At 43.9% G+C, this 1,153,433-nt stretch overlaps 3 protein-coding genes across 10 annotated transcripts; 1 reads left to right on the forward strand and 2 right to left on the reverse strand.

Annotated features, from left to right (window-relative positions):
* Positions 1 to 6,950: 6,950 nt before the first annotated feature.
* NARS2 (asparaginyl-tRNA synthetase 2, mitochondrial) lies at positions 6,951 to 97,120 on the reverse strand. 8 transcript variants are annotated; one of them, XR_012157897.1, is made up of 16 exons: positions 96,846 to 97,120; positions 94,902 to 95,011; positions 93,799 to 93,919; positions 92,944 to 93,084; positions 86,329 to 86,409; positions 73,122 to 73,222; positions 50,943 to 51,075; positions 41,302 to 41,400; positions 41,121 to 41,158; positions 39,114 to 39,180; positions 37,619 to 37,756; positions 35,852 to 35,949; positions 28,204 to 28,230; positions 19,228 to 19,415; positions 11,380 to 13,776; positions 6,951 to 9,256 (listed from the first exon to the last, which is right to left on the reverse strand). XR_012157897.1 is itself a non-coding variant. In XM_073335722.1 (15 exons), the coding sequence occupies exons 1-14, from the start codon at positions 96,981 to 96,983 to the stop codon at positions 19,271 to 19,273; spliced, it is 1,437 nt and encodes a 478-aa protein (XP_073191823.1). In that variant the 5' UTR covers positions 96,984 to 97,120; the 3' UTR covers positions 6,951 to 13,776; positions 19,228 to 19,270. The 8 variants fall into 8 exon arrangements, 7 of the variants coding, with proteins under 7 accessions (XP_073191823.1, XP_073191837.1, XP_073191842.1 ...); XM_073335722.1 differs by having other exon boundaries at positions 6,951 to 13,776; XM_073335736.1 differs by lacking the exons at positions 6,951 to 9,256; positions 11,380 to 13,776 and adding an exon at positions 13,792 to 17,889.
* A 15,389-nt stretch (positions 97,121 to 112,509) lies between these two features.
* Positions 112,510 to 118,868, forward strand: LOC140908514 (rano class II histocompatibility antigen, A beta chain-like). The gene is made up of 5 exons (XM_073335779.1): positions 112,510 to 112,661; positions 112,925 to 113,191; positions 113,953 to 114,234; positions 115,196 to 115,306; positions 117,594 to 118,868. Exons 1-5 carry the CDS (start codon positions 112,556 to 112,558, stop codon positions 117,674 to 117,676), a joined length of 849 nt encoding a protein of 282 aa, XP_073191880.1. The 5' UTR covers positions 112,510 to 112,555; the 3' UTR covers positions 117,677 to 118,868.
* A 122,081-nt stretch (positions 118,869 to 240,949) lies between these two features.
* Positions 240,950 to 764,251, reverse strand: TENM4 (teneurin transmembrane protein 4). Its single transcript, XM_073335791.1, has 31 exons — positions 764,167 to 764,251; positions 684,985 to 685,273; positions 672,123 to 672,392; positions 572,462 to 572,671; positions 489,797 to 490,049; positions 480,937 to 481,035; positions 478,953 to 479,188; positions 447,619 to 447,789; positions 442,174 to 442,388; positions 440,607 to 440,817; positions 415,699 to 415,800; positions 409,002 to 409,196; positions 403,757 to 403,957; positions 381,654 to 381,839; positions 367,913 to 368,059; positions 352,266 to 352,482; positions 334,343 to 334,462; positions 325,864 to 326,125; positions 321,963 to 322,230; positions 313,019 to 313,162; positions 311,726 to 311,975; positions 308,371 to 308,391; positions 298,576 to 298,808; positions 290,183 to 290,337; positions 285,628 to 286,505; positions 271,274 to 271,446; positions 266,649 to 266,884; positions 259,151 to 259,447; positions 256,004 to 257,618; positions 249,598 to 249,740; positions 240,950 to 241,855 (listed from the first exon to the last, which is right to left on the reverse strand). Exons 2-31 carry the CDS (start codon positions 685,205 to 685,207, stop codon positions 241,097 to 241,099), a joined length of 8,490 nt encoding a protein of 2,829 aa, XP_073191892.1. The 5' UTR covers positions 685,208 to 685,273; positions 764,167 to 764,251; the 3' UTR covers positions 240,950 to 241,096.
* Positions 764,252 to 1,153,433: the final 389,182 nt, after the last annotated feature.

Below are 1,153,433 nucleotides of genomic sequence, written 5' to 3' on the forward strand. Positions count from 1 at the left end.
TGATGAAAATCCCAATCTATGGCAAGATGCCTAAAACCTGCACTGTAAAATTGTGACCCATTATGGCAAAAGACTTCCTTTGGAATTCCGCGTCTGGAGAAGATTCTCTTCATGCCGGCTATCACTGACTGACTGTTAGTACTGTGCATTGTGCACATTTCTGGATACAGAGAATAATCCTCTGTGACTATTAAATAATCCTTTGACTGCCAGGTAAATAAATCAATGCCTACCTTCTCATAAGGCCTTTGTGGAACTGGATGAGGTCTCAGTAGCTCCACCTATTGGCATGGCTTGTGTATTTCAGCAGGAAAAGCAGTTTCCTACCACATTAGTAATGTCAGGATTGATCCATTGCCAATACAGCACCTCTCACGTGTATTGTTTGCACTTCTCAATACCTAAATGACCCTCATGGATCTTCTGTAGCATTTCTTTTCGGAGGCTCATTGGAATTACAACTTTACTGCCCTTGAAAATCACTCCATCTATCCCAGTAAGCTCATGTCTGCATTCCAATAATCTCTTATACTTGGACAGCAATTGCTTATTTCTTCAGGACACTCTTTAATCATCACATCTTTCTCCATTTCACCTCTTATTTGTTGCGGTTTCCTGTTAGCTATGGGAATTGACTTTACAATCAGTTTTATGTAGGCTTGCAACTCTAAGGTCCGCCCTGGTTTTGTAGTGGGAGTCACCACTCTAGAAAGTGCATCTGTAGTGAACAGAAATTTACCAGACATGTAGGTCACAACGAAATCACACTTTTGCAGCTTTATCATCATTCTTTGAATTCTTACCATACAGTCATTCAGCAGTTTGCCAATTAATGCTTTGTGGGGCTTGTGGTCCATTTCAACATCCGCTGTCTGGCCATAAATATACTGACTGAATCTCTCACAGGCAAACAATATTCCTAAAAGCTCATTCTCAATCTGTGTGTATCTGGTTTCTGCCTCAGTCAGTGATTTGGATGCATATGACACTGGTTACCAACAACCCTCATGTTTCTGTAAAATCACTGCAACTAACCCAGACTGTGACATATCTGCTGAAATTTTAATAGGTCTTCCTGGAGCACAGAACTTCAACACTGGCTCTTCTATCAGTTGTTGTTTCAAACCTTCCCATGAATCCTGTTCTGCACCCCAACGCTATTCATTTTAATTCTCTGGGAGTTTTCTCAAAGTCACTGCTTTGGTAGGCAGATTAGGTTTGAATTTTCTAAGATAATTAACCATTCCAAGGAACTGTTGAACATCTTTCTTTGACTGGAGACATATTTCAATGGCTGAAACCTTCCTCTTGTCAGATTTTACACCTTTGTTGGAAATAACGTCCCCAACAAAAGTCAGTTCCGTAACCCCTAAAACACATTTCTCCCTATTCAGTTTGAGGTTTGCAGCTCTAGTTGCATCCAGGATTTCCTGAAGTCTACAATCATGCTCATCTTTCGTTGATCTCCACATGACGATGTCATCCATTGAGATGTTGACACCACTAATATGTTCATAGATCATATGTACAGCTTCGTGGTATACTTCTAGTGCTGAAGCTATGCCGAAGGATAAGCATAAGAATCTTTATGTTCCAAATGGGGTATTAAATGTGCATAGCTGTGAGCTTACTTCAGTTAATTTTAGCTGCTAACATCCTGAGGATGCATCCAATTTACTGAAATACTGTGCTTTTGCAAGCTGAGTCATACTCTCGTCTCTTGTTGGTAGTTTGAAATGTTCTCTTTTTATAGCCTTATTGAGGTCTCTTGGACCTAAGCATATATGTAGCTGGCCATTACTTTTCTCCACAATGACTAGGGAGCTCACCTATTCCGCTGGCTCCTCAATTTTCTGTATTGCATTGCTTCCATTCTTGCAAGTTTGAGTTTATCCGCGTGCAAATGGCAACTTTCTACATGGATAGCTGGAAGGACCTGCTTGTTTATCTGGATTGTATGTTCATCCTCCAAGCAACCCAACCCTTGAAACAGGTCATGATGTTCCCACATGAGAACCTTATAGCCAGGTTCAGTATCTTGTAGTGAGAGCACCCGTTTTACCAGACTGAATTTTTCACAGGCAGCCAAGCCTAAAATTGGTGTCACCTCCTTTGGCACTACAATGAATGGGAGCCTGTACATGTTGTTTTTATGGTTGATGCTAACAATGCACTTCCCCTTCACTGGTGTACTTGTTCCAGAATAACCAGTTACTTTTATTTTTGTTGGTCCCAGTTTTGCTTTTATTTTCAGTCTCTCATAATCTTGTTCAGACAGAATATTAACATGAGCTCCTGTGTCCAGTTTTATTGGAATAATTGTTCCATTCACTGTCATAGGCAGTATCCAGTCCCTCTCATCAGGCTCGATCCCAGAAAGTCTATGTAAAACTCCTCAACAGGTTGCCTTCAGCTGAATGCGCTTGACTTCTCTGCATTTGGGATCTGCAACATTTTGCAAAATGATTATTTTCCCCACATTCGTAACAGTTTCCAAAAGGCAAAACACGGTTTGGGGCCATGCTGTGATCCACACCTTCCACATAACTGTTGAAACCCAGTCTCCCCAGAGCAGTAGTTTTCACAGGGAGTGGTTCCACTTTTTGATTTGATCCTTTTTGACTATATTCTTTTGTACTTAATGCATGGATAAACCTCCCTTCTGGTGAATTCAGCTCTTTGGCTTGTGCTTTCACAGTTTCTGCAGCTCTGCGTATCTGGAGAGCTTTTTCTAAAGTTAAGCATCCGTCAGGGAGCAGTCTCTCTCTTAACACATTGTCTTTAATGCCACAAATGATTCCATCTCTAATCAGAGAAGCTGTCACCTCACCAGAGTCACAGGTTTTACTGAGTCTCCTTCATTCTGTGACATATTGCTCTATGGTGTCTTCAGTTTTTTGCATGCATGTAAAAAATTGTCTCTTTCAAAGGTTTCATTCCTTTTTGACATGCAATGTTCCTCAAATTTAGTCAGTATTTTGCTTAACTTCATGTTTTTATCTTCTTCAAACTTAAAAGTTATTAGGGCTGTCAAGCAATTAAAAAAATCAGTCACGATTAAAAAAATTAATCGTGATTAATCATCCTGTTAAACAATAATAGAATACCATTTAAATATTTTCAGGTGTTTTCTACATTTTCAAATACATTGATTTCAATTACAACACAGAATACAAAGTGTAGTGCTCACCTAATATTTATTTTTGATTATAAGTATTTGCACTCTAAAAAACCACAAAATAAATAGTATTTTGCAATTCATCTAATACAAGTACTGTAGTGCACTCTCTATCATGAAAGCTGAACTTATAAATTTAGAATATGTACAAAATAAACTGCATTCAAAAATAAAGCAATGTAAAATTTTAGAGCCTGCAAGTCCATTCAGTACTATTTCTTGTTCAGCCAATCACTCAAACAAGTCTGTTTACATTTGCAGGAGATAATGCTGCCCGCTTCTTGTTTACAATGTCACCTGAAAGTGAGAAGAGGCATTCTCATGGCACTATTGTAGCCGGCGTCGCAAGATATTTACATGCCAGATGTGCTAAAGATTCATATGTCCCTTCATGCTTCAACCATCATTCCAGGGCACATGCTGGTGACGGGTTCTATTTGATAACAATCCAAAGCAGTGTGGACTGACGCAAGTTCCTTTTCATTATCTGAGTCAGCTGCCACTAGCAGAAGATTGATTTTCTTTTTTGGTGGTTCGGGTTCTGTAGTTTCCGCATCGGAGTGTTGCTCTTTTAAGACTTCTGAAAGCATCCCTTTCAGATTTTGGAAGGCACTTCAGTTCTTAAACCTTGGGTCGAGTGCTGTAGCTATCTTTAGAAATCTCACATTGCTACCTTCTTTGCGTTTTGTGATATCTGAAGTGAAAGTGTTCTTAAAATGAACATGTGCTGGGTCATCATCTGAGACTGCTGTAACATGAAATACATGGCAGAATGTGGATAAAACAGAGCAGGAGGCATACACTTCTCCCCCAAGGAGTTCAGTCACAAATTTAATTAATGCTTTTTTTTTTAATGAGCGTCATCAGCATGGAAGCATGTTCTCTGGAACGGTGGCTGAAGCACAAAGGGATAAACAAATGTTTAGCATATCTGGCAAGTAAATACCTTGCAATGCCAGCTACAAAAGTAGGAGTGTTGCCAGCAGATTGAGGGAAATGATTATTCCCCTCTATTCGGCACTGCTGGGGCCACATCTGGAGTATTGCACCCAGTTTTGGGGGCCCCCCACTATAGAAAGGATGTGGACAAATTGGAGAGAGTCCAGTGGAGGGCAACAAAAATGATTAGGGGGCTGGGGCACAAGATTTATGAGGAGAGGCTGAGGGAACTAGAATTATTTAGTCTGAAGAAGAGAAGAGTGAGGAGGGATTTGATACCAGCCTTCAACTACCTGAAGGGGAGTTCCAAAGAGGATGGAGCTAGGCTGTTCTCAGTGGCGGCAGATGACAGAACAAGGAGCAATGTTCTCAAGTTGCAGTGGGGGAGGTCTAGGTTGGCTATTAGGAAAAACTATTTCACTTGGAGGGTGGTGAAGCACTGGACTGGGTTACCTAGGGAGGTCGTGGAATCTCCATCGTTAGGAAGTTTTTAAGGCCCGGATTGACAAAGCCCTGGCTGGGATGATTTAGTTGGGGTTGGTCCTGCTTTGAGCAGGAGGTTGGACTAGATGACCTCCGGAGGTCTCTTCCAACCCTAATCTTCTATGATTCTAAGAAGAGGGCAGCATTATCTCCTGTAAACGTAAACAAGCTTGTTTGTCTTAAAAAGAAAAGGAGTACTTGTGGCACCTTAGAGACTAACAAATTTATTTGAGCATAAGCTTTCATGATCTACAGCTCACTTCTGAGCTGTAACTCATGAAAGCTTATGCTCAAATAAATTTGTTAGTCTCTAAAGTGCCACAAGTACTCCTTTTCTTTTTGCGAATACAGACTAACATGGCTGCTACTCTGAAACTTGTTTGCCTGAGCAAGGACGACGACTGAGTGGACTTGTGGGCTCTGAAGTTTTACGTTGTTTTGTTGTTGTACACTTTTTTATTTCAATTACAACACAGAATACAATATATGGAAATGTAGAAAAATCCAAAATATTTAATTAATTTCAATTGGTATTCTATTGTTTAACAGTGCAATTAAAACTGTGATTAATCACAATTAAATTTTTTTAATCGTGATACTTTTTTTTTAGTTAATTGCGTGAGTTAACTGCGACTGACAGCCCTAGTTGTTATAAATATCTAATGCTTCCTCCCAACAACATGCAAAAAGATTGATGATGGTACTTTATCATTTTTCTCCTCTGCCCCACAGCAGCCAAATACAATTCAAATCTCTGGGTTCTTTTTCCAATTCTCTGCAACATTGCATAACAGTTGCAGACTGCATGGAGTTTGCAACACATCCATTCTTGGCTTTTTTCCCTTCTTAAGTTAGTCAAGCTACTACTGTGCTCATAAAATTCCTACACAAGTCTTTGTCTTTTCTCTTTGCTGCTCCATGTGCTCCCCTTTCCTCTGCTTTCAGTTTCAAACACAGGAGTTAACCTCACAATTCCTGTAGTCTCCTTCTCACTCAGCACTTCTGACACCATGTGAGACTCTCAGGGTTTGTTAAACAACAAACCAGTGAATGAGAAAGGAATAACACTTCTAATAAAATGAACTAGAGAGCTTCTGTGGTGAACTACTGCACCCAACTACACTTGTTCTCCACCGCGGATAGCTGGGCACATCTCAGAATTCCTATCTTCATAAAATACTGTGCCCCTTATGAGGGAGTGCCTCTAAATTATAATCTTGCACAAACATATCTCTACCCCTCAGCAGAGTTGCACCAATGTTAAAGCAATGTCTGAGATGTGAAGAAAAATGGTTGTGTGAGGCTGAGCTGTGTCTAATTTCTTTAACTGTAAATCACAGATAACAACCCTACTTCACATAGGGGTGTCTGGCTAACCACACCACTTACCACAGGCTCAGCAGCTTCACAGACATTAACTAATTAATGTCCAAAGGCCTCTGAAGGCAAAAGGCACTAGAGAGGTGTCATTACAAAGCCCTGGCTTTTATAAATGTAGTTACTTTCCCTGTGACTTGAATTCCAGAGTGGCTTGGGTATCATGGGGGACTCTAAAGAATAATCCAAGACAGAAAGGATACCAAGGAGGTGAAGGTTTACTCCAATGAGTCATAACAAGTTATAACTACAACTGCCTTATCTTCATAGGATTTTAAAAACAGTTTAAAAATGTGCCCTTTTTTGCTAGTGAAGACATCGCCCAAGGAACTAGGGGCCAAATCTTAAAGGAATTTAAAATCCTCACTGTGATTAGTTTCAATGGAAGTTAGGAGCCTAAATGCCTTTGAGGATTTGCACCTAGAAGACTAGTTTTCTGGGTTCTGTTCCCGGCTCTGCCTGACTTGCTCTGTGAATTTAGGCAAATTAGCTAGGGCTGAGGGGTAGGAAGCTGGCAGACTCAGACCCACTGCCTCTCGCGTCCACCAGTATTGTCTCAGTTTTCTTGTTCTTGCTCCATCTGTCAGTCTCCACCTGCTGTCTCCTGTCTTATACTCAGATTTTAAAATCTTTGGGGCAGGTCCCATCTTTTTGTGGAGCTTGTACAGCACCTAGCACAGTGGGGTTCTGGTCCATCTCTGGGACTCCTAAATGCAACTGCTCAAGACTCAGAGAGCTCAATACTTTCTGCAAAATCAGGTCATGTTGAGGGGGTCTGATGGTGGGCGCCCACAAAATGAGACACCAAAATCACTGGTGCCTTTTGAAAATATAGGCCTATGCCTTCACAGTACTGTGCAAACGGGAATGTTTGTAAAATGGCCTGAGAGTCTTGAATGAATGGCAATAAATAAATGTATATTAAAATTATTGGTGAACCAAAGAGCAAAAACCACAAAAAACAGACCGCAAATAAATGAAAGTTTACTTTTTATTTTCTTTGCAGCAATTATTCTAAACAATATTTCATTGTAAGATTAATAAAAAATTATTAAACGTATTGCCACATTCTTATTGAAACAAGAAGAGTCCTGAAGACAAATAATTAAAACGTAGACCAAGAAATTATAATAGGACAAAACACATTTTAAACCAGATCAGTTACAAACATTCAGCATTGCTCCTAGCAGCATAATCAAACCAAAGGTAAATGAAGAGGGATGATCTTGTGGACTAGACACAGGGCTTGTAATCAACTGGTTTTGGCTCAATTCCTGGCTATACCACACATTTCCTCCTTGGGCAAGGTGCTTAGTCTCTATGTGTCTCAGTTCTCCAACTATATAATGGGGACAGTAATACTTGAAAATTTTAAAGTCTGAAGGGACCATTAGGCTCATCTAATCTGACTTCCCGCATAGCACAGACCCAGCAATTTCTGCCTCAAGTCCATAACTTCTGGTGGAGCTAGAGGATGTCTTTCAGAAAGACACCTAATCTTGCCCTTCTCCTACTCTTTGTCTGCCTTGTCTAGTTCGACTGCAAGCTCTATGTGCGCAACGGCTGTCTCCTTACTATGTGCTAGTACAAAATCTAGCACTATGGAGCCCTAATTGCTGATAGGACATCTAGACACAACTGTAATACAAATAATACTTTGAGTAGCAACCACAAAACAGTATCTGAACTCCTGCTCAGACCCATGTCTAGCCTGCTGTGATGGGTTCGGTCACAGAGACCTCCTTGGGACTGTCATCTGACATGCTGAGATTACCTCTGAGCCTGTTTTCCCTGCCAGTTTGGGACTCCAGAACCCTGCCTTGTTGAGCCAGACACACTAGCCTGCTGCTACACAGACCCAGGTGTGGTCCACACCCCGAAAGCTGCAGACTTTAACCAAAAACTGCTCAGCAGGTCACCTATCTCCAGCACCCAGACACCTAGCTCCCAATGGGATCCAAACCCCAAATAAATCTGTTTTACTCTGTATAAAGCTTATACAGGGTAAACTCATAAATTGTCCGCCCTCTAACACTGATAGAGAGATATGCACAGCTGTTTGCTCCCCCAGGTATTAATCACTTACTCTGGGTTAATTAACAAACAAAAGTGATTTGATGAAGTATAAAAGTAGGATTTAAGTGGTTTCAAGTAATAACAGACAGAACAAAGTAAGTCACCAAGCAAAATAAAGCAAAAACTCGCAAGTCTAAGCCTAATACATTCAGAAACTGAATGGTAAAACCTCACCCTCAGAGATGTTCCAATAAGCTTCTTTCATCAACTAGACGCCTTCCTAGTCTGAGCCCAATCCTTTCCCCTGATACAGTCCTTGTTAGTTCTTAGGTGGAAAGCAGGGGCGTTCTCATAATTTGCACCCCCCTTGTTCTATTCCACCCCCTTTTATAGCTTTGGCACAAGGCAGGAATCTTTTGTCTCTCTGGGTCCCCACCGCTCCTTCTAAAAGGAAAAGCACCAGGTTTCAGATGGATTCCAGTATCAGGTGACATGTTCACATGTCCTGTGAGACTCCAGCCTCCATTCCACACGTACCCAGGAAGGTTTCCAGGTAAATAAACCATCTACAACCAACTGTCCTAGTCAATGGGAGCCATCAAGATTCTAAACCACCATTAATGGCCCACATGTTGCATTAATTACAATAGGACCTCAGAGTTATACTTCATATTTCTAGCTTCAGATACAAGAATGATACATGCATACAAATAGGAGAAATATATTCAGTAGGTTATAGCCTTTGTAATGATACCTTACAAGAGACCTTTTGCATAAAACATATTCCAGTTACATCATATTCACACTCATAAGCATATTTCCATAAAACATATGGAGTGCAATGTCACAATCTAGGCACGACTGTAATACAAATAACTATAATAATACTTTTGAGTAGAAACCGCTAAACAGTATCTGAACTCCTGCTCAGACCCATGTCTGGCCTGCTTCTGAAACAACTGGTACAGAACTCTTCAGTGAAATTCAACACATCTTTCTCCCATCTGGATCATACAATCAAACTTTATGATCCTTTGAAAAGTGCAGCTTTGCAAGGAACGATGAAATAAAACAATAAGCTCAGCCTTGAGAAGTAATGATCTCTTGTGGCCTCCACAGCTTTGGGAAGAGCTAGGAAATTATGACTGCCAGTCTTTATATAAAATATCTCCCCTTTCTCCTCCAGTCCAATTTTGTACTGTGGAACCTCAGAGTTAGGAACTGACCAGTCAACCACACACATCATTTGGAATTGGAAGTACGCTATCAGGCAGCAGCCGAGACAAAAAGAAAGAAGAAGAAAAGGAAAGCAAATACAGTACTGTGTTAAATGTAAATGACTATAAAACTAAAGGGAAAGTTTAAAAGAAGATTTGACAAGGTAAGGATACTATGTCTGTGTGAAAAGAAAAGGAGTACTTGTGGCACCTTAGAGACTAACCAATTTATTTGAGCATGAGCTTTCGTGAGCTACAGCTCACTTCATCAGATGTTACAGATGTCTGTGTGCTTGCTGCATTTAAGTTAAGATGGTTAAAATAAGCATTTTAATTCTGCATAGTAAAGTTTCTAAACTGAGTTAAGCCAAGGTTCAGTTGTAAATTTTTGATAGAACAACCATACCATTTTATTCATAGTTACAAACATTTCAATGTTAGAAACAACCTCCATTCCCAAGGTGTTTGTAACTCTGAGGTTCTACTGTAATTCTCTTTTGGTCTATGGGGGAGGCAAAGACCATAGCCATAACCAATGTTATTGGGTTTTAATGGCACAGAACCGTCGTTTATTATTTATTCAAACCTCACAACCATCCATTAAAAGGGAACGTCTGTCTGTCCTTTGCTCATGACAATTCTCAAACCCCCATGGAACAAATCACTTCTGTAACTCCCCTCCCCCTTCTACAACACCTAATACTAGCCCACAGCCAAACCCATATTTAAGATCTCTGATTAGAGCTTTGCTAGCCCCTCCTCCTGGGGAAAACCAATGGGCCCCAATGGCCTATCAACTATCAGCTATTATGGGCCAAGCAGGGGAATAGGTTCCAAACCCGTGTCCCCTGCCAGCTGCCCTATATGCAAGTGGGACTCTAGTGCAGGTGTTCCTGCCATTGGTAACTGTGGCAGTTTTGCATGGGGAGATTGTCAATATTTGGGGGCCATGGCTGTATTTTTCGTCCTGTGCTTGTACAGTACCTAGCACAATGGGATCCTGGTCCATGACTGAAGCGGCCAGGCCCTACCATTATACAAATACTAAATAATAATAAATGGAGGAAGTTAATCTTTATGATAGATGGGCCCCAGCTCCCAGGCTGATTACTGGGCCCCTGTAATATTTAGAGGTGAGGAAGCTAAAGTATTTTATTTTTTAAAAGTTAAAACTGAATCTAAAAGTCTCTTTTCTCTAGATAGTTTGGAAGAAACACAGTATCCTCACGTTTGTAGCCTTCTTGGAATCTCCTGATGTTCAATATTCCTATGGAGAAGCTCTTGGCTGCAAGTTTCAGTACATCAGTGTTCAGAATCAACAGCATTTTTATTATTATTGTTATTTGCAGTGCTTCAAAATTCCTCTCCCACAATTCTGTGCCAGTTTCTTTGCATGCAGTTTTTGTGGACAACTAGCAAAGTTTATTAAATGTATCAAGTCTAATCTCAGGCCGCTGGATTGCTGAGAAACCTGAGATGTGGCAGTGATGGCTCGCTGACTGGCTTTGTGGTAGCATGTACTGTCTGGGCTGGAGACCCAGACATGAGAGCCAATCTCTTTACTGCATTCAAAAGCCCCCAGTTTAACTTGCCTTAGTGTATGTTTACATTAAGAACGGATTGCTAAGTGTAAATAATCAAGAAGATCTTACTTCCAAAAGTGAAAGTCTTTATTTTGCTGCAACCAGTAAATGAAGACAGATTCTAAATGAAGACCCAGCAAGATTCTTGGCATGCTTCACTTACTATACATCCAACAGGAACGACCTTCCCAAACCTCTAAATTAACTTCCTTTTATTCTAGGATAAAATTTGAGGGAAATGCATGACATACCAAATGGAAATCCCAGGGAAAATCAACTCATCCTTGGCAATACCTGCTAGCATTACGTACCTATGGCATGATGCTAACAATGCCAGCCTCAGAAGGGAAAGGACTCCCATACTCACTAGATACCTAGAAAACTGGCTGCAAGGGAGTAGGGACCAGGAGGCCTAACGTGCAGTTCAGCTCTCACAGGAACTTTCAAATGTGCAGGAGTGCCAGTCACAATACTCGCCTCAGGCCTGATCTACACCTGGGGAGGTGGGGGGGAGACTAAGTCTAAGTTACCTAACTTCAGCTATGAAAATAGCGTAGCTGAAGTCAACATACTTAGAGCTACTTACTGCAATGTCTTCCCTGGGGTAGGTCAACTGCTGACACTCCCCCGTCGACTCCGCGTATGCTTCTCACTCCGGTGGAGTACCAGAGTTGATGGGAGCGCGCTCAGTTGTCGATTTATCGCGTCTTCACTCGACGCGATAAATTGACCCCCGCTGGATCGATCGCTCCGGAGGTAAGTGTAGACATGCCCTCAGACAGCACCACCACCCGGGCCTCAATCCTGGTAATGTCCCTCCTTCTTCAACAGCTTTCACAGAGAGATACAGATTGCCCTCAAGGTCAACTGAGCTTTTGATCTTGTTCTCTAGTGAAGAAAGGCAAAACAAGAACCAGAGCCAGACAAAACCAAATGAAAAATAAGGCAAAAAAAAATTAACAATAAGGGCGCTTAATCATTGAAACAAACTGCCAAGAGAAGTGGTGGATTCACAATCTCTTGAAGTCTTCAAATGAAGAGCAGATGCCTTTCTGGATTATATGCTTTAGAAAAACAAGTTATTGGGCTTGATACAGGGGTAATTGGATTAAACTGGCCTGTGTTATGCAGGAGGTCGGACTAGATGATCTAATGGTTCCTTCCGGCCACAAAATCTATCAATCAATCTCACGCTTCATCTCAAGCCTTCACCTCTCCCTAGTTTCTCCATCACCATGGACACCACTCACCAGCCTTCAGCCTTAATACGTGCAGCAACTTCGACCTGGCTCTCTCAACAATATGCCCAAATTTTGCTGCTTCAACATACATAATATTTCAAAGGTTTGACCTTTTCTGTTTGTCCAGACTGTCAATGCTCTTGGCTCAGGCCATCAGTATCTTATGCTATTGTGATCTCCTCCTCTTTGGCCTTGGTATTAACCACACTGCTCCCCTTAAGCCCATTCAAAACACTGCTGCCAGAATCATTGTTCCCGGCTTGTCAGGCTGCCTACATCACCCCCTTCTTTGTGTCTTCCACTGCATCAACTGTAAACTCTTTACCTTTGCCTTTAAGGCCCTTCTCCATTTACCCTGCCCTGTCATTCAGATCTGCCTGCTTATTGAGCTGTCAAATCCCCACTTCATTCCTGTCACTTATGGCAGCCCAATAAATGTTAAACAATAACAAACAAACAATCTGTGTACTGGGGAACTAGTTCAAATGCCTCTAAGATTGCAGCTGTGGCAGTGTGGCCATTTTGTGAGTTTAAGTTACTGATAACTTTGGCAAGGATACCATATACTTCTGGAGGCTACTTAGTAATGTTGCAAGTATGGAGCTGTCTGACTGAAGGAGTTTTTCCAAATCTTGCAGCTAACTAAGGGGCAACTACAAAATTAAGGTCTGGCCCAAAGCCGACTGATGTCAACGGGAGTCTTTGAATCAGGCCCTAAATGTAGAGGGATAATTCCCTGGAGTACACTGGGAGCTATATACCAACAAATGCCCACTAAACACTCGTTTAATCAAACATGAAAAGAATGTAGATACAAGAGGGACTTCTCAATGTGTGTGATACATTGAGGGGCACTGGCCTTGGCCTGGAGAAATAGTTTTTGGATACTCAAGGTTTGATAGTGTAAAACTGCTGCACACAACACTGGTGACATCTGTGAGAGAGTAATGTTATCTAATCATTGGTTTTCACTCTCTTTCACCTGCGTGGGAGAAAAATTATTTCAGCTCTGCTGCATTTCCTGCACACTCCATACAGCTATTTACATGGTAGTCATTAAAAATAACCCAATTCTTTTAAAGTCCTTGTCTGTACATATTATTTATTCTACAGCAGTGCTTAGGGTCCGTTGTGGTAGGCATTATACAAATGAGAGACACAAAACCCTGCCCCAGAGAGCTCACAGGTCAGGATTATGACAGTATGTGTAAGGTAAGAAGGGTGGCGCTGTGGACTGGGCCACTGGACTGCAACTCAGGGAGCCTGGGTTTAAGTCCCAACTCAACCACAAGTTTCCTGTGTGACCTTGGACAAGTCACTTAATCTACACACAGTTCCCATCTGCACAGTGGGGAGAAATTCTTCTCTACCTACCTAGGGGCATGAGGAGGAAAAATCTATCAAAAATTGTATCAGATCCTGCAGTGACGAGAGTCATGATATATAACGACTGGGAGCGCGTATTGGTTGTAGGGTGGCGTTACAAACACAGGTAAATCTGCTTGGCCAGTTGAATGTGAAATCATTTCTCAATAAAAATGGGAAAGTACACATTGGCTTCAGAGGCTTAAAAGTACTTCCACTTAACCGAACATTTCTTTCTTCCCACGAATTTGCGTTCTCTTTAAGACAGTATGCATAGATCACCTCTTACAGAGCTCTGTGTCTGGTGTAAGGTAAAGGATTCAGGTGCTGAACAGGTTGAAAGAATCACCATTATGATGAACACCAAAATCTTCTGACTGAAAAACAAACCATGAGGGAAAAAGCCAACCATGCATCTTTATTGACTCACAAAATCAACTGCCACCAACTCCCTCACCCCGGCAGTTACAAAGAAGAGACATTTTTCCTGACAAGATTCAGCTGATTAGGATCTACTTTCCAACCTCAACATGTACGTGCTTTTAATTCAGGGCGGGAAAATCTCTCTTTACAACAGCCGTTTCTTAGCCCTGGTCTACACTAGGACTTTAGGTCGAATTTAGCAGCATTAAATCAATGTAAACCTGCACCCGTCCACATGATGAAGCCCTTTATTTCGACTTAAAGGGCTCTTAAAATCGATTTCCTTACTCCACCCCTGACAAGTGGATTAGCGCTTAAATCGGCCTTGCCAGGTCGAATTTGGGGTACTGTGGACACAATTCAACGGTATTGGCCTCCGGGAGCTATCCCAGAGTGCTCCATTGTGACCGCTCTGGACAGCACTCTCAACTCAGATGCACTGGCCAGGTAGACAGGAAAAGAACTGCGAACTTTTGAATCTCATTTCCTGTTTGGCCAGCGTGGCAAGCTGCAGGTGACCATGCAGAGCTCAACAGCAGAGGTGACCATGATGGAGTCCCAGAATCGCAAAAGAGCTCCAGCATGGACTGAACGGGAGGTACGTGATCTGATCACTGTATGGGGAGAGGAATCCGTGCTATCAGAACTACGTTCCAGTTTTCAAAATGCCAAAACCTGTCAAAATCTCCCAGGGCATGAAGGACAGAGGCCATAACAGGGACCCAAAGCAGTGCCGCGTGAAACTTAAGGAGCTGAGGCAAGCCTACAAGAAAACCAGAGAGGTCAACGGCCGCTCCAGGTCAGAACCCCAAACATGCCGCTTCTATTATGAGCTGCAAGCCATTTTAGGCGATTCAGCCACCACTACCCCAGCCATGTTGTTTGACTCCTTCAATGGAGATGGAGGCAACACGGAAGCAGGTTTTGGGGATGAAGATGATGATGATGAGGAGGAGTTTGGAGATAGCTCACAGCAAGCAAGCAGAGAAACCGCTATTCCCGACAGCCAGGAACTGTTTCTCACCCTGGACCTGGAGCCAGTACCCCCCGAACCCACCCAAGGCTGCCTCCTGGACCCAGCAGGCGGAGAAGGGACCTCCGGTGAGTGTACCTTTTAAAATACTATACATAGTTTAAAAACAAGCATGTGAAAGGATTAATTTGCCCTGGCATTCGCGGCTCTCCTGGATGTACTCCCAAAGCCTTTGCAAAAGTTTTCTGGGGAGGGCAGCCTTATTGCGTCCTTCATGGTAGGACACTTTACCACTCCAGGCCAGTACTCAGGAATCATTGTACAACAAAGCACTGCAGTGTATGTTTGCTGGCGTTCAAACAACATCCGTTCTTTATCTCTCTGTGTTATCCTCAGGAGAGTGAGATATCATTCATGGTCACCTGGTTGAAATAGGGTGCTTTTCTTCAGGGGACATTCAGAGGTGCCAGTTCCTGCTGGGATGTTTGCCTGTGGCTGAACAGAAATGTTCCCCGCTGTTAGCCACGGGGAGGGGGGAGGTTGAGGGGGTAGCCACGTGGTGGGGGGTGGCAAAATGCGACCTTGGAATGAAAGCACATGTGCTATGTATGTAATGTTAACAGCAAGGTTTACCCTGAAAGACTGTAGCGACTGTTTTATAAAATGCGTCTTTTTAAATACCGCTGTCCCTTTTTTTTCCTCCACCAACTGCATGTGTTTCAATGATCACAGGATCTTCTCCTTCCCAGAGGCTAGTGAAGATTAGAAAGAAAAAAAAACGCACTTGTGATGAAATGTTCTCTGAGCTCATGCTGTCCTCCCACACTGACAGAGCACAGACGAATGTGTGGAGGCAAATAATGTCAGAGTGCAGGAAAGCACAAAATGACTGGGAGGAGAGGTGGCGGGCTGAAGAGAGTAAGTGGCGAGCTGAAGACAGGGCTGAAGCTCAAATGTGGCGGCAGCGTGATGAGAGGAGGCAGGATTCAATGCTGAGGCTGCTGGAGGATCAAACCAGTATTCTCCAGTGTATGGCTGAGCTGCAGCAAAGGCAGCTGGAGCACCGACTGCCACTACAGCCCCTGTGTAACCAACCACCCTCCTCCCCAAGTTCCATAGCCCCCACACCCAGACGCACAAGAATGCAGTGGGGGGGCCTCCGGCCAACCAGCCACTCTTCCACAGAGGATTTCCCAAAAAAAAAAGAAGGCTGGCATTCAATAAATTTTAAAGTTGTAAACTTTTAAAGTGCTGTGTGGCATTTTCCTTCCCTCCTCCACCACCCCTCCTGGGCTACCTTGGTAGTCATCCCCCTATTTGTATGATGAATGAATAAAGAATGCATGAATGTGAAGCAACAATGACTTTATTGCCTCTGCAAGCGGTGATCGAAGGGAGGAGGGGAGGGTGGTTAGCTTACAGGGAAGTAGAGTGAACCAAGGGGCGGGGGGGTTTCATCAAGGAGAAACAAAGAGAACTTTCACACCGTAGCCTGGCCAGTCATGAAACTGGTTTTCAAAGCTTCTCTGATGTGTACCGCGCCCTCCTGTGCTCTTCTAACCGCCCTGGTGTCTGGCTGCGTGTAACCAGCAGCCAGGCGATTTGCCTCAACCTCCCACCCCACCATAAATGTCTCCCCCTTACTCTCTCAGATATTGTGGAGCGCACAGCAAGCAGTAATAACAGTGGGAATATTGGTTTCGCTGAGGTCTAAGCAAGTCAGTAAACTGCGCCAGAACACTTTTAAACGTCCAAATGCACATTCTACCACCATTCTGCACTTGCTCAGCCTGTAGTTGAATAGCTCCTGACTACTGTCCAGGCTGCCTGTGTACGGCTTCATGAGCCATGGCATTAAGGGGTAGGCTGGGTCCCCAAGGATAACTATAGGCATTTCAACATCCCCAACAGTTATTTTCTGGTTTGGGAATAAAGTCCCTTCCTGCAGCTTTTGAAATAGACCAGAATTCCTGAAGATGCGAGCATCATGTACCTTTCCCGGCCATCCCACGTTGATGTTGGTGAAACGTCCCTTGTGATCCACCAGAGCTTGCAGCACTATTGAAAGGTACCCCTGGCGGTTTATGTACTCGCAGGCTTGGTGCTCCGGTGCCAAGATAGGGATATGGGTGTGGGTTCCGTCTATGGCCCCACCACAGTTAGGGAATCCCATTGCAGCAAAGCCATCCACTATGACCTGCACATTTCCCAGGGTCACTACCCTTGATATCAGCAGATCTTTGATTGCGTGGGCTACTTGCATCACAGCAGCCCCCACAGTAGATTTGCCCACTCCAAATTGATTCCCGACTGACCAGTAGCTGTCTGGCGTTGCAAGCTTCCACAGGGCTATTGCCACTTGCTTCTCAACTGTGAGGGCTGCTCTCATCTTGGTATTCATGCACTTCAGGGCAGGGGAAAGCAAGTCACAAAGTTCCATGAAAGTGCCCTTACGCATGCAAAAGTTTCGCAGCCACTGGGAATTGTCCCAGACCTGCAACACTATGCGGTCCCACCAGTCTGTGCTTGTTTCCCGAGCCCAGAATCGGCGTTCCACAGCATGAACCTGCCCCATTAGCACCATGATGCATACATTGCCAGGGCCCATGCTTTCAGAGAAATCTGTGTCCATGTCCTGATCACTCACGTGACCGCGCTGACGTCGCCTCCTCGCCCGGTATCGCTCCGCAAGGTTCTGGTGCCGCATATACTGCTGGAAAATGCGTGTGATGTTTAATGTGCTCCTAACTGCCAAAGTGATCTGAGCGGCCTCCATGCTTGCCTTGGTATGGCGTCCGCACAGAAAAAAGGCGCGGAACGATTGTCTGCCGTTGCTCTGACGGAGGGAGGGGCGACTGACGACACGGCTTACAGGGTTGGCTTCAGGGAGCTAAAATCACAAAGGGGTGGCTTGACATCAAGGAGTATTTCAGGCAGGACTTCACGGAGGGTTCCAATAAGAAATGGTGCACCTAAGTTATTGTTCTTATTGGAACAAGGAGGTTAGTCTGGCCTCTGATTGATACATGGCTAGATTTACCTCGCTGCACCTTCTCTGTGAGTGACTGCAGTGTGACCTAGAGGAATGAGTCCCCTAGACGGGGGAGGGGAGGAAGCAAATGATTACAAAACAAAGCTGGTCTATTTCTTGTTTTGATACACTCCATCTATCTTTTACATCTTTGGCTGGCAGCAGACGGTGCAGATGGACTGCATGCCATCCACATCTCAGGGCTGCTTGGCAGAAGATGGTACAATACGACTGCTAGCCATCCTCATCTCTTGCCTGCCTGGCAGAAGATGGTACAATATGACTGCTAGCAATCCATATCGCCTGCCTGCTCACCATAAGATGGTTCAATAGGACTGACTGCAGGACTTGAGAGAATGACTTGATCAAGTCACTCCAAATTTAGTCCCTGCGCCCATGTCTGCCCAGGCGCTCCTGGCCGATGTGGCCAGGAGCACCTCAGACATGACGATGATGGCTACCAGTCCTACTGCACCGTCTGCTGTCACAAGGCAATGGGTTGCTGCTACTGTGTAGCAATGCAGTACTGCGTCTGCCAGCACCCAGGAGACATACGGTGACAGGGAGCTGAGCGGGCTCCATGCTTGCCGTGGTATGGCGTCTGCACAGGTAACTCAGGAAAAAAGGCGCAAAACGATTGTCTGCCCTTGCTTTCATGGAGGGAGGGAGGGAACGGGGGCCTGACGATATGTACCCAGAACCACCCGCGACAATGTTTTAGCCCCATCAGGCATTGGGATCTCAACCCAGAATTCCAATGGGCAGCGGAGACTGCAGGAACTGTGGGATAGCTACCCACAATGCAACACTCCGGAAGTCGACTCTAGCCTCAGTACTGTGGAAGCACTCCGCTGAGTTAATGCACTTAGAGCATTTTCTGTGGGGACACACACACTGGAATATATAAAACCGATTTCTAAAAAAACGACTTCTATAAATTCGACCTAATTTCGTAGTGTAGACATACCCTTAAAAGCAAATGTGTCACAGTAATGGTAACACCATGCAGTTCTATCACACTCAGTCTTCAAAGCACTGTACAGACATGCAATTAAGCCTCATAGCACTCCTGGCTCCCAGTCCTGTCCTTGCGTCGCACCCCTTATTAACAATCTTGCATTAAAAAATATCAGCTCTCAACAATGTTTATTCATTATAGTCCTAACTTTTGTTCCTCCCATGAGGATTTTAACCCCTTAGTTAAGCAAGATTCATTGCTTTGACAATTTAAAGTGCTATATAAATAATACTAAGAAATGGTAGGGTCTAAAATCTCCCAAGAAAAGTCTCGCTCCCAAACTCCCTCCATTAAATTTACCACAAGATTATTTGGTACAAAAATTCTCTCCATCTTTCCCCAATGTCATCACAAGCAGTCATATGCAGACACATTATACATACAAACACTCCAGCGCAGACAGGTCCATGTGAGTCAGCCATGGAGCTACAAAAGACAGGAGTGAGGAAACCTCGGGAAAGGAATAACATCTTTGATATTATCCACTCCCAAGATGCACTGCAGGTAGCGCTCAAACCCCATTCCGAAGCCTCCATGAGGGGCCGATCCAAACTGCCGGAGATCTAGATACCTGCAATTTAAATAGCTACATTCACAACATGGTTATGCTCAGATAATGAAAGCGATTCTTTCCATTTAGAATTTTTCCTCATCTTAATTACTTTGCTTGACCCAGACTCTTGCAACATCAAAAGTATCTGTAGTTAGAAATGGAAGACGTCTAATTAGCTCATTTAGTCCTTCCCCCACTGATGCTGAATTTTGCCCTACAGGGATTCTTTAATTTTCCACCCAGTCCCATTTTAAATGCCCTAAGTGATGGGGTTGCCAAAACGTGCCCTGGCACACTATTCCCTTGCCTAATAGGGCTTGGCATTAAAGGTATGTCTTCACCGTAGAGTTAACTCGGGCACTTCCTCAGGTGTTGCCCCTTGTTCCCCTCCTCTCCCGTTCACACACACACAAAACCCTCTCACATCTGGGGTTGGTAATGTTTTAAACCCAAGCTAGCTGGCCCAGCTCGGAGTACAGGTTAGAGCTTTTGCACAGGCTGTTAACACACCCGCTTTGCAGTGAGGATGCAGGCTAAAACACTGAAGCGCTGGCAGATGTCTAATGCCTTCCCACAATTCTCCCCATGTGCCCAGAAGGACAGACAAGTTCTCCCAAAATTCACTAGGAAAGAATCATACAGCAGCTCAGTGTACTACAGCACAAACCACCCTGGAATATATCCCCAGAAACCGCAGCAACACACACAGACACACACAGGATACAACAACTTGGGTTTGGGTAGGGCTTTGCAATGTGGCTGCTCACACCTGCACTAGGCTAACCTACGCATTCAGACCTGGGCGCTGATCTAGAGCCCATTAAAGTTAATGGAAAGCTCCCACTGCCTTCAATGGGCTTTGGATCAGGCACTTAACCCATTTCTGATGACTGCTATAGGAGCAGCTCTTTCCCTGTCAGCGCATCACCAGTGGTGGAGTTGAGACATTTTCAATACTGCACTGACAAGAGAAAAGGCAGGTTGTGGCAGATACACGGAAAATTTCCTTTATGCTGGAAAATGCTCCTGGAGGATCTCTTTATTCAACAAGCTGCACGCTGCACATTTTCCACCATGAAAGAGCCACAGACTAGCCCAGCATCCTGCCTCTTGCAGTGGCTCACACATGAAGCTTAAGAGGCAAGTGAACTGCTCCCCCTGCACCTGACTGATTGCACAATGTAATTCCATGAAGGGAAATATTTTTCCACGACCCCAGCTGGCAATCAGTTTATGCCCTGCAGCTGAAGAGTTGATAGCCTGTGTAACCTTTGAATCTTGCTAAACTATGTACTGCAATAACATCCCAGGGTGGTGAATTCCAGAAGTTTATTATATACCAAGTTCAAAAAGCATTTCCTTTCATCCATTTCAAACATGTATCCTTTTATCTTTGTCACATGTCCTGTTGCTGTATTACAAGGCACAGCGAAAAGGAGCACCCTCTTCACTACCATTCTCGGTAGGATGTATTTCTACCTTTTCTGTCTCCTTTCCAAACAACATAATCCATTCCTTTTAATCCCCTCATTACACTGAAATATCCTTGCCCTCTGCTGGTTAAAGAAGTGAGCCTGAAAGAACAGAGAAGGAGGACTTGTGGCACCTTAGAGACTAACAAATTTATTTGAGCATAAGCTTTCGTGAGCTACAGCTCACTTCATCGGATGCATGAGGTGGAAAATACAGTGGGAAGATTTATATACATAGAGAACATGAAACAATGGGTGTTACCATACACACTGTAAGGAGAGTGATCAGGTAAGGTGAGCTATTACCAGCAGGAGAGCTTGGGGGGGGCACCTCTTGTAGTGATATTCAAGATGGGCCATTTCCAGCTGTTGACAAGAACGTGGGGGGGGAGGGGGGGAGAGGAGGAATAAACACGGGGAAATAGTTTTACTTTGTATAATGACCCATCCACTGCCAGTCTCTATTCAAGCCTAAGTTAATTGTATCCAGTTTGCAAATTAATTCCAATTCAGCAGTCTCTCCTTGGAGTCTGTTTTTGAAATATTTTTGTTGAAGTATTGCCACTTTTATGTCTGTAATCGAGTGACCAGAGAGATTGAAGTGCTCTCCGACTGGTTTTTGAATGTTATAATTCTTGACGTCTGATTTGTGTCCATTTATTCTTTTACGTAGACTGTCCAGTTTGGCCAATGTACATGGCAGAGGGGCATTGCTGGCACACGATGGCATATATCACATTGGTAGATGCGCAGGTGAATAAGCCTCTGATAGTGTGGCTGATGTGATTAGGCCCTGTGATGGTGTCCCCGAATAGATATGTGGACACAGTTGGCAACGGGCTTTGTTGCAAGGATAGGTTCCTGGGTTAGTGGTTCTGTTGTGTGGTGTATGGTTGCTGGTGAGTATTTGCTTCAGGTTGGGGGGCTGCCTGTAAGCAAGGACTGGCCTGTCTCCCAAGATCTGAGAGAGTGATGGGTCGTCCTTCAGGATAGGTTGTAGATCCTTGATGACGAGCTGGAGAGGTTTTAGTTGGGGGCTGAAGGGGTGACGGCTAGTGGCGTTCTGTTATTTTCTTTGTTGGGCCTGTCCTGTAGTAGGTGACTTCTGGCTAATCTTCTGGCACTGTCCATCTGCTGAACTGAAATTATTTTGCAAACTGGATACAATTAACTTAGGCTTGAATAGAGACTGGGAGTAGATGGGTCATTTACATAAATAGTAAAACTATTTCCCCATGTTTGTCCCCCCTCACCACTGTTCCTCAGACGTTCTTGTCAACTGCTGGAAATGGCCCACCTTGATCATCACTACAAAAGGTCCCCCTCCGCTCTCTTGCTGGTAATGGATCACCTTAAGTGATCATTCTCTCGTTACACTGTGTATGGTAACACCAATTGTTTCATGTTCTCTATGTATATAAATCTTCCCACTGTATTTTTCACTGAATGCATCCAATGAAGTGAGCTGTAGCTCACGAAAGCTTATGCTCAAATAAATTTGTTAGTCTATACGGTACCACAAGTCCCCCTTTTCTTTTTGCGGATACAGACTAACACGGCTGCTACTCTGAAACCTGAAAGAACAGAGGTGTCTGGGCACCCCACGCATCTCAACATTCAAGGTGGGGAAATGCTTTGTAAAACTGAAAGACGTGCTAGTGAAATTACAACAATCCCAAAGAAATCTTGCTTTGTTGACTGATCCAACGCTCCACGAGGGATGAGAGCAGAAAGAAAAAGATTTTGCTCACATCTGGGAAGAAACTGATTTTCTTCCCATTGGAAAAGGCCTTGAACCTTTGGGTTGATCAATGCTGACCTCAAACAACCTCAGTTTTGCATCTCAAAGTTTCTCTCGGTTTCCTATGCTGTTCAGGACCCTACAGGGTGAAATACACATGCAGGAGGCCAGACTGGATGATCAGAGTGGTGGTCCCCTTCTGGCCTTACGTATTTTAAATTGAATATTTCAGTTAATATCCAGGCTCTGTTGCTACGTACTGATGGTAGGTATAATGTCTGCTTCTGTTCCACACAGGACATGCTGTGTTGGAGAGGCAGTCGGATCAAAACTTAGCTCCATGAACCAAAGACAAAGGCTTGAATCAGCACTCCCTGGAGTCAATGGAAAAGTGCCCCTTGACTTCAATCAGCCAGTTCTGACACTGACTTACTGCGTGCAATTATGGGCAGGTCAGTTCCCCATCGATGAAATAAGGAAGACATGATTTCCCCGCCTCAGAGGGGGATTGTGAGTTTAACATTTGCACTGTGGCTCAAAGAGGAGATGCGGCCTACCAATGCTGCTATTACCCATTGGTTGGAAATGCTAGAACAGATGAAGCTCACCCGCTGCCAGTGAGCACTGCTGTATCTCAGGTCACCTCTGCTGCCCTGCTCCCCACTGTATAATAAAGGAGGGGAGTGGGAGTGAGGAGCCAGTGGGTCGCAAAGGTAGAAAGAAGTTAAAATGACATGGCTTTAGATCGTTTTTACTTCTAATGGCATTACATTCTTTCCTTATTCTGTTGCCACAGAGGGTCACCTCTATCCTATTCAGCATATTGATAGAAAGATCATACTTGCCATTGAGGCTCAGAGGAGTATATTACAACATGGAGATGCCCAGCTTGGCTAGCCCTCCTCCAGTCAAAAGGGGAATGAATTCCAATGGGACAGAACAGACTCCATCTCCAAAGAGCAGATCACATGTACCCATCTGCTCTGTCGCTATCCCACTGAGCGAATGCTAGAAAATCCAGATCCCTGGGCAGAGATGCCAATGGGACAAGTGTGAAGCTACTTTCAACATTTATGTCCACTATGAAAGTCAGAATGAGGAAGCGAGTCCAATATCTAGAGAGTATCTGGGCTGCTACGTGCAGTGTGGGTGGGCACGGTACAAGAACTAGCAGCTCGGGGACAAAGTGTTCCTGTTATTATTATGGTAGCGTCTAAAGGCCCCCATTGTGCTAGGCGCTGTACAAATACATAGCGAGAGACAGTCCTTGCCCCAACAAGTTTACAATCTAAACAGGCAAGATAGACAAAGGGTGGGAGGGGAAACAAAGACACGGCAGAGCCAGAAAACTCAGATCTCCTGATTCCCCCCAGAGTCCAGTGTCCTAGAAACTGGACCACTCTGCCCCTCTGATACTTATACCGAAATCTGATAACCAGTAGCATTAAAATGAGGTGACCAAGTTCCTTGCAAGTTACAGTGTGAAAGAAAGGACAGTGGAAATAATCTCAATAACTGCACAAACCAATGCTGAACGTCCCTCTCCAATGCCAATCAAAAGGAAAATCTACAACACACACAATGTATCTAACTGAAAGATCAAGATGTGTTCAGGAACTTTACTGTATTTTCTTATTAAAGCCCACTCGTCAGCTGAATAAATGATGGGACTAGGAACACTGTCTGCTTCAGATCACTGATTCTCTCCTTCCACCCTCCTCTCCCAGTGGTACAATGGGTCCATTAGAGGCAAGCCACTCCTTAAATAACACACTGAGGAGCAGCCAGATTGTGATTTCCAAGGTCCCACAATGCTCAGTGGGAGGAAGAGGCAAACAAAGATACTCTGTTCTATGCAGGATCTCAGAAAAGGAGCATTTTAAAGCATTTTCTGTGCAAATATTAGTCAATATCTTACTTTAAAAATCACATAGAAGTTTCAACTACGCTCCAATGAGCTAGTGTGTCGAATTTGGAGACTAAATTCAATCATTAAAATGTAAAGAAAGCAAGTTCCGTCCTGCTGGAATTGTCAGTCTCAGTGCAACTGCAACTCGGGGATTCGCCACTGATCCCGCTGTAATACTGATGGATAATTAGGAGCAGATACAGCGAAGCAGATCAGCTCAATAACTGCCTGCTCTTTGGGTGGACTTTAGAGATCAGGGGTTAGGAGCACTTTTGTGCACTCCTATTGAGGGATTTCCAGCGCACAAGCCCCTGCAGAATCCAAGTACCAAACGAGAAGCTATTACTCTGTTGAGCTGCAAGTGCTACGACAGTGTCAATGGCTCCCTATGCTGTGTCCTGAGGGCACATTTTTCCTGATGGGAGGTACAGTTGATGGGAGGGTGGGGACAGAATAGAAAGTGCCTCCAGAACGTGATGGAAACCCCATGCACCAACACAGACAGGCTGTTGACAATGACTCCTTGTGCTTCCCCAAGGAAAGTTAGAAAGATATGGCACAGCCTTCGTGCTACTGTTGATAGCCATTACATAAATAGCCTGCCACAATCTCCCAGCATGGATCTTCATAGAGCTATTGTTTAAAATCCAGCCAAACAGCAGAACCCTATTCATGCACAATCAGGTTGAATGCTGCAGGGCTTAAGGTGACCTCCTATGGGAAATAGTAAGAAGTTACCCTCCACTCTCCAGACACACTACAGCTGTGTGCAATTAAACTAGGTGCCACATTCCTCAGAAGCACCCGGCACTTCTGAGAGCAGGAGAGCAGCCTAATTGGATCAATCATCTGATGTACTATGACAACTCCTGTGTTCCTGTGATTTGTCTCAATCACCATTCTCAGCTCTATGGGTGCAACGAGTAAGCAAGAGACCGGCTACAGCTATTGAACTTGAGCACCCTCCATGTCCTGAGCCCGTGGCAGCTTTCTGACAACACGTGCAGTGCAGATGAGCTGCTCTCGGCCTGCATTCCTACCTACGGATGTGGAGGATTCTCCCTCACTCGCAATCTTTAAGTCATGACTGGATGTCTCCAAAAGATGCATCTCACACAGACGCTGAAGGGGCTAATATGGGCCCAAGAGGCCAATTAACAGTACCAGGCTGCACCTGGATGAGAAGCCAGCCTTAACTTGGCAGGAGAAAGATGGTTAGTATAAAGAGAGAACGTCTCTAGCAGAAAGGGGCTGACGCCCAGCAGCGGCGGTCATTTTTTCAGACTCAGTTTCAGGCCTTATGGCAATAAGAAAGGGCCTCTCCGAACGCAGAAGTGATTTAATCAATCAAATTATATTTCCAGTGACAGAGTTAATACCGATGGGGAAACATGTAGCTTAGCCTGAATCCCAGTGCATATTGGGGTAAAGAGGGACTGAAAAGGTGGGACAAAGCAGCCAAAAGCACTGTAAGAAATGGAAGGATTGACATAGAAATACCGTGAATAAATGGGAATTCTAAAGTGTAGTACAGAAAAATTTCAAAGAAGGATGGCAAAATCTTTGGATCAACGAAAGAAGAGGTAGAAGATATTTTGAACCGTGCCGTGGAGTTGAGAACAACAACGTATTTCAGGGCTTGAATAGGAAAAATCAAGTGATTTTGTTTAGAGTACTGACTGGTCACTGTGATTTAAACAAAACTCTTTTGAAAAAACAAACAAACAAAGATGGAGTATGTGCATTCTGTAGGGTAAAAGAAACAAACTGATCACCTTTTATGGGTATGTCAGAGCTTTGATTAAAAAAAGGGCAAAGCTTTTTGAGGAATTTAAACAACTTAAGGTAACAAAAGTTATATCATGTTACTCAGAAAAATATCAGGGAAATGGGGTCATAGCAGAAAGGCACCTGATGGACGCAGAGCAGAGTGAAAGGATATCAGCGGCTGAGTATTTAGCAATTATAGTTGGTGGCTATAGACTATTCAGTTAAGTCTGCTTCACCATGGAGAGAAAGAGAGGAAAAAAGAGTCTGCCATACCTCTCTGGGAATAGAGAGGCAGTGAGGGGTAAGCCCTGGGATCCTAGCTAGATGAGGGGAAGGCTGGGAAGGAAAGCTGGATTGCACGGGAAGGGAACACCCCTGGGCAGCAGGCCCTAAGAGAAGGGCAGGTCTGGGTAAGAAATTTGAAAGAGGGGTTAAGCCCTGAAAGAGGGGCACGGCTAGGAAAGCTGGCAATGGAAGAAGGCCCAGACTAAGGGAAAGGATCAATAGAAGGACCTGCAGGAAGGAGCTGGTACCCTGAGACTGTTCCTGGAGGGAGAGGGCAGCTGGGGAGAAAGAGACTTTCTAAAGCAGGCCTGGGAGAAGACAGGCTCCAGGGCAGAATGAGTGTCGGTGGTTTGGGAGGAGCTGAGCCTCCAGAGAAAGCCCTGGGAAGCAGCTCTCTGTGACAGAGTGAGGAGAAACTCTGCAGAGCCGGGGGTGTACTGACAACTGATTTGGGGAAGCATAGAAGAGTTTTTGTCCCTTTGAGCTGGGACATTATTACCCCGGAAGGGGCGGACTAAATCATGACCTGGCTGAAGGGTGAAATGATGGGCAAAGAGACTACTGCAGCATTGGGGCGACAATCAGGGGGCAGCACTCAGTGAGCAGAGAGCCACTGTGCCATGCCTGGCCACTAGGAGGTGCTCCTGCGGTGAGTGAATTCCTCCACAATATGCCACAGTTCCAAAAGAATTTACGGACTTGACACCAAAATTACTGGGTGAAATTCTATGTCTTGTGCTAAGCAGTAAGTCAGACTAGCTCATCATCATGGTCCTTCTGGCCTACAAATCCATGAAAGATGGGAAGAAGTTTCATTTGCCCTGCCTACACATTGCTGATGTAGAGGCTTGTGGTACCTTGTGCTGTGCTATTCCCAAGCAATTTCAGGATGCAGGAGGGAATCCTGCATTCATTACAGCTTCTTAATCCAAGTTATCAGTTTAAAAAGCATTCTTCTCCCTAACGGCTATTCTAGCTACCCAAGTACTTTTTGATAAACTCTCTGACGTTTGAAACACTTTGCAACATTACTCCTCTACCAGATAATTAACAGATACATCCTAAGCATTATTATGATAATACAAATAATTCATAATTTTTCAAAAGGGACACAGTCTGGACAGTCACTTTAATAGGAGAAAACTCAGGGAGCCCATTTTTCCCTTCTTAAATTCAAGGACTGTTCTATTCTATTTCTTTAGGAGGACAACTGTAATTACTTCAACTACTACCCTGCCAATTGCAAGTGGAGTTTTTCATGTGGCCACTAAAGATCAAAAATAGCTTGTGGTTTTTGTGCTCTATTTATCTCATACAACAGCACCTGGGATTTTTTAGTAACGTTCTGGGTTTTTTGCATACAGTTTAAGGATTTCATATTAAAAATTGTTGATGAGCAGCAAGTTAATCCATTTTGTGCAATAATGAAAGGTATGAAAGAGTCAACTCTGGCTGCAACTAAAGAAGTCGGAGGATAAACTTTAAGTAACATAAGGTTAAACTTTGTTCAGGTGAGATGGCCATTTCATTGTTACTGGTTGCAACTCACTGAGGGCCTCAGTGAAAAAGCTTCTTCCGTAACAGTAGTAAGAGAACAGATACTGTTTGTAGACCAAGCTATAGACTTACCATTGGTAGGCATCTGCAAGTCCTAATCTGTGGAATAAACAAACTCTTGTCAATAAATCAGCAGAGCAGATCCGTATCAGCTGTGTGATCTGTTAACAGTTTGGTGCATGGAAATACACAGAGAAAGAAAAGGGAAGATATTACTAATTAATAGGGCTGTCAAGTGATTAAAAAAATTAATTGTGATTAATCACGCTGTTAAATAACAATAGAATACCATTTACTTTAAATATTTTTGGATGTTTACTACATTTTCAAACATATTAATTTCAACTATAGCACAGAATACAAAGTGTACAGTGCTCAGTTTATTTATTACAAATATTTGCACTGTAAAAAACAATTGTATTTTGCAATTCACCTCATACAAGTACTGTAGTGCAATCTCTTTATCATGAAAGTTGAACTTACAAATGTAGAATTATGTAAAAAAATAAAACCACCTGCATTCAAAAATAAAACAACGTAAAACTTCAGAGTCTGCAAGGCCACTCAGTCCTACTTCTTGTTCAGCCAATCATTAAGACAAACAAGGTTGCTTACAATTTATAGGAGTTAATGCTGCCTGCTTCTTGTTTACAATGTCACCTGAAAGTGAGAACAGGCATTCGCATGGCCCTGTTCATAGATTCATAGATATTTAGGTCAGAAGGGACCATTATGATCTAGTCTGACCTCCTGCACAACACAGGCCACAGAATTTCACCCACTACTCCTGCAAAAAACCTCACACCTATATCTGTGCTATTGAAGTCCTCAAATCATAGTTTAAAGACTTCAAGGAGCAGAGAATCCTCCAGCAAGTGACCCGTGCCCCATGCTACAGAGGAAGGTGAAAAACCTCCATGGCCTCTTCCAATCTGCCCTGGAGGAAAATTCCTTCCCGACCCCAAATATGGCGATCAGCTAAACCCTGAGCATATGGGCAAGATTCATCAGCCAGATACTACAGAAAATTCTTTCCTTGGTAACTCAGATCCCACCCCATCTAATATCCCAGCACAGGCATTTGGCCTATTTACCATGAATATTTAATTACCAAAAAACATGTTATCCCATCATACCATCTCCTCCATAAACTTATTGAGTTTAATCTTAAAGCCAGATAGATCTTTTGCCCCCACTGCTTCCCTTGGAAGGCTATTCCAAAACTTCACTCCTCTGATGGTTAGAAACCGTCGTCTAATTTTTACTCTAAATTTCCTGGTGGCCAGTTTATATCCATTTGTTCTTGTGTCCACATTGGTACTGAGCTTAAATAATTCCTCTCCTTCTCCTGTATTTATCCCTCTGATATATTTATAGAGAGCAATCATATCTCCCTTCAACCTTCTTTTAGTTAGGCTAAACAAGCCAAGCTCCTTGAGTCTCCTTTCATAAGACAAGTTTTCCATTCCTCGGATCATCCTAGTAGCCCTTCTCTGTACCTGTTCCAGTTTGAATTCATCCTTCTTAAACATGGGAGATCAGAACTGCACACAGTATTCCAGGTGAGGTCTCACCAGTGCCTTGTATAACGGTACTAAAACCTCCTCTTCCCTACTGGAAATACCTCTCCTGATGCATCCCAAGACCACATTAGCTTTTTTCACGGCCATATCACATTGGCAGCTCATAGTCATCCTATGATCAACCAATACTCCAAGGTCCTTCTCCTCCTCCGTTACTTCTAATTGATGTGTCCCTAGCTTATAACTAAAATTCTTGTTATTAATTCCTAAATGCATGACCTTACACTTCTCACTATTAAATTTCAGCCTATTACTATTACTCCAGTTTACAAGGTCATCCAAATCCTCCTGTAGGATATCCCTGTCCTTCTCTAAATTGGCCATACCTCCCAGTTTTGTATCATCCACAAACTGTATTAGCACACTCCCACTTTTTGTGCTGAGGTCAGTAATAAAAAGATTAAATAAGATTGATCCCAAAACCGATCCTTAAGGAACTCCACTGGTAACCTCCCTCCAGCCTGACAGTTCACCTTTCAGTAGGACTCATTGTAGTCTCTCCTTTAACCAATTCCTTATCCACCTTTCAATTTTCCTATTAACCCCCATCTTATCCAATTTAACTAATAAGTCCCCATGTGGCACGGTATCAAATGCCTTACTGAAATCTAGGTAAATTAGATCCACTGTGTTTCCTTTGTCTAAAAAATCTGTTACTTTCTCAAAGAAGGAGATCAGGTTGGTTTGGCACGATCTACCTTTTGTAAAACCATGTTGTATTTTGTCCCATTTACCATTGACTTCAATGTCCTTAACTACTTTCTCCTTCAAAATTTTTTCCAAGACCTTGCATACTACAAATGTCAAACTAACAGGCCTATAATTACCCGGATCACTTTTTTTCCCTTTCTTAAAAATAGGAACTATGTTAGCAATTCTCCAATCATACGGTACAACCCCTGAGTTTACAAATTCATTAAAAATTCTTGCTAATGGGCTTGTAATTTCATGTGCCAATTCCTTTAATATTCTTGGATGAAGATTATCTGGGCCCCCCGATTTAGTCCCATTAAGCTGTTTGAGTTTTGTTTCTACCTCAAATATGGTAATGTCTACCTCCATATCCTCATTCCCATTTGTCATGCTACCATTATCCCTAAGATCCTCTTTAGTCTTATTAAAGACTTAAGCAAAGTATTTGTTTACATATTGGGCCATGCCTAGATTATCCTTGACCTCCACTCCATCCTCAGTGTTTAGCGGTCCCACTTCTTCTTTCTTTGTTTTCTTCTTATTTATATGGCTTTAGAACCTTTTACTATTGGTTTTAATTCCCTTTGCAAGGTCCAATTCTACTTGACTTTTAGCTTGTCTCACTTTATCCCTACATGTTCTGACCTCAATAAGGTAGCTTTCCTTGCTGATCCCTCCCTTCTTCCACTCCTTGTATGCTTTCTGCTTTTTCTTCTCTTGTAGCTGGTGTTGCAAGATATTTAGTTACCAGGTGTGCTAAAGATTCATATGTCCCTTCATGTTTCAACCACCATTCCAGAGAACATGCTTCCATGCTGATGACAGGTTCTGCTTGATAATGATCCAATGCAGTGCGGACTGACACATGTTCATTTTCATCATCTGAATCAGATGCCACCAGTTTTTCTTTTTTGGTGGTTTGGGTTCTGTAGTTTCTGCATCAATGTTTTGCTCTTTTTAGGCTACTAAAAGCATGCTCCACATCTTGCCTCTCTCAGATTTTGGATGGCACTTCAGATTCTTAAAGCTTGAGTCGAGTGCTGTAGCTATTTTTAGAAATCTCACATCGGTACTTTCTTTGCGTTTTGTCAAACCTGCTGTGAAAGTGTTCTTAAAATGAACATGTGCTGGGTCATCATCTGAGACTGCTATGACATGAAATATATGGCAGAATGCAGGTAAAACAGAGCAGGAGACATACAATTCTCCCCACAAGGAGTACAGTCACAAATTTAATTGACAATTTTTTTTTTTTTTAAACGAGCATCATCAGCATGGAAGCATGTCCTCTGGAATGGTGGCCAAAGCATGGAAGAGGCATACGAATGTTTAGCATATCTGGCATTTAAATACCTTGCAATGCGGGCTACAACAGTGCCATGCAAACACCAGTTTTCACTTTTAGGTGACATTGTAAATAAGAAGCAGGCAGCAGTATCTCCCATCAATGTAAACAAACTTGTTTGTCTTAGCGATTAGCAGAATAAGAAGTAGGACTGAGTGGACTTGTAGGCTCTGAAGTTTTACACTGTTTTGTTTTTGAGTGCAGTTATGCAACCAAAAAAAAATCTGTATGTCTAAGTTACACTTTCAAGATAAAGAGATTGCATTTCTGAACTTGTATGAGCTGAACTGAAAAATACTATTTCTTTTGTTTATCATTTTTACAGTGCAAATATTTGTAATAAAAAATAATATAAAGTGAGCACTGTGCACTTTGTATTCTGTGTTGTAACTGAAATCAATATTGAAAAGGTAGAAAAACACATCCAAAAATATTTAATAAATTTCAATTAGTATTCTATTGTTATAAGTGTGATTAATTGTGATAACTTTTTTTAATCGCGATTCATTTTTTTTGAGTTAATCGCGAGAATTAACTGGGATTAATTGACAGCCCTACTAATTAATACAAAAAGGGGAAGAGAGGAAAGAAGCATAATCAATAGCAGAGGTTTCTGAAATACAGAATAGTTCTTTTTTGGTGGTGTTGAACAATACTCTTCCTAAACGTATTGTACCAATTCTAACGCAGTAAGGTCCCAATCCTGCAAAGACCTGTGCACACGCTTAACTTTACACATATGAATTGTCCTATTGACTTCAACTGGGATACTCAAGTGAATGAAGATAAGCATGCGTGCAAGTCTTTGCAGGATCGGGGCCATAGTTTCTTTATACAGTTGTATTATAAAATCCAACTCTCTCTTAGTTACAATAGCTCTTCAGGGCTAAACATGAGTTAAGACCAATGAAAATTCCTTTACTCAGCAGATCAAGTCAGCAGATCTGACCCTGAATACTCAAAAGGAAGAGATCCCAGAGTAAGATGATGCCGTTTTCACATAGTTGCTGGACTTTAAGCCCATTGAAGTTATACATTTCATTGATTTATACACCTCTGTTGTATGGGCTCTTACTCCTCAGCATTCCAAATTAAACAGTTCTGGTTTTAATCTCTCCCCACCCAGATCCTGTACCTCTACAGAATGTCAGTGCCCTTCTTTGGTTCATTATGCTGAAGTAGGCTTCACTGTACTTCATTAACTAGACATGTTTCAGCTGAATAGGTGACTGCTCTAAGTACTAAATGCATTTGCCAAATGTAACTAATGTTACACTGGGATTTCCAAAATCCTCCAAAAATGCCTTCTGTATGTGACTGGCCCAAAGGGGCAGGGCTGAACTCTGTGAAGGATCCATTAAAAATGGAGATTGGATCTGAGTTTAACCCTGTGAAGAGGATTTCCCCCCTAAAGAATCACAGGACTGCACCCTCAATGCCAGCTTTGATAATTGGAGACAGTGCTGCTTCCGGATGACTTCAAAGCACCTTGAAATCACACAGACTGCTACAGACCAGGGGGGTGGGGTGGAGTCAAAGAGCAGAGATCTGTGACAAACTAACATTGGTTCCACTTCCTAATTAACTTATCAACATCTCTTAGCACAGAACAACACTTTCTGAAATGACAGCACTGAGGTTGCATCTACATTAGCAAAGCTCATAGCTGTAATTCACTGCAGCGTGATTCCTTAGGGTTAGACAATACTGTGGCCACGTCTACACTACCCGCCGGATCGGCAGGTAGTGATCAATCTATCAGGGATTGATTTATCGCGTCTAGTGTAGACATGATAAATCGATCCCCGATCGCTCTGCTGTCGACTATGGAACTCCACCAGAGCGAGAGGCGGAAGCGGAGTCGACAGGGGAGCGGCGGCCGTCGATCCCGTGCCGCGAGGACGCGAAGTAAGTGATTTTAAGTCGATCTAAGATACATCGACTTCAGTTACGCTATTCTCGTAGCTGAAGTTGCGTATCTTAGATCGATCCCCCCCTGCAGTGTAGATCAGGCCGTAGTCAAAGAGACCCACGCCCCATCTACACTACAGCTTCCACCTTTGCTACCACTGGTGGCGAATTACCATGTTGGTGAGTGGGGACAAGGCCTAAGGAGGGAGTCCATGTGCCAGACACAATTACTAGAGCTGTCGATTACTCGTAGTTAACTCATGAGATTAACTCAAAAAAATTAATTGCGACTAAAAAAATTAATAATGATTAATCGCAATTTTAATTGCACTGTTAAACAATAGAATACCAATTGAAATTTATTAAATATTTTGGATGTTTTTCTACATTTTCACATATACTGTATTGTAACTGAAATCAAAATGTATATTATTTTTGTTTATCATTTTTACAGTGCAATATTTGTCAACAAAAGACATAGTATTTTTCAATTCACCTCAGACAAGTACTGCAGTGCAATTTCTTCGTTGTGAAAGTGCAACTTACAAATGTAGATTTTTTTTTTGTTACATCACTGCACTCAAAAACAGAACAGCGTAAAAATACAGAGCCTACAAGTCCACTCAGTCCTACTTCTTGTTTAGCCAGTCGCTAAGACAAACAAGTTTGTTTACACTTACAGGAGATAATGCTGCCCGCTTCTTATTTACAATGTCACCAGAAAGTGAGAACAGGCATTTGCATGGCACTTTTGTAGCTGGCTTTGCAAGGTATTTACATGCCAGATATGCTAAACATTCGTATGCCCCTTCATGCTTCAGCCACCATTCCAGAGGACATGCTTCCATACCGATGCCACTTGTTAAAAAAATTATGCATTAATTAAATTTGTGACTGAACTCCTTGGGGGAGAAGTGTATGTCCCCTGCTCTGTTTTACCCGCATTCTTGCCATACAGTTCATGTTATAGCAGTCTCGGATTATGACCCAGCACACGTGGTTCATTTTAAGAACACTTTCACTGCAGATTTCACAAAATGCAAAGAAGGTACTAACGTGAGATTTCTAAAGATAGCTACAGCACTCGACCCAAGGTTTAAGAACAGAAGTGCCTTCCAAAATCTGAAAGGGATGCTTTCAGAAGTCTTAAAAGAGCAACACTCCGATGCGGAAACTACAGAACCCGAACCACCAAAAAAGAAAATCAATCTTCTGCTAGTGGCAGCTGACTCAGATAATGAAAAGGAACATGCATCAGTCCACACTGCTTTGGATTGTTATCAAATAGAACCCGTCATCAGCAAGGACGCATGTCCCCTGGAATCGTGGTTGAAGCATGAAGGGACATATGAACCTTTAGCGCATCTGGCATGTAAATATCTTGCGATGCCGGCTGCAACAGTGCCATGAGAATGCCTGTTCTCACTTTCAGGTGACATTGTAAACAAGAAGCGGGCAGCATTCTGCCCTGCAAATGTAAATAAGCCTGTTGGTCTGAGCGATTGGCTGAACAAGAAATAGTACTGAATGGACTTGCAGGCTCTAAAATTTTACATTGCTTTATTTTTGAATGCAGATTTTTTTGTACACAATTCTAAATTTGTAAGTTCAACTTTCATGGTAAAGAGATTGCACTACAGTACTTGTATGGGGGGGAATTGAAAAATACTATTTCTTTTGTGGTTTTTTTTTAGAGTGCAAATACTTGTCATCAAAAATAAATATTAGGTGAGCACTACACTTTGTATTCTGTGTTGTAACTGAAATCAATATATTTTAAAAGGTAGAAAACATCCAAAAATATTTAAATAAATGGTATTCTATTCCTGTTTAAGAGTGCGATTAATCACTCGACGGCCCTAACGGTTACAGATCGCTTCCTTGGAGCCCGTGTGATAGGAGAGGTTCTTTCGGAGTAGCATGCAACATTCTTCTGTGGTGAGATGATACAAAGAGGCACTTTGCATGTTTACCCCAGGAGCAAGTCATCATTTGGGGATACAGCTATATTTTGCTTAATAGATAAACAGCTGATTAACAGATACTTCAAAGCCAATAAACATAATGGAACATTTACTGTCTGCACATCTACTCCTTCTCCCACCAAACTCCAGTGGCCTCTGACACTCTCCCTCGCCAGACTGTTCTTCCCCTACTGCAGGTAATCAGCCATAAGTTTTCGCCATACCTCGCTAAGCGTGATTGAAGAAAATGTGGTCGCTCCTCTCTCAGGCTGCCACCACATAACTCCCCTATTCCTGGTACCAGAAGATCAACGGCTGCCACCTTGGGGGAAAAAGAACCATAAACTGAGCCATGCCATTTACCTGTGCAGTCCAACAGTAATCCTAGGGCTGCTAGGAGGAGAAATTCATTCCTGTTTGTGAGGGGCTCCGATACTATGGAGATGGACCCTGTGCAAGTACCTAGACAGTGATCTAATCTATTGGCAGCTGTACATCGTAGTGACTAGCACAAGATAACAGATGGTATAGCTTATATGGTGTACAACAGATCAGGAATCCTAGGGTACGTCTACCCTGGAGCTATGATGTAATTTCCAGATCAAGACCACATAGCCGCACTAATTCTAATCAAGCTAGCGTGCTAAAAAATAAAAGGGTAGCTATGGCGGTGCAAGCAGCTAGCAACCCTGAGTACAATCCTGTCTGAAACCATGTGGTAGAGGTGGCTACACTTCTATGCATGCTAACTTGATCAAAGCCAGACAGGGTATGTCTCCTCGAGCTGGAAGTTACACCTTCCATAGAAGACATATTCTGGCTGGTCATCGGATGCAGGGATTGAACCCAGAACCTCTGGATAGAAAAGCAGGAGCCTCTACTGCCTGAGCTAAAAAACCCAGCTGTGTGAGTCAAAGACTGTAGCAGACTCATGAACTCTTGTTACTAGAGGGGGACAAAGAAGCACACTGAGGAAACATGGGCTTCTACAGAGGTCCTCACAGACCTTTTCCCAAATGCTGCTCCCTCTTGTCAGGTGAGGAGGGCTCTCCCATCCAGTCACTACAGCTGCGACTCAAGCTTCCTCTGTTGAGTCTAGGATACCACTTATGTAAATATATACACACTCCAGAAGAGCTTCTCCAACCATGATTGTTTATAGCAGCAGCAAATGTTTCATTTCGTTACCTCGGACTTGCAGAATGCATGTTGCAGAGGGGCAGGGTCACTAAATGCAGCAGCCATCTGCCAGTGAGGGTAAAAAAATACCAGACTGATACCAAAATCAAATCGAAGTAGGCCCCTTTTGTTCTGAAATAAAAGTGTCCACACCGAAATAACAAACAGTGTGAAATGAAACAGATTCATTTATTTTGGGGTAAGTCTGTGTGTGGCCAAGCCCCAAGGGGTATGAAGAACCCAAGAACAAGCTGTGGGGAGGCAGGCAAACGCAATTATGCCTTGACTGTCCAAGGCACAGAGGAATTCCTCCAGATGGAGTGCCTGGAGTCACACAGCACAGGGACCCCATGCTCAAAGCAGAACCCAGAAGGAGTTTACTTCCTGTCCCCATCTGCTGGTAGGAGGATAAAATACTCACAGACTGGGCTGGGAAGGCAGGAGAACAATGCCAATGAATATTATGTGCATTGGTTGTCATTAAAGAGACTCCTCTTAAAAAAACTTGCTACCTTATTTTATGTTTGAACTTCCCTTAAAAAGAAACTGACTACAGCAAACCTAACTGGCTGCCTTTCAAAGACCTAGGCTGTCCATTCTTCTCTTGACTGACTGGATTCTCTCCTGTTTTGGATCTCTCTCTAAAGGAAGGAAAGGATCTGGACTGGGGCTTAACTGTTGCAATTGATTGATGTATCTTATCTCCTGCTTCCTGACTGGAGACCAGAACAATGATAATCTATTGCTAGGTAGGATGAGGGAGGACAGGGCGTGTGACCAAAAAGTATGGAGATGCACACACACGGACTTACTGTGCGTTGAGGTCCATCTTCATTGTCCCGCATGTAGAAAGGTTTGAGATCATATGGGTAATTAACTACAAACACAGGAATCTCGCTGCAGTGCTTCACCAGGTATTTCTCATGTTCAGTCTGGAGATCGCTGCCCCACTGTAGAGACAACAACATGGAGAGCAAGGGAAGTTGGACCCTGCGTAGTGCAGTGCGTACACTTTAGAAGACACAGTGAGACCCCATACAGTGGAGATGCACCGGTTTCAAAGGCTGGATACTAGGAAGGGCTCCGCCTCTCCCAGGGTCTGTCTGACCTCCTGCATAACATGGGCCAGAGACTCCCACCCAGGGATCCCTGCATCTCTCCCAATAACTCGTGCTTGGAGTAGAGCAGATTGTTATGTTGTCTAAGTGAACAGACTATCTGGACAAAGGTTCCACCTGCCCCCCCCCCCCAACAAACCAGGTCAATTTTTAGCAACCGGCTAAAGTGAATTTATCTAACCACTGCTTGTATCCATCCTGTTCCCTGTCTCTTCCCTCCCTTCCCAGATGCGCTCTGGTGCATGCCACGCCGTCTCTGCAGCCTCTCGCTTAGGAAAACCAATGCCCCCTGGAAGAGACCATCAGGTGTGTCCGCATCAATTGTGGCAGGAGCGTGAGCCATGAATGATTTGTTGCAGGGGAACTGCTAGTGTAACTGACAGCTGTATCCGGATAGAGGATTTACAACTCTTTATTAATTTATTCGTACCAAAATGGGCTCAGAGTTTATCTGTTGATCTTAGGCTATCTGCGCTGAAGGTGGGCCCAGCCAGACTTATCCTCAAAGCAGTGGACTGAGGACTGTTAAGACTAATGACTATGTATGCGAGATTAGAAGTAGGTGCTCAAGTGAGGACTTTGCCTACTGTGGCATCTGTTAGAAGCAGGGATGAAGTAGGAGTTTTAGGAACACTGTAATTTGTAAACGGCTTTCTCCTTGGCTACAGTCGTCTTTTAGAAGAACAAAGGACTCTCTTTACCTATCTCCGCAATAGTGTTTTGACTCAGTTTTACTTCATTATTCCTAGTTAAACCCTTGGTACGACCTAAATTCCTCTCGCCTATTAGGTGTTCCTGAAGTATACACAATGCACTAGGCACTGTCCATGCACACAGGCAGGGACGGCACCTTCTGCAAAGGGCTTACAATCTAATGGTATTGTGCCACTTCTCTTAAGCCATTGCTTAGCCTCACTGTGCACACTTCACTCTTGTAACAACTTGTTTCCTAAATTATTCCATGCTTCATCTTCTAAGCTACTGTGGTTACACTGGGTTATGGCTGGTTTGCAACCATGCAATAACACAAAAGGACTAACATGTACTGAGTGAACTAACAACTCTGTTGCAACATAAGAAAGAGAAGTGAGGCTTCCCCAGGATTTAGAAATGGAGAGCATTGTGCAGACCCACACCACAGAAGCAGGAACCAGGCATTGGCTCTCTCACAGCCAGGGTACCCACTGACCTTTGGTTGGAAAGTGAACGTCTGAGGAGCTCGATTTAAAATTTCCACTGCTTCAGTATAGGAAATTCTGTAACAGAAAAAAACTAAGCATTTGACATTGCAAATGTGAGTACCAAGACGGTCCCTTCCTAAGTATTGCACTGGAAAACGAAAGGGACAGTGCAGCCATGCCACCTTAGGTTGTGATCTCAGATTTCTCAAGCTAAGCAAGGTCAACTCTTATGTACCTTGGATGGAAACCTCTTTCCTAAAGGAACCCTAGAATATCAAAGGAAGAGCTCCTGGTAACTTAGTAGATGGCAGGTTTCTCACTGAGTCAGTCATTGAACCTAGGTCCCAGCTTGGTGCTGCTTATTGCTTTACCACACATGATGCCTTAACAATGAGCACCTGGAGAGATCAAAGATTACATGATACTCTTCTCAAGAGGTGGTGGTGTTGGGTTGGGGCTTAGTCCCAGTGGCCCAGGCAAATTCCAGTTTGGAGGATTATGTTCTGCTTGCCTTCATTTCATATGATGCTTCTTTTATATTGTTACAACACACTGTTAAACAGACTTCATGTTCCACCCTAGAGGTGGCTGCATATCATCTAGGAGTGAAGTGATTCCGTTAGAATCTAGTTTGTATAAGGGGCTCTTCAGGATGAAAGGAACTCCCAACAGCATAGCATCAAACATGTGCTCCACATAGTACTCTACAAGAGGACAGATCATGCCATAAAGCGCTTACATTAATAGAAGGGTTACGATTGTCACAATGTAAAATGCCAGACTTATTTTCATCAACATGTCCATGTCCTCAAAAAGGCAATTCTGGCACCAGATTCTCCACCGCTGTAAATCAATAGAGCAATTGGCAGAGAAAATTGGCATAACAGAGTGGAGAATCTGTCCCAGTGTCTCCTTTGCAACCTGCAAAATGTGACTGGAAATCAAAACCAAACCAAGCAGGCTGCGTGATGGATTTTCCACATACTAGGCTGTAACAACATAAACAAGCCATCACTGGGAAAACTAAATTAGCCTGGTAACAATAATCAAATCTCTGTGTATCACTGGCTAAATCCAGTTCTAGACCAAGCTCCCTAAGGAAGATCCACAAGGATTCAATAACACATTAAAGCTTTCTGAAACAAACAGTTAGTGAGGAATACGCTGTTCCATGTGCTTGGGTTATGTGATTCCATAATAACTTGGCTGGAATCTCACCTACTTTTGCTACCTGAAGCCTTTTGAAGTGGCCCATAGCTCAAATGTGACTCATGTTCTCAGACACACATACACACAGAGACATACACACACATTGCACTTCTCAGCAATGTTTTGTGGTGCTTGTGCAGATGAAAAATAACAACATTGAAAGTTATAGATCACAAATCCATTGTCATTAAGCATGGATGTGGCAGGCTAGCTTAAGTGCAACACCCGGGAGAGTTGTGGTCGGGTGGCCTGGTATGGCTTGGCAGAATGGACGGACAGCCACCAGAAGTCAAGGGCTCAGATGAGAGTGAAGCAAAAAGGAGATGCTTGGAGGCCCAGAATGGGGAATGAAGTCCTCTCTTAACTAAAAGCAGTCAAGGGCTATAGAGCTAATAGAGGACAGCAGGGATTTTGAGGAAAGAGGAGCATCTCACCGCCTAAAGGGGCATGGCTGCAGCCTATGAACTACTATGTATTTTGCAGTAGCACCCAGAGTGGGGGTAAGCACTGCACAGCCATACACCCCATCAGGAAGACAGTCCCTGTGCCAAAGCGTCTGGGAAGACAAAAACAAAGGGGAGGAGAAACAGATGCAACACACAAGCAAAGTGGTCAGGGAGACAGTAACCATTCCTGGGGCAAACAGAACAGCTTAAATACAGGTAGGGAATTGTGATTAGTGCCTTTAAAAGACATTGTGCAGAATTAATAGTCAGTGGCATGACAAGAGGATGGGGGAAAATAACTATCGAGGAGCTCGACCAACAGCAGCATATCGTATGTCAGCAATCAAAAATAGTACTCACGTTATGAATTTGTTCTTCAGCATCTGTTCTAACCTGCCCTTGGTTAAAACAAAAGACAAAAAAAATGTAAACCTACTCTTAATGGGTAACACAAGAGAACTCTGCTAAATTCAGGCCTACGCACTACCAAGAGTGTTTGCAAGATATAGGGGGATTGCAGTTTTTCTCTCATGTTTATTACCTTTTGGGCAGGAGATACATATTTATGAAAAAGCTCAACATCTTGAGGACATTTGGAGAGCACGATGCTTGTCACGGTCTTGAAAAGATCCTCCATAACCTAACAGGGAAAACACAGAAGAGCATGAAAACTGAGACCACCTATATATCCTAGGCTAGACATAAAACGTGTCACATGCAGACCAAGAGTATCTTTGTCCCCCTCTAGTGGCTGGACTACATAAGAGCCTATCAGCTTGTTCCTGCTTCCAACTAAAGGGCTTAATCTTTTAGCCCAAGAGGCTGAGGCGTGGGCTTTGAGAGCTGCTCCCTTCTGATGACCTGATATTCTTAAGGTTTTGGCAATGAAAGATATGTATTTAAAACACTCAAACAGCAACCCAGGTCAGCAGCAAAGAAAAGTTGTTACCGCCTGTATTTGTTGGTCTCGGGCCAGTTCATGAGGGGTGTTTTGCCCTTTAATGAACAGTTCTTTTCCTGCTTTGTTATTATGAATTGTAATACGGTAGCATTTTGAGGACCCATCCAAGATCAGGACCCCACTGTGCAAGGCACTGTATAATCATAGAGTAAGAGACAGTTTTGGCCCTGAAGAGCTTACAAGCCAAACAGACAGAGGGTGGGAGAAAGAAAAACATTATTCCAATTTTTACAGACAAGGAGGTGCACAGAGAGACTAAGAGACATCTCCACAAAGGTATTTAAATGGGAGGTAGGTGCCCAAATACCTTTCAGGAACTAGGCTGAAGAGCCTTGCCCAGCATGACACAGGGAGTCTGTGGTAGAGTTGGGAACTGAACTCAGAGCTCCTGAGTCCCAGCCCAGTGCACCAACCACAAGCATACCCTTCCTTTGGAATTTTGCTCTTCTGTGGCACATGCAGAGGAGAATGTGATACCGATGGGGTGTGAACATTTGCTAAGCCTCCTGCTTTCTTTCCAACTCACGGCAGTGTCCCAACTCCGCAGACCTGTGTCAGGGATAGAATGGTGCAGTCGGGCCGCAGCTCAGCTGAAGCAGGGACTAAAGCTTAGCACCTCCCAATAAAAGGGAGGTTTTAACATGTTCTGAGGCATTCTCTCAGATCGCAAGTGGTGACTGTGCCCTCAGTAGCAGAGTCTTGAATCTACTATTTACTCCAGGTTACTAGTAGCCATTGGCTAGCCCAACAGCGACTAACTGAACATTTGAGGTGCAGCAATTCCCGGTCAGTAGAACCTGAGGCAGCAAGGGCTTCTGGGACATACACAGCCTTGCTGCAGAGCTGAGGTGTGTGTGGTTTACACAGGTGTTTCAGGGAGAGCGAACATAGACCTCCAAAAATCTCTCTTCTAGTGCCTCTCCACACTGGGGAAATTTCCTCCCAAACTCCTAACTGGATTTGAAACCAGTTCAGCTAAAGCAGGTTTAAAAGTGGATTGGAATCGCAGTATAGACCAGCTTTTAGGCACTCTGTCCAAGTTCTCCAGCTAGTCTCAACCGGAGAAGGTATTTCTTCACCTCCTGTCGCAAACTGTTGAAGCGCTGCTGTGCATTATTAAACACTTGCTGCCTTCTTCCCAAGAGGGGGCTGTATTGCCACCATGGGTAAATGGATTCCTACAGGGCTAAACGCTGCTCTCGGTTACTTCTGTACAACTCCATGGACAGCAACGGGGATGCCTGGATATAAACAACAGAATTTGTCCTCCAGTTTCTAAAGAGTTTGCAGATCCAAATGGCTGAAAGGCCCTACCACATGGAAATAAAGACCATTACCATTATTGCTACACCTACACGGGATAAATTAAAAGCCAACATTCCTACAGTTGAACTGACGGAGCAGCAAGTGACCCAACAGTTGACTTTGCACTCTCTTTAAACTAGCAAGAAAAAGGCTTATGCAAATGAAATTAGGAAAATTCATTGATAATTACAACAGCCCAGTTTCAAGCAGGCAGCAACGAAGGGATTTTGCATTAAGCTTCCTCTTTCTAGGAAATGAAAGTACCATCTGGTGCATGAAACCAAAACTTTATTTTGTTTAAGTAGCACTATTTTTTGTTTTTGCTTTGTGCTAAAGTAAGAATTAGGTTCCCACAGCATCCAACATAAGCAGCTTTCTTCTTGCGGGAAAAAAAGTGGGTGGTATGGGAAAAAACAAGCTGAGAAATATTTCCAAGCTTGAGACTGAGGTTATATTTTGGAAAAACCAAAACCACATGGTTCACACTTTGTCTCTTCCTAACTGCAGTTACTCTTATTTATATCTGCATTGCCAAGGTACTTTATAAGGCAAAATCAAGAAGAAAGATCTCTGCTCTAAAGGGGCATGTCTTCACTGCAAAGTGAAGGTGTGACTAGCACAGGTAGGCATACCTGTTCTAGCTTTAATCCAGTTAGCACAGGTAACAACAGTAGTCAAGACGTGGTAGCATGAGCTAGCAACCCAAGCCACAAGCCTGTTGGTTACCCTGAGAGCATACATAGGTTGCTAGCCCATAGTGAAGCCCGTGCCACCATGTATACACTATGTTTGTTACCCATGCTAGCTAGATTCAAGCCAGCATGCCTACCCATGCTACAATAAAACCCTCCTTTTCAGTGAAGACATACCAACAAGGTTATAATTTTAACTGGACAAGATGGAGGGATGGGAAATAGGATATCACAAAAGCAAGTGGAGGAATATAGCCAATGCCTTGTTAATTTCATTTCTGTTAGTAGTTTGGTGATGGGATGGACTGGAGGGGCCAGGTTTATAGACCTCCTGGAAGAAGTGTTACCTGCAAAGGAAATTTTTTTTGTCTGTTCCCTTTATTTCTTAATAAAGGAGGCATAAAAGCTGGGGAGAGATGGAGGGAGGTAGCGGCGGAGTGGTGGTGGTGGTGGTGTAGTTTTAACATCCTCCACCCCAAATTTTTCTCCTGCTTTTTTCTTTTTAAACTTTAAAAGTCTTGACAACATCAAGCCTGGGCTTCCCTGATTTTGCTGGAGGACTTCTTGAAGGTCTCCAACTGGGATTCTGAGCTCAGACCTTAACTTTGTGGTACTCTGCTTGTGACTTTCGATATCCCCAAGCTAAGCCTACATCTGAAATGAAAACAGTAGATATTTCAACAAAGCAGCACTGTATTTGCAACAAAATTGAAGGTTTGAGACAACAGGGCTGCTGTGCGATGGAGAAGAATGTGTGAGCATCTCTGCTGTCAGTCTAAGGCACAATCACTGATACACTCCTGCATGGGATTATTTGTCTTCACGTTCACCCTGAATTATGTCCAATGACGATGATGTAGTCTTCGGTTGATTGCAGGTTGCTACATGTTCAAGCACAATCATGCACTTGTCACGATTCACCCGAGTTTTCATGCACTGATATTCCTATCCTCTTCATGCTTCCTCACACAAAATGGTGAGATTCATGTCAGATACTCGCTCACCTCCGCTGTGTGCATAGCTGTTGTGTAAGGAGCGACATTTCTAGAGAGCAAGGGCTGTGCTCATGGTGTGTCACAATAGAACAGTTAGCGGTGTCACCCAGCTGTCTACACTGGTCTGGTGCAAATGAATGATGTAACTGAACACCGTCGTAGGCAAACACATCACCCCGGAAACCAACTCTGGGATCCCACTGGAGCTCTTTCACCATTTTTGTACAGGAAATGTTTGCCTCAAGAAACAATTGCTCCGAAAGACCCACAGAAATAATTTGTCAGTGGAACAGCTGCAAAGAGAATATTTCTCATTGTGTTGACAATGACCTATTTCCTAATGACAAACACAAAACGTACATTAAAGGCACATTATTAAGGTTGCAAAGTCAAGCAATCAAGTTAAGAAGTGCCCAAATCAAAGTTGCCCATGCAACCTTAATTCAGTCCCCTTGTGCACATGCATGATGATCTTTAATTACATCATTACATACTATTTTTTTCCACAAGACCCCTGCCTCATTAAGTGCACAGGATGAACAGTGCTCACTTAATGAGGAGCTACTTAACAGTTTGTTTTCTCCTTGACCACAGCCTTATTTACTACACATGATTCAAATCCTGCTCTGAAGACAGAATTATTAATTTCCTCAAGGGCTTGTCTATGGTGCTCATCATTATGTTATCTGAGCACTTCACAAACATTAATTATCACTACACCCCTTGTGAGGGGAGGGCTATTATTACCCCCATTTTACAGATGGGGAACTGAAGCACACAGAGCTTAACACCAAAAGTATCTACTAATTTTGGGTGCCCAATTTGAGATACCTAGGTTATGATTTTTCGGTGCACTTAGCATAACATATCACTTTATTTGTTGACTTCAATTGCAGCTGTGAGTGCTCTGCACTTCTACATCAGACCCCAGGTGTCTCAAGTTGGGCACCCAGAAAATGAAGAACACAGAATTAGGAGCCACCTGTGAAAAGTGTGGTTTAAGTGGTTTGTCTAGTATCTCACGGAAACTCTATTGCAGAGGCAGGAATTGAATCTAATTCTTCAGGGCAGCATTCAGTTGTACTACAAGACTGTCCTTTCTCTTCCTGAAATGCCCTGTCTCATTCACTATGCACCTTCCGACGTCCGTAACAAATGAGGCAGATAACAGCCTCCCCTACTATATAGCACTGATTCACCCCCAGAGCACCAGCCACAACGTGCACTGAATGAGGCAGGGGTCCTGTGGGAAAATATTATGTAACCATGTAATTAAAGACTGTATCATAATGCATATGGACAAGTGGGTTAAATTAAGGTTGCACAGGCAACCTTAATTCTGGCATTTCCTAATTAATGAGTGTTTGACTTTGCAACCCTAATAATGTTCTTTTAATGTAGTTTTTGTGTGTGCAATTGAGTCGGATTTTATGAAAGCAAGCTGAAATATTCCATCATGGGGTATCATATTAACACCCACATGGGTCATCAGAAGAGTTGGAACCTTTAGGTGCACTGCACAGACCTCTGCCACTTGAGTTAATGGAGTAACTGACAGCAGTAGTAGGTTGTAATTGCCTATGTGGACCAGCACTAGTGGAGGATGGGATGCTTTGCACCAGCAGGGGAACTGAGGACTCATGGACGTTGAGCTCCATGCCAGGTGCTGGAGGGCAGTGTGCTCTAACACGCACAGACTCTTTTGCCCCTTCCCTCCAAGCTCAACCCCTTCTGCCCTAAATAACTCCGCGTCCCTCCACTGGTCCTGGTCTCTTCCCCCACCCTTGGCTCCTCATCCCAGTCCCATTATCACCACCAAGCCAGTCCCAGTCTCCACTCAGGCTTTCCATCCCAGTCCCAGTCCCCTGACCCAGCCAGTCCCAGCTTCGCCCCTCCCCTCTCCTTCTCTCCCCCATCTTTCACTAATGCAGACAAAGGCAATGAAGGTGTACATTCTGGACTATCTCCTGCCCAACCTCTGTGATTAGCTAAGAGATGAGACCATCTCATCTTGCAGGTCATTCATCTTTAACCATTCATACCTTTAACATTACCAAGTCAGTATTTTTGTACGGTTTTTGGAGATCTCACTGAGAGTGACTGATAGCAAGCCAAATCATAGGACTGTGAATGACTAAGTTAACATGTATAAGAGTGGACAACTGCAATACCATTTGTACTACATTACATATTGCGTTCCTTGACAAATGCTTTATGAGGATACAAAAAGAAGCTGTTTCCTAAGAAAAAAGAGCGTTCAGTTTTTTCAACATTAACGTTTTATTAAACTATTTTTACATGGAATCATGCCGAGGCAGTATGGGAGTTTGTCTGTGGATACTGATTGTTCAAAGCTACAGTTTGTTTGACTGGTCGGGTCTTTTTGATGCTCTTCCTAAGGTACTTATACAGCCCCCATTAGTGCAATATACAAGTGCCTCAGAGTTGTAATATATTTATCTGCACAACACTCCAAATCAGGAGCACAAAGGCCAAGGACAGAGCATCACAGAAGAAGCCTGGAGCAGAGCAGAGATCTGAACTCTAGTCTCCCAAATCCCAGCCTAGCACACGAACTACTGGACCAGACCCATGATGGGCAAGGAAAAAGTCAATGGGGGGTGGGGGGGGGTGGAACTCAGTGCCATTGGAGCGGGGAACGGCATCCGTGGAGGAAGAAAGGGAGGGTCTGCATGAAAGAGTGACATGACTGCTCCTGCCAAGCTGCCTTTTCATCAGCAATCTGTCAAATTTAACCCATCTTCCTGGGTAAAGCCTAACCTCCACCAGCTGCTCAATAGTCCAAATACAGTGTCTAGTGCAGAGCAGCAAAAGGTGGCGTTGGGCCATGAAGTGCTGCTGACAAAGCAACAGAGCGTGGAGAAAATCAGAGGAAGCAGAAGGAATTCAAACTGCCCACGGGACCTCAGAAAGGGTTAACAAAATAACAGAACGGAAAAGGCGTTTGTCTATGAGGAGCTATACTTCCCTCGAGGAAGCGTATGGGGATAATGCTGCTCCCCCAAATAGTGCTAAGGTTTTCTTCATGCAACTATTTATAAATTCTTCAGCCAAACTCTCACAGCTATAATCTCCATATGCATATTAGTGTGCTGTTGGTGCACCTCTCTGGTGGTTAGTGGCGTGTATCCTTCGGCATCATGCCTGTCAATGCACCACAGGCTTCTAGTAGCCTACTCATGTAGCCTGCATAATAGCTTCCTGTTATAATATTTGCTAGCTATTCTGTGACATGGCCCAATGTTCTTCGGAGAGAAGAGGAGATAGAATAACCCACATGTGACACGGTAATCAGGAGACTTGGCTAGAGTGCTCAGCACCATGCAGGATCCCCAATCCACCACAGCACTTAAGGATGTGCTTAACTTCGAGCATGTGAGCAACCCCATTGACTCCAATGGGACTACGACACATTTGCTCAAAAGCAAGCATGTACTTCAGTTTTTTGCTAGATTGGAATCACACTACTCAGCATCTAGCAGGACTGAGCCTTTGTTCTGAGCAGTTCTGGAAGGTGCTCAGATACCATGGTGATGAGGACTGGCTCTGAATCAGAGTAGAATGATGTCATCATATGTCATAATGGATAGGACCAAGGGAGTGGAGTTCCCATCGATGTAGACTTCTTCATTCTGAATTTTCCATCTTGTGTGGTTAAACTCTCGACCTTAAGGCTGCACTGATATAGTGGACATTGACAAGATTTAATTCCATGATATCTTCTTAATCAGGGGATCTGACACAACTCCTTGAATGCGAAACCTCTGTCTTTAAAGAGCCTGCAGCCATCACAGCAGACGAATAAGTGCAAAAGTTGCTATTAAAACATTGCATATATCCCCTTCAGTCTTGGATGTCTGGCATTGTGAATGCAGCACATATAGTGTCAACAATGTCGAGAACACTATTAGCACTCGGGTCCTCAAAAACTCCCCCACACAAAGCCCAGCTCTGTCTGTCTGTCAGTGGCCAGGTGACAGCAACCAGAGCAGCAGGGACCTAGCTTCATCTGCTCTAAAGTGATTCCCTTGCTTGAGCAGAAAGTCATAATTATTCAGAATTAAATACTCACTAACTACCATAAGAAAAACAACTGGGAACAGATGCAGTATTGTCAACCCCAAGCATAAAAAACCATGAGTCAAGACCCACATCATGAGGGTTTATTTTTTTAAATAATACATTTTGGGTGCTTTTTTATTTGGCTTCTGGATTTTGACCCTTCAGGTTAGACTTGGGTCATGTTTTCAAGCTCTTCTCCATGACTTTGAGGACTAGGAACTGACTGATTTTTAAATGAAAGCTGAGAGTCTCATGTAATCATATGACTCCCGCAGCTGGGGCTTTAAGAAAAGAGGCTGAGTACCACAGGACGGGGGATAAAAATCACAAGAGTTGGCAACATTGTGGGACAGCTCTGGGGACTGTGTAATGCAACACAGTACCTTTCATTACAGGATGACAGTAAAAAAACTATCACATCCTGGGAGATACTGAATGAAAAGTGGTATGAGCTATTGGTGGCTTATGCGAAATAAGTTTTGCCATCTCAGTCTGTTTCCTAGTGGGCAGGCGTCTACAGCCCCAAAGCCACCACTCCTGTGCTGGCAATAACTTGTCCTTGTTGCTTGTATCAAAGAGGTCAAGGATAGAATGGACAGAGATCCTGAACTTTTCTCTCTCTCTCTCTCTCTCTCACACACACGTAGCCCATCTGGGTAAGAGGTCAGCCTCAGTGGCAATAGGGTAGTGTCAGGACTTAGGCCAAAATCTTCAGGCTCCTGTGTGTGAAATAAGGCTTGTGTATTCATGTTGACGCCCCTATACAAATGGCTTGATATCCAATAGAATAGAGCAACCAAAACTCCCAGTCACTGGCATTGATGGGAGGTGCAGGTAGTCCACACTTCGGAAATATCAGGCTGTTTGTATTTTGGTACCAAGACATGGATTTAGACACCTAACTTGAAACACCCACGCATGCAAATTTGGCCATTAGTTGCCAGGGCTTTCAACTGGGCATCCTTTGTAAAGCACTAAACCCAGTGACAACAAACTTTCAACAGAAAAACTGCACGGTGCACTGAGCTGTGCAAGGGTGTTGCATTTAGATCAGTTTCTCTAAAAACATATGGAGAAACAGAAACTTAACTGAGACCTTAGTGCAGCTTTCAGATATTTTTTAATGGCTTGCCCAGTGATTTCAAGAAACAGGAACTCTACTTCTTTAAATAAGAACATCACAAGAATAAGTATTTTGCAATCCCGAATGTGACCTGTAGAATAAACCACTGTGATAGGAAGAAGAATTTCTCTCACAGCTGCTGATGGTGGTCAGAGATTGAGGGGGGAGGGGAGAACCCAGAGAAATTAGGATTTTGCAAGACATTTAACAACAACAACAAAAATTCTCAAAGCCAAAGGGGAAAAGTTCTTTCCTTCCCCCTAAACAGAGCAAAACCCATAAACCTTTCAGAACTTTGAATTATTTTTGAATTGCAGAACCTGAGAAATTCTGAAAGATTCTAATTCTCTATTTCCTCTGGACTGACTCTTCCCCACAAGCCCCAGGAGGTGGGGTCCTCAGAACAACTAGGACAGCAATGTGTAAACTGTGCTTTCTGAGAGCCAGAGGGTGGCATCTGTGCAAAATGGCTCTCATCTCAGCTTTAGTACGCAGGTAAGACCAGCAGTGATTACATGTTCCAGCCTTCTGCTAAAATCAAGGTAGAATATTACACGCTGGGAATAGTAATCTCTGCAGGTTGTTCCTTTGTATTAAAAATTAGCGCTGTCCTGGAGCACGTCATAGCTATCTCTGTTTGGCCAATGGCTCACACAATGGATCAGCCCTTTTCTCCAATCCTTCCTCATTTCCCCTCAATGGCCATTCCTCTGCTCACAGAGAGCTTAAATGCTTAGCTGTCTTCAGTACAACTCCTGATTTATCTAGAGAGATTACAGTAGGTGATAGGAAAAAGAAAAGGAGTACTTGTGGCACCTTAGAGACTAACAAATTTATTTGAGCTTAAGTTTTCATGAGCTATAGCTCACTTCATCGGATGCATTCAGTGGAAAATACAGTGGGGAGATGTATATATATATATATATAGATAGGAGGTTCAACTCCACTGCCCGTGAGGCTGAACACAGTGAATGGAGGAGAAAGCTCCAATACCTTTAAAATCACACACAAACTGGTACCTACCTGAATGATGTCCTGGAGGCTTTCAGTAAAAGACATCTCTGCTTCTACCATGTAGAACTCTGCCAGGTGCCTGCGACTTTGAGAGTTCTCGGCTCGAAAGGTTGGGCCGAAGGTGAACACCTGTGTAAATGCACTGCAATGCAAAAAGAAACAAGATGCAGTTTAGACACAAGATAAGACGGCAGATTTTGAACGGGGAGCACAGATGGGTACATTCTACCCAAGCTCCACCTACAATCCCATTTTCCTCCCACAATCCCAGAGTAGCTGGGATCTTTCTGTTAAACTGATTAACTGATTCAGCAAAACAGTTATCAGCACTGTCATTTAAAATTGCCATCATTATGCTTCAGAGATAACACACTGAGATAAGTGAGGCAGTTCCCACCTCTTTGTTACTGAGTCAGCCTCATTCAGATAACATATGGCATGTGGATGGGTTTTGCCATCCACATTAGTGCTAGACACATTTTTCTTAGTAAATGAGAGCTAACACTGCAGAAATCAGGGTCTCAGAGACATGCTGGCACATCACAATGCTCAGGACAGACAAAGCTCCAGCTGCCAGACACTATTGTTCGACCATGTTATTCACACCTGCTCTTCAACAGGTTTAACTGACATAGTAGTGGTAAAAATGCCTCAAGCTACTGCAGTCTGGTAGACATGAGGGCTCCCATCACCGATGCAGCTGAACAGGTGCTAGCGGCAACAGGAAATATTTTGTAGTATCGCTGTAACCTTCTCTTACACAGTGTGGCTCTCTGCCGCCCTCTAATGGCTGGTCCACAGAGGTTTACAGGTCTGCAACAGCCTTTGAGATAAATAGACCTGGGTCTTATTCATTTCAGGGAGTAGAGACTCCTTCTTTTAGATCCATAGGTCCCACATTCAATCCCCACTTCCAGTGACCCATCTGGGGCATTGTGTGACTTAAATGTGCTCAAAGCTTGTCTCCTAATTGTTTGGTATTTGCCCAACAGCCTTCCATGGAATCTATTTCATCTCTTCTCTCTCTTATGCCACACTCATTAGCATGGAAACTGAGGGCCTTCCAGATCACCATCTTCCTCCACGAAAATTCTTCCTACCGAAAGTCAACTCCTTTCAGTTTGTTTTTATCCTGGGAAGGTTACATTCAAAGCAGCAAGTTTTCCATTGTGATCTGAAGACTGCCAGATTCATGGAAGTTCTAATTCAGGAGAGAGCTTCACAGCAATAGGCCAGCGGCTTAAACAGCCTTGTCACTCCCACCCCTACACTTCAGTACAGGGGTGGCCAACCTGAGCCTGAGAAGGAGCCAGAATTTACCAATGTACATTGTCAAAGGGCCACAGTAATAAGTCAGCACCCCCCGAATCAGTTCCCTGCCCCCCTGGTCCCAGCACCTCCCACCCACCGGCAGCCCTGCCGATCAGCACTTCCCCCTCCATCCCAACACCTGCTGATGATTCGTGGCATGCAGGAGGTTTGGGGGGGGGGAGGGAGGAGCGAGGGCATGGCAGCCTTAGGGGACAGGGCAGGAAGGGGTGGAGTGGGGGCAGGGCCTGTGGCAGAGCAGTGAGCACCTCCTGGTACATTGGAAAGTTGGCACCTGTAGCTCCAGCCAGGGGTGGCGAGTTATATCTCCACGAGGTGCCTTGGCACCAGCAATATTCAGAGCCCAGGGGCCCAGCTCCACCATATTCGGCCCCCCCCGCACCTCCCCTGAGTGTCCCCCGGCCCCCGCTTGCTGCCCCCGGCCCACCACTGCGAGCCTCCCTGCCTCCGCCTCTGCCCTGCAGCTCCATGCTGCCTCCCTACAGCAACTCCCATCTCCACTGGCAGGGCAGACTGACTCTGAGCCTGCCCTTCCACCTCAGACCCTTCCCTTTTCTGGCGGGACCCTCCACCAGCACAGGGGGCCCCCACGCCGGCAGTCACCACTCCTGCCCCATGCTGGGCAAGGGGCAGCCCCATCCCTCACCCTCAGTGAGACTACAGTCAGGGCAACAGCAGGGGAGGGGCACACAGCACCCCCCGGCACCCACCACGGGGGAGGTGGGGGAGATTCCTGGGCCTGAGAGGGACCCTAGAGCACATGCCGTGACAGTGGTGGGGGTGAGTATGCTGCTGGAGGGGCGGGAAAGGGGGGCTCCTCCCCCAGAGCTCACTGCTGCCATCAGGGAAAGGGCTGGGGGGAGTCCTCCTCTCTGGCCCCTGTCCCGGAGCAGCCTGCCTGCACCCCAAACTCATCCCCAGCCCTGCCCCACCCCAGATCCCACACCCCCAGACAGAGCTTTCACCCCCACACACACCCTCAACCCTCTACCCCCAGCCCTGAGCCCCTCCAACACCCCAAACCCCTCATCTCCAGCCCCAGCCAGAGCCCTCATCCCCCCGCACCCCAACCCTCTGCCCCAGCCCTGAGCCCCCTCCAACATCACAAACCCTTCATCTCCAGCCCCAGCCAGAGCCCTCATCCCCCTGCACACCAACCCTCTGCCCCAGCCCTGAGCCTTTCTAAGCCCCAAACCCCCCCGCTCCAGACAGAGCCCTCACCCCCCACACTCCTACTCTCACCCTGAGCCCCTCCCACACCCCACATTCCCAGCCCCAGACAGAGCCCTCACCCCTACTCTTGCCCTGAGCCCCTCCCATACCCCAAACCCCTCGTCTGCAGCCACACCCCACAGCCCTTACCCCTGCACCCCCTCCCATCCCCAAACTCCCTCCCAGAACCTGCACCCCAATCCCCTGCCCCAGCCTAGGGCCCGCACCCCAGACCTCCTCCCGTACCCCAGACCTCCTCCCGCACCCAAACTCCCTCCCAGAGCAGGTGGTGGGTGGCGTTTGGGTGGGGGTGGGTTCTGGGCTCCACCAAAATCTCTACGAACCTGCCACCCCTGGCTCCAGCCCCAGAGTCGGTGCCTGTACAAGGAGCTGCATATTAACTTCTCAAGAGCCGCATGTGGCTCCGGAGCCACAGGTTCGCCACCCCCGCTTCAGCAGAATATAGCTGTGATCACGAACAGTAGAATGGGTCTAGATTAGCTGTGCCATTCGGTTTATTCTTTACCTGCCACTATCTTTAACGGTAGGCAGCATACAGGAAAACATAAACTCTCCTAGTAGAGATTAAGAGTTGCTTGATATTCACGCGAAGCAGTGAAGTGCAGGAGTTGTACATGGAATCCGAGACAAACTCAGTAAGGGTACACACTGAAAGAGGATGTGCAGCTGACAAAAATCTGATCACAAAAGTTTCCATTCATGTTAATTCTGATAAACAGAAGGGTTAAAAAGAAAAAAAAAAAACCCAAAAACCCAAGATCACAAAAAATTAAAAAGTTTCAAAAGCGTCATAGGATTCCAAATAAAGGAACATACATGTTATTGATCAGTTAGCTCTTCCTTCTGATCTCCATGTTGCAACAAGTTTATACAGTACTATTTGGAGGAAAGAGCACTTCCACTGTCCAGTAATGACCAGGAATGAGACAAATGATAATGCTGTTGGAAAAATCATTTTCCTAGCTCATCACTTACAAGATAAGAGACAACCAATGGATACGGACAGCCAGAGGAGCACAAGGAAACAAGACAATATTGGTCAGCATGATAGACAGTACACCAGTGGCCTAACGTATCACAGCAAAGGAAAATTTTAAGGAGGCATTTGAAGGAGAATAGGGAACTAGCTTTGCGCATGTTTACGGGGAGCTCCTCCCAAGCACAAGAGGCTGATCCATGACTGGGGTTCTTAGACACTACTGAGATACAATTAATAACATTCCCAGTTCCCTTAAGACCAGTAGCGTATGTTTACACTGCAATAAGAGACTCCTGGCGTGGCTGTGGCTGGCCCATGTCAGTCTACTCTGGCTCGTGGTGCTCAGGCTCCAGAGATATCAAACTGTAGCATAGACTCAGACTTTAAAGTCAGAAAGGACCATCGTGATAAGAACATAAGAATGGCCCTACTGGGTCAGACCAAGGGTCTATCTAGCCCAGTACCCTGTCTTCTGACAGTGGCCAGTGACAGGTGCCCCAGAGGGAATGAACAGAACAGATAATCATCAAGTGATCCATCCCCTGTCGCTCATTCCCAGCTTCTTGTAACAGAGGCTAGGGACACCATTGCTGCGCAGCCTGGCTAATAGCCATTGATGGACCTATCCTCCATGAATTTATTTAGTTCTTTTTTCTTATGGTCTTGGCTTTCACAACACACTCTGGCAAGGAGTTCCATAGGTTGACTGTGTGTTGTGTGAAGAAATACTTCCTTTTATTTGTTTTAAACCTGCTGCCTATTAATTTAATTTGGTGATCCCTAGTTCTTGTGTTATGAGAAGTAGTAAACAACACTTCCTTATCTACTTTCACTACACCAGTCATGATTTTATAGGTCTCTATCATATCTCCCTTTAGCCGTCTCTTTTCCAAGATGAAAAGCCCCAGTCTTATTAATCTCTCCTCATACGGAAGCCATACCATACCCCTAATCATTTTTGTTGCCCTTTTCTGAACGTTTTCCAATTCCAGTACACCTTTTTTGAGATGGGGCGACCACATCTGCACTCAGTATTCAAGATGTGGGCATACGATGGATTTATATAGAGGCAACATATTTTCTGTCCTATTATCTATCCCTTTCTTAATTATTCCCAGAATTCTGCTCGCTTTTTTGACTGCCACTGCACATTGAGTGAATGTTTTCAGAGAACTCTCCACAATGACTCAAAAATCTCTTTCTTGAGTGGTAACAGCTAATTTAGACCCCATCACTTTATATGTATAGTTGGGATTATGCTTTCCAATGTGCATTACTTTGCATTTATGAACACTGAATTTCATTTGCCATTTTGTTGCCCAGTCACCCAGTTTTGAGAGATCCTTTTGTAGCTCCTCGCAGTCTGCCAAGTCTTAACTATCTTTAATAATTGTGTATCAACTGCAAATTTTGCCACTTCACTGTTTACCCCTTTTTCCAGATCATTTCTGAATATGTTGAATAGGACGGGTCCCAGAACAGACCCCTGGGGGACACCACTATTTACCTCTCTCCATTCTGAAAACTGTCCATTTATACCTACCCTTTGTTTCCTATCTTTTAACCAGTTACCAATCCATGAGAGCACCTGCCCTCTTATCCTGGGGCAGCTTACTTTGCATAGAGCCTTTGGTGAGGGACCTTGTCAAAGGCTTTCTGAAAATCTAAGTACACTATATCCACTGGATCCCCTTGGTCCCTATGCTTGTTGACCCCCTCAAAGAATTCTAGTAGATTGGTGAGGCGTGATTTCCCTTTACTAAAACCATGTTGACGCTTCCTCAACAAATTATGTTCATCTATACGTCTGACAATATTGTTCTTTACTAGTGTTTCAACCAGTTTGCCCGGTACTGAAGTCAGGTTTACAGGCCTGTAATTACCGGGATTATCGAGTCTGACCTCCTGCAAATTGCAGGCCACAGAACCTCACCCACCCACTCCTGTAATGTACCCCTACTCTCTGGCTGAGTTACTGAAGTCCTCAAATCATGATTTAAAGACTTCAAGTTACAGAGAATCCACCATTTATACCAGTTTAAACCTGCAAGTATTCCCTACCCCATGCTGCACAGGAAGGTGAACTCCCTGCACCCCAACATCTCTGCCAATCTGACCTGAAGGAAAATTCCTTCCAAACCGTAAATAAGGTGATCAGTTAGATCCTGAGAACGTGGGCAAGACCCACCAGCCAGACACCCTGCGAAAGAGCCCTCCCCATCTAGTATCCCATCACCAGCCGCTGGAGATATCGGCAGCTAGCAGTTGCAGATCGGCTACATGCCATTGTAGGCAGTCTTCTCATACTATCCCCTCCATAAATTTATCAAACTCAGTCTTGAAGCCAGTTAGGTTTCTGCCGCCACAGATCCCCTTGGAAAGCTTTTCCAGAAATTCGTTCCTCTGATGGTTAGAAACCTTCGGCTAATTTCAAGCCTAAATTTATTGATGGCCACTTTATATCTGTTTGTTCTTGTGTCCACATTGGTGCTTAACTTAAATAACTCCTCTCCCTCCCTGGTATTTATCCCTCTGGTGCATTTATAGAGAGCAATCATATATCCCCATAGCCTTCTTTTGGTTAGGCTAAACAAGCCAAGCTCTTTGAGTCTCCTCTCATTAGGTAGGTTTTCCATTCCTTGGGTCATCCTACTAGCCCTTCTCTGCACCTGTTCCAGTTCGAATTCATCTTTCTTAAACATGGGAGACCAGAATTGCACACAGTATTCCAAATGAGGTCTTACTAGTGCTTTGTATAATGGTATAAAGACTTCTCTGTCTCTACTGGAAATACTTCACCTGATGTATCCTAGGAATGCATTAGCCTTTTTCACATCCACATCACATTGGCAGTTCATAGTCATCCTGTGATCAACCAATACACCCAGGTCTTTGTCCTCCTCTGTCACTTCCAACCGATAAGTCCTTATAGCAAAATATCTTGTTGTTTGTCGCTAAGTGCATGACCTTGTACTTTGCACTGTTAAATTTCATCCCATTTCTTTTACTCAGTTTTCAAGGTCATCCAGATCTTCTTGTATGGTATTCCGGCTCTCCTCAATATTGGCAATACTTCCTAACTTTGTGTCATCCATAAATTTTATTAGCACACTCCCACTTTTTGTGCCAAGCTCATTATGTTAATGTTAAATAAGATTGGTACTGAGACCGATTCCTGAGGAACTCCACTAGTACCCTCCCTCCAGCCTGACAGTTCACCTTTCAGCATGACCCATTGTAGTCTCCCCTTTTAATCAGTTCCTTATCCCCCTTTCAATTCTCATATTAATTCCCATCTTCTCCAATTTAATTAATAATTTCCTATGTGGAACTGTATCAAATGCCTTACTGAAATCCAAGTAGATTAGACCTACTGCATTTCCTTTGTCTAAAAAAAAAAATTACTTTTCTTCTCAAAGAAGGAGCTCACATTGGTCTGGCACAATCTACCTTTTGTAAAATCATGCTGTATTTTATCCCAGTTACCATTTGGGCTTGGGGTGAAGCCCAGACTCTGAGACCTCATGTGCGGGGAGGGTCTTAAGAGCCCAGGCTCCAGCCCAGGCTCAAATGTCTACACTCCTATTTTTAGCTCCACAGCCTGAGCCAGCTGACCCAGTCTCTAGGACTCCATGCCATGAGTTTATCGCAGTACAGACATAACCTTAGCATTTGAAAGTGACATCTGAAAATCAGGAGCTTAATTTTCATAAGATTCATAGATTCCAAGGCCAGCGAGGACAACTGTGACCATCTAGCCTGACCTCCAGTATAACACAGGCCATAGAACTTCCCCAAAACAATTCCTGGAGCAGAGCTTTTAGAAACGGAGCCAATCTTGATTTAAAAATGGTCAGTGATGGAGAATCCCAAGAAGTACTGAGCACCCTCAATCCCAACTGAAGTCAATGGGAGCTGATGGTTCTCAGCACCTCTGAAAATCAGGCCCTTTTATGTCCTCAGATGCAACCGGGGGCGAGGGGGGGGGTAAGATACCAGACAAACCCTAACGTGTGCCAAAGCGTGGCAGCTGGGGCATTATTGTCTGTAATACTGTCCTGATATATGCTACCACAGGAACACAAAATAGGCTTTGAAACAAGACCCTCGGTAGCCAATTTCACACAAAGCAGGACTGAGCCCACCGGAGCCAACTGTTCACATAGCTAATAGACACTATCTGAATGAAAACAGCACTAGCAAAGAGTGCAACGCTACCTTTAATAAACTGCTCTCTCTCCAAAACTGCTATTTGATTTCATTCACTTCTCTTCTCATTCACTCCCAGTCTGGAGCCCAACATTGTACTGTACCACACAAAGCACACATCCTATGGCACCAGCATGTTAAATCCTGTAAGATGCTGAACACTCTGGCCCTGATCCAGCAAAGCGCTGAGGCACATGCTTAATTTTAGGCATGTGACTGGCCCCATCTAAGTCAATGGAACTACTCACATGTTCCACGTTAAGCACGAGCCTAAGTGCTTTGTTGGATTGGGGTCACAGCGCTCAGCACCTTGCAGGACTGAGCCCTTGTGATCCAGGTCTTTGAACTGTACTCAGAGATCATTAGTCGAGTCCGACCTGTATGTATATTCCCAGGACCAAGGGAAACCAAAACACGGGGAAAATGACCATCTCTCTCCACTCCAACACCTCTATTTCCCTTGCTACTCAAATCCTCCTGGTTCTCTCCCATTTGACCCATTTCGTGGGGAGCAGCCAGGCGGCTGATGGCTGGCTATCCCCACTTCCCTTTCTCATGGCTTGTCCACATGTAGAAGTTACGCTGGTTTCACTCAAGTCGATTTAAAAAACAACTATTACAGGAGCATGTTAAATGGTAAGAGCTAGGTTTAAACCAATATAAGAGGCCCAAAGCTACACCACTTTAAACTGGCTTAAAAGCACACCTTTAAACCAGCACAGCAACATTGCAGACTTGGGCTCAGCCACCCAGCTCCATTGATGACTTTTATGCTGCAATTCAACTTTAGTTAACAATTCTGCTAATCACTCATGGGCAAGGAAAGGATCCAGCTCCCCTTCTCACAGCGAGGGCTCTGCAGGAATAATAAAGACTTACTTGTGTCACCGAACTAAGCAAATATACCTCTGAGCCATTTTACACAGTCAGCTTAATAACCATCACGCAGCAAGTTAGTGACAAGGCTGGGAATAGGACCCAGGAGTCCTGACTCAGGGCTAGCTACTAGACCACACATACACATGTTTATTACTTCTTATTTGTTTTGCTGCAGTGCTCCCAAAGTTGCAGGTGCATTGCCAACACAAAGAAATCACTGGAATGGGTCTTTAGGGCAGGTTTGACCCAGAAGGCAACCTGTGCTGAGTGGGAATAAATCCTTTTCTGAAACAAGAGTAAGTGGACACAGAATGTGACCTACAAAGATAGTGTTCTCTTTGCTGATCCTCCACCCCCACAGTTTGTTCCCAGATGAAAGGCCCTTTCTTAAACGTCAGATCAAAAACCTAAAAAGTGTTTCAATCCAAGGGTGGTAAGCAAGACATGACGTCAAGAGAGAGTAGGAGCAGCAGATAAGGATGGGAAAGCACCTGAGGCTGAGCTTCCTCAGCATGCTGTCCTCTCTGGAGGAAGAGGAAGCCGAAGAGGAGTGCAAAAAAGGCTCATTCTTACACAGTTCCATTGTATTTCACCTGACCTTGCTCATTTTGTGAGGCTTTTATCACTGAGGGCCAACCTGCCCCCCAGGCACTTTCCATAAACGGAGGATTTTGCCCCAATGTCCAAGGCCAAGACTCCCCCTCCCTCAACCACTGGGCACCAGCTGGCTGCCACTCTAAACTCAGGGGAGGCTGTCTTTAAGCAATGCAGCGGTTCGCGACAGGCCGTGGGACCTTTCAGGATACAAAGCACTATATGCCGCTGCTCATTCAAGCAGGCAGAGCCAACGCACACAGGGCCAGGCTGTCAGAGAAGCTGAGCACCCACTGATCCTAAGAAAGTCAGTGGGAGGAAAGGAGACAGAACGGGGCTGCTGGCTGGAGCCGGCTCACACTCTAACTGAAACTCCTTTCAAGATGAAAAATGGCCTTTCTTGAAAACAAACATTTACAATGAATATTTGTTTTAAAAAACTTGAGAAAAAGCAAAACACGTGATTTTGCCCCAACTTCTTCCTCGTCCCCACCCTGCCTTCATTTGAAAAACAGACACTGGGGTGACAAAGTCCATTTTTTTATTTTTTTTATATATATATATATATATTTATTTTCAGGTTTGGGGGATTTTTGTTGAAAAAAATTGGAAAAATTCATTTGAAATAATTTCTGTAAAATATAGTCTTTTTGATCAGCTCTACTGATAACTATAGATGTGGAAAGATACACCTCGACCATTTGCTCATGCAATGCAAGGGTGGCTTTAGGCCTATGCAGGAGATGCTGGTGGCTGCTGTTTCAATACTTGATGTGACAAGGTAGAACTATACTTCCTTCTGTATACAGCCAAAAACAAGCTGCTATCTGAGATGGTTAGACAGGCACGGACTGAGAAGTGCCAAACTTCTGCCACCAGTCAGTCAGATCAGGCAGCAGTCTCCCACACCGTGATTGCCAAGGGGCAAACGGAGCCCTGCACCCGCTGCAGGATGAAGAGTGGGCCCGGAACAATAGCACAACCATACCTAGAGGCCTGGCTCTCTCCAGTTGCAATTTCATCAGTTCTGCACTTGGTGCAAAGAACTGGGGATAAAGACATTGAAGGAGGTACCAAACAAAATTAATATAGGGTCACCCAGGTCAGATTGACACAGATCCAGGCATATTCATATAATCTAATAAATAAATATTAATCATATTCTTTGCATTTCTACAGCCACCTGCCATCCCAGGCCCTCTAAGCACGTGACATACGAATTGAGCCTCACAACACACCTGTGCATTATCCTTATTTTACAGATGGGGAAACTGCAGCACACAGAGGTAAAATGAATTGCTTCAAGCCATACTGCAAGCTTATGGCTGGACCACAAATAGAACTGAGATCTCCTAAGCACTACTCCTCTGCATTTACTATATGATGTCTTATTTTCAGTGGAGTTTTGTTTTTCCCTGGTTTTGATTTTCATCAAATCACTTTATTTTTAAAAAAATCAATAAAGCCTCCAGATTAGCAATGACAGCACACCAGTTTTTAGGCATTAGTTCAAATAACCATTCCCATGTCTTAGCTAACTGGGACATTTCATAGTGGAATGACACAAAATGTTCCACAAACTGAGATAAAATATGTAGCAAAGATCTCATTCAAAACCTGATCATAAGAGGGGCAAAGTACACGACTTTAATGAAAGCAGTTGTGTCCCATCTTTACCCTCTATGCTGGAGAGGATGCACACCCTCCTCAAATTGCAGTGGAGTGGCTTTAAAGAGTTTTTTAAAGCATCAATTTTTTCAAACTATGTGTAGTCCCGGTATTCTACTGATTGCATGCAGCACAAAAACAGTGCTCAAAAATTACGCACACAGCTGCTCCGATGTACGAATGGAAATACGGCTGAGGCCCCTTTAAAAGTCTGGATCCAAGTATTTAAATCCTGCAGGTTTCAAAACCTACAGCATGCAAAACAAATGAACGACTATGCTAAAATCCTGAAAAAAAGTGGTTATGGCAACATTCGCCAGGTAGTGCTGTTACACATCACTTCCACTTTCTTTTTCTTAGGGTGCAAGCACTGTTCATCTTTAAAGAAATGCTTGCTGTTGTTTGTTTTGTGATGCAATCAGTTTGTTTTAAGGGAGGTGTGGAAAGCAGCAAGAGTTTGCTTTCTGCCTTCAGCTAACTACAGTCAGTTCCTGAGATACAGCTGGCACAGGGAGCTGCTCCAGGGGATGTACTGGCAGCCGCTTCCAGCAGTTCCCATTGGCTTGGAGCAGCGAACCGTGGACACTGGGAGCCACGATCGGCCAAACCTGCAGAGGCGGCAGGTAAACAAACTGGCCCGGCCCGCCCGGGGCTTTCCCTGGACAAGCAGCGGAACATGTTTGGGAACCACTGATCTAGACCATCCCTGACAGGTGTTTGTCTAACCTGCTCTTAAAAATTTCCAATGATGGAGATTCCACAACCTCCCTGGGCAATTTATTCCAGGGCTTAACCACCCTGACAGTTAGGAAGTTTTTCCTAATGTCCAACCGAAACCGTCCCCAACAGTTTCAACCCCAGGAGTCCTACTTTTGGCTCAGAGCTAACTATACCCATTTCTTCTTTTCCTTCTCCTCCTCCTCAGTTTGCTTAATTTGCTGCTGTTATCCTGTACTTTAAAACAACTTCACGGGGTTAATTGGTTGCTTTCCACCCCACCCCCTCTTTCACACTTTTGGTTTTTCTGACGTTTTAAACAGAACTTAAGACAGTTAAAGAGAATTTAGTTTGATATCACCCTGTCTGGCAAGAAATCACTTCTCAATGGTTGTGAAACCCTCATTTCTGTACGTTTTATCTTTATGGCCCCCACTTTTCTATTGTTAATCTGTCTGGTTCTCAAATTGTTTCTGTCTGCCGTACAATAAATGTTGCTAGGTGTAAGTTAATTAGGGTAGTGGAATATAATTGGTTAGTTAAATTTCAGTAAAATGATTGGTTAAGGTATAGCTGAGACTATTACTACATAAACAGGAAGTGGGTGGAAGGGAAATTGGACTCATGCTTGCTAAGGGGAGAGAATGGGAATGGGGAACAGGGACACAGGCAAGGCTCTGCGGCATCAAAACTGGGAAGGGGACACGAGGTAAACGCTCTGCAGCATCAGAGCTGGGAAGGGGGACATGGGGTAAACGCTGGGGACAATGGGGAACAGGCTCTATGGCGTATAGAGATAAGCCCGACTGGTGTGAAGGGCTTCGGAATATGCTTGCTTGGAAACTAACCCCAATAAACATCGTGTTGTCTGTGCTTCGGACTTCCAGTCGTTTGCTCCTTACTGTCTGTGTGACAAGAACCAGGGAAGTGGGAGGGTGAAGGGAAAGCCCTCTAAAAATGGAGATTCATAAACCTCCCTAGGTTTTATTTTATTTATTTATTCCAGTGCTTAACCACTCTGACAGTTAGGAAGTTTTTCCTAATGTCCAACCTAAACCGCCCTTGTTGCAATTTAAGCCCACTGCTTCTTGTCCTATCCTCAGAGGTTAAGAACAATTTTTCTCCCTCCTCCTTGTAACAACCTTTTATGTACTTGAAAACTGTTATGTCCCCTCTCAGTCTTCTCTTCTCCAGACTAAACAAATACAATTTTTTCAATTTTCCCTCAGAAGTCATGTTTTCTAAACCTTTAATCATTTTTGTTGCTCTTCTCTGGACTTTCTCCAATTTGTCCACATCCTTCCTGAAATGTGGCACCTAGAACCGGACACAATATGCCAACTGAGGCCTATCAGCACCGAGTAACGCAGAAGAATTGCTTCTCGTGTCTTGCTTACAACACTCCTGCTAATACATCCCAGAAGGATGTTCGCTTTTTTTGCAACAGTGTTACACTGCTGACTCATATTTAGCTTGTGGTCCACTATGACCCTCCAGATTCTTTTCCACAGTACTGTACTCCTTTCTAGGCAGTCACTTCCCATTTTGTATGTGTGCAACTGATTGTTCCTTCCTAAGTGGAGTACTTTGCATTTGTCCTTATTGAATTTAATCCTATTTACTTCAGACCATCGTTGCATCAAGCCCAACAGCATGTGCCTCAACTAGAGGACGTCTCGCCATGCTGACCGTCAACCTAGCACATCTCTTGTACTGACTATACCCCCAGGGATGTCACCCCAGTTTACAGATGAGTAGAGAGAGGTCAAACAGCTTGTCCAAGCAAGTTGCAAACCTCTGAGCAGGAGTCCCAATTCCCAGGTCCCCTGCTTTAAACACTAAAATCGCATTCCCATCAAATAAAAAAAAAGTAATTAAAAATCACTAGAGCAATTACAAACAAGACTGTAGTGTGCAGTAATTGAATTAAAACAGACATGTCATGGCTGCTTTTTATAGCTCCAATTAAGTGTCTGTACCAGTCTAATTAATGGAAGTTAGTTTGCCATCTAATTACAAGAGTCTGTGTTATGAGGGTGATTCAGACAAATGTTGCACAAGACACTTCATGAAGAGTTTTGTTTTAAAAGGATCCAAGATAAATTAGCCAATTACGCCTTACACTTGGTAACTCTTAACAGCAGGGGTGCTGAATAGGTCCTATACAGCATTCACACATCTGCATCCAAACGTATTTAAGACTGTACAAGGCAGAGCAGTGATGTGCATGAAGAGAATACAGGAGGGAATTTCCTTTCATGTGCTGCATAATTGAGAAGCATCGAATTTCATCCTTCTTTAAGGCAGCATTTCCCAACCTTCTAAAAGCTAAGCCTTCTTCAGGAAAATGATACCAATTGGAAAACGAAGCCCTGCTCTGTGTTGTTAAAGCCTACCCCAAAACGAATGGTCAGTCCCAGCAGATAGTGTAGATCTTTCTAGTGTGATACTACTCCTTTCTTCCATGTTCGGATGAGCAGTGAAATATTGACATTCAAGTTTACTGACGTCTGAGCAGCCACCAAAAAGAATAGGGCAGTTCACACCTCAGGGCTGTTTTTTTTCAGGCTCTCCGCAAACACAGGCAGACATTGTTCCATTGTTACACATGGGTCACCGTTTTGAGATTCTCTGTGCAGCTAGAACAGCCACAGTCTTAACCTTAAAGCTGGGGCTCTGGAGAATAACTGAGACGCCGATCTGCACCCATCACTGCAGCTAATACTTCGTACCCTCCCGGGGGGCATACCTAGCCTTTTGGGAAAGGGTGCCCTAAGGTGAGCTGCAAATAAAATCTCAGAAGTCCCATCTGCTTTAGTAAGGTCTCTGTTCTTAGGATTACAAAGGGACATAATTTATGACAAATGCTAGTCAGGTTGCTTAATTATGACGACTATTGTGGCACGACCAAGAAGCCTCAGTCATTGACCAGCACCTCATTGTGCTATGTGCTTTACAAACACAGACTACGATAGTGATGAGGGAGAGACATGAACCTGAACAGAAAAATGTGTGAAAAAAACATCCATGCTTCAGAGAAAGTAACTAGCAGGAAATACATAGGAAATTAGGAAAAAAGCTATGGCTAACTATAGCGGGCCGCCTACAGTTAAGGTCTCAACCAGCCTTCTGTTTAAATACAATCAAGAGCCAATTTAAAAATGTTGGTTATAAAGGTTACTTTGCTCTTATACTGAAAAGCAGGCCATTTCTGTGGGATCATACTGAGTGAATAGGGGGCGGTGGTCAACGTCAGTCTTTCTCAAGGGGTAAAAGCAGTTCCTGCAGAATCTGTAGTTCACAAAAGCTTATGTTCAAATAAATTGGTTAGTCTCTAAGGTGCCACAAGTACTCTTTTTCTTTTTGCGGATACAGACTAACACGGCTGCTACTCTGAAACCTTTTTTTAAACCAAGTTTCTAGATACTATGGCAGCAAAAGCTAAATACAGTTCCAGCTCTACGCATGACCTTGGGGGTCACTAAAGAATTTGCAATGAGGCACAGGGAAGAAAGAGTAATATCCAAAACTGTTCCCAAAGGCTATTTACCAACAAACTGCCTGCTCATCCCTATGGCTCTATGCTTGGAAAGAGCAGCTGAGGAACCTCTGCTTTTACCCATTCAACCCAACCACACTCTCTCTCATCTTCTCAATAAGCTCGCTTCAATACTCTGCATAAGCCCTGCTTTCCAGAGCTATTTCCGGTCTTCCATCCCCGTTTTGCTCCACCCCAGCTACTAACAGACTTCTGAAGGTGTCTGCCCACTCCTGTTTCCCAAGCAGGTCAGGGCAGGACTTGGCTACATGGGGTAGATGGAACAGGGGTTTTCCTCCAAAACCCTTAGGAACCAGGACAATGCTGATAGCTCAGTGGTTTGAGCATTGGCCTGCTAAACCCAGGGTTGTGAGTTCAATCCTTGAGGGGGCCATTTAGGGATCTGGGGCAAAAATTGGGGATTGGTCCTGCTTTGAGCAGGGGTTGGACTAGATGACCTCCTGAGGTCCCTTCCAACCTTGATATTCTATGATTCTTGGTTTAAAGGTCAATGTACATCCCCATCCTCACCTATGGTCACGAACTTTGGGTAATGACCAAAAGGACGAGATTACAAGTAGAAGTGGCAGAAATGAGGTTTCTTCACAGGGTGGGTGGGCTTACTCTCCAAGACAAGGTGAGGGGCTCGGCTATTCGGGAGAGCCTCGGAGTAGAGCCACCACTCCTCCGGATTGAGAGGAGCTAGTTGAGGTAGTTTGGGCACCCGATAAAGATGCCCGCTGGGAGGCTTCCTTTGGAACTCTGCTGAGCACGTCCCACTGGGAGGAGGCCCTGAGGCTGACCCAGCACATGCTGGAGGGATTATATCTCCCTGCTGGCCTGAGAACATTGGGGAACCCCCAGAAGGAGCTGACATCTGTTGTGGAGCAAAGGGAGGTCTAGTCCTCCTTACTCTCCATACTGCCGCCGCTGCCACAACACTCACCAGGAAAAGCAACATAAAGGAAAACGAAGAAAGAAGAAGCAGCTTCTGTACCAGATGACTAGATGGTAGCTAATGTCAGGCCAATTTTTAAGAAGGGCTCAATAGGAGATGCTGGCAAATTACAGGCTGGTGAGCCTAACTTCAGTACCGGGTAAACTGGTTGAAACTATAATAAGGAACAGAATTAATGGATATGATTTGTTGGGGAAGTGTCAACACGGTTTTTGTAAAGGGAAATCATGCCTCACCAATTTATGAGAATTCTCTGAGGGAGTCAACAAACATGTGGATAAGGGTGATCCAGTTGATACGGCATACTTGGATTTTCAGAAAGTCTCTGAGAAATTCCATCACCAAAGACTCTTAAGGAAACTAAGCAGCCATGGGATAAGAGGAGAGGTCCTCTCATGAATCAGTAACTGGTTGAACGATAGGAAACAAAGGTTGGGAATCAACAGTCACAATGGAGAGAGATGAACAACAGGGTCCCCCAAGGATCTGTACTGGGATCCGTGCTGTTCAACATATTCATTAACAGTCTGGAAAAGGGGGTGAAAAGTAAAGTGGAAAAGTTTGTAGATGATAACTATCTTGAATAATTTTGTAAGTCCAAAGCAGACTGCTAGGAGTTACAAAGGTATCTCACAAAACTAGAAAGAAAAGGAGTACTTGTGGCACCTTAGAGACTAACCAATTTATTATAAGCTTTCGTGAGCTACAGCTCACTTCATCGGATGCATACTGTGGAAAGTGTAGAAGATCTTTTTATACACACAAAGCATGAAAAAATACCTCCCCCCACCCCACTCTCCTGCTGGTAATAGCTTATCTAAAGTGATCACTCTCCTTACAATGTGTATGATAATCAAGGTGGGCCATTTCCAGCACAAATCCAGGGTATAACAAGAACGTCTGGGGGGGGAGGGGGGAACAAGGGGAAATAGGTTAACTTGCATAATGACTTAGCCACTCCCAGTCTCTATTCAATCCTAAAATCCATAAACCTGGAAATCCTGGGCGCCCCATCATCTCAGGCATTGGCACCCTAACAGCAGGATTGTCTGGCTATGTAGACTCCCTCCTCAGGCCCTACACTACCAGCACTCCCAGCTACCTTCGAGACACCACTGACTTCCTGAGGAAACTACAATCCATCGGTGATCTCCCTGATAACACCATCCCGGCCACTATGGATGTAGAAGCCCTCTACACCAACATTCCACACAAAGATGGACTACAAACCGTCAAGAACACTATCCCCGATAATGTCACGGCTAACCTGGCGGCTGAACTTTGTGACTTTGTCCTTACCCATAACTGTTTTACATTTGGGGACAATGTATACCTTCAAATCAGCGGCACTGCTATGGGTACCCGCATGGCCCCACAGTATGCCAACATTTTTATGGCTGACTTAGAACAACGCTTCCTCAGCTCTCGTCCCCTAACACCCCTACTCTACTTGCGCTATATTGATGACATCTTCATCATCTGGACCCATGGAAAAGAAGCCCTTGAGGAATTCCACCATGATTTCAACAATTTCCATCCCACCATCAACCTCAGCCTGGTCCAGTCCACACAAGAGATCCACTCCCTGGACACTACAGTGCTAATAAACGATGGTCATATAAACACCACCCTATATCGGAAACCTACTGACCGCTATTCCTACCTACATGCCTCCAGCTTTCACCCTGCCCACACCACACGATCCATTGTCTACAGCCAAGCTCTGCGATACAACCGCATTTGCTCCAACCCTCAGACAGAGGCAAACACCTACAAGATCTCTATCAAGCATTCTTACAACTACAATACCCACCTGCGGAAGTGAAGAAACAGATTGATAGAGCCAGAAGAGTTCCCAGAAGTCACCTACTACAGGACAGGCTTACAAAGAAAATAACAGAACGCCTGCACATCCACCAATGTGATATATGCCATCATGTGCAAGCAATGTCCCTCTGCCATGTACATTGGTCAAACTGGATAGTCTCTACGTAAAAGAATAAATGGACACAAATCAGATGTCAAGAATTATAACATTCATAAACTAGTCAGAGAACACTTCAATCTCTCTGGTCACGCGATTACAGACATGAAAGTTGCGATATTACAACAGAAAAACTTCAAATCCAGACTCCAGCGAGAGACTGCTGAATTGGAATTCATTGGCAAATTGGATACAATTAACTTAGGCTTGAATAGAGACTGGGAGTGGCTAAGTCATTATGCAACGTAACCTATTTCCCCTTGTTTTTTCCTACACCCCCCCACCCCCCTTCAGACGTTCTTGTTATACCCTGGATTTGTGCTGGAAATGGCCCACCTTGATTATCATACACATTGTAAGGAGAGTGGTCACTTTAGATAAGCTAGTACCAGCAGGAGAGTGGGGTGGGGGGAAGTATTTTTTCATGCTTTGTGTGTATAAAAAGATCTTCTACACGTTCCACAGTATGCATCCGATGAAGTGAGCTGTAGCTCACAAAAGCTTATGCTCAAATAAATTGGTTAGTCTCTAAGGTGCCACAAGTACTCCTTTTCTTTTTGCGAATACAGACTAACACAGCTGTTACTCTGAAACCTGTCACAAAACTAGGTGACTGGGCAACAAAATGACAGATGAAATTCAACATTGATAAGTGCAAAGTAATGCGCACTGAAAAAAATAATCCCAACTATGTAAATACTATGATAGGTTATACATTAGCCATTATCACCCAATAAAGAGATCTTGGAGTCACCATGGACAGTTCTCTGAAAACTTTCACTCAATGCGCAGCAGCAGTCAAAAAGGCTAACAGTAAGTTAGGAAAAGGATAGATAATGAGACCAAAAATATCATAATACCACTATATAAATCCATAGTGAGCCCACACCTTGAATACTGTGTCCAGTTCTGGTCATCCCACTTCAAAAAGTATACAGTGGAACTGGAAAAGATTCAGAGAAGGGCAACAAAGATGATCGAGGGTATGGAATGGCTTCCCTACAAGGATACACTAAAAAGATTAGGGCTGCTCAGCTGAGAAAAGAGAATGAAGGGGCATATGATAAAAGTATATAAAATCATGAATGGATGGAAAAAGTGAATAGAGAAGTGTTATTTTCCCTTACCCACAATACAAAAACCAGGGGTCATCCAATGAAATTAATAGGCAGCAGGTTTAATACAAACAAGAGAAAGTAAATTTTCACACAATGCACAATTAACCTGTGGAACTCATTGCCATAGGATGTTGTGATGGCCAAAAGTATAACTGGGTTGAAAAAAGAACTAGGTAAGCTAGATGGAGAATAAGTCTATGAATGGCTATTAGTCAAGATGGTCAGGGATTCAACCACATGCTTGGAGCAACCCTAAACCTCTGACTTCCAGAAGTGGAAGATGAGTGGATCACTCCTTAATAGCTCTGTTCTGTACACCCACCCTGAAGCTCTGGCATAGGCCGCTGATGGAGACAGAATAGTGCGCAAGATGGACCACGGTCTGACCCAGTATGGCAGCGCTTATGTTACAGTTAATATCACAACGAAACTATGATGCATCTCCATGACGGACATTTTTGAGCCCACAGGGACTTCTCACTTGGTCTGTTTTTGAAGATTGAGCTATTTAATAGCATTTTGGTTATAAACCTCAGAAATATGTCGTTTAACCAAAAAAAAAAAAAAAAAGGAGCAGGTTCTCAGAACAGCTATAGATCAAGAATAAATATAGCTCAGCTAAATTTAGTTGGCGTTTGGTCTATTTAAAATGCTTGGAAAAACAACATGTTATTGCAGAATAAAGCATGAAGCTATAACATCCTGTACTAGGTGCAACAAGGCCCCCCATTTTTTCCCTTTTTAGATAACGAGGAGCATCTGAATGATGCCAGTGGAGTAACATTTAGAAGAAAAGACCTGGTACTTGTTCAGTTAGTTTTCTCTCTAGTCCCAGAGTAGGCGGTGTGCTATTCTGAGAAAAGAGACTAATTTAATGGAGATGTTATTAAGTTAAAATACCATTTCATCCTTATTTGATTTATAGGAGTATGTCCTCCAATAAAGGTCAGGGGGCATGGATGTAATTTCATCACACACACAAATAAAATCCCACCTTTTTCAGAGGTGCAGAAAAACATCTTCCCCCTACAAATTATCAACCTTCTCTCAACTCTCTCATCATCTCATCCTGCAGACAACTGCCCTGGAGGATATAATAGCCTTAGGCTGTCAGTAAGCTCCACTTCTGTCAGAACAGTCAGGGCAGCAAGTTAGAGCGCATGTCAAGGACACCCTGCGAAGCATATCCACTCTCGTGAAAACTTAGCATGAGCACCTCAGCTGACCTTAGGTGCTTTGGTGGGCTGTTAGAGCCCAAGCCAGAGAGAAGTAAAACTTCCACAGCACCTTATATCATCGGTCTCTAGGGGTGAAAGCTTGGCCCAACACCAGCGAGTGGGAGTTCTGCAACTGATTTCACTGAGATCAGGATTTCATCCTTAGCGGTCAATGGATATACGCTACTATACAAGTTTTACTTCTCCCTGGCCTGGACTCTATCAGAGGGAGATTGTTTACTGACAGTCAATTAGCTTTGCAACAGCAGCGTGAAGTAGGTGATTATACCCAGTTCTTCAATGGGCAAACTGAGGCAAGAGTGACTCTTGCCCAGGATCATACAGCAAATATGCACTAGAAACCACACTAGCACCCAAGTCTCTCAACCCTGTTCTCTAACTCAGAGATTTCAGACACCTGACTTGTCTGGCGGTGTATTTCTGAGGATGCCCCTGAACATTCAACTCTGCAGAACCAAGGCTTTCATTAAAAAATAAAGGTTTCTTTCCTCCATGGTTACGAGGATCACCTTCCTAATGTGCACTGCGTGGTAAGCTGACGCACCGCTGTCTTTCTGAGGCTTTTGCTCAGGTTTTACAACAATTTCATTCAATCAGGAGAAGCACAGACTTAACTAGTGCAACCCAGCTGTAGTGAGGGCTTGTCTTCACTACTGGGGTAAATCGGCCTAAGTTACGCTACTCCAGCTACGTGAATAATGTAGCTGGAGTCGACGTAGCTTCGGTCAACTTACCCCGGTGTCTTCACTGCGCTGTGTCGATGGGAGATGCTCTCCGGTCGACTTACCTTACTCTTCTCAGGGACTAGAGTACTGGAATCGATCGGAGAGCACTCTGCCGTTGATTTAGTGGGTCTTCACTAGACCAGCTAAATTGACACCCGCTGCATTGATTGCAGCAGCGTAGATCTCCCCAGTAGTGAAGACAAGCCCCGAGAGAAACACCTTTGTATCAACAGAATGACACCAACATGTGGGGAGGGGGACCCACTCGTTTAATCTAACAATTAAGTTAAATCATTGTGAAAGCTTAGTGTAGACCAGACCCGAGTCTGCAGAGAGACTGAAACAGTGGCACGGATAGGTGTGAATTCTCACATCCCCTACATCTCATGGGGGTGTTAACACTGAAGGCTAATGACAACACTGCAATATCATCAACAACTATTCAATTGCTGATTACTTTCACAGCTGGAAAAGGGGAGGTGTTGGGAGCAAAAGCATAGTAAGCACTGGGAGTTCTGCAGGGAAGGAGATGCAGAGGGAAGAAGAGAGAAAGCACACAAACACCGGGAAAAGGGATAGAAACAGAGAAAGGAGGATGGGGAAGGAAGAGAAACAAAGACCAGGAACAGCATTGGCCTAAAGGGAAGCAGATTTCCCCATTAAGTGATGCTGGATAAGGTCCTGGACAAATAACAGATAATGATAATAACTAAGTTATTACATAAAAGTCACGTCCCAGCCTGGATCTCTGTGATAACCTCTCACTGACCTTCTTCCAGGGGGGACGGAGGAGAGTTTGTATCTTAAATTTACACCCTGACTCGTTCTCCAGAATTCAAATGGAATCCAGCTTTCTTCAAACAGTGATTTGGACTCTATAGCACTGACCACAAAACAATGCCCAACTTGGTGTCTGGCAAGCACATGGAAGGTGGAACATGTGAAACAAAGCCTACTGGACAGAAGCTCTGACCGAGTTTTATGAGACTCCCTTAGGTCAAGAAAAAAGATTTCCATACCCAGCCATCACTTCCAGATGGAGCTGTCCAGAGACGGTCAGGAAGGCAGGAACATTGAAGAAATGGGAGTTTTCCCCAGGTTCCTGTACTTTATTTGATGTCTGTAAATCAAGAACACACAACATGCCAGACTATTAATCGACAATTAAGGATCCTGGCTCCTAATTTATCATTCATGCCCCTCCTCAGAAAATTACAGGTGCTTCAATCCAAATGAAAAAAAGAACAGGACAAGGTCCCATGATTCCAGGAGTAAAGCCATACACCAGGGGCTTGTCTACACCAGGAGCACTATCTAATTGGTTTTAAAAGTAGTTCAAGCTAATTCCATTTCAAAACCAGTTTGGGGCCTTTTCTAACTTGGCAATTACCGCCTATTTCAGCATAGCTGCACCATGGAAACCCCTAATGTAGACAGGGAAAGCCATGATATGCATGAGAACCTGGGGCTAATCTCCAGTCTAGACAGGGCCTCAGCGTGATTTAAAATGGTATCACCTGTTGTCACTGAAGTAGCCCACAGAACATCTGGAGGGGGAAGGGGAGAGAAACCAACTCCAAAAGTTGGAAATATACCAAAAAGAGATTCTTAATTGTCTCTTAAGGAGGATTTAGACCAGGGGTGGGCAAACTTTTTGACCCAAGGGCCACATCTGGGTATGGAAATTGTATGGCGAGCCATGAATACTCACAAAATTGGGGGTTGGGGTGCGGGAGGGAGTGAGGGCTCCAGCTGCGGGCTCTGGGGTGGGCCTGGGGATGAGGGGTTGGAGGTACAGGAGGGTGCTCTGGACTGGGACCGAGGGGTTTGGAGGGCGGGAGGGCGATCAGGGCTGGGGAAGGGGGTTGGGGCGAAGGAGGGGGTCGGGGTGCAGGCTCTAGGTGGCGCTTACCTCAAGCGGCTCCCAGAAGCAGCGGCATGTCCCCCCTCCGGCTCCTACACGGAGGCGCGGCCAGGCAGCTCTGCACACTGCCCCGTCCGCACGTGCCGTCCATGCAGCTCCCATTGATCACGGTTCCCGGCCAATGGGAGCTGCAGGGGCCACGCTTGGGCCAGGCGCATTGTACGGATCCCCCTGGCTGCCCCTAAGCGTAGGAGCCGGAGGAGGAACATGCTGCTGCTTCCCGTAGCCGCATGCAGTGCGGCAAGCCTCCAACCCCGCTCCCCGGCGGGATCTCGAGGGCCGGACTAAAACATCTGGAGGGCCGGATGCAGCCCTCGGGCCGTAGTTTGCCCACCCCTGATTTAGACAGTAGTGGCATGTGATTGTATTTAAGTCACTAACTAGTTATAAATTGCATATATGAGAGAGTGGAGAGGGACACACAATTTATGGGTGCCTGCCTAGGTTCCCTGTAAGCTGGGCGGCCGTGCAGCAGACTATTTAAGGCCACACAGTCACCCGGCCCGGCCTGGCCCAGCCCCTCCGGAGCTGCTGGGGAGAGGAGCCCCACCCCCACCCAGCCCAGCCGGATCTGCCGTGGCAGGGAGCCTCTCTCCCCGCTGTAGCCCCGGGATAGCCTGCACCCCAAACTCCTCATCCCTGGCCTCACATCCCCCCCCCATCCCAACCCCCTCATCCCCCACCCCAGAGCCCGCATCCCCAGCCGGAGCCCTCACCCCACACATACCCCAACCCTCTACCCCCACCCTGAACCCTCTCCCACACTCTGAACCCATCAGCCCTACCCCGCCACATGAATTTTGTTATGTGCCCCAATACGGAGGTGATGTGTCACACATCACCTCCATATTGATACATATAAAATTAATTCTCCACATGGGTGGGAAAAATTAGAGGGAACACTGGACTGCCTGCTTATAAAAGCCATGAAACATGGTTTGTAACAAATACAAATTCCTATTCCCAACCCCCGACCCCAGCAACAGAATTAACTGCATTATAAACAATTTTCTGTAAGACAGCAGTGTGTTCAGCTATTAGAAAAGGACACAGAAAACTATTTCCCTCTCGATCCTGCACATGTCTAAATAGTCACATGAACAGTCCCATCAAAGTCAACGGGACTAGTCAGATGAGTCAATTTATGCATGTGCTTAAGTGTTTACAGGATCGGTGTATTATAACCACATGAGTAGGCCAAATTTTGGTTGAAGGCTGGTTCCCACTGACTTCAATGGTAGCATACACATCAAGTGCAGGATATGGCCCTTAAACTTTGGTGCATACCTAAGGTTATTATATGGCTCTGAAATAATTTACTAATGTGGTAACAGAAAGCAAAAAGACTGACAAGGGAAAAAAGCCATCGAGTCCAGCAGAAAGGAGCTAGGGAGGAAGGTCTTGTGGATAATGCACTGCACTGGGACTCAGGAGAACTGGGTCTAGTTCCCTGGCTCTGCCAAAGACGCCTGGCATGACCTTGGATGAGTCACAATCTCTCTGTGCCTCAGTCTCTCATTAGTGAAATGGGGAGAAAAGCACTTCATTTGTCTTGTAAGACTAAGTTCTTCAGGGCACAGACAATCTCTTACTAGGTGTACAGCACAGTGGGGCCTTGATTGTTGTTGGTGCCTCCAAGCATTACTGTAATGCAAACAGCAATAGAAGAAATTTACTTTGTAACAGAAGTGGGGGATTCACATTTATATGCCACTGTGGGGTCCTTGGAGAAAGCTAAAAATACGCAGCTCTTCTTACTTCAGTTATACAGGCCTATAGGACTAGAAGTGGGTTAGCAACTCTGAATTTTGCTTGAAGTCTATGCAAATGGTCATGTAATTGAAGTGTATGTTATTGCAAGAGAGCATAACTTACATTGTGAGGCAATCAAAGGGCAGGGTTATAATAGGAAGAGCAACTAAAGAGTATAACAAGATGCAATGTAAAGCACAGGGAGGGAGTGCCTCTACTCAACCCGTTTTACAGATAGGGAAACGGGCACAAAGAGGTGGAAGCCTGAATTTTCAGCAGTAACCTAATTTCAGGAGCTCAGACTGGGACACTTAGGGTTTGAATTCCAGAGGAGCTGAGAACACACAGCTAATCAGAGCTGTAAATGTTCAGAACCTCAGGGGGTGGGGAGTGGAAATCAGTTCCTAAGTTTTTAAGAAACTGAGGCATCCAAAATTAAAGGTTTGAATCATTTGAAAAGCAGTACTGGAGAACAAACCCAGACTGTCCAATCTAGTCCTGAACCTTAAGCATTATTTCATTCTTCTCCACAAAGATCATGGAAAATAAAATCTTTAAGAATTTCTGCCAATAGAATATCTTTAGTTTCACACATCACTGCCATAAAGGCTCAATTTTAAGTCTGATAAGAAAGTAGGGGAGGGGATGAATGGGTGTGTTTTTCATCTAAGGCAGGTCGGCTCAAGTTTATTAAAAAAATTTTGATCAGTGCTATTTTTCTTTCACAGGGAAATGAACTTGATTCTATTAGAAAAAGGGTTATGGTAATGAGAAAAAAAGAAAATGGAATATTCTCTCGCTTCTTCATTGTTATTCTATCATTGAAAAAATAAAAGACTCCAGCAATATGGAGATTACACGTTATAGGGGCACAGAGCCACAAATGACCTTTTCTTCTAGCTCTTGTGTATCTTTCCAGGTCATTGGACAATTTGCACACAAAAAAACACCCTGGAACATTTAGCTGGGCATAGACAACATTTTTATTGGGGGAGGGCCTAGAGTTAAAAAGAAAAGAAAAGCTGTTGGATATTGCTCTAATGAGTGGTTTTGTACCATGATTACATATGTCCACTTCTAATAAATGGAGAAATTATAACTGCTTCAAACTCAGTATTTCATTTGTTCATGTAACCCCTAATTTTGGGGGGCGGGGGCTTGGCAGGGTTGTCTCCACCCTTGTAAAAAATGCAAGGTTTCTTATTAAACATTCTTAGTTAAGATCTTCTCCATCTACCCCCTTCCTCGAGTTTACTCACTAGATCCAGACGGTTTTCTCTCCTATTGCTGAAGTTTATTTCATTCTAAAGTACAATATTCCTTCTCCAAGGTAACTTTAGGATGAGGCACATAAGCTCAACTGCTTGTGGTCATTAATGATTCGAGAGCACTTTTCACAAGATATGGGTGCTCTGGCTGAATTCCCTCGGGGCTAGTAACATTCTGTTTGACTTCAAATTTCTCCTGTAGCTGGGCATGGTGTTCTACACTTCCTGAACTAAACTGCTTTGTACAGTCACTATGCACCATCCAACAGCTCGCAAGTTTCACCCTAGCAGTGACCGCACTGACAAAGGAAATACAAATACCTGAACTCAGAACCTGACAGCTACGCGCAAGAGGTACAGGCACCAACTTCTCCGCCCCTTCCCCGCCTCCTCCCGAGTGCACCGTGTTTCCGCTCCTCCCCCCTCCCTCCCACAGCTTGTTATGCCTATGGCGAGAGGAACAGATTTTGAACTCAGGGGAGACAGCATGGTCTGCCAGAATGTGCAAAGCAGAGAAAGACAGGACACCTGGGTGTTAAAAGCTGGGCACCTAAATAAATGGCCTGCTTTTCAAAGGATCTGAGCAACCACGATTCCCAGTGCCTTCAAAAGGCGCTCCGGAGGCAGAACATTTCTGAAAACAAAAGTCAGACCACTTATCTGGGTGTAGGATGTGGGTTCAGGTGCCTACAATATCCAGCTCTCAAAATTTAGGCCCCTGCATCTATTCCCAGCTTTGCCAAGGACCTGCCACGTGATCTGTCACTTCCTGCATCAGTTCCCAGCTTGTAAAATAGAAGGACCTCATGGAGCGTTGCTAGGTTGAGCTCATTCAGTGTTCTAGAGCCTTTGAGCTTCTTCAAGTTGCCATTTTTCTTACTAGCTTGGAACCTGTTTTGTTTTTGTTTTTTTAAAGTTCTGCTGTTCACCTCTAAGATATACGGTCAGCTACCTTCATTCTCAGACCAGAGGATAGTTTACCTCCATACAGACCATGCTTCATTACACCATATTTAAACAGCCAGATTCTCGGCGGGTGTAAACCTGCACTGCTCCACTGAAATCAACAGACCTATGATAATTCACATTATTGAGGAGCTGCACCTCAATTCTAGAGGGTTGCCGTTCCAGCAAAATCAGGCCTGTGATATTTTCTTCACGCAAACCAAGTGTTTTACGCTCAGATACAAAATATAAAAAACCACTGCTTTCTTTTAAAAACCTCCCCCACAAACTGGCGCTCTTATACCATGGCAATGGGTTGAGTATAAGAATTCAAACAGGTGAATGCTGTAGGTCACCCATAAGTTACCCAATTTTCATAACAGAACAAAAACTTCAATTCAATTATGTCCCTTGCTCTTTTATGATCCCTAAGGATAAGTAAAGAGAAAAGCCCAACTAAGGCCCAACTTAATTTGGGATATTGTAGCAAATGTGAATACCACAATATTAGGCTTTCACCACAATTTTGACAGCAGGAACCCTGCTGTGTGTGGGGCTGACAGTGGGAGACCAGTCACTGTTGGCCCCGGGCTCCCACTCTCAGCCCCGGGTGGCCAACAGAGAAAAATCGTGGAAAAGTGGTTATGGACCTTATTACCGCAAATAAGATCCATTATTACTTTTCTGTGATTTTCCATGGCTTGTCTCAGCCACTATTTTTTTTTTTTTTTAAATAATCATCCCGCAATTCAAGTAGGGCCTTATATATAATCCTTTTCAGTAGGATATGAGATTTATACCAAGTAGTAACTGGAGGAGAGAGACAGAAAGCCAGAGATGAAATCTCAGAGTGCTCTTCCCTCTCCACAAACAGGATATAGGCATCTCTGCACCTCCAGCGACTGTGATTTGGTTTATTTATAATGATTTCATGTCATTTTCCTTTCTCTTTCTCCACAAATTTAACCACAATTAAGGGAGGGAAGGGGAAAGATGCAGCAACAGCAGCAGATTGGAGGGAGAAGAGTATGGGGGCAGACTACAGAGGTCAAACTATAGTTTCAAAGGGTTTAAATACATACAACCATCTTAGAAAGGAACAAAACTTCCAAGACATGATTGCATGCAGCTAGCAACCATCAGCCTGTATTCCACTGACAATTCAGGCTGAACGCTGCTTCCTCAAGCCCTTCCCAGTGTAAATGCTGGCTACATCCACTTAAACCTCTACAAACAGTTTGCTTCTCCTTCACCCAAATGCTGATTATTTCTCTCCACCCTCTCTTCAGCACTGCGCCCGTTTCTGTTTGGTTCTTTGTTCACATTTTGAAGAAGTTCTTTGATCCCCTGAGTATTTCTGTAAAGCTTTGGGAGTTATCGTGAAGCACCCTAGGCCCAATCCACCTTCCACCGAGGTCAATGGAAAGAATCCCACTTTCTTCAACAGGCGTAAGATTGGACCCTCTGAGCACCTCAGCAAGCAGGTATTTTCGGAGTAGAATTAATGTAACTTAACACTTCACCTCTCCAAAGCTTTGTGAACATTCACTGCCCCTCACACCCTCCACAGGAGCTGGGTGTTATCTTCATTTTAGGGCTTGTCTGCACTACAGAACCTCAGCTGGCATAGCGACGCCAGCAGAGCCCCCTACTGGAGATGTCGCATACCCTGACAGAATCCCAGGGGCAAAGCTACACCTCCCTAACGGACATGAGCTACGCCAGTGGTTCTCAAATTTCTGTACTGGTGACTCCTTTCACATAGCAAGCCTCTGAGTGGGATCTCCCCCCTTACAAATTAAAAACACGTTTTTATATATTTAACGCCATTATAAATGCTGTGGGGTTTGGGGTGGAGGCTGACAGCTCACAACTCCCCATGTAATAACCTCGTGACATCCTGAGGGGTCCTGACCCCCCAGTTTGAGAACCCCCGAGCTACGCCAACAGAAGCACTCTTCTATTGGCACAGTTACGTCTGCGGGGGGAGGGCGGTTGCTGGCAGGATGGACTGATTTAAATAACTGATTTTAATCATGACATAAATCAACTAGCAAGAAACATTAATTCCAATAATCAATTTTAATTTTGGTTTGCATTTGTACTTCCATGAAGACACACTATATTTATGCATATTTACTTAAGCAATTACGTAAATTAACTTACATTTATAGTATTAAAAATGCTGAGCAATGCATTTCTTATTTACTAGATTTATTTATTTAACTAGTAAAAAATGCTGCTGTTGTGCGTTTTTAAATGAATTTGAATTTCCATCCATGGAGAACTTGACACAAATCGCAAGTAAATAAATTAAGGTATCAAATATGGATACACAAGAAAAAAGTTTATCAGAAACTTTGTAACAAAACACCTTCTGCATTTAAAACTAAATGACTTATTAAACAAAGGAAGTATATTATCTGTAGTTAGCAAACTGAACAGATTGTTTCTGGTCACTGTGTCCTTCAAGATTTTAGAACTTTTAGATCTCATCCTCGCACCTAATTTTGATTCATAAGTTGGAAGAGGAAAAACAAACTTTTCTGCTTTTCCAACTCCCAATCAGCTTCTTAATTCTGAATGAACAGGCCATTGAACCGAGTGAATTGAAGACCTGTAGACATTTTCTCTGCACCGGCAGAGGAGGCTACTATTGCCAAAAGTTCATCCAAAGCCTCAACAAACTCTGACTCCAGGTTCTTAGCCCGTGCCTTTTACCAGTTCAGTGGTCTGAACTGCATTAAAATTTGGCAGCAAACATGAATTTTGGAATTTAATTTAAATAATTTTAACAGATTATTATAAACTTAGGCCATAACATATGTTGTCAATTTCATATATTTTTAAAAATAAACCTGTATTTAATTTTAATTAAAAAATCTGATTTAAATTAAAAGAAAATCAATTTTTATTTACCCTGAGACCTTTGGATATATTACTCTGACTAGAGGCTATTTGCTTTAGGAACAATAAAACACTTGATTTTACAATGGACTCCTTACAATTCTAATGGAAGAAGAGGACAGAGAAAAAGAACCGAAGGGACCACAGGAGTCATTCCTCCAGTCCAGAAATGAGATGTTATTAAATCTTGACAAGAGACAGAAATTTTAATCCCTACCTAAATTGCACATCTATCACCCTTTCAGGGTATGTCTTCACTGCACAGCTAACCATGGCTCTAGCTCAAACCCCACTCCTACCCACAAAGAAAACCCTCTCATATATTGCTTTGGAGGTGCTTTAAGTCTGGGCTCATTTATCCAGCTAGGTTTGTGGGTCAGCATTCCAGATCCACTTTAATTAAGATGAGAAGTTTGCAACTTTGCAGGGAGGCTGCAGTCCAAATCACTGGAGTGTTGAGTCCTCCAATGCCATCCTGCAATTCCTCGCCAAAGGACAGATAAGGTCTCCTGCAATTGACTGGAAAAGAATCCTAGGCTGTTTCAACACAGAGAACTATGAGACATGCCTCTAGGCACAGATGAGCGAGTGCAGAAATGGTGTGGACACAGTAACAGGGGTAGGGCTTTGCTGTGGGAATGCTCAGACCTGGGCTAGGCTAGCCCAGAGACTCAGGCCCAGATGCCAGTCACCCAGGTTACCTCTGCAGTGAAGACACTTCCCTATAGTGAAAGCTGAGAGAGTCAGGGCTATTTAAAAAAACAAATAGAGCATGTGAGGCAAGGCCTAACTGACTGAGAGTTGAATCTTACTGCATAACAGTATCCCGTTTGTTCACTGACTTGGCTGAGGTAATCTCTCTAAGGTACCAATTAGATGTATAGGTATAGAGGGGTTAGGCACAGACTACAAGCTTGTGGACCAAGCAGAAATTTTGGTCGTCAGGAATGGTACAGACCAATATGAGCTTGGCATGAGCTCCAATTCACTCCAACCTTTGCTGAAAACCCTCCGACATCCCAGCATGAGGCAACCATAAAGGGTTGTTACAAGGAGGAGGGAGAAAAATTGTTCTCCTTAACCTCTGAGGATAGGACAAGAAGCAATGGGCTTAAATTGCAGCAAGAGTGGTTTAGGTTGGACATTAGGAAAAACTTCCTGACTGTCAGGGTGGTTAAGCCCTGGAATATATTGCCCAGGGATGTTGTGGAATCCCCGTCATTGGAGATTTTTAAGAACAGGTGAGACAATGGTCTAGACAATACTTAGTCCTGCCATGAGTGCAGGGGACTGGACTCGATGACCTCTTGTGGTCCCTTCCAGTCCTGCGAGCCTACGATAATCAAAGAGCTTCACCTCTGGAATCAGTTCCCAACCAGACTGTGTTACAGCTCCGCTACTGGCTGGAAGGGAAACATTTGGCAGACACTCACTGCATCCACACTACGCTACTTTTGCTGAGGTTAATCTATTGGGGAAAATTGTGACTATGTTCCCCTCTGGGGTCAATAGGGTTTGTTTTGGATGTACTGAAGGAAAGGTAAGGAGTTAATGTCTAGATCTAGAGTTACAGAGGCATATTTATTATAGGTTTCATCCCATGTTAAGTAAGGACATGCTCATATTGCTAGGAGAATGGGGAAGCGGTTATATGGTGGCTACTTCCTGACAGAACAATACACACTGACAGCATGTAATCTCTGGCCAAGTTCTTGAAATGACCGGTACTTGGATCGTTTATGTGGGTCACAATTAGCTAAATCTCCCTAAGCAATTTATTCCAGTGCTTAACTACCCTGACAGTTAAGAAATTTTTCCTAATGTCCAACCTAAACCGCGCATGCTGCAATTTAAGCCCATTGCTTCTTGTCCTATCCTCAGAGGTTAAGGACAACAATTTTCTCCCTTCTCCTTGTCACAACCTTTTATGTACTTGAAAACTGTTACGTCCACTCTCAGTCTTCTCTTTTCCAGACTAAACATGTAAACAAATCCAAATCCAACAGGATTAAGAAGGTCTAAAAACCCGAAGACTACATGCCTTCAAATTCCTCAGATCTTCTTTCTAAAGCAGGGAGTTATTGTTCCCTTTCTCTAAAAATCTCCCCTACAAATGTATCTATTCTCCCTACCATCTCTGAAAGAATGCACAACCCTAGTCAGCTACCAGACATCATTAGTCAGAGGATTAAACCTCCCAGTTAGAGAAAGATAGATATGAAAGATGGTGAATTGGGAGGTAAAAGCACCCTCCAGTAGAGTCCAGGGGTCACAGCTCCAGTGCCTCCTACCTTTTCCCATGAACAGGAGAGCTAAAGCGATAGGATTTTTGCCAGTTTCAGTGTTGCTCAAGGGATCTAAGCAACAGCAGAGAAATTGAGCAGAATCTAGTCTGTTTTACTTGCCTACTGCTTGAAGACTATGAGCAACAGCAGATGCACTAGAGATGATGGAATGGTCAGGAAGCAAGTTTACATTGGTTTATATCCCAGTCACATGTGGAACATAAATCAAAGACTATGAACTTTCTTTTACTGAAAGATTATATTCTGCAAATGGTTCATCTCTCTATGCTCTTATACAGGAGCCCATCATCATGGTATCTGAGCAGCAGCCACGACTGAGACTTTGTCTACACCAGCACTTTGGTCAGCAAAATTTTTGTCAGTCAGGAGTGTGGGAAAAAAAAACCCACGCCCCCGACCGACAAAAACGTCGCCAACAAAAGCACCACTACGGACAGCTCTATGTCAGTGGGAGATGCTCCCCCGCTGACACAGCTACTGCTGCTCATAGAGGGTGGCTCAATTATGCCCGTAGCAGAGCTCTCTCCTGCCGGCACAGGGCGGCTACACAAGAGACCTTACAGCCATGCCGCTGCAGCAGTACAGCTCTGTCGCTGTAAGGTCTGTAGCGTAGACACACCCTAAAAATCTTGCTCCCTCCCACAGCAAGCGGCAGACAGATGGTTTGTTCACCAAGTTATTACTGAACACAGACGAGTGGGAGTCTGCATTTGAGGTAGAGCGGTGGGAAAGCCTGGGTGAAAGGTTGGATTCTGTGTTTCACTTTAAACTCACTGAGCAATGAAGCAGCTGACCAAAGAGGAGCTGGGATCCTCTGCTCAATGGGGAGCCAGTGCAGAAAGCAGAGAATGAGGGGAAGCTTCCCCCTCTCCAGTGGTGATCAGGGCTTCAGAGCCCCACATTTGTAGCACTGTGCGTCCATATACACTATTTAATAGGCTAATACTTGGCACTCACACAGCACCTTTCAACCACAAATCCCACAGTGCTTTACAGATGGGGAACCAAGGTACAAATGTAAATGACGTGCCCATGGCTTCAGTCAACTAAAATCCAGTTTTCATGAGTTTCCCAGGCCCCATCTGCTAGATCACAGCTACCCATCCCCACCCCAATCAACATTTGCACAAGGGCTTTTGTGACTTAAGACATTCACACTGCAGTCCTACATAATTTAGGTTCTGTGAAGTTTTGGGGTGGTGTGATGGGGTGTGCTCCCCAGACAGGTCCTGAAGGGGCTAATGTGGGACTGAGAGGCCAATTATGTTATCTGGGTGCACCTGGAGAGAGAGCCTGGCTTAACTGACCATGAAACTCAGGAGTAGACTGGTCAGCATAAAGCCAGGAAGTTGAGTGCAGAAGAGGGCTGCAGTGAGGGCATGTGCAATCATTCTCTGGGAGCAGTAAGGTGATGAGTTGGAAACCCAGGGGGGGAGAATAGCCCCTGGAATCCTAGCTTCTGAATAAAGGGTCAAGCCAGAGAAGTTGTGGGGAAGAACACCAGAGAACGTTGAGTCGGAAGAAGCCTAACGAAAGAGCAGGAAGGAATGGCACTGTGCAGACCATGGCTGCTGGTTACAGGGTCCCTGGGCTGGAACCCAGTGTACATGGAGGACCTGGGTTCCCCTACCAGCCACCAGGAAAGTGGCACAGGACCTGGAAACTTGGAACCAAAGACCATCTGAGGCAGAGTCCGGACAGCTAGTCCAGTGGGATTTTGTTACCCTAGCAGGGGATGACTATATAGTGACCTGGCTGGAGGGCCGAGTCATGAAAAGGAAGCACCCCAAGTCCCGGAGAGAGGGGGGGGGAGGGACACGGTGCAAGCAAGTGATGGAAAGGAGCACCAGACAGGTCAAGAGATAATTCCGAGACCCAACCACAAGGAGGTGCACTTGCAGTGAGCAGAACACTTTAACAGGTAGATATAGTTCATGCAGAAGACTAAACAGAGATATGCTGTAGGACTGAAAACTATACAATGTGTTTACGGTCAAGCGTCACTTGTTTCCACATCTTAATTTGCAAACAACAGCCAGGAGCACACTGTGGTAGCACTAAGGTATTTCAATTAGCCAGGAGCAGTTTAGCTGGGCTGTACTATCAAGAGTAAGTAGAAAGCTGGGGCACACATGTTGCTGTGGACTGGTCTGTGAGGGTGCTGCCAGTGGGGCAGGGCAGGGCAGGTTTTTCAATCCTGAAGAACCAATACTGGAGGTTTCTGACCAGCAGATTAATGAGATACAAGGAGCTGTAGAAATGACACTGCAGCTGTAACTGCACGCTACCTCAACAATTTTTTGCTTAGAGATGATTCACCAGCAAAGCTGTGGCCAATAAGCATAAGTAGACGCAATCATTCTGTGGCCAAAGAATATATTTTTCTTTGTGAAAGGCAAAGGGGCTTATGGGAGTGCACACAATTTTGTGTGCGTGGGGGTTGGGGGTGTTACTGCAAATTTGGGGAATACTGCAGTTTAGTTAGGGTTGCTCTGAAATGCACACAGGAGTTTTTGATGGGGGATAAGAATGATTTCTACAAGTGCTGAAGTCAACAGGATGACAATTTAAAGCACTGAACTTCATTTTGCAACACTGAAGAAAAGGGCCAATAATTACAGCAGGGGCAGCTTTTAGGAAGGGACAAAAGGAAGTGAGAGAGGCAGCAAGAAATAAGAAGCTGGTGGGGGAAAAAACAGGAGTCATTTTGCGGTTTCCAGCAGGAGCCAATTAACATGAAGTCTACTTAGTTTCACAGGAGTTCAGCTGTGCCTGACCCAGGGCCCTCCTCCCACTTTTTTAATTTTACAGCCACATTTTCCTGGTTATGAAGATGTTTGACCCCCTCTCCCCATTTCTCTCTAAATTTTTCCCACACAACTCAGGATAGAGAAATTGATCAATACATATGGTGCTGGGGAAAGTACAGAATAAAAGTGAAATGGATTAAAACAGCTGTTTAATCTATTCCGGTTAGAATCATCACTTTATAAGTATCACAAGAAACAGCTGTAGGTGACAAAACTAAATCTCAGAGAAGTACATAAAAAAATATAGTATACGAAACTGACTGTGTCCCTTTAACACCCAGTAATTACAAAGTTGTTTTGTAAGTACAACTTACCCTGACATGAAAGAGCTCCCCCGCACCTTCACAGTCATTTGACGTAATTATAGGGGTATGAACATGCACATAGCCATTATCCTGAAACAGAAAGCAGATAGAAAGTTGCCAGTCCAAGGATATTATGTGTCAAATCCAAGGAAGATTTCAAAATGCACAAGTCAGGATGCATCTACCAGCCCAGGACCAAAGACAACATGTGTAACATTTTAGAATCGCTTCTACGTTATGTGAGAGATACCATGGCATGTGCTAAACACTAGCTGGATTTCTGGAGCATGCAAATTTAGTGCCTGATGCTTCAGTGTTCACACTATAGAACAAACCCTGCAGAGGGGTCTATAATCACAACAATTCTACCATATGAATAGAGAGCTCCATTACTTACTAGTCCACAGTGCCAAAATCTCTGTAGGAAACAAGTATTTACATCTGAAAGCCTGAGAGAAAAATAAAGGCCACTCAGGCAAATGAGACTATGGAAAGAGCACATTTAGACTGTAGGCAGAAGGGACCACTCTTCCTGTACAGCTCCTAGCACAATGCAGCCCAACTGTGGTTGGGTCTCTTGACACAACAATAATAAAAATAATGTCAGCTCCACATTATTTACATATGCAAACCCCTATGAGTGCACCTATGCAGGGCTCTAGGGGCCTTTCAAAATATAAACAAAAACACACACAGCAACTTCCCTGAAACAGGGAGCAGAATACCCACCCCTCCAGCCATAAATCCCATCCTTCAGCACATCCTTCCTCCCACAAACAGCCTGGGAAAATAAATGGGATTTGCAGCCTGCCCTAAATGTCAGCAAATTGGGGCTATCTGAACCAAAGAATTGGGGGAAGGCAGGGACACGTGAATTCGAAAAGTTCAGGGCTGGTGTACAATACATTTTACAAGAAGACATTTAAAGTAACAGGTAGGGAGTAGAGTTTCTAAAGGCCAGTGTAATTTATGGCAGCTACCACCATTAAGCTGGCAGCAGAGTGCATTTCACCTTAGCAGACTTCCTCCCTGATTTAGGAAATGCCTGAGAAGTAGGGTTCATCATAAGGGTGCCCAGAACCACAGTGTCTCCCCCCCCCCACCCCCCAGAGACTTAGCACAGTTTCCATTATCAAACTGCAAAAAATATTATGGTAACATCAGTGGCTCTGCCATGAACGCACAGCAGCAGTGGAATTCAGAGCTCAGAGGAGATATTCATGCTGCATACGCTTCACTGGGTAGGTCTACACTGCAATTAGACACCTGTGGCTGGCCCATGCCAGCTGATTTGGGCTTGTGGGACTCAGGCTGCAGAGCTGTTTAATTAAGATGTAAACATTCCAGCTCAGGGAGCAGTCCAAGCTCTGGGAACCTCCCACTTCGCAGCCTGAGCCTGGACATTTACACCACAATCAAACAGCCCCACAGCCCGAGCCCCATGAACCCAAGTCAGCTTGCAAATGCCAGCTGTGGGTGTCTAATTGCAGTGTAGATATACCCCATGTCTAGGAGCATAGGGTCCTTAAGGCTAGGAGTATTCACATCTCACAGGTACTGAACTACCCAAGGGTAAAGTTAAAGGTGGGTTGCTAGCCTTAGACATCCAAAGCAAAAATTATAGCGTTAATCAGGCACTGTCAGGTGAAAAAGTCCTTGGGATAAGAGCATTTTTAAAAAATGAAAAGAAGCTTGGCCTACTACATGATTAGTTAAAGATCTACTGTTTACATTTTAGCTTTATGCTCTTTTTCATTTTCAGTTTTGCACAATGAAAACAGACTAGTTAGTTTCATTTTCCAGTTCTTGTGCACAATGCTGTAATGTTTGGACTGCAAGTACGGCATGGGAAGATTTGGATTCTTTTTTAAAAAAGGTCATTTCCACTGGATCACAAAGAAATGAAATAAAATAAATTAGACATGTTCTTATTGGTCTGAGCCTTTGCAAAAGCTTATTTTTACAAATGTCTAAGTTTGTGGCCAAATTTAACCTTACGTTCATTGTTTCTTTAAAAATCCATTCAAGTATCATTAAGCATCTAGCTTCAAAATATATATCACGTTAAGCAGAAGAACTCCACATGAAAAATATCACAATATTGAAAATAACTACAGGCGAGGTATTTGCTTTAGCAACAGTAAGATATAAACATCTTACCAGAATTTCATGCTTACTGGTAATTCTAACAGCATTTTCCTATTGCTCTTTAAAACCTCCTTCAGGATAAGATGTTCTTCAACATCCATCCACGTCTTCTGCAACCATCCGAAGTCAAACTATTGTGGGTATTGCCATCAAGTGGGCAAACACCAGTACTGACTTTCCTTAATGAAGTGATGATGTAGCGCTGTTGGTCCCAGGATATGAGGGACAAAGTAAGTGAGATAATATTTTATTGGACCAACTTTTGCTGGTGGAAGAAGAGCTCTGTATAGCTCAAAAGCTTGTACCCGTCCCACAAAAGAAGTTGGTCCAATCAAAGATATAACCTCACCTCCCTGGGCTTTTTCTTAACCAAGTCTGTCCTATAAGTAAGGCCACAAATGTGTCACTGAGGTGATGGAAATCACAGAATCCGTAAATTCCTTTGACCTCCGTGACACTTTCTGCCTGGGGCTGGAGCTCCCAGCCAGCCGCCCCACCCTGCAGTTCCCAGACCCCACCCTAGTGGGGACCCCCTGCAGCTGCCCAGACGCAGCAGGTGGCTGCAGGACCCTACAGCTCCCAGCTGCAGCAGGGGACCACCCTGAGCTACCAGCTGCCCCAGGGAGCCATGGGGACCACGTAGTAGCCCAGCCCCCATGGGCAGGGGAACCCCAGAACTCCCACTCCCCACAGCAACAGGGGACCTGAGAGCCCCAGCAAGAGTGGGTGCTGAATCCACCTCCCCATTTTGTCAGGGATATTTTTAGTGAAAGTCAGGGACAGGTCACAGGCAATAAATAAAAATTCATGGAAGCCTGTGACCTGTCCCTGACTTTCACTAAAAATATCTGTGAGAAAAACTTAGTCTTACCTATAAGCAGCTGTTACAGTACAGAAATTAACAGTAGCTTTAACAGGCACAATATTTTGATGTTAAAGCAATCCTAAAATCCATATGATATTGCACAGTACTCTCTTGAGAAGGCTATGCTTGGCTTAGTGATCTAAGTATCAGATTTGAAATACCAAGGCTCTCTGGAACTATACCTTCAAATTACAGGAGGTCTGATTCATCCTTTTATGACAGTAAACTGCCTAATAATCCACAGGTCTAGTTTTGGAGGAAGAGTGCTTGGCATGTAGTTTTAACTCACTCAAGCCATAGACTTTAAAGCCAGAAGGGATAACCAGATCTCACGTAGACCACAGGCCACTTGCCCATTAACCCAACAACTGAAATGAGACCAAAGTATTACAGCCCACAGGAGACTAGACCATAATGTGCTGCAGACAGACAACAGGAGGGATCCAGGTCCACAAGTGCCTGAGGCACCTGCAATGGGAGGGAAATGATTAAGTGAGATATATCCAGACAATCGTGGCAAATGACCCACGTCTTGGAAAGGAAGGTGAACCCTGCCCCTCCGATCATTGCCAATCTGAGCTGGGGAAGATTCCTTCTTGACCCCACAGATGGTGATGAGTTAGACACCGAGCATGCGAGCAAGAACCAGCCAGCAAAGCACCTGAAAGAGAGAACGTCTGGTGCCCCCTCAGAGCCTGGCCCTCCCCATCCAGTCTCCCATCTCCAGCTTGGGCCAACCCTGCTTGAGAGGAAGGAGATAAACAAAACAAAACCAAATGCATGGGGGGGGGGGAATCCCCTCCTGAATCCCTCTCATTGGCTCCAAGGAAACATATTGTATGGATCCAAGAGGGAGGCTCATTTTAAGACAGTGCTTTACAGGCAGCGGTAGTGAGAGCTAAGGGAGAACTCAAGAGCTCCAGAAGACTCATCACCCTTTTCTCCACTAACAAAGTAGGAGCTGTGGTCCGAGTTTAGGATTGGGAGCCAGGAGCTGACAAATTCTAACCCCAACATTGCCATTGTTTGTACGTGCTAGGTCACGTCACTAATGGCCACGCTTCCAATGAAGTGACCACCAAATTTGGGTGCCTCAGTTTCTGGGTATCCAAGCTAGGAGAACAGGGGCTTCATTTTCAGAGGTGCTGAGCATCCACAACTACAACAGAAATTCAGGTTAGGAAGCGAAGAACACAGTGGCGTGGCCAGGTGGAAAAAACAGTGGGAGCAAAGATTAAAAAAGGTGCCACCCCCTGGCACTCACCCGGCAGCGCTCCGGGTCTTCAGCAGCACTTCAGCGTCGGGTCCTTCACTCGCTCTGAAGGACCGCCCACTCCGCCACCTCAATGCTGCCGAAGACCGGAGCAAGTGAAGGACCCGCCGCCAAAGTGCTGCTGAAGACCCGGAGCGCCGCCGGGTGAGTACCAGGGCGTGGTGCCTTTTTTTTATCTACACTCCCCCTGACCTGCTGCCGAAGACCCAGAGCGCCGCCAGGTGAGTAAAAATTTAAAAGGCGCTAAGTAATTAAAAAGGCACCACTTGTGCTCGGTGCAGAAGCGGCCGCTGCCCCGCTCCCTGCCTAGCTACGCTACTGGAAGAACAGTGTATCCAACTGAAACTGCACTGACAGCTGAAGTGGAACAATCCATTACAACACAGGGAAAATAGGTTCCTTAGTACACTGTGTGTAGAAATCCGACTATTAGCTTTGAATGCTGCTGTTCCATGGAGGACTCCCAGCTCAAAGGGAACATAAACAAGTCCCATGGTAGAGCTGTAAAAGGAAGCAGTATCTCAAGAGACTGAAATGACTGCTCTTTACTCTGTATTAGCTGCTCTTTGCATGGACCTACCGATTTATTTCCTGAATCTTATTCCAGTTTTCTACAGTCAGGATAGATATAGAGACAAAAGTTTCTACATACAATGCAAGGCAATAATAACTGGAAACGACTGGTATTTGTTAGGAGTTAGTTTTTAAATGGCCTGAGTTCTCCTGCACGTCAATTTCTATCTGTCCTGATACAGTTATTGGATGTGTCTACCGTGACACTGCACCCCATAGCCATCATAGTGGTATGATTATGATATTTTATGACCTATAATTGTCATGTGAGGGGTCATTGGAAAAGTTATGATTTGCTGAATATGTTTATCATATTTGTATGCATGTATCATTTTTGTATCTGAAGTTGTGAATATTGACTAGGTATCCGTATCTCAAATGTGCTTACACCTTGGTGACACCCACTAGGCAAGATGTTTCCAGTCTACACAGCTGGTTGTGAAGGGCCTCTTCAACGTAATGGGCCATGAGAGGAAACAATAGCCCTTAGGAGCAGTTTATCCCCCGGCCTGGTGAGCCTTCCTGTGAACTTTTCAGCTATCTTATAAGTAATGGCTGCTATGACTCAGCAAGGCATGCAACCAGACCACATGACACTGAACTCCATATTGGTACCTGTATTTTTCCACAGACTGGGCTGGGAACTTAGCTGAGAACAAAGGGTTCCAACCATATGGAAAAATTATATAAGGTGGGGAGTGACATCTCAGGGCCTCACTCCCCACGCAAGAGAACACCTGAGGAACAAAGACTGAACTGGGGGAAGTGCTGGTCCTAGGCTAAAGGGATTTCTAGCCTGTGTATAAAAACTTGGTGGACTGCTTGTATCATCAGGCAGGGAGAGAAATTGCTAATTCAAATCCTATCTAGTATATTAGGCTCAGTTTGCGTTTTTGTTTATTTGCTAGGTAATCTGCTTTGATCTGTTTACTATCACTTAAAATCTTTCTGTAGTTAATAAACTTATTTTATGTTTTATCTTAACCAGCGTGTCTTTAAGTAAAATGTCTGGGAAAATCTCAGGTTTGGTTAACACTAGCTTGTTGTGCATATCTTTCCCACATTGAGGGGAAAGCAAACTATACTAATGAGTTTGCGTTACACAGATCCCTGTACAGTGCAAGGTGGTATAATTCTGGGTTTATACACCAGCAAGGGTGCAAGACTGGGGAGCTGGGAAATTGGCAGTTGTCTCCTGTTTGTCCTTGAGTGGCTTAGATAAAGCACTCAGGTAGCTCATTTGGGTGTGTGGCGCCACCTGCTGTCATGTTGGGTGATAACAGGGCCTGGAGATTTAAAATAAAAATGTATTTTATTCAAAAAACCTAGAAAGTGCTCAAAATTAAAACATTTCATTCGACCTGAAATGATTTTCATGACCTCAGGGGTCAAAGTATGTGGGGGAGAAAGAGGGAGAATAGTGGTAACACTTCCGGCCTCTGCCCACAAAACATAGAATCTGGAATAGTAAAGGTATGTCTACTCTGCAGCTGGGAGGCGTAGCGGTTAGGTGAGCGTAAGTACGTCACGCAGGGGTGGGGATTTTTCACACCACTGAGAGACGCAGCTATACTGATATAAGTTCCCAGTGCAGGCCGGTCCTAAGTCAGTGTCAGAACTAGGAACAGAACTTCAGAGACCCGATTCCATGTCTCCCACTGTCACCCATTACATAACTGCAATGGGAAGGTGGGAGTGTTATGTGGCACCATCATTTGTATATGTGAAAACACAAGTAACAAGATCAAGTGAAGAAGCAGAGCACCTTGAAAAATGAGTGGATCGCTGCAGTAGCTTCACTGCGTACCCTCAGCAGGGAGCTCAGTGTGTTGGTCCTGCATCGTAAGTGAGGGAACTGCCGGCTGTATTCCAGAGGTTGCCTCTCTCTTGGTTTAAAAGGGAACATCTAAAGAAAGGACAGGAAAAAACCAACCCTGAGAACCTGCAGTTAGAATAATTTTACAGATATCAATGAAATATTGTCACTGACTATTAAAGTTCAATAAGTGACACAAGTCAGAGGCAAAATAATACTTGTTATTTTTTTTCCAGTTTACTTTGTGGATTTTACAAAGACAGGCAGAAAGAGAATGAACCACAAGGGACAGATGCTGATCACTTTTGGAAAATGCTCAGACACCACCGTGATGGTGTCCATATAAGCACCTATACAGAATTAGAATTTCAACAGGACTGAGTGCCAAAGTAAGTGGCTAGATTTTCAAAAGAGCCCAGCAAGGTGGGTGCCAATCACTTTCTGACATCTTGCTATACATTTCACAGTGGCAGCAGAGCACTTTTGGAGATCTGGTTCCAATTGTGGGTGCTGAGCAGTTGGGAAATCTGGCCCGCAATTCTTTAGCAAATCCAGTCCTTAGTATCCAGTTAGTTTCACAGTTTCCTCCCCATGCCCAGTCTATTAGTCAGTTTCTCCCTTAATGAAAAGGCCCTTGTCCACATCAATGGGAGAGTAGAGAACACCTTAAAAACAGAGATGACTTTAGAAAAAATAGCAGAAAATACAGTTTGAAATGTGCTCTGTCAGAAATGGGAATATTTTGAAATTAGTCATTTTCCAAAAGGCATCCTGTGAGCTTGACTGTTAAGTGCAATAACATACCAGAGTATCACAGGGTCCTACTACACGAATATTTTCAGCTTTCAATTCCACATTTTGCATCCTATGAAGACTTTTTACCAGTTTCCCTTGCACTTCCACCGCGCTTCCAAAAGTCAGATCTCTGGAAAAAACATCAACAACAACAATGTATCACTATGGGCCTGACATAAAGCCCACTGAATTCAAGGAACCCATGCTGACTTATTTGGGTTAATTTAGATCAAGTCCTACGCTTACCGTATCTATTATCACAAATAGGCAGCTTGTTACAATTTGATTGCTATATTTTATTCACATGGCATGCAATATATCCCCCATGGAAAGAATCTGAGCTCAGCATGTGTGTATCTGAACCCCTGATTCCAAAAGTCTGGATATTTTAAATTATTTGATGTATAAACCACCAAGCTGTCCATCATACAAGAAATAAACTGCACAGGATCTTCTTCTGTAGCTGAAAATTAATGACGCCTAAATGTTTATTTTCATTAGAAGCAAGCTCTCCATGACTGATCCAAGATGAGCCCCAATGTCTGTTCATAAGGACAGGCCTCAAGGTTTGCCAGCCCCTTTGTGCTCTGTCTTGCGCTGAGCCTGCAAAAGTGGTGCCTCAGCTCACTGGCGCAAAAGGCAGGAAAAGACTAAGGAGCTTACAGAAGAGATCCGGTTGAGGAAAGGCTAACATGGCAACCCTAGCTTCTGGTAAGGTACAGCCTGACCTACACAGGAAGAATAAGCGGCATGGGAAGCCACACCATGGAAAAAACACTATGAAACCTGGCCCCAATGAATCAATAGGAATTTTGCCACCGATTTCAGTGGAGACAAAATTTCAATTTACAAGTGCCCCCTACTTCCTACTCCCTTCAGAACCAGTTAACCCAGCTCCTTAACTGATAGCTATTGAACCCACCAAGTGCAACACCCTCAGCAACTGCTGAACGCACTGCCCCTGCAGCACTCACATCCCTGCTGCCACCAGGCCTGGGAATCAATGCCCTTAGTCTAAGACAGGGTGCAGCTGAGCCTTACAACCACATCGTCAACCCTTTTCAGCCACGAATCTGCACAGAAATTTCTTTAAATACGTAAAATCTGCAAACCTATGTTCCAAGGTCGGGTCAGCTACAACCTGGAGGCTTTCCAAAGAACTGCCATCATTTATGTGTAGGAACAAAACCTCTTTCTGGGACCGGACAGAACGAACCCAGCCCTGGAGGAGGAAGAAAACAAAAGTTGGTGGTTGCCTTGTTTGAACTCAATCTAGTTATAAGCAGGACCCAACTGACATTGAGCAAGTCATTGCTCAGTGGTTTGAGCACTGGCCTGCTAAACCCAGGGTTGTGAGTTCAATCCTTGAGGGGGCCATTTGGGATCTGGGGCAAAAATTGGGGATTGGTCCTGGTTTGAGCAGGGGGTTGGACTAGATGACCTCCTGAGGTCCCTTCCAACCCTGATATTCTATGATTTCGAGCCTGATCCAACTCCCATTGGAGTCAATGGAAAGATTCCCTTCGGGCCCAATTCCAATGAAATCAGTGGTAGTTTTACTATAGATTTCAAAGCAAGTAGGAGTAGATCCTGAGGGAGAGACACCTCAACATTTCGCCTCAGCACAATTGGGATTCACCTGAGTCACCATGGAGCTGGGAAGATTAAAGTCAGTGACAGACTTTGAAGATGAAAAGCATTCCATAAATGCTATATCATTATGTCCCTTGTAAACACTCCTTATTGCAACAACAGAGACAATCAGAACACCATTCCTTCAAAGGGCAGTGTCATGGTAATTCTTATGTATTGTTATTCTTCACTGCTATGTACAACCATCTGCGGGAAGCCTGAAACTGAAATGTTTCCTAATTGGCTATTTGTCCATACCTACTGTGAACACGTACTGCCTTAATAAAGAGGCCAATATCAAGGAGATTAGGTCCAGAACGTAGGCTTTGTTTAAGGGAAAAAAATCAAAACCAATTAATATTACTATTATTTATATTATCATAACACCTCATCATGGACTAGAACCCATTGTGCTACGCACTCTACATATGCAGAATCCATAGAAATGTTTCACTGTTTTGGGTGGTTCTCAAATTAAAACAAAGTTTTCTAGCTGGACTTAAATTTAAAATTAAAAAATTGACAAAACCTTTGTTAGCACAGAGTTAAAGTTGCCTGGTGATAACATGCACCCTTCCAGAATGTCCAGTTTAGCAAAACTCACATTTGTGAAAACAAGGAAATCACAGAATTAAGATAAATGCCCATGAAACCTTGATTCTGTCCCCCTGGAGCTAGCAATAGTCCTTAAGAATTATCTTCATGCACTCCAGCTGCATTCACTGTGTGAGGTGTGGCTGTACTGAGTGGTGAAGGAATAAGATACAGCAGCTTAGAAGAGCTCTAATTGTGATACAAGGTGATCTGGGCCACTGTGGCCCTCTGGGGGTGTACGTGAGCTCCTCTTTCTGAGGCCTGTATGTGTGATCAAAGTTAAAAAATGCATATGAACTTTGGGAGATGTATCTCATTTCATCACTGTGTTATATAGGCTGTGTCATTAGAAGAGCCCAAAGATCATTAGCAGTGCAGTGGAGATGAGTGTGGCACGGAAGTTTTATTAAGGGGAAGCAAAAGTAGAGCATTTGATGGTATTCTACAGTTCAAGGTCTTGTAAAATGTAGCAGAGGCGGTGTTCAATTTGTGGAGCAGGCTAAGTATAGGGCGCTCCTGTTCCCTCTAGGGCAAAGGGAGAATGTGAGTATGTGTTACAGGCTTATTGGGGCATCACTCAAAGCCCCTCCTGCCATTGCCCCACGACTGTTTTTAGTGCACTAGCGAGACCAGAACCAGCATGGGTATGTTTCCTCCAGCTGGAATTTACATCTTCAGTTCAAAGGCACGCAGGCAGCCGCAGAGCCCAACCAGCTACTCTGCAGAAGCCTCTGCAAGAAGATGATCTTCAGAAACGGCAGAGCTACAGGAGTAAGAAGAACTTCACAGAAATGACTACGTGAATTAACAACATAAAACCCCCCACCGACCTGGACTTTAATATCACGATTCACCTCCTGGGCCCCTAGCGCCTCGCGGACCCTCAGCTTCGCAGCCTGCGCGGGCTTGGGACAAGGAGCAGAGGAGCAAGGGCGAAGAGCCAGGAGCAGACACCGGGCCCCAAACATCGCCGAAGGCCTGCCGCACCTGCCCCGCCGCGGCTAACAGCCGAGACCCGCCTCAGACTCTGCTCCCTCGCCCGCAGGCGGCGCGCCCCTCCTGCCTCCCGACGCCGCTCCCACGCCGGTCTCCCCGCGCCCCCTGCCGCGCCCGCCCGCCAGCCCCCTGCAGCCGCCCCTCCGGGCAACGGAAAGAGACTCCACGCAGCCTCCGCTGCCCTGTTCTCAGATGCCCCCGCCCTACCCCCAGGGCCAGCTGCGCCCCGCCCCGCCGCCCCCTATCTCCAGAGGGCTCCCAGGCCCAGCTGCCCCTACTCGTCCTGTCTCGCGGTGGGCCCTGCCCCGCGGCTCCAGGAGGCCAGGGCCCGCCCAGGCCGCCGCAGCCGCTCTGCCCGGAGGAGGGGGCGGGGGAGGAAGGCCCCGCGTAAAGCGCCCGGGGCCCCGGCCCGCTCTACCCACGTGAGGCCAAAGCAAGCAGGCGGCACCGCGCGCTCACGTGACCCCTCGCGGCCAAGGTCGCCGCAAGGGGCCTCGACGAACCAATCAGGAGGCGAGGCGATGTCCGGAAGTACCTCCCGTGGGCGCAAGGTGCTCTGGGAAGTGTAGTTCGCGGCTCAGAGGCCGGGTTGCGTGCGGGGCGGGGCCGCCTCCTGTGGAGACCCCGGCGCCGGGGGCGGGGGCCAGGGCCAGGCGGGGTCGGGTCAGGTGTTGCCGAGAGGAGACGTATTATACAAATGAGCTACTTTATATGCAAATGATATGTAACGTGGTGAGGCAAAAGAAGGACGCAGGGCTCGGAGGGAAGCGGGCTCCGGACTCCTGGGTCCCAGCCCCAGAGCCCGGGCGCGGGGCGGGGCTCCGGACTCCTGGGTCCCAGCCCAGGCAAGGGCGAGAGATCCTGTTGGAGCAGGGCAGGAGTCAGGACCCCTGGGCTCTGTTCTTGCTCCGCCACTAATCCCTGCCTAACCTCTGGGCAAGAAGACCCCATCTCTGTGCCTTCCTTGCTCATCCTAGGCCAGGGAGATAACAATTTTTGACTCTCTACCCCTGTACACTGCTCTGAGTCCCCTGGGGTGAAAGGCAGCTCTCCAGGGGCCAAGTGCTGTTAAGAGGCAGGGGTGGGACAAAGTGGGTTAAATTAACACACGCGCCTCGTGTGTCCGAGCTGCTTGGCTACTTGTTCGGCCCAGTTTGTACTTCCCTCTACAGAAACTTCTTCCTCTGAGTTTTGCAAAGAAGTTCTCATTCTGGGGGGGAATCCCAGTGAGACCTAGGTCTTCCTGGCCTCGCTTTTCCTGTATTCTTCCCCTTCTGAGCTGCAGTGGCTTTGGGGGCTGGGAGCTGCTGAGCGGGACCTCTAACAGAGTTACTGATGATGTGCTGAGAAACCACATGCCTCATTGCACAGACCCTCCAGGTGAGAAAAGAGTTGGTGAGCAGAGTCCCCAGCACTGGGAAAGAAGCCCCATTGGGCTCTGAGAAAGGGGAGGAGAAAAGCTTTTAATCTGCCCAGCTTTGATGATTTGCTGTTTCTCTTCTAATGCCTTCACTCACACTAAGTGCCTCTTCTCCCTCCAGCTTCTTCTGCTGCTTTACAGCCCCTCCTCTTAATTTGCCCCCAAATAGCTGATGCGTCCACATGCTACAGAAGGCCCAGGTGAACTCAGGTCTTTGAGTTTCTCTTGAAAGACCAACAAGAGGACATAGGAATCTGGGGCAGGGGAATCAGTCTGGGGCACGCGTAGTATTCTGGTGTAGCCAGTCCTGTGATCTGGCCCAACCAACCTCCCTAAGAGGTCTGTTCTCCAGTTCCACTGAATTTTCTGGGAGAGATACAGGTAATGAACACATTTTTGGATTAAATTGATAAACAGTAATAAGTCACCAGGACCAGATGGTATTCAACCAAGACTTATGGAAGAACTCAAATATGAAATTGCAGAACTACTAACTGTGGTATGTAACATCATTTAAATCAGCTTCTGTACAAGATGACAGGTTTCAGAGTAGCAGCCGTGTTAGTCTGTATTCGCAAAAAGAAAAGGAGGACTTGTGGCACCTTAGAGACTAACCAATTTATTTGAGCATAAGCTTTCATGAGCTACAGCTCACTTCATCAGATGCATAAAGTGGAAAATGCAATGAGGATTTTTTATACACACAGACCATGAAAAAATGGGTGTTTATCACTTCAAAAGATTTTCTCTCTCCCCACCCCACTCTCCTGCTGGTAATAGCTTATCTAAAGTGATCACTCTCCTTACAATGTGTATGATAATCAAGTCATTTCCAGCACAAAATCCAGGGTTTAACAAGAACGTCTGAGGAACAGTGTGTGTGTGTGGGAGGGGAGGTTAGGAAAAAACAAGGGGAAATAGGTTACGTTGCATAATGACTTAGCCACTCCCAGTCTCTATTCAAGCCTAACCTCAGCCTGGACCAGTCCACACAAGAGATCCACTTCTTGGACACTACGGTGCTAATAAGCGATGGTCACATAAACACCACCCTATACCGGAAGCCTACTGACTGCTATTCCTACCTACATGCCTCCAGCTTTCACCCAGACCACACCACACGATCCATTGTCTACAGCCAAGCTCTACGATACAACCGCATTTGCTCCAACCCCTCAGACAGAGACAAACACCTACAAGATCTCTATCAAGCATTCTTACAACTACAATACCCACCTGCTGAAGTGAAGAAACAGATTGACAGAGCCAGAAGAGTACCCAGAGGTCACCTACTACAGGACAGGCCTAACAAAGAAAATAACAGAACGCCAGTAGCCGTCACCTTCAGCCCCCAACTAAAACCTCTCCAACACATTATCAAGGATCTACAACCTATCCTGAAGGACGACCCATCACTCTCACAAATCTTGGGAGACAGGCAAGTGCTTGCCTACAGACAGCCCCCCAACCTGAAGCGAATACTCACCAGCAACTACATACCACACAACAGAACCACTAACCCAGGAACCTATCCTTGCAACAAAGCCTGTTGCCAACTGTGCCCACATATCTATTCAGGGGACACCATCACAGGGCCTAATCACATCAGCCACACTATCAGAGGCTTGTTCACCTGCACATCTACCAATGTGATATATGCCATCATGTGCAAGCAATGCCCCTCTGCCATGTACATTGGTCAAACTGGATAGTCTCTATGTAAAAGAATAAATGGACACAAATCAGATGTCAAGAATTATAATATTCATAAACCAGTCGGAGAACACTTCAATCTCTCTGGTCACGCGATTACAGACATGAAAGTTGTGATATTACAACAGAAAAACTTCAAAACCAGACTCCAGCGAGAGACTGCTGAATTGGAATTAATTTGCAAATTGGATACCATTACCTTAGGCTTGAATAGAGACTGGGAGTGGCTAAGTCATTATGCAACGTAACCTATTTCCCCTTGTTTTTTCCTACCACCCCCCAACACTGTTCTTCAGACATTCTTGTTAAACCCTGGATTTGTGCTGGAAATGGCCCACCTTGATTATCATACACACTGTAAGGAGAGTGATCTCTTTAGATAAGCTATTACCAGCAGGAGAGTGGGGTAGGGGGAGAGAAAACCTTTTGAAGTGATAAACACCCATTTTTTCATGGACTGTGTGTATAAAAAATCCTCACTGCATTTTCCACTTTATGCATCCGATGAAGTGAGCTGTACCTCACGAAAGCTTATGCTCAAATAAATTGGTTAGTCTCTAAGGTGCCACAAGTCCTCCTTTTCTTTGTACTAGATGACTGGAAGGTAGCTAATGTGACACCAAATTTTTAAAAAGGCTCCAGAGGTGATCCTGGCAATTACTCGTTTGAAACTATAGTAAAGAACAGAATTATCAGAAACATAGATTAACATGATTTGTTGGGGAAGAGTCAACATGGATTTTATAATGGGAAATCATGCCTCGCCAATCTACTAGAATTCTTTGAGGTGGTCAACAAGCATGTGGACAAGGTGATCCAGTGGATATAGTGTACTTAGACTTTCAGAAAGCCTTTGACAAGATCCGTCACCAAAGGCTCTTAAGCAAACTAAGTAGTCATGGGATAAGAAGAAAGATCCGCTCATGGATCAGTAACTGGTTAAAAGATAGGAAACAAAGGGTAGGAATAAATAGTCAGTTTTCAGAATAGAGAGAGGTAAATAGAGGTGTCCCCCAGGGGTCTGTAGGCTACTCACCTGTGTCCTACTGTTACAGAGACCATTCCTGTGATGTCTCTCCAGTGCTCCTGGATGAAAGGCAGGGAAGGTCCCTGCTGGCATATCCTTCATCCGCTCCTCGTGTTGAGGTAGAAGTTTTGCCTCAGCTCAGCCATGGGTCAGGCAGGCAGGCTCAGCACTGACACTGAGTCAGGAGGCAGCAATATTACTGTGACTTTGGGTTTATTAACAGTTTTGCTGGTTAAACCCTGAATAGTTGGATAGTTTGGGGTTTTTTGTTTGTTTTTTTTTTGCTCAGATACCAGAGTGCTGAGTGCACATAAGAAACTATGTACGATGGATGAGAAGCCTTGAGCTGCCTAAAGTCAAAGACAGGGAGCGTATGAGGCATTAACATGAACTTCAGACTCTTGAGTCAGCTCTTCATTCAGTGCAAACGGGCACAGCTCCATTGGCTTCAGCAGAGCTATGCTGACTTCTACCAGCTGAGCATCTGGGCCTTGATCTCCACTGACACTCTCTTGAAGGGGATTGGTCAGTTATACACACAGGGAGACGTGAACTCTCTTCTAGTAACTTCTCTGAACAAGTGCATTAAAGCCGCCTCCAGCTGCTGAATTTCTCAAGAGAAAGTTGGTTTTGATATGAACCCAGAACCCTGAGTGGGGTCACATCCCTTTGTCCATCTGGCAGCTGTTAGTTAGATTGTCTGTGACAGACAAGATTTGCTTACTGCTGAAACCAAGCTGCCTTTCCGCAAACTACTCCAGTTCTCTAGGAAAGTGGCTCTGAACCTTTCCAGACTACTGTACCCCTTTCAGGAGTTTGATTTGTCTTGCCTGCCCCAAGTTTCACCTCACTTAAAAACCAGTTGCTTACAAAATCAGACATAAAAATACAAGTGTCACAACACACTATTACTGAAAAATTGCTTACTTTCTCATTTTTACCATATAATTATAAAACAAATCAATTGGAATATAAATATTGTACTTACATTTCAGTGTATAGTATATAGAGCAGTATAAACAAGTCATTGTATGAAATTTTAGTTTGTACTGACTTCACTAGTGCTTTTTATGTAACCTGCTGTAAAATAAGGCAAATATCAAGATGAGTTGATGTACCCGCGGAAGACCTCTGCATACCCCAGTGGTACATGTACCCCTGGTTGAGAACTACTGCTCTAGGAGAGTCTTGCCATGCATGGGAGTGGGGTGGGAGGAGCACTGGACCATACAGTCTCTCTGCTTTGCAGATGAGCAATAATGTGGCCAGGAAGTGCAGGAGCAGTGGGAGGGACCAGGCAGCAGCAAAATCAAATGGGAAAAGGCAGGAGAGGGCAAGAATTATTTTCGCTTTTAATTAAGCATTGCTCCAACCTTGCACAAGTCTACATTCTCAGCTTTGGGGGAATATTGTCAAAATCCCATCTCAAGATCTGCATAGGTGCTGGGAGGGTTTGTGGTTTTGAGACTCAATCTCCTTGGGCCCCCAAGGGTTAGAACATCCCTCTGTTCCTGCTAGAAATGAATGAAACACGGTTGTCCACTGGCACTTTTTGATGGATCCAGCCCAGAGCAATACATGGGTCAGGAATGGACAAAACCCAAATAGCAGGGGACCTTTCTCTGGGATGAAGGAGGGTCACCTCATCTCTCTCAGCCCTCCTCTGCACTTGTGCCCCTTTGCCAGGTTTCTCCCTCTCTGTCACAGAGAAGCCCCGAGTGAATCCTGCATGAATGACTTCCGTGCTTTCATTAAAAGTTTCTTTTCTGCACTCAGACTCTGCTTGAGAGAGGGGACGTATTGCCTTTTAGAGGCGTCCAAAGGTGGTGTGTAATTTTCCCAGGTTACTGGGTGGGAGCTCAAGCTGGTTCTGTATTGTATTTTTGAAAAGGAACACCTAGATATTGAATCCAGTCCTGGTTGCTGCCGACTTCACCTGGCAGAAGGATTGCACAGGTTAAAATGCTGGATGCACGTCACACAACATCTCTGAATATTTTTCCAGCCTAAGCATGAATGACTGCCCCATCGTTCCACAAATAAAGAACTGGTTACCCTCCCTGATGCCTTTTCTCCTTTGAACAGTGATTCCTAGACTCTTCTTAAACTGAGTAAAAATGGGGATCGGGGTTGGAATTTTCACCCTACAGGAACTGTCTCTCCAGCTGGCCCAGGGCTCTGACATCCTGCCACCTAGCCTCTAGATAATTTCCAGCTTCCCTCTGCACTCTGTTAATTCCTTCCTACATACAGGAGTGCCTGGCTGAATGTGCTGTAGAGCTGGAGAGAGGAGCAGCAAAGATAAAGTTGTAGCTGGTGTCTCTGCAGCTCCCCTTATACTGGGGCCCTATGCCCCACCATCTGTGGAAATCAGACCCTGGACAGTCAGGTGGAACCTTGATTCGGTACAAGGCAGGAACCACCCAGGGGCTGCTAGAGCAGTGGTTCTCAGATGGTAGGACATGGATTGTTTTGAAGTACAGTATCAACTAAAAATCCATTCTTGATACACCAATTTAAATGATAAAGTTGATAGGCCAAGCAGTTGCGAGATTTAGCTGTGGGATGCTCAGTCTTGAAGTCTGAGAACCACTGTGCTAGAGTACTTCCTGGAGCCTGTAAGAGAAAATTCCCCTTTCCCCCACCTGTCCCCAAGTGCTTCTGTCTCTTCCCTCTCTCTCCCTGCAGGGGTCCTGAGTTAGCTCCTGAGACTTTGGATCACGTCAAGCAAGAATTTCTGATTCTTTACTAATGGAATCTTTCTGAGTCTGTTCAGTGTGGAACTTGGGGATTCATGGGGGCAATACTGTTGATTGATTGCTCTGTAACTAGATCCCTCTACACTCCCTGAAGGGATGTTTGTAAATCTTCCCCTAATTCCCTGAATGCATACAGCAGCCATCATCCTTTGTTAAGAGTCCCTCCCCATCTCAGTCTCCTCCATGCCTTTTCCCCAGAGACAATATGGCTCTGCCTAAGGTTGTCCTCCTGCAGACTCCTCAGTAGTTGAACTTTTCTCTAGGTTAGCCCCAGATAGCTAATGCCACTGCCCTCTGAAACTTTAGAGAAACTGATCTGTGGGAAAAGAAATTGCAGATCCCGGATTGTACCATTTGCTCATTTCACTGGAACCATTGACTTTGGGAAACTGATTTGCCATTGGGGATCCAGCTGTTGCATGGAGACATGGATAGATGGTCAGATACTCCGAGTGCAACACATATCCAGAAGAATAAATAATAGTGACTCTAATTAATATCTGGCAACTTACCTAGGTATCTGAAAGTGTTTGATAATGATGAGTTAACCTTAGCTCTTTGGTAGCCTCCTGTGCTCTCTGTTGCTGTGTGCAGAGGAGGGTGTGATGGTCAGTATTCCTGTGTTCACCCCTTTCACAGGATTATGATAATTTTGTACAAAGTATGCCTTGTGAGGTATCATTTGAAAACTCATAATTCACAGATCATTATTGTCCTGGTAAAATGTGTGTGGCAATTCTGTATGTAAAGTTATAAGATTCCGCTGTATGGTATTACTAAGACATGTTTCAAGTCTGGGGATCTGCCATAAACCAGTTCCCCAGAGACAAAAGGCAAGCTGACCCCTCATCCAGGTGTCAACAAAATCAAATGGACCATCACCTGGGTAAGTGGCCATTCTTTGGCAGGAAAGAGGATGTGGGCAAAAATGTACACTTTGACAAAGAAACAGCTGGGGGTTCCCATCCACAGATTTTTCTGTCTCCTGAACCTCAGCTGGAGACCAGGAAAGGCAGAAGCTTCCTAAAAGTATGGGGGGACCCCACCGGTGACCACACTGTGGCCCTGCACCCCGTGCTGCCCCTTCCTCCCAAGGCCCCCACCCCCTGCACCGCCCCTTCTCTCCAAGCCCTCATCCTCATGCCACCCCTTCTTCCCAAACCTCTGCCCTCGAGCTGCCCATTCCACCGAGCTCCCGCCCTTGCACTGCCCCTTCCCTGAGTCCCTGCTCCTGTGCCGCCTCTTCCCCCCCCAAACCCCCCACTGGCTCCTCTCTGCCCCCTCCCCCCAGTCACTTGCCCTTAGAGCCAGTAAAAAGTGGGAAAGCCACCTGTGCCCCCCTGTTTCAGCACCCCTGCAGGAGATGCTTCTTGAAGAAGAGAAAGAACCATAAGAAGGAGGAGCAGATGCCCCAAATTATTCCTACCTTTCTCTCTGCTCACGGCCCGTGACATCGGAAGAATAAAGGAAACAGCACTGGACTGTGGGAGAGATCCTGACTGAAAGAAGTTTAGCCAGTAAGCCCTGGTCTACTCTACAGAATTCCTTTGGTTGAACTATGTCGCTCAGGGGTAAGAATAATCCACACCCCTGAGTGACGTTGTTACACCGACCTATGTGTAGACAGCGCTCTGGGCAGGAGAGCTTCTCTCGCTGATATAGCTACCGCCTCTCGCGGAGGTGGAGTTATTAAGCTAACAGGGGAGCTCTCTCTCATTGCTTGAGGGCATCTTCACCAGAAGCACTGCACCAGCACCGACGCAGTGTCACCAATGCAAGTTTGTAGTGCAGGACTGCCCTAAAACTGGTGAAACGTGTGGTGAGAGAGACCTTTGCTTTGAATTGACTCTAGTTTGTTAAGTTAGGCATTAGTTGTATTTTACTTTTATTTTTCTTGTAACTAATTCTGACTTTTATGCCTCATTATTATATTCCCTTAAAATATATCCCTCTTTTGTAGTTAATTAAACTCGTTTAATTGTTTTATCTAAACAAGTGTGTTCGGGAAACTCCATTTGAGTTAACAGGATTTATATATATATAATTTTTATATTATATATAAACATATAATTTTCTATTAATAAAATGATGGATTTTATATGAGCTTGTATTGTCCAGGAGAGAGCTGGGCAGTACAAGACATAGATTTCTGGGGGAAAGTCTGGGACTGGGAATTAGCTGGTGTTGCTCTGCTGTGTAATTCATGAGTGATTGGGCATGGTGCTCATACATTATAACTGTGAGTAACGTACATGCTGTTGGCTGTGTGAGGAGAGGTAACTCTCACCGTGAATCAGTGTAAAAGGCAACCCAGGTTGGGGAGCTGAGGGGATACAGCTGTTCATCAGTCCAGACTGTATGCTGGATAATGTCAAACCTCATCAACAAAAAAGACCCAATTGCTAAATATGTTCTGGGGGAAAAGCTGGTAGTAGCAGACACTGTCACAGAACCCAGCATCACACTCAATTACCGGTGAGCTCGAAGAGGATGTAAAGATGTGTGTGGATGCTATCAACACATAGAGACCAGTGTCAGAAAAGAGACTACTCCAGCTACAAAAAGCAACCTTGACACACATGCAACTTCAGGAAGTTCTACGTTACATTAGGGGCGACTGGTCCAAGTATCTAAAAGACACTAAGGAACTGACAAGAGACTATTTTGCAGTGTGTGGACAATTAAGCAAGTCAAATGGACTCATGATTAAAGACAATGGCATCATAATTCCAGATGAAATGAGAAGAGAAATCTTAAGCCTCACCCATGAAGGACATTAATGATTAACTAAATGCCATGAGTGGACCAACTAGCCAACTAGCAGTGCATCAGCAAGGACATAAAGAATAAAGTATCTGTATGTGAATACTGCAGAATTAATAGACCAACACAGCACAAAGAACCTTTAATAACAACACTTCTAACAGGCAGTCCTTGGAAGAGGCTAGCTGAAGATTCATGCATATTCAGAAGACATCATTACTTGGTCGTCATGGACTATTTTTCCAGGTATATAGAAATAACTTAAAAGATATAACCTGTCACAGTGTTATCAAGAAACTGAAGTGCACTTTTGCTCACTTCCGTATTCCAGAACAACTAATAAAGGCCAACGGACCACATTCATTGCAACAGAATTTAAGTCATTCCAAACAAAATATTATTTTCATCATATTACTAGCACCTACATTACCCATTACCAGCGAATGGAGAGGCTGAGAGAGCTGTACAAACAGCTGAGAAAATCTTACAGTGGGAAGATCCATTCCTTGCTCTTCTGAGTTACAGATCAACATACCAGGAGCTACTGGATATAGTTCAGCACAACTCCTGTTGGGAAGACAACTCAGAACTACTGTTCCAACTTTGGGAAAGCATCTATCTCCAAGGTGGCCAGACATGAAGAGAGTAGCCAAATAGGATAAAAAGGTTAAAAAAAAGCTTATGAACACTTTTACTAAAGATGTCACTCAGAGAATTGCCAGGTCTAGAACCGTGGTGACTGTGACCATGTCAAATAGATGGAGAAAAGGGACAGACAGCCCCAGCAAAACAAAAAAACAAAAGAAAAACAATTCAGCACCCAGATCGTGTGTGATCGAGACCAACAGTGGAGAGTTCAGCAGAAACTCCAGACATCTACAGTTTGTTCTTCAGAAAACAATCAACCGAGAAAACTCTACAGACAGCAGATGCAGAGCAAGAAGAAGAAGACTCAAGAATTCTGAACAAACCACAGCCAGTTGTTGCAACTAATGGACAGCCAGATGACCACTTTGTCATGCGCTTGGGTCATGTAATTAGAAAGCCAGTCCAATTCAGAGACACTTAACAGACTGATACATACTGAACTTCAAAGATAGTGCAATAGTGTAAATATTGTATATGGTAGGAATGTAGAACTTAAAGGGGGAGATGTAATGGGATGCTCATCTCTATTATATTGTTCAGCCACCAGGGAGCGCTGTGTGTAAAATACTTTATTTAAACAAACCTCAGCCATACCTGGCAGAGCTTTGAAGTATCTTATGATGAACAAATCTGGTGTGCATAAGCAAGCTCTGTAGCCTGTCCATATCTGGTACAGGAGCGTTACATAGCAGGCTAAGGAGACAATGAAGAAACTGCCGTGCAGCAATGCCAGATTAAAGAGAGAGAGATCCCAGCACTAAAATGGGGGTGATGGGATTGCTGGGGAGGGGAACTGATGGGGCCCCTCATGGGCCTGGTGATGATGGAAATGGGAATGTTACTGTAATGAGGAGGAGTGTGGGGTGAGGGTTGCTGGGGTGGGGACGGGGTTGTGGTTGTCTCTTGCGCATTTGTCCTGCACTGACAGGGGAGGCAGGTGGTGGGTCTCGCAGAGGGAGAGGCACACGCTTGGCTCACTCCTGGGGAGACTTGACATCGGTTCTTTCTTTCTTTGCAGGTGTCCTGTCATCCGATGTCAAAGCCTCCCGCGGTGAGAGAGCTGGTGCAGCTCCCCATGTGCATGGTATGGGGGAAGATCCTGACGCAGTAGCTGAGCTCAGGTCTGTCCCCGCACAGGGAGTGAGCAACTGGTGAAGCTGGATTCTCCTCCCTGGGGTCTGAGTCTGAAGCTGGGATGGGGCTGTTGGCTGTTATAAGTGATGTGCTTAAGGGCCAATAGTCCCAACCTCTGCCAGCCCTGCCCTGCTGTGACGGCTCCCTGTGCTGTCCAGCGCACAATGGGCTGGGGGCTCTGGTCCTCTCTGGGCTCTTACTACAGGGGAATGGGGGTATAAACCAGCAACTGTGGAATGGGGCACTATCTCTCTAGCCTTCAGCAGTTATTGCCCGCCTGTCCCCACAGCTTCCACATCTCCAGTAGGAAGGACTGGATTCTTCCCTCTTTCATAAGACCATAGGAATGGCCATATTGGGTCACACCAAATGTCCATTTAGCCTAGTATCCTGTCTTCCAATCTTGGCCCATACCAGGTGCTCCAGAGAGAATGAACAGAACAAGTAATCATCAAGTGATCCATTTCCTGTTGCCCATTCCCACTTTCTGGCAAATAGAGGCTAGGGACACCATCCCTGCCAATCCTGGCTAACAGCCATTGATGGAATTGTCCTCCATGAATTTATCTAGTTCTTTTTTGAACCCTGTTATAGTCTTGGCCACCACAACATCCTCTGACAAAGAGTTCCGCAGGTTGACTGTGCGTTGTGTAAAGAAATATTTCCTTTTGTTTGTTTTAAATCTGCTGCCTATTAATTTCATTTGGTGACCCCTAGTTCTTGTGTTATGAGAAGGAGTAAATAACACTTCATTATTTACTTTTTCCACACCAGTCATGATTTTATAGGTCTCTATCATATCCCCCCTTAGTCATCTCTTTTCCAAGCTGAAAAGTCCCAGTTTTATTAATCTCTCCCCAAATGGAAGCTGCTCCATACCCCTAATCATTTTTGTTGCCCTTTTCTGTACCTTTTCCAATTCCAATATATCTGTTTTGAGATGGGGCGACCACATCTGCACTCAGTATTCAAGATGTAGGCATACCATGGATTTATATAGAGGCAACATGATGTTTTCTGTCTTATTATCTATCCCTTTCCTAATGATTCCCAACATTCTGTTCGCTTTTTTGACTGCCGCTGCACATTGAGTGAATGTTTTCAGAGAACTCTCCACAATGACTCAAAGATCTCTTTCTTGAGTAGTAACAACTAATTTAGACCCCATCATTGTATATGTATAATTGGGATTATGATTTCCCATGTGCTTTACTTTGTATATATCAACATTGAATTTCATCTGACATTTTGTTGCTCAGTCAGCCAGTTTTGTGAGATCCTTTTGTATCTCTTTGCAGTCAGTTTTGAACTGAGCTATCTTAAGTAATTTTGTATCATCTGCAAACTTTGCCACCTCACTGTTTACCCCTTTTTCCAGATCATTTCTGAATATGTTGAACGGTACTGGTTCCAGTACAGACCTCTGGAGGACACCACTATTTACCTCTCTCCATTCTGAAAATTGACCAGTTATCCCTACCCTTTGTTTCCTGTCTTTTAACCAGTTACTGATCCATGAGAGGACCTTCCGTCTTATCCCATGACAGTTTACCTTGCTTAAGAGCCTATGGTGAGGGACATTGTCAAAGGCTTTCTGAAAATCTAAGTACACTATACCCACTGTGTCACCCTTGTCCCTGTGCTTGTTGACCCCCTCAAAGAATTCTAGTAAATTGGTTTGGCATGATTTCACTTTACAAAAACCATGTTGACTCTTCCCCAGCAAATCGTGTTCATCTATGTGTCTGATAATTGTATTATTTACTATAGTTTCAACCAGTTTGCCCGGTACTGAAGTTAAGCTTACCGGCCTGTAATTGCCAGGATTGCCTCTGGATTCTTTTAAAAAATTGGTGTCACATTAGCTATCCTCCACTCATCTGGTACAGAAGCTGATTTAAATGACAGGTTACATACCACAATTAGTAGTTCTGCAATTTCACATTTGAGTTCCTTCAGAACTCTTGGGTGAATACCATCTGGTCCTGGTGACTTATTACTGTTTAGTTTATCAATTTGTTCCAAAACCTCCCTAATGATACCTTACTCTGGGACAGTTCCTCAGATTTGTCACCTAAAAAGAGTGGCACAGGTTTGAGAATCTCCCTCACATCCTCAACTGTGAAGACCAATGCAAAGAATTCATTTAGTTTTTCCACAATGGCCTTTTTGTCCTTGAGTGCTCCTTTAGCATCTCGATTGTCCAGTGGCCTCACTGGTTATTTAGCAGGCTTACTGCTTCTGATGTACTTAACATTTTTTTGTTATTACTTTTTGAATCTTTGACTAGCTGTTCTTCAAATTCTTGTTTGGCCTTCCTAATATTATTTTTACATTTCATTTGCCAGAGTTTATGCTCCTTTCTATTTTCCTCAATAGGATTTAACTTCCACTTTTTAAAGGATGCCTTTTTGTCTCCTACTGCTTCTTTTACTTTGTTGTTTAGCCACCGTGGCACTTTTTTGGTCCTCTTTCTACGTTTTTTAATTTCGGGTATACACTTAAGTTGAGCATCTATTGTGTGTCTTTAAAAAGTTTCTATTTAGCTTGCAGGGATTTTACTTTTGGTGCTGTACCTTTTAATTTCTTTTTAACTAACTTCCTCATTTTTGTGTAGTTCCCCTTTCTGAAATTAAATGCTACCGTGGTGGATTGCTGTGGTATTCTCCCCCACCCCCTGGATGTTAAATTTAATATTATGGTCACTGTTACCAAGCAGTTCAGCTATATTCCCTCTTGGACCAGATCCTGTGCCCCATTTAGGACTAAATCAAGAATGGCCTCTCCTATTGTGGATTCCAGGACTAGCTGTTCCAAGAAGTAGTCATTTAAGGTGTCAAGAAACTTTATCTCTGCATCCTGTCCTGAGCTGCTAATCTGGGAATAGTTGAAATCCCCCATTATTATTGAGTTTTTTCTTTTTTATAGCCTCTCAAATCTCCAAGAGCATTTCACAGTCATTGTCACCATCCTGGTCAGGTGGTCGGTAATATATCCCTACTGCTATATTCTTATTATTTAAGCATGGAATTACTATCCATAGAGATTCTGTGGTACAGTTTGGTTCATTTAAGATTTTTATTTCATTTGACTCTACACTTTCTTTCATATATACTGCTATTGCCTCACGAGCACAACCTGTTGTGTCCTTCCGATATATTTTGTACCGTGGTACTGCTGTGTCCCATTGATTATCCTCATTCCACCAAGTTTCTGTGATTCCTGTTATATCAATATCCTCATGTAATATGAGGCACTCAAGTTCATCTAGCTTATTATTTAGACTTCTAGCATTTGTATATAAGCACTTAAAATATTATCACTTTTTAGTTGTCTGACATTATGTGATGTAATTGAATGGGACTCTTTTTCATTTGGCTGTTTCTCCTCAGATCCCACCCTGCCCTTTCCCTGCCCTGACACCCACCCTCAGAAGGGGTCAGACAAATGGACCCTCCCCGTCTGATTATGAGCTTTGAAGCAAAGGTATCTATGCTGCCCCCAGCTGCCTCTCAGCCCCCTTCACCTGTGGGGTCCTTGCTGGTGTAGGGCTCATGCCTGGCATGCTCCAAGCCTGCAGTGGAATAGGTGGCCAGGATGGGCAGGACTGGTCCCAGCAAATAGGACTTTCACCCCTGTCTTCCTGCAGCCCAGTGTGCTCCAAGGTCACTTCTCCTGTCATGGGCTGTGTGGACGGGGAGGGCCTGGAGACATCAGTCCCAGGAGAGAGAGGGCCGGAGCAACAGTCACAGCATCCCAGGTGCTGTGCTGCCCGTTCTGCTGTGATTGTGTTCTGGGACACTGGCTGCTGCTGGGACTCTGGGTCTGTCTTGCTCTAGGAAGTTGACTCTACCGCAAAGGAGAAGCTGGCCCCATTGCTGCCTAGTGACCAATGATATGGCCCAGGCCCAAGGCTGGCAGTGGTATTGGCTGGGGGCCACCCAATCGCCTAGGTATTAGGCAACTTCCTGAGTTTTTGTGGTCAGGACTTTGCAGAGAACTTCCATTTTCGAGAGCTGTAGTGAAATATTATTGTTCTCAGCTTTGATCTCCCCATCAACTTCCCCCTCTTGAGCAGCAATGGCCCCCGGAGGGATCCCTGGGGTCGCCAGGAACTGCTGGGCTGGGGCTCTAATAGTGGCGATAGCACTGAGAACTCACAGAACTCATTGCACAGACCCTCCAGGTGAGCAGAGACCCCAGTGCTGGGGTGGGGTAGCCCTTTTGGGCTCTCGGGATGGGGAACACAAAAGCTTTCCCCCTGCCCAGCTCAGGGCTCAGAGATTCTCTTACAGGATCAACACAAGGGACTAACAACTGGAGGTGAGAGGGGAGGACTAGCAACTGGAGGTGGGGAAAGGCTGCAAGGGACTAGCAACTGGAGGTGGGGAAAGGCTGCAGCAGAGGTGGGTGAAGGTGGGTTCCTGACCTGTTCCTCTCTCCTCTCAGAGCATTTCCTGCTGCAGCAGAAGTCTGAGTGTCACTACACCAACAGCACACAGCGGGTGAGGTATCTGAAAAGACTGATCTGGGGCCAGCAGGAGATCTGTTACTATGACAGTGACTTGGGCTTCTCTGTGGCCCTCACGGAGCTGGGTCGGCCGATCGCGGAGTATTGGAACAGGCTGGAGTGGCTGAGCTACTTGTGGGCATCAGTGGAGAAGTTCTGCAGTTATAACCGTAGGAGATTTAAGAACATCACTGTGGATAGGCGAGGTGAGCTGAAGTGGGAGGAGACCAAATTGGAACTGGGAACTTTGAGTCAGCCCCCGATCTGGTGGTGTTATATTTGCCTCCCTCTGCACACTCCCTACCAGGCAGCAATTGAGCATCAGTGGGGCTGGGTTTGATCTTGAAGGGGCAGAGTGGGAGTCGGAGGATGGGACTGGAGAAGACAGAATCTTTAATAGCAAAGGATTGCTCTCAGCTTGAATTAGGCCCCAGATTCCAGTTTTGAGGGAAATTCTCCCAAAACCTGATACTGAAGGAAATAATTTGGGTGAGCCCCACAGACAGGCCAGGACCCCAGAGCTCCACACAGGGTCCTCCCCATCCTGCCAGCCCCTGCAGGCAGTGAGACTGGGACTAAGGGCAGCAGATGAAACCCTCCCACCCATCCCCTACCAAAGCTCTCTGTAGGAGGCACTGAAGTACTACAGGGATCCCTCACCTGGGAGACAGTGATGAGGGTGGGACCAGTGTGACTGGAAGGGGTGTCATGCAGAATACAGTCATGGCTGTGCGTTTCAGGGTCAGGGCTGCTGAAGAAGATGCAAACAGGTGGGTTTCAAGGAGAAATCCAGATGGTGTAGACTTGAGCTGGCCCGCTCTGGGCCCATTCCCACCCATGTCCCAGCAAGGAGCAATTTCTGATAGGACAGAACAGGAGAAGGTATGTGCTTTGGGTCCCCTTTGCCAAGGTCTCTCTCTCTCTCTCTCTCTCTCTCTCTCTCTCTCTCTCTCGCACACACACACAGTTAAGCCCAGAGTGAAAATTTCCACCCTGAAAGCAGAGTCTTCCCACCGCCCCAGCTTGCTGGTTTGCTCCGCAACAGGGTTTTATCCTTCCGAGATAGTGACCAAGTGGTTCAAAAATGGGCAAGAGGAGACAGCTGGAGTTGTATCCAGGGAGCTGCTACATAATGGAGACTGGACTTTCCAGATCCAGGTGACACTAGAAATGAAACCCAGGTGGGGAGATGTCTACACCTGCCAAGTGGAGCACATCAGCCTGCACACGCCCATCACCATGCAGTGGGGTAAGAGACTGACATTGGGGCAACCCCGGATGATGCCTTGGGGTCACTCCTAGCTCTATGGAGACGACCAGAGGCTGGCCGTGAAGCAGACTGTGATGGGATGTGTGCCCTATACGTGCTGTGAGAGGGTTAATATGTGCCCGAGAGGCCAATTAACCCACCTGCTTGTAACTGTTCAGGTAGGCCAGGCCTAATTGGAGATAAAGCCCAGCTGGGTTCTCCTTCCCCTCTTCCTCCCCCTCCATAAAGAGATGGGTGAGCCCAGTTGAGGGAGACTGGACTGAGTTCACTCTAGGGAGCAGCCTGAAAGAAGGCTGAGCAAAGCAGGTGAACTGGAAGCCTGACTGGAGGCAGGGACACTGCTGGGCTGCAGCCTTCCTGAACCCCTGAGCAGGGGTGCCGGAACCAGGAGCGCTGTGGGAGCAGCAGCATGCCTAACTTGAAGTGGTTTCCACTGTGTACAAGGGTTACAGTTTGGTTCAATGGCTTTCAGCACCCTCACTATAAAAATATTTCCAATGCCACTGCCCCTGTGTGAGGGGAGGAGTGTGCCAGCCCCTGGAGAGTGGGGTTGCTGGAGGCATAGGAACCTGGTGGGGAAAAGACTGTAGCACTCAGAGCATGCCTGGGAGGAAGAGGTGGCCTGCTGAACCCAGCTGGGATGAAGGTTTGGTTGTTTCTTTCACCAAAGTCTAACAAACATGGACTCTGAGGCCCCGGAAGGGACTGGACTCTGTATAGTGGGCTGGCTGGAGGGCCAGGTCACTCCTACAGCTGGAGAAGGCCAAAGGAAGTGGGGGGAAATGGAGGCAACAGGTGCTGCAGGGTAACAACCATCTAGAAGGGGGCACAGTGCCCCACATACCTACTTCCTCACGCACTTCAGTAAGACAACAAAGATATTGTAAGGGAAATCAGAGTCCAGGCTGAGCCCTAGTCCTCTGTGCTCCTCTTTTGACAGTAGCACAGTCTGACTCTGCCAAGAGCAAGATGTTCATTGGAATTGGGGGCTTCGTACTGGGGTTGAGCCTCATGGTGATGGGACTCCTCATCTACCAGAAGAGTAAGAAAGGTGAGTAGCGGGTGAACGAAGGAGGTGAAATGTGTCCCCAGTAAGATGGCCCGATAGTCTTTAGGATTTCACTATAATTTAGATTTACCAAGTCAGTTAGCTTGAAATTCAAGCACATTTTGGATTCTTAGGATCTATGCCAACACCTATTGAAGTCAATGGCAGTTTTAAATGACTTCTACAGACATTGGATTGGGCCTTCAGTGACTAGAGACCTTTCCAGGAACCATTTGGGCCATCCTTTGTGCCTTGAAAGATCAGTCTCTGACCTGGTATAGCTCTGAAACAGACCATCTGAATTCTGGACTGTGGTGGTGCTCACTTATGGCAAATTCTCCACTTCTTCCCCACAGACTCTAGCAACATCACTTTATTGCAGACAGTTAGTAGACTCTGGATATGGATAAATTCATATTTATGTACAAAAGAATTAAGAAACCTCTCCTTTAAAATCAAAAGAAACCTATGAACTCTTGACCGCAAAGTTTTGGTTGGTTGTTCCTTTTGCCAACTTCTCTCTCATCTCAGTACACTAACATAAATTTAAGTTCTTCCACTTAAAATGAACTAGAATGACCGGTTAAAATCCTGATGGTAGGATCTCTCTCACACAAGCACTCACAAGCTTTCTCCAGCCTAAGCCTGTCCAATGACTCCCCCTTTTCTTAAACAAACAAACTTAGCAGGTTCTTCATTCTTGGTCTATTTCTCTTAAGAACAGGGGTCCTTGGCCAAGGACCAAAATGTTTTGTCATGCCTATTATAGTGTCCCTGAAACTTTTGTTGAAACATAGGCAGGTTTAAATTGGAAAATTACCGAGATTCCAGGGTCCACAGCCCTGACAGGGAGCCTCTGAGCCCCAAGTGGAGCTCTGGAGACTGGCAGGTTCCCTGCAACACAGCAGCCAGCCTGCAAGTGCCCAGTTGGTGCCAGGATTCTGGGGGACGACTGGTTCTCCGCATCTGCAGGCAGGATTCTTGCCACTGCTAGGCTCCAAGTTTCTGGGCAGGGAGGCTACCAGCAATGAAATTGACATTCTTGTCAGTTTCATGGCTGCTATTTCTCATTTTGTCTCAGAAATACCATATTTTGCTGTTTTGTCATGAAATTTTCAGGGATCTCCAGTTCCAGTAAATTTGCTTTCCTTCCAGATCAAAATGAAATTAACTTTGTAAATACCAAAATCCCTGAATTTCAGCCAGCTCCAGTTATGACCTCCCTGCCCATCCCAAATTGTTTACTGGGTGGGTGTCTTGGCTAGATGGGACCAGGACCTGTGGGTAGGGTCTCAGTATGGAGAAGGCTGAGAACCACTGCCTTAGAAAATTAGTTCCCAAACACCAGTTTCTCCTTAAATTAAGAGGAATGGGGGAGCAGGGACTGGAGACTTGACCCTGCCAGAACCAGCTCTCTAGCCTGCCTAAGGCTCTGAGCACATTTCTTTCGGTTTTTCAAGGTTCCAAATTACCCAAACTCAAAGTAACTTCAGACTTCATTCTGCAACCCATTAAATACTCTCTTCCCCCATCAGAGCCCCCTGGATGAATGTGCTGTAGGGATGGAAAGAGGAGCAGAGAGGATGTTGGTTGAGTGGGTATCGCTTCAGCTGCCCTTATTTGGGGCTCCTATTGTCTCCTCTTATCTCCCCATTTGTTATCTCCAGATCCTTTATATACTCAGACCCATGTCGACACTACAAAATTATGTTGATCTAACTTACACTGGCATACAGCCACCACAATTATGAAATCGCTTGTGCGTGTGCACACTTGGCTCCTTGTGTTTGTGGTGTGCATCCTCACCAGGAGCGCTTGTATCGATTGTATTGTCAGTGTGGGGGATTGTGGGACAGCTCCTGGAGGCAGTTATAGTCAATGTAAGCAACACATTGTCTACACTGACATCGACCGCGACTATGCTGCTCGGGGAGCTGGGTGTTTCTAATCAGTATAGAGAGGCCCTTATGTCAGCGGGAGTCAAATTTAAGTGGAGATGCTTCCACAGCTAGTTCGACACAAGGCAGCTTACATCGACCTAACCCTGTAGTGTAGAACAGGCCGAACAATATTGAGAGGCTAGAGCTGGTGTGAGAATCAGGCAGATTTTGCTCCCTCCATTGAGGGTGAAGTAGGAGCCTCCCCGAGCAGCAGAATGTCCTGATTCCTGCTAGAGTATTTCACCTCCCTGAGGCTGCCAGGTGGAGTCACTGGGGAATGCCCTGGAGCCTGCAAGAGAAAATTTCCACTTGTCCCCCAGTGGTTATTTCTCTTTTCTCTTTCCCCACAGGGTACCTGTGCTTGGACACTGGAGAATCTCGAGCTGCTGGGAGTGACAGGGGTAGCTCTACAAACTTACTGCTCTGTGACTAAATCCTTCCAAGTTCTGTGAAGGGCCATCTCTAAATCTTCCTTTAACTCTCTGCATTCACTCATGAGCCATTACTCTCTCCCTTCCCCTTGCTAGCTGTTTCTCGTGAGCTCTTGCCCAGGTCAAAACTGTGCTGGCGGGGGGAGTCATTGCTTTCCCTCAATCCTAGCAGGTTCCCCTCCTGCCAGTTTTTCCTGCTGCTCTGCCCCAGATTTAACTGCTCTGCAGTTAAAGAACCAAAGCGCTTGTAGATCTGAGATTGTCCCCCAGGGCCTGATTTCATGCAAGCTGTTGACTTGGGGAATCTCCACTAGAAGAGGAGGGCAGGATCCAGCTGTCATATGGAGCTGAGGATGGATGTCCAGCTACTCCAAGTGCAGCACATACCCAGACAGAAAAGAGGAGAATAAATAATAATGTTTCTAACTAATGCTTTGCACTTAGAGAAATTTTGTCTAAGGATCCGAAAGGATTTGATAACTGTGAGTTAATTAAGAGTACTAATTAACCTGGTGTTGATCTTTAATTTCATCTGTTTGGTAACTTTCTGAAGCAGATCTGTGATTCTGTATATCATGACACCCCACCCTTTGGCTAATGGAGATTGTACTGTACTCAGCTGATGAGCAGAACATGAAAACCTATGTAGAACACCAAATTAAAGAGATAAAGCCTTCCCCGGGTAACTAACAACCCATGAGATTATAAACATGGAGAAAATGTTTACACTCTAATTTGCCTTTCACTGTCACTGCTGGTTTGTTCTTGCTGCTGCTTTTACTCCTGGCAACCGTCTCAGTCAGCACAGACACTGAAACTAGGCTGCTCAGTCTCAGTTTCTGTCTCTAACTAGGTTCACTGTGTGGTTCTCATGCACTACTCAGGTGCTGTTGTACTTACCTTAGGGTTTTATCCTGACACTCATCATAGATTTCATAGAATTTAATGCCAGAAAGGACCATTAGCTCTTCCAATATGATCTCCTGTATAAATTATGTATATATCCCCCTATGTTGAGCCGAAAGACTTTAGTTGGACCAAAGCATTTCAGTCCTCAGGAGAATAAACGATTAGAGGCCATTGGGAAAAAACAGGAGAGACAGCGGTGCCAAACTCACAGTGATAAACCAAAACCTGGATTTCAGGCCTCAGTGACTTGGCAGTGTCCAAGAAATGAACCAACACAGGATAAAACCCAATGATGCTTTGAAAAGTAGCACCCCCAAGGTTAAACCTACGAGGAGTCCAATGACACCTTAAAGACTAACAGATTTAGTAGGGCATAAGCTTTTATGGGTAAAAACTCACTTCTTCAGATGCATGGAGTGAAAATTACAGAAACAGGCATAAATATATATTGGCACATGAAGAGAAGGGAGTTACCTTACAAGTGGAGAACCAGTGTTGAAGGCCAATTTAGTCAGGGTGTATGTGGTCCACTCCCAATAATTGGTGAGGAGGTATCAACACCAAGAGAGGGAAAATTGCTTTTGTAGTAAGCCAACCACTCCCAGTCCCTATTCAAGCCCAAATTGACAGTGTTAAGTTTGCACATGAATTGTAGCTCTGCAGTTTTTCTTTGAAGTCTGTTTTTGAAGTTTTTTGTTGAAGGATGGCTACTTTTAAATCTGTCATTGAATGTCCAGGGAGATTGAAGTGTTCTCCTACTGGTTTTCATATGTTACCATTCCTGAAGTCTGATTTGTGTGCATTTATCCTTTTACATAGAGACTGTCCAGTTTGGCTAATGTACATGGCAGAGGGGCATTGCTGGCACATGATGGCATATATCACATTAATAGATATGCAGGTGAATGAGCCCCTGATGGTGTGGCTGATGTGGTTGGGTCCCAGGATTGTGTCAGTAGAGTAGATATGGGGACAGAGACGGCAACAGGGTTTGTTACAGGGATTGGTTCCTGGGTTAGTGTTTCTGTGGTGTGGTGTGTAGTTGCTGGTGAGTATTTGCTTCAGGTTGGGGGGCTGTCTGTAAGTGAGGATTGGCCTGCCTCCCAAGGCCTGTGACAGTGGGGGATTGTTTTCCAGGATAGGTTGTAGATCGTTGATGATGACCTGGAGAGGTTTTACTTCAGGGCTGTTCATGGTGGCCAGTGGTGTTCTGTTATTTTCCTTGATGGGCCTGTCCTGTAGTAGGTGACTTCTGGGTACCTGTCTCACTCTATCAATCTGAAAAACAGAGCAAGACAGATACCCAGAAGTCACCTACTACAGGACAGGCCCAACAAGGAAAATAACAGAACACCGCTGGCCATCACCATCAATTTGGGCTTGAATTGGGACTGGGAGTGGTTGGCTCACTACAAAAGCAATTTTCCCTCTCTTGGTATTGACACCTCCTCCTCAATTATTGGGAGTGGACCACATACACCCTGACTGAATTGACCTTCAACATTGGTTCTCCACTTGTAAGGCAACTCCCTTCTCTTCATGTGCCAATATATATTTATGCCTGTTTCTGTAATTTTCACTCCGTGCATCTGAAGAAGTGGGTTTTTTACCCACGAAAGCGTATGCGCTAATAAATCTGTTAGTCTTTAAGGTGCCACCGGACTCCTCGTTGTTTTTGGGGACACAGACTAACACAGCTACCCCTCTGATACAAGGTTAAACCTGGTGTAGAGTGGAATGGAGAAGTGACAGTCATGGTAGGACCCCTGATCACATGTAGGACTTAAATTGTTGTATAGGACTTCAGGACTGATCCTGCAAAACTTTCCTGGTGGGTGGGCTACTTAGCATGAGTAGATCCATTGAAGTCAAGTTAATGGGACTACTTGTTACAAGACTGGGCCCTTAGATCTGCCACTGTAATAAGTAGTCTTTAAATGCTGATGGACAGAAACTAACCCGTATTTGCACAGTTCATTAGATTATCCAGTGAAACAAGCTTCTGTGGGAGATGGTGAGATCACCTTAACTGGAAGTATTCAAGGGACAACTGGGCATTCATCAACCTGGGATACATAGGCATAATTAATCCATCCTGCCATGATGCACGGAGTCACAGAGGGAGCAGATGACCCACCAAAGATGTCTTTCAAAATGAACAAATGGATGAATCTATGAAATCTTCAATCCCCCAGGGTCTTTTTGTACAGCTCCACACAGCCTGTGGAGGAAATGGTAACTATATCCAGCAAGCCTGTTTCTAATTAACAAATAATTATCTACAAATTACTGTAATTATTGCCTTGGATTCCAAAGAAGAGAGCCATGACAAGAAGATGAGCATAGTTTCCTTACGAGTGAAATATTTTCCTTGTCTTATCTTGAGTGCCCCGCTGCTGTGAGGCTTCGGGACTTTGCTTAGCTTTCCTTTTGAGAAGTGTGATAAAACTACCCTTGCTGCCTGGGAAGGGAAGTATTGTTTAAAAGGCATGCAAGTGTTTTTCTTGATCTCTCAATTTCTCTTATCTGCTGCTTTAATTCTGGACAGTTTTTTGGGGGTGTCATAAAAATAAAATCTGTACATTAAATACCACAGTGCGAAGCATAATCTAAGCACCTAGACCATATAAGTAAATGAGCAAAATGAACCACCAGGGACTGAGTTGTGCAATGAGGAATAAAATCTAATGCTTGAAAGGAGGGGCCAAAATCTTCGTTCCCACTATTGCTAACCTGGAAAAAAGGATAGGAAAGTTGAATTTATTCTTTGTATTGCAGCAGTGCCTGTAAGCGCCAGTCATGGACCATGACCCCATTGTGTTAGGTGCTGTACAAACACACAACAAAAAGATGATCTGTTGGGTGGTTGACATCATTTTTTTTAGTGTGTGTGTATGTGTGGGGTGTGTGTGTGAGTCAAATCACTTTCTCCCCCAGTCTTAGCACTGGCAAAATCTAGGGCTAGTTGGACCCCTCAGTTTATTTCTTATTACAAACAGGGACCTTGTAACAGGGGGCTTTTAAGGGCCAGAGACATGGGGCCGGCCAGCCAGCATGCTTCACTAATGGATGCAGCTGAGAAGGGGACAGGTGTTCTCTATAAAAAGCTGAGGAGTTGGGGGCCAGAAGCCACATAGGCTGCTGTGGGTGGTAGTCTCTCTCTTGGGCTCTTTCTTGGAGACCTTATTAAAGGGACAGACTTATTCTGTTCATTTCTTTTGGGTTTCCCCCTTGTTTGGATCCTTTACAGGCCCCATTGTGCTAGGCACTGTACAAACCCACTGTAAGAGATGCTGCCTCCTCTGAAGTATTTAATTCTAAAGAGACAGGACTGGCAAAGGGGTTGGGGGAAGAGAAGAAAGGAATCACTCCCATTTTATGGATATAGAACTGAGAGACTGACCTGGCCAAGCTCTCACAGGGAGTCTGTGGCAGAGCTAGAAACCAAACCTAAATCTGAATCTTAGTCCAGTGTCTTACTCACAGAATCATGCTTCCTCTCAGCAGTTCTCCACTTTATTCAGTCACTCTTAACTGATTCCCCTAAATGATACTGCTTGCTGCCAGTGTTTCCAGGACAGCCTATACTTTGGATAGTCTGTGCTATGTTTATTATGTTTATGCAGCTGCAGCATATTTGCCTGAAGTTAGTGGCCTGTAGATATGCAGCTATGAAAATGTGGTGTCTTATTATGCAGAAACAAAAGCTGTCGGATCCTGGTCAGAATTAAGGCAATATGGGTCCTAGGCTCTACCCCTATGGCCCTGCCTCCACTCCATGATCCTGCCTCCCCTCATAGATTTGCAGGAGCAGCATAAGACCCCTTTATTCCATCCATAGGCGCCAACTTCTCCTGGTGCCAGTGGGTGCTCGGGCCCCCTTGCCCCAGCCCCACCCCCTCTTGCCCCACCCCCATTCCAACCCCTTCCCCAAAGTCCCTGCCCAAACTCCGCCCCCTCCCTGCCCATATTGGACCCCTTCCCCAAATCCCCGTCCATGGCCCCACCTCTTTCCCGCCTCCTCCCCAGAATGTGCCGCATTCCTGCTCCTCCCCCCTCCCTTCCATAGCTTGTTATGCCGTAAAACAGCTGTTTCGTGGTGGCAAGCGCTGGGAGGAGAAACGGGGATGCAATGCGCTCAGGGGAGGAGGTGGAGGTGAGGTGAGCTGGGGAGGGGAGGAAAGGGGAGGGGGCAGGGTGGGGAGCTGTCGGTGGGTGCAGAGCACCCACCAATTTTTCCCTGTGGGTGCTCCAGCCCCGGAGCACCCAGGGAGTTGGCGCCTATAATTTCATCCAAGAATGGCAGCAGACTCCCTTCACGCCTGAAGAAATGGGGAAACACCCCACCATTTACCCCAGCTGCCAGGGAATATCTGCTTGAGTGAGTGGGCCAGGCCTGCTGTTTCTGTCATTCACAGAGTCCTCTGCTGGGATGGCATTGGCAGGCCAGTGGGAGCTTCACGCTCCTCCCACAGATCACTGGGAGTTAACTCCCATGCATCTCAATGGGGTAAATTTAACCCGTTGGAGCTATTGTTTCAGGCTCTTTGTAAACTCACACAGACGTCCCTGAACAGGTTACACGTAGGTCACATTTTCAAGCTTTTCTTTCTGACCATGGGGGATAGAAACTTACTTTTTTTCCCCACCAGTGATAACTGAGATTATGCCCTTATCACATGAATCTGGGAGCTGGGGCCCTAGGCAGAGATTTATAATGCCTATGCCTTAATCCAGCCCTGGTTATACCTAGGCTACCTCCTTTGTTAAGGAGGGGCAAATTGAAGAAAACATTTCAACTCAACTACCTACAGCCAATTTTCATGGTGTTCTCATATGAAGGAGGCCTTCCCGAGGAAGCCGTGATCTGGTGTGGAAGTTCACCATCTACAGAACTCATCTCCCAGGCAGGGGGAGTGAGTGGGGAATGCATGTGGTTGAGAATGAGGTCTTCAGACAAGGGAGTTGAATCAGACCCAAATTGGAACCAGTATTTTTACTTGAACCAGAGCCTGTCCCATAATTTTGTCCTACCTGCTGAACTCAAACTGGCACTAAACTAAATCAAAAACTGGGTTACTGGTTAAAATAAAGTTTCCGTATTTTTTTTTAAGCTCAATATTTAAAAAAAGTCCTGTGATTTTATTTTCATTATAAAACAAGACAACAAAATAACAAATAGGCCATGTGATTGCTACCCACAAGGCCTGCCCCAGTATAATGAGAAGAGAATGAGAATAGAAAGAGGCCAGCCCACCAGAGTAGGGAGGGAGAGGGGATGCTTAGGAGCTGCCTGCACACCAGGGGCCCCAAGAAATACATGCACCATCTCTGAGACTCGCCCCTGGGGAGAGAAGAGGTGGATGCTCCCAGGTCCCAAAATTAACAATAACTTTTCAAGCTCAAGGGAAATGGTAATGGCTCCCCAACATTCTCCCCCTTAGACAGGCCTCTTCCCACCCATCTCCAAACCCTGGTGCAGCTCCTCTCTCCAGTTGCCCCCAAACTCAAATGTATCCTTTCACCACAGAGGTCCTGTATGACAGAGCAAACATTAGAAGATGTTTTTTGAGTTCTCTCAAACAAATCAGTCATAAAAAAATTGTGTTTACATGACACCACAAAAACACTAGGAAAACTTATAGGGTACATCTAGACTGCCACAAAAAAACTCATGGTACCAAGCAATGTTCCCTCTAATTTTTTACATCCATGTGCAGAATGAATTTTGTTATGTGCACCAATATGGAGGTGATGTGTGGTGGAGGTGGGGCCGAGGGGTTCGGAGTGTGGGAGGGGGCTCAGGGCTGAGGCAGAAGGTTGGAGTGCGAGGGGGTTAAGGCTGGGGGTGCACGCTTTGGGGTGGAGCCAGGGATAAGGGGTATGCAGTGCAGGCTGCCCTGGGGCTGCAGTGGGAAAACAGGACTCCCCCCAGCCCTCTCTCATCACAGCAGCCCAGGGACAGGGGAGAGCAGCTTAGAGGGAACTTAGTTACCAAGTTTCAGAGCCCAGCTCAGTTGATTTGGGATCACAGGGCTTGGGTTGCAGGGCTAAAAACTGTATAGACATTCAGACTCGGGCTGGAGACCAGGCTCAAAGATTCACCCCCTTCTGGAGTCTCCTGGGCTCCAGCCCAAACCTGAATGTCTACACTAATTTTATAGTCCCACAGCCCGAGCCCTATGAGCCTGAGTCAGCTGACCTGGGTCAGCCATGGCCATACTATGGGTCTTTTATTGCAGTGTAGACATATTGATAGACTCAGACTTTGAGGCCAGAAGGGACCATCATAATCATCTAGTCTGACCTCCTGCACATTGCAGGCCACAGAACCACAGCCACCCATTCCTGTAATAGACCCCTAACCTCTGGCTGAGTTACTGAAGTCCTCAAATCTTGAGCTAAAGACTTCAAGTTACAGAAAATCCACCATTTACTCTATTTCAAACCAGCAAGCGACCTGTACCCATGCTGCCGAGGAAGGTGAAAACCCCCCAGGGTCTCTGCTAATCTGACCTGGGGAAAATTCCTTTCTGATCCCAAAACTCATGTAAAATTAGAGTTGAAAATAAGGAAATGGTCACAAATCAAATCAATTTTAAGCTTCCGCTCTCTTTTTTGAACTTCCTTCTATAATAGGAAGAGAGCCTGAGACATAAGCCCTTGTATCAGAGGCCTGGTATGAGGCCTGAGGTTTGAACTAAAGTAGTGGTCAAAGCTTCACTGATATGAAGCAAAATCAGGTTGTGAGCAAGAGGCAGGCCCTGCTCACAGAATTTGGCAAGCATGGGGCTGATATTGCATAAAAACATATTCCTAAGAGGTGCTGGCACAGAGCACTCACGCAAGTGCATTCCAGAAGGGCGGTACCAGAACACCTTGACACCAGTACATTCCCCAAAGAGAACAGGAACACACTGACCCATCCTAAAGATAAGGTCAGGATGACAGCATGATGGATAGAGATGTTTTAATCAATCCAACAGGAACTAGGCAATGCGTGGCAGCCTAATATGTCAGAGGGTGGCACCCTGATATGTCAGAGGCGATATGTACCTTGTTTGTATTGGTGTATAAAGATATACCTCAGAGGGTGTGTCTTTGGCCGGCCTAGGGGGCAGTGGTAAGTCCTGCCACTGACAGAGCTGCGTCCATTGTCCCAGGTATACACGTCTCAATATCCTCGTAGAGTCTGCCAGGGGCTATGACCATGCTTCGTTGACAATAAACCTGGCCGAGTGCCTTTGCTGAAAACCTAGTCTGTGGATTTATTGGGCAGTTTAATTGAGGTCTGGTATCTCTGCTATCTTCACAGAGCTAGGACAGTACACTGAATGAATACACACACACACATGCAGCCAGCATCTCACCACATCTTCCACTAAAACCAGTAGTGAGCTGGAGCCGGTTTGCACCGGTTCACACGAACTGGTTGTTAAATTTTGAAGCTGGTTTAGAACCGGTTGTTAAAGGGGTGGGCAAACTCCGGCCCGCGGGCCGCATACCGTCCTGTCCATCCTGCCTAGCTCTCAGGGAGGTTCCCCTGAGAAGTTTTACTCACCCGGGGGCACTGCAGGCCTTCGGCGGCACTTCGGCAGCAGGTCCTTCAGTCACTCCAGGTCTTCAGTGGCACTTTGGCAACGGGTCCTTCATTGCTGCCGAAGACCCGGAGCGAGTGAAGGATGTGCCACCGAAGGCCCGGAGTGACTGAAGGAACTGGTTCTTCAGCTTCTGGCAGTTCATCACTGACTAAAACATTTGACATTTGATTTGAAACTGTTTGAACCAGTAACTGAACCATGCCTTTTTTTTTTTTTTTGATGGCTTGAACCAGAACACACTGAATGCAATTGAACCCAAACCTAAGCCAAAGCAAAATAAATATTGGTTTTTGACTCCCTGCTTCCGACTGCTCTCTGGCTCTGGGATTAAGAGGTGTTTTATTGCAGCTGTTCCTCTCCCCCACCCCCTCCAAACAGATGCCGCCTAATGAATGAGAATTGGTTTGCAGATAGAGGAGCTGTCACCAGAAATGATTGGTTGTGTTCCATATTTTATTTTCCCAGATAAAAAAAAAATATCTTTGAAATATCCTTTGGGAGATCTGCGAACATAACTGAGTGATTCATAGAGCTCAAGAACAAACCAAGGGTCTGTAACCAACATATTAAATCAGGGAAGTTTTAAAACATTTTCATATTAAATATCCTCTCTCCAAGCACGTTCCAGCAGAGGGGTAAAATCACAGACAGAAAAAATCTCCAGAAACAAAGGGAACCAACAGAATCAGTTTCTAAAGCCGTAATAACACTAAGGAGGGAATCAAGTCCTCTTAACCCTTAGAGCAAGATGATACTCTTGGGGGAGGGAAAAGAGCCCAGTTATTGGTATTCCTTTGTGGGGGGAGTCAATGTCAAAACCTCTGTTGATTTCAGCAGGGACCAGGATTTCACCTCTTCAAGCATTAACTCACAACTCCTCTGCACTCACGTGAGGCAGGCAGTTAAGAACCATTATACCCCATTTTGTAGGGGGGGAAAGAGGGTGATGGATGGGTGCCTTGCCATAAATCACAACACAGTGAGCTGGGGGCACTAGTAGAATTCAGTCTCCCCTCATGTCTCCTCTAATGCATATTCCTCCAGGCCACACATCTCCTGTCTCTCTCCTACTACTCAACCCCTCCCTTCTATAATTGCTAAACAAGCTCTTCCACCTTTGCTAATCACCCCTCACACATACACCCAAGAAGCCCTTCACCGCATAGACAAGAAGAGCCACCTGCCTACCCTTTGTGATATCCCAGGTCTTGAGCCCAGGTCTAGGCATTCCCAGACAGCCACCATATCCTGGCCTCCACCTAATGGTTGCTGAAAGCTGGTGGGGTGGCCCAAGAAGCCAGCTGGACTACAGGCTCAGCCCAGGCACCACCCATGGAAGCCGTGATTGGGGGATTGCCTGGCTCCACCAATTGGTCCATGCTACTTAAGCCGGAAAGAGGCACAGGCAGTTGTCTGAGCAATAAGGTGGTTTCCTCTTGTAACTGCAATGGACTCTGCTTGCGCCTGCTTCCTTGCACCCAAACACTGTTCCTGACTCCTGCGCTGCTCCTGCCGAACCCCTGCCTTTGCCCCTCTTCCCACCGTGCTCCTGCTCCGTGTCTGATCCTTGCCTCTCCTCCAGTTCCTGCCCTTACCTTGCTTCCGCCACCAGTTACCAGTCCTGGCTCTGACCCCAGCTTCTGACTCTGGCTTGACCCCTTGGCTTTGGTAATTGGCAGTTGACTCTGGTCCTGGCCCTCAGCTTTGTTCCCCAACCTGGACACCTGCTCTGCCCACTAGACATGACTCCTGCTCTGACTACTAGGCCAGACTGCCTACATCCCATCACAACAGCCTTCCCTACAGGCTGGCCACTTTGAGCTCCCCACCTGCTTCTGCTTCCCAGCAAGAATCAGGGACCAGGGATGGAGACAAGGCCAACAGGGGAACAGAGAGGAGGTTCCTTACTTTGCCTAGCAGTCCTGACCTAGTCCCTCCTTCCCAGCCCAGCACCCCGTACTACCTTCCTCACAACCCAGGAGACTGGCCTGCCCAGTTGGCATAAGATGTCTCAGCACAAGACAGTGTCCTAAAAGCTAGAGGAATCCCCCTTTGCCACAGACACCCTGTCCGTTTAGTGGGTGATCAGCTTGAAGGTGTGATGGCAGAGATCCTCTCTCACTGCTGGTAGTTTATTCCACTCCAGCTGTTCACAGCACAGTGGTTTTTTGCTTCCCAACTTCAGTCCCCGGCTCTCACAATAAACCTCTCCTTTCCTTTATCCACACCTGGTCACCTCTCCATTTCCTGTTTTACACATTTCTACACTTCAGCCACCTGGTGCCAGCAGGGCTCCCACCAATGCTACACCAGCTAATAATTCCAAACTCTGATTTCAAATTCGTACCCTACAAATACAGCCAAGGAAATAGCAATTCATGCCTTTGACATCTTGTTAAATGTTAAACGTTGCCTTAGGGATTTGGGATGGCTATTTATTTCTGTTATGGATTATATACGATGAGAACGTGAGCTCCGATTTTGCATTTCATCTATTTTAGCTTTGCTTTCACTACTGACAGGGGCTCCATGTGAAGGCAGTAGACTTACTCCCCATTTTGACCCTTACTTACAGTAATGGAAGCTAATTCTCAATGAAACCAAGACAGTAACAACTACTTTCCATCTAAACAATTGTCTCGCCAATTGACCCATCTTGATCCATGTCCAAGGACACATACGGCCATTGCAAATAGTTGTAGGAGAAAAGCTCAACCAGAGCCTGACATACTGGCCTCAACTGGAACACCTGAAAATAAAGATCTCTTCCCGTACTGCCTCGATACCAAAACTATCTGGAAGCTCATGGGGAGCAGACCTTTCGATACATCTGTATTGGCCCTGGAGTTCGCTCTGTGGTTTGGGGGTGCAGTTGCCACACTCAGCTTGTTGACACGGAAGTGAATTCAGCCAATTGAATTATTTGTGGTTGCTTGAATTATACACCAACCTCCAGTTTGCATGTGCTAGCAGCTCCGCCAGACCTTCAATGAGATGCCAATGCTATTAAGTCTGCTTGGAGAACTGCGACAGATGAAACCAACCTATTATGTCTCCAGTTGGCCGATGCCCCATTCTCAGACAGGAAACCATACACAGCGCCAACTTGACAGTCTGGTCTTATCCAGGGGAGGAATCCCAATATGCAGACCAGAGTGTGACATGACAGCTGACCTCTTGACAGCCCTTTGCTATGGCAGCCCATGCACTCTTGAACAAGAGCGTTACTAGTCCTTTACCGTGCACAGATCATCGGCACCACCAGAAGCTGAAAACTGTGTTCTTAAAGAAGAGAAAAGGAGGACTTGTGGCACCTTAGAGACTAACCAATTTATTTGAGCATGAGCTTTCGTGAGCTACAGCTCACTTCATCAGATGTTTACCGGTAAACATCTGATGAAGTGAGCTGTAGCTCACGAAAGCTCATGCTCAAATAAATTGGTTAGTCTCTAAGGTGCCACAAGTCCTCCTTTTCTTTTTGCGAATACAGACTAACACGGCTGTTCCTCTGAAACCTGTCATTAAAGAAGAGAATCATTGGTAGGAAAGAGTCCAACACAAGAGTGTAAATCGAAGAGCCCATTGCTGCACCAGTCTCCTTGTCGATTGTAGGCCTATTTCCTCGATTGTAGATCCTGGCCCAGGCTCAACAGGCTACTCTCTGGCTCATAGAGAGTTGCCACAGCTATGTCCCTGATTGGCCTGTCTTCCTCTCCATTCTGAGACCGTGGGGCAACACTGCAGACAAAAACTCATGTGCTGGAAGAGTGCCCAACCAGAAATCTACAATCCCTAGCCTCCCTTGATACAGAGGCTGCCCTCTGGTTATGGAACTTGGACATTGAGCTCTGATGTTTGCATACAAGGAGAAGAAGTTTATATATAAACATAATAACTGACTCAGAACTGCCTGCTTGTTCTCATAGCTAGTCTATGTAGCCATGTCTTGGTTACCTTCATCTTCCCTGTTCCTTATTTTCTGTTGGTGCATTCTTGTCTTAAATTAGTCCCCTTGGTCTCGACTCAGGATAGCTAAGAGACCACCTAAAGCTCTGGGATGAAGACTGTGATTGACAGCTTCACTCCTCTGGCCCAATGGAACAATAAGAGAAAGGTTGACTGCACGGGAGACAGAACGTTCTCGAGGGCTGGTCTGTAGAATGAACTCCCCCCAGGAACAAAGGATCATAGCAGACCTCACCAACTTCCACTCCAAGAGCAAGGCACATTTCTTTGGCCTGCCTTCTCCAACATAAATACAGAACAACATGTAGATTTAAAAAAATAACCAAACAAACAAACCCCACCCCCCGCAAAAAAAAAAAACCTAATTCAAATCAAAACCACCCCCACAACCTTCAAAATCAGAACAAGACACTCTACTGCACACACTTCTCTTCCACGGCGTAGAACACTACTGCAAGGTGCTCAGAGACTATGCCAGTAAGTGTGGTGTAAACTTAGTAGCAATGCTCATAGGCATAAAAATTTGCAGTGTCAGAGCTTTAGATTGCAAAGTCTTTCCCTGCAATGGCAGTGTCTTACTGTGTGCATATCTACAGTATCTAGCAACACAGGGCCCTGATCCTGGCTGAGGACTACAGTAGTAGATGCCTCTCGGGGGGATTTCTGCAGTAATCAGGAATCAGTACCTAAATACTACAGTAAGTACCTTAGATAGACAGGCAGATGTATAGGTTTTAGGGCCTGCAGTAATTACCATTTTCACAGTGTTATATGGACTAGTTAATTGAGAGGAGTTAGATAAGTGATCAGACACAGGCTTTTAAAATATTATTTAATTACAAATGATTGCTTTATCAGGAATGCCTTTACCAGGTACAGATAACAAGGAAGAAAAGGTTAGGGTTTTGAAACATGAGTCAATTAACAAGTTGATTCCTGCATCTGGAACGCTATTAAAGTGGGCTCAGCTAAGCCCTGATTTTACCACGAGCTCTGTATGGGCAGACGGGCCTGCCCATGCAGAGATATTTTCTGGCTCAGATCCCCACTCTGTACAGATTCTCCACGTAGGTGATGTGATCTATACTCTTAGCCCTGGTCTACACTAGGAGTTGACGTCGAATTTAGCAGCGTTAAATCGATTTAACCCTGCACCTGTCCACACGATGAAGCCCTTTTTTTTGACTTAAAGGGCTCTTAAAATCGATTTCCTTACTCCACCCCTGACAAGGGGATTAGCGCTGAAATTGGCCTTGCCGGGTCGAATTTGGGGTACTGTGGATGCAATTAGACGGTATTGGCCTCCGGGAGCTATCCCAGAGTGCTCCATTGTGACCGCTCTGGACAGCACTCTCAACTCAGATGCACTGGCCAGGTAGACAGGAAAAGGCCCGTGAACTTTTGAATTTCAATTTCCTGTTTGGCCAGCGTGGCAAGCTGCAGGTGACCGTGCAGAGCTCATCACCAGAGGTGACCATGATGGAGTCCCAGAATCGCAAAAGAGCTCCGGCACGGACCAAATGGGAGGTACGGGATCTGATCGCTGTATGGGGAGAGGAATCCGTGCTATCAGAACTACGTTCCAGTTTTCGAAATGCCAAAACCTCCCAGAGCATGAAGGACAGAGGCCATAACAGGGACCCAAAGCAGTGCCGTGTGAAAGTTAAGGAGCTGAGGCAAGCCTACCAGAAAACCAGAGAGGCGGACAGCCACTCCGGGTCAAAGCCCAAAACATGCTACTTCTATGATGAGCTGCATGCCATTTTAGGGGGTTCAGCCACCACTACCCCAGCTGTGTTGTTTGACTCCTTCAATGGAGATGGAGGCAACACGGAAGCAGGTTTTGGGGATGAGGAAGATGACGACGATGAGGTTGTAGATAGCTCATAGCAAGCAAGCAGAGAAACCAGTTTTCCCAACAGCCAGGAACTGCTTCTCACCCTGGACCTGGAGCCAGTACCCCCCAAACCCACCCAAGGCTGCCTCCCAGACCCACCAGGCGGAGAAGGGACCTCTGATGAGTGTACCTTTTAAAATACTATACATGGTTTAAAAGCAAGCATGTTTAATGATTAATTTGCCCTGGCATTCGCAGCTCTCCTGGACGTACTCCCAAAGCCTTTGCAAAAGGTTTCTGAGGAGGGCAGCCTTATTCCATCCACCATGGTAGGACACTTTACCACTCCAGGCCAGTAGCACGTACTCGGGAATCATTGTAGAACAAAGCATTGCAGTGTATGTTTGCTGGCGTTCAAACAACATCCGTTCTTTATCTCTCTGTGTTATCCTCAGGAGAATGAGATATCATTCATGGTCACCTGGTTGAAATAGGGTGCTTTTCTTAAGGGGACATTCAGAGGTGCCCGTTCCTGCTGGGCTGTTTGCCTGTGGCTGAACAGAAATGTTCCCCGCTGTTAGCCATGGGGGGGAGGGGGGGCGGCGCTGGCCACGTGGTGGGGGGAGTCAAAATGCGACCTTGGAATGAAAGCACATGTGCTATGTATGTAATGTTAACAGCAAGGTTTACCGTGAAAGAGTGTACCCATTGTTCTATAAAATGTGTCTTTTTAAATACCACTGTCCCTTTTTTTTCTTCACCAGCTGCATGTGTTTCAATGATCACAGGATCTTCTCCTTCCCAGAGGCTAGTGAAGATTAGAAGGCGAAAAAAAACGCACTTGCGATGAAATGTTCTCTGAGCTCATGGTGTCCTCCCACACTGACAGAGCACAGCAAAATACGTGGAGGCAAATAATGTCAGAGTGCAGGAAAACACAATATAACCGTAAGGAGAGGTGGCAGGCTGAAGAGAGTAAGTGGCGGGCTGAAGAGAGTAAGTGGCGGGCTGAAGACAGGGCTGAAGCTCAAATGTGGCAGCAGCGTGATGAGAGGAGGCAGGATTCAATGCTGAGGCTGCTGGAGGATCAAACTAATATGCTCCAGCGTATGGTTGAGCTGCAGGAAAGGCAGCAGGAGCACAGACTGCCACTGCAGCTCCTCTGTAACCACCCGCCCTCCTCCCCAAGTTCCATAGCCCCCACACCCAGACGCCCAAGAACACGATGGGGGGGCCTCCGGCCAACCAGCCACTCCACCACAGAGGATTGACCAAGCAACAGAAGGCTGGCATTCAATAAGTTTTAAACTTTTAAAGTGTTGTGTGGCCTTGTCCTTTCCTCCTCCACCACCCCTCCTAGTGCTTCTCTCCTCCACCACCCCTCCTGGGCTAACCTTGGTAGTTATCCCCCTATTTGTGTGATGAATGAATAAAGAATGTATGAATGTGAAGCAACATTGACTTTATTGCCTCTGCAAGTGGTGATTGACGGGAGGAGGGGAGGGTGGTTAGCTTACAGGGAAGTAGAGTGAACCAAGGGGCGGGGGGTTTCATCAAGGAGAAACAAACAGAACTTTTACACCGTAGCCTGGCCAGTCATGAAACTGGTTTTCAAAGCTTCTCTGATGCGTACCACGCCCTCCTGTGCTCTTCTAACCGCCCTGGTGTCTGGCTGCGTGTAACCAGCAGCCAGGCGATTTGCCTCAACCTCCCACCCCGCCATAAACATCTCCCCCTTACTCTCTCAGATATTGTGGAGCACACAGCAAGCAGTAATAACAGTGGGAATATTGGTTTCGCTGAGGTCTAAGCGAGTCAATAAACTGCGCCAGCACGCATTTAAACGTCCAAATGCACATTCTACCACCATTCTGCACTTGCTCAGCCTGCAGTTGAAAAGCTCCTGCCTACTGTCCAGGCTGCCTATGTACGGCTTCATGAGCCATGGCATTAAGGGGTAGGCTGGGTCCCCAAGGATAACTATAGGCATTTCAACATCCCCAAGAGTTATTTTCTGGTTTGGGAATAAAGTCCCTTCCTGCAGCTTTTGAAACAGACCAGAGTTCCTGAAGATGCGAGCGTCATGTACCTTTCCCAGCCATCCCATATTGATGTTGGTGAAACATCCCTTGTGATCCACCAGAGCTTGCAGCACTATTGAAAAGTACCCCTTGCGGTTTATGTACTCGCAGGCTTGGTGCTCCGGTGCCAAGATAGGGGATATGGGTTCCGTCTATGGCCCCACCACAGTTAGGGAATCCCATTGCAGCAAAGCCATCCACTATGACCTGCACATTTCCCAGGGTCACTGCCCTTGATATCAGCAGATCTTTGATTGCGTGGGCTACTTGCATCACAGCAGCCCCCACAGTAGATTTGCCCACTCCAAATTGATTCCCGACTGACCGGTAGCTGTCTGGCGTTGCAAGCTTCCACAGGGCTATTGCCACTCGCTTCTCAACTGTGAGGGCTGCTCTCATCTTGGTATTCATGCGCTTCAGGGCAGGGGAAAGCAAGTCAAAGTTCCATGAAAGTGGCCTTCCACATGCAAAAAGGTTTTGCAGCCACTGGGAATTGTCCCAGACCCGCAACACTATGCGGTCCCACCAGTCTGTGCTTGTTTCCCAAGCCCAGAATCAGCGTTCCACAGCATGAACCTGCCCCATTAGCACCGTGATGCCCACATTGCCAGGGCCTGTGCTTTGAGAGAAGTCTGTGTCCATGTCCTCATCACTCTCGTCACCGTGCTGACGTCGCCTCCTCGCCCGGTATCGCTTTGCCAGGTTCTGGTGCTGCATATACTGCTGGATAACGCGTGTGGTGTTTAATATGCTCCTAACTGCCAAAGTGAGCTGAGTGGCCTCCATGCTTGCCGTGGTATGGCGTCCGCACAGAAAAAAGGCGAGGAACGATTGTCTGCCGTTGCTCTGACGGAGGGAGGGGCAACTGACGACATGGCTTACAGGGTTGGCTTACAGGGAATTAAAATCAACAAAGGGAGTGGCTTTGCAAGAAACAGAATGGCCCCCTCAAGGATAGAACTCAAAACCTCAAGGATAGAACTCAAAACTGGGTTTAGCAGGCCATTGATTTCACAGAGGGAGGGAGGAGAAAATGAATACAAAACAAATCTGGTCTATTTCTTGTTTTGAGCCACTTCATCTATCTTTATACATCTTGCTGGCAGCAGACTGTGCAGTACGACCGCTAGCCGCCATCATCATCTCCTGGGTGCTTGGCAGAAGACGGTACAGTATGACTGCTGGCCATCGTCTTCTGCTGGCTGCTGATTAAAAGACAGTGCACTGCCGGTAGGACTCAATCGCCATGAGAAGAAACTTAAAAGGGAAATGACCTGGCTGAGTCACTCCCATGTTTGCCCAGGCACTCCTGACCTCATCGAGGTAGGTTAAAAGAGCACCCAGGACTACATCGATGACGGTTACCAGTCATACTGCACTGTCTGCTGCCAAAAGGCAATGAGCTGCTGCTGTGTAGCAATGCAGTATCACGTCTGCCAGCACCCAGGAGACATACCGTGACGGTGAGCTGAGCAGGCTCCATGCTTGCCGTGGTATGGCATCTGCACAGGTACCTCAAGAAAAAAAAAAGACGCAGAACGATTGTCTGCCCCTGTTTTCACGGAAGGAGGGAGGGAACGGGGGCCTGACGATATGTACCCAGAACCACCCGTGACAATGTTTTAGCCCCATCAGGCATTGGGATCTCAACCCAGAATTCAAATGGGTGGCGGAGACTGAGGGAACTGTGGGATAGTTACCCACAATGCAACGCTCCGGAAGTCGACGGTTGCCTCGGTACTGTGGACACACTCCGCCGACTACATGCACTTAGAGCATTTGTGTGGGGACACACACAATCGACTGTATAAAAACGCTTTCTACAAAACCAACTTCTATAAATGCGACCTAATTTCGTAGTGTAGACATAACAGTAGAGGTCCGTCTGGTGGTGATAATGAAACAGAAGGGGAAAAATATCCCAAGACACTATGGAAAAGACACATGAAACTCTGGGCAAATATGCATCACAGGAGATTATGATTTCATAGGAGATTTTGTAGGGAAGGTTTTCATTAAAAAATTCAAAAACCTAAATCCCCAACAACAATTTTTAGGGCCCGCAGCTCTTAGATAAGATCCTGTGTTTTGTTCTTAAGGGGGAAAAGAAAGCACAGTAGAAATTTGAAATCATTTTACAATTTTGCAATATTTTACCATTTTATCCTAGTGCAAGACTGGAGGATGAGGTTCATTCTTCTTATGGGTCACCATTTTTTCCTTGTAGTGTTTGTGGTGTAGCTATGTAATGTTTATGCCTTTCTTTCCTGCGTACTATAACTTTAAATCTCAAGGGGATCAGCTGTCCAGTTCGTGTTCTGTTCAGTGTAGACTGTGCAACTCAGCTCCTCAAAGGCAGTGGTTCTCAACCAGAGGTATATGTATCCATGAAGGTACACAGAGATCTTCCAGGGAGTACATCAGCTCACCTAGATATTTACCTAGATTTACAACAGGCTACATAAAAAGCACTAGCAAAGTCAGTACAAACTAAAATTTCATCCAATGACTTTTTATACTGCTCAATATACTATACACTGAAATGTAAATATAATATTTATATCCCAGTTGATTTATTTTGTATTTATATGGTAAAAATGAGAAAGCCAGCCATTTTTCAATAATAGTGCACTGTGACACTTTTGTATTTTTATGTCTGATTTTGTAAGCAAGAAGTTTTTAAGCGAGGTGAAACTTGTTGGTATGCAGAAAAATCAGACTCCTGAAAGGGGTACAATAGTCTGGAAAGGTTGAGACCCACTGCTCAAAGGTATTTAGTAAGGCTGTCAAGCAATTTAAAAAATTAATCACGATTAATCACACTGTTAATAATAGAATACCATTTATTTAAATATTTCTGGATGTTTTCTACATTTTCAAATATATTGATTTCAATTACCACACAGAATACAAAGTGCACAATGCTCACTTTATATTTATTTTTGAATGCAAGTATTTACACTGTAAAAAAACCCAAAAGAAATAGAATTTTTCAATTCACCTAATACAAGGATCATAGAATCATAGAATATCAGGGTTGGAAGGGACCTCAGGAGGTCATCTAGTCCAACCCCCTGCTCAAAGCAGGACCAATCCCCAATTAAATCATCCCAGCCAGGGCTTTGTCAAGCCTGACCTTAAAAACTTCTAAGGAAGGAGATTCCACCACCTCCCTAGGTAACGCATTCCAGTGTTTCACCACCCTCCTAGTGAACAAGTTTTTCCTAATATCCAACCTAAACCTCCCCCACTGCAACTTGAGACTACTACTCCTTGTCCTGTCATCTTCTACCGCTGAGAATAGTCTAGAACCATCCTCTTTGGAACCACCTCTCAGGTAGTTGAAAGCAGCTATCAAATCCCCCCTCATTCTTCTCTTCTGCAGACTAAACAATCCCAGTTCCCTCAGCCTCTCCTCATAAGTCATGTGCTCCAGACCCCTAATCATTTTTGTTGCCCTTCGCTGGACTTTCTCCAATTTATCCACATCCTTCTTGTAGTGTGGGGCCCAAAACTGGACACAGTATTCCAGATGAGGCCTCACCAATGTCGAATAGAGGGGAACTATCACGTCCCTCGATCTGCTGGCAATGCCCCTACTTATACATCCCAAAATGCCATTGGCCTTCTTGGCAACAAGGGCATGCTGTTGACTCATATCCAGCTTCTCGTCCACTGTCACCCCTAGGTCCTTTTCCGCAGAACTGCTGCCTAGCCATTCGGTTCCTAGTCTGTAGCGGTGCATTGGATTCTTCCGTCCTAAGTGCAGGACCCTGCACTTATCCTTGTTGAACCTCATCAGATTTCTTTTGGCCCAATCCTCCAATTTGTCCACGTCCCTCTGTATCCTATCCCTACCTGCCACCGTATCTACCACTCCTCCTAGTTTAGTATCATCCGCAAATTCGCTGAGGGTGCAATCCACACCATCCTCCAGATCATTTATGAAGATATTGAACAAAACCGGCCCCAGGACCGACCCTTGGGGCACTCCACTTGATACCGGCTGCCATCCAGACATGGAGCCATTGATCACTACCCGTTTAGCCCGACAATCTAGTTAACTTTCTACCCACCTTATAGTGCCTTCATCCAGCCCATACTTCTTTAACTTGCTGACAAGAATACTGTGGGAGACCGTGTCAAAAGCTTTGCTAAAGTCAAGAAACAATACATCCACTGCTTTCTCTTCATCCACAGAACCAGTAATCTCATCATAGAAGGCGATTAGATTAGTCAGGCATGACCTTCCCTTGGTGAATCCATGCTGACTGTTCCTGATCACTTTCCTCTCCTCTAAGTGCTTCAGAATTGATTCCTTGAGGACCTGCTCCATGATTTTTCCGGGGACTGAGGTGAAGCTGACTGGCCTGTAGTTCCCAGGATCCTCCTTCTTCCCTTTTTTAAAGATGGGCACTATATTAGCCTTTTTCCAGTCGTCCGGGACTTCCCCCGATCGCCATGAGTTTTCAAAGATAATGGCCAATGGCTCTGCAATCACAGCCGCCAACTCCTTTAGCACTCTCGGATGCAATGCATCCGACGCCATGGACTTGTGCACGTCCAAAATAGTCCCTAACCACTTCCTTCTCCACAGAGGGCTGGCCACCTACTCCCCATGCTGTGTTGCCCAGCGCAGCAGTCTGGGAGCTGACCTTGTTCGTGAAGACAGAGGCAAAAAAGCATTGAGTACATTAGCTTTTTCCACATCCTCTGTCACTAGGTTGCCTCCCTCATTCAGTAAGGGGCCCACACTGTCCTTGACTTTCTTCTTGTTGCCAACATACCTGAAGAAACCCTTCTTGTTACTCTTAACATCTCTTGCTAGCTGCAGCTCCAGGTGCGATTTGGCCCTCCTGATTTCATTCCTACATGCCCGAGCAACATTTTTATACTCTTCCCTGGTCATCTGTCCAATCTTCCACATCTTGTAAGCTTCTTTTTTATGTTTAAGATCCGTAAGGATTTCACTGTTAAGCCAAGCTGGTCGCCTGCCATATTTACTATTCTTTTGACACATCGGGATGGTTTGTCCCTGTAACCTCAATAGGGATTCCTTGAATTACAGCCAGCTCTCCTGGACTCCTTTCCCCCTCATGTTATTCCCCCAGGGGATCCTACCCATCAGTTCACTGAGGGAATCGAAGTCTGCTTTTCTGAAGTCCACGGACCATATTCTGCTGCTTCCCTTTCTTCCCTGTGTCAGGATCCTGAACTCGACCAACTCATGGTCACTGCCTCCCAGATTCCCATCCACTTTTGCTTCCCCCACTAATTCTTCCTGGTTTGTGAGCAGCAGGTCAAGAAAAGCTCTCCCCCTAGTTGGCTCCTCCAGCACTTGCACCAGGAAATTGTCCCTTACATTTTCCAAAAACTTCCTGGATTGTCTGTGCACCGCTGTATTGCTCTCCCAGCAGATATCAGGGTGATTGAAGTCGCCCATGAGAACCAGGGCGTGCGATCTAGTAGCTTCTGCGAGTTGCTGGAAGAAAGCCTCATCCACCTCATCCCCCTGGTCCAGTGGTCTATAGCAGACTCCCACCACGACATCACTCTTGTTGCTCACGCTTCTAAACTTAATCCAGAGACACTCAGGTTTTTCTGCATTTTCATACCGGAGCTCTGAGCAGTCATACTGCTCCCTTACATACAGTGCTACTCCCCCACCTTTTCTGCCCTGCCTGTCCTTCCTGAACAGTTTATAACCATCCATGACAGTACTCCAGTCATGTGAGTTATCCCACCAAGTCTCTGTTATTCCAATCACGTCATAATTCCTTGCCTTCAACAGGACCTCCAGTTCTCCCTGCTTGTTTCCAAGGCTTTGTGCATTTGTATATAGGCACTTGAGATAACCTGCTGATCGCCCCTCATTCTCAGTATGAGGCAGGAGCCCTCCCCTCCCAGACGTTCCTGCCTGTGCTTCCTCCCGGTATCCTGCTTGCCCACTTACCTCAGGGCTTTGGTCTCCTTCCCCCGGTGAACCTAGTTTAACACCCTCCTCACTAGGTTAGCCAGCCTGCTCGCAAAGATGCTCTTCCCTCTCTTCGTTAGGTGGAGTCCGTCTCTGCCCAGCACTCCTCCTTCATGGACCACCATCCCACGGTCAAAGAATCCAAAGCCTTCTCTCCGACACCACCTGCGTAGACATTCGTTGACTTCCACGATTTGAAGGTCCCTACCCCGGCCTTTTCCTTCCACAGGGAGGATGGACGAGAACACCACTTGCACCTCAAACTCCTATATCCTTCTTCCCAGAGCCAAGTAGTACTGTAGTGCAATCTCTTTATCATGAAAGTTGAACTTACAAATGTAGCATAATGTACAAAAATTGCATTAAAAATAAAACAATCTAAAATTGTAGAGCCTGCAAGTCCACTCAGTCCTACTTCTTGTTCAGCCAATCACTCAGACAAATAAGTTTGTTTATATTTGCAGGAGACAATGCTGCCTGCTTCTTGTTTACAATGTCACGTGAAAGTGAGAACAGGCATTTGCATGGCACTGTCGTAGCCAGCGTCGCAAGATATTTACATGCCAGATGCGCTAAAGATTCATATGTCCTTTCATGCTTTGACCACTTTTCCAGGGGACATGCGTCCATGCTGATGATGGGTTCTGCTCTATAACAATCCAAAGCAGTGCGGATCGACACATGTTCATTTTTATTATCTGAGTCAGATACCACCAGCAGAAGGTTGATTTCCTTTTTTGGTGGTTCAGGCTCTATATTTTCCACATTGGAGTGTTGCTGTTTCAAGACTTCTGAAAGCATTCTCCACATCTTGTCCCTCTCAGATTTTGGAAGGCACTTCAGATTCTTAAACCTTGGGTCGAGTGCTGTAGCTATCTTTAGAAATCTCACATTGGTACCTTCTTTGCGTTTTGTAAAATCTGCTATGAAAGTGTTCTTAAAATGAACAACATGTGCTGGGTCATCATCTGAGATTGCTATAACATGAAATATATGGCAGAATGCAGGTAAAACAGAGCAGGGGACATACAATTCTCCCCCAAGGAGTTCAGTCACCAATTTAATTAACGCCTAATTTTTTTAACACGCATCATCAGCATGGAAGCATGTCCTCTGGAATGGTGGCCAAAGCATGAAGGGGCATACGAAGGTTTAGCATATCTGGCAAGTAAATACCTTGCAGTGCCAGCTACAAAAGTGCTATGCAAATGCCTGTTCTCACTTTCTGGTGACAATGTAAATAAGAAGAGGGCAGCATTATCTCTTGTAAATATAAACAAATTTGTTTGTCTTAACAATTGGCTGAACAAGAAGTAGGACTGAGTGGACTTGTAGGCTCTGAAGTTTTACACTGTTTTGTTTCTGAGTGCAGTTATGTAACAAAAAAATCTACCTTTGTAAGTTGCACTTTCATGACAAAGAGATTGCACTGCGCTACTTGAATGAGGTGAACTGAAAAATACTATTTCTTTTGTTTATCATTTTTAGCGCAAATATTTGTAATAAAAATAGTATACAATTTGATTTCAATTACAACAGACTACAATATATATGAAAATGTAGAAAAACATCCAAAATATTTAATAAATTTCAACTGGTATTCTATTGTTTAATGGTGTGATTAAAACTGAGATTAATTGTGATTAATTTTTTGAGTTAATCGCATGGGTTAACTGTGATTAATTGACAGCCCTAGTATTTAGGCTCCTAACTTCTGTTTAAGTTAATGGAAATTAGGAGCCTAAATACCACTGATGATTTGGGCTTTAGAGCTTGATAGAGCTCATTGAAGTCAAAACACCCATTGGCATTAATGGTGCAGGATCAGAGCTTTAGCGAGGAGATGCACTGTTAGGGGGCTTATTCCTTCACCCACTCACTTCCTTGGTCCTTCTCGCATGAACAGAGAGCAACAATACCCGAAGTCCAAAGGTGCAAACAATTCGATGTTTATTGGGGTGAACTTCCAGCAAGCATGATTCCAGTTTCCTTCCTTAGTATCCTCCTTCCCAGCTCTGACACCACAGAGCCTTACACCTGTGTCCCTGTTCCCATTCCTGTCCTTAGCCAAACATGATTCCAGTTTCCCCACTCCCATTCCCTGATCCCATTTCCCCCTTTAGCAAAACATGATTCCAATTTCCTTACCCCCCATTCCCTGTTCCCATCTCCCCCACCCACACACCCACCCACTCACTCACTTCCTGATTGACTGCAGACTATATAGTAAAACTTGAGTTCTGCTTTGCTATACCTTAACCAATCATGTTCCTGAAATTTAACTAACCAATCCTAACATATTGTAACATGTTTCAGAGTAACAGACGTGTTAGTCTGTATTCCAAAAAGAAAAGGAGTACTTGTGGCACCTTAGAGACTAACCAATTAATTTGAGCATAAGCTTTCGTGAGCTACAGCTCACTTCATGGATTATGCTCAAATAAATTGGTTAGTCTCTAAGGTGCCACAAGTACTCCTTTTCTTTTTGCATATTGTAACATGATTATGTAACCAATTATATCCCACCACCTTAATTAGTTTACACCCAGCAAAATTAATTAAACAGCAGACAGAAATAATCACAGAACCAGGCAGAGATTATACAGATGAACAATAGCAAAGTGGGAACTATAATGACAAGACAATATAGAAGTGAGGATTTCACATCCCAGCTATTGATAAGTGAGTTCTTGCCAGACAGGATGCTATCAAACTAAGTTTCCTTTTACATTTTCTAGGCACTTCCCTTTCTCTGGAGGCGATAGGCACTATCAGGACAGGACTGTATTCCTAACAGCCCAATAGTACCTTCTTTCAATGTGACTAGGTTGGAATGTGAGGATGTGACCGTTCGCTTCTCAGTTTATGCCTCTGTTGTTTAGCCAAAGGCCTTAATCTAAGCACAGGGCCTCAGACTGTCACAGGAAGAGAAGGACCTTACACCGGCAGACAGTGATTTTGATTCTTTCTTTCTTTCTTTTATATCTCTAACTACCCAAGTGATAAGAATACACCTAAATTCTTTGAGTACAGGCCTTTACCGACAGGCCTGAATATCTATACCCTAACATGCACTACAATGAGATATTTTCCTCTCAGCTGACCTGCTCTAGCTCCTCCAACCCACAGCCAAGCTCCTGTGCCATTTGGGATGTGGAGGTGAGAATGAATTCTTCTTAAATCACTATACTGCCTCCTGTAAGGATGCAGCACTGTCTGCTCTGCAGCCTGCCTGACCAGCACACTATCAGTCCTGCTTAGTGTTTCATACTGCCACCCATCACCATCGTATCCAGGGCCCAGATTTTGAAAGGTATTTAGGCACCTGAAGTTGCAGATAGGCACCTAGTAGGATTTTCAAAAACACCTACGCAGGGTAGGTGCTAACTCCCACTGAGATCATGGAGAACGATCTGTCCCCAGCTTCCATCCTGGGCTTAGGGGCGGGCATTCTCCCAGAGGAGCACAGCTGTTGTAGGGATTCGTAAGTCACAATTTGGTCTTTGAAGTAGCTGGGGCTTGATCCATTAATTGCTTTGCAGATTAGGACTAAAGCCTTAAACTGGCATTGGTGGCTGACTCGCCGCCAGGGTCTTGCGCCTGGAGAAGGCAGACAGCTGCAGCCTTCACCATCTGCAGTGCAGGCTCTTTCCTCACAGCTGTAAGCGGGGTCTGAATGAGCTCGCCCTTGACATCTAGTAATGAGCTGGGAGGGAAGACTTCAGGCACTAACCTTGTTTGCATAGACACGCCCACGATGCCTGTGTGCGCAGCATGATGGGGCTGCTTTGCCCAAGTGATCGCTTCTGGCTGGTGTTGGATTGCAAGTCAGTTTGTTATTGTGGGGCAGGGGTAATAAAGTGTGTTACCATTGGTGTGTGACTAAAGAGCAGCAGAACGGTGCTTGGCATGCCCTGATTGAGGGACTTACCCTCAGCTGAACGGCTAAGAAGGGGGTAGGGGTGCCAAAAGCCAGTAGAGATGAGAGAGAGTGGGGATAGGTGTTTGTGTCTGGGGTGCTGAAGGGTCTTAGGCACTATATAACCCATCCTCTTTCTACCGTGTAATGATAGAGCTGATTAAGACTCAACTGAGAGTCCTTTGTGGCACATTAATAGAGTTGAAATAACTGATAACCAGCTCTAAGTGTTAGACTTGCTTTGGGACAGTGCCTGTGGTGAAAGAGACTGCCCAGCCTGCATCAGCAGTGAGGCTCCCCCAGTAACAGCTGAACGTACTGAGAGCCGTGTCATGAAGGGGGGACCTTTAGACATCCTAGAGTGTGCGGTGGAGCAAGCAAGGTGCTTTTACTCCCCCCATCTCTAGGTGGGAGGTGAATTCATGTGAATGCACCTCTGAGTCTTCACTGACCAATGATAACAACTGTGAGTGGGGTGCAGTGGAGGGAGTGGGGAAGGGCTGGTTAGAGGAACTTTTGTTTGTTGGACTTAAGGACCTGAGGCAACAGACACTGCCCAACGTACTCCGGGGTGGGTGTTTTGCTCATGGTCTTATGCTTATGGAACCATGCTTGTGGTGTTTTCCCAAGTTAATGCTGGGTTATTTTCCCCTTTTATGTTAAAAGTTTCTTTTCTTCATACACACAGTCAGTGCTTGCGAGAGGGGAAGTGTGTACGGGTGCCCGGGATGGCGTGTAATTGGCCCAAGTTACTGGGTAGGGGCTTGATTCAGTTCTGTGTTGTATTGTTAAAAAGGAACCCCTCAATACTGAACCCAGTCCTTGTTGCTGCCGGCTCTACCTGGCAGAAGGGTTACACGCTCATCATCCGAGACAGTGAATTACAGTAATACAGCCTGACAGTGACAAATACTTGGACCACTGTGCCCAGGTCTTTGCCCAGGAAGAAGGGGCTAAGCTTCCTGTTGAGCGGAAGGTGCAAGAAGGCATTTTTAGGCAGTGACGCTCCTGGCTATCCCTATATTTCTCCCTTAGGCCATTCAACGTCAGTTTCACAGTCGTAGCATGGTGCAGGTGCCTTGGTGCCTTCAGCTGTGGTGCTGCAAAGGGTTCAGAGAAATCCCCCCAAAGCCTGAGTCTCAGGCCAAAAGCCTGCAGTCAGGCAGCTACATGTTTGTGGTAGCAAGTGAGCCTTTACATCTGGAATCTTCTGTACTAGCAGTGATTTGATTTTCTGCAAGGTCTCTCAGGCTACAGTATTGCTAAGCATGTCACTAAATCCCTGCACATCAAAGGAACAAAGTAAACCAAGCGAAACTGCAAAAGCTCTATTACAATTCAGTTTTAGTTAAAGACTTGACAGCCCTAGAGACTGAAGTCTTTTAGCTCGCAGTAAAACTCACCCAGACCAAGTAGGAGCTGTGTGCAAACTTCCCTCACGGCTGGGCAGCATACCTCAGCACCTCAAGGAAGGATTAGGTACTGGATAGCTAACCAACTATTCACGTTTAATACGGGCTCTACCACTGATTTGCAAAGTGGCCTTAAGCAAGGTGCTTAACCTGTTTGGAACTCAGCTTTCCTGTCTGTAAAATGGGGATAATATAGCTTACTGTAATGGATAAGGGCTGAAAAGGTATGTACCCTGTTTTGTGTGTCTAGAGAAAGTGAATGAAGCCAAAAGAAACAACTGAAGCCAGGAGAGAAGATGGTCCTGGGGAATAGTGTCTGGGATGGTGAAGTATAGGAAAACCCAGAACATGTCCCTTTAAGGGCCTGGGACCAGGAGTCTGGAGAATGGGTGGGGGCAAGGATCCGCACTCTCCCAGCCAGAGGAGACAGGTGCTTGGAGTTATTAGACCCACCTGGGGAGGTCACAAGAGTGATTAGTTGACTGGGTGAGCGACTAAAAAGGGAGCTCCAAGATTGGTCAAAAAAGGAGCTGGTGCAAGTGTTCCTGAGAGGCAGAACACTACCCCAACAAACAGGGCGTGAAACGCCTGAACCGGAGCAGAGAGTCTGCAGGCCAGGCCAGGCAACAGTCCCAGAAAAGGGAGACTGTGATCCCTAAAGCTGAAGGGTGAGTGGAAAGAGGCTACTGGGGAGCGGAGTAATATTTAATGATTTAGGGGGAAGGGGGATATTGTTTCAAAGATCTTGGCTGTGACTGGATTAGGACTAGATGACCTGGATGTAGGAACAGAGAGCACGCTAATTAAATCTGCAGATGATACAAACTTAAGGGGTATTGCCAACACTTTGGAAGACAGAGCTAAAATTCACAGGGATCTTGATAAAGTGGAGAACTGGGCTATAGACAACAAAATGAAATTGGACAAAGACAAAGTAAGGTGTTACACTTAGGGAAGAAAAACCACATGCACAAATACAACAATCGACATTGGTGAGGCCTCATCTGGAGTACTGTGTCCAGTTTTGGGCCCCACACTACAAGAAGGATGTGGATAAATTGGAGAGAGTCCAGCGAAGGGCAACAAAAATGATTAGGGGTCTGGAACACATGAGTTATGAGGAGAGGCTGAGGGAGCTGGGATTGTTTAGCCTGCAGAAGAGAAGAATGAGGGGGGATTTGATAGCTGCTTTCAACTACCTGAAAGGGGGTTCCAAAGAGGATGGCTCTAGACTGTTCTCAATGGTAGCAGATGACAGAACGAGGAGTAATGGTCTCAAGTTGCAGTGGGGGAGGTTTCGATTGGATATTAGGAAAAACTTTTTCACTAGGAGGGTGGCGAAACACTGGAATGCGTTACCTAGGGAGGTGGTAGAATCTCCTTCCTTAGAGGTTTTTAAGGTCAGGCTTGACAAAGCCCTGGCTGGGATGATTTAACTGGGAATTGGTCCTGCTTCGAGCAGGGGGTTGGACTAGATGACCTTCTGGGGTCCCTTCCAACCCTGATATTCTATGATTCTATGAAATACAGAATAGGGGATAATGGGCTTGGCAGCAGCATTGCTGAGAAGGATCTGGAAGTTGTGGTGGATCACAACCTCAACATGAGTCAGCAATGTGACACTGTTGCAAAAAAAGCAAATGCAATTTTAGGTTGTGTTAACAGAGGTTGTCAAGGCTGATTCCCCACTCTGGCACTTTGAGTGCAGAAGGTAGGGGCCCGCAAGGATTCTAAAAATTAATACTGGCCACTCCAGGCTGGTATTAAACTCCCAAGGTTACAGCTTTTCTTTGACCGTGGATGGGTAGATGCTGCCCCCACCCAAGTGCAAAAAAACCCCTTTGAGAACCCAGGAAGACGCACTTGGGAATTCCTTCCTGTGCCTCAAGCCCCTTCACCCCCTCTCCGGGGAAGAGCTGAGAAAGAAAACAGAAAATCAGCTGTTGCCACCAGCTAATTAAACAACATCTGCACAAACCTTGTAGGACATCAAGATCCAATCTTGTTCTTAAAAAAGGTAAATTTTATTAAAAACAAAAAGAAAGAAAATACATCTTAAAAACTCAGACTATTGCTAGATTTTAAAAAGAACCACTTATAAGGGTTAAGCCTCAAAATAACTTTGAGGTCCCGTTTAAAGATTACCAGTAAAACAAAAACACCTGGGGTTATCACAGAGGAGTTCACAAGCCATAAAGAAATAAATGAGAGAAACCTAATCATGTCTTCCTAGACATTTCCTGATCTACTTACATATCTGGGGTTTCAAATGAGTAGTTCCTAGGTAGGATTTGATGAGTTTTCATACCTGGCTCAAAGCTTCTTACAGCATTGCTGCTCTGTGTCTCCTCTCAGGAAGAACAACCACAGACAGACAAAATGGGAGTCTTGTTTCAATTTTAAAGAGTTTTAGCCTTCCCATTGGCTTTCTTCACCAAGTGCCCACTCACTTCCCTTTACCTATGCATGCAGTCAGACTTTTTAACCCTTTATAGGTAAAGCAAGTAGAGAACAGCTACTAACGGGGATTTTATGGCTAACTGGCTGGCTGGGTTTCCATAAAAGGTAGCTACCGCCCCCTTCATTTATCACAGAGGCAATAGCATGCAAGTCACAGGAGGTGATCATGCCGCTCTACTTGATGCTGGTTAGGACTCAGCTGGAGTACTGTGTCCAGTTTTGGTCATCAATGTATAGAAAGGCTGTAGAGAAACTGGAAAGGATCCAGAGGTGAGTGACAAAGATGATCAAAGGGATGGAACGCAACCATATGAGCAATGGCTGAAGGAACGGGGTATGTTTAGTTGGGAAAAGAGGAGATTGAGGGGGGACAGGATAGTGATCTTCAAAGACTTGAAAGGCTGCCATAAAAAAGATGGAGGAAAGCTGTTCTCTCTTGCCACAGAGGGCAGACAAGAGGCAATGGGTTCCAGCTAGAGCACAGCAGATTTAGATTAAACCTCAGGAAAAACTTCCTCACTATAAGAACAGTAGGACAATGGAACAGTGTCTAGGGAAGTCGTGGAAGCTCCTTCACTGGAGGTTTTCAAAAGGAGGCTGGAGAGCCATCTGTCTTGGATGGTTTAGACATAACAAATCCTGCATCTTGGAAGGGGGTTAGACTAGATGACCCTTGCGATCCCTTTTAATCCTATGATTCTATTTCCAGGAACCTTCAGGGAAACTGAGGTAGGGGATTCCAGTGGCATGCTATACCACAAGGGTGTGTGCTTGAAGAATGCAAACCCACCTCCCTTTATCTACCTTCCAGGGGGTTCTGAGGATTAATTGGGTAAGGTAGTGCTTTGCAGGTATAAAGAACTAAGTACCATTAAACCACCCTCAGTTATACCCATGGCAGGTGAGTTCACCAGATATAATTACAGGTCAAAATGTGGGAGTGTGCTAATAAAATATGCAGAAGGCACAACATTGGGAGGTATTGCCAATATGGAGGAAGCCCAGAATATTGTACAAGAAGATCTGGATGACCTGGAAAACTGGAATTATAGAAATGGGGTGAAATTGAATAGTGCAAAGTGCAAGGTCATGCACTTAAGGACTAACAACAAGAATTTTTGCTATAAGCTCAGGATTTACCTGTTGCAAGAGACAGAGGAGGAGAAAGACCTGGTTGATCACAGGATGACTATGAGCCACCAATGTGATGCAGCTGTGAAAAAGGCTAACGTAGTCCTAGGGATGCATCAGGGGAGGTATTTCCAGAAGCGATAGGGTGTTAGTTCCATTATACAAGGCACTGATGAGACCTCACCTGGAATACTGTGTGCAGTTCTGGTCTCCCATGTTTAAGAAAGATGAATTCAAAGTGGAATAGGTGCAGAGAAAGTTTCTAGGATGATCCGAGGAATGGAAAACCTACCTTATGAGAAGAGACTCAAAGAGCTTGGCTTGTTCAGTCTAACCACATGAAGGCCAATGGGAGATATGATTGCTCTCTCTAAATACATCAGAGAGATAAATACTAGGGAGGGAGAGGAGTTATTTAAGCCAAGCTAGGGGTGAAAGTAAAATTTCTCTCTTACTGGTGTGGGGGGACAGCTTTCCCCCCACCCCCCTCGGAAGGGGCAGGGCCTCAGGCAGAAGGGGTGGGGCTGGGGCTCCAGTGGTGATTTAAAGGGCCTGGGGCTCTGGTCGCTGCCGCAGTTGCCCTAGCAGCCAGAGCCCCGAGCCCTTTTAAATCGCCGGGCCCGGAGTAGCTGCTTCTTTCACCCTCCCGCATCGGCAGCCTGTGGGGGGGGAAGGGGGAGCAAAAGGGGGCAGGGACGTTAAAGCGCAGCTGCTTTAAGCAGGGTCCTTTTGCCATGGCAGCACTTTAATAGCGCTGCCCATTTTGCTCCCTCCCCTCGGCGGCCCTGCCAGTAGGGACCCGGCAGGGCCGCCAACAGGGGGACACAAAAGGAGCAGCGCTTTAAGCAGGGTCCTTTAAAGCCTTACTTTCACCCCTGAGCTAAACACCAGTGTGGACACAACAACAAACAGAGATAAACTGGCCATCAATAAGTTTATTCTTGAAATTAGATGAAGGTTTCTAACCATCACAGGAGTGAAGTTCTGGAAGAGCCTTTTAAGAGGAGCAGTGGGGGCAAAAAATCTGACAGGCATCAAGACTGAGTTTGACAAGTTTATGGAGGGGATGGTGTGACGAGACTGCCTACAATGGCATGTAGGTGATTTGTAACTGCTAGCAGCAAATATCTCCAATGGCCAGTGATGGGACACTTGATGGGGAGGGCTCCGACTTAGTACAGAGAATTCTTTCGCAGGTGTCTGACTGGTGGGTCTTACCAGAGTCTTACCTCCGTGCTCAGAGTCTAACTGATCGCCATATTTGGGGTTGGGAAGGAATTTTCCCCCCAGGTCAGATTGACAGAGACCCTGGGGGGGTTTTCACCTTCCTCTGCAGCATGGGTCACTTGCAGGTTTAAACTAGTGTAAATGGTGGATTCTCTCTAACTTGAAGCCTTTAAATCATAATTTGAGGACTTAAGTAACTCAGCCATAGGTTAGGGGTCTTTTACAGAAGTGGGTGGGTGAGGTTCTGTGGCCTGCCATTGGCAGGAGGTCAGACTAGATGATCATGATGGTCCTTTCTGGCCTTAAAGTCTACGAGGCCAGAATTTGCCCAAAAGTGTTGTTGTTCACACCTCTTTTGTGCTCCGCCACTCTGCTAAGATTGTCAGTTCGGGCATCAGTTCTCAGATGTTTCAATATGTAGACCAACTTTTCCATATGGGGACACCTTCTCCCCCTCCCTGCCCTTTCATATAGCTAGAACTAGAGCTGGGCAGAGAAAGGTGATTCTGCCATTTCATAGAGGATTTCAATGTTTTGATGTTTGGTTTTGTTCTGATTTGTAACTAAAACCAAACATCTTAAAATTCTCTGCAAAAGGGAATGGAGGCCTGGCTCTAGGGCAGTCTCCCTGGCAGGCTGCCCTTGAGCTATGAGCACTGGAAGCCTGGAAGTCTGAGCCCTCTGTTGGCCTGCCGGGGGCGTTACTGAGGAGACAGGTAATCAGACAGGATTCTGGCAGAAATTCATGGAAATTGAACGTTTCGTTTTCAGCGAATGGGCAATTTCTAACAAATGGAAGTTTCATCTGAAGTTTTCCAGCCAGGTCTCCCAAGACCACCCCCCAGTTTCCATTTAGCAATATGGGAAAAAATGGATGGTCATGACCCCTTGCAACCTGTTTTGACTTCTGGTCCATGAACCCTTGAATCTGAGCTAACTGGTGGTGATCAGTTATATGATACAAACATTGTTCAGCAGGAAGTGAACTGAGAACCACCAATTTCATTTAACATAGCTCAAAACCAGCCATCTGATGATAATGGCTTTTGGTCAGTGTAGGACTGTGGTTCTTCACAGAAGACCCCATTCAGGCAGTATTTCAAAACAAAACAAATACAGCCCTTCTCCATGGGTTTCTTTCTTCGGAGAATCTAGACTTTCCCAGATACGTGGTAGTGAAGTTCAAAATAGTCTGGTGTGAAAGTTCAAAAGCAAATAAATGGCCCCTCACTGGTGGGTTTCTTTCTGCAAGGCATTTCTGATTAGAATCCAGACACCCCACAGAGATCTGGAAGACAAAGCCCCATCTAAGCAGGTAGAGTTCCCCTCTCTGGAAGAGAGCACTAGCATCTCCAAATCCTTCCACAGTCTCTTTTGTTATGCTTATATCTAACCCTCTCTTCCCAGCATGCCTTTCTGTGGAGGCCTAAAAACCCAGCCACCCAAAGATTATACTTCCCATGATTCCTTCTGGCTGAGAGGAGAGCCTTGTCCCACCCAGACTTCAAAGCTCTGGTGCTGGGCGTGATGCGGAATCGACAGTCTGGGTTCTTTTCCAAACCATAAACTGCTACCCTGGGACCAGTTCTTCTCTCTCAGTGGCTGTTTCCTTTGTCCAATGGGTCTGTCTTTCCACTCCAATCCCTGGAATAGGGAAGTATGGCCCTGGAGACTTCCCTCTGCAGTCTTAAAGGGCCAGTCTATCTCATTACAAGGATACATTTAAAATGATACATTCTTGAGTCATGGTCAGCAAAAAGGGACAGAGTCAGTATTTCAGGGCAGATGCTTCCATGGGAGGTGGGACAGGCATCCATTGCTACATATGAGAAGACCAGGCTAGAGACAGAGGGGGCAGGAGGGACTCTGCCTAACCTGAAATGCTTGAGGGACCTTAGACACACAGAAGGGGCCAGACTAGTGGGAGGGTGCATCTCATGATTCTTGTTGTTTTGCAAAGATATCTCTAGTGCTTTTTAAGAGTAAAGTGACACTGGTTCAGAAATTCCATTGCTAAGCCTGAGTTCCTTGCTTGCCTGCCACTTTGTACCTGAAGAGGGTAAACTAAAACCCAGATTAACCACAGCTAGATGGAAATTTGGGGGAGCAAGTATGAGCAAATAGGAGCTTGGGAGGTCTGAGACATTGGTTCCAGGGATTAGGATGACTGGACTTCAGAGTCCCATATCTCAAGGAAGTGATCAGACAAGAAGTCTGTACCTGGGAGGGTGCCCTATAGACCCAGAGCTAAAAACAGTGACTAAACTCTACCTAGACCCAGGGAGCTTAGACACACCTGAGATCTAGTGGTTGGATCCACTCACAACAGGCTGGTGACTGTCTGGAAGAGGGACGAGGCCAGGCTGTAGCAATCCATTCTTGATTTAAAGCCTTCACTGATGGCAAATCCACCACATTCCCCAGGTAGGTTGTTCTGATGGCTAATTACCCTCAATCTTAAAAATTTTGTGTCTTATTCTAGCCTGAAGTTGTCTAGCTTCAGCTTCCAACCATTGGATCTCCTTATGTCTTTCTGCCAGGTGTTAGTGTGTGATAAGCCTCTAGACAGATAGCTGTGTGAATCACAGAAAGCTTGTGTTACTGCTGATCTCTTCCTATGTCAGGAAGTGGATAGGCAGAGACACTTGTAACTGCTGTACTTTCCAGGTTATTTCCTAGGAGAGTCCAATTAGAAGCAAATGACATCATTCCAGACTGGGGGTGGAAGGGGAAACCAGAAGTGACTGCAACATGGTCTGTTAAGTGGCGGTGGGGAGGACAGACTCTTTGGAGGGGTTGCAGATGGGAATAGCTGGAGTAGTACAACTAATAAGGCCACTGAAGCAAACAGCAAAGAGAGGTTTGAGACTGCTAAATATTTTTATGGAGGAAGATGGAACTAAGGACAGAGTAACAAATTAGAGAGGTGGGACAGAGACACTGAAACTGGAGTGGCGTGCACCTGTGTGTGTTTGTGAGCACGCGTGCGGGGGAAATAGCCTTTTCTTGTCCAGTAACTTCCTTATGTCCTTATTATGTTCAGGAGAAAACATTCCCAGTGCCCATGTTTTTTGGGACTTAATGGAAGCGTCTGTAATGGACGGTACTTCAACCTGTAAATATGGCCGTTGCTGCTGTTATAACTGCTATGCTCGGCATGTGCTGTACTGTCTCCTGGTCATGCCATTGACGTGCCTTTCAGCTGTTTTCTACTCTGTGTTTGCCAGCGAGGAGCCATCCTTCTGTGATCCCCTCTGTCCACCTCGTCCCTTCCGTTTGCTATTTATTTCTCCTTAAAACCTTACTTTCCTCATTACAACGAGTGGCATGTGTTTACTAGAAATGTTAAAAAGCAAGAGCAATGCCATTAGCTTTTTATAACGAACTAGAACATTTGACCTATTTCACTCCCACTTGGTTACTTCTTTCCTTTTAATCAATCAAATAAAACTGCGTGAGCATTGCATTTCATCTTGTCTGGACTGTTATATTTAATCTCCCATGTGGGTGGAGGTAGATGGGGAGGAGGGAAGGGCTCAGCCTGAAAATGTGAGAGATGACTCTCTTTAGTTCTTTTGATTTCACAGAAAGTTGCCATAGAGACTTTAATTATGACCTATCAAAAGTGATCAGGAAAAGGAAAAAGATTTGTCCAGTTGTTAGGCACTGCTAAGCTTTTTACAAGTCAGAGTTTTTTGCATTATGTGGAAACTTATTCATGCTACCAATTTTACAGCTGTTTTTCCCTTGGATTCTGCACATCTATCTGCATGAGAAAGCTATTCTATCATCTTTGCAGCTTGCTTGATCTGTAATTTTTCTGCTGGTATATATAGGGTGACTCATGCAGCTCTTGGTGGAGATTGGATTTTCACTAATGGGAGATACATTACGCTCATGTGCTAAAAACATTACACTTGTGTGCTGAATATCTTCATTACTTTTGTGTCTTCTGGACTATTGTAAAGTAGTTTTAGAAGCTGACAGAGTCCTTGGTATCCACTCTGTTGTGTAAAACACAAGAACAATAAATGACCAGATGATATACCCCTCATGGGAAATCCCTGTACAATTCTAGAGGAAAATTATAACTTTTTGATAGGATTTTGGACCATAGTACCAAAATTAATAGAAAACTATATTTCTGCTATAGAACTCTAAGTTGGGTCAAAAATGCTATAGAAAGGATATTGTTCTCAGTTTGATTCTGTAGATTTTTAGAGTGGCTTCTGTTGTAGTCAATGGGACAATTCGCATACGTCATACAGACATAGGACTGACTGGAAGGGACCTGTTGGGTCATGAAATCCAGCCCCCTGCTATCACAAGCAACCCCATCATGTGATCCCTTTCATAAATTTATCAGATTCCATCTTAACTCTAGTTAGGTTATTTGCCCCCACTTCTGGTGGGAGGCTGTTTGAGAATCTCACTCATCAGATGGTTAGAAGCCATTGTCTAATTTCCAGCCTATCCTGGCCAGTTTATCCCCATTTCTTATAGTCTCAACATTTTCCTTTTAATCACTCTTCTCCCTCCCTGATGTATTTACAGAGAGCAATCAGATCCCCTTTCAGCCTTTGTTTTGGTAGTCTAAACAAGCCAAGTTCCTTTAGTCTCTTCTCAGAAGATAGACCCTCAGTCCCTGGATCATCCTAGTAGTGCTTCTTGGCACCTGTTCCAGTTTAAAGTCATCTTTCTTGAACATGGGTGACCAGAGTTGGACATAATATTCCAGAGGAGGTTTTATCAGCACCTTGGACAGTGGCATTACTTCCCTGTCTCCACTGGAAATACACCTCACTTGATACATTCTAGGATGGCACTTGCCTTTTTTACAGCCACATCACATTGGTGGCTCATAGTCATCATGTGATTGACCAATACATGCAGGTCTTTCTGCTCCTCTGTCACTTCCAATTCATAAGGCTCCCAGGGTAAGGTCCAATAGGTCTCAAATCCAGGCCAGAAGAGCTACCCGGCAGTAAACACCTCCAAGCTGCCACACAGTGGCAGCTGTAACTAGCTTGCGCTCCACGCCTGTTGTGGACACAGACCATGGGAAGTCCCACCTTAAGGGATCTGAGAGGCAGCATCATCATGGCTCCTGATTGGTTCCCTGCCCTATATAAACCCAAGGGCTGGGGAATTCCAGGAAGTGTCCAGGCAACTGTAACATTCCTGTGTCTGCCATGACTGTTCTTGCTCTTGAACTCCTGGCTTTGAACTCAGCTTGATTCGGACCTTACCTCTTGACCTGAACCCCGAAAGCTGACTCAAACTCTGATCCTTGGTATCGACCCCACTCTGGAACATGACTATGAACTCCTCTGTTACTCTCGGCCTCAGGTTTGACCCTACTATGACCCTTGGTCCTGAATGCCCTTTTTGGGATCCTGAGGCCCAGTTTATAGCCGAAACTTTTATCGTTCACTAAATGAATGACCTTCATTTTGTACTATTAAATTTTATCCCATTTCTGTTATTTCAGTCTGTGAGGTCATCCAATTCTTTCTGTACAATATTTGGATTTCCCTCTATATTACAACTTTGTCATCAGCAAATTTCATTAGCTCATTCCTACTTCTTATGCCAATATCATTAATTAAATTATTAAATAAGATCAAGACTGATCCTTGAAGAACTCCACTAATAACCTCCTTCAGCCTGATAGTTCTCCTTTCAGCACATCTCCACAGGTCATGAGATAAAGAAAGGGCAAAACCCCATAATCTAAAACAAAGTGGTTAACGAAAGTGTCTAATACAGCATCAAAAGGAAAATATGACCATCTACAGACTGTAAAACAGGCCAGGATCACTGAAGACATACAGAAATCTTTTATTAATTGCTTGTAACATTATCTTTTAACCACTAAAATAAGGGGAAAAGACAAAGGAAAATTATAGATTTTAAAGCCAGAAGGGAGCGTTCGATCATCTAGTCAGACCTCCAGTATTTCACAGGCAACAGAACTTTATCCATGTACTCCTGTATCGAGCCCAATAACTTGCGTTTGGCTGAAGCATACCTTTCAGAAAGGCACCCAATCTTGATGTGAGGACTTAAAGATATGAACTAATCCTTTGAGAGGTGGAGGGATAATTGTTTCATGTGTTTTGAAGAAGAATAAAGTTAGATTTCTAAAATCCTCTTTTTAGAAAACATCTAAAATTTGATACGTTTTAATTTGTTTTAGAATAAAATATTCAAAATGGACACACTTATTGGTATTTGTGATGGGATGTCCACCCCCACCTCCACAGGACTGGAAGGGGATTAATGTGGCCAGGTAGGCCTTTAACTCTACAGCCTGCACCTGGAAGGATAGCCAAGGAGCTGATTGCAAGCAAGTTCAGTTGTGCAGGAATAGGCGGGGCTTATAAAGCCAGGAAGCTGACAACAGACTGGAGCTACTGCTGGGACAGTGCAGTCACTCCCTGGGAAGGAGGAGGAGTGTTTGGAGCTGGTACACCCAGAGTAAGGCTGATGCTACTGCAGGGGAGAAAATAGCACTGGTGACCCCTGGGAGAAGAGTTTGAGAAGGAGCTGGGACCTGAAGGACTCTCTCCTCATTCCTTCTAACAGGATGTTCGTGACATACTGGTAAAAGTACCTGTACCTCAATGTTGCTGGAAAATGGATGCAAAGTTTTCTAGTGTAGACGGGACAATGCCCTGTAGGGGGTCCCTGAAGCCCAGGGTTGAGAGACCCATTGACTGGGGCATGTAGACAGGCTCAGATGGCCTCTTATGCTGTAGCTAATGTGTGCTGGGAGCATGGTCTTCAGTCTCCAGGGCTGCTAATCAGATACTTCTCTTAAGAACTACATTTTATTTTACAGGAAAGCAATTTAATGGTGGGTCCAATGGAAAGGAAGGGTGATCCAGGAATTAGGGTACTGCCCTGGGATTTAGGAGACCAGCGTTCAATTTCTTGCCCTACGACAGACTTCCTTTGTTACCTGGGTAAGCTCCTTAGTCTTTGCCTCAGTTTCCCTCCTATAAAATGGGGTTCAGGGTACTGCCTTGCCTCATAGTGACATTTAAGTCTCTGAAGTTCTGATATTACAGTGATGGAGGGAATCCAAGTACATGCATTGAGATTAGGAGAATAATGGTCAGGCAGATGTGTATGATAGTGGTATTTTGGATCTATATAATAAATGCTAGGGCCCAGGTTCAGCAAGGTCCTGGACTTCAGGAAAGCAGACTTTGACAACCTCAGGGAACTGATGGGCAGGATCCCCTGGGAGAATAACATGAGGGAGAAAAGAGTCCAGGAGAGATGACTGAATTTTAAAGAATCCTTATTGAGGTTACAGGGACAAACCATCCCGATATGTAGAAAGAATAGTAAATATGGCAGGCGACCAGCTTGGCTTAACAGTGAAATCCTTGCTGATCTTAAATACAAAAAAGAAGCTTACAAGAAGTGGAAGATTGGACCAATCACCAGGGAAGAGTATAAAAATATTGCTTGGGCATGTAGGAGTGAAATCAGGAAGGCCAAATAACACTTGGAGTTGCAGCTAGCAGGAGATGTTAAGAGTAACAAGAAGGGTTTCTTCAGGTATGTTAGCAACAAGAAGAAAGTCAAGGAAAGTGTGGGCCCCTTACTGAATTAGGGAGGCAACCTAGTGACAGAGGATGTGGAAAAAGCTAATGTACTCAATGCTTTTTTTGCCTCTGTCTTCACAAACAAGGTCAGCTCCCAGACTGCTGCACTGGGGAGCACAGCATGGGGAGGAGATGACCAGCCCTCCGTGGAGAAAGAAGTGGTTTGGGACTATTTAGAAAAGCTGGACGAGCACAAGTCCATGGGGCCGGATGCACTGCATCCGAGAATTTGGCAGATGTGATTGCAGAGCCATTGGCCATTATCTTTGAAAACTCATGGCGATCTGGTGAGGTCCCAGATGACTGGAAAAAGGCTAATGTAATGCCCATCTTTAAAAAAGGGAAGAAGGAGGCTCCAGGGAACTACAGGCCAGTCAGCCTCACCTCAGTCCCTGGAAAAATCATGGAGCAGGTCCTCAAGGAATCAATCCTGAAGCACTTACACGAGAGGAAAGTGATCAGGAACAGTCAGCATGGATTCACCAAGGGCAAGTCATGCCTGACTAATCTAATTGCCTTCTATGACGAGATAACTGGCTGTGTGGATGAGGGGAAAACAGTGGATGTGTTGTTCCTTGACTTTAGCAAAGCTTTTGATGTGGTCTCCCACAGTATTCTTACCAGCAAGTTAAAGAAGTGTGGGCTGGATGAATAGAGTATAAGGTGGATAGAAAGCTGGTTAGATTGTTGGGCTCAATGGGTAGTGATCAATGGCTCCATGTCTAGTTGGCAGCCAGTATCAAGTGGAGTGCCCCAAGGGTTGGTCCTGGGGCTAGTTTTGTTCAATATCTTCATTAATGATCTGGAGGATGGCGTGGATTGCACCCTCAGCAAGTTTTCAGATGACACTAACCTGGGAGGAGAGGTAGATATGCTGGAGGGTAGGGATAGGATACCGAGGGACCTAGACAAATTATAGGTTTGGGCCAAAAAAAATCTGATGAGGTTCAACAAGGACAAGTGCAGAGTCCTGCACTTAGGACGGAAGAATCCCATGCACCGCTACAGACTAGGAACCGAATGGCTCGGCAGCAGTTCTTCAGAAAAGGACCTAGGGGTGACAGTGGACGAGAAGCTGGATATAAGTCAACAGTGTGCCCTTGTTGCCAAGAAGGCCAATAGCAGTTTGGGATCTATAAGTAGGGGCATTGCCAGCAGATCGAGGGACATGATTGTTCCCCTCTATTCGACACTGGTGAGGCCTCATCTAGAGTACTGTGTCCAGTTTTGGGCCCCACACTACAAGAAGGATGTGGAAAAATTGGAAAACCTCCAGCAGAGGGCAACAAAAATGATTAGGACTATAAGACTACTCAGGTCTTAAATTAGGCACATACTGGGGCCTAGTTTGTATCCTTGTCTGGAGGAAGCTGTAGCCTGTACTGCCTGTGGGCTACTCTAGGAGAGATTGCACCTCATTGGCACAATCCTTCCTGTTCTCCCCAATGCTCGGAGGAGAGGCATGCAATTCACAATCTATTAGCTTGCTCCTCATGGCGCACCATTCCTGCTCCACAGACCAGTATGGAAATGGAGCAGGGCCCATGCCCCTGTTTCTTCCCCACTCTTCTTTTGGATGATTTGTTTGCTGGTGGAAGAAGGAGACGAGCAGGGTCTGTTCACGTGGGTTACTATTTTGGATTGACTTTTACAATGGATAGGAAGGGTTTCTTTGTGTGACCACCCATGTATCTGTGCAAGAGCCAAGCATAATATAGCCCTCATTGAGGGAATACTGCAATAAATTGGAGAAGACCTCTCCAGCGGTGCTTTACAGGCTTCCTCTTCTGTACACATTGTCAGTAGATCTTAGCAAATCAGATACCGCGTATGGAATGAAGCTCTAAGTTGTTTTGTTTGCTGATGCGTCTGCAGCAATCAGGATCTTTGTGAATGCTGAAGTGTATGCAGTGTTCAAGAAACCAGCAACAGTATCCTTGGCCGTCCACCTCCCTGCCCCAAACTACTGTCAGACAGTTTAGCACACCCTACGCGCTGTTAAATGTGCATGGATTATCTGGCTTTAATAGTATCAACATTCACTCCATCAATGTTCAAACACCACTTTGGGAAATAAATATCCATAAATCATTCTGCTAACACAACCCACCAAACTAAGGGCAAATGATCTGAAGTAAGAATGTCTGAAATATATTCTAAATCAAGAAGCTATGTCTCATTAATCTTTTAAACATAATATGAGCTGAATAGAAAAGAAGTGACCTATGTGGCCACATGCCATGTTGGAGGAGGACTTGTAGAGCTAAGGCCCTGACTGAGCAGAGCATTTATGTATGGGTTTGGCTTTCCACATGCTCTTGCTTAAGTGCTTTGCCAAATAGAGCTGGGATGACTTATCTGCTTAAGTCAGTATTTCTCAAACTGACGGTCCCGACCCAAAACAGGGTTCCAACCCTAGTGTAGGGGGGGACACAAAAGCAATGGCTGCTGGCTGGGGATCCCAGCTCTGAAGGCAGCGCTGTTGCCAGCAGCAGCACAGAAGTAAGGGTGATTTGGTGGGGAAGGGTCGTCATTTTTTGGGGTGGAGGGGTCATCACAGCCTGAAATATTTTCATAAGGGGTCCCAACAAAAAAAGTTTGAGAACTCCTGGCTTAAGTCCTTTGCTGTACTGGGGCCTAACTTCTGCTCCAAAAAACAGGGCTATGGACTGAGGATTTTCACATGGGATGGGGGAAGGAATCCCCACTGCTAATGCAGCCTCAGGGTTGCAGTAAGGTGACTCTGAGGAGGCCCCTTTTCTCTCCACCCACCAGGGAAATGATTATTTGTATTATGGTAGCACCTGGAGGTCACAGCTGTAGGCATTGTATATAGTAATAGACAATCCCTGCCTCAAGAAGCTACAATCTGTACAGACAAGGCAGAGAGTGTGTTATCCCCATTTTACAGATGACAGAGAGACTAAGGGCTGGCTTTTTAAAGGTACTTAGGTGCTTAACTCTCCCTGAAATCAATGGGCATTAGGTATCCAGGTACCTTTAAATCTGTCCCTAGGGTGAATGGCCAAGGTCACACAGGAAGGCTGGGTTCAGTTCCTAGCTCTGCCACATATCTTGTGACTTACAAGTTCAGTGCCTTGAATAAAACAGTGGCTCCAATGCTCTAGCCCTACGCCAGGGGTGGGAGAGTTGATCTAATGGGAAGGGCATGGATGTGGGACTTGGAGAAATCTGTGTTCAATTCCCAGCTTTGTTATATGCTCCTGTGTGACCGGGGGCAAGTTTTAATTCACCCAGTGCCTTCATTCCCCTTCTGTACAATGGGGAGGATACCCCACCTCCGACTGGCCAATGCCACAGGGTCTGGGAAAACGCACCAGTGAAGGGAGAAAACTCCTCTGCCTACCTGCCTGCGTTGCTCACTTCCCCGCCTCTTGGAGGGGGGCAGCCACCTCATGTGCTGAGGGACTTCTACCCCCTCGGCCCATGGAACAGCAGAACTCAGCTTTCTCTTTCTTTCCCCTCCCCTTTCCCTCCTGTAAGGGCCAGGTAGATTTCTGGAGCACCCAGCCCTTCCGCTCCCCAGCTGGCTGCATGTCATTCCCCCCGCTCCCCAGTGAAGAAAATCCCTCCTGGCCCAGCCTCCATCTTTGGAGAGGAGTTGGGGACATATTCCCAGCTGCCCCCACTCACAACCTCACCCAGCTCCAGGAAAGGAGGTGAGCCACTGGGGAAGAAGAGGAACAGAGCAAAGGGGCAGGGATAGTGAGAGAGCACCACACTGCAGGGCATGGGGTATGCAGACTTCCCACCTGCCCATCTTTTGTAGCCATAGCTCATAGAATCATAGAATATCAGGGTTAGAAGGGACCTCAGGAGGTCATCTAGTCCAACCCCCTGCTCAAAGCAGGACCAATGCCCAACTAAATCATCCCAGCCAGGGCTTTGTCAAGCCTGACCTTAAAAACCTCTAAGGAAGGAGATTCCACCACCTCCCTAGGTAACCCATTCCATTACAGCTATCTGACTGTAGAGGGACAGGGGCCTGGTATGCCCTTCATTGCTAAGATCCAGCACACAGACCAAGGGTACACAGTGTCTTCTCTAAGAAGACTGAATATGGAGACATTTGTAAGAGGGCTGTTTAGGTGCAAGAGTCCCACACTGCACGCAACAGTGCGGGCGGTTTAGTAAAAGACACCATGACAAGACATTCTGCTTCTCACGCTTTCACCAGCGCTAGGAACACTTTCAAAGCATTTTCCATTTTTAAGCATGTCTTAATTTTTATCTGAACTCAGACCCGGCAAAAGGAGCCAGACTGACAGACCTCTGGTTATCAAGAGAACTGGTCCAGCCTGGATAAGGCCCTACCAAATTCATGGTCTATGCTGGTAAAAGTCATGGTCATATTATTTTAAAAATATTGAATTTCATGGTTTCAGATATTTAAATCTTAAATTTCATGATGTTGTAACTAAGCATGACTATGCATTTGAAAACCTAAACCTATAAAGCCCTTAAGTCAGCATTTCTCAACCTGTGGGTCCCGACCCAGAAGGAGTCTTGCAAATCTATTGTAGGTGGTATTGCCACCCTTACTTCTGTGCTGCCTTCAGAGCTGGGCAGCTGGAGAGCAGCAGCTGCTGGCTAGATGCACAGCTCTAAAGGCAGAGCCGCCACCAGCAGCAGCACAGAAGTAAGGGTGTTAAGACCGTACTGTGCCTTCACAACTGGGCTCCTGGCCAGCAGCTGCTGGTCTCCAGCCACCCAACTCTGAAGAAAGCGCAGAAGTAAGGGTGGCAACACCACGACCTCCCTCCAATAGCCTTGTAAACCCCCTTTTGTGTCTTGATCTCCAGTTTGAGTATAGAAGTACACAAAAGTACAAATTTCATGGGAGAGACCAGATTTCCCAGTCCATGACGTGTTTTTCACGGCCATGAATTTGGTAGGGCCCTAAACATGGACAATGGCCCTTAAGAAGTACCTATAGACCTCTGGGAACCAGAACACCTGGGTTCCATTCTTGGCTCTACCACTGACTCATCTGATGGCTGTGTCACCATTCTGTGCCTCAGTTTCACAGTAAAACAGGACAATAATGCACTTTGAAATCTACAGATGACATGCACTATATGCATGAAAATGATCATACTTATTATTCTCATTAACATTAATTCAAAACAAAGCAACTTGCCAATTAGCTGAAATAAAAAGAGCATGTTTTATGTAAACCAAACAAGACTAGAAAAAGCAACTGTTAAAGCTTTTCCACTCATGCTCCTTTGAAATGCTGTCAACTAAAACCAAACATGATGCAGCATGCAAAGCCCTGCAGAGCTTAAGTGGCATGTTCCTAAATATGTTTAGTGGTGGAAACTACTGTTTCCACCTGAATGGAGGATCAGGCCCTAAGCCTTTGTAAAAATGTATGAAATATTCTCATCATAAATGGTAAAGGATAAAATAGGAACTATCTAAACTAGATTAAGGACTGGATGCCATGTGCCTCAGCAAAGAGACTAATGCTTAATGGCTGTTTCCTGCAGTGAAAGATTGTCTGGCTATCACTTCTTAAATCACAGTGGTTTGCTATATTTTCATTTGGGGGCTCTTGAAATTAACGTCTGCTAAGGCTCCAGCCGCCATCAGTGGAATGGACTGTAAAGCGTAGCCCCGTCACTTTCCATCTTCCTTTCTGTAAATGGATGATATTCTTCTCCCTTTATTGGGTTGCTGGAAGACCAGTTTATTTTGCAGTTCATCACCAGATTTTTTTTTTCCTTTAGTTTTTTTTTTTTATCGCCCCATGATGTTGTGTTGCTGAACAATAACATTGTGTCTTCCAGTCACTTTTGGGGAAATCTAAACCATCTATGGCGCATTTGTACTTTGAGACACATTGGATATTTTGCAGGGCTCTGCTCTTTACTGGCAGAAAGCATTTGACTCAAAACCATTTCCTTCTTCAAATAGCCTTTTACAGTCCTCCACTCCTGAATGTGACTCCGTATTTGCCAATCCCATCAATTACGCTATTCTAGACTGGGCCACAGTTCAATAGGTTGCTCTTTCAGGAGCCCCTAAAGTACCCAGAAGTGACTGGACAACTTGATTCGTCTGGTACCTGAACCAATTACATAAGTGTGATGGAGGATCATTCTCTGACTGGGATTTAGCAATGCTGCAACAGAGAGGAGAAGCATAAAGCAGGGACCAGATTAAAACACTGGGCCAGATGTGTTTTATCTGTTTTATTTGGAACACAGTGGGCCAGATAAGGATATATACCAGCTGAGGATCTGGCCCATTGTGTTCCAAACTCCTCCTTGGTTTAAGGAGGTGTAACTCTGCTGCAGTACCTGAAGGATCGTGTTCTGTGTCCCTGTCAAGATAATGCAGGTTGTCCATCTCCATTTAAAATTATCTTGGGTCTAATCCAAAGACCACTGAAGTCAGTTGGAGTCTTTTCACTGAATTCTGTGGACTTTGGATCACCATGACACTGAAATGTTCTCTCCCCCCTGCCCCCAGGCCAAAGTTCACCTGTTCATCTGAGAATGATCCTTCAGGGCGAGGCTCGACATTTGACTTCCCTTTCTGGTTGTCACAATGGATTAAATGTACTGTGCACAAGTCCCTCAGTGCCACTTCCCTCCCATGGGTTGGGGAGCTGTATGCAGGTGCTGGGGTCACTGGCAGAGAGGCCATGCAGGCAGTTTCAGCCTCCCCAACACCGGAGCTGTCTGAAACTGTTTTGGATTTTGAAATGTCAACAACATTTTTTCATCAATTTCAAACTTGGACAAAAATTGGCAAACAAGTAAAATTTCATGAAATGTTTAGGGATTTTTGCCCAGCTACAGAGCTGCTCACCATTGTTCAAAGTGTCATTGAAAATGTTTGACGTAAACAAAATTAAAAATGACAAAACCTCTTTGACTGAACTTTCATGACTTCCCCTCCAGTTTTAACCCTACACACCCTGGAGGGCTCTCCACTTTGGCTCAACAGGCTAGCGGGTTAGGGTCAGGAAATCTGTGCTTGCCCACCTCCAGCAGAAGGCCGTGGAGAAGCAGAGGTGTGAAGTCTTGCAGCCCTACAGCCTGCCTGTAAACTGAGGAGTAGGCTCCATCCTCTACCCCTCACAAAGCCTGATGGCTCTGCTTTTGTGAGGAGCAGTTCATTTACCTCTCAGCTTGCTGGTCATTGGAGTTTTAGGAGTCACGTGAGAGACAGCATGGTCCTGTGAATAGGGCATCTGCGTTCCATTCTTGATTCCACCCCTGACCTGTTATGTGATTATTATTTTTATTTCACCTTCCTGTGCCCCTGTCTCCCTTCCCACCAATTATCTTTATTTAGATCGGTAGCTCTTCAGTGCTGGGACTCTCTCACGATGTGTCTGTACAGTGTCAAGCACCAGGGAGCCTCTACGTGCTACTGTAATAATGGCAGTAACAACATATAGCCTTTGTTTATTACAATTTTGCTTTTAGACACTTTTATTAAGGCATCCTGAGGCCCCAAGAATTGTTTTATTAATGGTTGTCTCTCTCATTTGATTTGACAATAAAATATTAAGGCGAAAGTACTAACAAGTTGCTCCATTTTTCTGGCAGAGTATTTGAGTTTTTATAATTATAATTAACAAACAGTGGAGGAACACATCCTGGCCATGTCACCTGCACTTGCAAAGGTGCAGGTGACAGCAGTAATTTAAAGGGCTGAAATAATCACATAATTACTCAGCAATGATAATAGGGCACTCGCACGATCAGCGGATAACAGAGATTATGTGACATTGGGGAAAAGCTAGTGACATACATTGCTAGTGAACGGTTTCAGAGTAACAGCCGTGTTAGTCTGTATTTGCAAAAAGAAAAGGAGTACTTGTGGCACCTTAGAGACTAACCAATTTATTTGAGCATAAGCTTTCGTGAGCTACAGCTCACTTCATAGGATGCATACCGCAGTTTCCACGGTATGCATCCGATGAAGTGAGCTGTAGCTCACGAAAGCTCATGCTCAAATAAATTGGTTAGTCTCTAAGGTGCCACAAGTACTCCTTTTCTTATTGCTAGTGAAGTTACTCTTATTATATTAATTCTTGCCCACACTGGGAAAGTAGCATAACTTCCATAAAGGCCTGGATCCTGCAAGTCTATTCTATAGACCTAGAAAAAATATAGATTTTTATTCAGTGATCATCACCATAGTACCTGAGCGCCTTCTGGTAGCGCGTTTAGCCACATGACTAAACATCTGTCACCTGTGTGTTCTCTCACTCTCTCTAACAGGGAGAAGTGTGTGCAGTGAAGTGTCTAGGTTTGATAGGGTTTTCATTTTATAGATTAAATAGACCTATGTGGGTGTTAGATAAGGCAAGATCAAAGTAACGTGCTTTGCAATTGTAGTGGAAAGTGGTGAGGTTTATGATGGTCCTTAGATCCCGGGGGAGTTCACTCCACAGCCTTGGTCTGGCACCCAAGAAAGTTGTCTCCTGCACAGATGAGCTTTACTCTTATTGCAGGTTTCAGAATAACAGCCGTGTTAGTCTGTATTCGCAAAAAGAAAAGGAGGACTTGTGGCACCTTAGAGACTAACCAATTTATTTCAGCATAAGCTTTCGTGAGCTACAGCTCACTTCATCGGATGCATACTGTGGAAAGTGTAGATCGTTTTATTTTGTGTGTCTATAAAAAGATCTTCTACACTTTCCACAGTATGCATCCGATGAAGTGAGCTGTAGCTCACGAAAGCTTATGCTCAAATAAATTGGTTAGTCTCTAAGGTGCCACAAGTACTCTTATTGCAGAGATTTCTATTGTGCCAGATGAGGGTAGATGTTGACCACACTCCAGCCTGAAGTTTTAGATCTTTTAGCTAACCTGGACCTGGGCCATGGAGTGCTTTGAGGATAAGGGTTGAGACCTTGCACTTGATTTGGCAGTCTATGGGAAGCCAGTGTAGAGAGAGGAGAACAGATAAGATATGCTCGAAGGTAGCCTGTGTTGCTGAGGGGATGCACGGTGGCATTCTGTACTAGTTGGAGTTCCCTAAATGCTGAGGGTTTTGCATTGCTGTAATCCAGCTGAGGGGTGCCAAAGGCATGATTAGCTGAGACCAGGTTTTCATCCATTCAAGATGGGACTGAATTTCCTAGCCAAGCAGAGATGGTAGAAAGCATGATTCATAGATGCTTCTTTGTGAGACCTCAGCTTTAGCAAGGAATCCAAGAGTATTCCGAGACTGTGGCCTGAATTGTGGGTGTGTATCTTCAACCACCAGAAACTGCACCATAACTGCAAATTCCTCAGAATACTTTCTTCTGCCCATGAGCATCACCTCTGCTATGCTCCGCTTCAGCCAGCTATTTTTCATGCAAGAGCTGATCTTATCTGAGCACTGGGCCGTCGGGGTAGTAGCGGTGCGGACAGATGTGGGGAAGGCTAGGTAGAGCTGTGTGTTGTCTGCATATGGCTGGCACTTGAGTCCAGGTCACCTGACCAGCTCACTTAGTTGTTGGCTATAGATGTTTGAAAAGGACCAGAGAAAGAATTGATCCTTGTGGGACTCTACAGGTGAGGGGTTGGTGGTGAAGGGTGAAGTTTCCCATCATTACACACTGGTTGGGTCCCTCTAGGAAGGACTCAAACCATTTAGCTCATTATCCTGGATTCCTGCCACCTCTCTCAGACAAGAGAGCAGAATCTCATGGTCAGCAGCGTCCAATGCTGCAGAGAGATCTAGGAGGATAAGAACTGATGTCTGTCCTCAGTCTACTAACCGATCATAATTCAGTGCCACTAAAATGGTTTCAGCTCCATGTCTTGGCCTGAATCCAGATGGTGCTGGTCTAGAATGTTTGCTTTAATTAGATGAGCTTGTAGCTGGCCTAGGGTTAGCTTCTCCATGAGCTTGCTCAGGAATGAGAGGTTTGATGCTGGGCAGTAGTTGGCTAGAACTGATGCAGCAGGCGTGCATTTCTCTTGTGTTCATTGGAGTATTGTGTGTTTGAGGTAAGAAGGGAAGTTTCCTTCTCTGAATGAGACATTGGCTGTTTTGGTCGGGTGTGGCACCAGTTCATGACTCTCTCCTTCACAAGCCAGTTAGGGTGTGGGTCTTGGGCTGAGACCCCTTTGGCTGTGCAGGACTTCTTGGTGTGTAAATGTTCTGAGCAATACATATGCAGCTGGGCTGTTAGTGGGTGAGTGGAGCCCTTGGTCAGAGCACAACAGGGAGCCCAAGGTCCTCTGCTCTAGCTCCAGTGTGCAAGGACGTTAGGGGTCAGGTGTAGTGCTCCTGTTGAAGGACTATGATATTTCAACCCCCTGTGAAACCATGCCCTTAGGGGCTGATCCAACCCCTTTCCATTGACTGCAGCAGACTCCCATTGAAGTCAATAGGACTTGGATCAGACCTCAGTTTAAACTGTAAGATCTATGGAACAGGGACTCTGTGCAGTGCCTAGCACAATGGGGCCTCTGAGATGCAACTGTAAATGAATAATAAGGAGAACCTATTGCCTTTGTTTAGTGTACCTTTGCTTTTAACTGGCTTCATTAAAGGCATGCGAGTGCAGGGCTACAAGGATTTGGCAGGGTATGGACTTGTCGAAGGAGACACACATTTAGCTATGTGTTCCCCTCTTTGGCCAAGGCCAGTCTCTTGCACAAGACTTACTGCATCTACCTGCAGAGGCACTGTGACCTGCTGCTGGGGGAGGGGCGGGGGAGAGGGAATGAATTTGTGCCCTTTGTTGCTTCATTATTGTGTATAAAGGAGGCCTGAAAGGCTTTGTCATTTTCATTAATTAATTAAGGGGATTGTCTTGTCTTTTTGTTTTGGTTGCAAGATTTTTTTGGACGACTCAAGGATGTGAACCGAGATCTTTTGCAGCCCGCAACTGAAGGGACTGGGATATTGAACCCTTGCAAAGAGTGGTGTTGTCCTTGTCACAGTATACACCCTTCAGGGCTGGGACTGTCCCATGCTCAGGGCTTGTACAGCACCTAGAACAATGGGGCCCCATTCCTGTCTGAGGCCTTTAGGTACTACTGAAACACAAATAATAGCAGCCCTATGCAGAAAAGCATTTCCGCTCCTGTTTAAAGCTAAGCACATGCTTAGGAGGGATGCTTTCCCAAATCAGAGCTAACAAGAACTGTTTGAGTTAGAAAGGTATTAATAAGAACATGAAAAACACTGCAAAACCTCAAACAAAAATTTTAAAGAGTCTAAATAAAAATGTCGCCCCACATTTAATCAAGTTTCAATTGCATGGTGTCTCTGTCACAATCCTACTAGTTCTCTTGTCATCCATAGAGATGTCCAGGAAAAGTAAACAGGGGGTAGCAAGAGCTGAATTTATAATGTTGAAAAGAGTTCCCCCGCCCAAAATAAAACAACCCGCAATCAAAACCTTCAAGGCCATCTTTATATACATCCTAAAGAAGCACAAAAACTCAATTTATATTAATTGCAAGTCATCTTTAATTAATGTTTGTGAGTATTTGGACCAGTGGTTCTCAACCCCCGGCCCAATCAGCACACATCTGCGGCCCATGTGACATCCTCAGGGCCATACAGGTAGTATGTATGTTGTGTGGCTGCAGCCCACGTAACACAGAGCTGCATATGTGGCCCACACTGGTAAATGGGATCAGAACCACTGACTTAGACCCTCAGATGGAAGGGTCTCTAAATATGCTATTATCATATTATAGTGGATGGGGTACAGGACTGGGAGTCAGGAGACCTTAGTTCTGTTCCTGACTCTGCCGCTGACCTGCCGTGTGACCTTGAGCAAGTCACTTCACCTCTTTGTGCCTTTCATCTGCTTCTATTTAGACTGTAAACTCTTTGGGGCAGGGAGTGTCTCTTACTATGTGTTTGCCCAGCACCTAGTAGAATGGGGCCTCTGGGTGCTGTTGGAACGTTATAAAAAACACATTCTAGGCTCTGTTTCATTGATTTCAGTTCCAGGAATCAATACTAACCTTGCCACAGAAAACGAAAAGCACAACAGGGGCAATCGGGGTATGAAACTCTAAGTGGATTAGCAGAGGCAGCATGCTCCAGTAACGAGACCGTGGTTCCAGGAATTTGGAGACCTGATGCTATTTCCAATGCCTGCCCCATTGAATAGCTTTGTGGGACAGGGTGTCTGGTTGTAAAGCCCTGCCCAGAGATGCAGGGCTGTCCTGGTAGTCACAGCAGGTAGGTGTCATCATCTCTGACGCAGGATGATTAAAAGCGGAGAATCTCTACGTAAAAAGAGCACGTGGGAAGAACAAGTCTCTGGACATTGACGCTCAGTGTAAGGTTTGTTTGTTTTTTGTTTACCATGATACAAAGGTGGGTGAGTCTTGGACACTAATACAATGTGTGCGCACTTTGTGGAGAGCAGGTTGGGAGCTCAGCTGGATACTCTTTGGCAGCTAGCACTCTGTGCCTCAGTTTCCCCATCCATAAAATGAGAGCGAATGACACCAATCATCTGTTGCAAAGTGTGTTGAGCTGTGTGGACAAAAAGCCCTCGGTGAGTGCCAAATATCAGGTAGAGAATTGAAAATGTCCTTCTCCATAGGAAATGAATGCTGGGACTATTGGGGAAATGATCCATTACCTCTGGAAATAGGCCATTCTAGTTACATGGAACTTTAGGGGGAGAAACTTCCAACAAGATACAAAACCTGCTTTCAAAGCATTCTTGGATATTCTCCATCTTTGGCGGGGAGGAAATCCTCTATCTAAACAAAGCAGTATTATCCGTTGCCCAGGTGCAGTGCACAGGAGGTTAATGAAGACAGGATAGGAGGGGATTAGTAGTGAATTGCAAACAAGTTTGTGCTAAGTGGCTTAGGCTCCATCCTGTTCAGCTTTTAAATACCAATTTCTGCTACCGTCCCCTTCCAAAACACACAGACTGCAGATTTTGATTAGTAAATGAATTCCTACAGATAAGCTTTAACCATCTGTTTACAGTGAGACGTGCACATCAGACCTGTCCTTTGACATTCAAAACCGATCTCGTCACTTTTCTGCCTGTGTGGCTTGGTGCAGCATATGGGGGTGGAATGGCAAAGAATTTCAGTGTGTGTATCTAATCTATATCTACATCTCTATGGTTTTGGCTTATGACCTGCACACAATCACGTTCCTGTTGGCCTAACCAAGATACAGTGTACGTGAACGTGCCAAACAGTTTTGGGCCCCGATTTATATACATCTGGAATGTATGCATGCTTCTAATGTCACCTAATGAACATGGTCTAAGAATTAATGTAGTTCCAATAACCTGTTTTATGGGGGCCAGGGGAAGAAATGCCCCGAAGGGTTTTGAGTCAGAAATTGAAGGAGAAGATTGCAGGTGGATGGCAGATGTATCTTTTTATATGCTTGTGCTGGAAATATGTTGGATGTGAACATATCAATTAGGTTGGGGTCACAGGTCAGCGTGAGTCATCTTCCGATGAAGTGAGCTATAGCTCACGAAAGCTTAAGCTCAAATAAATTGGTTAGTCTCTAAGGTGCCACAAGTCCTCCTTTTCTTTTTGCGAATACAGACTAACACGGCTGCTACTCTGAAACCTTCTGGGAAGTGGAGGTGCATAGGATTTGAGAGGGCTTGCGGTGCAGGGGAAATAGACTACACAACCGGAGCCTTTAAGGCGCGGGTTTTCAAAAGGCATGAGGTGCCCCATTCCCGTAGGCCACCAACTCCCAGTGAAAGTCACATCCCCGTCTGAAATCGTGGCCTGGAGTCGGAGCCTGCAAAGCCTTACTCATGCTCAGAGGCTCCCTGAAGTCAAGGCTTTAATCCTGGGTTTGAAAATTCCAGTCAATGGCATTACTCCCACAAGTAACCATTTTCAGGATTGGGCCCTTGAGGCCCAGCGCCTCACAGTGTTTAGGCTCCTAACTTCCCGTGAAACCAGTGGAAGATAGGTGCCTAAATACTGGTAGTGATCTGGGCCTTAGAACCTAACTTTGGGACACAGTCACCGCAGCAGACATAAAGGGCCACATTAACTGCTGCACCAATGCAGAGTCCAGCACAAGGGCTGAGAGGAGAAGCAATGCACCTTGCCTCTCCTGGAGCTTTCTGAGGCTGGCTCAGGCCCCAGGGTAGGTTAAAGTGGCCCTGAAGATTATTCTGCCTTATGCCTCTGCTACAGTGGTGCCTTTTTTCAGAGCAGCAGCTGTGTTAGTCTGTGTCCGCAAAAGGAAAAGGAGGACTTGTGGCACCTTAGAGACTAACCAATTTATTTGAGCATAGGCTTTTGTGAGCTACAGCTCACTTCATCGGATGCATTCAGTGGAAAATACAGTGGGGAGATTTTATATTCACAGAGAACATGAAACAATGGGTGTTACCATACCAGACGGTAACAAGAGTGATCAGGAAAGGTGAGCTATTACCAGCAGGAGAGCGGGGGTGGGGGGAACCTTTTGCAGTGATAATCAAGGTAGGCCATTTCCAGCAGTTGACCAGAACAGTAGGAAGGGAAATAAACAAGGGGAAATAGTTTTACTTTGTGTAATGACACATCCACTCCCAGTCTTTATTCAAGCCTAAATTAATTGTATCCAGTTTGCAAATTAATTCCAATTCAGCAGTCTCTCCTTGGAGTCTGTTTTTGAAGTTTTTTTGTTGAAGAATTGCCACTTTTAGGTCTGTAATTGAGTAACCAAAGAGATTGAAGTGTTCTCCGACTGGTTTTTGAATGTTATAATTCTTGACGTCTGATTTGTGTCCATTTATTATTTAACGTAGAGACAGTCCAGTTTGGCCAATGTACATAGCAGAGGGGCATTGCTGGCACATGATGGCATATATCACATTGGTGGATGTGCAGGTGAACGAGCCTCTGATAGTGTGGCTGATGTGATTAGGCCTTATGATGGTGTCCCCTGAATAGACATGTGGACACAGTTGGCAACGGGCTTTGTTAGGGGTAGGTTTCTGGGTTAGTGGTTTTGTTGTGTGGTGTGCGGTTGCTGGTGAGTATTTGCTTCAGGTTGGGAGGCTGTCTGTAAGCAAGGACTGGCCTGTCTCCCAAGATCTGTGAGAGTGATGGGTCGTCCTTCAGGATAGGTTGTAGATCCTTGATAATGTGTTGGAGAGGTTTTAGTTGGGGGCTGAAGGTGATGGCTAGTGGCGTTCTGTTATTTTCTTTGTTGGGCCTGTCCTGTAGTAGGTGACTTCTGGGTACTCTTCTCCCCCCGTACTGTTCTTGTCAACTGCTGGAAATGGCCCACCTTGATTATCACTACAAAAGGTCCCCCCCCCACCCCCCGGCCCCGCTCTCCTACTGGTAATAGCTCACCTTACCTGATCACTCTTGTTACAGTCTGTATGGTAACACCCATTGTTTCATGTTCTCTGTGTATATAAAATCTCCCCACTGTATTTTCCACGGCATGCATCCGATGAAGTGAGCTGTAGCTCATGAAAGCTTATGCTCAGATAAATTTCTTAGTCTCTAAGGTGCCACAAGTCCTCTTAGTGGTGCCTTTATAAATGAATGCTAAACTGTAATGTGCTGTTTAGCCACTAGGTGGAGCAGGATGTAAAACATCTTATTTAAGAAAAAAGAAAAGGAGGACTTGTGGCACCTTAGAGACTAACCAATTTATTAATAATTGGTTATTTATTATTAAATTATTATTAAATTTATTATTAATTTATTAATAAATTGGTTAGTCTCTAAGGTGCCACAAGTCCTCCTTTTCTTTTTGCGAATACAGACTAACACGGCTGTTACTCTGAAACCTGTCATCTTATTTAAGCTAACCTCAGCCATACCTAGCCAGTCATTAAAGGATCTTAGAGTGAACACATCTGGTGTGTGGTTTTTTTTTTTGAGACGTAAGCTCTGTGGTCAGTATATATCTGATCCAGAAGCCTGACTTGCTAGTAGTAGCCCTGCAACCTACCGTGTACAAGAGGCACATGGCAGTCTAGCTAGAGTTTAGGCACATCTCGTTCCTGCCCCTAAAGCAGCCCTTGAAAACCTCCTGCTCTAGGAGGCTCCTGCAGGAGGTGAGCAGTGCCAGGTACAGCTGCTCTGCACCCTTAACATCAACCAGAAAATTCCTCACCATAATGCAGAGGAGGAGATATGAGGAGTTCATTTACCACTCTGTTTCTTTATTTCATTTCTTACATGTTCCCTTAATATGTCCACAATGTGAAATCTATCACGCTATATCACTATCTAGCTTCAATTATTTACCACTTGGGACTGCAGCCACTATATAGCTGCTGGAGCCACCCTGCTGTCACCCAGGGTCAGGTCAAGGATGTCTGTAGCACAGGAATAAGGGGTGCTTGTGCTACAGACATCCTTGACCTGACCCTGGGAGATATTTTTCCTTCCTCCATTAGCAAATCTTGGAGATCCAATTCCACCAGAAACACCTCCTTTCTCCTCTGGTAACTTCAAGATGCACACAGTTAACACAGTGGATCCTCACACACTACCATTGATACCAGGCATAGATATAGAATTTTTCACCACAACGGATCTCAAAGCACTTTCAGAAGTAGACACGAGTCATTTCACCCATCAATGGGGTGGAATGTGACAGCTGCCTTATTATTTGTTGTTGTTATCATTTATTATTATTTATTAAGTATAAGGAGGTTCCTACCCTTCTCTGAACACACACAGGGCTTGATTCTCTCATTTTACAACTGGTGTAAGTGGGGGGAGAATGGGGCTCACTATATACGGTCCAAATTTATACTCTTTCTGGTGTTTGGTTTTACAGTTAATTGAAATAAAAGCAGAACATAAGCTAAAGCTGTCCCCCTACCTCGGCCACCCCCAAGTTTGTCACATACTGTTTTCCTTGCAGGCCACCTCCCCCACTGCAACTCATAGTTCCCTTTAACCCAGAGAAAGGTGTTCCAACCTTTCTTAAAGCCTGGTTGGAACAAACACAATCCACTAGACAGCTTGACCCTGCAGTAATTACTCTGTATATTTGTGCAGGGTTCCAGCATCTGGGTTTAGGGTGGCTCAGACAAGTTTTGCATTCCAGGATCTGCCATTCAGCTACATTATTGCTATTGTATGGTTGTTAAAAAGGAATAGCAGCACCATGCCTAGGCTTGGGAGGATTAGATTTTTATTGGTAAATGTTGGTAAACATCAGTTTCACTGTACACACACAGTCTGACCAAAAATGTTTCCACTGATTATCAAAATTTACTGATAGGCAAAGTAAGAAAAATGCTGCTTGAAAACGTATTAGAGTTTGATTTAAGGTTCTTTACTTTGTATATTTTGACTATGATGTTGAGATTTTAAAAGTTTAATCATTAAAACACAAGTTGTCAACATCTACTGTCATTAAATAATTATTGACTTACCCCGCCCCCTGCCATTGTTTGACACACACCCCCAATTTCCCAGAACTGTGAAATTTAAAATCACTAAAAAAGAAACAAATGCTTGAAGGTAAAACATCAATATTACCCATCAAAATTTAAAAAATAAAAATTGAATTCTACAACAGTTTAGGACAGGAAGTGACCATGAATACTGTGTGTTCCCCTTGAAGTGATGGTTGGGCATTTAAGCATCATGTCATCGTCCAGGGTGGATGTTGGCCAGGACACTAACTGTTGTGACCATGGACATTGGATCTTCAATGGCCACGAGCTGACAGGGTTTCACTTTATGACTCATAACCCTCTCCCCACCCCCACCAAAAAAATAAAAACCTACCACCTCCAGTAGCACAGCACCCCTAACACAAATGCTAAAGACATTATTCAATTCAAATTAAAGGCCACTTTGCATAGCATCCTGTGCTTTCCTTGGAGGTCTCTCTTCTCAGCACTTGCCAAATTCTAATCTTGTTTATCTTCAGCATGGTGCCCTCTACCATTCAGGGGTAGAGTTCCCTCTAACTCAAAGGGAAGGGGGATGACTTATCTTTTGAATCACCAGTGTGGCTTCCTACAACACAAGGATTTTCCTTGAAGATCTTCTATGCAGGCTCAAATTCCAGACCTTCTGATTCTTCCTAACATTGATAAGTTTTGTGTATCTGAATAGCCATGTGATACTTGGCCCAGAATCTTCCATATCAGCTGAGAGCGCCAAAAATCTGAGATGTTCTTGCTCCTTTTTTGTTGTGTTTGGGGTAGCTGACAAGATAGAAAATGTGAAAAATTGGGGTAGGGGTGGGTAATAGGTTGCCCATGTAAGACACAGTCCTTAATATCAGGACATCTGGTCACGGTAGTTTGGGGGTGGGGGAGAGAGAGCCTGCCCTTTAGTTCCAGTCATACCTTACCAAGTGGTTTTCAAATATTCATAGACCTCCAAGTCTGCCTGCTCTAAGGCTTAGTCCCTGCTTCATTTCCTTTTCCAAACTTGCCAAAACTCTGAGGCCCTGATTGGATTTAGAATCAATTTTAGAGCTCATTACCTCTAATTTGTTTTTAATTCTTCCCTCTCAAAACCAGAGAGCCTCTAATGTTATGGGGATGCGTCATGGTCTGTTCCTAGTAAGTAAAACTCCTTGGAGTCAGGCAGAAGCACACCTGCAGGGCTGGCAGGGAGCTGAAGTCCTTATGATTGTACCAACTGCCTACAGTCCCTGTTCAGGTGTTTGTTTCCTATAATAACAATGGGTGAAGCCTTTGGTCCAGCGCCGCAAAGGTATTTAGGTGCCTTGCACCTACCATTGATTTCAGTGGGAGTTAAGTGCCTAAATATTTTGAGCCTTCCTGCTTAACTGTGAGCAAATCACGTAGGCCGCAATTCAGCAGCACACGTAAGCCCCTGTGTAACTTAAAGCACATGCTCTTAAGTGTCATTGACTTAAATGAGACTTAACATGCTTAAGAATCAGGGCATAACCGCTCAGTGCCTCCGTTTCCCCCTCTTCTCCGGTTTCTCAAGCCACTACCCAGTCTTCATTCAAATGCTGCCTAAAGACTCTCTCCTTCTGTGATGCCTGCAAGAAAGAAGCCAATATTAGCTACGAAAAATAATTAAAATCCTTATCTTTCCCATCTCTGGGCTTCCCAGAGTGTCCTGTCTCCTCTAGACTGTAAAATCTGCAAGGCAGGGACTGTCTGTACTTTGTCTTGTCCGTGCTAATAAAAGCAATAACCTGAACATATCCTTACCTACCTTGTGTTGGGAGGCTTACTTCATCAACGGGTGAAAAGCCACCCCTGTGAAGGCTTTCTGCTTGGAGGTGAATTTCACCCAAGATCTATGCATCCTTTTCTTGAGCATTTAAGTGGTGCATAGGCCCTGGGGCAGTCTCTGTACAGGGGCGAATGTCATCCTAAGGTTTATAAAGTGCTTTGAGCCCTTGGAGAGAGAAGAGAAGGGCCCCATATGCCCCCCTTGAAGTTATAATGATGATGTTGCAGGATGGGCTGGCCATTTAAAGGAATCCTAGCTCCAGCCTCATCTCTGAGTAGTTTCCTTCTCAGTCCAGGGCTCACGTGAAGGGAGCATGTGATAGGATTAGGAACCAGGCTTGCTGAGGTGGAGAATATAAGGGCTGCCTGAGGACAGTCAGTGGAGATTTGGGAGAAATTGGGAACAGGGTAAATTGGTACTTCCATGTAGAGAGCCTATGGAGAGGGGAACTGCTTGACTTGCAAGGAAGCAGGGGCCTAGAGAAGATGCCTCAGTTAGTAAAGGTTGGCATAAAAGACCATGAATTCCTATGGGGTGGGCTGTATGAATGGTGTGTCCTGTTACAGGGCTAAGAGTTCATTGAGCCAGGAGAAGGGGCGGAAGCCTGACAGGACTGAATTGAACCCAGGGAAAGGGCTGGAGAGAAATGCTGAGACTGAGGAAGAGACTGGAACTGTTCATTAAAAAGCCAGACCTCGGAGGAGTTGAGTTACAGGAAACCCTCCAGCTGTAGGCATGTGTATGTGTGATGGAGGCAGCATTGGGACCTGATGCTGGACTGGCTAAGTTCCTGGTTGCTACAGGGCAACCCAGGCTTCTGTATGCTGGTGCTTTCAACTAGGCCTGAAATTGCCAATTCTCATGATTTTTATCACAATGCCAGTGACTTTTTTATAAAAAAAATCCTGTCTCATGAAAACATGATGAGAGGCGGGTAACTCGTGAATTTTCCCTTCTTCAAAGTGGCCACTATCCTCCCATTCCTGTCAAGGGGGCTGAAGTCAGCAAGCTGGCCGCCATTTCCCTCTATCCTAGTGGCATAAGAGGCTGCCCTTAATAAAATCAGCTGCCACCTTCCACAATTTTTGATGAGATTGGAGCCAGGCCCATGGGCAAAATGGCTGATACTCAAAGGTTCAGGGGGCTGGAGAGGACTCGGAGTCAGTGGAGATGCTGTGAAAGGAGGGAGGGGAGGATGAGGGGGAGCAGAGCACTGGGGGAGCAGGAAGCAGATTTAGAGGTTGCAGGGAGGTATGAGGGGACCGGAGAGGAGAGGGAAGCTGGAGGGGTGGGGAAGGAAGGGGGTGGGGTCTGGAAGCAGTGATGGGCAGGGGAGGAGAGCTGCCCAGTCTCCTGCAGTGAAGTGCGGGGAGGGGGCAAGAAGTCCCATACTGTGTGTACTAGGACAATTATTACTTACATGGATGATTGAGATACATTTAAAGCTCTTTATGTGTATTCGTAACTCATCAGCCCTAAAAAGTCATAGAAGTTCAACCTGTGAATCATGATGCATTAATTAGGCAGTGATTCTCAAACTACTAGCCATCCAGCCCTTCTTTTATCAAAGGAAACAAACTAGGAAAGGAGAGAGTCGGTGAACTCTGGTCTACGCTACAAACTTATGTCAGTAATACCGACCTAACCCCTGGTATAGACAACACTATGTCGAAAGGAGGGCTTCTCCTATTGACATAGCTACTGTCTCTCATGGAGTATGTACGCCAACAGGAGAAACCCTCCCCTCGGTGTAGGCAGCATCTTCACTAATCATTACAGTCGTGCAGCTGCAGCACCGTAAGTGTAGACAAGCCCTTGGGGAAACTGCCATCCATTTCTTATTACTATCTGAAGGGTAAGGAGAAGATAAGTGGAGTCTCTGCCTGAGCAGCTGGGGAGCAGCGTGCATTTTTGTGTCTGAAAGGTTGACTTTTCAACCTTGCTAGAAGAGCAGAGGGGAGTTAAAAAGTCAAAAGACGCATTAAAAAACACAATTAGATTGTTGTTTGTTTTGCTTATTACATCTTTGGAGCTGATTTCATGATTTTTCAGTGTCTGACTCATCATTTTGGATCTCTTGAAGTTAGCAATACTGTAGATGTCTTGCAAACACTCCTGATACCTACAGTAATTGATGTAGATAAGAGCCTGATCCAAAACTCCTCAATGTCAGTGGAAAGTCTGACTTAAATGGCCTTTGGATCAGGCCTTAATGTAACACCTTGTTTGAGACCATATGGTTACACTTGGCAAGACCATACGTGAGCGAGTGTCTGTGCTCAGTTTATTTTGCTATGCCCCTGGCAGGAACTCCTCTGTGGGAGCCTCTGTAGGTTCACGAGTCTCGTGAGCTAGAAGATTATTGGGTTTCTTGAGTAACATGGTATAACTTCATTGCAGTAAAGTCAGGAGAATTGGAGTCTCCAAGTTGCACAGCAAGAAATATTAGAGAAGAAAATCTGGTTCAGAATGTGTGAGTGGAGGATCCTGGAAAGCATAGCTACTCTACATTGAAAGTTTGTCTCTTAAAGGTAACTGGCAAACAAATGGGTTTGCCCTTGTTCTTGTTTTCTTACAATACACAAAGACTTGAAGACTTTTAAAAGGCTTTGCCTTTTTCAAAGCTATGTTTAGGCCTGGAAGATTCCATGGACAACTGGAGAACTAGTAGGATTGACTTCACAAGTACAAGGAAGTGAAACTGAACCCATCCAAAGGGTAAGGGACCCTTTCTTCCAAGACTCAACTCAAATGTCTCTTTAAACAAGAATTTTGCTCTCAACTATTTAAGAGCAAACCTTCCCACCCCTCAGTTAAGAGTTGAGAATTACTAAAGTACTCCTATTCTCTGATCTCTAAGGAGCGCTGCACTCAGGGGTGCGGGAACAAGAGGTGCAGCAGCACCCCCTGGCTTGACGTGGTTTCTATCGTGTACAGGGTTTACAGAATGGCTTTCAGCACCCCCACTATAAAAATTGTTCCAACGTCACTATCTCCAGTCCACCCCCAACTACTCCCCCAAAAAAGCAAGATGAGTTAATAGTCCTGCTACTGCCAAAGTTTAAAGTAGTAAAAACTTTATAAATTATCAGGAAGGAAAAAGGGCCAACCCAAATTTTTGACTAGATAGCCTGTAAGGCCTGAATCCTGCCAATTGATCATCTGTGCCTGAAGAAACCCCCTTCCCAGTCAGAGGTACAGGAGTTTGCCTGCACACAGCAGCTTGCAGGATCGGTGCCTCCAACAGTTTAACATGGATTTGACAGGGAGAGTGGCTTAATAATATGGCATATACTTACCTATTTTAAAGGTATAGACCCGTAGCGGGTTAAGGGGGAGTTCATTACACAACACATTCCACTGATTTATCCAAACAGAATACTAAACCATTTCTGGACCACAGCACCATCCAGCAGTTATAATAGGTGACTAGGAGTCGGACAGAAGATCTATTCCCTTGGATGAGTCAGTCAGTGCCTCTGTTTCCTTGATACTCCCTTTCACTAAGCAGTTTGAGATGCTTAGCTGAAAAGGCGGAAAGCAAATATCTCTGGAAAAAATTCCGCTGGAACTGTACCAGGGGAAACTGCTACTACAAGAGCAGCCTCACTAAATGGGAAAACATGTCGTACGACTGATATACTTGTATTGCCACTTTCTGCTAAAGACACATCAACTGTTTCCTATTTCACATTCCACCCGTGAGTTTAAACTTTGAGCTGCCTTCCTATAAAACCTCCCTGCTATCTCTGAGATTATGGCATTGGTTCTCTTTCCCAGCAAGGTAACTATTTCTGCATTTAAAAATAGAATCTATATCTTCCTTGCTCTTATCTGTCGTACAGATTCCTGCACCTTAGTGCAGGACGCAGAAAGCCGCTCTCTCCAGAAGATGGCAGCACAGCACAGGTTTTTAAGCACATGAAGTTTGCGTGGAACTATTCCAAAGGCCTGTGAAGTATTTTTGTCTATAGACAAGAGTCTACAGATCTGCTTTTTGGATCTTTTTTTTTTAAAGATCTTTTTCCAGTCTATTCTCAATCACATTGTTCCAGAATAAAGATCCTTAAAGCCTTGTATTTTTCACACTTGTTGAGGGCAGGGGAGCAATGGAATCCCTGCTAACTTTGTTGGTTGTGATAGAATTCCTGAGAAGTAGAAATGATCAAAATCCAGTACAGTATAAGCAGCTTCGGAACAAGAAAAAGGATAGAATGAATCTCAAGGAAAGCATTTGTACAATTCAACAAACCAGATTTGTCTTGCTCATAAAATTGGAAGGAGCTCTTTCAGGGGTGAAAGTAAGTCTAGGGACCTACCGGTATGGGGCTGGGCTGGGGCTGGCTCTGGCCCCCAGAAGGGGTGGGACTTCGGGTGGAACGGGCAAGGCTGGGGGTCAGAGCCAGCCCCGGCCCACCCTGTACCGGCAAGTGCCTCCTTCCCCCTCCCTGGGGTAACAGCGGCAGCCAGGGACTCTGACAGCGGTTTAAAGGGCCCTGGGCGGTATCAGTGGCCTAGCCCTGGGCCCTTTATATCATCCCTGGAGCCCTGCCACCGCTTCCCCAGGTCTCTGGCAGCAGGGCTCCGGGGATGGGGCTCTGGCCACTGCTACCGCCCTGGGCCCTTTAAATCATCCCTGGAGCCTGCCGGAGCCCTGGGGAAGCAGCGGCGGGGCTCCAGGGACGATTTAAAGGGCCCAGGGCTTGGCCGCCGCTACCCCAGGGCTCTGGCAGTGGGGCTCTGGCAGCAATTTAAAGGGCCGGGGTCTCTTGCCGGTACTCCATACCGGGACATACCGGCTTACTTTCACCTCTGAGCTCTTTGGACAGTGAGGTGTAACTACAAAACTCTTTCCCTTGGAATAAAACTGGATCTAACTACAGTGCTGGGATTGCTCAAAGAATAGACTTAGCTAATCACACAATCCAGGGCTAGAGAGAAGAACTACTTAAAAACAATTCCTCCCAACTCCAAGGGCCTGCACAGATCACTGAGCGTGTTTTGATCTAGTGTTTTGTCCAGGGTAGTCTTAAATGTCTAACGAAATGGAGCTTCTACTACTTCCCTTGGATGGCGAAACCACTTTTGGCCTAACCTTTTCCCTCCCTTAAAAGGTGACCTGAAAGGGGGTGGGAAAAATGTTATTTTGCTGCTTTCCAGTGTATAAAGGAGATCGAAAAGGCCTTATTCCTGCACGTTTAACCTTAAAACTTAATATTCCTGGTATTCTTTTGGTATTGCTGGCTAGCATTGGAAGAGCCCTCTCCTTGGAAGGCTAGACGGCTGAAAATGGGATGCTAACGGCCTGCTTAGAAAAGCACTAGGTGTTTGTTAAAGGTCTCTTAGTGTGGATAGTGATTGCTTAGGCAGATAAAAGAATAAACAGCTGCTGGAACAGCTAGGGGAGATGAAGTCTGTTCCTAGTTTCTATGACTTTTATGATGGGATTAAAGAGATGTCTGTAGAGCATGAGCCATGAGGAATGAACATATCAAGGAGATGCTCGGAAAAGTGCCAGTGGCATATATCTTGCTAATAATGATGAGGGAAACTGAAGCCTCATGGCAGAGTGGGAAGAAAAAGCTGCTAAGAAGTTAGCTGGGTGACAAATGTGGGAAGCGGCTAGCAGGGCTGGTTAGAAAAGTGGAGGCCAAGAAGGCAATGACTGGAGTCTTAAAAGCACCTATCCCAATTACTCCTGATCTCTTAATAGGAGCCGGGCACCTACCTCCTTCAAGCTTTCCTGAAAAGCCAGCCAATGTATACTACAGATGCTGGAGAGCAGAGGATAAGCACATAGGACAGAGGTAAAGATGTAGCAAATACCATATTAACTTGTCTGTCTCTAAAGCTGCCCTGGCATTGTAACAGTCTGCATGGGGGAGGGATAGCTTAGTGGTTTGAGCACTGGCCTACTAAACCCAGGATTGTGAGTTCAATCCCTGAGGGGGCCATTTAGGGATCTGGGGCAAAAATTGGTGATTGGCCCTGCTTTGAGCAGGGGGTTGGAGTAGATGACCTCCTGAGGTCCCTTCCAACCCTGATAGTCTATGATTCTATGTTACATATTTCAGCCAAAGCAGGGTTGGGCATGGTCGGTACTTGCGTAGGACCCCTCCAAAATAATAACCTAATTGATGAATGAAGTAGTGTTGGCATTTCAGTTGGTAACGTTCATTACTGTTGATCCATATTTATATGGGGCCAGATTTTCAAAGGCACTTCGGTGCCTGAAGTTGTAGATGGGCTTTCAGAAACACTGTCTACAGTTTTAGGCACCTAAATGCCTTTGAAAATCATTACTGAGCCCTGGTTTAAAATACAAACTTATGTCAGTATAACTACATCACTTTGGGAAAACCACACCCGAGTGACAGCGTTATACTGGCCGAACTCCAGGTGTGGACCATCTGCTATCTCAGCAGGAGGGAATCTCCCCTAGATGTATCTACCGCCCCTTGGGGAGGTGGAGTACGTATGTTGATGAGAGCAGCTCTCCTTTTGGCATCAGTAGCCCCTTCGCTAAGCACGATAGTTTAGTGGTGCAGCACTGCAAGTGTAGACGGGCCCTGAGCTAAGGCTCTGACTCAGTAAGGTACAGCCCCCAGCTTAAAACCTCTCCAGCACATTATCAACGATCTACAACCTATCCTGGAAAACGATCCTGCACTCTCCCAGACCTTGCGAGGCAGGCCAGTCCTCACTTACAGACAGCCCCCCAACCTGAAGCAAATACTCACCAAAAACTACACCCCACACCACAGAAACACTAACCCAGGAACCAATCCCTGCAGCAAACCTTGTTGCTTCCTCTGTCCCCATATCTACTCTAGCGACACCATCAAAGGACCCAACCACATCAGCCACAGCATCAGAGGCTCATTCACCTGCACGTCTACTAATGTGATATATGCCATTATGTGCCAGCAATGCCCTTCTGCCATGTACATTGGCCAAACCGGACAGTCCCTATGTAAAAGAATAAATGGACACAAATCGGACATCAGGAATGGTAACATACAAAAACCAGTAGAAGAACACTTCAATCTCCCTGGACATTCTGTAATAGATTTGAAAGTAGCAATACTTGAACAAAAAAACTTCAGAAACAGACTTCAAAGAGAAACAGCAGAACTAAAATTCATTTGCAAATTTAACACCGTTAATTTGGGCTTGAGTATGGACTGGGAGTGGCTGGCTCATTACAAAAGCAGCTTTACCTCTCCTGAAATTGACACCTCCTCATCTATTATTGGAAGTGGACTACATCCCCCCGATCAAATTGGCCCTGTCAACACTTGTTCTCCACTTGTGAAGTAACTCCCTTCCCTTTATGTGTCATTATATAATGCCTGCATCTCTAATTTTCACTCCATGCATCTGAAGAAGTGGCGTTTTTACCCACAAACGCTTATGCCCAAATAAATCTGTTAGTCTTTAAGGTGCCACCAGACTCCTGGTTGTTATTGTTTGCATGTGCCCAGTTTAAAGGTGAAAGTATGGAGAGCCAAATAGTACTTGTAAAAACACTGTATTTATGGATGCCCAAAGGCAAACCTTGCACCTTGCAGGAATTCTGTGTCATGACATTTGCTAAATGGTTCGGACTAAGTTTTACATCTTGGCCAAAATACTAAGCCTCCGCATTGGGGAGACTGGAAAATAAGCAAGGCCAAATCACACACAAACCCATCTTCCTACTATAGTTCCTCCCTGCACCTCCCCCAGGACCTAAGGGCCAAATTATTTCTCCCTCTTCCCTGCTGCCTCCTGAGTAGTCATTACTCAATACCACTATCCCATCAGTTCCCAGCTGTAGTTCCTTCAACTCCATCTACTCACCCCCAGCAGCGTCCCATTGCTGGCTCATTAGGCAGAGTAATTAGGTCCTGATTGATGGAAACAGCCTGGAAACAGCTCAATGTCAGTCCTGTCTGGGTGGGCCAGAGAGAAAGGAACCTTGCCAATGAGAGGAGAAATAGAAGTGGAGGAAAGGATGCAATGAAGACTCGGTAAGTTATGAAACATTATCACTTAGGAGCAAGGGTAATGTTACAGTTGTCAACTAAATGGATGATAAAGTAACCAAGGGGTGGGAGAGGATTGTTGGCTGGGAAGCGCCCATGCTGAGAGTCGCTTAGAGCAGCAAAATACCTGGGACTAGCCTTACCCCCAACAAGCTTTCTCCTCATTTTCCCCATCTGCTATTAATACTGGTTTTGGTTAGTCCGACTTGATTAGATTCAAACTTTCCATGAATCTGTGCTTTCCTGCTGGCAATGTGCTGCAGTGTCCCTTAGAGCAGGCGTGAGGTGGGACTTCTTTGAAAAGAATAAAGAGGGTAACAGCCAAGACAGCAGCCCACGCAGGGGCTCCAAGTCCTGTAAGGGACCAGATAGCGAAGAAGGGACTGACTCCTACAACAGAATCAGACACTGCGTTCATTACCATGTTTCCATAGAATTGCAGGCAAGATGACAGAGTCCCTTGTTAGTGAGCCAGGCTGGTGTTTTGTGATGGAAATTCTGACTTAGTAAAAGCTTAAGGCCTGGTATTTCGACCTCTCACATGTCTGTCAAGGGCTGTCCCCTGGCATGGCTTTACAGGAAAACAGGTTATTTTGTTCTCACCAAAGTTCCACCCTCTTGTGTCTGAGGAACAAAGCAGCATCAGCCAACTCCATCCATTGCCTCCTTTGTCCTAGTGCCCCAAAATAGCAACAATAAACCCCCTCTGCTTTGATGGCCACCTCTCATGATGTTGGGTGTCTTGGTTAACTGCTTCAGATGACAAGGCTTTATTCTGTGACGATTAGAATAGTTGTTTCAAGCCCTCACAGTTGAGAAAAGCTTGCAAACATGAATACTTAAGACTCCGAAAGCAAACTAAATATAAATAAATCCAGAATTTATTCTGTCTAAAATCTCATGGTTTTTAAAAAATCCATCTTATATATAATAGGGGCAGGCTGACTCGTGATTTTTCTGAATGCTTGCAGCTGGCAATACAGTAGCCATATTCCCAGTCCTACACGTGTAGCTGTTGACCTTTATGATCCTCCTACAGTACCCTTGATCTAGCTTTTTGTTCACCCTAGTGAAATGCAGAATCTCAAGTGAGGGTGCTGGAAAAATCCAAAGTCCACTCTATGAGAATGAAGAATAAGGGAGAACACACACAAAACTGTTTCACGCAAAGGGTAATAAACATATGGAATAGGTTAGCAAGTAAGGTGACTGAAGCCAAGGCTATAAATAAATTCAAGAGGCATGTAGCCTGGTTTCTGGGAGAAGGGGGTAGACTGAGGGATGTATGGGGGCAGGGAGAAGTGAGCTTAAGATAAAGCAAGACTAGGGCCAGGCACGTAGGAGCCATATGTCCTCTTCCTGTTCTAAACATGCTTTATGTTCTAGTGGGGCTACTAAATCCAATTCACAGCCTACGGGGAAAATGTCTTTGAGAAATGAAAGTCGGCCACATAGGGGAGGAAGTGGGCCCGTACGGTTTAATGAGAAAGGATGCTCTGCATCAAATTTGTCTCATCAGTTAAAGGGGAGCCACTCTAGTGTGAAACTGGAGTAAGCAAGACTAGAATCGACCTCTGAGTCAGCAGATCCAGAAACAATACACTTAGTTGCTGTTCTTAGAGATACAAATTCAGCAGGTATAGGAGGAGGGTGAGCACTGAAGAGAGGTAAGCTGCCCACATGCAGCAGAACGCCATTCTGGTGGATTGACAAACCACATCCTAATGACCTAAGGTTTGACCCAAAGCCCACTGAAGTCAGTGGAAAGGTTCCCACTGAAGTCAATGGAAAGGTTCCCAGTGATTTCAGTGGACTCTAGTTTAGGCTCCAAGTAGTCTTGCTTTTGATATTTGGTAGGCCAGTCTAAGTAGAACATGCTATGAAAACACCAACCACAAAACTAAATAGGAAACAAAAATCCTGAGCCTTACAAAGAAAGGTGTCACTGGTATGTTCAGGATAGAACAGGTCCCAGACCCAAGACCCTTAGTGAAAAAGGTGGTATCACAAGATGAACAGGTCCAATGATGCTGACCTCCGTTGCTGTGACAGCCACAATCGTGGCTGATACATACGGAACAGAACCAGGGACCTCCAGGATGAGAATTAAAAGCAAAAGTCTCTATAGCTTGAAGTAAGAGCCAGACTCTGACACCCACTGACCAATAGGGTTACAATAACAGGAGGTGCTGTAGACCAGGTCTATAATATTTCAGATTTTATATACTAAAAGCAAGGCCCTGATGTGCACTCTGAATAGCAGGTGGCTGGCATGGTTCATAATGCCAAGGCAATGTTGGCTTTCACAAGAAGCCCTGGAGTTGTCACACTGCCATGTTCTGCAGATGTCTCTGAGTCTCCTAGAGCCCAAATTCCAGCTTCAAGTCTCACCTGTGCACACTTAGGAAAGACCATCTAATGTGGATGTAAAGTCTATAATCATTACAGCACAGCAAAGCCATCATGAGATGGTTCCTAAGAGTTAATTCATACATCCATTATTAATGTGTGCCTGGAAATTCAATTTACTCTCATTAAAGTGTGATTAGTAGTAAAGATACAGCAGATTACAGTCACACCGCACCAGCTTCCAGTGCACTCAACGTGACTATCATAGCAGCATTTTACTAGCAAGCTCTAGGTTGTATTCTTTTGCTTTACATGCAAAACTGGGACTTTTTTTCTCTAATAGCAGAGAAGAATGATCTGTCCCTAATGACTGCTTTTCACCTGCTTCTTTGAAAATGGATCTGGTGGATAGAATGTTCATGATTAGGAAAAAATAACCTGTGAAGTCCTCTCCTAAAGGGCCTGGGAGGTGGGGAATGATGGGTTTGCTGTTTGGGTGTATGATCTCATAGGCTCTGGATATGAGAGAGAGCTCTAGTAAAAACCCAGGTGCTGGAGGAGATGTCAGTGGCCCATGGTGTTGAGGATTTTGTGCCATTGACGGTACCACCTCTCATATGAAGTGTTAAATTGAGTTCCACCTTTCCCTTCTATGGTCACTGAACATCCTATGGCACTTCTCCTCAAAGCTGGGCTGTCTTTCCTGATATCCTGGCTGTGTCCCATCTCGGGCAATTGCACTGAGCCAAATCATGGCCCATGGTTATATGGGATTTAGGGCTTTCCAAGTAAGCAGGTTCTGAATGGGCCAATTGATTCCTGGAGACAGGCCAGTCAAGGGTTGGAGTGGCATATAGGGGCTGTAGGTCCAACCCACAATCGCAGGATGTGGAGTCACTCGAGGCATGGGGTTTCATGTCAGTGAGTTCCCTAACCCCAGAGACTCTACACAGGCTTGCTCCTGCTCCTTCCCACATATACAGATAAACACAATTCCTGGTCTGTCGTGACCACCATGGAGCAGTCACAAGGATACTGGGGTTATGATACCTGGGGGACGTAGGAAGGGTTCACAGAAAAGGGGCGAGGAGCAGCTGCATCTGTGGCTTAGCTGCACTCTGCAGCTGATCTTGCACTCTTGTGGCGTTTAGGGCTAGTATTTAGTCTATTGTGCCTGCCTAAATTCCCCCTATAGTTTCCACTGGAAAAGTTATTCCTCTCATCTAATATTTGTTATGGCAGTACCCAGAGGGCCCAATCAAGGCTGCAGTGAGCTAGGCATAGTACAAATGCATAGAGACAGTCCCTTCCCCAAAGAATTTAGTCTGAATATTTCTTCACTTCCCTCCAAAGGCTTGTACACACACTGTTCACAAATGCATTTCCTCCAGTGCAGGAAAGGAATAGATTTACTGTCCTAACTCCATGTGAACAAGCACATCAGCAGATCTCCTTCATTGTCTGTGATTTATCCCATGAGGTGCAAATATTTCTCGGCCAGTGATCTGACATTCATAACAGGTTCATTGCTCAATAAACCTACAAATATTCATCATTGCAGTATTATAATTGCTGGGCATACTTGGTGTTACCGCTGTACCAAATATAACATCAGAGCTAGGCTCGCATCTCATTCGCACAAAGACCTCTTCCCACTGCCAAAGCAGCCTTCCTGTAAGTCAGATTCAGGCTGGCTCTAATTTAGTTTGTACAACTTCAGTCTGAATGAGGATGAGGAAACCCCAAAGCACTTGTACGTAGAACAGTTGTCATGTTCCTTCCCCAGAAGTGGCTGAATTTCAGTAGTAGATGGTTAATCCCTGGGGGCATGTCTACACTTACCTCTGGAGCGATCAATCCAGCGGGGGTCGATTTATCCTGTCTAGTGAAGACACGATAAATCGACCACAGAGCGCTCTCCCATTGACTCCAGTACTCCACCGGAGCGAGAAGCGTAGGCGGAGTCAACGGGGAGTGTCAGCAGTCGACCTACCCCAGTGAAGACACCATGGTAAGCAGATCTAAGTACATCGACTTCAGCTACGTTATTCACATAGCTGAAGTTGAGTAACTTAGATCGATTCCCCCCCCGCCAGTGTAGTCAAGGCCTATATGTCCTCTTCTGTAACGCACTTTGGATCCTCCTGCATGAAAGGGGAATTTTAAATGTAAGTCTTATCCCTTTTTCACTGCCAGGTAGTTAGTGTGGAGGAAATGTGTGGAGCATGGGGTGGTCACAGTAATGCAAACAGGTAAAAATCAAGTTATGTCTAGGAGTATTTGACGAGCGTAAATGCAGTAACTCAGGCTGGCAGAATGTGGGTCTTTGTCTCCCTCTAGTGGGGATGATAGAAAGAGGCTTAAATTTGCTATTGCCTGCAAAGCACAGATTTGGGCCTTTAGCTCAAATTATAGAGCTTCTTGCTTTTCGATCCAGAGGTTCTCAGTTCGGTTCCCACACATAACCTAGCCAGGGATGCCTTTACAATTGGTGGCCCACCTGGGATTTGAATTGCTGCCGACCTCTGATGCTTAGGATGAGCTTCATGATCTGGGGGAAGGTGTAACACATTCTGGCAAAGTGAGACTCTTTGTCCATCTCGAGTGGCTGGTTGACATAACAAGGTCTGAGGCTGCGACTGCAGCAAACAGGAGAGAAACTACTTAGGGTGCTGCAGGAGGATATTGACGAGAAGCAGTGGGATGGAATGAAGAAAAGGGAACGCTCTGGTTGAACATTAGGAAAAATATCCTTGTGATGGCTGCTATTAGGCTGTGGAACAGCCTGGACGATGCGTTAGTAATGGTGCAACAGGGAACTGCCCTGGCTGGGGAGTGGGCGAGATGATCTAATAGTGCATTTTGAGCTCCAGATTCTATGAGGAAGAGCCACCTGTGATGGCAGTAGCAATAGGGCTGCAAATGAGTCGAGCTGCTATTTGGAAAATCACCCCACTGTAAGGTACAATCCATATGGTAGTGTCACCTGCTGCAACGAATATTGACCATTTGGGGCTAGATACTCTGCCCGCTGACATCAGCCAGGAAGCTTCCTTTGCAAGGAACAGGGTTAGGTACCCAGTAAGAGGGGTATCTTCCAATCAAGGCATGAGAACCCAGAGTAGTTTGGGTTTTCAGCCCCACCGAGTTTTGTGACCTTTAACCCAGTCTCCTCTACCAGCCAGAGTTCCAGGACTGGGTCCCTGGAGTGGGTGATTTCCCTGGTAGATGCTCTTCCCTGAGACTGGCTCTCTACTCTCCGTGCTCCCCATATAGCTCCTAGAGTAGAGGGTTCTTCTTAGCTGCCTTCTTCTCCAGGGGGCTGGCTGCAAGCTGTTCCTTTTCTGTTGGCCTAGGCTCCTTCGGTGAAGGGTTCCTGCTTGGTGCTGTCCACCCAGTGCTTTTTGGCTGGGCCCTGGGAGCCCAGGATTCCTCTTGCCTTGCTAAGGCTCAGCTGCTGTCCTCCCTGGGTTCCTGGCTTCGGCTCTTGGGGCATACAGCTCTTCTAAGGCCAGCCATTGGAAAGTGCCTGGCCCTCTCTTCCTCACATAGTACGTTTGCATCACCGTGCACACATCCTTAAAAAGTAAACAGCTCTCCGAGGCACGCTCCCAGCATCAGGTTGGGGTTTAGCAGACTCTAACCCGGTCCTTGGATTTTCTCCTAAACTGATTGCTTCAGCCTTCTGTAAAGAGCCGCTCTCTCTTGCGCACTCAGAGAAGACCACGGGCAGGAATTTCTCTTCAGTGCATGCACATGTGGGAAACACTTTTGAAAATCATTTTTAAAATTCAAGCTGGCAGGAAAGCTCTGAGACTGCTTTGAAAGGCTACAGCGAGCTGAGCAAAACATTGACATAAGACCATGCAGCCAGTCCCTGGAGTAAGGAAAAGCTGCTGGCATCCCAATATACTTTAGCCTGTTGGGTTTTCTCACCTGTTCCCCCCGCCTTGATCCTATTCATGCTTTTTTACGGCCCATGGATCTCCCTGGTAATGTGGTCCATATGTTTATTACCCTTCACATGAAAGTAACACCAAAGTTCACATCACACACTCCTCTTTCCTCATATTTTCTCAGTGTGCAGAGGTTTGTTAGGAGCAATTTCAGCCCTTTTTATAATTTCCAAAAGCGGCGATGAGATCACTGCCCCCAGATTGCCTTTTGCAGGGAAAATAAACTCCTATTTCCTCAACTTTGCCTAATGCTAAAAAGCCTGGAATTTTTGAAAACGTGGTATCGTTCTCCATGGCTTTATCCCTCAAGGGTGATTATAGAGTTTCTGAGACAAGGTCCTTAATCACATATACGGTTCTCCAGTTGAGACTTAACTGTTCCCTTACATAGTAAAAAATCCTGTTCACCCTGATTTATTGGCTATTCTTCTTGCAGTGTAACTCAGCATCCTGGTTTCTTTCTTTAGTACATTACAGAGGGAAAAGGTTTCCTGCACTAGAAAAGAAGCTGCATTTGACACCTGATGTCAAACATGGCTCCTCGGCCTCCCTTTTCCCCCCTCTCTCTCCTTCCCTGTGATTTGAATGTGGTTCAGCTCCTGGTGAAGAAAGAGGGCTTGTTCCCTCATTCTAAAGGGGGCTGCTCCAGCTCTGGGGTGCTGAACACAGTTTTGCCTTCTCTACACCAGTCAAACAAAGGCTTCTTCATGGATTCTTTAAGGACATACAGTGACACATCCAACAAAGAAGATGCACTCTGCAGATTGAGATGGGTTTGACATTCCATCGTGGTTAGGCCTTTAGACAAGTCAGAGAGTCACCGATTCAGGAAAGCATGCTGCACTTAAGCATGGGTTTAAGTTCCATTGACTTTAATGGGATTTAAGTCCATGTTTAAAGTCAAGCCCATGCTTAAGTGCTTTCTTGAATTGGGGCTCAAGTGACCAATGATCAATAAGCCAACCAAAGTAACTGACACAGCAATTAAATCAGTATTGAAGCACTTCTGAAAGCAGCTATTAACTTTTTTTCTGCTCTACATTTATTATAGTCAAGGATTGATTTCTTTCTTGTTGATGCCATATTGCACTGAGGCCTTATTCTCCGCTCCCTTATAGAAGTATTTAGAATTGGGCCCAAAGGATACATTAAACCATCCTTAGGTTGTAAGGGATTGTCTCTCTGTTCTGAGTTTGTACAGCACCAGCACAATGGGCTCCTGGTCCATGACTGGAGTTCCTACGTGCTACTACAATACAAATAATACTGTTTTGACTAGATGCGAGCTGCGCTCCTCAGTGTTAAAGGGCCATTCAGAGGTGTGATTAAAAAGAGTATTTCTAACTTCACTCAAGACAGATAGCACTTCCTTTGAAGCTTTGAAAACCTCGGTTAGAGAAGAATGCATGAAGCTTACCTCCCGGGAGGGACAAAGAACAGAGGAACTAAGCAGTTAAGTAAAGCAAGCAGAAGATCCAAGATCCTTCAGCTTCACAGGTCTACCAATATCTCTCATAAACGCAAAGCATGGACAGTGTGATAACACTTTGGGACAAGTGGTTCATAGGCTTAATAGAAAGAAGATACTAGGGGACATGGCAGAAAAACTCATAGCCAGAAGTTTCAAAGCAGAAAGGATCAAGAATTATGTTTCTTCGTAGTCGAAAAAAAAAAAGGCCAATTACAACTGAAAGCAAAGCTATCAATTAATCCAGGCAGCCCTATGAATTGCTGTGTGCTGGTGCTGATAACTTTGACCAAAGAGAATTCAACGGAATCTTCACTAACTTAGATAGTTACTCACTTTCCCCAGATCTGTGCCATCAGATGGTGGCCCAATTAACATTGGATAGATTCAAGGTATAAAATTCATGGAAAACACCTGGACCTAACAACCTCCTTGTCCAACTTTTAAAACAGTTAAAACTCAAATCTCTTTTTGCTACTGGAAATGACTTCATTGAGGCCGTGATTTTTCTAAGACCTTTTACATCAAACATCTTGACTTGAGATGTGAAAACTGCCATGAAAACTGCTACTCTAAGACTACGTCTGCACTAGTGACTGTCCGTGTGAGGCTTCGTGCCTAAACCCCTGAAGCATTTGTCTCCAGGGGAGTAGAGGGCAAACAAGCTAGCATTTCTGTGGGGCATGGGTAGTAGCATGGCCCCATACGCAGGCCAGTTTGCAGTGTGGACAGGGGCAGGGCAGGTACCACATCTCGAGTATCAATAGCCCCCTTTTCTTACTGGCTCTCACCCAATCTCTAGGTGTCTGTCCCCCGATAAAGCATGGGTAGTAACATGCTGCACTGATCACATCAGAACAGCTTCCAACTGCACTCTTTACAGCTCAACAATGGGTCCGGCCCTGAAAGCAGCCACTGGGGCCACTGAGCAGAGCAGGAAGCTGGTCGATGTCTGGGCAGAGTATGGAGTACAGCACCCTCCACAACTTTGGCCTGAACAGCGGGAACATTCATCTGTACTGGCAAATTTCATGGAGGCTGGAGGAGCTGGCCATTCACCAGACTGCAGGGAGCCAATGAAGTACTTGAGGCTCCTGTACAGGAAGGCCAAGGACAGTTGGTCTGGGAGGGCTTGTTGCACCAGCCCCTGGAGCTGGACCGGGTACAGTCAGGGGCTGCAGTATTGAGCTTGAAGTAGCTCTCGATTTAATCCTAAACCCAGCCAGCCTCATTGTCCAACAGGCCGCTGAGGCAGGTGAGGGCAGTGAGGCAGGAGGGACCAAGGAGGAGCCCCGGAAGACAAGGAGGAGGTTGTTCTGCACATTTACCCAGAGATCCAGGTTGTGGATGTGTATCCTCCTGCCTTTGCAGGAACCATAAGCCCCGGCTGGTAAGTTACAATGGTGCCCAAGCTCCCCACCAGTATCCTCCTCTCTCTTTGTGTGGCTAAATTTCCAACGTTAGGATCAAGAGGATTGAAGTAACGTGCACTTATTTTTTCATTGCTGGATAACGTGCCATCCATTGCTCTCTGTCTGCTTGTGTGGCACGCATTGCTGAAGCCACACCATTGTGGTACCTGTGCCAACACCAAACCCTTCCAACGTTCCTCCCCTGTGTCCAGCCCCTCCTCTGCTCCACCCCAGAGGGACAACGCAACATCTTTATGGACGTCCGAGGAACCACGCTGAAAGGGTCTGTGCCTTGGCCTCTAAAGCAAATTTCTGAAACAGCAAAGTCCCTTATGTCTGTCCATTTCTCTGTCCCCTGCCAGGCAGCAGGGGTCCTGGGGCTGCGCAGCACAGGGGTGTGTGTGTGTGTGTGAGTGTGAGAGAGAGAGAGAATGTCCTGGTTGGGGAAGGGGGAACACATGTCCAGACAACTTACACTTCTGTAAGGAAAAGGTGGTTTCAATATTCAACATTCAAACTCTCCTCTGGAATCTTTGCAAAGTTAAAGTCTCCGTCTCTGCCATCTCCTCACAGAGAGCCAGGCGACAAGCCAGACTGAGTGGTGGAGGTGTTCTGTCTGGCAGTCATAGACAAATCAGTATTGTGTCCCTTTCCTGTAGTGTGAGGTTCAGGCTTGTGGTGCTGAGCTGGATTTTCAAAACACTTAGGACAGAAACATCACTTCTTTATTTTCCTGTCCATGTCACCAGGGTGGGGCAAGCACAGGGGCAGAATTCCCTGGCACTGTTGCGGGGAGGGGGCATTCATTGTTCAGATCTCCTGGGGCATGAAATCTCCACATGCTAGCTCAGAATGTAGTCGACTTCCATTCTAATACCCGCCCAATCCTGTAAGCACATGTCATCAAATTTCTCATGCAACAGGAATTCCAGCTGGTTCTTAAGGTTCACTGGTGGTGTGAATGTACTCAGACCACCTTCGTAGCTGACCAAACCCCTCCATTCAGCTATATGTGGAGGGGTGATCATTAGCAGAAATATTTCCCTAGCATACAGTGCTGAATCCCCTCCCCCCACAGGACTGGAAAGCCACTTCTCATTTCCAGTGCGGTATTTTGAATACTGCTACATTCTCCAAATGTTGGCCAGCCTTAAAAGAAGAACTTGTAAACTGGTAACATAGCCCCTGGAAGGACTTCAATGCTCCCTGCCCCGCCCTGCCCCTGAGACAGCGAAAACAGTTACAATTTTTAAAACCACTCATAAAATTTTCTCAGCATTATGTGCCTCTGCTTGCTGCTCATGGGCTGCAAATGGCCTATGAGAACAAAGGTTGTTGAGACAAGTTGCATTGCTGAAAAGTATCAAAATGGTGGCCTATAAAATTGTGGCCAAGTTATGGGGCGGGGGATGTCTTAGCTTGGTCCTGAGGACCAAAATATAGTGCTCTCTTTCTCTCCCTTTGCACTGGAAAAGAGAGGAGTGAGAACAGCCTGCTCCCAGGAGTGAGAAAGTTCTGCATAGAGGGCAGGAACAGAATGCTCGAGAAGACAGGGAGAAGGGCCGGGGGGACTTGCTCGCAGGGATGGAGACAATGGAGAAGCAATATGAGTTCCTCAGGGAAAGGAAACAGCAGGCTCTTTGTCCGCCCTCACCCCTATTAGTGAATGCTCCCGTTCCTTCCTTCTAGTATTGGTTCAGAATCCTCTCCTGCTCAGAGTGCAGCATCTGACTGCTGTCGAGCCCATAGGACCAGCTCATCATACCCCCCTGACTGGACAGGTGGACAATGGTAGGACTGCAGGAGTCCTGAACAGCAGCTTGTACCAGCTCCATAACCTTCTGGCAGAAGATGTCCCTACATGTCACAGCCTGTCATTATTGCTTGCATAGGTGCCGACTTCCCCTTTGGCTGGTGGGTGCTCGACCCCCCGCCCCGCCCCTGACCCCCGCCCCGCCCCTGCCTCTTCTTGCCCCTGTACTGCCCTCGCCCTGCCCCCATTCCACCCCCTGCCCCACCTCGTCTCAGCCTCCTCCCCTGAGTGCGCCGTGTTCCTGTTCCTCCCACTCCCTCCCAGAAAGTCCAAAGCGCCGCCAAACAGCTGTTTGGCAGCAGCTGGGCAGGGAGCGCTGGGAGGTAGGCGGAGGAGTGGGGATGCGGCGCACTTGGAGGAGGAGAGGAGGGGGCGGGGGGAGCTTGGCTGCCAGTGGGTGCTAAGTACCCACTAATTTTTTCCCGTGGGTGCTCCAGCCCCGGAGCATCCACAGAGTCGGTGCTATGATTGCTTGTCATTCACCCCTTCTGATGAGGAGAGGAAGGAGACAGACACAGAGTCATTACAATCTGAGCGGTATTGCTGGTTTTCACCAACACTTTTTTTCCCCCTTCTAAATGTTGTTTGTATTTTCAGAAAAAGGTCTTTTCTTCAGAAAATGGTCTATAGAAAATTTCACTGCAATTGTGTAAGAGTTTAGTTGTTGCTTTCATTGTTCTTTTTAACTTTTTCTACAAAGTAACCCTTCAACATCACAATTTCCGTACATTACCTGGTTCTGGTGAACGCTGGCAGTGCGTTTTTAGTTTGGAAATGGGCCTTAAGCTTTTTAAGTAACGTAATCGTATTATATTTACAACTTTGGAACCATTACAATTGAAATACTTTTTTTTAGTCTCTCTGCCCAAGCTTCACAAATCTCTGAAGCCACAAGGACATAGAGGAGGGACGGGGGAAAAGTGCAGTGTAGTTTCTGCACAGTAAAAACCTCTACCCATTCTCCGTTGCAGATATCTTACACATAGGATGGGTCGATTGTTCTAAAACTAAAACTGAAAAAAGAAAGGTAACATACTGGTAATTACACACAGCATCTGTCAGCGCTCTGTACCAAATACCCCTCTTCTCCTGCAAACCTCCTGCTCCCAAAAACTTAAGCACTTCTAAGCAGATCTTGGATTAGGAGTCTCTAACACCTGTGAATTGCACTCGGTACTGGTGACAATTCTTAGTGGATAAATTAACGCAATGACTGCATTTCTCCTCGGCCCCTACCCACCATGGCCACCTATCAAGAACACTCTGATTACTTCAGGAACTCATGATAACAGAGGTTTCAAAAAAGGAATGAATTGTGTTATGCACTTAAGGCACCAAAATATTTGGCAGACACCCAATGACAGCATTTGTCAACATCATTGGGATGGGGTGGGGACACAAACTGTAAACAGCTTTGGAAAGGTTTAAGGGAGAGGTTCAATCCAGCTGTGAATTGTGTTAACAGGCACAATACTTAGAAACTCAGTATTTTGAAAAAGAAGTACAAATGAGTCCTTCACCCCTTCTAATGCAAAACCATAAGCCATTGTCTGAAATAGGCCAGCGGATACTATTGTAAATTAAGTTAAGGACTTATTTTTTATTTTACAAGTCATATGTAAAAGAGCCAGAAACCACTGCTATCATCAGTATTCCCCGTTCCTTTTTGAAAATGAATCACAAGTGATTAACTGGTTTACATTCAGGTTTAATTATGAAATGGACAAAAACATTTCACAACGAGTGCATCACACAGCTGCCACCCTCCACAGCAGAAACCTAGCCCCAAAACTGTTAACACAGGTGCTTGCTAATAATTGGCTTTGTAAATTTTTGCAGTGTAACACACAGGAATGGATAATGATCTTCAGGAACAGCCAATCAGATGGGAACAAAACACTTAAAAATTTGTATAGCCAGGTAAGTATGATGGAGTATTTCCCTCAGGTGCAGTTAAAGCAGCTTCACAGAAAGGATGTGAAGGTGTCCCTTGGCACAAGGAGAAGTCAGCCTGTGCCTCGCTTTTGTGCCAGTATGCTGCACATATGGTGTCCCTAATTTCTCTCGTAAGCTAGGACCTGGGACCTGTATACAACACATGTGGGATCCAGTTGCCTGCCTAGACTTTGTAAAGCAGATGGGTCCCAAGCCCACTCGGGATGAAAATATTCTGCTTGACTCTCTCAAATGTTGTGCAGTGCACAGCAGACCATGATCCCAGGAACAGTGTTTGCCTCTGGCATCCAGACGGGTGTGCAAGCATTGCCAAAGAGCCGTCAGCCTACCAAAAGCACATTCCTAGGCCAGTCTGCAGCTACTTAGCTTGCAATTGAATTCCCCTTTTCCAGAGCCATCATTGCTGGGATATGGCTTCATGAGTCAAGGCAGGAGCAGGTAGGCAGGGTCTCAAAATACCCATTGGCATACACCATAAACAACAACTGAGTTTCTGGGGAATAAAGTCCCTGCTTCCCACTTCTCCACAACACCCTGCTGTCACGATCCTTTCCCGTGCTCCCCATGTTGGTATTCATCAATCTGCATATGTGGTCCACCAAGCCATGCAGAATGATTGAAGAGTAACCTTTTCAGTTCACATACTCGCTTGTCCCTTTTGGTGGGCAAAGTGTTGGGACTTTTGATTGCCATCGACGGCCCCTGCACAGTTGGGAAAACCCAGCCTCTGAAAACCAGCTATTTCTGGAAAGTTTTTTATGGCAACCACCAATGGGTGAGCCATGGCATTAACTGCCTCACAAACTGCCACAACTTCAGTCCCAACAGTTGACTTTCCAACCCCAGAGTGCTTTGCAATGGACCAGTAGCTGCCAGGAGTAGCCAGCTTTCACAGCAATAGCAACCTGCTTTAACATGTATGACTTCCCTGAATCAAGGATTCTGGCACTGGGGAGTTGGTGGAAGCTTCTCCCACAGCTCCATGAAGATCTGTTTCCTCATCTGAAAGTTATGCAGCCACTGCTGGTCATCCATGTTTCCAAGACAATGTGATTCCACCACTCCGCGCTTGTTTTCCTGCACCAGAAATGACCGTGAACCAATAGGAAAATCACAGCAATAGTAGCAATCAGCATCTCTCTCAACTGCGACATAAATTAATGTTCATTGTTCCTCGTGGCCTGCCATCCTTGACGAATCAGAAATTGGTGCCAAAATATCAGCCAGTGTCTCCTAGAGCCTCTCCTCTACTGCAGAAACCTCCCTCCTGCAATGGGGAGCAGGAACACTTCATTGTCTAGCTGGTCCATTACTTCAACCAAATTTTTGAGGGAAAGACATGTGGGGCTATGTTAACTGAAACTGCCATTGGCACATGTGTACTGCTCCATGCTTTGACACAATACACAACAAAGCGGGTCTTAGAGAGTCTCCCTGTGATGAAAAGAGCCCTGGGATATCACCCCTGAAATGATAGCGCTAACCTCGTGTACACAGATTAGCAGCGTGGACATGTGTGTATGCATGTACACAGCTTTATACCTGGGCCCAGTACAGTTTATGTGGACTCTCGGGTGCGAGTATGTGAAGTACTTGCAAGCATGAACGTGATCCAGTAGTTGGGTACGTGCGCCAGTGTAGACATAGCCTTATGGTACGGGTATGTCTACACCGCCACTGGGAGTGTACTTGCAGCACGTGTAGATGTATTTGAGCTAGCTTCGTCTCATTAGCTTGTGTGCCACTAACCGTGAAGCCATGGCAGCACAGACTTCAGCGCAGGCTCGCCACCCAGACCATTATCCAGGGTCCTGGGTGGACTTGTACAGGCTGCTGCAGCTTCACTGCTATCTGTACCCTAGCTAGCTAAAGCTAGCACAGGTCTGTCTACACCCACTGCAATTCACACCCTGATTGTAATGTAGCCATGCCCTTAGAAAGGTAAGAGAGCTGCATCTTCTCCTTTTTCCCCCGAAAAGAACCTAAGTCAAGCAAAGTGTCCTATGACCCGGAAGAGAGAAGTAGAGTTGGAGACTCAATCAGGTTCACTAGGGCCCTTCCTATGCCAGTCTGGAAGGCACTTGGGTACCACTGTGATGGGTTCCAACCCAAAATTCTTTGTAGATAGATAAGTCATGTGTCGTGTCATGGCCTAGTTCCTTGTTAAATGCAGGATTCCAGAGATCAAGGCTACTTCAGGATCTAAGGCTTTCCTTGGGCATGAAAATCAAATCGTTTAGGAAGGGAAGATTCATGACACAAGAGGGATTCCTCATCTCTTGCTCTGGTTACAGGTGACAGGCATCCCAACGATTGGTCTAGCACTAAACAGAAAAAAATACATTCAGTAGGATTGACTGATCATATTTATTCGCATTTCTGGAAAAATATGGAATTGGTCCACGTTACCTTAAATCTCCTGTTGGATCTGTACTGTCCGATAGGATCATATCTGCACCATTTCCACTCTTTCCAATTTCTTTCTTAAATTATTAGCCATGCTAACCAGCCAGGACCCATACAGAGAGAGCATGCATGCCGGTAACTATGTGTGATGATGCACTCAAGTTACTAGGAATCTTGTCACATCACTGGCTCCACCCCTGTAGATGACTGATTTTGGTTTTGAACATTTTGTCTGGGCCATCAAAAACTGGGACTCATTTCACTTGAAGGAGGTCCCTAGAAAGACCAAGCCTTCATATTTGGGCCTAATCATGAAACGATTACTCACACGAGTAGGCCCACTGACCACTCGGGCAACAGGTGTGACTCATGTGAGTAGAGATTTCAGGATCCGGCTTGTTCCCATTGTGTATTAGGAAAGACCCTGAAATATGTGCCAGTTTGAGCAAAAGTGAGTTCTTAAATCACAATTACACCACAAGCCAACTAGCAAAGGAGGCTGGAAGATGCAGCTCACATGCTCACTGTGGAGCCGAAGCCAAAATCACCAACATAAATACAATCTCCAGGATTATCCACGTATTCAGTATGATTTCCCTGAAATTAGTCTCTCCAATTAGACTAGTCTCTCCAATCGCACAAACAGCTGTCTCTGAAGTTTGCAGGATGTGGGATGAGATACAAAGCCTGACATCCTATAAAACTCTGAAAAGATCCTGCTTCTCTGAAAGTCCGGTATGGCCTTCGGAATCCCTGTCCAATTGTCAGGCTTACACTCCCAAAGCGTGTCTATACTTGGATATATCTCAATACAGAACTGCATTTAGCAGCTCCCTTTGGTGCGCTGTACACCTTTCCGTGCCTTTGATGCTTGCCTGCATCTCTGAGCAGGGTTTTTCTGGCTCCTGTGCAGAGCTCCTGCTGGGGTGTGCCACGCTCCAGGTCCAGATGCAGTGGGTGCAGGACTTTTCCTGCTTTGCTACTGAAGAATTTGGTAGCTGTGGTAAGGGCAGAGGCAGATGGAAGCCCTTAACATGGATCGGAGAGGGCACCCTACACTTGTTGGAAAGGGAAGGCATGGACCAGACAAGTGCACAACTATTCCATCCCTTGAAGACATGGGCCCTGAGCCTCAAAGGTATTTAGGGGTCTAACTCTTCCCATTAATTTCAATGGAACTTAGGTGCCTAAATACCTTTTGAGGATGTGGGCCACAGCGTGTAGTGGCATATACATGTTATGAATCTGCTTGCTGTCTCCTGCACCTACACATGGAGTAAAGCCCCATTCCCTGCTGCAGAGGAAGCAGCCATTTTGTGCTCACATGCAATCTGGCTACAAAGGACACACACTGCGTGCTCTCATGCAGACCTGTGTTTTGTTGCTCTCTCACTACAGCCCATTATGACTTCAAGAATAGGGTTGTTGTTTGTGTAATGGGAAAAAAAACCTGGCAGGTGGTGTAACAAGGATGACCAAATAGAAATAGCATCCACCTCTGAATATTGGGAGGTTTGCTTGTAACATGCCAGCTATGAGTGAATTGGCGCAGGTGCCATCGGATGGCTAGCCCCAACATAGAATGAGACCTCTACTACTATCAGGTAAAGAAGCTCTCCTTTAGTGCTAGTGGCCTCTGAACTGGAAGCTAGGGTTTGGTCCCAGTTTCCTAAATGTGTGTGATTTACACAGTAAACTAGACATCCATGCAGACATGACTTTGGGGCATGTTTATCCCACAATGGAAATCTGAAACCACACCCATTGACTAACCAATCTGAGTAGATGAAAGAACCAACTGGAAGAAATCTACTGTAGACCCAGAAACTGTTCCTAGGCCCATATTTCACCTCAGACATACTTACCCATCTAGTTATATCACGGGCTGTCTAGGGGCCCGTCTGTTGCTTAGCAGCAGCGTGGCTACCTCTGCGGTCTGGAGAAGTAGATATAGGGCCAACCATGGGCAGGGGACTGGAACTGGACATTTTTGGTCTCAATTGTAACATTTTTCTTAATTCACAAATTACAGCATCAATTAATTTACAGGAAAATATCCTGTTCCTCAGCAATTCAGTCAGAAGACCAATGAGATAATGCTGATGTCTCACTTGAGAGCCTGCATCACTCACAAACCTTACCTGGCTCTTCTTGCTGCCAATATGCTCATGAACATGTGTTTATGCGTTCAGTGGGAGATGCATATCATTCTGTTTTGCTATACTTTTAAGAACTATTGGTTGTCAAAGGGTTATAGAGCCATTGTTTGATTATAGATCTATTGTTTGTGGTGTGTGCATTTAGAAATTCAGACACAGTGTGATAAACTGTGATAAACGTAACTGGTGCATAAGCCTGGCCACTATGGATGTAGAAGCCCTCTATACCAACATTCCACATAAAGATGGACTACAAACCGTCAGGAACAGTATCACCAATAATGTCACGGCAAACCTGGTGGCTGACTTTTGTGACTTTGTCCTCACCCACAACTATTTTACATTTGGGGACAATGTATACCTTCAGATCAGCGGCACTGCTATGGGTACCCACATGGCCCCACAGTATGCCAACATTTTTATGGCTGCCTTAGAACAACGGTTCCTCAGCTCTTGTCCCCTAACGCCCCTACTCTGCTTGCGCTACATTGATGACATCTTCATCATCTGAACCCATGAAAAAGAAGCCCTTGAGGAATTCCACCATGATTTCAACAATTTTCATCCCACCATCAACCTCACCCTGGACCAGTCCACACAAGAGATCCACTTCCTGGACACTACGGTGCTAATAAGCGATGGTCACATAAACACCATCCTATACCGGAAACCTACTGACCACTATGCCTACCTACATGCCTCCAGCTTTCATCCAGACCACACCACACGATCCATTGTCTACAGCCAAGCTCTACGATACAACCGCATCTGCTCCAACCCCTCAGCCAGAGACAAACACCTACAAGATCTCTATCAAGCATCCTTAAAACTACAGTACCCACCTGCTGAAGTGAAAAAGCAGATTGACAGAGCCAGAAGAGTTCCCAGAAGTCACCTACTACAGGACAGGCCCAACAAAGAAAATAACAGAACACCACTAGCCGTCACCTTCAGCCCCCAGCTAAAACCTCTCCAGCGCATCATCAAAGATTTACAACCTATCCTGAAAAATGATCCCGCACTCTCACAGATCTTGGGAGACAGACCAGTCCTCGCTTACAGGCAGCCCCCCAACCTGAAGCAAATACTCTCCAGCAACCACACACCACACAACAAAAACACTAACCCAGGAACCTATCCTTGCAACAAAGCCTGATGCCAACTCTGTCCACATATTTATTCAAGTGACACCATCATAGGACCTAATCACATTAGCCACACCATCAGGGGCTCGTTCACCTGCACATCTACCAATGGGATATATGCCATCATGTGCCAGCAGTGCCCCTCTGCCATGTACATTGGCCAAACCGGACAGTCTCTACGCAAAAGAATAAATGGACAAATCTGACATCAGGAATCATAACATTCAAAAACCGGTGGGAGAACACTTCAACCTCTCTGGCCACTCAGTAAAAGATTTAAGGGTGGCAATATTGCAACAGAAAATCTTCAAAAACAGACTCCAACGAGAAACTGCTGAGCTTGAATTAATATGCAAACTAGATCCCATTAACTTGGGTTTGAATAGAGACTGGGAGTGGCTGGGTCATTACACATATTGAATCTATTTCCCTAAGTTAAGTATCCTCACACCTTCTCGTCAACTGTCTAAATGGGCCATCTTGATTATCACTACAAAAGTTTTTTTCTCCTGCTGATAATAGCTCATCTTAACTAATTAGCCTCTTACAGTTTGTATGGCAACTTCCAACTTATCTGTATGTGTGTGTGTGTATATATATATATAATCTTCTTACTGTATGTTTCATTCTATGCATCCGATGAAGTGGGCTGTAGCCCACGAAAGCTTATGCTCTAATAAATTTGTTAGTCTCTAAGGTGCCACAAGTACTCCTGTTCTTTTTATGTAACCCAGTGATTCCTACTAACGTCTTTAAAGTAAAAAATCAGGGATAAACACTTACCAATAACCTCCAGTATCCAGCCTATCCATTGTGCACCACCGGTGCTTATGTGACGGCCACCCTCTTGGCTGACATACTGGGGACTGAACCAGGGATCACTAAAAGCATGAGCTACTGCAGCTGGAGCTAAATAATCAGGCTTGTGTAACTGGGGGCTGGAACCACTCATATCCTCTGTGGATCAGCACAGTGGGGGACTTGGAACCCACACTCACCAGCTGGTTACCCCAACTCCAGGATGTCAGAGACAGAGATTCTATAAAAGGCATTGTGGTGACTTACTCTCCACCAATGGTGTCTGTCTGGAATAAGCACGTTGTTATCAATCAAAGCCTGACTCTTCCCGTTGCTGGCCCTGCTAGTCCGCCTGGCATCAGAGGATCAAGCTGTGTTCTCGCTGCATTCCACCTTATCATCAACAAGAACCAGCCTGGAATCAGTTGAGCTGGTAATTTGGTAGACCATGCATGAGCTAGAATAAAACATCGTGAGTGACTACACATCTGTCTTATATCATCAGTGGTCCCAAAAGCCTGAATGAGATTGTTTGACAGGATGGTAAGCAGATGTGCCTTGGAAAGCAAAGAACAAGGAGCTAAGTGCAGTAACGAAGTATCCTTATTCCACTCTTGCCTTTCTGTTCATAACCAGGGAGGGAGCCATATCTAGTGATTAGAGCACAGGATGGGTGTCAGACGAGTGGACGTGTTATTCTGGGCTCTGCCACTAACAGGTGGTGTGACCTGGGCAAATCACTTTAATCTCTTTGGGTATGTCTTCACTGCAGTTAGCTCTGGTGTGAGCATCCGCACCCCCCCTACCTGTGTTACAACGTCCTGACTGGTGCTGTACTCACCTGTGTGTGTCTGTGGGCATAGCCTGTGATTCTTTGTGCTATTCCCAGTCAATTGTGAGAGAACTTGTCCGTCCTTCAGGGGGAATGGTGAGAAGGTGTTGGAGGACTATCAGCACACGAATGACGCAGCCTCACTGCAAAGTGGGCAGATTCCAACTGGACTTAAAACTGAGACCAGGTTCTCGCCCAGCAGGGTGAGCAAGCCTAGGCTTAAAGTACCTCCAAACCCAGGTAAAAGGCTTTTGCTTGTGCAGCCCGTGAGGGGATTTGTGCTAAAACCTGAGTAACAGCCTGGGCTAACCCTGAGGTGAAAACACACCCTTCCTCTCTCTTTCACCATCTGTAAGATGCAGAGAATGATCCTGACCTGCTTCACAGGAGTGTGCTGCAGCTCAGTGTTTGTAAAGTGCCATGAGGTTGTCTGATGACAGGTGCTCCAGAAAAGCCAAAACATTATTATAACCCCACCTTTCTGGTCACCAGCAAAAATGCTTTGTTATTCCATTCTTGGATTTCTCCTGACCTCTAGGCTTGCTAATTGTGTTGGATTATGCCAAACTGTAGGGTGGAGCTGTGTTTTGCCGTGGACAAATGTTTTCTAGAGACCAAGCGGTGTGCCTTCCAAACAGCTTCGCTTTAGAATGCCGATGAGCTTTGAAGATCCCAGCTGCTCAAAGGTGCAAAGCCAGCATGTTATGCATTTGACCCTGTATGGCTCTAAGCAGCGTAAGGGGAAGCTTGAAGACGCCACACAGTGCAGTCAGCCAGGTGAGCTCCATTCTAAGACGCGGCTACTGCAACAGGTAAGACGATAGTAGGAGGCTTCTTAATGGGACCCCAGGCATAAGGTCACACCCTTGGGAGAGTCATCGGTGGCACCACCTGACTTGTGATCTCTGACTCATAAAAGCCTGAGCCACGTCTACTTATGCTAAAGAGTCTAGCTCTGTTAGCGATGGTTGTAACAGCTGTTCAGCCTCTGATGTGTCCCAGCTACCACACGCCATGGGAGACCCGTCGTACTGACTGGATGTGGGTTACACATGCATTGCTCTACTTCTGCCACGAGCCATTTTGCTGCAAAGCTAGTACAAGCCATACCATACAGTAACCCCTCACAGAAGTGTGTTCAACTGCAGGACTTAGGGCATCTTGAAAAGAACGACCCCAAACCCAGCCCAGAGACTCTAAAGCGCTGCAGCCATAAGTGAGCAAAGCAACTTGTTTGCGGAACTGAAATATTCTTTCCATGTAAGCATGTGGAGAGGGGGGGCGGGGGGGGAATAACATTGCTGGAGACAGTGGTGCCCCTAAAACTGGACTGATGATGGTGTGCCCACTGTGTGCTCGCAATGTGGAGGGGCAGGGTTTTGAAAGTCTTGTCATGAATACTCACAGGTGCAAACCTGTGCCTGCCATTAGTAGGTCAAAAATATTGAGGCTTGCTCAGATACAAGCTGAAAAGTGAGCTGTCTGGGAGCCAGCATGGTCTGAAGGAGAGGGCACTGGGCTGGGAGTCAGGAGGCCTGAGGTAGATAGTAGTGTGTGTGATCTTAGATAACTCACTTTATGTCTCTGTCTGTAAAATGGGGCTAGCTAACCTTCTTTGTAAAGTGCTGTGAGATCTACAGATGCGGAGTGCTATATAAGAGCTGGGTGTTACCCTTGCTGATTTCCATCTATTAAGGAACAGGCCTTTAGAAGTCCCTTATAGTACTCGGAGTAGGCATGTGCCTTTTGCAAGAGGGAAATCTTCCTGGCAAAGGGAATGCAGGAAAACCAGCATTTCCAACTGAACAAACGCCAGGCTAGTCTGTATGGGCACATGTACAACACTGCTATAAGCAGGAGATCTCTGCTGTTGCTCAGCAAGCTGCACTAGATCTGCTCCAGCTTGTTTCTCCGGGAGCAGATAAGCAGCAAGCTCTGCCTACTTGGCAGCCATGCGCCTTTGCAGGATGGAAGCCAATGTGAACCGTTAAGCTGCTGGTGCACTGTGACCTCTGTTTGTTATGCTAATCATAACTGTCTCATAGTTACCCTGCACTCTTCCGGTCTGGTGTAACCAGCAGTCGACTCTTAGGCTTAGGGACAGCTTGAGGCCCAGCTTGCCTGGCTATGCACAGTGCTCAGGGGGCAGAAGGTGTCTGTCCCCTTACTACCTTGTACTGGCTACCCACGCCGCCATTCACCGCATGGAAGGGGAAGTCATATCTGCAGAGCAGCGAAGTGGGAAGGAATGGGGAACGGGAGGAGCCTTGATCCACCCACTCCCTGCACAGTGGTTAGCTTAGCTGCGCTGGTGTATCGGCAGAGCCATGCTATGCTGGGTATAGATCTGGCGTGGTTTACTCCTTCAGTGGGGAGACTGGGAGGTAGCTGGTCTGGGCTGCTGCATGAGCATTTTCATGGCCTAGCTCTTGGAGTATAAAGTTTTGGGCAGGGAGGGGACCATTGTTCTTTTGTGTGTACAATGCCTAGCACAACAGGGGATTGATCCTTGATCGAGGCCTCCAGCCGCTTCCACAATACAAGCAATGTCTCTCAGTCACCCAGCCTCATTCCTGATTGTCTTCATCCATAATTGCCTGTCCTTAATCAAGTCATGCTTCTCTCTTTGTTCCACTGTACCATCCTATGTCAGAGCCAGCAGCCTCCGCTGGCTGCTACTACATGTAAATGGTTTGTAATTTTGGAGATGGTGTAGATACTTGTGGTAGCTTGTTAAGCTGCATTAAGGAACACTTATTGTTCAGGGCTTTCCCCCAGCCTGGAGAGAACATGTACAGCTGCTAAAGCATATCCAGTTTTCACTCTATTCCCATTTGCACTCTAAGATCCATGTCATCCGGATCTTTGTGGCCGTCATTGTCTGACCCAAGTACTCCTCAGTAGATGTCAGCTCCTGGTTTAAATAATAAAACAACCCAACCTTACTGGTAGGTGACTATGTACTGCTCAGTGGCTCAGCCGCAGGACACAAAGCTAATTCCTTCTTCAGATAGGCCCAGCATCTTTTCATAACCTGTGGAAGGCAAACAGAAGAAAGCAGTTTGCTATCTGTGCTGTTGCTTAATCCTCAGTCTCCAATTCCTGCTATCAGCACATCCATGACACTTTTGTCATGTTGCAGAACAGAAGATAACATAATCCTAAATCCCAGGGACAATTTTGACCCCTCTGCAGCGCTAAGCCGTTTTTAAAGCTGTGCATATTGCATCCAATAAATCACAGCTGGTAATATTCAGTTCCTTATTTTCCCAGCCCCAAATAAAACCCTGTGTTTTCTGCTCTCTTTATTTTCTGAAGCTATTTTCAATTTTCTTTTTAAAATGTCCTTTAATGTGGCCATGTGCTTGCTGGTGACAGACATCAGAAAATAACATGCTACAGCCTTCCCCTTACTACGCTGTGCTGATTTATGGGTAGGAAGGATTACCCTGGCTGCCCAGAAAGTAATGGTTCCAGTATGTTGGTTACATGCAGTGTAAAACTGGTTCCAGAAAGCCGTGGATTTATCAAAGCGTCTAAAAGGCACACACGCAAAAAGATTCTGTGGGCCAATTTTTTTCCTCTGTTACATAGACTAACTCGACTACGTTAAGTTACCTTGGCTTTTATACCAGTGAAACTAAGCTTGGCATCTGGCCCAATGGCAGGCCCATTTAGGCATTATAAAGATTACCTGTGTCCTCATTAGCACTAACTTTACTTTTTGTACCAATATCACACAACAATGAATAGATTTATTTAAAAATCCTTCAAAATCTCAGTGGCTGGATGCCTTATGAACAGTAAGCTCCCCACGAAAACTAACTTTCTTGGATTAACATATGGGACAGGGGAAATGTTTTAGCCTGAAGGCTACAAAATTTAGAGGACCCCTTTCAAAAGTGTCTAAATGACTTGGGGGCCTACTTCTCATTGAAAGTCAATGGGAGGTAGGTTTTTAAGTCACTGCCGCATGTCTGCCCTGCAGTCAGAGGAGAGCCTGCCGCTCACGTGCAGCTTTAGACACACTAACATGGATAAAAACAGCAGAGAAGCAGCAGCAACAGCACGGGCTTCAGCTCGGCCCGTACCAGCCTGCCTGGGACTCTGGGTATGGGCGCGCATGGCCAGCTTAAGGTGCTTTTGGTCCTTGGGTGGGTACATAGAGTGGGGAGGGTGCAAGGAGCTCATACCCCTATGCAGAGACCAGGCCCGGTTGCAGTCCTTGCGTTCTCCTAAAGGTTGGGCTGCCTCTGTTGCAACTACTACAGCACTGCCAACTCCAAGCAATAAAAAAAACCATGAGGTTTCAACTATAAATAAAGTTGGGACTCATTCACTGAGCTTCAGGTTTCTGAGCCTTTGGGGTGACCTGGGTCAAGTTTTTAAGCTTTTTTCTGCAACCAGGAGGACTAGAAACATCCTTTTTTTTTTACATAAAAGTTGAAATTCTCACCTAACCACGTGACTCCAGGAGCTGGGGCTTTAAGAAAAAAATCAAATAATGCAAGACTTGCAATAAACAAATCATGAGAATTGGCAACACTGCTGCTATCTGTGAACTGCAATAATTTTCTGACCACATGGCTGCTACTTGTTTTTGAACAACTCATGGTGCAGTGGTCTGTTCAACAGCTGAGGTGGATCCACCGTCTGGCACTTGTTTGCTATTCCTGGTGTTTTTCACTGTCACTGACTGAGCAGATGTGTGTTACTTCTGACCATCCAGAAGCACCGCCACTATTCTGTTTTGCATCACAGGCCCTGGCTAGATCAGGGACCGTTAGTCTAGGTAGTATATAAACACAGAATAAGAAACAGATTGATTTCAATGGGAGTTAAACTCCTAGATACCTAACTATTTACATGTATAACTCCCAGAGTGTTTTGAAGTTTTGTTTGTGAACAAGTGATGCTAGATTTGTAAAGGATAGAAGTATTTGGCCTGACAGTGAGGTTTAAGCCAGAGCGGAGCTTGGCCTTTTTTGGCTTCAGAGGTTGTTCCAACTCTCTAGAATGGAAGCAAGATCTTGCCATCCCAGCCAAGCCTCCCAAGATGGTTTGTCTCGTGCTCCACTAAGATTTTTTTCCCTTGAATGGGAAATGGTGGTTTGAAGGAGTCTTTCAAATCCAGTTCCAATAATAAAGCACCTTGAGTATCTAGTGCCAAGTTTTTCCGAAGGGAAAAGTGGCTTTGGGTGCCTCCTTTGGGATGCCTGGCTTGGCAAGAGTTTCAGAGAGTGCTGAGGACCCACCCTCCAAAAACCAGGCTCTTTTGATGTGTTTTGAGTTGATCAAAACTGAGACACCCAAAATCATCAGTTACTCTGGAAAATCACATTCCCTCTCTTCTCTCTTTGTAAATGGAGTTACTCAGCAAATACAGTTGGCTATAAACTCCTTTTTTCCTGTTTTGAGCCTTTCAGTGCTGTGTTGGTGTCCAAGCAAGCCGCATGCCTTCTTTGGGACTGTAGACTTGAGTGTCATTGTTTTTCTCGTGTGCTGATTTCTAGACAGCAGGGAGGGCAGGGGCCCTGGTGCTGGAGGAATTCTACCAGCTGGCAGGGCTACAATCTACACAGCCAAGGTAGAGACGCGCCCTGCAATTGAAGAGCTGTCACTTTTCCCATTTTACCAAAAAATCCACAGAAAGGGAGGCGCTTTACCGCTCTCCCCGTTTAACTGTAACAGTGGAGAGTGTTCTAAATAAAGCCAGGTTTCAGAGGAGCAGCCGTGTTCATCTGTATCCGCACAAAGAAAAGGAGGACTTGTGGCACCTTAGAGACTAACCAATTTATTTGAGCATGAGCTTTTGCGAGCTACAGCTCACTTCAAGCTCCCAACAGCATCTGACTGTATCACAAAAGTATCAGGTATGTGCCACCGCCAGGACAGAGGTGCTGTTTCAGCCATTGGAGGGGGGTGGGGTGGGGGGTGGCTGGGAGAGAACAACCCATCTGCCAACTCTTTCATGATTGCATTGGCAGCAGGTGCACAAGCCAGGGCCGCACGGTTACACTCTGACAATGGGATGGCCCCTTATAGGCAGAGATCTGTTAAACGTGTGGTTCTGCCGTGAAAAGTGGCTTTGTAAAACCAGCACTGCCCTGCTCAACCAGACCACCTGCCTGCACCCGCTAACAGCCCTCGGGGCGCATACATGTGACTGAGGCATTAGAAGGCAGTGGGGCTGCACAGGTGTGACAAAGGGCCTAATGTGGCTTGCAGAACCTCTTATTGCTGCTGATTATGATTCTCAGCAAGGAAAGAGCCCATCTTGACTCGCAGAGCAGGGGCAGAGTTGGCAGGGCTTGCAGTATAGAAAAGGTATCTTTTTTACCTGTAATCTGATAACGTTGGCTATGGCATCCTGGTGAAGATGCTCATATGCTGGAGGGCGCAATCTGTGGCTCATGTGAGCCCCTCTTTAAAAATCCGAAAGTACCATATTGAAATGTAGGTAAGGATAGTTTTCTTGCTTCTGATGGAATTGCCCCTCCCCTGCCCTGGCTGTAGCTAAATCGTATCTAATGATGCCAAACACTAATTCCTAGGGCTCTGAAGAGCAAAGGAAAGGGCCACATTGCACCAACTGTCCAGTGTGTTCAGGAAGGTCCAGAAGAGGATAGTGCTCTGACCTGACACCCCTACAAAGTCCTCACCCCCACTCAGTTTCAGAGGAAGAATGCTCCTGTGATCAGGGCACTGGTAAAGGACTCACGAGAACTGGGCTCCACCAGGGACTTTCTGTGTAATCAAGTGCTTGCAAAGTCTCCAGGGGATACTCTAGCCAGGAAAACACAGGCAGCAGGGATTTCTCCTGTTTGCAAGAGAAGACAATGGATTTTTGGACTGTAACTGGAGGGACAGAGACATGCTGTGATCTTTCCACTGAGGAGGCACAAGGATAGCGTGACTTGTCTTATGAATGGACGATCACAGTCATGCCTGGCTGTCATACGCTGGAAGGATTTTGGGTGAGCTTTTGCTCTGTATGACATGAGACGGTCTTGTTAGTTACGTTTAGGCTCTACAACAGGGGTGGACAAACTTTTTGGCCGGAGGGCCACATCTGGGTATGGAAATTGTACGGCGAGCCATGAATGCTCACAAAATTGGGGGTTGTGGTGCAGTCTCTGGCTGGGGGTGCGGGCTCTGGGGTGTGGCCAGAAATGAGAAGTTCAGGGTATGAGATATACTGTAGCTATAGCTACGTGCTGAGCGGAGCTGTGATCTAAAGTGTCAGTGGTAAACTGGGGTTCACAGTTCCTTTAGGAGCAGAGGATCTGGGAAATCCAGGAGGGTCCAGTGGAACAGGAGCTGAGCATGCAAAGGGGATGCTCAGAGGACACGGGGGTTGGAGTGTGCCTATTGTGAACCTATACAAAGACAGGTTTCAGAGTAGCAGCCGTGTTAGTCTGTATTTGCAAAAAGAAAAGGAGGACTTGTGGCACCTTAGAGACTGACCAATTTATTTGAGCATGAGCTATCCAATTAAGTGAGCTGTAGCTCACGAAAGCTCATGCTCAACTAAATTGGTTAGTCTCTAAGGTGCCACAAGTCCTCCTTTCCTTTATACAAAGAGCGTGATGCCTGTGTAGCCCTGGAGGGCAGTGCTCGAATTGTCACCGGCTGGTGGTGGTGGTGTGGAACTGATGCACGGCAGGCACAAATGAGGCTTCCTCACGCTAAGGGCAGATGGTAGCAAGAAGCCTCGCAGCCCTGGGTATGCTGGAAAGTGTCACACACGTGCTTAATAAACTCTCAGAACCTCCACAAGGTACAACTAGCATCACAGGACTGTGGTGTTGCTCCTCTCAGCCTCCTTTCTCCCTTGCTCTAGTGTCTGTAATCAGCCAGTGTCCCAATATGACTTATCTCTCTATGGATTGTAAGCCTCTCAAGGCAGGGACTATAGAATAGCCTCCTTCCATTGGTGCAAATCCACAGTATCTCCAGTAGCTTCAATTGAGATACTCTGCATTTACACCAATGTGAGATCAGGATCTTTGTCTAGTGTGTTTGCTCAGTGCCACGCACAATTCTAGCACGAGCTCAGTTGTAAGCTTTTAAAAGAATTGTGTTAATAATCCTTTTAATTCTAGCCAATGCCTTCCCCCATATATTCTATACACAAGCGCTGCACAGGTACTTGAGGACCACACCGTCTAAAACAATCACAATAATGACAAGATAAAACAGACTGAATTAAACAGTTCTCAGATATAACCTAGGAGGCAGATTCAAAACACCGCTGGAAAAGATGTGATTTCAAATGCAGTTAATGTTGCTGTTAGACAGCTACCGTGTAAGCTGCTTCCCAAATCCCTTAACTGCTGAAATGTTAATGTTTGACAATTTCTGATGCTTATGACAGCAGAGATTTCTCCAGCCCCAATTACCCAACGTAGTTGGCTGCTCTTCCCACTTACCAAAAAAAAAAAAAGCCGAAGAGTTTAAGTGTGTTGAATTAGGAACTGTCACACCTTTGAATACCCCAGCTTCCATTGAAGTGAATTAGATGTTACTGTAATACAAATTATAGAGGTCACAGCTGAGATCAGGGCCCATTGTGCAGTACACGACACCTGCGTATCACCCTGCCTCGGCGCAGGGGGCTGCAATAGGTGACCTGTTGAGGTCTGTTCCAGCCTGACATTATTATGATTCTATAGTAAGAGTCAGTCCCTGCACTAAAAAGCTTATAATCTATTTAGACAGTTCCGAAAATGGAAGTATTATTATCCCCATGTTACAGATGAGGAGCTGAGGCAGAGAGTTTAAGTGACTTGGCCAAGGTCTCACAAGACTTTTGTGGCAGAGGTGAGAACTGATTAAGTCCAGTGTTTTAGCCACACAACTATCCCTCCTGCTCTCAGTTACACTTCTGTGGCAACTGCTTACTGCTGCTTCCACACTAGGAGCGCTTTGCCAATATTGTACATTGGCATAGCTAGCCCAGCAAAGCTTTCCAAGTGTAGGTCTGCCTGAAGCCCCAAAGTGTGAGGATTTGTGACCTTTCCAGAACTTGTTTTTGTGTGCGTGTGTGTGGTATTTACTATTCTAACTCTGGATAGTCTTGTTATCCAGCTAAATGTCCAATCCCCTTTGTGAGCAAAATTTAAATACAACTGCTGAACCCTTCCTTGTAAATTACCAGCTTCCCCATAACTGAAGATGGGTTCTCTACATTCTTTTTAAAAAAAAAAAACAGTTTATTCTGAAGTGATCCCTGTTTTCAGCTGTCAAAAAAAATAAATAAAAAAAATCCTTCCTAGGGCCATTTGAGATAAACTATGGTTCCCTGTCTCCTTTCAGTGAAAATACCAACACAGCCCTTTCCTGTACTTTTCCCCATCCTCCTTTGGTCTCTTCCTATTAGCCTTATCATTTCTAGAGCCTCCTTTGATAGATAATCCCTTTATGTTGTGCAATGATAAATCAAAATAAAGTGCACCACTGAGTGATTTTATTGTTATTAAAAGGTCAGCTGTAAGAGGGTTGCATCCAGTCACATTTCACAAAGAATTCATGGGAGGTGGATAAAAAAGGAGACACCATGGTTTTTGAATACATTTAAATGCTATGAAATTCTTACAGCGGAGATGCCAGCTCACTTCCTGCCTAGCTGCAGTCAGTTCTATGCACCACCAAAGCCTTTAATTGGGGTGAATCTCCTTCTCTTTTTTCATTTCTTTCTCCCCCCCTCCCCGCCCTCCTTTCCTCTGTGTTATTTTTCATGAAAAAAATGTCTCTTGGGCCAGGGGACATTGTGAAATTGAATTGAATATTTGAAATTTTGGCAAAAAGTTTTCACAAGAAAATTTCAAAATTGTTCTACTGTTTTTGACCTGCTGCAGATATGATGCTCAGTGTTAGCAGTTGTTCTGTTCTCTGAACCCACATGAGTAGTGGGGCACAGAAACCCCACAGCAGGCAGTGTGAAGTAGCCCATTAACACCTCCCCAGTCTAGAGAGGAAATGAAGGGGAAGTAGCCGGGGGACGATGACAACGTTGTTTGTGGTTTATATATTAATGTTATAAACCATTAATCCAGTGTCTCTATTCAGTCCATGATTTTTAGCAGAGTTATGAATTTAAGCTCCCAGGCTCGTCTTTTGAAAGTGTCGTGCCGGTTTCCTTTGAGGACGAGGACTGATCGGTCAGGCATAGAGCGATCGCTTTGTGAAAAGTGTTCACCCACAGGGGATGTGGCATTTTAGTCTTTTATCATTTTCCTGCGTGAGTTCACTTGCGGGTGTAGTGATTGTCTCGTTTCGTCCACCTAGCTGCTATTGGGGCATTGAGTGCACTGGAGGAGGTACACCACATGTAGTCACAGGCAAGTGTAGGACCCATGGATCTTGAAAGGTGTGTTGTGGTGGAGGGTGTTGATCATTGTAGGAGGGGAGACACGGCTGCAGGTTCCGTAGGAGGGTCTGGTGCTGCTTGGAGTTGGCAGGATAAGGGAGCAACAACAATAACAAAAGAGTATGTTTACACAGACAAGCGGTATGTGCGATTCTCATCCAGAAGTAGTGGTGAGCCCAGCCAGCACCTACCATTGTCAGACGGCCTGCTCACACCAGGTGTCAATTTAGAGCCTGCTTTCAGGGGTGGGGAGGACCCACAGCTCCTATCACGCCTTTAGCTTCGCGGCAGTTAATGGAGTGTGCACCAGCTGAAGAGCTGCTCCCACTGTAGACTTTCAAAGCATCGAAAAGGTTGAACTTCGAAGGCTGAACCATCCGAAACAGTGGAGTTTGCCAGAGTGGAGGCTGCACTTGCATTCGTTGTACACCCAAGGGCATCAAGGGTTAGACCGAGTTTTGGACCCCCATGGGTATCCAGTGACACCATGGGAAGTTTTGGATGACAAAGGAATGCATGATCAAGCCCTTGGGCTCCCAGTCTGCAAAATCCATTTAGAACAGGGCAATTGCCCAACTCGAACTGGAAGCGCAAAGCGCAGCAAATACCTAACAGGTATCATGAAAAATCAACAAAAAAACTGATCAGAACTTTCTCAAACTTTAAACAAACGTTTCGACAGAGTTTTGGGCAAAGATTCTGGTCACTTCTAAGTGTAAAGAGAACCACTTACTCCGCCCACTAGTCTTTCTACTCTGGTGGCACAGGGATATCACAGATGATCCAGCGCTGGGGCAACTGGCTGTGATTTTCAAAGGAGCCTAAGGGAGTTAGGTGCCTTTTGAAAATCCCCTGGATTATTACTATTATTATTATTAGATGGCCTTAAAAGGGATGAAGCTTGAAGCTTACTCAAAGCATTATTGAAAACCCAAGTGGTTTCTACAAAGAGTGTTAACATCATGCTCAATTATTTAATAAAATAACTGTATACATTAAGTTACTGTAAACTTTCTTTCTTTAAACTATTTCATCAGATGATCGGTCCCAAGCAAAGATAGCGATAGCCATACATCCTGCTGCATAGCTAAAATAAAGTATTGTAGATTTAACCTATTCAGAGTGAATGTTCAGTAACCTCCGTAACACCATGTTTTCAATAGCATTTTAATTGCCAGCGCAGTGTGTCCCCCTGCCGCCCATGGGTGATCCTGCAGTTAAGGCCTGGCATGAGGAGTGGAATTTGGGAGTTTTGCAATTTCTTCACATTTCTACCACAAGCTTTCAGTGTGGCTTTGGGAAAGTCACTTAGCCTTTCTCTCTCTCTCATGTTCCCCGTCTGTAGGAAGGGGTGACATCGTTTTCAGTATATATACACAACTCCTATGTATTATCCACCACACATTTCACAATGATTGTGATGACAAGTGTGACACAGGATTTCTGTAGAGGCCTACCTGACATTCTTTGGTGAGAATCTATCTAGCATGTAGATACCAGACCCAGGGGATCCATTGTAACCTTTATGCACCCCTGTGTCCTCTGCCAGTTGACATGAAGAGGTCAGTGGATCACAACATACTTAAGTCCATTGCTGAAGCCAGGCCTATAAAATGGAAAGAATAGAGATGTATTTTTTATTGGCTTTTCTGTGGCACTCAGTGTATGATCTGAGACTCTCATAAAGAGAGCCTCTTACTCGGGTCCTCGCTGTGACAATTGGAAACATTATATTCTTAAGGTCTGTGATTTGCCGCTGGTCACCACAGGTGAGAAACAGTTTTCTCTCAGAAGAGAAATGTTTATCTGTCTGTCTGGCTACATGTAAATTGAGTGTTGTATGGTTCACAATAGGCGCTCATTTGCAGGCTGAGCAAAATTGCCCCACTCTGCTCAGCACTGGTGAGGCCTCAGCTGGATATCGTGTCCAATTCTGGGCACCATACTCTAGGAAAGACAAATTGGAGAGAGCCCAGAGGAAATTAAAAAAAAAAAAAGACCTTTGAGGAAAGATGTAAAAAACTGGACATGTTTAGTCTTGAGAAAAGAAGACAGGGGGGCGGGGGGACCTGATAACAAATATGTTAAGGGCTGTTATAAAGGGGACTGTGAAAAATCATTCTCCATGTCCACTGAAGGTCGGAAAAGAAGTAATGGGCTTAATCTGAGGGTTAGATGATAGGAAAAAAATTCTAACTATAAAGGTAGTTATGCTCTAGGCTTCCAAGGGAGGTTGTAGAATTCCTATCATTAGAGGTTTTTAAGAACGGGTTGGACAAACACCTGTCAGGGTGGTATAGTTTTACTGGTCACACTTCAGTGAAGGGGGCTGGACTTGATGATCTCCCAAGGCTCCTTCCAACTCTATATTTATATGATTCTATGAAAATGGCAAATCAGTTACTCTTTCCACACTTTGGTTCCCCAACCCTAAAATAGGACTATTAATACTTCCCTACCTCTGAGAGGCAAGGAAGGTAACAAACATAAATGGAGCTTAGGTGCTCTCAGTTACTACAGCTAATGGAACCATATAAGGAGAGGGCTGTTACATAAGTTGGACACTGTGCTGGGCTATCCTATAGACAGTAGAACTTTCAGGTACAGAGTCGGAACATTTCCAGCAAGTTCACTTAATAGGAGCTAATGTGCTGTGCGGAGCTGCCTCTCTCCCTCGGTTACAGTTAAGAAAAAAACCTTTTTGTTTAGAGAGAAAAACAAATAAATGCATCCTTGTGTCTCTCAGGGCATGTCTACACTTACCTCTGGAGCGATCGATCCAGCAGGGGTCGATTTATTGCGTCGAGTGAAGATGCGATAAATCGACCGCTGAGCGCTCTGCTGTCAACTCCGGTACTCCACCAGAGCAAGAAGCATAGGCGGAATTGACGGGGGAGCATCAGCAGTTGACCTACCGCAGTGAAGACACCGTGGTAAGTAGATCTAAGTACGTCGACTTCAGCTACGCTATTTTTGTAGCGGAAGTTGCGTAACTTAGACCGACATAGCGCCCCCCCCCCCAAGTTTAGACCAGGCCTCACTCTTCCTCTCTGCGAGCACATGCCCTCTAGTGTACAGAGGGGTGGGAAATATCTAAGAGCCTCTTAGGCCTTGTCTACACTAATCCTGTAAACCACTTTAAATTACACTCATTAAGTTACATACATTTGTAACTTAAGTTGACATAACTTACAGCAGTGTCTACACCACGCTATGTCAACGGGAGATGCTCTCCTGTCAATATAGCATCCGCCTCTCGGGGAGGCGGAACACTGAAGTCAACAGGAGAAAGCTCTCCCATCGACTTATTGCGTCTTCTCCAGACCTGCTAAATCAATGCCCGCTGCATTGATCGCAGCAGCACTGATTTAGCCCGTAAAGACAAGCCCTTATTCAAGTACTGGCGTTGCATCCCTTTGTTGAGAGTCAATAAGCATGGAACTCCAAGCTGCCTTTTTATTACAAACTAGAATGGCACTTGAAGGATCCGTGCTTAACTCTAGAGCAGGTGCCTTGTAATCAGCGGGGCCCCGCAGGTTGTAAATCAGGGTATAGTTATTTTCATCATAGCAGATATGGGGTAAATTCTGCTTTTTGCTTCGATTCTTACACACACACACATAAGTGCTGGGCTATAGTGTTACCTTTACAATGTCAACTGAAGATCAGAGACTTTTATGACAATAGAGATTGCTTTGTGAGAGCCTGAGGTTTGCCAAGTCTAAGACAGCAAAAGTCTTTGTAACCTAGTGGAAGCTGTTCCAAACAGATTGTGCATTTTTGCCAACTACCCAGCAGCAAGCTCCCAGCAAGAGACTTGGAAAGGTGATACATGGAGCATAGATAAAAGACATAATTATGCCAAAAAAAGTCTGGTTTATGATGTTAGAAAGTTCTTGTGTGTGTGTGTGTGTGTGTATCTATGTACAGAGATGTATTTATTATTGGTTTCCCACATATCATTTTATACTTTCCATCATATTTCAATTTTATATTGTATGATATAAAAATATGGACTTTCTGTACACTGTGTTACAAAACGATTAGAAATTTCCAGCTGGAAAGCTTGTCATATGCAATATATAATACAATGGAACCACCTGGTCTTTAAAACCCCCCACAACTCTATATTTCAAAAATAAAATAAAAAAGAAGAAACCCTTGTCAGAAGCAATCTGTTTTCCTGGAATATTCTGGGTGTAAAAAGTAGCTCTAACAACCTTGTAGTGTATGCACAGAAAATAGATGAATACATGAGCTGTTAGCTCCTGCTAAATTGTAATGGAATTCTAGTAGCATTATGTATCAGAGCCATGTGTATGTAATGGGCTGGATTCAGCCCTGGGGTCAACTGGTGCAACTGCCTGGGTCTTCAGAAAATCTTGAAGACCACGTTTGTATTGCCAGATCCCAATGGGGGAGAAAGGAGGGCAGCAGACACTTGGGTGGACAGCAAATTCAGACTTCCCAACTTCTGCACGTGATGCAGCACCCCTCTCTCTTGGCCCTGAAGACAGCCACCTGCTGTAGATTTGATTCATCATAATTAAGCAGCTGAAGAGCAGGAAAAGGAGCCTTGTTTGTTCTTCTTCAGGGAACTAATGTAATTCTGCATTTTTGTAATGGTAACGGGATACTAGACTAATGAACCATGGCCATGTACACCCCATCATTACAATCCTGCAGTAGGAATAGAACCAAGGACCTTCACAGCAACAACACAGACCTTGAGTTAAAGCTGAATGCCATTAGCTAGCAGTTAGCTGCAGACTGTCACTGCTAGGGCCAGATACCAGTAGGAGACATTAGTGCTCACTCTAAGTAAATTTATTATGGTAGGGTATAGCTATAGGTATGCAAATGATGATGATGGTGGCTAACAAACTGGTCCAGATAATATAAGCAATCCCCAGGTACCTACCCCTGAACTATCACCCATTCTTAGAACAAAACCCTTTCAGAGGTTCTTGTACCAATCATAGAATCACAGAACATCAGGGTTGGAAGGGACCTCAGGAGGTCATCTAGTCCAACCCCCTGCTCAAAGCAGGACCAATCCCCAACTAAATTATCCCAGCCAGGGCTTTGTCAAACCTGACCTTAAAAACCTGTAAGGATGGAGATTCCACCACCTCCCTAGGTAACGCATTCCAGTGCTTCCCCACCCTCCTAGTGAAAAAGTTTTTCCTAACATCCAATCTAAACCTCCTCCACTGCAACTTGAGATCATTACTCCTTGTTCTGTCATCTGCTACCACTGAGAACAGTCTAGATCCATCCTCTTTGGAACCTCCTTTCAGGTAGTTGAAAGCAGCTATCAAATTCCCCCTCATTCTTCTCTTCTGCAGACTAAACAATCCCAGTTCCCTCAGCCTCTCCTCATAAGTCATGTGTTCTAGCCCCCTAATAATTTTTGTTACCCTCTGCTGGACGCTTTCCAATTTTTCCACTTCCTTCTTCTAGTGTGGTGCCCAAAACTGGACACAGTACTCCAGATGAGGCCACACCAATGTTGAATAGAGGGGAACGATCACGTCTCTCAATCTGCTGGCAATGCCCCTACTTATACAGCCCAAAATGCCATTAGCCTTCTTGGCAACAAGGGCACATTGTTGATCATATCCAGCTTCTCGTCCACTGTAACCCCTAGATCCTTTTCTGCAGGACTGCTGCCTAGCTATTCGGTCCCTAGTCTGTAGCGGTGCATGGGATTCTTCCATCCTAAGTGCAGGACTCTGCACTTGTCCTTGTTGAACCTCATCAGATTTCTTTTGGCCCAATCCTCTAATTTGTCTAGGTCATTAAGTGCCTTTTATGCCCTGTGACCTTGTTACTGTGGTTCTAAAAGCCCAAAGCGCTTGGTAGCGATTAGTCTTGGTGAGGTGGTAGCAGGAAATAAATCAACAGAGACGGGGCCATCCAACCAATAGGGGGCTGGCACAAACAGCACCACACAAGACTGCATTCACTTAGAACTGCACTTTACTCTAGTCTGAGGCGCTTACATATGTCCGCAACAGATTAGTTAAACACCCCAAAAATCAATAATTACCAAAGTCTGGAGCAGTTTTTGAGTGGTAGAACAACAGCTGTCTGATTGGCCCGTCTTTCAACTGCCATTGTGAACCCTAAACTGTGTCCATTAAGTGCCACTGAAGAGTCCACCTACCTCATACTTTCTCTCCTTATTTATTGGGTTCGTGTAACATAACATGTCAATAAGAAAAAGTAAGCAAACAATTTCAAAGCTTAAGCGAGAAGTTTCCACAAACCATTAATTAGACAGAGGTGTTTTTGCACAACCCGCATGATTTGAGTACCCTGACAAACACATCCCAAAGGGCAGACATAGATAAGTTTCCCATTTTTCCAAAACACGTCTCCGCTATTTCAACAGAGATCTTATCAGGATGGACAAAGGGTCGGCTCCCGCCTTGACTCCCGTTTCCCCGCCCCCACATGCCTGGCTTCTTGCTTAGATATGCTAAAGCTATTTCAGAGGCCTGCTGAGACCTACTTATTTAGCTGCTTTTGGCCATGCGTGTGATAATCGATTTTCCAATTATCGGTAGTGGGCATTTTGCTGGTTTGCCAAAATCTCCCCATACAACCTGAATGGGAAGCATCAAATATGGCAAAAAATTCTTACTGAATTTCTGGTTGTGAAAGGATTGCCCACAGAAGATGGAAGTGGGGGAGCTGGGCCTAGCCACTAGACTCCTAAAGACTAAGTGGATGCCAGCCAGCCACTTGCCCTCAGAAAGTGAATGGGGGAAAGAATATACCACCTCACCCCTTGAATAGACCAGAGGGAGCGATGGCCGCTTAGTCAGTAGGGATGGGCCAGTAGCATAGTGCCTCAGATTTATGTAATACTTAGACGTTATTCTGTTTTTCCCAGCCCTCTCCTGTTACCCTGGAATTTGACATTCCTGTGTGCACCCCAGAACTTGACAGTACTGCAGTCAGCCATTTTGTATGTTCAGCCACTGCCAGCTGAAAACCAAACATCACATAGCTAGGAATAATCTTAGTCCTTTGTGAGATGAGGTCAGACAGGTACATACTTGTAGTTTGTTAATCAGAATGGGAGGGTGGGACAGAAAGTTATGGAAGAGAGTGAGCGAATAGTGACCTTGGTTTTAGGTGCACACAACTTTACCAGATGGCCAGAACTGTTTCATTCCAGTAAGTCAGGAGTTTCTCCTTTTCCTGGACTCTTCACATGGTGCTGTGTAGTTTCCTTCTCTCCAGCAGCCATCTTCAGGGAGTTGGCGTATTGCCTAAGATAGTTGGTATCTTCAGCTGGTGGTGCAAGTCTTTTTGGTTGAGGGCTTCTACTGGACATTGTCAAGGGCCATGGGTGTCTGATACATCTTTAAAGGATCAGCAGCAACTCTTCATTCCATTGAGTAGGAGGTTATGTTAACTCACCTGTGGACCCCAGCTGGGTAAGATGGTAATGCCACAGAGGGACTCCAAACGTCCTGGGGCTGGTGATGCAGTGTTTTCAATGGAGGGTCCTCAACTTGTGCACTGATGATGTTGGGCTTTAAAGCATGGGCAAGATGTCTCTGTTTTCTCAGATATGTGCTTGAGGTGCTGATTCAAAGGAAGAGGGATTGATTTTGAGGGGGGAATGGGGTATGTTCTTTCCCTCCATCTTTACATACAAAAAGAAATGACAATATAGAAACACACCAAGCAGAATGCTGTTTGAGGTGGAGAAGAGGGACGGATCATAATGAACGTCCACCCTTATATTATTTTTCTTTGTGGTACTGGCTAAAACAAGAGGACATGGTCTGGTCTAGCTTTAATTGAATGGGTTGGCAGGCTGTGACACTGACATCCCTTCCACGGGATTTCCCATAGGAGGGATGCAGAACACTTAATGTGATGATTAGACTCTAAGGTCACAAGTAGAAGAAGGATTTGTCAAGCTCGGTGTACACTGTGTTTCTCTTCTGCTTCAGCCTAGTGCTTTAGGAGGAGGAGACAGGGCAAGTGGCTGTTATTTAGATTCCTACAATCATTCCTTCACAGAAATCATGTAAGGTTGGGGGCAGGGAATTTCATTTCTAGTAAGACTAAGCTGCTTTTATTAGATGATGGGCTAATTTGCAACCTTTGTATAATGCAGCTTTATTTGCACTGCATTATCATTTCACTGATGGGTACCGTGAGCTCTCAGCCACTTTGGGGAACTCTCTAAATTTGCCTTTCATTAGGTATTAATGAAGTGTTAATAGCTCACAAAAGCTATTTGTGAGCAAACACCATGTGTGATTTGAGCAATCAGCCCATGTGCTACATTAATACAGGATTAGCAGGGATGCAACATATCCCGCTTTAATACTAATTTTATTCTCCCATTATTTACCTAGTTTGCATGTAGTGTAATGGCCTCTGGAAGGGCCTGTGTTGTCTCTCCAACAGGATGAACTGCTGTATCTTAAGGATTGATCACTTTGATATCAATCTCTTTTTGAGGAATGACTAGGGGTGGGATGACCTGTTTAATGACTATTTACTGCTTAAATGCATATTAAGACAAGCATGTACTCCTTTGTTCACAACAGGTCTGTTTGCCCAGTTTGGTGCTTCATGAGTCTGCACATGTATTTTTAACATCATGCAGGGGGGAATATAACTTTACATATAATGCTGCTACACACATTTTACCATGATATTACTGAACAGCAAATAAGGCGTTTTCAAATGGTACCTCACAAGACATACTTTGTAGAAAGATTATTGCAACAGTGTAAATACAAAGGTGCATTCTGCCAGTGATCCTCCTGCCGTTAACGTGTCCTCCCATTCAAGTAATGCAATGCTAAAGCAAATGCACCCCTGGATGATGATATGCTCCTCAAGAGGAAAGGCTGAAGGTTTGAGACAAAACCTCTCTTGGCTTGATGGACTTGGGTTCTGTTCCTAGTTTTCAAAGGTAGGGTGCTTTAATAGCAAATCCAAATGCCACATTAGGATGCTCAAATCAAGCCAGGTGCATCAAGTGGGAATTTCAAGTCAAATTCTTCCCCAGTGTACTTCGGTTTAAGTCAGGGGAGTGCCCCAACAATGATCTTTCTCGGCTAGCTGGTTGTAAGAGCATCCAAATGCTGGATTTGGACATCCTGTTAAGAAGTTACTTGAAAACCAGGATCTTCACATTACTTTAGAGGAAGTTTTTCCTCCCATTTCTCAGAGTTTCTTCCTTCTGTAAATATACTAAAAGGAAAGTGGAAATGCTCGTTTGCCTTCACAAAGCCAAGGGGAAAGTCTGAAATCCAGCTGAAACTCCAGATCAAATTCACACCTGGTGTGAACAGGTACACTTTATTGGCGCTGCTGAAGTTAATGAGAGTGGTGTCCACTTATACGTGATCTGAAATGAGGCCTCCACATTTCTAAAACTGTCTTCCTTGTAATTGCAGCTTATATTATAGATTAGGTCTACTACAGTTTGGACAATCTTCGGCTTTACTGGACATACTGGGTTACTATGAAAACAAGTTTCCCGCTCAGCCTGAAGAGGAAATACTGTCTTGTGATTGGACCTGGGATCCAAGGCTTCTGGGTACTTTATTCATCTCTGCCACTAACTAACTCTGCAATCTTAAGAAAAGTCACTTCACCTCTAGGTGACTCAGTTACCCCAACTATAAAATGGGGGTGGCACTCTCTGTACCTCCCATGCCATTAATATTTATAAAATACTTGAAGATCCTTGGGCGGAAGATGCAGTACAGTGGCAAAGTATAAGTGATTGTATCACCCTTGCTTCTATGAGTTTGTCAACTGTAAGTTTACTTTGTATTAATTCCCTTTAACGGTAAAAATAAGCCCCTTTCAGTCTGTACCAGGTGCTATCTGTAAAGGGGGTAGATTTATAAAGGAAATACCATGAGCAACTTAATCACAGCAGTTGCAAAACTCCCGTAATCCTTTGCTTAGCCATGACCCTCCATGGGATGTTACCTTGGCCCTAGACTGTCTGCATACGGCTGAGGAATGGAATTGCTCATTAAGGAGACTTTTCTGTCAGACTTGTCACACTCCAACTTTCAGTTCAGGCCTGGAGGGTTTCCAAGCTCAGACTGATTGGGGCTGATGAGACATGGTTATGTAAAAATCCTGGAGGATATGAGCATCTCCTGGCTAGAAGATAGCAACTTAGCGCCATGTGACCCCTTTCATGCCATACGGTTAGCAGCACAACTCAAAGGGGCCGTGCAGTCCCACTCGTTTACAACATTGCGCTAAGGAAGTTGGCGCTAAGGAGCTGACCATAGAATTTTTTGTATCAAGAAAACTCTTTAGGTAACAAAACATTTTCTGAAGACAAGGTTAAAAACTCAAAGTTATGATCTGAGAGAGAGGCCCAAACCAAACCTGCTGAATTTTGTGTGTTCAAAACTCAAAACTCAGACCCATATTTTGCAAATGACCATTCTTGGTTTTTTTTTTTTTTTTTTTTGAATAATGGGTTGAACCAACTGACTAGATCCTCACACATCTTTGTAATGGGGAGGGTAATTAATCATTGATGCAAATTGCCAAGGAATGCAGTGTGTTGTCTATCGTTTAGGCTGGAAATTGAGATTGGATCTCTTCTGAAAAGATGGAGTAAAATGTTCAAAAGCGCCCGAATCCCAGTTTCAAAAGTCACTTAGGCGCCTAAGTCTCATTGACTCTCACTGAGATGCTCCTAAGTGCCTAAATCTCTTTTGAAAATGGGACATAGAGGCCTCAGTCACTTAGGCATGCTTGAAAATGTTGCCAGTGCTCCACTGCAACCACGAATTATTGGGCTAGATGCAGGAATGATCAGTTGAAGTTCTCTGGCCTGTGCTATGCAGGTGCTCAGACTAGATGATCATAATAGTCCCTTCTGGCCTTATGAGTCAACTTGAACTTTATCATATAAATAAATAAACCAATACTGCTAACCTACGCCAGTGTAATCGTGTTGGAGTAGGTTAGCAAAGCTGTGTACGGCTGCCGGGTGTCAGCACTATCCAAACACTGATTTAGTCACTGATGTCAGCAACTGTGCCTCTGAATTTGCACAGGGAGCACATCTGCTGCGTAAGGTCACTGAAAGCACTGCTCTGTACCGAAAAATGACTCTGTAAAACTGACTTTACACAGATGTTCGCCCTCTGCAAATTCAGAGGCATCGCTGCTCAGGCTAGTGACTAAGTCAAGGTTTGTGTAAATCTGACCCCACAGTGATCTTACATACTTTGGGAAAGTGAGTTGTATTCTGATTTGGTTTGCCTATCATCTAGACACCTAGTAAACAGGGTCCAATTGCAGAAGCTTTAGTGTTGGTAATGATGCATGGGACAGAGAACTCCTATCTTAGTTACTTAACTGGTTCCCAAACCCCTAGTATTTTGGGGCAGGGAACCATCTGTTTGTTCTGTGTTTGTACAGCATCGAACATAATGGCGTCATGGTCCACGACCAGAGCTCCTGGGCACTATCACCATACAAAAATAGACCCCAAGCACCTCACCAAGGTTACTGTGTTAACCCTCACAGGACCTTGTGAGGTAGGTAAGTTTTCCTCTGGGTTATTATCCCTGTTGTACAGATGGAGAACTGGAGGCAGTGTGACTAAGGCCTAGAGCTTCAAAGGTATTTCGGAACCTGAAATCAATGGAAGCTCGGGACTAGCTCCCCAAAGGGATTTAGGTGCCCAATTGCCAGTTTAGACACCTACATACAAAATTTAAGGCCTCAACCACCTCGCTTAGCTGTCGTGAAATGCTGTAAGTGTCAAAACTCCCACAGTGCCCAGATTTCTGCTGGTGGTCATGTGCCAAGCCACCTTAGTGCTGATGCCTGGCACCTAGCTCATGCCTAAACCCGGGTGGGATCTCAGACTAGGCATTCACCACCTAGCTCGTCTGAGGGGCCTGATCCAGTAGGCCTGCTCAGCGTATGGTTACTGGAGTGGGCCCAACACAAAACAAGAGATGGCAGGGGTGGTGTCCCCATTGTACCCAGGGGTTAGAATACTCATCCAGGATGTGGGAGACATGCGGTCAAAGCCCTCCTCTGCCTTATGTTGAGCAAGGCGTAGAGAAAGATGCCTAACCCATGGCAGGCCTAAGGCCAGGAGAGGGTCACCACTGTGGTGGGAGAAGCCTGCCCCTCTCCTCAGCATGTCCGATTGGCTACCATAAGTGGCTTCCTGCTTAGCATGCTGGGTTTTATGACGCCCATTCTTAGGCACTTATCTTGCTCCATGCATGGTACAGGGAGCCTGGGTGCCTAAAACTATGTTTACACTACAAAATTACGTCAATCTAAGTTGTGTCGGCATACATCCGCTGCAGTTACTACTTCGCTTGTGTATGCGCACACCACTCGCCTTGTGTTGGCCGTGTGCATCCTCACCAGGGGCGCTTGTATCAGTGCGGAGCATGGTGCACCGTGAAGAGCTATCCCACTGTGCAACTTTGCCACCATCCAGCGCAGGGTGTTTTGGGAAGTTTTTGCAGTGCCTGATGGGGTCAAAACGAGTCATGCAGGGGGTGTCTGGGTTCACTTTCCCATAAAGCAGTGTTCTCCATCCCATAATTTCATCTGCAGCCCATAATACTTTGTGTCTCTTTTCAAAAATCCCTGCAAACATGGAGCAGCTAGAGAAGGCGCGATGGTTCTGGGCTCGAGAAACGAGCACTGACTGGTGGGATCACATTGCAATGCAGGTTTGGGATGACGAGCAGTGGCTGCAGAACTTTTGGATGCGCAATGCCACCTTCCTGGGTCTGTGTGCCGAACTCGCCCCCGCCATCCAGCACAGGGACACCAACGTGAGAGCACCACTGAGAAGTGAGTGGTGATTGCACTGTGGAAACTTCTCGCAATGTCCAATGGCGGCTACTGGTCAGTCGGGAGTCAATTTGGAGTTGGGAAAAACCACCACAGGGGTCACTGTCATGCACATGTGCAGGGCCATTAATTGACTCCTGCTATGCAAGACTGTGATTCTGGGCAATGTGCAGGACATAGAGGATGGTTATAGCTGCTTGCCGTGTCCTGCATAATAGCTGTGAGGCAAAGGGGGAAAAATTTCCACTGGGGTGCCGGGCGGAAGTGGTGTGGCTGTCTGCTGAATTTGAACAGCCAAACGTAACAGCTATAAGAGCTCAATGCGGAACTACATGGTTCAGGGAGGTTTTGAAAGACCATTTGAACAGTGTGCTGGAGTCGTGTGTGTGCTTCCTGGCCCTGCTCTTTTGCAACCCAGTATGAAGGTTGCAGTGAGTGTTGTGTGTGTAGGAATATGACATTGCCAATGCACCTATTACTATGGTCTGAGAATGATGCTATAGATTCTGTGATAAAAATAAAATAACACGAAATTGCTGGGGATCAGACCCACTCAGCACCAGCCAGCATATGGTCCAAAAAATAGAATTTTATTCTGTAACATGAATCAGGAAAATAAAAAAAAAACATTTAGAACTTTATAAACCCTTCATAAATTACGAGAACACAAGTTATGAAGGGGAAAGACTGGTCATTTCCATTTCAGGCACACATACACCAACCGTGTCTTTAGCCAATGGGTAGCTGTGATTGTCTCTAATGTCCCCTGGGGTGGAGTGGACGGGTCAGTACCGTGACTCCTGATGCCACAGGGAATGTAGGGAGGTCCTGACATGGAGCTGTAGAGAGCGAGGCAAGCACGGGCTTCTTGGACCTAGATGGCTACCTGAGTCTGCCTTTCTCATCTCCACTCTTTCCTTCTCCAGGCTGTCTGCAAGGGGTATCTTCCGGGCCCTGGGCTTGTTCCCTGATGCAGCACGAGCCTGTAGCATCTCCTGTAACATGTCATCCCACGTCCTCTTCATTCTCCTCCTTATCTGGCTCAGACGTTCAGCGGGTGGGTAGGGGGAGACCCTCAAGGCCTCAATAGTATCAGTTGCGCATACAACACCCAGAGGTACCACTCTCAGTGTAGGCACAACAGATATTGAAATGTCAGATACTGAACTCACTCCCCTTGATCCCAGAAAGTTGTTAGCACTACGCTCTCACTTCTCCTTGGGTTTGATACGGCACGTCACAGCACCAGCCCTGGTGAGTATGGCCCTTGGGGTTGCGGGGTGGGAGTGGGGGAATGAAGCGGGGATAGCTCACAAGCATGAATACATGTGTACAGGGCAATGGGACTGAATACTGGCTCCGTTTTCACAGGGGGTGGTGATATTAGCTGAGCTCTCACTCCTGAGGGAAACAGAGGCAGAGAGGGCCTTAGCCTGTACGCTGCTAGCCTGTGTACTGCAGCGGTGCCTGCTGAAGTTACCACTGAGTGGCGTGGGAAAACGTCCTACCGCTGCTGAAGAAATAAGGCAGCCGCCCCAGAAACCTTCGGTAGAGGATTGTAGCGTACGTCCATGGATGCTTCATGGAGATCGCTATAGAGGATTCATGGGACGTCCCCGTGCACATAAACAAACTGCTCTGTATAGCCCCCACTGCCTAACTCTAGAGGGGATTGAGATGCAGAGAACAACTCTGCCTCTCTTGATTATTCCACTGCCTCTTCCTACACACGTACAAATGAGTAAATCAACAGATGTGTCCTGCTGCTTTGCGGGGGGTGCAATCCCCGTAATGTTAAAGCAAACGGCATTCTTACCGGCGCTGCCTTTCCCTGCATCTGGGTTGCCTGCACTTGACTGATGGGACTGGCTGAATTGCAGTGCAGTCAAAAGCAGGTCCTGGCTCGCTGCACCGCTGGATCCCCTGACTCCCATACGCCTCCTCTTCTTCCTTGTCTACCTCCTCCTCCTCGCTGTTCATGGCGGGGGCCTGTGACGCTGGCTCCTTGGAAGTATCCACAGGCTCTTGGGGGTGGGGGTGGGGTCTCCGCTGAGGATGGCTGACAGGTCTCTGTAAAAGCGGCAGGTTGGCGGCTCTGCACCAGGTCTGTCAATGGCCTCCCTGGCCCGCTGGTATGCAGCCCCTTGGCTTGCACGTGGCGCTGCTCCTAGTGCCCGTCGTATCCCTTCTCCTGCAGCCCGAGCGCCCTGTGCACAGATGTCGATGTTTCTGCGGCTGGTCGGTAGCTGTGTCTGCAGCCCGGGAGAGCCAGGACCGCCCACGTTCTCCAGGCAGGGGTGTGTCTGCAGTGTGTAGCCGCCATGGTCAGCAGCACACGATAATGGAGGGCAGCGAGGTGTGCTCACCAAGCCGAGCAATCAAGAAAAATTGCTGGGGATTTCAAGGAGGGATGGGCAGCTTCCTATCTGCCTCACCCCGGGCAGCAGAGGTCACACCAGTGAGCAGAGCAGGCGGGGAGGGGGCATTGTGGGACAGCTCCTGTGGGCCAGTAACAGTCGATGTACGTAGTGCAGTGTCTGCCCTGACACTGCATTGCCCATGGCTCTATGTTACTCGGGGGGGGGGGGGGTGGCGTTATTAAGTCTCTGTACTGGGACAGTTACGTTGGCGGGAGAGAAGTTTAAGTGTAGCCATATCCACAGCAGGAGTGCGACATAAGCTGCCTTGCGTCAACCTAACCATGTCGTGGAGACCAGGCCTAACTCGGGACTGTGGATTCCACTAGGCAGCAGGGTACCTAAATGTTAGGCATTATAATGCTAAGTCTAAGGCCTTTGATGGTGCTAGCCCCAGGTGCCTTAATACCTTTGAGGCTCTGGGCCAAAGTGACTTATCCAAGGTCACCCATGGCGGGACAGTCTGCTATGCCCCAGGCTGGCACCCACTAGAGCCATCGTGGCTCTTGGCTTCGCTGTCAGATTCCAGGGAGCGATTGCAAGGCTGACTGATTTTACAACCCTAAACAAATCCCATCACCATGCTATGTGGAAATGGCTTGGACTGACATAGTGTCTCTGAGCGAAAACAAGGCTGGAATTCATGTGTAAAGCGCCATGTCTCGGAGCAGCCACCATCAGGGGCCAAATCAGTTTGCAGACGTTCTTTGAAAAAAATCCTTCAGCAATAAGAGAGCTTGAACATGCATGTGAATGAGCCACTTGGCAGCTACCTCGTGACAAATGGTGCTCATGCAACAGCTAAAACATATGCTAATATAATTACTACTCCGTGGACCTAGTCTCGCAATTGCTCACCATTTAAGAAATACGCTGGATTTGTAGAAGGGCACTAACCTTGTAAAGCTGATATTTATACAAATCACTGGCACATAAGAGTGACTAATCTAAAACAGACGAGTGGGCCTGTCCAGTCCCGGAGCGTGGCTGAGCCCAGGTGCATCAAAGGGGCACGGCTGACCAACTCTCCAAAAGCGCTCACTTGCCTATTTGCATCACTGCCCCTGTCAAAGTGTCCCTCTTCTGGGCCACTTCTTTTGGTGCCTAAAGGGGAGCTGAGTGCTTTTGGCAATTTAACCCATTGAACCCATGTTTAGAAGTTAAAGCCGAAGGTTATTCCTGGCTTTGCCACAGTCTTCCTAAGAAACCTAGGCAAGTCCCAAATTCGCTGTGTCAGTGTCTGCCAGCTGGACAATGGCGACAATGCTCCTCCCCACCTTTGCTGCTGGTGCGTTAAAATTCTCAGCTGAAAGATGCTAAGTGCAAGATGTGACGTCCACTCTTCTAACTGTGCACAATTTTATTGGCCAGGAGGGAGATTTTTTCCCCATCTCTGGCTGGACGCATATCCTAATAACCAAGAGCAGGGCCATCCCTGGGGTCGGGGATCGGGGGGGCGGAAGAAATCAGCATAGGCGCGGGAACTAGGGGGGTGGGGTTTTGCAGCACGCCCAGGATCCCAGCTGTCGGCCCTGGGTGCCCGGGATCCCGGCTGCCACCCCGCACCAGGGGCTCTGCTGCTGCTTGGGGCTTTGCTCCTGGCCTCAGCTGGGGGGGTGGGTGGAAGAGTGGCATTTGAACAGGGGTTAGGGGCTGGCTTTCAGTACCCCCTACTATTAAAAATGTTCCAGTGCAGCTGCAAATCAGCCCCCTCCGGCGTGGGGGCCCCACTCTGCATCGGCAGCTGGGCTGGCAGGATGGATCCGGCCTGGTGCTGGGCTGCCTGCTGCTGCTGGCTGTTGCCGGCGCCTAGGTGAGGCTATTGTTGGCCATGGTGTCACGGCAGCTTAGGGCTCTGGCCAGGGTGGGGGACTTGCTGCACCGGGTCTTCCGATCGCCCCCCTAAAGCGCAGGGCCTGGAGCAGTTGCCCCAATTCTCCCTGCCTAAGGGATGGCTCTGACCAAGAGGCCCTCATCTTACAAAGCTGCTGTGGGCTAATGGACTGAAGTGCAACTTTGTGTGTCTGATCCAAAGCCCGCCCCATTGTCTGACTTTGGAGCCACAAGCCTATGCTTGTACTAGCTAGTAAAAAACATTTGTTGAATCTAGACCAGCCATTTTGACCAGACAAGGAGTAGAGTGATGGCTGGACATATACTAGTCCTGGTGCTTGACGCGTCAATGGTCCGGAGTGGGGGGTGCGCCTCTCATGGTTTGAAAACCTCTGATTCTGAGTCGCACAGCAGCCAGAAGACGTACACCAATGGGGCTGCAGTTTTAATGGGAAGGCACTTAGCAATTAAACATTGATTAGATTGCCAAGTTCCTTCCCGTTAAACTGCAGCCCCATTAGTGTAAGTCTTACTAAATAAAATGCGTTGTCCGCCATTACAGGATTTTTTTTTCTCCCGCATTCCCTGATGAGAGCTCGCTTACCCCACTTTGAAAACCACTGTATGCCCTAGCAACCAGCAGGCCTTTTAGCCCAGGCTGCTGTGTATCCTCATGTAGGTTAGTAGGCAGCATGCTAATGGTTTAAGCTGTTTTTCAGTGCTCACCCAGTGCTCTAGTATTAATGTCAGCTAGTCCTACAGCCTGCATGTTATACTCCTGGGGGCATTCTGCGCCAAACATTTAAAAATCCTATGCCAAAAAATTAAAAATTCTGCCCACACTATTTTAAAATTCTGAAAATTTTATTTATCAAAATAACACTACATAATCACGCGTTTCAATTATTTTCGTAATTTATTTCAAAACACCTGTCAGCAAGTATGTCTGTAACAATACAGACACACACAACAATTCTCCCAGGAGTAGAGAGTGAAAGAAACCCCTATGACAACCCCGTCCCTGGTTCTCTGCCCACTCCTCCCCCGCCACCCAGAGCACAGCCATGCGGCCCCCCCTCCAGCCAATACACCCTCTCCCTTCCCCCCAGAGCCCTGCCATGGGGCCCCCCCCAGCCCAGGTACCCACACTCCCTCCCACCCCCGAGCCTATCCGCAGGGCCCCCCTAGCCCAGATACCCGCATTCCCTCCCCCATGGCCCTCAGGAGGTAGGGATTATTACACCGTTTCCACACAAGAAGGCAGAGACATGTTAAGTGCCTTGGTGGCAAAGGCAGGAGTGGAACTGAGAACTTATCTACACAAGAAAGCTGCAGTGGTTTGACACAAACTGATTTAGTTCAAACATTGCAAAAGTCTGTGTGGATGCTTCTATTTCTGTTGAAAACAGGCGTATTTCAGGTCATCTTAAATCAAGTAGGCACAAGTTTTATGCCTGAAATATTCCACTTTTATACTGAATCAAGCAGAATTTACAAAAACTATTTTAAGTAAACTGCCTCAACTGTCTCTTACATGCAAGGCCTGAATGCACTATGATTCCCAGGCCCTGATCTTGTAGACGGGTGTTTATGAATTCACTGTTAGAGAGTGAGCGTATATTCCTCTTTGCTTCACAAACTAGACACTAAAAATCCATTTAGACAAGGAGCAGTGTCTTTGGGGAGAGAGTTTTAGAACTGAGCTCATCTTACGTACTCTATTCTTCTGAATTACCCTGCTCATTAGCCAAGTGACTCTGGGTTATAATATCTAGAGTTAACCTTTACATGATGGCAAAAATAAAAACCCTTTAAACACAAAATATTCTTTTATTTGTCACCGAAGGCTACACACGGTCACTTCTGTTTGTTTTTCTAGAAGGTATCTACATTTGCACTTATGTACAGCCTTGTCGTATTTACACAGTCAAGAATACAGTGTTAGAAACACAAAGTGTTGAGAAAAAAAAATTCTCAAAAATTAGTTCCAGACTTCAGGAAAATGATCACACCTGGTAATGACAAGAGGCTCCAGGGTTGGCAGTACAGCTGAGCTTTGCTACAAAGTCCTCCTTCTAGACTGTAGCTGCATTCAGAAGGCCTCATGCAAAATAAGCAGATTTATTTGTTTTAACAGAAAAGTGTGATGCTTTGATTTGTTACTTCAGTCACATCACTGAAACTGTCCTGCAGTTTGACCTATTCTTTGCCAGAACAGTTTTAGTTGGTGTTCACTTGGAGTTTTCAGGGCTCCTCTGCCCAAATACCATTCCCCTCCTGGATGGGGGTTAACAGTTAAGCCATGTAACATTTTATTATAAGCACAACTTTTTAAAATTGCTATAAACAGGAGAGAGACAATAATTTTGCTGTCTCCCCCCACCTTTTTTTTTTTTTTTTTTTCACATTTCAGACTGTTTTCAGTTCAAATAACACAGCTTGATATATCACTATAGGAAATAAGATCACAGCCATCAGGACATGATATAGCCTTCCTTAAACAAGGTACATTTAGTGGGAGGGGCATTCTGAAACAGGATATAAATTTTGAAACTGATCACTTTGTACAATGCAAACAGTGTGTCTTTTAAAATATCACTCTCCAATCCTGGAGGATTTTAGTTAAATGTACCCTACAGTTAAAGTCCATTGGCTAAATTTTGTTTAAAATCAGTAAAACCTTGTTTGTAACTTGGGGAAATAATATAGTTAAATACTTACTATGAGCTATAATAGAAAAGAAATGGTGAAAATCTTTCAGTCCGAATAAGGACAGTATTAACACTAACAAAAACGAACAAGCCAGTGGCTAACACACTGGGTTCCTGTGAGGCTTGCTATGATATGCTATGCAGGGATGGTGGATTGTGTGTTTCAAGATAACAAGGGCCAAAGTTTATTTCACCAAAGGGCCTGTTACAGTGTGCACCGTTATGAACATAATTGTTATGTGTCTTACCCAGGTTCAACAGTGCTAAGATACAGCCCTTCACTGCCAAACACAAAGATAAACCAAATACCCGTCAACAAGCCAAGCAATCTTTAGCTCCATTATTAACATTGTGTGTTTATGCCCCCTCGGTGTTTAAAGAGCAGCCGCATTGCTGAGATCTGTGGCCCTGGTTTCATTTACTCTGCGATTGAATCAAAACAGACGGCCATGCTATAAATATGATGGGGGCCCTCGCTGTAAATCAGAAAATCAAATTCTAAAATTTCCTGTTAGGAGTCTTGTCTTTGCATAATGGATTGCACTGTCATTTATCATGGTGACACTTACAAGTCACAGCTGAAAAGGTGCTTTATTAGATTTCTTTTTTTTTTAACCAATTTTGATTTATTCTTGTTGCAGCGTCAGTTTACCAGCCTGAGCAGAATCTTACCGTTCCCTCAGCTCAATAAAGCGACCACAGATACAGGGCAGAATTCTCTCACTGTTCCTAACCTACAGCCAAATGATGCCTTGAGGACAGCTCTCAGTCATCGGTCTTTTAAACGCAAATCAAGCATGAGGTCGCTTAACAGCCTCCATCTATTCTGTTCTTGCCTGGTATTTTTTAGATTTGTTGGCCCATTTTTGCCATGGCTCTGATCAATAGCAGTAATGACAAAGATTCGATGCGCTGTATGAGTCCCTCCGGTCACTGGTGCTTCATGATATATTCCAAGCTCTGGATAGACAATTTCTGTCCAAAAAAGCTTGGAGGAAACAAACACTGCAGTACATCTTGCAGTGCTAAATGAGTCTAGCGGGGGCTGCAATTGCTACACAAATGCAATGCCTTCTGAATAATGAAAGTCAGAGAAAGGAGTGAGCCAAATCTGCAGAGGACAAAAATCTGCACTGATTCCTCTCTGTAGTGGCAGGAAAAGGGAAAAAGATGCAGCTATCCATCCTGCAATGTGAATTTCCCATGGGCACAGCTGGAAGCTCCATTGTTGGATCATTTAAAACAAGGTTGAAGAGTGCAGTAGAATTGTCTGCTGCAGAGACTGACCTGCTATGAGTCTGGTCCAGATGATACAGGTGCCAGGTCCAATTTTGCTTAAAAATACACACATTTCAGCACATGTGGCTTGATCCTCAAGTCGACATGTAGGCAAAAACGTCCACTAATCCAATGGGAGTTTTGTCTGAGTGCAGACTAAGACCTGTGGGCGCTTGTCCTTGATACCGCTGGCCTAGACTGTGAATTGATTAGTCTAGTATACCCTCCAAATCCTAGATTTAAAGGGCAGCAGTCGCTCTTCAAACACAATTCATTGTAACTTGAATTTGCTGAGTCGCACTCGTTACATTTTGAGGGAAATGTGCCAGGGGCTGGAATTCTTTTGGGGCAGGACGTGTGCTTGTTCAGAGTCAGAAACTAAACCCGGCTGTTCCATGCTAGCCTTGGTCCTGGCAGTGATTCCTACACAATTACCATTAAAATGAATATTTAGGGTAACGCCTCAGGGTAGGCTGTAGGGATCGAGCTTAGGACTTCTGCACCGGAAAAGCACAAACCTCTACTGCCTGAGATCAAACTCTTTTAGCAAAAAGTCAGTAGCAGACCCATAAACCTCTGTGTGGTTCAGCCCCAAGAGGGGGACAGAGCCACTCACTGTAATTGTGGGATATAAATGGAATGTCAGGCTACAGATGCCATACGGAAAAGATCTATTCACAGATTCCAAACTCATAAGGAACCATTGTGATCATCTAGTCTGACCTCCTGTATAACACAGGCCATAGACCTTCCCCAAAACAATTCCTGGAGCAGAGCTTTTACAAATACATAATGTAAAAATGATCAGCAATGGAAGAGTCCACCACAACCCTTGGTAAATTGTTCCAATGGTTAGTTACTCTCACCGTTAGAAATGTACCCCTTATTTCCAGTCTGAATTTGTCTACCTTCAACTTCCAGCCGTTCGACCGCCTTAGACCTTTCTCTGCTAGATTAAAGAACCTGTTATTAAATATTTGTTCTCTATGTAGATACTTATATACTGTAATCAATGATGTGTAGCTGCATGTGGTATGTTGTTCAGCAGGGCAACAGTTAACAAATGGTCATGCAGCCCTTGATTTTTTAACATTCCCCTTACCCTGGAGGTTGAACTCCACAGAAAAATACTGGGCTCTTGTAGACAAGACCCTTATGGCAGGACAAGGGGAATCTTATTGTGTCAGGATAGTAAATAGCCTTTCAAGTTTTCACCCCCAGTAAGATGAGTGGGAGACATCCCAAACTTCTCTTAAAACTATTGCTCTGCTACTAATAGTGCTGCAGACACAAGTAGTCAACTGTCTCCTTGATCGATTGGTTAGGTTTTGTCTTCGTTAGTGCTAGAGAAACATCATTCTGTTGAAGGAGCTACTTAATAGTCAGGAGAGAAGAGATTCAAAATAATGACTCCTCCATTTCCTGGGCTGTGCACAGGCTCCAACTACAGGACACTAATGGACTTTAATGGGAAGTCGAGCAGTTTTAGACCCATCACATTGCTTGAGAACAAAGAGTAAATCTAATTTGCACTGATTTTTGCCACGATGTGGATTTGGATTGCTCTCGGCTACAGGCAGATTTGTGAGACTCATGAAAAATGGGAGACCTACCCGGATTCATTACTTGTGTAATAACCTGAAGACTCTGGGTAAGGCTATAAAGGTACCATCTCAGTCCAGCAAGGTTTCCATTGGGAGTGTTTCATACTTGAATTTCCTTTCCTCTACTCCATGTAAATGTAGCCGATTTACCATCATAAAAATCCCCATTACATTTTTAACAAACCGATGAGAATGGATACATGAGGCTTCCCTCTCTTTTCTGCTACACTTTGACAGAGTAGCGTTAAAAGGAAGAGGTGGTGTACGGAACAGAGTATTGAGCGGCTTTATAACACACTAGGCTTGAAGATGGGCAGCTCGTTCATTTTCAGCCAGCTTTTGCTCTGCTCTGTTTCAGAACCTCCCAGAAAGTGAAGCCACTCCGACAGAACTGGTGCTGATTTTCAAGACTTACCACTACTTGCTATTTACTCCTGCCAATGTATTTCTCCATAAAGGATGCTTGCCAGTTCAGTCCTGGCCAACGCTCTTCCTGCTCTGCAAGGTGAAGTTCAAAGAATAACACTGAGTTACTGTATCAAAAACACTCCCTTTCCTGAAAGCCAGGAGGAATTATGAAAGCAGCAGGATGGTAGGTAAGCATCAGAGATGTGTGAACCTCACATGGATCTGTGTTTGGGTTCAGTTAAGGTCAGAATCTAAAACTCTCAATGTGCCTCTCACTGGGTCTGTAACATTAGGTTAAAAATTTTAGGAATAACAGGCTCTCTTGGGGGATTTCCTTCACTTCCATCTGGCAAAAGCATGAGAACAGCCAGGAGGGGGCCATAAGGACAGAGACAGACAAGTTCTGGATCTACAGGGAAGCTGTGATAGAACTGTGGCCACCACAATTTTCTCTATCCATGGAGTTTGTGCCCACTGAGTCCTTTCCAGCCTTCTTGCTATCCGGTAACTGAGTAGACCCGGGGATACCGTCTTGGCACAAGGCAGTGATGCTGGTGGTGGGGTCTGCTGAGCTTGGTGGGTGCAGTGGAAGAGGGCGTGATTTTAGGGGACTATAGAACACCATGCTCCAAGGGCCGGCTGTGAAACCTCTCTTGTTGTGGTGTTTCGGCATGGCTCAATCTGTCTCTGGTTAGAACCTGGAAGCCAAAACTGAAGATGAAAAGATGTTAAAAATTTCAGACCATGTAAGAGGTTCTGAGCTGCTCTCTGACAGCCAGTGAAAGTTCAGGGGTGTGTGTGGGTGAACACTGACTCTGTCAGAGCCAGGTCATCCAGAGGTCTGGATGGCATCACACCTGCGTTTCTCTGAGTGCAGCAATGCCCCGTATCGGTAGAGAATTTTCTCAGGAAGAAGCTCAGCTCAGTCTCCTTGTTCACTTGAATCACCAGGACTCTTGCACATACCACAGCACGGGGATTATGTGAGTACAAATTACATTACCATGTCGAGCAACTTTGTCAGCAGTTTCTTGTAAACTATTTGGGCCTCTCTCTAGTGGGCATTTCTATTCAAACGCCTCCTTGTTCGCTGTTAACCCTCACTGGGCTACTCATATAATTTGAGCTTTTTGGTGTCCCAATGGGGCGAAAGGGGGAAGGAACAGTTAGAGGGTTGGTTCTAATATTTCCCCTCCTGCTGCTTATTAAACGTTTTAAATTCCCTGCTGCCAGAGTCCCAGAGAGGCATGTTTGCCACAGTCATAAATGATTTAGTTTGAATGAAAGCCAGTTTCCAGGCTAATAAAGACAGCCCCCAAAAGCAAGAATTCTGGAGTATGGATTTGCTGCACTCTTCAATGGTACGTCAGTGGGAGACTATCCTACTACTTACAGACTCAAATTAGCTTCCTAAAATGAAGTTGCTTTATTGGACACAGCCCAGCGGACTGCTGAACACACAACCTGGTGTACTGAAATACTATGTATTTAATGAGGTTGCGTTTACAACTTCGGTGCATTCAACCCACCTAGAGAACAGCTCTAGGCACGAGAGAGGATATTTTCCAATAGAGTGGGAGGATCTTTTTTGGCCTTTACTGGCTTTTTAAACTAAAAACAGGATTTGCGCATGGACCAAAAAAGAAAGAGAAAAAAAATCTACTATCATAATGAAAAAGACTGTTTTTTTAAATTCCAGTTCAGGAAGGAAGAGAATCATCTTGCAAGTTAATATATCCAGCTCCTTTTGCCTCTATAATCTACTTCTGTGCAGCAGGAGCCCAAGAAACACTTTCTGTCCCAAGTGAAAGCTGAAAACTCCTTGTAAGTTCTCTTTTGAGGCACACGATTCAGACAGTCACTTTGAGAGATTTGGAATCATTGTCATCTTCCGTTTCCAGCGTGCCCAGCGTTTCTGAGCTGTTATTCGGGTCGAAGGCTATCTGTCCCTGTCCCAAATAAGAAAGGATTAGGATGAAACAAGTTAGCACAGACACCCATTTCTCACTTCACACCAAGTAACCCATGGATGTACGTTTACAACTCCCCACTTTAAATTCCTCACAAAAGGGAAAAAAGGACAAAGAGACAGTAAATTTCACTGTGATCACACTACGGCAAAATATACCTTCTGTTCATTGCAAAAAACATGTGAAGGCCAAATTTAAAATAAAAAAAAAAGAATGTTGCATGAGTTACAGTGCAACCATATTCTTTCTCTCTTTATTTTCCTCCCCCAGCCAGGTTCAGTTTAGAAAAAGGATTGAGTACAACACAGTCAGGTAAGTGGCCACAAAAGAGTAGCTGTCTTTGGCAAGAAGTCACCGCATTGACCCTCTCTGTCACCTTCTGCCCATTTCGCTCTGTCTCATAAAATGGATGTTGTTGGCGCTGTCTGAGAGTTCTGGGTATTGCTCCACTGAGATCACAAAGTAGCCATCATAGCCCTGCACCCGGCCCGTGTTTAGCACTTGCTGCTTCTCCCCTTCTGTCCACGAGCGAATGCCCTCCTCCCCATCCTGCAGTCTCTGCTGCTCCCTGGCCCAGGCCTGGGCTATGGCGCGCTGCCTGGCCAGCTCCAGCACGCGGGCTTTCTCCTCGTCCAAGGTGGTCCCATAACGGGTGTTTAGACACAGTGCGCCATGCTGGAGCTGGATGTCTGTGTAACGTCTAGTCCTTCCACTGAGCACTGTGTTGATCTGGGACACTGTAACGTTCACGCCGTTCTCCAGGGTTCTCCGCCCGCCACTGAGGCCCAGTATGGACAAGTCGCTTTCTGACGGCCCTTGCTTAACGAAATAATGTGTGTCCACTCCCTCTATGGTGAAGTGCAAGTTCTCCAGGTAGTGGGCGTTGTTCAGAATAGCTGCGATCCGGCGTCCATCCTCGTTGGCCAGACTGATGATGTCAGTGGCCACACGCCCATCCTTCATGGCAAACTTGACCCCTTTGCCGAAGACAGATCCTCCCGAGGCAAAGTTCTTGTTCTCCTTGAGCTGCCGGCACCCGGCGATGCTGGAACTGTAGATCTGTTCAAAGCGCTCTAGGGTGACGAAGGCCTTCAGCTGTTTCTGCACTTCACACTGCACTCCCAAGATTGACTAGGAAGGGAGAGAAGGAGAGAGAGAGACGCAAATTAGAAAGAGATGCCGGGGGACTGAAAGGTATCCCTAGCACATTGGAGAGCAGAGAAATAACATGACATGATCCAGTGAGAAGAGCCAAATGGTTCTGCTTCCTCTAGCTACTGCTTAACGTTGGTCTGAAAAATAAAGTCTTTCTTTTTAATGAAACAACTGATTGAGATTCCTGTGCTTGCAGGCTATTCTCCCTAACTGCCATCATGCCAAGACACCGAACTGAATGTAACGTCATCCCTCTGACAGAGTGGAACACTGGGGTGGAGAGGGACCCAGCACGGAGGGGAGATTAGGGTTTAGTGGTGACAGTGAGAGACAGTTGCATTCTACCTCACTCCTTCTGTGACCTTGGGAAAATTAATTGCTCATGCGTCAGTTTTCCTCATCTGTAAATCAGAAATGATTCATAGCTGATTACCGGGAATTTTCTAGTAATTAATATTTGTAAAAAGCTTTGAGAAAAGGTGTTCAATAAGCTCAAAGTATTTAAATAGTAGCAGTTTCCTTCTGTTTTAACCTGCTTTTGATTCCACCCTGCATCATCCTCCAAGGCTGCACATCACAGTGTGATCCTCACTCTGGCCAAAACACTCTTTTCCAGAGCCCCTCAATGCCACTTGAAGCATTGGCCAAAATGGATCATTCAACAGTCAAGTGAGGTGCTAACGCTCCCCTCCCCTCACTGCCACAGTGCTCCCAGTCTTCCTGTGGGATCAGGTCCTCAGCTATTAAGACTCAATCTTGAAGCTCAATTTTTACAGAGGCAAAGCTCCCATTGACATCAATGGGAGCTCTGCCTGAGTAAGAACTGCATAGGGACCACAGCCTTTGATCACCTGTAGACAGTTTTAATGCAAAGTGACTTTTGCTGTTAGCATATAAAGGAGCAAATGCTCTGAATGATTTAGCAGCTTATCATTACCGAAAAACGTCTGTAGAAACATACTCATCCATTGACGGGAGTACCGTCTTCTTTCCTACTCCTGTCCAGGAACAATTATCTGCTCAAATTTCACAAAAGCAAGACGATGCCGTAACAAAAGTCTCCTGTCTTGGCCAAGGGCTTAATTCACTAAGGTAACGACAGCCAGCATTAAAAATAGGTTACAGACGAAAGGGGGCCACCCTCACTTTTTTTTAAAGTGAATTTAATAGCTGTGAAAGGTGCTGGCTTAACAGCCTGGAAACTAACACTCCTGTTTTCCTTAATATGCCTTAGCCCTTTCCTGACGAGAACCTTTTTTAGGGGTGACAGAGGACAATTCAGACTCCATGGTTAGTCCAACTTTGGCGTCTTGGCTGAGTCAATGCTAATTTACATGGGGCTGTTATGAGCTCTATTTTGCTGTTACATATTCGATTTATAATATTCTAGCAATGAGAGGCTGAACTGCTACAGGACCGTCCAATGAAGGATCTCCAAGCTTTTTACAACAATGAATGCGGTTAGCCTCGTGATGCCCAAGAGGGTATATTAGCAGCCTCATTTTAGCTATGAAGAAAGCGAGGCACAGACGATTAAGTGACCTGCCAAATGTGTCACTAGAAGTTTGTGGGAGGCCCTGTGAGGCTAAATTCTGCACTGACCTATCGCCTGTGCGAGGCACCTGAAAGCAGTGGGGTTGTAGGCGAACTCCATTAGGACACAACGTGACCAATGATAAAGAGGCACAAAAACAACCCTTTCTCCAACATGACACTACAGATGTAAATGCTATAAACTCCCAGAGGTCCTGATTCTGAGTGGCATGGAACATCTGAATCTCCTAGTGACTGCTCTGTTATGAGGGTGTTGTGTTATAACAAAAAAAACCTCAGATTCTGGATGCTGCTCAGGAGGACTGACGAGAGACACATGCTGAGCCTGCTCCCATTGAAGTCAAAGGAGATTTTGCCACTGACATCAACTGCGACACAAGCAGGTCCAGTAATGAGCAAATCTGACATGGCTTGAATGGGCCATGGAAAAGTTGGCTGGATAAGCTTGTCCTATAGCTTTGGTCTGGAGAAAGAGATTCTGTGGGGAGGTTCTAGCTTGCCCTCCTTTTCTCAGGCTTGTCACAGAGCAATAAAAGCTACTCCTGTGTCCTGAGCTATTTCAGCTGCCATCCCTGTCATGATTAGGGAGGGAAGAGGGACAAGAATAGTAAATCCCACTATTGCTAAACCCCTTTTGGGACTCAGACCAAAAGCTTAAGCTCCCTTTGAATTCTGTGCAAAACTGCATGGAGTTTTATAGGGTGGGACCTGGTTTGCCTGTTCTTCAGTGTGTACCCCAGAATTTAAGGTGACGAAGGGCTTTCTAGACCTCAGCCCCATGCAGGGCTGGTCCAGTCCTCTTATATATAGTGCATGGTCTGGTCTGTTTCTCAACAGCCAGGTGATGGGCCTCCCTCGTGAGACTACAGCGCAGCCTACTGCATGTCACTGAGAGGAAGGGTGCTGGTCTTGATGTCCAGCCACAACATGACCTTTACAGATGCAGCCCCACATGAGATTCCCCTTCACTGGCCACGCCATTTAATTCTGGGCAAACCATGAAGGGTGCCATACTGACAAAGTGCTCGTGCCCTTCAGAATCAGGATGCCCTGGAGAATTTGCATAGCTGCATTTTTTCCCTTCTCCATTCCTCAGCTGCTCTGATTACCAGCTGGCATAGTACTGGGTCCCTTATTAATCAACTCCGAGGTTCTGCTGACACTACAAGACACAGCTGAAATGTAACTTTGCCCCATCCTGCCGTAGCAGAGCAGGGCATGTATTCTTTGACTCGGGGAATACTCAGGCAGATGGCTAAGTTAAGATACAGATAGACTAAATGTCCCAGTTTTTTGTCACCAACTCAGGCCGTTAAATACTAGATTTAAAATCTGTGTTTAACCTCCTTTGTGTTTCATGGCACCATATTAAAACATATGACTTTTCCTTGACTTAGTAATACACCGCATTTGTGCGGCTCACAACATGACAGCCTCACAACATCTTCACCGACTCATATGGCCAACATCATTCAAAAATAAAAAACAAAACCCAAAATACACCTGGACATAATATCTAGACTGAGGTTTAGTGGGAGTCCCCAGGATATAACAGCACTAGTGCTTAGCACCTGTCACCCAAAGATCACAGTGTTCCACAGCACCTCAAACATCTGGCTTGTTTTGTCTGTCTTGTCTATTTCTAGCAAGGACCGTCTCTTCCTTTAGCTTTAGAAAGCACCTCACTGCAGGAGTAATTTCAATCAACAATAAGGAGGTGCAGAGAAATGAAGGGACTTCCCCAAGGTCCCACAATGCGTCGGTGGCAGAGCCAGGAATACAAACCAGGTCTCCTGACTACCTATCCTGTGCCCTACCACTGGACGCTGCTTATAGCTATAATTATTCTAGCCAAGTAAATTGAGGGGTTGCTTCTGAGCAACACAGGGCACTTGTGCTGGCTCCCAGAGGGGCTTAGCTATGGTGCTGCTCTACCATTCCCAACTTTCGCTATCCAGGGACACAAATCTGCAAACTAAGGTCTTCCACATGGTAGCGCAATGCATCATCACTCATAATTAAAAATGTCTCGGTTATCTTGAAACTGTGTCCTATAATATGGGAGGACTTTGAAAACTGCTTAATTTAGGATCTGATGACCCTGAGTGTATCCCTTTAATAACAGAGTGTATTCTTTTTTTTATTTAAATAATCTTCATATATATATATATATATATATATATATATATATAAACCTCAGCCTGTATGCTACCCTGTGAAAAGAAAAGGGGGAATGCAAACAGATTATGCAGAGTTCAAAGAGACAGCGTATCCCTGCCTTTGAAATACTCAGATCATTTCTGTTTCATCTGACAACCCATTTTAATGAACTAGCAAGGAAGAGAAACATAAAATTACCATCTGAGCTGAAGATGGCACAGAGCAGAGCTCTCTAAAAATGCTGTAGCTTTTGGCAACTGTAACCCAGAGGTACAGTATAAAAACAGCATTAAAGCAGAAGGGAGTTGTGGTGGGACTTATTGGTTATTTTATTTTAATATTTGTCACTATACACAACTGACATCTCTAATCTGGGTTTGTTTTTCCTTAAGATCTTTTTTAATCAGATGCCCTTAAGTGACATTTTACTTTATCTAGTAATGACCCATTGGAGAGAAGAGACTGACCTTCATTGTTTGTTTCCTGCAGAGAATAGTACATTACAGTGATCTTGGAATAGCTGCTTGTATTTTGCCTGCAGTTCTTGAGGATTTAAAATACCACAGCTAGCTTCTATCATCTCTTGTTTTTAAATAGTGCTTTACCCTGTGATACCTAGAGCTTTCATTTCCCATCATAAATAGCCAAGATGTGAAAGAAATTTGCACCTGTTTCCTTGTTTCTACTTGTACCAATATACCATGGGTGTATATTTCCCTTACTAAAATATGGGCTTATTGTTGACTTGGTGAGTCTAGGCTATGACTAAAGAAACTTTATGGAGTGACAGTAGCATTGTAGACTCAGGCAGGTATATTATGGGAGCTCAAGAACTGGGGAGAGGCACTGAGACCTCAGTTTGAGTCCAGTACCCCAAGTAAAACATCTTTGCATTAGCTACACCAGAGACTTGCCTCCTCTATGCCCCCTGACAATACTGGAGAGGGGTGAAAGTGGCCACTGGGTAAGTAAAGGAGCTCAGTTAGAAGCCCACAAGAAAGAAATTGTGACCAAAAGAGAGCTTAGCTTGGCTTTATTACACAAAATGACCCAGTCACAGGGTAGCAACTGAGTTTGCTTTGTGCTATGACTGCAACTGTAGTGATCCACTGAAAGAGAGGAGTGTCAATAAAAAAGCTATACAATAAAGGGGCTTAATCTGTTTAGTTTATCTAAGAGAAGATATACAGGTGACTCTATCATGCTCTCCAAGTACCTACATGGGGTAGAGATTTCTGATAGTAGAGAATTCATTCATCTACCAGAGAAAGGTATAATGAGATCCAATGGTTGACAGGTGACACTAGAAAAATTAAGATTAGAGAGAAGGCACAAATTTTACCAATGAGGGTACTTAACCACAGGAACAACTTATCTAGGGACCTGGTGGATTCTCCATCACTGGCAATCTGTAAGTCAGGACTTCATGTTTTTCTGAAAGATATGCTATACGTCAAGCAAAAGTTACGGGCCCAATGCAGGCATTCTTGAGTGTAATTTGTTGGCCTACGCTACGCAAGAGATCAGAGGAGATGATCTATCATTTGTGTTTCATCTTACAACCCATTTTAATGACCTACCAAGGAAGAGAAACAGAAAATTACCATCTGAGTTGAAGATGGCAGAGAGTAGAGCGATGGTTCTTTCTTATCTTAAAAATCTACTGATCTGATTTTTTGAAGGTGTTTGTTTTTATAATTTCAAAATGTTTCATTACAACTTTGACCTTTAATTTTTTTAACCTGGGTTTTTTTAGTATAAATTAATTAAAATAACCAAGAAAAAATAAACAATGAAAGAAATTACCTATAAGAGTTTCAAAACCTTTTTTTTCAATTTCCCCCCCCCGCCCCCCGCAATTGGGAGAGTTGTCAAACTTGACCCTTCCCCATGAACAGGCTTGGTTTTGACACACTGGCATTTTCCAAGGAAAAACACGTTTTGTCAGAAAATTCCTGACCAGGTCTCTGTTTTAGTTGCCGAGCTTTCGGCACTAAGTTTGTGGCCTTTAAGCTTAAGTCATTAAATCCAATTAAAACAGACATAGTGAGTGGAATCTCCCATCGCCTGCGTGGGGGAGGGAAGCATTACAATCCCCACTTTGTAGATGAAAGAAACTGTTGCACGAAAGGTCAACTTATACACCTTCATGGTAGGCACAGAGGGCTCACTGGGGTGGAACTGGTGTGGCTTTAGTGTGGAGGAGAGACAGGGACAGGATGCAGTGAGTTTGTACAGGGACTGGTTTCAGAGTAACAGCCGTGTTAGTCTGTATTCGCAAAAAGAAAAGGAGGACTTGTGGCACCTTAGAGACTAACCAATTTATTAGAGCATAAGCTTTCGTGAGCTACAGCTCACTTCCTCAGATGCATATCGTGGAAACTGCCCCGATATGCATCTGAGGAAGTGAGCTGTAGCTCACGAAAGCTTATGCTCTAATAAATTGGTTAGTCTCTAAGGTGCCACAAGTCCTCCTTTTCTTTGTACTGGGACTGTGCACCTGCACTGCAAAGCCCAGCTTCATTTGGGTGCCCTCTGTGACCACATGGAGGAGGATGGAGCAATGGCAGGCCAGGACCGAGGATCTGTCACTATGTCAACCCCCTCGTCCTCCCCCATCTCCTCTAGGCAGAAGTGTTAGGGGCACAGGGGCTGCAGTCGGCTCTGTGGGATCTGAGAGCACTGCAGCACCACCCTACAGAGATTCCTAGCATTCAGCCTGGGCACTGGAGAGAGGATTTCGCCCCACGTGACACCGCACAGAACCCAGAGCTCCTAAATTCCAGCCCTGTGCATGAACTACAAGGCCGTTGCCGTTTTTAACCCCCGACAGAGAAAAATAAGGTGGTTCTTGTTGGGAAAAAAAGGGTTGGCTCCATTTTAAAACTGATGGGATGAGCAGAATTCACTCCTAATCAATCAGATTTGCAAGGCAGGAAGAGTAAAGCCTTGTGAGGGTGTGGAGGATCCTCCCCTTCGGAAGTTACTTTAGAATACACAACAGCCTATTTCATTCCACAGCCAAAACAATTCAGATCAGCCTCTGCCTCCTTCAGTGTGCAGACGAAAACCAATAGCTGAGCTGGGCTACCCTTCCCCTGCAGCCAACGGTGCAGACAACAAGCCGCAGGTATCAGAGCCCCAGAGCTCATGAGACTGAGAGCAGTATAGTTAATGAAATGATGACTGATTCCAGCCCTCCCTCCCCCGCAAACAGAGCTGTACGACCGCCCGCAATTACTCGGTAATTCAACAAGACGAAAGGGGAAAAGAAGCAAAATTGGATTCAGGTGCTGCAGCTCTGCAATATGCCAGAGGTCACGACGCATCCCCTGCTGGCCAATAACGCTGAACTTGTTCAACAAACCATTTAGTGGCAGCCTCACAGGCAGAAAGCGCAGCACAAGAGAGTACTGGATTTTAAATGTCACTCTGGAGCTGCAGGGGGATAACTAAGCTAAGCTGAACGTAGCGCAAGGTTTATGGCATGCTGGGTATTTCCAAGCTGGGGGATGCTCAAACTCAGCATTAGGTCTCCAACCTCCCATCCCTGCAAGGCAAATACAGCCCAACATTATGTGAAGTGTTACCTGCCTGGTTCTTCTCCTCAACCTTCTCAGATAAGGGAACTGATTCTGATCTGTTAGACCATTACAGTGATGTGAATCAGAAATCACTGCAGTGGCAGCGTGGACTAACTCCGAATTTACATTAATGTAACTCAGGGAAGTATCTGGCCCACTGAGATCTGGGATCCAAGCAGGGCTGGCTCTAAGTTTTTTGCCACCCCAAAAATAAGGGTGGCCTGTGTCTAAGTAATATTTCATTACTGAAGTGGGAAGGGACAGCAGCTACTCGGAAGCTGACTTTCACTCCGGTGACCTTGAGCATCTGCAATAGCAGATTGATTGTAATTTCTAAAGTGAATACTGCACCTGGATCCCGTGGTGACATGTGCCAGGCCAATGCCTAAAATAGACAGACTACGTGGTCACATGGCTCACCTTGCTATTGTCCCACTCTTGGGTTTTCATCTGCGTGTGGATAAGCTCATATGATGGCTCCATTGCATCCGTATCTGGCTTGGGATATCCCGGGATAACATTGTGTAGTTGGAAACCAAAGGTAAGCAGCCAGCTGTTGACATCTGGGATGTGAGAGAAGCATAAGTAGGATTACCTTTTATTGTTCTTTGTACTGCAGTTGAGCCTAAAAGTCCCCGCCACTGACCAGGACCCCATTGTGCGAGGCACTGTACAAACCTGGGACAAGATGACAGCCCTGGCCCCAAAGAGCTTACTACATTTCATGTATATGAGTAACCCCAGCAGAAATGATTCTTTAAAGTATCACATTCCAAAATTATGGAGGACGAAGGAAATAACCATAAAAAACAAACAGCATCCAGTCCAAGTCCTCCACTTTTCCACACAGCTGAAATATACATTTTGTTAAAACTGTCAAAGGCCAAAGCAATCTTTCTGTCTCCAGAACTTCTCAGAGTTTGTGAGGCACCACGCACAAGAATGGTGCAATGCAGAGCAAAAAGCACAGGAACAAAAATATAATACCAAAGGTCGAGCTGTTCAAACCTGCCTAAGGATTTAGATTCTTGAGGCGGCTTTGCAAATTCTCAGCTTTAATATTGGTCACCCGGAAGCATCCCAAGTGGTTTACAGGCTACGGGATAAATTGAGGTGCTCATGAACCAGCACATACAGGTAGGGAGTAGCAGGGCAGTCGTACTGGACACTTGGGGCAGGAGCTGAGTGGGGGCTTTTGATATACCTCTTAAAGGTGTATCCACTGCTTGTGTAGGTAAAAACCACACTTTTAATTTAGCATAGGTAGATTCCTATAGTTACATTTTTTTTTCAGTATTGTTTAAAAACAGCCTCCACATGATCATTCCATTTACAAACATTGGGCCTGCCACAGTCAAACTGACCTGCCCTTACATCGTGAGCAGATCCATGTATATATGATGGTCAGACTCAGTGGAGTACCGTTCAGGAAGCTCTTTTATTCTGTACTATGATAGAGGGGGAATGTTGGAACCAGAAGGGAAGTGATAGCAAGCCCATTGCTTGGGAAGCTGAAAATTATACTGGAGAACACGCTACTATATGAGCCACAGGGAACATTCCTGCTTGGGCAGGAAGAGGCACTCAATACCCTGCTAAGTCTTTTCAGTCTCTAACATCTTTGATTCCAAGGCTAACGGGAAAGACAGCCAAGTGAGGAGCTAGCTGGAGAAAATAATAACTCACTTGGCTAGCTCCTGGATCTGCCTGGGAGCAGCATATAAAAGACTTCCCTATTTATCTACTTTACAGCGTATGATGATTCTAAGCTCGCTTATCTCCATTGACTCCAGAAGGAAGGAAGGAAAAACGGACACTACTATAATTGTGTCATTTACCCAGCCTCTGAATACCATCCTTTGCTGGGAAAAGCTGAGGGGATGAGGGTCAAAGTTTAATTAACTATCAGCTCCCAAGGGGTTTAGGACTTCCATATTGTAATTAGCATCGTGTTGGTGATTCATTTGTTTCAAGCTCCAGTGTATCAACAAGAAGTTTTCTTTTCATTTCATCAACTTGAGCTGACACTAGTGGATGAGGGGATCTGTTCAAAAAACATGGCTTTTTCCCCACATGAGTTTAAACACGTGTTTCTGAAGACCGTTGGAAAAGCATTCGGGCTGCAAATGAGAAATAGCGTGCTTCCAGATGATTGGGGAATCAGAAGCCAAACAAAGTCAGTATCTACTGCTTGTTTTCTTGCAATCCAAAATTTTGAGTTTGGGGCTTGGGTCCAGAGAGCCCTTGCATCAATCTGTGTGCAAAGAGGGGGATTTCTGTAATAAAAACACTTTTTTTCTCTCTCCACACAGATTGTTTTAGAAGTGTCTTTGGAGGGAAGGGGAGGTGTGTGCTTGCGGTGGTGTGGGGGGGAAATAAAGCTTTGTTTATTTTTTTATTTGGTGATGAGGCATCCCCGTTTCCAAATCCTCCTAATATGAAATTAACAGCTTTGATATGCATATTTTGGACCAGATGGCCAGGAGAACAAAGTAAATCTATATAGGGCAGAAGTTATTCACCAAACATGTTCAAAACAATGTCAAAAGAGGCACAGAGGGGGCTGCTGAACAGCAGGAAAATATGTAATGTCTGAAAAGATTCGATCCAGTCTTTGTCGGTTGCATCTCCCAAATCTGACTTTGTAAACAGGTGTTGCTCCTTTTTTTTTGGGGAGGGGGGAGGAGAGGGTGGATTGGAAGGAGCAGGAAAAATGAAGTAGGTGGAAGGAGAGGTTAAGAGAATGGGGGGAAATATTAATTTGCCAGTGGCAATGACACTTTTTTTCCTTTTTGAAAGAAAAGTACATTTCGAATCACAGCTTGTTTCAGCTACAGTAGCCCTGCCAACACATTTCACAGGACATTCGTTCGAGGGCCCTGAAAGAGACTGCTTAATGCAGACACGTGTAATGAAAATGTCAGTTCAATCCATCAGGCTTCCCAATGTTGGCAGCAAAGCTCTGCATCACGAAGTATACAATTGCTAAAATATTCATGCTGAACAATGGGCCTCTCAGAACGTAAATGCCTGCTCTGCCCACTCTCCCTACCCCACGCTCCCCATTCCTAGACACGTGCTTGGGAATCATTGACTGGGAAACTGAGGCTGGCCTACTCTGAAAATGTACATGGGCGAAGTTACGTCTCTTCCGGGATGTGAGAAATCCATATCCCTGAGAGACGCAGCCACGCTGCCTGAACCCGCGGTATAGACAGCAGCTACTGCCTTCCAGGCAGGTGAATTAACTGCAGTGACAGGGGGAACCCCTCCCATCACTGCAGTGAGTGTCTACACTGAAGTACTGTAGCATTTTAAGTGTAGACACAGCCTGAGGCTTGTATCGCTGGTCTGTGTGAGTGCACCTGCCTGGCCTAAGTGAGCCAAACCATGCCAGGGGGTGAGGAAGGATGCTGCCCACACCCCTCAACAGTGTATTGGCAGGTGTGTGCGCCATGGCCAAGGAATCCCCACCGCTTGAGACGTGCAGCGTAGAAACCTGGGAACGTCCGTGAGAGCTCGGGACGTGGACGGATGTGCAGGGTTGGACCCCTAATAGTCAGAATCCTTTTGGCACTGTCAGACGTCGCTGAGGACACGAACAAGGCTCTGACATCGCTGTCCATCGTGCCGTTTGCGGAGCGGCTCCCTGGCTGTGTTTCTAGGACTTAACGTTTTTATGAGGATAGGTCATTGGGCTGTCCCCACTCTGGAGGGGCAGCAGGCTGCTTTTTTTTGGTCAGCTCCCTGCCTAGGGTTGCCACCTTTCTAACCGCACAAAACCGAACACCCCTGCCCTGCCCCACCTGTTCTCCGAGGCCCTGTCCCCGCTCGCTCCATCTCCCCTCCCTCCATTGCTCACTGTCCTCCGCCCTCACTCACTTTCACCGGGCAGGGGCAGGGGGTTGGGGTGTGAGAGGTGAGGGCTCCAGCTGAGGGCGTGGGCTCTGGGCTGGGGGTGTGGGCGCTGGGTGGAGCCAGAAATGAAGGGTTCAGGGTGCAGGAGAGGGCTTCAGGCTGGGGCAAGGAGTTAGGGTGTGTGTGTGTGTGGTGGGGAGAGGACTCCAGCTGGGGGTGCAGGCTCTGGGATGGGGCCGGGGATGAGGGGCTTGGGATGAAGGAGGGGGCTCCGGGCTGGGTCAGTGGGTTGAGGTGCAGAGGGGGTGAGGGCTCTGGCTGGGGGTGTGGGCTCTGGGGTGGGGCCGGGGATGAGGAGTTTGGGATGTAGGAGGGGCCTGGGGTAGGGGGTTGGTGTGTTGGGAGCAGGGATGGGCTCCGGGAGGGAGCTTAGATGCGGGAGGGGACTCTGAGCAGGTGGTTGGGGTGTGGGAGGAGGTTCGGGGTGCTGTGTCCTGGCAGCACTTTCCACGGCTCACAGGAAGTGGCCGCCAGGTCTCTGCAGCCCCTAGACATGTGGGCAGCCAGGGAGGTTCTGCGCACTGCCCTTGCCCACAGGTGCCAGCCCCTCAGCTCCCATTGGTCATAGTTCCCAGCCAATGGGAGCTGCAGAGCTGATCTTTGAGGCGGGGGCAACACGCAGAGCCTCCCTGGTCGCCCATGCGTCAAGGGGCTGCAGGGACCTGGCGACCGCTTTCAGGATCCACGTGGACATAGGGCAGGCAGGGAGCCCTTTGTGACCGGGCATTCTGGTGGAAAACCAGTCACCTGGCAACCCTATCCCTACCCTTTGACCTGTCCGGCATTGTTAAAACTCCCACTGGCATAGCTCTTAGGATCACTGGAACACACAAACCTTCCCATTACCTCAAGATCCAGTTCCTCAGGAAAGGCCATTAACACAGGACGTTTTATTTTCAAAGAGCTTTGCAGGCCTTGTCTACATACAAAAGTTCTACTTCTTTAACTATTGTAATATAAAGGAATACAACCCATCTGGTGTGAGCACACTTGTACTGGTATAGAAGTGCTTATACCAGTATATCCAGTCCTGTTTGGGGAGGGGAATAAACTATACCAGTATAAAGCATCTTTATACCAGTATAATTGTGTCCACACTAGGGCTTGTACTGGTATAACTGTATTAGTAAGAAATCACACCCATAGCCAACATAGTTATACTGGTATAAAAAATGGGTTTTGATCACTTGTACAAAAACTTTAACTAATCATCTTCACTCAAGCAAACGGACACTGGGCTCATGCCCAGAACTGACAATAGTCACCTATACACCAGTAACAGGTTTAAGGTCTTGTGTGGATGAAAATTGGAAGCTTCATGCCCATGGACACACCTTTGCTGCTCTAAAAGGTACTGAAATATGAGAGCTTAAAATCTTGGCATTAACAGTGATGCCAACTCTCATGATTTTTCATGAGTCTTGTAATATGTGGTGGTGTTCTTAAAGCCCCAACTCCTAGAGTCAGGTGATTGCCTGAAAATCTCAGCTTTCATTTAAAAACAACAAACCTAAGCTTCTAGCCCTCATGGTTGTGGGAAAAAGCTTGAAGACATGTATCCTAAAGGCTCTGAAAAAGAATCCAGAATTTTCTATTTTTAAAATCTCATTATTTTAAATCAACTGATGATTTTAGGGGGTTGGACTCCTCTGATTTGGAATGCTGGGGTAGCCAATAATGTTACTGTATATAGAAAAGCGGATTTAGGACTTTTTAGAGGTTTTTAAAATTAATTATAATTTGCCTCTCCCTAAGAGTTTTATACAGTTGACTCATGGTAACTGAGTCACCCTTTTCTTATAGACACGAGGATACAGAAAAGAGTCTGGATACAATATTTTAAAACCCTCTAAAACAGCTTTCCTGTCAAATATGTGGCACATGCAGAATACACAACAGTGGGGTTATTAAAAAGATTTTGTCTGTGCGAGTTTGGAATGGCCTACACAAACACAACACAATATATGTTAGAGAAGAAAGTTCATTAATTCCATCTGATGAAATCATATGATCATTTGGTCTGAGTGACTCAGGTCTCCTAGAATCTTTTCTGCTGAAATAAATTCACTTTGGGGAGCCATTCTTCTCACTTTTAAACACCTGCTTAGTGGATCTGTTCTGCTTATTGACATAAAGAAAGTCCTGAACCTTTCCATATTTAAGTATTAAATTTAAGACACACAGTATTTGTTGCTGCTGGCTTTTAACAGGCAATTGTTCACACTGTGGGGTGGATTAACTTTGAACTGTATTACTATTTTATGGGGCTCTACAATGCCTTGCTATGATAAAAGGTTTAGGTTGCTGTTGTCATTTTGCTGAAACAAGCCTATCTGCAGGCAAGTCTCTACAGCAAAACTGTGTAAACAAAGTTATACATATACAAATGAGAGGGGTTATCGAGAAGTTAATCAGCAACTAAGCTGGCGTTGTTTGAGGAAATGAACAATCGGAAACAAAATAAAGGGAAAAATAAAAAGAGCGGGAAGGAAGAAAAAAAGAAAACCTGTTCGGTAGATGTGCAGTTCTTGGCTTAAATTTTTCATGAGTACTGTGTATGCAGCCAGTGATCCAGCTGTGGAAGGGTTAAAGGTGACCTGCAAAGGAAAAATATATTGGGCTTGTGCCCTCTTTTGTTTATTGATACGCAAAGAAGAACTGAAAAGTTTGGTCTGGGTTTCTGGTTTTTTAAATTCTGTTTGTTGTTTTACATTAGAAATTCAGGCCAGTTTCTAGTATGGAAGACTCTGTTGTGTTTCTTTTCCTTTTTAAAGAGAAATTCAGTCCCTGTCTAGGCTGGAAGACCCTACGATGCCTGGTTCGTTGAATGTAAAGAAACCTATCCACCACCTGAGCAAAAACCAGCCTGTGTATACACTAATTAAGAAGAAACCAAGAGAAGTCTTACCTGTCATGTAACATTTGATATCCTGAGCGTTGCTAATAGGGTTGTTGTTTTTGAACATATAAAGGTTGAAAGGCATTATGTTGTTGCTGCTCAGATGTTTCCACATATCGTGGTCTGGGCTTGTCCACCGCCCAGCTAACACATCATAGTCTCGCCGCCCCATGTGGATGAGTTTAGTGAGGGGGTCGTACAGACCTCCATGGTATCCGATGATGACCTGGAAATTGGGATTGGTGTCCATGTAGATCTCCCCGTATGCTGTGTACAGTATCTGCTTGATCATTAAGCCCGTTCCGCTGAAGACTGCCAGAGGGGTCCCGATGTTATCACAGGCTATGTAGAACTCATCTCCGCTGCTAAGCTCCATGGCAAAGAGGTGGCCTTGGAGATCATAGTAAAGGGAGGTGATCTCGGAACTTGAATGGTTGTACAAATGGGTGACCTTAGTGGGGTTGGTCAGGTCTGCATAGAAGAACTGTAAATGGTGGCCATGGGCAGTTTTGCTAGAAACTCTTCTTCCGAGACCATCATAGCGATATTTTACGCTCCATCCGCTCGCTTTATTGTATGCTTTAATGAGCAGGCCTGCTGAGTTGTACTCAAAAATGTCATTTCCCCTTTGTCTGAGGAAGCCATCTTCATCCATTTTGTACTGCACATCCCCCAGTCTCGTAATCCTATCCCTGAGGTCATACCTTAGGGGGGTAAGACGGGCACTGTTCCCAGGACTCAACAAATGGAGGTTTCCATTGAGGTCATAACTGTAACGCCAGAGTGGTTTGTCATTGATAGACACTGTCTGCAGCTGGCCATCAGCATCGTACTCATAAGAGTACCTTGACGTGTTTGCATATGGTCCGACCTTCAACTCCTTCTTCACCACTCTCCCCATGTTGTCGTACTGCACAGTCATCCAGTACATGAGTGACCTGAATATTTCATACTGGACCTCCTTCATCCTGCCATAGGCATCGAAGTGCTTAGTGTGAGTCATGACGGCAGTGGTGATAATTTGATTGATGTCATAGTAGATGACCCCAAATTTACCAAATTGCTCCGTTTTGCCTGACACATCATCGTATCTGTAGAGATCGATGGGTAACGGTGTCTCGTTGATCACTGCTTGCATGCTGGTCACCCTGAAGCTGTTATCATAATTGTAGTCGAAGCGTGCATTCACCATGCCTTCCTCAGTGAAGCGGAAAATCTGGCGGTCGATGAGTGGGCCTATCTGCCTGTATCTGATAGTACAGGTGAACCCTTCATTCTGCAGGTTTATTGTCTTCAACATACCAGCAGTTTCATCGTAGGTGAAGCCAATCTTAGTGGTGTCATAGAGCATTTCAGCTAGCTTGGACAGCTTGCCATACTTGTAGATGACACGCCTCCCTGTTCCCAGGTAGAAGGTGTGAAGGAGCTGCCCTTCCTCAGTGAAATCCTGAATGACTGAGGCGTTGCCCTCTGGAGGCCGGTAGATGTTCCTGTAGTATCCAATGGACCGGATGGTTTCTAAGGTCTGCCGGGCGACATTGGGCATGGTGACTGATGACAATCGATCATTCTTATCAAACTCAAAGATGTATTGTCTCTGGCTGTGGAGAAGCAGCACCATGGACTAGAATTGGAGGGGAAAATGAATGAATTATTTTCTTAATTTTAAGTCATGATCATTCTCAATTTTTCAGAGCGTAAAATATTTCAGGACATGGGAAGTCTAGCCTCCACCTCATAGTGCATATGTGGCCAGCATAATTTAAGTGACCTGCAGACCTCACAGAGGAACTAATATGTGGCCAATCACCATCTGGCCACTTTACTTGGTTGATCCTCTCCTTTCCCCTTCCCTCTGTCTCTGTTTTATAGTGTTCAGCATCAGCTCTTCATGATGGGATTTCTACCTTATTTTGTGTCTGTACAATACCTAGCACCCAGGGGTGGTGATAGAATCTACTTTCTTTCATGTCTGTACAGCACTTAAGACACTGGCGGTGGGCACCAGAACAAATAATTATTATAACAATAAGCTTAAGTAGCGAGAGGTACACACACAGCGAGAGACTCACTTCAGTGTGATCAGATGTGGTCAGAAGAGAATCAGGAAGGGTAATAGGCACTGGTGTAAGGTTTGCACTGAAGGCAGAGAACCAGGGACCCCTGGTTAGGATTGATATAAAAATACCCCCAGCCAACTCTCCCAAGTTCACGTCCCCATTTGCCACCATGGGGCAAACAGCTTGACAAAACCAAACAGGCAACCCTGTCCGTCTGCCGACAAAAGAAACTCATCTGCTACTAGCCACTTACCGCAAATTTCAGTTCTCTAACTCACTTGCATGTAATGCACATACCGGGATACAGTTTGATGCTTTATCCTCATTTATTATTTATATAATTGTAGAGCCTAAATGTAGGACCTCACTGTCCTAGGTGCTGTACAAACACATAGGCAGACACAATTCCTGCCCCAAAGAGCTCACAGATGGATTAAAAGGAGGATGGATAATGTTATGGTTAAATCTCCTACTGATCCTGCAGCAAAGAGAAGGCATTTCTCACCCACCAAAGAGCATTCCATAACCAGCTAGATGGATTGGTCTCTCTCCTTCCCCACCTGCCCCTGCCACACATACTTCTTACGTGGCTTTGCAGAAGGCGGGATGCTAGACTTTATGGACTGTTGGTTCTACATTGTATGGAACATCCAAAATAAGTCTCTACTGTACTCTTATCTTTATTAGCACTAATGGTATCCGTAATTTGACTAGAATATAATTTGTTTTTACTGGAGACATTATATTACATCCAGCTCAGCAAAGGACTGTTGTATCTAAATAATCAAAGCTTTGCAGGGTTAAAACACATGCAGATGGGGATGGGGTTGGATGGAGAATATTGTCCTTTGGGCGATGATCAGTGCTAACTTTAGCTGTCGTCTGGGCTTAGTTTCTACAGTTATATGCATCTTAAAATAGGTAGATTACATAGATGTCTGTGTATTAGACTCTAAGGGTCAGATCCCCATTGGTGTAAATCAGTGTCACACCACTGAAGTCAAAGGAGTGAAGTCAATTTACGCCACCTAAGAATCTAGCCCTAAGTCAGCAAACACAGTGAGTAGCCGTCAGTAAGTGACAAGAGAACACATACCTTCTCCAAGTAAGTGTAGCTCCATGATTTTCCGTCAGCAAAAATCCTGGATATAATTCTGCCAGCCTGATCGTATTCCATCCTTTCTGACATAGTTCCCCTCTGGATCCCTGCAATGTGTCCCCCTGGGGAATAGGTCACGTTAACTCCATTCAACCTGCTGCTAGGAGACCAGAGGCTAGGTCTGCCTGCTTGGTCATACAGGATCCGTAGAGTGAACTTGCGATGGTCATCATAGATTTTTTCTGTTCTTGTCACACGATCAAAGTCGAGGGACAGCAGGTTTCTGTTATGAACCTAGAGGGCAGAGGAAGAAAAAGAATTAGAAAGGCACAAATGGGTTTATTTGGCAAATTATAGCCCCTCCCCACCAAACACTCCTTTGGATCAGTCCCAGAACTACACAGACCTATGTATGAATTGTCTTAGGGCGAGATTTTCAAAAATATTCACTGTTGGCCCAACTCTGCTTCCACTCAAGTCAACTGGAGTTGTAACCTGTGACGTCAGAGGGTGCACAGTTAGCACAGTGTTGAGTCCATTGGAAAGTCCTGCCATAGAGCATAGAGTGTTGGCTGTACCGCAAAACCATCACACATCCTCTGCTCACAGATGACGTAAGTCTGCATGAAGATATGCTGATAAAACTTTGCTGGGGAAGCTTGCAAGGTGCTTGCCTGCACTGTGCTGGGGTCATCCAAGTCCCTCACTTCCATGGATGTCAGAGTTCATACATTTAAAAAAGGACATGGTATTGAGTCATTGTGGTTGTAAATGCTGCGAGGAACAGTATGGATTATTCATCAGGTACAACTCATCCCTTGAGAGTCAGTCCTGAATCAGCTGGTGGTACAGGCTTTCCTATTAAATGTAATATGGAGGCCCTGACCATCTGTAGTCATTAAAGACCTCATGACCCTATTGCCAAGAAGAGTTGGGGTTGTTAACCCCAATGTCCTGGCCAATCCCACCATAGGTAATTACATTCCTGTTGCCTCAATTCCCTTTGCACTTTCAGTTGAAGGCCAGATCATATATATTTCAAAAGTAAAAGGAGAAATGTATTTTTGTTCAGAGACTGGTTTCAGAGTAACAGCCGTGTTAGTCTGTATTCGCAAAAAGAAAAGGAGTACTTGTGGCACCTTAGAGACTAACCAATTTATTTGAGCATAAGCTATCCAATGAAGTGAGCTGTAGCTCACGAAAGCTTATGCTCAAATAAATTGGTTAGTCTCTAAGGTGCCACAAGTACTCCTTTTCTTTGTTCAGAGACTGTATCCCAAAGAACTACAGATAATAACGGATTATACACTACTGTTTAGCTATGTGTGTCTAAGAATTTATAAAGCCACATTACCATTGTATCTAAGCATTGTGCAAAACCGAAAAACACACACATTGAGAGCTGGCTGGTAGGGACAGTTATTCCATCCTACTCTGGATAAAATCAGGACTCCTAAATTGAATGAGATGTGGTGAAAGCCCTGACCTAGGTTTGATCTTGGACTGTTACTTTTCAGTACACTTCTGAATTCCCTGTGGTTCTGTTTTTCGGAGGGACTACAGAGATAAATAACTAACAGTAGAGGGAAGAGAAATTATTTTGTCTAGGTAAAAGGAGACAAGATATAGTTTGTCCTTAGTCAAAATTTGAAATGCAGAAGTGAGAACTACAGGAAGGCTGTTCCAAACAGTGAGAGATCGCACGAGCAGGGACAATACTGCATGGCATTAAGCAGAGAAGGCCAGTGCCAGAGAGGACAGAGGAGAAAGAGACCAGAACCATGAAGCAGGCTGGAGATAGTCTATGCATGGTTCTTAGAAGCAGAAGGGCACTTTTAAAGTGGATTGTGAAATGGGCAGCCTACAGAAGAGTTGACTGAAGAAGGAAATGATGTGATGGTGCTTTTGTGTGAGAAGGTGGGGGGTGATGTTCTGCACTTGATGGAGTGTGGAGAGCTGGGACTCTGGGAGGGTAAAGGAGAAAGAATTTCATTAGCTGAGGTGAGAGAAAGTAAAAGACATGGATGGGCAAAGATGGAGCTGAGGCAGGGATGTGCGTGTGCAGGCAGAAGATGAAGATTTACAGACAAAGAAGATACAGGAGGAAGAGGAAGAGAGGGCAGTGTTGACAATGACACCGAGGTGATGGATAACAAAGGTAAATGGAGGGCCTGACCTGAGGAAAAGAAAGGGCTAATGTGGAACCAAGGTAGATAATAAGAACATAAGAATAGCCCTACTGGGTCAGACCAAAGGTCCATCTAGCCCAGTATCTTGTCTTCCGATAGTGGCCAGTGCCAGGTGCCCCAGAGGGAATGAACAGAACAGGTAATCATCAAGTGATCCATTCCCTGTCGCTCATTCCCAGCTTCTGGCAAACAGAGGTTAGCGACACCATTCCTGCCCATCCTGGCTAATAGCCATTGAAGGACCTATCCTCCATGAATTTATCTAGTTCTTTTTTGAACCCTGTTATGGTCTTGGCCTTCACAACATCCTCTGGCAAGAAGTTCCACAGGTTGACTGTGCGTTGGGTGAAGAAATACTTCCTTTTATTTGTTTTAAACCTGCTGCCTATTAATTTCATTTGGTGACCCCTAGTTCTTGTGTTATGAGAAGGCATAAACAACACTTCCTTATCTACTTTCTCTACACCAGTCATGATTTTATAGACCTCAATCATATCTCCCCTTAGCTGTCTCTTTTCCAAGCTGAAAAGTCCCAGTCTTATTAATCTCTCCTCATACAGAAGTCGTTTCATACCCCTAATCATTTTTGTTGCCCTTTTCTGAACCTTTTCCAATTCCAACACATCTTTTTTGAGATGGGGCGACCACATCAGCACATAGTATTCAAGAAGTGGGTTTACCATGGATTTATATAGAGGCAACATGATATTTTCTGTCCTATTATCTATCCCTTTCTTAATTAGTCCCAGCATTCTGTTAGCTTTTTGACTGTCGCAGCACACTGAGTGGATGTTTTCAGAGAACTGTTCACATGACTCCAAGAGCTCTTTCTTGAGTGGTGACAGCTAATTTAGACCCCATCATTTTATAGGGTATAGCTGGGATTATGCTTTCCAATGTGCATTACTTTGCATTTATCAGCATTAAATTTCATCTGCCATTTTGTTGCCCAGTCACCCAGTTTTGAGAGATCCTTTTGTTGCTCTTTGCAATCTGCCTGGGTCTTAATTATCTTTAGTAATTTTGTATCATCTGCAAATTTGCCACCTCACTGTTTACCCCTTTTTCAAGATCATTTATGAATATGGTGAATAGGACTGGTCCAAGAACAGACCCCTGGGGGAAACCACTATTTACTCTCTCCATTCTGAAAACTGAGCATTTATTCCTACCCTTTGTTTCCTATCTTTTAACCAGTTACCAATTCATGAGAGCACCTTCCCTCTTATCCCATGACAGCCTACTTTGCATTTAAAATGGACTGTAAATGGATAACGGGAGAAACAGGAAATCAGCCAAAAGCCCAGCCTCCGCTTCCCACAACTCCCATTGGCTGGGAACAGCGAACTGTGGCCACTGGGAGCTGCGGGCAGCCATGCCTGTGGGTGGTCAATGTAAACCCTGTCTCACGGCCCGCCAGCGGATTACCCTAACTACCTTGATGGGCCACGTGCGGTCCGAGGGCCACAGATTGCCCACCACTGCTGTAAGTCTTTACACAGGCAACATCCCATTAGCTTCAATGGGAGTTTGCCCAAGTAAGGACCAAATACGGACCTCTAGATGTGGTCCAGTAACAATATGTCACTTCCTTAGATTTATAAATATAAATCTTGTGCCAACCGTCTGTCCTGTGAGCTTGACCCTGAATGATACTGAATGCTGTGGCCCATCAAAGCACTTGATCATGGGATAGATTTTTAAAGGTATTAAGGCACCTAACTCTTATTTAAATCAATGAGAGTTCGGCACACAGCTACCTTTAAAATCTGGTCCCATGTACTTAACCAGCGTCTTCAAGACTGAGATCTGGGTGAGCACCCCTACATTTAAATCTCAAATATACTCTTCCCATCTTTATACATAATTAAATATCCTCCAGTTAATGTGAGGGACACTAACAAACCCCAGACTCGCAGCCCAGAATAGATCAATAAAACAGGTGAGCCTGCTTTGGAATTGCAGTGTCACTCATTACCAGCATTGACTTTTAACCTTCTTTTGGGTCTCCTGTAGCTAAAAATATTGTCAAACTAATGAGCATCAACATCCTCTGGAGCCAGCCTTTGCATGTGAGTCACAAAGCCCTGAAAATGAGGATTCATAATGAAAATGCAGAGGCAACCTTAACTATAAGAGTGCAAATGGCACGTCTGTAATCAGAGCTCCTTCCCTAGGGGTTGACTGAACACAACTGACAGAGAAAAAGTATTGCCTGCATGAAATTCCCATGGCAAATAAGCTGTGGTTATCGGTGTGTCCAAGTCTGGGCTTGTTCTCTTTATAGATATTCTGGGCACGAGGTTAGAATGTTTTAATTGTTCAGTAATGGTTAGCAGCATCATCTCCAAGATCTCTGCAGTAACGCAGGCTGTGATGAGAGGTAGTGTTGTGACAACTAATGTTTCCGTGGCTGCTATCTTGCAGCCAGCATCCTGGTGAATATGAGACTATTCTCAGTGGGTGCTTCCCTGGTTACATAAATAAAACTGATTAAGCAGACAGTTCTGTAATTGTCAGCCATCCCACATGCTCCACCGCCAGAGATTATTTTATATCCTTCTTTATTAAAAAGTTCATGCTCGTAAAAAGAAAAAAATGAGCTACATTATCAGGAGCAGTGTTCTAGCTAACACTCCAATTTGGGACAGAGCCTGCGCACCTCCATTTGTTATTGGTGGAGTGGAATTTGCAGCCAGCCAACCAGCAAGACCATCAATCTGTTGCACCGATAGGGCCAATTAGAGCATGGAAGCTTTCATCGAGTCCGTGCAGGATATGTAAAGGTAAAGGTTTGCTGCAAGGGCTGCAGACTGATGAGGCACAAACAGCCAGGTCAGCAAAGCTGGAACTATGAAGAAGGCTGACAAACACTGTTACATGCAGTGGATCAGTGAAGCTGAACATTAACACGTGTTAGGGGCCAAATCCTCTCCCCTGTGCAAAGCCTGAATATACAGGATCCCTGGTGGATAGATTCCTTAGCTCTTCCTTTCACAGACTTACAGAGGGGTAGATCTACTAGTCTGTGGATACTGTTGCACCATGCAGCCTACACTGTGAATTCTCCCCCTCAATACGCTGGCTGTTATGGCTCGTGGATCAACATAGGGACCAACTAAGAAGGGGGCTTTATTGAGCTGGGCACTGTACAGATCAGTAATCACTGTACAGATCAGTACAGTACAGATCAGTAATAGACTGTACGGTCTGATCAGTAATAGACAATCCCTACCCCCAAGCGCTTCCATCTAAACAGATCAGACAAACAACAGGTAGATGACAGGGATGGAACGTACAAAGCAGCGTGATCTATGTGATGGCAGCAAACATGTTAGTGTCACATTTCCCCCCCTACACCCCATCCCCAACAGATCCACCAGCCACACACTTTCCTCTCCCACTTGTTGGCCTTGCATGAACAATAGAAGAAAACAGAAGGAAGGAAGCAGAGATTTAGGGCATGTCTACACACACAGCACTGTAGTGGCACGGCTGTACTGATGCAGCTGGGCCATTGCAGCACGTCTGGTGAAGATGCTCTAAGCTGACAGGAGAGAGCATAATAAAAAGAACTAGATAAATTCCTGGAGGATAAGTCCATCAGTGGCTATTAGCCAGGATGGGGCAGAAATCGGTGAAAGTTGCTGTGAACCCCAAAAGGTTTTTACACAGCTGTAAGTTTTGCAAGTCTTTCTATCCTTAGAGAACAACATGTTTGCTAATTTCATTATGTATTACATGGAAAAAGAACATTTGAGCCAACTGATCCACATGCACAAAAGCAGCTTCTAATGAGGAGGGTTCAGATGCACATGCCCAGCTCCCAGTGACTTCTGCTTGCAAAAATTTTCTCTCTTGGTAATGAAGGAAACTGAATGTCTGCGGTAATGTTCATGTTGGAGGACGAGGTCAGGAGTGGCTTTATATACAGGCAGAGTGTACAACAAGTGTGTGTTTGTTTGAGTGAAGAGTAGAAATGACCCAGGAGTGGCAAGGGGCACACAGCAGGAAAGAGGAGAGGATGAGAAGCAAGGAGCAGAACATTTATATTCTGAGACCTGTGTGTTGTTATTTACTGCATAGCCCAAGTGTGCATAAATAACTGCTCGAATCCCATCTCTCTAGTGACATTAACCAACACTCTGAGCATCACTCTCGGAAGGTTTGATCCTGTCAAGTGCTGAGCACTACCTCTGAGCTGCTCGACTCCAGGAGTGGCTGCTCATACGGCTGTGTAGTCAATATTATTATTACAGCTTAATCAGCAACGGAATTACAGGCTTATTGGGTAGATCTTTAAAAGGTTCCAACTAGTACATAAAGTACATTGTCGTGTGCACAGCTGTGTTTTCCAAACATGTCGTTCACAAGCACAGAAACTCTGTGCCCCCCTGAAAGGGAGAACAAGAGTTAGAAGATGGGCTTTTGGTGTGCATGACATTCTCTGTAGGTGCGCAAATGCACGTTCCAAGAATCCCATAGACTCAGCTCCTCAACGCAGTCAGCAGAGTGGCAAATTTAAGGAAATAGGAAGATTTTCAGACTGCATGTTGAATGAACAATGAGGTTTACAAATTGCCCTTGTTCAGACTTATGTTCAAATCCAAGTGCCTAGTGCAGTGGTTCCCAAACTTGTTCCGCCGCTTGTGCAGGGAAAGTCCCATGCGGGCTGGGCCAGTTTGTTTACCTGCTGCGTCCGCAGGTTCGGCCGATCTGATCGCGGCTCCCAGTGGCCGTGGTTCGCAGCTCCAGGCCAACGGGAGCTGTTGGAAGCGGTGTGGGTCGAGGGACATACTGGCCGCCGCTTCTAGCAGCTCCCTTTGGTCTGGAGCAGCAAACCGAGGCCACTGGCAGCTGTGATCGGCCGAACCTGCGGACGCGGCAGGTAAACACACCGGCCCGCCCCGCCAGGGGCTTTCCCTGCACAAGCGGCGGAACAAGTTTGGGAAGCACTGGCCTCGTGCAACTGGAAATATATGTGCAGCTCTGTGCACCTGCATTCTTATCAGTGCACTGAACATGCCCGTTATGTGTGGTTTGGATGTGTGGCATTCCACATAATACACAGGAACTGCAAGGGAACTAGCAGTGCCATCCACGATGGCTCATTCAGGACATAGGGAGAAGTAATAAAGGCTGTCTCAGCTAGGGATACAGACAGAACTACAGGGTCTGTCCATCCTCCAGGCTCAATAAAAAATCCCCATTATATTCATTGCAGCTGGGTCCTGCCACGCTCTACCGTGAGACTGAGTATGCCTGAAAGATAAAATCAAGCGTCACCCGTACTGCCTGTTGCTCACCCTCAGCCTGCGTCCAAAGACGGTGACCTGCCCTCTAGCTTGTTCCTTCCGCTGCCTCCACTCAACCAGATTGAGGCCATTGTCGATGGGCAGGGTCACGTTCCTCTTCCCCACTGTCGGGTTCACGGTGCCAGCCAGCAGGTGGGGTTCTGTCTGCAGTGCTACCTCCATGCCGTTAGCAAGCATCAGCCTGAGAGAGCCATCAGCGCCGATGTAGTAGCTGTTTCGGACTTGGTCTGGAGAAAGGTAAGAGATGGGCTCAAGCCAGTGACTGATGACAGAAACCCACATTTAATTATTTTCCTTACCTGAGTTATTGCCAAGCTTGTTGATGCGTTTTAACACTCACCTTTACTGTTCAGCATTAATGTCTGTTTGGAAACTGTCCATTTCTCTTTCATGGCTAGAGAAAGCTTCACTTTCTGGACTGCACGCACTTGCACAAAAACCGTTATGCAGGTTAACCAAGATGACAGGGGAATAATGTGTAATACTCTGGCATAGCGTGTGTGTTCAGGTCCCCCTGTAGGGGCTGGCTGCAGCTAGGATAAAAGCCTGCTACTCTCTCTCAGCTAACAGAGTTATTCCTTTAGCTCACATAGTGGGGCTGGTGGGATTTTGCTGCTGAAGGTCCTGAATTCTATCCTTTCTGAAGCTCATGTGTGTCCATTGTTTGTAACTTTACATCCTAAAACAATCCTGAAATATCTGCCTCTATTTATCTGTACATAGATATGTAATTTTGAAAATATGTCTGTTTATATTAAGTCTTGCAACCTCCTTCAGTGGAGACCAGGTTCTGCAAGTGGAGCCAGCTGCTCTCCTCAGTCTTGTTCCTCCACCCTAAGCAGTGGGGATTCTCACTGTCACTCAATGCTAACTGCTTGCCCAATGACATGCTCCCGTCTTCCCTGACAGAGGATTCTGAGGCACCAACAAGTGCTGTGGGTCAGACGAGAGTGCATAGGCACAGTGCTTCCATATGGCCTCCAGTGGATCCTGAAAGGGATCTTAGGAGATCTACAGATTCCATGGATCAAACCCCACCAGTTCAGAAGTGGAGGGGAAGGGCAGTATTCCTGCCTTCCCTCCCCAGGCTCCCCCAGGAGAAAACCAGGCAGAAACCCCATCAGTCAAAATTCACAGTTTCCAAGCACCTAGCGGAGAAGCCCTTGGAGGGTTTGGGCTCCACTCAGTGTGAAAGGGTTGTTCAAAACCCATTATGCAGTGAAGGCTGGGGAACGCTACCATCTCTGTCTCCCTGGCTGCTGTAAATACCTAACTGTGAATACAAAAATCCCTTTAAAAATTCATGGAAACCGTTTTTCCATTTTGAAGCAAGTTACATTTGTTCACTAGCTGCTCTCCTGCAGCTTGAGGGGAAATCAGGTCAGAGCAAAATTATCATCTCTCCTCAGCCTAGGATATATTGGCAAATGGCACAACAGGATACAATTAGGAGAGGAAGCCTAAAGCTGGCTGGTCTCTTTCATTATAGGCCTGATCCAGCACCCTCTGTAGCCAAATGGAGTTTTCCAACGATCTCAGCTGGACCAGATAAGCCACATGCATGCAGATAACTAAGTGATAGACTGACACCATTACTGCAGTGACACTGGAATTTACCAGTGCATATCCAAGTACTGCAGTGATCCAGGACTGCAGACCCAAAGCCCTTTGAATATCTCAGCTGCACAGTCAAAGCCAATAGGAGTCTTTCCACTGAACTTCAACAGGCTCTGGATCTAGCCCGTAGACACCAAGGCCTTGAGTCCCCAGGAGCATTGGAGACGGCCTGTCAGGGGACTGGCCAGGGCTCCCTGATTCTAAGCTGCCCAGACTTGGCGTAAGAGCTGCAGCATAGCAAATTTAACTTATGCCAGTGGAGAATCAGGCATAGCAGAGACTCACTCTGTTCCTCTGCCCTCCTCACATCTGACATCCCCCCTCCTCCTCACCAGGATGGGGGGGTTCTGGTGCAGGAAGTGATAGAGCTGCCTCTGGCAGCTTTATGCCACACAGATGGGGACACCATCTGTGGGACTCTCAGGACACTTTATGTTCGCCCTGCTCCACATTAGCAGTGTCCACTGGTGCATCCAACCCCAAGAGCATGGTCGTCAGTAGCACACAGCCCCGGGAATAAAACTCTGGACCTTTTACCTCCACCATTTACCCTGACGGAGACTCTCCCCTAGAGCTAGCAAGAGGGCTTTTCCCTGGAGCTCTGAGAAATCCAGCTGTCTTTCTGAGCAGGGTTTTATGCCAGCCTCAGTGTGGGTTTTGATTCTGCTCAGTGTCACACTGTCAGTCCTGCATTAAACCATGTATCAGCCCAGTTTTGCATTTGGTTCAGCCTGAGTCTGCTCAGAGCTCAGTCCGGGTTTCTTGAAAAGGTTCATGAGAGGTTCAAAGCCAGTTTGGGGTTCATCATGAAGCTCTGCACCAACCAACCATGCCAGGGCTCATGCTAAGAGTTCTGTCAGTACTGTACGTTCTCTCCTGAACAACCACTGAGAGGGAGAGACAGTCTTAAAACCCCAGAGCAGATCTGGCTGCACCCACTAGCATGGAGTGGCACACACAAGACAGTAAATTGCTGCCGCTCCTCAGCCAAGCGCTGGTTGATCTGCACACGGCATACTCCAGAAACCTCTGTTCAGCCACCCCTGTGCTGCTCCCTCTATCACTGTCCCACTGCCTTGGAACGAGTGGTTCCCCCTCCGAGCCCTTGCTGTTTTGGAATTTTCTGTGCTCTCTACCTGGGAGACCACTAGGCCGAAGGTGTAACACCACCTCTACCATATAATCTCACTCCACGCTGTGAGTTAGCTGAGTGTGTTAGGCATCTGGCAGGCTAAAACGCTTGGTTTATGGGCCAACATGCAGACTAGATCTCTCTAACAATTTCTTCCTGAAGCCTCTTTTCTGTCCCCTGGCAGAAAGCCAGTTCTGGCTGAGCGAGGGAGAAGTATTCTTGCATCTTTTAAAGTAGGCTGCCCGACTATGCCCTGGCCTAGAATCACTCTGTAGGCGGCCCTTGCAAACATGGCTAATCAGGATTTGTTCCTGATGGGACTGCACACACCTTCCTGACTCTGCAAGAAAGCTAACGTACCAGAAAGTTCACTTCATTTGGTAAAAGCTCATTTCTCCGCTCAATCTTCTCTGTGAGCCAAAAACACTGTCTTTGTCATTTCAAACTATTAAAAATGGCCTTTTGTCCTGCCTTGTCCGGTGTTGTTGGGGGACGCCACAATGAGATTTATTGGGCAATTTATTGGCCTTTGGCTCAGGAGGCATAAATCACATTGCAGTCAATTATCTCACTAAAAAGCCCCCAACCGCGGGTTCTATTGCTTAATTAGGCTCCTGAGGTGAAGCCAACCTCACATCTGAGCCTTTGTCAGACACGCGTGGATTTTTGGCTGGGCTAGTTATGGTTTCAGTTGGTTTGTGTTCTGTCATCCACAAGGAAAAGTCACCGCACACCAGCTATGCCCTAGGGCAATGTAAGGTACAGCCTGACGGGGCCTGGGCCCCAGACTGCTTTCTCCGTGGCCAGGGAAGGTGCTCACAGATATAGGAAGCAGTTTCCTATGCGGGAGATTACCTTTTGCCATAGAAAAAAAAAGGAAATTAACCACCCAGACATCTGTTTTTTAAGGAACCAGAGTGGGGGTGAGACAGAGCTTGCTGGCCCTTCAACCGAGCCAGCAGGGAGTGGGGAATGCAGAGGGCTTGCCAGGCCCCAGGGACCGAGCACAGCCCGAGCCCCCAGGGAGCGGGGCTAAGCTTCAGATCCTCAGCTTCAGGAAAACACTCTTGACATCTACAAGTGCTTCTGGAGTGTAAACTTCTGCTTTGATCACAGTGCCGCACCCCCTGCTTTCCTCCCACCTCATCCTTCTTTCCACTCTCTCTACTCCCTTGCTTGCCACCTCTTTCTCCGCCCCCCCACTACTTCTCTAACCTTACCCCTCCCTACCTGTCCCTTCTAGCAAAGTCAGCAGAGCTGTGCCAATTTACACAAGCTGTGGATCTGGCCCAGCACATGCAGCAATCACTGTGCTAATTTACTACCTTGCACGCATCCCCTCATCACTCACTCCTCCTTCCTGCTGCCCCCCCTCCACTTTGTGCACAGACTCTTGGGGGCAGGGAGCGTGTACTGGTCGTTTCCCTGGATGGTGCTCAGTGCATATTGCACAAAGAATAACAATCCCCAATACTCAGCTTCCTTAATTGAAACCTACTCTGGTGGGACACACAATGACTCTTTAAGCGGGAAGCCATTAAAAGAGTGAAGTAACAGGTCTACCAGAGGAGCAGTCAGGTTTAGCTAGCCCCTTGGTTTGAATAATAATGGTAATGACGAGGGAGTATAGCACTGCACAGCTCGGCAACCAACTGAGAACCAAGTGGAAACCAGCTGCAGAATCAACAGCGAGCCCTGTAATGTTTCCTGTTGCTTTGGTAAGTCGGTGTAAGTGGTGTGCACCAGCATGTTGCAGGGCGCCGGGTGGAAGGTTTTTCTGGTGCTGGGATTATTAAGATGCCTGTTTCCTACTGTGTAATCCTTGGCGTGCAGCTGAACCTGGGGTAGGGGCAGTCGCTTGGCTCACCTTGCAGGAGGGTGTAGAAAGCGCCTGATGCTGACAGATTGGTTGTTATGGTAACGTCGTCCTTGCTGGAGGTTTCTACCTGGACGTGCACTGAGCTGTCGGTATCGCTGCGGAAGCTGCTGACTTGGCCTGTGGGGAAGGTGACGTTGGTCAGGCGGCCAAAGCTGTCGTACCTGAAAAGGAGGATGGAGTGTGATCAGTACCATTAACAGAGGAGGGGGATCTATGTGCTGCCCTACGAAGAACAGGCCAGATCTTGAAGCCCTTACACAGATTCTACTGCGGCAAAGCTCCTGCTGATTTAGCTCGCTCCCAGGACCTCCACCGACTCCACTGGGAGTTTTGCTTCTGTTAAAGGGGTGCAGGTTTGGCTCAATAACTTCAGTCATGTAATTTTTAGCCGGTATTTTAAACACATGCCCCCTAAGTTTATCACCTCCATTCTGCTCCTTATTTACATTCACGGCTATCTCCTCAGATCTATTCAATGAGTCTGTCTCTATCCCACACAGAAGGGTCTTTGTGCCACCACATACAGCTAGTTCCTTTGGTCCTGTTCTTATCCCTTTATACTATGGCAAGTCTCTGATTATTTCTGTCTTATTTTAAAAGTGAAGATTTGGGCAGGTGAAAGAAGCCAGATTGATAGCCTTAGAAAATGAAGTCCCCTACTTACATAAAGTGCACCGCTCCAGTAACCACAGCCTAAGCTTCCCCCAACACCACCTTGCCAGTGTGCCTCAGTATTGGAGGGGCCAATACAAATGGGTGAGACAGTAGCTCGGTCTCCACCTCCATTCATTCCTTGGCTTTTCCTGGATTGTGTCATAGAATGAGTTGGGTTTTAGTTTATCAATGAACAGGGGAAGCAGAAAGCCTGTGGCTGGACCTCCCCAGAAGAGTACTCCAATGGGGGTGCTCATGCTGAAATTACCTCTCCTTGGCTAGCATGACAAAGAGGGACCACATACCACCAGCCCCTAACATCATGGCATTGCCCAAGCAGTTTCCTCTGCCAGAAAATGAGCTAAAAGCAGGGATGTAGCAAGGGGACTATACCCTGAGGAGAAGAGCTTCCTAAGGCAGGGTTTTCCCAAGTGTAAGCTGGGAGTGCAGAGCAATGGGAAACCAAAGTGGCACAATTCCCTAGAGCCCTTGGGCCCACTGAGGAGATACTACAGCGATGGGGTCATGGAAGCAGACAGAGAGAAGAAAGAGTAAGAATCCTGCCCTCCCCCACACCAAAAATAACCAATGATAAATGGGGCTTAAGCCATCCCACCCCTGCCCACTAAAGCATGACAGCAACTGGAGAATACAATGACAGAATGTCCCCCACCCTCAAAGATCCAAGAACAGGGAAAAGTGTCCCAGCAGCACTATCCACCAGAGCAGAAGCCTGAGAGAGGCCATGGAATTGTTGCTAAGGCCATGCCCATCACCATGGTATCTGAGCCCCTAACAATGACAGAACAAACTGCTCACCCCCAAATGCGTTTTCCCCGCTATTTCACACCAGCAGGCCCAAATTCACTTCTGTTCCATGGGACACCAAATATGAACAAACCAAATTCAACCCTGGGGCAAGTGGCTCCCATTTCACTGAAGTCAGTGGGGTGGTGGCTGTTTACACCTAAGGGATGGAGTTGGCCCCTCATGTGTAAGGATGTGATTATTTTTAACCAACTTAAATATTTAGAATAAATGAAAGTGAGCAAAAGTGTTAACTGGCTGTTGTCTCTAGATTCTGGGCCTCAGCCAGAGTCTCTGGAGTCAAGGTCTACGTAGGTTATGGTCTTCCCATCCCCTGGGTGGGAAGGAGAGTCTGGCCCACAGTCATGTCACACTCTCAGTCATGGAATTATTCACACTTGGAGAGCTGGGCACAATGCCCTGGTAATTAATTAGCTTGTTGTGAAAAGAGAGGGGAAAAGAGAATAAATTCAGGACAGTTTTTGTGAGTTTGGCATAGACCAGTTAAGCCTTTCCCAAGTGACTTTAGGAGCACAGGATTTGGGTCTGCATTGTTTGTTTGTTTTTAAAGCTGGAAGTCAGATGAAGTGCTCTGAATACAGAGTAACTTTCTTTGCTCATTAGTTGTTGTTTTGTCTGCCACGACGGGAACTCAAGCATTTTGGTTGCTAAGTGTCACTGTACCTCCTGTAAGGATATATGTGAGTCTCCTACTTGAAAACACTATGTAACTTCATCCATCAGCTGAGTCCCAGCAGATATCCTTATGCCACCTGCAGTGGCAGTGAACAAGGGACATTATTTAGTGTCTTTGTCCCACGGAGGAAGCACATCACTGGTCACTGTCCCCAGTGGTGTGTTACATAACAGCACAAGTGTTTTTTATACTGACACCAGTATTTCCACGGTATGCATCCGATGAAGTGAGCTGTAGCTCACGAAAGCTCATGCTCAAATAAATTGGTTAGTCTCTAAGGTGCCACAAGTACTCCTTTTCTTTTTGCTAATACAGACTAAACACGGCTGTTACTCTGAAACCAGTATTTACACAGAGTGCCACCCTAAAAGTAGCGATGAGCTCAGATCCAGTCCCCCCGTTCTGCCACCCAAACTTCAGGGAACTTCTGTCTCTGAACCCGACAGTTCAGACCTAGAGCATCAACAACCTCAGGGCAAGGATGGTGCTAAAGAGTCAAGTCACGTATAAAAATGTGAGATGGTGGTCTGATACAGCCCTGTTCTCTTCTCCTCTTATTATGGGGCTAGTCACTGAAGTCTAAGGGGTTGTTACACCGGTGTAAAACTGGTGTGAGTGAGAAGAGAATCTGGACCATAGATTAGGGACAGAGCAGGTTCAATAAAGGTGGCTGCAATTTCACCCAAGTCCTAAGAGCATTATGATTGATTCTAAGTGAATGATATTCAGCCCCAAAAGGCCTTTACTCGCTGCCTCCCCCCTACCGGAGTCTTTCTCCACTTCCAGAGTCTTTCACTGCAGAGGGGAAAGGCTCCAGCACTACACTGCTAAATATAGCAGTGTAGACAAAGGAGGACACACCATATTTGGCGTATGCAATCCGGTCAAGCCAAGTCACAGTGTTCTTATCAACAATGTTCGAGGCACAAAGACCTCCTGGAAGCTGAGTCATTTTGCAGTCCTGAACAATATATAGGAGGCACTGCATGGGCATGAAGAGAGCCATGTAGGGTATACATCCTCGGGTTCAGGCACGTGCCTTGCTGTACACACTGTTATTTATACCTATGCTAGCGGTGCACGCAGTGTCTGTACTGCACACGCCCTTGTAAGCGTAGACCCACTCTAAGTCACCAGCTTTAAACCGAGCTCCTCCAGCCCCTCAGACACTCATCAGCAACTCCAGACTCCCTCTACTCCCCTATCTTCGACACTTTGCAGCACTCAGCCAACCACTAATCACAAGCACCATCCAGTTCCCACCCATCTGCACATCGCGGATACCTGCTAGCACTCACCCATTCATGTACACTAGCTGGCCTCCAGACTCCCTCTCATAGAATCATAGAATATCAGGGTTGGAAGGGACCCCAGAAGGTCATCTAGTCCAACCCCCTGCTCAAAGCAGGACCAATTCCCAGTTAAATCATCCCAGCCAGGGCTTTGTCAAGCCTGACCTTAAAAACCTCTAAGGAAGGAGATTCTACCACCTCCCTAGCTAACGCATTCCAGTGTTTCACCACCCTCTTAGTGAAAAAGTTTTTCCTAATATCCAATCTAAACCTTCCCCACTGCAACTTGAGACCATTACTCCTCGTTCTGTCATCTGCTACCATTGAGAACAGTCTAGAGCCATCCTCTTTGGAACCCCCTTTCAGGTAGTTGAAAGCAGCTATCAAATCCCCCCTCATTCTTCTCTTCTGCAGGCTAAACAATCCCAGCTCCCTCAGCCTCTCCTCATAACTCATGTGTTCCAGTCCCCTAATAATTTTTGTTGCCCTTCGCTGGACTCTCTCCAATTTATCCACATCCTTCTTGAAGTGTGGGGCCCAAAACTGGACACAGTACTCCAGATGAGGCCTCACCAATGTCGAATAGAGGGGAACGATCACGTCCCTTGATCTGCTCGCTATGCCCCTACTTATACATCCCAAAATGCCATTGGCCTTCTTGGCAACAAGGGCACACTGCTGACTCATATCCAGCTTCTCATCCACTGTCACCCCTAGGTCCTTTTCTGCAGAACTGCTGCCTAGCCAGCATCTGTCATCTCATCTACCTCACTGACAGAGGACAAGTTCTATGCAGCTACACATCCTGGCCTTGCCGCTGCTTGGGGCAGGAGGATTTGGAAGTCTTCAAATAATTTACACATTCACAAAGTAACTCAGACATATATATATACACACACACACACACACACACAGATATGGGTGCTAATTTGCATATATGCAAATCTTAGATGTCAGGGCACCTAGAGCTTTATACAGGCTTATTATATTTTCATCAGAATAAAAAAAGCTAAACATAATTTAAATAAAATGTCACACATGCAGCTTAATAAAACACTGTAGCTATGGTGTTGAATGTCACCCAAGAGCTAAGAGTGGAATTTGGGGTTGAGAATTAGAGATAACTTCAAACATCTGCATGTTAAGTATTCTAAATGACTATTCCACCTCCATCCCATCTGCATTAGGAACCGATGTGGGTATGGTACTAGTTTACTCTGGGGGTGATAGCTCACCTATTCACAGCTGTTAAAAGGTCACATCCGACGGAGGGGAATGTGAGAAGATAGCGCAACTGCACTATTAACATTTTTATTATTATTTTTAATTAGTGGCAGACGAAGTGTAAAAAATTCATGTCCAAACAAAAGCCTTTTAGCACTCAGATGGCAACACAAAAGAAGGCTCAATATAAATGTGAGTTATGACCGACATTCCCATTTGGACACAAAGTGCTTTTCTCATGGCACATTTCTTTTCCTCCTTTCTCATTATATATTTTGCTTATGACTGGAGCACTTTGCCCTTTTGTCTTGGATTAGAGTGTATGGTACATACAGGATGCAGTTTATTATACACTCTCACAACCCCATGGGTCCCTCTGACTTTAAGGACTCCGTGTTTCTGAATAGATAATAAGTTTTAACAAGTCACAGTGAATGACATGGATGTTTCATCTCTTTTCACCTCCGCCTCCACAAAGTCATTTATATGACAGATTCCCAGCTCTGAGAGGAAGGCCAGGTGACTGGCTCTCATGTAGATGCAGGTGTGTCCTGGTATTTGTAGTAAGATAAATCTCTAGTCAATTCATTTAAAAGCTAAGCTGCATAGACCTGTTTCCACAGACTCAGGATTTTGAGGTGGCCCAGTTTTCATCACAGCCTAAGACTTTTGTGTTCTCCAAATGCTACAAAAGCACCAGAATTAAGGAAATTCTGAAACATGGGAATGAGCACAGCAGCACTCAGAGCAATGAATTCATCACCTGATAATGCAGCTGCTGCCTCCTATTCAAACCAACTGCAAAGACTCGGCTTTTACAATTACAGTGACAATTATTAGGCTGGCAAAGGAAGCTGTTGCCATCCATCCCCAACTGGAAATTTCTTTAGCTAAGGTTCAATGCACAGAATTAAAATGGTATTTGGTACTTACGAGACCTAATTGTTAAGCTTGTAAACATTCAGAGCTTTCATTTATCACATTACTGCTGTATAGAAGCGTGATCCCTGGGAATCAAAGCAGGGTCACAAGTACTGTCTATTCAGAAAGTCAACTTGTTCCAGGATTCCCGAAGGCTCCTCATTTTAGTTTTTTCACAGTTCATCAGCCTTTTGCAACTAGCAGTCAAATAGGTTGGAAAAATACTCCATACTTATGTTACATTTAGTGCCAAAGGCTCTGAATGCACCTCACAAACTATATTTTGTGTGTGTTTATACACTCCACAACATCTAGCCTCTTCACAACTTTCCAAATAATATTTAACACAGTTTTAAATATATAAAAATCCTATTGAACTACCCATATATTTTACATATATGAAACTAACCCGCTCCTTAAAAACAGCCTGAACACAAAATCAATATATTCCACCCTATTATTGTTACATGCCAGCTCCCCAAATGGCCAACAGAAAAGAGGAGCCAATATATATATGTTACTCATTGAATGTTAAATCATGCAGGCTTCAAACAACAACAAACTTCAATGTACTTGAACTGTGGGCTCTCACTATCCTTATGACATTAACAATTCCCTATATTTAATCCTGAGGGAATTCTGCACCAAAAAATTAAAAATTCTGCACCAAAAAAAAAATTCTGTGCACAATATTTTAAAATTCTGTAAATTTTATTCGTCAATAAGTAAATGTGGAGGCTCCAGCATGGCAGTGGGGAGCACAGGGCACTAGTTGCACAGAGGTGGGAGATCACCCTGTAGCCCACGCCCCAGGACAGGGACTCAGCAGTGAGACTGCACCGGACCCTGACACAGTGCAAGGGCCGGGCTTGCCCCAAAAACACCCCGGGACCCTGTCCCTTCATGCCAGGCTAGGGTTGCCAACTTTCTAATTGCACAAAACTGAACACGTTTGCCCCTCCCCCTTCCCCGCCCCTTCCGCGAAGCTCTGCCCCTGTCCTGCCCCTTTCCTGAGGCCCTGTTCCCCACTCACTCCAGCTCCCCTTCCTCGGTCGCTCATTCTCCTCCACCCTCACTCGCTCATTTTCACCGGGCTGGGGCAGGGGGTTGGGGTGTGGAAGGGGATACAGCTCTTCGCTGGGTGTGGGGCCAAAAATGAGGGGTTCGGGGTGTGGGAGGGGTGTGGGAGGAGGCTCTGGGGTGGGGCAGAGGGTTGGGGTGGGGGGGTGAGGACTTCGGCTGGGGGTGTGGGCTCTGATGTGGGGCCAGGGATGAGGGGTTTGGGGTGCATAAGGGGGCTCCGGGCTGGGTCTGAGAGGTTTGAGGTGTGGGAGGGGGTTCCAAGCTCAGGGAGGGGGTTGGGGTACGGGAGGAGATGAGGGTCGCGGGCTCTGGGCAGTGCTTACATTGGATGGCTCCCTAGCTCCTAGGTGCAGAGGCAGCCAGGTGGCTCTGAGAGCTGCCAAGCACCACCCCCACAGCTCCCATTGGCTGCAGTTCCTAGCCAATGGGATCTGCGGAGCCGGCACTCAGGCTGGGGGCAGCCCCCCTGGCCACGCCTCTGCCTAGGAGCCGAGGGACATATTGTTGCCACTTCCAGGGAACCTCGCGGAGCCAGATAGAGGGAGCCTGCCTTAGACCAGACTTATAACGGCCCAGTCAGCAGTACTGACCGGAGCTGCCAGGGTCCCTTTTCGATGCGGGGAAGGGTCTGGATGCATGGGGGTTGGGTGGATGGGGGAGCAAATCCCTTCCCCCGCAGTTGAGGAGCAATGGGGGCAGGAAGTGGGCCGAGGGGGGGGGGGGAGTGCAGAGCTTCCTGCAGATGGGGTAGGTTTCTGGGGGTGGGTCTGACCCAGTCCTGGCCTCAGCTGCTCCTCGCAGGGGAAAAGGAAGTCCTGTCCTCCCCACCCCAAGCCCAGCAGGGACTAGCAACTGAACCAGTCAGTCCAGGGACTGACACTGGCTGGGGTGTCCCCAGCCCTCCCCCCCAGTAGTGATTTACTTCTCCGCTGGCTGCTCTGGGCGCCTGAAATGACATGCTCACACTACTGGGGAGAGTCAAGTGACCGCTTTTGTGACTTCCCCTTGCTTCCCCATCAGAAAGTCATTTTTTGCAGGAAAGCAAAGAAATCTGTGGGGACGCAAATTCTGCATGTGCACAGTGGTGCAGAATTTCCCAGGAATATATATTTTAGTATCAGGTTCCCAGAACTGCCGTCCCTGTGGCACAGAACATGTCCACAGAACTTATTCTGGCGCACAGGAGAAGTGTTATTTATCTCTACAATTACCAGCATTTTACTATAACTTCTTTAAAGGAACAAGGGTGAGAGTCTAATTAATTATCTTATAATTAATGTAGAAATGACTGCCAAGGGGAAGAGCACAGAAGGGATATTGCAAGGGGAGAAGGGACAAGGGTGGCTTGAATTCTCCATATTCTAGGTTGCTGCAGCAATAGACCTGGGATGAGGCAGCTCTAATTTAGGGCTTTCCAGAATCTCTGTAATACTCAGTGATATGGGCAGGTATATTCCCTCTTGCCCAATGGTTATAGTTATAACAGATGTTGCTTTCCAGTCAAGAGGTGGTTGCATGTCAGTGGCTGGTGAAACCCTTCATCTCCAACTGTGCACACAGAAAAGAATATGCTTGTCATTTATATAGATAAAAAAAGACACAGTAAATTGGTAATGTTTGTACGGCACCTGGGGATCGAAGGCAAGGGTTAGATTGAGCCAGTACTCAGAGTGGTACACTCTATTTCCTCTCTGGAGGACCCCAAACTTCAGAATTTGAAAAAAGTCTCTAGTGTTTAGCTAACGTTCTCCACATGACCTGCACTAGCAATGTCTGACTGAAGCACACCCAAACAACAGCACTATTTTGAGAAGATGACCTCCCCTATATAGCACAAAGAGATTTTAACTCTGAAGCTTAATAATGTTGATTTAAACTTAAACGTTGTTAACTATTTCACTGCTGAAAACTGTAAGAAAAACATTGGACTACCCAGGAATTGTGGTCAAAGGTTGAGCAGAATACCATTGTTTAAATTTCCACGGTGACCATTATGAAAGATTTCAGGGAAATGTATATTGTTATACTTCACAAAACAACATAGTTAGTTTATCATTATTGGCTCCACATGCAATTCAAAACTAGACACACAGTAATACACATCACAAAAACCAACATTAAAGAAATAAGGAAATCGCAAACGAAGGTTAACAGAAAGCAATTATAACTCCGACCTTGGCTCCAAACTCACTCACATTGATATATGGAAGCGTTTCCACTTTCCAACACGCAAACAACCTTAACTCTGCCCCTGTGAATGGAAAAAAACTACCCACAAATACAAAGTTACCGTTATTACTAGATTGCGGTCTTTGCTAATTCACAGAGGGTGACATTCACTTGTGGGCAGAAGACAAGCACATGGCCTTGTTGTGCATTTCATCCAACATGCTCTTGTAAGCTGCTCTTTAGAGCACGTGTGAGGCTTGGCAACTTTTAGTCCTTTATGAGACATCACCCCTATACAATGTAAAGGCCAAAAACTCAGCTGGTATAAATGGGCATAGTTCCATTAACTTCAATCTGAAGATCTGCTTCAAGAAAACTTTTCCCCCTGTCTGTGAATCACCTCCTGTAGGTGAGCAGCACAAACGGGTTTGGGGTTTCTGGGCAATTTGATCCCAAGCATTAATTGCAGTGATGTGTAAACACCTATGTTTGCATCTGAGGAAGTGACCTTGAAAACTAATTGAGCAGACAAAAGACTTGAACTAAAAAGCCTTATATTGGCTAAATAATGCATGAAAGGGTTGACTTAGGCTCTGGAGGAAATTAAATTATTTAGCATACAGTGATACCATCACAATGAGCTAATCAAGATAATTACTACAGTCCTGACTTTTCAAAAAAAAAAAAAAATTTAACAAGGCCCTGGTTTCTGAAAAAAACGACTAATAAGCTACGTCAAGATGGTAGCAATTCTTTCAGGTCAAGCTAAAGAAAACCCAACAAACTATACAGCATCCCTTCTCCCTGGCTTGAGGAGATGGACGGCGAGAGATTTTTAGCCTGATGCAGTTCCCAGACTCGTTTCCTTTCCCATCGATTATTACTGATGAAGGTTCAGCGTGAAGGTGAGTATTTAATGCAGTTGCTGGGCAGAGTCACAGTGGCCTGCAGAGGGGCATAGGCCTTTTTGCTGCACCGGAGTGAGCTTCTCTCTCCAAGAAGAGAAGGGTGAAATAAAAGGCTAACCTCCTGCTATGTCCCATCCCAATGCTAAACCCAGCACCAGGCTTGCTGCATGGGGGCTTCCCTGTGGGCAGGGGGGAAGGATTAGCTTACTTACAAGGGTTCTGGAGTGGCTCTGCAGTTCCCCAGTACAGTAGTCTGCACAGCTCCTGTCCCCTTGCTGCGTGGGGAGGAACTGCCAGTCATTCTGTGCTGCAGGAGATCTCCCCCTCCCCAATCTGAGCTGGGATAGGATGGGAGCTGGATTCCATGGTGTGCTCCAGACCGACCTCCAATGCTAGATCCGCACATCCTGCCTCCGCCTCCACACACTACAGCTGCACCAACTCAGCTGTGTCTTGGGCACTTTGTGGCATAAGAGCCGTGATTTGCCCCAGTATTAGCAACAGTACAGGGAGAAAATGACCTGCAAACAAACGCATGGTGAGTGGCTGAAAGTGTCCAATAGAGCCATACCCTCTTTCACCATTCATCTTTGCACGAGTCAAAGGTAAGATGTGATCCTCCTGGCTGTCCCCAGGTTCTGACACATTCAAACTTCCCCCTGAAGCAGCACCACATATCCACACTGGCACCTATCCACTATTCCTTTCCACCTTCACTCAAGTATGCAGTACTGCACCTTTTCTCTTTTCTTATAGGGTGATCATTTAATGTCATCCTGTGCCAGCATTTGCTGATGGGAATAAAGGTAAAGCTTAGAAAGCGGAAATGTCCACTGGGGCCCCTGGAGTGTTATGTAACTTGCAGTTAAATTACTTTCAACTTCTAGGGTGTTTCACATCTGAGGATCTCAAAGCACTTTCCAATCATTAATGAACACGGGATTTGTCTAAACTAGAGAAACATGCCCTGGTATAAGCACAGTGATGTACATAGACTCTGGTGCACCTTAATCTGGCAATTCAGTAGCTGAGTCGGGAACACGGATCAATCCTGATTCCCATTCCTCTGTGCCAACCTCTAGCCAGCCCTGATTTCCATTTAGCTACGAAAGGTTAAAAGCTATCATGTGACTCCACTGAAATGACCAGAGGTACACCAGAGACGCATCTGGCTCAGAATAAGTTTCACAAATTCCCCATTGAGTTGTGTAGCAAGAAATAACTGAGGACTGTCATGAATATACCAACACAATAGCTTGCCTTTTTTCCCCCTCTTACTTAAAAATTTGCTCTTGTATTTATGTCTATGACCAAAACTATAGAGGAAGTGGAGATAAATGTGATCGCTAATGATCCTAACATTTAGTTTGCTTCATTTTCCATGGTTAGCTCTGTTGTCAAGTGCAGGGCCTCTGAGGGTTTGTCTAGGGTGACCAGATGTCCCTATTTTATAGGGACAGTCCTGATATTTGGGCCTTTTTCTTCTATAGGCACCTATTACCCCCCACTAGGGTGACCAGATGACAAGAACAAAATATCGGGACACATGGGGGGGGCAGCCACAGGCTCACCCCCCACAAGGGCCGGCTCTAGGGTTTTTGCCGCCCCAAGCCAAAAAAAAAAAGCCGGAGTGCCGCTGAAGCAAAATATCGGGACAAATGGCGTCCTAACCATACATCGGTCAGGACACGGGACAAACAACTAAATATTGGGACTGTCCCAATTTTATCGGGATGTCTGGTCGCCCTACCCCCACCCCATCCCGATTTTTCACACTTGCTGTCTGGTCACCCTAGGTTTATCTCCATTGCCGCTGGAGAGAGGCTTGTGCTAGAGGGGCTTGAGCAAGCACACTAAAAAGAGCAGTGTGGACACTGCGGCTCGGGCTGGAGCTTGGGCTCTCCACCATACCTGACCCCCTAGGCTAGACATAAGTGTCGATGTCTGTGGAGAGAGGAAAGAGCGCCTCAATTTAGCATAACATTGCAATGCTGTAGTGGGCTTCCACTCCTAGAGAAAAAGGAGAACTAGTTAAGCTAACCCGCTCCCCAGAGAGCAACACTGGTATGAGAGGTGGAGAGATAGGAATTGTGATTCACTGAGGAATATTGCTATGTAGGATACAGAACCTAACTAACCTATTATCCATCAGCTGATTTAGCAGAGGCTTTACATCAGCCCCTTTCAAGGCAGGACAAGCCATACCAGGAGGCTGTGTGGCTTAGAGCTCAGGATGCAGGACACCTGGGTTCTATTCCTGGCCCCACTGCTGGCCTGCTGGGTAAGCTTGGCAAGTCACTGCCACTCTGTGCCTCAGTTTCCCCATCTTTAAAAGGGAGATAGTGATACTTACTTCCCTTTGAGATCCACTGATGAAAAGTGCTATATAAGACTTTGGTATTATTACTTAATATTATGCAAAAAAACCCATCACCCTGTAACCTGAGTCTGAAGCATGTTAATATGAAAAGGGCCAAAATGATCCTGGGTCTAACTCAGCTAGAGACAATAGAGATCCAACTGGGGTAAATTAGGGTCAACGAAGTTTAAAAGCTTCAGTGAAGCACACGCTAATCGGGCCGACGTTTATTCTTGGTTCTTTCTCACTCTCAATCTCTGTTTCAGGCTTATCCTGCATATACATTCAATTCTATTCAGGTTTTTATACCGGGCCATTATTACGGTACCTGAGCACCTCCACGTGGCCATTTAAAAACGTGGGGAAATGGACTAATAAGCAGGTGCATCAGAGGGAACACTGTTCTTTCTCTACGGGGACACTGCTTACATGGTGATGGAATACCAAGAGTGATCACAAAGGGGTAGGAATAAACAGAGAGAAATGTAGACTGCGTAGCAGAAAAAAATTCCCAAGTGCAAGGTGAATGTATGAGACAGCCTTTGCCAAGTCACCAACCTTTCTCCCATTACCTGCTAGAGATGCACTAACTAAACCAAACACCCTCCCCAAATCATCCCTGCCTCAGGCTGTCTTCTCTGTGTCTGTGAGTCCTTCGGGACAGGGAGTGTCCTATACAACACTGAGCACATGGCTGGCACTTAACAAAGCATATCAATAACAAAAATAGTGACCTTACAATCTAATGACTGTGGAATTGTCTTCTTAGGGAAGTGGTGTCAGCCCTACATCCTGAGCCATTTAAAACTAGATTAGATTAGATTAAAACTAGAGCTCTGGCAGGGGAGTGAACAAGAGACTGTCAGATTCCTTTGCCCACTTGGAAAATATTCAAATAAGCATATTAATGCTTTCTCCCGTGCTGTCCCTTAACCATCCGCAAAGTAACTCATTATTGTCCTTCAGATCCCTCCTTAAAACTCTTCTTTGCCACGAAGCCTACAAAGAACTTAACAGTCAGACTGCTGGTGTGCTGAGATCACCATCTATCATCCTGACCAATATTGTCTCACTGTGCTCCCTTTCTGTCTGTCCCCACCTGTTGTCTCTTGTCTTTGTCAGCTCTTTGGGACATGGAGTTTATTTTTGTTTTGTGTTTGTACAGCACCTAGCACATGGGGTCCTGGTCCATGACTAGGTATCACTGGGTGTTACAGACCCATGCTGGCCTGACAACCAAGGAGTTAATGCAGCAACTGCCAGCCAGCACTGACTGGCAGCCTCACAACAGGTAGGAGAAAAAGAGCTGAGAAGCAGAGGGGAGTGGGGCCTTGCAGAGGAGCAAGCAGGCTGGAGATGTAAAGTCCTGCCAGCAAGCTGGTGAGAAGCTGCCCAGAGACAACACCCCAGAGAAAGGACGACCAGATCTACAGGCTGGAGAAGCCTACAGAACCCAGGGAGGTAGGAAGGAGCTCAGGGCACAGTAGGAGGAGTTGTTGAGTATTGATTCTGCCTGTCTGGTTTAAGGACCCTGAGCTGGAACCCAGAGGAGTGGGTGGGCCATAGCTCCCTACAGACCCCTTAATAGAGACTTAAGAACCAAAGAGGTTTCCAGACCCGCTGATGACCAGAACAAGCTGACCCCACCAAGTACAAGGGAAAACCTGCACATCCCAGTGGGACTGAAACTAACACCCTCCATAGCCCAGAACAGGAGTAGTATAGACACTCAGCCAAGAGGGGCTGACTGTCTGCCCCGCCAGCCTGAGCTGAGTCTGTGCAATGCTCCATCTGACCAAAGGGGGCATTGATGCATTAACACACCAGTGCCCACTAGGGCTCCTAGGTGTGATGTTGGATGATGATGATGATGGTGATAAGATATCTTTTCCAAACCCCAGATTGACATTTTCAAAGCTCAGTAAAATTTTCCAATATGCATCTTACCTTTCCAGTTCCAACTAAAATTAACGGGAACTGGGCATCCACATCCCTTAAGTAGCTTCGAAAATCTCAGCCTAAATCTATAGGTAAAATTCACTCAGTACAGAGAGCTCAGTCCACTCTATATACCACTTACATCCTATATCAAGGGCTTACATGGGACCTGATGCTTTGCACTTGGGCCATTCTACACTGGGGTGAATTTCATCCAGTGAATTTTATTCCATTAACATTACATGGAATACAAAATGGTGCCAATGGCATATTATCCCAGCAGCACTTACTCATAAAATGTTGTCCATCCGTTTTCATTGGTCTTGGTGGCAAGAAGACCAGAGTTGCCATGGTACGTCATCATACCCACTTCATGCCCTTGTGCTGTCACGCTCTTGAGGGCGCTATTGGTGCCAATTGTCACCCAGTAGACCTGGCCGTCTGGCACTACCAGCCAGAGTGGCATCCCAGTAGAATCTCTCCGGACATTGACTAAGTTACCATTGTTATCAGTGATCAAGGTTATGTCTCCATCTCCAGTGTAGGTAAAATTGTAAAGGTAATCTCCTGTGGGTAGGCTCTGGGTATAAAGGTGTTTACCGCTGGTGTCAAACAAGTAGAGTTCCTGGTCTATAGGAGAGGACAACTCATATAAGTTCTGTGTGTTGAGGTATGGCTTGTTTTTCCGAATAAAGCGGATTCGGATGTTTCCAAGGTCAGCAACATACAACTCCCCATCTGCGCACACGGCTAGGGAGGAAGGGGCATTTAGCTTGGCATCCTTTGCGTAGCCATCATCCCCAGAGAAGCAGTCACAGTTGGCATCATTCTTGCAGTCACAGCTGCTTGGTGCACCAGCAACAAGTGAGATTTCCCCATTGGTGGTGACCTGCCTGATGCGGTTGATCTTCTTCTCGTCGGTCTCAGAGATATACAGGACCCCATTATGGGAGACGGCCAAAGCCGTGGCAGATTCCAAAGTTGCATGTATTGCCACTTTGCTGAGGAGGAAGTGATCAATGCCTGGGACCTGGCAGTGCATAGGCCTTCCGGCCACAATGCGCACTTGGTGATTTTCAGAGATCTGCAACACAACGTTATTGTCGAGAACATACAGGGAATTATCCATCGGGTTGACTGCCAGATCTGTGGGCCACTCTAGACGAACCTAACAATGGAACACAAAAAAACTGTTAAAAAGTCTATTTTTTCTATTTGCTTCACAAAATCAGCCTTATCAATCAAATCTCTAAACGCTTCCACCCATCCATCCAATATCTAGGTGCGTGGTATGTTTCGCATGCCATCCATCCAATATCTAGGTGCGTAGTATGTTTGGCATGTGAAATGATTAAAAAGAGAAATAAGAGAAAGGACTAAATAAATATTTATTTGTATTGTGGGAGCACATCAAGGCCCCCAAACCCCATTATGCGAGGTGGTGTACAATCAGATAACCAAAAGACAGCCCCTGCTCTAAAGAGATTACAATCTAAGTGTTCCAGAAGAGGTGCCTAAATTACATGGGCAATCTACATAGGCTTGTAGACAACCTGGGTAGCTGTTTGTGCTACTAAACCTGCTGTAAGAAAAGGAGTACTTGTGGCACCTTAGAGACTAACCAATTTATTTGAGCATGAGCTTTCGTGAGCTACAGCTCACTTCATCGGATGCATACCGTGGAAACTGCAGCAGACTTTATATATACACAGAGAATATGAAACAATACCTCCTCCTTATAAGCTATTACCAGCAGGACAGTGGGGTGGGAGGAGGTATTGTTTCATATTCTCCGTGTATATATAAAGTCTGCTGCAGTTTCCACGGTATGCATCCGATGAAGTGAGCTGTAGCTCACGAAAGCTCATGCTCAAATAAATTGGTTAGTCTCTAAGGTGCCACAAGTACTCCTTTTCTTTTTGCGAATACAGACTAACATGGCTGTTACTCTGAAACCTAAACCTGCTGTGTTGTAACTGCATATTTTGAGTACGCAAGCTATGAACATCTTTTTGAAAACTTAGTACAGGGCCTTGGGATCCAGGCATTGGTTCTGCAACCATGGATAAATATGAATTTTCAGTTTATTTATTTCACTGCATGAAATCAATTGCTTGCTTCACAGTGTTTTTTTCATGGCGTTAAGCATTATGAAAGACCAAGTTTAAGTAATAATAATACTTTACACTTGTACGCCCCACCTTTGTCCCAAAATGATTTACTAACACTACAATGCTGAAAAGAGAAGTATTCTTATAACCCATTTTGTAGATGGGTAAACTGAGGCAGAGAGTGGTTAAAGGCACAGTGAGTCAGGCGTAGAGGTGAGTGTCTGGGATCCCAATTTCCTGCTCTAACTATGGAACGTATTGTCTCTCAATTGAGGATACTGTTTGATTTGCTAAGAATAACGCCAAACTTAAGATAATTTTATCTCTACGTGGGTAACATGTAGCTCTAACATGAAAATTTCAATATAATTTGGATTCCTTTTATATTCCAAGCCATTTCAGTGTAAATAAGAGCCATAGAAACACACTTTGAGATCATTTTATTTTGTTTCACATACAAAGAAGTGGTTCAACATTGAGCTGAAGGGAGCTAAATAATTTTAAGAGGGTCTCACACAACATGCGTGATTCTACAGTGGGAGGGATGGAGAGCAGGTCTGTCTGGAAGATGTTCTTGGTCATCTTAGAATTTCTCCAGGTCAGGCTTTTAAACACCTTTTGGCAAACAGTTCTTAAAAGATCTCTCATGGTTATAGTCCTAGTCGTAGTGAAAGTTTCTAGGGTCCAGTTCCCTGATTCCCCAGGCTGCAGCAGCACCAGCCTTGGCCCTGGTGTAAGTTTGAGTAACCCGTTAGGTTTGCTACAACATATGACAGCTGACTAAAGTCCCGAAGGGACCATATGCCAATTTAGAATTTGCAGAGCGGAGATGCTCATCCCCTTCCTGCTCCTGTTACGCCACTTACTTCCCCCTGACATACCCCATACATGGAGATAATGTTGCGCAATGACACATATCATGGCAGAGACATTGCAGTTCAATGTTAGGGTGCCACTCTGCCTCTCTGATACAGCTCTTTCTGCCATCTTATCCCTGGCTGCTGTTTCTCCTTGTCCCCACCTTCTCTAGCTCTTTGGAAGGATGTGAAGGGGACCCTAGTAGCCTGAGGCCCAGAGAACTCACTCTCATTGCTGCCTTTGTATGAGATCAAGCAGAGTTAGAGGAGCTCCTGTCAGATCCACAGACAACACAAGAGCCCCACATGACTCTCGAGCCACTGGCCAAGTGTCACTGCTAGAGAGCATCGACCATATGGTCTGGTTTTGATCCTTCAGTCATGTTCAACCTCCTCCTACACTTATTTATTAAAGGGTGCCAGTTACAACACAGGTTGGTCTTGTGACTTCCAACACCCTTGCTTGTGAGGCATGAGTCTCAGTGCTAGACTCAGCAAGCTGAGAGCTGTCTAGTCTCCCTCTGCTACATTCTCAAAAATCTCCATCTCTTCTTGGCTCTTGGCCTACTTTAACCCTTCCTGGAGTACAACATTATAGCTGTGGTTTTCCCTTCAGTAATGCATGACTCCATACATTCCCATAGTCTTTAGAGCATTGCTCCACTGCAGCCTTGAGTTAGCATCAAGAGCAGAGTTTACTCTGAACTGATGAGGGAATTTTCAGTTCCTTAAAACCCATTTCTTGTCAATGTTGGCAGCTAAATATATTTCATGCCCTCTGGTCTCGCAGTGCCTCAGGGGCCTGACAGCTGAGACTTTTCTAGTCACAATAATTGATGAAAAGATAGTTCCCGAAGTTGAGGTTTTTTTTAAAACTTGTCTGTTGTGTCTCTCTGTCTCAGAACTATCTGAGAACAGCTCCTTTCACTTTAAAGAATGGGGAGACAGGGGATGCAGATGGCATATTTTGAACCCATCTCAGAACTGTTTAAAGAGGACATTATTATATAAAAGCTATAAGCAAGCTGAAAATATATGTTTAAAAAGCCTGGTCCACAATAAACTTCCTCTGGCTGGCACTAAGATCCTGGTAAAGAAAGGAATATGCTTGTGAGATGGGGGTCATTATGCTGCAAGATGGCCTTTAACCATCAAAATTTACCTCTGTATGAGGCACGACAGCTTTTAAACTTGTAATTTTAGCCTTTTCATGAATTGCGGACAGTGGGAACCTGCTACAAAGAAGCAAGAGTAATCTTTTCAAATTAGGGGGGGGAAACATGAAGAATGGATTCCATATGGGAGCATGAAAATTATGTAGGTAGTTACAAAAGGGAAACCCCGTTGATATCCATTGTGGCTGAATAATAGTACTTAGCCCACCAGCTAGGATTTGTATTTTTGCACAATGGGGTAACATTCTTCTGGCCATCTAATAATAAATGGCAAAAAAGGTTTTAAATGACTGTACCTCCAAACTGGCACTATTTGATGGGCAGCACCCCAGAAAATTGAGTCCTGGCCAGGAACAGGTTTGCCTACTGTCCCAGCCACAAATAAAGAAATAATCAAATACAGAACTTTTGGGTATTTTGCATTTAATAAACAGGACTTAAAAGCCCAGGATGACGGTGGCTGCAACCAATTTGCAGTTTGATGCAATTCATGATAGTTGTTTTCCAGCTGATGCTAATTTTGGCACCACAGCATCCAATCACTGTTTCCCAGATGTTAATTTGATTCAGTCCTAATACTGTGCTGTGCCATTATCTAGTGACAAAAAAGCAAGCCCGCACCTCATCGCTAGAGGAGAGCGAGTCTTAAACATCACAGAGTAAAACTGGCCTGGTCTTTTGATTTGATACAAGTTTTGGTACCTGAGAAATGTCCATGGCGGAGTCACAGCTGAGAGGCCTGGCAGATGTCAAGTCATTGGAGCCCAGCATGGTTGAGATAATCCCATTCTGGTCAATACGTCTGATCATGGTGCCATCTACAAAGTAAATCAACCCAAACTTGTCCACAGTGATGCCTGGGAAGAAGAAGAGCAGGGAAATCACAAATGAAAGGTCACCAGAGGATAACAAAATACTTTGCTGAGGCAACAAATGGTTTTTAGCACTGCTTGACATATGCCTCTTTATAAATGATGATGTCTACGGGCTTGTGCCAACTGCCACTGGAGTGAAAGGGCACCAGTTCAGGGCTTAGGTGAATGAGGACATTGGGAGAAATTTATTTAACGGATTAAAAGTTAATTATACTTGATTTGGCCAACCAGTGGGCCAATGAAACCTGGCACTGCTCCACTGAAGTCAGTAGCAATTAAGCGCAGCAGAGAACTAGGCCCTACAATTTTGTTTAGGAATCACTGTCCATTCTTTGAACGTAGTATGGGATTTTCAATGAATTGCTGAAAGAAAAAGATTTCCAAGTGATTCTGCATCATCACTTAGAAACACTGTATATTGCTTGTTGAATCAGTGCCAAATTGTTTAAATGAAGAGATGATACTAGGGTGCTTATCAGAGAATTATGGATGAGAAATGCTGGAAAAGACCAGTCAGGTCCATCCAAGTCCCATCCGCTGGAATGAGGAGAACTTTTCCATATATTAATCCCACAGCATTTTAACTAACCTGTTTCTGAACACATGTAGGCCACTTATTGCATTATCTCATTCCCCTTTCTCATAAGACACATTCCAAATGTCTGATTTGAATTTTTGCATCTTTAGCTTCAGACCACTGTTCCATGTTTCACCACCCTCAGGCCCCGTCTAGCATCACTTCTCAAGCACTTGCCATGTTTACACAACCTCCCTTAATTCTCTTTTTCCCAGGCTATCTGTACTCTGCATTTCTAAAGCCCCTGTCATAAGAGGCTCTCACAGGGCTTTATACTTACTAATTAGACCTCACAGCACCCTTATGAGCCAGGCATGATCATCTTCATTTTGCAGATGGGAAAAATTAGAGAGAAAGTGATTCTCACAAGGTCACACAGTGAGTCACTGGCAAAGCCAGGAACAGAAATCAAGGACCCCATTCACTTCTCTTTCATATTGGTATAAATCAAGAGTAGAAGTTAATGGAATTCTCAATCTTAGTGTTTTATACAGCTGTCCATCACTGTAATACCTGAGCCCCTTCAATATAAAATGAATGGCAATATTGAAAGTCCACAGTGGACCTCATGGAGTCTCTGGCAGGTCTCCCTTTTCAGGTTAAAACTCTGCTTGGGGAAGGGTTTTTCCATCTTTTAGATTCTATTAATTTCGTATTTTGGGTTTGGGTTTCTTTGGATAGGAGAAGGTAAGAATGACGGGAGTGTCATTCTACTGCTCAAAAGGCCTTTTTTGAAGAGGAAGGTTTTGCAGTATTTCCTAAAGACAGTCAGACTCTCGGCTCCCCTGATCTTCTCTGGGAGTATGGTTCATAACCAGATCCCCTGGCTGAGAACGCTATATCCTCAGCTTCCACGTGCTTTGTCCCAGGCTTTGTGATGTGCACTGCCCCAGAGTATACTTTGACATTCAGTCTTTGATGTAGCTGTGGCTTGAGCCATTAATTGCTTTGAAGATTAGGACCAAAACCTTAAACTGACATCAGAAACTGACTGGGCCTGACATTTGTGCATGGACCTGATGAGCTCATGGTGACCCAAACCATGGAGAAGGCATGCAGCCACATCTCATACCAGCTAAAGTCTGGGCATCATCTTCACATTCAACTTCAGATACAGTGAATTACAGTAATCCAGTCTGGAGGACATGAATGCATGGATCACTGTGTCCGGGTCCTCATCTGTACGTATGGGACAAAGATTCATAGCGAACTGGAGGTGATGCTCATGCTACCTGGTTATACAAGCTTAGCGAGGAGTAAAACAGGACACTGAGGCTTCTCAGTACTTTGATGAAGGGGGTTGTACACCTTTCATGAAGGATGGAGACAACATCTTGGCCAGTTCTTTGAAGTGTGTTCTCTTTCTGACTAGCATCACTTTGGTCTTGCTTGGGTTCAGCTTGAGCCAGACATTTTTTATCCAGGAGTTGATTTCTTGGCCGCATTCTGATGTTTTAGCAGTGGCAGTGGTTGCATTGGGTTAGAATGAGATATCTAGTGGAATAATACTGAAATACTGTTGTCAGCTGAGCCCTTGGCATCTCACTAGCTCACCCACCAGTCTGGGACATGTACATTATGGATACTTGTGGGAATCTTCAGGTGAGGGCCTTTGGAGAGGAGGAGCAGATACCTAACGCCACCCTCTGAGTTTTGCGGCAGAAGAATGATTGAAACCACTGTAGTGCTGGGCCATCTACTCCTGCTATGTCACGTAGATGGGTTGGCAATACCTTGTTCCCCATTGTGTCAAAGGCTTCAGAGAGGTCCAGTAATATGAGCACAGAGATCTTGCCTTTCCCATGGACTTAAGGAGGTTGCCTTTTAATGCCACTAGAACAGTTTCTGTGCTGTGCCGTGGTCTGAACCCTGATTGTGAGGCAACCAGGAGGTTACATGCCATTATAGCTTGGTGGCTACTACTTTCTCAGTTATATTGCCCAGGAATGGGTGGTTGGACTTGGGATGGTACTGAGCTTTTCAAAGGGTTTAGTAGTCATGCATCTCTGAAGAAGGGTATCAACTATTTCCATTAGGAGTGGACTTAGTTGTTCTTCACTGGTTTCTATCAGCCAAGAGGGGCCTGGACCCATTTCAAAGCTTGGGGCTTTAATATTTTTCAGAGATTCTTGAGCTTCAGCATATGTGATGGGGCCAAGCTCAATTAGCGGTAGGGGTGGATAATACAATTTGGTCAGGACTGGAATTTTCTTTCCTAGTTACTTCCATATGTTTTCGGTTGAGCTTATCAGCAAAGTATGCTGACAGCTCTTCACAGCAGTCGACACTTGGGTCTGATGTCTGGGCAATTGCAGTCTGGTCTGATTAGCCAGCTACAGCAAAATCAGGCCATGTGTATATTTGCTTCCAGGGCTTGGTTCTAACCATCAACGCAATGCAACTTTATTTTGCATAGTATCTTTCCTAAAAATTGTAACCCCAAATGCTTTTGTGAGTTAAAAATTATACTTGTCTAGTTAAACAGTAACAGAGGAAGAGAGAATTCAGTGGTACAGACAAAGGAAGAAAAGGGCCTGATCCTTGGTTTAGCCTGAGTTCCCTTTTCCCTGCTGGCTTAAAGCTGCCCTAAAGGAGTAGATGGGGATTCCCCTGATGTAGGGAAATCCTAATGCTGCTATTATGTCACCTGCTCCATCCTGCTCGCCATGCAGGCTGTGTACGAGGGCAGTGCAGTGCCTCTGGTGATCGTGGGCCAACAGAATGGTCCCTAGTGGACTGTCCAGATAGACTGTGAGGCTGCTCTTTAGGCTGGGGGCTGTCAGGGGAGAAAGGAAGGTTGTTTAGAGCCCTCTCAGCTTCCCCTCATAGCCCCATGAACTCACCGCAGATCAAACCCAGGAGATGGGATACAGGCATTAAATCAGTGCCATCAGCCTCTCTTCGTTTGGTATATATTCCATACCAGGTCACTTTACTTGCTCTTCTTGGAATTAAACTTTCTGATGTTCTCATAAGGAGGAGCTCCAGCCTCCTTTAGACAGATGCCTTTGAAATGGGTAATTTTCAGTGTGGAGGGAGAGAAGTAACTGATGGCTACTGTGTAGCAGGTTAAAGTGGTCAGAGCTATTCTCGGGCTTAATTTACCACCTTCAACTCTTAAAGGAATTTTCATTTTTCCTTTCTGGAAGGGAACCCTTTTGGGGAGTTAATTACAGGAAGTTCCATCTTTTGGGCAGGCTACTTACAGTAGCACAGCTGAGGCTGGTTCACTGTCAGACAAGCATGTTGTGCATGCTGAACTGAAGGCCTCGGACGTGTAAGTTGCATTGGCACAAGCCTTCTTTCATTTACCGACAGCAACACAGTTAGAATTAAAGATGGTTGGCCTGCAAATCAAAAGCCCAGTTGTGCAGATACCTTAATCAGATGAGATTCCCATTGATGTTATCTGAGTAAGGACTACTGTACGGCACCTTAGAATTTTAAGATCTGGGCTGACAAATGTGAAATGACCCTAGTTCCTCTGGGGTGGTCCAACATCCTTTAGCAAGGAGGGCTTGCGGTGCCATTGAAGTGTCATGATAATGAGTTATGCTGGTGGAACGCTGTGTCATGAGGACATTTCTTTTGTAACATCAGGTCCCCGTGGCCTGGTGACAGGACAGCACAAAGCTGCAGGGCAAACTGACACCAGAGAGTAGGAACAGTTAAAAGTAGTTACCCTACACTTGGGAACCTATTAACAAAAAATCCCAATAAGATCATATCAAATGAATGAGGCAGCTCATGGTGCACAGCTCAGTACATACGGTGCTGAAGGGAGATCCTCGTCCAAGGGCAGAGAAGATGTAAAGGAATGGGTTCTCCTCTAATCCTCACATCCTGAATACAAGTTAGTTAGGTTCGGAAGAAACCTATACATGGAGCTTCCTTGTCTGGCTGGATAAGTGCTTGTCTTTCCTGTTATTTTTTTATTCTGCTAGAATTGATGAGCACTTAGTGAACAATGGAGATTTTGCTCATGCATTCAGTACTACACACCGACAGAAATGATCTGTCCTCAAATTAATTACTTCATTTTGCATCTCCTTTGTGGTGCTGAATGGATGGACTCTTTTTCCCCCTTCTGAAACGATCTTCATATTGTGTCAGTCTTGTCACTTGGATCTCTGTTAATTGCAGGCTTCTTGGCAATTTCACTGCCACAACATTTTTGTGACAAGATCCACTGGCGAGTGCTTAGATGGAAACAAAACACTCTGACAAGCTGGAGTTTTAATAATTTTTTTTTAAAGCTTGCTTGTAGAATAAGATCAGTATTAGCAGATGATAATTAGAAAGTGATAACACTTTAATGTACAGAGTATACTGAAATTCATTAGCATCTGAAAGCTCTGCCACGCTCTGTGTCAAATGAATTGGAAGGGCCAGACCAGTGATTAACAAATACCACCGATCCTGCAACTGCCGCCCATGTTTTATCTATTGATCTGCTGTATTTCTAATATGCCCTGTTTCAGCAGAGAAGCCAAGGAGGGAATGGGCCATGGAGAGTCCAGGTGAGGGTTTTGACACCTTGGGCCTGATTCTCCATCGGCTACAGCTAGCTTTGCAAGACTGTCAAATTCATCTTCTTGAGTATTTTCTGGCAAGTGGGAGAGATCCCGCTGCTGAAGCTATTCATGTAAGCAAAGGCCTCTGCTTCCCTGGTAGCTGCATACAAGCTGGAAAGGGGTCCTTGCTTCTCCGCTGCAAACCAAAGATCCTGCTCCCATGCCAAGATTAATATTTTGGGTCAAGAAGTGGCTTCAGACTTAGAAAGAGTAGAGGCCTGCAGAGCTAGCTGCAGAATGAATCTTCCAAAAGCTTCCCTGGCCAGCAGCTGCCTGAACTCCTGGATATATTCAGCCAGCTTGGGGCACAGAATAGTTTTCTACTCTCCTCTGCCCACCCACTCTCCTCTGCCCATCCACTCCAGAGAGATAGAGAAGGTAGGGGCAAGTCTGAGGACTGCTGGTTACAAGCCTAAGAAGTCACTTTCTTGCTGCAGCTGTATTTCATAATAGTTCAAAATGAAAGTGTGTTCTCTGGTACGCTAGAATGACTGGTAGTGAGCTAGTAAATTACATTGACATTATTTTGTCAACATTAGTTTTCAGTGTTAATTTATTGAGATGCATGGGGAGCAAGTCACACTAGTCAGAGCTATTAACTCAGATGACTCTACAAATTCATGGGTGGAATTAGAGCTGGATGAAAGTGGGGACAAAATGTATATGAAAATTCACGTGACATGTTTTGGCAGTTTGTTGCTTGTGATTGCCGTTCCCACCCTCAATGCGGTTTTATTTTTCATCAGATGAAGTGAGCTGTAGCCCACGAAAGCTTATGCTCAAATAAATTTGTTAGTCTCTAAGGTGCCACAAGTACTCCTTTTCTTTTTGCGGATACAGACTAACACAGCTGCTACTCTGAAACCTGTCATTACCCTAGGAGAAAGGAAAGTATGATTTCCCCCACCTTCCAGGGGGGGAAATGGAGACCCAGAGAGCTTACCTGATTTTTGAGCCCAATGTTCAACAGCTAAGTCGTGCAGGAAATTGGATTTCAGGTCTCCTGACTCCCTGTCCCATGCTGATCTATTAGAGCATATGTTGTCCCTCTACTTCCCTTTTCACTCCATTCCCCCTTGTAAAATGGGTTGACTTCTCCTCAGCAACCCATTGACACATAGCTATGGACTTTGTAAATCCTATGCCTACTGTACATACTGTCATCCTCATGTAATGGGAGCTTCAGTGGGAGTTCTGAGTGCACCAGGAAGCCATTATCAGTCCTCTGAGTATTATAAAGGGAGCAGTTACGCTTCAGTATTTTTTGGTACAGAGCAGCACGAAGCATCCTGGGCTAATTTCCCCTGCATCCTGCCAGGAAACATAACTAGCCCATGCATAACGAAGATTCACAACTGGAGCCGACACAAAAGATCGCTAAATTGGTTCTCGTTCGTTGGATGCCATAACAATAATGTCATCTGTATGTCAAGAAAAATAATTTTCCAACCCATGTAGCCAGGAGAGACACAGCCCTGCCGCCTCCACTGCTCCACTGTGAAAGCGACAGGCGAAAGGCCCCATGTCTTTGTCAGGAGGTTCCCCCACTCCAGAATTTCCAGCCAGGTGCACAGGCTTGGAGATGGGAGTGCTGATGGAAAACGGGGTCCCATAACCTCTCACTGTGATTGAGAGAGAAACCTGCCACACATTGACGCTAAATGTGCAGATGTAGCTGGGCAGGAGGCCCAAGTGTGATTTTTTTGTTTTTAAAGCCAACACCTCGTAAATAATTCCCTAGGTTCCTAACCAACAGGCAACAAGACATGCAACCAGAGCAGCAGAAGGGGCTCCTTGAGCATATAGCTCCTCTATAACAGCAGTATCGGTCAGTCTCTGCAGAGGATCTTCCCCCACTTTTACACATGCAGCCATCCATCATATAGTATGAATGAAGGTATTTCCTCTACAAAAATAAAGCTGCAGGGCCGCATCCCAGTTGTTGCATTTGAATACAATCCATAGTTAAAGTGAGAACAAGTGTTTGTAACACGAGCCTGTCAACACTGAGCAAAACGAAATGAGTGTAAAGGCCACCATCCCAGTGAGATAACACATGCATGGCAAGCATATGTCCTAGTTTAGTCATTGGAAAGGTATCTGGGCCTTCTGGTCAAAATGTTTGAATAAGGTGTGAAAGCCAACAGTACCCTCTCTCCTACATATATCAGCCTCACTGCAATCTAGGCTTAAGACTGGATTTATCGAGGAGCAGTGGCTGGCTCACAGGGTCGGTAACTGCATGCAGAGCTTGTCAACTTTAGATTGCCAGTCTGAGGACTTGGCTACATAAAGAGTTGCACTGGTTTGACTAAAGGTGTGATTTTAAACCAAATTAGTTCAACCAGTGTAAATGTCTATGTAAACTCTCTTATTTTGGTTTAAGCAGGTTTATTTCAGTTTAGTTTAATTGACCAGAACAAGTTAAAACTACATTGAAATAAGACATTTTTGTATCAGAATTAGTGTCCACATAGCCTTTTGCATGGGCTTAACTATACTGGTTAAAATCATATTTGTAGTTAAACTGGTGTAACTTTCTTGTATAGACAAGCCCTGGATCACAAGGGACCAAACTGCAGTGTGTAACCCTGGCTTCAACTTACCTCTGAGAGATACCTGAGGGGTCTGTCTCTATTTTATATACAGCAACACTTGCAGAGCCTTTTATGCCACTAAAGTCTCAATGAACTGAACTGAATTTAACTGAATGTAGTCCAGATGGGTAGTGACCAAAAGTTTTAATTCTCTCATGGTGTTTTGGGGGCTAAGTGGTATATGAAATGGATTGGTCCTCTCAGTACAGTTCCCTTTGGGCACATGTCTATAAAATCACCCCTCTCCAAATTGGCACCATTCTTAGCAGTCTCAATACAAGGCTAAGGACTGGAAGGGCCTGGGGTTGAATGATCCACTCATCCCTAGTGGTGGTCCCTCCAGCTCAGAGCTAAGACATGTTAGTGGTTTGCCCTGTTCTGTGGACAGAGGAGATCTGTTTCCAGAACTGTTGGCTTGGCACCTTTCTCAAAGCTCACTTTAAAATGCTTGTAAGAAGAGGCTTCATCTTACCCCTGGGGTTAGTGAGTGTTGCTTCGGTGCCTTTGCCCCCATCTCCACAGCGGGTTTCATCAAAGGGAAGGCACTGATCCCCAGTCCCTGCCACCACCTCTGAATTCTTGACAACATCCTTCACGACGGAGGTCGACTTGATCTTATAGATGCGTCGGCTGTTAGTGTCAGAGAGGTAGATGGAGCCAGTGATTGGGTCTGATGTCAGGTAATACTTGTGAGCTGGGCTGTGGCTGAAAAACAAACATACAGAAGTGTTATCTTCATTGGTAGATTTCAGTATTTGTTTCCCTAAGCACACCAGGCAGCATTAATAGTTTGGAGGAATAAAACGTTGAAGGGGAAGTACTGCAGCTCTGCATCCAGTGGATTTAGCTCATTATTGCATACACTCTGATAGTACTAATGCTAAGTACATCACAAGCCAATTAAAGAGAAACAATGTGGCCCAATATATAGTGAACTGGAGTGGGAGTCATTGCAGTTTGATCTTGGGTAAGTCACGTCACCCCTCTATGACTCAGTTTCTCCGTCTGTTAAATGGTCCTAATGAAAAAAAAAACCCTTCTTTTGTAAAGTGCTTTGAGATCTAGGGGTAAAAGGCACTATCTAAGAGCTAAGTATTATTATTCATGTAGCGTTTGATCCTGCTGTCATTGAATTCAATGGCAAAACTCTCATTTACTTAACAGAGTCCTGAGGGTCCTATTCTATGCCTGTGGAAGTAAATGGGAGTTTTGTCATTGAATTCAATGGGAGCATCGATCAAACTCTTAAAATGACTCTCAAAGAGGTTGAATGATTTGCCCAAAGTAACACTGCAGGCCAGCAGCAGAGAAGGGAATACAGCCCAGGAATCCCGACTCTAGACTGGCATCAAGCAACAGAGTCTAAATAGAGACTGTACAATAGAATTAGATGGAAACAGCAGTAGACTTGAATTTAGACATTTATTTAAGCTAAGGTCCTTGGAGAAATACAGTATAATATTATTTCTCTATTATTCAACGTAAGTGTTTGCTACCGCTAGCTATTGATTTACACTCTCTTCTGAGCCTGGGAATCAACAAAGTTAAACTAATCATACCTATAGCATGAACCCAGCTCTACTTTCCTCTCGGAGTTGCAAGGTAACTGTCAGGACATGTTTGAAAATTTCTCCTCCCACATACTCCACTTTCTCTAAATTCATCGGATCCCCACTAAATTCAGTGGCAAATTTACAGGAGGTGGATTTTGCACTCAATGGGCATTAAGCCATCCTAGTGATCAGTTATTCTATGAGCAGCCAGTTGGGGATGTCTGTGTGGCAATGCTGATTCCCCCCCGCCCCCACCACTTTATCAGGAATTGCTCACTACCTTCCTTTTCAAAATACTGCATGATTCTCAATTTTAAAAGCCATGCACTGGTTCTTCATTCAAATTACTTAGTGCTTTGGAAAAAAGCCTTTTTGACTTATCCTGGAAGATCCCTTGTGATTTATCCTATTAAAGTCTGAACAGATTTCATTTCCACAAATGACACTGATTTGTGCTAAATAAAATGCTCTGACCTTCAAGACAGCTCCACCTGGCAGTTCAGTCTCCATCTGTATTCCTTTCCAATGACAGCAGGCTGGTAGGGTATTATTTCATTTACCTACATGTCACTCACATTAAGCAAGTGGCTTCCACTCTGGTGAAAAAAGGTGCCCTATGGGAATCCACCATCCATTTTGATCAGGCCCTTGTGTTTTCAGCTAACTGCCTTTACAAGGCTCAGTGGAATGTCAATCAGCCTTTGAGCTGTTCATAATCTCTACTATATGAAAAGAGGTGGACAGAGGAGGACATTAATAAGAATACTTTGCAATTTTGTAATGTCATTTGCCTGGAAACCCAGGAGTGCTCACTCTCAGTCCCTGCAAAATATGACTATTGTCATTTATTATTGGACTTCATAGCCTTGCTCTGGTGGTTTGTATCCTGGTTTGTCTTAGCTGTACCTTTCTCACAAAGAGAGAGCCCCAAGTAGTCCATAATCTTAACCCCCACATAGAATGAAAGTAAAATCAACACCAAAGTCAATGCCAGTCCATTTTAACAATTGATCAGAGAACCAAGTAGAACAGCTCCAATTAGCAGAAAAAAAATCAAAATGCCACCACTTGCCCAAATTTCATCAGCCACTTTAGCAGCTGTCCCTTCTATGTAATATTGGTAACAGCTACTGGTAACCCAAGGATAAGAGTTACTAATCTAGGTTCTTGTTTTAGATTCCTGGAGTGAGTGAGTGTTAATTCACATATTCTAAGGACAAATTGGGCTGTCTGCTGCTAGTGTTACTCCTCTGTAAATGCCTGTTATCACAGTAGCATGGTTATAATTACTAATAAAGTGAACCTCAGAAGGGTAGGAGGTAGAGATTTATTTTAAATAAACCACTCATCAGATGGTAATCGCTTTGGGTCACTTGCAGCCAGGTCTGGATTTCAACCAGTGATCCGGCAGTGAAAGGTGCCTCAGCCAACTAATCACCCTTCGAAAGCCAGCTTTGTTGTTACTATTGCAAATGGCTTTATACCAAACACTGTCATTTCAGGTGCACTGCACTGGTCCACAATAGGGATCAAAAAGCATCTAGTTAATTCCTATTGGTTCAAGTCTTAGTCTCTCTCTCAGTCTTATGGCTTGACCCCTTTGCACTCTCAAAACAACAGAAAGCAGCCCGCAGAGCAACAATAACTGATGGAGTGAGCTATGCTGCTCGACAAAATCAGAAGCTGTGCCTCTCCTTTGATCTAATTACACTCGGGAGGGAGATTGCCTGTGGCAAGCAGGTCTCTGTTAGTAGCAGTAGGTCAGATGATTATGGTTACAGTCATCCCAGGTAACCGTCACCCTTGTGCAAAGGGCCAGCACAGGGCCTAAGATCCACTTAGAACTTGGATTAAGTGGTATTTAGAGTGAATAGGCTTTGTGGTCGATACCTGCAGAGAGGTGATTTTGACCCACCAGGACTAGGGGCTGCAGTCAATAATGGCACAGACGTATGGTAGTAAAGGAGGTATCGTTACACATGACATTCAGTGGATGAGATGTTGCAGAGAGTAGCACACCTTTGGTAGCTGTCCAGGTGGAAGTTAAAGATCCTATGGCATGTTTCACAAAAGCAGAGGTTAACGCAACTATCCTGGACAACGCGCCCCATGTAAATTACACTGCAGTATAGTATCAGTTGGCCCATCATGCATAACTGAACCCCTAGGTGCTGATCCAAAGGCCACTGATGTCATTGGAAAGGCTCTCGTTGACTTAGATGGGCCTTTAAGTTGCAAGCTTCTCAGGGCACGGATCACATCTTTATTCCTTATGTAAAGTGACATGTGCCTCCAGGAGATCATGTAACAATGTCAAGTAGGATTTTGCCTCAGTGGCCATGGCCCAAATTTCCCACCTCTACTGTTGTGCTGAGACCTACTTAGATGCATCATTCTACTCCAGAATCAGCTGTGCATCATTTTCCAGTGTGGTTGTGGATGAATACAGCTGTAAAAGCACTCTGAGATCCTTCAGGAAGAAAAGTGCAGAATAAACCACGTTATTACTAAAAAAGTTCAAAACTATTTCCCTCTGTCAGTGAGAAGATGACAGCAGTGAGGCCATGAAATTCCAGTTACTAGTCTTTTCAATTTATTTAATGTCCCAAACAATAGGCAAACTTAAGCAGCAAATTGGACTGAACTGAACAACAACTGAAATAAGTCTGCCTGGGGCAACACAGATGAGTTCTTTCCCTCTTACCATCCTCTCTCATCTCTGAGTTATATAATGTAGCAATACAAACAAGGGGTTCTGTAATCATCTGAGGCCTTAATCAGCTGTAGCCTCCTGATATTTATCCACCACATGGATCCTGCCACCACTGGCGATGGGCTGACAGCAGGGAGCATGAGTTGATTTTCCTTTCAGATATCTCCCCGCACATCTTCTTATTTTCAGGAGGAAACACGGGAGCCTGCTTTGGCACTTTACTCCTCTGGGGCTATAATCTGCAGCAGCCACAATCGAGTGTACAGAACTGTAGCCAGGCTTTGGGAGATTCAATTTGGAAGACTTTGTGGCACAGCACTACAGTGTCATCTCAGTATGTCACGTGGACACCAAGGGTCAGATCCTGAACTAAAGTCATTGGAGTTGTGCCAGTTTACACCTGCTGAAGACCTGGGTCCCAAAACGCAGCCAGGGAGGTCTGGTTTCCTTATACAGCATATGCTAAAGTGATGGGTTAGGAAAACATGAGGATAGAGATCACATTCATATATCCCTAGATTCATAGTTTCCAAGATGAGACAGCACCACTGTGACCATCCAGTCTGACCTTCTGTATAACACAGGCCATAGAACTTCCCCAAACTAATTCGTAGAGCAGATCCTTTAGAAAAAACAGCCAATCTTGATTTAAAAATGGTCAGTGATGGAGAATCCACCATGACCCTCGGTAAATTGTTCCAATGGTTAATTATTCTCACCTTTAAAAATGTATGCCTTATTTCCAGTCTGAATTTGTCTAGCTTCAACTTCCAGCCACTGGATCTTTTTATACTTTTCTCTGCTAAATTAAAAGGCCCATTATTCAATATTTGTTCCCCATGTAGATACTTATAGACTGTAATCAAGTCATCCTTTAACCTTCTTTTTGTTAAGCTTTTTGTTAAGCTAGGTATTAGATACAGCTATCCTCTTCATTATTTACCACTCCCCAAATCTTTGTTATTTGCAAATTTTATCAGTGATTATTTTATATTTTCTTTCAGGGCATTGATAAAAATGTTAAATAGCAAAGGGCCAGGATCCTTGGCCTCCAATCCCTGTGGGACCTAACTGGAAACCCACTCACTGAGATGATGATTCCCCATTTACAATCACGTTTTGAGACTCATCTGTTAGCCAGTTTTTAATCAATTTAATGTGTACCATTTTGATTTTATATCATTCTAATTTTTTAATCAAAATGTTGTGTGGAACCAACTCAAATGCCTTACAGATGTCTAAGTATATTAAGTCAGCACTATTGACTTTACCTATCTAAACTTATAATCTAATTTAAAAAAGATAAATTGGTTTGACAGGATCTATTTTCCATAAACCCATGTTGATTTGCATTAATTTCATTACCCTCCTTTAATTCTTTATTAATCAAGTCCCGTATGGGCCTTTCCATTATCTTGTCCAGGATCGAAGTCAGGCTGACAGGTCTATAATTACCTGGGTCATCCCATTTATCCTTTTAAAACGCTGGCACATTATCATCTTTCTTCCAGTTTTCTGGGACTTCCCCAGTGCTCCAAGATTTATTGAAAATCAACATTAACGGCCCAGAGAGCTCCACAGCCAGCTCTTTTAAAACTCTCAGATGCACATCATCTGGACCTGCTGATTTAAACATGTCTAAGATCAGTAGCTTCTGTTAAACATCCTCCAGACAGATTAGTGGAATGGAAAGAGTGTTATCACCATAGGACGAGACTGTATCATCTGTTTTTCCCCCAATACAGAACAGAAATATGTATTGAATACTTCCACCTTTTCTGTATTATTATTGATAATTCTAACATTTCCACCTAGTAATGGACCAATACCACTGACAGAATTCTTTTTGTCCTGAATATATTTAAAAATACTCCTTCTTACTGTCTTTAAGTCTTCTGACCCATAGCTTTCGTCTTGTGTTCCTTTGCTTCCCTTATCAATTTTCTACAGTCCCTAATTTATTATTTATATTCATTACTATCAACTTCCCCTTGCTTCCATTTGTTATACATTTTATTTTTATTTTTTATAGCTGCCTTCACTTTACCTCTAAATCAGGTGGTTGTTTTTTAACCAGCACTGCCTTTTTTTCCTCAGTTGTGGGATTTTCTCTTTCAGGGCCTCTAGTAAGGTGTTTTAAAATGATTCCCAGTTATCACTGAAATTTTTCAAATTAAATTCTTCCTCCCAGCTCATTTGGCTCATAATTCTATTCAGCTTTGTGAAATCACGCTATTAAGTATATACATTACTGAACATTATTCTGCTTCCACGTTATAAATGTGAACCAGTCATGATCACTTGTATCTAAGCTACACTTTATTTTTAGTTCTGTAATCAGTTCCTCTTTATCAGTTAAGACAAGGTCTAATAAAAATTCCCCTGTGTTGGCTGCATTACTTTTTGAGTTAGGAAATTGTCATCTATAATGTTTAGAAATTCCAAGGATGTTTTAGTTTTAGTATTGGCAGCATGAGACCTCCAGCATATGTCTCTCAAATTGATGTTCTCGCATGATCACAAAGTTTTTTCCCGACACGTTATCAATAAGTACGTAAGGAGGTGGTCATTCTGTTTCATAGTGTAATTTGGTGGTCTGTAACAGACACCAACTAATATCCCATCTTGTGCTTTATCTGTTAGCACTCTGATCCATAAGCATTCAAGATCATTTTCTTCCAAGTTATCAGTGAGTCAAACAGGTAATGCCATTTTTCACATAGAGTGCCACTCCACCTCCTCTTTTGCCCACTTGATCCTTCCTAAATTGGTTTTAACATTCCAATCATGTTTACCATCAAACCAGGTTTTTACCAATTAGATTGAATTTATGCTAAAGAATGAGCAATTCCAATTCATTGTATTTATTACCTAGAATCCTAAGATTGGTGTATAGACAATTCAATAATTTCTTCTCTTTATGTCATTTGGTTCTTTCACTAATTTTGTTTTCAGCCTTTCTATTTTGCTCATATCTCCCCCCTTTGTTCATTCCCTTTTGCTTTTAGTTTAATCCCATTCTGAGTACTCTAGCCTGCCTGTCCTCAAGGAGATTGGTCCCCTTTCTCCTGCAGTGGAGGCCATCTAAAATATACAGCTCCCTCTACCCATAGAAGGTGGACCAATGTTCCATGAAACCCTACACCACTTACTTTGCCAGCGGTTCACTACCAGAATCATCTGTCTTTTTTCACTCATGGGACAGGAAAAATCTTGAAGCAGATTGCTTGGATATTCTTCTTCATCACATTGCTGAGTTCCCTGCAGTAATCTACTATCTGTGCGATATCTCATGACATGGTATCATTAGTATGGATCCTGGTCTGTCGACTTCAGAAGGCTATCCAATCTTAAAAGAGTGATGTCTAGTGTCTTGCCTCTGGGAAGGCAGCACACTGTTCTGTTGTCTGTCTGTCTTTTGCAGAATGTTCTTTTGGTTCTTCTGAGTATTGAATACCCAACAAGGATCATCTTTCTTCTTAGAATGGTTGGATGACAATTTTGCAGGAAGCTTGATTTTCTTACAGGTAGGGACAAACTGCCATCCACGTATGTGTCCTGTACACCTCTCCATTCCCTTGGATCTACTGGATCTTAAGATGTATCTTCCAAAGTATTTATGTTGAGGACCTGGCATCGATTTGAAACTTCTAGCTGTGTGGAATTCCTCTGGGTCCTCTTCTCTCTGGTGGTCACAGTCTGCTCATTCTAATCTGTCTCTAGCCATGTAGAATGCCACGGTGACCTCTTGCCTCTGGTGGTTATGAACCACCAGGCCTCCTCTCTGACTTCACTGAATACCCCAATTGCGTTGGGTTTGCTTGTCCTAAATGTTCTCTCATGATACATCCTCCCTTTCCTGTGGTTCTTTAGCTTTTCTTAATATTTGGACAGGATAGTGCCAACAACGTATCAGGCACTTTACAGATAGATGAAAAGACATGGCCTTTGCCCCCAAAGAGCTTGTGCTCTAGACAGACCACATACAAATGCAAGGGGGAGGAAGGCCGGCAAGAAAAAGTAGGGTGAATGTGTAGAGCAGTGTGACACTCAGACTTATTGCTTCCATGATATTATGGACATTTATATTGTGAACACTTCCCTGTGAAAGGACTAGGGCTTGTCAGAAGAGGTGTGTTTAAGGAGGACCTTGAGGAAAACCCCTCCTGCTTCATAATATAAGCTAACTTCTAACTATTGGGGTCAGGAAGGAAACCACCTCTGCAGACAGTTTATTCCTTAACCTACTGTGGGGTTTCTTACACCTTCCTGTGAAACATTCAGTGCTGTCCACTGTCAGTGATAGGATACTGGATTAGATGGACAATGGATCTTATCCAGTCTGGCAACATCTGTGTTCCTCGGAGGAACAGGCAGAGGTGTTGCCAAGCAGATCAGGTGAGGGCTCCGGGCACAAGGACTATACTTTCTTCTATGTCTCTCATATTTCATCTCTCTCCTTTAACATTTGAAACAATCTCCATAACACTTGCCCTGTGCTAGTTTCTGCCTCACCCTTTCTGCTGTGCCCACATGATTGCTCTCCTTCCCGCTCTTTCCCAGGACTTCCTACTGTGGCACTGGCCACTGCTTATCGCAGACATTTGCTGTCAAATATAAAGTGCTGAATCCCCACGCAGGAGGAGTTCAGTGTTGCTGGTTTCAATAGCACTGAACACCTTTGCAGATCCCAACGGGATGAATTCTACTGCTGCTTGTGTGAGGTCTATGTCTTTTGTACTGGGTGACACTTCATGCGTGATTAGGTGAAGGAAACTACCTGCTGCAGGAAACAGAATTTATGCTTGGCCCTGTAGCTCTTTCAGTTGGCATGTGATGCCCAAGCTTTCAAGTTGTGCTAAACAGAAAATAAAACCTCACAACAATGCCATGCATTTGGAATGCAGCACAAGCTGGAAACTTGCAGACGATCCCTGCAGGGTCTGCTCCAAAGTGCTCTCCTACCCACTGTGAATCAGACACAAAGAGGGCTGCAGAACAGACACTAAGGGTTAAATACTTCCCCATAATAATGGAAGTTCACACCTAGTGCCCCAGGCTCACAGCCATTCTAATGGGGGGCAAGTCGCAATTTTTATAACAACCATCACTGGGAATCAAACCAGGCTAAAAGTATGAGCCTCTAGAGCAGGGGTGGCCAACCTGAGCCTGAGAAGGAGTCAGAATTTACCAATGTACATTGCCAAAGAGCCACAGTAATACGTGAACAGCCCACCATCAGCTCCCTGCTCACCGGCAGCCCCACCGATCAGCGCCTCCCCCTCCCTCCCCGCACCTCCTGATCAGCTCTTTCTTGGAGTGCAGGAGGTTCGCGGGGGGGGGGCAGGAGCGAGGGCACGGCAGGCTCAGAGGAGGGGGTGGGAAGTGGAGGCCCAGAGGAGTGGGGGCATGGCCTGTGGCAGAGCCAGGGGTTGAGCAGTGAGCACCCGCCCCCACCCCGGCACATTGGAAAGTTGGCACCTGTAGCTCCAGCCCTGGAGTCGGTGCCTAGACAAGGAGCCGCGTATCTGAAGAGCCGCATGTGGCTCCGGAGCCACAGGTTGGCCACCCCGCTCCAGAGCTTTAGCTAGGCCTACCTCCCTTAGCTGGGAGGTGTATCAGAGCTGTGGTTCTCTGGGGGTCAGAACATGGAACACACACTAACCAGTGGGTTACCCAGAGCTCCTTTTAAGTTACATGGATAATTGTCTTAGTCTTGCCGTTCACTTAATTGTTTGACAAAGAGCCTTCTTCCCCCTTCCCTCCCACCTTCATAGTCTATTTTGACTGACTATGACTATTTATAGACCAAGCAGAATTGCGTTATGACCCTGACGCATGATTAATGGCTTCCAGTTTGGATGACTGATCGCCTACATCAGCTTTAATCACACTGGCTTCATTTGCTATTGAATCATCTGGAAATGGCACTTGTGGCTCACCATATAACAACATGCAACAAGACAGGCAGAAACATAAAATTCTCCACTGGTTGGCTTACCTATGTCTGAAATCTTTATTTCTGACAGACGGCAGGAAAGCAGGGAATAGAAGAAAGTATGAGGTGTTAGTGGCTGAGTTAGAAGCATTATTAGCAGTTTGAAAACTTGACAGTAACTGTACCATACAATGCAATAATAAATAAAGACTTAGCAGGCATGACACTGATATACTTTATATTGGATATTACTTGTCAGTGAGTTCACTTATGTACTGCTGCATATCACAAAGGAAGTATGATCTCACCAGCTCAGAGGTACTCATTTATGCAGGAGATGGGGCCAGGCACACTTCACACACAGACACTCACTACATTTAATTATCTGTCATGGAATATAATGTCAGGATAGAAGCCTGTTTCTTTAGTAAGCTTTACAGCTTTTTCACTGTCGCTGATTGTGGTTCTTTCTATTTTACAAGGCAATATATCAGCAAAATTGTTCTGGCCAGCTTCTTTTATGTTCACTGCCTGAATCAGAGACACCATGGCAGAGAATTCAAGTAGGATTTTTTTTTCTTGGGCCAAATTACATACCCCATTGTAATTAGCTGGAAGCCACATTGCAGCTGCCTCTCCTCTCCAGAAAAGAGCACTGCACTCTAATAAGAGACTGTGCCGAACAGGGGGGGTATGAATCTCAAAGGAAATGCTGCTTGAGGAGGCTCTGATACAATCCATTTAGGCCAAAACAATGACTTCCTCCCCCATAGCTTTTAGTCAGCCTGCATCCGTACCCATTTCGTTTATAGCACACCAGAGTGAAGAAGTGCTTTTTTGGCCCCCGTAACCTAAGTGTTTGCACAGATAAAACAGTAATGGCTCCAGCAGAATTAACATGGGAGTAAATTAAACTTCGTGGCTCTTTGGAGAATCCAACAAGGTCACTCTTTCAAGGTTTCCAATTTGCTCTTTTGCAATCAGGGACTGTTCAACCAAACCTATACGCACAGGGTGTTTCTAACAGTGCTGAAATACAAAAAGAACTCAGGGTAGGATTTCCAAAAATGCCTAAGGAAGTGAGGCACACAACTCCCATGCAATTACCATGGGGTTTGGGCACCTATCTGCCTTAGGCTCCTTTGGAAATCACAGCCTCCACCACTAAAATAACCTTTCAGCACTGGAAGGATGCTATGCACCTTAATGTAGGCCACCATGGAATCATTCCTCAATATTTGGAGTCCCACTCCTGGTATCTTACTCAAGCTGTGGCTTGCTCAGAGAAGTGACTGTAAATATGTTATCATGGAGTTCCTTGTTTGTTGACTCTCCATAATTTCCATATTGAATGAGCTCAGGTAACATAGAAAACACCATGTCTTCTAAGTGCCAGCCCTGGGATCTCAGTCTGGATTCTTTTCTGCTTGTACATCAGCACCCATAATAAATTAGGCCCTCAGTGGCACCCAATGAACGTCTGTGGGTTTGCACAGGTGTACTGACTAGTAAACAATTCTGTTGCTGATGCGCAAGAAAAAACAGACTCTAGCACACTCTCTTTTAGAAGCGTTGATTCCTCAGGGCGAAAAGGAGTATAACGCAATGCAACCTTGGGCACTGATCCTGCAATCAGCTGCAGTTAAGTCAATTAAGGTCCTCCCATGTGAAACTCGTTGTAGGACTGGGGCCGTATTTTTGTCAGCAGACATGGCTCTAAATACAAATCTGCTGAGTAAGTAGGGACCATTTTTACAGTCATGTCTCAGGGGAGTGAGAAGTATCACACTTTTAGGCCAAATCTTGGGAGATGGCAGGCACCTGCATCTTCTGGGAGCTATGGGTGCTCAGAGCGTCTCAGAAACTGGCTCTTACAAGTATTCTGTTAATAGTGAAAAGATTAACCTATGCCCATTTCCCTTACATCCCATTGGGATGCTGTACATTATGGATGAGTTCTTGGTAGCTGTTTGTGTGTGTTGGCAGGAGGGGTTTGGTATGTTTGGGTTTCAAAAATGCAATGAATACTTTCACCAGAAGAAAAGCAGAGAAATAAGCATTTTGGAACTGCACACCAAAAGGGAAGCATTGGGCACGTAGGTACTAAAGCTGTGGAGTGCTGTTTCAGAGTGTTAAAAATAAAATCTTATAATGTAGCATCCCACAGTCTGTGACTGGGATTTGCCAGATAACAAAATGCCATTTAAAACAAAGAAAAACTGCATGGATTTCTGTCAATAGGTTAGTCAGCATAAAAAACTGTAGCAACCTGTCTTTATCCTCATGTGTGCAATGTACTGGTTAATGAGTGCTTGGACCAAAGCATATCACTGACTAGACATCTTGACACACATATCCATGTAAAACTCCCAATACAGAATTATTCCCCGAAGGACAGTTTAATCTCCAGTCGTTACAAACATGTTGTATTAGGGCCCAATCCAAAGCCCACTGAAGTCGTTGGTTAGGTTCCCATTGACTTCACTGAGTTTCAGATCAGGCTTTTAAGGCAGAGTCATTGAGCCTGATTCAGACGTCACTTACACCAGTTTAACTCTATTGACTTCCATGGAATTAATCCTGGGTAGCCACAGCATGAGATCAGAATCAGATCCACTGCCTTCAACAAGGCAGTGTGTTTGTCATGAAATGTCTGGGAGGGAAAAATATCACAGATGAGTCAACATGAATTTTGACTCAGTCACAATATATTTTATTTCATCAAAATTTATGACGCATCTGTAGTCCGTCTCATCCCCTCCTGATTTTCTTCCCTCCCCTCTTTTGTGCATGCTGCTTTGCAAACCTCCCTCTTCCTCCTGGAAGTTTTCTCTTCACTTTTCTGCAGGGGCGAGTGGCAGCACTTCATCTCCCTGCAGGGGAGATGACAGAATTTCTTCACCCAGCCCCTATCTTTCAGTGGAGAATTCGCTAGGGGTGTTTGTATGTTCGTCCCAAAAAACTCACCCGGAAGTCACAGACTCTGGGAGTTCCTTGGTGAGCTCACTGTTCTAGGTATGAATGATCCTCTGTCCTGAGTACTCATGGAGTACTCTACATATCATCATTAGTGATGTATGTCCTTCCAAGTGTAGGTTATCCCAGAGGCTGACTGTTAATTTTTAGAATTCCCACTAGTCTCTCACCAGACTAAGGAGGACACATTAACTCAGTCTGAGTTAGCTGGTAAGAAATGCGCTAGACTATGTTGGGCCCGTGACTCAATCCTGGATGAATTCACCAGGCCGCACACCTTCTTGGTGGAAGTCGAAGTCCGTGGACTTGCACCAGAGGTGAATTTGGCCCATTCTGTTCATTTGAAAAAAAGAGTTTTGGTGTCATTTTCCCTCTGGGTACATGAAATTTCTGCAGAATCAAAGGTGAACAATTATCACGGGCTGCAAGCTGCCTGGTGTACCTGAGCTCCAGTATATTGGTGACATTCCCAGAGGGAAAGATCCTTCGGATGTAGTTGAAGTCTCCAACATAAAGGCTTCCATCAGACCCGCATGTTAGGGCAACAGGAGCCAGGAGCTTGTTCCCATCTGCAAGGCCATTACAGCTCGGACAGGAAATGCTACGCCTGCGTCCATTGCCCATAATGCTTCCTATGACAGGTGGCTGCTGAGAGACAAATTGGTTTTCCCCATTTCCTTTATGCAAGATGCCTAGAAAATGATAAGAGCAGAAAGGGAGTTAAAGACAGATGGTGAAACTGAAGCACATGGAGGGCAAGTGACTTGCTCCAGGACACAGAATGAATCAATGGCAGCAGAGGAAATAGAACCTTGACATCCCAGCTTCCAGACTCATGTTGCACTACACCACAAAGAGCTCTCTCCAGAGTTGTCTCTCGTTCTCATGGGATCCTATGAAAAATGACATGTCCAGTGCCCGTGCCAGGTTGCTGTAACATCTAGAGCACAGTGTTTCTCAGCCTTTTCAGGTTGCCGCCCCTCCCCACCACTTACTCTAAAGATATATCAATGCTAACAATGATCAGCCTCTGTAATTTATTTGTGTGGGTGTTTCAAGGGGTTGGCAGAGATGACTTGAAGGGTAAGAGTGAGTGGCTAGGTTGGAGACCAAGCTTTTCTTTGCTTTAGAGTGTAATAAAATGTCCAATGCCTCACAATCCTCTGATTGCTATTCGGAGCCCTCCTGGGGGTTGCAACCATGGGTTGAGAAACACTGTGATGCCACTTGTGGAGATTGGAAGGTCAAGATAATTGTCACTAGTGAGAGAGGGTATCCACTGGGTTGTCTGCTGGCAAGGGACATTCACTTAGGAAAATCTGGGTGGAGTGTTAACTGGGGTAGGTTTCATCAGCAGGGCCCAGGGGAACTGATATGTTGTTTGTGAGAAGACCAGGAACGTTTTCATTAGTGGTGCCGTCTGAACTCTCTCCATACTCACTACAATCACACAGGATTTTTTGATGGACATCATACAATTCAATACCATTCCTTACAGGTAGCCCAAAGCTGGGGCTGCACACTTCGTAAAAATATACAACAGATTTACAGCAGCTGATTCCTTTCAGATTTGCCCACACAAAAGCTGCCACTAAATGTAGGTTACAATGAATAATTTGTGAGTAGCGTGTGCATGTGTGTGTTTTCCCTTTGGCTGAATTATTAAAGGTGAAAAGCAACAATGCATTGTACTGCTGCATCACCCTGCTCATGCCATTTGTTAAAGCCAACCCACCAGTCTGTATGTTGAGGGCATGGTGTTTGTCCAGGGACCATCCTCCAAGTTTGGAAGCGTCAATTTCATAACCCTGAAGGACTGCCGTCCTCTTCTCCCACAGGATCAGATCAGGACATGATTCATATTCATAGCCCACGGAAACTGGGAGCAAAGGGGAAAAAAAGAAGCCCATAGGTTAATAACCTCAGAAATGCACATTCAGCACACAGCTGAGAGCTTTAATTAGGTGATTAGGTGGGGGAAAGGCCATTTCTACAGGCAAGTGCCAATTCTATTTAAAATACCATCACATTAATGCAGTCTTAATATTCTCCTCTTCAAAGGCCACTCGGCATAAAAAAAGGTCAACACAGCAGTAGATGTTGGACAAATGTGCTAAATATTCAAAAGGCACCAACTCACAGACACAATTCAAAGCAATGGGTGACCCATGGGTTTAGCAAAAATGGTCCCAGAATTCCAAAATGATAGTATGTTGCTTCTGTTCATTACCTCATGTCCTAAGGCTGGCTGGCAGTGATGCAGTGGGCTGAGGCAGAGAAACATGGCCCAGCTTAGAAAACAAAACATAATCCAAGCAGGTCGAAGTCAGTAAACTCCATTAAAGTTGACAGACAGACTGGAGATTAATTTGGGGCAGGATCACTAATACAGACAAAATGGGCGAGTGTGAGTTGGTTTTCATAATGTTCAGAGAGTCTTTAGGCCTCATTGACCTCCCTTTCATTGGTGTAAATCACGAATAACTTCATTAAAGGTAATATAGTTACATCACTGTAAAATCAGTTTGAGTGAGAGGAGAATCAGGCCCATTATTTTACTGAACACCTACAAGAAGACTTCAGGTGAAACATGCTTTCCTCAAAAGCAGTAAGACCCGAACCGCAGTTCACCACTAGTACCTGAAGCAGAGCTGGGATCTTCAGTTTTACTTTGCTTAGGAGACAAGGGAAAAGCAGGATGTGGAACAATTCTTGGCAGGTACAATAAGGGTCTGATCTTGCAAGGGGCCCAGTGTCTCCTGAGAAGTGCTGAGCACTGACACTGGGAATTCTGCAGGATCAGACTGGACAGGAGAAATATGCAGTACAGGGAACAGTCTTGCATTGGCAGGGGGATGAGTTGCATTGAACAATTAAAAGGCCTTTTCCGCCTCTTTCTGCAAAGATTCTGTTTTCAGCTCTTTTGACGAAAAAATATATTTATTTATGTGTACTCAGCTAGTAATGTGGCATTTTAAACCTTTGGGCGCCTTTGGAGGTTTCCTGAATAATACAAAAAAAACCCCAAACCAGACACAGGTACAAAGTGAAGGGTGTCTTGTAGGTATCTGCCAGAAATAACTTTATTATGTAAGAGCATAAACCTTTTAGTGCCTCCTTTTCAGACCCTGCCTCTAATTTCACCCCCACTAATCAGGTAGGGAGGCAGCTAAATTCTAGCTGCAACTAACTGTGAATGTGAGATGGGGGACAGGTTGAGGCCTTCATAAAAATCTGGCCCCCACGTCACACTAGGTAGGTAATTATTTCTCTATGAATAAGGCCCTACCAAATTCATGGCCATGAAAAATGCGTCACGGACTGTGAAATCTGGTCTCCCTGGGAGGAGACCAGCGTTTCTCAAATTGGGGGTCCTGATCCAAAAAGGAGTTGCAGGGGGGTCACAAGGTTATTTAGGGGGGTCACGGTATTGCCACCCTTTCCTCTGTACTGCCTACAGAGCTGGGTGGCTGGAAAGCGGCGGCTGTTGGCCGGGTGCCCAGCTCTGAAGGCAGCCCCCGCCTGCACCAGCGCAGAAGTAAGGGTAGCAGAACCGCAACCCCCCGACAATAACCTTGTGACCCCCACAACTCCTTTTCGGGTCAAGACCTCTACGATTACAACACCGTGAAATTTCAGATTTAAATAGCTGAAATCATTAAATTTACGATTTTTAAAATCCTATGACTGTGAAACTGACCAAAATGGACCGTGAATTTGGTAGGACCCTGACTATGTGTTATCTGTACATGTTGCTCCATCCAGAGCATCACCTATGCAGTGTTACAGGGTCTCATAAGCCTCAGCAGGCCATGTCAACCAGCCTCTCCCAAGGAAGCTTAGCCTCATGTATAAGTGGGAATAAGAGACTCACTCTCTCTCTGCAGACTGAGACAAAGAGCCCCCTGCTGTCCTCCTGAGAGGCATATCTCCACTCAGGCTACAGGGGAGCAAAGAGGAGTCTAGTTGTAGGGCTGTAGTTATCCCTGAATTGCTCCAAGGGCAACAAGGAGGAGCAGGATCAGGGGTGGATGTCTGTTGTTTTAAAACAACAGTGGAGACACGGAGGCAGGGGGGCTCTTCATCATGCTGTTGCCATTGCCAAGGCCTGATCTACTCCGCCTGGTTGAACTCTATTTCAGAGCTGTGAGCTAAGGACCATGGCTCCTTTAAAGATTCCTCTGGCTGACTGTCGATCAGACAGGGAGCAACCAGCTGCGGCACAGAGCAGCCACTATGCATGCTCAGTGCCCCCCCGCCCCCACTCCGATATCCTTTCTACTGCAACGATTGACAGACATGGCATTTGGTCTGGGTGGGCTCTGTGATGTCCGTGAAAAGGGGAAGGAGCTGTAGCCATACAAGTGTTACATGGGCAGCACAGAGGAAGCTTCCTCCTTCTGTACGACTTCAACTTCTTCAGCTGCAGTGTTAAGGAAAAGTTAGCACATGTGACTCCATTTTGGTTTGGGGCCCACCATTGTCTAAAAGCAAGCACATCATACACCAGGAGGAGTGATCCTTAGATACTGAATCCCTGTGAAAATCCTCCTCCTTGTCTCCAGCCTGCCTTGACTCCCAGTATCTGTTTTTTGTCAGTCTCTAACACCCCATCTCTTGGCCTTTGATGTGAGGTCTCCCAAACTGATAATAAAAGTTACTGATGCATGGCTGTAGGACCATGCTGTGTAATTAACATACTGGTTTAGCACGAGGAATGCACCAAGCAGGGATAGGTGGTAGATAAGAAAAGGGTTTGTTTATTGGTTAAGGTTTCCGATGCATGAGGGCAACATGCTTTGCTAAAAAGTATATAACCTTTGTATAATCTGTATTCAGGGTCCCCTCCTGGCTAGCAGGGGGGCACCACGCTTGAGCGTAATAAACTTAGTGTCTTTTGGGAACTCTGCAGTTGTGGACTTTGTTTATGTGCCTCAGCCTAGATTCGAACTGTGCATGACCTATCAGGTATAATTCGCAACATTGGTGTGCGTGACCTATCAGGTATAATTCGCAGCATTGGTGTGCGTGTCCAACCAGGTGTAATTCATAGCATTTGTGTGCGTGTCCTACCAGGTGTAATTCACAGCATTTGTGTGCGTGTCCTACCAGGTGTAATTCGCAGCAGTTGTGTGCGTGTCCTACCAGGTGTAATTCGCAACAGTTGTGTGCGTGTCCTCTCAGGTGTAATTCGTAACAGTTTTAGCGACCACGAAGGGACTCTAGGCTCGCCCCAACAAGCAAGACTACACTCCTCCTCTTGGCAGCTCCAGCCGGCACAGGGTGAGTTCACCTTTGAGAACTCCGAGGGGGGGGGGTGTGAGCCGTCGCTTAGGCAATAAGGTGGCACATTTGGTGTCCTTTTGGTAGCCCATTATGGGTTCTGGGCAGAGTGTAAGTAAGGGGACCCCTTTGGCTGAAATTCTCGAGAATTGGGGGAATATTTCTGGTACCCATGGGTTAGGTAAAAAAAAAAAAAGCTGTAATCTTGTGCAAGGTTGAGTGGCCAGCACTAACAACTCAAACACCTTTTGACTGGCCACCGGATGGTTCCTTTGCTGGGGAAAAATTAACAGCACTTAGGAAAAGGATGGAAGACAAAGCTCCAGCCCAAATGGATTATTGGTATGTATGGAACAACTGGGCTTATGCGCATGCGAAAGGACGTCCTCTTTCCTCCTCCTTTTCTTATTCATCTCAGGGGTCTCCAGCCCCGCTCTGTGCTATGCCTGCTTCTGTCCCTCCTCCAGCTTACCCTCGGCTTTCTGACTTATGCCCGTCACCTCCTTGCTTGCCAATTAGCCGTGCTTTCTGTCCAGGTGACAAGCCTCATGGGGGGAGGACTCGGGTAGCCCTTGTAAGTGAAAATATTTAAGAAAAAAGACCAGGAGGGCTGGGGTCTAGTTAAGCAGCCTTGTTAATTTGTTAGTGAAACAAAGCTGGTGCTCATGGAAAGAACAGTTCAGAGAGAAAAACAGGATCGGGCCCAAGCGGGCAGGCAACAGATAGAGAGACTGGAAAACACGTTGGAAACTTGGAGGTCATAGTGGAAAAAGAGGAGTAAATAATTACAGGAATGGAAAACGTAAATCCCGGAATAATACTTGGAATGGTAAAATCTAAGTTAATTAGGTGTCGTTTTGGGAAATAAGCAAGTGATTTAAGAAAGGAAAGTAAGAAGTTAACTCTGTAGTTGCTGGAAAGAATTAAGCAGTTGAACTTTGTGAAATACTGGAAAGAAAAAGAATTCTTGGCTTTTTTGCAGCCATTTTGGAAAAAATGGGCCCTTTTCCAAAGAAATGCAATTATACAGTGCTACTTAATTAATATCTTATTAGGCTCCAAAGGGCTACAATAGGTGGTGTCTTCCTTTTCAGGTCACTGTGTGTTTGACAGCAGGAGTTAAAAGTAAAAGGCAATCAAAAGTCTGGTAAAGTTTATTGTGCCCTTTTTAAAGTAAGAATCTTTAACCTGTGGATCCAAAAGCAAGCTGGAAAGCATTTGTTTTAATGTAAATTACCTAACTGATAAGGTAGAGGCCACTGAAACCTGGGCTGCCTATAAAACAAATACAAGAAAATATGGGTAATTCCTCTGTTTTGCCTGCAATTAACAAGGGTATTTGTATAAAAAGGAAATATTTTAAACAATGACTGACTGCCCAAAAGGAGTATATCTGTGGGTTTTTTTGCCTTTCAGAAAATCAGAGAAAACTGATGCCAGCTGAAAAGCAATTCAACATCTCATGAATTTACTGGCACAATAGGAATTCTGTTCTGTGTTCCATGTCCTATCTTGTGGTGTTTGTCTTGTGGCCAGAATTGCTGTGTTTAATTTTTCATAGGACAGTTTAGTTTAAAACTAAATAGAAGGGTTAAATCAAAATGCAGATACTTGTTTTATTCAACTTGGAATACAAAGTGTTTGGATAATATCAAAAAATACGATATACTAAAGTTTAATACATTTGCTTAAGTAAAAAAAAAAAATTTCATTGGCCAGATCTTTTAATTGAAAAAAATTGTTGTTAAAATTTGCACACCAACAGTCTTTGGAAGCAAGAACATGAAAGGTTAACCCACTCCCCATATTATACATGAGATCCTTCTGACTACCTCACATTTCTAGCCAGAGGGCTGGGGAGGGAGGAAAGCTATTGGACACCAGAGGTTGTACCAAGTGGACTCCTCAAAAGTGGGTGTGCTTGTCCTGGCTTGTTGCTCCAAAGCTCTGTAATAAAGTCATTTTCCTGGAAGGGTGTATGTGGCATACATTAAACAATAAGACTAAAGTGCTGTATAATGGGCAATGTACATGTGTTCCTTTTTAAACAAAGGTGTATGAGTAAAAAGTGAAAGTTTCCTTTGCAAGTTAATAAAAGCCAAGAAGGGGAAAAGAAATAAAATGGAGGAAGAGCTAATTCAACGCTGCAGCTGGCAGGCTCGGTCCAAAGATAAGACACTGGCCTGCCCAAGGATACTACTCACAGCTAGGATTTGGCTAATAGCCAAGAAAGAGGGGGGCTTGAATGTGCCCAAGCAGCTGTGAGATCTGCAACACACTGCCAGACATTAATGAAATGTGTTAGGTCTCTGTATTTACAGGTAAAAGAAGTCTTGCTTCAAGAATCCTGAGCAAACGTGCCATTTGTTAAAACCAGGTGACTGGGTCTAAATAAAGGTCCATCAACAAAAGACTACTCTGGCCCCATGCTGGAAAGGCCCTTATTAAGTCCTGCTAACTACCAACACTGCTGTGAAGTGCCAAGGAGTGACTGCCTGGACCCATGCTTCTTACTGCAAAAAGACCCCTCCACCTTGAGATGACTTCACTTCGACTACTGATCAGCCTGTCCCTCCTGGGTTTTTTTTTCTTTCCTCCTTTTGAACAGCAGAAAAAAAAACAAGGTGAAGTGCTAGTAACCTCTCCCTTGTCCACTGACAAAGCTAACCTGCATTCAGTATTTGCTAAAGAAACCAAAGCACTACAGGATGACGTGCTAGTAACCTCTCCCCTGTATAATGCAAAACCATGACTGTTCCAAGAAAAAAGGAAAAACGCCTGCTCTGCTAAAACCACCAAAATCCAAGGATTCCTAACTGCAAAAGACACTGAGAATTGGCCTTAATGGCAAAAACGGAGCATTGTACGTTGGCAGGGAGGAAGTTGCGGGATGTATTCTTGGGAATGTGAAGTGGTGGGGTGGGTTTATTCCAGAGGCTGGAACCTGTGCTTGTAGGCAAGTATAAATACCAAAAACGCCTTACAGCCACGAACATTACTCCCACCATCTGCCACCACTCCTTTGCAGGTAAAGGTTCCTGGATCCATTATAGCTACGTTAAGTTGGTGCTGGGACCCCCACCTGACCCTGACAAGCCATTGGACGAGCCACTTCACGAATGAACACCACAACCAACCCATGGACTAAACTTTCCAGCTACTGGGACCTTCACAGCCCACCAGGACTTTTTGTGTTCCTGTTTATTGGTATTGCATTGAGGGTAGTGTTTTTTGTATGATATAAAGGAGGATGCCGACATTGGTATGGTTTGCCTGCGGGGTTCCTCTCCCTATTCCCAAGTCCAGTACAAGGATGGGAGGGCAATAGCTTCTTAAATTTAACCCGCGCTATCAAACAGGGTGTAAATCGAATGCAGTGTTGGATTTGTATTCAGACCCCCACATATTTTGGTCAGGGGGTCCCGTTGGTAGGGGTACCTATCCCCCTTAATCAAACACTCCAAACTAAGCTATGGGCAGACACTACATTTAACTGGAATGTTACAATCCAAATATGGTCTATTGATATGGTGGCCCAGAGTAATTACGCTTTATGTGTGTCACGACGTAAGGGCATAGAAAATACAGTTTTTGTAGGGAATTTTGTGGGGTGCAAGAACACCACCCAAATCAGCTCTGGTGCGGGAGGCCCCTCTACCTACTCCAGGACCCCGTGGCCGGTCCCCGAGGGGTCTGGCTGGTATTGGTTATGCAATCACACAGCCTATAAGGTTCTCCCAGCAGGATGGTGTGGTCCATGTACCTTAGGGGCTATAGTACCCGCCGTGACAGTACACCAGAACCTGACCCGGGGAGAGATCCGCAATCTAGTATGGAGGGACCGACGAAGTATTCCTTTAAACCCCCTTTCTCAACGGCCCAAAGGCTTTCACTCCTTTGTGCGTTGGTTTCTGCCATGGTTGGGAGTAAGCGAGCTGGAAAAAGCTATAGTTAACATTTCAGCTGCTTTGGAACTAATGGCAAATGCTACTGCAGATGCTCTCTCTGCCCTTCAAATTGAAGTCACCCAGCTATCCCAAACGACATTGCAAAACCGCCTAGCCCTGGATTATCTCCTTGTAAATCAGGGCGGGGTTTGAGCTCTGGTCAACTCAAGCTGTTGTGTATTTGTAAATCAGCACCATAGGGTGGAAACTAACATCCACATCCTCAAGCAACAGGCAGCCCTATTCCACCACATCAGCCTCGACACTACCAGCGCCGAATTCCAGGAGGTCTGGGACTGGCTCGCCTCATGGCTACCGGATGTGGGGACTTGGGGACGGCGGATTTTGTATTTACTTTTTTTGACTGTTATTGTTTTTGCGTTATTTTTGTATGCCTACAATGCTGCAGTATCTGCTGTCAGCAGTTGCTAACCCTGCAGCGCGGTTACTCAGCCCTGATAAAGCTTACTGACGTACAAAAAAAAAAGGGAGGACTGTTAAGGAAAAGTTAGCACATGTGACTCCATTTTGGTTTGGGGCCCACCATTGTCTAAAAGCAAGCACATCATACACCAGGAGGAGTGATCCTGAATCCCTGTGAAAATCCTCCTCCTTGTCTCCAGCCTGCCTTGACTCCCAGTATCTGTTTTTTGTCAGTCTCTAACACCCCATCTCTTGGCCTTTGATGTGAGGTCTCCCATCCTGATAATAAAAGTTACTGATGCATGGCTTTAGGACCATGCTGTGTAATTAACATACTGGTTTAGCGGGAGGAATGCACCAAGCAGGTATAGGTGGTAGATAAGAAAAGGGTTTGTTTATTGGTTAAGGTTTCCGATGCACGAGGGCAACATATTTTGCTAAAAAGTATATAACCTTTGTATAATCTGTATTCAGGGTCCCCTCCTGGCTACCAGGGGGGCACCATGCTCGAGCGTAATAAACTTAGTGTCTTTTGGGAACTCTGCGGTTGTGGACTTTATGTGCCTCAGCCTAGATTCGAACTGTGCGTGACCTATCAGGTATAATTCGCAGCATTGGTGTGCGTGTCCAACCAGGTGTAATTCGCAGCATTTGTGTGCGTGTCCTACCAGGTATAATTCGCAGCATTTGTGTGCGTGTCCTACCAGGTGTAATTTGTAACAGCAGAGCCAGCTGGCTACAAACCACGGTTGGTGCTGGGTTCAAGAGCTGGTGCAAAGAACACACAGAGCCCGATTCTCCATTGCTTCATACCTTGTGTAATTGTTTTACAGACGTAGAGGATCACACAATGTGCAGGGCAATGGAGAATCAGGCCCACAACGGTTATGCTGGGATGACATTCTGGAAAAGGCAGTGAAGGGAAGAAAACATAAGAGCAGGATATTCTAGGATAAGGTTTGTATACTGCCACTTAACAACTTCCTACATGCAAGATGGAAAGAGAGGAATGTGTTCTGAGCTTACCAAAGGCTTCTGACAGTCCGTACACTTTCTGGCTGTAGACATCCGTCTTGTCCCAGATGAAATAATAGGAGAGGTCCGGGGCAGCTGCAAACCACTTTCTAAAGAGGCGTCCTTCTACAGCAACCATAAGGTGGACTTTCATGAGGTTGAAGGGGATGGTGGGATGAGTCATGCTGATCCTTAAGACTGACTTATAGCCAGCCGTGCGGCTGCTCAGGTAGCTCAGCTTTAGTTTGCTGCCAGCAATGTTAATCTCCTCTTGCAGGGCCTGAGGAAAAATAGCCAGGTGGTGTTAAATCACCACTGAGCAGACACTAAAGGCAGCAAAGTTGCAGTTAATCAGACTCTTACGTCATTAGCAAAGCTCTCTGAGAAGTTTCTAAACCATTTACGAGGCATCAACTATAAAATATTCACGATGTACCGGGTTATTCGTGGAGGCCAAGGAATGTCTCTCTGGGTGATTTCTGCAGGCGGTGGGGTGGGAAAGGAGGCTTAAAAATGCTTACAATGGGATCCAAGCAGAAAAAGGCTCCAGCCATCTGTAACCAAGATGCCCTGAGCTAGGGCCGGCTCCAGTTTTTTTGCTGCCCCAAGTGGCGAAGGGAAAAAAAAAACAAAACCAAGCCTGGTTGAGCTGCTGCCGAAGTACCGCTGAAGAGGAAGAGAGGGACTGCAGGGCCCGCCACCGAATTGCTGCTGAAGACCCGGACGTGCCGCCCCTTTCTATTGGCCACCCCAGGCATCTGCTTCCTTCGCTGGTGCCTGGAGCCGGCCCTGCCCCCAGCCAATGCTCCCCTTTCTCCGCTTTGCCCCTATATCTTGCTGCGTTCTGTTGGTGGCAATCTTCATCTCCTAGACTCTTTGTGAGACACTGAGCCTTATTTGTCCCTGTATCCCTCCTCCTGCTGCTAGTTCACCCGGTTCCTGCCCATCCTCTCCCACCCTGCTCCTGTCCCCTCTCTCCCCAGCTCGAGCCTCACCTCTTGCCAATGTCCCGCCATCTCTGCTCCTTTCTTCCCCTCTTGCCCTTTGTCTTCCTTCTGCTTCTATCCTTCCTCATTCCTGCCCCTGTTCTCTCCTCCTAACTCCTGCTCCTACCCCCCCTCCCTTGAGCTCTCCTCTCACCTTATTCCTTGTCCCTTTGGATTACAGGCTTCCTGCTTCCTCCTCCTCCTCCATGCTGTCTGGGCACCAGCAGGGGGAGCACTGAAAGCCCAGGAGAGAAGGTTTTCCTCCTCTCAGTCCCAGTGCCCAGTACTACTGCAGTCCCGGCCAAATGGGACAAGAAACTGCAGAAAAAGTCTTGCTCAGCCCTAGCTGCCCTGGGGACTGTGCGTGCTCAGTACCAATGGAATCTTCAGAGAATTTGGCTGCTAAACTCTCACTAGTCTCTACAGAGCATACATGAACTGAGATTTTTGGGAGGGTAAAAACTTGGCTAGTTTAGGGCAGATTTTCTGGGGATGACAAAAGGCACATCCTCGAAATTAGGGTGGGCACCCTGCCAAATTTCCAGATCCTGCTCCAAAACACAAAGGTGCAAGAGCTTCTCAGTGAAATGGCTGTACGATTTTTTTTTTTTAACGTGGGCACAACAATGTATTTTCCCCCAGCCTTGTTCTTGGAAAAGGCCGAACCATTTAACTGGAACTTCCCTCCAAAAATCCAGTCTCAGACAGATAGCCGGCATAGCAAATGTATTAGCAACTGAAAACAGAGTCTTGTCACGGAAAGTGTTGGGCAATGTGAACTACAGGCTTTGCTGCCTACAACAATACTTCTAGCACTTGCACAGCACCTGGGATATTCAAGGATCTGAAAAAATGCTTTATAAATAAAAACCAGTCTTCAGAAGATCCCTACCCATTTTACTGATAGGGAAAGTGAAAGACAGAGGAGTTGAAAGGATTTGCTAAAGGTACATAGTCAATGGCAGAGCCAAGAATAGACCACAGGAGTCTGAAATTCTTTTCAGTGCACTGCTCTAACCACTAGACTTGACCGCTGTTTGTTAGAGCTTTACACAGCCTCAGTTGTGCTGGAATGCCCCTCGCATATGGGCTTTAGTTATAAATAACCACCAATCTGGGAAATGAAGCTCCTAAGAGCAGCTGTTTTGGGCTATTATCGAAGACCTAATACTTTTTCAAGTGATAACTCACAACCTCTGAGCACAGCAGCACTTGACAAACTTATGCATCACGGAAGTTAAAGTACTGTTGCACCACGTCCATAAATATTTACTTTATCTAATGCAGCCTTTTCAATTTACATACCTATGCACTTACGAGGGTGAAAAATGGCAGATCTGGGAAAACCCAGGAATTTTAAGATAGATTTTGCAAGTTTAGCAACAAGCTATGCTGGCAGCAGGCTCAGTCAGAGACCAGCAGTACAAAGAAGGTGGTCCCTTTCATCCAATCTGTCTTCACATACAACCCCTATAGGAAAATACCAGCTAGAAATAATTGCCACCGAGGTATTGTTTTGCAGCGTCTGGTTCAATTCGGTGTATGAAATGTTTACTTCTCTCTGCCACAATTGACTTCTCTCTGTCCCTATTGACTACCATTTCAGACAAGGAGTCAACTGAGTAGTAAATACACATCAAACAAATGCCAAGAATATATTTAAAAGGATCCTGCCTCAAGAGGTGGTTCAAATCTTAAGGATCACAAGATCTTCCAAAATGGTTGCATATTGTGCTTTGCTGCATTTCATGAGCAATACTGTCCTGGTGATGCATACCCACAGAAAAATGGCATTCCAGGCATCCTGCTTCCTCCATCACACACCTACTCCACTGAGCGAGGAAACTATTACTCTGTCCAATTTCTTCAGCATGACACACATAATACTCTGACCCAAAAACTGATGAGAAACAAAGACATCTGAATAGTGTCAATATGCCTTTTGGATGACAGATTAAAGTAAGGTCCTGACTGCTTGGGAATTAGCCCTGATGTCCCAGCAGAAATTTAACTTAAGAAATTACCATTCTGGTTACCTAAATTCCCCTTTCAGTTGCACGACTCTGTTATTCTGTTCTGTACATTTAAATAGCTTCAACACTGTACTCCAGAGATTGCTGCATTTCTGAGAAAGAGCTCTGGCATTTCAGACCACTGAGTACTTTGGAATCCTCTGTAAATGTATTATGACTCTGCTTTGCAATATAATAAGCATTCCTATATCCCTCAAGGAATAAATGTGATTATGTCCATTGTATCTAACATTTCTCTATTGAAAAGTGTGTCTAATAGAATGCAATGGTAGAATTTCAAGCACTTTTCCACTGGGGAGTTTTTATACTATATGTTACACAATGTGGGATTATGCAGATGAAGGCAAAATTCGTATTGAGTTCAATGGGGCCAGGATTTCACCCCAACAATATTTTCTTCAGGTTTGAAGGTTGAAAGTTATGTTCCCAAACTTTGGGCAAGTTCAATTCCAAAATTCTGCCCCAAAGCAGAACAGTAGCATTAAGCATTTTAGCAGTGGGTGCTGAAATGTACCCTGAAGGTCTGTTACATCCGAAAATGTGTCCCAAGGCCACCCTGTTCCTGTAGATGGGAGGTGTGGACAAAGCAGAGCCAGTGCAGTTTTTGCTGCTGGTGAATAAGCACTTCATTATCTACCGGTCAGAGATTAACAAAACCAAGCATTATGGCCTTGCGTCTATTTTTGATTTTAAAAAGTATGTAAATGTATTGTGTAAATTAGGCAAGGACTCTAGGCTTCTGGAAAGCTGTGAAGCCCAAATCAGTGTCACAAAACGTTTTAACAAGTACAGAAACAGACTAGGATGCACACTCCTGGATGCGCATAGCTCCACATGCACTGCTCCACTTGACTGCCTGGAGCAAATGTTTCACTTTAGAAAGAAAATTCATACCTGGATTTCTGGAACAATGGGGCCTTTCTCCGAACAGGAACTTGCAAATGCTGTCAGGGGGGACGGGGAGACCACGGGGTTGGGGCGGGCAAAGTTGCTGAGATCACAGCTTGGAATCTCATTCTCTTCATGCCTCATGACTATGGTTTCCATTACAAAAAAGCGATCCCAGGGCAGCCAGAGCGTGTGTTCCTGAGTGATGAAGGGAGCCCGCTCAAAGTGTAAGATAATGGAAATCCCACCATTAGTGACGAGATCAAAGCTGTTTTTAAGAGACAAAGCAGAAATAAAAATAAAACAAATGATACTTGGCATGTCTAGAGCCTTCCAAACAGGAACCTCACTGTGCAAATATTAAAGGATTAACCCTCACAAAACCCCCTTGAGCTAGAAGTATTATCACTCCTATTTTACAGATGGAAAAACTGAGGCACAATGAGGTTAAATGACTTGGACAAAGTCATACTGTAAGTAAGTGGCAAAGACAAGAATAGAACCCCTGGGTCTTGACATTCAGTCAAGAAATATAGTTATTAAAGCACACTATCTTCTTTTTAAAAGACAAAGTTTATGTTTGTGATTGTTTCCTGAGTTACTGGACCTCAAAGGTTTTATTTACTATTTCTAAAAACATGTTTACGATCCAATATCAGGCACAGATTGCATGGACTTGCACATTTAAATAAACTATCTGGAAAGCAGTTTCTCCTTCACTTACCTGCCCAGACTTCAGGTCTGGGTTATGTTTTCCCTGCAGCCACTGCTGATCTCACTAACATACTGTTTTATGTATTAGCGACAGCCTCACCCACTAGGGCAGGGAGAACATGGATCAACAAAGAAATCATTTTGGGACAGGTGAGTGGATGGAGAAGGAGCTGATTTTACAATAACTGGGTTTAAAATGTAATGGTCTGATTTTCAGAGGAGCTAGATGCCCACGGCTCCCACGAAGGGGAGCTCAACACCTCTGAAAATCAGACCCTGCATGGATTTGGAATTTTTATCCCTAAATATGGACCCTGTGCTGTACAAACACAGAAAAAAAAGATGGTCCTTGCTCCAAAAAGCTCATAATCCAAACTGCCCTTGCTTTGCTTCTTTGTAATTTATAGCGAAGGCATGGAAGTGTTTCGGTTTGATTTTTTCCCTTGCTTGTTTTTTACATTAGAACTTCACATCTGAAACAGAAGATTTATGGAAGATTTATGAAATGTTGTAGAAGTAATGACATGATGACATCACAAGAGCTAAGAAAGTGAAAGTAGAGTAATTGAAATGGAAAGGGGTTTTAGTAAGACTTTAAAGCCATTGGGGTTTTTGTTTCTTTGTTTCAACATCTATTTAACTTCAATGCCTAAATAACATTTTGGATAAAGGAAGTCTTTGTTAGATAACACCCGTGCATCTTCAATTAAGGTTTAGGCTCTGAGTTAAGATGATATTTAAGCATGTTCATAACTTTTAGCATGTGAATAAACCCACTGATTTCAATAGTACTACTCAAATGCTTTGAGGTAAGCACATGATTAAGTACCATCCTGAATACCTTAAGGGCTTGTCTACGCTACTGCTTAAATCAATGTAACTTACGTTGCTCAGGGGTGTGAACCCCCCCGCAAGTGACATAAGTTACATCGACTTAAAGCGGTGTCTACACTGTGCTATGTTGGCGGAAGACACTCTTCCACTAACACTGCTTCTGCCTCTCATTGAGGTGTAGTAATTGCATCGATGGAAGACAGCGCGTCTTCACTAGACTGCTACATCAGCACAGATGCATCGGTGCAGCTGTGCCGATGTAGCACAGCAGTGAAGACAAGCCCTAAAGTGCCCTGAGACCCCCAATAAATCCTCAGGCAAAACCAAGAAAGTCCAGATTTGGTGCAGGTGATATTTCTAAAGAGAGAGAGAGAGAAAAAAAAAAAGCAGGAAAACCCCTTTTTTTAATTAATTAAAAAACTTTCCAACCTTCTTCACAGATCACAGAGAAGCAAAAAAGAGCTCAGTGACATTTTAAAAAAACTCTTAGCAGGTCACCGTAACAATTCGTTTTTCCATCCACGATCATCATTTGGATGTCTCTTAAACGCTGCTTAGTGAATGTAGTTATGAAAAAAAAGTTATTCAAGTCCACAGGGCATGGGGAGAGCATTTTAAAACCTCCAGACTTGTAAGGTGTTTATTCTGTACCTCAAGTGGGGGCGTCAACTTCCCAGACCTATGTAACTTGGCTTTTAAAAGCCTAATGGGTAACTCATGCCCTGGCTTGCCAGTTAGTTGAACAGCATTTGTGCTTTGATGAGGACATTTTTAACAGTCAATTAGCATTTGGCAAGCCTTGCTACTAGAAGGGAAAAGCTCACTTCACACAAGGCTGAGCACTAAAGAGGGCGAAAGAAGGAAGGGATAAATGTAAAAAAAATTATGTTCAACAACTGTTGGAAAACTAGGAATGGTTTATTTATAGAAACGCCTCTGCTTCTGTCATTGGTGAGTGGAGCTGCTAGGAGCCCTGGGCTCTAATGAGCTTTGGTCAGGCATGTTAGCCTGCAGGGAAAAAAAGCTTGCTTCTCCTGTGGACGCGAAACCCAAGCCAGAAGGGAAGGCATCGATCTAATGTCAGACTCAAGCAGCTGTGAAAACACAGAGGCTTGCATTGTACGGCAAGAGACACAGTCACTCATCAGCTACTGTTTCTTGAGTTACGTGGCTTAGCCTTGAAGGGTATGAATATAGAGCATTTTGGAGCCTGTGGCAGCAAACCTCTCAGCTTGGGATGATAGAGTTGGGTAGCGGGGCTCGCACTAGTGTTCTAAAAATAGCTGTGTAGACAGCGATTTTAAGTTGCAGCTCAGGCTCTGATGCTTGGGAAGGGAGGCGGGCTGGAAGGCTTGCTCCCACAGGCTCCAAAATGCTATGTAGACATACCCCAAGTTGCCTAGATTAAAAAAAAAAACCCACAGCAGTGAAATAAAAATTAGTATAATCAAAATTCTCTTCAGGATGAGAGCCCTAAATAACGCTTTCAGGTGGGCTGCTGATCTCAGGGATGGGGGGGTGCGACACAGAGGCTCCCTGGCAAAGTGTCCCCTGATCTTTGCAAACAAGTCTCACCTCAGACCCGACAAACTCACTGCACCTAACACATGCGTTGTGGGATACTTATCCATAAAGAGAAAAGGAGTCTTGTGGCACCTTAGAGACTAACCAATTTATTTGAGCATAAGCTTTCGTGAGCTACAGCTCACTTCATCGGATGCATACTGTATGCATACAGTATGCATCCGATGATCACGAAAGCTTATGCTCAAATAAATTGGTTAGTCTCTAAGGTGCCACAAGTACTCCTTTTCTTTTTGAGAATACAGACTAACATGGCTGTTACTCTGAAACTTATCCATAAAGAGTAGCATGTACGGTATCTACAGAACACTTGTAACTGGTCAAAATGCATAATCATTGCAAAATGTATGTGCAGGTGAATTTAAAGCACAATGTAATTATGCTGAAAGTATACTTTATGGACTTGGAGTAAAAGTTAATCATCAGGGGACAAAATATCTCAGCGATGGCCCATCCTAGCAGGAGGGAGTTGTTACCCCACCTTGGTTAGCCAGCGATGTAATGCAAGGCTCAATTGTCTAGCCTTGCTCCACCCCAAGCCTTTCAATGGAAAACCATCAGAGACAACTGCAAACAATTAAAACCACTTGCAAATAAAAAAGGAACATTACAACAGCCAGAGAATCCCACCAAGCCACAGGACCTCCTTTTCGACCTCCTCCTAGCACTGGCCAAAATGGCTATCTACAACACCAGGGAGAGGAGGTTGGCTAATGGGGTTTCCTGTGACTGCGGGGCCTATTTCCGATCCTCCATCTGCTCACGCATCTGGGCAGAGTTCCTCTGGGCGGCGTCCGCTGGCTCCCTTGACACCTTCGAGGAGGAGAGAGTGCTGTCCAGGGTTCTCTGCTCGGTGTCCCCAACAGGTTCCCTTCGTTTAGCCCTGTGACCTCACTCCTGTCTCTGTTATATCTTTAGTTGTCCCCAGTAATTAATTGACATCCTGGACTTTGTGGATCCTCCCCTTAGGCTGCGGGAGGTCCCTTAGCAGTGGGCTTCTGCCCTCCCACTTCCAGGATCCCAGCAGGACCAGACTCCTACACCCAACCGGTCTGGGTTTGTCACAATATATGTACACACACACAAAACAATAAAATATTATCTACATGGTTGTCAATTGAAATTTTTTCCCTGTTGACCTTATCTGGATGTACTGTACACCAGTCACAAGCTCATGACCTGTAGCTATTAACAGTGGCTTTGGTTTTTCAAAGCTGTCAACTTCTGACCATCTGGATACTTGACAGTTCATGCATGTTTCATACTGGAAAGGCAACTTAAAAAAAAAAAAGACAAAAGACTGTTTCAGTATAGCACAGAGTGGAGAAAGGCACTCTGTATCCTTTCACCTTGGGGAGCAGAAATGTTCCCATGAAAAATTGGGTCCTGGTTCCTATGAAGCCAGCCAGCTCTGCAACAGACTGAACTTTTTTTTTGGGGGGGGGGGCACCTCTTGCTAGAGGCAGAGGATAACAAGGTGACTCACAGTCCTGGGTGCCCCGAGAACTGTCACAATGGGTTTTCTTCCATTTGCAAAAAGTCATATTACCTACGTGGACTTATTGTTTTGGTTATCTTAGAAAGACACCCAAGGGACAGTCCAGTCCAGGATGTCCTCTGTTTATCCCCAGAACAGGCTCAGCAGAGACAGCTGCAGTGCACTAAGATCATCCAACACATTTCACAAACATCTATAAGATGGTCACAATTGCTTGTCACTACCCACTACCAGTGTGATCCAGCAATCTAGTGGTGAAAAGATTTATTTTAAAATATATTTTATAATCCATTACCAGTCCTGAGCCCTCCAGTCCTTCTGTGTCACAGAAAAGTCAGATATACAATAGTACATTCTGACAAGAGTTGGTTTATCCTTATGCCTTGGGATCTGAAAGTTTCATGATAAATAGTTTGAGAACACATATGGGCCTTTAAAGTGGTCTCATTTTCTGGGGTTATTTAATGCAGCCTAAACTTGGATGAAATCCTGGATCCATTGAAAACAATGAGAGCTTTGCCACTGACTTCAGTGGGGACAGGATTTCACCCCTGGAGTCTACAGTTGACTGGTGTGACAACAGGATGAAACCCACTTCTAGTAAACCAGAATATAGTGAAACTATTTACAGTGAAGTAGAATTCAAGTCCTAATTTGTTACAGTTCATTGCAATTTGAAAATTGGAATTCCAGTTATAATGAAATTCATTTTAGGCCTTGTCTATACAAGAAAGTTGCACTGATTTAATTAGATCAGTTTAGAAACCAATTTAGTTGAATAGGCCCAATTCCCTTGTGTGAACCTTCTTATTCTGAGACCACAAGGAGGTTGCAGTGATTTAACGAAATTGGATTCTAAACTGATTCAGTCAAATTGGCCCAAATTGCTTGTGTAGACAATGTCTCAGGCTAAAATTGTTCTGTTGAAAAGATTATTAGAAGAGGGTCCTGCTGTTGTAACATATTGAAGTATAGAACAGCAATTGTAATAGCAATAATGCTTTCCATTTGGAAAGCACGTCACATGTAGTATTTCATCCACAAACACCCCAGCGAGGCAGGAAGAAAGTGTTACCTTCATTTTACAGGCAGGTTAACCGTGGCATAGGAAGATTAAGGGATGTGTCTAAAAGCTACACACTAGATCAGCAGCAGAGCTGTGACTAAAGCTCAGGATTTCTTGACTCCCACCTTGCACTCCCACCTTTAGACTCTGGTACCTCCAATATTTCAAGTGATTTTATAAATAGCTCTCATATCATATCAGTGAATAATTAACTAATTTTTGGTTCTTTAAAGGAAGAATGCTTTCATCTACTCATACATTACCTCCCTCCAGTGCCCGCAGATGTAGTGTTGTGCCTGATCATGCAAGAAAATAGATGAGCGCATGTCAAAGACAATATTTTGGGGCCAATTATAGTCTCATTCTCATGTTTCAAGATCCTCAACAATGTAATCAGACTATTTGTTGAATATCATGTCCTGAAATGTTGTTAGCACAAAGCACCAGACCTGAATGACAGCACCACATAAGCAGAACATAATGAGGGGAAATCATAAGGAAGTATGCCTGACTGCAAGAGCTGTCTAACTCCACTCGTTCTGGGACTGGGGGGCTCCAGCAGTTACTGATAGGAATGCTGGCCTGGTCCTGGGACTTATTTTGATTATATACTCTATGTTCAGGCACTGCTGATCGCCGCCTTTTTATTACTTTAACTGAATCTAGTACTTGTGATGGGTGCTGGATTTACAGCCCTTGGCAGTGAGCTCCTGGGAGCAGTTCTATCCGATGCCAGCTGGCAAGGTTTCCCTAGGGAACATTAGCTAACTGGAAATTGGTGGAGCACACTGGCACATTGGCCGCACCTCTCCCTGCCCCGCTACACTGAGGGTGGGAAGGATGTGGTGTAAGAGCCAGTAAGTCTAGCTTAACACGAGCTGAGAACTCCCCTCCAACAGGGCCATTCTCTGCTGGTGAGTAAGATGCCAGAGTGGTGCAAAGGGTCTGGATGGCGGCAGAGAGTGTGGTTGTGAGTGAACACAGGATTGAAGCGCTGTTTCACCTATCCTTCCTAGGGGTAGTCCCTGTAGAAAATTATTGAAGCACAGCCTGGCGTAGTATGGAAGAAGCTTGCTCCGCTGTGCTGCCCGTACTGTACCTGCTCTGTAGGGGGTAGAAGTGATGCCTGTCCAGGCCCTGTGCAATGCTAGGCTCATTATTTGCTTATAAGCCCCCATGATGGATCAGGGCCGCATAGCATTATCACACTGCACAAATACAGAACAAAGGGATGGGCCCTGCCCTAAAGAGCTTAAAGTCACACATCTGAAGAAGTGGGTTTTTTACCCACAAAAGCTTATGCCCAAATAAATCTGTTAGTCTTTAAGGTGCCACCCGACTCCTTGTTGTTTTTATAGTCTAAGTGGAAGACTATAGACAGTAGACAGCAGGTGGAGACCAACAGACAGAGCACAAGGAAGTAATGAGCTGATGCTGGTCAGCATGAAAAACAGGGAGTTCCAGCACATCAGCTGCCTACCTATGGTCAAGTTTTTTGTAGGCATTATTATTTTTACTTGGGTCGGCTTTGTGTCAGCCCTTTACACTGCAGTGCATTTGACCGCTAGGGCCCGATTCTGATCTCACTTGCTAATCAGGAGGTTATGAGGCAGGTATATGGCTCCGCTACAGCGGCTACCGTGCCACAGCTGGGCTGCTACACCTGTGTGCTGCTGTCATGCTGTTGTGCAGATGCTTCCTGAATCAACGGAAGTGGTTTTTCCACCCATCCGAGAGGCGGCAGATTGGTCGCTGGAATTCTTCTCTCGACCTCACTATGTCCATGGTGGGGTTACGTGGACATCACTAAGTTGCACAGGGCATGATATTGTTCACAGTCCTGAGCGATGTAGCTAGGCTGCCCTAAATTTTAGGTGTAGACCAAGCCTGAGATTAATGGAGTTACATTACAGTGTAAATGTGATCGATTCTGTATCTTTCTCAATAGTCTCTAAACCACAAGACTCGTGAAAGTACCAGCTTCTCTTGTAAGTTATGCTCATTTAACTGAGATAATCCATTTTCCATGGAAACGTACCTATTACTCAGATTCTACTGTTGTATTTTCCAGTAGATGGAACATTCATGAGAACACATCTTGAAAAGTTTCAGTGGTTCAGCAGGCACCAAGTCCCAGGGGAACAAGTCAAGACTACATAACACACACATCTCTAGCAAGTGTTCATCTCCTTGATTATCACCCCACTGGCTATTCTAGCCAGGTCAATCCAAATCCTTAATGCTACTGTCAGACTGGAGAGCTGTTAAAATCAGCAAAGCCAGGTCATCCTCGCCAAAGTGCTCGTGTTAATCACCATTAGCTAGAATATGTGCAGCTCCATCAGTCAGAAACTTACTCCTTATATTTAGCTTTTGTCTTTAAAAGAGAGCCAGTTAGTACTGAGAGACAAAAGACTGCCCAATTCAGTGATTTGTTACGGTTCAGTGGAACTGTTCAAATTTTAACCACTTGCCTCTAGCAATACTGTATCTTACAGGTTTAATTATTTTTGCCCAATAATGTCTATATAAAGCAATGAAGAATATGCAGTTTGGGGCAGGAACCATAATTTCTTTATATGCATGGGCAACACCTAGCACAACTAAGCCCCAGTGCTTCTATGCACTTCTGTAATAATATCAGTATCAATATTAACAATAACACTAGTGTCTTCAGGCTGCCCCAGACGTGACTGTGTCTTTGCTAGGAGAGTCTCTCTCCAGTGCTGGCTGCCCTATTTGCAGCTCTGGGTACTTACATATTGTAAAATGTATAGCAGAAACCATACCTGCCATCTTGCCTGCTGATTGTGTATCCAAAAAGAGGATTGTTGGCAAAACTGATGTTCACTCCAACTAGAGGGGTTCCATCTGATGTTATCACCTGACCTCGAATCACACACGCATGGCTGCATGAAGGAAAGAAATGATAGGAAATGGTGAATCATGTCAAAGATGCGGGAGTGATCCCCGACTTACCCTGCTGTGATGCCTGCACACAAGGATACCTAATACAATAAGCAATAAAATTCAGTAGGCCAAATCATGTCCCCAGATGGAGGCACATAACTCTTGCTGACTTGGGTGTTGTGCACACACATCTGAGGGCAGAATTTGGCTTCACCTTTTTTCTACTCTTGTAATATTCAACCACTGGCAAATATACTGTTCTCTGCTATCTTCTCCTGTAGGGCACACGATATACTGACATGGCTGTAGCCCACTCAGCTTCATATATACTTGACAGTACTGGTCTGATTAAGGACAAAACATGTTTTAGAACAGAGGAGGATGGAAATGTACTAAATACTGCATGGGCAGGTTTATGGCAATTAAGTCCTCTGATGATCAAAGAGATGTGCTGGCCTTGATGAGTCAGGTCTTCCATAGTCCATAAGGAAGTGTTACTGCTTTGGAGAAAATACTATGACAAATTTGCAAGGATCAGATGAATTCCCTACAGAATGTTTCAGCAATTGAGCATGCAAAAACAGAACTGCCAATTGTTTGTAGATTACACCTACTCCATTCTACTCTGCACTTTTATGACACCTTTCCCCCAAGGATCTCTAAGTGCTTTACAACACCGATTAATTCTGTGAGGTTCGTATTTTACAGATAGGAAACATGAATTCTGTTGGTTTTCAGTTACTCAGGATCGCTCAGCAAATCTATGTCAAAGCCGAAGATAGAACACATAAGTCTCTATTCCAAAGTCTCTGTTCAAAGCCCTAGATTGTACATCTTACCATACAGCTATGCAAGGAGCTTCCAAAAAAGACAACAATCTTGTGTATCTGATAGTGTCTGATCTCAGTGTCTATCTCAAGGTACTTATTTTTCTGAGTGATAACAATAAATTGTGGTATCTTTGTGCTGGCATAATATGACGTGTTATTTTTGCAAGCAATGTCATGCTAGCCAGCAGAGACTGGAAGCCAATGTTCCTACTGCTTTAGGCCCAGATCCCCTGCTGGTGTAAATCACCAGAGCTCAATTTATAATCTGTCATAATTTGTCATAAGAGAATTCAATGGAGCCACACGGATTTACAGTTGCTGAAGATCTGGCCCTCAATGTGTAGAAAAGCACTTACACAATCTCTTATTACCATGGAAAACCACAGAGTCCACAAGTTATTGCCTAAGGGGTGCATCAACAAGGCAAAGATTGTATGGCACAGCGAGAACCAATATGTGTATCAAATAAGGATTTCACTGGATATTTATTCCACGACACAGAAGATAGACTTTTTAGTTGTCATGCCATCCAGTTATAGCAGAACTCTCCACTGATTAAAGTAGGGATTTTTGTGTATATGCTGATGGAAGGGTATGGCTCAAAACCTGGCATTTAGGTACACAGAAACAAAAGCTTCTGAAGGTTCAGTTCTAGTATCTACTCACTTGATTACTATGTCCCCTTTGGTCAGTCCCAGAAAAAACAGGATAAAATGCACCTGATTTTCTATTTCACTGATATTAGTTTTACTCTGGTGTATATCCAATGACTTCAACAGAATTACTCCTGATTCACACAGATGTGGAAGGAAAAGCAGTCCCATCAGTAAAACAATAATAATTTCTGTATTCCTTTGCACCTTCCATCCAAGGATCAAAAAGCACTGTATTAACAATTCAGCTCTGTGACATCCGAGGACACTGGGTAAATGACCATCACTGTTTGACAGATGGGGAAACAAAGACACAGAGGACCACATTCACCCTATTGTAACCCCGCTGAAGTTGACAGAACACCACGAGGAAAGTATTTGGCTCAAAGTAGTAACGTTTGTGGACAGCCAGAGGCAGTACCCATAACTTCCATTCTGAGGCCTCTACATTACCCACAAGACCATTCTTCTCATCTTCTTCAGTGAGAGCTGAAGGAGAGTCTGGAATGGTCACCAAGTCCTTGAGTCTTCTGATCATCCTTACATTTTTGTGGAAGGATAAGCATTACTGTGGACTCCTCTTCCGAAGCCCAAGAAATTCTTGCTATTGGGAACAATGGACTCGGCAGGCTGAATTACCATTACCTATTCAAACCAACACCAAAAGCATTACTGATGACTGCTTGCTCATTTTAAAGTGGTTAAGCAGAAATACAAATAAAGCACATTTTCATGAGATAATGGAGAAGGGTTGCTACCTTCTTCCACTGCCTCCCCACAAACTACAAGCAAAGAGGAAAAAAGAGACTAAATGTTGTAGATGCCTTAACTGGTGCCCTAGACAAAAAACTAACAATTATGATGTAACTCTCCCAGAGTCTAAGCAGATGAAAGCCTATGAGTAAAGTTAGCCAATACACTGGACTAGATCCTCAGCTGGTGTAAACAGAGCTTTGCTGCTTTGCACCAGCTGAGGATCTGGACCATAGCTTTCATGAGTTCATGGGCACTTAGGTCTGCAGGGATAAAGAACAGCCACACAGTTACAGGCACAATAAAAATATGCAAAAGAACTCACTTTAACGGGGAAACTCTAACAAACACATCTGCACTTCTAGCTTCCATCGAATGACCTCCCCCCCAACAACTCTTCAAATTGTCATGCTCAGCTTCTTTGCTCCATCTCCATTTATTTACTTACCGATTTGGACGAAGACAGCCCATCTTAGGAGACAAGTAACTCTCAGGAAAGCCTATCTGGCCCCCAGGAATCCCCTTGAGGGCTATAACAAGTCCTTTACTCCCAGAGGGTAGTCCTTCCCAGATTATAGTCACAAAAAGAAACTGGGGCAGTGTGTACAAATATCTGAACTTAATTGAAGTGGGATGGGGATGAGAAAGATACTGAATCCCAGACTTTGCCTGATCAGATCCTCAAATTTTCTACTTTCCCAGCTGATAAAATTTGCCCCATTTGGGAAAAACAATTAACGCTGTGCTTTGTAAGCAGCTGGCCTCTCCAGTGTCATCGTGTCCTTTCTGGAGGCGAAATTGACTACCCACAATGCACTCAGCCCCCCCAGGAACCTGGTTAATGCTAATTTAGTCAGCCATTTCCTTCAGAAGACCTTGGTCTAAATGCAATTACGGTGCAAACACGTTAAGTGGTACCACAAAGACTCTCAGCCCTGCTTGGAAGGTCTCCCAATATATTTACATAAAATTATCTCTCATGTTAATAGGGAAGATTTATTCCATCAGTCTAGTTTGGCCAGCACTGAAGATGTTTTCTGCAGTTGAGCAAAACTGAATGTCTCTTTGCTGTAGACTTGTCTTTCCAATGAATTATTAACATATTTCATCTACTGGCTGAACTATATTTTTTCAAGACTGCATTTACATGTGGCTGTGCAGATCCCTTGTTTTACAATAACCAGTTCTCCAGTCTGTTTTTTTAATTAGCCTTTCCCAACCCCTCTGGTCTTTTATTTTTCTATAGAGGTTTCCCTATAATTAGGGAACACTAAATCATTGCTGAATTGCTACCATGTGGCTTGCTAGATGGCGAGTCTGAGACAAAGTAATTTTAGACCATTGCTTTGTGAAGTAATTTGTAATCACTAGAAGATTAAGTTAATGTCCACCTGTCCCCCGGGAATGATCTAGGGCCCAGTGCCATCAAAAGTAGAGACACATTCACTCTCCCCTTCCACAGGTATAGAGAAAGTCCTGTTTTCTTTAGTAAGACCTGTGTTTACATGCGGGGGAGGAAAAAAATCCAAGTATGCCAACAGTTATAAAATACTAGAAATCAAAGGAAAAATCCCAAGTAGGTCATTTAATCCATCTTCATGCCAGGAAAGATTGCTCCCTACAGTATGTTTCCTAGCTCTTTGGTTTAATGTTAAACATCTCAGGCAGTGGGCTTTCCAAAGCATTATTATTAATAATTATTTGTTTAGTGCTGGGAACATGCTTGGCATTGTACAGTAGACAAAATAAAGGCATTCCTTTTCCTGAAGGACTTCCCTTGGGAAATTATCCCATAGTCTAACATGGTCTAATCTGATGCTTGTTGAAATTGATGGAAATACTCTCACTGATTTAAAAAAGGCATTGGATGAGGCTCATATATTTCACCGTTAGGAATTATTTTCTGGTGTTCGTGCTAATTTTTCCATTTCTTAGTGTTACGCCATTACTCCTACTCATGACCCATTGTATCACAACCCTAGCTCCTTTTTTCTTGGAAGCTGAAAGTCTTCAAATACATTTGGATGATTCACATGTTCTCCACACCCCCTTAGTCATTCTTTGGCCATGTTATTTGTATTAAATATTTTTAATCTCCACTCAGAATTCCCCACATCCCTATATTTGTTATTGTTACTTTTCTATAAGTTACTTCCAACTTTGTTTGACATCTTTTTGGTACTGAGGTGCCCAGAACTGAACATTCTGTTCCAGATGGGGCTTCATCAGAGCTCCACAAAGTGAATCGAGAGGAAGGATATTTCTGTTGTTAAAGCCCTCATGTCAAAATCAGGAGATTTAGCTTCTATTCCTGGTTCTGCCACAGACTTCCAGTGTGACCTTGGGCAAGTCACATAGTCTCTCTGTGCCTCAGCTACCTATCTGTAAAATGGGAATAATAGCACTGCTCTATCTTACCGGGACATTGTGAGGATAAATGGAGTAATGTTTTATTGTCTTGGACATAGGTGCTTATACCGCTATGGTATTGTGGTACTGGTTTGTGATGTGCTCAGATACCCTGGTGATGAGCGCCAGAGAAAAATCCTACTAGTAAAGCAAGTTATTACAGATGTGGTCTTGGGTCACTTGCTTCTATCGTCCTTTTGCTCATTTATAGTGCAGGATGCAGTGTAACGTACAGTCCCACTCTGCCCCGGAAGCTAGTGCCAATGACAGTGCCAACCTAGCGCAGTTCCTGGACCCTTGTCTCCCAGCTACGAGGGAGAAGACTCCTTACACTCTCTTCCTGCACAGGGTGAGCCACAACCTGGCTCCTCCTGTTTAGTTTAGCAGTGGGGAAAGTCGACAGCTGACAACTACTTAACAAACCTCTGGATGTCGCTTGAATCATGAAGTTTGGTAAGAAAATGGAAATAGAAGGGTTCTTGAGACGTTAAACAAGAAAGACTTAAAAAAAACCCAAGGAAAATTAAAATTAAAAAGTAGCCATCCAGAAAGGCTCCCACACAGCTATGTATAACACAAGTGAGTTCCTGAAAGAGTTTGGCATATGTCAGACAGCTGGGATTCAAAACAAATTAATTAGGCTAGGCAGAGAACCTTGCCAATAAATGGAGCACCAGAATGCCAGTGTCAGGCTGAGGACCACCTAAACATGTTGATATCCGATCAACTGTGCATTCAGAGATTTGCTGAAGTGGCACTGACAGACAGAGTCTGCGACAGCTTCTGCAGCTCCACTTCCTGAGGAGCTGATGGAGTGGGAGACACAGGCGAAAAGGAATGTCAGGCAAAAAACAAAAACGACCCAACTCAGCAAAGGGAAGTCAAATCTAGTCTGTCTGCAGGATCTAAACTCGACTGGTTCTCTTTTTTTAGCCTATGCCTCTAGGCTAGCTGTACATGCCCCATCACTTGAGCGTCAGGAAAGCGTGTTGTTCTTTTATGGGTTTGTTTTTTAATTGTTAATATTTTGCAGAAATGCTCTACATTTTGTCACTCATTCTTCAAAAATATACAGTCCCAAATAATGCAGGCAATTAATCAAAATGTTATATTCAAAGCCCATTACTTAAACTGGTTAAGGAAAACTGGAGAAAAAACCAACAGTATAATGCTGGCATAGTTTTAGGAAAACAGATAATGAAGCTGGTATCTGAGGCATCTCCATAAAGCTTTTATTCACCAAGATGTACAATAACAGCTCTAGATACACAGTGTACCCTATTTGGGTTTTTACACCAAGCCCATCACCATGGTATCTGAGCATCTCTCTACCTTGTTTTTTATAGAATCAGAAATGTACGGCTGGAAGGGACGGTGAGAGGCCATATAATCAGGCCCCCTGTGCTGAGGGAGGACCAAATAAACTTAGACTGCTCCTCACAGGTATCTGTCTAACCTGTTCTTAGAAACCTCCAATGGGATTCCACAACCTCCCTTGGAAGCCTATTCCAGAGCTTAACTACCCTTATAGTTGGAACAATTTTCCTATTATCTAACCTAATCTTCCTTGCTGAAGATTAGGCCAGTTACTTCAGTCCCACCTTCTTGTCCTACCCACAGATCAGGTGAATTACTTCTTGTCCTACCATCAGAGGAGTACTCCTGCTGAGGCATCACCAGTGACAAGTAGAGCAGGACAATTACCTCCCTTGCCTTACATACGACACTCCTGTTGATATGCCCCAGAGTGATGATAGCTGTTTCTGCAACTGCATCACTTTGCGGACTCATATTCAATTTGTGATCCTTCAAATCCTGTACAGCAGTACTACCACTTAACCAGTTACTTCCAATTTTGTAGTTATGCATTAGATTTTTCCTTTCCAAGTGAAGTACTTTGCACTTACCTTTACTGAATTTCATCTTGTTGATTTCAGACCAATTCTCCAATTTATCAAGGTCATTCTGAATTCTAATTCTGTCCTTCACGCAGCTGGGTGTCATCCACAAATGTTATAAGCATACTCTCCACTTCATTATCCAAGTCATGAATCAAAATATTGAATACTGTTGGTCCCAGGACAGACCCCTGCAGGACTCCACTAATTACATCCCCTCTTTGACCATGAAATATTGATAACTACTCTTGGAGTACAGACTTTCAACTAGTTTTGCATCCACTTTATAATAATTTAATCTAGACCACATTTCCCTAGTTTGCTTATAAGCATGTCATGTGGGACTATGTGTCAAAAGCCTTCCTAAAATCAAGATATATGACATATACAGCTTCCCCGCATGCACTAGGCCAGTAACCCTGTCAAAGAAGGAAATTAGGTTGGTTTGGCATGATCTGTTCTTGACAAATCCATGATAGCTATTACTTGTCACCCTCTTATCCTCCAGGTGCTTATAAATTGATTGTTTAATAATTTGTTCCAGTATCTTTCCAGGTATCAAAGTTAGGCTGACTGGTTTATAATTTTCCAGGTCCTCTTTGCTTCCCTCTTTTAAAGATAGTACATGTCTGCCATTCTTTAGTCCTCTGGGACCTCACCCACCCTCCAAGAGTTCTCACAGATAATCACAAACGGTTCTGAGATTGCTTCAGCTAGTTCCTGAAGTACTCTAGGATGAATGTGATGAGGCCCTGTCAACTTGAATACATCTGACTTATCTAAATATTCTTTAACTTGGTCTTTCCCTATTTTGGCTTGTGTTCCTTCCTACTGTTAATATTAATTGTGTTAAGTATCTAGTTACAATTCACCTTACTGCCTTTTATGTCCCTGGCTAGGTGTAATTCATTTTGTGTTTTGCTTTTCTATATTTGTCCTTACATGATTGTGCTATTCTTTTCTATTCATCCTTAGCAATTTATCCATGTTTCCCCTTTTTGTATGATTCCTTTTTAATTTTTAGGTCATTAAAGAGCTCCTAGTGTAGCCACATTGGCCTGTTACTTATTCTTCCCTTCTTTCCTTTGCATTGGGATAGTTTGCTGTTGCACTTTAATATTGTCTCTTTGAGAAGATACCAGCTCTCCTGAACTCCTTTTGTATTTACCTCTGGTGTGTAGGTTTAGTTCCCTGGCTAGCAAGTGCCCAGCTTTTCAAGCCCTGCGTTATGTATTTCTGCCATCATTCTGCTCAATGCAGACTTACACCGTAGAATTTATAGGACTAGTTATTAGTCATTCTCAGTTGACAAAGATCTTCTCCAACACCACTGGCCACCATTCTACTGGCAATATTGCCAGTAAGCTATTCATATCTGTAATTCTCCAAAATTGAAAAGGCACCTTCGGTGCATGCCAGTTTAGTAACAAAATAACATTTATGTGAGGTAACAGCTGTACACTTTCCACTTGTAAAAACCCCATGATCACAAAACCACCTCCACAGAACAGCTCCACTTAGACTCCTTTGATGTCAGGATTTTGTTCTAAACTGCCTTGTTGGTTATAGAATCCCTATTAGATTGGTCCTATTTATCAAATCCAGGCTCGCTCTCTTCCTTCTGGAAGCACACCCTCCTCTCTGATCTGCCAAACGATTTGGCTGCTGTTGGAAGGAGAAGCTTCTGCTGCTCCTCCTGCCATCTATAATATCTTGGATCGCTCTGCCTCATCAAATCACCATTTCCAGGGAAAAATGACTTTTCAGATGAGATTGGTAATGAGAAGAAGAGCAGATGAGGCAGCAGGATATAGGAAAGATATCCCACAATACAGGAAATTAAGAGAAGACTGTTACACTAGCAGTGACTTGTGTAATTAGATAATATTTAACTCCTACTATGCTACTCTACCCTGAAAAAGTACTTTTGGACACAGTTTGCATAGAAAGTGCTACACAAAATAAAGTTATGTTATGCTATGATGTAAAGTCTAAGGGGAATTCGTTGCTTTCGGTAATGCCTTAGATCAAAAAGATTTAAAAGCTGACTCTCCTCTCATTTACACCAGTGCACCTCTAAGAGGAGTTGCTCCTGATTTACACTTGTGTAAGTGGAAAGATAATGAGGGGTTTAGGTTCTTAGCCCTGCAGAGGGTTTTAGTAGCTCTTATGGTGCAAGCTATTTTTGCATATAATGATGAGTTAGGTTAATTTCATACCCTACAAAAATGTGGTTCTGCAAGCCATTATTTCTATGAGAAGTAACAACTTCATAGTGCAGTAAATCTAAAAAATGAATGATATGCTTATTCTTATGCCACGTCTCATGAGGCTTGTGAAATCAAATTGTGGAAGAATTTGCTTACCTGATCTCACAGATATTATAATTAGTATTACTAATAGTTATTAGTAAGCTCTTAGAAAGCTCCGGCAAGGTGCTCAATGCTGTACAAGACACAAACTAAAGGCAGTTCCTGCTCACAGTCTGCACAAGACAGACACAGTGATAGAAGGACTCAATGGGGCACACAGAAGGAAGAACACATTGTTTAAACATTAATGATGTAATTAGCTCACTTCTTGTGGGCACTGCAGAAAAAAGATTATTAAACTGTCTACAGGCTGTTTGCTAGCATTGTAGTGATACAATTTTGAGTTGTGGGACTTATGAAGAGAGTAGATCAAGAAAATATATAGATTTTTCAGGGGGGAGGGTGTTGTATTATAGTGATTTATTTATTTAGGAAGTTTTAGCAGGTTTAAAAATCATTGCCATGTAAATGTCACAAACAAAATGACAATCCTTACAACAGTTAGCATGGTTTCTTTTTGTTCCACGAGACATTATGGGGCCAGAGAATAATCAAATCTTTTTATTTAGCCAAGAATTACCATAATAGAGAGGGAGTCTCTTTAAACCATCCAGAAGATGTTTCTGGCAATTTTATTAAATTGAATGGAACTACTGACTCTACTCATATTTATCAAATCAGGCACATCTATTAAACACTAATATTAAAAAAATTGGACAGGTGAGTGGAGCCAATATAGTCTGAGTATTGAATAAATGGTAACCCGATATTTATTTGTCCTACGCTTATTTTGCTGGGTATGTAATTGATCCATTAATTTTTCCATGACAAGCAGCTCCTATATTTTTTTTAACTTGTCCTCTAGTTTTGAACTAGTTTTCTTTCCCCACTGAAAGGCTATCAGTAGTTTACCAGTGACTAGCAGATGAGATCTTAATTCTTCAGATCTTTGAATATAACCAATTCCATTAGGAAACCCCAGGAGAATAATCAAAGGATCATTGGTAATAAGTATCCAATACTTTGTAATCTTTGGATGCAAATTGTATCCCAATACTGACTGGATATGTCCATCATATCACAGGATTTGTTTTTGATGACTCCATGCACATTGAATTCAATTAAGGAATCTGCAAATGGGCAATGATCATGGTATGGATCATTTTTTCAAAGTTATGGAAAGAAACTTACAAAAGGATTGGAACTTCAGCCCTGTTTTCATGTACATGAATCCTTCTACTACCTGTATATTTTTGCCGTAGCTTATGGCATAGAATTAGTTATATTGACATTTAAAAATCACAATGGCATGAAATGTCACCATACTCTACATTTTTAAGTCAAAAGGAAGGCTGAAGTCAAAGGCACATACTGTTATTGTCCTCTGGAGAGGAGAGAGGATTTTTTAAAAGTACGCTCCATCTTTGCTTAAGAGGAATATTACCAAAGTAAAAGAAGCTATTTTGAGCCTTCTGACCTCTTCTTTGTTCTTTTCAGTTTCAGAAAACATGATCTTTAGTTATTAAAGAGGCCACTTAAGCAGAAAGCAATAAAAGAAGGTGACAAGGAGATGGTGTAAAAACCTCTTGTATTTTCCTAAAACATAAAAATGTCTCCTTAATCTCAAGGCTAGGGATAGGAAACTATATTATTATTATTATATTATATTATAATAATATGTAACATATTAGACACACCATGACCCTTGTGATAGACCCAGGCCAGTTGTGTACAACAGAGTAGTAGAAGGCAGATATACTGGCCACTGGATTAGCAGTTTTCTGTTCCCTGACTGACCAGAGCAGGGGCTGCTCCAGGCTAATGAGAACACCTGACTCCAATTAACCTGCAAAGAGTCAGGTGAGACCACTAAGTTAATGTGAACACCTGACTCTAATTAAGGGCCCTTCTGATACTATAAAAGGGCTCACTCCAGTCAGGCTGAGGAGTGCCAGGGGGCCAGAGGAGAGGAAGTGTGGCTGAAGGGCTGAGTAATGAAGACACCCTCAAGCGGGAGAGCTTTGGGGAAGTGGCCCAGGGAAATGTAGAAACTCTGGCAGGCAGTGAAAGGTCGGCTGCCAACAGCTGCTGCCATTAGGGTCCCTGGGCTGGAACCCGGAGTGGAGGGTGGGACCGGGTTCCTGCCCCCCAACCCACCACTACAGAAACACCTCCTGGGAGGGGAAAACAGGCCCCTGTCAGGACAGGAGGCTAAACTGTTTTGGTATAAGGCTGTAAGAGCAATAGAGACTGGGAATTCTCTCATCAACCTCCTTGCTGGCTTATGATGAAAAGGGCTCAGTAGACTGCAACCCTGGCCCTAGAGAGAGAAGGCCTACCTGGAGGGTTGCAGTGAGCCTCTGAATCTAGCATAAACCGCCTGGAAGCGTGGGACTCAGGGGGACAAGGTTGGAGCTCTGTCACACCCTCCATTAAGCACACTGAATAGATCTATATCAAGGTTTATTCAAACCTATTAATGATAATGATGCAGTTCAAATAGATAAGGTATTCTTCTTCAAACCCTGTCCTAAACTGTCTATAGCAGGGATCACCAATCTTTGGCACGCGGCCCATCAGGGAAATCCGCTGGCGGGCCAGGCCGGTTTGTTACCTGCAGCGTCCGTAGGTTTGGCCAATTGCAGCTTCCACTGGCTGCGGTTCACCGTTCCAGGACAATGGGGGTTGCGGGAAGTGGCGTGGGCTGAGGGATGTGCTGGCCGCCGCTTCCCGCAGCCCCTATTGGCCTGGAATGGTGAACCGGAGCCAGTGGGAGCTGTGATTGGCCGAACCTGCAGATGCTGCAGGTAAGCAAACCGTCCTGGCCCGCCAGCAGCGTTCCCTGATGGGCCATGTGCCGATCCCTGGTTTACACAGAGTTTCTGTGCTCTGTTAACAGCTTCTGTGTTTCACCCAAGAGGTGGCTGTATTTCATTAGTTCCATCACATGTATGGTATTCTACTACAGACCAACATACACAGCTCTGAGAAGTGACGGGCCTCCTGGAGCCAATCCAAAGCCATGTGTTGGATCAGCTGACATCAGGGATTATCAGCAGAACCTCACAATCTTCTCTGTTGCATCCGTCTCCTGCAGATGGTAAAATTGACCTCAGGCAGAAGCCAGCTCGTGGATGCATCACTGCATCATCACTTTGTTTTATGTCCACATCAAGCTCTTCCAGAGGCAAAGAGGCCTAACTACAATATTTCAATTAAAGCCAGAACAACAGAAGGTAGTGTGGAGATGTCATTACTACACAAGATTGTGAACTTGGGGACTGCACTGATCACTTTAATTTCAGGCTCCTATATCAGGCTTTATCCTGAGTGCTATAAAAGATGCATTTTTTACCACACGGTAACAAACCCCTGGAAGCTATTCCATAGCGAAAACACGGTGAAGGCAAGGCACCTTAGTTTTACCACCAGGTAAAGTAGGTAAAGTAAATCCCTACCTCAGGCTAACTTTGCCTAGTTACCTCATAGTAAAACTAAAGTGGCTGGTCTTCGCTATGCTTTTACCTCAGAATAGCTCCCCTGTGTTAAGTTACACCCCCCCCATCCCCCAAATACACCTTTTTTAACAGTGAAGACAAGGCCTACATGTTTGTCTGGGCAGCTGACTATCACCCGACATAGAAAGACACCGAGAAGGCAAACAAATGCCCCCTTCCAAGGGTATTATGAAAGCACCATGCAGATCTGCATTTTAAATCCCTGAGAACTGAGCTGAAAGGCTTAAACTACGAGATTTGGATGGCACTAAGTCCCCAACCCTTCCACATTCTGTTGCCTTCTGGCCAGGATCAGCTGACTGGCTTTAGCTCTAGATAATGTATGAGATAGGGTTTGATTCTGCAAAGTAAAAAAAATAAAAAAATAAAAAACATACACTATATTTTATAAAATACCAAACTGTTCCATTTATGTAGTACCTTCCACCTCAAGAACTCAACATGCTTTTATAACCATTTACTAACTTTGCCTCAAACACTCCTCTAGGGTAGGTACATGTTGTTATCCCCATTGAATAGATGGGGAAACTGAGGCATAGAGAGGTGATGTGATTAGCCTCAGGTTATATCAGGAATCAGTAGCAGAGCTGGCCATAAAATTACGGTGAGTTCATGGAAAATTAATTATACTGACAGCACAGTATCATGGCTTTACATGATAGCTGTGCCATAATCCATCAGGGGGTCAAAAGCAGCCACTCTTTCAAAACACTCTGAGATCTTTTAAAACACACTATAGAAGAAAGTCTGTTCTATGCCTGGCTTCCGGAGGTAGCTTAGTCCTATGCTGACACTTGCCATAAGAGACTCCGCGGGCCATGAATTTAGACTACTGTCTGACACTGTCCCTCAAGAGAGAACAAGGATATCAGGTGTCCCACTTGAAAGTCAACAACTTGACATCAGTGCATCTTGCACTGCTCCTTATGGTGATGGACAACTAAGAACGGCTTAAAGATACAAAGCAAACAGCAAAAGTAAGTGGTTTTGAAATCAATACAAGAATGATCAAGTGGCAGAAGAGTACTTGTTATCTGTTCATCAAAACGATGCAAAAAGACATTCTGTGCATTCCGAATTTAATTTAGCTACTTGCTTTATCATCATAAACATTCATTTCAATATAGGCAGTGGTTTTTTTGTTTTTTTTTAACCCAGACATGAACACTATATAATTGCTGGTATTTTGGAGGAGACACGGTCTTTACCTTTATCCATCAAGGTAATTTATCACTGTCCTTTTTTCTCTCCCCCTTTTGCGGTGATGAGGTGGCTTGTCAGCTCAGCTTGTTCTTAAAAAGCTAGAGTGTAATTCAATAATAAATTCACTCAAAGGCTAGCGGTCATGAGATATTCATTTATTTGTACTCCATTAGATGATCTGCACTGCTGTTCTAGCTAAGCCAAGTCTTTAAAGCCCAGGGGATGTATTGTATAGATATTCTGTCATATATTTCATTCTGCTGCCACTTCTGCACAGGCCATGTAGGAAATGCAAACGTACTGTGCTGATACGGTTCCACCAGGGATAATAAACACCTCCCTTCCAACAACAGCATTACATACAAACTCAAGCAATAAATAGACAGTGAGGGCTAGATTGTGGCTTTAGAAGCTGCTGCCGCGTTAGTGGGAGGGCCACAGAGGGGCATCACACTAGCCACAGGGGCTGGAGGCATTCTCCCCATGGAGGGCAAAAGCAGGCGGGCAGAATGCCTTCTCCTGGGCACTGAAGGCATGGAGTGCACACAGAAACAGCAACTGCAGCATACTTTTAAAGGCCGCTGAGGACACCCCCACCCTCAGCTTTGACCCACTCCCCACCCTGCTCCTGTTGGGATGCCCACTGCTGCCAATTCCCCCTGCTCTGCACTCCAGGGGTGCTAACCTCCCCCATGCAGGATCCGAGTACCTCCTACACTGAAATGGGAGTTACCTGGATAGTGCAGAAGGTAAAACAGGGGCCAGAATTCTGATCACCTCCAGTGCAGCAGACAGACTCGCTGCACCCTCTCCCCACCCATCCCCATTGTGCGGGCAGGGTATGGCCGTGAAAGGGAAAAAGGAAATGGCTACATATGTCACCGCTTAGGAACAAATGCTACCACCCTGGCTCACGCTAAGCATTACTTTCCTCTGCAAGCAGTCTCATGGATAGCAGCAAGATTATTATCTGCCAATCTCACACTGGACACAAGCCGCAGGGAAGATTCAACAACAAGAATCTGTGTTCTGTTTTCTGAATGTTAATGATAAATGGTGTGCACATGCGTGTCCCTCTATCAGCCCTGTGGAGTGGATCCCAGAACACTTTACTGACCACACACATTTTCTCTGGGTAGGAATTACTGATAGTGCAGTGCTCAAGAGTTGCCACCTCTGGGGTGACAAGCGATAGCTTTAAACAGCACACAGCAACAGCATCCAAAACTTCAGGATAGCGAGTATCCAGTTAGTCCAGAATATCCCCCCTCTCCTGGGAAAAGTGCCATGGGATCCTAAATGACCACAAGGGCTCAGGACCCGAGTTTTACATCTCATCAGAATAACAGCATCTCCAGCAGCTCAGTTTCACAAGTGTCCCTGATACCATGCTGGGGCACTGGCCTGGCACTTGCTCAGAGGAAAAAGTACCCACCTACTGAGCCACTAACATCACTTTCTGCAGCACATGGATTTTCCTTAGCGAGCTCCTATGCTAAGCTCAAGGCTGTTTAATGTGTGAGATGTGATATCACAGCTGGAAATGGCATGTCTGCAGTCCATATTTATTGATAATCACCCACTGTTGATATTTAAAGAATAGCAAAATGTCATAAATAACTGATGTAATTGCAGAGCTCTTCATGCTGAAAGTAGATTAAACAGGAAGGCCAATTTACCAGTTCCAATGTTATAAACGAAAAATAATCAGTTATGAAACCTGTCCCACTAATTTTAATCTTTGCATTCCCTGTTCTAGCAAAGGAAGAGCTTTATGTGCCAGGCATGTATGAAACCTCAGCCTTTTGGGTGGCAGATGTCTCTTTTGAGCTCAGATCTTTCAATTGTAGGATATTTAAATACTTCAAGATGAAATCCACTCCTGAGCAGAGAAGAGAGCCAGCACAAAGCCTATGAACCATTTAAGCCCTGTTTTTAAGGAATTAAGTGGCACTTAAGCAGTAACATAGATCTTGTACTGGGGCATAGAAGTGAATTTCGCTCTCGTCATATCAGTACACTATTGGGCAGCTTCACCCATTATATGAATGGGCGACATGAGTAATTCCTGGAATATCTGCTTGTTACTGAAAACAGAGTAGGCTCTTAAAGAACACACACAAATTGCATTGTAATATATGGACGGTAGAATCCGACAGTTCTTCAGTTGTCGTTGGGAAAGCTCATTAAACAGAGACACGATGTTGGATCTACATATAACAAATCTTCCTGTCCTTAAAAATGTTGTTATACATGATCTGATCTCAGATTCCCCTATAATAAGGCTCCTGATTGACAGCTCAGGCTTGAGAAATGCTACCCCAAAAATATCATCTTGAAAATGAAATTTCTAGTATAAATTTATTCCATGTTCTGGTACATGCTTTTTATTGCAATAACTAAGAATCCTGGTATCTGACAGTCGAGAATCTGTTAAACTAACACTTAGGCAAGAGTCTGCACTATTTAGTATCCAGCTATAAAATTTACAGTCTTGTGAAGACTGATAAATATAACATTGTTTGCTACATAATGATTGCTTGGCTTTAATCCAAAGCCCTGTAGGTAGCCTTCTTGGGTTTGGCAGAGAGTCAAATCATGGACATCAGCATATCAAGCCGACTCACTGACACTGATGTACTTTTAAGAGGCTCATGTCTGAGGTCAGCTTCCAGGACCATTGCAGAGAGTCACAGAGGGTGGTGAGCATGGGGTACCGAGGGCAATATCCTTTTGTCAGCTGATCCATGGAATAACCTTGGATCAGCTTCAACAGAGCCTATGGTGGCTGTTGAAATTGCAAGTATTGAATTGGCCCTATGAGCATGCCAAGTTAGGTGTTTACAATTCCAACGCATTTCCATGGCACAGCTACTTTCTCTGGGAAAGCTGAACATAAGGGATAATTAATCAGATTGAATTTAAATTCTGACACTGCCAAGTTTGATCAGCGATGTCTAGAACCCTTCCCATAGCTCAGCATGAAGCTTCTGAAAGACAGAACTCAACACATAGTGAATGATCACTGAATTATCAAGAATTCAGCAAGGTACTTAAGCATGTGCTTTACTGTAAGCACAAGTCATCCCAGGACTTCAACAGAACTATTCAGGTGCTTAAAATTAGGCATTCACTTTGCTGATTTGGGGCATGAACTGCAGATTCTTGCTGTTCCCTACTTCTCATGATGATGAATGTCTCAGCATTAAAAAACTTCAACCTGCTTTCTGCTTTACTTTTTACATGAGAAATATCAGGCCTTCTCTATGCTGCAGGACCTTTTCAAGCTCTTTGGAGGCCTTTAATAGTCAGATGTAACATGAGGCTGTAACTCTAGTTACAGCTCCTCCTCTCTGTAACTGAGATGGGAGGGAATCTGAGTCTGTCAACTTGGGATTGCCGTTTTCAGGTCACTGTTGCAGAGCACTCTTGGAAAACTATATTCGTTTGAACAAGGGAAGTCAAACCATGGACCAAACTGGATTAGTGGCACTCATTCACTGGCTGCTTTGTGAAGAAAGCAACTTGGGCCATTTGCACAGGAAAGAAGTGTCTTTGTGCACCACTGTGGCAGAGCACGCGGAAGCTTAAGTGACTGCAAAGGAAGCTTGGTGCTAGAGAGCACATTCCGAGTGGGAAAACCACTTTCACCCAAGGTGGGGCATGGGCATGTAGTCTAAAGGGAACACACTTCTGAATTAATTCTGAGGCCAACTGTGCGCTGTCTCACAGAATCCACAAGTGGATTCTGACCCATGGAATACACCCTGGGGATAAATGTAAGATGGGAGATAAAAAGGTTTCCTAAAAACGGCTAACTAATAAAGACATAGAATGAACAGAGTAAATTAATTCCACTACTCTACAAAGATTAGCGGAGCCAACAGAGTCTTACCATTACAAGAAAGAGTATAATGAAAAGCTGAATAGAGAGGGTATGGATTTGATAGTGCAGAAAAATGGCTCTGTCCCTTTAATTTCTCAATCTGTATGTGCCTTACCCCTGGGAGGACAGTCAGCAGCTTTATATTAGTTATGAAATTCTTCAGATATCTATTTTCCATAGGCAGGCATGTGGGACGTTAGTAATGACATAGTGTTTGTCTCCTGCATCTTTCTGCTGTTCTTTATTAGTATTTCATTGCACACAATTCCCCATTCCACCTCTGACTGGGAACATAGGACTTGAGCTTTAATTCTTGTTTAAAATCCCCCCAAACACTTACCCTCCATCAAATGGATTCTCTCCCGCGATGATGTGAGTGCTGTCCTTGCCAATCAGGAACTTGATTCGATCATAGAAAGAGTGCAAGTTCTGTTGGGATGTGGGGGTTTGAGTCTCCTGTATGATATCCAGGGGGTCAGGTGAGCCCAGGCACAGTGGGTTAACATGGCACAAAGGCTGCAAGCAGCAATCTGGGTCCATACAGTCCACCAAGCCATCTGCAGAAAGGAAAGGGAGATTTGAGAGCACAGTGACAAGGCGCATGAGACACATCCAAGTGGCCAGATCCCCTGCTTGTGGACCTCTGTGAAGTTCTGCTGATTTCAATGAAGTGACACAGATTTACACCAGCTCAGAGTATGGCTTGTTGTTTTAAAAGCTATTTGAATAGAAAAGATGAAGCTCAAGATAGCAGATTCTTTTAAAGAAGGAGAACTGAAAATCTCCGGGGATTGATAATAGGATACAGAATTTTTCACCTCGCTCTTGGTCACCCCATCACATTCAGACTCAGCTGGTAGTGAGTGAAGGTTGTTACCCTCTGACGGCTGTTCTTGGCTTATGTGAAATGAGTTTGGTGCCTCAGGCCTGTTCCCTAAACCCTAAACTCTATCCCCGCACCTGGTGCCGTCAGTTCCATTCTCAGCAGAGACACTCAGGGCTAAGTAGGCACTGAGGCCCAGGTCCGTAACTGGTGCAAGTCACCATAGCTCCATTGAAGTCAGTGGAGCCACCTGCTAAGGCTCCATGCTGGAAAGCTGAGCTACTGCTTGACACTTAAAGGAGCGGTCCCTGCAAGATTCAGTGGTGGGGAAAGGGATAAAGCGGGCCTGTGAGGGAAAGTGTGCTCCGCGTCTGCTTGTGCTGTACCTATTCTCTAGATCAACTGAAGGCTTCACACTCCCTGGCTGTCAGTCCTGTACCTTTCACCAGCACTCGATTTACGATAAAAATAGCACTAGCAGTCACATGCACAAGGAAAGCCTATTAAGCATATTTTACTAGAATTAAGTATTGTTGTTTGCCAAGCAACCATATGTGTAAACAGAAGCATCGATTTCCACAGGACTCTTCCTCTCTTCCCCAATACATTCTGTGATGCCACAGTTCATCACAAACATCTTGGTAATAAACAACGACAGGGAAGGAAATGCAAAGAAAAAGCATGATAGCTCTGTGGGGGTTTGGTGAAGCATTACGTTCAAAAATAAAAGTAGTTAGCATGCACTTGAGATGGATTCTTAAATCAGATTAAGGGACTAGACATTTGGGGCTTGGTTAATGGAATATGGAGCCCTTCACTTCTAAGTAATCAGTTCAAATAAGGCAGTTTGATAGGGAAGGAAAACTGCTACCATATGATGGCTGCTCAGAGGCTTATGTGAAATGTACGGTACTGTCAGTCCAACCCCTACAAGCGATCCATATCAGACAAACCACCCTCAATAGCTAGTATCCTATTTGCAGTCTAAGAACAGAGGCAAAAACTGAATGTGCGTGAACAGTAAAACTGTCCCTCAGGTGGCAGGACAGAATATTTTCAATTTCTAAGAAATTATTGCAAAATAAACCAAATCAGCTTGCCTTTACTACACACTGGGTGTCATGGTCTGAGAACAGTTGCACGGACATAAATCAGGAGACATCCCCCTGACTTAAAGCAATTATTCCGAATCCACACCGGTGTAACTAGGAACAGAATCTGGCTGATTTTGTGTGTGTGTGTGAGTAAGTGAGAGAGACAGAGAGAGAGAGATTTTAAAAAGTGGTCAGCATTGGCTAATTGCCATTGATGTTAATGGGAGCACATTTAGGACACCGCTGAGTGCGTCTGAAAATCCAATCTATTATCTCTCTTCCTGTCGGTTCTTCTATCTCTCTCTATAACTCCTTCCAAATTGCCATGACAATGCACCAGCTCACGCACAAAATCTGCCCATCTGCCTTGTCTCATGATGACTGATGATAATGACAAAAGTACTAATTATATTTTACTTGCCCATCTAAAGAAGCAGATGATTGGGCTAGCAGGATTTTGCAAGGTTGAATCTAAGTTGGAATCTGAGACACAGTTTAAAAAATAAAGAACTGTGTAACTCTAATATGCCTATCTACATCTAGCAGGTTTTTTTTTAAAACCCACCCCATTACTGTAGAGAATACAGCTTCAAGTGAGATGACACCTTGTCATTTGTTCCCACACATTAATAATGTTTTCTAAGGCTGCAGACACTGTAGTGAGAGGCTGGCAAACCTGCTGTACCATACCTTTTCATTACCCTGTCTTTATTTCAGACATGAGAGCTGCAGTTTGGGATTTGTAATTGTAAGATGGCAAGGAATTTCTGTCTTCATGAGATGCAGGAATCCTGGGAACCAGGCTACCAGGAACCAGATTAGCCTTTCTCCTAATACTTTTCAGTCCTATGTTTTCCAAGTTGGCTATAACTACACCAACGGACCTTGTCATTGACATCTTATAGCCCTTAAGTTCCCTGTGAGTTGAACGCAGATTTAGCTACTCAACTCTCATTGGCTTTAATGGAAGCTATAGTGCTAAACTTCTTTCACCTTCGAAAATGTAGGGGCTGCTTGTGTCTGAGACATCCCAAAGACCTGCAAGCGTTAAACTAAACCCGATAACAGATAACGATGTTCAGCCACCCATCCAAATATCTTTTTCGTTTGTTTTTTACTGTAAAATCAGTTATCAATGTGGTGTCTTTCAGTGAACGGTAAGAAGAAATAAATGATGTTGCATACAGCTGTGTCTCCTCACATCCTGTGAGCTCTTACTTTCCTTGTCAAAGTCGTAAGAATAAAGTGACATTTATGAAGAGCCCTCCCCACAAAGCAAGTTGCTCAGGGAGCTACACAGATGCATAAAAACAAATTAAAATGCAATAAAAGCCATGCTCCGATAATCCAAAAGAGATGAAAACAAGTGAAGGGGCCCAGTATGAAAAGAGAGGCAAAGAGAATGCCAAACCAACCTGATCTCCTTCTTTGAGAGAGTAACAGACTTTTTAGATAAAGGAAACGCAGTGGATCTAATTTACTTAGATTTTAGTAAGGCGTTTGATACTGTGCCACATGGGGAATTATTAGTTAAATTGGATAAGATGGGCATCAATAGGAAAATTGAAAGGTGGATAGGGAATTGGTTAAAGGGGAGACTACAACGGGTCCTACTGAAAGGTGAACTGTCAAGTTGGAGGGAGGTTACCAGTGGAGTTCCTCAAGGATCAGTTTTGGGACCAATCTTATTTAATCTTTTTATTACTGACCTGGGCACAAAAAGTGGGAGTGTGCTAATAAAGTTTGCAGATGATACAAAGCTGGGAGGTATTGCTAATTTAGAGAAGGACAGGGATACCCTACAGGAGGATCTGGATGACCTTGTAAACTGGAGTAATAGGAATAGGATGAAATTTAATAGTGAGAAGTGTAAGGTCATGCATTTAGGGATTAATAACAAGAATTTTAGTTATAAGCTAGGGACGCATCAACTAGAAGTAACGGAGGAGGAAAAGGACCTTGGAGTATTGGTTGATCATAGGATGACTATGAGCTGCCAATGTGATATGGCTGTGAAAAAAGCTAATGTCGTCTTGGGATGCATCAGGAGAGGTATTTCCAGTAGGGATAAGGAGGTTTTAGTACCGTTATATAAGGCACTGGTGAGACCTCACCTGGAATACTGTGTGCAGTTCTGGTCTCCCATGTTTAAGAAGGATGAATTCAAACTGGAACAGGTACAGAGAAGGGCTACTAGGATGATCCGAGGAATGGAAAACTTGTCTTATGAAAGGAGACTCAGGGAGCTTGGCTTGCTTAGCCTAACTAAAAGAAGGTTGAGGGGAGATATGATTGCTCTCTATAAATATATCAGAGGGATAAATACCAGAGAGGGAGAGGAATTATTTAAACTCAGTACCAATGTGGACACAAGAACAAATGGATATAAACTGGCCACTAGGAAATTTAGATTAGAAATTAGACGAAGGTTTCTAACCATCAGAGGAGTGAAGTTTTGGAATAGCCTTCCGAGGGAAGTAGTGGGGGCAAAAGATCTATCTTGCTTTAAGATTAAACTCGATAAGTTTATGGAGGAGATGGTATGATGGGATAACATGGTTTTGGTAATTAAATACTCATGGTAAATAGGCCCAATGGCCTGTGATGGGTTTTTAGATGGGGTAAGATCCAAGTTACCCGGGAAAGAATTTTCTGTAGTATCTGGCTGATGAATCTTGCCCATATGCTCAGGGTTTAGCTGATCGCCATATTTGGGGTCGGGAAGGAATTTTCCTCCAGGGCAGATTGGAAGGCCCTGGAGGTTTTTCGCCTTCCTCTGTAGCATGGGGCACGGGTCACTTGTTGGAGGATTCTCTGCTCCTTGAGGTCTTCAAACTACAATTTGAGGACTTCAATAGCATAGATATAGGTGTGAGGTCTTTTTTAGGAGTGGTGGGTGAAATTCTGTGGCCTGCATTGTGCAGGAGGTCAGACTAGATGATCATAATGGTCCCTTCTGGCCTAAATATCTATGAATCTATGAGAATGGGGGAAGAAGATATTGACAAGGCCAGATGGGTCCTACTCCAAAACACCTTCGAGACATACCATGGCAGGAGGTGTTTTTTTAAAGGTGGGATGATGGACTGAGACAGAAATGAGTACTGCACCCTACAGTCTTGTGCAGAAAAGGCACGCTGACCTGAGAGGTATGACAGAATTCCTAACAGGGTGGATGGTATAAGAGCATAACTATCCATCAGAGGGAGGCTCAAGGAAGAGGTCTCAAATATGAGCCAAGGGTGCTAATTTAAAGTCAATCCACTGACATAGGGGCAGGGTATACAGTGGCCATAATATGCCCAGGTTGCACAGATCAGTGAGTGAGTTTGTTGCTGGATCCTGAATGTGGAGGGAATTACAGTAATCAAACCATGAGGCATGTGTTGTTGTCGAAAGGTTTCCATCAGGTAATTAAAGTTGTAGCCTGTGGAGACTGTGACACCAACCTTTTTCTACCACCTCCACTACATGGTGCATCCCCTTCAAAAGTAACCACAAGATTCCTCACCTGACTCTCTACTTTCAATGAATCCCTTCAACTAGTGGGGGACATGAAGGAGGAACTAGATTGCCAGAGGGACAGTCTGCTCAGCAGCATGACTTCTGCTTTCCTGGCACCAGGAAAGAGGCCGCTCCAAAGCATCCAGCTGGCGCTATTCTGAGACTTTAAGGCAGAAGAGACCGTGACAATCATCTAGCCCGGTTGTTCTGAATAACACAGGCCAGATAATTTCACTCAGTGATTCCTGCATTAAGCCCAATTAATTTGCGGTTGAGCTACAATACATCTTTTAGAAAGCCATTCAGGATTGTTTTAAAGACTTCAAATGATGGAGGATCTACCTCGCTGGGAAGCTGTTCCAAATGGTTACTTGGACCACACGCTCTTTGGGGGCAGGGACCATCTTTTTATTCTGTCTTTATGCAGCGCCTAGCACTATGACTGGGGCCTCAATACAAGTAATAATAATAATAACAATCAACTTCTCGATTAAAGACGTGTGCCTTATTTCCAGTTTGAGTTTGTCTAGCTTCAACTTCCAGCCGTGCTGGTTTTAGCTATTCAGTGCAAACTTTCATCCAAGGGAGAACTGGGACTTACAAATAAAGATACACAGGACCCTGCATTAATTAGGCCACCAAGCTACTCCTGTCCAGCAATGAGACAGGTGACAAAGAAGGGAGTGCTCCCCTCGGTGCCTCACCATCATGCTGGGGTGAACTTAAACCCATGTGTCCGCATACACCCCTTTCTCCATTTCACCCCACTGATTCTTTATCCTGTGTGAGAGTGAGGGAGCACACACAAAAAGGGGCATGGACTCTGCAGAGCAAGATTTCTCAAAATGACAAGTGATTTTGGGTGCTTCAGTGATGTGTACTTTCTAAAAGTGAGGCCCCTTTAAGGTGTCACAAACTGTGCACCCATAAATCGAGGTGCCCAAAATCAGTAGCCACTTTTGAAGATCTAGGTCACCATGTTCAATGTGGATGACTATGCTAACCCTGTGCCTTATTTGCATCCCTGGGACAGCTTCCAGGTTAGCTGGAGCACAGCCACCTTGCTTTCCCGACTGCTCACCATGCGAAGACTTACAGAAACAAGGCCACAAGTAATTTCCTTTTAAAAAATGTTTTGGGTGGTTTATAATAACAACATGGAGTTCCAAGTCTGGACACTGACCTCCTTGATGGCTAGCTGGATGGAGCACTTGACAGGGGAGAATCCTGGATTTTGATGACCTGCCTTTCCCTTCTAAGCATTCTGGAAGGGTTAGGCTGTTGAGCTTTGTGGCTATACAGCATCGCCTGTGAGCTTCCTGTCTGTACTCTAATTTCTCTCAAAGCCCTCTTTGCTGAGATGGGATTAAGAGCCAGAGGCACAAAGCTAGTCATTAGCTTCTAGGAAATGATCTGCCTGGTGGGCATTATTGCTTACAAGGAGAGGCAAACTTTTCAATTTATTTCTCAATGTTGATGAAATAAGTGTGAGGTATTTTTTCCCCAGTACTAAAACTACATGTCACATTCACACCCACAAGTGTATCGCAGGAGAATTCATTTCAAGCAACAATGGGACTCCTCTTCTTGAATTCTTTCGGTCACCTCAGTGTTTGCTGCCTGCAAAGTGCTCCCAGGAGCAGCAGGATCTGCTTCCCCTTTCAAGACTCATGCGGCCTAGTGATTCGTTTCCAAGACTCTCCGCTTCAGCATTCAATGCCAGGATCAGAGTTTTATACAGAGGTAAAGGGCTGGTTTCGAGAGACTGCTTCTGCAGTAAACAAGATCATCTGAGAGCTAATAAAATTTCAAATTAGCTGTGACTTTTCATGGCCCCAGAATTGTGTTGGGTGATTTAATGGGCAGCGTCTTAGCTCGCCAGGATTGAATAATGGAGCATTTCTACAGAGTTATGGATGCTGCAACAAAAATCTGTCATGCTAACATCAACAAGCAGAATGCAAATAACCTTCAGCTAGAGGTATTATTATGTGTTTAAGCAAACTATGATGGGTGCTGCATGTGGAATACTGTGATGGAACATACGGGCCACGGGAAAGGACAGAACAGTACCTACACAGACTGAATATTCTGGAGCATGACTCCTCTAATACTAGCCAGAAACCATGAAAACAGAGTCTTTCATGTTGAAAGAGGGTACAAGTTCCTGATGAACCCTGATATTGGAAGCATACACGGGATAAATTCAAGGTTCCATCCTGCTCCCACTGAAGACAATGGAAATTTTGCCGCAGACCTTCAATGGGAACAGTGCCTAAGAAAAACCTTTTGTAACATATGAAGCAACAAAAATCTGTTAGCCTTTCTAATGCAGTAAGGAGCATTTCCTTTGCCCGTACAAGAGTAAGAGGCACTCCTGTCTTTCCGTCATTCCATAGAATGACAGCTTGATATTATCTGTCGCAATGATAATTATTTGCCCTGTAATGTTTTCAGATTTATTACGTGGAGAGCAAAGAGATGGAGATTTTAACAGATGCACATCTGCGGCCAGAGTAAACACAGCTGATTATTCTTGCTGCTTCATAGCTTCATAGATTTTATGACCAGAAGGGACCATTGTGATCATGTAGTCTGACCTCTGGCACAGCACAGGCCAAAGAAATTTACCCCTTGCAGAGAGCCAGCACAAAGCTTACAACTATGGGACTTAAGCAGCCAATAAGCTTTGTGCTGGAGCACTGTGCAGAGCTGAATTTCACCTACAAGCACTAGTCAGTGTGCACATTGCAGCATCTGGACCTACACTAGAATGATCTTGCAAAAATGGTGAGGAGTCAAAGGAAAACTCAACACAAATGTAATAGAATGATGGACAGGGGGCCATTCCTTCCTGAGCAACCATCTCATCTTAGTATTGTAACCTTTGTTCTTCCACTCCCTCCCCATCTGCCCTATTTTTACTTTGTCTGTTTATGTACTAAGTTAGAGTCCAAACTCTTTGAGAACAGGACTATGTCTTTACTTCCTTCTTTGAAATGCCCAGTACACATGTATGGGCTCAAAAAATAATCAATCATTATGTGTATTATAGCATAAGAACATAAGAACGGCCATATTGGGTCAGACCAAAGGTCCATCTAGCCCAGTATCCTGTCTTCTGACAGTGGCCAATGCCAGGTGCCCCAGAGGGAATGAACAGAACAGAGTAATCATCAAGTGTTCCATGCCCTGTTGCCTATTCCCAGCTTCTGGAAAACAGAGGCTAGGGACATCATCAGCATCTAGAATCTATGAAACAGCAAGAATAATAAGCTGTGTTAACTCCCTCCAGACATACCTCTTTCAGAGGATCAGAGCCCCACTGTGGTAGGTGCTGTACAGGCAAGTTATAAAAAGGACAAGCTCACACTCTTGCTTATCACAGCACATGTATGAGACAATGAAGTGGGATGGAAGGGGGAGGAGGGTTAACAGTAAATATGTGTTACTCGGGTTTCTTTAACTGCCTATAATACGAAGACAATAATGGTAGTCACACTGTCTAGCTATCCTTATCCTCTGATTTCCTCTTTACGGTGGAAGTGGTGGTGGTGGTGAAGTCATGTGAACATGGGATCTCTCCATGTCTTCTACTGAGGATTGTCGAGAGAAGGTGCACCCCTTCCTTTGCCTCGTTCTGCACCACTACAGTGCCATTATGCCTTCTTTCTGAGGCAAAGACAAGTGCTGTTCTATGAATCTACCAGCAAGAGGCATTTTGGTAAGGCCCAGCCATCAGATGTGAATTGAGACAACCAAGGTCACTCCTAGATCACCAATTCCCTGGCTTCAACACAGAGGCTATGGAGATGGCTCAGTGACATCCATTTCTGAGTGTCCTGATGTATGGCTCCACATCACACTCACACATTCAGCAAGATGATTGCCTAGCACAAATGCTGCACAACAACTGCTGTCCCACCAGAGAGTCACAGGAGAAATGAACTCCCTGAAAATGTGAACTAGTGATGCTGGTCTCTTACTGGAGGGAAGGGTGACTAACAGCCCTCCTCAAAGACAAAGAAAGAAAAGCCAATAATTTATAAGAAATCACTGTGTAACAGCTGTTAGATCTTTTCAGGGAAAGCTTGCCGTTTCCTCCTCTCTTTAGAAGTTTGTGGTTCTTCCAAGATGACCCTGTTGTCTGATTGGATGTGTTCGTGACGATAAATGTTAATTTATGATGGCTGTTTTCCCAGGTGCATTCAGATCTTAATATTTCCCTTAGCCTTTGTAAATTTAGGTAGCACATTACTGTATCATTTTTTATGCAATCAGGGAATTGGAAAGTTCCCCTACCATGTCCAGGAGACAATATTCTTGTGCTATAAAAGCCTTGCATGCATTAAGTAAATATTCTAAACAGCATGCAGGAAACAAAAAATCTGAAATCACTAAGCACTGCAAAGCACCCATCACTTTGTCCGCAGCCAACAAATTTGTTTTGGGATTCCGTCAGTTTCTTTACACTCTTTCTTTTACAATCCTGCCATTATTTTCCCTTCTGGCCCTACATACTGCAAAAGCATGCTTCGTTCTCATACCAGCTTGCCAAAGAGAACACTTTCATCCTCAAAGAAAAACAGGGAGGATGGTGAAAAAAGGTGCCAGATTCCTCCTGGAGGAAGAGTGTAAAGCACCTCAGTTCCCTTCTTCTGATCATTACATACTCTTCAGTCTGCCAAGGGGCTTCCACACCCTCTGAAGGTGGCAAACAGAGTGATCAGCGGAGGAAGCTGGCCTAGCTCTGAAGTCAGTGGACTGTGGTGAACTTAATACAACAATGTGTATTGCTGAGACCCTGGCCCTAGAATTTACACCCGAGGAGGGCAGAGTGCTGATGCACCAACTCTGGTTTCTTGTGCCAGCAATGGCTCATTCCAGATGCCTCAGAGAAAGGCGAAAATGCAAAATGCAACAGCTCAATTGTTTGGTGCTCCGCAGTTTAAAAAAGGAGAGAATCTTATTCTGCTAGACGGGGTTGGAGGAAAGGGAGACAGGATTGTGTCTTCAGGCTGTGAGCTCTTGGGCAAGAACTAGTTGAGTATGGAATTGCACTTGGAAAGGCAAAGAGGAGGTCCTGTGTACTTTGGAACTCTGCATTCTTACTTGGCTACACTGCGCTAGGGTCTCATGCATAAGACATAAACTGAGGAAAGAGGAATTGCTGCAGAAGAGAGAGAATCATATGGTGCCTTTTTCACTTCTCCAGAGAAAAATACCATGCTGATATGGCAGCCCCACTGACATGGAGAAGGCATTTGAGAAAAGAAGGTCGGCAGGCTGCTTGTGTGTGCTAATTAGCCTGGGATGGGCCAGGGTTACTTTAGATGAAGAAGGATATTTTTAAAATATCCTGCAGATACCATAATCGCTACGGAGATCTGTTTAAATTGAGATCCCACACTAGTGTGCTTGGGACTTATGCAGGAGGCTCAGACACACTTATCTCTCTCATTCATATGAAGATTGAGACATAGTATTATAAATAAGGTGTTATAGTTACAGAATGTTCTTCGTCCCCCTTCTGAATTTTAAGTGTGCTGCACTGGAATCACTTTGTCCACCATTCTTTGGATGAGAACAAAATAGCTATTTAACACCCCACAGCCAGGCTGCATAATACTTTAAAACAAAGAAAAATTCTGTATGCAGCTGAAACTGTGAGGGGAATGCCCGTAGGAAGATATAATTATTGAAGTAGAAATTAGGAAAGGAGAATGGGGAATAACAGCTCCTTGCCAAAAGTATTATGGGATCTTTAATGACCATAAATGGTCAGGACCTTGATTTTGCCTCCTTCTTAACTGCATCAAATTGTCCCTTACTGGGAAATTGGTTAAATATTGACTCAAAAGACAGCCACTTTCCAAATAACTAGCACCTCTACTTGCAGACCCTAGAATACTCCCTTCCCAGGTACTGACCTAGCTTCCTCAGATAAATTCAGGACCGTGATGAATCCCTCAACCCTAAGTTAACATGTGAATTGGACATAAACTTTGGCAAAAAGGAGATATCTAGCTTAATATTGATAGTTCTCCTAAGAACTCAGGGCACTGGAAGATGCTTAAGACAATAAAATTGCTCCACTAGCCAAACATTTCTAAAGCTCCAGCTGTTAATACAGAGTGATTCGTACAGGGGGAAAGCTTCCCCGAAATAGAGTGCTGATGCAGGTTTGCTCATATGCAGCATGTCTGTGAGTTGGGTAGGATATTCCCCCAGACTCAATCTCTGACAGAGGTGATTTCTGGTAGGAAATCTATTTTCCAGGAAGGAAATGGTCCCTATATTCTCCCTTAAGGCTCAAGGTTTTACAAGGGCCTTTAAATCTACTCCCAGGTCCTATCAAGGGGCAATTATCCTTGGCTACTTAGGGCAATTATCCAGGTCTGCACTGTTATAAGCATGCGGCTATTTGCACGTGGGCTGAAGCAGAGCTGCCAGCGTCAGCACTCCTGAAATGGAGTGGTTATGTAACACAGAACAATGGCAAGAGAGTCACTCTAGGATCTTCCTCTCTGTGCACATTTTTAGAAAACTTCTGCAGTTTGCTGTAATAAATTTTGTGACTCCTTGGGTGCAGCCTACACAACCCTTGTAACCTTAACTGTGCTGGATTGTTAAAGGTAGGGTAACCAGACAGCAAGTGTGAAAAATCGGGATGGGGGTGGGGGTAATAGGAGCCTATATAAGAAAAAGACCCAAAAAAACAGGACTGTCTCTATAAAATTGGAACATCTCGCCACCCTAGTTAAAGGTGAATCACTTTCTGCTGTTTTCCCTGTAATGACCCTGGAATAAATACCAGCTCTGGTGTAAAACCCGGTGCGATGACAATCCAGTCTAAATTTTACATTAGTGTAACTGAAAGCAGGATTAGACCCACCGTGTTAAAACAGTACTGCCAGGCCAGCCCAATGACACATTTTTCTTGGGATTTTTCCTGGCAATATCATTGTTCTAAATGGGACAAAGATTCTCTTTCACTGAGCACATCTCTTACTCCTGCCATAGCTTGTCACTGCTTCTCTTGGGCCAAACAGCCTTCCCCTTTATTGAAGAGTTTCTGTTACCTGTCTCCCATGGAGTCTGACTTCCCCAGGACCTGAACACATTCTTTTTAACTCCAGCTCCCATTACAGTAAGGAATTTCCAGTGGCAGCGTTCTGCACGGTACCATTGCGTTAGAACCAGCTGAATGGTGAACTCGGGCAGAGTGAAATGCCACTTACTGTGAACAGGAGTCAAAGCCCCAAATTGTTTCAATGCAAATCACAATTCTCGTATGAGAAACTTGTATACAGAAGCTCTTCTGGGAACAAAGGGCCAGATTTAAAAAAACCCAAAACATTTAGATGCCTAATTTCCATTGATTTTGATGGGAGTTAGGCACAAAATACCTTCAAAAATATGGCCCAAACTGACTCTTGGTTTAGACACATGCACAGATGAATATTTAAAGGCTAGACTGAAATTAGCCCTGTACTGGCGTGTGAGGAAAGGTGAAAATAAACCACTTTATTTACCCCAAGAGAACATAAGAACAGCCATACTGGGTCAGACCAATGGTCCATGTAGGCCAGTATCCTGTCCTCTGACAGTGGCCAATACCAGGTGCTTCAGAGGGAATAAACAGAACAGGCAATTATTGAGCGATCCATCCTCTGTTAACTACTCCCAATTTCTGGCAATTAGAGGCTAGAGACGTCCTGAGCATGGGATTGCATCCCTGACCAGCATGGTTAATAGCCATAGATAGATCTATCCTCCAGAAACTTATCTAATTCTTTTTGAACCCTGTTATAGTTTTGGCCTTTACAACATCCCCTGGCAATGAGTTCCACAGGTTGACTGTGTGTTGTATGAAAAAATACTTCCTTTTGTTTGTTTGAAACCTGCTGCCTCTTAATTTCATTGGGTGACCCGGGTTTTTGTGTTATGTGAAGGAGTAAATAACATCTCCTTATTTGCGTTCTCCACACCATTCATGTTATTATAGACCTCTATCTTATCCCCCCTTAGTCACCTCTTTTCCAGGCCGAAAAGTCCCAGTCTTTTTAATCTCTCCTCATATGGAATTTATTTGATACTCCTAATAATTTTTGTTGTCCTTCTTTGTACCCTTTCCAATTCTAATATATCTTTTTTGAGATGGGGCAACCAGATCTGCATGCAGTATTCAGGGTGTGAGTGTACCATGGATTCATATAGTGGCATTATGATATTGTCTGTCTTATCCATCCCTGTCCTAATGGTTCCTAACATTCTGTTCGCTTTTTGACTGCCGCTGCACGTTGAGTGGATGTTTTCAGAGAACTATCCACCAATGACTCCAGAATCTCTTTCTTGAGAGATAACAGCTAATTTAGACCCCATCATTTTATATGTATAGTTGGGATTATGTTTTCCAATGTGCATTACTTTGCATTTATTAACACTGAATTCATCTGCCATTTTGTTTCCCAGTCACTGAATTTTGTGAGCTCCCTTTGTAACTCTTCGCAGTTTGCTTTGTGCTTTAGACTTAACTATCTCAAGTAGTTTTTTACAGTCTGCAAATTTTGCCATCTTACTGTTTTACCCCTTTTTCCAGATCATTTATGAGCACTAATGCTATCCTTCCTGTAGGAGACAGGGCTCTGGCACCCCATGCCAGCACATTGTGCTCCCTGAAAGGGTGAAGCAGGGGCCAGTGTGGCCCATGCTCCCTCAGTGCTTTTGGGGGTCAGTGTGACTGCCTGAGACACAATTCCCCTGGGAGATCTCGCAGGGGTGGTGTAGGTCTCACTGCTGCTAATAGGGCCTGCAGAGCAACAAGCCTTTAGTGTGAGGGACTGAACACCTTTTCCCAGTTATCTTGCTGTACAGAGTAGAAACTGATTTTTCAAGTAACAGGTTTAAAGACCACAGGTGAGATCTATCACTCTGGCTACTTTGCACCATCCCAACAATGCAGCAGGAAAGCTGGCAGATTTAGCCCCGAGGATCCCCCTGCATGGAGCCAATGTCGTAGTGCCTATGCCACCCTCCCTCGGGCTCTTGGTATACAGGAGGTATCTTCAAGCTAGTGATCTCCAGCTGTCCCATCCGATGAAGTGAGCTGTAGCTCACGAAAGCTCATGCTCAAATAAATTGGTCAGTCTCTAAGGTGCCACAAGTCCTCCTTTTCTTTTTGCAGATAAGGGACGGCACTTATCACAGGATAAACACAGCACTCACCTTTTGCTTCTCCAGGCTACATCTGTTGCCTTGTTGGCTGACAAGGTAATCAACAGTTCCTTTGAAATGAATAACCCAATGAGTCACCACATAAGAAGTGAACACCTCAGACCATGGAATCTCAGACTACATTCCCACAGAGCCAGAGTCTGATCACGCTCTTTTTGATGTTATGTTTATGGGCTCCATTTGCTCTGGCCTGGATTACCTCCGAGATTTTTTGGCCCTCTCTCCAAGAAACGACAATTTTTTTCCACAGAAGCTAGGATTATGCTTGGATATATTTACCATATTTTTACACATATGGTGTGGCTAACTTTATTGGTGCCTTGTGTCAGCTGTAAATAGAAAGAACTAATACAGTAGTATTTGGTTTCATCTGAGGGAATAAGCGGCCTTTGTTCTACAGCTTGTACTCTTTGTATGGGGCTCTGTGTCTCCCCTCCCCCCCATCTTTCTAAGGGGACAATTTGGTCCATTTACCATGCCAGATGTACAAAGGCATTTTAAATATTCGATCAGAAGCCCGGTCCCTGTGAAGTCGATAATCACAGGGTTGGCCTTTTTAAAAAAAAAAGCTGTACTGTTCTTGTTAATACGATAAAACAAGACACGTGCAAAACGCAGTCTGCATTTCACAGTCTGGGTCCTGGCCCGGACTGTGGTTAACAGAGCTTTTTGCTGAGTGACAACAAAACAAATTATGCAGTCTCCCTTATGCCTCAAATTTAATATCTCATCTCCAGCCCTCTAATTCAAACCTTCACACTGTTCCAGAGTTTCCTTTGTAATGAGATAACTCTGAACATTAACTTTGCATTACGCTGAGCTATTATTCTCATGCCTGACTCATTATGTATGGAACTGGAATCAATAAAACGTGGACTGAGAGGGACTGGGTGGCTTGGGGGGCATGTGGATCAGCTAGTTAAGCCTCTAGGTTGGTTCTTCACATCCATCCCAGGTGAGTAAGAACCCTTGGTGGCAGTCTCAGGAGAGAGGCCATGTTTCAAACAGACGGGGAAACTCACCGCTCTGTGTCATGGCTCAGGCACAAAGGTGGAGATGGGGTGGAGGGAAGCCTGCACTGCCACTGACTGTGCTGTGCCTATTCTGAGAATAAACAAACCTCAGACCCTTGCACCCAATTCATTCAATTTAAATTCATATAAAATATGGCAGAATTAGTCTGGCAAAGTTCACTATCCATTCTCCATCAGCTGACAAGAACAAGGATCTTTTGCACCCTAGAGTCCTCCCAGCTGGCTCTGGGCCTTGCTAAGAGAAGCAGTGTAAGGCTCCGTGAAGCCTGATAAATCACATACACTCTCGTCCTACCTCCATCGTTGTCTTTTCCATCGCCGCATGCTGTCTCCATGGAAGTATCACAGCCCGCTCCTCTCCAGCCCAGCTGGCAGACACAGTGCCAGCCATTCATGTCCAGAGTGCATCTGCCATTGCCATGACACAGTCCAGGGCACCCCTCTGCAAGGCAAACAGTCACACATTCTAATGCACTGGAAGTTGTTAGGAGGACTAGGGACATAGAAAGACGACTGGGAAACGGGGCTGGGGAACCTCTTAAAACAGCTTTTTTCCTTTGCCTTCTACTTATCTCTTCTTTCCCATTGATAAGGTTTCCTGCCTCTTTTGCCATCCAAAATCAATGGGGACAGTAGAATAAGAGAAGGGCATTACATTCATTGTACAAGTACTTCCAGCTTTGGTGACTACAACTCACGGCTCATAGATTCATAAACATTAGATTCATAGATATTATAGGCACCCCACCTCTACTGCAAAGATGGATTTCTGGGGTGGGGATGCAGTCTGCTTTCCTGATTCTTTAGCAGCGCATGCAGCAATCCACCCTACACTTTGGGTTGCTTTGCAAGAGCAGGACTTGGAGTAACCCAAATCCATGGCAGGTTAGAGTTCTCAGCACCGCCTGGGAGGCAGTGGGCTCTGGAAGGTACAGCAGAGCAAGGAAAGAACCTAGGTCTCCTGAGCCTCACTTTAGTGTCCTCTCCAATGGGCCACTCTGCTTCTACATATATATATATATATATATGTACATATCTGTCTGTGAAGAGAGACTACACGATGGTGAGATTTACTATGAAGAGTTTATCGACATGACTTTGGGATGACTGCATTGTTCCCAAGAGGCAGGGCCATGAGTGAGTTATGTAAGTCATCCCATACAAGTGCTGGTAGAGCATTCCTACCACACCACACCCTCATGTACTCTGCACAGGTTCCAGAAGCACCATTTCAGTTTGTAATATCTGTTTAATAGAGATTTAAACACTTTTACTGACACTATTTTTTCTATCCATCTGCTTTCAAAGGCAGTGAATGGGTCCAACTTTGCATGGGTCCACCTGAACAAGCATCAGAGGGAGCCAGGAAAACCTCTTTAAAAATGACCTTTTTACATTTACACACACACACACACACAGTATGTCACACCTCTAAAGCATGTGTGTGTGTATGTGTGTATGTTATTATAGCCAGAACTGGCAGCTCTGCCTACAGTCAAGGCTGCTTGACATGTCCCATTATGTAGCCCTGTCTTCAGCAGCTTGTAACTTTACCAAACTTTAGACATTTGAGCTGAAATTTTCCATGCTCAATGTCTGTGCTCAATGTCTGTCTCAGACTGATTTTTTTTTAAAGTTTCAGCTAAAAAGGTTCAGCAATTTCCAAGGACAAGATTAGCAGCAAAATATGTCATTTGTCCATGTAAATATGGAGTGGAAATCTATCTACTGCATGAAAAAACTTGTACAGATACAGACAGACATCATCTTCCTTTCCAAATGCAAACAGATGGACATCGTACCAAAAAGACTGAAGGTAAAAAATCCATTACAATCTACATACCACACAGACTATGCTGACAGCTTGTGCCACACGCTCTCAAAGAAACTGCGGAATCACCTGATCAACATCCTCTACAGCAAACAGGGAAAGATTAAGAATGAGCTCTCAAAAATGGATACTCTCATAAAAAACCAGCCTTCCACACAAACTTCCTCATGGCTGGACTTTACTAAAACTAGACAAGCCATTTATAACACACACTTTGCTTCTCTACAAAAGAAAAAGGACACTAAAATTTCTAAACTACTACATGCCACAAGGGTCCACAGCAATGGTTCCCTCAACCCACCCAGCAATATTGTTCACCTATCCAACTATACTCTCAGCCCAGCAGAAGCAGCTGTCCCATCTCGGGGCCTCTCCTTCTGCCCCTCCACCCCCACGAACATGATACAGTTCTGTGGTGACCTAGAATCCTATTTTCGACATCTCCGACTCAAGGAATATTTCCAACATACCTCTGAACAACATACTAATCCACAGAGACCTCCCTACCAACACTACAAAAAGAAGAATTCTAGGTGGACTCCTCCTGAAGGTCGAAACAGCAGACTGGACTTCTACACAGAGTGCTTCCGCCGACATGCATGGGCTGAAATTGTGGAAAAGCAGCATCCCTTGCCCCATAACCTCAGCCGTGCGGAACACAATGCCATCCACAGCCTCAGAAACAACTCTGACATCATAATCAAAAAGGCTGACAAAGGAGGTGCTGTTGTCATCATGAATAGGTCGGAATATGAACAAGAGGCTGCTCGGCAGCTCTCCAACACCACTTTCTACAAGCCATTACCCTCTGATCCCACTGAGAGTTACCAAAAGAAACTACAGCATTTGCTCAAGAAACTTCCTGAAAAAGCACAAGATCAAATCCGCACAGACACACACCTGGAACCCTGACCTGGGATATTCTATCTACTACCCAAGCTCCATAAACCTGGAAATCTCAGGCATTGGCACCCTGACAGCAGGATTGTCTGGCTATGTAGACTCCCTCCTCACGCCCTACGCTACCAGCACTCCCAGCTACCTTCGAGACACCACTGACTTCCTGAGGAAACTACAATCCCTCAGTGATCTTCCTAATAACACCATCCTGGCCACTATGGATGTAGAAGCCCTCTACACCAACATTCCACACAAAGATGGACTACAAGCCGTCAAGAACACTATCCCCGATAATGTCACGGCTAACCTGGTGGCTGAACTTTGTGACTTTGTCCTTACTCATAACTATTTTACATTTGGGGACAATGTATACCTTCAGATCAGCGGCACTGCTATGGGTACCCGCATTGCCCCACAGTATGCCAACATTTTTATGGCTGACTTAGAATCATAGAATCATAGAATCATAGAATATCAGGGTTGGAAGGGACCCCTGAAGGTCATCTAGTCCAACCCCCTGCTCGAAGCAGGACCAATTCCCAGTTAAATCATCCCAGCCAGGGCTTTGTCAAGCCTGACCTTAAAAACCTCTAAGGAAGGAGATTCTACCACCTCCCTAGCTAACGCATTCCAGTGTTTCACCACCCTCTTAGTGAAAAAGTTTTTCCTAATATCCAATCTAAACCTCCCCCACTGCAACTTGAGACCATTACTCCTCGTTCTGTCATCTGCTACCATTGAGAACAGTCTAGAGCCATCCTCTTTGGAACCCCCTTTCAGGTAGTTGAAAGCAGCTATCAAATCCCCCCTCATTCTTCTCTTCTGCAGGCTAAACAATCCCAGCTCCCTCAGCCTCTCCTCATAAGTCATGTGTTCTAGACCCCTAATCATTTTTGTTGCCCTTCGCTGGACCCTCTACAATTTATCCACATCCTTCTTGTAGTGTGGGGCCCAAAACTGGACACAGTACTCCAGATGAGGCCTCACCAATGTCGAATAGAGGGGAACGATCACGTCCCTCGATCTGCTCGCTATGCCCCTACTTATACATCCCAAAATGCCATTGGCCTTCTTGGCAACAAGGGCACACTGCTGACTCATATCCAGCTTCTCGCCCACTGTCACCCCTAGGTCCTTTTCCGCAGAACTGCTGCCTAGCCATTCGGTCCCTAGTCTGTAGCAGTGCATTGGATTCTTCCATCCTAAGTGCAGGACCATTACTCCTCGTTCTGTCATCTGCTACCATTGAGAACAGTCTAGAGCCATCCTCTTTAAATAGGATGTATTAACTGCTCATTCAGCGAGCACAGTCTGTCCTGTGCACGGAACGAGGCAGGGGTCCTGAAGAAAAAATATGTGATCATGTAATTAAACCTTAATTCTGTCATTTCCTCACTTTTGGGAGCTTGACTTTGCAACCTTAACATTCTTTTAACCATCTTTTGGATGAAATTTCCAATATGTTTATATATATAAAACCTATTTTACCTCAACCTGAATGGATTTTCATGACTCCCACTGAACCTTGTCCAGTTGAATCCAAGGAAACTATGACAAGTGGCTTGGAAAGAAGATGGATAGAAAAACTCGCCCCAGTAAAGTGTGTGTGTATGATATACACAATGTCAGTACTCTAACTTAGTGCTTCTCAAGCTATCTGATGTGGGGGACAGGCATTTTTTTCCCCCAATGTGCGCGCAGACTGGGAGCCGATGGCTCGCGAACCGGTGCCACCACTTTGAGTAGCACGGTTCTAACGTATAGTATCTTGGGCCCTTCCAGGGCCAGGAGCCAGTGCTGTATGTTCCATTGGGAAGCTGTGAATCTCCATTTCCCAGTGGGATAAAGCTCCTCTTCCTAGCCCCTGCCAAGCTGTAAGATTTCAGACACTAAGGTTGTGATGTTTTAACATACTGAAATGGGGGTGGAGGACTCAATCCTCTCCATCCTGGGACACTGGCTGGGAGAGGAAATTTAGGGGTAAAGAAAGAAACATTTGTCTGTCAGGTTGGCTTAAAAAAATCTCAACTGGGGCTGCTTGCTGGGACTCAGAAGTCTGGAATGTTGGACTAGCACCTAGAGGAGACAGATTGGTGGGCAGAGGGCAGGCAAAGTGCATGATACATCCTATTTATTACGTGTCTCTGTAGTGTATGACATGGCTACAGTCACCATGCCATGGATATGAGTACATACAGTATTATGTACCTTTCCATAAAACCTATGTACTAAAGCCACAAGATAATCCGGTGTTTGAGAAGCACTTCTGACTATCAGCAGGGCTGGAATATACATGCTCTGTACATTCCCCTCAGATCCAGGCCACCGTGTTTTGCAAGCTCTGTGGTTTTTGATGGTTGGTGCTTTTGCCTGCTAGTTTTTATTAACTGAAATTTGGACGGGAGAGGGAATTTAAAATCTGAATGGGGTTTTAGAAAAAAAAAAACTTTTAAGGACCTATTTCTGCTGTCCCTAAATCTGTGGAGATCTCACAGAGTCAATGGGAGCTTTACCTGAGTAGGTAGTGCAAGACTGGGTCCTATGTGGGTTTCTAATTGAAACACTTGCGGATGTTGCTATAAAAACTGGTCTTAAGAGAAAAGGGGAGGCAGCTTTGCCCATCCATGGGGACTTCAAGCATACGATGCAAAAAGCAGCTTCGACCATGAGTACATTGGGAAAAAAGGGACTTGTTTCAACTAGACAAAAATGAATGTCATACTATCACAGGGACGTTCACCAGAACTAGCAAGAGATTACCCTGCCATTTTACGATTGGTAGCCAGAATAACACCCTGTTAATGATCTGAAAAATTAAGGCCCCCTAATTAGACTCAATTATAAACTAAGTGTAGTTGGTACTTCCTTCAAGTTAAGCCTCATTGCCATATAAAATTTGGCTTAAGGGATAAGACTTACTCAGGTTTGATCTTCAAGTAGCGCTAGGAGAATTAATTTATTCTCTTCTTTGTCTTTCCTCTATCAGGCTATGAAAAAAGGCACTGATGCACCTCCTGATGTGTCTCACCAGACCTAGTGGAGTTCTGAATCCAGGTGGCCACAGCTGGATGCAACTCCGAGGAATGCAACCAGTAGTTGCAAACAAGAACAATAACTTTAAAGTTATCTAGAAAAGTTCTGTGTGCTCCAAGGGAAAGCAAGGCATTAACAGATCTTTCCATACAATGGGAACACAGTAAAATGTTTTAAAACCACTCAACCAATGGGCCAGCAGAGTAATGCTCCTAAGAGAGGGATGAAGGAGCCCAAAATCAGATGGTTCCTAGTATATTAAGGCTTAATCTTGCTTGTCTCACTCATGTAAATACACCCATACTAATTGGGCAAGTAGGATTTGGCAAGTGACTGCACCAGGAGCTGTGAATTCAGCACTCATCAAACTTGGGTGCATAGAGTTATGCACCAAAATAAGTGAAATGATTTTCAGAAGACCTGAACCCTCAACAAAATTCACTGACTTCAAAGGGAGATGTGGATGCGCAGCACCTTTTAATATCAGACCATTTATTTAGGGGCCTTATTACAGATTTAGGTGATTAACTTTTCAGATGAGAGTTATTCACCACTAACCAGGTATGAATTATCCTGAGTTATATTATCTGTTCCAGTGGCATTTAGGATATAGGGAAACTCTCTCAAACAAGGAGAAACTTCCAAACAGAATGAATTTTTAAGGAAGACCACTATAAGTTTTGAAAAAGCGACTTTAGTCTGGAGGGCCCAATGCCAGTGATAAGATGAACTGATTTCAGTACAGCCCTTTGTTAGTGAAGAACTTCTTGGTTTTACCCACGTTGAAGTTCGCTCCTGAAATTTGCTCTCCCCCTTTGAAACAAGAAGAGGCCTATTCTAGAGCCTTGACTGACTCACTGGTTTACATTAAAACAGTAGGAAAGCCAGCAGTCAATCCTACTCAACCTCAAAAAGCCAGGACTGCTGGGGAGGGATTTCAACCAGAAATATGTTAATAATTAAGAAAGCCAAAATGGCATGAGAAATGTAATTCTGAAAATTGCACACCGAGCATTTAGCCAAGTAAAAATCATGTACGTTGAAAGATTCAGCTATTGCTAATCCTTCTAAAGGAGGGAATGCAATGTAAATGGCAAGTGAATGGTTTATTCATAATATGTTGCTTAACCCATTACCCACTGCAAAATTCAGTAAGTACAATGAGACTTTATTCCTGGCAATTAGAATCAGTCAAAAGGCTGTCCAGAGCAAGAGGGTATATTTGTAGAAGACATTTTAAAAAATGGGACAGTGTGCAGGGCTACTCATTACCTCTGGTCCCTGAATCTCAAGGAGAGAGGCTCTGCAAGATGATTTTTCATCTTCTGTTTCCCCTTGGTGCTTATCTGTTACCCTTTGATCCAATCTTCTCCAGTGCAAATGGAGATGAAAGGAAGAAATCCGGAGAGTTTTTGTAATGCAAAGCACTGACATGTACAACATTAGCAAGAAGTTCTGATCACACCGCCTGGTGCTGACCTATATATTCTTTTAAGAATGCCAACACTGTTACTCCATAAAGAAAGACAAAGAGCCATGTTCCTTAATCTAATAAAGACCCCCCCCTTTTTTTTTTTAGTTTAAAGCAAGTCAAGAGTGTTTCATTGACCCTGTGCAATTAGAGAAAATTAACTGCCACTGAACAGATAGTCAATCTAAAGCCATAGATTCAAGAAAAGACACTGCTCATCGGTGCTGCTCTCTCACGAAAGGACTAATTAGTTGTTGAAACCATTGACATTTCCTTATCATTAAGACAGGGCTGGCCACTCAGAGACTTTCCCTATTTGTGGTTCTACTTGAACATGCACTTTAATAACAAATGAAGCAGGAAACAGATGCCAGATCATAAATTCACCTGGAGAAGTGCAGCTGTCAGGACCACCATGTTTTTTGTCACACAGTGAAAGCCTACAGACAAACCCTTCCTTTTAACCATTCACTGGACCAATATTTTGGCATGTTTGTCTTTCTCCATGAACCTCTAATGGTTGGTTACCATTTCTGATTGCTCACAACCATAAAGGATTTTGAAGTCTAAATTTAGTGGTAGAAAAAGCTTTCCTTGAGCTGTTTTTTTTTTTAAATGGGAAACTGACTGTTCTGTGTGGTATCAGCAGCCACCTAGAAGGACATTTGTGTCCAACACAATCACATTTATTGTCCGTTTGTTATACTTATCTGGGAAATGTTCATTGTTTCGGCATCTTATATAGTTACTGCACATTTTGGGACTGCAGTCAATATTTCTAATTAAAAGTCAATTTGGCCACTACAGCTACAATTTCATAAATTAAATCAGATAATGAATTGTGGCTCTGAGATAGGAACAACTAAGTGTTTTGAATTTGATGTGAAAAACAATTGCACTGGTTTCCTGACAGCGTAACTCCGTTTCCTTCTGATTGACACCAAGATGAGATCAGAATCAGGCTCCAGACTTGTTTTACCAATACAAACAGGCATGTAGGGCCAGATATTCAGTTAGGATAAATCAATACAATTCCATGAACTTCAATGGAATTTTACTGATTTACACAACTGGAGGACTTGGCCCAAAGACCATAGCATTTTCATATAAAGAAAAATATCTCCCCTTAAGCACCCCCGGGAACATTTCTCACCTAGCGATCAAAATCTAGAAACTTCATACAGAAAACACACTCACCTGCTTGTTACCATATGGATCATATACATTTAATAAAACAAACGCTGCGTAGGGCACCTGCTGTATTGACAGACATGTTTTTTTTCCTCCTGATTGATTACCTGGCTGGGTGGGGTGGGGGATGAGAGATGTTGTGGAGGGGAGGGAGAGAGGAAGGGAACACTGATATAATGTTAACACGAGATCACAGCATCTACAAAGGATGACGCTCCAGACACATTTCCTACCGAAATGACCGAAACGTTCACCCTTCCAGGTATTAACAAAAGATTTGTGACAATGAGTAAAAGATGCAACCTCAAGACAGCATGTTCACGGTGCATTTTTTAAAAAAAACACAAAGACAACAGGAAAAAAGAGGAAGGAAGACCATACCTTTCACTACCTTATCCAGATAGTGAGCTTGGGAGATAAAAGACAGGACATTTAAGGTAGGATTGAATAAGTGCAGTACAGCTTATTATGAGATTGTGCAGGTGCAAAGAAAGGCACAGGAAAGTTTGCTATGATATTAAAAGAAAAAAACTTTTATTGTGTGGAGAGGAGAAAGAAAAGGTGGAACAAAACTATTCTCAATCAAAGAACTGAGGAAGGCTGTGTTCAATCATCCATTTAGTCTGGTTGCAGGGATTCAATAAGCTGAGCAAGAGAAACAGGAAGGTAAAAATAAATGGCAGAACATTGTAAGGTTCTGATCGCTTGGAACAACCCACCTCTGCGATAGGATAAACAGCATCTTTCTAAAATTCTTCCACCTTGCCTAACAGTATCACATTTTCTTAACAAAGATGTCTTGTTCCCCTGTGGAACTATTGGAATTGGAAAGTCTTTTACTTTTGGATCTCCTTAATGGTAACATATTGCATTTATACAGTCCAAGATCTCAAATTGCTTTCGAAAATTAAACTAACCTCACAACAGCTCTGCAAGGAAGGTAAATATTAATACACCCATTGTAAGGAAAGATAAAGTGAAGTACAGAGACGTTGTGGAGGCACACAGGACAGTCGTGTGCCCAGTTCTCACTGTAAGTCAAAAGAAGTCGAGTGCCTTTGAAAATGGCTACCTAATCGGTCTGCCCAAGGTCACAGAAGAAGTCAGTGGCAGAGGCAAAAATAGAACCCAGAAGTCATGCCTTGCAGCTCTCTGCTCTAGCCAGCAGACCACACTACTTCTCTTAACATCATTTGATCTCTGTTAAAAAAGATGCTTGAGGGAATTTTCTGCTTTTCTCTCTTTTGCTCCCTCTCTCAAACACTTTGCTCCCACAACTGTTGTTAAGTAAGAGCTGTTTCATGTTATTTTTCCAGTTCCAGCACTATTCCTAAGCTCCCTGTGATCTTGCTCTCAGAGGAGTCCTTGCACCCTAAGGGGGAGTTTCTCATTTCAGATCGGTTCATGGAGACCACCCAAGCAGAGGGTCACAAACCTTTAGCAGAATTTCTTTCCCCCACCCTTTGAATCTAGAGTCCTGTGAGTCTAATGGGTTAGTTGAAGCACAAGCCCACTTTTGTACTGAGCTAAGAGGGCCTTAATTCCCAGAGTTAGACACCAATGGACTGTCGTTCACAAATCACTCCCACATAGAAGGACTGAATACATGCAGCACAGCTTTGCTACAAGCCCGGATGGCTGCAGAAGTCCAGGAATGGGCGATTCTGGTTTAAAAATTCAGAGCAGCCCAACATACAAAACCTCGGCCAAAGTTTTGCTTCACAGCTGAAATTTACAGATGTGAAAATGTTTACAGAGGAAAAAAATTGAGGGAGTTGCCAGGCCAGCTATATCAATTATTTGCAGATGTTACCTTTTAACTTAGATGGTTTGAAGAACAATGCAGCCTCATATGAGTATATCTTGTATGTGGCCCCAAACTTATGCCACACTAGTAGATTCACATATAAATATTTCTCCCTGTACTCCTATTGTTCCCATGTACATGTTGTGTCATTGGATCACTTGTGGGCATTCCTTTGGAAAGGTGCAAAGGAAATCTGTACAACGGGCATGCAGAATGAGCTTAGGAAATAAAAGGGTTTTGGAGCAATGGGTGCTCTAATATACTATGTGGCCTGCTCCTGTTCTACCTCTCACCCGAGTAAATCAGGTACAGCTTCAATGAAGTCACTGGAGTTAAAATGGTCTAACATAAACGTAAGTGAGAGGGCAGAATGCAGCCCTTATGTGCTTAGCAAGTGGAGATAACATGAGTTTATGCCATAGTGATACTGACAAAGGCTGTGTCAGCCCTTGAAGCTGCCCCATGTTTGGCATCCAATACCAATTACAATTCCCCGCCTCATCTGGGGCCAGCCTGTGTTTAAAGCTGATGCAGAAAGCGTGTTGGAATGAGGCATCAAACACACTTGTGCAGTGGGTGCTGACCATGGTTTGATCCTCTCCACGGAAAACACCAAACTGTGTTCAGTTGTGAGACTGGTTGTCATACACAGCTCAGTTTCTACTGGAGATAGGGCCAAATACTCTAGCATGCTCAGACATCTGAAAACCTATAGTTCTGGTCTGATAGTAGCTTAGAACTTTTACCCCAAAGAGAAGAGAATCCTGGCTTAATGTGTCTTGTTTGGATTCCAGCTGGTCAAGTAGAAACTGAGAGGCACTGATTACAGCCCAGACTGTTCAGAGTGCGTGTGATTGTTTATGCAAAAGCACTGGGGCTGCATTGTGTACGTTCCTTAGTTCTTGTTTTAAGAATTCAGAGTACATAAATTAAGCAATTCTGCAGGATTTAAAGATTCCTGCAGTTAAATAATCAACTTTATGTTCCACCCTCTTGCCTCAATGAAGGAAAGTTGCTGAATTAGGATGATGAACACAAGCTTCTGCATCAATTTCCTGGTTGGGAATTAACTGAGGTTACGCTAATGAAATCTCAGAACGTGAGCAATCAAGCTACTATACTTGGTAATGTAACTCTTTGTATGAGCAAACAAAATTAATCCACTGAGATCACAGTTCCCTGGTAGCATGAGAAAGTGCTTCCTACTTATTCCTTCCCAGTAAATGAGAAAATAAAAGGAGTTCTTACTCTCATATGTGCTCAACAGGAAATGGAAGGAGAAACTTCCTTTACTTGTATCATCCATTTCTACCACTGTTACCTGCACACATGGCAATATTATTAAAGAATTACTTCAGCAATGGGGTTTTATGCTTCTCATTGCTAACGCAGGCTGGGCAACGACATAGACATATAAGGGATTACTGTCAACAGAACAAGTTGCCATGCAGGGAAATTACACAAGGACAACGGGAATGCTTACCACACACTTAATGTAATTCCAAGTCAATGTCCTTTCATCTGTGCCAATATTACTAGCTTATTACTCCTTCACACGCCATTCAGTTTCCTTGGATATTTATGACTTTGTCAAATCTCCTTTACATTCTATACAATTACCAATGAATATTCTGTAGGAAATATGGTTTACAGCTTCAGAGGCATGAGTCTATGTACAAATTTGTTGTTAAACCACAGTGTCTGGGGGGAAGGCGGAGGGGAAAGGAAACTGAATTACATCTGCACTCAAAATAAGGGATGGTTCCTAAAGCCCAGACAGCACTGCAATGGGAATGTAGTACTGTATGAAAGTACAGTGGGTGCCATTAAAATCTCGATGCTTGCTGCATTGCAGTGTTTGCCTTTGCCATGATAATGTAGACTCCCTATTCCAAGAATGAGGAGTGCTGCAAACAATACGGTCACTTTAATTAGTGTGAAAGGTAAAACCTGTTTGAAAGCAATCTTGGTCTGTCAGCTGCAGCCTGAAATATCACACACTTTCTTTGTATTACTACGAAGAAATTTATATTTTGTTTTTGCATCAGCATTAATAGAATAAGATCCACTGTATGAACTGGCAAAAAGAAAAGGAGTACTTGTGGCACCTTAGAGACTAACCAATTTATTTGAGCATGAGGAAAGTGAGCTGTAGCTCACGAAAGCTCATGCTCAAATAAATTGGTTAGTCTCTAAGGTGCCACAAGTACTCCTTTTCTTTTTGCGAATACAGACTAACACGGCTGTTCCTCTGAAACCTGTATGAACTGGGTACTCTTGTGTATGAATACAGCCCAAATTAAATTGTCCTCTGGATTTAGGACATTTCCCTAAATGTAAGTATTTTCCCCAAGGATAATGATGAATTTTTTTTGCTATCCATCACCTCAAAGTCTACAGTTTGGTGAACACAGTGTTGTAAATAGAACTATGAAACAATATTACGTAACCACAGTTCCCCAATTAACACATGGTTGCTTTCCTTTCAGTTTAAAGTCATTTGTGAGAGGGATTTTCACCCACTGTTAATGGGAAGAGCTGAAAGCTGTTAGGCATGTGGAAGAGAAAACAGAATGTAATTTCTAATGAGTCGTGGGGAGTTTTTGAGTGCCAGACATTATTCTTTAGGAATGTCTGTGAAAACCATAATGTGGTAGAGGGACATTAGCCAGAACTGAGCCACAAACATGGTTTGTTGCATTATCCTATTGCTGGAATTAAAGTATTTGTGATTATGCTTCAGTTATTAACTATCTTTGCATGTGTGAATGGTGCCCAGGCTGATAACTTGGATGCTTAGCTATGTTGACAAATGAATGTAAGAATAACTGATAAAAAACAGAGGGCCAAATTCTGCACTTGGTGACACTAGTGTAAATCTGGAGTGACTCCTTGGGCATCAGCTGAGCTACGCCAGATCCACTCTGGTGTCACTGAGACCCATTAGTGAATCTAAGTGTAGGCTGGATACTACTAATGTTAGCAGTTGTGTGACTTGGACAGGTTGTGTAGGCAACTCCACTGAACTGGGATCAAATGGGCAAAGTTGTGATACTCAGAAGAAAAGGCAAGGTGCAGCAGGGAGTAAACTTAACTCAGATGAAGAGGCAGCGTAAATCTGAACCATGTTATTAATGAGCATACAGATGTCTTAAGGCAGGGACAGTGCCACTCTCTATAATGTTAAGCAGATTGATGGTACGTTATAAATAATAGTGATCTGTGCACCACAAGTTCAGCGCTTAAGGTAACTGCCAGGTGCATTAGATGTACGAAGATGGTGAGAAAGAAAAGGGAGATGCCTAGAGAGACAGCAAGGCAGAGAGAGAATTAGCAAGACAGCTTTGAAAATCAGCGAGAAATTTTCTGAATATAATTCTCCGTGTCACTGTGCAAATAATGGCGTGAGTCAGGGTAAAAGAAACTTAAAATAGGCTGCATGTTTCTGAATAAGCTGATATCACAGTACAGAGGAGTCTTGGAGGTCAACGAAAAGACCTTTTACAAGAGTCAATTTTTGAAGCATCTAGGTAAGGTTTGACAGCTTGTGTCTGACAGATCAAACACTATATATGTATATTTCACTTCTGATAGTAAAATATATATATCTAACCGGGTCATCACCAAATGAAAGGACATTTTGTCTTGTTCCCAGATGAAAATGTATGATGTCAGAACTTGAAATCCAAGAACAAAGGTGCTCATGCTACACTAAATCACATAGATTCAATTAAGCATGCTTCTTTTCTCCCCCATCCTCTCCCTGTTCCTCAATTATTCTTTTAAAATTATTTTCCCCCTACCAATAGTGCAGTGCTCTCCATTCCAGCCCGGGCTGCATTCACACTTGCCATCCCGACATGTCCCATGCTCATTGCAGCGTGGGTGACACGCCCGCTGATCACAGGCTGCGCCCATCCATCCCTCCTCGCAGCGGCAGGTGCCTCCGACACAGATGCCGTGCCCTCCGCAATCCGCTGCACAAATCTCTGTGGGAGAGGAAAAAAGAGAGAGGGTGGGGTCGGGGGAGAAATCCAGAATGTTATTGTTAACAAAGCAGCCACACTTCACTACCTCGCCTTACGGGGAATGAAAGGAATTCCTGCCGCTCATAACACTAATCCTTTCTGACAATAAGAATCTAATAAATAGATTAGAAAAAAGAGACGGACATGGATTGCAGAGGTCTGCTGCGATTGATCCTCCTCTTTGCTTTCAAATTCTATCACACTCCTCAAGCTTTTGTGCTGACCACATCCAAAGGGAAAGGCTCTTCCAACAAACGGAACAAAAGTCAAATTTAATTAAAAACTGGTTAAGTGTGAAAACAATGCACTGATAAATCACCAATGATAAAGTTAAGTGCTGGCAAAGTTTATTTGCAGCTTGTTATCCCATGATGCAGGAGCTGAGATTCATTAAATCACCTCTTTTAGTTTTGGTTAACGTTAATAAAGAACATTTTTATTAGGTTTTCTCTGTGGGTGAAGCCAGGACTCTGTTTTACCGCTCCCTCATTAAAAATCCTCTTCCGGGCACTGAGGGGCCTATACTCTTACCTGATGAGATTTATGGTCTGATGCTTGCAGGGCTGCTATGTGTCCTCAACTCTCCCTGATGTCACTGGAAGCTGAGGATGCTCAATACCTTGGCACTCGTCTCCTGGCAGGATCAGACCCTGCAGGCCTTATCTGTAGATGTGCTAGGTGCCCACAGATCTCTGGTGAGACTGTGGGGTGCTTGGCATCGCTGAAAATCTGGCCCTAAAATCCTAAAACCTGGCCCTTTCATCTACATCTTATTTTATTATTGGTCTGGAGAAAAACGGCTGGAGGGGACCAGATATCCATGACACAGATGGTAAGTGCCTATTTCTGCTGTTATCATTGGACACTGGCTCACAGGAAAACAAACCCCAAAGTGGCGTTACGCAGCAAATGAAATGACATGCCTCCATTGCTGCTTCACTGGACTCCAGACTGGTCAGCTGACTTCTTCCCTTCGATCTGTGTAACACAAACCTAACGACACTCTCTCCCTTTCAAGCCACATGTGAGTTCAAACACCTTGACTTCTTCTCAGACTAATGACTCCCTCTACTCCCTGGCAGTTCCGCACAGCACATATGAACGGGGCCGAATCTGCCCAGCAGTTCAGTATTTAATCCCCCTTAGCTGCCGTCCGTTTCTAGGGACACGACTCTCTCTGCTATAACCCTCACGGGGGGGGGGGGGGGAGGAGAGGAAGGAGGGCATAGGGAGAGGGGACAGGAACATTTTTCCTTTCAGTGCGCCTGTACAGAGCTGGGCAGAATTCTAGCCAAGTACTCGACAGGCAGGGCAGTGGTGAATGCACCAGCTAGCAGGCCACAGCTGAGTGGGGAAGGATCAGCTTGCTTGGGGTGTTAAGAGGCCCCCACAGCCCTAAGCATGTATGCTGCTAGCAGGCACGAGGAACTGTGCATGACACTCTCATGTTAAGGTGCAGTAAGGTGCTCTACGGAGCACATTTCCCTCCCACTCCTCACGCCATCCTGTTATGTCCCACCAGCGTGGCTAAGGAGCCCAGAATGGCTTCAGTCTCTCCCCTTTTGTGTGTCTCAGTATATTAGGGGCAGGATTTAGTCCTAGAAGTTTGTGGGTGAAGAAGGGGTTGGTATCAGATGAAACATTTGCTTCAGGTCACTGACTGCACATAAAAAATTCAGGACTACTCAGCCTGCATTAACATCACACCTGACTGAAATTCACCCTTATGTAAGCTTGCCTTAGTCTTTTTCTAATTAATATGGCCAGTGACAGGGATCTTCAGATATACAGAGACTTTGAGGTGCTTCTGCTATGCTTGGTGGGGCTGCTGAGTTCATTTTGATTTGGAGAGGGAGATTTGGTGTGTCCATAAAGCCAGTCAGCAGGGGTTTTACGACCTTACAATTAAATGGACCCTTTCCTTCAAGGCACTCAAAGCTCTTTACAAAGAGTAATTACTGTAAGAAATAATAATACCTAGCCCTTGTAGAACACACCTCATTCACAAAGTGCCTTACAAACTTTCTAGCTGCTTGCCACATACTACAATTTATGTGTTTGCAATTGTAAGAACATAAGTATATAAGAACAACCATACTGGGTTAGACCAATGGTCCATCAAGCCCACTATTCTGTCTTCTGAAAGCGGCCAGTGCCAGATGCTTCAGAGGAAATGAACAGAGCAGAGCAATTTATCAAGTGATCCACCTTGGATTTCCAATTTTGGTTGGATGTATTCCTGAAGATTTCATCACGTGACATAATTTTTAATTAAATATTAAATCTTTAATTCCTGGAGACTCCAGGCCAATCCTAGAGGGTTGGAAACCCACGATCCATCCCTTCTCCTCCAGCCAATTCCCTTCATTTCTGTCCTTGAACTCTTTCTGCTGAATCATGCAGCATTCAATTTTTAATAATGTACTTGGACTACCATTTTCAGAAGCACTGAAGTGACTCATGACCTTAAGTGCCATTTTCAAAAGTGTCTTAGGGACAGATTTTCAGAAGTATTTAGGAGCCTAACGATGCAGGTAGGTGGCTAGTGGTGCTTAGGTGCTTTTGAAAACCCCACCAGGAGCCTATCTGTATCTGTAGGTGCCTAAATATCTTTAAAATCTGGCCCTCAGGAGTCAATGGAACACAGGCTCCAAAGTGCCAAAGGCCCAGATTTTTAAAGGTTTGTAGGTTCCTGAGTCACTTGTGTTTTTGAAAGTTTTACCCTTTGTTTCTGGAATTAACAAATTGATTCTCTCAACTCTCATGTGGGATTGTGAGTATTGTCACGCCACAGTGCACACTGGGAAAACGAGGCACAGACCAGTTAAGTGATGCCCCTCAGATCAGTAGGATAGCTGGGAACAGAACCCAGCAATCCTTATTTCCTGCCCGCTGCTCTAATCAGCAGACTACACAGTCACGGAACTAGGCCTATTGGGGTATCATGTGATTGCATTCGATGTTCAAATTAACTCATGTAGGAGTCAAGCTGAGCACCTGCACTGAAAAAAAGTTGGCTCTCTTTGGCTGACCTGTGAGACGATAAGTCTGGGAGAAAATAAAGTAAACAGAGTAAAAACTAAACACTTTATGGCAAAGACCCCGTAACCAGAGGAGAAGAAATGCCTTGAGATTGAAGAAGTTCAAGACTTTTTGCATTTAAGTCCAGGGCTCCGTGTGCTGCCCCCACCACGAGCACCAGACAATGGAACCTAGGGGTGGGAGGAGCAGTGCCTGCGGGCGAGAGCAGCGCACAGAGCCGCCTGGCCCCCCAAACTAGGAGCCAGATCTGCTCACCGCTTCAGGGGCTCAGTGTGAAGCCAAGTCAGGCAGGAAACATACCTTAGCCCCACTGTGCCACTGACTGGGAGGCACTCGAGGTAAGCCCATGCCCCAACCCCCTGCCCCAGCCCTGAGTCCCCTGCCCCCCTCCTGTACCCCAAACCTCTCATCCCTGTCCCCACCCCAGAGCCCACAACCCCAGCCAGAGCTCTCACCCCCCCATACCCCATACCCCAGCCCCCTGTCCCAGCCCAGAGCCCCCTCCCACACCCTGAACCCCTCACCCCAGCCCCACAAAAGAGCCCACACCTCCACCCCAGAGCCCATACCTCCTCCTGTACCCCAACCCCCTGCCTCAACCCGTAGCACGATCCTGCCCTCCAAACTCCTCGGCCTCAGCCCCAGCCTGGAGCCCCCGCCTGCACCCCAAACCCTTCATCCCTGGCCCCACCCCAGAGCCTGCACCCCCATTCCAGAGCCGGTACCCCCTCCCAGATTCTGAATCCCTCTGCCCCACCCCCTAGCCTGGAGCCCACTCCTGCACCCCAAACCCCTCATCCCCAGTCCCACCCCAGAGCCCGCACCCTGAACCGGAGCCCTCACCCCCTTCCGCACCCCAAATCCCTGCCCTAGCCTGGAGCCCCTTCCTGCACCCTGAACCCCTCATTTCTGGCCCCACGCTGGAGCCCACACCCCCAGTTAGAGCCTCCCCCCACCCCAACCCTCTGCGCTAGCCCAGGGAAAGTGAGTGAAGGTGGAGGAGAGTGAGCCACCGAGGGAGGGGGAATGTAGTGAGCAGGGGGCGGGGCCTCAGGGAAGTGGGGGGCTAGGGTGTTTGGTTTTGTGCAGTTAGAAAATTGGCAACCCTATCTGTACCTAGGCTCCCGATCTGTAAAAGGGGGACAACAGCATCTCCCTATCTCATAGAGGTGTTGTGAGGATAAAATCCATTAACAGGTTCAGAGACTCATAGACTTTAAAACCAGAAGGGACCATCATGATATTCTAGTCTAGCTTTCTTCACATTGCACCGACAGAACCTCACCCACCCTCTCCTGTTATAGGCCCATAACCTCTGGCTGAGTTACCAAAGCCCTCAAACCTTGATCTAAAGACTTCAAGTTACAGAGAATCCACCTTTACTCTAGTTCAAACTAGCAACTGACCCGTGCCCCATGCTGCAGAGGAAGGTTAGGTGCTCAAATGTTATGGTAATAGAAGGCCAGTTAAGTACCCAGAGAGAGAGAGAGAGAGAGAGAGAATGAGATATTCAGCATCTTATAGGATTGAGTCTTTTGTTACTGCAATGAGCTATATAAACATCCGCACAATAATACTTTGCACATATATTGAGCCTGCTATCCAAGCATCTCAAAACACTTTAACAAATGTTAGTGGGTTACAGTCTGATGACATTCCTTTGTGGGGTAAGTAGGCATCACCTTCATTTTCACAGACAAGGAAAATTGAGACAAAGAGAAGCTAAATGACTTGCACAGGGACATACAAGAAATCAGTGGCAGAGATGGAAAGAGAACCCAGATCTCCTGACATCCTACCCTGTTCTCTATCTACAAGACTGGGAGAAAGGAACCCTTAGCAGGTCATATTTCTACAGAAAAGCTGAGAAGAAATGAAAGTGGGGACAAAAGGAGGCTATTATGAATCCATCTTGAGAAACTGATAAGAGTTATTTAAATGTGTGAAACTAGGGTAGTGAAGTGGCACTACGCAAAGGGTAAATTCAGGTAAGTGTTAGGAAAAAGCTCCCAAAGGTGAATCTCTGGGGAATAAGTCTTCTGTGAAAACGGGTGGAAGCCCCATTGCTTGGGACATTGAAATCTCAACTGGAACATCCACTAGCCCTGTAGAGAACAACTCTGCAGGGGCATGCACTAGATGATCTGAAACTGTGATTCTGAACCTTTTCTACACCAGAACCTCCTTCTCCACAGCAGAAACCCTCCAATCTAGCTGGGATCTAGTCAGAGCTTCCTCCCTTTTAGCAACATGGCAAGGACAGGGTGGCTGTGACCTTCAGGTAGAGAACCCATGATCTAATAGAGCTTCTCCACCTCTAGTGTAAAAAAGCCAAATCCTCAAATGGTGTTGACCGCAATGGAATTTCTCTAGGTGAGAATTTGTCCCTAGATATCTAAGATTCTAGTCCCAAAGAGCCCTAAACAAAGAATCTCAGCTGACAATCTATATCAATACCTGTGGAAAAAAAGGTACTTCAGACAGTCACATTAATGTGTAATTTAATGATTCTTGACAAGGAGAACCAGGCATTTGCCAATCTAAATCTTCCATTTAACAGCCAGTTTAAAAATAGCTGTGAACTGTACAATTTAAATAGCCTTACAGCACACAGCTTACCACACATCAACTAGCCCTTTATAACCTGATCTTCTTGTGCTCACAGGTGTCTAATGGATGATTAAATAGCCAGAGTAGCTTTTATTTTTATGGTGGGCCTCAGAGACATGATCAAAGGGGATTTGAGATTAGGTTTTCTTTTAAATACAGGTCTTTGCAGGCAACTTGAAACAGGCAAGGCTAATTTACTGAAGAGGGCAGGTGAATTGTTACTTTATCATTTGGACCGAGCGATAGAATTTGCCATCTCCACTTTTAATCGGAGACACATTTTTTTTCAAGTTTCCCAATTCTGTTGTTAAAATTAGAGTGTGATTAGTTAACATGTGAGTCGTGTGAGTGAATCAGTAGAAGAAAAGCTTTTAATTCTCCTGTTATTGTATCCATAGGCTCTGGCCAGCTGCATTATGCTGCTCCTGCCTATTTAAGCTTAGCTAGAACACTCCACTTGAGTATAAAAGCCCTGCCTGTTAACAACTATTTTCACACCAGCTGTCCCCAAAAGGTGGCTAAATATTTCCTTTCATCTTTAATCTCTTTTATTGTTTGTACAAATAGCTTAGCTATTCCGCAGCCTATTCCTAGGTGCATTGTATATTCCTACATCCTTTCCATACTGTTTTTCTTTCTTTGCTGTCAGGGACGCCTGCAGTTCCTTGCAGGAATTCAAATGAGCTTGTGGACAAACTGCTGGCCAAATTCTGAGCTTGAATGGGGCTCCTATTGGCTCCAAACAGTCTATGCATGTCGGAGAGGAAAATCTGACCCACCTCTACCTGTGCCCCAGGAAAGTCCTGATGTCCCTTCCCTATGGAACAGAATAACAGTAAAAAAACAAGGTGGTCGCTGGCTCCCAAGGCCTGGCTCAGTGCTGGGTAGAAAGCAAAGGTGCTGTCCAAAGAACTGCGGAATACCCTCCAAACCTCTACAGCAGCAGGGGGAATCAAGAAATGGAAAATCTAGAGCTTCAGCCAGTTCTCCAACTGACCAGTGTGGGGCTTGTAGGTCACTAACACTACGCCTTGCTCCCCACCCTCACTATTGAACCAGCTACACTAATTAGCATGAACCAGCTGATCAGCAGAAGTCAAGTTTATTTCATGGAATCACAGAATCCTAGGACTGGAAGGGTCATCTAGTCCAGTCCCTGGCACTCATGGCAGGACTAAGTATTATCTAGACCATCCCTGACAGGTGTTTGTCCAACCTGCTCTTAAAAATCTCCAATGATGAAGATTCCACAACCTCCCTAGGCAATGTATTCCAGTGCTTAAGTACACTGACAGTTAGGAAGTTTTTTCTAATGTCCAACCGAAACCTCCCTTGCTGCAATTTAAGCCCATTGCTTCTTGTCCTATCTTCATAGTTTAATGAAAACAATTTTTCTCCCTCGTCCTTGTAACAACCTTTTATGTACTTGAAAACGGTTATCATGTCCCCTCTCAATCTTCTCTTCTCCAGGCTAAACAGAACCAATTTTTTCAATCTTCCCTCAGAGGTCATGTTTTCTAGACCTTTAATCATTTTGTTGCTCTTCTCTGGACTTGCTCCAATTTGTCCACATCTTTCCTGTAATGTGGTGCCCAGAATTGGACACAATTCTCCAACTAAGGCCTAATAGCGCGGAGTACAGAGGAAGATTTACTTCTTGTGTCTTGCTTTCAACACTCCTGCACATCTCAGAATGATGTTTGCTTTATTTGCTACAATGTTACACTGTTGACTCACATTTAGCTTGTGATCCACTATAACCCCAGATCCCTTTCCGCAGTACTCCTTCCTAGGCAATCATTTCCCATTTTGTATGTGTGCAACTGACTATGCCTTCCTAAGTGGAATTCTTTGCATTTCTCCTTATTGAATTTCATCCTATTTTCTTCAGACCATTTCTCCAGTTTGTCCAGATCATTTTGAATTTTAATCCTATCCTCCAAAGCACTTGCAATCCCTCCCAACTTGGTATCATCTGCAAACTTTATCAGTGTATTCTCTATGCGATTATCTAAATCATTGACAGAACAGAATTGGACATAGAATTGGACATAGAACTGATCCCTGCGGGACTCCACCCGACATAACCCTTCCAGGCTTGACCGTGAACCATTGATAACTACTCTCTGGGAACAGGTTTCCAACCATTTATACACCCACCTTCTAGGTTGCATTTCCCTAGTTTGTTTATGAGAAGGTCAAGCAACATTAGGGGACTGAGTTCATTTAATTTTACATTGTGGGGGCATTTGGTGATTTCTGTGACCACGCAGAACCTTTTGAATGGGTTTTGGGGTAGACTGTATCCAAGGAGCTATCGAGTGCATTATCAGGTGTGAGAATGGGCTGTGCAGTCCTGTGGTTCAGCCATGATATTCCTGGGGGCTCCCAGGCAGTGCACAAGTGTGTCAGCTACACCACCCTGGAGGAGGATCCAACCTCTCTTTGACCAGCTCTGTTTTCACTGAGGTGAGATGGGGGAAAGGGAGCTTTGACTCTGTCCTCACCTCATTCCAATGGGATTCTGGCTATTTCTTGTGCAGGATGCAAGGACGAAAGTGCATGATTCTTGTATCCCTCTCCATTTACACACATCCTCATAGAGGCTGACCACAGTGTTTCCCTTAGAAAGTAAATAGCTTGGTTCCCTGACTATGATGCACCAGAAGAAAGAAAACCCCACCATGCACCTCGCTACCTGCGGAATGCTTCCTTCATGGACTCCCAGATCTTAACGTCAGAATGACCCCTTTTAATTGATTCTACATACACAATAGCTTTCACCGCAGCATATGGTATAATCCTATGTTTCAAAACAGAATCAGGTGGGAGGTAAAGAATAATTATGCCAATTTTTACTTAATTTGTCACAAATCGGTTTCTACATGTTTAAAAAAATTAAGTGCCTAATATGGACATGGCAAAATTGTAAACATTTCCAGTGTAGTGAGGAGCAGTACAGATGAAGAAAAAAAATGTTCAGTATTCATGTGAAGCAGAATCAGAGATTTAGCCACTTCTGACCTACCTGCTAAATCCTTTAATAAGTATGGATTTAGTGCTAAAATATAAGATCAGGTGAAATTGCCCAGAGCTTCTTGAAAACTGGGGCAGTTCCACTGACCTTCAACATATTAATAGAAAATTTAATAATTAAAACCTGTCTTAACTGGGATTTTTTGGTTTCAAGTTGGCTTGTCTCAGGCAATTTCCAGTGCTGTATAGATTTTTTTCAGAAATGAAGCATGGAGTGGAGATAGTGCACAGTACTAAATGCTACACTTGGTGAAGGGAGCAGCGCTGTATAAACAGCCCGTGATCATTTTACAGAGCCAGGAATGGAAAAAGGTAGGAGTGGGATGTACCAGGGTGGGGGTAGGGGAACAGAGGGAATCAGGCTTCATAATTAACAGTATTTGGACATCAATGCATTATCCAAGGTGTTCCTTTGCGTCAAGAAACTCCCATGATTTGATTGTGACCTATAGTGAAAGCAGGATTTTGGAAGGCATAAAGCTAATTAGCCTTTTGAACGGTGCTACCTTTTAACTCATTTAAAAAAGACTTTAAAAACCTTTCGAACCATTTTGCAAAGCAGAATCCAATAGAAGAACTTTAGAAGCCCTTTCCTTGCCATTGAATTACCACATTTGTAATGTAAAGCCTTTAAAAAGCCCTCCACCCCACTAATGACTAGATAATGGTTACGTGATTTATGTTAATATCATTAATTGAAGGTCACATGACTTTTTGATTAGCGCTGATGTACTACAACACACTCAGCGTTACTGGCTATGGTCCTAAAAGAGGCCCGCCCTGCATTCTTTTGCTTACCACAGCATTAGTCTTAATCAGCCTGCACTCAGCTTGAACTGACAGGAGAGAATGTGCAGTGTGATATAAAGCAAGGCCCATTGGTAAGCACAATCTGCACTATTCCAGGTCGTCTGAAGCATTGTCTCTTACAACAATACACTGACACACTTCTTGCACTTCCATAGCACTTTCCATCTGAGGATCCCTGAGCCCTTTTTGCATTTCAATGAACTAAACCTCACAGCACACCTGTGAGATAGACTTATTTCCGTCCATTTTACCGATGGGGAAACTGAGACACATTAAGGTTAAGTGACTTGCTCAGGGTCACACAAGAAAACTATGGTCCATAGGCGCTGACTTCTGCTAGCGCCAGTGGGTGCTTGACCCCCCTCTGGCCCCGGCCCCGCCCCGACTCCACCCCAGCCCTGCCCTGTTTTGCCCCTGCCCTGCCCCCATTCCAACCCCTTCCCCAAAGTCCCTGCCCCCTCCCTGCCCCCATTCCAACCCCTTCCCCAAAATCCCTGCCCTGGCCCTGCCTCCTCCCTTGAGCCTACCACATTCCCGCTCCTCCCCCCTCCCTCCCAGAGCTTGCTACACAGCCAAACAGATGTTTGGAGGCGGCAAGCGCTGGAAGGTAGGTGGAGGAGCAGGGACATGGTGCACTCAGGGGAGGAGGCGGAGGAGGAGGTGAGGTGGGGGGTGGGGGCAGAGAGGGAAGCTTGGCTGCTGGTGGGTGCAGAGCACCCACTAATTTTTCCCCATGGGTGCTCCAGTCCCAGAGCACCCACTGAGTTGGCACCTATGGGGTAGAGCCATTAATAGGACCCACAGCTCCTGGCTCCCACTCCTGACTTTAACACCAAGACCATCTTACTGTCCTTCACAGGAGGAAGGCTGGCCTTGTGATTAAGATGCTGGAATGCGACTCAGGAGATCTGGGTTCAACTCTAGGTTCTTCCATAGATTTTCTATGTGATCTTGAACAAGTCACTTCATCTCTCTGTGCCTCATTTCTCCACCTGCCTAATGGGTTGGGGGTGGGGTGAGGATAGTAATTCCTTCAACTGTTTACTGAGATTAGAAACTCTTTGGTGCAGGGACGGTCTCTTACTGGGTGGACAGGCAGCAAATAGCACAATGGAACCCTGCTTGGGCCTCTTGGTGCTACAGTAATACAAACAATGATCATGATTCCCATGAAGAGAAAAGACAGTAGACTTAATGGATGAATGCTGTAAGCCAGTCTAGTAAATTCTATGTAACTATATAACGTGCAGTACTACCAACTGAGACATTAGGAGGGTCATAAAAACAAATCACATTTCCAAGAGCAATTTCAACATGCTGTATATATGCTCCCAAACATTTGTAACATTTATAAGATTCTCTATACCCTAATTTCATCCTGAGGGGCTGACCACCACATGGTCTACAGATTCTCCCAAATGGCTGTGATTTACTTCTTCCCCATTGTCAATCTTTTCTAAATTTATTATTCTGAACATTATTTTAAATGGTCACTTACTGTCGGATAGCTGGGCATGAAATGCCACGTCTCCGAGGATTTTATTCCTGGGGTTAACTTTCGTTAAATAAAACTAAATATCCCAACCTGCAGGATTTTGTTTGAGCCTTTGATGTTTAATTGGATCTTAGCCTTTTCTGGGATGTGGGTTAAAGCTTCCCAGAGCAGGAACAATTCCTACTGCATAAATGAGGCTCCTAACAGGGATTCTTTTCTGGGCTAAATTTAATTTCCTCTCCCTGTCCACAAGCATAAGATGACTTTGATAGCAGTAAAGCATTTTGCTCACCCTTTCTGTCATTAGTAAGAATTACATTTTGCTCCCTTCCAAATTTCAGTTCAATTCGGTTTTGTTTCATAAATAAAATTGAACAAACTATGCTCCGATGCAACTGCTAGAATCAACTGTAATTTCATTGCTCAGATCTCAGTATTGTTGTGTGATCAGGCACAACTTAGTTTGCGAGTGTATTTTTTGAGGATAAGCTTCTTCTCTGCAATTTGGAACTTTTAATATTATTTTTATCATTCTTTTTGCTTTGTTAAATAAATACATACTGCAAATTTAGCTTTGGTGAAAGGTGCCAGATCAATACACCTACACCTATACACAGACTAGCTCCCTGAGTCCTTTATTTACCCACACAGCTGGTATACACCAACAGCAGCACTGAAAGCTTCCCCTCCTCCTTTCCCCATGCTGCTAATATTCCTCAACCCTGACCTAGAAAAATCACCTTTATGGGAAAAGAGAGTACTACATTCTCCAAGGCCCATTCAAATGTTGACCTCTCTGCTAATGCTGCTAAAAGGATACCAATTAGTGCCAACTTTGATGGTGGTTTTTACAGTGTGGACATCAATCTACTGATAACCGGTCAGTGCACACTATAATCGCTTCAAACAGATCACGAAACAGTAGTTAGATAGTAATGATTTTCAGTCACTGATACCCTGGTGTCCATTGAACCATACCCCATTATCAATCCTGAGTCTTCCAGTTCTTTTTGCTTCCTTTAAAGCTGCATGACATCTTATCAAGCCCTTCTGCAATCTCCATAGTAACATATTTTCTCTTAAGCAGAACGCTTGCTTCCCTGGCTTTACCAGCAGTGTGCTGTATTCTCCTTGCTGACTGTCTGATCCTGCACCTGTGCCTGACATGAACAATAAAGTTCCCTGTCATCAGTGATGAAGGATCAGACACCAAATTTCTATGCAATGTTCATAGGCATCCATGGGAGTTCCCCCGGTACAGGAAGAAAAGGATTCTCCCTCCTGAAAAACTAATCAGATTTAAAGTATATTTTTATACAGTCACTTGTTTTCTGATTAATAAAAATGTGCTTATTCAACAAGCTCTAAGTGCACATATAAAATGAAATAATAGTGTATCTATATAGTATTAATCTACATGGAGTTTTAACCAAGGAATTTCATCCAGAGATTTTAAAGGCCAGAAGGGACTGTTCTGGTCATCTAGTCTGACCTCCTGCATAACACAGGCCTAGAGAATCCTGCCTAGTGATTCATGCATTCAGGCCAACCAACTGGAACCCAGCTCCACCTGCCCTGGGGGCCTGAAGTCTCAACAGAAGGACTGGTTGGGAATTCTCTAATGGAAGGTTTGTCTGTCACAAAGTGCCATTCATGGAACTTAAAATGTTTTGGTGAAACAGTTTGATTTTGGTGAAGTTACAGTGGTACGCTGGGTAGGCTGCCAAGGAGGCAGGAAGGTAAGCTGGTGGGAAACCGGACTGATGGGAAGCCGAGAGCCTAGAAGCCCTGGCTCTCAAGCTACCAGGCTCCTCTGCAGCTTACCTGGCAGCAGAGAAGAGCAAAGTGCCAGTGGTTTCAGGCCCCTGGCTTATCTTCAGTCTGCCAGGCAGTCTGAAGGAGAGCCAGAAGCCTGGAAGCCCTGGGAGCTGTGGCTTTCAGCTCCTCCACAGCTTGTCAAGAGGTCTGAGGGGGAACCTGGGAGAGCAAGCTCCCAAGATGCCAGGCTCATGGCTCCTTGGCAACTCGGACTTCCAGGGTCAATGGCAGCCCACCAGGTGGCTTTCCCCAAGGCTTCCAGGGTCTGTGGCTCTGGGGTAGCCACCAGGCAGACTGCCCGGAAGCTTCACTCCCTTTCACTGAGAATTTTAAAGTGTTTGGTTTGGGCTCCAAATCAGAACAAATCCAAATGTCAAATGTCCAAATGTCAAAATCCTCTGAGATGCAGAATTACCTTTCTCCACCCTGCTCTAGTCAGCAGCCTCATGCTCTAGTGACCACTGAGGGAGAGAATTAGAGGAGCTGTCCTCTGACAGAAGTCAGCAATTGTCCAAAAAGAGCTCAAGAAACTTCTGCTTGATGTAACTGACCTGACCGTAGAATCATAGGACTGGAAGGGACCTTGAGATGTCATCTAGTCTAGTCCCCTGCACTCACGGCAGGACTATATTATCTAGACCAGAGGTTCTCAAACTGTGGTCCATGGACCACCAGTGGTCCGGGAGCTCCATTCAGGTGGTCTGTGGATAGTTTCCTCTAAGATGTGCGCCTGGGCGGCAGCACACAAGAGAATGAAGGGCCACCCACCTAATTAGGTGTCTGGACCCTGGAGAAGACACACATGCAAGGTGAGGTGGGCCTTGGGGGAATAGGGGGTAGATGGGAGGGAGCAGTAGGGTGAGAAGAGGGGGTGGGAGGAATTTAGGATGTGCAGGGCTGCAGTGGCCAGAGAAAAAGGAGACTTTCCCCAGCTCCGGGGCTGCGTCTGCTGGGGAGAGACGGCCCTCCTTCTCAGCCTCAGCTCCGTGGCTGCTGTGGCGTGGGAGAGAGGGCACATCCATCACATTAGAAAGGTAAGTCTACTGATACTAAAATATGAGTTGTGTGCTTTTATGTGTAGAAAAAAATGTTAATTATTATTAACTTTTTTTTTAATATAGTGCTTTTATCCAAAGCGCTTTACAATAGTTAGCTAATGGTACAAACAACGTTTGAAAAGATCATTAAGTGGTCCGCCGAGACTCTCAGCAATTTTCAAGTGGGCCATGCAAAAAAAAGTTTGAAAACCACTGATCTAGACCATCTACCACTTGATGTATAATTTGCCTTTGCTGAGTAAAGTGAGTGAGGTGCTGGAGGCAGGGCGACCAGTCATCCCGATATTATCGGGACCATCCTGATATTTGGGGCTTTGTCTTATACAGGCAACAATTTCCCCTCTCCCAGTCCTGGTTTTGTCACACTTGCTATCTGATCACCCCCACTGGAGAAGAACTGTCTCAAACTGCTCTTGAACACATCCCAATTGGATTTGAGAACAGGGTAGATCACAGAGATAGTGCTGGCTGCATCCACATACTCAGTCTGCCAGATGTCTCAGCAGCGTCCTAGACAAGAGAGAGTATCAAGCAATAGTGGTCAAATCTGACTCCTGACACCAAGTCACTGGTTTGCCGTTCATGCTGCTCAGGGTGGGCTTTCAGTTGTAAGCAAGTGACCTATTTGAGTTTTAAAAGACAGGAAAATCTGCTGCCTTTTTGAGAACCTCTCAGGCTGCAGGTTAAGGGCCAATTATGACCATTCAAAATTGCGGACAGAGGGTGCAGGAAGCCCTGTGTTTCTTCTCCTCTGAAGAGCACTCACAAAGGACACTACCACAATTTGGTTGACTGTGCTGATTGACCTTTTCATAGCTATCGCCAGGGCCGCTGGTCCATATGATGCACAATATTCACCATTCCCCAGAGCAGCTTTGGCTCATCAGTGGATTAAGTTAGCCTCAGCTTGGGGGAGGATGTGCCAGTCAGAGCCAAATATAACTTGGCTGCACTGAACCTGCTTTGTTCTCTCAGATGGAGATTTTGCTTCTATGCAGATAGTTAAACAGGGAGGTTCAGAGCTACACGAATCAGCATGTCTTGATTATGTAGGGCCTAATTCTGAAATCCTGACTGCTGCAAAACACCCACTGAAAGCAATGGGAGGCTTATAGTATTGGTTCTGCATCAGAACAGACTCTGCCAGTATCTTTCAGGGCCCATCTCTGAAGCCCTTTTGCCAAGCAAAGTCCTATTGCCTTCTATGAGAGTTTTACAGACAGGAGGGCTGCAAGAGTAGTGAGATGAACAAGTTACAAGTTGAAGGGGGATCATTTAAAGCAGTTTCTGAAAATGCAGCAGTGCCTGAAATCTTCTTTTTAAGTCATTCAGATCTGAAACGAATGGAAGTTTATCAATTTCAGAGGCTATCATTCAGGATTTTTTTCTTTTGCTTTAGCCAATGTATCTTGGAGCCAAAAAGAGGCAAAAAGGCAAACCAGAGCCCTCCTGGGCACTGCATGAATAGCTCTGCACTGCAGTGATGTGTAGGCCTATTTTATGCGACAGCTGATGTAACATCCGTCTCATACAGATACATTCTCGCTCCTTAATGAAGGGAATGATGGTTTAAAGGTGGAGTTACGCAAGCATTTTGTAGAGACGGATTTTTATTTTGGTGGCTTTGGGCATAATGTGAGTTTAACATGAGGTTTTGTTTTGTAAGGTTGACACCACTGAGCCTGGGGAAATTAATTTTTTTCTCACATGTTGTGTTAATCCTGGTGCTGTTTGACCAATGAGATATGACACTGTCTGATAAAATAATTAGAGCTGCTGATATTCCAAGAAAAGCATGCATGTGTGTATGTGTGTGTACACATAAAATATCTGTCTGTAATAATCCCCGGCAGTCTCTGATGGAAAAAGCCATTAGGAAAAACAAAGAGACATTTTATTTGCTTTTCTTCTTTTAAACTTACTCTTTCCTATTCTCCATTTCTCCTAATTGGACTACATAAAATACATGTACACCTCTACCCTGATATAACATGAATTTGGATATAATGCGGTAAAGCAGTGTTCTGGAGGGTGGGGCTGCGTGACCCTGCGGATCAGCGCGTCAGCGTGTCTGGCTCCGACACGCTGCCCTGAGCGGCATGATAAGGGTGCCGGGGCGGGGCCGAGGGGTTGGATAAGGGGCAGAGGGTCTCGGTGGGCGGTCAGGGGACGGGGGGGGGGAGGGGTTTGGATGGTTTGGAGGTTCTGGGAGCGGGGCAGTCAGGGGACGGGGGCATTGGATAGGGCGTGGAAGTCCCGGGGGGCCTGTCAGGGGGCAGGGGTGTGGATAGGGGTCAGGGCAGTCAGGGGACAGGAGGGGCAGGAAGTGACTATTAATAACGGAAATGCTCAAGGCCAAAGCAAGTTCGATATAAAGCAGTTTCACCTATAACGCGGTAAGATTTTTTGGCTCCCGAGGACCACGTTATATCGGGGTAGAGGTGTATTTCAATGAACCAAACAAGTCAGAGGTGGGAGAAAAACAATTAGCCCACTGCCCAAAAGGTCGTTGAATCACTAACTTGTATGATTCAACTATAATAAATGAAACCAATCAATATTTTAATAATACCTTCACCTTACATAGACTCTTAAATCCAATAATCTCAGGGTGCTTGTAAAAGGATAAAGAAAGAACACTGAAAGCAACGGGTGTCTTTCCATTGCCTTCAATGGGCTCTGCATCAGCTTTTAAGTAGGAATGGAATGGAAGAGCCCCAGCTCCCATTTCCTTGCTCTGACCACACAACTTCATGACCATTGATTTTATGTCCTCCCCTATCAATTCTGGATTGCCATAGACACAGCATAATTTTTCTTACTGCTTTGCCCAGTCCAGATGTAACAGTCTCAAGTAATTGTGACAGACGCCAACTCCGTATTCAAGTCAATGGGTCAATTATGTTCTAGTTACTGAAATTGAGTCCATTGACTGTATGCGAGTCGATGTGTAGCAGTCATTGTCAACTACGTCAACTCTACATGAGTAAATAAATGGACCCGAGAGCATCATTTTTATTGGTGCTTTTTACAGTCTAGTTTTAGATGTCTCAAGTGAAGCCCACAGATGTTAGCTAGAGAACAGGAAACAATGTGCAAATCACTGCGTTACACATTTTACAGAGAAAGATTGAACGAACTGGAGGAGCTAAGAAAGACAGAGAGGTACATAGATGAGACTTTCAGAGACACAGCATAGTGGTCCCACCACCAGTCTGACAGCCTTTGTGCCATTGAGGAGGATGAAAGTCTCAGGGAAGGAGAATATCAAGTTGGAGCAGAGAGAAATGATTGCCATAGTTAGGTCCCTCCTTCTAGATGATGTCATGGTATCCTTTCACACTACGGTTACCCCTCCAGAAGAGGGGACCCCTATTATTAGGAAAAGGCAGGTAAAAGTAATGGGGAATTCAATTTTTAGAAATATAGATAGTTGGGTTTGTGATAACCTGGAGAACCTCCTGGGGAATTGCCTGCTGGGTGACCTCTCAGGACATCTAGATAGACTTATGTACTGGGGTGGAGACTGTGATCATGGTACATGTAGGTATGAATGACATAGGGAAAGGTAGGTGAGGTCCTGGAGGCCAAATTTATGGTGCTAGGTAAGAGATTAAAGTCCAGGACCTTCTTGTTAACATTTTTGAAATGCTTCCAAGCTCCTTACACAGGGCCACTTAGAGAGGCAGAAATACAGGGGCTCAGTACATGGATGAGATGATGTTGTTCAGCAGCGGGATTTAGATTTATAATGAACTGAGGAACCTTTGGGGGAGGAAGAGCCTGTACAGAAAGGATAGGCTCCAACTGAACCAAAAGGGAACCAGATTGTTGGCATGTAAAATTAAAAAGGTTATAGGGGAGCTTTTAAACTAAGGGCTCGGGGAAAGCCAATGGGTGGCAGAGGAGCACATGGTTCAGAAAGAGACCTCCCTTATGGGACGATTTATTAAAGGGAAAACTCTATATCCCTGTAAAGAGATGAAGACAGAAGTTGATAAAACACAGGTAGGAACTGAAGAGAAACAAACAAACAAACAAACGAGTCCCATTCAACTACATTGCATGAAGACAGCTAAACAGTATTTTATAAGTGCTTGTATACAAATGCTAGAAGTCTAAATATTAAGATTCTGGGAAGGTGCTACCCACAAAATACACGATACATAAGATAGTATAGTATCTCTCACCCTTTTCATTTTATAACATGTAATGAATTCCATCAAGAAGCAGAACAGATTTCTCAGGGAAAACTGGATCTGAATAAATATCAAAAGATTTACAAGAAGAGTGGAAGCCATATTATGTAGACCTTCCATAACTTGGATCTGACTTTCAAGCAACTGCCACCATGTTTCCCTGTTCTGCTGAATCCTGATTATCCAAACATATTTGATGATGTCTAAATAGCTTAGAAAACTGGGAGTCCATTGCATGTCAAATTCAATTTTGTGATAAAACATCAGCTTATAGGTGCCTCCCCCATCTCTCCCTTCCCCGGCTAGACAACAAAGAGGTTAAGAGACCTTGCTCTATGAAACTGCATTAGCTGCCAGGCTTGGAGAAGGGCCCTTGGCTGGGGCTCATTAAGAAGTGTAGAGAGTTGGTGAGGCCCTGATACGTGGTTTCTAAATTTTCCCTTCTGCAGCGAGCTGTTTAGCTGAACCCTGCTGCAAAGGGACCCCTTTATGTTTGTTTATGCTATCCTGCTGAGAAGGAAGGGGTTGTCTGGGTTTGTTTTCCTTCTCCTTTTGACCCTATCAAAAGGGAATCCCTGTGTTTACCTCCCTTCCTAGGAGAAACAGAACTACTGATTTGCGATCCTCCTGCGGAGGGAAATGAACTGCCTGCTTGCCTGGGAAGAAAGAGATCCCAGAATGACTGTCCCCAGTACAAAAAGAGAAAAGGACTGGTTTAAAATGTGTTTTGCAATTTTCCCCCTCTAAAAGGTTAATGGCCTGAGTGTGGCAGTTGCCTTTCCAAAGAGTGCTCCTGCAGCTGGCACAGACTTCAGAAGATATGGCACTGAACAAGCCATTAAGGTCCTTGTTCTTCCCATAACATATAGGACAGGGCAGAATTTGCAAACTGTACTGCACTATTTATATACGCCAGCAAAAACAAACTCCAAACTACCATTAAATATATAACAGAGCAACACAAATCATTCGACAATATTGCTGACTCGTGTAGAACTAAGCATCTCATCATGCTTTCCTTGTGGCCCAAGACTTCCACAGAAGTCAGACTGAGTCTACCTATTTAATCCTAGAGAGTCATTGATTTTAAGGCCAGAAGGGACCAATAAATCTAGTCTGACCTTCTGCATAATACAGGCCATAGAAGTGCACCCAGTTACTCCTGTGTTGAGTGCAATAACCGGTGTTTGACTAAAGTGTCTCTTCCAGAAAGAAATCTGGACTTAATCTGAAGACTTCAAGAGATGGAGAATCCACCATTTCCTTTGGTAGTTTGTTCCACTGGTTAATCACCCTCTCTGTTTTCACCCCATGTTCCTCAGTGTGGTGCCTCAGAAAAAACGCTATCCTTAGGAATTAGCAGTCTCTGCAGCCAAAGTCCTTTGGATCTCATTGGGTCCTAACCACATGCTTAACTGCCTTGCTGAATAGGGATTTGATTTAACACGTTTCAGTGTTTTGCTGCGTTGGGGTTTTATACTAGTGTGACTGACCACAGAATACAGCCCCTAGTCTGTATATTTTTTCTGATTTTTTTGTTTCTATATTATAGAACTATAAAAATATTTAACCAAAGAAACAAAGAAGAATTTGAGCCATGTTCCTGGTTAAGGCCATGTGCTGTTACATATACTAATACTCCTTCACACTACATTTTAATCTCACACTCATTCGGTGAGTAAATCTGTCCTTCAGAATTCAGGCATCAATCCACTAGAGAGGTCCAGGTTATAAATGGGTGTTTATAAATGACTTTAGCTGTGAGGCAATGCACAATACCTTTAATGTTACATGTGGTTCCATGAAGAATGAAGCCTTGGAGTGATGTTGCTGAAGTTTCTCCTGTATAACCTCGGCCAGAGAAAATTTACCCTACAAGGATTTATGAATGTGGCAGAAGCAAAGGTTTATATATGATCTTATGGGTGGTCATATGTAACCAAAGGAGGGGTGTGTGCATGTTTGCATGTAGAAGCAAAAATTTTCCATACTCATCCTTAAAATCTTAAAACCGCTATGTAATCTCAGAGGAAGAATTCAGTTGTGAATCATGTTGCAGAACTGCTGAAAGCTTTCCTCTCCCCTTCCCCTTACATATGTTTCAGTATAAGAAATCAAAGATGTCAATGCTGGGGGAAAAAAAAGAGTAAATCACCCAGTCTGTCCTCATGCCAGTGCAAGATTGTTCCCTACACTACATAGGCAGGAGCTTTGGCTAATCTAGTTTTAAATGTCACAGGTGAACGGACTTCCACATCTTTCTTTGGGAGAATATTCTTCAACCGAGTCGATTTCACTTGTAAGTGGATTTTCTTGCTATTCAGTCTAGATGTCAGTTTTTTAAATTATGTCCCATGACTCCTGGTTATACCCTCATTAACGACCTTAAATAGTTCCTCCCCAGCCTTGGAGTTTACACTCTTGTAATACTTGTAGACAGTCAACATGGTCGTACTCTCCACACACTTCAGTAATCCCTTAGCTAAACTATTCTTATTTATTCAACTTGTCATATTTACTCCCACATCAATCCTTTCAGTTCTCTTAAGAGTTTTTTTTGTTGCTCTGCTACAAATTCATTTAAGTTGCTTGACAATACTGCTCAGAACTATACTCTGTATTTGTGGTTCAGTTCCCCAACAGCTGCATAGGGTAAAGAAACCACTACAGATGTGGTCTGCAGCTGTCTTCTTTATACTTCTTATTTGTGAACACAGAATACAGAACAAAGGCCAAGCAGACTGTTGCTCCAGAGTTCCAGACTAACGTGCATATGGTACTTCCAGGGTGCCATTTAGTGACTGGGTTATTCTTAAAAGAAGGGAGAAAAAGCCTGTGCATCTTTTTCTTGAGTTTCTATTTCAGATACCTACTGCTCGTTTCCAAGAAGCTTCCTGTTTAGCTGAGGAATGAGAAGAAGTCTAAGCTCCAATTTGTTAATAAACCTGGAGATGTCACATAAAAAATGCTTTCTCTGGTAGGTGTTTGCACCTTTCAAATACTTGCAGCCATTTATGTCCTTTCTTGCATGATCTTTTACAAGTGCCTACAGTTCTTCATATTAAGGCTTGTTCTCTAGTTCACAGCCTACGACATACTTTGGCTGCATCTACACTACAGCCGGGATCAATGCTTTGAGATCGACCCACTGGTGGTCGATTTGCGGATCTAGTGAAGACCTGCCAAATTGACAGCAGATCGCTCTCCAGTTGACCCCTGTACTCTACCCCCGATGAGAAGAATAAGATAAGTCGACCGGAGAGTTTCTCCCATCAACCCTCTGTGGTGCAGACCCCGCGGTAACTCGACCTAAGGTACGTTAGGAGTTATTCACATAGCTCGAGTTGCGTAGTGTGGGTCAATTTACCACATAGTGTAGACATAGGCTTCATGCAAACACTAGAGGGAGAACAGACACAAAGTAGAACTGCTATCTCTAATGGTTCTGTTGTCTTTTCACTGTTATATGATTGTGAGATTACTAAGTATTCTTTAGTCAAACCCCAAACACTACAAAGTTTGGAGGCTACAAAGTTTTATCAAGAATTAACACAACAGGCAGCTATATGCAACCTGTAAACTAAATTCATAGCAATATAATGAACAATAGCATGCCTCCGGAGCTTTAATGGGGCTATTACTATAAATTCACCAATAAAAGCAGAATTATTTGTGTGGCCGAGCGATAGCAGTTATGCTTCCAGTCATGCCCTACATGTGTTTAACCCAGAAATTCGCAGTGCATGTTTGTAGACCCAACTGCTAATATTTTATAATTTTTTTTAAAAAAAAAGTCACTGCTGCAGTTACCGATTGAGCAATCGTGTCCGGTCCAGTTAGGATCGCAGCTGCAGAGCCCGGTATCAGGCAGAAAGGTCCCATGTCCGGAGCACTGGTCCAAACAGGTAGCTCTTGGTGTCTCGCAATTCGTTCCTCCCCAGCCAACGGAACAGTGACATTCTCCCCGTACGCACACTCCTCGCCCAGAACAAGTGGGATCCATGCAGTCCACTACATTGGGGGGGAAAGCAGAGATAGAAAGTTCCAGAATGACCCATTTTGATATTTATAGTTTACAATGCAGTAGCATCTTGAGGCTGTGCAGTCAAATGAGACAAGGACAGCTCCTGGCCCAGGAAGCACTCAACTACTTTGCACTTCAGAAATTTCTGCACGAGAAAGAGGATGGGATTCTGGAAAGGACAAAACGAAAATGAAAACAAAGGAATGTTACATGGTGAAATCCATTCTTATGCTCATACTAATAAAGCATGTCTAGTACCAACTGGAGGCAATCAATTACATTTATAATAATAAAATAATAAAGACTTTGCAACTATATAGCATCTTACTTTATTGTATTATAATCATAGGAATAATAATAATTATTATGAATACATTCAAGGATCTCAAAGCACTTTATGGACATTAATTAAGCCTTACAACACCCTTGTGAATTAGGCACTATCCCCATTTTACAATGGGGAGACTGAGAATAAGTAACTTGTGCAGACCATTACAGAGCTTGGAATATGAATCCACATGTCCACCCTCCCTGTCTACACAACAGATACTCCCTCCACTCACCTCCATGAAAGGTGAGATCAAGTGGGCTATCCACTCAACCCCAAGATGGAAATCATTTCTGTTTCACTTATGTACTATAATATGTGGTTACAACACTCTTGTCTGACACAGTGGTTACAATATTTATTCCAAATATTTATCTATTTCTATAAAATGGACAATGCCCCTCCCCGCCATTTCTAATGCAAGTCATGAATGGCTAGATGCTCAGAAGCGGCAGTGATCAGCATGGGCTAGTAGACAGAAAGGTTAACCTTTGTGTTTAGGAGCCACTAGTAATAAGATAGAACATTCATACTGTTCTGTTAGCATCAGTATAATGCCACATTAACACTAAAAGGACTTTTTAAATGTTGTTTTCTGGTATAGGGTAATTTTCAGAAACTATATTAAAATCCATTCCACTGAAAGGGATTTCCAATTTAACTGGGATTTCTCTCAAGATATCAATGTAGCCCAATGGCAGTGACAGTGAATGGCACGAACAGCATCTTAGTTGAGACAGTATTAACATAATTTCTGTTTAATGGGAATGCATTTGAATTGTGCCATTAAGTTGATGTTACTCAATCAGACATTACATTGTTGTGGAATTCTCAGCTTTGGGCTTCTAAGAGAAATTTCGAAATAAAGATTAAGACCCTGATTTAAGAAAACACATAAGTGTTTACTTAACTTGAAGCCTGAGCTTAAGTCCTGTGAACTTCAGTGGGATTTAAGCTCATGCTTCAAGTTAAGCACATGCTTACTTACTTTGCTGAACAAGGATATAAAAGAAGAAAGATGAAATGTTATTGACCATCTTTTTATTTCTGTACTTTTATTTAATCAAATATTTAATTTAGTCTTTTTGAATGTTAGTTTTAATAAGGTCAGTCTCTTAATAGAGTTGACAGACAATCCATTTGGGCATCCTACTTAAGAAGATCCTATTGCACAAGACTTCTATGCCACTAAAGTGCCTCTTAATTTAAGTGGTGCAAAGAGGCCTTCTATTGACTGACTGCTCCTGGGTGAATTTCATCCACCAACTAAAACATGCAAAACCACAAGGAATGGAGGAACTGATCATTTATTTATATAAAAGCACATAGGGCAAGTGAGAGGAAGAAATGTCCCTTCAAAATATTCCCATCTCTTGAAACTGTCGGTGGCAGTGCCCTGCGGATCAATGAAAAAGTGTCAGGCTAAGTTGCAAGGGCAGAGTTGCCCAACTACTGGCTCTAATACAGCAGAACACAACGTGGTCACAGCAGATACTGACAGTTTGAGGTTGTTTTCTTTCCTTTAGGGTTAATGAGAATTCCAACCACCTGCTTAAGATCCAGACACCTTGAAAGGAAACACACCAGCCCATTAAGCTACTCTGATCAAATTCCCTGGATTCACAAAGCCTTCTGACTCTGACAAGCAATGGCTCAGCAATTACTATCCTGAGGCATGCGAGGGTATTTTCTGTTTCATAGGTTCCTGGCCCTCTGCTTATAGCTGAAACAACCTTTCAGAATCACAAGATGCTGGAAAGGATGAGCCTATAAATCTCTTCCACTATTAGTGAGCTGGGAGCTAGGGTTCCAATTTTAGCTTGAGACCCTTGGAGCCCTGGCCCTGTTCTTACTCAGCAGTAATAAGTACAAAAGAGACTAGGAAACAGACTAACAGAATCCTAGGTTCTCAGCAGATGGTTTGAACACAGAAAACAAAGATCACAGGCTAACTGACAAGAGGCTACCTCCAAGCAATTAATCATTCCCTGTGAAGGTCGATTGGGAAAAAAGGTAAGTTTTAAATGAGGCTCCATCACAGAAGGCCAGCACTCTGCTTCCTCAGCTCTAACACACAAGATTATAGAGGGGGAATGTGTGTGTGTCAGAACCCCCCATTTATCATAATCCCAAGACCATTTTTCATGTTGAAATGAGCCCTTTCAAAAGATGTCACAAACAATGGAAACTTTAATCTTGCCCTCAGTAGCCATCTCTCTTTAAGCGTTCTACACTGTGGCAAGGACCCTGGGACAGGAATAGGGACTTATGCTCTCTGCTTTTCTTGCTTTGGTGGTTTGAGGATAATGGTACTTTTTTCAGGGAGTTCTGCTTGATAAACTTCACCACTTAGCTCAGGAAGAGAGGGAGGGTGGGGAAAGAGGGTACAAAGATAAACACAGAAAACCCACAAACAGTTGAGTTTTGCATATATATTTGTTTTACAGGTTGGAAAACAGCCTGAATTGTCTAATTCGTGTTTAGAAAGTGTCCCATTTATAGCTTAAACCTTTTGCATAACCTTTGCCAGTGAGATAAATCAAGCAGCAAGTAATTTATTTATTTAGTACCCAAAAAGTAACTTCTCATTTTTCATTGCTTAAATTTGTTCGTCCCCTGCTTTAAGACCTGTTGGCTTGGCCTATGCCTTATAAAATATGGGGCAATAAAACTTTAGAAGAGTGAAGAGAACAACCTATGTAAGATTGTTAACTGATGTTTTATACATATTGCTGAACTTCTACGGGGGTGGGGGGTGGGGAATAGGAAGAAGAAACACTAGTAAGAAAACTCACTATAAACAAGGAATAAGGATTGAAGCGACACCAAAGAAACTGAGAAATAATAAAAGGAATCAATACCAGATGTCCTTTCATGAAAGAGAAATAAAAAAGTAAACACAATTTAAAAAAATGTATATAATTAGATTTAAAAAATCCTACAGTTTTCCTACATGGCATATTGCTAGGTTCATTTCCCCCGCTCCTCTTTGTGGCATAATACAAATTATATTTTGCATATGAAAAACAAATGTATAATAGAAAAATACTAAAACCTCATAAGAAAAATCATGTTCTCTTTGTTCCTCGTTCTTTTTCATGTTTCCACCTAATGGGACTTTGATACTGTCCCCTGCCACAGTGATAATATAAAACAACTGAACTGGGTTTATTCCACTGCTTCAAACGTGGCTGGGGAAAGGAGGTTCATATTAGGAAAAAAAACAGATCTTGCTCTGTGTTCCGTACATTAAACCTCGCTGACATCAATAGGGTTACTCATGCATTTAACTGAGGGCAGAATCTGACTCTGACTCTTAAATAGTTTCCATTTTTCCACTTTTGTTTAGATACCAGTGATGATTTAATAATGAAGAGATACAGTGACCCACTTAGTAAATCTTTTCAGTAATAATAACTTGAGTTTTCTCTGCTTCCCAGATCTATTACACTGTTAGCATTTTTTAGCCAAGGTAAGTTTTCTCAAGAGATGGCTTAGTAGCCTGGAATTTACACCATCACTGTATCCAACTAATTGTCACTGAGACACAAGCCATCTAATGCCAGAAGCTCAACCCAGAATTCATTTTATGCTTCTAAGAAGTGCCATTTGGGTACCGGAATCCAGCTCAGGTTATTCTCATTGCCATTGTATAAAAAGTAACCAGCTGAGGGGATTCTTTAGCTCATACTCACTGTAGCAAATTGCAGGTAAATTATGGAGTGACATTCACTCTTGTCCAAAGGTCATGTCTGAAGCCTATGCACCATTTAAGGGGTTGGATTGGCATTTGTGGAAAGATGAATTAAACCCAGAATGAACTGTCTTTGGGGTTTTCGGCATTAAATTTTCAGAAGTGCTACACACTTACAACTTCAAATGAAGTCACAGTGGGAGCTATGACACCTCTGAAAATCAGGCCTTTCTGCAGATCTCTAAAACTGGCTGATAGGGATAATTTGCAAATATGGAAACAATTGTCCATTTTTTGTTTTCTTTGTTTGTGTTTGTAAAGAACTGTTGCATTAAGAGGTGGTTATGAACTGGGGAAGATGAACATTTATCTTGTTCATGTTCCATGATGGCAGATATGATGATTACCTGCACAAACGAATTAAAGTGCTTATCAGCACCATACTTGGGAGTCACAAAAATAACTGTAAATGGAAACAATGTTTCAGGGCTCATGGGAAGTGAAAGAAATTTATGGCAGATCCACTGAAATCATATCTGGTTCTGAAGTTGAGCTTAAATTCATGTCCTGAACACATCTACGCTTTTAAACTTGAAAGAAAGCGGGGCCTCTCACATACTCCATCGCTTTATATATGTAAGCAACCACGATCACTTGGCATAGCATGCCAGAAAAATACCCTCTTAAAGTTATTATATGTTTAGATGTGTAAATGGAAATGATGCTTTAATAAGAACATTTGAACGTGTGATCAGGTGTTCTGACCCTTCAACCAGGTTGGTCTATCTGAAACATTTGATGGCTTTTCACCCAATTACTGCACAAATATCACAGATTACCACAAGCTATTACAACATAAGATTTTAGTGTTCCATCCATCTGTTATATTTCTAAGGTGCCTATTACTGTGGTATCTAAGTGCCAGAACTATTCAGTACCGTCTTTACATATGTAATTATAGATCAGCAATCAATGCAAAAAAGGCTAATTGACTGTAACTTGCAAATACCTTCTTCGCAGCTCTCCCCCTTGTACCCTGGATTGCAGATACAGGTCCCCATGATGCATGTGCCATGATTATTGCAGGATACATCAATGCACTGGTTTGTTGGAACATCACATTCTGCCCCTTTCCAACCACTGTGGCATAAACATCGCCCTTTCATGTACTGACCATTTCCACTGCACAGTACTGGACAAGATGCTGAGGGAAATGGAAAAGAAACAGCATTAAAACATATTGTACCTATGTTATATGTGCGTGAGGAAAGAGGGGTCCAACTATACCCCTCTTTCCTTCCACTAAGGATAGCTCAAGGACCTATTCTCTTCTTCATATATACTCTCCCTCTGGGGTATCTCAACTCTGCCTTTAACACCAAGGGTAACACTTTTATATGGATCACACTCAGCTCTACATTGCCCCTGATTCACTCTCTGATCAGTTTCCCATCTGTCTGTCTGCCTGGAATCTCTTTGCTCTTGGTTCCCTCAGACCTTTGTGCTGTATAATTCCTGATTTTATGGTCTTCAAGTTCTTTGCTGAGATGCAACCAGAATTCTGCAGCCGATTATTCTCCCACTTCAGTTCACGATAGCGCATCGCCCGGTCCCCAGCCACCTTTTATGGCCATCAGTTTCACTAGTTTTTCCATCTCCAAATAAAATTCAAAACTGTCCTCTCGTTTTTCAAAATGCTTCTCTCTGAATATACGTCCCGCTCCTTTGGTGCTCACGAACTCCACAGCTCCAGTCTTGGGCTCCCCTATGCTCCTCAACATGACTCTCCTTTACTGCCATGTCTAACTGGAAATGAGATGCTTCCTCTCTTCAATACCATCTCAAAATTGGCACAAGAAATTGCAAGCCCATTAGCAAGAATTTTTAATGAATCTGTAAACTCAGGGGTTGTACCGTACGATTGGAGAATTGATAACATAGTTCCTATTTTTAAGAAAGGGAAAAAAAGTGATCCAAGTAATTATAGGCCTGTTAGTTTGACATCTGTAGTATGCAAGGTCTTGGAAAAAAAATTTTGAAGGAGAAGGTAGTTAAGGACATTGAAGTCAATGGTAAATGGGACAAAATACAACATGGTTTTACAAAAGGTAGATCGTGCCAAACCAACCTGATCTCCTTCTTTGAGAGAGTAACAGATTTTTTAGATAAAGGAAACGCAGTGGATCTAATTTACTTAGATTTTAGTAAGGCGTTTGATACTGTGCCACATGGGGAATTATTAGTTAAATTGGATAAGATGGGCATCAATAGGAAAATTGAAAGGTGGATAGGGAATTGGTTAAAGGGGAGACTACAACGGGTCCTACTGAAAGGTGAACTGTCAAGTTGGAGGGAGGTTACCAGTGGAGTTCCTCAAGGATCAGTTTTGGGACCAATCTTATTTAATCTTTTTATTACTGACCTGGGCACAAAAAGTGGGAGTGTGCTAATAAAGTTTGCAGATGATACAAAGCTGGGAGGTATTGCTAATTTAGAGAAGGACAGGGATACCCTACAGGAGGATCTGGATGACCTTGTAAACTGGAGTAATAGGAATAGGATGAAATTTAATAGTGAGAAGTGTAAGGTCATGCATTTAGGGATTAATAACAAGAATTTTAGTTATAAGCTAGGGACGCATCAACTAGAAGTAACGGAGGAGGAAAAGGACCTTGGAGTATTGGTTGATCATAGGATGACTATGAGCTGCCAATGTGATATGGCTGTGAAAAAAGCTAATGTCGTCTTGGGATGCATCAGGAGAGGTATTTCCAGTAGGGATAAGGAGGTTTTAGTACCGTTATATAAGGCACTGGTGAGACCTCACCTGGAATACTGTGTGCAGTTCTGGTCTCCCATGTTTAAGAAGGATGAATTCAAACTGGAACAGGTACAGAGAAGGGCTACTAGGATGATCCGAGGAATGGAAAACCTGTCTTATGAAAGGAGACTCAAGGAGCTTGGCTTGTTTAGCCTAACTAAAAGAAGGTTGAAGGGAGATATGATTGCTCTCTATAAATATATCAGAGGGATAAATACCAGAGAGGGAGAGGAATTATTTAAACTCAGTACCAATGTGGACACAAGAACAAATGGATATAAACTGGCCACTAGGAAATTTAGATTAGAAATTAGACGAAGGTTTCTAACCATCAGAGGAGTGAAGTTTTGGAATAGCCTTCCGAGGGAAGTAGTGGGGGCAAAAGATCTATCTTGCTTTAAGATTAAACTCGATAAGTTTATGGAGGAGATGGTATGATGGGATAACATGGTTTTGGTAATTAAATATTCATGGTAAATAGGCCCAATGGCCTGTGATGGGTTTTTAGATGGGGTAAGATCCAAGTTACCCGGGAAAGAATTTTCTGTAGTATCTGGCTGATGAATCTTGCCCATATGCTCAGGGTTTAGCTGATCGCCATATTTGGGGTCGGGAAGGAATTTTCCTCCAGGGCAGATTGGAAGGCCCTGGAGGTTTTTCGCCTTCCTCTGTAGCATGGGGCACGGGTCACTTGCTGGAGGATTCTCTGCTCCTTGAGGTCTTCAAACTACAATTTGAGGACTTCAATAGCACAGATATAGGTGTGAGGTTTTTTTAGGAGTGGTGGGTGAAATTCTGTGGCCTGCATTGTGCAGGAGGTCAGACTAGATGATCATAATGGTCCCTTCTGACCTAAATATCTATGAATCTATGAAAACCTAGAGAGACAAGGTGGGTGAGGTAATATCTTTTATTTGACCAACTTCTGTTGGTGCGAGAGACCAGCTTTTGAGCTGCACAGAACTCTTCTTCAGGTCTGGGAAAAGGTACTAAGAGCTAAATACTGTACAAGATTGCACAGATAGTTTAGTATAACACTGCACATCTCAAAACCTATTCTCTTTAGCCAGGCCCCCTTTGCCACAGTACTGCATCATTCCATTTTCTCTTCACTGAATAGAATTAGGCTGCAAGGACACGTGTATATCCCGGTTTTCTTTTGCCCACGTCATCCTAGATGAGAGCAGCTGGATAAGCATTAGCTTTCATGTCTGTTACTCACTAATGCATTTTCTGAACATTTTAGTGAAGAACACTATATAGAAATTGTATACAATACTGCCGTCTGTATTGTAACCCACCTGCGCTAGACTTGTGCTGAATACAATGCCCCTACTTTACATTATTCCTGCATTTCAGTGCACACAGGAAGAGATATTCATTGTAGCTAAAGAAATCATCTCACTATCTGTTGCTATCCTCTCAGGATAGTATCACAATGCTTCTCCAGTGTTGCTTTCATGCCTCTCATTACAGGCAAGCCAATCTGAGTGTGTGAAAGCATCATGACAGCAGTGGCCCAATATAGTAAGTTACCACCACTGACATTGTATTAAACCTCCTTGATCTGCAATGGAAGATATTTTCCTGATTAAAATACAAGAGATTTACAAGGGAAAGGACCTTGGAAATGCTTCCTTGCTACTAAACAGTGTTTTATTTGCCTGAAATAAGGTACACTGAGAGTATGTGTCAAGTGCATCATTTGCAAGGTGATATCTATGTGCACAGCACAAGGCGTAAATTGGGTAAGATGTATTAGGTGCTACACACTGCCCAGAACAAAAGAAACTCTGTAATTTAACTTTTTAGCTGACCTGACTGAAGGTTTCCATTCACCTGTCTAAAATTTAAAACCCTGAATAATGGAACCTATTTCAAGGTACAGGGAGAAGACAGAGCCACGGTTTTCCGGAACAAGGACAAAGAATAATCCCCTTTAACCTGCGAGACTACACAGGTGCTGAGAAGGATTTACATGTGTTCTGACAAGACAGTTGATCACTCAGTACAAGATCAGATAAATTGCAGGCCACATGTGAGAAGGCTAGAGCGCTAAAGAGCCCTGTGTGAGAACACGTCCAGGATTGTCTCTAAACAGCTGCTGAGAATGACAAGGCAACAGTGATTGCAAAGTCTCCTTTGTTGCATCCCACAATTATAGGGAAAGCAGGGATTTTTGGAATTCTTTAATCCCTTCCCTTCGTACCTCATTTTAAAAACCATGTATTTTAGCTGGACCGTTATAGATGTGGAATCTTTATAATTCAGATCCTAGCCAAACACACAGTGTTAAGGATGCTCCTCTTTAAATTATGTTAATTCCCTTGAACAAATACAATTGCAATGACCCAAACACACACCACTCATTGTAAAGCACAGCACTAGAGAATATCACTGCAAAATACTTTATTTGTTTGCATGGATTTTTACAAAATAAAAGAGCCCCTGTTCCTTGCTCTAGGAGACCTTGGGATCAATCCAACATTCTAGCTCAGCAATATAAATCGACAAGCCTTGTCTCCCTCATGCGGCTAAAACTAGCCACCCAGGAAAAAGTTAATAATGACCCCTTGGTTCAGCCCCTCATTCCCACTTCCAGCTGCTATAAGGCCTCATTGTGTTCCTTCCCACAAAAGATGAGCCTTGCAGCATGCAATAACAGACCCCACAATTTCAGGCCAAGCTGAAAAGCAAATTCCAAAACTGAATTAAACACATGGAACTACAGCCTGAGCATCTTTACTGATCTCCACAGCAGCACACAGACAGAGGTAGTCTCTCAGGTAGGTGGGTCCCCAAGCCATTGAGTGATTTGCAGGCCAAAACCAACACCTTAAACTCCAGCTGGAAACCAACAGGCAGCCAAGCAGATCCCAGAGCACTGGTATCATGACTCACAGCAAGATGCTCCCACTTAATAAGTACCACAGGAACACCACTGGCTGAAAATCCAACAGACAACACATTTTAACGTGGTGCAACTCACCACTGCTGTGCCCCCTGCTGGCTGTCCTGGGGATTATCTCTGCTAGCCAGTATGCCCTCTTCTGGTGGAGTCTTGCCACCATCACTTCTGCTCCAGGAATCCAGGTCACTCCCAGGATCACGGCACCCTCTTCATGACCCAGCCCTCCAGCTATGCCACACTCTGTGCTCCCCTCTTCTGGAAGATCTGCAGTCTGCTGTTCAGCCACTTCTCTCAGTGGCAACTGTGACCTAATGTCTGGTCACTTCCTCAGTGGCAATGCAGGGGGACCCTGGCCCGCCCACTACTCTGGGCCCCGGTCCAGGGACCCTGTAGATGGCCACCACCTGCTGTGTCCCCTACAGCTCCTCAGTAGATCTTCCTGTGCCACTTCCTGCCAGCCCCAGGACCCTCTTTGCCTTTGCCCTTGCCCCAGAGCCTCAGCCTGCAAATCCCTGCAGCCCACCAGGAGTTGCCTTTATCTTCCTGGGCCTCTGCCTGCTCTGCCCAGGGTGCTTGCTGCCTTCAGCCTGCAAGGCAGCCAGTCCACCTCCCTCCTCAAGCTCCAGGGAGTGACTGAAGCTGCTCTGCTCTGCAACCCTTCTTATATGGGCCAACCTGGCCCTGATTGGCTGCTCCTCGCAGCCCCTCTCTGATTGGCTGCTTCCTGCGCAGCCTCCCAAGGGCTCTATTAACCCCTTAGAGCCAGTGTGGGGCAGGCACCCCATCACACATATGCACAAATAGCAGCAGTCCCTCCAGATATTCCTTTCCACGTGGAGGCAGACAGTGTGATCTGGATCTACTGGGTTTTAGCCACAGCATTTTTTGACAATAAGAAGGACTCAAAACAACCAGATTAATTAAGATGTCCACCCCTCTAAGAACATCTGCTGATGGAGACTTTGCAGATGCCATGGTGGAGGTATAGAGACTCCAGTGATGTTTCTAGCCCTTGTGGTTAAGAAGCTAATGTGAACTGACTGTAACTTATACACTGACATCTACCTGTGTCTGCAGGCAGCCTGAAACAAGAGTTCTAAGAGGTGTGAATTGTCCCATTCATTTTACTGGATTGTGAACTCTGAAACCCACTGGGCCCAACTAGCTGAGCAGAGAACTCTGTGTGTGCATAGAAGTGAAGGGACCCTTGTAGTCATCCTTCCCCCTGGGCTGTGAGGAGGTGATATGAACAGGAGTCTCACACAGAGCTCTGTGCTCCTTTGGGTGCAGGTTTGCTCACTCTCTTTTGGGAACGCCTCTCACCAACCTTAAGACAGGGAGCACTGGCGTAGGGGCGAAGGTGGGTTCCTTGTGTGAGCAGTGCCTGTGTCAACCCCCTAAAACAGGGGTGGGGCCACATGTGGTCTCACATTCCTAGTGCCAGGGGTTGCCTTAATCTACCCTTGTCTGTCTTCCCCCACACTTTGGTTGCTGCAGGTCATCTATGGTAAGCCAGGGAGACCTCTGAGGCCAAAGGCAGGGATGAGGGTGCTTAAGGACCACCTTCTTGATGGTGGAGGACAAAGGATCGTTATAAAGTCCTGCTAATCCACAGATAAAGTGGACTGTTGGAGAAAAATAGTACAGCCTTTCTAAGCCACCTTTTCTCAACACATTCCCAAAGAGAGAGCTCCTGGTGAGTCATTATCCTCATTGTTTGCTCACATGCAGCTATGGGGTGGAGGAGTGGGGGGCTCAGAGGTTTGTGTCACTAAGGTTACCACAAGCATGGCAAGTAATAAACAAACAAACCCACAAAGACAATCATTTTCCACTCTACTGCACCATCACAATCTGCAGCAGGTTTACTTATGAAGAACAGAACCATGAGTGTACACCTCCACCATGCTGTGAGAATTGTAACCGGAGGCAATGACATGTATAGAAGTTACTGAAACAGATACAAATGCCTACCTCTGCCGCAGTCGGGACCCAGAAAGCCGAGGAAGCAATGGCAGGTCCCAGAAACACAGTCTCCATTCCCGTAGCAGTTACTGGGACAATTATCCACTGATTCTAGAAGATGAAAAGAGAATTGAGATACTTTCTTTAGGCAAGAGAAATCCTCTGTCTTCGACAGAGCCCATCAGCAGGACAGATAATTTAAAGTGTGTACACAATAGCACAGACTGTGGACAGGGAAACGCTCGTCTGAGCCAGATTCTTGAAGCTATGTTGATTTACACCTGCTGAAGTTCTGACCCTAACACTGTAGCCCTGCTTTTTTTATAATTAAATGGTCTGATTCGGAGACTGATGATCAACTACAACTCCCATGACTTCAGCTGGAATTATGGTTGCTCAGCTCCTCTCCAGATCAGGCTCAAAGTCTGGTAAGATACAACAACAAAATAACAGTTCTGCATTATTTAATACTATAAAAAATATGGATCGGCAAATCCATTAAAACAAGTCAAAACTTCACCCAGAGTCTGAACAATTCCTGGTAACTGGTTTCCTCTATTATTTATTTTTCTATGCACTTCCTATTTATGATTTGACTGGAGACATGAAATACCAGAAACTTCCTGACAGAACTTGCTCTCTTGCAAGATCTCCAGACCAATTTTGCAGATTTAAGAAGCTTTGAATTTGGACGTATTTATGTGAAAAGAACAGAGTTGATCTGAAACTGGAATTTCCCCTAGACTAAGCGCACTACACATGCAAATTTGGAAGTTGGAGATGGTAAAGGCCTACAGGATCATCTTGTCAATCTCCCTGCTTCCCATAGTACATTTTCTAGTGTGTTGTGTAAGGTGCTATTTAAAGTCCCACACAATGGGACTACCACTATTTCCCTTGGGAGACAATTCCAAGCCTGATATGGTTTCAAGTTAACTCCATAAATTCCCTGACTGTGACAAAACATTAGCTCGTCATCTTCCAAGAAAAGTTAATAGGCGAGGAAAATCATGTCTAGTGCTTTCTGTTTTGTTACAATGCCAGCTCAGAGCATAGAGTTTACAGTTTGTCTTTAATAAAAAGAAGCACATGGCTTATTAAACCTTATTTTTCAATGGCAAAGGAAATGAAAACCACTCTTCTCTGAACTAAAGTGTGTGTAAAGGTAGTATAGTTTTGTGTGTCCTGCTTGGAAAGATGACAACATATCACGGTTCATCCCAGACTACTATTTCAGATTTCCTCAAAGTGAAATGCATGATATACTGTATTATAATTGGGTTCAGTTATATAGGTTGGGAATGGTGGAGCACTGACAATAACTCTGCACTCTCAGGTGCTTAATTCATAGGGCCTTGTGGTAGCAAACCTAGCTGTAAACTTCCTGTTCTTCTAATCAGCTGAAACATCTGGAGCCAAGAGTGGCATTAGTTTCTGAACTAGACAGAAAGGAAGCCTATTTCTGATTGGCTCTGCCCTGATTGATAGGGACGCCTGAAGGTCACAGTAATGGACAAGGTGTAATTTAATCATCCATAGAGTGCGATCGCAGTTTTAAATAAAAACTGAGTTTCAGGCATATGTGTTTTAGGACTCCACCTATAGTTCCAATAAGTCCTGAGCTTTATTGTGCAGGTAAAGAAAGACTTATCACTTCTCTGACACTGAGGTTCTCATGCTAAGCAGACATCCACTTTATGGTGTATGGAAATAAGACCACAGTTTTTAGTTAACACTCTCGGTCTGATTCACCACGCTGTTAATCCAGGGGAGTAATGCAGTAGTAATGCAGGCACTCAGGACCTTTATCAGTTTTGACATTGCTGCAGCCTTCACCGATAGACTTACATATCTATCCTGACCCCAATTAAAATTTCAATTTAGCCTATGAATAGTTGCTTTTCATAACTTTATTTATGATGCTTGTTCATATAGGTGTGATTCCATTCCATTGCCACAGCAAAAGATCCTACTCAGGAATTTTTGTAAACTTTCTAAACTACTACATGCCACAAGGGGCCACAGCAATGGTTCCCTCAACCCACCCAGCAATATTGTTAACCTATCCAACTATACTCTTAGCCCAGCAGAAGCAGCTGTCCTATCTCAGGGCCTCTCCTTCTGCCCCTCCACCCCCACGAACATGATACAGTTCTGTGGTGACCTAGAATCCTATTTTCGACGTCTCCGACTCAAGGAATACTTCCAACATACCTCTGAACAACATACTAATCCAAAGAGACCTCCCTACCAACACTACAAAAACAAGGATTCTAAGTGGACTCCTCCTGAAGGTTGAAACAGCAGACTGGACTTCTACACAGAGTGCTTCCGCCGACGTGGTGGGCTGAAATTGTGGAAAAGCAGCATCACTTGCCCCATAACCTCAGCCGTGCGGAACACAATGCCATCCGCAGCCTCAGAAACAACTCTGACATCATAATCAAAAAGGCTGACAAAGGAGGTGCTGTTGTCATCATGATAGGTCGGAATATGAACAAGAGGCTGCTCGGCAGCTCTCCAACACCACTTTCTACAAGCCATTACCCTCTGATCCCATTGAGAGTTACCAAAAGAAACTACATTTGCTCAAGAAACTCCCTGAAAAAGCACAAGATCAAATCCGCACAGACACACCCCTGGAACCCCGACCTGGGATATTCTATCTACTACCCAAGATCCATAAACCTGGAAATCCTGGGAGCCCTATCATCTCAGGCATTGGCACCCTGACAGCAGGATTGTCTGGCTATGTAGACTCCCTCCTCACGCCCTACGCTACCAGCACTCCCAACTACCTTCGAGACACCACTGACTTCCTGAGGAAACTACAATCCATCGGTGATCTCCCTGATAACACCATCCTGGCCACTATGGATGTAGAAGCCTTCTACACCAACATTCCACACAAAGATGGACTACAAGCCGTCAAGAACACTATCCCCGATAATGTCATGGCTAACCTGGTGGCTGAACTTTGTGACTTTGTCCTTACCCATAACTATTTTACATTTGGGGACAATGTATACCTTCAGATCAGCGGCACTGCTATGGGTACCCGCATGGCCCCACAGTATGCCAACATTTTTATGGCTGACTTAGAACAACGCTTCCTCAGCTCTCGTCCCCTAATGCCCCTACTCTACTTGCGCTATATTGATGACATCTTCAACATCTGGACCCATGGAAAAGAAGCCCTTGAGGAATTCCACCATGATTTCAACAATTTCCATCCCACCATCAACCTCAGCCTGGTCCAGTCCACACAAGAGATCCACTTCCTGGACACTACAGTGCTAATAAACGATGGTCACATAAACATCACCCTATACCGGAAACCTACTGACCGCTATTCCTACCTACATGCCTCCAGCTTTCACCCTGACCACACCACACACTTGTCTACAGCCAAGCTCTGCGATACAACCGCATTTGCTCCAACCCCTCAGACAGAGACAAACACCTACAAGAGCTCTATCAAGCATTCTTACAACTACAATACCCACCGGCGGAAGTGAAGAAACAGATTGATAGAGCCAGAAGAGTTCCCAGAAGTCACCTACTACAGGACAGGCCTAACAAAGAAAATAACAGAACGCCACTAGCCGTCACCTTCAGCCCCCAACTAAAACCCCTCCAACGCATTATTAAGGATCTACAACCTATCCTGAAGGATGACCCAACACTCCCACAAATCTTGGGAGACAGGCCAGTCCTTGCCTACAGACAGCCCCCCAACCTGAAGCAAATACTCACCAACAACCACATACCACACAACAGAACCACTAACCCAGGAACCTATCCTTGCAACAAAGCCCGTTGCCAACTGTGCCCACATATCTATTCAGGGGACACCATCACAGGGCCTAATCACATCAGCCACACTATCAGAGGCTCGTTCACCTACACATCCACCAATGTGATATATGCCATCATGTGCCAGCAATGCCCCTCTGCCATGTACATTGGTCAAACTGGACAGTCTCTACGTAAAAGAATAAATGGACACAAATCAGATGTCAAGAATTATAACATTCATAAACCAGTCGGAGAACACTTCAATCTCTCTGGTCACGCGATTACAGACATGAAAGTTGCGATATTACAACAAAAATACTTCAAATCCAGACTCCAGCGAGAGACTGCTGAATTGGAATTCATTTGCAAATTGGATACAATTAACTTAGGCTTGAATAGAGACTGGGAGTGGCTAAGTCATTATGCAAGGTAACCTATTTCCACTTGTTTTTTCCTACCCCCTCCCCCCCAGACGTTCTTGTTAAACCCTGGATTTGTGCTGGAAATGGCCCACCTTGATTATCATACACATTGTAAGGAGAGTGATCACTTTAGATAAGCTATTACCAACAGGAGAGTGGGTTTGTGGGGAGGGGGGTGGGGGGGGGAGAGAAAACCTGGATTTGTGCTGGAAATGGCCCAACTTGATTATCATACACATTGTAAGGAGAGTGATCACTTTAGATAAGCTATTACCAGCAGGAGAGTGGGGTGGGAGGAGGTATTTTTTCAAGCTTTATGTGTATAAAAAGATCTTCTACACTTTCCACAGTATGCATCCGATGAAGTGAGCTGTAGCTCACGAAAGCTTATGCTCAAATAAATTGGTTAGTCTCTAAGGTGCCACAAGTACTCCTTTTCTGTTTACAGTAAAATTTTCTTAGAACAGATGTTGACTGATTTTTACATATTTTATACACATATAAGGGTCCGATAGAGAGATCTTAGCTTAGCATTATGGCCTCAATTCTGTAAGCTTCATTCATGCTGAGCAGTATTTACACATGCATTTTCCTTGAAGGTAATGGGAAACAGGGATACTCATTTAAGTATTATTCAGCATGATACAAGTCTCAATGTTAATAAAACACCCACGGAATAAGGAAATTTCCCATTCTTTTCAAGTTATGATTTTCAATGACTGAACAGAGAAGTTGCAGAGGAGGAGGAGATGGGTCCTTACAACTGTGAGGGGGCATGGAGTCTTTTGCATGTAAGAAAACAATCAATACAAACAATGAAGAGCACAGTCAGCATCTAAAGCACAATGCACCATTAGGCTTAGAACCCACGACCTTTGCTCCAAAACCACAGGCACCTACCACTTTACCCATTAATTAAAGAACAATCTCCATTAGTTACAGTAGTATTTAGAGTTTCTATTCTCTCTGTGACTGACACTAATGGGCAGCATGTAGTATTCACGTACAATTGTAAAGACCTGGCATTCCACATAACAGAGGGCAGGGAAACACATACATAATGACCCATGTATTAGATACAACCTTTCCCTCTCATGTACACTCAAAGTGGTATCATGATTTCCCACCTTCTGATTTCCCAGAATGCTACTCTGCAAGTGTGGCCTCACCACAATTTACATCTTGACCATATTACTGAAATTCTGCTCCAGTTTTCAAAGGGAAAGGACACAGTCCTCATAATTGCAATCAAAGCCAGACAATAATTCAACACTTAGGAGAAAATTCACAATAGCAAATACTCTGTAGAGTACCCCCTCGGTTTTTAATTATGTGTTGACTACCCCATTCCACTAATAAGAAGCTAGGTCCTTAAAATCACTTTGTCACGGTTAAATGCTATCTGAGGTGTTAAATTTTTCTAATGAGTCTGAGAGTGACACTTACTATAATGCCCTCATTTTATGCACATTAGCTTTTCTGCATCATTGTCTTGAAGTAACCTCTTCCAGGGAGACAGAAAGGCCTGGAGAAGACTAAAAAATTGTTCCCTCAGTGGCTGGTGCCATGTAATTGTGGCTTCGCAGCCAAGAATATGAACCTGGCTGGTATAACACAGGGCTATTAAGGTCCCTACATTCTTCCAAAAGCTCTTTGACAATTGAGACCAACTTCTTGGCAACAAGAAAGATCCATGCTACACGATCATCTTGTTTGCCCGAATCAGGGTAGGAAAGGAAACTGCTTCCACATAGCTCAAAAAGTATTTTCAAACAGTAGGTGCTAAATGGACATGATCTTCCTTCACTATCTCTGGTGAGACCAAACAAACACTGTGACTGGGGGGCTGAGCCAGCAGAAGTCTAAGAGCTGCTGCCCAGCAGTGGGATATTCACCGTTCATTTCATTTCTATGCATTCCAGAATGTAGACCTACTCAGGTTCTCCAGAACTCTCCCTTAACTGGGTGCTCTTTTTAATTTGGAGGCAACAACAAAAATCACATCTACCTAAAGCTCCTAAGAAATCCTGCAGTTGCATCACAAGGCTGGATCTGGTTTCAGGGGTTAGAAGTCTACATGAAAAATCTAGTAGCCTAAAGTAAAGTTTTACTAAGTTCAGTCCGTGAGGGATTGTCTTAATGTTTGCAGGAGCCATAGCTCCTGAAGGACTGAACAGGGCAGCATGTCAGCCACCCTCTGCATCTCTTTCTGATTCCAATGCCAGAGGAGATTGGCTCACCATGTGAGTTGCCAAGTGAGAACAAGACCACAGAGCATCTAAACGCTCATGCCTAAAGCCAGCCTGCTGACACCATGGAAACATAAGAAGTGTGTGTCCTGAGCCACGGCACCAGCTCAAATCCTGTGAGTGTGACAATCGTACAGCTTCCACATACAAATTGTTCTACCCATAGCCTGGAAAATAAAAACAAGGTGAAGTAAGATTGTTTTAAGAAAATATGGGAAAAAACAAAACCACATGGAAATATGGAAAATAAAACAACTAAGTTTGCACACATGTGGCAAAAGAGAGGACTTGGCTAAAACTTCAGTGGTTGCTATGATCAATTACATTAGTAAACTCCATAAATCACCAAAGCCAGTTGCACTGGGCAAGTGTTTAAAAGCACTCTTCTCCCTTAAGTATGCCCATATACCATAATATTAGTTAGGGGTATGTTTGAGTTCCAGTATCCATCCTAACCCTTATTTTTCAGCTTTGTCATAACTATACACATATCCCTAGGTATGTACAATATTATACTTGACACTCTAACTCAGTGGTTCTCAACCTTTCCAGACTACTGTGCCCATTTCAGGAGTCTGATTTGTCTTGCGTACCCCAAGTTTCACCTCACTTAAAAACTACTTGCCTACAAAATCAGACAACAAAATACAAAGTGTCACAGCACACTGTTACTGAAAAATGGCCGACTTTCTCATTTTTACCATATCATTACAAAATACATTGATTGGAATATATTGTACTTACATTTCAGTGCGACACTTGAGCCAGTTTTTCACTCAGGAACCTTGTCAGAAGCCCGAGCCCCACCACTTGGGGCTGAAGCCCAAGCCCCACCACTCAGGGCTGAAGAATGTAACTTAGCCTGGTGGGGGCCTCTTTGGCGTGGCGTCCCGGGCAATTGCCCTGCTTGCTACCCCCTAACGCCAGCCCTGCACTTGCAACCTCCTTAAACCTGTCCCATGATCCCCCTGGGGATCACAACCCCCAGGTTGAGAAACACTGATCTAGGTGAGTTGAGTACCCCCGGAAGACCTCTGTGTACCCCCAGGGGTACATGTGCCCCTGGTTGAGAACCACTGCTCTAATTAATTCTATGCAACCTTGTTGAAGATTGTAGCAATGCTCTCCTTAAAGGGTGTCCAAGTTCAATGTGATACCCCGGCCACATTTTTAAAAATATATGTATTTATTGCTTTTAGTCTGTCTCCCATATCTTCCTAGTGATTCCCCAACATTTTACTACACCAGCTAGTGAGGACCAAGATTACCAACTGCAGGCTCAGCCAAGCCATGCATAACCCCAACCTATGATTTTGCTATAATGGCCAAAGAGAACTTTGAAAACATTGTTTCTTTGCCTCCTTCCAAAACCAAATGGCAGCATGAGTGACTTTGAGAAAGCCAGCAGATCCTACCCAGCCGGGGCAAATCAGCAAAACTTAAACGGCTTGCCTTGGAATGGAGACCACAAGAACTCAAATGTGGAAGCATGCTGAATCATCCTAATTAAATCTTCAAAATCTAATTAGCCACTGAAAAACAAGTTATTTCCTGAATAAACATTGTAAACATTCAGATCTCCTCTGAGATGAGAAATAAATGACATAATGAGACTCACTGCCTGTAGTTCCGCATTGTTGGGAAACAACAGAAGCAATAGCGTCTCTGAGACATGAGTTACCCTCACCCCACAATACACACTAGTCAAACCCACCTCGCTCAGGGAGAGGGGAAGGATTTGCAAAAGTGTCTCAGATCTATAAAAGCAAGAGGTGGAAAATATCTATTAGATAAGAACACACCTGTTCCAGAGATAAACTGCTCCCCTACTGCACACTTTCAGCATCTTCTACAGTATAGTTTTAATTGTTTCAATTGATAAGAAGCCAGATCCCCATCTGGGGTACATCAGCATAACTCCATTGGTCACACTGATGTATATCAGCTGAGGATCTGGCCCTGGTTTTTTGATCAGGTCTCATATGAGACTCTGTCAGTCTGAGCGAGCTCACAATTAGGAAGTTACTGGAAATTCAAACTAAATTTTTCATTGTATAACTTCATCCTATTACTTGTCTTTCCAGTGCACCCTCTCTTCATTAAACAAGAAAATCTAGATGCCATTTTGCTGTCCGTACCAATAATAAGACTTTGTTCTATACATGTCTTTCATCCAAAGACCTCAAAGGGTTTTAGTAAAGGTCAGTCCATTACTATTTCCATTTTACAGATGAGAAAACTGAGGCACAGACCAGTTATACTAATTATACAAACATTACAAAGTAACACAGTGACAGAAGCAGGAACTGAGCTGATGTTTTCTAGCTCCCAGGCTGGTGGTCTGTTCAGTGGATCACTTTGCTTCTGACAAAGAGATGTGCAAAGGCCAAATGTATTGTGGTGAGCTCTATAACATCTATCACTCTGGCCTACAATTACCTATGTGAATTACCTTTATTCGGATGAAATACAATAAATACATTAAAGAGCTGGACAAATTGCTCGACTCTGGATAGATTTTTCTTTCAGACAATTACCGTGCTCGTTGGTCAGCAGTATTGCTACTTTAACTGTATATCTTTCTTATTTATTTATTCAGCTTAATAACTCGGGTCTATATCTTTGGGCCAGAGGCCAAGGCAGACATCTAGCTGACACCGAATCCTATTAGAGGCTGCAGTAACGCAATTATATGTTAAAGTTAAATATTTTATAGCTACGATAGCCACCAAGCATCATCGCTCCCTAGGCAGTTAGAGGGAATTATCTACGGGCAAAGAAAAACTAGTTATCCAGCAGGCAATGGAAAGTAGTAGCTTTCGTAGGAGTTAATAAGTACCAGGGCTGTTTTCTAACTACTGATTAAATTCCACTCAATGCAGATACTCCAGCAATTTCTTTTGGTAACATCCCCAGACTGCGTTTTTGAGCTGGGGCTGTAAAGCATTTGCTATATCTAGTAATAACACTTTGCACTAAGTTAGCACCTTTAATCTTCTCAACAAAAAACATGATTTAATGAATCAAACCTGGTGCCAACTCCTGTGAAGTAAATACAGTGAGTAATGTCAAACTTTTGTACAGCTGGGTAAATTAAGGCACAGTGAGTATGCCTACGTGGTAGCTGCCCACCCGTGGTAGCATAGTACTCCAGCCATGGAGCACCCACAGGAAAAAAATAGTGGGTGCTTAGCACCTACCAGCAGCCGAGCTCCCCTCTCTTCTCCACTCCCCAGCACCTCTCACTTGCCGGCTGCCCTGTCGATCAACTGCCCCCCCTCCCTCCCAGCGCCTCTGGCCTGCTGCAGAACGCAGTATGCAGGAGGTGCTGGGAGGGATGGGGGAGTAGCAAGGACGGGGCGTGCTCGGGGAGGGGGCAGAACTGGGCAGGAAGAGGCAGGACTGGCAGGAAGAAGTGGGGCTGGGGTTTGGGGGAACGGGTGGAGTGGGGGCGGGAAGAGGTGGGGCAGGGATGGGTGCTCGGGGGAAGGGGTAGAGTGGGGGCAGGGCCTGGGGCTGAGCAGGGGTTGAGCACACCCAGGGAAAGTTGGAAGCCGGCGCCTGAGTGTGTGGTAGACCGACTTGTGCTAGCAGGGTTCAAACTAGCACAGTAAAGACAGCAGTGTGACACTGGGGTACCTGAAGGGACTTAGGCTAGCCACCCTAGCTTGAACCCAGGCTGTTGGCAGTGGAGAATCCACCACGACACTTGGTAAAACGTCCCAGCGGTTAACCACCCTCACTGTTAAAAATGTACAACTTATTGCCACTTGGATTTATCTTCGTTTAGCTTCCAGCCACTGGATTGTCTTATACCTTTCTCTGCTGGACTGAAGAGTCCAGGATGAGCCTGAGCTTGGGTGTCTAGCTCAAGCCCCTGATGGTCCCACAATGTCCGTACTGCTATTTTTAGGGTGCTAGCTTGGGCCCTGAAAGTGTCAATGTGTCTACCTGCATTGAGCAGCTCACGCCCAGCTTCAGTGTAGACATATCCAGGGAGGTTAAATGACTAGCCTACGGACACACAGCAAGCCAGCACAAGACTAGGAATCCTGATTCCCTGTCCTATGCTCTAACTAGTTGTCCACACTGCCTCTCCAGAAGAAGTGGGCTCAAAGACGTTTGCTCTCCTCCGAGGTTTCCAGCAGGTTCAAATTAGCATGTCAACCTGAATTAGAATTAGCATGTCAACCCGCTCACTTTCAGAGAAAAAGATGTTCACTTAACCCTTGCTTGGGCTGGCTGACCCATTAAGCAGTGGCCCTGGACGCTTAAGAAGACTGCCAGACAAAAACCAACAAACCAGGGGCAGAGACAGCATTTACAGAAAACCATACCAAAGCACCGAACTTGCAGGAAAACCCATCTCGGCTCATGTTTTAAATCCCCTTTCCCATGTTAAAGTGATTTTTAAGCTTGGCCTGTCTATCCTATTCCTGTTGAACAATCTTGCTACAAACAGGAATGCTTTCATTAAACAAGCCAACCAACCAACCAACCAGCTGTACGTGATCCAAAGGTTACCGCAGATGGATTTTTACAAGTTAAGTAAATAAACTCAGTTATGCCCAGGCAGGAAGCCATTAGGACTGACTCTCCACAAGCCCCGCCCCCTCTCTAGTAATTTAGACCTGAGTAAAGGGAGCAGCAAACATGTCCATTCTGATCTGGTTGTGTTTTACCTCCCCTTTGCACCAGTGTGAATGACTGCACATGGGGAAGGGCAGCAGGGAGTCAGGCCTGCGGGCCCAATTCGTCGCTGCCCCTTGAACCCTTTTATGCCAGTGATGCCAAGGCATAAGACCCTCCCCACTCTCCAGTGTAGTAACACTGACATAGAGGGTCTCCGCAGCCCTCCTCTGCTGCTGGAGGCCCTGGCACAGCACTGTGCTGTGTGTGTTTGTGTGGTCATTTTTATGTTTCAGCAACCCCGTGTTGCTGCTGTGGTCCCAGCCAGCCCCAGCAAACCACTTTCTCTCTGTCCTTGCTCTGGCCCAGGGGAATATTCACACCAATATTCTCACTGCAATAACTGTCCTCAGCCACAGTAAGTCTCATCACTGCTTTCCCTGTTTAACAGGTACTATAACAGCCCTTGGGAAGTAAAAGACAGTAAAAACTGAAGAAGATTCTGACCCTCAGTGAACACAACCCATAATTTCATCTGTCCAGCACATTGGGAGCTCCTGGGGGTTCATTTGCTTTCTAAGGAAACAATGCTATTCAATTAAATTCATTCTGCAGGGCAGGTGGAATTATAAATCGAAAGGACTGTCAGCTGCTACAGTAATTCTGATAATAATGCTAACACAGGATTATGGAGGAGAGAGGAGATAAAAAAGGTTTCAGACATCTAGAAATTTCAAACTTGATACTATGGGTAAATAAAAGACCCCACAACTAAAGCAAATGCAGACATGCTGGATCCAATATTCTCTTGCTCCTCCTTTTCCTTCCCAATTTGAAGTCTGAAAGGATTGGTTCTTTCCTCTCTGCACCTGCAGAAATTTCAATTCTTCTGCTTCATCTGTATTTTAGAATCCTTTTACTTTTCTAGTTCAAATCAACCACACCTGGCAGCTGGGAATGTGAATGTCTTGACAGCATCATGGAAACTCAGTCATTATTTCTGAGTGATCGTTCTCAGTTTCCTCATCTGCAGGACGCCTAGTTTGATGCTGATTCTGCTAATGCCACATGACGGTTTGCCAGATTTTGATATTTTTCTGAAGGTTGGGAGGACTGATTTAATTAAAGATCCATGTATGTAACCCCTTTTTACTCTCAAATCCCACTGGAGGTCTAATCTCCACATGCAGGTATCAGGAAGCCAAAGTAGGAAAAGGGCATTGGGAAGACATGCCTTTAAACAGCTTCCCCAGAAAGTCAGTGTGAAGTACCATAATCACACCATCCAGTTTCATTTTTATCTCCCTAAACTCCTCCTCTGCTGAAACCAATGAAACAAATTTTTAATGACAGGTACCCCATACTTCCATCAACCTATTGACAGCACATTCCTGCTCAATGCAGCAGTGACTCTGCTGTCTGGATTGTTTCAAACGCAGAATGGTGAAGCACACAAAATTTGGAGTCTGGAATCAGTTTGGATAAACATCCAAAAGCTTGGGCTGCTTATCCAGACTATCTGGACCGAAGTGGACAGCACATCATGTGAGATTTCAGCACTTCTGCTTCTAGTCCTGGCTTGAAACACTTTCTAGTTACTTATAGGGCCTCATCACCATACCCACTTAGTGCAAGAGCTACCTTCTTCACAGTATTTCAGCACATCTATTTCCAAAACCAAGCCGGAAAAGCTGAACAAACAGCCTTTCGTGGCATGTTTTTAGAACTTCTGGTTCTAGTCCCAGCTGGAATCTGGAAATGGGATGGGGGAAGCCTAATCATTTCAGAAGCTTAAAGGAGGTTTGATCTGAGTCTAGTTTTGGAAATAGGGGAAGGTTTGGTTCGGTTTGGGAGAATGCTCATCTCTCCTGTTCATCCCTCACCTTTCACTCTCCTTTTTACGAGAAATCCTGCCAGCGAGGAATGCTTGATAGATGAAGGTCACTGTTTGCTTGGAAGCACAATGGGTGGGATTTCAAAAGCACTGAGCGGTGGCCTAATTCTGCTCCCACTGAAGTCAATGGTAATTCGGCTCTAATTGAAGTCAACGGTCAAACTCCCATTGACTTGACCTGGACCAGAGTTAGCGCAGCATTGCACGATTTTGGAAAATCTCTCCCTATGTGCCTCTGCTGTTGAGGGATGCACAACAAACACAATTTCTACTCTGATACCTTAAGAGACGCATGAACACTGAAGAAAGTCACAGAAGAGACAGCGAATTATAGTTCCTAAGGAATTACCTGGGATCATTTCAAAATCTCTGAGCTATCTCAGACACTCTTAACTACTCATTTATCACACATGTCATAAACTAGCTGGAGGAAGTTTCAGCAAAATGGAGCTCCTGGGGCGTAATAAAGCCTACTTACTTGAATACAGGTCCCACACTACTTAGGTGAGAGGGAATCTTTAAATTGCAGGTCCTATGCATAATGAGGGTACTTTTCACCTCTGCAACTAACATGTAAGACAATGGTGCTCTTGACCAAACTGGGGTGTATGTACACTCTAGGGGGTTCCCGGGTTCCACTGATCAACTCTTCCTTCTCCCTCCCAGCGCCTCCTGCATGCTGGGGAACAGCTTATCCCCGGCATGCAGGAGGTGCTGGGAGGGAGGGGAAGGAGAGGGGACGGGGCGCACTCACGGGACGGAGCGGAATCATGTTCGGGGCTGCTGGTCCCATTGATCAACTCCTCCCCCTTCCTCCCAGTGCCTCCTGCATGCTCGGGAACAGCTGTTTAGTGGCATGCAGGAGGCTCTGGGAGGGAGGGGAGGAGCAGGGATGCGGCGTGCTTGAGGGAGGGGGCAGAAAGAGGAGGGGCAGGGATGGAGCAGGGACGGGAAGATGTGGGGCATGGGTGAGGTTTTGGGGGAAGGGGTGGAATAGGGGCGGGGCCTGGGGCTGAGCAGGAGGCTTGGGGGTCTGCAAAAAATTTTAAATCAAAATGGGGGTCCTTGGGTTGCTAAAGTTTGAGAACCGCTGTTCTAGACCATATCTTGGGAATGTTTCTTTTCCTTCCTTTCTTTTTGCAAATGGTGTATTTCAAAATCTGAATTATGGTCCAATAAATGAAATTCTCATATCCCTGATTTGCCTAGGGGATTGCAAGCATAAATCTACTGAAATTTTTTTGTCCCTTCTCACTCATATAAATTGTTGCAAACTAATATAGGAAACAACAATTATTCAGGCTTAAGGTTTAAACTAGCAAATGGGAAGATCAGTATGTTACATTTTCTTTGTTTGTAGCTTGGGGCAAGGCTAAAGCTGGCTTTGAGTCTCATTTGAAATGACACTGTGAATGTGTGTATGTATTCTAGGAAAAACACACACACACGACCTCAAATGTGGACTTATTCAGTTAAATAACTGTCTTTAAATCTAGCAGTGCTACCATTTTAGGTACATTAAAAATAAATTCATTTTCACTTTACACAGACTTGGGCTAATAAATTATGGATGCAGTACCCAGAATGGCAAACATTTAATGGGTTACATTTTTAGAGTGGGGTGACGGGGGATGGGTGTCTGAATTCCTAGTTGTTTCTGGCTCTCCAGGTGGCTTGCTGTGTGACCTGGGGCAAATCATTTCACCTCCCTGTGCCTTAGTTTACCCATCTATAAAATGGATTCAACACCACTTACTGTATGTACTTTGCAGAGCGTGCTGTAGGGATTAATTAAAGAAAGGAGTCACAGGTTCACTATGTATGAATTTGTGCATGCAGAAAAGTGGTCATTGTAAAAACATCACCATGGGCCAATGGTTACCACACAGTGGGGGTAGGGAGCGGGGCGGGGAGCAGGCTGGTGACCATTTCCCCCTCTACAAAGAACAAGAGAAATCTCTGGTAACTGTCGGGAGAAGTTGACCCTCTGTTGGCTTCTACCCGACGGATGTGCTCAATTACCTGCTCATGCATCCAAGCACATATTTTATGGGTACCCTTTAAGCACAGACGTTTGAAAATTAAGCACTAAGAAGCCCGTTGTTCCAACACAAAGACGGCTTTCCTTCTGTTTGCCAAAATATACAAGCAACTCTTAGAACCCGTATTTTTGCTCTTTACTGCTAGAGCATAAATGCAATTAATAGTCAAGCAGCACTGTAATATGACACAGGAATAAAACAAGCTGTGCTTACATTAGCCCGCAGCCTGGGACATACAGACAGAGCTATATACAAAAGTGCAAAAACTAAAACCATATGTCCTGGAGTTTCCTTGATTTGCAAATTTCTCCAGAAGGCTTCAGATAACACTAGAAGCCTTGTCATTAAGGCAGAATTCCACTGTTCTAAGAAACATAACAAAACTAAAAAAGTAACTTTAGAATTAAATAAACCTTTTCTTGACCCTAAGGCTGAGGTAATTACCCCAATCAATAAACCTTTTGTACAAACTCTATCAGATCAAGAGAACTTGTCTGCTGCAAACAGCACATTGACAAGCAGTGGGTGACAGAGTGAGTTCAAGGATACCAGTCTACGTTAGTACAGATGTAGACAGAGCTCATTAAAAAAAAAACACCTCTTTTTTTTCTTTTGCAAACTACTAATCAAAAATAGAGAGAACATTCCTTGTGCATTAACCAACATTTATTTTTCATTCCTGCAGTGTCTTCTGAAATTACAAGGGCTATTCTGAAGAGGAATTCATGCCAAAAAAATTGTCCTGAGAGCTGATGCTGAATTAATTATTCCATCTGTGGCTTACTGCTAATCCATCTTTACACAGAGTGGGACAATCCCAGAAGTTACTTTGAAACGTAGCCTTTCCACTCATAGAATCAAGGAAGAGACGCATCGTATGCAGAAACAGAGGCTGTGAAAACTGTTAGTGCCACATGTCTGACCTTTATAGTTTCTTACTACTTAATTATCTTTGAGATGTGCCACAGATTTCCCCTTTATTTGAGGTGCCATAAATTTTTGACTCAAAGGTCCTGTAAATAACCATTATGCATACCATCAGAGTTGGGAGGGAGGGTTGTTATGCAAGAATTCTTTTGGACACTTACAAAGAGGAAAAAAAAGGTCATCCTCTGTAAGACCTAGATTTGGTCTGACTGGTCTCATTTCAGGTTTTTGGAAGCACCTTGGGCCCCAGCTGTTTAAGAAAGCCCCATTTAGCAGACAGAATGGCGCACCGTCGGAACAGGTGTTAGACAAGAGTGCAGCCAGCCTACTTCAATTTGCATGGTACAGCTACAATGCAGCACATGTCCTATGACAACTCTGGCAGAAATAATAACAAAACAGTGTGGGATCTGCTTTCCGTGTTGTTTGTCTGGCAGTGACACTAGCCAAATGGCAGGATGGGAATTGGCCACTGACTGAAGCTGAAAAGGACTTAAAAACCTGGAGAAGTATTAAGTCTGCTGGAAATCACAGGCAACACAGGGGCAACTAGAGAGATGGGCTTTGATACTGGGAGATGCTGAGCATCCTTAGTTCACTTCAATGGGAAATCAGAATGCTCAGCAGTCACAGAATCTTAGAACTGGAAGGGACCTCAAGAGGTCATCTAGTCCAGTCCCCTGCACTCAAGGCAGGACTAAGTATTATCTAGACCATCCCTGACAGGTGCTTGTCCAACTTGCTCTTAAACATCCCCAATGATAGAGATTCCACTACCTCCCTAGGCAATTTATTCCAGTGCTTAACCACCCTGACAGTTAGGAAGTTTTTGGAAGCCTTGCAGGACTGGGGCACAAGTGATGGGATTTAGGGAGTTATGGAGGCTTTGGTACACTCACAGGAAGTATTCAGATGCTACACTGAGGAAGGCCATATAATTACCTGGATAGACACATAGTCACTTATTTACTGAGGGTGAGATACAAGAACCTCACTGAGTATTTCAACTAAGGAAATGTAATCCAGTGTGAAAAACACAAGCCCCTCCCCACATTCCCTCCCCACCAAACTCCATTTCTAGATCCAAACCAAAGTTTTTTTTTTAAAGGATTTACATTTTAATTCCACAACCCGCCCCCCCACAACTGCTTTTGACCCATCAGGGGTAATTGGAAGTGCTGTAAAGGTGTGGGAAAGTATTTTCTTGCAAGGCTTAAAGCTGAATTTTGCAGAGATAAGAGATCTGGGTAATTCTTGGATAAGCAGCTGACCTGAAACCTGGATTGTGAACCTTTTGAAATTGATCCATTACAGTTTAAAACACAGTTATAATACCTAGATAGATAACAATATGCACAAAGGGGCTAAGCCCCATTTAGGTTAGGAGGGTTGGTAATGGGACAGAAAGCTTCTAGTTCCAGAGTTTTTACTCAACCTGGTTTAGAAATGACCAAAAGTGGGTACCATCAGGGGCTGCTCAGTGGTCTGTGTAAATGACAGTTGTCAATCCAATTCTTCATTAACAATTATTTACATCACAGAAACCACCACTCTAGTTGGCACCAGTTGCGATGTTTCAAAGACAGCAAAGACTGAACAGGTGCCGAGAGCAAGTTGCCTTCTCTGCTCTAGACGTGGGATAAATTTTTCAGAAGTGCCTCAGGGTACATCTACACAGCTGGCGGCAACAAGCCTCCCAGGCCAGGCTGACAGACACAGGGTAGAAAGGCTCATGCTAGCACTCTGAAATAGTGGTGTAGCCAGTGCTTTGAAGTTGAGAGTCGGGCAAGTCGGAGCTTGAGTTCTGAAGCTGACTCCCCATCCCCAGGCTTCAGAGCCTGAGCTCCAGCCTAGGCTGCAATTTCAAAGTACTAAGTGATTTATGAAACTAAGGCTTGGTCTATACTTGGTCTATACACAATAAGGTCAACATACGGCAGCTTATGTCAATCTATTTATGTCTGTGTACACATTACAGCCTTGCTCCCACCGATGTAAGTGCCCTACTATGCCGACATAACTCCACCTCCATAAGAGGCATGTGTCTTTTGTCAGTGTAGTGTGTAGGGTGACGCAGTGTCCATGTAGCACTGTGTTACTCACATGTCATTCTTGTCAATTTCACTGCTCCAGCATTGACAACTAAATTGGCAAGAAAGCCGGGCTGTCATTGGGGCATGTGGAAGGCTCCAGCGAGAGCCTGGCTGCCGCTGAGCTCCCCACTCCCAGCCAGGCTGCCGCCTGGAGGCTCCTGGCTCCCCATGGGGAGCTCTGGTACAACATGGAGGCTCCCCTTGAACCCTGGTACATCCCAGAGGCTCTTTGCACCCTGTGGGGAGCCCAGCAACTGCACTCCCACAAGCTGCTCAGACTCTGGGCATGGAGCTCACAGCCAAGAGCCTGGGTGGGTCAGGGAGGTGAGAGCCCAGGGGGCAGCTGGGTTCCCGGTGGTGGGGAGCAGAGAGCCTGGGGGGCAGTCAGGCTCCAGACAGGGAGCTGTATATGGAGCTGAGAGCCCAGGGTCTCAGCCCCCACACTGCCCCTCTTTGGTTGGTGGAAGTGCTCCTGGTGAGGAGAAGAAGAAGGGTAGTTTGGACATGTACCATCGCAGTAACTCGACCTAACATAGATTGATTTACGTTTCTAGTGAGGACATGCCCTAAGTCCTATTTTCAAAAGAGACTTAGGCACCTACAAGCCTAAGTGCCATTGACTTTCAATTAGATTTAGGCTTAAGTGCCTAAGTCAATTTTGAAAATGGGACTTAGATGCTTCTGAAAATGTTTCTGGTAATTGCTTTAGTTTAAGACATAGTGGTGGTGTAGCAGAGACACTTGCAATACTGCTGCCTATTATGAACCTGTTAGTAACAGGATAAATGTAAGATTTCAGTGCGCACGGCTGTCAATCTTTCATGAGCACTGAATTCACATAAAAAATCCTCAACAAATGGATGACTCTGGGTCTGTGCAAAGAGTAACAGCTCCATGTGGGTGGAAGTAACAAAGGTGTTGAGTGGTAACCCAGGATAAAGATTCTGTGATTTCACAGAAGGGGGATTGATCACAGGGTAGCAAGAAAATGAAAAAGAGGGCTTTTTTGTCGTTTAACTGAACAGAGCTCCTAACTATAATATGACAGGGCTTTAAAACTCTGTGAGAAACCTGTGTGGGAAGTATCTGAACCGAACAGGAGGAATCTGGAGTACCAGGAAGAAGGCACTGAAGGCTTGAGGCTAATCAAAAAATGGCATCTAATGGAGTGGCTGTCAGCAAGGGCATGCAAGGGGAATCGCACAGCTAAAGGCAAAACCTATTTGCAGACCATGCGAAGTACCACTAATAGTTTAGCAAAAGTAAAGTTGTGACTTTCCTCACCCATCATTTTTCTTTAATTTCAAATTTTTTTCTGTACAGGTTGAGCAGACGGAAATGTCTCTGAGCCTAGGAAGTGAAGGATTCTTAGCTAAGTGCCCGGACACCAGCCCCATGAGGCAGAAATGCTCACAATTCTTGCTGTGACTCAGGAAAAGGGACACTTATTTTTGACCATGCAAACAAAAGGGAAAAGGAACCTCTCTTAATAGCTGGGCCCATCCTGGCAACGTGAGGTGGATGAAACCAGTCAATGTCCTTAGACTCGAGGGCCCTTAACTTTAAGCATGCACTAAAGTGCTTTGCTGGAGGAGAGCCTCAGCCAAACTCAGAAAGGAGGATCAGATGGTGTAAGCTAGATCCTCATCTACCCAGGCTCCCTTAAACCTACTTACACCTACTCTCTCGATGTGTAAGGGAGTCTAAGTTAGTGTACCTCAGAATTTGAGGAGCTGGAAGAAGGGGTGAGTTAAACCAGATGCCATCCTATTTTGGCTTGTAACTTCTTTTGGCTTCTCAGCATGTACATTTAGACTCTCTCAGACACCAACAGAGAGAGAGGGTGTGAGAACCTCTAATGGATTCCCAGTTTCTGTATGTGGCTAAGTCGGTGGAACATAGGCACTGACTGTACAGAAAGCAAGTGTGAGTTACAGACACTCCCACTAGACTTTCTTGGGAGCAACCTAAATACTGGAATCTGTGCAGAGAAATTTTCAGACAGGGTTAAGTCAGAACTCTTCATATCACTTCTTGTGCCACCTCCTGCACCCAGGACAAGTCATGCACCCTCTCTCTCCTAGTCTACACTCATTACTATGGTGAAGTATTCCTATGTCAATCTCCTGGCTGACAATGTCTCTACACCTTCTTGCATTTGAACTCTTGTCCCAGGGAATGTACTGGGCTTGGTTATATGTTAGGCTCCTGCAGGAAGGAGCCTGCCTTTTGATATGTACTGTAGAGTGCTGTGCACACTAACTGGGCTCTATAAATACAACCTCTAGGTCTCTTTGTACTTTGATGGAGAAAAGCACTCACTGGCAGTTTTCTTTATGGGCAGCGGAGGGGGAAGGAGGAATGACAGTACTTTTCTTAATCTTAAATCGTGTCTCTTGCTGAAGCTAAAAGCTAGCTAAAAAACCCCCATCTCATAATGGGTGTTCTGCATGCACTTCCTCTTGCTTGCTGGGATATGACGTTTCACCAGTAAACAGACAACCTCTCCTCCCACATGTTCTCTGTCTCTCTCTCTCTCTCTCTCTCTAGCGCACAGCTGAAAGCTTTCTTCCCTTTGATTTTTCCATGGCCCTACACAGCCCAGCCTGCTACAGCTCAGCAGGAACAGCTGCTGACAGGCTCCCTCTCTGACTTCATAGATGTTGCTTCCAGGCTCTCAGATGTTTCTTGCCTCCACTGAACAGATTTTTGGCCAACATCTCTGTCTCAGATGTGCTGACTCCAGCTCTCCCTTAGCCTCCTGTTTTATTCCACTTATAGCAGATTGCTCTGACTAAATCACTGCTGCCAGGCAGAGGTGAATCCACAAGGCGCTTTTCAGAGAAGTGTTTCTATTAAAAATTTCAGAATGTGCTGCCAATGTAATTTACAAGAGGGTTAATTCATTGCTGAGAGACACTGATTCTCCATTCCTTCATGATGTTTTGTGCTGTAATTCAGTGGAACGAAATGAAAAAAGGTTATTAAAAGCTGAAAACTATGCCACAATAATCCCCCCCCCTCCCGAATTGCCATTATTTAGGATCAGCATGAGTTTTGATGGGAGTTATAATGCCGCATTCTCCCACAGTTTACACGTGATGCCAGGATGCATATACAGGAAAAGATGTTGATAAAGTCCAGTCCTTTCGGCTGTGATGTTTCTATGGTAGGCAAATCTACCTCCTTATAGGAAACAGGAGAAGACGAAAGTGCTATCAAAGCAAATTACAATGCTACTGAGTGAGTGGATTTCCTTCTAGCTTTGCAGGATTCCAAAACTCTAACTAGGCACAGGCTGGTGCTTTACTAAATTAAATGTGCCATCGAGCTGAGAACACAGATTGCTTGTCTTTTGCTCCTGTTTTCCCATGAATAATGGAGAGTATGATCAGTCCAGACAGGTAGTGTACAATAATTACCGTCAGTGTTGCAATATGGAGAAACTGACCTATGCTGACTGATTTTATTGACAGTTTGGTCAGTTGGAAAGCAGGAGATGAACTTAGCAGAATCCGTCCAAAACGTTTGTTTCTGGAACATGTACCATGCTCAAACAGGACTCCAACTGAAATTATGGAAGTTTTTTCCAAGAAAAAGCTGCAGGATTTGGCCCTCTGCGGTTGTTATTAACTGTTACCCATTATTGTGAACAATTAGCAGGTTTATAGCACTTTTCATTTTCAGTCAGTTCATTCTCACAGCACCTCTGTGGATCAGATAAATAGTATTATCCCCATTTTACAGATTAGGAAACTGAAGCACAGAGGGATTAAACAACATACACAAGCCTGAAAGGAGTCAGTGTCAGCACTCGGATTAAAATAGAGAGTCATGGCTCCCAGTCCTGTACTCAGACTGCTAGACCCTGCCTCTTCCTTGATAATGCTTATAAATTCAAAATGCTTCTTCCCTGTATTTATTATTTCTTTGGATTTCTGCAATAATCAAACAGAGTTTTTCCATGTGTAATTCTGACAAAAATAAAATCAAACGACAGCCATCAGAGCTCAACACCACCCAAACACAAACCTCCCACCCCTGTACATAAATGTAACCTGCCCATCACATATGACTTGATATATTTAAATGGCACTGGAATTTTACACCTGGGTTCATAAACCTGGAATGTCAGGTTGCTGCATCCTCTTTGCTATGGTGTCAACAGAAATTGCAACACAAGACGCTACAGTTTTTATGGACTTAAAGGGTAGCAACCGTGTCTTGTCAGAGCTCATGAATACACTGAAAAGGGTCTGAGATTCTCCTATACATAGTGTCCTATTTAATGATTTCACAGGAAACCTCCAGCAGATATTTTTAAAGGCTGCGGTTGAAAATGAACATATAAGCAAGGGACTGACCACTTCTGGCCATTAAAGTTCTCACAGTACTTTTTGTAAGGTGTTAGCTTAGCTGTGGTGTCCTGGCCAAATTCCTGTCAGGCAGTCACATCATGCTTATCTAAAATTCAGACTCTAGACTCATCTGGCATAGTAGTTTTCACATCCTGTCCCAAAGTGGGTCAGTTGTGTCCTTTCTATGTACTGTGGCTTTGCATTATTATATGGCAGCTGGTGGGTGAAATGATTCCTCAGACAGCGGAAAATCCTGCCTGCACCATCTTATTAGAGCTGGTCTATTTGGTGCATTGGTCTGCACCAGGGGGTGTAAATTCTAGTGTGCATGAGTGTGTCACACACTAAGTGGCCCATATGGACCCTGCTGGCGCATACTGGAAGTGTGCGTTAATTTAGTCCCATTTCAAACAATACTATGTAACCTGCTTTAGTGCATGCCAGCAGGGTCCACACAGGTCAGTTAGTGTAGAACACACTAGTGTGCCCTAGAATGTACACCTTTCTAGTGCAGACCAGCGCACCATGTAGACAAGCTGGTAGAAGCAGGGCAGAGCTGGAAGTGCAAAGCCTTGAGCCTTCCTGCCAGCAATGGGCAGAATACTTCAAGGTGGATGGGGGGATATAGTGGGTGGCACCTTACAGGTGGTCTAAAACAAGATCACAGCCTGCGCCACCTGCTATGTGGCTGACCACAATGCATGCTTGGGTGAGCTTAACCACAGAGGACCAGGCCACCCTGAAGCTGCAGAGCACTTAAAGGAGCCTTACCCAGTCCTTCAGCCCAGTGCTGACAGGTGTACTAGCACTGTTATCTTGCCCTTCTACAGTGTGAGTGTAGCGATGTGGGGAGAAGAGTCTGATTCCAGCTTGTACTTTGCAATCAGTTTGAAAAGTACAGTGATTATGTTTTAAAATTCTCTTCCATTGTGAGAGCTATTACTGGTTGAGTGGCATATGCCATCTGCAGGGGAATCTCTCAAACTGAAGGTAGAATCCTTCAGAACAGAAGAAACTTTTTAAAATGGAACCCACTATATGAAAAGCACTTGGGGATCCTTTTGGATGAGAGTGTCGGATAAAGGTAAAATTTGTTTCAGTTACAATAATTTGCTAAAGTAAACTAAGCAAACTAACAAAACCACATTGTGGAGTAAATCTTCCATTTAATAAGTTAAAGAGCAATTATTTCTGGTGTTGCTTAATTGTAAACAGCCTTGAATACATTGAATTCTGACACCGAAGGTCTGTTTCTGTTCTAAGTTTTCATTTTAACACAATATTACAGTAGCAGTGTATTAAACAAACTTGAGAAGTAAAACTATATATTGGAGCCTTAATGATTTTGCTTTAATAAGACCTAAACTTTTAATTAACCTGCCAAGACAAATTGCAACCCATAGCTCTCAGGTAACTACTGCAGACAGCTGAGACTCAACGCCAATGCCTCTTTGGGGAGAGGAATTAATGGCAACACTGGAATGAGCCTGCTTTATGCAGTAAAGAAAAAAGGTCCATTAAACAATCATTGTGGGTAGAAGAAAGCTAAGTGCTGATTTTATGGAGGAGTCTTTGAATTACAACAAAATGGATATGGGGATATGAACCTGCTCAGGAGGTCAGTCAAATATAAAATTAAACATGAAGGAGTCAGAAATAGGTTCTGGTAAAGGATTGATTGCAAACAGAGGGATATAGACCTGGGACAGGTCATACAGTGTGAAATGTATATGCTGGAAGAAGAATCCTGGGGTGCTGTGAGAAGAGGTGGTGGTTACTCTGTGCCTGGTGCTAACTGATTGCTTTACTGATGGAGAGCCTGGGTGAGTTCTGGATACCCAATTCCCATCCATTTGAATATTTCAGCCTCTTTCTTTTAGATGAGGCATAAAACAGGTTCATACAATGGGCTATCCCCTCCCATAGTGCTTTTTGCAAGAGACGGGGTATTAAATTTCGTGTCTTTGTCCAACTCCAATTTAAGTAATTATGTGATACCCACAGTTTCAATCAGATATGGTATTCCTCACTTCCTGTCCCAAACTGCTGCTTGATGCTGCTATGTGCTGTTGAACAGCTGCCCAATTCCACCAGAAAATAAAATAAATGACCAATAGAAATAGAATCAAAGTTTCCAAATAGAAGGATCAGGGAGGAGGGGCCATCTTTGTAATCAATAACTCTGGCTTCATCTGCAGTGGCAGGCAGCTTGTCTAAAACATAATTTTTAAATAGGGCTTTAATACAGTTATGCCCCATCCAGGCCATCATGGATATGTTAATCCTTACAGTATTTAGCATTAATATTGTGTGCAGTTTTGTTCCCAAGAGAACAACCATTGCCCAAATATCCTCACTTACGCTAAATAGTACTTTACTCTGTGAGTGGTCTCATTAAAATCAATGAGATGGTCCAGGAGTAAGATGCTACTCAGTGCGAGTAAGGGTATGAGAAACTGGCCCTAAGGTACATAGATTATGTAAAACAATATAGTAAATCCTTACCGATGGCAGTGGTAAGAAAAGAAACCACCTCGGACTCTTTGCCATCATTGTAGAAGGCCAGATGCCATATTCCTGTATCCAAATACTGGATAAACCCCGTCTCGTGACTGGACATTGGCACAAAGCCTCTAGGTTGCCGCTGAGGTCCTTCCAGACTCCTCACCTCCTGGGTAAGTAGCCGTCTCCCATCGAGGAGCTCAACAAAGTCAAACTGAAACACAAAGGAAAGATGTTCATTGTATATTTCAGGATTCCAGAAAATGATCACGCTCCCTGGTCCAGATCTGTCTCAGGATGGGCAGAAGAGCTTTGCATTAAACATATGACACCCACACTTATGGATCATCATACAAGATATTTCCTCTGGTAAGTCATGACATGTTCCAATTCAACCTATAAGGAGATGCCTGGAATTGTGTCTGTTCACAGTAGTTTGCTGGATCTCCACCCATTCTTCTCCTCTTGTTTCTCTCACAGCTCCTCACATACCCGCAGGAGCTCTTCTAATGCCTCCAACACACTGTGGCCACATTTTTTAAAATTCATAAAACCTTAAAACCAATAAAAAAAATGCAAAAAAAAAATTGTGATTCCCACCTCATTACAAGGACCATCTCTTGCACATGTAAAGCTAAATTCTGATGTTGTTGAATCAGCCATTGTTTTCAACTTGGCCTATACTGTACAAATGCAATTTTTAAAAATACTTTATATGACATTAACTTTAATTTCTTACTATATACAGACAATGAAGTCTAAATGAATTTAATATGGTAACAATAATTTTTAATCTCCTGACTTTTGTGAGTATAGAACCTTAACCATAAAGTTAGTTTTTTGCATTTTTTTCCCCCCTTGCTTCACTCTTTACATAGACGTTGGGTAAAATCCTGGCCCTACTGAAGTCAATGGGAGCTTTTCCACTGACTTCAGTGGGGCCAAGATTTCACTCCTTATTTCTTAGCATTTCTTAGCAAAACATGCTTTCCAAGTTTGTCAAATCCAAATAATGTAGGTTATCTATAACTTGTATTAACTACTAAAATAAAAAGACCCATCATTTTTTCATGACTCTCAGAAAATAATCTTCAAATTATACTGCAAAATCACTTTAGGATAGGAAATTTCAGCATAAAAAATAAGTTTCATGGGCAAATCAGAAGCACCTGATAATAGGCACTAATAATGAAAGTGGGCTTCATGCCAATAAACACAGACCATGCGTAATATGGGTGTATACAAGCACTTTGGGACACATGCAACCAGCACTTCTGCAAATAAAATTGCATATTTGGCGTATAACATTATCTGTCTACGGCTCCAACCTGGGAAATCATCCTTATTCAGGATCTGAATTGGTGCTTAATGTTGGTGAACGCATATTTTGCAGTTGTCACGTAGGCATCTATTTTTGAATATTTGAACCTCAGTATCTTCCATGAACCCACAGAATTCTTGAGATAGGTAACTGAAATAAAAAGAGGGGCCAGCTACCTTTTCAAGGTACAAGCTACAAGCACATAAATTCTAACATAAGTGTTGGTTCCTTGAAATGTGTTCCTGTTACCTGGGTATGTGAAGGAGGAAGGCCTTTCCTGCCATAAATCCCAACCAGAGCGGCCTTTCCTAAAGACACATTGAATTTCAGATGCACTGGATGGTCAATGAACACTTGAGATCTCCAAAAGATACCAGGAGGAATCTTCTGTGTGGCTCGTCGTCCAACATCAATTTCTCCAGAGTCTATAAAACTGTCCTCCGGAAAGAAACTACGGGGCTTTCCTGCTGAGACATAGGAACAAAAAATCCCCTTGGATTAGCCTAGCCTCCCATAAGTAATCTGATCAAACTGGTATCTCTGACATTGATCTACCAATGTGCTGACTTTTTCAGAATACATTATGCATCAAGTCTTTATGACTATGAAAGAAAAATGGATAGGATTACTCCTGGCTACGCTCCATCTTTCTAATGAAAACATGTATCTTGGAAGAGCAACATGGATTCCCAAATGGCCCTCTGCTTAAATCATAACAACAGAGCTTGTTAAATTACATGTTAATGTTAAAAATAAATCTTACATCACATCACATCGTTAATTTAAGTTATTTATGGAGAAAGTAATTATTATATTATCAAAAAATGTAGTGATTGTGAGTTTCCCATGCACCATGGAGTCAGATGACTATGTCAAGAACATCTGTTTAAGTGAGGGTGAATTAGGCAGGGGGAAAACTAAAAGTAAAATTCACTGCTAAATGAATGGTTGGCAATTGTGGGGATGCTTGGGATGGCATCCCCAATATGAAACACCTAAATGAAGGAGGGACATTCAGCAAAGGTAGGGGACCATAATATGCTGCACTTCTACAGTGACTCCCATTTAAGAATTCAAAGGTGTTTTTATTAGATTTCAAAACAACTCTGTGAAGTGGGTTATGATTATTATCCCTGTTTTACAGATGGGAAAATTGAGACACAACGATTAAGGCATCATTTCTGAAAGAGTCTACTGAGTTTGGGTGCCCACCTTGAAACACTTTGTGCTGATATCCAGAGGTGCCAAGAACCTACACTTCCAAATGAAGTCAACAGGGTGCTCGGCACCTCTAGATATCAGGCCCTAGGCATCTCAAGTTGGGCAGCCATACACTTAAGCTCTCAGAATTATGGGCACTTTGGAAAATGGGGACCCAAGGGAAGCACAGTTAATTAGGGTCAGAGAGGGAAATAAAACCCCAGGACTGCTGACTCCCAGGCCTTTGCTTTAATCACTGGCCCATGCTGCTTCGCCTGAAATTACAGCAAATTAGGAAAAGAGATAGAGATGAAAAATGTCATCGCTTAGGAGGCTGCCTTTATTTTATAATTAAACACACTTGCATTTGAAAAGTATATGTTACCATCACCTCCCAGATTTCAGCTTTTATAGGAACAATTAGGAGCCAAGAGAACACCATGTGGACCATCATAGGCTGTCTTTATTACCCTTAGATATTCAAATCAACCTACTATTTCATCTCTTTGCTACTAAAACCCATTACAGTATGTTTCACAGATTCAAATGATTCTAACAAAATGAGAAAGAATCTTTCAGGAATATGAAGTCATTTGTAACAAAATCACGTTTGTAGGAACTTTTTTTTTTTTTAAATAATATACTCTACATTTGGGGAATAAGAAACTACAATGTCCTCCTACCCATTACGAATTCTCATCAAATACCCTCACAATGCACATTTAATGCTGAATTGGTGGTTGATAGGGCAATTAAATAAAATATTTTGCTGTTTTAAATAATAAAAATCCATTTAAATGTTAAATTTCTCCATATATCATCATCCTAATGTAAACTCCACAGCAGAAGCATCAGGTTCAAACTGTAAAAATGTCATCTTAATTAAAAATAGATAAAAAAGTTAAAATTCATGTTAACATTAAAAAGCACCCAATGCTGTTTCTATCTTTATTATGGAGATGAGTTTGCATTTAATTTTTTAATCCAGGAAAGCTATTAAGCACATGCTTAAGTTTCAGTCCCAATGAAACTACTCCTGCTTAAAGTTAAGCATGTACTTAAGGCTTTGTTAGATTGGAACCTTATGGAACACGTATGCCTCATTATCATTATTATTTTTCAGAAACACTGTTACATAAAGTTCATTAATAAAAGTCTGATTTTGAAAGGAATAAAATCACATTCACAGAAACATGGATCTGCTATTGTTATCAACACCTAATTTAGTTTTGTCCTTTTTGCGCTCAAAGGAACAAGGAAAAGTCTAGACTCCTTATTTATCCATGTTTTAAAATCAAGATTAACAGAGGCATTTTGGGGGAATAGGAAATTATAATTAAACCATTTGCAACACTGCAAATAGCATAGAATAATACAACGGAGATCAAATTAGTTTAATTCCATGAGTTTTATTTTGTAAATTGGATTATTAGAATTTGCGTGACTCCTAAAAGTCATTTTTCAGGATACTGTCAGTCTTAAGACAGACAGTTTGTGTGTGTAAGGCTCTCTTTCAAAACTTCCTATTCTATCGGCATGGGATGCAAAGAGAGCTATGAGAAGCTAGAAAAAGATACAAAGACTTTTTCTGGTCCACATCAAAGGTACATTTCTGGATTATTACTGATGTATTTGATACACACATGGAATTCAAAATGGAAAGTCAAAGCACATGGTGTTCTTTCTGACTGGTCATTAATGAAGATCTTATATCAACAAATGAGGCAGGGTGAGTTTAAAATACTAAATGCTGCTGTGCAGTAGATACCTCAGAAGAAATGAATTCCTTGTAGTAGAGTGAGTGGTGCTTGCTCAAATGAAGAAAAAAAAAAGTTCTGTGTTTGAGGCAAAAATGGCCATTCCACAGAAATAACTGTGAAGATTTCAGATATATGTCTTTTCTTGACTGTCAGTTATATATATGAAAATATCTGATGTACTTTTTTTCTGGAGCTAGTCAAAGCAGCTGCTTCATGTCCCCACTGGGTGAGATTTACCCCAGTGCAAAAGTTCAGAGCAAGATTTTCCGCACAGGAGTAAATGTCGCCCATTGACATCAACAGGAGTTGTCAATGGCGCCAAACAGAATAGGATCAGGGCCTGAGAACTGGCTATCCAGAAAGAAACTCAAATAAGAATGCAATTTCAGTACAATTTCTAATCCGAAACTTTATCTAACTAACTTGAAGCAAAATTAATTTCAGATCTGAATTCCTAATTGTGCTGCGAATTACTTTGCTCTTCCAACACATTACCTTGCACATGCAACACTTTAGTTTCCAAAGCAACTATTCATAATTTATTCAGTTATCAAAATGAACTGTTTCATTTTTGAGCCCAACTGAGTTTAATTATAGTTCTGATACAGGCTTTGATTCAGTAAAGCACCCTGATCCATCAAAGCCCTTAAGCACATGCTGAAACGTCACTGAGTTCAATGGCACTTAAGCAGAAGCTTATATTTGCTGAACAGGGATGGACTTAAGCACATGCTAAAGTGCTTTGCTGGACTGGAGACAGACTGGAGCTGGTAACTGCCTACAGCTAGCAATAACAAATTCATTTCAGCACGAAGGAAATGTTAGCCCCAACCAGCCAATTCCACCATAGGAAAGGTAGTCTCTTTGAGGATACTTTTCAGTCAATTTTCATAATTCCAATGATATACCTTCTTATTTAGAAAAGCTGTTGTGTAATATTGCTAGCACAGACTGGTAACTACCATGTTACCACCCTGCACAGGTAGCTGCATTTCAGTGGTGGACATTGTCACCCCTGTAGAGACACATTTAATTTTTAATCAGGAGCAGATCACGCCCACAGGTTCCCCAAGACATGCAAGAAGATCACGCTGAGGCTCTGCACAGCTCTCTACCTACAGTAGTCCTCAGAGACCCCCCCTCTAAGTAAACCTCCCCAGTGCAGAGAGGATTTGGCAGAGAAGCCGACAGACTGTGAGAGCATATACATACGCATGTATGTATACACAGAGAGAGAGAGATCCACACTCCTATTCAGACAAAACTCCTTTTGATTTCAGAGGGGGTTTCGCTGAGAAGGACTGAGAAAACTCAGGAAAGACCTTTGATTTGGCCCCTTGATTATTAGATATATCATTTTAATTTTGATCTTTGAATAGGGAAGGCAGAGATCAAATGCAGTGTATAGGGATTTGAACATAGCAATTTAAACGGAAGACAAAAGAAAAATAAATTTTATCGTGAGGACTTTTTGAATGCAGAAATATTCAGTAGTTCACTACATTGTCTAGCAAGCTTTGTCCAGGGTCCTACAGTTCTGGATTAATTGATTTACATTGTAATAATTTCATTTGACACTGACCAGTCATTAGTAACTTTGTTGCTTTAAGGCATATGTAACTCTGGCCTTTGTTTGCATTCAGAAAGACAGATAATCCCATTAAGTAAAATTTCTGTAATTAACAGATGCCAAATAAGCTTACTTATATAAGGCCTGATCCCAAGCCCACTGAAATCAGTGGAAAGACTTCCATCAATTTCACTGGGCTTTGGATCAGGCCCACATTCCTTGCCTGCCCTCTCCTCCGCCCTCCACCCCCCCGCAACTACAACTCCACCAATTCTACTGGAATGAGAGATTTTTGATCTCATGGTCACTTAAATTTGAAGAAAAGACGGTGCAGCATAAAGAGCTTTATTAAATTCAAAGCTGAATTCCTCATTTCTTCATCTCCCCTACATGAATCTTAGAGTGATGAAAACCCTGTGCTTTGCAGACCCCATAGGTATTTCTGGCACTGATGCCTCCATTGAAAACACAAAGTTGCAAAACCCTTGCTTGCTTGTGGAATAGTGTAGTGTTTTTTAAATTAGACCCTGATTCTGCATAGTTCTGAGCAGGCTCAGGGCCTCTAACTTCAGTGGGACTTGAAGACTGTCAGCACCATGCAGACTTTGCAGGATTAGGCCCTTCATTTGGCTGTCCTTGAAGGTACATGGCCATCTTCACAATGCCAAAGCTTGCAATGCCAACAACTTTTAATGACTATTTTGGTACCCACAACAATGCCAACTAGTAACCAAAAGAAATACTAGGGTAAGCACTGTTGTATTGCTGTAGAGAAAGCACAGTGATAATCTTCAAGGCATCACTTTAGCTCTTAAGACATGAACATGGTTTCTCAGGAATATAGCCCATAGACGACATGAAGCAGGGCTTTTGTGGTGGAATACTGTACCCACACGAGATGTGGTGCCCATATCCCCTCCTTGAGAATGGCCTCATAGGTTTGCTGAGGACATACACCTTATCTTCATGTTAATGGACATTAAAAGGATGTGACATCTGGAAACATAACTGACAACTACTAGCTCTAGACATGAAAGACTGGAAAAGCACCAGATTATGGTGCTGCAAGAAAGGCGGTATGGGGGTGATGGAGTATGACACTGGATGGCTGGAGTTTAAAGGCAGACACAGAGGACTCACAACATGGAAACACACCAACCATACCTTCACTGGATCCTTTGCCTTTCCTGTCAGGTAACTCTAACCCTGTGCCCCCCGAGGGATATAAGGAGACGTCCGTTGGCACTGGCCAACTGCTGGCTGTGTCTTCCGTGATCTCATACATCTGCCCTTCCATCGGCTGCAGGTGCCAGTTTAGGCCAAACAGGTGCATGGCTGTAGTGAGCAATGAGAAAAGTCATCTTTTTCTGCTGGGGAGAGCTTCATAACTGTAGGGGCACTTGGTAGACTCTCACCCTACTGCTTTATACTAATCACTGCTAAAAAGAAAAGCATGGGATTTATGTTATTGGACAGCCCACACTGGTTCTGCAATACCATCAAGAACATGACAATTTCTTTGGCCTGGGTCCCCTCTCACACTAGTTTCACACTAGTCTAGCACTGTTGACTTTAGTGGAATTGCTCCTGATTTATGCCAGTGTGAGAAGAGAATTGGACCCCAGGTCTCAGAATACACCTGAAATTGGGATGAAAATTCAGTGAGCAGTTTTAGGGACAACACTTGAGAAGAAATGAATGTTATATTTACTTATGCACCAATAAATCCAGAGAAACTGAGCCTTTGCTGTGCATTGTTGTATTCACAAGCTATTCTCCAGGCCCTTAATAATTTTTTTATTCAGTCCTTATACAGGGAGAGACGGTGGGAATCTTGACTGAGTAAGTGGTTTAGAGGTCTGCCACATATAATTCATTCTGTTATTGTTACGGTCTTAGTTGTATGTGGATTGAGTGCAAATTCATGTGACCGAGCTCTCGCTGGTACAATTCCAGCTTTCTGCTAATCATCCTGGGGGTTTAAAAGTGAGTAACACCAACTGGATTTGCATGAGTCCAGGACTCAGCTTGTTGTAGGTTTCTGGGATTGCACAAGGCCATCCAGTGTATGACTCTGTTCCACAAAATTACAGAAAGGCGAGGAAAGTTAAGGAACATGACAGAACACTTAAAAAGCAAACACGTGTATGGAGAGAGGCATGCTTATGCAATTAAGACACGCCCCCTGAAAACGTGAAGGAAAACAATGTGGCTTCCTGTATCATTCCTTTCTTCCCCAACATAAACATTTCATATTTAATCACCATCCAGTTTACCTTCAGGCACTCAACGGCAAAATGATTCGATATTCAATGCACTTGTAATGACATTTTCCTATTAAGGGAGCAACTCCTATTTCATAAAATAGTTTCTCCAAGAAATATACAGTGATATTAACATCAGAGCTATTTAACATAAACAAAGAGGATGAGAACAGGACATTCTCACTGCCTATAGATATCATTTTATTTATAAAAATATATGCTCAAGTTTGTCAAACATCCCAATGATGAGTGCTGGGTTTATAAAGTCTTTACATTGGAAAGGATCCATTTCAAGTGGATTGAAAAGGCATCTGAACAGCTCTTTTGAAACAAGTAGTTTGGACATACATAGCAAAATTATCATTTTCTTCTATTTCATAATCAAGTAGGACATCTTCTAGCATGAACAGGAGTGTCACACACTAACAGGTAATGGAAGATAACTAAGCTGAGTGAAATTAGGATTCCCACTTTATCATGTAAACAGGGACTGGATTTGTTATCAAAACCCTAATGAATCTATTAAGAAAGAAAAACTCATGTAAACTCCCTATCAGAAAGGACAGACTCAGGGCTGTGTTCAAAACCAGGACATTTTTATGCAGGCACACATGCAACTTTACTAACAGGAAAGCTGCAGATATAGCTGTTGATTCAAACAGGAAACTTAGCACAGACTGGCATGTGGTTTTGATTTAAAGGGGGAACATGCGTTTCTCCAGAAATGCTACATAAGGATACGGTAAAAAAATCAAGGAGCCCAAGTATGGATGACAAGAACTTTCAGAGAGCCTTAGATATCAATCTGCTTATCCATTATGTATTTATGTACTTCCATGGCCCCCACCATCATAGTATCTGAGCACCTCACAATTATTAATGGATTTTATCCTCACAACATTGTATGAGATAGGAAAATATTATCCTCCTTTCATAGATGAGGAATCGAGGCACAGTGTAGATGAAGTGATTTGCCCAAGTTCACAGAGGTCATATGTGGCTGAGTGAGGAACTGAACGGAGATCTAAGTACAAGACTAGTGCTCTCTCCAGCAGACCATCCTTCCTGCCTTATACCATGTGTATTGCCACAGTATTTGAATTCCTACTAATTAAGATACACTTAAGGTTCATTATTTCCTTCTCTCTCGCGGTCCCCCAGTAGGAATTCATTTATTATGGATAATAATTGTGAGAAAGCTAAGCTGAAGAAGTGAGCATTGTTTTGGGCACATTGAAAAGATTATGGAAGCAGAATACCTTGTTCTACAAACATGAGCGACTGACTGGAAGCCAGGAACTGCTGAGGCTTCCTTGCACACTGATTTTGTGTGTGTCCCTGGGCAAGGCAGCTGGTTATTTAATGCCCTATAGACACACAAACTTTAAGGACAGAGGAGACCATCATGATCATCTAGTCTGACCTCCTGCACATTGCAGGCCACAGAACCTCACCCACCCACTCTTTAACAGACCTGCTAAACTCTGGCTGAGTTACTGAGGTCCTCAAATCATGAATTAAAGACTTCAAGTGACAGAGAACGATGTGCCATACAGTAGAATACACTAGGGAGCCTCACTCAAGAGAAGAATCCACCATTTACACTGGTTTAAACCTGAAAGTGACCCATGCCCCATGATGCAGAGGAGGACGAAAATCCCCCAGGGAATGGATCACTTGATGCTTACCTGTTCTGTTCATTCCCTCTGGGGCACCGGGCATTGTCCACTGTCAGAAGACAGAATACTGGGCTGGATGGACCTTTGGTCTTACCCAGTATGGCCATTCTTATATTCTTATGTCTCTGCCAATCTGACCGGGGGAAAATTCCTTCCCAACCCCAACTACTGCAATCCATTAGACCCTGAAAACGTGGGCAAGACCCATGAGCCCGACACCTGGGAAAGAATTCTCTAGTTTCCCCATCTATGAAAGGGAGCTATTAATGTTCATCTGCCTCACATAGATGGTACGAAGCTTAGTTCATGCATGTTCGTTAAGTACGGTACTTTTAGGTCCTTGGCTGGAAAGTCTTTTAGAAATGAAGAGTTATCATAGAGGCCTTTATTAAAAAGTCAGCTTTTGCTATTAGTTAACACAGATTTTCCCTCAAATAAAATAGGAAATATCACCAACCATAAGACTCTACTTGAAACTGACACAGAAAATTTGCGTTTGCTTTAGAAACTGGATCTGATTCAAGTTCTTTCTCATGAAATCATAATATCTCACCATGTGATTATGTGATTATTATTACTATTTTACAAATACCAAAACTTTATGATGTTGGAAGCTGGAGGAAGATTCTGCCTCTCATTTGCTCTCCCATAAAGGCCACCTTCTTGCTGAAATGTCAAGTAATAACAGCAATGGATGTTTTAGGTTTGTAAATCTCAGTGGGATATTTATAACTGTTGATGCACACTGTTGTTTAAATGTTTTGAGAGCAGCACAAAGAAAGGAAATTCAATCTTGTTGTTCACTAAATTGATGCAAAGGCCTTGTGGGTAAAAAACAGGGTAAAGAATAGGGTCTTGAAACCATGGACAACAGACACAATCATACGCTTTGAAATGTTAATGGTTCCTAAACGCAAAGTGAAGCCATAAAAGAAGCTGAGACTCCTGATGTTCTTCGTCTCCAGGTCAATCTGAACCCATGGCTGACATTTTCTCTGGCTTTTTTCTGCTCAGCAAGATGCGAGACGTGGCTCTCACAGTGAACGTTCCATCTTGACAATTTCCCTCTCCCCCCAAATGGGATGTTCAATAAATGCTCTAATACTGAAGGCTCCTGGATATTAAAAGAGCACAGTGCAATTAACAGTCATTAAAATGTACCATTCAGTGCACTAGCATGTAGCTTCCACTGCCTAGGAAGCCAGGTGGCATGTGCTTTTGAGAAGCTTTGGTTACATTTTGCATAGTTAAAAAAACTCTTCTGTTTTTTCTTGGAATTGAAATACTAGTGGGGAGGGGGGAATACAGTGTATGTGCTCACTGGACCAGCTCAACCCCAATGCATAGATCAAGACACACCAGGGAGGCAGATGGCCCATTATGCTTGAGTTTTAAAATGAAATCCTCTACTTTTAAATGAAGTAAGTGCTGGTGAAAGTTGCCTGGATGCTGAAATCCACTGAACAGGTAACAGCACACAGACAGCGGCAGTGCAAGCTTCCTTATCACCATGCCCGCAGCAAGCCTCAACCCTGTTCTGAAGGGATGCCTCTAGGTGACAAGGAGTTCAGTCTCCATGGCCCTTTCAAGCCTTGGCTACTCTGCTGACTGTGCCAGGAAGAGTGCCAATTAATGCCAAAATGCAGCGGTGATGTGTCTGTGGGCTCGTAGGCACTCATTTAAGAGAGGCCAGTAGCATGAATCTTCAGCTGGTGTCCTTTTATTTCTCATAGTTGAAAAATGCTACCCTTCAAATGAAGTACAATGTTGGTGGAACTGACGATGCTGGCTCATAATTTTTGTTCTATACAATAGCATCCCTTTTCTGCATGGCATTATTCCTATGACATTGCTCTTCTCTATGGCTGTGAGCTTCATTGTCTGTTCTTGTAAAGCCCAAGAAAGTGGTAAAGGGGTTCAAAGTTTGCTTTTAAGAGACACAGTCTTATGGATATGTTTCCATTACGGCCATTGTCTTACGACACAGCAAAACAAAGCAGGCAAAAAATCATGCTCAGCAGAGCAGAACAAAGAGAACCTGGAATAACATTTAAGATAAAAAAAAGACAAAGAAGGATAGCAATTTACAGGGTCAACAAAATGGACATCTCTTGGGAAAGGTTGATGGAGTGAGGGAGTTAGCAGAAAGAGGCAGATGATTGTGATAGATTACAGGGAGAAGACAAGACAAGACATGTTTAGTGAAGCATAAGAGACCCCCAGAAACCACAGAAGTCAGCAGAACAGTGAAAACCACACTGCTGCCCTTTATTAGATTGTTGACTTGCCCAAGCTGGCAAGGTAAGTGTAATAAATAACCAAACCAATCAATTACGATGTCTGAAATTAAGGCCCAATTGCAAGGCTATGGCTGAAGACATCAGCTGCTTTCCATTGTGTTTAAAGGGGGACTTGCAAAATGCATTTACACTATAGGCTCACAAACTCGTGCTACTTCCTGCACTGTTCTCTGAGAGTCAGACCCCTGAAGCCATGCCTCCCCGTTTGGTCATTCCTTACTCAGAGAAAACTCCCACCAAAGCCAATAAATGCATAAAAAAATTACAGCTCTTTCAGGATTTGGCCCTGAATGATTAAAAAAGCGTTTCTCAGAATATACAGAGGATCAATGGGAACAATGAATAAATACTAATAATGATAATAGGAGGCGGAACAGTGGCCTCGATTTTCAAAGGAGTGTAAGAGTGGGAATCCAGTGGGATTTGGATGCCTAATTCCCATAGCCCCCTTGAAAATCCCAGCCATATGCTCTGCATTTGTATTCTGCCTTACATTTCACTTTGCCTGAGCCAAATATATAGGAATGATAGAGTAGGTTAGGTTGGTGGGGGAGTGGCATTATATATGAAAGAAAGCATAGATTCAAAATCTTAAATGAATCCAACTGTACCATCGAATCTCCATGGATAGAAATTCCATGCTTGAATAATAAGAGTAAAGCAGTAGGAATATGCTACTGACCACCTGATCAGGATGGTGACAATGTGAAATGCCTAGAGAGATTAGAGAAGCTGTTAAAACAGAAAACCCAAGAATAATGGAGATTTCAACTATCCCTATATTAACTGGGTACATGTCACCTCAGGACACGATGCAGAGATAAAATTTATGAACACCACAAATGGCTACTTCTTGGAACAGTTAGTTATGCAACCCACAAGAGAAGAGCCAATTCTTGATTTAGTCCTAAGTGGAGCACATACTGTGGGGCCATGCGGGTACCCATAGCAGTGCCGCTGATTTGAAGGTATACATTGTCCCCAAATGTGAAATAGTTATGGGTGAGGACAAAGTCACAAAGTTCAGCCACCAGGTTAGCCGTGACATTATCGGGGATAGTGTTCCTGATGGCTTGTAGTCCATCTTTGTGTGGAATGTTGGTGTAGAGGGCTTCTGCATCCATAGTGGCCAGGATGGTGTTTTCAGGAAGATCACCAATGGACTGTAGTTTCCTCAGGAAGTCAGTGGTGTCTCGAAGATAGCTGGGAGTGCTGGTAGCGTAGGGCCTGAGGAGGGAGTCTACATAGCCAGGAGTCTACAATCCTGCTGTCAGGGTGCCAATGCCTGAGATGGTGACATGCCTGCAAGCTGCAAGGAAACTATTTATAACACCATAATAGAGGCTCAAACTAAATGTATACCCCAAATTAAAAACAAAACAGTAAGTAAAAACAAAACCATGGGGAAAGTGCAGAGTGAAAGAAGCAGTTAGAGACAAAAAGGCATCCTTTAAAAGTTAGAAGTAAAATCCTACTGAGGAAAACAGAAAAGAGCATAAACTCTGGCATGTCAAGTGTAAAAGTATAATTAGGCAGGCCCAAAATGAATTTGAAGAGCCACTAGCAAAAGACAATAAAAACTAACAGCAAAAAAAAAAAAGTATATCAGAAGCAGGTGGCCTACCAATGAGTGGGACAACTGGACGATTGAGGTGCACTCAAGTAAAGAGCACTCAAGGAAGAGAAGGCTTTTGCAAGAAGCTAAATGAAATCTTTGCATCCGTCTTCACAGCTGAGGATGTGAGGGAGATTCCCACATCTGAGCCATTCTTTTTAGGTGGCAAATTTGAGGAACTGTCTCAGATTTTGGGCTCAATAGAAGATGTTTTGGAACAAATTGATGAATTAAACAGTAATAAGTCACCAGGACCAGATAGTATTCACCCAAGAGTTCTAAAGGAACTCAAACATGAAACTGCAGAACTACTAACCTTGATATGTAACCAATCGCTTAAATCAGTCTGTGTACCAGACGACTGGAGGATAGCTAATGTAATGCCATTTAAAAAAAAAAAGGCTCCAGAGGCGATCCTGGCTATTACAGGCCAGTAAGCCTAACTGCAGTACCAGGCAAACTGGTTGAAACTATAGTAAAGAAAAGAATCATCGGATACATAGATGAACATGATTTATTTGGGAAGAGTCAACATGGCCTCCGTAAAGAAAAATCATGCCACACCAATCTATTATAATTTTTTGAGAGAGTCAATAAACATGTGGACAAGGGCGATCCACTGGTTATAGTGTATTTGGACTTTCAGAAAGCCTTTGACAAAGGCTCTTAGGCAAAATATGCAGTGTTTGTCAGTCCCACCGGTGAGTGAGATAATATCTGAACTGAGGAAGAGCTCTGTGTAGCTCGAAAGCTTTTCTCTCTCACAAACAGAAGCTGATCCAATAAAAGATATCACTTCACTCACCTTGTCTCCCTTGAGCAAAGTAGGCAGACAGAGAATAAGAGGGAAGGTCCTCTCAAGGAGGAGTAACTGGTTAAAAAAGAGGAAACAAGCACAGCAATTCCTTTGGCTTCTATGGAGCACCTCTCGGGCTTAATAATAGCTCAGCAAAAGCACATGAGAAAGGAGCATTTTTCGAAAGCTAGTACTCTCTTCCCCCCAGGAGCAGCCCATGGGGAGGGAGTAGAGAAGAACAGGAAGAAAAGGAACAGGAAATCAGGACAAAAACAATGAGTAAAGAGGAACAAGAAAGGGAACAAGGGAATATATATACATAAACATACGCACATATATATACATGTATATATACACACACACGCACACATATTGTGACAAAGCTCTGTCCTTGTCTCCACAGGTCCCACGTTTCCTGGTGGATTTTGCTACCCTCAGAGGCTCACTGTGACCCTCCACGTAGCCTTTCTCTCTCTAGAGGCAAGGGTCACAGCTTACTGAGCCATTTCATCATAAGCCAGCAAGGGAGGTGAGGAGACACAACCTTCCCTTGCACAGTCTCTCTTGTCTCCCAGTCTCAGTGATTAATAGGGGAAGGGAGGGGGAAGCCCAGGCCCACCCTCTACCCTGGGCTCCAGCCCAGGGACCCTAATAGTAGCAGCTATGGAAGCTGACTTTTTGGAAATAGGAAACGTACAATTCCCTGGGCCACTTCCCCAAAGCAGCCCCCACTCAATATCTCCTTCACCTTTACCTCAGGGCCTCCTTCCTTGAGCCTGATATGGATTTATACTGCTTAGTTCCTCCAACAGCACGGCTTCCTCCTACAGATCCTGACACGCATGCCTCACTGACTAACTGGGAGGCTTTTAACTAATTCCAGCCAGCCCTTGATTGGCTTCAGGTGTCCCAATCAACCTAGCTATCTCCACTGCTTTCTAGAAGGATCTTAATTGACCCCAGGTGTCTTGATTAACCTGGAGCAACTGCCATTTGGTTACCATGGTACCAGAGATTTGTTTAGCCTGGAGCTAACATACCTGTTCCTCACTAATTTACTGTAGCCATTTGGCCTTGCCCTGTCACTATATAAATACACAGAGAGAGAGAGAGAGAGAGAGAGAGAGAGAGAGAGAGAGAGAGAGAGAGAGGATGAGACTAGAGAGAGAGGATGAGACTATTAAGAGACGGAACATGTTAGAAAAGAGTAAGGGAGGGAATCAGCAAGAGAAGTGACAGGCAACAGACAGGAAAAAATTTGGGGCTCAAACATGGAATGGGAAGGCTTTTAGAACAATCTCTGTATCCATCCTTCACTCTTCTTCTGTCTTCCATTTCTCTCTCTCCCTCTTCTTCTCCAGAGGTGAACTGGATGTAGCCTCTTCTAATGTACTCCTCAAACTCTCTGGCCTTTGGGCCAAAACATCATGCTGGCCCTTTGTTGCAACTACACCTTTCAAGTGAGAACTGGTATTTTCTTTTAAAGGTCAAATACTCTGGATTCCACCAGTAAATTACTCAGGGCTCATTTTTACTCAAGTAAATGTATTGCTTTCGCTCCTATCTCTGGGATAAACTTGACTGTAATTATCTAAATAACTGTCTCTCTCTACACTGAAATTATATGATTTTTGAAGAAGTGGAAGAATTGACTGCTGCAGAATTAATCATACTTTTCTGACATTCAATGTTGTTATGAAAAGGAGTTTTTCAACGTGAAATAATCACCCAGTTTGTCAATCTTTCAATAAATCATGGAAAAGGCCCATAAGATTAAGGGGAATAAAAGCAGCAAAATAGACATTAAAGGAAGCAAGCAAACAAACACATCTCTCCTGAGTGCTTGTTGACACTTTACTCAGGGGAAATGCTACTTTGCTCTGAGGGGTGTGCTGACAACATGCCAGAAGATCAAGAGCCAAGTGACTCTCATGGCACTGCCTGTATCAGTAGGGAGTAAGGGTGGCAACTGCAAGACTAGGCCCTGTAGAAAATGCAGCACATCATGGCTCCTCACGTTGTTTATATAAAGATAAACGCATGGTGAGGTCAATACCCAGGATGTGATGCCTCCATGTCATTCCAGCACAATACAACACACATGAACATGGCATGGCTTGGCTTTCTGCTCCATACCAGCGACAAAGACAATAACACATCCCTGTATGTTTTGTTCTACCCGGAACTAAACTGAATACAACACAGCACAGGTGTCGACTCCATTGGTGCTCCGGGGATGGAGCACCCACAGAAAAAAATAGTGGGTGCTCAGCACCCACTGGCAGCTCTGAGGATTAACTCCTCTCCCTCCCTCCCAGCACCTCCTGCCTGTCGTGATCAGCTGTTCAGTGGCATGCAGGAGGTGCTGGGGGGAGGAGGGGAGGAGTGAGGACAGGGCACGCTTGGGGGAGGGAGAAGAATGGGGCAGGGGCAGAACGAAAAAGAGGTGGGGTTGGACTTGGAGGAAGGGGTGGAGGGGGAGAGGGGTCTGGGGTGGAGTGGGGGTTGACTCATAAAGATGGCACCTATGCAACACAGGTACCAAATTAAAAATGTGAGCAGCTACTGGGCAGGGATAACCTTAACTTATGCAGGACCAGAAGCAAGAGTTGGGCTCCAAGCTACCGTTTCAACAAGAAATCAGAGCAGAATTTTTGGATCTTCTCTGGAAACATCTCCAGATGTTGTTTTCACAAAACACAACCCACCCCCCAAGAGGTCATTTGCACAGATTGTGACCAAGGAATATATCTGACACACGGGTCACATTTTGACCACTTAACTTTTTTATTTAAACAAGATGTGTCTTTCCTGTGTGTTGCAGCTACACCAGAGACTTCCAAGGTGCAAGTAAACGGTCTGCAAATAGTAACAATTCCTTCTTAGCAGAATATTTTATATTTTCATTTAGTTGTCAATTGCTCTTGAAAGCAACAACAGAGCTTCCAGATGAAGCACCCTTTGAAAGCTTCAAGGAAGTGACTAGAAAGACATATTATGAAATGAAGTGGTTAAACTCAATGTTTGTTCAACACAAAGAGTCAGCACTTCCTATTCAAGGTCTCCCTAATTACCCCAGGATCAAAGAATTTCAAGTGATTGCCTGTTCATTCGAAGTGCTAATAGATGATCACTGCCCCCACCAGCTTTATAGTGGCACACTCACAGGCTTGTCATTTCCTGCATGGAGGGGCAAGATGCATTTTAAATGCTTAGTATATTTATATTCATTTCCTCAGGAGGCTCTTTTCAAGTGTCAACCTATGAAAAAAAAATAAACGATTTATATGTAAAGGTGTCCTGGCTTATCAAAGAAGCTGTCTGCTTATGTATAAAATATCGTTTCCTCCCTGCACTTGCGCCAATGAGAAAGCAGAAGAGGAAGTCAAAAGATGACCCTCAGCAACATATTGCTGCTGTTAGGCAGCTTCCTGCACTTGTGCAGCTTATTCCAGTCCCACAGATGCTAGTAAATTTGGTGCTATACATGCTCAGGCCTTTCTCAGTAAAATAATATTTCTCCTTCCAGATTCCCTTTATGACAGAGGCCATATTAATATATATATTACTGAGATTTCTTCACCATCAAAGTCAATTATAATATGGTCCCACCGTACCTCTAAATGGTGTTTTAATTTGTGTATAGAATATTAGCAATAGAAATTTCCCATTGGAGCATTCACTTCAATTAGAGAAATGAGCACAGACAGGAGGCTTTGCAACTACTAAAATTCTGGGTTAGCCTGTTACACACAATATAATTTTACATATACCGTTTCATTAGGCACCTATAATTGCTGAACCCTAATTGAAGGAATGTGATTCACCAAGTTAAATCAGCTACAGTTCAGCACTTGTTATTTATTATTTGTATTTTGGTAGCATCTATGAGCCCCAGTCACGGTTGTGATAGATGCAGTGCAATTACAGCACAAAAAGCTGGTCCCTCTGATCCAGCAAAGGACTTTAAGCACATGTTTAATTTTAACGTCAGTAGTTCCACTGACTTCAACAGAACTACTCTTGTGCTTAAATGAATAAGGACCACATGCTCAATAACTCACATACTGAGCCCTAAAACTCAGTCCTCTCTGCCATAGAATCATAGAAGATCAGGGTTGGAAGGAACCTCAGGAGGTCATCTAGTCCAACCCCCTGCTCAAAGCAGGACCAAACCCCACTAAACCAGCCCAGCCAGGGCTGTGTCAAGTCAGACCTTAAAAATCTCTGAGGATGGAGATTCCACCACCTCCCTAGGTAACCCATTCCAGTGCTTCACCACCCTCCTAGTGAAATAGTTTTCCTAATATCCAATCTAGACCTCCCCCACTGCAACTTGAGATCATTACTTCTTGTTCTGTCATCTGCCACCACTGAGAACAGCTGAACTCCATCCTCTTTGGATCCCCCCTTCAGGTAGTTGAAAGCTGCTATCAAATCCCCCCTCACTCTTCTCTTCTGCAGACTAAATAAGCCCAATTCCCTCAGCCTCTCCTCATAAGTCATGTGTCCCAGCCCCCTAATCATTTTCATTGCCCTTTGCTGGACTCTCTCCAATTTTTCCACATCCTTTCTTTAGTGGGGGGCCTAAAACTGGACACAATACTCCAGATGTGGCCTCACCAGTGCCGAGTAGAGGGGAGTAATCACTTCCCTTGATCTGCTGGCAATGTTTCTACTAATGCAGCCCAATATGCCGTTAGCCTTCTTGGAAACAAGGACACACTGCTGACTCATATCCAGCTTCTCGTCCACTGAAATCCCCAGGTCCTTTTCTGCAGAACTGCCACTTAGCCAGTCGGTCCCCAGCCTGTAGCAGAGCATGGGATTCTTCCATCCTAAATGCAGGACTCTGAACTTGTCCTTGCTGAACCTCATCAGATTTCTTTTGGCCCAATCCTCCAGTTTGGCTAGGTCACTCTGGACCCTATCTCTACCCGGCAGCATATCTATCTCTCTCCCCAGTTTAGTGTCAGCCATGAACTTTCCATCCCATCATCCAGATCATTAATGAAGATGTTGGACAAAAATAGCCCCAGGACCGACCCCTGGGGCATTCCACTTGATACTGGCTGCCAAGTAGACACTGAGCCGTTGATCACTACCCATTGAGCTCAACGATCTAGCTAGCTTTCTATCCACCTTATAGTCCATTCATCCAATCCATACCTTTTTAACTTGCTGGCAAGAATACTGTGGGAGAATGTATCAAAAGCTTTGCTAAAGTCAAGATATATCATGTCCACTGCTTTCCCCATATCCACATCATAGAAGGCAATCAGGTTGGTCAGGCTCGACTTCCCTTGTTGAATCCATGTTGACTGTTTCTGATCACCTTCCTCTCCTTCAAGTGCTTCAAAATGGATTCCTTGAGGACCTCCTCCATGATTTTTCCAGGGACTAAGGTGAGGCTGACTGGTCTGTAGTTCCCCAGATTCTCCTTCTTCCCTTTTTAAAAGATGGGCATTATATTTGCCTTTTTCCAATCATCCTGGACCTCCCTGATTGCCACGAGTTTCAAAGATAATGGCCAATGGCTCAGCAATCACATCAGCCAAGTCCCTCAGAACCCTCAATGCATTAGATCCAGACCCATGGACTTGTGCATGTCCAGCTTTTCTAAATAGTCCTTAACCTGTTCTTTCACCACTGGGGGCTGCTCACCTCCTCCCCATACTGTGCTACCCAGTGCCGCAGACTGTGAGCTCTGTGAAGACTGAGGTAAAAAAAGCATTGAGTACGTCAGCTTTTTCCATATCATCTGTCACTAGGTTGCCCCCCCCCCATTCAATAAGGGTGCCACACTTTTCCTGACCATCTTCTTGTTGCTAACATACCCGTAGAAACCCTTCTTGTTACCCTTCACATCCCTTGCTAGCTGCAACTCCAATTGTGCTTTGGCCTTTCTGCTTACACCTCTGCATGCTTGAACAATATTTTTATACTCCTTCCTAGTCATCTGTCCAAGTTTCTACTTCTTGTAAGCTTCCTTTTTGTATTTAAGCTCACAGAAGATTTCTCTGTTAAGCCAAGCTGGTCGCTTGCCATATTTGCTATTCTTTCTGCACAACGGGATGATTTGTTCCTGTGCCCTCAATAAGGCTTCTTTAAACATATCCAGCTGTCCTGGACTCTTTCCCCCCTCATATTAGCCTCCCAGGGGATCCTGCCCATCGGTTCCCTGAAGGAGTGAAAGTCTACTTTTCTGAAGTCCAAGGTTCATATTCTGCTGCTCTCCTTCCTTCCTTTTGTCAGGATCCTGAACTCGACCATTTCATGGTCACTGCTGCCGCGGTTGCCACCCACTTCTACTTCCCCTACCAATTCTTCCCAGTTTGTGGTCAGCAGGTCCAGAGGACCAAGGCCCCTATTTGGTTCCTCCATCACTTGCACCAGGAAGTTGTCCCCAACACTCTCCAAAAACTTCCTAGATTTTCTGTACACTGATGTATTGCTCTCTCAGCAGATGTCAGGGTGATTGAAGTCCCCCATGAGAACCAGGGCCTGTGATCTGGAAACATCTGTTAGTTGTCCGAAGAAAGGCTCCTGGTCTGGTGGTCTATAGCAGACGCCCACCACGTCATCACCCTTGTTGCTCTCGCCTCTAAACTTAACCCAAAGACTCTCAACAGGCTTTTCTCCAGTTTCATACTAGAGCTCTGAGCAATCATATTGCTCTCTTACATACAGTGCAACTCCTTCACCTTCTCCCCTGCCTGTCCTTCCTGAACAGTTTATACCCATCCATAACAGTGCTCCAGTCTTGTGAGTTACCCCACCAAGTCTCTGTGATTCCAGTCACATCATAGTTCCTTGACTGAGCCAGGACTTCTAATTCTTCCTGCTTGTTTCCCAGGCTTCTTGCGTTCGTGTACAGGCACCTATGATAACTAGCCGATTGCCCTACTTTCTCAATATGAATCAGGAGGCCTCCCCTGTTGCACCCTCTTCCTTGTGTTTCCTCCCAGTATCCCACTTCCCCCCGGCCTTATCATTAAGCACATGGCAGTGAAGGTTTCATTATGTAGATGTTTTAAGGGGGCACTTCATTGTTTTAAGGAGACTTAGGAGATGAAGGTTTCAGAGGAACAGCCGTGTTAGTCTGTATTCGCAAAAAGAAAAGGAGTACTTGTGGCACCTTAGAGACTAACCAATTTATTTGAGCATGAGCTTTCGTGAGCTACAGCTCACTTCATCAGATGTTTACCGTGGAAACTGCAGCAGACTTTATATACACACAGAAATCATGAAACAATACCTCCTCCCACCCCACTGTCCTGCTGGTAATAGCTTATCTAAAGTGATCAACAGGTGGGCCATTTCCAGCACAAATCCAGGTTTTCTCACCCTCCACCCCCCCACACAAATTCACTCTCCTGCTGGTGCTAGCCCATCCAAAGTGACAACTCTTTACATAATCAAGTCGGGCTATTTCCTGCATAGATCAAGGTTTTCTCACATCCCCCCCACCCCCATACACACACAAACTCACTCTCCTGCTGGTAATAGCTCATCTAAACTGACCATTCTCCAGGTTTAAATCCAAGTTAAACCAGAACATCTGGGGGGGGGGTAGGAAAAAGCAAGAGGAAACAGGCTACCTTGCATAATGACTTAGCCACTCCCAGTCTCTATTTAAGCCTAAATTAATAGTATCCAATTTGCAAATGAATTCCAATTCAGCAGTTTCTCGCTGGAGTCTGGATTTGAAGTTTTTTTGTTTTAAGATAGCGACCTTCATGAAGGTGCACTTTATTTTACCTTCTTATCTCTCTCCAAACAAACTTGAAAAAACAAGCTATTAATGATGAAAGTTAATTTGGGCAGAAAACCCCACTTTCTCTGTACAAAAGCCTGGCAAATGGATATGAATGTACTATCTGGGAAAGCTGATTAAATGGATGACACAGCACAATTAATGACACTGGAATTTCCCCACCTCCCTAGAGACCCTGGGCAGAATCCAACACAGGACACAAGGGAGCTATAAATCTTAAGTGAATGGTACAGCTCAGTGCTAAAAGCTCTCTCAATAACAAAATTTAACACACCTGCTAATTCCAGCCTCAGGACTAATCCAGCGGACAGAAAAAGGCAAAAACTGGTCAAATGCAACCCACAGCATTCTATAATGAGGCCCACAGCCACCTTTTTAGTTAATTACATCCCCAAAACAATGTTAAGAGAATGCAAAGGTTGCAAAGTCATGAATGTAAAAAGTAGGAAATGTCAGAATTAAGGTTGCCTGTGCAACTTTAATTTGGCTCCCTTGTGCATATGTATCATGATAACTGTCTTTAATGACATGATCCCATATTATTTTTCCCACAAGAATCCTGATAGGAGGAGCAATTGCAAGGAAAGCCTGCTCAGCCCCTGCATTTCCAGGTTGGAGCATACTCAGGCACTCTGTGGAGATGCCACATGTGCAGTCCATTCATAAATGGAGCATGTTTAGTTGCTTTGTGGCAATGGTGCACGCACAGTCTGATCAGCATCAGGAGTTGTGAGGGGATGGAGCATGCTAACTGCAGGTGGAATCCTCCAAGATTTTAGCTACCAGACTCGAACAAGTCTCTACTGACTATGTGTGAACTGAGATTTTTCAGAGGCTTATTATTTTGCCAAATTTGGGCCAGTTTTCAGGGAGATGGCGAAAGGCTCATTGCTACCTGTACCACTTACAAGCACGTGTGACTTACGGACATCTAGGGTATGTCTACATTGCAGCTGGAAGAGAGCCTCCCAGCCTAAGCAGAGAGTCTCATGCTAGTTCAGGCCAACCTAGCATAGTAAAAACAGCACTGTGGACATTGCAGCTGTGGTGGAGACTGGGGCTAGCCACGCAAGTTCAGATACAAGGCGTCAGGTGAGCTCAAGAGCCTTAGCTGCTGCCTGAACTGCCATGTCCACACTGCTATTTTTAACACACTAGCCACAGCTAAGCTACTGTGAGCCTGTCTACCCAGGCTTAGAGCCTCACTCCCAGGTATAGTGTAGACATACTGTTATACACCTGATTCCACTGCCGTGAACCTTATGTCATTATCTACACCTGTGAAGGGTGGGTGTAAAATGGTAGCAAATCAGAATGGCTGCATTTCACACAGGTGAATGACTATTCCAGCTTAAATAATTATGTTTGAGGCCATCTGGGCTACCCATTTGATCCCATCTAATCAGTTGATTCCATAACTGTGCAGAGGAACCAGTTACAATGGGGATGTCCTGGGATGAGGTCCATGCTGGCCTTCTCCACACTAGCCTCGTTTCCTCATTACTAATACTGGTTCAGCTCCCTGAGTGTTAGCAGTGAAATGAGCACTAGATAAATAAAGTGTTGATTCAATTTTTTACCGCTGGTAATCTAACACTGCTTATGTGTTTTACTTGGCAGTAAAATGTCAGGAGCCACATAAAGACTTTTCTACACTACCATGCCAGGCGTATTTCTCTAATATTTCCAGCCATTGCTAACAATGGTTCTGCTGCACCTTCTGGTAGAAGCAGTGTAAGCAATAGTGGGAAATTTTTGAGACATAACCTTAGTATGGGGCAAGTGCATTATTCCTCCTGGCACTCTTTTAAAATAAATAAATAAAGTAAGTGTCCCTTTACACTGGATATTGGAACCATCCATGCTACAACTGTCTGAGGTGGAGTATGCACCCTGCTCCAGCTGTATTATGTACTACCATGTTTGAAACATGTTTCCATGCATTGTTCCCACCCTCTCTTTAGATTGGGTTGTAGTTAGCATGTTTCTGATCACAATGTGGGTGGGCTCTAGTACAGGGCACAACAAAGTCAAGCAAAGAGGTATGTCAGAAAGGCTGGTAATTGGGGGAGGGGCTGTTAATTTTTAACTTGAAGACCATGGGCCGTTCCCAAAATAAATCAGTTCTGCTACCCAATCATTCAGGGTCAGATTCTGCTATCCTTAGGTTGCCTCATGCCTTACTGCACAAGCCTTTCAATAAAGTATAACTGTGTTTGTTAGTTGCCGCAGGTCACCCCACCCTGGGTCCATACATTAGTTCTGGTCAACTCTCATGCCCCTGTTCAGCAGCTATCCCTTACCCTCTTCCTGGAGCTGGGGTTATGGTTCAAATGATCACTCTCTCAAAACAGGAATCCCCTATTCTCCTCCTACTTCAAACAGTCACTTTGTGTCTCCTTAAGGCAGGAACCACAGCCCTCCTCATGGAGCTAGTAACTAAGACAGTTATTACCTCTATTCCTAGGCCAGGAGTTCCCACCTCTCCTCCTTGGATCTAGGCTGTAATTTTGCCAACTGTAGGGCCTTTGCCAGCTGTAGGACCTCAGCCTGCTTCTCTTTCAGGTGGCTCTTTTCCTCCAATTAGTCCTCATGCTCAGAGGGTTCAACAGGCAGTCTTCTCCTGCTACGAAGGAGTGGGTAGCATATATGCTGGTTCTTTAAAGCTCATCTCAATTGGTTGGGTGAGATGGGAGTATTGCCCTGCCCCCTCTGCAAGGCTCCTGGCCTCACGCACTTAAAGATCAGTGGTGGGATTTCCTCCTCAAACACCACTTATTCGTGGGATCGCTTCCTCTCTCTACCAATATCTTCTGTGTCCTGGTATTTACATCAGATCTTTCAAAAATTTAAAGTGTCATGCCACTTTCCAGGGGTGGGCTGACTTCAAAGCACTATACTACCCATCACAAAGCCCAAAAGAAATTTATACCAAACCCTGCACATAAGGTTTTGAAGATATTTTCTAATTTATAGTAGAAAAGGAAGGCAGCGGGGGGGATGGGGGAAGAGATAATCACTGAACTCTAATTCAGGAGTATTTTTCAGTGTCACTGACATCCTTATCTGAGCCTATTATTATGACTAGTTACCCCCGCACCAATGCATAGTGTTTAAAAACAGTGAAAGAAAATCCATTATGGGAAATGTTTCTTTATCTCTCTTCTTAACTGTAATTAAATTACATTATACCCCAGTAATTAGTATGAAATAAAAACACAGACTTGAAGAGAACTCCTTCCAGGAGACATTAAGACCTGTAACATTTGTTCCTCTTCAGCGTTCGTGTGCAAAGGTCAGTCTGAGCTGTGAAATGAAGAGTACGCCGGCACCTCTGTGTCACTTGTCATAAAGGCTGTGGCAACACTTGCAGTGTCAAATGTGTATTTTTCGGGGGGGGAAGGTAGTACAACTATAAAAACTCACTACAAGTAAACTTTACTGACCAAATCTGAGAGTCCATTTCCTTTCTTTTACTACAAGAGGAGGAAATTACATTCAGGTAACCCCTTTTATTAAACAATCCTAAACCCAGGGGTGGATTAAGCATGCAAAGGGCTGACTTTCATGTCGTGACACTGATATGTAGTTACATCGACTTTTAAGGCCTAAAAGGACCATCATGATCATCTAGTATGATGGCCTGCACATTGCAGGCCACAGAACCTCACCCACCCGCTCCTGTAGTACAGCCATAAACTCTGGCTGAGTTTCACAATGCCATGGGGCAAATACCAAACTCAGTGGGATCTTTATGGATGTGTAGCCCAGGTCTTGATCAGCCAGAGACTTGACTGTTTTGAGCTATTTCTAAACAGAAGCCATTCTCTCTACTATGTCTATGCACAGAATTTCTTTCTGCCTGTATAACAGGGGCAGGGGGTGGAGGGAGGGGTGGCATTTTCACATCTTTGTGTTATGTAGGTATATATTTTCTAATTCGATCATTAGCAATGGGTCTCTCTGTTATAGCTAAGAATTAGCAAGGGCCCATTGCATTCACAAAAATAATTGCTTGCACACACACATACTCATTAAGCAAAAACAAGTCATTTCACAAGGCTCTAGCTACTGCTGCTATTGGGACAAATTGTGATCTCTGTTATATTGGTGAAAACTGCACTATGCATGGTTTTTCACTCTCTAAGTGTGATGAGAGCCTCATAATGATGTCATGTGTCATAATAATAAAAAGCTACAGAGGCTAAACATAGAAAACCCTTTTGCCATTCTCTACTACCTGGTCTGGGCTAACTAAACCCTACTCCGCTTCAAAATGCTCGGGCTGTCTGCAGACACAGGGTCTGATTCTCCACTGCCTTGCACCTTGACTAGTCACTTACACATGTATGGATTGAGTTTAAAATGCTATGAAATGAGAATCATCCATGCACTCACATTGTTGGCAGCATTTTGCATTCACTTTGCTAAGGTATAAATGACGACACAAAGGGCAAGGCTGCGGAGAAGCAGGTCCATTGTTTTTTAACTGTATCATCTGAATTCTGAGCAGGTCCTGAAAAACGAGTGGCAGTAATAATATGGGAAAGAGCACTTACAGTGGTCGTCTTAATCTGGCTCCCATAAACTAGCCTTCTTACATTTGTTTTTAGAAGACTGATGAAAAATACCACTCTGAACCGCCTCCTCCTATCTTCTGCAATCAACTATGTGCTTTTTAAAACAGGTCATCGATCAAGAGCCAGATTCAGACCTGATGTAAGTAGTTGCAAATCCATGTTGTTGCAACAGTTTATGCAGGGTCTGAATTTGGCCAGAAACATAGATGCTTCCTCTAAAGCATGGAGGCAGTAGCTTTTAGGTCTGTCATGAGATGACAAAGTTGCTAAGTAGGACTTTTACAGATACTATGTTGATGAGGGCCATATAATAAGTAAATAAACAGACGGATTGATCAGAAGTCTAAATGCTTGAGACAGAGGTAGTATGTTAATTAATCAGGAGGTAGCTGAAAGTTGATTTTAAAATGGCTGCTGTGTCATGCATGGGAAACTAGACCAGCACCCTACAGTCCCAATACTGGGGAATGGCAAAGGTGATTTAGTGCCATCTTTTCCCCCAAGACACCAAGTGCATCTGATCAAGCTGGAGGATCTGGACCATATTCTTATTATATTAAAACTGTAGAGTGTCTCTCTTTCACATAAACCTGGTATTGACCTGATTACGTTCAATATGAGCAAGCAGAGGATAGTCCCTAACACTATCATATGTATCTGGTGTTTCAAAAGGACTAATTTCCCAAAGCTGCAGAAAATTATGAGCAAAATTGATTGGGCGGAAAAATTTAGACCCAAAAATATGAATGAAAATTGAGAGTTCTTTAAGAAGAGTTTATTAAATGGTCAAAAAGCCACAATTCTCCAATCAAGAAACAAGACAACTTTGGCTAAAAGCCCATCCTGGCTCAGTGGCAAAGTGAAAGCAGAAATTAGAAATAAAAAAAATTGAAAAAAGGGGGAAATAGTTACAAATAAACAAAAATCAGAAGTTATGACAAGCAGAAAATTGATAAGGGAAGTTAAAGATAGTAAAGGAAAAATCCATGGCTGGCTGGGCTAAGGACAATAAGGAGCTTTTTTAGTATACTAGGAACAAAAGAAATACTACTAATAGAATAGACCACTATTAGATGTAGAAGGTAAAATTGTTAATAATTATTTAGAAAAGGCAAAAGTATTCTATAAATATTTCTATTCTGTATTTGAAAACAAGCAGGATGATGCACTCATATCACATGAGGATGAAAAAGTACTTTTCAGTCTATTAATAACTAAAGAGGATGTTATACAAGTTCTACTGGGAACAGACCTTTTTAAATCAGCAGTACCGGATAGATTTGGTTGTGACTTGATTATAGTGTATAAGTACCTTTGAGAGGAGAAAACACTGGGTGCTAAAGTGCTCTTTAATCTAGCTGAGAAAGGCATACCAAGAACCAATGGCTGAAAGCTAAAGCCAGACAAATGTAAATTAGAAATTCAGCACACGTTTTTAACAGTGAGGGTGATTAACCACTGGACCAAGCTACTGGGGAAGTGATGGATTCTCCATCTCTTGATATCTTCAAATCAAGGCTGGATGTCTTCCTGGGAGATATGCTTTAGTCAAACACAACTTATTGGACTCAATACGGGGGTAACTGGGTGAAATTCTATGGTCTATGATATACAGGAGATCAGACTAGTTTATGTAATGGTTCCTTGTGGCCTTAAATTCTGTGAAAAGCCCATTGTAGATGGGTCCATTGAAGAAGATGGGAGTCCTTCCACTGATTTCAGTAAGCACTGGATCAGGCTCAATGAGATGTGCTTAATCAGCATTCTTCCCAATGTACTTCCGAAGGACAGTTGACTGTTTCTGCAAGTAGGAATTCAATGACCTGGTTTCAGAACTTGCTGCCCTTGCATATTACACCTCCATTTTCAGAGTGTGTTTTATAAAATGTATTGCTTTTTAGTATCTGGTAAGCAGTTCAACATGCTCGCATGAAGAGTCCCACAAAAATGTGACCACATGAACACTGTCAGTTTCCAGTGCAATGATTTGGGAACGTATGTGGCTTTCATGAACATGGAAAAAGCCAAGATTTTATCCTTTTAAAACTCTGGAATCTGAGCTATAAAATGAGCATGCATTATAATTATGAAAGTTCAAAGCACTTTTTAGGTTTTATACTTGGAGCCATTTGGCTTCTTGGACAACACTTCCATTTTTAGATTAATTTTAAAATATTTTTATATTATTTGTTGTGTTGAGCTGCTGCTAAAACAGAAGATAACGTCTATTTCTTTTTAAGCCATATTTTCTGACAAAGAGAGATTTTTTCTTTTAACAGTTTACATACAACCATATAGTTCCATGACTCCAACGCTGTTAATGTCAGGTTACAGACATTGGTTAGGGCTGAAATAAAGTGAACCATCTATACCAGTGTGACTACATTTAGTTCCCCAACACCCATCTGAATAAACTGAACTCCACAAAAGTAGCTCAAAAGTCAGATCTTGTATCTTTAATACCTTTATTTTAAAGCTGCTGTTCTCCAACTGGTTTTTGAATTTTATAATTCTTGACGTCTGATTTGTCTGATTTATTCTTTTATGTAGAGACTGTCCAGTTTGGCCAATGTACATGGCAGAGGGGCATTGCTGGCACATGATGGCATATATCACATTGGTGGATGTGCAGGTGAACGAGCCTCTGATGGTGTGGCTGATGTGATTAGGCCCTATCATGGTGTCCCTTGAATAGCTATGTGGACACAGTTGGCAACGGGCTTTGTTGCAAGGATAGGTTCCTGGGTTAGTGTTTTTGTTGTGTGTTGTGTGGTTGCTGGTGAGTATTTGCTTCAGGCTGGGGGGCTGTCTCTAAGCAAGGACTGGCCTGTCTCCCAAGATCTGTGAGAGAGTGATGGGTCATCCTTCAGGATAGGTTGGCCAGTCTCTACGTAAAAGAATAAATGGACACAAATCAGATGTCAAGAATTATAACATTCAAAAACCAGTCGGAGAACACTTCAATCTCTCTGGTCACTCGATTAAGGGCCTAAAAGTGGCAATTCTTCAATAAAAAAACTTCAAAAACAGACTCCAATGAGAGACCGCTGAATTGGAATTAATTTGCAAACTGGATACAATTAATTTAGGCTTGAATAAAGACTGGGAGTGGATGTGTAATTACACAAAGTAAAACTATTTCCCCTTGTTTATTTCCCCTCCTACTGTTCTTGTAAAGTGCTAGAAATGGCCCACCTTGATTATCACTACAAAAGGTCCCCCCCCCCCCCCCGGCCCCGCGCTCTCCTGCTGGTAATAGCTCACCTTTCCTGATCACTCTTGTTACAGTCTGTATGGTAACACCCATTGTTTCATGCTCTCTGTGTATATAAAATCTCCCCACTATATTTTCCACTGAATGCATCCGATGAAGTGAGCTGCAGCTCACGAAAGCTTATGCTCTAATAAATTTGTGAGTTTCTAAGGTGCCACAAGTCCTCCTTTTCCTTTTTACTAAAGCACCAGCAAAGGAAGATAAAGTGTGAAGGGAATGACTGACAAGGACTTGCCCTGGCAAATTTTTGTCCTTTGCTTGTTTCTTCTCCCTAATGATTGCTGCCTTTCTTACAAGTACAGTCCTAAAGTGCAGCCTCCTCTGCGCTCTCTGAGATAGTGATGTACTGATCTGCACTTTAGAGAGCCTTATGTATTTTATATAACTTTAGGGGGAAGCTGATAAAGTGACTTAAACATTAAATGCCTTGCATAATGACAGAGCAGCAGCCGTGTTAGAGTGTATCCGCAAGAAGAAAAGGAGGACTTGTGGCACCTTAGAGACTAACCAATTTATTTGAGCATAAGCTTTCGTGAGCTACAGCTCACTTCATCGGGTACATTCAGTGGATCCGCCGTAGCTCACGACCTGCCACAAGTCTTCCTTTTCTTTAAAAATTAAAGTGATTCACCCTAGAACTGCCCAGTGAAAACATCCATTGCCAGATCCCTGCAGGCAGCTTGCTCTTGCTCAGTTCTACTCAACTTGTATCTTGTACACATTACACATAGCAGCTGCCTTAAGTGTTATTCCTTAATAAGAGCGGAGTATGAAGGTGGCTAGCCCACAGGAAGAAAGGGCTCAGAGTTTCCCCACCATCCTTACTGTAGGACAAAAAACATAAGGGGTTCCTCTAAATTGTCTTGATAAAGCATTTTTCAAGGGTCAGTCAATAGCTCCATTTTGATGGCATCTTTCCATTTAGTTGGAGTTCTTTTCATGCCTCTGGTTCCCAGAGGTAATTCACATGGGTAAAATGTGAATCTCAGGGGTGAGATTATCAACAAGATCACTTAACACCAGACTGAAGGGTCAGCATCCAGTTGATATATTATGCTTTCAGTCAGACCACTTTCCAGAATCAGAACAGTTTTTGTTTGTAGACTTTCCTAGGGCCCAATCCAGATCCTGCTGCAATCTATGGGGACTTTGCCATTGATTTTTATGGGACCAGACAGCATGGGTCGGATACTCTGGACTGATTTCAATCTCAGTTGCACCAGTTTTACTGTAAATGAAGCTGATCCTGTTTAATACTGGTGTATGTCAGAGAAGAAGCAGGCCATCATTCTCATACTGATAATACAGGAGGTTATGAATTACAATACTTTTAAAAAAAGGATGCATCCGATGAAGTGAGCTGTAGCTCACGAAAGCTTATGCTCAAATAAATTTCTTAGTCTCGAAGGTGCCACAAGTACTCCTTTTCTTTTTGTGAATACAGACTAACACGGCTGCTATTCTGAAATACTTTTAAAAATATCTATTGTCATTTGTCTCTGGGAGGTGCTCAGATGATTTGGTGATGGGCACCTGTATAAAAAACTGAAAAGACAGACAGAAAACACATTTAATTTAGACTGTAAGCTCTTTGATGCAGTGACTGTCATTCATTTTATGTCTGTACAACTTTTAGCACAATGGGGCCCAACCTGATTGTGCTCTTTAGGCACTATAAGTAGGCTTGGCAGAATTCAATCAATGTTTTTTATAACTTCAATGGATAATATTGTTGTTTATTTATAAGCATTTTTTAGATTTAAAATTTCACAATTGTGCAAAACTATGGATTTTAAGCATTTTTAACCATTATTTTTAACTATTTAAATTTTCATATTTGCAGGAAATTTGGGGGAGGGGTGGGAGAAGAGCCCACAAAAAGACAACTATTTAATGACAGTAGATGCTGAGATTCAAGAGTTAAAGCTTTCTAAACTGTTAAAACAAAATCATCAACATCGCACGTCAAAATACACAGAGTAAGTATCCTTAAATAACAAATCATATCTTTTTTTACTATTCATTTGCTAATCCATTTATAAACAAGCTTAATTCCAAAGTTTAAATCACTGGATTCTGACTCTAATAAGTTTTCAAGCAGCATTTTTCTCACTTGGTTTATCTGTAGATTTCTATTATTATCAATGAAAATATTTTTTCAATGTGTGTGTACAATAAAGTCAACATTTACTGCAATTTACCAATAAAAATCTAATCTAGGTCTAAATATAGGTGTTATACCATAATAGTGGGTGAATAATAATAATACTTGCTCTTTTATTGCACCTTTCACCACTAGGTCTCAGTGTTTTGCACATATTCATTCATTAAGTCTCACACTACCCATGAAATAATTTCAGGACACAAATGTAAATTGAATTGTGATGCCAAGTCCCCTGCTCTAAAAAACAGATCACAATGTATAAAGGCTTTGCCAGAAAGGATCCTTTGGTGTGTTGTTTGTGTCTTTCTTAGCTGAGATTAGATGGAAATAAGGAATGGAAAGGGTCCTGTAAATTAAAAGAAGACAAACAAAACCCTTAATCCTGGATTAGGAAAGAAAAGTGAAAAAAGAAAATGAAGGAAATGTATTGGTAGGGCAAAATATTGGCCTATATTTTAGGGTGAGTGAAAGAAAGCCTTAATATCTCAGTATAAACATAGGCTAAATAAAGCCAGCACAAGCTGAAGAATGAAGCATTAGTGACTTTCCTATTGATCTCAGGCGGTGCCCAGACACCATGGTAATTGCTGCCTCAGAAATGCATAGCTAGATACTTAGAAACTTCGGAACGCTGAGTTGAACTAGAGTTAGTACACAGTGTCAAAGGATCAAAGATAAACGGAGCCCAAGCTAGCTTTTGGGACAATCTTTAAACAACAGAAAGAAAGCTGCTTTATAAACACATCACACTGCTGGAACCATTTTACTGTTGAAGCCTTTTGCAGGTCGTGAGCAATGCAGCTCTAAGTGAAAAAGTGGCTTGTAAGGAGTTTAAATAAATGGAGAGCTGAAATAGCAGAGAGAGATCTGACTCCAATCAAATGAGTGGCTGTTTTGGCTCTGTAATACATTTTCCATCCGTATCTTTAATTTGAATCAAATGCACATCTCTTTTGCTGTTTGTGAAATGCAACCGCAGCACATGCTTAAAATGCAGGAAAATAGCAAGTGCTTTACTACATCAAATTATACATCCATCTGGCTTGGTAACTGGATCAGGAAGATACTTCTTCTGTTTCAGATGAAAGCAACTACTCTTCATCCCTAATTCACTTAGAAGCCAATACCATTCCTAGTATCTAGCCAAGCAGCTGGTGGACATGAGAGAGCTGGATAATCTAACAAGTCTTTTCCATTTCTAATGCCTATGATCTCTATGGGGACAGAATTCTTCCTCCCAAGATGTGGACTGATAGCAAAGCTTCTCCACAGAGCTGTCCCAGAAACCCTTGTTCCTACCACATATTAGGGTTGCCAACCCTCCTGGATTGGCTGGGAGTCTACCACAATTGGCCTCGATCTCCAGGGGGCTATTGAAAGCAATCCAGGAGATTTTAATAGGCTGCTAAAAGTCTGGTGGGTGGTGCAGCGGGGCTAAGGCAGGCTCCCTACCTGCCCAGGCTCCGCGCAGCTCCTGGAAGCGGACAGCATGTCTGGCTCCTAGGTGCAGGGATGGCCAGGAGGTCTCCATGCACTGCCTCCGCCTCAAGCACTGCTTCTGCAGCGCCCATTGGCCAGGGAACCCCTTGGCCCCAGCCTGGAGCCCCTTCCTGCAACCCCAACCTGCTCATCCCCAGCCCCACCTCCTACCACACCCCAACCCCGTGCCCCAGACCAGAATGCCCTCCCACACCCTGAACACCTCATTTCTGGACCACCCTGGAGCCCACATCCCCAGCTGGAACCCTCACCCCCTCCCGCACCCCAATCCCGTGCCCTAGCCTGCTGAAAGTGAGTGAAAGTGGGGAGAGCGAGCTACGGAGGGAGGGGGGATGGAGTGAGCAGGGGCGGGGTCTTGGAGGAAGGGCAGACAGGGGCATGGCCTCAGGGAAGGCAGCGGGACAAGGGTGTGCAGGTTTGTGCAATTAGGAAGTTGGCAATCCTACCACATATGCAGACTCAATGGGCAGCATATCTGCACAGCAGGAGATCCATCTACTCCACCCTGCCCCTAAAAGTCTCTAGATATGGAGCTCTTACAGAGCAGTGCCCTGTGGCTTGTGGGGTCCCCAAATTCTATTCAGTTACTGCACAGTGGAACCAGACTTGTTCCAGTGCAAGCAAAGCCCTCCAAGCCTGCAGAAAAAGAGGCAGGATTTGGAGTTTGGCCACTTGTACCTTTTTGTACATGGGAGAAAAAAATTCCTTCCTGACTCCCCCAACCAGCTACACAGTTTAATACTCTGGAGCACAGGATTTGGTCATCCTTGTTACTGCCATACCTTGTATAACTGAAAATAGTACAAACTCTCCCCAAATGAAAATTTCTGTTAAAATTACAGCCACAACATGTATTTCCATGACCTCCAGGAACAGCAAATTTGCAGATTAGTTACAGGCTGCCTAACGAAGTCTTTCCTTTTAGTGGCTCTGATTTCACTGCTCTAGCAGTTTTCATGTTGCAGCCTTGACCTAATACAGTTTTCTCTTTGGTGTATGCACCTTACAAGACCAGCCTCTGATGTGTCTTCAGGATTTGTCTATAAGGCTCTTCCTTTGCATTAGCTGTCAGTGCATGCAGTGCACTGCTATTGGTGTGCATTGTTGCAATTGACTTAGTGTAGTCTCAATGAATATTTGAAAAGATAGTAGAAAGTGAATTTAAAGCTGGTTAATTCCAATGAAAAATAGCCTCTGATGCTTAATAGGTTTTTTTCTATTTTGTTTGCCATTATCTCTGAAAACCAGTGATTCAATCCTGCAAAAGCTTCAGCTAGATCACAATGTTTACACATGGTGCCAGTCATTAAGTTTATATGGACTCTTGCTTCTTTCCTGATTGCCGCCCACCCCCAGATCTTTGAAATGAAAGAACAGCAAGATAAATAAGCCACAGACTATTAAAGAGCATAAACTCTTTGGAAATACACCTGCTGCTCTATGGCTTTTCAGTCTTAAATAGATGACATAGTGGATGCTACAGATGTGTTTTAAAAGACGCAACTGTCTCCTGCAAAGAGTTTCAAAAAGGTCCAAATGGCTCTTTGTTTTCATGCTGATCGATCTATCCATCCCTCCATCCCAGAACTAAGCAAGAGTTCTGTGTAAGCCTGAAAGCTTGTCTCTTTCATCAACAGAAGTTGGTCCAATTAAAGATATTATCTCACGCACCTTGTCTCTCTAATATCTGTGTGTCTGTATTGTATTGCTGCACATCACCATTATTGTATTGCTGCACATCACCATTGTATTGCTGCACATCTGAGCACCTGTCACGTAAAACATATTGGCAATAGCAAAGTCCCTAATGGAGTTCATGAAGTCTCTGGCTCTAGTTTTTTTGTTTTTGTTTTAATTTGAATGGAGGACTGTGCTGTGAATGGCATTCAGGTGCACTACCTTTCCCAGTGGACTGGAGCATTAGTACCAACTGCTAGGTGGATGAAAGAGAATTAAACTCCAAACCACTGCCATGGGCCCTGATCCAAAGCTTGCTCACTTTAATGGGAGACTTTCCATTGACTTCAACTTCTTTTGGATTGGGCCAATGGTCATAAAAGAGAATTTCCATAATTACTTTAACTATCAAGAGCCAGTGGCAACTGGCCAAGTTATCAACATTCACTAGACATAATAAGGGCTATATTTTGCCACACTTACTCATGTTCAACAATACCTTAACAATTCAAACAGTCTCAAGGAAATCAATAGGAGTGAGCTACTACTCAGCATGAATACAAAACTACATACATATCAGTGATCTAACAATAAATAAGCACTTATTTTGTAAACAGACCAGAAAATAAAAAAATGCATTGTTATTAAAAACGTCATAATTTTGATCAGGATACAACCCATCTTGTCAGAAGTTGGTCGAAGTAAATTTTTTTTTGGTAGGTGATACAATTCTTATCTGCAACTTGACAGGATGTAGAAAATAATTACAAATGAAAAGGTTATTCATAATTTTTATATGAGTTAATTAGTAAATCCAATCAGAGTCTCTCATTACAGTAATTAATAATTGATTATACTTCAAATTAAACACATTTTTTCATCAAAATCTAATTAAATACCTGCTTTTTTGCCTGCTGATTAAATCAGTGGGCCTGGCAGTGACACTCTTTGTTAAATATGTTTATGCTGTACTGAACTGATGCATTTTATTTTTAATAATTGATAGTTCCTTTAGAAATTAGCAATAATGACCCATAATTACGACTTCAACCTGATCAGCATTCCTGGCACCTTGCCAGTCATACACAGTGCTTGGCAGATAACACAGGACTCATCCAAATGGGAAAAAAAGGATCTAAAGCATAACCCATGGACATAATTTTTAACCATATTAACTATGAATTAAATCAGGACTCTCCTCTTTTCAAAACTGCTGGAAAAGTTTTCTGAACAGGAGACCATTAAGGGGCAAGCCAGCCTTCCTGACCTATCTGTAACACAGCAAAAGTATATACACATCCACAGTCATAATTAATGGACACCAAAGTTTTAAGTGAGCTATGAAGAGATACCTCTGACACAGAGAGATAATGTCCAATGGAACCCTGTTCAGAGCATAAGGAGAATGCTAGATAAATGAGACAGACAGGCTCAAACATAAGTAGCAAATGATGAAAACTGACTGTACATTCCATCAAACTGTTACTGATTTAATGCTGGTTAATTAATCATTTCTGCTCCTATTATAGCAGGCACAAAAGTGACTGAAGTATAATACGAGTCAGCAGTGGAAAAGATTGAGTCATTAGAGCAGCACACATAAAGGGAACATGGTGAAACTGAACATTGGTGGTAACTGTAGTAATAATTATACACGTATGAAATGAAAGAGAAAAATCTTTCAATCCAGGTAACGATTTGCTAGCTCTAATCGCAATATTTTACAGATCATTAGCCTACAGGAAGTTACAGTGAAATCCAAGACAACAGCTTGTTTGTGCCACACAGAACAGGCACTTTCACCTCTGGCTACACAACAGTTTGTATCATTGCCATTTTAAAAGAGGAGTCTAGCAAAGAACCTATATAAACTAATACCAGGTTTATCAGCGAAGAAGGAAGGGAAATGAAAGGTAATACCAGGCAAAATTCAAACAAAAATGCCATTGCACAGCTGCAACAGGACAGCAAATTTTCCATATCTTCTGTATTTCAAAGTTAATTTATTCCACTAACCCTCAAAATGTCCTGTTGAGCCAAAGCCCCTGAACTATTTCCTCAGTCAACTAAAACTCCCAGACTGTTCCTCTTATTCATGCAAGTAGTTCCATTGATTTCAATAAAATTACTCGCGTGAGTAAGACAAGCAACATTTAGCTCCAAGCCAAGTGGAGATTTTGCCGGAGTAAGAACAGGACCAACATTTCAGGATTTGGAGTCTGACTCAGCTCCCACTGACTTTGATGGGAGCACAATCGGGACCCCGGTCTCATTACTATGCTTTATTGTAGGTGGGCTTGTCTCATTCTAGCTGATTCCAACACTTTCTCCAGCAAAAAAGGAACAATTCAAACTCTTTACATACAGCATATGGAATAGGTTCTATTAAACTTTGGTGGTACTATTAAATGAAGTGAGCCCAACATTGCAACACCCATCAAAGTCAATGGGCTTACACGGGTTTCAGGGCTTGTCAGACAGAGAGTTAGTGCACAGCAAGCTGGCATGTAAATCCACAGTGCACCAGCCGGCTGTGCTCTAATGGTCCATATGGACCCGGCCACTGAACACTAAAAGTTCACTAGTGCACACTGATTTGCTGCTATTTGAGACTGGAATATGTCAAAGCACACTAGAAACTTTTAGTGAGCAGTTGCATTGTCCATGCAGCCAGTTAGCGCATGGCAGACTAGTGTACTGTAGATTTACACCTCAGCTTACCACACACTAACTCTCCATCTAGACAAGCCCCACGAAGTCTTACTTGTTAGTTACTATGGGTGTAACCAACTTGGTTTTGCAGTTCCCAAATGTTAGCAACACTGGTGCTGAGGGTAGAGGATAAAAAGGCTGAAAAGTGAAATATGCTTACCGATAAAATAAGCAAGCAGGATCACCAGCGTGACTGAGATGATAATGGCACTCAGAGCAGCACATTTCCAGTTACAGTACTTATAGGGTTTCTTCAGATTAAAGGCAGGCCTAGAGAAGGTACTTCTGGGAAGGGGTCTAGGGGGAGGTGAGTACACAGTGCTGGACGTCAGGGGATATCCCGGCGATGTTGTACAGAAGAGGGGAGAGGTGCCTCCGGGTTTAAACAGGAAGTGCCTGAGGGAAGAAAGACAAAGAGTAGGTGACTCTTCACAAAAATAAAAGCAGAGGCAGAATTCAAAGCTTAGGGACGGTGGCTGCTTCCTGAGTGAAGAAAGCAGCTTCACACAATGATTTGTAAATACACAGATGCCATGCACAGAAGAGAAGAATAAAGAACAGACAAGTCACACAGAGTAAAAGAAAAACGTCACAGTGCCAACAATACTGCAGAGAACACTTTGACAGAAAGAGACATCTCCACGGGAAAGCTCACATTACAGTGAAATGAGAGATCCCAAGCACTGCTAGGACAGATCAGTTCACGCAGGCAGGACTGAGGGCCTGATCCTGTTCCCACTGAAACTTTCAATTGAATTTTAATGGGAGCAAGTTGGAGGTGGAGGAGAACATGAAAATGTACCCAAATATACTGATTGCTGCAGGAGAACTTTGTTTTGTTTTCGTTTTTGGGGGTTTTTTTGCTGTGTGGAGATGGGAAAAAGGGAGATCAGGTCGTTTCACGGTGCCAAAATGTCACAATGTTCCTAGTTTTCCATCCCAACATTTTGACAGCAGCCATATTTTAGCCTACTTGTTTTTTGTGTGGCTTAGGAGACAGCAATGTAAGGACCTTGAGCAAGTCTCACTAAAGTCAGAGGGAAGAATCCCATTGATTTCTATGGGAGTTAGGACAAACTGTAAATGAAGACTACAGTTTTCAGGAAAAGCTCTTGAGAACTTTAAGGCACCCGAATCCCTCTTTTCCTGGATTTTCTTCAGGAGTGAAGGGAAAGGAAGGAGAAACAGTAGTAGCTTGGGTGGTAGGCCTGATTCTCCTCTCTCTAGGCCAGTGTAAATCAGGAGTAACTCCACTACTGTGGGATCAGAATCAGGTCCAATGCAACTAGTATTTTTAGTCATGATTTTATTGGCCAGATCCTGAGCAGTGATAAATCAGTACCACCCCACCGAAGTCGATGGGGTTATGCTGGTTTATGCCAGTTGAGCATGTGGCCCAAGGTTTCCATCTCAAAGACACACATGTAATAATAGGGAAAAACTCTCACATGCAGAAACATTGTTGTGAAGAAAAGTCATGGAACGATTTGTGCAGTATAAAGTGATGTGGATTTTCTTTTAAAACAACGTTTATGCTACTTCTGGCAAACCCATTAACTGTACAAAATAATGGTTGCTAGAGCATGACTCATTATTTCCACTATTCGTCTATGTTAAAACTTTAATTCTTGCAGCAGTGTCTCCACTATTAATTCATTTCTTTACTATATTTTGCTACAGCTTTATTTGGTCCCCACGGAAGCTGCATCTGCAGTGTACAAATATAACAAGCAGTATTGCAGCTGATGATGATTTGTTAGGCAATGAACCTGGAAAATATCAGTTTAACATTTGCAGTATTGTTCAGCCAGCCTCATAGTAGTTTAATGTCTTCACTGAAATCCTAGTAACCTTCGTTTATAAAAGACTGTAAATTGCTACAGATACATCTTATTAATGAAATGATTTTCAAAATGGCAAAGAAAGCCAATGAGATGCTATGGATCATCAGCATATTAATGAGGCTGCCATTAATATGTACAGGATGCTGTGCTCCAAGCTCAGGAACTTCATTTTTTAAAGCCATGTTAGAAGAGGCAAAAAATGGCATTGCCCTTAAAACGTCACTGAAGTGACCAAATGCTTTCATGCAAAGATCATAATGACTGTACAGTAAACAGGAAGACCACATACGTGTCACATACCCATCATTGTAAGCACCGTCATGTCGGGAGGAGGTGAGAATGTCCATCTCAATGAGGTTGTCCTGCAATGTCTCTAGGAATGTCTGCTTTGCTATGTTTCTACATACATATGGAAACATGAATGAAGCCAGTGAGTCATGCATCTATGAAGCGTGATCTTATAAACCACAATGGTATAGTGCAGTTGTGCATGGAATTAGAATGATGGACCATATATTTATATGTATAGGATATTACACATATACATATACAGCATTTAAGAATGTTCACTTCTAAGTATGCGTATACACACATATATATGAACTGACACACATCCCTGTGTGCATATATATATATAAAGTTAGTTTTTTTATGTCTATGTACATTCTTTATTATTTTGCTGACAGTGCAAAAAATATGTATGAAACTTTTTGATCTGCTGGATTCAAAAGACCAAATCTTAATTTAGTAAAGCTGTACTCCAATAATGAGTCTGCATCAGTGTCTGTTTAGGTGCGAAGACTGAATTCACTGCCCAAATACTGTCAATACCATGGTTCCATCTTGTGTTATCACTAAGGTTGAGATTTTGTCATGGTTATTTTTAGTAAAAGTCATAGACAGGTCACAGGCAATGAACAAAAATTCAAAGAAGCCGTGACCTGTCTGCTGTGGCTCCATGGTTTCCCCCCACCACCATTGTGGCTGGGAGCTGTGGGGTTCTCCCTTCGCCCACAGCAGCTGGGAGCTGCATGGTGACCATATTTCCCAAAGAGAAAATGGTACATCCCAACCGCTCGCCTGCGGCATCCTACTCCCTCCCCAACCCCGTGTGAGGCTGTCACCCATCGCTGGAACCCTGAGAAGGGCCCCCTCAGGAGTCTGTCACCTGTTGCTGGAAATCTGCAGGGGCCCCCCTGTTGCTTGTCGCTGCTGTCGCCTGTCTCTGGAACCCTGCCAGGGCCCCACTGCCTGACAGCTCCAGAGTCCTGAAGCCCCAGGGGCTGAAGAAGAGAATGTCAGGGAGGTCTCTGGAAAATCACAGATTCTGTGACTTCCATGACCTCTGTGACATAAATGTAGCCTTAATCATCACATATCTCCATCCAAAATTTAACCAGATGGATGATTTAGTTGGTGTTTGTCCTGCTTTGAGCAGGGGATTGGACTAGATGACCTCCTAAGGTCTCTTCCAACCCTAATATTCTATGATTCTCTGTTTCGTTTAAATCCTTACTTTGCACTTTGAATTGGGTAATTAACAACTGAATTAATCTAATCTTCTTACTTATTTTAGTGAGGCAATGTTAGTCTGATATATAGAAGTTGAGATATCTGGGTTTTCTTTCATGTGCACGTTTTAAATAAACATTCTCTCAATTACTGAGTGGCAGAAAGTTGAATAAGTTATCTGTAATTCTTATAATGGATTGATGGTAATGGATAGCTTAAACAAATGGCACGTTAGTCTGAAATACCCCGGTTTGGGTTTTGAAAAGTCTTGCCCCTTCCCAGTTTTGTTTGTACATATATGGAGATCAGCCAAATCCAGAGCCATATATCCTAAACTACTTAATACTTTTGGTTGGGGGGATGGGGAGTGACTGAGAGACAACCACTCAACTTCAAATGTTTTATAATTACATTTGGAACATCTATAGCACCATCAAGGATCTCAAAGCTCTTTACAAACACTTAAGTCTCAGTTGACAGAAAATGAGGCACAGACAGGGGAAGGTGCCCAAGGTCCCACAGTCGGTCAGAGGCAGAGCTGGGAACCAGAACCGAGACCTCCTGGCCTGCAATCCTGTGCCACAAGACCAGACACAAGAACATCCTTTTCATCTTTTGCAAAATCAAATCCATCCCTGATTTTGCCATTCTCTATTTTCAAACTTCAAAAGTAAATCTAAGTCTGTATCTTGAAACTTCAGTAAATTCCCAAGCCAAGACTAAAGAAGAGAAACTCATCAGCATTGTGACACTTTATCACTTATGCAGGATTAAGGGTTTCCAGGATATGAGAGGCGTGTGGTGAACTCTATCACAGAAGCTGTATTCAGGTAACAGGCTATACCAAGGGAAACTTCAGTACTGCCGCATTATGTAAACCTCCCTCTATGAAGTGTCCTTAACCTTAGTTTTCATCTCTCCTTCTCGCTAATGCCAGCACTTGTTTAGTTCAAGCTACTGCCTTTGTTGGCTATGGGCTGCACTGACAGCACAGATCTGCAGTTGATCCCAGTGACAGGAATGTGATTCATATTCATAGCTTTCAAGTAAAGTGGATCAACATGCTTAAGCTGAGACATAGCACTGGAAATATCAACCCGTCTCAAAGTATTTACTGCTTCCTCTCCTTCCTCAAGAATGCAGGAAAAGTTGGGTGTTTCACTCAATGTAATAAGGAAGCTACGCACTCGCACATAGAGCCTTTAATGGATAAAAGGCAATGTACCTAACAACACAGTAATCAGAAAAGGTTCATGAATAATTAAAATTTGTGTAAAACTGGTGGTTCCATGTATTTCAGTTGTGAATTGTCAATAAAATGGAAGAGAACACTGGGTTATGTGATCTTCTAATGCATGTCAGGAACAGAGCAGTCACACACTGGGCTACACTGGCAATTATTATGCAACTGGACTCTTTCTTTACTATGGGCCAGATTCTACCCACTTACTTAATCTGAGTAGGGGTTTACTCTGGGTACATATGCTAATTCTGGAGTAAAATCCTGAGTCAACATGAGTCAGGGAGGTATAATCTGGTCCTCGGTGCTTACAGCGTGAAATTCTCTGGGACTAGTATTGCCCTAAAGCTACAGCTGTGCCAAGCAAATGGCTGTCTCAGCTGGCATTTATTTGCTCACTGCAAGGTCACATTTACCAGAACAGAAAGGAGAGGTCAGAAAAAAAAGGGAGGAATAAAGAGCAGAGAAAGCGTGGGGAGAAATGACTCACCTGTAAGATCTCACTGCTGAGCAAAGATGTTTTCATACAATAAATTGCTTTTAAAGCAGCAAAGGCTGGAGAAGTGGAGAAAAGAGAGGCAGAAAGAGAACTAGAGGAAAAGGGGAGAGGAGTGAGGAAAAAGAAATGAAGAAAAAGAGGGAAGGAGGAGATGTGAAGAGGGGCTCCTCTTCCAGCAACATATGAAATTTTGATGGGTATAGTATTTGTAAGATTTAAGCACCTATACTTTGCATTTATGTTAGCTTTTGCATTAAACTCAACCTGTCCCCACCCAACCCTCCACTCTGAACATCCCTGGATAAGGTCATTAAAAAGCTGAACCCAGATCTGAATTCTGCAAATAGTCCCAATGTTATTAAAAATCAAAACCAAACACCTTCAAATTTGGGATGGGAGAGGTTTGCAATCCAGTGTTTTATACACATTTTCTAGCTTGTGCTGGTCTCTATTTAAAAGATATACCTTTCTCTTTATGTCATCTCTCTGTGCTGGCTAGTGTGGAATTACAAAAATGGATATTCAACAGAAATACAGTTCCATTTTTGACATGAGATTATCACAATACCATATTTCTATACTTCAAAGGTCTTAATTCTTGGATTAATTGCTCTGGGATGGAATCTATTTTTTAAATGTTGAACTTTTTGTGGTTTACTTATTTATTATTCCACTAGTTGCTGATCTTTTTGATCCCTAAGTAGCTAGATTTTTGCAGTGGGAAGGAACTACACAGTTACTCTACATAGTAGGAAGAATTCTGCTCTCAAGTCTGAGGACAAACCTGAACAATGGTGTCTGGTCTCTGAGAACTCTCACCGAAGTAAAGGGAAGATCTGTGGATGTCGGAGATGAGCCACACGTTACTAATCCTCGATACAGTGCAGTCTCTATTTATTATGTTGTTACTAGTTCTACAACATATCTATTATCCAAATAGTTTGTTTAGTGGGGGAACAATAATATCTTGATGATGACCAACTGAATTACTAATTTGTTGTGCAGCATCAGCTCATAGAATCATTTACCTGTTTATAAAGGCAATATAATGCCCTTCCAGCTGACCTTTCAGAAGTTACATAACTGCAACAAATAATCTGTTTTCTATACAATGTCAATGTATAGTGTGATGACATCTAGGATAAAGTAATAATGACAGTAGTTTGTGAAGCAAGTGAAAGCCCTAACCTACATACAAAGACTTCTTCTTGTGAGTAAATTCTAGATGACCAGTCTGGCTAGGAGCAATCATATGAATTCCTCAATATGTCTATGACAGTTAAGTAATATGCAAATAAAACACACTGCTTCACACTTGGAGAGACATTCACCAGATCTATTATGGTGGAGCAGTATTGATGCTATAGTTAAGGATGTGTCAGAGTTTTCAGTTTAACACGGGGTATAGTCTGGGCTCTAGATACCTAACAGACCACTTCTCTTTCTCTCCATGTATCACTGTAATTGTTAAGATTTCTGATGCTCGCTCTCTCTCTCTCATGGTCCATGGATTTGGACATCTAGGAGCGGGATGTTTTCACGGGAGGGCCTTTAACTCTGAGGTTACACCACTGATCCCACAAAGCCAGGTTATTATTTATTTTGGGTATGGCAGTAGGTGCCCAGAGACCCCAAGTAGATTTGGTGACCCCATTGTGCTAGTCACTGTACATCCACAAAAGAAGACAAGACCTCTCCTCCAAAGGCCTTACAATCTAAATTAAGACAAGATGCAACAAGGAAGTGTAACAAATAGCAAGAGGGAAGGGGCAGAGGAAAGCCATTATAATAACATGGTTACATAGGCTAACAATGTGCATAACTGGACTGCTGTAAATCAACTGAAAGGTGTTTTCCCCCACCTTTTCCTTTTTTTAAAATGAGTACAGTCTGCTAGACCTGAATACTGTTCGATTTAGCCATCATTTTTTGCTCAGTTTCTTCTAGGAGTTAGGGCCTTAGTTATATATTATGTACTCAAATCCTGAGACAATATGGAAGGAGCATGTTTAAAAATAGGTTAGGCCCCCATAGATCCCTGATAGCTAAGGACCTGATCCTGGAGTAACCTCACAGAAATCAAAGGGACTACTCATAGAAGGGCTGCAGAATTGGGCACAGAATAAGCTATGATGTACATTTCCTTAATAAAGAAACAACAGGTAAAGTTCACTGCCTGAGTGTATATGCACCAGAGTTGGTACCCTAATAAAATTATTGCAACCGTGGCCAAGTCACATTTACAGTTCTAACATGTAATTTTGTCCTAATCTTTTAGGGCCAGCTTCTTAGTTGGGTCTTAATCAGTCAGTCCCTGAGAAATCAATTAGACTGAAATGCCATAAAAATGTTAAATTGGGACATAATCTGCAGTTCAGAGGTGCCTGCGAACATGGCTCTTACCCAGATTGTCAAGGTTCCTCCCCCACTCTGAACTCTAGGGTACAGATGTGGGGACCTGCATGAAAAACCTCCTAAGCTTATCTTTACCAACTTAGGTCAAAACTTCCCCAAGGTACAAAATATTCCACCCGTTGTCCTTGGATTGGCTGCTACCACCACCAAACTAATACTGGTTACTGGGGAAGAGCTGTTTGGACGCGTCTTTCCCCCCCAAATACTTCCCAAAACCTTGCACCCCACTTCCTGGACAAGGTTTGGTAAAAAGCCTCACCAATTTGCCTAGGTGACTACAGACCCAGACCCTTGGATCTTAAGAACAATGAACAATCCTCCCAACACTTGCACCCTGCCTTTCCAGGAAAATGTTGGATAAAAAGCCTCACCAATTTGCATAGGTGACCACAGACCCAAACCCTTGGATCTGAGAACAATGAAAAAGCATTCAGTTTTCTTTCAAGAAGACTTTTAATAAAAATAGAAGTAAATAGAAATAAAGAAATCCCCCCTGTAAAATCAGGATGGTAGATATCTTACAGGGTAATTAGATTCAAAAACACAGAGAACCCCTCTAGGCAAAACCTTAAGTTACAAAAAAGATACACAGACAGAAATAGTTATTCTATTCAGCACAATTCTTTTCTCAGCCATTTAAAGAAATCATAATCTAACACATTCCTAGCTAGATTACTTACTAAAAGTTCTAAGACTCCATTCCTGGTCTATCCCCGGCAGAAACCAGTATATAGACAGACCCACAGACCCTTCGTTTCTCTCCCTCCTCCCAGCTTTTGAAAGTATCTTGTCTCCTCATTGGTCATTTTGGTCAGGTGCCAGCGAGGTTACCTTTAGCTTCTTAACCCTTTACAGGTGAGAGGAGCTTTCCCCTGGCCAGGAGGGATTTCAAAGGGGTTTACCCTTCCCTTTATATTTATGACACAGATAGATCAAAATATGCACCTGCTTTTAAAAACAATGTTCTCAGCAGTGCTGCTTTGGTGACTCAACTGAGCAGATTCTGCCCTAGAGTGGATGCATACAGCTCCCATTGATCTCAATGAGAGTCCATGAATGTAATGGACTGACAAATTTGGCCCTTAGCTCGGTTTTGGGATCTAGTAAATGTTGTTTTCTGTCTGGAATCTATCCTGGGGGTTTGTTCATCCCAACTGAGGCAGTTAAGTGAATTTATATGCCCCAGTTTAGCTCCAGAAGACACGTCCTCAGGCCTAGGGAGGGGAAGAAACAGATATCAAGGTTGGGACCAAAGAGGGGCTCCAGTGGATCTCTCCTTGGGCAAAGGGAATGGTAGAATGCAATCTCTGGAGAACGAGGAGGTAATTCTGTAAGCTGAACAGGAGTAGAGGCATCTGTCATCAGGGGAAGTCTTGAGTCAAAACTGCTGAGGAGGCCCAGGTGTGAGGAAGTGGGGTTGAGGAACTATAATGAGCCCCAGCTTAGAAGCAAACAGATATGGTGGGGAGGGCAGAGAATTGGTTAATTGGAAAAATTGTGTGCATGTTTGTTTGTGATAGACAGTGTGTGTTAGGGCATGTCTACACAGTGAGATAGTGTGCAGCAAGCTGGGGTGTAAACAAAGCACACTAACTGGCCATGTGGACCCTGCTACTACACACTAAAAGTTCCCTACGGCACTTTGATCTACTCTCCTTTGAAATAAAAGTCGACCAAAGAACACTACGGAACTTTCACTGTGTGGTATCAGGGCCCACACAACCAATTAGTGTGCAGCAGGCTAGCATGTTGTGGATTTATACTGCAGCTTGCCATGCACTAACTCACTGTCTAGACAAGCCCTTAGTGTGAGTGCAGGCACATATTCAGGATTCATTGTATGTGGGTGTGTCTATGCGAGAAAGATTGGGTGTGTTCAGGTGTGTGTGTTTTCACTTTTTCTCACCGGTGTCTCTCTTCCCACTGTGAACACAAGCAGTGGGAAAGGGGCAAGAGAGCTGGCAGCCTCATCTCTTATTCAGAAGCTGCAGCAGCAAAATATCAAGAGCAGGTGAGAGGAAGGTCTAATCAGCCTGGTATTAAATAATGCCAGCGAGCATCCTTTTCATTATCCAAGTAGTTACGGGTGTGTAGCATATCCTGCAGGGGAATACGACAGGGAGCATGAACAACCATCAGGGGATACTATTATTAATTCAGTCATATCCAGAATGTCCAGCAAAATCACAGAGAGTCAAAGGTTATGGATCAACCTAAGACTCTGTGGGGTCCAATGGTAAGTGTCTATATGCATTATAGACAGATCTGACCCTCATTTTAGCGTTCTTGTTACTCTGTGAAGAAGCCCTTCTTAAACTGATTTCATAAAGGTTTATGTTTGTGGTTCTTCAAGCAAAGAGTGGGTAATTTTACACATTATCCATTGTGTGTACTTTCTTAGGACAAGCTAGGAGCTCATCTGTTACCAGGTACCACACAGATCTACAGACCATTTCTAATTTATAGAAAGTTTATTTCTTCATAAATATGAAACTTCAATATTGTCTAGATGTAAATCCAAATAAGACCACCTGCCATCACTTCCACGAAACTTGGTGCTTTCATTCTTAGACCTTTGAGAGATTTGCTGAAATCTTAGCCAATTTTCTGAGGAAAAAACATTTTAAACGGAGCAAGTTCCTCAGGATAAATAAGGACAATACTGAGACATACAATTATCCAGTACCAGAAAGGCAGGAGATACATGGAAAAGAACACGAGAAGTTAATGGAAGCAATATTAACTGACTCATGTGCCACCATTCAGTGTTCCGTACTGCTTCAAGCAATACTGGAGGATAGTAAAATGCAGCAACATATTCCCCCCTTTCTGATTAGGTCTAACAAGATCAACCTTTCCTGCATTATATATTACAATAATTATCTGCTGGATGAGGCACAGCTAGAAGGCTAAATCTTTTCAATATATTGACTGATTTCAGTTTCATAAATAGGATATTGATTTATCCCACCACATAAGAAGAAAATACATTAAGAATAAACATTTTTAATCTATGATTCTGGTTTTAATTTTAAATGGAGGAAAAAAACTTATAAGCCACTGTTAATACCAATGATATTTTTAGTATATGGAAGCAGAGCAATTTCCTCTTCTCTTAGTCCAAATAAAAGACAGGAGGAATAATACATACAACTTGGAATGGATAAATTAAACATCAGTTCACAAACTGAACCGGTGGCTAAACAGACATATTTTTCCATGTATACTGTGTTGTTCTAGCCATGTTGGTCCCATGATATTAGAGTGGGTGAGGTAATCTCATCTATTCGACCTACTTCTGTTGGTGACACACATAAGCTTTTGAACTTACACAGACCTGAAGAAGAGCTCTGTATAAGCATGGAAGTTTATCTCTCACCACCAGAAGTTGGTCCAAAAAATATTACCTCACCCACCTTGTCTCTCTACTATTTTTCTATGGCATACACTAAGCTGAATATAGAATACTGTAAATAACTAAAAAAAACCCCTACCTAGTCTCCAGTGGGATGTTGCTGTTGAGTAACCAGTTGTCCTGAGCATGGGCTGGCTCTTGGGTGCTGGCAGGGTGCTCTCCAGAAAGAGAGTGGTCAGTAGGAGCAGGGCTGGGGTTGCTACGTGGCGTGAAGTTCCCTCTGTTTAGGGAGTTGATTGAGGCTGCTTGATGCTGATTTGGCGTGTGAGCGTGTGGTAGTGGAGGTGGAGGAGTTCGAAGTCTTGAATGGTTCTGAAGACCTGGAGGGTGATCTAAAACATAAGTAAGTATTTGTAAGGTTTAGGACTCCAGCCAATGTTCATTCGCACAAGCAGTTCAAAGAAGTATGAAGACTAAGGGTATGTCTACCCAACAATTAAACACCCGTGGCTGGCCGGGGTCAGCTGATTCAGGCTCGCGGGGCTTTGGCTGTGGGGTTGTAAATTGCTGTGTAGATGTCTGACCTTGGCTGGAGCCCAAGCTTTGCCTGCCCCCACCCCGGTCGCTGCGTCTCAAAGCTTGGGCTCCTGCCAAGCCTGAACGTCTACACAGCTCCGTGAGCCCGCAGTCATGCCGTGGGTCTTTTATTCCAGTGTATACATACCGTTGAAGACTACAGACACGAAATCAAACTCAAAAGACAAACATGGTCCTTCCTGTTCAATAACTTCTAATGAAACATACAATACTTGTATAAAGTGAACAGCAGAACATACATTTCATACAAGAATGTTATAAAGGCTTAGAACACTGCAAGAGGTCTGTTCCTATCATCGAATTAGTTCTGACTCACAACTGCAGGTGTAATTGCCATCTTTGTAGTGATGCTGATTTATGATACAGCATGCAAAATATAACCAGCCTAGGTAAATAAAGCAAGGTAAATACACTTTTCATTGAAGTTTGTTCTCACTGCTTTGCCTGAATTCTCTAACCGGACCAGAAGATAGGGGTAAAAGATAGTAGAGTTCATTCTGGATTTCAAGAAGGGCATAAGACTGTATCGATACACAATTTACAAATGTAGACAGCATAAAAGGAGGGAGAACTACTGAAACGGAGTACAAAAAGGCTTGGGGAATAGATATAGAAGGTGTCAGTGAAATGAAACAGTTAAGGATGAGGATAGGAAAGAAGGGTGGTACTGGGGCCGTGTTAAGGTTACTTTGTTTAAAATTCCAGACATTGTCATGTGCTAGTGAACAAAATCTGGTGAGGATGAGATTAGGAAAGGAGGGAAGCGAGAGCAAATGTTCCAGAAAAGAACAAACACATGAAGAAAGATTAGAACAGATAAGGATTTTGGGTATAAAATAACTGGTAGATAATTTATTTTGCCCATCTTTTCTGGGAAATTAAGAAAAAAGTAAAAACTGCTAATGGATCTTGTGGGAGATGGATAGTTCAGGGTACTTGGTAATGAGATACAGAATGCTTAACCTCTACATCACTGGTTTCAACAGGTTAACGAGTGCAAGTCATCAACATATCATAATTGTATGGTGGCCTATGAGAAATGAGATGGTCATCTTAGCTCAGATCTTGCTAGCCAGGTATCCATATCACGCAAAAATACCAAAAATGCCATTAATTCATGGTCTCGGAGAGTTCAAGGACTGAATAGCCATGGAAACCTGGACATGGTACTTCTAGGTTGTCACTGAAGCCCAGGGCAAGGCAATGAAGAGGAGAACTCTTGCTCAGTAACAGACACTAGGCTCTTTACAGCAGGGACCTTTTCTTGTGTTCTGTGTTTAAAATAATAATGGCCATACTGGATCAGACCAGTGATCCCTTTAGCCCAGCACCCGGTGTTCTAGCAGTGGCCAATGCCAGGTACTTCAGAGGGAATGAACAGAAGAGGCAATCTTTGAGTGATCATTTGTATAGTGGCTAGCACAATGGGGTGCTATTCCACAACTGGAGCTCCTAGGCATTATATAACATGAATAAAAAAATAATAATAAGTCTGATAGTTGAAGTTCTCATCTCATTTGTACACTGAATTTGTTGAGTCTCTTCCAGTCTGGGTTAACAGGCTGCTCCTTTTCACCATTTCAGTACTGACAGATGAATATTTCCAATGGCTGGATTTTGGCTATAAGGCTGCTCCCTCCTATAGTAATCACTTGACATTGAAGATTTATTAGACACTAGTAAAGTGTCTACCAAATTTGCAGTTAACCCCTGTCTAATAATACAATCATTCAATGGAATCATAGAATCATAGAACATCGGGGTTAGAAGGGACCTCAGGAGGTCATCTAGTCCAACCCCCTGCTCAAAGCAGGACCAATCCCCAACTAAATCACCCCAGCCAGGGCTTTGTCAAGCCTGACCTTAAAAACTTCTAAGGAAGGAGATTCCACCACCTCCCTAGGTAACGCAGTCCAGCGCTTCACCACCCTCCTAGTCAAAAAGTTTTTCCTAATATCCAACCTAAACCACCCCCACTGCACCTTGAGACCATTACTCCTCGTTCTGTCATCTGCTACCACTGAGAACAGTCTAGTGCTTCTGCCTTAAAGGGATGGCAAGAAATATTTGTCAATAGTTTCACCATATATGCTTTTCACACATTTAGATGCCAACCTCTTTCGAACCCCCTTTCAGGTAGTTGAAAGCAGCTATCAAATCCCCCCTCATTCTTCTCTTCCGCAGATTAAACAATCCCAGTTCCCTCAGCCTCTCCTCATAAGTCATGTGCTCCAGCCCGCTAATCGTTTTTGTTGCCCTCCGCTGGACGCTTTCCAATTTTCTCACATCCAAAACTGGACACAGTACTCCAGATTAGGCCTCACCAATGCCGAATAGAGGGGAACAATCATGTCCCTCAATCTGCTGGCAATGCCCCTACTTATACATCCCAAAATGCCATTGGCCTTCTTGGCAACAACGGCACACTGGTGACTCATATCCAGCTTCTCGTTCACTGTAACCCCTAGGTCCTTTTCTGCAGAACTGCTGCCTAGCCATTCGGTCCCTAGTCTGTAGCGGTGCATGGGATTCTTCCATCCTAAGTGCAGGACTCTGCACTTGTCCTTGTTGAACCTCATCAGATTTCTTTTGGCCCAATCTTCTAATTTGTCTAGGGCCCTCTGTATCCTATCCCTACCCTCCAGCATATCTACTTCTCCCAGTTTAGTGGATAAACCTTCTGATAGAATATTTCACGGGTCCTGAGGTGAGAGGTTTAGGGTAGATGGAAGGGAACAGGGGACCTTAGAGACAGGCATAACGGCTGTGAGTAGAAAGTCCTACATAGTCGTTCCAAGAGCTATAGGGATGAGCTCCAGCTTCTCTAGCTAAGTTTTGTAAAGGACTTTGGGAACAAGAGGGACCATTTCTATACAAGGTTCTCGGATTGAGAGGCCATTAACTGCCCAAGCTTTGGGTTCCTAGTACCTAATAGGTCTTCAAAGGAGTATTGGCCAGATTCATAATGAGCACCCACATCTGGCGTGCCCAGGAATGGCAGATCAGAATGAACAAAGTCTCATTGCATTATGACAGGTTTCAGAGTAACAGCCGTGTTAGTCTGTATTCGCAAAAAGAAAAGGAGTACTTGTGGCACCTTAGAGACTAATCAATTTATTTGAGCATAAGCTTTCGTGAGCTACAGCTCACTTCATCGGATGAATACTGTGGAAAGTGTAGAAGATCTTTTTATACACACAAAGCATGAAAAAATACCTCCCCCCACCCCACTCTCCTGCTGGTAATAGCTTATCTAAAGTGATCACTCTCCTTACAATGTGTATGATAATCAAGTTGGGCCATTTCCAGCACAAATCCAGGTTCCCCCCCACACACACACAAAAACACACTCTCCTGTTGGTAATAGCTTATCTAAAGTGATCACTCTCCTTACAATGTGTATGATAATCAAGGTGGGCCATTTCCAGCACAAATCCAGGGTTTAACAAGAACGTCGGGGGGGGAGGGGGTAGGAAAAAACAAGTGGAAATAGGTTACCTTGCATAATGACTTAGCCACTCCCAGTCTCTATTCAAGCCTAAGTTAATTATATCCAATTTGCAAATGAATTCCAATTCAACAGTCTCTCGCTAGTGTCTGGATTTCAAGTTTTTTTGTTGTAATATCGCAACTTTCATGTCTGTAATCGCGTGACCAGAGAGAGTGAAGTTCTCCGATTGGTTTATGAATGTTATAATTCTTGACATCTGATTTGTGTCCATTTATTCTTTTACGTAGAGACTGTCCAGTTTGACCAATGTACATGGCAGAGGGGCATTGCTGGCACATGATGGCATATATCACATTGGTGGATGTGCAGGTGAACGAGCCTCTGATAGTGTGGCTGACGTTATTAGGCCCTGTGATGGTGTCCCCTGAATAGATATGTGGGCACACTTGGCAACGGGCTTTGTTGCAAGGATAGGTTCCTGGGTTAGTGGTTCTGTTGCATGGTATGTGGTTGGTGGTGAGTATTCGCTTCAGGTTGGGGGGCTGTCTGTAGGCAAGGACTGGCCTGTCTCCCAAGATTTGTGAGAGTGTTGGGTCATCCTTCAGGATAGGTTGTAGATCCTTAATAATGCGTTGGAGGGGTTTTAGTTGGGGGCTGAAGGTGACGGCTAGTGGCGTTCTGTTATTTTCTTTGTTAGGCCTGTCCTGTAGTAGGTGACTTCTGGGAACTCTTCTGGCTCTATCAATCTGTTTCTTCACTTCCGCAGGTGGGTATTGTAGTTGTAGTTGCGATATTACAACAAAAAAACTTCAAATCCAGACTCCAGCGAGAGACTGTTGAATTGGAATTCATTTGCAAATTGGATACAATTAACTTAGGCTTGAATAGAGACTGGGAGTGGCTAAGTCATTATGCAAAGTAACCTATTTCCCCTTGTTTTTTCCTACCCCCCCCTCCCGCCCCCCAGACGTTCTTGTTAAACCCTAGATTTGTGCTGGAAATGGCCCACCTTGATTATCATACACATTGTAAGGAGAGTGATCACTTTAGATAAGCTATTACCAGCAGGAGAGTGGGGTGGGGGGAGGTATTTTTTCATGCTTTGTGTGTATAAAAAGATCTTCTACACTTTCCACAGTATTCATCCGATGAAGTGAGCTGTAGCTCACGAAAGCTTATGCTCAAATAAATTGGTTAGTCTCTAAGGTGCCACAAGTACTCCTTTTCTCATTGCATTATCACTCCCTGAAAGGGAGATCCTTGTAGCTAAGTCTTGAAACTCTCACTATTCCCCAAGCCCAGTTCATGTCTGCAATCATAATCTTTCATTCGTTGATTTCCCTCATATTCTAGCATTCCAACCTATGCAGCTGTATTGACAGAACAGCTGTCTCATATATAAGGCCCTAGCTGAATCAGGGGATGACTATCAAATGATTTCGGCTGAGTTGCGGATAAGACATGGAAAATCACGTAAAAGTAATAATGGACCTTTATTAATTATGGTAATTTGGAAAAGCCAGAGAAGACATATTTGTTTAAGAAAAATTTACTGGAACAATATAAACATTCAAGTATTATGTTATGACTGCTAATTTTTTTGATAACCAGACATTTTGCTGCAACTATATTACAGTCATTAATGCGCAGGCCTGAGAGCCAGAGCCCCGGCCGCCCACGGGGCTGAGAACCGGAACCCCGGCTGCCCGCGGGACTGAGAGCCAGAGCCCCAGCCGCACGTGGGCCTGAGAGCCGGAGCTCCGGCCGCACACGGGCCTGAAAGCCGGAGCCCCAGCCGCCCGCGGGGCTGAGAGCCGGAGCCCCAGCTGCCCGCGGGGCTTAGAGCCAGAGCCCCGGCCACCCGCGGAGTTGAGAGCCAGAGCCCCGGCCACCCGCGCGGCTGAGAGCCAGAGCCCCGGCCACCCGCGCGGCTGAGAGCCAGAGCCCCGGCCACCCGCGCGGCTGAGAGCCAGAGCCCCGGCTGCCCACGGGGTTGACAGCAGGCACCCCAGATTCCTGCAGGTCTGACAGCCCAAGCCCTGCCATCCACAGGGCCGACAGCTGCCCGGGGCTGACAGCCCAAGCCCTGCCACTGTCAGCTCAGATAAATGAGTTTCTACTGTACTAATGGGGAAAAAAGTGTGTTGCAAACCTCAGAATGTATGCAAAATTGTGGACTGTGCAAAGTAAGCTAATTAAAATAAAAATTGCAGTGGAAACCTAATATTGTGGGTTCCGCAGTATCGCAAATTAAGCAGAGCCTTACTAATATATATGCTTTTTGTTTTCATTGAAATGTCTTTATCATTCCGCTCTTGCAGAGTTTTTTGAATGCAGAAGGAGCTAGTCCAATTCTTCTTTTTATGCCATCTTCACAATTCCCATTCTTTGATACTAGTCCTTCAAGATGCACACATTTTTCCACTTCTAGTTCTTTGAGTTTGATCTTTATCTCTTTCTCTTGTCTTCCAGTTGCCATAATTTCTGTCTTTTCTGTGCTGATCTTCAATCCAAATTTTCAGCTTTCCCAGTCTACCTTGTCAAAGTTATAATACTCTGTAAATCTCCTTGGTTGAATTCTTACTACTAATTATGAACAACTTTACCAATGTGCCAGGGAGTTTAAGCTGGCCTAACATATATACGGATAAGTCAGATGCAAGAGTAAGTTAAAGTAGTTGCCCCTATTTTAACTTATACTTTTTTCCAGATCCTCAGCGTGTAAAAGTTAAGCCAACTTGTGTTCCTAACACATGGGTAGAGTGGGTATAAATAGGTCTGGGGAGTTTGAGTGTAAGGGAATCTGACTTATCCTTAAACTCACCCAAAACTGGTAACTCCACAACTAGATCTTCAGCCAGGGCCTGGCTGTCCCATATGACTCTCCGCATCATGAGGAATTTTTCTAGGAAAGGGAAGGTCCATGGTCCTGGCCTGTTTATGCCAGCCATAAAAGAAGAAGGGACTGAAGAAGAACAGATGCAAACCAGACCTGAATCAAGTCCTGTAGTACCATGCAGACTGGACCATCAGAGCATCCTGTGAGCCTGGTAGATCTTGGGGAATCCCACTTGTTTACAGTGCTGGGAATGGGTTGGCTGTAAAGGGCGCCAGAAAAACTGCGTCTCTGATTTAGACAACCCAGAGACAGCCTAGCAACTTTTCTCCCACTCCTTCCTCTTGGGAAGAGGCAGCCTCCTTTTTATCTGCAGCAGAAGAACATGTCCAATTTACTGAGAGGTAGAAGGAAGACAGGAATGCATGCAAGGTGCATGCCAACAGATGCAGTCTTGGGAGCCAAAAATCCAGCCAGCAGGAGAATCCGTTTACTTAAGAATACAAGGTGACAAGGAACAGCCTATTAGTCCCAGACTGGGGGAGAGAAACCTAAATAGAGGACTTCTGTTTCTAGGGCTCTCAATCTAGCACCTTTCAGAAGAACTTTCCAAACAAGGGTCAACATACCAAGGGATTCCAAGTCCAGTTATTCCAGTTTTCATTACAAATGATGGCTGGCATTTATGGAAAGGTGCAGGAGGCAGAGGAGGGCAAACAGGTGAATCCTGGTATGCACAATGTGTCTTTTGTAAGGTTCCTCTGGTATTGGCTGACTCTTTCTATTGGAGACATTAATTTAAGACTCTGAGTCAGAGCCTATTTCTAAAAAGCTGCTATGTAAATTCCAATTTACACCCTTTTATTGCAGACACATCGCAGATGCTATTATGGATAATGCCTTTGAACCAAGTAAAAATGTGGCATTTTTGTTCTCTATTTGCATACCCTCTGTGATTTCTTTGCTAAGTAAAGACAGCACATTTGTCTAACTCTTGTCTGTGTGATTTTTCACGGGATTTTATAGCTTACGTTCCTTTTTCTGACAGTCAGTCTAGCTACCACCTCTCAGAGAGGTGGATTTACTACAGTGCCAAAAGAACCCCTTTCATCGCTGTAGTAAGTGCTGCAGTTGTGCTGCTGTAGCATTTCTAGTGTAGACAGACCTTAAAATTGCCACTGTCCTTTCAAATGAACATGGTAATCTTCACTTCTTGTCCTAAACTCTTGTGTAATACTACTTGTGTGTTAAACAGCTGTCATCTTTTACCCCCTCAGCAGCAGGACTTTAGTTCTGGGTGCAATGATTCGCATATATCATGTATGTGTATATAATATTTGGGGTCCTATTTACATGCTCACTGATTAATACAGGCTTAAGCCGATATTAACTGTTTTGCAAAGTCAGGGACAGGAAAAGCTGTCCCAAGCAGTATAGCCAAGTGCTGCCACTGGATATTAGGGGTTCACAGCCTTTGAATGGATAGTTCTAACCTCTCAAGGACTGCAAGGGATCCACCAGGTTTGAGCGCACCCTTCCCGTGCAGGTGTAAGGTGGCCAATACTGAGCCCACCAGTGAGACAATTTGGGTGAAACTCTGAAGAATTCCAAGTAAACAGAGCCCCATTTGGTGGCTTTCAACAGTAGAAGGGACAATCCCGCCATTTATGTGCAGTCAGTATGCTGATGAAAATCATACTTAGAATTATAGAATCATTGAATATCAGGGTTGGAAGGGACCTCAGGAGGTCATCTAGTCCAACCCCCTGCTCAAAGCAGGACCAATCCCCAACTAAATCATCCCAGCCAGGGCTTTGTCAAGCCTGACCTTAAAAACTTCTAAGGAAGGAGATTCCACCACCTCCCTAGGTAACGCAGTCCAGTGTTTCACCACCCTCCTAGTCAAAAATTTTTTCCTAATATCCAACCTAAACCTCCCCCACTGCAACTTGAGACCATTACTCCTCGTTCTGTCATCTGCTACCACTGAGAACAGTCTAGTGCTTCTGCCTTAAAGGGATGGCAAGAAATATTTGTCAATAGTTTCACCATATATGCTTTTCACACATTTAGATGCAGGGTGCCAGTCAGAATGACAAAGTTCAGTACTCCTACAAGACAGGCTGGCAGTGTGGAGATCTAAGCTGCTGGGGACTTAATGAAGTCCCCAGTGAGCCTCATTTTCACTAATGGATCTCTAAAGTGTGTCATACATGAAATATGACGGTATTTAATTGTAATAAAACATTAAAAACCTGATTGCTAAAAATGTCAATAGAAATCAAGTTGCTGTTGTAGATTTTTTTTAACATTAAAATGTCATTGACTACCACTGGCTTGGTAACCACAGATAAAACAGAACAGAGAGATAACTCAGCTAATGGAGCTTGTAGAGTGAGATAATTTAGAGAGACTTGATAGAGCTCTGAATGAGAGGGATCCAATAAATGTGTACCATAAAAAACCCAATGAGGAGCTAACACAGGAGAATCTGAATAGCAGATTTGAAACTCTAAGTCCCTTTTGTATTAAAAAAAAATCTTTATTTTACAATACAGTTCTACTTTGAAAAGAGACTATATTAAAAAGGCATCTTCTGACACTTTAGACTGGCTTTGTAATTGTGTTCAAAAACTTGAGAGACAAAAACGTTTTCACCATTTTTCTCCTGTTTGTCCTGCAGAACCAACACTTCTAGAAGAGAGGGAGATGAGGGGTATAGCGACGAGGGAACAATGGGGGTGTCACACACCTCCCATTAAACATTTGTTGACACATCAATGACTATATTGATATACAGAGAAATCCTCCAATCACAAAGGGAAACAAAATAAAAATTAACTGTATTGTACATTTCAGAATTTTCTAGGGTTCTGTATTTGTTGGGCTTTGTAGAATCATTGTCCCGCTAACAAGAATCAGGACCTTTTTTGATTGTGCCGTGCTGCTCTGTATGTAATATGTCCCAGCTGAGACACTGGCTGCCCCCAATGATGCACAGAAACTTTCCAATCAAGGAAGAAAAAATGAAACTTTTCTGTGCTATCAAAGGTATTGCAGGGGGCTGGGACAGGGGGAGGGAAGCAATTGTATGACTTAGAACTTTATACAGATATATTTCAGTATTGCCAACTCTCAAGGTTTCATGATTCTTATGATATTTGGTGTTTTTCTTACAGTCCCAGCTCCAGGAGTCAGGTGACCAGATAACAATCTCAGCTTTCTTTTTTTAAAAAAATTAAGTTTCTACCCTCATGATTGCATAGAAAAGCCTGCAAACATGAACCGAAAGCCTCATAAAATCAGAAGACAAATAAGAACCCAGGAGGCCCAGCCTCATGTCTCATCATCCTCCCCTACGTGTTGAACCTGCACTCTCAATTGCTGGATTCTCTGTTGACTTCTACACTGCTCACACCAGTCTCTTCTTATGCTCCTTACCAGTCCATCAACATCCATGACTGCTCCTCTGCTCTAAGTCCCCTGCTTCTGCCCTTTCTCCCCTCTCCTCCACTATCTCAGTCATTGACTCTCTCCAATTCACACTCCTCCTCTCTTGTCCCTCTCTCGCTTTGCAGGCTCTGCCCAACCAACCCCCAGTGTTGGCCCTTCCCCTTCATCCACAACACAGTTAGCAGGCCCTTCCCCTTCTGTTCATTTGCTGCAGCCCTCTGGTGCCTTTCACCATGTGGTAAGATGGGAGCTCTTTGGGGCAGGAACCATCTTATTTAATTACTTGTGTGTGCAACACCTAGCGCCGGGGGGCCTGATCCCTAATGGGAACCCCTAGGCATTACTGTAATATAAATAACCATAAAATATTATTTGTAACACTTTTGCCATTTGTGGGGGGCTAGTTAGATGCAGTTTCCCTATCACACAGGCAGCAGCACAGAGGCTGTGGCTGCAAACGTGAAATTTAACCTGCTTGCCTAAGACTCAGGCTGCTCTTGGCTAAGAGCCAGAAAATGGGAGTGGCTTGGAGCCAGAGGGGGAGGCAAAGAGGCAGCCTGATCAATGGGTGTCACATCAGCTGCTGTGCGCAGCCAGGATGAACTGCAGCCCAACTCTTTTGCTTGCCCAAAGCCCAACTGAATGTGTGACACTTGGAATGCATGAGGGGAGGGCTGCATGCATGAGTGCCACACCCGATATGGGACCCAGGGCAGGTCTGCCTCAGGACTAGTGCAGTGACCAAGCTGTTACTCCACTGCCACTCTGCCATCTGGCAGTGGATTCCTTCCCCCAGAGAAACCACCTATAGCAGTGGTAATTTTTGTTGTCAGAAGGGGGTCACAATGCAATGAAGTTTGAGAACCCCTGACCTATAGCAATCTGCTCAAATGAGGCACTCAGCTACCCCGATGATGGGCACCATACAAAAAGATAGATTAGATAGCTACAAAGAACCTGGCCACTCAGGCATGGCTCAAGGGGAAAGATTAGCCAGGGATGAATGTTGTTCTTCTGTGGTTCCCTCATTGTTACCTGAGAACTGCAAATCAGTGATATAACTTCAGGGTCCCCTAAAGTTTTGAGAAACTAAGACCCAGATCCTCAAAGTATGTAGGCTCGTTACTTCCACTGATTTCCTTTCAAGATTTGGGCCTAAACCTCTCATTAAAAACCAGATACAGCAAATGCTACCTAAAAGCATACTCTTTCCCCCAATCAAGATATGTTTTTACACAGTGTAATAAAATACATATTTTGTGTTAGCAGCATTTGTGCTATTAGCTGTCACAATGCTAGTCTACAAAGTAATACCCTTCTGAAATTTCATAGATGAAATCAGATGAACTGACTTAAGCCTCTACTACAGGGGTCGGCAACCTTTCAGAAGTGGTGTGCTGAGTCTTCATTTATTCACTCTAATTTAAGGTTTCGCGTGCCAGTCATACACTTTCACATTTTTAGAAGGTCTCTTTCTATAAGTCTTTAATATATAACTAAACTATTGTCGTATGCAAAGTAAATAAGGTTTTTACAATGTTAAAGAAGCTTCATTTAAAATTAAATTACAATGCAAACCTCCCCGGACTGGTGGCCAGAACCGGGGCACTGTGAGTGCCACCGAAAATCAGCTCGCATGCTGCTTAGGTTACCTACCCCTGCTCTATTAAGTAGCGGATCAAAAAGGGAGTTTACCTTAATGTTAGCAACTTTCTTGTTTTACAAGTCAAGTAATGAAATGGTAAGTAGCTAGCATCTCATCAAGGGAGGTCGCCAGAGACCTACTGCTCTGAATGTGTAGTTAAATCCTCTACATTTTCAAATACACACCCTTAAGAAGTTCATTCTGTTTCTGGAGATATTACCAGTTGCAGGAGTATTCCCCAGTTAACTTCAAAGGGCTTCAGATCAGAATTTTTACCAATAACACTTTTCAGTCCTGTGTCTCACTCACCATGTTTTACTATGGGCTTAAACATGCAACAAAGCACACTGGCATTTTGTGCAGGATAAACCTCTACAAATTAACTTTCTGTGCCCACTAATATTATAAAACGTAACCTTTTACAAAATGATCAAATTGTCCTTCCCAAAAACCCCAAGCATCTGAAAGCAGGTGCAAATTAAGCATGTTGTGATACACTACAAAAATAACAAACAAATACATACAATAATGAAAGGTGAACTAGATTTGTACAAAAAGAAAAGGAGTACTTGTGGCATTTGTACAGTTCAACATGTTCATCTAAATAGGCAACTTGGAGACCAAGTTGGTGCCATGGGATCTTCAAACAGCTGTTGCTTGGAAGACCAAATGCCAGAAAAGTTGTTAAAATGTAACAAATACAGTAAATTTTCTGCATGAAACTACCTACTAGTGTCCCTGTGAATGCTGCCAACCAGCACTTACTATCATTTTGGACACTGTTGGCAAAACTACACATACCAGATTCAGCAGACAATAGATGGAACAAACTTTCTGACTACTGAAGGCTGAACCTGATCTCCAGCAGCACGCCATTTGCAAAATCATAATTATTTCCCACTTTCTCTTCTTCCAGACAGAAGGTTCTGGTGGCAACCACTGGCAAATAAAAGAGGATGGATTAAATAACCTAGAGTGGACAATATGACTAAAACAGAGAAACAATATGAACCACTATAATGTCATTGATTGACAAGACTAGTCTCTAGTACAACAAACTCAGGGCTTTATCAACTAAGAGCGCCTCATTCTGAAATGTTCCATGCTAGTTCTAAATAGATGTAATTTCATTGGCTTCAATGGACATAATTCTGATTTACACACATGTAAGTGACACTGGAATCAGGCCCATGTTGATGTTCTATGTGCAAGTTTAAAACTAGCTTTAGTTTTTACTTAGCTTCAGGGAGGAACAATCTGCAGCTTTTGTGCTTACAGAAAACAGTTTCTGTACAATGCCAAGTTCAGGCCAACTATCTTCCCTATGTATTTCTCTACTCAAATGTGTATGTTACAATCTATTCTCTTATGTGGCAAAGTGCCTTTTGTAAAAGAAAAATATGGATTTTTTGGGTTTCAATCAATATTTTTTTTCAACATTGTGCTGTCGGGCTTCTGCTCTCAACATATTCACAGGGAGTTTGGATGATTTTTTGTCCATGAGTAAGTGTGACTGATTATGTCACATACTGTACAAATAGTGTCCTTAAAGGCTATTTGAAACCAATGATATTCAGATTGCAAGCTAGTGATGCTCATCACACAAGTTAATAAAAGTGCACCACAGGCCATTTTAAAAAAAGACAGAGGATTATTTATTATTATTCCTTAGATTCTAAGGACAGAAGGGACCATTTTGATCATCTAGTCTAACATCATGCGTAAGACAGGCCAAGAACTTCTCCAAAATAACTCCTAGAGCAGGTCTTTTAGAAAACACCCAATCTTGATTTAAAAATTGTCAGTGATGGAGAAACCACCATGACCCTTTTGTAAATTGCACCAATGATTAATTACTCTCACTGTCAAAAATTTACAACTCATTTCTAGTCTGAATTTGCCTAGTTTCAACTTTTCGTCCCTGGATAGTATTATCTCTTTCTTTGCCAGACAGAAGAGCACATTATTAAATATTTTTCGCATGTAGGTATTTACAGACTGTAATAATACAATCCTAGAAATGTAGGACTGGAAGGGCCCCTGCACTCAAGGCAGGAAAGTATTATCTAGATTCTCTAGACCAATGGTGGGCAACCTGCAGCCCGTCAGGGTAATCCACTGGCGGGCTGCGAGACAGTTTGTTTACATTGACCGTCCTGGCCGTGGTTCGCTGTTCCCGGCCAATGGGAGTTGCGGGAAGCTTATGCATCCACCTTATAGTAGCTCTATCTAGGTTGTATTTCCCTTGTTTGTTTATGAAGTCATGCAAGACAGTATCAAAAGCCTTATTAAAGTTAAGATATATCACATCTACCACTTCCCCCTTATCCAGAAGTCTTGCTACGCTGTCAAAAAAAGCTATTACATTGGTTTGAAATTATTTGTTCTTGGCAAAACAATGCTAACTGTTACTTATCACCTTATTATCACTTTCACCCAAGCTGCCTTCCACTTTCAAATTCTCAACTAGTTCCTCCCTATTTGTCAACATCAAATCTAGAACAGCCTCTCCCTTAGTAGCTTTCTCCACTTTCTGAAATAAAAAATTGCCTCCATCCAATACATTCCAAGAACTTCAACCCTTAATGTTCTCTGTTTTAGTAACTACTTTTAGTAACTAAGTTGTTACTTTATTGAACCAACTTTTGTTGGTGGAAGGCACAAGCTTTCAAACTACACAGGTCTGGGGAAAGAAATCAGAGTATCTGAGCTAAATACAAGTTGGGACAGATAATTTGCATAAGGGGTAACACATTTTGTAGGAGGTCACTTGAGACAGAGTGGGCAATAAGGATTAGATTGTTATGCAAGAGGGGTTTGAAATGGGCCATTAGCAGGCAGGTGTGTACTACAGATTGGTGTAATGAGCCATGAAACCAGTATTGCTGTTAAATCCATGTTTTTTAGTGTCTGGTAGCATTATGAATTTCAGTTCCCAGGCTTGTCTTTTGAAGGTGTTGTGCAGGTTTTCCTCTGAGGACAAGTATTGAAAGATCATGTATGGAGTAACCACTTTGTGAAAAGTATTGGCCCCTGTGTGATATGGTGTTTTTGTTTTTTTATCCTTTTTCTGTGAGAGTTCATTTAAGAGCATAGCGATTTGTCTCGTTTCACCCACCCAGTTGTTACTGGGGCATTTAATGCACTGGATGAGGTACACCACATGTTGTGATAGGTATGTGTAGGACCCAGGAATCTTGAAAGGTGTGTTGAGGGGGTATTCATCACTATAGCAGTAGAGATATGTCTGCAGGTAATGCATCTGTTGTTCTGGCAGAGTCTGATGCCACTTTGAGTTGGTGTGTTCTGGTTTGTGAGGAGCTTGCTTCTGATAAGCAGCTTGGTGGGGTTGGGAGAGGGTCTTTCATACAGCAACATGTGAAGTGAAATAGGAAAATGTAACTGTAAAAGCACACAAATGCCATGAGATTTAAGGGGAAGTGTAGTGTAGTCCTTGAATATATTTGTAACTTTTTTTTAACGGAGTCAGTTTCAAGTCAACTGTGGCAAGGATAATTGAATTACATCCCCCTCTCCCCTTAGCTTTTCTTTCTTTCTAGTCTGTTGAGACTCTTCCACCCCCAGACACCAAAGGAAAACATTCATCTTCCCTCCCCCAAAAGTTAAAGAAGTTAGTATGAATGGTTTTAAACAACACCCCTTCATCATGTTAAGGTTGCATTCAAATAATTTTGGGGGGAAAAAGGAAATGTTAATGATATAACAATAGATGGTCCATACACAATATGTTACTAAATACTGTTAATTCTGTATTAAGATACGTACGCATACATGTCAAGACAATGTCTTATTACAAATGATCCAAAATATCAATAAATAAAATCTAAAAGGTTGACTGAGGCCTTGACTACATTAGAAAAGGTCTGCAGATATAGCTATACCTGCAAATCCTCCTGGGGGAGACACAGCTTATATTGGCAACAGTCCTTTTGCCAGTAAAACTGTGTCTACAACAGTGTTCCCTCTAACTTTTTCCCTCCATGTTTGGGATGAATTTTGTTATGTGCACCATATTGAGATAATGTGCAAATGTGCGCCCCCAGTAGAAACCAAAAACCTAGATATAATATATATTTTTAAAAAGTTACCATAGGGATAATTATTCCAGCTAGGACAGGTAAGGCATTTTAGCACTCACTACTCAAAGAATTAAATTTAAGCATAAGAGAGAAATAAAAATTATGAAATGTATAGACCAGTCAAAAAACGAAAATAACACTCTGAAAGAAGTATCAAGAAGTAACAACAACAACAATACAAGTATGTGTTGGGAGGTGAGTGTGACAGAGAGTGTGTGTGTGACAGAGACACACATGGTGTGTGTGAGTGTGACAGAGACACACACTGTGTGTGACAGAGACGCGCATTGCCCCTTTAAGTGCGCTGACTGCACTTTAAGAACGCTGTACTTTTAAGGAGATCAGGAAGTTCAGACATAGCAGCAGCTGCCAGCAAGCTCCCTCCGTCCTGAGCCCTGTCGTGTTTCCCCCCATGCCGCTTTGTGGAGATGGGGTAAAGGGATGAGGGGAGGGGGACACCCCTGAAATCAGCAGCCCTCTCCTCTTCCTCCCCTGCACTCTGCACAACAAGCAGGAGACTTCCAGGAGCAGCTCCTAGGCAGAGGACGGGAGCAGCACATGGCAGTGGGGGCGGGACACCTGAACTGCACAGCACTTGATAGTCTGCTGGGCAGCCACCCAGCCGCGCAGCTTACAGGGAACTTAGGTCTACACTAGAGATTCCGCCAGCATAGCTATGTTGGCGAGAGTGATGATTTGTTCACACCACTAACTAACACAGCTAATCTGGCAAAATGTGCAGTGTAGGCCAGGTCTGTGTCCCTTTAACAACAAGACAATTTTTCCTCCCCTAAAAATATACAAAACAATAGTCTACATACTGATATATCCATTAACAGTCTCATCTAATTCTGTGGCCCTCTTGTGACTTGGCAGTACTAAAATAAAATTGTATGGGCAGATCCTCAGCAGGTGTAAATTGTCATCGCTCCATCAATGGCGCTTTGACGCCAGTTAAGGATCTGCCCAGCATTGTATAATGTGTACAGCAGCACAGGGATCAATTCACTACATAAAACAAAAAGATCCAGGGAGAGATCCTCAGGTCATACAATTTGGGCAACAGCTCAACTGAAGTCAACTGAGCTATACCAATGTGTGCCAGCTGAATGTCTAGACTCAAATACTTATGATGAAGGATTTACGTGCTCCAGAAATATTTAAGGAAACTACTATATTCATTATTTAAATAATACATGTGGAATAGTGGGGCTGAATTTCGCCCTCCGAGGTGCACAGAATTCAATTAAGCCAGTAAGTCACAGTACACACATCTAAGTGCAGAATTCCACCACACACTTTTAATTTGTCTGTATCCTGGGCTTGTGAATGAAGCAGTCTCTGGAATACACAATTCCATATTTCACCGGAAAGTGCTTATATAATGTGACATGATGTGCGGTAGCACAATACTGATGAGCACTAACTCTTTTAATTATTTACTCTTGAGAAAGAAAGGGGAAAATATCACATCAACAGCAAGAGAAATAAACTATTTAAGGTCCTTGCTAGAAACCAGGGAATCTCTCAGAACTTTGTGCCAAATTCTGCACACACTTGATTCCCACCCAAGCTGAGTGGAGTCACAGGCCCACAGCTCAGGACAGAATTTGGCCCATTTGGCTTTCCAGCTCATCAGTTTTCCTTTGCATTTTGTTGTCACCTCCTCTTTATCTCTCTTTTTTTTATTTTGCTGCCCATAAAAGTTTAAACAAAGCCATTTTTGTTAAATATCTGTAAAGGCTGACATAAAGTAGTGGCAATTCTGTCTGACAGCTGCGACTCTGATGTGAAGTCTGTCACAGTGATTAATACCTAGCTCCCCCGCCCCATCCACCAAATACACAAAAGCCTGACTGATTTCCTTTGCAGAAAACCATGGGTGCAGTTAAGTGTAAAATTTCTCTGCACAGGTGGAAAACCTTATTCCCTTTGACACATGAATCTGATTTGTGAGCACTGGGCTCTGTGACCTTTCCCTTTAGGTTCTATCTGACATTCTCAGATCCATGAATGACAGAAGGCTGTGCTTCAAATAATTCTGAAACAGATATAAAAACGTTTATATTTTTATTAAAACTTGAAGAAGCCACTAAAAGAAAATCAAAACTATGAATCTGTCAAGATACCCCACAGTAATATTGTGCTTTGCTGAAAAGAATGCCATGATGGAAGGTCAGCATAGTTTATTTGGTCTATCTGTCGATTTATATGGTCCCCATTACCACAACATCTGAGTGCCAACTAACTAAAATCCTTCCATCCAGGATATAAAATATTTATGATATTTATTCTCATCCATCGTGTTCTTGCATTTGTTTCCACTTCTTGTAATATAACGTGATTATTTCTGGCATATCATGAATATACACCAATAAACTATAAATATACACACACACTCACTTAGCTGTATTCTGGGATCATAAGGATATTTACACACATGCTCTGACGGCTAAAGGTTTTACTCTTTTCCTTCTGAATATGTGCTTGTATACCTAGCTATCTCATTACAGACAGACAGACAGACATAAATATGTACATGAAATGTTTTTCAAAATCTGTATTGACTAATGAACAGAGGAAATAGTTAATATTTCTTAATCTTTCCTAACTTTCATTTCCTTAATCCTCTGCAAACTCTATGTACTGGCATCATGCTGAAAGGAACTTAAATTTTAGGGAACTGACTGATTTAAAAATAAATCTAGTTTTTGACAGAGTTACAGAGTTTTGACCTATTACAGACTGTCCTGACAATATTTTAAATGTGCCTTTAAAATAAAACAAGAATTTTTCAGCTCTTTTGTTGATGTTTATCAGGGTCTTTACAACAAGGAAGAAACTGAGGGAAAATGAAACTGGCTTTATAGAATGTGCTGCCAAGTTAACAAAGAAAACTGGGGGGAAAATAGGAAAAAAATAATTTTTTCTTCTGTTTTTCAGAGTAAACTTAGATGCAATGTAATTTTTGAAGTTGATGCTTTGAAAGGTATGTAATGGGCATAATCCTACAAGCTATCACATGCAGAACCACTCACTGGATCAATGGTAGCTCTGAACCTACGGAGGGGGAGATTTTCAGAGGCACACCTGGCAATTAGGTGCTAACTCCCAGTGAAAGTCAATGAGAGCTGGGCACGTAGCTGCCATCTGCAAGTTTGAAAATCTCACCATGGGAATTTTGAGTCCTGTATTTTAATAGTGCTCATGCAGGCTCCTGGAGCAAATTTAGATTGTTCAATATAGTCATGTATTCTGCGACACTCTCATATTACACTTTGGCATGAAACATGAGGCTAAAAGGGTCAGACAGATTGCCATGAAAGGTGAACTTTCTCAGGTTCATATTGTTACTTTGTGTAAAAGCTCTTGACATTTGCCAATATAATTTAGGAGCTTTCTTAAATGTGGAAATACGTTAATAGTTTTCTAAGTATTTTGTAAAGCAAAATGTTGATTTTGAACAGTTTACAAACTAAGGCCCTGATCTTGTAAAGACACACATACATACTTAATATTATGTGCATGAGTAACTTCAATGGGACTAATTAGATGCATAATGGTAAAACCATATGGAAGTATCTGCAGGATTGTGGACTAAAAAAATAGCCATTGAGAGAAGGGGACACTGAATTCTGTGACCCCCGTATGCATTTTAACTCAATATGAAAATTCAGTTCCCAACACTGGTAGCTATTTGTTGTGCAAAGCAATTTACTTTCATATCGGAAATGTGCTATAAAATTGACACCTCCTCTAACTTCCTTTAACAATATAAATCAAGTTCAGTACTAAACCCCATTAAAATATTGCTTCCCTTTTTTAGAAACAATCTTATTAAACTACTTTACTATTTGCCACAGGCACCAAATGGCACCACTCAGGGAAAGTGACAAAAATTTGCTTTAATTACAGAGATGATAATAAAGATATATTTTATTATCTGTAACTCAAGAAGTGCATGTGCAGATTTCTTTCTTTTTTCTTTAAAATGACTGAAACACGATGCGGAATAGGCCCATAATAAACCCAGCCTATAAATTTAGCAATAGGATGAATAAACTGACTGAAGGGTTTTTTAAACCTAACGTAATACATGCAATTCAGTCTGTTGTAAGGGAATTTTTTTGAACATTCATTTAGAAAGTGGAGGTACAATAATTGAATAAAGAAAAGGAGGACTTGTGGCACCTTAGAGACTAACCAATTTATTAGAGCATAAGCTTTCGTGAGCTACAGCTCACTTCCTCAGATGCATATCGTGGAAACTGCAGCAGGCTTTATATATACACAGAGAATATGAAACAATACCTATTCCCACCCCACTGTCCTGCTGGTAATAGCTTATCTAAAGTGATTTCCAGCACAAATCCAGGTTTTCTCACCCTCCACCCCCCCACACAAATTCACTCTCCTGCTGGTGATAGCCCATCCAAAGTGACAACTCTTTACACAATGTGCATGACAATCAAGCTGGGCTATTTCCTGCATAAATCCAGGTTCTCACATCCCCCCACCCCCATACACACACAAACTCACTCTCCTGCTGGTAATAGCTCATCCAAACTGACCACTCTTCAAGTTAAAATCCAAGTTAAACCAGAACATCTGGGGGGGGGGGTAGGAAAAAACAAGAGGAAACAGGCTACCTTGCATAATGACTTAGCCACTCCAAGTCTCTATTTAAGCCTAAATTAATAGTATCCAATTTGCAAATGAATTCCAATTCAGCAGTTTCTCGCTGGAGTCTGGATTTGAAGTTTTTTTGTTTTAAGATAGCGACCTTCATGTCTGTGATCGCGTGACCAGAGAGATTGAAGTGTTCTCCGACTGGTTTATGAATGTTACAATTCTTGACATCTGATTTGTGTCCATTTATTCTTTTACGTAGAGACTGTCCAGTTTGACCAATGTACATGGCAGAGGGGCATTGCTGGCACATGATGGCATATATCACATTGGTGGATGTGCAGGTGAACGAGCCTCTGATAGTGTGGCTGATGTTATTAGGCCCTGTGATGGTGTCCCCTGAATAGATATGTGGGCACAGTTGGCAACGGGCTTTGTTGCAAGGATAAGTTCCTGGGTTAGTGGTTCTGTTGTGTGGTATGTGGTTGTTGGTGAGTATTTGCTTCAGGTTGCGGGGCTGTCTGTAGGCAAGGACTGGCCTGTCTCCCAAGATTTGTGAGAGTGTTGGGTCATCCTTTAGGATAGGTTGTAGATCCTTAATAATGCGTTGGAGGGGTTTTAGTTGGGGGCTGAAGGTGACGGCTAGTGGCGTTCTGTTATTTTCTTTGTTAGGCCTGTCCTGTAGTAGGTAACTTCTGGGAACTCTTCTGGCCAGAAGAGTTCCCAGAAGTTACCTACTACAGGACAGGCCTAACAAAGAAAATAACAGAACGCCACTAGCCGTCACCTTCAGCCCCCAACTAAAACCCCTCCAACGCATTATTAAGGATCTACAACCTATCCTAAAGGATGACCCAACACTCTCACAAATCTTGGGAGACAGGCCAGTCCTTGCCTACAGACAGCCCCGCAACCTGAAGCAAATACTCACCAACAACCACATACCACACAACAGAACCACTAACCCAGGAACTTATCCTTGCAACAAAGCCCGTTGCCAACTGTGCCCACATATCTATTCAGGGGACACCATCACAGGGCCTAATAACATCAGCCACACTATCAGAGGCTCGTTCACCTGCACATCCACCAATGTGATATATGCCATCATGTGCCAGCAATGCCCCTCTGCCATGTACATTGGTCAAACTGGACAGTCTCTACGTAAAAGAATAAATGGACACAAATCAGATGTCAAGAATTGTAACATTCATAAACCAGTCGGAGAACACTTCAATCTCTCTGGTCACGCGATCACAGACATGAAGGTCGCTATCTTAAAACAAAAAAACTTCAAATCCAGACTCCAGCGAGAAACTGCTGAATTGGAATTCATTTGCAAATTGGATACTATTAATTTAGGCTTAAATAGAGACTTGGAGTGGCTAAGTCATTATGCAAGGTAGCCTGTTTCCTCTTGTTTTTTCCTACCCCCCCCCCCCAGATGTTCTGGTTTAACTTGGATTTTAACTTGAAGAGTGGTCAGTTTGGATGAGCTATTACCAGCAGGAGAGTGAGTTTGTGTGTGTATGGGGGTGGGGGGATGTGAGAACCTGGATTTATGCAGGAAATAGCCCAGCTTGATTGTCATGCACATTGTGTAAAGAGTTGTCACTTTGGATGGGCTATCACCAGCAGGAGAGTGAATTTGTGTGGGGGGGTGGAGGGTGAGAAAACCTGGATTTGTGCTGGAAATCACTTTAGATAAGCTATTACCAGCAGGACAGTGGGGTGGGAATAGGTATTGTTTCATATTCTCTGTGTATATATAAAGCCTGCTGCAGTTTCCACGATATGCATCTGAGGAAGTGAGCTGTAGCTCACGAAAGCTTATGCTCTAATAAATTGGTTAGTCTCTAAGGTGCCACAAGTCCTCCTTTTCTTTTTGCGAATACAGACTAACACGGCTGCTACTCTGAAACCAATAATTGAATAAAGTAACTTAAATTAATCGTGACTGGAATTTTGTATGTATAGAGGTTGAACTTCATGGCATATATAGAAATATTGCTGTAGAAACTAAATTACTTACTTTTATCCCAAAGGATCCCAAAGCACTTTGTACATTTACCAAAGTGATATACAAAACCTTAGAAAGGAATCACTTAACCCATCACTGAAATTCAGTCACCTCTGTAGTAGACGTGACAGCTGTTGAATTGGGCCTAACATCTGGGGTGAAATCTTGGCTCCATTGAAGGCAATAACAAAACCCCCATGGACTTCAATGAGGTCAGAATTTCACCCCTCACGTTTTGTAAAAAGTACCAGGGGAATTTTAATATCAACAAGTAGCTGGGACTTTGTTTTACTTTTAATACATATTACATGATTACCTCCCCAGCCTTCCCCTTTCCTTTAATTTCAATGATCAAGACAATGTGGGGATGGATCTGTGTATAAGTTTATTAATCAAACAGCCTATGTCTTATCTATATAACCTCTTGGAAAAGATTGCATAGAAACTCTTAGGGCAATATACTGCCTGTGAGCTGTAGCAGAACTCCTCTACTATTAATACTGAACTTGATCTGCAATGCAACCTGCCTGACATCAATGGTAGTTATGTACACAGAGTAGGGGGCAGAATATGGTTCTTAATGATCAGTTTAGAAACAGTTTAGAAACTGTGGATGCATTGAGAATAGTCAGTATTTGATTCTGTATTACAGTAAACCAAACAGTTTGGGTTTATAGATGTGATGTGTGAGGAGAGGTCAGCCGCAGCCTGACACGAGCATCGAATCGAAAAGTGAGTTAACTATGATTAATCAACAGCCCATTTAAAATACATTAGGAGCAAGAGAAAGACTAAGGAAAGCGTAGGTCCTCTATTTACCAGAGAAGGAGAGCAAATAACTGATTACATCAAGAAGGCTGTGGTATTTAATCACTGTTTTGCTTCACTCTGCCCTAAAAATGGTTAATGGTGATCGGATACTTAACATAATTAATATTAACAACAAGGGGAAGGAACACAAGCCAAAATAGGGAAAGAATAGGTTAAAGAATATTTAGGTAAGTTAGAAGTATTCAAGTCAGCAGGGCATGATGAAGTTCATCTTAGGGTACTTAAGAACTAGCTGAAGCAATTTTGGAACCATTACCAATGATCTTCAGTAACTCATGAGGTCCCAGAGGACTGAAGAGGGTGAACATAGTCCTTAGCTTTAAAAAAGAGAACAAAGAGGATACAGGATATTACTGATCTGTCAGAGTAACTTCAATACCTTGAAAGATACCGGAGCAAATGATTTAATAATTAATTTATAAGCACCTAGAGGATAATAGGGTTATAAAGAATACTCAGCATGGATTTGTCAAGAACAAATCATGCCAAACCAACCTAATGTCTTTCTTTGACAGGTTTACTGGCCTAGTGAATATGGGGGACACAGTAAACATAATCTATCTTGATTTTAGCAAAGCTTTTGACACAGTCCCATATGACATGCTCATAAGCAAACTAGGGAAATATGGGCTAGATGAAATTGCTATAAGGTGGGTGGCACAACTGGTTCAAAGACTGCACTCAAAGAGCAGTTGGTTTGCTGTCAAACTGGGGGGATGTATCCAGTGGGGTTCCACAGGAGTCAGTCCTGGGTCCAGTACTATTCAGTATGTTCATAAATGACTTGGATAATGGAGTGGAAAGTATGTGTGACGGATTGGATCACAGAAACCCCCTGGGAGCTGCCACGTGATGTGCCAAGACTACTTCTGCTCCTGCTTTCCTGTCTTCTCAGCTTAGGACTTCAGTGCCCTGCCTGATTTGAGCCAGACCTGCTCAGCTGCTGCAAACCCAGACCCAAGTCTGAACCACATCCCCTAACAGCTGTAGGCTTAACTGAAAGCAGCTTACAGAAGTGTGCCTGTCTTTAACACTCAGATGCCCAACTCCCAATGGGGTCCAAACCCTACATAAATCTGTTTTACCCTGTATAAAGCTTATACAGGGTAAACTCATAAATTGTTCGCCCTCTATGACCGTGGTCTCCAAAGTGGGGTGTGCAACACCATCTGTGGGGGTGCACGGCAGGAGGAGCGTCGCCGAAGGAGCGCCGCCGGCACGGTGGCAGCAGCGCTCCTGGGCCTTTGATTCATCGGCAGCACGCCGGCGCCCGCTCGGCTCTCCCCGCTCCGTCTTCGGCGGCACGCCGGCACCCGCTCGGCTCTCCCCGCTCCGTCTTCGGCGGCACGCCGGCGCCCGCTCGGCCCTCCCCGCTCCGTCTTCGGCGGCACGCCGGCGCCCGCTCGGCTCTCCCCGCTCCCTCTTCGGCGGCACGCTGGCGCCCGCTCGGCTCTCCCCGCTCTGTCTTCAGCGGCACGCCGGCGGCCACTCTTTTTTTTTTTTTTCTTCTTTCTTCCCCAGAGCTGGCCCTAGGGGTGCGCAGTTCAAAAAGTTTGGAGACCATGGCTCTATAACACTGATAGAGAGATATGCACAGCTGTTTGCCCCCCCCCACACGTATTAATACATACTCTGGGTTAATTAATAAGTAAAAAGTGATTTTATTAAGTACAGAAAGTAGGATTTAAGAGGTTCCAAGTAGTAACAGACAGAACAAAGTGAATTACCAAGCAAAATAAAATAAAACACGCCAGTCTAAGTCTAGTACAGTAATTAAAACTGAATACAGACAAAAATCTCACCCTTAAAGATGTTTCATTAAGTTTCTTTCACAGACTGGAGCTGGACATCTTCCTAGTTTGGGCACAATCCTTTCCCCTGGTACAGCCCTTGTTCCAGCTCAGGTGGTAGGTAGGGGATTCCTCATGATGGCTGCCCTCCTTGTTCTGTTCCACCCACCTATAAACCTCTACCCCGATATAATGCGGTCCGATATAACGTGAATTCGGACATAATGCGGTAAAGCAGAGCTCTGGGGAGCGGGGCTGCTTTACTTCGTTATATCTGAATTTGTGTTATCGCAAGCGGTTCCTCTGTGCCCTCCGCTTACTTGCTGCGGCCCTCCTGCCCCAGCTCACCTCCGCTCTGCCTCCTCCCACAAGCGTGCCGCCACTCTGCTTCTCGCCCCCCCTCCCTCCCTCCCTCCCTCCCAGGCTTGCCGCACCAAACAGCTGATTCGCAGCAAGCCTGGGGGGGAGAGAGGGAGGGGAGAGAAGCGGAGCGGTGGCGGCATGCTCAGGGGAAGAGGCAGAGGCAGAGTGCAGGTGAGCTGGAGCGGGGGGGGCAGTGTGGGGAGGGCCGCAGCAAGTAACTGGGTGTGGGGGGGAGGGTGCAGAGGAACCACTCCCTGCCCCAGCCCACCTCCACTCTGCCTCCGCCTCCTCACCTGAGCGCGCCGCCGCCGCTCCGCTTCTCCCCCCTTCCTTCCAGGCTTCCCGCGCCAAACAGCTGATTGACACGGCAAGCCTGGAAGGAAGAGGGGGAGAAGCGGAGCGGCGGCGGTGTGCTCAGGGGAGGAGGCAGAGGCGAGCTGAGGTGCGGAACAGTTCCTCTCCCTACCCCGATATAATGCGGGGTCTCACCTTTAGGATGGTAAGATATTTTTTGGTTCCCGAGGACCGCGTTGTATCGGGGTAGAGGTGTATATCTTTTGCATAAGGCAGGAATCCTTTGTCCCTCTGGGTTCCCACCCCTCCTTCTCAGTGGAAAAGCACCAGGTTAAAGATGGATTCCACTTCAGGTGACATGATCACGTGTCCTGTGAGACCCCAAGCCTTCATTCCTCCCAGACTGACTCACGGGAAGGCCTGCCTGCAAACAGAGCCATCCACAGTCAATTGTCCTGGTTGATGGGAGCCATCAAGATTCCAAACCACCATTAATGGCCCACACTTTGCATAATTACAATAGGCCCTCAGAGTTATATTTCATATTTCTAGTTTCAGATACAAGAGTGATGCATTTATACGAATAGGATGACCACACTCAGTAGATTATAAGCTTTGTTGATACCTTACAAGAGACCTTTTGCATGAAGCATATTTTAGTTACATTATATTCACACTCATACTTCTATAAAATACTTTTATAAAGTCATATACAGTGCGTCACAGTATGAGTATAAAATATATAGATGACCCCAAGCTGGGAGGGGTTGCAAGCACTTTGGAGGACAGGATAAGAATTCAAAACAACCTTGACAAATTAAAAAACTGGTCTGAAATCAACAAGATGAAATTCAATAAAGACAAGTGTAAAGTACTTCACTTAGGAAGGAAAAATAAAATGCAAAATGGGGAATAACTGGCTAAATGGTAGTATCGCTGAAAAGGATCTGGGGGTTCTAGTGAATAACAAATTGAATATGAGTCAACAACGTTATGCAGTTGTGAAAAAGGCTAATATCATTCTGGGATGTATTAAGAGGGTGTCATATGTAAGACATAGGAGGTAACTGTCCCACTCCACTCAACACTGGTGAGGCCTCAGCTGGAGTACTGTGTCCAGTTCTGGACACCATATTTTAGGAAAGATGTGGACAAACTGGAGAGAGTGCAGAAGAGAGCAACAAACAGGATAAAAGATTAGAAAACCTGCCGAATGCAGAATGGTTAAAAAAAACTGGGCATCTTTTAGTCTTGAGAAAAGACTGAGGAAGGAGCTCATAACAGTCTTCAAATATGAAAGGGCTGTTATAAAGAGGATGGGGATCAATCGTTCTCCATCTCCACTGAAGATATGACTAGAAATAATAGGCTTAATCAGCAGCAAGGGAGGTTTAGGTTAGATATTGGGGGAAAACTTTCTAACTATAAGGGTAGTTAAGTTCTTGAATAGAATTCCAAAGGAGGTTGTGGAATCCCCATCACTGGGAGATTTTAAGAACAGATTGGACAAACACCTGTCAGTGATGGTCTAGGTTTACTTGGTCCTGCCTCGGCACAAGGGGCTGGATTTGACCCTCTAGTCTTGGTCTCTTCCAGATCTACATTTCTATTATTCTATGGAAATTGGGGTTCCACTATTCAGCCTTTTTTCTGATATAGTTAAAATTTAATCTGGCTCTTCTCCAATCTCTATTCCATCTGCTAGGTTTGGGTCTAACCCCTGCCCTCCACCCAATGCAAGCCCATTTCCATTTCTGGGCACTGGAAGAAGAAACTGGAATCTATCCTGAACTTTTCTCCCTATCCTATCTACTCTCTTTTGAAAAGTGGGGCACACAGTCCTGCGCCCCTTTTCAGGTAGCTCATGGGGCACCAGCTGACTGATCCTTTAGATAAATCCACAGATCCCCCCCGCCTCCTTCCAATCCAGTTGATATCTTCTGGGGTGGCAGTTGGCCTGACCTCACAAACGTGGGACATCCGGGAGTTGCACTGCCTGCTCCCTATAACCTACAGTAGTGACACCGGAACTGCAAATTCCAGAAACTATTGTGCAAGGTTGTGCTAGGTGCCTACCTGAGGAGTTAAGTTATAATTCACTTATTTGTGAGGTAAAATTTTTAAAACGTTATTTTGGATTTCTTTTGAGATCCTGGCCTTTCAGCAGAGACAAAGAATACTTTGCTATTATATAGCAACTTTCACCCTAAACTCTCCAAGTACTTCACAACCATTAATTAGTTAAGAGCATCGGATAACAGGACTATGCCATGTTAAAATTATTGTGATTATAATTAAAGGTAATGAAATGATTAGGGAACCTGCACTCAAACTATACATTAGAATAATGCACTCTGAACTAACAAAACACACTTGAATGCAGGGACTTAATGAACACTGGTTTCTGCAATGCATGTCTGCAGACCAATACTGGCTATACCTGTTTGTTATCAGCCTTTCTATGGTACAGACAGTAACTCACACCAGGCAAATAAAGCCAAATCCAGCAAATCAGCATATGCTTAACTTTAAATAATTGAAGTCAATGGAACTACTCACATGCTTGAAGTTAAACTTGTGCTTAAGTGCTTTGCTGGATCGGGGGCCTAAGTGTGAGAATCTCTCTGCATTTCACTTCCATTGGCCAAACTCTCAAGATTACATGATTATATTGACGGGACTAAAATAAAAGCTGACAATTAAATAAAATCAGAAGATCACACGGCTTTGGTTCCAACTGAGCGATGCTCAGCAGGTTCCAGCTGCTGCTATTTGACTAATAAAACAAGCTTCTAGCCACTTCATGGATATTGGAGCGCACATGGTTTTTCTTTTATACTAGAGCAGAGGTCATGACCTATGGTCTTGGTTGACTTCCCTAATGTTCTCCACTGGAACATGAGTGGAAAAAGAGCTTCTTTGTAAATGAGCACTGACATTTAAAGAGCTAAACTTAGCAATATCCTGCAGAACAGGACTGTTTTTACCAAATACTTTGGGCCATATTCTGATCTCAGTGACACCACTGTGAATCTGGAGTAACTATATTGACTCAGAAGCACATTGGTGTCACTGAGTTGAGAATATGCCATATGCCTGCTTTTTTGCCATTTCACAACAATCATGAATCAAATTTCACCAACTCAAGTACCGCTTTGCATTTTGCAATCCTCTCCTATCTACGTTTAAAGTCAAATTTTCTCCTTGGCTATTAAAAAGTGACTTACCTTACAGTCACAGGAGATCTTCAAGATGTTTTGTCCATGTATATTCCACTTTTGAGGCACATGCATTTGAGAGTTGAAACTTTCTCTGCTGGGGCACACATGCACCCTTATGCTCCAATACCATGGGCATAAAGGGTGATTTGAGCCAAACTGCTACTGAGTTCCTTCGCCACTGCAGAATCCTGGTATTATAGGACTCAGAGTTGCAGGGAAGGAGGTGGGTTGTGGAATATATATATGGACAACACACCTCAAAGAACTCCGGTTACTGTAGGGTAAGCATCTCTTCTTTCTTCCTCAAGTGCTTATCTATATGTCATTTGGTGACTCACAAGCAGTAACCTAATGTAAGGATATGGGTGCTCAGAGTCTGCTTAAACAAAGATTGCACCCCCACTCTACCAAAAGAAGCTGCCTGGGCCTTAGTGGAATGAGCCCTAATCTGAGCTGAAGGCTCTAAACTAGCCAAGTAGTAACAAACCCTAATACACCCTGAACCCATTTGGATAGAATCAGAGATAGTTGCTGGACCTTTCATTCTATCAGCAAATGCTATAAATAGGCCCTACAAAATTCATGACCATGAAAAACATGTCACGGACCGTGAAATCTGGTCTTTAGTGTGCTTTCCCCCTATATTATACAGATTTCATGGGGGAGACCAGCATTTCTCAAATTGGGGGTCCTGACCCAAAAGGGAGTTGCGGGGGGGGGTGAAATGGTTATTTTAGGGGGGGTCGCGGTATTGCCACCCTTCTGCCTTCAGAGATGGACGGCCGGAGAGTGGCAGCTGTTGGCCGGGCATCCAGCTCTGAAGGCAGCGCCCCGCCAGCAGCAGTGCAGAAGTAAGGGTGGCAACACCATACCATTCCACCGTTACTTCTGCATTCTGCCTGCAGAGCTGGACGGCCTGAGAGTGGCAGCTGCTGACGGAGGGCCCAGCTCTGCAGGCAGCAGCGCAGAAGTAAAGGTGGCAGTACCATACCATGCCGTCCTTACTTCTGCACTGCTGCTGGCAGCAGCTCTCTGCCTCCAGACCCAAGCTCCCGGCCAGCAGCCGCCCCTCTCCACCTGCCCAGCTCTGAAGGCAGTACCGCCACCATCAGCAGCGCAGAAGTAAGGGTAGCAGAACCGCAACCCCCCCTACAATAACCTTTTGACCACCCCACAACTCCTTTTTGGGTCAGGACCTCTACGATTACAACACCATGAAATTTCAGATTTAAATAGCTGAAATAATGAAATTTACGATTTTAAAAATCTGATGACCGTGAAATTGACCAAAATGAACTGTGAATCTGGTAGGGTACTAGCTATAAATAGTCTTGGGGGAAATTCTAAAGATTTGGTCCTTTGCAAATAAAAGTATAAGGCCCTGAAAGCATCTAAAGTATGTGGACTAGCTTCTCCCTGCTTCGTGTGTGGTTTAGGGAAAAAAACCCCTCATAAATGAATCCATTTGGTTCAAATGGAAAAATGTCATCACCTTAGGAAGGAATTCATATGAGGTCTGAGTGATACCTTTATCCTCATGAAATTTTGCAGAGGGAGGGCAGCTATGAGAGTTTGCGTTTCCCTGACCTTTTGGATGAAGTGTTTGCCACTGAAAAGGATGTTTTCACAGATAATGCAACAGCAATCAGGTGGATAGGGGTTCTCATGAAGGTAAGGTAGGCATAAAGCCTTCCAGGACTACATTAAGGACTCAAGGAGGAGGAGATTCCCTGGTAAAAAAACATGTATAAGGCCTTTAAGATATGTAATTATAGTGGGGCGGGGAAAAGCCTGTGCAGCTTTCAAAAGGGGGGGAGGGGATATGCGGAAATGGCTGCCAGGTGCACTCTAACAGACAGTCCCGAGCTCTTTCAAGAGAGCTCTTCCCAAGACAGTAGGGAACCGCAAGGCAACAGGCTGTAACTGAGGTTGTTCACACTAAAGCCTAAATCTTTCTACTTTGCAGTGTAAGTTAGTCTGGTGGAATCATTTCTGCTGTGGATCAAAATGTTCTAGACATCTGAGGAACATGATTTTGCTATGTCTGATGCCCAGACCGCTGGATCAGATGAAAGATATCCCATTTATCTTGAGATTAAGTCTGGTAGAAGAGGTAAGAATTTTGGTGGACGAATTGATAAGAACATCCATTCTGGGTCCCAGAACTGCCTCAGTAGGTGGTCACTAACGTGATGATTTTGGCAGCATCTTGTCTGATCTTTCTGAACACATTTGGAATAGAGAGATTGGAGGATAAATCACCCATGAAGACCACTGTATGAGGAATGTGTCCCCCACAGATCCTGGTCAGAGACCTCTCCTGAAGCAGAAACTGAGACATTTCTTGTTCTTGGTCTGTTGCAATCAAGTCTATTGTTGGATGTCCTCACTCCTGCAAAATGCAATGGATTACAGACCACTCATGGTCTGACAAAAAATGTTTGCTCAGTCAGTCTCCTAAAACATTCTGCACATCTGGGAGATGCATTAGTACGAGACATATTTGGTGCTGAATACACCAGTTCCATAGTTGAACTGCTTCCTGATGTAAAGGAGACAGTTGGGCTTCTCCCTGCGTCTTTATATAAAACATGGCTGTCGTGTTGCCATAGCTTGAATTGCCAGTCCTTGGGTCATTGGTAGGAATGCTGCAGAAGATTGTTGAACAGCTCTGAGCTGTAATACAGTTATGTGTAATCAAGTCTTCTTGTGGATCTGGAGACCTTGTGCCTGATGATGGACCAGATGTGCTCCCCATTACAGGAGGGACATATCCATCACTAAGTTCTTGGCTGAGAGGGGTAGAGAAAAAAGTACTCTCCTGAACACCTGATTGGGGTCTTTCCATCAATGTAATGATGCAAGAATGTTATGAGAGACTAGCAGAGGCATATTCTTGTGGTGTCTGTTTGGCATGTACACTGACTTTAACCAATCCTGCATGCCGCTTAGGTGTAGTCTTGTATACGGTGTGACAGACATATAGCAGGCCATAAGCCCGAGCAGACTTAGGTAAGTCCTGACAGTTGTATGAGGTTGGACACGGCTTCAAATCTGTCTTGGAGCAATTAAGCTCTGGCTGTTTTGGAATTTAATATTGACCCTATGAATTCTATCCTCTATGTAGGTGTCAACAGGAATTTCTGCTGTTGAGCTTTGAGCCAAAGACAAGAAAAAGCTGGAGAATCTGGTGACGGAACTTCCACTTGTGATGATTTTTCATGGATGAACCAGTCATCTAGATATGATTAAACTATTATTATGGGCAACAGCTAAAAATTACAAATACCATTGGGGTTGTAATGATACCAAATGGCAAGCCCCTGTATTGATAATGGTTCTGTCTTACCTGAAATCTTGTACCTGTGTGCTGGCTGTAAAGAGATGTGGAAGTTGGCATCTTGCAGGTTGAGCACTGCATGCCAGTATTGTGAATTTAGTGATGAAATTATGAGGGCCAGGGTTACCATTCTGAATCTGAAGTGGTGGATGAAGGCATTAAGCCACTCTCAAGTCCAGAATTGGGCATCATCTTTCTTTTTTCTTCAGTACTAGGAAGCAATCAGAATAACTCCCCGACACCCTGTAAAGGAATCTCTTCTGTTGCTCCAAGAGACAAAAGTGACTCTACCTCCTGACACAACAGTCTCTTATGAGTGGGGTCCATGAAAAAGGATTGACAAGGATGAGCATAGCATGGAACAGAAAAGAATATCTAACTGAGATTCTCTGTAGAACCCATTAGTCTGATGTTATTTCGTTCCTTGAAACTTGGAAAAAAGTAAAGTGTTTCCCAAATAGTGGGATGGAACAGTAGAAATCCAGTAGACTGATTATGGAGCAACTCCAAAGCGATCCATCAAAATGACAGTTTTGATGGAGCCAGATAGCAGATACTGAAGGTTTCCTTTTTAAAAACACTGCCTCTGTCTTGGAGGTGCCACGGTTCTCTGGTGGTAAAAGGTACGCGGTGACAGTCTCTCCCTACAATAAGATTGTGGCTTTCTCTTTTTTCTTTTAGGAGCCAGTGTATGAACTTCAAAGGAACAAAGTGTCTCCCAGGAGTCCTTCAGTGAATGAAAAGCCTTGGCGGTTTTTGAGATAAACAAAACCAGTGCCTCAAAGGGAAGATCTTCCACAGTCGACTGCACCTCCCCTGGGATGCCAGAACTTTGGAGCCAGAATGCTCTCCCTTCTCATATCGATGGATGTTGCCATGGATCAAGAGGCAGTATCAGAGCCTCCAGAGCTGCCTGGAAGGACATTCTGGCTAATAAAAGTCCCTTAGAAATCAAAGATTTAAATGCCTCCCTTTTCTCCTGTGCAAGTTTGTCAATAAAGTATGAGAATTCATGGGTACTTTAAAAACTCATAGCGTGCCACCAACACCTGATCATTTGCATTTCAGAATTGCAGCTTGTCAGACAAATAATTCTAAGCTCAAATAAATTGAACTGCTTAGATTCTTTATCTCTGGGAGTCATCTTTGGCGGTTATTTGCTCCTTTCATTAGCCATCAGAATTTCTAGTGAGGCAACTACTGGGTGAGTGTATAAATACTCTGCCCTGGTGGATGATACCTGGTACCATTTATCTGCCTTTTTAGAGGCTGGAGTTACTGATGCTGTGTAGGAGAGTTGACTCACCACTGGCATTCCCCCTCGTGCCATAACAAGCTCTCCTTAGCTAGCAGCCCCTGCCAACAGAAGCTCCAGCACTGCAGTGGTCTGCCTCCTCTCATGACTCAGTCCTCCAGCCTGGTCATGTTTGGTCCCACCCAGTGGTGAGTTGGAGCCGGTTCGCACCGGTTTGCTACAACCAGTTGTTAAATTTAGAAGCCCTTTTAGAACCGGTTGTTCTGCAAGGGCACCTACCGGCAGCTCCCCACCCCACCCCCGGCCCCAGCTCACCTCACCTCCACTCCGCCTCCTCCCCTGAACGCGCCGCCCCACTCTGCTTCTCTGCCCCCCCAGGCTTCCTGCAAATCAGCTGTTCGCGAAGGAAGCTGGGGCAGGCTGAGAAGCAAGCAGCGGCTTCACACTCAGGCCCAGGGAGGCAGAGGTGAGCTGGGGCGGGGAACGCGAGGAGGGCCACCTGCGCCGCAGCAGGTTACCGGTGGAGGGTGCCGCAGGGGAACTGCTCCTCGCCCCAGCTCACCTCCACCACCCTCGGCCTGAGCGGGAAGCCGCCGCTTGCTTCTCAGCCCTTCCAGGCTTCCTGCCAAACAGCTGATTTGCGGAAAGTCGGGGAAGGGGGCGGAGAAGTAGAGCGGGGCAGCGCGTTCAGCGGAGGAGGCAGAGTGGAGGTGAGGTGATCTGGGGCTGGGCACGGGGTGGGGAGCTGCTGGTGGGTGCTCTGCACCCACTAAATTTTCCCCGTGGGTGCTCCAGCCCCGGAGCACCCAGGGAGTGGGTGCCTAAGGTGCCACTTTTGAAATGATCAGTGTGGGAGCGGCTGCTCCCCCTGCTCCTCCCCAGCTATGCTCCCTCGCCCCTAGGAGCCAGAGAGACCTGCCGGATGCTTCCTAGGAGCTGGCCCAGGTAAGCAGTGCCGGGACTCCCCACCTCGCCCTCTGGCACCTACTCTTGGCTCTTAGGGGTGGGCACCCACTACGGTGGCCCATGAGACCCTCCTGCCCAGTTCTGGGGGCAGTCAGGGGACAGGGGAGGGGGGTGGATAGGGCAGGGGTCCTCAAGGAATGCGGGGGGGTTGGATGGGGCAGGAGTCCTGGGGGGCAGCGGTGGGCAACGACCCCCTCGTGGGATGAGGAGGGAACCCATTGTTAAGATTTTGGCATCTCATCACTGGTCCCACCCCTTCTAGGGTAATGGAAATTGCTGAAAACAATAGCACAACACTCTTTACATCAGGTCTTCAGCTCTGACGCTGGGTCCAGTGATCATTACGCCTCTCGTCTCAGGGCTTCCATAGTCTTTATCCCTTTTATCAAGGGTTTCACGCCACCTTCCTTGGTAGCCTGTAGGGGAGCCCAGGTCCTCCCTCTTCTCTGGGCTCCAATTCAGGTACTCTACAGAAAGCAGTTGTGGTCTGTCAAGTCAGACCCCTTGCTGCCTCCCTGGACCACTTTATACCTTGACCTGTTTCTAAGCCTTTCCCTCAGCCCCCTCCTCGGCTCACTCCTCTGCAGACTCTTCACCTCCTTCTGGACTCTGCAAAGTTTTTTACCACTCTCCTCAGATCACTGCCTCCATGGGCCTTCTTTCCATAGAGGCCAGCTCCTACTCTGTATCCTCAACCCCAGTCCACATGCAAGGCCTGTAGGTTGGCCTTCTCTGCAACCCTGCTGCCCCCTCCCATCAGGGTTAGTCCTCAGGTATAAACTCCCTCCTGAAGCTCCCCTCAACAGCTGAGCTATCTTAGCCTTTTGTGTAAACCATCTCACTCTTTCAACAGGGTTCAATCATTACCTAAGGCCATCCGATCCCCAGCCAATTAGGATCAGCTGTAAGGGCAGCTCATCCTCACAGGCCAAGCTGAGATTGACTCTCCTAAAAGGGCCAACCAGCCTGTGACACACCAGTGTTTTCCAGTATGCTTTGCTGGCTCTAAAAAGGCTTCATTGTAGGCAGTGCTAAATGACCAGGCACGGAGTTATGAAGAATGTTCAAAAGTGTATGTAAGCTCTCTTGTACCTCAAGAGAATGAGCTGTGCATCTGAGCAGAGCTTGAAAGCTCTTGTAGTTGTTTAAGAGCTACAATGTAGATGGTACCACTGCCTCATCCAAGGACAAAGACAATATAGTCTGAACCTCTATCTGGTTCCGGCTCCGGGTGTGAGGGCTCCTCCTCAGATAATACCTCAGGTGCCTCTTATTCATGGACTGCAAGCTGAGGCACCCTACGTGCCTGGAAAGGCAGGAGGTTCTTACTTTGTAGGTGAGATGTGTGATGCCTTGTCTGGCGAAGACCCCAGGGCTTCCAATAGGCCTACGATAGATCATTGTATAGATCCCTGTAAGCCAGGGAAAGGGGTATCAGGGCATATGGCTTCTCTTATATCCTATATATGATCTAAGCATGTCTCAGGCTCACTTTCAGACTCGTAAGGATGAAATGAGGTGGGCCTTGGTGAATATATAGGGAGTCCCTCCCTGCCGTGCTGGGAATCTGATGAAGAGAAAGGAGATTCTAAATCTAAAGGGCAGGGTTGGGATGCTAGGATACATTGGTAGCCAAGCTGTAATTGGAATCACGAAGGAAACTGATACTGCTGAGGTTAAGGTCATCAGCATCACAGTGGGGATATTTTACTGTGTGAAGAGCCGTGTGAACAGTGCAAAAGTGTCTGGTGCCAATGCACTCGGCATTGAAGCGATCGGTATTGAAAAGATTGGTACCAAGGGACCCCCTGATGCTCTGAGCTCAGTACTAGCAGTGAATTTTGATTCCTGAGAGAGTGTCAGAGAACTGGCACTGTACTCCCTCAGATCTCCAGCGGTACCCAGCTCAGGCCATGAAGTCTCTTTCATTTGGAAGCAGTAAGGGGACTTGGAACTCTTTTTACCGGGAATTCCTGTAAGATGCTCATTTTTTTAAAGTGTTTTTGCTTTTTTCAGTTCTACTTGAGTCCATAGGTAGGACAGTCTTCAAAGGTGGAACCTGGAAGCTATTGGATCCAATCTCAGAGGGTCACTCATCCTGGGGAGGGTCTCCCCTTCCCAGATCAGAGGCAGGTAACGTGGAACAATCTAACAAAAACCATGTAAAGTGTGCCTCTCTTGCCTACAAACACTTTTTAGAAAAGGCCTTACACACAGAACATTTGTTGGGAGTATGACCCTCCCCAAGAGCAAAAAGATATCACTAATTGGTATTGCTACTTCACAACCCACACAATACTTAAAAGCCCAGAGTAGGGTGACCAGGTGTCCGGTTTTCAACCAAAACACCCATTCGAAAAGGGAGCCTGGCGGCTCCAGTCAGCACCACCGACATGGCACTTAAAAGTCCAGTCGTCGGTGCTGTGGGGCTAAGGCAGGCTAGTACCTACCTGTCCTGGCGCTGCACTGCGCCCCACAAGCGGCCGGCAGTTCCGGCTCCTAGATGGGGGGACGTCGAGGCTCCGCGCACTGCCCCTGCCCCGAGCACCAGCTTCACACTCCCATTGGTAGGAGCTGGGGAGGATGGTGCCTGCGGGCGAGAGCAGCGCGCGCCATGGGGAGCCTCCTGGACCCCCCTGCCTCAGCGCCAGACCTGCTGGCTGCTTCCAGGGCGCAGTGCGGTGCCAGGGCAGGCAGGCAACCTGCTTTAGCTGTGCTGCACCGCTGACCAGGAGCTGCCCGAGGTAAGCTCACGCCCCAACCTCCTGCCCCAGCCCTGAGCCCCCCCAACCCAGAGCCCCCTCCTGCACCCCAAATCCCTTATCCCTGGCCCCCCCAGCCAGAGCCCTCACACCCCCTGCACCTCAACCTCCTTCCCCAGCCCTAATCCCCCTCCCACCCTCTGAACCCCTTGATCCCAGCCCATAGCACCCTCCTGCACCCCAAACCCCTCACCCCCACCCCAGACCCCATACCCCCATCCCAGAGCCCTGCTGCACCCCAACCCCCTGCCTCAACCCGCAGCCCCTTGCCCCAGCCAAGCCCGCTCCCACGCCCCTCATCCCCTGCTCCAGCTCAGAGCCCTCACCGCCCCCTCACCCCCCAACCCCCTGCCTCAACCCGCAGCCCCCTCCCACATTCCGAATCCCCCAGCCTGGAGCCCCCTCCTTCACCCCAAACTCCTTCATCCCCAGCTCCTCTCAGAGCCTGCACCCCCAGCTGGAGCCCTCACCCCCTCCCGCACCCCAATTCCCTGCCCCAGCCTGGAGCCCCCTCCCACACCCTGGAGCCCTAATTTCTGGCCCTGCCCTGGAGCCCCCACCCCCAGTTAGAGCCCTCACTCCCTCCCGCACCCACACCTCCTGCCCCAGCTCAGTGAAAGTGAGGGTGGGGGAGAGCAAGCCACCGAGGGAGGGGGAACATAGTGGGCGGGGCCTAGGGAACGGGCAGTGCTAGGTGTTCGGTTTTGGGTGATTAAAAAGTTGGCAACTAGCCCAGAGACTTATAAGACATCTTTAAGATCCGATACTAGGAAAAAGTTCCCAACAAGATATAAAAATGAAACTGTAATAAGGTACATAAACCACCCAAAACTTGCCAACAGGCAAACTAGCCTAAGTAAGGCCATTTCTATATGTATAGTGCCGAAGCAGCGCAGCTGCACAGATACAGCTATGCCGCTACAGTGGGTCTGGTGAAGAGGCTCTATGCCAACAGGAGAGAGCTCTCCTGTTGGCATAATAAAACCTTCTCTATGAGCAGCAGAAGCTACGTCAGCAGGAGACGCACAGGAGCACTTATGGAGATGTAACTTATGTCACTTAGGAGGGTGGTTTTTACAAACCCCTGAGCGACGTAAGTTATGCCGACATAGGCTGTAGCGTGGACATAGCCTACAATTCTTCCGAACTGATGTTAATAAGTACAACTAGCTATAAAAGTCTCTGTAAAACTGTGTCGAGATAGATACTGTGGAGTTCCATCTCGCAGCCTTGTGTGGCTGGAAGGAACTGAGTGAACGGTGCTTGGGCCCACACCGCCTTTTATGCTCTTGGCAGGGGAGCATGAGGACACTTGCGGGATCTCCCTGATACCAAAATGCACTGCTGGCCAGAAAATTCTACTCTCGAGTGCATGGAGAGCATGTGCACCAAGAGTGTAATATATATGGACAAATATTTGAAGAAGTACTTGATTCCTTTCAATTTCAGACTCCCATTTATGTTAAAAAATCGAATCAACCTAGTGCAAGTTTATGAAACAAATAACACAGCTGCTGGGGAAACTTAACCAAATGAAGGAGTCATATTTTCATCCTCTGGCTTCGACTGCTGCTTCTAATTTATGCTGCCAGATTTGTCAAGAAAAGAAAACTCTCTTGGCAATTTAGGAAGACTGCAAAGGACCATTTGACAACATACATAACACACAGATCTTCATATTTGGCACCTCAGGGATTTTAAACAAGTTCAGATTTGGATAGAATGTCCCTGAGGATTTACACCTTTACATACATGCAATAAACTTGGTGAATTAGAAAAAACAGTAAGCTTTTCACCAGAGGCTTATTTTGGATCCCAACAAAAGAATATTAAAACTCCTGCTACCCACATGAGCCTGCATGTCTGGGTCTTTCTTGATAGCTAAAATTATCCCTGGCATATTAGAACCTGTCAATATTTTTAACTAGACAAACAACATATAATTCCTAGAGGAGTTCTAAACAACTTCATTATAGAAGCTGTGAGGTAGTCACAATACATTAGGAAGAACAAATGTAGTCTGCAGTGGTTTTTAGGTTCTCTCCATACCATTGACTTACTAGAGGAGAGTGCTGCTAATTACACTTACTTGCATTGATTTTTTTTTCCTGAGGATGGACTACCTTGTCCTCCCCTGAATCTAATGCTTTAAATTAGAATAAAACTGCCATCTGATGCAGGTTAGGTCACCCTTGAAAGGAAGACATCAAACATGACATTTCAAAGAACTCCTCTCTCCCTCTCTGCCCCCTTCCCACTTTAACTGTACTCCTTCCAAAACATGCTGAATAAAAGTCAGGTGGGAAGATATGATTTAGCAAACTCCACAGCAACATAATATAAAACACAATATAGGAAACACCAGCTACATCTCTTTTGGACAGACAAGGTTCAGTGGACCAACTTTGGATGGGATTCTGATCTCATCCCATTGAAGCCGAAGGTGTTACTGAGATCAGAATCTAGCTAAATTAATCTTATAATATTATATTCTTATGTACACACCCTCCTCCTCCTTCTCCCTTTCATGGATACTCAGACTTTAAGGCCAGAAGGGGCCAACAGACTCACCTACTGGGACTATCTGCATAACAAGGCCACAAAATTTCATCCAGAGGTTCCTGCATCAAGCCAAATAACTTTTTACAGGGCTACAACAGATCAGCCATTTCCCTTCCTTTCATTTATATTCTCTCTCTAAACCTAGACTTTTAATCACTGCACTATCAAAGAGCATTTGTCGGGGTACCACATCAGGCCCAATCCTGCTCCCAGGAACATCAATGGCAAAATTCTGTTTGGCACAATCTTGGCATCCAGCCCATCTCTCTGCCAATGGAGGGTTGCCCCCTACAGGATGTTTCTGGCTTTTTATCCTTCCTAATTTTCATAGCATCACTTCCCTTGTGGGTGCTTTAGTCCAGTGGATCTTGCTGTGAAGAAGAATTTCCTGATAATTACACTAGTTTCTCCTTCTCTTAACTTCATCCTATTAGCAGAAGTCCCACCTCCCTTTTCCATGCTATGTCCATTCCCTCCTTCATGTTTGTATCCTTAAATACTTCCAGACTATTATGTACCCCCGCCCTTGTCACCTCTTAACCAAAACACACAAAATTAGCTCTTTTAATCTTTCGTCATGTGTCAACCCCACTAGACCCCATTCCTGATTATACTGGCGTTGCTCTCAGAATCCACAGTTATATTGTATACTTACCTCAATTACGTGATTATTGATGAATTAATATTTGTAAAGTGCTATGTAAGTGCTATTATTATTGATTGACTGATTCATAAAACATCCTTTATATGTACTGGCTAATAAATTACAGCACAAACACATGTGGGATCAAAAATAGCATGAGAAATAAAAAACCTGTGAGGGTGGAAACACTGAAATAAATGGAGAGCTATGTTGATCGACACCAGCTAAGTACCAGGCCTTTTTCATCTGATCTCATATGTGCTAAGAGAATTAGAGGCAATGAAAGGCAATACGAGAAGGCATTTCATGAGCGTGGGGCCAGATGTAAAATGTCGTATACTTGATTACTTCATGGTACACAGATGACATGACAAGCAACTGATCAGATATAAAAAGTACATGGCACAAGAGGGAATGTACACCTAAACCAAGATACTGAAATACAAGGGAACCCAAGTGTGCAGAATTTTATATACATTTAGTAAGGTTGATGCATTATCCTCAGGTTGATGGGTAGCTAATGTCACTGCCAAAATAAAAGCCTAACCCGGCAAAGCCATACTCATGAGTACTCCTTGTGCACACAATAAAGTCAATGAGACTAACTGTGGGTCTAAGGTTTGAAGGCTCTCCAAAGTAAAATATGGAAGTTATTATAACAATAACAAACAGGTAATACAATTTTACTGATAAAAGAACAAAACATGGGACAGTCCCAGCACTGAAGCTCAATGGCAGCCAACTTGATTCCACACTGGAGTGTGCAGCTTCTTTGATTGACACCATACATCAGGGGTGGCTAACCTGAGTCTGAGAAGAAGCCAGAATTTACCAATGTACATTGCCAAAGAGCCACAGTAATATGTCAGCAGCCTCCCCCCAGCCCCACCCCCGCCCAGCGCCTCCTACCCACCGGTAGCCCCGCAAATCAGCGCCTCCCCCTCCCTCCCTGCACCTCCTGATCAGCTGTTTCATGGAGTGCAGGAGGTTCAGGGGAGGGGAGGAGCGAGGGCACGGCAGGCTCAGGGGAGGGGGTGGGAAGGGGTGGCGTGGGGGTAGGGCCTGTGGCAGAGCCAGGGTTTGAGCCGTGAGCATCCCTCCTGGCACATTGGAAATTTGGCACCTTTAGCTCCAGCCCCGGAGTTGGTGCCTGTACAAGGAGCCGCGTATTAACTTCTGAAGAGCCGCATGTGGCTCTGGAGCCACAGGTTGGCCACCCCCGCCACAGATACCATTATAGCTACAAACCGTACTAACTCAGCACTGTGAAATCAGTGCTTTAAAAAGCTTGGGGAATTACAAACACTTGAAACATCTTCCTCTCTAACTTATTTTCTTCATTTGCATCATCTTAGTGACATGAGTAAAACTCATGCTCTAGATTTTAATGATCATAGAATCATAGAATATCAGGGTTGGAAGGGACCTCAGGAGGTCATCTAGTCCAACCCCCTGCTCAAAGCAGGACCAATCCCCAACTAAATGATGGTGACCTTTGGGAGGAAGGATGTCAGTGCTATATTAAACATAAGCCAGTTACTCTATTATGCTTTTCCACTCTGTAGTCTAATGACAGGGTGACAAAAGTAATTACCAATTCTTACAGCAAAGACTCCACTCGAAGGACGTGCAAGAGTTTCTACAAAATAGGTGCTTAGATCTGTTATAACTTTATATCATCAAGCAAAAGTGAGATATGTGTTGTTGGTCACCAGCCTCAAAAACCAATGTATTTAGTCTTGGGGAAAACAGTAGATAGTGAACAAAATGCTTGCTTTGCCAAGCTTTAGTGCATGGTGCCCACATCCCTGGGTGCACTGGTCTTGTGCCTTTGGGGACAAGAAATGTCCACACATTTGCCTTTTAAAGACATTACTATGAAAGAGTTGTTCTGCTCTGAAAAGCTATTATGTAATATTGGCAATACTGTGTGCATGTTTAGGAGAGGGGTGGGTGATGCCCCATATTTATTATTCTCTCACTGATTCCCACATCAAATGTGCTCAGTTCACAAGTCCTACTGCCAACCCTGCTAACTCAGCCTGGGATGTGAAAATTAACGTGGGACATGCATCAGCACCAGTAAGAATTTTTGTGATCAAGTTAATGGCAGGACAACCTACTCACTCCAGGTGTATCTGTATGAATGTAAATAATTCTATTAAGAATGTCAAAGATAGATAGAATCCAGATGCTCCAACGTGACATTCCCTTCCTGCCTTCTCTCTGTATCTTTACCCAAATCCATCTGAACTGCACCCAGGTCACAGGATGGACTCAGCTAAGTATTAGGACTGTTGGTCTGACCTCCATGGCGGAAACTCCAGGTTTGCTCTGGAGCAACTAAGAACAAAATTTTGCCCTTTATCTAGATCCCCCTTTAAATTAAGACATGGTATTTGACTTTCATAAAAAGCTTCAATAAAGATGGACCCTCTCAAATACCAGTGTTTTCAGTGATTAGAAAAGTATCTTCCAACTGGCTCTAAATATTTTAATCAATTTCGAATCCAACACTCCAAGTTTCTAATGATAGTGACATAATTATTTTTAATATCCACTGAAAGACATTTTAAAAGGTAGACTCTTGAGCAACAGTGCTCTTTACAAAAATTAATGCCGTTTGCACACTGGGGAAAGAGCAGCTGAGAAGGAATTTGACAAGTGCCACTGGAAGGTATTTTTCATAGACGTTAAGTATATACAGTCCTGTAGAGTTTGGATTTTGTTTTAACATCTTTCTATTATTCAGTGTCAATACATAGACTAATTCTCTGTTATGGCTGTAATTTTCACTGTGGAGCTACTTCCCATTCTGTACCATATTTTACAGTAACCAGAGCACAGTTACTATCAATTTTAACCATCAGAAAAATCAGTAATGTAATGAACTCTGCAGTAGAGCTAGTTTCTGATCTGCATTGCACTTGTGTCAGTCAGAAGTAACTCCGCTGACTTCAATACTGTAATTCAGAACAGAATCTGTCCCCTAGTGTATACACATACAATTGTTCTGTGTTGGAGAGAATCAGGACTCCTCAACCCTATGTTGCTAACACTTTTACTGCTAGTATTTCCCTACCTCACAGGGGTGTTTGTGAGGATAAATACATTCAAAATTGTGAGGTGCTGAGAAACTACAGTGATGGAAGCCATATAAGAACAAATAGGACAGAGAGATAAACAGAGATTCTCCATTTGTTCAAGTAGCAGTGGGATCTGCTTTTTCAGTCTCTGTTAAATGCATAATGTATGCAGCACCGTTCCTCAGCTGAACAAAAATTCTTGGAGCCCTGAAGGGTGTCCCTGTCCCCTGGATTTGTGCAGTATTCCTTGCTGAACTCCATTTTCCACAAGCCCACGGAGCATTGAAGATTTGCCAGCCAGATTTCCCCAAGGCCTGGCTGCCAAGCGCATTGCCAAAGCTCAGCAATACTGTAATAAATACTAATAAAAAGTAAACAACAGTCTGCATTGGTTTAACAAGGCTCTTTTATAATTAGGAGCAGTAAATCATAATTAAGCAATAAATAAATCAACACATAAGTAGAACGCTTTTTTCCTTTGAAGGGTTGCATTATTTTCAGTTTAGATCTCTTCCCCCAATTTCTGAAAATCTCTTACACCATCTCCATCTGTAAGATTTTGGGAAGGTTAAACAACAATTTAATTAAAGAACCTATAATTATGTCTTGTATTAAATGTATCTGTATATTATTTATTATGTTTACAGCACACAAAAGTAGGCAAGGGATTTTATAGACAATGGACCGGGTTCTCCTCTCACACCAATCTCAACCTGTTTGACTGAAATAGGGTTACTCCAGATTTTTCACTGGTGTAAGTCAGAGGACAATCAGGCTTCAGCCCCCATAAGAGTTTACAGACTAATTCTATGCATGGCACAACAAGTGAGGGTTACTCAGAGGAAGTTGTGAGGATGACAACCAGAGTGACGTTAACACCATCACATAGTCTCTAAGCACAAAGCTTAATGAGACTATTTCATTTCTATATTTATAAATGTATTGACCTAGTGTGGGTGGCTTAACCTGCTTCCAGTAAGCAAGATGGTAGAAGTGAGTGTTTAGGAAGGATTCAAAGGAAGTAGCTTGGCAAACAATACTGGGTAGGTATTTCATGCACGGGGGCAGCCTGAAAGTAGGCACAGACAGGAGTGGGGGGAGAAGAAGGTGGCATTGTCCCTGGCATCACAACCAGAGTGGAGGGAGCCACAAAGAATAAGGCAAGGGACACGGGCCTGAGCAGCTCTCTAGGTTAGAACAGTGTAGGGCCTGGAAAGTGAAAACAATACATTTGAACTTCATACCGTAACCTAGGACAGTGGGGAGCCAGCTGAGCGATTAAAGGGGTGGTAAGTGGTGAAGAATATAGCAGTGGCATTTTTAAATAACAGCAGTAGAAGTAATTAGAAGTAGCATTTTGGACAGACCAAGGGGAGTTATCTGGGGATTAAGATGACTAGGTAGGATGAAGCTGCTGTAAGAAAGAAACAGAAAAAGGTGATGCAGAGGACAGAGTAATGTAGATTATAAAGGCTAAATGTTGCCTTTGGTCACCTGCACTAAAAAGCTCACACTGAAGTCAATGGGAGCTACGCACCTATAACCACTGGCAACCTTCAACTCTGAAATTGGTGACACTAGATATTTTCATTTTTGAAAGAGGAACAATTTACTTTCTAGGGGAGGAAAGCAGGAAAGTACTTAGAGCAGGAATGTGAGTCCTTCTGCACTGCACTCTGTACTCACTTGCCATATTGATCCTGGGGAAGTCACTCAACCTCTGTCTACCCAGTTTATTCATCTGTAAATAGACAGCATAGGTAGAAATATTTTGTCGAGTGCTTTGAGAGCCTCAGATGGAACTCACTCTGGCCATGATCCAAACTGCAGTGAATGAACTTCAATGGATCAGGCCATATGGAAATCCAAACTGTGAATATTAATTATGTGTAGCAAACGCTGATTTAAATATTGCCTTATTGAACTGTGCTCATCAGTGTATATTATATTATTATTATTAATATAACAAGGCACAGGCAAAGACAAAACATAGTAACCATGATATTTCTATATGTGATTGTCTTATTCCTCTGCTACATTGCACCAACATTGTGTGCCATTAAATTCCATCACACAAGAGAAAATGTCACATAATATATTTAGAAAGTGAAACTTATCACATGTGGGAAGTTGGCCATAATTGACATTTATACTTTGAATAGCTGTCAGGTATATCTGTTGGTTGTTAACCAGGCTCTCCTGAGGCCTTATGGCATGTTTGTGAGCAAGAATCCCATAATGCTTTGTAGTAATGTTAAGAAGAGGGAAAGTACTCGCTTATGATGAGCTTTGTAATATCTCCTAAGAGCTGATAAGTATTTTTGAATGTACACTTCACAATAATGAACGGATGTGAGAGTTAACAAAATGTGAAAGGACAAACAACAGATGTTGGATTACACAGTTAGAAATTTATAAAATGTACTGAAAAAACAGGAAATATACTAAAATATTTCTAAAAGTTGGAAAAGAAAAAATAATAGAAACAAAACTGCAAACAAGTTAGGTAAAAAAATGCTATGCTATGACCCAATATAAAACCAGGCAGTATCAAGAATAGCTGTGTTCAGGTTGTAAAGTATGGTTCCACAGATATTTGTAAGGTAGGCTTTTCTGTTATGCTTAATACACTCAATCAAGATGAGTTATCTGAGGTCCCTCTAATTATTGATTAAATTCAAACCCATGAAACTTATTGATAATTAATTAAGATAGATCACTGAAAGGAACTGCAGCACTGGCTACCACAATGTAATTAGAAGATGTCACTCATTTAACACTGCTCAAGTGTACCACAGTTTTCTACATGTTAATAGCCTGAAAATTATCTGTATTGGGCCACACTTAGCTGTGACATAAGGGGCGGTAAACAGCAGGTGTAAATTGGTTAGAAAATGGATGTAAGTGGTATAGGACAGTAGTGTAACTTGCACCAGATGAGCTTTCAGAAGGCCAGATTTTCAATGTTTTGTGCAATCATTTACATTGCTGTATAATCAGTGAAAAAATGGATGCAGCATTTTCAACTCACTTTACAAAGGCGTACATTATTAGATAAGGTCAAAAGCAATAGAGAATTAGGCTCAGAAGGTATGGAAAAATGACTGTTATTTATACCAAGTACTTCTATATTGTTATTTGATTTCAGTCCAGACCTTTCAAAGGAATTGTATCCCCTTACTGTAGGCTGCCTTTGGCTAAATTTGGCCCATTTTTGCTCTTTAATCTGCAGAATTTCTTTATGCTATATTCTGATCTCAGTTACGCCATTGTATCTGGTGTAACTCCTCTGATGAAAGCTGGATTTTATCTGGAATGACAGAGCAGATTTCTATGGGCTATTTCTATGCATTTTTTTTTAAGTGCAATTTGTTATCTAGTCACATGTAGGTGGTTACTCTTGGATTGACCTGTAGCAGTCCTATAGTTGCACCAAATCTTGTTCAAAGGAGGTCAAATAAGGTGTCCATGGAAACGTTGTAATTTGTTGGTTACGATTATGCTGTCCATATGTGTGTATCATTTTTGTATTTGAAGTTATGCATATTGGCTACGAACTTGTATATCAATGTGTTTGATTCTAAGTAGCATCAGGGAAGCATTTGGTCAGCTTCTTGAGAAAGGACTATTCTGAATAAGTGCCCAATCAAGAAACACTTAATTGACAATGGACTTTGGGAGACGCCAATCCACATCTGAGCTTTTCTGGGAACATGTAAACAATGGCATCGGCCTGCAAAAAGCTGAATCATCCATGGACATGTGACTTGCCCAGGTGGCTACAAACTCCATCTTGTTGCTGTGATTTTGCACAGAACAACAAAGGGGTTTCCGCCCACAAGAGAGAGAATATAAAAGGCTCTGGAAGCCTCTCCATTTTGTCTTCAGCTGGCTCAAGAGATGCCTAAAATAAACTGAAACCCAGGACTGTAACTACAGGGGTGTGAGTGATTGCTGGACCCAGGCCATAAACCACAACATTAGTCTGACTGGGTTAGGACTGGGCCCAGACTAGGAAGGAGTCTAGTCCGAAAGAAGCTTATTGGAATATCTCTGAGGGTGAGATTTACCTGTATTCAGTTTCCTACTGTATTAGGATTAGACTTGTGTCTTTTGTTTTATTTTGTTTGGTAACTTATTTTGTTCTGTCTGTTATTACTTGAAACCACTCAATTCCTACTTTTTATACTTAATAAAATCACTTTTGTTTATTAATTAACCCAGAGTAAGTAATTAATACCTGGGGGAGCAAACAGCAGTTCTGCAGAAAAGGACCTAGGGGTTACAGTGAACGAGAAGCTGGGTATGAATCAACAGTGTGCCATTGTTGCCAAGAAGACCAATGGCATTTTGGGATGTATAAGTAGGGGCATTGCCAGCAGATCGAGGGACGTGATCGTTCCCCTCTATTCGACATTGGTGAGGCCTCATCTGGAGTACTGTGTCCAGTTTTGGGCCCCACACTACAAGAAGGATGTGGAAAAATTGGAAAGCGTCCAGCGGAGGGCAACAAAAATGATTAGGGGACTGGAACACATGACTTATGAGGAGAGGCTGAGGGAACTGGGATTGTTTAGTCTGCGGAAGAGAAGGATGAGGAGGGACTTGATAGCTGCTTTCAACTACCTGAAAGGGGGTTCCAAAGAGGATGGCTCTAGACTGTTCTCAGTGGTAGCAGATGACAGAACGAGGAGTAATGGTCTCAAGTTGCAATGGGGGAGGTTTAGGTTGGATATTAGGAAAAACTTTTTCACTAGGAGGGTGGTGAAACACTGGAATGCGTTACCTTGGGAGGTGGTGGAATCTCCTTCCTTTGAAGTTTTTAAGGTCAGGCTTGACAAAGCCCTGGCTGGGATGATTTAGTTGAGGATTGGTCCTGCTTTGAGCAGGGGGTTGGACTAGATGACCTCTTGTGGTCCCTTCCAACACTGATATTCTATGATTCTTTGATTCTATGAATACTGGTGCTGGGAAAATCCCTGTTAACTGAGAAGTCCCTGAACTAAGTGAATCTTAGGTTCTGTGAACTGCAGGGGGGCATGGCCCAACCTCTTGCTCTGTGCTGACACCGACTGGTGTGACTAGCTCAGTAAGACAGGAGTGGAGGGAAGCCTTTTCTGGCAGGGGTGTTTGTTCTCAGTGGTATCCCAGCACACCTAGTGACAGTCCTGAGGGAGTTTCTGTGACCCAACCCACCACAGCAGGAACCTTTAAATAATGTAGGATTAATTTCTTCATCTTAAATGTCATTTCCATCCACCTGACTTTCATTACTTATGCAGTATATCTGAAGAAAATAAAGGGAAACAATCCAGAACTGTGCTTTAGCTGATAATTAGAATCTTAAATTTAGGCTTGATATTTAGGCACTTGTCTGATTTTCAAAAGTGCTGAGAACTCAACAGCTCCCACTAAGGTTTCAAAAAAACTTGGCCCTTGATGCATTCATCTTTTCACTAGGTTAAGCAATAGCACTATTCCAACAAGCATTTTTATCAAAAGGATTCCTAAGAACAGCAAAAAAAAAAAGTACAAAAACAGTTTGTAGCTGTTTACTGTTTTCTCACTCCTGTCAATGTCCCAAAGATACAGGTGTGAATTGTAAGAAAGAATGTTTCACTTACAGAGAGCTCCAAGTATAACAATCTTCCGCATATATGATTTGGAATTCTGTCTGCCGGGAGAGAAGGGTTAAAGCTCAACAGACATCCTACACCTTATTACCCTGTCCCTACATTTCACTTGTCTGAATCTAGCATTTGATAAAGACAAGATAAAGAGAAGTGTTCGGCCAGAAATTGTATCTCAGTCCATACAGGAAACCTTGGTCTAGCTGGTTTTTCTTACAAGAGCAAGATAAAAACAATTTCAAAGGTGCTAAGCAGGAGAATTAGCTCGTCTTCTGTCTAAACTCCCGTCCTAAAGGTTGACCTAGAGTCAAGAAATGGTTGGCATTGCAAGAACACTTGAGCTGGCATAAAAAAGAGTGACACCCAGGTTTATTTGCTTGAAAAAAAAAAACATGAGTAATGTACAGAAAATTTACCAATTGGGGCCCAATCACACAAGAGACTGAGCGTCTCGTGGGAATATTCCAGTAAGCTACCCATCAACAAAGGTGTGATGGAATGGTCGAAGCACAAGGCTGTGAGGCAGGAGTCCAAGAGTTCTAATCCCATCCCTGATTGTGACTATCTTTAGAGCTTGTGGCAAGTTATTTAATCTCTATGTCTCCATCTTCCCTTTTGTATAACAGGGATAATAATTATTACCTAACTACATCTTTGGGGTTTTAGAATTAGTAAGATGCTTATTTGTAAAGTGTTTTGAAGAGGAATAAAGCTGTGCAAGTGCTAAAATATTATTATTACAAAAATGTGACACATTATTTGAGGTTAAGAAAATAGTATCTCTTTATCTTAAAAAGCTTTGCAGTGGATAATGAACTGAAATTGTGATTGCTTAATACAGTTGCTTGCAATTTCTTAGTCTGAGTGCTCTGTATTTATTGTTTCCATTGTACCGATATATATTGGATTAATAAGATTATACTGTATGACTGCTCTCCCCCGGGATCCTTGTGAAATGAGGCAATCATAGTGAGCGCACTGTTTAAATAATTATTATTGTATATAAGTGCAAAATGTAGTGTTTTGAGATCCCCAGAATATGTATTTTTAACATTAACTAAATTCATAGTGCATTTACAGGAAACCTCATTACTTTGGATATTAAAAACAAGAGATATACAAAGTATTTAAAAACAGACTATAGGCAACAATCCTCAAGAGGAGCAGGATGGACTAAATTATCTTTCAGAGCAGCAGCCGTGTTAGTCTGTATCCGCAAAAAGAAAAGGAGGACTTGTGGCACCTTAGAGACTAACAAATTTATTTGAGCAGAAGCTCTCGTGATCTATAGCTCACTTCATCGGATGCATTCAGTGGAAAATACAGTGGAGAGATTTATGTACACAGAGAACATGAAACAATGGGTATTACCATACACACTGTAACGAGAGTGATCAGGTAATGTGAAAAGAAAAGGAATACTTGTGGCACCTTAGAGACTAACCAATTTATTTGAGCATGAGCTTTCGTGAGCTACAGCTCACTTCATCGGATGCTGTAGCTCACGAAAGCTCATGCTCAAATAAATTGGTTAGTCTCTAAGGTGCCACAAGTACTCCTTTTCTTTTTGCGAATACAGACTAACACGGCTGTTACTCTGAAACAGGTAATGTGAGCTATTACCAGCAGGAGAATGGGGGGAAAAATATCTTTTGTAGTGAAGGTTCCCCTCCCCCACCCCGGCTCTCCTGCTGGTAATAGCTCACCTTACCTGATCACTCTCCTTACAGTGTGTATGGTAACACCCATTGTTTCATGTTCTCTGTGTATATAAATCTCCCCACTGTATTTTCCACTGAATGCATCCGATGAAGTGAGCTGTAGCTCACGAAAGCTTCTGCTCAAATAAATTTGTTAGTCTCTAAGGTGCCACAAGTCCTCCTTTAAATGATCTTTTCCAACACCTATGCTTCTTTGCTATACCATTGCTGTTTTCCAAGTAAATAATATACACCGGAAAAAACAGATCTCCTCTCTCTTGTGTGTTCATAAAAAGTATGTCTTGTTCATTTAGAGATTATAGAAAGAAACCTCTCTCTAAACAGGATCCTGCAAGTCTTCTGTGCACCCAGCTCCAATTAATGGGCCATATGGTACTACTGATCCAGGCATGGAAATTCCCACTGAAATCAATGGAGAGTTCTATGTAAATATGCTGGTGGCAGGTATGGACCACTGAACATGAGTTGTGCTATCTGGGCACAGAAATGGGGGAGCTGAGGACAGTTTCAGCTCAAATTTCGAATTTCCTAGCATTTGCTGCCTCTCCTTTACCATATTTCTTTTTACAATGGAATACGCTGGCCCAGGGCCAGATTTTACAAGCTTTACTTACACTGAATAGTATTACACTGAGTTCAAAGGGAGCCACCACATAAGCACTGCTTAAAAGTTAGAGTTACAGAAACTGGTTCTCAGGATATAAATAAAGAAGTCTCACACATCCATTTCTCTGTGAACTTAGAACTATGTTTTGCTCTTGTTTTGGAAGCCTTAAAGGCTGCATATAAATCTAGACCACCCCTGTACTGCTCCGACTGCACAAGCCATTCATCTAGAGTAAATTCAGCTGTCACTTGAAGTTGAAATGGATGAAACAAAGAAACAGCAATCAAGCTATATCCGTGTGAGGCAGGTAATTACAGAATCTGTTAAATTATAGTGATTAGACACTGCTAAGGAGAAGCCCAAAGAAATCTGAAGCAACTTTTGTGCAGGGAAAAAGTTTAATTAAACAGCTGCATGCCTCTTGCAATTGATTTGATTTTTTCCCCCTTAAAAAAAGCAAGCAGGTTAACCAGAGACAAATGGCAGATAAGGGAGTGTAAGTGGATCAAGGGGAGCCTTGGGAAATCCTCAAACAATAGGTCTGAATGTGGCATTAAATGGTTCATTTGGTGGTAAGTGATTAAATGGGAGAGGATTTCCTTTATTATGGAAATTGGTCCTCTATGCTGTTGGACCTATGCTAATGATCTGAATTGCAGAGAAAAGGATGACTGTGTTATAATGGTTTATAATACACTACTTCATGTTGGACTATAAGGAACATTTGCATGAATACAGTCATGCAAAGAATTTGAACAGCAATAGATTTTTGTTTGGAAGGAATTATTCTCATCAGTGTCAAAAGTTCACAACCCAGAAAATGGTGTCTGGCTATACATCACTTTAAAGCAAAATGTGCCATTTTTAGTCTCAACTGAGTGAAAACAAAAGCCCTCCACAGGACTCTATTTAACTGAGAAAGCTCCATTCCAAGTCTAATTAAAATTAGCTTATTGGATGGGAAAGACTACACTGCACTCATTGGGGGAACTGAAAACTTGTACTTAAACCGCTTAAATCCTTTAGAGTCTTAATTTATATTTTACAACATAAGCTATGTCAACAGTGATATTCCTTCAAAGTACAAAAGGAAGGAGCATTTGCTCAGCACAACAGTGAAAAGTATTTCAGCAAGATCCAAGGTCCTGTTTGTTTTAAAATGTATTTACAAATTCTCTAGCTATTGTGGATTAATGTAAGCCCTCATCATATTAGCATTAGAAACTACTCAGTGATATTCTTGTAAAATCTCCGAGAAGGGAAAAAATACTTTTTAAAATCTAATTTACACAAACATTAGAAATGCTTCAGACTTTTTAAGTGAAGAGAATGGTTTAGAAGGAAAGGAACTTTCACAGGGTGGTATGGTTTAAAACATGCATTTTAAAAAGGCACACAAACACACACTTAAGAACAAGGAAGGCATCATTAAAAGGTTCTCCCTTTCTGCCTTGGTTTCATACAAGCCAGTGGAAGGATAACAAATGGTCATGGTTTCATTTTACAGTGCTGCAATGAGGATTTAAGAATCCACAGGGCCTCCTCATCTGTTGTTCCTGAAGCAAACATCTAATGTAATTTTAAATTTCACTTCATCATTGTGATAGCTGTGAGCAATCCTCTCCTGTGTGCTAACCTTCTCTCTCAGTAGGGTAAGGTCAGTGTTTTGGAACTGCCTCAAACTGCTCACTCTACATTACACAACTCTTCTGTGGCCAGAACATGAGGTGCACTTTTAGGGAAGTGTTTCATCAATCCTTTTAATTGCACTAAACCATTCCTGTTTTCAAGTAGCAGTTGAAAACCTGCATTTTGCGTATGAGAAAAGTCAGTGTGGTGAAGTTAACTATCGCCATATTGATAACAAATTAGCCTCACAGGGGCCTAATCCTGCAAGAGGTTTACGGCCACGCTAGCAAAGGTATTTAGGGGCCTAAAGATGCAGATAGGTGCCTTAGTTGCTTTTGAAAATTTTATCCAAGTGATTTGGGCTTCTAAGTTCCGTTGTCAAAAGTGACTTGGCACTTGGGCCCTGATTTTTAAAAGTACGTCTGTGTGATTCTGCTCAGTGCTGCAATGCCTCACTAACTTAACAGCCTAATACCCATTTTAAAAAGCGACATAGGTACTTAAGAGCCTAAATCTTATTGACAATTATGGTAGTTAGGCAACTAACCTACTCAGGCACTTTTGACAATCTCACTAGGTGCCTATCTGCATCTATGGTCACCTAAATACCTTTTAAAATCGGGCATTTTGTGCTTCCTGAGTACCCTCTATTCCCATTTAAAGACAATGGGAATCAAGGGCAAGATCACACAAGGTGCTCAGCACCTTGCAAGATGTGGCCCTGTGTAAGCCTATATGGACATATGCCGGTTAATCAAATTTGCTAGTGATGACTGAAATTACAGTGCGTTGTACAATGATTGTCCTAGTTGAATTCGCAGCTAATGGTGGAAGAGCACCCCAGCTACAGGGGAAAATCCTGAGTTTAAAGAGCCACAGTTCTTCACATATCCAGAAAGCATCCTGCCATGATGCACAACACTGTGCTACCAGACACACCTGATGACATCTGATCATGACCACAAGGGCATGTTTCTGTTGAAATACTGTGAAATCACAGCAAGTGCAACCAATAACAGTGATGAATATGGTTGCTGCTAAAGAAGCCTTATATGTACCTTCTTGTGCACTGAGCCAGCACCATGCAGCGCACCATAATCACAGCATTTCCCTTGCACTGATGTACCCCACTGTGTGAGCCATGGGATGCTGGCTTGTGAGTGTATTCCTGGGATTTGGCTCACGGTGTTAAGGCATTTCAGTTCTTTTCCAGGTCGAATGACCTTAAAGCTATTAATTAGAACCCCCAGTGCATAATTAATTTCAGGTGGCTGTACACAGCAGGAGATACCAGGATTTTCCTCTGAATATTAAGGTTTACTCAGAGGATAAATGTGGAATAAAGTTCAGAGCACTGAAAGTGACTTTTCAAGCACAATGGTTCAGCTCCCCATCAGCCATTTACACATCAGCAGGCACTGTCTACTGTTTTCAGCTACAGAGCAAATTTACTGCCACAGAATAGTTTGGAGAGAGGTAAGTGAAAGAAAGCGTTAAAAAATAAATGTATCTCATCAATTCTCTCTTTAGAAAAGCTGCCAGGACAAGGCAGGGTGGGTCCCTAGTTCTTTTTTTCTGGGTTATCTAACACCAAAGCATGTGGCCTACAAATCTGTAGGTCAACAAATTGTCCCCTAGGATAAGGTGCAGTCTGAAATTACAGCATGAGGTTTGCTGGAAATGGACAAGTGAAGCCCCAACCTTCTCTAGGATACCCTGGGACTCATTAAAGAAGCACATCACGACGTAGAGCATGCCAGGTAAAGCAAGCCTTGGCTGTGCACTGGAAGCTCCTGCTCTCACACAAAGCCATAAAACTTTACGTTAGCTCCATTTTGGTCTAGAAGGTTCCTGGTTAAAAAGAGACAGAAATGGAAGTGAGGAAAAAAGGAGTGAGGCATGATTGTTGAAAATTCTTCATGCTTTCCATGCAACAGCTAAGGCTGACTCCACTTGAGCAGGGTTACTGAATGAAATCCAGGAGAGCTGCATTGTTTGCTTGTGTAGTTATGCAAGCTTCCCAGAGGCAGATGGCAGAGCATTTCAAAATTAAGAAGAAAGAATGTCATCTCAATGCAAATAAGAGATTGCTGATATAGATTAGATGTTTTATTATTATACATACACACGTGTGTGCGCATGCGTGCGCACACACACACAAACACACACACACACACACACACTTCAAATATGTTTGGGAGGCAGTACTTCAGCTGACGGCAGAATGTCAGGAGAAGGCTTCCTAGTAATGAGCTCTACTAGACTGTGAAAGTCTTCTCAGAGAAGCAATGGAATCTCTCTCTCAAGTCCTGTAAAATGGGACTGGACAAACAACTTGAAATATACCATACCCTGCATTGGCACTGTGGGACAGGCCATATGACCTACTGGAGGAGGTTCCTGGTTGAAGACAACCATAAGTTTTACCTTTGATGGAAAGCAGGATCAAACCCTGTGTGATTAAAAGCTTGATTACTAAATCCTGCCCTTCGATGTAGTCATGTGTCCTACTGACTGCAAAAGGAACTGTTCTACCAAGACCTTTCCATTTCCCTACAATAAATTCATAAAAGCTCCTATTTCATACCAAGAGCCGCATGGCTAAAAATAAATCAAACATTTCCACATAATAAGGATTTAAATCTAAATCTCAGTGCTATTTTCCACACAACCTTCGTCTGTTTATAGTTCCCTCTTTAGCTGTAAGTGGAATTGTTTGGGGTGTTGTACATGGAAGCACAAATACTTCCTACACAGTCATCACAAACAGAAGTGGTTGCCTACTACGGGGAATATGAGATTCACTAACTCATGCCCCATACGACCCACTGCAGGCTGAATTACTGATCTGATCTCAGTTTTTGTCACTTGTCAAAAAATTGAGAACAAAGAGCCCACTATACAGGGTTTGTTTTATTTTATTTTACATTACTGGTAGTAAAAGCTTAGCTGAATGCTACGAAAAGAATTTCCCGTGTGTGAGGGTAGAAACAAATACAAAAAATAAACATTTAAAAAAAATCAAATCAATGATCTTGCAAAGCAGGGACAGCTGGGATGCATAATCATGAGCATGAGAATGATTTTACTTTGTTTGACTAAAACTTTTATATCATGGGATTGCTCTCTCAGCAAAAAGCCCAGCACTAGCTTCCGCTGAAAATTTGCAAAGAGATTAAAAGTAGCCCGTGGGAAAAGTGAGTAGGTTCATCGAGGCTGTCTAGAAAGGAGTAAGGGGAACCCAACAGTCAGATGCTTTTAGATTGTTAATAAAAATACTTTGCATTTCGGTGGCACTGAGGATCTAAAATTGCTTTATTACATTAACTAACTGTGCCTCACAACACCACTACAAAGAAAGAGAAACCCAGGGATCAGTTCACCCACCACTGACATGCAACCACCTCTGCAATGGAACACAGCAGCTGTTTAAGACTGCATAGAACTACTGAAAAACAGTTATGGACAGAAATTGAAAAATAATGCTACAACCAACTCCGGGACAGATTTAGGGAGGAATTACTCAAATTAGAATATACCCAGGACACCAGAGCCATTACCCCAGCTACTACAAAAAGTGACATAAGATCTTTAAGGATAGGTCTACCCAGCAAACACCTAAGGCTTGCCCAGATCAGCTGACTCAGGCTCGTGGGGCTTGGAGTGCATGGCTGTAAAACTATTGTACATGTTTGGGCTCGGGCTTGAGCTCGAGCTCTGGGTCCCCACAAGGGGGCAGAGTCCCAGATCACAGGCTCCAGCCTGAGCCCAAACATCTGCACTGCACTTTTACAGTCCCACAGTCCAAGCTCCACAAGCCCAAGTCGAGCTGCCATAGGAAAGCCATGAGTGGTTAATTGCTGTGAAGACATAATGACCACAATCAGTCCTGATTTCGTTTTTATGTCTCATCCTTCCAAAGAGAACATTGGACATTGCTGGGGCACTGATTCAGTGCAGGCTCCTAGCAAAGTGTCACCTACTAACCTATCTACAGCAATTCAGGCCACAATGTAAGTATTATCTGAAGTTTTCCCATCAAAGTATTGGTCCAACCCAACACTTAGCTTAAGAGATCTGAGGGCATCCCAACAGAAGGTAGCATGGGGACTATCTTGCTCAGACAATTGGGTGAAACTGTGAAATCACATAACCAGCACTTGCCTAGTATGTGGGAATGTAGCCTGCAACTTGCTGAATGTGCTACAGTTTAAAAAGCAGCTAGCAATTAATGTGTTGATATTCATTAAGATCTAAATCAGGTAATGATATGAATTATACATTCCTATTAATGTATTATTCTCTTGTGCTAAGGAAACTGCCAATAACAATGTTTATAACAATATGCTCACACAAAGTATGCTGACTGGACCAGAATTTTCAATAGCTAACACCATGCTAGAAGTGGTGCACAAGCTCTGTTCTCTAGGATCAAGTGTATAGGATAATTTATCTCTAGATGACAGCCTTAATTCTCAGATAGGAACGGCAGCTATCACATTCAGCCAACTGACAAAGTACACGTGGGATAATAGGAAACTAACTTTAAACACCAAGATACGGGTTTACTAGACATGCATTTTAAGAGACCTAGATCACCCACCGCAGGCATGAGAGAAGGCAAGATACCTTCCACCTCTGCAGTCTTCACCATATTCTCAATATCAAGCGGGAAACCAATGTTCCTGACACCCAAGTGCTTGAGGAAGCAAAATTGCCAGATCTATTCACTACTCTCAAACACAGAAATCTTCTTTGGCTCAGGCATCTGCATTGGGTGGATGATGGACATGTTCCAAATAATCTCCTGTATGGAGAACTTGCAGATGCTCAAAGGCCACTGGGCTGACCTAGGCTCAGGTTCACGGATGTTTACAACAGGGACTTGAAAACTTTCAACATCGACACCACAAACTGGGAAGATGTAGCTAGCAACAGGCCACACTGGAGGGCTACGCTGCTCCAGGAAATCAAAGACACTGAAGAGAGGTGGTTGAGAGAGAGGAAAGTGAAGGGAGGGAAGAGGAAAGCACAGCGCGCTTCAAGCACTAGTAGTGCACCAACTTCATCCTCTGGCTCTGCGCCTTACTCATATACCATTTGTGGCATGGAGTGTCACTCGAGCACTTGACTGTTTAGCAATTCATGATGCTGCAGAATGACACACAGTAATTGTACTGCTTTGGTGCTTACATCATCATCTTTTGAGATAGACAGTTGCCACCAAAATTACTTTTCTAATTCATTGTCAGTGATGGATCTATTTCCTGGCTTGTAATTTGGTCACGTCTTTTCATTATTTTTATGCAGGGGAAATAGGTGGCTCTTCTGCTACATCAGTACTGGGCAAATTAGTTGAAACAATAGTAAAGAATAAAATTGTCAGACACATAGAGGAACATAAATTGTTGGGCAAAAGTCAACATGGTTTCTGTAAAGGGAGATCATGTCTTACTAATCTATTAGAGTTCTTTGAAGGGGTCAGCAAACATGGGGACAAGGGGGATCCAGTGGACATAGTGTACTTAGATTTCCAGAAAGCCTTTGACAAGGTCCCTCACCAAAGGCTCTTACATAAATTAAGTTGTCATGGGATAAGAGTGAAGATCCTTTCATGGATTGAGAACTGGTTAAAAGACAGGGAACAAAGGGTAGGAATAAATGGTAAATTTTCAGAATGGAGAGGGGTAACTAGTGGTGTTCCCAAAGGGTCAGTCCTAGGACCAATCCTATTCAACTTATTCATGAATGATCTCGAGAAAGGGGTAAACAGTGAGGTGACAAAGTTTGCAGACGATACTAAACTGCTCAAGATAGTTAAGACCAAAGCAGACTGTGAAGAACTTCAAAAAGTTCTCACAAAACTAAGTGATCAGGCAACAAAATGGCAAATAAAATTTAATGAGGATAAATATAAAGTAATGCACATTGGAAAAAATAACCCCAACTATACATACAGTATGATGGGGGCTAATTTAGCTACAACTAATCAGGAAAGAGATATTGGAATCATTGTGGATAGTTCTCTAAAGACGTCCACGAGGTGCGCAGCGGCAGTCAAAAAAGAGAACAGGATGTTAGGAATCATTAAAAAAGGAATAGAGAATAAGACAGAGAATATCTTATTGCCGTTATATAAATCCATGGTATGCCCACATCTTGAATACTGCGTACAGATGTGGTCTCCTCATCTCAAAAAAGATATCCTGGCATTAGAAAAGGTTCAGAGAAGGGCAACTAAAATGATTAGGGGTTTGGAACGGGTCCCATATGAGGAGAGTTTAAAGAGGCTAGGACTTTTCAGCTTGGAAGAGAGGAGACTAAGGGGGGATATGGTAGAGGTATATAAAACCATGAGTGGTGTGGAGAAAGTGAATGAGGAAACATTATTTACTTGTTCCCATAATATACGAAGTAGCGGCCACCAAATGAAATTAATGGGAATCAGGTTTAAAACAAATAAAAGGAAGATCTTCGCACAGCGCACAGTAATCTGTGGAACTCCTTGCCTGAGGAGGTTGCGAAGGCTAGGACTATAACAGGGTTTAAAAGCGAACGGGATAAATTCATGTAGGTTAAGTCCACTAATGGCTATTAGCCAGGATGGGTAAGGAATGGTGTCCCTAGCCTCTGTTTGTCAGAGGGTGGAGATGGATTGCAGGAGAGACATCACTTGATCATCACCTGTTAGGTTCACTCCCTCTGGGGCACCTGGCATTGGCCACTGCTGGCGGACAGGATACTGAGCTGGATGGACCTTTAGCCTGACCCAGTATGGCCATTCTTATGTACCATTGCTGCGCATTTCTCAGTGTGCTTGCTACAGAGAGAACCTCTAAAGTTGGCTACGTTTAAATAATAAAATAATGGAAACTGAGAAGTTGGCACTGTATACAAACATAGGTGTTCTTCCTTGGATGTTAACATGCCTATGGCCATTCAAAGGGGATACTGAGAGATACAGTATGTGTGCATAGGAGGCAGCAGACTCCATAGTTAGCCATAACTCCTCCTATGCGCTGCTGATTTTTAAGCAGCAATGGGAATTAGGCAACGCTGATTTCTATGAAAAAACAAATTTGCTTTAGAGCACAAACAGAGATAATTAAGGGACTTGCTCGAATAGGAAGCTGCATTAGAAAACAACTTTGCACTTTTAAGAACGCACACTGTTTCTTGTTATGCCAATTTATTTTAATTAATCAGAAAAAAACATTTGTTCAAGATATTAGCAATGCTAATGCTAGCCTGTCATTCCATTTCCCCTCTAAATGCCCAACACAGCAATTCCAAAGCAGCACACATCTGGCTTGAGGTGAGATCTCTTTCTCTAACAGGTGGCTATGATCAAACTGTACTTTGTGCAAATACAGAAGGTCAAATCCTGGTCCTGCAACTTATGTGGAGCGGAGCCCAGCTACACTGCACAAATGCAAGGCTCTCCCCATATTGGATGGAATTCACTACAGTGCAGAGAAACTATACACCATTTAATCCTTAATGGTGCACTATGTGGCCCAAGAGCCTTGTATGGGGTGAATTCATGTTTCCCAGGAGAAAGAGGAGGTATACGTTATGGCCATTAAACCACTCCACCTCTAAACCACTGGCTGGCTCACAGCTGGGGAGAGAATGAATGGGTCAAGCAGGTCACAGACTGCATCTGGAAGATAGCCTGGAAATGGAGTGGGCAACATGAAGACCCTCCTGGACAATTGGCAAGAGGGCGGGAGGGGTGACATGGGTCAGCCTCTTCCTGCTCCTTGCTCCCTAACTCTCCCAATGCCTCCAGGGCGGCAAATGCACTGTCTGGAAGTGCAGCACCCTCTGTGGCCTTGTGAGAGTAATAGGAATAACAAACAATGCTTGCCATGCACAAAGAGGTGTACAAATGCTAACAATAATTAAAAGGCCCCTCACCCACAAATAATTCAGCGTTGCCCACCCCAAGTGTTCAGAAACAAGAGGCACCCCCCAAATCATGAGATTGACTTAAAAATCACGAGTTTTTTTTAAAGTAATATACTTGGGGTTCTTTTGATTTGCCTTCTGCATTTTCAGTCTTTAGGGAACACCTGAGTTCTGTTTTCAAGCTTTTCCCCATAGTCAAGAGGACTAGAAACTTACTTTCTTTTTTAAACGACAGTCAAAAATTCTCATATAATCACATGACTCCAGGAGTTGGGGCATTAAGAAAAATGCCAAATATCACGAGCTAGGATTTCACTGGATGTATAGAGAAGAAATTGCTATTAATAACTATCACTAATAGTATCTTTCATTAGGGTTATTCAGTTTAATTACAGCTGATCAGAAACAAATAACTTGCTAAAAAACCCACCTAGTCAGCCACAGGGGCAGTGCAACCAATAAGAGGGCAAGGAGGATGAATGCAGGATAAATGGATAGATAGCTAATAACTACAGCCAGATCTTTGGTCCAACTAAGATCCCTTCATGCTATCAGTGCAACTCAAAGAACTTAAGCCTTTCATATATAGACAGCCTCTGAAACGGCACCTATTAAGAGTTCAAATGGTATTAAAGCTTTCAGAATAAATAACAAAACAGAGCAAATCAAAGGACACGTGTAAAAAGGTGACATCAGGCATGAACTTACACCAAAGCCCGATCTAGACACAGGGCCACAATGGACACCTGCTATAACATATTAGGAGTTCGCGTGGATGTTACACGCTACAGAACAAGAGAGAGAGAACGAAGAGGTTAAGAGAAATCATTCTTCCCAAACTCACAATCTGACAGACCACAAAAGCATCAGAAGGAAAGCCAGCCCAGATATCAAACGATCTAGCAACAGTTTCCAAATTGCCCTGATCCTGCATTCCTTCTGCACCCAGAACTCCCATAGAATTCAACTGGATCAGGACCTAAATCTTAGGTGTCCAATTGCTGTTTTACTTAAGAAAGGACTCCCTTATTATTATTTTTTCCATGAGACACTGGAGTTTGTAGATCTGCACAAAAAGAATAATGTTCTCTTGAATGCGATTGCCATGGTGACATCCTAGCATCCCCATCGAGCTTGGTCCTGTGCAGAAATCATGATAATGGCAATTGCTCTTTTTTTAACCTGCTCGAGGGGAAAAAAACCTGCCATATTTTGCAGGAAAGAAAAGAATACATTAAACTACTAAGGACAAGGTTTCCTCTCATGTACAATCCCATTGAAGACAACGGGCATTGGAGAAGTGTAATGGAGGGGGGGAAATTTACCTCTAACCTTTACTCTCCTCCCTGAACAATTTTATTTTCTTTCCTTCACTTCTTAACCTCTTCCATCACCAGTATTAACAGCCATCTTTCTTCCCCTCTGGCGGGAAGAACACACAAACAGTTGCCGTCTTAGTCAAAGCAATGTTATTCTTTGGCTGGCTGGCATGGTTTCCAGCCCACAGAGCGGTCAACTCCTTTGGCTTCCATCCAGAAAGACGAATAAACCACTTTGGCAGTAACTACAGCTTTGTCCAGGCTGTTTCCAACTTGCTTTTTCAATTTATGGCACTTTAATGCCACAGGAAGTGCACTAGGTCAATTTGAAACTCAAATGTATTTGAAACAAAATATGTTTCTATGTTCTTAGATCTCTCCTACTATTATAACCTCTCTTCCCTCCTTTTTTATTTTTTTTTGTAAAAAGAGGTTTATTGGCCAGAAGCTTGGCTTCTGCAAAAAGCTGCATTCCACACTTGTGGGCTATGTTCTACAAATGGACAATGGTAGCAGAAATCACAGATGCTTTTCTTTTCTTTTATTTCCTACCTTCTATTGGGAACATTTTCAATGGAGAGGCATTTTCCTGAAATTAAAAAACTCATAGCTCTGTAGATGTGCAGTTGGCCAGCATAAGGATTTAGACTTGAACAAGGTTCAGGCTGCAAAGCACAGGAAATCTCACAACATAAGACAAACTGTGGTTCAATAAGTGTGGATGCTAGCTGGATAGATTAAAACCCCAGGAATGAACGGTAAGACACCCTCTAGGCTCTATTCTCTGGAAGAATAATACCAGAGGCAGAAATCCACTTTATAAATGTGGGGGTTGAGTTTCTTCTGAAAAGAGAAGCAGATGTGAATGTAAAGCATGGGAAATTGTATTAAGCACTGAGTTTCAGTGTTCAGGTTATTATTTTCTCTTTCCTTTCCTCCCCTCATTTTTCGCTCCATTAAAATTCCACCTCAGAAATCATAGTCAAAATGAATGAACAAACATGCATTGTTCAGTATCAAAATCCATTGGAACTCATGTGGACGCTGACAATGTGGAAGTGGAACTTGAGCTGGGGTAGCCGAACCCCTTGGGCAGTTCAGTGAGGGAATGCCATAATGACAGATTAAGTACATCACTAATCCATGTGTTGTGTTCCTGCTGCACAGGTGTGTTCAGGGATTATCTTTCTGACATGCAAGTCACTTATGCCAATCTTTAAGGATCCTTTCTTTTTCTTTTGGTTCCCCAATCTATCAGAAATAAACTCCCTACAGATATTGTACTGAAAAACTTCTGAGTAAATTCTTACCATAATGCTTGGTACAGTACATCTTCCTCTGGAAGATGATAATTTACCAAACTAGCATACAAACATTCTTGATTCTCAGGACCATCTATAGCCTAGCTACTAATATTAAAACAAAGTAGAGGGAAAAATTTCACATGCTTGAAAGAGACTTCCATAGTTACCTACCTTCCAATAGCCTAAAGAGAACAACAGAAGAATTTTAATGAGTGTCTGAAGGCCATCTCTGAAACCTGTAGATCAACACTATGCTAAACAAAGATGGAGACAGAAAGTAAAATAGCTAGAAGAGAACTCTGATCTATTCTAGGTTATTGGATACACATGTGTTTGGGGACATAGGCTTAAGTTAAGAGGTAAGAAAAATTCGAGGAGTTTCTATTGTATAGTGCAGTGTATTGTATTGTATAGTGTACATGTGTAGTGTAGTGAATATAGAAATTGATTTCCAACAGAGGGGGCGAAGTAGAGATGCATTGGATTTGGGCAACGATTAGAGGACCATGTAGCATTTAATAACCTAAAGGGCTCGAGTCAGTTTTCTGTGTGACATTAACCACTCCCCAATTTAGAGTGTCATAGGAGAATTGTTTGTATTTTACCTCACTATAGACTCGGGGGAAGTTTTGGCATGGACTCACACTGGCATACACACTTAAGAGTTTATAGGGAAGAAATGGAAAAACTGTTCCAGATACAGCTTACAGCCTTTGGCACAATCCTAAATTCTTACTCAGTCCTTATTCCAGTCAAAATCCCATTGAAGTCAGTGCGGTTATGGATGGTCCTAAGAGACTATGAAGTCAATGGGAATACTGTCTGAGAAAGAACTGCAGGATTTGGGCCTATATAAGTACTAGCCAATGTAATTTACTTCATGTAAAGACAAAAAGGACTAGGTTTTCCTCTGCCATGAACATTGGCCAAACCAGACAGTCTCTACGCAAAAGAATAAATGGACACAAATCAGACATCAAGAATTATAACATTCAAAAACCAGTAGGGGAACACTTCAATCTCCCTGGACACTCAATAACAGACTTAAAAGTAGGAATTCTTCAACAAAAAAACTTTGAAAACAGACTCCAACGAGAAACTGCAGAACTGGAATTAATTTGCAAACTGGACACCATCAAATTAGGCCTGAATAAAGACTGGGAGTGGATGGGTCACTACAAAAAGCCATTTTCCCTCTGCTGATACTCACCCCTTCTTGTCAACTGTTGGAAATGGGCCACCTTGATTACACTGGCATCGTTAGCACTACAAAAGTAATCTTCCCTCCCTTGGTATTCACCCCTTCTTGTCAACTGTTCAGAATAGGCCACTTCCACCTTAAATGAATTGGCTCGTTAGCACTGACCCCCAACTTGATAAGGCAACTCCCATTTTTCATGTGCTATGATATATATTCTGCTTACTGTTTTTTTTCACTCCATGCATCTGATGAAGTGGGTTCTAGCCCACGAAAGCTTAGGCCCAATACATTTGTTAGTCTCTAAGGTGCCACACGGATTCCTCGTTATTACAGAGACAATTCATGCAATTGAACTAAGCTCTGAAAGAAACCCCTGCTCCCGTTGAGCCATTTTCAACTGGTGGAATCAGGCTGGGGAAATGGTCAGTTAAAAGCACGATCTGGGCTGATTCCATCAAATGCACTGTGACCCTTCTTTGTTGATACTTAAATCGGTTTTATTGAAGCAACATCTATGTGTCTCTGACTGTTCTGGGAGAGGGAATGGCCTAGTGGTTGGAAATAGGGGACTGGATTTATGGGCAGATAAATTTGATTCTTGATTCTGTCACAGAATGCCTGTGTGACCTAAGGCCTAGTCATCTACATGCTCTGTGCCTCAGTTTCCCCCTTTGTAAAATGGGGATAATACTGATCTGATTCACAGAGGTGTCAAAAGGTTTAATCAATGTCTGCTAATTACTTAGAGATCCTAGAAGGAAAGGAGTAATAGAAATATTACTTTTATTAAAAAGCACTATGTGGAACAAGTTTCTGGAGAGATCTGTTGGTGATATAACAGATCTTACCCAACTTTGTAAAGAACTACATAAGTGCTAAGGACTGCTGATATTTTGACCTGACTGACATGAGAGAGGGAGGGGTGGTCTGGTACCTTGGAGCAAATTTTGGCTGGAAGTGATTACACTTTGCGCCCGTCACTTGTTTCAAGTTTCATTTGTGCAGCGGAAGCATGACTAGTCAATACTGCAAGGATGCCTCTAACTTAGTATACAGTATGCTGATCCTAATGTCGGCTATGAGTTCTCTTACTTGCTACCTCTTTGTATTGATCCTAATAATTTTTTCTTTAAAAAATAGTATAAAATGAACAAAACAATGGAATTCCATGTTGACCCTGACCCTTCATCCTTTTTTGATCCTTCTTTCTCCAAGAACTAACACCACATATGGAACAGTATCATCCTGCACTGACCTGCAATAGTAGAAATGCATAGAAAAACAATGTAATTCAAAGAGCAATAAAAATGATCAGGCAGTACTTTATGAGGAAAGAACAAATGAAGGAAATATGTATAATTTGGATAAGCAACTACCTCGTGGAGTGGGGGCTTGGTAATTTCATACAAGAATTTGCATCCTTCAAACTTTTAGGTGAGATATAGCTTGGATGGTACAAGTAGGAGTAACGAGATAAGTCTTAAAAAATCAGATCAACTGTCATGGAAAATATCTGAGCTATATTAGGCTGTGACACAGGCCTCCAAGGGAAGTGGTAGAAGTCCTATTGTTTAAAACTAGACTTCACAAAACTCTTGCAAAATCTACTATGTGAGAAGCAATCTTGCATTGGTAGGGTGATAAGAGACTCTCTGGTGCTAAGGGAGGAGTTAAGGTCCGAAAATTACATGATCTAGATTTGCCAAGATAAGCAACTCTGTAGCCCACATCACTGTCACAACCCTCACATAGGCATGAATCACAACTAGACTAGATTAATGCAAGAGGCTTAATGCTGAATTTCTTATACAATGCTCAGTGTTCCCTCATGCTGCCACAACACCTCAACCAGATTTGCAGCTATAACTAAATCATCTGATCACACCACTTCTGTGCTGTGCTTCTTTCATTACCATCTAATGTATCAAAATCACTGATGTTGTAGTTGTTAGCTTTACCTATGAAGCACTCCAAGGTCTTGGAGTACTTTATTTATTAGATATCCTATCCACCATCATAGCTGTCATGCTAATGAGACATGTGGTGTTGTTTTTTCTTTTTTTTTGTTTTGTTTAAAGTAATAACTTAATATCATACAAATAAAGAAATTTCAAGTATGAAAAGTGCATTATTGCAATAATACCTTTTTGCAAGTCCAAAAATCTTGGTACAGAATAAAACTGTAAAGTGTAAAAAAGGAGTAAAACAATCAGTGCCATCTATTCATTCAAGACGTCCAACATATTAAAATGTTGCTGTGTGTGTTGCAGAGGCAGATTCACATCTGGAAGCAACGTGCATTTGAAAAGAAGCTATGGGTGTGTTCATTGTTTTGTGTTAATTTATCTTTTCTAGTTTTCTTCACTTCCATGTGCAGGAATTCACAATCTCTATGAATAGTGGTGCCCTACGTCACCCATTCTGTGCTGCTGCCACTTGCATATTTCCAAATTCTTCCTCATCCTCATGTGCATGTGTTGCCACCTTATCTTTTTGAACCCTGCCACAGAACGCAATTCTCCACTTGTGTGGGAGGATCTAAAGCCTAGTTGTTTGGCTGACTGAATGATTTGTAATAATACATATAATGATACAGAGCCTAATATCACAGCAAAACACCCACTGACAGTAATAAGTAACATGCATATTAGGGACACAGGATTATATATAGCACCTATCATCTGATAATTCCACGATGGTTTACAACAGTAATGTAATAAATCTCACATTTCCTGTGAAGTAAGTGGTTGTTATTACAATACATCCATTTTAAAGATGGGGACATTGAAGCAATGAGAAGTTAAGTGATTTCCTCAAGGCTGAATGAGGAATCAGTGGCTGAGGCAGGAATAGATCCCAGGTCTATGGGACACTGGAATGACAAAACAAAGCTCAGAAGAAGCTTTCATCCTTGATATGTAAAGACATCCCTGAGTTATTTGGGGATTTCTTAACTGGAGAGAGCCACATGAAGGACTTCAAGCTGTAGGTTGAGATTAACAGTGTGTCATAATACATATGGCAAATGACAGTGCAAACCACAGAAAATAATAGAAAGGAGGGGAAGATACATCCCCTGAGGCTGGGAAGTTATTGGATGTTTAGTTCTACGGAACAGATAGTTTGGAGGGAAAGCTATTCCTGGCTTCTTCCCTCTTACAAGTCAATCAGTGGCCTACAATAGCTAGCAAATTTCAGTTTATAAATAAAGTTCAAAGGCCTCAGAGTCATTTTAAAATGGAGGCTTCTGCCTTGAAAACAACTAATGGAGGAAGGTATCAAAAGCTTTGAATTCCTTCCCAACTGGAGATCAATTTCACAATAAAAACATGAGGCAGCTGTGAGTGTATAGTCACCAAACTCTTCACACTATTTTACAATACTTTGCCATTTTATAGTGGCTTTTATTTGAAGGTCTCAAAGAGCTTTCTGATGACTCTGCCAGGTGCAGAGAACACTCAACCCAATGGGAGTTGAGAACACATAGCACCTCCCAGGAGGCCCTTAACCCTTTCAGGTCTAGGCTCAGATATGTTAAATAATACAGTAATATTTGGTACTTGTATAGGTACCTTTCACCCAAGAATTTGGAAACATTTACAAAAACAATAATCTAGACTCTTAAGGGCCCTGTGACTGGGAGTAAAGAGACATGGGGGTCTGATTCTCCTCTCATTCTGACTGATGTAAATCAGAGGGAGCTTCAATGATGCTAACTGAGTTACACCGCCATAAAAGGAGTGAGAAGAGAATCAAGCGCATGGATTATCTTTCATTATCTTTGAAAACTCGTGGCGAACGGGGGAAGTCCCAGATGACTGGAAAAAGGCTAATGTAGTGCCAATCTTTAAAAAAGGGAAGAAGGAGGATCCTGGGAACTACAGGCCAGTCAGCCTCACCTCAGTCCCCGGAAAAATCATGGAGCAGGTCCTCAAAGAATCAATCCTGAAGCACTTGCATGAGAGGAAAGTGATCAGGAACAGTCAGCATGGATTCACCAAGGGAAGGTCATGCCTGACTAATCTAATCGCCTTCTATGATGAGATTACTGGTTCTGTGGATGAAGGGAAAGCAGTGGATGTATTGTTTCTTGACTTTAGCAAAGCTTTTGACAAGGTCTCCCACAGTATTCTTGTCAGCAAGTTAAAGAAGTATAGGCTGGATGAAGGCACTATAAGGTGGGTAGAAAGTTGGCTAGATTGTCGGGCTCAATGGGTAGTGATCAATGGCTCCATGTCTAGTTGGCAGCCGGTGTCAAGTGGAGTGCCCCAGGGGTCGGTTCTGGGGCCAGTTTTGTTCAATATCTTCATAAATGATCTGGAGGACGGTGTGGATTGCACTCTCAGCAAATTTGCGGATGATACTAAACTAGGAGGAGTGGTAGATATGCTGGAGGGCAGGGATAGGATACAGAGGGACCTAGACAAATTGGAGGATTGGGCCAAAAGAAATCTGATGAGGTTCAGTAAGGATAAGTGCAGGGTCCTGCACTTAGGACGGAAGAATCCAATGCACCACTACAGACTGGGGACCGAATAGCTAGGCAGCAGTTCTGAGGAAAAGGACCTAAGGGTGACAGTGGATGAGAAGCTGGATATGAGTCAGCAGTATGCCCTTGTTGCCAAGAAGGCCAATGGCATTTTGGGATGTATAAGTAGGGGCATAGCAAGCAGATCGAGGGATGTGATCGTTCCCCTCTATTCGACATTGGTGAGGCCTCATCTGGAGTACTGTGTCCAGTTTTGGGCCCCACACTACAAGAAGGATGTGGAAAAATTGGAGAGAGTCCAGCGAAGGGCAACAAAAATGATTAGGGGTCTGGAACACATGACTTATGAGGAGAGGCTGAGGGAACTGGGATTGTTTAGTCTGCAGAAGAGAAGAATGAGGGGGGATTTGATAGCTGCTTTCAACTACCTGAGAGGTGGTTCCAGAGAGGATGGTTCTAGACTATTCTCAGTGGTAGAAGACGACAGGACAAGGAGTAATGGTCTCAAGTTGCAGTGGGGGAGGTTTAGGTTGGATATTAGGAAAAACTTTTTCACTAGGAGGGTGGTGAAACACTGGACTGCGTTACCTAGGGAGGTGGTAGAATCTCCTTCCTTAGAAGTTTTTAAGGTCAGGCTTGACAAAGCCCTGGCTGGGATGATTTAATTGGGGATTGGTCCTGCTTTGAGCAGGGGGTTGGACTAGATGACCTCCTGAGGTCCCTTCCAATCCTGATATTCCATGATTATGTTCCCAGTCCTGCAACTGACTTTCTATGTTCTCATTGTACAGATGAAGAAACTGAGGTACAGACTGTTTAAGGGAAGTGACTTGCCCAAGGTCACACAGTAAATCTTGTGGCACAGCCAGATATGGATCTCTGATGACTTGTGACTCCCAGTGCTTTGCTCCAACCACTAGAGAACACTGCCTTTTCTTTATTACCCTTCTTCAGCTGTTCAGAGAATGACCTTTCAATCAGATCTATTCTACTTGGAGCCGTGTTTCATGTTAGTCAGGAGTCTCCCAGAAATCTCTTTCTCTGAGCATGACCTGATGTAGGTCAAAACACTGGTGATCCTGTGGTGAGTAGGTAACAAATTGGCCCCATACATTAATATTTCATTTTCTTGAATACCATAGCGATTAATTCAGTCTTTGGAGTGAGATTTTATTGAGCATTTAATTGTTACACGTTCAAAGAAATGAAGCAGTTTTTGAACACAGACATGCATCAAAGCCAAAACACTGCTATTTTTGTTTGTGCTCTGATGTTTTAAGCCATTAAATAGGGGCTGGGTTTTTTTCAATTTTGTAAAAATCTTTTTTTCTCCTGAGATGAGACCCTATACAGCTTGTCAAGTTTCAGCCCACAATGAATTTTTACTGCAGATATAAACCCGTGAAAGCAGGGATTTTTAATGAAAATGCTGACATAACTTTAACTACACCAATGCTGCTGTAATGCTCAGGTTACTAGGAATATTTCTGCTGCCAATTCAGTTTAACAAATCTGAATGCATATAATTTGTTCCAGTTGTGTTTCCTCTGAGTGGGACTCTGTCGTGTACACGTTTCAATCTGGCTTGTGTTAAACAAAAAAAACCCCAAAACACTCCTCTGTAAATTTACTTACACAGAGATATGGTTTTATCACAGCTACAATGCTATAAATCTGCTTTAACTGTTTCACTGTGTTTCTTTACTAGTCTGGATAGATCTCATTTTACTGCTCCCCTACACTGAATGTGACAGTCATAACTTTGTTCTTATTCTATTAGTGATGTTTAGTATCAGCAGGAAAACAACCTTCTGTGCATTCACCATTCAGGTTGTTCACTCTGGACCAAACCCTCTTCTTGTTGACAACACACTGACTTCAGTGGGGTAAGGATTTGACCCTCGCTCCAACAGGGGCCTGATCCAAAGCCTCATGAAATCAACCAAAAGCCTCCCACTGACTTCAGTGGGACTGGATCAGGCCCTAGAGCATATGACTTTAGTGAACTGCCTCTTATTTTTGGCTCATACTTAAGCCAAACAACTGCCAGTTTTAAACAAGTCATCTCATTTTAAGCAGCCACTTAGGGCTCCATGTCCTATAAAAGCTCTGCAGCTCACAAGCTAGCCCTGTCCTAATCATTCTCCATTGGTAGCAGGCGTGGAATGGGAGGAAAAACTCAGCAGGACAGGCTCTATCCCCCCCTCACCCCCTTTGGTAGGGGGACTGGAGAAGGAAAGAGCTCAGGTCTGATCCTCCTCATTCCTGGCAGTTTGCGGCTCTTCTCTTGATTGAAGGAACAATGGTCTTATGGTAAAGACAAAGGGCTGGGAATCAAGAGGCTTTGGTTCTAGTGCAACTTCTTTACTGTGTATCTTTTAGCAAATCTCTCAGGCCCACATTTTCAGATGTGCCCACCAATCTGGGACGCCTTCAGTGAAGTAACTGAGCAATGGCAATGTTCAGTAACACTAGTAATCGAGTCCCAAGTGCCTCAGGTTAGATATACAACAGCTGAAGTACTCAAAATTAGTGACTCTAGTCAAAATATTTTGAATGGGATAGAGCAAAAATACTTTTTTCTACATCAACTTTGTGAGGCAAAAATTGTTTTTTGAAAATTTTCACTAAATTTTTTATCTAATATTTTATTTAAAATGTTTATTGAAATTTTCAAAAAAAATTGCATTTAAATTTTGAAATAAAAGGTCTGGAAACAAAACTGATCATGTGACTAAGCTGACCAAAAATAATTATTAAAATATATTTCTTATTTCAAAAATGGAAAATGATAAATTAACAATTGATCGAAAACATATTTTTCACAATAAATAAAAATTAAAACAGTAAAGAAAATCATTCAAACATTTTTGTAGGGTTTTTTTTTTTTTTAAAATGAGCTCTCTTTATGATACTCTAAAAAGTGCTGGGGCTTCCTGTTCCTCACTTTCCCATCTTATAAGGTCATGAATCATGTCTACTTCACAGGGAAGCTGGGAGATTAATTTAAATATACATTTCTAAAGGGCACTGTGATCCTTTGATGTAAGATGCTACATAGGAGCAAAACCTAATTATCATTTACTTTGAATACATGTAATGCAGTGGGAAACACTGGAATATCAGGACATGCTGCCTGTGCACTCACTGTGAGGACAGAGAATGGACTCTACATTTGTGGCTCTTTCTTTGTGTGTGTGTGTGTGTGTATGGAGATGGGGAATCTAGTTTTTACATGAAAGAAGATTTAATATAATGTGGATTTATTATGAATAATTAGATTGCAAAACATAAATTATTACTATTTACATTATTGAAGTCCTCAAAAGTTCTCTCATTCAAATCCCTCAACATTCACTACTTCTGAGAGTCTCGCAAAGTACAATTACGTTTTAAATCCTTCAATTATTCCTTTATTTTGGGTTCCCCCACTGAATACTATTTTCTTTGTAACTATCTTTTAAGCCAACAACTCTGTAAACATTTAAGCACATGGTTAAAAAGATGGATGTTTGACTTCAACGGGACACGCTTATTAAATTTAAGCACACCTGTATCTGCAAGTTCAGAGACACAAGGCCTGATTCAAAACAGACTGAAGTCAATAAGAGTCTTTCAGTTGTCTTCAGTGGGCTTTGGATCAGGTGCTAAGATTAGACATTCTGTGGCGCAGGGACTGTCTGTATATCATTAGTACAGCACCAAACACACCTTCATAAATCTAAACATATCATGAAAAATAATGATAATAATCACAGATGCATCTGAAGCTGTGATCTCCTTGGAGCAGAGAATCTGCCGTATTTCTGTTTGGAAAGTGCCTTACACATCTTGGGTGCTAAAAGAAACAAATAATAAATAAATAATATAATAATGATAATAACAGACTTTTCTATCTTTAACTAATATGCTCCTCAGGAAGAGTTCCTCAGCTGGCATAAATTGGCACAGCTCCACTGACTTCAATAAAGCAACACCACTTTGCGCCAGATGAGGATCTAAGAAGCCATGAGTGAGGCTGAAATGAATTACCCCTTTAGCTCGCACGTGTGAGGGACCTGGGTGACCACTTGTGGCTGGCTAGCTGTTGCAGGGGCTAAGGAGATATGTTTGAGGGAGTGGGGGAGAGGGACTGGGGAGGTAAATTAGAGATGGAAACAAGTTTTCTGATCTTTAGCACCTCAGTGATAAACACTGCAGATAAATACACTCTATGGCCTTGTCTACATTGGCAAGTTCCTGCGCAGTAAAGCAGCTTTCTGCGGTGTAACTCCTGAGGTGTACACACTGCCAAGCCACCTAGTGCGCAGAAACTGCGCAGTTGCAGCGCTGTAAAAAACCCACCCCGATGAGAGGCATACAGTTTTCTGCATCAGGGCTGCAGCGCCATGGTGCCAGAGTAGCCACCCTGGTCGATTACAATGCTGTGATTGGCTTCCAGGAGGTGTCCCACAATGCCTGTTCTCACCTCTCTGGTCATCGGCTGGAACACTACTGCCCTGCCCTCAGGTGACCAACCATGAGCCCCACCCCTTAAATTCCTTGGGAATTTTGAAAGTCCCCTTCCTGTTTGCTCAGTGATGCGTGCAGTGGTCTCAGCGCATCTTTCCAGGTGGCCAGGCTTGCTCCACGCACCAGGCAATCCCCCGCTTAGAGCAATGCCGAGCTGCTGGACCGCATCAGCATTTGGGGACAGGAGGCTGTCCAGTACCAGCTGCGCTCTAGCCACAGGAATTATGATACCTACGGACAGATTTCACGATGCATGACAGAAAGGGGCTGTGACCGGGACACATTGCAGTGCAGGGTCAAAGTGAAGGAGCTGTGGAACACCTACCACAAGGCACGGGAGGCAAACCGCCGCTCCGGTGCTGCTCCCACGAGCTGCTGGTTCTACAAAGAGCTGGACGTGATACTCGGTGGCAACACCACCTCCATTGCAAAGGCCACTGTGGATACTTTGGTGGCTTGTGTGCCAGTCGAGAGTGGACCGAGCCAGGAGCAGGAAATCTTGGATGAGGACGTGGTGGGGGAGGGGGACCCAGAGGCAGAGGACAACTCGAAGGTCAGAGATGCATGCAGCCAGGAGCTCTTCTCTACCCTGGAGGAGGCTAGCCAGTCACAGCTGTCGGAGCTTGGAGAAGTGCAAACAGGAGAGGAGGCCCCTGGTAAGTGGCTTTGATTCTGGGAATCGCTGAAGTGAGTTGTTGGGGGCAGAAGGGTTGCAGAAAGCAGGCTTGTGTCTGTATTATGCAAGTACCACCGCATGCTTAGTCTGAACAGTGGAACACCGTGTTGATTGACTCCCTCACTTCTCGGGAATCTGCCTCAGAGATCTCCATGAAACTCTGATGGAGATACTGGGCAATCCACTGCCGCAGGTTCTTTGGCAGAGCTGTTTTGTTTCTTGCCCCATTAAGGGTAACTTTCCCATGCCACTCTGCCATCACTGGGGGTGATGGGGGGGCCATTGCTGCACACAGGTGAGCCTCATAAGGTCCAGGGCGGAAGCTCCAGTCTCGGAAAAGACCCTCCTTTGATTCCCAGCTCATCCTCAGCAGCAAGGTGTCTTCCATAATGAATACAGCCTGTGAAAAATGTGGGGACACTAATGATTATAAGGCCCCGCTACAGTGCTGGGTCTCCCCAAGAGCTACGTGCCCAGTGTACAGTATGGTCCTGGAACACTGATTTGCCCTGCCCCTGCAGTAACTCACCATTTTGGGGGTCTTGTGGCTTATGTGTGCTTGGCTGGGGTCAGCCAGTTAGTGACAGGTATGTGAATAGTGGCTGTGTTTTAAATCACTGAATCAGTGGTCTGTGTGTTGCAAACAACACTGCTTCGTAAAATGTTTAATTTTGGCTTCAGAGATATGACCTTGGGATCCCAGCCTCCCTCTTTGTTATTGCCGGCTGAACAGGTGCGCAGAATTAGAAAGCAGCCATGAAGAACTAAAGAGGACTTCCTGCGTGATGTCATGATAAACTCCATGGCCGAAAAACAAGAATTGAAGGAGTGGCAGGACAGAGAGAAAAGGGACCAAAAGGAGAATACGGTGCACCAGAACGAAGTCACGGAGTGGCTCTTAAATGTTATTGAGTGCCAAGCGGACAGGCTCCAGGCATTACTAGCACTGCAAACTGAACAGCTCTGTGCCCACCCTCACCTGCAGCTGCTGTCACAAAACTCTTTCCCATGCGCTCTCCAGACACCACCAACACGCTCTTATCAACCTCCTGGCTCCAGACTGTACCCGCTGCATTCCACTCCTCCCCCGTCACAGTCCAGCATTGCAGACGCTCAGTACCCACCGCACGCAACACCCATCGCTCTGCAGCTTAGCCCTGCTGAACTACAGTACCAACTGCACTGTACTCCAGAGGACAAGGCTGCATATGATACCTGGACATACACAAATCTTTAACCATCCCGGGACCCCACCTCCTCCTGGGACCCTCCCTTCCCCCATCCCCCACAGTGCTGATGGTTTTTTTTGTTTGCCTCTCGCCTTCGGTTGTTGTTTTTTAATAAAAGAATTGTTTTGGTCTGAAAGCAATCTTTATTCCATTAACTGAAAGCAAACCGAGCCCTGCAAAGCAACAGGCAATTTTCTTAAACCTTCACAGTGCATCATCTGCACCAATCACAATCACCTCCTAGCATTAAAAGCACTGCACTCCCGAGCATAGCAACAAATATTAGTGGATTTCAGCTTCAAATTTCTGCCTCAAGGCATCCCTGATCCTTATGACCCCGCGCTGCGCCCCTCTAATAGCCCTGGTCTCTGGCTGTTCAAATTCAGCCTCCAGACGCTGAGCCTCAGCGATCCAGCTCTGAGTGAAGCTTTCACCCTTCCCTTCACAAATATTATGAAGCATACAGCATGCGGCTATAAGCATAGAAATACTATCACTGACCAGGTCCAGCCTTCCATATAGGCAGCGCCAGCGGGCCTTTAAATGGTCAAAAGCGCAGTCAACAGTCATTCTGCACTTGCTCAGCCTGTTGTTGAACCACTCCTTGCTGCTGTCAAGGTTCCCTGTTTATGGCTTCATAAGCCATGGCATTAAGGGGTAGGCAGGGTCTCCCAGGATGACAATGGGCATTTTGACTTCCCGTACGGTGATCTTCTGGTCTGGAAAGAAAGTCCCTGCTTGCAGCTTCCTGAACAAGTCAGTGTTCCGAAAGATGCATGCATCATGCACCCTTCCAGACCAGCCTGAAAAGCCCATGGTGATCCACAAGCATCTGGAGAACCATAGAGAAATACCCCTTCTGATTAATGTACTAGGTGGCTCGGTCTCTGGTGCCAGAATTGGAATATGCATGCCATCTATCGCCCCTCCGCAGTTAGGGAAGCCCATTTGTGCAAAGCCATCCACAATGTCACGCACGTTGCCCAGAGTCACGGTCTTTTGAAGCAGGATACGATTAATGGCCCTTCACACTTCCATCAACACACGTCCGACAGTCAACTTTCCAATTCTGAACTGGTTAGTGACCAATCGGTAGCACTCTGGAGTAGCCAGCTTCCACAGTGCAATCGCCACATGCTTCTTCAATGACAGGGCAGCTCTCATTCTCGTGTCCTTGTGCCACAGGGCTGGGGCGAGCTCATCACACAATCCCATGAAGGTGGCTTTCCTCATCCGAAAGTTCTGGATCCACTGCTCATCATCCCAGACATGCATGACAATGTGATCCCACGACTTAATCCTTGTTTCCTGAGCCCAAAAGCGGCGTTCCACTGTGGTCAGCATCTCTGTGAATGCCACAAGCAATCTCATGTTGTAGCTACATCGTGTTGTGTTGCATCCGATGAAGTGAGCTGTAGCTCACGAAAGCTTATGCTCAAATAAATTGGTTAGTCTCTAAGGTGCCACAAGTACTCCTTTTCTTTTTGCAAATACAGACTAACACGGCTGTCACTCTGAAACCTGTCGTTGTAGCTACTGAGTGTGGCAAGATCAATGTCGAACTCCTCTTGCCTTTGTAGTTTAAGGAATAACTCCATTGCCACTCATGACGTGTTAGAGCCAGCAGCATACTAGTCAGCAGTGCGGGTTCCATTCCTGCAGACCGAAGAGGCAGAGCACGCAGTACACAAACTGTTGAAAGATGGCGCCAAATGCGAACAGAAGCACAGGGATTTCTGGGATGCAAAGCAATGCATCACGGGGCACTGGGACAGGAACCAGGATGCCCTGTGACCCCTTCTGCCTTCCCACAATTCTTAGCAGCAGAAGAGGAAGAGCTGCTCTGTGGGATAGCTGCCCAGAGTGCACCTCTCTGAATACCGCTGCAAGTGCCGCAAGTGTGAACACGCTGTTGCACAGACAGCTGACAGTGTGAACACACAACAGCGGTTTCCCCTCAGCGGCACTGTAACAGCTGGCAATGTAACTCTGCCAGTGTAGACAGGAAAGACAAGAGGCTTGGAGGGATGGGAAAACAAAGCCTTGTGGCAACATGTGAAGCCACTCCGGTCTCTATTCCCACAGTTCAAAGTGACCAAAGGGTAGGCTTTAGGAAAGTGTTAACACTGTGAAGTGACCCAGCACCTAGCTTAGACAGAAGAATTGGAAAGGGGGAGCAAATTAATCCTAAGTAAAACTGGGGGACCTACAGGAACTGAGCCAGCTGGTGACGGGAAGAGCATTGGTGTTCTTGTAACTTTCTAAAGAGAAAGAACATTTTTGCCATTGATTTGAAGGAGGGGAGCTTGTAGGGCCTGATCCAGATCCCACTGAAGTCAATGGAAAGAGTCCCACTGATTTCAGTTGTAGCTGCCCCAGCCCCTCAGTCTCTGACCCTAAAAGACTAACACATATACTTAACATTACGCTGTGAACAGTCTCATTGACTTCAGTGATTGCAAAACCTTGCTGAGGCAGGGACTATGTTGTCTATGTCTTGCACAGCACTGAATGCGCTGTTGGCATTAAAGGTATAACAACATTGTGCCAGAGCGAATCCTACCCTTAGCTTTTCTAGGACCGTTCTAGGACTCTTCTACATTCACCTTGGGTGACACAGGCAGACGGTGTAATGTTGCTATTTGTGAAGTAATGTCCTCACGGACAGCAAATGAAACAAGACTGGTGCAAAGGAGTGGGCAGCAAGGACAAGCAGCATTGCAAACAGTCATGTATTAAAGGATTAATATTCAGGAAGAATTCAAAAAGACATTTGGTTCCAAATTTTCAAACATGGCCTCTAAGGCCCTGATCCTGTAAATTATTGCAACAGATGGACTTCTGAGCCTTCACAGTGCCCCAATGACTTCATTGGGGTGGGGGGGCTCTCTACAGGCACACAGACCCATGTGGGGTACCTTTCAGGATCGGGGCCTAGTTCTGGATAACATCTTTAGACCTCTGCCATTCCCATTGACTTCCACTGGAGTTGTATGTGCTCTGTCCCATGATCCCTAAAGCTTAGCACCCAGGCAGTGAGAGGCTCAAAATCAGAGGTGACTTTAAAAAATGTGAGCCTCCATCTTAGTTCCTGAACAGATGTAGCAGGTTATGCAGATGTTTTTTTTCTCTTGTATCTTCATCTATCCTTCCTATCTGCCTATGCTGCTTTGTATACCTCATAAAAACAAAAAACCTAAAGATATCTAAAGATGTCCAGTGGTTAGGGAATTGGAAGACTCAGGTTTAATTCCCTGCTCTGCAACAGACTTCCTGTGTGACTTCCTGGGCAAGTCACTTAGATCCAAATTTTTAAAGCTATTTAGGCATTGCTGCACTCAGCATTGTAATGTCTAACTGATTTAGGAGCCTATTTCTCATGAGATCCAGGCTCCTAAATCAGTTAGGTATTGCAATGCCGAGCACAGCAAACCCTAAATAATGTTAAAAATCTGGGCCTTAGTGTCTCTGTACCTCAGTTCCCATTATATGTAAAGTAAGGATAACAGCATTTCCCCACCTCAAAGTGGTGTTGTGAAGATAAACAGATTAAAGATTGCAAGGGCCTCAGATACTATAGTTATGGGGGCCATATAAGTACCACAGATAGACAGATTTCTGACTATGGCATCTCATAATGTTCCTCTTTGCTTGTTAGGCAGCATGTCGGTGTAGTTGATTTTTCTTAAGATTGTCTTAAAGGTGAGAAACTTTGAAAACTAACTGGTGATTCTGGATGCCCAATTAGAGATACCTTAAAGGGGCCTGATTTTCAGAAAGTGCTGACCACCCAACACTATCCAAAAATCAGGACTTCTTATGGTCTCTCAAGTTGGGCACCCAAAAATTGAGGCACCCAAAATCACCAGTCACTTTGAAAAATATGGCTTAAAAGATATCCTTAAAAAGGAATCTGGGAGTTCACATAAATAAGAAGCAAAGTGAAAAGTGATTTTGAAAATTCCTTCTGTTATTAAAATTTCTATTAATAACAGAGATACGGGGTTACTCTTTGATTTTAATTAGAAAAGATGGGTTTGCAATTTATGGAGCACAAAAATAAAATGTTGAAGAAAGAAAATCTGTGGGTCTTTACCTACTACTTTAGTTCTTCAATATTAAATTGAAATTTTAGTTGAACATTTTCACAAAAATACTACTACATTAGTACCTTTTTCGATGGAGTGGAACTCAGATAAAGAATAGTCTAATGTATCCCCAAAAATACCTTTTGTTCCATGTGCATTATATTTGCAATTTACATGGGGATTTGGAACAGCAGCTCCATGGGTGTTACTTACTTTGGATGGACTCCTCTAAAGCTGAGTTTACACAGCTGTGGAAAGAAAACCTAGCAGGGATCAATTAAAAAGTGCAACACAAATCCTTAGCCAGGCATTCTCAGGCAGTCCTGCTGTTGAGACAGCCACTATACACAGAGAATGAGTGCTCTAACTATATTAAACTTAGTCCTAACCAAAATAAGCTTTTACTAATTTTCCCCATTTAGGGGACATAAAGAGCTGCCTTTGTCATTTAAAGTCTATGCTGACTAAGCCTCATAGAAACAGAACTTTAAGGAACCAAGGCAATTAAATCAATTTTGAGGGGTCAGAAGAGCCTTAGCATTTTAGACATGATGGACTTGTATGGTCTGTGCTTCTCATTCAGGTGAACTCCCAGATTATGGGCTGATAGGATGCATAATAAGTCAATGAGGCTTTCAAAGGTCACCTTTGTTTTTTGCTGATAGCAGAGTGAGGGTGACATTGTAGCAGGTCACAAATGTGCTGGATTTACCTGCACCTCTCATTACTGAACAACCCGAGTCACCAAGCAAATGAGACCCCAGACACACTGTCTCTGTGTGGGACATATTTATTACCAACCTGCAGAATTTTACACACAAAGAAGGCCCTGGGGAATGTAAAGCCTTGACAAACTGATGCAAGGAGAAGAGTATAAATAAGCAGACAGCTGAAGAGCCTAAAGTCTCACTAACTCACCAGCACATCAATAATACAATAATGTCATCAACTCACTGTAGACTCTGAACAATGCTTTTTCTGTTGTTCAGTTAATTAGTAAAAGAAGAGATTAAGGGGTTTAATCTCTCTCTCTCTCTCTCTACCTGGAGGGGGTGTCGAGACAGATAGATGGACAGATAGATAGACTATGCTCATATAAGAATTACTGAGGATGTTAGATTGGGCAGCTTTTGTCTCCAACCAGCACTGTGTTACTGTGAACACTAAAGGGTCATCTACACCACTGCAAGCTTGACTATACTAGTGATTGAAGGGAGGTAGGAGGATATGAATTTTAAACAGTTTCCTGAATGAATGCACCACTGTATTTTCCCCCTGTTCTCCTTATGATAACAATTCATGAAAGATAACCTTCTCCACTGAAAAGCCCTGAAGTTTTTACCATAGCAAATGCAAGAAAGAGAAGAAAAAGGAAAGTGAGGAGGGGAGGAATTAATTCAGTGTCAAACTTTTTTCCCTTTCCATACTAGGAAACCTTCTTAAAACCTCAACAGAAATGGGGCTAAGCTGTTACCAGATGCTGTAAACCTCTCTCACTTTTTTTTTTTTTTTTGGTAGATGTCTGTGAATGGCTTCACCCCCATAAATCAGACCTTCCTGCAATTATCATTCTGGCTGGATAGCAGTGGGCTGACTGGCCCTTGTTGTTTCACTGCTGATATCTGCACTACATCAGGTTACACTGTCCTTGATGAATTTAACATTGCTGTATCAATTAGCTTTGTCTCCCTTTTTACAAGTCATTGTCTTTAGGATGCGAAGTTGTAAAGCAAATCATTTTATTTCCTTTGCATTCCTTTACATCCTCATTCTTTTAGTGGGATCCCTTTCCTGGGTGACTCCCACTAAGGTAAGTGGGAGTTGGAAGCCTTCAGTACCTAGTAGGATAGAGACCTGTTGCTGCTTTTGTATTTTGCCTTTAGGAAATTTATCAAGGCTACCTGCAGAAATTTGGATCCATAACCTATTTCTGGCCTGTGCGTGTGAAGGTAACATGCTGATGTCACTTGTCACAACTCATATTTGGGTTAAAACATGCAGGCTGAGGCTTTAGAAATTAGTTTTTAAATCTGTATTCTCATAATGAAGCCACTAAGACTGTCTCGCATCTGTACCAGTCTGAGAGTGGAAGTCCCAGTGAAACCATAAAAGCAGACCCAGTGAAAAGTTTCTCATAGTCTTGAAGTCCTCCAGGACACAATCCCCTGGCCTGTTTACAATTCAATCAAAGTAAACATTTCACAAAGCCTGAATTCCATCTGATCTCCGAACTGGTCATTTGAAAGGAAATGTTCCTGACATTGACACACAAAATTTACTCAGAAAGTTTTACAGACCCGCAGCGAAAACACTAACGTGAAGTTGTGTGACATTTCAGCCGAGCTACTGCCTCAGCAGTAATCAGCGTTTCAGAGCTGGGCTCAGGTGCTGTCTCAAGTTAGGTGATTTGTTCCAACCAACACAGCAATGCTTCGTTCAGCAGAGATACAGGGACACAATCCACAGGAAACACAAGGAGTTTAAAACAACGCACACAGTGACTGTAAAACTGAAGCAGAATGTCATCAAACACAGGGTGAATTACTATTCAAAGTCCAGGAGGCAACCCAAACCTGCATCCTACAGGCCCCCACACAACTTGTAAGACAAGCAAGCAGTAAAGTAGGTAGAGAGAATAACTCACCATTGGCAGGTACACAGAGGTTTCCAGAGCCACTTTTAACTAAGAATGAATTAGGGACAAACTCTTCCTCAGAGTCAGAGTCCTGGGTTGGCTGGGCCACACCATTGCCTAGCAACCTTCTCTGGCTCTCATTGGCTGCAGGGGGAGGGGGAGGGGAGGGGGACTGCTCAATAGGGGTTGATGAAGCAGATGAACAATGCAAAGGAGGACCTGTGAACCACAAACACAAACACAGACAGAAAAATAAAAATTTATAAGGCACACAAGGAAAATCAACAGAAAACATGCACAGTGGGGGAGGGGGGGACTTTCAAAAACAGGACATACTGCACATATTTATTAACATATGCACTGTGTGTGAATTTACACACTGCATATGCATGTCTATATATTTATGTATATATATAGACACACAAATACATACACTTAAATATGAATATGTTGTACAGTGTGCTTCTTATAAATCCTGCCATTTCCAATCTAATGTAGAACGTGGGTCTCTAACGAAATGTACACTATCAAGAAATTTAAACACCAAATTTAGGCTTTTTTTACTTTTTACTAAATTTATCACTAGATATGCTTTTGTGATTTCTTAACAATTATTCAGAACCATTCTTGGTTTGGATTTAATCATTCCCCTGTACTGTTTATAACCCAAAGAGCCCTTACTCACATGAGAAAACGGGGGCAGGAAAGACTCAAGCTGCAGTGACGTGCTACTGCATGTCAGCACGCCAATGAAACTGACTAGCAACAGGCTAGAATAAAAGTAAATCCAGACAGTATAATTTCATGAAGTCAAGAGAGAGGCAGTATAATAAGTAGTATTTATATAGGGCCACTCCTGACTCAGGAAAAGCTCCTATTCACATCAAAAGAAGTTAGATTGGGCCCAAAGTGAGTATTTAGGCCCCAGTTCTGCAAACACACTGCAAAGAGTTTGCAGGATCTGGATCTTAATACTTAATGGATAATACAAATATTTCATACAAATTTTCAAACAAAACTGTCAAATCAAAAATCCCAAGTGACTAAAAGAAAGACTGTTATATTTATTCAAGCCTGATGTCTGAATATGTGCAGTACATCACTAAAAACAGAGGGAATATAAAAACAGACATATAATAAGTTAAAATACAGGACAATGCATTTAACAATGAATTTTTTCCTTGAAACGCTTCATATGAAAGTCATAATGATAAATCTGTCACATTTTCCAAATAGTAAAAAATCATCATAAAAATGGCCCTACTGGGTCAGATCAAGAGTCCATCTAACCCACTATCCTGTCTTCTGACAGTGGCCAGTGCAAGGTGCCCCAGAGGGAATGAACAGAACAGGTAATCATCAAGTGATCCATCCCCTATTGCTCATTCCCAGCTTCTGGCAAACAGAGAAATCGATCATGAGAAATCCATCAAAATTACTCAAGTCCTGAAAAATCAGCATGAAAACTCTGTCAAACTTTCTTAAAAAAATGTTTTTAAAAAGCTTTACTTGACCATAACAAAAACACATGCCACATCATGGTTGCACAGTTTTTCTTAGTAAACATAATGTTGTTTGCAGTGGTGTTGTAGCTGTATTGAGAGGATATTAGAGAGACAAGGTAGGGGAGGTAATATCTTTTACTGGACCAACTTCTGTTGGTGAAAGAGACCAGCTTTTGAGCTACTCAGAGCTCTGCTTAGGTCTGAGAAAGGTACTCAGAGTGTCACAGCTAAATACAAGGTGAAACAGATTGTTTAGCATAAGTAAAAAAAACAGGAGTACTTGTGGCATCTTCAGTAGTTAACATATTCTAAAGGACCTTTCAATATGAAGTGACCTTTTAACACCCCTGCAGTCACAGGACCACACACGGGGGCGTTAATGGGTTACAGATTGTTGTAATACGCCATAAATCCATGATTTTTAGTGAATAGCAAAGTTATGAATTTAAGATCCCAGGCTCATCTTTTGAAACTGCTGTGCAGGTTTCCTTTGAGGACAAGGACTGGGAAGTCAGATATGGAGTGATCCTTTTGTGGAAGTGTTCGCCGATGGGTGATATGATATTCTTGTCTTTTACCCTTTTTCTGTTTGAGTTCATCCGAGAGTATAATGATTCTCTGGTCTCACCCGGGTAACACCAATATGCCTCAAAGTCTCCTCGCTGTGCCTAGGTCAGGCAGCACACGTTGCACATACCATCATACATTTTATCTAGAGCCCAATAAGACTGACCAGTAGGCATAATGATCTGAAAAGAAGTCCTAAATTCAAAATGTCTACATTTTTGTCAGTTTATGTCAGATGGTTAATGTTATATATATACACATACATATAACTTTATACTATACACACTCACACACAATATACTGTAGTTCATTAGATTTTATTTTCTCTGATACTGACATATTGGTTAGTGAAAAGAAAAACGTGGGGAAACCCCGCCCCCCCCATTGACAACACTGATTTTAATCGTCTGCCGCCTTACTGCTTACACACTAAACTTTCCACAGACTTCAGTGGGAGTTACACGTGCCTTAAGCGGTACATGATCAGACCTTTAATACGAAAGATTCGACTGAAATCATGCAGCAATTTGCAGGTCACTGGCATGTATTGCTGTGTGTCCTGGAAAACCCCATCTTATGCATATGGATGCAACAGAGGATTCTACAAGCTACACGATGAAGATGTGTACCAGTCATTTACACTCACAGCTGTATGACTTGTTATACAGGGCATATAAACACTTTATATTACACGTATCAACAATTATTATGTATATGAATCAAACATAATCTGACAGCCTCATCAAAAAGAATTATCTACATTTTCATGGATGGATAAAAAGCCAAAAAATAAAATTTGATCAGTAATACAAATAAATAAATAAATAATCTAATAAAATTAAAGCAAGAAGGAAATCCAAGATATAGGGGTAAATCCTGCCCACTTTCTCACCCAAGTAATCCCATTAAAGCCAATGGGATTACGTGCCTGAGTAAAGCAAGCAGGATTTGGCCCATATGCTTTCATTCTGGCTGCCAGAGCAAAATTTCTAATTGATTGGTACAAAATGAATCCGCAGCAACACTGGGTTGCTATGGAACCTGAGCATGTAGGCCAAGTCTGTCTGCAACATGTGCTATTTCTCCCTCAAAAAATGATAAAACAGAAGGACTAGATAACCATTCATTATGCACATTCTTGCAATTTGGAAACTAACAGAAAAATAAAACCATATTCCAACTATGGGCCCCTTGGCACCAATTTATAACAATCCCATATATCCTCTTGTATTGAATAGTCAAATTATGCTCTTTGGATTTGAGGCAGGAATAATGTAATTTGAATAGATATGTTTGAATGGTATGTTACTTTCTCTGGGTCAGAGAGAGCTAGCTAACTTATTGTTACCAATGTGCCAATATTTCCGATTAAGACATTTTTGGAACAATCAGGGAAAGATATGCTAAGACCTCTAGCAGACCTAGAGATGTTATTAAGAAACACAAACTTTGGAAATGGATTAACAGAAATGTTCTATTTCCCTACTTAACTAAAAAACCCCGCAAAATGTATACACCCGCTTTATCACTAGGAGAAAAACAGCCCAAAATAGACACAACATAGTTTGAGGAAAAGATAAAACAAATAATAAGCAATACTTCAGTTTACACTATACATTTGGCCATAATCCTGCAAAACATGGTGCAAGAGTCTCCTAAGAGCAGGGTGACCAGATGTCCTCTTTTTAAAGGGACGGTCCCATATTTAAGCCCTCCTGCAGGTGTCCCGACTTTTTCTTTAAAACAGACAAATTGTCCCATATTTTCTGTCTTCCCCTCATCAGTACTGGCAGGTCCTGCTGCAGCCAAATCCCTGCTCACCAGCCTACCAACGGTGGGTGGGTGGGGAAGTTTCCAGTGGCCGACTATGGGGATGGGTGTGCAAGGCTGGTGGTGGTGCAAAGATGCAGCACGTAGGGCCGGCTGGCCGGTCCCCCTGCTGGTCCATCAGCGCAGACCCCGCTGTGTGCTGGCTCTCGGCCAGCAAGGTGTCCCCGCCCCCCGGTCCCATTTCCGGACAGTGCTGTCTGCGCACTGCGAGCTGCGATGGCCGGTGAGTGTGGGCAGGTGCCAGGCGGCAGCCGGTTACATGTCGTCTCTGCTACCACCCATCGGCCCTTTATGTGCTCCCCCTCTCGCTGTCCTCTCCCTGCTTTGCCCTCGGCGGGGCGCATCCTGCTCCCAGCGCTGTGCGGAGAACCAGCCCCTGGTCGGAGCGCTCAGCTCACCAACAGCCTGGCCGGCAGGCTCCTTCCTTCCCCCGCTGCCTCTGGCTGGGCTGGTGCCCTGGGAAAGCTGAAGACCCTCTGGCTGAGGCAATGGCCAGGAGGAGCCAAACCCTGCATGTGCCAAGACCTGCACAGTGCTAGCATGGGGAAGCCTCTCCACCCCTCAGTTAAGCTCCGGAGTGGTGTTGAGGGGAAGCAATTTCCACCCTGATCACACCCCAGCCCTGCGGGCTCCACAGCAGCTCCCCAAGCAGGGGTTTAGAACCATCTTCACCGGCCCCCACTGCCCTGGGTCCTGCCCCCAGAAAGTGCGGGGCTGCTCCGTGACCTAGGCCCCCTCCTCTGCTGAGCCACGTCTCTGGCCGGGTTTGCTGAAACCCCTGCAGTCAGTTTCCCTTGGCCCTGGTGCACAGTGCATCCTTAGGGCTTAACCCCTTCCTGCCCGTGCTGTAGCCATGGGACAGGAGGCAGCTGGGTTATTTCAGTGACCAGCAACATCCTGGAGGTGTTAGCTGCCTTTCAACACTGTGTGGGCAGGAAAGGACAAGCTGCTCTCAGCCACCATGGATGGGGGTGGAGGGAGAGATGAGCTCTGCAAAGACCCAGGCCAGGTCATCCCTTCCCGCACTCCTCCTCCCCTGCGGCTAGAAGCAGCTCCAGTCCCTTCCCTTCTGCACAGTGCCAAAAGGCTGCTGCTGGCCACATTCTGGTGTGAGCCCTGGCAGAAATCTAGGAGTGGAGCATGTGACCCTGAGTGCCTCCCCCCATGTTGCTTCCGGAAGACGTAGTGCCAGGTACCAGGAGAGGCGGGTCCATCCCAGGGGCCCAGCCAGGCACAGAGAGCAGATTGCGCCGGGCAGGGAGTGTCGGGTCGGATCGGTTAGTCACCTTCCCTGTGTGAGAGAGGTATATGGGAGTGTGTGTGTATCACCCCTCCACATATGAACCCTAAAGCCTTAAAGATAAGAAAGTAAATAAAAAGAATCCAACTATGCAGTATTTCTTTTTAACAGGGGCTCAGTCAATTTGATGTTAATTTGAACGTTCATACTGCACAGTTCTGATTGATTGCCATTGAACTCACTTAAATAAGACAGGTTTCAGAGTAACAGCTGTGTTAGTCTGTATTTGCAAAAAGAAAAGGAGTACTTGTGGCACCTTAGAGACTAACCAATTTATTTGAGCATAAGCTTTCGTGAGCTACAGCTCACTTCATCGGATGCATACTGTGGAAACTGCAGAAGACATTATATACACAGAGACCATGAAACAATACCTCCTCCCACCCCACTCTCCTGCTGGTAATAGCTTATCTAAAGTGATCATCAAGTTGGGCCATTTCCAGCACAAATCCAGGTTTTCTCACCCTCAGCCCCCCCCCACACAAACTCACTCTCCTGCTGGTAACAGGCCATCCAAAGTGACCACTCTCTTTAAAATGTGTATGATAATCAAGGTGGGCCATTTCCAGCACAAATCCAGGTTTTCTCACCCCCCCACCCGCCTCCAAAAAAATTCATTTGCAAATTGGATACTATTAATTTAGGCTTAAATAGAGACTGGGAGTGGCTAAGTCATTATGCAAGGTAGCCTATTTTCCCTTGTTTTTTTCTAACCCTCCCCCCCCGGACGTTCTGTTTAAACTTGGATTTATGCTGGAAATGGCCCACCTTGATTATCATGCACATTGTAAGGAGAGTGGTCAGTTTGGATGAGCTATTGCCAGCAGGAGAGTGAGTTTGTTTGTGTGTGGGGGGTGAGAAAACCTGGATTTGTGCTGGAAATGGCCCACCTTGATTATCATGCACACTGTAGGGAGAGTGGTCACTTTGGATGAGCTATTACCAGCAGGAGAGTGAGTTTGTGTGTGTATGGGGGTGGGGGGGTGAGAAAACCTGGATTTGTGCTGGAAATGGCCCACCTTGATTTTCATACACATTCTGAGGAGAGTGGTCACTTTGGATAAGCTATTACCAGCAGGAGAGTAAGTTTGTGTGTGTGGTTTTTGGAGGGGGGTAGGGGGTGAGAAAACCTGGATTTGTGCTGGAAATGGCCCACCTTGATTATCATACACATTTTAAAGAGAGTGGTCACTTTGGATGGGCTACTACCAGCAGGAGAGTGAGTTTGGGGGGGGGGGGCGGGGGGCTGAGGGTGAGAAAACCTGGATTTGTGCTGGAAATGGCCCAACTTGATGATCACTTTAGATAAGCTATTACCAGCAGGAGAGTGGGGTGGGAGGAGGTATTGTTTCATGGTCTCTGTGTATATAATGTCTTCTGCAGTTTCCACAGTATGCACCCGATGAAGTGAGCTGTAGCTCACAAAAGCTCATGCTCAAATAAATTGGTTAGTCCCTAAGGTGCCACAAGTACTCCTTTCCTTTTTACTTAAATAAGAGTAATTTTACCAGGTGTCCCATATTCAGCATAGGGAAATATCATCACCCTACCTAAGAGGCAAGGTACACCTTGCATGATCAGGCCCTTAGATACTTTACCATACTGGACCTCAAGACGTTATTCAAAATGGGTTGCATTGACTCTAACATATATTAGAAGTGTGATCATAGAATATCATAGTATCATAGAATATCAGGGTTGGAAGGGACCTCAGGAGGTCATCTAGTCCAACTCCCTGCTCAAAGCAGGACCAATCCCCAACTAAATCATCCCAGCCAGGGCTTTGTCAAGCCTGACCTTAAAAATATCTAAGGAAGGAGATTCCACCACCTCCCTAGGTAACGCATTCCAATGTTTCACCATCCTCCTAGTGAAAAAGATTTTCCTAATATCCAACCTAAACCTCCCCCACTGCAACTTGAGACCATTACTCCTTGTTCTGTCATCAGCTACCACTGAGAACAGTCTAGATCCATCCTCTTTGGAACCCCTCTTCAGGTAGTTGAAAGCAGCTATCAAATCCCCCCTCATTCTTCTCTTCTGCAGACTAAACAATCCCAGTTCCCTCAGCCTCTCCTCATAAGTTATGTGTTCCAGTCCCCTAATCATTTTTGTTGCCCTCCGCTGGACGTTTTCCAATTTTTGGTGATGACGTATATAAACCCCATACTGGCCACAAAGAGTTAATGAGCTGCTCTGGGCTCAATCAGCTTGGCTCTGCTTCACCTAAAACAGCTGTCACGCTGAGTCGGGGAGGTTAGAAGGACAGAGTGAGCTGAACTGGGGACTGACCAAGAGGAAGGACTGCACGCAGACTAGCAGCAACCATGTCATGTGAGAAGCGTGTAGGGCCAGGAGCTGACTGAAGACTGCAGTCTGCCAAGGCCACCCTGTTAGTTTGAGTTGTTAGCAGGAACTTGTTGGTGGGTGTGAAAGCAAGCTGCTGCAGCTGGGGTCTGACTGAAAGGAAAGGGGGTAAAAGCTGAGCCCAGCAGGGCCAAAGATTCTTTTGCTTTGTGTTTATGTTGGACTTTGACTTAGGGACTCTGCTATCCTGGAAGGGGTTGACCTCTCTCAGTGACTTCGCCAGGAGGCTAAAACACATCCATAACTGAAGTGTCCGGAAGACTCTGTAGGGGAAACTGAGGCAAAGCTGCTGTAGTGCTGCGCCGTGCCATAAGGGGGCATGCAGGGATGGCACCTCTACCACAGAGGGCTTGTCAGGAAGTGGGTAACTTGGGGCTACCTCCTGATTGAGCTAGTGTGCTAGAAACAGTTCTTGTCTAAGACGGTAGGTATGTACTCAAGGTGGCTAGGCTCTCCCACCGTGGTGCTGTGCTGCTATTTCTAGCACACTCGTTCGATCAGAGCTGGTGTGGATATAGCTCCTTGAGCTAGGAGTCACAACTCCCCCTCCAAGTACAGACATACCCTTAGCAAAGCAAGGGACGTGTTAAGTTTTCTTGCATAGCGAGTTATTTTTTTAAGAAGCTTCAAACTCCAGTTCAGTAAAGCATTGAAACGTGTGCTTTACTTTCAAGACCCACATACAATTATAGTTCATCCATGTTCAGAAAAACATTTAAGTCCCATTGCCTTCAATAAGGCCTAAACAAACGTCTGAAACTAAGCTTGTGTGTAACTGCTTTGCTGGAGTTGAAGTGAGCTGTAACTCACGAAAGCTTATGCTCAAATAAATTTGTTAGTCTCTAAGGTGCCACAAGTACTCCTTTTTTTTTGTAAGGCACCTGTTTCAATAGGGTTTAATGTTGGTCAAAATACTCAGAAGGGTATTGTCTGCAATAAAGAAATTAAATAACATCAGATTTTTACCTTTCTATTGTCCCTTCCACAGAACCTTTCAGCTGAGGATCTCACGTTGCTTTACAAACACTGATTTCAGCCCACTGATACTCTTGTGAGGTTGGGGGGGTATTACTGTCCCTCTTTATAGATAAGGAAACTGAGTCACAGCGTGCTTACGTCCCTTGCCCAAAGTCACACACTGAGTCAGTTGCAGAAACAGAATGCAAAACTCCTATCAGTTCCATGTTCTAAACATTTGACCAATCACATTAGGGCCTCAAACCCTGACCATTTCTCATCTTAAAAAATACTGCCTTAATTAGCACAATACAAAAATATGTAATCAGAAAAAAGTATGATCTCTTCGCTATAGAGTGAACGTCTACAAGTCTATAGTCTAACGTTTACATGGCCCCGCAGTTCAGACCACAGGGGTGTGAATTGTCGTGTACATCAGCATGCTACACTGTAACTCCCCCATGTGGATGCTGCAGGTGCAAACTAAAAGGTACCTTGAATCTATGACCTTGTAATCATAGATTCATGGATTCCAAGGCCCAAAGAGATAATTTGTGATCATCTAGTCTGACCTCCTGAATAACACAGATCAGAGAACTTCCCCAAAATAATTCCTAGAGCATAGTCCTCTTTAAACAAATTAGGATTTGTGGATTACCTCATGCCAGTTAAAGTGCTTGGTTTATTACATAGTCCTAAAAATGAAGTTTATAACAGTTATGTGAGGGATCCTTAATTATACTGGCAATGACAAGCACCATTATAATCAAATTATAACACAGCACAAGCCTTGTCTTTAAAAAATAACGCTGGTAGCCATTCTTGATTCAAAACATGGCTGGATAAATGATACAAAATGTGTACTCCATAATCTGCATCTGCTGGATGAGTTTATTACCCTGTCAAACAAAAAGGGAATCTAAACATATGCACTTTTTTTCTTCATTACAAAGTGGTTTTGAGCAATCCTTCTTGACATCCAAGCTAAATCATACTGATCTATATTAAAAATGTATCTAGTTTTGAGCTGGAGAAATCCATGACCTGCTTACACAACGGAAATATGTTTGTTCCTGTATCTACTTCTCCCCCACCCCAAAGAGTCAGTCAGTTTCCCCTCACCATTCCTAATTGACTAAAACTGATCAGCGTGAAGCAATGCAGTAAGGGTGAGACCTGTACCGTGCACTAGGCTAGGACGAGCCGTCTTGCATAGGAATCAGCAGAGCTGGCATCAGGGCATTCCAACCACTGCATTTTAAATGGGTTGCTGACATGTAGAAGAATGCAGGAGAGGCACTGCCCTGCCTCCTTAACAGAGTTAACTTGCTCTCTCTGTAGAATATAAAATACAGTAATTTGCTCCGGTTGCCTTTCAGAGCATTGGAGCCCCTGCTGCTTTGAGGAGGGGAGTGGGAGAATATCTATGCCCTTCTGGCATTTTGATTTTCAAGGTGAGGGGAACATATTATTTGAAACAGTCCCCTGATTATCACATGGAAAAATGCTTCTTTCTTAGCTTACAGAAGTCTGGCTTCCTCAGAAAGGGAGGTAGGGAGAGAGAGAAAGAAAGAATTCTCCTGAGGACTCACAGCAGTCACACCTTTCCTATGGGCAGCATATCATGCCTTTCCTATGGACAGCATAAAACACCTCTGGCAAAAAAAGCAAGCCACATTAGCTGTCTGGCAAAATATGTCAGTGAATCATATGAATAAGAAGTTGTTATTGAAATTTATTGCTGTTCTTTAACAATAGGTGGTCACAACAGCGCTAGTTCAACAGGAAATATATATCTTGCACTTAGAATTGATTTTTAAAAGTCACTTTTGAAAACTATTCTTAATCATTTCTGTTTCCTGAAGTTTCACCTGAGATTTGGGTTTTTTTTATTTTAATAATTTTGAGTGTTGATTTACAGCTGCAGAGTAAAGGGGAGGAATAAAAGGGGCAAATGAAGATCATCTGAACAAGAAAAGTCTGGGCAGTTACTACATCACCAAAATAACGATTTAAGTACATGTGCCTTGAAAATGAAAAATAATGGTGGGCACTGCATAGAAGTCTGGAGTATTAGAAACAGGACAAATAAAAGGTTAGGGTGAAATACTGAACCTCACTTGAACTCCCACAGAGTTAGGGGACCATATGTTACCGATATCACCAGCATGGTGGATGTTGTACATAGGATTTTGTGGCCCCGAAGTACATTTTAATCTCTGCTATAAACTGCCATGATGTGTTTTATGCTGTAGTTTGCCAGGGTGGTATATGCATTATGAAAAAGTCCTTCCCATGCATGAAATAGCCGAGGGATGGGCAGGAATTTGAGAACAACCCTGTTCAAGTTTGCTGAACTCAACCTGTGCCTTGCAGGTTCTTTTGGGCAGATGTTCATCCTGATGAAAACAACAACAGTGCAGTGAAAGGGCATTTCTTTCTGGGGAAGATGCTACAGTGATTTCCTTACAGAGGTGCAGCCGCAGAAGGTAGGTGGCTCAGAGGATTCCAGGTATCTGCAGGATCTGCACAGAAGCCCTGTTACGGAGTACTTGCTAGTGTAATCCCAGTAGAGCTATATCTGGCTGTGGCTTCTTCCGGAGCAAGGGGTGGGGGGCCAGACATCCATAGAACAGTGAATATGAGTCAGGGCTCTATGAACTGTTCCAGGGAAGTTTCACAGGGCTGGTGGGGAGACTACATACATCCTTCCCTGTTCCCTCACCGCCTCATGGACAGACCCCATGTCTTTCTTGTGCAGGCTGGAACTTGAGCTGGAGCCTGCTGGGGTAACATTCCATGCCCGCTTACTCCCCGCCAGAGTGGGGTGGAGGTGGGGAGAGCCGAGGAATGGACAAAGTCTTGGTTCTTCTCTCCCGCTCCCCCTGCTCCCCAGACCAGCTAAGCCAGTGCAGTAAAACAAGCCAGAAAAAAATTACTATCCCTTGAACCAGGATGGAGCGGAGGGGAGCAGGTAGGGAATTTCTGCTCCCTAAAACTCCATTTCTCCTGTGGCCTGAGATGCTCTATGGTGGTGCAGTAATGCTCATAATGCCCTGTGTGCTTGGGAGATATTTTAGCCCTGTGTATGGCTGGAGGTTCACTGAAATGTGTGACTACAGTCTGAACCTCTCAGGGTTCTGCCACCCTAGAAACAATGGACTAGATTTTCAGAAAATTACACAGACCATTACATGAGCGGACTGTACAGCTGAGTCATTTGTGTACCCAACAGCAGAAACGGTTGCAAGGAAGCCATGAAATGTTTTAAAAAACAAGCCCAGTGACTGAGATTGGGCAGTTACAATGAAATACAAACATGTCATCTGATTTCCAGCTACACAAGAAACTGCTTGTATGAAATAACCTTCCCATAAAGAGGGTCAATATATACAATCCAAATCACTCTTGCCTATTCATGCTCTTGCTTCAGGAATATTTATGCAAATCATTTACATTTGCTAAAGTTTTATGGGACGTACAAGCCTAATTATGGATCAGCATTACAAAGGCTTGCTCAGCTTTACTCAAAACCAACTTGTAAAAGCATAATGTAATCAGTAGGAAGGATGATGAGCTGCCCATGAAATGGCCTGTCTCGATATGACACTAATGCTGTATTTGATCAGAAACACCCAATATAAAGTCTGAGGTTCTCTGCAAATGATTACATACAAATCTGCTTACAAGGACTTTTTCCCATAATTTAGAACCAAAGGTTAGACTTTGTAGAAATTGTTTTCACTAAGCCTAACACTAATAAAAAGGTTTACAGCAGCCTTGCAAAACTTTAGCCATTTGCTTGTGTGGGGCAAAGTTTTGTTTGTTTTTGACAGTGCATATTAGATGGTTAGTCTGTTTTCTATGACACTGGGTAATAGTAAGCATCTTTTGTGGCTAGGCTGGTCAATTTCCATAGAAAACATGCAAGGCTGGTTTACGCAGATTTTTTTTGAAAACCATGCCAGTGAAGACGTACCAGTGGAATGCTGGAAACCAAACCAAAACTGCATTGCATTAGCATGAGTGCACCAGAAAGTGAAACTTACTTGACACATGGTCCAAGTCCAAAGCTCAGCCCAGGTTCATCAAAGGGCTGGTTACGTTTTATGAACCTTCCAAGTGAACCTCAGCCAATGTGGATGAAGCTTTACTGTGTTTAAAGCAAGTCTGGAAAACATGTTTGAGGCCAGATCATGTTGCCAAAAGAGAAAGAGATGTGTATTCCCTTCTCTCTGTTAGGAGGACAGCTAAGAGCTGGGAGCAAGATAAAAGGTGGTGGTTGCAGGAGGAACCTAGGACTCTTCTGGGGGAAGGATGAACGTAGATAGGATAAAAGTGTCTAGAGAATGACTGATGGTAGACAATCTCATGGAGATGCTTCCACCCTTCCTTTTTTCAGTGGCTCTTCAAACACTTTCCTACAAAATTCTTAATGGATCCCATCAGGTGTGCAGCCTTAACGTTTGCCTTCCTAGCCTGTAGCCAGAAGCGTGGTATCAAGCACATTAGATACCATGAGACTAGAGGCTAAATAGAGAGAGTTCACGGATCAATCAGAAATGAAGTCGGCAGCCAAGGAGATACTTTGAAGCAATGAGCTTATATTTTTCTTTCTAGAAGGAAGTGAATCTGCCTAAATAAGTATAGTCCATGCAAAATGAGTAGAGGTCTCTGATGCCTGGAGAGCCACAGGGGAGGAGATGGGATAGTTAGAATGTGAAGAAAATCCTACCCATCTATCAGCAGGCTTGTTGGGGAGGAAATCACCTTCAGATGGGATGAATGGGCCCTTTAACAAAGAGGCTATTTTGGGTAAAGTTACAATCTTGGCTTTATATTTTGTGGTACTACACAAAGTTTCTGAGCTTATTTGTTAAGCCTTTTGTACTTATCAGGACATTCTTGATCAGATCAGATGATGTCTCCTATTACCAACTAGAGAAGAAAGTATAAATGCATCTTAGAATTTGATTGAAGCCATTTACTTATGAGTTTACCATCCTTTACATCCTGGCTCTTGTCCTTGACATGAGTACCCAGTAGAATATCCAGTGTTAATCTCCTTTTTCCAATACAGTTTCAAGTAGCTTCATGGAAAGCAAACACCCTCTTTTAAACTTCTTAGGAGCCATCAAGTTCAGAATCAGATAATTCTCCTTCTTTAGTTGAGAAGAGCAGGATCAAAGCATTTGACTCTCAGAGACTCTCCTTCTGCAGGCTCCCTTTGTTTGGGTTAGATCCTGAATTATCTGGGAAAGGGGAAAGCTTTCTTTTCCTAAGCCTCTTCTTTCTATAGGCTAGCACCCCATATTCTATTTCACTAGCGTATACAGCATGGGACTTAAGAGCCAGGAGATGTAGGTTCTATTCCTGGATATGCCAGTGACCTGCTGTGTGACCTTGGGAAAGACACTTTATGTCTCTGTTTCCCCTACTGACCTGTGTCTCTTTTGTCTATATACACTGTAAGATCTTTGCGGCAAGGACGGTCTCTTACTATGTGTTTGCACTGTGATCTCAGTTAGGGCCTCTAGGTGCTACCGTAATACAAATCACAATGCAGAACAGAGGGTTAGCCCCTTGCGCTTGAGAAATCATAGCTATTTGGAAGGAGAGTTGGTCACAATGCGCTAAAGAGAGCTGGAGGCTTGGAGACTTACTGTGTCGCTGGAGACAGAACAACTCATGCAGTCTGGGGTCGGAATGAAGTCCTAGCTGCGGTTCACAGCTGTGGTACTCCTCCAAAGCTGCAGAGCAGAGACACCACTCTCATCATCAGAATCTTGCTCTAAACTGGTCATCTTTAAACACGTCTCTTTGTGTTAGTATGAAAATCAAGAGAAAAACGATAGTCACGGGTTATGTGGATGGTGCTTTTCTCTGTTGGAAAAGATTCCCAGAGTGGTGCTGATGACAATGTTGCCAAATAGGTACTGGAATAATAAGACAGTTTGCCAGCAGAAGTTGTTTTCAGACCAAAAATAAAATCTCTGTTTTAATTTTAGTTTCATTCCAAACCTAGAACAAATAACTAGCAACCAACCAACCAACCAACCACAAAAGCACGGATGAAATCAATACAGGAAAATATTCTCAAGCTATTAAGGGGGGATTTACAACCATGACAGAAAGGAGAAAATGTTTTCCCAAAAAATGACTGCACATCACTTAACTGGCTGTTGTAGGAAAACACACTGACTAGCAAAATGTGATACCATTATTTCACACAATTTGACAGACTACAATGATGCCCTTTAACAAAGGCTTTGTAGTAAAAACATTAAAGCAACTAAGTAAGCGCTTTAATTTCTGCTTTCAAACAACTTTTATCCAATAGGAAGTTAATCTACATTCTTGTCAGACTATTGGTCAAATCCGCTACTCACTGAAGAACCTGACCTCTTCCCAGATATTATACAAAGCAAGGCCTGTCCTTTCCTTTTTTAGGAATAGTCATAAGGTTAAACTACCCCACCCCCCCACAAACCCGTACACACGAACATACTGTAAGAATTGCCAGACCAGAACAGACCAATGGCCCATGTAGTCTGCCATCCTTCTTTTTCCATTGGTAGCCAATTCTGGATACATAATTCTCTCATAAAACACTTAATTATACTGTACTATACTATAGGGGAAAATTTCTTCCTAACACCACCTGGTAATCAGTTTACACAATGAAGCATGATGATTGATAGCCATTATGATTTTTTCCTAGCTCGAGTAACTGCAGGTGTGATTTCTATTCTTATCCATGGTTCAGCCTTTTCTGAATCTCACTAAGCTATTTGCTTCAATAATATCCTGTGGCAGGTAGTTCCACAACCTATTTACATGTTGCATTCACTTATCCTTTTCTCCTTTTAAAAATGTATTTCTTTTAATTTTATCGAGTGCCCTCTGGTTCTCCAGAATGCAGAATCAAGATACACTGGAGATGGAAAAGACCTCTTACATCATCTTGTCCATCATGATTGTTCCCTACAATATATAGTCCAATGCTTTATCAAGTCTAATTATAATATCCCGATCAATGAGGCTGCTACAACTTCACTTGACAGATCATTCCACAGTTTAATAATCTATCTCCAACTGTCAACAGTGGTCATCATATACTCTGTACTGAACACTCTTGCACTGGCTGGTGAATAGACAGGTAACTTAGGAGGTCTTTCAATCTCTAATTTCTATCTTCTTTCTTTATTCCTTATACGTGGCATCCTTTAATCCCACATCCTTTGGTTAAATAAACTACTTTTATTAAAAACCAATTCATTGCTGTGATTGAAATAAGAGTGACAGTCAAATCCCAGTTAAATTAATGAGCTGCAGTACATTGTCTTTCTAAAGAAGCAACAACCATAATAACTTCGGTGCGTATTTCAGGAGAGGTCTGGGCACTGCAGGGAGATGTCTCTGTGGAATTCAGGAGCTGGGATTCATTGTTTGTTACCTGCAAGGTCAGGTTTGGCCTGGCAGCGTCCTGAAGAGTTTGCCGGCAAGGCAGACAAGCTGGTGTGTCAAGGAGTTGTCACACAGTTTAGGAGTAGCAAAATTCTCAGGCCTGGTCTACACTAGGGTGCAGGTCAATCCTAAATTACATAACTTCAGCTACATGAATAACATAGCTAAAGTCGACATATTTAGGTCTACTCACCACGGTGTCTTCATTGCAGTGAGTCGACAGCTGACGCTCCCCCATTGACTCCGCCTGTGCCTCTCGCTCCGGTGGAGCACCAGAGTCGATGGGAGAGTGCTTGGCGGTCGATTTATCACGTCTAGACTAGACATGATAAATCGACCCCCGCTGGATCCATCGCTGCCCATCGATCCTGCGGGTAATGTAGACAAGCCCTCACTTGCTGAGTCTCAGAGGAGCAGCACAGTAACTCACAATTCTGGGAATCCCAGCAGATTGTCATATTGGCAGGCGATTCGGGAGAAATTTAGAACTGGGAGGATGTTGGGGTTGTTCTTCAAAAAGTAACTGGGTGGCAGAAGACAGAGTGTGACCGGTGCGCTGTCTGGTAGTGTCAGGGCAAGTGGTGACAAAACCGCGCACTACTCTGGGCTGAACCCCAGAGTGTCACGCTATGTTATAACTCTCACCAGAAGCTGACGTAGACACAATCTTGTACATATTAAACTTCTCAGAGAGGTTTTATTACAGACCTTTCCTGTCCTACATACAGAAAAATGCAGAGACAATCCATGAAAGCAATGTGCTGTCCTCTGTGCTCCTTCTGCAGCGTCCTGTCTAATGTCACTTCCTGTGAAATGACCTTTGCACTTGGGAAATACAAAGTACATGATTTGCACCTACTGGGACCTCTAAAATATGCATTTACCAAACTATTATAGAAATGCTGGCAAAATGCATTTACCAAGCCTTTCTGAAGCATTTAATTCAGTCATCAAGATGAAATATGCAGGCTGATTGCAGAGAAATGCTAAGAAATCTACTTGAGAAATATTAAATAAGCACAGCACCTGCTGAGTATCAGCTAGGGAATTGAAAATAAGTAGGATTTCCTTTATTAGGATATCTAGCTTTACCCTTATTTAGTAGATTTATTTAGCTATTGTATCTAAGATATTAATCTCTGAGTTGCCTCTGATCTGTTTGTACTGCGTATGCTGTCATTAGACCAAGAGATATGAAAGACTAACTAAAATGAACAAGAGAAGCATGTTTTGAAGCGATAACCCCTATCCGACCATATCCCCTCTATATTTTTACACATGGTTAAATGAGTTCCACACAACACGTGTTAAGAACACCAAGGGAGAGTAAAACATATGTAAACTATACCCATGCAGTAAAGCGCTCGGCCCCAATCTGCAAAACTGTATGCTTAAAGAGACATCTAAGTCCTAGGCTGAAATCATGGCCCCAGTGAAGTCATTGGGAGTTCTACTATTGACTTTACTGGGGCCAGGATTTCATCCCTAAACAAGTGACCTGATTTTAGAGGTGCTGAGAACCTGCAGCTCCCAATGAAGTCAAAGTGGATTGAGGTGCCAACAGATAAGTGCCTATGTTTGAAAATGTTGCAATAAATCTTTATAAACCTTGTTTTTTGCTTCCACACATATCTTAACAGGAATAGAAGCAGCTGGGAACACAAAGGGGATGGAGGAAGTGAGCAGTATTGGTATTTCCATCTGCCGCCCCACCCCAACTCCTCTGGGCACAGAAAAAACATGGCACACACATGGAGAAAACAATGACAGACAATGAGCAATCAGCAAGACAATAAGAGCAACAGAAAGTCCATCACTACTGCATCCCAGACTCAATAAAACAGTGGGGACTTCTCTGAGTACCTTTCCCCGACCTGACAAAGTGCTCTGTGTAGCTCAAAAGCTTGTTGCTTTCACCAACAGAATCTGGTCCAATAAAAGATATTATCTCACCCACCATGTCTCACAAAGCAAGTTAAGGCACTACTGGCAAGCCGTCTTGCATCTAAAGATTCCCAATTGCATCACTAATTTAAGGATATTTCAAAGGCAATTCTGGTTGGCCAAAGTGGCTGTTTGCAGAATAACCGTGTGCTATATCTGTCAGGCAGCCACAAAGCTAAATATACAAAAGGCACAACTCTTCCTTTCTGTTATTCATTTATGATTTTATCATGAATCCCCTAGACCAGCAGTTCTCAACTGTGGCCCCCTGGGAGGCCATAAGCTGGTTTCAGGGGGCCGTGGATTCCCACGGCTGAAGCATAGGGCCCCTAGCCCTGGTGGGGCTGAAACCGGGCACAGAGCTACAGGGCTGAAGCCCTCAGCTACAGAGCCCCCATGGGGCTGAAGCCCCAAGCTCCCAACCCTCGCAGCCCCAGCCCCCCTCCCCAGCCCGGTGGCTGAAGTCCGGAGCCCTGGGCCCCCCACCCCCGCAGCTGAAGCCCTGAGCTCCGCTTGTGTAAAGTCCCAGAAGCCTCCCCAAACACACATCCGGTGGCTGATGCCAAGGGCCCTGAAGCCCCCTCCTGGGCCCTGGCATGTTTATAGTATGTTGGGGGGTGCCTCAGAGAGAAAAAGGTTGAGAACCTTTATCCTAAACCAGTGTTCATAGAATCATAGAGTATCAGGGTTGGAAGGGACCTCAGGAGGTCATCTAGTCCAACTCCCTGCTCAAAGCAGGACCAATCCCCACTTAAAATCATCCCAGCCAGGGCTTTGTCAAGCCTGACCTTAAAAACTTCTAAGGAAGGAGATTCTACCACCTCCCTAGGTAACGCATTCCAGTGTTTCACCACCCTCCTAGTGAAAAAGTTTTTCCTAATATCCAACCTAAACCTCCCCCACTGCAACTTGAGACCACTACTCCTTGTCCTGTCATCTTCTACCACTGAGAATAGTCTAGAACCATCCTCTCTGGAACCACCTCTCAGGTAGTTGAAAGCAGCTATCAAATCCCCCCTCATTCTTCTCTTCTGCAGACTAAACAATCCCAGTTCCCTCAGCCTCTCCTCATAAGTCATGTGTTCCAGACCCCTAATCATTTTTGTTGCCCTTCGCTGGACTCTCTCCAATTTTTCCACATCCTTCTTGTAGTGTGGGGCCCAAAACTGGACACAGTACTCTAGATGAGGCCTCACCAATGTCGAATAGAGGAGAACGATCATGTCCCTCGATCTGCTGGCTATGCCCCTACTTATACATCCCAAAATGCCATTGGCCTTCTTGGCAACAAGGGCACACTGTTGACTCATATCCAGCTTCTCATCCACTGTCACCCCTAGGTCCTTTTCCGCAGAACTGCTGCCTAGCCTTTCGGTCCCTAGTCTGTAGCGGTGCATTGGATTCTTCCGTCCTAAGGGCAGGATCCTGCACTTGTCCTTGCTGAACCTCATCAGATTTCTTTTGGCCCAATCCTCCAATTTGTCTAGGTCCCTCTGTATCCTATCCCTACCTGCCACCGTATCTACCACTCCTCCTAGTTTAGTATCATCCGCAAATTTGCTGAGAGTGCAATCCACACCATCCTCCAGATCATTTATGAAGATATTGAACAAAACCAGCCTCAGGATCGACCCCTGGGGCACTCCACTTGATACCGGCTGCCATCCAGACATGGAGCCATTGATCACTACCCGTTGAGCCCGACAATCTAGCCGTGTTTCTCAACGACTGGTCTGCAGACCGGCACCGGTCCCTAAGATCTCCCTGCCACAGTTTAGGAAGGCAGCAAGCTGGTCCCTGATATCAAAAAGATTGAGAAACACTGCCCTAAACCACTCCCTGGTTCTGTGAAAGCAGTCCCTCCTTGCCGGGAATTAACTGGAGTGGAGGCCCTGGAATCCAAAAGCAATAATTCTACTATTTCAACAAAAGAAACATCTCCACTATATTCGTAGCACTTATATCCTCTTTCCAGCCTCTAGGCACTAGGGGGCAAGATCGTCACAAACAGATTTCTCACCATTATTGCTTACTAGTGGGGAGCAACAATCTCTGGCAACAAAAAGGAAGCGAGGGCCTGACATGTCTGATATGATATGAAAAACAAACAGAATAAAGCCAAGCCCTATGATTTTAAAAATAAATAACTGTTGCACAGACTTAATAAACACGAAACACGAAAGGTCTCTCAATATATCCTTACAGACATATCTATATATTATGTACATATGTGATTTGCAACCTCCAAGCACCTGTATCACCAAAGTCAGTCACAGGACCATATAACACAGACCTGGAGGTGAGAGCCGTTCAATTAGTTTAATCAGGGTGGCAAAGCGAGGGCTAACAAAAGGAAGAGTGGTGTGGGAGTGGAAGCTGTGGAAGTGTCATGGACAAGGTGGGGGAAACAGCAGCTCAGAGCTGTAAGCCAAGTGGAGAGCACATTTTTCTGGAAAGCAGGGAATAGAGGAAAAGAACAAGAGAAGTGAGAGTTACAGGAGTGCTCTGGATAGAGAAGGAAAGTGGCAGCTAAATGTAGGAAGACAGCTAAGGAAGCAAGGATGATTCAAGTGACCACAGAAGTTGGATACAAAGGGGAAGCACCTGTAAATGATTTGCCTGCCCATTTATTCCATAAGGCATGTGTGTGCCTTTGTGAATTCATCATGGGGAAAACAGCTTTTGCCTGCTACAACTAAACAGCTCACTTAACTAGGGTAAAAGAGTAGCAATCTGTCCATGGATGTCCCCTCTTGGGTTAATTTAGATGGAACAGATAAGTAAATTTGTAGGCCCCATTACTGAAACTCTTCACCCAGCCCCAGCAAAGGTTTCAGTGACTTCCCTCATTGCTGTTCACAGAAGGCAGAGGGGCACAGTTTATTTCAGCAGTAATAATTGTATTTGATTATCCAATAATACTAAGACCTGAAGCTGAGGCGACTATGGATTTTTCCCTAAATTTGAAAAACTGGAAGCGATTAACTTCCACAACTCTTCAGGAAGGAGGTGTATTCAAAATGTATTCAATCCCGCATGGCTTGCAGCCAGCAAGCACCAGAGTTATTGCTCGCTTCTTTTGTTAGGTCACAATAATTCAGTCCTGCCTATGCTGTGTGCAAACACCAATTGAAGAAGGGGCGGGAGGGCTGAAGGCTATTACAGCATATTCTACTGTCTGGCCTTGTTGCTGCTGCTGCTGCTCCAGTGCTGTGAAGCCATCCAGGAGATCGATCAATGTACCTTTTCCTTTAACCTATCATCCCATCCATCCTGATGGGACAGGGTAGCTGTCAAATGATGTAATGGGATAACTGGATTGGAAAAATTACTTCAAGGCCCCTCACTGGTGGAACTGGAACTATATAGTATTTTAGCACAGTATTGTTAGAATCATAAGATTTTTCCCAATCTCACTGGTCCATTAAATCCAACAGGCTCTCTCTGACAGTGGCTGATACCAATATCTATAGAGAAATTATCCATCTAGCCAACTGTGCGCTGCTGTACACGCAGGAATGAGTTCCCTCCTGATACCTGGCAGGTGATCAGCTTATGCCCTGAAGCATGAGATTTGTTGCAAACCCTCATCTAACAACTGTAAATGTTGTTAGAACATGATATGAACAATAAGTCTTCTGTGTCACCTGCTGACCAGTGCATTTAAATGGCACTGGAATCAACTCAAGGGAACTTTGTTAATGGAATCATGCATAGAATGTACACAGCACATTCCATCCAAGGATCTCAAAGTGCTTTACAAAGGAAAACATATTTCACAGATGTGGAAACTGAGGTTCAGTAAAGTAAACTGACCTGACCAAGGCCATGAAGTGAGTCATTTGCAGAACTTGAAGGAGAATCCAGAAAAACAGCACTGGCAATAATGAGTTATCAGAAAGAAAGAATAGAAAGGCAACACAACTGAAAAGAAATACCGAAAGTAATTAATCTACCCCTCAAACCATGGTTTTAATAAGAATCTGCTACCCATAGATGTATATGGTTTCACAGTCTGGTTTAATAGACCAGTATTTCCCTCAAAATGGAATAGAACCAGAGTGAACTGAACACCAATAATTGAGGCTTAACTGTTGTGCTGTAAAAATCCTATTTATAAGCCTGTAGATGCTAATTATCTGTCTTGTAAAATCAAGCAGAATTGTGCATCTGCTCCCCAAATGAACTCGCATGGAAAGTGTTAAAGCGGACACCACACTGATTAATGTCTGAGTTAGGTATCTAATAGCCAGGCATTTCCTGTCTGCCTCTTTATATATGTATTTTTAAATACAAGTATCTCCTGAACCCTCTCAACCACCGTTTGTGCAACTGTCCTTCCGCTAAAGGCAGCAACACTGCAACAGTGAGCCTGTAGGACCATCCTGGAACCTGAATTTGTCAAGAAATCAAGCAGAACCAACTATGGATAACCAAGAGGAATGTGTACATTGATGACTAACCTTTGAGGAAAAGACTCTATCTGGTGCGGGTGATTAAAAAAACAGCAGCTTCCTGAAAAGACATGGAGATGGAAAAAGTACACAGTATGGCATAAAAAAAGCATTAGGTAATGTAATAATAGCTATCAGATAAAATCTATTGGGTAAGCCTGGAAAAGAGTTGCTACTTGTGAAACACGCAACCACAGCAACAACAAAGATGTTGCCACTGGGTATCTTTTGGAAAAAGGGTCAGAATGCAGATGCCTCATATTTAGACAGGGCATACAGATGAACTCATGTTACACCTCTGACTCATAGTGCATGCACACAGGAGGGCAGAGGATGGTTGTGCAACTTTGAAGCTTTGACAGTCTTACTCCTGGGGGAATTCTGCACCACTGCGCATGTGCAGAATTCATCTTCCACACAGATTTCTTTGCTTCCCCACAGAAAAATGACTTTCTGACAGGGAAGCAAAGGGAAGCTGCAACAGCAGTCACAGACCACTCCCTTGCTACGCAGGTACATCATTTCAGGCACCCGGCGCAGTCGGCGCAGAGGTAAATCACCGCAGAGCTGGGGACACCCCAGCCAGTAGCTCCTACCACTGGAGAGGATTTTCTCTTCCACTGCAAGGAGTGGCTGCGGCTGTGTCAGACCCTCCCCCAGAAACCTTCCCAAGCTGCAGGAAGCTTAGCACCCTCCCCTCCTTCCTTCCCCCGTCACTCCTTAGCTGCAGGGGGAGGGGTCACTGTATGGGGAGCTGCTCCCCCATTTGCCCAAGCCCCAGGCATCCGGACCTCCTGCCAAGCTCATCCCGTACACCCAGAACCTCCTAGCTCTCCATAACTAAACCTCATGAATTGAACCTCAGCCCATGCATCTGGAGCCCCCCGCACCCAGACGCCCTGCCTCTGGAACCCCATCCCTGCACCCAGACCACCCCACTGAGATCCTTTCACTGAAACCCCCACCCTGACGAGTCCCACCCCCCTGTACCACCCTGAGTCCCCACATCCAGACCCCCATGCCACTAACCCCCAATTAGCTGCACCCAGATCCCCACCCCACAAAGCCCCACTCCCCAGTACCCAGACCACCCTGCTGAGCCCCCCCCCCACATAAACCCCTCTGCTGAGCTCCAACCACTTTCATCTGGAAGCCCCTGCAGCGTCCCATTGCTCCTGCACCTGGAACCCCCCAATGAGCCTCTGTGGATGCAGATCCTCCCACACTTAGCCCCCCTACTTTGCTGCCTGCACCCAGATTGTCCCACACAGAATCCTCTCACCCACACCTGGATCCCCCCACAGTGAGCCCCTCCATACTTGGATACTGCCTGGTGGAGCCTGCCTGCCCCACACCTGGTGCACCTAGCACAGCGGGGCAAGGCCCCAGGGTGTTTCTGGGGCAGGCAAAGGCCTTGTGCTGTGTCAGGGTCAGGTGCAGCCTCACTGCTGAGTCCGTGTCCCTGGATTGGGGGGTGAGGAGGCTGCAGGGTGATCTCCCACCTTCATGCAGCCAGTGGCTTGTGCTTCCTACTGCCATGCTGTAGCCTCTGCATTTATTTATTGACAAATTAAACTTGAAGAATTTTGCAGAATTTTAAAATATTGTGCACAGAATTTTTAATTTTGGGGTGCAGAATGCCCTCAAAAGTACAATCTTAAGCAACATAAATAAGGGTGACAAGATCTGGTCCTGAGTTCTCTGGATGAGAGAGGTTTTATACATATATATAACTATTATTTCCTTTTCCTATCTCCAGAATAGTATATTAAAATCCACTTCATTCTCCAGTGGAGATCGCACATGCCCAAACTCAACTCCAAGACACTCACCCACATCATTCTCCAGGGAAGATGGTTCTTCCCCAGTGTACCCTAAATAGCCTAAATATCAAGAGGGTAATTTATCACTAACCTGTGTGCTGTTAGCAATAAATCCTCTTTTACTATGGTCTTGAGTGACCTTTCCAAAGAAGCAGTTTAAATAAAAGAAGAAGAAGAAATTAACCAGCGTTCTATAAACAAGTAAGCTTTTGTCTTAATCTTACTGTCAGAATCGTCATGAGTCTGGGAAATACAACGTTTCAGTATATAACCAGAGAGGTGTTATGAGCAAGCCTAAAAAATGCCACCACTTTCTATCAAATCGCAGGAAGAAAAAAAAAAACATATGGAGCTGGTAACGGGGAACTTATGACCTCTCCAAGGCTCACCAAAGCCAGGTCATTCTCAGATAAATTGTTTGCTGTACATTTCCTTCTTGAAAAGCTTCCTGATGAAAAGAGAAGGAAGATGCCTGGCCCTCTGTAGATACGGTGTTTCTTAAATCCTTGATCAAAATCAAATATTTCCTTTCCAGGAAAGGATGTTTAAACAGACACATCTGTTGTATGGACATACACACTGTCAAAATGACATTCAGAACCTGCATCTTAAGGACAGATCCTTCTCACCGGTAGTTGTTTTATGATAGCCTGCCCTCTCTTTATCTCATAGAAAATGAATCCAACACCCGGTAGGAAACATCTTTGGGAAACAAACGATGTCTGTGAAATGTGGCCCTGTTTTTTGTTTTATTTTTGTAATTGAATTCTAGTGCCCATAAAAATCAGAAACTAAAACAGTGGGTAGAAACAGGCATAGCACAGCAAGTCTTTATACAGACCTTATTACCTATTTCTACCACTGCATCTCAGCCCTGATCTGTAACCACCTTGTGTTTGAATCTTGGGCCTCTCCTTATGTAGTAGGGACTTGTGTGGCCATGTTGAATAGTACCAAAATGCATGGTGGTTGCAGCATGATAACTAGTTAATCTGGTTTTGCAGAGATTCAAATTGATACAGGAAAGGTGGGTGATTTTAGTTACATCATTCATGTGGTTTGAGTTGTCTTTGATCTTCAGCTGATACTGATGGCAGACAATCTGAGCAGGCTAGAGAATATAAACCCACCTAATTTAGCTGAGAATGTTAAATAAGGAATACCCTCTTTTGCAATATTTCTTTTCCTCATCTGAAAAATTCGGAGCCTATCAAAAAGAATCGTGATAACTCCTCTTTGAAATATAGAATCATAGACTATCAGGGGTGAAAGGGACCTCAGGAGGTCATCTAGTCCAACCCCCTGCTCAAAGCAGGACCAATCACCCACTGAAACATCCCAGCCAGGGCTGTGTCAAGCCTGACCTTAAAAACCTCTAAGGAAGGAGATTCCACCACCTCCCTAGGTAACCCACTCCAGTGCATCACCACCCTCCTAGTGAAAAAGTTTTTCCTAATATCCAACCTAAACCTCCCCCACTGCAACATGAGACCATTACTCCTTGTTCTGTCATCTGCTACCACTGAGAACAGTCTAGATCCATCCTTTTCGGAACCCCCTTTCGGGTAGTTGAAAACAGCTATCAAATCCCCCTCCTCACTCTTCTCTCCTGCAGACTAAATAAGCCCAGTTCCCTCAGCCTCTCCTGATAAGTCATGTGCTCCAGCCCCCTAATCATTTTTTTGCCCTCCACCGGATGTTTTCCAATTTTTCCACATCCTTCTTGTAGTATGGGGCCCAAAACTGGACACACTACTCTAGATGAGGCTTCATCAATGTCGAATAGAGGGGAATGATCATGTTCCTCAATCTGCTGGCAATGTTCCTACTTATAGAGCCCAAAATGCTGTTAGCCTTCTTGGCAACAAGGGCACACTGTTGACTCATATCCAGCTTCTCGTCCACTGTCACCCCTAGGTCCTTTTCTGCAGAACTGCTGCCTAGCCAATCAGTCCCTAGTCTGTAGCAGTGCATGGGATTCTTCCATCCTAAGTGCAGGACTCTACACTTGTCCTTGTTGAACCTCATTAGATTTCTTTTGGCCCAATCCCCTAATTTGTCTAGGTCCCTCTGTATCCTATCCCTATTCTCCACCATATCTACCACTCCTTCCAGTTTCGTATCATCTGCAAACTTGCTGAGGGTGCAATCCATGCCATCCTTCAGATCATTAATGAAGATATTGAACAAAACTGGCCCCAGTACCGATCCTTGGGGCACTCCGCTTGATACCGGCTGCCAACTAGACATCGAGCCATTGATCACTACCCGTTGAGCCAGACGATCTAACCAGCTTTCTATCCACCGTATAGTCCATTCATCCAGCCCGTTCTTCTAACCATCTCTTCCTCCCCATGCTCATTATATGTAATTTTAAGTCATGTCTAAGAGAGTTCCTTATCCATGTTGTTCTTAGAAATTAATCCAAGGGAATTACTAGTTTCTCTCTCTCTTTTTATTTCAGTGGTGCTCAAGGTAATGGCACCTCATCTCACTTCTAGAATGAACATAATATAATAACATAAGAATGGCCCTACGGGGTCAGACCAAAGGTCCATCTAGCCCAGTATCCTGTCTTCCAACAGTGGCCAGTGCCAGGTACCCCAGAGGGAATGAACAGAACAGGTAATCATCAAGTGATCCAGCCCCTATCGCTCATTCCCAGCTTCTGGCAAACAGAGGTTAGGGACACCATTCCTGCCCATCCTGGCTAATAGCCATAGATAGACCTATCCTCCATGAATTTATCTAGTTCTTTTTTGAACCCTGTTATGGTCTTGGCCTTCACAACATCCTCTGGCAAGGAGTTTCACAGGTTGGTTGTGCATTGTGTGAAGAAATGCTTCCTTTTATTTGTTTTAAACCTGCTGCCTATTAATTTCATTTGGTGACCTCTAGTTCTTGTGTTATGAGAAGTAGAAATCACCACTTCCTTATCTACTTTCCCTTTACCAGTCATGACTTTATAGACCTCAATCATATCTCCCCTTAGCTGTCTCTTTTCCAAGCTGAAAAGTCCCAGTCTTATTAATCTCTCCTCATATGGAAGCCATTCCATACCCCTAATCATTTCTGTTGCCCTTTTCTGAACCTTTTCCAATTCAAATATATCTTTTTTGAGATGGGGCGACCACATCTGCACACACTATTCAAGATGTGGGCGTACCATGGATTTATATAGAGGCAACATGATATTTTCTGTCCTATTATCTATCCCTTTCTTAATTAGTCCCAGCATTCTGTTAGCTTTTTTTGACTGCCACTGCACATTGAGTGGATGTTTTCAGAGAACTATCCACAATGCCTCCAAGACCTCTCCCTTGAATGGTACCAACTAATTTAGACCCCATCATTTTATATGTATAGTTGGGATTATGCTTTCCAATGTGCATTACTTTGCATTTATCAACATTAAATTTCATCTGCCATTTTGTTGCCCAGTCACCCAGTTTTGAGAGATCCTTTTGTAGCTCCTCGCAGTCTGCCTGGGTCTTAACTATCTTTAGTAATTTTATGTCATCTGCAAATTTTGCCATCTCACTGGTTACTCTTTTTTCCAGATCATTTATGAATATGTTGAATAGGACTGGTCCCAGAACAGACTCCCAGGGGACACCACTATTTACCTCCATTCTGAAAACTGATCATTTATACCTACCTTTTGTTTCCTATCTTTTAACCAGTTACCAATCCATGAGAGCACCTTCCCTCTTATCCCGTGTCAACTTACTTTGCATAAGAGCCTTTGGTGAGGGACCTTGTCAAAGGCTTTCTGAAAATCTAAGTACACTATGTCCATTGGATTGACTTGGTCCACATGCTTGTTGACCCCCTCAAAGAATTCTAGTAGATTGGTGAGGCATGATTTTCCTTTACTAAAACCCTGTTGACTCTTCCTTAACAAATTATGTTAATCTATATGTCTGAGAATATTGTTCTTTATTATAGTTTCACCCAGTTTGCCCGATACTGAAGTCAGGTTTACAGGTCTGGAATTGCCGGGATCACCTCTGGAGCCCTTTTTAAAAACTGGCATCACATTAGCTATCCTCCAGTCATCTGGTACAGAAGCTGATTTAAATGATAGGTTACAGACGACAGTTAGTAGTTCTGTAATTTCACATTTGAGTTCCTTCAGAACTCTTGGGTGAATGACATCTGGTCCTGGTGACTTACTGAAGTTGAATTTATCAATTAGTTCTAAAACCTCCTCTAATGATACATCAATCTGGGAAAGTTCCTCAGATCCGTCACCTAAAAAGAATGGCTCAGGTTTGGGAATCTCCCTCAGATCTCAGCCATGAAGACAGATGCAAAGAATTCATTTTGTTTCTCCACAATGGCGTTTTCGTCCTTGAGTGCTCCTTTAGTAGCTCGATCATCCAGTAGCCCCACTGGTTGTTTAGCAGGCTTCCTGCTTCTTATGCACATGCCATCACCCTACTCTGGCTCACTTATCAAAATAAGATTGCAATTAATCCTTCTGGAAGAACATATTGTTCACATAGATACTCAATGCAAGATACACAAATACACAAGACTCTTCTGGAGGCCTGAATTTTAACATGATGTTTTGTACAAGTAAGATGATGGAAGAATGCAGTGGATTGGTAATGAGATAATGAGAATTTCATTTCTGAGTCACTAGTTGAAAGCCAGCACCTGTCAACAATAACCAGAAGTTATTACCTTCTAATAGGAGTTCAACGGCCTATATGAAATGGATTCGGTAGCACAATCTAGTACTTGAGGGACTGTTGACCATATCAACAGACAAATCAAGGATTAAATAGACTGTAAGCTCTGTGAGGGCAGGAATCATGTCTTTTTCATATATCAGTAATTAGACAGCTGTGGTAACTACCCTTTTGCAAGGGTTGAGACACACTTGTGAGAAAGCTCCACCATGTGTGTACCCATACTCTGAATAAATACCGGGTTCCAGGACCATCAATTCAGCACCTTCAAGCAGCACTTCATTCTCTATAAACATATGAAAAAATACTGTTATTCAAGAATATTTATATCCAGGTTTTATTTCCACAGAATGATCTCAGATGAGAGATCTGATGATCTCATGAGGTTCAATAAGGATGAGTGCAGGGTCCTGCACTTAGGACGGAAGAACCCAATGCACAGCTACAGACTAGGGACCGAATGGCTAGGCAGCAGTTCTGCGGAAAAGGACCTAGGGGTGACAGTGGACGAGAAGCTGGATATGAGTCAGCAGTGTGCCCTTGTTGCCAAGAAGGCCAATGGCATTTTGGGATGTATAAGTAGGGGCATAGCGAGCAGATCGAGGGACGTGATCGTTCCCCTCTATTCGACATTGGTGAGGCCTCATCTGGAGTACTGTGTCCAGTTTTGGGCCCCACACTTCAAGAAGGATGTGGATAAATTGGAGAGAGTCCAGCGAAGGGCAACAAAAATGATTAGGGGACTGGAACACATGAGTTATGAGGAGAGGCTGAGGGAACTGGGATTGTTTAGCCTGCAGAAGAGAAGAATGAGGGGGGATTTGATAGCTGCTTTCAACTACCTGAAAGGGGGTTCCAAAGAGGATGGCTCTAGACTGTTCTCAATGGTAGCAGATGACAGAACGAGGAGTAATGGTCTCAAGTTGCAGTGGGGGAGGTTTAGATTGGATATTAGGAAAAACTTTTTCACTAGGAGGGTGGTGAAATACTGGAATGCGTTACCTAGGGAGGTGGTAGAATCTCCTTCCTTAGAAGTTTTTAAGGTCAGGCTTGACAAAGCCCTGGCTGGGATGATTTAACTGGGAATTGGTCCTGCTTCGAGCAGGGGGTTGGACTAGATGACCTTCTGGGGTCCCTTCCAACCCTGATATTCTATGATTCTATGATTCTATGTTATGTGGAAGGATCCCTAGAAGGTGCCTTGAAGAATTAAACCCTGTACTTATTCACTCAACAGATGATGAGATGTACAGTTATCAAGCTTAAAACTGGTGCACCTTCTGGATGAATGCTTAAAGAAGAACGTTTAAATAGTTCTGATTCAATTAATATTAGTTTTTATTCAGCATCTGTAATAACAGTGCATACAAAGTGCTCAACATTTAACTGTTTGCACTGGAGTCCTTGGAATTATGGAGTCGGTGGGACAGTGTCTTCAAGAAAACTTTCCTGGGTGGTTTCTTGGTTTTCTGAGTTTTCATTCATAGCATTTTCCTCAGAGAAAGCCTCAGAAGTGGCAAGATAGAATTTTCAGCACAGAAGCCTGCCACATAGGGCTGCCCAGCGGGAAGTCTTCTCAGCAGGTAGTCTCACACTTTTGCAAAGACAAATGATCTCTCCTATGTTTTCTCTAGCAGAATTTTTTGGCATCAAGGAGGAAACAAAAAACAAACAAACAAAAGCTCAAAGATAGATAGATAGATAGATTTATGAACATTAGGTTAAACTAGAAATATTAAACAGAAAAGGTCTAACTCCTAACCTATTCCAGAAAAATGCAGGTTTTTGCATTTTGGTTATGTCATAGAAGTTAATGGTTTAACCTTCAGCCAAACTCATCAGAATGCACAGTGCTGACCTACAGAAGTACAAGGGTCAGCTGGAGAAAATGGTTAGGAATCATCTGACAGAAAAAATGCCCTACTGGCATAGTGGGGAGATACATGAACTTCAGCTCAAGCCAAGTCTTATAGCAAAAGAGTGGTTTAAGTTCAGTGAGTTGGACAAAATTGTAGATCCTTGGAGCATGGAAGAATGGTGCTAAAGATGGAAGGCTACAAAGCAGCTACTGATTGAAGGGCTCAAGCATGAATGCTTAGCTGCTGGTTCACAGAACCACAGACATCAGTAATGGAAAAGACCTATTAGATCAGCTATGATATTTTTCTCCATTGCTTTGTTCAGTCCATTTTCAGACTGGACACAAACTTTTGAACGCTGATGCAGAATTTAATATGAACCTTGTGAAAGTTGAAGGCTGTTCAGATCTAGGGTTCTTGTTCAATCCATTATAGAAGGAGGCCCAAACTGGAAGTTCAAATTGGGATTGAAGTTGGAACCAGCACTTTTTTCCAAGTTTATGGGGGTGGCAATGATGGTGTTTTGGATCAGGCGCTCTGTTTCTCTCAATTCCAGTAACAGGACTCTAATCCCTTAGGTGTGCATATACATGTAGGTCCTTATTCTTTTGTAAAGTGTTTTTTGGGGGAACATAGACTAACTAAACTGAGGTGATCACAGTGCTAATTGATTGTACTCTATACCACAAGTTCCATGAAAGAAACACTAGCTTTGTCATTCTATGTTCATTAAAGCAGGTGCATACAACTCAGGTGATTATACCCAAGCAGCACAATAAGTGATAAATCAGTCAAGCCTACGTTATATTGCATTATGAATGAAGGGTCCAGGTCCTGTCACTAATTAAAAGCTGGGGAAAAGGGTTTTGTTGACTTCATAGTGGGGCAGGAGTGAGCCCTGAAGGAAAAGGTGATATCTTCTGAGAAGAGGAAATCACTCAAAGAAATAAAATGGAACATGCAGAGTTCACCTTCTGATACAGCTGAGCTCGTGGCCATGCGCAACACTTGTGGACTTGGTACATGACAATTATGCATGTTGATTTACACTACCTTCTAGGAAAGCCTGTGTCTTAAACTGGACAGGAGAACAATTCCTACCCCAGTGCTCTCTTGTATAGAATTTCATGGCAAGTAAGTTACACAATTAGAGAGAGATTACAATAGACATCACAATAGACATTGCTATGCATGAAGAGAAGCAAGCAATTTATTCCCAATAGGGCCCATAGCTTTTTATTGCCTTTCTAAAATCCAGTGAAGCTAGCTGTCATTTTGATTCAGGAGACTGAGCTCTGATCAAAGTTTCTCTCAGCTTTTCTTCCTTTTGACGAGACCTCAATCTCTGCATGCTGGGCCACAACCTATCTTCCAACTCTATTACTTTATGTAAAATTTTGTAGACAGCAAGGAAGAAGGCAAGCCGGAGTCTTCTTGATTAACATCAGTTCAACCCACTAGAAAATGAAGAAGCAAGATAGGCGCATGAATACAATGAATGTAAAACCAGCCTAAATGCATGCTAGCTGTGTTCTGAAAGTAAAAGAAATAAAATAAAAGGAGAAAAACATAACACATAATTCCATTACCACATTCTTCAAGTCTTCTGAGACTAAGGGGCCAAGGTGTCATTAAGGCAGCAGTAAGCATCCAGCACCCTCCTGCTAATCTAACATAAAACTGGTTGTTTTCTGAACAGAGTAATTTGTCTGGCAAATCCCCCAGCACAGGTATTCTATACTTTTCTCTTCACAGTACAAGACAGAAAGGATGGCAGGTTAACCTCTAAACCAGCTTGACTCATCTTTTGAGGAGGCTCCTTTTGGAGGGAGGAAGGTTTGGGAGAGCCACTAATTAGAAACTTATCTGACACATGAGAGATGATGTAGCTAAAAGTCACTGATAATAGAGGTGAAAAAGACCTATTAGGTCAGGTTGCCCATCCCTTCCCACCCTCAGAGCCACTGTGATTGTACCCTGTAATATATTCTCAAGTGCTTTGTTCTCTCCAGCATTAAATTACACAAGTGACTAGACTTCCAGGATGAAACACACCATACAATAATTACAGTATTTTGTGCCTGAACATTTCTACCTCAGACAGATTGCTAATCAGACTGTTAATGATTTAGCTGAGGGGGTAAGTACTGTGCTAACTTTTCATAACCTTGATCCCTGACCTGAGGGAACTTTAATCCCCTCCAGAAGTGAAACAAAATTCAGTCCATCTTTGGAAAAGAAAGAATTTAATATAGTGTTACTGAAATGTATATCAAAGGGGTTTTGTATGACAATGACTACTTTCTAACAAGGACTAAAACTTATTTTTAGTGAAGTTCACATTTTGAAGGCCATCTGCATTACAGACAAAGCTCAAATAGAAGAATAGAAGTATCTGCACAAAATCTCTGTTCTCAAGTTCTCAGCTTTTTAAAGTGCTTTTGTTTAACGTAATGCAAGCTTTAAACCATTTCTAAGAACTTACCCTACCTCCAAGGAGACATTGCTACAGGAGAGTTCCATACACATGGTAAGTACTTATATCTCAAATGGCATCAAGGCCAATTAAAACAAGAGTTGGCTTGAGTCAACGGACCAGCGGTTCATTTTCAAAAGCACAAACAAGACTTAGGCATTCAACTCCCATTTATGTCTTTGAAAATCTTCCCTCAGATTCCAATCTCAATTACACTGTTCTAAACCTGGAGTAACTCCAATGAGTTCATTCGCATCCCTGTAAATCCGGAGTTCAACTCAGTGGAGTTACTGTAGACTTGAACCAGTACAAATGAAATCAGAATCTAGCCCCATGAGTCTACAATTATTGCTGGACTCACAAGGGAGCGTGACATCCTGTGATTTCCAGGCCCATTTGTTAGGATATAGATATTCAGGCCTGTCTGCAAAGGCCTGTACTTTAAGAATTTAGGTGTATTCTTATCACTTGGCTAGTTCTAGAGGTATAAAAGAAAGAAATCACTGTCTGCCGGTGTAAGGGCCTTCTCTTACTGTGACAGTTTGTGGCCCTGTGCTTAGGCTCAGGACTTTGGCTAAGCAGCAGAGGCAGCCATAAGCTGGGAAGCGAACGGTCACATCCTCACATTCCAAACTAGTCACATTGAAATAAGGTGCTATTGGGCTGTTAGGCACTATCAGGACAGGACTGTATTCCTATCACCTCCAGAGAAAGGGAAGTGCCTAGAAAATGTAGAAGGAAACTTAGTTTGATAGCATCCTGTCTGGCAAGAACTCACTTATCAATAGCTGGGATGTGAAACCCTCACTTCTGTATTGTCTTGTCATTATAGTTTCCACTTTGCTATTGTTTGTCTGTATAATCTCTGTCTGGTTCTGTGATTGTTACTGTCTGCTGTATAATTAATTTTGCTGGGTGTAAACTAATTAAGGTGGTGGGATATAATTGGTTACATAATCATGTTACAATATGATAGGATTGGTTAGTTAAATTTCAGGAAAATGATTGGTTAAGGTATAGCTAAGCAGAACTCAAGTTTTACTATATAATCTGTAGTCAATGAGGAAGTGAGTGGGTGGGGATGGGCGTGGGCATGGGCATGTGGGTAAGGGAGATGGGAACAGGGAATGGGGGTAAGAAAATTGGAATCATGTTTTGTTAAAGGGGGAAATGGGAACAGGGAATGGGAGTAAGGACGTTGGAATCATGTTTGGCTAAGGGTAGGAATGGGAACAGGGACACAGGTGTAAGGCTCTGTGGTGTCAGAGCTGGGAAGGAGGATACTAAGGAAGGAAACTGGAATCATGCTTGCTGGAATAATAAACATCGAATTGTTTGCACCTTTGGACTTTGGGTATTGTTGCTCTCTGTTCATGCGAGAAGGACCAGGGAAGTAAGTGGGTGAAGGAATAAGCCCCCTAACACCATTTTGCAGAGAGAGACAAAAAGTTCTGATGAAGTTTTGATATTGTCCAAACTGACACAGACCTCCATGCCTTTTAAGAAGTTCTCCCATCACTAATATTTTTCCATTCCTGCCTAAAGCTTGCGTCTGCAGACGTACGTGCTGGTCTTCATGTAGCCTCACTCCTAGAACACGTCCAGTGCTTGCTGAACTTTTCATGAATTACCTATTAAATACGCAGGCTTTCAGGTGCGCAATGGAGCTGACATTTTGACCCTTTAGGATCAACACAATCCATATCTTTTGTAGAGAATGATCTAAAGCACAGAAATACCTTGATTTTCAAAATACACTTGGGCAAAGGAGAGAAAATTGTCCTTATTGACCCTTCAGCTGCCACATCATCATTTTTCCCAAGTGCTTTCCCTTTTGCCATTTATTAGCATTGCTAATACCTAGCACCTAATGTTTATGCCACTAGCAGTGGTTCTGAAAGCCAAACTGAACTTTTTAATCCATTTATCTATTAATTTATCTAATTAAGGTTCACAATGACAATGCTATTTGTTTAAAAGTGTCCTCAAACTAAACCAATACAGAACACGCATGCATTCAAATCAATTTAAATGGTCTTTGGTAATGTTTTCCTTAATCAGTTGGTAAGTGTTGAATATTTGAAGGGATGCAAAATTCATTTTAACTTCATCAGAATTAAGTGATCTACATGAACCAACGGGTAAAGATGAAATAGTATCAGTTGTGTGTTTCACAAGACCCAGGCAAAGACCCCGGTGAAGTTTGCAGAAAAACTGTCTTAGAATCTGGTTTCAAACTCAAGAGGAAAAAAAGTTTCAGTGAGATTTAGCAGTAAATCTTACATGATAGCTTGGACAATATCTGTGTAGATATTCTCTGCTACAACTGTGTTATTTGCACAGTAGCAAAAGAGGCTAATGCCACATGCATGCTCTGCATGTTTATTACAGGATTTCTTGTGCTTTTTAAACATGTAAAAACTCAGTTATGATTCTTTGGAGACTGAGTAAGATGTTTTGCCTGAGTATCCATGCCTGGAGCTGTCACACATAATATCTCCAGAGGCAAGGGAGGCACACAGGGAGAAGGTCCCTTGCGATGACAATACAAGAGTCTACCCAGCAGTCCCTCTACTGTAGTCTTCCTAGAATGAAGAGGACAGAGCCATGGCTGTACTTGCCCCACCCAGGAATGTCCTCTCTGGGGACTCTTAACTGGCAGCTCCTGGCAAATGGTCAACTGGACTCAAAAGTGGTCATCATGTATTCAGCTACAAAATCTGCATGCACATTTGCAGTGACTGCATGTTCAGGGTAGGTACATATGATTACACACTGATTTACAGAGCTGACTCATTGGAAGATCAAGTTTTAAGTTAATTTCCTACGGTCACAGAGGGATTCTGTAGCACAGCTGGAAAGGGAACCCAGGTCCCCAGACTCCCTCCCCCTCAAGAAATTGTACTAGCAGGGGTATAGACTGCCACACTGAAGGGAGTTGTTTCATTTGGTTATTTACAAATACCTCAGAGCATCTTTCAGACCCCACAATAATACATGTTGACGCCATGCCCTCAATTCTAAATCCCCATGGATTTATGCCATTCTGCTCAGCCTGAAAATGCATGGAGGGACCCCCATTCATTCTTGACGTTTGTGTTTGAACATGATTAAGGACAACCATGGCTGTTTTTTTCCTTCTCTGTATGAAGCATCACTTTCCTTTCAGCTGGTTATTTATAGCAAAGCATAAGATATTTTTAAGGTAAGGAAAGGCACAAGAAACCAGGCTGAAAATGCAGTTAGCTAAGGTTTCTTTAAGTAAAAATGCATGGAGAAGTCTTCTGAAAATATTTACTTCCTAAGTATTTTTTATTTTAATACTAAACTACTTGCAAAAAGAAAATGAAAAGAAATAAGCACAAGATATTTGTGCTCCAACCTGCACATAAGAAATCGATCCTCACATTAGCATAGTTTTGAAACTTCCACAGCATGTTGTCTATGTTAATTACAAAGGACAAACATGGTCTGGGGCATGTAACCATTCACTTTGGCTGAAAATTGACACAAACCTTTAAAAATAAGAAGTGAAGAAATAAATGTGATGGGCTGTTTTTCCTTTGCATAAAACAAGGCACTAGGGGCCTGCTCTAACTCCCACTGAAGGCAACAGGAATCCATCCACTGATTTCAGTGGGGAGTGAAAACAGGCTCTTGGCGTTATACAGGACAAGCAAGAGCCATGCCACCCAAAGAGCTGCTCTCCTTGATCAGTGGAGACGAGATCTGGTTGAGCGGGTTTGCTGGATGATGTCTTTTTGAGTGACAGACATGGCCTGAGTAACAGATGTGTGTTCAGTACACACATCCTGTTTCCAGAGTTTCTTTCTCTCCTTCCATACCCTATTTATCTTAGCTGACATTGAGCTGTTGAATTAGGCTTAATATTGGAAATGCTTTCCGGGTTAAATATTTCTGTTTAATAATCCCAGGGGAAAGTGCTAAACCTAACTAAAGGTGCCTGCCCCACAAAAGGCTCACTGGTGGGGGGCTGATCATGACAGGCACTGAGTGACTCCTGAGAGGTGCTGACTTCTGTGGGCACTCAGAACCTAAAAGGACTGGCCCCTAAGATTCTTGCATTTGTTTTATTGCTAGATGATAAACCAGGGACTTCTGGAGCTTAGTGCATGAGCCTCTACAGCATGAGCTAAAAGCCAACTAGCTGTTAGCTAAGGCCATAGAGCAGATTCATTTTCTCTCTCTCTTTAAGTGATCTCGGTGCCACTAGATGGGACAGAACACCACACACCAGAAGGTGTGTGGGTTACACTAACGTATGGGTTATCACAGAGGGCCAGCTAGGGAGCACCTTACTCAGCCTGGTGAACAATGGAGGAACTGCCTGAGGAACTGCTCATCAGCCTGCATGAGAGGTTTGCAATCTAGTCCCTGTTTTGTAACTATATTAAATGCTGCTTTCATTCCTAAGATTCCCCCCTCCAATCAAAAAGTGAATTCAGCATCAGCATATTTGACCTCAGTAGGAAGAAATGAGGCCCCATAAAAGGCCCCACAAGAGGAAACTAATTGATTTCTGTGTGGGTTGAGAGGGAAGGGGTCACAAAGGTACTGTGGTCAACTAATACAAAACAGAGAAGACAAGAGGCGGGTGCCAGTGGGGGACACTGAGTGCAGAAATCCCAGGTGAAAAATGCCAGGCTGCCAGCCTGGGAGATTGAAGATCTCTATTTAGCTGCAGACCAGGGACAGCACACGGGCAGGGCAGGCTCCCCTCACAGTGCCCCACCAATTCAGCTTAATCCTGACAGGGAAGAACTACTTGTGGAGTTCATGCTCCAGATCTGCTCGATCCCAGTCCCTTTGTGGAGATTGCCAGCCACGGAGCATATTGTAGTGGTGTCTGGACTGAAAACACCAACTGATAACTCGAACAGAAAGCCAACAAACAGCTGCCAGATGGTGGGTAAGTCTTGATCGCTTTTGACCTGGGCTGGAACTGGACCAAGGGCCACCCAGAGAGGGAAAGCTTTGTAACCCATTACCAACAATTGGTCCTCTTACCCAAAGAGCCAATAATTTGGGCCCTCACTTAATTTCAGGATCTCTGAATGTTGTTACTTTAGAAACCGTATCTTATAAGAGAAGCCAAACACACTCTGATGTTTATTTTTTTCCCTTCCTTCCGTTACACGTTAAGGTCCAATCCTGCAATCAGACCTGAACAAACAGACCCTGACACCTGCAAGGAGCCCCAATTTTTTCAACTACGGACTCAATCAGGCCCTTCATTTCCAGCTATGGATATAACTTTGAGTACCTGTTACATCAAAGGAATACCAACTTTTCTGGGTAAAATGAATGCACAGGAATGAATTCTGCTCTCGATTATGGTAGCATAAACCAGGCTTACATCAGTGCAACAGAGCACAAAATAAAACCCACAGGCTTTTAACCATATTGGGATAGGGAATGGTCATAGATTTGTAAATCAAGTGGACCAAGGTGGCATATCTTGTATATACCAATAGTTCCCCGATAACCATTAAAATGTTACATGGGATTAAATATTTGAATTTATCCTCTATAGTGGCTGTGTTCTCAATTTACAACAGAACACATTTATTAAATATCAGATTTGTATTAACATCACTCAGCAGCTGTGTATTTTTGAAAAGTTTTTAGATCACAAAAATAAAATACTGCACTATACCTAATTCAGGGTAGAGAAAGCAAAGTCGAATAGAATAGATATAAACCAAAAGAAGAAGGGTGACCTTATGGTTAGCACACAGGAGTGTGATCCAGCAGATCTGGGCTATTAATTATTACTATGACACGAGTGTCTAGACTCCGGCAAAGACTCCTGTGTGAGCTTGGACAAGTCAAACCTCTCTGTGTCCCCATCAGATCCCGCATCAGTAAAAGGGTCATAATAATACATCCCTCCCTCAAAAGGGGACTGGCAAGGATAAATTCTCCAAATTACGCACCAGTACCAACCAGTCTCTTATTTAGAGTCTATAAAACCTGACGATGCATAGAGAAGTCTGAGTCATCACCACCCAGGTCAATGTTTTATATGCCCTCCCCCATATAGCCTTCTAGTCAAGAGAAAGTGACAGATTATTTTTCTTGTGCTGCTAATGGAGCTAAAATTAACACAGCTCTTTTGTTATCATTGGTTAGCAAGATCTTAAGCTTCCATTATGCCTTATCCTGCCCAAATATCTCTGTTACACCAACGATATCAGTACAGCACTGGAAATTTGTGGTGTCTGGTCAGCGGCTGCTAAGGGACCAGCAATGGGAGGGCAACGTATCGGTTTGTTTTTGCAAGATCTTATACAGATAACAGCTAGCACTTTTTAAAAAAGGAAATGCCACAAGCAAAGGATTGTTAGGGTTAAATCTCTCCTTAGATATTTAAAGCACAGAGGAATTGCTGTCAAATTTGGGTCTAAAACACTATGCGTTTCAAATGGAGCTCCTTATACTTTTAATTAAAATATACAAAAATCCAAAGGCTCACTCACCCCAATATAAATCAGGAGTAACTCCAGCTGTCAGTGCAGTTACATGACTATAAAACAGGGGTGCATGAGACCAGACTCAGGTCCTACAAAGGCAGTTATGTGTAGGGTGACCAGATGTCCCGTTTTTAAAGGGACAGTCCCGTTTTTGGGGACTTTTTCTTATATAGGCACCTATTATCCCCATCCCTGTCCCGTTTTTCACAGTTGCTACCTGGTAACCCTAGTTCTGTGTGCAAGGTTAGGTGTGTAAGCGTGAGCATATATGGACTGGAGCCTAGAGGCAATTCCATACCCACAGTGACTACTCCAGTCAGTGACTCAGAAGTGCGTTTTAGCCTTTACTAATCACTCCATTTCTACAGAGTCTTCCAATCGGAAGGATCCCAAATAATTTTACACACGGTCTAGTAAGGGTACCAACGGAATCTGGAACCCAGCACCCAACCCACACACTGTCCTTTTCTGCCTCTGCTCATTTAATATTTCTTAGTCTAGTTCCTCCCTCCCTTCTTTCCTTCAGTGTTTTACTACCCAGGCAGCTCTTTCTCCAATTCCCCACTCAGTACTCAGCTGCGTGGCCCCAGGGTGGGGTATCCCCAACTGGTTCTGTCATGCCAGACTGCCAGTATTCCAGAGGCTAAGCCAAGTAGCATCGGAACAGACCTCAGAAGCTTGGGCCAGTAGACAGCTGTATGAACCACTACATATGAACATCTCTCATAGCTGCCTGCGTTAAGGGCACAAAGATAAGCTGGTGATATACAAGAAATGTTACTCTGCTTTGGCTGCAACAGCCAGGGCACAAAAAGCCATACAGTTTCCACTTACCCAACTGCTCCTATTCTCTGCCCTCTTTGGACTAGTCTGGTCTTTCTCCCAAGGTTGGAAAACACTTTAAAAAGAGACCTAATACATTTGTTGGTCCCTGACCCATCTCACGGAAGAAACAGCCTGCAGGTGGTGGAAGTTTCTCAAACAGATAGTAGCCATGGCTGCTTTAGCTACAGCCAAGGGTACAACATCTCCAATACGATTTTCTTGCTGAACTGTTTGATCAATATGTTTGTCTCCACTATGCTGATCTTATTGTGCTGATGGGCTGTGAGTACAATACTCAACTTTAATTATTATTCCTGAAAACCAAGCAAAGACCAAATTGAAAAACCACAGGGTTTCAGCTTCTTTTGGCTAAGTTAGGAAATCATTCTCTCAAACAGGTGTCTCTATGAGAACGAAATAAAATGGATTGATAAGCATCTCCTCTCACACTCCATTCACATTACAGACGGTCATCACCCAGCACTGCAAGAAGGAAACTCAGAAGTGATAGAGCCATGCTTTTTCTAAGAGGGAAAGAATCAATACTAGCTAAAAAACAAGATAGCAAATGAAATGAAATGAAAGAAAGCACTTGGGGTCAGATCTGCAGTTGGTGGAAATAGACTTCAACAGGCCGATTCACACCAGATGGCATTATAGCTCCAGATTAACGGGAAGGTGGTCAGTGTTTTACTGAATTAATCCCACTTGGTGAATTTTTGAGGTATTCACTGTTTATTTTGTTTTTAGAAGACAATTCTGGGATCTCCTACAAAGAAGGCACAATATGTTAAACTGAAGTTCATCTCCCATTCACCTAGCTTTGTTACGTCACTTTGGAATTCCTCGTGCTCATCTCTAGTCTTGACTGTCTCAATACCTTTGTGTTATCTGCTAATGTTGCCATCTCTCCACTCACCCCTTTTATGAGTAATTAAAGAATATATTAAACACCAACAATGGCACCCCCTCCTAACTTTTTCTTGTGGTTAGAATTAAGCATTTGTTCCTAATCTGTGTTCTCTGTTTCTTCGCTGCTTCTGATCCACCACAGTACTTTGCCTCCCTGCCCACATGTTTTTTGTTTCCTTGATAGCCTCTCATCAACTCCAGCAATTACATCGTCATTTTTAAAGTATTTTAAAAAAAGGTATTTATGCCACACCCTCTGTGCCCCCCAAATAAAAAAATAAAATGGGCATTTCCCCCTCTGTGATTGCTAGGCCCCTACAATTAGGACTGAAGCAGGGGTACTGTGTTATATGCTGGACAGCAAACCCATTACAGCTCTGGAGAAATCAATATGTTGTGGTTTTTAATTTCACAAAAATACCTCCCCACTACGCTGTATATAAAGTACTGTTTGTGGAAAAATGAGCTTCAATAATGAATTGCATTGATTAAGACAGAAGCACTGGATGATTCAGCAGACACTGTCATTATGGGAGTAACTGGAAAGGAACATTGCCTTATTGTACACTCAGTGTGAATATTAAAGATGTCCAGAACTTAATATCCACAGAACCCTCATCAAAAGAAATACAGACATTCATTTCAATGAGAAAGTGACTTGCTAAGTTTGAAAGATGTTTCCTAGCCGCTACACAGAAGCTGTCCCTTTTTGTTTTCAAAATTTGCTCCTTCTACAAGAACTTAGCCCCCTCTCCTTCTGTTTTGAGGATAGGGAAGAGCAGCCTTTTTAAAGTTCAGGAATCCGTGTCTCTACAGTTATTGGGAATGCAAAATGCTTGCCTGGTGGATGAATGCATTTATGCTCAGTAAACACCTTCAAAAACCTAATGCTCCAGTGTAGTGCACACCTGTGGCATATTGTGACAACATTCAGGGGTTGGATGGGGTCTGGAGGATCGGGGGGAGGATTCTTAAGAGCCGTGCCTGCTGGAGTTAAGCATTCTAGGGCATGCCTAAATATGCCAGTTACACAAAACTGGGTAAAGACAGGGGATAACCATTTTGGATGGGAGACTAGGTGGGCCTAGAGATTGGTTTACAACTGGTCACTTGGGGACTGAGCAGCTATTTAGTGTGAGGGCTTCTCTTCATTACCCACTAGATCGACAGGCAGCGATTAATCCAGTGGGGTGGGGGTGGGGTGGCAATTCATAGCGTCTAGTCTAGAAGTGATAAATCGACCACTGAGCTCTCTCCGGTACTCCACCAGGGAGAGAGGTGCAGGTGGAGTCGACGGGAGAGCATCAGCTGTCGACTTACCGCAGTGAAGACACCGTAGCTGAAGTTGCGTAATTCAGATCAATCCCCCTTTCCTCCCCCAGCCAGTGTAGACCAGGCCTGAGATTAGTAAGTACTATATACCTCGATAAATAGAGCAGTGTGACAAAAGGAAGAGGAATGGTTAATTGCAGATTTATTTGTACACGTCTTACATGCTTTTCCTGAAAAGTTCTACAGGAGAGCTAGTTCTACAAGACAGCATTGCGAACAGCAACTTGACATTACAGAGTGCTTCTCACCAGCAGATCTCAAAGTGCGTTTAACAAGGAGATCAGTATCAGAGCCCCATTTCGAAGATGGGGAAACTATAGGCCCAAGGAGGTGAATTGACTTGCTCAAGGTCATCCAGCAGTCGGCCCATGGCAGAGGTAGGACTAGAACCCAGGTCTCTGGAATCCAGATGCCCAGTCCAGCAGACCAACACTCTGTTCTCCCTTAAACAGTCAATAATAGGAAAAACCTGGGCACATGGGACTTTGACGCGGAGGTGGCATGACCACCAGGAATAATGTGGTAAGCATTGTAGGAGGTATGTGAATGGGAGCCTGATAATATCATTGCTCATGTTCTGTCCCAAAAGAATGGGATCACCCTAAGCTACTAAGCTTTTGCCAAGTAATTCACCACTCTGTGGACAGAGACTCTGCTTCTTGTTGGCTGATACAATGGAATTTCTAATACTCAGTGGTTTAACTGAACCCTTCTGGAGACACTTGATTTATCACTGATAAATCACTGATGAAATCTAAAGCTCAGTTATAAAGAGAGGGTTCAGCCAGAGCCATATAAAGGGCTTTCCCCCGGCTTACAAATAACCTAGTGAAGATACTTACTATGATAGCCCCACTCAACCTCAGCACCAGTGACTGTCTGATCCTGGCTTTCATTCTTAAGGCATAATTATTGTTTTTGGCTGCTGACTGACAAGGCCTGTACACACAAAAACGATGAAACCAATCTACCTTTATGGCCACAGCCTTGCTTTCAATTGCTGTAACGTATTCCCTTTTCATTTCTATGCATTGCTTGGGTGACATCTGAGTGGAAATAACACATGCACGGTTTAGCCTTCATCTCTTATACGCATGATTTATGTTCCTCATACAACAGCTCTAGGAGTGATCACTCGTATTTACACTATATTCCAGCACAGCAGCTTATCATACAAACCCCTCACACACTCCTAAAGAGAAGCAACTCCTGAACAGGACAGTGGAGTGACAGCCATTTCAGTAGGAAGGAGTGCTAAAGCATCACTGCATGCATGCCTTGGCAGCTCACAAACATCTATGCCAAACCATTTCCATTCAGACATGTATACAGGGAATTTAAGCCTTGTCCACATGAGAAAGTTCTGCCAATGTGGTTTTCAAACAGTCTCATCAAACACGCGTGAACTGCAAACCGCTGTATGAACGCTTTTAGGGCTTGTTAAAGCTGCTCCAGTACAACTTGAAACAGCTTTTAAACCAACATAGTTAACCAGTGAAAACCCCCGTATAGACACTCTTCTTTTGATAATAGAGGCTTATTTTGATTTAGTTAAACCTAATTGACTAGAGCTAACCTGCAGTAAGCCACTTTTAAACCAAAATAATAATCTACATGGGCATTTGAACTTGTTTAGCTAAATTGGTTTGAAAACTGATTTAAGTGCAAGTCCACTTTCCCAAGTGAACAAGGTTTTAGTGTTTGGGCATGGTGACTAGCTAACAAAGAAACTGAAGTCCTCTATTCACTCACAACTCAGGTACAGCACAGTCAACTTCCTATAATGCCCTACTGATATGCTTCAGTGCTGTTCTAGAGGGACCACCTCTAATAGCAAAATGGTGGCTAGCTACTCCTGCCCAATCAGTACTCAGCCCTTCTTCTAAGGGTACAACTTGCAGTGGTGTTTTTTGTGATGTGAACACCGGACAAATAAAGATGACTCTGAGACCTTGACACTTGTTTCACCCAGGCTAACAGGCAGATTGTAAGGACATGTAGTCATTACTAGACTATGCTGGATTTGAGCCAAGATTGTTGTCATGAAAGGTTCTACATCCCCAAAGTATTTGGTCAATTGTTTATGTGCCCTCTACATTGAAGTCAATGGGATTGTACCGTATAACTGACAGCAGAATTGTAGAAAGAAAGAAAGAAAGAAAGAAAGAAAGAAAGAAAGAAAGAAAGAAAGAAAGAAAGAAAGAAAGAAAGAAAGAAAGAAAAACTTAATGACTTTTCTTTTTTTAAAGGAAAGCTACATGTAAAGTCCATGACATAAGAGAAACCGATTTACTGAAGCATTCTAATTTTTCACATAATCAATTTCATCTCACGGTTGCTTGTCTGTTGTTTAACTTACAAGAGCAAGATAGTTCCAGACCTTGCTTGGGGCAGCTAATGATGGTGTGTTTGTGTGGGATGAAATAGTAATTCATTTCAGACAGAGAGGTAATTCATTGCAGACACTCTTTAAGAGTCTGGGGGGAGAAAATAAAATGACAGATGATTTTACAGTAGTTAAGGATTCTTTTTAAACTGCTAACCCTGGAACTGGAAATCGCAGGGAATGGACAGATTACACAAAGAACAGTCATTGACGCTTGGGGTTTGACAGCCATGTTTTGCTGAGCACCTACACTTATTTTTTTAAAGCAGAAAAAACAGGGGAGTGTTCGGGTTTTTGCCCCCCACCCCATATTCACAGAGTTACAACCCTTATGGAAAAACCTGAAATAAGTTAACAGGAATGAAATCAACAGGGTGCTACAGAAATAACGCTGAACAATCACAGAATTTAACACAGAAGGATATTCTTTTCTCACTCTAAGTTCTATCCAATCTTATACAAAACCTATAGAAAGGTCATCATTTTTATCCAGTTCTATATTTTTCCATAAGGGAAGTAACAGATTTTATTTATTGTTTGTTTAGCAATTACAAACTGATTGGTGCTATACAAGATGTGGAAATAATGACCATTCATGCTCAGGCGAATGTTTACTCTCTAAAAATTAGGACTAAAGAAGAGAGATTTTACTCTGGGTAAGTCAAAGCTGGTGCTAACTTGGTGGGAAGGAGCTCCTCTATTTTAAAATTAGACTCAAAGTGTCCCTTTGGAGACCGTGAGCTAACACACACAGTCAAAGATAGTTAGAGACAGATAAGTACCTGTGAAACAGCATTGTGGGGTTCAGGATTTATTGGGTCTGATTCACCACTGTGGGACTCCAGTTTTTATACTGGTCTAATAATAATTCCATTCAAATTTATGAAGTCACTCCACTATAAAAATGGAATAATGCAAAAGTGAATTAGGCCCACTCTCTCAATGACTTCAGATCTGATTTGCTAAGTTTACAATCAAAAGATTCCCCATCTTCCCTTGCCCCCTGTTCAGCCCTAGAGCCAACCCCGGAAACTCAAGCTAGATCTGAAAATCCAGCTGTGTTCTTTCTTCATTACCACCAAAGGTTCTGCATTCAAATGTATCAGATAATTCTGATGATGATGCAACAGGTAGAATAGAATCCAGCTCCCTCTTACAAAGCTGGTTTGGCTCTGCAGGGTTAACAGGAATAAAAGTTTGGTTTGGACAGTAAAATCAGCAGATATGAATTGAAGAGAGAAGATCTCTTGAAAAAAGGGGTGCTAGTTGTATTTTTTTTTTACCACAATTGCACTTTAAGACGGACTATATGGGATGAGAATAGCGTGGTTGATTTAATTTTGGAGAATATTACAACAGTAAGCAGATAAATCCGCAACACTACTAAACAACCAAAGACTACTAATACATTGCACTGTATGGAGGTGTTAACATTATTTGCCTAATTAATAATAAAGTGTGACTTTGAAGTAGTTGTACTGAGAGATCCTTATACCTGGAATACTGACAGTGCACCCAGTTCATTATTAAAAAATTGGGAACTAGGTACAAGCAGGCAATTTCCATTCCACCTGGGCATCACGTTTAGGAAAACCCACTTTTGTCCTCACAACAGTGTGAATAATACAGTGGTCAGATGTCACTGTCCTGGTTATGGCCCCTGTGCATTTTTCAACCCACAGGGTATGCTGCCTCCATCAAAGGGAAAGAGGTTTTATCACTTGCAAAGAGAGTGGAACACAGTAATTTTAGCAGAAAGGCTACAAAAGACAGGGGCAGACCTGTAAGTAGAATTCAGTGGAAGGTGTGGATGTTCAGCACACTTTGGATCTGGCTCTTTTTAGTAGGGAGACACTGTGAACTTGCAGCTATGACTTCCCTCAGAGTTAATGGGAGCAGTGAGAATAAAGCACATCCAGTAGAGGATGTGTTCCTTAGACCATAAGGACAGAGGAATTACTGCATCAGCGCAGACTAGTTGGTCCATTTCGTATGGTATCATATATCTGACAGTGGCCAATCCCAGATGTAACGCATAAAACACCCATTATAAAACGAATCATGCAAAACTCTAAGCGTGTGACAGGGAGTGAAAGTGAATTTCTTCCCATCTGCCTACTATCTTTGGGATTAATCCTACAAACACTTGAGAGTGGATTTACTGTTTGCCACCACATTTGCCACTGTTTGCAGTCCTGTTGACCTAACTCGGATGGCACATGGCAGTAGCAATACTCCAGGCCTGTATGCATGAGGATTTATAGCCACTGCAAATAGTATCTGATTCGCTTAGCTGTAGACACTATTCTTTTTTTCATACAAACCTCTAATGATTTGGATTAGATTACATACATGTTAGGTATTCAATTGCCTTCATTAATCATTTTCACTTCTTAACATTTTCCTCTGAGTGGATGAACAAATTCAAGAAAGCCCATCCATTAAAACAAATATTGGGAGGTTTTGATCTGTCTAGATCCATCTCTGTTTGAGTACCTAGGAGAGCTAAATGCTAATAAGCCGTATAACATCTGTTTGCCATCAACTGCTTTGTCTGAAGATGTTTATTTTTTAAAAAGTTAATAAAAATGGCATTTGAAAACTGGTTTTGATTAGGCAGGTCAGATTGTGCAAACACTTTCTCTGAAGCCAGAATATTCAGAAAAGCTCAACTCCCAGTTAGGCACCCAGGGAAGTAACCGCATTGCTGGCAGATAAATCTAAACGTGTCACAGTGGCAGCGGCTGTTTGTCAAGCACTTTAGAAAAATCAGCCCCAATTTTGTGCTCAGTGCACTTAGAAATCCAGAGTGAAATCCTGCCCCCATTAAAGTCAATGACAAACCTTCCATTGACTTTAATGGGGCCAGGATTTCATCCTTGTCCTTGGGCTCCTTTGAAAAGTTGATCCCATCAACCTGATCAGACCCTCACTGAAATAATTGAACAACCTTCACTTACGTCAGTTCAACTGGATTAGGCCTTAAATCAGAAAGCTTTAAAGGGGGGCCGCCCTAGCATGGCTTCATTGTCTACATCCCCTCAATCCAACGCATTGCTTTTACTGAGAGCCTCCTCATTCACCTATGTCAATCTTACCCCACTTCCACAGTCCACCCTGAGAGCATCCGTTTGCTTACTCCCACTACAAAATCTTGGGAGAACCCAGCTGTGTTGCTGCACTAAACATTACTTGCTGGAATTGGAACGCCTTGCTGCAACTTATTAGTCACTGAGGCAGAATTAAAGGGACACAGTCCATGGAAAAAAATCATACTTCTGTCTGAATTTTTTTTAACCTATTCTTGTTACAATTAAGATTTAAAATGGCTACCACGGAAGGAGATTAGAGGAAAATATAATTACTGGGCCACTGACTATTCTGGGGTGGGGCTCTCTGACTCTCTCCTGTTGGAGCTGTTCCACTTTGTATGAATAATTAAATATTCATTAGGCCAGAGAGAGATAGGAGCGAGAAAGAGGCAGAGCAGGAGTCCCCCACATCCAGATGACTATTTCTGTCTTCTATTTTTTCCATGATACATTTTGAAAGGTCTTGCTTTTGTTCCAACACATATAAAAACCTTGGATTTTGTCACAGAAATTTTGTTTTCCTGTCAGTCCTACTTGCCAGCACTGTATGTATAGTTGTTGTTCTGTGTAAGACTGAAAGCTTGTCTCTTTAACCAACAGAAGTTGGTTCACCAATCTTGCACTGTATGTATAATCAGTTTCACTGATTCCCCTATTCAGTCAATTTCCCCTCTGTTGTTGGTTTGTTGGGTTTTTTTTGGCGGGGGGGGGGGTAAGGTATCACCATTCTCTTAGTCTGTTCCTCTGTCTTTAAAAAAAAAAAAGGCCTGCTAGGGAAGGCATGGTTTTTATGTTTGCACTGTGCATAGTGGATGCTACCAGCAAAAATTGTAAAAATGATTAATTAAGGGTGGGAAAGAGGAGGATAAGCATTATTTCCCCCCTTTTTTACTGACAAGGGAACTGAGCCACAGACAGGTTAAATATCAAACTTTAGCAAGTAGCCTACCATTTGGGTGTCCAACTTACACCTGGATTTTCAGAGGAGCTGAGAATCTGCACCTAAATGGAGTTGCTAATTGGGACCCACAATTAGAAGACACTTAAAAATGTGAGTCAAAGAGACTTATCAAAGGTGACCCAGTGAGTCAGTGGAAAAGTCTGGAATAGAAGCCAGTTCTCCCAGCTCCTAACCTTACATTAAATCCTCAGGCTGCCCCATTTATGTTTAATGCACCTCCAACTGTATCCTGTACAGTGGGTAAACCAGACAGGACTTCCAGATCACAATAGGCAGAATGTTTATTTTAGATGAATATTTGGAATACATGCTTATTTCTAAACATCTCATATAATGCTGATTTCTTCCCAAAGTTTGTCTTCAAGGAGCAACAGGTTCCAGAGTATTTTACTCACGTCTCCTGACAAATAGAAGCCAGAATCCTGAAATGCTGTGATTAGTCTAAAACATGGCTTCCAGAAGTCTTATGATGGCTGTGCCAAGATTTATAGGGCAATCTAATTCTCAGATTTAAGTATAAAAACTGGGTTTAATCCATTACTGGTGCACACTTAACAACAACATTACATTTTATATACTGCCATACGTCCAACAAACATGCACCTAGAGCCTATACCATTTTATAAGCACAATATATTTGATACCTACCAGGAGCTGTAGGCAAATGCCGAGGTTTATCTACCACAAAAATGCAATCAGTATCTCCACTCATCTATTGGAATTTACAAGCAATTTCTTTTTAAAATTAGTATTTGTTGCTTAGGAACTAATTTTCATCTGCCTCTGTAGGGAGCTGGAAGAGCCACTCAGAAGCGAGCAGTTTACGATAATGCACAAAGGAAGACTCAGCTGTTGTAAGGCATTTCTTTTGCGATGTGAGTACTAAAGTAACATAAATAAATATGCATGTAGGCAAATAAAGTCCAACACAAAGTGTAACAAATGACACTAAATAAGAGAGCTGCTAAACTTGCTCAGTCTCAGGCTTCCAGTACTAAAAACACTATTATGTAAACAGATGTGGATGGAATATCTAGCGTAAAATGTTAAATAGGCTTGGACAGAAACCTCATCAAGTGGATTAAATTAGCCACAAGCTAGGGGGCGAAGATAGCTCAGTGGGCTGAGAATTAGATACAGATTTACCTTTAAAGATTTCTAGCTTGCACCAGCTCAGTGGTTTGATCTTGCCAACCCCTATGGCATGTGAGTAAAGTAATTCATGTGACCAGACACACTGAAGTCAAGAGATTACTCATATAAGAAACTGAATTCATCCCATCTGTCTAGGTATTTGTATATTCTCCATCGTAACCCACAAACATTAATGAACTGGGACTTGACCTTCCTCCCAATGACCTCAATGGAGCAGGATCAAGCCCTTCATTTTCACAATGTCCCCTTCATACAGGGATGTAGTACAGTCTCCGTTTTACAGGTGAGGAGTTGAGGCACTTATCATAGAATCATAGAAGATTAGGGTTGGAAGACACCTCAGGAGGTCATCTAGTCCAACCCCCGCTCAAAGCAGGACCAACATCAACTAAACCATCCCAGCCAGGGCTTTGTCAAGCCGGGCCTTAAAAACCTCTAAGGATGGAGATTCCACCACCTCCCCAGGTAACCCACTCCAGTGCTTCACCACCCTCCTAGTGAAATAGTTTTTCCTAATATCCAACCTAGACCTCCCCGACTGCAACTTGAGACCGTTGCTTCTTGTTCTGTCATCTACCACCACTGAGAACAGCCTAGCTCCATCCCCTTTGGAACCCCCCTTCAGGTAGTTGAAGGTTGCTATCAAATCGCCCCTCACTCTTCCCTTCTGCAGACTATCTAAGCCCAGTTCCCTCAGCCTCTCCTTGTAAGTCATGTGCCCCAACCCCCTAATAATTTTCTTTGCCCTCTGCTGGACTCACTCCAATTTTTCCACATCCTTTCTGTAGCGGAGGCCCCAAAACTGGACAGAATACTCCAGATGTGGCCTCACCAGTGCTGAATAGAGGGAAATAATCACTTCCCTCGATCTGCTGGCAATGTTCCTATTAATGCAGTCCAATACGCCATTAACCTTCTTGGCAACAACACTGTTGACTCATATCCAGCTTCTTGTCCACTGAAATCCCCAGGTCCTTTTCTGTAGAACCGCTGCTTAGTCAGTCGGTCCCCGGCCTGTAGGATTCTTCCATCTTAAGAGCAGGACTCTGCACTTGTCCTTGTTGAACCTCATCAGATTTTTTTTGGCCCAGTCCTTCAATTTGTCTAGGTCACTCTGGACCCGATCCCTACCTTCCAGCATATCTACCTCTCCCCCCCAGCTTAGTGTCATCTGCAAACTTGCTGAGGATGCAATCCATCCCATCATCCACATCATTAATGAAGATGTTGAACAAAACCAGCCGCAGGACCAGCCCCTGGGGCACTCCGCTTGATATCGGCTGCCAACTAGACATCGAGTCGTTGATCACTACCCATTGTGCCCGACGATCTAGCCAGCTTTCTATCCACCTTATAGTCCATTCATCCAATCCATACTTTTTAAACTTGCTGGCAAGAATACTCTGGGAGACCATATCAAAAGCTTTGCTAAAGTCAAGATATATCACGTCCACTGCTTTCCCCATACCCACAGAGCCAGTTATGTCATCATAGAAGCCAATCAGGTTGGTCAGGCATGACTTGCCCTTGATGAATCCATGTTGACTGTTCCTGATCACCTTCCTCTCCTTCGCGTGCTTCAAAATGGATTCCTTGAGGACCTGCTCCATGATTTTTCCAGGAACTGAGGTGAGTCTGTAGTTCCCTGGATTCTCCTTCTTCTTTTTAGAGATGGGCACTATATTTGCCCTTTTCCAATCATCTGGGACCTCCCCCGATCGCCACGAGTTTTCAGAGATTATGGTCAATGGCTCTACAATCATATCAGCCAAATCCCTCAGCACCCTCAGATGCACTGCATCCAGCTCCATGGACTTGTGCATGTCCAGCTTTTCTAAATAGTCCTTAACTGTTCCTTCACCACTGAGGGCTGCTCACCTCCTCCCCATACTGCGCTGCCCAGTGCAGCAGTCTGGGAGCTGATCTTGTCTGTGAAGACTGAGGCAAAAAAAGCATTGAGTTCTTCAGCTTTTTCCACATCATCTGTCACTAGGTTCCCTCCCCCATTCAGTAAGGGTCCCACACTTTCCCTGAGCTTCTTCTTGTTGCTAATATACCTGTAGAAACCCTTCTTTTTACCCTTCACGTCCCTTGCTAGCTGCAACTCCAATTTTGCTTTGGCCTTCCTGATTATACCCCGGCATGCTCGAGCAATCATTTTATACTCCTCCCTAGTCATTCTTAGAAATTCAGAATATGAACCGAAAGCCCACAGAAGTCTATGGGAGTTTTCCATTGACTTCAGTAGGTTGTGGGACTGATCCTGTGGGTTTGTCTACACTGCAGTAAAAAACCCAGGATACTATGTCTCAGAGCCTGGGTCAGCTGACTTGGGCTTGCAGGGCTCAGGCAGCAGGGCTAAAAATTACAGCATAGACATGCAGACTTGGGCCCTGAGACCCACCCCACTTGCGGGGTTTCAGAGCCCAGGCTCCAGTCTGAGCGTTAATATCTACACTGCAATTTTTAGCCCTGCAGCCCGAGCCCTGCGAGCCTGAGTCATCTGACCCGAGCCAGCCGCAGGTCTTTTATTGCAGTGCAGACTTATCCTAATGTGACTCGACCAAAGTCACAGAGGATGTCTAAGACAGAGCTGAGTATCAAACTCAAGGCTCTGGAGTCCTAGTCCAGTGCTGTAATCACAAGAACAGCCTCCCCTCATATAAGTGTTTAAGGCCCCACTTTAGGACAGCAACAAACAACAAGCATGCTCATGCTCACTGGGACTTAAATCACATGCTTAAGTGCTGTCCTCGTCAGGGATGCTTTTCTGAATTGGGGCCTGAGGATTGGGCCTCCAACTGGTATTAAGAATACCACTTAGTTCCTGTACAGCACTTTTCATCAGTTGATCTCAAAGTGCTGTACAAAGGAGGTCAGGATCATGAGCCCCATTTTACTGATTCAGAAACTGCGATAGAGAGGGGAACTGACTTGGCCCACTGCTACCCAGGAGCCCCGATCGAGCTGGAAATAGAATCCAGGTCTCCTGAGCACCAGTCTAGCACTCAATCCACTAGGACACACTGTGTCCCCAGCAGCATTCTGAGGGTACCATCATCAGAACCTCGGTGAAAAAAGTTGGAAGTCTTGACCCAGGTCCTAGTGCACAGGTGTCCATGTCACAAAAACTACCACCAGAACCGGCAGTGGTAGCAGAGAATAAGGATGGTCCAGTGGCTAGGGTGCTATAGTGGTATAGTGATGTTGCACTCTACATGATTTTATGAAAGTATGCTAATGAGTGTGAATATAATGTAATTAAAATATGCTTCATGCAAAAGGTCTCTTGTAAGGTAGCTTATACAAAGCTTATATTCTACTGAGTGTGGTCATCCTATTTGTATAAATGTATCACTCTTGTATCTAAAACTACAAATATGAAATATAACTCTGAAGGCCTATTGTAATTATGCAAAGTGTGGGCCATTAATGGTGGTTTGGAATCTTGATGGCTCCCATCAACCAGGACAATTGACTGTGGATGGCTCTGTTTGCAGGCAGGCCTTCTTGTGAGTCAGTCTGGGAGGAATGAAGGTTTGGGGTCTCACAGGACATGCGATCATGTCACCTGAACTGTAATCCGTCTTTAAACTGGTGCTTTTCCATTGAGAAGGAAGGGTGGGAACCCAGAGGGACAAAGGATTCCCGCCTTATGCAAAATATATATAAGTGGGTGGAACAGAACAAAACGGGTGGCCATCATGAGAAATCCCCTAGCTACCCTCTGAGCTGGAACAAGGGCTGTACCAGGGGAAAGGATTGTGCCCAGATTGGAAGGCATCCAGTCTGTGATAGACACTTATTGAAACATCTCTGAGGGTGAGATTTTATCTGTATTCAGTTTTATTACTGTATTCGGTTTAGACTTGCGTGTTTTATTTTATTTTGCTTGGTAATTCACTTTGTTCTGTCTTTTACTACTTGGAACCACTTAAATCCTACTTTCTGTATTTAATAAAATCACTTTTTACTTATTAATTAACCCAGAGTATGTATTAATGCTGGGGGGAGGGCAAACAGCTGTGCATATCTCTCTATAGTGTTATAGAGGGAACAATTTATGAATTTACCCTGTATAACCTTTATACAGGGTAAAACGGATTTATTTGTGGTTTGGACCCCACTGGGAGTTGGGCATCTGAGTGTTAAAGACAGGCACACTTCTGTAAGTTGCTTTCAGTTAAGTCTACAGCTGTTAGGAGACGTGGTTCAGACCTGGGTCTGGGTTTACAGCAGGCTAGTGGGTCTGGCTCAAACCAGGCAGGGCACTGAAGTCCTAAGCTGCCAGGGCAGGAAAGCAGGGGCAGAAGTAGTCTGCTTCGTGCTCAAATAAATTGGTTAGTCTCTAAGGCGCCACAAGTACTCCTTTTCTTTTGGCACATCAGTTGGCAATTCCCAAGGGGGTTTCTGTGATCCAACCCGTCACAGTGGGACCTGAGAGAGCTGGGTTCAATTTCTTGCTCTGTCAGAGGCTCTCCTGTGTCATCTTGGATAAATAGCTTAGCCTCTCTGTGCCTTAGTTCCTCATCAGTGAAATGGCCACAGTAGCACTGCCCTACCTCACAGGGGAGTTGTGAAGAAAAATACATTAAAAGATTGTGAGGTTCCCCACGTACAACAGTGATAGGACCATATAAGTATCTTAGATAGTAGAGAGGCTAGAACTGCTTGGGAATCGAGACTGAACTTCTTTTTCTAGAGGTATTTCCTGCCGTGATGAGTTGGGAGACAAAATGGTGGAGAAGTAAGGGAAACTTACATGGGCCCTACCAATTCAGTACCTATTTGGTGAACAAAAAGTAGTTCAGCCCCCAGGGCTGTCAAACCCAGCACCTCGCATGAGAATTGCTTTCTAAAAGATGTTTAGATGTTTCATTTTTCTAAAAGATGAAACATAAAATCATAAACATTTCCCATAGGACAAGTAAAGGAGAAAACAGGACAAGGAGAATGTTAATGAAGACATCAGCCCTTTTTGGAATTTGCAGGTATTTTTTAATCCACTTGGACAAACCCTCAGCTGGTATAAACTGGTCTAACTCTACTGATGAGGACATCAGTGCATGCCAGTTTACACCAGTTGATCTGGTCCTCTACTTTGTAAATTAATTCCCAATGGCCTAAACACATTAAAGAAAAACAAAGCAAAGCAAAAAATCCCACACAAAATCTTCAAATCTATTTAAACAGTATTTTGAGGTCTCAACAAAATTAATCAGCTTCATCTCACCTAGAAAATACAAAGTACAAACAAGGAGCGAGTCTATCCAATATGATTTTACAGGCGATGACAGAATTTGGTACCATCAAATATTCCATGGTCAATTGCCAATCACTGAGAACGATGCTGGCAAGAAAATAGACAGGGGAGAGCATCCCTAATGATATACTTTATGCAACTCCAGCCTTGAAGGCTCTCCATCCTCCCTCTAGTAAAGTGAAAATCGTCCTAGGAGGTTCTGATTATCCTGCTGCAAGTTAAATGACAAAATCAGCATGAGATCCCAAGCCTGTCAGTCGTAGTGAGGTTATGTTTTTTTGGGAGGGAGCATTGGAAGAGAGAAGGAGAGAGGAGTTATACTGGCTTAATGCACAGCTCATTGCTGTCAAATGCTTGTGTTTAGCCAGTGTGTTACATTACAGAGCAGAAATCAAATGGAAGTATTTCCGATACATGAGATTTAAACATTATGGGTACGATAAAAAACCTATGGCAGCAAGTCTCAGACATGGGCTCAGTTGACATGGGCTCATGCTGCAGGGCTAAAAAATAGCAGTGTAGACATTTAAGCTTGGGCTGGAGCCCAAGCTCTGAAACCTGGCAAGAGGGGTCAGGGTCTCGGAGCCCAGGCTGAGAGACTTGCCACCATGTGTTTTTTATTGCTGTGTAGATGTACCCGTAGAAACAAACAATGCCCTTTCCCAAGCTAAATAAATAAAGACACTCTGTATACGACCCTACAAATCATAAAATGCAGACTCACCGCACACCTCTGTCTCTTGCTGGTTTTAGAGTAGCCAAGTATTAAATGACAAACAGCAGTCTCTAGGGCTGCTGTGATAAAGCTCAGAGTTTACTAAACAATCCAATACATGTGCTTGTAATTTAGTTTTCTAAACAGTCACTTGCAAAATCCACACTAAGTCAGAACCAAATATAAAACACTAGCTAGGAGAAACAGAAAAGCATAGAAGTCTGGATCCGCATTTCAACTGTCTGGTTGTGTTCACTGCAGGAAACAATGATCCCTCCAAGGTATTGGTTACCTCCATTTACTGAAATTGTTAAAACAAACTGTCACAGACCAAAGAAAATAGTAGTTTGTTTGACTTAACTCTTCATAAAAAAGGAACGCTGTCAAGTAAGTAAAGGAATAATGAAGAAACATGGTCAAATATATTATGTTCAAACTTAATAGGAATAAAAATGTTTTCACCATTTTTAAAATTTGAATGTAAACAGTTTGGGGATTTTTTAAAAACATTAAATATTCCCGTGCAGTTTTAGAGACTCAAACACAACAACTTTGTGCTAGGGCAGGGGTTGGCAACCTTTGGCACAATTGCCCATCAGAGTAATCACTGGCGGGCCGCGAGACATTTTGTTTACGCTGACCGTCTGCAGGCACGGCCCCCCCGTAGCTCCCAGTGGCCGCGGTTCACCATTCCCAGCCCATAGGAGTTGCGGGAAGTGGAGGCCAGCATGTCCCTGATCCTGAAAGCTGCTATGCACCTCCAATTTCCATTACTGGACCAGACCCTCATCTGGTGTAAATCAATAGAGCCCCTTTATAATCAGACCCAAAATGGGGAAAAGAAAATTAGATTTGTGAAACATTCTTTCAGTTTTCAAAATCTAGGGCACTGTAACAGGCAGAGACGTTCTCAGCTTCTTACTTAATATCCATCAGATGACGCAGTGTTGCTATCTGTCACAATTTTATTGCAAGTATTGTGGTATTTAGTTATTTTTTTAAAAAACCATTGTTTTCAGTCACTCAATAATGTCAAGATCTCAGCTTTCTTTCTTTTTCTTTTCTTTTTTTTATGTCAGCTTCAAGACCTCATGGTTGTGGAGAATAGCTGGGAAAGGCTCAAAAACCAAAAGGCAAATAAAAAGTCCCCAAATGTTTGTTTTTAAATTCATGATTTTTAAGCCATTCTCATGATTTTTGGGACCAGAGTCCAGATCTTTGAATGCTTGGGCAATACTGATTATGGCTTTTTTAACAAAAAAGAAAGCTTCCCATAAGCACTTTCAACCTGTGGATGGCAAAATTCCTTCCTTATCTACTTCAGTAATTACAAGCTTCTGTGCTACCTCTCGTCTAAACAATAGACAAAGTAAAGCAACAATGCCCACCACTGTTTTATTGCTCTGATCCACTTCTCTCCCAACATCATGTTCCATCTCCGATAAGATGTTATCTGGCCATGCAAGGAAAGCAGTGTGTAAGATGGCAGTTAGACTGTACGGTGAAGGCTGAGAGATGTCTATTTTATCCTGCTGTTGGGTTATTCACACAGTTTTTACTTATTTTTTCATAATACTTCATGAAGTTTCCTTCCAAGGAATGAGACAGCAGTTTGTCTTTTCTGAGAGCTAAGGTCTGCTTCAGTCTCCAAAGTGTCAGCCGTGTTCTATGGGATGGAAAAATGGACTGATCATTCTCCCTAGCTCCACCTCAGAAACAGTACGGCAGGCTTTCTGATTAGAGTGACCAATTCATCTGCTATGTTTGAGGGTCAGATTCTCAGCTGGCAAAAATTGGTGCCATTTCATTGACATTAACAGAGCTACACGGATCATCTGAGGATCTGGCATGGGCCTCTTTCTCCAGTTCTCTCTGTTAAATTATTTGCTGGGTTCCTTCTCTTCCCCCTCATCCCCACTCCAACCTTTTATAAAAGCAGATTGGCCAAAACTCCTTTATTTACAATTGAAGTGGATACTGTCCTACACAACAGGACCCAGGACCAGACGGGATTATTCATGTGATACAAAAACTTTCACCTCTAGACTGTGAGTTTGATTGCACTCCTAGTTGGTAGGCAGGTACTGAGAGCTACTCACACCTGCTGGCTCTTTGGTGCTTTCCAGGTAGGATACCACATTGCTATTTTAAGGAGCCACGGTACCGATTCCACTGTCAAGGCTGAAAGACAGTTTCTATTTAAAGCTAAATTGGCAGCTTCATATAAAACTTCCATTTAAAATCCATAATATACAAAGCATCCCCTTAGCCTGAAATTCATCACAATTTATCAGAGGCCAGAGTAGAATTTAGAGGCAAACAATTCTAATAGCATATTTTTGAGTTATATGTCTAAGTAAACAGCAGTTGGTGGTTCACTGGCCAGTATGCAAATGGTGGGATCAGTGACCAGTATCGGAAATTCAGATACGACTAGACCCAGAGAAAGTCTCTTGCTTATAACTGAAGCGTAAGCGAGGATACCAGGACAGAATTAAAGTAGTATTGGAACCTTTGTTGTAAATTTCCGGATTTCAAGTATTTAGTGGGGAGTGTTGCTTTATTCTATTACCATGAGAATTTTTTATTAAGGGCAATATATTCTCAGCTTTAACTCTGCTTTGAAGTTCTGGTCTGGGGATTCTAGTTTAGCAAGAGAAATATATTACTTCTGTGTGGAAAAGAAGTTTATTCTTCTCACACAATGAAGTTAGTTGCATATATGAAAGTGTGAAAGCTGCCCTGTATTAAGAAGACTACACACAGCTACAGCTACAGACTAGGGACCGAATGGTAGGCAGCAGTTTTGCGGAAAAGGACCTAGGGGTGACAGTGGACGAGAAGCTGGATATGAGTCAACAGTGTGCCCTTGTTGCCAAGAAGGCCAATGGCATTTTGGGATGTATAAGTAGGGGCATAGCGAGCAGATCGAGGGACGTGATCATCCCCCTCTATTCGACATTGGTGAGGTCTCATCTGGAGTACTGTGTCCAGTTTTGGGCCCCACACTTCAAGAAGGATGTGGATAAATTGGAGAGAGTCCAGCGAAGGGCAACAAAAATGATTAGGGGTCTGGAACACATGACTTATGAGGAGAGGCTGAGGGAACTGGGATTGTTTAGTCTGCGGAAGAGAAGAATGAGGGGGGATTTGATAGCTGCATTCAACTACCTGACAGGTAGTTCCAGAGAGGATGGTTCTAGACTATTCTCAGTGGTGGAAGAGGACAGGATAAGGAGTAATGGTCTCAAGTTGCAGTGGGGGAGGTTTAGGTTGGATATTAGGAAAAACTTTTACACTAGGAGGGTGGTGAAACACTGGAATGCGTTGCCTAGGGAGGTGGTGGAATCTCCTTCCTTAGAAGTTTTTAAGGTCAGGCTTGACAAAGCCCTGGCTGGGATGATTTAATTGGGGATTGGTCCTGCTTTTGAGCAGGGGGTTGGACTAGATGACCTCCTGAGGTCCCTTCCAATCCTGATATTCTATGATTCTATGAAGGGATATTAAATTTACATCTTAAAAATGTACACATTTCATAGGATACCCATCAGTCTACAGGTGCCACTAAAGCCAATGACTAAACTCCCACTGATGTCCAAATGGCACCAAAATTTGGCCCTTGAAAGAAGAAATAAAAGTTTATTTAAAGAGTCTGACTTAATTTTTGTAAGTTATGTAAGCCTTTTTATCATCAACAGGACAGGGTCCAACTTGCTCTGAAATCCTTGTTGTTCATGAATGCCTAACCTTGGCATCAATTAAAATACACAATAAAAACAAATATAGAATTAATAGTTTAATAAAAAAGGACATAAGTGCCTGGCTAATACAATTAAAAGATTATATGTGTAAAAGAATAGGCCCCAAAGTAGGTAAGATCCGATCACAGACAGCATATTTTCTCTGTTTTTAAGTGGGCTGAAATGGCTACCCCAACCAGGATGCTGGGATAATACTTTGATCCTCTCTTTGTAACAATGTTATGCTTTTAAGTCTCTTGAGAGGCAAACTACTCAAGAATTAAGAAAACATCATGGTGCAGTCCAGCATTTAAGAAAAAAAGAATCATATGACTACCTGCATTAATCAAAAGAAAGGCAGCATCAGGAGTAAGGGGTAAAGGAGATTAGAGAATGCCATGATAGCCATTACTGTAAACGTGGACAGGAATGCTTCAGATGATAGTAACTTTGGTGCTAATAATAGGGAATGCTGGCATGTGTGTTTCATAAGTCTAGGAGAGACTGTAAAAGGTTTTGCAAAGACACACGTTTTATTCAGTAATCCCAGAATACAGCTCAAGAAATCTGGCCTCTTGGAATAAAGATGCATTAGGTGAGACGAGCTATTGAATCACGTACAAGACAAAGGAGGGCAAATTCTAACTGCATTCTTTCAAGAAATGGGTAGTGCACTGGAAAACTGATAACACAGACATGGAGGAAGCCACTATGAGTATGTCTGCTCTGTGTTTTAAAACCCATGTCAGCAAGTCTCAGAGCCAAAGTCTGCATACCCAGGCTGTGAGACTCGCTGCTGCAGGTTTTAAAACACAGCACGGACACGCACACAAAATGTCTAAACAGACTGAGTGTTAGGTAAGTCATAGGAGAGCCTGAAAAGCTTCAGTTTTGTTCAGAAGGTGGGCTCATCCTCACAGTATCTGATCACCTCATAAACATTAAGGGATTTATCCTCATAACACCCCTGTGAAAAAACTTCCTAACTGTCAGGGTGGTCAAGCTCTGGAATAAATCGCCTAGGTTGTGGAATCTCCATCATTGGGGATTTTTAAGAGCAGGTTTGGGGATGGTCTAGATCAGGGGTGGCCAACCTGTGGCTCCAGAGTCACATGTGGCTCTTCAGAAGTTAATAGGCGGCTCCTTGTATAGGTACCTACTCCGGGGCTGGAGCTACAGGCGCCAACTTTCCAATGTGCTGGGGGGGGTGCTCACTGTTCAACCCCTGGCTCTGCCACAGGCCCTGCCCCCACTCCACCCCTTCCCACCCTCTCCCCTGAGTCTGCCATGCCCTCGCTCTTCCCCATCCCCCCCAGACCCTCCTGCACGCCACAAAACAGTTGATTGGGAGATGTGGGGAGGGAGGGGGAGGCGCTGATCAGTGGGGCTGCTGGTGGGTGGGAGGCGCTGGGAATGGTGTGGTGGGGAGGGCTACTGAGGGGCTGCTGACATATTACTGCGGCTCTTTGGCAATGTACACTGGTATATTCTGGCTCCTCTTCAGGCTCAGGTTGGCCACCCTGGTCTAGATAATACTTAGTCCTGCCATAAGTGCCAGGGACTGGACTAGATGACTTCTCAAGGTATCTCCAGTTCTACAACTCTATGATTCTATGTGCCTGCATATTCATCTAAGTTCTTAGATAGCACCCATCACCACACTATTGCACACACTTACACCCTTAAAACAATCCACATCTGCAGAAACAAACACCATAAATATTGCTTGTAGCTCCTTATGCCCTGGCTCATTAAACACCAGGTAATGACTGGATTCTTAACTGCTTTTCTCCTCAGATATATTAAAAGCTTCTTAAACAGCTGAATACAGTATTTGGATACAACAATCCCACTGAAATGCACTGTTAATGAATGATTTATTAGAGTAGCAGCAGCAGCTTTCTCTGGGATCATTTCTTAATTAACAACCACAAACTAGTTGATGCCAGTTTAAAATAAAATGGGGAAAAAAGTGCTTTGCCTTTTTTTCCTCTAATGGAGCAGAAGTTTGAAGATTTCTGTTCGGTTTTCGCCTCAGGGCAACTGAAACACAACAAGCCTAAATAAAATGACAGGCAATCTGTGTTACTTTCTGTGTGCATTAACTCATTTCCCCCTCAAAAGAACCTGTTATCTGGCACCAAAGCAGGCAATCCAGGTTTGCTTTTCAATGATGGGAGCGGGGCTTGGACCTTAGAAACTGGTAGAGTACTCAGGGACGCTCTCCTGCTGGAACAGGGAAGTAGAGTTCTGAACAGTGGTGGTGCATGGGTCGTCCCTGAAACTGGAGTAGGAGAAAGAGGACTCAGGAAGAGAGATGTTGCACTGCCATGGTCCAATGGCCTCGATCATTATGTATCGAGAGCTGTAAATGCACATGGATTTGCACAGAGGGTTAAGTGGTCTACACAAAGAATGCCCCATATTTCAAACCTCAGTGTTGAAACTCAGACCAAAATCTCTAGGCGGGCACCTGAATCAGCAATATTTTAGAAACCTAAATATGGTTCTGGGTGCCCAACCTAAGTCACTAAAGTTTGAAAATTGGGCCCTAATAATCATTTCTCTGAATCGATGAGAGCCTCAGATCCTGAACCTGCTCCCAGTGACCTCAACGGGCGTTTTGACAAACTACAAGGGGAGAAGGATTGGGTCCTCAGGAACTGACCCTACAAGGTTTTGAGCACCTATTGCTCCTCTCCCACCTACTAATGCTGTAATTCTATCAAAAAAGCAATTTCAAGTGTCTGTAAACTGACTATTATTTGTTTCTTCTGACGTGCCAGGTGCTGTACAAGCCATAAAGAACGGTTGAGCTCTGCAATTACAAGCTAAAACCACCTCTTTCTGTGTTCCTTTCATCCCTCCCACTCTTCCAGCAGTTAGTTCTCTGTTATGTGGGCATGCTGGGATCCATTTATTTATTTAACTCCTAAATCAGACTATGGTCTGCTCCTCTGTGCCTTTAAGAAAGAGTCCTGTACTGGAGATGGTACTGCGGCACAGTGGGAGCTCTGGGAGGCATCTTTGCAGGGCTTTGATAAGAGGAAGGGGAACACAACTGCTCCATTGCCTTTGAAGGGCATGCAGCACCCATGATCCTCTACCCCCATCCATCTCACTGATTAGGGTGGACAGGGCCCCATCCACTTCCATAGGCACAGTTTGATTTCTATACTTGGGGAGGGGGTGGGGGCTGCTCCAGTAAGGCCAATGGGGCTGCATGTGGCGGGAGAGCAAATTCCACGCCTGTCTGAGGTCTGCAGTTTGGGGAGGCAATATCCCCCTGTACCACCCCCAAATTATGCCCATGCCCACTTCCTGCCCAATTTGGAGAGGCAAGAGATGGCATTTGCACTTCCCTTGAGCACCATGTTATGGTGGGTCCCAGGCAGCCAGGTAAGAGAGAATGGAGCTTCCTTGTATTCTATCACCTTGTGCATCTACACAGCTCCAGGTACAGTCATGTCTTGACTAATACTATAGAAATGCCCTGGACCATCAGAACAGACTACAACTATAAATGGCCCACGGAGTGCAGACTCCATCTCTTTATCCAGACATCTGCTTATCTACTCTAACTGAGGCATTTATACTATGCTCTTTTCCCCCTTACTCTCATGAGAAGCCCATGTTCCGGAAGACTCTGGGAAGAAGAAGGGCACAGATTCATAGATTTTAAAGGCCAGAAGGGACCATTATGGATCCATATAAGAAAGCAGAAAGCAATAGTAAAGCAACATATAGAAGACAATGAAAGGTCCACAGTGCCATTCTGAGCATTGCCCACGTAGAAATGGATTAGTGCAAAGGATTCTATTTGCCACATATCAGAGCCTTGTTTCTAGTACAAAAAATCAAGTTTAAATGCATTGATTCTTATAATGCTTTTTTACCTTATAGTAATGCTTCAGTTGACAGCAATCAGCATTCTCCCAGTGCCAACTGATGGCTGGACAGAGTCCAAATTATCTTAATGGCTTAGAATATTGCCAGGGGAAATGAAACTGGCGTGACTCTAACCAGCACACAACTGCAGTTTCAGGTAATGATCCCTTCTGCTCCTCTTTTTGTGCTACACCAAAGTGACCAGGGTATGGACTGATGGGCTACAGGTAGCAAGGTTCTTTGGTTCAAGTCACAGTCTCTTTTCCCCCCACTTTCAGGGTGGCATCAACACAAAGCTCAAACTATTGGTTTGTGGGGAAACGAAATAAAAACAGCTGGGGGAAGAAAAAAACCCCAAAAAGCTTTGAACAGAGAAGAGTGACTACTGAAATTTGAACCCAATCTCTTCTCTTTGGGACTGAGGAGAAATGCTGATTGCCTCACAGACATTTAAATGAACTCTCAGAAGGAGAAATGGAAAAGCAAAGTGCAGGGATAGCAAAGAGTTTGCCTCTAAGATGTGGTAATTGCTATTAATTCTGGTGCCTTGGGTTTCGTTGTCAGTGGCAGATGAAATGACAAAGTGCATGTTCAGTTACTCTGTCATCCCCCACAATCACTTTGTCACGTTTTGCTGAAGAGGTGACCTGACTTGCCCACTCATCATTCACCATCTGCCTCACCTGTCACCTTGTGTGGTGACAGGGAAAAGCAGTTTATTTTCTCTACTCGGGATTGAATTCTGGTCTTGCTCTGTGTTGTTGGATTTTTTAAAGTGAGCAATAGAGATAGCCAAAGCGAGAATGCAGGCAGGCTCTGTGACTGCATGCAGCAGCCCGTCCTTTGCATCTTCCAGAGAACTTTACAAACAGGCTCATGAATTCAATCTCACAACAACCCTGTGAGACAATTAGTTCAGTCTTCTTGTCCACATGTTACAGACAGTGAAACCAAGATACAGACGGACTATGTGCTTTGCCACGGTCACACTGCGAATCAGTGGCAAAGCGAGGGAAAGACCCCATAATTCTTGACTCCCAGTTCCAAGTTTTAACTAGTAAATAAAATTCCCTCCTGATCCAGGCAGAGTGGGAGCTAATAAGTGATAGCTTCACAAGGCAGGTTCCTGGATGAAGGACCAATGAGGAGCTCAGAGTCTAAACCAGGAAACACTAAGGTAGGGGGGGAGAGCGTTGGTAGTGAAAAAGAGATGAACAGAAATTAGAACTGGGTCAGAATTTTAAAATTTCCAAATCTCAAGAATGGCAAGATTGGATTTACTTTAGGGTGCTGAATCTGAGTACGAGAGATGGGCCAAAATCACTTTCTATTTTGGGAGATGAATCTTCGGATTTGAATCCAACTTTACAGTTTTGGGTCTAAGTCAGATCCAGAACTGGAAAGGGCATGCTTCCCAGTTCTGGTTCAGAGGTGGCTGAGATCTCTTCAGTTGTTCAGTTTAGTATGTGGGTGCTGGGTGGGGTTGGTAGCCTGTGATATACAGGAGGTCAGACTAGATGATCTGGTGGTTCCTTCTGGCCTTAAACTCTATGACTCTTGAGCAGAAGGCAATAATCTTGTGAGAACCACTTGCAAGACTCTGGGGCCATCAAACCTGAACCAAACCCAACACCTAGCCCTGATTCAGCTTCTAAACAAACTCCTTACCATAAATCTAGCCTAGATTAAGATAAGAACACTACCTCATCAGTTCACCTCTAGAAAAGAGCACTGAGACTTGAAAACAATTTTATGTTAAGCTTCAGAACAAAACAAACAAAGAAACAAAAAGCTGGGAGAAAGCTTCCCCCAGGCAAGGCTGAACAAAGCTTAGCAAATTTACCAGCTTACATATCCAATAAGATGAATTTTCAATATGCATTTAGATGAAATCAACTTTGTCGTTTGTCAACCTACCTAGGGAGGTTGTGGAATCTCCATCATTGGAGATTTTTAAGAGCAGGTTAGACAAACACCTGTCAGGGATGTTCTAGATAATAGTTAGTCCTGCCGTGAGTGCAGGGGACTGGACTAGATGACCTCTCGAGGTCCCATCCAGTCCTATGATTCTATGAAAACAAAATCCCTTCAACTATACAGAGATATCACTTCCCCCAGTAGTGAAAGACATACACAAATAGACTGCATTCTTGTACAGCTGCATTTCTTACTGCTGTCACATTGCATACAGTTTTACGTAAAAGCCAGGGCATTTGGAATACAGTACCTGAGTACATGTGAATTGTCAGAATAACAGTGCAAATAATTCTGGGTCAGCATTTGCTCCCTGCCCCCCTCCACAGTAGCTCTCATTTTGTTTTCCACAAGCCTTCGACTTTTCAAAGCCTCTGATGTTAGGCAACTTCATAGAATTTGCTCTCAACAACTCTCAGCGTACTCTGTTGGTGATGAGACAATGAATATTTTAAACAAAACAAAAATTAACAGGCCAGAAAACACTAAATGACCAGGAAGAACCTCTGGTATGTTGGAAATATTCTCATTTAGTGAAGGATTAGAAGCATAAAGCTAGTGTATATAAAACCACAATCCCATTCATAATAATAAAAAATATTTGGTACTTCTAAAAGGCATAGCTCTCCTGTGTTCCACACACTAGGTTTAACTTCTCCTTTATTGTTGAAATCCATGCAGAAATGCATAATTGTGGGGTTACAGAAAGCTGTTTACACTAAAGGAATGAATCCCACAGCAGTATAATTTTCCTTCGTGACTAATTTTTTGGGCCCCACATTTTCAGTCATACACTTCATCCCACTTTGGGGCCTTGGCCGGCTGAGAGATATGCTATAGGGCCTTAGATCTTATAGTGCTTTCCATACTCTACCTAATACTTCACAACACCTTAGTAAGATAGGTCAGGAACACGTAGGAAACACTTCACTGTCCACCAACACTTTATGAGTAGAAAACAGCACCTGTTTAATAGCACACAACACCGCTATGTTATAGATTAGAATGGGAAGTGAAGTAAAATACATAGGCAGTTGACATTTCAGTGGAAAGTTAACCAGGAAACAATGTAGGGCTGTGATGGGGTCATACAACTGCAGAGACTGACACTCTCCAAGGATTATATCCCATCTACACATCCATTAAAATATTTCAGGAGCCACCCCTACTTTACCTAGTAACAAGGGATGAAAGCAACAGCGCTATTGCTCCAGCATTTTTTCAACAGAGAGATCTGACTAGAAAGCTCAGATTTAGAAGGGTGCCAGCAGTTTGAAGATCACAGACCCTGGAAATAGTAAGTGTGCAGATTCTCTTATCAACTTAATCAAAACCAACTGTATGATTTCCAAGCTTGCAGATACTCCTTGCAACGAAATGGGGGGATACGGGTGCCCTGCAGAACAAACACAGGCTCCAGCGCTCTGGCTCTGAAGCTTTTAAAACTTATTTCTGCCTCTAGGAAACCTCACCCAAACAATGCAAATAATGTGGATTACTAGAGGAGTTTAGAGAAAATTTAGTTACATACCCCAAACTCAGACCATGACTGCCAAAGATTTCACTGAGATTTGAGAACCTGGGCTGAATCTGGAACAAATCTGTTCTCACAGTATCTGTGGCTTTGGGTGCAAAGCATTTGAAGTTTGATGGTTTCATCTGGTTTCATCTCAAGGTTCAACCTCATGGATTTTGAGGTTCTGCAAACCTGCCAAACATTTTTTTTTTGTTGATCTACAAAACAAGTCTCAGTTCATGAACACTTTTTTCCTCTGTAATTTAAACCCATAGGCCAGACTCTCAGCTGGTATGAATTGGAATAGCACATGGACTTTCCAGGGATTCAATTACAGAGAGACAGGAGAGAGAGAGAGAGAGAGAGAGAGAGAGAGAGAGAGACGGGCTTGATTCTCCATTACCTTACACCTTGTGTAGTCATTTACATTAATGCAAAGTGAGTGCAAGCAGCACTAAAATGCTGCTTTATCAGACTTGTACCTCTTGATGCCCACTTTGTATTCACTTCACACGAGTATAAATGGCTACCCAAGGGTACTCCTGGGGGAATTCTGCTCTCCTGGCCCTGCAGAATTCATGTGTCGTGCAGAATTTTTTTTTCTCAGCAGAAAATACATTCTGCCAAGAAGTGCTGCAGTTACACCTTTTGCCCTCTAGGGCTGCTGTGGCACCAGAACAGAGACCTGCCACTCCCAGACGGGAAAGCTGCAGCTGTGGATAGAGAAGAGAAGAGGCTGTGTTCCTCACAGCGCTCTGCCTGTGGGGCCAGAGGAGGAGGCATGGGATATGGGGGGATGGACAGTGGGGGGCACATCGGGCTGCTGGGGGTTCACAGACTGGGGTTCAGATGGGCTAGTGGGGGGCAGCCTGGGATAGGAGCTGAATGGGAGATGGAGTTCAGGGACACATAGGGTCAGAGGGGAGGAGGTGCAGGGATACATGGGAGAGGAAGGTGGTTGAGTGGGGACACAGGGCCAGGGAAAATGGCGGGGGTGCAGGGACACATGGGGACAGGGATAGCTATGCCTGACTGAATGACAGAGGCTAGAGGTCAGCCAGGGTCTGCATGGGGAAGGCTCCCTAACACTTCCTCCTCCTCCTCCCCCCCAAAAAACCTTCCATACTTCTCCCCTCACAACAACCCTCCAAGTTCATACCCAGCCTCCTTCCAAGCAATTATTTCCTTCTTCCTCAGCTTCTCTATTATCCCTGACTCCCCTAAGCCTTGGCACTGCTTCTGTAGGGCACGGAAATATATTTCTGTATTGTTGTTTATATGAATTATTACTCAGAGTTCTGTATTAATATGCCTACTAAGGAACTGATTTATCAGAAAACATTTCTTGAATCTTTTCTGTTGTCTGTATTCATACAGACATAGTCGCTGACAGGTATTTTGAAATAAATTACCAAAATAATTGAAACTGGCATGATTATATTGTGTCATTTTGACAAATAAAATATGTAGTATTTTGCAGTATTTTAAAATATTGTGTGTAGAATTTTTAATTTTTTGGTGCAGAATTCTCCCAGGAGTACCACGGTGCAAAGCAAGGGAGAATCAGATGCTATGTGCTTTTTCTAGACTCTGCTAGGTGGTAGGGATAGAACAGTCATCAGAAAGCTAGACTGGCATAAGTAGCTGCTTTAGATAAAATATTAATCCTGCGCATATTTGCTTATTAAAGGCCTGATCCTGCACCACTGAGTTGCCATTTACTTCACTGAGCGCGGGATCAAGCCCTACATTATTTTCCCTCTCCCACTCTGTTTCTTTTATCACCCCATCTCTGTATTTGTGTTTTTAACAATGCATTTTCAGCTGATTTTCTCTTCATTTTTCCCTGCCTCCTTTCCCCCAGTCTCCCCTACAGTCAATGGAACTCAAAACTAATGATGATTGAATGGGAACCACTGTACTCACATAGGTTCAAATTTAGGCCGATCTCTCATTTCAAAATGTAACTGAGCAAAATGTGGTGCTTCCAGCGGAGTGTGGCTTTGAGGTTTTGGCTTTCATCAAATCCTAAACTCAAATGGAAACTCACGGGGCACGAATGCTTGGAAACAGAAAACACTAAGTTCCGCACCCCTGGAAGGCCTCAATCCTGGAAGGTATTGAGTGGCCTCTGCTCTCACCGACTTTGGTGTTAGATGGAGGCCCTAAGCTCTTCACTGGATAGGACTCCATGGGCCTGATTCTGCAAAGCCTTTAAGCACATGCTTAACTTTAAACACTTGCTTCAATCCTATGGACGTCAGTAGCTCAAGTGCTTCCTTGAACTGGGAACTAAGTTAGTAGCTTAGCCATGAAAAGGGATGCCGCTGAATGGGACCTGCCCTAGACAATTTGGAATATCACTAGCCTGGAACCTTGCAACTCTGCACCATGGTACAAGCAGCAGTCTCAGAGGAACATGATGACCCCCTTTATGCCAAATCTGACCAACACATGTTGCAAAGCAATCCTGGAGGGAGCCAAATAGACATTCTAGAGTGAGCTACTGCAACCTCACACAAGTTAAAGAAGAGAGCTGGTATGTTTACTCCGTAGCATGAGTAAGGTCAGACAGCTGTGAACATATGCAATCGTGTGTCTAGAAAACCAAACAAGCACACAACATTAGAATTTTGGGGGCTGTTGCCTGCGATGGTGTCAGGAAGTGATCTAACTGGTTTACTGGACAACACGTGTCCCTGAGGCACTCAGCTGGGGACTCAGTCCATGTCCTAAGGAAGACCCAATATCTGTGAAACAACTTAGGCAGCACAGTAATATGTAAGATGCCTGATGTCTGACCATACCCTGGCTAAGACTGAGGAAATGAGGGCAACCAGTTCCTAAGAGTCTAAAAAAGTTTCTTTCCAGGTCTTGGACTAGCACAGATGAGAAAAGCAGGGTGCTTCTCTGCTGAAGCAGCGTGACTTGACGGGGACACCGAAGCACCCATTGTACACACCAGCAAAGCTAAGGGTCAGACATATTGTAACTCATAGATCCAGAAACACTGCACATGTAAATGGGATCTCTGTGCACAAACAGGGGCAGTGAGAAGTCTATTTTCTTCCTACTCGTCTATGGAAATCAGACTTCTTGGGTGGCCAAAATTGTAAGACCCTAAACTTGGGAGCCTAAAACAGAGGACAGACTCAGCCCTTTGGTTGTTCTTTGATTTGTTCCCTCCTCTTCTCAACTTCCAGATCCAGCAGATACAGATCATTCAGTTAACACTTCTTTATATTGATGGCAGCACAGTTCTAGGAATAGTGCTTAGTAGCAGTGAGAGCCTAAACATTGCTTTGTTTTTTGGGGATCCTGCAGAAAGATCTCTAATGCTTATTTTAACTGCTTGATGCACAAGGCAGGAGGAAGATACATATATGTTTTTTAATTTAAGATCAAATTTTGTGCCTACCCTACCTGACAATGTCCCCTTGAAAATCTACATGTGTGCAATTTCAGTGCAATACAGACTGAGACTCTTTCATTCAGACCTGAATTTCTCTTGGCGATTCCCCTTTGAAACACTGAAGGAATACTACTTCTCAGGATTTGGATGGATCCAGAGAGGCAACATCCCTTATCATTTGGGGATGAGAAGAGAACTGTCCCATAACTCAACTGTATCTGTAGGTCTACACACTGGCTTTGGACCCTTCTCAAGCGAACTCAAGGGCATCACTGTGAAATGACGTGGGAGGCTCTTCATTTTGAACTGTGCCATCAAACTGTACAGGTGACTCAGATGAAAAGACATCGGCCAATTGAAAATAGTTGCCAGGGGATCAGTTTAAATCACATTGGGCATGCATTGCTGTTGTCAGTTTGGTGTGCGTCCGTGCTCTCTCCCCATGTGCTGTCCCATCTCTGTGCAGCTAGCTGGCTCAGCAAGCCTTGATGATACTACCCAGAAAGACTGCAGACTCCATTCAGTGGTGAAGGCACTCTCCTCGGTTTACTGACCTCAAGACACACTACCAGCTCCCTGGAATAATGTCCACAGGTACACTAACTCATGAGTGTCCAGTGGCAAGGACTCAGCTCAGTCAGCAGCTGCCCCATAGGCTGCCCCCTAGGCTGGACAAAGTTTAAGGCCAGGTACCCCAACATTTATAGACTGAGACAAACAATCTGTGATAAACAACTTACGTATCACCCTACGAATTTCATGAGGTGTTTGTTACTGCCCCCCACCTTGTACCTTTCTCCTGATAGGTTTCAGAGTAGCAGTCGTGTTAGTCTGTATTCGCAAAAAGAAAAGGAGTACTTGTGGCACCTTAGAGACTAACCAATTTATTTGAGCATGAGCTTTCGTGAGCTACAGCTCACTTCATCGGATGCAGTGAGCTGTAGCTCACGAAAGCTCATGCTCAAATAAATTGGTTAGTCTCTAAGGTGCCACAAGTCCTCCTGTTCTTTCTCCTGATGTTTCAGCCAAACATCACTATTCACCACTTCTGTCAAACCATCTTCTCTTGTGCGAGGTTGGGGTGTACTTCTGCTAGCCTGCTGGAATGTGTTTCCATGTTCAGTGTGTTTTAGCAATGCTAGTAGTACCTGTGCCAACCTCATGTACTGGACACTGAACTTAGAGGTAAGGCTACGATTTAGTTACAGAGGTCATGGCAGTCATGGATTCCGTGACTTTACTGGACCTCCATGTCTTCTTTGGCTTCAGCTGTCAGTGGCTGAAGCTGGGGCTGGAGCTGGGCTGTGCGCCCCTGCCCCACGGGTTATACCGGGGGCTGCAGCTGGGGCCGTGTGCCCCTGTCCCGTGGCTTACACCAGGGGCTGGAGCCGGGCTGTGCACCCTTGCCCCGTGGCTTGTACAGTTATTTTTAGTAAAAGTCATGGACAGGTCATGGGCTCTGTGAATTTTGGTTTATTGCCCGAGACCTATCCATGACTTTTACTAAAAATAACCATGACAAAATCTTAGCCTTACTTATAGGCATTTGCTTTAATACATGGCCTGACTTTGGTTCATGATCTCTGGTTCAGGCCTCAAGTCTTGCACCAGGCTGAATGCTCTCTACTGCAATCACAATTGAAAATAATGGTGCCTAAATTTGTGCATGTAGGGGCCTCCAAGTTTGAGATGCAAAGATTTCGGGTGTCTTTGCAAGTCTGTTCAAACTAAGTAACTTTCAACCCCCCGCCCCCTCCTTTTCACCCTTTGCTTCCCAGCTGTGCCTGTACATTCATAGATTCATAGATACTAAGGTCAGAAGGGACCATTATGATCATCTAGTGTGACCTCCTGCACAACACAGGCCACAGAATCTCACCCACCCACTCCTGAAAAACCTCACCTATGTCTGAGCTATTGAAGTCCTCAAATCTTGGTTTAAAGACTTCAAGGAGCAGAGAATCCTCCAGCAAGTGACCCGTGCCCCATGCTACAGAGGAAGGTGTAAAACCTCCAGGGCCTCTTCCAATCTGCCCTGGAGGAAAATTCCTTCCCGACCCCAAATATGGCGATCAGCTAAACCCTGAGCATATGGGCAAGATTCATCAGCCAGATACTGCAGAAAATTCTTTCCTGGGTAGCTCAGATCCCATCCCATCACAGGCCATTAGGCCTATTTACCATGAATATTTAAAGATCAGTTAATTACCAAAATCATGTTAGCCCATCATACCATCTCCTCCATAAACTTATCGAGTTTAATCTTAAAGCCAGATAGATCTTTTGCCCCCACAGCTTCCCTTGGAAGGCTATTCCAAAACTTCACTCCTCTGATGGTTAGAAACCTTCGTTTAATTTCGAGTCTAAACTTCCTGGTGGCCAGTTTATATCCATTTGTTCTTGTGTCCACATTGGTACTGAGCTTAAATAATTCCTCTCCCTCTCCAGTATTTATCCCTCTGATATATTTATAGAGCGCGATTGTATCTCCCCTCAACCTTCTTTTAGTTAGGCTAAACAAGCCAAGCTCCTTGAGTCTCTTTTCATAAGACAAGTTTTCCATTCCTCGGATCATCCTACATTGGTAGACTGTCTCTGCAAGGAAGAGTTTTACGTTTCTGGTGATTGCCAAGGAAGGACTGCAATACAAGGCTGCTACGGATATTCAGATTAGGGTTGTGCTAAACACCGTACAATCACCACAGGACATACAGAATCTGATCCTGCCATTGCTGAAGACACTGGGGGCATGATGAGGCTCAAAGTCAAATGTCTGACTAACTGCTCCAAGACAAAATCTATCTGAAGACCTGTCATGTCTGCCCTGGTTAAACAAAGCTGATCAGTCCCTTGTTATAAAGTCACAGGAATGTTTCCCAGTCTATCGCCACATGTGGCCGTTTTTCATTTTTCTTCTTTCGATAACAAAATACTGTGTGTGTATGCCCTCCAAGCTTTCAACTCTTCTACTTTATGCTTAGCTAGCGTTCTTCATCCGAACGTTTCAAAGGACTTCGCAAGCATTAAAGAATTAAGCTTCAAAACACCCCTTTAGTAGGTATTTAGACCCCATTTAACAATGAGTAAAGTGAGATATAGAAAAGTTGAAGCTATTTGCCCAAGACCATACAGCACATTAGCAGCAAACCTGGGAAGAGACTCCAGGAGTCCTGACTCCTAGGCTGCTACTCTTACCATTAACCACACTCCCTTCTTGTCCCTTGTGTTTGCTGGGAATCATTTGTCATATAACTTTCCCTTGCTTCCTTTTATTGCCTCACAGGTAATGTTATTGCTTTGAAACTAACGAATCATTGGTCGGTCTGAGCTCAGATACAATTAAAAGAATATTCTCCCCCCTCTTAAAATGCAGAGCATCTCTGAGATTCTTAACCATCTAGATTTTATAACTCTGTTTTATTACTTTCCAAATATACAGTGCTCATAAAAAAGGTAATTGGGTCTTTACAATAATGCCATTTCCTAATGTTCACTGACGAAGGGGAATTATTATCATATAGCAGAATATTATGTTTTAATTGTTTTGATCCCCTACCCAGTGTCAAAAAGTTCTGAGGGCAAATGTTAGGCATAAATTGTAAGCCTCTGCTACCAAGGAAAATAGATTAGACTAATAAGCAACAGGCATCAGTGTTGAAAGCAAATAGATGTAATAGTACAGTCTGCCTGGATTGAAGTAGTACAAGAAGTACATGAAACAATGATGGTCTGGATGAAAGCCTTATTAGAAATGAAAACAGAGGTCCACATTTAGACCTTGAGCCTGCATTTCATAGTGCATGGGCAGACTGCTATGCCTGCATGGAAATCCTTAACTCACTTTAAGTACTGGAGTGAATACTACACGGCTATGAGGAGTAACCAATGCTACATGGGAACAAATATGCTCACGTGGATGGAGCACAAGTCCTGGAGTCAGAAGATGTACCACTAATGTTTTCGACAATAGAAACTGATTTTGGGATGGTCCATTTTTTAAGCGCCCAACTTCAGACACTATTGCCCTGATTTTCAGAGGTGCTGAGCGCCTAGATCTCTCTATGGGTCTTAATGTCTCTGTGCCTCAGTTCCCGATCTGTAAAATGGGGATAATAATCCTTCCTTTGTACATATTATCTATTTATATGTAAATTCTTTGGAGACAGGATTATCTTTTACCATGTGTATGTACAGTGCCTAGCCCTCAATCTTGGTTGGGAATGGCTCAAGATGCTACCATAATAAATAAATATTTTATAATAAATCTATAAACACAAAAAATACTTTAAACGACAGCTATTCTTTGATGCATTCTTCACACACTGGATCTGTATTGTACTGTAACAGCTGGTGCCATTTTGTATGGGGAACCTGTCTGACACAGCTTCACTAGCTGTAGTGCTCATAGATTCATAGATTCATAGATATTTAGGTCAGAAGGGACCATTATGATCATCTAGTCTGACCTCCTGCACAATGCAGGCCACAGAATTTCACCCACCACTCCTAAAAAAGACCTCACACCTATATCTGTGCTATTGAAGTCCTCAAATTGTAGTTTGAAGACCTCAAGGAGCAGAGAATCCTCCAGCAAGTGACCCGTGCCCCATGCTACAGAGGAAGGCGAAAAACCTCCAGGGCCTTCCAATCTGCCCTGGAGGAAAATTCCTTCCCGACCCCAAATATGGCGATCAGCTAAACCCTGAGCATATGGGCAAGATTCATCAGCCAGATACTACAGAAAATTCTTTCCCGGGTAACTTGGATCTTACCCCATCTAAAAACCCATCACAGGCCATTGGGCCTATTTACCATGAATATTTAATTACCAAAACCATGTTATCCCATCATACCATCTCCTCCATAAACTTATCGAGTTTAATCTTAAAGCAAGATAGATCTTTTGCCCCCACTACTTCCCTCGGAAGGCTATTCCAAAACTTCACTCCTCTGATGGTTAGAAACCTTCGTCTAATTTCTAATCTAAGTTTCCTAGTGGCCAGTTTATATCCATTTGTTCTTGTGTCCACATTGGTACTGAGTTTAAATAATTCCTCTCCCTCTCTGGTATTTATCCCTCTGATATATTTATAGAGAGCAATCATATCTCCCCTCAACCTTCTTTTAGTTAGGCTAAACAAGCCAAGCTCCCTGAGTCTCCTTTCATAAGGCAAGTTTTCCATTCCTCGGATCATCCTAGTAGCCCTTCTCTGTACCTGTTCCAGTTTGAATTCATCCTTCTTAAACATGGGAGACCAGAACTGCACACAGTATTCCAGGTGAGGTCTCACCAGTGCCTTATATAACGGTACTAAAACCTCCTTATCCCTACTGGAAATACCTCTCCTGATGCATCCCAAGACGACATTAGCTTTTTTCACAGCCATATCACATTGGCAGCTCATAGTCATCCTATGATCAACCAATACTCCAAGGTCCTTTTCCTCCTCCGTTACTTCTAGTTGATGCGTCCCTAGCTTATAACTAAAATTCTTGTTATTAATCCCTAAATGCATGACCTTACACTTCTCACTATTAAATTTCATCCTATTCCTATTACTCCAGTTTACAAGGTCATCCAGATCCTCCTGTAGGGTATCCCTGTCCTTCTCTAAATTAGCAATACCTCCCAGCTTTGTATCATCTGCAAACTTTATTAGCACACTCCCACTTTTTGTGCCCAGGTCAGTAATAAAAAGATTAAATAAGATTGGTCCCAAAACTGATCCTTGAGGAACTCCACTGGTAACCTCCCTCCAACTTGACAGTTCACCTTTCAGTAGGACCCGTTGTAGTCTCCCCTTTAACCAATTCCCTATCCACCTTTCAATTTTCCTATTGATGCCCATCTTATCCAATTTAACTAATAATTCCCCATGTGGCACAGTATCAAACGCCTTACTAAAATCTAAGTAAATTAGATCCACTGCGTTTCCTTTATCTAAAAAATCTGTTACTCTCTCAAAGAAGGAGATCAGGTTGGTTTGGCACGATCTACCTTTTGTAAAACCATGTTGTATTTTGTCCCATTTACCATTGACTTCAATGTCCTTAACTACCTTCTCCTTCAAAATTTTTTCCAAGACCTTGCATACTACAGATGTCAAACTAACAGGCCTATAATTACTTGGATCACTTTTTTTCCCTTTCTTAAAAATAGGAACTATGTTAGCAATTCTCCAATCATACGGTACAACCCCTGAGTTTACAGATTCATTAAAAATTCTTGCTAATGGGCTTGCAATTTCTTGTGCCAATTCTTTTAATATTCTTGGATGAAGATTATCTGGGCCCCCCGATTTAGTCCCATTAAGCTGTTTGAGTTTCGCTTCTACCTCAGATATGGTGATGTCTACCTCCATATCCTCATTCCCATTTATCATGCTACCATTATCCCTAAGATCCTCTTTAGTCTTATTAAAGACTGAGGCAAAGTATTTGTTTAAGATATTGGGCCATGCCTAGATTATCCTTGACCTCCACTCCATCCTCAGTTTTTAGCGGTCCCACTTCTTCTTTCTTTGTTTTCTTCCTATTTATATGACTATAGAACCTTTTACTATTGGTTTTAATTCCCTTTGCAAGGTTCAACTCTACTTGACTTTTAGCCTGTCTCACTTTATCCCTACATATTCTGACCTCAATAAGGTAGCTTTCCTTACTGATCCCTCCCTTCTTCCACTCCCTATATGCTTTCTGCTTTTTCTTAATTACCTCTCTAAGATGCTTGCTCATCCAGCTTGGTCTACAACTCCTGCCTATGAATTTTTTCCCCTTTCTTGGGATGCAGGCTTCCGATAGCTTCTGCAGCTTTAATTTAAAATAATCCCAGGCCTCCTCTACCTTTAAACCCATAAATTCTTCAGTCCAATCCACTTCCCTAACTAATTTCCTTAATTTTTGAAAGTCAGCCCTTTTGAAATCAAAAACCCTAGTTGCAGATTTATTTTTGTTAATCCTTCCATTCAATTTGAACTGAATTAGCTCATGATCACTTGAGCCAAGATTATCCCCTACAACCATTTCCTCTATGAGGTCCTCATTACTCACCAAGACCAAATCTAAAATGGCATCCCCTCTAGTCGGTTCAGCAACTACTTGCTGAAGGAATCCATCAGCTATCGCATCTAGGAAAATCTGAGCCCTATTATTATTACTAGCACTCGTCCTCCAGTCTATATCTGGGAAGTTAAAGTCTCCCATGATCACACAGTTTCCATTAGTATTTACTTTATTAAAAACATTAAAAAGGGCTCTATCCATATCCAAATTAGATCCCGGCGGTCTATAGCACACCCCAAGCACTATCCCAGGGGAGGCTCTAATAGTTTTCTTCCCCAATTTAATTGTTGCCCAGACAGACTCAGTCATATCCATTTCATCGCTTCTTATTTCTTTACATTCTATCTCATCATTGATATACAGTGCTACTCCACCACCTTTACCTTTATTTCGGTCTTTCCTAAACAGCACATACCCTTCAATACCTGTAGCCCAGTCATGACTACTATTCCACCAGGTCTCTGTTATACCTATAATATCTGGTTTCACTTCCTGCACCAGTAACTCTAGTTCCTCCATTTTGTTACCTAGGCTCCTTGCATTAGTGTACAAACATCTTAATTTTTGCTGTTTGGCCTCACTCACATTCTGTACCCTATTAGGCACGGTTATTTTACTACCAGTATAACCTATTAGACTTGTATCTACACTGCCCTTCCTCCTACCTACAGCTGTATCCACTCTTACTTCATTTTCTTTCCACTCTATGCTAAATTCTGGCGTGGAGATTACCTGGACATCTCCCAACCATCTCCCCCAAATTCCTAGTTTAAAGCTCTCTTAATCAGTTGTGCCAGCCTCCATCCTAGAAGTCTATTTCCTTCCCTACTCAGATGAAGTCCATCCCGAGAGAACTGTCCTCTATCCATGAATGCCTCCCAATGGCCATACATCCCAAAGCCCTCCTTATAGCACCACTGCCTAAGCCATCTGTTGATAGTCATAATCTTGTCACACCTTTGTTGCCCTTCTCTAGGAACAGGCAGAATCCCACTAAAGATCACCTGAGCCTCAATTTCCTTAAGCGTCCTCCCCAGCCTAGCATAGTCTCCCTTAATACTTTCCAGCGAGAATCTAGCCGTATCATTTGTTCCCACATGAAGGATAATTAGGGGATTCTTTCCCGCTCCCTTTAGAATCCTTTTCAACCTCAGGTCTACATCCCGTATCTTAGCACCTGGAAGACAGCACACCCTCCTATTTTCTGGATCAGCTCTGGTTACAGGCCTATCTATTCTTCTCAGTAAAGAGTCCCCAATCACATAGACCTGCCTTTTCCTAGTGACGGTGCTATTCTCCAGTCTATCCCCTGTTCCCTCTGGCTGCAAGTTCTTTCCATTCCCATTCTCCCTTGTAATCCTTTTTAACCCATCCTGTATCCTCCTGGGGCTCATATTTGGTGTAATCTCCATTAACTCTTCCCCTTTTCCTATAGGACTAACCGCTCTTCTCTTCTTCCTTGCCCTGTCACCTTCAGTGACTACCTGCTGAGCCCCTTCTTCATTTTCCAACTCTGCAAACCTATTCTGAAGCTCTATTTCTCCTTCACTAGCCCGTCTTTTCCTCTGCCTAGTTCTTTTAGTCACATGCTTCCACTGACCACTTTCCTCACCCAGTCTCACCTCAGAATTCCCTAGTCCTGCTTCCATCTGCAAGTCTGAGCTTTTCCCTTCAGATACCTCATGTCTTTGCTCCATAATCTGCTCAAACCCCTTCCTAAACTCTACCAGACTTTCCACCTGCATCTCCAAACCTCTGATCTTTTCCTCCATCAGCTCTATCAGACAGCATTTCATGCAGACAAAACTCTTACCAGGTGCCCCCTCCAGGATCATGTACATACCACAGCTTCCACATCCAGTCATCTTCATTGTGTCATCTGCTACATGGGTCACTCCCACTGCCACCTCTGAATCTGTCATAGCCTTCCCACCTAAATCCTGTTAATCTGGGAAACACAAACCACACCAAAACACCACCACCCACAGCAAAACCAAACCCCACACAAGCACCACAAGACAAACTCCCCTATCGAACTCCCACTCAAACTCCCCTGTTTACAGCTCTGTTTGCTAGCTCCTGTGCCGCTGCAGCTGTCTGTGTGACACCATGGAAAGAAAAATGATGGTTTTTGCCTTTGCCGGCAGAGTAACGTCATAAAACTAGACCACAGAACAGGGGCTCAACAAAAGAGGGAGCTGGAAGGAGGTTGTGTGTTTGGGTGTGCGTGCAAGAGGAATATGAGGGAGCGGTTTTTTGCAGGCAAGTCCTGCCCCCTGGACAAAGCCCATTAGGAGAGGAAGGTGTGAATCTTCCATGACAGCTGGGGTTTGTCAGTTAGAGTTCAACTGGCTTTATGACTCCCTGCCATCAGCATACATCCTTCTGAATTGCTGTGACCGTGTCTGGGCAATGACCAAAACTCTGCAAGGAAGCCCTACAATGGAGGTCTTGTTAAAATTCCTGCCCTAGACCTACAAACTGGAATGGAACACTGTACTGAGTGAAGAGGACAGAGATTTAGCTTACAACAGTAAGCAACCTAGATCTGAAAACACATTCTAAAGAAGACCACACATCAATATTCCCATAAGGGAATAGAGGGACAGAGAGATGAAGTGACTTTCCCAAAGTTACACAGCAAGTCAGTGGCAGAGGTCAGAAGAGAATTCAGGTCTCCAACACAGTGTTCTTTATTACCTTTACTGTTGACATCTTTTGGTCACAATAAAGGACATTCAGGCATCAGAAATGTGGATCTAGATATCAGTACTTCACCCTGTGCTCTTTAGTCTCATCCAATTTGCTCCTGAAATGAAAATCTAGCAGGAAGAGTGTTTGATGGCTGTGCATATTAATATGCACTAAAACAAGTGCCTTCATTATCATCTTCAATGCTTGCTCTTCCCTTTTACCACAAACATAGTGTGAAGGTTATTGTTAAGGTCAACCACACTCCATGTTCACTGGTTTAGTCCCAGATCCTGAGTTACTGATATTGAGCTTGTTCAGGAAATCAGCCCAGTGCAATGTACGACTAATCAATAGACTGCCGTTCTTTCTGCATATTAAGAAAATAACCATGCAGAAGTACATTTTAAAAAAACAGGTTTCAGTCTCTTCCAACCTTTGAGCTAAATCTTTATGAACCTTGGGGCAGTCACTTTGATTCACTTCTACTTTCCCCTGCTCCCTAAGCTAGATTTAGTGGCCAAAGCAGGTTTCCTAATTTTTTTTCCTATATGTAAAGAAATATACACTACAAAGACATTTTGAAAGCTTTCCCAGCTGAATCTGCTGCATTTGTCAAACTGTCTTTTCAGATCGCAGGGTTCCAAGAACATGAAAAGGCTTCATGGTACCATGGTGGCAGTTCAACTGTGGCGTGTAGTGTCTGAATGCTTTTTCACAAGAGCATCTCACCAACGTACTCTATTACATACTCCTTCTGTTTAAGATTCCACTCAAGCTGCTGCTTGGTACATCACTGTCACTGTGTTACAGAACACCCAGAAATTCACCAAGACACTGCTTTCTATGCTTCTGCCTACCAATATTTCCCCCTGCAGACTCATTTGGGTATAGTATATTCTGTGTCGCTTCCTGTCCTAACGTTCTGTGATATTGCTGTTTGCTGTGAAATGAAAGATAATTCAACTGCACTTTCAAAATATTATGATGACTGCTGTTAAATTTCAGAGTTGCCAGTACAAATACTGCCTTGGGGTAACACTATCCCAAAAGAATTCTACTTTTCCTTCAAAGGCTCAGACTCTGGCCAGTTTCCATTTGATTGCTCATCCGTAAGAAAAGGGAGATCCAGATTTGATGTAGTAATAATACTGCATTACAATTCTACATTGCCTTTCATCCTATAAAGTATGGACCTCTGTTATATCAAAACAAATGGATAGCTTAGTACTGAAACACCTTTCAAAGCCATTTCAGATGACATATTTTATGAATCTGCCTGCTGATAAAGAGGTACAGGGTCATTGTTTATTATATACTGAAATATGTACAACTAACAAACTGTATCACCCAGAAAAAATCCATAAACATATTGTATTTTCATTTTCTGTCTATATTGGCAATAATGATGTAGGGGCAGGGCATTACTGGAACCAATGGCGAGCTGACGTTAATGGCCCTTCATTGCATCTTCATCAACTCCTCTCAGCAGGTCATCAGTCCCCACGGACACCCTTGTACCTCAATTACTACTACTTAATCAAGGCCTGGTTTACACATAGACTTTGTACCAATGTGACAGTTTGGGGGAATCTATGTACAATTTACGAACTCTGGTTACTTTTATGAAATTGCTGGGTCATTAAATTCCTCAGTGTTAAATGTCCCTGACACGTAACACCCACCCTGCAAGAAGCTACAGAACAAACCAAAGGAGGCATTAATTTTCATGACTGTACTCTAGCCAGACAGTGGGTGTGCCAAAATGGATGCCTCAGCTCAACCGAATTTATCTGCAGAGAGAGGGAAATGGAAAATACAAAGTCTGTAAACAGGAAAACAAAGGGACAATGTTAGATCAAGAATTTAATTGGGCAGGAGAGAGGAACAAAGAGGCACAGGGTTTTGGAGGGTGAGGAAACTTTTTTGACTGCGGCAGCAGCCAAAGTCAAAGGAAGCTATCTGGAGGAGAGAGCAGACTCCATGTTCAAGAGAAGCCATGAAAAAAGAGGTGCAGGAGAAGGGATTTGGAATCCTGAAAGGACACAGACCCCAATCCTGAAGAACACTCCAGAGTGGCGAGGAAACAGAGGAAGGGATTTTTTTTAAGAGCTAGAACTGTCTATTTCTTGTGCTGACTAAAGTAATGAGTGATTGGTTTTCAAATATCTCTGTGTAAGGTTCTTCAACTATCATGTGTCCCTGGAGCACTGACCCGTACACCAGATTGCCCAAAACACTGGGGAAAGGTTTGTTTAAGCTACTGGGGAGTCTGCAGGATATTAAAGAACTGAGTCCAGCAAGCTAGGACCCAAACACAAAAGTCTGTGAGTGTCCAGAATGGGATGTGTCCTGTCCATATGGAAATAAGCTATATCAACATAACTGCATTCACACTACTAAGGACGGGTTGTACCACTTTAATCATACTGTATAGTTAAAGCAACACAACTTATGCGTGTAGGCAAAATTTACTTTCTTTCATCTTTAACAAATTATAGAATAAACCCAGTGCAACTATCCTTACAACTGAAAATGTTTCCGTATTGCCCACAACTAAGATCAGATCCTAAACAAAATTCAGAGGCTCTCTTGGTTTGTGATCATAGGAATCAAGGTTTGGGGGAAACATAGCTTAGTGCTTACCTCTCAAGGGTCCCACATCGTGCGGAACATCTTCCATCCGGCCATGTTTTTTACGGTTGTCCCATGGCCCCACACGGGCACCAAGGAGTCCCACATTGGCAGGGAAGGGAGGAGTAGGGGGATTGCAGCAGTTGGATCAGGAAGAGGAGAACCATACTTCCTCCCCACCCCCACACAGGTCGAGGCAGGGAAGGAGGGGAAGGTGTCCTGCTGCCGCCAGACTGGGCAAAGAGCAACCCCCTCCCTTTCCCATGCAGAAGAAGGCAGTGATGCTACCAGAGCAGGCAGAGGAGAAATCCTCCCTCCTTTGGGGGAGGAAGGATGGTATGGATGTATACATCCCTTGGGGCTGTCATGGGGGCAGGGGGTATCTGGAATAGAGGGAGGTTAGTAGAGAATCGATCCAATTATTATTATTTTGGAAATTTTCATTAAAAAAAGCTGCTGTCCCTCATTGTGCCCCTCATTCCAAGGTGTGCTGTTCCTCCCTGCCCCTCCTTCTGAGGGTCCAGGGGTTGAGAGGTGTGGCTTGTGATAATTTTAAGAGGGAATGGCTCAAATGTGTAGGCAACAGGGGAAAATCACAACAGCCAGTGAGTATTGTGTTGACCTTGTTTAGAGCCTGAAAGACAGCTTAATTATTTTCTAAGGTAAGAGCTTGTCTCCACTGCCAATTGAACTTGTGAGTTGACCATAACTCCAGTCCTGTTCACTCACAAAAAAACCTAACCTCAAGCACGGTGGTGCTCTGAATTCACGTTGGCTGGCCCAAAAGGCGGTAAAGGGTAAAAGTCAAGAGAGCACCACTCATCAGCTGCTCACTTGACCACTGCAGTGTGAACACAGGCTCGCACCACTTGGATGACACTAATCCTCCAATGCCATCTCACAGTTCTCCCTATGTGCCCAGAAACGACAGACATGTTCTCCCACCATTCATTGAAAGAGAATTAATAGAGCAGTTCTTTCTGCAGTGCACAGAAACACGGAAAACGCCTCCAGAAGTCAAAGCACCTCACACGAACCAATGCAGTGCCAATGTGGTCACAGTCTCTCAGGTGTTATTTCGCAGCATGGCTGTTCTCATTCAAGCTAGGCTAACTTGAGAGAAAATACCTGGAGCTCACTCTTCAGTGAAGACAGATTCCAAGGCTATGTCCATACAGCAACTAGACAACTGCAGCTGGTCCATGCCAGCCAACTTGGGCTTGCGGGGCTTGGGCTGTGGGGCTGTTTCACTGCTGTGTAGACTTCGGGACTCAGGCTGGAGCCCAGGCTCTAGGGCCCAGCGAGATGGGAGAGTCCCAGAGCTCAGGCTCCAACTCAAGCCCGGAAGTCTACATAGCAATGAAACAGCCCCGCAACCCCAGCCCCCTGGGCCAGCTGCAGGTGTCTAGCTGCTGTGCAGACATATCCCAAGAGCGAAATAGTTTAGTGTACTGAGTGTGTGACCTGTGCAATTATATATACATGAAAACAAATGGACCATCTTATAAAATAGTGCTCTTGCAATATTTTAATACAGATTAACAGGTGTGAGGTGTTATTTTATTTTTTAAATAAAAGATATGATTAGGTGGGGGTCATTTTTAGAGGCTAATGAACTACCCACCCTCTCTAAAGAAAGCATATATCTATGTGCATGTCAGCACAAATATTCTCTCTCCTTTATGAATGGGAGACACTTTTTAAAAGATAATTTCCTGCTTTGGATTTCTCCATTATATCCCAGCCCCTTCTCTTCAGTTCCTGCACTCTGACATTTCCTACATAATCCAAACAGCGGGAGAGTGAAAACTGAACTATGATCCTCCGGAGTATGGATCTCCAGAACTGGCTGGAGAATTTCTTTTTAAACCAACCATTTGATTTATTCTGTGAATTTCTCCCTAAAACCTGCATGTTGTTCCCACCATGCTGACAAAGTCTTTCAGCATCTTAAACCCAACTGACCCTGACATTTCAATCATCGTCTCATGAGACGTTAGGTGAAGTACTTGACCAAGTGGACATCTTGTATGGGACCGTTGTTTTGCTTTGTGCCTCAAGCACCAGCAGTGCTGGCTTTGTTTTTCATTAACAGAGTTACCTTAGAGTGCAGTATCTTTTCGTAACGCAGAAAAAGGCAATTGCTATACAGGTACCTTTTCACGGACTTTAATAAATCAGATTTAATGCCCACCAGAAAAATGCCTTTTTTTGATTCATGTGAATTTAGAGGGCCAGAGCCTCAGCTAGGATAAATCAGAGGAGTGCCAATAGTCCAATAGCCCAGTTGAAGGCAATGGAGCGATGCCAATAGACATCCGTGAAGGATCTCACTCAGCATCTCAAAGCCTGTGGATAGAGTAGGGGACTAGATGTCAGATCTCCTGAGATGTCTCTAGTCCCAGATTTTGCCCCTGACTGAATGTGTGACTTTGGGCAAGCCACTGATGGGCACAATTTTCAAAATTAAGTAGGCATAATTACCATGACTGCAACTGCAGACAGGAGAGTTGCATGCACAACTGAACATTTTGGTGTGGTGTAGCTGTTCATTCACACACACACACTCAGCTCATTTGCACCTACCTATCTCACAGGAGCTTTGTAAGGCGTAGTCATCACAGATATTAGAGACAGAAAAGCACTGTTAAGACGTGAAGGCCATTCATCTCACAGGATCTCAAGAGCTATTAATTTGTAATAAAAAGGGTCGTGGGGCTTAATCAGTTAGGTGCGGGGGCTGAAGTAAGTTTTTTTTCTTACATTCATAACTGATGCAGCAAGCCAAGAAGTGCTGGGACTATGAACTGCCGAGCCTAGAGGTGCTGGAGCTCAGCCCTGGCACAAATTAAGCACTGAATTTATCCATCTCTTGGGTAGGAAGTGGCAGCCAACTGGTACAAAGCAAACTACATAGCATTGGAGGGAGAAACAAGTTTGGACAGAGACAGCTGGGTTAGGGGTAAATCCTTGTATTACAGCACTGCTGGTGTGATGTCTGCACAAAACAGACTGGATCAAAATCTTGAGAGCCACACATAATACCATGCAAGTCAGTTTTCCTACCTTGGTAGGATGAAACGCTGAATTCACTCTGCCAGATAGTTCAGTCCACTATGAGCCTGACTCTTCCCCTCACTTGTGGCACCAACTGAGATGATTCTGTTCAGTTGTCAGACAAGATAAGACAACAATTTTTTAAGTGGAAGGGACCTAGTGTCTGAGGAGTGGGATCTTACAGATCAGTCCCTACCTGAAGAAACCAAATGGAGTTAGCCTATATGGTCATTCACACCATATCAGAGGTAAAACTTCCACCATTCAAGCTAGCACTCAGTGAATCTGCTCTACAGAAGTTTGCCAGAATAAGGAGCATTACAATTTGGCTCTGTGTGAGAGAGAACTTCCTTTGGAGGATGGGGAAAGTCGGAGGGATTGTGACAAACATCATTACTGATAAGTATTTTTTTCCCTTTCTGATGCAGCTCTTCGGTGTGTTTGTTATCTGTCTGCATGAAAGATCTTTTCAATACGTTACTAGTCCCGAAGAGGCAGGGAGGCTAAGAGAACCTTTCCAATAATAATAGTAGAGAAAAAAAGAGTTCTCTTTATTCCTCTAACACTTGACAAGTTTTCTTTCCCACTCTGCCTCAGTACTGCCCTCCAAGGACTTTGGAAGGGAAATGAGTTGGCTTGCAGATGCTTTTGTTCTCTATTTAGAGAAACAAATCTGTTTGGTGACTATAGCACAGCGAAGAAAATAAGAATATGGGTGGCCAACTTTGACCAGAGACACTGATAGGAATAAAGGAAAAGGATGGTTTGCCACCTGAGCGGTTCCTTGGGAAGGAAGACAGGTGGAGCAGGGAAGTAGGAAATGGGGCTGATGTTTTTTCAAAAACGATTTTGAACATGCAATGAGTGTTAATAATTGTAAACTGTGTAAGGAAACTGGATGAAGCTTTCAAAGTCACACAACAGATGTTTTCCACAGCAATAAAAGCATGCTCCATCAGAGCACACCTCCAAATTGTCCTGTGTGTTTGCTGTGTCAAGGGGAGCACCATTTGGGGCTAGATTGTGCCTATAAGGCACAACACAGAGTGGGGGAGAACATGCAGGTGCCCCACCCCATGAGGAGCACCAGGAGGTCCCACCTGTCCCAAAAGCCTAACAGTCCTATGCTGGTTCTGGCACTGTTGACTCCCCCCTACCCACAGCCCCAGTCTGCTTAGATGTTTTGTTTACTAAGACTTACGGAAAACAGGCAGTACCACTGGAGATGTCTTCGGGGATGCTCCCTGCTACCTCTCCTTCACCTAGCGCACTCATGCAGGAGCAGCCATCACTTGGCCCTCAAAATGCTAACCTTGAATTTCAATACAGGGGATGAAGATGTTTAGAGGTGGTGTTAAATTCAGAGCCAGAATCACAGCTCTAACAATCAAGTCCCTGCTTTAGGTGTCTTAAAAGGTTTGTTTAGTAATGATACCAATTCCCTCCTACATATAGTTCTTCTACCCATTACACAGTAGTTCTCTTAGCATAGAATCAAACAAACCATCTGAGAAATAAGAACACCTCGTCCTTAAGGGAGTCCACAGATCCTGTAGAACTTATTAAGTGGCTAGATGGATTAGAACCAACTATAGAAAAAAGCACTTTGCTGTCTCAAGCATTAATAATACTAATGGCTTATGTTTATATAACATGTTTCATCCAAGATGATCTCAAAGTGCATTTACGAGCCATTATTATTTATTTGTTTGTATTACCAAAGTGCCTGGGCGCTCTAGTTAAGGATCAGGACCCCGCCGTGCTAGGTGTTGTACGAACACAGGACACAAAAATGATTCTTGCTCCAGGAGACTTTCATTCTAACTATAAGACAAGAGACAACAAATGGAGAGAGACAGATGGGGGAGTACACGAAAACAATGAGACAATATTGGTCAGCATGATAGGCTGTGGTCTCTGCATATTTAGCAGCCTAACTATTGTTAAGTTTTTTTTGTATCATCACGGCAAAGGAGAGTTTAGAGGAGGGAATTAAAGGTGGATAATGAGATAGCTCTGTAGATATTCATGAGGAGTACCTCCTAGCCATAAGAAAGCATGAAGGTGTCTGTTTGAAAACGTAACAAATGGACAGAGGAGGCTGGCCCCATGGGCTAATTGAAGTGAGCACCAACAACTCGATAGCAAATGAGATATGACAGGTAGGGGGGGACTAACTGTGAAGGGTGCTAAAAGTGAATACGAGCAGCTTGATGCAAAGCCAGTGGAGGGATTCACAATCAGGGGTGACATGGCCACAGTGACGGGCTCGGAGAATAATCTTTGCAGCAGCATTGTGAATGGACATAAGAAGGGCCAGACTGCCTTTGTCAAGACCAGAGAGAAGGATGTTGCAGTAATCAGGCCGCAGAATGATGAGAGCTTGGACAAGAGTCTTAGCTGTGAGGATGAAAAAGAAAGAATAAGAATTGGCAACATTAACACAAAGCCCGGATGTGAGGATGCAGAAAGAGATCCAAGTCAAAGCTGATGCCTGGTTGATGGGAGCAAGTGTCTGGCTGGGAGGTGATGTTGTCTACAGTAATCAAGAAATGAGGAAGTGGGGAGTCCTTGGCAGGGAGGACAATTAGGAGCTCTGTTTTAGCCAAGCTGAGCTTTAGCTGACAGCTAGACAGCCACAGAGAGATTCAGAGAGAGAGCCTGAGATTTTAGTTTGGACAGAAATAGACAGGTGTGGATGAAAGAGGCAGATGTGTGAGTCATCAGCATAGAGACTGTGACAGGGCGATTTCCTGCCATATCCTGGGGAGACTTACTGAATTAAGTCTAAGTAGCATTGGGGTTCATTGTATTAAATGAATGGTTTATGTGTTATTGTGGGCTGGGATTGTATGTAACCTCTCAAGGGGGAGGTGAATGCAAATTCTCCATCTCCGGTGATGCAAAAACCCAGCTTTCTGAAGCTAAGCCATGAGGAAGGGACCATTGTCTGCTGATCACCTGTTCCCGGAGACTCACAATCAAAGGTCCAAGTGGTATAAAAGGAAAAACTAACTGATTCACGGGTATGCTAGCTCTGAGCTAAGGCTGTTATAAACTTGTAACACAAAAACCCCTTTGTGGTGTTTGAAGGACTGATTCCTATCAGAGCCCTTGTTAAGAGTTGGGGAGGACGGTGATCTCTGGTAAACTTATTAGCATGCATGTAGATTCTTATATAATTGTTTAATGTTCACTGCAATGCTTTCAACATAAAAATAAATGTGCTTGCTTAGAAAGAGCTGTGTGATAACTTGTAACTGCTGAAAATTATACTGTTTATAGCCTTCGAAGAGAAAGCAAAACACATACGCTGGCTTGTTTAGGCAGCCTTGCTGGGAATAGCACAGTGTAGGCAGGGAATTGTACAGCCTGGACAATCCCTGGTCCGGAGACAGAAATGTGAGTCTCCACCCAAGACAGTGTGAAACCTGGGTTAAAGTTCCTGGTGTAAAAGCCCTCACCCAACCTACAGTACAGATTTATATACAGATCCTGGAAGGTTCGGAGTGCTGGGCTAGAGAGAAAACAAGACCCAGCACAAGAATGACTCTATAGCCTGGTGATTAGAGCACTTACCTAGGACGGGGAAGATGCAGGATCCTGTCCACAAATCAAATGACTCTGGTTATTTATTTACAGTGTAACATCTTCAACAGGAGAGACTCAGGCCATGTCTATACTATAATCTTAAGTCGACCTATGTTAGGCCGACTTACAGCCACCGCAGGCTGATGTCCACACTACCTCCTTCTGTGGGAGCTGCGCATCTTCACCAGGAGCACTTCCACTGATGGAAGAGGGGCAGTGTGGGGGGCTGAGAGCCCTGTGCAGCTCCCCGCCAGGAGCCCAGGTATCCCTGAGGCTTCTCACCCTCTGTTTCCTGCCAGGAGCGAGGCGGCAGCTACCCGGGGCTTCTTGTCTCTGGCGGGGAGATCCATGCCCAGAGTCCAGTCAACTGCCATGCTCCTGGCAGGGGGTGGGGAACCAGGACCCGGGCGGCAGCAGGACTCCCAGCAGAGAGCAGAGACATAGTTAGATTAACACAAGCTACGCACATCCCCGGTGAGTACCCTAATCACTCGGCTAAAAGTTGTGAGGGAGGTTGTTCTCCTCCTCCTCCTCTCCAGCTGTTTTGTGTGACCTCACCTCAGGGGCCCTGCGCATTCCTGAGGTGGCCTATCTTTCCTGGTTTGTGAATCACTCTGGGGCTCAGGTGGGAGATAGGCACCCAGACACCTAGAGGGAGGCAGCAGTGTGCAAGCTCAGTGGCAGAAACATAGGTGCTGAGGGAACTTTTATTGCAAAAATGTAGGCACTGAGTGAGTTTAGGCACCTACAGGGTTCAGCAGGAGTTTGGGGCATCGCAGGGACAGGAACTTAGGCATCTAATTTCTTTTGTGCACCCAGGCCTAAGTGATTGGCTAAGCTCAGACAGGACATCTGTAGCAGAACCAATAACTAAACCCCAATCTCCCGAGTCCCAGTCCAGTGCCTTAACCACAAAACTATCCTTCCTTTCTTTCACGTAAACAACATATAACATCTACACTTGCCTTCTTACTTAGTGCTAATGATAAACAGATATATGTTGCCTAAACCACGTTTTGTCAGTGACCGAGATGTGGGCGGTCATGCCTAGTGGTTACAGCAGGTCTCCATAGCCAGGAATCAGAGCCCATGGTCAGAACCGGAGTCAGAGGCCAGGAGCGAGAGCCAACAGTCAGAGGTCAGGAATTGGGGGGGAGAGTCAGAACCGAGTTATCTGGAGTGAGGCAAGGGAGGAGCTATCTCAGCCCTGGGCAAATGCTTGGAGCAGCCACTGAACTGCTGCTGCTGCTGGGCGTAAGAACAGGTCCACTGATTCTTCCAGCCAATCAGGCGGTGTAGACAATTAGGCATCCTACTACAGGCCAGCTGTGCTTGTTAGGTTGTCCAGAGCTTGGCTCTGCTGCAGGCCCTGATTCTCAACACACTTGAAGCTGTTTTTAGAAACTCTCTACTGGGAGGACTCGATGGCTTTTTTAATAGAGGGGATTGGCATTAGAGCCTTTCAAAACTAGTCCATGTTAGTAGTGACCAAGCATTGCCTTACAAAATATGACTAATCTCTATATGACTACAGTAAACACCTAAAACTTCACAGTATTACTAGTCTTGTGTTTTTGACCAGCACTATGGATTGGAGTCAGTGTCATTGTGATCTAACGGCTAATGCACAGCCTCTGTGATGGGTTTTTAGATCACAAGCTCTCACGGCAGAGGTTGTACCTTCCTATGTTTGCATAGCCACTAGCACATTGTGGCCATTACTGCGACATAAATAACAATACTAATTATTCTTATTTCAATCCTCAGTGGCAAAACCACCACCAAGAATGGCATCCTAATAGACGTGCCAGGCCCATGAATGGGCCATGCAGTCAGAGCTGCTATCTTATGACTAGATGTGATCCTTCAGCCCAGGTTTGAGGCTTGATGTGAGGAGAGAGTGGGGAAGCCTGTGGTTTGCTGCCTGCATTTTGGATAAACAGAAGACTTCAGTCTCCAGTGGAGGGACCAGCTGACAATGGATACGGGCCCTGATCTACCCTTTCACAATGACAGGTTCTTCCTTCTCAGAGGTCAGACATGCCACCAGGATATTAAAATACTCCTCAGCATGTTTGTATTGGTACCTCTCCGTATTCCCTCAAGTGCATTGGAACCAAGAGAAGAAAGTTATTTAAGGCACAGGGAAATGGTATCAAAACTCATTATATTCAGTTTTACATATAGAATAGTTGGCAGGTTGCCAGCAATATTAATCAATATAATTATTTTATATAAATATATTGTTTTATATTTGGTTTCTATACGTCCTCCTATGTCAGCATCCATGACTTATTACTGAGTTTGGAGGATTTTATTTTTTTCACTGGTTTCAGAGTAATAATAATAGTAATAAATAATGTGAAACCAACAAACCATCCTCTGTCATGCAGCCTATCCTTATGGCATGTTGGCTTAGTTCCTTAAAGGCAGAGAATGAAGCAAGAAGCAATACACAGGTTAGTGTGGGACAATTTTCCCATTGGGACACATTCAGAGTCGTTTTTTTCTGGAAACTAGTTGATCAGATACTACAATTGCAAGACTCTTTGGCTTCTTCTGATCTGAATGTAGGATACGATTCAAAGCCCAATGAAATTGACCTCAATGGGCTTTGGCCTCCCAGTCCTTAATTCAGCAATGGAAAACGAGAGAGAGAGAGAGAGAGAGAGAGAGATCCAAATGTTTCCTGATTTTAAAGGGTTATTTTTTTTTTTACTTATTGGACAGCTTTTTGGTTGAATGTAAAGGGAGATAATAGTTAAGTAGGAAATGGTTTTCCTGTCCCATGACAGTTTTTCAGATTTAAAAAAAAATTCTCATTCTGAATCCAGGACAAAAACATCAAAATCCTATTACTGCATTAAATCATGAAAATTTTCATGAATCAAATTTCTGAAAAAAAATGCAGCTTATGTCAATCAAAATGTTTGATTTAGATAATTTCAAAATGTTTTGTTTCAGTTTTGACCATTTTAAAAATAATTTGCTTAAATTTCAAAATGAAAAATTGCTTCAAACTGGAAAAACAGAACATTTTCTTTTGAAAATGCTGAAATCCTTTTTCAAAACCTTTTTTGATTTTTTTTTGAGTTGACAAGCCAACCCTTTCCTACAAAAAGATTCAGTTTCAACAAAGTCTTTTTCTGATGAAAAATTTTGCCACAAAATTCCCGACCAGCTCTAGTTATAGCTCTGCTGTCTCTGACCCAACCAATTTAGTATCCTTCCAAGATAAAGCTGTGTTAAAGACTATTCCATAACATTAGACTAAGACAGTTCCACACATTTCCATCTTTCAAGATGTATCTACTCTCCTCCTATCTTGTGCCTAGACTCCAATACTGAGAAAGGGGAAGAAAAAACGAAAACATGAGAGTGGCACAAAGGACGCATGAGGAATTTACTTTACATGACTTCAGCAACTACAAAGTTGGATCAAAAATAACAGAGGGGGCGTGACAGCCTTTAAAGGAACCATTTTTCAGTGGATAAGATGGCATTTGGGAGGCTTATGTAATTAAAGTCTCCTTCAAGACAGAGTGCACTTTATAAGAGTATCAGCAGCCACAAGGATTGAGAGAATGGCAGCATCTCCCCTATTCATGGTCATCATCTGGGCTTCCATGACTGAGAACAGCTTCATGGACCACAAGGGGGGTATTATAGACTGCAATATGTAGGCAGTCCCAATAGACTATTAGAATTGGTAACTGCTCTTGAAATCTTTATTTCCTGGGCTAGTATCAGAAGATGTAGGAGAAGGATCCTTTGTACTTGGTCCAAATCTCACTGAAGTCAGTGACTCCCAGTGATTTCAATGACTTTTGGATCAGGCCATTTGTTTCTCCAATTCTCCTTTGTTCCCTGCTACCCTATGCAATTTATCTTGTATCTGGCTTTTGGCCAGTTTTAATTTCGAGCTGAGATGTCTAGTTAATATAACGTCATTGCTAGGTGAACCAAGGGATGAATGACAGCCAGCAAGCCTCTAATCTTGCCTACATAATTCTGATTTATTCTTGTGTCTATCTACTCAAAAGGTATAGGAAAAGTATGAGAAACTATAGGGCATTTTTGTTTTGAAGAAAGATTTTTTTAGATCTTTTAGAAATCTCCCTACTCTGAGTATCACATTTTTGCCTATGCCATTTGAAAATGAGAGTAAACATATCTGAGGCACGCACTCATTTACTGAAAGTACTTTAGAATGCATTATTTAATTCTGAAAAAAACGATGATGATGCTACAATCAGAGTAATAGATTAACAACAGAGTGTATGAAGCCTAAAAGGAAATTAGTCAGCAAAACTTGGTAATAAAAAGAAAAGTCACCACTGATAATCAACAAGGGTATTAAGAAATAATTTGTAATGCTAAGATTACACAGTAATTCTGATGCTGCTAATTATACTAATGTATTGAATTGTATTTTGGGCCAGTGAACTGAGTCAACACGATTTGGGAAACAAGGAAATGGACACACACGCAAAATCTGAAAAAAAATTATTCCCCCTCAGAGATTCAGAATGATTTAGAAGGTGTGAATCAAGGATATAGCCACTGCTGGTATTTATGGACTACATCAGATGGATGGATAACAGACCACTGCAAGGAATGAGAAAAACCCACAAAAATAAGCACAATTTGACGTCGGTTGCCTTAGCTGTCGTAATGTAGCTCTAAAGAGAAAATGTTTGCAAAAAGCAGATGAGATTTTGATGTGTGTGGTTTGATCATCATGACAACTTTCTGATCTCATAAAGGAACAGAAACATGTACAGGAAACCTGGTGGTGGTAAATACGGCTGTGTAGCATATTGAACCAAAGATACTCGAATTTTCCCCAAGCTGGCATTCTGGCTGTTGCCCAAAAACACTTTAGATATCTCCAAATTATCTAGGACCTGATTCAAAGCCCATTGAAGTCAATAGGAGTCTTCTCACTGACTTCAGTGGACATTGGAACACACCCCTAATGACTAAATAAAAGATGTAGTTATGAGTCTTATTTAAATACCAAGGAGTCATACACAATTTCATTATTTTCTTTCAATTCAAAGGCTAGTCTTTAACTTTTTTGTCAGTGATGTTTCCCCCTGCATTTATCAGCCTTTCTCACTAGCAAAAACTATACTGATTCCTACTTTGCCAAGCAATCTCTTGGATTAATTAAACGAGTACAGGTTAGGGCACTGGATGGCTCAAGGAACTGATAATGGGGATATCTAAACTTTTCACCTCCCAGTTTCCAGTAAAACTCAGTTTTGCAAAATTTTACTCACATATTCAAACAGAGTGAGCCATCTGTTTTGATGGGAAAGCAAAATATCATTTGTTTTTTCACCATCATCATCCTAGTAAGGCTGGGAGAGCAGAATTGCTCCTTGCCTGGCCAATTTTCATGAGAGCTTCGCAAAGTTTATTTAAATGCTACCCAACAGAGTAATGACTGAAAGAAAATGAATTTCTATCGAAAAGGTATTGGAACGTCTGCATGGAATGAATCAGTGTTCTTAATCTTGTCACCAAAGAGTAAGTGGCCATATCACTAGAACCACCATCACCACATTTGGCACTAATCAGCAATTTCACTAGTGGAGCCAAAAGCTAAATGAATGTTGAGATTCAACTACCCTTCCTGAACAGAACTGACCCTCTAAAGGGGTGGTGTAAGAGGAATGCTGCACTACACTGAACATATTGGATCCATTCCCTGGTTAAATTTAGGACTTTGAGCTCCAATGGTGTTATTCTGGCCCCTTTGGTGAACAAATAATTCACATGCAGTTTTTTAAAGAGGAAAAAAAAATCACACTGGTTTCGTGCATGGGTTTCTGCAGTAAAGCACAATTACATAGCCATGAGTCCAGGACACAAATTATGGATCTGGATCTGAAATCCTCCCAAGTTCAAGGGTGATTGAATCTAAGATTTTTATTTGTGCCATTCTCCAAGTCAGACAGACAAAATAATTACACTGTACCTCTTCCCCAGCACATAATAATTCCTTTGTAGACTATATCATAATTGAGCAGTTGATTCTGTACAGTATCTGGCGATGTTGAACCATTCTGAGTCATCTGATGTTACTCATCCTGCCTGTGAGCTCCTTCTGGCCTCCTGATGCTGCGCCCACACTGTTCCCCAGAGGAGATGATCACAGAGAGAAACATCAGCTCCATTTTGCACATGTATGACATTAATCAGCACTGACTAGTACTGCTAATGAAGAAGAGCTCTCTCGCACTCTCTCTATCTCATGTTTAACCACGTGCGTACCTTGCTACAGAATAACACAGAGCCAAAACTAAATCCTAATAGTTAAAAAAAAAAAACAACACCCACCATATTTATTTACCTGGACTTCTTTTCAACAGCCAGAAGCTGAAAAAAATGTCTGTTGCTTTTAAAATAGAATGGAATTCCCCTTTCACATAGACCTCTTTTAAAATGTTATCAGCCAGTTGTAGCGTAATCCTGCTCAGAATGCGCTGTAGAAAACAGTAAACTCTATCCCCAGGAAGTGGTTTCCACCTAGCGGGAAGGGAATCCATACAGACACTTCACGCTTTTTCCATTGCTACCTAGCAAAACAGTGTCCCTTCATCTCATATGCCCCGATCCAGGATTGGGACTAGTCACACGTTTAACATTAACAATGAGCTGTATTAGTGCCTTTTTGGATCGGGGCCACAGATTCCACTACAGCTCTCGTACTGACCTGACTGATGAACTCAAGATCGATCCTCTGGGGTGACCCGTGGTATGCCAACACTGCCCACACCTACATTGTGAGTGTTTGAACCTGCAGGGGAGCTTGAACTGCTCAAAACCCTAGTCTTTCACAGGATGCCCAGCTCCTGGATTCAAACCAACGGAGTTATAGGACATCCTATGGAACTGAGGCAGACAGCAGTGGAAAGGCTGGTACATCACTAAGCTAGGGAGATGCTGCAGGAGAAAGGGATAAGGAAGTTACTGACTTGTAAAGCCAAAGCCTTAGGCTAGGTCTTCACAGCAGAGATAACTCACATTCTCTACCCTGTAGCAGTTAATTCCTCCCCAGGGAGAGCAGCCACACTATAAAATAACACTAGAGCTGCACTGATGAATGGGTTAACAGCACAAACTGATCGTGTTAGTACTTAGCAAGTGCCTCTTCCTCAAGCTGTAGCCTATGCGCCTGACAGGCCAGCCAATCTGAGTTAAAAGAACCACCACTTGAGCTAAGGGTTTTGTGCATGGACAGGTCTCAAGTTCAAGGCAACAGCCAAGTTATAACTTGAGTTAACTTTGCAGCGAAGATAAGCACTTAGTCTAGCAAATGCACTTGCCTGCCTGAAAAGACTGGAACCACCGGAGTCACGGCACCTCATGGTTTTTCATGCCTGTTGCCTGCACAGGTGGTTTTGTGACTATTATACACATATCACATAACCAACACCATTGCAGCTGTCTTCCCACGGCCAAGAGGATGGATTCTGGAGGTAGTTACTAACCAAAGTAAGCCTTCTCCTCAAGTCCATTTCCTCAAGGCCACTGGCACTTGTGCAAACCTGCTTCTGAATGTGAAGAATCAAATATTTCATTTTGCAAAGACACTATTATGGCCTAACTATAAACCTGCCCAGAAGGCTTGAGATTTACAAACATTAGACATCAATATTGCGTATTTATTTTGGATAATTAATGAACATAAAAATTGCTGACATTAACCTGCAATGGAAAAACTGGTTTTAATGAACCCCATAAAACCTGCTATTCATGGCAGCCTCATAAAGCTCCATATTGAGCTCAGCTAAAGGCTATAGTTTTTATCAATACAGTCAACAATTAATATTGACTAATAAAGGTATCCTGTAAACTGAGTCATTGCATTATGTTGCTGTATACATCTCATGTCCTCTGAAACATTTCTCCCATAAATCTGGGGTTTCTCAAAATAGCCTGCTTGATAGTTTAGGATATAGAAGCCCAGTTGCCAAAGAAGAAAAACCAGCAACCTTCATATTTTCTAGACCAAACTTTTAAAGTGGCCTCAATTCATCTCTGCAACTGCAGCATTAGAGATACAAGTGAAAATGTTCCACTTTATTTGAACAAACAAGTGACGGAATGCACATAACTCAGTTGTGTTCTTTTAGGCCTGCAGATAGCCTGGTAATGGGAGTGGTCTGGTAGATATGTATATAGACATATGTGACTGTAAATCCTATCAATTTAGGGCACCAGTGCTAACATGTAACAATTTCACATGTAAGTGATTTGGATGTGCAAAGTTGCATTTGCATCAATAGAGACCACATTATGGAAGCCTGGATCAATTGTTTAATGATGTTTTGCTGAAAAACACTCTCGGAGGCTAATGTAGTTCCTCCCCCCTTTCTGTGAAAAAGACTAAACCTCGGTGGTTTGCTTTTCTTATTGGGCAAAAGTAAAAGAGAAAGCTGAAGGACAGGATTACAACTGCTCTGATACCATGGTGAGGGACGCAGTATAAGGACCGGACTACAAGAGAATGGAATTGGGATTTAAGGGTTTGGTTTGGTTTATGAAAAAAGACCTAACAGGGTGTCCAAAGTCAAGATCCCATAAGTCACCCAACAGTTCCACAGGTCACTTAGCAAAACACTAGACAACACAGCCCAAGGCTGGAACTAAAACTGCTGGTTTTGCCACTCCATTGCAAAAGCTTGCCCGCCCTAATGGGTGTGACCCTGCTGAGAATGCAGCACTTAAGGAGTAAAAAAGTACTGTAAAGATAATAAAAAAACTTATCAAACCGTTCCTTTATCCCATTAACAGAGGGTTGTTATTTTTGAGCCTTGTCTAACCTGTATCATTATCACTTAACAAAACCTTAATAGGCCTCAGCTGTAATTCTGTTGGAATTAAACAGAAAATCATGTGGGTGGCGTTCGTCTTACCCTGTCATGGTTTCCCAAGTAAAAATCATCATAATTTGTCACTACAATACTCATATCAAGAAGCATAAAGAGAACAAACAATGCAGTCACTTCATGTCAGCCTTCTTTGCTGAGTCCAAGCTCCAGAGGGGCTAGCAGACAGCAGCTATATTAAGACACAGCAATTAAATTAAAGGTGCAAAGGCACAGGGCTGCGTGAACACTGGGGTCAAACCACAATTCTATAAAAATTCTCTCTCCTTCCCACATGGACTAGCAGAACTGCTGACCAAAAGGCTCCTACACCAACCAAGCCTACAGGAGTCTCTGCAGTTTGGGAGAGAAGGCTACAAAGATTAAAAATTCATGACCTTCAGCTTTGAGTTCCCACAAAGGAAAGATCTCTAAAAATATTTCACAGTTGCTTCCATCAGAGAGCAGCCAGCCTATTTCCATAAACCAGCTACTGTCAAGGAACCAGACAGGAAGGGAGGAAAACTCTTGGCCCAGAAATCTGCACAAGAGATAAGCATGGAGGGAAGAGAGATTTCAATGCTTTTTGTCTGAAACGCTCCTATGAAGAGCAAATAGGGTATTACACAGCCACTTACTGATCTCCAGTTCTGTGATGAATAAGTAGGAGCCTCTCTAGCAGTTCATTAATGAATATTTTGCACGGCAGAGCAAAAGGCCACACCCTGGGATGATTAAGAGCATTTTCCTCCCTTCTCCTGGCCGGATCAAAAATCAAGGCAGATTAAAATTGGACAATGAAGAGTGGCGTTTGTGAAGGCCTATCTGGAGTTGTCACTTACCAGTTTCAGTGTTTTCGTGTTCCGTATCGGTGAGCGTGAGGTTGGAGTTGGCTCGGCTTGAGAGACAGGAGCTGCGGCCTGACTTGGTATTGCGTCCCCAGAGCCTCACCGGGTGCTCTGGCGACATGACGACATCTGCCTCAGTGTCAGCATCTGAGCCAGCACTGATGGAGTAGCCGCAGTGAGGCAGCCCTATATCAGTCCTGTATAAAGTCCCGTGTGTGGGCATGGCGTCGTCGAGGCCCAGCTCTCGCAAAGAGAAGTTGGCTCCTAGGAGAGAACACGGAATTGTGGTTTTTAATCAAACTGGAATATTTCTTCTGTCCAGCATTTCAATGATTAGTGGATAAGCAAATGGTATAGGTTCGTAAGAACAGGTTATACAAACCCGTCAGGGATTGTCTAGCTAAATACTTAGTCCTGCCTCAGCGCAAGAGTCTAGACTAGATGAGCTACTGAGATCCCTCCCAGCCCTACTTTTCTATGATTCTATAGTCAAATGCTCTCAGCACAAGAGCAGGAGACAGCAACTCCTGAGTTCTAATCCCTTACCTGACAGTGAGTTGCTGCGTGGCCTTCGGCAAGCAACTTAGGCCCCAGTGTTCAAATCTTGCTTCTAATGTAGGATGTGTGAGCTGAGGCACTTTGGTCTTGATTGTCAGAGGTGGTGACAATCAACTGCAACTCCCATTGAAAACCAGGCCCGAGGTGTCTCAAGTCAGCCAGCCAGCAATTAAGGCACCCAAGGTGGCCACTTTTGAAAATGAGGGCCTTCCCTCTTCTACCCCAGCTTTACCATTTGAAGAATGGTGATGATATGCCTTGCCTCCCACTTCAGATATTGTGAGGATTCAGTGAGGCGTTTGAACAGTACTATGTGTATGAAAAACACTGTGAAGATATTAACTATGAGCAGTGTCACTCAAGAAGTGATGAGACTCCTGTTATTGGCCCTAACATATTACTCTGTACACCGCGGTATAATGAACAGTGAATTTTCAGTGTTAGTGAACAAAACACACGTCTCCACCATCTCACCTGTAATTTACTTTGAATAGTTATGATAACAAACACACCAGCTATTTTTCATATTCTTTCTTGTGGTTCTGGCATTTCTTGTAACTGATTTCTTTCATCTTCAGTTTCTTGGAATCTTTACTAACTCACCTGTAAATAGCTGGTTTTGTCATTTACTTTTAAAAATAAATGGCAACTAGTCCATCTTTCCCCAAGAAGAGCTGGAAAATGTTAATGGTCTTGTGGTTAAAGCACAAGACTGGGAATTGGAAGATGTGGTTTGCTTCCTGGCTGTATTACAGCCTTCCAGTGTGACATCAGACAAGTTACTTAAACTCTCTGTGCCTCAGTTTTCCCATTGGCAAAATGGGAACAATGTTCACCGTAGTAGTACAAAGTATTGCAAAGATATAAATAAATAGTGTTCACATCCACATGCATCAGGAAACCTCATCCCCAGTGAGCGAGCCAGCAAATGAGTGAAGTAGCCAAACACAAAGCACAACAACTGCTTAGCAGCACACAGCAGAACTACAGAAAAATCCTACCCAGCATTTATACAGTGCCTTACCATGTACTTTACAAATATCAGTTAAGTTAACCCATGAGAGATAGCTGAGTATTATTATCCCATTTTACAGATAAGGATAATAACAGACAGGTTAGATGACTTTCCCAAGGTGACATAGTGATAAAATTCCTGCCTCTTTGTCCCCTGCCTTTGAGTAGTAGACAATAGTGCCTCAACCGAATTTATCCAGTTTAAAAGTAAAGCGGGGGAAAGGAGGGAAGAGGGCAGTTAAGAGAATATAATCACTCCAAACAGATTTTGACCAGAACACACCTGCTCTTGGGAGAAGTAACATGGGACATTTACTGATCAGCAATGGTTAGGATTTTATTTTCCATATCCACTGATCCAACACTGTCAAATATTCCTGGAGCATTGATTCAGCGCTGACTCAGAGGTGAGTGTGCCACCCCTTGAATCATTGAAACCACATCTTGTGGGACCTATGTTTCCTTCGGAGGTCTCACCTCCGAATGCTAACCACTCTCAACCCAGCTTAGTTTATTCACTCTGACAGAATCACAGCAGAGGTTATTGGGCTGCAAATAGATGCAATTGTTTTGCTGGCTAAAAATATAACCTGAAAATGACTCCTGAGTTCACGTCTAGTTACCTGCAGAGCTTCATAATCAGTCCCAGGCAATGTGAATGGGGATTCAGTTATTAGCACTCTGTTCAGAAAGTTGTGCTGAAAAGCTGGGGAGAGCAATTAGCGGAGCAATTACTGGCTCCATTCTAATCCACATTTTTTTATTAATTTACATTCTCTTTTTTCAGCATTCAGAGACTTTAAAAGACTTTGGCATCCTGTGAATGGCCTTATCCGCACTTTGCATTTACCTGACATAATGCACCCCTGCCTTTGCTCTACAGTATGCCACAATTTGATGGATTAAAGGAATGTTTTGGACCAGTAGGGGGCATTAGACCCAGTGTCTTGGCCAAACTCCAACTTGGGTAATTATATTCTGCCTAATTAACTTCCCTTGTATTTTCACTTGGATATGGCAGTCCTCACATCCTGTTGCTATGAACTGTTATACAGCTACCATGTTTCACCTCAGAGGTGGTTAGACTTCATTTGTAGGCAAAGTGATTCTTGTGGAGGCCAATCTTGACCTCTCTGCTTAGCTGAACTCTTGGGATACGTGTGTCACGCTCTCTGGAGTGGCTCACAACTGTGAGCATCTACCTCATGGCAGTCTGTCAGAAAACAGGTCAAATACCGCAAGCTGCTGGTGTGTTCTATAATTAGATTTCACCAAGCCAGTGACAAATGTGAACTCTTGGATCATTATATCAGTCTTACCATGGAGTCACGGCCAATCCCCTTAGACACTCCAGCCTATCTTGCCACCCAGACAAACTGAATTTTGTGATAATGGTCACTTAAACAAAAAAATCACAACACATCAGGTTGTTCCCAGTCCCAAGAGACCAGCCACTTACCCCGGATCAGCTGGTACTCTGGATCTTACACCAAAGACAAAACTGACAGCCAATTCTATAATACACTAACTAAAGGTTTATTAGCTATGAAAAAAGAATGAGGGTTATTGAGAGGTTAAAGCAGGTAAAAAACATGCACAGGTGAGTCACTGTTTGTAATTCCAAACGGTGGCAGCGATGTAATAAACAGCCAGTTTCCCAAAACATCTTTTCCGTTTACCCAGATTGTCTCTGGGGATCACTGCTTTGCTTCTAGTACACTCATCTGTAAGAGTCCAAACAGTCCGGAGATGCAGGATCTTTCCTTAAATTCACACTTATCGCTTCTTCTCACAGAAAACAAGCTGACAGTGTCACCACCCACGTGGGCTTTTCTTTTGATGACGGAGCGGGGAATGCGTTTTTAGTCTTTGACCGCCAATCAACACACACAATGATCACTTCCTTTGAAATTAGCACTTTTCTGTTAAAGTTCTTCATTTGCATTCCACCAGGCTTCTTTCTCATTGGATGGGTTATTTAGTTACAGGGGTACACACAATGTAAATGTTTGCTACTACATTATAATGGGATACAGACAACTGAAAACAATGCAAGTACCATTCCACTCGTTTCCATGAAGCTTTAACACCAAATACATTTGCATACCTTTGACAATCACTTTGATCTATACTAATACACAAGACAATTGGCCTGCGGCTCTGGCATGAGCTGGCACCTGATCTGCCAGCATCACAATGTCTACACTCCAAAAAAACAACCCTCAACAACCCTGCAATAGTGAGTCTCACAGCCCAGATTGTCTGACTTGGGCTCGTGGGGCTCACGTTAGAGAGCTAAAAATAGTGTAGACATCCCTGCTCAGGCTGAAGCCCAGGCTTTGAGACACTCCAGCTTTGCCAAGTTTCAGAGCCCAAACTTCAGCCCAAACAGAAACATCTACACTGCTCTTTTTAGCTCTGTAGTGCAAATCCCGTGAGCCCAAGTCAGTTGACCCAGGCTTTGGGCCTTGTTGCCAGGTTTGTTTGGGTTTTTTGTAGTGTAATGTACCTTTGATGACTTCAAACTCTCTCTGGAAATAGTTTGTACACTAACTTAGAAAAGCACTATCAGAAGTTCTATAATAAATCTAAGATGGTTCTAATTATTACAGCCACCAAATTTTATTGGGGCAGAAAAACCTGTCTCATTATTTTTTATTGTCAAAAGGGGCTAAGAGCAAAACCCCGTATCTAAACTCAGGTTGCAGATCCCTGTTCACATGGGAGTTCTCAGCTCCTATTTGTTTCTCCAATGATTTGAATTTGAACACATTAACCTAGAGACAGCTGTGTCTCGGGCTGGACTGTGAAACATTATGTTCAGGTGCATTTGGTTCTGCTCATTAGAGAGATACCAAATACCACTCTGGACCTTGACTTTGGATCCAGGGCTGAGTTTTGCTCCCATCCCTACTATAAAGCCATGTTAAAGCTTGTGATTTCCCTCAAGTTTCCATTTGTTGATGTTATGCAAAACTGGCCAAAACAACTAACAGCACTGTTCTAAGCTGTATTCTAGCTTTTGTGGGTTACAGCTGAGCTAGCCCAACAAAAGACCCCTTCTAGCAGGTACTCTCTCCTGCAATAACCTCTGTACAGTGAATGATCCACTAACCACAGGCAGCTGGCATTTTGTTTTTTCTCTTAATAGGGAAACACCTGCTTAATTCAGTTAGCTATGGAGCTCTCAGTGGAAAGAGGGAAGGAAGGAGGGTGCACAGAAGGAGATAGAGTGATAGACCAACAAACTTGACACCAGCTCCAAATAAAAGCAGAGAAAACACCTTTCAGTGTGAGAAGAAACTAACTGTGGTTCAGCTGGTTGAGGCACTATGGTCTGGAATGGTCAGAGTACATAAACTGTTTGTGAACTTCACACCTAAGTAATTAACTAAAATAGATTAAGCTTTCTGACAGAGTTGACAGGCAGGGATACTCGTGGCTCAGATGCGCCACCAAACCTTGGGAGCCAGCTCAGAGAGCACAGAACAAGCCTGTGATAAATTATTCCAGATACCACTGCTGTGCTATCATACCGGAGAACATGCACTCCCGTTCCACAGCCTCAACAGCAAGTGGACTTGAATGACTGATATAACAGATGTAACTGCATCTCCCCTCTCCACCCCACCAGCTCTGCCTTTGGTCCAGACCCCAGAGTAAGGATTAAGCCTACGCTCTACAGCTCACCAGACAGTTGAGTCCTTTTTTTTTTTGCCCCCACATTGCAGATTTTAGTCCACTTATCAATGATCACAAGTCCCCCTCCCTCCTGTAACAATCCACACTCAACAACCTCAAACACATCAATGAGCAGCTTGATTGATGCTCTCCAGCAACAGCAACTCATAAATTATGAAATGACTGCTACAATTAACTGAAAATCAAATTTATTTGCAATAAACAGCATGAGACACATCGATTTTCATATTCTATGCTCAGTATAGCCTTTTAAACTGGGAGAACTCAAGTCAATAAAAGGAAGATAATAAATATATAAAACTTTTTTATTCAGGTCTGGTCTATTTTTTGCTATGCTGACTTGCGCTGTTTGCTTTCTTGGCACACTCACTCTGGGTAAAACCATTTAAATGTTGACTAGTTTATTTACTGAATTTATTTGGTCAGTTTGAAATGTTTCCCTCCTCTCTGCCTCCTCGTCCAGCTCTAGAAAAAAAATCACTTTGCCTTATTTGTATCAAGCAAAAATGTCACAAGCTAATAGAGCGATGTCTTCAGCTAGTGTAAATCAGTGAAGCTCCACCAAAGTCAACAGAATTACACTGATTTAACCAACTGAAAATCCATAAAAACTATGGGCTAATTTTTATAATTAGCTAGGCCAATCATAGAGCTAAGGAGATAGGAAATTTCAAGCACAGAGGAAAAGAAAGAAAATTATTTATAAAAAAAATCGGTTACTGACCTTCCGTAAATATTGTTCTTCGAGATGCGTTGTTCATGTCCATACCACGTTAGGTGTGTATATGCTGTGTGAACCATTGCCGGAGATTTTTCCCTTGGTGGTGTCCATCAGGCCCACTCTAGTGCCCTCTGGTGCCATGCACTTATGTGCCAGTACAAGCCGTGCTGCCCGCCCTGCACCCTCTCAGTTCCTTCTTGCAGGATAACTCTGACAGAGCGGCAGGAGGGTGGGTTGTGAAACAGACATCTCGAAGAACAACAGTTACGGAAGGTCAGTAACTGTTTTTTCTTCTTTGAGCGCTTGGTCATGTCCATTCCACATTAGGTGGACTCAGAGTTCATGGACATGAGTACTGCAACATTCCTTGCCCCAACCTGGTGTCATCTCGAGTCTGCTGGGTAATGGCGTAGGGGGATGAGAAGCTACGCACCGACGACCTGGGCCAGAAATGCTGTTGAAGAGACTTGAGCTCTTGTGGAATGAGTGGTCAAGATGGCAGGTACTGGAACATTTGTCTGCTCGTAGCATGCTTGATTACAGGAGGTTATCCAGTAGGCTTTTTATCCTCTCTGCTATTGACACAAAGGGTTGTGTGGATCTGCAAAACGATTTAGTCCTCTCCATGTAGAAGGCGAGGGCATGCCTAACATCCGATGAGTGAAGTCGCCGCTCTTCTGAATTCTGGTGTGGCTTCATGAAGAAGACTGGCAAGAAAGTGGCTTGGTTGCCATGGAAGTGCAAGGCCATTTTGGCAGGAAGGGCAGAGGGGGGCACAGTTTAATCTTGTCCTTAAAGAACACCATGTACAAGGGTTCTGATGGAAGTGCCCTGAGGTCAGGGACGCTTCTGGCTGAGGTAATTGCGATCAGGAAGGCAACCTTGCAGGAGAAAAAGAGCAGAAGACACAATGCCAGCGGCTCAAAGGGAGAGCCTGTGAGTTTGGATAGGACCAAGTTCAAATCCCACGGGGGAATCAGTTCGCGAACCTGAGGGCAAAGTCTCTCTAACCCCTTAAGAAAGTGGATTGTCATCTCATGAGAGAAAACTGACCTACCACCCTCTGGTGGGTGGAAGGCCAAAACTGCTGCTAGATGCACCTTGATAGATGTGAGGGCCAGACCTTGTTGTTTTAGGTGGAACAAGTAGTCCAGAATAGACTGAAGGGAAGATCGAGTCACAGAAAGGCCTTGTTGGGACGACGATATTGAGAAAGCTTCCATTTGGCGAGGTAGATAGCCCTAGTGGACAGTTTCTTACTACTCAGCAAGACCTGTTGAACTTGCTGTAAACAGGCTTGCTCCTCTGGGTTCAGCAATGGAGCTTCCATGCGGTCAGGTGAAGGGAGCTGAGGTTTGGGTGGAGTAAATGGCTGTGATCTTCCGAGAGCGGTTCCGGGCAGTGTAGGAGCAGTACCGAGGGTGCTACTGATAAATCTAGCGGCATGACGAACCAGTGTTGGCATGGCCACGCCAGGGCTATAAGAATAACTCTCACCTTCTCCCATTTGATTTTTAGAAGGACCTTGTGTACCAGAGGAACTGGAGGAAATGCATAGAATAGGAGTACTGACCATGGAAGCAGGATGACATCTGAAAGGGAGCCCAGCTTGTGCCTATGCAGCCAGCAAAACTGTTGGCATTTCCTTTTCTGCTTGGTCGCAAACAGATCTCCTTGGGGAGAGCCCCACCTTCAGAAGATGAACCTGGTGACCTCTGGGAGAAAGGAGCACTTGTGCTGAAAGAAGAAAGATCTGCTGAGGTGATCTGCCAGGATGTTCTGGGCTCCCAGAAGATGAGAAGCCTCGAGGTGGATATAGTGCTTCATGCAGAAGTCCTCTAGACAGATGGCCTCATGACACAGGGCAGAGGAGCACACTCCTCCCTGCTTGTTGATTTTGTCTGTCAGTGCTTACACTACTTTGCCTGTGAACTGGGGAAGAAACACTTGGCAAGCTAAGCTGACAGAACTGATCTCCCTGATGTTTATATGCAAGGAAAGCTCTTCCTGGGACCATAGGCCCTGTGTTCTGAGGCAATCAAGGTGGGCTCCCCAACCTAGGAGTGAAGCATCCAACACTAGGGACACTGACTGCTGGGGGGTGACAAAGGGAACGCCCACCACTGCCGACTGGGGGGCCTTCCACCAGTTGAGGGAGGCAAGGATTGGGGCTGGAACAGCAAGTACTGAGTCCAAGTGGTGTCTGTTTGGTGAGTACACTGAAGCTAACCACATCTGCAGGAGCCTGAGATGGTGGCCTTGAATGCCAGACCATGTAAGTGCACGCGGCCATATGTCCCAGGAACTTGAGGAAAACCCAGGCTATTGTGACTGGGTGGACCTTGGTCATGGATATCAGATCCGACATTGTCTGGAATCGAGCCTCTGGAAGGAAGACTCTGACCTGGGTCAAGTCGAGCACTGCCCCAATAAACTCTATTCTCTGTACTGAATGAGAGTTGACTTTTGTTTGTTTATCAACAGGCTCAGGGCTTGGAAGGTGGCTTGGACCTGATGCTGTTCTTTACTTGGGCCTCTGAGCAACTCTTGATCAGCCAGTTGTTGAGGTACGGGTAGATTTGAATGCCTCGCCTTAAGATAAAGGTTGCTACCAGCGCTATGCATTTAGTAAAAACCTGGGGGCTGCAGATAGGCCGAAAGGGAGAATGATGAATTGGTAATGAGTCTGGTTTCCTATGAACCGGAGAAATCTTCTGTGGCCAAGGAAGATGGAAAAGTGACAGTAAGCGTCCATCAAGTGGAGGGCAGCATACCAGTCCCCTGGATCCAGGGAGGGGATGATGGAGGCCAGGAGAGGAAGAGGTCTGCACTGGAGAAGGGGCTTCTTCCTCTTCTTCAGCCTCAACTACCTCCATGGGGTTCATGTCCTGTGTATTGGTACCAGGTTCGGTACTGGAGTCAAAGTCCAGTGCCGAGCAGAGTGGTGAAGAGGCCCTCCTCTCGGAAGCAACCAAGTATGACTGCTGAGAAGATGAGCCCAGTACCAGGAGAACGGATTCCAGAATGGCCATTGCATAGGTCACTGTCCACCAGGTACTGGTGGGGGGACCCGCACCAGGGTCGGGTGGCATGTAAGATAGCTACCAGTCTTCTTTGGATGAATGTAGAGCTCCATCTTGGACTCAGATGAAGAATCTTCCTGAGGTAACCACAGGGGAGCGGTACACCTGACTTCCGATGATTATTGTCAAGGGTCCGGGTAGAGGTGCTGGACTGGGGACGATCTCCTAGAAGAAAACAGGGGGGCTTGCCCCTGGAAGGTATTGAAGGTCCAGTTGTGGTGAAGGAACTCAGAGCACCATGCTCTCTCCTGCTCGTGCTGGTTGGAGCCAACAGTTGTCTCATCGGAGTCGGTGGTACTGGGAGCAATAATAAGTCCCTGGCCACTGCAGAGGTTTCCAGGGTTGAAGGCACCGTGATTCCACTGGTGCCACAATGACTTTCTGGCATCGGCGGGGGGTCCTGCACTGGACTCAACATTCTGGGAGAAGTTGATGGTGCCACCATGGGACTGGGGGTGGAGGAGTGGCCCGACAAAGGTTGCACTCTACTGCTTTCCCCTTGCTTGCCTTTCTTCGGCACCAGTGAGTGCCCTCTTTTTATGTTTCTTCTCAGTACCGGACATGGAGAATGGTGCCGGGATATGCGCGGTGTCAGAAGAGCACTTTGCACTGAGATCAAAGTGCTTGATGCCGAATCTGAGTGGCTTGGCTTTGAATCCAATCTAAGAGCATCTTCCATTAGGATAACCCTCAGTCAAGCCTCTCAGTCTTTCTTTGTATGAGGCTTAAAGTCCTGACAAAGCTGACAGCGCTCCCAGACACTTCAGACAACTGCAGTGCCAAAGGAGGAACAAGGTTTGAAGCCCAGGGACTGTGTGTGGGGGGAGTATGCCTGGCCCAAGGGGCAAAGGGAGTCCCTCAATGATAAAGGAGGGGTTCTAACTATCTATACTAGTATTATTTACAATATTTACACTTCAATTAAACTAAGATTAATAAACTGGGATACAGAGAAGAAACCACTGAAAAAAGCCTTGCTGAAGCAAGAGTTGTTGCTCCAGCAATCATCATGGGCGGTGTCCACGTCCAAATATAAAGGGAAGATTAACCACCTTTCTGTATACAGTGCTATAAAATCCCTCCTGGCCAGAGGCAAAACCCTTTCACCTGTAAAGGGTTAAGAAACTAAGATAACCTTGCTGGCACCTGACCCAAAATGACCAATGAGGGGACAAGATACTTTCAAATCTGGAGTGGGGGGAACAAAGGGTTTGTCTGTCTGTATGATGCTTTTGCCGGGAACAGATCAGGAGTGCAGCCTTACAACTCCTGTTAAGTTAGTAAGTAATCTAGCTAGACATGCGTTAGATTTCCTTTTGTTTAATGGCTGGTAAAATAAGCTCTGCTGGACGGAATGTATCTTCCTGTTTTTGTGTCTTTTTGTAACTTAAGGTTTTGCCTAGAGGGATTCTCTATGTTTTGAATCTGATTACCCTGTAAGGTATTTACCATCCTGATTTTACAGAGGTGATTCTTTTACCTTTTCTTTAATTAAAATTCTTCTTTTAAGAACCTGATTGCTTTTTCATTGTTCTTAAGATCCAAGGGTTTGGGTCTGTGTTCACCTGTACAAATTGGTGAGGATTCTTATCAAGCCTTCCCCAGGAAAGGGGGTATCGGGCTTGGGGGGATATTCTGGGGGAAGACGTCTCCAAGTGGGCTCTTTTCCTGTTCTTTGTTTAAAATGCTTGTTGGTGGAAGCATAGGATTCAAGGACAAGGCAAAGTTTGTACCTTGGGGAAGTTTTAACTGCAGCTGGTAAGAATAATCTTAGGGGGTCTTTCATGCAGGTCCCCATATCTGTACCCTAGAGTTCAGAGTGGGGAAGGAACCTTGATACGTGATAAGAAGGAACTGAGAGGGTGCAAGGTCAGCAACACCCCTTATACTGGTGCATATGTGTGCAGCACCAAAGGGCGCTAGAGCCAGCTCAATGGATACCACTGAGGGAAAACTCTTCAGCAATGGTGCACACACACCTAACAGGGAATGAACATGAGCAAGCACGCAAAGAAGAAGGACAAAATCTGTAGGTGCAGTGTGCTCTAATGGTTAGAGAAGGCAAGTAGGAGTCTGGACTCCTAGGATCTGTTCCTGCCTCTGCAACCTTATGCAGGTCACTTAACATCATTTTGACTCAGTTTAGCTATATCTACCTGTAGAACAGATTTAATAACCTAACAGGTCTTTCTTTTGCCTGTAAACTTCATAGATATTTAGAGACAGAGAAGTGTTTTGAGATCCTAGCTTGGCGGACGCTATATAATTGCTAAGTATGATTTAGTTAGTTATGCCGCTTGCAAGTTCTCTGCAGAACAAAGAGCATGACTACGGGCACATGCATATAATATCAGATTTGCATGCAATATTGTGATAGTTTCACACACAAATTAGATGTGTGAAGTTGTGGAGATGGCATCCACTTTTGAGAATCTGGCCCTACAAGTAACGCTCCGTGTTTGTCACGGAGGTAATGGAAGTCACGGATTCCATGACTTTCCGTGACTCCATGACTTCTGCAGCCGCCGGTGCACCTGGGCCGGGAGCCGCCTGAGCAGCTTGGGCAGCCGCTGGGCCAGGCCCACCAGCCACTGCTGGGGAAGTCTTGGGCCCTCCCGCACCCTAGCAGCAGCAGTTTGGGTGTGGGGGGGCTCAGGGCTGGGGGTTGGGGTGCAAGGTAGTGCTTACCTGGGGGCCGCGGAGGCTCCCTGGAAGGGCGACAGGAACTCTCCTCTGTCAGGTCCTAGTTCCACGTGCTGCCTCTGCCTGCAGGAACCATCCCTGCAGCTCCCATTGTCCTCGGTTCCCGGCCAATGGGAGCTGCAGAACCGGGGCTTGCGGTGGAGAGGAGGCAGCATGTGGAGCTAGGGTCCCCACTTCCCAGGAGCTGGGTACGGAGCCTGCCCCAGCCCACCCACCCCCCACAGCACCCCCCAAGCACCTGCACTCCCCCTCCCCCGAGCACCCACGGTGCCCCCCCGTGCCGTGCCCCCAGCACCTGTGGCATTGCCCCCGTCCCCAGCACCTACAGCGCCCCCAGGGTTACCCTCCCGATCTGCCACCCGCCTCCCCACGTTTTAGTCGGGGTATATAGTAAAAGTCATGAACAGGTCACGGGCCGTGAATTTTTGTTTACTGCCCGCGACCTACCCATGACTTTTACTAGAAATACCCATGACTACAACGTAGCCTGAGTTGTAAGTAGAGCAGGGTGTACTAACAGCAGCCTATAACAATCTTTCTGTTCATCATTTGCACTACTGCATGTTCCATTTCACTTTAGCTGCCCATTTCACACTTTCCGAGATTGACAAAAAACCGTGTTTCTTCCAGCCTAAGACTGTCTGGGCTCCACTGTTGACTGTGTAGTATCTGTGTGCAACCCATGCTCACACAGTATGGCTCGTTGTCTCCCTCTAATGGCTAGAGCATGTAAAGATGTTTATGCTACTCCTTCCATGCTACTGAACCTGGTCTTTCAGTTCAGGGAATAGATGCTTATGCTCAAGAGGTCCCAGGTTCAGTCACTGCCACCACATTGTCCAGGGATGTCATTACCCATGCATATCATAGGCAGAGGCTTTCCTTCCAACAAAGCCACGTTGATCTTCCTCTAGTGTTTTCTCTCATTGCTCTGTGCAATGTCTTAAAGGCATTCCTCTGTGCGTGTCTCAGAACGCTTTATAGCTTTGAGTTATTCCCTCACCTACCTCTGGACCTCAGCATAGAGTTGATTAACTCACACTGCTTACAGCAGCACCTGATGAAATGTACTTACCCGTTCGGCAGAATTCATCAGCCTCCTGGTGCACCATGTCTTTGACCCGATTGCTGTAGGTCAGCCTGGAGTCTTGATCGTAAGCCTTCAGCGTCTCACTGGAGCTGTAGGACTTTTGCGGTATTTTGCTGTCTTCGCTCTCTGCCGAGGAGCTAGTGTAGCGTCGCTCGGTGTCACGGCGCCTGGTCAGAGATCGGTATGGTTTTCTCTCTTTCACATCCATGGCACTTTTGTCTGCGTCTTCAACATTAAAGTAACAGTGTTTGTGTGGTGATCAGATTGGAATAATCTGAAAGAGAATATAAAAGAGAGGTGACCTGAGTTCATCCCATTAGACAGCGAAGAGTTGGGTTTTTTAGTTTCAGCTTTTTATTCAGTCTTACAATATGCAAAGGAAAGGGTATCTAATGGACCACTGGGAACTCACTTATAACAACTACTGATAAAAGGAAAGTATCAGTTATCTGTGTCCCAATCCATGCCTTGTACCTCTTGTTTATAATGGCAGTTACTAAAAGAACTGCTGCTAGGCACAGCAATAAAATAAATAAACAAATAAATACTTTTTAAAAACCAACCATTTGTTCCTAGCATTAGTATGTTTCAAATGTGAACGTGGCTGAGATTTTCAAAAGTGATCAGCAATTTTGGTTGCCTCGTTTTTAGTGCAGCCCACTTCTAAACCCCTTACAGGAACCTAATTTTCAGAAAGCATTGAGCACTTAAGCTCTGAAAATTCGCTTCCGGCACACTGCCCTGCTAGTAGAAGCCTCCTGATGTACCTGCTCTGTGGACATTCTAATTCAGAGTCCAGGCTGTCAGTTTGGCCCATGTCACCAGCTCTCAGCTTACTATTACATACATAAAAATGATACAATGTGTATTTTGTTGGTATCTAGGTAATAGTCCTCGCCCTAGTCCTCCGTCAGGTCTATTCTATAAATCCAGACCTCATCGTAAATAACAGATCTGCACTGCAAACTGAAACTTTACTTCTGAACATCCTCATGACGGTTCCCCTTTAAAGTAATCATTACTCCCTTCTGCTAGTTTGGGACACCTAAAAAAAAGGAGGCACCCATATTCTTAGTCACATTTGTATATATGGGTCTATATTTTAAGAGGGTCTTTATGGAGTATTTTAGGTTAGAGAGACTGACTAGGAGAGAAAAAGAGCAAGAAAACAAGCCACCCGAGTGCTGGGGAGTGGAAGAATGAAGTGTGAGTTTTAGAAGGAGCCCAGACAAAGATGTCTGTGGAGGCAGATGCTCCTCTTCACTTCCTTATTTGAAATGTTGTTATGGTACTGAGTGAAGTTGAGAAGCTGCAAATAGGAGAGGGTACCACTGCTTCATAGCTACGTAAGTGTGGATGTTGTTCCTCTCACTATGCCAGACAGAATATATATGCACAAGCACAAGGGGGCACGCGCACACATATAAGAGAAACTGGTATGAGAAATAAACACGAAAAATATTTTGTCAAAAGACTTAATTATTGAAGTAGATCAGCTTTTCACTGTAATAAAATTACTTGCAACATTATTTACAGGGGGCAATAAATCAATGCATATTGTTGCAATGGCTGTAGAATATGTCTCTATGTTTCCAGACTGGTTTACTGTGCTCAAGAGAAACCAAATATTGAAGACAGGCGTACGCAATTATGGCCTGATGTACTCTGGAGCTGAGCATCACATCTCACACTATATACAATAGGCACTGAAGATGAACCTCGGTATATCAGGCCAAGAGTGGTTAATAAAGACCCACTCATTTCCCTTTATTTTTTGAGAGCAAAGGAAAGACAAATAAATACCTCTCATTTCCAAGGCTTGCCATACTGAGTTTAACATACTTCTTAAATCAAAACATACTGTGGCTTACACTCAGTTTGGTATTTATTGCAAGATTAAAAGAGTGAATGGAAATATTTAATTATTATTTAGAAGGGGCAAAAGTCAATCAAAATCAAAGTCTTTGCACTGAGGGAAAACCTTCAGTACTAGCACTCAGGGAAAGCTTTGCGAGGGGCAGATGACAAATATTTAAACTCCAAACACTGAGGTTAACAACAAAATCCATAAATTTAAAGCCTGACACTCCATGTTCATTTCAGCCAGTGGTGTCTAATCACTGCAACACAACTACAACCTCTTGGCCAAGACTGTATGTACTATCAGTTTAATATCTGCTCTGTGTCTTGTACTCATAGCGAAGTGGACTAGGTATAATACATAATTTATAGCTCTAACATCTGTGCTCCTGTATTGCATCCTATAGTCATGTTCTGACAACTTACAATACCAAGGCACAACCTGGTGGTTCAAAGATGGCATTTTACTGTTAGCTCACTTTCAACATCAGCAGTCCAGTGGAAGGGAGTTAGAGCCAGAGAGAGGCAACTGGATGAAGCACGCCAGTGATTGGCAGTGAAAAGGTGCATCTAGAACCAGGGAAGAAATGGGAGGACCCATCTGTGGGTCTGCCACTGTGCCTCTGTTGGAACCACATTCTGGGTTTTCCTGGCATTTAGATCCTAGACTCTATCATATTGTCGATAGTGGCTATTGTTGGTAGAGACGACTAAGGGGAGATATGACAGAGGTCTATAAAATCATGACGGGGTGAAGAAAGTAGATAAGGAAGTGTAATTTACTCCTTCTCATAACACAAGAACTAGCGGTCAGCAACTGAAATTAAGAGGCATTTAAAACAAAGTAAGTATTTTTTCACACAATGCACAGTCAACCTGTGGAACTCCTTGCCAGAGGATGTTGTGAAGGCCAAGACTATAACAGGGTTCAAAAAAGAACTAGAAAAATTCATGGAGGATAGGTCCATCAATGGCTATTAGCCAGGATGGGCAGGGATGGTGTCCCTAGACTATGTTTTCCAGGGAATGGATCACAGGATTACCTGTTCTGTTCATTCCCTCTGGGGAACCTGGCATTGGTCAGTGTTAAAAGACAGGATACTGGGCTAGATGGACCACTAGTCTGACCCAGTGTGACCGTTCTTATGAGGCCCCAATTCAGCAAAGCCCTTAAGACAAACAAAACTTTAAGCATGTGTTTAAATCCCATTGAACTCCGTGACTTAAGTTAAGCACATAGTTAAGTGCTTTGCTTAACGAGGATGGGATTACTCACCTGCTTAAAATTAAGCACGTGCTTCAGCACTTTGCTGAATCAAGACCTGAGAGGAATGAGAAATGAGGATGAGAAGTTGTCTAAAAGAAAGATGATAAACTGTAGCTCAGAGGTGGGCAAACTACAGCCCGTGGGCCACATCCAACCCGCGGGACCCTCCTGCCTGGCCCCTGAGCTCCTGGCCCACGAGGCTAGCCCCCAGCACTTCCCCCGCTGTTTCCCCTCCCCCCGCAGCCTCAGCTCACTGCGCCGCCGGCACCAAGCTCTGGGCAGGGGGGTTGCGAGCTCCTGGGGCAGCGCAGCTGCAGAGCCTGGCCTGACCCGGTGCTCTGCGCTGCACGGTGCGTGGCCGGCTCCAGCCAGGCGCTGGAGCTGTAGCGTCGCCAGCCACCGGCGCTCCAGGCAGCGCCGTAAGGGGGCAGGGAGCAAGGGGAGGTTAGACAGAGGGCAGGGGAGTTTGGGGTGGTGGTCAGGGCTGTGGCTAGGGGTCAGGACGGTCAGAGGGCAGGGAACAGGGAGGTTGAATGGGGGCGGGGGTCACAAGGGGACAGTCAGGAATGAGAGGGGGGGTTGGATGGGGCGGAAGGGGGCAGTCAGGGGCGGGTGGTCTGGGGTCGGTCAGGGGACAGGGAGCAGGGGGTGGTGGATGGGGTAGGAGTCCCAGGGGGGCTGTCAGGGGGCGAGAAGCAGGGAGGGTCTGATAGGGGTCGGGAACCGGGCCATGCCTGGCTGTTTGGAGAGGCACAGCCTCCCCTAACCGACCCTCCATACAATTTTGGAAACCCAATGTGGCCCTCAGGCCAAAAAGTTTGCCTGTCCCTGCTGTAGCTGTACTAAAGGGGATTAAATTACACAAAGGAACATTTAGGCTGATTATCAAGAAGAATTTCCTAACTGTGTGGAATAGCTCTGCTAAGGAACTGGGGAACTCCCTTATCATTTGAGTAATTTAAAACTGTATCAGCCAAAAGCAGTGGTGGTCACACTGTAAGGAAAATTCTCCCTTGATCAGGGGATGGGGCAGATGACTTAACAGAGACTTCACTGTTGCTCACTTCAATTGTATTTCATTGTTTTCCTATTTAAAGACAAAACACTCTTTTTGCTTAAAAATAGCTATCCTTTGTTTTGACTATTATTTTATTTATATCTTTTCTTTATATGACTCTAAGGGTAAGCACTTGGCTGCAAGTCCTAGAACGGCGCAAGCTTGTTATGACTTTTATTAAAACACCTTAAAAACAGGCTCCTTCACTATAGCAGTGCTACTGGGAGATATTATAATGAACATCTAAATCCTGGTTTACAGTCCCTTGTGGGGACAAATGTGCAAGAAAAGCAGTTACCATACTGTACAAAAATGGGACGGGAGGGGAGGCTGCTTCTTGTCTAATCAAGAGTGCTGCAACAATGCCTACCGAGGGCCAGTTATTTAAAAACCTTCTATAAGGAGACTATCACATGCCAAGAAAGCTCTTCGGCACAGTCAGAATCCACAAGGTACAAACGGGGTCTGTAATTACCATCACTAACCATGAAATAGGAAACAGGAAAAAAAAGAAAAACCACCAGGAAATGGGGTGAATTCCCATCAGATGAGTTTTATATGCTTTTTCTAACAGAAAAGTGTCAAAAAACTCAAGTTTCTCATACAGTATGTCAAAATAACCCCATAAATTCGCAAACTTCACACATGAATTCCTCAGTAACACAGTGTTTGGATTCCCAGTGCATTCAGGCCTTTATAGATTTAACTTTCCTCAGCTCACTCTCTCCCTTTGCTTTTGTAAGCTGTTGCTTTCAAATACAAAGTCCCCCTCCCCCCTCCAAAAGATCATAACTGGGTTCTATTTTTTTTAAAGGAGGAACTGTTGTATTATCTGACCTAAGTGAATTTCCAGCACATCTCGTTGGATGTGCAATTACTATGATTTCATTTTTCTATTTAGGGCCAAATTCCCAGCTGATGTAGCTACGCTGTCTTCAGTAATGCCAGCAGGGAATTTGGCCCTTGGCATTTCTCTGCTACATTATTACTTTTTATCTGTTACTCTTTGTGTCTTACTTTGCCTCTGCTGAAGTCTTCATCAATGCCATCTTCACTTCACACTTTCTCCAGGCAGGCTTCCCCAGGCCCTAGCTCCCCAAGATGTACAGAATGTAAAGTAGAACAATCACGTCAGCTACATACTCTCCCACTACTTCATATCAGTATCCAGGTCAAAACTGTTCTCCATGCCTTTTGTCTCTGTCTTTCTCCCCCATTCTTGCAGTGCAACCAGCACTGACTTCTCTTCTATCCTTCCACACACTCTCTCCCCTTTGGGTACAAGAGACTTCTCTCTGCAGCCCAGTGCATTCCGGAAGAGCCTTCCTTGCTCTATGACCTTGTGGTTCTGTTCCTGTTAGGTCCTTACATCGTATTCGTCTCCCCACAACCCTTTTTCAAATCTAATCTGAAAACATCTCTCTTCTCCCTTCTTCCATGACAATTAATAGAAACTCCTACTCTTTATTTTTCAACTCTGAGGAGAATGTAACTCTGCACGGCAGTCTGGGATATTTTGTATACAGGGGTAGCAGGTTTGTAGAAATTTTAGTTGTGCCCAGAACCGGCCCCCTAAACTCCGCCCCCCTGGACCCTGGGGCAGGAGATTGGGGTGCAGGGTGCAAGCTATGGGAGGGAGTTTGGGTGCAGAAGGGGTGAGAGGTTGGGCTCTGGGAGGGAGTTTGGGTGGGGGAGGGGCTCTGGGGTACAGGCTCTGGGGTGGAGTTTGGGTGCAGGAGGGGGCTCCATGCTGGGGCAGCGGATGTGGGTGCAGGCTCTGGGCTGGGGCAAGGGGTGGGGGTGCAGGATGGGGTGAGGGGTGCAGGCTCTGGGAGGGAGTCTGGGGGCAGGAGAGGGTGTGTGGGAAGGGGGTGGTGGTGCAGGCTCTGGGGCAGAGTTTGGGGATGGAGGGGGTGCAGGCTCTGGGAGGGAGTTTGGGGGTGGGAGGGGATGCGGAGGGAGGGAGTGCAGGGGTGAGGGCTGTGGGGCTGGGGGTGAGGGGTTGGGGGTGAGGGCTGTGGGGTGGGACTGGGGATGAGGGGTTCATGATGCAGGAGGGGGCACAGAGCTGGGGCAGAGGGTTAGGGTGTGGGGGGATGAGGGCTCTGTCTGGGGCTGGTGATGCGGGGTTTGGGGTGTGGGAGAGGCTCAGGGCTAGGGCAGAGGGTTGGGGTGTGTGGGGGTTGAGGACTCTGGCTGAGGGTGCAGGCTGTGGGGTGGGGCAGAGATGGGGATGAGGAGTTTGGGGTGCAGGTAGGCTTCCCTGGGGCTGGGGCCAGAGAGGAGGACTCCCCTCAGCCCTCTCCCCACCAGCAGCAGTGAGCTCTGGGGGAGGGGCCCCTTCTCCTCCCCCCGCCACCCCCGGGCAGCACACTCACCCTGCACCACTGTCACTGCACATGCTCCTTGGGCCTTTCAGGTCCAGGAAGCACCCTCGCCTCCCCTGTGGTGGGTGCCGGTGGGCAGGGGGGCTGCCATCACGTGGGTCCCTCCTCCCCTGCTGCTGCCCCTCACTGTAGCCTCACTGGGGGTGGGGAACGGGGCTGCCCCATGCCCAGCGTGGGGCCCCCCTGTGCTGGTGGAGGGTCCTGCTGGAAAACAGAAGGGTCCGAGGCGGAAGGGCAGGGGCAGGGTCAGCCTGCCCTGCCACTAGTGGATGGGGGCACTAGGACCCTGAGGCGGCAGTTCATGCAGAGCAGAGGCAGCAGGGAGCTGCAGGGGAGAGGCAGGGACGCTCAGGGGCCAGGGGGAGGTGCGCGGGGGCAGCAAATAGGATCCTGGGGACACTCGGGGGAGGTGCGTGGGGGTGGCAGGCGGGGCCAGGGGAGAGACCCAGCCCCAAATACTGGTGGAGCCGGGCCCCTAGGCCCTGAATATTGCTGGAGCCTGGGCACCTTCACCACCCCTGTTTGTATAGAAAACAGCTTGATCCCACAGCACCTTACTGACTCAGAGTCCATTCAGGGCTCCTCATGTGCATAAGGACTGCAGGATTAACCCCCTGTGACAGAGCGCGGGGCAACAATACCTACTGGGTTGTGCCTGCCAACAGCTGAAGACCTCCACCCCCCTCCCCCCTAAGCCTAAAAGGAGGCGCTCCTGAACCCAGGGCTCGAGTTCAGGGGACAACTGATGACAAACAGGGTCATAAGCAGGGAGCCTGGGGGGAACACTGAAAAGAGAATCCCAGACAGCACCCATTGCTCCTCGAAGGCATCCAGGGAGCCAGCAGACATGGCCCACAGGAACCGTGCCCGGACGCATGATTGAAGAGAGGAACAGAAGTAGGCCCTACAGTCGCAGAACACCTCCTCATCCAGCATTCTCCTCCTGGGATGGTGGATGGCCACCTTGGCCAGTGCCAAGAGGAGGCTGACGAGGAGGTCTCGCAACTTTGTGGGCCACAGATGGGGTGTGCATAGAGCAGGAGATGTGGGGAGAAGAGCAGCCAGAACCTGAAGCAAAGGTTCTGGAGGAGCTGGAAAAGGGGCTGCCACCTGGTGCACTCAAGGTAGATGTGCACCAGGGTTTCCGTCACGCTCCGGAAGGGGCAGGAATCAGGGAGATGGGTGAACTGCGCCAAGTACATGCCCATGGTCACAGCCCCATGAAGAAGCCACCAGCTAATATCCCTGGCAGGCCATGGGACCAGACTGGAAAATAGACTGGCCCACTGGGGTTCCTCACCCTCCACAAGTGGTAAGAGGTCCCGCCACCTGGTGTCAGGGCAAGACACGAGGGTGAGGAAATTAAAGGTGTGGAGCATGAACAGCTGTTTCCGAGGCACAGTTGAAAAATGAACCGGCTGCAAGTCGCACAGCCAGTTCAGGTTGGGTGGGGGGCTCACGGGCAGGAGTCCGATGACAAGGTCCAAAGGGCCAGGGCTGAGGGGCAAGCGGGGAACACCCTCCCACAGGACCAGCTCAAGGAAAGCCCAAGAGGTGGGCGCTAAGGCTGCCCTTACCTCCTGGAATACACATTGCGGGTATGAGGGGTGGAAAGCCCCATGCGCTGACTGAGCACCAGGGGATCCACCCAGTCCCCCTGGTCGTAGTCCAGGAGGTCTCTGATTCTGGGGATGCCTGCCAGGACCAACCTCCGGTTCACTGAGGGGGACTCCATCACCTGCATTCCAAGCTCGGGTTTGTGTAGCAGGGGCTCTGTGAGGAGATCTGCCCCCTTGGCAATCACTATGGACCTGGTCACCGAAACCAGTCTCCAGGTCTGAAAGTCCTGGTAGAAGACCAGCTTCTCGGAGGGGTCTCACAGAAAGTCCCTTAGATGGAGATAAAAGAGCTGTCAATCATATCAAAGCCCTTGGAGGTGGCAGAGGAAAGTGTGGGCCAGCGTGCTCCACATCAGATTACCTGCACCATAAAGGAGTCTCTGCAGGGCCTGGAGGCGGAAGACATGGACCTGACTATGAGGGCAGAGCAGACTCTGTCCTCCCTCTTCCAGGGGGAGATGCAGAGATTCAGAGTAGCCCTGTCCAGAAGAACTCCAGAATTAGCCTCTGAGCTGGGCTAGGGTACCCAGGGCCAGACTCAGGGTGTTGAGCTGGTGCCAGAGGATGGACAGGACTACCTGATTGAGCACCAGCACCCTTTCCCACAGGGAAAGGCACTGGAGTAGTCCTGTTCACCTCCACAGCCGCTCAGCCACCCTGCCCTCCAGATTATGCCAGTTCTCCAGCGGAGCAGGATGGGCGGCGGAAAAGTAAACACCCAGATAGAGCAGCGGATCTGCGCTACACCGGATGGCTTGGAGCGTGGGTGGGAGGGAGCTCACCTGCCGCCTGTCCCCAACCATCAGGCCAGAGTTCTTGACCCAGCTGATCCAGGCGGAGGAGGCCGCCGAGTAGACAGCTTGGCAGGTCTCCACTTGCACCAGGTCACCCAGGTCCTGGACCACAAGGAGCACGTTATCAGCATACACTGACAGGACCACCCCTAACTCTGGCTCACGGAGCACTAACCCCGTAAACCTCCTGCAAAGGAGAGGGAGGGAGGACTCGATGGCCAGAGTATACTGCATGCATGACAGCAAACAGCCTTGACGCACCCATCACCTGAAGCTGACGGGTTGGGTCAGGGTCCAGTTGAGCTTGACCAAGCATTCTGAGGAGGTGTATAGAACCTGGAGAAAACCCACAAACCGGGTCCTGAAGCCAAATGTCCGCAGAGTGCCCAGGAGACACCCGTGGTCCACCCTATCGAATGCCTTCTCCTGGTTCAGGGACAGGAGGGCAAATGACAGACCATCCTTACACCTGAGCTTGAGGAGGTCCCAGACCACATTGAGATGATCCCAGATGGTACGGCCCAGGACAGCATAGGTCTGGTCAGGGTGGACAACATCCACCAGCATGGACCCCAGCCACAGCAAGATGGCCTTGTGGTTCTATTCCAGTTAGGTTCTTACATCGTATTCATCTCCACACAATCCCTTTTCAAACCTCATCTGAAAACATCTCTCTTCTCCCTTCTCCCATGCCAATTAATAGAAACTCCTACTCTTTATTTTACCACTCTGAGGGTCATGTAACTCTGCATGGCTGCCTGGGATACAGCTTGTATAGAAAACAACAGCCTCATCCTATAGCACCTTACTCGCTCAGAGTTCATTCGAGGCCACTCATGTTAATACGGGCTGCAGGATTAACCCCCTGTGACACAGTGCTGGGCAACAACAGCTAAGCCAGCACTCTGGTCACTGCAGCTCCAATTAAACGCTGCATGTATCTATATCAGAAGGGTGAAGAGCCGAGTTACTGCTGCTGAGAGCTGAATCTGTTGCTCTAGGGAAGTTACAGGTTTCAAACCAAAAGTTGTGATGACTAAAGGCACTCTTTCAGTGGTAACAGACTTGGCCAGATAACTAGAAATTTCTGACTCAGGTGATACAGTTTATGGTCTTCCTAAAAATAAATCTAAAGGTGCAATGAACTTGAAATCCAGAGAAGCCTAAAACACCAGATAAAGTTTAAAGCATGGTGGAAAAGTGGTGTGCAGGAGACTAAAATGCAATTACCCCAGTTATATCTGGTTTGGGAATCCCATAGGTCTTCTTCAGTCTCCCATGGTCTGCAGCCCTCAGCCTGCACGGCTGGAAGATTTATAGGTCCACAAATAAAAAGGTTTTAAATAGTTTTTGACTAGCATAAGCATTTTAATGTTGCATTACTTGGGACCCTACACTGTTCGTTAAACCCAGAGGTTTCCCAAAGAAGCTAGCACTTCTGGAGACTGTTTTACCTTAATAGCTAAATACTATTTAGTCACTCAGCCGAGGCAGTCTCACACAATCCTTTATGTAACTGGCCTTTTATGAGATAGTAGTGAACTACATCCACCCTAGAATCAGTCTTTAAAAGTGGGTTATTCAGAACCTCAACTTACTAGATATACTGTAAGTGCTCTAATTAATACACATTGACTGGGTCAGCTTGACAGCGCAGAGTGTCAAATCACACTGGCATGCAGTGCACATGGCTCAGGTTTAGCAACTTATCTCTTCGGCTGGTGGAAACACAAAATATTGCAGATGTGGCACTTGCAGTATTCATAATAAAATGCATCCCCACTCCCGCCACCCTTCCCTTGGTGTTCATTGAATGAACAGCATGACAGTCTCAGAGATGACTGCAGAAAGCAAAAATTTCACAGGTACAAAGCCTTGCTCTTACAAAAAGTGCCATGAGGTCTTTCATGTCCACAGAGAATGGATAAGACCTGTCTGTGTGTTTATGATATTAAGGTCTCTGAAGAGAATGGCCTGTTGTTGCAGGCACTCCTGAATAGTATGGAATGTCCTCCCTTCGGAATTTCAGTCAGGGCAGTTGATTATATCCAGCCATTTGACTGGTTGAACGTAAACTGAGTATTCCAAACTGGATGTTGTTCTAACAGATCTGCTCCAGGAATTATTTTGGGGAAGCTCTATGGCATGTGTTATGCAGGAGGTCAGACCAGATGATCACAATGGTCCCTGCTGGCCTTGAAAGCTGTGAATCTATGAAATGCTACCCACTCCTGCATAAATGAAGAGGAGTTTTGCCTGCATAAAGAGAGATCTGTAGGCCCCTTGTTCTTTATAGTAAGTTAACTCTATGGTGCTACTTTACATACCTAATTGGAGGACAAAATGCATCTCAGTTTCTTCTGTATATATCAAGGTCTTCACAGAAACCACCACCACCACCTGGGCAGGGGTTGTGGAGAACTGCTCTGAAGGCATTCAAACTATTTCCTACTTCCTACTTTTATTTATTTATTTTCCTTTTAAGGAGACAAGAGTGAAGGGAAGAGGCATCTAAGCATAGGTTATTTTTTATCCCTTTCCCCTCAGCCAAACTATGGGTTTGGGAACCAGGAGCTTTCTCATCCACAAGGCAGGCACTGAAGGTAAAGTCAAACGAGTTTTTCCCTTGGCGTCAGTGGGCATCGGATCAGGGTCTACTGCCTCCTGGGGTGGCCGGAAAAGCTCAATTCCATTTGGTGAAAAATTTTGAGGTTTGAATTTTTTTGCTAAAATACAGAGGAGAGAGACCCATCCCAGACTGGCCAGCTGCTGAGTGCTATGTGAGACTCAAGCTGAATTTGTTGGTCTGCCTCATATGAAAGACCGGAACCTGATCTCCGATATCCCAGCTGCCTCATATGGAGCAGAGACTTGAACAAACAAGACAGGCTGAGAAGGAGAAAGAATGCATTGTGACCCACATTTTACAGATGGGGAATTGTGGCACAGGGAGATTAAGTGACTTGTCCAAGGACACAGGGCAGTCTGTAGCAGAGTCCAGGAACTGAACCCCTACCTCCTGAGGGCTTGTTTGTCACCATAGCCACAAAACCATCCTTTCCTTTCTAAATCATAGAAATGTAGGGCCAGATGGGAACCTCGACAGGTCATCTAGGCTATCACTGAGGCAGAATAAAGTATACCTAGAGGGGTTCTCATAACAAAATTTTTGGTGGCCTCAAGAGTGCGGCCACCAATTCTTGTTGGTGGCCACTGTGACAATTTTTCCTAAAATATTTAATTAACTTTAGGAAAAACAAATAAATTATGCACATATATGTGTCCAAATCATTGTAATTTATACACTGAAGACTCAATAATAAAAATAATGTACAGTTGTCTCTATTCTTTACTGGACCTAAACAGAATAGCAACACAAATAAGGTGCTTCAAATGTTTTGCTTTTTTTTTTTTAAAGACTTGCTAGTTAGTAAGTTTGCTACTGTGAAAAATGATATTTGTATATTTGTTAATATCAATTTTCACAGCAGACTTACTCAACCCCAGCAAGCTGAGTGACAAATTAAGCCCTGGATGGGGAGGTGGGTAGGGAGGCAGGGGGACCAGCGGTGAGGGGGGGGCAGTGGGGGTCGGCAGTGATATGTGGTGGGGTGGGCCTGGGCTTGGATCTCCAGGGCCAGAGCCTGCCACCCACCACCCCAGGGCTGATGCCTGAGCACCACCGCCCCTGGGAAGGTGGGGAACTCACACTGGTCACCTGCTCCTCCAGTGTTTGTGGCTCCAGAAGGAGGCTTGGACCAGCATTTGCTGGCGGCCCTGAGGGAGGGCCTGCCACTTTGCCCCTCCCCCAATCACCACCAGGAGGCTGTGGCTGCAAGAAAAGCTCCTGGTGGCAGCATACGGCCACGGTGGCCACATTTGAAAAATGCTGACCTAGACCATCCTTGACAGACCGTGTTTTTTAAAAACTCCAATGATGGGGATTCCACAACTTTCCTTGGAAACCTATTCCAATTCTTAGCTATAGTTAAAAGGTTTTCCTAATAGCTAACCTAAATCTCCCCAGCTGCAGATTAAGCCCATTATTTCTTGTCCTACCTTCAGTGGACATGGAAAACAATTGATCACCATCCTCTTTATACCAGCACTTCACATATTTGAAGACAGTTATCAAGTCCCCCCTCAGTCTTCTTTTCTCAAGACTAAGCATGCCCAGTTATTCTTTTAACCACTCATCACAGGTCAGGTTTTCTAAACCTTTTATCCTTTTTGTTGCTTTCCACCTCTCCCAGCTTCATCTCATCTTCAAATATTATAAGCATACTCTCCACTCTATTATCCAAGTCCTTAACGAAAATATTTAATAGTACACCAGAGCTATCCTTGCCCTCCCAGTTTGACAGCGAAACATTGACAGCTACTCTTTGAGTATGGTCTTTCAACCAGTTGTGCACCCACCTTATAGTAATTTCATTTAGACCACATTTCCCTAGTTTGCCTATTGTGTCAAAAGTGGCCTAGCTCATATAGCTGATCCTGAAATTGCTGGATGGATAATCTGCCCCCATCTTTCTTCAGTGCGCAAGAAATAAGCCCATTTTTTTCCTCCTGATAAAATCCCCCAAAGAGTCAAACTTCAAACCAAGTTTATTAAAATATGAATTATCTGTAAAAAGACTGCAAAGGCCCATGAATTGATTTCTGATTTTCTATAGACTTATTTTCAGACTTCTCTCTGTGATAATAAGAAAGCACTGAAAGATGTTAGGGACTGATTAATCAGCACAACTCCTACTGTGTCCAAAGCTTAACTTTCAATTACAGTTCAAGCTTATGCAGCAGGCAATATATTTTCCTTAGGTAAAATGCCTATGGGGGGAAAATGCAGAGATAAAAATAGCTAAATAGAAAGAGAATAATCCTTATTAAAAAAATACTCTTCTTGTTATTCCAATTTGGAAGCCATCACCTCCAATGAAGGAATTTAAGCAGATGGAATCCTTTTCACAGGACTGCTTTTCCATCCGAATTTCCTTCTAATCAATGTTATTCTACATGTATCAACTTCTGACAGGTGGATTTACCAATACTGTCTGATGGTTGGGCCGCAGCATGGTGTTGAAATCTCTGCAGGGCAACTCAGCAGAGTACAGTTCTGACATTGCTGCAGGACTGGAAAATGCGGGTAGACAGGATCTAACAAACTGGTGGAAAGTGATACTGTGTCTCATTTGAAAACGTAATTCTTTGCACTTATGTCAGCTTTGCAAAATTCTACCCTCCTGCTTGACAAAGGGACAGCAAAATATCACTAGTTCTTTTTTCCCCTTTCCATTCCATCATGGTAAAGGGCCGGAAAGTAGATTTTGTGCCTGGCTAGTTAATTTCCCTGCAAGCTTTGAAAGGCTGCTGCACACAGTGCCTTTCATCCAAGGATCTCAAAAGACTTCATAAACACATTAATGATAATAGCGATTATTATTTTCTCATAGAGCAAAGCACCATGAAGTCACATCACAATAAACGGGAAACACAACACACGGGAGTCATTGGCCAGCAATCTCTCTCCATGCTTTACAGCCTTGAGAAGCATGCCGTATGGCATTCTGTCCTGTCAGCCACATCCTCAAGCCACGGGCACCCCCGGTACCTGGCACCTGTCCATGCAAAATGCACTCTGGTAATCTTCCTCTGCTCATCCAACCCACATGTCCTGCAAACTCAAGTTTACACTGTCTGATCCCCTTGACATCTTAATCAGAAGTCACGCTGGTTATGCTTAAATTCAGGCAATTACTTCTTCGTTAGTTGGGTGCAAGATATAGCTAACATGCACCAGTGATAATCGTTAGCAATTGTATTATTGCACCTTTCCATCCATAGAGCCCAATGCACTTTTAGAAAGGTGGATGCGTCTCATCTTCACTTTACACATGGGGAAACTGAGGCACACACCAGTTAAAGTGACTTGAACAAGGTCACACAGCAATTCAGCATCAAGCGAGGACAACAACAAAGGACCCATATTCACAGCCCAGTGGCCTATCTTTTGGAGTGCACTGACTCCTCGACACTAGTGAAGACAGGCAAGTATCATTATTCACATTTTACTGCTAGATAATGTGATAAACAAAACTTCAAGTGATTTATCCAAGTCCAAGTGTCAGAATCTGGAGTCTTGCTTTGCAGATCCCTGATCTAACCACTAGACAATGTTTCCTTCCATGGCAAAAAGGAAAGATTTATTAACACACCTATAATTAACACGGAAGTCTTGGCACCACATATCTAAGGGAGGAAAACTGGGCCCAAACCTTGTATTGGTCTGCCCAAGGACAGCTGCAGTATCATAATCAGTAATCCTGCTTCCAGAATTTAGCGCCAGAAAAGACATTAGTCTGGAAGAATACTGAAAAAGGAAATTGCTGGAGGAAAATGAAAAAGAGACTGGGAGGTGCGGTAAGGAATAGTGGGTAAAAATACTTTTTTTCCCCAGTTAGCTTCTTAATGACTAATTTGACCAAAGATTAGAAATTAACTAAACTAGTTCTTGGTCAACAAAAGATGCAAACAGAATATAAAGCAACACACAATTACATTAATTTATACTAACTAAAAGAGTAATTGGTTAACATTTCTGTAGTGCTTAGGAAGTGTCAATTGCTGTGTGTTAATTATTATTAATTAGTGTTAAATACAGCTAACAAAAGTGATCTAGTTCAAACTTATTATGAGGTGAAAGAGACAAAAAATCCCCACAGATAACAGAGATATACCACTTCTCTATCATCTGAGACTGAGGCAAATACAGCAGATATAGTACATAGGCAGAACATGCACCTCCTAGGGGAAAAAAGGAGATTACTTACCAGAAGGTCTTTGAGATTTGCAGTCCCGTTGTGTATTCCACACATGGGTACACACGCACACCATGTACCTTAGTCCAGAAATTCTAACAAGCCGTGTCTGTTGGCCTGAGCACATGCAGTAGAATCATAGAAGATTAGGGTTGGAAGAGACCTCAGGAGGTCATCTAGTCCGATCCCCTGCTCAAAGCAGGACCAACCCCAACTAAATCATCCCAGCCTTGGCTTTGTCAAGCCAGGCCTTAAAAACCGCTAAGGATGGAGATTCCATCACCTCCCTAGGTAACCCATTCCAGTGCTTCACCATCCTCCTAGTGAAATAGTTTTTCCTAATATCCAACCTAGACCTCCCCCACTGCAACTTGAGACCATTACTCCTTGTTCTGTCATCTGCTACCATTGAGAACAGTCTAGAGCCATCCTCTTTGGAGCTCCCCTTCAGGTAGTTGAAGGCTGCTATCAAATCCCCCCTCACTCTTCTCTTCTGCAGACTAAATAAGCCCAGTTCCCTCAGCCTCTCCTTGTAAGTTATGTGCCCCAGCACCCTAATCATTTTCTTTGCCCTCCACTGGACTCGCTCCATTTTTTCCATATCCCTTCTGTAGCAGAGGCCCCAAAACTGGACACAATACTCCAGATGTGGCCTCACCAGTGCTGAATAGCACTTCCCTCGATCTGCTGGCAATGCTCCTACTAATGCAGCCCAATATGCCATTAGCCTTCTTGGCAACAAGGGCACACTGTTGACTCATATCTAGCTTCTCGTCCACTGTAATTCCCAGGTCCTTTTCTGCAGAACTGCCAGTCGGTCCCCAGCCTATAGCAGTGCATGGGATTTCTCCATCCTAAGTGCAGGACTCTGCACTTGTCGTTGTTGAACCTCATCAGATTTCTTTTAGCCCAGTCCTCCAATTTGTCTAGGTCACTCTGTATACGATCCCTATCCTCCAGTGTTATCTACCTCTCCCCCCAGCTTAGTATCATCCACAAACTTGCTGAGGGTGCAATCCATCCCATCATCCAGATCATTAATGAAGATGTTGAACAAAACCAGCCCCAGGTTTTGATACGGCTTGATACTGGCTGTCAACTCAACATTGAGCAGTTGATCACTACCCATTGAACCTGATAATCTAGCCAGCTTTCTATCCACCTTATAGTCCATTCATCCCATCCATAGCTTTTAACTTGCTGGCAAGAATACTGTGGGAGGCCGTATCAAAAGCTTTGCTAAAGTCAAGATATATCATGTCCACTGCTTTCCCCATATCCATAGAGCCAGTTATCTCATCATAGAAGGCAATCAGGTTGGTCAGGCATGACTTGCCCTTGGTGAATTCATGTTGACAGGTCTCCTTGTATTCCCGATGAAGGGAATAAGACACAGTGCAGGCCAACACCTCTCCAGGTCCTCTGCTTACTGCGAATCCAACAGGATTCAAAGCAAAAGGAACAGAGGGCGGATAGTGGAATAGATAGGGACCACATATCTCGAAGAACCTCCATTCACAGAAAGTAACCTTAATTTCTTCTTTGAGTGCTCGTCCCTAAGTGCGCCACACGTGGGTGGCTGACAAGCAATGCTCAGACTGGCAATGGGTGTGAGGAAGTTGGCAGCAAAGATGCTTGCTGTACTGCAGATCCTACTGCTGCATCTGCAGCAGAGGCCTGAACTAACATGCCATGTCCATCGAACGTGTGGAAGGAGCTCCAGGTGGCCACCCTGCATATGTCTTGTGTTGGGACTTCCTGGAGGGATGCTGTAGAGGTGGCCTGGGCTCTCGTGGAGTGAGCTGGGACATGACCATGAAGATGGATGTGTGCTAACCTGTAGCACTCAATGATGCACCCGGAAACCCACATAGAGATTCTCTGAGAGGATAGAGCTTGACCTCACAATATTTCTGCTACGGCCATAAAAGGTCTTGATGACTTTCCGATAGGTTTGAAGGGCACATCAATTGTTGAAGGAGGGAAGTGTCTTCTCTTTGGCAGAAGTGTGAGGTTTTTCAAAGCAGACAGGTAAGTTGGAGGACATGGAAATCAGACACAACCCTGGGGAGAAATTTAGGAAGGAGGTGAAAGGATACTTTTCCCTTGTGAAAATATGCATAAGGAGGGTCTCCCATGATGGCACCTAATTCGATGACCCTCCTGGCCAAAGAGTTAGCCACTAAAAATGCAACTTTCAAGGACAAGTAGGGCATGGAACATGTCACCAAGAGTTCAAATGATGATCTGGTGAGTGTTGACCAGTCCTGATCAGGACCTTCATGAATCAGACTGTAGTTGGGTGGGTGAAAACACAACAGCCATCTACTGAAGGAAGGAAGGAAGGAAGGAAGGAAGGAAGGCGCTAATCATTGTGAGGTGGACTCATAATGCGAGTTAATAGAGCCCTGAGTCTTTTAGAGACAGGAAATAATCCAAAACAACCAGAATATCTGCAGTGACTGGATAAGGTTGATCATGTTGCAGGTAGGCTGTCATAAATATAAAGGGAAGGGTAAACCCCTTTGAAATCCCTCCTGGCCAGGGGAAAGCTCCTCTCACCTGTAAAGGGTTAAGAAGCTAAAGGTAACCTCGCTGGCACCTGACCAAAATGACCAATGAGGAGACAAGATACTTTCAAAAGCTGGGAGGAGGGAGAGAAACAAAGGGTCTGTGTCTGTCTGGATGCTGCTCTTGCCAGGGACAGAACAGGAATGGAGTCTTAGAACTTTTAGTAAGTAATATAGCTAGGTATGTGTTAGATTATGATTTCTTTAAATGGCTGAGAAAAGAATTGTGCTGAATAGAATAACTAGTTCTGTCTGTGTATCTTTTTTGTAACTTAAGGTTTTGCCTAGAGGGGTTCTCTATGTTTTTGAATCTAATTACCCTGTAAGATATCTACCATCCTGATTTTACAGGGGGGATTTCTTTATTTCTATTTACTTCTATTTTTTATTAAAAGTCTTCTTGTAAAAAACTGAATGCTTTTTCATTGTTCTCAGATCCAAGGGTTTGGGTCTGTGGTCACCTATGCAAATTGGTGAGGCTTTTTATCCAACATTTCCCAGGAAAGGGGGGGTGCAAGTGTTGGGAGGATTGTTCATTGTTCTTAAGATCCAAGGGTCTGTAGTCACCTAGGCAAATTGGTGAGGCTTTTTACCAAACCTTGTCCAGGAAGTGGGGTGCAAGGTTTTGGGAAGTATTTTTGGGGGAAGGACGCATCCAAACAGCTCTTCCCCAGTAACCAGTATTAGTTTGGTGGTGGTAGCGGCCAGTCCAAGGACAACGGGTGGAATATTTTGTACCTTGGGGAAGTTTTGACCTAAGCTGGTAAAGATAAGCTTAGGAGGTTTTTCATGCAGGTCCCCACATCTGTACCCTAGAGTTCAGAGTGGGGGAGGAACCTTGACATAGGCAGAGAAATCTATTTAGCTAGGTTACCAGTCCTAGCTGAATCTTTCCTATTTTAGATAAGGACAGCATGAATGGGTGCCAAGCAGGAGCATTCTATTTCCGACAACCACCCAGACACCAGGCCAGGAGGCAGAGTGAGTGTCCAAATTTGCCCCACTCTGGAGTTAGGCGGTCCAGGAAAGGGAAAAATCTTGATTGGACAATAGGCTGACATTGTCAGGAGCTCTAGGAACCAAAACTGTCTGGGCCAATTGGGTGCTAGGGGAATGACCCTGCTCCTGTTGCGACATACTTTTCTGAGAACCCGTGGAAGCAGGGGAATGGGAGGAAAAGTCTATATGAGATTGTTTGTCCATGACAACAGGAGAGCATTGCCAAGGGAGCCGCAGTGCATGGCTTCTCTGGAGCAGTACAGGGGAAGTTTTCTGTTTGTTTGGGATGTGAAGAGATCCCATTGATGTGTACCCCACGGTGTGAAAATTTCGCTCAGGACAGAATTATGAGTCTCCCACTTGTGGTCCGCAGAAAAGTGCCTGTTCAGGTTGCCTACCAAGGAGTTCGGAGCAGCTGGGAGGTATGCAGCCTGGATGATGATGCAGTTTCTGATGCACCAGTTCCAAAGCCAGTCTGCTTCCAGGCACAGGGGATGAGATCTTGCTCCAACCTGTTTATGTAAAAGACCATGGTGATATTGTCTGACATCACTTGGATATGGAGTGAACATATAAGCGAGACAAAGGCCTTGCAAGCGAGGTGGACTGCTCTCAGTTCTAGTATGTTGATGTGTAGTCTGCTCTCTCATGGGGTCCAGATGCTTTGAGTAGTGCGGCTGTTCAGTGGGCATGCCACCCCAGAAGGGAAGTGTCTGTTATGATGGTGGCACTAGGATGGGGGTACTGAATGGGATATCAACTCTCACCTTTTCTGGGTTTGACCACCAAATGAGGGAGGCGATGATTCCGGTGGGAATGATGATCCTGGGGTCCCGGGGTAGTCAATAGATGGACCGCAGGCCAAATCCGGGATACCTGATGCTTTTGAACAGACCCCAGAATCTTTTTATTTACTTTCTATTATCATTATTTTTTTTTTAATTTTCTCTGGAGTCTGGACTTTGACAATACCTTGACCAAGAAATTTGGTCCTTGACAAAAAAATAACTGACTATCCCCTTCTCCAGTGAGTAGGCCAAGCGGAGCCAGGCCTGTAGGCATCATATATGAAGCCTGGTGAACGCCATCACATAAGTTCACAAGGTCATATGGCCTAACAGTGACAGGCAAATTCTCACGGTATGTCTTGATCTGAAGGGAATCCATGTGATCAGGCTGCTCATTAACTGAAACCTTTCTGTGGGATGGAAAGCTCTTGTGGAAACAGAGTCCAGCATCAGTCAGATAAAGTTTATCATCTTTGTGGATGTGGATCTTTCTGTACCGGAAAGGGAGAGGAATTATTTAAGCTCAGTACCAATGTGGACACAAGAACAAATGGATATAAACTGGCCACCAGGAAGTTTAGACTTGAAATTAGACGAAGGTTTCTAACCATCAGAGGAGTGAAGTTTTGGAATAGCCTTCCAAGGGAAGCAGAGGGGGCAAAAGACCTATCTGGCTTTAAGATTAGACTCGATAAGTTTATGGAGGAGATGGTATGATGGGATAACATGATTTTGGCAATTAATTGATCTTTAAATATTCATGGTAAATAGGCCCAATGGCCCGTGATGGGATGTTAGATGGGGTGGGATCTGCGTTACTACAGAAAATTCTTTCCTGGGTATCTGGCTGGTGAATCTTGCCCATATGCTCAGGGTTTAGCTGATCACCATATTTGGGGTCGGGAAGGAATTTTCCTCCAGGGCAGATTGGAAGAGGCCCTGGAGGTTTTTCGCCTTCCTCTGTAGCATGGGGCACATGTCACTTGCTGGAGGATTCTTTGCTCCTTGAAGTCTTTAAACCACGATTTGAGGACTTCAATAGCTCAACATAGGTGAGAGGTTTTTCGCAGGAGTGGGTGGGTGAGATTCTGTGGCCTGCATTGTGCAGGAGGTCAGACTAGATTATCATAATGGTCCCTTCTGATCTAAATACCTATGAATCTATGAAAGCTTATGCTCAAATAAATTTGTTAGTCTCTAAGGTGCAAACAAGTACTCCTTTTCTTGAAGTAGTATCATCCTCCTGGGTAGTAGTGTCCCTCAGGGGGCCGGACTGATGAGGAAGGGAGAGTGAGGATAAGGAAGGAATATATCCTCCGGTGTTATGCAAGTTTCCATACGTCCCAGTGTCCAGGGAGTTCCAGCGGTCAGAACCGATGGTACTGGTGCATCCCTGGAGGTAGTGCGATCCTTGCACAAATGAGTCCATATCGATGACAAGTCCGGACTGCCCCTTGTAGACAGAACCGGCGGATGACAGACTCACCAACAGATCTTTCTTCCTGCCCACTTTACCCTCCAGTCTGGGGGTTTTCAGTGGTGGTGGTCCTTCAGGGTCTAAGCACGAAGGCTTACCTGACGGGCTCAGAGAAGGACTGCATCTCTTTTGGACAGTCCTCAATGGGAATCTGTCTTTGTGCCCATGAAAGTGCAGTCTACTCTCATGGGAATCCCTGAAGGAAGAGTCCTCGGGCTTAGGTACTGCCGACTCTGCTCCTAAGCATGTGCTTGGAAGGGGTCTGCTCATTTTTTTGGGCCGATGTACTAGGGGATCTTACCGGCCCAGATCAGAGATGGGCCTCATAGCCTTCTCCAATCAGGTGTTTCCTTAGGCAAAACTCATGAGCTTTGTGAATTCTTGGTGGAAGTGAGCAACTAATACCGCACTTTGCAGAGATACACATCTCATGCAGTAGAGGCAGCACTGGTGACTGTTGCTGATGGAAAAGGAGTGAGGGCAAAAGATTCAGTTCTTGAACCCCGGGACTCCGGGCATATCCCAGACGATGAGGCAGGAGTCCCCAGCTGGGGAAAGCAAACTATGCTAATGATAGTATAAAACTCCAACTATACTAATAGGCTAAGAAGTACAAAAACTATTTACAAATCTATTTACAAGTTCTATCAAACAGGCAGGAGAAATCTGGGGAGACAGGATTCCAACTCAGGCCACACGGTGATTAGAAGGAACTGGAGGGACGTCAGCGCACACTGCCTCTTATGCCTTTAGTCGGGAGCATGAGATCTACTGCGCACATGTAGGCCAATGGGCACCGCTTAGTTGAATTTCTGGACTATGGCCCATGGCGTGCATGCGTACCCACATGTGGAACACACAGAGGGACCAGCACTTGAAGAACATATGTGTTCAGTGGACACCTTTAAATCATGAAATATGCTAGCTTCAATTGTAGGATGAGAAAGATAAAACATGAATTTCTCTCTCTACCATGGGTAGAAAAGGAGAGGAGAGCTAAGTCAAGATAGATATCCTAACTCCACTATCTCTGCACGGTATTGTGTACATTCCTGACCTTGCACAAGTCCGAAAGGCAGTGGATTTAAGTTAAGAAGACAGTAGATTTAAGTATCAAGTAAAACATCTTGATTACAGCCCATATGCCTTAGGTGGATAGGGAATTATGTCTACTGCTTAAGAGCAAGAGACCAGGAAACAGAATTGGTTGGTTCTATTTTCGGCTGTATCCACAGAATTGTGCAATTCTGGACACGGCATTTAACTTCCTTTTTCCTCCATATGTAAAACAGGACTAATCACTCTTACCTACTTCACAGTGGTAGTATGGGGCTTAATATTTTTAAAGATCCCATGAAAGTACATTAGTCATAATCTATAAGACTCATACTGTTCTATGTGATTGCTTAAGACCTTGACTGAGGGTCTAACAAGATGCTTATCTGGTGACACCACCTAGTTTCAGGAAAGATGCAAGACCAAGAGATGCAGATTGGCTGTAACAATCTTTAGGCTCCAGTCCTAGGCCCTGGACATACAAGTAGTACCTAAAATGAAGTGCACTCTGCAACAAGTGTCTGAACACTATTCCTTGTCTACCAAGGCAAACCCACATAGAGAAGAACTGGATAAGGCAGTAGAAAATGTACTGTAGGGAATAATCCTACCTTGGAAGGATAGGAGCTAGTTACAGCACACGTTTAGCATTTTGTATTTTCAAAGCTGTGCGCAAATGTACTTAGTTCGCTGGCCATTATCCCTCTAAAGTAAGCAAGTCTTCTTCTTCTGGTCCAGATGGGAAAGGTCAAATAGAGACTGTCTATTATAAGGCAGCCCCTGCCTCGGGCACCCTCCGATGGTTCCTAGAAATAGTCCACAAAGCCTTTCCAAGTATCTATTAAACACTTGTGAGGTTAATAGATTAAAATAAGTCCCACAACCTTAATCCAGAATTCCCTAGCATAGTCCAAATGGTACTCTCAGTCTTCAAGTCCCAACAGTCTGTCACCACATCCCCAGCAGCATCTCTCGCCATGCTCAGGTCCTCCAGTACAGGTATAGCTCCAGCATCTCTTGCCATGCTCCGCCCCTCCAGTAGAGCTCCAGCATCTTTCGCCATGCTCAGCCCCTCCGGTTCAGCTCCAGCATCTCTTACCATGCTCAACCCCCCGGTACAGTTACAGCTCCAGCACCTCTCGCCATGCTCAGCCCCTCTGGTACAGCTCAGGCTATGCTATGCTCAGGCTTCCCTCTGGCGTCTCTCACCACACCTCACCCTTCAGCTCTCTGGCCCTCCTACTTTAGCTCTGCAGCTCAGATAGCACACAAACATATCTCCATCTTCAGCCCTCTCCAGCCTTCCATGGGCACGGCTCTGTAGCTCAGGAAGGTATGCAGGCTAGTCCCTGTAGTGGCTTCCTGATAATTCCTCCCTCTTTCCACGGAGGGCCTGCAGACAGCCTTCTGCTCTCTGCAGCTTTCCTTGGAGATCTTCTCCTGAGCTCTGCATCTCACCTGCAGTCTCCTGTCTGGCCCACTCTGTTGTCAGGTTTCAGTGGTAGTCATGTTAGTCTGTATCAGCAAAAAGAATGAGGAGTCCTTGTGGCACTTTACAGACTAACAAATTTATTAGGGCATAAGCTTTCATGGGCTACAGCCCACTTCATCAGAGCATGCAGTGGAAAATACAGTCGGAAGATATATATATACACAGAGAAAATGAAAAAATGGGTGTTGCCATACCAACTCTAATGAGACTCATCAATTAAGGTGGGCTATTATCAGCAGGAGAAAAAGAAACTTTTGTAGTGATTATCACTTTCTCTGCAGCTCTTGCTTCTAGGAACAGACTTGCTGCAATGTCTGCACCTCATTTTCATCTTTCAAAACACATCTTTTCTTCCTTAATTACAACTCCAATTTCTCTCTTTCTTCTATAATTGGAATTATTGGTTAATGCTTCGGTTTATTCACTTTGCAATGTCTTTACACCACTGTTTTTAGTCATTTATTCTAAAACAAAGTAATCAGTCAAGCAATCAGCTCATTTATTTATTACTTCAATAAGGATTATTTGTATATTATGTAGGAGAAATGAAACTTCTCTATGCTGCCCACTGTCTCCCTTTTTTATTTATTTAGTCAGCAAATCATTTGGGGACACAGTCCCTATATAAGATATTCTACAAAATAAACTTTTACTTTTGTATACGTCCACTGATGAGCTGGGAATTTAGATGTATAATCTCCCAGTTTGTGGTAATGAGAGTTCCAAATGTAAATACAAAGGGAATACACACTGTATTTACTCCCGTAATACTTTATGTGCACTATGGCCCAGATCCGAAACCCCCTGAAACCCATGGAAGCCTTTCCCCGGACCTTGCCTGGCACTGGAGTAGGTCCTATCAGATTAATTTCCTACATATTGTTAAAACTCAAATTCCTTTACATCCAAAGTTAACAATATGGTATGAACCATGCCATTCCATCGACCAGCATCCACAAGTTTCAGTACAGTGGATAAAAATAAATAAAGAGTTTGGGTGCCTCGATTTTTGAGGCTTTAATCAGAAACACCTCCAAGTGGCCTGATTTTTAGAAGGTAGTCACCCAGCACTTTCTGAAAATTAGGCCCCTTTGAGTTGTCACAAGTTGGGCATCCAATACCACTAACTCACTTCTTAAAATCTCGCTCCATGATTTTATCATACTGGGGTCCTGGGCAGTCAAGCATGCAAGCTGTCAGTAAATACATTCAAGAGTGTGTTGAATTGTTAGGTTTATAAGTAGATTGACCCCAAACTCTTAGGCCTGTTCCCCCAAATTTGATCTGATTTCTTGGGTAGGAAGACAGATACTTATATTTTCATTTAACTTGAGCGACACCAGCACCTGCCAGTTGCTCTAAACAGAGCGGTTAACCCATAACTCCCCCCGTCAACTACTGTTGATGGGAGCTAGTGCAGACAAGTAAGTGGCTCCCCTGAGAGAAATGAACTGAGAAGAATAATGTAAAGAAATGCCTCACAAAACAAAACAGCAGCAATAATAGAAATCTAAAAGACAACCCCGACACTGAAGGTATGCTGAGCAGGCTAGAGGCAAAGAAATCACCCAGCACCTAAACGATGCTGTCTGCTCAAGGTGAGGAAAATAAACAAACCGCTTTGTAGCTCACCATGCTCACTTGGGCAATGTCAATTACTGAATCCCCAAGACGGCCTAAATTATTTCAACCCCTCTGGTGCTGACTATGTAAACTTCTCTGTGGGTCTCTTGAAGTGCATGTGTGCGTGCATACACACAGACACACCCACACACACACCAAGAGTGCTGCTGTTTCCTTAGAAACATGTGACAGCAAAAGCACCCCGCAAACTCAGCCCACAAAAAAGTACATAAGATTGATTTGGAATGTGGAAGAAGCTAATGTACTCAATGCTTTTTTTGCCTCTGTCTTCACAAACAAGGTCAGCTCCCAGACTACTGCACTGGGCAGCACAGCATGGGGAGGAGGTGACCACCCTCTGTGGAGAAAGAAGTGGTCCGAGACTATTTAGAAAAGCTGGACGAGCACAAGGCCATGGGGCCGGATGCGCTGCATCCGAGAGTGCTAAAGGAGTTGGCGGATGTGATTGCAGAGCCATTGACCATTATCTTTGAAAACTCATGGCAATAGGGGGAGGTCCCGGATGACTGGAAAAAGGCTAATGTAGTGCCCATCTTTAAAAAAGGGAAGGAGGAGGATCCTGGGAACTACAGGCCAGTCAGCCTCACCTCAGTCCCTGGAAAAATCATGGAGCAGATCCGCAAGGAATCAATTCTGAAGCACTTAGAGGAGAGCAAAGTGATCAGGAACAGTCAGCATGGATTCACCAAGGGCAAGTCATGCCTGACTAATCTAATTGCCTTCTATGACGAGATAACTGGCTCTGTGGATGAGGGGAAAGCAGTGGAAGTGTTATTCCTTGACTTTAGCAAAGCTTCTGACATGGTCTCCCACAGTATTCTTGCCAGCAAGTTAAAGAAGTATGGGCTGGATGAATGGATTATAAGGTAGATAGAAAGCTGGCTAGATTGTTAGGCTCAACGGGCAGTGATCAATGGCTCCATGTCTAGTTGGCAGCCGGTATCAAGTGGAGTGCCCCAAGGGTCGGTCCTGGGGCTGGTTTTGTTCAATATCTTCATTAATGATCTGGAGGATGGTGTGGATTGCACCCTCAGCAAGTTTGCAGATGACACGAAACTGGGAGGAGAGGTAGATACTCTGGAGGGTAGGGATAGGATTCATAGGGACCTGGACATATTAGAGGATTGAGTCAAAAGAAATCTGATGAGGTTCAACAAGGACAAGTGCAGAGTCCTGTGCTTAGGATGGAAGAATCCCTTGCACCGCTACAGACTAGGGACCGAATGGCTAGGCAGCAGTTCTACAGAAAAGGACCTAGGGGTTACAGTGCACAAGAAGCTGGGTATGAGTCAACAGTGTGCCCATGTTGCCAAGAAGGCAAATGGCATTTTGGGCTGCATAAGTAGGGGCATTGCCAGCAGATCGAGGGACGTGATTGTTCCTCTCTATTCGACATTGGTGAGGCCTCATCTGGAGTACTGTGTCCAGTTTTGGGCACCACACTACAAGAAGGATGTGGAAAAACTGGAAAGCATCCAGTGCAGGGCAACAAAAATGATTAGGGGACTGGAACACATGACTGATGAGGAGAGGCTGAGGGAACTGTGTTTGTTTAGTCTGCGTAGGAGAAGAATGAGGGGGGATTTGATAGCTGCTTTCAACTACCTGAAAGGGAGTTCCAAAGAGGATGGATCAAGACTGTTCTCAGTGGTAGCAGATGACAGAACGAGGAGTAATGGTCTCAAGTTGCAGTGAAGGAGATTTAGGTTGGATGTTAGGAAAAACTTTTTCACTAGGAGGGTGGTGAAGCACTGGAATGCATTACCTAGGGAGGTGGTGGAATCTCCTTCCTTTTAAGTTTTTAAGGTCAGGCTTGACAAAGCCCTGGCTGGGATGATTTAGTTGGGGATTGGTCCTGTTTTGAGCAGGGGGTTGGACTAGATGACCTCCTGAGGTCCCTTCCAACCCTGATATTCTATGATTCTATGATTTAAAACCTACCTTACTACATGAGGGATACATACAGGATGTAGAACATTCCTTGGTTTTACCATTCACTCAGGAGCTGGCTCATTGTCTTTAGTGGCCCACTGTCACATGTAATGGGAATGCTGTACTGTGAAACAAATGGAAGGGTGTTTGAATATGAACTCCATAAGCCTGAGGGCATTCTGCGCCAAAATATTAAAAATTCTGTGCCAAAAAAATAATAATTCTGTGCACAGTTTCTTAAAATTCTGCAAAAATCTGCAAATGTTATTTGTCAAATAAATGTGGAAGCTGCAGCATGGCATTGGGGAGCACAAGCCATTGGCTGCACAGAGGGGAGATTACTGTGCAGCTCCTCCCTCGGGACACGGATTCAGTGGTGAGGCTGCACCCAACCCTGACACAGCACAAGTACCGGGCCTGCCCCAGAAACAACCCCCAGGGTCCTGCCCCTTTGTGCCAGGTGCACCAGGTGTGGGCAGGCAGGCTCAGCAAGCAGGATCCAAGTGTGGAGGGGTTTAGTGTGGGGGGATCCAGGTGTGGGTTGAGAGGGTTCTGTGTGTGGCAATCTGGATGTGGGTGGCTCAGTGGGGGATCTGGGTGTGGGAGGGGGAGGGGATCTGGATGCACAGAAGCTTGTTGGGGGGTTCTGGGTGCAACGGTAATAGGACTCTGCAGGGGAGTCCAGGTAAAGGTGGTTGGGGCTCAGCAGGGTAGGGTCTGGGTGTGGGGGAGATAAAGCTCAGTGGGGAGGTCTGGGAGTGGGGGGCTCAGTGGGTGCTCCAGATGCTGGGGGAGTGGGGCTCAGTGGGGTGGGGATCCAGGTGCAGCTGGTTGGGATGGGGTGGGGATTCAGGTGTGGGTGGCGGGTCAGGGTGGTGCAGGGGGAATGGGTCTCGGGGGGGTGGTGTTCCAAGTACGGGAGGTGAGGCTTGGCAGGAGGGTCTGAATGTGAGGGTGTCTGGATGCATGGGGGTTGGGCGGATGGGGGAGCAGCTCTCTGTACAGGGATCCCTCCCCCTGAAGCTAAGGAGCGATGGGTGCAGGAAGTGGGGGCGGGGGGAGTTTGCAGAGCTTCCTGCAGCTGGGGGAGAAATCTGGAGGTGGGTCTGACCCAGTCTCAGATGCCGTTCAGGGGAAGAGGAAGTCCCATCCTCCCCATCCCAGCCGGGACTAGCAGCTGAGCCTGGCACAGGGTAGAAGCCATCAGCCAGGTCTTCCCCAGTCTCACCTGCTGCCCCACAGTAATTTACCTCTCTGCCGGCTGCCCTGGGCACCTGAAATATACTGCTGAGGAGGGTCACATAACCGGTCGGTCTTGTGGCTTCCCTTTGCTTCCCTGTCAGAAAGTCATTTTTCTGTGGGGAAGCAAAGAAATCTGTGGGGGACATAAATTCTGTGCATGCGCAGTGGTGCAGAATTCCCCCAGGATGCTGAATCAGGGACAATATCAAGGTGCTCAGATATCATGGCGATGGGTGACCTTATAAAAAGCATGGTAGGTAGGTTGCTAGATCAGGCCTTGGTTTGGGGGATGAATTTGATGCTCTAAGAGATCTATTCCCCATATCATGTAAAAACCACTCATTTCTACTTGCCTCACCACCAACTGTCTATTTGTATGGCACCCATCATCATAGTATCTGAGCATCTCACAATCATTAACGTATTTGTCCCCATAACATTCCTGTGAAGTACGGAAGTGCTGTTATCCCTGTTTTACAAATGGGGAACTGAGGCACAGAGAGATTGAGGGTAAAATGTACAAAAGCACCTAAATGACTTAGGAGCCTAAGTCCTATTTTCAAAGGTGGGGTGGGCACTTAGAAGTCAAAGTTTCATTGAAAGCCAACGGGATTTAGGCCTAAGAGTAAGACCGGCTTCTGGAAACGGAACTTAAGGTGCTTTTGAAAGTTTTATCTTAAGTGATGTGTCCACTGTCACACAGGGAGTCTGTGGCAGAGCAGGAAATTGAACCTGAATTATCTCCTGAGTCCAAGGCTGAGTCCAAGTCCTAGCTCATCCTTCCTCTCATCAGCTTTCTGGCCACCCTTTGCTTCCAAAATCCTGGATCCAGATGCTAACTTACATTAACTGCACTTCCTGTCCTCCAACATATCCTTGCTCCCCTCTTATCAGTGGCCCACCCAAGCACTGACGTGGGCATAGGCTGACCAGCTAGTGAGAGCTGAGAAGGTCCCAGTGGGAAGCAGCATGATTACGGGCACGCTGCCCTTAAGAAAAGATCTCAGCTACAATCCTGACATTTCCTGCAAAGACTCACGTTCTGCTTGTGAGTAGCCCTCTGGGCTCTGCTGGGACTACTCAAGTGCACAGAGTTACACATCTGTGTATGTCTGCAGGATCAGCACCTATATCATCAGCTGAGCCTTTCCCCACTGCTAGAGCCTTTCCTGGCGGTGGAGAAAAGCTCCGGCAGACTAAAAACAGCAGACTTGGGAGCCACGTAAGGTATAAACTTGAGGATTCAGGTGCGCAGGGCACTCTGCTCTATTCTACTTGCGTAAGCCATTCTGTCTACACGGCTATTTATACACGTGCTAGCTCGCAGTGCCTGTACCCCACACACTGTTGCGAGCATAGACCTGCCCTGAGAAGGCTTATTAGCGGCCCCAATGACTGCTGTTGGTACAGATAGGCTGGAGAGAAGAGCAAAGCTCACACAGTGGACGTGCTTTTCACTGTGACTAATGCCTGTCCAACTTCAGTTCCTCCATACTGCCCAACTTCAGCTTTCACATGCCCCTTATGGGCAACATTTAAGAAACAATCCTCTCCAAAGCTGGGCCACAAGACCCCGGTTTGTTTTTCATTAAGCATCTAATTACAAGGAGAATTTTGTTTGATTCACTGGCCTCAGTCCCAGTGGATGCACAGATGCCAAACAATGCCTGGGTGGGAGGCAACACACGTGTGAATAAGATTTCCCTTTACCATCTCTTTCCTGGTGGCACAAATTTCCCCCCTCCCATGTGTAGTTTCCCACCTAACAGAAATCTCTGATCAAAGACTTCTTATATGCATTTCCTTCACAGCTGCTGGCAACAGTGATATGTTGAGGGAGAGAAGAGGTTTGGTAGCATTCTGCCACAGGCCCAGCCAGAGGAGCTCCCAAGGAGAAATGCTAAATTAGCACATTGTTCTAGCCGCACCCCTTTCCTAGCCTCTGTCCCGTCCCTCCTCCCACCCCGCTTTTTGGGCCTGTGCTGGCACCTTCATGATAGAATGGGGCTTGTGAATAATTTCTGCCATTTGCATCTTCCTGCTGGTGGACCTTCCACCAGCAGGGTTTTATGTAAATCCAGGTTGAATCTATGTTAAGGATTAAGAAAGGGGTTTAATAATTTGTCAGCTTGGGAAGAAATGTATTTAAGCTTTTTAGCAAGATGGATTTGCTTTATCTTTTAAGTTACACTTTAGGTAAAAAAACTGAATCCATTGGACCTGATTCTGGTCTCACACTGGTGTAACTCAGGAGCAGCTCCACGGAAATCAAGGAGTTACAAAGGTGTGCAGCTGGCCTAAGTGAGAAGGGAAATGATGGGCATTTACTAGTTGATTTCTGCTGCTTCTGTAACTTCAAAGACGTGATTTATTTTTAATCATGCAATCTGTGATCTTAACATTATACAAGGCCAATTTCAGACCTATGGTAACTCTACCCACTTGTACATGCTTATACCAGGGCTGGATTTGGCCTGTCATCTTCTATTCTGTTTGATGGTGAAAACGTGATGTTAGTATGTCTGTGATGTAATAAATCAGGTCTGAATGAAAAACAGAGGTAAGGCTAACACTGTGTTGACCCAGAGGTGGTTGTGTAAACAGGCTGCGTCCTAGCAGTGCTATAGGATTTTGTCACTGACTGAGCTATCCTATCAATATTGTGAAGAGAGGAACATTAATGGGCATTTTACTAGTTTCATCCATGCAACCTCTGCTCTATCATTACTTATGAGTATCGCAGTTAAATTGGAACAAACAGACCATACCCTTTAAGCAGAAGTGGAATCTAAACCAGTGGATCACCGGTGACTACAATGGTAGGTCAGCAGGAGGGGTATTCCCAAGGAATTTCCTAAAGATAGCTTTTCCCCCGTTGTGATTAATTTTTAAGGCTGGTCAGCATGGCTTTCAGCATTAAAATCTTCATTAAAAGGAGTAAAAATAATAAATTAGCTGGAACTGATTTTTCAGTCGGCTTCTGTACATGGAGTAGCCACAATTTAGGGCACACTGCTCAGGGATAACTGTGCACTAGGTAGAGGAAAATACAACCAGATTTCTATTCCAGCTCTAATCTCCGATTTCAGGCTAATACACGAAGCCCTCCAAATCAGAGTAAACGATGTGAGCGATAACTAAGGAGTATTTAAGAAAGAAGCCATTCTGAGGGATTAGTTGACTCGCATGCCGTCTCTTCTGGCTCTTGGGGAAGAACAAATTGGAATCTCGGTGTCGTCAAATCAAATATTCCCAAAGCTCCCCCGGGGATTGTTTTGCAATTTTGTTAATATTTTAAAAGCATCTCTTGATCTCCCACATGTCTGCCCAGCATTAGGATTTCATTACACACTAGAACAGATGTCTTCTCGCTCTCCCTCTCTCTAGCGCTCTCTTTTCAAATGTGTGCCTTTGCAAATCAAGAAGTTTCTTGGTTTGGAGCCCAGAACCCTTGGTACAGCAAAAAATGAGCAATTGATTTTGATGTCCAGATTCACAAGCCAAGGAAGATGTTGAGTTCTGCAGGAGTAAGGGAAATTAAGCCCTGCCATGCTCATTCCTGCCTCTTAACTTGTTGCCAGCGCTGGCAAGACATCAGTGTGAAAAACCTCTCAGTGAAAACAAAAAGGAGCAACTCACTCAGGCTGGCACAGAGTTTGAGGCGAGAAATGCATGGGCCGGATTGTTCTGAGTAACTGGGGGCTTGATCCTGGGAGCTCTCTCCCCAGCAAAACTCTCATTGAGGTCACAATTATCCAGATATTTCTCTAGTGGATGAAATCTGGACAAAGGGGTAGCCATGGGATCCAGCAATTGGAGAAAGAGTAAATAGTCAGACCTAGATTCTTTGGAAATTTTTCTATGGGAACTCTGAGCAGAAGACTCTCTAAATCAGGGCTTGATAGCCCAACAGCAATAATGACAGTCATCCTTCACATTTAACTTCAAAGTGGAGGACATAGATTAAATAATACTCATAACACCCTTGGGAAGAAGGTTCCCTGTGAGGGCTGTGACCATGAGTTCCCATATGTCTGTAGCGCACCGGGCATGCAGTTGGCACTAAAGAGTAATCACAATTTTACAGATGAGGAAACTGGAAAAGACAGAGAGGTAAATGACTTGCCTTGGCCATAGAGTAGTCAGTTATACAGATATATTCTTGGCACCAAGTTCTGTGCTCAGGACAAAAAAATCCTTGGTACATTTACTGTGTAACACTTCCACTTAATCATCCCAATAAACAACAGCTGGTTAAGTCCGTCTATGTTTCCTATTTTTTAAAGATTGCACAGAGATCTAATATCAATAGATAGCTAACTCAAGTTAAATGGAGAGGTAACATAAATAAAGGACCCTGCATTCATTAATAATGAACGTTTGCTTGTTAAATAGTGCAAAACGGGAGACCCAGTGTGGTCTGACTATACAAATTTGTAAAGTTACTCAGGATGGGAGCCAGAGACTGAGCTGTGCATATTATTAACCTATGCTCTGCATTAATTTATTACTATTCTTCTTTGTCCTCCCTCCTGCTTCTCTCTTATTGTTTGTCACAATCACTTGGGATTTGATCCAGCATCAACTGAAGTCATTGTGAATCCTTCTACTGTTAGATCTGGACTTTGTTGTCTTATGCCAGGCCCATATCGTGCAAACACCTCCTTACGAACACAGCCCTCTGCCTTTACATAGCCCCACTGAGGTCAGTGGGGTTCTTCAAAGGTGCAGGTTTCGCCCCAGCAGAGCAGGTTACAGGATTGGGACTCTAAGGGCCAGAGTTTTAAAGGTATTTAGGAGCCTAAAGATGCCAATAGGCACCTAGTGGAATTTTTAAAAGGACATAGATGTCTAACTGCCATTGAAAATCAATGGGAGCTAGGTGCCTAACATGTTTAGAAACCTAAATACCTTTAAAACTCTGTACTGTGGACTTTGAGTTCTTCAGGGCTGGGACCAATGTTTGTTCATTGGTAGCCTGATCCCGATCGGACCCTTTGGGCTCCACTGCAATGTAAACAAAAATTATAAACAATGCCATGAGTTGAGAGTTGAACCCAGGTCTTTCAATTTCCAGTCTCGTGCTAACCACTTGACAAGACTGCCGTCCAATTATTAACATGGCAATGGCCTCTAGAGACCTCCTTGAGTTTAGACTCTAGAGTTTCATTCATAGATTCTAAGGCTAGAAAGGACCTTTGTGATCATCTAGTCTGACCTCCCGTATCGCACTTGCCAGAGAACTTTCCCAAAATAACTCCAAGAGCAGATCTTTTAGATAAACACCTAATCTTTATTTAAAAATTGTCAGTGATGCAGACTCCACCACAACCTTTGGTAAATTATTCAATGGTTAAGTATTTTCACTGTTAAAAACATAGACCTTATTGCCAGTTTGTATTTGTCTATCTTCAACTTCAAACCATTGGATCGTGTTATATCTTTCTCTGCTAGATTAAACAGGCCATTATTAAATATTTGTTCCCCGTGTAGATACTTATAGACTGTATTTAAGTAACCCATTAGTCTTCTCTTTGTGAAGCTAAATAGATTGAGCTCCTCAAGTCTATCATTATAAGGCCTATTTTTCAGTCCTTTATCATTCTTGTGGCTCTTCTCTGAACTCTCTCCAATTTATCAACTTCCTTCTTGAATTGTGGGCACCAGAACTGGACACTGTATTCCAGCAATGGAACATCAGTGCCAAACACAGAGGTAAAATAAGCTCTCTACTCCTACTCGAGATTCCACTGTTTATGCATCCCAGGATCACATTTGCTCATTAGCCACAGCATCATACTGGGAACTCATATTCAGTTGATTATCCACCACAACCCGCAAATCTTTTTCAGGTTTCAGAGTAACAGCCGTGTTAGTCTGTATTCGCAAAAAGAAAAGGAGTACTTGTGGCACCTTAGAGACTAACCAATCTATTTGAGCATAAGCTTCCGTGAGCTACAGCTTATGCTCAAAATAAATTGGTTAGTCTCTAAGGTGCCACAATTACTCCTTTTCTTTTTGCGAAATCTTTTTCAGCGCCTCTGCTTCTCGGGATAGAGTCCCCCATTCTGCAAGGCTGGCCCACAGTCTTTGCTTCGAGATATATACATTTACATTTAACCACATTAAAAGGCTTATTGCTTGCTTGTGCCCAGTTTACCAAGTGATCTAGATTTCTCTGCATCAGTGACCTGTCCTCTTCATTATTTTCCACTCCTCCGGTTTTTGTGTCCTCTGCAAACTTTTATCAGTGATAGTTTTATGTTTTCTTCCAGGTCATTGATAAAGATATTAAATAATGTAGGGCCAAACCATTAATAATCTGGAGGATGGCGTGGACTGCACCCTCAGCAACTTTGCAGATGACACTAAACTGGGAGGAGTGGTAGATACTTTGGAGGGTAGGTATAGGATACAGAGCGGCCTAGACAAATTAGAGGATTGAGTCAAAAGAAATCTGATGAGGTTCAACAAGGACAAGTGCAGAGTCCTGCACTTAGGACAGAAGAATCCCATGCACCGCTACAGACTAGGGACCGAATGGCTAGGCAGCAGTTCTGCAGAAAAGGACCTAGGGGTTACAGTGGACAAGAAGACGGATATGAGTCAACAGTGTGCCCTTGTTGCCAAGAAAGCTAACGGCATTTTGGGCTGCATAAGTAGGGGCATTGCCAGCAGATCGAGGGACGTGATTGTTCCCATCTATTCGACATTGGTGAGGCCTCATCTGGAGTACTGTGTCCAGATTTGGGCACCACACTACAAGAAGGATGTGGAAAAACTGGAAAGCATCCAGTGCAGGGCAACAAAAATGATTAGGGGACTGGAACACATGACTGATGAGGAGAGGCTGAGGGAACTGGGATTGTTTAGCCTGCAGAAGAGAAGAATGAGGGGGGATTTGATAGTTGCTTTCAACTACCTGAAAGGGGGTTCCAAAGAGGATGGATCAAGACTGTTCTCAGTGGTAGCAAATGACAGAACAAGGAGTAATGGTCTCAAGTTGCAGTGGGGAAGGTTTAGGTTGGATATTCGGAAAAACTTTTTCACTAGGAGGGTGGTGAAACACTGGAATGCGTTACCTAGGGAGGTGGTGGAATCTCCTTCCTTTTAAGTTTTTAAGGTCAGGCTTGACAAAGCCCTGGCTGGGATGATTTAGTTGGGGATTGGTCCTGTTTTGAGCAGGGGGTTGGACTAGATGACCTCCTGAGGTCCCTTCCAACCCTGATAGTCTATGATTCTATGAATCCCTATGGGACCCCGTGGCACAAGGTAGTGTACAAACAGAGTGAGAGAGATTCTCTGCCCCAAAGAACTGACAATCTAAATAGACAAAACGGACAAAGGGTGGGACAACAGAAGTGTTTTGACGATGATGGACCGAGGAACAGAAACATTCAGTGACTTCCCTTCAGTCCCACAGCTAGTCTAAGCAAAGCTGGGGACTCTCAGGCCTTTCTGCTTGGTATCGCCACTCATATTTCATCTAGATGAATAATCAACTTTCCATTTCAGAGAGACTTCTGGATAATGTATGCCTTCCTGTCAGAGCACAGTGCAATATGGAAAGAGTTCTGTGCTTTGTTTAATGAAAGAAAACCAAAGCTTACATTTGAACAGATTTAGAACAAAACCAAAAACCTCCCTATTTGTTTGGGGGTTTTTCTGTCAGGAAACACATTTTCTTGTCATGCTTATTGACCCAACTGCTAAAATTCCTCTCTCCTCTTGCCACAAGATTTGACTTTCCCCCACTTAGTTAAGTGGATTCAAATAAGCAAAGGAATTCAGTGAATAGGACGGTAGATGTTTCAATGGAGACTCTGCAATGCTCCTTTTAAGTTTTACGTTTAAACAATTTTTTCCTCAGTTTAACTGCTTGTTAAATGAAACAGAGCTAGACTGTGGGGCTTCTTTTAATTTGTTTTGATTTTTTAGTTTCTCCATGATTTTATGTACAACTCAGTGTGCAAATGACACACACACATTTCTTCTCTCCAACGTGAAAAATGAATGGCAATTTTCACATTGTCTTCAACGGGAACAAGAACAGACCCAATGTCAACCCCTCCCTCCACTCCCGCACGATGTAGGATTGAGCTCAAACAGAGAACAGGACACAACACAAATACCAGTGACTTCTGAAAATAAGGTTAATAATTAACTCTCTATTCAACCCTGGGGACACCAGGCCATCGAAAAACCTGAGATCAAATGTGCATTATGTTTTCATATATTTGCATAAACTCGCTTACTTGTAGCCAGTCAGTGAGATCACACCTCTGCTCCCAGGGCAACTTGTGGGACAGTTTTCCTTCCTGGGGAGGAAGTCCTTATTCCTCCCATTTTCATCTCCCCATCACCACCAAGCTCCTCCACCTCTTTCTCTTGGCATCACTTCCTCCCTTCTCAGTCCGCCTCCTCTCCAAGATTTGCCCCTTTACAGGGCCTTGAATTCATAAGGAGAAAGAGGAGACTCAGGGCTTACCTCTGAACCTTCAAATCTGCCAACAATCTGTGACCCCAGCCCTCCAAATGGGTGTCAAACAGCTGAAACAGGGAACAGCCAGGTTTTGTTTAATGCTGCAAGCTAACTGAAAAATTGTAATGGCTGTTTAATGAGAGAGTCTGGTTTTACGGATGTCTCCATGCTGTGTGAATAAAACCAACCTGGTCTGCAATCAGTTACAGTTGGGAGAGGGCGGGGGGGTGGAGGGTCTATGCCCAGATTGCTTGGGAATAGGTCCCTGCCTGGGCTTCTCGTGAGATGTTAGGGGCTGTGAGGTATCAGCTGCAGGTGAATCACTTTTAAAAGGATTTAAATGGATAAATAACTGACAACAAAATTTGGGCTATAAATTTTTTTTAAGAACATTGCTGAGAGGTAAGATTAAATAATTATTATCATTTTTTCCATGTATGCTATCACAGTGAGTTTTTCTTAGTCAGTGCATTGTCAATAATGTAACGTCAATAAACACAACAACAAAATTGCCATACCCTTGTACAATATTCTGGGCATACAGAACTGTCCTACTGAGATGGAGAACACTGAAAAAGGAGATGCGGGAACTGAATGGGAACCTCCTGCTGGACTAGTTTAAATACAGGTATATTTGCATGAGAACCTAATCTCAGTGAGATACTTACAGAGTAACCAGACCAAACTATCCGTGACAATAATACAATTAACCAATATGACATGGCCGCGCATGGAGGTGATGTTACTGCTTGATATGCTTCTCTTCAGGGGGAAAGGCTGAGCGTGCTCACTCATTCAACTCATGGTCAGGGAGCATCACCACTTCTTGAAGTCTTATTGCTACATCAGCAGTTCTCAAACTGTGGGTTGGGACCCCAAAGTGGGGTCGTCAGGGCTGACTTAGACTTAGACTTAGACTGACTAGGGGCCCAAGCCAAAGCCCAAGGGATTGAGCCCTGGGCAGTGGGACTCAGGTTCCCCCTGGCTGGGGCTGAAGCCCTTGGACTTCAGTTTTGACCCCTTCCTCACCCAGTCCTTCGAGGATCACCTCTGTTTAGGGCAGGGGTCTCAAACTCAATTTACCTTAGGGCCAGTGCGAGTCCTCAAATCCTCCCAGTGGCCAATAATATCACTGAAGATCGTGTTCAGAAAAGAAAACATTTATATTGTATTTTTTATTTCAAATTTCTTAGAAAAAATAAAACTGTCATACAACTTGATACAATTCTTCGCCTGCCAGAGAGTTTTCAGTGTTTGCCGGACACCTGGCAACGCTTCAGTTCTGTCAGTTGGTTGATGTTTGGCCTCAGTGACTGAGCAGTTGAAACCTTCAGGACTGCGGCAAGGCGGGCATCAGATAGTCGTGGTCGGTATTTTGACTTGTATATTCATTGTGGAAAAAAGTGATGCTGCCTCCAGGGCTGACTCTGCCTGGCAACTAGTGATGGTATCTCTGTCCCTCTCCCCCAGCCAATGGGAGCTGCAGGGGAGGGGAGGGGGGCACCTGCAGCAGAAATTGCCGGCAGCGTGTCTGCCTGCGTCTTCTCCTCCACGGGCTGCAGTGGGGAGGTTCTCGGGCGGGGACTTTGAGACCCCTGGTTTAGGGAAAAACTCAGGGGGTACAGAACTGCCTTGAAGGCTATAACTCCTCCAACATCCAGTTGCTGATAGAGGCAGCATGGCTACAGGTCCCTAAGCACTGCTAATCCCCAACTGCCCTAATGGCCTCCAGGTTTATGGTACTCTAATCTATGTAAAGATCTGGCCAGGAACAGAGTGGCCCCAGGAGGGAAGCTCTTGCTGAGTGTTAGACACACTTTCTGTAAGTGTAAATGACCGTGCAAGGTGCAAGGCAGTGGAGAATCCGACCCATTACCTAGCTTCCCCACACCTTAACATGTTCCTTGGACATGCTCTTACTTTTGTGAAGCATCTTCACCATGGATTTGGAACTGGCCAGCTTCATGTCACCTGTGCAGCACCACAAGGAGGAAGCAAATATTCCTGATGGCTATGAAGATGTATGGTCATAATGACACGAATTAACTAGTGGCTGGTGAGCCAAGGCACAGCAAAGGCACTAGAATGGAGAGGCTTCTAATTTGGAGGTGCACTCCAAGGCACTAGTGGAGACAATGAAGTTTTACATTTGTAAATGTTGATGCAGACATTATCCAATCTGCAGTATGCTTGTGCCTGAAGTTTTGGCAAGAACACAGCAGGGTGTTTAATCCCCTTTTCATGTTACACCCTCCTCCGGCAACGAGTACAACAGTTAATTAAAATATGCTCTTTGAAGTTAGTTCAGGTTTTCCGGAGAAAGGGACTATAAAGATTCACTATGTTCCACATTAATTATTATGGGCCAAATTCTGCTCTCTTTAAAATAGGTGCAAATCTGCAGTAACTCAATTTCCAATGCAAAAGAGAGCAGAACTTGACACATAACTGTACATTTGCTCTTTATCTCTTGTCAGAAGAACAAGAAGAGGTTTTCCTCTAACCCAGTGCCCTGTGCAGTCAATCTTTCTCCAGCCTCCCAGATTAAATATGCTACGTATATGACACAATCTGTTCCCAGTCATGAAACTATTCCAAATTCAAGTCACCCAGCTAACTACACAATATAGTACTGCTATACCACTGAGGTATTGATGCTTACAAGAAAATGAAAGCGTCTCTTGTCTATTACCTACTCTGTATGTGCAGGGACTGTATCTCTGTGTAACCCTGGGCTGCATCTACAATAAAAATAGTGGTGTAAGTGATGGTGTAGATGGGGCTCAGGTGTTTTCAGCATCACGTCATGAAAATCTGCTGGAGAGTTTGTTCATCATAGGAACAACTAGCACGTGGGACAGTAAGGGATGGCAGTTTCACTGCGTATGACAGGTAGGATTGGCTGCAATTAAGCACTTGATTGTTAATAAATGGTATCTATTTAATTTATAATTAACTGCTTTTTCAAATCACTAATATTACACACTGCATATCTTGCAGGAGAATACAGAATCACATTTTCAAGTAGATTACCTAACTGTATAACAACCACTCACCACTTGAGCTCAAAAGGTAATCCCTTGAATGTTGGCAATAATAATAAAATAATAATAACTATAATACCTAACTCTTATATAGCAGTTTTCATCTGTAGATGTCAAAGCCCTTAGCAATACTGAGCTCTTGTTCTCTGTGTGAGCCAGCCACTGCAGAGAGAGATGTTTAGTTACAACTATGTCCTTAATGTGATAGTGGATCCATTTTGCACCAACACTTGTGTGCACACAGTCCAAGCACAGGAGGAGGATTTTGCACGTTGTGGGAGGAATTAAGGAAGCCACTTGAACTTAACACTAATACTCTATTAAGAAAAGTTGGAGAGCACCTGAAGAAAAGAATGACACAAGGGAGAATCCTTGTCAGATGGTAAAAGCGAATGAAAGGAAAAGTGGATGGACTTCATTCAAGGGTGCTTGATGCTCAAACTGTTTTCATTATATGTTTGAAACTCCTCAGTCCACACAGGGGACAGTGAAGGAGTTGTCAGCAAGGTAGGAGGAGAATGAATGAGTGTGTCCATGGCAGCAGAGGTAACAAGAGGGCTGAACCCCTTTGCCGTTGCTAAGAGGTAATCAATCAACGACCTTACTTTCAGTATAGGGGGAGGACAAAAGCAAGATAAGAAACATGACTCTTCAGTGACTGACACCCTCTGTGGTCATTTATATCTTAGGCCTTGGTCTACACTACAAAGCTAGGTCTTATGCAAGGCAGCTGACACTGACCTAATTGTGCTTGTGTCTACATTTAAATTTGTCTCCCAGCAATGTAAGCCCCCCATTACACTGACATAATAACACCGCTTCCCCAAGCGGAGTAGAGCCATGGTTAGGTCAACACAGTGCAAGTATCGAGACAGAGTTACTTATGTCAACTCTAACTGTCCTCCAGCAGCTGTCCCACAATGCCCCACACTGACTGCTCTGGTGACCATTGTGTCACTGCCCGGAGGTCAGGGAGACTAGAAGCATCCTCTCCCCTTTAAAGCCCTGTAAATTTTTGAAATCCCTTTTCCTGATTGCTCGGCCTGGTGAGCACACCTAGCAGCTCTCCATTGTTGAGTGCAACTGCCCAGCTGACTATGCCGGCTCTGCACCCCAGCCACATTCCTGCCTGGAGCAGACAGGAGGTCCTGGCTCCCCTGGGCCTGTGGAGAGAAGAGGCTGTTCAGGCACAACTCCAAACCAGCCGTAGAAACATGGACACCTACAAGCAGATTGCTTAGGGGATGCAGGAGAAGCAATAAGACAGGGACCAGCAGCAGTGCCGTGTGAAAGCCAAGAAGTTGCGGCAGGCATACCAGAAGGCCAGGAAAGCCAACAATCAGACCTGTGAAAGCCGTGGCTGGTGTATCTGTAGCTGAAATGGATATCAATGTTCCTTCCCCTTCATAAGTTCTATTCTCTTAATTTATTAAGTTTGAATATGTTTTTAATGCATTTGTTGTAAAATTGCACAGGTTTTTTTTCCTGGGGGGGGGGGGGGCGGCAGGCACTGCTTCTGCTGCTTCTGTTACAAAATAAAATTATAGTATTTGGAACACAATCTTTGCTAGTTCACAACATGTGCTGCCGAGCGCCTAGCAGTTCTGAAAGTGAACAATCACTTGTTACTGAACAGTGTAGCACAATTCATAGGACCAGTCATAAACAAAATTAATAGGTGCACTGGCAATCTTATAATCCTACATGTACAGCAACCATCACACGGTCCCTACCAGGCCACAAAAGAGCAAGGCCAGGTAGACCATACTACAACAATACACGCTATTCTGACTCACTGTTAAAATGGTCTTTCAAAGCTCCCCTGAGCTGTACAGCTACGCACTGAGCTCTTCTAATAGCCCTTGTATCTGGTTGTTTAAATTCAGTAGGTCTCCACCCTGGTGGAAACTTTTCCCCCTTTGTTTCACAAATATAATGCAGGACAAAGCAGGCAGCTATAATCATTGGGATATTTTTCTCACTGAGGTCCAGTCTTGTGAGTAAACAATGCCAGCGTCCCTTCAAATGACCAAAAACACATTCAACTGACGTTGTGCACTGGCTAAGCCAGTAGCTGATTCATTCCTCGGTGCTGTTGAATTGCCCAGTGTACGACTTCATGAGACAGGGAAGGAAGAGGTAGGCTGGGTCACCAGGATCACTGATGGCATTTCAACATTCCCAGTGGTAATCTACCATTCAGGTAAGAAAGTACCTGCTTGCAGCTTTCTGAACAGTCCAGTGTTCTGAAAGATGTGAGAGTCATGCCCCTTTCCTGACCAGCCCACATTGATGTTGGTGTTCCTGGTGATCCACCAATGCCTGCATAACCATAGAAAAGGAGCCCTTTCCATTGATGTACTCAGTGGCAAGATAATCTGGTGCCAAAATAGGAATATGTATGCCATCTATTGTGCCACCATAGTTCGGGAACCCCATTGCTGCAAATCCATCCACTATGTCCTGCACATTGCCAAGAGTCACAGTCCTGTGTAGCAGGAGGTAATTAATGGCTCTGCACACTTGCATCACAATGGCCCCTGCAGTGGATTTCCCAACTCCAAATTGATTCTTGACTGACTGGTAGCAATCAGGCATTGCAAGTTTCCACAAAGCAATCACCACCCGAAAGTTCTGCTAGTGAGTGCTTGTTTCTTGGTCCCAGAAGTGGTGCTCTATCATCTGCAGCTGCTCTGTGAAAGCCACCAACAACCTTTAATTGATTCTTGCTATGTCTCACAGCAATTGGTCCTCCAAGGAACCATTCCCCACTCATTCAGTTCTTCTTGCAGCTCTGCAAATACTGCAAGATGATATGCCCTGTGCTTGAACCGCTCATGACAATAGCACAGAACTGTGCAGGCTCCATGCTTTTGTCAGAGACAGTGGACCATGAGGCGGGCCATGTGTGTTTGTGGGATTTTGAAAAAAAGGCGCAAAAATTATGGGATACATGTAACATTATGGGATGGAGACAGTTGCAAACTGGGAAGTTGACCAATGCTCCTAGTCACCCCGTGCGACTCATTTCAGCCCCATCATCCATTGCCAAAGCTTCCTAAAGGACAGTGCGCTGGGCAGTGGCGAATTGCACACTGGGATACGTCCGAAGGTGTATGGCACTCGGCATCAATACAAGCACTCCCGGTGAGTACACGCACCGCTGACGCAAGGAGCCACATATGCACGCACACAAGCGATATACTAACTGCGGCATGCCAATGTAACTTGTAGTGTAGACCTGCCTTAGATTTGGAAGCTCTTGGAGCAGGGACTCTTTTTTTTTTTTTTTTTTGAGTATGTATAGTACCTAGGTGGGTCGTGGCTCATGACTGGGGCTGCTAGGTGCTACTGCAGCACTAATAACAATAATGATGATGGTGTACCTGTAAAGTGGTGGTAAAGAGCTACCACACTGATTTGGTAGAGTTTTATATCCACTTTGCACAGGTGTAAATGATCACAGAAGATGCAAGGCAGTGGAGAATCAGGCTCAATGCGACCCCAGGATATACACATGCCTTCATATTTCTTCATCATGTAGCTTTACCATCTGTGGCTTTCACTTTCAGAGTGGAAGTTTAATAGAAACAGCATTAAAAAAAAACACTGTAAAAAATAAACCACCAACGGAGTGTTTGGACATATTCCTTGACGATTACACAAATCCACCCTCATTTATTTTTGTCTTGATGGTGGAATCCACAGCAGTTTATCCAATTGCACAGAGTGGTAATTTGTTCAACTAATGGGAAGTAAATGAAAGATAAGCAAGCATGTTTGTTGACTCTTATGAAATTTGATATACTCATCTCCAACTCTGTAGGCCTTCTCCAAAACATTAACAAAATATTACCACACATCAACAAAACTATTCAGCGAACTACCAACAGCAGCAATTACTACTGAACATTGCCGGGAAGGGTTTTAAACTCAGAGTGGAATGGGTGGTTTAGAGAAATAGCTATCTTCCACTTATGAATATACTGTAGTTAGAAGTCAGTGTAACACCAAAGGGCCTAATTCCCAAATTTTATCTTAATGCAATGCCATGGATTAATGGAGACCATGAAAACAGGCTCTTTATTTGGTATTAGCATGGTTCTAATCTCTGCTTCAGATAGTTACTGAGCTGCAATTTTGTGCAATTTTCAAGCCTAATCAAACACTATGTTAAAAATATTCAAAACAATATAAATTAGAAGAGTAAACATAATGTTGGATATCATTCTGCTCTCATTTGCACCATTGTAAATTCCGGCGTAATCTGGTTCTCTTCAGTGGAGTTACTCTGGATTTATGCCACTGGTATAACTGAAAATAGAATCTGGCCCTTTGTCATGTGTGTGTTCTGGTTTTTTAAGCAGAAGCAAGTAGAAGTAAAATCAGCCCACCTGGGTTATCTTTGACTTATTTCTGATTTTTTTATAGCCTTGAAAGTGCGTCTAAACTCACATTAACTGAAACTCAAGGAGAACCCTGCTCACTGAGTACACTCACACTGCAGCAGTTACAATCTGGTGGCTGAGAAGAGAACGGCTTCATAAAACTACACCGTGTAGCTGTTCCCAGTGCCCATCCCTCCCCATATTTTCTTTTTCATACTTCTTTTTCTTTTCACTTTTTTATTCTATTTTATTTTGCCAAGAAGAGAAAGGGAGGGAAAACGAAGTCCCATTCTCCCAGTGATGGCAAAACACAGCAGTTTATTTTACTCTGATGATCCATCGGGATTGCAAGACAAATTCTAGAGGCTGTCTGCACGTGGTACAGCTGCTGGGGGAGCCACCGCACCTCATGGCAATGAAACACTCATTTTCTGTTTTCTTATGTGCCATTATTTTCTGCTCAGTATTTGCCATCGTCGTAAAAAAGAGAGGTGGAAGTCAGGAGACCTGGCTTCGTGTCTGAGTCTGTGGACCAACTGTCAGCCAGTGACTGGAAAAAATCTCCCAACAGCAGCAGAATTTCAGACCCTTTCTTCAGGGTTTTCTTTATTTAACAAGTTTCAGAGTAACAGCCGTGTTAGTCTGTATTCGCAAAAAGAAAAGGAGGACTTGTGGCACCTTAGAGACTAACCAATTTATTAGAGCATAAGCTTTCGTGAGCTACAGCTCACTTCCTCAGATGCATATCGTGGAAACTGCAGCAGGCTTTATATATACACAGAGAATATGAAACAATACCTATTCCCACCCCACTGTCCTGCTGGTAATAGCTTATCTAAAGTGATTTCCAGCACAAATCCAGGTTTTCTCACCCTCCACCCCCCCACACAAATTCACTCTCCTGCTGGTGATAGCCCATCCAAAATGACAACTCTTTACACAATGTGCATGACAAACCAGCAGGACAGTGGGGTGGGAATAGGTATTGTTTCATATTCTCTGTGTATATATAAAGCCTGCTGCAGTTTCCACGATATGCATCTGAGGAAGTGAGCTGTAGCTCACGAAAGCTTATGCTCTAATAAATTGGTTAGTCTCTAAGGTGCCACAAGTCCTCCTTTTCTTTTTATTTAACAAGACAGTTTAGTGACAACTCAACTCAAAACAAATCGTGTGTAGGCTCTATAGCTGCTTCCTGAAACCCAGGACCTGCTCCCTAGCCTTTCCTAGAGCCTCTCTGCATTAGAGCTTCTTTCTCTGCTCCCAGCAGATATCTCCTTCTGCCAAGCTGGTGCGGAAAGCAAAATGCAGGTCCTTCCCCTGACTCTCTATATCTGAAGAGGCACTGCCTCTGATCAGTCATGTGACAGAGCTATGAAACAAGATGATGGGTTGCGTGTATGCTCTCCTAGATCAGTGACCTGTTACACTCTGCCACTGACATGTTATGTAACCCTGGACAAGTCATGTACAGGGGTTGCCTTTGAGACACCCTATATTTGCCAACAGCTAACGCACCATGCTACCTGAATGTCCCCATAATTACAACAGGAACCAGCAGTTACTGCTATTAGGAAATGGCAAGAACTGTGACCTCCCTGCAGCATAAATTTAACCCTGATATAAGTGACCATAACTCCCAAAGACTCCCGTTTCATTTGCCCCAGCCAGCACTGTATTTATCCCTGTGCCTATTATTTGCCTATCTGGAGAATGGGGATAATAATACTCAGACACCTCACAGAAGTGAAACAGAAGTAGGCCAGTATTTCCCAAAGTGTGAGGAAGGAGGAATTATCAATTAAGATGGGGATGTCAGGAACTATGGGCTTGAGTTCCATCAGTGAAGGCTGGGGCTAGCTGGCTCAGTCCACAGGCCGGTAAATGAGCCCAGCTGGGCTGTAGCAGAATCACCTGATTGGCCGGCCTATGCAATTGGCTGCAAGGCGCCCACAGGTCTGCATTTAAGCTTAGCAGCAGCAGGTTGCTGGCTTTAAAGCGGGTACCTCAGACAGCAGGAATGATCTAATAAATGAAATATTGGTTTTGACAACAGTTAGTAGGCTTGGGTATGAACATAAGCACTAGCATGGATTCCAGCACATGTTGGGATACCTGGCAATGAAATAGCAAATAAGCAACCAAAAAATACTTCCAAAAAGGATAAATTGGTACAAAGATTCCTTTGAGTGAGCAGGAATTGAAAAGTTTAGTTACAAAAGAATGAAAAAGGCATGGCAAGTATTATGGACCAAGGAGAAAAGAGGAAAGAGATTCTATCAAGTAGGCCCCAAAACAGAGGATAATGCACTACTGCAAAGTTTATGAGAGGATCAGTGAAGTACCTATATTTAGAATGTTAACTGGTCACTCTGATTTGAGCAATACATTATATTTATTGAATAGACACAAAGATGGGTCGTGTAACACATGAGAGGGTAAAGAAACAGTTGATCACCTGCTCTGGGAATGTAGGGAATGTTCCCAGGAAAGACAGGCTCTTCAGGAAGAATTTAGATGCTTCAGGGTGACAGACTGTACTATGAGGGGTTTAGGGGGAGTATCAGCACAGCAGGGTAACATTAAAAAAGCTCTACCATGTTTGTTTAAGGATATAGAGCAGGGTAAGAAAGCATCATGGCATGAATGAATGATGGATGTAGCCGGTGGTACAGACTCAGCTGGTGAGACTGTTTCACCATCAAGCGAAAGAAGAAGGTCGCTGGCTGCTCCACACTTATTCCCACAGCTGTGACTGCTCCTTTGCTAGCCTTGCTCCTGCCCTGCTCTCCTGCTCAGTTTCTGACTCCTGATTCCTGACCCTTGGCTCTGACCCCTACTCTATCCACTAGACCGGACTGCCATGGCTCCAACCACTAGACATGACTGTCCACATCCTGGTCTGTGATAGGGTAGGCCAGGTATCAGAAACCTTTGGCACGCGGCCCACCAGAGAAATCCGCTCGCAGGCTGGGACGGTTTGTTTACTTGCAGCGTCTGGAGGTTTGGCCGACTGCAGCTCTCACTGGCCATGGTTCACCGTTCCAGGCCAATGGGGGCTGCACGAAGCTGCAGCGAGCACATCCCTCAGCCCGCGCCACTTCCCATGGCCCTCATTGGCCTGGAACGGCGAACCGCGGCCAGTGGGAGCTGCAATCGGCCGAACCTATGGACGCTGCAGGTAAATAAACCGTCCTGGCCCACCAGCGGATTTCCCTGATGGGCCATGTGCCAAAGGTTGCCAATCCCTGGGGTAGGCCTTAAACAACACACAGCACACCTGAGACAGCAGTGTGATTGGCTTTACTTTCCTGAAGGAGTAGGGGATTAACTTTCTAAAGTTTCGGAAACACTAAATTCAGCCAACATTTTCAGTTTTGAAAACACAAGTCCACATTTAGGCACTGAATAAAGATACCTACATTTTGACTAGCACACTGAGATTCTAGAATGGAAGGTGCTCTGGAGGTTCATAGTCTCAATAAGCCATTTATTGGTCCTTTTTCTTTAAAAAAAAATTCAACTTCTGTTAGTTGCTGCTGCCAAGCCTCTTCTGAAAAGCTGGAACTCCAGTGGGGCTCTTGGCAACTGGCCCAATAAATCAAAGCTGTGAGAGACTCGGTGGCTTTCTTCTGTTCTGATCCACATGGGTTGCCACCTTGCCCAGTCACAGAATTCGATTTGAGCACTGAGATCAAGGGAACCCAGAATCCCAAAGCAAAACTCAGTGGAATCTACCAATCTCACAAGATTTTGATACACAAATTCACACACAAGCCTCAGGTGTGCTCAGAAAAGTCTGCCTTCCACTAGGCACAGAACTGTCCACTCTCAGATTCACACGGGGCCGCCAGGTCCACTCAGAGCCTTACTCTATTTGTGACAACCACTTCAAACTGAACCCTGCAGGGGGACCAACACCCAGTTTATCTGACTTCGATCTCAGAATCTTTGGAGATTTGCCGAGCACTAGTCAGAGTTCTGCTTGCCATATTTTCTTGGATCATGACAATGTAGACATGCAAGAACCATCTGGATTTTATATCCAATGTCTGTTTCCCATTGTTCCTATCCTGGAGCAAAAGCCATGTTGTGGATATGACTAACCATGTCCTTTTCAGCATTTGTTAAGGACGGCCAGTGCTTCCATTGACAGAGAATACTGCTCATTTTGTTTGCTTTGTCATTTCACATCCCTCTTCCCAAAAGTCTATATGATGCATCTCATTCAATAACCCAACATGGCATAGCCCAGCCCAGCTTTTTAATTTCCTACATATTGACAGTGCAAGCATTTGTAACACTCCTGAATCTTAGAAATATCTGTAAAAGGGGGAGATTTGCTGGATAAAGGGTCAGATTTATTGGAGCTAGTTCCCTACCCTACTTTGGCTTTTCTGCCAAGGAAAGGCAGTTTTAATTTGGATGATAAGCAAAAGCCCTGCCATCAGATACTGCTGAGGTGATGCACTGAATCAGCCTGCGATGCGCACTTCTTCAGCAGCACCAGCCTTCTGTTACACTCCAGTGGAGGGCAGGCTGCTGCAGCTGCTTTGTGCTAACCAGCCTCCTCTGTATATTGGCTTTCCATTGCCAGGACCTGGGGCTCAGGTACAACAAAACCCTGACTCTGAATTCTGTACCGCTGTAAGGCAATTCTGATCCAAACCTGATTTTTGTGAACTTCCTTCTATAACAAACCAAATCAAAGCCCTAGATATTAAACCCCAGAATGTCCTGAGAACTTAAATATAAACTCTAACTTTGCGGCTTTGACTCCTCTCTATATAAAGGAGGGCTTATTCAAATCTCTCAATGGCACAAATAAAGTCAAGAGAGCTACCTTAGTTTAAAACTGATGTAAGTGAACTCATTATCAGGCCCAAAGGATCCTAACTGAGTTTGGAAAATGAAAGGATAACCATTGACACTTGTGCACATCTGTGGGTGTGAAATGCTGTTATTCTGATTTGGAAGCATTTTGCACAGGTATAAATTACAATATCACATATAAGGCAGCAAAAATCTGGGTCCCCATAGCCTTTGAGGAGGACAAAGCCATACACTCTTACCTACAAAAAGAAACAATGATCCTGCTAGATAGCACTGAAGAAAACTAAAAACAGAAAGTAGTTGGATAAGACAAGTCAAATGAAGAGTTGTTATTGTTTCTTTTTTACACACTTTCTCATGACCGCATGGGAGATACAAACAGTGGTAACTATAAATAGAGCAGCCAGAAAAAGAGGAAATAACCAACATCATTCATGAATATAAGTCTCAGACATTCTACTGGAGCAGAACTTAAACTCAGGCTTACATCGCAGTAGAGAGTGATCAAAAACAGTAAGCTTCCCTCAAGCCTTTAATATGAAACAAAAATAGAAAAGAAATCCACTCTACCTCTGTTACTAGATGTATTGCATAAATGAAAATTAGTGTAAACAGACTAGAGATAACTAAATATTAAATGCATGCAATTTATATAGCTTGGAGGAAAACTGTAATTGTTTAAAACACTAGAGAGATGAAACTCCATGCTGTATTGTCTTACTCTTTAGAAAATGCAGAATGGGATGGGTAGAAAAGTTAAGACAGCAGACAGTGATCACCATTATGAACGTCATCCTGTACCAATCAATTCAACAGGGCATACAGAGAGCCAATGCAGTCTGGTGGATGGGGACTGCACTTGGACCAAGGGGTATGTCTACACTGCAGCTGAGCGCGAGTCTCCCAGTTCCACGAGACAGACTTGCACTAGTTGGGTTCAAGACAGCACGCTAAGAAAAAAAGCAGCATTGTGGCTCCAGCAAGCTAGCCATCCGAGCTCCAGCTCACCTGAGCAGGCTTGAATTCAGGTGACTAGCCAGAGTCTCTGATGGAGCAGCAAGTGCCACACAGCTGTTTTCAGTGTGCCAGCTGGAGCCTCCCTAGTGTGAGCTACCCAGATGCAGTGGAACGAGACCTTAAAAGACCTGGGTTCCGTTCCTGACAGTGCCACTCACATTGTGTGTGATCTTGGGCATCTCTTTGTGCCTCTCTTCCCCGTCCCATCCCTTCTCTGTACAGTTGGTAGGTTCTTCAGGACTGGGACTGTCTCATCTTACTCTGGGTTTTTACAGCACTTAGCATGATGGGGCCCGTAGGCACTACTGAAATACAAACAATGGTAATAATTGTGCTATTTATTTCTAAGCAGAACTTTCCGTTGGCTTCAATGGGAAATCTGGCCTAAAAAAATAAGGATGGGAGGGGACAATGTGCTCAGCCAATTTGTATTAAAGCAAAGGCGATAATGGGGTATCTCAGATCCTACAGCAGAAGTGGCAAATGTTGACTTTTAAATTGACCTTCACCTTTCTGAGGTGAATGAGCTCAGTTGCATGCAGCTTACTGACTGCAGTTGTTTCAACTGCGGACTTACAAATTATGGACCCATGTGCCCTGAGCGGCAGCTATTTTTTGCAAAAGGAACAAGGAGTCCTTGTGGCACCTCTGAGGTGCCACAAGGACTCCTTGTTCTTTTTGCTGATACAGACTAACATGGATACCACTCTGAAAACTATTTTTTGGGAGTTGCATTTCAGCAGTGATGTCGTTTCTGTATCACATACTTGGGTGTCCTTTGAAATAAAAGGCATCGTAATAAATACAGCGTACTAGTTATTGTGGCTCCAGGCGGGCTCTCAATGAAGTCAATGACAAAACTCCCATTGACTACAGTGGGGCAGCACTGGGCTCTATGGTCGTGATTCCCTTTGACTACATATAAATCCTTAAGTTGGGTGTTATGTTATTTACCACAGGATGTGGCCAACCTAATGGCATTTACTCAGTGTTATCACCTCAGTGTGGAGAAATTAGTCTGTTCTCCTGCCTCTGTGAATTCCTGTGAGAGCTCGTTAAAGCCTCTCATTAAATATGCTCATCTAGCTGGTTATAAATGTTAGAATTTACCACAGCAAGAGAGATCTGGGGCAGCAGAACAATTTGTCAGCTAAGGGGGACGTGGAGTTTATGAAACCAGGACACTGTTTTCTAATAATCAGCAATCATAATCAAAATTTGGGGCCGGATCCCAAGGCTCCCCCCAACCCCTCAGTTTCCACTCGGACCTCTACTAAAGTCATTGGGAGTTTGCTTGAGTAAATGGACAAAAACTGAGGAAAGGTGTCAGGATCAGGCCTAAAAATATCCTTTTACATAGCATTTTTTAATCCTAAACCAGGAAGGTTGGATACGGACTCTGTGTCATTATCCCACTGTCACATATGGGGAAAGTGAGGCACAGAGAAGGTAAGTGACTCATCCTAGGTCACAGAGAGAGTCAGTGACAGAGCCCACTTCCTCCTGACTGCCAACACTCTGCAGAATCCACTAGACCATTTCACCCACACCTGCATTCATTTTTTTAAATATTAAGATAACGAACCAGTACAATTCAGTGAGTAGAACGCTGCACTTCAAAAAACAGAAGACAAACTCAATGGTATGCATCTAATTTAAATATATTGGTAACTCTAATTTATGGGTTGGCCTTAAAGTGATTCTCTCAAGACTTTTTAAGCTCCAAGACCATGGGCTACCTGGAAATGTACAATATGATAGTGAAAATCTTCCAATTTAAAAACATCTAAGCTTTTCTTGTTTTTTGTTTGTTTGCTGTCATCTATTATTGATATTTACATACTATCCTCATTTCACTTTTTAAGGACAGATAAAGAAAAGGTCCCTGACCCTTGGAGGGTATGTTCTACGTTTTGACAAACTCAGTACAGACAATGTCACCTGGGCAACAGGAGCAAATAGCACCAGACAGCAGGGGAGGCAAAGCAGAAGGAGTGGGTTTTAAGGAGGAATTTGAAGGACAGAGAAGCCTGCAGGAACTCAGCTGGGCAGAGCTTTGACGGTGAAGATAAGAAGGCTAAATCTGATCAGGATGTGGACCAATTGTTCTAATGAATGAGAAGTAATTCCAAATATTTTTTAAAAAATCAGACACTACTTATGTGAAACCAACTCCTTCAAAGTGATGGGATGGGGTAGGGGAGACAGATGGGGAGCATCAGATGGAATAACAGGCCTGACAAAATCTGGTTTACTCAAGCTTCTGAAAACTCTGATAGTAACCCAAATAAAATCTAAAAATCTCTGATAACCAAAGTGGCAACTGACCTGCACTATAGTAGAGTCCCACCCCCCTCACAATGCCCTACCCCCTAATTTGGCACTGGTGTAGCAGATTCAATTCCCACTGAAGTCAGTGAGAATTCTTGCTACATGCATTCTTGAATTCTCTGTCCTCTTGTGTAATTTTCCAGCAATTCTCCATAACACATAAACTGGAATCATATGATTTTGCACCTCCGCAGCTGCAATTAATGAACCTACCCCTTTTCCAGACCTGTGCTGAAAACAACTGACAACAATGACAAAGGCTGTACCAGGAGTCACTATGTAACCTGAACAAATTCCTCCTCTTTAAAAATATAGAATATCATAAATAAACCACCAGGATGTACATTTCCGTTCTGGTCACACCACAAGAGGCAAAGGACTCTCTCAGCTCATCTAAAATCCTATTGAGATCCTGCTCATCCCACTCCCGAAATTCCTGTCTTGAATGCCAAATCTGCATATCGCCCCTGCAATATTCAAGGCAATACTGTGCAGTCTTTGGATGAAGGCTCAAAAGAGCTGTCGTCTAGCTTCAGTAACTGCTCCATTTCCCTGCCCCTCCCTTGTTCCAAGCTCTGGCTGAGCACTGAGGACGGCTGTTCAGATCCCATCAGTTCCAAGCTGGTAAGCTGAAGGAAGCAGAAATAGGAATTCTGACCTACTCATTTATATTTTCTGCATCTTCAGTGCTTCAGCTAAATAAATGGCCCACCCTCCATGCTAGGAAACAGGAGGGTGTGACCAAAAATAAAGACTAGTTTAAGGTTATACATTTCTATATTGCTTTTTAAATTGGGGTTGTTTTATTAGCCTGATTCAGGGGACAACGGTAGTCATTTGGGCAGGGACTATTGGAAGCTGGGGTACATCACTTCACTGAAGGGGAGGCAGATCTGTCACCAAGTTCAACTGCACCCAGAAAAAATTACTTCTTATGGTCCATGGATTTCTGTTTCAGTGTGTCGTCCCTCCCCCCCGCCTCGCTCTCTCTCTCTCTCAACTTGGCTTCAAGTTTAATCAGATCCTACTATGATCATCCTGGGTTTAACACTCCACAATGCTAATACTCTTAAGAGCCAGAATCACATGTAAATCCACAACTCACAAATCTACAGCTATTGATTATTTTCTATTGCCATTTTTGATCAAAAATATCGAACATGTGGCATAGAAAAGTAGCCAGATTCCATATCCCAATATCTATTTATTTTAAGGTGACTTCAACTTGCCTTACCATCTTTATCATTAAACAGAGACAAAAAGTCAATATCCAGCACACATCTCCCAATCGACCACAAATAAAATACCCCTTCATCCCATCCACATTGGGGGAAGCCTGGGAAAACGGACATTGCAGTGTGCTCTGCTGAGCTGGGGGTGAAGTGACCTCTTGAGCAGATGACTTTTCACTGGAAACTAGGTGACAATAGGAATACATAAAACAAAACGGTTTAAAAATTAGGCTTACCTCATACGAAGCTTCACAATGGTTTGGTGAATCACCCTCCCTACAACCAGTCTAGCACAACAAGGGAATGGTAGCTATGCAACTGCGATGATAAATAATAGTCTGCCTTCTTTTTCACTGCAATGCTTTTAGTCACCCACATTTATAACATGCCATTTCCTGAAGTATGCATGTTTACTGGCTCCCTGGAAAAGTCTGATAAGGACAATGATTGGTAGTGGCCTAGGTTCCAAGTGGCTTGCGCTCTAACTTGCTTTCCCAAGGAACTCTGATTTGCATTTGCAAGCTCAGTTAGAGCACAGAGCTGTGCCTTGCTTAACAGTTCATTTTCTAAGCTCTCCTTCAGCAACTTGGCAGCACACTTGAATGGAATGCAAAGTCATGCTCTTGTGTCTGCCCTTCGGCTTCAGACTTCATTATTTACTTTACACTCTTCTACCTGAATGCATCAGAAAGGGCTTTTTTAAAGACTCTTCCCCGCCCTGCCCCCCACTACCCCCTTTTAGCAGGAGCCTGCTGTGTTGCAGCGTTACTCTAATTTAAACTGCAGGAAGGCATACTCAATGGTATTGCCAGGTGCTGGCTGGAAGGGTCTTCTCATTTCAGAGTTCTGAGAAGAGCTGAAAGGAAACTCCAAATCTTTGTGTCCCCTCCCCCTTTTCACCATTGCAGTCCTTTAATTGCAGACTGGGCTTCGCTCAAAGTTCTTCCGAAGGCTTTTTAGCCAATTTCAGAATTGCTTTCAGTTAGGGTGGCTGAATGGGTGCCCCCACATCATATACAAAAGATCATACAACTTTGCAAATGGTCAACACAACGAAGGCAAGAAGAGGCTTTGTTGTGCTTTAAAAGCTTTGCTGCAGAACTGCAAGCACAGCCCGTTCCATATAATTTTTTCAGGTTAAGAAATAGTCCAAGCAACCACTCCATTTGTGGCTAACGAGGAAAAGGAGATATACTGTTCCGGAACCAGGTTGTTATGACTTGGCTGTGGCATTTTCTACCAAAAGCAATCAACAGAAAACCAGCCCAAACTTAGGTCAGAGCTGCCCCACTTTGTAAAGCTGGCCTAAGAGCTGTAACAAAAATCATGGTGGTATCACACTCCATTGACAATGCCATCACATCAGCGGCAAGGCCCAGAAACAACCTCGTCATATGGTCATTTGTCACAAACAAATTTGGAGCAATCTACCATATGCAATTTATAGCCGGGGCTATACAGTAGCTGTTCCCACGAGACAACAACTGTTTACATTTTGTACACATAATTGGGTCTGGTTCAGTAACATTTTTCACGGGTGTGTTATTATAATTATTAAAATTATTAAGCTATGAGTATGGGCTGAACTAGAGTCAAGCAAAATATATGCCCGTAAAAATGGCCTTATCTGTCTAAGTGCCAATAGGGTTTTTCAGTGTATGCATTTTAAAGAGATTTTACCCAAACTCTTCTTTATATATAATCATTTTTAACGAAGTGGTAACTTGAATTTACTGTAGTGTATTAGACAATAACAGATAGGATAATACAGTCCAGATTTTCAAACTCACTTCTGCAACTGTCCTTTCTGTAGATGTGCAATAAGCAGCAGTGTTTCTGCATGCAAATCCCACCTTGGAAATGCATACAAGGACCAAGAAGTGCACACACATTGGGTTAGTACAAATGTGGTTGCATACAGGTTTGAACATCTGAGTCTGCATTCTTTCCCTGGACTGGCTGCAGTAAGATGGTCATCAGAAAGGGATGGAGAGCTAGTTATTAGAAGTTAGAATTTTGTGGTTCTATTTCCAGGTCTGTCACTGACTCAGTGGACCATTTTAGGCAAACCGCATAGTTCTCCATCTGTGAAACAAGGGTGATGTGTGGTTGAAAAGAGTTTCTTTGTAAAGCTCTGTGAAAACTTTGAGCAAGAAGCGGTGGTTCAGTGGCAACTATTGATCATCAAGGGATGAGCGTACTGCCTCCACAAATTTCCTGGCCCTTGCTCTCATGGAGCCTGAGAATACAAGACAATGAATGCTCTCAACACCCAATGATTTAAATAGGTGAGGCAGGTTAGCAATTTACAGCATCAGGTCACTTAGGAAAGAGCAGACTCTGCATGGCAAAGCAGAACAAAGCTATAAACCTAGCTTCCCAATTGCATTTGACTTAAAACTATTTATTTATTTAGAAGATACGTAACTCAAGAAAAAGTGACATGGGGAGCCTATGAATCTGACACAATGATACTAATGAACCTTAAATCAAACAACAGATATATCAGCTCAATGTTGTAAAATACTGAGCACCTCTTGGGAACTGCTGAATTCCTCTAGCTCCCAATGACTTTGACGAGACTTGAGAGCACTCAACAAACTCTCAGGAGTTACGCAAAATCGTGAAACATCAGGCACTATTTGATTAAGGAGATAAAACTGAAACTCTGCAATATGTTCAAAAATCCCATGTATTCTGACCATACTTTACCGTGGGACACGCACACAGCTTCCAGTGACTACAAACCCAGGTTTGATTTCCCATTGATTTTCCTGGGAGCATCCAAGGTTAGAATCACACCCCAAGTTTGCAGATGGGTCTGTCTTTTTTCTTTTTTTTGTTTAGTGTCATTTTAATTATCTTCCAAGAAGGGGTGGCAAAGTTCTCCCTGGGTTTGAACTATAACTTTCAGTATGTATCAATATGGTTCTCTTTAAGAATGTTATCTCAGTGATGACCTTATCCCTTCAGTGTTTGGGGGAAAGGGGCCTTTATCTTTCTAATGCCCTTAAATTGTGTAACTTGCTATGATTAATGCTCATGTTATCCACAGTTTACATATAGCTTTTGAATCAGTCAGCATGCAACACTCATTAAGAAATTTCCACGTTAATTTTAAATGATTTTCCATCACATTAATCAGGGGGTTAAATTCCTGAGGCACTAGCTATGCTACTCCACGGTATCTGTTGTACTAGTGTAAGAGTGTGTTTAGTACTGTGGACTGGAAATCAAATTCTAGGGTTATATTCCTAACAAATTGCACTAAATTATTTTGCAACCTTGGGCAAGTCACTTAACTTCTACATGCCTCATGTTAGCCATCTATAAAATGGGTGGAGTTGTATTTATCTTCCTCATGGTGCTAATTAGTAAAATGCGGACAAATCATAGGATGGAAGAAACATACTATACACATAGCATGCAACACATTACTATGAGGGTGTTGTCGTGTTAGGGGTAATGAGCATCATGGTCCCGATGATGCATGTGCCTTACTTCTTGGTCTGTTCTTGCTGACAGTGGTAGCCTCCCTAGGGAAGCGTATAACCTCATATGTGTGAGGGAAGACTGCCCCCCATCCTCCCTCTCTCTCTCACACATGCAATTGCTGACAAGTGGAAAGAATCTAGTTTAAGAACAAAACAATCATTTTTCAAATATTCGGTTTTAATGCCAGTAGAGGATAAAGCTTCTCACCTGCTAATGTGCAGCAGAGTTGCTAATCTCTGGTGCCACAGAGGCACTGAGAACACATCCTTCAATGATGCACAGCCGGGTAAAGCACATGCACGGTATAACTAATGCCAGTGCTATGAGTTGTAAACCTAGTCCTATCATAACTAGAGTTATTCCCTTATTGTTATTATTTTGAGTCATTATGGAAGCTTCTCTGTGTTGCCTCTTCATATTAGGCAGGGTCTTCAAGATGAACTCAGCACCTTAGTAGGGCAACTGGAATAGAGATTTTGTTTTATTTTTAATGAAAACTACAAATCCAGCTTTTATGAGCAGCAAGAGACAGGTGGAAAGTAATCCTGATGGATGACTCCAATGAGCGGAGACTGGGCCCCAATATCTATGTTGCTGATAAAAAAAATGGAATAAGAGGTTCCAGAGCCTCTGATCATAAGTCACTTATTGGGGATGGAGGTGTGTGTGTTTTTTGATTTTCCAATCTAAGTTCTAAATATCCATTTGTTCTTGGAATCAACAAAACAACTTGCACAAACTTTGTAGACTGTTTGTAAGGGAGTGCTTCCACAGGCTGCAATTTCCCTCCCAAATTCATTTGTTTGCACCACAAACTACTGATAAGCCTGCAAAATTAGAGAGACAAGGTGGGTTAGGTAATGTATTTTATTGGACCAACTTCTGTGGGTGAGAGACAAACTTTCAAGCCACACACACCTCAAAACCCCATCTCTCTCACCAACGGAAGTTGGTCCAATAAAAGATACTACCTCACCCACCTGGTCTCTCTACTATCCTAGGACTGTCACAGCTACAACTTCACTGCATACAAGCCTCCAAACTACCACTTTCAGCTTCAGCATCAAGCAGCACCTCAAAGGGACCTGAGATCTGTTGCATTCCCACAGCCTCCGCTGACTTCTGTTAAAACTGTGGGGGCTGAGATCTCCTGAAAAATCACGTTTTTGTGTTCTTGTGGTCAATGGAGAGGGGTAGGAGCCAGGCACTCTTGAGTGCTAGGCCTTACTCTGCTACTTACTCATGGCATAATTTTCAATCTTGGGTGCCTACAGCTAAGTGCGATTAGGGGATTGAACAGGGGACCTGCAGAGCTTAGAGAATGGGTGTCTCTATAGCTTCAGGTAAAGAGCCAAGCTCTGCAGAAGGGTGGTAACAGACTCACAACCTCTGCATGTTGGGGACATGTAATATACACTGACCAATGGGTTACACTGTCATAGGCCTCTCAACAGCGATGTAGTTGTCTAACTCTAGGCACCCAAACTGAAAATTAGCCAAACTTCTTTATCTCTGTTTCCCTCTCTGTAAAGTGGGCCTAATTCTGCTTTTCACCCTTTCAGGGGCACTGTTAAGATAAATTCATTAGTTATTTTAACATGCTTTGGGATTCCGAGGCATACCAAAGTAACACTGTAGGGAACTTGGGCAGAACTATTAAAGGCATTAGGCAGTAAATGTCTGGATTAGGATGCTAGGAAAGGAATGTGATGCAGAAAATATCAATGAGCCTAAGACACCTCCATTTGTTTGTGGAATAGGAAGGAATTTCATACATTCATAGATTCCAAGGCCCGAAGGGACAATTGTGATCTGCTCTGACCTCCTACATAACACTGGCCAGAGAACTTCCCCCAGAATAATTCCTACAGCATATCTTCTAGAAAACCATCCAGTATTGATTTAAAAAATTGTCAGCGATGAAAGGTTTGGATGAATTTAAGGGGATGGTGAAGCCAGAAGGCATTTTGAATGAGTCATAAAATCCAGGTCTTGACCATGTGATTATTAAATTCCCAAGGAACATTTAACAAGAATAAGTATGTTTGGCTAACCCCTGGAGGCTTACTTATACCACAGTTCATTAGATTCATGTACATTCTGCCCTATCTAAACTTTCAACTAGATATGTTATTCTTCATTTAGTGTGGGTGGCCAAAGTAATAATACTCCGTATTCCACCCCAGGTGTGGTTACATTTTCAGTGCTGGATGCAGTGATGTGTGGACAGATACATATGAGCACATATACATCCAATCTGTATAGCACCTGGGGTCTGATGAGAGAATACAGATCTGGATGGATGTTTTTGGTTTCTAAAGTAAATGCTCTACAAAGCCAATTTTAGCCCAGAACAACATAAAAAACTGGTGATCGGACTAACCTCGAAAGATGCAAAGGTTCTCATTTCAGACAAGCACCCCGAAATCTGGAAGCACATCCAAACCTTGTCCAGGCTAACCCAGTCTGGAAAAAGTAATTTGAAAATTTCATGGGAACAAGTCCTTGTCATACAGTTACGGTATTGAGTCTGATCAGACATCAATCATCAAAGAGCAAGGTTGGTCTTGCAGTTAAGGCATTAGACAGGGGGCTTGTGAGATCTGAATTTAATTCCTGGCTTTGCCATCCCTGTGTGACACTGGACAAATCACTTTGGCCCAGAACCTCAAAGGTATTTAGGCACCTATCTCATAGAATCATAGACTATCAGGGATGGAAGGGACCTCAGGAGGTCATCTAGTCCAACCCCCTGCTCAAAGCAGGACCAATCCCCAATTAAATCATCCCAGCCAGGGCTTTGTCACGCCTGACCTTAACAACTTCTAAGGAAGGAGATTCCACCACCTCCCTAGGTAACGCATTCCAGTGTTTCACCACCCTCCTAGTGAAAAAGTTTTTCCTAATATCCAACCTAAACCTCCCCCACTGCAACTTGAGACCATTACTCCTTGTTCTGTCATCAGCTACCACTGAGAACAGTCTAGATTCATCCTCTTTGGAACCACCTCTCAGGTAGATGAATGCAGCTATCAAATCCCCCCTCATTCTTTTCTTCCGCAGACTAAACAATCCCAGTTCCCTCAGCCTCTCCTCATCAGTCATGTGTTCCAGTCCCCTAATCATTTTTGTTGCCCTCCGCTGGATGCTTTCCAACTTTTCCACATCCTTCTTGTAGTGTGGGGCCCAAAACTGAACACAGTACTCCAGATGAGGCCTCACCAATGTTGAATAGAGGGGAATGATCACGTCCCTTGATCTAGGTCCCTCTGTATCATATCCCTACCCTCCAGCGTATCTACCACTCCTCCCAGTTTAGTGTCATCTGCAAACTTGCTGAGGGTGCAATCCACGCCATCCTCCAGATCATTAATAAAAATATGGAACAAAACCGGCCCCAGGACCAACCCTTGGGGCACTCCACTTGATATCAGCTACCACCTATACATGGAGCCATTGATCATTACCCGTTGAGCCTGACAATCTAGCCAGCTTTTTATCCACCTTATAGTCTCCTATTGCTCTGTTGAGGATCTAGGCCTTTATTTCTTTGTGCCTATTTTCCCCATCTCTAAATTAGAGATTCTTCCCATTTCCTGTATGGCTTGTCTATTTAGTCTATAAAATCTGTGGGACAGGGAGTGTCTTTCACAATGTGCATGTACAGCGCTGAGCATAATAGGGCCCTGATCTGAACTGGTGCCACTGTAATGAAAATACTAAATAGTTATACAGTCAAAGCTGTGCTATCCAGCCCTTTACCAACCAGAAAGCTCTATAAACCGGCATTTCTGATCTTCATTGAAAGTCTGGTTTCTAGTCCGATTGGCGTGGGGCCAGCAGCCTCCCTACCTGGCTCCGTATGTCTCCCTGGAAGCAGCGACATGTCTGTGCTGCTCCTAGAAATGGCCACAAGGGGTTTGGAGTGCGGGAGTGGGGTGCAGGGCATGGACTCTGGGAGGGAGTTTAGGTGCAGGAGGGGGCTCGGGGCAGAGGGTTGGGGTGTGGGAGGGGTTTTAGGGTGCTAGATCCGGGCAGCACTCACCTCGGGTGGCTCCCTGCGAGTGGCAACATGTCCCTGCTGCTCCTAGGCAGAGGAGCAGATAGGCAGGTCTGTGCACTGCTCCCTCCCTGCCCTGTACCCTGGCTCTGTAGCTCCCATTGGCTGGGAATCATGGCCAATGGGAGCTGCAGGGGTGGCATCTGCGGGCAGAGGCAGTGCGCAGAGCTGTCTAGCCGCGCCTCCACCTAGGAGCAGCAGGGACATATCGCTGCTTGCAAGGAGCTGCCCAAGGTGAGCATCCCCCAGATCCAGCGCCCCGAAACCCCTCCCGTCCTCCCATCCCCCTGCCCCAAGCCCCCTTCCACAACCAATGTATGTCCCAATTAGTTAACCAGAATTTTTGACTTACTGGCATCCCCCCCATTCCTCCAACATACCAGATAACACAGTTTTTCTGTAGTGACCTGAAATACCTACAAGAGAAAACACTGTGGTGCTTCTGCTTCTGGTCCCTGGAAGCAAAGAAACAGGGGGAGGGGAAGCTAACCAAACATTTGCCGATCTCTACAAAGATTTAGTTCAAGTTTTCAACCAAAGTTTCAGAGGGCTATTTTCTTCAACCAGTTTCCATACCTTACAAAATTGCCTCAAAAATCTCTCCTCTCTCCGCACCTATGTAACTTCAAAATTGCCATGGACCAGAGCCAGATATGACAACACTGTTTCCCACACTGTATGTTTAATTGAAAACAGGAGTTTATCAGTGAAATGCTGACACAGCCTTGAGTATATGGATGTGAATGAGTAAGTATAATTACTGAAGCGTTCTTTTTCTTATCAAGGAGTCTCCACTACAGCCCCCACTGACAAATCTAGGATCCAGGGCAAGACCCATTAAGCATCCAAGCAAATGTTTACATGAGGGGGGACAATGGGGTTTCACTCCTTTTAAGCTGATCAGTACATTCCAGTCTGTAAAATATGTTGGTGCTGAACAGTACCGTTTCCATTGTGTGTCTCTTTCAACATCACCAAACCACAGGCCATGAAGAGAAAGAACATCTGACTTGGAATATATTGCAGGGTTCACACCAAATCAATCTGAGCCGTGAATCCACGTCAGTGGCAAAAGATCACCTGTTAGATGGAGACTGATTCATGCCAGCATATCTATTGTAGATAAATTAATAACCAGCTCATGTAGTAGGTCTAAGAATCCCATCTCGAGAAAAGAAAACATTTGGATTATCTATCAGAGCCTAATTTGTCAAATTGGCAACTGTCCATTGGAAATGTTTCACAGGGCGGAGAAGCCAATTGCCAGATTTGCTCAAGGTAGCCTTGATTCCAAGCAGAGCAGTGTTTGTATCTCAGGGGATTGAAGAGGGCTCCTTGTGTGATGTCCCTACAACAAAGGCCACATTTGTTGAAGAGAAAGGAGTTGGTGGGGGAGAGGCAAGAGGCTGGATTACCTTTTGTTATATGTGACAGCTGAAAAAATCCCGGTGAATAATTACCCTCAAAACCAACAAACAGGGAGAAAGAAAAAAATGCAAAGAATAAAAAAAAAAAAACCCACCTCGATCCCTTTAAAATAAAATAAATAGAAGAGACCCAGGGGGAGAGAGAAGTTAATTTGGCTTTCCTTTCTGCTCTGCGGTGAGTGCACACATGTGGAAGTCTCCTGCTTTTGCTTCATCCTTACACTTTCCAGGCTTAGCCCATTCAGCGGCAAATCCTATGCAAAATGCCGACAGGGAGGCAGCAGCAGCAAAAGGCACCCTCAACTGAAGGCCCCCATTGTTTTAGTCACAAAAGAGTGATTCCTGGTAAGCAGCAGTTGTCATCTGCTTTGCATATTCTTTATTTCTCTCTTAATTGGCATTATGCTGGAAACTTATCTGGAAGGCCATGGGAACTAAAAGGCAGGCTCCCCCCATTGAACAAGCAGAGCCCAATTAAAGCACAATTATCTCCCTTTTTGCCGTTAGTAGCCATGTCTGACAGAAAGGCACAGAAAGGAGAAGTGTTATTAGTCTATAGGGCCCCGCTACCTTTTCTTATGAAAATTCGTGTAAAGAACATAAAGAAAATGAAGGCAACACAAGTGGCCCAGCTAAAGTGGATTGTTTTTTAAATGTGTGACCTGGCTCTCCAGACGACACTCCAAATATCTCCTCTCGCTAGGGAGTAACTAAGCTTAGCCTCAAACCCAGGCTGAAGAAAATAATTGGGGGACCTGAGGTGGGCAGGGATGAAGAGGGAAAAATACTGATGTGTCTGTAACCAGAAGAAGTTCAGTCTACCTCAAGAAACCACAGATCAGATGAGACAATTCTCCTAAGGGTCCCACGGTGCCTAGATATTACAGTGACATGAAAACTTCCTAAGGGTCCAGGCCAAGGTTTTGAAGACCTGGTGCTCAGAGTTTGCCTCTTAAATCCATATTTTGGCAGCAAAATCTACATGTCCTGATGGAGCAGGTCCTCAAAGAATCAATCCTGAAGCACTTGCATGAGAGGAAAGTGATCAGGAACAGCCAGCATGGATTCACCAAGGGAAGGTCATGCCTGACTAATCTAATCGCCTTTTATGATGAGATTACTGGTTCTGTGGATGAAGGGAAAGCAGTGGATGTATTGTTTCTTGACTTTAGCAAAGCTTTTGACACGGTCTCCCATAGTATTCTTGTCAGCAAGTTAAGGAAGTATGGGCTGGATGAATGCACTATAAGGTGGGTAGAAAGCTGGCTAAATTGTCGGGCTCAACGGGTAGTGATCAATGGCTCCATGTCTAGTTGGCAGCCGGTATCAAGTGGAGTGCCCCAAGGGTCGGTCCTGGGGCCGGTTTTATTCAATATCTTCATAAATGATCTGGAGGATGGTGTGGATTGCACTCTCAGCAAATTTGCGGATGATACTAAACTGGGAGGAGTGGTAGATACGCTGGAGGGGAGGGATAGGATACAGAAGGACCTAGACCAATTGGAAGATTGGGCCAAAAGGAATCTGATGAGGTTCAATAAGGATAAGTGCAGGGTCCTGCACTTAGGACGGAAGAACCCAATGCACAGCTACAGACTAGGGACCGAATGGCTAGGCAGCAGTTCTGCGGAAAAGGACCTAGGGGTGACAGTGGACGAGAAGCTGGATATGAGTCAGCAGTGTGCCCTTGTTGCCAAGAAGGCCAATGGCATTTTGGGATGTATAAGTAGGGGCATAGCGAGCAGATCGAGGGACGTGATCGTTCCCCTCTATTCGACATTGGTGAGGCCTCATCTGGAGTACTGTGTCCAGTTTTGGGCCCCACACTTCAAGAAGGATGTGGATAAATTGGAGAGAGTCCAGCGAAGGGCAACAAAAATGATTAGGGGACTGGAACACATGAGTTATGAGGAGAGGCTGAGGGATCTGGGATTGTTTAGCCTGCAGAAGAGAAGAATGAGGGGGGATTTGATAGCTGCTTTCAACTACCTGAAAGGGGGTTCCAAAGAGGATGGCTCTAGACTGTTCTCAATGGTAGCAGATGACAGAACGAGGAGTAATGGTCTCAAGTTGCAGTGGGGGAGGTTTAGATTGGATATTAGGAAAAACTTTTTCACTAAGAGGGTGGTGAAACACTGGAATGCGTTACCTAGGGAGGTGGTAGAATCTCCTTCCTTAGAGGTTTTTAAGGTCAGGCTTGACAAAGCCCTGGCTGGGATGATTTAACTGGGAATTGGTCCTGCTTTGAGCAGGGGGTTGGACTAGATGACCTTCTGGGGTCCCTTCCAACCCTGATATTCTATGATTCTATGATTCTATGATTTTCAAAGGGGTGGAACAGCCGCAGCTGCCATGGATAGAACTGGGATTTGTGGGTGTTTGGCACTTCTGAAAATCAGCCTGTACGTTAAAGGTGTCTAAACATGGCCCAAATCTTTGAACTGTCCTTACTCAGGGAAAATTTCCAATGAGGCCATTTAGGGCGCAGTTGTGAGCCCTGCTAAGTCCCTGTGATAGGGCAGTAAAGAGAGATAAAGAGACCCAGAAAAGCTGCCTGCATTGCCAGAGACTTTGTGGGTGGGAAAGTAGCTGCTATCAGGCTAGCTGTCCCCCTCCCATGCAGGTGGATGGAACCTTTGCCCAGCCTCTTTCCAAATCTGCTGGCCTACACACCAGAGCTGCACCAGGGCAGGAAAAAAGCTAAATCAGCAAATAGGCTTGGGTAGATTACATCCCCTCCTGGAGCCATGGGGAATCAGGAACCCAACCAGGACTCTGAGAATCACAATCCGTTTTCTACTCTGCCAATTGCCGCTTTGGGAGTTTTGTTGCAGTAAGGACTGAGAGCTACCTAAGGGCTTCAGGATTTGACCCATAGTCACAGAGAGAGCAGGAACTTTAAACGTCTATCTTCGTACCAGAATCTATCACAAAAATCATACAAGTGCCTGACGAACACCAGACTCACCCTAACTCTAGCTCTTTTATGTGACCATATCTCAGACTAGCTCTCACAGCTACCATTTCTCAGATATTTCCAGTACCTCCTCCCTTTCTCAACTACTACGCTGTCGTAGTATGTTTCTGCCAGGCTAGTACTTGACCACCCAGCACTGGCTCCCCATTAAGTCTAAGTCGAAGTGGACCTTCTACACCCAAGGATAGTTCCAATTAGGTCAGAGGTCACAGTATTTTAGTTGAGTTCTTTTAAAAAAGAGAACTTTACTGTGTGTCTTACAGATTCTGTCTCCAGTTATGCACACAGAGAGCTAATACAGACTTCAAAGAGAGATCTACATGCCTTCCGCATCAGACGGTAGGGAGCCAGCCCAAAGTTAGCAAACATTTGCTCTCCCACTCATCATTGCTCATCAGCAGCCCCCAAGACTGTGCATGTGGCAGGAAGCACTTATGAATCTTATCACTTCTACAAGTCCAGTAATCACAAAGCAATATCTGTCCCACCTAAATCCTCTGTTGTCTTCTCCCAGGAGGTAATCGCAGGCATTGAAAAATGGGTGAGAAAACAAACCTTTCCTCTGTTCTTGGGGTATTTTGTTGCTTCATCCCTATGTCTTATGGGCACAACTGAGCTGTATTTTAGTGAAGGAAAACCCAGCACATCCAACCAGACTGCAGAATAGTCTCCTTATAAATTCCATATCCATGGAAAATTGAAGGTGCACCAGAACAGTAGTTCTGAATGTTAAAATTCTTAATATATTCAATTATACACTCATTGCATGGGCCTTATTAATTCAGTTAGTTTCTAAATCAAGATGCCTAACTATAGCTTTTGTAATTAGTAAATATTCTTTATCCTAGTCAAGACAAACCCACTGGAGGATGGGGCTTTGGGGGAGTGGGTTGCTGAAGGGAAAACCCATCCAATAGCTCTGGGAAGGAGGGTGAATATACTGCAGTGAGCGAGTATCTCATGTCTCAACTTGCTGCTTTTTCAGTGGCCCATCCCTACCGCCCCCCCCCCCGGCCTGTCTGAGCTAAATGTGCCAGCTTTGCCTGTGGACGGGTTCTAAGATGCTCTTAGCTCTTCAGCATCCCTGATGTGGATTCCCTTTTGTCCCCGCTCCCACGCCTGCAAGGCTGGCTACTGTCACTGAAGAAAGTTACTGTTGGGGCTTAACAATGATACTGTTGCACATATAATCTCTGCTTCTGCCACAGCACAACAGTGGGTCACAATGAATGAGAGGCACAAGAGACTGTCATCTCTACAGTTGCCAGCTGGAATCCATCACAGATGCTGGCTGCTGCTGGAACAATAAAAGCCCCTGTGTGATGATGGGAATAAGCAGGATAATTGTCAGTGGGGAAAACACCCCCACCCCCACCAACTGGTTTATTCCCAAATGCTGGGAGCTCCCGACTGTGGGTTAAATGTGATGACACACCAGAAAATTGGTTAATCAAGGAGTTTCAAACAGGGAGGAGGAGTGTGGAAATTATTTAAATGTATTTAAATGTGAAAACACACAATTTCATCTGTGTACAGTTGTAGCGTTTGCCAACAGGTTAAAATTACAAGAGCTGCTTGCCAAGTAACTAGGGGAAATGAGCCGATTTCCGATTCCTCGTTGCAATGCTGAAACCCACAGGAAGACAGACTTCAGCATACATGGTGAGGTAGACAAACAGAAGGTCAGACTGGAGGATCTAACGGTCCTCTCTGGCCGCACACGCTATGAAATGTTAAAGTCAAGCATAGGGAATGGGTATTTGTTGAGGCTTTGCTTTAGTTGCTATATGCCTTTGACATTAGAAAATGTCAAGTCGTTAAAAGATAAAAATAAAGGTAAAAAAGGTAAAATAAGTCTTGATACTTTATTTTCAAATGTTTATGGACAGTCTCTGACTAACCCAATGACCTGTATGTAAAGGAAGATCCAAAGAGTCTTTCCCCTCATTGTTTCCCCATCCTAAGTATAATTTCTGTACCTATACTCTAAGAGCAAGCACACCCCACCTGTATACCCACAAACCCAATGAGGCGAAGCCCCACCTGGAACTCCACTTGGGGTACTGCAACTCTGCATTACTCAAACACGGGCCTGTGCATAATCTGTACACAATATGAGCCTTATGTACTAAGTAGCTGTGGCAATAGGCAGAATTTATCACCTCTGAGTATAAAGCTACTTCCAAGACTGCCAGCATTCTACTATCCTCAGTGAGACTGAAAGGAAAACAAACTTTCTAGGAAGTAGAAATGTCTCCTAAACATCTAGCTTCACCTTTCACTGAGCGATGAGAAAGTGGTGAGTTTCTTGCTTGAGATTCAAAAACTGGAATAACAAAGGCTTTTAATGCATTTTCACCTTGCACTGGAAGATGTAAAGGTCTAGACTTACTCCAAAAGAATTTGAGTTCTGACAATGCAGATTATAGTCCTCACTCAGGTTTCAGAGTAGCAGCCGTGTTAGTCTGTATCCGCAAAAAGAAAAGGAGGACTTGTGGCACCTTAGAGACTAACAAATTTATTTGAGCATAAGCTTTCATGATTGCTAAGGTGCCACAAGTCCTCCTTTTCTTTTTGTTCTAACTCAGCGGTTCTCAAAATTCATTGCACTGCGCCCCCTTCTGACAACAAAAATTACTGCATGACCCTGGGAGAGGGAGGACTGAATGAAGCCTGAGCCCACCCAAGCCCCTCCACCCCAGGCGGGGGGCCAAAGCCTGAGCCCCACTGCCTTGGGCAGTGGGGCTTCGGCTTCAGCTGCAGCCCCGGGTGGTGGGCTCCAGTTTGGATTTGGCCCCAGGCCCCAGCAAGACTAACACCAGCCCTGATGACCCCATTAAAACAGGGTCACGACTGTCTTTGGGGTCCTGACCCACAGTTTGAGAATCGCTTTATGGTGGTGGGCAAACTTCACTTCAGTTCAGATCAGTACTTATCAAGCCTTGAGAATCTGCAGAATGGGGCTGCAGATCTCACGGTGATGTCTAGCATATCCCGCTTCTAATTAGGCTCCCTCATGTTCCTTGGCTTTTTGGGGTCTGTCTGGAACTAGGAAGTACTGCAATGTGAGATTATTATTAATTTCTTTAAAACCTATCCATCTTTTTTTTAAGTTTGGGTTAAATTTGAGTTCAGTGTGGCTCTTTCTGTAGCTGAATCAGACTGTCCATCCCTACCAATTCGACAAAAATATTATAACAATGGACCTGGTTTTTCTCTGACACCAGGAGTGGCAGAGCCTACCCAAAAGTGGGGGGCCAGGGGCCCCTGGCCCTAAAGTGGCCTCACCCCTACCTCTCCTCTTCCCCCCAAGGCCCTGCCCCCGGCCAAGCAGGAAGCCCCAGCAGGGTGAGGGGCCCCCAAGAGCAGCCCCCGGCCTGTGTCCCGGCCCTCAGGGCTCCTGACCAGGCCAGGTGGAGGGTCCGTGGCTCCCCACAGCTCCCCATAAGAACAGCCATACTAGGTCAGACCAAAGGTTCATCTAGCCCCATATCCTGTCTTCCGACAATGGCCAATGCCAGGTGCCCCCGAGGGAATGAACAGAACAGGTAATCATCAAATGATCCATCCCCTGTCGCCCATCTCTGCTCATCCTGACTAATAGCCACTGATGGACCTATTCTCCATGCATTCATCTAGCTCTTTTTTGAATCCGGTTATAGTCTTGGCCTTCACAACATCCTCTGGCAAAGAGTTCCACAGGTTGACTGCGCTGTGTGAAGAAATATTTCCTTTTGTTTGTTTTAAACCTGCTGCCTATTAATTTCATTTGTTTGGTGACCCCTAGTTCTTGTGATATGAGAAGGAGTAAATAACACTTCCTGATTTACTTTCTTCACACCAGTCATGATTTTTATAGACCAGTTTTAAAACAAGGTAACACCACTGCATTCAGTGGTGTTATTCTCCATTTACACCCGTGCAAGTGCAATTCTCACTATGTCTGTTATCCATTAAATATAACATCCCTCTGGGCCCCAACCCAGCAAAGAATTTAAGCAGGTGAGTGGTTCCACAGACCTTAATGTGCAATTGACCTTAGCTGATTTAGGGTTAGCCTCCTGGTTCCAACCTTTTTTTTAAATCATCATTTGATTTATTATTTATTTGTCTTGTTGTACCACTTAGGAGTCTCATTCATGGACCATGACCCTATTGCGCTGGGCGCTGTGCACACACAGAAGAAACAGACAGTCACTGACTCAAAAAGGTCACAATCTAAGTACAGGACAAGATGAAACAGATGGATACAGACAAAGAGAGGCAGGAGTATAAGGAAACAATAAGACAATATTGGTCAGCAAGATAGACTGTGGTCTCATTTAATCCTATGCTTAACTCTAAGCATGCGAGTAATCCCAATTAAATCATCAGAAGTACTCACATGCTTAAATTTAAACACGTGCTTAAGTGTTTTGTTAGACTGTGGCCAAGAAGGCCCATCCTAAAGCAGGTAGCGACAGATTTTACATCTTACCTTCATTACGTTTGAATATTGATCCTCTGCATTTAAAATGAACACCTCTATTATCCCCCCGAAATTGCCCTGTATTTCCAACTATTTTACCAAATAATATTGAGTGAGGACATGCTCCTTAACACAGGCAAGAAAACACATAGAAAGTACATGCCCCCAACAGCCTAGTCTAGAACAGAGTCACGTACACATTAAAAATTATCATTAATATTAAATCAAAAAGCCCAATCTCCTTTGTACTGAAACATTTTAGGCTCTCATTGGTCACCGATGCTCACCTGCCCCAAAGCATATTCCCCCCCCACACCATCAGTCAACATCTAATTAGAGCTCAAAATTAAATCAAGTCTCGCCTGTGACAGATAAGAACATTTGAAATGCTCCATCATGACCAGGATGTGTTTGCCTTGACACAGACAGGCAAAAGCAAAAAGGGATCAAAATCTTTCCTGGTTGCACACACATCGCTCCTGCTGAGACCCATAATGAAGTCAGCGATCCACTCCAAGACTGCCTATTACAAGCCAGGACTTGCACAGTCCCTTTGGGGGTGGCACAAGGCATCAGGGGCTGCATTAGTCAATCAGAAGTAGAGAACGAGAAAGAACTACTGGTTCTCAGTCTGCATTTAGAAACATAAACAAACATTATCTTTGGCTACGTTACAATGGAGTTCAGACTTGACTCTGCCCTGTGAGCATGCTACAACGCTGACAGGAGTTACACATGGGTATCCCGTGGAAAACAGCTACAGCTACACAATACTGAATATGAGAGCAAGAAAGGGAATGGGGAAGGGGTACAACAGCTGTGTCTCTATCTATTTACAGTGTGCTCATCACCCTGGTATCTGGTGACTACTAGCCATCACTACAATGCCAGCTTCACTTTCTAGTGTGGGCCACTATCAGGTCTCTTAAAGGTATAGCCCACCAGTAAAGATTTTTTGGCTAAAGCAAAGGACAGGAGTACAGAAAACGGAATTATAGTGTCGGTTCTGTTACAGGCTTCACGTGTGACCTTGGGCACCTGTGCCACAGTATCATCATTTGTGAAATTGGGATAGTAATGTTTCCCTATTTCACCAAGGTGTTTGTGAGGCTTAACTTATGAATGTTCACCAAACATTCTGAGATCCTCAGAGGGAAAGTGATATGGAAGTGTAGGGTATTATTAAGCCTAATGGGAGGCAAGGTAAATGTTACTCTGAAGTGAAGGTTCCACTTGGACACTGCCAGTGCATTTATTAACACGGTTTAATGAGGAAAGTCTATTACCTACGCTCTAAGATGCAGTTCTTTCTTTTTCTACACAGTGTAACCACTGGATCTTTGCCCCAGCCTCACTGTCATATCAGTTATTGCAGGGTGTGAAATCACATACTTTCCCTGTCATAACAGGAGAGATGAAAACTTATATTAAAAGAGGCTTACCACAAAGTGGTAAAAGAAAAACAAAATCTGATGTGTCCAGGAGATAGCACTGAAATTTACTTAGAAACCTGAACAGCAAGGAAGTGATTGACCAACAACATACAAATAAAACTTTTTTCTCTCCTTTTTTCCTTCTGGTTTTTATACTGTTTTATCAAATTATCAGTTACATCATTCCCATCATTTTGTCAATTTCTTCAAGGGGATGGAAAGGAATATGGAGACTGATCTAGTTGACAGCAAAAAGAGGGAGAGAGAGAGAGAGACCTTAGTAGTCAAGAAGACAAGCTTATTTCAGTCTTCGCTGAATAGTCTTGAGCCAAACAGCAGGAGTTATTGTGGCGAAATGATGGCCAAGACCTTCACAGAAAGAAGCACTATTAATTAACGCTTAACTAACACTGGCTGACATACTGACTATAAAAAATAGAACATTTTTTTAACACTATCTCTTCAAACGTTGGATCAAGGCAAGGTGCCTGGGAAGAGAACACAGTTTTCTATTCTTGTTTATATTGCTGTAACGGCTGAAGGAGATCAGGACCCGAATGTGCTAGTGGCCATACAAACATATCCTATCCCAAAGAGCTTACAATGTAAAAAGACAATGACAAGTGGATGAGACAAACAAAGGTGGGAACCAGGTGGGGGGTGTGTGTGGGAAGATGGAGAACAAAAGTGATAAGGCGTAAAAAATTCCTAGCCAGCCAGTAGCGGTTTCTTAATTTATTTTAGCAAGACAAAGGCGAATGAAGCTAAAAGAACTTACTTAAATCTAACGTCAGTACCACAAAACCAAATAAATCTAGTTGTCACCAGATGAGAGCAAAATTCTCTTAAAACAGGTAGCTATAAACAGAATAAATACTCGTTGCTTCCAATGACAGTAAAATATTACCCAAGAAGGAAATCCATTCCAAAGATTGTGGCATGATATGTGGTGGAAAGGCTAAGAGCAATGTCCAACACTTTCAAAGGTAAGCGCCTAACTTATAAGCAGCAAAGTCCATATTTTGGATCCTTAATAAAAGTGGCCTGATTTTCAGAGGTGTACAACAACGCCGGCTGACATCCACAGGAGCACATCGAAAAATCAGGCTACTTCCATTTAGTTCCTTAACCTTCGACGCCCAAGTGTGAACATTTTGGCCAAAATGCACCATGGAGGGAACCCTATTTACCCAAAGACATTTGTCTTTTTACTACAGTTGTCCCTGGAGACAACTTCTATTCGTTTTACTGTTGCGGCAGAGTACCTTCTTCCCTTCACTGGGCTCAGCATTTCTCCCTTGGGTGGTGAAGGCCTGGAGTAAATCGGTCTGACTGCAGAAGGTTTTTCACTCTGGTTTTATTTGTCCTAGTTATATGGTGGGCCTCAGGGTAGGCCCAAGAAGTTCTCTCAAGCAAAACAAACCAACCCCAAACTCACAATGCAAACAGAAATACTTTCTCCCTGACCCTTCTCCAGGATGTTACTCTACTACACTGGCTCCTAGTTGCTAGTCCATCCCCAAGCAGCTGTTAACTTAGTTTCTTTCCCTATAGGGAGAGCACACAGCCTTCCACCTAGGGGAAGCCTTTCCTTGCTGCTGCTTGTATCTCATCTTTCCCCTCCTCTGTTTCACCAGAAGAGGGGTTTTTAAAGGTCAAAGGCAGCCCTTAACTGGCCTCAGGCATCTCTAGTTAACCTGAGGTAACCCTTTCACAGCTTACAGGGAATAAGGCGTTCGGCATTCTAGGGCTCTTTGACTGTTTCAGAACAAATGTACCACACTTATATCTCTGTCAGGACTGACTTTGTCACACTATCCTTTCACGTTTTTATGTGCTAAAGTCTTGACAACTATAAAGACCCAGTGAAGAAAGATTTCCTCCCACCATCTCTTTGTTGGCTAGCAGAATGGACTCGTCAGTACCTCTTGCCTTTGGCTCGTGTTGAGAGAGGCATCCTCTTGGGATGGTGATATTTGGAAGAAGCAAGCAGAGAGCTAGGAAGCAAGTCTCCCTAGCCAGAAGGACTGGAGGGGCAGTTGGCTCCACTCCCCAGCAGGAGATAATGTGGGGAGATGTCTGCAGTTTCCCTTGTGGGAGACTTCAGGAAGCCAGCCAGCCCCATGGGAGATCATTGATCAGACTTTGCCTGCGACTCATCAGTGTGTGCTACAAGGTGTGATGGGATGTGTACCCCACACGGGCCTTCAAGGGGCTGCAAGGCCAATTAATGTTGTCTGGCTATACCTGGAGAGAGATCCAGACTTAACTGATCATGTAGCCCAGCAGGGCAGGAGCAGGCTGGTTAACATCAAGTTAAGAAGTTGAGAGTAGAGGGGGCTGCAGGGAGAGTCTACAGTCTCTCTCTGGGGGACAGAAGAGATAGGAAGCAGTCCAGGGAGGCAGCAAAGTATCTGAGGGAGCAGACCTTGGCTGCCAGCAACAGGGTCCCTGGGCTGGAACCCAGAGTAGAGGGTGGGCCAGGGTTCCTGTATCAGCCACCAAGGAAGAGAGGCGGGGGAAGCCCCTGAGGGAAGAGGTGTGTAACCCCCTTGGGGTTCACAGAACATAGACCTTTAAATCTTTTTCCGGGGGGAGGGGGCAGTGCTGATTGTTCCAGAAGGAGGAGGTGCTGTTGGGGAAGGAGGGGGAGCAGAAAGAGAGGGGAGAGCAAGAGGGTGTGTTTCTAGTCGGGACAGAAGAGCTTCAGCAAGCAGGCCCTCACAGAATGAAGCAACCAAGAACCTGCCTGAAGCCTGGGAAGGACAGAGCAAAGGATCGGAGCTACTCCAGAACAGGACCCAGGAGAAGCACTGTGCCAGGGAGGAATCACCTGAGAATAACAGACTGGAGTTGGACCTAGTATCACTGCTGCCCAGAGCTGCATGGGGCTCTGAGTATTGGGGCTGGTGACTCTGCATTGGGAAAAAGGAGGAAGGTTGTAGGTAGCTAAGTGGGGAGGTGGTCGCTCTGTGTGGCTTTGCAGAGAGCAGCAGAAGAGGGCACCGGAGAGGTTTGTTGAGGAAAGTGTACTGGTGCTGAAGACGACCAGGACCACCCAAGACTCATCAACAGACTGGAACTCTGCCCAGGACTCCTGGACTCATTGCTTGGTGTCTGCCCTTTCAGACTGTGGTACCAGTGGGCCTGTGAGGCCTTGTGTTGAATGCAACCCTGTTTCACCGCTCCCCCCATATTTCCCCCTGTTGTTTTTCCCCTCTCATCCCTCTGTGAATAAATATTTCCCTTTCCTATATTCATTGTACTCTTCTGGGTGGTGGGTGTGTGGGGGGGTGCGTGTTCACTCTGTGGCGGGGTTAGAACAGGTACCCATGGGCTGGAAAGGACTTTCCCTGCTGCATTCCTGCGTGCACCTTCTCTTGGCCAGAGCTGCCTGCAGAGCAGATTCCATCTTGGCCACGAGGATGCTAAAGTTACAAGTGTAAGGCCCACGGAGCCCAGAGACAGACAGAAGACCTGCCGTAAGATCACTGGACTATAGCTGGGTTGGACTCTCAGTTACCCTGGAAGAGGTGGGCTAAAGTGTGACCTGGGCGAAGAGAGACCACTGTAGCAATGGAGCAACATTGGCTGGAGCATCATAGGGGCAGACAGCCGCGACACCACATCTGGGCACAAAGAGGTGGTCCTGTGGTGAGTGAACCTATTTATAGAGGACAACAGCACAACTTGAAGGACCTAATCCTGCTTCCAGTGAAGACAGCGGCAGTTTTATCACTAACCACAGCACATGCAAAATTAGGGCCTAGCCTAGCACTGGTCATTTAATCAAAGTTTTACTAATTGGTTACCAGCATTAATGGATCAGTAAATAAATATGTGGTTAGATATAGTGGGTGGCTAGCATCTCTCTCTGTTCTGCTTGAAACATTCAGATTATATTTAAAAATAGGAATTTGTCAACAGTACAACCCACTCTGAGGAAGTGCCCTGAGGACGGAAGAATCCCATGCACCGCTACAGACCAGGGACCGAATGGCTAGGCAGCAGTTCTGCAGAAAAGGACCTAGGGGTTACAGTGGACAAGAAGCTGGATATTAGTTAACAGTATGCCCTTGTTACCAAAAAGGCCAACGGTATTTTGGGATGTATAAGTAGGGGCATTGCCAGCAGATCGATGGACGCGATCGTTCCCCTCTATTCGACACTGGTGAGGCCTCATCTGGAGTACTGTGTCCAGGTTTGGGCCCCACACTACAAGAAGGATGTGGAAAAATTGGAAAACGTCCAGCGGAGGGCAACAAAAATGATTAGGGGACTGGAACACATGACTGATGAGGAGAGGCTGAGGGAACTGGGATTGTCGTCTGCGGAAGAGAAGAATGAGGGGGGATTTGATAGTTGCTTTCAACTACCTGAAAGGGGGTTCCAAAGAGGATGAATCTAGACTGTTCTCAGTGGTAGCTGATGACAGAACAAGGAGTAATGGTCTCAAGTTGCAGTGGGGGAGGTTTAGGTTGGATATTAGGAAAAACTTTTTCACTAGGAGGGTGGTGAAACACTGGAATGCGTTACCTAGGGAGGTGGTGGAATCTCCTTCCTTAGAAGTTGTTAAGGTCAGGCGTGACAAAGCCCTGGCTGGGATGATTTAGTTGGGGATTGGTCCTTCTTTGAGCAGGGGGTTGGACTAAATGACCTCCTGAGGTCCCTTCCAACGCTGATATTCTATGATTCTATGATTTACACAGTGCTTGCAAACACAGCTTATGTAATGTTCCCTGCCCAAAAGAACTTAGGAAATGTTAACTTAAAGCTTGCATGGTTTTTAAAGATTTTTCCCCCATTCAGTTTTCTATAGTCTGCTGCCTGGTTACGCTGTTACATTTTCTGCATCATGGATAGAAACTAAAACTCCTTGTTTTTCTGATAATTGTTACCTCTCCATTTAGATCCTTCAGGGACATTGGCTTTCTGTAACCGAACTGCACTTCTAAGAGGCAGGAGATACCTGGCTTCAACTCTTCCTAGCCAATGGGCTTCCCCATAATCTATGACCCATCATGTTTTATAATTCATTTCAGTGGACTAGACACGCGAATATATATATATAGGAGACAGCCTCTGAGTGCCGAATTAATTCATTGTGATCAGTGTTATTACAGAGGGAAACAAATGAATTCCTTATACCAGAAAGTGATGCTTCCCCAAAGAATGAATAAATAATAAACAATCCTGACCGTAATCTGCCAGTGTAAGTGATCAGTTCTGTGAGACAGCCGCCTGTTATTTATGTTCAATAGCTATACTGCGCTGGTGATTAAAACACGGGTGTTCGCTCATCGTTCCCATTATATCTTTAAGTCAATGTAACTCTGCATCAGTTTCATTTGAACGTCACTTTATATTACAACCACCCCCTACACCCCATACTTGTATTTTTTTATTTATAGGTATTTTGGTCTCCCCATTTATCGGTCCAACAGAGACTCTGCAGATTTAGGTGATTGTTTATTTATAATTTGTATTATAGAAGCACCTAGAGGCCTTAACCAAGATCAGAATCCTACTGTGTTAGATGCTGTACATATACATAGCGAGAGACAGTTCCTGCTGTAAAGGTCTTACCACCTAAATAGACAAAACTGAGAAACAGTGAAAGGAAGTATTATAATCCTCACTTGAGGCACAGAGACACTGATTGACTTGCCCAGGTAGAAACTTAGTAACAGGGTCAAGAACTAAACCCAGCTCTCCTGAGTCCCACTTTAGGGTCTCAATTCCAAGACCATCCTTCTTCTCAAAGGATCCTTCTCTCATCAGACGGACTCACAGAAAGTATGTTAAGTACTTCAGAGCTCCTCCTCCCCAATGATGTCTGGTACCCTGTGAAGGTCAAAGGAACTAGTATCGCTGAGAGTGTGGTTTCCAAAGACACAAGATATGAAACAGTCTAGTGTGGCCAACTCATTCACTTATATTTAGCTAGCACTGACAAATCTGACTTTAATAGCTGTCAAGGGGACTGGATGGCACAAGGCATTAACGTGGTACAGAGCCTTACACCTCTAAGTTATGGGGTCTTATCTGGATAAGGCCAGCAGCCTCCTCAAGTTGTTACCATTGTTGGTTAAATGTGTGGGTGCCTTCAGTATAATTCTAACTGGAATTGTGTCATATGCCATGACCAGAACTAGCACCTTTGCGGACAGTCTAAGGGGAGAGGCCTTTCATGATTATTTAGATTTTGAGGTATTTGGGTTAGGGACTGTCTTTGCATTTTGCTTGTGTACAGCGCCTAGCACGACAGGGCCCCCATCCCAATTCAAAGTGTTTCCAAACTGTAAATAATGGGGAGAGAGTGAGCGAGCGTGCCTGCCTGGCCCCATGGAAGTCAATTGGAATTTTCCCTGATTCAATGGCCCAGGATTTTTCCCATAGAGTCCAAGGACTGCAGAGGCATGGAGAGCGAAGTACTCCATTTATACAGCCTGGCATTTGTACAGTTGGAAGCACACTGACAGCGCATGAGGAGGAACAAGATGACCTAACGGCCCAATCCTGCAACCTACTGAGCATTTCCTGTGAGATGCTGAACACCAGGCGACATGGAGGACTTGATAGACTTAGAGTTTAGAAACAGGATTGGGCCCAAATCTAAAGACTTTACTTAATTTTTACTTCCTATTTACTCAGCCAAAATTCCATTCAAGTCAGTGGCATTTTTGCCTGAGAAAGGACTGACTCTGAAGAAGGGCTTCTGGATTTGACCCATTCACTACAAAGCTTATAAAATAGTGTTCCTCTTTTCATCAGTTTATAGACGGATCCAAGAGAAAATAACAAAACTGCTCATGTTTCCCCCTTTTCTGATCAGAGGCATTTGTTAACCCTAACCCTATCACCAGAAAATGAGAAACATTACAATTAAATAGCATTATTTGCTTTTAAACAGTCACACACTGTAATAATCCACCTCCTCCCCCAAAATAAATGAATAACACTCACTTTTTAATTTACCTTTTTGAAGTATCTAGGAATAACCCATCAAATACTCCTTGAAGAATGCAATTTTAACCTGGACATGTGTTAAACTCAGTCTACCTGTTGAAACATGTACACAGAAAAAGAAATTGGTCATTAAAAAAAATAATCTTAATCCTATACAAACCAAGAATTAGAAATAGCTACTTATGAGCCACCTGGGTCACATAATTCCAGTCTCCTTTGCTCACACAACTGCTTGATATGAACACTGCTGCTGGGATTACACTAGATTGAATGTTTTTGTTAAAAAGTAAATAACGTGATTGTCAGGTACACAACATGAAGTCCATTGTTCCCCGGCAGTTAATATGTTATGTGGCAAACCAAGGGTTAAGAGCAGACCTTTTCTTAAAGGATCACACACATTAAAGATGGAAAAGATCAGTTAGACCATCCAGTCCATCCCATTCCACGGCCAATAGAGGACAGTTCTGTAAAGTACCCAGTGTTGGCTCCAGCCTGTGTCCTAAAAGCAATGTTGTCACCATTCCTTCCCTTAGAAGACAATTTCAGAGGTTAATAGTTCTCCCTCTTTGGAAGATTTTTTTTTCTTATATTCAGCCTAATCAAACCTTTTTAATCCAATTCCATTCACTGAGTTAGATCCCTATTTACCCACTAAGTAATTCCACTCCCTCCTTACTGGTTACACTCATTTCATCTTTGTAAATTTTGTCTCCCCTGGAGCAGTCTTTGCTGGTAACAAGGTGCCCCAAACCAAGTGTAATATTCCAAGTATGTGGCACCAGATCAATATACAGACAAGCTTTCACATCCCTTATCTGTGACAAAATGCCCCTGCAATACACAGACCAAAACTGCACTGGCCTTTTTATGTTGCCATATCACACTGCAAACTTAGTGTCCATGACTCTCTGACCACCCAAGGTGCACTGAAATGGTTCTCCTACTCCCTCCTGCGCTCTCCTCCAGCTTACATATCCTGAGTTCTATTTCAACATTTCTCCTTCCTAAGTTATCCGTCCCTTTTGTTGGTTGGGTGCATTTAGCATGACTTCTCCCACAATCCGATACATTTTCATGTATTATTAGCCTTTGTTTGTGTCTCTTCAGATGGTTTTTAATCAACATCATTGCAGGGTCTCTATCTAACGCAATCTGAATTAATCTTGAGATCTCCTCTATCTTTGGTGCTCATTTCAGAAGAGCAGAAACAAAAGTAGAAGAGGCCATTCGTCACAAGAATGCCCCACTGAGTGATCTTGATGATAAAAGGAGCTGCGATCAAACTGAGCTCTCTCCTTTGTCAGAAGCAGAGTATCTAATGTATTTATATGAGCTCCATCACCATAGTATCTGAAAGCCTCTATATTTTTAATGTGTTGATCCTCACAATACCAATCTGCGGAAAGAAAATGCTATTATCCCCATTGTACAAATGTGGAAATGAGGTGCTTGTAGCCTGGTGGGCCAGCTTACCTCTGTTATATTCACTGCTTTGTATTATATTCTGCTTTATTATTGTTAGCAGTAATGCAAGGAACCTACAAGCCTGCATCCTGTAAGACACTAGCTTCATCAGTTAGCATAAGGCTTGAGGCCTAGGAACTTTGGCCTAGATAAATTTAGGTAACCCATAAGTTTTGGGCTGGTGGGAATTTTGTCCATAATGACATCAGCCAACCACAGAAACATAAACTAATACAAGCTTCTGGAAGGTTTTGGACGGAACATCCGACCACAAGAGTGCCATGGCAACGCACTGACGTATATGATAATGGGGTGAAATCATAAATATACTAACCTGTCGAAGGACACCTCAACAATGGTAAGGGGAGGAAATACAAATAAGAGGCAAGAAACTCCTACTGAATATGCATTAGACATAGATAACATCAGTGTAACATATTATAAAAGTGGCATCCCAGCCTGTGGGCAGGAGGAGAGAGATGTAGCCCTCAGGAGGGGTCAGAATGATGGCCACTGGTGAAAATGAGGAAGGTGATGGTGATGAGGAAGCTAATGGCTAACATTTCACATTGTTCTGCAAGGGATGGTGTGAGTATGGATATTCAGATGTACTTTCTGTATTATCTCTATCTACCTTGCTAGGTTAGAGTGTGTGTGACTTTGCTAAATATATTAATAAATTATTTATTTGTAAATATAGAAGAGTTCCTATAGTGTGAGTGTTGCACCTGTGAACATCGGGGGTTCCCAACTATATAATAATCTTAATAATACTGAGTCTGATTTGGGGACAAGAACCTGTCTACCCTTGAAGTGATAACTAGAAATTCTTATTCATAATCTATAGATCAGGCAATGCCCAATTCTTAGGCACCTCACAGCCCAGTGAAATACAGAGCCCCAGCTCTGACACCCAGGCTTCCCATGCATTGTATGGAGAGATGCATCCGATGAAGTGAGCTGTAGCTCATGAAAGCTCATGCTCAAATAAATTGGTTAGTCTCTAAGGTGCCACTAGTACTCCTTTTCTTTTTGCGAATACAGACTAACACGGCTGCTACCCTGAAACCTGTATGGAGAGAGTTTTGCATCGAAGAGAGGATTCTCAGAAGCCAGCAAGTAGAGAGAGGAGCTGCCTAAGTTAGCCAGGAGGAAATGCTGAGGAAAGAGACAGGATTTGGATACCGTGGATCTGGGTCTTAACTCCCATTGATCTGGGCTAGGGAGGCACCTATCTCTGCTTGCAATTCTCAGTCATGAGCGCTCTCCTGGAGTTAGGCACCAATGCCTGGTCAGCCCTTCCTTGTGGAAAACCAGAGCGACACTCCCCAACCTATTATAGCGAATGGCTCAGTGGTCAGGATGCTCTGCTGGGAAGTAGGCGACCTGTTTTTAAATCCTCACTCTCCCTGATTTGGAGCAGGGACTTGAATCCAGAACTCCCACTTTATAGGAGTGTGCTGTAACCATGGGGCTATTGGCTATTCCGGAGTGGGTCTCTCACAGCCTCTCCTGTTGGAGCTGTTCTACTCTGTAAAAATAATTTAATATTCACTGGGCTGCAGAGAGAAAAAGTGAAAGATTGACTCTCTGGCCTGGTGGTTTGGGCACCCAAACCCTGCTCCAAATCAGGCACAATGGAGATTCAGACTCAGGTCTCCCAAATCCCAGGTGAGTGGGCACCTATGGGGATTTAGATGCATGCAGAAACTGACCAGTCCTTTGGAGAGCGTAAGTGGTGCTTAAATGCTTTCGTTAATCTAGACTTGAGGAACTTGCCCAACATCACATAGGATATTTGTGGCAGCATGTAGACTTGAACCTGGGTCTTGTAAGTCCTAAGATACAGTCCTAAGATACTACCTCTCTCCACCAGCCAGCAGTGTGTAAGAGTTCACACTTACACGAATCAGGAACACTTACTGTCCATGGTGACAGCATCATGTTGTGCTGATACTACGAGAGAAGAAGCATTTGAGAGGATGCAGGATAACCCTAGAAATCATGGGGTGGGTGTGGCCCCTAACAGTGACTACAGAAAAATGTCCTTTCAGGTACAGGGCAAAAGGCTGAGAATTAAATTTCTACAGCAATCTTTTTATGTTTGGGTTGTATTCTTGCAGAAATGTTAACTGAAGCTTCTTAATCAGCTCTGAAATATTCTTGGAAACTCCAAGATCGCATGCAGCTTAATAAGAACCAGCAGGGAAAAAAACCCATGCAAGCCAAAAAAAGAACCAGCCATTTCAAGAAGCATCAACTATGACAGAAAAAGAAATCATCGGTTAAGAGAGAGAATAACAGAGCATGGAGAGAATTAAAAAGAGCAGTGCCTGAATACTATTAGAGGGTGTTTGCAGAACCCAATTTCACAAATGAATTTTTTTAAACACACACCACAATTAATCGGAATTATAATAGCGTCTGCCCTCTTCAATAACACACTAAGCATTGAAAGACATATAGGACACCACATTTACGAACAATATCACCACCCAAATGGGGAAATGATTATGCATGTCTTTTTCCTCTAAACTTGCAAATGAGGCCTAGCTAGAGCTGAACTCTCTTTGAATCACTAAAAATAAGCATAAGAAACTTCATCTAAATCCATCACTGCTGCAATTTAATACTACATAGCACTTCAGTATAACATAATTAGCAAATGTATTGCAATAATTTATTTGGGGTTTAAAAAGCCTGAACAATCAGGACCTTAAAGCAAAATGGGAAGCTATGAGCCAGACACATTCTTCTGGCTCATATTAATTCAGTTATTTTACCTTTGGCGCACATTCATCTACCCATACAATGTGAACGCTCCATAGAGAAGGCTGCTGAATATTGAACCTTTGGCTCAATTTGAAATACGAAGGCTGAGGCATAGCAGCAATAATACTTCCATTTGCATTATTATGATTAACATCCCTCTGAATAGGAAGCATCCAGCAATATTAATTACAGAAACAGTGAGATTCAAATTGTCATAAATCATTATACAGCATATGATAAGCTCCCCAAAACCTTATCGAAAACTAATTTTGCATGACTTTTGAAGTTGTTCCCCTATGAATTTCTACCTCATTTTCATGAGGCTTTCTAACTAGTGGCTGTTGACAAGACGGTAATAATACTTTGAACCTAATTAACACATTCTATGCAGTGAAGAAAGCTTTTACAAGGATGGATGAATTTAAAAGTGATCCTGCATTGAAGACTTATTTTCCAACAGGTACCCACTTATGTCCTATTGGACAGCAGGAAGAATGGCCTGTGGTTAAGGAAGTGGATTGGGACTCAGGCAATCTGGTTTCAATTCAATGCTCTGCCACAGACTTCCTCTGTGACTCTGGGCATGTCATTTAACATCTTTATGCATCAGTGGGCCATCTCATCACAGAGGTGGTTTCCATCAGGTCAGAAGTGAAGCATATTGGAAAGGGGTGTTTGCAGAGTGAACATCTGCACCATGGAGTCCTACATGCTGTAGCTGTTCTGCAGCTATGGGACTTCAAACACATATATTTCCCATCTATCAAGAGTACCAAATTAATTGGAAATTTTAAAATAGGGGGAAACTTGATTTGATGTTTCTCCACTAAAAAGGGACAGATCCTATCACCTTTACACACGCACTGAGTAGTACCTTACTGAGCGAGATTGAGCTAGCCCTAAATAGTCCTTACTGTTCACCAACTACAAAACATCTAATCCATTGCACATATGCACTGGTTGTGCCAGGAATCAGGACCTGCAGCAGATCCAGTCTCTAGGCAACCTAAGAAGCACACCTGGCCTGTAGTAGGCTGCCTGACTGGTGGGAAGAATCAGCAGAGACCAGCTCTTAAGCCCAGTAACAGCTGGTGGCTTCTCTAAGCATTTGCCTGTGGCTGCAATAGCTCTTGCTTGGCCCCAGCCTTGCCTCACTCCAGGTAACCTGGTTCTGACTCTTGGCTCTGTGAACTGACACTTGCTCCAACCACTAGGTATGACCCCTGTCCATCTCCCAGTCTCTGACAGATTGCGTGAAATGACTACAAATCAATCAACCAGCATTTCTCTAATCATTACCATTTGTTTCACAAATATTCTTACCAAGGCTGGTAATTGTCATTGATAAATCAAAACAAGCAACCTTGACATTTGGTGCATTGGCTTTCATTTGTAACAGATGTATTATGCCATGATTTATTTTCATTTACTGCATTGTACCCTGCAGAGCATCCAAAAATATAAATGGTTTCATTATCAGTGTTTTGAAAACAGTGTGTCCTCCGTTAGGGATCACACCAAAGGGAGGGTAATTCCTTGCCAGCTCTGCTCTTTAATCCAGACTGCGTTTAACGAAATATTTCCAAAAGCATCATCTATTCAAGCTGTGACTGAGGGAGACTAGATAGTACAGAATATTGGAAATGGCTTACAGAGCTAGTCACTGCTAGACTTCCATGTCTCTGTTAACACAAAGTGGTATCATCCGGCTGGGGAGCTCAGAGCAGGGGTGCAGGAGGGGTGCGGAGTGTGGCAGGGGGCTCAGGGCAGGGGTTCAGGTTGCAGGCTCTGACCCGGCGCCACCGGCTCCGGGGTGGCAGTGGTGTGCACCAGGGCCAGGGCAGGCTCCCTGCCTGCCTGCCCTGGCCCCGCGCCGCTCCCGGAAGCGGCCAGCACCACGTCCCTGCGGCTCCTGGGGGAGGGGAGGCAGAGGGCTCCGTGCACTGCCCTTGCCTGTGGGTACCTCCCACAAAGCTCCCATTGGCTGGGAACAGGGAACCATGGCCAATGGGAGCTTCGGGGGAGGTACCCACAGGCGAGGGCAGCATGCGGAGGCCTCTGCCCCCCCCCAAGGGGCCACAGGGATGTGGTGCCGGCCGCTTCCGGGTGCGGCACGAAGCCCGCAGAGCCACAGGTGTGGCAATCCCGCAGGCCAGATCCAAAGCCCTGACAGGCCGGATCTGGCCCATGGGCCATAGGTTGCCCGCTCCTCAGCAGCCATGGTAAGGGAGCCAAGGATTTGGAGACCGATCCGTTTTCACATGTCTACAAGAGGTCTCCTCTCCACAAGCAAAGGCTGAAACACACTGGCGATAGGGAGCTACACTCCTTCTGCTCACCAGACCACACCCATCTTGTGGATAAGAAGACTCCTTGTTGTTTTTGTGGATACAGACTAACCTGGCTACCCCAGATACTTGCTGACTTCCGTGACAGCTGCTGGTCCTCAGCACTTTTGAGAATCAGGCCACTTCTACGCAGGGCCTAAATATGGATTTAGGAGACTATCTTTAGGCCCCCAAGTATGAATAGTTTGGCCTTAGTCCTTAGACTTGTTGAGCCAGCACTAAAGTTCACTCTGTTTGGCAAAGCATTTCAGCACATTTTCTGCCATGGCCCACCACCGCTCCCGGAAGCGGCCGGCACCACGTCCCTGCGGCTCCTGGGGGAAGGGAGGCTTAACTCCATCCCGCCCCAGCAAAATCATTAGGCACCTACTTCCCTTTAAGCATGTGCTGAAGTCCTATTGAAGTCAATGACACAAAAGCATATGCCTTAAAGTAAGTATGTATTTAAAGTGCTTTGATGAACCGATATAGACTGATGAACTGGGGGGCTCATTCACAAAGCTGAATTGTTTTTTTTTGTAATAATAAATAATTGCTGTTATTTTAAGTTATTTCTATGCTCTAAGTCAGTGTTTCCAAAACTTGGGACACCGCTTGCTCAGGGAAAGCCACTGGCGGGCCGGGCCGGTTTGTTTACCTGCCGCGTCCGCAGGCCCCACGCTGCTTCCCGCAGCCCCCATTCGCCTGCAGTGGCGAACCATGGCCAGTGGGAGCTGCAATCGGCTGAACCTGCGGACGCAGCAGGTAAACAAACCAGCCCGGCCCGCCAGGGGCTTTTCCTGAACAAGCGGTGTCCCAAGTTTGGGAAACACTGCTCTAAGTGATTCCCACAGATTAGCTGTGTAATGTGATCGCTAAACTGAGCACTGCAAGGAGTAGTGACAACATGTACAGGACCAGGCTGCAAAGCATTCCCCAGATTTAGGGCTTCTCCCAGTAAAAACACTCATTATATTGTCCCCCTGTGGAAGAAGGGAAAGACATGGCTGATAAATTCAGAGGTCACAGCTATGCTCCAAGTAGGAGCAAATTAGAGCCGAGGAGATTCTCTCAAGGTACAGTCAAGTCAAAGAACCTCTTTCCTTAAGTCAGCATATTCCTTTTCAATGAATGGGTTCTGTTCACTGCCACAGCACATTTCAGCTATGCACATTCTGCCTTTTAAATCCATCCAACACAGTGTAGAGAAATACTTACTGGCTTTAGCCTAGCCGTTTTCTGCCACAAACTAACAGTCACTTTGCCATCAGCAAAACAAATGTAGTACAATTATTAACATCATCACCATGATCCACACAATCAATGCTTCTTGAAATAGCTAGAAAGAATAGGATAGTGCTTTGACAACTACCAGGAGGTCCTCTGCAACCCAGCTGTAACAGGCTGACAGGGATTGCCTGAAAACCCCCACTGATAGATGCTGATTGTGCTGGGAAAGGTTGTGCAGCATGGGGCTCTGTGGACTTGCTCCCTCATCTGAGGGCTCCTTATCCCAGCTGGAAAGAAGGGAGAGGAGAATGGTTAATGAAAGAGAGAGGGAATCTAGTCTGTGAGCTAGCAGTTGTGAGGGAGGAACCCTAGAAGCAGCCAACCCTGGAGAACTTTTCTTTATGGTATCTTATCTTAGTGGTATTTTTTGGCTGTTTGTTTTTATCACATGAAAGGGGTAGGAATTGAGTTTGGACTTTAAACAGTGTGTTTGTAGAGCAGGCTGGGAAGGCACCTGCTTACATGAATATACCCATTAAGAATTACATCCTTTTTCTCACCACACAATAACCTCATATGAAAAATTGAACTTCTGGAAATTGGATGCAGGGAATTCTGCTGACTATCCCACACCCCCTGAGAGGTGCCAGCTGTGTAACATGCTTCTGCTAGTGGTTACTGTATCACAGTTTGACATCCTTCAGAGTATTGTTCCCCTTCTGCCCCGTGAGGTCCAAGGGGCATGTACACACCATCCTCCCCACACATCACAAATAACTGCAAGACAAATGGATACATTATGCAAAAAAATTTGGACGCAAAGATCCGTATTTATACATAATGGGTCAGATTCCCATTTATATAAGGTCCCCTTGACACCATTTTGGTAGGCTAAGTTATATTTGCATATTCGGCCAGGGCAGTACAAAGGTGCCTCATTCAGGCCCTATATTCTAAAACATAGCCACACTTTCTCCTGCTAGCTAGGATCCTACTGACACCATGACTAGCCTCACGCTAAGCAGTGCTTCATTAATGACACCATTCAGGACTGGCTAGTAAGTGGTGCTGTTCAGAGACGTGAGAAAGCTCGTTTTACCATCCTGTAAGAACTCAGAGTGTACCTTCTATAGCATGACCAGACTCTGCCAACTAACCGTAGAGAGACTAGAACTAAATTGCCACTGGCTAAGCAGGCACAAGTGCAACCAAATTGATGGAGTTGCTACGGCTGGGTGAATGCGGCCCCCTGAGTCTAGATCTTGAAATCAGGTTCCCGAAGTGATTCAACCAAAAATGTACCCTTGTCAATGGTTTCTCCCTTTAATTGTAGTTGGTCATATTCTTGCGTACTTTCAAATTAACATACCCATCGGATCGAGGCTTGCTAAGCAGTTTAGAAAGCCTGCTTTGCGGCGCACATAAAACCTTTCTTTAGGGCTTACTGCAAGTTTGCTTTGAAGCTCTCATAATCCATATCACCAAGTTCACACTTTCAAATATGTCTTTTGTGCAGTGGGTGTCTCCAAAATAAACATTTTCCTGGCCTATTTTGAAAAAAAAATCACTTTTTGTCTCCTGGATCAACAACCAACTATTGCTTTGTGCGTGGAAAAAGAAAAAAACACTTTACTACGAGGTTCATCTCCTAACTGAAAAACATTTTCTTCTGTCTCATTAATACTTTACACCAAAAATATCTTGTTAAGAAACTCGAACTTGCTGCGGTGCCTAGAAATCCTCCACAATATGAAGGGAACATGCACTCTACTGTGGAACAGATGTTGTTATAATTGTTATTTTGATTTTTTTTCTGTAATGTTTCAGGTCTTTTACACAAGTTCCCCCAACAATAAAGCATACGTTTTCTTTAGCTAAAGGCGTTTTCTTTAGCTAAGGGCATTAAACGGAGGTAATAATAATTTGCATTTATCTAGTGCTGATATTTTATTCAAAGGTGTTAAAATGCTTTCCAAAGGAGGATAATCGCCATCCCCAGTTTTTTGCGGTTATAGAAACTGAAACACAGAGGAGTTTTCAGTAGGACAGCAAATGAGTGGCAGAGTCAGAAATAGAGCCTAGGACTGAAATCCTGACCCCAGTGAAGTCAATGGGAGTTTTGCCATTTACTTCATTGGGATCAGGATTTCATGCTAGGTTTCTTGACTCCAAGCTACTTCTTCTAACCACTGTGTTTCACTTCCTGATGTACAGAATAAACTGTTCAGAATTATAGATCAACCATGCAAATTTTTATTTCTCTTCTGTCACAATTACGTTTATCGACTTGAATACATTTTGGAGATACTGCAGTGGGTGCATTCAACAGATGTGTCGTGACACACAGGTCTCAAGCATGGGTCTGCAGGGTTCATGGGAGTGGCCACACTCCAGCCCTTCAACTGGTAACCTGCTGACAACTGCTTACCTGGGACCCATAAAGCCCAGCCCCAGTGTGAAGCTCCACGCCTGAGTCCAATTGGCAGAGTCCCAGGGCGGCTGATTGGCATGCTGGTCCTACTTAAGCCAGCAACATGACAGGAAGCTATCTGACTGCCTGGGGTCCCCCCTGCTCCTGTGGCTTGATTTCCTGGCATCCTGATGAGCGTGACTCCTGGCATCTGGTGACCCCAATTTATCTTCTGTTTCTGACATCCCGGTATCCTGGCCTAGCCAACCCTTGACTCATGTTTCATGACCATGTGTGGTGTGTGAACCACCATATGGGGATGCCCCGCTCCGGCTGGCCTGCCCCATCCCTGGACTGCCCTGGACCACCCCAGCACTGGAGCCCCAGTGCCGGAGCCCCAGGCAGCCCCAGAGCCCCAGGCAGCCCCAGCCCCGGAGTGCTGAGTGGCCTGAGCATCCCAACCACCGGCCCCAGCCACCTCAGATCACAGGCCAGCCTGCCCTAGCCCCAACCCCAGCCCCTGCCCACTTCAGGGAAGAGGAGCAGCCTGGGCTGGGGCCACAGGGGATGAGAAGGAGGCAGGAGGGAGTCTGGGGGCGGAGCGTGGGTGGGGCCATGCCTGGCTGTTTGGGAAGGCGTAGCCTCCTCTGGCCTCTGATACCCACCACCCATGCTCATGACTCTGCAACCTTAGCTCTGAATTTCCTGAATTTAGAATGTTTGGGTTTTGGATAATTACAACTTCCCTGTACAGTTTTTAATCAATAAATTAGTCGTAAATACTCTCAACCTTAACTCTCCTTATTAGGGTGGTTTTGGGTTTTTTTGGTCTGCGAATTTCTGTAGGTTTTTTTAATATTAAAAATTTCATACATGACCATTGACCAGGAAACACAAAAGAAAATGCTACCAAGTGATATGTCTAATGATTCTCTATATAGTATCAACCTTAAATCATCTTTTAAAAAAATTAACTGATAAGGGTAAATTTACTGGTACACCAAAGTAGCACAAAGCAGGCAGAGCACGCTAACCAGGTAAGCTTGATTTGCAGCTACTCCACACTGCCAGAGCAGTGCAATACAGCCAGAATGTATGGGGTAACTCTGGCTCTTCACGTGCAATTGACTTATTGGTTTTGAAGGTTGTGTTAGTGAGATCAGTGCTATGTGAAGGGAAAGCATACGGAGAACCCAGTTCCTGAATCACAATGTCTCTATGCTTTAAGGGCTGCTCCTGCCTCAGTTCCTCCAGCAATTCTGCTTCAGTGAATAAAGTAACTGAGACAGCAGTTCCGTGCAGACATGATGCCTAACCACTGATGCCCAAGCTACCATGCAGCCACAGAATCTCTAAAGAGAAGTGATAACTGGGCCATTTAATCTACCAATGAGAACTGTTGACATGTGTGTCCAGTCTCCCTCAGACCACTGAGTTATTACAACCAATAAAGTTGTTGTGTGAAAAATAGTTGCAAAGGAAGGGGGATGATTGGTGGAGTTACCTCTGATGTCACGATGGTCCCATTAAGAGTTACCTGAGCCTTTCCATAGCCTATATAATCTTAACAATGAGATACAACCATTATTCATTTAGCTTAATTACAACCTAATTACTTCAAATACTGCCTGTGCACAAGATAAGAACATTAAGAACGGCCAGACTGGGTCAGACCAAAGGTCCATCCAGCCCAGTATCCTGTCTTCTGACAGTGGCCAATGCCAGGTGCCCCAGAGGGAATGAACAGAACAGAGTAATCATCAAGTGTTCCATGACCTATCGTCCATTCCCAGCTTCTGGCAAATATTAGCTATATGGAAAGCTGGAAAGCTCTGTTATTCTGTTAAGATGATTTGGGAAAAAGAAAAGAGTGACATATATGCTAGCTACCAAATATGAGAGCCCAACAGTCTAAGTTAATATGGCTGATTTTATGGAAGCATGTATTGTAATGACTCTGCCTCTGGCGGCTATAACTCCTACCCAGAGGGGAGAATGCAACACATCTCTCCTTGTCACCTGGAGTTAGTGAGCTGACTGGGTCACAGTCTCCTCTTCCTGAGTGTATCCTAAGATGCCATAGTGTCTAAGCACAGTGTTTTTTTACATGTAGGACACTCTGGGCCAGACTCTCAGTCAATGGAATTCTGCATTGGCCTTTCATGCTTATATTAGCATGCACTGTATAAAAGCCCCCGAGCGCCTCTCAAAATTCACAACCTAAATATACAAAGTAGCCATCAGCACATTTTCTTCAGCACCCTTAGCTTCCTCATGAAGAAGAAGAATGGTCTTGTTGTTAAGCCCCACTGAGCTAGGACTTAGTTCAATTCTCAGCTCTGCCGCAGATTTCCTCTGTGATTTTGGAGAAGTCACTGAATCTGTCTCTGCCTCAGTTTCACACATGTGAAATGGGGTAATCACACTGCCTCACCGTGCTGTTGGATGGATCAGTTTGTGAATACTTGTGAGGTACTCTGATGCTCTGGTGATGAGACCATATAAGACGCTAAATAGATAGACTGCCTTTACACAAGTATTCTCTCTCTGCTAGAGCTATCGTTTTAATAGGAACATTACACTGGATTTTTTAAACAGCATAACAAGCCTCATGACTTTTTCCCCAACGAAAGAGCATTAATAATGTATAGCGAAATAACATTTAAATTTTAATTAAAAAGTAGGAATTCTCTGGTTAGTATAGCCCCCCTCTCCATTCTATCCGCACACAATATGCTGTACAAATAACATCATGGTTTGACTTTGAGCTATATCCCCTCATTTCATTATTTAATGTGTCTCAAGGAGAGCTCAAAGCTAATGCTCTAATCTTGAGTAAACTGATAATATCTCTTTCCGTGCAATACAAATTGAATACAAGTAGAGTTACTCTCCTTGTGCCGCCGCCTCCCCCCCCCCCCCCCCCCGCACCACACTACCCTCCTCTCCCAACTGTTATTTCCCTCCTGATAATCCTGCATACCGCAGATCTGCATTTCTCTGGTTGTGCACAGATACCCACCACTGTACACATGGAAGCAGCACTCCTGCTTCAGACCTGTTTTTGCACAGCCAATCCATCCAAAGGACCAATTAGCTCCCTGCTGTGAGTTTAGACATGCCAGCAATGGTGCAGCTGCTCTGTGTTGCTAGCACTGAAATTTCCCTCAGTAGCGGATCAACGTATTTAAACACTTTGATCATCTTTATCTCAGCAGAAGGAACTGAAAGCCTACCAGCCGAACAAGCTTTCATTGGGCGCAACTCCTTCTCATCCAGCATCTCAGCACTGAGCGGAAACTTTTGTGTTTTTATATTGCAGAGGCACCATCTTTCCTTGAAATGGCTTTTCACATCCTCACAAATAAATAGATAAATAAATGCTGGGCTTACGTAATGGTTCTTCAAACAGCAGATCAGAAGCACAAAGGGCACTCATTCTTACTTACGGTAATGCAGAATCGTCAATCTCCGTCATGTACATTCCCATTTTCTTTTTAATCTCTCCCAGCCCACTGAGCGCACAGACACAAGGGAGAACTTGTTTTTCAAACTACCTTATCATCAACAAGCTATGAATGCTTGACTAAGGTTACGAATGTAGTGGCGCACACAATCTAAAGCAAGGGAATGTCCAGTTCAGATGTGACTCCCATTAGGCAACTGACTACAGGTATGGGTCAGATTCTCCCATCCCATTCATTCATCCCATATCTCTCTATAAGACTATTTGCTGGGGCTTTTCCACATGAGCAAGGGTGTTTAAATTTGGCCCTGTGTAAATACTACAGCTTCTTACTTCAACTTAGTCATAGCTTCTGACTTCACTATCCAAAACAAGCTGTTTTGAACATTTGATACTGAACATTTGATACAGCTCTAGAATGATTTGAATTGTGTTTCAGCTCATCAAAGAAATAATCAGCAAAATTCTAACTGCGGAATCTTTTCGCCTAATTCTGATCTCATTTACACTGATGCAAATCAGGACTAACTACATTGAAATTAATGGAGTTACACCAGTGCTACAACCAGTAGGAAAAACACAATCAGGCCCAATTAGCTTGTTTGATAGTTTCTGCCAAAGCCTGAATGCTATTTTGAAACTAAAGGTTTGATGCTGTCAAAACTAGAGACTTAGTCCCTTCACAGAAATGCAGATTATATACAGCAGCAAGGGAGTTTTCCTTTAGCTTGATGATTACCCCTAAAGGCTATAGTAGCTTACAGCCACAAGGGCAGTGTAAACAGCATAATTAGGAACTATTTTTAATATGCATTTGATTCCAAGGCATGCTACTGACATGACAGCTCATCAGAGCACTTTTGGAATCACTGATGGTTACTTAGTCAAAATCTAGTCGAGGATTGTTTCCATCACAGATTGATCAGTTTTATTACACACGTGGATGGGATATGGTCTGCTCCATTTCCTAAGGAGCCACACAGACTGCATAAATCAGTCAACAGGTAATTTAACCCACAGCTATTAGGACCGCTAGCTTGACGAACTGAAAAATGAAGCATGTTTATCCAAAGAAGCAATTGCTACATGGAGTGAAAAAGCACAAAATTTTAGGTTGGCACCAAGATAGGAGCACAGTGGCTTGGGTAGGAAAAAGATTTGATACTGCATTTTCTTAATTTTCAAAAATGGGTTCATTTTAACTTCCTATAAACAAGGCACTATAATGGATGGAAACACTATGAGTACTATTTGGACAAATATGACATGTAGAACTGCACCTCTAAACAATCCTGAATTAGGAAATTCAAAACCCTAACATCACCAAATTAAAAAGACCTGATTCTGATCTCATTTACACTGAGTTCATCCTGGCATGATTTCATGGATGTCAGTGGAGTTGTTCTCAGTTTACACTAGTGTAACTTAGAGCAGAAGCAAATAATCTATAAACGTCTTGTTTACACTGCAAAAAATAGGGGTGGGGGACAAAATGGAAGACACCCGTGCATGTTGCAAGTTGGACCATAAAAACGCATCACCCATGGGACAGCACCTGTTTGGAGAAATGGTTTGCTTAGGATACACAATGCAGTAGAGCTCTCACATTTATCCTAATGCACTAACAGGAATTGCCAGCTGTGGTCAATCATCCGGTATGCTCTCTCTCTCCCCACCTATGACACACAAAACCATACAGAATCATCTATCTATAAGGAAGAGATCATTTCCAGACAGGAATGTTTTCTAACAATATTACCAGTAGTGGCATTTCGGAGTCCAGGAAAAGGCTTGGAGGTGGGGGATGAGAGGATGGTTTAAATAGTTAGAGGGTCATGTGAAGAAGTTTCTGTTTTTAAATCATCTATCAAAATGCTCTTTTTAAGTGTGCCTTTTATCTCTCAGATGAACCTTAACCTGGGGAGTACTGGGCTGTTTTTCCCCACAGTGGGATGATGATGATGCATAAATGCTACTAACTTCCATAAGTAAGGGTTTGAACAGTGCCAGCAAGCAAGTACATGCCTGGTTAGAAATAATCTGTTTTAGGGAAAATACTGCCACCCCCTTTCACTGAGGTCACACTGAAATCAGTAGTAAAATGACTGTATTTCTTTGCTCTGTAAGCTACAGTTTTCACAGTCCATGGGCTGGATTCAGCACCAAAGTCAAGGGATTACATCAGCATAAAACCAGAATAAAGCCAGTGGTGAGCCAGGCTTATATCAAGCCTACTGTATCAGTAAACTGAGTCAGTTGTATCTTGTATGCTGTGTTTTCCCCAGGATATGAGAGCTGAAGAAGAGCTCTGTGTAATATTGAAAGCTTGTCTCTCTCACCAACAGATGTTGTTGTTGGTCCAGTAAAAGATACCACCTCACCCACCTTGTCTTCCCAGAGACAGGATTTTCTGGCAGTCACTCTTGTATGAATGTGGAATAATTTCATAACTCCTGATTTACACCAATGTAAATGAGAACAGAATCTGGCCCTAGCTATTTAGTACCAACATTCATTGACAAGATCAGCAGTACAATGCTCTCTACAACCAACCCTAGAGTACCTCTACTGGATATCAGCAGCTAGCCTGGGGCACCTCAGACTTTAGAATGAATAGCCCTCTCCTTCCTGCTTGTACAGTGTATTTATGATGTACTAAAACTCCAAGCTGCCAGAAATTCTATTTAGGAAACTGTGTGGCCCCCAAATTAGTTTAAAATCAGTAAATGTCTTTTCTAAGTAGCGATCTACCCCATGAGATGCCAGGGATCAGATTCTATTCTGCCATCAATTTACCACCACACTTCCATCAATGCATTTACTCCTGATTTACACCTATGTGACAGGAAAATCAGGTCCCATATCCAATTACTCACAGAATCACTGGGGAAAAGGAGGACACGACAATCACTTTTTATATCAAGAACACCACTTCAACAGCTCTTTGTACAAACCGCACTTCAGGAAAGACAAAATTGGAGAGAGTCCAGAAAAAAGCAACAAAAAGACCCTGTGAGGAAAGATTAAAAATACAGGGCAAGTTTAATTCTGAGGAAAGAAGACTGAGCAGGGAACCTCATAACAATCTTCAGTTATGTTAAGAGCTGTTATAAAGATGACACGGATCAGTTAAAGTTAGGACAAGACAAAAGGGGCTTAATTTGCAACGAGAGAGATTTAGATTAGATGTTAGGAAAAATTTTCTAACTTTAAGGGTAGTTAAGCTCTAGAATAGGTTTCCATGGGAGGTTGTGGAGCCCCCGTCACTGGAGGTTTTTAAGAACAGGTTGGACAAACACCTGTCAGAGATGATCTAGGTTTACTTGGCCCTGCCTAGCGCAAGAAGCTGGACTAGATGACTTCTGGAGATCTTTTCCAGACTGATATTTCTATGATTCTGTGTTCTACAGAAGATTTCAAACACACAGGGAGTTCTGTAGGGGAATAAACAAGTTCGAACACTTCCCAAAGTCAAACATTTCCTATCACCCTATTAACAATAAGGGGAACAATTTGTCTGCAGCATTTTTTTCTTTCCTTCAGAGTGCCATGACATTTCTGTTGTCAGGGAATGCTACCATCAAAACTTTGCATGTGAGTAACAAACCTGGTGCTGACCTGCAGACACTTAAGAGACTCATGTTGGGGTGGAATTCTGTTCGGAGATGAATAACCACCTCCTAGTCCCTATATTGAACACAGCAATAGGCAGTCAACATACAGTCTAGAATAAGCTAATGTAATCTATAAAAAAAATTTGACAGCATGAAAAGACGTTCAATAAATCCAGCTCAATGGAAAACATGTCCCACGTTCAGTATGCCATAAAATACAGTAAACACTTGTTTGCAGCAACACCTTGTAAGAGCAATCGCCGCTTACGAGCAACATTTCCCCTGGGAAGACTTTCCCTACTGTGAATCATAGAAGATTAGGGTTCGAAGAGACCTCAGGAGGTCATCTAGACCAGGGGTCGGCAACCTTTCCGAAGTGGTGTGCTGAGTCTTCATTTATTCACCCTAATTTAAGGTTTGGCATGCCAGTAATACATTTTAACGTTTTTAGAAGGTCTCTTTAATATAAGTCTTTAATATATAACTAAACTACTGTTGTATGTAAAGTAAATAAGGTTTTTAAAATGTTTACGAAGATTCATTTAAAATTAAATTACAATGCAGAGCCCCCCGAACCAGTGGCCAGGAGTGAGTGCCAGGCAGTGTGAGTGCCACTGAAAATCAGTTCATGTGCCGCCTTTGGCACGTGTGCCATAGGTTGCCTACCCTGATCTAGACCAATCCCCTGATCAAAGCAGGACCAACCCCAACCAAATCATCCCAGCCAGGGCTTTGTCAAGCCGGGCCGTAAAAACCTCTAAGGATGGAGATCCTATCACCTCCCTAGGTAACCTAGTCCAGTGCTTCACCACCCTCTTAGTGAAATAGTTTTTCCTAATATCCAACCTAGACCTCCCCCACTTCAACTTGAGACCATTGCTCCTTGTTCTGTCATCTGCCACCACTGAGAACAGCTGAGCTCCATCCTCTTTGGAACCCTCCTTCAGGTAGTTGAAGGCTGATATCAAATCCCCCCTCACTCATTTTCTTGTCCTCCACTGGACTCTATCCGATTTGTCCACATCCTTTCTGTAATGGGCACCCCAAAACTAGTTGCAATACTCCAGATGTGGCCTCACCAGTGCTGAATAGAGGGGAATAATCACTTCCCTCAACCTGCTGGCAATGCTCCTATTAATGCAGCCCAATATGCCATTAGCCTACTTGGCAACAAGGGCACACTGTTGACTCATATCCAGCTTCTTGTCCACTGTCTGAAGAATTGCCTCTTAGACAGTTGGTCCCGAGTCTGTAGCAGTGCATGGGATTCTTCCGTCCTAAGTGCACTTGTCCTTGTTGAACCTCATCAGATTTCTTTTGGCCCAATCCACCAATTTGTATAGGTCACTCTGAACCCTATCCCTACCCTCCAGAGTATCTACCTCTCCCCCCAGTTTAGTGTCATCCACAAACTTGCTGAGGGTGCAATCCATCCCATCATCCAGATCATTAAAGAAAATGTTGAACAAGACCGGCCTCAGGACCCACCCCTGGGACACTCCACTTGATACCGGCTGCCAGATAGACATCGAGCCGTTGATAACTAACCATTGAACGTGATGATCTAGTCAGCTTTCTATCCACCTTATAGTCCATTCATCCAACCCATACTTTTTTGACTTGCTGGCAAGAATACTGTTGGAGACCGTATCAAAAGCTTTGCTAAAGTCCACCGCTTTCCCCATACACACAGAGCCAGTTATCTCATCATAGAAGGCAATCAGGTTGGTCAGGCATGACTTGCCCTTGGTGAATCCATGTTGACTGTTCCTGATCACCTTCCTCTCCTCAAAGTGCTTCAAAATGGATTCCTTGAGGACCTGCTCCATGATTCTTCTGGGGTCTGAGGTGAGGCTGATCGGTCCGTAGTTCCCCAGATTCTCCTTCTTCCCTTTTTTAAAGGTGAGCACTATATCTGACTTTTTCCAATCGTCCAGGACCTCCCCCCAATCCCCACGAGTTTTCAAAGATAATGGACAATGGCTCTACAATCACATCAGCCAACTCCCTCAGCATCCTCGGATGCATTAGATCTGGACCCATGAACTTGTGCATGTCCAGCTTCTCTAAACCCTCCTTAACCTGATCTTTTACCACTGAGGGCTTCTCACCTCCTCCCCATACTGCGCTGCCCAGTGCAGCAGTCTGGGAGCTGACCTTGTCTGTGAAGACTGATGCAAAAAAAGCATTGAGTTTTTCAGCTTTTTCCACATCATCTGTCACTAGGTTGCCTCCCCCATTCAGTAAGGGAAACACACTTTCCCTGACCTTCTTCTTGTTGCTAACATACCTGTAGAAACCTTTCTTGTGACCTTCCACATCCTTTTCTAGCTGCAACTGCAATTATGCTTTGGCTTTCCCGATTACATCCTGGCATGCTCGAGCAATATTTTTATACTCCTCCCTAGTCATCTGCCCAAGTTTCCACTTCTTGTAAGCTTCCTTTTTGTGTTTAAGCTCACCGAAGATTTCTCTGTTAAGCCAAGCTGGTCGCCTACCATATTTGCTACTCTTTCTGCACATCGAGATGGTTTGTTCCTGCACCCTCAATAAGGCTTCTTTAAAATACAGCCAGCTCTCCTGGATTCCTTTCCCCCCTCATATTAGCCTCCAAAGGGATCCTGCCCACCAGTTCTCCGAGGGAGTCAAAGTCTGTTTTTCTGAAGTTCAGGTCTGTATTCTGCTGCTCTCCTTTCTTCCTTTTGTCAGGATCCTGAAATCGACCATCGCATGGTCACTGCTGCCCAGGTTGCCACCCACTTCTACTTCCCCTACCAATTCTGGGGGAGTGAATTGTCGACACTCCCTATAACAGCAACACCTGCTTAGGAGCAACATAGCAAAAGGGCCCCGTTATGTTGCTACTAATGAATGTTTACTGGAACTGGAAAATCTACTCCTACAATGTTTCTGGCAGTGGTTCTTGTAGATGTGCAGACTGACAGATTTTAAGGCCAGAAGGGACCATTATGATCACGTATTCTGACTTCCGCACAACACAGGCCATAGAACTTCATCCAGTGATTCCTGCACCGAGCCCATAAGTTCTCAAGTCATAACAGAACAGTTTTATGTAAAGTGAATAGTGGTCTCAAGTCAGTTCCTACTAGGCAGATCACCACATTCATTTTTGGATAAAAATCACTGATTTTTATAATTTAAATCAGATATTGTTATTTTAAAAAAATAAACCAATTTAAAATTTAATTTGAAATTAACAAGTTAAAGTAAGGTCTAAACTTATTATAATCTATTCATTTAAATTAAATACAAAAATATTACACAGTACATATCTGATGCCCTTTCTAAAGAAAGTCAAATCACTGACATGGTAGAAGTCACTGGCTAAGCACCTGAAACCAGGGTTTGCTGACATGCTAAATCAGCTTTTGACAGCAATAGCATCCTCTGCAAGTGTAAAAAGAATATTTTCTTCATTTCAATTTATTCAACTAGTTTGTTTAATGATTAGTTCGTTCAAACTTAAGAAACCAATTGGAAGTTGGAAAAGCAGGAAATCTTGTTTTCCTCTTCCAAACTATGAATAAAAACTAGTTTTGAGAGAATGAGTTCTCTTACTTCTAAAATCTTGAAGCACATGGTGACCAGCAATAATCAGCTCAATTCACTAACTAAAGATAATATTTCCTTTGTTTAATAAATCATTTAGTTTTAAATACAAAACATGTTTTGACATGAAAAAATGTATCCATCACCTTTAAAATAGTTTTCAGAGTAACAGCCGTGTTAGTCTGTATTTGCAAAAAGAAAAGGAATACTTGTGGCACCTTAGAGACTAACCAATTTATTTGAGCATAAGCTTTCGTGAGCTACAGCTCACTTCATGCTGTAGCTCACGAAAGCTTATGCTCAAATAAATTGGTTAGTCTCTAAGGTGCCACAAGTACTCCTTTTCTTTTTTTAAAATAGTTTTATTTCATTTTTTAAAATTCTGGTTTAGGGCATTTTTAATTGTATGGAAATTCAAACAGACCTCGACACAAATCACAGATAAAAAATTAATCATCTTGGTAAATAAGAAATGCATCATTCACCATTTTGTAACATAATCAAAAATGGATGAATTAAGAATCCAAATAAATGTAAATTAAGCTACATAATTGCTTTAAAAATGTATATAGATATAGACTATCTTTCTAGTTAGCAAAAAGAAGCACTAAATTAAGTCTAAAGGCTATATTTATTTGTAAATCAACATATTTTAAATGGTTACCAACCAGTGAGAATCAACCTTTCTTTAGAAAATAACTATAAAGTACAAATGCAAAACATGATTAAAACCAGTGATTTGAATCAAGGTTTCCTGCTTGCTTATTTAAATCGTGATTAAAGTTGGTGATTTAAATCCCTTTGTTTTAAATCAATCCACCCTGCCCTGACAGTGTAAACCGTCAGCTTTGTTGACAGACTCAGTGTAGACCACAAGGAGGGAGGCAGTGGGGCCTAGTGAATAGAGCACTGGACTGGGACTCGGAAGACATGGGCAACATTCTTAGTTCTGCTACTGGGTTGCTGGATGACCCAGGGCAAATCTTTTCACCTCCCCGTGTCTCAGTTTGTTCATCTGTAAAATGGAGATCATGATAATTGACCTCCTTTTTAAAGTCCTTTGAGATTTATGGATGAAAAGTGCTATAAATATTATTAGGGACTGAATGGACCATGAAAGCTGAACTACCCCTGCCTCTAACAAATCAAGATTGAGGCACAAAGGTCAATATAGGCAAGCTTTTGTTGCCAGTTCCCATGCTGTACAGTATCCAGTATGTGGAAAAGTTGAGGACATCAGTCTCCAGGGCTGTCAGCCATGCACTTTCACAAATCCTGCCTTCAACTAAAACATTTTAAAATGATAAACATTAATAGGGACTCATGCATGTACTTTTTAACCTGGGTTTCAAAGTTAAGAATCCAGGCACCAAGATAAGGGAATTCATCCACCCAGGGTAGGGGTTAGTCATATGGTCCCATCTCTTATCACAAAGCTTTCACAGCCGCTTCCTGCCTATGTCTGGAGTCCTTCTGCCTGTGACCAGAACATGACAGAGACTAAGTCAAATACTAACAATAATTAAGATACCTCTTATTTTCATTTTATTTATTCTGCATGAACTAGATCCCTGAGGGTATGTTTACAGTGTAATAAAACACTCGTGCCTGGCCCGTGTCATCTGACTCGGGCTTGTGGGGCTTGGGCTGTGGAGCTATAAAACCGCAGTGTAGACATTCTGGCTTGGGCTGGAGCCTGGGCTCTGGGAACCCGTGAGGACCCCACTGCAACTTTATAACCCCACAGCCTGAGTCCCCTGAGTCTGAATCCTCTGACACAGGCCAGCCGTGGGTATTTTATTGCAGTGTAGACATACGCTTAGATGCTTTGCAATGGCTCAGGCTAAACATGCACTGGCAGGTTGCAGACCAGACACTGAGCCTACTTCTGATCTCACATCAGTTTAAATTGGGAGGAACTATGTGATTCAGATCTCTCTTACACCAGTTTTGCATTGACTGCATGGGAGTTCCCTCCCAGTTTACACTGATGAAAATCAGAGTTAGTCCCAGTATATCCAATTGCCTTTCAAGTAAAATGCCACCTCTCCAAAATGGTTCTAGGACCTGCATGGGGGCCCAGCAGACCTGTGTTCTATTCCTGCCACTGCCGTTCACATGATGTGCGATGCTGTCTTATGTGTTTAGCTTGTAAACTCTGGGACAGGGACAGTCTCTGACTATGGCTTTATCTACACATAAAATTCCCACTGCTCTAACTACAGAGTTATAGTCAAGCTGGTACAATCCAACCACCCACCCCGCAGTGTGGACACTGTTGTATTGGTATAAAAGCACTTATACCTGTATGGGAAGAGGAATCAGCTGTTCCAGTATAACTGCGTCCACACTAGGCTTGTACGGGTAGTCCTATGACAGTAGAATGTCACACCCTTAACTGACATAGTTATACCAGTAAAACTTGCGTAGACCAGGCCTCTGTGTTTGTATAGCGCCCAGCACAACAGGGCCACAATCTCAGCCAGTCCCTTGGGTGTTATCGTAATGCAAATAATAAGTAACAAAAATAACAAGACTTGAATTTTGTACAGTGTAATTGCTTGGGCAGACAGCAGAAATTACCCAGATCGCCTTTCCCTGCTCCTTGCATTTGACAGGCCCTTTGTTAACTTTTCCATTTCTCTGTTAGCCTTGCCTTGCCTTGCAAATGCTGTAGCTAGTAATTCAAGCTTCCCTAGGGGGTTGGGGGAGTAAATCTTTTGCTCCTTGGTCATGTGCTTAGTTTCCTCAATCACGTTTCCTCTCTGGATCTAATAACAAAGCAGGATAAGACACACCGGAAAGCAAGTGAGACCCGTAATTAACCACAAGCAACTGAGAAACAGGCCTAGTTAGCAACAGGGGAAAAAAATCCCCACCACCACCAAAGTCATGTCCAACAGCAAAACACCAGTGCGTTGTGGCTTAAACAGGTCACATGAAAACCATGTTCTTTCTTGTCTAGTGAAACAGGAGTCCAGATCCCTACCCAGCAGAAACATCCATCCTGTTAAAGGGGGGGGGGGGGTGTAACTTAAACAATCCACATTTCAGTAATCCCCCAGAGACTCAGGGGAGCAGTACAAGATACTTTGCTTATCAAAGCTTTCAGATGTCCAGAAGCCTTCAGATAAATGGGTTTCCAGCCAGCCAGCTTTGAAAGGCCCCACAGACACTAACTAAACTTTAGCTAAACAGGGTTTAAGTCAGCCTTGCAAAACTATTATCAGTGCAGGCACAGCCCCACACATCCACCCCTGCCCTTTATCATGGTGATTGATGACAATGAAGAAATGAATCCTAACTTACATGTCTGTCAGAGGAAAAAAATGACTCACCCTGACTGAAGTCTAGTTCTGGAGAATACTGGAAATCAGGTTTATATCTGGGGTGAAATCCTGGCCCCACTGAGGTCAGTGGTAAAACTCTCCTTTACTTCAATAAGATAGGATTTCTTCCTAGGGCAATACTGTGACCAGAGAGGGGAAGAAGTGGGTGCATGAAGCATGCTTGCTTTGCACTGCTCACAATAGCAGTGAGCCCTTCTGCTTTCTCTCTAGCGGGATGCTGAAAAGGTAGCAAGAAAGAGATAGGGCTAGTTCCAGGCCCCCATGCCTGCACTGGGTCTCCGAGAGGCACAGGTGCACGGGAGTGGGGCACAGGGGAATATGCTCCATTTCAATGAGTGGAGAAGACTCTGCATTTCCACCTACAAGGAGAAGGAGTGGGAGGAGCAGAATGTAGACCACCACACTGCTGAACAGAACACGGTTCCTCTATGGAACCTGCTATGACAAATTAAAAGGCCTGAAGACGAGCTCTGCGTAAGCTCAAACGCTTGTCTCTCTCACCAACAGAAGCTGGCCCAATAAAAGATATCACCTCACCCACTTTGTGCCTCTCTATTAAAAGGCAGAATTGTTATTTGCACAGACCTAAGAGGCTCCATGAAGCAGTAAGGAGAGAAGATCTAAATTTCCCACTATAGAAGAGTTAGGCCCCGATTCTTGTCTGTCACTGAGAAGGACACCACACAGAGGGAGTGAAAGCCTCCTTTTTGCTCCTCCGATCTTGGGCTGTGTTTTTCAGGCTAGACCCCCTAGGGTAAGTTAGAGCAGCTTTAGGGCCATCTGAAAACTTTCCAACAAAGAAAGAATTCTGATCATGAAAGCCTTCCCCAGGAATCAGATAATCTAATGAAGGGAGATAAGGAGGGAAATGAAAAAGAAGAAGCTATAGACAAGAAACTAAAGATGCAAGATGTACACATTTCTGCAAACAGACATCATATAGATAAAACAATTTCTTCCAGGAGCTTTGGGGTTAATCAAGCAACAGCTTCTGACTCTTTACAACACACTAAAGTTTCTATAAAACAGCAGATTTCTTTTTTTAAAACACTTTCAGTAGCATGCATATTACATATGATCACTTTGGGCTTCTTTGTATTTATTTTCCTTTTCTCTTGTCCTGTAGTCAGTGATTCTATAGATGCCCTGCATGGGATTTGCAAGCAGGAGATATCTGAGTGCATTCTGGCATGAGGCATCATGGATCAGACAGGGTTACAGGCACAGCTGTCCCACATTTGCAGTGCTCCTCTATGACTCTGCATTCACATGGCAAAGATGTGCTGCTGGGCTTGTCCTTTCATGTTAAGCAACGATAAAATCAGGTCATTTAAGAAAGAAAAAAAATCTAGCTCACAGAAATCACAATAAAAAGAACTCATTGTAAATATAAGGTGGGGGATGTTTTCTCTAGTGATCTGAGAAGAATACTGAGAGACAGAGAGTCCTAAATTTTAATCCTGGCTCTGACACTGACTCTGACTCCTACTTCTGTGGCCTAGGGTAAGTCCCCTAACCTCTCTGTCTCAGTTTCCTCTCTATAAAATGGGGATACTACTTACATACTTGCCTCTCAAGGTGGACAGGAGAATTAGTTGGCTATAGTTTGCAAAGTCCTTTGTAGATGAAAAGAGATATGAAAGTGCTAAGTGTTATTATTAATAAGTAGCTGATTTATTACCTTGCTCTCCTTTTCTAATTGAATGTATGGTCCTTTTGTTTCTTCAAGTAATGTCAGCTGATCTCCATCATTCTAACTGCAGTTCAAAAGGTAAAAAGCTCTTTACTGCCTCTTCTTCTGGAAGACACCACATACTTTATATAAAAATGGATCAGACATTAACACCAGTACTTAAAAGGGAGTGTGCTTCCCTTGCTAAGGCATTTTGAGAGGCAGTGTAAACAGCATGTTAGACATCAACAGACATTGTTTTATATTTTAATACCATGATTTTATTTTAGCTGATCAGACACTGGCATTTTGTGCACCGTCATGCTGCAGACGTAGGAGACAGATTCTGATCTCTGTTCCAATCGTATAAATCCAGAGCAACTCCAACAAAGTCAATGGGGCTACTTCAGATTTACATCAGAGTAACTGAAATCTAAATCTGGCTTTAAACGTCTCTGGAATGGCTGCAGTCTCACTTCAGCCTTGAGCCTGCTGATTTTTCGCTCCATGGGAATTACAGGAACCCAGCAGATTTCATGCCCTTTTTGATTATGGGCCTGAGTCATTCTCTTTTCCAACACATCCAAAGCCGATGCTGTGATTTGCTCCAAGCAGATAGTGAACTCACCCAGTGCAACAGAACGGATGATGTGGCGTGAGAGACAAGTGTGCCGCTACAGACATAGGAATCGGCACCTTCAGAAAGCAGGTAGAAGACAAGCCAAGGAATCAACCAAAACCCGATCTAGATCTTCTTTCCTCAGGACTAACTGAACACAATCTCAGCTGCCTGCACAGAAAGAGGTTAAAATACAGTATCTATTGTCTCTGCTTCCTGTCTTCCTCATGTTCTCTCCATACCTGCCACAGTGGGAGATAGAGTATTTATTTTTCCTGTTGCCCTACTGAGGGAAGTCCAGGTTCAATCCACTACTGCTCCCCTTGGGACTGATGAGTGAGTGACTTACCTGGTGCCACTCTAAGAAGGATAAGAAAGCAGCCATGTGCCTTCCTAAAAGGTCCAGGGAGGTGGCCATCAGGCCCATGAGGCCGAGGTAATTGGGAAGGAAGACTTCCTAGAAGACATCAGCTGTAAGCAGGAAGGAAGGCTTTGGACATGTTGGTAATAGAGTGGATGGGGAAGGAGAGCCGATGGCCCAATGGCTTTGTGAGAACATTCCAGGAGGGTTTTCTAATTCACTTGATGTGCAAAAAGCCTCGCCATTCACGTCAAAAAATATTCTGAACCATCCAGGCGTGGTTCATTCAGCTGGGTTCAGAGCTGGATGTGAATGCTTCACCTAGCTCTAAAAGACAGTAGTTCACCTTCTACTGGTCAATGTATGCCCACTAGGTCCCCTGCACACTATTATTGATACAAACTCAGTGATTACTCTAGGTCGGGGTGGCCAACCTGAGCCTGAGAAGGAGCCAGAATTTACCAATGTACACTGCCAACGAGCCACAGTAATACATCAGCAGCCCCCCATCAGCTTCCCACCCTGCTCCCAGTGCCTCCCGCCTACCGACGGCCCCACCGATCAGCGCCTCTCCCACCCCTCCCTCCTGATCAGCTGTTTTGTGGCATGCAGGAGGCTCGGGGGGCGGGCGGGAGGAGCGAGGGCAGGGCAGGCTCGGGGAGGGAGCAGAAAGGGGTGGAATGGGGGCAGGGCCTGTGGCAGAGCCAGGAGTTGTGCAGTGAGCACCTCCCCAGCACATTGGAAAGTTGGCGCCTGTAGCTCCAGCCCCGAGGTCGGGGCTATTAACTTTAAAGAGCCGCCTATTAACTTCTGAAGAGCCGCAGGTGGCTCCGGAGCCCCAGGTTGGCCACCCCTGCTCTAGGTAACGGCATTAATGAAAAAACAACTCTTTCCCTGTGATTTCACTCTTTAAGAGCCCGTTCTGTATCTGTGATGCCTTTAATTGAGGATCACGATGGCCCTTTTTTTTCTTTTTACTTCAAGCTTTGGGAGCACCTTTCAGCTGAGGATCTCAAAGCACTTAAAAACCATTAGCTAATAGAATCTAACCGTAGTGCGTCGAGGGATATGTAGGGAGCTCTTCTCCCACCAACAAAGTTCAGCCGCCAGTGGGGTAGAAAGTGACAACCCTTTAAGTGTGTCAGCAAATCTAAACAAAAGGCTAGGGATCCCAAAGATTGCACTATAAAGTGCATATAGGGCATGGTATTTACAGTAATCTCTTTCACTAGGGACCCAAAAGCCAACCATTAAAGAAAAGTCAGATAAATAAATACAGCACAGGTTGCAGGCAGGGAAAGGCATGCATTCAATTCTACTATGGTTACACTTTCTTCGTGACTTTATCCATTGATAAGATTTTAATATTTAATTCCCCAGGCAACTTAATCCAGAAAGTGCTTCCTAAAAAACCTGTTGCCAATAGCGATTTGAATTAAGACCAAGTTCTAAATGCAATACTATGCAATTGATTGGCATTATGCTGAAGTATTTTCCATCCTCTCCAAATGATATAAAACAATAACTGCACTTCAGAGATTTAGAGATGAGGAAATCATTCTAATTCCACTGTTTGAATCTATGAAACTCACAGGTTTAAATCCAAATAGAACACATATCTCTCACGTATTACAAGGACACTGGCAAACAGTGTTAGGATTACAATTTCAGATTTGTAAAAGTAATGCTAACAGCAGCTTACACTTTTATAGTGCCTTTCATTTCAGTGTATCCTGAAGAACTTTACAGATTTAAACGGGCACAGAAATTGCACACAAGAATCCCTCCATCCACAACTACAATGCACCTTTGGGGTGAAACATGGCAACCGTGTACAAGGCTGCAGCAACACTACACAGTAAACTAAGTGAAGCATTCTATAACAAATGAAACTTTGGAGGGCATGTGTGAGAAACATAACATGACCAGAAACATAGTCAGGATTTTAAAACATTTTTCTTCTTTTAAATTAAAATATCCCGGCAACAGATGAGAAGCAGGAAGTGAAACTGACTATCCCTAGAAAGAGAAACCAACATATTTTGTTTCACTGCCCAAGGGGAGTGAAATGCAAAGAGCAAACAAACAGTACATGTTTAAAAAAATTCTATCCGGTCTTATTAATAACCAAGGCAAGAAATTTTTCTTAACTACTCAGGCCTGGGATTACATGAGAACCTCAGCTTTCATTTAAAAAAATAAAGCAAAAGTCTTTAGCTGTCACGACTGTAGAGAAAATCTTGAAATTGTGAACCACAAAAGAGAAAGTATATAAAAAGAACCGAACACTGATTATTTGATCAAGTCTAGGGTGACCAGATAGCAAATGTGAAAAATCAGTAAACTTTTTTTTCAGAGGGGAAGAGGGGTATAGTTAGAGCCCTGCGCAGATACAAAAATTTGGATCCACATCCACGATAATTAACTTGTATCCAACCCACAATCTGGACTCCGCCTTTTATATGTATCTGCTTCTGCATCCACACCTGCACCCTATCTCACTATTAGAGCCCTGCATGGATACAAAAATGTAGATCTACATCCAATCCACGATCCGCAAAGATGGTAAACAATACAACTGCATCCGCGGAGCAGATATCCACTCTAGGTATAGTTGCATATATAAAACAAAGGCCCTAATATTGGAATGGTCCTGATAATAATGGTGCTAATCAAGTCTCACTATAATCCTGATAACATCCCTTAGAATGCTGTTAGAACTTAAGAACAAACAAAAGAACATCAGAATGACCTGACTGGGTCAGACCAATGGTCCATCCAGCCAAATATCCTGTCCTCCAACAGTGACCAATGCCAGGTGTTTCCGAGAGAATGAGCAGAACAAGCAATCATCGAGTGATCCATCCCCTGTCGTCCCCCCCAGCTTCTGGCAGCCAGAAGTTTAGGGACACTCAGAGCATGGTGTGTCATCCCTGACCATCCTGGCTAATAGCCATTGATGGACCTACCCTCCAGGAACTTATCTAGTTCTTTTTTGGAACCCTGTTCTAGTTTTGGCCTTTACAACATCCCCTGGCAATGAGTTCCATAGGTTGACGGTGCGTTAGTGCTATGGCCAGAGTGTTACTTGAACAACATGTGCCCAGCAATAAAAGCACTAGGGAACCCTTTACTCCCTGCACTGGCTACTCGAATCTTGGACAGTGCAGGAGTAGGTGAGGCTACATGCCTGTTTACTGCCTTCCTGGAGCTCATGGGAGGGGTAGGGGATGCACAGACCCTTGACTTGACTTCACCCTCCAACATTTATGGGCAGTGCAGGTGAGCTGGCACAGGGGATGTTGTAATTTGTTGCTTTAGGCTGGCAGTAAAATACTCGCCCCTCCTGCCATTCAAAATCAGGCAGTGAGAGGAACTGTGGGTATATCTACACCAGAAATGCTACAGCAACACCACAGTAGCACTGTAGTGCAGGCACTCCAGACAGTAAATTCTTCTGTCACTATAGTAAATACACCTCCTCGAGAGGCAATAGCTAGGTTGACAGAAGAATTCTTCTGGTGACCTAGTGCTAGTGCTTTCTACACCAGGGCTTAGGTCAGCTTATCTCGAAGGGGAGTGAGTTTTCAACACCACAAAGTCAAGTGATGTAGCAAGCTCAACCTAACTTTATAGTATAGACAAGCCCTGTGGCTCAGAGGTCTCTCTGGGAATCATGATGACTCCTGGGCTACTCCCAGGGTGGTACAGCGTATGCACCATCTCTTGTTCCGGCATGTGCATAAAGTCAGAGGGGCAGATTCTCAGCTGGTGGAAATCCACAGAGCCCCACTGAGTCAATCAAACTGTATTATGAAGTGTATGAAGTTAATGGCGCTTTGCCAATTCACACCAGCTCAGAAACTGCCCAAACATCTAGCCCTAACCTTTCAAAAAAAATGCAAGTTTTGTATTGGACACTGTCAAGCCCTCATGATACAAGCCATTTTCTTTGAGGGGAGATTTGCCTAAGTAGGGAAAAGTCCTACATGATTTATCTCCGTGATGTGTTCCTTTATCGCAAGTGTATGATTTTTTATTTATTTCTTTTAACACACATTCTAAAAAGCAGCATCACTGACCTACTTCTTAAAATGCATCATATGTTCCTCTGATTCCTTAAACGGTGCGTTACAAAATGTACATTGCAAGGGTCTGCATGAGCAGGAAATGGACCAAAAGCTAAAATAAAAATAAAATAAAAATAGACTTCTTCATATACATGAATAATAGAAACTAGGGAGATGAATTATGTAAAAACATAAACCATGTGATTTTTTTTCTCCTTTTAGCCATACAAATCCCAGCCAGCCAGCTCTCAATTGTAAAATTTCTTCTGCAATATTAAAGAAGAGACCTTCCCACATTGCAGAGTGATAAAAAAAAGACACTAAAACCTGCTCTGTCATTAGTCACGAAGCATTTTAATGTGGGTCTGCAACTCTGTAAAAGGTGACCTGCAAAAGGCAACTGGCAAGCTGTAATTCTGTGGCCTGGAAGGTAACGCTAGGATCTGTTTTGCTGATAATTGACCTTCTTGTTATATACTGATCATTCAAAACACTTTCCACTGCCCTCAGAAGACCCCGCCAGAACTGTGTGCTGGGCCCAGTGAGATGGATAAAAGAGAATTGAGCTTCCCATATGATGGAAATAGCAGCCACTATCTTGTTTTGAAACAGCAGAAAAGATAAAACTGTGGACCAAATTCTGTCTGTCAGTGTCAGGAAAACAAACACTTTTTATCGATTGTCATTAATTTATATTACAGTTGGCACCCAGAGGCCTCAAGTGGGGTTAGGGCCCCACTACGCTGGGCACTTTACATATGCTATGTAAGATACAGTCTCAGCCCTGAAGAGTTTAATGTCTAGACAGACAAGACAGAGAAAGGGTGGGAGGGGACACAGAGACAACGAGATTTGCCCCAAGACATACTGTTCAACAGTAGGGTTGCCAGGTGTCCGTTTTTTTAACAGAAAGTTGGGTCGAAAAGAGAACCTGGCAGTGTCCAGTCAGATATATGCACCGGACACTACAAGTCCAGTTACCGCAGGCAGGGGTGGAGGGTAGGGAGTGGCAGCCTGTCACCTGGCCCTGAAGTGGCTGCGCCCATGGCAGCACACATGCCGACCAGCTCCAGCCGTGGGCAGTGCCTTTGAAGAGCAGTTTGCAAGGGCTGTGGCTGAGAACAGAGTGCAGGGGCCCATGGAGAGCGGGGGAAAGGGTTCCCAGCGGGCGTGGAACGTTCCCTGGGAGAGAAGGAATGTGAGCTGCCCTGCCAGCCGGTGCTTCCCCCAGCCATGCTCTCAGGCAGCTCTGGGGCGGGAAGGGCTTGAGCGGGCAGTGCAGAGGGAGGCAGGGGGCTGCTGGGCAGGCAGTGCAGAGGGAGGCGGAAGGCTGCTGTGCAAAACTCCCAGGCGGCCTGTTGGAGCTGGGGTTTGCAAGTCTCTTGGGGCTGCTCACGCTGTAGTTGACAGGGGAGAGCAGCAAGCAATGTGGGGAGAGGGAGAGAGGAGCAAGTGGAGGGTGGGACCTCGAGAGAAGAGGTGGATTGGGGTTGGGCCCGGTGGAAAGAGGGGTTGGGTTTTCAGACGTTAGACAGTTGGCCACCCTACTCAATCGTGGCAGAGCTTGAAACAGAATCCAGGTCTTCTGAGCCCAAAGTCCAGTGCGCTAACTACTGGACTGCACTGCCTCTCCTCTCCAGCAGATGCCTCTCTCACATCTTCCATGTGCTTCACAAACAGACTAAAGAACCTTGTATTCAGCTTTCCCAAAATACCTGCAAGTTGCAGCAGGAGCACAGCACAGACATTGGCCATGCTTCTTCCATGGCAGTGAGCTTGTTTGCACGGTCTGCAGGACTGACATTGCAGAGGGGTATAACTGACTGTGTGCAAATGGGCATGATGTACAGGTATAATGAGCAGGTACGTATACAGCTTCCAGAACTAAACAACAGTCTATACATACACACACACACACAACACATATACACACACGTACATGCATGCACAGTCTAATTATGTCTTATTCTTAGGTTTTGAAATTCACCTCTAAGCAGAGGGACAGCATAAAACCTATGCGTTTAAAAAGAGTCCTTAGGAGAGACTTACATGGTACATAGATTTTAGGCTGTTCTGCACATGGATGAATTTAAACTAGAAGCAATACAGGCAGGAGTGGGCTGAGCTGGAAAACTACAGGTGTGTATTAATGCCACTTTCCTCCCTGCAGTAGCCAGAATTTAGCTCTAGGAAGACATAGTAACAGATCCATTTAGATAGTAACATGATCCATTTTAGGAACTGCAAGAAAAGATAAAGAGGCCCAACAAGACCTGCTCTTTTCTTAGGCTGATGAACGGGCTGTACCCCATATGTGGTTGGTGTTCCTTAGTCTAGTCACATGAATAAGAATATATATAGTTCCTATATGGTTGAATATGTATATTATGGAAGCATCAGTAATGACTCCAAAGTTAAAGTTGTGTGGACATCTGGACTTCAGTGGAGCTGAATTTGGCTCTGAATTTACTTTGCAAATTTGGTACAGTTATCCTTCATAAAACAATTTAATCTATGTAATTTTTTTGGGGTGAGGGAGGGAGTTTTAGTAAATTCTATACAGAAAACATTTTAATATGCTCCCTCTTGGAAATCTAGACCTATTTTTCCTCATGCTTCTGTGGTTTTCTGTAACTTTAAACATAAATGTTATATAAGCGTCAAATTTCACCCAATAACTCATCTTTGCAATCTCAGATACAGGCCATGTGGAGGAGCTCAAAATACTAAAGCTGTAAAGTTATTGCAGTAATTTGCCATAAATGAATTGAGTTTTGCCAAAGAAAGCTGATGGACGTGACAAGTGTCTTCAGCCACTTATGCATCTGGAAATTTACAATGAAATGCCCAGACTAGAATCTTGGATTTTTTAATTCATAGTAATGCATGCTATACTTCTGTGAAATATGTCTGTCTGCAAAATATCTTCATCTCCTTTAGGTCATAATTAAGGTTGTGCTTTTAAGTATGACTTAAGAGAGGAACTGGATGGGGGTGTAGTAAAAGAAAATTAGCTGCAAAGGGGAAGAGTCTGTGTATGTGAATGTTATGTGATGTGTGGGCAGCTAATGTAGCCTATAACAGGGGTTTTCTTCCATTTTTACTGATCACATTAATTAGATATGCATTTGACTAACCTTACCTCTAAGTCAACAAAGATTTTTAAGTCAGGAAGACGCACTATGTATTATACGCATTTTTCTGATACCCAAACAAATGTTAAATAAAAAGTACCTTCCCCAACACATGGTTCCAACAAAGTTGTTTGGGCAATTCATGGAGCAGGGTGCTATTAACCCAGAGTACAGGTGTCATGATATGCCTCTAAATGCTTGTGACAGGATTTGCTTGAATTTATGACATCAAACTAAAAAGGACATGGTCAGTTTGAATGCAAAATCGATATTGATCCTCTTTTCTAATTGGCAACAGATTTTGAGACCTTTCAGCCAGTCGTTCTCCCATCGATCAAGAATACAGTGACACGGGGTCAGGGTGTATTTTCTACTGTAACTTCTCTATTTCCAAAATGTACATAAGTACTGTTTATCTAGAACAGAGATTGTCACAAAGTGCACCCAGGCAATTCCATTTGTCAGAACCCTCGCATCAGATACTACTGGCCTGCCCGCGTTAGAGCACATTGTCTGTTTTTGGTCACTAACTGCTTTAGAAAAAAGAAAAGGAGGACTTGTGGCACCTTAGAGACTAACACATTTATTTGAGCATAAGCTTTAATTTGTTAGTCTGTAAGGTGCCACAAGTACTCCTGTTCTTTTTGCGGATACAGACTAACACGGCTGTTACTCTGGAACCTTTTTCTTTTCTTTTCCATTTCTGGGCGACTCCCAAGCATGTCCAAATAAATTTGTTAGTCTCTAAGGTGCCACAAGTCCTCCTGTTCTTTTTGCAGATACAGACTCACACGGCTGCTACTCTGATAACTGCTTTAGAACACTCTGTTCCCTTCTCCCGCCCCTGAGCTTTCTGGCTGGAAGACCCCTCCTCCAAAGCTCACCCCTTACAGTAGTAACACCTCGGCCACAACAACCCATGTTTTGGGAGTTTCATCCATCACCTGCCCAATGGGCAAGGTCAAAAGAAGATTTCCTGTTACAAACAGGGTCCCTGTGTCAAGAAGGACTTTTCTCCCCAGAAGCCAAGAGACAGACTCCATTATGAGAGTTAGAGCTGGTTGAAAAACAGCTAAAAAAAAACGTTTCATAAAACAATTTCAACAATTCTTTTTTGTTTTTTTCCCTAGAAATTTCAACCAGAGTTTGACCACATGTGGTTCAAGACAAAGAGAGAACCACAAGGCACACCTGCATACACTTCTCTATGGTAAAAACCTTTGAATATTTCAATATTTTTTTCAAAATTATTTTTATTTTTTTGTAAGTAAATTGTATTCATTGATGATAATGAATTCCCGTCCCACACCTCTAGACAGGATTGGAAAACATGCACATTGGAAAACATAATCCAAACTATACATACAAAACGATGGGGTCTAAATTAGCTGTTACGCTCCAGAAAGAGATCTTGGAGTCATTGTGGATAGTTCTCTGAAAACATCTGTTCAACTTATAGCGGCAGTCAAAAAAGCTAACAGAATGTTAGGAACCATTAGGAAAGGGATAGATAATAAGACATAAAATAGAATGTCACTATATAAATCCATGGTACGCCTACATCTGGAATACTGCATGCAGTTTTGGTTGCCCCATCTAAAAATATATATATTAGAAATAGAAAAGGTACAGAGAAGGGCAACAAAAATTATTAAAGGTATGGAACAGCTTCCATATGAGGAGAGATTAAAAAGACTGGGACTATTCGGAAAAGAGATTAAGGGGGGATATGACAGAAGTCTATAAAATCATGAATGGTCTGGAGAAAATGAATAAGGAAGTGTTATCTACCTCTTCACATAACACAACAACCAGGAGTTACCCAATTAAATTAATAGGCAGCAGGTTTAAAACAAACAAAAGGAAGCACTTTTTCACACAATGCACAGTTAACCTGTGGAACTTGTTGCCTGGGGATGTTGTGAAGGCCAAAAACTATAACTGGATTCAAAACAGAATTAGATAAGTTCATGGAGGATAGCCATTGGTGGACCTATTAGCCAAGATGGTCATGCATGCAATCCCATGCTCTGGGTGTCCCTATGCCTCTGACTGCCAGAAGCTGGGACGGGACGACAGGGATCACTTGATGATTTCCCTGTTCTGTTCATTCCCTTTGAAGCACTGGTCACTGTCAGAAGCCAGGATCTTGGGCTAGTGGGACCATTGGTCTGACCCATTATCGTCATTCTTATATTACGTTGAATGTTCCACTTAATATTTAACATCTTATATACTTTCATGTCTTTTAACTTCTTCAGTCTACTTGCTATGGGAAGCCTGATTTGTTTAAGGCAATCAAAACTGCTATGTTTCAGAGTAACAGCCGTGTTACTCTGTATTTGCAAAAAGAAAAGGAGTACTTGTGGCACCTTAGAGACTAACCAATTTATTTGAGCATAAGCTTTCATGAGCTACAGCTCACTTCATCGGATGCATACTGTGGAAAGTACAGAAGACGTTTTTATACACACAAACCATGAAAAAATGGGTGATTATCACTACAAAAGGTTTTCTCTCCCCCCACCCCACTCTCCTGCTGGTAATAGCTTATGTAAAGTGATCACTCTCCTTACAATGTGTATGATAATCAAGGTGGGCCATTTCCAGCACAAATCTAGGTTTTCTCCCCACCCCTCCCCCCAGCACATACACAAACCCACTATGTTATATTATATTATATATACATTATATATATATTATATGTTATATAAACCCACACAAAACTGCTATATTATATTATTCTGGGACAAAATACTGTCTGGTGCTTTCAAAGACAATTATATCCTGTGCTCTGAAGAGAGACAAGTAAAACCATGAGGAGAAGGTTGGGATGACACTCCCAACTGTGTAGTGAAAAAACCTTTACCTTCCTAGTGACCCATTTTATTAAACACAGGTTTCTTGACTACGGATTTATGACTCCCCCAAGGAAGACATGAATACCCTCCATTTCCCCGCCTTTCTTATCCTTTAATTTAAATATACATACATATGTGTGTGTGTATATATACTTATTTAGTCCTGATGGTTGCAGAAATCACTTTTAAAATGTAGACCAAGTATAAATAAATGCAGTGGCACCTGCTTGAATATGCAGAAAGCCTGAAACAACAGCTAAACCTGGGGGTTGTGAAAGGGTGTCACAGTGACACTACCTTTCCCATATTATGAATGTATTAATATATGAATATTGGTAAACTGGAGGCACATCCAGTCTAGATGGAAGGAGAGTGGGAGGGAGGCCTCCAGGTATGGAGAAGAGTTGAGAACCACTGATCTGAAATATTGCTTCTGCAGATCCCCATGTGGGGGATGCATTTCTCTTGTGCTACAGAAACTCTAGAGAGATAAGGCCTGTCGGGTTTGTGAGAGCTTCCTCTTGCAGATCTGAATGTTTGGATCTACATATAGGGTAAGGATAACATTTGGCCCTCCTTAGTTCCTTCCTCTAATACCAAATCCATTGGCAGACTCCAACGAAGGTAGAAGGGTGGGAAGAGTGCACCTGCCAAGGTGATGGGTTTGCTTTTGTTTTTATTTTTTTGGTCTCTTTCAAGAACAATCCCACCAGACAACTGCTGGTGGGAGATTAACTAGCAGCATATTCCCCAAGGAAGAGGGGCTTGAGGAGTGCTCATTAAATATTGCAGAGATGATAACCAAGAGTAATGCTGCTGCATGAAGGTATGACTGTTACTCTATGTGCAGTGCTGGAAAGGTGCAAGTACCAAAAAGTACTGAGCCAAATCCAAGTCTGTAAGGCCATGTCTACACTATGAAAGTACTCCAATTTTACAGAAGTTGATTTTTGGGAACAGACTGTATAAAGTCGAATGCATGTGTCCACTCTAAGCACGTTCATTCGGCGGTGTCCGTCCACAGTACCATGGCAAGTGTCAACATTCCAAGCGGTGCACTGTGGGTAGCTTTCCCGCAGTCCCTGCTGCCCATTGGAATTCTGGGCTGAGCTCCCAGTGCTTGATGGGGCCAAAAATTTGTCATGGGTGGATACGGGTAAATGTCGTCAGTCAACCCTCCCTCCCTCCGTGAAAGCAACAGCAGACAATCATTTCACGCCCTTTTCCCTGGATTGCCCGAGCAGACGCCATAGCACGGCAACCATGGAGCCCGTTCGGCTCACCACAGCAGTTATGACCATTGTAAACACCTCGCGCATTATTGTGCAATTTATGCAGAACCAGCACCTGAAAAACTAGGCGAGGAGGCGATGGAAGCGCGGTGATGAGGACATGAACACAGATTTCTCTAAAACCGCGGTCCCCAGCAATTCAGAGATCATGGTGTTACTGGGGCAGGCTCATGCCATGGAACGCCGATTCTGGGCCCGGGAAATAAGCACAGGGTGGTGGGACCACATGGTGTTGCAGGTTTAGGATGACTCCCAGTGGCTCCGAAACTTTCGCATCCGTAAGGGCACTTTCATGGAACTTTGTGACTTGCCTTCCCCTGCCCTGAAGCACAAGAATACCAAGATGAGAGCAGCCCTCACAGTTCACAAGTGAGTGGCAATAGCCCTGTGGAAGCTTGCAATGCCAGACAGCTACCGGTCAGATGGTAATCAATTTGGAGTGGGCAAATCTACTGTTGGGGTTGCTGTGATGCGAGTAGCCAACGCAATCATTGAGCTGCTGCTATCAAAGGTAGTGGCTCTGGGAAATGTGCAGGTCATACTAGATGGCTTTGCTGCAATGGGATTCCCCTAACTGTGGTGGGGCTATAGACTGAATGCATATCCCTATCTTGGGACCTGACCACCAGGGCAGCCAGTACATAAACCGCAAGAAGTGGAAGATTGGACAAATGACCAGGGAGGAGTATAAAAATATTGCTCGGGCATGCAGGAGTGAAATCAGGAAGGCCAAATCACACCTGGAGTTGCAGCTAGCAAGAGATGTTAAGAGTAACAAGAAGGGTTTCTTCAGGTATGTTAGCAACAAGAAGAAAGTCAAGGAAAGTATGGGCCCCTTACTGAATGAGGGAGGCAACCTAGTGACAGAGGATGTGGAAAAAGCTAATGTACTCAATGCTTTTTTTGCCTCTGTCTTCACAAACAAGGTCAGCTCCCAGACGACTGCACTGGGCAGCACAGCATGGGGAGGAGATGGCCAGCCCTCTGTGAAGAAAGAAGTGGTTCGGGACTATTTAGAAAAGCTGGATGAGCACAAGTCCATGGGGCCGGATGCACTGCATCCGAGAGTGCTAAAGGAGTTGGTGGCTGTGATTGCAGAGCCATTGGCCGTTATCTTTGAAAATTCATGGCAATCGGGGGAAGACCCAGATGACTGGAAAAATGCTAATGTAGTGCCCATCTTTAAAAAAGGGAAGAAGGAGGATCCAGGGAACTACAGGCCAGTCAGCCTCACCTCAGTCCCTGGAAAAATCATGGAGCAGGTCCTCAAAGAATCAATTCTGAAGCACTTAGAGGAGAGGAAAGTGATCAGGAACAGTCAGCATGGATTCACCAAGGGCAAGTCATGCCTGACTAATCTAATTGCCTTCTATGATGAGATAACTGGCTCTGTGGATGAGGGGAAAGCAATGGACGTATTATTCCTTGACTTTAGCAAAGCTTTTGACACTGTCTCCCACAGTATTCTTGCCAGCAAGTTAAAGAAGTATGGGCTGGATGAATGGACTATAAGGTGGATAGAAAGTTGGCTAGATTATCGGGCTCAACGGGTAGTGATCAATGACTCCATGTCTAGTTGGCAGCTGGTATCAAGTGGAGTGCCCCAAGGGCCTGTCCTCGGGCCGGTTTTATTAATATCTTCATAAATGATCTGGAGGATGGTATGGATTGCACCCTCAGCAAGTTTGTAGATCACGCTAAACTGGGAGGAGAGGTAGATACGCTAGAGGGTAGGGATAGGATACAGAGGGCACTAGACAAATTAGAGGATTGAGCCAAAAGAAATCTGATGAGGTTCAACAAGGACAAGTGCAGAGTCCTGCACTTAGAAAGAAAGAATCCCATGCACCGCTACAGACTAGGGACCGAATGGCTCGGCAGCAGTTCTGCAGAAAAGGACCCAGGGGTTACAGTGGACGAGAAGCTGGATATGAGTCAACAGTGCGCCCTTGTTGCCAAGAAGGCCAATGGCATTTTGGGATGTATAAGTAGGGGCATTGCCAGTAGATCGAGGGACGTGATCGTTCCCCTCTATTTGACATTGGTGAGGCCTCATCTGGAGTACTGTGTCCAGTTTTGAGCCCCACACTACAAGAAGGATGTGGAAAAATTGGAAAGAGTCCAGCAGAGGGCAACAAAAATGATTAGGGGACTGGAACACATGACTTATGAGGAGAGGCTGAAGGAACTGGGATTGTTTAGTCTGCGGAAGAGAAGAATGAGGGGGGATTTGATAGCTGCTTTCAACTACCTGAAAGGGGGTTCCAAAGAGGATGGATCTAGACTATTCTCAGTGGTAGCTGATGACAGAACAAGGAGTAATGGTCTCAAGTTGCAGTGGGGGAGGTTTAGATTGGATATTCGGAAAAACTTTTTCACTAAGAGGGTGGTGAAACACTGGAATGAGTTACCTAGGGAGGTGGTAGAATCTCCTTCCTTAGATATTTTTAAGGTCAGGCTGGGATGATTTAGTTGGGGATTGGTCCTGCTTTGAGCAGGGGGTTGGACTAGATGACCTCCTGAGGTCCCTTCCAACCCTGATATTCTATGATTCTACTTTTCAATGGTGCTGCAAGCACTGGTGGATCACAAGGGACATTTCACCAACATCAATGTGGGATGGTCGGGAAGGGTTCATGATGCTCGCGTCTTCAGGAACTCTGGTCTGTTTAAATGGCTGCAGGAAGGGATTTACTTCCCAGACCAGAAAATAACTGTTGGGGATGTTGAAATGCCTATAGTTATCCTTGGGGACCCAACCTACCCCTTAATGCCATGGCTCGTGAAGGAGCTGTTCAACTATAGGCTGAGCAAGAGCAGAACGTTGGTAGAATGTGCATTTGGACGTTTAAAGGGTCGCTGGCGCAGTTTACTGACTCGCTCAGACCTCAGCGAAACAAATATTCCCATTTTTATTACTGCTTGCTGTGTGCTCCACAGTCTCTGTGAGAGTAAGGGGGAGACGTTTATGGTAGGGTGGGAGGTTGATGCAAATTGCCTGGCCGCTGAATAGACACAGCCAGACACTAGGGCGGATAGAAGACCACAGCAGGAAGCGCTGCACATCAGAGAAGCTTTGAAAACCAGTTTCATGACTGGCCAGGGTACTGTGTGACACTTCTGTTTGTTTCTCCTTGATGAAAACCCACCCCCCTTGGTTGCCTCTAAATTCCCTGTAAGCCACCCACCGTCCCCCCTTAGATCACAGCTTGCTTGCAAAGGAAATAAAGTCACTATCGTCTAAAAACCATGTATTCTTTATTAATTGATTATAAAAATAGGGAGATAACTCACAAGGCAGACCAGGTGGGGTGTGGGAGTAGGGTATGAGGGAAGGAAAAGGCCACTTTAAAACTTGTTGAATGACAGCCTTCTGTTGCTTGGGCTGTCCACTGGGGTGGAGTGGTTGGATGCCTGGAGCATCTGGGTGAGGAGGCTATGGAACTTGGGGAGGAGGGAGGGTGGTAAAACAGGGGCTGCAGCGGCAGTCTGTGATCCTGCTGCCATATATGAACCTCCACCAGAAGCCAGAGCATGTCCGTTTGATCCTGCAGTAGCCCCAGCGTTGCCTCATGCCTCCTCTGATCTTCCTGCTGCCATCTCTCCTCACATTCATCAGCCACTTTCCTGTACTCTGCTATTGTGTCCCTCCACACATTCTGCTGAGCTCTGTCAGTGCCGGACGACTGCATGAGCTCAGAGAACATTTCATCGCGTGTGCGTTTTTTTCACCGCCTTATCTGAGATAGCCTTTGGGATGGAGGAGGAAGGCTTGAAACATTTGCAGCTGCTGGAGGAAAAAAAGGGAGTGAAGTATTTTAAAAGATACATTTTACAGAACAATGGCTATACTCTTTCACGGTGAACAACACTATTCACATTACATAGCACATGAGATTTTGGTACAAGGTCGCATTCTGCATCTTATATTGAGTGCCTGCGGCTTTGGTGTTAGAGATCACACATGCAGGGCCGGGCAACAGAATTCGGCTTGCAGGCGGCCATGGTAAGCCATAGTCAGCTTCTGCTTCTGCAACCTTCATAACAGCAGCGCCCTCCTCTCCCATACCAAGCAAAGCACGTTGAGTTGGCCATTTAGTGCTACCGTTTTCCTGTTAACGTGCAGCAGCAGAAACCAAACTAACCTTTCCCCCCATCCAATTCTCTGGGATGATCGCTTTACCCCTCCCCCCACCACGTGGCTGGTATCAGGGAAGATCCCTGCTAGCCAAACGCGAACAGCTCAGCGCCAATGCCCCCCTCCCCTCCTACCCCACTGCGGGACTAACTGCAGGGAGGATTTCTTTTCAGCCACAGGCAAACAGCCCAGTAGGAACAGCCACCTCTGAATGTCCCCTTAATTAAATTCCCCTATTTCAACCAGGTTACCTGTGTGAGGATAACACAGAGAGATAAAGAACGGATGTTGCTTGAATGCCAGCAAACACCGGGACCATACGCTGCCAGGCTTTGTCATGCAATGACACCAGATTACTTGCTACTAGCATGGTGTGGTAAAGTGTTCTACCATGGAGGACGGAATAAGGCTGCTTTCCCCAGAAACCTTCTGCAAAGGCTTTTAGAGTACCTCCAGGAGAACTTCATGGAGATGTCGCTGGAGGATTTCTGCTCCATCCCCAGACACCTTAACAGACTTTTCCACTAGCTGTACTGGCCACAAATGCATCCCAAGTCCTCAGGGTTACTTAATCATTAAAAAGAAAAGGAGTACTTGTGGCACCATAGAGACTAACCAATTTATTTCTCTAAGGTGCCACAAGTACTCCTTTTCTTTTCGCAAATACAGACTAACACGGCTGCTACTCTGAAACTTAATCATTAAAAATAACGTTTGCTTTTATAACATGTATTATATTTAAAAAGGTACACTCACCAGAGGTCCCTTCTCCGGCTTTGTTGGGTTGGGAGGGTATTTCAGTCAGGGTGATAAAAAGATCCTGTCTGTCAGGGAGAATGGTGTGCTGTGTGCTCTCCTCAAGCTCCTCCTCCTCATCTTCCCCATCCGCAAAATCCTCAGGCATGGCGGAGAGTACCCCATCATTGGAGTCCACGGACAGGGGTGGGGTAGTGGTGGCTGCCCCCCCTAGAATTGCATGCACCTCAGCATAGAAGCAGCATGTCTGGGACTCTGTCCTGGAGCGTCCGTTTGATTCTTTGGTTTTCTGGTACGCTTGTCTGAGCTCCTTAAGTTTCACGCGGCACTGTGTTGTGTCCCTGCTGTAGCCTCTGCCCCTCCTGGCCTCGGAGATTTTTTGAAATGTTTTGGCATTTTGTCTTTTGTAATGTAGTTCTGATGGCACGGATTCCTCTCCCCATACAGTGATCAGCTCCAGTACCTCCCGTTTGGTCCATGCTGGAGCTCTTTTCCGATTCTGGGACTGCATGGTCGCCTGTGCTGATGAGCTCGCCTGGCCAAACAGGAAATGAGATTCAAAAGTTCCCGGGGCTTTTCCTGTACACCTGGCCAGTGCATCCGAGTTCAGCGTGCTGTCCAGAGCCGTCACAATGGTGCACTGTGGGATAGCTCCCGGAGGCCAATACCTTCTAATTGCGTCCACATTAACCCTAATTCAAAATGGCGATATTAATTTCAGCGCTAATCCCCTCGTTGGGGAGGAGTACAGAAATCGGTTTTAAGAGCCCTTTATGTCAAAAAAATGGCTTCGTTGTGTGGACGGGTGCAGGGTTAATTCGATTTAACGCTGCTAAATCCAACATAAACTCGTAGTGTAGACCAGGCCTGAGTATCACATGTGCCTTGTCCTTCCTGATCTTTCTGATTATGTATATTAATTACTGCTTGTTGCAGGAAGGTTCACAGAGAGATGGCCTCCGCTGTAGAAAAGGGACCTGATCAGGCAGGTGAAATCGACACGAGCATTTGTCCTCTCCACTAGATCATGCTGCCTGCACTCCTTCTGTGATCAACATCTTACAGGATGTGGTTCTAATGAAACAGGGGTGAATGCCCTCCTCCCTCACACTTTTAAAGCAGGTTTACTCATCCTGTCACCACGCACAGACAGCATCACAGTATCGTGAATGAGGATGACTTTACACTTTCATGCAACTCTGCTCTGACCCCTCAGACGATGAACCCTCTGGAACAAAAATCCGTTCTGCATCGCTCCCACCCTTCGCACAACAGAATTCATTTTCCCATTTGGTATTTTATTTTGATGTTCCAGGCATAAAAGGCAAATGGTTCCCTCAAGCCATTTCTTCTCTATGAAACTGTGAAATAGCTTTGCAATTTCAGAGCAGTTTAAAATGCATTGTTATGTTCAGAAAGAAAGGGCTGGGGTGGGGGGAGAGCTCCTTTTCTAACTTTGAGTACTGAATGCAGCAGGAAACCTGATTTAAATTCTTCAAATAAAGATTTTCATAGCCTCCGCAGTTATCAAGGCAGATGCCTCCCTATTTGCATACTGCCATCTATGTAAAAGAGATGAGACTCAATAGTTTTATTATAATTATAGAGCTAGTATTAATAAGTCTATTGTTATCATCTCTGCCTTTATAAAGCATGGCATTTCTGTCGTACAAACTGAAGGACTGGTCTGCATTTTAAAGGTCCATTCTCAAAGAGAAAAACCTTTCCCAAAGACTCTCCTTATTTTGTTGGGAATGAACAGTCTTGCTGCAGATTATCACTGACGACAGGGCTTGATGATTGGGTTTTTCAACACACCTTCCTGAGCGCTACTCAGGATGCACAGTGCTTTGTTTAAGATTCACAGCCGCAGCACGATGCATTTTTAAAGATTTTATCGATGGCAGTTTCTATGGGATTCCAGGTCATTCCTTGGTGCCTGGATTGTTGTTTTTCTATTTCTTTCTTTAAACGGGATACCCACCACTGAAACACAGAGGAAGGTGACTGATAATTAAGGTGAAAATGCAGCTCTCCCATTGCACTACAGAATCTTATCTTAAGTGCAAACTCTTATCAAAAGCATTCTTATCTCACTGCCTGCATATCCTGCACTCGAACCTCACACACAACTCTCATCAAGATCAATGAAAGCTCTACATAGGGAAAGCAGGTGCAGTCGTCAATAGAGGCTTGCAGCAAGTGTGGCTATGAAGGCACAACTGTCTGGGGTGGCAAAGTGTATCAAGAAAAATCATTGGCTTTTGAGACTGATAAAACAAGTAAATGAAGCTGAGGCCCATGTGGTATCGTGGCTGGAAGGAATGCCTTATAAAGTCTAAGGCTCAGGTTTTGAAACACGGAGTCCTGAGAACCACAAGTCCAAATCCTGGCAGGATTCTTCTGAGGTAGCTGAACTAAATACCATGGAGATCAGTTTATGAGATAGATTTTGGGACGCCCAATGTAGGGATCTTAGAAACCAGTAACATGATTTCCACGGGTGCATGGCATCCCAATGGGACCTGTGAGTGTTTGGCATCTCTGAATATGATCCTATATGATGTGCATGCAAACCAATGAATTCTGCACATGTATAATCAGGATCTGGGTCTTGTGCTGGTTGCTGGAAGACGCTATCCAGCAACATGCAACAAGTGATCGTAATAACAAACAGTATGAGAGAAGGGCTTGGAGTGGGGTACCAGAGTAACAGTGATGAAAGCATTCTGTTTAACTAGCGCCCACACCACACAACAGAACCACTAACCCAGGAACCTATCCGTGCAACAAAGCCCGTTGCCAACTGTGCCCACATATCTATTCAGGGAACACCATCATAGGGCCTAATCACATCAGCCACACTATCAGAGGCTCGTTCACCTGCACATCCACCAATGTGATATATGCCATCATGTGCCAGCAATGCCCCTCTGCCATGTACATTGGTCAAACTGGACAGTCTCTATGTAAAAGAATAAATGGACACAAGTCAGATGTCAAGAATTATAACATTCAAAAACCAGTTGCAGAGCACTTCAATCTCTCTGGTCACTCGATTACAGACCTAAAAGTGGCAATACTTCAACAAAAAACTTCAAAAACAGACTCCAACGAGAGACTGCTGAATTGGAATTAATTTGCAAACTGGATACAATTAACTTAGGCTTGAATAGAGACTGGGAGTGGATGGGTCATTACACAAAGTAAAACTATTTCCCCGTGTTTATCCCCACCCCAACCCCCCACTGTTCCTCAGACGTTCTTGTCAACTGCTGGAAATGGCCCACCTTGATTATCACTAGAAAAGGTTCCCCCTCCCCCCAGCTCTCCTGCTGGTAATAGCTCACCTTAAGTGATGACTCTGGTTACAGTGTGTGGTAACACCCATTGTTTCATGTTCTCTATGTATATAAATCTCCCCACTGTATTTTCCACTGAATGCATCTGATGAAGTGAGCTGTAGCTCACGAAAGCTTATGCTCTAATAAATTGGTTAGTCTCCAAGGTGCCAAAAGTCCTCCTTTTCTTTTTGCGAATACAGACTAACACAGCTGCTACTCTGAAACCTGTCTTTAACTAGGCTGGCTCTCTGCACAGCTTGACAGGTCTCACGTCACTGGCACTTTTTGAAATATCAACAATGCCCACATGCCCTCTGCCTGGCCGTTATCTGATAGGCACCATGTTTTTTGAGTGGGCTGGAGAGAGCAAGGCGGGAGTTGGCTATGCTAGAGATGAGGTTGCTGTGATCAAGACAGGAGATAATGAGGCCCTGCAGCAATCTCCTTATCAATATCAAATGCACAAGAGCCTTATGGAACGAAACTCTGGCAATTTCCGTTTGCTGAGACTCTAGAGAGGCAACTCCGGGATATCCATAACCCCAGGTGTGGGAAGCTGCTGGTGAACACTTTTATAGCATGTACGTTCCTCCTACAGAAACCCCAAACCAGTTACAGACATGGCCCTAAATCCCACTCATTAACTCAAACCCTGCCCTCCAAAGCACAAAGACGCAGGTATATTTTCAAAGACCTGCTACATAGGGATGTCAAGCCATGTGTCTCACATGGGTTTTGGTGAGTCACATGACTAAACTCCACATAAAGCATTGAGAAGATCCCCCGGGCTTAATCAATGAACATTTTCTACCCCATTCTTCACCTACCATGAAAAAAGACCTTAAATCCAGATTTATCATCTCCCCAAGTACTTGTCATCTTGCATTATCCTGGCAGAACACCAAATCTTAAACAGATTCCCTCTAGTAAGGAATTCATAGACTCCCCGAGTGGACAGGATTAACAGAACGAATCGCAGTACTTAGGCATTCAAATGTGTAGTCTGTGGAGCATGTTTCATAGCTCTGAGGAGACAAACAAATGCAAATTGAAATCACTACTAGGAAAGGCAACGTCTTCTAGGTGTCCAAGGGAACTAAATCTTTCTACTCATTTCCTTTTTTGGGCAAATTCCACCAGCCTTCACCATATACCAACCACTATCAAATGGGAAGAGGGAAGACAGAACTAACTCTGTTTGGCATATTTTTATCTAAGACTCCAGAGGCAAGTTAGAAAAAAGAACTGACTTTATGAAGAGTAAGAGATTAACCCAGCTGAGCCCAACTGGAATGGCAGGAGCCAGTCAGAAGGGATGAGAGAGGATTTGAGTTCTGTCTAGAGCCATAGAAATTTCAGGACCCAATGATCCAAATGTCTAACTTGGAGCGTTACATCAGCAGAAAAACTTGACTGTTCAGACCTTGAGGACATGAGGCTTTCGCAGACACTTTGGGGGAAGCAGTGGCTTTCATACAGTCTGGACTGCTGAGGAAACCCTGTACCAGGGTCCATGGTCCATGTTTTTCAGCTTCACTTCAATGGTCAAATTCCTTCCAACAGCAAAGAACAGCAAGGCTGCAACACTGAAAGACTCTTGGCAACTAGTTCCTAGCTTACATGCCAATTTCAAAGTTTAGCTCCTCATCACAGGGCTTACACACATCACCAACAATTCTATGACATAAGGTCTAAAAGACAGAAATGTAATAGCAGAGGGTACTCCAATCTTGCAGACACAGGTATAATAAGACCCGCTAGCTGGAGGTTGAAGTTAGACAAATTCTGACTGGAAATAAGGCATGGCTTTTTAACTGTGAGGGTAATTAACTATTGGAACAAACTACCAATTCAAGAGTAAGGTGGGGAGCAAAACTTTTTGCTCACACTGACCTAGTATGAGGCCTTAAGAAAGTCACTTTACTTCTCTGTGCCTCTCTTTTCACTCCTACCCATTCCCCTATCTATTCAGATAGTAAACTCTTCAGGTCAGGGACTTTCTTTCACTAGATGTTGATACAGTGCCCAACACAATGGACCGTGATCTCAGTTGGGATCTCTAGGCACTAACTAGAAATGGAAATAATGGAAATACAACACCTTTTCTTCTCTTTTCTCAGCACATACAGTAGCTCCCAACTGTCCTATATTTCTGAGTGGACTGAGCAAATACGATCAAATATGACCGGTGTTCACCGTCAGCACAGCAAGGTACCCATGTTTTCAATAGCATCCTCCCAAATTTCTTGCTTATCTAAATTCAAATTCGTTACCAATGTGTCTTGAATTAGCTCTAACCTATTACTAGTCTCTGACAAATCCTTTTTAATCCTACCTCACTTGTGCCTAATCCAGTGTCCACTGAAGTCCATGGGAATCTTTTCATTGACTTCAGTGGGTTCTGGATCAGGTCCTTAATCCATAGGCTGCCCAGGAACATGGAACAAAACCAGACCTGATGACTAGTTAGAGGGCATTTAAGAGCACTACACAGACTAGGTGGATTGGAAGATAGCCTATCCTCCAGAGGATGACTAGAACTACCGTACAACCTCCGTGTATGCACTGCTCAAATGCCTGCCTCATTCAATATGGCATTTCAGTGGCGCATGGAGTGATTCCTGCAATAATTTGGTACCAGGGCGCCACAGCTGGTCCTTAGCTAAGGCACCCCTGATATCTGCGCTTAAAGCAAAGGATTAAATCTCTCTGTTATGCAAATGGTAAGATCTCTCCTCAGAGTACAAAACAAATTTTCTGAGAATTCACAAGAGAATCTGTTAAGTAGTTTATGTGTTATGGCCCTTTCAAAATGTCCCGTTTTGACTTTTTTTTTTTTCCTGGGTGGGAGATGAGTCTAAACTTTTTTGGAGCAGTAAGTCTAACCTTTTCATTTCTCTCAGATCCTGCTAGCAAATATGCTCCTGAACTCTGAGATTTGAAACTGATTCACATACTTGTAGATGGGCAACAAAAATGATTAGGAGTCTGGAACACATGACTTATGAGGAGAGGCTGAGGGAACTGGGATTGTTTAGTCTGCAGAAGAGAAGAATGAGGGGGGATTTGATAGCTGCTTTCAACTACCTGAGAGGTGGTTCCAGAGAGGATGGTTCTAGACTATTCTCAGTGGTAGAAGAGGACAGGACAAGGAGTAATGGTCTCAAGTTGCAGTGGGAGAGGTTTAGGTTGGATATTAGGAAAAACTTTTTCACTAGGAGGGTGGTGAAACACTGGAATGGGTTACCTAAGGAGGTGGTAGAATCTCCTTCCTTAAAAGTTTTTAAGGTCAGGCTTGACAAAGCCCTGGCTGGGATGATTTAATTGGGGATTGGTCCTGCTTTGAGCAGGGGGTTGGACTAGATGACCTCCTGAGGTCCCTTCCAACCCTGATATTCTATGATTCTATGATTACTGTAATATCTAAGACAAAATATTATTATATTGTAATTATGGTCACACCTTGTATTATGATCGCACCTAGGAAGCCCAATCAAGGATCAGGGCCACATTGTGCTTGGCACTGTACAGATTAATAGGAAAGAAAACATTCCCTGCTGCAAAGACTTTATAGTCTAAGGGTCAGACAGGATGTGACAGGTGGATAAAAACACAGGATGGCAGGATGAGGTAAAAAAATGAAATGAGTTTATCAGCTACATGGAAGTTTTGTGTTAGGTTACTTTTCATGCTATTAATGTGAAAATGTTGAATTTATTAACACTCATAGTTAGACTCATTTCTTTTTGCATTATGATACTTGTTATGTAAATATTTGCTGATGAGACCATTTGGCATCTGAAATTTTAGAGGTCAAAAGGTTGAGTTAAATTATATGGGGGAAGTCACGGGCTTCTTTTCATGTCTATTGCAATAATACCTTAAGGCCACAAACAAATTGGGCTCCACATTATGCTGGGTGCTGCATAAATATATAGTAAACGATGGTCCCATATGAAGCTCTTTAGCTCATTCACATTTGCTAATCTACACACCCAACAATATTCACAGAGCCCCAGTGGCCTCACTCCACTTTACTGTGCAGACTCTGATATTGCTATGTGTTTGTACTTTTACAGTGACTTCCATGAGAGGATCTCAAAGAGCTTTCCAAACCTTTAAAGTCCATAACACCCCTCAAGATATAGTTAAGTATTATTACATTCATTGCACAAAGGAAGAAACTGAGGCAGGCAATGATTAAGTGACTTTCTCCAGGGTCACTGGGGAATTCGGTGTACATGCTGTTTTGCCACTTTCTGTGGTAAAGACGAGAATAGAACTCAAATCAGCCAGCTCCCACTCCTCTGCCTTTAAATCACAAGCCAATCCAGCCTTCCTAAAAAAAAAAAAGGCAATGTAGAATATTTACAAACAATCTATGTGGTATTAACATAAATAATTAAAACTAACCTATGCTTGCCAAAATTAATCCAAATATTACTGCATCTTGAGTGCAGTAGCATTGATTTTTTTTCATCATGTTTTATCATTTGCTAACTTGCAGAATTGGTCCCTTGCTCGTTAGAGCAAAAAATGAGTGAGATTCTACTGTAATGTGCAAAACAGGGTTGAAATAGTTTTCCATACCTGCAGGAATTCACTTAAACAGTAAGTAAAGCAGGGGTTTGGCTAAATGATAATATTTCGTGTTGCTCATGCACCTTCAATCCAAGAAGTAATTCAATAAGGTTCATAACTCACCTGTGAGGTGGTGTTAACTATCTCCATTTTACATATGGGAAAACTGAGGCACAGAAAGGTTAAGTGACTTGTCTCAAGGTCACACAGCAAGTAGAGAAGGACCCTCACCAGTAGAACTAAATTCACCTTACTCTCCTTTCTGTGCTTTAACCACTAGACCAGGCTTATGTATGGCGCATAGCTCTTTACAGGATATCTGATAGAGGATTCCTAAAAACAGGGAACAGTATTGCCTTTGCTATGATTAAAATCTACCATTCTCTTACTGAAAAAGTCTACAGAAATTTAATTAGGAGTCTATAGAAAATATGCTAAAACCCTATATATTTTTCAGGAAAAAAAGAAATCCTCATTATAGGTTTTATGAACCGTACTAGCAAATTCTACATCAGGGATATAAATTTCTGTATTATGTTCTACAGGAAGGTTTATAAAAAAACAACTATGGAAAACATCATTTTCTCCTAAACCCTACAGATTTTCCCATATGTGATGAATTCCCAACAAACCCCAAAGAGTGAGTCTTAAGCTCTTCTATAAAGAAGGGCAATGTACGTGAAAGCCAATTTCTCCCCATCATTGAAATTCTTTATCAATTAGTATTGAGACTCCCAAAACAGGTCTGTCCCCTTTTCCATCCTTTCCTTTATCCGTGGATTAATTTCATGGAAATGGCACCTTGTTACTGCCCCCTTATCTGCTAATGATCAGTCTTGACAAGAGGTTTCCAAGGGATGGGCGGGGAAGACAAGGTTTCAGGGAAAACTGCAGCTTCTGAACTTCATGCTTGTCAATAGCTGTTTTAGCTTATGTTCCCATACTAATGTCCCTTCTAAATATTCCTTTGGGGGGCTCTACTCACCACCACCCTGCTGTTGTTCTATTCATCAATACAATCAAAACAGGAGTAGATCCTGTCAGTTAAGGTCAGGGTTTGTTTTCTTTCAGACCTATGGAAAGGCAATGCCTCAGTCTCTTGATGTAAAATAAATACATACATATTTCGGCATTAATTTAAAAAGAAATGATCAGGGCTCACAGATCTTCCTTGACTGACACATTAAATTAATGTCTCTCTCATAACTAGCAGAGATCCGCTCCCCACACTTGCCTCTCGATAGCCCCCCCCCGGCCCCATTCTCACCTCCCTTTTTTAATATAAATTTACAGTTTATCATTTAGTTTGTGGCAGCATGCAGAGGCCCCAACCTAGCCCCACTGCGCTGGGTGCTGCCTACACTGATAGGGAATGACAGGCTTAGCCCCAAGCAGCTTGCCGTGTAAAAATGAACAGAGAGTCTTGTGAAAGGCCTGTGGAAGGAAGGCTGCTGTTTATCTACAGAACAGCTATAGTGTGCAGGCAATGGCTATGTAAGCTTCCCCTGGCTGCCCCACTGGTGAGTTTCAATCCCAACCTCGAGAGACTAAAGGTAACATTTTCAAAAATGCCTCATGAACCTAAATCCCTTTGAGATTAAAACTTTACTCTCAGCCCCAAATTTTCAAAAGTGTTCAGCATGCACAACTGGGGCCAGGTTTTCAAAGAAGCACAGCTCACATCTTGGCCCCCAAACAAGCGTCCGCACTGTGGGCTCACACTGGCTATTCAGCTCTTTGGAAAATCTGGGTGTCAGCATCAATCACAGCAAGAGTTGCTGAGTACTGAGCATTATGGACCATATGGCCCTGCTTTAAGTATCTAAATGGGAGCTGAGCTATTTATTTTGAAAATCTGGATACACTGTGTTGAATGCTTGAAAATCAAGTCCCAAGGACCCAATCCAATGCCCGCTGAAGTCAATGGAAAGGCTCGCACTGTTGTTAATGGGCATTGGCTCAAACCCAAGGGAAAAGTAGTTCTTGGCCTTTCTGCTGAGACTAAAGGCAAAGGCATGTGTCAGGTGTGTTTGTATTTTTTGTGATGTAGAATCTTGTCTACTAGGGACTGACCCCCAAACTCATTTGACAGAGACCATGGGTTCTCAAACTTTTCCATAGAGCAGGCTACATCTTAATAGAGAGACCGTCTCCTGGATTACCTCTTCTCTCATTCATGATCACATTGGCCACGGCCAGCTCAGCCCGTGCCAACTCCAGCAATTCTTTTCTTGGAAGAGTGATACTTAATGTATTATTAGCTGTCTTTTAATGCTACTTAGCAGCTGGAAATAAGGAGAACAGTGAGCAGGTTACCAGCCAGCTCCCACAGACCACGCGTGTTCATGGACCATAGTTTAATGACCTCTGACCTAGATCACAAATGACCATTTTTTGCCAACACACAGATACAAATTAGTGTAACCTTTTCCCATATACTGCACTGCATTACACTCCACCTTGGCGCACACACTCTGCTCTGATTTTAATACAGGTGAGTCGCATCATACATGCATTTAACTTATGCAAATTAAACTATATGTGCTCAGCAAAAAAAAAAAAGAAAAACAACAAGATACCTGTAAATAGCGCAGGCGATTCCACCCACCATTCCACTCAATGAGCGTATGCCCCAGAGTGAGTGTGAGATGGGAGACGTGAATCTGCTGTTCCCTCAGACAGTCTCAGTTCCTGCGTGCCTCTCATAGTGTGAGCATCTCACCGCGCTGAGTGTGATTCTAGTGTTTAAAGATACATATTTTTCGTACAACATGGCCCCTAAAGGCAAGCCAACTACTTCATCTGGTGATCAACCAAAGAAACAGTGATCTGTTCCAACACTGGAGGAAAAACTGGCTGTGTTGGACTTATTGAGAGACAGTATGTCGGTCTCCAACATGGCACATAAATATGGCCACAACTAATCTAACATCCGTGCCATCAAGATTCGAGAGAGAGAGAAATTTGTCAAGCCATGGCATCAAGTGCTCCAATAACTGCTAAGGTGACGAGCCAGGTGCGTGATAAGACTTCAGTGAAGACTGAAAAGGCATTAAACTTATGGCTGGAAGACATGAACCGTAAACATGTGCCTATCGATGGCAACATGTTGCAAGAAAAGGCTCTTAGCCTCTACGTGCTGTTCAAACCTCCCACCGAAGAGGGACAGCCTTCTGACGAGAAGGAATTCAAAGCCAGCCAAGTTTGGCTTAACAGTTTTAGGAACCGCTTCAACCTCAAAAACGTGCAGACTACTGGTGAAGCTGCATCTGCCAATGAAGAATGATTTAGTTTCTGAATACGATCCCTCTGTGGAATGAAGCCTCAAAATCACACATAAGTATTAAGGATGATTTGAGACCATATCAAGAAATGTTTAAGCAGCTCAAGAGACAACAGCGACAGCTGCCATTCACCATGTTTTTCCAAGGAAAAACAACCAGCAGCAGATGAGCCTACGCAATCAACTTCTCGAGCTGAACCAGAGCCAACCACTTTGTCTACAACTCACTCTCCGTCACCCAAGCTCTCCGTCACCTCCATTTCCTGGATCGACATCAAGCCCTTATGACCCCCTGTAATTACCCCATTGTAATTGCTCCCTGTAATTAAAAATACAATACTGTAAAATTATATTTTGCATATTGTGACAAAGTTCCTCCTCTACCTTGGTGGGTCCTCTGCTTATTGGTGGATTTTGCTCGCCTCAGAGATTCACAGTAGCCCTCAGTTTGGCCACTTTCGTGGCTCAAATCAGCCATTCACTCAGATAACCCCATCACTGGCCAGCATGGGGAAAAGGAAAGAGAACAATCCCCATAGTCTCTGCTGGTCTACCTACTGCGTCGGGGGACACGCCAGGGACCTTCCCCTCTGGTGGGACCCACAGTCTAAGTCAACTCCTCCTATATCCAATAGGGAGTTGGGGGGGATGGGGGAAACCCGGGCCTGCCCTCTACTCCGGGTTCCAGCCCAGGGCCCTGTGGATCACAGCTGTCTACAGTATTTTGTGTAACACTGTGTGACAGCTACAACTCCCTGGGCGAGTTCCCCATGGCCTCCTCCCAACACTTTCTGTATCCTCGCCACAGGACCTTCCTCCTGATGCCAGATAGCGTTTCTACTCCTCAGTCCTCCAGCAGCACGCCCTCACTCTCAGCTCCTTGCGCGCACCTCACTAACTGGAGTGAGAGCCTTTTTAAACCAGGTGTCCTGATTAGCCTTAATTAATTCTAGCAGCTTCCCAATTGGCTACAGGTGTCCTAATTAACCTGCCTGCCTTAATTAGTTCTATAAAGTTCCTCAGTGTTCTGGAATAGTCCCTGTTATTTTACCCAGGGAAAAGGGACCTGCTTAACCTGGAACTAATGTATCTACCTTCGACCACTCTTTTGTAGCCATCTGGCCTGACCCTGTCACAATATGTACTCTTTATTATATACTGTATACATTATACATTTATACATATTACTGCACAGGGTTGTGTACACAAAACCATACACAGTATACTGTACTTTATGGGCGATTTAGGGGATTTTCAAGGGTAATTTTGACTGGGATTTTAGCCTTATGTGCTGACTTTAGAACCTAACCCCCGCGTAAGATGAGACTCCACTGTACTAATCATCTTCAGTGAAAGACACATCATGTCGAAAAGTCAGAGACAGCTGCCTACACAGCAAGGGTAAGACACACTCCAGTTTTCTGAAGATTTGATAAAAGCTGCAACAATAAAAAAAATGTGAAATATTGCTCCAGTTTTTATGCTTGCCTAACGAGAGGAGTAATACTTCTAAGATATGTTGCAGCAGAAAATAAAGACAAGCAAGCTAGAAAGAAGACATTTGCGCAAAGGGGGGAGCAGAGTGGGAAAGTTTAGGAGGGAATGGGCTGGGAGATGCAAATGTTGGAGAAGCACTGTGACACAGAGAAGTAATTGTATGAATATGATGTGCCCAGGGGTATAGCCTAGATGGACAAAATTAAACTGGGCTATTAACCAAAGGAGCTGAGTTTGCGTTAGCTCTCTGGATCAGTTGAACTGGACCAGACACAGGGAAAGTTACTTGGGACCAGACCAAACTGTACACTCTGCCCTGATTAAAGAAAAGTGAATAGCTGCACCTCCCCAGGAGTAGACCAGACAATGAATTGTGACTCAGAGTTATAACTCCTCTCCTGCTCTCATTTGCCATAGGGAGTGAGCAGTGTACTATAACTTTTTACATACAGCTTACTGCCCCCTTCCCAGGGGCAGCAGGTTTGTATAATTTTTGGTGGTTCCCAGAACAAATCCAAGTTCCCCCCCCCACCTGCCTTGTAAGTCGATATATATTTTTTAAAATAATGTAAAAATGGACTGGAAACAGTAAGCATTTAACAGTTTCCCTATATTGCAAGATATCACTATCATAAGAAAAATGTATTTAACTAAGAATATCAAGTTTATTAATACTCTTTTGAATATGGAAACAACCAAGCACTCTTGGATCAATAACCTTCAAAAGCAAATACTTTCTAAAATTAAAACAAAATATAGCCCCTTCTTTTGCGATGTTCTTCAGGAGGCAGCAAACACTTTTCATCGTTGTTCGGTTTTTGAAACGAAGTCATCCAGGAGACTTGCAATGTCCAATTCAGATGTAGAGTCCTCATGAATGTGCAGAAATGCCAAATAATTTAGACGTTCTTGGCCCATTGTCGTTCGCAAATAATTTTTCAATCTGCGCAGGCAACTGAATGATCGCTCAGTGGTGCAAGTTGTAATCGGAATTGTGTAGAATAATTTCAGGAGAATTGTAACTTCTGCCAACTTGTCACTCAAGCCTTCATTTTGTTTCAGAAAATGCTTCACTTTTCTCACCAAATTAAGCTGGCGATTTCTCAATCTTCAAATATCACTCAGCATTTCTAAATGAAGAGATAGCCTCTCCGTGTTAATGTTACCATGGAAAGCTTCACTGATTAGGACAATGGCCTGTTTTGAGCCATTTGCTGCATCATTTGCGTCTCCAATTTTACTGCAAATGGCTTTCCATTGAAAACCTCTGTTCAATGGCAACTTTGCAAGCATCAATGATCCCGACATATATTTGATGAAAATACTCTTTGGGGTCACTGAAGGCATGAGGAAGGCTTCCATGGTCAAGCCATCTCGGTGGCTTGCGTTTTCTTGGGAGTGTTGGATCACCTAAATAAAAGTTTCTTGCCTTATCTACCGTTGTTTCCCAGATGTGACTGTGTGATCAGTTAGTGCGCATCCCACCCAACACCTCTTGCAACAGGCCAACTTTCTTCACAACACTTGCCAATGACACTTTTGGGCTTTGAATTTTTGCGTTAGCTTCTTCTACAGGACCCATGGATTTCACAAGAACTGTCAGTGTAAAGGTTTCAGAGTAACAGCCGTGTTAGTCTGTATTCGCAAAAAGAAAAGGAGTACTTGTGGCACCTTAGAGACTAACCAATTTATTTGAGCATGAGCTTTCGTGAGCTACAGCTCACTTCATCGGATGCATGCCGTGGAAACTGCAGCAGACTTTATTTATACACAGAGAACGGCATGCATCCGATGAAGTGAGCTGTAGCTCACGAAAGCTCATGCTCAAATAAATTGGTTAGTCTCTAAGGTGCCACAAGTACTCCTTTTCTTTTTGTCAGTGTAAAGTACGTTGAAAAAAACTGACATTGCTTCGAGAATACAATCTCAGCCAAATTCATCTGAAGAGTAACTAAATTCATCCAGGCAGTTCATCATGGCCTCGTAGCCCAAAAAGGGCATATCACACCTGAGAAGTGTAGCTTCCACAATTTTGAAAACAGAAGCAGCATCCATTGCATCAGTTTGGTAAAACCCAATCAATTCCTCATAAATCTCCTAGTCTTCCCTAGAAAAGAACCATAAAGAAAAACTTACTTGTTCTTTTCTTGACAAATCAGTAGTCTGATCCACTACAATGGCATAAAACTTAGAAGCCTTTATCTTTTGCTCCATTTGCCTTAGTACCATCATTGCCATCATTTCGATTATTTCATTAATAACCTCGTGTGATAGTCACTTGTATTTTGTGCGACTAAGCCACTGTCTCAGTTCCTCTGAATCTGTCCTGCGTAGCAACAAGAGCTGCAGCAAATTTGAATCACTCTCATTATGGCCATGTAATGCTATTCCTTGTTGAGCTAGGCACTGAACACTGGTAATAATGTTGTGCAGAGCATTCGTAGCTGATTGTGATTCTTTTCTGTAACTGGCCAACACTAGGGCAGAAACATTTACCTGCGATGGCAGAGCAGCAGACTTCATTACCACTTCCTTGTGACAGGAGGATTTTTCATGTGATGTAAAACCACGCAATGCGTGTCTCCCAGCTTGAAATCCGGACAAAATAAACATTGGTTTGGCCTTTGTAGAAAATTTAAGATCTTCTTTTCAGAACAGTCTTTGCAGACTGAGCAAAAAGCTCTGTCTAATTCGCTACTGTACTCCAACCACGTAAACTTTGATATCCAAGATTGCTGAAAACTCCTTTTCTTATCCTGTAGATTTGCCGCATCTTTCTTTTGTATAACTTCAGCGTGCAAGCTGGGTGTCGAACCCAGGCCACCACTTGATGAATTACCCTTTTCTTCTTTTCTCTGGGTAACTTTATTAAGAATTTATCCATTGTTGGTTATTATTACTGGTCCTACGAATCAAGTATTTGTTGCTGGCATAAAATGAAGCTGCAATGTGCTGGCGCCACAAGATTATAAGGGCCAATTAAAAGTGGAAATTGAGAAGCAGCACTCGCCTGCTTCAATATGTTATATTTTGTTGTACGCTTATACAACCAATTCTATACTTTAAAGAGTATAAAATAATCACGTATTGTGCTAAACACGATCATACCCCAAACTGACTGCCGGATTTAAGTTGCGTGTTTTTCCCCTCAGGCACTCATACAGTATACAGCAGTGCTCCCTCTAATTTTTCCCACTCATGTGCGGAATGAATCTTGTTATATGCACCAATATGGAGGGGATGTGTGACAAATCACCTCCATATTGGTGCACATAACAAAATTTATGGGGTGGGGCTGAGAGGTTTGGAGCATGGAAGGGGGCTCAGGGCAGGGTAGAGGGTTGGGGTGTGGTGGGATGAGGGCTCTGGCTGGGGGTGGAGATGAGGGGCTTGGGGTGTGGGAGGGGCTCAGGCCTAGGGCAGAGGGTTCTTGGGGTGCAGGAGTGAGGGCTGTGGGGTGGGGCCAGGGATGAGGGGTGCAGGAGGGGGCTCAGGACTGGGGCATAGGGTTGGAGTATAGGGGGTGAGGGCTCTGGCTGGGGGTGCAGGCTCTGGGATGGGGCGTTTGGGGTCAGGCAGGCTGCCCCGGGGTTGGGGCCAGAAAGGAGGACTCCCCCAGCCCTCTCCCTTCTGGCAGCAGCGAGCTGTGGGGGAGGGCTCCCCCCCCAGTAGCACACTCACCCCGCATCACTGTCACTGCTGCAAGTGCTCGTAGGGCTCCTCTCAGGTCCACGAAGCCCCCTCGCCTCCCCTGTGGTGGGTGCCGGGGGTGGGAGGGGCTGCCATCATGTGCGCGCCTCCTCCCTGGCGGCGGTTCCTCAGCCTGCCGCCAGCACCGCTCCCTTTTGTAGCCAGCAGCGGCAGCCAAGGGAGCGCAGCACGGAGCAGCAGGGCAGCCACCCGCTGCCCAGGGCACAGGCAGGGACGCTCCGTGAGAGGCGTGCGGGGGTGGCAGGTGGGGCGGGGGGAGACACGTGGGGCGGCAGGCCACGGGAGTGACCCAGCCCCGAACACTGGGGGAACTGGGCCTCCAGGCCCTGAATATTGCTGCAGCATGGGCACCATGGGCCCACCCATATAACTCACCACCTCTGCCCCTTCTGTGTGATGGTTACCTACTGTGGCCAGCGAGTGTGGGGGCAGGGGCATGGAACCAGCACTCCCCATCTCTTTGCCCCTCCCTGCCAGCTTACTTGCAGTAGGGAGTATTGGGTGAGCAGCTGTCCTCCCCATGGCAAGGGTCACACTCTGAGCAGGGGGTCAAATAAGGGCTATGATGATCTAGCTCAGTGGTTCTCAACCAGGCTATGTGTACCCACGGGGTACGCAGAGGTCTTCCAGGACGTACATCAGCTCATCTAGATATGTGCCTAGTTTTACAACAGGCTACATAAAAAGCTCTAGTGAAGTCAGTGGAAACTAAAATTTTATACAGACAATGACTGGTTTATACTGCTCTATACTACACACTGAAATGTAAGTACAATATTTATATTCCAATCAATGTATTTTATAATGATATGGTAAAAATGAGAAAGTCGGCATTTTTCAGTAACAGGGTGCTGTGACACGTTTGTATTTTTATGTCTGATTTTGTAGGCAAGTAGGTTTTAAGTGAGGTGAAACTTGGGGTACGCAAGACAAATCAGATTCCTGAAAGGGGTACAGTAGTCTGGAAAGGTTGAGAGCGACTGATCTAGCTGATCAGGATTGGTGCAGGATTGCAACCTCTAAGGTAGAGCCAAAGTATGGAGACAAGAAAAAGAGAGAGAACCTGACATATAGGATGCCATTATGTTCAACACTGCCTTACTTAACCCTGACCTGGCCAACTTCCCTCTCCCTTCAAGAGCCCGAGATCCCAAAGATCTCATGAGTATTTCCCTAAGGGAAAAGGCGTGTCCATGGCTCAGATGTCACCTGTACTCTCCAATGTCCTGTTTGCCTGAAGGCATTTCAGTGCTGCTAAGCATGCAGAGCAGCTTGGGATCACAAAGGATGAAAGTTATCTTATTACACATGTCACAATGTACCAAACATTCTTACTGGATAATAATGCCCTGCCCAGTTTGGGACACTGGAGTAGCTGCTCCACTTATCTGGAAGGTGTTAACAGCTGTGAACCACTCACAGGATTTTCAATGCCTTTCCACATCACCTACTTAACCCCACCATACCCACGCCAACCTCAGCTTCCCAAACATCCCCATATCACCCAGCTGCCAACCCAGTGCCACATGACCCAGTTGTCAAGCTCAAGATATATAAGCCACATTCCTGGGCGATCCCCAAGCATGCCCAAATAAATTTGTTAGTCTCTAAAGTGCCACAAGTACTCCTAGTTTTTTTTGCTGATACAGACTAACACGGCTACCACTCTGAAACCTGACACATAACACTGTGAATCTGCTCAAAGACAATGTCTAGAATTATGATATTTAAAATTTCCCACACAACAGCTAATTCACGCAGTTGCTTCTGGCTCCAGGGAAGTCTCAAATGCTGGTCCCTAAGCTAGAGAGAAGCAATGCACCTCAAGAACGAAAAAGGAGACAAAACGTACAGCTGATTGAGAATGAAAGAAGGGGGAAATTGCGAATTCTTGTACTGCCTCATTAAACTCTCCTTTTTAAGGATGTTTCTCTTAAATTGGAAGTGCTGCCAGCTCCAACTACGCTGATAACTTCAGAGCCAAACATGCCATTGAGGAGAATGGATTTCAGAGTTGGAGTTCATTTATGCATTGGCTTTTGACGAAATACAGACTATTTATCTTTGTGAAACTGGTACCACAACTGCATCATTTTCCATTGCAAGTAGAGTCAATGCACCCTGCCGATTCAAAACTAAGAAAAGCGCTGTACATGGTGTCTTCCTCTATTTGCCAGTTGCCACACAAACATAAAATAAATGACAGTCCCTACCTTAAAAAGCAGTTTAAATAAGGAGAAAACAATGAGGGGCAAGACAAGGCTGACAGGGATAAGGACACACAGTGATATATATTACCAATGGCCAAGATTTTCAACTTGAGGCTTCTTAGAGGAGGCCTGACTTTCAGAAAGTGCTGAGTGCCACCCTCTGATAATCAGGCCTTTTAAACATCTCTCAAGTTAGCCACCCAAACGCTCAAGCATCCAAAAATCACATTTAAAAAAAAAAAACTATGCAAACTTCAAAAGTGTTCTTAGTTTGACCCATGCAACTTAATCTTTGCCCTGGAATAACAATGTGCAGTGGGGATCCTTAAATCCATGCCAACTTGACCTAAAATAAATAGAAAAGGTTACTTCGGTATCTGTGTTATTCCCTTATACTTCTCTAATCTTGCTATAGGAAATATCTTGAACACTAGATGCTAAACTTAAGTGCACATACTTATCAAAATCAACAGACAAGTTTAGGGGTCATCATGGTATTTATTTGAAAAATTCATATAATTCATTTCTGACCCTCTTTGAAATATTCTTATAAAGAAAGTTACTGCACATTCACAACTGCATTTACAGGGCTGTGCCATCCAGCCCTGTAAATGCATATGGTCTGTGGCATAAAACTTCCTACCTCACACTGTCAGCAAAACTGCTCATAAATCAGAGTTTACCTAGCCGTTTGTTTTTTGTTTCCCCTAGAATGCCACAGGCTACAGACAGATGAAATAGGAATTATTATAGCCTTTCAAAAGAGCAGTGTATAATTCTTAAGCGAAAATTATCCTTTGGTTTGTACAACAGAGATTCCTGAACACAGCTGATATTAGAAAACACACATGTAATACTACCTTCAATAATGAAGCACAACAAAATAAGTGATTCTCAGGTCAAAAAGAATGAAATGTGTCATCTCTGGAAGGCTGTTCAGTAAAGAATATGAATGCACCAAAATGGCTGGTTAAATTTGGGAATTTACAATAGGAATTGGAAATTGAGATGTCTACGAACTTTCCTCTAACTTTTAATAACAGGGATTCCTTCCTGTTTCTTCTAGTTAGTGTATAATGTGGCACTGAGATTTCTCTATACTGGAATCCTCTTGTATATCTATATGTCAGATACAGGTTCAGAGAGTGCAATAAATACTTCCCAACACTGCCATTAATTGGCACATTCTTAAATCATTCATCTGACAAACAGTTCCCCTAATTTCCCCTAATTGATGCCTCTTAAATTTGTTTTGAAAGCTGTGCACATCCCAAGTCACATTCACAGGCATGAAATTCCCCCCTCTGCTGAGGGCCAGTATAAGGCCTATGCCTTAGTGGCCCTTTGCCCTAGGAAGAATCTCACTCCAAGAGTGGACCTTACAACTAGTGAAGGGACCGTAATGAAAAATATGGATCCCAATCTGAATTCTTCCCAAAGTTCAGAGATATTTTGATATGGTGTTTTCATTCAGGTCCATCTGTACTTACAACAGACTTCCTACTGTGTGTGCTCAGTACTCAGTTTTCATCCACAGCCCCGCCTGAGCCAAGCATTTAACTACATGCCTGTAGTCTGTTTAAACAAAGCCGAGCTAAATTATTTAGACAATGGGAATATTGCATTCCTTTCCTTGCTCTTCCACCACTATTTCAGCCCATGTGGTGGATTTTTCAGAAAGTTATCAGCAGGAGAAAACTGGGAACTACAATGAAAATTGATTTGTAAATCTAATTGTAACGGGGCCCTCCCAGGCCAATGCAAAATACATATAATGTGTCAATGCTATTGAAAAACACGAAGATCAGTGACTGAGGCTAGCCATGGGAACAAATCTAAAATAAAGTAATGACAAAATCAGAAAGAAAAGAGATTTCAATGTCAAGTTGCCATGGAATCATTGGAAAAAACCCAAGATTGTGACTTGGACTAGGTACTAGAGGGCTCCTTTTCATCTGCACATGAGCTACTGAGACATCTGGAGGGGAGTAGCCCGGGCTCCTCACCGGCTGACTCCCTTGGCAGAACAGATCGGTGGAGAATGGGAGGAGCTGTGGGTCCATGTCCCCTGCTCACTGGCCAGAGTACCTGTGCCAGTGCAGAGGGGATTAGAAATTTGCTGATGGTATAGGCCAGCGGGAAAGTACTATTGCCAAGGAATGAGCAGCTAGGAATTGTGCCTCTCAACTGTATTTTTGAAGCTTAATGCCTTCCCAAGCTACTTCTAGGGTGGTCGAACTCTTCTGCTCAGGGGCGCACCTACAATCACCACCCAGCATTAAGGAAACAGTCCATGGGACTGGGTAGCTCAGCAATTACAGAACGCAGCCTCTTTCACGGGTTCAAATCCAGCCTGATGCTGGGATTGTCAACAGAGCCTTAGGGAGTTAGGCACCCAAATCCTATCGAGTGTCAATGACTTTGGGACTCCTAACGGCTTTAGGTCTTTTTGAAAACCCCAGTCCGAGTTATTAATGGCCAAAAGCCATTGCCACTGGATGCCCGTTCAGAGGCCTGAGAAGTTGGTAGTCTCTCCACTTCAGATGGACGTGTGTCTACAGCACAAGAGGTACTATTTCACTTGCCACCCTCCCTGGCACTCTAAGCAGCAAGGCCAAAGCTTGAAAGGGCCCTGGAGCCTGTCCCTTTGAACCCCCAGAAATATTCCCACCCCCCAAAAAGAGCGAGGCACACTGAAGGAGCAGCAGGAAGAACACTTGCTCTGTTATAGCCTGTATAGAACCTGTCCTGTGCATAAAGGATTTTCAGCTTCCAGAGCTATCAATCCAAGCTCTAAAGCCCCCCCACTTCCCTTTTTTAAAACTGAAAATCTACCAGTAAATCCCAACACGAGTTTGTGTAACCCAGATCCGTCAGTTATTTCTGACTCACTCAGCATTCAGTGCTTAAGGAGGCATATTTCACACTGCCCAGGCTCAGCCCTTGTTAAGTGATGACGGCCGGCTTAGACAGGCCGAAAGTCTTAGTCATGTTGTCAATGTTCTGTTTCTAGGAGTTAGATGTACTGTACGAGTAACCAGAATATACTTTGTGTAAGAACAAATGAACAGGAAAGCCCGAAAGTAATTTGTTTTCTTTTATGCTAAACAGGAAGATGTATGAGAAAAAGGAACACAGTTTATTAATCCCAACCAAACAGTCAACTCCAGCTGAGCAAACTCTGTCATTTGGTGGACTGAATTTTTTAATCAGTGAAACGTATCGGGAGGCACTTTTCAGAGACGGAGACAGGAGCATTTTGCAAATGCCTTCGATTGGTGCACCCCAGAAAGGCAAAGCAGTTTGTAGGAGGCACGGGAAATCTTTTTTGCAGGACCAAACTAACATTAAGGGAATTTAAAAGCTTCACTGCAGTGTTGTGAGAGCAGTAAAAAAAGGGGAAACATTTTGATCATTTTATATCAACCAAAGACATTACAATGCAAAGCTAAACCATGCACCCTTCTGTGTCCCCCGCCATCCAAAAAAGCACACCAGAGAGTGAACTTTCACTGGATGGTCTCTCATCATGGGAAGGAAGTAGAAAACACTCCAAAAGTTGTCCATGGGTGAGACCAGGGTGCTGTAATCCAATTTACAGAAGGAGCAAAAGATTTGGAATGAAAACTGCTGTGGTTTGCTGGGGGTTTATTCATTCCTTCCCTTGGAGTTATTGAAGAACAGAAGCCCCAGCATGGGGGTTATGGGCACTGTGCAGACTGGAGGTGCTGTCTCTCAGAAGAGATATCAAAACAACTCTTGGACCCATGTGATCACGTAGAGCAAGACTGTGACTTTGCCCAACACCAGAAGTAAGAGGTAGCATTGTGGCTTCATCGCCTTAGGAACAGGGAAGAAAAGTCACAGCTCCCATTCCTTCCCTAGTTACCACCTTGCTCCAGGAAGAACTACTCTTCTGACTTTTACCACTGACAGATCACTTCACTTCCATGTTGGCTGGTGTACATGTTTGGGAAAGTCAGAGACAAGGCTCCGTCCACTCCCCTGCCCACCTGCAGATACCTTAGCCTCCCTGACTGCTCCCCCATCATGGTTAAACTAGTGCAGGGGTTCTCAAACTTCATTGCACTGTGACCCCCTTCTGACAACAAAGATTACTACACGACCCCAGGAGGGGGGGACTGAAGCCTGAGCCTGCCCGAGTCCCACCACCCCGGGTGGGGGGGCAAAGCCAAAGCCTAAACCCCACCGCCTCAGGTGGGGAAGGGGTCAAAACTGAAGCCCAAGGGCTTCAGCCCCAGCCAGGGGACCTGTAACCTGAGCCCCGTCACCCAGGGCTGAATCCCTTGGGCTTTGGCTTGGGCCTGGAGCCCTGGCAACTCTAAGACAGCCCTGGCAACCACAGTAAAAGGGGGTCATGACCCACTATGTGGTCCTGACCCACAGTTCGCGAACTGCTGGACTAGTGGAAGCCCATGCAACCACAAGGGTAGTCCTGATGCCACCCCTCTCCATGTGCAAGTGTGTGATGCAAGAGACAATTTTGCCCTTAATGATCCTGTCTTGCTTCTTGTGTAAGTAGAGAATTTTGACCTCTGTCATGGCTAAATTCAACTTTGGTTCTTTTTACTCTGTATACCTAAATATTTCCCCTGCAGTTTCAGATGAAGATGGTACTTTGCCTTCACTTTCTGTCCTTACCTGTGAGAGAGTGTTGCTGTGCGCTACTGGCATAACTGCTTTTCGTGCCTCAAAAGTAGATGCATTTCAGTAGTGTCAGATGCATCAGAGTGTCTCCTCTGTACCATGCATACTTTTATAAGGATGATCATTTAAATAGCACCAGAAGTGCACCCGGAGCTTTACAAATATAGGGCCCTAGCCTGCAAAACCATGAAGACAATGGAACTACTCAGAACTATACAAGGCAGGAAGTGTCTGAAGGATCAATCCTCTACATAGGGAGGCCTAATCCTCCTCTTACGCTAACGTAAATCTGGAGTTAAGTCCACATACACTGAAGCCTGTGGAGTCACACAGGCGGAAAACTGGGAGAAGTGAGTGCAGGATTAGGCCCCAAATCCTTTTCCCCAGGAGCTTCAGTCCAGATCCTGCCTAATGCTGATTACCATGCAAGTTGCAGATGCTCCTCACTTCTCAGAATCAGGCTCTTTGTTTGTAATGCATTGAGATCCTTCTTTATAAAAGGTGCTATATAGATGTAAGATACTCCACTCAAGTCCCAATTAAAGATGTCCCATTGATTCTAGTAACACAGCTGTAACTGTCATCATCTTGATCATAATTAGGGATAGAACAGGGAGAAAATCTCCAAAGCTGAAAGCATTAGCCTTGCCAGCTTGAGCTACAGGAATGAGTCCTCCAGCTGCCCGCTGCAGCAGATTCACATCCACTGTGTATAAAACCACAGCAGAGGGTGCAACACACATTGATCAATGCGTTATGCAGGATAAAGTACTAAATGCAAAGGTAATTAAAATCCACAGGTTTACTGAAGTCCTAATGTTTGCTGCTCAGCGCGTAGCTGGATTTTTGCCAGCAAGAGACCCTGTGTGACCTGCATTACAGCAATGCCCCTTTCCTTTCTATATTTTTGTTTACTGGCAATCGAGTGTAACAGGCTCAGATAACATGAGAAGAGACAACAGGCCTGATCCTGACTTCTTTTACCGTGAAAAAGGAGTACACTTGGAATTACACTAGTGTGAGTGAGATCAGAATCCGGCTGGATGAATAGGTAGCCCAATAGACATGTGAAGCTCTGAGACCCTGAGGGGGGAAGGAAGAGGACAGCGGGGCCAAATAAATAAATAAATAAACAAAGGAGGACACCACAGAAAAGAGGGCAGAGTCGACTGTCCCACAAAATAACTTCAGGGCTTTTTGGATCTCAGGCTGCTGCACTGACATCTGTTTGTCACTGATATTAATATAGCAGCTCACCAGTCATGACAAAGAGATGGAACCAGGCAGGAGTCAAGCTCTGGAGCAATAGCTGCCACTGCAAGATGTCGGGAGGCCTGGGGGTATGAGAATTGTTCCTCAACAAAGCAGCTCGGCTCTGACAAAGCAGGAGATGGCTTAGGACAAAGAAGGGCTGCCCAAGAAGGGCTGCCTACCTTCAGCCTTGACAGAGACTGACTAGGAATTTCCTAGAAGAAATCATAGCTGGCATTTGGCAAAATGCCACAGTTTTGCTGGTTTACACAGTAACCATACATTACATTTCTCTACAGCACTATTCATCGGAGGTTCTCAAATCTGCATTCATTCATCAGGGAAGTCTCACATCACCCTCTCCTCAAGAGGTAGGTTTTATACCCCTTCCACAGCACAGATTTTAAGAGACTTACAGCCACACACAAATCAGCATCAGAGTTTGAAAGAGAACCCAGAGGTTCCGATGACTCCTACCTAGTACAGTAACTCCTCGCTTAACGTTGTAGTTATGTTCCTGAAAAATGCTACTTTAAGCAAAACGATGTTAAGCGAATCTAGTTTCCCCATAAGAATTAATGTAAATATGGGGGTTAGGTTCCAGGGAAATTTTTTTTGCCAGATAACGGACATTATATACATATAAAGTATAAGTTTTAAATAACTTAAAATAAATTATTTACTACTGTACTCACCAATGATGATTGTGAAGCTTGGTTGAGGCGGGGCGTAGTGGGGTCGGGGCGCGGGGGCTTGCCCCGCTCCGCCCGTCCGGTGCTCCTGCGAGGGACGAGGGTCGGGGGCTTGCCTGCTCCCCAGCTGGAATGCCGGGCGGGCAGAGTGGGATAAGCCCCCGCGCCCCGCCCCTGCTCCCTGGCTGGAACGCCGGGCGGGCGGACCGAGCCCCCGTGCCCTGACCCCGCTCTCTGGCAGGAGCGCCGGGGGGTGGGTGGAGCAGGGTGAGCCAAACAACCTTATAACGGAATGTTGCGCGACTTTAACAAGTATGGTCTCTAATAGATCAGCAACCTAATAATGAAACAATGTTAACCAGGACAACTTTAAGTGAGGAGTTACTGTACTGTGCTTCAAACACTAGACTGTACTAATGAAAAGCAGAACAAGTTGTTGCTCTGACTCAAAGCTTGGCCTCTTTTCCAGAAAGGTAGCTCGGGTTGGAAGACCTGAAATGCTGTTATTGCTGCAAAAATGTTCATCTTTATTATGAAAATGGCAACACTTCCATGGGGGATAATTTATGCAAAACCCAATTTCAGCCATGGTGAACACCAGAATAGATGGGTTATGGTTAAGGCTGCAGCTGGGGACTCCAGAGGCCTGGGTTTAATTCCCTCCTCTGCCACAGACTCCATGTGTGACCTTGGGATGATTACTTATGGATTAATTTTTGAAGGGGCTGAGCACCCAGGAGCTCCCATGGGAGTCAATTCTATAGTGACCAGATATAAACTCAGGGGCCTAATGTTAGTCACCCATGTTTTAAAATCTTGCTCTCATTTCTCTGTGCCTAAATTCCTCCCATCTATAAAATGGAGATAATACTTGTTTCTGCTACCCTTTGTCTTCTCTTTTTCACTTGTAAACAGTCTCTTATTATGTGTCTGGACAGTATCTGACACAACGGGAACCCAAGGTCTGTTGGGTCCTTTAGGTGTTACTGTAATACTACTTCTGTTTTTTCACTGTTTTCCTCTCCAAAGACTATGTTCATTGATGGAAATAGTGACATTTTGCTACAACCCAACTGTGAAGTTCTGATATGTGTGAAAAATCATTAAGCAAAAACTGGTAATGTTGCATGCAGATCTGCATACAACTGTGGACTCCATCTGGAACTAATGTATCCAGAAAAGCACTCAGACTCTATTTAAGTCCATGCTATACCCAAATCTTGAATACTGTGTGCAGATGTGGTTGCCCCATCTCAAAAAAGATATATTGGACTTGGAAAAGGTTCAGAAAAGGAAAACAAAATAGATTAGGGGTATGGAATGGCTGCCGTATGAGGAGAGATTAATAAGACTGGGACTTTTCAGCTTGGAAAAGAGACAACTAAGGGGGGATATGATAGAGGTCTATAAAATCATGACTAGTGTGGAGAAAGCAAATAAGGAAGGTTATTTACTCCTTCTCATAACACAAGAACTGGAGCCACGAAATGAAATTAATAGGCAGTAGGTTTACAACAAACAAAAGGAAGTATTTTTTCACACTATGCACAGTCAACCTGTGGAACTCTTTGCCAGAGGATGTTGTGAAGGCCAAGACTACAACAGGGTTCAAAAACAACTAGATAAATTCATGGAGGATAGGTCCACCAATGGCTATTAGCCAGGATGGGCAGAGATGGTGTCCCTAGCCTCTGTTTGCCAGAAGCTGGGAATGGGCGACAGGAGATGGATCACTTAATGGTTACCTGTTCTGTTCATTCCTTCTGGGGCATCTGGCATTGGCCACTGTCGGAAGACAGGATACTGAGCTAGATGGACCTTTGGTCTGACCCAGTATGTCCATTCTTATATTTTTATGTTCTTAATGGTGACTCCTATGGAGATGAGTACAGACACTTTTAGGTAACAGTTTAAGCTAATGAAGTAAACAAATAAAGTATAAAGAAACTAATGTTGTGTGAAACCCAGCTGGTTCAGTTCAGACTAAATTTGTTAAACTTTCTGGCATACTGGCTTAATAAAATGATACTTTACACCTTTCTCATTTTTCATCTGAGCAACTTAAATCACTTTCAAATATTGTTAAATTAAACATTACCATAAGTTAAGTGAGTTAAGCCAGTGTTGTTATTATCATTTTGCAGGTGAGGAAATTGAGGCACAGAGAAGTTAAGCAACTTGCCCAAGTTCACACTGTAAGTCTGTGGCAAGGTCAGGAACAGAATCTGGTTTTCCTAACTCCCGGGTCTTTTACACTACAAAACTAAGAGAGACAAAGTGTGTCCCTCATGTTCCAGTTTTGTCCAAACAGATATGGGAAAACAGAAGATCAAAATGTTTCAGTTCTATTATATTGCCCGGGGATTTGTGAGATGTCCTGAAATCCTAGAGGACCTACTTTGTGACTCCAGTAAACATCACCAAATTTTTGTTATGAAGTGAAAGTGAAAAATACTAGGGCTGTCGATTAATCACAGTTAACTAACGGGATTAACTAAAAATACTAATCACAATTAATAAAAAAAAAGTAATCCTCTGGAATGGCAGCTGAAGCACGAAAGGACCTATGAATCTTTAGTGAATCTGGCATGTAAATATCTTGCGACGCTGGCTACAACAGTGCCATGCAAACACCTGATCTCACTTCCAGGTAACATTGTAAACAAGAAGCAGGCAGCATCCCGCAAATGTAAACAAACTTATTTGTCCGAGTGAGTGGCTGAACAAGAAATAGGACTGAGTGGACTTGCATTGTTTTATTTTTGAATGCAGTTATTTTTTGTACATAATTCTACATTTGTAAGTTCAGCTTTCATGATAAAGAGAGTGCACTATAGTACTTGTATTAGGTGAATTGAAAAATACTATTTATTTTGTTTTTACAGTGCAAATATTTGTAATCCAAAATAATATATATATATTTTATATATATTTATACTTTATATATATTTATATAAAGCACTGTATACTTTGTATTCTGTGTTGTAACTGAAATCAATACATTTGAAAATGTAGAAAAACATCCAAAATATTTAAATAAATGGTATTCTATTATTGTTTAACAGTGCAATTAATCGCACGAGTAATAGCAATTAATTTTTTTAATTGCTTGACAGCTCTAAAAAATACTAAAACTGGGGAAAAAATCATGACTATCCTAAAATCAAACATTTCATGTCAAAGTTCGACATACCTTTGAGGGAATCAAAGAACATTTCTGATGAAATGCAGATTGTCTCACTTTGTTCATGCCTAAAACTAGGTGAGATTACTGTTAAAAAAGAAAAAAAAAATTCGCTCCCTACTGAAAATAACCCAATTTCCCACAGTGCAAATTTCCACAAAATAATGAGCTTGATTCTGATTTTACTTACACTGGGGTAAGCAACTCCACTGAAGTCTACACCAGTTTTACCCCCTAACTCTGTAAAGGAAGATCAGAATCAGGCCCGTTACATTCCACTTCAATTTCTAAGATTCCCCTATGCTCAGTACTCAAAATGGCTCATATATTGAATATTGGCGTGAAATGTCACCTTTGCTTTGTTATTTGCAGTGTTGTTACAGCCGGGTCGGTCCCAGGATATTAGGGAGACAAGGAGGGTAACTAGAGAGACAAGGTAATATCTTTTATTGGACCAGTTCCTGCTGGTGAAAGAGAACCTTTCAGACTTACACAGAGCTCCTCTTTAGGCCTGCGAAAGGTACTCAGAGTTCTCTGTGTAGCTCAAAAGCTTGTCTCTTTCACCAACGGAAGTTGGTTCCATAAAAGATATTACCTCCCCCACCTTGCGCCTCTATTATTTGATGTTAGTTTAATTTTGTTAATTGTGACTTGTTACACTAGTTTTTCATGTGCACAGTTAAAACATATTTAATTCCCCTCTGATGAAATTCTCTTGCTAAAATGATTCAATTGTAAGCTTTGATCGTCATCATTCGCTTAGGCTCACAATTAAGCGACATAAACCAAATAAACCATATTAATTAAATAAATAAGAGGAGAGGCATCTTACCAAATTCTAATGTGAGTACAAACTTTTTACATTTAAAAACAAAATAACAATGAAAACATTTTTTTTTGTAGTGGAAGGGTTTAAAAAGACATTGGCCACTATAAAACAAAATCATGCTTTCATCTGAATATATTTTACTCACTATTGTTACAGATAACATTTACATTTACTTTCAGTGCAAAGGATTAAAGAAATATTATAGTCAGTGTAGTTAATTAGGGCTTGAGCTTCCATCATTAAAGTTAATGAGACTTTTTCCAGGTCTTTTGGCCTGAACTGCAATCTGTAGCTATGGATTGCTGTATTTGCATGGATTCCCATTCACTCCAGTGGGGCTCTGTGTTGGTCCCAGTCCAGCAAGGTAGGTCACAACACAGCATTGTAGTCTGAGTCAGTTTCCCCTGCTGTTTGCGTGGGTCTTTTTACATAGCAACAAAGAGATGAAAAGAAAATAATGAGATAGAATAACACAACTGTAGCATCACAAACATCACAGTAGGATGCAGGGGCAGGTGTAGGATTTGAAGCTGCTCTTAACTCATTATTTTTAAACCAATAACAATTCAAGTCCCTTTAGTGTTCCCCTATAGCATTGTCCATCCAAGCAGCAGCATTATCACCGTGCGAGAGAACAGAAGGTGTTCACATGCCACATTGATCAATGTGGGGTAAGAACCTCACGAGGACAGAAAATGAAACTGACCATTCTAGTTCACTGTTCAAGCTCAGCAAAGTGCGAAAGCCTTCTCCGCTCTCCCCCTCCCCCGGCATAAATGGTATAAAGAGAATTAGACTTTCAAAAGGTCTTTATGGAGGATGGTCCAGTGGCTAGGGCACTAGCCTAGAACTTGGGAAACCCAGGTTCAATTCCGTGCTTTGCCACAGACTTCCCATATGACCTTGGTCCAGTCACTTAGGCTCTCTATGGTTCAGTTCCCCATCAGTAAAATGGGGATAGTAGTACTTCCCTGCCACATAGGGGAGTTGTGATAGTAAATAAAGATTATGAAGCACTTTGAAATCTACTAATGAAAAACTCTATGTGAGAAATCGGCATTATTGCCATTATTTGTAATACTCTAGAGCAGTAACACAGGTAAGGAAAACATTTAAGGGCATGAGTTGAAGTCAATGGAAAGACACCTGTTGTTTCCAACAGCCTTTGGATCAAGCCCTAACCACCAGAAATATGGTTTCTTTCTTGACAGTGTCTGTTTACATTTAAATGGGAGACTTTATCCTTTATTGACTGTCCTCCATTTTAGGGTTATTGTTTATGGTTGCAAATAGCACTATAATAAATAAGGAAATAAGAATGTTTGACATCACTTTAATAGAGCTCTCTCCCTAAAAACAAAACAAAAACAACAACACTTTTGGGGGGCCATTAATGATAATTGCTGTTCTTTTTGAGAGGCTTTGCCATTGCTGGGGTTTAACAACTTTGTACTACTGTTTTGACTTACATTCACAGATCCTGTGGAGTCTAAATGAAGCTGAAGGATTAACTGCAAACAGATGCCTGCCCACTTTTCTTTGCCACAGGGTTTTCCTTTTATTAAAAAAAATAAACAATAAAAATCTATATCATATTAGGAAAGCCAAATTTTAACCGGTAAGAACTTATGTCAGGCATGCCACACATGGAAATTCCATGTCTTGTTTTGCTTATACTTGCACATATTATATGCACAGCTAGACATGATTAACAGACAGGAAGCAAATGCTATGATTATGCAGGATTTCGTAATTGAATCCACCAAGAATAATGATGCTGACCTTCCCATTTGGAAATAAACTAGGCATTCAGATTTTAAGTGCCTTTGTGTTAACTCTCATTGCACATATATGTCTACACAGAGATGCTGCTGGAAGGACAAAGGACAGGTAAATAATGATTACATTAGAGTGGTTTACTAACAACAACAGAAGTAATGCTATTTATGACAACAGTTTCTAGACCATATAAAACCCAGATTTCAACATCTGGAGGCCCTCATTTTCACTAATACGTACTCTTCGCTGATGCACCACTGTACATGGGCCATACTGCATCAATTACTAAGGGACACTATCCAACTGCGGTGTGGAAACAGAGTTGAACCCTTTGGTAAACCAGTTCAGGGCAGCTGAGCTGTGTCTGGCTAATCCAATGGGCATGCTTGTTGTTCTTCATTCTGCCTTTTGCTTTTGGTGCTGTAATACAGCGAGTCACCATAGGTCAAGCTGAAACATTGGGTGACAGTATAGACAGCAGCCATGTGTCACTAACTATGGCTGTAAGGCCCTGCAATGCTTATGGATTTAAATGCTAATCATGGAGAGCAGTCATTGCTTAGGTGGATGGCTGCTTGAAAACTGCTTCTTTCTATCACTGCTCGTGTGTCAGCTGTCCCATAGTGCCAGCCCAAATCCAAGCGAAGTAAATGGGAGTCTTTCCATTGATTTCAGTGGGCTTTTGCATAAGTACCTTAATACTGATGTCCACGGAAGTAGCTTATGTGTACAAGTTCAAGCAAGGATATCACAGACCCATGCTAGGTGTTCCCATGCTGCTCAGCTCAGCCATGAGAACACACAAAAACACGTAGCCACCAAGAAAGACAGACAGACTGCAGCAGTCATGACAGGGAAGAGACACAAGGAAGGGTGCCCATCTGCCACTGCACTACAAGAAGTTTCCAACAACAACAACAAAAATAGAGTAGGAAGCACTGCATTATGCTAAAAGAGTTGAGCTGAAGGTGACTGACTGCTAGAATGCAAACGACTGAAGCATACAGTTGTAGAACTCACCCAGGAATCCTACCACTGCACTGAAATTCTGTTCTCTTTTTAAATTTTGTAAGCACAAGAAATTGGCATACAGAATGCAGAACTTTTCACCTTGAGGTCACCCACTTACTGCTTTATTCACAAGCAAGATGTTACACTGTGCTCACTTACAGTATATTTACCTTTCACAGTAATTATATACAAAAAACACACTTTCAGCTCAGTGGAGTACTCACAGAACAGAGTGGCTTGAGGGGTCAGAATGGGAGACAGAGGTCACCACTACAGATCCAGGTCAGGCCAGTGATTATCAAAAGCCATTACTAGCTGCTGGCTGTTTGGTGCCCTACGTGAAATGAACTGGTGGTCTCAGCAGAGGTTAAAGTGGTCAGACATGCATATCATTAGCTCCAGAGAGGAAGCAGATGTAAGGAGCCTTCCTAATATTTGCAGAGACTTATTGTGTTCCTCTCTCCTGCCTCTCCATCATCTAACTGAAGAATGCATACTTAGTTCCTTTACTCTCTCTTCAAAAGCCTGTCTCCCTAGGGACATATTGGGCTGAGCACAGGACAGGGAGCAAGGAATGACTGCATTTTAATCCTAGCTCTGACACTGACTCCTGCTGCAGCCTTGCAAACCATGACCTCTCTGCTTTTGTGAAGTGAGGAGAATACTATTGAAAATACCTGCCACCCCATGATGAGCTGAGGATTAATTCATTAACACTCGCAAAGTGCTTTGGAGATGGAAAGTGCTACACTCGGTAAGGTAAGTGCTAAATGTTATTACTGAACACGGATTCACACCCCGAGAGCACAGATTCCCAGTTAAAGAAGCAAAGGGATTTCCATGCAACCAGGATTGGAAACGAGTGATGGTGCTTTTCTGGAAAGGAATCAAATCTGACTCCATGGCAGTGGACTCCAAAGAATAAGCAATGTCCTTAGGCTCTGAAGATCTCTCCTCAATGTCCTCCGACCTTTTTGCTCTATGGACAGGGCGGCAAGCCTTTCTGGCAAAGCACAGAAACGTGTATGGTTTTAGAGTTATGGGAAAGGCAGCAATCTTCCCCAACACACCTTCCCTAATCAGCTGAAACACATACATAACTAATGAATTCATTAGATGCAGAAACCATTTTGGGAAAACAAGGGTCTCTGTCCACTCTCCGTAGCAATGTTTCAGCACAGAGCTGAGAGGAAATGCATTGTTAATTCCAGACAACAGAGATCTGTAATAGGGCATTCTGGTCAGATCTTGTATTTCTTATTCTCTAGCTGTCAGATACCATAAAGATAGGTGACTGTAGTGACGTAGATAGGAGGGCCTGATCCTTCTCTCAGTGAAGTCAAAGAGAGTTTTGATATTAACTCCATGGCCGTACAAGCAGACTCGAAATTCATATATTCAGAAATTCAGAGTTTATATGTCCAGAAGGGAGTATTATGATAATACAGTCTGAACTTCTATATAACACAGGTCATAGGACTTCCCTGAATTAGTTCCTGTTTGAACTAGAGCATGTGTTTTAAAAAAATATCCAATCTTGATTTAAAAATTTCCAGTGATGGATCATCCATCACAACCTAGATGAGCTGTTCCAATGGCTAATTAACCTAACAAAATATTGCACCTTATTTCTAGTCTGAATGTGTCTAACTTCAGCTTCCAGCCACTGGGTCTTGTTATATCTTTATCTGCTGGAATGAAGAGCCCTCTGTTATCAAATTTCTGTTTCCCGTCTACATACTTACAGACTGTGATCAAGTCACCCCTTAATCATCTCTGTTAAGCTAAACATACTGAGCTCCTTGAGTCTCACTATCAGATATGTTTTTCAATCATTTAATCATTCTTGGGGCTTTTCTCCAAACCTTCTGCAATTTATCAACACTTCTTGAATTGTGGACATCAGAACTAGACAAATTATTCCAGTCGCAGTCACAGCAGTGCCAAATACTAAGTTTATATAACTTTCCTATTCCCACTCAATACTCCCGTTTATACACCCAAAGATTTTATTAGCCATTCTGGTCACAGTGTTGCACTCGGAGCTCACATTCAGCTGATTAACCACCATGACCCCCAAGTCTTTTTCAGAGTCACTGCTTCCCAGGATAGTCTCCCAACCTGTAAGTATGGCAGGGGTTTCTGCGTTTTGGAGATTATTAATTTCATTTGGGGGGTATTTTTTCGCATTTTTTGAGTTTTATGCAGATGACAGGAAATCGAGGCGTTCAGGGCTCTTTGTATATACTGGAATGAATAATGTAATGTATATATTATACACATTACAATAGTATATACTACAATGAGCAATCTCTTTGTAATGTTCCCTAGTGCGCTTCAATATACTACTGTTTCAAACAGCACTATGTTAAAGCACACTAGGGAACCTTTAGGGCACATGAGCAGGGTTTACAAGGACCAATTAATGTTCAACACATTAGCGTGCTTTAGATATCACACCCTCATAGTTAGCATTGCTGCTCCATGTAGACAAGCTCTTAGATACAAGTGACCATTCCCGGTGTTTTTCCAATATTGACTGGATAAACACCAAATTCATTATTTTATTTTTATTTATCCATTGCATCAAGGGTGTTTTATACATTAAAACTGAAAATTGGAAGCCCTGAGTATGGCCTACATACTTTATTCCTAGATGCATGACTTTACTTTGTTGGATCATATTAAAAAAGTTCTGTATTAAAGTCACAAATGAGTTTGATTCCCCATGGTTTGAATTCCAGGGTATTGCTGGTTAAGAGGTCTCTTGGTCTTTGGTACTGTTTCTCTCCCTCTATGTGTGAAACTTGCAAGCTGCTAATTGAGTCAGTACATTCTAAGACAGAGTCTGTTCTCAAAGCAATTCTTTGTAACAACAACTACTCACACAGAGAGAGACTCAAAGTAATACTCTGTAACAACAGAAACAGCACCCAGAGACTCGCCGCCCTTTTGTTGTATTCATCTCGCTTTGTTAACAAATGTAATTAAAATAGAGCTAGAGGACGTATGTGGATGGATGATTGGTGTGGATAATAACTGAATGATAAGGGAGGTGCCAGCCTAAGAATTCAGTGTCCATCGGCTGAAGAAGGCGTCAAGTGGAAATAACCAGAGGACCCCCGGAGGGCAGACTGGAATCCACCCAACAGCCTCAAGAATGGGAGAACCAAAGAACAAGATAACATCTGGCAGCACGAAGCCATCAGGAATGTGCCATCTGCTGATTGATTCAGCAACAGCATGATGAAGCAATTCCCAGAGACTGACATAGGAAGAAATTCTTATAAAAATGGACTCTAGAAAGTGAGAACTTTGGGGTCTGATTCTGCAAACCAACTTCCAGGAGCATCAGATGAGCATCTGACAAGGCCCTGCTCCCTCCTCATGTCCAGGCCACCTGGCCAGTGGCTTGGCATGCTGGTAACTATGATAACAACCTTGCAGAACGTGTGTGTGTGTGTGTGTGAATAAATATGAGATTGAATGGAATGTTATAGCTTTAACTAACAGCTTACTATGATCCTTTCTGTATTCACAATAAATGTGGTCTTTTGCCTTTTCCCCTTTAATAAGATCCTGCTGGTTTTTAGTTTATTGGTATAACAACTTTTGGCTATATTAAACACATGTTGCTTGCTTGCGCCCAGCGTACCAAGATAGCCAGATCATTCTGCATCAACAACCTGTCCTCTTCACTGTTTACCACTCCCTCAATCTTTGTGTTACCTGCAGTCTTTATCAGTGATTATTTCTGTTTTCGTCCAGGTCATTGATAAAAACAGCAAATATCACAGAGCCAAGAACAGTCCCCACAGGACCGCATTAGAAACACACCCTTCTCAGTGAGGATTCCATTTACTGTGACATTCTGAGACCTATCAGTTAGCCAGTTTTTAATCCACTTAATGTTTGCCGTGCTGATTTTGTATTGTACTAGTTTCTTAATCAAAACATCATGTGGCACCAAGTCAAATGCCCTACAGAAGACTAAGTATATTAAATCAACATTAATAACTTCATCAACCAAACTTGCAACCTCATCAATAAAAGATATCATGTTACTTTGACAAGATCTATTTCCCATAAACCCATGTTGACTACCATTAACTATATTACCTTCCTTTAATTCTTGATTAATCAAGTCCTGTATCAGCCATTCCATTATTTTGCCCAGAATCAATGGCAGACTGACAGGCCTATAATTACTTGTGTAGTCCCATTTACCATTTTTAAATTTTGGCACAACATTAGCTTTTCTGTAAGATTTATTAAGGAAGGAATTTTCAATAGAGTTTTTATAAACTCTGTGTCTGTTTTGGCACCTCCATTCAGTGAATGAAGCTGCTGTCTCCCTCACGGCAGTCCCCATTATAACACTTAGCAATTTGCATCCCTAAGCTTGTTAGAAATAAGCAGCCAAATTTACTGCCCAGACCCTAAAAAGTCTGCCTGGAGCAGCAGTTCAGTGGTGCATGCAACTGGCAACCTCCACTCTGCCAGGAGGAGATCAGAGCTGGACAGCAAAGGCGGCTACAGAATGGGGGAGGCTGGCGGGAGAGAACCAAGGCCAAGGTACCCAGAGTATGTGGTGATTCAGCATTTCCCCAAGACACGTTCTACTGGCAGGGCTCCTATGAAACCCTTAGCAGAGCTGAAAGTTGCCTTCCCCGGTAAAGGATGGCAGTACCAATGTTTGTTTTCCCCGCATCATCCCCACAGGCCAATTCCCCACTACAGTTACAGGCATGGGGCTATGGTGAAAACTGTATCCTGTACCAAGTTCATACCTGATATAAGCAGGTACATGTCCATTAGCCACTATCAAGGCTCTTAGAATAAACATAAATACAAGGGGACCATGCTGTATTTGCTGTTCACATGCAGCACTCCTACTGATATCAAGGGCGTACTCTATAAAGACCAAACCACAATCCCAATGAAATGTATTCTTGAGACAGGAAGTTCAAGACTCTTGTTTAAAATCTACACAACAGGGCCGTTATTTACAGCTTGTCCCTGTCGTTTAAGTATTTCCAGCACTTCACCTGTATTCCCTAGGAAACAAGGGCTTATAGCTTGGCCATAACTTGCTCCAGGCTGCAACACAGACATCAGTCGTGCAGCCTATGTCAATTTCATCCATAATCAGTTCTAAACTGCCACATGATATTTCCCCAAACACTTGCTAACATCTTACTTTTTCTTCTTTTGGCTACAAGACAATTGTTTAACTGTGACCAGTGTATAGCAGGCTTTACTATGCATTCACTAAAATACAAATAGAAACCATGATCTGGAAAGCACTTACATGCATGCACAATGTTAAGCATTTGAGAAGTCTCATTAAAGTCACTCAGATACTGACATGCTTACAGTTACATATGTGCTTAAGTCTTTTGCTGGATTTGGGTCACAGTGCAGAGATCTCAATTTGGTGCATGAAGTGCCACATATTTCAAGAAAGGATAGCTGTGTTATGTCGAAGGTCAAAGTAGATTATCACAGTGGGCCCTTCTGGCCTTAGGATCTGTGAAGTGAGGCTGCAGTTGGCACGATTAGCTGCAAATTTCTTTGGTCCGCTTATCAAACAGCTCATGTGGACAAAATTGACATTGTGTTATATTTTACTAGACCAACACATGATGTGTAATGCATTGTGTTTCCTAGTGAATAAATCATGTATGAAAAACTCATTTAGATCATCATCAGCTGGAAGAAGGTATCAGGGCTATGGGCATACAGAGCTAAGAGAGTATCTCCTGTACACAGTGAAATCGAGCCATTCTGCCTCTCATTTAAATAAGACATTTTAATATGCTCCTATGTTCCTGTTGCCTAGTACTTCCAGCTTCATTGTTTTAGATAGCAATTTACATTTGATTAGAAATGTACTGAAGACAGCAGTTAATTAAATACATAGCCAAACAATGGTGACTATCACCACACATTCTGAGATGTCTCATGTTAAACTTTTATTTATGTGACTTTAAGAAAATCTCTATTCTTTCTCATCTCTCATGATTGTACAGAATTATAGTCAATCTGTCAGGATGCATCATCTGCATTTCTGAACAGCAGACTCTCCTCTCTGTCTACACAGATGATTCATTCAAGGCTACTCTACTATCCCTACAGGCACTGAACCCATAATGGCACTGAAAGGAAATCAACACATGTAAACAAAGCAGAATAGCTACCTTGAGAACCTGTGTAGGGACTAGAAAAGAGGATTTAGTGCAATGTCTTGTTTGTGTATTTAATGTGATTTTTTTTAATCTTCAAATACACCAAGCATAGAATCAAAACCATCCTTTCCCTTTTAATAAATAACGGGCAAATTGTTCCTTCCCATTTGCCACTGGGGATCTCTGATCAGTGGGGTGAATTCTCTACTCCTTGTTCTGTGTATCACTTGGCACAAATGGAGAATATACTGTGGAGAATGGTGAGAAGACCTGTACCCCCTTAGCTGGTCCACTAGAAAGCAGTCACACACTATGTCCCTGAGTATCTGGTTTTACTTTGGGGACAAATATAGAACCAAATTCAACTTTGTTAAAAAATGATGCAACTCAGATGACTTTGTTGCTATTGCATCTGCTTACCTCAGAGCTGTGTTTGGGCCATTTCCCACATCATCACAGCCTACAGCACCTCTAAACAACAAAGCGTATGTATAGAACTCTTTAAGCAACTTATTGACACACCAGCATCAAGAGGACCCTTTGGAAGGCTTCTCATTACCATGTATAGAAAGGTTATGGTGAAATAATTCACTTTGTCAATACATTAAGTGCCCATATAGTGAATCCAAGTCAATTACCTGCCCAACACAGTCAATTATCTAATACTAAAGCTGGACTCTTCAAGTGTTCCAACTCAACTAAAGGGTCTTCTGCAGAAGAAATGGAGTTGCCATAAAACTGTGTGCAACTTAACGCTGTAAGAGGAGTCTAAACATTTCCTGAGTCCATTTGGAATATAGATTTTTTATTTTGTTCCCAAATGACCACAGGAAACAGGTTATATCATTTTAATTATTGCTGATGCTGCTTGGGGGCACAGAGGGCAAGCTGATAATGCTGATCCCAGGTCTCCTCTGATACATACAGCTTCTCATCAGCAGACCTCCTCCTCCCATAGTAAAATTCTCCATCCACCTCACGATGCTGTCTTTTTAAGGAAGCCCCAAATATTGTGCTTAAAATCCTTCACTTTTTTTTTCTCCCCGTCGTTAACTATAAACTCTAGATTGTGAGACTCACAGGCTAATGGAATGTCTAATGCAGAGCAGCTGTACATTTTTAATGCAAAAGGGGAAAAATAAAGGCAGCATATGGTTTTGTGTAATCTTCCTATGAATTTTTAACTGAGCGTCCTAATTCATGTCAGACAGAAAGAGCTTTTTTACTGGTCCTCTGTGGTTAGAGCCCACTAGCATGAAGTACGCAGTACTTTAGTGCCGCAGTGATTGCAGGTGAGACTGCTCTGCAGTGAAAGGCTTCTGCAAATGGGGCTTGTTTTGTGCTTAACACATTGAAAATATCATGATCCAGTGGCTGAAAGAGAGGTGCCATGATGGATGAAGTGACCTCCCCTGGACATGCATATTCAGTGTGCTGCAGTGCAGTCAACCTAGGATGTGCTTCGCTAACGATGGGAGAATGCAGGGCTGCTTCCCTCTCTTTTCCCCTTGCAGGGCACTAATTAGATCATAAATGAAGGGTAGTTCCCAAAATCCATATTCTGGGCTGATATACACTGTGGCCTCTGAGTTGATCAGCACAGAATAAAATTTTTACAGAGTTATCACCCTCAAAGTGGTATTTTATTAAGGCCAGGTCTACACAACAGAGGGGATAGACGCTCTGAGATCGATCCACTGGTGGTCGATTTATCAGGTCTAGTAAAGACTAGCCAAATCAACAGCAGATCGCTCTCCAGTCGACACCTGTACTCTATCCCAGATGAGAAGAGTAAGGTAAGGGAGATTTTCTCCCGTCGACCCCCCGCGGTGTAGACCCTGTGGTAACTCAACCTAAGGTACATTGACTCCAGCTACGTTATTCACATAGCTGGAGTTGCATAGAGTAGGTGCAGTAGTGTAGATATAGCCTGAGTTAATCTCTTCTTTTCATCTACTCCCTTCCCTCTCAGGCCTGGTCTACACTATGGGGGGGTGGATCGATCTAAGATATGCAACTTTAGCTACGAGAATAGCGTAGCTGAAGTTGACGTATCTTAGATCGACTTAGAATCACTTATTTCGCATCCTCGCGGCGCGGGATCGATGGCCGCCGCTCCCCCGTCGACTCCACTTCCGCCTCTCACCCTGGTGGAGTTCCGGAGTTGACAGCAGAGCGATCAGGGATTGATTTATTACGTCTACACTAGACGCGATAAATAGATCCTCAACAGATCGATCACTACCCGCCAATCCAGCGGGTAGTGTAGACGTGGCCTTAGTCACCCACACATGTCTCAGCCTACGCTGCGGATTAACAAGGATCAGATATCCATATTCCCCTTCCCAATACGTAATTAATTTTTTTGAACGCTCTATGTATTTTAAGAGCTCCCAGCCTCCCTCACCTTTCTTCTCCAAAATTAGTATCCTACTAAACCAAAGTTCTTTAGAAGGTACCGTGTGGTAAGGTTGGAGCTGGTTTCCCACCCTTCTCTGCCACAACAGTGCTGTTCTCATTGAAAATCTGGGAAATGAGCTTTTAAAATAAATATTAAAACCTCTCTCTTACATCAGAACATAAGAATGGGCCTACTGGGTCAGACCAATAGTCCATTTCGGCCTGTATCCTGTCTTCCAACAGTGCCGATGCTTCAGGGCAGATGCTTCAGAGGGAATGAACAGAACAGAGCAATTTATCCAGTGACATCCCGTCTCATCCAGTCCCCTGTCTGGTAGTCAGAAGCTTAGGGACACGCAGAGCATGGGGTTGCATTCCTGACCATCTTGGCTAACAGCCATCGATGGACCTATCCTCCATGAACTTATCTAGTTCTTTTTTGAATGCAGTTATAATTTTGCACTTCACAACATCCCCTGGCAATTAGTCCCAAACGCTGACGGCGCATTGTGTAAAAAAGTATTTCCTTATGTTTGTTTTAAACCTGCTGCCTATTAATTTCATTGGTGGACCCCTGGTCCTTGTGTTTTGTGAAGGGGTAAATAACATTTCCTTACTCACTTTCTCCACACCAGTCATGATTTTACAGACCTCTATCATATCTCCCCTTAGTCTTCTCTTTTCTAAGATGAGTCTTTTTAATCTCCTCATATGGAAGCTGTTACATACCCCTAACCATTTTTGTTGCTCTTCTCTGTAGTTTTCCCCGTACTAATAAACCTTTTCATAGATAGGGCAACTAGAACTGCATGCAGTACTCAAGGTGTGGGAGTACCATAGATTTATATAGTGGCATTATGGTATTTTCTTTAAAACCTATCACTTTTGTAATGGTTCCTAACATTCTTAGCTTTTTATAAGACTTCATCACATTGGGCACATGTTTTCAGAGAACTCTCCAAGAACTCTTGCTTGAGTGATAACAGCTAATTTAGACCACATCATTTTGGATGTCCAGTTGGGATTATGTTTTCCAATGAGTATTAGTTTGCGTTTATCAACTCTGAATTTCACCTGCCATTTTTCTTGGTCATCCAGTTTTGTGAGATCCCTTTGTAACTCTTGGCAATCAGCTCTGGACTTTACTAAGTAATTTCGTAATCTGCAATCTTTGCCACCTCACTGTTCACCCCTTCTTCCAGATTGTTTATGAATATGTTGAATAGCACTGGCCCCAGTAAAAATACTTGGATGATCACAGATTGGTTAGGCATGATTTCCCTTTACAAAGGCCAGGCTGAATCTGCCCCAACATAACGCTTTTCATTAGCAGATCTCAAAGCACTTTACAAAAGAGATTAGTGTAATCATTTTACATATGGTGAAACTGAGGCATGGAGAAGTAAAGTGACTTGCCCAAGGTCAGCCAGCCATAGAGTCAAGACTAGAACCCAGGTCCCCTGTCCAATGTTCTAGCCACTAGACCACACTGCCTTTCAGTTTCACTAATTACTTATGGATTCTGTGTAATCCTATTTACCCAAGCAGCAGGATGACAGGTAGCTGAGAGCAGAGATGTGGAAAGACAGGAGGATGAAGAGCTATGCAGGCCACTTTTCTTGTTGTTGTCACATGGATGTGGGTTTCTAATGGGAACAGTCAATCAGAGTTTGCAGTTACTGAGGAATAACAAAATGAACACTTCCGGTCTCCTCTCTCACATGTCAATATTGCCAAACCCCAGCTTTCAAGGATTGTGAATCACACCCTTCTCTCCGCCCCAAAATCATGATATTGGCTTAAAAATATTTTTTTTTAAATGATACATTTTGGGTTCCCTGTTTACACACACATTTTCAAGCTTTTCTCCTCAACCAGAAAGACTAAAACTAACTCTCTCCCCCACTTCCACTGAAAGTTGACAGTCGCTCTCCAGGAGCTGAGGCCTTCAGACAAACACCAAATATCCTGAGACTTGTGATATCTCATGAGTTCGCAACACTGAAATCCCTTCTCAATACATACGACTTCCAAACAGACTGCTGATACTACTAACACACACACACGTGCTACTATTGTCTCCCCCGCCCCAACGTGCATTGTTTCATGGTGCCTTAATTCTGATCTATCGACTTTTGGTTGGTGTCCCTAGACTGTGACTGTCTGTGAGAAGAGTGCAGTGCTATAGCCATCCATTTTAGTTTTCCATCTGAAGGCGGGTGTCAGGGGTATGGTCCTATGATGACATCCAAACATTCCAAAATTCCATAAGCAGGAGCCTCCTGATGCTGCCCCAGAACTATTATGCTCACCTAGGATATCCTGCACACTTCTTCGTGTGCTCCGATTTGCTTTTAGTATCATGTTGAATCAGAATCAAAGTTCAAGATCTACTCAGGGGTTACCTGATCTCCAGAAGCAAAAACCAAACCAAAACACAAAAACAGACTGATATAAATTGCCAGTGCATATGAATATAAAACCTGATGTAACTCCACCTGCAGTCAAGAACACCTCCCACTGACTTGAATGGGGGCTGGAGAGCATCCTACAAAGACCAAAACTGCCTCTAACCCCCACCAGTAAATGATATCGGGGATTAGGTAAGTTTGGTGTCCAAGAACCAAATCCGACTGTTATACATGTATAAATCTGGACAACTCCGCTGAAATCAAGTCACTCTGAAGTTACTTTACATTTACAACAAAATGGAATTTAGTCCCACATTTTCCCAATGATCGTGGACCTAAATCAATAAGTGGGTGTCACAATTTTTAGACAATCACTTGCAACAGAGGGAAGCAATTAAGAGACATGCTGAAATCCTGCAGGGCTTGGAAGCATTCAACAGTCATGTGCAATCAGAGAAATCCATAATGCTCCAGTATATTTGATCCAAAGCCAATGCAGACACAAACAAAAATATTTTCTTTCCCCCGCCTTACTTACACAGTTGGTAATATTTTTGTATCTCCTATCAATCACTTTAAGGTCTCATCTCAGTCCCTGGAAAAATCAAGGAGCAGGTCCTCAAGGAATCAATTCTGAAGCACTTAGAGGAGAGGGAAGTGATCAGGAACAGTCAGCATGGATTCACCAAGGGCAAGTCATGCCTGACTAATCTAATTGCCTTCTATGACGAGATAACTGGCTCTGTGGATGAAGGGAAAGCAGTGGACGTGTTGTTCCTTGACTTTAGCAAAGCTTTTGACACGGACTCCTACAGTATTCTTGCCAGCAAGTTACAGAAGTATGGGCTGGATGAATGGACTATAAGGTGGATAGAAAGCTGGCTAGATTGTCGGGCTCAACGGGTAGTGATCAATGGCTCCATGTCTAGCTGGCAGTGGTATCAAGTGGAGTGCCCCAGGGGTAGGTCTTGGGGCCGGTTTTGTTCAGTATCGTCATAAATGATCTGGAGGATGGTGTGGATTGCGCCCTCAGCAAGTTTGCAGATGACACTAAACTGGGAGGAGTGGTAGATACGCTGGAGGGTAGGGATAGGATACAGAGGGATCTAGACAAATTGGAGGATTGGGCCAAAAGAAATCTGATGAGGTTCAACAAGGACAAGTGCAGAGTCCTGCACTTAGGATGGAAGAATCCAATGCACCGCTACAAACTAGGGACCGAATGGCTCAGCAGCAGTTCTGCGGAAAAGGACCTAGGGGTTACAGTGGACGAGAAGCTGGATATGAGTCAACAGTGCACCCTTGTTGCCAAGAAGGCCAATGGCATTTTGGGATGTATAAGTAGGGGCATTGCCAGCAGATCGAGGGACGTGATTGTTCCCCTCTATTCGACATTGGTGAGGCCTCATCTGGAGTACTGTGTCCAGTTTTGAGCCCCACACTACAAGAAGGATGTGGAAAAACTGGAAAGAGTCCAGCAGAGGGCAACAAAAATGATTAGGGGACTGGAACACATGACTTATGAGGAGAGGCTGAGGGAACTGGGGATGTTTAGTCTTCAGAAGAGAAGAATGAGGGGGGATTTGATAGCTGCTTTCAACTACCTGAAAGGGGGTTCCAAAGAGGATGGATCTAGACTGTTCTCAGTAGTAGTAGATGACAGAACAAGGAGTAATGGTTTCAAGTTGCAGTGGGGGAGATTTAGGTTGGATACTAGGAAAAACTTTTTCACTAGGAGGGTGGTGAAACACTGGAATGCGTTACCTAGGGAGGTGGTGGAATCCCCTTCCCTAGGAGTTTTTAAGGTCAGGCTTGACAAAGGCCTGGCCGGATTGATTTAGTCAGGGACCGGTGGTCCTGCTTTGAGCAGGGGGTTGGACTAGATGACCTCCTGAGGTCCCTTCCAACCCTGATATTCTATGATTCTATGATTCTTATGGATAAACCAAAATGAAATTCAGATTTTATGGCTTTTTTTGTTTGTTTTTTAATTAAACATGTTGAAATAAATAAATAAATCTGAAAGATTCTGTACTGCCTTTATGGGGTAAAAGAAGACTTTTCATCCCTTCTTGTACTGTGTCTAAAAGAAAAGAAGACAATCTGAAACCTAACGTGATGCAGTATGCACCACTTTCACAGTCTGTCCTTTGCCAATAGTTTCTGCAGAGTGGTATCTGAGATAACACAGATTTCCTCTGTGCAGTGCGAAGAGTTGTAAAATTTTCTTTTGTCTTCTAGCCCATAAACGATGTATATGATTTCAAACGGTTTTCCCTATATTGGGAGACAAGAGGTCATGTTTCTATTTCCAGCTCTTCTGTGTTATCTCTACCACTGACCTGCTTGCAACTCACTTTGTTCCTCAGTCTCCCCACCTGTAAAATGGGGATATTACCTATACACATCCAAAGCACTTTTTTTACACCTTATTTAAAAGGTGCTGTCAATACAAAATATGTACAGTAGAACCTCAGAGTTACGGACATCTCAGGAATGGAGGTTGTCCATAACTCTGAAATATTCCATAGCTCTGAAGAGGAGGTTATGGACTTCAGCCACAGGGTGGGCTCAGAGGGGTCGGGGCTCCAGCCGCAGTGTGGGGGGGTCAGGGCTGCAGGAGGTGGGGAGTTGGGGCATCTGACCCTTGGGGTGCTAAGGCTCCAGGCAGGGGGCTCAGGGCTTCTGCCCCACGGGAGCACCGGGGCTCAGCGCTTTAGAGCTGGGGGGGAATGCTAGGGCTCGGGGCTTTGGCTCCACTCCCAGTTTCAGCCTTGCAGGAGGCGCCAGGGCTCGGGGATTCCCACAACTCTGCTCCTGGTTTTAGAGGGGGGGCACCAGGGCTCTCCCGTCGTAGCTAAAGCCCCGAGCCCAGCACCCCCTGCCTCCCCCCCAGCCCACGGGGCTGAAGCCAGGAACAGAGCCATGGGGCTGAAGCCCTGAGCCGCAGCGCTCCTCCCCGGCCTACAGCCCTAAGCCCTGGTGCTCCCAAGGGTCAGAAGCCCTGAGACACACACCCCCGCTCGGGGCCCTGATCCACCCCCACACCCTGCAGCTGCAGCCCCAACCCCTGTGGCTGAAGCCCTGAGCCCCAAGGCAGTACAATATTTGCATTTTTCTTGTTGTCTGCGCTGCTGCCTGATTAAGGACTTCCAGTTCCACAGGGTGTCCAACTGACTCTGGTGTTCGTAGTTTTGAGGTTAGACTGTTTTACAACTGAGCCACGCTAATAATTAAATGTACAGGGATATGGCGTTTTGATGTAATATAATTTAATACAAATATATTTTCATTATAACCAAAGCTTGCACTAAAATCCTTCCTCCTCATATTCTCCTCTCATCTGCACTGTGTATTTCTATTGCAAATGTTCTTGCTACACACGTGGATTTTCCATGGATGGCCATGTGAGGAGGGGATAAGTGCAGAGTGTGCTGTAGAGATCTGAGAATCTCGCTGTACAGATAAGGATTGTGTTGTGCTGATCAGGAAGGAAAACTTTGCCCACAGATTCTAACTAAAGCCATTTAAAAAAAAAATACAAAACTTGGTTTATTTGCAAAGGCCTAATATTAGGATCAAGGTCACAATTTTAGAACAACCATCATCCTGTTGGGATTACACCAGAAATAGTCCCAGTGTAAGATTACCGTGCAACCATTTTGTAGGGTAAGTGTATTATGGTTTACTGATTGCACAACTTTATCTGTATCAGTGGGTAATTGGTTCAAGCTATGGCTGGAGCTCACTCATCCTTGACATCCAAATGAGTAGAACAGAAATACTCCAAAGATTTTCTGTGATAAGCATGCCACTTTTCCAAAGAATATAATGTTACATTTGACAAAGTTTCACTGTCTCTCTTTAGACTCTGCTCTGATCCACAGCATATGTTCCTGAAGACCTCAGCAATTGTCTTCGCTGCAGTATTGGGTTGAGGTAGAACCATTGTACTCCCCACTCAGGTACTGCTAGCCACAAATGAAGTCCTCTGCTGTCCTGAATACAGGGTCTCTTCCCTGCTAGCACCTCCTGGAACACTAGCCATTCCAAAGGGGGAGGGAAGGAGGCGGGGCCATGGCAAGGAAAACATCCTACACCCTCCTAAGGGGTGCCAACATGGACACATCCCTCCTATGCACAAGGGAACCTGCAGCAGGGTGGTTTGCTTGGGCAGTGGGCCTAGTGGTCTGGGCCTCTGACTCTTGTGTTTCCATCGGTTCAGAGCATCCCAGCCCTCTGGATGAGATTCCAGCTGGACTGACATCTTTGCAGAGTACTCCCCACCCTGGCCCTGCAAGAGCGGAATTAGTCCAGATGTGTCCACGCAGCTAATTAGGCGGCAAACAGAGGTGCTTTAGGCTGGAGGCAAGGAATTAGAGAGCTCACCTGTGAGACACAGGTGGGGCTTCTACAAAAGGTGGGAAATTGGCAGCAGCCAGGGGCTGCTGGGAAAATCTGCCATCACTTCTGGGGGAGGGCTGCAGAAATGAGTGGACTAAAGTTGCTCCCTGCGGAGGAAGGAGTGAAGAGACCTGGCAAACCCAGAGAAGTGGAGAGGGCTGGGAGGAATGGAAGCAGCTCAGGGAAAGGCAGAAAGGTGCAGGGCATGGACCTTGGCAATGTGTAGAGGGTCCCTGAGCCAGAACCCTCAGAAGAAGGTGGGGCCGGGTTCTCCTGCCAGCCACTGCAGGAGTGGCACCATGAGACAGTGAAATAGAAGACTGCCTGAGACTGCTGTAGAGCAGGAACCTTGATATACTTCCTTCTTTCCCCACCCTGCTCCTGGAAGGGGAAACCACATAGCAACCTGGCCGTAGGGCTGAGTCACAAAGAGGACTGCTACGACTACTGAGAGTGAGAGAGGGCACACAGAGGAGAAACTGAGGGGGTGGAACTGCTGGAAGGCCTGTCGGCCTGGCCGAGCTAATCCCCAGAACCGCCAGGAGGCAGTGCTGTCCAGCGGTGAGTAGAGCGACCTGTCACAAGGCCCCTTGTGCACCTTCCCCTGGGCGACTTCCTGCCACACCCCGCATATAGGCTTGGGGCGTGGTCATAGCTGACGAAGACTGAACTTCAAAACCACCATGGGTAGGGCTGATGCCTGCAGCCCTCTTGTGCCCCTTGCCCATGGTTCTCCCTCCCTCCTGGAGAGTGTCTGGGGACAGAGGGGAAGACTCACAGCCACGTCCCCTCAGTAGACACTTCTTCTCCTGCAGAGCAGTGCTCCTTCAAGAAACGGCAACCCTCTTCCCCACCTTGCCTGGGGCTGCTGCTCTTCTCCCCAGGAGCACGGTTGGCAGTGCCTGAGGGGTGGGACCTTCTGCGCCCAGTACTGCTCCAGCCCGCTTCTTGCCTTAGCCTTAGGCCATGTCTACACTCACAAGCTTACAGCGGCACACTTGTACCGATACAGCTGTGCCACTGTAAGAGCGCTCGTGAAGCTACGTTATGCCGATGGGACACAATAAAACCAGCTCAACCAGCGGCGGTAGCTACGTCAGCGGGAGAGCGTCTCCTGCCGACACAGTGCTGTGCACACGAACACTTATGCCAACAAAACTTACGTTGCTCGGGGTGCGTTTTTTTCACACCCCGGAGCAACAAAAGTTTTGCCAGTGTAAGCGCTAGTGTAGACATGGCCTAAGTGTGTGGTTTGCAAACCCCCACACAGAGCCACAGGAGGCACTGTGCCTGCATGGCACACAGCACAGAATCATAGAATCATAGAATATCAGGGTTGGAAGGGACCCCAGAAGGTCATCTAGTCCAACCCCCTGCTCGAAGCAGGACCAATTCCCAATTAAATCATCCCAGCCAGGGCTTTGTCAAGCCTGACCTTAAAAACCTCTAAGGAAGGAGATTCTACCACCTCCCTAGGTAACGCATTCCAGTGTTTCACCACCCTCCTAGTGAAAAAGTTTTTCCTAATATCCAATCTAAACCTCCCCCACTGCAACTTGAGACCATTACTCCTCGTTCTGTCATCTGCTACCATTGAGAACAGTCTAGAGCCATCCTCTTTGGAACCCCCTTTCAGGTAGTTGAAAGCAGCTATCAAATCCCCCCTCATTCTTCTCTTCTGCAGGCTAAACAATCCCAGCTCCCATAGCCTCTCCTCATAAGTCATGTGTTCCAGTTCCCTAATCATTTTTGTTGCCCTTCGCTGGACTCTCTCCAATTTATCCACATCCTTCTTGAAGTGTGGGGCCCAAAACTGGACACAGTACTCCAGATGAGGCCTCACCAATGTCGAATAGAGGGGAACGATCACGTCCCTCGATCTGCTCGCTATGCCGCTACTTATACATCCCAAAATGCCATTGGCCTTCTTGGCAACAAGGGCACACTGCTGACTCATATCCAGCTTCTCGTCCACTGTCACCCCTAGGTCCTTTTCCGCAGAACTGCTGCCTAGCCATTCGGTCCCTAGTCTGTAGCTGTGCATTGGGTTCTTCCGTCCTAAGTGCAGGACCCTGCACTTATCCTTATTGAACCTCATCAGATTTCTTTTGGCCCAATCCTCCAATTTGTCTAGGTCCTTCTGTATCATCCTATATTCCCTCTAGGATAGCGCAGCAGTGCCCAGTCCCCACACACAGGAAAGAGCCTAAAAGGCACAGAACCTGTTTTTCAGTAGTGATCAGCACCCAGATGAAGTCAATGAGAGAGGTGCATGCAGAGAAAGCATGTTCTCACAGGACCACATTATGGACCAGATTTTCAACATATGTATTTTAAAGTTAGCTGAACTATTCCAACCTCACACACACAAAAATTCTAGACAAGTTCAATTCAAGTTTGGAGCAAAGGTTTCCTTTTGTAGGGAGTCGTGGGAGGAATAAGTGTGATTTTTATCTCAGCTACTTCACACACACTCCATATAACTCTTAGTGCTGCTAAATACAGGTCAGACTCACTGGTGCGCAGCCTTGCCAGCCAATATTTTATGTAAAGAGACACAGAGAAAATGGCCTGGGTAATGATGTAAAGAGTCTGAAAATTATAGGTTGTTATCAATAATTAGGATGATTCGGTGCCATTTACTTAACAAAAAAAAAAAACAACAAAAACAGAATCTGGGTCAGTGACAGTACTCAACCCTGTCACTTTTCATCAGTGTAAGTGCTCAGAGCAGACTCGAATCAGGTTACAGCTAAAAGCTTTATACACCAGTATTCACAGCCAAGAGTGCATCAGCTGTGAGCATTTGGTTAACTTCTATATGTTATGGTTCCTTAAAAGGGGAAGGTTCTTGATGACTAAGAATCCATTTGAGGTAATGAGAGCTCATTTGGTGCTAACAGGCCCAACCACATTAAGTAGTGCGTGCAAATAACCCAGATTCTGATGCAAACTACACAACACCCTGATGGCACCTGACACAATGGACTACAATCCACAGCACCTCACTCTTATTATGTGCATTTCCTTGGCTTTTTAAAGTGAACAAGATAAATATACTTATGTCCCCTGCTACTGCATATTGTTTTCTGGAGCATGCAGTGAAGTGCAGGGAATATGTCCATAAATATATGCCTCCTTGGAGAGACCCCAACATACAGTACAAGAGATCCTCAAACCTCTTCCTACTGTGGGACTACTATTTAAAATACACACCCCCTAGCAGCTTCCCACACCTGATCTCACACTTTCCCTACAGCCACCTTACTGCTCAGTTAGGTAAATATATATATATATTACAACAATAAGGTAGAAATAAACAGGTTTGTGTTTGCTTGAACGCATCACCCCATTTTTGCACCAGTCCTGCTTATTTCCTCTCACTGGGTTTAAAATCTTACATTTAAAACAAAAATGAAAAACAAAACAAAACACACTCCCCAAAATGGAGATGAGATGAACAACAATTTTTTTCGGAGGGAGTGAGGGCATAAATTAGTGAGAACAGAAACACCATGGCAATCTTGCATTCACTTCATAGAATCACAGGACTGGAAGGGACCTCGAGAGGTCATCGAGTCCAGTCCCCTGCACTCATGGCAGGACTAAGTATTATCTAGACCATCCCTGACAGGTGTTTGTCTAACCTGCTCTTAAAAATCTTCAATGATGGAGATTCCACAACCTCCCTAGGCAATTTATTCCAGGGCTTAACCACCCTGACAAACAGGAAGTTTTTCCTAATGTCCAAACTAAACCTCCCTTGCTGCAATTTAAGCTCATTGCTTCTTGTCCTATCCTCAGAGGTTAAGAAGAACAATTTTTCTCCCTCCTCCTTGAAACAACGTTTTATGTACTTGAAAACTGTTATCATGTCCCCTCTCAGTCTTCTCTTCTCCAGACTAAACAAACCCAATATTTTCAGTCTTCCCTCATAGGTCATGTGTTCAAGACCTTTAATCACTTTGGTTGCTCTTCTCTGAACTCTCTTCAATTTGTCCACATCCTTCCTGAAATGTGGCGCCCAGAACTGGACACAATACTCCAGTTGAGGCCTAATCAGAGCGGAGTAGAGCGGAAGAATTACTTCTTGTGTCTTGCTTACGACACTCCTGCTAATACATCCCAGAACAATGTTTGCTTTTTTTACAACAGTGTTACACTGTTGACTCATAGGGGTCAACAAAAATATTCACATTATTTTCTTAAGTCTGTTATCCTTAATTCACAAGTGGTTCACCTGAGCTAGTATATCCACGGCAGGGCTGGCAAAAATCATTAATGTTGCTGGATCATTCCCAGGTCACTGGCAGGAAGTGCTGCAGCAGGGCTCGCGGGGACACTGAACTAACCTAATGATAGTTTTTGGGGGACACAAAGTCGCTGCCTCGAGATGATATATTGTGGTGTCATCACGTTGTATTGTAATAGGATGGGTTAGAGTGCGGAGAGGCTCTTGTGAAAATCTCCAAGGTTGCACTGTTCTTGGACTTGCTGTATTGATCACCCATCAATGCATACTATGACAAAGTTCCTCCAATGCCTTGGTGGGTCCTGCGCTTATTGGCAGATTTGCTCGCCTCACAGGTTCACGGCAGCCCTCAGTTTGGCCACTTTCGTGGCTCAAATCTGCCATTCACTCAGTTAGCCTCATCACTGCCAGCAAGGGGAAAAGGAAGAAGGACAATCCCCAGAGACTCTGCTGATCCACCTAGTGGATCGGGGAATAGGCCAGAAACCTTCCCCTCTGGTGGAACCCACAGTCCAGGTCAACTCCTCCGGTATCAAGTAGGGAGTTGGGGAATGGAGGTTTGGGGGGAACCCGGGCCCGCCCTCTACTCCAGGTTCCAGCCCAGGACCCTGTGGATTGCAGCTGTCTACAGTGGCTCCTGTAACAGCTGCGTGACAGCTACAACTCCCCGGGCTACTTCCCCATGGCCTCCTCTCAACCCCTTCTTTACTCTCACCACAGGACCTTCCTCCTGATGTCTGATAATGCTTGTACTTCTCAGTCTTCCAGTAGTACACCTTCTCACTCTCAGCTTCTTTGCACCTCTTGCTTCCAGCTCCTCGCATGCACACCACAAACTGAAGTGAGCTCCTTTTTAAACCCAGGTGCCCTGATTAGCCTGCCTGTCTTAATTGATTCTGGCAGCTTCTTGATTGGCTGCAGGTGTTCTAATCAGCCTGTCTGCCTTAATTGTTTCCAGAAAGTTCCTTATTGTTCTGGAACCTTCCCTGTTACCTTACCCAGGGAAAAGGGACCTACTTAACCAAGGGCTAATATATCTGCCTTCTATTACTCTCCAGCAGTCTGCCCCAGCCTCCCCCCGGCTCCTCCTCCAGCCTTTGTCTCTTTCCCGGACCAGGAGGTCTCCTGATCTCTTTGTTCTCCAACACCTTCAGTTGGCACCTTTGCAGAGGAAAGGGGCTCAGGCCATCAGCTGCCAGGAGACAGGGTGTTGGCCATTCTCTGTGCAGCCCCTCTAGGGCTCTGCAACAATCACACACCCTTATCCCACCATGTAGATACTTAAGAACTGCATAGGGGAAACTGAGGCACCCACACAATATTCAGAGAAAACATTAAGAACATTCCCGCTTCATCACAGCCAAATAAATAATAAAATACTAATAACCATTTTACTGAAAATAATCCCCCAGGTTTACAGAGTTGCGGTGGGATTATTATTGCTTTTTGGTACATATTCGATTTTTTTGGTATGCAAAACATAAGAACTTCAGCTACACTGAACTGTGTTAGCAGCCCTCATTTTAGCATGTTACTGATTGCAGCTGTCATCCAAGTCATATATATAGCAACTTCACCCTGGTTTAAAAGTATTTAATAACATTATCCTATCATGAATAAAAGGTTAATTGTATTTCCGTGCAAATCTAGGGTTAACAGTGTGGTGAACAGATGCATTTTAGAAGAAGTTAGACAAACACCTGTCAAGAATGGTCTAGAACAGGGTTTCTCAACTACGGGTCATGACCGAAAATTGGGTTGTCAGAATGTGTGAAAGGGTCGCATGGCAGCTCCTCTCATATGGGGCTGGCTGGGCTCGCCTCCCTGCTCCTGGCAGTGCAATGTCTGGGGGCCCCACACCATTCGAGTTTGGCCCCGCTATCATGAAGATGCAGGGCTGTAACCAGGGCAGGGTGAGTGGGGTAGCCGCCCATGGTGCAAAGCTGCCCAGCCCGCTGAGGCCCCTAGCTCTCCATGCTGTGGGAGCCAGGGCACTGGCATGGGGCATTGCCAGACAGTGCTGGGCTCCTTCGGGGAGGAGGCAAGAGCATGTCAGTGATGCAAACTCAGAGCTGTGCTGCCAGCCCTCTCTGGGGAGCGCTCAGCTGTGCAGAGGTGACCCAGCTTGGGGAGCAGGGTGCGGAGGGCTGCTGGGCAACCAGCCAATGCCCTGGCTCCCACAGCACAGAGAGCCAGGGGCCTGAGAGGGCCGGACGGCTCCCACCAGCTTCCAATCCACCAGCTCCTGGCAGGAGGTGGCAGTTTTCAAACTCTGGGGGGCAGGCTGCAACTCCCAGAGCGAAGAGCCAGCCCCACAGCACTAAAGCTGCAAGAGCCGCCACTGTGGGGTGAGTGCCGGGCAGGACCCAAGCCCCCAACAGGGTGCAGGATCCAACAGAAACCACCCCAGGGCCACCAACCCCAGAGTATTTCCTGCGTTATGGCAGGCAGTAAACATTTACAAATGGGTCCTGAGCTCAAAAGGGTTGAGAACCACTGGTCTAGAGAACACTTAGCCCTGTCTCAGCAGAGGGGACTGGACTAGATGACCTGTTGAGGTCCCTTCCAGTCCTAAATGTCTATGATTCTGGGAACTATAGGTAGCAAGGTGCTGGCTGCTGGCAGTGCGTAAAAGCAGACAAGGAAAACGGCTGATGCAAGACATAACCGTTAAGTGTGGTTTAGAATCTTTCCCTCCCTGCTATTTCGACCATATTAAAAATCATAGAGCATTAAAAAAAAAAAAAAAAACCACCCAAGAACCCAGTGAAATCAAACAAAATGGGCAGGGCTGTAGGGAAAGTGCCAGGCAGAGTGACATCATTAGTGGTGCTTGGGAACCCATGATCAGCTATTCCTCCTGCACCCTGTTGGCAACCTCCGACCTACCACTCAAACACCTTTCCCTGCCAGCTGCATTTCAGGTATTCTTAATTGGAGCACGAAGTAAAAGAGGTCATTTTGCAGCTTGTTAAGATGGGAGAGCTGGAGGCAAGAAAGGAAGGGATGAAAGAACCAAAGGGCAGTTTTCAGATAAGTGAGGGATATGAGAGCCTCACAGCCCCCATTTTCCCCTTGCTGGATTGATAAACTGTCCCTTCAAAAAATATTCAAATGTTGGCACCCACAACAAGCAGCTGTCCATGGTAGTTATTGCAGAACATGCAAAAGCACATAGCCCAAAAAGAAGATAGGCAGGAAATAAAATCCACTGGGAATGCAGTTATTTTTAGAGTAAAACCTTCTATTCTGCATTTAATAATAAATGCCACAGGAGATATTGTAGAAAGCAGCTTAGAATTTGAAAAATTAAAGGAGCAGACATTTATGAACAGCACCTATAACTAAACCAAGTAATTATATGAAGGATAAGGGTCATGGAAAATAAGGTTTCAGAGTAGCAGCCGTGTTAGTCTGTATCCGCAAAATGAAAAGGAGGACTTGTGGCACCTTAGAGACTACCACATTTATTTGAGCACAGCATTCAGTGTCCACTGAATGCATCTGATGAAGTGAGCTGTAGCTCACGAAAGCTTATGCTCAAATAAATGTGTTAGTCTCTAAGGTGCCACAAGTACTCCTTTTCATTTTGCGGAAAATAAGGGGATCACCAGATGTGGTCAGGACGAAATTCTGCGCCATGGCACATAGTATTCACACAATATTTTTCTCTGAAGCATCTAGGCTTGGTAACTATCAGAGACAGGAAAGCAAGTGAGATGTTTATTTGTCTTCTCTGGTATGCTAGCCCCCAGATTTTGTGTGTGTGTGTGTGTGTGTGTGTGTGTGTGTGTGTGTGTGTGTGTGTGTGTGTGTGTGTGTGTGTGTGTGTGTGTGTGAGAGAGAGAGAGAGAGAGAGAGAGAGAGAGAGAGAGAGAGAGAGAGAGAGAGTACATTAACAGAATATAATTATTCACAGAGGTATGAAGATGCCAAGAATGATACTACAGGTAAGTTCAACAACATCTATTGGCCAGATGCACTACAATAAAAATACAGGTCATTTTTCAATATTGAAAAATATAAATGATTTTCCCACTTCTATATCCTCTATCCACCTATGAAGCCTTTTCTCCTTCATGCTCACCTTCCAACTTACTATATGTTGATGAAATTCTTCCCATTTATTCTTTTACATGCATATATAAGTTATGCATTAAAACAGATTAGATAGATAGATAGATAGATAGATAGATAGATAGATAGATAGATAGATAGATAGATAGATAGATAGACAGACAGACATTAATTGGTAATCAAGCTCAATGAAATTAAAGAAGTAGAGTATGGAAATACAAGTGCCTCTTAGAAATCTGCATCAGATACCCAGAACAATCAATAAAATTCAGTCTAAATGCCCCTTTTTCTATATCAAAGGCTATTCTGTGCTGTTTTTTCCAGACAGAGCTCCAATAAAAACAAAGAAACAAAACACCACCACTGAACATCCAAACAAACCCACTCCTAGCTCTTGATCTTTCCCCACCTCGAACCAGACAAAGACTCAGGTAAAAGGATATGATGTCCATAACTGACAGCATGATCTACACTAAAACAGAACAACAAAAGCAAATGAATGGAAAATTTTTTTAGCCTTCATAAAAGTATGTGCTGTCCTTGAATATTGTTAGCTATCGAGTCTTGTGCTCAGTGAAATTCTTTACTTGTGTAAAATCTCAAGGCCAGAGTCCTTTTATCAGTAATTATAAGGATTCAAAGACAGAGATTATATCTATGGGACAGTAAGAACAACAACAGACAGGACCAACAACAGCCATCTGAAATCACGTGGGGATCCCAACGTGTCGGTTGTGCTTTATAAACACCAAGTCTGGCATTTTCCAGGGGATTTATGGGATACAAATGGCATATCAAACAGCTAGAGGCCTTCCATATGTGGTCTCTGTATGCCATGATGGGGATCCGCTGGAAAGACAAAATTATCAACCTTGAGGTTCTCCAAAAGTCAAATGCAACAAGCATTGAGGCCATGCTGATACAAGCCCAACTACACTGGGCTGGACACATCATTAGGATGCCTGAACATCAACTCCCCAGAAAGATTTTCTATGGAGAATGGGCACAAGGACATCAGAATCAAAGCTGCACCAGAAAGTGCTACAAGGACAGCATCAAGAACAGCACGCTCTTCGGTGCAATAAGACCGGATGATCTCGAGAAAGCTGCGATAAATAGGTCTGCATGGTGACACACAACACTCAGAGCTTTCCAAGCCTTTGAAGAGGACAGAAATAATTGACTGTTAACTGCAAGGGAAAAGCATCATACCCCTGCTATAGCTGCTAACACTCACTAATGACTTTATTTGCCCAATTTGCTCATGAGCATGCGCATCACACTTTGGACTGCAGAGTCATTCTAGAATCCACAAGAAGAGAGAGCATGAAAACGTCATCATCGAACCAATGGACTACGCAAACCGAATATGGGAGTTAGAGTCCTGACTCTCCTTGTGTTTCAATGGGATCTGAGCTCCTAAATCCCTTTCACTCTTTTGAAATCCCCAGACTAAGTAAAGAATCCTCACAACGTCCCCCCAACTGAGGTAGGTAGGTCTTACTATCTCCATCCTATAGACTGATAGGTTGAGAGATAAAGATTGGTGCACAGCAAGTCAGTGACTGAGCTAGGAAATAACTTAGGAATTCCTCAATAATTCCAATCACTTGATTAAACTGCCTTCCACAACATAATTTGTTTTTTAGCAATAAGAATTGCCATTCTAGCTCAGACCAATCACTCAGTATCCTGTCTCTGACAAGGGCCAGTGCCAAACGCTTCAGCGGGAATGACCAGAATGGGAAAATTTCAAGTGATTCATCCTGTCATCCAGTCCCAGCTTCTGGTAGTAAGAGCTTTAGGGTTGCGTTCCTGGCCATCTTGGCCAACAGCCATTTATGGACCTATCCTCCATGAACTTATAACAATAAACTGTTTACAACACAACAAAAAACCCGCAAAATTTATAAAAGCACCTATTTTTTAAAAAATTGAAAATGTATGTATGTGTCAAATTAGCTTTTTTAGAATTCCACTAAAATTCCATCCACATTTTTCATCCAAAGCTTGCACAGACACTCCTTGGTCAACAGCCAGTGTTTCCTGGCTGTCTTAACTCTGTTAGTTAACCCTTCAGGTATTTCAATGCTTTTACAAAGTTTGGCTTTTTTTCTAAATTAAATCTTAACAATAAATTAAATAAAAATAAAAACAAAAACCCTACCAAAAAAACAAAATAAAAAAAACTTTTTCCGTAATAAAATAACTTTAAAAGATACAACCATAAATATTAATAATATAAATTATCTATCTATCTATCTTATGTCTTGGCGAAACCCCAACAATTGGTACCTACATGTACCTCAAACACCAGCCCCTGCCCTGCCCTGCACATACGTCTGTCTAGATGTCTTGTGAGATCCAATACCTTCGCACCCAGAAGGCAATTTACCATACAGTTCCCCCAGACACCACAAACCCAACTATCTACATTTCTAATACTCAAATCCCCCATTACTATTACCTGGCTCTTCCTAGTAACTGGGGTTGCCTCCCCAGGAGGGACATCCTCAGTGCGAGAGGATACCTTGACATCACTTGGAAAGAGGGTCCCAACTATGGAACCTCAGTTCCAGGTCCATCTTCTCCTTCCTCAAGTCTCTATCCTCCTTAACTGCACAGAAGGTTGTAATGTAAGAGATTTACTTCTTCCCAGACACTTAAATATTTAACAACAATACATCCCTTCAGTGATTTTAGACCAGGGTGAATTTGGCCCTCTGGAGCACATTCAGCTCACACATTCATGCAACATCGTCAGCAAGGTTACATGCATGTGAGAGGGGCAGAATTTAGTCTAATGTCATCCGTTACAATAAAACTAACACTTAGGCCCTGATCTTGTAAAGATTAACATATGCACATAACTTTCCTCAAGCAACTAGTTATATTGGCTTGAGGAGCATGGGAACTTTGCCAGAGACTTCAATGGGAACAGGAAAAAAATCCAAGTGGGTAAAGATCTCTATGCTGTATAGAAACGAGCCCTTTGAGTGAAAGTCTAGGTCTAGGTAATTTTCCACATTTCAGAAGACAGTCAAATCCAAAACCTACCTCTCTACTATCCCCAAGAGGTTCCACAATTTTTTCTCTTTCGAATTACCAAAACATGCATTTCTCATTAATTGCCTTTTATACAGAGAGTTTTCAATTAAGCCAGGGACAGAGTTGTAGTAATTATGTTATGATATTAGCCCCCGCAGATTAATACATTGCCAGTAATTTGTGAATTGCCATCTGTGTCCTATTACAGTCCACTCATTCCCCTGGTAATGAAACCAAAACAGAGAATGTCTCATAGATAGTAGCTGTAGCTATCTGGATGTCCTGTGGGGGTTGATTTAATCCCAAGGATGAGCCAATGGATTTAGATAAGAGAAGGACAGAACCAGGCATTTACCCCAAAACTGACATCTCTGTGGAGCATTCCCCAAAAGTTCAGTTCAGTTTGTTTATTTCCTGACCCATTTAATCTAGGCATACATTCATAGAAATGTAGGGCTGGAGGGGACCTTGAAAGGTCATCAAATCCAGCCCCCTTCACTAGGCAGGACCAAGTAAGCCTAGACCAAGCCTGACAGGTTCATGTCCAATCTTTTCTTCAAAACCTCCAATGATGGGGATTCCACAATCTCCCTTGGAAGCCTAATCCAGAATTTAACTAGTTAGAATGTTTTTTTCTTAATATCTAACCTAAATCTCCCTTGCTGCAGATTAAGCTCATTACTTCTTGCCCTACCTCAGTGGACTTGGAGAACAATTGATCCTCATCCTCTTTCTAACAGCCCTTAACATATGTGAAGACTTATCAGGTCCCCCCTCCCCTTAGTTTTCTTTTCTCAAGACTAAACACGTCCAGATTTTTTAACTTTTCCTCATAAATTAGGTTTCCTAAGCTTTTTATCCTTTTTTGTTGCTCTCTGCTGGACTCTCTCCAATTTGTCCACAGCTTTCCTCAAGTGTAGCACCCATAATTGGACGCAGTACTCCACTTGAGGCCTCAGCAGTGCTGAGAAGAGTGACAATTAATTCCTGTGTTTTACATACAACACTCCTGTTAATACATGCCAGAATGACATTAGTCTTTTTCACAACTGCATCACATTGTTGACTCATATTCAATTTGTGATCTACTAGGACACTCAGAGCCTTTTCAGCAGTCCTACTGCCTAGCCAGTTATTCCCCATTTTGTAGTTATGCATTTGATTATTTGCTTCCTATGTGAACTACTTTGCACTGATCGTTAATGAATTTCCTCTTGTTGATTTCAGATCATTTCTCCAATTTGTCAAGGTCATTTTTAGTTCTAATCCTGACCTCCAAAGTGCTTGCAACCCCTCCCAGCTTAGTGTCATCTGCAGATTTTATAAGCATACGCACCATTCTATTATCCAAAGCCATCTCTCTGCAATTTCTGGTGGAAGTGCTGAAATGCCACAATAAAAGGTATTTTTGTATTCTCAAAAAAACAAAAAAAGAAAGTGAAATTTTTAAGAAAGCCTCCTCAAGGAATTTCGAGCCTAATTTGCAGAGACAACAAATTTAAAACTAATATAAGGAAATCCATTAAAAAAATTACACTGCATATAATTAACCTGAAAAACTCACTGCCACAAGATATTATTGGGACCAAAAACTTTAGTTATAATCACTATTTAATATTTATTGTATGGTAGCACCCGTAGGCCCAAATTGGGGAAGGTACTGTACTAAGATGCAATGGTGCTGGAACAATTTTTATACTGGGGGTGCTGAAGGCAGAAACCATGTATTTAGGTTGTTATTATTACTTCAAGCCATGTGGTGCAGGAGCTCTCCAAGCATCCCTGATCCAGCACCTATGCTAAGATGTGGTACCTACACCCCACTCCACCCCGCAAAAAAAAAAAAACTTACAGTGTAACAAGATTAGCAGGATTCAAAAGAGATTAGACATTTCTATCTGGAGTTGTTAACCAGAATAAACATTTATGAGATATTTGCTCTCAAGCATCTTGAACATAAATCAGCCACTAATTGCCCAGGGTTGTAAAGAACTTCACTTATATCCGATGAAGTGAGCTGTAGCTCACGAAAGCTTATGCTCAAATAAATTGGTTAGTCTCTAAGGTGCCACAAGTCCTCCTTTTCTTTTTGCGAATACAGACTAACACGGCTGTTACTCTGAAACTTATATGCAGGTAACTCCATAATTGTCCGTGGTAGACATTCTACATGTTCCTATGAAGAATCTGGTACTGGCTTTTGTTAGAGACAGGATGTATGACTGGAAAGACCTGAGGCAATAAGAGGCTATACCTTAAAATAACCTAAAAATGGAAGCTGGTTCAAAATGGGGCAAATCGTTTATTCAGCAAGATATTCTGCTGAAAGCATGTGACTCTAATGCCCTATGATCTGCATTGGTTGCCTGTTGGTTTCCTAGTGGTGTTTAAGGTCTTGGTTTCTCCCCAAAGCTGCAGAGATGCTCTCAATGGAGCAACCAGGATTCAGCAAAAGCTGCCAACAAGGTGACCCTCTGAGAGGGGCCCTTGGCTTTAGAATTTACTTGCCGTCTGAGTCTGATATATCCCAAATTTGTAGACTTTCAGGGTCCCAAGTCTGCAAGTCCCAAATAGTAACCATCCTGTTGGGAAGGAAGGGGTATGATCAGGACCGGCATTTACGAGTGAAGGTGGGATATTTTGCAGGGGCTAATTTTGCTTCTGGTTGGTTACTTTCCCATTTGGGGATCAGAAAAAGATGCTGATCTTATCTTATAGAAAAGTTGCCTATAGCTTGAGAGTGTTGCTTTTTTATGCTTATCTCAAATCCAAATAAACAAATGCATCTATACCCAAGCTAGAAGGGACCACTATGATTATCTAGTCTGACCACCTGTATAACAGGTCACAGAGCTTTTCCAAAATAATTGCTAAATCCTATCATGTAGAAAAAAACATCAGATCTTAATTTAAGAATTGTCAGTGATGGAGAATCCACCAGAACCCTTGGTAAATTGTTCCAATGGTTATTAAGCTCACTGTTAAAAATTTAAGCCTGTTCCTAGTCTGAATTTGCCTAGCTTCAATTTCCAGCCACTGAATCATGTTATACCTTTCTCTGCTAGATTGAAGAGCCCATTATTCAATATTTGTTTCTCACGTAGATACTTACAGCCTGTAATCAAGTCACCCCTTAACCTTCTGTTCATTAAGCTAAATACATGGAGCTCTCTGAGTCTGTTTACTAATCCTTTAATTATTCTCGTGGCATTTTGCTCAACCCTCTCCAATTTATCAACATCCTTCTTGAATTGTGGGCACCAGAACAGGACACCACATTCCAGCAGCAGTAACACCGGTGCCAAATGCAGAAGTAAAATAACCTCTCTGCTCCTACTTGAGACTTCCCTGTTGATGCATCCTAGGGTGGAATTCATTCCTTGTTCCTAAATGAGTCCATTTACATTTAGACTTATTAATACATATATTGTTTGCACACAGTTTACCAAGTGATCCCAACTGCTCTGAATCAGCAACCTGTCATCTTCATTATTTACCACTCCCCAATTTTGGTGTCATATGCAAACTTTATCGGTGATGGTTTTATGTTTTCTTCCAGGTGACTGATAAACGTACAGAATTATAGGGGAGCTGGAAAAGACACGTTGACATTATTTCTTTCAAAGTTGGTCAATTGGTTTCTAAACTTCAGCATAAATCCTGGGATTCTGTATGAAGCAACACTTAATAACAAAATGCACGCTCTCCGTATATACTATCTGAAAGAAACAGACATACAGTAAATGCCACAAGGAAATTCATATCTCAACTGCAGGAATGGGTATCCAAAATTTTTATTTCTGATATTTTAAGTTTTGGCTCATCTCAATTAAAATCGGTTAGAAGTCAATTTCACAGCTGTTGGTTTTTAAGATCTCGCAAAAATGATAATTCACTGTTAGAGCAATAATTTACTTCAATGCAGTCACTCCCAGAAAAGGTTGGTGCACTCAGACCGTCCCCCTGTCCCTCTCTCCCTCCAGATCAGAGTCTGATAAAGGAAAATGAGCATCCTTATTCAAAAGCATAGAGAGGAGCAAGGCTGCAGGGCAAATCCTGCGTCCACTCACCTATACCAATAGTCTTAGCCTCACTACTTGCATGTCTAAGGAGAGCAGGAGTTGACCTTCTGTTCTCCAGCAAGACCCCATAGTGCGTAAAGTTAAGCCCAAGTCATTGAAGGACTGGGGCCAGAGTATATAAAACATTAGATCTAATTCTTTCTCCGGTTTAAAATATTTGGACTACACACACTGTATGAAAGCTGCTGTAAGAACCCTTCCTTAAGGATCAGGGAAAAAATGTGACCAGGTGGAAGGTGGTTTTTAACTAAAGGTCAAACAAAATTGAGCTGGAAACCTTGGAGACATTTTAAAGTGGTTGATTAAAACAGAAGGTCTCCCACTGGAGGTAGTGGTGGCCTTTAGTGCAAAGTTACTATGTCAGTGCATGTGTATACAATATGCTGTATATTATTTCTTCCTAATTTATTTAGCATACATTTGTGTTTATGTAATAAAAAGTAAATTGGGTACTAACTTATTAGAGAGGCAAGGTGGGTGAGGTAATATATTTTATTGGAGCAACCTCTGGATAGCCAATAAAAGATATTACCTCACCCACCTTGCCTCTCTAATATCCTGGGACCAGCCTGGCTACAACAACACAGCCACCATAATGCCTTATCTCCACTACTGTTTATATACAGCTCCACTGAAATGCACCCACATTTTGGGAGGAGTACACAGGAGATACCACATGGGACTCAGTTTACATGTCTGAGAAAAATGGAAATACTAGCTTCATCCTGATGGGATTTGAACATATGGTTCGAGAGAAACTAGCTACAGTATTTCAGACCAGGAGTGTAGGTCACTCAGCCAACCCTCTGACTGTATGAGGGATTGAAAACATGCGGAAACAACTGTGCGTACAAACTATAGACCATTTGTGCTTATGTTACTGACATGGTGAAATTCTGAAGTCTGTCTATTCCTCCAAAACAAAACTCTCAGTATTTGCATGGCACTTATCTAAATGCTGCCTTGGTCCTGAATGATGCTACTGCAGTATAAATAATTCTAATAGCTGTGTGTGTAAATTCTGAGTAAGGATTTGGCTCATTCATATTAGCCATACAGCTCCAGAACATGTACCAAGCATTACACAAGTTTTTGTTCCTTTCTTTAAGGACCAGGTCTTCAGCTGGTGTAAACTCAAATAGCTCCCATGAAGTCAATGGAACTACGGCAATTTACACCAGCTGAGCATCTGACCCTCAATCTTTAAAGTACATCTATTTTCTTCAACTTTATTTCCATGTATTCCTCTTTGTGCCTGGTTTCCACTCACTTTTAAATAAGCCACTAAAACAGATCACCATATGCCATCTGCCTTCAGCCTCATCCTCCATTGCCTTATTTTGACTTGGTGATGTATGGAGAGGTTTAAAGCTGTAATTAGCGCATTTCCATAATCTACTCAGCACTGATACAGCCTTTGTTTTATTATGCGCAGCATTATGTGCATCGGACTATGTTTTGATGTATATTCCTAATTACTGTATCCAAATGTACCACTTGCAAAGTACTTTTAGGTGGTTAGACATGAATGGTGCTACAGAAACACTTTTACTTATCCATTCTTGATGGGGATGAACATGCCTTGATTGCGGCCCAGTGCTAAATAATAACAATAATAAAAAATGCTGCTTCAAAGAGTCAAACATCTGCCCAATTCCAAGAGGCAGATTCAGAGCACTTCAACAAAAACCACAGCGGGGAATTTAATCATGAGAAAACTGAAAAGAAAGAAGATTTTGTATGGGCACAGCTAATTTTACTTCTTTCATGGCAAAATAAAGGGGTCAGGAAGATCAAGAGGTCACTCATTCATGGGTTAAAAAAAGAACAGAAAGGAATTTTCTATAGTCTACTATTCAGAGTTAGGAAATGTCCTGATCAGGGTTTCCCCACCCTCTATTCTGCCCACCTTGAAGAATAAAGAAAACAAAATCCTTGAGCTTCAGCCTCCCAGCAGGCTTTTATTGCAATCCCCACCCTTCGCAAAATAGCCGGGAGGTGACTTATGGGGGTGACCTCTCGCCACAGTTCAAAACCAGTCTTAATGAACTAGGGTAATTCATTCCTCTGGCAGAGCTTATAAGATAAGGCAAGCGCACACTGGTTGGCTCAGCAGACTGAAATGTTAATCTTTTGTAGCCTCTGCTCCAGAGGACTCCCAGGTCAAATTGTGGTACTGCAGAGAAGCAGCAGTCCCATTGTACGGAGGTTGAGAAGCCTGGCTCTTGATTTCAGTGTAACCGCTGGCCTGGTAGAGTGGAGTGGGTGTGAGTAGAAACAGGTCGTAAAGTTATTTAGAACTGCACAGCAGAAATGTCTGCTGAAAGACACAGCACAGAAGCCTTCAGAAAAGGTCTGAGGAATCTGAAATACAAAGCCCATGACTAGCACAGGAGCATTTGTTTCCATTGTCCCTCTCACGGAGGCATTTAAAAAAAGGGTGGTGTTCTTATTTCAAAGGTTCACTGTGAGGGAGGGGGGGAAATCTAAACCAAACTGGATTCAATTACTGGGCAAAAAACAAAAATCAAATTCTCTCATGAAATATTGTCAGGGAATTGTGATTTGTTTCTACTGATCTTAGCTATTTTTATGGCCCCCATTACTATATCATCTGCATGCTTCATAATATAACACCACCCCTGTGAGGTAGGAAAGTGTTATTACTGCCATTCTGCACATAGGAAACCGAGGCACTGAAAGATAAAGTGACTTGTCCAACGTTGCAAAGGAAGTGTGTGGCAGAGCAAGGAATCAAATCCAGGTCCTCCAAATCCCAGGCAAGTGCCCTATGTGACATAGAGGCCCCACTGCAAAGGGTTCTTTGCAAACAACTCTCATCTCAGGCCTGACAAACTCACTACACCAAACACCTCTCGCTAACAGTATTTATCCATAAGGGCTAGAATCTACAGAAAGCTTGTAATTTATCAAGACTCATAATCATTGTGAGATTAACACACAGGTACTATTTAAGGAATAATGTAACTATAATGAAAGTATTCTTTATGGTCTTGAAGTAAAAGTAAGTTACTAGAGGATAATATTTCTCAGAGATGGCCCATTCTACCTGTTAGTTCGTGACGTAATGCAAGCTTCAATTGTCTAGCCTTACTCCATCCCAAGACTATCAATGAAAACCAATCAGAAACAACTGTAAACCATCAAAACCACTTGGAGATTTAAAAAAAAGGAACATTACAACAGACAGGGGATCACCCTGTCTATGAATAAAGACGAAAGACTGTTTCAGCATAATACAGAGCAGGGAGAGGAGCTCTGGATCCATTCACTGAGGAGACATCTTGTGCAGATGGGGTGTTTTTATGGAAGTTTCTTCAGATCCTAGTTCTTGGGAAGCCAGCCAGCTCTGCACCAGACTGAACTTTGCGGGCGATAGGGGCGAATCTACTTTATTACACAGAAAACGTAACTATTAATAAGTGTAGGCCCTACTTCACATTCTATCATTGTGTTTTGTATTGAAACCATTTCCTTCCACCATTCTCTCTTGTTTCCGGTTGAATTTCTGTTCATTCTTAAATAAGCTACTTTTGTTTCATTATAAGTACTCACAAGCACTGTGTGGATTACAGGAGTGGTGCTTTAAGGTGAAACTGGTACACTGGGGTAAATTTTCCTTTGTGGGCAGAGGATCTGGGATTTCTGTGAGCAGCCAGTGTCAGGGGCTGGATATCACAGGGAAATGCTTCAAAGGGACTCTCAAAGGGGGTAGCTAGTGTTAACCTGCAAGGTGAAGACAGGGCTGGCAGACTCCAGAGTGCTTGAGTGGCTAATAGGCTGATAGTTTTAAGGAGCTAACTCCCAGTCACTGCAGGCCAGGCTACCTCTCGCTAGTGGCAGGGAGAAAGAAGGTGACTCACAGTCCTGGGTACCCTGTCAACCACCACACCCTAGACACTGGACTATACTTCCTTCCTGTGTTCCTTCTTCCTGATTTCAACTGCACAGCAAAAGGACCTTTATTAGAAGCACAAACCCGAGAATGACCTTGATTCCCTGCTCTTGGCACTGACAGTCAAAGAAGAGAGGATCCTAAATGGGACGGTTATAAATGACAGGCCTGCTTCTCCTCTCATACCACTATAAAGTTGGAGATTGACTCTACTGAAGTCAATAGAGCTTCACCGGGATAAAACTGAGGTGAGGATCAAAATAAAGCAAGCTACAAACAACATCTTCCCACATCCTGGTCACCTCATGCTAGACAAACCTCCTAAGTGCTGACTTGTTTAAGAGCTGGTACATTCAGAAGCTTATCCCAATCAGCCAAGCCTTTTGAGTCCACAGCATTAGGAAGGACTCCTGTTGAAAGAGGCACTTTTCCCATGAAGTTCCTGTTACTTCCTGCCTCAATTCTGGCTCAATATATCACAAGAATAGTTGGTTTTGTGGAAAATTGGCACTTCCAGTGCCAGCTGCAAGCAGGAAGTGTTTGTCACATAGAAAATCACTCCCCAAAACAAATTTCTAGGGATCTCAAAGTACGGGAGAGAGAAAGAATTCTGGCACAAGGACTTGTGAGGGGAAGTTGAGGAGGTCATTATTAGGAGGAAAAAGACACAAAGTGGAGGTGGGAGGCTTAATGTTATCAAAGAGACTGGGAACAGACTTGCCATCCATCACCCATTTTTTTTTAAACAAAAGAGACAGGATGGGTTTTTACAGGCAGTTAGGCCTCCCCAGTAAGATAATCTCAAGAACTGAACTAATGAAACAGGAGGGATGTGCGCAGAGGAAGGAGGATGGTGCCTTCTGGGAACCTCTAACAATCACTCTGGTGCCAGTGGATCTTGGATCAGGCCCTGAATGTGGCACTTTGGCAACCAGTATGGTCTAGTGCTGTGGTTCTCAACCAGGTGTCCGGAGCCCCCTGGGGGGCCACGAGCAGGTTTCAGGGGGTCCGCCAAGCAGGACCAGTGTGAGACTTCCTGGGGCCCAGGGCAGAAAGCCAGAGTCCCACTGCAGGGGGCTGAAGCCTGGGGACCTGAGCCTGCCACTTAGGGCTGAAGCAGAAGCCTGAGCCACTTAGCTTCACGGTGCCCCCTGTGGCGTGGGGCTCTGGGCAACTGCCCTGCTTGCTACCCCCTAACACCGGTCCTGGCTTTTATATGAAGAAAAACAGTTATTGTGGCACAGGTGGGCTGTGGAGTATTTATAGCATGTTTGAAGGGGCCTCAGAAAGAAAAAGGTTAAGAAACCCTGGTGTAGTGGTTAGAGCAGAAGACTGTGAGTCAGAAGGCCGAGGGTAAAATCCTAGTTTAACTGAAGTCCATGGCAAATTGTTCATTGGCTTCAGCAGAACCAGGAGTTCATCCATAGATTATATTCTCTATCGTGGTGATGACAACTGTGTGTAACTCTGGGCACTTCACTTAAACTTTTGGAGTCACATTTTCCTTATCTAATGGGGAATAATAATAATAATTCTTGGGGATAGCAATCAGACTTGTTTCTCTGAAGCTGGGTCTAATACTACTTCCCTATTTCTGTGAAGCTCTGAGATCCATCCATGAAAGGTGCTCCAGGTATGGTAAGTACAACATGATAATTAAAATTTTATTATTAATGAAAGGTTGCTGGAGTGATTCAGTGTTGATTGGAGCAGCCAAACGCAGGATTTGGGAACCTGATCAAAGTGCCTATTTTCAAAACTGGGCCCACAGCCTTGAAGATCTTTTAAGATGAAAACACTTGAAGATCTTTTAAGATGAAAAGCTATTCAAGTAGTAAAGATTAAGATAGATGCAGATGATTAATTAATTAACACATTATTTTGTTACCCAAGAGTGGTTTTGTGAGGCTTGATTCATTAAATGTGTGTAAAGTGTTTGGAAACCTTCAGACAAAAGATGCTACACAAGGTCACAGTACAGCAGACAGATACACTGGATAGACTGGACAGACAGATGGCTATAAATTTTATCCCTACACGCCTTCTAGCAGAATGGAGTTTCCATTTTCATTACAAGTGCCCATGAAAGGAGCTGCAGAAGGACTTTTCCGAAGAACGTCTCACCAAGCGCTGTCGTAACACCTTCCTTACTTTTCTGCTGCTTCTTGGCTGAACTTGAGACTTTCTGAATTATGAACAGCACTTCACATCACTACCTGCCATGGAAACCAGTGAGTCTTCTGCTGAATACCGTCAATTCACCTGCATATTTGTGAAGTGTGTGTGTGTGTTTCTTGTACGGAGCAGAAAGATCTGCTTTCCCTAACTTCCTTCCTCGTTGCCTTGGATGTTTTATTTCCTTTGCAATTTTCCTAGTGAGAATCCCAAGACAAGGCAGACGACTAAAAAGGTGTGCTGGCCTTCCCAGGCAACGTAGGATTCCGAGACAGGTCGTCCTGTTTCACCAGTCAGCCAATAAGACAATCCCTCTAAGAGCAGGGCTCTCGGTGGGTGATCCTGATCCCTGAAACAGGCACCTGGCTAACACAAAGGGCAATTGATAAAAGGGCCAAGTCAGGCAGAAGAGGGACCCCTGCCTGGACTGACCTCCATCACAAGATTCTCCACCAGATTTTCAGCTGGTGTAAAGCTGCATCAGTCCTTTGATGCTAATCTACACCACAGCCCACAGGATGTGATGCCCCATCCTCCCTGCCCATCTGTGCACACACCAGAGAAAGTCCATGAGAGGTCTGAGGGCAATTGGCGCGCAGGACTGGGTTCATATTTTACGAGTTCCTTTTGATTCTTCCTCTCCTCTTGTTAGGGCTATCTCTATGTGGTTAGATACTTAGCTTGCATACTTCTCTGCAGCTAGCTTCAATTGCTGCCCTTTCAAAGCCTGACCATACGGCCATTCCTTTCACAGAAGTCCCATTGGAGCTAAAAGGAAATTATGTCCAGAACTGGGATATTACAATAACTTCCATTTATTTCTGTTTAATTAAAAGGAAATGGTTAGATTTTTGTCATATGTGCAACAACGAAGATACACTATTTCAACAAGCTGGAATTTATTTTATTTTATACATAGCTTTAGAAAACATTTCAATAACTCAAGCAACGTATGTCAGTGCAAGCTGGGTGATACAGGGTTTCCAAGAAAACTTCTATTCTAAAGGCAGCATTTGTATACAATTATAGGGGGGACCATTGTTGTCTTCTTCTTTGTTTTGTTTTTATTATCTCTGTGAAATTGAATCCCGACTGCCTTAAAGAAAAGAGGGGAAGAAAGGTGAGATTGTGTTGTGCATCAGTACAGCTGAAGCTCTAATAAAATAGACAACGTATATATTAACTTGGAGTAAAACCCTACCTTTATCTATATGCTTTTATTTCCTACAAGTTGGTATATTAGCAATATGCTACCAAGCCCAAGGGCCTGATCCTCAGCAGGTGTAAATCAGTGTAGCTCTATTGAAGCTGAGGATCTGGCTCAGAGGATGATATGAAACTCCTGTGCATTTGCATGGATGACTAGCTAGGCAAGATAAGAGAATTTATACAAACACAATAGACAAGCAACTTCCATAGCCTCTTCCTGGAGCATGAGACTAATTTTTAAAGAGATTTGAATCAAGGTTAGTTTCTTAAAAAGAACAATCTGTGGAGGAATAAAATAAAGGAGCATCTTAAGCACATGTTGCAGCATTCCAATATGCCACAACAATGGGCTCACTCCAGAGTGAAGTCAGTTTTCCTTTTGGTTCATTAGATGACATTGTGCTAAGGGGCAGCTTTGCTCTTTGCAAATAATGGTTCAGAAATTCTGTGCGCAGGGTTCAGAGAGAGATGAAGAAGCCATTCATTCATCCGCTCAGGAGATCACAAGATCTGGGCTGTTGTGTGGATTCAATGCAAACAACTACATTGAAAAAAATGGCGTTTGAAAAGGGCTGCTTGCTCCAAGCACAAGTGTCTGAACTTGGCCCCCTGAAAGTATTTAAGCAGCAATTTGCCTAGAGGGACTTGTTGCCTTTTGCCTTTTCTTCTCTCCTCCTCCAGAAAGGATGCTTTTTAAGAGATGACTGGTATCTGTCCCCATTCCCCTTAAGGTGAACCTTTATGCCCTTTCAGCGGCATTGACTGAAGACAAAAATAAAGAAACAAGAGGAAACCACCCCTGGCAGGAAGTATTGGGCTCTTCAAGACAACAAAACCTGAGTCTGATTCAGCAATCAGTCATCTGGGGATCACAAGACTGTACACTAAAACATTCCTGATGTGTTACATTTAACCTATTCTAGTCCAGCACACGAAATGAAATGCCATGTTAATTGTAACATTGGCGTAGGGATTCTGAGAAGAGGTGTCGCCACACTTCAGCTCGTTGAGGAAGCAAAGGTATTTCAGTACACTTGAGAACTCTAGTTACTGACCCCTCAAAGTGATACGACATCTGTTTGTGCAGCCACAGTTCCGCAGAACAATGCCTGTGGATTGCAATGACTCACACAGATTCAGAGCATTCTCCGAAATTTGAGTGAAATTAGGAGGAGGTGATGTCAGCCTGAAGTGCTGTGACTTAAATGGTACATTCTTACTCAACGTATTTGCTCTTCAGCTCACAACCTGAAGTCCTTATTCAGGCAAAAGCACTGACCTCAATAGGAATTTTCCCTCAGCAGAAAATGAGGAAGGCCCTTGGGATTTGGCCCTATTGTGCCTGATCCACTAACTTCAGTAGCAAATACAAATGTCAGCTGCTGTCAGCACTCGGAAGCCAATACAGCTAAGAAGAATGATCTGGGTTCTATATGTCTCATGCACCATCAACAATATTTTTAACTCAAAAAGAAAAGGAGTACTTGTGGCACCTTAGAGACTAACCAATTTATTTGAACATAAGCTTTCGTGAGCTACAGCTCACTTCATCGGATACATGAAGTGAGCTGTAGCTCACGAAAGCTTATGCTCAAATAAATTGGTTAGTCTCTAAGGTGCCACAAGTACTCCTTTTCTTTTTGTGAATACAGACTAACACAGCTGCTACTCTGAAACCATTTTTAACTCAGTTTCCATTGCAGAACCTGTATACGTGATGATGAGGTCAGAGCAAGCAGCTTGATTTTTAGATCCCAGATGGAATGATTAGTGCTGACATTTTTGTCTCACTTGTATAGGCTTGATCTGGAGTAATTGAGGGGATGTGCATGGAAGCCCACAATGGCACTCTCAGGGTTCCATTTCTGCACTTAGAATTTGGTGCTTCTGTTGCTTTGTGCTACAGCCTGGATGCTAATACAATTCTGTGCTATATCACCAATATCTCAGTTAGGATTGATAACATGATGGTGAAGGAAGGGGGCGATATGTTCAACAAGTAATGGTGAACTCTGTCCTTCACAGTTAAAATTGATTCCGACTGGGAAATATGCCTGAATTATAGACAAGAACACAGAGGGCCAGGGTCTGTCCAGGTGCTCTGTCTGCTTCCTATAGAGCCTGGTGGAGGAAGGTTATCCCAGAGATCCAGGGCACGTTGCAGCCACAGATTCTCCTTCTCACAAGAGCCACCCAGATCTAGCAGGGTGCAAAAAGCCATAGGTACTGGCTGGGAAGGGGACATGGCCAAGAAAGCAGCATGATCTGATGCAGCAGCCTCCACCAGCAGGGCTCTTTTCGGGACTCACCCACTGCATAAAGCTCCCCTTCCCTGCTGAGGGATTACCCTGAAGAAGAGCAGTACTTCCAGTGCTCCCACCCCTCTGCTGGGGTGAATCAGTGGGAACAGCAGGTGCAGAGAGGTGTAATTTACCCTTGGGTCAACCTGGTTCAGAAAGTTTGACCTGGTTTTATGTTAAAATTGCAGCCACATTTTGAGGGTGTCCAGGGAGTGATGATCTTGCTTGTGTAGGACTTTGTCTTATACCACTGCACTTCTGAGAGACAAGGCAACCAACACAAACTATTCCTGGGGTGGCGGGAGGGGCAGGGGGAGAATGGAGGAATCGGCCTCACATGTTTCCTCTCAGCTGCTCACTAAATAGCCACTTAGTGGAAGACAATGCTAAACATGGTCACCTCTGGCGTGCTGCCTTGTGCCCAGGGATAAAGCGGGGGAGTGGGGGCGGGGGGGACTAGATGAGCCAGCTAAAGAGGGTCAAGGAGGCTGTTGTCTACTAGATAGCAGTGCATCTTAATAGCTTTCTAAAAACAGTGGGCCATCAAGTACCCAGACAATTTAATTTCACTTCCCAGCTGGAATATAAGTACAGTAGCTGCATTCATTCAGAAAACAGACGATAAAGGAGAGCTCATCCACTCGTTTATTCATTTGCTCCCTTATGCCTTTATTCTGACACACTGCAAACTTTCAAAAACACCGTATCTAATGCAAGGCGTGAAAATGCTCCCATCTAGCATAAAATTCCTTCAGACAAGGGTGTCCAAATTGCTCTTCTCTTCTCTGGAATGTCTCCAATTAAATTGTACAACTCGTTATATTTCAAGGACATTTTCTTTCTCTACAACTTCTCAGCCTGGGGTTGACAGAATAGAGTTGTTGCTCTTCCAAGCTCTGCCCGCAATCCAACACTGCCCGCATGACTGTTTTGTGGTAGCACCTAGGAGTCTCAGGCATCTTGTGACATTATACAACACATTTCAAAGTGCTATTTGCAGAAGATTGTACAGATCTTCATAGCATGATCTTCCTTCTTTCTTGATGCTATGACCAACAGTGAAATACTTAATAATGCTGACATTTAAGGCTGGGATGTCTAAAGGGTGCTAGGTACACAACTCCCATTCAACATTTATGGCAGTTGGGCACCTTACTCACTTCAGCTTCTTGGAAATCTCAGCTAAATTGGATTTCAGAATTAGCATCCATTGAAAAGAAATAGACATAATTCATGTTTCTTTCAGAGCTCTAGTTTCAGGCTGTCTGCAGACTCAGGCAGAGATCAATGTCACAGCACAGACACAGTTCACATTTTGGATGTTATCTTTGTAATTAAAAAGGCTAGAGCTTTTTGTTTAAATGACATCTTTGATTCTGAAGCACATAAAGGTAACAACAGGAAAGGTGCAAGTTTGCCATGTTCCTACAAATGATCCACTCAGACTCATTGTCAGCTTTCCACTAACATGCTGGAAATGGCTATCCAAATGCCAGTCATAGGTGGCCATATTTTGTATGATGACCAAGTAAGATTTTGGGGCAGGGATTTTCTGTTTGCTATATGTTTGTACAGCACCTAACACAATGGGACTGGGACCCCTTCGTGCCACCTCAATACAAATAATAAAAAAAACCCCAACAACAGAACTACAGTGAATACAGACCAGATTCTGATCCAGATGCATTGAATACAGTGGAATTACTCTGGATTTACACTACAGTAAGTGAGATGTTCTAGCTGAACCACAAGATACTAGTTCAAGCAGGGATTACTGGGTGAAAATCTGTGGCCTGCATTATACAGGAGGTCAGACTGCATGACCATATAGGTCCCTTTCTGGCCTTAAGGTCTATGAATCTACAAGATCAGCTCCATAAATACTGTGTGTATTACAATCACAATAATAATTATACTTCCCTAGCTCACTGGAGCTGTTATAACTAATTAGTTAAAGTTTGCAAAGAACAGTGAAGATGTAATTTGCAATGTAAGAACTAAGTATACTGTTATTATTAAGATGATCACAATGGCCTTATAATCTACAAAATATGCATTTTGGGTTATTTCTAAATATGTGCACTCTCAAATAGTTAAAGAACTCCAGGGACCCCTTAACAAGCTGCAATCAGTATCATACCAACAGAATCTTTTATATTCTGTGCAACTTTGCAGACATATCTCATCAAAGCACCAGATTGAACTGTCATGCTGTAGAGTGACTCCTGAACTACCGGCCTTCCCTACCTGTAGTGCATGTTATTAACAACACCACGTTGCCAGGAGCATAGTTTCCAGGTTATATTGTAAAGACATTTAATTGGCAACAATCAATGACAGATTCCCTTTAAAGCCATGGAAATAACTGAATGTGCCACAGGACATCGCAAAATACCGAGAAGGCAAAACCCAAGGCCTGGCTTTGGCACAGCCAAACTTCAAAGAGACGTCTCAAAGGCCAAACTGGGGATCTTCCAAAGAATCTCAAGCATTTTAGCACCAAGCACCACTTGTTTCTAGCAGGAATTGTAGACAGCATGGCAGGAGGACAGTAATTAACATATTTCACAATGGATTATTGCCCTATCTTTATGATATAAAAAAAGTCAAACAAACTCACACTCGAGGCTGAATTTCTAGCTGCAGCCTGAATTTCCAGAGGCACTCAGACACTACAGATCACAACCACATAAAACAGACAGAGAGAGGGATGAATGCACTGCACTTACATTAAAACCAAGACACTCTTGCTCTCTCTAACATACTGTGCCTTTTCACTTCTCATTATTCCAAAAGGAGAACACAGTGGGAGGAGAGCTTCACAGTTAAGGTGTTGAGATAACACTCATTAAATCTGTATTCAATACACAATTCTGCCACAGGCTTCCTGAGAGACTCCAGTCTAATCTCTCTGAGTGAAATTCACTCCTGGGGAAAAAGCCAGCATAAAGTCTATGCACCACTTAAGTCCCACCGAAATTCTGTTTTGGGGATATAAGTAGTACATAAGTCTTGTACCATCCCACTACACGGGGGTGAATTTCACCTTCAGTGTCTCCGCTCCTCATCTGTAAAATGGGGATAATAATATTCTCCTACCTCACAGGAATGTTTATTAATGTTTGTGAGTTGCTCAGATGCCATGGTGAAGGAGACTACAGTAGTACCTGGATGAAAAGATCTGAAACTGTTTTCCAAATACCCCCAAACTAGGGACACATTCAAATATGAAGCCAATCTCTACAGCTGCGCTCTAATTATACTGTATAATGGGTCAATATCTTGTGGCAACGAGTTCCATGGGTTAAATGACATACTGTGTGAGAAAGTCAGTCAGTTTATCAGTCTTAAATTTGTTGCCATTCAGTTTCATTGGATACCTTCTTGTTCTTGTGTTAAGAGCAAATTTACAAGGGAAAGCCAGATTTACCTTCTCTATACCATTCATTACTTTGTACACCTCTAGCAAATTCCCCTCTTACTTTCAATTTTCTCTAAATTAAACAGTGCCCATCTCTTTTCCTCAAGTCTAGCAATTTTCATAATCTCTCTCTGGATCTCTTCTATTTCTGCCATGTCTGTTGAGACAGGACCTGAATGTAGTACCAATCATTTCTATGGGGGCACTAAAACATTTTCTGTATTATTTTCCACCCTGCCAGTTATACATTCTAATATTTGCCTTGCTTTTTGGACTGCCACTGCTGAACACTGGGTACAAGTTTTCACTGAGCTATCTGCAATTACACCCAAGTCTTTTTAGTAACTGATTGCAGGTAATTTAGAACCAGCAATCAGATTTTGTTAATAATTCAGGACCACCTGCAGATCCTACAAAAGTTTGAGCCTCACACCAAAGACGGACTGTGACCAGCTTTCTCTCACTTGTTTTTATTGCCCTATCACTACGATTTCTGAGGTTTAATTTAGCTACAGATAAAATCACCGGTCCCTGGTGCAGCAGGCTGGGGAGAAGCTGCACCACTGAGATGCACACCAGAGGGATGAGGTGGGGAGAGGGTTGTTTAAGATCCTTGGCATTAAGAGAACCCCCCTGCCATCCTGTGGTTTTGCCACTCACCTGAATGAAAAAAAATCCTGCAGAATCATACATCAGCTAAGGTGAGATTGTATCTGTGCAATCTGCACAGTAGCAATTTCCTGGAAGTGCTGGCAGCAACACGAAACTAACTAGGATTGTACAATTCTAATCAGTTTCATCATGCTGCTGGCAATGCTGTGTAAAGCAGTGCCATGCAGGAGCAAAGGTGCGATCAAAGTGATGGATGATTCCCCGCTGCTGCTACAGGCACTGAGAAACGGGTTTAAGAAAGACAGGAACCAAGGTCCAGGAAAGGAGCCAATTAATAAACAAACCAACTTGGGGAGGGAGGAGGTAGAGATATCAAAGGGATAGCAACATCAATTTCGACATGGAGAGACCCTGAGATAAAGTGGGAGGGGCGGAGGAAGATGCAGGTAGAGAAGGGAACGAAAGAAAAAGAGAAGGGAAGGCAGAAATCAAAGACCAGGGCTGTGGAATGGATGGTGTATGTGAAAGAGATCCTTGCTGCTAAGAGAATCAAAACACAGGGGATAAAAATCCTGAATAATAAAACAATCATTCCCAAATTCTGGAGCTCCTGATTTAACAGAGTAGTGGAGAGCAAATCCTTCTTTCCCACCAAACAAACACGAAGTTAAGGGAAGGTGGGAAAGGACTGACCTGCCTGAGAGGTGTAAGATCCAGGTTCTATTCCCAGCTCTGCCACTGACTCTTTGTGCGACCGTGGGCAAGTCACTTCATTTCTTTGTGCTTCAGTTTTCTGTTGTACAAAACGGGGACAATAGTACCTGTTTCACAGTGATGATTTGAGACTATTTATTAATATCTGTATGGCATCAGCTGGAAAGTGTTTTATAGGCACTGACTAATTAATCCTCACATACCACTGTGAAGCTGGTAAATCTCATTATTCCCATGTTGCTGATGGGTAAACTGAGGCACAGAGAGGCCGTAATGATTTGCTCACAGTGAATCAGTGGCTGCTGGGATTAGACACAGGAATTCCCATCTCCAATGCTCATGCTCAACAGACTAGCCAAACCTTGCTTAGATACAAAGCTTGGTTATTCAGATATTCATTATTGAGGGAAAGGGGCTGAGAGGGAGTAGATTTACTTATAACCGTGCTTAGACATTATGATGAGGGGTGCCTAGGATACATAGAATGCAAAGAGAGTAAAAAGTCAAATATAGTGAACACTGTAGATCTGACGTAGTCGATGAGAGTCTGATATGGCAAGTTCCTTAGTGCCTTCAACTCCCATCAATTTCCATGGGAGTGAAGCTACTTGAAGATTGAGCCCTAAATCTCTATGCTATTCCCATATCGTCAACGGGGACTGACATAAGTGGACCAGTAATCTAAACTGGTATGGGAATTCCTATCTTCTTATGTTCCACACAACACTACATGCTGATTTTCCAAAACGGTGTGTGGGCAGTAAAAGGCAGGCCCCATTTATGGGCAGAGGTGTATCATCATCTTCTGAAGTGAGGAAGAAAGCAAATGTCTTACACTATTCACTTGTCTTGTTAAATTACACTTGAAAGTATCTGAAAGTATCTGAATCTGACACACGTTTGGCACCATTTTTATTAATACCACCTAAGACTAAAATGAGGCTGATCTTGGGTAGTGTCCATGACAGGAGGTCTCAGCTACTGGACATAAATTGAATGTTACCAAATTCTTAATATTTTAAAAGCTCTGCCCTAAAAGCATAGCATTAAATAAAGAAATGATCCCCAAAAAAGTATCCATCCATCATTAGATATAATTTAATTACTCTGAAACATGCCATGCTTGTAATTGAAAATGAATAATTGAAATTCCAATTACCACAGGGGTCAACATAGGGGGAAATCGTATAGCAACTTGTTATGCAGTAGCCTAAATCTGCAATCACATTACGACTGCAAACAATGTGCCTTCCTATTCAATTATTTATCAGGAATCTATTCTTAAATTGTTCTCACTATTCCTCAGAAAGGACCTGCATAAAACTGAAAGGAGTATAGATATAGCGCCCCTTAAAGGTAAAAACCAACAGGGAAGGCCTCCAGTTATTCCATGCTTTAACTCTGCCCATCATAGCACCAACTACGGATTGTCCAAAAAGAACCAAAAGAGACATTACCAGTGGTCAGGTCTTAAAGCCAGACCTAAATAATCGATTCTGGGGTTCCAACAACATCAAGTAGAAAAATGAATCAACATAACAAAAAGAGGCTCATTTTCAATCCATTAGCCGCTTGCTGTTCAAGGAACTTTCGTGACTCACTCAGAAATTTGATCCCCTAATGACTGAGTAAAGGGCATCAGAATGGAAAATAATTACAGTCTGTCAGAGGACTGGGATTCAACCTTCTACATGGGCCAGCAGATGGTGTCAAAGATTTTACCTCAGGGGGGTTTAAAGGACAGTGTCTGTAAAATACTCATCTCAATGGTCTACAGAGCATCCCACAGCTAATCAATGTCTTAAGTGAGCAATACTTAGCAGCTGGAATGTATTTGATTAGTACATCTAATCCCTGATTGATTGGTATTCTAAATAATTAATTGCCATGTTCGTGGGGGAACAAAATAAAACTTTAATAAGTGACAAGGATATCGGTATCTTTGTAGCACACTCAGAGGATGTTAACTCTGCTTTTCACTCCTCTCCTTCTAATTCACTCTCACAACTACCTGCATTTCCATTTAAGGTCACAGAATTTCAATGTTTGTGTGGCTGCACCCTGAAAATACCAGAATTCAACTCAGTTACTATTTCCATCAAATGCCTCCTATTTTCAGGGGTTTCTAGTGTCGTGCTCACATATTTTTTAGCCAAGAAATTTGAGAAATGGGTAAGGGTTCTAGCGTTAAAGCCCAGCAAGGGTATCTTTAAGACACCACCACAAATATTACATGTTTTGTTATTAGGTAATGTGTGCTAGACACTCCCCTTCCTTCCCTGTGAAAAGGAAAGTATTTCTGACATTCCATTAGATCGTAATGGTAAGTGATGACTCACACGTCTTATCAATTATCAGTCCAGTCAGACAATGATTACGCCATCTCCCTGACCAGGATGTGCAGCAGGTGGGTTTATTTATTTACATCCTGGCAGCACCCTGAGGCCCCAGTTGGGATTATTCTTAATACTCCTATTCTTATTTCAATTATTAAGCACTAGGCATTTCCCGCACACATATTAAGATGTAGTCCCTAGCCCAAAGAGCTCAGTTTTAAAATAAACAACAAACAACAATATCTAAATCTGCTCCACATCCGAATCCTGCATCGTTCGATCTCTGCATCACTCTGTCCTTTCTTTTCTCTTTGTCTGCATTCTCTCTTTTCGCTTGCTTTAGCTTTTCCTGCAACATTCCAATACTTAGGTCCTGATTCAGCAAGGCACCTCAATAGGTCTTGAGCATGTGCTTTGCTGCATAGGGATGGATTTAGGCACATGCCTGAAATTAAACATGTATTTTAGGTGTTTTGCTGAACAGGGGCCTTAAAAACTAATTCAAATACCTTCCTTACTCATGTAACTCCAATGCTATCATTTGAATTTACATTTGTATTGTACTTTATAATCATCTATGATACTTATATAACCCCTATTACCACAGTATCTGCACCTCAGAATCTTTAATGTATTTTTCCTACCACCAGCCCTGTGTGGTAGGACAGTGCTATTATCCCCATTGCACAGGGGAGACACCAAGGCACAGAGAGGCTGAGACTTGCCCAAGGCCGCAGAGCAGGCAACTGGCAGAATAAAAACTGAACTCCCATCTCTGAAGCCCCAAGCTAGTGTCCTAACAACTACCCCATACTTCCTAATGTGTCCTTGTGCTAACTTACTGACAATTTAATACAGTTTTATTCCAACAAAAAAAGTTCAACCAGCTGCAAACTTGAGCTTACTAAATACAGACTATTCCTTCAAATAGCCTGTTCCTTCACTTTGGGAGTAAAACTTTGGTTTTGTTTAAAACTCAAAAAATACCCACAAGCTTTTTTAAAACCTCAAATCAAAATCAAAGTAATTCCAATGGAAAACACCTGTGCTTAAACAAACATTCTCCCTTCAGTGTCTGAAACCCAAGCATCACAGCCTGGAGAACTCAAGAGTGAAATGATTATAAACAAAAGGGAAACTGGCTTGATTGATTTTTCACCATCCAAGCTGAGGCACATGCAAAAAGCAAGCCAAGAGCATCAATACCTAGTGACAACTAAAGAGCTTTTTTAAAATGATTTCCTTTCCTTTGTTCTCAGGTGCTATGAGAGTAACCCAGGTTAATAAACTTGTTTACAACCTATGATTTTAAGTGGGTATGTCCCTTTAAAGCCAGCATTTTAATGTGTTTTCAGAGGGGGAAAGAGAGACTTATCTGACCTCTATAGCTATAAATCAGATGTAACTAGATATTGCACAGGCTCTGGGAGTTGCTAGTACTTAACAGTAAAATAAAATGTTCTGTCCCAGAGATAGGCATGAAAGGCAGATACCACAGTGCTCCTTGCATTCAGACTATGGGCTTTGTCTTCACTGCAGAGTTCACTTGAGTTATAAACCTGGTGTTGTCCTGGCCACACACAAAAAACGTTGACTGTAGCTACTGTTAACTGTGCTACTGCTTTCTCCTTGAGCTGGTGTATAGGCTACAGCTTGCGTGAGCACACACAACTCATCAGCTACTAATACAATCACTCTGTGCTGCTCCAGTGTCATTTCATAGTATAGCTGTTGTCACCTGAGCTAGGCGTTAACCCGAGGGTAGATAACTTGAGTTAACTCTACAGTGAAGGCCTACCTGGTCTAAACTGCCCAAATGGGAATTCCACCATGCACTTCCTTGCAGATCCTGATGCTGCAGAACATTGCCAACCAAATTATTTATATTTTACATTTTTAATTCTTTGTGATTATTAAAAAAAAAAAAAACAGTACGGGAAGGATGACTCAATTTGTATTCACCAGGGTTCTAAAGTCACTGCAACTGAAGGATAATTTGCCATGAAGCACTAATGTCAGTCGTCCTATTTGCCTTTTGACGTGACAGGATACAGCTAGTGAAAACGTAGCAGATAATTACTGTTAGAATATCCCTGAGGACTTGATTATTATTCGTAGGTCAATCACGCCGAGATAATTCCTAGGATAATATCACTGAGGGCCACGCTCCTTCTGTACAATGCAACACCTGCTTCTGTCATATGACCCCTGAGAGATCCCTTTGCAGGTTCCTGCTCTGCTTTAGTCAAAATCACTCCATTGAACTTCCTTAGAATCATAGACTATCAGGGTTGGAAGGGACCTCAGGAAGTCATCTAGTCCAACCCCCTGCTCAAAGCAGGACCAATCCCCTAATTTTTGCCCCAGATCCCTTAATGGCCCCCTCAAGGATTGAACTCACAACCCTGGGTTTAGCAGGCCAATGCTCAAACCACTGAGCTATCCCTCCCCCCAAGGGACAGGGTGGGAAGGCAGACAGACAGGAAGGTAAATAACACTTCACGATAAAGAACTTGGAAAGAATCTGCTGTCATTCCCCGTTGGGGCATCACAAAGCCTACAGACATGTCCATGTCATTGGACAACTAAGCACAGGATCAGGTGTTGCTACTGGTGAGGGCTGGAAATTGGCTCTAACACAAAAGGGTTTACCAGCCAAAAGGCGTCTTCCCCAATAAGTGCCAGTAACACTTTTATACAACAGCTCAGCATCTGTTCTGCATGAGCTATACTTCACAGTGATAACAAAAAACAAATGCTATTTTAGAATATTTACAACTTTTTACTAATGGAATATTTTTTGTATCCCTGCACCTGGAAGTCCAGACAATGTTATCTATTGTAAATTCAACTGCACATAGCTGAGAGGGAAAAGTAAACTAAAACACTGAAACATGTCTAGAAAGACTACCTAAAATATTTTTCCATCTATACAAATCTTACGCTTTTGGGACCCAATCCTGCAAATAATCACTCAGGTTCTTAACTTTATGCACTGTGATAGATCCATTGACTCAGTGCATAAAATTAAGCACATGCTTAAGGCTCTGAAGGATCAGGACAATGTTAAACTCAGCCCTAGAGGAAGGGGATTAGTCTGCAGAATGCAAGTGACGTGGTCAAAAGTGTTTCATAATTGAGGTTATCATCTGACTCACATGGACAATCACACACAGAGGGGGTTAGAGATGTATGGAAAGGTCCTCATTAATGCCATGTATGTTATTAATAATGTATTATTTACTAATTAAATATTAATATATTATTACTTTTTCTTATGTTTCCCTGTCACATAGTTCTTAAAAGTAGTACCTTATGCATTAAACCTGGAAGAGCACATTGGTCCTGCTTCTCCTCTGATTCATACCAATGTAACCCTGTTTAATTCCATTGGTGTAAATGATCAATTATTATGTCATAGCTTATCCGGAATTATGACTCAATAATGGACATGTTGCTCTTATAATGTGACACATTGTGGTACATCTCTAAACCAGACTAATTTAAATTAGAAATGTTTGGAGCTGTCTTTGAACATGTTGTGAGGAAAATACCAGCCTTCTCTATTGAATGACTATTATTGGAAGTGAAAACAGCTTACAGTGTATATATAGATAATTCATTTTATTTTTCAACACTTTAAAGCTATGCTTTCCTCCCTCATTTCTTAAGTTCACCAAGGGACCATTATTAAGAACGGATCTTCAAAAATAAGACCACTAAGGTGCGGCTTGGAAACCTTTGAAAAGAAATCTGTAACATATAACATATAATAAGCACCTACATGAAATCATGGCTCTTGTAGTTCTAGCACTGACATACAAGCAAATCATTATTTTAATATAGGATCAGTAGCTCGACAGTAATACAAAACAGTTGGCAAGAACGTAAACCTGGTTAATTCAAACTTCTTGACGTCTGCTTGTTATCAACAAACTACTGGAAATAGGCAGGTAACTAATGAGAAAAATTACAGGCTTTTGTTTGTGGCCAGGTCTTGCTGAAGGCATAGTTTTAACTGGAATACAGACTAACTAAAAAACGGAGGAATGAGGAGGGACTGAGATGAATCTGTGAAGTTTAAATTAAAATAAATAATAAAAAAAAAACCATCCCCAGCGCCTGGACATTGCTGTACTAGCATGTGAAAATCAGACTTTACATAAAAGTATAACAGAGTGGTGTACTTTCACTGTCCCAGATGAGCAAAATGCAAAAACGTAAACTAAAATTCAAAAAGAAGACCAAGATGTGACATGACCTGGGTGGGTAAAGCAGCTTTACAGGGAGAAAATACTGGATCCTAAAGGGCTCTTTAATCTAGTGGAAGAAGGCATAATAACCAATGGCTGGAAGTTAAAGCTAGAAAAATTCAAATTACGAATAAGAAACAATAAATAAGTTAACCAAAAGTTATTGGGCTCAATACAGGAGTAACTGGATGAAATTCTATGGCTGCAAAATTTATGGAACTATTAAGTGAGAATGCTAACACTGTTCCAGTTTTAGCCTTTTTGTGATTATTAATAACACAGGCTGTTTAATTATACACATACACTTTAAATGGTCACTGTCTATTTGATATCTAATAAATTAAGAAGTTTAAAATAGTTTCACACATGAATATCTGTCTCTTTACAGTACTATTTTTAAAATGCTTTTCTCTGACCTGTACCTGTGTGTAAGACTCAGAGAACATGGGTGTCATGACTCTGGGTTTCTATGACCCAGTTCTGGATTCATCACCAAGCTTCTCACTTGGAAATTTTACCTCAGGGCACCCTGGTTCTCTAGTATAAGGACCCTGTTCTAGGCAGAGGTCCACTGATAGGCAGGGTAGGTGTTCTTCGAAGGTTCCTGCAGACATGCCCATTCACCACAACTCCACTCCAGCCTGAATTAATGAACTTGCACTTTATTATTTACAATTAAAACCGATGAATGAACTCCAGTACTGATCATTGGGCAGTGCCCACTGTTCTTCTTAAGGCCCAGAAAGTCTTATATCATACCCCCAGTCCATGCTTTGCTTTTCATAAACCACGAAGTCTGATGTTCTGGTTTCACTGCAACTCTCTTGGCAGCTTGTATCTATGACCCCAGATAGGCCAGTCTCTAGAGACCTTCTTTGGCAACTTCAGCAAGCCTGGGCCAAACCACCTCCAGCTGGCCAATCTCCACACGCCCTTTTCCAATGGTCCTCCTCCCACGGCTAACTTTCAAACATTCAGGTGTGACTCTAGCCACCCAATGGGCCCTCACAGAGTCCTTAGGTTTCAAAACTTTCTTACTTCCACACACATATTTTATCTGTCACATACTTCATACCTAAAATAACATACACATAACATGCACCCAAGGAATGTATCCAATGAAGTGAGCTGTAGCTCGCGAAAGCTTGTGCTCAAATAAATTTGTTAGTCTCTAAGGTGCCACAAGTCCTCCTTTTCTTTTTTGCGGATACAGACTAACATGGCTGCTACTCTGATACACATAACACACACCCCTAACATTCTCCATATAGGTGATTGACTAAATAGGTGATTACACAGGGGGTGGGGCAGGGGACCAAAATGATCCAAAGCTCATTAAAGCAAATGGAAAGAGTCCAATTGATTGTGATCAGCGTTGCATCAGGACCACAGTGTTGTTAAAATACACAAGAAACATTCAAGAAACAGAAAAATATCTTTCCATGATAGTAACTCTAGATTTAACTTGTGATAACAGGAGGCAAAGGTTTTAGGCAGAAATATCATTTTAAATTTAATAGGGTCCCTTTAAATAGAATGATGCAGCCTAGATTGCTAGTACGGGGCAGAGTCAATGAGCTGTTCTGAATGGCATGCAATTTTTTTTCTTGGCGTGCTCCATTTAAAATGGTAACTGCCAATGTAAAAAAAAAAAAAAGTAGCACTGTTTGGCATACTGTTACTTTCAGCCCTCAGTGCGGTACAAACCTGGGAAATCTGCATCATTTCCATGTTTCCTTTATTGCCATCTCTACAATGCATCTCTTGTTTTTTTGTAATCAGCAGCATTACTGTATTATATTAAATAAATTAAATAGCATTAATTAACTTTAATAAAGAACAAAGTAACATTTATGCAATTATAAATGAATTTAAAACAACTGAATTATTATTAATACTAAAGATTGGCACTCTTCCCAGAGTTGAGAGTCTAATTCCACTACGCATTTTTAAGGCTAAATCCATCCTCTGCGTCTGCGATCCACCCAGCAAATCTCTTGTTGCCAGTTTTGTCACACATAGGAAGAGACGAATGGCATTGCAGAGACATGTCATCTAGATCAACAAGGATAATTTAGAGGTATAGAATCTTAGGAGATAAGTTTTCACAGTAAAAGGTTTGCAACAAAACTCAAGAAACCCCATGAAACTCTATAGGTATTTCTACAGACTTGCCATAAGACTGTGTTCAGTAAAAGCTTCTTACAACTTTCAAACAAACCTGATCCTACATATGGTTTTTCATTGAAATTAGTGATGGACTCAAATCCATAAAGTTCAGACCAAAAGCTTAACTCTCCCAGAATTTATGGGTGTTTTGATCCAGAGTTTTAGTTCATCCTATCAACCATCCATTAAGTTCAGACCCGGACACTGATTCAAACATCCTCAAGTTTCAGGATTTTCTAGGGCAGCCCACCTTGGACTGAAGTCGTGCAAAAACTGCAGCCTCATATGGTTTCAATGTAAAAACAAATGACACTTATGCTGAACCTGAAAATCCATGCAAATCAAGGGATTTGACCCCCAAGTGAACTGAAATTGAAGAATCCCTGAAAAGTGAAACCTCAGTTTGGCAAAGTTCTAAAGATCACCCACTCAGAGACCTCCATCCTTGTTCTCTTTCTTTTCTGAAAAGATGACTTGGGCAGAGGAAGAACATTTGGAAAAGCAAAGAAAGGAAGTGCAAGAGTAGGTGAGTAACTGACCACACTTAGCTAGGACTGAGAGTATATTTTTAAAAACCTGTCTGCTTAACTGTGTGCTAATTGATTTGTCAGCACAAAATGAAGGCATGATCTTAATAATGAGGCCAAGTAAACAGCCTGCTTGGTTCTGCTCACTGGCCAAGCAGAGCCTGACTTGTTAATATTCTCACAGGGTTAATGCTGGCATGTTGCATATCTCAACAGTGGTCATTACGCACCTAAAATAGGAAGGGGAAAATTGGTAGTCAGAAATTGTGCCTTCATGCAGGGACTGAGCATCTGGGAGGACTGACAAACAGGCCATTAAGTTTTAATTACCTCCCCCACATTAGTAATTCCCCATTGGTCACACCCAATTCTGTTATTGTATTGGTCAGGCATGTTCCTAAAGGAGGTGCAGTAGACGGCAAAGCCAGCATGATGCTGGCCAATAGGAGTGGGAGTTAAAGAGTAATGGTGGTTGGTGAATTGCTGTGAGAAACAGGGGGTTGATAACATAAGTTACTGGGCTCAATACAGGAGCAACTGAATGCAATTCTACAGCCAGCGCTATGCAGCAGGTCAGACTAGATAATCTAATGCCCCCTTTTGGCTTGAATCTACGGATCGATGTATTTTAAAATGGCTGCAGGACGTGAGGAACAAGTTAACTGCCCTCTTTCTTCCCTCTCCCCATACCTATGAGCTTGTCTACGGCTTGTTTAATATAGATTATCATAGCAGTAGCTAGGAGCCTCTCCATGTTCTCCTCCCACCAACACTCCATCCTGTTGTTTCTCTCCTTTCTCCCTCCCCATTCTGTTTCCCTCCCTCTCATCTGGCTGTTTAGACTCTTCTCTCTTACCTTTGTTGGGATATCATTAAAAGAATTCATTTGCAAATTGGATACTATTAATTTAGACTTAAATACCAACCTGAAGCAAATACTCACCAACAACCACATACCACACAACAGAACCACTAACCCAGGAACCTATCCTTGCAACAAAGCCCGTTACCAACTGTGCCCACATATCTATTCAGGGGACACCATCACAGGGCCTAATCACATCAGCCACACTATCAGAGGCTCGTTCACCTGCACATCCACCAATGTGATATATGCCATCATGTGCCAGCAATGCCCCTCTGCTATGTACATTGGTCAAACTAGACAGTCTCTACGTAAAAGAATAAATGGACACAAATCAGATGTCAAGAATTATAACATTCATAAACCAGTCGGAGAACACTTCAATCTCTCTGGTCACGCAATTACAGACACGAAGGTCGCTATCTTACAACAAAAAAACTTCAAATCCAGACTCCAGCGAGAAACTGCTGAATTGGAATTCATTTCCAAATTGGATACTATTTATTTAGGCTTAAATAGAGACTGGGAGTGGCTAAGTCATTATGCAAGGTAGCCTATTTCCCCTTGCTTTTTCCTAACCCCTCTCCCCCCTCAGACGTTCTGGTTAAACTTGGATTTATGCTGGAAATGGCCCACCTTGATTATCATACACATTGTAAGGAGAGTGGTCAGTTTGGATGAGCTATTACCAGCAGGAGAGTGAGTCTGTGTGTGTATGGGGGGGGGGTGAGAAAACCTGGATTTGTGCTGGAAATGGCCCACCTTGATTATCATGCACATTGTAGGGAGAGCGGTCACTTTGGATAAGCTATTACCAGCAGGAGAGTGAGTTTGTGTGTGTGTGTGTTTTTTTGTTTTTTTTTTGGGGGGGGGGGGGGGGGGATGAGAAAACCTGGATTTGTGATGGAAATGGCCCACCTTGATTATCATACACATTGTAAGGAGAGTGATCACTTTAGATAAGCTATTACCAGCAGGAGAGTGGGGTGGGAGGAGGTATTGTTTCATGGTCTCTGTGTATATAATGTCTTCTGCAGTTTCCACAGTATGCATCCGACGAAGTGAGCTGTAGCTCACGAAAGCTTATGCTCAAATAAATTGGTTAGTCTCTAAGGTGCCACAAGTACTCCTTTTCTTTTTGCGAATACAGACTAACACGGCTGTTACTCTGAAACCTGTCATTAAAAGAATGGTACTGAAGGACCAGAGCCAGGGATCAGTGAAAATGACAACTATCATGGAAGGTGGAAAAACTTCTCAGTGTCTCAGAATGTGGTAACCTGGGCCCATGTGCCAATTCTGTATTGTCTGTTATTATTTGTATGTTCAGACACTATAAGTAGGGTGACCAGATGTCCCATTTTTATAGGGACAGTCCTGTTTTTTGGGACTTTTTCTTATATAGGCACCTATTACCCCCGACCCCCATCCTGTTTTCTCACAGTTGCTATCTGGTCACCCTAACTGTAAGTGACAATAATTCTGCCTGAAAGTATATAAAGGTGAAAACTGACTACACCTAAATTGGGTGGATTTGTGACTCAGTTTTCCAATTTTTACCACCAATACCCTTCTGTTCCATGCTTTCTCTCCTGATCTCTTCCCTTTGCCTCTTCTCCAGTTCTGTGTTTTTATCTTCCCATTTTCCCCCCTCATGTTTTCTCAGCTTTCTCTATTTCTTACGTGGCTGGCAGTGCTGGAAAGATAGGAATTCTGGTATTTATCACCTGTCAGTGGTATTAATGTATGCAGCCTGATGAAATAAAACAAACAACCCAATCGCCCTGCTGTTATGCCATACCATGCAGTTGCTTGATACAATTAAGTACTAATTAAGATTTGTGATGCTTTCACGGCCACTCAAATCCCAAGGCCACTTTGTCCTTTAGACATATTTATGTGGTGTTTTGTTTTTAGAAACAAAAATCTTTTTGGTACTATGGTGATTGATGTTTTCCGTGCACCACAGCTAGTGTACTCTGATAGCTACTCTTTCTGATTCCCATTCTCGCCACACTGGAAAGCTGTCAGAGGGGATGGTGCTGTTCTCAAGCTCTGCCTACAATCGACATATCCTCCCACAATCCCAGAAGAGCTGGAATGTTTCCACTAACATAATTAACACTGTCGTTTAAATTGGAATTATTAGGCCAGACTTAACAAACCCCTATTAAGATGAACGAGGAAGTTCACTCTTTTTGCTATGAGACACCACACTGAGCCACAATTTCAGGCTGTGTGCAGACTCAGACCTAGTCTATACAGCTTTTGTACCACAATGACTATGTCAGTTTGGGTGTGAGAGTGATTTTTACCCAGATAGTTATACCTGTACAATCCCCATATGGATGCTATTACACCGGTAGAGCTTATTCCCCTTATCGCATGCAAATAGAGATACCAGTACAAAGCACCTTTATACTGACATAACTATGCCCATATTAGGGAAGGGTTGTACCATTTTAACTATAGTGGTCTAGCTTAAGCAGTACAACATTGATATGTAGCCAAGCCTTCAATCAATCAGATAGCACTGCGCTGAGTCACATTTGGAAGGTTTCCTTCTCAACCACAAGGGGCTAAAATTGTTTCATTTAAAAGAAATCTTCAATTCAACAGAAAAACTGGCAAGGCCCCCAAGAAAGTTCTGGTGTACTGCCTCAATTCCATCCCCCACTCTCCTATTGTCAAGCAAAATTACAACATCTGAGTAACTGAGTCATGACAAAAGGTGCAAATGTTCACACTGAAGCCCAAATCCATGCTAAACTCACAAGGTTTCAAGTTTTGTTAAAAAATCTGACTTATACCAAGTTTGTCACAGGGGGTTCTCTGAGCTTCCTGAACCTTCTATGATCGGAGACTACTTATTATTCTGCATTGAAATCTTGCTATTTTGAAGCTAAAACCTCATAAAATTGCATGTAAACTCATCTATCGGGGGTAGCCGTGTTAGTCTGTATCCACAAAAACAAGGAGTCCGGTGGCACCTTAAAGACTAACAGTTTTATTTGGGCATAAGCTTTTGTGGATAAAAAGAAGTGGGTTTTTTACCCACGAAAGCTTATGCCCAAATAAATCTGTTAGTCTTTAAGGTGCCACTGGACTCCTTGTTGTTCACGTAAACTCATGTATTCCAATACTGCAGCACATATGGCATGTAACCGAACATCACCCCGACCCCAGAGACAGACTCCTGTTTCATATCAGTGCAAGGTTCAATCTTGTGGGTTAAAAATGTATTCAGGGGCATGTTATTATTTTACAAATATAGTTTATTAATCTGGCAGGCTATAAGGAGTGAATATAATGCCAATTTTTTGAACTCACAACAATATTGACAAAAATACCATCATAAAAAGCACAGGCATGTAAAAAATTATTATGCCAGAGGCAGTATTTGGCAGTCCTTTGGGACTGTGTTGATTGCTGATGGACATGTTCACACTTTCACCTACTGTTGCCTCAGACTATTTGATTTACTTTACCAAAACCTTTATGAGCTCCTGCTCAAATTGCATATCAAAGAGTTTAGGCACCAGCTCCAGGCAAGAAAGTAAGGATGTAGGATTTTGTTGGCTCTGATGTGGAATAAGAAAGAGCTGATGACTAAACAGTAAACAGTTTTGCTGTTTATGGAAACCACCTACACAACTAAAATAAAATGGTATTGCTTTCATGCTCCAGAACACAATCAACATGAAAATGAATGACAAAAAGTCAGTGTGAAGCTGGCCTAAGATACAGCCTTTAAATAAGAAATTAAATTGTTAGGTATAGGTAACCAGATCCACAGATACAGAATACACTTAGCAGTTAACCGCTTTCCACAAAGTGAAAAATGGTGGATATTATTAAAATCTGTCAAACAGAGGAGGAACATGAGGTGCAGAGAGGTTAAATGACTGGTCATTGAAGAGACTTGGGCTCACTGTACTGTTAGCGCATGTGCATGGTTTAATGGTTCCAGGATTTCGCAGAAACGTGCATATATCTCAAAAGCATATTTTTTGAAGATGAGAAAGGCTCCTGGAAGCATCCAGGTAAAACAAAGAAGCCATCTTTCTGCCCCTTTTCCTCACCCTTTCTGCCTTGCTCCTCACAGTGCCCATGATGATAGGCGCAGCAAAAAAAAAAATTCCAACTGAGAAGTTCAAATGTTGAAGGAGAACCACTACACAATGCCATAGTTAAAATGCCAGGTTTGTTTGGGTCCTCCCAGTCAGATGCCAATGGGGAAAAAAAAGAAAAAAACGGAACAATAGCCCAGCACTGATTGACAAACTCTATCAAACAAGAGTTCTTTGTTGCATATTTTATGAAAAGCCCACTGGCGTTTCATTAAATTTCAGTTTATAAAGCCATCTCCACTAAAGATAATCCATCCAAAGAAATTTAACCATTTCTGTCCTGGAGATCACAAGCCAAATACAGAGTTCATCTTTTCATGGCATGCAGCCTCTTTCTCTCACCCTATCTGCAATGGGAAGATAAGGATTCACAATCCTTCTGCTTGCCTTTTATTATATGTATGTAATAAAGGAGTTTGTACAAAGGTCAGTGTATTAATTTTGAAATCCAGCTTAAAATACATAATTGCTTTATCTGCTGATACAATATGAATCTCACTATCTAGGCTATGCAGGAGAAAAATCATCAAAAAAGAGATGCCACATCCCCCTTTTTTGCAAGTTCTGCAACAGATGCTCTCACAGATGGATCCTCCTTAATTATTTCTAACGACATGGGACTTCAAATCAGGGCTTGCAGCTGGCATCACCAAATTACAACCATCACTGACACAGCAAAGTTGGTGGCTCAAACACATCCCTCACACAAACACCAAGCACACCAAACCTATAGAATAATTATTATCTCGATTTTATACCCAAACTACTCTCGGTACACCATGGAATTCAGAGCAGCCAGCAAGGGTTTGGTGGGTGAAAAAGAATCCATCCAAGTAGGATCACAAACAGTCACTGCTGCTGGGGCCACCAGAAATTGACCTGGTCCAGATGTAAGAAGGATTTTGTGGGTCGAAATCCCCTTCACGCATAGGCCCTACAGACATGCCCAGTCCAGCCATCTGGCTCACAAGAGCCTCCAGCATCTCAGTGAGGTTAGGAGCAAGGAGAATTTAGAAGACCCTCTGCTTTGAACAGTATGATCCCAGGACTTCTGAAACAGGTGATGGTGTAGAGGCAGGAAAGGGAAAATGGACCCATAAAACACCCTTAAGGAGCTTTCCAACCAAATTTCAAACAGTTGTCTCCTAAAGAGCTACATGTCAAGTGAGTCAAACCCTGGCTCCCTAGTTGACAAAGAAGCAAGGAGGCAGCTAGAACCATCTGTTCCCATCATCCCTGTTGAACGCAGGAGAGGGAAGTGGGGGTGAAAGAAGGGTACAGAGCATTAAGATGACAAGCTGGGAAGAGGTGCCAAATTAGTCCCATGAAGCTCTTGGTGTTGCCACTACTAGTGAGCTAGAAGCCACTGCCTACAGCACTGAGATAGCTGACCCTAAATTTTCAGGGGCCAAGAGACAGAGGCCTACTGTAGCTGGGGTATTCAGAGGTGGCTAGAACCATTTCAGTCACTACTGCTGAAAAAAAGCCAGCCAATCCAGAGTAAAATATGGTGGGAGGAGTGCACGAGGGAAAGAGTCTGCTTAGCAGATGAGGGTGAAAAGGCCTCCTGGCCAAAGACACTTGATGAGATCCCAACCCAGTACTCCAGAACCTGCAACTGTAACTCCTGACCACAGCACTGGAGGTGACCGAGAGAATAGAAAACACCAGATGATTAGCTCCAACTTCAGGGTGGGTGGCAAAGACTTGGCTGCCCATCCCTGATGTCGCCTCCAGGGATGATAAAGGGTCTGGAACCTCTATTCCCCACTAAAGTTATGTTAGGTAAGCAGCAGACACGACAGCTGTGCTGTTTCCACAAGGAGGCCAGAGGCTTGTACCCTAAGGCTGTCTGTGGATGGCTGAGTGCCCATCTCCCACTCTCTTCTTTACCCCTCTCCCTCCCATGCTCAGTCATCATTCTCTCTGTCTTCTGCATCTTCTTTCTATTTCTAAAAATTTAACTTGGCAGCACTTTCTACCCACACGACACTGGTAAAAAATGGCTACTGAAACTGGACAACCTATGAGGCCTACATAACTGCTAAGTATTATGACAGAACTTATACCCCGAAATTGTTGTGAATAGTTTGCTGAGGGCAGGGGGATGAAGCATGAAGCTGTCCCCAATCTGATGTCATTGGAACCCTTTCAAATCAATTATAGATACTATATTTCTAAAGATATTTCATTTTTCACAAGAACTCTACACTTCAATCTGGGGAATCTAGCAGCTCTAATGAGTTTATATCCAAGGAAAAGAATTACTGCCCATCTCAACAAATATGTTAGGTTTTTTTCTTCTCCTACACGTAAAAACTGCATCAGTTTTATTTGCCAGCTCTGCATCTTCCCCAAATCCTTCTGATCAGCTACCACTCAGCAATGTCAGCTATGTGCTGTAGAAATGATAGATGTCTAATGAAACAGGTACTGCACTTTAATATTTTCAGCCAAAGGACAGGGTGGTGGAAGTCCATTTATCTAGCAGTGGTGGCAAAAGTCTGCATGTATTGCACACCCTCAGACCAGGCATGTTTTCTGGAAAAAACATAACATAAAGTAATAGTAAATAATAATCTAGCTCTTAAGCACTTTTTATCTCAAAGCACATTACAAAAAAGGTCAGTATCACTATCTCCATTTTACAGATGGGGAAAATGAGACACAGAGAGGGAAGGATTTACTCAAGGTAACCCAGTGAACCAGCATCAGGAATAAAACCTAGGCCTCCTAAATGCCAGTTGACTGCTCCATCCTCTAGGCCATGCTGCCGCCCTTAATTAAGCCACAGAAATGGCCATGAAGTTGAAATACAGTTGCAGGGAGACAGTACGTATCTGCTAATTGGTTAGAACACTGGGTTTCAACCTTTTCTAGTTTGCGGACCCGTAACAAATTTCAAATGGAGGTGTGGACCTCTTTGGAAATCTGAGACATACTCTGAGGACTCCCAGGGATCCACAGACCACAGGTCGAAAACCACTGTTCTATGGTAATGACAACTTTTCACAGACCCCCTTGGACAAAGTCTGCGTACCCCCAGGGTACCCACAGGTTGAGAATCACTGACCCAGAATGAGGAATCTGAGAAATACCCTGTTGACAAAGTTCACATTTCTCATTTGTAAGGATCTTCAACAATATTCCATCTAGATGTGCTCAGCCTCCTGATTTGAAATCTGATGGTGTCCAGAGCCCTACTGATTTTTTGAAGCCCATGTATTACAAATGTGAGCCATCTTGATTACTGATGATTCAACTTGTTACCTGTAGTAACTGGAACAGAATTTGCTTTTAGAGAGTGCCTTTCACATTCCAGGTTTCCGAGAACACTGTACTAGCAAAACAATAGGCTTGTTCTACAGTGGCACTGTGTGGGGTTTCCTGTGTATGTTTATTATGGAATCTCAATTATTCCACTTTGAATTTGCTCAATATACAAGTAAAGAGGATTTCCCTTCCCCCACCACCTTCCAGCCTTGCTTGAGATTCTTCAGATTTAAAGGCATTAGATAAATGCATGATACTACTTTACAACTATACTGCATCTTTCATCTGAGGATTTAAAAGTGCTTTGCACACGCTGTTTGTAAAACAATAATTAAGATATTTCTGTTACTCTTGGGGGAATTCTGCGCCACTGCACAATGCAGAATTTTGCAGAAATTAGTGTTGTTCAGGCAGAATTTCCTCCCGGCCCCCCTACCCACCCCCCCCGAAATGGGCTGCAGAGATGTTGGATGCCACTGGGGCCGTTGGACATGGCTGAGCCCAGCTCACAAATAGAAGACATGGGGAGGGGAAGGGAGCTGGAGAGTTCCCGGCAGCTGCAGTTCCCAGCACACCCTGAAGGAAGGATGCAGTGTGCAGGAAATACCATGCAAGCCCAGGACCCAACATCAGGCTGTTTCTCATTCTGGATTCCTAGGCTCTGCAGGGGTAGAGGGTGTGAGTGTCTGGGCTGGAGGGGCCTATGATTGGGCTCTGGGGTGTAGTGGGTGAGAGTGCCTGGGCTGCGGGAGGTGGGGGAGGGAGCTGCAGCTGGCTTCTGGGGGAAGGTGGTGTGAATGTCTGAGCTGGGGATAGTTGTGGCTGGGCTCTGAGAGAGGGAGGGTGTGTGATATCTGGCACCCCAGCAGGGCTCTGGGAGGAAAAAGGAGGCAGATTAACAGGAACTGGGTTGTCCTAGGGGTTTCTTTAATTCTCTACTTCTCGGGGAATTTTTGTGTGTGTTCATATTGTTACACACATACTTGCTGACAGGTATTTTTAAATAAATTACCAAAATAATTGAAACTGCTGTGATAATGTAGTGTTATTTTGACAAATTTTGCTGAATCTTAAAACATTGTGCACAGAATTTTTAATTTTTTGGCGGAGAATGCCCCCGGAAGTATTTTGTTATCATTAGACATTTATGCCTTCTATTATTCCAGAGTTGGGTTCTGCAATGCAGAGGTCCATCAAGATGTTTGTTCCACACGCATCATAACAATATCTGAGCACCTCAGATGAGATCTGTATGTGGTAACATTTCTGCTGGAGCTCAAAATTGGCCAGACTCATTCTGAACCAACCCATTTATAACTACCCTACATCTCCACAGGGTTATTTTCTTCCCTGGAAATACAAAACTCAGTGCTGACAAGAAACATGGAGGTGTGTGGTTCTGCCTACCCAGACGCCCAACCATTGTCAACGTTCTTTCAGCAAACAGCTGACAACAGTGGTACCCATGATCCACTAGGATTGTGTGGGCAGCCCCAACACAATATGATCAATATTTTGATCAGTTCCTCAGGTTATCTTTATTTCTCAAAAGGACGGACTCTTGCTAGCTGGCAGTGTAATCACTGAGACCTAGGAAGAATGAATTCCCCCTTTCCTTCTTTCCTAGCGGATACCCGTACAATATCTATGACCATCTTACTGAAAGACTGGATTACAGTGTACACCCTTCCCTTTGTTTTGCTGATACAACACACTGACAGTCTCAATGCGCTTCACTGTGTTTTAGCCCCCATGCACCCAGCTCCTTGTCTGTACACTGGCCAGAGACATCTCTTGTCCTTTGCTTGCGAATCCTACCTATTATATACATGCCTGTACATATAAATACATACACACATGGCAGGGTATGTGTGTAACACATCTGGCAGCAAATGGCTTCTACAGCAAAATGCCCATTTTTAATATAACCTTGGCTTATTTCCATAGCTGTCAGAAAGTCTGAATTAGCGTGATACATTTCTTAACAAAGAAAACTGCATTTTGTGGTAATCCAGTTTTATATCTTTCGTTGTTAATATTGATACTTAAGGGGGCTTATTCTTCCCAGAAATGAGAGATTTTAAGAGTTGCTAAATGAATTATGATGCAGAGGCTTTGAAAAACAGGGGTGCTACAAGCCTCATGATATCAACCCCCTCCATTGCGCATTTTAATGTCTAAGAGGTTGGCTAGCTGCTCCATTTTATAATTTGGCAGGGCCACCCCACAGGTATTCCATTTCTTTCCTGACAGGAAATGAGGGCATTCCACTATTACTTACCACACTTTTCACTGGTCCTGAAAGTATTTTCCCCTCTAACACATTGGATAGGCCCACACCCACTTTGCTATAAATTCTTTAGTGAAATATCTCCAGGGACTGCCAAAATAAAAATAGAAGTGCCTGGCATTGTGCAGCAATGGCCGCAACCACAGCAAAGGCTAAAAAAAGAAATTCTGTGTTTCCAGATCATACAAATCTTAAAATGCAGTTATGTTTATAAAGACACATCAAGAACTATTTGTCTCTGTTATGATGTGTGAGCACCTAGAACACGGATGGGCAAACTTTTTGGCCAGTGGGCCACACTGGGGTGCGAAACTGTATAGAGGGCAGGGTAGGGAAGGCTGTGCCCCCCGAACAGCCTTGCCCCCACCCACTATCCGACCCCTCCCACTTCCTGCCCCCTGACTGCCCCCCTCAGAACTCCCCACCCATCCAACCCACCCTGCTCCTTGTCCCCTGACCACCCCCTCCCGGGACCCCCACCCTCTATCCAACCCCCTCCCCGCTCCCTGTCCCCCGACTGCCCCGACCCCATCCAGCTCCCCACCCCCTGACAGGCCCCCTGGGACTCTATCCCCTATCCAATCCCCCCTCTTCCCCATCCCCTGCCCCCGCCCCGAACCTCTACCCTATCCAACTGCCCTCTGCTCCCTGTCCCCTGACTGCCCCATATGCAACCCTCCAGCCCCAGCCCCTTTACCATGCTGCACAGAGCAGCATTTCTGGAGCCGCACCACCCGGCTGAAGCCAGATGCTCTGCCCTGCATGAGTGCACAGCCACGGCGAGCTGAGGCTGTGGGGAAGGGGAGATAGCGGGAGAGGGGCCGGGGGCTAGCCTCCCCGGCTGGGAGCTCTGGGGCCGGGCAGGATAGTCCCATGGGCCAGATGTGGCCGGCGGGCCATGGTTTGCCCACCTCTGACCTAGAACCTGGGACAGTTCCCTTTTTACATCAATATTCTAAACTAGAAAAAAGATAACTTTATGTGTTGTATGTTGACAAAGGTGTGAATGTGCAGGGGGGAAAGGACAGGTCTTTGATCTCTATTTTGTGAGTTAAAGGTGAAAATTGTTAATGGGAGGACCTGCAGTTGAGTGCATAAAGCATATATTAGACAGAATATCGGCTGTTATAATGCGGTCATATTGTACATGTATAAGCATTTGGGGTATGGGGGTTTCTGGGATATAGATATTGTTTAAAAATATGGGAAGCAGGCTAAAATTTGTATGTGGAGCTTATACTCTGATTTTGCAGAATTTCAAACATTAACACGGAGGAGTGGCCCTGTCATAAATATAAAGGGAAGGGTAAACCCCTTTAAAATCCCTCCTGGCCAGAGAAAAAAATCCTCTCACCTGTAAAGGGTTAAGAAGCTAAAGGTAACCTCATTGGCACCTGACCAAAATGACCAATGAGGAGACAAGATACTTTCAAAAGCTGGGAGGAGGGAGAGAAACAAAGGGTCTGTGTCTGTCTATATGCTGTTCCTGCCGGGGATAGACCAGGAATGGAGTCTTAGAACTTTTAGTAAGTAATCTAGCTAGGTATGTGTTAGATTATGATTTCTTTAAATGGCTGAGAAAATAATTGTGCTGAATAGAATAACTATTTCTGTCTGTGTATCTTTTTTGTAACTTAAGGTTTTGCCTAGAGGGATTCTCTATGTTTTGAATCTAATTACCCTGTAAGGTATCTACCATCCTGATTTTACAGAGGTGATTTCTTTCCTTCTATTTACTTCTATTTCTATTAAAAGTCTTCTTGTAAGAAAACTGGATGCTTTTTCATTGTTCTCAGATCCAAGGGTTTGGGTCTGTGGTCACCTACGCAAATTGGTGAGGCTTTTTATCCAACATTTCCCAGGAAAGGGGAGTGCAAGTGTTGGGAGGATTGTTCATTGTTCTTAAGATCCAAGGGTCTGGGTCTGTAGTCACCTAGGCAAATTGGTGAGGCTTTTTACCAAACCTTGTCTAGGAAGTGGGGTGCAAGGTTTTGGGAAGTATTTTGGGGGGAAAGAGGCGTCCAAATAGCTCTTCCCCAGTAACCAGTATTTGTTTGGTGCTGGTAGCGGCCAATCCAAGGACAAAGGGTGGAATATTTTGTACCTTGGGGAAGTTTTGACCTAAGCTGGTAAAGATAAGTTTAGGAGGTTTTTCATGCAGGTCCCCACATCTGTACCCTAGTTTTCAGAGTGGGGAAGGAACCTTGACAGGCCCATTAAAACTACATATCCCAGTGTGCAATTTTCTCCCTCTTCAGTCAAGCAGATCAGTTAGCTGGACGTCTTGCCAAGAAAACAGAAAAAAATATAACGTTCATGCCTGAAACGATTAATTATAGATCCTTATAAAGGTTTCCTGTGCTATTCATTTCTACAAACAGAAGAAAGGATGGAATTAGGAAACAAATGATGATACGTTTCAGAGTAACAGCCGTGTTAGTCTGTATTTGCAAAAAGAAAAGGAGTACTTGTGGCACCTTAGAGACTAACCAGTTTATTTGAGCATAAGCTTTTGTGAGCTACAGCTCACTTCATCGGATGCATATTGTGGAAAGTACAGAAGACGTTTTTATACACACAAACCATGAAAAAATGGGTGATTATCACTACAAAAGGTTTTCTCTACCCCCACCCCACTCTCCTGCTGATAATAGCTTATGTAAAGTGATCACTCTCCTTACAATCTGTATGATCATCAAGGTGGGCCATTTCCAGAACAAATTCAGGTTTTCTCCTCTCCCCCAACACCGCCCCCCCCAAAAAAACACACTCTCCTGTTGGTAATAGCTTACCTAAAGTGACCACTCTCCTTACAATGTGTATGATAATCAAGGTGGGCCATTTCCAGCATAAATCCAGGGTTTAACAAGAACGTTGGGGGGGGGGGGGGGAAACAAGGGGAAATAGGTTACCTTGCATAATGACTTAGCCACTCCCAGTCTCTATTCAAGCCTAAGTTAATTGTATCTAATTTGCAAATGAATTCCAATTCAGCAGTCTCTCGCTGGAGTCTGGATTTGAAGTTTTTCTCTTGTAATATCGCAACTTTCATGTCTGTAATCGCGTGACCAGAGAGATTGAAGTGTTCTCCGACTGGTTTATGAATGTTATAATTCTTGACATCTGATTTGTGTCCATTTATTCTTTTACGTAGAGACTGTCCAGTTTGACCAATGTACATGGCAGAGGGGCATTGCTGGCACATGATGGCATATATCACATTGGTGGATGTGCAGGTGAACGAGCCTCTGATAGTGTGGCTGATGTTATTAGGCTCTGTGATGGTGTCCCCTGAATAGATATGTGGGCACAGTTGGCAATGGGCTTTGTTGCAAGGATAGGTTCCTGGGTTAGTGGTTCTGGGGTGTGGTTGGTGGTGAGTATTCGCTTCAGGTTGGGGGGCTGTCGGTAGGCAAGGACTGGCCTGTCTCCCAAGATTTGTGAGAGTTTTGGGTCATCCTTCAGGATAGGTTGTAGATCCTTGATAATGCGTTGGTGGGGTTTTAGTTGGGGGCTGAAGGTGACAGCTAGTGGCATTCTGAAGAGTTTCCAGAAGTCACCTACTACAGTACAGGCCTAACAAAGAAAATAACAGAACGTATGTAGTGCTTACATCCTGTTTAAAATCACATATGAAATTGAGACTGGCAGTCTCTTCTCAATCCTCGTTTGAGTTCACCATCCACAAAAATCAAGGCACAGTACGGCTGGCCTGGCAATATTCAATAGAGAGGGATTCAAGTGTTGTGAGTCAGAAATCTGGAAGACTCTCTGGCCATGTAAAGGGTGACAGCACATTCCTGCCTCCGACTCCAACACTTTCATAAGCACCAATTTCCTCTTCCATTTTCATCTTTAAAAAGAAATCTTATAATAGAAATGTTTGATTTTTCTCCCCCTCTCATTAGGTTTCATGTGTGATGTGGGAAATACAGTCTTTAGGAGTTCATGTAGCACCACAGTGTATAAATGCTGGATTGGCATGGTTTGAAAACAGGCGGATTCAATCACTGTGTTCCTAGAGTTTTATTCTGGTGTAATGCCAATTGTATTAATGTACTTACACTCGGGGTGAGTCTGGCCCATGGCCCCATCCCTGTATACGCTTATGCATGTGAGTAACATTGAGTTCAGTAGGACTACTGACCTGTGTAATGGCATTACTAGCAGGTGTAAAGTTAAACATACGCACAATTGTTTGTAGGATCTGGGCCTATGCTCCTTTTCAAATCAGAAAAACAATGTCCTCATTTTGCATGAAAATTAAAGTAACAGCACTTCTAAAAATGGTTCTGTTTTGATTGGCGAAAGCTAACATGAATGGAGTCCAGTAGAGAAAACAGTAAATGTTGATCACCTATAATCTCTTCAGGAAGGGACAATTTAAATATAAAGAACCAGTTTTTAACTGTTTACTCTTAGAATTTAAGGGTGAGGTCCTCAGCTGGGATAAATTGGCATAGCTTCATTGACTTAAATGGAACAATGCTGATTTCAGCAGCTAAAACTCTAGCCCGATACATCTAAACCTCCCTTTTCCACCCTCCCAGCAACTGCCTTGTTTTGTTTATAATAGAAGTTAAACAAGGAAGAAAATATATGGAAATAATACCAAGATGGAGATTTTCAAAGCAGCCTAGTGGATACAGACACATCTTTCATGTATATTAATGGAGTTATGGAAGATGTGTTTATACCCAATAGAGTGCTTTGAATACCACACGTATATGTTAATAAGGAGTCATTTGTTTACCAGTGAACACATATATTCTAGGCATAATACAAAAATCTACAAAAAAGGCAGTTCTTGATTTAGTCCTAAGTGGAGCACAGGATCAGGTCCAAGAGGTGAATATAGCTGGACCGCTTGGTAATAGGGACCATAATATAATTAAATTTAACATCCCTGTGGCGGGGAAAACACCACAGCAGTCCAACCCTGTAGCTTTTAATTTCAGAAAGGGGGACTACACAAAAACGAGGAGGTTAGTTAAATAAAAATTAAAAGGTTCACCACCAAAAGTAAAATCCCTGTAAGCTGCATGGAAACTACTTAATGTATACCCCAAATTAAAAAACATAGTAAGAGAACCAAAAAAGAGCCACCGTGGCTAAACAACAAAGTAAAAAAAGCGATGAGAGGCAAAAAGGCATCCTTTAAAAAGTGGAAGTTAAATTCTAATGAGGAAAATAGAAAGGAGCATAAACTCTGGCAAATGAAGTGTAAAAATATAATTAGGAAGGCCAAAAAAGAATTTGAAGAACAGCTAGCCAAAGACTCAACCAGTAATAGCAAATTTTTTTTTAAGTACATCAAAAGTAGGAAGCATACTAAACAACTTGTGGTACCACTGGACGATCGATATGCTAAAGGAGTACTCAAGGATGATAAGACCATTGCAGAGAAACTAAATGAATTCTTTGCAGCGGTCTTCACAGTTGAGGATGTGAGGGAGATTCCCAAACCTGAGCCATTCTTTTTAGGTGACAAATCTGAAGAACTGTTCCAGATTGAGGTGTCATTAGAGGAGGTGTTGGAACAAATTGATAAACTAAACAGTAATAAGTCACTGGGACCAGATGGTATTCACCCAAGAGTTCTGAAGGAACTCAAATGTGAAACAGCAGGGCTACTAACTCTTGTCTGTAACCTATCATTTAAATCAGCTTCTGTACCAAATGACTGGAGGATAGCTAAAGAGAAGCCAATTTTTAAAAAGGGCTCCAGAGGTGATCCTGGCAATTAGAGGCCAGTAAGCCTGAGTTCAGTACTGTGCAAACTGGTTGAAACTATAGTAAAGAACAAAATTGTCAGACACATAGATGGACATAAATTGTTGGGGAATAGTCAACATGGTTTTTGTAAAGGGAAATCATGCCTCACCAATCTACTAGAATTCTTTGAGGGGGTCAACAAGCATGTGGATGAGGGGGATCCAGTGCATATAGCGTATTTAAATTTTCAGAAAGCCTTTGACAAGGTCCCTCACCAAATGCTCTTAAGCAAAGTAAGCTGTTATGGGATAAGAGGGAAGGTTCTCTCATGGACTGGTAACTGATTAAAAGACAGGAAACAAAGGGTAGGAATAAAGGTTAGTTTTCAGAATGGAGAGAGGTAAATAGTGGTGTCCCCCACGGGTCTGTACTGGGAGCGGTCCTATTCAACATCTGGAAAAAGGGGTAAACAGTGAGGTGGCAAAATATGCAGATGATACAAAACTATTCAAGATAGCTAAGTCCCAGGAAGACTATGAAGAGCTACAAAAGGATCTCTCAAAACTGGGTGACTGGGCAACAAAATGGCAGATGAAATTCAATGTTGATAAATGCAAAGTAATGCATGCTGGAAAACATAATCTCAGCTATACATATAAAATGATGGGGTCTAAATTAGCTGTTACCACTCAAGAAAGGGATCTTGGAGTCATTGTGGATAGTTCTCTGAAAAATCCACTCAATGTGCAGCAACAGTCAAAAAAGCGAACAGAATGTTGGAATCATTAAGAAGTGGACAGATAATAAGACAGAAAATATCATATTGCCTCTATATAAATCCATGGTACACCCAAATCTTGAATACTGCGTGCAGATGTGGTCACCCCATCTCAAAAAAAAAAAGATATATTGGATTTGGAAAAGGTTCAGAAAAAGGCAACACAAATGATTAGGTGTATGGAACGGCTGCCATATGAGGAGAGATTAATAAGACTGGGACTTTTCCACTTGGAAAAGAGACTGGGGAGGATATGATTGAGGTCTATGAAATCATGACTGGTGAGGAGAAAGTAAATAAGGAAGTGTTATTTACTCCTTCTCATAACACAAGAACTAGGGGACACCAAATGAAATTAATAGGCCACTGGTTTAAAACAAACAAAAGGAAGTATTTTTTCACACAATGCACAGTCAACCTGTGGAACTTCTTGCCACTGTCAGAAGACGGGATACTGGGCTAGATGGACCTTTGGTCTGACCCAGTAGGGCGGTTCTTATGTTCTTAACAATTTCCACCTGAATGGCTCAAAATATAAAACTGTAAGGCTTGGACCACAAGTCTTAAGATATCATGAGTCACACAATTGCTGATGTTTTCTGTAAAGACCCAGTTACTGGAGTCAGGTGATAAGGTAAGATCCTCAGGTTTCATTAAAAATTAAAGATAAGTTTCTAGCCCTTGTGGTTGCAGAAGAAACCTAGAACATGTGGGCCCTAAAGGTCCAACAACTGGAAGGCAAATTAAAATAAACCATTATTTTAAGCCAGTACCCAATGCCCAGTTTTTTGGGCCTGCCTCAATTTTTAAATGTTTGGGGTTGGCAATACCTATATACTCAAAATTATGCAATCTAACAGGCTTAGCCCATTTAGAACCCTTGTTCTATATAAATCCAAAGAAAAGGGCCAAAATTATATTTAAAAAATCACAATCTTTAGCTTAGGTCTTTAAAAGACTCATAACAATAGAGCAGCTCTGAATAAATCCAAGGAGGGTTGAGACTACACAGCCACGGGGAGATCACTAGCTGACAGCTGCAGTCCTTTGGATATTTTAACTTGCACAAGCAAAATGATTATCACATCTCCCACCTACCCAACCTCCAATGCCCGCAAAATGAGACAGATGGTAATTCCGTAAAATTGACAGGATGGTGTGGTAGTTTTATTAACCCTGCGACAGATCCATCGCTGGTGTACATCTGCTTGGCTCTACTGACTTCAGTGACACCACTTTACACTCGCTAAGAATTTGACCAGGAGCCCACAGGTGAGCGTACAGACCTGAGAATTCTGAAGCGAGCGATAACAGCTGAGTTGGCCAGGCTCCCCATCTCTACCCTCTTCTTCCTTCTCGTCTTCCTCTCCCTCCCTTATCTCACATGCTGCTGTCCCTTTCCGCCTCCCATTCCCAAGCCCCTGGCTCGTTTCATTTGCTTCTTCCAGAGAAAGGCCCACCCATGGCCTCCACTGGCTCCCCAGCAGAGGGATTATCTCATGCAGAGAAAGGTGACTGTCACCCAGATGGAGAGGGGACCAACCAGAAGGGGTTCTGTACAGGAGTAATCACACAGCCTCACCTCCCAGTCACAATCAACTCTCTCTTATCCCTGCATCCTGCCCACTCCCCTCCAATAGCCTGCCTTCCCAAGGCCAGGATACTAACAGTTAAAACTATTCACGGCCCACTCCTACCATGTTTTCATACTTAATTTGTTCAAAATCTTTATTTTTTGTTTATAAATCATATAAATGAAGGTATCACCAAACTTCTTCCAGTCTGCCCATCAGAGCACCCCAGCTAGGGTTGCCAACTGTCTAATCACACAAAACCGAACACCCTTGCTCTGCTTCCTGCCCCAAGGCCCCGCCCCTGCCCCACCCCTTCTCTAAGGCCCTGCCCCGCCCCCACTCACCCCATCCCCCTTCCCTTGCTCTCCCCCATGGCCACTCAACTCCACCAGGCTGGGGCAAGGGGTTGGGGTGTGGGAGGGAGTGAGGGTCCGGCTGGGGTTGTGGGCTCCGGGGTGGGGCCAGAAATGAGGGGTTCAGGGTGCGGGAGGGCTTGAGGGCTCCGGACTGGGGCAGGGGGTTGGGGTGCAGGAGGGGTGAGGGCTCCGGCTGGGGGTGCAGGCTCTGGGGTGGGGCTGGCGATGATGGATTTGGGGTGTAGGAGGGGGTTCAGGGTATGGGCTCTGGCCGAGTGGCGGTTACCTCAGGCAGCTCCTGGTCAGTGGTGCAGTGGGGCTAAAACCTGCTCCCTGCCTGCCCTGGCTCCATGCTGCTCCCGGAAGCGGCTGGCACGTCCAGCTCCTAGGCTCAGAGTCCAGGGAGGTTCTGTGCGCTGCCCCCGCCCCAAGTGCGGGCTCTGCAGGTCCCATTGGCCACTACTCATCACTAAGTCAATCACAACTGCATAACTGACCTTTGCTATTTTTTAACATAAACCATCTTTCAGCAACTATTTACCAAATCCATCTTCCTCGAAGAATTACGATGATCTATGATAGCAGAAATGTTAGCTCCTGAAACCCTGGGGTATATTGACAGACGAGTACGTAATGCTGCAGGCACAATGTGCCACATGAACTGCCAACAGCCCCATTTATCATTAGTGGGAACAGGCGCATTAATCGGCTACAATATCAGTGCCATCCCGACAAAACTCTTGTTGATTCTGAATGTACCACCAGAGCGTCCTTTACTGAATGAGACGAATGATAGTAAGGTCAAGGGTCGCCTTGCTTCAGCTGAGAAAGCTCAATTATTTATGGACACCTCACTTATTAAGATGTCTATACATTGGCAAGTTTGGGTAAAAGATTTTTTAGTCTGCAGAATAAAGTGTTTTATCCCAGATACGTGCATCTTCTGTGTCATCGGGGAACCAACAGCAGAGAAATGAAAAGGTTTAAGCCCAGCAAAGCTTTCAGATCATGGCCTACCCAGAGCAAGGGGTTGCAATCAGAACTCCTGGGTTCTATTCCATGATCTGCCACTTATTCATTCTATCTGGCAAGACACGTAAATGTTCAAGATTGACCACTGATCCGGATTGCTGTAGTTTTTGCAGGCTCATCTGGAAACACCTGGGCCCTGATTTTCTGAGCATCAGGATTTTAACTGGGCATGGAAAAATGGTGTCACATTATATTGGTGTCCACTTTTGCACATTTTATCCTTAGACTGTCAGCTTCATGGGGCAGGGACTGTCTTTTTGTTCTGTGTTTGTACAGAACCTGGTACAATAGGGCCGGAGCTCCTAGGTACTACAATAATACAAATAAATAATAACAACAGCCATAAGCCTCTCTGCGCTCAAGTTACCTTATCTATAATATAAGAAATACATCACAGGGGTGCCGTAGGGGTTAATGAACGCACGTATCACACTTTGAAAGGCACTTACGTAAACACAAAGTATTAGATCAATCAGTTTAGATTAGTGGCCCTGTGCCACACTCATATCCGTCATCCCATGGAACAGAACCCAATTCACTCTGCAGTGACTGGATATGATGGCTCTATACTGGATAGGAAAAGAGGCAAAATACTAATGTGTTTGCTGTGGAATTACCAAGCACTGCAAGTAGTGAAAACACGCCATTCCTTCCAAGTGAGTTTTTCTGTCCATCATTACTCCAGACAACTATAAAAATTCCATGACAATTATTGTAGGAGAACATTCTGCAACCACTGCTCCTAATATATCATGGATGCGGAAGGCCCAAACACAGGAGAATTGGTGAAGGTCCATTATGCTGAGTGAAATGGATGCTACCCCATGGCCTGAAAGAAAGGACTGTCATTTATACACCCTCCACAGCATACTGAATGTTTCTTTGTGCTGTGTGCATTGGGATCCCGATTTCATCCTAAATGGGAAAAGTGACACTCCAAATGATGACCTCTCTTCCAGCACCCTGATTTTTTAACATCAGCACGAAAGCAGCTAACTCTGCTTGGTTTTTTGGGAGGTGGGGAAATACGTTTTCAAATAAATGTTATAAAACCTTTTCCCACCAGAGGATGCATTTTGCTTGTAAATTTACAGCTGAGTGATTACCGGTCACACCATGTCATATTGCTTCCTAAGGAGGAGTGCCTAAAAGAAAACCCCACTGAGCCTAGGACGGTCATCTAAACAAGGCTGGAATTTCAGAGCCTGAAACAGCCAGCGCAGTCGCAGAAGTGTATTGCTCATGAGCTCAGCACCATTTGAATAGAACCAAGACTTGAAATTTGACAGATGAGGACAGTGGTTCCAGAACTCCAGCAGCAACACCCTGGTGAAAAAGCACAGCCTTGGCACTCTAACTTCTCGGTAAGGGGATGGTGCTGGGGTTTCTAGAAGGGTGCTGTCCCAGGCTTGGTTGCTTTATCATTTGTGTTAGTAGTAGGTAAATGATACATTTAGAGAACCACTCCCCAAGCTTCTTGAAGAGAGAAAGTGTTTTGTGTGTCTTTTCTTCCTTCTAGCTCATGTGAGAAGGTAGAGGGGGAAAGAAGTCTGTGCACCTCGCTCACAATCTCTGGGAGGGTTTAGGTCCTCCTCTCCTAAGGATAGCTCCAGGGCCTACTTCTGGCCACAGCTTCCCCAAAGAGCAGCTGCAAGATATTGACATGATTCTTGACAGGCAGGAGTTCTGAATAGCAGCAGTGAAACTGACAGAAACATTATGAATTTCACTCTGTACAAAAATATGAGTAGTAGCAGAGGCCTCTAGGCTGGCTGGCTGCAGACTCTGGAAGAAGGCACTGCATCTGTGTATATTGGAAAAGTTACCTTTGCAAGCATAAGGGCTAGAAACATGTTTTTACTACAGTGGAAGACAAAAATTATGGGTAGGTGTACAGTACAAATTTTACAGCTTCTCAGCTGTTATGTGCAAACCTTGTACACTGTACATCACATATATAAGGTCACATAAAGGAAACTGCACAGCAGATGGAATACTAGCTACAGATCCTGTGATCATTCCCCACTGACTCCATAAAAACACTGCATGCTCGAGACCCAGTGGTGTTTGGTGGGGTAGGTGCCCAGAATGAGAAGGGAATCACCGGCAGCATTATCCTCTCTAAACCTAAACCTTGGCCGGGAGAGATCTGTGCAGCTGCAGTTAGGCAACTAACAGCAGCAAAGTTCCTCAGTGAGTATGGGGTTAGGAGTGGCAGGGCACATGCCAATGCTCCATCGTCTTGCAACAACTCCATAGTGAAAGGGTCCAAGGCCTATCATAAACTAGAGGAGATGCACAGGAAAGTGCATGGAGCAAACCTAAATTTTTAGGACTCTTGTTGTCCAAGAGTCCTTCAGAGGTGAAAAGAATGGTTACTTACCTTCCAGTAACTGTTGTTCTTCGAGATACGTTGCTCATATCCATTCCAATTAGGTGTGCACGCGCTGCATACACAGTCGTAGGAAAGTTTTTCCCCTAGCAGCACCCGTTGGGTCGGCTGTGGAACCCCCTGGAGTGGTGCCTTTATGGTGCTCAATATATGAGTCTGCTGACCCAGCACCTCCTCAGTTCCTTCTTGCCGGCTACTCCGACAGAGGGGAAGATGGGTGGGTTGGGAATGGACATGAGCAGCACATCTCGAAGAACAACAGTTATGAGAAGGTGAGTAACCGTTCTTTCTTCTTCGAGTGATTGCTCATATTGATTCCAGTTAGGTGACTCCCAGCCCTTACCTAGGCGGTGGGGTCGGAGTTATGGAATTGCTGACTGGAGCACTGCTCTGCCAAAAGCTGCATCATTTCTGGCGTGCTGGATGATAGCATAATGAGAGGTGAACGTATGTACCACGGACCAAGTCGCTGCCCTGCAGATTTCTTGGACTGGGAACGGCGCCAGGAATGCCATGGATGAGGCCTGTGCCCGCGTGGACTGTGCTATAAGGGCCGGAGCTGGGACCTTGGCCAGCTCGTAGCACGTGCAGATGAAGGACATGATCCAGGAAGATATTCTTTGAGATGAGACTGGGAGTCCTTTCATCTGGTCTGCCACCGCTATGAACAATTGGTTCGACTTCCGGAACGGCTTAGTGTGTTCGATGTAGAAGGCTAGCGCCCACTGAACATCCAGAGAATGCAGCCTCTGCTCACGGTTACTGATATGAAGCTTAGGATAGAAAACAGGCAGGAATGTGTCTTGACTCATGTGAAAATATGACACAACCTTAGGAAGAAAGGCTGGGAGAGGCCTAAGTTGCACCTTATCCTTGTGGAAGATCCTGTAAGGTGGGTCAGAGGTGAGGACCTTCAACTCAGACATCCTGCGTGCTGAGGCAATGGCGAACAGAAAAGCTACCTTGTACAACAGATAGAGGAGGGAGCAAGTCGCTAGCGGTTCAAACGGGGGGCCCCATTAGATTGGAGAGGACCAAGTTCAAGTCCCACACAGGGACTGTCCATCTAATCGGCGGATGCAGTCATTCCAGGCCCTTGAGAAAACATCCCACCATGGGGTTGCCCAAATACAAAGCGTCCAGATACTCCTGGGTGGAAGGCCAAAATGGCAGTGAGGTGTACCTTGATGGACAATGCTGCCAGGCCTTGTTGTTTTAGGTGTAGGAGGTACTCTAGGATGAGCGGTATAGACACCTGGATTGGAGGTATAAACCCAGAGGTGGAGGTGCCCATCACAGCCTCGTCTGGGGAGGAAGACAAGGAGGCCAGAGGGGAGACTGGCTCCTCCTGACCTTCCTGGTCCTCCAGTATCTCCCGCCCTGCCTCTAATCCAGGGTCAGCCACCCCAGGGTCAGGCTCAGGAACAGGGGTGGGTTCCAGGGGAGGTGATAGGGCTGGTAGTTCCTCCACACTCCTCGGGGTGGGACGGCTGGCCACTGCCTCCGGGATACTAGCCTTGGATGCCACCAAACGGGAGCCCCTGCACTGGGAGCCCTGGGCCTGGTGGTAAACCCAAGGGGATCCAAAATGGCCACTGCACTGGCCCCTGCCATTATGCAGGCCATGGTGCCACACCCTGGTCTGCCACACCTTGCACCGGCTTGGATCGGGCTCACTCCAAGACTTTAGATCCCGTCTCTGAGCTTGAATTTGTGGACCTAGACCGCGAGGGCCAAGGCGGTGCCGAGCGCTGCTGAGCTGGGGAGCCATGCCATGAGGTTGGAGGGTGGTGCTGTGAGGCTGGAGAGCAGTGCTGCAACCTGGAACAATACCACGACCTGGAGCGGTACCGCGAGCGCTGGGACCAGGACCTGCTGTGACGCCACGAACGGGAGCACTGGCGGGACCTGGAGTCAGTGAGTCAGACCGGCGCCGCAAGTGTGACCGGTGCCATGAGTGTGATTGGTGCCGAGCCTCTGAGTGGCGCAGGGACTCCAAGCGTTGTCTTGTCCCTGACGGCGCTGAGGGGCGGAGCATTGCATGCTTTCTGCGGGACGGTGCTGCACACTGTGGCATCGGGGCTTGGTGCGAAGGGCCGGGGACCACGGTGCCGTCATGTGTATGAGGTCTCTCACAGCCTCAAGTTTCTGGGGTAGAAGGCAGTTGTACCTCCTGCACTACCTGACACGGTGAGTCCAATTGCACCGGACTCAACCAGATGCGCCCCACTGGCCGTTCCAAAGGGCTGGGTCCTGAAGTCGGGGAACCACTCCTCCCTTGTTTCTGGTGCTGCTTCTAATCCAGGGAACGGGACCGGTGCCGAGTTGTCTCCAGAAACCGGCGGTACCATGGATCTTGTCCAGAGTCCTTCCGTGGTGCTCTGTCCACAGCTGCTGGGGCACTACGCACCGATGCACTCGGTGCCCAGTCCTGCCGTGCCGATGCTGGTTGCAGTCTAAGTGCCACCTCCATGAGGAGCTGCTTCAGTCTAAAGTCCCGCTCCTTCTTCGTTCTCAGGTAAAAACCCTTTGCAAATCCTGCACTTATCCACCTGATGTGTTTCCTTCCCCCAGACACTTCAACCAAGCGTCGTAAGGGTCGCCCAGTGGCATAGGCTTGCAGGGTTTGAACCCCTGGGACTTAGGCATGCCCTGAGTCCCCAGGGAGAGCGCGGTTGGGTTGAAGGGGAATCCCCCCGACTCCCGACAGCGAACTGTTAACACTACACTAACTAATAATGAACTAAACTAATTAAGGAAAACAAACACTAAGTAAATAGAGCTAAGGGAACGTGGAGAGCTTGCTGAGCAAGATGCCACAGGTCCAATGACCGTCACTGGCGGTAACAAGGAACTGAGGAGGTGGCAGGTCACCAGCGTCATACATAAAGCGCTAGGGAGGTGCCACTCCAGGGGGCTCCACAGCCGACCCGACATGTGCTGCCAGGGGGAAAACTTTCCGACGACTGTGTACGCGGCACGCACACACCTGATTGGAATTGATATGAGCAATCACTTGAAGAAGAAATTTTGTTCCTCTTCACTCCTGCAACCCCGCTGCAGAAAGAAATGCTTCATCCCATTTGGTTGAAATCACAGAGGGGTCAATTATCTCTCCAGGATGAAAATCATGTCCCATTTCACATTCTTGCATAAGATTAAGCTGTCTATGATGAAACAGCAGGTTGGTCAATTAAATCTTGTGGGAAGGAGGAAGACAACAGTCAAAAATGACATTTCTATCACACACACACAAAATACTGGACAGAAGTGCTAAGAATGTCACTTTAAAGTGAAGCTGCAAGGAGTGCTGCACGTTCACTAGACGGGGAACCACCATGTCCAAATTTGGTAATAAATCCCCCATAAGAAAATGTAGTTGTTTCAGAGCATTTAGGAAAGGCAAATGCATTGCATGATTTTTTGTTCTGCAGATTGCACAGTGCTTGCAGTGTCTGCAGTTGCCCAATAAGGCCTGTTCCTAGCATCAAACCTGCTTAGCCCATATGCATGCATGCTTCCCACTTCAATTGATTAGCAAGCCACTCAAACTTTAAGTGCCTGTTTCTAAACTACCTAACCCAGTGGGCCTGGCTCCTATCACCTATTCTTAGAACCAACAGGAACCCAGGTGTTCCAGGCCGGACTGTATAGGAAAAAGGAAGGGGGGAAAATAGGACTTGAAATAGCTACGTTGATTCTCAAGCTGGTAAGTCTGTGCGAGCGCAAACCGCAAATCAGGAAGAAAAGCTACAGACACAGCCAGAGGGATACAGCGCCACTTAAGCTAAGGCCTGTTTACATTCACATTCTTGATAACCCTAGGACTGATAGCTTTGTTGCCTATATCATTTCATTACCCTATCAAAGAGCAACTTTTGTCTTTCCCAGTGAAAAGAATAACTCTGAGAACCATTTATTCCAACAGCCTTGAAGGGCTTAGCTTGCATCAAGAGTTATATTTCAACATAGCTACACCTCCATAATGTCTAACATTTGGAAAACCTAATACCAACTAAAAAGGGGAGGAGGGGGGAAAAACACACAGAAAAGTCATTCTGGTCTCTGCTGCATCTAGCTCTAAATAACCTTTATGGAAGAGAGGTCTGTGGGGGAGAGAAAGCATAGCATGTTATTTTTCTTCTGAATTCTATCCAAACAAAGATCCTAATGTTATCTGCTGGAATGATGTAAGAAACATGATCATTCGGTTCCAAGACCTGCACGAAACGACAATTTCGAAAGTCTTGAATGGGCAGGAGCCAAAGTATGAGAGATCAGATAAACTGCAATTAGAAGTGATGCAGTGAACTGGTACAAGGGGAGAGAAAGTGCTTTTAAAGATCAATATGAATACACAGGGCTTTCATCTAACCACAGCAAAGAGGGCAAAGAAGAATTTGGGCAATTTAATATGGGATAAAAGGGCGGATGGCCTCATATTGCAATCTAAAGGCTTAATGATGCTTATTAAAAGGTTGTTACTTGGTACTGTGGAAGAATTATGCTCTTAAGTACTTTCTTTCCTGAGAATGAACAGCCTCACAAGGACTGACTTTTTCTTTCTTTTTTTTTTTTTTTAAGGTCACTGGTACCTGATAAGCAACGGTTGTTCTCAGCTCTCTGATTTTCACCCCTTCTCTAAGTGGCACTGAAAGATCGGCCCATGGAACAAATAACCCACATGGAAGTTTAATATCTGAAAACCACTGCCTCTTGCCATGGGCAATGAAATTGGTCAGGCTGTATATTAAAGCACCAGCGCTCGAGAAATAAGTTAGTATGATTTGATTCACTTAACAATTGTTAAGATTAGGGTCAACTTTACTAAAGCTTGACCGACCAGTGCTCTGATATAGTACGTTGGAGTTAGGTCAACAACGTGTGCTGGGCCAAAGTCATGCCTGGGAGTGCTCCGGTGAAGTCAGTGGACATCTACCAGGGACAAACTACTGTGTCTGCTGGGCAAATCTTTCTAACACTGCAGCACTTCATTATAGTTTTATAGCTGTCATTTTGCCTATGAATTATTGCTTCCTTTTCAGATATCCCTTCCTCTCCCCTACGTCAAAACAGTCATCTAGGGAACAAAACCTCCTTAAGGTTAATATAGCGGAAAAAAAACCCCAAACAACAACACAGAAACCCCATCCCTGCCCTAAGTCTTAAACAAGACAGAGCCACATGGCAGTTGTTCAGTTAAAATAGCTTCATTTAAAAGCTAACATTTAGACCCCACTTGTCACAGTAAAAAGAAATTTTGGATAGTGGACTTTACATTACAAGAGAACACACACTGTAATAAATACACAGAACGCAATCTGTAATAAACATAGACTGCAAACGCACGCTCTAGTGGCTTGAGCAGAGGCCTGGGTTGCAGTCCCAGGTCTCGTGCAGAGATTTCAGGTAAGTCACTTAACTTCTCTATGCCTGGTACATCTACACTGCACATGCTTGATGGTAGCGTGCAGAACACATACAGTGCCTGCCCCACCACTGCCTCCCAGCATGGGTATAAATAGCAGCGTAGACAGTGAGGCACTGCTTAGGTGAGTAAAGACACACCTGCACACTGTGGGTATGTACCATATGGAGCTCTCTACTCGCTCAAGCAGTGCCTCCCCTGAGTACCCTGCTATTTTTAGCAGTATAGTGTCCCGTTGCCTCCCTGATGCCGGAGTCTTTTCCCACCTCAGAGAAAGGCTCAGGAAGTAGGGAAAGGCTCCAGCATATGAGAGGCAGCGGAGAAAGGCTCCAGCAGCTTGCTTTTCACTGAAGTTTGTAGCTATACATACCCGACATGCTGCACCAGGGATGTGTGGTGTGGATGCACCCTAAAGTGCAGATCTTGTGAACACATATTTAAATTGCAGCAGTCCTACTGATTCCAGAGGGAGTACTGAAATGCTTAAAGCACAAGTGTAAGTGTTTGCAGGATCTGGGCCTAAAGTGTTTCTAGAGAGCCCATCACCTTTGTATTTAGGTGGCAATATCCAGGCACTATTTTATCCATCTGTAAAACAGGTGGAATATTATAATGCTAAGTGACTTAATGCATGGGATCATCAGATGAAAGATCCTATAGAAATTAACCATATTATGGAACACAGTAATTTCTAAGTGAATACATTAGAAGGTCTAATTCTCTGTTGCACTGCTTCTTGTGTAGTCATTTACACCAAGGAAAGGGAAAGGAAAAGAGAATATAAAATATACCAGATGAGAACGGCAACGTTTTACACTAATTTTGCCCTGGTATAAATGACTACAGGAGGTGGAGGACAATGGAGAATCAGACTCAGATTTGCTGAAACAAACTGTTTTAGTTTCTCTTGTGTAATGCCACTAAAGTCAATGGGATTGGACTCATGTAACCAATGAAAGGGGCCCACTAAACATACCCGAGCCAGACTGACTGTGGTCAATGCTCACTAATTTTGCACAGTCTATGCTCAGATTTCCACTTTCTTCGGTTGAATATGCAAAACTATGGTTAATTCAAAATTTAAAACAATGGGCACAAGAGACCCTTTTAAATTAAAGGTTTCTTAGTAATGTGGACAAATCACCTAAAACCATTCCGATATAACTGATGTAATTCACTCCCACTTGAAGGCCCCTTTACACTGCCAGAGTGGTATAAAAGGGCCTAAATGTAAAGTCAAATAAGTCTCAGTTTGTTTAATTTACTAGAGTGTTCATTTGTATGGTGACTATTTCAAATTGTTACTTTTGAAGTCAAGCTTTGGAAACGCCCACAGAAAAAGAGAGCTATTTATTCTTTAAAAAAAAAACAAAACTGATCTGATCAGGTTAATAACAGGAAGAGGGGAGAGAAAGAAAAAAAAATTAGCATCACTACTCATAAATATTAAAGCAAATTAACAGATTACTAGATAAAAAAAGCAAGTGCATCTTCCATAGTTTAAGGTTCTAACAGCGTTAAGGTTCCATTTCCTGTCAACTGAGTTTAAGTTAATTGTCATTAATTTTTCATAGCTAAAACAGCAGAGGAAATGAGATTCCCACATTATTGGCCCATCTACTCCAGCTGTGAAGAGACCCGCCATAAAACAGTGGATAAATCTCATTACAGAATCACAGAAATTAGGGCTAGAAAAGACCTACTAATACATCCCCTTGGGAATGCACATTGTTCTCTATGCTAGAGTCTCTCGGGAATTGTCCTATTCAGCCAAGGGTTAAAAGGGACTCTGTGAATTAGAAAATTTTAAGTGACAGAATCATTTAATATAGATTCTCTGACAAAAGGCCCTTTAAATAGTGTGAATGGAATTATATGACACACACACTTAAAGAACGCAACAGCCTCTCTGCTCCCCTGTTGATGACTAGAAATCTTGTGACTTGGCACAGCCACCAAACACGTCCTTTCCTTTCTGTGCACATACCTGACTGCTGCCTCTGCAGTTTCCACTTTGCTGCTGCTGGTGGTGTGTTAAGTATGGGCTTAGTGGGTGCTTTAGGTGTCCAAAGCACTATAAGGACATTAACTAATTCATCCTTACAACATGTCACCAGTGAGGTGACTATGCTGTATTTTCTGCTGGGGGGAGAGGGAGACTCCACCAGTCTGGAAGCTGTAAACAAACCCTTTTGCACTACCTGGGTAAGCAGTGAATGCAGGACCTCTGGATCTAAAAGCATGAGCCTCTTCTGCATGACTAAGGGTATGTCTACATTGCAAAAAAACCAAACACGTGGCACTGAGTCTCAGAGCCCAAGTCAACTGACAGATTCGTGGGGCTCTGGCTGCAAGACCCTCTTCCCTCCCCAGGTTTCAGAGCCCAAACAGGAATATCTACATCACTATTTTTAGCCCCACAGACCAAGCTCGAGTCAATTGACCTGAGCTCTGAGACTCAGCGCCATAACGTTTTTCTTTGCAGCGTAGCCATATCCAAAAAGACTAAGCTTAAGTAGACTTAAAAAGACTTAAGTAGTCAAGAGCCAGTAGCTAATTCTTAAACCTCTATGTTTTCCAGGGACAGAGAGCCAGAATGAGTAAGCGTGGGTTACACATGCTTGTTTCCTTCCAGCACAGTGTGACTTCATGCTAGGCCACAAGACAGGTAGTCCAACTAGCAATAAACCAGCAAACCTAACTAGACACAAAGCGCTGTCAAATGCATTAAGTGAACAAACTGAAGACAAAGAAGTTTTTATTAATCTAATCTCTTTCAGTTATATTTGAGTGTTATCTGTAACAAACAGGTACACATTTTCAGATGAGAAATACTAACTCAAGCAGCTTCCACTGCTTCTCTTGGAAGGCCAATTAAAAAATCTCGCCATTTGGCAAATAGTTATTGATATACCGCCCAATTTCCTATGCTTAACACAATCCTTTCACTCCTGTCTTTGTCACCTTGGGATAACAAACAGTTCCTCTCCTTTCCACCCTTCCATTTCTAGCACACAATTTTCTTTTTCCTCCAAGTCAAATCTTCTAGCTCCTTAATGATTTTTGCTGCTGTTCTCAGAATTCCCAACAATTTGCCAATGTGTATCAACAGTATTCTAGGTGCAATTTCATCAGTGCCATCTAGAGAGAAATAACACCTCCCTACGGACAAAGAAATGATGCCTCTGCATATGCAGCCCCAAATAATAGTGCCCCTTTTTGCCATGCTATGACAATTCAGGCTTATATATTGCTTGCTGTCTGCTGAAACCTCCAATGTCTCTTGATGTTTCTGCTTTCCAGGTAGCTTTGTCTCACTGAATATCTGTATTTCAGATTATTCTCCCCCTCATTCGCCCAGATACATTAGCCTGCATTTTTTCCCGGTCAAATCTCCTTTTGTTATTTGTAGCCCATATTTCTGACATCTTCCATTCCCTTTGCATTGTTTTAATATCCTTCCTGGAGGTTAGCCATCTCTCCTCATTTTGAGGAGGATGTCGGCTGGCCCCTTTGCAGATGTGGGGTGGCAAATGGCACAAGGAATTCAATCCCCTTGCTTCTTCTGCTGGGGCTGGCTGAATCCTGTTGAGGACTGTAGTCCCAGCTCATGGCTAGCACTATCTCTTTGTTCTCAGGATGAGCGAATAGGTGCCAGCAACTCCAAAGGAGATGAGGAGGAGACAAGGCCAAGAACTTCCCTCTTCCCCACATATTAGTCCCTGGATACAAAGCAGGGAGCTGGCTGTACACCTTAAATGGGTGGCAGAGCAGTGGTATCACCCCATTATGTGCACCCTACAATCTACCAAAAGAATTTTTAGATGATTTATGCATCCCACCCCAGCAGCCTGAGTTTGCCAAGGGCAGACTCTTGCTCTTAATATTATCGGCAAATGTAATTAACACGCTCTTTAAGATCATCAATGAAGACATTAAATGGGGCTGTGCCCAAAGCAGATACCCTTAGCACCACAATGGCCACTTCCCTGCAATAGCATACTTTGCTTTTTAATCATTCAGTTACAGTCCCTTGGCTGGAGTTCTGTCTGTATAACAAGTTCACATCCAAGCAAATCTGAACTTTAAATATTGCCTTTCACTGCACCATATTCAGTAGGTTTCTGAATTCTGACAGAATTTCTTTCCTGAAATCCAATAACCATGTCCTGTTGCATTTTGTGAACCTATTCATTTGGAATTCAAATAGTTTTCACTTACTTGTTTGAAGCCTCCCTATTACTTTCACATTCTCAATTCCTTCCTGTTGCTCAGAAGAAACCCCAGAATGGCTCCTTTAGGTTATATTCTCAACTTTACACATCATAAAGTTTTTCCTCCATGTAATGTAGGAATGTCCCTGACAATCCATGTTTAACTGTGTTTGTTCAACAGCTGTCTAGGTAGCTAAACTACCCCATGAATACTATATCTTGTATCCAACTCCTCAGTAACTGGTGCAAGGAATTTATTTTTTCTTCCATTTCACAGCTTGTGGCATATGCCCACAGTTGTCTTACATTCTTTGTCACTTAATCCAAAGTATTTAACCACCATGCTCTTCATTATCAAATTGTATCTTGCAGGCACTGTAAATACTTAGAACTATTCAGAAAAACTAGATGACTCCAGTGAATAGAAGTAATGAGAAAAATGGCAGCAATACAAAAAAATGCAACCCGTCACATTTACTGCCTTAACAAGTTTACATAGCGTAGCGCACCTTCCATTCTAAAGACTATGAGAAACAGTTCTTTAATGCAACAGTCTCCTACTGTTACAATTATAGCATTAAGAGCAGGTCAGGCAGATTAGCATGATTGTAACTGCAACAGTCAGCAGTTCCTGGAATTTTCAACTTCATAAATCTACCCCCTATTTAGGAGGTTGAAGGTGAAATTCAGATTAACTAACTAGCCTGTTGCAAATGAATATGTCAGTCTCTGAACCCTTATTAAACCTGCCACATTTGCAGGTACTTGCCTACCATATGACACTGTACATTAAGTTTATTTCATGGAGAGAAGTCTCTTTATGATTCGTTACAGAGGTAACTTTCAGTTTTACTGTTTGTTTAACAACATGGAACCTTCCATAAAGATCAGAGATACGGTCGCTCCTAAACCCTCGGATATACAGTAGAAATATATATATTTTTAAAAACACTTCTCTTTGCTCTCAGGATGACTTCTCTATTATCTGTTACTATCTCCCCCCATCCTCTCCCAGTTAGGAGCACATCAAACATAATCTGTTGAGCAGCTCTGTAACGTCCACTGGATCCCATTCTTCACACTGCTTTAGTTCTTGATGTTTGCAAAATAAACTGCATACTTTTTGCTACCTCATAGCCTGATTTTGTAGATGTTCAAGGGCTGAAATAGGCTTCCAAGGCAGGTTGTGGAATGCCCTTCACTGGAGGATTTTAAGAACAGGTTAGTCAAATGCCCACAAGGGATGATCTAGGGGCAGCGGTTCTCAAACGTTTATTCTGGTGACCCCTTCCATATAGGAAGCCTCTGAGTGCGACACCCCCCCCCATACATTAAAAAGACTTTTGTATATATTTAACACCATTATAAATGCTGGAGGTAAAGCGGGGTTTGGGGTGAAGGCTGACAGCTTGCGACCCCCCCTGTAATAACCTCGTGACCCCCTGAGGGGTCCCAACCTGCAGTTTGAGAACCCCTGGTCTTGTGTTACTTGGTCCTGCCTCAGTGCAGGGGGCTGGACTAGATGACCTCTCAAGATCCCTTCCAGCCCTACGTTTCTATGATTCTAAGTGTAGCTCTGATATCGACAATGACTATACAAAAATGCTCCCTGACTCAGCAGATCTGCTTCCTCTATGTATTCAGAGGAATATCTACTGACCGTAGTGAACAACGTTTACACGTGGATTCACACATCTCTTGTTACCCCTGCAGAATTAACACAGCTAAGAGAGTGAGCTGGATTCTATTCCAATTCATGCATCCTCAACAGAATCAGTTACACCTGTGCACACCCACTGATGGAGCTGAGGATAGCACATGTACTACTAAGAACACACTCTCAAGACTATGAGGTAGCACAGGTACAGTGGGCATAATATAGCCTTTAGCTTTTTTTTTTTTTAATCTTGAAAGTCATGTTAGATGTCTTCAAGTCAGCAGCGTCCAATGAAATACATCCCATAATACTTAAGAAACTGGCTGAAGAGATCTCGGAGCCATTAGCAATTATCTTTGAGAACTCCTGGAGGATGGGCGAGATACCAGATGCCTGAAAAAGGACAAATATAGTACCTACCTATAAAAAGGGGAATAAGGACAACCCAGGGAATTATAGATCTGTCAGCTTAACTTCGGTACCCAGAAAAATAATGGAGCAAATAAACAATCAATTTGTAAGTACCTAGAAGAAATAAGTAACAGTCAACAAGGATTTGTCAAGAATAAATCATGTCAAACCAACCTAATATCCTTCTTTGACAGGGTAACAAGCCTAGAAGATGGGGGGAAGCAGTAGATGTCATATATCTCAACTTTAATAAAGCTTTTGATACTGGCTCACATGACAGTAACTGAGCCAGAGGTTAGGGGGTCTATTACAGGAGTGGGTGGGTGAGGTTCTGTGGCCTGCAATGTGCAGGAGGTCACACTAGATGATCATGATGGTCCATTCTGACCTGCATGTCTATGAGTCGACTAGATCATCTCAAACAAACTAGAGAAATAGAGCCTAGATGAACAAATATAAGGTGGGTGCACAATTGGCTAGAAAAACATACTCAGAGAATAGTTATCATTGGTTCACAGTAGAGCTGGAAGGGTATATCAAATGGGGTCCCACAGAGATGTGTCCTGGTTCCAGCTCTGTTCAATATCATCATAAATGAGCTGAATAATGGCACAGAGAATGCACTTATAAAGTTTATGGACAGTACCAAGTAGGGAGGGGTACAAGTGCTTTGGAGGCAGGATTAGTATTCAAAATATATTGAGAAATTGGAGAAATGGTCTGAATTAAATAGGATGAAATTCAAGAAAGACATATGCAAAGTACTACACTAAGGAAGGAATAATCAATTGCACAAATACAAAATGGGAAATAACTTCCCAGGAAGAAGTACGGCAGAAAAGGATCTGGGGGTTATAGTGGATCTCATACTAAATATGGGTCAATAATGTGATACTGTTGCAAAAATAGCAAACACCATTTGAGATGTATTAGGAGGTGTGTTGTAAGCAAGACATGAGAAGTAATTCTTCCTTGCTGCTCCGCAATGATAAGGCCTCAACTGAAGTATTGTGTCCAGTTCTGGGCACCACACTTCAAGAAAGATGTGGACAAGTAGAGAAAGTCCAGAGGAGAGCAACAAATGTTAGAAAAGGTCTAGAAAACATGACCTGAGAGGAAAGATTGAAAAAAATGGGTTTGTTTAGTCTGGAGAAGAGAAGACTGAGGAGGACACAATAACTGTCTTCAAGTGTCTTCAAGCTACCTTATTGAGGTCAGAACATGTAGGGATAAAGTGAGACAGGCTAAAAGACAAATAGAGTTGGACCTTGCAAAGGGAATTAAAACCAATAGTAAAAGGTTCTATAGTCATATAAATAAGAAGAAAACAAAGAAAGAAGAAGTGGAACCGCTGAACACTGAGGATGGAGTGGAGGTCAAGGATAATCTAGGCATGGCCCAATATCTAAACAAATACTTTGCCTCAGTCTTTAATAAGGCTAAAGAGAATCTTAGGGATAACGGTAGCATGACAAATGGGAATGAGGATATGCAGGTAGATGTTACCACATCCGAGGTAGAAGTGAAACTCAAACAGCTTAATGGGACTAAATCGGGGGGCCCAGATAATCTTCATCCAAGAATATTAAAGGAATTGGCACATGAAACTGCAAGCCCATTAGCAAGAATTTTTAATGAATCTGTAAACTCAGGGGTTGTACCGTATGATTGGAGAATTGCTAACATAGTTGCTACTTTTAAGAAAGGGAAAAAAAGTGATCCGGGTAATTATAGGCCTGTTAGTTTGACATCTGTAGTATGCAAGGTCTTGGAAAAAAATTGTGAAGGAGAAGGTAGTTAAGGACATTGAAGTCAATGGTAAATGGGACAAAATACAACATGGTTTTACAAAAGGTAGATCGTGCCAAACCAACCTGATCTCCTTCTTTGAGAAAGTAACAGATTTTTTAGACAAACGAAACGCAGTGGATCTAATTTACCTAGATTTTAGTAAGGCATTTGATACCGTGCCACATGGGGAATTATTAGTTAAATTGGATAAGATGGGGATCAATAGGAAACTTGAAAGGTGGATAAGGAATTGGTTAAAGGGGAGACTACAACGGGTACTACTGAAAGGTGAACTGTCAGGCTGGAGGGAGGCTACCAGTGGAGTTACTCAAGGATTGGTTTTGGGACCAATCTTATTTAATCTTTTTATTACTGACCTTGGCACAAAAAGTGGGAGTGCGCTAATAAAGTTTACGGATGATACAAAGCTGGGAGGTATTGCCAATTTAGAGAAGGACAGGGATATCCTACAGGGGATTCTGGATGACCTTGTAAACTGGAGTAATAGTAATAGGCTGAAATTTAATAGTGAGAAGTGTAAGGTCATGCATTTAGGGATTAATAACAAGAATTTTAGTTATCAGCTAGGGACCATTCAATTAGAAGTAACAGAGGAGGAAAAGGACTTTGGAGTATTGGTTGATCATAGGATGACTATGAGCTGCCAATGTGATATGGCCGTGAAAAAAAAGCTAATGCGGTCTTGGGATGCATCAGAAGAGGTATTTCCAGTAGGGATAAGGAGGTTTTAGTACCGTTATACAAGGCACTGGTGAGACCTCACCTGGAATACTGTGTGCAGTTCTGGTCTCCCATGTTTAAGAAGGATGAATTCAAACTGGAACAGGTACAGAGAAGGGCTACTAGGATGATCCGAGGAATGGAAAACCTGTCTTATGAAAGGAGACTCAAGGAGCTTGGCTTGTTTAGCCTAACTAAAAGAAGGTTGAGGGGAGATATGATTGCTCTCTATAAATTTATCAGAGGGATAAATGCAGGAGAGGGAGAGGAATTATTTAAGCTCAGTACCAATGTGGACACAAGAACAAATGGATATAAACTGGCCACCAGGAAATTTAGACTAGAAATTAGATGAAGGTTTCTAACCATCAGAGGAGTGAAGTTTTGGAATAGCCTTCCAAGGGAAGCAGTGGGGGCAAAAGATCTATCTGGCTTTAAGATTAAACTGGATAAGTTTTAGAGTTGGAGGAGATGGTATGATGGGATAACATGGTTTTGGTAATTAAATATTCATGGTAAATAGGCCCAGTGGCCTATGATGGGCTATTAGATGGGTGGGATCCGAGTTACCCAGGAAAGAATTTTCTGTAGTATCAGGCTGATTAATCTTGCCCATATGCTCAGGGTTTAGCTGATCGCCATATTTGGGGTCGGGAAGGAATTTTCCTCCAGGGCAGATTGGAAGAGACCCTGGAGGTTTTTCGCCTTCCTCTGTACCATGGGGCACAGGTCACTTGCTGGAGGATTCTCTGCTCCTTGAAGTCTTTAAACTACGATTTGAGGACTTCAATAGCACAGATAGAGGTGTGAGGTTTTTTGCAGGAGTGGTGGGTGAAATTCTATGGCCTGCGTTGTGCAGGAGGTCAGACTAGATGATCATAATGGTCCCTTCTGACCTAAATATCTATGAATCTATAAGTGCACAACAGGTTGTTATAAAGAGGAAGGTAATAAATTGTTCTCCCGCACCACTGAGGACAGGACAAGACAGGTTAGACATTAGGAAAAACTTCCTAATTGTAAGGGTAGTTAAGCACTGAAATAAATTACTTAGGGAGGTTGTGGAATCTCCATCATTGGAGGTTTTAAGAACAAGTTAGACAAACACCTGTCAGGTATGGTCTAGATAATACTTAGTCCTGCCTCAGTGTGGGGACTGAACTGGACAACCTATCGAGATCCCTTCTAATCCTCAATATCTATTACTTCTATGAGACCATAAGAATCCAGCTTGATGCTCAGAGCGCACATTGTATTTGCAGTCACTTAGAAAATAGAATCATTGTGACTGACTGGTATGTCCATACACCTCTATCAAATTATGACCTTCACTTGCCCTTGTAACCACCATCTTGAAAACTGTGATTTATATTTGTAGTCTGTAGCTACGTAGAGATGTCAAGGACAGACTAAGGCAGGGGTTCTCACAACAAATTTTTTGGTGGCCTCACAACAGCTCTTGCTGGTGGCTGATCTGACAATTTTTCCTAAAATACAAAGCCTGAGCCCCGGTGCCCGAAAGCCCAAGCCTTAGGGCCCTGGGGAAGGTGGGTCAGGAACTTGCTGGCTGCCTGCAGAGTCTCAGGTGCCTCCGTGCACACCAGTCCCAAGTGTCTAGAGGTGCCATCTGGAACCCACAAGGAGGCTGCGCAGTGCAAGGCACTGATCCCTGCTGCTTTGCCTCCCCCCCCCCCCCCCCCCATATCTCTGCCCGTGCTTTGGAGGCTACTGTGGCCGCAAAAAAATCTGCTGCTTTCTACATGCAGCCACATTTGAGAAACGCTGGACTAATGCAGTTTGTAAAGCCCAAGACTTCCCTGAAGCGACTAACACACATGGTGATTGTCTTAACAGTGGTTCTGCTACAGGCAATAGTCAAGTTGACAGAAACTGGCTTTCCCAGTTTGAACTCTTGAGGGGGCGGGGGAAAGGGGCACAAATCACCTGACTGGAGCTCTGAAGATGCTTGGTTACTCACTGACAGAGTGGACAGAAACCTTATTTAAAGGGCAAACCTTTCTCATGGGGTAAACCTCACTAGACAACAGAAGGAGTGTCTGTCACTGGGTCAGAGGGCTGGAGGGGCCTATACAACTGACATGGACTATTGGACCTACAGACTCACAAGAACGGATGGGTATACTCAGGGGAGAGAGGATGTCGCCTTTTGTTGTTTTGCCTAAAGATCTGTAACTCCTGTACGCTTTGAAGGCGAAAGTTACTGTGATTTTAGAATCTTCTGGGCAAAGCCTTCGTTTCTTACTGTACCTGGCCCCAAAGAGTTAAACTATACACATGAGACTCCCCAGAGGTGGAACTCCGGGGGGAGCATGCATAAGTCCAGTATTGCCAACTTCACAAGATCAGAAATCAAGAGTCATATCCCCCAAAATCATGAGATTTTTTTAAAAAAAGATGGTAATTGTGTTTTTTAGGTCACTCTCTTAATTTTTGAACTCCTCCTGTCCACCCCCAGGGTATGTACATGTTCCCCACTCTCCCACGTATACTGGATAACGTGATTTTGGCCCCTGCTGCAGGAGCTCTCACCCCCATATCTGCCCGTCTCCTGTCCCCCAACAGTTCTGTCCCCACCTAACCCTCCCCCATTCAGCTCCCCCTCAGTTCAGTCCCCCAGTCACCATCATTACCACCCCACCAGTTCAGACCCCCTACCCCACTGACCCTCAATGCCCTCAGTTCACCCTCTCAGCACTCACCTCATCTGCTCAGAATCCACCATCAATACAGCCCTCCCATCCCATCAACCCCCACCCTTCTCACTTCAGCCCCCAGGCCATAGTTCAGCCCTTCCAATTCACCTCTGCTCCTCTTAGGCCTGTGGGGGCTGCAGTGGGGTCCCCTCTCCCACTTCCTAGGCTGACAGGGAACCTCAGCCACCTGGGTCTGACAGCTGGGAGCCCTGGCTGCCCTGGGGCTGACAGCGGGGAAGCCCAGCCACCCTGGGGCTGGCGCTGTGGGGAGCCTGTCCTCTTGGGGACCCCGCAAGGATGGGCTCTCACTGTCATCCCTGGGCAGCTGTGGCTTCTGCTGTCAGCCCCAGGGCTGGTTCACAGTGGGAGCCCCTGCAGCCCGGGGCTGACAGCGATTTCTAAGTAAAATTATTAAGCCTGACTAATGATCTTGGGATAGAACTCTCAAACATCAGGATTTTTTTTTTTTTTTTTGGTGAGCCGCGGCAGTTCTGTTGAGAGCTCGTGAGTCAGGCTTAATAATTTTACTTTGAAATCGCATCTCTCACGATTAATTTGTGAGAGTTGGCATATCTGTAAGCCAGGGGAGGAGGTTTGGAAGAGGAGAGCACTGGTGTCAGGGCCACCAGGACAATTGGACTGTGGAGTCCCACACCCCCAGGAAGGCTGCCAGAGAGGAAGTCTGCCCCAAGGAGTGTACTTTAGAAGCCGAATTAGTAACAGTGGGACGCTTTACAGACCCAGCTAGCTTGGAACCATGAGGAATCCAAAGGGTGGGTCGAATTACAACTGACTGGTAACTGTCCACAGGGAGACTCAGCCAGGTCTGTAACAATCATTGAGCAAACAATTGAGAGCATTTGATCCCGAAAACACAGAGACAGAATTAACTTGGATTCCCATTATACAGACTAGGGCCTCATTTTAAGGATGAGAAGTTTTTCTGAGCCTGCCATTGTTTTGGCAGGAGTATGCTCTGTTGCTTTATACGGGCACCACAGTATGATGTGGGAGAGTCGTCATGCCCCTGGGCCATTGGACACAGTATTTTCACAGGTTTCAGAGCAGCAGGCGTGTTAGTCTGTATCTGCAAAAAGAACAGGAGTACTTGTGGCACCTTAGAGACTAACAAATTTATTTGAGCATAAGCTTTTGTGGGCTACAGCCCACTTCTGTAGCCCACAAAAGCTTATGCTCAAATAAATTTGTTAGTCTCTAATGTGCCACAAGTACTCCTTTTCTTCTTAGGTTTAGTGAAATTCACACATCCAATCATCCAGCCGTGAGCATTTCCTTTAGGAATTACAGTCTTTCAGCCCCTTTTGAGATGGAATCATGAGACTTGTTACTTTCCAGCCCACCTCAATGACAGTTTAGCAAAGGTCTATATTCAAAGGGTCAAGAATGCAGATGGGCCTAATAAATCAGCTAATTGTAAGACTCCGACAAGATATAAATAAAGAAGCATTGAGCTGTCTGAAGTTGACCTCCTGGAGCACCATAACCTGGAGTGCAATCTATCAAGTAACTCATATAGAGAGGTTTCAGAGTAACAGCCGTGTTAATCTGTATTCGCAAAAAGAAAAGGAGTACTTGTGGCACCTTAGAGACTAACCAATTTATTTGAGCATAAGCTTTCATGAGCTACAGCTCACTTCAGAGCCATTCTCTTGTGAAGGGATTGCTAAATTCAGCTCATGCAAGAGGAGAGGAGAGATCTTTAGATCCAGTTTCCTCTTTCACATGCTGATTACATAAAGCTTGATGGGAAATGCTTTTCCATCCCACAAAAATTTTCAAGAGATCCAAAAATCTTCCCAACCCAAACTGGCACAGAAAGCTGAAATCTCAAAAATGTTCATGAACCAAAAATCTACAAAAATGGAGTTAGGGACAATCAAAATGCTTTGTTTCAACTGACCTTTAAAAAAATTTTTTTTTAAAACTAGACTTATCTTAAATTTCTAAACAAAAGTCATTTTGACCCCAAAATAGTTTTCTTCATTCTGAGAATGTCAAAACTAAACTTTGACAATTTCTAAACTGTTTTTCCCCAAAAATTTCAAGTAAAATTACTTCCTGGAAACCAACCCTTTCCTGTCAACATTTGAGTGTAGAGGAATCAGCATTTTCTGACACACTGTTCTGTCAGGAAATTCCCAACCCGCTCTATGACTGAGTCCAGGCAAGCAGTTGGCTCTGAACAATAGAGTCAAGATTCAGAAGCCGCAGATGGGGATATAAATCTTTACTGATCGTTGTATTTGTAGCCAGGAAACTGTAAGCCTGTTGGATTCGTAGCCTTAATGGCCTTCCTTTTGGAGCAAAAGAAGCTCTCTCTGAAGACTGGGTGAAGGGACCCTGCTCAGGGCATCTGCATAGTCTCACTCCACGAGTCACATCAGCCCCGGTTTTCTCTATCATCTCAGGTTTCTTTCAACCAAAACAAATGGAGAGCTTGGTTTAATGTAGATATGTATCAACAAGGCAGAGCAGAGACCGGTGAATTTGTTGAGAAGATCTGACAAGGCTTATTCTTGTCAGTGGGAATTCACCTCCTCCATTGGCTTGATAGACAGAACAAACAGACAGAACTGCTGCACATTGGCTCCAACCCAGCAAAATAGGGAAGCAGGATGCTTAAAGTGAAGCTTGTGAGTACTCCAACTGAAATCCAAATATTCTGTCAGCACGTCAAAATTTCTACTCTTCGTAGCCCTGCGCCAGGAAAGGATACGCGTCTTTCAAATGGGTGGTTATATCAGTGAGGTTATTCGCATGCTTAAAGTTAAGCACAAACTTTTGTGTATGGCTGGATCAAAGCCAAAATCAGCAGAAACAAACATTCAAACAGACTAGTATGATAACTCAGTAATATGATTACAGTATTATAATAGCAATACTTTTCACCCCTGTTGTGCCCTGCATCTGCCATTAATATTGTAAATGAACCGAGCCTGTGAAGTAGTCAAGTATTGTATAATCAGCAAGCAGAGAGAGGTAAAGTGAGTTGACCCATATCACAAGGGAAGGCTAAGGCAGGGCCAGGACTTCTCTTATTCATATTTATATTGCAGAAGTATCTAGAAATCTCAGGCCCACTGCACAAAAGAAAGACAGTCGGTGCCCTAAAGAGCTTACACTCTAAATGTGATTTCCCATCCCATTCAATCAGGGCAAAACATGGGATGGTCTATTTTCCTGTGAAAAAACGTGCTGGGATTAAAACTGCTGAGACAGGAAGCCTGTAGTATTCACTGCTAAAGCACTAAGCTAAGGATGGAAGGCAGGGTTGTTTCAATGTTTGGATGGTTTTAACATTAGAATAATTAAATAAACTAAGGTTCTTGGGCTCTTTTAGCTAGACAGCAGCTCATGCAATTAAATTGTGGACAATATTTTTCTCTCACAATGACAAAAATTGAACTACTATTTATCTTGGATTTTCAAATGGAAACCAGGGCTACCTAGAAAACCTCTTCTAAACCAGCTTGTAAGCCAACATTTTGCCATCCATAATGGTCTTAATTTGTTAATAATAAAGGTTCTTTATCACAATAAAGTATATCATTATAATAAAATAATTATACTATAACAGTGATAATACTTTTCACTCATTTTGTGCCCTCCATCTTCCATTTCCATTTCACTGCTTTTAATCACTGAATGGATAGAGTACTGGTTTGCACTGGTATAGCATCTTGTATTACAAAATGGCAGGTGTACATAGGGATCAATTCACCCATTGCTGAAACACAGCTTCCTCTGGATGGCAGACAGCATCTGGCTAGCAGTATACTGACTACCCCAAACTGCTGTGAGGAATGCTATGTTCATCTGAAACTGCAAGGGGAATTTAAATAGCCAGAATTAAATGACCTGAAATCAGCAAAATAAAGATTAAAATTTAAAGCTGATCAAAATATATATTTTATTTTCCAAGTAAATTTTTGATGAAAATGAGTTTTTCAGTTTCATTTACGTTTTTCTAAGAATTTTTTGTGTGCTTGTCAAACCGAAAAACTGAAAATGTTTTGGTTATTTTACAAAAACCCAAAACGTCTGGCAAAAACAGACATTCGCATGACATTTTCTGTTTAATTGAAAAGCCAATTTTTGTTGGGAAAACGTTTACGAAAACAGCTCGGTCATTTCTAGTTAAAACTCCTATTCGTCAAAGACAAAAAAGTACCACCAGGTTTTGAACCACCAAAAGGGGATGGAACCACAGGGTTACATCTCACCTGAAAGGGAAGACCTCCAGCAGCACAATGACATCTTGCACGTCTATTAATGAAGAAAATTGGGAAGCTAGTCAATAAAGCTAAAATTGTAAGCTATTATTTTAACATGCTTGCCCTGCTGAAGCAGACTTACAAATGGGTGTCTATTGCCATTTGAAAACCACAGCGATGCACGCTGCCGATACTGCTACATAAGAGGGAACAAATAGACTATTTCTGGGCGCTGAAAAATAACTGGTATTTATTACATTTAAGTACCCTTTATTAGACTTTTCATTTAATTTTACTTTGCACTGCATGGTCTGCATTATATTAAACATTTACTATTCTGGTTAGGATGTCAAGACATAACTTTGCTGTCTTATTGTATCATTGAACAGTGGTTCAGGGAGGAATTATTTAGGGTGGCTCAAGGGTATAGAACTAGATGTAATGGGAGGAAATTAAGAATGAGAAAACACAGGCTGCACTGCACGACAGTAACGTCTTACAGGATGTGGACAGCTTCCCACAGGAAGAGATGGAATCCACCTCACGCAAGACTTTCAGAATTAACTGGATGATAGAGTAATAATTGTACAACAGGGAACAGTTCTTCACTGGCAGGGAGATGGACTGGATGGCCTTTTATACATCTTTAATATCTGCAAGGTAGCACAGTCTAGTGTACAGAGCACTGCTCTGGGAGTCAGGAGACTTGGTTTCCATTCCCAGCTCCACGACAGACCTACTGTGTGCCTTAGACAAGTCACTTCTTCTCTGTTTCCTCTCCCATCTTTGTCTACGTAGACTGTAAGCCATTCGGGGCAGAGGTTTCTCCCTGTGAGTCCGTACAGCGTCTAACACAATGGGCCTCAATTTTAGTGGGGGCATTTAAGCACTACTGCAATACAAATAATCTGTGTAATCTCTAGCAGTGACCCATGTCACCTTGTTGAAAATAAACCACCTCACTATGTTACTTTGTGTAACCTTCCTTGGCCCTCTCCCAAACTTCTTTACTTTAAGGCCTTGTTATGTCATCTCTACACTGTAAAAACCACCCACACTATGACACAATGTACAAGTAACTTCAGTGACCCACAAAATACTTCTCTTTATAATAAGGCTTAATTACCCTCACTCTGCAGAACACAAGCCTAAATAGCAGTGGAAGTAATTTGTACCCATGTGAGAAGCAGTATTGCCCAGTGGATAAAGCACTAAACTGACTCACGAGATCTGGGTTCTGTTCCTGGCTTGGTCACTGGCCTACTGGGTGACATTCAGCGCCCTGTACCTCAGTTTCCCCATCTGTAAACTGGGTATAATTATGCTGAACTCCATTGTAAACACTTTTGATATGGACTCGTGAAAAGCACTATGTAAGAGCTATTATTACATAGGATACCATTTATTGGGCATGCATCTGAACTAGATTACATACGTAACTTTATTTTCTTTTCGACTGCCTCTCTTTCACAGGTATGACAGACATCAACAGGGTTCTTATCTTCACTCACTACTAAACTATAAGAAGTTCTAAAGGAAAAAGGGGGGGAGGGGAAGCTAGAAAAATCGAAGTGAACAAACGTTCTAACGATGTAATGATACGTTCTAATGTAATGTAATGACTTTTACAAGGCAATAACATGGAGGCTCCTCCTTGCTACTTCCTGTGACTTCTTCTTTTAAGCATGGAAAGGAAAAGTTATTATTTGTTATGATTTATTCTTTTTAGTGCAGTGGCACCTAGGGGCCCCAGAGTCGCTCCTCTGAACTCCTGGACCAATTCCCATTGCATTGTACCCCCTTTCAGTGATTCTGGGAAAACCAGAGGAAAAATAGGCTCCACTCTGCTGGGCAGTACACACAAACAACAAAGGCTGCCTGTCCCAAGGAGCTTACAATCTAAGGGTGAAGGTTCTCTCTTTCCCCTCACTGACGCCTCTTGCCTTAGCTTCCCTCAGCCTCAGGGTGGACGGCTGTGGTACGGAATGCCTAGTGTCTCTGTCTATGGCAGCAATCCACCATTTCTGAAGGCTTCCACCCCTCACCAAGCACAACGTAGGCCATACTGCTTCTACATTTTGTCAGAAGCCTCCACTGGGATCGCACCCAAACATCCCTCTGGGGGAAACTGTGACCCTTCCCACCTGTGGGAGAAGGCGGCCCTGAATGCGGCAACTCAGCCTGAGAGCACTGTGGGCCTGAACACCGTGAAGACAGTTCATTGGGTGGGGCAGCATGTGGGGATGTCTCACAGGGAGACCATTCACTGCTGTAAATCCATGACCATTTGGATCCATTGGCCAGAACCCCTCTCTGCTCAGGGTGCTACAGCAGGCAAAGGGCAAAGGCAGCCCAAAGGCTGCTGGAGTAAGTACAATGTGTAGCCTTGTGGGTCTGGACAAAGTATTCCGTCCCTTCCCACCCAGACTCCAGCACATCTCCCCTTGGTCTTAAGTAACTCTCAGGGAGAATTCAGCTCATAACACTTTCCCAAGAGGGGAATGCTGCTGAATTATTCATAATACTATACCTGCAATCGATCTCAAGGCAGCTCCACTATCTATAAACTCCTGCCCTATGTTGTGGTTAGGGTGACCAGATAGCAAGTGTGAAAATATCAGGACGGGGGTGGGTGGTAAAAGGCGCCTACATAAGACAAAGCCCAGACTATCAGGACTGTCCCTATAAAATCGGGACATCGGACACCCTAGTTGTGGTCCTCTTATAAAGAACAGGTTGGCATCTTTGCCAATTTCTAACTTCTGAAACCTGCCCTGCTATCATTTTATAATCATTAGTTTCTCCCCAGCTTGTTTCAAATAATCACTTCTCTTATGCTTGTTTATTTTACCGCTGTAGATTTATTTTGATCCCAATGGGTCTCTGTCCTGGCATGAATAATCTCTTCAAAACAACAAATGCATTCCCATCTATCATCAAGAAAACTCGCAGAACAGAGCAGAGGAGCTCCTCTGTTCTTCTCTGAACTATTGGACCAAGCCTCGTTACATTCCCCCCCGGTTTCAGTGCTGCTTTCCCCTAGGATTCTGGGGAAACAACAGAAAGTCTGCCCGGGGAAAGGGAGACAGGAGGAGGACAGAATCAGCAAACATGCAGAGCAACACAGTTAGGGTCACAGAAACAGGCTGGGCAATTGTGTTCAGTGGAGCATTATTTTTTTAGCATGTTTTTAAACACTCTTACTATTCTTTTAACTGCTGCGAATTCTGTGCTTATCAAGAGATGAATTGTGTCTTAGTGATTATAATAGGGGACTGATGCTCCACCTCATCCTGACTGGCCACTGCCTCAGTTTTCCCTCCGAGACAAAAGTACTTTCTCTGCCCACTCTGGGCTACAGCGCCCAGATTTTTTCCCCGTTGCCTCTCTCAGCATTGAAAGGACACATTCTTCCCTCCAATCCCCTTGTTTCAGGACCTACTAAAGGAATCCCTCTCCCTCCTACAGCTCCTCTCAAGTGAGTTCTCCCAGTCCTTTATAGGTAGGGGCCTACCAAATTCATGGTCCATTTTGGTCAATTTCACAGTCATTGGAATTTAAAAATTGTAAATTACATTATTTCAGCCATTTAAATTTGAAATTTCATGGTGTTGTAATTGTAGGGGTCCTGACCAAAAAAGGAGTTGTGGGGGGGGGGCGGGTCACAAGGTTATTGCGGGGGGCCGGGGGATTACAGAGCTATCTTACTTCTGCGTTGCTGCTGGCAGCAGCCCTGCCTTCAGAGCTGGGCAGCTGGAGAGCGGCAGCTGCTGGCCAGGAGCCCAGCTCTGAAGGCAGAACCGCTGCCATCTGCAGCAGCGCAGAATTAAGGACGGCATGGTACGGTATTGCCACCCTTACTTCTGCGCTGCTGCCTACAGAGCTGGGCCCTCAGTCAGCAGCCACCACTCTTTGGCTGCCCCACTCCAAAGGCAGCAGCGCAGAAGTAAGGGTGACGCGGTATGGTATTACCACCCATACTTCTGCGCTGCTGCTGGTTGCTCTGCCTTCAGAGCTGGGTACCCGGCCAACATCTGCCACTCTCCGGCCGCCCAGCTCTGAAGGCAGCACAGAAGTAAGGATGGCAATACCATGACCACCTCTAAAATAACTTTACAACCCCACTGCAACTCCCTTTTGGGTCAGGACCCCCAATTTGAGAAATGCTCACCTCCCCCATGAAATCTGTATAGTATAGGGTAAAAGTACATACAAGACCAGATTTCAGAGTCTGTGATGCGTCTTTTATGACCATGAATTTGGTAGGGCCCTATTTACAGGGATCATCTGACGTCTACTAGCTGGGTCTGAGAACTGAACGGCACTGGCTAGCCCCAGCCCCCCTAGTCCCTAAAGGGGCAGACCAACCTGTTACACTTGGGTACTATTTCCAGCTGAGCCACTGACTCACTTTGTGTTCTTGGATAAGTCTCTTAACTTCTCTGTGCCTCTATTTCCTCATACATACATTTACAAGAACAAGGGGACAAGCAATTAAATTAAAAATGATCCATGGAAATATTTTTTCATACAATGTGCCATTAGACTGGGGAACTCATTGCCACAGGAAGACATTAGGGCCAAAATCATCACAATTCAAAAAATAATTGGACATCTATATAGACATCAAGGATATCCAGAGCTGCTATAAGTAATTATAAAAATATTAAAAGCGCTATTAAATGGGATCAAGCCAATCACTAACTACTAGTGATCAGGATGAGATTCACGCAGGGGCAGATTATCCCCCCCATCTGCCTACAGTGAGGTTCGCACACCATCCTCTGAAGCATGTGGCCCTGGCCATTGTCAGAAATAGGATACTGAACTAGATGGATCTCAAGTCAATACAGTCTGGCAATTCCTACGTACTTCAAAGGGATGGCAGTTGTCTCAATTCGTTTATACTAAATGTATTATTGCTAGTTTAGTGCTTTGAGATCTTCAGACAAAAGGTGCTTGTGAAAGTGCTCGAGGTAGCACCCGGGTCACTGACATAAGGTGTAACAGAGAAGATTACAGACTTAATTGGAATCAATTAACATGTTATGGTGGGGATCATTGATACATGTGGGCTACAGTTGGGCTAATGAGGTAATTAGCTCAATAAGGGGAAGATACCTAATTTGCAGGAATGGAAAGGATAAAATTCAGCGAGCGCGCTGGGGGGAAGGTGTTTCTTGTCACATGCCTGGGCTATATTCTGCAATGCTCACTTGGAATCTAAAGATTAATGTTACATGTGGGGGAAAGAAACAGACTCTGTGTGCACTGTGAATAAGAGACAGGCCAAGCAGCGTGGCACACCAGGTAGCTGAGGGAGCATCCTGTGACAGTGCTATGTAAAAAGAAAAGGAGTACTTGTGGCACCTTAGAGACTAACCAATTTATTTGAGCATAAGCTAATAAATAAATAATAAATAAATTGGTTAGTCTCTAAGGTGCCACAAGTATTCCTTTTCTTTTTCCAGATACAGACTAACACGGCTGTTACTCTGAAACCAGTGCTATGTATGTTATCATTGGTGGGCCAAAACTGGAGAAAAAAATCCCTGGAGAAAACCTACTGATATCTCAGGGACTTCGGACTAGGGGCTGATTACAACTAATCAGTACCTGACAGGGGTCACTGATTGCACAAAGCCACATTGTCTTTGCCCAACCGGACCTCTTTGGTGGTGCACCAACACCTAACAGTGCTCAGCTAGGATCTTATCACTTCCATACAGCCAGAATATCCTTATGCCCATTGCTGTGGGAGGGGATGTTCGCAGTGGAGGGGGAGAAAAGGCAAATATGGCAGTCTGTGGAAATGTGGGGCTAAAAAATAGATGGGATATGTGAGGGGGGAAATGAAAGGTTAAAGAAGGGGGGAAAGTGACAGTGTTTAACAGCCCCATCCTCTAAAAGTACCACATGGCCCAATCAGCGGCGGGGGTCATGAGGGGTCACGTGCTCCCCCAGATTTGCTGCTTGACATGTACTGAGCATAATCACATGGACTGAGCATGCTCAGTAACATTGCTGAATCCAACTGCCCTCACTCTGCCCCGCCCCAACCATAAGCAGCAGTTTGGGGCCCAGCCAGACACTTTAAATCCACTTTCTGGTATCAAAGCTGAAGTGGGAACTGTTCAGTGTCCAGCATTACCTTTCTTTAAAGAACATGTTCATTACAGAATGTGTGAAAAAGCCGCTATGCTTTGAGGGAACAAGAGGAGGGGGAAAGGAACAAGAAAAAAGAGGGGGAGAAAAGGATTAGGGAAAAAAAAGTCCAACACTTCTCTCACTTACACCTATTTTACACTGGTATAACTTCAATGATTTTACTAGTGCTACCCCCAGTTTACCCTGGCATGAGAGGAGAATCAGGCCAAATAAATATATTCAAAATAGTAGGGAAAAGTATTTTGGTCCTTCTATCCTTGTATTCTTTTTCCTCCTGTTTTCTTTGGCCTTTTTCTAGGAATTATTTTCATAGTGGAAGGATATGGTGCATAAACTCCCACAAAAATATTGTTTTAAAAGCTTTAAACAATTAAAAAACAAAATGTAAAATTAAGGAGCCCTACCTTGACAGTAAGAAATCTAAGCAGAGTTTGCATTCATATGCCGTGGATGTATTTCCCAGGTGCACCAAAAGCATGCACACTAAACATCTGATTTTCAGAGGTGCAGAGCATCTGCATCTCGTCTCCCACTGACTTCCGTTGGAGTTGAGGGTGCTCAGCACTTATGAAAATCAGGGCCTAATTATCTACTAACACTTATAATTATAAGTAAGACCCCTGGATTTGGTCCATAGACATAGATAATAGCAGACACAAATCGGTATATTGTCCATCAGGGAAATCCATTAACAGATCCCTAAAATCAGCAATTCTCTCCTCAGTAAACAGTGGGTGACCTTAAAAGAGTCTGATTTTGTCCTATCTAACTTCAGTATTTGCAGTGTTCTTTACATGAGACACACCTAGGGAATATTGCAAAGACTGAGGCAAGTGTTATTTAGTTAGATAAGCAAATTGAAAAGTTTTTAAGGGCAAACATTATGTACAACACTTGATTCTTGAGTAATCTAGCAGTCCTATGGAGGATTCTGTTCATGTTTGAAAGCATGAAAATTACTACCAGGAAAAAAAAATTAAACATTTTGTAGCTTAGCCCTTGACAGTTGAGCCTACCAGCAATATATTACACACAGATGTACATTTTGTAATGCTTTCATTTAAGAGGTTTAAGCTGTTTCCAAGGGGATTGCTCCAGCCCCTAGACAAACGGTCACTTGACAGCTCTCCTAGCGCTCAAAGCTCTCATGCAATTTTGTTCAATACACAAAGTGCCAGACTGAAGGAAATTGCTGTTCCTCATCTGATGTTAAGTGATTGGCTTTCTATCTTCATTAAATGTGTGCTAGTCAATGCCTCAAAGACATTCTACCTTATCCTAGAATGTGAACTTTAGCAGCTTTGTAAAATACTCAGAAGGCCTCTGTGGAAATAAGAAGTCTAAATCCCAGCCACCTACTCCCTGTACCTATTACATAGATTAAAGATCAGATGGATCAGATGTTGTCTTGTTAGATTTATTGAGTGACACCTTAAAATAGATTTCCAAATTCAAGTGAGATTTTAATCCTCAAAATCCAGATTTTATTTGCAAAGGTGAATTATGAAGTGAGGAAAGAGAGGAGGAAAGAAACTGAGGGGGAGGGGGAAAGAGAGATTTTGGCTCTTCAATAAAAAGAAAAGGAGTACTTGTGGCACCTTAGAGACTAACCAATTTATTTGAGCATAAGCTTTCGTGAGCTACAGTTCACTTCATCGGATGCATACTCTGAAACCTGGCTCTTCAATGTTATAGTTGATCACTAAGGGCCTCTTGTACCCATGAAATTAATCAGGAATAGCTATTGCACTTTAAATCCACACTCTACCTTAATCCAAATTAACTTTCAAGTGTAGACAAGTGCTAAACCAAGGTACCCAGCAGGGAACACTTTGGACCAGATTATGCAAAAATCCCCAACTGTTGGAGACAGGACACTAAACAGGGAGAGCTTTGAGTTACTACAGAAAATTATTTCCCAGGTATCTGTCTGATGGGTGTTGCCCACATGCTCAGGGTCTAATTGATCATATTTGGGGTCGGGAAGGAATTCTTCCCCAGGTCAGATTGGCTGAAACCCTGGGGGGGGTTCGTCCTCCTCTGCAGCATGGGGCATGGGTCACTTGCAGGTTTAAAATAGTGTAAATGGTGGATTCTCTGTAATTTGAACTCTTAAAACCATGATTTGAGGACTTCAGTAACTCAGCCAGAGGTTAGGAGTCTATTACAGGAGTGGGTGGGTGAGGTTCTGTGGCCTGCAATGTGCAGGAGGTCTGACAGATGATCACAATAGTCCCTTCTGACCTGAAAGTCTATGAGTCTGTGATAGAGGTGCTGCGAGTCAGTGACCTCATTTCCACAAGGGGCTGGGGATCCTCTGTCTGATGGGAACTCTGATGAGAGTTGAAGGCACTCAGTTTTGGGACAAATGAGCCCCCTGTTAAGTGCCCTGAACCCCCACTGATCTTGCAGAGAGCTGTGGGACGCTCTCTCTCAGCAGCCATTACAGAAACCAACAAACATCCTTTCCTCACTTTCATAATAACAAGGAAAATCTGAAAATGCGACCATGCCGCTGAAAGCAGCTATAGCGAGATCTCTGTTTGAGAGTCAGATCTGATCAAATAATAGGTCTTCCCTATTTGGATTTAAGAGTGGGCAAACACTCGCAAAGCAAATCCCAGCCAGCACGAATTGCACAGATTTTTTTTTTTTTTAAATTTGTGCAGCTGGTTCATCCTGCCACTGTTGAAAGTTTTACTACAATCTCAGCGGCTAGATCCTGACCCAAGCCGCATGTAAAACCACTACAGCCCTTTGATGGAAGGGGAGTATCAGCCTGCCTGTTGCCTGTCTACCATTCAGCTAAACCAGAGCAATCACTCAAAACGACAGGGGTTCATCACTGTGCAGGAGAACATTAACAGTGCTGGAAGGCTGGATGGAATGAAGCCTCGGACATTTTCTGTTTATTTCTTCCAGGCACAAACAAAATGGCAAGGACTTATGAGTAAAAAAGGATGCTGCATCTATAGGTCTGGAACCAGGACCGTGGGCAATGACTGTACCATAACAGAGGTGTGTGCTAAAACTCATCTGTGACAGGGTGCCGGTCCAAGACTATGGAACCAACTGTCTCAGGAACCAAGATCCACCACCAAGACACACTTCTTTGTCCTGGCCTGTGCTAATATAAATGGTATAACACATGGTATATGTTTTAAATTTTAAAATTGCCTCAAAATATACCCCAACGCCCAGAGAGGAAGAGAAAAGGAAAAAAAAAATCTTTCGACAGATGCTAGTCACACCACTTAATGCACTACTGGAAGATGCTCAGATACTATGCTGATGAGGGCTGGATATGAACTTGAGTAGAACAGAATAGCCAACAGTTTTGTGGGACTCTAATAAGGAAAGATTTAAATGCCATCTCCAACTAATGCCAGTAGTTTAATAAAACTTGGCCCTACACTCTTTATAACCTGTGCAATCTATGTCATAGTGGATGGTAAAGCTAAAAGAGTTCCAAAGTATTAAAATAATTCCTGACAATGATTTTATAAATCAAGGGATGTGGTGAAAGTCCCATCGCTTGGGATAGTTAAGAATAGGCAGTGAGGAGTCCGGTGGCACCTTAAAGACTAACGGATTTATTTGGGCATAAGCTTTCGTGGGTAAAAAGCCCCACTTCTTCAGATGCATCTGTGGATACAGACTAACATGGCTACCCCTGATACTTGAAGAATAGGCAGGACAACAGTGCAGTAAAGTAAAAATAAACTGAGCACTCAGATTAATCATTCCCCATGACAGCAAAAGCAGTATGGATCCATGGAACTAGAAAAATGACTGCTTAAATGCAAATATATCAATACAGGGCTGAGAATTAGGGAGGGGAGAGAACTTGAGTTTTTTAGGCTCCCTTTTCAAAAATAATAAATAAATATAGTTAAAAAATAAGAAATTGACATTTTTATTTTAAAATGCAAACCTTCTCTGTTCATTAAGGAAAATACTGTATTAAATGTCAAAAGTTAGTTTAAGATCGGTTGTTATGCTGCTTTCCGCATGAGGATTGGTGGAGAATCAGCAGGATTAAGAAATGTTTGTTCCTTACTGTAACATACACGAGGGTGAGATAAGCAACCGATCTGCTCAGAAACACAATCCAAGAGGCACTTGTTTGCCGCCACGACTGTACAATCCTAGTTTTTTATGCCACATGCGGATACAAATTTCCAGCCCAGCTCTGGGCTTACTGGCATGCCATACTTGTGAAATACTTTATTATATAAACAAGATAATGTTTCACTTTGTACAAACCAATATCTCTATGCAGATCTGCCACCGAAAAGGAGGCTACGCTATGCTGATATTATATTACCTATTAAGAACATAAAACACCAGTGGCCTGAGTACCAGACTGGAAGGCAGACCCCACTGAATTCTAACTATGTAACTATGGGCAAGTCACAGCCTCTCTGCTTCCTTTTCCCCCATCTTTAAAATGAGGAACATATTTGCCTACCTCAGGGGGTGTTCATGATTATACAGGCCTCTACATTTTAAAATAAATTATTATTTGCAAATAATATAAATATTAATGGCCTGATTCACCACAGTAATACTCTGCCTTTCTGAGGGTCTTTGCACTGCCGCCCCACCACCGTGATATCTCAATAGCTTCCCACAAAAAAATCAATCAATCAATCAACAGCCATAACAAAGTCCTTAGAGGACTTCATGGAGTGTCTGGCACTTCACCCTTGTGGGGGCAAAATGTCTGTTTGGGGTACTGGTCTATTTGTGTCACAAGTTTTAATTTTATTTATTTGATTTTGGGGTTTGCCAGTTTGAAACCAGTAGGGACTTTGATATTTTTATTGATTTTATGTGGAAGGCACTCAGATACTACAGCGACGGCCAACAGTATAAAACCCCAAGACAGAGCAATAGAGTGATATAATTCCATTGGACTCAATGGTGTAAACAGTAGTAAAAGTGGTGAATCAGATCCTACTGAAATACTCAGCAGCATGCTGGACTGTGGTGATATGAGGCTGGACTGACATCTCCATGGTCGGCTCTTCGCTTCCTTGTGCCAAAAGAGGGGGAGGGATGCAATTGCTCACATCACAACTGATCCAAAATTTGCATTGAAGACCATGTTCAAATAGTCTTTTCCACATAATTGATGTCCACAAAGATGGCAGTCGCAACAACACACACTGCACGATGCATAGTTACCGAATATCCCTCGTGGTTATCCCAGGGCATGATGGCATGGAAATACTACATTAAAATGATTGCCTCCAAATGATGTAACATTTTAAAATCATTCAGCAATGACTGCCATTGCCGTGGACTAATGGTAGCAGTCCGGCCGAGAACCTAGAAGTAAAGAAAACAGGGGGATCGGGGAACTTGGAACCCCAGGGGGATCAGGGAACTTGATGTCTCATGGCACCGAGTAATGGATTTAACTCTTGAGCCGGGAGGTAAATGTGAAAGCTGCTACTGGAGAACCTGTCCTGAACCCCTGCACATCTGTGCAGCCCCTTGCTTTTCATTTTCATATAAAAAGCCCACTTCAAGTAGAACAGTTTAATGATTTCCCACACAATGTAATCTAGTTTATAGATCTGTATAAAGGTTTTATGGCAACACTTGATTATGTGCCGTCCCAAAAGATTTATCAAAGAAGCTGATGTAAAAGACCAGCAAGAAATGCTGGGGAGTTAACTACCTAATTCTTTCTGGGAAATAAACAAACAGTCATAGCCCTCAGGAAACTTGAAATCTGTCCAGTGCTGAAAACACCTTGTAATTTGTTTGTCTTTGATGACTCTCCTTAGTCTCAGGTAATAGTGATAAATTCACAAATTGTGACAGGTAGAAAGAGGAAATGCACACACTTCACATTAACACCCTTTAATCACCTGCAGAATACGGAGACTATACAGCAGGTTGCAGGCACAATGCTTTATCTACATAACTCGAAAGGAAGAGGGCCTGTTGCAGGATTATTCACAAATGTTTAGGTTTTCCTCTATGGATGATAAACAAGAAATGTCAGGATAGGTGATGGACTCAAAATGCTGGAGAAATGGAATATTGGAAACGGATGAGAGAATAAAGTTAAAGACCATCATATTAGAGAATGGTGATGTCTAACTTTTACTTTCCCCACCCCTCCATGGAAAAGCAACAGTCAGAGCTAGAAGAAATACAGATGTTACCCCCAAACCAACTCCTTATAAACTTAACTGCGTTTCTCTGATGTGTAACCAAGCTCTAACTGACATGCTCTGACATGCATCCGGCAACGTGGGTATTCATCCACGAAAGCCTATGCTCCAAATACATCTGTTAGTCTGTAAGTGCCACAGGACTCTCTGCAAGCTCTAACTGTCAGTGTTTGGGCAAGATCATCAGCAAGTGTATATCAGCACACTTCCACTGAAATCGATGGAACTACGCCAAATGAGTATCTGGCCCTTGACCCAGGCGTCTATGAGTCCAATCCCACTCTCATTGCAGTTAATGGCAGGATGAGCACTGCCTTCAACTGTGCAAGATACCTACCATCCACATACCTCCAAATCACGAGCAGGCCCTAATCAAGCCATCAGGAATAAGAAACAAGATGATCAAACTCAAAAGGCTGACAGCGAACAACCCACAAACAACAAAGGCAGAAACGCACTGAATAAAATATTTGGGCGAAAGAGTTCACCCATGTCTCTCGACTTCATCCCCCAAACCTCTAGGTATATCTCAGGAGAGTCAACGGTCCCATGGCTGGAATGGTGTCCTTAATAAATCATGACTTGACAACTTAATCACAACTAAGGGAGGAAGGGGTCCAGGGATCAGGGTGATCTTGGGACTCAGGAAACCCAAGTTCAAATCCCTGCTCCATCACAGATTGCCTGTGACCTGGGGCAAGATATTTAACCTCTCTGTGCCACAGCTCCTCATTTGTAAAAACGGGATAATCATACTTCCCTATAACACAGCGGTGTTGTGAGGCACTCAGATACTCTGGTAAGGGCCATGTAACTGCTTAAGACAGACAGACAGATGGCTTAGATAGCTGGCAGTGGCTTCCAAGAAGCTGTTCATGCTGGAGATAGGCAGAACTGGATTCATTTTGGTCCCTCTCCACCCAAACAGCCACTATGCTGGTGTCTTCAAGGGGGTGGCACAGGAGCCAGGACTTCCGACACACACTGGAAAATGCCTATAAGGGGAGAGACAGCCAAAATAGCACAAAGGCAACAGAGGAGGGCCCCTGGTCTGGCTTTTTATGATAAATGTTTTAATGTGGTACAACTAACTGCTTGCAAAGTGATGCAACATTCCTACAAGAGTCAGAAATACATTTTGACAAATGATTCACAAACAAGGCCAAAAGTTTGACTGTTAGATGCCATAACTGAGCATTCAGACCCCACTGGTTTATTACTTGGAGTTGTGGGCAAGTTGAGAGTCTAAGTGTGATTTAAATATACATGGGCAATATACTGACTGACAATAATGGGACATCATTCTGAGCCAAGTTATACTGCTGTAAACCCAGAGTAACTATCAACATCAACAGAAACAGACCAGTCAAAAACCTTCATAGATTTTATACCCAGCAGGGACAATTAGATCATCCAGTCTGGCCTCCTGGCTGATAAAGGCCACAAAATCTCACCCAGTGAGCCCACTAACTTTTGGTTTAGCTATGGCATGTCATTTAAAAAGACTTGATTCAACAGTTCCAAAAGACAGAGAATTTAACCACACCCCTTGACCTGCACCTATGGTGAACAGAGCTCACTGTTAAAAATCTGAGGCTTATTTACAGTTTGAACTTTCCTGACATCAGCTTTCAGGCACTGGATCTTGAGCAAGGATTGGGCGGCATAACTGAGATCAGAATGAGAGATTTGCATTGCACGCAGGCAATTTCATAAAGAGGTAGATTGTGTTGCTGTAGCAGGAAGGATGTTTGCTCTGATTTCCATCCAAAATTACCTGGTCTCAAAAGTTCATATTAAAGATCCCAAAGATTGGAGGGTGTTCTCAAACCAAGGTTTTGAGCTTTCACTCTTAACACGACTGTCACTCTTAACACGCCAAAATACAACAAACAGAAAGGTAAGTCTGAGTCCAAGATGAAGAATAGCGCTTCAGAGATCAGTAAAGCCTGTGAGGTGCACAAAGTAGCACAACGGCAGTGCCGCCCCACTTCAGTGAATGTTGTGATGTGAAGAACAGAATATCGCATATTCAAATCAAACGACAACAGTGGGAACCAGAACATGTTGGGATTTGGTCAGGATTCCATCATTCACATCCCTAACAAGAGTGTCACGGGATCTTTAATGAGCACAGGGTCGCAGTTCTACATTTCATGCAAAACTTGGCATTTTTAACAATGCAATATCCACAAACCTTACACTGCACATTTGACGGAAGTCAGGGATGCAATTCTCTGCAGTACCACTGAGCTGCTGTGTGACTTTGGGCAGGTCATGTCACTTCTCTGTGCCTCAGTTTCTTTATTATAAATGGGAGGGATCATGATACCTACTCATCTTTCTAAAGTGCTTTGAGATCTGTTGATGGCTATGTAAAGGAGATCAACATTATTAATATCTCTCCACAATACTGCAGCTCATTTTCTGTATATTTTTAAATACACATTCCTTATACTACTTGCCAGGAATTGCCAGCCTCAGAATACTGAGCTCATTTTCCTCACACACAATCAGCAAGCTGCCAAAATGCTTAAATGAATACATAGCAATTAAAAAATGTATCTTTTAGACTGGAAAGAAGATGGCATCAATATTCCGGTGCTAACAGTAGTACAATGATGAACCATTTCAGACACTACAACTGTGTGACACCTATTAGAGGGAATGTTACACCACGTTGTTCTCTGTAGGTCTGTACAAGTTGAACATACAGTGTGATGAGAACACGAAAAGTCTGATCCAAAGACCAGTGAAGTCTTTTCTGGCCTCTGTTGCAAACAAGAAATCTACAAACTGTGATGACCTCACCTTTATGGAAAAGTCCTATAAAATTTAATAGAGATGAAGCCAAGAAGGTTCCACAGAAATTACTTGGAAAATAACCTGTGGAATTTTAAAGAGACTAGGATATTTATAACACTTACTATTAACTGCTATTGAACTTTTCCATAGGGTACCAGTACTCTGTGATTATAACTACTCTCATAAGAGGCAAGTACGCATAGCCCTTCACTAATATTAGAAATTTTATTATAGAGTTTAAAATATCTAATCTAATATTAGATATTAATATTAATATTATATGAGAGATTTTGCCATATTCTCAGAATGTTTACCGTAGCCAGTCATCATCATCATCATTTTATCCAGAATGAGTTTAACTCAAACGACTTTCATCCAGGTCCCAGTCTGCGCCTGACACTGGAAGACCACAGAGACAGTTGGAGCTGGGTATCACCAGCCTTAAAACGACACCGTAGCACTCACTGTCTTTCAGCTTCCCCCAGCCAGTTCACAAAAACACTGAATAAAAAGTACAACAGGATTAGTTCTGTGGGATGACTCAAGGCGAGGAGAAGTTTCCTAACATCATCCTCAGAGATCTTTCTGAGAGGAACGAGCAAATCCACTCTTAGGCAGTTCAGTTCACCCTTGCAGGGTTATGCTGTTATGTCAATGGCACCCCATAATTAATGAAATCTCACAATACCAGCAAAGATCTCTGGCCTCGGTCTTGAAGGGTGTATATAGTCTTTGTGTTGGGGCACAATATAGGACTTAAACAGAATAGACACAAGAGCAACTACTGCGACTAATGTAATTTCAGTGTCATGACTAGGACTTAAGCATGACTGATTGGCGTCCAAGGAATCTGAGTATATCAAATGCTGCTGTGAATTGAGAGCTGGCCTGCCATTGCCCTCTCAAAGACTCTTCTAAGTAAGGGGAAGTTAGAGACTGGGCAATAGTTGACAGGGATACCAGTTTCTAGACATGTTTCTTGAGCTAGGTTTGAATGCAATTTGCTGCTTGCCAGAAGCTTCCATTAACATTTCTTTCCAATAAACACCGTGGTTATTTAAGGGAAGCTGTACTGATCTCTCTCAATAAAGGATTAATATCTCCTTTTTGCTTTTTGTCTTTGGAGACTCAATCAGCTGATACTCAGTTTCAGGGCATTTTAAATAATTGCAAGTTCTTTTTTTATACCAAACTACTGGAGAACAGTAGGAAGCACAACACTTAGGGCAGGAGATCCATTTTTACTGAGATGATTTGACCAAACACAGGTAATCGTAAGTTATTGCATTTTTGAAAGCAGCTATGCTGGGTTTACAAAAGAGATACAAAATTAGCATTATTAGTTTAGTTATATTAGAACACTTGGACCCCTACTTATTTTAAGACTTCGGGGACTATCAGCATGTAAAATCCATTACAGAGTCTGTCTCTTTATTGATACCTAATGACATCACCTCTGACAAAACAACAACAGCAGAAACCAAAAGACAACCATAGATACAGTGCTGTAAGTCTCTAAGACATGGGTCTCAAAGCCTAAGCCCGCGAGCCATCTGCGGCCTGAGAACCTCCCCACTGTGGCCCACGGAGGAGAGGCGAAAGCAGACACACTGCCAGCACTGTCTGCTGCAGGCGCCGCCCCCCGCAGCTCCCATTGGCTGGGGGAGAGGGACAGAGATACCATCACTAGTCGCCGGGCAGAGTCAGCCATGGAGGCAACATCACTTTTTTCCACAATGAATATAAACAAGTCAAAATACCGAACACAACTATCTGATGCCCACCTTGCCGCAATCCTGAAGGTTTCAACTGCTCAGTTACTGAGGCCAAACATCAACCAACTGACAGAACTGAAGCGTTGCCAGGTGTCCGGCAAACACTAAAAACTCTCTGGCAGGCGAAGAATTGTATCAAGTTGTATGACAGTTTTATTATTTCTAAGAAATTTGAAAAAAAATACAATATAAACATTTTCTTTTTTGAACACCATCCTTGGTGATATTATTGGCCACTGGGAGGATTTCAGGACTGGCACTGGCCCTAAGGCAAGTTGAGTTTGAGACCCCCTGCTATAAGACTTTAAGGCACTGGATGGAGACAAGTACTTCTCTGACAGAAAGCAGGATGTCACATGTGTAGAGAGCAATTTTATGTTCTTTGCTATGGATTATGATGCCCTGAGTCTCCAGCACTGCAAGCAAAGAGCAAATGGAAGGGGTAACAAAAGCCACATCTGCCTTGTGCCACTCTTTCAGGAGAAAGTCTTTGAACAGCTCCTGATCAAAGGAAAGCACATGGAGAATTGTAGAAGAGTTTGATGGAGGTAATCAATCATGTCCAAAATTTTAAATTTACCCAATGCTTGAAAAGGATTATCCCAAAGAATCCACCATCTCTGTATCTAAAGATAGTAAGCTTCTTGTATTCATTTAGTGTGATGAATGATGTTTAGTGTTTACTGAACATAATGATTGGTAGCTCAACCTTCAACTAAAGCCAGATTGGTCGGTCATAAATTAGTAGTCACAGGTCTCCAGACAGCTGGTCTGCTAAGACTTTTGCCAGTGTTTTATTGTTTAGATTAATTAATGATAATGGTCAAGAGTATGGTAATATCCTGTTTGAAAACAGGAATTGGGCAATGTTCCCTGCTCAGTGGAGCGTAGGAATATTTGACATATGCGAGGCATTAGAAACTCCTGAAAAGATTTATAGAACTCATTGCTAAACCTGTCAGGCCCTGCAGGTTTGTTATTTGGAAAGTCCATTATCACGTTTGGACTTCCTCAGTTGGTATCTCTGCTTCATACTGTATGTTTGCTCTTCAGTAATCTGTGGAATTATTAGGGTCTCCAAAAAATTGTGCATTTGTGTTGCTGCAGGAGGTTTCTAAAAACAAACAAAGATTTTAGTGAAACTTAAAAAGTAACTACTTTTATTTTAATCCCATTATTTAGGATATTTTTGTTACAATTACAGGTATACTGGTCAGGGCATTAGTGGGATGACATTTCTGGACACAGAGGGTTTTATTTCCACATTCAACAAACAAATTGATATGATACAGTTCTCAAATTCTTCAGCTTAAACTTTTATTTCTTCAGAAGCAACAGTGAACAGAGTTGTTGTTGAAGAGACTATAAATTTTTTTCCCTGATGAATTATTTTGCTTTGGATTTTGATCACATGCCCGTATATAATGGTCATTCCACCAGTATTTGCCTAAAATACTTCCCAAACAACATGTGAGGACTGTCACTCATTTCAAAATCTTGTTGTATATATTCTTAGGTAAACCAAATACGTTATTTCCATTTTATATTAGAGTTAACTCTCCATCTGGGTGTCTGGTCTTTGCCAAGATGTGCTTTGAGCAAGGTGAGTGTTTGATCTGAGTTAAGTATCACACCTATCTTCAAAGCTAAGTATTTCGAGGCTGTTTCAGCCATATAAGTATCAAACCTATTCTTGACAAGGAAACACAAACTTTGGAAAGGGAAACTAAAATCTTTATCAAACTGGGCTTTGCACCCTTTAGATATTAACAAAGTCTTGTTCACCGAGGCAAAATTGAACGATTTACATATCTTGTTTATCTGGAAATTGGGGGAGTTTTATCTCCTCAGAAAAAGAATTCAGAACTTATAAGAAGGAAGGAACTGCTGAATAAATCTGACAGAAAAGTGAGAGATACACATACCACCAAGAAAAGGAGTACTTGTGGCACCTTAGAGACTAACCAATTTATTTGAGCATAAGCTTTCGTGAGCTACAGCTCACTTCATCGGATGCTGTAGCTCACGAAAGCTTATGCTCAAATAAATTGGTTAGTCTCTAAGGTGCCACAAGTCCTCCTTTTCTTTTTGCAAATACAGACTAACATGGCTGTTACTCTGAAACACACCACCAAGACCATCGAAGGTAAGGTTGTTATTAAATCAGAACTGTAATGGTTCCTTATTAATTAGATTATCACTGAATCCAAAGACATGCATATGACTAATAAAAAACTAAATTATTTAAATTTCTGTCATTTAACAATATTGCCATTTTAATTATATAGCTGCATAGATTTAACACACACACATACAAAAGTTTCCTTCAAGACTTTTTTGAGTTAAGTTTTTCTGTTCCTGAGTCCCCATTGCAGTTAGTAAGATCCATGTCCTTCATGGCAGCTTTGAAAAGGAGTAGGTATCCATAAAGTATCTAGTCTGAGACCTACAAGTCAGGGGCGAAGACCATTTCATGCTCCATCTATTTGTAGGTCTAGAAGTTTTGTGATCCATTCAACATAAAAAGCTTCTTGAATCAGAACTTTTCTGCCCCTTTAGGGAGACCCAAGAGTCATATACTGAGTTGACAAGGTAGAGATGATGGTTTCTACCAGTATTTTCAGTCTCTTTAGTTTTATCCTCTGAGTAACTAATTTTGTTATCATGGAGTGGCAGACTGGTGTATTCAAACATTGCTGTTCGTTTCACTCATGTCATTTGTGAAATTTGTCTACCCTTTGGGTGAGGTGGTCTAAAGAAGATTGCAGAATCATGTGGATTTATGAAAACATATTATTTATTAATGTGGTCCACTGTTTGGAGGATCTTACGGGCTAGACCTTGGGTTCTTGCAGACTGCGTGGGTCTACCATCTTGACTGTCTTTCAAATCTACTCCCACCTTTTCAGAGCTCATAGTTTTGATGAGAAAATGAAGTTTGATGATGTCTTTCATAGTGCTCGGAGAACGTATCATAGAGGTTTTGAAAGTTATTTCTGTGATTTAATCGTCTGAGTCAAAAATTAACACTTAAAATGAGGAAATCAGAAGGATTCAGCCAGCAGCTCACAGAGACACATCAAATGACCTTGTTCCCTCTTGTTTTGACACTGCTGCCTTGGCTCCAGAAAGACTACCCTGGATTCAATTGTCTATACAAAGGAGATTGAAAGCTCTGTGCAATGAGAAATGGTTTCCTTTAAAAATTGTTACAAAAACATGGTGCATTCATTGTCTAAAGCAACAATCCTCCAGTATTTTTTTTAAACAAATGTCACTGCTTAAGAGCTGTGCTTCTTAAATATGAAACCATTTGGGGTTCCACGAATTGCATAGGAAATTCAAATGACATGGGGAAAAAATCATTCTGAATCACAGCTGCAACTGCTTTGTACACACAAAATAGCAGCTCAAAGAAATATGCTGCCTGGTGTTAAGTAAGGCAACATCTGCCTGACAAAAACATCTGGCCTGCTGCCGTATTCAATAGACAGTAAAACCTGTCTTAAGAAACCCCCGTGGGGACTGGCAAAAATCAGCTGCCTCGTAGCGTTGATCTTTAACGGTCAAACATAATCCTACCAGAAACCCGGGGGACGGTTTAAAATGGTCATATTAGAGAATAGATTGCCTCTTGGAGGTTTGACCATTAGAGCAAGAGTTCACGGTGTTTAAAATGTAACCAAAAGATCTTAAAGAAACATGACAACAGCTCTGTTTGTGGCCACTTTTCCATATTACTTTCCATTGTCCCTTACCAGTGGCAATTCATTTTCTCCCCTTCCATGCTTCTAACAACTTAAGTCAAAATGAATGCTCATGTTTACTTGCTTCCTTATCACTACGGTCAGCTACATTTTGGGGAATACCTGCTGTTTATTACCTTCTGTTAAACCAAAAAGTGCACAAAACATTGTTTTCATGTCGGTATCACATAAACAATGGCAACTGAGTTTTCCCCCTTAATGGTGTATTTGGAGCAGATTCTCTGGTATACTCTGCTCCTTTTGTGCTACTCAGGTGGCACAAAGGGAACAGAGTTGGCCACAAAACCTTATCTGAGGATTACCCAGCTTGGGAATCCCCTGGAGGCAGAGAACCAGTAGAGCTGGTGCCTACACCCATTTCCTACCAGATGCCAGCTCAAGGGACATGTTAGGGGCTGGGAGGGGGAGTGGCTGGAGAATGTTACGCTCTGGCGATCCCCAGTTGGCAGATGTCCTGTGAGGATCATTGCCAGCTGGTAAATATTAAACCAGCCCATTGCCTGTTCTGACCTGTGCCTGGATTAGAGCCAGAAACTGGCTGCAGCCGGGAATATGGCCCTTTGTTTTTAAAGAGCTACCTAGAAGTCAGATGATATTCCACAAATTATGGGCATTTCAATTTATTTCATACACTGGCCCTTAAACTACTTGATAAAAGCCAATTAACTCCATCATTAGCCAGAGGCTTTGTGGCATTTGTCAGGAGGATCCTTTGAATTGCCTCAGGATATAAAGTCACTGGCTCTAGAACTACATGCAAATACTTGCAAAAACCACAAAAGGTTTGAGCCCTCAGGCAGGGCAAGAAGAATACTGACCCCAAGAATAAACTGTCTGGCACCTGCCAGGCTGCACAGTAAAAAGTGGGCTGAAGACCCCGGGGTTCTGGCCTATCCCTCCCAGAAGCTAGGAGAAAAGAGGAGAGAGATTGTACCAAATGGAGAGGCATGGAGACACAAAATAATCACAAAAAGAAAAGGAGTACTTGTGGCACCTTAGAGACTAACAATTTATTTGAGCATGAGCTTTCGTGACGAAATATAATATAACTCAAATAAATTGGTTAGTCTCTAAGGTGCCACAAGTACTCCTTTTCTTTTTGCGAATACAGACAAACACGGCTGTTACTCTGAAAAATAATCACAGGTGACAACCTGACACCAAACTGTAATCTTAGCATCATGGCATAGGGCAGTACAGGAGAATGGTGGATTGAAATGTTACATTGTCCTGCAATAATTTTGCAGCTTTCCACAACATCATTTGATGATAAAGCAGCTCTTCAGCTCTTAATCATCTAATGATGAGTGCCACTCTCTTAAACAAAAAACCTCTTTCCGCAGCTCCGCCACACATGTGGAGACAGCAAATGCCAGAATGACTTTTCAGATCAGGCCTTAATTACCCAAAGCCATTCATAGCATAACATGAAGGCCTGTGTCCTTGCGGGGTGAGAAGGGGTATCTTAAAAATATTTTCACTGCAGATCATTCTGGTGGCCTGGAATGACAATAGAGTCATCTTCACATCATCCAACAAATGCTTTGCTGTACTCTGTACTGTGACCCCCATAGGGGTAGGCGCTGTACAGACACAATAAAAACCTTACACTCTCCATAAAAACAGACAAAGGCTGGGAAAAAGGAAGTATTAGCTACTTTTTACACATGGGGAGCTGAGGCAGAGAGACACTCAGGTTTGTGTTTTCAAAGTGGCTCGGGGGGGGGGGGGGGTCCCCCATTTTACGCTCTTTTGGGACATCTTAAAAAGTCTTAATTTTTAGAATGTTGATGCTCAGTACTTTCTGAAAAACAGCCCCTTTTAAGGCATCTCAGGATGGGTACCCCGAAGTCAGAGCACCCCAAATCACTCGTCATTTTTGAAAATCGAGGCCTATGTGACTTCCTCAAGCTCACAAGGGAAATCTGTGACAGAGGCAGGAATAGAGCCCAACCACCAGTCTCAGGCCAGTGCCTTAAGCCATAAGGCCACCTTCCCTATTTACCTAGAACTGCTAGTTCACAGTCACAAACACACGCAGAGATGGTCTTCCTTCGTCTCAGCTGCGATGAGCACAATGGGCCAAATTCAGATCTGCTGTGACTCCGCTGATTTCAATGGAGTCACACCTGGAATGAACCTGGACAAATGCATGGCCTTGCAACAATCCACTTCAAATGCTGAAATCCTCCAACTGTCATGTTACTATGATAATGTTTGCAGCTAGCCACCATGCAATCAAGTTACTGGGCCAGTTCCTCCGGTGCTATAAATCAGCATAGATCCACTGACGGCTTTTATGCCAGCGGAGGAGCTGGCTCAACATACGTACCACAAGGCGATAACTGCCTTTGTATGTCACAGGAGGCAAGTCTGGAACCAACGACTGGAGTTATTACTCAGCTACAAGAAAGCTGCCTTCTGCAAGGTGTAGTGCAAAGTAACTGGCCAGTGTCATAATACCGGACTACAGTGATACAGCTTATGCAGGCTAATGATCTTGATAATATCACTGCTGAGGCCACCGTGTCAATATAAACTCCACGGCCATGGAAGCAGGGGCAACGTCTGGAGCTTCACATGCCAGGCGGATGAAAGGAGGGAACTCTATTTTGGTGCTTAAAGGATGGAGTGAGCTACTGATGCAGAAGGTCACAAAGATACACTAGTAAGTTGCTGAATAGGAATAGACTCCAAGGGCACTAATGAAATAAAAGCCAGATAGTGGTCTGGAACAAGAGCCTGTACACTATCAATGCCCTGGGATAGCGTAAGAGAGACACAGGGGAAGTCAGACATAAGGGAAGCCGGGTTCTCTTGCACTGTTGACAATAAATGTTTGTTCTAGGGAGGAAAAAAATAGTTGGAACAAAGAGGTATTGCAGCTCGCAAGGGAAGAAAAGGCCGTTTGTGCTGCACACAATGGAGAATTTGTTTACTCCAACACAGACAGACCCATCACTGGAAAACTGAATTTGGTGTTTTGACCAATTAGCTCGGTTTATTGAGTCAACCAGGCTGGTGTTTTCTCCCTCAGAGTTAGCAACACTGAGCACTCTCTCTGTTCATGTGAAAGCAGACTGTGCAGTTGCATTCCTAGAAAGCCCCAGGCCTGCACGATGCTGAACATGCGCTCTGTTCCAGCCAGGATTGACAGAATACTTTGGTAGCTCGCTACAGGCTCAGTTCTCCGCAGTATCAGAACCCCATGCGGTCGAGGTGGGAGGATTGCTGGCTGATGACTGCAAATCCCTCATCCTGTGGTGCCTGGTTCTGGCACACGTTACTGCTGCTGAAGGGCTGCTCCAAGTTATGCCAGGGGAGGCACAGCACAGGGCAACTCTGCCCTAGCATGCCCCTTCCCTGCTCCCTCCCTCAACGTGCCTAGCACACTAGGGGTTCGGGGGGCAACTGGTGCAGGAGGCAGCTGTGTTTGATTAATGCCAGCAAAGCGTTTGCCTGTGTCCTGAGAATTCTCTACTGACTATTTCCCATCCACTTCACCCCACTCAGACACGCACAGCAGACTGCCGAAGCCAAGCCCAGGTTTGCTTGGTTTTTTCCTCACCACACCTGTGCTTTGGAACATGAGCTTTCCATATTGAGACTCCTAGTCAGCATTTCTGCTCCTAGCCCACGCTGGAACCCAGGAGTTCAGACGTGAGCGAAGTTTTTAAAAAAAATCTGGAAAAAGGGCAAAGTTAACTAAATTTTTTTTGAATCTCAGTAAATATTTTGATTCAGTTGGAGTTTTGGGTGAAGGGTCGAGGAGGAGGAAGGGGGCATTTTATTCCAGTCAGGTCCTTATCCAGCAAAATACTTAAAAATACTTCAAACATGAGAGTAATCTCCTTGAAATCACAACTCAGGTGTTTACAAATGTGCTTTGCTGGATCAGGGCCTTATGCCTTGTAAGGAGAGGAAAGACTGTCTTTGGATTAAGGCACAGGGCTGTCCCAGGTTCTATTCCTAGCTCTACTTCCAGCTTCCTATATGACCTCTACCAAACTGCTTGAATGGCTCTGTGCCTCAGTTTCCCAACCTCTAAAACGGCAGTAATATTACTTCCCTACCTCACAAGAATGCTGTGAAGCTCAACTAATTCAATGTTCTTAAACACTTTTTGATCCTAGTATGGAAGGATCAGCTTCAAGATATTATTTTAAAATAAACAAACCAGTGTGAAAAATGAGGGAAGCAGGGTTGGATATTTCTGAATTAGCTTGGTGCATAAATCCAAAGATTCTAAGACCAGAAGGGACCACCAGACCATCTAGGCTGATCTGCAACATAACGTAGGACAAATTAAAGTTGTTCCATGGTCCTCTATACCATTCATGGGCTCAGGATGGGCACAATTTTGAAAGGGCTGAGTGCCCTTAACTCTCACTGACTTTAAGTGATTAGACAGAATGGGTGCATCTGTGGGCTGACTAATTCCAGTTTTGTAAATTGTGCCCAGCCTTCTAGGACTTTGGATAGATGATGTGTGTATTTATTATGTGTGCGGATAGAGAGAGAGAGAGAGACACATACACACCAGTCAAGAGAGCAATATATACAAAACATAAAAATACTCCTAAATAAAAGTACACGTAAATCCCACAAGACTTCTTGTGAGTTCTTCAAAGGTTGCCTGGTTATGGCCAGGCTGAAAATCCCAATGGAATATGGCTCTGGTTAGGCAACTGATGAAGTGAGCTTTTGTTTTTATGCAGAAATCTGTTTGCTGTATTGCTGCTCATTTTGTCCTCTGTTTCTTCCACCAGTTGTGACCTGGCCATCATGTGGACCATGAGCTCTTTGGGACAGGAATGATCTTCTTTGTAATTTGTTTGTACCCCACCTAGGACACCGGTGCCCCTTAATTGGGATTCTTAGGCACAGTAATAGAAACCACCACCAAAGTACCACCAAACCAACTGTTGGTGGAATATAGATCATGGTGCCTCCAACCACCCATCAGGATGGAAGAGCATAAACTGGAAAGCAGGGCAGAATTGTCAGAAGTGTAGTCTATGTCATCATGATATGCAGAGCAGAAATGTTCACTTGTCTTTACTGAAGCTGAAATTACACATACTTTTAAATTACATGGGGTGGCTGGGAGCAGACTGTTTTTATGATTTGCATGTAGCAAGCAGATGTCCAACACAGATCAGGGCTGCACTGTGCTAGATGTTGCACATACCAGAGTAACAGACTGCCCCTGCCCCAAAGAGCTCATAGTCTAAACAGGCAAGACGGACACAGGGTGGGGGGAAAGGGAGTATTATTATCATTGGGAGCCTTGAGGCACAGAGAGATTAAATGACTTACCCATGTTCGCAGGGAGTCTCTTTTTCATAGATTCCAAGGCCAGAAAGGGTCACTGTGATGGGTCTGACCTCCTGTATGACACAGGCCATAGAACTTCTCCAAAATAATTCCCAGAGGACATCCATGTTTGATTTTAAAACAGTCAGTGATGAAGAATCCAGAACCACCCTTGGTAAATTGTTTCAGTGGTTAATTACTTGCACAGTTAAAAATATATGCCCTATTTGGTGTCGCTTCAACTTCCAGCCACTGGCTGGTGTTATACACCTTTTCTCTGCTAGGCTGAAGAGTCATTATTAAATATTTGTTCCCCATGTAGATACTTATAGACTTATATGGCACAGACAGGCACTGAACCCAATCTTCTTGAGTCCCAGCCCTTCTCCCCTCCTAATCCCCCTTCCCAGGTGGTCCCTCTCCAGGTCAGGCTTTAAGTACACTGATGGGGGCGTGCAAGTGAGTTTACACTGTATGTCCATGTACTGCATGCAAAGGATTTCAGTCTCAAGGGCTGTGAATCCACTACCTTTCATCAATAGTAAATGCATCTAATAGTACGAGTGACTGTTGACAGGCAGGTGGTGGGTTATGCTAAACACAGGCTGTGACAACAACTGACATTAGGCTTAGAAGCCAAGTTGGAGCTTTTACATTGTATTTTAAAAAAGATTAATTATCAATGGTGTGTCTCTGTGTGTTGGGGGCGGGGGGGGGGAGTTATGTTTTGGTGGCAAAACCAAAAGAAAAACACCCACATGATCAAAATCCCAGAAGCATCTGGATAAACCAAAATCTCGGAGAGAGGATTCACTGCAGAAGCGACAAAGGTTTTATCTCCCACCCCACCTCAGTGTTATTCCCCACCACAACCCCCTCCAGATTTCCGGGGGAAAACAAAAAATCCTGTGCCTTTGATTTTGGTCACGGCACACAGCAGCGGCTGCCTCGATCAAGGCTGTGAAGCAAATGCACTCAGAAGTCTCTGCAAAGCACTTGACATCCTAGGCGGCATGAAAATACAATTACACACTATAATGCTATACCATGGTGTACCTCTGACAGCAGCCCAAATACACCTGTTCTTTCCTCCTTCTCCTCTATGACATCGACACTTACTGTGTCCCAGGTACTGTATGGTGCATTGCTGGGTTGTTTCCCTCCCACCACCCTCAGCTTACTAGCACGGCTATGGCTGACTTTTATTTTTATTTGATTTATTTTTAGAAAAATTAAAAAGAACACAAAGGTTTGTTCCAAAAAGTTGAAGCAAAATGGATTTTACTGTGGCATTTGCAGCTGCAAAATGCTGCATATGTTTGGAATGAACTGAATGATCTCTAGACATTCACCCACTGCCCTGTCCTGCTCCCACTGAAAATCAATGCCAACATATAATAATACATACAGCCTAGCTCTTATAAAGTGTTTTTAATCAGTAGATCTCAAAGCATTTACAAAGGAGGTAAGTACCATTATCCCCATTTTATAGATGGAAAAACTGAGGCACGGGAAGAGGAAGTGACTTGCCCAAGGTCACCCAGCAGACCAGTGACAGAGCTGGGAATAGAACCCCGCTTTCCTGAGTCCCCGTCCATTGCTTTATCCATGAGGCCACACGGCATGAAACGGTCACTGACTTCATTGGGACTGGATTCCGGTACACATCTGAGTATGGAGAAATAAATCAGTCTGACCATAAGTCTGGGCAAGAATTACCCTGAACTGCTGCCTGAAATTAAATATTTTTAGTGGCCTGCAAAATAGTGAGATGTGTTTTAATGTTCAGTTGCCATTTCTGTACGGCTCTCGCTTCCTGTTTTCATCTGGTATCAGAAGTGGGAGTATCATGAGTAAGGCTTGGTGCTTGTCACGGAAGTCATGGATTCCGTGACTGTCTGTGACCTCCATGACTTCTGCAGCAGCCTGTGTGGCTGGCCCAGGAGCCCCACAGCAGCAGGAGTTTAGGTGTGTGGTGGGGATCAGGGCTGGGGATTGGGGTGCGGGGTGGTGCCTACCTGGGGGGGGGCTCCCAGGAAGGGCTACAGGAACTCCCCTCCCTCAGCTCCTAGCTCCATGCGCTGCCTCCGCCCGCAGGCACCACCCCCGCAGCTCCCATTGGCCGTGCTTCCCAACCAATGGGAGCTGCAGAACCGGGGCTTGGGACAGAGGCAGCACATGGAGCTAAGAGATGGAGGCTGTTACTTCCCAGGAGCCGGGTAGGGAACCTGCCCAACCCCACCAACCACCCTCGCCTCCCCACCCCAGTACCCGCAGCATCCCCTCAGGCTGCACTCCCCCCGCAGCACCCGCGGTGCCCCCAGAGTCGCCCACCCCCAATTTTAGTCAGGATATATAGTAAAAGTCATGGACAGGTCACGGGCCATGAATTTTTGTTTACTACCCATGACCTGTCCATGACTTTTACTAAAAATACCTGTGACCAAAATGTAGCCTTAATCATGAAATATGGGGAAATGCAAAAGGATTGCAAGATAAGCAATCGCTGTGATACTCTGGTCAGGGCTGTTGCCAGGAAACACTTTGTTCCCTTCATTCAATGACCCCAAAGGTGTTTTACAAACATGACTATTACATCCCTGTGACCTAAGGCACTATCAGCAGCAGCACCACTTTGCAGATAGGACATCTTGAGCGACTGGCCCAAAATCATGCAAGAATCTGTGTCAGAGCAAGGAAGAGAGCAGCCCCAACTCCCAGCCATTTTCTCTAACACTGGACAATACTGTCCCTCTTTTGAGAGTACCAAGCAGACCCTGAGGCAGGAGACACTGTCAACATGGATACTTTAATGCATACTTAGTAACTTTGAGGTTTCATTTGAAAAATCACCTGCAAACTTAGACATACCTTCAGACTGGAAGCTGGTTGGGTCAGGGATTGTTTCTGCACACACGTGCATGGTCTAGCACAATGAGACCCCCAACTTGGTAACCACAGGTATCATTTTCATAAGTAGCTAAGCCAGGGAAGAGCCTAAATCCCATTTTCAAAAGTGACTTTTGAAAGTCTTTTCGCCTGTATTGAAAATGTTACCCCCATGTAATACAAACAAATAATCATCACTATAAGGCATTTCCAAGACTATGCAAAACCTACTTTCATACATAGAAATGACTTCACCCGCCACTGACAAGCGGCCATCTGATGAAACCGAGCAACTCCTTAACAGTGCAAAGACATGCTACACAACAAGTTGGGTCAGAAAGTCTAAAGGAAAACATGAATGCAATTGAAACGGCAGGAGAAATTTATGTGGACTGAAAACAGTGATCCAAAATGGAATTTGGCCAGGACACTAGGGCTAACATCCTAGCTCTTGTGCCAAGTATCACAGTATCTTCTTGTGAAAAGGGCCATAGAATCTTTCAGCACCTCAGCTTCCTACCCAGTAAGAAATGCGCACACTAACTCCCATCTCCTCACCATTTTCAGAAAAATGCAGGAGGATAAGGCATACAACAGCCAGGGCGCTGAGTGAGGGTTGCATCAAGGACACAGTGTTATATATTTCTGTCTGTTTGCCCAGATTCACACTCATCCTTCACGATCAGCAAGACAGCAGCAAAACCGCCTGGCATCATGCCACATTTTCATTTTTCTTCATTTAATTGTCTTCGATACTAAGGCATGGATCAACACACAAACAACCACACGCAGAAAGGAAATCAAGAGCGAGTCAGCAGGCCTGCCTGAGAAGATTTACTAAGGGTCAGGAGCAGAACCAGCACTACCTGATTGGAAGACTTTGGGTTTTTTTTTTAAATAACTCAGAGAAGCAGCCAGGAGACTGAATTCTGACAGAAATAATACTTCCATTCCTCACACTAGGATATAAAAGTCCACACAAAGACATTGGCTCTATTCTGAGTTTGCTTCGTAGAATGCTTCCTACGCTGTCATGGCCTCTGTATTCCAGAGATTTACAAGAGCAGAGCAAGGCCAGGTTTTATATTTTGCCATGCTGGACCTTTGTGGTTTAACTAAAAGGCTTTGCTGACATGTCACTTCCTCACACTAGTCCTCCCCCCCCCACCCACGTTTCTCTCACTCCCAAGCTAGACTTTCTTTCAATGAGCAGCTTGTACATTTCAATGCAGCCTTAATTTGATTTCCCAACAGGGATTGATTCTCTCTTGCATGCGCTCTTCGTACGGCCATGCCGCTGAACTTATTTTACTAAGTGCAGGCTGTTGATGCCTGCTCAGCTGTTTTCCAATGAGTCACTGACGCCACACAAATCAGTTCTACACTGTGCCAGGAACAAACAGTGAGCCCTGGTCATAAACTGATGCCCTGGACAAGGCGGCCGACCGGAGAAAGCAGGATACCTTACTGTCATAGACACTTCCACAAGCTGCAGTCATCACTATGCGGGGATGGGGGGAAGACACCACAACCAACAGTGGGGGCATCCAACCTTTCCCCCAATAACTTGCTAGAGCTCAGAGCACCGCCCCTACATTGCACAAAATGCAGTAGATGACAGCTGCTCATAGTTTTAACATGGATTAGTAGCCAGTGGGAATTCAGGGTTCTCGCACGCTATGCTACCTCCTGATCTATGCAGCCTCATATGCATAATAATAATAAAACTAAATCTAGTTCTTATAGAGCACTTTTCAACCACAGATCTCAGAGACCTTAACACAGGAGGTTAGTGTCTTTATCCTCATTTTACAAAGGGGGAACTGAGACATGGAAAAGTGAAATGACTTGCCCAAAGAAACCAAGCAGCTGAGCCAGGGATAGAAACCAGGTGTCCTGAAACCCACTGCAGTGCTCTAGCCATGAGGCCAGATAGCTTCACTGCAACTGCAAAGCTTATTGCAAGCTGCAAGTCCCATAGGCTGCCCTCATATTAAAAAGAGGAGGAAGAAACACTAACAGTAGCAAAACAACTCTACACGCTGTATTTGCCAGGGTGGGAGATGAGAGGTGACTAGGAAAAAATGGGGCTTCTCTTGTTCTTCTTATGTCAGAAGGAAAGCAGGTGCTAAATAGGCTCCCAATTCTTTGGATGATTAAATAAATAAATCCAGCAATAACCACCACCCTAAAGACAGAGACCCATTTTTCTAGCAGCTGTCAGGTGTGCATGCTGATCCTTACACCGATCAAATGCCTTTGATAATCTTGGTATTTCAGACAGGCCTAGCAGGGACAGGCTGAGTTGTGGTGGAATGGCTCTCTTTGTTTCTTCAGGGTTCCATTCTGTCACCCTTCCTGTTCTCAATGTCTGCGTAACACTGTTGGGCGAGCTAGCGAGATGACTTGGGCAGCATGCAATCAGCGTGCCTGTGGCACTCACCTCCCTGTATTGTCTGTTTCATTTGATCCAGAGAATGCAGTCACTTGGCTTTCCTCAGAGGCTGGCTGAGATTGGGACTAGGGTAAGATCTAGCTGGCTGAAGGAGGCCACCTCAAATAAGAAAGGTGATGTCAGCAGAGCGAGGGAAGTGACCAGAAGTGGAAGGGAGATAAACGAGCCTATGTGCATAGGATGTGTGTGTGTGTGCGCGTTGTTTTATCCAACACAGATATGCCTACCCTTTGTGGCAAAGGTGTGCAATACAGGAGTCCTGTAGGATCCCTAGCTGCTTCCAGTGTCTAGAACGTGGTAGTTTCTCCATCTCCGTCTGGCTAGCAGACTGTGGTATGGTCTGCATCCAAAAGGAATATATATACCATTGTCACCTCCAAACTAGAGTATACAACGCATTCTATTCAGGTCTACAGCTGAAGCCCATCCAGAAATTTCAGCCAATGCAGCACACTGATGACCTGCTTCCTTAGTGGTGTTTCACACATGGGCCACGCTACATCCCATTCCACATACTGCACAGGTTTCTCATTCATTTCTGGGTGCAATTCAAGGTATTTGTTTAGACCAATGGTTTCAATTCTCCTGGTTACCACCAAGGCTGCTTCCTTCCTTGTACCTTGCTCTTGACTTAAGATCTGGTAGTGCCTTGATTTATATGCCATAAGGCAGGTTTTCCCAGGGGAAAGATCCTTGATTTTGGAAATCATTCGTTCACTCAACAGAGCCTTGCTAACCAATGGGGCATATTTCAGGATCTAGCTGTGTATTCAGACATTCCCTCTTTAGCGTGTCGTTGAGGATGAAAGGTTCTTTTAGGGTTGCTGACACTTGGTCAAGGTAACTGATTTGTCTATTTTTGGCAGTTTTTTTTTTTTTTTTTAGTGTAGGCACAATATATTTATTTTAAATGTATACCGTGAGACATTTGGCAAAGAGGATTTGATACTATTCAAAAAGCTGCATTTGAAAGGAAAGAAAGCTACAGATTTTTAGGGGCTTTATGTCTTCTTATATCAATTTTGTCCTCTGCTTCCTTCATCTTCTTGAACGCTTTCATCTTGACAGCAATAACTTAAGCTGCTACCTCCAAAGGCACAGGGAAAAATAAAAGCGCTCGCCAAACCAGACACCAATGTTGTACTAAAGAATCGCTTGACACACCTATGCTGGGGGAAGGAGGGGAAATGGGTAGTGTTGCACAGCACATTCATCTGCCTTTGCCCACTTGGAAAGACTGCGAATGGCAAATCCATGCATTATGCAGCCACATCACTCCAAGCTGTGATTTCGTAACATATCTCCTAAGAAAAGCGTGGTCAGACTACACGAGGATTTGGATGGAAAACATGGTGCAAGGGAAAGGGGAGACTGAGCTGCTGGCAGCGCCACCTTCCAGAAGAAACACAGAACTGAGTCGTACCCTCTTGTCATTAAAGATCCTGTGACAGAAAGGATTTCATACTGTGAAACAAGCTACAGCCAAAATGAAAAAGAGAGAGAGATTCTAAGGAGATGTGGCACCTTAGAGACTAACCAATTTATTTGAGCATGAGCTTTCGTGAGCTACAGCTCACTTCATCGGATGCATGCCGTGGAAACTGCAGCAGACTTTATTTATACACAGAGAATATGAAAAAATACCTCCTCCCACCCCACTGTCCTGCTGGTAATAGCTTATCTAAAGTGATATCATTTGTGCATTTGATATCATTTATGCTAAACTGTGATATCACTTTAGATAAGCTATTACCAGCAGGACAGTGGGGTGGGAGGAGGTATTTTTTCATATTCTCTGTGTATAAATAAAGTCTGCTGCAGTTTCCACGGCATGCATCCGATGAAGTGAGCTGTAGCTCACGAAAGCTCATGCTCAAATAAATTGGTTAGTCTCTAAGGTGCCACAAGTACTCCTTTTCTTTTTGCGAATACAGACTAACACGGCTGTTACTCTGAAATCTAAGGAGATGGTTCATTATTCCTCTTTCTGCATATAATGACAGGGGATGTTAACTTTATTGTCCTGGCCCAATTTCACCTTGATTTATTATAACTCCCCCTGTATTGTCAATTGGTATCAGTATTTCTCAGTTCCTCTCCAGATTTGCTGTGTGATGCTGCGGTGAGCTGTCCATCTGTTGCTGTTTCAGCCCAGAGGTAGTTGCACTACAGAGCTCGGCACATTTTACAATCACAGTCGATAAAATCAGTAAAGCACTTGGGGTTCCAGATGGATGAAAGAGACTATGCAAATGCCAGGTCACAACCATCATAACCAGGCAAGAATCATTCAGTCTTTTCTCCAGTTTGGTGTTTCTCAGTCGATGGCTCAACAAGCTGCCAGAGGCCCCTAAAAAAGAAACAGCGAGGGCTCACCTCCAATTATTTTTCTGCTCCATTCCTCCAGGCACACAAATATGTCTAGAAAAATCCAGTGATCTGCAAAGTGCAATTAAGACTTGATCCTCCAATATTAATTAGCCACACTGTCTTACCAGCACTCACTCCATTTGAGGAGCTGCATGTGTGGTCAAGTTAGCCTGAACAATGCTGGTTTCATTTATGTCAGAAAGTTATACTGTCAATTTTCCTGTTTGATCCCTAACCTCTTTCCTTGCAAATGGCAATGCCATTATTAAAGCTAATTATCTTGTGCTGACAAACATGATCAACACAGAAGGAGCATCTTTGGTGTATTCAAGTGAAGGCTGTGGGCTGCAGTGCAGAATTGCTCTCCTATTAATCCATAATCAAATGGTATTTCCACTGATTAAAGACTCAGGGTGAAATCTCAGACCCTTTGACGCCAATGCCAAAACTCCCACTGACTTCAGTGGGGCCAAGGTTTCACCTCTCACTTACCTTGGTGTCATTCTGCAGTGTTCAGCAGTATTGTTGTCGCTTTATACCAGCGTAAATCAAAGAGGAAGATTAGGCAGCATTGTAGGGTGACCACATAGCAAGTGTAAAAAATTGGAACAGGGGGTGGAGGATAATAGGTTCCTATATAAGAAAAAAACCACAAAATCGGGATTGTCCCTATAAAATCGGGACATCTGGTCACCCTACTGTGTTGTCACATATTGCTGACAATTACAACTGTTAATCCCTCCTCTCTTAGAGTCTCCCGTTTGTCTGATCCCAGTTTTAGTCATAAGTGTCCACAAAACACAACTACTCCTTTATGCCCACCTGACACATCATTATCCCACATCCCTGGTCTCTACACTAGCAGCATGTGAAGCAGAATGAAACTAAGGCCTTGTCAGAACACACATTTCCACCACTTTAGTTAAACTGGTGCAAATTCTTGTGTGCATATGCTTATCTTATTTTTATAGTGGCTTCCTTCTGATTCAGTTTAAACCAGTTTCAAATTGATTTATGCTAAACTGTGATGCTAAGCCAGGTTTGAAACCATTTAAGAGCATCTACACAGCCTTTAGCACCCTTTGAACTAAACTGGTTTGCCACATCTTAAGCTAAACCAGTGCAGTTTTGTATATAGGCAAGCTCTCAATAAGTGCTCCTTAAGCCTTCACTACATAATTCATAGTATACATAGTACTATCGTGACACTGTTTCTCGAGGGAACACTCTGCACCCCCATGTTCATCCTTATAATATGATTGTGTGCTATCCAATGCAAAGTTCTTCATGTTGGGTGTCTTCAGAAGGCTCATGATGCACTGAGCATTGTTGTTGTTGTAATTTAATGTATATAGTTATGAGGCTGAAAATGTGTCCTCATGGCTTAAAACAAGGCCAGGCAAAACTCTTTAGGAGCAGAGGGGCAGTTCACACCTCGTTAGGACATGTATGGGACAAACCCAGCCCAGCCTCACAGGAACAAAAGACACTGGCCTAAGCAGCAACAAAGGATCTGTTGGACTCTCGAGTGAGTCACCCCCATTCCCTTGGTCAGTCTGGGACTATGGTGAGGTAATGCTCACCTGACCCTGAAGGGGGGACAAAGCCAAGAAGGAAGAAAGAACATGAAAAAAGGGAGAGACGTTTGCCATGTTCTTCCTCTCTCTTCTGCTTCCATCTACAGACACCACCACCAAGCGACTGAAGTGCTGATCAAAGGGAAGAGCCTGGTTGAACGGCAACAAACCAGCCTGTGGTGAAAAGCATCTAAGTTTGCAAGGGCACTGAAAGTGTTAAGATCAGCTTAGAATGCATTTTGCTTTTATGTCATTTGACCAAATCTGACTTCTTGTGCTTTGACTTATAATCACTTAAAATCTATCTTTTGTAGTTAATAAATTTGTTTGCTTATTCTACCTGAAGCAGTAGGTTTGATTTGAAGCGTGTCAGAGACTCCCCCTGGGATGACAAGCCTGGTACATATCAATTTCTTTGTTAAAATGACAAACTCATACAAGATTGCAGTGTCCAGCAGGCATAACTGGACACTGCAAGACGGAGGTTCCAAGGGTTGTGTCTAGGACTGGAGATATTGGCTAGTGTCATTCAGTTGCACAATCCAAGCAGCGGCTGGCCAAAAGTGCTCACTCACACATCTGGGAGCAGCTTACATGCCAGGGGCTGTGCATGAACAGGCCGGGAGTGGGGGTTCTCACAGCAAAGTAGGGTAAGGCTGGCTCCCAGAGTCGAGGACTGGAGTGACCTAGCAGATCATCAGGCCAGATAACACCAGGGGAAAGTCACAACTATATATCTTGGTATTCTCTTTTCCTTTCCAGATTAAGCAGTCCTAGGCTTTTTAATCTCTCCACATAGAGAAAGCTTCCACCACACACCACCCTGTTTCTCAAAGAATTTCTAGTGATCTCTGGACCTGTTCTATTTTCTTATCCTGTTTCAGCAGATGTGACCAAAATGATAGCACATTCCAAGACAGGACCTATCACTAATGGATAGAATGGCGTGGTCGTACTTTATGTAGTATTCTCTTCTTTCCTCACACAGTCTAACTATTTTGACCGCCACCATGTGCTCAGAGGACATCTTCACTGAGCTAGCCACAACTGGGGCCAGGATTCTCATTCCCTAGAGATTACAGGTAATTCTGAATCTCTTCTTTCAGAATTCTATTAATCTGCCCTCCTATGTTAATTCCTCCAAACCCTTCATTGTCTCAGTAGTTCTTCTGAAGAAGATTATTGCCTTGTAAAAAAATGGGGCACTCAAACTATTATACTTTAATTACTTAAACACTTGAAGATACAATGGTTCCTTTAATCCAAAAAGCTAATGAACCAGTTACATTTTTATCATCTAAAAGTGCCAAGTCCTGTGACAGGTAAGCAATCTAAAGAACGGTATGTGTTGATAGATGCATTCTGGGCTGCTCCTTCCATAGTCCAATTAAATTCATGCTAGAAGTTTCCTACTAGCTTCCTACTGCATGTTCCTTTCATAACTTCCAAGAGGTAATGACTCTTTTCTACACTCATCCTTCAATATTTCTCATTTGTTTGTGGATTCCAAATGGATTCTGTTTCTTGTAATTACTTTTATATCTAGAACTCACTTGCAATGCATCCGGTTAACCTTAATGGCATTTCAAGCTGACGCTCATAACATTTATTCATTCTGCTAACTTCTTCACTCCCACATTATGTAATTGTATTTTCTTAACCCTAGCCAAACTTTGTTTTTTTCCTTCCTTTTTTGGAATGATTTGCATTTTTCTAGCCTGTTTATCTTACTATGTTTATTATATCTGCATCAGTTGTTTTCACATCTTAATACCAATGGATTTTCCTTTTAATTACAGCAATCTGATCTCACTTTATTTAAATGCTGATTTATGTTTATGCTATCCCCTTGTATCAATTTTATTCCAACTAGATCCCAGTGTAACTTAATTACTTGTAGTCTTGTCATTCCAAGCTAACGCTAATTAAAACAGTTTTATTACTGCAAGGTATTAAAGATTAACCCATTTACTGGTCTATGGAAATAAAACAGTATCATGAAGGTGAAGAAATTAACATTTAAGGTTTAAAGAACCGGTGAGGAAAGTACCTGGAAAGGACTGTTGCATCTATTTAATTTCATCATACATGATGGGATTCATTGTCTGGTGTCAAAGTGATCCTGAAAAATACCCCAGTGGCTCAACCCACTTCCTGCCAATGGTTGATCTCATTATTATAACAACATAATATATATACAGTCATCTGTGGAACAAACGGCTGCCCAAGCTCTCATTTAAAGCCTGTGAGAGACCAGCTTCTTCCCTTCTCACTCCCTCCTTCTCCTACTCTGTTCCCCTCCCAGTTCACCTACACCTTAATTCACTCCTCACCTTCATTATCACTTCCTCTTCATCACTCACCCCCACATCACTTTCTCTATGCTGCTCTTCCCAATCACTTATTGTACCTATATTAAAATGCTCTGAAAAAGTAATTGGCATGCCAATATTTTCCCCACTGGACAAGGGGTGTAAACTGAGGCACAGAGGTTAACTGGCTAGTCCAAGGTCTCAGAGAAAAGTTATGACAGAGTGAGGTAGTCCTGACACCCAGTCCCCTGCCTCTAAATAGAGTGGATCCCATTTATTCTTTATCCATAAACCATTAACTTACACACTCAATTATTCCGTATCAGTGCATAGAGGCAGAGCTGGACTCACCTGGACTGTTATAGCCCTTCGTTCATAACAGAGAGCTCAGGGGGTGACCATGTCTTTGACTGTAACAATGCAATAATATATTACCGTGATGCCCTAAGCAAACTAGTAAAGTTAGTACAGAAATTTGGCAATACTTTTCCTGCTGAACCCAAGATCAGTTGTCATATGCACTGTGCTTGTAAACTTTCCCTGCTATCTTGATATTTTTCAACAACCCTTCTCATCTCCACGCTGACATCTTATCTTACATCACTGCAGACTTTCAAAGCCTCTCCCTGTCTCATATACCACTTTCCCAGTCTCAGGCCTCATCTACACTATAGGGGTAAGTCGCCGTAAGTTACACAACTCCAGCTACATGAATAACGTAGCAGGAGTTGACGTAGCTTAGGTTGTCTTACTGCAGTGTCTACACCGTGCTGGGTCCATGGGAGATGTTCTCCCGTTAACTTATCTTACGCTTCTCATTCCGGTGGCGTATTGGAGTCAATGGGAGAGTGATCTATGGTCGATTTAGTGGGTCTTCACTAGATCTGCTAAATCGATCTCCGGTGCATCGATCACCACAATGTCGATCCCCGGTAAGTGTAGACATGCCCTCATACACCACTTCCCCAGTACTACTGCTTCCAATCTTATATTCAGCACCTGGTGGAATAACTCGGTTACTGCAACTGATCAACTATACTGGCCTGAATATAAACCGACTCCCCCACTCATAGGTGCCAACTTCTCCTGGCACCAGTGGGTGCCCGCACCCCCCGCCCCCGGCCCCGCCCCCACACCTGCCCCGCCCCCCATTCCAACCCCTTCCCCAAAGTCCCTGCCCCAACTCCGCCTCCTCCCTGCCCCTATTGGACCCCTTTCCCAAATCCCTGCACTGGCCCCGTCTCCTCCCCTGAGCGTGCCACGTTCCTGCTCCTCCACCCTCCCTCCCACAGCTTGTTACACTGCGAAACAGCTGTTTCGTGGCAGAAAGCCTGGGAGGAGAAGCGGGGACATGCCACGCAAAGGAGAGGAGGCGGAGGCAAGCTGGGAGGGGGGGCAGGACGCTTGGCCGCCAGTAGGTGCAGAGCACCCATCAATTTTTCCCCTTGGGTGTTCTGGGGCTGGAGCACCCAGAGAGTCAGCGCCTATGCCCCCTTTCCTTTAATACCCTCAAAATTTAACATAAATTTCTTGGTGTATATATGAATATGTACAGTATTCTATTTTATACAGGTGTTTGGCCCTCCAATATGATTTCCCCAGGTTGCCAGGTAACTAGAACCCTGTCGATACACATGTACAAGAGACACTAAACTTAATTGTTTTTCACATGCACCCAAATTAAAAGATAGCTAAGGCTAGTGCTTTTTCTAGCTGATGAGTAAGTGACATCTTTGGCAACCCAGAAAGCTGCACAGTGTGTCTGTCTGGGGCTAATTGATTTATAAAACTTGCCGACAGACGGATGTGAACAAACACTCAATATACAACAAGATTATAAATTAGTTTCTTCTTTTGGAGGAGGTAGGTTAAAAACACACAGCAAGGATAAGTAATGGATGCTGAAGATGACAATTATTTATTTTCGGCACTCAGTGAAGCAAAGCAAGCCATACTCCTCTTCCCTGTCCCAGTTTTCCATTGCAGTTGTGGATGGGGGAAGGAAGGAAGAACATGAGACATTTTTACAAACCTAGAAATATATCACCAAGGCAATCTGCAATGCTAGGGCCAATAATTGGCTCAGTGAGTGTGTACGTATGAGTAGATAGTTTTTAGGCACAGAAAATTGACTGTTTTTATTACTATTATGGGACTGTCTGTTCTGTCTTGTTTAATGTCCTCCATGCCCACAGCTCTCAGGGCAAAGCAATTTCAGAACCTCTCTTATAGCTGGGAAGGGAGAGAACTCTCCAGATAAAAGTTGTGTACTTGTCTTCAGACTCCTTCATCCCAGTCCTGATCTCCTTGAAGCAAGGGTGCTGGAACAATTTGAATAGTGGGGGTGCTGAGAGCCACTGAACCAAACTGTAAACCCTGTATATAATGGAAACCATTTCAAGCCACCCTAGTTTCAGCACCTGTGCCTTGAAGTCTGTCATAACCATACAGCTAAAGGTAGCCTAGAATTCCTCCTTACCTGTAAGGGGTTAAGAAGCTCAAATAAATTGGTTGGCACCTGACCAAAAGGACCAATGGGGAAAGAAGATACTTTCAAGATCTTGTAGGGGGCAGGCTTTGTTTTGTGTGTTCTCTTGGGAAGCAGAGATGCATCAGGTCAGAAAACTCCTTCTCCTATAAACTATCCTAAAAGTCTCTCATATTACAAAAATTGTAGGTAAAAGCATATTAGATTATCTTTTGTTTTGCTTGTGAATTTTTCCTTTGCTGGAGGGAGGTTTATTCTTGTTTTTTTTTAACTTTGAAACTAAGCCTAGAGGAAGTTCTGCTGTGTTTTTGAATCTTTTGTTACCCTGTAAAGTTATTTTCCATCCTGATTTTACAGAGGTGATTTTTACCTTTTTTTAAAATAAAATCCTTCTTTGATTTCTCTATTGTCCTAAGACCCAGGGGTTTGGGTCTGTGATCACTTTGTAACCAATTGGTTAGGATATTATTTTCAAGCCTCCCCAGAAAAGGGGGTGTAAGGGCTTGGGGGGATATTTTGGGGGAATAGGAACTCCAACTGGTCCTTTCCCTGATTCTTTGTTAAATCACTTGGTGGGTGGCAGCATACTGTCCAAGGGCAAAGAATTTGTGCCTTGGGGAAGTTTTAACCTAAACTGTAGAAATAAGCTTAGGGGGTCTTTCATGCAGGTCCCCACATCTGTACCCTACAGTTCAGAGTGGGGAGGGAACCCTGAGAAAGTCAATGGGTGATTCCCTATTGATTTTGATGGTAGCAGATCAGCCCCCTGTGCTAACTATACATCTTTTCTTTGATTGATGTGAACACTGTTCCAAACAATGCTAAGTGACTTTCTCAGTGTCACAGAGCAAGTCTGAAGCAGAACCTGGAATAGGAGGAAGAGCTCTTGACTCTCAGGGCCACCTTTCAGCTACCAGACCATCCTGTTTCTGGGCCAGGCCCTGCTGCTCTCAGCTTGAGCAGCTTTTCATTCCATTTCTGAAACTGACTAGGAGTTAATTACAAAGCAAAGTGAAACTGACTACACTACATTTCACTGTCCCAGCTGAATGAAATGCAATATATATAAATAAATCAAAACAAACAGGCAAGAGAGTAAAAAGTAGATAATCAAAATCCAGTTCCATTTTAAATAGCCTAAAGTCTATGCTAACCAAGGAAATAAATTATTGTATTTTTTAAAGATGTTTGAAAATTACCATAACAATGTCCCCGGTGGCCTCAGGGCAACCCTGAAAGTGACCCTTCATCTCAGTTTTCTTCTTCATTCCTCATGTAAACTCAGTACAGTCTTCTGAGGCTATAAATATCCCTTCTGTGGAGCTATTACCAGAAAGTCCCACCACCAAGAACGGCTCCAGCATCTCTCACCAGGCCCCAGCTCTCAGGTATGGCTCTGGTGTCTCTCATCACACCTCAACACTGATCCTCTAGCTGGGTTGTTTTGCCACTGTTTCCTTCCCAGAAATGGTTCCAGCTCTAGCCCGGAGACATTAGCAGGCTCATCCCGCCATCCTTCCCCAGCCTTCAGCCCTCTCTGGCCCTCCAGCTCAGCTCTCTAGCTCAGAGAGCCAGCAGGCATCTCCCTCTGCTGCTGTCAGCCTTCAGCCCTCTATGGCTTGGGGAAGTCTGTATGTGACCCTGACTGCCTTTCCTTTCTGCATCCACTGGCCTGATGTGACTCCACTGCTCAACCAGGGAGCACTCACCGCTCTGCTCTTCCTCTGAGCTCTCTTTACTCTCAGGACTCTGATCTGCCTCCCTTTCTAAACTCTGGGTCCGAAACGCTGCTGCTCAGGATTCTGGGCTCTTATTTATAACTCACAGGGGCAGACCTACCCTCCTCATTACATCAAACTAGGGAGCACCTGGACTGGAACAGGAGTGGTGGGCCCAGTTTCGTTTAATGGGCCACTTACCTTGTTACAGTTCCTCTAACTCTCTGCTTTTCCATCCTCCACTCAGGACACAGCAAAGTGACACAAAAGGATAAGGCAGAGAATTAAGGATGGAGTTTTGGCATTTCTGTTTTTGTGGGCAGTTTGTGCCACAAAGTTAATTCCCTTTGCCTTTGGGACATATGTTGTGTGCATGCTCGTGTGTTTTTAAACATGGTGGCCATTTAGCTGACACACGGTTGATCATCGCTTTCCTGAGAAGGGAAGGGGTTAACCTCCGTGCCTCTCTCCAATGTTCTGCAGAGCAATTCAGGGAGGGGCTGGCGTGACTGCATGAACATGCCCTTAAAATGGAGCAGAAAGTCATTAGCCTTTAATCTTTACTACTCAACCTTACAGCTCTGTGTTAAGGGACAAGAGCAGAGTTAATTCATCTCTCCATCCCTTATGCAACAACCTTGCCTCTCCCCCTCTTTCACCCAGCAGTAGCATTAGTTCTCCACCACCCGCTCCTGTGAGAGAGACCCAACCCCTTCACAATCAACAGGCACTCATGCTCTCCACTCCCCAGCTCTCTCCACCATGACAGCCAGGTACCCTAGCAGGCTTCCTCCGAGCCACTTGCCCCAGCTGCTTCCACCCTGTGAGGCAGACAGCAGGCTCCAATAGCAGGAGAGGGAGAGCTAGGACCCGAGACAAGGTGGAAGACGGGGAAGAGGGTAGGTGGGGTGGAACTGGCTCCTCCAAAGGGATGGCACGGCATGTGTGTGCTACACAGAGCTTCCCTGCTGCAGCCTCCCCAGGAGCAGTGCGGCTCTGCCCTTACTCAGGGCCATGTGCCATTTGCCTCTTTCATTTACCTGGCCAACCTCAAGGGGAAGGATGATCTTGTGCCTCAGGGAATCGGGAACCTTGGGTTCTGTTCCCACCTCTGGCTTGCCCCTGGAAAGTCAATTAGCCTCAGTTTTCCTGTCTGTAAAACACGGAGAGTTCTTCTTCTTTAAGCCTCACAGGGTTTAAAGCACTGCTCTTTGCAGAGCAACCCGCATGTGGAAGAAGCTACAGAAGAGTAAAGCAGATCTGCCAAATTCTGAACTGCTCCTTCAGACATATTTCTCCCCGGGTGAGTTTTGGTAGAAGGGTGGGCATGCAGGGAAGTGTCCACCCCAACTTCCTCTCCTGCAGCCTGAACACAGTGAGACAGTCACCACAGCAGGCACCCCTGCTTTCCCACCACAGGCTGGTCTCTCCTGCCTACCAGCCAGCAGGGAGGCAGGGTAGGGAGTACTGAGATGGTCAGAGAACAGGCAGACTGGCTCCCTAGATGCACACAGCTGCCCAGAGCCCCCCAGTGCAGACACCCCACTGTCCTCCCACCCAGCAGCCCAAAGGATGCACTCCAGGAACTCCAGCACCCACCCAGAGCCCTATCTGCAGGGAGGGTAAGAGGCCACCAAATAGAGGCGCTAGGTAGGTGGGCGGGAGCTGGGGTGCTTTGGGGTACTCTGATAACTGGGTAGGTAATGGGCCCTGGGTAGCTGGAGATGCTAAGCAGAAGGGACCCTGGGGTGCAGGGTGTGGTGCCAGATGGGGCTGTGGGTCCTAAGGCCACAGGATATGGGCAGGTGCTGGGGCAGATGAGGATACAGCAAGAACTAGAGCACCGAGGACTGCTGGAGGTAGGTGCTGGCAGGGATGCCTGGGGCTAATGGGGGTGGGCAGGTGTTAGGGGGGTTGTGATGGGGGAACCTGTGCACCTCACTAGGAGACTTAGGGACAAAGGATCCTGGGACCAGTACTGGGTCCCTAGTGCTGCAGGGAGAGAGGAGAGACTGGCTCCAGGGAGGCCCTCAGGAGAAGCAAGCAGAGGAGGCAAATGCCTGCTGCTGGCCCAGAGTTCAGCTTAATGCTGAGGATCAGGCTGAGCCACTGGCAGGCATGACAGGGCTGTGAGATGCGTGACACTTCGCAGCTCTGGGAAAGTGTCATTAATTATTGTTGTCATAAACAGCAGCAGGATAGAATTCCTCGCAAAACAGCTTGCGACAAAAAATATATCCCAGCCAGCCCTGAGGAGATGAGGCTGCTGCTCAATGCAAAGGAAACTAAGTCAATATTATCTTTTAATAACAAATCCAAAAGTAGGCAATCTGTCCCAAAGAGTGAGCCAACATAAAATATGATTTGCAGGAATATGACAGATCAAAGGGCCTCAGCTGAACAAATTTCCATGTGCAAATATTTGGGCCGATGAGCTTGATGGAAATTTTAATTACAGAGATTGCATTAGCAAGCGGAGTCACAAACTTAAGCTTTTGTTAAAACGCACACCAACCCCCGACTTTTCTTCTGCTTAGCAGAAGAGACGTTTCCCTTGTTCCGGAAGAAGCAGCCTCCTTTGGTCTCTCTCTCTTCTGATGTCTCTCCTAGTTTAACAAATTACTGTCAGGTAAGTGTGATTAAAGCTCATGTCTTCCCTTGGACATGAACAGCACAACTCTGGCAGAATGTCGCTGTCACAGGTATGATGCAACCCATGGTAGTAGCAGTGCAAGACAAAAGCCAGGTGTTTATGGAGCACTGACGCACTGCTCCACTGCTGTGGGACAAACTCCAAGAAAAAAAAAAATCTTCGATTTGTGCTAGCCTCTCTTCAACCCAGCTCACCTGGCATTTATATAGCTCTCTCTAAGTTAGTGGGGTGGAAACAACAGCATGACACCATTCTAGAGAAGAACACTGCAAAATGGGAACATGTTACTTCTTTTGTTTTGGTTACTTTTCATGCCTTCATTTTTTTCAGGAACAAAATAATGGGTAATGTAAATGGGAGCTCAGTTTTCCATCTTGAGCACACCTGCAGGTCTGTCAAAGAAAGGAGGGTTTGCTTCACTTCTGTTCTTCACTTAAATTCAGCCCTATCTCTTCAGGGGTAAAGAGGTCCAGGCTTTACATTTTCTCCTTTTAAAAAAAATATTCCATGTTCTGTGTTGTCATCCAAGTTAAGGGGAGCTGTGAGAAACAGGCCACTAATTGGGTGCCCCAATATGAATTTAGGTGCCTAACTTTACTCACCCATGCTTGAAAACGTTAGCCATAGTCTGCTAAATAGGTAGGGATGGCACCAGCCTTTGGGTTTATAACTCTACTGTATCTCTGCAGGCAAAGGAGAGCCTTGCTGTACATGGCATTTTGTTCTGCTCACTGCAAGAGGCTGAGAAAGAGCTTAGGAGTGCAGGGCAGCGGTATTATTTTTTATTTTGGCAGGCTGGGATTTTCAACGGCATTTAAGGGACTTAGGCATTGATTTTCAGTGAGATCTGGACACCTAACTGCCTTTAGACACCTTTCAAAATCCCAGCCACGGGGCCCCAAAACATGCAAGGCACTTCACAGGACAAGGCAAAAAACAACTTCCCTGCCACAGAGATCTTGGAATCTAATATTAGATATTACACCTGGAAAGGCAAGCGAGGATTTAGGCAAGGGACAGGGTTTGCAGCAGTAAGGGGCCAGGCCCACCCCACGCTGCTTTCAAGAGAAGTAATTAACTATTGGACCAATTTACCAAGGGTCGTGGGGGATTCTTTTCTAAAAGATCTGCTCTAGGAATTATTTCAGAGAAGTTGTTTGGCCTGTGCTACAAAGGTCGTCTGATAAGATCACAGTGGTCTCTTCTGGCCTTGGAATCTATAACCTGAACTCCCACCATTCCTGCACGGCGGTACCATAGTACCTGCACTATAAAGAGGGAGTATAATCCAGTAGCTAAAGCACTGGACTGGGACTCAAGACGAGTTTTAATCCTGGTTTTGCCACTGACCTGCTATGTGATGTTGGATCAGTCACCTGACCTCTCTGCCTTTCTTTCCTCTCCCACTCTTAGCTTTGCCTATCTTGACTGACTTCAGCTATAAGCTCTTTGGGGCAGAGACAGTCTTCTGCTGTGTGTCGACAAAATACAGCCCCGGTCTTGGCTGAATCATCTTGGAAATACCATCATTATAAACAATAATAATTTAGTCTTCCACTCCCATGAAGGAGCTTGTGTGTATATCCAAGCATGCATGCACAAGATACCTGAGCAAGTGGCTAGCCTTGATTTTGGTGAGGTTCTTTATTTTTTTCTTTTCGAGCTCCTTGGCATCTGTGGGGCACAGGAATTGCTAGTGTTGATCCAGAATAAAGGAAGAGAGAATGTTGCATGAACAACTGTTCAAAAGGAGAAAAATAAACCTGTACTATCCTGAATAACAGCTAGACAACTGCAGAGGTCAGAGTAGCCAGGGCTGTAAAAAGCTTCTTAAACTGTAGGCACTGCTGTTGAATGGCTTTTCCCTGGTCTCCCATGCCTCCAACAGAATTATACTCATGTTGGAGTTTTATGAAGACGGGCCCAGTGTAGCTATGGTCTGCAGCATTTTCGTCTGTATTTTACAATACTGTTCAGGATGTCTTGACAGATTAAAAATGAATTTTACTTTAACTTTGTGTGGGGCTCCCCCACCCCACAACCACAGAGGAGTTAGGAGGTTTTCTGCCTTTCTTCCCCACCCCCTCTGAAGATCATGCATAGACCCATTACCCAATTACCCTCTCTCTATCATATACACATTTGCTCGTGGAGAACGGTTGTAAATAACAAAGAGTTTCATTCCAATCTTCTGCTGTGAGAGAAAAGGAGGAAGACCAGAGGGGAGTCAGTGCCATAGTAAGTCTGTATAATAAAGTTATCTTTATTATATAGTCGTTTCTTTTCTACATCCTAATTTAAGTTATATTTGATTGTAAGCACCTAGCAGCAGGGACTGTCTCTTACTGGGTGTTTCAGTGGCCAGTATAATGAGACACTGATTCTGAATGAGGTATCTAGAAGCTACCGCAGTATAAATAAATAAAGTGTTCCTTTAATTATACTAAGTCCCTGATACAGCAAAGCACTGAATGTATTGTTCAATTTTGAGCATGTCGGTAAAGTCCATCCTTATTCAACAATGCTCGTAAGCATGCGCTTAAGGTATTTTGTTAAACTGGAACCCAATCTGGCCCCAAATTTATTTTTCATAAAAAGAAGTTATGAAATCTAAGACCAAGAGAAAGGTTACTATTGGAAAAAACATACCAACAAAACAGTTATTAAATAAATAGTCCCTTGTAGTTCAGCAAACTCAAACTCTGCAGCACTGAGAATCTGAAGAGTTAAAATGACTATAAACAGAAGTGAAATTATTTTTATTGATTTTCATTGGCCAAGCGGAATGAAACAAAAAACAACTACAGATCATAAACAGTGACAAGTCAACTAGAATTTTTTTTAGAATTACTAATAACCACTATATTTTTAAAAATGGAAAGAAGGGAGGTAAAGAAATATCTGTTTACAGCATGCACATATATATTTTAATTGGCTGCATCCTTTAAGCAACTGGAAGAATGGTTCATTTGCATCAATGTCTTTCTCTTTCTTTGGGGTGGGAGAAAATATCTGGTGGAATACTGTTCCCTTCCATTCATGGGATGTAAACTAATGGATCCAAGGCATTTATTTACAGGTAAATTGTGCATTCTGAATATGTTAGGACTTTTCAGTTCCTTGAATATCTAAACTAATCACCGTGCATTAAGTGAATTAAAGATGGAATGGAATGGTTTCCACATTCAAATGTTAATTACATTTTCTAACACTTTGTGTTATACATATATACAAGAAAAAGAAGAGAGTCACTATCATAATAATGTCTGTGCTTGGGACTCAGATACCATGGTGATGAGCATGGTATAAATAGCTAAGGTGAATTTTTTAAGATGCGCCTTGGTTCTGATAGAAACTGAACAATGAGCAAAGGAACCAACTCATGGGAAAAAATCCATGAACCAATTTACCGCACATTTCATATTTATTTAGTCCACTTAGTAAATGCTTTCCTTTAAACCTGACAGATAATAAATATTCTTAAAGACCTAATATTGAAGTAACAATAGCCAAACTTGACCTTTGAATTTTAGGCTCAGATTCAGCAAAGCACTTAGGTCCCAAATCAGGGAGGTATTTTTGCATTCAAGTAGTCCCACAGATTTCAAAAAATTTGCTCTTAAAGTTAGGGTTAATTGAGACCTTAAGTACTTCAATGGGATTCAAGCAGATGTTTAAAGTTAATTATGAACTATTATGCCCTAGTGAATTGGGGCCTTACAGTCCAATCGAGTCTTTTCTATGCAATGGAGGCCTTCAGTAATTACATGCCCCAGAATGCAATTTTCCACCTTGTTCTAATATAGAACTTTAATAGCTGGGACCTGTCTTCTCCACAGGTTGTCCCTTTGTAGTAAATAGGAAAGTGTCATCCCCGTGTTGCACTGTAGGGTAGTTGTGACAGTTTATACTGTTATGTTCACCACTTTTACAAGACTATGATACATTTTGTACAAAGTACACCGTCTGAGGTATCATTTGAAAAAGTCATAATCTGCTGAATATCATTATCCTGTTGAAATACGCGTCGCAACACTGTATGTGAGATTATAAAATTCTAGTGTATGAATGTCACTGAACTATTTAGTAATTCTGGGTAACACCCGCAAAACCAGTTTTTCCAGAGACAAAGACACACTAGCCCCAGCCAGGTGTTAAAGAGCTATCAGCTCTTTAAGAGGCCATTCTCCATCTGGGGGGAAGAGGTAAACAAGAAATTTCATCACAGGTCCACAAGAAAGACTGCTTGCACCTGCAGCCCAAGCTGGGGGCAATCCTCAAAGAAGGGAGAGGGGTATAAGAATGAGAAACAGTGGCCTCCAACTCGCCTTTTCTCCTCCCACCTCTCTGCTTATCACATCAGTGAATACCTGAAGGACACTGAACTAGGGAGGAGGGGTCCCAGGCTCAAAGGGGACCCAGCCTGTGAAATTTACTGCAGCATATGGTGAGGAAAACCTTCACTTTCGATTCCAGTAGTTTGTTAAGTTAGCCAATCTTTTTTTATAACCAATCCTGATTTTTATGCATCATCAGTTGTAATCACTTACAATCTAGCTTTCTGTAATTGTTAAATTTATCTTATTGTTTTATCTTAACCAGTATGTTTGGGTTAAAGTGTGTCGGAAACACCATTTGGGATAACAAGGCTGGTGCGTTATCATTTTCCTTTCTATGAGCTTGTATTTGTTCAGGGGGGTACTGAGCAGTACAAGACGCACATTTCTGGGGGACACGGCTGGGACTAGGAATTTGCAGGTGTTGCCCTGTATGTAATTCATGAGCGACTGGTCAGAGTGCTCATATATTCAGCAGGGAGTGACTCTGCATGCTAAAGGCAGTGAGCAGATCTGGAGTGGATATCCTAACAGCAACTCAGTGTAAAAGGCACCCCAGGCTAGCGAATTCAGGGGATACAGCTGTTCAATGATCCAGATTGTACCCTGGGTAATGTCACAGTAGTCACATGTGATCCATGAGCTTCTGATAAGTTACAAATGTGACTCTCAGCTGGACAAACGTTGGGTCCAACCTTGCAATTCTTCCACATACCAAATGCCCATTCCTTTCAATGGAAGCCATAAGTACATAAGGACATGCAGGATCACAGAGCTATTGTGGCATTACTGTTGCTCTCCAAAAATCACTGTTTTGTTCTCAAGTTTGAGGTTTCAATTCAACTTCACATTTTAATTCTTTTAAGCAATAAAGTTAGTTTAAAACAGATATATAAAAAGGACAGATTAACTGTGATGTAGGCTGTATGGTGAAATGCTTTTCCCTCCTGCCCAGCCTCATCAGCAATGAGAAGAGGGTGAGATCTGAACAGCACACTACTGGAAGAAGTCCATACTGTGGGTTAGAGAGCACCTCTTCCCACCTTTGCATTGCCAGTCCAGTGAAAGGTGAAATGTGCCAACATCACTTGTAGCACTCACAGGAGGTAGACATATAGCTCTAATTAGCCTCACGTTTGTCACTTTCCTCCCACAACATCATCTGGTACAGTGGGCTGCACTGAAAAGGAAAGTGACCGGATCCTAACAATGACCTTATTGCCAGAAGGCAAAAAAACCCAAAATCTTACTCCTAACATGCAAAAGAACGGTGAGGCAGTATCCAGCAATGAAGAGATCTGTAGAATATGAACTGCATACAAGAGAGCCAGGGCTCTCAGGCCTTCCCACCAAGGCCAAGCAATCCATTACCCCGCTCCAGGATCAGGATGCAGGGCAGCGCCTCCCCACACAATACTCCTGACTGACTGTGGGTTGACATAGAGACTATAGCTCCCATGTGCATGCTGTGAAGGCCACTGGATCAATACAGGAGCAGACCCCCTGGCTGCAATTAACACCATTCTCTGCAGGACTGGCAAGGAGACTCCTTCCCCATCTTAGAAGGAAGGTGCACAGATCACCTCTTCCCTAATGCAGCTCTTTTACTGACTGCAGTCCCAGTGTGCGACCTGAATGGCACCGACTTCCAGCGGAAGGTCCTTCACATCAAAGAAAATCTTATGTGAAAGAATTAACTGCAATTCTCATCAGCCACAAATATACACAAGTAGCATACCGGAGTAACAGTCAAAATCCTTTAGACTTTGATGGTACGCGCTTTGGAGCACAGGCCGTCTTTTTGTTCTGTCTGCCTAATGCACCAGGGAACTACATGTAAAAGGCGCATTCCCTCCCACACTTGCCCTTGTGGCCAGGGGTGGCACAGCAGGTATCTCATGCTTTCATTTCCCCAATTGTGTCATCAATAAGGTCAACAAGTCTTCCAGGTATCCAACAATGCCCCCTTCTGAGGGTCTGATTTATGAATGGAAAGTGCAACACAAACACAAGAAGGACCTTCACCCAGGCTTCTCGGCAGGGAAGGCAGATTCTGTCTGAGTCTATCATTCCCATGTCTCGGACCTCTACCCGGGAGGTGCTCTCAACCTTTGTTCCTTCCCTGCAGCCAGGAGCTCTGCAGGTCCTGCCTGCTGGCTGCAGCTCTTCCCCAAGCATCACACAGCTACTCAGTCTGGTTCCTCTGCAACCACCTTGAGTTCCCTCCCTAAGTCACTCTCCCTGGAAGCGCCTCTCCTTAGGAACCTCCTCTCGCTGGGACCACCCCCTTCAAATGAGCACTGGTAGCCATTTCTCAGGTCCAGGCACTCATTAGTCAAATAGCGACCAACCAGACACCTAGGCAGTTAATTACTTAAACGTGGGCCAAGATGGGTTCATTCGCCTTAAAGAAGCCTGTCACAGGTAGGCTCCCCTTAAAGGGGCCAGCCACCCAGTGATACTAGACCTCCTAGTCATTATGGTAACACAAACAGTAAATAATAATACGTTGAGCCCAAAAGTAGCAAGGAAATACAGATCTCAGGTTGGAAATCTAGGCTACTATGCTGTCCTCCTTTATTTGAAATAAATACGTATCAGAGTATTCTTATGTAATGGTCCAAAACCTGACAGCACAAGCTACTGGAAGCTGTATGTTTTATTCTGTAAAGTTCCCTTCCCCAACTTTCTTTCTGCCCTGTGGGTCATTGTGAGGGTCTACGAAGATGGCCTTGTCCTACACACAATATTACAGTACTCAGATGACTAGGCCTTGTCCTACACACAATATTACAGTACTCAGATGACTAGGCATAACAAAGTGAATAACAGATGAAGTCACAGGGTAGATTTTCAGCCTTAACTCTGGATTTCCCTAGTTTTGGTGTATATCACATCGACCCTTAATACCATATGTTTATATTGGTTCAATTTCCTAAACAGCAGAATTTGGGAGAAAACACCACAAATAACCACAAAAAAGCTTTACTAGGCTCAATCCTCACTACTAATAATTCCTAACTGGTGATGTGACAGTCAATAGCATTTCTGATTGTCATTCAGTCTATCGCGTAAATGCATCTGATTTCAAAGCTTTAGTGATGCAGACAGGAAGGGATTGTTTTCTAACTCATGGACATGGAATTATAACGATATGACTTTGCACTTGGATAGCTGCTGAGATCTCAAAGCACTTAAACAAAAATTAATGCAGCTCAACTCAAGACCCTGTGTGGCAGATAAGCATTTGCATTTCATAGATGTAAAAAATTAGGCCACTGTTATCATATTGAAAAAGTTGCACTTGATATGGCCTCAGTCCTGCCACTGCAGGATCCACATGTGGGGAACTCCACCTCCAGGCATATCTTAGGGCAGGATAGGGGCCTGCAACTGAGGTTTAAGTTAGAAGAAAAATATATTTATGTCTATCTTTATACATTCAACAAACCTTTTGGTATACCTGATTTTGCTACATTCCTCAGTAGAGCCAGCTAGACCCCAATCCAACAACGAGACCTAAGCAGTAACCCTCATACCCACAGGGAGCCCTCCAAATAGCAAAAGGACTCCACATTGACCTCGCTGCAGGATCAGGGCCTTAGGCTATTTCTCCCTTGCTGAAAAGACCTTTCTAACCACATAGGGAGCAGAGAAACCTTTACAAATGCTTTCCAAAAGCTACTGAAGAATTAGAGCATGGTATGTAAAGTGTGTGCCATCAGAAAATGGATTTACTTTTTAAATGAGTCAATTAAAATAAATTAAGTTGACACTGTCCCTTTAAGAACTTTGCCCAGTGTTCCAGAAGAAGTCATTGGCAGAGTGAGGAATAAGACCCCAGTCTCAGCCCTCAGGTATATGTTTTAATCACCAGACCATCCTCTTCCCTCCCAACTTACAGAGCCGGTGGTTTTCAGTGGGACAGTGCACATTCTACACGTCGGGAATATTTTTCATTTCTATATCGTTACAGTATCCAGCTCTTTTTAATACATCTCCTATGCTTGGATTCAGGCTGCTTATCGGTTAGTGAGGAAAACAAATGCAAATCACACAGGTGATTCCTCTGCTCCAGGATAGTGTTGTGGCTGCCAACGGAAAGACAGGCTGTCTATTTTCACTTAGCTACACGGCTCCCATTGACTTTCAAATGCTGAACATGCAGATGAGAGTCAAAGTTATGGAAATGTAGTCTTTTACTGTATCATTAGTTTTGTTTCCACATGACAGAAACTCATGATTTATTTTGAATATTTAAACTTAGAGTTGGTGTAGATTGTTTTTTGAACAAGCAACCCCTACAATAGAGTTACGGTAGCATTTTGGACCATAACTGCAGAGTACTGTAGGACTTTTTATTTTATATATAGTCTAGTTTATCTACAACATGTAGTCTAGCAGTAAGAGCAAGAGACTACAAGGCAGAACACCTGGGTTCTATTTCTGTCTCTGCCCTGACTGGTGGAAAAAAATCACTCATTTTATATGCCTCAGTTTACCCACCTGTCAAATAGAAATAATACTAATGTTACAAAGATGCTTTGAGCCTGGAGTGATGTTTGCAAAGTGCTGTGCTATCTTTGGATGCAAGTTACAAGTACGAGCTGTGCCACGTGCAACCATCGGCTAGGATGAGATTAACCTACTTCCTCAGCTGACTCAGCCTTTGGGTGCACTACTCACTGATTTCCTGGCTGCTACCTACGTGTTCCTGGTTCAAGACTTGGTTATGGAAATGTATGGAGCCCAGAGTCAATGGGACTGATCCTGCTCTCAGTCAACCTGGTGTAAATCAAGAGTTAACTTCATTGAAGTCAATGGAGCTCTATTAAGGGGAGACTGCTGTGAGAAGAGGCACAGCAGGTCTGCTAAATGGTGGAGGCTGCTCTAATCTCTCATTCCTCAGATCCTCGCATTAGAGTAGAGTAGTTATACAAAATCCCACACAGCTCTTTGAAGACTGCTTTAACAGGGTTCCCCTGGATTTACCAAGTCCCCAGTCCAGCATGTAAGCACCTGAATAATCCTATTAACATCAGTGTGACGACGCAGGTGCAGTTAAACATGTGCTGAAGTGCTCTGCTGGACCGGGGCCCATGTGTGTAGGGGAAGCACGTTACCGCAGACAAGTCTCAAACCAAGAGCTTCGGGGCAACAAGAGGACCAACCAGGGGAGTCAAGAGGCACTCTTTGACTAAGCCAAACTGGCCTCAGATGGAAGTTGCTCTTTGCATATATTTTACAGATTGAATTAGACGCTGAATAGCTGAAAACCAGGCATAAAGATACAGCCCATGCTATTTCCCTATAATTCTCTACCCCACCGTACCTCTATATATGCAGAGTTATACTATTTGAGACACATCATTTGAGTTTCTGCCTTGTGGAGATGATCTAGAGAGATATTACAGACCCCATTCTCCTCTCAGTTACATGAGCATAAATCGGGAGTAGCTCCACCACAGTCAAAGAAACTTCACTGATGTGAAGAGGAGAATCAGGCCCTATATTTCCATAGCTCTGTCATTAAGATGCACACGCCGTAGGATACCCAAGGCCTTCTGCAGACAGCATCCCTGCCCCAGGAGCTGCATCCCAACATGAGCCTGACAAAGGGAGGATATTTACACAGTGTGGTGCTAGACTATTTTTTCCCACACGAGGCACGACTAAGTATTCAAATTATAGAGGAAATTGCTCCCCCCGTAAACACTTTCTCTCCTCCCTGCTGGAGGTTAAGACAGTGCATGTCACACCCTCCCCAAAACACATCTGTTTATCGATGTGATGCGATGTGGGAATTACCTTCATTTGGTCAATGACAGATTGAGGAACAAACCAACAAAAAAAGGTGTAATTAGTTATGTGTTCATCATTTTCTTTGGGTTTGTATATTGGGGTTTTTAGTAACAATGCACTCATGTTAATACTTTGTGTCAACAGCCTACTGAGACATTCTGTGGAAAAAACTAAGCTACCATCGAGTCTTTTTGATCCAAATGCTTGGGAGAAGATACAAAAACAAAACAAGAGCAAAGTGCACGCAGTTTGCTGGCAATGACAATTCACGTCCTTCCCTGAACCCTGGTAATGGCAATAATTTGGGCTGCTATTATCTGTCTTTTTGCGGGAGGGGTTCTGCATTTCTAGATTGCACAAATTACCAGTCTCTGTTGAGCAGGATTAACAGCAGCAATAATCGAGTCACTTTCTGCAACTGGATTTGACTGAAGCAACTAAAGCTTTCTGCATGCGGCTGCGCAAGGCAAGTGCAGTGCTCAGACAGTGGAAATTCAGCCATCTCTTGTCTTCCTGCAGCTGGGGGATGCCTGCATGGGTGTGGGGAGACGTGGAAAGAAATGAACACGTGGCCCCGGTCTCAAACATGTCATGCCACAAGGCATTTATTGCCCCCGAGTTCATTACAAGGTTTTTAAAACAAACTTTGGCAGGAGGATCCCTGAGTTACCATCAAATGCACATCCCACATCTACAGCTGATTTCCTTTTTTTCCCCACATGTCCCCCAAGCTCTTCTTTTAACTGCACAACAAGCAAATTCCCAAAAGACAATATAAAATGCTGTATGACCATGCATCTTCTTTGAAAACCAAGATGCTGCCATGTTGGCGGGAGGTGCGGTTGCTAGAACCAAAGGCATCGGAACAAAGGGAGCCAAAGAGAAGAAACAGTCTGCAGGCTAGCAAAGGCTGAACACTTCAGTGAAGGGTTTGTAGGCACTGAAACTGAATGGATCTTGATGCGTGCTGGTTGTTACTCCCAAGTGAAGAGGAGAATGAAATCTGCATGTATAATATCTGCTCTCAGGAGTTCAGAAGGGAAAGTTTCATCTCACCGAGATTACCATTTGCTTTCAGTCCTTTCATTCTTTTTTTTTCCTCCTTCCCTGACAACTGACAAATAGGGTACAAAGAAATGGAGAGGAACAGAGGTGAGTGCTTCAATACAGCAGCCACTCAAGCTTTAAGTGGAATGCTAAAAGGAGGGATACTGAAGAAGTGATGCATTCTTTCTAACTCACTTCCTGCCGACTTCAGCAGTTCAACAAATGTCCTATCTTAGAGAAGAAGAAGGAGAAAACAAAAACATCTAGGCACTTCTGCTAAACTCTTGCTTAATTTCTCATTGTTTTCTTAGGCCACCTTCTCCTTTAATGTCCTCTTTCACACCCCTGACACTAGTGCTCCAGTGAGACAAAATGGTGGCAGCTAAGCTGGTGCGACAAAATGGCAGAGGCTTTAACTACAAGTGATTGGGAGTCTTTTAAAGAACAGGCAAGATTGAAATGTATATAACTATATTGCCTATCTAACCAGGGCACACTCTTGGCAACAAATTAAGACAAGGAAAACCAAACCACTATTTAATACTTATGGTGCTTTTTATTTGCAGATCTCAAAGGACTTTGCAAAGTTGGGTAAGCACACTTGTCACTATTTCACATGTGAGGAAGTGGAGGCAAAGGGAGTTTGAGAGTTCAGGCTGCACAGGGTCACAATGGAAGAATGGAAACAGAACTGGGGAGTCTATCCTCCACTCGATGAAGACAAATAATAGCAATGGATTCACCCTGAGTTCCTGTCATGGCAAGGGCCAGTGTCAGAGGTCGGCACTAACAGGTTGCAAGATGGACACTTGGCAAAATTACCGTACTTAGTGACGGACACTGGGGGGGGTTATGTCATTCAGTCATTCGACCTTTCTTGAAAAATTACCACAGGCCTCAGTATTTTTACCACAGACACTTGTGTCCGTGTAGGGACACATTGCTGACTCCCGACCAGTGTAAAAGTATCTACTGGAAAGCCAGGAGACAGCAATCGGAAGGGTTTTCAACCTCACCGCACCTGTGGGGAGTCAATAAGAGACCGTGTCGATCATTTAAAAAAATTAAAATAAAATTCAGCCATAGCTGAGACGGAATCTGTCAGCTTGCTGCACACCAAGTTCCCATTGGGTATTTACTGTGTTGTGCTTCTGAAGGTTGATTGCACCACTGGAAAGACACGGCAGAATCACAGCTCTCTCCCCTGCCCAGACCACGTGCTTAGCACAAGATTCTACCAGCCAAACCCGTATGCGCAAGTCACTTTAACTGAACATACGTGTGCTTCAATGCACATATAAGCAGAGTGCATAATGAGAACACAAGTATCTTCCAGACTTACTGAGCAAATGTATTATTATATATTTAATTTAGCAATGTATAGGGATGAATGATACTTGCTCCACTATGTATATGGCTATCTCCTTATCTCCGTATCATGTGGGAAGCTCTGAAATAAGACCTCTCACAGAATATACTTTTTTATTACACTGGATGCCAGTGCCCCTGAAGTTCAGAAAAATTAAAACATGGAAAATGTAATGAAAGCACGCTAGGCCTAAGTACTTTCCTGCATGCCTGTGGTGTTCTTTGGGGGAGAGAAATCAAAGGACTTCAAAGCCCCATGTCAGCTTGAGAACCATAAACACCAGACCTTCTGTTTGGTATAAAACTGGGACTAGCTCTTCCCAAATGGACAGCCTCTTGTTTTCATCAACAAACATGTGTTCTCCACTTGGCGACAAAAGATCAAGAGCTTAGCTGGATTGGCAGAAGGATTAAATATTTATATAGATAATGAATGCACCTGGAGTTATAAGGGTAAACTCTCAGAAAAACAAACAAGAGTTTTGGACAGGGTGGGAGCTCTCTTGCTTCAGTATACAAGTAACCTAGAACTACTGGGGATGGGAAGAAGGTGATTCTATAACTGCCTATTGTGGGGTTCCTTCCACTGACCCAGCTACTAATGTCCACTGTCAAAGACAGACTATTCGACTAGATGGACCACTGGTCTGATCCAGTATGACAGCTCCTATGAATAGGCACAATTTAATACCAGAAGCTATCACTGAATTGTCTGCAGTCATAGATTTCACATTATGTCACAAGCTAAACGATACAAGTCTGACTCAGTATTTGAATGGGGAACTTCCAAGAAGTGACAGTGGGTACGAGTGGTTTCTGGAGGAAGCAAGGGTGATGACTTCATAGGTTGCACTTTTCCCATTCAGCAACAGAACTAATGGCCCAGCTTGGGTTTAAATACCACGGAAGTCTTACCTTTGGTTTAAGTCAATGAAGGTTGATTTAGGAAGGCTGTGGAAAAGAAGTGAGTTTTCAAGGAGTCTTAGAAACAAGACGCAGAAGGATGATGCTTAGCATAGCAGGAAGTGGGAGGCATCACCGAACATACGCAGTGCCCCCAAAAGAATGTGTGGCATTGGTCCAGCTGCGCCACTGTTAGCTCTCTAGTGTAGCCATAGCCATAGAGTGATTAAAGGAGACATGAGATGCAGAAAGACCAAAGGGGAGAAAAGCTGCAGCAGCTGAGACATGAGACCCCTAGGGCATAGATCAGGGTATTTCAGAAGTCAAGGTGGATTTTGGAGATGTCACAGAGGAAGAAACAACAAGACGTGGCAAGACCCTGGATGTGGGGGAGAGAGAAAAGGAAAAATGATACCCTGTAAATGGGATGGATGGCAGATTGAATACTCAATATAACATCATCATTAACTGAAAAGCCAACAATCTCATACCCACATTTCACCACTACCACTTTCCACCCTCAATCACTCAAGCAGCAACAGGATGTTCAGTATTCACTCCATAGCACTTTCTCCTTCCTTCATCCACTGCTCCGCACATGAATAAAACATCTCAGGCCAATACAGGGGTTAGAAAAGGTTGGCATATGGTACAGATCAGGGTGGATAAAAATCAATGTGATTTTTAAAAAAAAATCAGATATTTTTTATTTTGTTATTTAAATTATAATAAGTTTTTCTTTTTAAAAGGAAATGTGTTCAAAATTAAATCTGAATGTAATACAAAATATGTTAAGGCCTAAACTTTGTTCTCTTAAAACATTTAAATAAAAATAAATATGTTGAACCCTTGAGCCGCTATCAAAAACTTTATATAGAAAAGCAGCCTTTAAGTCAAAGAATGAATCAGGGGGAAAACATTTAACTTTTGAGAACAAGCTTTATAATATGACACAATAGGTTAGCCTAAGTAACTTAGGAGACAGTCTCATCGTCAAGAGACTTAGACAAGTAGGAATTTAAACTCCAGTCACTTTCACTCAGGCATATTTGAAAAACTTCCCAAACTGACCTGAAATAACCAGTTTCTTTCACTGTATACAGTTAATCTGTTAAATAAATTACGTACCTGTAAATGTGAAACATGTTTTTATGAGACTTTTATGTATCCAAAACATTTGAGGTTGTTTTGTTTAATAAAAATAAATTGTATATGCTGTTTTTTGTGTCTGTTTAAATTCCAGTTACCATCCTAATGCATCCTGATGCAAATCAGGAGCAAAAAGTTAATTATGTAGTAAGTAAGTAATATGTCATTCACCATTTGCTAACATACTAAAATGTACAATAAGAATCTGAAAATATTAAGCTATAAATATATACAGTGTGACAGGATTGGGCCAGATGGCTATAGGAGAGTAATAGAAGGCAGATATATAAGCCCCAGGCTAAGTAGGTCCCTTTTCCCTGGGTAAGGTAACAGGGAAGGTTCCAGAACAATCAGGAACCTTCTGAAGACAATTAAGACAGGCTGATTAGAATACCTGCACCCAATTAAGAAGCTGCTAGAATCAATTAAGGCAGGCTAATCTGGGCACCTGGGTTTTAAAAAGGAGCTCACTTCAGTTTGTGGTGTGTGTGTGAGGAGCTGGGAGCAAGAGGCACTAGGAGCTGAGAGGGAGAACGGGGACTGTTGGAGGACTGAGGAGTACAAGCATTATCAGACACCAGGAGGAAGGTCCTATGGTGAGGATAAAGAAGGTGTTGGGAGGAGGCCATGGGGAAGTAGCCCAGGGATTTGTAGCTGTCGCACAGCTGTTCCAGGAGGCACTCTAGACAGCTGCATTCCACAGGGCCCTAAGCTGGAACCCGGAGTAGAGGGTGGGCCGGGGTTTCCCCCAAATCCTCCCAACTCCTGGTCAGATACAAGAGGAGTCGACCTGGACTGTGAATTCAGAAAAACGGCCAAGCTGAGAGCTGCCGTGAAGCTCCAAGCTGAGCAAATCCGCCAATAAGCGCAAGACCCACCAAGGTAGAGCAGGAACTTTGTCACAACAGTTATAGTGTACCCTCCTAGGTAGCAAAAAGACGTACCAAATTTAGTGTAAAGGCTCTATTTATTTATAACACAACATATTTTCATGGCTAGATCTACCAGTAAGAATGCACCTTTCTGTAGAAAATAACTGAAGTTCAAATGGAAAAGATGATTAAAACTGAATATTTAAATTGAAGATTTTCACTTGGTGATTTAAATCATGATCTGAATCACTGATTTATATCGCCCTGATTTAAATCAATCCACCCTCGTACAGATTGATTTTCACAGCATTACCCTCGTGTTGTGTAATACTTTTTTGCCTTTTTAAATTCAAGAGGATGCCTAGTAAACCGATACTCAGTGGTATGTTGTGTATTCAAAGCTAACAGGCCACTTGTACAGAAATATGTAACAAGAGAAGCTGAAAGCTGAGCAAGCATATTAAATTGTAATTAACAGAATCACGGTACTCAAAGCTTGGACAAAAGACTCCTCGTCACAAAGCACTTCAGAGCACACTGATATTGCTAGAGTAGTTGCTATTAAACTGCCAACATTTGCCTGCAGATAGACAACAACTGTTGTTTATTTTAAATCTAGGACCAAATTCTGATCACCTTACCCGTGTTAGCACTTTACTCCACAACAAGTCTCATTCACTTCCGTGGGGCTGCTTGTGGAGTGAGGTTATTAATGGGTGAAATCCTGGCCCCACTGAAATCAAGAGGAGTTTTACCATTGACTTCAGTGAGGCCAGGATTTCACCCAGTATAAAGCATCAGATTCTGGCACAAAGGGAGGAAATATGAGATCTCACAGATACCACTGTACAATAACAGCTGACAAAACACACTGATTTTTAATTGTGATTATTGTATACACATGGCTGGCTAATCTTCCAGTGCTGCTGTCCCAGAGCTCAAGGCCAGAAGCAGAGCCCTCATCTTTTAACTGGGTGACAAGGCTGTCTTGTGAGTCCTTTCACTACTGTTTACTCTGTTTTACAGCTGAAATGTGCAATCAGGAGCAAAAGACAACACTTCCCACTCTTTGTTCCCACATCTCCATAATGTAGACCACACAGTGCAGACTGCTTTATCTCAGCCCATCTTTCACTTGCCATCAATTTGCTGCAATGAATAAATTAGGAAGAGTGTTTACTGCTGGGCATGAAGATCCAGGAGCCCCATCGGATGGTCCGGGTAAAGATCCACAAGTTCAGCTGCCTGAGGTTTATGCAGACGGGTCTGCTGGACTGTCTTCCCGCACTGCATAACTACCTGAAAAAAACTTGTGTACAGCATGCATCCTACAAAGGGAAAATTGGCCTGGTCAGAGGATGAGGTGGAGTTCTGGAACAACCAATCTCAGAGGTATGTTCCCCATCCAAATCTGAGAACTACCATCATCAAGAACCAAAGCAAACGCTCTTTAATGCCACATTAACTCATACTCTGCCCCAATCAGAAGGATCAGAGACTACAGCTGCGACAGCAGCAACCAATGGTAGCAGTGTAATTGTGGTGTTACTATTTGGGAAGGGAGGGCATTAGTGGAGTTCACCACAGCCGGGTATAGATATTTCCAGTGTCTTTCCTCCTCAGGTTCACTGCACCATGTAGAATTTGGAGGACACATCTGCTGCCTTTTCCACAGTACCACTCGTCCAGTCATGTCCAGGGAAACCCTTGGCAGATTTGCAGCAGCAGCAAGAGCCAAGCCACATGCTGAGTTTTGCCAGTAATATCTGCACTTCAATATGATATCAAGTGGAAGGGAAACACTTGGGCTTAAACAGGGAGGATATAACATTTAGTTAGGATTGGCCAGGTGTGCTCTTTGCCACAGCCAATTATACTTTTTAGTTATGCTGTGGCAACCGAACTCCACCCAAAGATGAGCCAGATTGTCAACTTGCCAGAAGCCTGAGGGTAGCACCTAATTTAAATAAAATGGAGCAGGATACAGCAGTTCCTCCTCTTCAATATGAGGATGTGATCCAGGAAGCCAACAGACATTAGTACCCATCTTACAGTCACCTTCATCTTTAACTTGTCTTCTTGAAGAGGGAGCATTGTATGCTGGGATATGCAGTGTCTATATGAATTGCAGCAAGGAAACCTGAAAGCTCTGTGGCCCAGGTTTTATAACTGTATACACAACTACAATGACTGGGCACACAACTGCTCACCAGCTATTCTAAAAATCTAGGCCTTTGTTAAATCTGGAGGCAGTTGCAGCAGGACAGAAAAGAATTGAGGTCAATCTTTTGGAAGAGTCCGAAAGAAAAATCTCACTACAGTAGGAAGTGGACAACTGGAATTTACCCAGCTGCCCAGTCTGGCATAAGGATGGCTGGGGGATTAGAAGGAATTACATTGAAAAAATGCACATAAACCATAATGCAGTTTACTCACCATTATCAAATTAGCACCTTTCCTATCATGTTTCAAACCCCTCTCCAGCTTCTCCCTAAAGTACATTTGATTAGGAATAAATTAATAATACCAGAGACAATTTTTCAGTGACTATTTAAAAAAATAAGATACTTCGGAACTTTTAGAATGGCATTAGGTTAAGCACGGGCAGAGGTATGGCAAACACAGAGCTCTTTAAAAACAGCATCTGTGACAACAGTACATAACTCATCAGGCTCAAATCAACCACAGTAATCTGCATCTTCAACTCCATCTCCAAAAAAAAAAAAATCGCTGTAACTCGAACAAAGGGGACCTATGTGGGTGAATGAATGTTTTATTTTTAAACATCTGCCTTTATGAACTAAGGCGCTGTCTACACGGGGAAGCGAGTGTGCAGCAAGCTACGGTGTGAATTTACAATGCACAAGCTACTCTGCACTAACTCCCCGCATGGACACTCGTACTGCACACTAAAAGTGCCTTTGTCCAGAAAGCTAAACCACACAAAGGCACTTCTAGTGCACAATAGGAAGTTAGTGCAGAATAGCTAGTGCACTTCAAACATTCTCGCGTACTCCACGCTCCTAGGAGCCAAACCCGTGGGTGCTCCAGGGCTCAAGCACCCACCGAAAAAAAAAATAGGGGGTGCTCAGCACTCACGATCCACTGGAAGGTGGCAGGAGCACATACACGGCACACAATGAAACCAGAAGGCAGAAAGCACCCACGAGCAAAGACAAAAGTCAGCGCCTGTGTCCACCCTAACTTCCCTGTGTAGATAAGTCCTTAGCTGACTGAATATCTCAGAATCATGGAAATATGTGATGACAAAGACCTTCAAAGTTATCTAGCCCATCCATCTCCCAATCCAGGTTTGTTTCCTACAGTTATGACAGATTTGAAATTTTTTTAAGGAATGGGCCTTTGCTGCTTCTCTGGGAAACTATTCATATTTTGGAATATATCATCATTTTTACTCCTTCATTTTACCCCTACTGCTTTTATTAATAATACTTTGCATTTACATAACCCCTTTCATCTGACACCTGCAAAGGTATTTGGAAAACGCTAGTTAACTTAGCCTCACACTGGGTGGAAGACAAGTAGGGTTGCCTGGAGTCTGGTTTTCGACCGGAACGCCTGGTCGAAAAGGTACCCTGGCGGCTTTGGTCAGCACAAAAAGTCTGGTCGGTTGCACAGCGGTTCCCTGCCTGCCCTGGCTCCATGTTGCTCCCAGAAGCGGCCGGCATGTCTGGCTCCTAGGCGCAGGGGCGGCCACGGGGGCTCTGCACACTGTCCCCGCCCCATGCACCGGCTCCGCAGCTCCCATTAGCCGGAAACTGCAGCCAATGGGAGCTGCAGGGATGGCACCTGCGGGCGCAGGCAGTGCACAGAGCCACCTGGCCCCTCCATCTAGGAGGCAAACATGCCAGCTGCTTCCAGGAGCCGCACAGAGCCAGGGCAGGCAGGGAGCCTGCCTTAACTCTGCTGCACCATGGATCGGGAGCCACCTGAGGTAAGTGGCAGCCGGCCAGAGCCCAAGCCCCTGCCCCAGGTCAGAACCCTCTCCTGCATCCAAACTGACTCCCACAGCCTGCACCCCAACCCCCTGCCGCAGCCCTGAGCCCCGTCCCGCACCCAAACTCCCTCCCAGAGCCTGCACCCAGCACCCTCTCCTGCACCTGAAACCTCTCATCTCTGTCCCCACCCCAGAGCCTACACCCCCAATGGGAGCCCACACTCCCTCCCACACTCCAACCCCCTGCCTCAGCCCTGAGCCCCCTCCCACACTCCAAACCCCTTGGCCCGAGCCCCCTCCTGCACCCCAAACTCCTCATCCCCAGTCCCACCCCAGATCCTGTACCCCCAGCCCAAGCCCTCACACCCTCCTGCACCCCAACCCCCTGCCCCAGCCTGGAGCCCCCTCCCACACCCTGAACCCCTCATTTCTGGCCTGACCCCGGAGCCTTCTCCCGCTCCCACACCCCAACCCTCTGCCCCAGCCTGGTGAAAATGAGTGAGGGTGGGGGGAGAGCAAGCAACCGAGAGAGGGGAGACGGAGTGAGCGGGGGCGATTAGAAAGTTGGCAACCCTAAAGATAAGCATTATTAGCCCCATTTTACAAATGGGTTAAGTGAGGCACAAAAGAACTGACCCTGATGTTCCGATGTAAATCACAAAACAACAGTCCCTTCTCAGTTACAGGCCTTTGTAACTTTCCACAAAGACAGCATGGGCATGTGACACAAACAAACACACACACAAAGCACTGAAAACTACAGAATCTTATACAACTATCACCAGTCACTGAATGGATAGATTTTTTTTGTTTGAATTTAATTAATCACAGAAAAAAAATGGACTGGAAGGTATGCTAGTCATTTGAGAGAACGCAGGGCTATCTTTTCCCCTGCTATACAAATTGTTTTTAAAGTATCCTAGGTATTACAGGCTGTAGTAAGAGGAGCCCCTGAAACATAAACTTTTGTATCAGAGGCCCAGTCTGAGGCCTGAAGCCTGAACCAAAGTACTTCCAGGCAGTATTAAGCAAAGCTGGGCTGTGAGCCAGAGGCAGAAGTTGGCAAGAAAAGGTTGTTAGAGGCACGTGCACACACACACGTAAGGGCTAATGAGAGGAACTTGTGCCAGACGGCATCAAAACACTCCACAGACATAACAAGGAACAGGCAGGTGCATCTTAAAGACAGGGTCAAAAGGACAACATGATGGATAGATTCGTTTGAACTACGATGAGTAATCTGTCCTGCAACAGTATAAAAGTAGGTCCTGGAGCGCACATCTTTGTCCAGCCTAGTAGGCAGTGGAGTGTCCCGCCACTGACTGAGCCAGGGAGCACAAATTCGTACTATGCCCTGTAGAGTCTATAGGGAACTATTACTGTGCTTCGTTTGACAATAAACCTGGCTCGGGTTCCTTCGTACCTTACTAGAGTCTGTGGGTTTTGGGGGTTCTCTCGGGGTCTGCTGTGTTAGCTACCTGCGCAGAGCTGGGGCAGCACACAGAGGGAACACGCACGCAGCCAACTGTTATCATCATCGAACAAGAGCGGCGCACCACACCAGTAGCTACCGACAACATAGGCTGGAGTCGCCTATTCATATAGATGAGAGATTAGAAGGTACTAGACAGAACAGTTATATATATAAATGAATGTAAGTGCAAATATATATGATTTGATTTGGGCTGTGTCTTGGGTTCAGGGGTTACTTTTTTTTTTTCTTTGAAAGAGAGACAGCAGAGAATGTGTTAATAGTATTCTGTACCTGCTGATTTTCTGTGAGATAGAGAGAAAGGTCCTTGTGGATGTGTGAGAGAGAGGGAGAACTATAGTGATACCCATAAAAATAGATAAGGATTTAAAATAAAGCCCAGTAGTCCTTTGGCACCAAAAAGCAAGCCCCAAATGAAAGCAATAGGATTTATGGTAAACACATATAGACACAAGAATCACAGTGAAATCCCATCTGTCCCTTACAATGGATATACATCTGATATATTTTCCTTTCAACTACACTAGTGCCACTTCTCTGTTCAGTCCTCTTCTCCACCTTTTAGGATTTCAGCATTATTCCTTGTGGGAATTCCATGAGAAGGGCTAACAAAGAACAAAACAGGGATTTCAAATATTCTGTGGACGCATGCACAAAAAGGATTATCCTAATTCCTTTGTTCCACAGAAGTGAGACACTATAACTGTTAATGAATAAGCTAATTAATAAATCCATCTTTTCTTTTGTGTTCCCATATTTGTTTTCTCTTGCAACACCACATAGCTCTTATAGGATACTACTGCTAAGCATCCAAATACATGACAACTGGTAGTATTCCCCACTAACTTTGTTTAAAATTTCAAATCAGAAAAAAAAATGTCTGGATTAGTAAACTGGACCTTAGAAACTTCTAATTGAGACTAAGTTTGCATACTGATTTCAAGGTTGACTACCTTTGCCCATTCATGCAATATGGACCACATGTAAGTAACAGCAGGATGCTAATCATATTGAAAAAGTGTTTTGTCCCTCCTATTTAGACTTGCTGATTTTGGTCTTTTTATATTCAGTGGAGAGGCATTACTACCAGAATTTTATAAAACCCAAAAAATACCTTTCGATTGCTATTCTGTAGGATGGATTAAAAAAATATTTGCTCCAACTAGGAAAAATAAAAGCTGTACCAACACATCCATGAAGGATTAGATGGTTTTACTCAATGTCACTTGAATGTGAAGCTATACTCTGAACTATCTTGCAGATAAGCATCTTTTTCCTCCAAGATATTCACAAGCTTACATGGGACAGAACCAACGTGAAGATGCTTTCATTTGGCCTTCCTCTGTCTCAGTGCTTTTCCTTGTGTGAATTAAACACAATTCCTTCCATGTGTCAATGAGAAACGCACAACTCTATCTGTACCCACTGTGCAGGGGAAGAATGGAGAATTAAATACCTCCATTTTATTATTTGCATGCACACATTGCACACAGAGGCTTTATTTTTTGATTGTTTGCTTCAAATGAGGGGAAAGCAACAGAGAGAAGATGAAACAAAGCAAAAAAGATGCTATGCTAAATGCTTCCCTGACACTGCTGTGAATCTGAAATAACTGCACTCAATTTTATATATTCCCAATTTATACCAGCAGAATTTACTCTCCACTCACCCATCCTAATTCAAATGTCCCTTGATAAGATCAACAAGAAAGGAAAAAAGAGAATAGGAGATAAAAATAATACTTTCTACTTATTTAACTTGAAAGAGCCAGGTGTTAGAAGCCTTTTACAGAAGATGAAACTGAAGACCTGGGATTAAATCATACACGAGGCCAGGGCAGACAAAGGAGAAATACCCATACTCCTGACTATCAATCACATGTGCTCTAACCATTAGACTACACTGCTTCTGTAAAGGTTAATTGCCTCTAAATAGATTTGTTTCCCTTCATTTTTAATAAACTGGCAACAACTCTTTAAAGCAGAATGTAATGAGCTGGGAAGGTCTCCAGTAGATCAACTGATGGGGACTTTGGAACAAACTACAGGAGGGCCTACCCTCCATCCCATCCATTCTGCATTTTACACAAGCCCAGTACCTTCTGTGACAGCACTGTCGGCAGGTGCTGACACAATCTACAAAAATGATGATGAACCTTTAAGATGGGTCTCAGTTGCTTTGATTCGAGTAGCATGAGATCTAGTGGAATCCACCATCTTTTCCAGTCAATGAAGCAAGAGAAAACAGTACAGATTTCAAAGCAGCCGAAGGGATTGGGAGGCCCAGTTTCTGGGCTAATAGTATTAATGCATGGAGAGTTGATACTAAATACTTAAATTATTATGTATTTAAACACTACTTATCTAACAAACAAGTGCATCCTGCAGCTCCCGGCATTCCAGAGCCTCTTGCCTTCTAAAATGAACCTCTCTGCAGCCACTTCCTGAATGCAGCAATGTCAGTTACATCCCACAATTCCCTTTGAAAATCTCAGCTTTAATTTCTAGGTGGAAGAGAAAAAATCATTTATAAGACTTTCTGCTTTCACAAGTTCTCTCCAAGAGGATTCTTTGCATCCCAAGAACTTGCTCCATTCTCAAGAATTCGCCAAGTCTCAAGAATTCAAAAGCATCTGAAAGATTGTCCAAACCAGCTCAGGGAACATGCTAAGAAAGGAAGAACTCTGAATACTCTAGCTTGGTTCCCCCTCAACCCCCACCCCACCCCTCATTCAAGACAAACAAAAGGAACACTGAGAAATTTTATTTTTCTAGAACTCTAGACACAAGGCAGGTTTTGTGACTGCTGGATAATTTCTAGATCGTCATGCACCTAAGTAGCAATGCCTCATACATCTATGGATCTAACAGTTCTTTGGTTTTTTTAAGTGTCCTAATTCCATTCCACAGTGGCAATGGGATTCCCTGAGCAGCTTATTTCAATGCAATTATTGCACTTTAAATGTTTAGTCACTTGGCCTTCATTGTCCATCCTTGTACCTTGTTACATACCACATAAGGCATTCAGTAACAGCCCAGAAACACACTGCCATGTCCTAGTGCTTTAGCACTGAAGAATCGGAACTCTGAGCTGACTTAGCCTGGCCAATTAGAATCTTCAGCCATTCTGTCCAGTTTTAGCTCCCACTCACTACATCTCTCATTCTCTTGGGTTTCCAAGGGTCTATTCCTTTCTCTTATGTGTTCATGGTCCCATCGCTGAGTGCTGAGCACTTACATTTCTCTCTCCAGTTCCAAATGCTGATCTTTTCTCCTCCCTCTCTCAGCATGCTTTGCCTACCATCTCAACATCAGTCCTTTCCCACTAAGTCTCCTCATCTCAGCCATCTCCTACATCTCCTCGTCGCCTCTGGCCACAAGTCTCTCACATGCATCCTTCCTGGGGTACTGCTCCAACCCCACCTCTACTTTTCCATCCTGTGCCTACTCTTTTTTGTTGCCCTGAACTTACTGTTCCCCTGCACTCCCACTCTATCTCCAAAAAACACAGCATCTCCTTTGGTGATTCTTCTTTTGCTAGGAGGTGATGGGTTTGGAATTCTATTAGGTCATCATTTGCTGCCAAGCATGCAGGTGAGACCAGAGTACAGTTTGGTAGGAGGCCAATAGCTCAAGTAGTTTGGGCTAATCACAAGGGGTGCTTTGAAGACCAAGTGCCAGATCTTCAATTGATGCAAACACGCATAACTCCATCAACTTCAAAGGAGTTTTCCGATGTATGCCAGCTGAGTCTCAGTCTCTAGCATAGAATCTTGATGTAAAAAAACCACAAAACCATGGTTTGGGACATCCTCAGAATTACTTGCTTTTTATTTTACACCCTTAATCCAGATACAAATTCCTCCTTGCCCAAGCCCTCCCAGCAAGCCATTCATTTCTAGCACTGGATGCCTCAGAACCAAGAATTAGATATTCAGTTTGGAGTTTTTAATGCAGTGATGATATCCAGCACTTTAAATGTCTTGTAAGATAATCAGAACTTTTTTTTTTTTTGGTATTATTATTTACAACTCACACCTGAAATGAGAGAGAACATGAGAGCTACTTTCCAGGCACGGCAAGCCAAGGGGCCAGTTTATAGACTGCACTACACTCCTGGGACTAACTCTGATCCAACCCCACATTCCCGCACAACCCATTTGGGTTGAAAAACTACAACCACGGTAATGAGCAGTATCTTTATCTCCGTGCATCAGCTCAGAGGGTGCTCTTCAGGGAAAACATTAAAGTGACCTTCCAGTCTTGATGTGACACAAATGTACACATATGCACAAGCTGCCAGATCAATGGCTGCTGCCTGCAGGGCTGTGATGTGGAATGGCTTGTAGCGAGGATACCAAACATTTTGACCCTCCTCAGCTCCCACGTTTTGTTTTCAGCAGTTGGGTGAAGTGATCTATCCATAGCACATGTATTGGGCCAGACTCTGCTCTCATGCCACTATAAACATGGGGAAACATTTTGTCTGTGGTGGAGTTATCCTGATTATTAAGATGGCATCAGAGCAGAATCCAGCTCACCCTGTCTAAGGCTTCAGTTTGGCAAGGTACTAAAGCAGGTACCTAGCTCTCAGCACTTGAGTGGTGCCATTGAAGTAAATGGGATTACTCACACGCTTGAAATTAAGCACATTCTTCAGGACCTTTCTGAACTGGGGCCACACTACCAGAATTTGAACAGGACTCTGCTACAGCATCTTTTCAGGTCCAGGTCAATGTTTCCATCCCTGGGCCAGATCCTCAGATGACATAAATCGGAATAGCTCCTTTGAAGTCTATAGAGCTACACAGATTTACATCAGCTGAGAATCCAGCTCTGGCCTTCAAAGCCTTCCATCTGATTAGCCCAAACTCCCTGCAGAACTGGCTCACTCAGTGCTATCCTGATCTCCCCAACTACACATTCATCCCATTCCTACCTCGCCTGCAGCAAATGGCTACATCACAGATTTCCAAACCCACTGACGTTAACAGGGTTCTATTTCTATTTCTGACATACTTATGTCAGTATCACTTATGTCGCTCAGAGGGGCGAATAAGACACTCCCTGAGTGACATGAGTTACACCAACTAAGTGCCGGTGTGGACAGCGCTATGTTGGTGGGAGAGCTTCTCCCACTGACATAGCTACTGCCACTCATTGGGGGTGGATTAATTAAGAGCTCTCTCCTGTGGGCTTAGAGCAGCTATGCTAGAGAGCTTACGGCACTGGTGCAGCTACACCGCTTCAAGCTCTCTAGGGGAGTGGTAGCCTAGGATTACCCAGGTTGTTCAAGGTAAGCATGTGCTTAAGTAACTTGCTGAGCTAGGCCTTAAGCACCTTCCAGATGAAAAGCACTGGAGATTTGTAAAACAATGTATGCTGGTGTAATGATTGCTGCGTTGTGGCTTCTTGGACACACATGCCCAGCCTCTCTGACGTTGACATTCCAGGTGGTCAATGCTCCCTCATTCATATTCCTCCTACAGACTCGCTTCTTCTTTCACAATGCCTGCAACCACTAACCTATCCCAGCCAAAAGCTCCCTTCAACCGACCCCCTAGGATAACGCCAGGGCTTATGTATCTGGGTGCTCAGTTTCAAGACATGCATGTTCAATTCATGCTAACAGTGTGGCTCTCTGTCCCCTTCTAGTGGCCAGACCGCGTACAGCAGGTTGTGAGGAAGCAAGGAAAGTACAGAGCTGCAGGGTCCATTCAGGTGCTTCACAAGCTGTCAGGGAGTAGACGTCACAAAGAGCCACCACACCCCACCTTGTTCGTTATTGCAGTCCCTGTGCTCCCTTCAGGCATGTGACACCCTAACAGGTGGTAGGCTCATGCCCCAATCCCCACCACCACCCAGCAGCCAGAGGCACTACCTGAGGGAGAATTTCTCTCTGAAGTCACCCTGGCACAGTTCGGTTCAGTCTCAATGTCGCCAACTCTTGCACATTATTTTTTTTCCAAAGTGATGGGATTTTGGTTGGGACTGAACCCAGTCTCGCCATGATGCAAGAAGCTCCAGCCCCCTAGCAAATCTGAGCCTTATGACTGGCAGCCTACTCTGTTTGCCGCCTCCTGGGGCCAAACTGCTGCAGGCAGAGCTCTCCCCCCCACATACAATATGAAGCCAATCTCACAAAAGGGGAGGACGGAGCTAAAGAGCCCAGCTGTTCAGGGCACCTCCACTCCCTCTCCCTGCCCCATGCAACCAGCCTGGGAAGGGGCAGAGAAGAGTAAAGAGTCCCTGGAGCTGCCCCCCCCCCCATCCTGTAAGGGAGAAAGTAGAAAGGGGATCCTATTGCAGTCCCCCAGGCCTGGAAGAGGAGGGTGAGGGGGGATGAACTGATGGGGGTGGAGGGGTTGAGGAGGGCTGAACTGGGTGGGGCAGCATTAATTGCTGAGCAGAAAACAGGCAGGTGTCAGGGTGTAAGCTCCTTCAACACAGGCCAAAAATCACCTTACCCAATACATTTGAGAACACTGGCAACACAAATTGTCACACACACACCACCCCACACGCATCCTGGCAATGGAGAGTTCAAAAATCAAGAGACAGACCAGGAAATACAATATATTCTTTTTTTAAAAAAAACCTTCTGATCTGTTGGGCCAACTTCATGATTTTTTGAGGTAAAACTCATGATTTTTCATGAGAACTGCCCCCAAAGATTGGCCAGGGCTAGTGAAGGAGAACAGAGTCCAAAGCAATTCCATCAAGACCGGTAATGAATGCCTCATCAGATCACCTGTGGGGACTGAATAAGGGACCTGTGGATCTGAAGCATGAGCCTATATATCTTGAACGAAAGGATCAGGCCCATTAGCTCAGAGACAGTTACAGACTCACGGTCTGCCACACACAGTTTAGCCATTAGAGGGTGATGACAGAGTCACACTATGTTAGCATGCACCAAAATTAAGTATTCGGGTACATAGGGCCTGATTTTCCACTCTCTTATGCCACTTAACGGTCCCATAGGCCTCCATTGAGTATAATTCCATAGATTAAAAAAAGATAAAAATGGATAAGACATTAAAATAGGTTTTTAATGCCCGGCTTGACAAAGCCCTGGCTGGGATGATTTAGGTGGGGTTGGTCCTGCTTTAAGCAGTGGGTTGGGCTAGATGACCTGAGGTCTCTTCCAACCGTAATCTTCTATGATTCTAGACGGGATAACTAGCTCAGGTAATAAACAGCCTTTACCATTATTTTATGCATGGGAACCTTTACCTTAGGATGAGAGGCTACCACGCCTGAGACAAGGGGAAGAGGAAAAAAAAACAAAGCCAATGACAAAGCTGGTTAAGAGTCGCGCAGAAAACAAATAATAATTACTTCACAGTTTCATTAGGAGTCATCCGCTTTTTAAATTGCTAATGGCCCTCAGTCATTAAAACAATTCTGCATTATTAACCTCATTAGATATTTCGGGTCCCAGTTGGTAATAAAACCCCTCAGAAAAGGAAAAAAACATAGGTATTATTCTTCATTAATTAGGGGGGAAAGTTTCCTTTCAATTCCTTAAGTGTTTTGGGAACAATCTGAGAGAGGAAGAAAAGGAAGAAGAAAAATTAACAAAAAAATTAGTTTAAAGAACATAAAGTTGGTGGATGTCAACGAAGTGGGTTAGACTGGGATGTGAGAAGCTGCCCGTTTCCACCTTTTTGTGCTAGGAATAGGGATTTTACAATGCAAATTATTGGTTCAATACTCAATTGTCAGGGGTTTGGCCTACAATGAATACTACTGCTTGCCAAACTAAACAGTTTGAGAACAAACAACAACAAAGGCCCATGTAACTTTGCACTCATGAATCACCATTGCCTGTAACTATTTGAAATAAAGATCTGCTAAGGCTCCCAAGGCCTGAGAGTTTTCCTGAGGAGAAATAATGTGGTTCAGTTGTTCCATAGCACTGAATAGCCACTTCACCTCTGCCTCTCTGGTTCCAAAAGCAGCCAAGTTGTTCACATCTATCCAGGGCCCCGGTCCTTCTGTCTCTAACCCTTGGACAAAGCAAATCTTTGATAATCACTGTCCTAATTGGAAAGATTGAGCTGGACTAAGAGGGGGATACAAATAAAAGCCAGGCTGAATTCTCTTCTCCTCATTCTTTATGTGTTGCAGCCTATTAAAAGACTGTCCTTCCCTGCATTTGACTTTAAAGCATTAAAGTCAGGGGGACAAATTCAAACAAGTGCAATTCCATTGAAGTCATTCACTTGTACCAGGGATAAATTTGGGACATACTGCCCCCTTGTTTGGCATACACTGAATAAGACCATTAAACCACATACACACAAACAGCCGTTCTCCATTGCCTTGCACCTTGTGTAATCATTTTAAATAGGGCAAAGTGAGTACAAGGGAGTGTAAAAACACTGCTATGCCCTGAGTGACAGTTAGTGTAGACGGGGCCTTAGCCTGCACTGTAATTTATGGTTTCAAGCTAAACCAATATAAATCAAGTTTAAACTGAAATAAGTAAGTTTAAACACAAGGCCACACCAATTTAACTGAACTGGTTTAAAATTACACCTACAGTTAAACCTGTGCAAATCTGTGTGTAGATTAGGCCATGGACCCAAACAGGTGTTCAAAGAACTTACATTCACACTCATAAGTAAAGCTTCATCCCTTCTTCTTTTGTCCACATTGTGTCTACTGCTTACAACACTATGACGCCCACACTTCCACTCCACTCCTGAGGAACTCCTGGGTAATACAGAAGGCACCTTGACACTCTATTGTCATCATGCCCAGCCATTAATTCTACTATATCAACTCAATTCTATTTCACATATTATGTAGCAGTGCATTAAATTTTGCAGATTTTACTGAATTTATTGAATACAGCACAATCATCAGAAATGTTTCCCTCTTTCCAAGGTTCCTCCAAAGATAGACCCATACAACTCATGGGTAATGTGAGATAAGAGTCTCTTGAGTCAGACTGATCCTTGTTTCAACTCCATTGACATTATCAAGAGTAACATGAAGGACTTGTTTACACATACAGACCATCAGAAACAAGTGTAGAAAAGTCCTAAGAGCTACAGAGAGGTTACAACTGAGTTACATGAGGCATGAAGTCTGGTACTCAGTCTTTGTTCCAACAAAAAGAATTGGAAGGAAAGTAAAGAACACAGTGTTTCCCCTGCCTAGTCTCTCTCTTTACTTAGCAAAGAGAGAGATGGGTATGCCAACCTGCTCAGGTTTTGGACCCATGCAGAACTCAATACTAAAATAGTCAAGGTAGCATTACACACTGGGCCAGAGGACAGGAAATTAACATGGGACCCACGCACACATTTGAGAACAGAAACTGGCCCATAATGAGCAACCTCTGTTACCACCTTGATTTGTCTGGATTAGGGATAAGCAAACCAATTTCAGAAAAAATAAAAATTACAACCCTTCCCCCACCAAAAATAACCTAATAAAATGTTGCCCATTTTCAGACCTAAATTGACCATTTTTCAAGGTTCAGAAATAACTTCATTTTTGCATCTATTTACACATTAAAATTGTCTGTGGCCAGAAGTTTCAGACCTGATTCTGTTGCCCTACTCTGTGTTGCTACACACACCTGTGCAAAATGTAGGCAGAGTGGGTATAAGTTGTTATCAAATCACAAGAGATTTACATTCACTTTGCACAGATGTAAATGATTACACAAGAACATTTCAGCTTTTTTTCCCCCCTGAATACAGGAGGTGTGAGTAACTCAGATCAACTCTTGATAAGCAAGCAATCTTCTGGATGGTTTTGCAATTCAAACCCAAGCTCTCAAACATCACTCATCGCTGATCCAGAATCATATTGACAGGGTGGGGGAAAACCCTAAGTGCTAACCACAAAAGAAGTTGTAAAGGGGTAATATGAGTTCTTCTGAGCATCAAAGCCCATAAATTATTGTGATAGACCCAGGCCAGTTGGGTACAGCAGAGTAGCCATATTGGGATCCAGCCTAAGGGGGGGGGGGGTCCACAGGACCTGGAAAACCAAGTAATTACGGGGGACAACTAATGAACAACAGGGACAGGAGTGCGGTCAAAGGGTCAAACGAAGGGAATCGGATGGGGACACCGAGCAGAGGACAGCGCCCACTGCTCCTCAAAGGCGTCAAGGGAGTCAGTGAACGCCGCCCAGAGGAACTCTGCCCGGAGGCGTGAACGGACAGAGGATCGGAAATAGGCCCCACAGTCGCAGGAGACTCCATCGGCCAACCTCCTCACCCTGGTTTTATAGATGGCCACTTTAGCCAGGGCCAGGAGGAGGCTGACCAGGAGGTCCCGCGACTTAGTGGGGCCACGGACAGGGAGTGCGTAGATAAGGAGGTGAGGAGAAAAGTGCAACCAAAACCTTAACAAAATATTCGTGAGGAGCCAGAATAGGGGCTGCAACCTGGCGCACTCCAGGTAGACGTGCACCAGGGTTTCCCTCACGCCGCAAAAGGGGCAGGTGTCCGGGATTGGGGTGAACCACGCCAAGTACACACCCGTGCTCCCGGCCCCGTGAAGGAGCCGCCAACTGATATCCCCGGCGGGCCTCCGGACTAAGGTGGAATATAGGCTGGCCCACTGGGGCTCCTCACCCTCAAGAGGTGGCAGGAGGTCCCGCCACTTTGTGTCAGGGCGGGACGTGAGGGTGGGGAGCACGAGCGTGTATAGATGTTTCCTTGGCATGGTCTGCAGAGTAGCAGAAGGCAGATATACTAGCCACTGGATTAAGTTTTCTGTTCCCTGACTGACCAGAGCATGGGCTGCTCCAGGCTAATAAGAACACCTGACTCCAATTAACCTGCAAAGAGTCAGGTGAGGCCATTAAGCTAATGTGACCACCTGACTCTAATTAAGGCCCCTCTGATACTATAAAAGGGCTCACTCCAGTCAGGCAGAGGGGACCCAGAGGAAAGGAAGTGTGACTGAAGGGCTGGTTAATGAAGACACCCTCAAGTCATTGGTAAGGGAGAAGCAGGAGAGCTGTGGGGAAGTGGCCCAGGGAAATGTAGCAACTCTGGCAGTGAAAGATTGGTTGCCAACAGCTGCTACCATTAGGGTCCCTGGGCCGGAACCTGGAGTAGAAGGTGGGCCCAGGTTCTTTCCCCCACCAACCTGCCACTACAGAAACACTTCCTGGGAGGGGAAAACAGGCCCCTGTCAGGACAGGAGGCTAAAATGTTTTGGTATAAGGCTGTAGGAGCAATAAAGACTGGGAATCCTCTCACCAACCTCCTTGCTGGCTTATGAAGAAAAGGGCTCAGTAGACTGTATCCCTGGCCCTAGAGAGAGAAGGGCTACGTGGAGGGTTGCAGTGAGCCTCTGAAGCTAGCATAAACTGCCTGGAAGCGTGGGACCCACGGAGACAAGGCTGGAGCTCTGCCACATTATGTATTCATAGATTCAAAGATTATAAAGCTAGAAGGGACCATTATGACCATCATATGACCATTATGATCATCTAGTCTGATCTCCAGTATAACATAGGCCATAGGACTTTCCTGAATTAATTCCTGTTTGAACCAGAGCTTTTCTTTTTGAAAAACATCCAATCTTGGTTCAAAAATTTCCAATAAAAGAGAATCCACCATAACCCTTGGTAAATTGTACTAATGGCTAATTAGTTCCATTGTTAAAAAAATGCACCCTAGTTCTAATCTGAATTTGTCTAGCCTCCACTTCCAACCATTGGATCGTGTTATACCTTTGTATGCTAAATTGAAGCACATTCTATTTTCAAGTTTATATTTCCCACGTAGATACTTATAGACTGTGATCAAGCCACCCTTAACCTTCTCTTTGTTAAGCTAAATGGACTGAGCTCTGTGAGTGTATCATTAGAAAGCATGTTTTTCAACCCTTTAATCATTCTTATGTCTCCTATCTGAACCTTTTCCAATTTATCAACATCTTTCTTGAATTGTGGACACTAGAACTGGACACTGTGTTCCATAACTAGGGGCCTGAGAAAATCGTGGCTTTTTTGTTGTTTGTTTTTGTTTGTCTTTTAAAGAAAATTCACAGTAGTGTCACAGGTAAAGTAGCAAAATTTCAAAGAACATGCACAGAACATAGTCAGTGAAAGGTCCCTGCATCCAGTGCTGCCGCCACTTGGAACATGTGCTACAAGCCACATGCTGGAGAAGACTTGTAAGCGTGAATATCTACTTCCACCTCCCTGCTGAGGCCGCAGCTGCTCGTGTTCCAAGTGGCAGTGGTGCTGGCTATTGTGCCTTGCATAAAAACACCAGCCATTGAGTCCTCCCTTTATTGCTGCTCCGACATCACACAGCCACTTACTGTGAGCTACACCAACCATAAGACTGGCTTGCGCAGATGCCTGCTTCTGCCTCCCCACTTGAGGGGTGTGGGGAGAGGGAAATCACAGGATTGGGTTAATTTCATAATTTCTGTGCAGTCTGTGAAATCACAGTTTTCTCAGAGCCTTATCCATAGTAGTCACACAAGTGCCAAATACAGAGGTGATATAGCCTCTCCTTGTTCTTACTCAGCATTCCCATTTACACATCCAAGGTCTGCATTAGCGACGAGGAGCCCCTGTTTAGCTTATTGTCCACATCATCAATCCCCAATCTTTTTCAGAGTCACCACTTCCCAGGACAGAGCTCCCCACCCTGTAAGTATGGCCAGCATTTGCCTGTACTGAAACACACACAGTTTGTTTGCATTCAGCTTCACAAGTGATCCAGATTGCTCTGTATCAGTGACCGGTCCTCTTCACTATTTACCACTCCCCTAATCTTTATCTCATCTGCAAACTTGATCAATAATGATTTTGTTTTTCCTTGCAGGTCACTGACAAAAATGTGAAATAGCCCAGGACCAAGAACGGATCCCTCATAATCTTGGAAAAAGTTAGAGAAAGATATCTAAGAAGGGACAGTGCTCAGCAATAAAAAATGGGTTAGAGATTTGAAACACTGCACTGGAAACAACTATCTAATGCAATAAAACTTTCCTTAGAAATGCCCCCCTTGTATGGGGATTAGTACATCTAACTCTGACCTACTTATGCCACTACGTCCTATATCCTTTATAAAGAAGAAAATACATTTCAATTTAATGCACTGAGGTTATTAGGATTCAACTGACATCTACAGAGGACTAAAGATATGACAAGGGAAACTAAAACTAATATACACTTGCTCCTCTCACAAAGATGTCTTAAACCTCCCAATTTTCTTCTTATTTACAGTATGGTTACTAAAGCAATTATGTTGTCAGCAAAAGTTGTTTATCATGTCAGATACTGCAAGAACTTCTGGAACCTACTTTCATTATCATAACAAAATTCTGTGGTGTTTTTTTTTGGGGGGGGGTGTTAAAATTGAAATACAGAATATTGTTCTTCAAATGATTATTCAGTAGCACCTCTGTCTTTACATCCATCTTTGAGTCGCTGTTTATCTGGGGGAAATAATATGCCTTGTAGTTATTAATAATCCCATGGAACTTTTTTCCAAAATTAAGTGGGGTGTGAAGAATATATGCCAAGGAAGCCCAGATTGTTCTGATATCATCCAACCCAGTCATCAGTCTTATTAGTCGTAAAGTTTTTTTAGTTAGTGTCACCAAGATACAAAGCCAATGTGGGAAAGTCAGAGGTAACTATCATTATTTCAGTTTTGACCCCATGCCTCTTTTCAATAATTTGATGTGGTGTTTGCCCACAATCTAAGAATCCATCTTATTCCAAACATTAGAAACAACTACATCATACAGTCCCACCTGCTTGCCCTACATTGATATCAAGAACACAGACTGACCTGAATTGCTGAAGAAAACCTAACTAGTATGGCTACCAGGAAGCATGAACATTCCCTCAGATGTAAATATTTATTAGCTAGAATTCCCAAGGACGCACCCAGTGCAAACACCCCTTCCAAGAAAACTCCTGTGAAGAGATGAACATAACCTACAGGATTTTTAGATTGATGAATTCTGACAGGAACAATCACCCTAACAAGACAACGGAAGGGGAGAAGGGAATTGAGGCCCTTAGGGCTGCGATAGCGGTTTCTAGATTTCTCCTGGTGTGTCCTTGGTGAGCTCTGTGGTTTGGTGTCCTTGCTGACAAAATCCCCCTCAGTCGGTACTGTAGGCTCATGAAGTCTGCTTTACCTGGATGAACTCTGTACAATTTCAGAGCTTGTCTGCCTAAGAACTTGGCCTATACAGAGTTTTTCCAGTCTATCCTTACAACATCTCCCAGTACAGCACATGTGAGGAGATGGATGCATGGGGTCAAATTTTGACCTGCACAGAAAATATTTTTAGGAGTTTCCTATTATGTTTCTCTCCTTTTGGGGAGATTCATCAGAAGAGAGATCTAAGCCCACAATGACTCTCCAGAGCAAGATCTCAAAATTAGAGCTATCAAGCAATTAAAAAAAATTAATCACGATTAATTGTGCTGTTAAACAATAATAGAATTCCATTTGTTTAAATATTTCTGGATGTTTTCTACATTTTCAAATATATTGATTTCAATTACAACACAAAATACAAAGTGCACAGTGCTCACTTTATATTTTTGCACTGTAAAAAAACAAAAGAAATAGTATTTTTCAATTCACCTAATACAACTACTGGAGTGCAACCTCTTCATCATGAAAGCTGAGCTTACAAATGTAGAATTATGTACAAAAAAACCTGCATTCAAAAATAAAACAATGTAAAACTTTAGCACCTAAAAGTTCAATCAGCCCTACTTCTTGTTCAGCCAATCGCTTAGACAAATAATTTTGTTTTCATTTGTAGAAGTTAATGCTGCCTGCTTCTTGTTTAGAATGTCACTTGAAAGTGAGAACAGGTGTTTGCATGGCACTGTTGTAGCCAGCACCACAAGATATTTACATGCCAGATGCACTAAAGATTCATATGTCCCTTGGTCCTTCAACCACCGTTCCAGAGGACATGCGTCCATGCTGATGATGGGTTCTGATCAGTATCAGTCCAAAGCAGTGCAGACCAACGCATGTTCATTTTCATCATCCGAGACAGATGCCACCAGCATAAGGTTGATTTTTTTTTTTTTGGTGGTTTGGGTTCTGTAGTTTCCGCATCAGAGTTTCTGTAGTTTCTGCACTGCTCTTTTAAGACTTCTGAAAGCATGCTCCAAACCTCGTCCCTCTCAGATTTTGGAAGGGACTTCAGATTCTTAAATCTTGGGATGAGTGCTGTAGCTATCTTTAGAAATTTCATATTGGTTTCTTTGCATTTGTCAAATTTGCAAAGTGTTTCTTTGGACCAAGTGAGGTGGAAGGACCATAGTGAGGCAGAAAGTGTTCTTAAAATGAACAACATGTGCTGGGTCATCATCCGAGACTGCTATAACATGAAATATATGACAGAATGCAGGTAAAACAGAGCAGGAGACATACAATTCTCGCTCAAGGAGTTCAGTTACAAATGTAATTAATGCATTATTTTTTTAACGAGCGTCATCAGCATGGAAGCATACCCTCTGAAATGATGGCTGAAACATGAAGGCACATAAGAATCTTTAGCGCATCTGGCACGTAAATATCTTGCAACGCCATCTACAACAGTGCCATGCAAATGCCTGTTCTCACTTTCAGGTGACATTATAATTAAGATGTGGGCAGCATTATCTTCCATAAATGTAAACAAACTTGTTTCTCTTAGCAATTGACTGAACAAGTAGCAGCACTGAGTGTACTTGTAGGCTCTAAAGTTTTACAATGTTTTGATTTTGAGTGCAGTTATGTAACAAAAAAATACATTTGTATGTTGAACTTTCATAATAAAGAAATTGCATTACAGTACTTGTATGGGTGAATTGAAAAATGCTATTTCTTTTATCATTTTTACAGTCCAAATATTTGTAATAAAAATAATATAAAGTGAGCACTGTACACTTTGTATTCTGTGTTGTAATTGAAAGCGATTGAAAATGCAGAAAAACATCCAAAAATATTTAATACATTTCAATTGGTATTCTATTGTCTAACAGTGCTATTAACTGTGATTAATTTTTTTAATCGCGATTAATTTTTTTGAGTTAATCACGTGAGTTAACTGTGATTAATCGGCAGCCCTACTTAAAATATTAAGGATTTTTATCAGCTTATTTTGAGATCCCTTTACCTTGTAACTCAGGCTCTGATCTGGAGACCTGACCTTCTTCCCATAAGGGTGAATTTGACTGCTCCTGCTTCTGCCTCACTACGGGCCTTCCACCTCACTTGGTCCAAAGAACGTAAGGTTCATGGGGACAACAAGGATGGGGCTCTTTCTTCACCCCGTTGGGTGAGGTACCTAGGCACACGCATGCTGGACATGTTTCTCCCAGCTGAGTCCTGGCTCAGATTCAGAAAGGAAAATACAGAAGTCTGGATGTGAGTGATATGACCTGCTCTGGAGTGTAAGGACCCACCCAAGGATGTCCTGGGGGATGAATACGTTCCCATTTTGGGCTCAGATTTCTCCATGTTGGTTTGGCTGCTTGTGCACCTCCCCTCAACTTTAAAGTCTGTTGATTTAAGGGCCATAGCAGGGCATTCCAGAACAAGGGCTCTGATCCATGAGCTGAGATCCTAGGGAGTCAGCCATTCTCAGACGTTGGGTCTCTGGTGAATGAAAGGAACTCTGAGAAGGCTCCTCAGGCACCAGTCTCTAGCACAGAAGGTCCCGGGGAATTATTGTTGAAGCTGGGTACAGGATGTCTGAGTGAGGTTCGCTGAGTGTAAAGGCTGGGTGAACCTCTGGTACACAGAAAATATGGCCAGGTGGATGATGGTGGTTAAATACCCCTCACTCCTCTTACTGATGCTGAGTGTCTCTGCTGTGTCTGAGGTGTCTTCCAAACCATTACTTCTGGTCATAAGGTAGTCAGGTGGGAAGGGGTGGTACAAGCAGGAAAAGGGTCTACAGTTAGCTCCAGGGTGATGTTGTACCCATTCCTGGATTGCTCTTTCCTCCTAGGAAGAGGGATCACCTCTAGCTAAAAAATGTCCTGTCCAGAATATACTGGGCAGTTGTTCAAAAGCATGCTGTTAATCGCCGACAAATCCTGGTCCAAAGAAAGGATACAAATGCATACATAAACTGTGGGAATGCCCAAGATTCAACTATTGTGGCAGATCAAAGAGAGAATTCAATTCATTTTTAAATGTGACATACAATGCTGCTAAAATATTCATACTTGGAAATACAGCTCTACTGAAAACAGGTAAACAGTGTATTATATGAACTAACAATCCAGGATCTTCAGAGCCACTATGACAGCTACATAGCTAATCTTTCCAAAATGGAAGTAACATTCTGCCTAATGCAGAACAATATGTTTGCAATTTACTAAATCTACGAAAAATTTAGAAAGGACTCCTTGCTGGTGTTTAAAGGAAATTCACATTTTACAATCAGACCTGGAACACTTTTCTAGAATGGCATGGAAGGGATCCATGCAATCACAGGTAGAAATATAATAAAACTAAGTACCCGCAAAGACAGATTGACTAGATTTTTACATATCATCAGAGTTGCAAATATGACTCCTTATTTCAATAATTTCAGGCAAAGAACAATGTTCTGAATTTCTATAATATATTTAATCTGAGAATGAGTGGCAGTCAGATATTGCTATGGTATAAATACCTGGGGGTGAAGACAGACACACAGATGACAGGATATCAACGAGATTTGGAAAACAGTAGTTGAGGAGTAAATTGAGACACAGAAACTGACTTCCCCAGCTCACACAACCAGTTGAGATCTGGAAACGGAAGTCCTGACTTCTCAGTCCTTTAGCCTATATTATGGTCACACTGCCTCCCTATTGACTTGTTAGTGTAATTAAAACTAGAGGTGGGCTAAGAGAGAGCAGTCAGAAGCAGGTCTGCATATGTGGTTCAAGAACCACAGTGCTAGCGCATAAGGAACGGGAAAGAGACATAGGGAGCCGGTTCCTCACACACAAGCAGAAGGGCAGGGATCTCTCCATAACAACACTCCAGAGAGCTAAGGAAGTAGGCCAGTTAACTTCCCCAGTGGGAGATTGTGTGCTGGTTGGGGGTTTCCAGCCCACTCCCCCTCCCACCCCAAACTGTCTAGCAAAGGAAGTGCATGCTAATGGAGCAGGTACTCATTTCCACATAGGGAGCACAGTGCATTTTACTGTGTCCCTGTGGAATCCTGTCCAGACTAGTAGGAACCCTACAATTTAGTATGTACAAGACAGAATCTATGCTCATCAGGATTTATTTTTCAATATCAATCCATCAGTCTTCTTTGTTTAGAGGGGGTCCCTCCCAGTCAGGGTGCCTTTATCACCATTCTAAAATGATAGCTTCTTGCTTATGATAGGAAACAGATGTACAGCCAAATACTGCTCTTACTTTCAGTGGGATTATATACCAATGTGAAAGCAGATTATGGTCAGAGATGTTGCTCTATGTATTATGAGTAGAGCAATGAGCACTCTGCATGGCATTCATCTGCTTTATAGCAAATATTCTAAAAGTCTTCTAAGAAATTAGTCTGAACTCAATTGCAGAGGTATAGGGTTAATATTGGAGATGAACTACACTAAACTTCCCTTACTCACTGTTGCAGCTGTAGAAGCCTTCAGGTAAGTTACCTAGTGAGACAAGAATTATCTGGAGCTAGTCTAATTCCACTGTGCTCAGAAATCTAACAATCAGTACATCATTTGTGGAGAATCTGCTGAAGTTCCAGAAAGACTCCAGCAAAACCTCAAAAGTGAGCAGAGCTACAAGAAATGGGGATTTGCTTTGTAAACATAACACATGCACCACTCAGTGAGCGAAGAAAATAGAACCCAAAATACCCCTCCTACTACCAGTTGACTAGAACGGGAAAGTGGCTGACTATGATATCTGGTGAGAAATTTATTTTTAAAAACTTAAAATTGGAGAGTTAATTGTATTTGGTAAGTGCTTCTGGCAGCAATTCATGAGCTGACCAACAATTATCTTATTCATCCATCAGGTGTCAGAGGGATCACACAAGGATGGAACCCAAAGAATTACATTCCGAATGGTATTCTTGAACAAAGCAAAACAACACAAAACGCGTTCAGCTTCTCTTGAAGATTTCTCCAGTCCCTCCAACACCTACCACACATACTATTCAAACAAAAGGATTCCTCCATCTTAGGTACTTTTCCACTCCTTGTCTGGAAACGATCAACCTTATAAATCCATTCCAACATCACACTCGGAACAGGAAGGCCTGAGTCGCCCAGGATTTAATAAAAGCGGCAAAAAGTCCTGCGGCACCTTATAGACTAACAGATGTATTGGAGCATAAGAATCATAGAATCATAGAATATCAGGGTTGGAAGGGACCTCAGGAGGTCATCTAGTCCAACCTCCTGCTCAAAAGCAGGACCAATCCCCAATTGAATCATCCCAGCCAGGGCTTTGTCAAGCCTGACCTTAAAAACTTCTAAGGAAGGAGATTCTACCACCTCCCTAGGCAACGCATTCCAGTGTTTCACCACCCTCCTAGTGAAAAAGTTTTTCCTAATATCCAACCTAATATCCTAATACCTAATAATTTCCTAATGTCCAATAAGCTTTCGTGGGTGAATACCCACTTCGTCGGATGCATGCTTTTATAGATCCAGACTAACACGGCTACCCCTCTGATACTTGACACCAGGATTTAATGAAGTTTGTGTTTAAATTGAGAAAAATTAATGCACTCACATTAAACTTGGACACTGTTTAACCTGAAATGGATTGAAAAAATGCTGCTCCATTGACATGCAAAACTACTGTTAGTATATTGCAACTCAAAATTATATATGCAATGGGCACAGTTATGCCAAACCACTCAAACAACAAAAACCAAGCTAATTTTCAGAGATTTACACACGTTCCTCAAAGACAGATATTTCAAGCTCACAACATATTCACCCACCAAACTTTAATTAGAGATACAATTATAACACAATACGTTCCATGAAAGGAGATCTTCTATTTATATCTGCATATGTGTATTTCACTCACTGATTCCCAGGTGTTTCGCACCCTCACCACTAAAATTTTGTTTAGTTATGAAATTAGTGCTAAATATTAGAGCTTGAGAGAGATGTAAAATGTACTGTACAAATGCAAAAGGAAAGCTCTGTAGCTTGTGGTGGTTTCCCAAATGAAACTTCTTCCACCTATATCTACTTCCCATCATTTTGCTTTCAGATATACCTCAAAATGGTGTAGTTAAAGTAGGTATAGAAGACAGGTATGAGAGATAGTAAAAGATCTAAAACTGCAGATAGATTTCCACATGCGTATGGAGCGTTCCATTAATCGGAGGCGATTCCCAGACTCCAACAGCACTCCATACAGGAGTAAGGGTTCACAAATTCAGATCTGTTGGCAGGAAAAGGTAGTTAAGGTACCCACTGTTAACTAAGGTAGTGTGGTTAAGAGTGGTAACTATAGTGATGTAGTGAGGGTACTGCGATTAGCTCAAGTGTTAGCTAACAGTTATACTATTAATTTCAAAGTGCAAAGGTTGAATTCAGTTGATTCCCACCCAGAACACCAATGTTCAATGCTGCATTTTGACAGCCATCTCTCAAACACAACTCTCATTGACATCAATGCCCAAGAGGGGATTTTTTGAGAACGGGGCCCATATATTGTAGAACTTCCCCTAACACTGATAAGCAGCAGTCACCCTGATAAAGTCAGCATTTGCCAGCAATTTGGGAATTTGACTTAGTAAGGACTGAGCAGAAACTAAAGACAAAACTGTCGCCTCCCCTTAGATACGTGTGCAGTTGGAGAAGGTGGAGACGTGGGCGAAGAAGGAGCTTCTCTCTCCCTTCTGCAGGCTGCATAATGGGTCCAGAACTGCAGCCCTTGTGCTCTGGTGAGCATGGCATCACTAGCAAGTTACTGCCAATTGGAGCAATTTGCTAGAAAGAAGGCAGTAAGGACATGTGGAGACACGGTTCCACTTACCTCACATACCAGCTGGCCGGTCACGCAGCAGGGAAAAGTATCTTGCATTCCATAAAGGAGTGGCACAGACTATTTTCCCCCCAGTGCAAATGCAGAGCTCCAGAAGACACTCTTGATCCCTAGGCCCTGTGCAGAGCCGTGCCACCCCGACTATGGGCCCTGTGCTATTAGCACAATGTAGCCTTTAGTAAGGACCTCAAGACTGTGCCATTAATGTTAGTGAAATAATAATGATGGGGCGCTTTTAAGAGAAAGGTGTCCCAGCTTATTTTAAGAGCTGTGCATAAGAGCTTTCACAGAATACTCCAACCGTGAGGTAAAAATTAGGAGTTCTTACCGGCTGAAAGAGCCATTTTAAATTTCACACATTGTTGAAGGGAAGCCAAAAGAATGACAAGAACAATGTGAAATCTCCAACATAGCAGAAATAAAAACAAATATCAGGTTATAGACTACAGGGCACGAGGCAGGATTTCGATTTACAGAAGGCTCCCTGTCAGATCTGGATGTCTACCTCCAAATATCCATTAAAAGCCTACAACATTAATTACGAATGGGAAAAGATAAAGAGTTCAATTCATTTTGTTATTTTGTTGCAGGCACTTCATGGCTGTCAGTTTAACTTTAAAAGGGGCCCACAGTGAAGATAACCCTGTAAAGAGGATAACTTGGAACTTAAAAAAAAAAAAAGTGTACTTACCCTACATATGGTTCTAACAGATGTGGTTTTAAATTACCTTTGGGACCTAATAATGTTTTTTGAATGGACTGAATGCTAAATATTTGGCTTCTCCTATGACAGACGTGAACGTTCAGTGGTTTAAGCAGAAAACTCCCCATTTGTGTCTTTAACTGGCACGCTTTTCATTTTCAGCCCACATTGGTCAGTGTGATTTAATACTTTGGGCTGTAATCCCCTCACCAGCAACAAAAAAGATGAAATCGTTTTAAAGAAATAAAACAAAACAAAAAAAAATCTTGTAAACAATATCAGTCTGACTGCATTGTTTCTTACACAACAACAACTCTTGCCGCCTGCAATGGAAACTCACCAGAGAGGACGGCGGAGGAAGAAAAACGTTAAATAATTCAAAGCCACTAACATCTAGTCTGATGTAGGTATAAAAATAGTTACAAAATACCACACTATACATGTTTTCATTACAGGAACTTTGGCTTACTTGAAGACATAAGAACCCCCACCCTACCTAGGGTGACCAGATGTCCCAATTTTATAGGGACAGTCCTGATATTCGGGGTGTTGTCTTATATAGGCGCCTATTACCGCCCCCACCCCCGTCCCGATTTTTCACACTTGCTATCTGGTCACCCTAACCCTACCACGAGTCCATTCTAGCACCCTTCATTAATCAGGCATTCACAATCCCATCTATTTCCACACCAGCATTCAGATTTTCTAACGATCCGATGTTGCTGTATTGAGGCAAAGAGCCCTGCTCCTTTACACAAGATAAGGGCCTGATCCAAAGTCCATTAGAGTCCATGGAAGTCTTTGAATTAAATAGGCTTTTGATCTGGCCCTGATTTAGGCAAACTGCCTAATACCAAAGCCCCTGCAAATTGTGCATTGCAGAGTGATGGGATTACTACAACCAACTCCCTGTGGTGCCACCCCTTCCACCCCCGCCGCCCCAAATAAATAAATAATAAAAATCCTCAGTGTCATATTGTCCACTCCCATATACAGTCTGAAAGATGGGCCTTTCTGAAATATTCCAGGGAATATGATGTAAGCGACTGTGTAACCTGTACCATTTCTGCAAAGGTTACTCAAGGTATTTTTATTTGCATAGAGGGGAGGGACAGAGAAACAAATCTGAGCATCAGTGAAATGAAGAGGGTGCACACTCATTTTTATCAGCAGCGTGAGTTTCTGAAGTTGTAGGGAGGAAGTAAGTAATACACAAAAATAATAACAATAATAATCCAGGCCATTTTGTTCCATGCACAGCATAGATGTTACATTATTTTTATAGCTCCACATTCTTGGGGGAAATGGAAAACCAGGCAATCTCAACAGCACTAGCATCCCAGTACTTGACAGAAGTTGATAAAATCCTTTCCCCCTTTACCCCCCCAAAGTCAGCCTCTGATTAATTTGTTTTTTGTTCCTTTCTTCCAGCTAGACACTTGCTGCCTGATTATCTCAGAAGAAGACATAAAAAGCAAAAATTTTTCAACAAAACATTAATTATGCAGAAGACATAAAATCATGCAAAAACAAATGATGCAGGTGCATAATAACGCAATTCCCTGGAGCCTGTGATCGGCAGCTTCCACCACAGACGTCTGCAAACAGCTGACATTTAAAGGCTTAGGTGGGGTATGCACTAGAAAAGAGAGGCAGATGGGGGCCACTACGAGATGAACCATTTCTTCTTCTCTCCTACCCCAAATGATACTAGTTTCCAGTCCTACAATGAGCCCCATGGAGACAGACCCCGGCACCCATATTCAGCTCCACTGAAGGCACTGTGGTTCCATGTGAAAGGAAGTGTTTGCCTGATCAGAACTTACTGGGGGATAAGATCCTAAACAGAATCTTGGAGAGTATCAGTAACTTCCAAACCCTGCTGACCCTGAATCTAGTCGTCAGATTAATATGTTTAGCAGAATTAATTTTAATGGGTTGATATGTTCAAAAGATTTGTTTTTTTTTTAAATCAATCACGGTGGAATTTTCAAAACACATTAATTATAAACTTTCAGGCCAAAATTTTCAAGGCTAGGTACCTAAGTAGGGTGTCTCAACTTGTAGACCCAAAAATGGAGTCACCCCAAATTTGTAGTCACTTTTAAAAGTTTGCACCACCTTTACATTAGATAATTTAGTCGAATATGCATGTACTACTGAACCTCCTGCATTCCAGGGTTTTATATGTCCCAATGCTTTTCATAAGTGGCCAGTAATTTTGGGTCCCCAGCATAAGTCACATTGGACCTATTGCTTTACAGGTGCCAAACACCCACAGTAAAACACTTCAGTAAAAAACAGAGGCATCAAAAATTAGGGGCCCTTTTTGGAAACAAAGGCTTAAATGACTTGTCCAAGGTCACACAGCTAATGTATTGCAGAGAGGTGAATACAAGCCAGATCTCCCGATCCCCATTTCCAGGCCTTCATACCAAGGCTATCTTCCCACTTCTTTGTCACCGAGAGATGATATTTAGCATTGTTTTTCTAAGCATATAAATAATTATGACAATATTCTTTGAATGGTGGAATCACATTAACTGGGTTTACAAAGGAATAGGGGTGTCTCGGCACAGTTCCATGCATTAGCAATTTCCTTCCTGTACCTGTTTATACACATTTTCCACATGTGTTTAAAATGTGACCCCTAGTTTTAGAGAAGAGATTCTCTCAGTATTTCAGTTTGCGGTCATCACGTACCTGTCCTGGGACCCAGCATGCAATACACAGCTGAGGAATCATACATCTTGGAAAAATCCCAACATCTGAATGTATTTAAGAGGTAGTCCACAGTAGTAATGCTACAAGAGCACACCGAAATCCTGGGACAAGAGGGAGTGAATCATAGCAAATGGAGATGGAAACAGTCATCATGATGGGGTGAATTGACCTTAGCTCATTACCAGTAACTATAGAAGTTTTCTCCCCATTCAGGTCTCACACAGGTGTTCAGGGTGAAGTAATGAGGTAAGGCTACAGACACAATGCACTGCTCAGAGGGAATACCTGAAATGCTTAACAATAGCAACAAAAAGCCCAAGGAAAAACCCAGCTACTCAGTGGAGAAAAAGGGGGGGAAAAAAACTTTTTGAGATGGCAGAACACTACATCCAGTGGTTACAAGCTGAGTTGTACTGTGGGCTGCGGGAGAAGGGGATCACTTTCTTTTCACTTTCATCACATTTTGCTTTGTTGATAATGTTTCTGTTCAGACAGCACGCAGAAAATCAAGAATGAAAGCCTAACTGAGTCTGCTTTTTCATTGCCCAGCCAGCTGATCCTCTCCAGAAGCTTCTACTCACCAGGTTCAACCCCTCGGCCAAGACAGTCCATTCTCCTATTGAGTATGAGTGATCCACAGTGAGCAGACTGGCTAGTTAAGGAGAAGCAATGGATGGCCATTATGGGAGTGACAAAAATACCTCAACCATGAATGGCATAACACAGAAGAAAATGGAAGCAAGTTTTCCTCAGTACTTCACAAAAAGAGCCACCTTTTCGGATGGGGTGGGCAGATACAAAGAGGACACTGAGGCCTTGCTTCTAAGCCACCCTAAGGTCCTACTACGCCACTCTGGCAGCATATAAGGGCCTTAAAGTAAGTGTAAACGTAACTGCGGCTCATTTTAAGGCAGAGCCATGCGAAGGGAACTTTACACTGCCAGAGCCATGCGAAGGGAACTTCCGTGTAAATAGAATCAGGCTTGCAAAACTGCCATGAAAATTTACAAGCCCAACCGCAAGATTTAGTATTCCACCCTTAACAGGAAGTTGAAGATTAAAAGAAAAAAACTAATGATATACTTTCATACATTTTTGTCATTTGTCTGTGATTTCTAATCATCAAAGTTATTGTAAGATGAGGGCACTGTCATCTAAATGAGGATTCTTCTGACAGAAGGCATATGAACACAGAGGTGTGAGGCTGGGCAATTTGCGTGATTGCTATGTCAATGCTGCTTCTCTTGGGATTTCTTTCCTTTTAATCCCATTCTACAAATCCTGCAATGCTGGATCCCTTTGATGCAGCTTTGTCTGATTCTCATTAATTGCATTCCCTTCTTCACCAGGAAGCTTGAGTTTTTGTTACCTGCTAATATATATACACCTGAGTGTTTGTGTGTTTATATATAAACTATACAGATTAAACACACACACAGGTTGGCAGACGACAAAATGTCAAATTTTATTTTATATATATGATTAATAGGTGGGTCTGGTAACGTTGCCTATTAAGGTTGCCCAACACTTCCCATTATAAAACCAAATTTTCAGTTGCTTATAACTTGGTCAAACTACCCGTTCAGGCTGAAACTTTCCATGCTTGGTGTCTGCCTGAGGCTGATTGTTCCGTCAGCACAGTTGAGCTGTTTCCAACAAGGAGGCTAGGGAAAAACTATACTGTGTTGGCCATGCTAAAAAATTCTGGCGGCCTCTTTGTTTGAAATGCTCTAGCTCCTGATGTTTTGGAGTTGGGACTTGAAATTTGCCCTAGGAGAGGCCTTTGTGTTGGGGGCATCCTTATTGCTATTCCCACAGAAACCCACACAAATTTGGTTACATTATAAACCTTTGGAAAAAAAAAATCACGGTTCACACATTGTTCACTAGAGACTTGCTAGAGCTTAACAGCTGAAATCTCTAAAGATCCCATCCATGTGCGGGGGGGTCCAGCACGGGGCTGAGCATGGCTCTCCCTTGTGGTTCTAGGCTGCTAAGGCTTGTGCCAGGTCCCGGAACTGAGTGCAGGGAGACCATCTCGCCTGTGTTCTCTATACCCCCCTCTGTTGGTGCCCAAGCAGTATGGAGGAGGAAGTTGTCTGAGTCAAATGCAGGAAGGGGGGGTTGAAGAGCCAGACCTGGAAGGGGAGCAGACTGGGACAAGGAGCTGAGGGTGGGGAGAGTTAAGAGAGAAACTGAGACTGGCTGGGCAAGGACAGGAAAGGAAACAGCATGAGACTTGGATCAGATGAGGAGCTGGGTGGGGTAGGGAGATTGGGACTAGCTGAGCAAGGAGATGGAGACTAGGAGGCAGTGGTGGGGAATGATGGCATGGGGAGGGGACGCAGATCAGACAAAGAGCCAAGTTCCATATGTGACCATGTAATTAAAGACTATCATAATGCACATGCACAAGGGGGCCAAATTAAGGGTGTGCAAGCAACCTTAATTCTGGCATTTCTCATTGTGTGAGTGCTTGTCTTTGCAAGTTCAATAATGTCCTTTTAACATAGCTTGTGCTTTTTCTGAGAAAAAAATAAAAAGACACCGTAGTATTCAATAATAAATTCAACCCTAAAATCAATGGACAGTCACATCCACCAACTTCATGTTTTATATTGCTGTACTAGTAGTACATATCTGCCAATGCTCCAGTCTTAATCGTAGCCGCGAAGCAGAATCTTGAACCATGACAGTTTTCCTATACTGTAGAAAATACCAGTGTACAAAAGCTTGAGGTGATAATGAAATCTAATTGAATTCTCTCAATTTAAATAGATGGATAAATGTGAATTGGTAAGTGTGGCTCAGCAGGCCTGTCCACCTAAATAGGCCATCAGCAACTTCTCCCGCTGTTTTTTTCTAATCTCGTTTAAAAGTGGGATGTGTCAAAACCTAGAAAGCAAATCTTATCTTGGAATCAGAAATCTGAACCGTCAGCTTTATTCATTTTTTTCCTTCTGCCGATTGCCAGTATATTCATCCACCCTATGACTCAGCTCTGCAATCACACATGAAGAACAAACATTTAAATAACTCTTTTTGGGAGGATCTTATCATAAAAAAATAGTTCTGCCAGTGTTTTCTGTTAATGGTGTGAGACGGAGCGTGAATCCACCTTTAGAACAAGCAGCTTCGTTCACAGCAAGTGTAGATGCTAGGCATAAGGCTTTATGTGCATCAGGATCAAACTTCTCAAGGAATGTAAACTTTCTGCAAGAAATATTTGTCACTTAATGTAGCCAAAGAAACTTGCCCTAATATTCATATTTCAACTATACTGCTGGTTTAAGTTTTTTTTAATTGGAAACAATTATTCAAGAGAGCCGGAGAAGGAAAATATGTATAGGAAAATAATTGGACTATCAGCATAGTGACAGTGGAATGGCACAGAGGAATGCAGATCCGACTTTTTTTGCTTGTGTAGAACTACATCATAACAGTCTATAATAACACCACTTCTTCTGAACTACGGAGATTAGGTAAAGAAAAAATTTTCACTCTGATTTTTTTTAATCTATATCAAAGTGGAAATACATTTTTAAAGACTATTTTATTAGAAGCTTTTCCTCTGAAAACATATTGGTCAAGAAGGATCCATGAATATCCAATTCACTGGCAAGTGGCGCATGTTATTCTGTCAAAGCGCCCAGAAATGCCAATCTGTCGGATCAAAGCAGAAACAGAATATTTTAGCTTTTAGTTATAATAAGCTAAATTTATAGAGCTTGTAACAGAGCAAGTAACTATCAGTCTTTAAATCTGAACGGACTGATTTACAGAGTTTCATCTCTTTGAATCAAACCAGGGAGAGGCAATTTCAAATTCTGTTGTTTCAATTTTATATATGATATATTTAAAAACACATAGACACACACAAATAGGGGTCTGTCTGAGTGTTTAAGCATCCAGTGCCAAAAGATAAACAGAGAAAGTAGTGATAATAAAGAAAGAAAAGGAACAGGTTTGTTGCTTATTCAACTATTATTTTTGCAGTAAGTGTTAAAAATGGCATTGATTTTAAATCCTAATAAGAAATCATTCATGTCACACAACATTAATCTTGCCAAATCTCTCTCATCTTTCTATTACTGGAATATTTGTAACTTTTGATCTGGAAACATCAAGTTACGTAAGATTGTGGTTCTGCTCCCTCGCAAGGATGTGATTCTGTCAGAAAATGAACCACTGAAGCAGAAATTCTAACAAAACTGGAAATGACTTTCCTGGGAAGGAGGAGGATAGTTTTGTTTAAGTATCTCAGCTATTTTTAAGTGGAACCACAGTCAGTGTTTTGTTTTCTTGGGTAGAAAAATGGTATAATGCCAGGTTGAAAAAAATATGGGCAGCCTATTTTAATTGAAGAATTACACACATTGGAGAAGGAGAGAAGTGACATTTCAGTTATAACGCACCCTAGGGAGAAAAAAAGAAAAAACCTCACATCACAAGTACACCCCTTAAACACAATGAGAATCAGTATTTCAATTATCATCATGCTACCTGCACACAAAAATAAAGTGACTGCATTTTAACTAGTCGAGTAAATGAATTAAGTTAGAGGTACTGCAGAAAACAGAGAATGCAACTTCGTCTCTCCCAAGCTCCCTCCTCCTGTAACCCGCCAAGAAGAGAGATGGCATTTGCCCTCTCCCACCAGCTTAGCAAAATCGTCAGAGAAGGGTACGTCCCTTCCCACTCCCTCCCCACAAAAAATCAGACAAGCAATTTTCCTCTCATCCACCCTTTTCTTTTCCCAGTAGCCTTCCTTTCTGCCATACCCTCTAAAATTAGTGAGAGCTAATTTCTCCTTCCCTCTCAGCTCCTCACCAGCTTTAAATTAAAAAGAAATCCATGAAGAAAACTTGCCTCCTTTTCTCCTGCCATGGATTAAAGACAGCTCTTCCCCCCCCCACCGCTAGCCCTCCAAAAAAGTATCTGAAAAACACCCCCTCCCCCCAAAAGGGGATCTCCTTCCCACAGAACACACACACCGAAAGTAGGGGTGAGCTACAGAAAGAGATCTCAGCAGGATCCCCTGTATGAGCAGAGCACATGTTAGAGCTGTAGTTGGAGCTCCCCGTTGCAGTGGCTTTTGGAGGGAATCAGGCTGAGGGGCAAAGAGGAAACAGGTTGTTTGCAAACACCCCTCACCTCAGCTCTACACAGACCTCCTGCCTCTTTTCCAGGAAGATCCATGGCAAAGCGGTGGACCCAACACGAGGTGAGCAAAAACACAAGTAGTGCCTAAACACTTATAGCAAATGCCCCCTCCACACATGCCCTCCCCACTAGTCTCTCACACAAACCCCAAATCTGCTAGAAGCAAACACCAGTCATTTCTTTGCACAAGCATTTGCTTCTCAATAGCATTGTTAAGGATCACGGGAGCAGGAAATCCTAATGGCCCTGAACAGCCTGAGCTAGCAGGATTTATCCAGCAGCACATAAGAGGCTGGGATCGAAGAATCTAACTGGCGGACTTGCAACTGTTACAAAATAGCAAACACCAGGATGTCCTTATCACAAGCAGCATCACAAAAGTGAGCCCAGCCCCACTCTTCTCAGTCCTTGCTTTCTGGGGGGAAAAAAACAAACACAACTGTATGGGTCAGCGGGATTTTCCCCCTCTATCATACAGACAAAAATATATGCTAGTCTGGTTTCTTCATCAGAGCCTATAAAGTGTTACAGGCTGACACGAAGGGGGAGGCATCTGACTCTGAAATAGCCAATGAAATAAATTCAATACAAACTACTGATTTAGGACCATCCTCCCACAAATTCCCCCCAACCCCCACGCAAAGATAAGAATCTGTGTTTACTGTGGCTGATATCCTGCCCTTGACTTGTTGTTCCTTGGTCCAACGTGGGCACAATGTGCCTGGCTGCTGCTGGCACACGTGACTCTGGTATTTTACAGGTGTATATGGTGGATCCTGGGTACTGCAGACACAGATGGCGTACACATTGGAAACGGAACACTTTCCATGTGAGGGGAAGGGGCAATCCCAAAAGTAAACTATTTGATTGGGGCCAGATATGCAGAAAAATAGGAGACTTGGGTTGGCTAGAGCATGTTAATTTGTCCTCCCCAATTTCTTCAACCTATGGTCCAAAGCACTGTAACATGCGATGAGCTGCAACACCAAAGCACAAGTGAATGTGTAAAGGACACAGCCAACTTCAACTTGTCTTTTGCGTCACGACCTTAACTCTATTTTAAAAGTGGACTGTTAAAAACTCATTTGAAAAAGACCGGGAGGCAGGTGTGAGGAAGGTGTAAAACCATAATGAATAAAACTCCTGAAAGCACAGGAGCTGAGCAATCTGCAACCCAAAGACTGGAAAGTTTTGGCATCAAATATTTTGGCAGATCTATTTTGAACGTTTGAATAAAATATGTTAAAATGTGCTCATAATCCAGCCAATAAACTGGAAAAGACAGTAACAAATACATATTTTCTAATCATTTTCAAAATATGTACCATTTCTTATGTGATTGACACCATAATAGTTTTCAACCCAAGATAGTCCAGTGTTATCCTGTAAATAAACAGCTCCGCACGTAACCTTTACAACATTTCTTTTAGAATCACTACACGTATGTTAACAGTTGCCCCTTTCAAAGTTAAATATCACAGCAATTTTATACCATTAACAGATTTTTAACAAATAAATAGCGCTAAGAAATGTGGTTAAGGAGCCAGTGTGTTCTGTTATGTAATCACATTTCATGTTTTCGATATCCAAGTTGTTTAAAAGAGAAATCTTAAAAAAAAAAAAAAGAAAAACAAAAACAAAAACAAAAAAACCAGATCCCCACCCCAAATCTTTTCAAAAATGCCAAACTATTTGTGGGGATGTTGGAGGGGCATGGGGGGTGGTGAGCAGGGGTTTAAATATAATTGCCTAGAAAGAGATTTGTCTCCCAAGTTGTAGTCTGGCAGATTTAAAAAAAGAAAAAAAAAAAACCTGAGAAATCCACCCTTTGGAAAATGTGGAACACAACCACAACTCTAACACGGATCCAAATGTAAACACACACACACCACGATGGGGAGAGGGGCGTAGGGGTTAGAAGAGGGGACTGTGGCCATATATAATGGCACCCTCTTTCGGCTGGTATTACTGATTAATAAACAAACAACCAAACAACCATACATAATAAATAATAGATCTCGCAACCTGGGCAAGTCGCTGGCAGCCTTTCCGGGAGGACCTGACACCCTCGCCGACCCAGACGCGTTGGAGTGGAGGGGAGGGGAGGGGAGGGGGGAGGTAACCCTCCCAAACACACCCGAGAAGAATCCTAAGTCTTACAGGCGCAGGGTCCCGGCTACACAGCAGGGATCCAGCCCAGCATCTCTCTCCGAGCTCTGCCCGGCCGGACTGGGGCTGCAAACAGGGCAGAGGGAGCGGGGAGCTGGAGCCGCGTCTGCGAAAGGCGAGAGGGAAGCCAAGCCGCGCAGAGGCTGGGGGAAGCCGGCCAGAGGGGCTCTTTTCACGAGGCATGGAAAGTGACCGGCCCGGGGGGGGGGGAAAGTGTCTTGCTGCCCGAAAAGGGATTTTCTTGCGGGGGGGGGCGGGGAAGAGCGGCAGATTCAGAGAGCTCCGGATGCACAGTGTTCCCCAAACCCCGAGTACGCGTGCGGCGGGTGGGGGGGAGGGAAAAGAGAGAGACAGAGAGAGCTGGAGGAGGAAGAGAGAGACCTGCACTTTTCCCAGCAACACGCCAGCTTACCATGTCTGCAGGCTGCAAATGCCACTTCTCGGCAGGGCTCCTCCGCGCGCTCCCAAGCCGGGCAGCTACAGCCAGGCGCAGGGGCTCGGCCGAAGGCGGCTCCACAACGCCACCGCCGAGGCTGGTCCAGCTGCTGCCCAGGCAGAGGGCTGGCTGCCTGGCAGGGACTGGCCAAAATAAGCAGCTGCAATCCAAAGGCTTTTATTTAAAGCGCCCCCTCCCCCTGCCTCGCTCGCTGCCTTACACCCCTCCACGGAGAGCGAGGAAGAGAGCCCCGCACAGGTTGCATGAATGGGCGGCAGGAACCAATCCTACAATGCCTGGGAATGACAAGCACCCAGGCATTCAAAGCTGGTCTGCACCACGCAGGCGAAAAAGGAGGAGGGGGGAGAGGCAGGCTCCACTCAGGTGATGCTTCCCCTTTGCCGCCTGGCCGCGGCACGCAGCCCCAGCCCCCTGCTGCCACTCCCGCTCCGGCTCCGGGTGGCCTCCGCCCTGGCAAGACTTCGGGGGCTGCCCCCCGGCAGCGCGGAGCCGTGTAGTGACCGACACGCCCGCCGCGATTCCTTCCCAGCCGCTAGTTTCTGCTCCTTGCCTCCTGTCTGAGCCTTTTGTGTTGTGTGCTCAGCGACCACAAATAGAAACACCGTCAAGCGGTATTTTTTTTTTTTATGTAGGCATCTATAATTATATTGCTCTTTCACAAATATGACGGGGGGGGGGGAGAGAGGGTGGACTGCAAACGTTTAGTTGCATAACTCAAAAAAGATTATTTCTTAAGGATGAGGAAAAAAGAAGATGGTCAGTGTTGCATTTTTTTAAAAACATCCTCATTCTGGAATTTTTTTTAAACTTTACTTCAGTGGCAGCAAATCAAAGTGAACATTTTGCCACTTAATAGTCTCCTAAAAGAGGCAGGAGGGTTTTGTGATTAAGGTACTGGATGGGGTTTAATTTTCAGCCCTGCCACTGACATCCTGTGTGACCTTGGGCATGTCACTTATAACTAGGGCTCTACCAAATTCACCATCCCTTTTGGTTAATTTCACAGCCATAGGATTTTTAAAATTATACATTTTATGATTTCAGCTATTTACAGCTGAAATTGCACGATGTTGTAATTATAGGGATCCTGACCCAAAAAAGAATTGCAGGGGATCACAAGGTAATTGTAGGGGAGGTTGCAGTACTGGTACCCTTATCTCTGTGCTGATGCTGGTGGTGGCTCTGCCTTGAGAGCTGGGCAGTTGCAGAGTGGTGGGTGCTGGCCAGGAGCCCAGCTCTGAAGGCAGCCACCAGCAGCAGCACAGAAGTAAACACAAAAGTAAGGGTGTCATGGTATGGTATTGCCACCCTTACTTCTGCATTGCTGCCTTCAGAGCTGGGCCCCCAGTCAGCAGCCGCCTCTGTCCAGCTGCCTGGCTCTCAAGGCAGCAGTGCAAAAATAAGGGTCCCATAGTATGGTATTACCACCCTTACTTCTGCATCCTTTTGGTCAGTTCCCCCAGTTTGAGAAATGCTGGTCTCCCCATGAAATCTGTATAGTATAGGGTAAAAGCACATAAGAGACCAGACGCCACAAGGGGAGACCAGATTTCACAGTCCCTGACACATTTTTCATGGCCATGGAAGGGCCTTACTTATAATCTCTCTAAGCCTTGAATCACTGCTTGTAAAGTGAGTACAATACTCCTTCCTTTCCCCCAACCCTTTATCTGTCTATTTAGAATCCAAGTGCTTTGAGGCAAGGGCTGTCATACTAAGTATTTGCACAGGGCTTAATGCAATGGGGCTCCAATCTTGGCTGGGGCATCTAGATGCTACTTTAACACAAATAAAATATATACTAATAGTAGTTTACTATGGAACGAGAGGATATGAATGTAATTGTGGAATTTAACAGTAAAAGTTTAATCATTCCATGTTGCCTTCTACACTTGGACTTGTCATCTTCTCATTCATGAAACAACTATCCTCTCCCATGTCAAGTCTCTCCTCAAAATTCAAAACCTTTCAGTAATTACCAGTGAATGGTTTCTGCAACATCTCAGAAGAGAAGCCTCTTGCACTGTGCTATATAAGTCTAAAATGTTTAATGTTTTACATGGAAGATCCTCGGGACAGGGACTGCATCTTCCTGTATCTTCACATCATGCTGAGCTCATGTAAAGCACTCAGTGCTGTTTACACAAAAGACGTAGTGCAAAATAACGGCTAGATTCCATGGAAGTCCAACGTGCAGAATGACTGAGCCCTAAAACTGTACTGTCTGAAGACTATTACTAAGACTGCAATACATAATGCAACAATTCAGTGTACACTGGAACTGGCTTTTCACATGATAGCTTTAAACTATATAGAGGCAAGACTGCTGCATCCTGCTTTTCTTTCTCTCCAGTTCTCATCCTAACATTTCCAACCCTCAGAAAGAGCAAAACGGTTCTGTATGTTAATCCAAACCCAGAAAACAAAGCAAAACGGCACACTGCAAATCTGTATCATCATAAACCAGCAGGACTCTCACTGCTATATGGAGCAAAGATCTATTATGCACAAGAGCTGCTGTTATTAATGCTTTTTAAAATTGTATATATTAAAAATGAACTATGTTTTCATTGATGTTATCGATTCTGGAATACATGCAAACCAGGAACCCAGATTAAGGGAAAGGTAATTTGGGTCTTTAGAAGGGTAAATTTTAATAGGAAAATGTATGTTTCTACCAAAATATGCCTCATCCAGATTCAATGGTAATTGTATAAGCCTTTCAAAAAATCGTACAGTATGCAAGCTTCCAAAATTTCTGAACAAGAAACATTTCCATTTAAATGCCAAGAGGCAATTTCCCCCTTCTTGTTCAATACTAAATCAGTCACATGAGCAGCTTGCATTTGATTTTAGAAAGGAAATGGAACATCTTCACCTGCAATTGCATATAACTTTTGCTTTCCCTTGTTCTTTTACTGCTCTTACTGGTTTGTAATACTTTCCCATAGTTTTGAAGTTCTTCTATTTCATCAAAACGTTTACTGCAGCTATTTTATTTTTGAATACATTTTTTAAAAAAATATTAATAGAAACTAGTGCACCCGAGTGCATGGTAATGCACTGAGTGTTTGATAAATTCAAATTTAACAGATCAGCATTCTTTACATGATTGGCCTTTCCTTGTTAACTGAACTAGACAATGATGCTTTTGGAAAATTGAACAATAGTAAATTAAATGGGAAATGTACTTTGCTTAGGAAAATCCCCTTGCTTCAATTCAGAACAAATTACTGTGTCTGAAGAAGTGTGCTGCATGCAGATTTCCAGAATGTTAAATGCTCTTCGTTTAAAAATGCCTGTGTTCACCAGCACAGACGGTCATATCATGCACATGTTCTGCAATGTAATAAACATGCAGCACTGCAATGCTCTGTGCAAGATGCAGGCTATGGAAACACAGTGTTTTTGCAGATTTTGTAAAGAGGCTACATCTGGGGTACAAGAAGGTGATTAAAAAGACTAATGCATCAGCCTATTAGACCTTCTGCTCCAGGGGACAAGGAGATCAAGTCCTGGAGCTGCTGTTCAGATTATTACTTAATGGTCCTGATGTCAGGTTGTGTTTCCACGCTGACATTTGCTCCCAGAAAACAATGAAAACACAGATAATAAAGTTCTCATTCATCAAGCAAAAATAGCAACATCTGCTGTGGTCAAAGGTGTCTTGCTGGAGAAGTTCAGCAGCAGAGGTGTCTTTAGCTGATTAGGTATGCCCTTACCGATAGGTGCCACACCAGCTGACAGCCATTGCTAAAGAATGTATTTTTCAGGAGGGTAATCAAAAGGCATAGATGCACGTATTTTAAATCAGTGATAGTTAAACACTGCGCAGACCCTATCCAAACCCTCACCTTTCATAGAACATAAAAAGTCCATACCCATTGTTGATACTAAAATTGCCCCCATTTTTTCTTTATATTTTTACAGGAGAAGTCATATCCACTGTTCCCTCTAAGCTGTGCTCGTGTGTGCACACACAGAGATCCGAAACACCGTGTGCACAAAAAATGAAATACTACATCGGAGCTAGGGCAAAGAATCATTTACGGGCAACTTTTGACATTGTTCGCCCGCCATCTATCAACACAGCCAGATTCTACTAGCTGGCAAGGGGGGGAAAGGGAAAGGTGGTTAAATTTCCTTTTTCTAAGTATTCAAAAATGACATTTATAAAATAACATGGTGTAAAACTATTATTATCACAAATTGCAAATTAAAACTTTTTAAATGGATAAGCATTTTACTCGCTTGGGCGCATTTGCCTCATGGCGCACAAATTTGAACTCTGCTTCAAAAATTTGAACACTGCGTCAAAAATTTGCACAGAAGAAATTTTTTGTGCAGACAGCTTGTCAAAAATTAGAGGGAACATTTGTCATATCCTTCATATTCTTAATTGTTTTATTCATACAGTCCCTTTCTTCAGTCCTTAAAGCTTTTGTGGTCTGTGCAATCCAAATTTAGAAATACACCATTCTTCACTCTTTCCACCACAGGAGCAAACAATGTTCCTAACTAAACAGATTTTGCAAACACTTAATCTTATGAGAGTAATCTTATGAGAATAATTAAAGTCAATGGAACTATTCAACATAAGGGTTTGCAGGGTTAGATAGTAAAAAGTTTCATCCCAAAGTCCCTAGTTGGGTGAGTCATCCTGTTAAAGTTAATGGGGTGACCCATGTGAATAAGGCACATAGGATCAGGCTCCAAGGACCCTATGGGACTATTCATTGAGTAAAACATTAAGGATGTGCATGTGTCTTTGAAGGGCAGAGGCCCCAATCCCACACCATATCATGCATGGGCAGCCCCCTCCGTCTACGTGAATGAAGATCAAGACCCAAATTGGTAGCAAAGTCTTCGGATCTGATGTAATCAAGATTCAAAGCCCACTCAGTATCTGACTCCCAATAAATAGGACCAGTTACCTTAGGATGCACAACACAGTGATATTTTATGGCCAAATCCTGCACTCTTGACTCCTATCCAGATTAGGTTTTTATGCAAAAACCCACAAAAAGGGGGATAATAGGGAGAGCTCTCTCAAACCCTTCCATTAGGGCGAGTGGGATTTCCCCATTGCTATGTGAAGAAGCAAACGGCTCTGTGCTCTGGTGCCTCCATCCTGATTCTAAGGCCCCTGGCATCTCTCCCTAGTTCTGCTCAAATTGCACTGGTGGCTTTGTGATGAGGGGTCCACTGAGTGGAAGGGGAGGGGTTGTTATGTCTGGGATTTTATCAGCTGATTTCCTGCCAGATGCTAGAGGATGCGGCATGATGCACTTCCATCATGGCCTGACATTCACAGTTCTCCACTAGATCCATGACATGGGGAGGACAGGACTGACCATAGACATCAGCATTTGGCCCCAAAATAGCAGGTCTGTCACAACAGCTTGAGCTACAACACCATGCCCTATGTCTCTCTTTCCTTGATTACAAAGCACCAATTTCTGCAGTCATGCCACAAGGCCCAATCCAATGGCCACTGAAATCAATGCACATGAGATGGAGCTGAAGATAGGAGCAGGCCCTTAACCCTTACGTAGGCAAAGCTCCTACTGAAGTCAGCTGGCCTTTTGCCTTGGTAAGGATCACAGGATTTGGCCCACATGCTTGTAAACCTTTTTATTTGTGTATCACAGAATATGCTTACAGTACAGTGCCAATAAAACAAACCTACATACGGTAAGCACAGTAAAATCAAGAGCACAGTTAAAACCATTTCCAAACAGTAGCTGAGCTCTACCGCTGATACCCAGTTCTATAATTCTGTCAGGGACCAGCATTCTTACTGGTAATATGTACAAGATAATTATTTATAGGCAATTAGATGTAAGGTCTTTAAGTGTATAGGTCTCTATTCTCCCTCGCCTGGGCCTATTATTTTCTCTTTCCCTTTGAATTATTTATAATTTAACTCTGTAAATGTATTGTTTTAAACTACAGAAAGCATTTTGCAATGCAGTTTGCATGAAAGGAGCTCACTCTACAGATAAAGTGGTTGGGTATTGTATAAACATGTTTCACAGACCTTATGGGGCCAACTTAAAATGAGAGAGTGATTCTCTCATTCTAATTTACGTGGAACCAGGGGTCTTTTTTCTCCAGAAACCCTATTCATTTCTTACTCAAAAAGCAGGAAGATTTGCCTAAGGAAGATGAGGATCATGTCAAAAGGAGTATAAATTGCCCAGAGAATCAAATTTCTCCTCTCTACTTATGTGTTTTCCTCTCTGAAAATTTAGAATACCTTTTTTTAAAAGAAATCCATGGGATATGACAGAACAGCCTTGAACAACTCTAATTTAGAGGCTATCCCCTGTGTAACTAGCCATAAGCACATTGAAACAGTCCCCAAACTATAATTACTCTTACTGTACCAACACATGACATCCAATTGATTTTACTCACCTCACTGTACAAAATGGACAGAATAGATCATCAACACTTTTATTTTTAATAATGATTTCAGGCTCAGAATCATGAATAAAGATAGTTTGATACAGAGTCTTTTTAATAAAGGCACTTGGCTACCATGCTAATGGGTGCTGTATAAGAATCTATTTAGAAAAGCCATGAGAGTTGGAATTGCTGTTAAATTATAAGGGAATATGTAGCCTATCAGTAAACGTAAGGCCAATTTCCCCTCCCATTTAGGGCACACACTAATTGCAAAGGAGATTTTAGCTCACTGGGACAAATTCTGGTGTCTTATACACTAGTGTAATATCATCTAGTTCTTAGATAATGATACCTAGCTCTGCTAATTTTAAATCAGTTACTCCAGAATTATGCAACAGAATCTGGCTCAGTTAACATTGTATAACATACATCAATTTACATGCCATGGGAAGGAAACAACTATTTCTCCTCACAACAGTCTCAGTATTATCAGAAGAATAGATCTGAATTGGGGACACTCTTTCCTTTAAAGGATAGCATCTGAGAGAGAGAATTACGAATCATACTTTGCACTTCTATAACAAACACCTTTCAGCCAAGTATCTCACAGTGCTTTAACAAACATGAATTTACTAATGACCTCTGAGGTGACAAAGCAAGCACATCGTTATCTGATTGAAGAGAGGAAAGATGGGCTGGTGGTTAAGGCACTGGGCTAGGCCTGAGAAGATCTGGATTCAATTACTGACACTCACACACACTTCTTGCATCACTTGCTAATCTCTCTGGGCTCAGTCCTCAGTCCTGAGCCTGGCTGAATGCCCACTCAAGGAAGTAAAGGGCATCAGAAACTCCTGCTGCGTGGGCTACCTACATCACCAGTCTCTGCAGGGGAAGGAGGAAGAGTCATGCCACTGAGTTACTACTCCCCATCCTGCACAGGGGAGAAGGTAATAGGCAGAGCCTTGGCTCTTCCCCTCAAATAGCATCTTCTAATACAGTACAGTGGTTCTCAACTAGGGGCCACGAGCAGGTTTCAGGGGGGTCCATGAAGCATGGTTGATGTTAGACTTGCTAGGGCCCAGGGCAGAAAGCCAAAGCCCCGCTGTGCAGGACTGCAGCCCAGGGACCAAAGCCCCACCACTTGGGGCTAAAGCCGAAGCCTGAGCAACTTAGCTTGGCGATGCACCCTGTAGAATGGAGCCCCAGGCAATTGCCTTGCTTGTTACCCCCTAACACCTGCCCTGGCTTTTATATGCAGAAAAACAATTGTTGTTGCACAGCTGGGCCATGGAGTTTCTATAGCATGTTGGAGGGGCTTCAGAAAGAAGAAGGTTGAGAGCCCCTGTTCTAATATATATGCATTGGTCCTGCTTCAGCCCAGAGGGCTGGACTAGATGGCTTCTCCAGGTCCCTTCCAGCCCTGCATTTCTATGATATATGTCTCCTGTGTGTTCTCCAGATAGATTATCTCAGTTTCCTGAGAAAGCCAATACTGATAAGGAAGAACAAGCTGAAATATATATCTCATGTGTCATTAATAAATATTACTACCCATAAAAATGTAGCATTTATATAACACTTGACAGTTCCACTTCACTTATTATTAATATTAACCAATTTATCTTCAAAATACCCCATTTTAGGTAGATATTATTATCTCCATTTTACAGAGGAGACAGACACCAGGCTAACTTCTGCTCCTAAGTTACACTGGTCTGAGTTTCGATGGTCCAGCCGTTAAGGTGCTAGCCTGGGACTCTGGAGATTCAGATTCAGTTCTTAGATCTGCCACAAACTTCCTGTGTGACCTTGGCCAACCCACTGAGTCTCCCGTGTGCCTCAGTTCCCTACCTGTACAAGAGGGATAGTAGCACTTCCTTAGCGTAAAAGATTGTGGGATGCCTTTGTGCTATAGTAATGAGGTCCATAAGAACCTAAAGCAGATAGATATAAAAGACCTGATACAAACTCAAGGACATTACATACATATCCCTGTGTATATAAACCTTAAACCAGGGCTGAAAGAAATTCAAACCACCCTATGGAGTTTAAAACACTGCTTGCAGACATACTCCTCCTTGATTTATGCTTCACTGAAATTTATAGATAACAGACCAAATTCAGCTCTCAGTGACGCTGCAGTAGGTCTGCTAAAGTCAGTGGTTTTATTCCAGTTGTACACCAGCATAAGTGGGAGCACGTTGTCTGGGCTGGCGGGCGCAGTCTAAATGAGGAAGAATAACATTTTCCAATGTGGAAGGTCGCTCATTGTAATTTGAAACAAACAGGGAAGTCAATAGGGTTGCCTGAAGTTGAAGAAGGTACTTTATCACTACGATGTCACAGAAAGAACAGAGTCCAATCCTGCCAACCTTTACTCACATCTGTCCATATATATGTGAACATCTAATTGAAATTAGTCACCTAACTAGGCATTTTGCAGCATCAGATCTAAAATGCATGAATATCTGAGTTTTCATGAGCAGACATATTCTTCCTCTAGAATTGTAACCCAGTGGAGTTTTGAAAGGACCTTAATATACCTTTAGGTAAAATAAGGTTAGTTTGAATGGTATCCCACATAAGGACTCCTCGTTGTTTTTGCTGACACAGACGAACACGGCTACCACTCTGAAACTTGTCACCACATAAGTAAGTTTCCTGCAATCTCTTGAAAATCAAAAATAGAAGAATCTGATCATGCAAATCCTTATATTCATGAATACCCTTTAGAAGTCTGTGGCTACACTTACGTCAATAGGGGTGGAAGACTGAACCCTCTGCTTTGCAAGAGCAACATTGCCAATTGGTGATATCTGAAGAAAAGACTGGTTACTATGCTCGGGATGTTGAGGAAGCATCAGGTTTCTGGGAAATATACAGTGAACATTATCCTGAATGCTACAGTAACATCTCTGCATGTTTTGTACTGTGCTAATATTAGGTGTGCTCCTTATTTTATAAATGCACATATCGCATGGGATGAGTGTTTGTAGCTAGGCTACCAATCCAAATAATAATGCAACCAATGCCATCAATTTCAAAAATGCAATGAGCGATATTACACTATTGAATCTTTTATTCTCTCCCTTTTAAGGCTGAGTCTAGCACTGCAGACAACTTTCAAAAACAAGCATTAAGTGAACTAGTAAACAGAACATCAAACAGGATTTTAAACTCACTATTTTGTCTATTGCTGTTCATACCATTATATCAGGAATTTAGGTTGACTGAGGTTTGTTACTTTTCTTTTTAGTGATTATAGGGCCTGATCTCACAACAATTGACTTTACTCCTGATACAAATCAGTATAAATGAGATCAGCAAGACCCTCTGTAAACCAGTGGGCTAACACACTGGCCTATGCACCAAGGTGATCCTCAAGCTATCAGCAGATCCCTGGCCTCACAGTATCAACTCTGAGGCAGCTGATTAGTCACAGGTAGGGATATCCTTAAAAGGCCAGCCAACCTGTGACATCCTCATGGCAGAGTAAAATGTGACTTTACTATCTGACACTGGCTACTTATTATAAGGTTACACACCCACTGAAATCAGAATAATTGCAAAACTACCTGGAGAAATGTTTGTATTTCAGTGACCTGATCCTGCAATAGGCTATGTAGCCCAATCTTCACAATGAAATCAGTGACAGATTTTCAGAATATGGTGTGTGAAAGATACCAAACAAAATGAGCGGCTGATCTTGTACACTCTCAATCACATGAATAGTCCTACTGGGTATGTCTATACTGTAAGTGAAGGTTTGACTGTAGCATGGGTAGGCATATGCATGCAAGCTTTAATCTGGCTTGCACAGGTAAGAATAGTAGTGTAGACAAGGTGTCATGGAATAGTAACCAGAGTATGTACCCAGGTGCCCTAGTGGGTTTATACTCTGGCTGCTAGCCTGTTCCACCACACTACCATTACCCTTGCTACCTGGATTAAAGCTAGCACAGATATACTTACCCGTGCTACAATCACACCTTCACTTGCAGTGTAGACGTATCATTGAGGCCCATGGGACTTATCACATTAGGACTAGTCATATGTAGAAGGGTTTGCAAGAGCAGGCTCTGAATTTTAATTGCATTGCTTTCATTTTTAGTTTAAGTGATGATTAAATGGGGCTGGATGAGCAACAGATTTGTGTTTGGTCTCTTTGCCTTTTGGCTCTAGCACTAATTGGCCCATGCTGCATGTTAGGCCCTGATGCTGCAATTGTCAGAGGGCAGGTGGCCTGCTGCGTGGGCAGAGAAGTCTGTCAGAGCACTATCATTTGAAGGATCAGGGTCTATTCTGTAATATATATATTATTTATTCTATTGTATCAGGTCCGAAAAGCTCTCACTGCCTTTTATATTACTACTGCTAATACAGGGACCAGCTCTGCCAGTCACACTCTTGTCTCATTGTGTTTAGGTCCTTAGGCTGATCTCACCACGGCTGTATCTGAACACTAAGCACCTTTCTTTTCACGCTGAGTGAGCTTCCATGCACTGTGAGTAAGGGCGGCAGAATCAGTCCCACATTACCACACAGTCAGGTGTTATCACCCATTTTACATTTTCAGATCACAGGGCAAACATTATTTAATTCATCTCGCTAACCACCCTGTGAGGGAGATAAGTGTCAGTTATCCCCATTTTACAGCTGTACAGACTGAGGCACAGAGCCGATATGAGCAACATCTTCAAAACTGGGAGCCTAAAATATTAATTTCCTGGCCTGATTCTCACTTACGTTTTACCTCTCTCTGGCAGCATAAAGGAGCCTTAAAGTGGGCTTAAATTATACTTATGGGCACTCTAAAGCCCCGTTACAGTATAAGGTAGTGTTAGTGTAAATGAGAAGTAGGTCCTACATGCCTAACCGGGGTGGCTACATTTGAAAATTTCAGTCTAAATGACTTTCCTAAGGTCACGCAGCAAATTTGTGGCACTGTCAGGATTAGAATACCATGTATCTGATTGTCTGTTGCCCAACTCCTTGTGTAGTAATTTGCACCTTTGCAAAATGAGTGCAAAATGGACAGCACATCAGTATGCTCCATTCATTTACAATGATGGGAGAATCTGACAGTCACTGTGCACAGGAGTAAACTACTACCCCCGGTTGGCAGGCATTGGACACTCAGATCCTTAGTCCCTCGCTCAGCCCTATGCTCAGTGCACCGGGTCCAGCTACTCAAATACTTCTCAGTGTTATTTGGTACAACCTCCTACCTCCCTGAATGCTTGATTCCCAATGATAATTTTTCTGGAGTGCAGTGGATTCATGTTGTGTTTAACATACCCTGGTCCACATCTTAAAATACAAATAAAGCATAAAAACACACGCTATATGAATATGCAAAAGATATCTCCAGGAGAGGAAATCAATACAATTCAAAATTTTCCAACATAAAATTAAAAGGTGCCCCCTTTGGGTAAGCAAACCCTGTGATTTACCCAGATAGCTTAAGCTTCTGCAGTGCTAATTGTTATTACAACCTTAAGCTAATATTTGAGCCATTCTCCTGAGCAAGACTGTGTAACAATTAGATTATGGGATTTGAGGCATTACAAAGTGAGATAAAAATGACAGTTTCGTCACGGTCTTTGGTGTTTTGTTCACACAGAAATAATAATAATAAATAAAATAAATAATACATAATACTAATTAATAATATCCGTCCTATTTAGGCCCAAATTCTGTTCTCATTTAGATGAGTAAAAATCTGGGGTAAGTCCCTTGACTTCAATAGTTATCTCAGATTTACATCAAAATAACAGAGATTGCAGTGAGACACTTGGAACTTAATTTTGGGCCCAGTACTGCAAACACTACAGAGCATAATGTTTGCCACCATGAGGAGCCTAGTTAGCTACTGACAATAGCAAACGTTGCACTGCATTTACAGAATGGGGCCCTTATGGCTCCTCAGCCAGGGATCACATCTGTATCTGTGTCTTGAACACTGCTGAGCACACTGATGGGATTCAAACAAGTAAGTACCTCTGCCGATGATTAAATAACAACTGTGGCAAATTAGGTGGGATGCCAGCCCTTGGCCAGCCGGACTTTTAATGGCCCTGTCAGCGGTGCTGACCAGAGCTATCAGGGTCCCTTCATGACCGGGCATTCCAGCCAAAACCAGACACCTGGCAACCTTAGACCATGGGCAATGTTTCTTACCATCGGCACTCCTTATATTTCTGAATGTGCAAAGGTTCTGAAACAATATGTGCTTGGATTCTATGGGAATGGGTGCTACAGGAAAAAAGCTAAGATACATAGAATCACATAGGCTTGATCTAAAAGTATGCCACGTTTACAGCATGTTAAGTTCCAAAGGGTTGGTCCAGAGATCTTCTTTAAAGCTTTCTAGAATTTACAGAAGAAAAGAAAGACATTAACCCAGGTAAATTCTTAGGAATTGTATTGATTTTCCACATAATTTTTAAAAGCAAAACATTCTCTTTTATCTCCTGGCAACATGTTGTTCCCAAAAGGATACAATAAAAAAATCTGCTCCGTAATTTCCAGGCCAGGGGCCAAATTCTCAGCGTCAATAAAATTCAGCATAGCACCATCAACCGCAACAGAGGTCGGCCAATTTACACCGGCTGAGGATTGAAGTTTTGCTGCTGATGACCACCTGCCTGGAAGGCACTCAGCCACCTCTGTGCAAAAACCATTTTTAGTTTTTTGCTGTAGTTTGTCGAACAAACTGGTTGCGACTGACACTTACTAGATTTCTTTTGAAATAAGTGTGAAGGCCAAATTCTTAAACCGGTGGCACTGGTGTATATCCAGCATAGCTCCATTAAAGTCACTCGAGAACGTATGCCAGTGGCACTGAAATCAGAATCTGTCCCTTTAAGTTTTGTGAAAAGCAACATAAATATCTTCTATGGTAAGGCTATTATAGGAGAGATGAAAAATAAACATAATGGATATCAGTACCACTACAGTGCAGGATCTGACCCAATATTTACAGACCAAACCAAATTTCTCTATTCAAGCAACCTATCATTTTCCTCTCATTCTATTACAGATAACTTATAAAAGCTACAAAATAGGAGCACTACCCAAACATTATGATGTTTCTGCTTACCCATAGGCTCTCTTTTCTTCAAGGTCCTTTAATAGAAATTCATCCTGCAGACTGTAGATATTTGGTTGAAAACTTAAAATATGGGGATTTAAGCAAAAATTAATTTGAGAATTAACTCCAGACTCAGGAGGGTAAAGGCATCACTTGAAACAGCTGATTTAATTTATTCAAATAAAAGCCACATAGTTCAAAGACAGGTAGGGAGGTAAATAAGCCATCATTAGCTCTCCTCTGCAAGGAAAGCTAAAGCAAAAGGAAAGCTAAAGCTAGGGTAGATCTCTGCATGTGAAATGAAGGAGCCTCAGGTTTAGGCATTTGATTTTTTTTTTTTTTTTAACTATGGCACAAGGGAACATGCACTGGCTCAACCTGTTGTAATAGAACATGTGGGTTGCTAGTTGTTGCAATGATATTGCAGCAGCCTGTTCATTAAAAGAGAGACGGTGTCTTTAGCGGTAATGATTAATTTCCTATAAAGAAAAGTCTCTGCCTTGCTAGTGCTGGTATTGATCTTTGGTTTGTTTGTTTTGTTTTTTTCCCTTTCTTTTAGAGGGCAAGAAGGAATGCTGGAAGGAAGGACAGGGACTGTATATGGGTCTAGTTTTACTGATCTGACAGTCCTTTTGCTACCTGATGAGCTGTAGCTCACGAAAGCTTATGCTCAAATAAAGTGGTTAGTCTCTAAGGTGCCACAAGTACTCCTTTTCTTTTTGCGAATACAGACTAACACGGCTGTTACTCTGAAACCTGTCATTTTAATAAGATCTTCTTGTTACCCACATACTGTAGCTCAACGTGAAAAATCCATTAATCAAAAGACTGGAAGCTTGAGGCAAAAAGTTGCCTTCCTGCAGTAGCAGATATGAGGGGTAAGGGTGGGGGAGGGAGATACATAGTCATCTGGTTGCTTTGCAAACAGGTAGGAAGGTAGCTTCAGGAAGTGTGAGATAGGGACATAATCTTTCCTAGAGCTTAATCTCCAATGGAATTCCAGCCTTTCTGTGGGCAGAGGGTCAGCGGCTAAGGGAAAAGTGAAATACACTTTAAAATATTAAAGCATTGAAAAGAATTGTGCCTTAGTGCATGCATACTGTTTCTAAAAATGAACTCGAATGCCAAGACGTTTACTGTGTATCCCTCTCAAATCTGCTCCTGTGGGGGTCAAGGAAAGACTAGATTAAAAGTTGGGTCTAGGACAGGGGTCGGCAGCCTTTCAGAAGTGGTGTGCCGAGTCTTCATTTATTCACTCTAATTTAAGCTTTTGTGTGCCAGTCATACATTTTAATGTTTTTAGAAGAAGGTCTCTTTCTATAAGTCTATAATATATAATTAAACTATTGTTGTATGTAAAGTAAATAAGGTTTTTAAAATGTTTAAGAAGCTTCATTTAAAATTAAATTAAAACACAGAGCCTCCCGGACCGGTGGCCATGACCCGGGCAGTGTGAGTCCCACTGAAACCACGCATGCCACAGGTTGCCTTCCCCTGGTCTAGGATATAGTGTTAAGACACTACATTTAAAACTGCAAACGGCACAAGTGTTTTACAATGCTTAACATAGAAATGACAATCCACCAGCTACTTCAGTAGCTTTGCAGGAGGCCCTCTTTCAGGGGTCAGCTTTGAGATGCTCATTTCTTGGCCCCAGGCTGTTGGAGGTTACTATTGTTGCAGGCTTTCAGGGAAGAAATAAAAGGAATTAAAATAGGCCCCTGTGTCGGCTGGAGAAATTTCAACTCTGCAAAATACAACAAGAGCTGATAATGTAGTTCAGTCCTGAAAAGAGTGCCAAGTTCTCTTCTCTCTCTACTGCACTCTATGCTAATAGTCAATACTGACATAATACAGTATTTACTTCATAAAATGGCTCGTGTGCATGCATTCCACGGCCCTCTACTGGAGGGAATCAGAACTGCTCATGTTTGTGTTAAGGTTAACAGTTAATAGAGGCAGGTTTCAGAGGGGTAGCCCCGTTAGTCTGTATCAGCACAAACAACGAGGACTCCTCATTGTTTTAGTTAATGGCGGCTGTCCTTTTGTTCAAGTGGTAGGAGATTCTAGCCCTGCTGTGACTGAAATCCCAAGTGGCTGGGTGGTACAGGGTAGCAAAAATCGTGGCCATGGGTTATGACAGTATCTTGCAATTATGCAGAAAACTTCAACCACAAACCAGTCATACCAAAATCACCCCCTCCCCATTGAAATGCAGCTGGGCAGAGGGGCAGAATACAGCAGCTGTTTAATAGTGCACCGAAACACGAACAAATAATTTACAACGGAAAGTGGGGAAGAATACAGTATCCAATTGATACATCAGGGAGAATTTAGGCTGGGAAATTTCAAATTTATTGAAGCACCCGGGCTCAGGTTGGTAATATTTACAAGAAGGGCAATGATATCTGTAATGAGCACAGTTTTACATCTCATCTCAAAGGGCGCATGCTCCAGAAGCAAAGTATCCCCTATGCCATGCTGTGCCATAGGCTCAATCCAGACACAAACGAGAACAAGTGTCCTTTGCTAAATCACCATTAACGCTCTCTGCAGCATCTTTGGTTTGTCTTTCACATACCCACCAACCGTGAACAGATCAGGTTCAGCCCTCCACAGCGTGCAAGATCAGACAGGGCCTAAGGCAATGGGTTAAGTGGTGGAAAGAAGGAATGAACCGAGAGCAGAAGACTCTGTTCTGAAGCACTCTTTCTTTCCCCCATCAATTATCCTATGTGGAATTAGAGAGCTATCATTCAGTGATTCAATAGAATTACTGACATATAGGGAGATTATCATAAGGGTTGAGGCACTGCCGTTCTTTCTCCACCTCACCCCTCATTTAATTTGTCTCGTCCAACCAAAGATACTAAAATGACACCATCCCGATGTAAACTGATTATTTTCTATCTAAGGAACTGATGTGGGCCCCATTACCATAGCATCTGAACACCTCACAATCTTTTGTTGTATTTATCTTCACAACACCCCAGGGAAGGATTATTATTATTATTCCCATTTTATAGGTGGGGAACTGAGACACAAAGAGACTTGCCCAAGGTGGCGGAGCTGGGAATTGAACCCAGGTTTTGACTCTGTGGTGATGTCATCTGGGTCCCTTTCACTTGTCCAGTATGGTCAGGATATCTCAAAATTAGGGTTAAGATCTGGGGTCCCAGGAGGGTCCCAAACCATCCCGATGAGTCGAAAGAATAGTAAATATGGCAGGCGACCAGCTTGGCTTAATGGTGAAATCCTAGCGGATCTTAAACATAAAAAAGAAGCTTACAAGAAGTGGAAGGTTGGACATATGACCAGGGAAGAGTATAAAAATATTGCTCGGGCATGTAGGAATGATATCAGGAGGGCCAAATCACACCTGGAGCTGCAGCTAGCAAGAGATGTCAAGAGTAACAAGAAGGGTTTCTTCAGGTATGTTGGCAACAAGAAGAAAGCCAAGGAAAGTGTGGGCCCCTTACTGAATGAGGGAGGCAACCTAGTGACAGAGGATGTGGAAAAAGCTAATGTACTCAATGCTTTTTTTGCCTCTGTTTTCACTAACAAGGTCAGCTCCCAGACTGCTGCGCTGGGCATCACAAAATGGGGAAGAGATGGCCAGCCCTCTGTGGAGATAGAGGTGGTTAGGGACTATTTAGAAAAGCTGGACGTGCACAAGTCCATAGGGCCGGACGAGTTGCATCCGAGAGTGCTGAAGGAATTGGCGGCTGTGATTGCAGAGCCATTGGCCATTATCTTTGAAAACTCGTGGCGAACGGGGGAAGTCCCGGATGACTGGAAAAAGGCTAATGTAGTGCCAATCTTTAAAAAAGGGAAGAAGGAGGATCCAGGGAACTACAGGCCAGTCAGCCTCACCTCAGTCCCTGGAAAAATCATGGAGCAGGTCCTCAAAGAATCAATCCTGAAGCACTTGCATGAGAGGAAAGTGATCAGGAACAGCCAGCATGGATTCACCAAGGGAAGGTCATGCCTGACTAATCTAATCGCCTTTTATGATGAGATTACTGGTTCTGTGGATGAAGGGAAAGCAGTGGATGTATTGTTTCTTGACTTTAGCAAAGCTTTTGACACGGTCTCCCACAGTATTCTTGTCAGCAAGTTAAGGAAGTATGGGCTGGATGAATGCACTATAAGGTGGGTAGAAAGCTGGCTAGATTGTCGGGCTCAACGGGTAGTGATCAATGGCTCCATGTCTAGTTGGCAGCCGGTATCAAGTGGAGTGCCCCAAGGGTCGGTCCTGGGGCCAGTTTTGTTCAATATCTTCATAAATGATCTGGAGGATGGTGTGGATTGCACTCTCAGCAAATTTGCGGATGATACTAAACTGGGAGGAGTGGTAGATACGCTGGAGGGGAGGGATAGGATACAGAAGGACCTAGACAAATTGGAGGATTGGGCCAAAAGAAATCTGATGAGGTTCAATAAGGACAAGTGCAGAGTCCTGCACTTAGGATGGAAGAATCCAATGCACTGCTACAGACTAGGGACCGAATGGCTAGGCAGCAGTTCTGCGGAAAAGGACCTAGGGGTGACAGTGGGCGAGAAGCTGGATATGAGTCAGCAGTGTGCCCTTGTTGCCAAGAAGGCCAATGGCATTTTGGGATGTATAAGTAGGGGCATAGCGAGCAGATCGAGGAACGTGATCGTTCCCCTCTATTCGACATTGGTGAGGCCTCATCTGGAGTACTGTGTCCAGTTTTGGGCCCCACACTACAAGAAGGATGTGGATAAATTGGAGAGGGTCCAGCGAAGGGCAACAAAAATGATTAGGGGTCTAGAACACATGACTTATGAGGAGAGGCTGAGGGAGCTGGGATTGTTTAGCCTGCAGAAGAGAAGAATGAGGGGGGATTTGATAGCTGCTTTCAACTACCTGAAAGGGGGTTCCAAAGAGGATGGCTCTAGACTGTTCTCAATGGTAGCAGATGACAGAACGAGGAGTAATGGTCTCAAGTTGCAGTGGGGGAGGATTAGATTGGATATTAGGAAAAACTTTTTCACTAAGAGGGTGGTGAAATACTGGAATGCGTTACCTAGGGAGGTGGTAGAATCTCCTTCCTTAGAGGTTTTTAAGGTCAGGCTTGACAAAGCCCTGGCTGGGATGATTTAACTGGGAATTGGTCCTGCTTCGAGCAGGGGGTTGGACTAGATGACCTTCAGGGGTCCCTTCCAACCCTGATATTCTATGATTCTATGATTCTATGAGGTGGGGAGGGTGGCAGCCATGATAGCGAAGCTCTCTCCAGTAGCCTCCACCTGTTTTTTCAGTTTTCTCCCCCCACCCTTTCTTTAAGGACCCACCCAGGGAATGGTAGCTGGAATAGGCCATGCCCTCATTATTTTGTCCACCAATTAGATCTAATATCTGACACACCAGTTTTGGCTCATTAATTTCTGATTCCACATCTTGTTTTTCAAGCATGATCTCAACATAGTCCTTGAATTATATCAATGTGGCATTTTTGTCTGGAGTAATCTAATCTCTCCGTCTGCCTCTCGTACCTTGTCCCATCAATATTTGTTCTTATAGGTTATTGTGACATTTTATTTATTTTCACATACTTTTCACAGTTGAGCTCACAATTCGGGTAAATTTTTAGTCCCAATTGTCACAACATCCCCTAACCACTCGGCCATACTTCCTCTCCATTTTGTTGCAGCACCCCACAAGAAATCTGAGTTGCTGCTCAATCCTCAATATATTTAAAAACTCGGTGCCCAATCCCTCACAAGATCACTGCAGAAGGTGGACCCTCTGCATAAGGCTTTCTGTCTCCTTTGAGAAAAGGGACCTCATCATCCTTCATGGTAGTGCTCCCTTCAGGCTCTGTGGCGGGATTTCCCTGGCTCCAGAGACTGGAGAGTAGGGAGGGGGCAGGCCTGGGGAGAAGTGAGTGGGCTGAGGGTTGTAGTGAGGAGATGCTCACCACCTGCCCACCAACCTTGCAGAGCTCAGGAAGGAAATGTGGCCCTGTGCTTCTTTCTCATGGCTCATATCCACTGTGGGGATAACCCTACAGAAAGCTTCCATGGGCTGCCACCAGAAGCCCTGTCAGTCCAGCTACATTGGACCTACGATACCAAGAAGTATCTGGTAACCCAGAGCTGGCAAGGGGAGACAGCATCTCCATGTGACTGACCCAGGCCTCCCATTGATCCCTTAGCAAATCCTACCCCAAGACTCCTCACAATTTCCTCTTCTTCATCTGTGTGATAAGGTAGACTAGGCTCCGAGGCCCCTGCTGGAGACCTTGTGGCCCTGCCATACCCCGCCCCAGAAAAGGGCAGGAGAGAGGTCCTCCAAGATGCTTAGAACGGCTGTGTGGGAAGCAACCAATCAGGGCCCAGCGGGCTAGTATAAGAAGAGCTGCAGGGCCAGACTGAGAGCAGTTCCTTGCCAGAGCTGGAGGAGAGTGGATGGTGCTGTGAGCTGGCTGCTGAAATGCCATTAGGACAAGGGTAAGGGTGAAGACAGTGCAGGGAAGTGGCCCAGGGAATTAGAGAAGCTGTGGCTGGTGAGTCTTGCCCACATGCTCAAGGTTTAGCTGACTGCCATATTTGGGGTTGGGAAGGAATTTTCCTCCAGGCAGATTGGTAGAGGCCCTGAGGGTTTTTCACCTTCCTCTGCAGTGTGGGGCACAGGTCACTTGCTGGAGGATTCTCTGCACCTTGAAGTTTTTAAACCATGATTTGAGGACTTCAATAGCTCAGACATAGGTTAGGGGTTTATTACAGGAGTGGGTGGGTGAGATTCTGTGGCCTGCGTTGTGCAGGAGGTCAGACTATGACTCTGTGTAGTTAAAGGGACACAGCAGATGGCTGTTATCTACAGGGTACCTGGGCTGGAACCCTGAGTAGTGGGTGGACCTGGGTCCAGCCCAAACCCCATTAGCCAGTGGGAGAAGTGGCCTGGACACTAAGGCACCCCCAGAAGGGAGAACTGCACTCCAGTGCCCAGCTGGAGAGTTGTGGCCAGAAAGGCTCTACGAGGGTGAAGTCTTTGTCACCAGAGAGGGAGCCCTGGGACACTGCTCTGTCCCAGAGCAGGGACAACTTGTGGGAGACATTACAGGGGGCACTGAGAGAGACCCCTGTTGGACTTGTACTCCGGAAGGGGTTTTGCTTTGCTTTCATCAGACAGATGGACTGTGTGTGACTGGGCCAGAAGGATGAGTCACCGAAGACACACCACAGAGAGAGTGAGTGCAGGCACATGTACTCAGCCAGGGGGCGCTCGCGAGAGGTGAGTGCGACCCCGTTACAATCCGCCTGCAGGAAGGGGCTCCCAGGCCCTCACTTAGTACCGCTGTCTCACAAATACACTAGTCTTTATAAAAAATACCTTAGGAGTCAGAGTGTTCACTGACAAGTTCATTTTCTAGTTCATTGCAGAGCGAGAAGACAAGAGTTGTGGGGTTTTCAAAGATTCTAGTCACTGGATGACAAAAACCAGATTATGTTTGAATCCCAGCTCTTTTATACATCCACCTCGTTCCCCAGAACCACCTGGTTTTGCACAGGATGACTGTTTGTGCCATCATCGGCTGAAGACTGAACCATGTCTCTACTACATGCCTTTGCTAGTCCAGAGAATAGATTTCCGTGTTGTTTCCCATATCACATTTACTCAGCCAGAAAGACCACTGCAGAACAAGGCCTGCCCTACCCTTAGCATGAAAGCTTTAATCTTAAACCCACCATCAGTGAAACACTGCAGAGACGCATGTTATAATGAAAAGGAGGGGTGGAGGAGGGAATGGAATGATCTAACCTATTTTCTTGTCCTCTTTATGACATTTCCGCTTCCTTCTTGCAGGCAAAATTTGCACTCACTAAATTCGCACCTGCAAAATTAATTCCATTGGCAAATCCAGGTACTGCCACTTGTAGCTATCTGATTTGCACTTGCATTTCAGCTATAGGTACAAACTGCACTGGCAAAAGAGAAGCCCATGCTTTAGAAAAATGTGGCCCACTGAGTCATCTTTTGACAATAATGGGCCAAATGCACACCTGGCATAACTCTACTGAAATCAGATGTGTTACACTGGGCCTGAATTTGGCCCATTACAACTTGTATGTCAGTGGCATGGAAGAAATAGAGAAATGTAATAGAAAAATTGTCAAGTAAGTATGGATTGTATAAAATCTGTGATAGCACTGCCATTAGGAGCCCTTTTTGCTGTAAAGAGCTTTGTACATTGGTCTCTGAGGGAGCAGAAAAGAACAGATTTTCCTCTTGCTGCCTGATTGAAAACCAGAATTCCCTTAAGTTCAAGCAAGGAAAAACAAGCAGAGGAGTTAGAGTAAACTGACCACAGGACAGATGCTTTATGTGCAATGGCATTTGGTATACAACTGAAATCCCTGATTATTTCCCACTGAATTCATTCTTCTGGCAATAAGGATTACACATCCCTGCAGTCAGGCGGTAATGCAGCAAATGTGACCTGTAAAACTGCTGCCTTCCTACGTCCCAGTGAGTTTGTCACTTCTGCTTTACCAGGACTACACTGATCATGCACCTGTATGTAAAATCCAAAGGCAAACTAAATTGGATGTTGATTTGCCTTGCAACAGGAATGCAAAGAAAAGCACTTTGTTTTCAGTGTTAGGGAAACTCCATTATTGTTTACAATAAGCAGGGGCCTGTGACCAGGGACATCATTTGTTATGGGGTGGCGGAGCAGTTGCCCATGCCGCCCTTGGTCTCCTCCCTGTCACTGCCAGACTTTTCATAGCTCCCTGCCAGCCATCACTGTGGTGTCTCCCCTGGGCCTGCAGGGGTTGCTTGTGGGTACGTCTACCTTGAAGCTGGGAGCGTGCCTCCCGGCCCACGTAGACAGACTTGGGCTAGCTTGAGCCAAGCTAGCACACTACAATTAGCAGTGTGGTGCTGTCAGCAGGTTGGGCTACCCACTCAATTTCAGACCCACCCTCCCCCTGAGCCCATGCTCAGGTGTCTAGTCCAAGCCAGTGCCACTACATCCACACTGCTATTTTTAGCATACTAGTGTGAGCCAAGCTAGCGCTTGTCTGTTTACCTGAGCTGGGAGGTTCATTCCCAGCTGCTGTGCAGTCATATCCCGTAGGTGGAAGGAGCCTAGGCCAGTTGTGCTTCCTAATTGCCATGTTATCAGTTCCTCCCCCTCTCACCCCACCATCTGGACAGGAAGCAGCAGTGGCAGCCTGTGCTGAGCACAGAGTGAGCTGGACCCTGATCCCTGCTCCAGGCTAGCCATCGGTCAGACACCCTCCACACACACTGGCCTACCACCCTTTCCACTCCCTGGGATAGGCTCAGCCTACCACCGCCCCACCTTCTTCAGGGTGGGACCATCCCCTAGCCTCACCACGAGCAGCTGCGGCCTCAGCAGGGAGGTGGAAGTGCGGATGTTTAGACAATGTCCCCCCCAAAAGAACTTTTCTGAAATGACAGCCCTGCCTGGGAGGGGACACCAGAGACAGTGAGAGAAATAACCGTGCAACTTTTTGGGGACTGCCTTGTTTGGCAGCACTATCGCGAGTCCTTCATGCCTCCATAGAACGAATGAGACTGTGAGGCTGATTGGGGATGAAGCAGTGACCTTAATCTCGTTTCCAAAGGTGCTATTCCTTCTGTAAACTGATCTGAAAAAAATGGATATGCTTTATAGAATGACAGCCCAAAATAATATGGCATATGCTTAGCAGCAAGCGTGTGCTTATTTCTGTTTGTGTCCATTAAGGCCCAGCAGACATCCTGCCTGGACTCCACTGTGACCTGTCTCCCCCCAGGATCAGGCAGGCAGCATCACCTACAGCTGGGAACACCAAACTGACTCTGCAAGACCTTAGCCAAATCACTTAACTCCTGTGCCTCCTTTTCCCTCATCTGTAAAAGGAGGAGAAGTATTATTACCCCTTCTTCCTCCCCACCCCCCACTTTGCAAAATGTTTTGATAACCGCAAGTACACAGAGATATTAGGGTATAATACTGTTACCACAGCACATTTCTACCTGCGGTCTTCTGCAGTCAAAGTTTTTTTTTTCAGAAGAGCTGCACAGAATTTGAATATCAGTAATATGGACTGTTAACAATTGTAAGAAATAATACAACTAAACAGACTTTTTCACAGCTATTGTGACCCTGGGCTTGATTTGGCAAGACACTGAGTGCCCTCAATTCCTGAGAGTGCAGCACCTCGGAGGTTCAGGCCCTTGCAGATGCGTTTCTTTGTGCTCTGTCCTGTGACCACATTTGTGATGGTTTGTAAGAAATCAGTGCAGAGACAGAATCAGGTGGGAATTATTAGTATCCTCACTCAAACAGGCTCATGAATTGAATTGAAAGACTATAACGTATGTCAGTCACCTTTTAAGAAGGTGTCCTTTCTGACCTTCTGCTCTAGGGGTGCAAAGTCATATTCTGTCTTTGGACCCAGCCACAATGGGGCTCATGGCAAATCAGGTAGTTCTGTTGAAATCTGTCCCAGATCACCTGGTTTCTAACAGCGCCAGAGTATTACCTGCCAGTGGATAACCCTCCAGGCCTAGAGTTTGGAGACCTGCATCCTATTAATAGCTCTGCCACTGAGAAGCTGGTAGCCAAGTGACTTGAACCTCTTTGTGACACAGGGCAGGTCTACAGTACCGCTTAAGTTGATCTCACTTATGTCGCTCGTGGGTGTGAAAAAGATGCCCTGAGCGATGCAAGTTACAGTGGCCTAAGCGCTGTCCACACCAGTGCTATGTGCTTGCACCTCTCGTGGAGGTGGAGTAATTATGCCGACTGGAGAGTGTTCTCCCATTGGCACAGAACGTCTTCACCAGACGCACCGCTGTAGTGCTTCCAGTTTAGACCTGCCCACAGTTTCTTCACCTAGAAAACGGGGAAAGTGATGCTTTGTAAAACTGCTGTGAGATTTATGGCTGATGAGTGCTATCTAGGTGATTTGGCCAACTAACATAGATAGAGCCAAACTGTCTTAGAAGTATTTTAAAACAAAACAAAATATTTCCTTAAAATCCTGAGGTCCCTATCTAGGCCACAACATTAAAGAAAACCCCAACCTAATGTCACTATCCATGCGAGTCAACCTGAAACAAACCATGTTTAAACCGTTTCCAGTCTCTCTCTAGAGGTCAATACAAACCAGTTTTTTGATAGCTATTTACATAGGGGCAGATTCTGATACCGACACTGAATAGTGCTGTGCAAGCCACCTGCACTGATTTCAATGGGCTTCTCACAAAGTCAGGTTCTACTCAACATCAGGAAGTTTTGGGGATCCATTCTGTACTAAGGATCTTGCCCCCTGAAGTCCAGGATTTGGCCCCAAGTCTAACATAAGGTATATAATAGATCCAATTCTTGAGCTTTGGAATCAGTTTGGACAAGTGATTAGGAAAGGTTAGATGAATCAATGGCACCTACATTGTGAAACACTTACAATGACAAGATTGTTTTTTGTCCTTTGTTTTAAGTCTGCAATGTAATCTGCAAGTCGCTCTTAAAACTCAGCCCTGAAGAGGCTCCTACTACACAGCGTCAGCCCATGTGAAATTATTCCTCATCCTTGACAGCAAGTGACATTGGTGGGCCAGTGCTGTTCATATGAATTTCCACACGGGTGCAGGTGTAGCATTAAATGACAAGGATGGCAGTATTGCTAATTTATGCAGGCACCGAAAGGGAATCTAACCCATAATTTTGTGATGTTTTCAGGGCTTGACTTTTGTTTTAAATGTCAATAGGGTGTGCAAATGCCACACTCGTCTCCCTGGGGTTTTGGCTCAAATTCACATGTAGAGACTTCACCAATTCATGAACCTAAGGAACACTTTGATATAAGGAGGGGGGGAAAATTGACAGCAAATAAAGCATAAACATTGTAGAAGCAATGGAATATATCTGTGCAGCGGGAATTTAATGTGATTTAGATTTAAGCAATATTGACACAACACTAAAAAATCCCAAGCGAGCCGTGTCCTACTGTACCTTACTTTTCATCTTTGCTGCTTACGTTATTTTTCGGTTGCCGGTTTATACATTCTTCTTGTTTATTTTGAGAGTCAATGTAATGAAACATATCAGACTGACAGCCCTGAAGAATGTCTGGTCACAGAAGTAATGATGCACAGATACTGGCAGTGCAAACATCCCTGAACTGCCCCAAAAAAGTGACTCCGCCTGGTTTCATCTGGAGCCCTTTCTAGATATGAGAGGGTAGTTCTGTCCTTTGCGCCGCTGTCAAATCTTGCCACCAAATGAGCGGCCAGCTTTCTAAGTGGGTCTGTGCTTCAGAGGTGAATGGAAAATTTATGCATCCTGCTCTTAGCACTAACAAGAATTGAGCTCAGCCAGGTCTCTGGGGGCAGAGTGCTCTCAGGGTGTGCTGTCCCTTTAAAGGTAGACTACTAGTGCCTCTACCTGGTTTTCTCCAAGACCAATGGCATCCTAGGAGTTGTGGTTCGCACAGTGCATAGGATCTGTAGGCTTAACAGAAAAGGAAAGAGAAGCTGTCTAAAGCTTGCCCAGTTCCTGGGAGAGAGGCAAGACCTGTGATGGGCCTCCCTGATGGAAAAAGCCTGGAAAGGATTCTGGGGAGAAGGCTCAGAAGGGGCTTGGGAGGCTAGGAGCCAATGTAGCCGCGTGTGAAGAGGGCCTTGGACAAAGGAAGCACAGAAAACATGGGACACAAACTGGGCCCTACAATTTCCTATTTTGGGACCAAGACTAGAGTTTCCCAGAGAGGATGAGTGGAAGTCCCCCTTCACTGCCACTGCACCAGAGGGCTTGGGGACTGCGCAAACCTTCAAAGGAGGGCTGTATCTCAGAGCAGCAGAGAAACAAAAATCTTCCAGCTGTTGCTCTCCAGCTTTCAACACGAGACCATCCCTCTTCCCATTCCTAATCAGAGTCGTTGTTTCTTTTTCACTTTGCTACTATTACTTGGCTTCTTTGCATGGAAATATCATAGATCTGAAGCCTTGTTGTACAGGAAACGAGCATGTTGTAGGTATCTATAGGGCTACAGTTTTGCCATGGGTTGTTTCACAGTGCAAATAGATTTGTATCTACAGCCCTCTGTCCATGTATGCTATAGGGTTTTTTTTTAATAAAAAAAATCAATAACTGAAATGTTTCTTGGCCAAAGATCAGTCCCTATTGCAGTGAATGGGTCTATATCACCGAAAAACTTTTACACACTCTAGCAATTCCAGTCATTGGTGGAATGAGGTTTGGAATGAGCATGGACAGTATCTTTTGGAGGGTAGTCCCTCACATCATCAACGATGGCATGACAGAAAGAGAGGCACATTTGTGCTACTCTCATTCTCATATTGATTTATGCAGAGACATACTCAGCATAAAGCAATCAGCCTTATTCTTGGCCTGCAGATTTTATAGTAGAGATGGATCCGAGAAAGTAGCTGAGATCCAGATTTTTCTGAAGATCAGGTGGTGTTTGAACCCAAGTCTTTGATCAGAAAGCTGGATCCGGAACCCAACATTCCAATGGCCCAGGGATATTTGGACACAGCTCTGCTTCAGCCCAAGAATATCAGAAAGCACATAATCATAGAATCATAGAATATCAGGGTTGGCAGGGACCTCAGGAGGTCATCTAGTCCAACCCCGTGCTCAAAGCAGGACCAATCCCCAACTAAATCATCCCAGCCAGGGCTTTGTCAAGCCTGACCTTAAAAACTTCTAAGAAGGAGATTCCACCACCTCCCTAGGTAACGCATTCCAGTGTTTCACCACCCTCCTAGTGAAAAAGTTTTTCCTAATATCCAACCTAAACCTCCCCCACTGCAACTTGAGACCATTACTCCTTGTTCTGTCATCAGCTACCCCTGAGAACAATTGAGATCCATCCTCTTTGGAACCCCCTTTCAGCTAGTTGAACATAAGAACATAAGAAGAACATAAGAATGGCAATACTGGGTCAGACCAAAGGTCCATCCAGCCCAGTGTCCTGTCTACCAACAGTGGCCAATGCCAGGTGCCTCAGAAGGAGTGAACCTAACAGGTAATGATCAAGTGATCTCTCTCCTGCCATCCGTCTCCACCCTCTGACAAACAGAGGCTAGGGACACCATTCCTTACCCATCCTGGCTAATAGCCATTAATGGACTTAACCTCCATGTATTTATCCAGTTCTCTTTTAAACCCTGTTATAGTCCTAGCCTTCACAACCTCCTTAGGCAAGGAGTTCCACAGGTTGACTGTGTGCTGAGTGAAGAAGTGCTTCCTTTTATTTGTTTTAAACCTGCTGCCCATTAATTTCATTTAGTGGCCACTATTTCTTATATTATGGGAACAAGTAAATAACTTTTCCTTATTCACTTTCTCCACACCACTCATGATTTTATATACCTCTATTATATCCCCCCTTAGTCTCCACTTTTCCAAGCTGAAAAGTCCTAGTCTCTTTAATCTCTCCTCATATGGGACCCGTTCCAAACCCCTAATAATTTTCGTTGCCCTTTTCTGAACCTTTTCTAATGCCAGTGTATCTTTTTTGAGATGAGGGGACCACATCTGTACGCAGTATTCAAGATGTGGGCGTACCATGGATTTATATAAGGGCAATAAGATATTCTCCGTCTTACTCTGTATCTCTTTTTTAATGATTCCTAACATCCCGTTTGCTTTTTTGACTGCCGCTGCACACTGCGTGGACGTCTTCAGAGAACTAGCCACAATGACGCCAAGATCTTTTTCCTGATTACTTGTCACTAAATTAGCCTCCATCATATTGTATGTATAGTTGGGGGTTATTTTTTGCAATGTGCATTACTTTACATTCGTCCACATTAAATTTTATTTGACATTTTCTTGCCCAATCACTTAGTTTTGTGAGATCTTTTTGAAGTTCTTCACACTCTGCTTTGGTCTTAACTATCTTGAGCAGTCTAGTATCATCTGCAAACTTTGCCATCTCACTGTTTACCTCTTTCTCCAGATCATTCATGAATAAGTTGAATAGGATTGATCCTAGGACTAACCCTTTAAGAACGCCACTAGTTACCCCTCTCCATTCTGAAAATTTACCATTTATTCCTACACTTTGTTCCCTGTCTTTTAACCAGTTCTCAATCCATGAAAGGATCTTCCCTCTTATCCCATGACAACTTAATTTACATAAAAGCCTTTGGTGAGGGACCTTGTCAAAGGCTTTCTGGAAAACTATGTACACTATGTCCACTGGATCCCCCTTGTCCACATGTTTGTTGACCCCTTCAAAGAACTCTTAATAGATTAGTAAGACATGATTTCCCGTTACAGAAACCATGTTGACTTTTGCCCAACAATTTATGTTCTTCTATGTGTCTGACAATTTTATTCTTTACTATTGTTTCAGCTAATTTGCCTGGTAGTGACGTTAGACTTACCGGTCTGCAATTGCCGGGATCACCTCTAGAGCCCTTTTTAAATATTGGTGTTACATTAGCTATCCTCCAGTCATTGGGTACAGAAGCTGATTTAAAGGTTACAAACCATAGTTACTAGTTCCGCAATTTCACATTTGAGTTCTTTCAGAACTCTTGGGTGAATGCCATCTGGTGCCGGTGACTTGTTACTGTTAAGTTTATCAATTAATTCCAAAACCTCCTCTAACCTAAACAGCGATAAGCCCACTATAAACACTTGTAATAAAATAATTATAAGAAGTTTAACTAGACTGCACAAAAACACCTCCCAATCCTGATCTCAGAAATAAAACAGCCACTATCCAAGACTTGCATGTAAAAAATCAAATCATCCTATCCCACCACTTTCAATGATGGGCAAAAAAGAGAGACAATCTGCTTTCAGACTGGTTGCTTCTCAGCTCCTTTGTTGCAAATGGTTAATGTGTTTGAAGCTGACATCAGTGCTGGTCCTTTCGGCAGCACAGAGAGGGAGTCCAGAGGTGTTGGCAATTACCTCTTCTTTCAGCTTGAACATCGCTTGGCTATGTGACTTTCCCATCAATGTGCACAATGTCTGACAGCCTAAATCGTCCCTTGTCAAAGCAGTAAGGGCTAGCTATGTTTGCACTGCTCCTCAAAACAGTGCTAGCATCTATTGTGCTTTTGTTATTTATTCTGCAAGGTGGTTTCAAAATAGTCTGTTACACATCAGTACCAAGGGCATGGCAGATTTTACCGCATCTCTCTCAGGCTGAAGATGAAGTTTAATGTATGTTACAATAACTGCTTTGCAAGGTTTAAAAGGCTAATGAGTGTTCCCAGGAATAAACTTTGGGTGCCAGAAGATACTGAGTTTCATGTTTCTGTGTAATATTATAAACTATCCCAAATTCAACCATTCAAAATAGCAATCAGATGTTCTGATAATTGAAAAATTGGACTGCTACAGGCTTGCACCAGAATTGCTGATTTAAGCCATAACATTAAGGCTGCTGAGATTGTTGGTTCCAGGGTAGTTCACATGAACCTTTCACTGGTTTCAACTGAGGAGGTTTCCCAGGAACTGTCATTGATTCTGATGCAAAAAATCCAGGTTCACTCCACCAAAAACAGTAGCATAATTATATGGGCCAGTCTTCAGCTGATGTACATGCATGCAACTGCAATGACTTTAATGTCACTTCACACATTTACTCCCAGCTGAGGATCTGGTCCTCATAGCAATTAGCTTTTTCTTGGGTACATCAGGCCCAATCTCTTGCAATCCGTGGATGAACAGTGAAGAGAGATTTAAACAGATATCATTTGCAGACAAAATATTTGTTTTAAGTTCAGTTTGACTATTTCTCTTCACCATCTTGCAGCCCTTTTTTCTCCTCTTGCCTGTATTGTATCCTACTGCTGATCCATCATAAGAACATACCACAGTCCAGTCACTTAAATTTGTTCTCTCTCCCTCTCCTTGTGGTGTTAAAACAGCTGCTTCTGCACTGATCCTGGCGACATCTGACTTTCTTAAAGCACTAGATTTGTCAAAGCAGCTTCCTCTGCGCCAGCTACTCTGGAGTTCAGAACCTTTCAGTGCTGCCTTCTCTACAACTCTGTCTCTGCTCACAGCAGACCACACGCACATGCACAAACCTACCCTTCACCCAAGGATTTCAAAATGCCCCAAGGACACAAAGTGTGACAGAGCTGGGAATAAAACTCAACAGTTCTGAATCCTGGGTCTATTGAGAATCAATGGCAAAACTCTTATTGACTTCAATAAGGGTAGTATTTTGCTCTTTGTCTCCTTTTCCCATCGCATATGCATCTCATCTTTGCCAGTAACTACATTTCTTGACAAGTTGAATTGTCTCCCTCCCATTTCCCCCCAGCTCCGTTGCATCCTGTGTTCACAATGCTATCGTTACCATTACTTACTGGGATAAAATCCTGTCTCCTATTCTATACCTGTCTTCTGATCTGTTATTTTTTTCCAAACTCCTCTACCCCCCTTGTAGAGGTTCACTGGCACAGATCTGTAGGTTATATGTCCTTCAGTTTTAACTTTGTTCTTACAAAAGCAATCACCCATTGAAGTCACTGGGAGTTTGCCTGAATAAGAGCTCAGTAAAAACTATGTAAGGCCTTCATGATTTGCCCCACCAATTGTTTGGTCTCTAACATCACAAAGCTTACATTTCACTGCATGAGTCATTTTTACACCCACAAGCCTAATTAAATTTAAATCATATGGAGTTGTTCCTGAATATTGCCTATTATCATGTCAACAGCAAAGATAGCCTTTTGTACACTCCTCCAAGAAACAAGGGGTCTGATCCTGCATTTTTATACCCACAAAACTTCCTTTGACTTCAACAGGAATGCACAAGAGAAGCAGCATCTTCCCCAAAGAAGGAATCCCTGAAACACCCCAGTTATTTCACCTTCCCCTTTCTGTCCTACCTTGTTGTTCCTCATCTGTGAATCATAGAAGAAAGCTGGTCTTATGGTAAAAGCACAGGCCTAGGACCCAGGAAACCCTGGGCTCAATTTCTGCTGCAGACTTCCTGGGTAACCTTGGGCAAGTCAGTTCCTCACCTCTAAAACTGAGATCAAAGCAATTACTTTCCCCCACTGTTTGTCTGTCATGTCTATGCAGCTTGTAATCTCCTTGGGGCAAGCATTGTCTCTCACTAAGTGCAGGTACATTGCCTACCACAGTGTGGTCCTGATCTCAATGGGGGTCTCTAGGTGCTAATACAAACAAGTAAATAATCATATTAATTTGTAATCAACTTCCAAAACCCCTCTCCATTCACCGTGCTGACTAAAACAATCATTTGTGTAGGATAAAAGCTTTTTGGATACAACAGTCATTTTTCATAGCAAAAAGCTGGTTTTCCACATTAATCCAGTATTGTTTGGACAGGCAGGTAGAATTTGGAAACATTGCAAGAGCAGTCTTCAGCTCCTCTCTCTAAAAGCTCCATTTGAAACTGCTGCCTTCCTGTACTTTGCATTTTATTACTTTAGCACTGTAACAAGGTACTAAAAATAAACTTAAATGTATTTCCAGACGACCATCTTCCCACTTGAGGATTCGAGCCATTTATGAGATGTGATAATCTCCCTTCTCCTAACTACTTTTCTCAATTAACGAGCAAGTGCTTTCCCGCCACTATAAACAGGATTTATATCACCAGGATAACTGACTTGGAACCAGATGTCTGTCTGTCAATCAAATCTAATCCAGTTTCGGTATTTCTAGAGCACCAATCGTGTCGACACACAAAATACTGCGTCTGTAAAGCATAAATAGAACTTTACTAAGTAAATTAATCAAAAGCCAAATAAAAAAAAAAGACCAGCCAAAATCCTTACAGTGTGCCTTGAAGGCTGACAACCTTGGGCTGTGGCAGGAGTGTCTGACACTTATCCTGGAAAGCTCCAGGCAATGACAAGAGGACCATCCGGTGGACACAAGTGGGTTGCAAATATAGGCCTTAAAGATATTTTTTATATTCTAATAGTGCCATGAAGCCCCAGCTGAGACTGTGGTCCCAATGTGATAGGTACTATACATATACATAGTAAGAGAAAGATCCTGTCCCAAAGGGTTTACAGTCAGAGGATGTGAACTATAGGTCTCTTTTCCTAGATGCAGGTGAAGAGACATGAACTGCTACATTTCAGGCATACTGAAGTTTGGTGAGCAAGGATTTATGGCAATCATAAAGGAGAGAATAGAGATGGGTGAAGGAATTAAAGAAGAGTTTGAACAAAGAGTGGTCAAGATAGAGTCTAATACTGACAATGTTTATAGGGCCTCAGATTCACACACCTGGGATATATACAGGTGGCAAAAGTTTCCAGGGACAAGTTGATCACCCAAGTTTCCATTCCTGATACCAAGGGCAGCTTTCTAGAAAGTAGTGATGAGGATTGTAAATGAAAGATGTTCTTGTTATCGCAAGTACTGAAAACACGGGGCCTGGTTCTCTCACAGTAACTTAAACCAGGAGCAACTCTACTGAAGCTTAGGCCTTGTCTACACTGCCACTTACAGTGCTGAAACGTTCTTCACTCAGGGGTGTGAAAAACACACCCCTGAGCGATGCAAGTTTTAGCGCTGTAAAGTGCTGGGTGCTTAGTTGCTTCATGCCTGCAAAATGAGGTTGGAAATCTCCATGAGAATGGTTCTGTTGTGGATCAGTCAGACCTGGATTGCAAATGGCATGGGGAACAGATTCTTTTGAGCCTTCCTCTCACAGCCCCGCCTCAAACCATGTAATGAAGAGAGGTGCAAAACCAAATACATAATGGGAGGGAAAGTTAACTTCAGCTTAAAGCTCAGAAGAAGGGTTCACTTTGAGGGGTGGCTGAAGGGTGGAGTGGGAACCAGCAGTGGGTGCATTTCAGTGATGTCCTGTATGCAGTTTGTGAAGTGCTCTGCTATTCTGACACAGGTCAGGCTGGCCCAGGAAGGCTCTCTTGAAAGGCAGCAGGGTCCACCCCTGGCTGTTGTCTGCTGCAGACACCTGCATGTGTACAATGTGGTCGGAAGGCTAGATGTCATCATAATTTACTGAGCCAGCACAGTAGATGGTCCCCTGCTTCCTATCTCACTCATAAGTGCTCTGTGCTCATTCTCATGTTCTGCTGTGCAGGGTGGAAGCTACCCATACTTCCTCCCCAGCAACACAGAAGGATGGGGAAAATCGGAAGAGATCAAATGAGAACTGACCAAATTCTTTATATGAAATCAAACAAACTTTTCTTGATTTTTATTTCTTTTTTTCTTCACTTATGTGCGTCACCGCTCTTCTGGATTCCAGCCAGGGGTGGGAGGGGAATTGCCAAAATTCCTCAAGAAAGATGGTTTGCATATTATGTGGGTTTTTAAATTTAAAGCAGCATGCAGTGGGAATCTTGTAAGATTCTCTGCAGTTTTTCAGACCCAGAAGTTTTAAGTAAACATTGTCCTCGGGGATCCTGAACTGAATAAAACCTCCAAACGTTGAGATGTACCACTGTGAGTTCAATCCTTGACGGGGCCATTTAGGGATCGGGGCAAAAATTGGGGATCGGTCCTGCTTTGAGCGGGGGGTTGGACTAGGTGACCTCCTGAGGTCCCTTCCAACCCTGATATTCTATGATCCTAACCGGTATGGTGGCGACCGCAGGGGACTGGGAGTCAGAGGATCTGGGTTTCACTTGTCTTTATCCCTAATCCACTAAGCTAGGTTGGGCAGGACACTTCTCTCTGTGCCTTGGTTTCCCAGCTTGGGCTAGTGACACCTCCTTTGTAAAGGGGCTTTCAGAGCTATGGAATGAAAAGCGCTTTATAAGAACTAAGTATTACCACTCCTCTCAATTTCACAGGGGCGGTGTGAGCCTGCAGTGTACACGAACCTGTAAGGCACTTTTGAGATCCTCGCAAGCAAAGTGCTGCAGTGGTGGAAAGCAGCATTAAGACATAATTATAGCAATAAAATACTAGGAAATTAAAAATAAAGACAATTTTTAAACGCTGATTTCTGTAAGGAAAGCAATTTTCTGAAGAAGTAAAAAAAAAAATTTGCAGCAAGACTATCTGATGTATTAATAACTCTGTAACTGTGAGAACAAAGATGGATCAGTATGAGATATGTAAAAATAAATTCCACAAATGAAACTCAGTGGATCTGGGAAATGAGTTATGAAGGTCATTTCTCATTAGTATGGATCTTTTCCATATCTCATTAGAACACCAACTTTTAACCCCTGCCTACCACGTATACCCTGTATTGCTTTATTTTGGAATAGGTTTTTGTTCTCTTTTGTTTATAAATTATCTTACTGGGTTGTATGTCAGTTTGCTGGCACATTCCCCCTTTCCCAGCCTGTAACATGTAATATAATTGATTCCCATTGTTTTTTCTTTGTGTTAAACTGCTAAAAAACAAACACCCCGCAAATTAACTGCAGCCTGGTGACAGCTGCCGTGACAGGAGAGAAGATGACTTGGTAAACTAAAGAATGGCTGAGATATTGTGCAGCTGTAATAATAAATGATAATAATACTTAGCACTTCTGTGGCACATTCCATACATCATAAAGCAGTATTTTAGCAGCAGCTTTCTAAGCAGCCCTACTTCCTCCTGCAGGTGTTCTCAAATTTAGGAAACCATTATGCTTTCAAACGTCTCAATTTAAATTTCCTATTAGTCTTTAGAGATCGCTTAAAACAGTGGTTACCATCCACTGGCCCATGCACCTGTACTGTGCTTGCTAGTAAACTAAACTCCCCCTCCCTGCCGTGAAGACTGGTAATGTGAAGCTGCCTGTGCCGTACCACTGGTGTAGAGCTAATGTAGGCCTCAGTCCCCTTCCGCCGCAGGAGTCTACAAAACTGGGGGTAGTGCGATTTTCCCCATTTTCAACATGGAGAAACTGAGGCACCAAGATAAAGTCTTAACGATCCTCAATTTCTGAGTGCCCAGCTTGAGACGCTATGACAATAAGGATCATTTCTTGCTTGTTTTGTTTAAATACTAGGAATTTTAATGACAGGTTTCAGAGTAACAGCCGTGTTAGTCTGTATTCGCAAAAAGAAAAGGAGGACTTGTGGCACCTTAGAGACTAACCAATTTATTAGAGCATAAGCTTTCGTGAGCTACAGCTCACTTCTTCAGATGCATATCGTGGAAGCCTGCTGCAGTTTCCACGATATGCATCTGAAGAAGTGAGCTGTAGCTCACGAAAGCTTATGCTCTAATAAATTGGTTAGTCTCTAAGGTGCCACAAGTCCTCCTTTTCTTTTTAGGAATTTTAAGTCAGACATCCAAAAATGGAAGCCCCCCCCCCCCAAAATAAAGTCACTTGAAATTTTAGGCAAGTCCTTTGGGACTAAGGTCTCACAGAAAGCTGGTGGCAGAGACAGGACTAGAACTCTTGGCTCCCTGCCCACAGTTCTGTTAGATTGCACTGTCGCCACGGCAATGCTTGGAGATAGACATACAGCACCACAGGTTACAGAGCTGGGGGGCCATTCAGGCCACAACCCAGCCACTTTTGCTTGAGCCAAACCTGAGTGGCACTGCAACCCTAGGTCACAACACTGCTGCCTGCCACACTCCTATTTATTTGTTAGAGTTCCAACACACTACACAACTTGTGCTGTGCTTTGTCCCAGGCTCAGGATTTACTGGCTATGCACCATTTTTAGCAATAAGTTTGATCTGAGCATTTTTAATGGTAAATTTAATTTTAAAATAAATACAAAGCCCTGGGACTTGGGCACGCTTAATTAATGGTAACAATCATCTCGAACTGGATTGCTCATCTCACCAATTACAATTAATGAGTATATGACAAAGATAATAAATTAAGGCCTGTTCATAGCAGAAGCAGAAATTCCTCAGCCCACTCCCTGCAATAATAGATGTGGTAGCGTTTTGACTACCACCTCATGTTTACTGTGGGCGTTAGCCGAGATGTTTCCATATAAATAAAATACTTATTGAGCTCAGAAAAAATGTCTGCACAGAGCAATTATTGCACAGCAATGGTGAGCATCAGGGAAAATAGGCTTATTCGTTGATTTTATGCCACTTGCTCAGGCTCACTGTAAGGAGACTGTTAATCATCATCACTGGAATTAGGTGAGGTCTCCTGTTCGGAAGCAATGTGGCCCAAACAACAGGGCCAGGAATCGGGAGACCTGGATGCTGTTTGCATAGTTGCTGCTGAGTCACTAGTTAGCCTTGGGCAAGTCCCTTTGTTTCCCCATCTGTAAAATGGGGATAATGATACTTACCCACCTTTGTGAAGTGCCTCCCAGAGTATATTTTCTACTGGTGTGATAATAATTTATTATTATAGACTGGACACGGAGTAGGAGAAAGGAAGTGTTATTCCCACTTTACAGATAGGGAACTGAGGCACAGACAGCTTAAATAACTTGCCCAAGGTCCCACAGGAAGTCTGCTGCAGAAAGGAACTGAATGCAGGACTCTGGACCCCCAATCCATTACCTTAACCACAAGAGCTTCCTTTCTCTGCTTCAAGCAATGCAGTTCCCACCATGCTCTCTGGGAGACTATACCATCATTTAGTTGATCTTGTTATTAGGGAGCCTTTCCCAGTATTCAGTCTATACTTTCCAATGTACCCAATTTATGGCACTTTAGCTTGTACTCCCTAACTAATTGCTATTCCTACAGAAATGCCACTTACACTGTGCAATGCTGGAGGAAGTATATGGGATTCGTTAAATACTGGAATAAAGTGGCTTCTAAAACCCACTTCTATAATTTCTTAAAACATTACCTTAGCCCAGGCAGCAGATATTTGTTCCATTTTCCTCAAATTTATCCCTTAAGAAAATCCCTAGTGAATGTTAAGGTCTACTAGCACCTGAAACCTCTCTTCTCTTTCTGTGGCTGGCTATAGCTTCCGCCAACTTGCATACACCTCCGGTGCAGATGACTTCGGCTATCCCACATGCCTAGCAAAACAGAGTGTAGTCCACCGTATGACAAAGAGACTCTGACTGCTCTAGCGCTTAGCAACATCCACCGAGAACTGGACCACTCCAAAAACACTACATTATTCCTTCTCCCATGGTAATTTAGGATCTGTCTGTAATCACCTGGGCAGCATAAGTAGGCTGTAGATATTGGTTCTTCAGCAGGCTAGCATATGCAGAGAGAAGTTTGACTACTGCAGAAGCCTCCTGGTTCATCCTCATTAATCAAAATAGAACTGCTTCCTGTGATTTATTTTTTCCTTGAGCTGCACAAAGTAAAAGAGTTAATTAAAGTGTGCTCCTCACCCCCTGTGCTCCACTCACTCCAACACTCTGAACTGTTGGCCTCCACACGCTCCATCAAGGATATATAGTCCAGTTCATGGGAATTACAGCAGCCCTACTACTGAGGCAATTCCATGAGTACCACGGGTTGCCCAAGAGAGGCAGGATCCGGGTTGGTCTTTGAACTAGAATTATTTGGGGGAGCACATGTTAATAACAAGAACAGTAATTGAGGCTTAGGCTAGGAGTGGAGAATGGGGGGAAATCTCCCTACCTAATTACGTGAGAATAATCATCACCCTTAGTTCTTATGTAGAACTTTTCACCCAACTGTCAAAGCACTTTACTCAGGTGTGCCAGCATCATCACCCCTGGGCATAGATGTTGTGGTGTATGCAAGTGGTTATGCTGGAACATAATGTAACATGGCACCAAGCTATTACATAGATTAATAGACTTTAAGACCAGAAGGGACCTTTATGACCATCTAGTCTGACCTGCTGCATAACACCTGGTAATTCCTGTATCAAGCCCAATAACTTCTGGTTGAGCTAAGGCAGCTCTTTATTTAGAGACTTCAGGGCTGGAAAATCTACCACACCCCTTGTAAATTGTGTCAGGGGTTCATCACTCTCTCTTAAAATTTTTGCCTTATCTCCAGAACTTACTTAGATGCAGCTTTCTGTCATTGAATCTTGTTATACCTCTACAACTGGATTAAAGAGCCCTCCATTGTTGGAAATCTTCTTGAAGAGAAAGTCACCTTTTAGCCATCTGCTCAATAAGTTAAGTGAATGAGATTCTTTATCTCTCTGTGTAAAGCAGATTTTTCAGACCTTGAATCATCCCTGTAGCTCTTTCCTGAATGCTTTCCAACTTCTCAACAACCTTTTGAAAGGGGAGACACAAGAATGGGATACAATATTCCAGCAGTGGTCTCACCAATACTGTATGAAGAGTTAATAACTTCTTCCTCCAACTCAGTATTTCTCTGTTTATTTAAGCCCGTGAGCCCTTTTAGCGACACTGGGATCTTGTGTTCAGTATGAAACCTGTGTTCAGTATGTTATTCTCCAAGATCCCTAAGCCCTTTTCAGAATAATTGATTCCCACACATCCTGTAGCATTCATTGTTCCTCATTGTAGGACCTTGCCTTTGGCTATATTTAAATAGATTTATATTACACCTCGAGCTGCCAACTGAGATCATGGCCCCAATTTGCTAGGCACTTTATGAACATACAGTGAGAGAGAGAGAGAGAGAGCCCCTACCCTGAAGAATGTAAAGAGTGTACTGCCTGCCTGGCCTGAACCAAATATGAGGGAGGTGATGTGGACAAATCGGGGTTGTAAAATCAGAGGAGGAAGGAAGTGAAAAGAACACAGAAATAATTTCTTTCAGTAGCAATTTCTAATTTTCCAGTGTGAGGCCTGGTGTTTCTGGTGCTAATATTTAACATGACCAGAAAGTTGGGCAAAGATAAATTTGTGTCTGAAGAGAGGGACAGTCAAAACAGTTGAGCACGCTGACTTGCAAGCAGTGTGGAACAGTGTGATATCTAGTGCAGCTTCTGCCTATTCCTTCCCCCCGTACTTTCTTTAGCACAGGCTGTTACATAGGGTTTGCTAGAGACCCTCTTGTTCTAGCTTTTGCCTGAGTTTTTGCAAAAGGTTTTAAAGAAAGTTTGTTAAATATTTTATATACAAAGCAACTATTTTTGAAGTCACTCAAGTTACTGCTGTGGACAGCACGGTTCCATGGCAAGGGGTAGAGATGGGAAAGAACTGGTAGCTGTGGAGAGTGGGAGGCAAGGATCTTATTCTCATGAGCTTTCCAGCCCCGGGCAGACCATAGCTCAGAAACACTGTGGAGATGGTGAGATTGTAGGTAGGAACTTGTGTGGTATATTTTTTCAAGGCTCACTCCCGCTCCTACTGAAATTGATGGGACTTTTGCCACTGGCTTCAGTGGAAAAAGGACTGAGCCTTCATTTTGGTAGGATTTTTTTCCCCTTTCTGCATCACCTTGTGTTTTCCTCTATAGACTGAGCTATTAAAAAACCCACAAACCCTGATTTATCAATCAATCCTGCCCCTGAATGAGCACTATTTTCTTTAGAAGAAAATAATTTAATAGCTGTGCTTAATCATATTGTAAAATATTTTCCAGAAAATTATATACAACTTTATGTGGCTGGCTCATTATGGCCAGATCCTGAGAAGTGCTGGGCACTTGCTACAAGATGATGAGCATGATCAGTTCTCATGGTGTTGGTGGGAATTGAAAACACTCAGGGCTTGATACTGCACCCATTCAAATCAATGGCAAAGCTCCCACGGGCGCCTGGCACTCAGTGCCTTCCAGAAAGTGTTCAGCATCAGTTCAACTATCCTCTGCTAACCACACTGGCTTCTGATAAAATACTGTGTCACATTCAAGGTCTTGGTCCTTATCTTCCAGGCACTAAATGGGCATTGCCCAGGCTACCTAAAGGTCCATCCTGTGCACTGAATGAGCCAGGGGTCCTGTGGAAATAAAAATAGTATGTGATCAGTGATTAAAGACTGTATCATAATGCATAGGCACCCAGGGTCAAATTCAAGTTGCATGGGCAAGCTGAATCTTGGCATTTCTCAACTTTTGAGTGCTTTGACTTTGCAACCTTCAGAACGTTCTTTTAGTACAATTTTTTGTACGTACTACGTATATTTCATGGTGAAATAAGTCCCCATCTGGGTTTTACCCCAGGGGAAAGGAAGAGAGAGATACCTAGATGTGCCAAGTGCTTGTTTCAGCTAGTTTTTTCAGCTAGTTTCAGCTAGTTTTCCGGAAGGTGCTCACATGCCGTGAAGATGTGGGCTGGATAAGAACCTGAAGAGAAATAGGGGCAGGTCCTATGTTGTCAGTAATATATTTCAGCTGGTTAGGTAATTCCTAGTGGGCCTGGGTCTGCGAGGCACCGAATGCTCTCAGCTCCCACTGAAGGCAAGAAGACTGAAGAATCTTCAACTCTTCCTGCAGAATTGGGCCCGTCCTGGTATACCATCTTCAGGGGAAATTACCCTAGTGGCTTGTCACCCTGCAAATTCTCATGGATTATAAGCACGCAGAAGTATCAAGAGAGTAAATGTGGGACAGTAGGCTGTGTCTTTAGTGGGTGCACAGCGGTGTAGCTCCTCTGGTTTTAATACACCTATGCTATTATAAACCAGCTGAGGATTTGCCCGACTCTTTCTCTCTCCATGCATTTTTTAAAATTGATGGATATTGGAATAGTATTAACGCAGCATGCTGTGCACATAAATTTTGGTTTAGTGTATGGAGGAGAAAAGGTTTTTCTCCTTGGCCCCTCGCTCCTGTATGGGGCTTACATCTACCTTGGGAGCAGTGCTATGTCAATAACAATGCAAATGTGTCTACACACAGCTGTTGCTAGCTGGGTTCTACCATGGGTTCCCTATGTGCTAAAATACCATCATGATGACCATGGTATAAATGCTCTGGATAGACAGGGACTTCAACTGTCGGCTCTTTTTGCCCCACATTTCCCACTGTTGCGTTCCTCAGGTCTGCTCCACAGGAGATAGCGATGGTGGGAGCAGTAGTGGAGACAGACCTCGGGGCAGCCACAAGTGTCCTAAGCACTGTATTCCTGGCCCTCTTCAGGATAGCTCTGCACAACATGGTGCTTGAAATGCCGTCAGATAACACAAAGGGCTGAAGCATGCAGAGAAAATAATGCTCCCCACAGAGGAGTTACATCACAGAAGCTCCTTAACCCAAATGGCTGAAGTAGCCTCCGCAATGGGCCCCTACACCGATTCCCTGCCTCGAAACAAAGTGAATATGACAGGAGGATCAGTTTAGGGTGTAGATCCTTTGACAATGACCCCTCTTCCAGCTTGCTCAGGCACTGCCCTCCCACCATACTTTCTTCATGCTGTCATACAAGGAGATCATGCACAATAGGTCACCACAAGAGCAGAGGACATCCCCTGTGTGCCTCATTCCAGTGCCAGTCACCTCCACAAAGTGAGCCCCTGGGGTACATAAATAGGGGTGCACTTCCTGTGCAGTGCCCGGACCAGCATAAGCTCTTTGCAAAAAAGTATGCAGGAGATGAGAGGATGGCACTGGGAGGGGAAAGACCAGAGGATCGTTTCCTGAGTGCGTCCCCTTATCCTCCACACCACAGTGGAAGGGATGAGTGGGATGCATAAGGGCTTGTGGGAGTTATTTCAGTTACCTGAGTGATGCAACCAAAGAGGATTCTCTCCCTTGCCTGGTGACTTTGGGTGAGTGTTAGGCTGTTGATTTACCCCTCAGCCTCTAACACTGCAAGGGAGTGTTGATTTCTGCCGCCCCACCCCGCATCCCAGGGGTCCAAGATGACATCACGCACCCTAGCACACATGACCAGCAATGCAGAAAAAAATGAGTACCCTTATGTATGAGAATGTTTCCCCAAGTACTTGCACATCTTAATGAACAGGCTGAAAATGTGATGAATTATCAGCAGAACAATTAAGCACCATGTTCCAAAACATAGTAACATTACACCGCAGGACGCTCAGAAACATGAAGCTGATCAGCTCACCCTAATGCTACAGATGCCATTTAGAAGAATAGATATATATATAAACAAATGTTGCATTGTCAGTCTACAACAATGAAGAATAATTTTAATTCCTTGAGCAGAAGAGCTCCAATTATAATCTAATTCAGTTCAGATTAACTATGCTTTGATGACAATTTCATTACACAAAAAATAAATTTATTAGGCAAGTATAATGTGTTGTGGCTACAGCACTAATACAAATAAGGAGGCTGTTTAACTGCTTTAATGCAGCATCTTAACCACAGTTATAAGCTACTTTTATAAAATTTATAGTGAGCGTGAGCAAATATTATATGAGAATCTGTGATGGGGTGTCCACCCCACGTAGGACTGATGTGGGGGGTGTTAAGATGGCCAGGCAGGTAGGCCTGGAGTACGAACCAGGGAGCAGGGAGCTGACTGAAAGCCATGAAGCTGGCAACAGATGAGGGCTGCGGCTGGGAAAGGGCACTCATGCCCTAGGAACAGGGAGGAGGGTTTGGAGCTGGTACACCCAGAGAGAGGAGGGGAACTAGAGTGGAAAGAAGCACTCCAGGCAAGAAGCAGCGAGGGCTGGGAGAGGAAAGCCCAGAACTGCTGGGTGTAGAGTAAACTTCAAATCCAGACTCCAGCGAGAAACTGCTGAATTGGAATTCATTTGCAAATTGGATACTATTACTTTAGGCTTAAATAGAGACTGGGAGTGGCTAAGTCATTATGCAAGGTAGCCTGTTTCCTACCCCCCCCCCCAGATGTTCTGGTTTAACTTGGATTTAAACTTGGAGAGTGGTCACTTTGGATGAGCTATTACCAGCAGGAGAGTGAGTTTGTGTGTGTATGGGGGTGGGGGGGATGTGAGAAAACCTGGATTTGTGCAGGAAATAGCCCAACTTGATTATCATGCACATTGTGTAAAGAGTTGTCACTTTGGATGGGCTATCACCAGCAGGAGAGTGAATTTGTGTGTGGGGGGGTGGAGGGTGAGAAAACCTGGATTTGTGCTGGAAATGGCCCACCTGATGATCACTTTAGATAAGCTATTACCAGCAGGACAGTGGGGTGGGAGGAGGTATTGTTTCATATTCTCTGTGTATATATAAAGTCTGCTGCAGTTTCCACGGTATGCATCCGATGAAGTGAGCTGTAGCTCATGAAAGCTTATGCTCAAATAAATTGGTTAGTCTCTAAGGTGCCACAAGTACTCCTTTTCTTTTTGCGAATACAGACTAACACGGCTGTTACTCTGAAACCAGTCCCTGGACTGGAACCCAGAGTAGAGGGTGGGCCCGGGTTCCCCTACCAGCCACTGAGGTATGGCATAGACCGGCAGGGCAGCGAACTGGAAGATTGCCTGGGTCACTGTGGGAGTGACAAAGAATTTGAACGAGTGTATCCCAGAAGGGGGAGCTCTGAGTGACCTAGCCAGACAGCTAAATCAAGAAGAAGATGCTGCACTTCCAGGTGCAAGAGAGGGGATGCAGACGAGAGAGAGAGAGAAAGAGTTAGAACAGCGGTTTGCAAACCGAGGAAGCGGGCGTTGGCCTTGAGAACTAATTCCCAGAGTGACCAGGAGGAGGCGCCAGCCTAGCTGTGAGCAGAATTCCATACAAAAGAAAATCATCATGATTTACAGGTGAGCTGTTAATAAAGGCTCATAATCCAAGGGTTTAATATCCTGTCCTTTAAGAATGTTCATGACAAGACCCGAAAGCCTTATTCCAATTTTTTTTTCCCCATTCAAATACAATTAGCAGCATATGTTGCTGTGTATGGTCTAGGGAAAGGTGGGAAATGGGAAGAGAGCAGGGGTTACATATGTGCACACATGTGAGAGAGAGAGAGTGCAAAATCTGCTCATGTTGATTGCTCCTAGCCATTCCAGGTACATACTGGCAAAATACACCTGTTCTTTACGGCTCAGCGCAACCAGTAAGTCCACTCTCTCCACTGAAAAGAATCAATGGGAGATCAGTGGATGACAGGATCACAACAGCAAGATATTGTGGAGAGATGGGATACCTTCAATACACGTGCACTAGCCTCCCAAGCAATCCCATAATCATATTGCCCTCTCTCTTATCCCTTTACTTATCCCCTCCATGTGTTTTTGTCTTCTCCTGTCTGTTCTTGTCTTATTTAGATTGTAAACTCTTCAGGGAAGGGAATCCACCTTCACCTGTATTGAAGTCCCATTTTACAATGACAGATGTTCAGTGCTTAGCACTTCTCAAAATCAGACCACTTATTTAAGAACTTAAATATGGATTTAGGAACCCAAGTATCAGAAGGGTAGCCATGTTAGTGTGTATGCACAAAAATGATGAGGAGTTCGGTGACACCTTAAAGACCAACAGATTTATTTGGGCATAAGCTTTTGTGGGTAAAAACCCCCCACTTCTTCAGATGCATGGAGTGAAAATTACAGATACAGGCATAGATATACTGGCACATGAAGAGAAGGGAGTTACCTTACAAGTGGAGAACCAGTGTCCCCAAACTGAAGCAAATACTCACCAGCAACTACACACCATACCACACAAACACTAAGCAAAGGAACTAATCCCCATAATAAACCCTGTTGCCTACTCTGTCCCCATATCTACTCTAGCGACACCATCAGAAGACCCAACCACACCAGCCACACCATCAGGGGCTCATTCACCTGCACATCTACTAATGTGATATATGTCATCATGTGCCAGCAATGTCCCTCTGCCATGTACATTTGCCAAACCAGACAGTCTCTAGGCAAAAGAATAAATGGACACAAATCAGACATCAGGAATGGTAACATATGAAAACCAGTAGGAGAACACTTCAATCTCCCTGGACACTCAATAACAGATCTAAAAATAGCCATCCATCAACAAAAAAACCTCCAAAAACAGACTTCAAAGAGAAACTGCAGAACTACAATTCATTTGCATATATAACACCATTAATTTTGGCTTGAATTGGGACTGGGCGTGGCTGGCTCACTACAAAAGCAATTTTCCCTCTCTTGGTATTGACACCTCCTCATCAATTATTAGGAGTGGACCACATCCACCCTGACTGAATTGGCCTCATCAACACTGGTTCTCCACTTGTAAGGTAACTCCCTTCTCTTCATGTGCCTGTATATCTTTGCCTGTATCTGTAATTTTCACTCCATGCATCTGAAGAAGTGTTGTTTTACCTATGAAAGCTTATGCCCAAATAAATGTTAGTCTTTAAGGTGCCACCAAACACCTCATTTTTTTAGGAGCTGAAGTTTCTGCTCTGCTTTTCAAAATCTTGATTGTAAAAAGCTTTCCTCCTAAATAAGAGCCCAGTTCAACTCCCTGTTCTAGCCAATCGGAGTCCTGAAGCTGGATCAGACCCCCAGCACCATGATCATTTTTGTTGGTCTTCCAACTATCGAATGCCTTTTAGCAGTCTGTGCAAAGGAATCAGGCATTGAGTTTGGGGTGAACCAAGGTTGACTCCTACCTGAACCAACAGGATGCCAGTGTACATGGGGCCAGTGTTAATTATAAACATCTGCTGTTAAAAGAAAAGGAGGACTTGTGGCACCTTAGAGACTAACCAATTTATTTGAGCATAAGCTTTCGTGAGCTACAGCTCACTTCACTGCATCCGATGAAGTGAGCTGTAGCTCATGAAAGCTTATACTCAAATAAATTTGTTAGTCTCTAAGGTGCCGCAAGTCCTCCTTTTCTTTTTGTGAATACAGACTAACACGGCTGCTACTCTGGAATCTGCTGTTAAGTTATTTACCTTCAGGAAGGCTTAGCATGTGTTCATACCATTTACTACTGCAGCTATAGGTACGAATTGTCCTGGTCATATACTTCATGGTAAATGGTAAAATTCCTGTGACTTGGACTTGTTAGGGAGACTGTTATCATGGGTGGCATGCTTTAGTCAAGAAGCAGACTTGTTTAAATATACAGCCCCTCACCCCCTTTGCTTTAGGGTCATCCATAAAAACAAAAAGATAGATGCAGTGACAGTAGGAAAATTTTGACTACTCCAAATTTATATCTATGAAAGCTCCATTTTAATTACTTTCCCCAGTGACAGAAAACCAGACCCCGGCTGTATTTATGAATTATGTTTCATTCAAATTTATTGCCTCATCGATGCTGTTAGTTTATGTGAGCAAAAATCATCATTTGATTTCTGCTTCTGTTCTGCATTTTCATTTGATAACAAAACATGATTTAACATGGAAATCATAATTCAACGTAAACTCCATAGGGGGTGTGGGGAGTTATTTAACAGGAAGCTGAAAGCTGGAAAGCAGAAAAGCAAAATTAAATATGGGCTGATCACCATTTAATACTTGGGGAGGGGGGGAGAGAGCAAGGAAGAAGGGGTGAATTGTCCACAAACAGATCAACAGTTTACCATTATGTTTTATCCAATTTATTTTCCCTTTAAAACTGTTTCACAAACATTCTGTGTAAACACATTTAAGCCTATGGATTGCTCATGAGCAGCTCTTCACAAGTAGAGGGACCTACATGGGGAAGATTTCGGATATTAATCTAGCAGACAACAGTATACCAAGACCTAATGACTGGGAGCTGCAGCTAGACAAATTCAGACTACCCATAAGGTCCTTAAAAAAACAAAACAAACCAGTGAAGGCAATTAACCACTGGAATACTTTACCTAGGGATGTGGTAGATTGTTTATCACTTGTAAGTCTTTGCATAAAGACTGAATATTTTTCTGCAAGATGTGCTCTAACTCAACCAGAACCAGCCCCATGGTGAAATTCTATGGTCTATGCTATATAGAAGGTCAGACTAGTGATCATAATGTGATCCCTTTGGGCCTTAAAAAAATCTATTAAATACTTATTTGAATATTCATGGTATGGGGAATAACTGGTTAGGCGGTAGCCCTGCTGAAAAGGATCTGGGGGTTTAGTAGATCATAAATTGAATACGAGTCAACAATGTGATGCAGTGGCAGGGTGGGGGGGAAGTTAATATTCCAAGGTGTATTAAAGGAGTGTTGTATGTCAGACACCTGAGGTAATTATCACGTTCTACTCAGCCCTGGTGAGGCCTCAGCTGGAGTACTATGTCCAGTTCTGGGTGCCATGCTTTAATAAAGATGTGGAGAAACTGGAGAGAGTCCAGAGGACAGCAACAAAAATTATAAAAGGTTTAGAAATCACCATGAATACACCGAATGGAACAATCCTGCCCTATGATGATTCTATGGCACATTTTTAAACTAATCTCACTTACAGAAAATATTGTAAGGGGCTAATACCACATATCTTACATATTTGCATTTCTTAAAAGTGGGAGATGGGCCTTGATCAGATCCCCAGAAACTTTTTGGAGCTCAAAATGAGAACCCAAATCTGGATTCAAACATTGCAGCCTCTACAATGGGCCGAACCAAAGTCTCTGATGCGAACACACCTGAACATGGAGGTCTTTGAAACCCAGATGCTGTATGTCAAGTCCATCTCTAGCAAAAACTCAGAGCAAATATTGAAAGTTGAACTGCACAATGTCACCTGTTTCCACATCAAAACCATGCAGCTAAGGAGCTATATTTTATTCAAAGGGACAGCTGCCAGTGCCCTATTCAGCAAAAAAGGGGAACCACTAATTAACAAGAAAATCCATAAATAGGTAAAGAGGCATGCGTGCACACACACACGGGGATCGAGTTGAAGGACTGTTGCTAATTGCACAACAGGAAAATCTGCTTTCAGTGTAGGAAGATGAATTTGGCATGTGCTAAAACAACGAGCAACAAAATGATTTGTGGGGAAAACAATGTATAGGACTTGAACTTTTGACCTGCTCAATGAAAAAGTGTCATGCCAGTTCTCATCCTCTCCCTCATTCCTGATTGTTTATGCACTCCCAGGGGGTGCTGAACTAGGGGTTCTGGGGGTGCAGCAAAACCCCTGGCTTGAAGTGGTTTCCGCCATATACACAGTTTACAGTTTTGTTCAACAGCTTTCAGCACCCCCACTATAAAAACTGTTCCAACGCCACTGTGCACTCCCCTCCAAAATATTTAGGTATGAATAATGAGGAGCCTCAGGAAGGAAATCGACATCTGATATTTCCCTTAATTGAGATGAATGATCCCAATTTTCCTCTTTTTCTTTGCGGGGGGGAGGGCGAGTACTGAAAGAAAAATAAACAACTCTATAAAGGGTGCAATTCATATATGCTTAATGATTAGATAACAAACCAGATCATGCAAGACACTATGGGCCTTTAACATCCATCAAAGTGAATGAATGTTAAAGGTGCTCAGCACCTTGCAGGAGTGGCCCCCATTTATACAATTCAAAAATACTGACTGCATAGAAGTGACCCTGGTGAGGATAAGACAAGACAGTTACAGCCTTGAGAAGCTGCCTTTTCCCTAGTAGCCCATGAGCAAAAAGCCTGAGGTTTCCTTCTGAGTATGCAGCTGCTTCAAATGACAGAAATTCAGGGCTGGGTATAGAAATTCTTTAATAATTGGCAACACTGCTGAGCTCTTTCTGTTCTCCCTTTTGGCCTTCATTTTGTTCTTTGTGAAGATGCTGGCTAATGATTTAGAACAGGGGTTCTCAAACTGGGGGTTGGGACTCTGGGGAGTCACAAGATTATTACATGGAGGGTCGCACTTGGGCATACCATGGATTTATATAGAGGCAAGATGATATTTTCTGTCTTATTATCTAGCCCTTTCTTAATGATTCCCAACATTCTGTTTGCTTTTTTGACTGCCACTGCACACTGATAGGTTTCAGAGTAGCAGCCGTGTTAGTCTGTATCCACAAAAAGAACAGGAGTACTTGTGGCACCTTAGAGATTAACAAATTTATTAGAGCATAAGCATTCGTGGGCTACAGCCCACTTCATCGGATGCATAGAATGGAACATATCGTAAGAAGATGTATATATATATATATATATACACACACACATACAGAGAAGGTGGAAGTTGCCATACAAACTGTAAGAGGCTATATTAATTAAGGGTTTCAGAGTAACAGCCGTGTTAGTCTGTATTCACAAAAAGAAAAGGAGGACTTGTGGCACCTTAGAGACTAACCAATTTATCTGAGCATAAGCTTTTGTGAGGTACAGCTCACTTCATCAGATGCATCCGATGAAGTGAGCTGTAGCTCATGAAAGCTTATGCTCAAATAAATTGGTTAGTTTCTAAGGTGCCACAAGTCCTCCTTTCCTTTTTATATTAATTAAGATGAGCTATTATCAGCAGGAGAAAAAAACTTTTGTAGGGATAATCAAGATGGCCCATTTAGACAGTTGACAAGAAGGTGTGAGGATACTTAACATAGGGAAATAGATTCAATATGTGTAATGACCCAAATCTTTTGGGAAACAAATCACGTCTCTCCCCTGGCTCCACACAAATATATTAAAAACTGCCCACTCAGTCCCTTCTGGAGCAAGACCCTACGCCCAGCTCAGTGACCGACTAATGTGAAAGTACTGCAGGAGCCAGATAGGGAAATAATCTTTCTTGCACCTCCTCAGAACTGCTGTAGATTGCATGGCTACTTCGTTCCCACCCTGCCTTATAGAGAATGGTTGAGGTACTCATGTCAAGGGTGCACCAGCCTGCCTCAGACCTCACCTGGCCCAATCTCATCCCTGCCTGATTGTCCAACACCCTCAAACTCTCCTATACCTCCAACTTGCCTTCTCTGCTTTGTCCCATCCTCATTCTCTCAACAGCCAGTGCTGAACTGAGTGCAGGGAGTTCCTGTCAAGCCCGGCTCCGTGCTACGTGAGAAGTGCAGAACTTTTAAGCAGGGGCCCAGCGTCAACGCCCATTGTGGCACAGCTAAACTTGTGGTCAGGTCCTAGTATGCCTGTGAGAGGGCAGGGGTGGGTGGGGGAATGGAACTGGACCCTTAAAATCTTAACTGAGCAAAAAAAAAGACCTGACACATTCCACTGGTCCCAATCACCAGCACGGACAATCAACTTGCAGAGCAGGAAAGTGCAGAACAGATGGCCTCTGCCAAGCTTTATACTACCTGAAATGGGAAATCGCCCATAACACCAATAACATGGGAAATGGGTTGAAGAGGAATCACAAGGAACAAATTAAAGTGTGCTGAACAAGCAAAGAGAAAAGAATAGAATTGGGGGCGGGAAGGAAGGTAGGTCCCTTGGTGAGAACTTAGATAGTAAAATCCATGTTAACAATATCACTTTATAAATTTGGGCTAGTTTATATGGGGATACTTTGGAAAATTAATCTAAATTAACTAACACTGTGAATATAAAGTGGATTAGTTAGATTGCATTAAATGACTGTGTGGACACTCTCAGAATTAAAGTGGCCTTAATTTGATATAGTTTAATTTACTTTGGAAAATCCTGCTATTCAAGCTGATATTTTTTATTTAAAACCAACTAGTAAAGTAGTATGTTTTAAAATAAGATTGACAGGGAGTTTCCATAGGTCACATTTAAGCTTCTAAAAAACCAAAGTAAAATTTGAAAATTGCCAGAGGCATATGTGTTTAAAGCCTTTCACCAGCTACAACTTTTTGTTTTGTTTTATTTACTCAGTTGACATGAGAGGGTCAGTCCAGTCACACTTCTGATATCACAGCTATGAAACACGACTTTTTATGCAGACTGGCTGTGGCTCTGGAGAATATGAAACTATTCGTATTAACAATAATCAGGAACTATCAATCAAAGCTAGAAGCTGGAGTTTTGATTAGTCTGATTACATCATTTGAAATACAGGAAATGAAGTTTGGCACTGATTTTAAGCACAGTTAAAATAACTTAAAAGGTTTCTCAAAAGTCACCTTCCATTGAATTTCAAGTCATCCAATGGTAGTGATTCTAGGGGGGTTTCTACATGGATTTGTTCTCAACTCTATTCAATATCTGTATCAATGACCTAGAAGTAAATATAAAATCAGATCTGGTCAAGTTTGCAGATGACAAAAAATTGTGGAGTGGTAAGTAATGATGGGGACAGGGTTTTTTATACAGATCAACCTGGATCACTTGATAAGGTGGGCTCATTTGTACACGCATTTTCACACCACCAAAGGCAAGGTCATACATTTAGATATAAAAAAATGTAGGCCACACTTATAAGATGGCTGACTCTACCAGCAATAGTATGACACTGGCAATGACTTAGGGGTTGTGGCAGGTAACTAACTGAACATGAGCTCCCCGTGCAATGTTGTAGCCAAGATGGCTAAGGCAATCCTTGGATGTATAAGCAGGACTGAGGAGGTGGTACCATTTTTGTATTTGATATATAATGAGACATTACTGTGTGCAGTTCTAGCATCCACACTTCAAAACGGCTGTTTAGTAATTGGAAAGGGTTCAGAAAAATACAAGAATGATCTGAGGTCTGGAAAACATGCCTGATAGCAAGAGGTTACAGACAGTCAATCTATTTAATTTTTTCCAGAGAAGTTTAAGAGGTGACTTGAGCACTGTCTACAAGTACCTACATGGAAACAAGATTTCTGTTAGATTAAAGTGCTGTCTACTGTCAGAAAAAGGCATAACAAGATCCAGTGGTTGGAAGAAGAAGCTGGACAAATCCAGACTAGAAATAAGATGCAAATATTTAACACGGAGGGTAATTAACCATTGGAGCAACTTACCAAGAGATATTATAGACTCTCCATCACTTGAAGTTTTTAAATCAAGATTGGCTATCTTTTTAAAAAATTATGCTCTAGCTAAAACAGAAGTTACGGGCTTCATGTGAAAATTACTGGCTGAGGTTCTTTAGCCCACTTTATCCTGGAGATCAGACTAGATGATTAAAATGGGCCCTTATGGCCTTACAATCTCTGAATATGACAGTCTTTCCTTTCTGTGGGACTCAGATGCTACGCCTGCACTGCGCAGTGCTGCACACTATGGGGATGTGAATCGTAGAGCACACCAAAGAGTCCCACTCTAACTCCCTTATATGTATGCAGTTGGCACCAACTAAAAGGTGTCTAGTTCACGCCAGCAGTGTCCACAAGGAAGAATTAGTGTGAGACTTTTTGGCACACTCTGCAATTCACACCCCCGTAGCCTGCACTACAGCACAGTGTAGATAAACCCTTAATCAGACTGTTGATCTGTAGGATAGGAAAATGAGAGCTGTACAGGAAATGTTAGGGAACACATGCTGAATAACAAATTTTTAAACACCACTTAGTGTAGACGGGATTTAATATCTTGGTCTACCACAGAAGACTAAAATTTTTAAACACTGCTGTCTTTTTCTGCACTAGATGCTAAGTGGTGCTTACAGACATCTTAATTAACACATAGTAAATGCTAAGTGGTGCTTACAGACATCTTAATTAACACATTAACTAACCCATTTGCTGAACACAGCTAATTTTCCTAGGCTAGATTGGGCTCACGTCAAACCACATTCTCAATGTAGACTCTGGGATAAAATTAGGAAAAAGTCAGACACATCAGCACTACTCAAAGATGTGGAGACACTAAAATGCTGAATTTCTAAGTATATTTGAAAAGCTCTTTTGAAACTACATCTAAACCTGAAGCTTTCAGATGGTCGCAGTGGTGGATCATTCGGTAATATCAGAGTTGGTCTTGTCCCCACAACCAAATCTTTTAGATCTCTGTTCAACAATTAAAAAAAAATCACAGATCTAGAACTACCTCTAGATCCTTTAACTTACTTATTCACAAATACTGTGAATGGAGAAATATATATCAATATCAACATTCTTGACAAATTATCTCATCTAAAATGGTTCTTGTCAAAAAGTGGAAGTATGCAGACCTCTCTCTTCCCTGTAATTTACTCTTTTTTCATAATAAAGACCTTATAACAATGGATAAATGCATTCACTGTCTGAAAGTGAAATTTATTGACCATTAAGCAAGGTGGGCCGCCTTTTCTGATGTGGCAGAGGAGAACTCCCAGATGGCTAACCCTGTAAAATTTGGTAGTTTTGAGTATATTTCAGAAAACGTCTAATGTCTGAGTCTCTTGGTGTGGCTGATATCTATTACGTGACTAGATGCATGTATGAGCCCTTTGGACAGATAAAGGCAAATAGGTGAATACCCATTATATGCAATCCAAATAAAGTTTTTGATTTGAGTTTTATTGTTATGCTTTGTTAAAAGCTGTAGATTCCATGATGACTGGTGTGGTATAAAAATTAGGATAGAACAGAGTGGCCAGTTTTAATATAAATACAGAACCAATAATATGGGTTTCCTTCATATATGTATATTTGTAGTTTGCAATTCATAGTTTCATGCCAGAAGACACCACTAAATCGTCTAGTCTGAGCCCCTGTATATCACAGGCCAATAAATTTCACCCAGATACTCCAATGTTGAGCCCAGTGGATCTAGTTAGTCCAAAGCATTTCAGTCCTCAGGAAACTAAACTGTGATGTACAGGAGGCAGAGAAGAGGAGAGACTGGGGTGCCACCTATGCCTGAGCTCTTACAATAGTATTGATTAGCTGTAGGAAGGGCATTGATTAAGTAAGATATACTCAGATGATCCTAGCAGGTGAATCATGCCCCATTCCGAAGAGGAAGACAAACCTCCCTCCCCCAAAGTCCTTGAGTGATGCTCCCTAAGGGTACCCGGGGTTGTGAGGTACTTCACCACCACCTGCCCTTAGCCTGAAACAGTCTTGCCTCTGCCTGCTGTAGCTCAGCTCCCTGAAACCAGCAGCCTCCGGTCACACAAGCGCTGACTTCCAGATCTCCACAAACCTTGCCCTCTCTGTGCATTCTAGTGATAGGCACACAGCAACCCCGAATCCTCAGAGTGTTCCTTGTGGTATCCAGCCCCTGTCATTGGAAACTCATGGAAACTAACAGGTAAGCTGTCCTCAAAGAGACAGTGTGCAAACAGCCTGATTGGCACACTGCAGGATCAGTCTTTTATAGCATCACAACACTGAAATACATACATCTATAAACATATATCTATAAATCTCTCTCTCTCTCTCTCTTTCACTTATATATATATATATAAGTGAAACAGTCATAAGCTTATCATCAAAGGTCAAGTTTTAAGAGACAGGAAGTAAGGACAATAAGTGAAAACCAAAATGGTTACACATATAAAACAAAACACAAAACGCAATCCAAGGTCTACACTTATCAATGGTTACCTTTCCTATTTCATAGAGTAGATTTTCTGCCAAGGACTCAGCCTTTGACCAAGCCGCTGGTTTTCGGTCAAAACCAGGATCCAAATTTTCATGAACATTCCATGCCCTTTAAGGGGTTCCCTCTTTGAATGCATGACAAAATGTCTTTCTTGTCCCCCAGTTATAGTCCAGTGACCCTTTGAAATGCCCTCCTGTTTGTTCTCTTGTGTGCTCTTCCCTGTTAGTTTTACATCCTCCTGTTGGTTCCATGTGCAGATTTGGTGCCCATTGTATTGACTTACAATGCTTAATTTACATCTGACAGAGATACACATCTTCTCTCCTGTCTGGAAGAAACCTGTTTGTCAGCTCTGCCTGGGACACAATCTTGAAACATGTTTTCAATACATACACACGACTCCTTAAATATCATTTGTATATACATCTTGCTATGATTATGAAGATCAATATGATATAAGCTTTTATTAGATACCTAACTTGACCCTCTTTGGATAAATAATGTGAAAGCAATGTGTTGGGTGTAGTGAGTTTTTAGGATTCTCAATAATTGCTGACACAACAGTGAACCTTTTGTCAGTTCTCATTGAGGGGTTCTGTGGGTCATACCTTGCCAATCTGACCTGGGGAAAAAATACTTTCCAACCCCAAACTGTGTGAGGAGTTGGATCTTGAGCATGTGAGCAGGCCATCAGCCAGGCATCTAAGAGGATTCTCTGTACCACCTCAGAAAACCGGACCACTCAACCAATGTCCTGTCTTCAGCTCTGGCCAATATGTGATGCTTCAGAGGAAAGCCAAAAAACCACAGAATTCACATGGTCAGTTGTGCATCAGGGAAAACAATTCCTTCCTGACCCCTGCAGGGGGCCAGCTCAGGCCCTGAAGCATCAGATTTAATTACAGTTATTGTCTTTATGGAGAACTGCAAATATACATGTATGTTGAAGGTAATGCAGCCAGTCCTGTTCTTCCCATGGCCCATGAAAGAAAGGGATGGAGACTATAATGGCTGTGATAACCAGGCTTCAGACTGAATCAGTTATGATAACTTTAATGAACCACAAATCCTATTAATAGTTCTAGTTCTATATCTAAACCATCACATTAAAAATGCCATATTTAAAAAAAACCAGAAGTGTTGACTTTCCAGAGGACAGATATCAGCCTGGAAATCCCAGGTCAGCCTTAACTGGACTGTGTATCAGAAAGTTAAGATTATGCAATCTTTATCTCCATAACTTTTGCCTGCATCTGCACTTCAAAAATATGATGATCCAATAGCTTTGTGCTCAGTTATACAAATTGAATGAGTTTTACTTCTTTAAATGTTGGCTCAGAATGTAATCGGTGTTCTGTTTTTCTACCTCTGCCTTTTAAAAATACCATCAATGACCTATTTGCTTTAATACCAAAATATATCTATATGTAAACGTTGTACACACACACACACACACACACACACACATTTAGTAAATATCTAAAGTATTACAATGATTGATAGTCATGAAAGGAAACTGCAATGTCAAAAGAACTTTGAGGACTTACACTAATGTCAAGACCCTGTTATTGCGGTTAACAGTCGTGAGTCGAAATCTACATACTGCTCTTCAGCTAGGGAACAGGACTCAGAACATCCGAATGGAAAGTTTCACTGTTACATAAAGGAAGCATTGTACTGATAGAGAGAAGTCATTAGGAAGAGGTCCTCTGAGCAGGTTAGCCATTCAGAGAGTGCTGACATCTCAGCATTTCTAAGTAGCTTTCGCTGTTGTCTTGGGACAGCTGTCATTGCCCATGGACAGAGATTGATGGGGTTGTAAATAATGAACATTGGGGTCCTTTCTATTAGTCTGCTCTCTTGACAATTCCACCTTTAGCTTGTTCTCTTACATGGATGTTCCAGTTTATATAATTTGCCATGTTATATGTGGTTTTCACTGTCCGAAAAATAAACTATGATGACGTGTTTAAAAGATGCCAATGAGTTGGTATTTATAGAACATATTTTGGTTCTTTTAGTTACAAGATTTTCAAAAGACTATATCAAAAGAAATTAACGGTTTCAATAAAAATGACACCATCAGGGTTATTCTGGCCACATACGTGCACACAAAAATCTGTCTGACCTTGACAGCTGTTCCATCTGGCAAGTCTCAGCTCCTATACTTCCCTTTTGGGGCACTGAGTTGTTTTGCAACCAATCCATGCTAAACAGGAATAATTCAACAAAACCGTGGTATGCAGCTTCCTGTCAGTCTATCTGTTTAAACAAAAAAGCAAACAAATGGACATTCACTGACTCTTATTCATAATGCACTTGTGTCCTCTTCTATTCACAACACACATTATTTCTACAGCACCACAGCTGTGCACGGCACTTGAGAGGTGCTCAACTCTCCCAACCCTGCTCCTCTAAAAACGAAAGGTCCCTGCCTCAAAGAATTTACAGGCTGAGGCCCCAGTCCTGCAAATTGCTTCACGGAGGCTAATCCCGGCCTGTGCCAATGGGGAGCCCCGGGGGAAGGTGATGGGGTGCTGCACAGGAGCTCTCAGAGCAGTTTGCAGGATTGAGACCTAAGGTCCTTATCCTACAAACAGACACACATGTGGACACCCGCACACACTCCCATATAGAGTCTCAGACTGCAATGGATCTCCATGAGGGAATCAAAGCCAGTGTATGATCTGTGTGCAGGACCAGATGAAAAGTTAAAGTAGCAAAAAGGGCAATAAATGTGGGGAAGAAGGCATGGGAGGGAGAAGAGTGAGGAAAAGAAAAGGCCACGCGTTTGGCTTTAATTGTGCACAATTTTAGTTTCTTTCAGTTTTTAGGTATTTGGCCTTTATACTTAGTAAATTATTAGGATAGCAGCCCTGACAGAGGAATGGCTGGTAAGAGGGAGGGAGATCACTTGCCAGGAGCAGCAAGCTGCAAACGAGGGATTTGAAGAAAAGACAGTGAGGCTGCCTAGCACAGAGCTGCTTGTGAGGCAAGAACAGCACAAGTGAATCTAGGTCCACGGCATGGCACAGATCACATGCAAAGTAACAGGAGGCAAGAGACGAGATGCAGGCTGGGGGAGGGCCATGCAGAGCCCTGAAGGTTAGGACAAAGTGCTTGAATTTGATGCAAAGAGGCTAGAAGCCAGTGCAGGAATTCATGAGTGAGAGGGAAGGACACTGTAATAGCAAGCAAGGAAGATGATTTTAGCTGAAGTATGTTGGACAGAGTTGAGGGGAGCACTCAGAGAGGCAGAGGTTACAGCAGTCAGAGTGGGAGAAGATTATGCCATGGAGAAGGTTTTAGCAATGGTGCTGAAGAGGAAGGAAATTAGAGGGGCACCATTTGGTATAGAGGTTGCCCCAAAGAAGCTGGTAGCGAATTTTTTTGGTTAAATTTTCCTATGCCAGGGTCAGTTAGAAAAGAGTAGGTACCTAAGCTAGGGAGTCCAGAAGGTGAGACCTGGCAAATAGGATCTATAGTATGGTAAATATTTGCCTAATTATATTGACAATGTCCTTATAAAGAGCCAATTTTTGCATTTGTCTGGGATCTTTATAGGATGGTTATTATATGTCAAGTATGAATTCATTTAAAACGTGGTTGAGCATTATCAATGGTGTTAACACTTATGTGTCCGTTGCATAGATTGTGAACCACATCTAAGTTTATTTTTTGTTTCAATAAACAACACTTAAACAACAGACCATGCTTATACAAAAACCCACTAGCTCCTAACAGAAAGATTTAAAAAATCCCATGGTGCTTAAAAGGTCATTCCAATTATATAATCACATATTTCCTACTTTACTTCTACCTTTCTTTCAGTAACAAAGGCTATTTGTTTATATATTTTAAATGTGGCTATAAGTCCATGTGCACTTACAAAATATATAAACAATGAACAACAGGACCCAAGTCCACAGTTTCCCTCCACAATTCGCCCAGTCCAATGGCCGAATGTTGAGATGTGCCAAAAACCTGCTGAGAACCCACAGCTTTCACTGAAGCTCATGAAGCTGCTCTGCATCTCACGGGCGGGGGTGGGGGAGTCAGACCTTAAGACTCTTCTTTCCCAGTCATTTACCCCTACCACACACTTGAGGAAATAGGTTATCTTAGGAGATCAACAAATTAGGGGTCTGCTGGACCAAGCAAGAGGAGACAAATTGCACAGTCAAGGTCCCTTTATTGAAAACACCATGCTAGAAATCCTGCCCTTTGAAATGGCGGCTATGCAGGAGAAGATCTATTCAAGCTACTTGCAGCATTCTTCACCTGAATCCGTAGCAGATTGACAGAGATGGTGCAGAGATCATAGAAATCAGAGAAGGAAAAGACCTACAGTGCTAAATATCCTAGTCTAAAGCCCAGGTCATGAAGGATCATTCCTTCCTATATATTTTCTAGCGCTTTGTCCAGGGCAAGGTAAATGAGCCGTGTGATAAGAGCTTTCACCACTTCCCTTCAAAGACTGTTTTGCCCCTGCTAAGCCATACACATGTGCTTAACTAACTTGATGCACTGAGTATTGGCATCGACATAAATGGAACTACTCACACTGCATGATATTAAGCATGTGCTTATGTCTTCAGAGGATGGCTGTATTGCCAGCCGCAGAAGTTCAAAAATCATGAGTCACCTCCCCCAGAAAAAATAATGAAACTGGCCCCAAAATCATGATTTAATTATTTTAAAAGATTATATTGTGGGGTCCTCCCCTACTCCTGTGAAAAGAGTATCAGCTATTGGTTCTCCATTCTTCCCCTCCCTTCTGTTGGTTCTAGAGGTGAGTAAAGGGGGCAAGTGCTGCTTACCTCCTGCAACAGCTCTGACTGGCTGTTCTTCCCCAAGAGGCAGGGAAGTGGAGAAGGCAGCCAATCAGAGTTGCTGGGCAGAGCTCAAAATCACCTCAGGCTGGAGCTTCTGAGCTTATGGACAGATGGGCTTGAGGAGGAGCCATAATCACATAACTTGACATGAAATTGTGAGAGTTAGCAACACTGGGACAGGGACCTAAGATCTCCACTTCAGGAAGCTTTACCAGATATTCAGCCTGAATTTTCCGTATACTAATTTCACACCATTACTCTTAGTCACATGCCCTTTTATTGCTCTGAACAACCACAGCATGGCCAATCCCAAGCATTCAAAAATCATGAATCAGAGCGTGCCAAAAATCATAAAACTGGCTTAACAATCATGAGATTATTTGAGTTCAATGCCCCTTCCTGTGGTCGCACACCATCACACCATCTCTCTCTCTCTCTCAGGTCTGCAGCTCCTCTCATCCCAGGAACCGTAGCGTCCTTTTCATGACTCAGCCCTCTGGCCATGTCACTCAGTGTTTCCCCCTTTCCGTGACAAAGTCATTCTATTCTCTGTCACTCCCAGAGTGACCCAGAGTGACCCAGTCTTCCCATTCACCGCCCCACTGGTCTATGCCACATCTTGGTGGTTAGTAGGGGAACCTGGGCCCACCCTCTCCTCCAGGATCCAGTCTAAGGACCCTACACCCAGCAGTTCTGGGCTATCCTCTCCCAGCCCTCCCTGGTCCTTCCCTGGATTGCTTCCTACCACTCTGGTTCCCCTGCTCTCTCCGGGTGTACCAGCTCCAAACTCTCCTCCCTCTTCCCAGGGAGTGACTGTCCTTTCGCAGCAGCAACCCTCATAGGTGTGGGAACTAAGGGTGTGGGGAGTGCTGCAGCACCCCAAGGTTTTACATGGGACTCTGCTCCCAGCCCCACACCCAGGGTCCCAGCTGATGGTCCCGCACCCGGGCTCCGCTCCTGGCTCCGCATGCAGTGTCCCAGCCCCGCACCTGGGGCTCTGCTCCTGGCCCCGCGCGCGAGGTTCCAGCTGCTGGTCCTGCTCCTGGGAATCCCAACCCTGCGCCCAGGGTCCCGGTTGCCAGCCCTGCGCCCGGGTGAGGCTCCACTGCTGGCCCTGTGCCCGCCCCCAGCCTCAGCCTTCTTATCCCTGTCTGGGTCCCCCCCTCTTGGAGACATGGCCCTGCTCCTGGCCCCAGCACTGTGGGGGCGGGAAGCACGGACAGGGGTAAAGGGGGTGGCTTTCAGCACCCCCACTATTAAAAATGTTCCAGTGCCACTGGCATCCCCTGTCTGTTGTCAGCTTCCTGGCATTATAGGCCTTGCCTACTCCTGCACAGCTGAACCTGCGTTCAATCAATTCCCTGCTCCCTGGCTCTCTTTCCAGGTGCAGCCTGTAGAGTTAAAAGGCCTACCTGGCCACATTAACCCTTTCCAGTCCTGTCGCGGCCCCATCACCGCAGGCAACAGAGTTTTCTGAGGGGCTGATTTGAGACTCTAGAACAAACTCCTCCCGGTACTAAGAAGCATCACAAACCTCCCCACCTTCTGCTCCAAGTGCAAACCACACTTCTTTGACCTGTCTTCACTAACAGAAACAGAGAGCAGCACGTACATTACAAACAAAACCCCCAAAACCCTACCAAAACAATCCACTCCACTGCAGAGAGAATGACAGAGAGAACAGACCATACAGGACAGCTGTTAGTCACACTGTTTAATGCGGTAGGCACTCAGGTACTACATTGATAAGGGCAGAATAAGAACCTGAACAGAACAGTCTCGTTTTCCATTACATTTCTCATTCCACTTCACTAGCAATCTCTGTTGTGAATGTTGGTCAGCTCTCTCTCTTATTAGGTCTCAAAATAATTTGACACAAATTATTGATTTCCTGGTAAACATTCATTCAGCTGAAGATAGTTGTCTAGGGAAATTACCCCCTGGGGCCCAAACTAGACAAAACACTTTAGCTTGCATATTATTAAAAACCTAAAAGGTCCTAACAGACACAAGGTTATAACAACTATGATTTAACAACAACAACAACAACAAAATACTCCTTTCTTTAGATTTTTCACTGTTTCCTGCCTTCTCTGTGTTTTGGACACTTAGTATTATTATTGTATTATTTGTTCAGCTCTGAGGTGTACTCAGCTCTGCAAGACACAATAAAAAATACAATCCCTAACCACCAAAGGGTTTACTTTAAAAAAAAAAAGAATTATGTGTTGCCACAAGTCGTGTTCTGGCTTGTAACGATTCCCTGCTCTTCTATCTCATATCTGAATAATTAATTGAACCCAGATGCAAATTATAACATTAGTTGCAATAATATACATTTAAAATGTAAACTCTTTGGGGTCAGAAATTGTCTTTATTTTTATGCCTTGTACATAGCTGGCCGTGTTCTCAATGCTGAACAAATAAATAAATTTATTTATTTAATCAAAGGTAACAATTTTGTTATCCACATGCATGCTTTAAAATACTTTAACACCAAGCACTTAGTTGTCAATTATTCTCTCATAAGACAATCTTTACAGCCTCAGTCCTTTCTTGTTCTCTGAATTCCCTCTAATTTAAAGCCTATGATAGAATTGCCAGCTTTCAGGGAAAAAAATTACTGGCCACACAATTACTATATGTAATTGTAAACACTATAATTATATAATTAGCTATGACTTTAGGTTCTTTTCTCTTCTAGTTTCACAATGTAGTGCTTAATGTAGTGATTAAACTACCCCAGTGTTAACTCTGTTAATTGAAAGAAAACTGTCTTTACTGTTGACCAGCCTTAAGGTAAAATACATTGTCTGTCTTATCTATTCATATTTTAAAGCTCTTTTTTAGAACAGAAACCATCCTCTATGCCTGTACAGCACCTAACACAGGGGGACCTCTAGGCACTATGATAATGCAAATAAATAATAAAACAGCTTAAATATAATTGAGAGAAACTGAATCCTAAAGAAAAGTTCCTCTAGAGAATAAGGCTGCTAAGTTTCTGTGCTTCTATTTTAACCATTAACAGTTCTGTTAATTTATTAAAGCTACCCTCAAAACATATTATTTGGAAAACTGCATGTGAGAAAACTTAGGGGGCACCAAAACAATTCTTAGGAAGTGGCCTTTGTCCTGTAGCACCATAAGAGACAAATCGCGATAGCACAGAACATAGTCCAAGCTCCCAGACACTATTTCCCTCAGTGGTAAGCACTGACTTATAGGTGCTAACTAACAACTCTTCCATTCATCAAGACACTGCTTTCAAACTGTCCCTGGTGTTCCTTCCTTGTTGCCCTATGTTCCAAAGGGTTCATTCCTGCTTCTGTATTGTTCTCATCATTTTGAGATACTTTTGGAATGGAAAGTTATCGCCATTTAAGTGTCTAAACAACTCAAAGTAATTCTTCACAGTAAAACAGCTATTGTTGCAGTGCATTCTCTAATAAGAACCTCGCCTACTGTTATTTATTGGCAGTCACAACCGAAGTGGGAAAAGGCCAGAATTCCTAACTCAGAATGGTCACAATCTAAAGAAATACACCCTGCTCAGATACAAAATAACTGATTATATAGAATAGGCCAAATTTTTATCAAAATGTGGTGCTTAAATTAGGCTCCTAAATTCAAATTTAGATCCTGATCCTGTAAAAACTTTAAGTGAGTATTCTCATTTCACAGATTATAAAGCCAGAAGGGACCCACAGTGTTCATCTCTTCTGACTAGCGTGACCACATTTCCGAAAGGGAAATATTTCCCATATTTCCCAGCCGCTCAACAACTGATCAAGTCAGCAAGAGCAAACGGGACAAATGCCCACTTTTGCGGAAAAAAGTTAGGGTTAGGGTTAGGGTTAAAAAAAAAAAAGGACTGGCCCTGCCAAAACAGGACGTACAGTCACCCTAATTCTGACTTTCTGTATAACACAAGACAGAGAATTCCCTGAATTAATTCCAGTTTGAACAAGAGCATATCTTTTAGAAGATAAACATGCAATCTTGCTTTTAAAATTGCCAATGATGGAGATGTTTCAGAGTAACAGCCGTGTTAGTCTGTATTCGCAAAAAGAAAAGGAGTACTTGTGGCACCTTAGAGACTAACCAATTTATTTGAGCATAAGCTTTCATGAGCTACAGCTCACTTCATCGGATTGAAAACCCATGGTAAATTGTTCCATTTGTTAATTACCTTTACTGTTAAATATTTGCATCATACTTCAGTATGCATTTTTGGAGCTTCAGCAAGGTACATCTTGTAATACCTAAATCTACCAGATTGAAAAGCACATTATCAATTTTTTGTTCCCTATGTAGGCACTTACACACTATGATCAAGTCACCCCAGAACCTTCTTTTTGTTAAATTAACTAGATTAAGCTCCTTGACTCCACCACTATAATACATGTTTTCCAATCCTCTAATCATTCCTGTGGCTCATCTCTGAACCTCTCCAATTTATCAACGTCCTTTTTGAACTGTGGACCCCAGAACCGGACACAGCGTTCCAGAAGTGGTCACACCAGTGCCAAATACAGAGGTAATACAACCTCTTAGTCCTACTCAATATTTCCCTGTTTAGACATCCAGGCATCATATTAGCTCTTTTGGCCCCAGCATTAGACTGGGAGCTGATGTTCAGCTGATTATCCACCATAACCCTCATTTTTTTAAGTCAAGGGAGCTACAGCACATGCATAAAATCAAACACAGGCTTGCAGGGCTGGGGTGTTATGAAACTAAGTGGCCTCATTTTCCAAGTTGCTGAGCATTCAGACAGACTGCAAAGAGTACCTACATATGATCAGCACCTTTGAAAGTCTACCACTTATTTTTGTGCCTAAACATGAATTTGGGTGCCTAATTTAGGCCTCCGTGCTTGCAATTTTAGCCATCTTTCCTCCTCCATCAGTCATTTTTTTCCATTTTCTGGCTGGGAGGTGAATACATGCTAAAAGCTGTACCCTATAGACTGCATGTTATGAAGGGCTATGGTAGCCATTCGACTCACTTTCAGGCCTGGAGTTTTAAAATGTCACATCTTGAGAAAATTTCCCTGCTTTGCGGAATTAATTCCTGTGAAAGAAAGATGCTCCCGTCCTGATGGGCAGGTAGAATACTAGGACTCTTTCCCCTTTGGGAAAATCATTTTGGGCCTGATCCAAAGCCCACTGACGTCAATGGAAAAACTTCTTCAAGGGGCAGTAGATCAGGATCCCCATGACTACACTGAATTACTGGCTGTAGATGGCAAGAACCTGAACCACGCGATGCAATCACCACACAGTTCAACTTGACTAAGAGGACCAAGCGCAAAATAAGGAGGTAGAATTGGACAATCCAGCTTTATCCACACTGAAATGCATGATGCGGGCATTACTAGGTGAAATTCCATCTTCTTTGTTATGCAGGAGGTCAGACTAAATGACCCTTCTAGCCTTACACGTCTATGGATCTATGAAATTTATTCACTGCTGCAAGTGGATGCAGCTGAACATAGTTTAACTATGAAAGTAGTCAAGGAGAAAACAGCGGTCGGCACCATGATTAAAGCCTGCTTAGAGTACAGTGAGGAGAGCCAGAAGGTGGGAGGAGGATGGGTCTCATGTCATGGGGTCAGAAAAGTTGTGGGCAGCATGTTTGAAATAATTACAGAGAGAGGGCAGCAGATAATAGGGTGTGGACAAGAGCACTAAGGGTTAAACCAAACTATTTGCTTCCTGCTTTATCTTACTGATAGAGTGGGGGGAGGGGATGTTAAAACATTTTGTTGTTCTTCCCATAAGGAAAAAAAGAGGCTTCATGCTGGAAAATTAATTATTAAGAGTTCTAGAGCTTTATAATAAATTTATAAAACTCTCCCCAGCGCTTGACTCACTTTTTAGTATTACTGTGTCATCCCCTTTCCATTCCCGCTGACTCGGAGCTGCTCACAAGATGCTACTCTACATCAAAAGAAATGCAGGCACCAGAGGACATGGAAACACCTAGCAGCTTCCACTAGTGTTGCTCCAGTTAAAGGGCTTAGTACGGATTTACATCGTGTGGCTACTTTCTTTTAAAGGAGGGATGCAGTGAGGGGGGTGGGGATGTGAGGGGTGGGATGGGGAGGGATGCAGTGAGGGGGATGGGGATGCAGGGGGGTGGGATGGGGAGGGATGCAGTGAGAGGGATGGGGGTGTGAGGGGTGGGACAGGGAGGGATGCAGTGAGGGAGATGGGGATGCAGGGGGGGTTGGGACGGGGAGGGATGCAGTGAGGAGGATGGGGGTGTGAGGGAGTTGGGACGGGAAGGGATGCAGTGAGGGGGATGGGGATACAGGGGGGGTTGGGATTGGGAGGGATGCAGTTATGGGGATGGGGTGCAGGTGGTGGGACGGAGAGGGATGCAGTGAGGGGATGGGGGTGTGAGGGGTGGGACAGGGAGGGATGCAGTGAGGGAGATGGGGATGCAGGGGGGGTTGGGACGGGGAGGGATGCAGTGAGGGGGATGGGGATGTGAGGGGTGGGACGGAGAGGGATGCAGTGAGGGGGGTGGGATGGAGAGGGATGCAGTGACATGGGATAGGTGCACAGGGGGGTTGGGACGGGGAGGGTTGCAATGAGGGGGATGGGGGTGTGAGGGGTGGGACAGGGAGGGATGCAGTGAGGGGGATGGGGTGCAGCTGGTGGGACGGGGAGGGATGCAGTGAGGGGGATGGGGGTGTGAGGGGTGGGACAGGGAGGGATGCAGTGAGGGAGATGGGGATGCAGGGGGGTTGGGATGGGGAGGGATGCAGTGAGGAGGATGGTGCAGGTGGTGGGACGGAGAGGGATGCAGTGAGGGGATGGGGGTGTGAAGGGGGGATGGGGAGGGATGCAGTGTGGGGGATGGGTGCAGGTGGTGGGACGGAGAGGGATGCAGTGAGGGGGAATGGGGGTGTGAGGGGTGGGACAGGGAGGGATGCAGTGAGGGAGATGGGGATGCAGGGGGGTTGGGATGGGGAGGGATGCAGTGAGGAGGATGGTGCAGGTGGTGGGACGGAGAGGGATGCAGTGAGGGGATGGGGGTGTGAAGGGGGGATGGGGAGGGATGCAGTGTGGGGGATGGGTGCAGGTGGTGGGACAGAGAGGGATGCAGTGAGGGGGAATGGGGGTGTGAGGGGTGGGACAGGGAGGGATGCAGTGAGGGAGATGGGGATGCAGGGGGGGTTGGGACGGGGAGGGATGCAGTGAGGAGGATGGGGGTGTGAGGGAGGTGGGACGGAGAGGGATGCAGTGAGGGGGGTGGGATGGAGAGGGATGCAGTGACATGGGATAGGTGCACAGGGGGGTTGGGATGGGGAGGGTTGCAATGAGGGGGATGGGGGTGCAGCCCCATTCCCAGCATTCGGAGATGGGGATACACGTACCTTGAACTCCTAAGTGCCGGCGACGGGGCGACATGCTGAGTTCGCTGTAGGGCATGCGCCGTAACTGGAGCCCAGCCACACGAGGAGCACGAGGAGAAGAGGGCCAGCAGCAGGGGGACAGGCACGCCCCACACGACCCCTCAACAGCTGCCTGCTGAGTGCGGGTCGCGCTAGTTCCACCCCTGCCCTGACCCAGCCAATGGGAGCTGCGGCTGCAGGCAGGGAGTGGGATAGAACTTGGATTCCCCTGCCCTGGCACCCCTAAGGCTAGGAGCCGGACATGTCGGCTGCTTCCCGAACTGGGAGCCATGCAGCGTGGCGGCTCATGCCGCCAACCGGACAGTCAACGGCCTGGTCAGCAGTGCTGACTGGAGCTGCCAGGATCCCTTTTCGAGCGGGTGTTCCAGTCCAAAACCGGCCACCTGGTCTCCCTAGCCAGCTGTCATAAGTCAGTGCAGTCCTTAGGTTGCTCTACCTTATGTACAGGCTGAAGCTGCTGCAACTTGAGATTCACCTCTGCAATCCCACTTTCCTGACAGCCCCTTCCTCCCCGCTGCCAGGTGGATTTTTGTGCAGGAGAGAATCTGGTCCTTAGCTTTTAGACTCAGAGTTCATTTAGCCCTGGATATGGTTATTACCTTGTAAACATAAAGCCCCCACAAATCACACAAAAAGGTCCTATTTTGTTAACAGATGTGTGCTGAAATACACTACAGAACAAAGCCATTGGGCCTGATTCTGACATGCACTGGTGTAACTCCACTGACTTTAACATATCTCCTCCCAAATTTAACAGATATAAGAGATATTGGATTCAGAACCAATTCATGTGGTGGAGCTGATTTCTGAACATAAGTAACCAATCCGTTATACCACAAAAGATTAGCATTGTATATTATGGGCTGCAACTAGCTTTCAGCTCAGAGCAAATTTTCCCTGCCTTTTTATCCTCTTTGTCCTCCCAAAAAACAAAGGGTGCTAAAAGATCAGTTATTTACTTAAAGAGGTAATAGCAAGACTGCTAGCATTTCAATTTAAACATCCATGTGTTCTGTGTTCATATTACAGTGCTACACTGCCTGATACCTTAGTGATATACTATAAATCACAGCAGTAATTCCTTTTAATACCTAAGATATATGAGGAATACATTTCCTCTCGCTCTTTTTGATCCAGCTTTCAAGAGCAACATAATGCCAGTATTACATTGTTGATAATCATTTTCTTAAATGCTTGATTTTTCTAAGATGACCTGTGGAGTATGTGGGTATTTTTTTTAATGTGTTAATTCTTCAAACAATAAACTGGGAAGATACAGCTGGCAGAGTTTTCAATGTAACCATGTTTAGCCACTCAGTTCACTGGCTACACAGACATAAGTCTCAAAGGAAGTGACTCATTTTCCTTCTAATAATAATTCCCTCTCTCTATAAATATATAGTCTTTCCAATGTATGTAAGGACTGGATTCTGATACCCTCTTTCACAGTGATACTGTCTTGTTCCATCAGCTTTATTTAATGTAGTACTAATCTCCCTGATTTCCTAGTGATCTACTATAGCCTTCAGTGGGACCATTCATCCAGGATGGTGCTATTCAATGTGAGTAAGGGATCTACAGGTCAGGTGCACTGTAACAGCTCTGTAACAGTCCCTTGAAGGACCCTTTTACTATGCCAGACCCCCTTTAAGGCCTCAGTCTTTTATTAGGGTAAGCCATTTGCCTTCACTGTCTCCTTGGACTGAACCTCAGAGCCTTCAGCAACCCCTATTTCATGATTTGAGCTCCCTTCAGCAAGTCTACCTGAGTTGTACACCTGGGAGAGACTTGTACACCCAAAGGGAGCAATGAACCCCACCTTCAATATCTGCAGTGACTCTCAGCCAGGGTTGTAAAAGCAGTAGGGTTTATTAGAGGTCTGGAACACAGTGTAGGAAGTCCTTGGTTAGCATAGAGAAAAGAAAGTTACAGCATGGTCCATCTTGGGGAGCCCAGAGCTTGCTGAGCCCCCTTTTTCCCAGGTCAGGAAAGTCTCAGGCTTCCAACAGCCCACACTTAGACCCCAACCCCCACCTGGCCCCTCCTCAATCCTTTATGCTTGGCTCCTGGGCAAACATGGCTGGCTTCCTGTGCGGGAGGTGGGGAGGGGGCATCCATGGACATTAGTTGCTAGGTACCAAATGTCCTGGGAATTGGAGCAGCCGTTGTCTTCTCAGTTTCTCCATGCACATGGGGCTCAGGGCCCAGACACTAGGTGTCAGTCACACTTGTATCTCTGGGTCTCTGCAGAGAGTAAATAACCTTTCCCCTCCACTTAGTTACCAATGCAGCATATAGGGGAACCTGAGGCACACACAATATTCATATAAAATATTACAGAAAATTCCCACTCTGTCATTCTACTAAAATCCAAATACCACTTATATTACAAGTATACTAACTAGAGTTAGCATTGACAACTGTGCTAACTTTTAGCACTTCTTTTGCACTGGGATTTTTGCAAGCCCCTATGTGCTCCCAAGAGCACAGTGAGGCAGGTATGATCTCTGATCATTCATTATATTATCACATGGTGAAACGGATGCAAAGAGGTTCAGTGAAATTACCAAGGCCACACAAGAAGTCAGTGTCAGACGCACTATTTGGATTTAGGTGTTCCTGGCTGCCAGGCCTGTGCTCAGACCAATAGACTACAACCATTCTCTGCAGCTGAAGGTAAAGTGATGATTACCACAAGGGAATCTTGATTAGGAGTAGAGAGGTTATTTTGCCTCCATGTTTGGCACTGGTGCAACCAGTACTTGAATAGTGTGTCCACTTCTGGTACCTGCAATTCAGGAAAGATGTTGATGAATTGGAGAGGGTTTAGAGAAGAGCCACCAAAATGATTAAAGGATTAGAAAACATGCCTTACAGTGACAGACTCAAGGAGCTCCATCTATGTAGCTTAACAAAAGAGAAGGTTAAAGGGTGACTTGATAACAAGCTGTAAGTATCTATATAGGGAAAATATTTAATAATGGGCTCTTCAATTAGCAGAGAAAGGTATAACATGATTCAACGGCTGGAAGTTGAAGATAGACAAATTCAGACTGGAAATAAGGCATACATGTTTAACAGTGAGAGTAATTAACCATTGAAACAATTTACCAAGGGTTGTGCTGGATTCTCCATCACTGGGAATTTTCAAATCAAGATTGGGTGGGTTTTTTTTAGAAGATCTGCTCTAGGAATTATTTTGAGGAAAATTCTATGACCTGTGCTATCCAGGAGGTCAGACTAGATGATCACAATGGTCCCTGCTGGCCTTTGAATCTATGAATAGGAGGAAAGGAAGGAAGCAGTGCAAACTAGAAACATCTGAGGGGGAAAAAGGTGGGTTTTCTTTTAAAAAAAATCCAATGATAAAACATGTCATATTCTAGCCAATATGATGGATTTGGTTTTGTCCTTTTCTTGTATATGTAAATATGAAGAAGAGATTAAGAAGGCTCTGTAAATAGAAGGAATAGATTAATACATTCAAACACATTTCCAAGGTGTGTGGATACTCCTGAGCTAAACCTTGGTTGATGGCTGTGTCATCATTCCAAAATGTTCACAGTGGAGATTTTCCCCCCATCACAACATTTAAAATACTATTTTAATCATGTACGCTTGACTCCATCCTTCAAACGTCAAAACAGATCTGGTGTTGAATAAATTTCATCTGTGCTTGGAACTTATTATTCTTCATCAGCGTTGTCAAACTTGTATTTGGAGAGGGCTGAATTTCATACATTTGAAACACCGCGGAATTACAGAGGGGGAATTATTATGAAAATGGACACGGGTATACATTCAGGACTCAGTACACTATGGATTGAGGGGTAATCTACCAATGTCAATGGGAGACAATGAAGGGTGGCACATGGGCTGTGTGTAGTACCTAAACTGTTAATATTAGTTAAATTGCAGAATATCACAAAATACTCCCACCTTCACAGCCATCTATTTTTTCCCTTTCTCGTTCTCCTTTCTGTTTCTCTCCTCTTTCCCTTCTTTCCCCCATGTCCCTTCTCCATTTCCTTCACTCCAGCTCCTCCCAATTCCCCACTGTGGGCTTTGTACTTTCACCTTGTTGCCCTTCTCATCTGACAAAATGACCAGCAAAGAAATAGTTAATAATCACATGAAAAAGAGGGTCATTGGCCTTTAGCGCCAACACTCCCCATTCCATGAGGGGTGGGATGGGGCAGGAGAATGCCCATATCCCAGAGGCATTCTTTCAGGCTTTCCCCCACCGTAGGAAGGCAACACTGCAGCAGTTACACTTACGCTACATTTGGAAGCTTTTCTTCACAACTAGGCAACATACTTTAAAAATAAAACAGCGTAGATTCTGCCAAATTGGAAAATGCCACAGGGGCCACATAAACACATGAAGCAGGCTGGATCCAGCCCTCAGGCAGGATGTTTAACACCTCTGTTCTTCATCTCGTATTCTCTCTCTTATATCCAGGCAAACTGCAACAAAACAAAACATTCTGCCAGGCTTATTTGACTCTCATGCATCTTTAACAAAGCACTTCGCAAACACTGTCTTCAGAACAGTTGTGTGCTGCAGGTGTACACATCCTTCACATTTTAGAGCTGGAAAACCGTGTGTTGGAGAAGTTTACTGACGTGGTCAAAAGTCACTCAGTAAGATTAGGGGCATAGCCAGGAGCAGAACCTGAGAATGTTGACTCCCAGGCCCCCTTGCAAACCACTAGATCATACTTTTTCCACCCTCCTCTGTCACTTTACAATGAACTACAAGGACACAGCATAACATCTAAACTATGTTTTGATGAGATATGACATTTTGACATTTGCTAGGTGCATTGGTGGTTCTAAAGTACTACTGAATTTTTATCATCTTCAGAGAAGACTGTATTTTGCATTTGTACCAGCAGAACCTATTATATCTGCTCTTCAGTTCAACTTTGGTTTCACGGGATTGAAATTCATAACAAAATACATTTGACATCCCTTTAATACCAAATTAATTAACCCTAATTTATGATACAAAAAGGAATATCTACTGTCTTTTTATAAATCAGGAGAAACCGACCCTATATTTGTAATGGGTTGCTGGTCTAACTACAGCCCATGCTTATAAATCTTTATTTTGACCACTGTATGTGGTCAAAGGAAAGTTGTTGTTAAAAACTATAATTATATCATTGCCCGCAGATTATATCAAATTAGTTAAATGGTGTATTAACAAAAATATCACAATTCTATTTTGTTAGTAGAATAAGCACTCAGATCTATAAATCATTAAGTGGAGAGGGATGTTCTGGTTGGAGGAATGATGAGCCATTGGTCAGAACACCAGCCTAGAACCTGGGAGGCAGGGCTCAATTCTTTGATCTGTCACAGATTTCCTGTATGACATTTGGCAAATCACTTACATTCTCTATCCCTCAGTTACCCATATGTAAAATAAGGATGAATGAATCTCCCACCTCACAGAGGGGAGTTGTGGAGGATAAACTCGGTGTGATGATGGGGCCATATACGTACCATAGACAGTGTAGCGTATAGTGCCACCAGAGCAGCAGTGTAGTTGTTAGGCCTTGCACCTTGTATATCGTTAGGGGAAACAGTTATTTGGACCTCGCTCTACCCAAGTGGCTCCTTCATATTATTTATGCTGCGTAAAAAGTAAAAGACACAGCAGATAAGTAAAGCGCAGCACTATGAGCCGTGTGATTTGGGTTCGGCTCCTGTTTCACTGCAGGGGGAAATCTCCTGTCCTCGTGATGAGGCAGTTTCTCCTTCCATCTAGAAGGGATCCCCATTCTGAAGATCCAGAAGGAAATCCTCCCTCTCAGCCCAAAACACAATTGGCAAGGGGTGATGAAGAGGTTTTTCTGAATCCTCAGGTACTGGAATTGGGTCTCTCTTCCAGTTGATGTGTGTAGATCACAAGAGGCGTTCATTGCCCTGACCCCCCTTTCAAAGCTATTGGCTTCAGCTTTTTGTCCTACTGCTGGCCCATCTTGTTTGTCAGACAAACTTATTTACACAATATAGGTATCTGCCATTTTTTTTTATGTCCATGTAGTGCTGACAAGTCTTTGGTCCAAATTGGCCTTAGCGCACTGAAAATTACAGACGGCCAGAAGGCTGGGTAAATGGTGCTGAGATCTGAATTCATAATTCATAGAGATTTATGGATCTTATTTGAACTACAGACCACTAAACCAGCCTGATGCTGGCCCAGAGAATCAGGAAAGCAGATCAGATAGACTACTGTTCTGGAAAATCTGATAGGTCAAATATTGTATTTTCTCTATAGGTATCAGCTTCTTATTTTAATTACAAAGGAAAAAAGCATAAACTTGATAATAAAATAAATACTACTACCACTAAGAAGCTTCTACAGCATCCTCCATCCAAAAATCTCAATCACCTGTAAGCTCATTAAAGACTTAAACTCACATGGTCACTTTGAAGTATTGTATAAATCATTAGCCAAATAGAACACTTTACATTTACCACTGTAGTGTACACTATGGTCTCTGGGAACTTGGTATCAGTGGGGACAGAGCTCTTATGCTCCTACTCCAAGAGCAGAGCCATTTGAGCTGAAGGACAAACTCCAAAGCAAACAACAGTGTGGAGCCTGCTGTACAAAATTGAGCAGTTCTGATTTCTTCCAGGAGAGGACAGTGGTGCACATACACACACAAGCTAATTCATCACTGCCATTATGCTGACGTGGAAAAAGATGCAAGGAATGGTTGGTTAAGTGGCTTTCCCACGATTACTGAAAAATAGAGTCCTGATTTCCTGAACCCCAATCCTGTGCCTTAACCACTAAACATTCCTTGCACCCTGTAAACTTTTCAGAAGAAGTGTAAAAAACATGAGAACATAAGAACACCCATAGTGGGTCAACCAAAGATCCATGTAGCTCAGTATCCTGTCTTTCGACAGTGGCCAATGCCAGGTGCTTCAGAGGGACTGAACAGAACAGGTCATCATCAAGTGATCAAAAGAGGTTTAAAGGAAAGGAAAACCCTCAGATTTTACAGATCTGAGCAACAAGAAGCAAGAGGTTTTTGGCTGCGGCATTTATATCAGAGACCCTGTCCTAGTTTGTATGATTAATGGAAGATGACCAGCATTCCAGAGATTATCTGTTTAATTTCTGACCGTAGAATAGCTATTTTTGTGGGTAGGCTGACTCTTAATCTCTAACATGGCTCTGGGCTGTGCCACTCCTCTTTCTGTTCACTTCCATTGCCACCTTCAAGCCAACAACTGAACAGATGACACTGAGTAGATGGGTTCAGCACAGGAAGATAAAAACAATGTGAAGTGATAGAGATTGGGAGCTTATCAGCCAAACAGCCCACAGGATATAAAAAGTAATCAACTTAAAGCTCTTATCAAAATGTCTCCTGGGAATAGGTTTTAAAAAAATCTGTCATTGCTCAAGGAAAAATTATAGGATTATTTTAAACCAATTTCATCTGATATACTCTGTTGTGTGGGTGTGGGTGTTATGAAGCATGCACATGCTTTGTAATTTGAGGTGTTTTAAACCATGGGAATCAAGTCATCATAAAAAAATACATTTAAAAGAGAAACACAGACATAACATTTTCTGGCTTATTTAAAAGGTGAATGGAAAAGCTTTTTAAATAAGACAAAACAACTACAATATGCTAAGATCCCAAAGCAGCAAAAGAATATTTAGACTGACAAATGACATATAATTACACATTAAAACAAAATAGTTGCCTATTCGTTCCTCCTTCATTGAATTCTATAATGCTTCACTTGCAATGTTTCCCTGCATTGCTTCAAAGGTTATGAACACCCACCAAATCTTAGAAACATGGAATCCTGAACTCCGACTGTGGCCACTAAGTGAAGGGTAAAATGATTTCTGTTTCTGCTAAATTTCAATGTGCTAGTAATTTTCAATGTATACATATACGCTGGTACTGATTCAAGCTGTTCTTTGGAGCAGGGAAACGAATCCAGGTTAGCACCCTGACCAGCTGACCACCCTTTCTCCTACCTACAAAAATTACCATTTCATTTATTTCATCTTACTTCTCACATGTTTCCAATTATGTAAGGTGCAAGAAAGCCTTTCACACCAACAATCTACTGTTTATTTTTGTTTTTCTGATTAAAAACCTCTTAGGCTTGTAAACGTTGATTTTATGAACAAGATAGACCATTTTATTAAATGGACAGCTAACACGAGAGCAGTAAAAGATGGATAGATAACAAGAGAAGCCTGTACAGAAATGCTATCAAAGTGATGCATGAAAGTCAGACAGATATTTTTAATAGATAGGCCCCAATCCTGGGCTGATTTTGAGCTGCATTTGGCACTGCTTGTGTGGGGGCTGGGTTCAAGGCAAACCGGGTTTTATGCCACCTTTACACCTCAGGAATGGGTCTAATTGCCAGCATAAATTAGAACAGCCTCAGGGCTGGATTGCCAAGGCCTAGGGTTGCCCCATACATTTCTCCTTTGACTTAGGTACTCTATGCAACTTATAGATGCCCCAATGCTTGGGGAATCCACTACCAGCCAGCAAAGACTTTTTTTTTGTATTTTGTGTCTCTACAGCACTTAGTGCAATGGAGCCAGGAGTGGGACCTTAGGTGCCACTATAATAATTGACTGAATAAAGTGAGGTCTTACGCTCAACTTGCTGGTGTTTGCCTAATTGCCGGCTTGTAACAGGATAACTTATGAGCATCATACCTGATCAATTCCAAAATATCAGGGAATGTTCTCGGTATCAGTGGGCCTACTGATTTTGGTGAAAACTAGAAAAACAAAAGGGAAAAACAAGGGACCCACAAACCCCCTGGCATCTGGTTAGCAGAGCCAGCAGCTTCAACCAGCTCTGTAATTCCCTACAGATAAAAGAACCAGCTGATGGCAGCCATTTCCCAGATCTGAAGAAGAGTGCTGTGTAAGCCTGAAAGCTTGTCTGTCTCACTAACAGAAGTGGGTCCAAAAAAAATATGACCTCACTCACATCGTCTTTCTACTATCCTGGGGCCAACATGGCTACAACTACGCTGCATTATCGAGTTCTGTCTTAACAGTAACCCTCATTTCGGCTCTACCCTCCTCCCAAAATAGGTTAAAAATGTTGACAGTCTGAGCGACTTGTTTCCTAGCAGAAAGAAAAGAAGTAAGAATGGTGAGGAAGAAAGGAGGGGTATGGGGAGGAAGAGGAGAATGGAAGGGAGAACACAGACGCCCTGGCTTGAGGGGGGACAATAGGGGTCCTTAGCATGGTGTGGGGTAGAGGGGAATGGTGGGCCACACTGACCTATTCTGTAGGTTCTTATGTTATGCTCATGACCACCATCCAGCAGTGCATTAAGCAACAGGATTACATGTCCCTGTTGTTTGTTCCCTCATCCTCTCTCCAGGGAGACAAGCATGGGCAGTGGAATGTCTTGTTTTGGTGAGGTTTGCTTTTGTTTTTTAACCTGTTGCTGTGTGTTTATGTTGCAGAAGACAGGTCAAAGAAATATACCTTTCACTTGGAGTGGAAGGTGGGAAGGTTTGTGATGGTCCTTAGTATACCTGGAATACTTCATTTCACAGTCTCAGACTGGCCCCCCAGAAAGTTCTGGCTACTGCACAGACAAGCTTTCCCCTAATTATAGAGAGGTCCACTGTGCCAAGAAGGGTAGCTGTCAACTATGGTCTTCATCCCAGAGCTTTAGGTGACCTTTTCAATATCCTGGGCCCAGGCCATTGAGTGCCTTTAACATAAAGACCTAGCCCTTGAACTTGATTCAAAATTCTATGGGAAGCCTCTACAGAGAATGGAGGAGAAGTGTGATGTGCTTGCAATAACCTGTATTAGTGAGGACATATGCTGCAGTGTTCTGTACTAGTTGGAGTTTCCTAAGTGGTGAAGGCTTCACGCCCAGATCTATCGTATTGCTGTAGTCCCGCTGAGAGATGACAAAGGCATGAATTACTGAGGACAAGTCATTGTCCTATAGGATGGCGTGGTGTCTCATAGCCAACCAGAGATGGTAGAAAACATTACTTGCTACGTGAGACCTTAGCATCAGCGAGGAATTCAAGAGTATTCCTAAACTATGGGTAGAATTGACCAGTTGTGGTTGTGTGCCTTCAGCCAAATGAGAAGGCACCTTTGAGCCCAGGTTGTCTCACCAGTTCACCTAGTGGTTTATGCAGATGGTCGAAAAGGATGAGAGAGAATTGAGTCTTGTGGAACTCCGCAAGTGGGAGTTCTATGATGAAGGTGTAATTTCATCGTATGTGTCCCTCCAGGAAGGACTCAAACCATTACCCTAGACCCTTCCACCTCTCCCAGATGAGACAGCATTGGTCACAGTCAACAGCATTGAATGCTGCAGAGATGTCCCAGAGGATGAGAATGGATGTCTGTCTATCCATTGACAGGAGTAAATCATCCCTCAATGCCACTAATGAGCCCCTGGAATGGGTAGAGAATGGAGGACCCTGGTATTGTAGGGAGGGACACCTGGGGGAGGACACTGAGCCCTTGGCATAGGGGGAAATTGGGGGACAGAGCCCCTGGCATGTGCTGGAATGTAGTACTAGGGTGTGCAGGGGGAGGAGGGATGGGGGAGCGCACACAGCGCGTGGCATGGTGGGGCCCTGCAGTGAGTTTCTGAAATAGAAAGAGATGGGAGGGTGATACACAGAGAGATTGGAGGGGGAGGGGGAGAAAAAGGCATGGAAGCAAGCCCTGGTGTGTGCAATGTGCTTGTCTTAAACTAGAAGCAACAAAGCGTGTGATCCTCTAATAACAAGAGACTGTAAACTCCTTGGGTCAGAGAGGTGTCGTCTTCTCAGCCTGGTCCTGCACAGAGGGCAACGTTGGTACTTGACAAATGTTAAAACTCCAGCCAGCCTTTCCAGAAGAGGGGGAGTGTGATGGGGTGTACAAACCGCACACTGGGCTGGAAGGGGATAAAGGACGATATGAGGCCCAAGTAGCCCCACCCCTCCAGACCTGCAGAGCATGCTCCAACTGGAGAAGAAGTTGAAAAGGAGCAACTCAGCTCAGAAGGTGGAAGGCTGGGGAGGAAGAGAGACCTACCCAGAGTCTCTGGAGCACTGGACAAGCGTTTTGAGAGGAATAAGACTGTATGCTGTGTCTGCTGGGGCTGAAAGTTTTGTTATCTTTTTCTTTTTCCCTTACATAGGACTTGGAGCTGGGGGAATGAAGCAGATGGCAGGAAGTGACCCAGGGAGGGTCACTCAGAGGGCACACTAGGGTGCTAGACACTGTTGACCCTCGTAGGGCTCTGGGACGGAGCCCAGTGGAGTGGAAGGGCCCGGCCTCTCCTACCAACTGCCCATGCTGGCAGGGGTGGGGCAGACATAAGCCTGAAACCCACTTCACTCCCCCTCTGGTAAGAACAGGGACTGGACTGAAAGACCTTCCCACTGGGTGGTGGCACTGGGCATGCTACCCGTAAGGCCGCCTCGTCCATCAAGGACTCTGTTAAAAGGAGTTTGTTATTTTTTGTAATAATGGAATTCTCAAGACTTGAACCTCCATACTCCCCACAGAGCACAGAAAGGAATTCATGTGCACATCACATATTGAGGGGTTTGTTCAAGCTTGAATGCTACAGTAGGTGTTTCCTTAGTATTCAATAGCTTATGAATATTTAAAGGTCATAAATGTCAAATTAAATGTTTATCCCTCTTGTTTACACTTAAAAGACCTTGAGAAGGATCAGTTATAAGCGAAGTCATATAATGCCAGCCAGGTACTAGTCTCTGCGGAAAGTCTCCTGTTGTCTGAATAGCGCCTTCACCAGCGGTAGTCATAATGGGAGTCCAAACAAAGGCAGGGCACTGGCATTCACCGGTGTTAGTGAAACAATGGTAGACCCAGCCAAACTGCCTTAAGGGCTCTGCTGATTGTTTACTTTGGTATAGTAGTTCCAATGTTCCTTTTAACCAGTTAATGGCTGCTTGATACTTAAGGCCAGAGGCGCAGCTTCCTCCTGGCCCTGGGGGTGCTCAACCCCCACCTCCACTCCAAGCTCCATCCCCATCCAACCCTTTCCCCCAAACTCCCACCCCACCCCGCCTCTGCCCACCCCCGCTCCACCCCATCCCACCCCTTCTCCCAGCCTCCACCCCGTCTCTTCCTGTCCCCGCTCTGTGTCTTCCTGCCCAGTTCTGTCCCTCCCCTGAGCACGCCCCTTCCCTGCTCCTCCCCCTCCCACCCAGCGTCTCTTGTATGCCGCATAACAGCTGATTGCAGCTGGTGGGAAGCGCTGTGAGGGAAGGGGAGGAGTTGATTGGCGGGGTAGCCGGCGGATGGGAGGTGCGGGGGGTAAGCTGGCTGCTGGTGGGCACTAATCTGTGAGTCAGTGCCTATGCTTAAAGCTGTATGTGATGGATACGCATATCTAAATGATATGTTCAAGATATCTACATTTAGATGCTCAGACTACCCAACCATCATCTTGGCGACAACAAGATATGGTTTCCTCTTACTTCCCTACTAGTTGTGAGCCGCACTCATGCTGTCTCCTAAGAACACTCCCCTCCTCCTCTACTGGGAGCTGGGATTTTCAGCTGTGGAAGCCCTAGACTCTTAGAAACAACAGTTTCTTCAGCCATTGAGGATCCTTCTTCACATCATGGTTCATTATTATCAAAAGTTCAGGTCTCACCTCCAGGCACTAGAAACAATTGTGACACTGGTAGACCAGCTGCCAGCTCATGCCAAGGCCCTGGGCCTCATTAAACAATTCCATAGCTGGAAACCAGCCTGGCTTATCTGTGAGTCAGTATCATTAAAATAGATATTAGTGTTATAGGAGTAAAAAGAAAAGGAGTACTAGTGGCACCTTGGAGACTATAACCAATTTATTTGAGCATAAGCTTTTGTGAGCTACAGCTCACTTCATCAGACTAACACGGCTGCTACTCTGAAACCTGTTATAGGAGTGTTATTAAACTTTATGGAATGCTTGTATGAGGCTGCCTGTATTAATCCTACTTATAATATCTGTATACTATAAGGTAATACTTCAGTATTTGTGGTATAATTGTAAAATGTTTGTTCTGAACCTGTCAGTCACCAAACAGGAAAAAAAATCTCCTAATGCAAAATACTGGGTTCCCACAGAAGGTGTTATCTCCTGCCCATCGGGAAGAACTACTGAATCCAAATGGGCCATTGTGGAACAAAGACCTTGTTGATAGCTCCCCCAACCCACCCATGAAGAGATTACATGGAAAAGCACTCATCCCATCAGCTTGGACTCTAGGGAGCTGGGAATAAAAATCCCTGACCAGAAAAAAATTGTGTATTTTCATGGTGTTTGGATTCTAAGGAGCAAAAATTCCTGCGTTTCACATTTCAGGAATGTGGACAAATTGGAAAAAGGCCAGAGAAGAGCAACAACGATGATTAAAGGTCTAGAAAACATGACCTCTGAGGAAAGATTGAAAAAAATGGGTTGGTTTAGTCTGGAGAACAAAAAACTGATGGGGTGGGCCTGAGAACAGTTTTCAAGTACATAAAAGGTTGTTACAAGGAGGAGGGTGAAAAATTGTTCTCGTTAACCTCTGAGGATAGGACAAGAAGCAACAAGATTAAATTGCAGCAAGAGAAGTTTAGGTTGGACATTAGGGAAAACTTCCTGTTAGGGTAGTTAAGCACTGGAACAAATTGCCAAGGTGGTTGTGGAATCTCCATCATTGGAGGTTTTAAGAGCAGGTTAGACAAACACTTGTCGGAAACAGTCTAGTTATTACTTAGCCCTGCCTGGAGTGCAGGGGACTGGACCAGATGACCTACTGAGTCCCTTCCAGTCCTTCACCTCTATGCTTATATGAACATAAACAAGAGATTCCCAAACTGCTTGGTTTGAGTTAGTCCCACAGGACATACAAGTTTGCTTATTACAGAAGCTTCTATTAGCTTTTGAACTTAAATTAGTTAGTTACAGTGTTGGCTACAAGTATTGTCTTTGGTGTGAGATCTAACATGCAAATTGACCTGGGGTAAGTGACAAGTCCTTTGGGTTTGGGAGTAACCTGAATATTTTGTGATCTTTGGTGTAAAGTGACCATCTATCACAGAGTCAAGCTTGCCAGGGTAGCAAGATAGATTGGAACGCCCAAGGGGACTGTCTGTGACTCCATGTGAAAGCTGTATAGTGCCTGAGGAGTTTACAGTTGTTACTTGGTTGGTGAAACGGGTTGAACACCAATTGAGCACCCATCCACCCATTACCTCTGTTCTCTCTTGAAACCCCTCTCATACTGTGGGGACTCACAGGTCCCTCTCGAGTTTCAGTTTGGGGTTTGTGCCCTGCTTCTTAACAATCTGCCTGGAGGTTGGTATTCTAAGACCATAAGAACGGCCATACAAAGGTCCATCTACTCCAGTATCCTGTCTTCTGACAGTGGCCAATGCCAGGTGCTTCAGAGGGAATAAACAGAACAGGTAATTATTAAGTGATCCATCCCCTGTCGCCCATTCCCAGCTTCTGGCAAATTAATAGATTCTAGTATTAATGGATATCAACTATTTATGAAACACTAAAAATGTAAAATATATACCTTTATAGTTGCCTTCACCTTGGCATATTTCAATGAGATGGAGGAACTTGCATGGCTCATACTGATGTGGAAGGATTGACCCAAACTGGAGAGGAACTGGTGAGTCCCCACAGTATGAAAGGGGCTTCAAGGGGGAAAGTAGAGAATGGGGGATGGGTGCTTAAGGGGAGCCCCTGTCCCTCACCCTCTTCCCCCATACAGTTGCCCTCCTCCCAACTCCCTGTTGGTTGTAACTACTGATTTCTTTCATGATCCTCCACTTGAAAACAGACTAAGCTTTTTGTCAGCCCTGATGAGACGGGTCCGCCAGGAACGAGGGTCTTGACAAACCTACTTTGGGTTTTCGTTCACATAGGTTTGCACTCGTTAGTTATGGTTTTGCGTTTTTAGGTTCAAATGAAGCCAAATAACTCTGAAACACTATTGAATTCCTAACCGCCAGTACCTCTATCACATGGAATTTGTCCTTGGATGAACCTCACAGTGTCAAGGACAAGTTCCGGGTTCATACTGACATCAGGGTCAACGTAAAGCCCACAATATTTAACTTAAGTTCCATTTATGACAGACACAGCAGAAACAAGATACCTGTAATTATAATTCTATTTCCTGTGTAGCTTTATCTGGAAAGGCATCTCCCCGCTTGCCAAAGAGGCAGCTGCCACTTCGTGTTCCAGATTCAGATACAGGATGTTATACAGTGAATCACCACGCTCTGTCTCACATGCAGACATTCAAGCCTGATTTACTATTTGTAGTGCAGTAGTGCCAACTGACCCCACTCATGGATCAGGGCCCTATTGTACTAGCTGCTTACAAACACAGAACAAAAAGAGAGTCCTGAAGAGTGTGCACTCTAAGTAAGTTCTTTGGAAGGTAGATCTGATCCTTCGGAGGTCTGTCCATGCAGATCCAACTGCAGGACTGGGGCTATAATCTTCTCTCTTGTTTTCCTTAATCTGAATGAAGAGCAATTCAGACGGTAAGTACAGTCATTTTCTTCTCTTCGTGCATGAGAAAAATCCCACACTGCCTCACTTCCTCAACCAAGCAAACAATCAGCTCATAATTAGGTGAATTAGCCACAGGAGAGAAAGCAAACTTAAAAATAATTACTAACATTTTTTTCTTAAATCTACATTTTTCTAGGATAACGTCACCTGGGTAACAGTATTTGTTTCCAAGCCACCCAAATGTAAAGTTTGTTGGAAGACTGTGTTTAAAAGGCCTTCAAGCAAAACTCTGTTATATCACATACTCAGTTTTCAAAACCCATTAAAAAGGAAAAGATTGGCAGAGTGTGCTCCCATCCTGTGTACCTTCCAGCTGGGAAAGTGAGACCCCACAGCTTAGAGCCAAGGAAACAGAATTGTACTCTTTAAATCATATCAAGTACACAGAGGGCGGGAGGGAGAGGGAGGAAACAAGCGATGACCAGGAAAATGACTAATAGAATAGAAGAGTTTGAAGGCACCTGATCACTTCTTTGCATTGACTAAAGCCAACATGCCAAATAAATTGGGTAATAGATGGTACTGTCATGCTCCCTGAAAGTCAGAGGAATAAAAGAGTTGTGTGTCATTTATTTTGTACTTTATTAAATCACAATACACAGGCAATATACTTTCCGCTTAATAGTGAGACCCCTTTTTGACACAAACTGCTAGTCAAAGTTCCGGGCCCCAAAGATGTTCCAGTGGGGAGTCAAAATGGACATGGAGTCTGGTATTTTTTCTGATGCAATTTTGTTAATTTACAAGGAACATACTAAGTTCTGCTTCCCCAAACACAGGAGGAATCCAAAACAAAAGGAGCAGTTTCTTAGCATACAGCCCCAAGACTCTTTGGCGAGCACCAGACCCAGCTGCTCTCTCTAGGCTTCTCCCAGGTCCACAGTGTGCTTCTAGGATGGTGCTTGGTTTCTTTCTCTGGCACATGCATGTTCCTCCTCAATCAATTCCCAGTGGAGCCTTCTGGCCACCTGGTGCTAACTTCTGGGCAGTTTTCATTATGCCTTGCTTTAACTGGGCTCTTTAATTGTCTCTTAAATGATGGGTAAATTCATGCTGATCCGTTTCAGTGAGGTTTTAACCCTACTCATAATATAAGGTTTAAATGAATCCATAATAGTGGAAACAGTGAGTTGGCTATAGCTGATTTAGTTTTAAATCTACATAAAATTGTATATATTTTGATTTTATCCCTTTCCCTCCCACTTTTTGTGCAAAGTTCTGCCTGTCTTTCTAGGGCCAGATCAGGGCACGGACACAAGGCACCCCATTGACTCCTATTCACTGGTGTAACATGTTGCAAGCAGGGGAAGCAGACTCCGCAGAGCTACTATGTCTCCCCATCATGGAGTTGGGGAGGATGGAGCGGGGAGTGTGTGGCTGCATCAGGCATGGACCTGTCCCAATTTACTCCCTCCCCAGAGCACCAGGGAGATCAGGAGGGAGTCACAATCTCCCTCATTAGCTGATTCAAACTGGTGATCTAGCCCTCAGATTTTCAGCTCTTTGCAACAGGGACCACTGGTGAAATTCTGACCCCACTGAAGTAAATGGCAAAGCTTCCATTGACTTTACAGGGACCAGGATTTCACCCCGTGTCTATGAGGGTCCTTAAATAATATTTCCCTTCTCTTCCTGCATTCACTTCCCATTTCCCTTCCTCATGTTTATTTGTCACTACCGTCATTACCCCAAGATCTAGATAAATGGGGCTGGACTCTTTATATCACAAGAATGCAAGTGACAAATTCTGTTTCAAAAAGAGCTCTGTGAAATGTGCCCCCCCTTAACTCTTCTGAAGCTCCTTATCACAGCAACATCTTCTCCTCTTGCTTTCACCAGTGCTGCTGCCTTTGCTATAGTCACAGGAAAGCTATGAAATTAATGAGATCACTATTCGTTTTTCAAAGGTTTAATTGGTTTGGAGGTATGTTTACAGCACCCATCACTCCCGTTACTCAACTGCAATTATTCTCAGACTGTCCATAGCCTTCTTATAAGAATGAATAATTTGGGAAGCAGACATGTGCCATCCACGTATCCCCAGCCTATGAAAAAAAATAAGTGCCAAAACCTAAATGTGGCTGTCTTCAGATGCTCCTGCTTTTGGAAAACTTAATATCTGAATTCACTGCATGGATGAATACTTGTATTTTCAGCTTGGCTGTAACATTGAACCTCTGGAATGGCACACATTGGATAATGCCCTGTATATTCCTGTTATTGTTAACTGATCATGAAAAACATCCTGGAAACACCTCTTCCACCATGTCCATGAAGAATAAAACAATACTGATCACTCTCATGTCTTTGTTTTCCATATATATATATATATAAAACTAACAGAACCACCAAGATGTGCCCAGGCTGAGTGGTGATGGTATTACTCAGTAGTGCTCAAACTTTTTTTTCAGCAGATCATTTGAAAATGACTGAGGGTCTCAGCGGACCACTTAATGATCTTTCCAAATGTTGTTTGTACCGTTAGCTAACTATTGTAAAGCGCTTTGGATAAAAGCGCTATATAAAAAAAAGTAATAATAAACTTTTTTTGTTCTACAAATAAAAGCCCACAACTCATATTTTAATATCAATAGCCTTAACTTTCTAATGCAATGGATGTTCCCTCTCTCACCCGCCACAGCAGCCCCCGAGCTGGGGAAAGTCGCCTCCTTCTCTGGCCGCCACAGCCCTGCACGTCCCAAATTTCCCCCACCCCATTCTCACCCCACTGCCCCTTCCCACCTAACCCCTATTCCCCCCAAAGCCACCACCTCACCTTACATGTGCGTCTTCTCCAGGGTCCAGACACCTAATCAATGGAGCCACGTCTGCCCAGGCGCGCACCTCAGAGGGAACTATCCTCGGACCACCTGAATGGAGCTCGCGGACCACTGGTGGTGCACGGACCACAGTTTGAGAACCTCTGGTATAACTGAATCCTCACCTTCCTAGATGGATTCCCTTCATACTGCTCATCACCTTTACCCATTCATGGGTAAAATTTAGTCTGTAAGCTCTTTGGGGCAAGAGTTCATGTCTTTAGCCAAGCACTTTTGGGATTCATAAAATAATAGTCATCTTGCCACACAATGAACAGTTGAAAAAAGGCAAATGTGTCTTCTCACTGAATGTAAAACCTCTCTCCTGGATGATGAGAGCATGGCATGGTATTGAGCTGGAACTGACAGTTTCAACTGTCTAATTTGTTGCGCTATTGAGAAGTATCATAATTTTATATTGGCTGTGACCTTATCTGGCTTACTCTGCTATTAGATATCACAGTGATAGGTGCTTTAGAAATAGCTAGGATAGATCTGGTGGACTCTGAATACGAGCACAGGAGACCCAAGGACACTGCTTAGTAGTCAAGTGTTTCCTTTTGACCTCACCACAGAAGTGTTGTTTCAAATGAGGGGGACTTCAGAAATCCTGAAGATATGGTTCCTTATCATACCCTGTACTTCTTTATCAGGCTTGCCCTTGGTAGTTTAGGACTAGAGAGGCTGTCATAACTGTTGAGGGCATTAGTAATAGTGACACTGAATGTGGATGAAAGGCAGAGTTGTTTTATCTGCCTGGCTGGCCATTGACTGCGAACAATACCGAGGAACCACAACAAAGTGTAGCAGAGGTGCCACTCTGGTATTTATCATCATTAAGAATTCTTCTTCTTTTTTTTAAATGCTAAAGCAGACAGAGAGAAGGCCCTAAGTGATAAGAGACAATGTCACCTCCTGCAGATCAAACCGGAGTCAGGTTGACAATAACCAAAAGCTTTTATCATATAGTGGCTTTTCAGTAGCCAGTGTGAGATGAGTTCACCATTCGTAGCTCATTTCCAAATGCCCACAAGCAAAAAAATCACTACAGCTGGCACTAACTAGTAATTTTAGTGGTGCTCATAGCAAAAAGGTCAAGAGCTCATGGGCTATGGAGAATGAACTGCCCTCTGACATACTGAGGTGGGTCCTCCAGATCAGGGATTTAGTCACAGTAGTGAGGCCATGTCAGTAATCTGGGACTTCCACTGCCAATGTTCCACCTCTTCTTGGGAAAAACAGCAGACTTGAGTCTCCAGGGCTATTGTTTTGGTGTCTTTCACTAGCAAAAGGCAATGGAAAACGCGTTCCTCTATGTTCTATATAAGACACCACCATAACAGCTTATCCAGCCCACTGCATGAAACCTGCAGGAAGGAATTTTTCAACGCCACTGTACAAGATTTGTAATGAGGGACTGATCCTCCACCCAGTAGTAAATAAGAATGCACCCACTAACTTCAGCTGATGCAGGACTGAGCCCTGTATGAAGCACAGGCTTCACAGTGGCATTTGTGTCATTCACTGCACACCATCTATGAATTTTCGATGAAAGGATGGTGCTGTGAAGCCTGGCTTCATCCCCTATGGTCCATCCACAATGAGCTACCTTAATCATAGTGACCACTATCGTCACAGAACCACAATAAAATTTCTGGAAAGGAGACAAGTTTCCACTTCTTTAGCAACTATTTTCAGAAATGGGTGATATTAAGTCAACACATTCACTGATTGCTGTTTAGGCAGCCAGCAAAGGCAGCAGAGTGGCTAGAATGAACTGAGATTTCTTTTTTAAAGATTAAAGCAGAACTGTAACAACATATGAGGTTCTTTAAATACATTAGGAGCAAGAGAAAGATGAAGGAAAGTGTAGGTCCTCTGCTTAATGGGGAAGAAGAGCTAATAACTGGTGACATCAAGAAGGCTGAGGTGTGTAATGCATGTTTTGCTGGAGTCATTGCTAAAATGGTTAATGATGACCAGATACTCAGCACAATTAATATTAAAAACAAAGGGGGAAGGAACACAAACCAAAATAGGGAAAGAATAGGTTAAAGACTATTTAGATAAGTTGGATGTATTCAAGTCAGTAAGACCTGATGACATTCATCCTAGGGTATTTAAGGAACTAGCTGAAGCAACCTGGGAACCATTAGCAATTATCTTCAAGAACTCCTGGAAGATGGATGAGGTCCCAGAGGATTGGAGAAGGGCAAAGATAGTACCTATCTTTAAAAAGGGGAACAAAGAGGAGCCAAGGAATTATAGACCAGTCAGCCTTACTTTAATACCTGAAAAGATACTAGAACAAATTATGAAGCAATCAGTTTGTAAGCACTTAACGGCTAATGGGTTTACAAGAAATAGCCAACAAGTATTTGTCAAGAACAGATCATGCACAACCAATCCAATTTACTTCCATGATAGGGTTATTGGCCTAGTAGATAGCGGGAGGAAGTAGTTATGATATATCTTGATTTTAGTACAGCTTTTGGCAGAGTCCCACATGACATTCTCATAAGCAAACTAGGGAAATGTGGTCTATGAAATTACTATAAGGTGGGTGCACAAGTGGATGAAAGACCGTACTCAGAGAGTAGTTATCAATGGTTCGCTGTGAAATTGGGACAGGTTTCAGAGGGGTAGCTGTGTTAGTCTGTATCAGTAAAAACAATGAGGAGTCCTTGTGGCACCTTAGAGACTAACACATTTATTTGGCCGTAAGCTTTTGTGGGATATAACCCACTTCATCATGGAATGGAATGGAAAATACAGTAAGCAGGTATAAATATACAGCACATGAAAAGATGGGAGTTGCCTTACCAAGTGGAGGGTCAGTGCTAACAAGGCCAATTCAGTGTGGGTGGATGTGGCCCATTCTCAACAGTTGACCAGAAGCGGTGAATGTCAATAGAGGGAAATCAAAAAGTAATCTGCAGCAAGGGAGATTTAGGTTAAATATTGGGAAAAAGCTTTATAAAGAGTACTAAAATTCTGGAATAGGCTTCCAAGGGAGGTTGTGAAATTTCCATCATTGGAAGTTTCTAAAAACAGTCTGGACAAACACCTGTCAGGGATGTTCTAAATTTACTTGGTCCTGCCTCAGCACAAGGGGCTGAACTCAGCCCTATCTAATTCTATTATTCCATATTCTAGGGTACCTTGTACTTAGCCAAATGCCTCCAACTTCCTATCATACATATACTAACCTCAACTTTCAATAAAGAACTGGCTCATTTCTTTTTACATCATGGCTGGCTCTCCCTGTCCTTCCTTCTTTTTCTGACAACATGGCAGGGCCTGCTTGGTAGGGATAAAAAGGAATATTGCTATGAATACCCATTACATAAATTAAGAACATGTAAAAGAATAATATAAAGGACTTTTCCTCCCATCCTAATCACACAACTAAATATCCACCAGGAAATAAAATACAATACATATATAAATCCTAATACCTCCTGGGGGTAAAGATGCACTTTGCAGAAGGTCTGGAAGGTTAACAAATCAAGTTCATTTCATGTCCCACCAGCAGCTCTCTCTTGTTTACAGTAAGGATACTCTAATTTAAATGCCTCAGCTGATCTCAGCTGTGGCAGTGAAGCATGGAAAGGGAAGTGATGTTGCAGGTAATCAGGTACCCAACCCATTTAGGGCTTTATAGGTCAAAGCAGATGGTCTTGCTACACCAGCATTTTCCTACAAATTCCCCACTTATCTTCATAGGTGTAGCTCTATTGGTGGTTATAACAGTAGGGAGAGATATGAAGACAAGATCAGCAGTTTAGCCACTGGATCATGTAGACCTACTCTGAAGACAGAAGGAAAACAATGCTAATATAGACTGCCTGTGTGGTAACCAGGATGGAGAGAACTATCAAGAATGCGGCAGTGGGATTGAAATGGGTGTGTGGGGGGGTGGGGTGGGGGTGGGAAGGAACACAAATAAAAAATGAAAATACAGGCTGAATACTGGGAATTCTAAAATATTCAGGGATATGTTTGTTGAAATAACAAGAGACTGTTTTAACAAGATTTCCAGACCACGGTGTTTTTATTTTATCTGTAATTGTTTGTTCTGAGTGCTGGGTTGGGCAGGAGCCAGGCTCTTATTTTACTTCCCTTTTTCCTTGTAAGCTCTTGCTTGGTTTATTAAAATGCAAACCTTGTCAAGATCTTAGTGGGCACTTTGCAATTCTTCCTTGGGTTCAAAAGGCAACCTCCAAAAGACAACAATCCCTTTTGCTTGTGGATTCAGGCATTGTAATCTACTTTTTGATTCTCATACAATTTGCCGGACAATAGTTTCACACTAGGAACTTAACTTCTTCTAACTGGTATACACAGGGCCAAGTGTATTCTATGGGTTTGGGCCAAAACAATTTGATGCACAGTTGTGTTTCAGAATCAAAGTTGCGACTGAAAAATGCTTATAGCAAGTGGTGAGCTGGAGCCGGTTCGCGTAAACTGGTTGTTAAATTTTGAAGCAGTTTTAGAACCGGTTGTTAACCTGCTTCCCTGCAGGGGGCGCTGAGGCTTTGATGGGCTCCAGCCAGGAAGTGATGTAATTCCTCCTCCGGCCGCCGGGGGTGCTGCACTGCGGGAGCCATGTGGGCTGCCAGCTGGCTCTGGGCACGAGCCCTGTTCCTGCTGCTGCTCCCCTGCCCTGGGGCTCCCGCTGCTGCCTGGTGGGTCCCCGGCTGCTCTGCTGGGCCTGGGCTCCGTCCTGCTGCTCGGGCTGCTCCGAGCTGCTCTCCCCATGAGCACCCACCACCCTGCCCACAGCCAGCCCCCGTCTCCAGCCACCCCCTGCAGCCCCTGCCCACAGCCACCCCCGTCTCCAGCCACCCCCTGCAGCCCCTGCCCGCAGCTAGCCCGTCTCCAGCCACTCCCGCACCCCCTGCCTCCAGCCACCCCCCCGCACCCCTTGCCTGCAGCCAGTCCCTGCCACACCCCCTGCCCTGCCTCCAGCCACCCCTGCATCCCCTGCCGCACCCCCTCCCTGCTTCCAGCCACCCCCGCACCCCCTGCCTGTAGCCAGCCCCTGCCTCCAGCCACCCCCTGCAGCCCCTGCCCGCAGCCAGCCCGTCTCCAGCCACCCTCTGCCCTGCCTGCCCACAACCAGCCCCTGCCGCACCCCCTGCCCTGCCTCCAGCCCCCCCCGCACCCCGTGCCTGCAGCCAGCCCCTGCTGCACGCACCCCCTGCCTGCACCAGACCATCTCCAACCACCCCTGCACCCCCTGCCCATAACCAGCCCCTGCCGCACGCACCCCCTGCCTGCAGCCAGCCCATCTCCAGCCATCCCTGCACCCCCTGCCCGCAGCCAGTCGGGACATCTGGTCACCCTAGCACACCCCCAGGGAGTGGCAGGGACCCACACATGTGAAAGGGAGCTCATTTCTAGTTCAGGCCCATCTTTTTAAAAAAGAACTTTAGGCAAGGTTAACATACGTCTGTATTTTCCCGGACAGGTCAGGCTTTTTGGTTCTTAAATCGCCATCCGGGAGCTCCCGGGAAAATACGGATGTATGGGAACCCTGTTGGTACAAAAAATACATACTGGGGCACATCCCTTAAATCAGAATTTTTTATAGGGAACCGGTTGTTAAGATTTTGGCAACTCATCACTGCTTATAGCCCTTGTAATTGTAAAGAAAACTTTAATATGAGAAAAGCGTAAGTCTGAGCCTGAAACAGTAGGCCAGGTTCTTTGACCTGTGTTGTTCCTTGTGCACTGCTGCCCCTCAAAAATGGAAAATAAAGGAAGTGTGTGCACAGAACCCATGTGAACAGAAACTAAGAGCCCTACTTAATGGAACGTTCCTGACAAAATGTAGGTCATGCCAAGTGAAGGCATCCATTCTGTGCCGCTTTCACTAGCTTATTCTCCTGCAGTGGTCTCTGAACAGTGTGTGATATTATGGATGATATTCATGCCAATGGGAGGCTAATTAAAATTCCTGTGAAGCTGCTCTCTGACTCCTTGTGGTTTTTTTTTTGGCGGTGGTGGCGGTAGGGGATAGGATAGAAACTTCATTAGCAAGCGTCATCCTTCCCTGTACATGATTTCCTCAAGCTGTATTTCCGAAAATGAAAAAATAGAGGCTACCAGCAGCTGGCTGAATCCAAAAGATCTGATGTCCGTGGAGCCTGTATCAATGCCCTTCCATGTCAACCGTGGGCCAGCATGGCATGAAGGCTGCCAATAAAGCAGCATGTCTTTTGCTGGACTTTGTACTACCTTATCAGCACAGTAGGTCAGTCTACAGATGCAGCAACAGCTCCACATCTTAAACAGCTCAGATTAGCTGCTGATTTGTTTTTCTCTTTGGCATGTGAATTGAATTGGAGGTGGAAGGTGCTCCCACATTACCAGTTCTGTCTTTCTTAAGTACTCATCTGGCTGCCATTGAATCTGAGCCCCTCACACCAGTTATGTATTTATCTTCACAGGTAGGGCAGTGAGATTATCCCCATTTTACCAGTGGGGAACTGAGACTAAGTGGTTTACCCAAAGTACCCCACGAAGTCCTGGAGCAGAACAGAAAATTGCATTCAGTTCTTCTAGGTCCCAGGCTAGTGTCCTACCTACAGGGATTTTCAGATAGCCTAAGGGAATTACCGAAAGGCAATTCAGTGGGGGTGGAGAGCTTAATTCCATTATGCTCCTTTGGAAACCCCAGCCCAAAGTCTATCTGACAGATAAGGGCAGCACAGTCAGCCTCCTGTTCTCCTGCCACTGTGTCTCAAGCCCAGCCTGCAGGGACCAGCTCGAGAAGAGCAGCACTTTGATCTTCAACGCTCATACAATCCTTGGCCTCTCTGCTGAGAGCTAAAACAGGGGGCCAATGGTGGTGGTTTTGATGTTCCATGGATCACACAGCTCATTTCACACTGCCCTACACACAGCTTTTGGATGGCAACACAGTGAAGTCACTACTAATCAGGGACGGATTTGAATGAGTGACCTAGAGGCAAAGGCTCTGTAGCCCAACATTAATCTTTGGCGTCACCAGTCTCATATGGCTCGGCTCTAATTTTAAGGCTGAATGAAAGGTAGAAACCCAACCCTACCCTGTATGAGTTTTTCTAGAACACAGCTTTAACCCTGCTGGTTCAATCCAGCAGTTATCGCAATGCTAGGCCAAAGAGGCCTAGAGGCCAGCATTCCTCTAAGAGACCAGGGGCCATCAGTGCTGACCCAGTCCCCATAAAGCCACCAGTCCAGTCACCAGCAATTTTGGGACATGCTTCTGGCACATGTTTCTGAGCAAATACCACAAAATAATCAGGAAGTCAGGCAGATAGTTTCCCTAAACTATGAACTTGTTTGGGATTCACACATTCCCAGCATGTATCCTTGAAGGTAAGACAGTTACTCCTAATTTACATCAGTGTGAGAAATCAGAACTGGGCTCAGAAACTCTAAGGAAACATAAAAACATACTGTCTTAAACAACACTGTACACTAATCACTCCGATTGTGTTAAATAAAAATAAACCCACAGCAATTAGCCTGGCACCATTTTGAAATGTGCTTAATGGCTGAATGATCAAAAGTTTTCCTCTGTCAACTTTAGCTGAATCGAAAAGGGACATAAATCTTTCCTTACACATAATTTTCAAAGTCTGATGTGACAAATTGGACTGAACTCAATTAAAGCAGCAAGGTCGTATGTACTTAATTGCAAGCAGTGTCCATGAAAGTAAATGACTCCAAGTCAGAATGGGGCCACAAAGGTAGATGTGGGACAGAACTGTAAAAACAGAGACGGGGTAGGGGGAGTCAATCAGGGAAAAGTTGTGGACAATGTAAATATATATATATTGCTATTTTTGAGTTTTTTGAGATTTCTCAAACTTCTTATGAGGCTCTAGCCACGGGCCAGTCTTCAGTGGATACCTCTGTCATCATATCTATAAAATGGGGCTAATAATATTCACCTACCTAAATGAATTCAAAAGAGTGCTTTGAGGATTAATATGCTACTATTTGTAAAAGCACTCTGAGGTCAGACATGATGTGTGAATACTAAGGGTATTTCCAATTTTTATACACTGACAATTGCTTCAGTGAGTTATTTCTGGCATCTGTCGTATTAACAATATGTTTGTGCTAAAAATAGTAATTAAAGAAGTGATTTTGTACTAGTACACTCCGTGATTTTGGAAGGCGGATAGGAGGAAATGCTTAAGGGTAAATTTTGTCCTTGAATGCATACACTCATTTATATCAATGGGAGCCGTACATAAGTTCAAGGGCAGCACTTAGTCTCTAATAGAAAAGCTAAAATTAAAGGAAGCAAATATAGCAAATCAAGTTATTCTTAAAGTGAAGTGAAGGGGACCTGTACTAATCTAAACAACTTCCAGGGAAACTTTAATTACTGCTTAATTTCAGTTCTTGGAAGAAAACGATTTACACAGTGGATAAAGTGTAAGAATAATTGTTAAAAATCACCAGGAAATGGCAGAATTGCTGACCTCAATCACTGAACTAGGCAACTTGCATGAATATGACAGGGGAAAGAAAGAGAAAGGTTGAAAGAAGAATAGTATTGTTAATGTCACACAATCTGTATTATTGATCTCTTACCATGCAGTCTTGGTAATACAGATACTAACTGACATAGATGGGCTAAGGCAAAAGTCCCTTATCCAAAATTCCCAGAGCTTTAGGTAGTTTGGATCCAGATTTTGGATCTATAGAATTTTGCAACATCACCCAGTTTCAGGTTACAAGTGGGAATCCTGATGGGAAACAGAAGCATATGATAATATCTTTACGTTTATCCTTAAGAATAGGTGAAGGCTGCTTCATCATTCAAGTACGGATCCTTGTTACTGACAACAACTGAACATCCACACAGTGGTTTAATATGCTTCAAAGTCACAGTTTCAATTAATTCAGCTTAACCTCCTGCATCTCCATGTAGACATACTGTCAATAACAGCCTGAGCCAAAAGCCTGGATCCAAACCACCTCCAGATCCAAACTTGGCAGCTCAGACCCATTTATTTACATTAATTTTAAATGAGGATTGGAAATAGACATAACAAATTAGTACATGGAAAACATTTGTGAAGAATTCTGAACACCAGGCACTACCAACCGTTGCATGCGAAAGTCTGTTTTTGCAAGATCTCCTATCCAATTTCAACAGCAATGAAGTTTTGATAAGGTTTATCCAAACTCAGCCTCTGAAAACCTTAACGTTTGCCTGTCTCTTGGATGAAAACTGTTTCATTTTCAATCTGCACATTTCTTTACTTATGTGGGGTTGGCATAATTCAAATCAGCGAGTGCTGCATTAAAGAGCTGTCCATAGCACAAAAATGTCAAAAACCGCAGCTTTAAATGTAATGAAAATGCTATGAATGGAGACACAGAAAAGAGATTCTTTGGCTGTTAAGTACTGATACATGAATTACTGCACCAAGAGATATCAGAGCTTTGATCTTACATACACCTAAAAATATCCTTCAATAGCGTGCTCAAGCAATCCCATTCTCTCACAATGAAATCAACATGTTCTTTCAGCACAAAAGAAAATTAGTTTCTACTTTTTGCAATTAAATGCTAAAGAACAAGTAAAATATGTAGGTCATATCAAGTGGGGCTGTGGTCCAGTCAGAAAACCCAAGCTTAGAAAGGTCCGGTCTTGGCAATACTTGGCGATGGGGAGGGAGGGCTACGTGAAACCCACCCAGAGTGCTGCAGAAAAGGGGTGCTGCTGATTCCGTAGTTATCACTCCCCTTTCAGAATCAGAACTGAGCCAACCAGTTCAGCCTAGCCCAAAATTGGGGCTTTAAGATTTACAAGTGACTCAGTCTTTCAGACCAGATGCAAAAGCAATGTCATGACAACTGGTGATCATTAAAGTTTCCATAGCACTTGTCCCAAGAATAGTGTTATTAGCCTTGGTGTCCTAGATAAATTCCAATTTGAGTAATGATATTCTGCTGACCTAAATTCCCCCTGCAGTTTGAATTGGATATGATATTTTTCTTCATTTCCTGTCCTAAACTGCTGTACAGTATTGCTTGACACTCTTAAATAGATGCTATGCTCCTCCCCAGAAATATATTCATACCGCCTACATTTTCTTGACAGCCATGTGATAAGCCCCAGAATGATAAGCTGAATTGTGAACAGTCTGCTTGTTTGAACTTCTGCACTGGGACGGTCTCTTCCTCTACGTTTGTCCAGACCCCGAGCAGAATGGAGCCCTGGCCTTCGGGCTATACCATACTATAAATGCCTATTAGCAATAATGCATGTTACAAAAATGCTGATGTTAGTATCAATGGCATGTACTGTTTGTTATAACTTACTATGCACAATGGACCATCTTAAAATAACTAGGGGAATTTTTTTTTAAAATATGGCCTTACCACTTACCCACATCAGAGGATGAGTATTGCTTGCATATCATAGACTGGGAAACTGAGGCACCGAGACGTTTAGTGACCATCTCATGGTTACACAGCTAGGGTGAGTCTACAGTGCATGCTTCTTTTGGGGGCATGTAGGGAACAGACCCGCATATGCCCTAGCATGGGAATAAACAGCAGTCTCACCAGTGCGGCATGGCTTAGGCAAGCAAAGACATGCCTGAAGGGTGTGGGTATGAATGCAAATATATACCGTATATGCTCTCTATGTGCCCAAGCTGTGCCATCCCATCTACACTTCTAATTTTAGCAGTGTAGTGTCCTGCTGCCTCCCAGCTGCTGGACCCTTCCCCTGCCACAGGGAAAGACTGGCCGCAGGGAAAGACTCTGGCAGCTCTCTGTTGCAGGACCAGGGAAACATCTGGCAGGGGGAGGCACCGAGGAAAGGCTCAGCCTTTCCCTCCTGCCTCCCGTCTCCTAGACTCCTTACCCACTGCCTCCTCTCTGCCAGAGCCTTTCACTGACAGGTGTAGCTACAAACCATAGCATGGATGCAACTTGCTTTTCATTTCACTGTAGCTACATGTATCCCCCTGCACGCAGCCTCCAGTGGTGTATAGTGTAAACATAGCACTAGTCAATAGCAGAGATGGGTTTTGAAGCCAGTCCTCCTGCCTGACAGTCCTGTGCCTTATGCACTAAACCATGGAGTTCTGGATGGCTCAGGAGACAGACTTCATGTTATCATACCTTTTACCTCTTTGCCAGCGGTTCAAACATCTGTCCTAGGATGGCAGCAATGGCCCATCATTATTACCTTCCAATGACTTTTTGGAGACTGATGTGAAATGAATTGGTCATCTCAGTGCAGCTCCTGACAGGCAAATGTCCACACTCCACAGAGAGTGGCACTAAAGGCTTGTCTACAGTTCCAACACAGCAGCACACAGTGCCACAGGAGAGCTTCTCTCATCAGCGCATGTACTCCACCTCCAGGACACCAAGTATCTTCCACACCCCTGAGTCACGTAATGACACGGACATGTTAGCAGCGTAGACCACGTCCTTTTTGACAGTCTCAGCTGAAAGGCCAAGGAAAGAGGATGGAAACACAATGACCCTCTCCAATGCAGAGATGGTGGCTCTTGTGGGGAAGTTTGCAATGCCGCTGAATAAGTTATACATGTTCCATGCATAGAAAGAGAACTCCCTTTATGGTATTGTCAACCTAGCACCGATCCAAAGCACCCTCTCTCTCCACCCCAAAAACCCTTAAAACAAAACAAAGAAAAACCAGAGACAGAAAATAAGTGTTGAGGCAATGCATGCACATCCCTCAAGTTACGCCAGGCTTTCTATTTCCAACTCTCTAGTCTAGCTGAAGCAGAGGTTTTTCTTTGGCTTGGGCTACACACCATTCTGTGACCCGACTGCTCCCATTATATCAGTTTCTTCTAGGGGAATGAATTATTAGCCTATTTTCCTAACTTCTGTATTAAGAAGACAAGTTAATTTTTCACCCCCCTGGTGAATTATTGTATGATCGGTTTATATGAGAGATGTCCCAGGAGTGAGAAAATGAGTCATAACTCACAGGAGGGGAAGCTACAAGTGAGTAATGAACACGAAAATCCTTCTTTCCTCTCAACACTTGCACAGGCTTGTTCCTCGATTAGGAGGAGAGGGAAATTGCTAAATATATGGCAGAACCACCAGGTACCACTCCCTGCTCTGATCTTTATCAAAGGTTTTTTTTTTTTAATGTCTTATTTTGGATAGAAATTTATATTTGCTGCTTTGAAATACATCCGATTTTGTATCTAATAGCTCCCTTAGCAAGGTAGGCCACAGAGCTGTTTAATGAAGATGTTGACAATGGCTGAATCCAGGCTCTGATCCTGCAAAGTTGCTGTGGCTCCCTGCAAGGCTCAGAGCGGTTTCTACTCCAATTAAAAATCACCTTGTGGGAGGCACCCTGTGGCAGGATCAGGTCCTGCAGCCTCTGCAATGGTGGCTGGGATCCTAGTGAGAGTCCAAGATTCCGCAGAGGGAGGCCAACGTCACAGATAAAATATATTTTAAAATTGCTCTGCTGTCCAATTTTCCTCAATCTGCATCGATCACCCATCCCTGATATGCTCACCCTCCCTGCCTTGAGCGCCTAACTCACTGACATTTCCACTCACAGAGCCTGGCAGCTGGCTTCTGGGCCAGGTCGAGTGGAGGCCATGGCTGCTCTGTCCACAACGCCTGTGGGGGCATAAGTGCGCTGGCAGCCAGCTCCTGGGAGATAATAGCCCTGGTGGCTGAGCAGAAAGGAATGGGAACTGCTGAGGGACACAAGAATGCAGCCATGATTTTAAAGTCACCATGAGTCCCTTAGACACGGTTCCAGCCCTAACGATGAAAGGGCTCTTGGTGTTAAGTGCTCCCCTCAATTCTCTCCCATCTCATCAAAAAGTCCCTCTCTCCTCGCATCTTCAACACCCAGATCGTGACTGATCTGGCTCAGGTGCACAAGTGGGGAGAGGGTGCAGACAGCCCTTCCTCTGTGCATCCTACATGAAGGACCGCAGGAAACCTGCTTGGGCACTGCGCCTGCTAAGTGCAAGGGAGCATTTACCAAACAGGACACAGCTGAGCTGGAACAAGTCCATGGAAAGCCCAGGGCACCAGCTGGCAGTCCTAGGCCAGCATTGGGTGTGCACATGGAAGACACTGGCTCAGTGTGTACGATAGTGTCCTTGTAGAGGCTGACCCCAGCACACAAGCAAGTATTCAGTGATCTTAGCTCAAGGGGAGGAGAGGTAGGTCCAAATTTTTAAACGAGTATTTAGGCTTTGCTGTGCTCAGTGTTGCAAAACCTAATGGGATTTAGGCTCCTAAGTGCCTAAATCCCTTTTGAAAATGAGATCTAGGCTCTTAAATTTAGTCAGGCATTGCAATGCTGAGTGCAGCAACGCCTACATATCTGTAGAAATCTGGACCTCAGTGGCTTTGGTGGTGAAGGTCCCAGTTTCAATCCCTACTGTTACTGTGATGACGTCTGCATACATGGAGCCATGGCTCGCTCGCTGCACGGGTGCTGTGACACCAAAAAAGGTGTTCGCTCCACTGCTCAGAGGACTAACCTTCGTGCTGCTGAAGCCATGCTTGCTCTGCCAGTCCCCTGACTGCCAGCACTGCACCTCCTCACCTCTTTGCTTCAGCTGTGGCTCCAAAGGCCACACTTTAACTCTTACTTTGCTTTTATAAATGGCCTTTTCACACCCTTGTATGCACAGGATTGCATGACATCCACACTCTGATATTCCAAATGCTCATATATTAAAAACAGGGGTTTTACTTGCAGGCCACTGGAGGGGCTGGGAAAGGGAGCTGCCTGTATGTAACAAGTTATATAAAATGCCACAACTGTTCCTGCGTCTCCCCTCATTGACTCCAGACAGATTCAGCCACCACTTGAGAACCGGTTTCTGCTTTTCCACCTTCTCCCTGACCTTGAAAGCCAGCTGAGGCGGCCTCAGGTTTGCACTCTGCTACTTTAGGGATCTGACCGTCATTGTTAGCTTTGTTAATTTACACAAAGACATCTAAACCAAATCCCTGGATCTAAACAATCCCAAAATTTAGAAATCTGGACACCACTCAATGCTACACTGAACCCATCTACACAGTGGGCTTGTCAGAAGGTCTGGGGGCAGTATCGAAAGCCTTGGGAAACCAGAGTTAATTCCATTGCAGCTTATCCCTCCCTCTGCATGGACATTCAGGGGAAGGACTGTAAAAATGGAAGCTGGGAAGGGGAGAGAAGGGCTTTGAGAAGATCAGACTCCACACCTAGGAGCACAGGGCTAGGTGGAAACTTCCATTAAAGAGCTCCTCTGTTAACTTTCAAGTTACGTTAACTTGATTTTCTTATTATAAACATTAATATTTGAAGGAAAGTCCTTGCTGAGTGAAACCATTTTTCTTTTTGCTGAGTCATTCCGCTAACTTACAGGACCAAACTCCTTCATGCTCCAGTAAATCCGAACACACCTGAACGCTGGGGCAACTTGGATCCAAACTCTGTACCTTGGACACATCTCTAAATTCCACGTTATTATATTAGTGTTTCTAAGAGGACCCCTTCTCAAGCCCACTTCCATGCTGCCTGTACATCATGCCATCATGGAGGAATAGAGGTTTTGAGCTGCAGAATAATTAAAAGGACAGCGGGGAACACAGATGTAGTATGCTGCAGACTCAGAGGGTCTCCATAACCGGCTCAAGTTTGCAGAAAGTTCAGAGCCATTTGCTCTATATAATTGGGGGGCTCTTCCGTAATCAAAATTCAGAAGATGAACATAAAGGAAAAATAGATTTAATAGAAGCAAAGACTCAAATTGGCAGCAAATCTCAAGGATCTCCTTCCCCCCTAAACCAATCAACGCACACATCCACCCCCTGGAAACCTCCCATCTGCCACCAACACATTCGAAACACACAAGTTGTGCCTGTCGTGCTGTGAAAACCAGTAGCAGCTGGCCCCCTGTAGTGAATAAGGAATGAAACAATTTATTACAAAGGGACCTCTCTGAATCAATCTAGAAATCACTACCAGAGGACTGGAAGCAGATGTGACATGCAAAACTCTAAGCCATCCAAAGTGTAGCAGTTTATTCATTCTATCCCTGTCGGATGCGTTCTTACACAGAATTTGAAAAGATGCCTGAATACATTTTAAGTGGCAACATTTGAAAATCACAAGTTAGAAGAGATCATTTCCTTGCCCTCCCCGCTGAATGTACAGATAAAACTCTTGGCACATTTGAAAGGCAAATACAGGTGATGCGTTCAAGTTGCATTTTCCTTGCTCTGAGATCTTAAACAGACACTTTGCCTATACATCTGCATTAAGCAACAATGCTTTGTGCTACGGCTAGAATCAAGTCTGGTCTTGCAAACCCTTATTCACACGGTGTGTAGAGGACAGTGGGACTGCTTGCATGAATAAGAATTTGCAGGATCTGGCCCCTTTAATATTTTTGTTTTTTCCCCCTCAAATGCAGACTATATGTCAAATATGTTTTTTAATACTAAATTACTGGGTGGGAAAGCAGTTGCAGTCAGCAAGGGTTTTCACTTAAGTGGACACCTTTCCAATGAGAAAATCAAGTTAAAGTAAACTGAAATTTAACAGAAATGCTCCCTCGCGTAAGTTTCCACTCAGTTGTGTGCTCCTAGGTGTGGAGTCTTATCTTCTCAAAGCCATTCTCTCCCTTCCCAACACCCATATCTATAGCCCTTGACCTGAACTTCGATGCTGAGGGAAGGGTAAGCAGAGAAACTTTTGTTTCCCAGGTTTCAGAGACTTGGGTAGTGCTCCTTGATCCTCTGATGAGCCCATTGTAGAGGTTGCTGAATAACGGGAAACATTTGTAAGTCAAGCATTTCCCCCTAATTAAATATTAAACTTGCGAAATAAGGATTCCCTGTAATTTAGGTTAGAAGATGGGATATATCTAAAGATTCCAACTTGTTGATCCTGCAAAAGTCACACATGAATAAACAGGGAGACAGATATTCATTTGCCTGAGAAATGTATCCCCTGGAAACTATAACATGCCAATGCTTTAAGGACCCAATCCAGCCAAAAATTGCCATGCCAGCTGTTAGGGCTCTGTAGTTACTGAAGCTGGTTGTTTTACTGAGGGAAGTTTCCAGTATCTCTTGCTGAATGCAAAATTAGTTATTGCTCGGGGAGGAGAAAGAAGGGGTTGGCGGTCGAGTCTCATGTGAAGGCAAAATTGGACACTCTAGGCCTGATTTATCATTGCTCTGCACCTTGTGCAGTCAGTGCAATGAGTCTGCCTTGGCAGTGTTTTACACCCACTTTGCAGCTGTGTACACAAAGCAATGGTCAGTCAGCTCCTCCCCACCCTCCCCCGATTCTGCTTTCCTGAAAGAGTCATTGTAACCCATCATCTTAATGCATGGATGGACTCTTCCTGGCTAGCTGCAGCATTCTTCCCAAGGCTTTATGTATAAAGTGCAGTTCTGCTGTGAGAAATGGCACTCTGGGGTCCCATGTCTGTTGTGTCTCATGGACATACAGGTAGTCTCTGGTCTTATGCGTAGATTGCAAGCTCTTTGGGGGAGGGACCATCTTCTGACTCTGTTTTTACAGCTCCAAGCACAATGGGAAGTGATTCATATCTGGGACTCCTGTGCACTACGATAACACAAATTATTAATAAAAATAATAATAAATAATATGTAAACTAAGCAAATTACTATATAAGGAGGTTTTTCCCCCCTGATTGCCAGCCCTGTAAACTCACCTTGTGCTCTGAGACCCATATGCGTTTCTTTCCTAGAACTTGTCAAAAGGAGTTTCTGTGGTGTGTGGGTTTTTTTAAATGAAAATGCATTTTCAAACTATGTACAACTGTGTTTAATAAAAAAGAGGAAGGGGGAACTAGGGAAAAATGGGGTTTATTTTCTGTGAAAGATCTTTTTCTTTTTTTAAAGGAAGGACAAATTCTTCCCCCCTGCCCCATATTTCCCAGAAATGTATGGGTTTTTTTAGTAAAATTGATTTTTTGCCCCCCTCTCCTTTCCTTCATTTTCATGGAAAATAGTTAACATCTTTTGATCTTCCCAGTTCTTTCCTTCTTGGGGTATCACCTGTAATAAAGGTTGGCAGCTCAGAACCTCTTTTCAGCTACAATTGTGTAACCTCAGTGCTTTCAAATCATGTCATAGCTCTGCTGCAAACCCATTATGCGTCAATGGGGGGCAAAATCTGGAAAGCCCAATTTTTATTACTGGTGGTGATGCATGAAAGAGAAATAACCCATCTTGCCTTCTGGCTGCCCTTCACAGGGTAGGCAGTTGCATAGCACACACTTCTTTTTACCTGTAGGTCGAGGTCTGGTCTACATTAAAAAAGTTTTACTGATTTATTTTGCTATTATTTGTAGGGCAGTAGCACCTATAGGCCTCACAGCTGCTCTGAGCTAGGCATTGTCCAGAGTAAAAAATGGTCCCTGCCTTAAGGAACATACAATGGACTCGACACAGGAGTAACTGGGTGAAATTCTCTGGCTTGTCTAGGTTACTAGGTCCTACCTCAGCCAAGGGGGCTGGACTTGATGACTTCTCAAGGTCCCTTCCAGCTCTGCATTTCCATGATTCTATGCAGGAGGTCAGACTACATGATCTGATGGTCCCTTCTGGCCTTAAAATTGACAGATCAATCTAAACAAGCAAAGCAAATGGTGGGGAGAAGGGATATCATATACAAGCAGAGTGTACAAAATGATGGTTTGCCAGTGTTTCATAGATCCACATTTTTTTCCTTTTTGTTTGACATTCTTTTATTTTGTAACTAAATGAATAAAAGTCAATCTAGTTAAACTAGATGCACTTGGATTAGCAGCCCCTTTAATCAGTTTTATTTAGTTCCCTAATTTGCCAATGCAAGGCAAACCAGTTCAAGCAAGGATTAAGATGGTTTAAGTGCATCTACATTAGGGGTTTGAACTAGTTTAACTAGCTCAATTTCAAATTGATTTAGTTAAGCCAATTCACCTTTTCTAACGTAGACAAGCCCAAAGCTAATTTAATATGTATGTCCCTGAAACATTAAAATGGTACGTGTATAGTCATTTTTCAGATCAGACCCACATTTTCTATGGCCAGAAGACCCTGTATAAAGTAAGATTATATTTGCCAATATCCAACTTTCTCTCTTTCTAAATGACAAATCACCATGAAAATGAATAAGAAATACATCATGAACATTAAGGGAGCCTAATTCAATCGGTGCACCATTCATTTATTAAGCACTCAAAGCAAATCTCTACTTGATTTGGAGAGTTACAGAGGCAGCTAAAGTCTTCACTGAATTATAGGCATTGTCTAGTTTAAATTCAGAGGTAGAGTGTCAACAGATCTTCAGTTTCAACCAGGGAATAGCCATCTGTTATGCTAGATTGTTCTTTGAGTCTTTCTCCTCCCCGTCCCTCCCCACTCCCCTGTACTAAATGGCCTGTTTATTTGATAACCACTTCTGTTGATTCAAGTAGTGCTTTGCTGGAGAGGAGTAATAACTAACCAGTACAGAGCATGTGCAGTCAAAAATGGTTAACCCTACAGTCTTTGTGGTCAAAAAATCCAGAAGTGTAGGAGGCTTGGATATTTAGCAGCGTGCAATGTATACTTTTATTATACTTGGGAGGTGGGTCTGTGTAAAAGGGTAATGGGTATAATTATTGCTATCTGCAATGTCCCATCCAGAAGTTATCATCTACAAATGTTTATCAAAAGATAATATAACCCTGGTTTTCAGACTTGCCCAATTACAGCTTGCCATACGTGGAAATCAAAAACAGCCGCAGTACTAGAACTTTCAAAAAACTGTTATGAAGAGGGAGTTAATAAGGATTCATTAATCTGACTGTTCTCTGCCATATTCCTGGGTAGAGTGAGAGAAGAGAAATGTATCTCCCTAGTGTTGCAATTTCAGATGTGACCAGCCATGCACAGAGGAGAGGAATGGAAAGTGCTTGGTGAACCTTATTAATGTGGGGCTGTTTGGGGAACATTGTGAAATTAAAGAAAGAAATAGAATCTGGAAAGTGGTATCCTACTGAGCAACAGCTCAATAGAAGGACATTTGCACAACAAGCAGTCAGCTGTCTATGGAGTTCATTCCCTTATGGAAAAAAAGGTCCCATAAAATTTGATAGGGGTATATAGAGCTGACTCTAAAAACACTCGTGGAAATTAATAGGAAATTTTAAACCAGACCAAGGAATTTAATAAAGAATTATATCCCTTAGAATTGAATTCTATAAGGTTGATTAAAATTTTATAGAAAGGTTATAATTCTCTGTTACATTCTGTTCGATTTTTGCAGAAGGATTAATGGAACATAATTCTTAGACTAATCTCAAAATGGAGTTGTTTGGCTTCACAAAATGGTTAGATGTGGAACAGATTATAATCATATCCATATATACTATATATATATATATATATATAATATATATATAGTATATATAATGTTTTACAATAAATATGCAATGCCATAATTGTATCAGTACTTTACAGAACATAAAGCCCCTTAATAATCAGGTGCCTTACCTTGAAACTCGTATAATTAAAACCTTGAGAACCACACTATGCAGGACATAAGCTGAGACATAAGAAAGTGCATCAATATGGCTGGCAAGGAAACTAGCAGAGGAAGGTTACAGGTTAAACAGGATAAATATTGCTTCAGTGACCTAAATCTATTTTCCTTTTTGAATTTTTGAAAACATTTATCAGCCCATTTTAGGGGTACGTGTGGCTTGGGGAGGGAACCTTCCAAATCACTTTTCAAACTAACAAAACCAGTCCTGAGGCACTGTTTACACTCCCCCATCCCTGTCTAATTCTATTCATAGCAGACAGTTCACTGAATTAGAAAACCAAAATATTGCAGGAAACTGTTTTCTAAGGCCCACATAAAATCCATATTTCCCTAGTTATCAGATGGGACATTTTACTTTTGCATTTTAGATTATGTCATTTTCAACTTTCTCAGACTAATTCATTTAGAACCAGTTGGATAACTCAATGTTGACACTCATTAAATGCCACCTTCTAGAGTTTCCCTGAAATGGAAGGACATTTGGCCAGTTGTATTAGATGTATTGCTTTCTTGTAAAATTAGACCCAACCATTAAGGAAAAGCAGCAGCAAGAAGAAAAGGGACATCAATCATCCCTAACTGTGTGAACTTTAATTCAGAACAAAAATAGTTCAATGGAGCCTGAGCAGTCTGATTGTCAGAACAAGTATTGAGCAAGACAAGCTTAAGCAATGGTTAGGGTGACAATGGGATTTTTTTCCCATATGGACTCCTTACATGGCAGTCACACTTAGCCTTTTAAGTGAAAATACTTACAATATTATTCTTCATCTGAAAAGACAGAAGGGACAGGTGTAAAGTCAGTAATTCTGATCACACGAGTAGTGCCAGAAGGGACTGACAGGCCACACACTTTGCATGATTTGCCCAGCTAATTTTATTGATATTCAAGAGCACTGCTCTAATTAAAGGGCCTGTCAGCATTTCTTCTGTAAAGCTTATTTCCAGGCTTTTATAAGAGCTGTAAGGAAATCAAGTCTGGGCTGAATGAATCTAAGTACTCCAGAGTTATCAGGCTTCTTATAAATGCTACACACAAACAGCATTCACTATTAAAAACGTCAATATTGACCAACAGAGCGACATCTAGGATAACAAAGCATTTCCTTTTACTTACAACTGGAAATAATTGCATTTTCCCAGATATCATGGCACGGTTACAATTGAGACAGGGTGCTTTTTAATAGAGACCAGGGTCATATATATAAAATACAGCCTTTACCATGTATTCATTCTTTGATAATATAATAAATATCCCTCTTTCTGGAGGTTGACAAACTGGCTAACATTGAGTCTGTTTGATATACATCCCTTCCATGTATTCACTTTTATTTTTGCCCCTCTCTTTTAGTTCTTCAAGTATATCAAAGAACATGTGCCCAATAAAAGCCTGTTTACAATGTTGTTTAGATTATATTAAAGATAGGCCCATGAAGCAAAATTTAAATGTAGAGCTAGATACACCAAAATTTACTGGTGTTCAAATACAAGGCTTTGGTTCAGCCCCAGAGTGTAGCAGAGTAGAATATGCCAAATCTAGATTTTATCATGCTTTAGGTTTAGGCTTGGCAGAATTTCTTTTTAAATTTCAGCAGACATATCAATGCTTATTGTTAAATATTTTTTCTATTTAAATTTTCACAGTTGTGGGAAATTGTGGGGGTAGGGATCAGACAACTATTTAATGACAGTAGATGTTGAGATTCAAAATGTTACAATTTTATAACTGTTAAAACTCAAATGGTCAACGTCACATCAAATTATACAAAGTAAATATCCTTATGTTAAACTCTAGTAAGTTCTCAAGACACATTTTTCTTACTTTCTTATTTTACTGTAAATTTCAATTATTTATAGATAGAAATGTTTTTTCAGAAGTTTGTATGTGTGGGGGAATGGACATTTATCGACATTTGTCTATAAAAATCAAATCTTTCCAAGCCTATTTAGGTTATTATTATACTTTAAAAAATCAAACCAAGGCAAATGCCAAACATAGAAAACTTCAGGCTACATAGTTCAGTTCTGACAAAGTTTCAAACAACTGAAAACAGCGGTTTAGAATGGAAAAAAGTTTTGGGCAATCTTAATAGGTGTTGCTCCTGCACTGCCTATCATTTCAAAAGCTCATTTCTTCATTTGTGTCTAATGGGCACGTGTACTGTTTATTGAACAGTTTATATTTCTGTGTGCTCATTGTTAAATTATTCAAGTAAACTGAAGTTAGCAGGTAAGTGTCCTTATTCAAGCATTTAGTGTAACATACTGTGCAAGTGAGGTCTTCAGAACAAAAGCCGTAACAGTGTTTTGAAGGTAGTGAGGCCTATGTGTACATGCATGCATGCTCTTACAAATTAAATTTTCAAATGATTATTAGTTTGTATTTTTCAGTTTGGTTTTAGGAGTTTAGCTTCACTTTCTTTTACATGGAGGTGATGTAGTTGTAGACACCGGTTCTGGACCTAACAGGGAGCACAAATGCCATTGAAAACCAATGGACATTGTGCTCTTGGGTTACTTGGGCTCTGCTGAAGATTCTACCCCTCAAGAAGTGGCTAGAGGTTTAGTCAACAGAAGGTGAACAGTAATCAGTGGAGTTGCTCAGCACTTCTGAAAATATGGCCATGTATTTAGGCCCCTAAATATGGGTTAGGTATCTAACTTTAGACACACAAGTTTGAGCATTTTTGGCCTTAGCTGATCAAAGGAAAAAGAAAGGACAACATCAATAAATGTTAGCTTAAATTAATACAAATTTGCATCCTTCCAGGTCTGATTGCAACATTCCTCCTACAATTCTTAAAATGGTAATAAGGTCCCAGTGTTTCAAATTCTCTTGGGGTGTTTGAACTTCTTCCACCCTTCCCTGCAGGCTTTCCTTATAGATTTTTCCATCACTTCTATAGTCCTGGCTCCCCTAAGATTGGACAGCTAACTGCTATTTGCACTTTCAGCAGGGTTTGTCCCTTCTTATTGGTATTAAAGAGTTGTGAAGTCTTATTTCAATTCTCTTTCTCCTCTTCTCTGAAACAACACTGATGCTACCCAAAGGGCAGGTAGTGAACGAGAAGAACAGACAAGTTGCAGCCAGCACATGTGTACACATATACGTTTTTAGAAGACTGCTTCCAATGTTGCTGATTTAATTATATTCAGATTTCACTGCCTTCTCCTGTGACAACTGCCCTTCACAGAACGGGTTGGCTTCTTAAAGCTGTCCTAGGTCTGACTGCCTGTGCTCTTGCTCTGTCTCTGGGATGCCTACACTGCAGTCAGAGCTGTGATGGCAGCATGCATCCACATACCTGAGCTAACTTTGATCTAGCTAGTGCCAATAACAATCGCTGTGAAACTGCAGCGGCATGGGCTATGCGAGCCTGCCCAGGGCTCTTCGTATGTTACTGCTGCGTCTTCACTGCGCCATACTATTGCTTGAGCTAGCCAGATCAAAGCTAGCTTGGGATGTCCATAGTGCTTCAGTCACCTCTGATGGAGGGCAGACATGCTCTCTGTCTTTGACCATCAGGAACCTGTTCTCAAAACCCTTTTAGCAGGAGTCAGAGCTACAGAGCTAAAGCAGAGAGTGTGTTTCACCACATCGGTTGCATGAATATCATGAGGGGTGAAACCATCTCTGTTTGTAAGGGGCTTTAAAGATCTCTCAGGGTACACAGGTGTGAGCTATAGGGGTGCGATGGAGAGGCTGGGTTTGGGGTTTTGCAGAACCGAAACCATGGATTGGTTTGGATCCAAATTCTATTTTAATTTGAACCACCAGAGCCTGGAGGTGGTGGGGTTCCAATGGCGTCTTTCTATTCTTATGAATATGTATTTGTTACCCAAATGTCCTCTAAACAGGACAACAATTATCTAAGGAATATTATTGATATTACACAGCATGAAAAAGTGATCCACCCAAAACGTTGAGGAACCAAGAATTGCTTGTCATGTTTGAAAGCCTGTTCTGTATTAACTAATTTGATGCCATGTAAACTATACTGAACTTGGGCTTTATTTCTTTCTATATACACTGACACATTAAAGTGCGTATTCCACCTGTGATGATAATCTGCAAAAATGCACTGGGCACTTTGCTATAAAAATACAAAGATCTGGTTTTACTAAAGCTTACAGTCTAGTTTCAGACACAACTTGAAGAGTTGGGTTAACAATATACAGAGAGACTAGGGTGGGGAAGGAAAAGAAATGATATCAAGTAGGAACTGAGTGTCCATTCTGGTTATGTAAGGGTTAACCCTTTCATTAGTTCAGTGACCTCCAGATTCTGATCCAGTGTGAACCAGGCTGATTGCTTTCCCAGTTGGCAGGTTTGCTGTTCTGCATGTGCAAACAGGGGAAAGAATTGATTTTGCTGCAATGGTTAAGATCTATGTTTGTGCCAGTGGAAAAGGTTCATTTCCCAAGTTATATATGTGACCTTTCCCTCCCCCACATGGGTGGAGAGGGCTTTTGTAATGGATGAGGAAAATGTCCCAGTAGGAACATTTGAAGGATTATATGTAACAAAATTGAGAAATGCAGCTTACTGTTTTCCTGCTATTTTTGCAACCTTTTCAGCAACATCCCAGGAAAGCAGTCGCTCCTTGGATAATATGGAAGCATCAATCCTCAACTTATCTTACTACTTCAGAGCTAGGAAATGCATCAGATTCCTAGTGGCTTGTGGGTTTGATTTACTGCTGAGAGGATTGAGGTCTAGAGAATTTTCTATATATTACAGGTATGGATACTATTTCTTCTTTGTCACACAAGTCCTTACAGAGGGTGGATGGTTAGTTTACTTCTAAGATAAATGTGGTGGTTGAACGGGCTTAGTTTTCCACTGGGCCTGAAATACAAATTTCATCAGGTTACGATGTCTGAATTAATCGGTTAGAACAGAGACGGACAAAGTGCAGCCTGAGTGGCCAAAGGCCAAGCGGCTGGGATGAAAATGAAGCCTGATATGTTGGGGAATACAGCCTCTGCAAGCCACCCCTCTATGAAAAGAGGAGGGCAGTGGCCCTTTGTTTCCTTTAATGCAAATTAGCTGTGACCCCTCTCCCTATTAACTTGGTTGTCCCTAAGTTAATGCCATATCTGAGAACCTTTAACTGTCCAGATGCCATGACTGCTATTTATTATTATTATAGCAGTGCCCAAAACGTGCAAGGCGCTGTACTCCCGTACAGGAAGACCCAACCCAATTCCTGCCCCACAGCATTTACAATATAAAAATGTAACAGAAGTCTGGAAGGAATGGTACAAGATACAAGCAGAGTTGGTGGGGTGATTACTGCTAGTTCCACTTTGTAGATGGATAATCTACAATCCAGTCTACTCAGTCATTATCAGTTAAGAGCAGAATGGTGACTTGTCCCACCACCTTCACACAAAGGAGTGAGAGGGCATAAGTGTGTCAGGCTCCCTGTCATGCCTGCCCTGGTCATGAGCCCGGGCATGGGGAGCACAGCAGATTCTGTGGGGTGGCTATTGTCTCCCACAAACAGTTGAGCCTCAGCAGTGACAGGAGCTTTGGTGCTGCTGCTCCAGCGAGCCAGCCAGCAAAGCTGCGAAGGGAGGAAGTAAGTTTCACCCACTGAACGGCTGCATTAACATATTTTGGTGCGGGGGGGAAAGGGAGGGGAAATAAGGGCAAGAGCATTCAGGGAAAGAATGTGGCACTCTCTACATTGTCACCAATATGCGCTCTCCCATGCCTGATGGGCGTGGGGACATAGCTGACAGTCTATAGCAGGGGTCTCAAACTCAGCTGACCTTAGGGCCAGTGACAGTCCTCATATCCTCCCGGCGGGCCAGTAATGTCACTGAGGATGTTGTTCAGAAAAGAAAACGTTTATATTGTATTTTTTATTTCGAATTTTCGTAGAAATAATAAAACTGTCATACAACTTGATACAATTCTTTGCCTGCCAGAGAGCTTTGAGTGTTTGCCAGATACCTGGCAAGGCTTCAATGCTGTCAGTTGGTTGATGTTTGGCCTCAGTGACTCAGCCATTGAAACCTTCAGGATTGCGGCAAGGTGGGCATCAGATAGTTGTGTTCAGTATTTTGACTTGTTTGTATTTATTGTGGAAAAAAGTGATGTTGCCTCCATGGCTGACTCTGCCCAGCAACTAATGATGCTGCCTCCATGGCTGACTCTGCCTGGCGACTAGTGATGATATCTCTGTCCCTCTCCCCCAGCCAATGGGAGCTGCGGGGGGTGGCACCTGCAGCAGACATTGCCAGCAGCCTGTCTGCCTGCGTCTCTCTTCCGCAGTCCGCAGTGGGGAGGTTCTCAGGCCGCAGATGGCCCGCGGGCCGGGACTTTGAGACCCCTGGTCTATAGGGAGAAAGTATCAGTAGGAGTGACTGCTGTGGCTGTCCCTGCACTCTCAGTTGCAGTTGCCTACCACTCGCGGAAACAGGTTGCAGAATAGGAGGGCGACTTGATTGTTGCTCTATCTGGATTCCATGATAGCTGCCGTGACTCATCCTGCCGTTTTTCACCTCCCGAAATCCAGGAGGCTGCAACCCCTCTGCTTGGTTATGGATCGTTCCACAATGATCCGTGCCTTTCTCATCTCCAGCCCAGATTAATCAGTGTGCTCTACAAGGGGTATGTAGCTCCAAGTTATGTGACTGTAGAACGCAGCTGATCACTTTCCATCCTCAAGACCAAACTATTGAGAGGATTGGTCCAAAAGAAATCTGATGAGGTTCAACAAGGACAAGTGCAGAGTCCTGCACTTAGGAAGGAAGAATCCCATGCACCGCTACAGGCTGGGAACCTACTGGCTAAGCAGCAGTTCTGCAGCAAAGGACCTGGGGATTACAGTGGACGAGAAGCTGGATATGAGTCAGCAGTGTGCCCTTTTTTCCAAGCAGGCCAATGGCATATTGGGCTGTATTAGTAGGAGCACTGTCAGCAGATAGAAGGAAGTGATTATTCCCCTCTATTTGGCACTGGTGAGGCCACACCTGGAGTATTGTGTCCAGTTTTGGTCCCTGCACTATAGAAGGGATGTGGACAAATTGGAGAGAGTCCAGCAGAAGACAACGAAAATGATTAGGGGGCTGGGGCATATGACTTATGAGGAGAGGCTGAGGGAACTGGGCTTATTTAGTCTGTAGAAGAGAAGAGTGAGGAGGGATTTGATAAGCCTTCAACTACCTGAAGGGGGTTCCAAAGAGGATGGAGCTCGGCTGTTCTCAGTAGTGGCAGATGACAGAACAAGAAGCAGTGGTCTCAAGTTGCAGTGGGGGAGGTTTAAGTTGGATATTAGGAAAAACTATTTCACTAGGAGAGTGGTGAAGCACTGGACTAGGTTACATAGGGAGGTGGTGGAATCTCCATCCTTGGAGGTTTTTAAGGCCCAGCTTGACAAAGCCCTGGCTGGTATGATTTAGTTGGTGTTGGTCCTGCTTTGAGGAGGGCGTTGGACTAGATGACCTCCTGAGGTCTCTTCCAACCCTAATATTCTATGATTTCCTCTCTCCCTATGTCTTGTCAACAGCCCTGAAGATCTTCTGTGATGCTTTGACTTGGATGGTTAGAGTTTTGTTTTACAAGATAAGTAGCAAGTGTTCTGAAGCCTCCGCCTGAGGAGCATGCTCACTCTCTCAGTCCACAAGTGCCCATTTTTGGCAAGCTTTAGAACACAACACAGGGCATGTTTGATTATTTGCGCCTCTAAATATCAGAAAGGATCTTGTATGCGCTCATGCACTGTGACTGCAGCTTATCACGCTGATCATAATCTAATGGCCACCTCATGCTCCCCCATTTGTTTGTTGTACCCACCTGTTTTCTCTTGTCTCATATTTAGATTTTGCAAGCTCTTTGGGGCAGGGACTATCTTCTTTGTATTGTTATGTGTCTCTGTGTGTATATAATACACCGATCAGGGTGTGTTACGCATCTCCTCTCTGTGTAATACAAAGAGGATGGGAGTGTTACCACCTCCAGCTACAGAATCTAACACTTTAGTTCAAGCTGTAGAGCAGTGGTTCTCAACCCACGGCCTGCTTGCAGCCCAATCAGCACACAGCTGTGGCCCATGTGACATCCTCAGGGCCATGCAGGTAGTATATATATTGTGTGGATGTGGCCCACATAACACAGAGAGAGCTGCATATGTGTCCCACAATGCTAAATAGCTTGAGAACCACTGCTGTGGAGACTCATGCTTCTAGCTCTGGAGGTCCCTTGGTTCAGTCCCGGGTGCTGGGCAATCTGACAGCCATCAGATGTACAACACCTAGCCTAATGGGGCTGGTGCCTCTAGGCATTACTGCAATAGTAACAAATAACTATGATCTTCATGGCAGGCAGGTTAAAAATTGTCTGACTGGAAGATCCAAGGCAAATCAACTGAAGACCACGATTCAACACGAACACGTATGCACATGTGGCCAGTCCCATTGCAGTGAACGATGGCTGCAAACATAGCTGGCTGAAGTGAACTAGTCCATAGAACTGCTCATTGAAGCAAGTGCGTAAGAGCTCTGTTGGATCAGGGCCTTAAACTGATCGTCTCTTACTGAATGACCCAAATTTACACAAAAATTATTCTCAAGTCCATTGTCCAGTGCAGTTTTAAATGACTAGGCTTCCCATAGATCCCTCAGGAAGTTGTCTTGTAGCATGGGCGTGTTATCTAAAATCACCTTTGTGAATACTTTTCCATAGATTCAGCCTATTATTTTCCTTTTGTTAAGCTTTTACTTTTTGTTATAGCCCCATGGATGACCCTGAATCCTTCCCCTCCCTCCTGAGTGTTTACACTTTTACATTCTTGTAGATGATCATTTTGGCTCTTTTCCCCACCCACCTTAGTTGTCATTTATTCTATTTACACAATTAATTTCCTCCAACCCCAGTTTAATGCTCCTGTCTCCATTCCTGTCCACTGTAAGAGCCCATATTACCAAATAATTCTGTGTGCTTCATATCTTTGAAGGTTTGTCCTTAACTGGCCATTCAGCAGAGGGGTTCTGTTACTGGAAGTTTTAGGATGGAAGAGATGCACTTTCCTGCCAGTAAACCACAGGTGGGGTAAGACTAACTCCAGCTCTCAGTGCTGCAAACCTGGTCTCAATAATTGATGACTGAATGTACAGTCAGATTTTTCTGATCATATTTCCATTTGAATGTTTAGTCACAGCTGTGCAACCAACCACCAGCCAAAGTTCTGTTTTAGGCTTTATCAAGGTCTCTCCTGCATCAAGATGAAATGGAGATCTTTCAATATTTGTTTTCTAGAAACAAAAAGAAAACACAAACAAGAGACTCCATACTACTCCAGAAAAAAAATAGCGCACTGATTAGGACTCTCTCCTGAGATGTGGGATACACAGAAGTCCAGATTCTGCTCAGTTTGGTCAATTGTCCATTCTAGGGTGGATGACTCTCTCTCCCCTCCACCCACCTGCCCTCTGCCTCCCTAGAAATTTTTATCGAAACTGTTTCCAAGAAAAGTTTCCGTTTCAATAAACTAGCATTTTCATACAAAAATGTTTCTGCAAAAAAATACCTGACCATTTCTACTAATTAGTCTGGTTTGTACATATCATCAGAATCATCAATAATATTAGAAAATGCTGGGGAACATGCTCATTAGCCATAGATGTTTGGAGGTCCTGTATGAAAGAGCAGGAGGATAAGCCCAGATACTGATAAGATGTGCTACCTACAGTGCATTCATTATGGTGTTCATCCATATTGGGAATGCTTAGTTTAGAGAGAAAACAAGTAAGAGCTTTAATTGAGAATTAAAAAATTACAAATGGTATTGAAAAGGTAAATCAGAAGCTCATTCACCTCACATCATAATTCAAGAACAAGGCATGCTCAATGCAACTGAAAGGCAGCAAAATTTAAAGCTGTAAAAGCATTTTTTGTTTTTGTACAACATAGTTAGCCTGTGGAACATAATGCCACCAGATATCACTGAGGCCAAGAGCACAATGCAATTCAAATTAGGAGAGAGAATTTACAGTGATTATTTAAACTACATGCTGTAGGGCATAAGACAACCACTAACTGATGGGAGTTAGGAAGAAACTTTCCCTATGGCCAGGTTATTTCATAATTGTTTGGCTTTTGTGTTGTTGTATTTTTGCATCTATTACTAGTCACTGAAACATCTGGTACTGGCCATTGTTAGGGAGAGCACCCTGGAATATGCAAACTAATGATCTGACCAACAATCTCACCCTATATGGCAATTTGTATGTTCCTGTATTTCTGTATCTGCACCCATAAAGTTGAATTATGACCCTATCATAAATCATCGGCTAAGAAGGGACAGAATTAGTCAGTACTGTGATAGGGAACATTTAGAAGCAACACTTTAGATGTTGCAAATATGGTGTTGCTTTAACAAGCAGGATTCTTCCCTCAAAGTCAGACTTGAACCAGTGTCCCAGCATGGTGCTCTGGGGCTATATATCATGGACAGTGATGTATAACAGAGCAAAATTATAATAAAAGTCCTGATTAGTTATGGTAATTAAAGGTTCCACAGCACTCTCTCTCTGTGTGTGTGAGAGAGACAGAGAGAGAGAGAGAGAGAGTGTGTGCATATGTGTGGGTAAGCACTGGTATCCTCTGTCCACTGAGTATAGATTCCTTCTCCTTCACTTCCTGCTCTAAACTAGTCTGTAATGTTGCTGTGTGCTGTTAAAAAGCTGTTGCGTTCCACCCCAGAAGAATCTGTTTCAGTGACGGGTGAAGTGATCCTTCTCGTATGAATGGTTTAAGTTTAAAAGTGCCTTTGGAACCTTGTGAATAAAAGGCAATATATTCATATAAGACAACAGTATATATGATTTTCACTTGTAGTTTAAGGTAAGATCTTTACAGGGCGCAGATATTATTGAGCCCATAGATGCTACTGAAAAGGTTTCCAATATAACAGCATCCTGGAAAAGATTAAATCAAATATGACTACATTAGGATCCAAGAGATATAAATAAAATTATTATTCTGGGAAAGTAGCTGCTTGTATACAGCGAAGAGAAATTTTACAGGAACATATTCTACCTTCAGACACTCATGCACAACTCAAATTGATTTCAATAGAAATTGTATGCGCATATTTGATTGATTTTGCTAAAGCAACAGTATTCTGGAGGCATTGGTAGTGACTCCGTAGTTAGACTTAGCCTAAGACTAAAATCCCGATTTTATACTTGAGTGAGTGTTTTTAGCTTTCAGATTTGGCACATGAAGTCAAAAGGCAACAGATTTTTTCCAAAGCATATTTTCTAATATTTTCAGAGGAAACATTGTTACACCTTCCCTTTTTGTAATTTTGCACAAACAACCTCAATTTCTTGGGCCCCAGAATCAAGTTTAAACCCAGATAATATTACACATGTCCTCATAACATCTCAGATGTAGGCCACTTTTGAAATTTTAGAATTAAATATTTTTTTAAAAGTAATTCCATTTTGTGACCAATATCACCGCCATCCCTCGTCTCCTACTTTATCTTTCAGTGTCTCCCCCTGGTTTCAATCATTTGCAGCCTTGTGGCAACACAGCTCACTGACAGAGAGCATTTTTGTCCATGTCCCTTGACTGAATCTGTGAGAGGGGCATAGTTTCCAGAAATACTTTATCTTTCAGCATCTTTCATTAGATATTATGGGGTTCTTCTCTCTCTGGGGAAGTCTGTATGAAGATACCCATACAAGGGTGATCTTAAATAAAACAAGATTAAAACACTGAAAATAGAGTTAAAACAAACTAAATGATTTACTTTATGTATCTAGATTTACGCTTCTCAGACTATAAGTATATGATATCAAAATGAGTATATTATGGTACTAGGAAATTAGCTTTCACTTCTGGGAGTATTCTCTTACAGATGATAAATGTGGGGTTTTGGCACAGGGGTATAGAGAAGCTTGATCTTTTTAGTGATGAACATCACCATCTCCCTAGCAGATGAATCTGTGTTTTGTTGCAAGAACTCTACCTAGGATCATCTCAAATTATCTAGGGCATTATTTTTATACTGTGTCAAATTCAGATACTTACTTTGCAAGGGTGTGTGTGAACATTTTCGTTGGTTTTGATTCATGTGGGTTCATACCTCTCCCTTGTGTTTTGCTTTGAGTTTTGAAAATGAACATTGTAAAACTTGTCAAAACCACGGAATTTCACCTGGCTTTGTGTCAAACCCATGCAAAGCTGTGAATGAAGCAGAATTTTGATGCTACCTCCGAAATTGGCCTATTTCCATGAAATGTAAAAGCTTTGTGAACCTTAGTGAACTTTTTCATGAACTTGAGACGCGTTTTCAGTTTGTAATTAAACATAAAACTTGGAGAATTGCACACAGTCTTAGGTTGCACTGTGAACATTTTGCTCAGCCACAGATCCTGTTTCATGTAGTATATTTTGCCCAAGAATATTGTGAGTAGCTGTTTGTTAGAGATTAAAAAAAATGGCAACAAATCAAAATAAAAAATCCAACACAACACCTCATCTCTGGTCAAACCTTTTCCCCCAATATTCTTTGTCCGTTTTTCTCACAAGGTGCAAATGCCTCTATTTATGTAAATCCTGCCTTCTCTACCCATCTGCTCTATTGCTTAGAAAGGCTCATGTGTATGACACAAAAAGAAATCAACAGTAAATATGATTAAATATCTTAGTCACACCCTCCTGTATTTGCGCCTTGCTTAGAGTTTTGGGTCAAGGATTAGGGGACAATTTCCTGGTGCAAGTGCTAGAGGAGCCAACTAGGGGGGGAACTTTTCTTGACCTGCTGCTCACAAACCAGGAAGAATTAGTAGGGGAAGCAAAAGTGGATGGGAATATGGGAGGCAGTGACCATGAGTTGGTTGAGTTCAGGATCCTGACACAGGGAAGAAAGGTAAGCAGCAGGATACGGACCCTGGACTTCAGGAAAGCAGACTTCGACTCCCTCAGGGAACGGATGGGTAGGATCCCCTGGGGGACTAACATGAAGGGGAAAGGAGTCCAGGAGAGCTGGCTGTATTTCAAGGAATCCCTGTTGAGGTTACAGGGACAAACCATCCAGATGTGTCGAAAGAATAGTAAATATGGCAGGCGACCAGCTTGGCTTAATGGTGAAATCCTAGCGGATCTTAAACATAAAAAAGAAGCTTACAAGAAGTGGAAGATTGGACATATGACCAGGGAAGAGTATAAAAATATTGCTCAGGCATGTAGGAATGAAATCAGGAGGGCCAAATCGCACCTGGAGCTGCAGCTAGTAAGAGTTAAGATGTTAAGAGTAACAAGAAAGGTTTCTTCAGGTATGTTGGCAACAAGAAGAAAGCCAAGGAAAGTGTGGGCCCCTTAATGAATGAGGGAGGCAACCTAGTGACAGAGGATGTGGAAAAAGCTAATGTGCTCAATGCTTTTTTTGCCTCTGTCTTCACTAACAAGGTCAGCTCCCAGACTGCTGCGCTGGGCATCACAACATGGGGAGTAGATGGCCAGCCCTCTGTGGAGAAAGAGGTGGTTAGGGACTATTTAGAAAAGCTGGACGTGCACAAGTCCATGGGGCCGGACGAGTTGCATCCGAGAGTGCTAAAGGAACTGGCAGCTGTGATTGCAGAGCCATTGGCCATTATCTTTGAAAACTCGTGGCGAACGGGGGAAGTCCCGGATGACTGGAAAAAGGCTAATGTAGTGCCCATCTTTAAA

The sequence above is a fragment of the Lepidochelys kempii genome, chromosome 1 (genome assembly GCF_965140265.1).
Source record: "Lepidochelys kempii isolate rLepKem1 chromosome 1, rLepKem1.hap2, whole genome shotgun sequence".
NCBI classification, from domain to species: Eukaryota; Metazoa; Chordata; order Testudines; family Cheloniidae; genus Lepidochelys; species Lepidochelys kempii.

What these genes read in the sequence shown, in the direction of transcription:
- NARS2 (XM_073335722.1), bottom strand. Translation starts at nt 96,983, where the DNA reads ATGTTTGGGGCCCGGTGTCTGCTCCTGGCTCTTCGCCCTTGCTCCTCT. An exon ending in ATCGTGATATTAAAGTCCAG is followed by an intron (nt 95,012 to 96,845) that starts GTCGGTGGGGGG and finishes TTCCTCCTCCAG; the next exon opens with GGCTGGGTTCGTTCTGTCCG. An exon ending in GACCCGACCTTGGAACATAG is followed by an intron (nt 93,920 to 94,901) that starts GTTTGCAGATTT and finishes TGTTTTTTCCAG; the next exon opens with AGATCTGACTTTTGGAAGCG.
- LOC140908514 (XM_073335779.1), top strand. Translation starts at nt 112,556, where the DNA reads ATGGCCCCCGGAGGGATCCCTGGGGTCGCCAGGAACTGCTGGGCTGGG. An exon ending in CATCACTGTGGATAGGCGAG is followed by an intron (nt 113,192 to 113,952) that starts GTGAGCTGAAGT and finishes ACACACACACAG; the next exon opens with TTAAGCCCAGAGTGAAAATT. An exon ending in CTACCAGAAGAGTAAGAAAG is followed by an intron (nt 115,307 to 117,593) that starts GTGAGTAGCGGG and finishes CTTTCCCCACAG; the next exon opens with GGTACCTGTGCTTGGACACT.
- TENM4 (XM_073335791.1), bottom strand. Translation starts at nt 685,207, where the DNA reads ATGGATGTGAAAGAGAGAAAACCATACCGATCTCTGACCAGGCGCCGT. An exon ending in AACATCCCACTGGAGACTAG is followed by an intron (nt 481,036 to 489,796) that starts GTAGGGGTTTTT and finishes ATATGTATGTAG; the next exon opens with AAACATAGCAAAGCAGACAT. An exon ending in TTTTCTTACCACTGCCATCG is followed by an intron (nt 415,801 to 440,606) that starts GTAAGGATTTAC and finishes TTCATCTTCTAG; the next exon opens with AATCAGTGGATAATTGTCCC.